This window comes from Lagopus muta, chromosome 6, assembly GCF_023343835.1.
Source record: "Lagopus muta isolate bLagMut1 chromosome 6, bLagMut1 primary, whole genome shotgun sequence".
In the NCBI taxonomy this organism is placed as follows: domain Eukaryota; kingdom Metazoa; phylum Chordata; class Aves; order Galliformes; family Phasianidae; genus Lagopus; species Lagopus muta.
This window is the reverse complement of record NC_064438.1, coordinates 28,206,869-29,313,243: the sequence shown is the minus strand read 5'-3', so window position 1 is coordinate 29,313,243 and position 1,106,375 is coordinate 28,206,869. Positions and strand designations below refer to the sequence as shown.

General features: G+C 39.9%; 16 protein-coding genes, 3 long non-coding RNA genes and 1 other non-coding gene across 80 annotated transcripts; 13 read left to right on the top strand and 7 right to left on the bottom strand.

The window, feature by feature from the left end:
- The first annotated feature begins 16,609 nt into the window (after positions 1-16,609).
- LOC125695613 (U6atac minor spliceosomal RNA) lies at positions 16,610-16,731 on the top strand. The gene has a single exon (XR_007378024.1). It is a non-coding gene; the product is annotated as a U6atac minor spliceosomal RNA (small nuclear RNA).
- Positions 16,732-49,347: 32,616 nt separating this feature from the next.
- BMF (Bcl2 modifying factor) lies at positions 49,348-72,658 on the bottom strand. 4 transcript variants are annotated; one of them, XM_048947474.1, is made up of 5 exons: positions 72,550-72,658; positions 71,109-71,273; positions 69,840-70,160; positions 68,708-68,871; positions 49,348-55,562 (listed from the first exon to the last, which is right to left on the bottom strand). In XM_048947474.1, the coding sequence occupies exons 3-5, from the start codon at positions 70,153-70,155 to the stop codon at positions 55,461-55,463; spliced, it is 582 nt and encodes a 193-aa protein (XP_048803431.1). In that variant the 5' UTR covers positions 70,156-70,160; positions 71,109-71,273; positions 72,550-72,658; the 3' UTR covers positions 49,348-55,460. The 4 variants fall into 4 exon arrangements, with proteins under 4 accessions (XP_048803431.1, XP_048803432.1, XP_048803434.1 ...); XM_048947476.1 differs by lacking the exon at positions 49,348-55,562 and adding an exon at positions 67,328-67,931; XM_048947475.1 differs by lacking the exon at positions 71,109-71,273.
- Positions 72,659-105,676: 33,018 nt separating this feature from the next.
- Positions 105,677-108,118, top strand: LOC125694392 (uncharacterized). Of its 2 annotated transcripts, none has more exons than XR_007377534.1 (4): positions 105,677-105,789; positions 106,481-106,749; positions 107,811-107,890; positions 108,001-108,118. It is a non-coding gene; the product is annotated as an uncharacterized LOC125694392 (long non-coding RNA). The 2 variants fall into 2 exon arrangements; XR_007377535.1 differs by lacking the exon at positions 105,677-105,789 and adding an exon at positions 105,802-105,898.
- A 42,696-nt stretch (positions 108,119-150,814) lies between these two features.
- GPHN (gephyrin) lies at positions 150,815-410,220 on the top strand. 18 transcript variants are annotated; one of them, XM_048947441.1, is made up of 28 exons: positions 150,815-150,958; positions 227,776-227,854; positions 254,843-254,900; positions 281,002-281,094; positions 289,560-289,598; positions 303,176-303,270; positions 307,049-307,115; positions 314,067-314,339; positions 315,397-315,504; positions 321,057-321,191; positions 334,170-334,226; positions 336,160-336,231; positions 341,454-341,495; positions 356,323-356,385; positions 358,714-358,756; positions 363,700-363,837; positions 369,140-369,232; positions 372,039-372,094; positions 377,392-377,511; positions 382,138-382,196; positions 382,417-382,570; positions 383,669-383,790; positions 402,548-402,635; positions 404,963-405,036; positions 405,467-405,531; positions 406,749-406,852; positions 408,097-408,193; positions 409,348-410,220. In XM_048947441.1, exons 1-28 carry the CDS (start codon positions 150,895-150,897, stop codon positions 409,479-409,481), a joined length of 2,592 nt encoding a protein of 863 aa, XP_048803398.1. In that variant the 5' UTR covers positions 150,815-150,894; the 3' UTR covers positions 409,482-410,220. The 18 variants fall into 18 exon arrangements, with proteins under 18 accessions (XP_048803398.1, XP_048803401.1, XP_048803404.1 ...); XM_048947444.1 differs by lacking the exon at positions 289,560-289,598; XM_048947447.1 differs by lacking the exon at positions 315,397-315,504.
- Positions 410,221-417,880: 7,660 nt separating this feature from the next.
- GARIN2 (golgi associated RAB2 interactor family member 2) lies at positions 417,881-428,229 on the top strand. 4 transcript variants are annotated; one of them, XM_048947471.1, is made up of 8 exons: positions 417,881-418,083; positions 419,570-419,614; positions 420,350-420,489; positions 421,961-422,157; positions 422,698-422,962; positions 423,618-423,856; positions 424,344-424,390; positions 426,189-428,229. In XM_048947471.1, exons 3-8 carry the CDS (start codon positions 420,406-420,408, stop codon positions 426,245-426,247), a joined length of 891 nt encoding a protein of 296 aa, XP_048803428.1. In that variant the 5' UTR covers positions 417,881-418,083; positions 419,570-419,614; positions 420,350-420,405; the 3' UTR covers positions 426,248-428,229. The 4 variants fall into 4 exon arrangements, with proteins under 4 accessions (XP_048803428.1, XP_048803427.1, XP_048803424.1 ...); XM_048947468.1 differs by lacking the exon at positions 417,881-418,083 and adding an exon at positions 418,766-418,875 and having other exon boundaries at positions 419,446-419,614; XM_048947470.1 differs by lacking the exon at positions 419,570-419,614.
- A 7,364-nt stretch (positions 428,230-435,593) lies between these two features.
- On the top strand, positions 435,594-487,054 carry PALS1 (protein associated with LIN7 1, MAGUK p55 family member). The gene is made up of 14 exons (XM_048947458.1): positions 435,594-435,775; positions 461,137-461,650; positions 466,298-466,506; positions 471,891-471,968; positions 472,508-472,654; positions 473,274-473,435; positions 476,187-476,264; positions 477,156-477,339; positions 478,941-479,012; positions 479,466-479,537; positions 479,782-479,949; positions 480,625-480,827; positions 481,556-481,666; positions 484,361-487,054. The coding sequence occupies exons 2-14, from the start codon at positions 461,284-461,286 to the stop codon at positions 484,535-484,537; spliced, it is 2,028 nt and encodes a 675-aa protein (XP_048803415.1). The 5' UTR covers positions 435,594-435,775; positions 461,137-461,283; the 3' UTR covers positions 484,538-487,054.
- Positions 487,055-488,354: 1,300 nt separating this feature from the next.
- Positions 488,355-495,857, bottom strand: ATP6V1D (ATPase H+ transporting V1 subunit D). The gene is made up of 9 exons (XM_048947472.1): positions 495,724-495,857; positions 494,055-494,172; positions 493,544-493,623; positions 492,207-492,274; positions 491,437-491,481; positions 490,855-490,958; positions 490,359-490,425; positions 489,723-489,801; positions 488,355-489,137 (listed from the first exon to the last, which is right to left on the bottom strand). The coding sequence occupies exons 1-9, from the start codon at positions 495,762-495,764 to the stop codon at positions 488,996-488,998; spliced, it is 744 nt and encodes a 247-aa protein (XP_048803429.1). The 5' UTR covers positions 495,765-495,857; the 3' UTR covers positions 488,355-488,995.
- Positions 495,858-495,892: 35 nt separating this feature from the next.
- On the top strand, positions 495,893-505,552 carry EIF2S1 (eukaryotic translation initiation factor 2 subunit alpha). The gene is made up of 8 exons (XM_048947466.1): positions 495,893-496,022; positions 497,872-498,113; positions 499,034-499,113; positions 499,922-500,073; positions 501,613-501,719; positions 503,586-503,683; positions 504,541-504,684; positions 505,020-505,552. Exons 2-8 carry the CDS (start codon positions 497,873-497,875, stop codon positions 505,143-505,145), a joined length of 948 nt encoding a protein of 315 aa, XP_048803423.1. The 5' UTR covers positions 495,893-496,022; position 497,872; the 3' UTR covers positions 505,146-505,552.
- A 4,804-nt stretch (positions 505,553-510,356) lies between these two features.
- On the top strand, positions 510,357-520,405 carry PLEK2 (pleckstrin 2). Its single transcript, XM_048947464.1, has 9 exons — positions 510,357-510,536; positions 512,626-512,790; positions 513,746-513,927; positions 514,689-514,780; positions 515,100-515,287; positions 515,639-515,740; positions 516,662-516,745; positions 518,998-519,076; positions 519,679-520,405. The coding sequence occupies exons 1-9, from the start codon at positions 510,486-510,488 to the stop codon at positions 519,804-519,806; spliced, it is 1,071 nt and encodes a 356-aa protein (XP_048803421.1). The 5' UTR covers positions 510,357-510,485; the 3' UTR covers positions 519,807-520,405.
- Positions 520,403-524,598, bottom strand: LOC125694390 (galectin-related protein A-like). Its single transcript, XM_048947479.1, has 4 exons — positions 524,505-524,598; positions 522,928-523,016; positions 521,970-522,144; positions 520,403-521,614 (listed from the first exon to the last, which is right to left on the bottom strand). Exons 1-4 carry the CDS (start codon positions 524,529-524,531, stop codon positions 521,471-521,473), a joined length of 435 nt encoding a protein of 144 aa, XP_048803436.1. The 5' UTR covers positions 524,532-524,598; the 3' UTR covers positions 520,403-521,470.
- Positions 524,599-526,119: 1,521 nt separating this feature from the next.
- On the top strand, positions 526,120-572,495 carry ZFYVE26 (zinc finger FYVE-type containing 26). 3 transcript variants are annotated; one of them, XM_048947433.1, is made up of 42 exons: positions 526,120-526,245; positions 526,435-526,636; positions 527,512-527,590; positions 528,460-528,549; positions 529,148-529,697; positions 530,662-530,792; positions 531,584-531,748; positions 532,917-533,005; positions 533,295-533,455; positions 536,214-536,393; positions 536,958-537,611; positions 538,740-538,829; positions 539,541-539,609; positions 540,044-540,195; positions 541,579-541,777; positions 542,131-542,394; positions 542,530-542,661; positions 542,944-543,108; positions 544,398-544,625; positions 546,031-546,136; positions 546,762-547,501; positions 548,099-548,295; positions 549,241-549,345; positions 549,939-550,061; positions 550,782-550,958; positions 552,098-552,344; positions 553,257-553,355; positions 554,737-554,891; positions 555,506-555,675; positions 556,888-556,916; positions 558,213-558,334; positions 558,426-558,646; positions 559,261-559,408; positions 560,472-560,681; positions 561,521-561,739; positions 563,582-563,779; positions 563,940-564,142; positions 565,121-565,262; positions 565,814-565,873; positions 567,321-567,503; positions 568,487-568,531; positions 569,576-572,495. In XM_048947433.1, the coding sequence occupies exons 1-42, from the start codon at positions 526,131-526,133 to the stop codon at positions 569,783-569,785; spliced, it is 7,824 nt and encodes a 2,607-aa protein (XP_048803390.1). In that variant the 5' UTR covers positions 526,120-526,130; the 3' UTR covers positions 569,786-572,495. The 3 variants fall into 3 exon arrangements, with proteins under 3 accessions (XP_048803390.1, XP_048803391.1, XP_048803389.1); XM_048947434.1 differs by having other exon boundaries at positions 536,211-536,393; positions 561,524-561,739; XM_048947432.1 differs by having other exon boundaries at positions 536,211-536,393.
- Positions 572,496-572,606: 111 nt separating this feature from the next.
- On the bottom strand, positions 572,607-579,914 carry LOC125694384 (retinol dehydrogenase 12-like). Its single transcript, XM_048947465.1, has 7 exons — positions 579,755-579,914; positions 579,222-579,340; positions 578,188-578,343; positions 577,459-577,563; positions 577,046-577,255; positions 576,052-576,241; positions 572,607-574,157 (listed from the first exon to the last, which is right to left on the bottom strand). The coding sequence occupies exons 1-7, from the start codon at positions 579,850-579,852 to the stop codon at positions 574,055-574,057; spliced, it is 981 nt and encodes a 326-aa protein (XP_048803422.1). The 5' UTR covers positions 579,853-579,914; the 3' UTR covers positions 572,607-574,054.
- Positions 579,915-580,038: 124 nt separating this feature from the next.
- Positions 580,039-587,490, top strand: VTI1B (vesicle transport through interaction with t-SNAREs 1B). Its single transcript, XM_048947473.1, has 6 exons — positions 580,039-580,318; positions 582,724-582,782; positions 583,656-583,847; positions 584,960-585,133; positions 586,067-586,128; positions 587,180-587,490. The coding sequence occupies exons 1-6, from the start codon at positions 580,204-580,206 to the stop codon at positions 587,274-587,276; spliced, it is 699 nt and encodes a 232-aa protein (XP_048803430.1). The 5' UTR covers positions 580,039-580,203; the 3' UTR covers positions 587,277-587,490.
- Positions 587,491-587,546: 56 nt separating this feature from the next.
- On the bottom strand, positions 587,547-606,040 carry ARG2 (arginase 2). Its single transcript, XM_048947463.1, has 8 exons — positions 605,882-606,040; positions 605,712-605,784; positions 593,356-593,533; positions 592,327-592,486; positions 590,536-590,630; positions 590,299-590,403; positions 589,131-589,267; positions 587,547-587,880 (listed from the first exon to the last, which is right to left on the bottom strand). The coding sequence occupies exons 1-8, from the start codon at positions 605,996-605,998 to the stop codon at positions 587,675-587,677; spliced, it is 1,071 nt and encodes a 356-aa protein (XP_048803420.1). The 5' UTR covers positions 605,999-606,040; the 3' UTR covers positions 587,547-587,674.
- A 148-nt stretch (positions 606,041-606,188) lies between these two features.
- Positions 606,189-614,197, top strand: PIGH (phosphatidylinositol glycan anchor biosynthesis class H). The gene is made up of 4 exons (XM_048948112.1): positions 606,189-607,073; positions 608,476-608,685; positions 609,865-609,948; positions 612,034-614,197. Exons 1-4 carry the CDS (start codon positions 606,555-606,557, stop codon positions 612,133-612,135), a joined length of 915 nt encoding a protein of 304 aa, XP_048804069.1. The 5' UTR covers positions 606,189-606,554; the 3' UTR covers positions 612,136-614,197.
- Positions 614,198-615,661: 1,464 nt separating this feature from the next.
- PLEKHH1 (pleckstrin homology, MyTH4 and FERM domain containing H1) lies at positions 615,662-672,154 on the bottom strand. Of its 8 annotated transcripts, none has more exons than XM_048948106.1 (31): positions 668,916-669,114; positions 663,151-663,187; positions 662,921-663,044; positions 661,739-661,914; positions 656,166-656,228; positions 653,227-653,376; positions 650,035-650,118; positions 648,045-648,126; positions 643,711-644,717; positions 641,269-641,347; positions 640,491-640,579; positions 639,959-640,109; positions 638,644-638,783; positions 637,591-637,701; positions 635,876-635,962; positions 634,498-634,659; positions 633,734-633,814; positions 632,589-632,768; positions 632,354-632,462; positions 631,244-631,356; positions 630,290-630,466; positions 629,961-630,058; positions 627,703-627,880; positions 627,164-627,319; positions 625,187-625,287; positions 623,268-623,409; positions 621,937-622,079; positions 621,104-621,233; positions 619,517-619,603; positions 618,855-619,001; positions 615,662-618,524 (listed from the first exon to the last, which is right to left on the bottom strand). In XM_048948106.1, the coding sequence occupies exons 4-31, from the start codon at positions 661,862-661,864 to the stop codon at positions 618,348-618,350; spliced, it is 4,350 nt and encodes a 1,449-aa protein (XP_048804063.1). In that variant the 5' UTR covers positions 661,865-661,914; positions 662,921-663,044; positions 663,151-663,187; positions 668,916-669,114; the 3' UTR covers positions 615,662-618,347. The 8 variants fall into 8 exon arrangements, with proteins under 8 accessions (XP_048804063.1, XP_048804064.1, XP_048804062.1 ...); XM_048948107.1 differs by lacking the exon at positions 668,916-669,114 and adding an exon at positions 667,659-668,680; XM_048948105.1 differs by lacking the exon at positions 663,151-663,187.
- LOC125694596 (uncharacterized) lies at positions 648,596-659,957 on the top strand. Its single transcript, XR_007377618.1, has 3 exons — positions 648,596-648,807; positions 652,397-652,497; positions 658,864-659,957. It is a non-coding gene; the product is annotated as an uncharacterized LOC125694596 (long non-coding RNA).
- Positions 672,155-676,231: 4,077 nt separating the features above from the next.
- Positions 676,232-724,637, top strand: TMEM229B (transmembrane protein 229B). Of its 13 annotated transcripts, none has more exons than XM_048948498.1 (3): positions 676,232-676,247; positions 702,150-702,309; positions 720,725-724,637. In XM_048948498.1, the coding sequence occupies exon 3, from the start codon at positions 720,752-720,754 to the stop codon at positions 721,253-721,255; it is 504 nt and encodes a 167-aa protein (XP_048804455.1). In that variant the 5' UTR covers positions 676,232-676,247; positions 702,150-702,309; positions 720,725-720,751; the 3' UTR covers positions 721,256-724,637. The 13 variants fall into 13 exon arrangements, with proteins under 13 accessions (XP_048804455.1, XP_048804454.1, XP_048804444.1 ...); XM_048948497.1 differs by lacking the exon at positions 676,232-676,247 and adding an exon at positions 692,404-692,465; XM_048948493.1 differs by lacking the exon at positions 676,232-676,247 and adding an exon at positions 692,663-692,770.
- A 12,796-nt stretch (positions 724,638-737,433) lies between these two features.
- Positions 737,434-1,086,775, top strand: RAD51B (RAD51 paralog B). Of its 14 annotated transcripts, XR_007377652.1 has the most exons (12): positions 737,436-737,547; positions 739,248-739,342; positions 740,167-740,280; positions 741,867-741,983; positions 745,726-745,862; positions 747,932-748,051; positions 749,092-749,275; positions 890,264-890,360; positions 938,605-938,725; positions 957,709-957,787; positions 1,016,496-1,016,721; positions 1,083,463-1,083,570. XR_007377652.1 is itself a non-coding variant. In XM_048948192.1 (11 exons), the coding sequence occupies exons 2-11, from the start codon at positions 739,259-739,261 to the stop codon at positions 965,147-965,149; spliced, it is 1,077 nt and encodes a 358-aa protein (XP_048804149.1). In that variant the 5' UTR covers positions 737,436-737,547; positions 739,248-739,258; the 3' UTR covers positions 965,150-966,192. The 14 variants fall into 14 exon arrangements, 13 of the variants coding, with proteins under 13 accessions (XP_048804153.1, XP_048804149.1, XP_048804147.1 ...); XM_048948192.1 differs by lacking the exons at positions 1,016,496-1,016,721; positions 1,083,463-1,083,570 and adding an exon at positions 965,126-966,192; XM_048948190.1 differs by lacking the exons at positions 1,016,496-1,016,721; positions 1,083,463-1,083,570 and adding an exon at positions 958,539-958,989 and having other exon boundaries at positions 938,605-938,729.
- Positions 1,048,872-1,082,289, bottom strand: LOC125694652 (uncharacterized). 3 transcript variants are annotated; one of them, XR_007377657.1, is made up of 3 exons: positions 1,077,101-1,082,289; positions 1,064,409-1,064,522; positions 1,048,872-1,061,689 (listed from the first exon to the last, which is right to left on the bottom strand). It is a non-coding gene; the product is annotated as an uncharacterized LOC125694652 (long non-coding RNA). The 3 variants fall into 3 exon arrangements; XR_007377655.1 differs by having other exon boundaries at positions 1,080,518-1,082,289; XR_007377656.1 differs by lacking the exon at positions 1,077,101-1,082,289 and adding an exon at positions 1,064,632-1,064,851.
- Positions 1,086,776-1,106,375: the final 19,600 nt, after the last annotated feature.

Sequence of the window (1,106,375 nt, the reverse complement as noted above, 5' to 3'; positions counted from 1 at the left end):
GATTTTCAGGAGAGACCTGAATGAGAATGATGCAGTTATGTTGCAGATTTTTATAGGCAGCTTGTGAAAGCAAAACAGAAATGGAAATACTAAAACAATTGCAACATACTCCTCCTTGGAAACTACCATGGCCACAGAAACCGGAAGGCAAAAGAAACTTCACTCAGCTTGCCAAAAGAGAAGAAGGGTGGTCTTGTAGCTGAAGCACAGGGATTATAGCCCTCATCTGAATGCTGACCCCTCCATGCACCAGTGAGTTCTTGTGCGGTCTCCTCACTTTCCTGTACCACAGCTCCTCTCTCCTTGAAGACGAGGGCAGATGCATGTTTCCTCTCTCTTCATCTTATGCAGCAAAAACATTTAATGTTGTGGGATGAGCACAGTTTTCCCCCATTTTGCATGAAAATCTCAACCTGATGTTGGGAGCTGCCATAATTGTTTCCATTTTAACCTAGCTATCCAGGCAGCAGTAGCAGTGCAGCTACCGTATCAGGGGCTGTACAGTTCTTTGCAGGAATTTGTAGTGCCAAAGGCTGTGATAGCAGTGTACGCTGGGAGAAGGGAGAAAGGGAAAACCTCTATGAAGAAGCACTTTTGTGCAGCCAGACAGAAACTACTAATTCAGGAAGGAGAGTAAGTATTTCAGAGCAGAGGAGCAAGAAAAAGAAACCGCAAATGGAAAGAGCACACATTCCAGACAATGGGAATACAGAGAAGGCGGGAACAACTGTTCAGAATTCATTGAAGACTAATGTGTGTTTCCAGCATGCAACTTACTGCATGCATTTAAAACATGAGAAAGGTTTAGGAATGCATGTTTTTGGAAGGCCCTTGTCTCATGATAGTTAATGTACCAAGATATGGGGGAAAAAAAGGAAACAACCTGAGAAATTTGCACCCAGCATTCTGATTGTTCAGTTCCTCTTAGTGTTGCTTGGTGCCTGTAAAATACAGATTATGGGCAGAGGAACTCTACCATCTCCTGTTCTCCACACAAGCACTCATGGATGTTCATATGCCATAGCTATCATTGCTATGCAAGTGTGGCAGACTCCTGTCTGTTCACAATGTACTGAGATTGCTTTTGTACAAATTGAAAGGCCTTCCCTCTTAATAGGGGATTTTACTGCTATGATATAGAACTCGAGAGACTTGTATAAAGTTTACATTTTTCAAATGTATTGTTTTATCAGCAATTTTTATCTGAAAACCTTTGAGACTGATAATAAAAACAGCAATTCCACTGAATTGCTGAATTTGTTTCCAAAAGAAGTGCAGCAGAGGTTTTGGGGGTCTTTTTTTTTTTTTTTTGTGAGCTTATCTTTCCAATCACGAAGCTATTTTTCAAGCCAGAATGTCACAATTTAATTAGGGGAGAAGCCTTCATCACAACTTGCAAACAAGGTGAAAATGGAATATTTTTAATGATTCTTTTCCAAAAAAAGAGATGGACCGGGGGAATGCTGACACTGCTTTAATTTTGCCAAAGGCTGCCAACATTCGGAAGGAATAAGCTATTCAGCTGGTGAAAAAGTGCTGAACAAACACTGAAGGAGCTAAAGGGATACTCCCAATCACGATACACTTGCTTTTCACTTTATCTGCTGCCCCAGCTTAATACCTTCTCCCTCGCCCTCTGCCCCCAGAAAAAAAATAAATAAATAAAAAAGAGAAAATGGGTTGGATTAAAACAGTAGCAAGAGGAATGGCTGGATCTCCAGAGTTGGCAGGGGCATTAGTATTTTGTAACCCAATCTGTCATGTGACTAGAGCCAGGCAATAAAAATAAGCTTCTACCAGCCCTCCTGTTTGCTCAACTTTATTATATGGTGTCAGTAGAGATTGACTTTTTTTCTTTCTTTTTGGCAAAAAATTAGCAAATGAAGCCACCTGAATCATTAAATCGTGAAGGAAATCTGGCAGGGAACTGGAGGAGGTTGCTGCTGTGCTTCCAAGTTTTCCTGGAAGCAAGCTTGTACTGAAAAGAAGCGGAGGTGAGACCTTCTCCTCTGCTAAGTGTGCTGGGAGAAGCAGGAAGAGGAAAAACAGGATTATCAAAAGTAAATTGCATTCTTGATCAACTTTATTAGAAGTTGGCAAAGACCTATTTGAACAGCCTAGAAAAGGTTACTTCTCGTTAGGGGCTGTCACACAGTCAAATTCAGCTGCAACACACCACAGTGAGGAGAAATGTAATAACATACCATAAATTACCGTTTGCTCACCACACTGCTCCAGATGAGTTAATAGCAGATAATGACCCACAATTCACAAGTGGATCATTTTGGTAATTCACTTTGATGTGTAAGTTTAAGCACGCCACGTCCAAGTATAACCATGCACAGGAAAAAGAATCAGCATTACAGCAAAACCCCAGCAAAACACACACACTCTCCTTGCAAGTCTGTCATTAGCACTGTAAAAACAGAGGTGCACACCTCAGTGCTCTCCTAGCTTCACCAGATCTGAGATTAATGGATAAAGGAAAAGCTCTCTACAGCCAAAATTCAACAGCAGCTGCTTGGGCAGAAATAAAATTAACCCTGAGATAGCTATCAAAATGTCCTCCAGAAAGAAAATATATAGAGAAATATTAATATATAATATATATATTATATATTTTATATTATAAATATAAATTAAATATTTTATATATAAATATATATAGAACTAGAAATATTTCTCAAAACTCTAATGCATCACATTGTTACGGCAGAGAAAACTGATAGTTTTCAGGGAGCAGGGTTGGGGAGGTGTGAGTGGACCTGTGCTGGAGGCCGTGCCTGTGAGGCATGCAGCCAGGCCACAGCTCTCCCCTGCAGGCTGCAAAGAACCGCTGTGCTGTGCCGTGCCTCACACTGAGGGGTTACACAGCCTCAGGTGGAGGCTGCACGGCTGAGAGCGCTGTGCCACGTGGCACAGCCATGCCAAAGTACTGACCCAACAGTGGCATCCCTTTGGAGTCTAGGCAGATGGGACACCTGTGTAAAGCAAGCCAAAATGACCAGGACATGGTCCCACACTTGCCACACATTTTCCACGGCCAACATTATAATAACTTGGCAGCTATACCTTGTTTATTTAATACTCTAAAAGCAAGAATATTATCAATACTTAGAGATGTGATGTTCAGTGTGCACCTCATTTACATTTTTTTTAATATTACTGGAATACTATAGCAGGTACTGAAATGGCAGACCCAAGCCTGCGTTTGAACCAGGAGGAAGATTTGCATGAAGTTCAAGCACATCTCATACACACACTCTGACTTTCACACAAGAAACTCAAAGACTTTCTGAAAATAAGCCATCAAATTCATCTCTCTTGCAGTCTCACTGACGTCAGTACAGTCATAGTGAAATACAGGACGTCAGAATTTGGTAGCTGTTAGCATAACTTCTCTCTTCAGAGCTGTAAACAATAAACCACAATTTTACTAGGGTTAAAACTTTGCTAGTATCTTTAAATGAGTTTCATGATATGACTTTGAATTTCTGCGGATCTTTGTAAGTCATCTGTGAACTCCAGCAAGTTGTCTGTAGAGCAGGAGAAGGCCTGTACAATATGGTGCACCTTCTGGGTGCACTAGAAATGATATTTACCAAACCTCACAGCTCATCTCCCCAGAAGAGAGAAGATATATAATCATCACTTCATTTTGTATGGCAGATTTTTAAGCAGACATCGAATGTCTGGTTAAGAGCTGTGCAAAGCATCAGGGAGGTAATTAAGCTGGAGCTCAAGAGTAATGAGGTGACAGAGATTGTGTTGAGCATCATTTCTTTCACGTTGATGTGTCCTACTTTAAGAAGCACAGAAATGCAGTTGTGAAGAATTTCCACCAGATAATCCCAGTGAGGTTATGGGATATTTTTTTCTATGTACACATTTAAGAGACAGGTTGAAGAATATCACACTATATTGAAAGGCAAGGCAAGGAGGAAAAAAAGAAAAATCAGTCAATGGGAATATGGGAATTCTAGGTCAACAGAATGTCACTAAGGAGGACGACATTGTCCTTGATATCAGAAAGCACAAGGGAATGAATCATTATAAAAGGAGACACAAGGTCCTTGCTGTCCTCCACCTTCACTCTTCTCAAAAGGACAGGCCTCTGAGCAGCATATTTCTCTTGACACTCTGGGTGTTGCTTTCTTGGGAAGAAGAGGATCACCTATGAACTCACCAGCATCATTTCCTATCTCTGCTGAGACTGCCTAAAGAAATGAGACCTGGCTGGACTTCTGAGGTTTAGGGATCACAACATGAACTGCCGTGCCTATAAAACAGTGTTTTCTTCACAGCCCGTGTGAGAATGCGTGATGTGAGAGCTGCACAGCACAACAAAGAGACAATCAAGTTAGCTACCAGATGAGTGAGGTGACAGAGATTGGCTGAGACACTATTGCTCTCATTTCCACAAGCCCTCATGTTGGGTAAACAGAGATAGTTTTGACTGTCATAACCAGATACTTCCAGTATGACTCCCTTCTTTTAAGACCTGCCAAGTTTACCTGTTTATTCAAGTTTTACTTGTATTTTTCATCTTCCCTAATGCTCCTCCAAATATCCAGATACTTTCTAGGAACAGTGTGGTGGGGAGGCCACTCCAGCAGCTAGTAGCTAGGCTGCACTCCCTAGGTCAGAGGCTGGAGGCAGCAGTTTCCTGTTTTGCTGGTATTCAATGCCATTTAACAATAGGGGGAAAGAAAAAAACTGCAGGACCTAAGCATAGCAAAGCTGTTTTCTTCATGAGCTGTCTGCCTGTTCCCCGCTCTGCCCCAGGCTCACCCCCGCCTGGTGGCCCTGCCTGGACAGAGGAAAGGAGGCAGCAGAGAAAAGAGGCAGAGGCACTGGATTATAAGGGAATGAGCACTGGAAGGCATTTCTGCCATACAAGCAGCCTGGACAGCTTTCCAGCTGGTCTGAAATAGCAGACTGAATATTGCTAGTTTTTGTCCTTCCTCCTGCCTCCCATGAGAGAGAAAATGAGATCCACGTGCAGCATTTCTGGAACATCACAGTCAGCAAGAGTCACTCATGCCTTTTTACAACACTTAAAGTGTACTGTCCTTCCTAGTCGATGGTTTTAACTCTGTCTTGAGATAACGATTTTCAGTAGCGGTCCATTCATTTGAGTAGGAACTGCTCTAACAGAGATCCTTCACTCTGCCTTTTTCAATGCCACCTTTCTCTAATAGTCTGCTCAGTGCCAAATCCCTAATCCATTTTTATCAGTTCACAATGTTCCTTTGCTCTCCTGCTCTCCTCCTCCTATCTCCATTCTCAGACAGTATCCCTTGCTACCATGCTGTAGCTTGGCTCTCGTGATCCCTATCAAAACCCAAACCTTACCTCACTTACTGGCCTTACTTTTCACAAGGATCTCCTGAGATTAAGGGTTGCAGAGTGTAGCTCTGTAAAGTAGATTAAAGTAGGCATTGTAACTATAACTGGAGTTACTCAAAAACAGGAAACACAGGTATGAAAACAGTAATTTGAGTTTGTTGCTATCCCTTTCCCTGTATTTCAGCATCCCCCTGTTTTCCTGAATACATGTTGTCTTCAGACACACACTGAGCGCAGACAGGAGCCCCAGGGAGATTAAAAGTAGCAGGCTCTTTGTTAGCACTCAGGCTATAGAAATACCAAGTGAGTCATCCCTGCTTGCAGTAGCAGGTAGCTCAGCCATCACCAATCACAGATTCTTAAATACAACCCTGCCAAGGAAATTCTCAGAAAGAATGCAGGTACTATAAATGCAATCCCTTTGTTATTGCCCACAGTCTTAAAAGCCTGTGACAAGTCGTACAGATTTCAAAGCTCAGGAATGGCATTATTTGATGATATGGCATTCAGGTAGTGCAGTATGTTTACAGAACTGTGTACCAGAAACCTCCACATCAGTGGATTCTTTTTCTTTTCCTTTTTCTCTTTCTCTTTCTCTTTCTCTTTTCCATTTTTTTTTTTTTTTCCCCTAGGAAAAGAAAAAAAAAAAAACTATTACATTACAATACCAGCAAAGAGCAGGAACATTTCCAGAATTTGAACTGCCAAGAACATTGATTTTTTGCATAGACCTCAGTCAGTGAGACGTACTAATGTAGGAAGTCTACCATGCTTAAACCTTACAATGACCAAATAGTACTTTATCATCACCTGAACATAGCAGAAGAGATAAAATTCCACTGGAGGAGGAAGCTCTCAGTCCTTATGGGGAATGTCACAAAGATAAAGTCTCTTCCAAAATCCTCTCTTCATCTATGCTAAAGTTTTACCTAGCATTGTTTACTAGTCAAATTATGCTTTCCTCTAACCTTTATCTTTTTCTTCTTCATTTTTCTAGGCAAGATGGAAGAGTATGGTTAGAACAATTCTCTCAGAAGGCAACCATCACCTGTCATTTGTGTTTGTGTGTCCTTATCTACGGTGTGCTTCCTGGGAGCATCCCATAGTGCTTTTGAGGGAGGATCAAGAGTAATGGGCAAAGCAAGGGCATGACAGCAGCTACACATGGAGCTATCCTTGCTGTCCTGAATGCTGCGTTGTGCTCAGTGCTGTTAGGACAAGTTAGTTACCAGGCTAAAGGAAGATAATCAAGATAGAGAACAGCATCATTATTCGTCAAGATATCAATTGCTATTTCAGGTGCCTGTTGCTCTTGCCCAGCCAGTTTGGTTGTTACTGGTGTATTAGTCACCTGACCACATTTAACATCAATCTTTCTCTCCTCATTATGCACTCAACTACAAGCTATAGTATAGATTGCTCCTTCCTGTAATTACAATATATAACTCATTGCTATCTATTGTGTCTAGAGCTCAGATTTCAGAAACAAATTAATTAATTGCACTTTCTACACTTCTAGGCCTAGATAAGACTTTTTTGCTACTTTTCAATAAAAGGCTCAGCTTTTTCCCTAGCACAGACTGTTTGCCGTAATAAGGATCCTGTCATCCTCTTCATTTAGAGGCAAGTAACAGGCATTTTATCTTCACAGGGCGCCTGATTATCAGTATTATACAGTTATCTTTTGGCAGAGAAGTCCTGGCAGCGAATAACCGCTCCAATCTGAAAGTGATTAGCAGTTCTGCACCAGGCATGCAGCAGTGGCGAGGCAGCCTCCCAGTGCACACTGCAGCTGGGGCGGCAGGACATGCGCCTCTCCAGAAGTCAAGTGCTTCTCCATTTGCCGTGGCGACAGGTGTAGTATTTCATGCCTGTCAGGGGCGTGTGAGTTGAAGGACTGGGTATGAATCCAATGACCATTGGTTTGCTGGATGGTAAAAGTCAGGCTGGCCTTTGGACTGTCCAAACACAAGAGTCTAGAGAAAACTAGTATCTTTGTATATCTGTAAATAAGGACTTCCTCGCTCTGCAGATGACCAGACTCCAAACACGGCTTCTCCAAAATCTTGCTTCTTGAGGATGGACAGTGTGATCCTCCTAGAGATGCGGCTGCAGCACAGGACAGGTGTTGGCTGTCACATGCTCAGGCTACAGGAGGTAGCTTCAGACAGGCACCAGAGAAAAGGTGCTGTTACCACCCAGCTGAGCAAGGTGTTCCCCCCATCAATGATCTGATCACGTTCATCCTTTTATTTTCCTGTTATCCCACATACTAATTTTTTTTTGAGGATTTATTTAAATTTCTTTTTGGCTTCCATTTTTTTCCCTTCCTTTCCCCTCTCCCTTTCTCTCCTCCTCATTATTCACTTCTCTGTTCCTAATTGCTGTTCTTCACTATCCCTTTTGTCACGTGTGCTTGGCTGTCACCCAGGAGGATTTCGCCACGTTAAGCAGCAATTTCTCTGACACCAGGGCCCGAGTTGCAGTGTGACTGCCAGCTTTGGGAGAGTCCTTCTGCTATTCAAGACAGAATTGTTCTTGCACTGGAGGAATCTGAGAAGAAACAGCCATTGCCGGTGGGAGAGCTGTGGTGCTATTTCTGTTAGCGTGCAGTCAGTCAGGGATATTGTGGGAGTGAGGCACACCTCTATAAAACAATGGTTGCTTTCCCAAAACACTCACAGTTTAAGTGATGACAGTGTTCTTTCATAAACCAAGCACGCTTAAAATCTCTAGTGAAATCTGACAGAGAGTGAGCTGGGGAAGTCCCACTGCATGCAGAATGAAAGTCCCATCTCTGGGTGAGAAAGAAGACGTGTCTCACTTTCCCTCCTTTACTCCACTGTTTTGCTGCTGATTGGAAGCTGCTGGAAGAAACCAAGATTTCAGGGAAGGTACAGACTGCAGCTTGTTCTCAGCTGATCCTATTGCAGGGAGCAAGTTCCTGGCTATTCACAAGCAGTAAAAATAAACAGTCTGGGGAAGGCAGGGAGGAGGGAGAGAGACTGGAGGGTACTGAGAAAAGAGTAGGAGCTACAGCAGCTGGTGTTTTCTTTGCTGGTTCTTTTCAGAGGATTTAGGCAGGTTGGAGATGTAAGTGATTAATGTTGAATGATAGCACCTTGCCCCCCTCCTCTTTTTGGAAGGAACACAAGTCTTTATGCGTATCACTGTTCCCTCAGCTTTAACCTTTCCAAGATTTACACACTCCATCCACTCTGGTGCAGTGCTGTGGAGCTGACAGCACATCTGGGTGTATTAACTGTACACTCTGTGGTTTTTACAAATGTCTAGGGTTTGTTCTAAATGTTTTGAAAGGCTGCTCTCAAAGCCCTGAGAATTCCCCCTTGGAGCTGACCAGACTAAGACAATGTACTGCTACACAAACTGCAGATGGGTGGTTTTTCTAGCTGCTTCTTCTGTGCCAGCCCTTCTGCAGTAAATGGCATAACTAGAAACTGCTGAACTCCAGTAAAACTTCCCTCCATAATGGCTCCTGGATTGCCCCAGGACAAAGCACATTTGGGATAGAGGGACAAGAACCAGAAATCTTTTTCTGTCCTTCTTCATATGTATATCAGCTGTTTGGCCAGGTACATCCAGTTATCCTGCCCCTGGCTCTGCTCAAGGGCAGTGGCATCACAGTATGCTCTTGTGCTGTCTGAATCAGAAGCCTGCTTTGATCTTGCCTTTCTGGCACTGAAGAAAAGCACACAGCAGTCATTGACAGGCAAGGCAGATCTGTAGCTTCTATCATTGATAAAAAAGAGTTTCAACATAAAGTTTTTGTTGTACCTTAAATAACAAGGTTCCCACCAGGAACAAAAGTTAAGGAGACTCTTTGAATCCTTTATCTTAAGCAGGGCTGGTGGAGGTTTAAAAAATGAAGAGTGTGCTAATGAAATTTAATGAAGACACAAAGCTGAGAAGTGTCATCAACAGAGAAGATGAGCATAATATCAGGAAAAAATCTAATGACTTCAGAAATTTGCACTGCAGAAGGTCATACACCTAGATAACAGGAAGTCCTGCTGCAAAGACAGGAACACATGTGGAAGACAGTGGTGAAGAATGATCAAGATGTACTTATCCATTGCAGGTAACCAAGCCAGCCACGGAAAAGGTAAATGCAATAACAGGATGTTTTAGATAAGATACTCTGAGCAATCAGAAAAGCATTACTGCCATTATGTAAAGCAGTACCAAAATCTAATTCAGAACAGCATGTACTATTGTCACCCATATTTACAATAATTCAGACTAAAGGAAATGATCAGGGAAATGAAGAGTGTTAGAATATCATAGAAAAACTCTGATTTATTTAGCAACAAATCAAAGAAAACAGGTGAGCAGTGGCGGGAGTCTTTAAATATGTCTGTGGAAAAAACACCAAGAGCAGAAAAACAAATTAAATGCTTAAATTGAAGCATGAACTTAAAACAAGAACAAAGTGGTATGACTCAGGAGAATCAGCTTGTATTAAAACTTTCGACTAGATTTATTAATGGTTAAGCAGAAAACAAGCTCAGAATGGCACTTCACAGTTAATTAGCACTGCCTTCTGATGTGGAAAACCCAGTAGGTCCCTTTCTATCCCAAGTTCTTAACGTGGACTTTCTAGATGCTTATGAACTAAGAACAGCACGTGTGTTTACTCTGCACAATTTAGCTGTGATGATGAGGACATTGTTTATCACCCTTTTAGGTCCTGGGAGGAGAGCTGAAGTTTTTCATCAACTTAGTTGATATCCAGACCAGGCTGAGGGGGACTGAAGGAGAACTCATGCTTTACCATGTGGCTGTTGGTTGGTAGCTGCTTTGGAAAATGAACTGCTGTATCATGGCATCACCACTGCCAAATGATAGTTTTGCTTGCAATCTTTCTAGAAAAGCCAAAGATTGACTAGATGTGGAGAACAAACAAGACAGTAGCTCGGTGCATTTAGCAGTGGGTGTTGGGTGGAAATTACACCACGATCAGCTGATTTTACCTGTCCTGATTTCAGAAAAAGCACCCTGGTCTCCAAGACTTCCAGCAAAGCACTCCTTAATTGAAGTTCCCCATTGAAAATATGACCATTAGAACCATTCTGGATGGCAATGCCTTGTTATTTTTAGGTAGTGTCTAGCACATGTGAGGTACATGCATGTATGTGCATTTCACATTTTACTTCTGACATGGCACCGATTTATGAGGGCAGGAATTACATGTTTGCCATGCAGATGCCCCTCTGTTGTGCCTCCCTGGCGCATACTGAGACATGCTCATCTCTCACTGTGTGCTGGGGCGGGAGCAGAGGAGCCCTGCTGAAGGCTGAGTTAGTCACAGACGTACTGGAGGTTTCTTCACTTTGAGATCCAAGACTGCCTTTTGCCAAGACAAGTGCTGGCACATCCCACGGCAGAAAAGGAGGGGTGCACGGAGGAGGTGAAGGGGGAGAGGAGAGAAGACCAGAAGACACAACTGATTATCCTTTTTTCTACTGCACTGGTCCTGTGAGAAGAGGAATTTATAATGCATGTACACACTCCAGGATTTTCAAAGACTGTCTTCAGCTATATATCATATTTTCAGGGGTCAAATGTTTATGCATTTTGTCTACAATAGTAAAAACATGCATTTTTAATACAGAGTGACTGATCACACAAGTGAGCCAAAGAGAAATACATTAAAACAAAGGCCAGTCACTTTTCTTCTGCAGCAAGATTAGCTGGATGGCATAAGCTTCACACCTCACCTTGATGCAATGCCTTGACTGCATTGCATCTTTACTTCCAGACAAAACCAAACCACCTTGAACAACAGCTCATGAGACTTGTTTATTAGGTTTATATAGTTTTTGAGAATTCTTACATCTTTTGATACGTAGACGCTTTCCCTTTTTCAATCTGCCCACATCACTTGCATAACCCACAAAGCACCTCAGCTGCAAGCAGCACAGCATGCAACTACACAACATGTGTGTGAATCACGTCGCAGCCATACCAGCAAGCTCTGTCTTGAGACAGGGAAAGTCTTGAACATGACTGAATTTATCGACTATAAAAAGAAATGCAGTTTTTTCAAATGATTTTTGGAGGAATAACGTAGTCAGATCTGTAATGCTGAGAAAAAGGGAACAAATTAACAGGTGACAGCTGCACACAGAGCTCTTTTCTTACTCTTAGAAAATCCCAAACACTGTTCAGATGCTCACCACAGGCCACCAAACACAGCGCATTATCCAAACAACTTCTTTCTCAGGGGTGACCCTGCCATTCCTACTTGGGGTGAGGGAAGGATCTCTGCTTCAAAACACAAAAATTGCTTATGACTCATCTTTATTTTTCCAAATTTTAGGGAATTTGGTGGAATTTCTTCTGTGAAAGCCGGAAGTTTCATTACAGCCTTTGAGGAAAATAAGTAAACGTTTCACAGAAAGAAAAATAAATGTTTCTGTCTGCTCCTGCTCAGAGGCACCCAAAGACAATTTCATTAGTGCTGGGTGCTCTCAGAGTTGGAGGGGAGGTGCTGCCATGAGACAAATTGCCCCGCAGCCCTTCAGACAGCTCAGCAGCCCTGCATGGACCACACAACACCTCACCAGCATTGTGGTACCCACACAGGTCAACCTCTTCTTCACTCCAGGGTGGCTGGCACAAGGCGGCCTGTGCTAGGCTCTCCATTTCAATGCTCAGTCAGCCCAAGTTCTTCTCACCCAAAACTGCAATGTGTGGGGACTTCTTGAAGCTGCCCATAAAGTAAACCCACAAGGTCCATCCCAGCTTGGCCTCAAGCATCTTTCTGGGTCACTTACTGCATGCTACACAAACACATGAATTTGCCCAATGACCAGTTCAGCAAAGAACATGCTGAGGTGTGGGCTGTTAAATAAGGGTGATTCGTAAGAGATGAAAACATGCTTGGCACAGCACAAGGCACTGAGGAGGACAAAGCCCAACCTCAGTGTGAAACTGTACCCGACTCCCACGTGTGTTTGTACAAGGCAAGTGGCTCAGGAGGACAGTGTCACACTTTCATGTGTGTTTACACAGGGCCTAGCACAACAGAGTCCTAATCCAAGCCGGAGCTCCTAAGTATCACAGCAATGCAAATGAAATAACACTATTAATACGCTTTCCCCCTGTGCTTACCGGGTCAGGTTCAAGCAGAGCTGCCCTTGTTCGGAAGGGCCAGGGCTTTGCACCACACTGAGGTGGTTCTGGGCTCCCTCAGCACGGCCTGGCCGCCATCCTGCCTCCCGCTGTGAGATGAAACGCCTTAGCGTGGGCCCTAGAGGAAAGCTAATTTCATTTATCTTGTGTTTGCCCCAGCTGAAAGCGCGCGTGTGTGCAATTACCAGGGTTCAGCTAACGCTGGTATTTCAGTAAGCCACAGCAACTTGGCTGTGTCAGTGTATGGGTCCTTTTTTTAGAAAACAGATAAAATGGAGTTGGTAGAGAAAAGCCTTTTGCTGACGTTTGCTGAAAGTGCTTTCCCCAGTACTTTATAAAGTGGCCAGTAAAACTTTCTGTCACAAGATGTAATGAAAATTTTAGGACTTTTAGCAACCTGTTCCTGACTAGATCTGAAAAAGGACAAATTTCAGTCATTTCCATCTATTCTTTAATCTAACATTATTAAATGGCTCACGTCCCATAGGCAGCATACCACATAGCAGGTAATCCTACAGACATAAAACTTGTAACCAAGTTCACCTCCTGCCATGAAAATATGCTGTAGTGAACAAAAGCTGAGGATCCATACGTGAATGTGGGCCTTACCCTTTCTAGATACAAGAGGCCAGAAAGAATTATTGAAATAATTAAATATGCACACCTACTTCATAAATCAAAAAAGACATTCCACTAGAAATCTGACCACTTGCTGAACTCAGCTGACAGGAGAACCATCTTTGCAAATAATAACATTGACAGCAAAACATAATTAGGTATGTTATCTGTCTGTAACATAGAAAACAATCCATCTAAAGCAAACGTGCAGCATTCAGATAATTGCATCCAACAGATGTCTTCAGTTAACTGCTCATATAAGGGGGATATCATTTGAGAAGAGGTGGCTCCAGACGCCATACGAAATTAGCATTGTACCTTTAAAGTCTGTAAAATTTTAAATATAGAAGTTTGAGAAGGGAAGCAGGATGGTCATTTTAAAAACAACTTTTCTTATTCTTCTTCTTTTTTAAGGTGAATGTTGAGAAAAATAAGCAGTATTAGAATAAAAGCATGCCCTTCAGTAAGATGTTTGGTGATAAATTCTGTACGTAAATGAGGCTCACACTCTCTTTCCTATTGTAATAGTATCCCCAGTGGCATTTGCTTCCCGGACTGTTCCCAGTGCCCTTCCTCAGCACCAGGAGAGGAGAAATGCAGTGTTTTTAATGACTGACACAGAAGCAATCTTGTTTTTGTGGCTGCATCACCTCTCCAGGACACAGTTCAGTAGGAGTTTGTCATGTGGCTGAGCAGAAACGATGAATGCAGGTTTTATGAAGTTCATTCCCCAAATACAAAGGAACAGAGGGCTGGGGAAAAAAAAAAAAAAAAAAAAAAGCCTCACCACATTGTATGGCTACAGGCTGCAACAGTATACAGTTCACAGCCCGAGCTCTACATTGATCACTGTCAAGCTCCTGGGCTACAATACACCTGAGATCGCTCCCCAGCCCCAAGCAGCAAGCCTTTACCTGCACTCCTGCCTTAACCATAGCACCTCTCCCTCTCTAAGCACCTCCTGCTATCTCACCCCTCTTCTTCTCCCTCAAAGAGGTGGGGGCATTCAGTGCTTTAATGATTCCTGGTCCGGGGCTGCCAGTTAGTACCACCACCACCCACTCCCCCCAGATACACACACTTGTTTCCTCCCTGCTGCGCTGCACGCTGCCCGCCTTACCTCGGGCATTGCTTCATTTCCTGTTTGCTCCCACCAGTCACTCTGTGCCATTATGCAGGCTAATATCAAACGGGTGGAAGAGGTAAACACAAAAAAAAAACAACCCAATATGTCCTTCCTCTCCTCAATGGGCACGATGATATTGTCAGGAAATCAGTAACAGCTGCAGGTGCTAGAAATGAACTGTATGTATAAGAAAGTCTGGAGCCTGTGTTTTCAAAACATACATACAGACAATATTTACTGAAAACAGATTATTTTTAACAGGTGAGCACTACCACAAAGTCTCCTTCAGAAAGCACCCTGTGCACGTGCTGGCTCCCCAGGGAGGGAAGCAGCCAGGACAGCCCCCAACATGGAGGACAGAGCCAGACCTTACACTGCCAAGTATGGCACTACCACTTTCCAGGCTGCCTTATTCGCATCTCATTTCTCCTCACGGGATTTTGGGGCTTGGCTGCAGGAAGGGTGGTAGGACTGAGGAAAAGCAAATGCCATCCTGCTGTAGCAGATCCATACTTAAGTCAGTGTGTACCTTGGTCTGCTATGCCAGTCTGACCTGACCACATGAGGACCGAATGTTGGGCTAGGTTAGATGCTCAGGGAAGTAGTTTTGCTATTAACTAGATCATTTAGGTTGCAGACATCCATGCAAACATCACTGCAGGCATTCTTTTCGCTAGGAGAAAGGCAAGCAAAGCACAGCAATGGTAGGAGCTGTTGGCTTTACTTACTCTCAAGCCTGGGAAACAGTATCCCTGAGCCCATTTCATCAGCTTTCTTTTGGAAATCAGTACTATTGTTAACTGTCAGTAACTCACTCCATTTACCTGCTCACAGCTTCTCAAGAGGACACAGCAAAGCCTAAGCCGGCTAAGGTTACTGAATGATAACAGCAATTCTTAAGTCAAAGGGTATAAAGAGGCTCTCCCCAGACAGTGACAAGCTTTGGATTTCTTGCAGGGGCTGCTGATTGTGTCTGTGTCTGTTTGTGCCTGCTGGTTGCGAACTCTCCCCCTTCTCCTCCCCAGGTCTGGCTCCCCCCCCAGCCGGGTTGCGGTGAAGCTGGGAGGCTATGGGCACTCGGTGCTGATTAAATTCTGCTGACTGAGGAAGATGTCAAATTCTACCCAAAGCAGAGAGCCGCCAAGGAAAAGCTGCTTTTCTTTGCTTTTGACAGCTGGAGCCATGAATTTAAGTAGAGGTCTCACCTTCAGGCAAATCAACAGCTGGGCTGAGAGCAGGCTTTCTTAAAGAGAGAGCGCACCGCATTTTCTGGAGTTCAGTGCTACCAAGAGGTGAACGAGTGCACGAGAACATTTTGTAAAAAAAACAGGTGCAGCTGGGGTTTTGTTGTTGTATTTTTTTCCTTTTACTAGAGAAGGACCAAGTAACAAACAAGAAAGAGGAAATGAAAACACAGTCTTATTTCCCACCCTCAGTGTTTCTCTTCTTCCATTTCCCCTGTGAGTGCTTACAAAGGGGAGGCACAGCCTGTGTCTGTGCAGGAAGTTCCTGAGCCCTTTCCCTAAGAAGCCTCTGCACTGAGTCACATCTACTTTCATGTGTGTGTACCAGCCATGCTGGAGGAAGTGGTGGCTCTGCTGAGTGCAGAGGAGGAACTCATGCATGTGGGGCCAGGCTCCATGACACCTTATTTTCAGTCCCACGGGGAAGAAGCCAGAACCCTGAGGAGGTTCAGACCTCTTAGGAGGCAGGGCCAAGCACAGGTCTGAACTAAACATAGAGGGAAATATGCAGTACACAGCTACACAGCCACCATCACATAATTCATGAGTGCGTTATGTATTAGCAGGTGCAGTTAGCCAGAAGTGTGATGTGCACCTGCTATTGCCCTTTACTACACCTCCACCTCATCAGTAACTCCACAGATACTTAGAGAGTGCTTTGGCCACTAGACAAGAGATTTCAGGATACTTAAGTAATCTCAGCCCCTCTTGTTGAGGTGACAGCTTCAGGAAAGCATTAGAAATGAGTTGGACCAGAGGAAAAGTAGGTGACTCTGTTTAGTCTGCACTCACATGGTTAGGGACCTGCTGGGTTCCATATGCTGATTTCAGGGCTGCTCTTCATGCAGTAGCTGTTTATACCAATAACAGCCCTCAGGCAGGGTGAGGAAGCCGAATCTTCAGCTAAGCAAGTGCCCTCACCAGTAGGGATCATAGCCATGGCAACTCTTCCAACACAGCACATCCTGTTGTCTTCCCATTGCCTGCTGGAAGACTTACACAGGGAGATGTGTCCTACCACAGCCTCTTCTCTAATCATTAGAAGACATCCCAGAGAGCTGGAAAATGTGAATTTCAAGCTCTTCAGAAGGGAATTAAGTCTGTCTCCCCAGTAATTTGGGGATATGAAACAAGAGCAGGACAGCACTTCTCTTGATAAGGATGGAAGAAATCTTAATGGATTTAATCACATTAAATGGGGGAAGAAGAAAAAAGCAGCAGGGATCATCAATATCATGTGGAATCCAAGAAGGAAAAGGAGGGAAGGGCAGAGAGGACATAATTTTAGTTTCCAGATCTCTATTTACTTTTGATGTGGAATAGAAGTCACACTTGCCTGACCTGCAAGCACTGAAGTGCTGGTAAGCACATGTAGTAATAGAATTTTAAGAGTGCTTAAATAGGATTTTTTGATGTTAAGAGTTGAAGTACCTATTGAACACAGGTATTTGCAGAGTTAAGCAGCAGCTAAGTTCTCAGAATTGCAATTTAGGATGCAGGCACCAGAGCTCTGTCAGCTCCTAACCTAAATATAGACAGATAGGCATTATTTGGATTTAGTCCTAATTTTTTTTTCATCTTTGCTTTAGTTCCATCAGTGGTAAGAGAAGCAGAAACTCCTGAAGGTAAGTTGGTAAGTTATTGCAACTGAGTTTTCTTGTAACTATCTATTCTGCTGTCACGACATAAGGGGTAGACAAAGTTCAGCTTTTGCCATCATTCCAACTAGCTACTATCTAAACCTTTGCTGTAACTTTTGCCAAATCTAAGTTTTTAAACGTGCAAGTTAAAGGACATTTAGAAAAGGAACTGAAGTTGTATTTCCTGCAGAATTGAAAAACAGGCTAGTTTATTCTCTGCCTGAAAGCAAGAAGCATAAAAATCAGGTGCCATATTTCTTTCTTATTAGATTTTCTGCCCAGTTTTACAGCCTCCTACTGATAAAGAGGGGTTCTCTTAGAACAGAAACTCGGAAAGGTAAATATTTTTCTGAATTTCATTTTTAAAATGCTTAAGGAGCACCACCTCAAATAGGAAAGATGCTGGGTACAGCTGAAACCAGTCAAAGACGTGAAACAAAACAGCCCCGTTTGTTGCGAGCAGTGCAGCAGGGACTGAAAGCCTTGTGATTTCAGAAGAGAAACTTAACCATCAGCACATTGTGACATTTCTGGTGTGATGCATTATGATGTGTGGGTGGATTGCCATGCCACATGTTGTTATTTCAATGCATTATCATCATCAGGGCTCGCTGAAGCGTTGCTGTGTTTCAGCAGAACATCATTATCTTCTGCAGCAGCTTCAGCTCAGCAAATCCTACCAGGTTCACAGATAATCAACACAAAAAAAATCCAACTTTGCCTAAATTTGCATCTTAATGTTTCAGAAAACTAGATAACTGGAAGTAATTTCAAAGCAAATGATTTCAAAATATAGTTTACATACACATGCATACGGGAAGCTTGATTCTCACTTCAGTCATTTCAGGGAAGGGAAACATGCCTCGTTAGTTTTGCAAACAATCATGCAGTTTCAATTTCAGATAATAATTGTAATTAAAGAATATACTAGAGAGAATTGTAATGCACAATTTGATTCCAAAAAGACAGAACTTTTAAATAATGAATTATGAATTCTTCTTCTAACTCCTGCCTACCTTTTGGGCACAAGGAATGATCCCACTGCACATTTTTGTCAAGAACGGATGAAAATAACAGGATTAGCTTATGAAAAAATACATCTGATCTTGAAAATACTCTGGTAAATATCAGCTATTCCTACCAAACACAAAGCTTTGAACTAGCACTGGTGGAAATCATAACACAGAAGCTTACCCTGCCACACTGAAACTGCAGGGCATACAATGCACAAGTTAGCTGAATTAAAAAGAGAACCCAGAATATTTAATCTGCAGTAATAAAAGCTAGGATCTGTTAAGCACGGCTGTGTGTGTATCACTTGGATAGCAGCTTCCCACACAGTCCATGTCCTGGAACTGTGCTCAGATTATTTCGCAATGTGAAGGACCTCTGTGTTCCTATTACCAGGAAATAGTTAATATTCTTTCCCACTGGGGCCCACACGCACCTGCACAACTGTGGTGTGTGGTTTCTTCTTGCAGCTGCATCTGTGACTCTGCTGCTGCCTGCGTAGAGGTTTTAAAGTTTAAGTGGAGAGTTCACGAGACTGCCCTTCGGTGGTAGCGCAGCCTGAAGGGCTGCTGCAGAAGCAGTGTCACTGCTGAAGTAGCTTCAGCAAAGTTTTGTTCCCAATTGCATATACTGCATTCCACCTTTCTTCGGAAACATTAAAGCACATTGGACAACACTAAATAATAATTTATCCTCACAGTATCATTCCAGAGTCTCTGCCTGCTATTATCTGGGTTTGGGGGGATTTTTTGTTTGTTTTTGTTTTGTTTTTTTTTTTTTCTTCCAGTGGAAGAATGAAGCTGTGAGGCCTTTAATAACTTTTTCCCTAAGGTCACTAAGAGCAGCCCCGTGGTGGAGCCAGATATGTAATGCAAAACTTTCCCAGCCCTGTATGTTGGCTGCTCAATCACTGCTGCTCCTGTAGTTTGCCATCTGAACCCTTTATGCAAGAAGACAACTATTTTTGTCCCAATTGTTAAGAAACCATGGTTCACAATATCTGCTCCTTCTCAGGAATGAGAAGATTACCAGGGTCAGCAGTCAGAATAGAGAGTTATCAGCTAGCCTGGGGCTGTGGGAGCTGTGATTAGGATCGTCTGCTATTAACCTCAGGTGCATGCTCTGGATGCAGTGAGAGAAGCTCAACTCAGCTCTGCATTCAGGATCTGTCTGGTGTAAGGATGATGTATGGGAGGCAAGAGATTGAGTTCGCTGATTCTACAAGGCTATATGATTTAGGGGAGCTGTAGGGTTGTTTTACTATAATCCAGTCGTGTGATCCCCTGAAGGCTCATATACCACCAAAGGATGATCAGCGCCAAAGAAAGGCTTGTCCTATTCACTCCTTGTTTGCACCTTTCCTTCCCCCAGCATAATATCCCCAGTATGGTCACGGAGTGACAACCAGTTCATGAGCCAAATCATCAGCCTTGGGGCTTACAGATTTTTCTCCTCCGCGCAACGTTTTTAAGCCAAGGATTTCAGAGTAAACCATACTTTTCAGAAAGTGTGCACTGTTATGTTTTGTTTACAACTTTCTGGAAAAAGCCAGTAGGGGGAAAATGAGAGTGCACATGCACACCTTATCATGTGAGGTAAGGAGATACACATAGCTACAACAAAAATTACTGCATGCAGTTGGTGGTGTACTGTCTCACAGGGAGCTCTGGTGTTTACACATTAAGCTGCTCACTTCACACAAAAAGATGATGGGGCAAGAGACCTGTCAGCAGAAAGAGATGCTGGCTGTGTTTTCCTTATGTTCCTTTCAGTGTAAGAATTCCCTAACAGTAGCTGTATTTTGGTTAAAAAAACAAAAAAAACCACTAGCAACAAAGAACCCAAACAAACAAAATAACAACCTCAGCATAAATCACCAAGGTTTTTCTTTCTTTTGAAGACTTAATTTCACCCCTCCACCTCACCTCCCCCCCCCAGCTCTTCTTGGCTTTATTTAACCTAAAATAAAAGTCCCTTGAGTTCTTTTGTGAATGAGAAAAAATCCTATCCCCCTGCTGCACAGCAAGTGGCCCTGTTTATTTGTTATGGATGAACAAAAGTTTTGAGGAAAGATTCATGGGAAATGTCTTATTACTGCCACAGACCTATGCCTTGATAAGAAACCCATCAAGATGGTACACCTACAAATGCATAGATAACAGGTGTCCTCTGCTCCCAAACAACCTGCTCCCAAAGAAAACAAGGCATTTTCTCACAATACTGAGATGCGGTGGAGATTTTGAAAGTCCTGCTCAGAGTCTTAATACTCACAGTCAACCCCCCTGCTCAGCAACATTCCCCCACCCCGCCTACACCGTCTGAATGGCCAGACCACACTGCAGCAAGCTTAATTTAGACAAAAGAAAAACAGGGAACAAGGCTTCATAGTCACCTGTCCTTTATCACAGCCAGTACTCAAACATCACAGCTTCCTTTACAGAAATGAAAAGCCCACCTCCAAATTTTTGTTCTGGTATCTGGCACCTTTGAGGAGAGTAGGTTTATCATTCAGCCAACAGATATTCCAGGCAAGTCACTCTCCTGTTGAAAGTATTCTACTTTTTATAACTTACGCATAGAAACTCAATGTTCCCACAACTCTCCTGCAAACAAATACACCCAGCAGGACACAAAAGAATTAGATGGGTTTTTTATGTTGTTGTTGTTGTTGTTTTCTTCTCTCTCTCTCTACCTTCATCCCATCCCTGCTCTATTTTAGGCTGAAGACAACAACTTCAGCAGGAAAAACCTTTTTACCTCTAATGTGGCCCATCTGGATCCAGCATCTGTTAGTAGCTAGTCTGAATGGTGATTGAAATAAATAAATAAATAAATAAATAGATATTGCCCAGCTATTGTCTCAAATCATGGGTGGAGATATCCAGCTTGGACACGTACCTCTGTGAGATGTCTCACAGCTGTGAGCAATGGGAGAAAAGCGGTGCCTTCCTCTGCACTTCTGCAACACTTGAAGCTAATGCTGCCAGTTGGCTAACGCTGCTGCTCCCTGCCCAGTTCCGGGGTTCCCTTCCCCAGAGAGAAGAAGCGGCTGTCCGTGCATAATGCCTGCAGGCTCGCTGCCCACGGGTTGAGACGCCAGGCCCAGCTGAGCTCTGCGGGGCAGCTCTGCCTTCCTCTTATGTGTTGGTAGCCTGGTCATCCCATACGTGCTCCCCTGTACCTCACAGGTGCTGCTTTTCATCTGTGCCCGATGCATTTCAAATCTGATATTAAATGCAATGAAGCCATTTGCCTCTGGCTGTACTGAAGAAATTCATCCTACTACCAGTAACGCCAAATAAGGAAATAAAAGACATTGCTTAGTTTGCACAACCTTTTATTTTCCTCCCTAGAACTATTTTTAGTTAAACAATTTTGTGCCAAAAGAGCTCTGTCTGTGTCCAGAGCTGCCCTGGTCATCGGCACTGTTACCAGGGACTTGAGCTTTATGGCCCTCATAACTGCAGAGGGCGAAAGGTCGAGCCGTGGAGCCTTTGTGTCAGCTCTACATTTCTCTTTAAACACATGTGAGAGACAAAGCTCCCCTGAGACCCCATGGAAACTGCCTCGGGGGCGGGGAGAGGGTGAGAGAGCACTGGCCTGGCAGATAAAAGCAACATCAAAAGGAGCAGGGAGCAGCTGTCCATCTGGAGATGCAAACTTTTTTCTTCTGTTTCGGAGAAAGAGACTGTCTCAAAGGATAGTCTCAAAAAATTTTGCATGGACGGGAAAAAAAAAAAAAAAAAAAAAAAAAAAACAACTCGCAAGGGAGGGCAGAAAAGCCCCCACAGCAAACAGAAGGAGGTGCTGCTTGGCAAAAATCCCAGGCTGAACCATTTAAATCACTTTTAGTGCCTCCAAATGCAACTCGCTGCCTCTGTTTATAGAGTCAGAGTGAGAGACCTGAAGAGAATACATTTCCCAAAGCAACATCTGAGCTCGGGAATGAATCAAAACCAACTTCATATGCTGCAAACCCCCTTCCTTCTGACAAACCTTTTGTTCTGATGCTGGGTTTGTCTTAAGCCTACATCTCCACAAGAAAAAACTCACAGCCTGATCACCAGATAGCTGATGGTGTTTATGATAGGGCATGTTTCACTGCAGACTCTCCAGTATACCTGATAATCAATAATAAACACTTCACATAAAGATAACTGTTGACCAGCAGATCAATATAAGCATAGTTCTTCCATTTTCAAACTGACGAATTCCACTACCTTACAGTGGAATTTTACAGACACAAAAAAACTCTTGTCCCTGCCTGTAACAATAAAAATAGTCACTCAAACTCAAAAAAAACCCTGCAGTCCTACTCAAATTCAGCATCAAATTCTAGTCTGCATCATAAAGAGGAGCAACAGGACATCCTGCTCCTGCCCTCCTCTGAGATCTCTCATCACACCTACTTGCGCTTGAAGGTATTTAAAAATATGCTGCCAGTATATTTCACCTTTCAGTATAGGTTGAAAGTATTTTTTCAAAAAGGTGTATAGAAATTAAGAGAGACTAATTCTAATTTTTTATAAATCCAGTTTTGTTCAAATTATGAATCTGAAAGTTTTTAATTATCTTAATACCAGAGGTTAGGCCAGGCTGCAGCTACAGACTGCAGCTTTAAAATCTTCTTCATTACACAGAGATATTGCAAATGGCCTGTAACACATTTATCCATCCTATAGGATTCCTGACATGAAAATACATGTTAGGAGGTGCCAGATCACTGCACATTAAGGAACTAGCACTGTGTCCGTGGGGAGGCCCAGAGAGGTGAGGCCCTCCCTCATTATGGGCACGAAGCCCTTTGCAGGGGCTCTGCTCCTTCCTTCTACCACCCGGGGCTCAATGTGTGGGCACCCCCATGTGCCATCCCCACTTGCAGAGGTGAAGTATGTGGCTGGGGCTGGTTTTGGCTTTGGTCTTCCTCATGTTCTGTAGTTCAGTTTGGGTCAATGCCCATTAAACTCAAGAGATGAGAAGGGATGGATACCACAATGCTGCATACCTTCCAAATGCCGAAAGGTAACCACAGCACTACATCTTTGGCCAGATATACTTCCTTTATCTCCAAAACATAGGTACAGGCTGTTGATAGGAGCAAGTATTTGACTGATCAGGCTGGCAGCCTGCTCTGCAATGGCAGACCCTCACACCATGGTTGTCTGACTGCCTGACAGAGTGCTGCTCTGCAGCATCTGCTCCGATCCCTACATCTTGTACACCAAGCACGAGGCCAGTGCCTGCATTCCCAGCTACTCTGATTGCCATCTCATGCCTCCCTGCTGCGAGGATAATAAATTCCTCACACACGCGTGCAGTGCACAGTGAGGCTGCGCATCCGGGGCGGCAGATCGGCAGGTCCCCAATGAGGCGAGCTGTGCTGGCTGGCAGGTGGCCAAGCCGCCATGGCCTCCTGCCACAACCCCTACCTCTCACAGTGCCGGCCTGCCAGACAAATCCCCGCCTTCTGTGACAGGCCACTGTGTTGTCTCACATGCTAGAAAAGAGTTGAGAGGTCTGCCTCATCACTGAGAGGCCCCTGTAGGGTCCCCTTTGCTGTCCCTACTCTGCATCAGGATTTAGACAGCCCGGTGTGTGAGTTTCCTCGTGGTTTTGGGCCAGGTCTGAGGCCAGAGTGTCACAGAGGTTAAGAATGCTCTCCCTCATTTTGGTAGGGATGCTCTGTTGTTCTCTCCCTGCTCCCCACATGTAGCAAAGCACACCACCCAGAACAAGCCAGCATCCATACCTGCTGGGATTCTGCTGCCTCGTCAAACGTGGACATCTAAAATCAGTGAAACAGTCATCATTGGCTGGCCCCAAGGCCTTTTATCTGAAAGCTGTGTTGTGTGATAGTCCCCAGGTGTCAAACTGCTACTTCCAGCCCAACTTTGTTGATATGTCCCTTGTCCCACAGTGGGAACAGGCATAGAGCCACTGCTTCCAAGCATTCAGACTCCCAGTCCCACAAGCTCTCAAGTTGGCTCTGGTGGCTTTGGTGAGGAACAAAGAGATATTTTTTCCCCAGCACTGAGTTATCCTCCATAAACCACAGATTCAGATTGTGGTGAAGACTGGAACTACCCATACATCTAACAGTTTCAGCCATGTGCTCTTTTTCCACACATAAATATATCCAGTTGGATTTTTGGGGATTTTTTTCTTTTTGACTTTATAGATTTTTCATGTTTTTCCAAGGCCCATCACAATAAAAGCTCCCTTCTGCACATCTGAATCTCAGACAGGTGCCCAGGAATCACTCTGGGGTGCATGGGAAAGGCAGTATCCCAACTTGTACTATCATTCACGTGCACTGTGTTAAAAAAGCCACATTAAAAAAGCCCAATGCACAGGACTTCTGTGTATGTACTGCCTTTTTTATCTATATATTGGTGTATCTAAAATGCAAACAACAACTGTGCAGGGCACATGCAGTGTATCTGGTACTTCCTGGAAACACCAGACTTACCCTGCGCATGTTATACTATGCACTTACAGTACAACTGTTGGAAAAATCTTGGACAGAAATTGTGGAGACTTAGAGTAGAATTTGCTGCAAATGTCTTATAGCTTCCTTGGTATATTGGTAGTGTCATCCCATGTGTGGTAACAGGTCACAGCTAGAAGCTAGTACTGGAGTGATCCCTGTTGCTTTGTGATCATCTTCCATCTGTGTCTAGGCTAGAAGCTTTTAACACTGCTCACTGCTGTTTTGGCCACTTCTGCTTGCATGGTTCATGCAATACTGTGGCTATTCATCATGACCCCATGTACAAGAGTTGCACCCCACATCTCCTGTGGCTTTGATGGAATTATTCACAGGTAGTCAAACAATTTTTTTTATCAGAATCTGACCATTATTTTAACTGCATGTATCCCTTGACCAATAAATATCAAGTATGCTTCATCTTCTACAAAGCTTTAAAACGCCGTGTGCACTGCTATAATGAACGCAGCCCAAGAACTGTTCTGATCAGCCGAACCTCAGGCTGAATCTGCGGATACAAGGTTTTTTCCTGATGGCTGGTCCGCCGCTGAGCCACATGCCTCTGCTGGATATCCATCTGAGTCTGAATTTTACCCTTTTTAGCAAGCTTTATTTAAATATGTTTAAAAAAAAAAAAAAAAAAAAAAAACACTTGCAAAAACAACTGAAAAAAAATCCTTGCAAACCTAAGGGTAACTTTAAAACATCAGAATACTAACTTATTTTAAAAAGTCCCACCAGACCATGCACAGACTCTGAAGAAAAGTCCCAGAGGAGCATAATGGACTGAAAAGAAAGCCTCACAGTTTGTTTCTTTCTTGCTCTTTCCTCACTAGCCACCACAAATTTCTGCAGAATTTGAAAGACCTTGAGGAAGATTTTTTGGTGTTGCTTCTACGTAATGAAAGTGCTAATGTTAATTCAGCAACCTCATCAAGCATATAAGGCCTTCTACATGGCCTCTAGAAACCCTTTTCCTGATTTTTTGTTTTGTTTTGTTCGAGCTCTGCCTGTAATGAAGGGGTTACTGTCTCGTACAATATAACAGTGGGGCTGACTTGGCTGGAACAGACATTAACTTCCACAGTAAATCTGGCAGGAGCTGGTAATTACAGAAAAAGCAGCCAGGGGTCATGGCCAGCCAATGCTCTGGAGTAACAGAGCAGAAAATCAAAACAGAGGGGGAAGGGAAATCATATTCATCATAGTCTTAGGGCTGAGGTCGGTCTCCTCCAAACTATCAGGAGCCTGTCGTCAATTGTTATGTTTAGAAGGAGCCTCTGGAAGATGAGGTAATAATAATGTTAAACATTAACTTGTTAGTGCTCCTGCTGCACTGGAAATTCACCTCCACCCCAGCACAGCTGGGAAGGGGAACACTCGGCCAGAGAACACAGTTCTCTGACTGTACTCCTACAGTTGTCCCTTTTCTGTCAGATTTCTAACGCTAACACAGGACTCAAAGGTTCCTGCTTCACCTGTCCTGCACTCTCTCCCCTAGTCCTGCACTGTTTCAAAATCCCCCACTTGCAGCATTTCGGCGTCCGCTTCTGCCCCTGCAGCCACTGCAGAGCGCAGCAATGGTGAGGGCCTCTGCCTGCCTCTCAGTACACATGCAGCTCCCCAGCACTCTGGCAGATGCTTGCACACTGAAGGAGCAAGCATCAAGTGCATGCATGACCTATTGGTAAAGCCTGGGAGAAGAGAAGGCTGTGGTTGTGTTACATGGTCCCATAGCAATTCAGAGCTTTGGATTCTAGTATTTCTTCTTATAGTCCGGACAAAATGAGCACCTGCAATACGGCTGTGCCTGAGAGCAGCTTAATCCTACCTGAGAGCCCATCCATGAAGGAATGAGGAACTATGGGAGGGGCTATAAAATACAGGGCAACTTACATATGAAATATTTTTCTTTGCCCCTGGAATGGGGCACTTCAGCATTCATTTGGTTCTCAGCTTGGGCTCTCACACACAGACCCTCACTCTGCCCAGCTGAGAAACTCTGTCCCTTGACACAGTTGCCTGGATTAAACTGACAACATCTTACTGCAGAAACATAGGGAGGAAAATGGATTTTTATTCCTGTCTTTGACCTAGCTTGGAACATAACTGCTTAGAGCTATCTGTCCTCACCTAGTCCTTCTGTAAAATGGGCAGATAAAACTATTTTGAAGATATGCTGAGGCTTACATAGTCCACAGTAACAGAGCACTGCTGACATCTTCAGAAGAAGAGAGCTGCTAGAATGGGAAACTGAACCACCAGGAGCAATATAAAAGAAGCCTAGGTCTAATACATAGAGAAAGGCAATTAACTGATTCAGGATCAGCTGGCCTCTGGAAGGTGTCATCAGCGTGGGCAACCTGCCTGGCATCTCCTCACACAAGTTACTCTGCAAGTAGTGCTGGCTTTGCAGCCATCCCATAGGCAGTAGGCAGGGTAGTGAATCATGTACCTGTTAGCTGGCTGAACAAAACAAGATGTAAATTACAGCTTTTACAGTTGCACACGTTTTACACATGCTTGCTGTACCTCAGATTTGTGTTTATAAAAACTTACAAAAATTGAAAAAAAAAAAAAAAATCTCAGACATGTTTTATCCACAGAGTTACAGCAGATGTGATCTAGTTACCAGGACATAAGTTATGGTGAGGAGATGGGGGAGAGGTTGCCTTTGTGCTGATGGTCACAGTGGGTGATAACCACACTGTGGCCTTGCCCACTTTTCACTTGCGCATCCAGGCTGCTCAGTGAGCTCTGGTTCAGCCCACAGAAAGGCACCCCAGGGACAGGGCTAGGCCAGGCCATGGCACTCATGCAGCAGTTCTCTGAGCTGCAGCCTGTCCTGTTCACCTATAGCATGAGTCTCTGCAGGCACTGCCAGCTCGGGCTGGTTCTGGGCCTTGGTGGACTTGGCGGAGGCCAGTCAGCAGCAGAGAGCTGGTGAGCACATGCTGGAGGTACTCACCCGGGCAGGGCCCATCCCATGTGGCATTAGTAGGCGTTCTCTGCTGGGATTCAGCATCTGCAGGATAAAAGTCACCTCCCTTCAGAGGGCCAAACCAAATGGCACTTGAACTTTATCAGAACATAAAACATAAGGACACGCAAAAATAATAGTCTGGGAATCTTCAGATGATGTGGGAACAATCCTTACTTTAAATATAAATACAATTTTCTCTAACCTCAGTGTCATGATTCAGCATTTCTAAAGTAAATAATTTATAATAACAAAAGCAAGAAACTAACGGGTTTGTGTGGGATCAAGGTAAAAACAAGTTTTGCAACGTGAGAGAGATGAAAGGTAGATTATCATGGAAACAGGACATCTTGATCCCACCGCCAGGGAAAAGCTGAATCCTCCACCACAAAACCTCGTCTGAGTCATTGTTTAATGACCTGAGCATTGCACAGAAACTCAGCTCTGAGCTCTTTTTTTCAGATAATAAAAACAATGCTGATATTTTTATATTGGGTTAATGGTCTTGAAGAAGAACCACAAAATTGTACTTCACTGTACAAACTCCTCCTAAAGAGTAGAAGTAAATCTGGAGAGTAAAAAAAGGATTCTGGATGTGCTGTTTTTGTAACCCCCCAAACCTTTCCTTTCCTTCCCACACTAGCACCTAAACCCACTTGTGTACTTGTTGGGAATTACAAGGTCTCTTCTCAGGGTTTGGGGTTTTACTGTACAATTCAAAGAAAAGCAGAAGCTGTTCTGCTCTCTCCTTGTGTTTGCCAGCTCCACTGACACTGAAGAAGAGAATGCCAACATAGCTTAAATCTCAGCAGACCTTTACAGAGCTGGCTCGGTGCTCCCATCCACATTTTACAGCTGGAGAAACACGTTCAAAGCAGGACCTTGACAATACCAGTGTGCTTTTACAAAACTAATTCAGCTGCCCTGGATTTAGAAAGATGAGCCCTGGCATAGGCACATCTCCATTTCTGGCAACAGAATCCCAAAGACAGCTTAAAGACTCCCTGCCTATAGCCATTTCCCAGCAGCACTAACACTGCTGCTCCAGTATTACTAAGATGGGATTTTTACAAAAGTTTTGTATGGGTGGGGAGAGCTTAAAGCAATTTGCCCAGTATCAGAACCAGGAAAGGTAGCTAAATCTCTGGCTCTCTGCACTTAAGGATGTGTGTAGACAATTGGGCTGGGAGCTTGTCATCACCTCTTATGAGGAAAGTGAAAAGGGGAGGCCTCTTGGAGAGCATTAGTGCTTTTATTGCAGAGAGATATTACAAAAGATTGCACAGTGGAACATGTTCCAGAATCAGGAGGGAACTCGACCCTAAATCTTTTGATTCTTTTTGCAGCTGGAAACATGTCACAGCAGGATCCACTGCAGGTCCTAATGGTGGAAAACAATGGAGATAAATGGTACAAGAAGATTTTTCTCATATAAAAAAGTACTTTTTGTCACTAACATGAAATTGTTTTTAAACCAAGTCTCTCCCTGATGCTAGGAAAATGACCACAACAAGTTGAGAGATTAGAAGTGGTATGTGAAATAAAAGGGAATTCAGTAGTCAGTTAAAGAGATGTTGATAAAAAATTACACTTCACTACCACTTTACTGTTTTAAAACCCATTTTCTTATGTTTTCCCTGAGCTTTTCTCTGACACAGATTTCCTTACTTGGACAGCAATATTTTGGATACCTGCAACTCTAAAATTCAGTGAGGAGCAGTCTGAGAGCTCGACTCCCTCACCTTGAACCTCCTTGGATGTGGTCAGGGCGTAGCCAACCACTGATGTGTGAAAGCCAGCATTTGCTTGCTCACTCATTTGCTTTCAACCTCCACCCCCCATAGCCATTGAAATGTTGCTTTTGGCAAGAACTGGGGCACAGGGGAGGGACAATTACCACGAGCACTCATTGTTTGCAGAATGTTTTTCTTAATGCCTAAGGAAAAAAAAAAAGGGTCAGGTTGAAAGGTCATCGGACCTCTTTGTTTTCTTTGGAATGAGAGATTCAAACCCTTCAGAAAATGTTTTATTAGCTCTTCTGAATTTCACTTTCTGCAGAGGTTTTCTCTCCAGGCAATGGTAAGAGGCACCAGCAAGGAGTGCCCATGCTCATCAAACTGAAGGTGATTTAAGGAGAAGAACAAAATCTGCTTCTTTACTAGTGGAAAGCAATTATTTGATTCAAATCTTGCTATGAAAGAAAAACCCTACTTATTTGCTGTGGAGGAAGTATTCTGAGAGTGAGCAAAAGACTGCAAAGTCAATTTTACCTTACCTCTGTTCAGCATGAACTGGAATACTCTTCTGTTTGACCCAATGATCAGATCACCTACTCACACCAGGAGCGTTTATAGTCTCATTTGTAGCTAACAAATGTTTACATGGCAAGTCTACACGAGGCTGCACTTGGCATTTCAGCCCCCAAGGAACAGCGCTGGGTGACGAGGGCACAGCAGTACCCAGAGGTAGCCGGGTGGTGGAAGTGGTATGACAGCAGGCTGGTACTGAGCAGAGCAGAGCTCAGGCTATGCTTCTGTGACTCCATTTCTCTGTATGGAAAGACACAGAAAATGAGATTCCTCTCCATTGTAAAGGGCTTTCAAACCTACTGACAAAAGGCAGTATTCAGAGTTGGGAACTATTCTTGTTTTTCTCTGGGGGCATTCAGTTCAGGGCAGGTTGGGGATTCAGCAGTAAATGAGGATGAGAAATGCTTGTATTGCCATTTAATGTGACATACATGTAAAATGAAATATTTTATACCCTTCATATGGGTAACTTTACAGACCACTATATAACTGGTAAGGTGTATTTTTTTAACAATCCAGGTAGTTCCAGTCAGGATAGTGGCACTAAGAAAACCTGCTTTCTTCCTGCTTTTCACTTCCAATGCTGCAGTCATTGCAATGTAAAAGTCCCAGGCTCCAAACAAAGATGTTCCTGCAGTTAGGGCCATCACAATGGTCCAGGGGCCCTCTGGGACTGAGTTCAGGCCGTCTATGAGTGAGAAGAGAGGTTTAGCGTTTAGCGTATAGCCCCCTTCTTCAGAAGACACTGAAAAAAGCAGTTATACATTCATACTTCTCAAAATGCTTCACAGTGGGAGTAGTTATCATGTCCTCTTCCACCTACACTCTAGTATTCAAGTACTAGGCCAGTCTGATGCTGCTAACGTGTTTACAGCTTATTGTGAGGATACTGGTTGCAAGCATGGGGATGCCTGTGTATGGCAGTAAGCAGACCTGTGTCAGAGATCCAAAAAGCAGGTCTGACTGAACCAGTACATCTACACAGCTTGGTGCCACGCTACATGAAGAAATTAGCTCAACTCTTAGAATCAGGACAGCTGTGTCAGCTGGGCATCCACGCTGGAGTTAGCCCAGCTGATAAACCTCACTGAAAATGTTGAAATGCTCTTCCAGTGCGGTTACCACACTTCCAAGCTGCAGGGTGGTGGCTCTTCTGCGCTGAGGGAGAGCTCAGGTGTTGCTGCACCATAGTCCATAGAAGCAATGTAGCTACAATTTTTCTTTGTATGTGAGAACTGGGGGATGACTTTACCAGCTGTCCACAGTCCCCTCCTGTTTACATCTCTTTCACTAATGCATCTGGGTGACAGCCTTTGCCTAGTTTAGGAAGAGAGTAGCTTAGTGATGGCTCTCTACAGGCATCAGCTCCCTCCCAGTGCAAGCCATGAGGAGGGCTTTCCTTTCTCTGCAGATGTCCTGCCTTTGGACACAACCCTCAGCTCAGAATTAAGTCCAAATAAAGCTTTTCTTTACAGAAGCAAATCTGTCTTCCTTGCCCAAAATATCACACTGCCAGCTGCCTGCCCAGGCTGTCCCCTTGGCAGTACTGCCAAGCCCTGTTTGACCCAAGGATATCAGAGTCTCTGGCTGGTTGGTAGGACAGGGATGGAGCACAGTCATCCACCCAGACAAACGTTCTGGTTGACTGCTTGGTTTGAGATGACAGTGCTGATTCCACACAGCAAATCTGTGGGTTGCAAACCGGAGCGGCGTGAGTTTGGGGGACAGGCATCCATGTGAATACGAGTTGCAAAAACACAGCCCTGACCCTCTCTGCAGGCAGGGTGACCAACGCCCTGGCAGCACGGCGAGCACATTTACTCTGTTACCTAATCTCCAGCTGTGGGCCCTGCGCCGTGCCAAGTCTCCTTTGGCTCTGTCTAGTAATAATCGTTTCTGGAGGGCCGCCAGGGCCCGCTGCCAGTTCCAGTCACACTCTGCTAATGCGAGAGGCAGAGTTTATTAATTCATCGCCAAGACCCATTGTCTGGGACGCTGCCTGGCTGTTTATTTACTCCAATATGGTCTGTATTTACTCAGACAGAGCAAGCGAGGGGACTTTGTTTAACTTTGTAAGACCTTCTGCTGGAGGAGACATGTGACCTTATGCAGAACTTCAGATAAATGCTCGGAGCTCGGGAAGGACTTTTTTTTTTTAAAGTGTGGCCTCAAATAACACCGGTAGCCAGTATTGACAAACTGTAGCAAAGTAATAAAGGAAAGGAAAACATAGTAGAGTTCTCATCTGCAATACTTCTGCAAGTGTTCTGAAGATAAAAGCAAAAAAACAAGCGCGTGCCCTAGAACAGAGGGCACCAGACACAGACCTGCACCCGGAGTGAGGGACAAGTCGAGACATGTCGGCCTCGGGCCAGTCCCCGCCTCCCCGGGCCGCAGCGCCTGCTGGCGGGCCGTGCGTGGCCCAGAGGGCCGCCCCAGAGGGCACGCGGGCCGGCCGCCCGCAGGCTGTGCGTGTGGTGGGTGAGGGCGCGTGAGGGGACGGGCGGAGCAGCCCGCAGGCAGCGTTCTGTGAGGAGATGTCTGTGGGCGTAACCCCCGGTGTGAGTTTCTGCTGGAGTAAAGGTGCCTTCTGCTAATGCAGTTGCAGCTGAAGAGTAAATACTGTGTTTTCTTCCAGCAGTAAAACCTGCTTAAGGACTTCCTGCCTTCTTGCCCTTGCTCTCACCTTTACACTGCACCTTGGTTTGCTGTGACATAGTGCAGTGGATGCAAGCTTTGCAGGATCTCATTGTAAGGAAGAAAATAAAACGAATAAGCTTTTGCTTCGAAGCATGTGGTATTTGCTGTCCTGACTAAAGCTCCTTTATGAACACGTTCATAAGCTCTATCCAAAGAAAGGCTCTCTACTATTTAAATTCTACTATTTATTCTGCTGTTTTCTGTAATGTGGTAGAAATTGTGCATGCATGTACATGTGCATGTGCACACATGTATATACAAACATACCACGCAGTGTGTATTTGTAGGAAATGCCTTTGAGACTGGGGGCAGGGAAAATATGGCAGTCTGCACAGTGCATGCTCTTGTCTGGCTTGTTTTAAGTCAGATCCTCCGTGCTATTGTAACACAGTTTTGTATTTAATTTCCTGTGTTTGTAACTCAAGCCAACTTCCAGTGTTGCTTGTGTGAGTGTTTGTTTGGGTTTCTCTGAGGGCCTTTCTTTGTTGGAAAGTGTGAGGATTTTAACATAGTTGTTAACACCGCACTAAAACGCCTGATCTTGTTTTCATTGGGGCAACTGCTACAACACCCTTCTGTTGGCAGTGGCTGGCGCTGATTTCTGCTTCCAGCCTCGGTGTGCTCCTGTCAGGGACACCGCAGGGCCCTGGGGAGGCTTTGGGCCCACGCCGCACCAGTGCCTGACCCACACATCTTCAGGGCAGCAGCAAGCTGGGACAGAGCAAGTGTGTCTTCCTTCTGCAGCGCTGGAGGTTTTCTGGCCACATCCTGACACCATCTGCTTACTGGGAAGCTTCATGAGGGAGTGTGAAGAGAAAGATGCGACACCCACACGTGGGCTAGTTCCAAAATGGGAGAAGGACTCACATTGCCTCCTGCTGGTGTGGCTTTTCCAGGCTGTGAGAGGGGCAAGGCCCAGTGAAGGCTTGCTGACCTTGGGTCTGTGGCCTACTCTGTGGCCTACTCTGGCACATCATCAGTCCTTCATCTGCAGCTTCCCCAAATACCCTGACAAGAGCAGGTCAGTTCATTGGAGGTGAGCACCTGGGCTAGGCAGAGCTCAGCCTTCTCTGTCACACCACACTGTCACCTCATGAGCTCATCCAGAGGGCTCATACCTGCACCTGCTGGTGCCGTCAGCAAAGGTCCTCACGCGTGTTTTCAGGACCAGCCCACTGCAGTCCAGATGAGTGAATTTCCCATGTTTTCAGGGCCCCTGGCTGATATTCCCCAGTGGTTTATTTGGAGTAGCATGCGAATCCTAGTGGATGTGTAATCTCATGTTGACCATTGGGCCTCATTTGTGTATTTTATTAGTTAATTTTTAAACATTGACCTACAGCTCTGGATCCATTTTAAAATAATCCAAATTATAAATAAACAGACTGCCTAGCATGGTCTTGGAACAATAAATCAGGAGAAAAACAATTAAACACAACAGAAAAAAAATAGGCCTTGAGAGAAAACAGACACTGAAAGAAGAAAAGGCACACCAACATATTCTAGAGGGAGAGGCAGAAATAGTACAAGACTGAAAGAAAAAGCAAGCAAGTTGATGAAACTTCATATGATTAAGAAGAAAAAAAAAAAGAAAAGAAAAGAAAAAGAAGGATTGCATTCAGGCCATAAATAACACAGCATTAGCACGTACATCTCTGATAGGCTTAATTACAACCAATTCATCTTAATGAAAAATCAGTGCTGTGGGCAGCCCTTAATATTCACCTTCACTGCTCATGCCTGCTAACTGAGCATGTGTTGTTTGCTGCAGATAGTGGAAGGAAATGCAAGGGTGGCTTTCCACATGGCCATCTGATTTTTATGACCACTGAGTTTGGTGACACAGGTGGAGGCATTTTGTTTTCCCCTTAGAAAACATGCTTAGCAGTACAGTGAGCAATAGCAATTTGTTGCCATCGTGGCCCACTCACTCATAGACCTGAAAAGTCATTCTTTATGTACTGTTTGTTTACTTTGGTATCATGTCCCTGGCAAAAACCAATGCTTCTTTTTCCAGAAGATGAAAGAAATCCGCAATAATCTGTGACAAGGAAAGCTGTTTCTCAATTGCCAATAGCATGAGTTTGTTTTATGCTCCTCATATCACTCTTCTTCCTTAATCTAATGTTATAAGTCGGTTCTCTTGCACAGAAACATTGAGCTTCATTTATTCACCCATGGACTCAGTGGCAGTGAATTCCACAGACTTCATACTAATTACATGATGCATCTGACAAAGGCAGCGCTTGGATGCCAGCACACTACTGGGCCAGCAATGGAGTGGTAAAACTGGACTGCCACCAACAGCACTGAAGGGAGCAAAGCTGCCACCGTCCCTCCTGAGATATGTGCACTCACTGCTGATGTGCAGATGCAGCACCAAACTCCAGACCTTTTGCTAGACCAGTTGGGTCAGCAAGCACACTCTTCATTTTCTCTCTGCTTTCCCCAGCAGTACTGGCATTTTCAAAGCATCACGCTCTTTGTAAAAGAGCATGGACGACTCACTTCTCTTGAATAAGACCAGGTATTTGCTGCCACTGTAGTTCTGCAGTAAACCTTGCACTGCCTAGACCAGAAAGAGGCCTGTGGTTGTTTTGGTCCTCAATCCACTGAACACTGTATCCCTCAATTTAAATGGGCTACAGCATCATTTCTTCCCTGTTTTCCATCACTTCTCCTCTCACTGGAGGAAAGGCTGATGCACCTAACTCTTCAGATACCTACAGTAGCTTCAGCACATCCTGTCCCAACGCTCCACGTTTGCACAAGGAGGTGGTTTGTATCTTCCTAGAGCACACTCTGGGTACAGCACCTAGCACGTTGTCTTTGGTGAAGCCCTTGAAACAAATTATCCTTCCACTTCCTAGCACAACACATGGAGTTTGGCAAAAGCAATGAGTATCACCCACATTTGCCCCATCTCCTGCATGCTCCAGAAAATCCTTGAGGTAGTCTCAGGTGATAGTTAGGAGGATGTATGTTCAGGGCCAGTTTCCAGCTGTGCGCAAGTTGTCCTTTGAATCAGAGGCTTTCACTAATGCTGGTCAGTAATGCATGTCAGAACAGTAATGCGTGTTCTTCTCTTCCTGACTAAATTTCCTAAGCTTCCTCCATGGGCCTGTGTGTTTACCCAGACCACACTCATTCCTGTGCCTTCCAGCAGTGGAACCTCAGTGCCTTCACTCTGCAGTCAGGAGTTTCCACTCCACTTTCTACAAAGGAGGAACTTCTTCCCCTCAGCTTTGGCCAAGCAAATCTTATCCCAGACCGTCCACATGTACAAAAAGCTTTGTCAGGAGAGCGCTATGCTATTGTGTCAGACCACACCTGACAGGGATGTGAAGCAGTCAAGGACAGCAAACAAAGTTATTTCAACATATCCTGGGCACTTCATGAGACAACACTTGCAACCCCGTCCTGTTAGCAGGGGGATTCCCAGCGAAACAAAGACAGCTTCAGGTTGCAGAATCTTAATTCAGGGCGGATGTGGTGCTTCATGCTGGGGAAAATGCACCTCGGTGATGGATACTAACTAGTCTGATTGCTCTGGATGCCAGAAACTGGATGGAAGCACCCAAACTTCTAAACTTGTAAGTATTCCAGCTGAACACCTTAAATCGATGTGTTGAATTGTGTTAAATACCACTTGAAAAATACGTTGCCAATTCCTCCTGCGTTGCTGTGAGCTGCATGGTATAGCTGGCTTTCCTAGAAGTTTAACAAACAGGACTAATAGGTGCAAACACTCAAGTATTTGTTTATGTGAAATCTGCAATTATGAGGCTACCAGAGCACTTGGCAAGCTGAGGGCCAAAACAAAGGATTAATCAGCGTGTACAGGGCATTTGTGATTGCTTCTTTCTGAGAAGTGGTGTCCTGCCTGTCTCAGCACAGCGCAGCATCTTGAAGCATAATATCCCAAAGCACAAATAACAACTATTTCCATCAAGAAAAAATCTCCAGTGTTAGTATTTGTGACAGGTGGTGGCACATGCTGCCCCTGAGTCCCACCATACAATGCACTTAGTACATGAAATAACTACAAAGGGAAGCTTGAAAGCAGAAGAAAATGTTCTTAGACACCCGAGTTATGCCTACACTGTGAGCTAGCGAGAGCTAGCTTTAATTACCTCACTCAGGTACTGATAATGCAGCACAGATTAGCTACTCAAATATTTACAGTTTTCTCAGGCCAGCTTTCCATCCTATGCTGAGTCCTTCATTGCTACTGGTTAGACTACCAGTTCTAGCAGACTCTGCGTAAGCAAGCTACACTACACCACCTTCCTGAGGCAGAAATGTGTACACAGCCTTTCACCCCTATATTGATGATTAGAATCTAATACACCATGACAACAATTACAAAACTATCTGAAAGTCCCAATCTACATGCCACGACGCTCTTCCCATTATCAGTTTTCTCTCAGGTATACTCCAAAAGAACATGGGGTGAAATTTCTTGAGACAAACACTAGCCTTGTGGATAATGTGGTGCATCAGCCTTTGGCACGATGCTCCTGATGCCTTCCATGAGTGCAGTGCTTATGGCCAGCATGTTGTTTGCAGATGTATGTGCAGTCTAAGGGGTTGTGGATCCAACACCATCTGGGTGAATAAATAGCCAGAGTGCCTCTTACATTGGGCTGGGGTCAGACGAGTGTCTCCCTAAGTCACACAAGAGCGGCACAGGAGGACACTGCTTGGGAGGCCATTTCAAAATTGGTATGTGCACCTGGGCTGTGTGCCCAGATGGATGCTGGACGTGCTCCCTATCTCAACACCCAACCTGGACAAGGGTATTGTGAGTAACAAAGACAGACAACACAGCCCTGCAGTGCGACAGCTGAAGAGGAAAAAACTGCTGCTTGAGCATTCAAAGACCAAACCAGAATAATAAATACTACCATAAAGGGCTGAACTGGGGACTCCAAGTACCTGTAACATGATAATGCTTGGAAATGAATCGCCTCTGGAAGCACTGAGTAAACAGGTCAGAAGGTTCAGTGACTTCACGCAGTGGAGAGAATAAAAATTTCACATTAAAGAATGAGGAGGAGCCAGATAGCTCTCCTTGCTGACAAATGAAGGCCAAAATGGCAGCACAAGTTTCAGGCTATTAGGGATTCAACACTGGCCTTTCACAGCGGCCTCTGAGCACCTGCTATTGCTTTGTTATCTCCTAGAGGAAAGGATCAGGGCTTATTTTCTGTTTCCAGCTACCTTTGCTGACTGCTGCCTCAGTCTTCTTGCACAGGCAGCGAGAAGCAGTTATTTGCTGGGTCAGCTTTAGATCCCTGGCTTCTCTATGAATCTCTCACTGGGCTACTTCTATTCTCAAAGAGCCTTCTAAATAACATATACAGTTTCAAGCCAAAAGGGAATTATGCTGTCCAGGCAGCTGTGGTTTATTTGTGTCAAGGTGGGGGCACTAATGTGTATTTGGCCATTCGGAATCACAATTCTTTCAACGTCTTCTAAATCTCAGCTTCATCATTCCTACAGAAACAGTGTCTGGTAACTATTCCAGCAGCTTAACTATTAAACTGCTGGAATCGGTTTCTTCTTTCTCTGCCTTTGTGTATACATTTTTTCTCCTAACAGGTTAAAAAAAAGTTTGCACATAACTTCCCCACCTAGAATAAGTGTGGTAAAACTTACCATTTTCATGTGGTGAGGGGTTTTGATGTTAAAAAGTTGGGTGCAAAATCACTTCTTTGAAAACTGATGTTTCTAGGCTGCTATCATTTCTCCAACTAATGTTTCCTTCTGCTCTCTAAATTTTCTTTCCTTAAAGCCTTCATTCTATGGCCCTGCCAAGCTGTCTATATTTTCTTAAATTCTCATTTCCTTTGGCACATGTTTCTTTCTTACAGTTACTGTAACTTAAAAAAAAAAAAAAAGGAAGAAAAAAAAGCCATTTTGCACTGAGCCCAATTTCCAGTCTGTAATCTTCTTTTTTAATATTGCTTTACCACCCTCTGTATTCTCGTGTTTCTGCTTGCTGCAGATTTACCTGCTAGGCTTGGAAAACTATTAATTCACTTCATTTTCAGAGTTGTTCAAAAAGAACTAAAGAAGAAACATTCTGGTCTGACTCCCTTTATTAACTTCTGCTTTGTTCGTTACTGAGGGTATTCCCTCACTATCTATTCCCTCTTATGCCTCGCTCTGTTTTTCACAGCACCAGCATTTCTGTTACTGTCTCCACTTCCTCGCTGCCTCTCCCCAACATGGGCAGGGTACACGTGTATGTGTGTCATCAATGGTTAAGTCCAGTTCCTGAAATTGATGTTGAGCTTTCTGGAAGAACTGATTGCCTCTGAACACAGTGATGAATTAGATATTCAATGTACCATGCTAGGTACAAGAATGTTTTGTGGCTTAAGATCTTTCTGGGCTACGTGAGTACTTTGTGCTTATCCTGAAAAGAAAATAGCAGAAAAATAGCATTAGAAAAAAGCTGTGAAAGTAGTACTCTTTTCTGATGGGACATTAACACCATAAATCAGGTCAATGACCAAAGATTTAATTTGTAGATGTATAAGGAGCATCATTTTCCCCCTTTTAGTTCTAGGAAGCTACAAAACTTTTTGAAGAATTCTGTATCTTCACAATACAGTGAATAAATGAGTGCATTCTGGTCATTATTTACGGAGATAAGTGAGTCATCAAGATGTTATTGCCCAGACTTTCAAAACAACAAGTTCATGTTTTGCGCATTGAGTTCTCCATGTGCTTACCATAATTGCAGACTTATCACAGCAAGGAAACACGTAAGTGGGAGGCATAGTTCAGGGCACTCCCATTTCTCTGAAATTGCTGAGCCTGTGTCGGTGGTGGGGCTGGGAAGGACCTGGCTGTCCTGCTCCCTCATACCTCACAAAGGACCTACACTGCTGTCATTAATGTAATTCTATGGTCAGGACTTACAGAAGATTTTTGCTTTTATCTGTCTCTTTCCACTTACAGAAAAGTACAGTGACATTATTTTCCCATGAAGAGTAAGAGGAGGAGGGACATTAAAAAAAAACTTGTGGTTTGGCTGCACCAAACCAAAATTACCTGTGACAGATCTGAGAGCAGAGAAGGATGCCCTTGCAGTTGGGACAGAGAGATAATCAACAGGAGGAGAAATGGGCAATCCTCATCTTTATGCTTTGTCTAGAATTGTCTCTCTCCCTCTCCTCCTTTAACATTAAAAGTGCCTGATATCCATAACTTCCTTCCTTCAGACAAGGTAGTTAATCATCTCTGATGCCCAAGAAGTCCCACCATGAAAGTTAACAAAGCACTGAAGCAACTCAGGGAAACACGGATGTAGGCCACAGAAAGTTTGAAGTGGAACTGTATGAGCAAGCAACAAAGATGAATTCTAGTGTAGGAGTAGGAGGGGGAGGAGAGGCAGAGGAGAAAAAATCCTAATTGCAGAATTGAAAGACTGTCTTCCTCAGGCTGTCCAGAGAATGAGCTTGGACAAGATAAGAAGAAGGAAATGGCAAAGATGTAAACTTATAGAGTTTGGTACAATCATGAATAGGTGGCAAGAAACCAAAGAGTGCCACCATCAAAATGAGACCTTGCTGCCCCTTTGAAAGCTTGCAAGGAACATTCTTTTTCTCCTCAAAGCTTTTTAATTTGCATTACAGCAACTGAAACTTCAGAGCTGCTTGCCTTCAGCTGTTGTATTTTCAATTACAGTGGGAGGAGTAGTACTCATAAAGCATGCTGCAGTTTTGTTTACTTTTGTCAGCTTCTGTTTGGAAAGTCTATCCCAAGCAGTCATCTAGTGTATTTTCAATAAGGTTTTCTGATCAAGAAGTACTAGAAAACTTGACCAAAAGACAGAGGTAAATCAAACTGTTGCACGTAAAAAGTGAAGGACAGTAGTTTTTGTCTCTATTTTAATATTTTTCACTCTGATGATGAAGGAACTGATTCTGTTTTCAATTTTGTATATACTTACTATGTTGCTGACTCAAACTGTTGCAGATAGGACTGTCTAAGATCCAAGGAGGGAATTACTTAGCAATAGCATCTCCTTTTGGAGACACATCAGGAAATCTCTTTAGGGGTTGGATTAGGAAAAGATGGTCAAGCATAAAGAGAAGGCAGACACATCCAACAAAGACCCCCATGGTGAATCCTCCTTGGCTATGAGCCTAAATGCTGTGCTCTGATGAAGACCTATTACTTTATGAGCATAGTACATTTAAAGCTTTCTGAGTCAGGCCTCCTTCCTGTAACTTAATGATTTTTTTTCTGTGTGTATGCTACATACTGCAAAGAAAGATAAAAATCACAGCATGTTAGAAATTTGTGAGGGCACATACAAGCATGTTGCAGGAGACCACCGGCAGCTTAGGTGCACTCTCCTGGGCAGAACTGTTTTGGTGACTCTTACTGCAGGGACTATGCAGAGCCACTTCTGAGAAGACCAGATTTCTGGGGTATTCACAGATCTTGATGGGGAGTGAAAGCTTTTGATAATGCTATAGGAACTTGGCCTCTGTGCGTTTTTCTTTCTCTCTCTGGATAAAGTCTTGGCAGCAGCTCAGAGTCTATTTTAAACAAAGCCAGTGATTTCTGGAGAGATGGAAAACACATGAAGGGCACAATGGAAAACAAGCAGAAAACCTGACTGCGGGACAGGGGGAAACAAGAGTGATAAAGAGCACTGCTTCCTTCTCCAGCACGGAGACAGGACAAAGTCCCCAGCGCTGTACACCGCCAATCTGCAGTTTCTCACTAAGCTGCCTTCTCAAGTCCTGCTCAAAACTCAAACCTCTCCCTGCTGATCTCCTCTGCCCATGCTGCTGACCTGTGCTGCATGGCACTTCTCCTGTGTGCCCAGGTGCTGAGGGCTGCAGAGGGTTGCAGCTGTGACAGAAGAAGAGAGCAGGAGCCACAAACAGCAACACAAAGGTCAGGTCCATCACAAAAAAATGGTATGCAAAAGGCAAAAATAAGTTATCTGTAGAAAATGCAATCATGGTCAAAGCCATACATCTGACTATGGTCAGGAAGATGCTGTTTATAACTGTCAGCACATACAGAGATGAACCTCTAATTTATGTATGCTGCAACTTACAATTTCTGATCGAGAAAACCTCCTTTCCCATTGAAAGGCTTGATAACAAAGCCTTAGTCAGTTGGATCATGTGGGATACCCACACAAATCATTTTACTGAGCTCAGTTTAAAACATAACTTATGTGTATAGCGCAACCAGAGGGACATGCCTTGGCTTGACGGCCTGTTCTGGGCCACTTCCCTCCTGTCCCTGAGGTTAAGTGCTCCCACAGTGCCCAAGGTAGCCTGAATTCAGCCCGAGACTGGGCTGTCTAGAAATCCCCCATGCTGGGACAAGCAGGGCGTGAGCAGGACCTCTCCTTCTCCCATTCCCCACAGGACAGGCAAGGGGCAGTGGGCAGCACAGCCTCCAGGCTGGACCCATGGCTGAGTTCTTACCCACACAGGGAGCACCAGCACGATGCATGAGAGACTCCAGCAAGCAAACAGCATGGTCAAGCAACCTGTATAACCTCACATCTGCCTGTAGGTCCTATCTGTGCAATCCATATAATCAACTGCCTCTGTTGCTTCCCTTACATGCAAAACATTGCTATTACGTGCCAGGTAATCTCTGCTTGCACTGTAACATCTCTGGGACAGGGAGGCTATCTTTGCTTTGTTTTGGAAGGCACCCAACTTGCTTTCAAGCATTCAACAAGCAGTCAAGAAATGATTCAGATGGAGAAGCAGAAACTTAACTTGCCTGGGCTTGACAGTGCTTTTTATCAGCTCAAATCCATTTGGGCTGGCAATGATTGAAAGTAGCAACAGTCTGGATAGTGTTTGGTAGCCCGCAAAACTGTTGTTATTTTGTTATTTTGGTGCAATTCTTTCAAGAAGTGTCCACAATAAATAAATAAATAATTGTATCACATCTGCTACTGGTTAGTATCCTCTGACAGCACTGCAAAAGGCAGATCAAGGACTGAATAAGCACAAAAACTCTGGAGAAAGAAGAACTTCGGAGATGAAGGATAGGATATATTAAGTTTGGCAACATTATAACCTACCACAACTTTAAAAATTATGAGTCATCCTCAAAACAAACAAAAACACAAACAAAAATCTCCATTTAAAAACAGAACTAGAAAATTCTTTTAAAAATCTTTTTTTCTTTCTTCCCTCCTGCCTCCCCATTCTCAGTGCTTCCTGCCCATTCTTAGGGTCCCTGTCAGTTTACTAGTATTGCCAACACTCCAGTATTTCTTGCAAGTGAGACAGCTTTGTTGAAAGTCAAACATCAGAAACCTTCTTGCTATTCTTGGCTCTGGGAGCAGATTGTGGTCTAGTGGTTACTAGCATCATGGCCAGCTGAAACACACCCATGTTTGGGTCATCTGCAAGACACAAACCATGGACGTCTCGTAGCAAGAGCACAATTTTCCATCCTTAGGGCTAACATATCAATTGCTGTTACAGAAGTAGGAACAAGGTCAAATTGCTCCACAAAGCTCTCTTGCAGAAGTGTGACAACATGGATTGTAAGAGGCCCTAATTTGGGATTTCCTTTTGAAAGACTATGTAGCAAGTAGCTGAGATGTAGTTGTGTGAAATAGAGATGAGTCCTTTTCCAAGCCTTGCTCAAAGTATTCTCAAGTCTCCTAGCTGGAAAGTGGACTGTTACCCCCCTGAAGCCTTAATATATGGATCAGCATGCTGAAGGGTGTCTCAGGTTGTCTCAGGCAGCATTTGTGCTGTAAAAATGAAATGATGGCTGACAAGGCTCTCCCTAGGCTTACCTCTTTTTAATAATTTTCTTCCTCTGAATTGTGGAAGAGCTTTTGAATTATCATCATGAAAATTCCTGGAGCAAAGGAGAAAACCACATTCTTTACAGCAGCTGGCAACACTGAGGTAGCACAAGGATGTCTGTGCTTTTAATATCTGTGATGCATTTACCTGAAGATAAACAGAAGTCTCCATCCTTTCCACTGAGATTGCCACCCATCATTAAGTTAAAAAAATTATGGAAATTACTGGAAAGGTAGGGCACTTTTCCTTATGTGTTTTAAGGGCACTGATTCTTAAATGAGTAACTGATGACCCATTTTTAAACCCACTTAAGACATGTTTTACTCCATATAGAGCACACATTCCTCTATGTCCTCTGGTAAGCGTACAGAAAAGTGTTGAACCTTTCAGTACAGCCAATTAATCACTAGCTGGCAAGATGAAGAAGTGCTCTGGACAAGAACCAAGTAAAAAAAAAATAATGAAACGTTAGAAACCATATCTTATGGCAGACAAAGAAGTGCAACGCACAGAAATAATGTCCCATTATAGAGCACTGTCTATTCTGAGATTAACAAAATGCACTACCCTATTTTACACAGTGATGAAAATGTAGAAGCACAAAGACAAAAGGGAAGATAACACACCAGCTCTGATCTTTCCAATGCTTGACTTTCAGGTGCCCAGCCTGTCCATCAGCTCCACTGCCCTGATCTGGGCACCTGAGCTGAGTTGCCAGGCAATGTCAGAAGCAGTAGATCCCTGAAAGCAGGAGGGCCTCTGAGACACAAAGAGAACATGGACAGAGGTGCCCAGTAAAACACTTTTTCTAGAGTCTGGATACCTGAGAAAAGGTGCTTCCTCAGTCAGGGTTCAAAGGCTTGAAGCCTCAAATTCAACTGACAGTAAACAGTAACTGGAACATGGATTTTTACATTCATGCCATGGTTTCCTGTCCTTATGATGGTTGTGTTCACTTTTTCCCTTGGCACTAGCTACCATAATATCCAAGTGTTACAGCTTTGTCAAAAGAAGTTCAGAGCAACACAGCCTGACCAGTTGCTCTTCTGGGAGCAGAGAGCACTAGGCTCAGAGCTCATCTAGCAACAGACAGCAACTCTGGATGGAGTATTGGCTGACATTGGAGAAAAAAGGATCGTCTTCTGCATCTTTTGTGAACACTAGTTTGGAGATATGCTCTGAGAATGTCCACCCTGGAAGATACCTCACCTGAGAGAGGCAAAGAATGAGTTTGGTCCTGAGATGCTCAGTGCTTCCAGCAGAATTTTAGGCATTTGGGGAAATTTGACGTAAAAAGTCTTTCCAGGGTTATGCAGCAGCTGGATGAGATTGTGGATATGGAATTCAATACCAAAAGGGAGAGCTAGTTACCTATGCCCCTTGTTGGATATAATTCTGTATTTTATGTTGTCTGACGTAACAACTCTAATAAAGTGCAAAGCAGGTTGACTGACTCCAGACAATCACAACCCAGAGGCACTTTTAATCCACATCTAAGAAGTCAGGGAGACCCACTATAGATGTGACCATCCTCCAGCAGGGGATATTCACCCAGACCATCACTATTGATGTGTGGTGAAAAGACAGGTGCTCTGCTTTGGCTCTTCTTCTTTCAAAGAGCAAAGTGAGTTCCTGCAGTGGTGATGAAGATGGCTCAGTTCTGGAACCAGCAGCTAAAAGGAACAGTGAGGTTCCTCAAGGCACAATAACCAGGGGCGTCCCTTGGTGATGGCTGCCCTACCTGCTGGTCCTGCTGTGGAGCCAAAAAAGCTGACTGCAGGCACACTGAAGACAAGTCAAGGAATTCAGTGAGCTCAGAGGTGCACCAGGTATAGGAATGACTTTGGTAAAATCTTGCAAAGTAACTCAAGGACGTGTAAGTAGGGTATTGGAATATAATTAAGCAGAAGACATTAGAATGAATATTGGTGAAAAACCTTCTGTCAGTGAGATTTATTAGGAGGTACATTGATCTCCTGTGGGAAATAGTGGAAAGATGCTCACTTGGGATGTTTAAAATCAAATTAATGAAAGTGCTAGCATACACACCAGGGAAGAAGATGCAGTGACAGTCAGGGTGAACTCTGTGACCCACTTCTGCTGCGAGAGCTGCATGGGGAACTGAGCGAGTCACTGGTGGTGAGGAGCCATGGGACTTCCTGCAGCGCAGTTGCAGGCTGAACCCCTGGGAAGGCATTGAAATGCTTTCTACAAGGACAGCATCACAGCAGCTTCTGTTCCTGGCCTTTGCAAAATGGTGAAAGAAAAGTTGGAACAGAGCAGGTGATATGGCAGGAGGAGTCAGAACAGCCCACATTTCCCCAGTGTCTGTGTCTCTGGCAGTATCTGCTGAGACCCAGCCAGGAGTGCAGCAGCCCCTCATAGAGAACCATACCTTGTTCCTGATGCACTCTTTGTCTGTAGTGGTTGCAGAGAAGTAAGCCTGACTTCAGCTGGACGACTGGTTTCAACTGTTTATAAAGAAATTAACAAGTTGTCCCACGCTGCAAATTGTTATCAGTGTTCCTGCCCCTTTCTCTCGTGTTCCCAACTGGCATTCTGCTTGTCCTGCTCCCTGCAGGCTGGTGGTCTCCTCAGGAGGGGCCCTTCTCACCACCAGGCTTCTGCCTGGCATCCATGGCAAGGAGACTGACAGAATCACAGAATCACAGAATGGCCAGAGTTGGAAGGAACCTCAAGGATCATGAAACTCCAAGCACCTGCCACAGGCAGGGCCACCAACCTCCCTGTTTAATACTAGACCAGGCTGCCCAGGGCCGCATCCAATCTGGCCTTGAACACCTCTAGGGATGGGGCATCCACAACCTCTCTGGGCAGCCTGTTCCAGCACCGCAATGAAGACAATGAAATGCTCTGAAGATGGAAAGGTCTTATGAGTGGGATGACCTGCTTCTATACTCCTGGCATGGCTGCTGTGCTTGGAGTGGTGGTGTCCTTCTGAGCAGCCCTCAGCTGCATGGAGGGACAACTGACCTGGTCCCCTCTCCCCTGCCCTCACCCTGGTTGGGTTCACGGCCCCATAGCATGGTGGGCTGTTCCAGTGAATCATCTACAGTAATTGAAAAAGGTGGTGAGGTAACAGAATTGAAACAAGCTATTACTTTACAGATTTCATTAACTATTTCTGGCTCTTTATTTCTGCTGAGATTTTTGCAAAACTCATGTTATAAAAAGCTAAGACTCATTGTCCAGTTATCAAGAGCTAACTGTCTCCATGGAACATACTTTCATGACTGTTGCTGTCGTGATTCGAGCAGCAGACATAAACAGGGTCATCTCCAGCCATGGTGGGTGGATGTTTAGTTTATAGCGCTGAGGTTAAGAGTGAAAGCGTGTGACTAAGAGCAGAAAACAGAGGAGCCTTTGTATACATCAAGAGCCCTGAGGCAAAACACAGAGAAGGAGAATGCTGACACAGACTAATGGAGAAAGAAAAGAGTCCATTATAAATGTTACAGAGAACATAATTCTTTTAAGAGAAATCAAGATTTCAGGGACTTATGCGGGAGAATATGAATATTGACGTCAATGCACCATGCCTGTCAATTTGTTGTCTGACTCCATACAGCTGCTAGAGCGCTGTGCATCATGTCAGGTGGAAGATAACTCAGTGCCAGAAATTACCATCCGCTATTTGTTCAGTTTCTGGTGGAAGCAGGTTTCTTTCCATTCAGACTCAGGACTTTCACCAGCAATTACCAATATGCACAATGAAGGAATTGCATCTCACATATTTTAACACCGGTCCATCCTCACAGATGGCCAAAATTCACTTTTTGAGGACAATTTTTCTTTCCCAAACATTGTCTCTCCATAAATAGCAATGAGGGAGGAGGGCAAAGGGAAGAAGTAGACTGGATTGTTTCGAAATTACTCAGGTAAGAAAGTACCATCGGAAAGCTGGTTAGTAGAGCAGCTTCCAAGTTTGCATATACATTACAAAAAGTAAGGAGTGGCACATTTATTGCACCATAAAACAACAGTATGAGTACTTGAAAAATAGTCCCCAAACCAAGTGCTACAGTGGCTTCTAAACTTCAGCTGACAGAGTCATGAAAATGATGTGCTTTGTGCAGTAGCTTGCGCAACCAAAGGACTTTCTTGTCCTCAGAGTGCTTTATTATTTTTAACGAGGCAGGCTGAGCACTTCTTGATAAACATTTTTTCCTTGATGCAGTAATCCTACTTAAACTTTTTACCTTGTCCCTACAGCATACCATTAGGAAGTTCATAACAGAACTCCTTTTCTCTTAAAGTGCTAGTCATGCTAATGTGTAAAGCAATGGACACTGCGGTTTCCATGGCTGGAAATAAATTGAAAAGGCTGTGTTAGTTTGAGGGCTTAAGGTTTTGAGAAGAAAACTTTTCTGAAGTACATTTTCTGTGATATCTTCTTTCTTTCAGGCTAGAATAATTGTGTGTACTAACATTCATTGTGACAGGAATGTGCCAGCCTGTAGTTTTTGGTCCTGATGCCTATCCCAAAGAAGTTTCCACACAGTGATTCTGCTACACCATGGCTGGATGACGGGCAGCAGGTTTTGATTGATCTAAACTGAGCAGCTAAGACTGATCCAGATCCCTGAAGAGGGAAAGCAGTCCATACAACTGTGCACTTGCTTTTGTTTTGAGCAAGGTGCATTGCATCCCACTGCTTTGGCAAATCCCTCCGGGGTAGCGTTACAGTAGTTCATTTGTAAAAGCTATTATTTTCTTTGATACAAGACTTAATAAAGATTTTAAGAGTGAGACTTTAATTAACTTTAATTAAAGAATTTAATGAGAATCAGGAAAGTCAGAGCCAACACTCTCATCTAAGTCAATCTCATTTCTGTCCCCACGTATCAGTGTGTTACAACAGGCTCTTTCATAGTCACATGATACTGGCCAGGGGACACACTTTCAGCAGATCTAATATAATGAAAAGAAAAACTGTCTTTTTCCCCCTGTGGTCTTAGATGCACATGTGGCTTTTCATACCACACACATCATGTGTTCTCAGAATGAAAGACCCTTTTGTGGCAGGCACATACCAACAGAGGCAACTTAACATCGAGTAGGATTGTTAATACAGTTTCCTATAGCCTCCCAATGAACACTATACAAACAACATCACATTGGTGGAGGCATGTGGTTGAAAGAATACGATCAGCGACATTATAAATAATTTGCAAGATATGCCTCTCCATTTCTGCTCCACCAAGATTAACCGCCGTTACTTAATGGACATAAGTTTCTCTTTCCATGTAGGAATGTAGTAAAACTTAAGGAGAGGCCTGATGATTACTAAGACGTATCTTGCTGTCACTTGTAATGGTCGAGTCATGCTCATTTTTGTGTTTGAAGAGCGTCATTACAAGACCCCTGAAAGTTGCAGCAACCTTTGTCCACTGCCTTCATGCCAGAAGACCAGCAAGAATGGTACCTCTCTCAATTAGTGCCCTTGGCCTGACTCTGAATGTACTTGCCTAGGCAAAAAGGAAGCAGCCATCAGTCAAAGGGTACATTTTACAGATTTGGCATGCTATGTATATCTTAAGAGAAACATATTCTCAGGTTTCTGATTTGAAGCAGCAAGTTAATAGTGCAGCTCCAATTTAACTGCACAGCTCCACCAGCAGCAGCTCTCTGCCCATTCATGGGAATGTTTGTCCTTGAAAGAACATTTCATAACTTGAATTGTGCTTGAGGATTGAAGTCCAGCCTGGAAATGAAATCTTGCCTTTGCTGTAGGGCTTGGTTCTAGGTTATACATAAAAGGATCTACCAGGTGTTTTCAAAGTTGAACAACCAAAGCTGTACCACCAATTTAAGTAACTCCAGAACTGGCCAGCTGTAGAAACACCCTCCATCCCTTAAAAAATAAAACAAAGAACATAGATAAAGAATTTAACAATTTTATTAAAAATTGTACCAGTTATTAGAAAAAAACAATCCAAGTATTAAAGTATTAAAAAGCACCAAAGAAAGAAAGCACAAAGCAAATATACTGCACAGATTGGGAAAAAAAAAAAAACAAAAAAAGGAGCACTGCCCAGTCACCTTTGGTACAGGCAGGAGTCCTGGAGGCACACAACCAGGATAAACAAAATGCTACATTCTCACTGGGTCTCAGTCCATGGCAAAGAAGGTGTGTGCACTTCAGGACTAATCCAGACAGAAATCTCACAGGAGAGCATCAGAATTACTTCTGCAGCAGGACAGTATAATATTCTGGTGAACATTAGAAATCGTGGGGAAACCCTCCACTGTGGTCATGGGAAGTTTATCAAGTACATTGTAAATTCTAGCTCACTTCACTGTTTTGGTTTTCCAGATGAAGGACTCTGAAGTTTTAATTGTATCCCACAAAAATAGAAAAGTCATGCAAGAGGGGAATGGAGAAAACGTGAAGCCACATTTCACAGTATTCTCATCAGTGAATTTTACCAAGAAACGTGAGAGAGTGTACTCCATACCACCAAAAAGAACAGAAGCAAAGATGTGCGATTGGTTTCACAGAAAAAGGAATCCCAACAGTCTAGACACCCAAACTCAAATTTAGTGGCAGGATTTCCAAATGCATCCAGTGGAAACAGACATTCAAATCCCTTGAGTGTTTTGAAATTTCCTTATTTGAAGCCTACTTTCTGACTTCTATGTAAAAAGATACTGACAACGTTATCTTTACATCACACAAAGTCTCTCCCCTTTTGTCATCAATTTTTCCTTTCGTAATAGTCTGATAAAAACTGGAGCTGAGGAATCTGTGATGATGCTCTCCTGGAGCTATGTCCACAAATCAGGGAGACTCCTTTAGATTTAAGAATAACTTTATACATGCAACATTTTCATAATAGATTTTAAAAACAGTTTAAGAATCTACTCTTCCCACCCCTCCATTCCCCAAAGGCAGCTAGGAGTCTAAAGACAGAACTGAAAACATGGCTTTAAAAAACAGCCCACAGAACATTAGGTTCCGCTTCCCAGAAACCAACTTCCAGCATAGGATTCACAGGAAGAGACCCTCCTTTCTGTGGCTAAGGAGGAAGGTGAGGCACATGGAAGAAAGAAGGGGTAGGGGATGTCAGACTGCATTCAGTTTAAGAACACACACACGCACCCACACACACCCACACACACAATTACATTCCAGTGCATTTGATGTGTTTGGTCTTTTCTGCTTTTCCTGGTGGAGAAGAACTGAGCTGTGTAACACCTGTGTGAACACATGCAAACCAAAGAAACAGAGACCACTGAAGTCTTTAGGAACTGTAAAAGATTGTTCTGTGATCTTTTATCAATTCCTTGAGGTATTTCTTCTTGCTAAAACAATCAAAGGCAATAGGTAGGCATTTTTGCAAATGAGCACAAATGCCAGTTTGAAAAACAGACTCTTGAATGATATAAACCTTTGTTGTCAAATTATGCTAATACTCCATAGTGCTTGGTCCATGTGCAGAGCTCCCATTAACACGAATGAACAACCCATGGTCCTTTTACTTATATTCCTGCAGTAAATATAGCTGGTAAAATAAGGCAAGGCCTCCACATTTCCGCATTCTCATTTGGCTTCTAGCACGTAAGTTATGTGCTGCCTGTATTTTTCCCTTTAAAAATACCCAATAACACACCATCCAGCGTGTCACAGTCTCACCATTCCTACAACTTCGGCAAAGATTGGTCGGGACCAGTAGCAGAAGGATGAAACTAATTTTGCAGAGCTGAGGGGGTCACACTGCAACAACTGCCTCAAGTAATATTCCTTTTTCTTAAAAAAGGAAAATCTTCTCCCAGGTCTACTAATGGGCAGAATATGTAGTTTCCCAGATGAGTGTCAAGGCCCATACAGAATGAATTTCAACCTTGGCTATAGCTCCAGTGACTGCTACAGGACAAGTTGGGCTGTATTAACTTCACATGCACACATCTCATATACCTTTAATTCAGGTTTGAAGGGACAAAGCAAACAGCCAATAGAGAGAAAGAGAGAAGTTTTCACAGTCACCCTTTCTATATTAAGGACTGGGTTCCTCTACTCTAGTCTCTTGCTGATACACATCTCCAAAGCAAAGGCTGATAGGGAAGTTTCTTTCAGGATTCTTCTGCAGAGAGTTTAGCCAACAAACATCTAACCCACTAGGCTATTTAAACTGAGATATGTGATCAGTTATGCAGGAATTCAGTGCTACCAGAGATTATCAGCACCTTGGGAGAAGTCTGCAGCCTTGCACACAAATCCAAAGGCTGTCTATGCAAATTCATTTATCTTCTGCCTTTTTTGTATCCTATTAATGGCAGTTTGCAGCTATCCCTGGGCAGTCACTTTGCAATTACTGGCTCAGCTTTCAAGAACTGCAGGAAACAAAAGTGAAATTAACTATTCCCTACTAGCACCAGGTTTACTGGATCCAGGGATGGCCAAGGTTACAAGATGCCCAAAAGGGTGAGAAGTTGAGAAGGACACCAGGCTATCTCTCAAGGAGAGAGAGCTGAGGTCTGAACCCATTTTGGAGATCTGAGAAAAGCAAGTAGGATACTTTAATACTGCTGTTGTCAGCAGCTCAAGTTGCTGGATTTTTTTTTTTCTGTTTGTTTTTTAAAAACTGACTGTTAAAATTAGGTATTTGTAGGTATTTGCAGGTAGAAGGAAGATCCCATTGTTTTCTCCAATTGCTAGGTTGTAGATTTACGACACAGAAAAACAGTATCCATTCTTTCATGAAGACAACTTAGTATGAAAAAAAAATTGATCATATTCCCTCACCAACAGAACTTAATCCATGCTCCTTGGACGTGTTTCCCTGAACAATTGGCCTGTGTCTGTGGTCACATTGTAAGAGGTTTTCTGAGATCTCAATGCATGCTGAACGGTCCTTACAAACACAGGATGGGTGTCAAACAAAAGGATGATCACGAGTGATGCACATTTGTGTATTTGTTAGTAAACATGTGAAATCTTTTTTTCACCCTCCAGAGAAGACAGAATCATCTGACCAGGCCAGAAGGAAAAAATAAATAACAAGTACCCATTATTTCTTCAAGTAGGTGAGACTGTAAGCATGAAACAGCTCCTTTTCCTCAAGTGAAAAACCAGACTGCCCCATAATGTCTACAAGGAGCAAAATAAGAATTTTGGGTTGACAGAGCGTATTTCCTTGCTCCAAGATATGCAGATACGGAATATAATTCAAATATATTATCAGTGGTTGCAAATCTCTGGCAACATTAACCACCATGCGTATTGCAGGAAGTCAGCCTTTGTCTAGGAGTAGCTCTATGTCTCCAATGAAGTATTGTTGTTTGAGGAGATTTTAACTAAAGACCTTGGCATGACCAATTTTGATAAGTTTGTTGTTACAATGGGAAATACGGACTGGCAAAGTTGTGTCTTTCCCTGAGCCAAGTGATTCTATTCAGGCAGTCAGCCTGACTGCTGAACAATTTCAGGTATTTGTTTCTCCACATTAAGAACAGTTATGTCCTAGAATAACCGGTAGGGTTGCAATACCAGAAAGTGCCAATACCAGACCTACTTTCCAGCTTATGTATTCAGAGCAGGTACTGGTATTATTGGCCTGTTTCGCAGTCAAGACAAAGCAGAGGGGAAGCAGGAACCTCATGACGTTTTTTAGGCGTCAGATGCACTTGTTGAGTCCTTCATAGTTCGTGGGGTTGTTATGATGAAGCTTTGACCTACTGGTCTGTGACTGTGCCCAATAAAGGAGCCATGGCACCCAGTGGGAAAATGCAAGCATCAAGTCCTGGAGCATGCTGGCAGGCAACACAGCTGCATTGCTCCCTGAGCCTCAGCACACTCACTCCAGCCTCTTTAAGATTTCCTATTTTAAGAGTCTTGCCCTTAGCATCCAGTTTCTTAGGGGCCCCCAACTCAGTCTGTTCTCACACTACCCCTCAGGCTTTTGCCCCCACTAAAGTCCTTGTTCTCCAATAAACAGCATTTACTCCAAGCAGACTGCGCAAAGCAAGGTATGGAAAACCTCATCTCTGTAAAACATGGGTAGAGATTGGCTTCTCATACTGCTGCAACATAGTTGGCAACAGATAGCACTTGTATCCCTCTGGGTAACTCTGTAGTGCACATGCTTAAAGAAACAATTTAAAAACCAAAACAACGCCCTCCCCCCAAAAGCCTCCCCCCATCCTAAAACCCACCCCCTAAAATATTACTTGAGATTCATTTGCATGAATTATTAATCATCCTGGACAAACATATTACTCTAGCCCTAGCTAGAAAAAAATAACATAAAAGGAGAAAAAAAGCTTTTCTCACAAACTCTCATTATGTTGCACGAGAGCAATTGTGAATATATGAAAGTGAAAAAGGCTTTGAGACCTCTTTCGGGGAGCTGAAGCACATTTTGCCACAGTAAAGCAGGATGCAGATAAAGAAAATGCGGCTGGAAAAGAGGGAGAAAGTCCACATTTAAATGTGTTCAGCAAATTGTTACCATACACTATAGTGCATTGATGACATCATACAAAATACCAGAGAAAGCATGAATTATAAAAGGATATGCAGAGAGGAATGGAGGAGAAAGTGTATGTGCAAGTAAACTACTCTTCTCTTACAGTAATGCCTATTTTTCAGGGTCAACCGATAGCAGAAAAATTTCTCAACAGCTGAAGTTAACATTTGTAATGGGGTTAAAGAGCAAATCTCTGGAAAGATCTTCCTTAAGCTAGTTTTGTAATTTGAGATCTACAACAAGGTGCAGTGGAGATATGGAAGTGGTCTGAAAAATGAAGTCTGTATTGTTTTTTTCTGTTAATATTTTACCTTAGTTACCACTGGGTTTGTGAACTAATGATATTTAAGGCTGCACAGAGGAAGCCTTAGATCTGTAAGGCTGCATCGTTTTGGTAGGGTTATTTTCCTCTGCTGGTCCAATAGTGTCAATCACATGGACAAATTTCTGAGTGCATATGAAGTAGGAACCACTAGAAGGTCTCTCATGAAGTAATATTATTGCTGCTGGTCAGTGTTTGCATCCAAACACTACTTAGTGGAGTAGTGGACAAATTGCTTGTACAGTGTATGTGTCAAACCAGCTGCTAGTTAACATTCACGTCAAATCCTAAAGCAATTCTAATCAGACGCCTGGGACCTAAGCCTTCCCAACCAACCACATTATGGTGACAAGAGGGAGAAACAAACAAACAAAACCACTCATCATAAAACTAATAAAAGCATTTACAATAGCATTGTAGAAAAAATGACATGTGTCATATTCCATGATTTTAGTTTCATGCTGGCTTATGGGTACTGTGAGTACTCAATTGGAAGTGAAGAGGGACAGAAGTTAATAGTCACCAATAACTCCAGGAATGTTTTCAAGAACATTCTACTGAAACAGTTTGGTGTATTGGCAGCAATGACAAAGAATAACTTCATATGAGAGAGCTGCAACTGGTGCCCAATGGCAAGATTGAGGAGATTGTATTTCTTTGTGATTTTCTCTCACTTAAGATGCAAAGAAATAAATCCATTCAGAAAACAAGTAACCTGCTGAATATAAGCTACTGAAATGTTTTCGTTGTTAAAAAGAACTTTCATCATGGAGGAATCATCTCTGCTTGTGAAGATTCCCAAAGTACGTTTGATGTTCAAAGTCATCAGTCCTCAGACATCCTTTTTAACTAGCAGTCAAAATGACTCTCCTGCACTCTATCATTGAGTGACACGGGGCAGAGGAAACTGTTAGCCTAATACCTGCCTCTCCTGCACAGAGGTTATCGGTGCGGGGAACCAGCAGCAAGCTTTACCAAACACATCCACATTCTGGCTTCCCTTCGACAGTGTTGGACAAGAACTCCCCACCTCACAAGGCAGGGAGCAGCAAAGAAGAGTCCATAAAACCCCAAACTTGAAGACGAGTATAAGAATTTCAGAGTCCTCACATCCGGCCGGCGGTGTGCATGTCTCTCCCCCGAACCAGTGTTTGTTCAGTGCTCCCTGCAGACTGGATGTGGCCTGAAACAGGTGGGTGAAGCTCACCTCTGCCCAGTGCGGTTCCTGTTCGCCTCCACATTTAAGGCCAAGTTGTGTAGAAAGAGAAAAAGCTGCCACCACACTTGATTTCTGTTCTGCTGATGCTGTAGAGAACAGTTGAAACAAAGTTATTTATATTTCTAGAATTGCAACATACCACTTCTCTTTTCCAATAACAACTCGGTTACACTTTTCAAGAGCAGACACTTTAATCCCATCAGCATAACAAGGGGGTGCAGCAAGGGATGAGAGGAGAGAGGGAAATGATAAGTTCTCCAGAAATAATTGTAGCTCTAACATTACAAAAAGAAAAGAGCAGATCCTTTATGCATTGTGCACAAGAGGATTAAACTTTTTTTTTGCTTGTAGGATTTTGCAGAGTTTAGCCAAGTGCTGTTTTTAATCAGATTGGCTTCTGAGCCTTTCAAAAGCCCCAGCTGCATGAACAAACAACCTTTTTTTTTTTTTTTCTTTTTTTTTAAAAAAAAAGCCCCCCTTCACCCCAAAAGTAAAAAAAAGTAAAAATATAACTGGTGATCCATCTGTAAGTGATTTGACACCGTGAAGGTCAAAGGGTTAATCTTCAATTTAAACCACACTGCTGAGACAGCAAAACTCTGATTTCATCTAGTACAAGAAAACACATTCGTGCACACACACACTCCCCCACCCTCCCCCCACCACATTTTCCTTCCCAGCATCTCCAAGATAATACTGCCCTTTTTATAGCCACTTTTGACAGTAAGCCATAAATAATCAGCCTTGGAGCCCTTTCCTACTGACTGGAGCCAATTAAACCTTAAGCAAGAACATACTTGAAAACACACAAAAAACCAAAACCAAGAGGTTATTTCAGGTCCCATTGTCAGGGAAGAAACATGGGAGTTGAGTTTCAGGGGGACACAGCACTCTATAATGCAGCTCTGGGGCAGGGACACTGTCCCTTCTTTTGTTATGTGTAATCACCTTGCAAAAGTGGCTCACATTATACCCCCACCTTCCCGCACTTTAATGACATCTCACACAAACAGGTGGGTTTCTCTTTACATTGCTCAGCCTGGGATACTATTTCACCTCAATAACCAGCTCTCCATTAGAAGTCAGGCTTTGTTTTCTCATCCAGAATTCCATATTTGTTAAGCAGGACTGATCATTTCTGGAAAACAAAACAAAGCAGTCCCGATTCCCCCCTCCCCCAATCCCCAGCAGACAAGGAATCAGAAGACTGACTTCCAACAACTTTGCTTCAGTACACAGGAGTTCATAAAAGAGCACTGAAGCACATTATATGAACAAGATGTTTCAACTTAGATTAGCTCAACAGGGCAGAACAACGTGGTTGTAAGGCATTCTTTATGTAATCACAAATAGGGGAGAGCTGCAACTGGAGTTAGTGTATTAGAGATGAGCTCTCCAAAGCCATCCCAAATATTAAGTTATATTCATGTTTAGGCACAAATAGGTCTGTGCCATTTGTATCACAGCTACGTACTGAACCGGCTTCAGAAAACCTGTGCTCATCTTGCATCTTAGCAGTGGTTCGTTCTTCGCCTCAAGACTTACCCATTTGTCTCCTGGTTTTAGAAGAGTTCACACAGATCTAATCACACATTATAACACTATCATGCTTGGTGCATGCGCCACAGATGGCAACTCAAGAGTTTGGTATCATCTAATTCTAAGGAACCAGTCCAAATGGTTCAGTCCATACAGACTGCCAAAACATGGCTAAGTTTACATAAAAAAGGTCTTTATACACTATCCTCTAGAGCTGGGTTACAAACATCTAAATTGTCCTCAGAAAGCAAGATGCTCTCTGTTTTGCTGCTTGCTTCTCAGTTTGACCAGGCTTGTCCTTCCTTGTCAAACTCCAGAGACCTTTTTCACCCTCCTCCACACTTTCAAACCTGCTCAAGCATACATTTGGACCAAAATGTTCTGACGGCATCTAGATACCATGCATTTATCAAGTCATTATGGCTTATGCTGAATGCTCCTTTAGATCTTCATGGTAACATGTCAATGAAGCAGCATGCAAGCACAAGACCTTCGTCTGCAGTTACTGCAAACACTGAACTATACTTGGAGAGCAGAGTGGACAAACATACTATGGATGCTCCAAAAGGAATCTGGTTACTTTGGCAAATTATCTCATTTCATTGGCAGACAAAAGAGAAGATAAGTGTATTACAGGGAACTGGTAATAGAGATTCAAAGTCATGATTAAAGATGCTAAACTTGAAATACATCTCAGCTGATTTGGTATCTGCAATTTCTACTACACCACCCTGTCAGGAGGACAACTATGTGGAAAAATCCTGGTATTTAATGTCCCGGTTCATGTAGGAGACTGCTTTTCACAAACCACAGCAGATTTCTGAATATTCTGTCTCCTGCAGTTTTAAATGGCATCTCAGAAAAACAACTGTTATTTGCTATGATAGGTAAAGAAGGGAAAAACAGAGGAAGGACAGAGCTTCTCCTCCTGTTTTTTGTTAGATCTCTATTTTCAGAATACTTACAGATCTGCAGGACAGCAAATGGGATGTGGTATCACAAGCACTAATTCTAACATTAAAAAGTAATTCTGAAGTTAAAAAGCACTAATGCTAAAATGCTAAACTTTTCAAAACTTCACACTCTACTGTGTTAATTTCACTGCCTACTTGAGCTACTTTTTTGGTAAAGCATTTTCTTTTTTCTCCAGTTTAAAGTGTTTCTCATTATTTGCAGGAGACACTCATTGAGATTTTCATACAAAGAAGAACTCAGTAAGAACCATTTCGACCTGCTTCCCCCTGCTTACAAAAACTAAGATCTCAAACAACTTTATGAAGGATATTGGCATCATTCATTCTGTTTTGAAGTGAAAAAAACTGAGCATGAGACAACTCACTGCCTACAACCTTCCAGCAGGCCAAGGACAACTTTCTAGGTTTTATACTTTGACCACAGGCCTTCTGGGTCCATATTTAGCCAGCATTTCCTTCCATGGAGTCGTAGCTCACACACACTTTCACTGGCTTGCAGACTGAAGTGGTCTGCTTGCATTGTCCTCACTCGCTACTGGAAAGTTGCGACTGGAAAGGGAAACAGAGCAGGAAAATGATCAAGGCCAGAACTGATCTGTCAAAAAAAGCTACTTTTACTATTGATCAGGCCATCCTAACTCATCTGATCCACACCATCACATAGTCAAATTGCTGCTTGTGCCAGCACAACGGCAAGGTGGCCTCAGGAGAAGAGCAAGATGGACCGCTTCCATCAGGGGCAAGCCTAGCTAACAGGGCCTTCATAATTATGGTTTCATTTCAGGGCTGATCTGCTCTCTGTGGCACCAATTCAGTGTGGGATAAGAGCCACAGAATGGAAATGGTAGATATAATTTGCAACAGAGATAGATAAACCAATTTATGGAAAGAACTTCTGAGCCTAAAAAAAGTACTTTTCACAAGTTTCAGGAGCTTTTCCCTAGAAATGCCTTTGCCAAAACCAAAATACTCAAATATCTCAGAACTGGTGGTTTTCCCTTTGGTGGGGTTTTTGGGGAGACAAGTTTATAGATTTGTTTTTGGTGTTTGTGGTATAACTCAGCTGCCAGGAAGGGCAGAAAAACCAGGAGAATTACTCCATGAATTCTGCATCTAATTTTTTTCAGATGTGGTATGTTTCAAGTAAATAAGTAAATCCTTACAGTCTCCTCAGACTCAGGACCATTGCAGTGCAAGACAGTATTTTTCCTAAACCTAGCTACAGTGATTTAACCCTCATCAGATCATTTCAACACTCAGACTCACTGCTACAACACAGTATCAGAGATGAACACTTTGCTACTTGCATACAGCAGAAGCACAACAATTTTGAACTTTCTTCCCTCAGACCAAAAGAAGCTCTTTCTGCCCTCTACATTAACCAAGACTAGAGTTGTGAAAACAGTAAGTCAACACAAAGCTGGAAACACATAAAAACATTTCCTATTGCAGCTGCTTTTTAAAGGGATATCCTTAAGAGACTGTCTGTCTGAGATGTTAGCATGAATGCTTCCATGAGTCACAAGGAAAGAGCATTTTACAGGAAAAGTGTCCCGTGCAGCACCAACAGCACACTAGCAAAGCCTACACCATGAGCTGCGCTGACAAAAGCCAGAAAACTGGTAAACAAAAAAGTGACAACAATTTTCCTGGAAGCAAATTAAAGGGAGCACAACTGACCTGACATTTATTCCCTCCTCAGAGTTAATACTCCTAATGTTTTATGCCATCAGCATACAGACATCCATCTGTCGAACAGCACTCCAGATATCAAAAGTTTTTCACTCCTTCCAAGCCCTTGAACATGGTGCTCAAAGGAAAATCAGTACAGGTAATACAACTTAAAGAAAACTTTGTCCCTCTGCCAGCTCCTCGAGTCCTTGGGCATAAACGTTTAAAAGATTAACTCTATATCATCTGACAAAAGAGCCATTACTATCCTTGAAAAATAAAGAATATGTTCATCATATATGCACATACTATACGTGGATATAGCACACTCCTATCACATATAAAGAACTGTGCACCTGCCTGCCCTCCTCAGCTTATGGGCAACTTTTGACTTTACTTCACAGTTTAGAGATCGTTAAGGGTCAAATTTTGATCCTATCTTAATTGGAAGGATTAAAATACTAACATAAATAGCAATATTTTACCAAAAGAATACTGGCATATATGCACATAAAAACATCATTCTTTCTTTAATGACTAATACAAGTACCAGCAATAAGTTGTTGAGTTTTTATTTATTCACTGAAAACAAGAATACTTGCACACCGGGAACAGCTGCTGACTCATCTCTGAGGGCTGTTGTGGCTGCCAGGTGGCTGGAGGCACGTTGTGCTACCACAAAATGTGCTTCAGCTCACCGAGACTAGAAAGTCACAGTCCCCACAGCAAGAGAGGTTACAGAAGGTGTCCCCGCAGTTGGAGAGAGAAATGGAAATCAAGTTCAGGTCTTTCCAGCTGTGATTGCTAATGACCAAAGAATAATGCATGTACTTAAAAAAAAGACAGTAACAGAGAACAGAAAGAAGAGCATGGCAGCACAGAGGGAGAACAGGGAATGTCCTGACTCGCATAGCCCGTGGCTCTGCTGAACGGGGCAATATTTGAAGCTGAGGGAGGCATTATCCTGAGCAAGGCTCCCTCAGCCAGAGTTCCAGCAGACTTTGCAAAGCAAGACAAGCAATGTGCATGCTTCTGTAGAGAAAGGTTCTCCTCCTTGCACAAGAGCAGGAAAACGTGGCAGGGAAGGACATGGTGTGGGGCAGGAGGATCACCGAAGATGAGCGCTGGCCTGATCAGCAGGCCTCAGGCGCAGACCTGCTTTGGGTGCAGGTGAGCCCTTCCGGGACTGTCTTGTAGCTCACAAACAAGCAGGCAGCTGCTGGCCTGTGCCTTCCTCTTGGGCTGAGCCTGCAGGAAGTGGAAGCAGACAGGCGCCATGGCAACAGCCAGCTGACTGTGAGTTGGGAAGGGCAGCCACCGGCCAGCGCGTTCCCAGGCCCACAGCACCAGCCCAGGGCACGGAGAGTTATTTTCCACCACAGAGGCGGGAAGGAGAAGGTAAATAAGGGTCCTGTATTTCCACAGGCTGCACCTGGTGCTGCCTTGCCCTCAGAGCTGTGCCTGGGCAGGGCTCGCTCCCCACCATTCTGGGATCCAAGGTGTGGCACGGATATCCAGGCCACCCCTCCACTGGTGTGCAGTTTGAGCCCAGGAGCAGAGCACCTGGCAGCCAGGCAGTGGAGACAGATCTGTTTTCTTAGCATTTAAACTCGCTTTGAGACACTGAGCAGTGCACGGGAAACACCCCCTAGTGATTACAGAGCACCTCAGGCTTCCAGCAAAGCAAAGCTCTGGAAGTTTTGCAGGACAACAGTCCAGCGGGATGAGCGCAGTGGCAGCGCTGCCCCGCGCCAGGGGGAGCAGGGGGCAGGCAGGTGCAGAGCCGCAGCCTGCGGGCACAGCCGCCTCTCGTCAGCAGCTCGGATGACTCACAGGCTAAATTTAGAGAGCGATATAAACACGGCAGCCGCAGCACAAATACTGCCCGGCAGATCCATTCTCACGCACTGCGCCCTCGCCTCCTCTCTCGCTGGGGTCAGCACAGCCATCAGGGGGTCGCTGCTGCTCCGGGGCCTCTTGGAGATAGCTGCAGCTCTCCATCGCCAGCCTCGGGTAACAGGTTACATCATAAAGACTAATTTGGGGTAACAGAAGTTGCCTCACTGCTTTATTTTTAGATTGCTATTCTTTTGGCTGTGGTGTGGTCCTCAGAAAGATTACTCTGCCACTGGCAATGGTAGCTACCAAGAAAAAAAAAAGACAGCAAAACAAAACAGACTATAAAAGGCTAGTGGGACATTCCCCTTCAGTGGCTTGAAACAAAGGACAACTCTGCAGTTGGACCCTCACTTCCCCATCTTTCTACCATAAAATTTAATTGTGTAAAATACAAACATGCACACTCCTACCATAAATAATCACTGCAAGCATCTCATCATCCCCCTAAGAAACAACAGTATCTTAATAAGATCAACCAATCTACGCAATTCAACTGCAGGCCCAATCACCGGGCTCCCATCTGTGATCACTGCATGATCTCAGACAAGTTTTAACCTGTGTTTTCTACTCTCTCACACTAACAAATAAGTGCAATACTAAGTGCAACTGTTCCTAAATTGAAAAATGATTTCTCAGCTGTTGCACTGTTATGAGTAGAAAGAACATTATCACTGCCACAGGTCACACGGCACTGTGCGAGTTGAAGAAATGCAGCACATCCTGCAAAAAAACACAGCAATTTCACAGAACAAGAAGCACCGTACACTACTTAAACCACACAAAAATGCATCAGGCGATGCTAGAAATACTGTACAATAGCTCACTGTATATCACTTGTACTGTCCCCAAAAATACTTTGCATTTTTTAATGGAGGGCAATTGTGATATTTTGAGACTGTAGCTCTAGTGCCAGAAAGTACCCCAGGTGAAGGAGGGATTCCCAGCAGCCTGTTATGCAGTCCTCACTTCTTTCCTGTCACCAGGCTCCCTTATCCTCTGCTCAGTTCCTCTACTAGAAGCAGGCAAGAAGTTTTGCTTTTTTAACATTATCCACTTTTTCAAGCAGGAGAAAAACAAAAACAAACATAATATACTTAAATCTTTTGTCAGATGAAAGTGTAGAGAAAAAAAAGAATAGAGTATGCTGACACCGAAGTTTCGTTTCTTTTTAAAATTAATGTGTAACAGTTACATGCAACTGCTGCATTGAGTTCATACAGCTTAGTCTCCAAGAGCAGCCTTGTGTGGCTGCCTGAGGAAAAGCAGAAGGCAAGTACATGCAATAGCTCCCCCTAATACTCTTTCAGCATCTAACTATTTTGAGCTTACGACTTCCTGAGTCAGATCTGGTTTCTGTTTACCTAGTGACCCTTTCAGTAGCCATAAACTTGTTCCAGTTACCCCTGAACCCAGGTAAAGCACTCGGATGCACAGTCTTTTTTTTTGACAAGGAGTCCAAGAGTTATCTATTGCACAAAAAACCCTACCTAATTTACTTTGAGCTGTCTCTTTGACTTGATTTTACCTTGTTCTTGTACTGGGAGTATCAAGTTTATCTGCAACTTCATGTCACTTCTGATTTCAAATTAATATTGCTGCTTTGTCTTGTATATTTCTTAGGCTTATCAGTCCTAGCCCATTTTCTTTTCTCATAAAGAGATTTTAATATCTTTCTTTGCCTTTGAACCCTTTGCAGTTCTGCTGTTTCATTTTTAGAAGAAAGTAAATCACAACTATATGCAAAATTCAAAATATAGGAGAAACATGGATCTATACAGCAGCATAATTGTGTTCTTGCTCCTCATTTTCATTCTCAGTGCAACAAAGTATTTTATTTCAAGACAGAACTAAAAGGGTCAAGCAAGTTTCTGTTAACCTAAGGTCAAATAATCAGCTTCACAGGCAGCAGGATTTAGGAAGCATCAGAACAGGTTCTGGGCAACAGGTTGCCATGCCATTTGTATGTGTAAGGGAAGGTGCATTTCCACGCTCACCTCTTTTTTACCGTTTTGGCAAATGATATTGAAGAAACCTAATAAAATCAGGCCAAAAAAATACCTGCCTCCACTTCCCCATATCAAGATCCTGATTCCATCAATTGCATGAACTCCTCTCCCAGCATACTCCTTTCCTCAGACTTACTATTCCAGTTGTATAGCTTTGCCTCTCAATTTTATCCATTTCATATGCTGCCTCTCTCCCATCCTCTACACTGGGCTCACCCACTTACAGAATTCTTAGCCTGGTAATCTCCCATGCTGTGCTCCTGCACACTTGACCAGACACTCAAGCCCTGCACCAACGTGAATCCCACAGTCAGCAAAGCTGAACTGAAGATCACTGCTTTGTACAGCAGCAGCAGAGATCAGCCCACAGTAGCCAGAAGCAGAGATCTTGAGATGTACAAACCTATTCGGGAAATAAATGAAAGCACTTACCCCAAGTCTCAGAGAGACTGCAGGTACAAGTAAGGAGTTGTTGGTGCTACAGGCTCAGCTGCAGGCCAGTTTTGGAATTTCTACATTATTTAAAGTCTTTAAAGTCTTTTCTGACTTTTTTTTAAAAGTAAAGTCATGTAAAGGTAAACTTACAAAAAAAAAAAAACAAAAAAACAAACAGTTAAAAAAATTAAGTTAAAAATTCCCTGAATGTCCCCAGTAAACTATGAGAGAAAAATGGAGAAAGCCTGCTGAAGTTCTGGATAACAATTGCACAGGTAGTGCTGTGTACCCATTATGCTGAACTAAGAAGCTTCTGACAAGATACCCAGGCTCCCTTTTGCGTAAGCAAAGGTGTCTCAGGAGGCCTCAACAATTCTCATGAGACACAGAGGGGAAAAAATATGCAAAAATGTAACAAGTTTCACTTTCAAAGGAAAACAACATTTCCTCCCATACATTTTCAGTATCATTAAATTGAGACAACTGGTACAAGCCTGGTAGCATGTCCACAATTGAGGGATACAGGCATCCAGACTCCACATATTGCTTGGGCCCACTGCACAGCAACAGCAAGAGTTATCTGCTGAATCAAGCTGGGGACTGTCAGAAGCAAAATTTTCTATAGCTAAATTCATGGGAGGTTTTTTGAGCATGGTCAGCATATCTTAATCAACTGCAGGACTTCTAATGTGTTGGAAAGGGGCTTTGTTGTTGTTTGTAATGCACTTATTTACTCAAGAAAGCTCAGCTCTGATTCAGCATCTGGTTCTCATTGAGGGTCAGCTTTTTTTAAACCAAGCTTTCCAGATGGGTTGACTGAAGCACAACGAGGTCAAGAGACTTGTCTGAGGTCATACAGCAAGTCAGTGGCTCTGCTTGGACTGGAGCCTGGAATGGTTCAAGGCTACTACTCCTTGACTCTTAAAGACACAACTTCATTCCCCCATGAAGTGATCACTACAAAGAAGACACGGTCCCCTCAAAAAAAACAGTCCCCTCAAAGCTGCAACTTGATGTGATAGTTATTTGTTAAAACCTGTAGTGTTCAATGTCTGAATGGATACAGGTCAAACTAGAGGGATGTAATACTGATATACAGCGTCATCCACCTCAGTCTTACATAATATACATTCTCCTATAGGGCAGCTCTGTACTGCTGCTGCAGTCTGTAGTTTTCTACTCACATTCCACCCAGCAGCGCAGCAGATCATTAAATTTACTGTCAGGCAAAGCTGAAACCTCTCCTCAAAGCAAGAGAGGTCAATTGAACTCAAGACCTGTGGAAGAGCCTGAGCACTTGTTGCTATGGACAAGGAAGTCTGGCACAGGCAACACATCCCTGCTAACTGACCAATAGGGACTCTAAGCCCAGCTCTACTCCTCATAACCACCAAATGCACCCTTCAATCTATGCCACAGGCTGGACAACAGTCAGCAACTCAGACAGAAGGCACACAGATCCCACAGCAAATGCACGCTTGCTCCAAATGAAGAGGAATGCAACTGCTGTTTGATTCTCCCATAAAAAGCATGACTCAGCTCTGCACTGTTTTCAAAGGGGCAGAGCAAGAAACGTGGAATGGAGGAAACACTGCCAGAGGCTACACAGCCTCAGACAGGTAAGGGCTACCTCTAAAGAGCTTTAGAAAACATAGATGGTCTTGCATGTCATTCTAAAGAGCCCTTCTGAAACTGGATTAACCTCTAGCAGGGCTCTGATGCTCACAAACATTGAGCTTTGCTCAAGTCTTTCCTATAATAAATTCAGCACCTTAAAAAGATTAAAGCCACAGAGTGCTAGGGAATGTTGTGTTACTGCTCTAGCACTGTGCTAAGGATTAAAAAGTCAGGTTTTAAACCACTGTATTCTGTTTAATACATTATTAGCAAATAAAACCCTGAAAATGGTGTACATGCCAAAAGCAAGCATAGGTGCAGCCAACTTTCTTATTCTTACAAGATGCATACCCAAAAATCTTTTGCATAGCCAAGAACCACAAAACAAACACCACATAGCCAGCGAGCACAGGGAAGAGATAACAGTGATTCTCTAGGGCTCCCAGTGTGGGATGGGGTTAGATTGTGCATGCAGATGAGTCCAATGACAACTCAGTGACGTCAACCTCAGCAGCAATTGCCTGTTCAGTTTCCTCTCACAGCCAGAGAACAACCAGCAGTCCTTGTGTCAACACAGCCCTGCTGCTGCAGGAGCAAAATGAGAGCCATACCTGAACTGCTGGATTGTCTCACAGAACCGAAGAGCCAAGTGAGGGCAAATCTTGAGCTGGCCACGTGACTTACTCCAACACTGAAAGTCTTTCCTAACTCCTGCTGACTGAGAGCATACCTTTTCTTTTCACAAGTTCACAGATAAGATGTTTTGTAGTCTCCAAGAAGAGGCACAGCTTGTTGAAAACCAGACTTGCTCTCTCTCAGGACTTCACAAGACCACCTTGGTGTGACTAACCTTGTGGTTTTCTAAATCTGATTCTTCAGATCTGATCTGATCCAATCTGATCTGATTCTTTGGGATCTGATCACTTTGGAAAGTTGTTTTTGACCAGCTGTTCGAGACAGGTTGGAATGGGGCATCCAAATCTGTGTTCAGTTTTACAGCAAGCTAGATGACAGCCTGGTTTTCTGTGTCTCAGACTGCCCCACAGCACACTGTAAGCCACTCCATGCCTCTCCAGAGGCAGACTGCTTGCTTCTTCAGTGCCAGGCTGGAAAAAGTCACTGCACACAGGACACAGGGGCTGCATGCAAACCAAAACCAAAAGCCATAGGAAATCCTCCATGCAGGACTTGGAGGGGACTGGACATTTCAACAAAAAACTCCATGGGGAACAGCGCCTCAGACACTAGTATGTGGTTCAGTACTTAGTTTCCCTGACAAACAAGAAAGAATCCCCCAAGCAGATGCAAATGCCAAGGCCTATCCCAGGGTCGGGCTGTGGAGAACCACTGGCTGAACTATTCCATCCTCGGCTACGTTTCTGGATTTCTTCGGTTTTGTTTTCAAATGTAAATGGCTGAACAGCTCCCCCCCTTTACAACTCGCTGCTCTTCCAGTCCAAACAAAGGCAGCAGAGCTCCTCCTCCGCTGGCTGCAGGATTGGGTAGTGCAGGCGGATGCCTTTGTTTACTAACTCTCCCACATGCTTGGCCGGCACGCACTGGGCTGGCCGGGCAGCCCTCGCCGCAGCCCTGCGTACAGCGCAGGAGGCTGGCAGCTACCCGCAGCCCGAGAGCAGCAAAAGCCAGACCAGGGGCAGCTTCACAGGGCCGCTTTGGATGGGCATTCTTGGATGCGTTTCCAAGGCATAGATATGAGGTAGGTTCGCTCCCCGAGATGCAAGGGGTCAAGTTACAACCAGTTCCACCACTTCACTCCAGGGCTCCTCCGCTCTGGAGACATTAGCCTTCCCTTCACGGAGACAATCTGGCTGTAGATAGCTATTGTGATGAAAAGGTGGCGCTGGGGAAAACCCCGTTTCAACCAACACCACATGCTAAAAAGCTTGTGGTTGCTCATCGTTTTCTGTAATTTGCAAAATGACATTCATAGCCCAATCCACCTTTCTACAGGTTAATCTTCCTGTTACAGCTTTAACCTTCCTTTAAGAACAGTCCTGTTTCTCCTTTCTCTTTCTTATCACAGAGACAACTAAAACTTTGCCCTGCCACAAGTCACGTCCTCTGATCAGGGCAGAGCTCCTCACTTACCTTTGAGAAGAATTACAACGGACTCCAAGTTAACAACACCAACACATTTGGAATGAGATAAGCTTCTTGTCACTCTATGAAGTCAGCAAGTGTCAACTTCTTCATATGCACATTTGGATACACACTGCAACACCTTGCTGGACTTGCATACAAGTAGGGAAGTGCTGCCAAACTCTGGTCACCAAACTCTGCACAGCTGGAACTTCTATTTGTTTACCATTCAGTAGAGAAGGGAGGGAAAACGGAGAAAGAATCTAGATTTTTAAGGGACTTTGCTTTTATTTTCTTTCTTTAAAAAACAGCAAAGCTCTTCTTTTTTTTTTCCTTTTTTTTTTTTCTTTTTTTTTTTTTTTTCTTTTTAAAGCAAAGTAAAACAAGATTCTGTTTTTCAGACCTGATGGCATTTTACAGCTGTCTTTTGTTGTGAGGAAGTTGGTCACAAGTCTGAGATACTAGCTAGGACTGTCTCACAGAGGAGTTGCTGTCAAGTCTAGCATGATCATAATATACTCTAATATTTGAGACAGCTATCCCTAGACAACAAAAGTGCCAAAACAGACTCTAGGCTTGCTGTCATCTCCAAGATGAGGAGCTTACACAAGTCACAGCCAACCCACTGTATCACAGAAAACATGATGCTGGTGGTAAGGATAGCAGAGAAGAAAAGCCAAATGCTAGGGAAAGCATCCGTGACCCTTTTGCTGATGAACCAGGAGAGCTGGAATAGCAGACAACAGCAGCTACCTTCCCAGACAATAAGTGCAGTTCTATACATGCTCTTCCTTCTACCTATCAATCTTTCAAAGAGAGCCATCAATCTAGCATGAGCAAAATACATAAGTATACCATGCTGTTTTGTCACTGCTGGCAGCCTATGGCTGCCTTAGGCCACAGCTTGCTTAGCCAAAGCCTGGAGCCAGTCTTCTGGAGCACCACTCTCAGATAAGAAATACCCCACCTTCCCCTGAGGAAACACCCTACCCGCTGTATGTGGAGCCGGTGGAACTGGTCTGCAATGCACTGCAACTTCCGTGCAATCTGCACCTCAGTACGCGCCTCCCGCTGACCTTCCTGAGGCTCTTCTTGGAGATTTGGATCCAATGCAAAGCCAACTGGGGGGACATGTAAGCGGTAACCAGCATTCCCTACAAAACAGAGACCAGAAGAGTCATTCTTCTAGCACAAAGAATAGTTCTTTTATTCAGTATTACACTTCAGGCATACAGAAAGAGTTGCACATAATCCTATTTTTTTTTTAACTCATTTTAAAGTCCAGTTTCTGAAGCCAAACAATGTCTGCATATACCATAAGCATACAGTACAAATTTAATTTGCTCAGCTTTAAATTAGTCTTATAACAATTAAGCATAACTCTGTGTTATCAGTGTTATCAAATGACTGGTAGGATCTTCCACTTGGCTCTTTTTGCTTGTTTATGGTTCAGACAAGTGCAGAGGTATTCTTTTTTCTTTAATGACAATTTTACATTTCTTCCAACATCTTTGCCTTAAGTTGTCCCCCTTTAAGGGTTACTGTATGTTTTCCTTCAGATTTTTCTCAGTTGTTTTCTCTAGTGTTCAGTGGGACTGATTTGAATTAAAGCTGGACTGGATACACAGTACTGAGTGGTGCCCCATCAGTTATCAGTAAAGTGCTACTTATTCAACAAGTTTAATTCCAGTAAAGAGCTTGAAGTCTGTACCATTAAGTGGGAATTTTTGCATTTTCTTCTCTTCATTGCAAACCTTCAGGAGTCTTTCTTATGTGGACGAGTAGCACAAGAGGTTTAAAAAAAAAAAAGTAGGTAATTGGTAGGATATGACAGATGGTGAACATTTTAATGCCTGGCAGCAAAATAAACTGACAGAATAAAGTGCAAAAGAAAAAAAGTGGAAGTATCAAGTACAGCAGAAGCAATCAGCAAGTGCCTGGTTCTTGCAGTGACAAGCAAGGGTAAGAAAATACAAGTTGCCACTCTTTAGGGAATAGGAACAAAAGCAAAATAATTTAAGTCTTTTAATTTAAAGCTCTAATGAAAGAAATTGCCTGGCTGGGGAAGTGCTGAAGGGACAGTTTCCTTGCTGAAAAGCTGGTGACATTGGAGTGCTCTTACCATAGAAGAGTCTCCGGGGCTCTTCAGTGACTCCACAAGGCAACATAACATCCTGACTGGAAGAGGACGGGCTGAGTGTTTGAGTTGCCTTGTCCTGCTGCTCAGGATGCCTGACACCGGGACCACAGCAGTGTGTGAGGGGAAATAGTTGAAACCTCCCCAGAAGGCAGCTGTAGGACTGGTTCTGTGTGAAAATGCCAGTTGCAGTCATCTCACCAGGCTGACCTGCAAGTCCAAAGTCATCAGAGTGAAACACGTCATCGTCCAGCCCATCCAGGCTAGAATAGTCCTCTTCCAGGTAGCTGGGGCGATCCATTGCTCCTGCAATAAAGAGACATTCGAGGAAACAGCTAAGACACAAGAATCACATCCAGGAGACAATGCCTTCTGCTCCGACAGTAAAACACAGCTCTTGCTTCCACATCTGCTTCCCCCTCCCTCCCAGTGCAGTCCATCTGGGTGGGCACGAGAGGTGAGAGACTCAGTGGTAAAGATTGGGGCTTTGCAGAAAGTCTCTGTGTGGTTGGCCAGAGAGAGCCAAATTTCACATGTCTGAGATTCCACCCAGGGCTCCAATCCCACAGCTGGTCACAGGGCAGGAGCCAACCCCCAACTTCAGCACATAGAAGCTGAAGACACTTGGTTGTAAAAACAACCCCAATCCCTCAAACAGTCTTGTGCCAGTCAGCTTCTTTGGGGTTTGCTCTGCTTTGGCATGCTCTACTTGAACTGTATGTTTGGCCCCATTCACTTTTTCCCCCATCTGCTGAAGTAGAGCTCATAATCACAAGGATGCCAAGTTTTTAAGAAACCCCAGTGGCTGCAAAGCTCACAAGATCTGGCAAAGCTGTTCCTGTGAAGTTCTCCACAGCTTCTCCCAGTATAAATCAACCTTCCCTTCAGCTTCCCACTTCTTCCCTTGGCTTAACTCAAGACATGTCCCAAACTTGGCAACACAGCCACTTCACTACCCCTCTTACCCTCAAGCCTACACGCACTGTCAGTGTGTCATTTTGCCCTACTACTAAAGAAAAGAAAGAAAACAAACAAACAACAACAACAAAAAAACACATTTGCCAGTGTCAGGCTTTAAAGCAGGACTTCTGTAATCACCATAGCAAATGCTCCTGAGCTCTGCTGCAGCACAAAATGGGACAAAGATGGTGGAAGAAAGAACTCAAACCCTAAATCACTGTTTCAGAGCTCTTTGCAAACATACAGTAATTAGAAGCAGATTTTCCAGAAAGCCACAAGTCCCTTTACTGTTACCTGTGCATCTAACCCCATTGGAAGACAGTCTCCTAAGAGATCCATCTCCAGGATTTCCACCCAGTTCCAAACAAGGCAGTGAAATTCAACTCTTCACGTCTCTTCCTTTGCTCTGGTTTGCGAAGCATTTAACAGAATGGAAGACTAGCAAGAGGAATTTCAAGCCTGAAGGAGACATTAATAATAATTTTATAAGAATGCGTTCAGTGCTCCCCTTGGATCTCCCATCTCCCCCCAGGTGAGCTGCACTGACACACCAGCGTGTGAGAAGAGACAAAGGGCCTGACCAGGGCATGAGCTGTGTGCACAGGGCCTCAGCTGATGGGCATAAATTTGGGTTACTGCACCCCAGCAGCTCACATGGCCCTCCACCAGTGCCAAAGGAAGCTTGCAGAATGGACAGCAGCACCATGGATGGATGACAGCCACGCTGCCTTCGTGTAACATTCACAACAACCTCATCAACAGCTTAAGGGCAGAGCACCAAAGGGAGTCACAGGTCCTGAGACGGCGGCACAGATCTTCTGCCAGCTCTGCCATGGGAGCACATCTCCTGACAGAGGCGCAAAAATGACCGCGTATTTCATCTTCACAGCAAGGTTTGCCAAGTGTAATCCGTCATGGCCCCACTGGGACACACACGATCATCACAATAAAGTGCAACAAAGGCACAAAAGGAGGTTACAAAGAGCAAGGTTTACTGGTCCTCCCACAGCTGAGGAAGACTTCAGATCACTTCGGAAATGCTGCAGACAGAGCGCCAACGCAGCGTAGAGGACAACTTACCCTAGAGCTCACTTCAGTTCTTCCCAAGAGCCCAGAGCACAGCTCAGCGAGCAGCGGCCGCCGAAGCCGAGAGCCACCCGGGGCAGCGGCGGACTCACCGCCCGGCCGCGCTCCCCCAGCGGCGCGTCAATGGGATTCCTCCGTGCTACGGTCACATGCCGGCGCTGACACCGCGCGGCAGAGCCGGGGGAGGGCTCAGCACACGTGCGTGCCAGCGTCCAAAACAAAGCCGGCGGCTCTCGCTCGGGCAGCGACAGCGCCTTAACTCCTCCCTCCCCACGACACTGGAGCTCTCCCCCCCGAGCGACGATCCCGGCTCCGGCGGCCGGGGCTCCCCACGGCACCCCGCAGCCCGAGGGGCTCCGAGCCGCCCCAGTCTCCCTCGGTCCCGCGCCCCTCCCCAGTCCCACCCATGCCGGTATCCTACAAGGAAGCGAGCCCCGGGCGGCCGAGAATCGCGCGCGGTGCCCACGCAGGGGCAACGGGGCGCGATCGGCAGCCCCGGGCGCACACGCACGTAACCCGCCGCACCCGCTTTGCCTTGCACCGCCCGGGCTACCCAGAGGCGCACCCACACCCCGGCGGCACTGTCACGCCAGCTCCAGCGCGTTGCCGCCCGCGGGCCCGGCGGCGAGGAGGCTCCCCAGGCACTCACCGCCGAGCGGGCCGGGCCGGGCGTCCCGCGGGGACGGGGGCGCCCCAGCAGCCGAACCGTCACCGCGCCTCCCCGCCGCCAAACTGCCACCGCCGCCGCCGGGCGAACCGCGAACAGCTGACGGCGGCTCCGCCCATGCCGCGCGCGCCCCGCCCCCGCCCGGCGGCCAATGGGCAGCGGGGGGGCCGAGCGGCACCCGCCGCCGCGCGCGAGGGGGCGGCCCAGGAACGGCTGAGGAGAGGGGCGGGAGAGCGGGGAGAGCCGGGCTGATGCAGGGTTGGCCTCCGGGGGCGCGGCCGGGCCCCGCGCTGCTGGAAGTGCTGCCGTTCATCTTCTGCTCTTCGGCCTCTCTAAGCGTGGGGTTGGCGTGTTCTTAGGTGAACGGCGTCACTGGACGCGCGCCACCCGTCGTCGGGGGAGAAAGCGATAATTTCAGTGGCCCCGGAACATAGGGATAGCCTACACGGGAGCGGGAGCACCCGCCTCGGGGAGCAGCTGGGGCCCGAGCGGGAATGACGTTAGATCCGTGGCTGGGCGAGGAGCGCCTCGCGGGGCCTGGTTGTCCTGGAGCGGTGCTGCGGAGCCGCTCAGCTGTACGGGCTCCGCTAACACCGCAGCGCTTGGGCGGGGGCCCCAGGTCGTAGCAGTGCCGCACAGCCCGGCCGGGGGAGCGCTGCGGGGAAACCCGGCGCGTTCGTCTACCTTTCTTATCATCGGTTTCTCATCGATTCATTCAAAGCGTGGGAAGGAGGCACGAGGCTGCAGAGGCAGAGCAGGGGGCTCAGCCAGCCCAGCTGCACTTGCAGTGAGGCTGTGGCGTGCAGATCAGAGACGGGACAGGTTAAAAAGGAGAACACTCCACATGTAAAACTGCTTTTTCTCGTGCTCTGTCTGAGGTGGGAATGAGGAGGGAATAAAAGCTTACATCTGTTATCGTTCAGTGGGACTCGCTATGCAAGCGACTGTTGTGTTTAGAACCCTGTGAAGCTGCTCTCAGCCTGAGCCTAGTGCCACAAAAGTGATCCCAAGCCATCCAAGAGCAGAGCCATTGGCACGGATGGGCTGGGAAGCCGTTGGCTAGGTTTGAAATTGATGAGAGTTTGACTCCAGCAACAGCTAGTTATTTTCAAACAAAACTTTTATTTCTTGGCTCTATATGACTTAGAAAATTCTCCTTCACTTTTAAAGAATGAATGTTGAGGGTTTTAGGCTCAGGGAATACTCTAGCACGTTTGGTGGTTATTCCTGGTTATATGTGTGCAGTACACAGAGCTAAACACCTAAGCTAATAAGGATAAATTCTTAACAGTGCCTCCTCACTGAGGCACTTAACAGGAGCCCCCTCAATAAGAACATTCAGAAAAAGATGAAAGCAGAGACTCAGTGTGCCAAACAACAGCTTGCTGTTGTTTTGCTTACTCCGCCATTGTCTGTAGCCATAGTTTCCCCTGAGTGCAATAGCAAAATCTCCCTGAAATCAGAGGTGCATCATCAAGCTCCTCAATTCAAAACAGGGCCTTGTCAGGTTGCCTTTAAAACCTACATAAGGAGATCACTTGGAAGGGAGATTCTAAAACCCAGCTGGCAGCTGAGAAATGTTAATTGCTGTCAAGTCTGCCACACAGTTATTGAGGTAACTTAAATTCAGGGGACGGGTTTGATTGGAAACTGATTGGTAGCAAGGTGAGGTGAATTACCCTGTGTTCCTCATATGACACCCTCCTGAAAGGGTTCTGTGAGCCTCTCTGGTTGAACACTTCAGTCACTGTGATTTTGGGTGAGGTAGTTAAAATTGCCATTAATAGGTCAGCAAGCTAATAACATGCTCCCTCTCCAAGAAACCTGCTTATTTATAGTTCTTGTTCATTAGTTCATTTTTACTCTTACCTTTGCCAGAAGGACTGAGCTTCTTCATTATCAGAGTCACTGCACGTCTGACTTGTATATCACCATCAAGAGAGAAAGAAAAACGGCTAATTTCTTTCATTTTCATAAGTCTGAATCGTAAGTTAACAAAGCTTAGCTGCCCACTTTTGGCAGCCTAGGGAATTAGGAGTGGTAGAGGAAGGGGAATGCTATCAATAAAAGCGACAAAAAGCACTCTATATCTTCAAGATGTTCAAATTTTGTCACAGTGATGGTCAGGCACTGGCAAAATGCCAGGCACTGGAGGGCAACTTCTACTTGTAATTTGAATGTGCATTGCTATAAATAAAAAATGAATGCACTGCAATTCCAACAGCTTATGTCTTGCAGACTGAGTTATAACTGCCTGCTGGTTAGGCTCATTAACAGTAAAAACAGTACCTGATCGGCTTTGTTTTCATCTTGGTAAGCTGTAGTTGGGGCCACAATTTCAATCCCCAGAGGCTGCATTTTGGGAACTCCTACTGTGTTGAAAATGTATGGAGACTGAAATCTATGTATATAATCAGGCTGGATGGTAAGAGAGCTCAGGAAGGATATTTGTGCCTTTCAATGATTAAAAAAAAGATATGGCAGCATTTCTAAGAGAGGGGACTCAGAGGGATTCCTTGAGGAAATTAGACATTGTTAAGAAATGGCTCCGAGTAAATAGACCGAAACCAAGACAGAGACAGTGAGTCTGAAATGGAAAATTGTGAACTGAGGGCAAGTTATACCACCGAGTTGGCTGCATTCTGCAAAGAGAATTTCTACAATAGCATGGAGACGAGTGTCTTACCTTGGAACTGGAGCCGCAGGGACAGATACTCTGCCAGATTTTTGTGCTCATTAATGTACGTGGCAGTAAGTTCATTCAAGAAATTAATCTAAAATCACGTGGAGTAGTGCTCCGTTAACATCTGTGGAGGGAAATATCATGCCAGCCTATAACCTTTCGATTAGCCCACTGTTGTGCTCAGAAGACTACTGAACAGCATTGCTTCTTTTATTTAGTTACTCCATTACATATCCCCTATGTGTCTTCAGAACTGTTTCTCCTTATTTTAGTGACAAAATGCTATTGTCAGCATTGTTCTGTAATTGCAGAATGCATTGTAATTTTAGGCACGGGTCTTGCAAGCTGCTCTGCCTGGGTGGGCTCCTGAAATCCACACAGGGCCATCTTGACATTGGTGGGGGTAGTCTTTGCTAAAACCCCACCTTTGGAAACCAAAAGCCTGTATCATCTCAGTTTTCATTTCTATTTATCTAGCTCCTGTGGTTGCAATGGGGAAATTAAGAGTAGCCCAATGGATCATAAAGCTAAGCATGAACAGAAAAAATGCTTGGGGTTGATTATTTTGTTATCTTAAGGACATGGGGTCAATCTGATGATTTTTCAGGGGGCTTTGCGTGCTTAGAATTGGAAAACTTCATTCTGCCCTGACACATACCAACAGGCCTACTAGCTGTGTTCTACTACTGCAGAAACATTTTACTGTCATTGTATGACACAGAAAAGCCCAGCTTGAATTTCAGGTTATGACTGTCCTTGCACATTCCTCACACAAGCTAACCTTGTGGAGAAAGCTGGCCTTTCTGTGACCGAAAGGCTCACTGGGTTCCATGCACAGTGCTGATAGGCACAAGTGCTGTATGACTGAAAAGGTGTATTAGAGAGCAGAATCACTTTCTAACTAAATAATACAGACAAGATATTGCTGCTGGGTTTTCTTCTGCAGAGCCTTTTAAGAAGGCTCACTGGGGCCTTTTAATTTCTCTCAGAGCAAACCTGAAATGCTCTTTTCTACCCAGATATTGGCAGTATCTTGGGAAAACGCTTTACCTTTTCTCAGGCTTGTGCCCGATTCTTACTGCAAGGACCAAAGAAAGGAGTTTGCATTTTGCAGTCAGTGGTGCCTATTGTCAGCTCTGCCTTACAGGCAACAAAATCAAGGGAAACACCAACAACTGAGATGTTGCTGACATGCACCTCTGTCTGTTCATCACTGAACATTCTCTTGTATGCTGGAATCATACAGAGCTTTTCCTCCCTGTCTTTTCTTTCTTTCTTTCTTTCCTCTCTCTTCACAAAGACTTGCTGTAGAATTTCACTTTCTCTAAGGAATTGTCCAAATCTCCAGCAGCTTTGTACAGAACAGGATTTCTGCAGCATACTAATGACATATGGGAAAGTTCCCATGTAGATTTATCTTCCTTTCCATTAAAAGAAACAAACAAACAAACAAAGCATTTATTGATTTGACTTTGACTGTTAAATTTGAATTTGACTGTTAAATGTTAAATTTGCCCGGGTGGCCAAGAGGGCCAACGGCATCCTGGCCTGCATTAGAAATAGTGGCCAGCAGGAGCAGGGAGGTGATCATCCCCCTGTACTCAGCTCTGGTGAGGCCGCACCTCGAGTACTGTGTTCAGTTTTGGGCCCATCATGCAAGAAAGACATTGAGGCCCTGGAATGTGTCCAGAGAAGGGCAATGAAACTGGTGAGGGGTCTGGAGCACAAATCTTATGAGGAGTGGCTGAGGGAGCTGGGATTGTTCAGTCTGGAGAAGAGGAGGCTCAGGGGAGACCTCACTGCACTCTACAACTTCCTGAAGGGAGGCTGTGGTGAAGAGGGGTTTGGCCTCTTCTCCCAGGCAACGAACAGGACCCGGGGAAATGGCTGCAAGTTGTACCAGAAAAGGTTTAGGTTGGACATAAGGAAGAACTTTTTCTGTCAGAGAGTGGTCAGGCACTGGAATGGCTGCCCAGGGAGGTGGTGGAGTCGCCGTCCCTGGCAGCGTTCAAGAGACGCCTGGATGAGGAGCTGTGAGATATGGGTTAGTGCTTGTGGTAGCAGTGGTAATGAGAAGACGGTTGGACTAGATGATCTTACAGGTCATTTCCAACCTTGTGATTCCATGATTCTACTTGTCGCTCAAATTCTCATCTTTGGGTTTCTTCTACTGCCTGCCTTTTCCCTCTGGTTCTGCACTGCTATCCACTTTCTTCTGCCTTTTCCTGCTACATTTTAATGTGTTTGCTTCTCCTTCCTCTGGCATTCTGGTTTTCCTCTTGCATTCTGTACCAACTCCTGCAGCATAAGCTCTCTCAGATGCTTGACTTTGCTATTGGGACTGCATGAGGGGACTATTCTAGATATTAACATAAAGTAAGCATACAGTGTTTACAGAGTTACAGCTTCATTCTATGAACGCCTGTGCCATTCCTCACCAAGGGAAAAGGAAAACTGTCTTCAGAGGGATATGATCTGGCTGAAATACTGAGCACTCTCTTGAACACTGCTAATAACAGACATAACAGACACTGGGAATACTCAGGAATCATCAGATACACTTGCTGCCTGGCAGAATTAAATCTGTCTATTGCTTCATGAAAAATGATGGTACTGTTAACTGTCACAGCTGCCTCATGTGTAACCTCTGGGGCTGGCTCCACACTCTTCACTTTGCCTTCAGGACTCTCTGCCTGTATAAGGTTGTTTGATTCCTGTGGCTAGAACCCTGCTGTAATCTACTCAGGTGGAAAAATCTGATTTTGAAATAAGTTAAAAACATCAAAGTGGTACATGTAATCACATTTTTTAAAAATTTCCCAGTCTACTTTCCCATTGGTTTTTGAATGAGTGTCAGTAATAAGCTCTATCCTGGGACATTTGCACATATTTCAAATTCCCCGCTTTTTTATTATTCTCAGTGCTACTCACAGGATATAGATTAGAGAAGCCTTTGCAGAATCAGGTCCTAACAAAGTACACTGCGTGTGGTCCCAGAAGAATTAGAACACAGACTTGTCATTCCATCTTATGGAAGAGGAATATCACCTGAAGGTCGTGTGTTCTGTCAGAGCTGTCAGTGTACGCACACTGGGCTAAGTGGGCCTTTGGCTGCAACCAGCACACTGTACTCCATTTATTTTGGGAAATGCTCAGTGTTACTTCTTGAGGTTTGACCTCAAAAGCATTTGGATGGAAAAGGGTGGAAAAGTAGTTTGACTCTCCTGAATGTGAAGATAAAGCAGAGAAACTTGACCCCTAGCATGGAGGGTTTATGTTTTCTATTACATTATAGGACCATTGTGGGTGTTCAGCACAGTGGAGCATTTAAGTCCTGAATGCAATAAAGTTTAAACTGAAGCAAAAAAATAAAATTGGAAATAAAGCCAGAATTGCCTAATTCAGCCAGTAATTCAAGTGATATATCTAGTGTTAGAACCTGCCAACTGCTTGACGTTTTTATCTATTAAAAAAAAAAGAAGGAAAAAAAAAGATATATAAGTATGAAGAAAGTAGAACAGAAAATTATAAAGAACTTTCACTTTGCTTCTACAGTAGAGGTTTTCCTGTCAGTTTCATAAAGAGTTTACGGGATGTTGAATATTCAGTCAGCTCAGAGTACCTTTCAGCAGAGTCTTTGGAACTGGAGACACGGTTGTTTGTGACTTCAGATCCCTTGTTTTCATATGCAAATCTATATTCTTTGTTTCACCCCCCATAGAATATTCTTTCTGATGTTTTTTATTGTCTTCAGCTAACGATGTTAATAAACTCTCCACCTGCTAGAAGTTCTTTTGTGTGTAAAACACAGAAGTTAATGATAGCTATGAAGGCAGAAAAAAAATCCACTTTTCATTGGCAGAGGTAGATAAATCTCCTGCTTCTTTAATTCTTTATTTTCACAGTGTTCACTGTAAATGTTGCTTTTTTTTTTTAATGTATACCCAATAGGACTAAAAGAAAAAACTGACAACCTGATTCTTACCTAGCAAATCCAGTGGTAAATCACCTCCAAATTCCAGTAAGAGCAAATGGGTTAGACTTAACAGTTTTGGTAGGAAACAAGCAAACAAATTACCTTCTGAAAAATATCCAAACTTGGAAAATAAATCTAAAGGCTATTTGGTAGAACAGGATGTCTTACATTTTTTCCTGAAGGACTCTCTGCAACTGATGGTCCCTGAGTCCCTCACAGAACTTCTACTGCTCCTGAAAATCCATTTCCCAAATCAGCTTGGGCATCAGTTTTGGGAAGAGGTTTTCTTTGGACTTGAGGTCTAAATGTGCATCTTGGCAATCGAGGTAGAGAGCAGCTCAGAGGAAACTCAGCGTTTTCTGTGTGATATGTATAAAGCATCATAGCTCACCTGTTCTCCTTTGAGTAGCTGGGTACAGCTGTCCTGGTCCCAAGATCACAGAAAAACTTCATCTGAAAGGGCCCTTTGGTTTGGCTCCTTTTTTCTTCTCCCCTTTTTAACAGCTGGTGTTTCCAAGAACAGACTTGAAAGGCTGAGATAGATTTTCATTTTTAATAACTGAGCTTCAAGTTCCCCGGAGAAAAACATCCTCCACTGGAGACAAGAAGGTCCTGTGTCACCCAAATTCTTTATTTATTAAACAGATAGATGAGATCCTCTTACAAAACTACAGTAATGTCTCTCCTTAAATCTGGAGAGGTGCTCATTGTTTCTTACCATATTTGTTTCATTTCTCTGCCCCCTGCCTCCCCCTCCCTGGAAAATCTGGCAGGTTGCCCGCAGCTACTGGGACCAAGTTGCAGCAGGCAGGGACATCGGGGAGACCTGTGGGGAGGGGCCCAGGCCTGTGACCTGGTCTAATGACACACAGCACACCAGTGAGAGGCCACTTGGCTACTGCATGCTTCAGGTGCTACAAATGAGTGATTATTTAATGGAAATTCTTTTAAGTGTGCTGATAGTTGGCACTGGCCATTCAGCAAGAGGGAGCTTACCTTCCCTTGAGCTCGCTCCAGCTCGCTGCCAGGTGCTGAGGGCGGACAGAGGCAGAGCAGATTAACGCATGTGGAAAACTCATAATAGAACATGAAACTCTCTGGACTGATTCTCATTATTTCCGTCCAATTTTTTTAAATGATCTATTTTCATAAAAATAGAAATTCGGGGGTTGCTTGCTGGAAATAGAGCAGTCTGGAACGACAGAAAAAAAAAGCAAAATACTAGGGTTGTCTCCTCTTTAAAAGGAGACATAAACATAACAGTTTCAGAAAATTCCATGGGAAAAGCAAGTTTTCAATTGGATAAATAGCATGCTTCATTTTGAAGAGCTGCTTTATTGGGAAGTACCATACCCCAATGGCTGTATTTTCAAGTGTCTGTGTGTGTACTGGGTACTGAAATCACACTGGGGCACAGACACATATTTCAAAATTCTGCCCAGAATTTTTGGTGTGAGGGAAAGTTGGTGGGAAAGCAAAACTCTCTCTTTATTGATGTGAAGACTTTGCAGCAATAAAATGGGAAGGCTGAAAGCTGATCGGGCACCAATGAACCTCGGGGCAATGTAAACTTTTGCCAGGGTTTCAAGTAGGCAGCAAGCCAGTTTCAAGGGAATCACTGGAGAAGGCGGAGGAGAAGGGATAATGGTGCCAACAGAGCTTGTGGCTGGTCAGGAGGGTCAGGTCCCACCTCTAGATGGTTAGCAAGGCTGAGAGAGAGATGTGGGGTGATGGAAGCACAGCAATCTCTCTCCCTGTGCATGATGCAAGCCCGTTTGTTCCCCTGGAAAAGCGCTGTGCTGACTCACTGCTGTCTGCCCTGGGACTAACACTGAGGACCACTGCTGGCTAAGCTAGCTTTCATGTTCTTTTCCCCTTCTCTCTCCTTTCAGTTATCTGCTATTTCTTCTTGTAATTCTGCTGTTTCCCAACTCCCTCCCTCTTTGTGTCTTCCCCCCTTGTTGCTCTGCCAGTCCTCTTTACTTCCATCACCTGGCCTCATTTTTCTGCTGGCTTTCCCTTGTTCCCTCCTGCCACAGTAGGGGACTGGGCACACCAGCCTGGCTTGCACCGTGAGCAGTACTGGTTGCAATTGGTGCTTTCTGTTGTCTGAGCACTTTCACAAATAGCATAGTAACTGAGAGGCCTAGAGGTGTGATTGATCCTCTTTGTTGTCAAGCAGGCCCAGAGAGCTGCTTCATTTCTGTGCTGATTTTGCCAGCCAGCCTGAGATGCTCCTAAAATAACTGGGCAGGTTGGACAACTATGGCATTTCCATGTATGTTTTCCTGAAACATTTCTTTTTCAGTATCTAGCAGTAGCTGATGTGTCTGTCTAGGACACCTGGAATGCGAGTGTCTGAATCCCTTTGTCTGGCCTCAGTGCCACGAGGCTGTGAGGTGCACAGTGCCACTGGGTTATGGCAATGACACTTTCACGTGAGCTGGCCCTGGCCTGTAGTTCCAAACTGCTGAGTCATACTATTGTGTTTTGGGCTTTTTGTAAAGCACTGTACTATTTTGGAAGGAAAATCACAATGGAGGGATATGTGAGGGCCCCCTGGGAATGCTTGGTCCCTGCAGTACGGGGCTTTGCTTTGTGTTGGCGGGTCTTGAGGAAGCCCCCGCAGCCACGGCCCAGAAGAATGAGCAGCCTGCTTCAGTATTTCCTTTCAATTCACTGCGGCTGGGGAGCAACAACTTAGGAAAGAGCTGGATTACAATACTGAAGAAAGGTTACATCTCATGCCTTTTTGTGTATTGGCTCAAAGCTGTGCTGTGACAGCAAGTTTTGAGAGGATATTTGCCTACACACGCAGAGACTTTCTGTATATTAGATAATTCCCTCAAAGCTCCCAATCCCCAAACTTATGCTGTAACCTGTTGATTTCTGTGTGTACAGATTATGTGAGCTCCAGTCCTTATTCCTTTATAGTGTTACATTCATTGCAGATAGAATTTTGGAAGTTTTTCTGAAAAATTATCAGTAAATTCAGTGGTCAAGTGAAAGTACAATTACATATGTCATGAGCAGAAGGGAGAACATGGGAGCGAATAATGGCTCCTAACAAATCTTTAGGGGTTGTAGGTCATACTGCCTGTCTCGGGATTTGGTGTCTCTATTGCAAAAATCAAGACGTAATTTTACACATCACTGTTACAATGCATTGAGATCTGAAGAGAAAACATATTAAAGAAGTGAAAAATGTTATTACTGTGTTATAGCAGAGGTAAATTTTCTTAAATTGCAATTGAGCTTTAGCTTGTATGCTTCTTTATCTCAGTTTTATGCCCAGGTAGCACCACTGACTTAACTGAATTTAAGTTACGCTTACTCAAGAACTCTGACTGTGAAAGTCATGTTTTATCAGTAAAGCCCATGCCATAATAATGTCCGTGGTCTCAGTTTATTCAGTGCACAGAACACTACCTCTCCTCAACCTGTAAAGTCTTCAAGTAGGAATGTTACCTAAATTCCAGCAGAAGTAATTGAGCCTTCAGAACCAGGCATGTCTACCTACATGTTAAACAAAAAGAAAAGGAGGAAACTGAGAAAAACATGCCACTGGAAAAATTCAACTAAAAATCAGTTATGACCACTGTCAGGTTATATTCTATACAAAGGACCAAGGTTAATTATCCTTGCATTAATCTGTGATGAACTCCTCTGCCATTTTGCACTCTCAGGGTGCAGGCAGGGTGGTCACCAGCATACCTGCCAAGAGGGATTTGTGATGTCTGAAGAGCAAGCACCCTCCAGCAGGGACTGGGGGCTTGAAGGACCCTGAGGGACGCTGAAGAAACAGACATCCCAGCTAATGGCTTGGAGGTGGATTGGCATGTGCTTGGTAGAAGTCCTAACTATGAGGAATATGCTTACACGAAGGATAAGCAGGATTTGTAAAAACAAACATAGCTACAGACAGACACATTAAGCCAAATTCATTCCTAGTAAAACTTGCCTGGCTTTCACTGCAGGGGCGAATTTGGCTCAGTGTGTGCCCTTATCTAAGACTAGAGCTGTGACATCTAATATGTACAGATATTAACACTGTATATACTTGGAGTCTTTCATTTATAAATGGATTTGCAGATAAATTCTGTCTGGCATATCAAAATCGGGATCCTCTGAAACCATGTGCATGTGTACGTGCCACATGGCACAACCTATACTCTCTGTGCCTATATATAGAATGTAAATATAGGCGATCGAGGGGGGGCAGGGGAGGGCAGGGGAGGCCTTGGCCCTGATCCATTACACCTGGCCTTTCGAGCACACCATTAAAATTTCATGTTGTTTTCCTCCGGTGTCTCCTGCAGTCTTTGTTCCTCTCAGGCCACTGCTGACCAGCATGCCTCCTGGCCCAGCTGACAGAAAGCCACGGGCTCTAGTTTGTGTTTTGCTGCTCTTGCAACTTCTAATGAGCTGTCAATCAATGGCCTTGTTTCTTCGAAGCTTATCTTGTGACTGCTGAGAGGGGCCAGGAGTGGGGGTATGTGCAAGTGAGAGGCAGAGACAGCAACAGCGTATTTAAAGTGCTCTCTAGTTTTACAACCAGCATTTCTGTCCAGATTATTGTCACGTTCACCATTAAAAAAAAAAAAAAAAAAGTCACTCCGGATTACAGCACATAAACAAACTGTTGCTTTATTATGAAGGAAGAACACTAATCTGTGTGCCCTATAAAAGTCATCATATAAACAGAACAAATTACCTTGCATCAGACTGGCTTTGCAGGTCATCTTTTTAGGCAGAAAGAAAGGAAGTTCATTTCTAGAGATGAGTCAAAAGTGGAACTGTATTGCTAACCCACAACAGTGTTGGGGAGCTGGTTGAAAACACAAACTAGTTCTGCTTTGGGTCATTTTTGTTGTGCTTGTTGCTCAGCTTCAGCACAGACCAGTAGGGAAAAGTGGAAGGGGCTGAAAGGAGCTGTAGGGAGCATGTAGGCAGCCCTCTGCCATCACTCTAATGGGTGAGCAGCCTTCTCTGCCTCTGCTTGGGCATACCCTCTCCAGTTTCCATTTGCAGAGTAGAACCCTAACAACCTCTGGGTGCTCTTTTCCTCAAGGACACTGAGCAGACTGTTTGAAGGCATCACTGCAATGTCACACCTGAACTTAGGCTGCACCAAAGATATTTCATTTGATGGGGTCCTCCTACCAATTCATTCAATTTGATGAATTCTGAAACTGCATCTCTCCTGCTTGGCAATACCTGATTATGTTTTCACTGATGGTCCCTGAGGGAGTGGGGAGTGAAAGCTAAACTGAAGGTCCACAAATTCATGTTAACCAAGCAGCTTTGTTTCATACCTGGTTGAAGATGCACGTGAAATGATAACTTTGGTATAAAATAAGACAACAACACTCACATTTCAGTATAGCTGAAGAAGAAAGATGAGTGAGGCTTTTGTACACAGTGTTGTATCATAATTGAGTTGTAGGCTTCTTCTTAGAGAATGAGACATTTTACTTAGTGCCTTAGTTTCTTCAAACAGATTGAATATAAGTAATTTTTATTTCTGATTCCAGGTCAATCCTAATTCCACATTACTTCAGTGAGGTAGAACAAATCTCAGAAGCCTTGCTGCTCACACCCACCTCCCTAACACCACCTCTATCTTCACTACACCTCTGCACAGTGAGAAGATGCCTCCACCTTTCACAGTGGCCAGAAACTGGTGTCCAGGGAAGCTAAGAGATTTGCACAGGACCACATGGATAGCTGGTGGCAGGGGAGTACCATCCAAGCAGCTGGTACCACACATCCTTTTCTGCTTTGTTCAATTTTAAAATGTCAGCTAGCATTCTACTCTGATTCCAGATTGTTTTGTGTGCTAGGTTTAAATACCAGGCAGTCTTATAAACAGCTGAGCAACATTGTCAACTCGTACAATGAATCCTACACTTTTACTATTTTTAAAAAACATGGATCCTTGAAAGAACTTTTCCCTTTTTGTGGTTTGATTCATGATTGCTGGATATTTGGTGCTGCTAATACTGATATTCCCTCATACCTCTGTGGTGAAAATATCCAGTTAGCAGGATAAACAGGTGCTGTAGTTAAACTGGAACACCTGGAAATAGCCTAGCAGTGGTACAGCTGCTGCCTTTTTATCTTGTAAAGCTCTGTAGGATTTGAACATGGCTAAAGGCTGAGTGATGTACCATGCTGTTGACCCCACCTGCTCTAGCACAGAACAAGCTGCATGCCTCCTGGATACTGACCATTGGTACCATAGGCATGGGGGATGAGGCCCTTCCAGGTGATCATGGCACTGCAGCCCTCTGCTCACAACCTGCCTTGCAGCTCACAGGGATGTGGCAGTGGCAGATCCTGACTCCTTATAATTGGTTGTGTACAGGCACCATAGGGGTCATTCAGCTGTTGGGCCGTGTGTGCACTCCTGACAGCTGTTCTCCATTTCCAGCAGAGCAGAGGAATTTTCTGTGGGCAAAGCTTGGCCCTTGGGCTGCCAGTTTCACCCTTTATAGGTGAAATCTGAGACTTTCTGGGACTACAATGAAAAATCCCTTTCTAAATGTCATCTTTAATTATTCTATCACATAATTCTTAGTAGTCCAGAAAGACTGTCTGACTGCTTGCATGGTTGGAAACTCGGGGTGCTGTCTGCCAACTGAGCTGCACAGAGCTGACTGCTGCTCTTTGGGCTGCAGGAAGGGATCTGCTCTGAGGTGTGCAAAGCAATGTGCTTTTGGTGGCTCACAAACACCCCTAAGAACAGGATTTGAGCAGTGTGTTTCATATCCAGTGGGTGAAGGAGAGTGAATCTTTCAGCACAAAAACCAACTTCACAGATATGGAGGTTTGTTTTTTTATTATTGAAAAGCCTACACTGCATTGTTGCCTTGCAGCCCGTGTGTGGACTCCAACATCCCCAAAGCTTAAGGGACAGACACCTGGAGATTTTCTCTTCTTTACTGGACAAAGTAGTTCAAATGATGCAATTTGTTCCTAATAAGCTTAACCAGAACTGTCACTGGGCTCGCCACTGATACTGACAGATTTTATGTTCAAAAGAGTAAGATTGAGAAGCCCATTTAGAGTAAATACATGTCAGCTCTGAGACCTTTCTCTGTGGTTGGAGGAGAGCATGCCTTATTTAAAGGAAAAGTGAGAGAGTGTGGCTGTCTGCATGGCAGGTAGCACGCTGTGGCCCCTGTGAATTATTGAAGTGGAATCTGGAATACACACCGCCATGCCGGGACTTCTGCAGACCATGTCTCGTCGGAAGAACTGACTCTCGCCAGAGAGGTAATGGAGAAGGTGCTGGCCCAAATCTCCATAGTCACGGCCTAGACGCTAGGTCAGGAGGGGCACTCCTCATCGCATGAAGTATGTGGGATCTGAAAACTGGGCACTGCTCCAAGGCCTAAACACCAGCTGACAGAGATCGTTCAGTGATGCCAAGAGCATCCAGAAGCTTCCCCCTGGAGGAAAGGATTTATGAAACCATTCTATGACAGATGAGAGACTCTAGAAATCTCCTCTTACCCACTTCAGCATGGACAGTCCCAGAGCAGAGCTGGCTGACGTGGGCATTACAAATACTTGTTGGCACTGCAGCTCTAAGTAGTACAGACAGCAATACAGCCCCACCAGCCTCATGGTGGAGAGACAAATGGCTACAGTGGATGACAGCTTCTTCAAGTAATTAATGGCATTGCAGCTGGACTGGCTCAGTGTGGGCAACACTTATATGATAACTTCTGACAAAGTCTGTCTGGAAGCTGGAAAGGCTTTTCTAACTACTGAAAAAAACTAAATGGCAAATATTACCACTGAGTTAGGGGCTTAAATCCCAGCAGAGTGGCACTCTTATGAGCTAATTAATGCTAATGTCTTCTGACTACTTGTGTTCCATAGAATCCCTTCACTGAGATAACATATGTGTCAAATCCTTTCCAGGGAAGCAGGTTCAACCTGTTAGCAAGAACATACTTTATAAACTTCCTAGCTCTCTAATTAAACATTATGCGAAACAGCATAATCATTCCTGTGAATTTTAAAAAGGAGTGGGATTTTTGCATATTAATTTTCAAAGTTTCACATGTGAAAGCTTGCTTATTGCTTCCTAGTCTTCTTGAACTTAAACCCAGCAGCCATGCTGGGCATTTAGAAATGACCTGAAATCATATACCTACAGAGCCCCAGATTGCTGCCTCTTGGGGACAGAGAAGAGTTTAATGGGATGGGGGAACATGTCTGTATGGCTGCAAGTGTAGGGGGAGAAAATGGTTTATTTAGTTGCTTCTCAATGTCATATCTTTCTTAAGTGTTTCTAGGATGCCCATCTCATTAGTATCTGAGCTCCATCTCAACTGTCTGGAAGGTAGTAACAGAAAACTGCTATTTGATCTCACTCCTTCTTATCTAATCTCATCTATCAAGAGTATGCTCAGCAGCTTGGTATCTGAGCACCTCAGAGAAATTACATGAAGTCAACAACCTTCTTTGGCATCTCCATTTTGTATTGGAAAAAAAACAAGTGCTTTAGAGGAAGGAAATCCAGATCAGTACTGCGTGATTCAGCTGTGTGCACCCGCAGGGAGCATGCAGAGGATGAATGGGACAGCACAGCTCCTGTGGTTGGAAGAAGCTCCTTTTTTGTGGAAGTCTTCCAACATCCACATCATAAACGCTCATTAATTATACAGATACAGAACTCGGCAAGTTTGATGTTCAGTGCAAATGTCTTAAGATGTCTAACAGATGGTGAAAAGTGAACTGCAGGTAAAATGTTGGTCCCAGGCTGCTCAGATAGCAGCAAAGCCAGAGCTGCAGTCCTTGGGCCTGGATCCAGGACAATAAATTATTTGTGCCAGACTTGATGTAGCCTGGCAAAGCAGCTTTATAGCTCAGGGGGCTGGTGGCCCAAGCTGCCCGGTGGCCCCAGTTCATCTCAAGGCATCTCAAGGAAGGAGCAGCTCTACTGGCACAGTTCAAAGAGAAGCCCGGGGATAAGAACAAGAACATCCACCAGAAGGAACATTTGTGAAATTTTGCCATAGTTCAGTGCTTGAATTTAAGCCCATTGATGAGACTGCTCGTCTCAGCTTCTGTTGCTGTAACTTCTGCTACATCTACATACATGACTTGTTAACAAGAAGTCATTTGCTTCATAAATGCTCGTAATTTCTATCCTTCAAATTCATTTTAGGATCTGCTGTGGTAGATGTTGGCCTTCTGAGAAATAATATAAACCTTGATTTCTATTTGCTTACAGTTACCTCTGTTTAGTACTCACAGCATTTAAAAAAAGATTTTAGAGTGGCCAAAGGCTATTCTGTGCACCTTTGGGTCCACAGTTCAAATGCCACATCAAGTTTAATTGCTTTCCTGATAGCGGCCGATCAGCCCCACTCTCTGCAGCAGGGACCTCACTTCCCAGTGTGCTTTCAAGTGCCAGCTGAGACGGCCTGGAGCCTGTGCCATGTTATCTCAAGTCAGGCTGAGCTAGCGGTGCCTGGAATTAATAAGGGATCATGTGCTTGAGCTCTATAAATAAATGAAAGGGACAGAGTCACCCTAGGAGCCTCGTCACCTTTTAGGCACTCATGCATACTGTAAGTGTACTGGGCCAGCACAACAGCGCAGGAACAAAATGAGCAATTAATTAAACAAATGTACAGTAACAGAGGTAACAGAGTCACTATCTGTGGAGTGGGAAAGCTTCCCAGAGCCGTGTCACCTGACCAGAGTCTGGGTTAGGAGAGCAGGGTGGAAAGGAAACGAGTAAAGATGAACGAGTGGGATTTAAGCAGATGAAAGGCCATGGCTGAAGCCCGGGAATGCCTCAGTGTGTCCTCGGGGTGCAGACACATTAAGTCATCAAGAGCTGCTCCTCAGAGATGTCTGTGCACACTATTCTACATGAACATGAAGTGACCTGAGGTTGCCTGGCCCTCGAGGCAAGGACAGTCATGGCCTGCTCTCGCTGGGCAGTGCAGAGTAGCGGCCTACCGTGTTGGCACCACTCGGCTGGCACTGCCACCCTTCGGTCCATAGCCAAGCACACTGTGTTGTGAACCCGTGTTGTGATGTGTGCGCATCCTCATCCTTGCTTACGCCAATAAACTGTCCGGGGCTTAAGGCAGTCACAGTTAATTTTCTGCTAAAAGAGTATGGTCACATTGATGATCTTTGTTCTGTACCGGAGATGCAGTATCTCCTGACAAACAAGGCCTGCAGCAAAGCACAGTGCCCCTGAGCAGAAGTCAGGCTGGGTGCTGGCGATGTCCTAGTGAAGTAGCAGGAGGTCCCACTGTATGACTGAGAGAGATCTTTCCATCTTTAAAGCAAAGGCATCTGGGTGTCGTTCGCTGAGAGTCAGTCCTACTAGCTCCAGACAAGCACTGCAAGTCTTAGAGTCCAACATGAGGTGAGAGAAACACCCACTCTGTCTCTCAGCCCAAGATGAACAACAGCATTGATCTGGGAAAAAATGTTCCAGCACTGGTGTCAGCAGAGATTAAACCATCCGACACTTGGTTTGGCAGAAGAAAAGATCAGTCTCTGACACTGGCTATGGGCAATACGATAGAGCAGTCCAGAAGTGATGAATGCACACTGGGTAAGTGTTCCTTAAAAGTTAATGATAATTATGTTGAAACACTGATTGTGGAAAACAGTGATTTTAAGCAACTGCTTTACACACAGGCACTGCCCAGCAACTCCAGTGTAAAGGTATTGCCCAAAATGATATATGGAATTCACTGATTTCCTAGCGTAGATATGAGTGCAACACACACAGATGTTTCTGTGCGTTTCTGTACGTAACTTTGAGGTTACTCAAAGAGATATGCAAAACTTCAGAAATGTGTGATGAAACAATAGTTTCTAACATTATCTGGTAGGAGTGAGAATTCAATACCTGTTCTAATAGTCAGCTTTCTAATACTCTCAGACTGCTCACCTAACAGTAGGTGGATTAACGGTCAGTCTGAATGGAAATGCCAAGCTCCTCACAGGGAGCAGAAATGAGAGCCAGAATAAGGCCAAAAGTTTTGTTCTACTCTCCTGACACTGTAATTCCACAGTGATACTCTTGACATTTTTGGAATAGATCAGGATTCACAGTGCTGTGACTCACTGGAATGGCAGTCCCTAGGCATGACATTAATAAAGGCGCTTTTTCTTTGATCCAGTAACAAAGCTAATCTCTGTACAGGAGCTGTAGAAACTGATTGGTCTGTATCTCCCATGATGCGATGTCCCTTGCAATGCAACTGATGCACATTTCCCTCTCCAGTACAGGAGATAAGACAAGATTAAAACAGAAACACACAGAAACTACAATGATGGAGCTTCAAAATAAAATACTGTGTTTCAGATTTCCAAGAAAATAGAGTTGCCTGGAAGAAACTCTCTCTACGTTGTCTGCCTCACACATTTTCTCAATGATGAACAAAAAAAACCAAGGCACTTTTCATTATGGTAGTATTAAGAATTTTTAAAAGTTTCTGTGGCATTCATACCTTCAGTAAGAGCTAATGGTTCGTCAGATATTGCATATTTTGGATGACACATCTGAGTGTGGAGGCTGTCACTGGGGTTCTGCCTGGGGTTGCTGGGGTGTGCTGTACTGTTTACTCTACCAGTGCCTCCTGCACTGGTAGAAGAAACTAAGGAACATGCAGAACAGAGGAAGCTTGCTGATGCTGGGATCTTCTCCACAGTTAATGACGTACTGAATAATCCTGGTGAATTCACAGCATACTGAATTGCTGCTGCCCTTTATCTATGGCTTATAAAGGGAACATGTGGCTCTGATTTACCTTTCCCCACACAAATTACTGCATGGGGGAGTAGCAAGGGAAATAGAAGGCTAGACATAAAAATTACCAAGCAGTCTTTGCTATGTCTAAAGAAGCCCTCTAAGGGAAAAATTATAAGAAAGGCAAAAAAATTGAGCAAGAAGGTTGCAGTGTTATGTTCTGTATATGCAAAAGCAAGAAAACTTTAGGGCAGGCCCTTGGCTGCTGTAAGCAACAATAGCTTCATTGCATAAATGGAACTGGGTTGATTTATACCATAGGTGAACTGTTATGGTGTTCAGAACCATTATAATTTCTAATGAGTGGTTTTCACTATTATTAATTCAGCTGGTATTACCAATATTGCTTTTGCACTGGCCAGAATAAGCTATTTTCGTCATTAAGAACAAGATTCCCTATTACTATCTGAAGTTGTCTTTTGAGCCTCTGAAAGGTGCTTTTGAGGACTACCCTTGTACAATGCCTCCAGGCAGATCTGAATGTCTGCTCGAAATCCCTGTCTAGACTGGGAAAATGAGCAGCCCTTACAATGTGCTAATGGGTACACATAGGTTGGTACATTTTAAAACACAGGAGAAAAGGAAGATGGTTGCTCCGGGTGTAGTTCCTTGTACAGCTGAGCCATGTTAATGCCTTACCGCTGACAAGGGGGAGAAATCCTATCCCTCTCCCTTTACCCCTGCTCCACAGTGCTCAGCTGCCTTGCTCACTGCTTTAAAGCCGATGCTTTCTGGCCACTTTCTATGAAGCCAGTAGAAAACTGATGATAAAAAAGAAGTGGATACAGCTGAGGTGGTGGAGTGAGCTGGCTCTGCTGGTGACAGTGTGGACATGTGCTTGGGCAAAGTACATGGCAGGGAGGTGCAGTAGGGCAGGGAAGGAAGGAGCTGAAAGTCCCCATCCCTCAGCCATGGCTGTCAGGTGAGTTGCCTTGTTCTGCCCCTGGCATCCGCACTGAGTCTGGCATGCAGGAGCAGGGATGAGTAGGTAGCTATAGAGTCTTCTGGGCTTCACATGAACCACTGAGGCATGTGTGCAGACATCAGTTGCCTGCTTTAGAAATTGTAATCTGGAAATTAAGCTGTAGCATCCATCTTAATTCCCCATTCTGCTGAACAGTTTTCAGATACTTAGGCAGAAGACAGTCTTTGCTCCTGAACGTGGCTTTTCACATTTGGCTTCAGCCACTGCTGTGGACTGTTCATGTGGCTCCGTGTGTGGGGTATGCTTGCTCTTGACCCCACACAGCCCATTTCTTCCATGTAGGCCTCTGTAATTGGCTCAGCCATGTCCCTGCTTCTTCAACCGCCTCCTGTCCTGCTCCCTTCCGCCCTTCCAGCCATATTTCTTCCCTTTTGACCTACCCCAACTCAGCACCTCCTGCATCGGGCACCTTGAGAGATTAATGCCTTTCTCCTCTATCTGCTGGGCTCAATGTTCACCCTCTGTACCAAAGCTTGTTCAGTTTGGGCCATGTTCACTATTCCAATCCCTGTCCCCTGACTCCAAGAGCTCAGGTTAACTCAGCCCCTGGCTCGCAGGCTGTTGACACAGCTGTCTGCCTTAGTATCTTTCTTTCAGATGGATAAAAACCGATCAAGGTTTGGCTCTTGGTGAATTTTTGTAAGGCATGTGGCCTATTTTTCGTTACAGGATCTTGCTTACTGGGATGCACAGTGCCTCTCTTCGCCTTGGCCTGGCTATCTGCATTCAAGCCTTTTTTGCAATAGTCATAAAAGGAGGGGTATAAACACCTCGCCTGGGGCACAAGCTGTTAGTTCAATATAAAGAGATTTAAGTAGGAGCAATGGGAGAAGGAAACAGGCTGAATATCAGGAAAAGCTCCTGCCAGTGAGACGTGTTTGGCTGTGAAATCTTCTCCCAGGGGAAAGAGGTCAAAGCCTCATTGTTTGGAAGCAGAGCTGGTCAGCCCTGCAAAGCAGCAGTGGGAGCGGTGGGGTGCAGGGAAGGGCAGCAGCTGTGTGTGGTGGGGCAGATAGTGTGGGGGAAGCACTGGATGCAGCGGGGACAAGCCAGGGGCAGGGGGCAGCAGGAGACACAAGGGGACAACAAAGAGAGTAATGGGGCGCGGGAAGGAGGGGGGACAAAGGTTGGAGAGAACAGGGAAAGCTGGGAGAAAAAGGCAGGAGCTGCAGGCACACAGGATGGAAGAGGCTACTGAAAAAGGCAGAGTAATACTGAGAGAAAGTGGGCAGGGATGAGCACTAACAACAAGGTCTCCTGGCTTTGTTGTGAACCTGGTGGCCTTGGTTGAGCACAGCTAGGAGATGACAGGGACAGAGACAAAGAGATCACATTTTCTCATGTCATTTTTGAGCATATCCTTGTCCTAGGATATTTTTAGCAGTTTTCTTCTCCTGCATCTAGATGAAACTAAGACATTTGAATGCATTTCCTGGCAAACCAGGGACAGACAGAATAGGAAAGCTATGAGAACACAGTTTTACAGCATTAGCTTAGAACATGAAGGATAGGCACAGGATCTCACCTTCGTTTATTGGCTGCTGACTATTTTTGTTCTGAAATTCCACATGTTCAGTGACATTTCATTTCTCCACTAGAGTGAACTCTGCACCATGCAAATCCTATTATGATATAAATTGTCTGAGGCTCTTTAGCCATCCCCACCACATACTCCATTAAAACTCATCGATAGTGACATGGTATTTGATGATCTCTTTGAAGCTCTTCAGTATCACAAAAAAAAAGAAACTCCCAGCTCAGTTTCTTTCACCATTCTGTTATTAGTTTCCTTCTCTCTAAACTAGGCTACTCTGTTAATTTTGCTGAGGTCTGCTGCATAGTTTCTAAATAGATCTACAACTCAAAACAACTCATAAGCTCCAGTTCGGTTGGTCTGCCAAAAACTCACGTGCTTAACTTTTGCCTGAGAGATCAGGAGAAGGGTGAAGAGATGCAGGACCTGCCCAGGACCCAGAGACACAGTGCAGGGCTTGAGCTGCCATCGAGTCCTGATGGAATGTATCCACGGTCCAAATCCAGGCCACACTCCTACAGCCCTACTCTAAACACTTATTTTTAATTCTTACAAATCTTTTCAAATGTCAATGCACAATGAATATTGTACACTGAATGCAAGACTTGCCAACTTAATTTGAAGAAATTGCTGATAATGACAACATTAATTGCCTTCTCATTCTGCTTTTTATCTTCTTTGTTAATCCTTTCTCAGAAGAAAAATCCTACTTGGATTACCAATGACAGTTTCTTTGTTCTCCTTATTTTTTTGTTTTTCTTAATTGCCCTGAGAGGACTGTTTAAAAAGAATATTCATGGCAGAAGTACAAGCTGGCAGAAATGTCACATAAAGGAAAAGCCTTCTGTAATCTTATCTCTGGCGCAGTCACCCGGACCTTCAGAGCAATGCAGCTAAGCTGCCAGTTTCAAGGCTCAAATGGTTTTGTGATGGTTCAGCACAAATGGAACCAATCTGACATAAATCCATTGCAGTTACTGCTGCTTTTTTTTTTACCCCACGTTTACAGCAACGGGGATCAGGATCTGATGTTTGTTGGCCTCTTTCACGGGTGGAACTTGAAACAAGAGATAAATCAGTTTTGTTAAAGGTAAAGTTTGGGGTCATTTTGAGAAATGAGTGAGTGGAGGCCTGGAGGTGGGATGTTGCCTCTGCTTTAACTCACATTGGGTGAAACGTATCAAGCAGTTGCTGCCTGAGTGTGAAAGGTATCCCTCTCTCAGTCCCAGCGGGTGAATCTCCCAGCAACTCGCAGCTGACAGTAAGAGGCTATCTCAGCAAAAGCACCAAGCACTGGCAGCACCGGCTGTGCTGCTCTCTCCCACCGCCCATGGTGGGGCCGGGCCGGGCAGCCCGGCTTCGGGCGGCCGCTGGATTCAGGCAGCCTGTGCTCGTACGGCCGCGGGGCAGCAGCGCCGCTCGGTGGCACATGCCCGGGTTAGCAGCTGTTGGAGAAATACCGACATCGTTCGGGACGCGCCGATGGAGAGCATTTGCGTTCAGGAAAAACTGAAAGGAAATGTTAAAGCAGGGTTGTGTCTGTGCATGCTCTCGCTTTCACCCCGTCCATCCTTCCACCAGTACTCCATGCCTTTGGTTTCATCCTTCCACCAGTATTCCATCCCTTTGGTTTTCTGCACAAGACTGAAAAGTTGGTAATAGAATACTGCTTTATTGATATGTCTAGTGTAAAAAACCCTTTGTCTTTGATAAGACGGAAATTATAAATTTGTCTTTCTCCTTTCTTTGGTGTTCATTAATTAGGAAGTTAGTAGGTTACAGAATCACAGAATCAGAGAATTGTAGGGGTTGGAAGGGACCTCCAGAGATCATCGAGTCCAACCCCCTGCCAAAGCAGGTTCCCTACAGCAGGTCGCACAGGTAGGCATCCAGGCAGGTCTTGAACATCTCCAGAGAAGGAGACTCCACCACCTCCCTGGGCAGCCTGTTCCAGTGCTCCGTCACCTCACTGTAAAGAAGTTCTTGCGCATGTTTGTGCGGAACTTCCTATGCTGCAGTTTCCAGCCGTTTCCCCTTGTCCTGTCTCCACTCACCACTGAAAAGAGTCCGGCCTCGCCATTCTGCCCCCCACACCTTAGATATTTATAGACCTGGATCAGGTCCCCTCTCAGTCTCCTTTTCTCAAGGCTGAACAGACCCAGTTCACTCAGCCTTTCCTCATAGGGGAGATGCTCCAGGCCCTTCACCATCTTCGTGGCCCTCCGCTGGACTCTTTCCAAGAGATCCCTGTCTTTTTTGTACTGGGGAGCCCAGAACTGGACGCAGTACTCCAGATGAGGTCTTACCAGGGCAGAGTAGAGGGGGAGGATCACCTCCTTTGACCTGCTGGCCACGCTCTTTTTAATGCACCCCAGTAAGCCATTGGCCTTTTTGGCCACAAGGGCACACTGCTGGCTCATGGCCAACCTGTCGTCCACCAGGACACCCAGGTCCCTCTCCACAGAGCTCCCCTCCAGCAGCTCATCCCCCAACCTGTACTGGTGCCTGGAATTATTCCTCCCCAGATGCAAGACTCTACACTTGCTTTTGTTAAACCTCATCTGTTTTTTTTTTTGCCCAGCTCTCCAGCCTGTCCAGGTTCATTAGCACTTTCTCACAAGGCTGCAGTGGACAGCAGAAAACTGAAAAAATAGTCACAGTGTGTTGTTATCATACTACAGTGTTTTCTTAAAGAGGACTCAAGTAGGAGCTGTGAGGTATTTTGTTTATAAACATCACTTCTGGTCTAGACCCATAGGAACCTGGGTCTGTAACTGGAGTTGCATTTCTAGAGAAGAGGGTAATGCAGGAGCAGTGATACAATGAAAACACAAACCCTCCCTCAATCTCAGCAGGCAAACCTGACTTCCAGGAACATTTGGCACAACCTCCCTCTGCTTCTTGAAGGTCAAAACTCTCATTTAGATTATCAGAACCCTTGTTCCCATCACTGACTGCTGTTAATATTAAAGATGATACCATACTATCTCTTGGCCATAATAAAGGTAAAGAAGCTCATCTCTTCTGATTCAGGATTTTGCATTCAGGAATGCCACAGATTGCAACTGAATTTCTCCTTATTTGTATTACAAGGCCCCATGGGTACAAGGAGGTTTGTCAGTTCACCTAGCAACAGGAATTACATTAGCATCACTCTAAGCTCAAAGTTAAAGAAACTAAATTCAGTGCTCCCATCAGAAGTGGCCTTAGTTCTTCTCTTTACATCCCAGTTATCTCTGTTTTCTTTTTCCTCCTGAGTCAAAACACCCAGATGGGTTTTGTTTAATGTTCACCTGCTTTGCTGTATTAGTTCTTTCACCCTAACACTACTGATCATAGCCAGGTCTTCTGTGAAGAGGTGTCAGGGCTGCAGGTTTATGTGAGATCCCATAAGCTCCAGAGATGGGAAACTTCTGTCTGTTGCTGAGACTACAGTGGCAGCATGTTCCTATGTATGTTCCTAAAATAAATGCCAGATGTAGGAAAAACGTTGTTTTAAGTATCCTTGTGTGTGCCACTCCTAAGCCACACAGCCTGCTAGACTCACGTGTATTTACTGGAAAAAGAAACAACAGAGAGTTAGGACCACAGCAAGCCAAGTCAGGCACTGCTCATGTACAGTGTGAGAAATGCAACTATACTGACCTTCCAACAGAGTCCTCTCCATGCACTTCATTTTCTGTAACAATATTCTGTTAAACAACTGGTAACTGTTGTTGACAAAGGACACTTGTGTATAAGTCTTGAATAAATATAGTTGTGGAATATGCCTGTAGGTGTATTTGCATGTATGCATACTGACACATTTAACAGGACATGAGATTTTTAAGCTGTGTGGCGTACATTTTTGTCTTTTTAAAAGTATGATAAAAAACTAGCTTGGTTTACACAGACAGTAATGATTCAGAATGCTGTAAGAGAGGGAACAAAAGCAAAGGGAACATTTACTAAGGTAAATCACCATTTCCATAGATGATTTCTATCAGCTATGTGAATATTTAGTTTGTCTAATCTGTGATATGAGACAATCACAAAAGTTTTGTCTCAGCCACAGTCCGATATTGGCATAATAAACATACAAATACAGGATATATAACAAAGCCACCATGTAAGATGAAGTTCAACTTAAATCTACATTCATATCATACTGCTTGCTTTAGAGGATCTCAATTTCTACCTCAGCATTGTTCTTTTAAAAGCCAATAGGAATTATTTCCAACCTTTGATTCAATATTGAGGAAACCTATCCTTAAAAGAGCTCTGAGCCTCAGTCCCAGAGCTGGGAATCTAGCTAAAATCAGGAGTAACACTACTGACTGCTGTTGAACTAAAAAACAGCCCTGCTTCTCGCAGTGAAGATGGCCACTATAATGGGAACATAGTCTTTGTATGTGATGCTGTTCAAGAGAAAAAGAATGACTGCTTGATTAAACTCTAGAGAAATGGATGTTCTAAATACACAGCGAGACGGTCGCCCCCAATTAATTTTGAGGGATGAGAACGCTAAGTTTAATTTCCCATTAGGCTGGCTGGACAGCTCTCTGCTGTTTGTTCATTTCTTTAGTGAATTCTTCTTTAATTGTATCATAGCCTGAGTGTTCAATACAAGGTGAAGTGTTACTAATCAACAACCAAATCCTGACAAAATTGCACTTGCAGCAACAAAGGGCTTGTGGCTGCAAGGTAAGGAGGTGCTTGGGGTGCCCCACAGACATGATCCCTGTGCTTTGGTCCAGTGGCAATTCCATGCTGAGAGAAGACCAAACAGCACATCCTTGTTCTAGGTGTCTAGGGCTACTCTGAAAAGAAAAATGGAATTGTAGACGAGAAGGACGCTGGTTTTCACCTCCAGTGGTGACAACAGGGAAACCACAGCTGCATGCACTTGAACCACAATCCAACCTCTTCTTATTTCTTCTTACATTGCCTAACACTGAGATCAGACCACAGATTCTGGGAAGAAATTCCATAAACATGATCAATCATTCCCTTTCTCTTGAAACAGCACCAAACTCCTCATGGATAAGGCATCCAGTCTGTTGGAGCACATGATAAAGCACGGCAGTATCTAAGACAGGCCTGGTTTCAATGAAGGTCATACACAGAAAGCTTGAATAAACATCAGATGTTAATCTCTAGTAACAAACTTATAAAATGAAAAAAGACCAGATGTACTGTGATGCAAGAGTGCATAAAAATTTTAGTCACTCCTTTGTCAACAGAGTAACTGTTTCCCAGAAATCTATAGATATAATTTATGACAGAATTTTATGTAATGTTATCTATAACTTCTTGTTTAAATTGTATGTGTAATTGTGTTTTTGTTTGTTTGGCTGGCTTGTTTTGTAAAAGCTTTAGGCACATTGTAAAATGTTTATGTCAGCTACTTCTATCAAACTCACTCTGACTTGATAAACATCCTCACAAGACCTCCTCATCAAACAGCGGAGCGGCAGAAGATGTGGCTGAACACACACCAGCTGTGTTTATATTAGGCTCTGATCCACAAGTTGATAAAGAACCAAAATATTCATTAAATTCAATGAGCACTTCCCGTCTTTAGAAGTGCATAATCAAAGCTGTATGAAGTACAGCCCAGATTTTTCTGAGCAGTTTTATATAAAAAAAAAATATTACTGGAAGATAGGTATATCTAAGTCCATGTATGCAAATAGTTTTGGATGATTTGAAACGCTAAACAGTTGTATTTTACCTGAGAAAAGATCAATAGTATTAGAACTGTAGTACAAACACTCAGAAAGTATGGTTAGCCAACCACTGAGATCAGGCTGTTCTACAGTTCTGCTGATAAACTAATCGAAAATGTGGTATTTGATTCAACAGACGGTTGGAATTATGATGATTTTTCTATTTTTGCATCTAACTTCTCCTGAAATTATTGCTGTTCTCTCTTGTCCTGTAAAGGCAAACAAAAAAAAAAATCAAAGTGCAAGGTTTTGCATTTGGGCCGGAAGAACCCCAGGCACCTGTACAGGCTGGGAGGAGTGGTCCTTGAGAGCAGCTCGGCAGAGAAGGACCTGGGGGTCCTGATGGACGAGAGACTGAATATGAGCCAGCAGTGCGCTCTGGCAGCTCGAAAGGCAAATGGGATCCTGGGCTCCATCAGGAGAGGGGTGGCCAGCAGGGACAGGGAGGTGATTGTCCCTCTCTACTCGGCTCTTGTGAGGCCCCACCTGGAGTACTGTGTCCAAGTGTGGAGCCCTCAGTACAAGAAAGACATAGAAGTTTTGGAAAGGGTCCAGAGGAGAGCGACTAAGATGATCAGGGGGCTGGAGCACCTCCCCTATGAGGACAGGCTGAGGGAGTTGGGCTTGTTCAGCCTGGAGAAGAGAAGGCTGCGGGGTGACCTCATTGCAGCCTATCAATACCTGAAGGGAACCTACACCCAGGAGGGGAGTAAACTCTTCAAAAGGGCTGACAACAGCAGGACTAGGGGAAATGGTTTTAAGTTGAAGGAGGGAAGATTTAGGTTGGATGTTAGGGGGAAGTTCTTTACTATGAGAGTGGTTAGGCCCTGGAACGGGCTGCCCAGGGAGGTTGTGGATGCCCCGTCCTTGGACGTGTTTAAGGCCAGGTTGGACGGGGTCCTGGGCAACCTGATCTGAATGTGTATGTTTGGTGGCCCTGCTAGGCAGGGGGGTTGGAACTACATGATCCTTGGGGTCCCTTCCAACCCGGGTGATTCTGTGATTCTGTGATTCTGTGATTCTGTGAAAAAAAACAACAAGCCTCCACAGCTGGTGTAAGGAGCTATGGAATTGCTTTGGGGACATTTCTGGGAGCACTGAAATGGAACAACAGCTGTATTGAACAATTCTCTCCTGCCCTTCATGCTGCTGGCATAGAAGGTGATTGGAGGTCAGCAAATGGAGACAGGATTCCCTGAACTCCAGTGTCACCAGCTACTGCCAGAGCAGACTGGTACCAATGGCAGTGTGTGCACATATGGTGAGCATATGGACAGAGCTGAGCTCGGAGGAACAAACCTGCCTGATGGAAACACATTTATGAGAAAACAGAAAAGGCCTCAGTGAGGCTTTTATTGAAGTAACCCCAATGCATCCAGACAGCGAGGCCATTGCCCTTTGCTGTGGCTAGGAAATTTCCAATCTGCAGTAATTTTGAACGATTAGATATAAACTCATATGGAGACTGGATGTGGGGTAACACAATGAACTGAAACACGTACCTGGAAGTTTAAACCCAGCTAGGAAAAAGCACACTAACAAAAAAAAAATGGCATTGTGCAGTGGTGGCTTTTACACTGAGTGAATCTTCCTTCCGTTAAGCATTCTGTACGCTTCACATGCATGCAGTGTTATTCTTGATATCTGTAAATATAGAAATTGAAAATGTTATGACATATTTATGGGATTAAAATATATTCTAACCTGTAACAGGAGATGTAATGCTGCATTTTGCATCAGCAAGCATGCTAGCAGTAAGAGCAGTCAGGGGCTTCGGTGCTGATAGAAATTGCAGTGACTCAAGGATGCAGTGCCTAGATCAAATTGAACATAAATGTAGGAGGCTGGTTCATTTTATACAGAGAAATTTAGATTCAGACTCTAAAATCAATGCACTTTACACTCAACTCCCCCAAAACCAGAATTGCATATGCCTGATAAAATCAGAGTACTGTAACTAGAAAACAAGTGTACCTTTCTATTTTCAGTATGAATCCCATTTTTAAATTATTATTATTATTAGACAGGAAGTAAAATGATTTGAAAACATTTGCACAATCAAAACCAAAAATCAACTTTTTTTTTCTTCTAATGAAATAAATTAACTACTAACACTCCTTAACTCACATTTCTCCTCTCGTAACATGGTGTTGGAAAGCAAACTCCTTTAGGTCTCTGTTGCATCCTTTAAAATCAGACTTACAACACTGAAACACTGAAACTTTAGTCAAGAGCACACAAATAACAGCGGTTAACTAGTTAAGAGCATCGCCATTAACGAGAAATGATTGCACTGATGGCAGTGTGACCGCCAGAGGGCATTTTCCCAGTTGGGCAATGCCTGGTAATAACGTTCCACGCTGCTAAGCTCCTTCATAGAAGAATTATTTTTATGTTTACTGTCTTTTCCTGTCAGTGAGAATATCTCATCCTTGTTTGCCAATTACATTTTGAAATTCTGTACCCAGGTTCTTATATCTCCAATAATTGCTATCTCAAAGCAGATGAACTGAAGGGTGGAAAGTAGAAATGATCACCAGGCTGTCAAGTCTGTTTCAACGTAGCAAAGGGAGCAGGGGATGAGAGGCAAACAGATAAGGGGGATAGAAGATACTTGTGGAATAAATAGGAGTAAGAAAATTAACTGAATAACAACAACAAAGGCTTGGAAAGGAAGGAAGAAAAGAATATCTAAAATTCTGTTCTGAAAAAAATGTCAAATATCATAAAAATGGGAATTCATGAGCTTCTGAAATGTTATTAAAATTCTGAAAAGCACTACTTAGAGGATGAAACACATGAAAAAAGGTGAATGCATGAGGGTGGCTTTGCCTTTCCTTACCTACTGTGCATGTTTTTGGACTGTCTGGGACCATAACAGTGAAATTGAAGAGATGCAGCTGGGTGTCAGCTTCAGGACACCATAAAACCTCTCACCAGCCCCTCCCAATTTCCTCAGATGGTGGCTTAGAAGCTGTGCTAGCCGTGCAGATGTGCTGATCTGGCCAATGAAACTGTGGAACATTTTATCTACCCTGATGAGTTTATTCCCTCTTCTCCTTACATTCCTCTCTTTTTGGCAAAAGCATGTTACTTAAATTGCTGGATGATCTATTATTATTTTAACTGTGCATATACTATCCTGATGAGATCCCTTGTGAGAGAGTTAGAGAAGATGGCTTTTGTTGCTTTAGAAATAAAGTAACTGCTACTATTGCTGACATCAATAGGAGGTACAATTTTGCAAGCAAGGAACAGTATATAGCATTACATGCAGAAGCAAAATCGGGCCAGCTAGTCAGCATGCTTATAATCTCATTTAATATGAAATTTACACTCGGTCAAAGAATTCTTCTCTGTCTCCTTATGTACAGGATGGCAGGCCTTATAATTCTTAGGCTGGTTACTGAAGCTTAGTTGATTGGTTCTTGTTAAGGATTTCATCTTTATTTCCCTCTCAGAGCAGGGCCAGAATCTAGAGGGTAATGGTTCTTTTAACTCATATTAGGGTTGTCACAGTTTGCAGTTGCAAATTGCTGTGTGCTCCCATCTCACTCAGAATCAGAGAGAAGCAAAAATAGATTCCCCTTTCCTACAATAATATGACCTTTCATCAGTATTTTTTACATAAACATCATGTTTCTCAGCATCATTCAGGAGGAAAACAAGAGGCAAGGGTTCTGAGAAATGCTCACCACGTCAGGTAACTGTGCACTATCACACTGGTGTAACAGCACATAAGCAAAAATACTAAATCAGACTTGCACATGCAGCTTGAATTTGAAATCTTCCTAAGATTTGAGATCCTGGCTTTCAGAATGTAAGGTTATTTTGATGTGCTCTTTTTAATCAATATTGAAGAGTCATACATGTAGGTAGATGGATATCTGTAGTTATACTCTAATTAAGGAAAGGAGATTCCCAGTTTCAGTCCCTATTTGATTCAGTTTACAGCTCTGGGAAGAGAACACTGCCATTTCTCAGTGAATTTCTATTAAAGAGATTCTTTTTCCAGTAGCTGGGACTAAAAATGTGGGCTATTTAAGCATTCCAAGTGTGTAGTATCCAGCCTGTGAGCTTTCAATCACTTGATATTCTCTAACTCAGATCATTAATTCTAGGCACAAGCCTGCATGTCTAAAAAGAGGATATCTGCCCTTGACTCAGGTTTTTTTGAGCTACCACTATAAAAAGAGAAACTTATTTGTCTGTGCAAGCCTGTTCTGCATCCTTCCTTCTGTTGTATTTCTTTTATTTGGAGAAATGCTCACCTGCCTACTAAATCTGAAATGCAGCATTTCAAGCTTCCATCCCAGTGCACAGCTCACTCAGCTAACTTTAGAGACAGAGCCAAGGAAGCACTGTTCGGGATTGATCCCTCCTGCTGAGACAGCAGCAGGGCAGTTCTGCCAGGCAACATTGTGAAGGGGCAATCAGTGAACAGCCTCTGCTTCCTTGCAGCCCAGGTTCCCACACTTCAAATGAAGGCAAGTCATCAAAAACCAATTCACTTCCTAGCAATCACTGCCTGAAATCAAGCTGGTGACTTAGCAGCATCTGACATTCCTTGCTACATCCAAGAAACTGAAGTTTATCTTGCTTGCCAATTCCTCTCAACTGTCTTGGTAAGTCTTAGTTGGTACAGCAGTTTCTTGCAATCTTTTTATCTCCTTTGCAAGCAAAATGCTGGAGGAGACAGTTCCAGATGTTGCCACTTTCTCTGAAGATGAAGATGTAGATGTAGCCATGAGCATTTATACACTCAATTTTTCAAGATCCTTTCATGACTGTCTCAAATTTGTCCATTTAATATTAGCCCCCAGCTATCTTACCAGACATAATGCCTTGCAAGCACAGAGTAGGTTCAACTTCGGCTTCAATAATCTTTCTCAGTAAAATAAACAAATGAGTAGGAGTGTAAATTTCCTACAAACTTTCAGAGTACTTTCCATATTGTTTTTAACTGCACAAGACACACAATTGCAATTGGTCAAGGTGCAAATGCCATAGCACTACACTACATCATTCCTCCTTGGACACTTGGTAATACAGCAACTGCAGTTTCAAGGACTAAAGGTTCACCAACTGCTGGTATCTGTAAATCCCATCACCCTGTAAATTGCTGATTTTCTTACTCAGCACTCAGGTCTTACAGAAGGACTACTGAGTACATTGTCTGAATAATACAGGATGTGCTCAGTGGTGTAAATGGTTCCAGTGAAGATAAAAAATGAGTAATTTCTAATACCTTTCCTGCTTACAGCCGGTAGAGCATTCATGCAGATAAAATGGTAGATATTCTTGTATACAGGTATATCAGATATTTTCTGTAGCATTCTTACTTCAAGCTGCCAACCATTATTTTTTCTGCAGAAGCTTCCAAACAGTTTATTAGAATTTCTGTACATGCATAGATCTATCTCTCTCCTGCTACAGTGATCTCTCTCTAAATTTAAATATGAAATTGATCCTTCTAAGGATTATCAGCATTGTATCTATCCATGTTATATGGAATAATAGTATTATTGGTCTACATTATAACTATGCATACATATATATATATATATATATATATATACACATATTTTTTTTTCTTTAACAATCAGATGTATCTAGGTAAATATACATGCTACAGCAAACTCCCTTAGGAGTACCAGGGCACACAGGGTACATTTCAAGGCAAGTTTCAAAGAGTAGCAGCATTTCAGCAATGAAGAGCATTTTGTCTATTTTTCTGGTAAAGACTTTATTAACCCACTACATCACACAGAACTACAATTCCTTTTCCAAATGTCAATTATCATTTAATTCCTAGTAACTTAAGACTAAAGAGGTAAAACAGGTTACAGATAAGTCTCTGAACTCTTTTCAAGCTCCTTCAAATATTTTGTCATCGAACAGTTCTGTACAGGGTGCTGCACAGGCTCCAATATATGCCCTTTTGAGTTGGATGACTTCTGAAAGATCTGAAGAATCTGATAGCACAGAGGCAACTAGCAGCCTGTCTGTCACATCTCAGGACTAAGGTGCTTATCTTCAGATGCCCACTTTTTTTCTCCCACTGCACTCAGTATTTTCTGCAGCTGTGACAGATTGCAATCTAGAACAAGGAGACAGGTATATGAAGACCACAGCCATCAGAAGAAAAGGAAATACAGATATATTCAGCTTTCAAATATTGCATGCATTTCTTATTCTTATTTTTCCCCACTTGTGAAGTTCAGCTCACCCTTAACATCCAAAAGGGTTTTTATGTAGGGACCCCTCAAAAATATTAATTGCATCTAAGCTGTGATCAGTGTGCACACACAGCATCAACTCCCTTCAGACCCAGATACACTCTTTTCTCCCTTACCCAAAGGCTGACACTTGGCTTTATCAGAGCTATCAGTAGGTCAGCAAGCTTTGATTGCCCTTATCAGCCTCACATGGGCCCTCACTCATGCACCTCCACCTGTTGGCCTTGAAGCTGCATTTAAGCAGCTGGGGAGAAAGCTCTTGCTAGAAGGCTCTATTTGCAGGCAGTGTTTGAGCTGGTGAGTGCCTGTCTTTATGTTGCCTTTAGAGCCTGCCTAGATAATATGGCTGTTTCTGCTGCTGGCTGGGCTGTGGCTGGCCCTGGTTACTATGGCTCTCCTTGTTTGGGTACTATGGGGTAGTACTTTTTGTGGTAAGGGGGGTAGTTGCCTTGTTTACTTAGTTCTGGTTTGCACTGCTACTAACAAAGGACTAGCGTGGTGAGCCCTGTACCAAAATAAGTTAATGGGACTGCTGTGTGGAAGAAATGCTGGCTTTTATGTCATTGCAGGTCTTCTTTCCTTTGTTGACAGACTGTTTTGTGCTGGTATCTATATAGGTTATAAGTAAACAATGCTGTATGAAGTCTGGAAGCGAATGCTGAACTTTCAATGCTAGGGCAAAGAATCAGAGAATTGTTTGGGTTGGAAAGGATTCCTAAAGGTCGTTTAGCCCAGTTCCCCTGTAATGTGATCAGGGACAGCCACAGTGAGAGCTTGCTGCTTTAGAGTCCTGTCAGCCTGACCTTGAGTGTCTGAGGAGTGGGGCACCTACCACCTCTTTAGGCAGCATGTTTCAGTGCCTCACTATCATTACTAAAAAAAAAAACACCCTTTTTTCTAAGTCACCCCCCCTCATAGTTTGAAATTGTTTCACCTTGTCCTGTTACAGCTGCGAAAGAGTCCTTTCTTTCTTCTGTTTTTTCTTTAGATACTAGAAAGCCACTATTGGGTCTCTGCAGAGCCTTCTCTTCCCTAGGCTGAACAGCCCCGACTCTGTCAGCCTGTCCTTGCAGGAGAAGTGCTCCATCCCTTGGATTGCTTTTGTGGTCCTCCTCTGGATGTGCTCCAGATGTTCCATGTCTCTCCTGTGCTGAGGACTCCACATCTGGACACAGTACTCCAGATGAGAGAGGAAGCTGCCTTTGAGTGGATGTAGTGGCTCACTTAGTGCTGATTTCTAGTTGCTGGTTAGAATACGTAAGGCTGCTTTCTGTACAGACATTGAGCATGTGTACTGACAACCAAATACTTATTTTGTGTTTTATTTGTGTGTTTTGCTTCAGTGGCTAGTTTTAGTCACACCATTGCGATGAAGGCAGTTGTAGTGTAATGTAGTGAATAATGTATTAACTTATTCAATGTACTTTGTTCTGTTTTGGAAACATGTCTCCTGTGTGCTTATTGTATATGTATGCATTGCATAAATGATGTCCCAAGTGCTGTGGCTCTTAAAGATGTTTAGATGAATAGAGGTGGCCTGTGGCTCTGCATTTAAGGAAAAAAAAAAAACAACCCAACAAAACAAACAACAACAAGAAAAACAACCCAGCAGTGCTACTAAGCCACAAAAGCTGATGCATCGGTTTAGACAGACTTGCAATTTTATAGAATTGCATTGATAGGAATCATACTATAATTTCCATAATGTGGCTTCCTGAATCTTTTTGGTTCTTCTGAACAACATATAGCTTCTAACAGAACTTAGCATTTCTTCCATGAAGACACCAGATGGAGTCTAACTTCTTTGTAACAGCTTTTGTTTTTCAAGTTTAGAGACCTCTTATCCTAACCACTATCTTTCATGCTGTCATTTTCTTCTTATGTTTGTGGTAGCAACAGTGCAACCGTGATGTTGGGTAAATCAGTACTGAAGTATACCATGGTTAATTCCAGCCTCTTTTGGGCTGTGTGGTACAGCACTGAACATGTTTGCAGTTGGGTGCTCCTCACTTTAGTAGCAAGTCCTGTGTTTTTTGAGTTTGTAATGGACTGTCTTCTGTTTAACTGCATTGAATCTTGAGTATAAAAAGATGTAATTTACTGGCAATTGCAGAAACTGAAGTTCTGTCCTTTGTAACACTTCATAACAATGACTTTTATATTCTATGAACTGCATAGCTAAAAGGGGAGTAGCTTCCTCATGGTAGTACAAGGTAATTCAAGTACTTACAAGTATAAGTGTTGTATTACTGGCATCAAACCCAGTATGGGTTTGATTTTTGTGGCTGCAATCTCTCTAGCTGTTATTCTTGTTACAGGGACATTTTGCTAGGCAGGAAATGTTTGTGTCAACACTGTAAATCTCCAGCTGCTGCCTGGTAGCTCAGCACTTATGCAAGTAAGTATCATCTAGTGTGTATGAAATAAGGTGACTGGTTCATTCAGTCCTATAGGAATCTTACTGTCTCTCCCCTATGTTCTTAATCAATGTGGTACTGCTTCTCATAGGATACTTCTGCTGAATCCTCCAAGCTGACCTCGGAGTCCTGTATTTCCTAGTGTCGGCTTCCAGATTTCATCCTACAGTCCTTCTCCCTGGTAGAAGTAGAATTTGTAATTCCTATTATAAGGCAAGTTTCTTTATTCAAAGCTTGCTGATAAGATATGACTTCAAAATTAAATACATGTAGGCATTTTGTTTTCAAATCTATTTGTGATGCTGGCTTTTAACAAATATATATTCATGGCAACATTTGATGTCAGGGTGGAAAAGTACTACCCATGGTAATTATTGTGAGAACTCAGAGCTGCAGTTCAATGTGAGGATCAAAAAAGTAATTTAGGCATCAGAAGGTGAAAAGGAGTTCAACTGCAGGACAAAGTCCACCTGTGCATGGAGCAAGTCATAAGACTCAGTGCCTTTCTCTGATGAGAAATTATAAAATAGCACTTGCATGCTAAGCTGGTCCATTGGCAGGTGGGCAGCAACATGCAGCCTGTGCTATGAGTGCAAGGGTCTTGTACAAGCTACTAGTATCCAGGCCCAGATAGGGGTAGTAAGGGGGAAAGGGAAGTGAATGGTGGCAAGTCTTAAAGGACATCAATTTCTCTTTCAGGCTGGCATCCCCGTGCTGCTTAGAAGATAATGACCTTAGCAGAAAGGCAGCGAAATAGACTGGCAAGAAGTTATTAGAGGTGCTATTCGAGAATTCCTGTAGATGAACTGTGCTTGGGGTCCTTAAAATAATAGCTGAGATTATGTAACTGTATTTAGTTTCTTACTAATCTGTAGCAACATTGCTGCCTAGTGATAGCATTTCTATAGAATGGAAGTGCAACTGTAATTTCCTTGAACAGCTTTCCTTTAGTTGTGTCTAATGATACTTAATTTTTTCCAACTGAAATTTTCTGTTATTGCTTACAGCAGCTCACCTCAGAGGGGAGTGTTACTGTAAACAGTGCTCCAGGCAGCAACTAATATTTAAAGCAATCCAGCTCAAACTAGGGCTCTGACCTCCTATGTAAAACACCAGCAGCTGTCAGCACCCTGTTTACTCCAGCACTTCTGCTGCTGCTTCTGACTGAACTACTGCTTTGGTTTGTACTTAAAATAATCAGAACAGGCATTAGGGAATAACTGTTACAGCATAAGCCCAGAGCTATTACAAGCCTAGATTCTCACCAAGAGTCATTTTAGAATGTACAAGTGTAGTAAATTTCCACTTGTATGCAAGCTTGTAGTATGGGTAGGTAGCTCAAGCAAAAGCTTCCTGATGTAGACAGGCTCTGCAGCATTCTTGTTGCTTGGAATCAACTCACCTGGGAAAATTTCCTTAAATAATGATGAATACTGACAGCCTACTACTGAGAAGAACAGAAGCTGAAGTAACAAGGAACTTCTACATATTTATTGACTGTACATTTGTGTGTCCTTATTGCAGTCTGCATATGATTGTCTGGTTTTGAAGCAGGCTGTTGATATGAGGCTCAGATTGTGGAAGAGTAAGTGAAATAATGTGATACTGAACCAGTAGATCTGACGAGGGTGTCAGAAGTGACAGGCAGTGTTTGTAAATGAGGTGTCCCAGAAGTTGGTTATTACAGGGGAAGAAAAGTCTCTGTTCTGAACCCCGTGTTTGGGGGTAGAATTGAGGAACTGCCTTATTGGCAGTTGCTGTGTCTATATTAACCTTATCTGTTAAAACCTGTGAAGAATAATACACAAAACAGCTTTTTCTCAGTTTTTATTCTGTTTTAAATGGGCTTTTTAGGATAATACAAATAATTGTGGTATCTACCAATTTATTCATGTTCTTTCTTGGGCACTTGGGACAGCTTGCTGTCTGATGGGTGTGGTAAAATACATCAGTTATGTGTGAGATGCTGATAAGTACTGGACAATGGAGACCTGTGCCTGAATGCTGTCTTCCAGATGTTTCTTCAGTGGAAGGACTTGAAGCTTTTGGGTAAAATATGTGGACAAAATAAAACAAACATTAGGGTGTCTAGTACACCTGGGCAATGCCAAGGGATGCTGGAATTTTTCCTTTCTTGTAGGTGTAAAAAGGTTGGGGGAAAAAAAGTATCTTAGTTTGGATCAAGTTGAATGATGTGGTGGTGAGGGAACGAATACCTGCTGGAAAACTGTGCAGCCATAGGTAGGGCCTGCAGATATATGGAAGAGTACTGGGTGCTAATTTGTCTGAGGGTCTTAATCAGTTGTAAGGCAAGTAAGAAAAATTAGGCAAGCTTGTCTGAAAATGAAGGGAGTGCATGGGACGTGTGTCTGTAGGTGATCAGAGCCTAGGAGAGTCAGTGAGGGAACAAACACAGAAACAAGGAAAGAGGGTGTTTTTGTTGGTGTTCACCATGGCATGGCCTCCTCTACAGTGGGACTGTAGCACTTACAATTTCTCCTTGACAAAACTGACTATCCTCTGCTCCACTCCGTGGTTCTTCAGCCGTGCACTTGTGCCTGTGTTGCCACATCCTCTTTCTCCTGCTTAGAGAAACAGCTTGTGTCGGACATACTGCAGCCACTCCATGACCACCAGTTTTTTCAGTAACTCTTGGACTAATCTAGTATTAATATCACTTTAGCATGCTGAATGCTTTTCCTTAGAAATAATTCTCACACTTTTTCTTGAATTGTTCACTTACTTACATGCATTCATCTCCTCTTGAGAGAAGATGGCATACCATCTATGTTCTTCAGGTTTTCTATGAAGCATTTAGAAATTCTAGCAGCAGTGATGCAAGGGATGTACTTAGATCTGGAAGAGTTGTTGTTCCACTGTGGCTCAGACAAACCTCACTCCCTGAGACTTGACAAGTAATTCCAAAACACAACTAGGATCTCAATCAGATTTCCAACTGGAAAGCGCTTGACTTCAGAATTCAAGCCATTTGTTTCAATAAACATGGGCTCATTTGCAACTGAAGCCTTAAGATTTCAAGTGCAGATCAGGCTGAGTCCAACAGTGGGACTTTGCTCTATACTTGGTGAGAAGCCATTTGCTCCTTCAGAAGGTTTTACTGTCCCCCAGACACAGTTTTCTTTAATGTTACTTGCAATTCTTGTAGCAAAACAGATGGTCTGTATTGCTTTTCTGTGTTTCTTGGCTTGGAAATGTTCACTGTAAACAACTTAAGGGATTCTTCCTTATTGCTAAAGCAGGTTGTACTTCAGCAGTAAGTTCAGTTTCTGGACTCAAATATAAATCTATGTATATTCTCTGCACCAAGCAAAACAAATTTGTAATAGGCACTTAAACCCCATGATTAGCCTTCAAAATCTCTTGCAAAACATGCTGCCTGAGTTAGTCATCCAGCGAAGCAACAGTAATTTGAGAGTGGAGAAGCTTATTTAAATACTCTGAAAATATCAGGTAAAAAAGCCGTGCCCTAAGGCATAGACCTGTTCTGCTTTATTTCTTGACTTCATCTGTGTGCTTTGCCTTTAGGGCATTTTGGCTACCTTGCTGTGAGTGCCAGTCAGAATAATATACATGCATAATCACAAATAACCACATCTACGTATACACTAGTCTGTGAAATTTGACTGCAGAGTTCTTTGAGAAGCATCTCTTGAATCTTGCTGTGCTTAATCACTCTTGCCCACACTGGCAGGTGTTTTCACAAGCATACTTTCAGATCTTTCAGTGCTACTAAGCATACTTGCTGAATTCTGGGTGTTTTTTTTTTTTTTTTGTCCTCAAAATTAAGAGAAACCACTCACTCAGACTGTGGATGCTATTTCAGTTTGCTCTTATGACTGTTTGCATCAGGATTTTTTAAATTACTCTTGCTACTGAACTCACTTCCACGGTGTAATAACCAGTGTGGAGCTGCCTGATCTAAGTAAGCTCCCTGCTTGTCCTTTCTATCCTTGCTGCTGAAACAGGTTTTACTTTTACTGGGACCCTTTTCCAGTTTTGGCAGCTGTCTCCCTTCTTGCTCACAGCAGTACTGCTTAGCAGGGAGTCCTGGATTTTGTGGTTCTTCAGTTCTAAATTTAGACTGGTGGTGCAGATAGTACATAGATTTGTCTGGAGGCTTCCTGTTTGAGTGCACTACTAGTCCCATGTAAGTTTTCAAGACATGTTCTGTTGTCTGATTTTTATTTATTTATTTTTTTTTTCCCCCCACTCATAAGTAGTAACAGTGCCATTCTCTAACTTTGAGAATGGAAATAACCTGGAAACTCTCTACACTTAATTCCCATAACATTTAGGCACCTGGACATCAGTTCTCTTTACTAATATTCACCTAGCTTGTCAGCTGGCTTACACAGTTGGAAAAAGGAAAGGGAAGTGGCGGTGCTGCAGAGCCAGAGTAACAGCCTACCACTATGGGAGGTGAACTGGGGATTTGCTGCAGGGAAACAGATCTGTAGCTGGAATGAGCACATGTGCTTTGGTGATGGCTGCAGTTATTTTCAGTGATGTTGTTTCTCACATTATTTCTCCTTCACTGTTTAGCCATCAGGGGGTAGCAGCCTGTCAGTCAGTGTTCTCCTGGGTTGTTATGAAAACAGCAAATGCCATCGTTGGTTTTTCACTGGGGGGTGAATGAAGTGTTCAGTAAACAGAATGTTTCCACCTAAGGCAAATTATGTTGAGAGGTAACCCCCACTCCTTTGCTGCCTGTCATCAGTTCAATATATTAAACAGCAAATTTGGTAACAACTTTCATAGCACCTCTTATCTTGAAGAATCTCAAAGCTTTATGGGTGTTTTTTTTCCCCTGTACTGTTTAAAGGCAAGCTTTAAGAGCATCCGGCAGCATGAATAGTATAAGGCAAGAAATGGAATGCAAATGTAAGCTGATAGATATTTGTTTGTTTAAACACAGCAGTGGAAGAAGTATACAGTCTCTGAATAGCCCAACAAATTTATCCTGTCGTATGCTTCAAAATTGCCCTAAAATTTGGTCAAAAGTTCAGCTTTCACAGTCCATATTTTACTTAGACTATGAATAACTATTTTATGTTGGGTTTGTATTATCTTTTTGATTTCCATTAGGAAACAGTGTAAACCCCAGAAACTGTGCTGAAGTAATTATTATTAATGTCATGCTTGCTGTGTAAAGACTAAAATAAAAGGCTCCAGTCTCAGCCCTAAGTATGTTGTGATCTAAGTAAACACATAAAGGAACACTAGAGAAAGCAGTGACTCTCTATTACTGATAGCAAATGTAAAGAAGAACATCGAAGCTTACAGCCAGAATCCTGAGATACAAAGTAACTGTAATAAGGTCCTAATCCTTGTCTCAAGCAGAGACTACATTAAAAGAAACTGTAAGGTTTCTTGGATAGGTTTATCTGTATAACACTTCATTTGCTTGCGTGTCCAGATAATTTATATCTGAGTAAAACTGCAGAGATGGTGAGATAAATTTGCAGATGGATTCTTATTTACCTTATTTCATAGTGAGTTAAAAGGCTAAAGAGACAAAAGTGCAAGGAAGAGCCCTAAAATGTCAGATTAGGCCAATATAGGAAATGTAAAGGAAATATTACTTTATAGTCAACTAGATAAGCAATATCTTGTCAAGGATTTAAACCCTAATTTGAGTTGAAACCCAATTTTATTCTGTTTCCTGTTGTTCTACTGGCTCTCCTTCATTTGTAGCTGAATGGGAGTTAATAGTAACAGACAACAGTGAAAGCTGCCTGCAGCAGTTCAAGAGAGTGAAATGGTGGTTCCAAGGATGTGTTTTGAGCAGGCTAGTGGAGCTTGGAAGCCTGTGTGTATGTATAACTGTCACTCACCCTTGGGTCACTTTTAACTGTTTTTCACATCGTGCCCTACAGGTAAAAACTCTCAGTTGTCCTCTAGATCTAGTGCAGTAATCAGATTTTTCTTCTTACTGGCATATTCCTATCTACAGATGTTTATGTACCTACCCTAACAAGGACATCTGGGTGTCTTTGACAGGCTCTCATAGCTGAGGACTGTGCTACTCAGGTGAAATCTGTACAAGTCATTGAGAGGTAGCAAGGCTGGGAGTCCAGTTGGGATGTTCAGCAGACTTTTCAAGTTTGCACTGAGAAGCTGTCAGGATGAAGCTGAGGAGAATGTGGTAGCATTTTAGATACAGTGTTCTTGAGTAACTGCTTTCTCTAGGGTAGTTCTTCACCTCAAATTCTTTGAGCAGCTTTACCCAGATATGAGACTGGGTACCTAGTGCAGACCTTGCCAAAAAGGATGTCCTTGTGTGCCCGGCTGTGTGTGCTCCTCCTTTTGCTTCTGCTAACGTGGGGGGAAAGAGTATTGCTCTACTCAGGCCTCCTCCACAGCACTAATCCATTATTAGTTGGATGCCTAGGCTGGGAACTGTTAACATTAATGTTAATCTTATTTATTTTTTAAATAAAAATTCAGATCCTCTAGGATCTGTGTAGCGCAGAAAATTCTAGGTAGAGTTACAGCATTTCAGATCATACAAAAATGCTGTGAATAGAGGTATTTGATCTTTCTTGCATGTTCTGTTTCATACTGTCTTTAGACTAGCTGTCCAGCACTAAAAGGCTTGTAAGTAATCATTAACTTTCTGCTATAACTGAACTAGCTGTTGAAGTATTACTCTGCTGCGCTCTTCCAAGCTAACAAAGTCAAGCCCTTCTGTGAGCCTGAAGAACTTATATTTTTGAAAATAATACTTGTGGCAGTGGAGATGCAGTAAAATAAGGGAACTAGGAGGGATTGCCCAAGGCTCAGAAACATCTTTCTTCTATTTGGCAGATACTAAACTGCTTCTCTTCCAACAGAAAAAGGCATTAGTAACCAGCTGATTACTAGCATAACATGCCACTTCAGGGGACCCTGGCAATCGGCCGCATCTTCACTATGAGAATCTGGCTTGGCTTCTACTGTGTCCACTGCTGTGACACTGAAACTTAAAGTACTACTGCCATCTACAGGGGCTCCATTTGTTGTTTTCATGTTGTTTCTGATGAGCTCAGCAATAAAATATTTCCCCAGAATCTTTCCCACTGTTATATCAGATCCAATGATTGCTTTTTTTTTTTTTTCGGTATGTACCTCCTTTTCTCAGGCCTTGATGAACAAAAGACCGAAACTTCAAGCATGTTGCAGAGGGAATTGTCTGTGCTTAGAACAACACATGACAATTCAATTACTTTCCCTTTCTTAAAAGTTTAATCTTCCTTGTTTCTGTTACAATAAAATAGAATTCTCCTAGCCCGAGGTGAAATCTTTGCAAATCTGATTGAACATCAAACTTAATTTCACAGTGGGGTATGACTGTCTGCCTAACATGGAGCTGTACTTCTGGGCAGCCTGATAGTAGTCTTCTATGTGCTCTTGTACTTGTAAATTTTAAAGAAAGGGTCTGATAAAGAATCTAGGTTCAAGGGAAGGGGGGAAAGGGAGACTACACTAAAATGATAATTAGTGGATATTTCTAGGCTAAATGAGCTAATCTAGGTCCAGCTTGACAGAACGTTTGGTGCTGGAGATGCATAGAACTAGGTGCAATATGTACTACTTACATCAAAAGCAATGGGAAAATGTTGGCATGAGTTGCTGGTTGTATTAAGGCAGCTGGTGACAGATCAGTGTTCTTTACAGAGAGTGTGGTGAGGTGCTGGAACAGGCTGCCCAGAGAGGTTGTGATGGATGTGTGGATGCCCCATCCCTAGAGGGGACAGATTGGATGGGCCCTGGGCAGCCTGGTCTAGTATTAAATATGGAGGTTGATGGCCCTGCGTGTGGCAGGGGGTTGGGCATTCATGATACTTGAGGTCCCTTCCAACCCTGGCCCTTCTGTCATTCTGTGAATGGGGAAGAAAGGACAGTACTGAGTATCTGCTGCTGTAATTGCATGTAAATTAGTAATGGTGTTGAGTGTAAACCTGTAGGGTACAGCTGAAAGGCTGATGGACCTGATATGGACTTCGCATCATAACTCAGACCATAAGATGTAGTACAGGGTCAAATGTTAGGTGAGGAGCCATGACCTCCATCGAACTCTAAGATTACAGAGCTCAGCACAACTTGTTTTTATAGGCATTCATAATAGAAGTGAAAAAAGAAGTCATATTTGGAGAAGTAGGGGTTTCAGGAATAACCCCATTATGTCTAAGGTCCAAAGACTGAAATAAATGAGAGTTTACACTCAGTGGCAATTAAGATTTGTAGCTGCTCTTATGCTAGGGAAAATACTGGTTGCTGATTTATTTATTTATTTATTTTTTTCTTCCAATTGTGAAAATCAAGCACAGAAGATAAATGAACTGCTGACTCTATCTAGTCTTCTCTCTGGCATCTAACCAGATTGAGCTCTTCAAGTGAGGGGGGGAAAAAAAGTTTCAGGCCATTTTCTATCTATTTCCTTTATTTTTGACAGGATTCTGTGTATTTTACATTCAGTACAAACTCACTTTTGTATAAGAGGTGAAGTAATTAGGATAGACAGGTAGGATATTTCTTCACATGAACTGAAGGCAAGATTAGAAAGCAATATGAGTTCATTATAAAACAGTGTGTGAGCCCGAAGGAAGGGCAGACTGCTTTTGCTCCGTGAGTTCTATTTTTCAGTAACCCTGTTTATTTGTACTTGCTTACCTGCCTATTGCAATTGCACTCAGAAACCTGAAAAGATTGGACAGGTGTGATATTTGTCTCAACCCTGCATTTCTATTGTGCTCTGAGCCCTTGCTGAGTGCTGCATGAAGACAGATGGGGTTAATTCCCAAGTGGGAATAAAAACCATAACTGAAGTACAGCTGAGATATGGCTTCCATTTGTCAGCTGAAATACTGTTGTAACTACATAAACTCAGTAATAGGTCAGGACAAATGACAAAGAACTGTTCTCAATCAAATGGAACTTGAGGGGAATGGAGAAACAGGTCACAGACTGCTGTAACTGTTATGTGAAATGTAGGGAAGTTAACAGTGATTCTTAGTCCAGAAGTCATATTAGGAAACAATGCATCTTAAGGACAAAAGTCAAAACTAATTCCAGAAGGCAGTGCCTTATTGACCAGCACTGGATGCTAATTTTTGTTATTACCTGAGATGATAAATGGTTCTTACCTGAACAACACACAAGTTATACTCTGTGGTTTCTTTCATACCCAAGTACTTATCTATACTGGTATTGTTTCAGAAGGGGAGAGATTTTTTTTTTTTTTTTTGCAGGAGAAATATGCTTTTTTTTTTTTTTTTTTTTTTTTTTTTTAAGCTGAGAAGAGGAAAAACAACCTTCTGAGATCTCAGAGCAGAGTAGTGGATGTTGGGAACTAGTTTCTCCTGCATACCCTCAGGATGCCTTCCCTTACACTGTCCCATGACATCAACGTGTAAATTTCTGCCTTGAAAATGAAAGGCAAAGATGTAAGAGGAGGGAGGAATTGGAAGACAAAATAGGTCCCAAGAAAAAGATGGAGAGCAACAGTAGCAATTATGTGTACCCCTTGTTTTGAGCAGCTGCCTTCTTGCTAAGTGGTAGCATCATGCCCAAAAATCTTGTTACTTTTTACAGAGCAGCTCTGCAGTCCAGTGTTGTTTCTACAGACACTGAATGCTTTCTGAGCCATGGTAGGTGGAAAATGCAGAACTGCTCAGTGCATCTATTGGGTTACATAGCCTTTGGGAGCTCATGAAATGGGAGAGGGCCTGCATTCCCTTTTGGGGCAATTGGCAGCACAGTCATTACCTGCTTTCTGTGTGCAAGCTCACAGATCCCCCCACATGTACAAGTTGGAACCATCTATAAGCGTGTGTGCATCCATAACTTGCATTTTGTGATGATCTCTGATAGGGCTTGAAGTCTGGCTTGCTGCTAGTCCAGCCATAGCAAGCTTGTATTCAGATCAGGCTCCCTTTATCAGCTTGCTGGGCACAGTACTGCTACTGAGCTGCCCCTGGCCTGATGAGTGTTGCTGATCAGAGACAGCGAGCACACATCCCTGCACCTTGTCACAGTGTCCCTTCAGCCTTGGCACGGCTGCATGTGGCTGTCCACTCCTAAATGAACATGCAGCTGAGTGGAGCTGTGAGGAGCTGAAAGGCCTCTCTGCTTCAGCTGTTACTTTGGCAGAATTCTGTCAGCAGTTTGCCACCTCTGACAGTGTCTGGAACACATGCTGCTCTCCAGGCTCTATTGAGGTCCATCTTAAAATGTAAATATTGTCAATATAGGCTGTGACTCTAGGCTTTTCCTCTGGCCTGTGGAAAACTCAATTAAATCATAAGCTTGTTTCTGCACTTGATAAAGCATTTACATGCAAAAGAAGTTTAATGAAATTTATGCTTAGCCTTCTCTGTGCAGCCGTTCTGCTTTGGGGAGGATACAGTTACAGAGCAGAAGAAAAATCTTTTTAACACAGTGTACCTTTCTTGTTGGAGAAACAAAGCAAATGGTGATGTACTTAGGAAACTGAGGACAGACTTAGCTCCATGTTTAAGGCAGTTAAACTTTTCATCTCTGCCATAGAGTTACAGTGGTTAGTACAGGATGCCATAAGGAGTGTGACGTGAAGGTCTCTGAACAGATTTAATTGGGATTAGTTCTTCTGAATGGCTAGCTGAGGTCTGTCTGATCTGTAGCTTCTGCTGCAGAGCTGCACATCAGCAGGGTATTGCCTGAATGCTTGCCCTGGGTCTGGGCTGGTTATTCTGGGGGCAGCTGTGATACTCCCAAAGCCACAGTGTGGCTCATGGGTGGCTCAGGCAGCCTGGCCCATAGGTAATGGGATGGGAACTTCAGGTCCAGGGATGCTGACCACTTTGTGTGTCTATACCTATTCCTATAGGCATTTCTGTATCCATGTCCACGTTTTCAGATTAATTCCTCTCTCTCTCAGCTGATGTTCCCCTCTACATTTACTGTTTTCTGCTTCCTCATATAAATTAGCAATGGAGAACCTACTCATTCAGCTGTCATCCATGCTTCACACCATCTTCCACTTCAGGCATTTCCCTATGATCCAGGGAACTTGAACAAGGCTATGATTGCATTCTTAAAATGAGACACCATCCCTTGTAGAAGACAGCAGACAACATCAGAACAGAAGGCTTTTGTTTAAATAATGCCATTAAAGCTTTGTATGAGAATTAACAAAAGCAGTGTAACTCAGGTCAGGGAATTAAAATGTTTAGGGACATCAGTAATAATTTTCAAACTTTCAGCCTGCTTACTAATCCTTTTCTAAAAATGTCCTTTTTACTATCCCTGTAGCTAGTAACAGCTGTCTAAGAAAAAGTCTCTTCAGTCTTCTGAACTCTATTGAAGAGCATTTTGTGCAGAAATAGTTCACGTTGGGTAAATTTCTCAATGTTTCTGTTGAAACAATATCTCATTCGTTCATAAGAATAATAGAACAATATTATTTACCATGTAACTATCAGATGCAAATGATGTCTGCAGCTGAAAAGCAGTTCTAGCTGTGAATTAATTCACCATTTCCCAGTCAACTACAATATGCTTGCATTCCAGTGCACCCAAGTGTTTATGCAAGCCCTGGGCCTAGCTGGGAAGATTCCCAGTCTGTGGGTGCTAATATAGTTGTTAATGGCACAGCTGTAAGAGATTATTCTTTTACGTCATTGTCTCAGAGCTTGCTGGGGACACAGATGGACAAGCCCAAGCAAGACCTGGGCAGGGGTTGAGAAATCCTTTGTCTGGAGTACACTGATGGACAAGTTCTGGGCAAGGGTTGTGAAATCCTTTGTCTGAGGGACACAGATGGACAAGGCCAGGGGCAATGAGGGAGAGGTAAACTGCAGCTTAATGGCTGTGGAGCAATCTTCTCTGTGGACTTATCTCAAGGAAGATGGCCATCTCAGGGGGTACTTACACGACTCTTGCTCAAGCAAGAGAAGCGAGAGAGAGAAGTGAGAGAACAACCCATGTGCAAGCCAATTCTATCTTCCTGCAGCCATATGCACAGGAAAAGCAATGCAAACAGGGAAAGCAACATGACCAGCTTTGTATTAACTTATTTTACCTCTATTTAAGCAGATGAGCTTTGGTTTTCCCACTGACTGCCCTGTGCCTGAGCTTGCTCCATGCCCATCCCTGTGAGAATGCTCAGCAAATCCCTGCCCATCCAGGAGCAAGGAGAGGCTTGGCATCTCTGCCTTGTGTAGGTGGGTACTGTCACCCTGGTCAGGGGGGTAGAGGTTGAGTTGTGCAGCCAGTCCTGTGTGCTGGGAAGGGTCTGGAATCCTGGCAAAGCAATGGCTGGGGCCAGGCTGCTACCACTGGGCAGGATCACCAGCTCTAGCTGCTTGCCTGGTAACAGCAGAGCAGAGAGGAGAGACTTGGAGCTGGGTAAATGGCTCTGCTGACTGTGTATGAACTGAGGCTGAGCACTTTCAGCTTTTCAGCTCTATGTAGTTAAGTGGTTGATTGCAGCTGCCTTCACTCCACCTGTTAACTTCCACAGTGACTTATGAAGACAATTCTGTGCTCATGTCCTGACTTCTGTTAAAATCAAAGCTGCTAGAGCTGCACTAGGACAGCAGATGTTGGCAAAGGGAAGGGCTTTACTTCCTTGCAGGCTGTTCTCTGGGGTGGTGAATAGAGGCTGTCAAGTATCATTTCTACCTCTTGGCTGCTGAGATGGAGCAAGCATCCAGTAAACACAAGATCAGCTGAGGAATTATTTCAGACTTGTTACACTCAGCAGAAGAAAGGTCCTTAGTCTTAGTGCATACCAATCAAGTCAGAAGATCAGTGCTTTTTATGTTTTGACTTCTGATAAGTTTTCATTCTATGCAGAGAAGTTAATGGGGCCTTGTGGGCCCCTGCTCCTTTCACAAGGGCAGGCCTTCTCAGATTTGCTGTGAGCATCCTCCCTCTGTCCTGGCCCTATGTGCTCCTTTGCTCCTCAACTGGATCTCTCATACTTCCATACCAGGAGCTCCCAAATTTCAGAAGCCTGACCCTTCCAACCTTGTGAGCCTGACATCACACAAGTGGCGTTGAAGGAGCAGCAGCACTTCAGACAGTCTTGGTAGTGACACAATGTTGTTAACTTGCTGCAAATTTGTGGAGGATGTACCAGGTAAAATGTGAAAAAACTATAACAAAGTATACATTTCCTCTGACTCAAGGGGACAGCAGAGAAGTACTACTGTGTTAGAAGGCCGTTTGTGTTCCTCTGGCTGTGGAGGAGCTGCAGTAATGCCAAGGCTTTGCTGGCACTTGCCTGTGCCCCCTGGGCTGCATTAGTCCAACCTCAGCTGTGCAAAGGTGCGTGAGGGGCATCCTTGCTGTGTGTGCAGTGCTGAGGGTGTGGCACACCTGGCTACAAGCAGAAAGTTAACAGCCAGAGCCAGCCTTTGATCCTTGCTTCGTTGCTGTTTGCTGCCAATCTGTTCTCCCCTTTAGTGAACTTGCGCAGTTCCTGTGAACCATGTGCAGATCAGGCCAAGCTTCAGTAGCTGCCCAGCCTTCTGCCTAAATAGTGTAACAGGCAGTAGAACATTCTAAAATAGCTTATCTGTATTTTGTTAAAAGGAACAGGAGTTCATGCTGTAAGCTGCAGGGGCATATGCCTTCTTAGTTAAACTCTACAAAATACCACTAACAGGTTTTTCTCTGCCTGTGCCTCTCTGTCTGTGGGGCTGGCAGTATGTAAACAAGAATGAAACAAAAATAAAAGCTTTCTGCTTCTGTGTATGTAGAAGCCGAAAGTGGGTGGCATGTATATCTTATCTCCATTTTTAGATCTATTTTCCTTTTTCAGCTGTTTTTTCCTTTGCTTTTCATTGTTCACGTTTTCTGTTACTTGTAGCTCTTAAATTGTTTAATTTCATGTTCAGCTCAATTACTCTTCGTAATTTAATAAACCTTACATCTGTTCAGTTAATGGAAATATGATTGAGAAACAGTGCCAAGCTTAGTCCAGGATGGACAGAACCAAATCAGAGTAGCAGTTGGGTTAGGAGGTTAGTGCCTCATCACTTCTTGCTGATTTTGTTTATGTAAAATGCCACTTGTCAAGTGCTGCAGTGTCTCTGCAGCAGCTGATGCTTAGTGGTTCCAACAGTGTAAGATGACAAGGAGCATTCCTTCAGCTGCCAGTTCCTTCACTGCCAGCCATGTTTTGTCCTCACACTGAGGCTGCGGAGAACACCTGGTGTTTCTTTTTGGCTTCTCCAGGAGTGTGAGGGCTCTTCTCTCAAACTGTGTCCCTAAATTGCCCTGTGAAGGCAAGCATTGGAGTGGGGACAAAGTGACCCAGGCAGCCCCTCACATTCTGCTCTCACTCCTGCGGTTTTGGTATATGGAGAGCTAAAAAATAGGAAAATGCTGATATTTGTAATACGGAATCACATCAAAACTATTCTGTTCTAGAACAAAAGGGAAACACAAATGAGTATCAAACACTAAAAGCTACTACATATGTGCACTTCTCCTGAAAAGCCAGAACTGTGGCACTAGGTTTGAAGCAGCACTGGGAATGCTCCTGAAGTGATGTTACATGAAGTGCCTGTAAAGAAAGGAATATAAATCCTATAAAAATGAGTTATAGGTGTATGGAAGGCTACAGATTGATGTTTAGTGTCAGGGAAATGTCACTTCCCCATGGATACTCTAAAATTCCTGCAGCAAATTTGGGCAGAGCCCTCAGATTCAAGTGTGAGAGTGGGGAGAGTCTGAGGAGGAGAGGCTGTATGCAGGACTGCATGTCACAGCCTGACTCACAACAAAAAGCAAATGCTCAGAAGTGTCGGTGAAAGTTTCTAACGTGATCTTCTGTAGTTACTGCATAAAATGCTGTAAGTTTCCCCTCACGCAGAAAGCTTCATTTACAACAACACAACTCTGGTGTCTCTTGCAGTCTCTCTTATGCGTGGTGCTGCTGGTGTGCAAGGCAGGCTTGAGGTCCACGTTGAGTCCTGTGGTGTGCATGTCCTGGCTCAGGAGCTGATGTGTGATCCTACAAACAATGAAAGGCTGTGGTTCTCCGTGTGCCCCTTTTCTTCCTTGCTTTCTCCCAAGGGCTGGCTGAGGAGGCTGTGGCTGGGAGCATCCCTGAGTGGTATGCAGGGGAAAAAATGCCTTGTTGGGTGATGTTGCTGCAGTTATGAAATACATACTAGGATAACCGAAAGGAGCGAAATCACACATTTGTGTGAGCAAAAATAAATAAATAAAAGCTTGGCAAGATGCCCTGGTCTTCTGTAGATGTGTGAGGTGCAGGCTGATTCATACATGGATTTTTTATTAAAAGCGGCATAGTTTTCTTATGGCAAGAAATGGTAGTGAACGTCAGCTGAGAATGCCAGTAGATGAAGAAGAAATTCTATAGAGGAATTCAAAATATTTAGCAATTCCACAACAGTGCAGATAATATTTACTCTGATGATTTGCTGACAACATTTCAGGTGTGAAATAGTAAATAACTCCAGATTGTGTTTTGCAGGGAGGAAACATTCTCAGTTTCAAAGCACTTTTCTATATCTTGAGATACTTTCAGACCTCACATCCCAGGCTCTGTCTCTCTCCTGGCTGTGCTTTCATGGCAGACTTGTATTTAAAACACAAAAATGAGATTCCTCCTGTTTTTCAGTGCTCTGTACTCCCAAATGCCTTACTCTGCTCAGTCTCTTTGTTTCTCCAACATCTGGAGAGTAGCTCCAAGACACTGTTAATTGCTGAGCAGTGATATCTTTGGTGGAAAACCTTCCCAAATTCCTCCTCCATTGCCTATTTGTGGTCCTCAGGAATGGGCCTGTTTTGTTAACAGGTTAACCAATGATCTGTAGGTTCAGTTCAAGTTTATTCAAGAAATAGAACACACAAAAAAAATTATCACTATTATAGACATCACTATTTTAGATAACACAGTCTCCGTCTTTGATCAGTATTTAGTGAAACCACATTATGATGCTTTGTGCTCCTGTAATTCTTTCCCTTAATTATCTCAAAGCACCTGAACAACTGTATAATCCTTACAGCACCTGGTAATGAAAGAAATGGAGTCTTCACAATTGGGCAAACAAACAGCTAAAGCCAAAATTATCAAGCAGGAATGCTTAAAATACGGCAATTTGAAGTGCTGTTTATTTTAGTAAGTGTTAAGTGTGTCTGTCACTGACTTTAAAGAAACGAGAAGTGCTCTCTGAGTTTGTGAAATAAAACTATTTTATTTAGCCATGTGGGAACATAATTGTGCTGGAATTTAAGCAACGTGTTCTTAAGTTTAATGTAGTTTATTGTATTCTGTAATTATGAAGTGTGTGAAATAAATCTTTCTCAGGGCCTTACATTAGAGGATCTGAAATAAATGCGTTCCAGTACAACAAAGCCATTTGGAATGTAGTGTGGCGACTACCTCACGGCGCATAGGAACTTTACACAACACAGTACAAGGTGAGGAAGGCTTTATTGAGCTGCAACTGCAAGGAGAATCTAGGTCAGAAGGATGCAATTACTTGAGCTGACTGAGCAATGGAAGAAGTCCACTAGTGCTCACTTGAGCTCAAAAGAAATCTAGGTTTACTTTCACTTAAAGAAGTGAATTTAAGCAAAAGCTTAAGTACTAGCAAAAAAATATATGTTGAATTGGATTGTTCACATAATGCTTTAAATGTGAAATATATTTGCAAGATTTGAAAGATGCTTGGTGCAGAAACTACATCCTTCGAGTGACTAGCCAGCACTGAATTAATGTATGTTATGTAATAAATATTCCCAACAAACTGTTCACAAGGTATTTGTATAGTGAAAATGTTTTCTAAATAGATTCACAAACATATAAATTACTGTGTGAATTTTCTGACCACTTTGTGAATCGAAGAAAAAGAAGTGTGCTGACTCAAGTATCTATCAGAAATGAATTTCTATTTTGTGATCCTGTTCTTACAGAAGGTATCCTGGGATTAAAGGACCAGCATCAGTGTAAATGATTTAAACTGAAACATCAGGTGACCTGAAATATTGTGAAACAAACATTTCATTTTCTATAGTTGACTGGCATCCATTAATATGCAAGGTTGCCACTGTTCTCAATGCTACTCAAGTGAGGAAGAAACAGGCTAGTTCCCTGTTTTGAAAAGTGATTGAGCACTATTACCACAATAAAAATAGGTTTAAAAAATAGCCGAGATCATTTACTGTGTGAAATCTCCTTGTTGCCCCGTCTGCAGCAGGCTGGGAGCAACAGAACCAGGCACAGACTTCACATGTAACTGAACTATGGAATTCTTTTGGTCTTGCAAAGTGTCTTATTTGGTAAACATATTAGAATATTCAGTACATGGAACGAGTATGCAGCAATACAGAAGAATTTAAATTTTGCTTATTCTACATAATTTATAACATGTTTCAGAAATACATTCTCAAGCAAAAGAAAACTAACAAAGGCAGTGATAAATTTTCCAATGATATTTAGCTTGACTTCTATTTTGCACAGATCTAAATCTCACAGATATCTGCTGATGGGGAAAATGTTAGTAATGCTATCTTCCTGTATCTCTTTTTTTTTTTTTTTAATTTTATCAAATGTAGTCAGTGCCATATCTATCAAAATATCTTGCCACTTGCTTTACTGGTAAAAACAGGTTAAATTTAATGGCTACTTACGTATTTTTAATAAAACATATGGATGGCTTTACTGCTGGTAGATACTAGCATAGTGACACTGGTTACCAACAATTTCTTCTATAAATATAAATGAAGATTTTAGGCATTCTGACAGCTGTTCTAGCTCAGAGAATATTGTATAGTTCCCTAACAGACCTTAGACCAAACTCTCCAAATACAAATAGCTAAAGTTAGGATTTCTACTCCCATTTTTAGGCAGCTCTGTAAAATTGTGTAACTTCGTAAGATTTTTGTCTCCCTATCAGGCAATATTAACAACTAGTTTGACAATTTTGAGAATAAGACGTCATCCTAGATCACAAAGGATGGCTTAAAAAATCCTAAATCTGTCAGTAAACTTGAATCCTAAATTGAAATGTTCTCTGTTTGTCAAGACTTCTCACAAAGCTTTACTTGTTAATTTAAGCAGGCAGCCCCCCTCTCCTTTTGTACCTGTTTTGTATTATGATTCAGAATCTGCAATTAGAAAAGCACTGAATTTGGTCAAGTCTGTCTGTTACCTTCATCTGAATGATTTTATTCTATAGCCCTAAGATTTTATCTATTTCAACTGAATTTGTATCTCTTCTGAAAAATATTTAAGTCTATTAGGAAAGGTAGTTTCCTCATTTATATACACTCATTTATATATTACATAGCTGGATCTATAAAAGCCAGTGATGGATTCATACATGGTGATGAAGAATAAGTTTTATGAAGTCTAGAAGGTGAGGTGTACTATAACAGCAAAGACTTGAAATAATTTAGCACAGTATTCTACACTACCAAATTATTTCTGAAGTCCTCAAGAGCAATTCAATCCGATTTCCTAAAACGCATAAGATTCATGAGGCCTTTTGGCTAAAACCAGTGTATAGGCTTCTACAAGCTTGTTGCATATGAAAACCATAAGTAAGTATGTTACAAACAGAAGCTCCAACATCAACAAAAATAAATGAAAACTGCCTTGTGTGCGTTTCTTCTCACAGATTCCATCCAACATAGACCATGCATAAGACAGTGTGTCTAGATGCAGTCACCGGAGCCCCAAAACACAATGATATAAAAAAATCCTAGTTGCAATGGAATGTGGGTCATACAAAATAGCTACATGTTAAGCAGAGAAGAAACTCAGCTCTAGAAGACAGGTATATAATAGAAATAGACAGGTTCTATGCAAGTGAATATGAAGGCAAGAACTAGAAAGAAAGGGAAAAGCTTTTGCTACCAACTGGCTTGTTGTAGAAAGGCTGAAAGAAGAAAGGCTCTTTAAAGTACAAAAGTTCAACGAGCAGAAGGCTGTAAAAGCATGGCAACAAATCCTCCGCTAACAGCAATAACACGAATGGGAGATTAGCTTGAATATTGCTGTTCCCAAAGGAGTCATTCAAGGGTGAAGTTTGTATTAGGAACTTCTGAATCCATCACAAAAGATTTTAGGGAAGGACATAACTGAGAGAGGCCAATGTCACAGCTTGTAGAAATGAGTGGTGAGAAATACATTTTGCCAGAAGAACAGTTTTGGAAAAGGGGCCACGGAGTCAGCTTCACCTGCACCATGCTTGAAAATAATTTTTAATGTAAATTACCAGTTTAACTTTGTGGAGAATGAATTTTGCAGGAGTGAATTGTTGGATTTACAGTGACTCTCCAGGCCTATGAGGTTTTGGTGCAACTTGAAGATGTCAGCTGACATCCATAGGCATCTGCTGGAGCAAGGCAGCATTCTGATGCTGCATCCCCGTGAGGGAAGCTAATTGTGTGGGAACAGCAGAGAAAGAAGCAGAAAAGGTGGCATAAGGAGATCCGTAAAAAGCCATCTTTTTAGTTAATGACTGTAAAGCTGAGAAAGGAAAAGGGGTTCAAAGGTATATGGGAATTGCTAGGACACAGCCTGAAACAATGATTGAGCACCAGGTGAGAAGGCATGGATAACCCAGGGAGCTCGGTACAAGCAATGTACCTGAGGCTCTCAATTAAGTGTTAGCAGCTGAGGGAGCAACATCTCTCTTCAGAGATCACACTCTTTTCAAGACATTACTTGTCTTCCAAAAGGGTGAGTCACCTTCTTCTGTGTCTCTTTCTAAACTAAACATTAACTAATTCCTTTATTGCATACAGAAGAGTGCTTCTGTCCTAGAAGAAGGCATTATTATTACCTTCCATCACTCCACAGAAAGAAAAAAAGAAATACGAGAAAGCATTCACAAAGCATGAACAACTGCCTGCAGCATAATAATTTTCTGCTTTTTCCTGTTAGGTGTGCCTGTGTTTTGTCAGTACTTACATGGGGATTCCCTTGAGACCACATAGATCATTAACCTGGTGTTGGATACAGAAGAGCAATAACTGACCTTTTAGCTTTAGGTCTTTTAGTTCTATTTTTTTCTTTTTTCAAAAACTGTGTTCGGTCTGTCTCTTGTCACATTGGGAATAAACAAAGCAGATATGTGCATGGGGTAAGGGCTACAAGCTTTGTTAGTAGTCATCTCTGCTTCAGTACAAGTGACCTTAAGGCAAATGACCTACTGGATTCTTCATGTCCACCATATCAGCTGATGGTGACCCACTTGGAGACTGCTCCCACAGCTTTGCTCCAAACCTTTCACCTCTTCCCACTTCTACTGTCTTTCTAGTTCTTGAGCCTCAGCATTTTCCCTGACATGGATGGGCGCAATGTTTTCATGTTCTGGCCCAGCTTCTCACGGAGAGGGAACAGACATTTGGAGGTCTCTCTGCTGTCTGCCTCTGAAAGGAAAGAAAACCATGTATTAATGGCATTTCTTGAATTGTGGAACTACTGAATGATGTTCTTCAAGTCTGTCAGGTTAGTGGAGAAAGGAGAGACTGAAAGTGGGGAAATCAGTGAGGAGGAAGTAAAGAAAGTAATATCCATGCCGAATATAGACTGCAAGAGAGAGCAGTGCTTTTAAGGAAATGGGAGAGTGAGAGTGAGCAACAAAGAAAAAATATGCAAACAAAAGCCTAAAAATACCCCCACTTCTAGAAACCTTAAGTGTTAGAAGAAAAGTATATCATGGCAGATCTGACAGATCACACTGCCATTCATTACAAAATGACAGAGAAAAACAAAATGCAGCACATTTAAAAATGTTGTTTAAAGAAATGCACAAGCAGTGTGTGATGCCATGCTAGGAAAGCAAGTTGAAATATTAAAAAGAAATAGCTCTCCATGTCCCAAAAATGTCATGCAGGGATACTGGTTTTTCAGCTACACTCCTTCATCATTTTACTTGTAAATTATTGTCATTAAATAGATATTTATTTTTCTGAAAATGCATAAACCTGTGGTCCTAAGTAGTGCTGTACAATTCATCCAAATGTTTCTTTTTCCTTCAGATAGCATTATATGACAGCTAAGAGATAGCAGCTTTGGACACAGATACAAAGCCCAGTTAACAAGGATATCAGGAATAATGGAAAAACAGGAAATGGAAATAACAAAGATACTCAAGTCTGATTCAACAATGTTAGCTGTGTACCATCTTCTTCCGAACATATGAGCAGATTTAAAGCCCCAGTTGCTTTGACCCCATGCAGCCTGTGCTGCTTTCTCATGGAACTCTTTCTCAGCTCCTCCTGGGTGAGAGATTGTGCCTGTGAGCAGGTCAAAGCAAGGTGGCCTGCCCATTCTGCAGGGAGACGCACAAGGAAAGCAAACACTCTGGTTCTTGATCAGTTTATGAAATACAAAGAAGTACAAACCAGATGATTTCCCTGTTCTTATTTGGTATTCAGTGCACATTCCTACCTCCTTCTTCAGCAGTCCTTGGCATTTTAGCTACCCAGATGCTGCAGCATTTAATCAATGATTCAATACACAGCCCATGAGATGTGCTACGACACTTCAACAAGCAACTTCTATCTCTCTGTGGGGATAGAGAATCTGAGTTGCTGTCAGTCTCTTCTTGTCAGATATAATTAACCATACAACCATTTACATACATAAATATTTATATACAAAGAGGAAACTTCCTAGTGCTTCGTCAGATCCCTGTTTATCACAGTGGATTCCGATGGCAGCAAAACACAGTCTAGTTTGTAAGAAACTCAGAGAGAATTTTGAATCTCATAAATGCAGATATTGTAGCCCAGATTTTGAGAGGCTAAGAACCTCCAGCTTCTGGGGACACCTGAAAATGGAAGATGCACAGTGTCTCTTTTATTTTAAAGCATCTGTCCATGATCATAACGCAGACACGGAGAAACAAACAATAGATTGTACAAAACTTTTACAATATTTTGCTTTTTTTTTTTTTTTGAGGCTTAAAAAAAAAAAAAGAAAATTGCAGGTAAGGAGAGTGGCAAAGCAGATGATTTATAATGGGTCTTTGGTCTTCATTTTCCTGCTAATCATTTAGATGGCATGTGAATTGAGTTAAAAAAAAAGAAAAAGAAAAAAAAAAAGTGAAGAATTAGCACTGCCTTTAGTTTAGTTGAGAAAAGACATTTTCTCAGGAAGTGCAAAAGAAACTTGTATAAGAACTGGAGGATGCCAGAAGTTCTCGGAGAGAGGTCAAGCGGGTAGAGTGGAATGTGGCTGTTAAACTGAAGCTCTTGTTCAATTTTATTGTTTGTTATACATTGCAAAGTTTGGCTGCCAAAGCTGGGCTTCTAACTGCTAAATTAGTTTGTGCAGTCTAAAGCACACCTGCTTTTTCCAGCTGTCTCATTTGCTGTAGTGAAATAGATTCTCTCTTGCAAAAGTTAGGCTGTCATGACCACCATAGCACTCCAACTAAAAAAAACACCTTTTGTTTTCCTTCCTCCAGAGAGCGTGACACTGACAATGAGCTGGGATTGCTTGTCCCACCCTGTCTCCTTCAAGGCTCTGTGTCCCAGTCAAGTGCTGTGCTCAGCGAGCTTCCAGAGAGCCATAGCTGTTATGTTTAGGAGACACACTCCAGAGGGATCCTCACAGGGGATACAGGTGACTCAGGTAAGGAAATAATTACTTTAAGGGAAACTGAGGTCCCTTCTATAGGCAGTAGGCAGAAAGAAAGCAATTAAGCAAAGCAACCACTACATCATCTGCATTGTTAACACACTATGTGTGAGCTCTGACAAAAAAGCTGGCAGTAGGCCACAAATTTGACAGAATTTATGTTTGGCAAAGTCTTCTATAATATCAAATAGTCAGAATGAGGTTTCTAACGGGGGATTAGATATATAAAGTAGAGATTGGAGAGGAGCAGAAAGAAAAGTTTGATTGGGAGAAAGTTAGAGATAGGAGCACAAGAAATGAGTTAAGGAAATGAAAGACAAAGATAACATTTATCTAATTTGTTTTAAAAGACAAAAATATTTCTGTGAGTTCAAAGGAAATATCACTTGCTGGCACAAAGAAGGGAAATTATTTTCCTGACTTTATCTTGCATGTACTGCATCTTACAGTTCCTGCCACCTCTTTCTGGCCTTCTTTAGGAACAAAAGTCATTGGTTGCAGTAGTAATAGAGATAAATCAAAGCCTTCAAAGGTGGGAGACTCAGAGCCACTGCGAGTTTCTTTTAGAAACTCTTTCAAATGACCATCGTGACCATCTCCCACATTAACTTGGACACAAGGTGTTTTCTTCAGGAAGGGATGACAAACATGAGACCTCAGCCACCGCATCCTTAGATTGTTGTAGAAGAAACCTCCACCTGCACTTCCTTGTATGTAGGCAGTTATGCATGGAGCACGCAATCCCTGCCAGTTGCTGAAGCTTAACTGTAGTCAGGTTTCTGCAGAAAAAAATAGTGTGAACAACTCATTAAAATATTGCTCTGCTGTTTGCAAGCAAAATAGATTGGCAATTTTAGAAAAAAAAATAAACAAAAACAACCAACAGCCAAAACTACACAGCTCTACATAAAACAGTTAATGATAATTGTTATTTTTACTGTACGCCCTCTTAAAATTCGCTTTCTGAAGTTTTCAAGTAATTTTGCACAGTGACATATAATTGGTTCCAGTTCAGTAAATTGATTGCATTGGATTCCATTGTTAATTGCAATTGCTGTTGCAGAAACAAAACATAGTTCATCTCTTTATGAAGTACAACAGCCCCCTCTCACATGAAATAAACAAAGCAGTTTTTTTAATTTGGAAAGTCAAAGTTATCTTTAGGAGATAAAAAGTATTAAAGAAGAATTCAAAGACATCCAAATATAAATCAGGGGATTTAAGATAGATGGACTTAATTGCCTAAGCTGAAAATTTCAATATGCAACTGCTCAGTGCTGTAGTGGCCCAGGCATAGCAGCTGCCTCCTTTTTAATTCAATCATTCCTTCAGTGTTCACAGTTCTACTTTTTGGTCTGCCAAGAGCTGCTCCAGCTCCAATAACTATTCATCTGTTTCTTATCTAAGCATGATGCTGTCCAGAAACCAGGCAAAGCGTCACTTCTGTTCCCAAGAAGTCTAATGCATACCCACCATATGCTTCACATGCATTCAGAGGATTGGCCCATTGTATCTTCATTCAAGGTAGTAATGAATTTCCACACATTATATATTTAGTTTAATGACTAGAATTGTCACTCAGGTAGGAAGTTTATTTCCTCCTCAGCCTGCGGGTGCTCAAACCACCAGTCCCACCTTGCAGGATGATCCCTGACAATCCTTGCTATCCTTCCATTTCTTCTGCTAGGAGGAAGATACGGCACAGTGAGGTGGGAATGAACACGAAAACCAGTGGTGCAGTAGAGAAACACACTTCTTGTCCCTATTCAATTCCTATTGAATTTCAGAAGCAAATGGTGATTTCTGCTATGTCCCTACTTTCTGACCGCAGTACTGCTAAACTCAGCAGCACTGGAGGCTTTGTACAGCAAACTGTGCTCTGTGCCAGAAACTTGTTACAGATTCCTTTTTGAAAGTAGAAAAAAAGCACTAGATTGATAGTCTAATCTGTTTCTGTCAGTAAACTACAGGCACAATGGCCTGCATCACTTAAAGAGGCTTTTCTTAGCTGACAAGCATGGTTTAATCACCGCTAAAAAGCATCCATATGGTTTTGTCTAAAATGTTTAGCAAGGATTTTTCTTAGCAAAGAAAAATCCATCAAAATCCATGAAAAAATCCATGAGTGATAAATTCTTGTGTATGCCTTCTTACTTCATTGTGTCAAATGAGTGCTTGTATCTGTAATACTCTATGTGTTAAAGAGAAACAGAGCACAAGAAGTAGAAGGGATAACTTATAAAACGATGTCCTGTGTGTTAGTACTTCAGCTGTAGAAGTAGGTCCCCTATACCATGATTCCATGTTTCCATCCATTGTAGCCTCATTAACAATTTGAAATCTTTCAAATCAACCATGAATCTGTGTTAAATAACTTGGAGGGACAAGGCATCCACCATCCTTGTGAGAGATTCAATCCTTTCATTGGCCTGCATTACCCAAATCCATTCAATTCAGGCTCTGATTTGGGAGCATTTTCTCTTTTTGTGGCTGTTGAGCATATTTAATAAGCATGTTAATATAAACATGGGATATTTCTATTGTCTATGGGCAAGAAAATTGAATGGGAGAGTTTTCAGATCTTTGAACCAATTTCAAAATTCTTTATTTCTATGGCTTTGAATAAGTCATTTCCCTTCTTAGTTTCCTTAACTGTAAAACGAAATGAATGTAACTAGCCTAGTTTTGGAATTAACAGACATTTCAAAAGCTCAGTGAAAAAGTCTGTCTCATTTTCACTCAATTCTTTTATCAGCAGTATCTGCTGCTTAGAGATAGCGGACATCTTTGTACCTGAAATTCACACAACCCTATGAGACTTTGCATAAAAAAGAATTAACTATGATGTGGAACTTCTTCTGTTGATTTGAGAGGATGGATTTGGCATCTCAACTAGCACGTGGTAGATCCCCTTTGTTTGAGATTTATCAGAATAGTGACTCGGGTAGGTTTCGTGACTATCACTAAAGTCATGAACTGCCGTGTACAGATATGTAATGCAGAGCAGGAAAGAAAAGGCAGTAATGAAAGATCTGCCAACTAACAATCTTGTGAAAATGCTAAGTGCAGCATTAAGAAACAAAGAGTTTCTTTTGCTTTCAGCATTACTTTAAAGTATGCTGGTAGCCTCTTTGAGCACCAGTTTTACTGCATCTCTTAGATTTCTCCTCCTCAAAACCAACATCTTAATCCTGACCATTAATGTACACTTGACCCAAGACGAGTCTATCTGCAACATACGCATCCAGGTCAGCTGCTGCTGTTGGGATCAGTTGGGTTATTCATGAAAGTGTTCCTTATCCTATGCAGCATACGCATATCAGACACATTTTCCCTCTGAGACTAAGCATATTTATATCTATTTTCAAAGTTCTATTGAATTGTTTATTAGGCTGAAAATATTGCTGCCTAAAAGCCTCTAGAACTTATGTATAATATATTAAAAAATGCACTTAGTGAATAATTTTGTGAGAAATGGCTAAGGTTTGAGACAAAGAACAACTAATTGCTACTGTTTGCTTTTCATGTACACATGTAACTTGCGGGTATTTATAGAAGTACATCTGCCTCCAGACTATCACCATCCTGCTTGTAAATATTTTACTTTCAGGGTGACTGGCACAGACTGCCCTGAAAATCTGCAGTGTCTTTATCCTTCAAAACCTGACCAGATACATCCCTGATCAACCTGTCCCAGCTGGCTTTGCTCAGAGCCGGGAATTTGGACCAGAAGATCTTCAAAGATCCCATCCATCCTTAATCTTTGGATGGTTCTAAGAGTGAGGAGAGCAGAGTACAAGTTTCTTTTTCATTGAGGTGAGCCTTACTGGTACAGCAAGGCAGATGGTGACTGCTCTGTTCAAAGGTGTACGGAACCTCATTTCAGAGTTTGAATTAAGGGAGAGGCCAGGCACTTGCAAAGGTACTCCCTTTATAGGGTCTGTGCAGTCAGAAGGGAGATAGAGTTTGAAAGTCATAATGAAAGTAAATTAGAGGGTCCACAAGAGGGCACTTAGGAGACAAAGGTTTTTTTTTTAAAAAAAGGGTCACAGGACGGAATGCCTGGGAGGATACAGTAATGGTGCAGTTTCACATTACAGCAATAATTCACTCACAGGACCAGGTTCAGAATAACCTCGCTGTTACATGCTTCAATTAGCAGTGAAGGTTCTCATTATGCTGGCAATAAAGGGGAGAAGCCTATTCTTCTTCCCCTGTCTTGAAGAGTTCTTTTCCAATGACTGGAGCCATGAATTAGATAATCTAATTGAAACTGCAGCATATTGAACTGCCACAAGAAAACTATTGTTACTCTGTTAGTGCAGTTCAGTGACTTGGACACATCCTGAGGATATTCAGTTGCTAGAGCCAGTGCAAGTGAGGGGAAGGGGAAACACAGCTGTGAGAGGTGAAAGAGGCAAGATCATCCACTTTGGCCACACGCTCAATTGGAACCAAGTGAAATTTATTAGACATGAAAAAGAAAATGGTATCTGAAATACTCTTGACTACGAGTGAGTGCCTGGTATGATCTGGCAGTGTGGCTGCAGTGCTGCTGCACACCCTACAGCAGTGTGCTCTGCTCCACACTGCAGCAGTACCCTACTCACACTGGAGCTTCTTTGAAAACCTCAGGCAGGAAAAGTTTCAAAACTACATTCAAACTGTTGTGAATTTCAACCTCGCCTTACAAAAATCCATCCCACAACTAAAAACACTGATGTATGAGTTTAATACAAATCAATGACAAAAAACTATCAATATCTCCAAAATGTGTCTCAAAATCATGGCACCATGCAGCATTTACTCACCAGAACCTGCACTGACAGGCGAAGCAACAGCTTATAAAACTGTACTTGAATTCTAGTATGAATTGCACTTTTTAACAGTATGCAGAACATAGTTTAAAGGATCTCTTACGTGAGCCTCTCTAGAGGCATCTTACTGTGAAACTGATGATACAGTGAAGAAACACCAGGATTTTCTTCTTAGGTTAGTCTTGGCAGACTAACCTTATTACCCTTATTTCTAGCATAATAATAGTAACAGAAAAAAAATAATAAGCAAAAGAGCAACCATCGCAATTCAGTGACCTCCTACTAAACTAAGCTGAAAATTCTTCAGATGTCTCACCTACTAAACAGATATTTTTATATACTTAGCAGCTTCCAAAGTTACACTGCAGCCTGACCGTATGAGACAGGAAAGCAGTTCCAGACATTTGAAGGTATTCTCCTGAAATGCATACATTGAAAATGGGTGGTAAACAATATCTTCCAAAACTAAGTACAAGAAACAATCACACTCAGGACACATTTAAGAAAAGTGTGGTGGAACCACACACAAATATGTACTACCTGGCTGCATGTAACCACTGTACTCGAAGCTGTAAGACAACCGTATTTACTGAGTAGTAAAAAGAATAAAATTCCAATGTATCTACAGAAAGATCTCCAGTTAGCACCCCGAGAACTGTCTAGTTGACCAACCTACAAAGAAATTAAAAAATATTGATAAAGAATTGTGGAGAAGTCTGTGCTACACGTAGTTAGGTAATATCTGTTTAACTAAATCGGACAGTGTTCTGTAAAAAGCTTAAACAGTGACAGACAACAGAAGATCAGAACGTTTCCTCCTCTAAAATATTACAAGATTTTCAGCAACTCAGTTTCAAAATATGTCAACTGATACTGTGGGCTGCAAAGCCAAAAACACATTTATATGTAAGTTGCTCTGAAAGTAATGCTTCATATTTATTTCCATATAAACTACAACAGAGCACAATAACACTGTTTGATAGAGCAAATTCTCAGCTACAGAACACTACAGCCACCATTAGCTATGCATTTTCATCAGTGATAAACAAGCCTGCACGTTGTGCTTGTAAAAATTTGCACCAGTAGAGTTGATCCACTGTCACCTCTGCTAAAATGCACCACGCACCACTTAATTGTGCTCAGATGCAGTTTGGTCTCCATAAATGTTCAGCAAGTGTCCATGGGTGTCAATGGATGTCATTTATTCTGCATGACAAAATTCAGTGACACCCCTTCACTTCATACACACTTCCATGCTAGACACCATGTTGTCAGACTGCCCCTCTGTTGCCACCTGTCACACAGCAACAAAATGTTATGGAATAGTGGTGGGAAGGTTCAACCTCTACTGCCATACCACCGACATCCACTTCTAATGTTGTGGATGAACTCCATAAAATAGCAGGCATTACTTTCAGAGGAGCCCCCATACATATCAAAGGTAGTGTATCTTAAAATCATTTATGTCTTAAGGTGATCAGCCTGCTTAGAAATTTGTAACAGTTAGTGGAAGTATTGATCATGACTCCTTATTCCTTGAGATCATTATTTGTAGGATAAGAAGAATTTAAATAAATTTTAAAAATCCCTAATATTGGAATACACACACGTGCACACATCTTCAGAAAAGTTTACATATTCACAGAGACACTGCTTCAAATGAAAATGAGACCTGAGCCTTCAACATAATATTCTGTATTTCGTGCAACTGCTGTCATATCAAAAATAGTAAGACTATTTTTGCTGGGAGAAAAACATCTGCATTACTACTCAAGTTAATGTCACCTTAAAGTTAATGATACCTGAAATCTGAGTGCAGTCTAAGAACAGCACTGAAAGTAAAAGGATACCATGCTCCCAGAACAAGTCTATTTGCCAGCTATGGCAAACTTAGAAAGGTCAGCTGGCTGGAAAAATGCTTTCTAAGTAGTTGTCAAACTTGACAGGCTTGTCTGTGGTACGCAATTCTAGGCCTAAAGATCTTGTCTCAGAAGCTGTAAACATAAAAAACAGAGTTATGTCAATGGGAATCGAAGGAAATTCGTTGTGATGACAATTTGAAATCTGCAATGGTTTGGAAGTAAGGCTGAAAATGCCAAATAGAGTCCCTGCAGAGCTCCTTTAGGAAAGAACAAGGATCATATCCAAGGTGGAAATAAAGTGAGGCAGCTGTTTTCTTTAGCACTCTTACCCACCAGATTGTCAAGTGTCAGGATGTTAATGCTGTTATCAGGAGCTATCTCGAAGAGGCAGATTATAGAGCAACAGGTTTTGAAAAAGAAGGACCAAAGCTGCAATGCATGGCTGAGCTTTCTGCTGTTAAAGAATAAAAAAAATGTTTGCTTTCATAAAATACAAGTATTCTAATACATTACTGTTAGCCAAAGCATAAATTGATAACCATAACCCTACTGCTTTGATTTCAGAGAGATGATGTAGTAAACTAATCAGAAGGGTGCTCTTAGTACCAATGTATTGTCTACATGTGAGCTACACATTAAAAAAATTGTGTTTGAATAAGAAAAAATCAAGTTAACTATAGTTAACATTAATTAACAGAAGATACAAGAGAAATAGTATTACCAATATCAGTTTGTTGTTTACTTGTGTGAAATTGATTAGCATGTTTTATTGAGGCAAAGCAGTGTACCCAGTGTCCTAGAAAAAGCAAATGAATAACAGAAATACATTTGTACAAGTTATGAGTTTGATGAAAGCATATTTGTGCTGCAATATTGCATATTTTAAACATGGAACTAAAGTCTGCTTAATAATATCTTAATGTCATCTATTCTAAATAGAAAATGACACACCCTAAGAAAATGATAGAGTACAGCTGGTTACAAGTATTGTAAGGGAAGGCATGACAAATAATTCTACATAGGCAAGGTGTTTGTTTCAGATCATTTGACTTTGGGAATGCATAACTGTATTCAGGGATACCACACGTGTAGTTGTGATCTTCAATACTTGTTAGAAAAGAGTCTATGCTACGCTACATTTAAATCAAAATTGTTAAACAGATCCACTTTCTATCCTCTGGTAAGAAGGGGCTCTCATCAATGCGTTTAACTACTTTAATGCAAATAAGCTAAATTGCAATTAACACTTACCTGTTAGTGCACACTCACACATTCTAGGAGGGTGCACTCCTTTATATTGGTAGATATAGAAAGGACTATTTCTGAGTGCAGAGAAAGACAAACTGATTTTCTATGTGCTTCCATGGGCTTTGACCCAAAGATCCCTTGACTCAAGGCAGCTGACAGCTCAATATTTTCCTTTGGAATGTAAGCATCTCAGAAGATGCCCATCTTGCCTGGGATGTGAGTGTGAAAGCCCCATTGAAAGCAAGGGTTCTCTTTTCCTGTAGTGAACCTGGGTTTATATATTGAGTCACAAGAAGAAAAGATTGAAAAGGTTTACAATCAAGTGTAACAATAAGTAGAGTTCAATCTTTGTTGTTATGAAAGGCCAGCAGAGATTGATTGGGAACAGCCAGCTCTTTCACAAAGAGTATGCACTGTGATTGTGTTTCAGCAAACAAAGAATTGCATGACATTCCCTTTCTAGGGTGTGAGAGTTTTGATCAGCTGCCTGGAAGGAACCCAGAATACCGAATTAAATAGCTTAAAAACAAAGTCAATAATTAAAAAGTCTAACAATAAGACTGTTGGTGGAAAAAAACCAAGAGTGTGGCATTCCTTGAAGCACAAGCTGAGGTGGAACACTTAAAAGTCTATTTCAGGGACATGTAAAACAGTGACAGAAGTTAAAGTATTTAGCTGCATCACTGGATTTGGAGTCCTTGAGTTAGTTATTAAGAAGAGTTTCAACTTAATTCATACACTGTAGTTATCTGGACAATGCTATTCTTCAGAAAAGCTACTTTAAAAAATATTCAAGTCGTGTTTTTTTGGAAGCCCCTGGGAAAGCATTCACCCAACTTCACCTCGAGTAAGAACTCATTCTACAGTATAATGGCACTTGTACAAATTTGGATGCACTCTCATTACTTCAAAAGCCAAACTGCACAATTACTCCAGTTCTCCATAGCTGACTTTCTCAGTAAAAAAATTACTGAGACAGTTTTTTCACAAAATTTTATCAACTTAGACTTTTTAAGTCCTAAGTCCTCAATACACTTCCTCTGCAAATTGCTTCCCTTTTAGCAAGGCAGCGATTTACCTAGTTAGCTAGTAGATATAAAAAATAAATATGGAAGACTCTTAAATAACTTAATTATCACATCTGGTCTTTCAGAAATCACCTCCTTTTCACTGATGGCATATGCTACCAGAGAACAGTCTGTTCTGGAGTAAATTCTGTAGAAGTCTGGGTAAGTGCAATCCATTAGATAACATATTTTGCACACTACCCAGATTACTGTCCGCATCACTAATTTGCTTCTGGGTTATTTTTGTTCTGTCTTTTAAGTATCTTTTTTTTCTGATGTGCTGGGTGTCACTGGGCTGGAACACTGAATCTCTGGAAAACTGGGTTTCCAAGTTCATTTCTGAAAGCCATCAGACACCATGGTTGCACATACATGCAATGTCCTCAGGCCAATGCACGATTCACACAGCTGAGCCCTCTTCCACACTTTCCAGCTGCTAGGCCTGTATCTCTTGTACATGCAGCACAACAGTCTTTTTTAGGCTGTGAACATGTGAGGTGTTGCTGGATGACTTGTTTTACAGCCTGGGCGTGTTCCATGTGGACTCACAGGAACAGGCTTACAGGAACAGCACTTGCAGAATCAATCCCAGCTGCAGCTTTTAGGCTGAACCCTTGCTTTATCATGTGGTCTAAGATGACCTTTTCCCATCATATGACTTAGGAAACTCATTTGTCACCAGGGGAAAGGAGACAGTGGAAGAAATACATACCTATTTGAGAGAGCTATTGGAGATGATGATAAGAGATGCATGTAGCAATAGTCTTTCCTTCCTGGAAGTATATTCTTGATGAGTATATTCAGAAGGAAATTTAATTTGGAAAGTCATCCTGAATACAAACTACCTTAATAATAAAGGCACAATTTACAGTAATTGAAAAGACAGTGTTTGTCATCAGCTTTAGCAGCTATGGCTCTCTCTTAAAGTGTTAGCAGTGCCTATACACAGTGGCAAAGTGCTTTGTGGATGAATGGTTGCTCAGGTATTTTTTGAGCAAGCAATTAAAAAACACAGTGTAGGAGAGAGGATTCTTTGAAAGCAAATTTCTAATCTATATCAAAAGCTCTGTAATTAAAGTGAAACACCAAGTAGTTTTGATGGTTTAGTGTACAAGACTACTGTATACTATTACTGTCTTGTTTTGTTTATCTAGCCAGAATGGATTTATCCTTGGAGGCTGGTAAATAGAACCAAATGCTGCATTTCACACCTAGACAAAGCTCCCTGTTAAGGTCATGAGTGACATCGACTAAATTCAGAAAGCAAGATCAGGACTTCTTGCTCTGTGCTTACTTTAGTATCTTGTGAGGAGTTTGCTGCAGCTGTTTTCAGATCTACGCCTTGCTCTTTAGCAATGTTAAGGGTTTCAACATTTTTACACATCTTTTTTACATGTTTTTCACACGATTAGTGTTTAAAGTTCTGAGGATCTTGTTCTATACAGACTCAGCTGCTGTACTAATTACCATAGCTCTTGAGCGTGCTAGAGATATCAGTACAATTAGTATCTGTCATGTACACTTAATCTTGGGGGAAAGTGAAAGGAAGAAAGGTTATACTGAAAACAACTGGCATTTCTACAAAATAAAATAATGCCTCTGCTTTCATAAGCAGCATGCTAGAGTGAGCTAACCTAGCCAGTGGCTGGGCTGGGCTTGAAGAGTCCTGGGCACTTGTATTTTTGACTCAATTTCCTAATCGTTAAGAGATGGGAAACAGAGGTTAACTAATTTCTAAGTGTTTCAAAATATACAGGTAAATAGTGATACATCAGTAAACAAAGCCAACATCTTGTCTCTTCTGTTTCTAGATGAAATAACTCTAGAGTAACTTACTTGCTGGAAAGTTTGATTTCAAGTGATTCCTACCTTTCAAGTTCGATAAGTACTTAAAGTAACAGAAAAGCAGATGAGAATTGAGAAACATTACAGTTAAATAAGGGAGCAGGATTGGAAGAAATGGTAAGATATCCATTTTTCTAATACAACTGTCTCAAAGGAACAAGAATTTGATCATACAAGCCTCTGGTGTAGTCAGAAACACCATCTTTTTTACAAACAGTTCTTCTTTGGGATGGCAGTCTCTGGAGTGTAGCAAGCCAACAAAACAGACAAAAGAGTCAGATCTTGTTACACCTGTCCAAATTTCCACTGACCCCTGCATCCCATTCATGCTGATTACTGTGCTGTCTCTGGCACTCCTTAGACCCATCTGTGAGTTATTTTCCTGCCAGATTGTATTAAAATCCTTCAGAGATTCCTGCTGTAGCAGTGAAATACATTAACTGATGTAGGAGTCTGACGGGCATTGCACCAGAAAGGAACAAGGATCAGGTGTGGAAAGAAATACAGAAAGGAGGAGAGTGGAGCAGGAAAGATGAGGAGCAAAACTTCCCCCTTTTGGCTGCAGTAATGCATCTCAGCAGGAGCAGCACTTGCAATTTGATAGTCTTTCTCTCAAGTACATCAGCACCAGAATCTGAAACACTCATATTTTCAAACAACATTTTCATTTCTCTTTTCAGCATATGTTTTTTTCTCTTTGGAAGTTGCCAGTATGACTTAATAAAAATCGATCAACTAAGATCTACATGAAAATCAAAGAGAGATATTTCATTTTGGATTGAACCAAATGCTTTGTTCAATACAAAATATCTTCTAGTATTTCTTATTTTACTCAGAAACTTTTGCATTTGCCCATTAAAATTTTAAATCCATCTCTTTTTGGATAGAAAGCAAAACAAACAAAAAATTCTTTTTTTTTTTCTTTTTCCTTTTCTATTTTTCTTTTTTTTTTTTTTTTTTCCACATGGGATTGATTCTGCGAGAATGCCTGGCTTCATTTAAGTAATTGTCTTTATTAATGCCAATAAGATTTAATGTGAGTAGATTTATTTACATGGTTTAGATTGTAAAGTTCAGTACTGACAAACAGAGTAAAAAAGGAAAAGAAGGATTCATTTAGGGGGTTGGAGGAGGGGAAATCATAGAGTCATAGAATCATAAAGGTTGGAAAAGACCACCAAGGTCACCTACTCCAACTAATAGAGGAGAAAGGGAGAAAAAAACCACAAATTTAAGTCATGAGTACGACTGTCTAACTTAGAAGCAAGGTCATGGACACAGAAGCAGTTCACTTTCAGTCTCTGTTCTAGTTTTAGGTTAAATATTGATTAGAATCAGCATTAGAACTTGGGTCTTACATTTCTTTAGCAATGTTTGCTTAAGAAAAATTATTAACTCAAAGTAAACTGTAAACAAGAATGACTAAAAAGCCTTAACCCATCCTGACTGGCTGACAGCCTGCTGCCTAACATTCTGAGAGGTGTAGATTTAAAGTTAGATTTCAGGCCAATATTTGACAGGAGATCTGCAGCAGTTTCAAATTTCCAGGTCCCAGCTGAATGCTCTGTCCAGTTTCATGTTTCTGTTGAGATGAGACCCAAGAGTATGCCCATGTGCTGCTTCATGAGGAATCCCAGGAGACTGCAGTAGGTCCTTAATCAAGAAACCATGATCCCACAGCATCCATCAGCAAGTCGGCTGTAATGCAACCTGAATAGCTCTGTTAGCCTTCTCTATAAACAAAAGTAATAGCGGCTTACCTTGCAGATGAATATGTTGATTGTGGTATGCTTGGATATTATGGCAATTAGACTAGTATTTTAAATAGGCAGTGCAGAAGGACAAATGGAAGTAAAGCCAGTGCGGGACTGACAAATGTCAGGAAATCAGAAGATGTAAAGAAAGGTTTGAACTTAAAAATGTTTTTTTCTTTTTTTTTTTTTCAACTGCTACTTGAAGTTTGATTAACTGTGGAAGAGGTAGATATTTTATATCAGTCTGACTACATCAAAAGTTAAAGAAATGTCTGAGTTGAAAATCGGATAACAAAGTATTCTGGAGCAAGACAAAAGCTACTACACAAAATATGCAGCCTTGTCCAAAAATAAATAACTAAATTACAACCCCCTAACAATACTGAGGTGATATGTATTAAAATCTTTCTGTATTTAATACAACTACACTAATGGTGCATAAATGTGGCATGTCATTTGGGCCATTTGGTAGTCTTCTGTGCACATGCAGAAAATGCGCACATTGGCAAGCCTCATTTACTGAACAAAGATATGTAAGAAGAATTAGTAAATAAGGTAATAATTTTATTTTTGAGATATGGAAAACTAACCAAGCTTACAGAAAAGGAACAGATGCTAAACCTTCTTACGCTATCATTGACTAAGCATGAGCCATAGTACACATTCTTATAGTCTATGGATCACACAAAATATTAGTTGAGAATGTACTGCTACTCACCTTTTACCTGAGTTTAATTTGTTGGCATAGCTGCATATGTCTGAAGGCTAAGGAATACTTTGAAACCAATTATCACGTAATTCAGAGTTCAAATACACTATTCTTCAAGAAGTGTTGAATAATTTGATTACAGGTTTGCTGGCAGGAGGTTGTATCTGCCCTTTCCTACACAGTGTCCTCTTCTTCCTTAGAGGACTTGTTTTAGTATATTTAATACTTCCATAACATCTGAGCAATCAACAGGATAAGAGCAAGCGGTCATTTGTTCAATTTTGGCCTTGGTGTGTAATGATCATTTGTGGCTACTTCATTCTGAAATATTATAATTTAAATGTGGATTCAAATTCTTGCATTCCCTTTCTTCTTCTTTCCTTATTTCTTACAGTTTAGAGTTGTCTTGCTTATTAATGGAGACCAAAATTTCACATGTTTTTATTTCATCTCTCACACTGAAATGAGGAAATATAGATAAAGGAAAATAATGTGTGGAAACGAACTGATTCAGCTCATCAGAATTCTGAATTTAGTTTACATGAGGTTGAAAACATTCTCCAGCTTTACATACCGAGGTCCTTAATGAGGCAGTTTTGTCAAAGTGAAATTTCAAAAATAGAATGTTCCAGTATGGTGTCTTTAAAATCTGTCTACTCTTTGTGTATGCTAAACTCATCAACAGCTTTTCTAAAATAGCTACTGTTTTGTAGCAAATGAAGCACAGACAATTGAATGTGTCAACGCCACTCATGTGGAGTCATACTAAGATTCATTTATTTTTGTTAGGTACTCAGACTAGTAGTTAATCCACTGAAGGGCATTTGTAGTCATGCTGCATGTAGTGCGTACCTCTCTCAAAGACCTCAGTTTTCCTCTTAGATAGGTTGTTTGCTGGATGGTTGTCAGTAAGGACTGCAGTGACCCAGAAGAATTGGTACTCAGAAGTGTCAAGCTTCTCATTATCCCTGCAAAAGTAATGAAAAACCACCTTTGGCTGGTACAATTTCCAAATTTTTGGAAGTGGAAGCCCTTGTTTAATGTACCGTTCTTCAAGAAAGTCCTACTTTGGCAGAGGAAAAGAACTATGTGAAATATCACGTATGTTTTCAGGGTGATACAGAGAACCAGCTCAGTGAATGATGGACAAAAACAAAAGCTACAGGATCCTTTTTACAGGATCTTCAGGACCTTCACTGCTTCCAAATGACAGGTTCAAACCCTTGGTGTTGAGCTGAGGGTGTATTTTAGTTTGGGACCTCCCTGCTGGGCACTTCTTAAATTCTGGCTGTTGAAGTCTGTATAGAAACAAATGTTTCTGCCTAATGTAACACAAACACCTATGCCCTGGACAGAGATCTATGCAACATTAATATCCACAGACTCGTGGAGAAACAAATGTTTTTCAACTGAGTGGCAAAATGACAACATCTGAAATCTTAAACAATACAGTCTGAATCAGCTTTGTGTACTGAATAACTAGAAGATATGGTTTTATTACACCATTACTCCTAGGCAAGATGCTGGGGAAGGAGTTGCTTTTATAGTTTGACCAGAGTATGAGAGGAAAAAAAAAATGACTGCAAGGGAACTGGGTTGGAGAGTGCTGTGTTAAAGACTTAATACCTACTTTAGTGCTACAGGTTCTATCATGTTTTAAAGGACTTGTATGACCATTGGCCGCAACAATGAGAACTTTCACAACTTGCTTATAGAGTAACATTCTGTACTGGAGCAACAGATTACAGATTCTTCTGAATTGCCAGTGATAAATACACTGCCTACAGAGAAAGTGTAAATACCAATCATGTGAATAATACAGCTGTCCAAAAACATGTTAAACTATGGAATAAGTCTATAGAGATTTCTAAGTTTGCTGGGGGAGGCACTTGGTGTAACTTGGTTTAAGGATCTGAATCTTACACAACAGGCATCCCTGCGGAGAGAAGGAGAGGCTCAGCCCATTGACTAGTCCCAGAAATCAGCTTTGTCCTCATTTGTCTGCAAAGGTATCTTCCTCAAAATTCCTTCTCTCTTTTATCTTACTTTCAGGTGAAGTTTGAGTGTTTCTAATCATACCTATCTTTATTATGATTGGTGCAACAGAAAATTGAAAAGTTGCTAACTCAGGATGATTACTATGCAGTTTATCAGTTCCATAATAACAAGTTCCCATGCCCATGATCTTATCATAGAGTCTGGCTGGGAGTTTTACACCTTGGTCCACCCTCTGTGCTATATCTCAGAGTCAGCATAACAAGTTCCCCCAGTGCTGTCAACAATCGAAGAATTGCACGTCTTAGGTTGCATAGGGAACTACATGGAACAGACTTCTAGAATATTCACTGCATCCCACCCTGGAGGTTTCTTCAATACTTTTCTTCTTCTAAGAGAGGGGTATCCCAATAAGTTATTTACAATAATTACTCCAGATAATCCACCCTGTGACTACACTCACTCAAGCTTCTCAATATTTAGAAGGAACTGGGGAAGTCACACGCAGTCTTATGAGAATTAGAGCTCAGGGGACTCTATTTTTGGGATAAGATGATTGGCTCATAGTCAGAGTAGTTAGCAGGACAGTGTTGGGCATAATGATGAGGCCAGAGGAGGAGGTTGGGGAGTGCATCATCACATGGATTTATACGGTTGTCACTACTACAGAGCCATCAAAATCATACCATATACGCTCAATAAGCTTCACACTGCTCGATGATGTTGTTTCTGAGAATATACATGAGGTTGTCTCCTTAACATATGGTGCCATTTCAAAAGTTACACTACGGCAGGTATCTGAGTAGGAGGAAACAGTGAAGAAAAGAGGCTGTATGCAAGGATATCTGTTCAGGCCACGCTTCTTTAGGAGTTTTCCACATGCCTGTGAGTGCATATATTGAAATTGGGAATGAGATATGTTGTGATGTAGTTTGTTACCAAGTGGAGAAGTTAAGAGCTTCTCTCATTCTGTAATCTTTCAGGTAGATGTGGGGAGTCTTTTCTTAAAAGACAAATCTGACTTTGCAAATTGGGTACAATGCAAGGAATAATGAGGTTTTACTCTAAGCAAACCACACACTTTCCCTCTCATTAATGGTTAGGACAGTATCTGAAGCTGGGTTCCGGCTCCTGACTGGAGGTGTAAACCCATAAATTCCTCACGAGGCTTCTGGCAAGGATGGTGTGGCAAGGATGGCACATGGACAAGGCGGCATGGTCCATGAGGACACTTACATAATTTGCTGGTCTTATAACTAAAATGTGGTGTGTTCCGTTGTTTCTCCCAGATGCTTTCCTAAAGGAAGGGTTGTTTGGAGAGATTGTCTCTTGTGCCTTCTTTTTTTTACTGTGATGAATATTGTTCTGTAGCAGCAGCTATGAAGAATACATGCTTATTCTACCCTTTAAAATAATTTATAGATCAATACAGACTGTTAAAAACAGATTGGAAAGCAATCATGTATAACAGACTGACTTTAAACCAATGGCCACAATGAAAAAGCTTTGTTATTTAAGTCTTATTTTCCTGACACTTTATGGAATGGCATCAGTAAGTTGGAGGTGGAAGTCTGTTTCCTATTACTGAACCACTGAGCCAGCTAGTCTCTTGACCTTACTTGGATTTGCACCAGTGGCATAGAAATAAATTGTTCTGAATTCCAATAATGATTCATTAAGCCAATACTTCATGACTTCAGCTGGATCTATACCAATGCCATACAATCAAATAGCTGTGTCCCACTGCTGATACAACTAGTAAAATCTAAATAAAAATAATAAGAGTTAAGAAAATAAATTTATGGAGCCACCATGAAAACAACATCAACCCCAAACCAAACACAACAAAACCTGAAACCATAGAACCACTTGGTCTGACAATAAAATTGTAGAAATACTAACAGCTACTCTAACTATTGACTGTCCTGTTCTGATAACTATCAGTGAGTTGGTAAAACATCCTTTCTCACACTGTGATCAAAAGAACAAAATGGCATCGTCCTTTAATCACACTGGTCTGTTTTTTCTTCATCAAGATTCTAAACATAAAGTTTGTCTTGTACATCCAAATTGTTTCACCCAAATGAGTCACTGAAATATGCTACAGCTAGTATTTATGGTTGATAAGAAAGCCTACTGTGTCAGCTAGTAGACATGGAACAAACTTGGCTGAAATAGATAGCTTGATTAAAGGGCAATCCTTTATTAATGGACAGATATTGATAATTAACAACTGACAGACACAGCAATGTAAAACATTTCCTGAGAGGTTAGCAAACTGAGCTATAATTTATGCTGGCATGACCAGGGCAAAATACGACTCCCAGCTGCATATTGACTTTGATGACAAAAAGTTGCTTTTCTCTAGACAGTCAACATGAACTCTGGTACGGACTGCCAGAAACATTTCCCAGAATGTCTGCCTGTAGCAAAAAGACTTTCTCACACAGACTTGTTTGCCATTCTGATGAAAACCTGATGGCAGAAAACCACCCTTTTACAATCTTCTCTTGAGCTACTATGGATCACAGAATCACAGAATCACAGAATCACAGAATCACCCGGGTTGGAAGGAACCCCAAGGATCATGTAGTTCCAACCCCCCTGCCTAGCAGGGCCACCAAACATACACATTCAGATCAGGTTGCCCAGGACCCCGTCCAACCTGGCCTTAAACACGTCCAAGGACGGGGCATCCACAACCTCCCTGGGCAGCCCGTTCCAGGGCCTAACCACTCTCCTAGTAAAGAACTTCCCCCTAACATCCAACCTAAATCTTCCCTCCTTCAACTTAAAACCATTTCCCCTAGTCCTGCTATTGTCAGCCCTTTTGAAGAGTTTACTCCCCTCCTGGGTGTAGGTTCCCTTCAGGTATTGATAGGCTGCAATGAGGTCACCCCGCAGCCTTCTCTTCTCCAGGCTGAACAAGCCCAACTCCCTCAGCCTGTCCTCATAGGGGAGGTGCTCCAGCCCCTTGATCATCTTAGTCGCCCTCCTCTGGACCCTTTCCAAAATCTCAATGTCTTTCTTGTACTGAGGGCTCCACACTTGGACACAGTACTCCAGGTGGGGCCTCACAAGAGCCGAGTAGAGAGGGACAATCACCTCCCTGTCCCTGCTGGCCACCCCTCTCCTGATGGAGCCCAGGATCCCATTTGCCTTTCGAGCTGATGGATCTGCCTTTATATTAAGTCTAATTTACTTTCATATCCCAACATTAAAATCCCCTTGTATTGATTTCTGCCTCTTCTTGGCTTAGTCTTTTAAAATGTTGTAAGCTTACACTATTTCATCACACTAACACAATCCTCTACTATGTTTCCATACAAAGAAATCCCACACAAATCCCACAGGAAGTGCTAACACTAATGTTGCCAGTGAAATCTTAATTCTGCCCCTCCTTACTCCACAAGAGCAGCATATCAATCAGTTACAAAGGGAAACTGAGCTGTCTGAGTAAGCACTACTGCCTTTAGCGTTGGGTGTGAAATCCTCTGCGGGAAGCTATGAAGTGTCACGCTTCCTGCTTGTACTTCAGATAATTTCAGATATATTAGAGAAAAAAATCTTTTTGCTTTGTCTACAGTGGAATATGCAACACATAGCGACCAAACCCACGAGGGAACAGAAGTACAAGCACCAGCGATGCAGTATCTTCAGAAACCATGCTGTTTTGGGTTCAGGCTTACACCCACCCACATATGTTGTATTATACCATTGCATAACCAGAGATCTCAGGAGCCTGAATTCTCAGTCTCTGTGGCTGCACACTGCAATTGCTGTGCCAATATGAAAATAGTGGTATCATATGCCGATGCACCATCCCGTGAAAGTGCTACTAGCATGGCTTTCCCTGAGACACAGGGTATTTCTTCAGGCCTTCATTTCTCCACTAGAATTCCACCCAAGAAAATGATATGCTAAAGAGGAATTTTCTGAAAACATTTGTTAATGGCTGTGTAAATTACAAATGCTGTCAGTAATTGCTCATTAGTACAGAACCAAAAGGAGGATAACTAGACAGTCTTCTAACAGTCTGCTACTAGAAAGGTAGTACTGAAATCACACCAACAACATACGAAAATATAAAACTCAGCTGGAGTCAGAGGGTTTGAACTTTGATTGTGGGTAATTGGCTGTGTAGCATTCTTGTTAACTGTGGAAGACATCTGACTACGTATCTGTGCAAAGCGAAGGTGTGCTTGCAGAAACCAAGCACGCTGAAAGCACGGCATGACTTTATCCACAGGGGGTGTGATGGAAGTTCTTGGAGCAGAGGGGAAGAACTGAGGGGAGAGATGAGAGGGGCCATGGGAGAGCGCTGAGCCACCTCGCAGTGACCAGGGGCAAAGTTGCGTCGGAACTTTCTGCTCTGCTGTATTTCGCCTAGAGCAAGGGCAAACCCTGTTATCTTTTCTCAGTATCGGAGAGCTCAAAAATCAAGCTGTTAAACCTGTGTAATGAGAAGACAAAAGTGACTTCGGGTTCTGCGGCTCAAGAGCGACTCGGCTGCGAGTTCAAATGCGGAGAAAACAGTGCACCTAGTATCGGAGACTGTGCCGAGTGACACGGCGTTATAGCAAACCGGGGGCCGGCCCGGGACGTGCAGAGGGCGGAAGAGCCGCTCTCGGCGCGCACAAGTTTGCAGCCCACCACGGGGCTACCCGCGCACGGCTGGCACCAGCCCCGGCGTTCCGAGCGCCGAGTGGCGCCGCCTGCCGAGGGGACCCGGCACTGCCGGCCGGGACCGAGGGGTCAGCCGCGTGCCCAGCACCCCCATGACCGGCCCGGCGTCTTCCCTCCAGCCGCGGCGGCCAACGGCGCGGCGCCGGGCCGGGCGCTTTCTGCACTCGATTAGCGCCGCCCGTGGCACGCTATTCTTGCGCTCTTCAGCCGCCGCCTCTCGTGCTCGTAACGGCTCCGCGCGGCCGGCGCTCGCCCCGCCCCTTCTCGCCTTGGCCCCGCCCCACTCGCCCCCGCCCCTCCCCCTTTGCGCTCGCGCCGCTCTCGAGCTCGCGCCCCTCCTCCCCCCCTCCCGCTGCTGTCAGTGCGGTGGCTGCGCCGGGCAACATGGCGTCGGAGGGGATGATTCTAACGAACCACGATCACCAGATCCGCGTCGGGGTGCTCACAGGTAACGGCCGCCGACGGGGCCCGCGTCGCGGGTCGGGGGGCTTCCGCGGGTCGGTCCGCGCCGTCGGGGTCCCGGGGGCTCCCCCCCCCCCGGCCGCCTCCTGCGGCGCCGCCACCGCGCAGGGAGCTGAGGCCTCGGGCCGGGCCCGGAGCGGGGAGCGGGGAGCAGGGAGCGGGGGCGGCTCCGGGTGTGCGAGAGCGGGCGGCGTTGGCGCCGCAGCTGTGGGTCGGCCCGGGGCACCCCGCTTGGAGGGGAGGCGGCGCGGGGGTGGGCGCCCGTCGCGGGGCCCGGGGCTCTCCCCCTCCGGCGGCTGCGGCGGGGCCGGGAGGGCGAAGACGTTGGGGAGGGCGGCCTGCGGACGGCGAAAAGAACGGGCGGGCGGGAGCCGGGCCTGGCGGCGGCGGGGCGGAAGCGGCCCGGCAGCCTGCCCCGGGGGGCCTGGAAGCGCGGCTCGCCCCACGCCTCCGGATGGCCCTTCCTGGCGGCCTGGGGCGGACGCGGGAGGGGGAGGAGGGCCGGTGGGGCGCCGCCGCCGGCTCGTGGCTGGTCCCCTCGCGACCTAGGCGCTGCGAAGAGCGGTTTCGAGGCGGTGCGCGTGTCGCAGGCTGCGGGGCTCCTCGGCCTCCACGGGGTTGCGGTTATCCTGGCCCGCCGCGGAGAGCGGCGGGCGGTGGCGGAGCGGCGGGGCCGGGAGCAGCCCCTGGCCGTGCGAGTATGCGAGCGGCGGTCGTGGGGAAGGGAGAGAAGAGATGCGAGCGAGCCTTTCGCGCGTCGGGCTTGGAGCTTGGATGGAGAGCCTGGGCCGACAGCGGCGGTGCGAGCACGCGTAGCAGTCTGTAGCTGCTGGGAGGAAGGGGCCGCGGTCCCTGGAGAAGGAGCGGGGAGTTGCTCTGGAAGTTGTGCGTCCGTCGCGTGCCGAAACGGGCCCGCCTGGAGCCCGGCCGCGAGATGGCGAGCAGCGGGCGCTGTCCGCAGCACGGTGCTGAAGGCGGCCCGTGGCGGGATGCGGGGGGAGTCCGCGGCTCCTGTGCTGAAAGCGAGGGCAGGCGTGCTGTTACCCGATATTATCGAAGTTAAAGCGAGCATGAGGTGTCTGCCAGCAAAACGCTCTTTGCGTACGTGTACAGCTTCATGCTACTTGCCTTGGGTTATTATTCTGTGTTGATTGGTGACTTTTAACAATTTTTACCTGTAAACGTTCCCAGAATACCCTACCATTTGTACTACAAATCCAGTTTGAATGCTGTGAAACTCTTGTACCTGTGTGCCATAATGTAAAATTCTGTTGAGAAGAGTGCATGATCTGATTTTGTTTTGTCTTGTTTTCAAAGGGAAATCAGGAGACAACAGAACATTTTTAGCCCTTTTCCCCCTAATGCCATTGCTTTGAATTGCATGTTGAAAAATTTTGCAAATTATTTTCCTGTTATAATGGGGACACTTTGATTTATAGCACTTTTTTATAGACTCTTTTTGCTAACCAGTGTATGTTTATAGACATGAAACCAAACTTTATATAATTGTGTTAATGAATGTCATATATTTGTTCAGACTTGTTTTCCTCTCTGGAATTTCCTTTCACAAAGAAAACATTTGTACTTTGGGGGCATGGACCACCTAGTTTTTGCTGTTTCCCGTTGTGGAAAGACAGCAAACTGTGGAGTCCATTTTTGACTTTTTTCTCATAAAAATGAACTGATAATTGCTTCTTGTCTGAGGAATAAAAGAGTAAGTGTAAGAATAGGTAGACTCAGTACAAACACTATTTTTTTAATTTAATTGCTTAGAAAAGTACAGTGATTAGAATTAGATAGTTAACATGATTTAGCTTTTCTGGTTAGGATCACAGCCATATGTTTGGTTAGTTAATATATGTGATGTGGACTTATCATCATAATCATTGATGTTCCTATCAGACATGGAATGCTTACTTTAGCAAGTACCATTATCGCACCTCACAGTTGTATTTGGATGAAATTTGAACTGCTTTGAATTGATTTGGAGTCTATGTTTGTTTTTTAAACAAGGATATAAAACAAATATTTGGTTGCTAACCTTTCTTGAGGTCAAGATTGAAGCATGTGACTCTAGAGTATATTGATAATACAAAGCGGATGTTTGTTTTGTAGATTAGATTTTGTTGTGTTCAGCATTTTCTGTCTTTGCTCTTTTTTTGAATTGCTTTTTGCTTGTTTTGGAAAAAAAAAGAAAATCTCAGACCCATCTTCTTTTTTGGGATAATTTTACCATCCTTGGTATGTTGACAAGGTGATGATGTACAGCTTTCTACCTTCATGAGACTTTTTTTCTAAGTAGTTAACGTGTAAGGGGTTTTAGTGAAGTGCAGCACTTATGATTTCTTCTTCAGGTACTTATTCTTCCACTAAGTAAAGACTAAAATGATTTGACTGACAGTAGTGTGCCCTTGTGTCTAAGAAGGCCGATGGTATCCAGGGGCACATTAAGAAGAGCGTGGCCTGCAGGTCGAGAGTGGTGATTCTTTCCCTCTACTGTGCCCTTGTGAGGCTACATCTGAAGTGCTGTGTACAGTTCTAGGCTCCCAGTTGAAGAAACACAGGTAATTTCTAAAGAGTGTTCAGCAGTGGGCCGCAAAGATGATGGGAGGCCTGGAGCATCTCCCTTGTCTTCATGGGGGAGGATGAGGCTGAGAGCTCTGGGATTTTTCAGTATGGAAAAGAGTGAGAGGGGATCGTATCGCTGCTTATAAATACCTAAAGGGAGGGAGTCGAGTGGATGGGGCCAGGCTTTTTTTGGTGGTGCCCAGTAACAGAACAAAGGGCAGTGGGCACAAACTGTAGCACAGAAGTTCCATCTGTATGTGGGAAAGAACATTTTTACTGTGACAGTGCACTGGAACAGGCTGTCCAGAGAGCTGTAGAGTCTCCTTCTCTGGAGATACTCAGAACCTGCCTGGATGCTTTCCTGTCCAGACTGCTGTAGAGAACCTTCTTTAGCAGGGGGTTGCACTACCTGCCCTCCAGAAGTTCCTTCCAAACCCTACAATTCTGTGTCAGCTGTGGCCATGGGGCTATACAACAAAGCAGGCAAATGCTGCTGAATGCAGAAATTTAGGCCTTGGTTTACCTGTTTATACTGTAATGTGAAAGGTTACTTTAGCGTCTTCAAGTGTATGAGAACATGTAGTTTATTGAAATAGCACAGCAGATACACATGATGTCTGAATTTATTACTTTGGAGCAAATGTGCTTCTGAAAATGTCAGAGCTTTGCTTACCTGGGAACCCCTTCCAAACAAAGAAATTGAATGTATCTGAAGTTCAGTAGTGTACAGAAAAAAACCAAACCCAAACAAATAAAACAACAGCCAGAATAAAAACTCAACAAAATCCAAACAAAAAAACATTAAAAAATTGTAAAAATTATCTTAGAGAAAAATGGGTAGCAATATCTTTTAGATTGTCAGTGTCTGTTGAACACTGTTTTAGAACTATACACTGTTGATTTTTCAACTAAAAAGTAATTTGCCAGTCTTCAGCATTATAAGGTAAATTGTCATGACTTAAATTCTCCACATCATTAGCATGCAAGTTGTGAGATCACTTCTTAGTGGTGATGCTGTTCACATTTTGGATGTGCCTTAGAGCTTATGGCAAACTTTCTCCCAGAGGTTTAGGTGGGAGGGTAAGGAGTGGTTTGTTAGGACTTACTGTCAGATGTCTTTGTCTAAATGCAAGGGTCTGTTTTTGTTTTTGTTTTTTGTCTGTAATCTGCCTTCCTTTCAAAGCTACATCTTGGTGGGCACTCATCTTCAAAACACAGATTCAAATTGGTACATTTATGAGGAACCCCAGCACTCTTCCCAAAACTTAGCTCTCCAAATGAGCTATAGAAATACAGAAAAGCTGTACTTCCTCCATTAATAGAGTGTTTCAAGACTGACCGACATCAGTTTCACTCTTTCCTGAGCGCAAGGTTTAACTTGATCTGTAGTAACTACTTTATCCATGGTAACTCTTCTGTTTGTAGCTGAAAGTCTTCATAAAAGCATTTCTTTCTGATTTTTTTTTTTTTTTGGCTGTGAGGAAACCGTCTATGTTTGTTGATTGTGATCAATACAAATGTCTAGTTTCCTTTTCGTAATTTCTCAGTGTTGAATATGACTTTTACTTTTTAAAGAGGAAGTAAGTTCTGGATTTTTTTTTCTTTTAAAATAGTTCTAAAATATGTAAGTATAAATATATAAGCATGAAAAAAACCAGTGAATGGAATCTCAGTGATAAGAGGCTTTTACTCACTGTTTAATTTGCTTACTGTGATAGTTTCCTTTTGAACTGAAGGAATTGGAGACTCTGAAGTTAAAGATATGTGAGGCATGAGATTATTTCTCTCTTACATGCTGATGTTTTAATTGATTCCTTCATATGTGATGACCATTAGTTTGGATGTTTGTGCGTTCTTGCAGAGCAGGAGTGAGAAGTCACGTCATCAGTGTTTCTTGATTTGAGTTTATTTCCAGATACATAGTTGAAAGGCTGTCATCTTATCCCATGTTCCATGTCTGTAGATTGTATATGACTGTACGGAGTTTATTCATGACATCTACTTGCATTGCATTTGTTCTCTTTTCCAGTAAAGATGGGATGGCTTTCCCATTCTCATTAATAGAGTGATAATGGAACATATGATTGTCAGTGTATGCTTTAGAATGTGTGGTGTACAGAATCCTGATACATAGATACTAATTTTCTCCCCTTAGTTTTGATTTAGTTGCATCTTTTTGTTTGCTTTTTTGAAGTAAGAGTAGGGTTTGTTTAAAGGTTCTTTTATAGCAGAGTAGAATTTCACCAGTAACCTTCCTAACATTGCCTCAGATGACCTCAGAAAGAGAACAGTGCTTAAATCTGAAAATGTCTGTCTTGAAATTTATAATACTGTAAAGGCAAAGATGTTTGTTGTGAAGTGTAATTGTGAAGTGAAAGTTAAAATTTTCACTTTGCTTTCATTCAAAGTATGAAAGTTTATTTTAAATAAATGGGAGAATTGTTTTTTCTTGTTCAGATACTTGAAATGGCTTTCTTGACAGGGTTGTAATTTTTTGTTTTTCATTTGGGCAGGGATGGTATTTCTTATCTTCCATCTGAGATGGATACTGTGCATCTGGAGGACATGCTAACAAAAATTAGAACAAATTGTAGCTCAGAATTTAGAAGGTCTTGAAGAGTGGGTTAAATAAAACAAAAAAAAATTGCATTGTGTTCCTATGTGTAGATTTAGTATGCAACTCCTTACTGTTATATTCAAATGCTCTTATGCTGGTCTTGCTTATGACAGAATTCTTACTGAAAAGCGAGCAGAATGCCTGAGAAAGCTGGTTTTTTTTTTGTTGTTGTTTTTTTTTTTTTTTTTTTTTTTTTTTAACAACCAGAGGGTAATGATTACATGGGAGATGATAAGGAAGGACTTCTGTATGTGGTATGTTTTTATGTAATGTTTTTGTTTGTTTAAATCACAAAAACAATTGGGAATAGTACGTTAGAGTTTACAGAGAGCAAGTAATTGCATAAAAAGTGCTTGGGAAAATTGTTTGTTAGGCAGTTACCTTAGAAAACCTCAATCTACAAGTAAGAAATATATATATGATGTGTTTTCTTTATTTGTTTTGTTTATATACTAATTTAATTAAACTTACTTTATGCCTGACTTGCAAGTCAGTTGGAAAAAAAAAATTAGCATAAACCCTAATGAATAATGTTCTGTGTACAATTTATAAAATCTTGCAAATCAGGACTCTGTCCTACTATTGCAAAGTGGATGATTGATAGTAATGGCCTTTTGAAAGGAATGCAATGCATTTTCTGTTTCTGGTACTATAAGATAAATAGCAAAACTTCCAGTGGCTGGCTCCAGTGATTTAGTGAATAGGCTGTGTGTTACAAAATCTATTTTTGAGCAGTAAAGTGTTTTTGATGTATGCCAAGATCTGAAACAACTGACCCAGTGCTAATTTAGTTCCATATGCGAGTCTGTTACTTAGAACAGTAATTGTTAACAATTTCGTATTTAATATGACGCTTCATTATATACTTCACATAGAAATTATATTAGTAGATGGAGATAATAATGCAGCAAATACTGCACAAGACTGCTACCACAGAGGTATGTTCTCAAACATACTTTAATTTTCTTATTAAATTATATTATTTGTTATGTAGTTGTGCAAAGAAACAGTGTGTACAGGCACTGAGTGATAATGTATTTTGGGCTTTTGAGTGCCTACTGTGTGGTTATGAAATACTTAGTTTTCTTTTTTCGCACTGTATATTGAAGGGAATTTAAGTTTTATGTGTAATAATTTTACTTGGTACTTTTTTCTTGTATTGATTTTGTTGGATTTCTTCTGACTTACATGTGGCTTTTGGAACTTAAAATTGGGAAGCAGAAATCAAAGCGTATGGTGTGGCTTCTGGTGATGGTAGTGGTTTTTTTGTGTGTCATTATTAATTTTTAGTTTTAGTTTAATTTGAATTTGAAACATAGGGGATAGAAATTTGTGTTGAAACCCTGAAGTCGTGCAACTCATCCCACTTTTCAGGTGTTCTGGATTCTAAAAAATGCCCATTTACGAAACTAAGACTTTGAGTTCTGCAACCTTAACTAACAGAATCTTTAGTAAAATCATTGTAGTTACTACCTGTGGCTATGGTTGACCAAGGAAGTGTAATGGCTAAATTGCAATTAGCTCTTTGCATATGCTGTTGATAGGGAGAGGGATTTTCTTGGTGACTGTTATTGTACCTTAGTGGTTGCTGAGGAATGTATCTGTGTGGTGCTGTTTTTGAGGACTTGGAAATGCACTGTATTCTACCTGAATGATGCAAGGTATTTACTAGGAGGTGAGCTGCTGCTTAGAATCATTTGGTGAGAAGCTGTACGGATGAAGAGCAATATGTGTTCTTTAGGGTTTAAAATGAATTGCTGTCAAGTATTCTGCAGGTCTGACTCAGAAGGGAAAGGTTCCTAGGATCATTGCAAATGATGCTGTAGGCAGAGATTGCAGTTAAAAAAAAAACAACAACATTCCCTTTTTCCCTCAGCAATATGCTGTTCATGCCTTGGGATAGGGTGTTTAGAAAAAGGTTGACAGCAAGATCTGAAATGAAATGTCGCAAGTTAGTAAAGCCTTCATCCAGCAGTTCTTGGGAAGACCTTGAGACACCTGAGTGTGGCAATAGTTATGAATTTGGAAGACCGATACACTTCTTTTTGGCTACCTCTTATTCCTTCCTGATGCAGTTTTCCTGGGGTTTTGATGATGGGGCAGGCTGTAGAAGAGAAGATGCTGGTGTCAGGAGGGTATGTATCCTTTTATTCATGAGTCTCTTGTGAAAGTGTGGGTGGCGTTATATGCTGCTGGAAGAAGAAAAATTCCAGGAGTTCAAATTAGATAGGCTCCCACTAGCATGGTTCTTTCATACGCTGTAGCGTAGTGACATAGCAGGCTAGGTGGGTGAGAAGCCAAAGGTAACTACACGCTTCCTGTCAGAATGTGTATGTCAGAGAATAGTCAAGAGAAAGTGGCAGGATTACGTATCTGGCAACAAAAATGCCTGTTGCTTCCAGGAAAAGCAGAAGGAATGAACATTATATATATGTATGTATATATACATACATATATACATACATATATATATACATATACATACATATATATATACATACACATATATTTATAAGTTTCATTTTCCTTTTTTTCTTTCTTTCAATTGTCAAAATACGTCAGGGAACACTTTAAATAAACCTAAAGCAAATCAAAGATCCTCAATATCCGCTTCCTTGGAAAAATGAGCTTTAAATTAAATATACTGAGGAGGAATGTTTTGAAACATCTTTAGAAGGGAGTCACGGACAAAGTGGTTCTGCATATAATACTTGAGAGAACTACAGAGATGCTGGAAAATTGTGTTTGCAGGTGCTGGTCTGCAACTCCCTCTGGGTAAAACTTCTGTATTGCTATTACTATTGCAAATGGTACGTAAATTTGGGTTAGAATATTTCTGTAACCTCTAGATTCTTTTTCATACCATCATCATGATATCCTTAAAGGATTCAGTCTTTCAGATGATGTTCCTTTGCTTTGGTAGATGGATGTAATAGATGAATGAGGTGTAAGTCACTAGTTACCTAGCTCTTGCTGAATTTACGTGAAAATAATTCCAGTTAACTGTAAAATATACTTGATGGTAGGCTTTTGATGATCCATTTGATTGAGCAGACTGAGAAGAGGGATTTTCTTTCCTTCCATTGTGAGGGATTTCAAACCATTTTGGTTGTGCAGACATTTGTTCTGGCATTTGTTTAGCAGAATAAAGAAAAGGAGAATAAACGGAAAGATTTAGAAGGCTGTTGAGATTTATGAGAGAGACCTTAAAACTTTTTGAAGTACATGTGACTACCTGACAGCGTAGTTGCTTGGAGGAAGATAAGGCTCGGAAATTCAAGAAGTTGGGAACAGTCATGTTAGTAAGATGTATAATATTCAATTATTTAATGTCAGAACAGCATTAGATTCTGTGATATGTCTGTTTTTAGGAACACACTCTGTTCCACAGTAGGGAGGTAAGCTATAAAGCCTTGTGATTTGTACATGCCACTAAAATTCCAGTGTGGTAAGAGTTCAAATGATTACTGACATCTCCAGTGTGTAGGATGTTGTAATCAGAGTAAGACACAGGCTTTTTCTTCTTTTTTTAAACATTAAAAATCAAAATGGAAACTAAATTTCACGTTATAAGCAACTGCCTAAAAAAGCAACTACTGAAGAATCTCTTTGTTCGTTAAGCTTCAAGGATGCTTACCTGCCTCTTCATATTTCTTTATTCCAAAGGAGATGGCTCTAGTTTATGCACAGTGGTTTCAGTACTTGACTTTTCTCTTTGGCTTAGTAGTTGATGAAAGGGAATTAGTGAAAATGCTTGTTGTCATTTCACCATTGTTTTGTCAGAAAAGGGTTCCAGTAGACTTTTTTTGAGCACTTTGATGAACAGCACATCTTTCTGGAAAAGGCATCTGAGGCAAATTTCTGTGTAGCGTTAAACTGGGACACATGGATTGTCGTTAATATTAGAAAAATCCCTTAATTCCTTGAAAGCCTGTCTTATATTTCGTTATTGTTGTGTGTAAGATGCTGTGATGACCCATCAAATCATAAGGAAGATTTTGGATTTGAAATAATAATAATTTCCAGCATTTCTTACCAGAAATGCTCCTCAATAATTTTAGCAAGTCATAATAGACAGATTATCCCTAGTTCCTTTGTTCTGCACCGGAAAAACACCTGCTAAAAACATTCTACCTATATTTTAGGCCATAGAAAGTTATTTCAACTGCACATTAGAACAATATGTAAACAAAAAAAAACCCAAAACACTTTAACCGGTATAAAAGTAAGTATATCACAATTAGAAGAAACTCTTGAATACATCTTATGTTGAAGATAATGTGAAAACATCAGCCTAGAGCCATTTGGCGCAGTAGCAAAATGTAAAATGCAATTCATTTGAAGCATAAATTTAAACTGAAATTAAACTGAAATTCCTAAATGTCAATGTTACAACTAGAAGCCATTTCAGCTAAACAAACAAACAAACAAACAAAAAAACACCAAAAAGAAAAAAAAACACAGCACAGAAGATACAGAAATGCTTTATGTTTGGATAACTAGATGCTCTTTCCATTCTGCAATCATAAATACAGAGTTTTCTTAGTTCATTGGTTTGATGCTCTTTGTATGTAAGACACTTTGCTGTAACTCATTAAGGTAACTTTTGTGGTCTGTTTCAGTCGATTTTAGCAAAGTCTATGTTTGAAACTAGAGCAGTCTAAGAAAAGCAGATTTATAGAACAGCACACTTAGTACTGGGACTCCATGTCTGCGTGATGGTTTGTGGTGGTTAGCGTCACACCAGCTCAGATAAGCAACAGTTGCAGTGCACCAGGTGCACTCTTGGAGTACATCTTGTTTTGCTTTGTCCAAAAGGAGTTCTGAGATCTGTGCTTTCATTCTTCTCTGCAGTGTGAACCAACACGTGGCAATTGAGGATGGTCAGTATTAAGTAAAAGTGTTTCAGAAGTCCAAAATGAACAACATGATTGCAGTTTTTTTTATAAAAGCTATAAAATGAAGTAATGACAGAAGAAGCTTGTTTACACTAATACTTAGTTTGAACAGGCCCTGCCTGTGCCTAGCCGATTTATCTGTCAGAAAAATATGTGCAACACTTGGTCAGGAATTTTATCTTCCTGCATTCCCTACATCTCAAGCTGTGCTATTCAGGGAGACTTTTCTCCTGCTGGAGCTGGCAGGCGTCGGTAGCTGCTCACCTCCTTTGACCCTGACGGAGCTTTGCCTGGGTTTGCCTCTACTGCCAAGTGTTTCATTGTGTTCTTTCTGTAGTACTCCCCCACCTATGTATTTACTTTATTTACTTCTATAGAGATACGTGCTGTAATCTGACTGTTGCCTGTTGTGGAAAAGTGTGCTGCGGCTTTTTGCTGCCCTGCTTTGCAGTTATGTGACCCTGTCACTGTTGCACACTGGTTCTGTCCTGCTGTTTCGCACTTTGTGCAGAGCCAGGCAAACTGGCTAAGCCTGTGGAAAGCTGTTTTATTTTTTATTTTTTATTTTTTATTTTGCAGAGGAGGGATTAGACACTCAGTTTTCTCCTTTTGTGCAAGTGATGCTTTGTCAAGCCAGGTACCCTCAGTAATATTTGTCAGCTTACCCTGGCTGACAAAGAGGCTGCCTTCACTTAATAACTTGCAGGGAAGGATTTGTCCATTACAGTAAATTTTTTTCAGCAGAGGATAACTGAAGATATTTTCCTTCTTTGTACATAAACTTTCGTTTTGTCTGTGTAGTAACAAGGTGAATATGAAAATGAAGAGCTAAGCATTTAGTAACCTTGGGATGTTTGGGTAACTAGGAAATCTGAACATTAGGCTTCTTCAGTGCTAAACCTGGGAAAAGGCAAATATTATAGTATGTATCTAAAGAGGAGTTGAAAGACTGGGTTTTTATTAACATGCTAAATTTTAATAGTAAAAACTTAAAACATATGGGTTTTTTTGCAAATTATTATATTGGCTACAGTATGGCTGACAAAGAGAACTCATTTGAAACTATGTTCACATTATTTATGTATGCATACCCATATTAAAAATAATATACATAGTATGAAATATGTCAAATTATCAATTTCAAGCAGTTTTCATTTGCCTTCTGCTCAACAGACTTCTTTGACACTATTCAATCTGTCAGCTTATTTACGCTCAAAATAGTTTTTCTAAGGATATCTTTATCAGATAAATCAGCTAGTATGCTAATTTTGAGGATGTTAATATGATGTGTACAGGATGGCTGTAGATGTGCCACTTTGTTTTTCTTGGAAGCCTGTATGTACATCAACTATTGGAAACATCTGTATGCAGGATCATTTTCTAACTTCACATTTGTCCTGCATACCTTCTTGCTGACCTGAACAGAGTCATTGCCTTTCTCTTAAATGAACTCATGATGGAGGTAACTGGAACGACCAGTCAGTGCTAGTTGGATAAGTCAGGCTTGGGGATTCTTGATGTTACCTTCAGAAGGGGAGGGTTTGGGGGTGAAGTGACATAATTATCATCAGGAGACTCTGCATTTACTTCGGCCTTATTTCTTTTAAAGTGAGATGCCTCCTGGTCTGTACATGTCCAATATTGTGTATATGCCCATGGTTTCCATGGCTACTGATTATGTATAGACTGTTTTTGGCATCCAAATGTAGCGCTTGGAGATAAAGCTAGCTAGCTAAACTGTATTTTACAAGTTGCAACATAAGGAGCGTCTTCAGCATTAAAATGTGTTCATAGTGGAGATCAAGAGGAACTGTGATTTAAAATAGCATAAAATGCCGAAATTCTGTTGTCAACGAAAAAGCAGTTCTGACATTGAAAACAACTCCTTCTAGAAGAGCAATTTAAAGGTGAATTATAAAATAGAATTTTATGGAAAATGGGAGAAAAAGCAAGTATGAAGGAGGCTGTTTTGGCAAGGCTATATAAATGCTAGGTGTTATCTTATGAAGTATAGCTTCTAGAAAAGAATGTAGAGACTAGAGGTTTGTAGATAGGGTGTAAAGGCTGTTATCAGTGTGCAGATTAGTTAAACAGGAAAAAGATTTGTATGCTTAATGATTGTGACTCCAGAAGTGTCTTGAAGTATCCCCATTCACTACAAAAGTTTAACACAACACATGAAGGAAGGCAAGAAAATTGTCTTCATTAAAAAAAATAGAGAAATAAACTGATTATACCAAAGCGTGTCATCCCAATTTTAAAGAGACTCTTTAAAAATCCTTCACCAAGCCCCATGCAAAGTTGACAAGTATGGAATCTTTTAGGAATTCTTCATAAGAAATTTGTCTCATACTCTGTTTTTGTTGCCATGAAATTAATTCCACCTGGAGGAGTAATTCTGTATGTGATCAATTTCTTATACCAGCAAATTTGTTCTTATATACAGTGCACAAAGCTGTCAAGTGATCCACACACAAATGATTTTCCAAGCTAGTTTTTAGTCAGTTTCTCTTAACTTACTGTGGATAAATGCTTGTGCACAAGTTCCTGGCAGTAGGAATAAGGTGGGATTATTTCTTTGACCAAGGCACTAGCACCCCATGTGCTTAGGGAATGAACTGTTGCTGCACCTTCAAAACTTATTTTAATGCTGTGACGTGCTTTTGTGCTTTTGTCAAGCTGAAGTTGGAAAGATCGGGACTTTCACTTTTAAGAAGACTGAATGGATAAAGTCACATCTCAAAGCCTTTTGCACTCATTGTCTATTGATTGCAATTTCAGAATAATTGGCCTGAGCGTATGTACAGTGGCCCAAAAATTAAGTTGCCTTCCATTTATATAGTCATGCTCACAGAAGCATTTACTGTTTGTTTTTGACAGGCTTCTTTTCCTTGTATATTAAATGATTAGCATCCTGTTTTTCAAGTGATTGTGCTACTTCTGGTGATACTTAATTGATTTGTGGATCAATTCCTACTATATTGATGTGTTCATTCAGGAGAACAAGTCATAGAATTGTAGAATGGCTCGAGTTGAAAGGGACCTTTAGACCATCCAATTCCAACTTCCCTGCTGTGGACAGGGTTGCCACTCACCAGATCAGGCTGTCCAGGGTCTCATCCAACCTGTGCTTGGACATTCGCAGGGATGGGGTGTCCACAGTTTCTATGGGCAGCCTGTGCCAGTGCCTCACCACTCTCTGAGTAAAGAATTTCTTCCTAATACCTAATCTAAACCTTCTCTGTTAGTTTTAAACCTTTCTCCCTTATCCTATCACTATCAGACTATGTAAAATGTCAGTATTCCTCCTGTTTATAAGCTCCCTTAAAGTAGTGAAAGACTACAGTAAAGTCTCCCCAGAGCTGTCTTTTTTCCAAGTTCAACAAGCCCAGCTTCCTCAACCTTTCTTTATAGGAAGGGCGCTCCAGCTCTCTGGTCGTCTTCATGGCTATCCTCTGGACCCATTACAATAACACTGTGTCTTTCTTGTGCAGGGGTCCCCAGGGCTGGACACAGTACTCCAGAATTTCTTTGATAACTTGAATTACAGAATTATTTGTGTGGGTTTGATTGATTGATTGATTGATTTAGTGAGGTTTCCTTATTTGTTTATGGCTTATAAAAGTATCTGCAGGATTTTCAGCAGGACCTCTCCCTCCCCGCAAGTCCTCAGCTTTAAGCAAAATACTTGAGCACACTATCTTCTTAATACTGACAAGAGAAAAAAACATTCAGTAATAAATCTAGTTCTTCCTTTAAAAACAATAGAAGATGAAGAAGTAAGACCAGTAGATTCTTTTGCTCTCCTCTTCTTCCATGTCTCACTTTTCATCTGCATTCAGTTTGAATGGTGCTGGTTAAACACTGGAAATGTCTTTTTCAGCTCTTATCTGCTATTTTTATTTTGAACATACTTTTAAATACTTTTATTTTTGTTCTTGTGTAAGTTCTGTTCTTTGTGAATTGTCAAAGGTGTACTTCCCTTCAGATTGACAGTAGTATCTTTTGTTGCCTACCATGTGAAAATGAGTGATGAAATCTTTTTAAGTGTTTTAAAAACAAAAACAAAAACATTGTTTTCATTATTTTAACCATTACCTGTATGGAACTTGACACAGAGTTTGGTTTTTCAAATACACCATATACCTTACCTAGATTTTTGTGCTAGCTCAAAATGTCAACCTCTTGGATGCAACCAGATCAAATTTTTTTGCAGACTTCCCACTAAATGTCAAATGCTTATTTCTTTGGAGATTTTTGCTGGGAACTGCTTTTACTCGATATCTCTTGGAGTCTTAAAATTTCATTACTGGGTCAGTAACACTAATTGTGCTCCCTGCACAACCAGCCCAGCCCCTGGCAGATTACAAGTATCTCTTGCATTCCTGAATGATTTAGCTTGGATGAAATACTTCTTTCTGCCACCTTTCCTTTCTTAGTATAGTTGTGAGAATAATGTGTTTTCCAAATATAGGCATTACCCTTTTGACCGTGGTGTTAATGTTGGATTTTTAGAGACTTTATTTTCATTTTACCTATGTTTCTTTCATTTCGCAGTCAGATGATTTACAAGTTGTCTGTTGTCCAGGAGGATGTATCTGATGCGTGTAATGCTTTAATGCATTTCAAAGAATGTAACAGTTACAATGTAAATGAAACAAATCAGTGAAAGGTGATGGTTGTGGGTTGACATCTTCGGGCAGCTATCACTCACTCATTCTCTCCAGGTGGGGTGGGGCATGGAATCAGGACGAAAGTGAGAGAACTTACGGGTTCCTATAAAAGGAGGCTTAATAAATGAAGCAAAACTGTGCATGTGAGCGAAGTTACAGAAATCTTTCACTACTTTCCTTTGGTAGGCTATCTTCAGCTTCTTCCTGGAAAGCTTCCTGGTCATGCATAGTGAGACAAACACCATAACCACAAGCGTCCTTCCCTTCTTTCTCTTTACCATGAGCTTTAGTTGCTGAGCACCACATCGTACAGTATGGGATATCACTTAGGTCAGCTGTCCTGTCAGTGCCCCCCACAACCAACATCTTGCCTACTCCCAATATTGCTAGAGTGACACTGGGGGAAAAGCAAAAAAAATGATGTTGTGCAAGCACTCAGCAATAGCTAAAACACAGGTGCATTACCAGGGCTGTTTTAGTCACAGATCCAAAACACGGTGTCCTGCCAGCTGTATGAGCAAAGTTAACGCCATCCCAACCACACCCAGTATAGGAGCAGTGTTGACATAATTTAAAAGCTTTGACTTTTTTTTTATTATGGCTTCTTTATTTTGGATTTAAGCAGTGGTCTTAATAAGCCTCTTTAAGCGGCAGTATCCAGGAAGCTTTAGTTAACTGTTGGAGCATATACTGATAAGTAGCATATATGGGTTCTGTCTTTGCTCTGAGTGTAGTTGTAACAGCGGCATAACATTGACATACATTTCTTCTGATTCTGATTTTTTTCAGATAAGTACATACTTGTGCTAGCAAATGCTTCACACTATTCAACCAAATGTATCTGAAAAGGATCTAGGGTTCTCAGACTATTCTTTTTCAGAAGTCCTTTCTGAAAAAAAGACAGTTTTCTGCTTTTTCCTTTCCTACAGCGTTAAAAGTATATTGAGAAAAGGGGAATCCTTGCAGTAAATAAATACTGTTTCGTAAAGGATTATTTTTGCAGCAAGAAAAATAGTGATTTGTATTTTGGTTTTCTTCTGTCATCCCACTCTCGCAACAACATCTGTGATGTTTTGTGTAGTGGTTAAGGTGATCTTGCTCGCAGCTGATAGGCCCTGAGCTCTGTCCCATTAATTGCTGCTTCAGTCTGGTGTTGGGGCAGCAAGTTACGTTTTGCAGAGATCTCAATTGTATTTCTTAAAATAGAAATTGGAAAGATTCATCCATGTTTCCTTTTTGTACACATGTTTTGTGTTTAATTGATTGGCTCTGTCTAAATTAAACTAATTTCCAGTAAACTAAATAATGTAGAGAAGCTATTTGCAAAACAAAATAAGTCTCTGTGGGTGCAGCCTTTACTGGGCTACCCTACTTCAGTAGACACAGTCAATTCAAGTTGTACAGCGTCTCACACAGGAAAGTCCTTGCTCCTCAAAATATGTCAAATCTATTTTCTTTGATGTCCCAAAGTGCCCCTGGATGGGAGAGAAGCGTTTCTGGTTGTTTTATTAGAACCCATGGGCCTGCACTTCCTCTGTTTTGTTGTGTGTTTTGAGTGCATGTGAACACATCCATGTGTGCAGGCAGAAGTGTATATTTTTCACTCTGATTTAGGATTTGGAAGAGAGGCTCTGCCCATAAATAATTTGAACCCTCATGTAAGAACAGGGGTTGATCTAAATACTTGTCTTTTGGTAAGGCAGATGTATGATGTTGGATGCAGCTTCCTAATCCATGTTGAGACTGAAGAAAACAAAATTATCTGTACAGTGAGCTATGGCATAAGGTATAAAGTCTGAAGGTACAGAGCTCCTTATATCTGTGCTTGTAGTACATTGTCTTCATATCGGATTTTGCACAGCTCTACAAAAGTGTTTTGATAGTATTTCACTTGAGTTGTCTGAAATTTTTTTGTGCTCTTTTGTGTGTCTTTTCAGCTACCTGGGAATATGTATACCTATGTAGCCTTGCCTAACCTGTCATTTTAATGACATCTTCTGTTAGTCTCTTTCATGACTGCAGCAAAGCCTTAGCATCAGTCTGCAGTTGTCAGCAAGAAACTCTTTAAAACTCTTTTTTTGTCCTCTTAGATTTCTTAGATAACAGAACTGACATTTCCAACCTTTTAATAGCTCTCTTACTACTGTGCTGACTTCTTGTTAGATGCTTTCTACTACTTCTTAGTGTACATATTCTGTTCCCTTCCAGGCCTCTGCTGTGTGCAAATGGCACTGCTGATACACAGCCCAGTCACAGAATCACTGAATGTCTGTGATTGGCAGACACCTCCAGAGGCCAGCTGGACCAGTCTGTGCTCAAGCATGGACACCCAGAGCTGAGTGACTAGGCCCGTGTCCAGGCAGCTTTTAAGTGCCTCCAAGGAAGGAGATTCCACAGCTTCTCTGGGCAACCTGTGCCAGTGCTCGTTTACTCTCACAATAAGAAAGTGATAACTGATATTCAGAGGGATCCTTCCGTGTTTCTGTTTGTGTGCTGACACTGGTCATTGCTTGCAAAGAGACTAGCTCCATTTTCTTTGCATCATCGCTTCGGATATTTGTGCTCATTGGTAACATCTCCCTGAGCCTACCTTTCTCCAGGCTGAATAGTCCCAGTTCACCCCTCTTGTTGCTGGCCTCCAAGTTGGCTTCGGGCCATTGATCACTGGTTACTTTTGTGCCCAGCTATTCACCCAGTTTTTGATCCACCTCTCTGCATGCTCTTCCATCCTTCATCTGCTACTCTGTGATGATTTTATGGGATATGTGTCCAAAGCTTTGCTGAAGTATATGTAAACAGTATCTATTGCTCTCATCTCATGTACCAAGCCAGCTATTCTTTTTTTGTTTCCTGCTCTATTTGTTACTTACCTATTAGTCAGATGGCAGAATAGTCTAGTTCATCTTTGTGTGGAGCCTTCAGACAAAAAGCATCTGTAAGAAATTTTATAGCTTGTTTCACTAATTTATCTGCTTGATCCCTCTCATTAGAAGTAGACGCCTTTTATGCAATGAAGCAATGTCCTACTCTGTGATTTTACCATGGACTCCGGTATGCAAAATGTAGGTTGAGAAAAAACTACATCTGCTGCTGATTTACACTGTTCATTAATTGTTTTCCAACAATTTGTCAATAATGTTAATTTTACTTCTTACACCTCTTAGTTTTTATAGATGTTTAGAAGTCTTTTGGGATTTATCTTCTTTTCTTTTGCTTCAATGGCATCAGAAATGGAAATTCAGCTTCCATAATTTCATGGAGTTTTCTTCATAGGAAGAAACTAAAGTGAGCATTTTAACTGTGTTAGTTCAATTTAAAGTTAATGTAATACATTGGTAATGTTTCTCTGGGCTGTTACACAGCTATCTAATGTCTATTACAGTGCATTGACGATGCATCTTAAAATACAAGCTAGGTTTTTTAATGATGTTAAGTGAATGTGATTGAAGAAAAAACTTCTACTGTGTTCCCATTTCAGTCTTTCATTTAAACATGCTTAAAGCTCACAGTACTGCATGGATTATCACTGTTGTGTGATTTATTCTATACCAAATGTAATTTCAGGTATTGAATTATGACTGGTAGAATTGCTTGATGTGTAAATCTATGTGAAGCTCTTTCTCCCAGTGCAGATCACCTTTGATTTATATGTTTTGCACATTTCTTTTCTCTCTTCTCCACTTTGTAAGTTCCTAGGTAAAAAATAAGTCTTGAAACTTATATGCAAGACAGGTTTTATGCTAAAATATGCTTTTTCAAGTCTGCGAGGACAAAATTCCAAAATCTTGTGTATTGATTTATGTTGGATTCTTGTTTTACCTGGATCACTCATAATTAGAACTATTGTAATGTAATGTAGATCACAAGATTTCACAATCAAGTTGAGCTCTGTTAGATGTTATGTAAGTATTCAATCTATGGTAGGCTCTGCGTCCAAGGCCTACAGTTATTTAAACAAACAAACAAAACAAAAAGCACTGACAAGATGTAGTGGTTGATGTAGTGGTTGAGAGTACTCTTACAATACCTACAAAAATTTTATTTTACTTGAGATTTCCTGTCTGTTAGAAGTTGAATGCTACTGTAAGATTTTTCCATGCTTGGGTATTGTTTCTTACTAAGCCTTCTTACTTTCAGTTCCTGGGTTTGCGTGTCTTAGAATTGTCACATGTGCACAGCGTTGCTCTTGGTCTCATTCCCTTTTGGGGAAGGAGTTTCCCTCTGAACATCAGGTAATGTTTTGTTAGGATAGGTCCTGGATATCCTACTACAGGTATCCCTGCATGTAGTGGAAATGCTGAGTCATGGCCTGAAATAGTGACTGAGCACCTGGTGGGAAGGCAGGGCCAACCCAGGGCAGCTCAGGTGTATGTAATGACCAGAAGGTGTGGAGCCAGGATCCATCCCTTCTCAGATGTTATTTTAGGAGTTGGCAGTTGGAGATTCCTGCCTACCTGAGGCCTTCCACAGGTAAGCAGTTCTGTTCCTTCATTTCTGTATCTGTGGCTGCTGCATTTGGTCTCATTCTCATTTGTTGTAGCCAAAGACTTTGCCAACCTGCTATTATTATCCCTTATACCATTGCTTGAGCAGGGTACTGAACTAGATCATTTCCAAAGGTTCCTGCCACACAAACTATTCTGTAATTCTTGTTAGATTTTTGTTTTCCTCTTAAAGTTTTTCTTCTGGCTGCAGTATTCCAGGGATTAAGAGTTTGAGGTGAGAAGCTGAAGATACGAATTACTGTCAGTAGGCTTCTTTTAATGTGGCATTCAAAAGTATATAGCGATTTCCAAATGAATAATCAAACAACTCACAGTTAATGAACCATAGCAGGTTAAGCAGTAGGTTAACCAATGAATTTCATGTGTGTTCTAAGGTTGGAGTGAAGATTTTTGGATGTATTTTGGATGTAGGGAAAAATAGTATGTGATCCTAAAGTGTAAGTTGTAGAAAGAAAAGGTCTTCTGAAATTGAGGAGCTAACTTTATAATGTGGTGATGTTGGAAGCAGGGGGAGTTGAGTCTTCATTTTAGACGTGTTGAGACGAGTTTACTTTTTGGGATGCTGTCGAGAGCAGAAAATATTTCATTGATCGAGTTCTGCAAATAATCACCTGGGGATATCATAGTTGTTCCAGTAAATGCAACAGCAGAAGTGGAAGATGCCCCAACATTTTGTTTCCCAGCTGTGTAGTTACCTAACTGACATAAGAGGCTTGTCTGTGTTCAGCCTTTTAGTTTAAGTGTGTTTGAATCCCCACAAACTATCAGGGGGTGAAACCCACGTTCCTTGCCTCTATGGTACTTGTTCAATCTTTAGTATGAATCTATAGGAGCAGCTCTAGATTCTTAGTCCCAAGCCCTGGGTGGATGCTGGTGCTGCAGGTTATGACATTGTGACACACTGCTCTACAGTGCTGTCACACATTTCCCAGCAACTTTTCAGTGAATGTATACTGCACGCACCTGGGTGTGCCACTTGCTGTTGTCTTGTGGAGCCTTAGTCTTCTAAGTGATTCAAATGCAGCTGGGTGCTTTGTGAAGGACTAAAGGGTTTGAATTTCAAGTGTATGTGAAAATGCATTATTTAGATGCTACCATACCTTCAGAAGCCATACAAAGAGAAACTATCACAAATGTTTATGAAGTATTTCAATGCTGTTAGAGCAGGAGCTCTTGTTTTTGCTAATGTTTAAAGGAAAATATTTTAACATTCAGAAAACTGTGGGTTTTGCCCAGCCTTGAAGCTTTGGTAGTACACCTGAAAGGTGAAGTTTTCCATTCAGTTTAAGTTAAATGCTAACAAATGCTTCACCCCCCCCACAGAGAAGAAAAACAATTGCCTGTCTTGCTTAGAATTGTTTTTATTCCCTGATTTCTCTGATGTAGTTGTGTTGTGTTCCTTATCTTTCCATAATGCAGATGACTCCTGTAGGCTTTAAGTTAATAAAAAGCAGGGAAAAAAACATGGGGGTGAACTCTCCCTCAAGCTTTTATTTAAATACCATATGATTAACAAAAAAATAGTTTTCTTCATCTCTATTTTTAGTTTTATTTGATAAAGAAATCCTCTGTGCAGTTCACTGTGTTTTTAATTACGCTTGAATACTTTATCATTTTTTATCTTAATTATAGTTGCAGCTTTGTGTAAAATTGAAGCTGAAGTTGCTCAAAGTGATTGCTGTCAAGTTTTTTTTTTTTTTTTTTTTTTTAAATATACACTGTGTCTTTGACTTCCTGGATTGTCATCGTTTTTTAAAAATCTGGATAGGAAATCAACCTGAAAAACATGAAGGTGGGGTGCTGAAACAACCTTGACCAGGTCTTAGCTAGCAGGTGGCTTTAGGATAAGACAGTACTACATTAGAATTTCCTGATGAGTTTACAGCATCGTGATGGCACGTGCTCACACTTAGAATCTATTTTGAGAAATGACAGAAGCACTTTCTTGTAATTAATTTTGTGCTCAAAAATATTGGACTGGAGAAAATATATGAAAAACAAATATTAAGGACTTTCTCAAAGAAATATGGCCTGTTTGTTAGGCAGAACTTTAAAAAACTGTTTTAGGTTCATTGCTGCAGTGCTGTTACAAATCGCAGTATGCATTTTGTAATTTTAGAGTAGCAGAGCATCTCATCTCTTTGCTAAAGGTTGTTCTTTTGACACAGTTTTCAGTTTGTCAAGAAAACAGTTTATTTCTGGCTCAGTGACTGTAAAGGGCAAGTCTTAAGATGGAAGTTCATCAGTATGTTGCAGATACTGTCATAGTTGACAACTGTATTTTCCCAGAGTGTAAGGCTTGTGGAAGTGTTTGAAGATAATCTGTGCAATTAATGCTTGTTGACTTGACCTTAATTAGGAGAGTACAGCTTTTATAAATCTGTTAGTTCAGATTAGCTGATAGTATTTTAAACCAAGACATAAAATACAGCTGCATGAAGTGCAAAACATTTGAGTGTGGAAAGCCTTTTGTTATAGCTTTGTATTGCACTTAGAAAGCAGGATAACTGTGTGCACTGTGACATGGGAGTAATATAGGAGGAAGAGCCAGACGAATACTGAGCTAAATATTTTAAATTGGCCATTATTATTTTTTTTTTTTTCTCATGGACTGGATTATTTTAACTACTTTCTGTGCTGTTTTCTTGCAGGTTTCCCCTTCTCTAGCTGCAGCTAATGCAGTGTGCCAGTAACATACCTCTTATCCTGGAAGGGCCTGTGGGAATTATCAGAATTTGGGAAATGGAGCACGGGGAGGAATTTACTTCACCTAGTTTATTTATTTTTACAAAGTGGAGTTAAGGAATTTTAGGTCTCTATTACAAAGTGAGGACGCTATTAAATGAAGGAGTGCAGTTAGAATAGAATGGTTAAATAGTTTTTATCTTCTTTTTTCCTTTGATGGGATTGAAAGGCTGTTACCTCAAAGTATCAGTCTGCCAGCAGACCGGCATATGAAAGTATATGGTGCTGGGAAATAAAGAAGCTTCCTAAAGAAATCCGATATATATGAAAATTTAAGAAATCTATATTAATATTAAAATCAATATTACTTTTTCTAAGATTCAGTTCAAGGGGATCTGCTGTATTTAAAACTGAGGTCTTTGTTTACCTGGAAGCTGATATTCCAGTTTTGCAAAGCATTCAGTTCTGTACATGAAGATCGAACAAATAATACGTTTATCCCTCTGAAGATGGTGGAATTGTGCATTTTACAGAGAAAAGAGATTTGTTTGCAAGGTCCTTCCTGACAGCAGGCTTGGCAAGTAATAATTCTGGTAGAGATAGATGACTGACTGAAATCAGAGCATTCAGAGTTACTTCAAAGGTGTGGTTTGTCATGGGTATCCAAACGGAATGGTTTGGTTGTTCTCTGTAAGCAGTTAGCCTACAGTGTTATTCTGAGGTGTTTTGTGTTTTTTGGTGCTTGTGTATATGTGTGTTTACATGTGTCTGCCTTCTGTAGAAAGGTGCAATGTATGCAGAATATACTGAGGAAGGGGAAGGCATAAAGAGAGATTTCATTCATGACTGATAGAATTTCACATGAACTGAATGCAATTGAAAATTTATTTAGTAAATATTTTGAAGAAATATTCTAAGAACTTGCTTTCCTTTATAAGTTTAGTACTGTTGTCTGTTCTGTTAGGCAGTTAATCTGTTAAGGCTTTCTGGGGGGGGATGTAAATGAAGTTTCATGAAGGTGGGTGCTAACTGCCAAGAATCTGCCAGACTGAGCTGTACTGCATTGTAGTGTGATCTGTTTGGCCCCAAAAGCACAGTAACCCTAATGAAACAGAGCCTTGTCCAAGGGAATTCCTGTATTGCAAGAACACATCAAATTAGCTTACTATCAAGTAGAAAACATTTTCAGTACCATTGTGGCTTGGGGAACTTTTGTCTGTCTGATGTCTATGCTTGGTACTATTTATTTTACTTTTTAAGATAAACCAGTAACTACTTTATTATGAAAGTCCATCTTTTCCTGCTATGACCTCCTACTTTGTTGCTAGGTATGCTTCCATTTTCTTTTCCCACTCCTTAGTGTAATGGAGTGCAGTGGCTGCACTGATGCTTGATGACACAAGTTGAAAGTCTGACCTGGTGTCACAGCAGATCTGCAAGAAGCTGCTATCAGGGTAGCTGGGCAGACATCACAGCTGAGGTGGATGAGTCTGCAGCAGCAGTTTCAGCTCCAAACCCTACTCCTCTTTGCATAATAAACTAGTGAGCTGGAAGTGAAAGTACTGATTGTGTGGGGATGAAGCAAAAAAGTAAGGTTTCTTTAAAAAAGTTTTGAGTTGCTCTTTCAAAGGATGGGATGGTGGCCAATTGGCCTTTCCATCTACCTTCTACAGGTTCACAGTGGCTTGTTCTGACTTTGAATCTGTGTGAATACATTCCTGAAGCTCAGTCCTGGTCTGAGCATTCTATTAGACAGTGGTGTGAAATGTGACCTACCTGAAATGGTGGATCTGCTGACCTTTACTTGTGGAATTGATTGAAATGAGATTAATGCAACTCAGTCAAGCTATGCTCTACTTCATCCACCTTTTCCAAGTCTCTTATTTTCTTTTGTGTTTCTGAATTTGTTTCCTAGTGGTTACGTTGCTGTTATATTTATGTAAATGCCAAGCATAGAAGATTCTCTCTTCTGTTTTGAAGTTAACCCTTGGTTCAGGAGGTGTAAAGCCTGAAAATCCTGAATGTTTATTTCCTGTTACTTCAATGCTTTTCTATTTCATTTAATTAAAATGTATGCAGAGCCTTTGTGCACATACAAGGTGTCCCAGTCCAAAGCGCGCGTGTGTAGCTGTGGGTAGCTTTCCTCAGTGGCAGAGGAGAACAAAAATCAGCTTTTGTCCTTGGCAGCTCCTGGTCTTCATGCTTTATTGGTGATTTTTTTGGAGAGATTTTCCATGCTCTTTTTTGTCCTACTTGACTTAATGCCTAAGTTTCCTGACTATCAGATTGTCTTTAAACTTACTTAAAAAAAAAAAAAAAAAAAAAAGTCCTTAGTATATGTTTGAGCCACTAAGGAGAAAAGGCTCACAATATAAAGAGGTGTTGGCATTGTATTTCCAATTCTGTGACTTTCCTGCTTTATATTCTTCTTCTAAACAAAAAATATCACAAGCTTTTTGTAAACATATCTGAAGTAGAATTAACATTCCTTTGCATAGGCTTTTAACTTGAAAGCTATTCAGAAATTATTTGTCATGTGTATGATATCAAAGATCTTCAAGCATGTTTCTTCTGTTTGTGTGGTGCTGCTTTGAAAGTTTTTATTCTCATAAAATTGCACAGCTATTTATGGTTAGTATTACGTTAAGATTTGGATGTTGGATTTATAATCCTATATGACAATTTTAAAATGTTTCAAAGGTGATGTTTCAGTTTAATGAGAGGCTGCGAGCATGTGGTAAGAAAGAAAATTGATTTGTTTTTGCTAGTAAAAAGTGTTTAAAAGTGAAATACTTCAATGTAGGTATTTACCAGCATTCTTCCTTCCATTTAGTGGATTCTCTGACTAAGAGTCTTACTGCAGTTGTTGTCTTCCATTAGTTATTTTTCAGCTTTTTGAATCTTTCAGTCGATTTTGATAGAGGTATTTTAGTATGGAAAATTCTAGGCATCTGTAAAGCACCTGAGATTTAACTTGAGAATAAATGTCCTTATTAAACATCTCATTTGGTACTGAATGTACCTATGTATGATGTGTACCTACGGCTGACAGTGAGCAGTCTTTTCTCCAAAACTAAGTGTTGGGTTTGTCTATGGTGCAGTCACAAACCACTCTTGGATTGAATACTGTTATTATTTTAAGGAAACCTGTTGAGCAAACCTGGATTTATACTCTCTGTTCAAGCTCTTGTCTCTCCTTGCAGTTAGTTATTCATGAGTTTTTCTTGATGTTACCTTTATATGGAACTGACACTTTTCCTCCCCAATGTGTTATAGTGTAAAGACAAAATAGTGACTCAGGGTTTGTCAGACTTGCTTAATTTACTCTTCTCGTTACTATGCAAACCATTTTTCCCAATTATGGGAAAAGAAATCAAAGTGAGAATATATGAAACTTAAGCAAGTAGCTTAAAGGGAAGTTAGGAAGAGCAACGAAAGGTTTGTGATGCTGTGGATCTGTGTAAAGTTCTCGTATTACAAGCAGAACTAGAACATGTCATGCAAATCGGAGCGTTTCAGTTAGCTGGCTACTAGCTGCTTTGTGCAGTGCAGCTTATTGGTCTCAGCTTTATCTAAATCTGAAGTCTCTTGCAGTGCATTGCACTGTTCTTTGAACCGGCAAACCTTTATTTCCATTCTGTGCAAGCCATGCTGTGAAGGTGTGAAGCGGTCCTGTGTTTTGCCCAAAATGGAGTTGGCAGGTAGCTGTTGTAAGGGACATTTCTAACCTGAGGACACTGAGAACACTCTTGCTTTCCCACTTTGTAATGTAGTACCAGAAGGCCAGAAGTAAAATTTGCATGTTGAAACTTCGGGAGAATGGAAGTTAGTAGTAATTAAAAGACAAAATAGAGAAGGCAAAAGTAGATCAGAGGTGCGGTTGAGTCAAAAGTAAAACTAGTAAGGCAGACTCATAATAGACCATTGAGAATCAGTTTGCTAACAGCATAATGCCTAATAATAACTGTAGTTCACACGTGTAAGGAGCTGAAAGCCTCCCAGAATATTTGTGGGACCTATAGGTGACCAGAAAATAAAAGGAGTGGTTGAGGAAAATCAAGTCATCAGATGGACTTTAAATGCATTCCTTACACTAATGCTCTGTACAGAGGTTGAGGAAGCAACTACAAATCGGGAGGTCTGCATTCTGCATTGAGCACAGCTCAGAAGTGTGGCAGAGGCTGTCATATTTTCAGCATAACTTCTATTGGGAAAGAATTGAAACAACTTTCCCTTGGGCTAATTCTGTTCAGTCTGCTGGAGGTTTTTTAATTTCTCCAATGCCCTCAGTATGAGTGTTATGACGTAAACTTGTACTTTCAAAATATTTTAGAAGACTCACAAAGAAATCAAACTGTCCCACAATAGAAAGGAAAGCCCTTCTACTTAATATATGGTTAATAATTAGAAAAGTGTTGGAATAAATTATCAGACTTCTCTGTAGAGATGTTTGCCAGCAAAATTGTGCAGGGGTCTGCACTACAAGCTGTGTAGCTACGTCATAGCTAATGTAAGTAAGAGAATACAAAACAGGTTCTGTACTACTCACCCTTTCTCATACTGAGAGTTGTAGGAGGCATAAATGAAATTTTGTTATTAGTTTTAATTATACATACAATTACAAAGTTTCCAAAGTTATCCTGTACTGAGATAAAATTTGTGCTTTTAGTCTCTGTACTGTTGTTAAGTAGTGGTGATTAAACAATTTTTTAAATAAGTAAATGGACGAAGACTTGCTTTCCATTTTAAGAACCAAGGTGGGGTATCATACCTTTTCTATTTTTATATAATTTTATAGAGGTTAATGCCAACATTTAGGCTATGAAAAGCAATCATATAGCAGATCTTAAAATAAATAAATAAAATCTATTATGTTTCTGGTAGTTCTGGTTTTATGCTTGGCTCCTGATTGGGGTTTAGGAAAGAATTTTCTCACACTCTAGGTTAAAAGCAGTTGACTATTTTTGTTTGGTTTTTTTTTTTAGTAGTGGATATAATTATGGTTCTAGGATGATTTGAATTGCTAGCCATGCTTCCATGCGGTAATAAGCTTATCCATCTATGTGTTGTGTGTTTTTTAGATAACAAATCCTAATCTAATTTGGGACCACCAACTGTTATTGTGATGCAGGGAATATTTAGAATCAAGAAGCTCTGTTGCTGTCCAGTTTGCTTCAAAGGTGCTTAAATGCTGCTGTAATTGCACTAGAAAAAAATGTTGTTTAAATGTTTCTACACTTACAAGTAGTAGAGCTTTGTAAAGATTTAATTCTTGTACTTATTTAACACTGTGTTGTGAATTTTCCCATTAGCTTAAATTAAGTAGATCGGTGCTTTAAGTGGAAGCAAATGTGTAAGCCTTCACAGGATTGTATTTTAAGTGGTGAGGCAATATGTGAGTACAGTTGGCAGAGCAAGAAGTATCAGCACATGTCGGTCTGCATTATTGTCAGTAGTCAGAGCATGTGAGTGGCCAGTCTGCTGTTGCAGGTCCTCCTTTCATCTCAAACTGTAAATCCTACCGTGAGTTTCAAATTATGACATACAGCATTTTCTAACTTCAGCAGAAATACACATATGTAACGTTATCTGATCTCATTTTAATGTTTTGTTGATGTTTTAGAAGATACAGTAAATTATAAAGAAATCTGAGAAACGTATTTCAGCAGTAAGCTGTTTAAAAATGAGGACCTTGTGTGCTCTTTAGTCTTATTTTCCTCGTACATTAATTTCTCCCAGTTACACCGCGGGCTTACACTGTTCTGGTTTTTAGGTACTGGTAACATTTATATGCAGTAACCTTTACAAATTAAGAGTGCATGGTGTTTTTTTTATTTTTAATAAATAGTCAGATGTATGAATATCTGGCTTAAAAATCGTGAGTAACAAAGAGAAAGTGTGTGTGATTGCAGAATAACTAGCGAAACTGAACTGGGAAATTGCATTCCACAGATGAAAGGTTGGATTTGAATACACAATTCCCCTCAGTAAAGCAGGAAAAACAGTACAGAAAGCATGAGGATGAAGTGAGATGATGAAGGGAAAAAGTATCACTGCATCTCTGACACTTTCTTGTGCCAGTAGTAAAGGAAGAATCTATGCAAAAATTACCTTAGGCATGAAATTAGACATTTGACTTAGATGTGGTGAAAAACCTGTGTTGTAGGTTTATGTTTGCATAGTATGCATTGATCAATCAACCTCTGACCAATTGTAAGTTTCATTCAATCTGAAATACTTGTAAATAAATTAGAATTAAATAAAATTGCAACAGATCTGTTGGAAGGGATCTATGAAGATTGAGTCCAACTGCCTGACCGCTTCAGGGCCAACCAACACTTAAAGAACTTTATTGAGGGCATTATCTTAACTCCAATCACACTGAAAGACATGAGGCATCAACTGCTTTGCTAGGAAGCCTATTTCAGTGTCTGAGCACCATCAAGGCTGTACATTTCAGAACTCTCGGGCAAACCTTGGCACATTTACTCCATCTGCAGCATCATTCTTTCTGGAGATTTTGTAGGAAAATACAAGTCTTAACCAGAACAGGGCTGCACAGCATGTTGGCCATCTGTAAACACTGGCTTTTTGCCTTCTGCTACAGACTTTACCCTATATTTGGCAAGGAAGTAGGAGAATTCAGTTCTATTTTCATCAAGTAGTAGAAATTCCTGCCAGTTTAGCAATAGATGGATAGAAGGCTTGGCACTACTTTTGATGCCCATTCTTCTGCTTCCATTCTTGGCCTGGAGTTTTTGGCAGTATAGGCTTCCCATGCTGTGTGTAACCATCTTTTTACTACAGTTTGGTCTGTAGATGTGGGGGAAAAATTCGTGGGGTAGGTATCACTTATTCAATGGGCAACAGGTTTGAGTCTGCTCAAAATACGTGCTTTATTAAAACAAAACAAAACAACAAACAAACAATGAAAAACAACAACAAAAAGAAACCCTGCATAAATCGATAAATGCAACAAAAAAAAAGCAACAAACCCCAAGCATTTTTTACTCAAACATAATTCTCCAAAATATCGTGAATTCATGTTTATTTTTCAGCTGAGAGATAACAAAGTTAGACCAGTTCTTAGCCTATAATAAATTTTGCCATTGTAAATTTGCTGGAGTATGGGAAGTTTTGTGAAAGGAAGCTGGTGTGTTTCAAGGAGATTTGAAGCTTCAGTTCAGTGCAAGAAACCAACTGAACAAAGAGAGTTTATTTTTCTTTATAGTTTGTTGTAAAGGTTGGTGTTTTATCTAGCAATTTATTTTCTTACTGATTTGGGGCACTGCCATGGAGATTGTGGAGAGCGAAGTCTAGAGGATATATTGTTAGAGAATCTCCTTTCCTTTTTGGACCTGGAAAAAGACTATTTGGACACTGTAATTTGCTTGTAATGCTTTTTCTGATACTTTTTTAGGATCTGTGTTCTACAGATGATGAAGGGCTTCAATTTAAATAACAACTGTGTTCTACTCATTCTGATTAATATTTTGTGGTTAAGCTAAGAAATGATATCTAAAGACTATTTGGAGAGATGGGCATGTGTGAATTATGGAACTTCTTACAATGCTAAACACACCTGTGGCATGTTTTAAATTTTCAAAGTGGCTGAAGTTTAGAAAAACTTCATAAACCTGCAGACATTTTGCAATGCCTACATATAAAATATTGTTGAAATAGCTTAGGTGTGACGAGACACAAAGATTTAATAATGTCTGTAAGCAAGAATGGGTAGCTGTTGTACATCTGTTGCTTTATTCCTTTATTTTTCTTAGAGTTATTGAAGGTAGAACTGAGAGGTTTTCAGCAGCTTTCCAGAGCCAGATGTGTATTCAGTAAGCCATGAACACAGCACTTCTGGACTTCTGTTCAGCCCTGAGTTGTTACCATGCTGACCAGTCTGCACAGTGCTCAGCTGTGCCTTGCCTGTAAGCAAACTGGTGATGCTTCTGGAAACCATTACTATAAGTTATGGGAAGGAGTTTCTAAAGGTTGATGATGAAGTTATTTTCTGCTGTAATGTGGCTTTACGTGTTTGGAAGTAATTTTAAGTTTACCAGTTAAAGAAAGGTCTCAGTGGCATTTACTCATTCTGTATCACAAAATACTTAACCATCACAGATTGGGTATCTGGCAAAGTGCTGTATGATGACTCTTAGCTGGAGAAGAATACCAAAAACGCTTCCTGGCTTTTTAAAAATCTCTGCAATCACCCCGACTCAAGCCTTGTTAACCTATTTTCCAAGGATGACTGAGTTTCTTAGTAATGGATGCATCTTTAAAGTAATTTATACACCAGTGTACAGTTACAGAGGGGAAATTTTTGCCTCCCTAGAAAAATGACCAATTGTTGTCTCTGTAGAGTTTGTAGAACAGTGAACTCTGTCCTATTTAGATTCACTGAAATTGCTTGAATGGCACATCTGCAGGTCTCATGTCCAGCCTCTTATCACTGTGTAGGGCTTGAAAACATGTTTCAGACAGCTTTAAAAAATTGGTGTTTCTAGTCACACTGGCAACGCTGTGCTTCTGCTAATTAGAAAAAATCTGAATTTCCTGCTTGCTTGAGCTGAATAGTATCAGTAATCATTAGATTTTAAAACTTCATATTTGAGGAAAATTGAATAAGGAAAAAATTTGAGCTGTAATTGTCTGGAAAAAAAGGAGTGAACTCATCTAGCTCCTGGTACTGGTATAAGGAAGCCTGTATGATTCTGAATGGCAGAAAAATAAGTGGTAATTTCATCATGCTGGAGGCTAACCAAAAACTTAACACTTGACGATGGTTATAAGCAATGTATTAATACTCATTTTAAAGAAAGAATATTTAGATTTTTGTCTGTTGGATCCTATTCCAGAGAAGCTTTACTAATGACTCTCTGTTGACAGTAGAGACTTGTGGTCCCAGGAGCATCAACTATCCCACAGATGTGACTGTTATCTTTGCACTTAAAACAAAACCACCAAAACACACAAGTGGGATACTTCCTACTGAATTATATTTCTGCTACATAGCAGGCAACTAGATATATTTTATGAATCAGACCTTGTGTTCCTGTTACTAGTATTACCTGTCATTGCCTGAAGCACCCACAGAACAAACATACTTTTGATCTAAAAACACCAGAAAATTGCAGTGGACCATACTGAAGCTCTTTTATTTGTGTTATGCCATCTGCCAGCAGTGAGCAAGAAAGTCTCAGAGGCATTGATTTTTTTTTTTTTTTTTTTTTTTTTTTTCCTCCCCCAGATAGATAAAAGGAGCTCTACCCAGCAAGATGTGTCCCTTAAACTCATGGTATTTACATGGCCAGAACATATATTATATTAAAAAAAATAAAAAAAATTACAAATGCTAAAGGTGCAGTGCCATTCAAAAATAACAGTTCTAACTGTGAAATACTTTGATGTCCTTTCCAACAGATGGGTTATTTAAATACGACTTTTTGGTCACCAGCAGTGGCAGTAGCTCTTCTTTCTTTATTAACTTGGAGTTTATGTTGAATTTTACCTTTCCCAGTATACTTTAGTGCTTAAATCCCACTGGTGAAAACCTGTGTATTTTTATACGTGAGTAGAATAAAATATCTAGTTGTCAAACTGAAGAATTCTTTCAAGTATATATTAAAGAGAGCCATAAATGTCAGCCTTAACAGGCAGCATTTGAGGGTGGTCTAGTTTTGCTATGAGACCAGATGACCTTCAGAGGTCCTTTCCAAACTTAACGTTCTGTGATTCTGTGTGTTAGTTGGATAGTAATGAGGTTCCTAAATCAGCTGTAAAATGAACTTGTACTGACTAGCTAGTTAATAATACTGGTGGAAAGCGTTCTTTGTGTAAACATTCAGTGATCAGAGAACTTGAATTTGAACTGGTAGGTCTGATAAGGATTACTGATGGGATGTAATCTGATGACCTGCAGTTACAGATGCACTTCATATAAATATTTTTAAATAAGATTTTTTTTTTTTCAGTCAGATAACTTTATTTTATTTGTTTTTCATATGTTTCTACCATCTTTTTTCCCCCCTTGTTCTTCTGTCCCTTGTACTGTTCTGGTGTACTTAAATTAGACTTGCCAAACCTGTCTACTGCTGCAGACTCTTCTTAGGTTTACTTTGCCATTTCTAAAGAATGTTGTTGTTTTTGGTTTTTCTTTTCTTTTTTTTTTCCTTTTTTTTTATTTCAGATTTTTTATTTTTAATTCACTAAAATGGTTGACATGGACAAAAACAGCCTTCTGATTCACGTAGTGTTACTTTTGATTATTTTTTAAAAGCAGGAACAGAGACAGGAGAAGCTGTTGGATGCCAGACTCTCATGGGAGCTGTTGAGAGTCCAGAGCAGCCTTTGCTGTATTCTCAGTCTTGTTCAGACTGTCTTTTTCCTGAAGTAACTACAGCTTTTACAGATACAGCTTTCTCTTACATAATATTCAAAGCAACTGGTAGTAGATCTTATTCATGGTGGAGACCTTGACAAGTAAAGCTTTCTATTCCAGTATCATTTTCTAATGCCTGGTGTTAGTTACTCTTTGCAAACATGGGCGAAGCTCTAATTATGGATAGTAAATTAGGCTTTACAACCTCCAAGCTGTTCCAGGGACATGACTAATATTTTAATGGAAATGCTACTAGAAATCACACAACAGGGATGTGAACCAAACTCAGTGAATGTTAGTACAGGGATTTGTATTTCTGCTCTGATTTTTTCCAAGAGTACATGGCATGTCTTATACAGAATATCTCCTGGGTCACTGAGTCACTTTTTAATAATAAACCCTGCTTTCCACATCCCACAGTGGGCTAACATCAGCTTTAGAACTCTCTTTTTTCTTTTTTTTTTTTTTTTTAATTATTTCACTTTTTCTAATTGCAAGGGTTAAAGACTATTGGTTGTATCCGGTGTGATTTATTGCAGGCAGAAAGAATGCACTTTAATGAAATTTGATTAAGAGTTGTCTCTGAAAATTAACCTGGAGTGTCTGGAAAGGCTGAAGGTGAAAGTGTGGCATAAAAAATTGCTTCTTTTTGGAGCAATTGTTGTTCTCTATCCTGACTATTGGATGTATGTTCACATATCAAGGCCACCCCCAGCTTGTGTCAGCACATCAGTTTGTGTGGAAGCAGAGTAAGTTGGATTTGTTTACTGTTTCTGACTTCTTTTATTTTGAGATCTCAGTGACTGTGTTGGCTTACTGGTTGCTTATAATGTTACTGCAGAATTGGTGCAGACTAAGGGGCAGTGGGAAGAGGCAGGAGTTGGAAGTGAAGCTGACATTTCTGCTGAAGTTACAGAGTGCACTTAGGGCTTTGTTCCTTGGTGAGGAAAGCCATCACTGCAAACTAACTGAACAAAAGACTGTGCCCATAAAACTTAACACTCTGTAGTGCTTACTTCATCTGATCAATATATCCACTGATTTGCAGGTGACAGTGAATCCTGGAAACACTGTTAGAGTATCAAGGTGTGCCAAATTCTGTTTGTTCTTACTAAAGCAGCATGTGTAGTGTACTTCTGTTCTTCATAGTGTGCTAAATGGCAGAACTCCTGTCCATCAAAGGTATAGCTACTCTGAACTATAAATGAGAGAGAAAAAAAAAAAAAAAGCTATTTGTTTTTGTATTGTCTGTAGTTGGTGAAAATGCTTGTCTCTAAGCTCCCTGTTGCAAATGTCTTTCAAGGACATGCGTTCCATATGAACAGTTTGGATCTGAGGGCTTTCTGTCAGAAGCAAACGAAACCAACTTTGAAGCAGAACAGAAACTGTGGTAAAGAAACAGCAATTTGTTTTTGACACAACTGCTCCTAGAAAATGGTCTTCCACAGGTTTTGCACAGAATACTTGAAATACTGTGTTTGTATTTGATGTTTGAGAACATATGTCAAAGATGATAGCTTCCCTTGTTTATTTCTCTTCACAGAACTTATTCATATTAGTAAGACGATTCCTTTTTATTCTACCCTAATTCCACTTTTGAGACATGCTCTCTTTTATTCCAAGAAGCATGCGTGTCCCCTTCTTTCTTCAGCTAGTATGGCCTCATGTGAGTGTGAGATTATATTCTTTATGACTTTTTAAAAATTGCTTGCCTTGCTAAGATGGTCCTCTGACACTGAATTATTACATTATATTATTTATTTCCAGAATACAGGAAGTTTTCTTCATTGCTTTGTTTTCTTAAGCATTTCATTAGAAATGCATTCTGTAGTGCTTTCTTTATAAGCTGGAGGGACATGGAGCCTTTCTTTCTGAGTAGTAATGAAAACACCAAACCTCTATTTAGGCATCATTTTTTCTCCATTTTGAAGCCAAAACAGGGGTTTAGCTATTGATAATTCTTTGAAGCAGATGATCTTGAGAGGAATTTATTTCCTTCCCTTCAAGAAGTGCAGAATTGAGATTGAGGGAAGGTTACAGGTCATCTTTATTTCACATCTAGCTTATTTACTGTCATGGTTTTTTTGTTTGTTTGTTTTTTCTTTTTTTTTTTTTTTTTTTTTTTTTTTCCCTCAAAATGAGTGTTTTGAAAATATATACAGAAATACAGACAACCTGAAGTAGGAAGACATGTGTACCTGTTGTGACCCAAGGAGTTACTAAGAGTAGCTCTTTGGAGACGTTCCTTTAGACCCCCATGTGTTGTTTTTTTTTTTCTTTAGGATATCTTTCTCCACAGATCTCTCGGTTTGAAAAAACAAACAAAAAACACGTTAAGTCATACATCCTAGCAGGCAGAAGAGCTCTTATGTTATCAGTGTTCTTGCGTGCTTTCTTAAAAATAAGATGCATTTGCATAAGCATCTCAAAACAGATGACTTTGTGTGGGATAGAAAAGTTATAAATAGCTTTCTGCATGCTATTGCTTTTCTTCAGATTGTATTCTTATTTTGTCATCAGATAGTCTTCAAGAACTTTGTTTATAACAATTCAGATCAAACTTTTGAATCGTGTATTCATGTTAAATTGTAGTAATAAATATGGGTAATACTTCATGTTAGAAAAGGTAAAAATATACACAGAACAAAAATTGTACAGATCGCAGAAAAGTATTCTGGGAGTGAACTTCCCTTCTATGTGCTTCATAACAATGCTATATATAAAAGGCTTAGTGAAACAAAATCTTAAAATATTTATTAGAGAATTCGGTGTATCAACATCAGAACTGTCAAGTATTAGAGGGTAAAGGAGCTAAATTTGTTAGTGATACAAAACTACTGCCAGTTAGAAATAATTTGGTACTAACTAGGGCATAGATTGTCACGTTTTACCAATTCTCATATGCTTCTACTTCACTGTCGTGATCTGTGAGAAATCAAGAGTGTCTGAGAACAGGAAAATAAGTTTCTTACTCAATTCTTTGCAAATTTGTTATTTTTTTATTTATTTCTGTAGGTCATAGCCATTAAACATGAAATGCCCAATACCAAGTATCTTCCAAAATAACTTTGGTTCGTTTCGAAAGCTATATATTGGATGTTGCAAACTGTTGAATTGCTTTTCCTTTTGGTTTATTGGTGCCTTGATGTGAGAGTTTCTGTGCTTATATTGCACACAAACGTTTCCTTTCTGTGCTTTTGAGTTTTGTCTTACTGAGCATCTCCTTTGTCTTGTACTGCAGTAGTTTGGAGCTACATGAGATTGTGGTTGTACTGTAACTGTTTGTATCTAAGCTTAATTTGTTTTCAGTAATTATGATATATACCTCAGTATTTTGAATGCATTTTTTACATTAACTATCTTTGCATCATTTTAAAGTATATCTGAAGGAGAGATGTTTATGCTGGTGTAGCAAGAATGCAGTTGGACCTACCATTGGGAATTTGTTTGAATTTTATTTAAGTTGGGGGATAATTTTTTTTTGTTTTGCCTAACTGTATATAAATCTCATCATCTATACAGAGTGCATACTTTTGAACCAGTTTTGAATGGAGAAGACAGTAAATCATGCAGAAAAGGCTTAAATCTTTTCTTATACTGTAGCAGGGGAAAAACTGTCCTTATTCCCAGTAGCCTTTTCTTCAAATCTGAAGCATGTTTATTACTTAAACAACTTGCTTACATTGCTCAAAGTAAAAGAGGTAAGAGGACCTCTTAGCTGGGGTAAAATGACCTTTCCAAAAGAGGTAACAGCTTGTATTTGAAGGAACTCTAAGTACTTTTGCATCCAAAAAGCAGATTGTGTCAATTGGTGTTCACTTTGTATGACACCACCTCTTTCGTAGTGTTACGCATTTACTTTTTGGACCCGAACTGTCGTACAACTTCGATGTCATGTTAAGTAATTGTTTTATTTTAACTTTATCCTAATTATAAAGGGAAGAAAGACAGGAACTCAATATACTTATGGAGTTACAATATCTTTCACATTTATGTAAACCCTTCATACATAGAGTGACTACTTAAAATGAAGAATCAGGTACTGTAATAGGAGAATTCCACAACAGATTTTTGGTTTTAGTTCCTGCTTTTTCATATTTAGGGAATTTGATGAATGTATATAATTGTTGGAACAATTGGTAAGCGAAAGGCTTAGAGAATGGTCAGATAACAGCATCAGTATCCAACAGAAGGGTAAGATGGCTGTATGGAAGGCATAAAATATCAGGCAATCACTGTGCAGCTTGCAAGAAATGTATTGTTTTAAGGGATTTGGGGATCTGTGCGATTTACAATGGGTTCTGATTTCCCCATCTTTAGCATTACAACTTCAGAAGAGAGTTGAGTATCAAAATGGCTGTACAACATAGTTTTCATTGTGTTAGGGTAAAGTTTTAATATATGATGATGTATAAACAGATGCTTTTTGTACACAGCAGAATGATCTTATTTTCTGTGCAGGTGCACTTTTTTTCTTTTATGACAGATGTGTGTGTCAGTTTATCCTGCAGACTCTACCTATAGCAGCACTCTTTTTTTAATTACACTGAGGTATTACAAAAAAAAAAAAGGCCCTGCAGAAGGCCTATTTCCTATTCATGAAAGTGTTTCTACTATGTATTTGTAAATTCAATCAGTAGTAAATTTCATTGGATGCCTACACCTGCACATGACAATGTTGGTGTTTCTAACAACTATTCAACTATACTTTAAGACAGTTTCAGAAATATTTTATTGATACTACTGATTTGCAGGCTGTGTGTATGTTTAGAGTCTTCTTTAGAGTCCTCTTGTCTGATTTGCTCTGATAGAATATACCTGTGAATTTCTACCATCACAACTGTTTCTATGGAAATTAATTATGACAATACTCAACGAATAAAATGTGAAATTCATGATGACTTTACAGGTAGAACACTTGCTCTCAATCTTATTGATTGGCATGATTAATGGGAAACTGAAATCATGAATCTTAACAGCATTGTAGTAAAGTGTTTGAATGATTGAGTTCCCTGATTCTTTCAGTAGATTTGCCTGCTTTATCCTTGTTTGTGTAACTAAAATTCAACCTGCAGCACCCTGTGTAGGTCTTCTGGAACTTCAGATGTCTTGGCAATGTCATTGACTGTTGGAAGAGGAGTTGTGGGAAACTTGGTAGGAAAACCAGCAGAGGAATTTGAAGACTTCTTTAGATTAGTGAGGATATGCTCATTCCAGGTTTAACACTTATAAAAACAAAGGCAGTCCACCTCTTCATGTTTGTTCCAAGTGCGCAGACTATAGAAAATTCCAGGCCTTAGCTGGATGTCTAGCATATGGCAATTTCTAAAACCTGAGCTAGTCCCTATTGTTCAGAACACTAGAATTTTTCTAAGTATCATGCTTGTCATTTCACTTACAAGATCACTTCAGCCACATAGGGAATTAATTTTACAATCTGGACTGTATAGCTGGGCTATTTCACCAATCTGTAGTTAAATATTTCCCTAACTATTTTTAGGGGGGAATCATTTTTAAGTGGTTGCATTTATATCCATTTTCATGTTGAGTATGAGTTTAGCAGAGGTGGAATATAAAGCAGATAAGGAGAATTCATGTTTCACATTTACAGGAATGGCATTCTCAGGAGACAAGTTTTCAGTTTCCACTGATGATTATCAGCAACAGAGACATGTGATCCATTAATGCCTTTATGTCATTGGCAAATGTCTTGGCATTTATACAGGTTAGAAGGAGAAACTGTTTTCTCAGGCTGTCCACTAAATGGAGTGCATTGCACTCACCAGATTGATTTCACCTTGCTTGCTTAGAAGTTGAGCATACTTTCATAGATCTGGTCTTTCGTGGATCTGGTGGTTCAGTGTCTTCTTTTAGCCATGGAATGTTTCAACTGTTAATGTTTTATGTGACTTGAGGAAATTATTGAATAAACTCACAGAAGAAAAATCTGTGAGTACTATTAAATGATGCTTCTTGCTCAGGAATTTCTTAAAACCAGAAGATCGTGAAGCTAGGAAAGTATCTTTGGTGGCTTTAGGAAGAGATGGGTAATACATCATCAGGCATTGGCATGAGGACTGGCACAGTGATACCGTGGTGCTTGCTCCACCCTGACAGAGAGGGAAAGTTCCCTCCAGCGGACTGCAGAAGCAGGTTTGACAATGTGAGGTATGGTCCAGGCAACAGGTCTGCTTTGCCCTAATTAGGGCTGCAGTGATTAAGTGGAAAGTCACTCAGTATGTATCACATGATCACTGCTGTCTAGGAAGATCTGCACCTTGATGCTCCTTTCCCACTTTTCTGATCCTAAGTTTCAGTTTCTTGTACTTCAGTTTCTCTGCAGCAGTTGTCTTGCAAGAAGAGAACCCAATCTTAACTTTTCCTCACTTTTTGCCAAATCAGTACCCAAATTTGCATTTCTGATCCTGTTGACTAGGGAGGTTCAGTCTGATGTGACATTACTGGCAGCTAGCTCCTGCTGGTCTGGCAAGGTCCCGCTCCTCAAAAGGTGCCTGATTCGTAGCTGTGAATTTTTGTCTGTTCCTCAGATAACTGCATTCTGGCTGTGAAATCCAGTGGTTCCTTATGGCGCTATTGGTAATTTCTGACACTACTCCCTCACACTAGTGCCCATCCATTGGCAGTGTCTCATGTCCTATGCAGCTTGCTGTGCTCAGGCCTCAGCCTTGCTGGCAGCCATGTTGTTTGCTTGCAGCCCTGCTGGGAGGAGATCCATGCCCCTGGGGGAGGTCTGCATGCCCTCTCTGCCCACACCATCAGAGCTGTGCGGCTGGTGCAAGTCTCTGAGGAGCTGTGTGATCAACAGCCACAGAAGAGCCTTTGCTCTCACTGCTGTAACTGTTCTTAGTAAAGAAACTGTGCTGTGAGGGAAGCATCAACAGTGGCAAAGAAAGTAGTTTTAAGATCAGTGGAATTGCAAGTGTTCGTGATTGGACAGGATGAAGTAATAGAAATAATTTTAATGTTGCCACTGAGATTTCATAATTTAACACTTCGTTCAGAACACTGAGTGCCCCTTTCAGATATATGTTTCCCTAAGGAATGAGATTGGGCGGGCAGGTTTCTCTCTTGTATGCTGCAACAGGAAGGGGAAATAGGAGCAGATTCCAGTAAGAATGTAATCCTGATAACAAATATCGCTTATGTGGAATTTAATAAAAATTGTCTTGGAAAATGTGTAATGTAATTTATTTCAGGAAGATTGGAGAGTTGCTATTAAAATATTAGGTAAGAGATGATGATAACAGAGATATGAACCCACTTAAACTTTTATTTATAATATTTACAAACAAAATTTTTAATGTGGCCGTTACCAATTGTCTCTTGTGACTATAACCACAAGTGATGTGTGAGCCTAGTAATTAAAAATTATGTCAGGATTTAGAAATCAGTCTTAGTAATTTGCAAACTTTTTCAACTAAACAGATGTGTTCTTGTTTGAAATCCATGTTGTGTATAATACAGTTTTCATCTGTAGAATGTGACTGTGTGAGATATATAGATCTGAGACATAATTTTTCAACAGAGCTGCTGATCAGTGACATCAACAGATAAGGATTTTATCACAAGAGAATGCTAGCAGGGAATAGTAGTTTGCAAACAATGCAATTCTACTACTGCTTTATTAACTAGTGACTTTATGGTGGGGTACAAGTTAATATACCACTTCACAGCAAATGAACCCTGGCACAGTGTTTTTATGTTTGCTGTAATGTGCTCAAAGTAGTTTTACTGAGTTTGGGGATATATACTATGGAAACAGAAAGGAACTCCTTATATAGTCTTTTCTCATGTGCTTGTGTATTTTGCATTAGTCAAAATACTGTTGGAAGACAATTCAGTGTTTTATTAAGAGATGTAATGGTATCTGTTAACTAGTGTGCCCTTTTATTTATGATGAAATTTGAGAGGGATAAAAGGGATTTGTTTGCATACGCATTTTTAAGAGCACTTGCAGAAAGCTTCTGTTATAGAGCTAATAAATTATTTTTCAGATAGAGAGGATAAATAAATTCGAGTGCAGTGAACTATGACTTCTGAACAAGTTTATAGACACTAGTGGTAGGTTACTGGCAGTTTGAGAAAAGAATAATAACAAAATAAATCCCTCAGTTCTGCATATTACGTGTTAGAAAGCATTAAGGAATAATTGTACATTCATTTGTTTTGATTTCCTTTATGCCTAAGTGAAATTTCCTGATCAAAGGAGAAAAACACTGTACTTTTTGTATGTATTACCCAAATTGTTTTCAAATCTTTAAGCATTCCATCTGTATTATGGCGGAACTGTTCATTCTGTGCTGAGGTGAAATAAAAGAATAAACATCTAACTAAAAATCTAGCACCTTTAGGGGCTGTTTGCATTCTTGCTTGCTGCAAGGAGATCCGAGAATGCTAATGGTGTTTTATTGATTGCAGTGAACGGTTGAATGTTAATAACTGACTGCTGGCGTGGCTCAGAAAAATAGCACGAATCACCACTTGGCTGCTAAGATGGGAGATTTTTTCTGACAGTGTAACTGTGTAATACTTGTTTTGATCCAGGAAGTGAATTAAAGTTGACAAACTGAGAGACGGGAAGATCCCATCTCCTACAAAGACACAGGCTATGCTTTTGTCTTCAAGTCTTTTGCTCTTAAGACTGCATCCAGCAGATTGATACTTTCTGTATGTCAAAGTTTCCTTATTATATATGTTCTTAAAAAGAAAAGCTTTAGGGATGCAAAGCTCCTGCTGTGACTTCATTGTTCCTATTTAAAGGAAAAAATTCACTTGTTTCCCCAAGTATTGACTGACTTACGGATATGCCACAAGAGTTCAGAGGCCTTTAATGTGATTTTTCAGGAAAAAACAGGAATATAAAATCTGAGATTTTTCACTTATTTTTAAAGAGGGCTTAACTGAAGCCATATTCAAACCCCAGTCACCTTCTAATTTTTTTGCATGTGTTTGTGGAAAATATAATGGAGGTTCTTGAAAGTTCTGGTAGTGGTGCAGCAAATACCTGCCTTTTTCAATCTAGTTGACTATTAATCTAGTCATACTTTGTATTCTGTTCAGGACCTGGAACAAAGCGCAGGTATGCATTTGTTGTGTAACTCAGATGCTAAAATTCACAGCTGTGTCATTAGCAGATATCAATCTCACATCTGTAGAATCACTTCTTCACGTTTTTGTTTTATGCCTTATTTAGAGAGAAATCTTAGCTATTGTAATGAACACTTCTGTTCAGCATTTGTACTGAGAATTTCATTAATTAGTCATCTTGCTATTTTTGAAGAAGGAATCTTTAAAATTTCACTTCAGGGAAAGGAATCTCTTGTAGCAGCAGATGCTCTGCCTTGTTAGTAATGTGTTTTTCAAATGTGTTTTATGGCTCTTGACTGAAAAAGCAGGATTTTAGAGGATGACATGAAGGAAAGAATAGTGCTGTCTGTCATTGATTCTTATTTCAGATTTTAGTTCAGATTGCAGCCTGCTAACTCCTTACATCCTATTACCTTCCTACTTTTCAGCATACTGTTTACTAATTTGGCTACGAGCATTTGAGGTTATGTGACTCTTTCCATTTAGTAATAGAAATTACAAGCAGCGTAACATTTATTACACTCACTGCTCTTTATTGCATGCGTGTCAAGAAATGGCACGACTGATTTGTGCCCAGAACCGCCATCATCCATCAGTCAGGTGGATAAAGCACTTGAAACAGCTTGGGTGTGGGTGAGCAATCTCTGTCTACAGTGGAAGTAAGTTTCAGTCCTTATTTTATGAAAGAAGGTGCATAGAAGAGTAATCACTTCCATGTCATAAGGGCAAGTGGTGTGTAATGGGTATGTTAGGTACAGAAGTGCTTTCAGACTTTTGGGATGGCAAGAAGGTAGGTGCCCCTCATTCTCTATGGCTGGTGGGAGTTGGTTTGACAAGGAGCAGACTTGGATATAGAAAAAGAACTTAAATTTTCCAACCTGAACTATCTCATGGATTTTCTGCCTGGGGGCAGATGTTCTCTGATGATGTGTCACTCAAAAGCGAGGTGAAGAATTAAATCTTCACTTAACAGCTGCCTGTCCATAAAGATGTTTCTGTCATTAAAATTTAATACCAGCAAAGATGTGATTATCTGTGGATGTTAAGCAAACTCTGCAACATATATCATTGCAGAAGTATCCTTTTAATTTGCTCACCTGTCACTGAGTGGGTTATTTTGTATTTCTTTCTCTACGTCGTTTTTTTCTTAGCTTAGGGAATGTGTACCGAGTACACTCTGATTTGATCTAGAGAATCCCTTTGTGGTATTGCAGCCGTAGAAGAAGCACTAAGACCGAGACAGATTGCACAAGGAGGATTCCCCCAATACGAATGCATTTTATACTACCTAACCCATTTTAGTCATTTATTTTATAAAATTCCTTTGTTGGCAGAAGCACAGTTTTGCTGCTGTAATTACATATGTGCTCGGTCCATTTTGTAGTACAGCATATCTACGAAGAACTATGGTATTACCTATTCACAACAGGAAAATTGTGTGCTATCAAACTGTGCTTAGTACGAGGTGTGTCATAATATAACTGTTCCACTTAAGAGGAAAAACTATCTTAATGTTTAGTTTTTCTGTTAGGGAAACTCAGTTGTTCACAGTCTCCCATCCTTTCATGCTTTTTTCCTTCCCCTGGAGAATATTTAAGAACGTAGGCTTTGTTATTCAGTATCTTTATAAAATGCTTAAAGCACACACACAAAAAAACAGCTAAGAAATGTGCTACTCTGTTTATGTTAAAGAGGAAAAAGAGACACTTTTCATTCCTTTAGCATCTTTAATATTAAAAAAAAATTTATCTGTTAACTAGCCTGCAAAATTTTGGTAGCCGTTATTTAGGTTGCTTAGGTATTGCAAATTCTGAAAGAAATTCTGCAAAAGAGCTTGCTCAAAAACTTAGACCTCCTTTCTGGTGAACTTCAATTATTTTCTTGCTGTTGACCTCTCTGTAGCTGTTATCATTTTGATAGTACTTCGCTTTCTGAAATATGGTTTTTCATTTGCTTCTGTGATTATCTTCTGCTTTTCTGAGAATTCTTCCAGGTGATTTGTTGATTTATTTTATCTCTTAGTTTGTATTTCTTTTTTCTGTTTGTTTCCTCTCCAAAAGGTTTTTTCTTACACAGTGGTGGGAAGAATATTCAAATAATGTTAGTAACTATTACCTGTATGCTGACAGCTCATTACTGGTGAACTGACACCTTCATAGAACTTATAGCCAAGTTGCATTCATACCACTTTGTGACTGTTCAGTTGTCATTTTAAACAGGTCTGACGTGTTAACTAAATATTCTCTAATCTTTCTCTTACATGTTACTGGTTCTGTGCTTGACTGTTGACCAGTTTTAGTGAAATTATCAAAACATACAGGTTACTGAAGCAGAAAGCAAAACTAGAGCTCACATTCTGCATTTCTAAAATGAAAACAGATGTTTCCTAGCTAATTGTTAGACTTCTCATGATATCTAGCCAAAAAAGATAACTAGACTTCCAAAAATACCATGCTGAAGAAAATGTTTCTGAAGCATATCGCTGTATAAGCTAAATTAACTCATTTGCATATTATTTCAAAGTAGATGTGGGATTCCTACCCCCCTTCAGTTGTAATTTATTCTGGAACTGACTTCCATGTTGTCTGTGCCACCCTACCAATTTTCTTACTATTCAACTGTCAGGTTTTTTTTCAATCACTTCTATATGTTTTATGAGGGCTGCTCTGAAAGTAATGCCTCCTATTTTATAACGTCGGCCCACAACATCAGAGATGGATGTTGGTTGTATGGCAGTAGAGATCCTTCCTGCCAATGTTCCTTTGCATTCTGTAACTGTGTGACAGCTGGCAGCAGAGGGGCAGCCTGACAACAGTGTCTGATATGGAAGTGTGCAAAAGTAAAGATGTGTCACTAAATTTCTCCATGTGGAAAAAACGGTGCTCATGGATGCTTGCTGAATTTTATGGAGACTGAATAGTGGATGTGAACACAGAGAGATGGTGGGCAGTGCATTTCAACAGGGTGTCAGTGGGTCATCTCTACTTGTGTGGATTTTTATGAGCGCAGCATGCAGGCTCTTATTCATTGCTGGTGAAAATGCATAGCTAATGGTGGTGACTATATTGAGAAATAGCTGAGAATTTGCTTGATCAAGTAATGTTAGTTGTGCTCTTTGTATCTGTTGCAGTTTCCATGGAAATAAATAGGAGGCATTACTTTCAGGGTGACCTGTGTATCTGCTGCCAATTATGGGAGAGTGGGAGGAAAATCTAGTTGCTGCCTTTAACTTTTACAATTTGTCTAAAAAAAACTGCTTTACTATCTGAAGCTCAAAATACTGCGTTGGTTTAAAAAGAAGGACAACTTTGATTTTTGAGTGATGTCAAATGCTTCTTCCAGTTTTCTCCCAGATTTTACAATTCAAAGAGGTTATTTTTAGCTTCATTTTCCCATTCCTATACATCAGGCTTGCTTACTATATAGAGATGTGTATAGGAACGACTAAGAAAAATGTTTGTTTTTGACATGCTCTTAAGCAAAGAAGTACATTTCTTTCGGGGAGTGAGAAGATTTCTTGTCAGGGGTTTGTTGCTTTAAATTTGCTTTTGTGTTGTTGCTTGAAAATGATGTGATCATAAAAACGTGGCATGAATGCAGTCTGGTGGTGCAGCTTTATTCATATAGTTGTTTCTTTGCAATGCTATTAACAGAAGTCAAGTCTCTGTTTAGATGAGTCAAAGGAGGTGTTCAGGCGTGGTGTTCCATCTGCACCATACGGTGCTTTGTCTTGGATGTGTCAGCAGAAGCCCTAAATGTGGTGTCTAGCCCTCTTTGTATCTGGTATCGCCATGAGTTTTAGCTTTTTAAAATCATGGGCCTGGAGGATGAACTATCTTTTAGCTCTTTCTGAAAAACAGCTTCCCACCTGACTTCCTAGGTATTCATCTTTCCTGTGTTTAGAAAGTATATTTGTGTCAGTGATGTGAGAATTTCTTCCCTTGATTCTCACGGAAGATTCAAGTTTAATTTTAAATTTCCAGTATTTAAGTAACCATTTATTTAAGTAACCATTCTTTCAATTCATCATAAACGTTTTGGCTACTGATGATGTTGTTCTGCCTCCTTTGGACTGCAATCACTTTATCATAGGATGCGGGACCTAGGTTGGCAGCATTGTGAAAGCACAGGATACACTATTAGTGGGAGCCCTGAATACCCTCTGTGGCCTGGGCCTATGTGGTTGTCCTCTGGGCAGAGGAGGGTTGGGGCTGCTTTTAAGCACAGGCTCTGGCTCTTGTTCCTTACCTGTGCATACTCTGCTGATGGTGACCCTGCTTTGGTTGCTTGACTTCCTGGCTTGACCTCAGATCTGCTTTATTACTGTTGTGCTTCTGTACTTTTCGGAGGGTGCCTGGGTCATGGCTGATCCATTAGGAGACCCGACCTGCCCTGGCAAGGGTACTATAGCACTGTGCTCTGTGTTGGGAGGTCACAGCCTTGCCCAACTTGTGAGATCTGTACACTATAAGAGGTAACTGCCATCAAATGTAGTTAGCATGCTCAAACAGAAAGAAGTGATTATTCACACAGGCTGTGGTTAAACTGTGGAGCTTCTTGCTGTATGGTGCTATGGTTGCTAAAGGTTCATGAAGTTAATGAAGATGTTCAGTTGGGGAAAAAGAGATAAATACTGCTTCAAGTATTTGGTGTCTGAAAAGTTCAGGTCTAACAGTGAAATATAGAAACATAGAATGTAGAAAATAGAATGTAGAAACAGGCTGGGCTTAATGCTTATTAGGTGTTGTCTGTTTGCCAGTATAAGAGATCCTGAGCGGAACAGACATTTGTCTGGTCCAGAACAATCACTGTTGTGTTCTTAACGTGAGGTTATTTAAATGTTTTGGGGACAGCAGTGGCAGTGATGGTTATGGTATGCTCTTGAGCTGACGTTAAAGAAGTGTTACAAAATGTTTTTGCTATTCTTATCCTGCTATTCTCAGTACAGGTTGATTTAGCAACAGTGATTTTTATTTTTTTTTCCTCCTGCGACTAGAATGTAATGATCCTTTGTTCTGTTCAGTTATAACACTGCAGCAGCAAACGAAGAGATGACATGCAGGATTAGCTAGAGAGCTACTTCAAATTCTTCCTGATCATTCATGGGAATTTTTTTTCATTTCAGTATTTTTTATTGGGTTTTCTATCCACATAGTGTTTTAAAATTTTAGCTTTTTATAATTCGATTTGAAAGTAAGCCATTAGTTAGCCATTCAGTGCCTGGAATAATATGTGCAAGAACAAGTCACAAATGGTGCATTACTTCTTTGAAGACAACTGAGCTCCACAAGAAGGAAACTTTAGCATGTTTTTGCTTTGTTCATATAAATGTGCCTGGCTTATATGGTCAAATGTTCAAGCAAGATCAGGCCATAATAAAGAATATGACTCAGTAAAGGAGAGAGAAAAGCTTCATATATGTCAGTGAACACACTGGTCTACAGTTCCATTTAGTGAAGCCAAACAAAGATCTTCTTGAAATATTCTCCTGTATCAGTTGAGGATTTCATGTGAAATCCAGGTTTTCTCTTCTCTTACTTGGTCCTTTAAGGCTTGTCCTACCCAGGAAAAACAGTTGCATAGAGTTGATGAGCCATTTACTTCAGGTTTCAAAGAAACTTGCTACCTGATTTTGCTTGGCTGATTCAAGAGAGGGTCCATACTCCTTGGCCTAGTATTTTAAGGTAAGTAGAACCAGATTTGGTGTAAAGCTATGGTTAGGTCACTAAAAAGCTGATGTATGTTTTACCTAATTTTTTTGTAAAGCTGATTAACTTATTACAATTTAGGTACTAACAAGATAGTGTTTTCTATTTTAAATCTTCATTCCAAAGGTCAATTTTGTTTGACTTTTTCCAAAAGTCAAACAAAAAAATATTTCCCTCTCAGAAACCTTTCCCTGAATTCAAGAAATTCAAGAGAAGGGGAAAAGTTCTTCCTTTGTTCTTTCCCATCCAGAGTATTGTGTTGTGGGTGAGGATCTACTTGATAGCAGCAAGCTAATTTGAGAAATAAAATGTATTTTGTGCTTTTGCAAATAATTTTGCTATTTCTGAAGCAAATGCTTGCTGCTTATTCAAAACCCACGTTCTTACTTGTTTTTCCCATTTCTTAATTTGGCTGAGTTTCAAATTGATTTAATACATTAGGAGCATTTAAGACGTACTCTACAAAGGGAGGCTATGACAAATTGAATGTGTGCTTTTTTTTTTTTCTTTATTGCATCGCTCTCCCAAACATTCCACAAACTATTAAAAACATATAAACACAAATTGTCACTAATAAATACCTGCTGGTGATTCTGTAATCGCTATTGTTAATAATAATAATAATATTTACTGTAATGATTTGCTAGAGATTTCATTGCTGGGTTTGAGTTCTGTATTGGAAAGAGGAGATGCTGGAGTAACGTGATGCTGTTGATGCAACAGAGCCTTTACACTGAAATAAATAGGCAGGTCTCTTGTCGTAGTGTTCAGTAAAGGTCTTAGAAACTAGTATTTACATACATGTTTTAATTGAACTGTGCTTCTTGCTGCTGAGTTTTGAGTTCATAAAATAAAGTTCAAAACTTATTTAAATATGTAAAAACTTTTTTTTTTAATGGTGAAGAGAAGTACTTGGAATGGAGACTGAACTGGAAGTTCAGTTTTCAGCATCTTAATTAGCATAGGAAATACTGCAATTAGGTAGTCTGTCTTTTGTAAACCACGAGCCAACAAATAGAAAACCACTAGCACAAAATGTCTGCAATGAGAAAGATAGCTGACTCTACTTGTACTTCCTCATTCAGGAGCATCAGGGAGGAGGAGCACAGTGGTAAGGAGACATTTGCTGTTTTATAAACTCTGAGAATCTGCAGAAGTAATTTAGGCTCATCTTACAGTGTGCTGGCTGCTTTATCTCTAGATGAAAACAAAAACAAAACTACTTGCCATCTTGAACGTGATAGCTTTTCAATATATGCTGTGTTTTGGAATGACAGTTTGCAGGTGGGAAATCTCTGAAATTACTGTGAAATTACTGTTTTGAGTAATAGTTTAGGTTTTCTGTAGCAATACAACAATAATTAATACAACAACAGTAATTAATAGTTTCATAGCATTTTGGTAATGTAGCGCACCTGCCCCACTGGAAGATCAGTTACTCTTTAAGCACCTTTGGGAAGGCTAGCTGGTAAAAGCAAGTTTTGTATCTCAAATTATTCAGAACTGTTAATTACAATTTCAAATTCTAAGTGTGAGCAAGTTTTTATGTGGGTCTGTGTGTCATTTATTTGTTTAGTGAAGAGTTTACGAATACCCAAATGACTATTCCTCATTTTCTTTCAAAGATGGATGTAATACCTACCATGGTATCCATCAAATTCTGTCAATGTGAACCTATTCTCCTTTTACCAATAAAAGTTATTTATTTTAATTTTAATTGGTGCAAATTAGAAGCCACAGTAAATTGCACATGTTAATCCTATCTGTAGATTTATATAAAGCGTGGTGATTAGTTTACATAATACGAGGTTTTATACAAACACAAAGCATACCAGACTTTAGGAAAGTTAACATGGAAAAACCTTTGCATGTATATATACATATACATACATATAAATACAAATATTGCTGCAGTAGGCAAGAAAATCATTTTCTTCAAGCAGTTTTTTTTGCTTATATTTATGTCTAGTTGGCATCAAGATTTTTGTTAAGAAGTTCTGATAGCTGTCAGAACAGGAAGTGATTGCAGTTAGAATTCCAAAAAGTAATTATTTGCAAAACAGTTGAGTCACTCAGTAATGCAGGAGAAGAGTTCTGAAACTGCTTTTTAAAAAAGCTGGTGATCAGTAATCTCAAGGGAAGAAAGAAAATGAGGGTTTGAATCCAAATGAAAACAGTATAAGAAAAAGGTATGTGTATGTGTAATTGTTACCATACACACATCCTCTTCTAAGCTAACCCAAGGATGTAAACCTTGCATCAGAATGGCTTCTTGGTTCCATGGATGGGAAATGTCTTTATCTGACTTGTTGCACAGACAGTGAAACTTGCCTTGGATGAAGAACCGTTTCAAGATCAGTTCTTATGTCAGAGATGGGAACATTTCTAATAATTTTCAAGAATCCGTCTTTGTAACCATTGGGTTTGGTGGTATTTATATTTTGAATATTGTGAATAAATTGTTTAATTTGTGTTGATAATGTTTTCTGACCAGGTAGAATCCTTTGTTTGTGGAATATTCTGATGTGACAGTCCTCAAAACAGAAATGCAGTTCTTGCCCTTGTAATTCTATTTTTCGAAACATGCACAAGAGAAAAGCAGAACTGCACAGAGGTGTATGTTGCAGTGATGCAGCTGGTGGATAGGAGTCTCTGTGGAACAAAATACTGTAGAGGCTGCTGCTGGGAAAACTCTTAGGTATTTAGGAATATAACAGGGGACTGTGTTTTTGCACACCCCCCCCTTCCCCACTCCCCCCCTCCAAATGTGTAGCAATAGCTTTTAATTGTTCTTCCTTTGATAAGAATATCTCTTTTAAGGATAAGTACTTAAATTTTTTGTTCAAAGAATTTATAGGGAAAGTAATAATATTATGATGGATAGTAGATGTTATGCAAACACTTTAGTTCTGCTATCTTCTGTAAACTATGAATGGGAATTCATGTTAGTCTTGTTCTTCTTCTGCAAAATCACATTAGTTTATTTATAAAGCAGAATCCAATTCTAGCAGATAGTCCTGACAAAAATACATTTTCAAACTAAATTAGAATGAGTGTTGCTGTAAAACATCCCATAAGGAGTATCACAAGTAGAATTACTGTAGGTGACAAAAATGTTTTTACTTAGAAAAAGTTAGTCAAAAGCAGTAAGGCTTCTTTGGATCCCTTTCTGTTTATAAACTCAAAAGAGAATGCACAATATATTTCCTTAAACAGAAAAAAAAAAAATTCTGTAAAACTTAATGTACATGCATTTCCAGCAGTTATTACTGAATCTAGGGATCCTGTTCAGCCTTCAACTTTGCATTTAAAAACTACGTTAAATTAATGTTATAGGTATTATAAACCTTAGCACATCAGAGTTGGTTACAGCCTGAAATTTACACTGTTTGTCTCCTTAAGCCTGAACATAGTCTGTAATGATCAGCATTTGCCTTTCCTATGAAGCTTCATTCATCAGTGCTGTAAATATTATAGCTATGCGTTTCTTCATAATTTCATCACTTACTGTGATAAATAAGCCGTCTTTACAGTACCATGTATCATATTATCTCTGTATCCCACTGATATATCAGAATATTATATAAAAGAAATTTTGTCCTCACATAAATAGTTAGCATATTATGATGTACCATGGAAGTTTGTATATTTGATATCTGAAAAAATGTTCCAGTAAATTTCTTCTGTCAACTGAAAATGGCAAAGGAGAATGAGGATGACAAGTCTGTGTTGACTTTGAGATAACTGTACGCTGTCAATGTGATATAGTTAAGGAATGGAGATTGGCAGAATTAGGTTGTGGTCAGCCTTTTTTATTTTTTATTTTATTTTATTATTTTTTTCAAGCCTTGAGAAGTAGTCCTTGCATCTGCTTCAGGTGTGGGGTTCCTATCTCAGAAAAGAGTAGTTGGAGTGGGTCTAGAAAATGGACACGAAGATGATCATGAAGGCCGTGAAGGTGAAGGCTGGAGCACCTCTCCTATGAAGAAAAGCTGAGGGATCTGGCCTTGTTCAGCTTGGAGAAGAGAAGGCTTTTTGGGGACCTGATAGTGACCTTCCAATACTTAAAGGAAGCTTGTAAGCAGGAGAGAAATCAACTTTTTAAATGGTCTGATAGTGACAGGGCAAGTAGGAATGCTTGAAAACAGGAAAAGGGGCAATTTAGATGCTGGGGAAATTTTTTACTGAGAGTGGTAAGGTGTTGGCGCAGGCTGCACCATACCTGAAGAGCTTCGAGGCAAGGCTGGATGTGGCTCTGGGCAGCCTGATGTAGTGGGTGGGAGCCCTGTCCTCAGTAGTGGGATTAGAACAAGATGATCTTTGAGATCTTCCAATCAAAGCCATTCTGTGATTCTGTTCTGGGAAGAAGACTGGGGACCAGACTGCAGAGTAATCAACTGATTCCTTCTGAATGATGAGTTCAGTCACTGCATTGGATTGGACTGTGTTTTAAACCAGTGAAATTAGATGATACAAATCAATATTGAGTCAGGAAAGATAATAAATCTACTCATTTGCACTCTTTCTGTGCAGAATTACTTCTTTTAGAAGAAGGAAAGATGAGAGAGGTGCTTTGTCTATCACCAAAACACAAAGGTCTGTGCAGCACTTGTAGCTGTCTGTCACTGGTGATTTTCCTGCCTCCAGTTCCTCACAGGGAGCCTGGGTATGATCTCTGGCATGTGGTGCATGGCTGTGTACTTTTTCATTGAGATGTAAGATAAGGTTTTAAAGCAAAGCCCACTGTTTTCTCCTTCCTCCAAGAATAACTTGGGCTTTCTTGGTAGCAACAGTGAAAAGACTGATATGTTTTGAAGGGAAAAAAGAAAAAAATTCTCACGAGGAGGAAACTGAGTGTTTTTACCGCCATTTAAGTTGGAAAACAGCTCCATCCTTCAAATTGACTGATAGAAGAATTTTAACACTGGTGGCCATCAGCTAGGTTGCCAGGATTTTTCTTTACACCATTTTATCTGCTTCCAGACAACTATTTAAACAATTAGAAATCTTTATTAATGTAAAAGCAGCGGCTTCTACAGTTCTTTTATATTTCTCTTACTAAAAAAAAAAGAGGATATTGTGACTATTAATACAGAATGAAAATCGGTATGCACCTTTTTTTTGGATGTTTGTTTGGACAAGAACACCCCTCTGGAAGGTGTTCAGATACGTGAATTATGGAAGTGAAAGAGTCAACTTAAAATCTGTAATTTGTCCCAACAGGAAAACATCAATTTATTCTAAATTGAATTTGAAATACAACTCCTTTGGCAAAGATCAGCAGATACTAATGATTAACAGCCTGCATGGTCTGCGTGTGCAGACTCTTAGGGTTTACAGCAGTGTTTGTTTTTTTACAAATCTTATTTACAAAGCTGTTTGACTAGTTTCATAAACTTTTATCAAACCATATCTGTTCCCTGGAGAGACCAGTCTGGTAACAGCAGCCCAGAAAGTCCATGTTTGTAAACAGGTTCTTAAACTTGCTAACGGACATGTTCTTGATTTAGCCAGAGGGAATGCAGAGAGAAGAACTCTACAACCTGGGACAACTCACTGTGAGTGTTGTGAAAAGCCAGTAATTCAAATATTCTGCTAGGGAAGATGAGAGGTAAATAAGGTTTCTCAAAGATTTGAAATTCAAAGGAAGGCAACCAATGTTTTACCTTGACAAGTGAGTGTGCAACATGGTACTTGCTAATTGCTCTGCTGGGAACTTCAGTTATGAGAATGGACTTTGATGCATTTCTGGCCATCACATAGCTTAGGAGGTTAGCATAATGGGAGACAGATGGACTTGCGCTCTACTTTCATGGATGGCTTTTGAATCATGAATCCGTGAGTAATACTTACGGTCAAGAAAAGCTAAAGATCATTTCTCAGGCTGGAGACCACTCATTTGCTGTTGCAGTATGACAAAAACAAGACATTAGTAAGAGTCCTTCTCTACTCTTTCAAGGTTAGTTGTCTTATGGGACAGTTCATGTTGTAATTACTTATTATCTGTGTTGCAGCAGCACCTAGTGGTTCAAATTAATGTCAGGAACAAGCTTACATGGCCCATGAGGGCTGCTGGAAGGGCTTGCATTGAAAATAGAATGGAAAGAGTAGGATAGGAAGCCAAGGCAAAGAGCAGTGAAATGGCTTATTATTCACAACAGCAGGGCAGAGGTGGAATCAACAAAAGGAAGAGAGCTAAGTATCTATTCGGTGTTTAACATCCCTTTTATATAGACAGATGTTCTTTCTGTCTAGCCCTTAGTAACTCAGTGCCTTTGGAAAAATTTTGTTGAATATAAATATGTGTGTTTAGTTCTATTCTTGGTTAGTCTACAAGCCTAACACTTTGGCTATGGACAAATACTGCAGCTCAGCACCTGCTGTCATGTTTTACTTTCTGAAATTCAGAGCATGGTGTTAGGATTGCTCACTGCATCCCAATGCATAATGCATAGAGCTTCAGAAATGTATATTGTACATTTGTTAGTATTCATCTAACTTCCTGGAAAAGGACAGGTAAAGAAGGATTAGATAAAATTTCCAAGTATATGAAAGTCAAAGTCATCAGGGGTAGTCAGCATGGATTCACCAAGGGGAAGTCATCACTAACCAACCTTGATAAACTTCTGTGATGAAATGAATGGCCTGGCAAATGAGAGGAGAGCAGCGGATATTGTTGAAAATCTTACTTACGCTCACTGTCTCTGATAAAATCTTCATGGAAAAGCAAAGCACGGACTGTATGAGCTGATGATGAGGTGGATTGAAAACAGTCATTGATCACTGAGTGGCATAAAGTCAAGGTGTAAAACTGGGAATTAGTGGGTGTACCCCCTGGGTTCAGCCCTCCTTAATATTTTTGTTAATGGCCTGAATAATGCAGCAGAGCACACGATCAGAAATTTGCTGATGACAGCAGGAAATGGCTTATATGCCAGAGATCTGGGCTGCCAGGACATGGATGGCCTGGAGAAATGGGCTGACAGGAGATGGTCCTTCCCCCGTGTATCTCCTATGATAAAAGGCTGAAGGAGCTGAGCCTATTCAGCTTGGAGAAAGTTTGGGAGGTTAGCAATGTCTATACATGCGTGAAAGAAGGCTGCAAAGAGGATAGAACCTCTGTCTCTGGTGTACAGTGCTGAGACAAGTGGCAGAGAGTGCAAACTGGAATAAAGGAGGGTCCCTCTGAATACCAGGACTGCTTCTGTGCTCTGTAGGTGATGGACTGCTGGCACAGGCTGCCTGGAGGATGTAGAGTCTCTTCCTTGGAGAGCTCCAAAAGCTGCCTTGTTGTGGGCCTGGGTTTCCTCTTCTGGGAACCCTGCTTGAACAGGGGTTGGACCAGATGGACCCAGAGGACCCTCCCAACGTCAACCATTCTGTGATTTTATGAAATAATATGAATTTCTCTAGTTGATTTTTATTTTTATGAGCTGTTTTTCTCATTCACGTGGAAAGTTCTTGACAACATTTTCAGTTCTGTGGAATCCTGAACAGCTTTAAGCGACTTTTGGATCAGAGCCTTGCATCTTACTGATGTCTCCTTTTTTTTTTTTTTTTTCTTCTTTCTTTTAAAACAAAATTATGACAACAGAAATCTAAACAGTTTAATTGTAATTCATTGGTCCTGGTGTTCAGGTGCTTAGAAGATAGAAAGTCTTCTAAGAAGACGACTTGGGAGAAGTGGAATTGCAGATGATTAACTAGCGCATTATTACATAAAGTATAGGAGAATATTTGAATTAGTGTTGGGAGGAAAGAGGAAGGAAGGGAAGAGGAAGAATATTAAAAAATTATCTTTTTATTAGATCTTTTGGTGAGATGGTTACTTAGACTTACAGATTTCTACTAAGCCATATTGTGAGAAGTAAGGAAGGAAGAGTAATCGAGGACAGAAATAGGGGTTCTATACTTGCGTTGTAAATGTGATATGCATGCAGCTCTTCTACCATTTATCTGAGGGTTGTTTTGCTTTATGAGAACGTTATATGTAAAACATCACTCTCTATGAAAAATTGCTTGTGTAGCACAACCTATTAAATTTGCCCAAAACAGTGGAGAAAACTAGGATAAAAATTTCACAGCAAGGATTATATTTTAAGTCCAGCACATTCTTCTAAGGATATCCTCAATGAAGAAAGCAGCTGTTGAAATAACTATTTTTTTGTGGATGAGATAGAAGAAATTAATCCTTCAAGAATGTTCATAGTGTCCAAGTGATTTGATTAATAAAGCACTACTAGCATAATAAAGGAAATTACTTTGCAGCTAAGAAATAGCAGAATTTAAATGACACCATGAAAGAATAATATACAGATCTCACTTTCTGCTTATGTTTCTCTTGTCAGGCTTTCTACTCACTTGTTTGTCAGCTTTTTTTATACTCCTTTCACTTTCTGCTCTGCAATGTCAGTGCATGGTGTAACCAATAAGAATTCATCCGTTGCTTCTTCCTATCTAGCCATCACCTTTTTGGCTTGTCATATCCATGTCAATTTTTGCCTTGCTGCCTATTGTGAATTAGTTGATTTGTTTTTGATGTTTTTTTCTTACTTTTAATTTTCTTTTCTGTAACTACTGACTACTGGCCTGTGTCCAGAATTTAAGCTCCTTGCAGCATGGATCATCCCTTCTTGAATGTCTGGAAAGTACTAGCAGATTGTGGCTACTAACATAAAATTCCAGTCTTAAAATTGAAGCCTGCTGGAGTTGGACAGCAGTCTTGGAAATACAGTTTGAATTTTGGGTGATCCTGCGGAGCCAGAAGTTGAACCTGGTGATCCTTGTGGGTCTCTACTTGTATGAGAGATTCTGAAATAATCTCTGGCAAGCAAGGATTAAGAGGAGGACTGGGAAGAATTGCTGTCTGGAGAAGTGAACTTCATTGGTCAAAACTGTTAAACTGTAGGAACATCTTATACTTCAATGTCAGGAAGAACCTATAATTTTACTTTCCTACTGTAGCTCCAGTAACTTTGTGATCACTTCCTAGTGATCATCACTGGGATGATTACTAAAAATGGAATACATTTGAAATAATTTGCAGAATCACTGCAAAATATAGAGATATCTCTTTGTGATAAGAGAGACAGAAATGAATGTAGTAATAGATTACTTGCTTTTGGCCTTTTTTTCCAAGTTCAAAATAAAACAGTTTTCAACCAAGGTTGGAAAAATGTGCTAATTGCACCAAAATCAAGTTTGTTTACTACAAACACTTGCACCAACTGCTGAGAAAACTCAATAAATTGAATGTACAGTAATGTATATGAGCTTGTGATTAAAGTATTTGAAATGGCAAATATCTGTGGCAAATTTCTCCACCTGCCTTTGAAACAAAGACTGTTTTGAGCTTCTGTTGCTTTTGCACTTTTTTTTCCCCATAACACATTTGTACTGCTTGAGGTGCGTGATATATCTGAAGTTATGCAGCCTTCCAGAACAAAAACTGGAAAGGCTGTATATGTTGGAGTTATTTTTCCTCCAGTAGTCTATTTCTATGTTCAGTCCTCATTCTTATATAATCTTTTAACATCTATTAAAACTTTTAAAAGTTTGTGTAGGGAAGTGTCATTTTTATACAATTTCATCCTTTTTTTTTTTTTTTTAAGTCTGAATTTCATCATGTGAATTCATCAGATGCCTAGTAATGGACTAAGTAAAGAAGGTCAAGCAGATTCCTTACTGCTGCTAAACACTGCATATAAACTCATCTGTTTGAATAGTAATTTTTATCTGATTTCTAGACAAATTCTATGAATCAGGCTATATTTCTTGATTTTTTTTCTCATTTAACAGGATTAATCTGTGTCAGTCTTTAAGATCTGCTAGAAAGAACATTCATTTTTAGTAAGAAACTACAAATACTGAAATAGAAAACAATTTGATACTGTAAATATTATTTCCAAACTGGTGTGTTAGAAACATGTGCTTACTTTGTTTTATTTGCAATAAAGCTAAAAAATTCAGAACTTTCAGTGAGCAGTAGCCATGTCTTCAGTTTCATTCATAGATTCCTTGGTGTTGACCTTTGCTCTTTGAATAACCATATCAGGTAGTCTGATGTGTCTGTTGGCTTGTGATAGGACCATTAGTAAGTTCTAGGGAGTTAGTATCACCATTTAGAAGACTTTAGTTTAAATTAAAGAGGGCTTTTGTGTTGCGCTTCTCAAGGGCTGTATTGAAGTAGACTTTACTGAAAACATATGAGCATAGGGGCCAGAGGCTAGGAATGGAAAGGTTTCAGTTATGAAATATGGAAGATTACAGTGCAGTTGAAAGAACTGTAAGTGTATTGTCTTGGCATTGTGTTTGTTTCAGAGATGAAATGGGAAACCAATATATGTCTGATAATTACTTTCTCATTGGTTAAATCTTGAAGCTTATCTGAGAAGATTAGAAAAAGTAAGACAGATGTTGAATCATTTTAAATTAAATGAGCGTAATGCATTTAATAAATCTTTGATTGATCTTGTTGTTTCTCTGGTTGGGTTACTACACTAAATGCTAGGCATGAGTACTGTGCTCTTTGTTAATAAGCTATTGAAATAGGGGGATTTCTTTTTTTAACTGCATATGCCTGCAGTTTCAGTGTAGTCAGGACACATTTTTTTCCTAACAATTTATGCAGTATTTTATTTAACATTACCACTTCACCTTAAATAGAGTTAATTTCCATTTCTGAATCAAATGTGTTATTGCAGTCATGCATTAAGAAAGGTGACGTGCTGCTATCATTATTTCAGAATTTGCCCGAATGCACCCGAGTTTTTCTGTCACTAATTTTTAATTGATGATAATACCCACTGTCTTCATGAGAACACACTGAGTGAACACACAGTGGTATTATTGTGGCTAAAAAATATACTGCTTTAAGCCGGTGACGAATTGAAAACACCAACCCCTTCTTTCCTGCCAAGTTTTAGAAATATGTTATAAAACTAGAAGGAAAATACACTGAGGTACTACTTGTTTCTTTTCTAGAGCATTAGTGAATATGTACCGGTGTGAATCATTAGTCCAAACTTAAGTATCATCTTAACTGTCACAAAACTATGTTTTGTGAGTCTTCTTAACAGAGGGAAACAGAGCAGTTACTGTTGAATGTGGTGGGGTAGTTAATGTAAGTGAAGACCAGAACTGTTATCATTCATACGTGATGGGAGTTATAAAAACAGCTATCTTGTAATTTTAAGGTGAGCTGGTTTAGAGGGGAGAGTTTTCTCTGTAGAAACAGCCTCTAGTGTTGATTTACCCCCCTTCTTCCTTTTTTCTCCCCTTCTCTTCCTTCTCTTCTTACTGGAATGTATTTGTAGAAATTAGCTTGCTGCTGCTGCTTTTTTTTTTTTTTTTACTAATACATAAACGTATGTATATATATGTACACCTTTTCATCAATTCAAACCAGTTATTAGGCAAAAAAATATTTTCCAGAGACTAACTTAAGAGCCAAGTCACTGAAGTCCCTATCTATTCCAGAGAGTTCAGTTATAGTTCACTTGAATATACACTGTAGATATGTCTGTAATTTTTAGTTTATCAAGATAAAAATTAATCTTCAAAGTGTGCATTTATAGGCAGCAATCTGTTTGCTGGTATCAGTCATGAGAGATTTTGGCAAACCAGTTAGTTTTAAAAACAAAAATGCAAATCCTTTTGTAGAACTGCCATTTTCAGTTGTGCGAAGAGGTTCTCCCTCAAATCTAGCAGTCAGGATGAGGTGAGATGTAGAATCAGGAGTGGAAGGGAAGGAGCTAAATGAAAGTTTTAAGTTAAACTGATGCTGTTTGTTTAGATGTTTGTTACTACTTCAATTCTTTGCTGTAATATAGTACCTTCCTAAGATTTCATTCTTTGCAGAAGGCACTGAGTGGTATCTAGTGACAGTTTTACAAGAGCAAATCTTGGTGCAGCGAGCCAACATTTGTTAGTTTTGAAATGTTAGTTTTGCAGTAGATTAGACTTTTCCTTGTAAGAGAATGAAAAAGCCTCCATTGGCCTGTCAGTGCTAGCTTTTGCTTGGTGTTGCTCAGATGTACTGTGAACTGATGCCATGACTTAAGGCTTGTCTGCCAGGTATAAATATTATTTTAGTAAGCTTACATAAAACCTCTCTGCGACTTTGACAACTTGATCCAAAGCAAGAAGTACCAGGTCACTGGCTGTGTGATGCAGTTCACCCAGTTTGCTTTATTTCAAAGTCTGATTCTTGGAACCATCTGCAGGCATCTCACATAAAGAGAGTTGGACTACATTCATCCAAATCAAGCAGTCACTGAAATCCATGTTTCCCAAGTTGTATTTTACACAGTACTTTTGAGAATTTAATTTTGGGCCAATATTTAAATCCTTGCAAAACTATTCTATTAAATTATTTCTGAAGATATGTATTCATTCCAGACCAGTACTATGGCATGTTTGTTTTCTTCATTATGTGCAACACCCCACTGAAGCAGGTTTCCTTCGAGTAGAGAACAGGAAAGCAACCAGGCAGGTTTTGAATATCTCTGGAGAAGGAGACTCTGCAGTCTGTTTGGGCAGCCTATTTCATTGCTCTGTCACCCTCAAAGTGAAGTCTTCTGTTATGTTCATGTGGAACTTCTTAGGTTCCAGTTTTTGTGTACTGCCCCTTGTTCTGTTACTGGCCCCTGCTGAAAATAGCCTGTCCTCACCCACTTGACTCCTACTGTCTGCGTGTTTACAAGCGTTGATAAGATCCCTCTGTCTTCTCTTTTCATGGCTGAACAGTCTCTTTCCTTGTATGGAAGACATTCCAGACTCCTCTTCAAAGGAGTCTTCATCTTTCTAGCCCATCACTGGACTTTCTAGAAGTTCCCCATTTTTCTTGAACTGGGGAGCCCAGAACTGGACGCAGCACTTCAGTGGTGGTCTTGTTAGGGTAGAGTAGAGGCAGGGGATCACATCTCTCCATCTGCTGAACTCACTAAGTGCTGTAGGTTAGAAGCCTTAAAGTTACTTGTTGGTGAGTTGTGTTACCTACTGTTAATGCTTTCTAGTGTACTCCATTGGTGATAAGGGTGTCCAATCCTGGCAACCAGTAAAAAAGATTTTTGTGGAATTCACTACCTTTTAGCTTAATAATAGGTTTGCATTAGTAGTTGGACTCTTAGACATAATTCCTTAAGAAAGTTTGCTTGAAAACAATAATGCAGTACAGGCTCTGAGTGACGTATTTTTCTCCATCTATTTTGTGTAAAAGTCACCAAATAAAAAATCAAATGTAGGATCTGAGTAACCTGAAAGTGTTAGATGGGCTGAGCTTAGCATATCTGAGCACGCTGATGCAGGGTTGATGTGTGATCAATAGCTGATCCTTTGACACAGTGGAACATGTGTGCATAGAGTGCTCTGGTGCTTGTCTAACACTGTGAAGAAGAATCTCAAGTAAGGGTGCAACAACAATGAATATCTTAGATCTCTTTTTCAACTGGAAACTTTTTTTTTCCTCTTTCTATAATGACAAGCATGCAGAGTATGGCAGTCTTAAGGAAAAAAAAAAACCCCACACATAATACATGAGGAGAAAAAGGAAGATGTAGATTAAAAGATAATGAGTCTACTGCAAGTCGTATATTTTTTTTTGGACGTGACTAGGTGTTGGAGCAGTTGAGATATTACCAAAAAAATAAAAAATAAAAAAAAAAAAGAGAAGCTTTTTGTTTCAGCTTAGAACTTACATTCACTCATCTTTCTCCTTCTATCTAAATGATTTTTTTTTTTAACGATCTCAGTCTTCTCAGGGCATCTGGCTTCACAGCATGCTGCAATCACCTTGCCTTTGGCCCTAGAGGCTGAGGAGTCCTCCAAAAATAAACGGGAAAAGCCAGAAGCTGTCTCCTCGGCTTAGCATTTATTTTTTAATTTTATTTATTTTTTTTTTTTAGCTTTGCTGAATGACTGGATTTGGTTGGTTCTGCTCTTAATGGTGTCTCTCCAGTGAGAGCTTCCCCTGGCAGCTGCTGTCTGCTGAAATGCATTCGCCGTGATGCTAAGCACAGCCTCATCCCTGCCGCCAGCTCCCCTTCTCTTCTTGCTTATAAGGGCTTTTTAATTAGTAGTCCTACATAGTGTTGGCTTCTCAGCTAACTGTAGCAACAAGAACTGAGAGCACAGTAATTCTGAGAACTGTTCTAAAGAAATGAATGTATTTATTTTTCTCGCAGTTCTGTTCTTAAAATAAAATCGAAGGAAACAGGCTGGTAGTTGAGAAAGCTGTAAAAACTCTTCAAATGCATAGGCAGATCATCAGTAGACATGTTTTTCTTTCTTTCCAAGTGCATATGTGTTAGTTGCAAGGTTTGAGATAAGCACTGCTTGTTTCTATGCAACAGAGAAATGCACTGTTGCAGAAGAAAATTACTTGCTTGTTATTTTAGTACTATGAGAAGGTATCTGATCAGCATTCTGTACTTCTGAATATTTACATAGTTATATGTCAGCTCTTATCTATGGGTGCACCCAAACTGTCCTGCCTGTGTGCAGGGTAGCGAGCCATGTCTGTGCTGAAGGAGAAGCTGTGTGCCCAGTGCCTGAGCTGCCCCTGCGGTGCTGTCGGCTCGGCTCAGGCTGCGCCCCATTGGTCTGCTCCCCATACGAGCAGAGAGCCTTTGTGCAGGTGGTCACAAACGTCTGTTAGTTTCTTCTGGTTTGTTTTTAAGTTATTAACAGGGAGCTAATTTAATTCTCTGTGTATTCATTTAGAACTGCAGAGTATCAGTGCGAAAAGATACTCTTTCATTTTTTTTAATGTCATTAGATACTCATTTTTTAAACGACTGAACTTCATCAAAGTCATAAGGGAAAATCCTCCTTCCTCTCAGCTGGAGTATGTAACGCTCTGGGGATTCGCAGCAGTTTCAGAAGACATCTTTCAAAGCTTTCAGAAAGTAAATAACGTTCAGAACTCCTGCCTCACACAGTGTTTTGATTGCAATTTGTCTCTTTTCCAGATCATAGGACAGTTCTATTATTTACTGATCATAAGCCACCGATTAGGATGGATGGTTTTAGACCTGTGTGCCAAAAGCAATTCTTCATGTAGACACCTAAAAATATTTGTTTGAATGTTTCTTACGTTTCTTCTATTCTGTTCTGAAGTTATGCTGAGATTTTGACAACAGGTCTTTTCTTTTGTTTCTTTCTGCTCTTAAAAACAAACAAACAAACATTTTTTTTTAGGATGTCTAAAGATTTCTGTAACCTCTCCTCTCCAAACCTACAACAGAAACATAGAAGGTAATGTGGAAATTAGTAACATCATAGAGTGGCTTAGGTTGGATGGGACCTTAAAGGCCGTCTAGTTCCAACTCCTTGTTGGAGCCAGGATTGCCACAGTGCCTGGCTGGATAGCTGGGCTCAGAGCATGGCGAGCAGTGGCATACAGTCGAGTTGGAGGCCAGGCACTAGCAGTGTATGCCAGGGTCAGTGCTGGGTATGGTGCTGGTCATCGTCCGCATTGATGAATTGGGCGATGGGGCGCAGTGTGTCTTCAGCGCATCTCCCAGTAACACAAAACTGGGAAGAAAAGGTGATAATCAGAGCATTGTGCTGCCATCCAGGGGACTGGGCAGGCTGGGGAAACAGGCTGAGGGAAGCTGGGATGTTTGATGTTTGTACCCTCTGGCAAGGAACAGCCCCAGGCGCCAGGACATGCTGGGGCACTCCATAGTAGAGCAGCCTAGCAGGAAGGGAGCTGAGGTGCTGGGGGGCACTCGTGTGCCTGTGAGCCAGCAGCCTGCCCTTGCTGCATGGAAGGCTAGGAGTGTCCTGGGATACATTAGGAGAATAGGTCAGGGGAAGTGATTATTTCCCTCAGTTCAGCATGAATGGGGCCACACCTGGTATGATTTTTTTCTTCATTTGTTTTGAAAAACAGATACAAGAGCCAATCTAAGATATGTGTGCATTTGGTTGTTGTAAATCTTTTGTGTTTTGTATGATCTGATGTCTAAGTGAAGAAAGGGAAAGTGAGATAGTCCTGCTGTTGCTTCTTGGGATCCCTGAAGGATGGCCAGCCCAAAAGAGAATTAAACAAAGCCAAAGGAACTTAGCAAGAATATGAATTTCAAGTATATTTTTTGTTAGATTTTAAGTGATAAAATGTGTTTTATGGATTACATTAAACAATGAAGTATTTACAAAAATGTGTGTTAATGGAGAGTGATGTTATTTATTTCAGCATCAGAAGTATATCATTTGTGCTTATAATTGTCACTTTTGTGAATTACTGTTCCTTTAGAACAGCAACAGCAAAACCCAACAGGAAAAAAAAGAGGAAGATCTGTAGAGAAATGTTACCAGTATTCTTGTAGTGAAAATGGTCTATTAAAAGGACCTGTTCTTTGAACTTAAAGCCGGCCACTTGTCACTGATGACAAGACCTACTTTGTACATACTGCTTTTGGATAAGAACTTTCTTAATCCTAACACAAATCTTTAAAATATTTCTTGCTTCAATTTTACTGGTATAAGCAAAGAAATTATTAAGTTTACAGTAACAACCAACAGAGAACAATAAAGTTCCTAGTATGTTGAGTTAATGTGAAAGCATATGTGGTAAAATAAGACAGCAGACCTCTCTCATTATATTGTTCTGGCACCCCTGCCCTGACTCCCTATATTGTTCATGATTTCTGGGTTTGCTCTTTGGTGGCCATCTGTTCACTTCCCAAAATAGAACTGCTTGTCTCACAGTTTAGCATTTTTCTCATTATCCATAATACGTTTTAACTAACATTTGAATTAAACCAATTTTGATACCGTTCTGTTTTTTAAAATATATTACTGAATCTTCATGCACTAAATAATTTAACAGTAACTTTGAAATTCTTATTTATGCTGATGCATTTTGTGATATTAGACAGCGAATTCTTGTTTTTCTGTGTTTGCTGATGGCTTAATTTTGTAAATATTTTTCTAAATATTGTTTCATTTGGAACTAGTCAAATACTAAATCATAACTACACTAGGAAACTGAAAGGTGTTTTCACTCAGTCACACAGGAGGTAATTTCAATTACATCCCATTTACAGTGATTCAGGACTATGTATGTGTGTGTTTCTTGGCTGACTGCTGCTGAAGGGCAAAAGAGTTGGGCACAAGGAGATGGATAGAAAAGCAGGCATCCTTGCTGAAAAAATTAAGAATTCTTGTGCTTATTACTTATGTGTAGCAGTCAGAGCTTTTCTGTTAAAGTAATGCCAAAAACTTTGTGCGCTGTTCTAATTTATAGATGCTGATGCTTTTAAATTTTAGATGCCTACATGGTTCTTATTACTGGTAAAATTCATTGGAGGAGCAAATGGCTCTTCTCAATGAACTTCTGAAGTTGCAAGCGTGGGCTTCTGTTACTTAATAGTGATTATATAGGGAGCTTTAACAAAGGGGTTAAGATTTTGATTAATATACTTGGCATTTTCTGCTTAAGTTTAAAGGTTATTGCTTCTATAGACTGTCTGGAAGTATTAAAAGAATTGGGTTTCTCTGGACATGTGACACAATGCCATTTAAATGCTGTAGTTTTTCTTTTATTTGCAAGTTGCAATGAGTTGCAGTGCCAATTTTGTCTTACCTTGGTTAGATAGGTTTTAATAGACCTTCTTTGCTATAATATGTAGAACTGATTTGGCGGAGATATAGGAAGACTAAAAGATTTCAAAATGTTCAAGACAAAATGAGGAAGGAGGAATAATTTAGTTACTCAAAGCTGTATTACAGAGATTCTGTACAGCACCCCATGAATCCATTCTAAATCACAGAATCATTAAGGTTAAAAAAGACCACTAAGATCATCTAGTCCAGCCACTGCCACCACTATGCTGCTAAACCATGTTCCTAAGTGTTACTTATACCATTTTCTTGAACACCTCTAGGGGCAGTGACTCAACCACCTTCCTGGGCAGCCTGTTCCCACACATTACCAGTCTTTCTGATAAGAAATGTTTCCTAATACCTAACCTGAAACTCCCCTAGTGCTACCTGAGGCCATTACCTCTTGTAATTTGCTAGTTGAACTGGGAGAAGAAGCCAACCCCCACCTCACCATAACCTCCTTTCAGGTCTTTGTAAAGGGCAGTAAGATCTCTCCAGAACCTCCTCTTCTCCAGCTTGAAAAATCCCAGTTCCCTCAGCTGTTCCCCATATGACCTGTTCTCCATTTCTGTCACAACTTCATTGCCCTTCTCTGGACGTGCTTCGGAGCCTCAGTGTCTTTCTTGTAGTGAGAGGCACAAAGCTGAATGCAGCACTTGCAAGGTGTGGCCTGACCAGCGCTGGATGCACAGAGATGATGTCTGTGCTCCTTCTCACTGCACTATTTCTCATACAATCAGGATGCTGTTGGCCTTCTTGGCCACCTGGGCACCCTGCTGGCTCATGTTTAGTCGGCTGTTCAAAAATACCCCCAGATTCTTTTCCTCCTCACGGCTTGCCAGACACCCAGCCCCAAGCCTGTAGAATTACACAGAATCACAGAATCACAAGGTTGGAAACAACCTGCAAGATCATCCAGTCCAACCACCCTCCCATTCCTATCAGTGCCACAAGCTACTAAACCATCTCTTAGAATGGTTCAGAATTGGATGAGAAGGTTGGTGTTAAATGAGCAGTTGCTGGTATATACATATGTTTACTGAAAAGTGTGTTGGCCAGAGTAACTGGTAGCAGTGGATCTTGCCCACAGAACCATAGGAGGGCTGTGGTTGGAAGTGACATTGAGAGCTGTCTTGTCCAGCTCCCCTGGCTACTGGGCTGGCTTCTTCAGATGGCAACTTTTCTCCAAGGAGTAGTGGGCAGTGCTGAGGTGTGTCAGGGAGCCCCTGAGGCAGTCAGATGTGGGCCTTGGGTCTCTGTTAGTACTGGCATACAAGTAGGCTGTGGAACAATTCTAGTACTATACTTGTAAATCTCTTTTATGAAAAAAACGTAGGCATTTTGCTGTTTTCCTTTGTTTATATAAAAGAGCAAAAATCACCCCAAATTGCATTTTATGCACTTATCTTATGCTTTTTGGTCTTTATTTTTCTTCTTTATATTTGCATTTCTAAGGAGACAGTGAATAGTCAGTATTGTAGTCTCCTTTATTCTTAGGGTGGATCTTTCCTAGGCTATACAAAGGATATTAGTGATTGATGCTTTCTCCGCAAACTTGATATCTGCAGGCTTTTTTTACATATAAAATCTTTCTTGTGTTTTCTTCACTGTTGACTAGTAGGAAGATTTTAGGTGGAATTCTTCTTTTTTCTGAATTTTATTTCAGGGGAACAAAACCTGCAAGTCTGTCAAAGAATTAATTGTCTTGAATGACATCAATGGCACAGAAAAATGTGTGTCATCCTTGCACTGCAGAGCGTCTTTGAGTACAGTGTGTGAGTTGAGATACACTTAGTTCATTAAGTTGTTCAGGGAGGATATAGCTGGGTTTCAGCGTGTTTAAAATCAGTAGCAGCGTGCTCAATTCTGCTATCTTTTCCCAGAAATGCCTTTGTTTTCCAGTGTTTAATTGCTGTTCTTGGTTGCAGTATCCTTCCACAACCCATAAAAGTTTTAATCAGATGTGTTCATTGCATTTGAGGCCATTTGGCTCTGTTGCAGTAGTACGGATACTGAAGAATTTTTTTTTTTAGTTCTACTGTTTGCTGTATTTATGTCTTTAGTATCTCTCCTGAGATAGGAGAACATAGTAGTAATGCATTTCTTACAGGTTTGATGATGATTATTTTTTGACAGTGGCTTTAGCTATCAGTTCAACTCATGAAATCTTATGTATCTTAACACTATGTAAACAGTGCTAAGACAAACTTATTCTTGCAGATCTACATATTGACTAATTTGGAGGGAATTCTTATTTTTCCTTGGAATATTGGTAGCCATCCTAAAACACAGTGAGGAAATCACAAGTTATCCTCTCAGTTTAGACTGTTGCAGATAGGTTCAGCAGAAGGCACAAAACACATCAAAATGCGGATCATAAGGAGATACAATGCAAATCTTAGTCATTGGCATCATAGTTTTCATTAAAAAAATCCTCTCTGTGGCATGGTAACAGCTGACCGTGTTGTGTGGTGATTCTCTGTAAGGTGGCACTTAGAACTCTTCTGATGAGCAGAAGTGCCATCTTTCAGCTTGGTGAAGTGTTCGCTTATTAAATAGGAATGCCATAAACTGCCATTTCTTCAAAACAAAGAGAAAACCTTTGAACTACTTTAACAATTTTGCAAGCTACTGGGCTGAAATAAGAGTTTATACTCTGCTCAACAGGAGGGGTTTAGATACTTCATACAGACCTTTTCCAGCCTGACTCTGCCTGTTCAGAAGAGGAGATCCTTTGGCAGCCACGATGCACCTATGTTGGTGGCTGCTTCCTCTGATCCCACAAGAGGCACACACAGAAGAGAACAGGGAGACCAAAGGGAGGGATGGCCTCTGTACTTGACAGAGGAATACAGGGAACGAGAAGCCTGAAATTAAGTTGTCTACTAGCTTCATTTCTCTCCATAGATGCCTTCTAGATATTTAAAATGCAAGGGAGAAAATGCAGTAGACAAAATGGGGGAACAAAATGCACTTGCATAATGAAGAAGAAATATTCAAGGAAAGAGTCACCCATTTTATTATCAAAATCCTCAGTTATTTTCCAGTAAAAAAGAAATAATAGGAACAACAAAAAGAACTGGAAATATCCCGGTGCTTGAATGCCTTCATAAGTGGAGGTAATCCTGGAACTCAGTAATAGTTCTCAATAATGCTGTGGTTTCTATACAGTACTTTGTGCTTGGTTGCCTTTTTAAATAGGTTTACTGGCTTTCAAATGTTTTAGAAAATATTATGGCACCCCATTTGTGGCAAAGTATATTTAGGATGTTTAGAAAATCTTTTAGAATGCTATTTATAGAATCTTAATTTATGTAGTAGCTTACCATCCACCTGTTTGTAACATCTGACAACATTTCTGTACTTGCATTCAGTAGGCCTTCCTGCTCAGTTTGTTTTTATGTAGCTCTATAAAATGTGATGGTTGCCTGAAAACAGCAATTCTGAAAGGCAGGCAATGCTTCTGCTGGATGTTCTAAAAGCAAGGCAGGTCTTACAAATTATTTTAATAGGAAATTCATATGAGTTCTCAGCTTGTTGATTATCTTGCACAATGTAGCTAGAGGCTATAAATGTTAATGCTATCCAGTGTTAATGGCTTTCCTTTCTCTGTTTTAGAAGCCAAATTTTTACATTAAATCTTACATTAAATATGAAACAGAAGCCTGCATATAGAATCACAGAATAATTGAGGTTGAAAGGTCAGCTAGTCCATTCCTCTGCATAAAGCAAGTCTGCTAAGATGAGGTTACTGGGGGAGTCCTCCTGAGTCTTGACCTCCACTAAGGATCATTTTTAGATAGATATAGACATTAGATACAATTTTATAAATGTATACATGTGTTTATTTCTATAAAGTCAGAATTAAGAGAGGAAAAATGTTAGAATACAAAGGTCTTTCTTTGGAAAAGGTATTATTTTGTTGGAAAGCTTAAATTGGGATTTGTTTCTAAATTGGAGGTGTAATCCTTGTTTTATCATTTCTGCAGTAAGCAGTACAAAAAAAAATCTCTTTTCCCCAGTGATGAGAATTATTAATTTTTATTTATTAATACTTTCTGAAACACTAAATGCCATTTTTTTTCTGAGATAAAATCTGTTCTATTTCTCATTCTTGCTCATGTCCTCCTGCTTAAGGTTTTATATGAGTGGTTTTCTCCAAGGAGAGTAATTAGCAAGAATTTAGCACAGTTGATTTACAATATCTGCTACGATTTTGCAATTTACTTCTGCAGATACACACAAGTGACTAGTGAAAAATGGGAATTCATGAAAACTGCATCCCAAACATGCTTTTCATGTGTATCTGTAAATTATAAGACTGCCTTTTTTTTTTTTTTTTTTTTAAATGAATTTCTGGTGGGTCACAAGAGCATATTACTCTACTTGCCACTGCTGTAAGTCTATCACGTAAGCCCAGAAGACAACCTGCGCAGTCTTCATGATGGAAGAGCTGCACATACACTGCCTGTGAGCACGTCAGAGTCTGCAGTCCCAAGTACAGCACCACGCCAGTAGGCAAGAGCACCAAGCCACCTGGTGGATCAGGGGCCTGCATTTGCAGGGAATGCCGTCTCTGTGGGCTTAGATGATGAGCGCCTCCGCAAACCTGGGCTGCTCTGTCTGCTTTTCGGAGCTGTTGCCTCGTGTAGGTTTGCAGGGCTGCTTCTCATTGCTCCTTGCTACAAATATGGAGATTGCTGGGTTACTTTTGAGCTACTGGAAATTGAAACGGAGGTTAGGGGAGCAAGTGTTTACAAGGGGTGTTATGTTCCTACAGATGCCGAAATGTGCTGCAGACATGACAGCAAGTTGACTTGATTGCCAGTATAAGCCAGCATATTAGAGCTGACAGGCTGTATTGGTTTTAAAGACTTCTCCATTTTGTTGCTTGCTGCAGGCTGGGAGTGAAATATTGTTAAAGATTTGGAATCATCTAGGAGAGGAAACTAAAAAGCTAAGTGTAAGCAGTCAAATATCAGACAAGATTATCTCCAGAGAAAAGTATTTTCTGTTGAAGGGTTAAAAAAAATATATATTGTGGGACAGCGGTAAGATGACAACATTTGTACATTGCAAACATGCAGTTGGGAATGGAAAAAGGCTGTGAGTCACTGTAAGGAGACTAAGGTAAATGAGCAGCATGGTTATGACAAAAAATCATGTTTAGGTAGCTAAAATAAATGGGAGGAATAATCTTAGCTGTTTGCTGCTTTAGTGATTCTAATTTCATTGTAATTAATAAGGAATGCAATTTTGAGCATGACTAATATCCAGTAGCTTGGAATACAGAACAAATAGCTAAGTTTGAAAACATGGAAGAATGTTCACACAAAGGAACTTGGAGGTAGTGCTCCCTGGGCTTCAGCCCTCTGGGGTGAGAGCTGTACAGAGCAGGAGGGCATTCCCATTTGCTGTTTCACAAAAAAAACAAACAAACAAACCCTGAAGGCCTCCAATTAAGGAAAGAAATTGTAAAGTAATACATTATTTTTAGTGCAGTGCACGATTTGTCTCTTAAAAGCATTGTATTAAAATGCATAAAGTTAGTTGAGGTGTATGTATCTGACTGGTATTTCATGATCTAGGCTTAGATGGTGGCATTTGAGAATACTGAGTGAGGGCTGCTGAGGATGTGCTTCTATGCTCGTCCTGGTTGGCCCTGGTATGGTATTGCTGCCTTCAGATCTGTGCTTGGGGGGGGGGTAGGAGGGGTCCTCAGTGTGTTTCTAAATCCTCCTTTGCCCTTTCTCACTGACCTTCTATCTTTTTCCTCCCCTTCTCAGATTTTTTTTTTTTTTTTTTTTTTTTTTTTTTTTGCAGTTTACGGCCAAAGGGCAACAAAGTCTTCCTATTGGAAGCGCTTGTTGAGAACAGCTTATTTCCATTGAAAAGTAATGGGTCCAAAAAGAAGTTCCATCAAGAATTTGATATTCATTGTTTCAAGGAATTTAATTTTTTATTGAGTGTGAACAATTACACATGTATTGATAATGTGACATCTCCAAAGATTTGAATGTCCCTAATGGCTTCAGGCTTTCCTTCTGAAATTCACCTCTTCATTTTATGGAAGAGTATGTTTAAGTTCAGGCTTATTAGACATGAAATGAACATTAGATTAAAACCCAATACAGAATTGAAAGTCTTAAGGCCACACAAATATTGTGAAATGTAAGCAGTAAAAGGTCTGAAAGAGCCATAATCCATTAGATTAATGGAAAAATAGCTTATTTAATTGCAGCTAGAAAATGTGAGAAACCTTGGTGGGGAGGGAAGGGATTTAGACGTTTATAGCCTTCAGAGAAACTCTAACATAAATTTTACTGCATTAGCAACTGTGGTGTAGCTGGTCTCCTGTGTTCAAGAATTCCCTTGCTATTTAATCTGTTATTGAATCTGTTATTGCCAGTTTGAGCAACTTCTTTGCTGCAGAAAAATTAATTCATGAACGTTCAGCCTCCCTTACTTTTTTTTTTTCCTGTACATCACCATCCTTTATCTCTTCTTCTCATGTTTATTTTGCTGATGTATTTATATGAATGCCTCAACTACAACCATATGAAGTGTTCATTTTGCTAAACTAATCAAGAAGGCATTTTTCATCTTCTTTAAGATGTCTCCATCATTTTAGTAGCCCTTCTTTGCATTTGGCTTACAGGTGATGTTGTTTCTTCCTTGTGTTTTCTGGAAAAAAAAAAAAAAATTGCATTCTTTTTTTTTAATGTTTCAAATTATTTCCGGTTTCTTATCGCCCCATTTTTCACTAGGTCACCTGAACATTTCTCATCTGCTGTTCTTCCAGAAGATGAGCTTTTTTTTTTTTTTTTTTTTTTTTTTTTTTTAATATAGTGGTAGTACTTCGTCAATCTTGTCAGTCTTTGGCACTTTATAGTATTTCATCCGAAGGGAAGGGAAAGAAGACTTGTTCTGCTCTGCAATCCAGTAATATGTAGCTTGAAAAGCCTGCTATGGGATGTCCTTAAGGGTGCCTTCTTGAAAAAATATTTTTGCTAAACATAATTATACAAAATGTTTTATGTATGCCAGTGTATGACAATAACTGTGAAAAACACATGCCAGGAACATTTATCAGGTGTGAATGCCAGATGTGTGCAGGGAGTCCAACTGATCATTACAGTACTTTGGTGTTTAAAATCTGTGAAATGACAGATAGCTGATAGTTGATCTGCTCTGCCAACCTCTATCTGGTCAGAGGATATGAATAAATATCTTGTAGTGATGTTTGCTGATGTGGCAGAGAACATTTGCATTGAGTAGATTTTGGTGAATTCAATTAACCAAGCTAAAATGACTTTATTCTTGCTCTTGTCGACTGAGAATTTATATTTGGGAGTGAATTATAATATATGAGTTGAAATTGTATCTAATCTTGATAATACATCTAGTTCTGAATGCCCAGGGAAAATTAACATCACTAAGCTGGGGCTTTTGTATTTCAAACAGGCTAATTTCAGCAGTGTAATATCTTTCATTTGCAAAGTTCATCTCATGGCTTGTGAAAGTGGCATTTATCTTCCTTTGTTTTCCTATCACATGCTAGAAATTGGTTGTACCCAGGGAGTGGTGGTGGCTTAATGTCTGAGTGGAGATCAGTGATGAGAGTCATTTATGACTTCAGCAGTGGGATTGAGTGCACCCTTAGCAATTCTGTGGATGACACCAAACTGTGTGGTGTAGTCAACATGCCTGAGAAAAGAATGCTGTCCATAGAGACCTAGACAGACTTGAGCAGTGGGCCAAGAAGAACTTCAGCCTAGAGAAGTTGTGGGGGGACTTCATAGTGGCCTTGCAGTACCTGAAGGGAGCCTGTAGGAAAGCTGGGGAGGGACTTTCTATAACGGTGTGTAGTGACAGGACAAGGGTTTAAAATGGAAGAAGGTAGATTTAGACTAGATAGTAGGAAAAAATTCTTCACTGTGAGGGTGCTGAGACACTGGAACAGGTTGTCTAGAGAGATTGTGGATGCCTTCTGCTCTGGAGGCATTCAAAGCCAGGCTGGATGGGGCTTTGAGCAGCCTCATCTAATGGGTGATACCCCTGCCTATAGCAGGGGGGTTGAAACTAGATCATGTTAAAGGTCCCTTCCAATCTAAACCATTCTATGATGCAGTAAAGGATGGTAAGGCACTGGCGTAGGTTTCCCAGAGAGGTGGTGGATGTTCCATCCTTAGAGACACTCAGGGTCTGGCTGAACCAGGCTCTGAGCACCCTGATCTAGTTATAGGTGTCTCTGTTTATTGCATGGGAGTTGGGCTAGCTGATCTTCAAGGGTCTCTTCCAACTCAAATGATTCTATAATTCATGTTGTTTCTTACAATAAGGGTTCCCACTAGCCAATGGTGAGTTCTCAGGAAAACAGTGTGCGTTATTTTTTGCCGCTCCCAAACAACATATTTTTGTAGCAGTTACAAGCATTTGCAATCTGCAGGCAGAAAGCAGTTTCTTTCATTCTATAAAAATGTCACAAAGATTTGTGTGCAGAGTTGCAAGTAGTATGCTCTTATAATTAATTTTCTATCTTCTGCAATAGATCTGGTGAAGGTGCTACAAAATTTCTCTAATACGCCATTTGTTTTTATGTATGTTTTCAGTTTGACATGCAGTCACTTGAAAAAAATGACAGTAGCAGAGAAAAAATGGTTCAGGCAGGATATTCATCTCTGGTGAACTGTTCATTGGGCAGCTGAGATGCCTTAAATGTATTTTAATGGTAGGATCGTCCATCTTTACGTTTGTAAGTTATGCTAATAGGGAAGGAATTCTGTATTTGCAGGGGAATAGGATTTTAAGGAAAGATATCTTGACATCTGAGGAAAAAAAACAGTTGCCTTTTCACATTCTAAAACCAAACCAAAAGAAACAGTCTTTCGTTTTGTTTTGAAGTCAACCATATGTACAGCTTTAATAGTGAAAAGTGATTTCTTCAAATGGTGCTTATAAAGGCAAATTTAAATCTTGTCCATACAAAAAAAAAAAAAAAAAAAAAGTAGTTTGGACAGAACCACTTAAATCAGAAATGAAAACTGCAAAAAATAATCACTTTTGTAAACTTTGGGCACTTAAAAAGTAAAAATTTAAATTTTGAAACAAGGCAATAAAATCTTGGGCTGTATGTTCATTCAAATGTTGCATTCAAAATTCTCTCCGATTGCTCTTTAAACACAAGGAACTAGATGTGCCCTCTGTGTATGGTACAATTTGTAGCAGTGATGTGGCTTCCTCCTGCCTTTTTTTTTTCCCCTCGGACCTTTAAGCACTCTTGATCATATCTGATCATTCTGACCTTTGTGCTCTACCATCAAACACAGTTTTGCCTGCTGTCTTCTTTAAGCTTGCATTTCCATCAGAGTATAGCATTTTGAAAACAGACGTAGTGTTAATTTATAGTTTCCTAAGCACTGAGAAAAGCATTAACCATTTTGGTTGATTGTTTCAATCCCATGTTTACTGTGAATACTTGTGATTACCTCCGTGCTAGAGCTTGCAAGAGTGTGTGACTGTGCTTGTATGCAGATTGGTGAAGTGCTCGAAAGCATTCCTGTGAGAGCTGTGAGTCCAGCACCGTTCTGCTGAGTTATTTCATGCACGGCAAACTTTCCTATTGCTGTCAGTGCCAAAGATTTAACTAGAGATTATAGCCAAATGTTGTTTTTCAGAAATTTTATTTTGGTGAGTGTTAACCAAAATGCCCAAACTTCTTGATTCTTGGAAGTGGGTTTGATACCTCTGAAATTAGCTGAGGCATCAATGTTTTTTGGTTCTGCCTGGTAGGCTGAGAAAGAGCTTGCTTGCAAATTAGCAGCTTCTTGGTGTTCTGACTCTATTACAACAGAAAAAGAAAAAGAGGAGATGCAGTTGAGACCTGTATATGAAGTGTGCATATGTTTGATTCATGTTGAGTTAGTCTTTTCAACTAACTTTGCCAACAGAAGGGAAGTTTAAAGGTTTTCATCTTCATTCATAAAAATGGTATTATATGTAATACAATAATTAAGCATAGATCAGTAAGAAAAGGACAGCCATTGTCAAGTCTAGACTTTCATTTTAAATGTTTATTTCAAACACATCTTTTTTTATGAAGTGCTTGAATTATATAACAACGGGTACTTTTACTGAGGAAATAATTTTATGTTTTTGCTTTTTTCACTTTTAAGGAAACTTTTAGATCAATTGTCATGTGTCTTCAGTTGATTTTTTTCAATGAGGGGATATGGAGGGAACAGTAGGAAAAAAGGCATCACATTTAGATTAAATCTTTAATGCTTTAGAAATGCTTGAATTGTCAGTAGTGAAAAAAACATTATTGACCACCATTGTTAATTGTGCTGTATAAAGACACATCAGTACATCAGTCATGTAGGATTTAACCAGTAGTCAGAATATTGTGCTTCCTTTCATTGCTGAACTTGACAAGAGACAAATACAAGCTAGACTTCTTAGCTTATAGGACTGTTTTTGTCACGTAAAATTTACAGTATAGGCTGTTTGGGATTCTGCTGATCTCTGACTTGCTCCTTTAACTCAGCAGTTTGAGATTTTTTTTAATACAGTAGTGGACGAGGAAATTAAAGGTTTCTGAAGGCCCAAGGTGTTCAAGGGGAGCTTCATTCCCCTACGTCACTCTTGCTGGCTTACTGCAGTTAAATTTCATTTTAGTGTAGAGATTGCCTCTGAGGAATGAGCCAGGGGTCCCGGACGTGCTGCTGGATCAGCAGCTACTGTTTGACCGAAGATGTGTGGCAGCTGCCTCAAAGACAAGAGCCTTTTCGTGGCTTTGGTATGGAGTGTCCTGAGGGGCTATCAGGAAGTACAGGTTGTTAACAGTGTTGAAGTGCAGAGAGGGTAAACCTTGAAGTTACTGCCATATACTGTTAGCTGGGAGAGAGTTGTAGTTGGCACTTGCTCCCAGATACCCCAGCCCCTTCTGGAGGCTTTTTCTCCAGCTTCTGTCTTTACCGTCATCCTGCCAGACTGTGGGCTGCTGAGGTGTGTAGGCAGTGGGGGTAGGGCTATCACAGTGTGTATTTTACTCTGCAAATAAAGAACATATTTTAGGAACGATGTGCATTTTTTACAGTGTTGATGGTGCACATGAATACTTATAGATGTAAATCAGAGAGAGAGTCTCTCGCATTTAGAGAGCAGTAGGAACACATGCTTTTGCAGATGGTTTTAAATGCATTCCCTTTCATCAACTATAAGCGAGGCTGTGTTCTAAATCAGAAAGTGAGCAGTATTGCATTTCTTATGAGCTTTACTCAGTCTGGCAGGTTATCTTGATAACTAGGGGAAACTGTTCTTTACGTTGATTTTTGTCTCATCCCAACCTCTGTTTTTCAGAAAGTCTTGGTTTAGTCATAAAAACCTATAATTTCTTTGAACTGATGCTGATTTATTACAGCGCTTGTGCTACAACTTTTTCTACCTCACAGATTTGACTGTCCCATTGAGAGAAGTGGGTACATGTTTGAAAAGAATACCTGTGCTGAGATAATTAGCAAACATAAAGGAGTTTCAGAGCATAATCACCACATTAATGTAGTGAAGAAAACCAAAATACATCAATATCTTTTGATTTTTTTTGCAATTTCTTTAATTTTTTTTCCAGTAAATATAGCTATTGAACTTCATATGTTGATTAAAAACATAGCAACTCACTCCTGATTAGCCTGGTAATACAGAGCTGTGCATGATTAAGGATTCTCTATCAATATCTGCACATACAGTGTCATGTTTGAGTTATACTTTACCCAGCGACGTAGAAGTGTTAAGGGCACCAGCTTGTAACCATTTATTTCTTTATATATTGTGATAGATTGTTTATCACTTTCCCTTGAGATGATTTACCTTAAAATTTGTTGATATGTCACTGAAAATCAGACCTTATATATGAATGTCAAATTACACTTAACACCAAAAAACTTTATTAACTAATCAATACAGCCATATTTCATTTTTAAATTTCCACCTCTTTTGTTTCTCTGTTTTGTTTTGTTTTGTTTTAATTTTATTTCTATTTTTTTTAGTGAGTGACAGTTGCTTCAGGAACCTTGCCGAGGATCGTAGTGGGATAAACCTTAAAGATCTGGTCCAGGACCCTTCTTTGTGAGTATCTGGCTCTTATTGCTAAGCAAAGAAAAACTTCATGTTATTGTGAGTAGTTTTGTAATTATATCAGTAGTATTATGATGAAGTTCACTTACTGCTTAAATGATAATGTGCTTGCCAAGTTGTTAGAGTTCAATACAGGCACATATTATTAAAACCATGTTTTCTACCTTCTCCTGATCATAGACTAACATCAAGCGAGTATTTACAGTAAAGGGCACAAAGAGCATTCATCAGAGGAAAGAGATTGTGCATGCTGGTATTTCTGTGGAGAAAGAGTATATACAAGGTCATTCGTCTTTTTTGAAGACTGAACCACATAAATTAGTAGATTACTAAGTAATTATGTTATTACCACTTATCTTTACGTACAGCTGATATTTATTTATTTTTCCGCTACTTATTTTGAGTACATAAGCATATGATCTTTTTTTTCCTCATGTAAGACTGGAAGACTAGCGGTCATCATCCTAGTATGATATCTTCCTCTAAAATAAACCTAAATCTCATGAGCTCTGAGCAAGACTTGACATTTTGTCGAACTTTTTTTTTTTTTTCTCCAGTTAACTTTAGTACTGGCTGAAAATTTGATTGCTAATGTGCACAAGTATACTAACTGCTGTGGAAGAAAGGGAAGAAGTGGAAAAATTTACATCTCCTTAACATGAGGGATAGCGCACTCTACAGTTGGTCCTAACATGATGGGCATTTATGCTAGCAGCACACATTCTTGTTTCAGTCACAGGGGATTTTTAGTAATTAAGGTAGATGCAGAATTTGTTTTGCCGTCTTGATAAATGACATATATGCGTACATACATGCATTCTTGGAAAATTTCTACATACTTTTTATACGTTTAATTTTTGATTATTAATGGAAGTACAGTGGAAAAATAGAATTAAATATTGCTTTCAGTCAGTCTCAAGCAACAAGTACATTTTTAGTAATTACTATCTAAGTGTCAAAATCAAGACTAATTCAAAAGACCTCATTTTCAACCAAATTTTGTCTTTGAGGTGTTTTATTTTCCCTTTGATAATTATACATGTTGTTTTGCACCACGTGCGGGCTTCTATGCTACTCTGTTTTGGTTTTGCACCTGTGCACCCTTCAGAAAGGATGGATTGTGTTTTGTGTTGAATGATGATTTTCCTTCCTTGCCATTTACAAACATGATGACAATCTTTGAGCTTTCTTCCCTGACCATAACATACAAGAAGAATGTTTTAATAGATTATTGTAATATACGAAATAAATTCAGTGTATTTCTGTTGCGTGTACCATAGAAGCTTAAGTGACTGCAAAGTGCCTTTTTTATCACTCACTTTGAAAGATGGAACGAAGTGAGAAAGCATCTGCTAGTTCTCAAGGACTGTTAATGCAAGAAATGCTTCTTTCTGGAATTGCAGTCATAGAATGGCTTAGATTAGAAGGGACCTTAAAACACATCCAGTTCCAATCCCCTGCCGTGAACTGGGTTGCCACCCAGTAGATGAAGCGGCCCGAGGCCCCATTCAAGAGGGCCTTGAACATCACCAAGGATGGGGTATCCAGGGCTTCTTTGGCCAACCCTCATCAGAAGTATGTATACTTGGTTTTGTCTTTTGAAGTGGACACTCTTACCGTTTACTGCTGAGTATTTGTTAAGAGATCTTGCAAAACGTGTAATTGCATGAATGAATCTTCAAAGGTAAATAAATTTTCCGAGTAAGGCTGTATGTTCAGTCCAGTCTTCTATAGCTGACTCTTAAAGTGCCATGGTTTCTGAATCCTTTGTAATGCAGGAGGAATGCAAAAGGACAATATAGGGCTGAAGAATTACAGTGTCAGTTGGAAAAATGGTTTAACCTTTTCTGAAATAAAATGAAGTTTAATTAAAAGATTTAGAGAACTTGGCTAAAATTTTCACCTATAGTGATAGCTAAAATAATAATGTTCTTTCTTGTGATAGTTTAATTTCTACAGTTTAGCATTTCTTTGGTGTTTGTTCACTTTGTAGATCAACTGTCTCTTTTCTTTGTAATCAGGTTTTCATAAAGAAATTCTGGTGCTCTCTCTGTGAGTGAGTCTGTCACTCTAAAGGTTTGCATTGCATTTCTAATGTATGACATTAATAAAGTAGGCTAACAAAGAGAGCAAAAGGTTTGGGGCTCATTAGCATGCAAAAACATAATTAGTGTATACTTTTAACAGGAAATCACATTAATAGCAGGCAAGCATTTGAGGTAGAAATATAGTATAATACATTCACAGAGCATAGTATAGCAAAAAAAGTTTGTTTTTATATTAGGGTGGCTTAATACATCATGTAAAATGCATTTTGAATGGTGTCAATTTCTTGTGAGAGTTAGCTGTTTGACTGTGTTCTGGACTGCATTGGCATCTTCCTTGTTGTTTGTCACTTCTAGCTCCATCACAGACAGAATGTCTCTTGTGTTATTGCAGAAAGCTATCAAATGGATGATTTTTCTGCAGGGCTGAAAGTGTGGCTTTACACTGAAATGAGACTCTGCACTGATAGCATTGTGGGGTTTTGGGATTAATATCTGAATTTTATCTAGTGTCTTAACTATCGGGATAAGTTTAGGGCTTTTGTTGTTAGTTTTTTTTTTTTTTTCCCAGTTGAGGTATCAGCTCGAGCTGTATGGACTTTGTAAACTTCATCTGCATTCAGTTCTCTCATCATCGGTAATATTCGCTTCACAAGCGAGGACATTGAGCATTTCTTTCCATTTGTATGTATCCTACTCTGTCAATGAAAATAAACAGAAATACTGTCATAAAAGCCACGAGAAGAAATTTTTTACTCTCCATGCAATGGTATTAAACAGTCAAAACATCATAGGAGTTTATCAGGTCTGTGGTAGATATTCCTGTTTGACCATTGAATCCCACTTTCTATCAATAGAATCTAGAAGTCATGACAAAAGTCATCTTTATCACTGCCTTGTTGCCTTTCATATAAGGAGAAGATAGATACTACTTTTGGAAACTAGCTAAGAGACTTTTAGAAGTTGTTTCATAATTTTAATGACTGACAGTCATCTGAAGATGATGAGGTAGTTCTTGAAGAATGCTGATTATTTATCTAATGAAAGACACAAGCTCTTCTGTAGGATTGAAGACTTGGTGAATACAATTTTAAGTCTGCAAATGAAGAATCTAACCATATCAATCTTCACTTGAAGGAAGCTAACAGTTGTTGATGATATTTACCTACAATTTTTTGAACAAGTCCCTGTCCCCTTCTTTCCTACAAACCTTTTAAAAGGGGCTTGCTGTTTAGGCATACTGATTATCTGAGAGAAATCCCTTTCTCTGATCTTCTCTATTATGTTTCAAGAAAATAATTTTCTCAATGTACAAGACCCATTGGCAGATTGTAGCAAAAACTGCTATTATTGTGTGCATTTTTCTATGTCTCTTTTGGCTTAATGAGTCATAAGCCTATAGCACCATCCTCATCCATCTTGAGCAAAGCCTTTGCAGCAGTCTTTAGCAAAGCAGAATGTCATAGAAGTACTCATTTTTTTAACCATTTAATAATTTTCAACTAATTATTTTTTATACTGTGCCCCAAAAGTCGCCTTTAACCTCTGCAAAGATCTGTGTCAACTTTACCTACAAATAGATTTATTCAGAACCAATTTTGTCTTCTCTCAATATATGGCTTCCAAATTTTGCAAAGGAGTTTCCTTTCTTTTGCTGCAGCAGTGCTGTGAGGTGGCCTGTAACTTGTGGGACTTATGAGCCAACCAAGGAAACAAGGAAGCTGCTGTGGAAGCTGAGGTATGGGTGGTTAGCCTTGGTGCCCGCTGGTGCACAAGATGGCTGCTGCTTGAGGCCGGCTAGCATAGGGCCATTCTCCAGATGTGTTCAGGAAATTCTGTGCTCATGGGATCTGTAGTCTTCTGTGTGAGGGGCTGTTTCCTTCTGCTCATTTGTTCTGAAACTAAGTTTTAAATGGATGAATGTTGTTTATTGGAACAAACAGATCGACAATGGTTATGTAACTTTAGTAGACTTCTTAGCTAAGAAACAAATTGTGGTGGAGGTATACAGGATGAATAGTGTAAAGATAAAAAGATTCTAAAAAAAAAAAAAACGAGAATTATTTACCATGTTTCAGAGTTCAGAAGTTTTGACAGAAAAAAATTGAGACAGTAGATTTTGAAAAATAAAAGTACATACTCGGGTTTAGCTGAACTGAATATTTCATAACTCGTGTAACATGTGGAAACCTGAAGTATAAATGATTTTTTTTTTTAATTAAAAAAAAATTGGATGAGATTGTTGTACCTACGCTATTAATCACATGCATGCAGCTTCTAGCTCAGCAAAACTCTGGAAATGAAGGCAGCAAGAGGCAAGAAGCATGCACCAGAGGACAAGTAATGCTTGGTGCTATTATGGTTATTCCCTAGGCATTTGTTTCTCAATTCCTGAAACAGTGTATTGAGCTGTGTGGGCTTTTAGACAGGGCTGGTGTGGCAGTTATATTCTTATTGCAGACGTAATCATTTCATAAGAAATGGAGCACATGTGAACTTGGAACATTTTTGCATGGACTCAATGACAAATTGCCCTTGAGAGCAGAGCAGGCTTCCCCGACATGGCTGAAGTTAAATTTGGAGCTCCCAGTAACAGAGGCGCTCTCAGCACAGTAGTTGTAATAATTTATTATACAGGAGAAATTTTTTCTCCTTTAGTCTCACTACTGAAAATGACTAAATGCTCTTCTGAAATGCTTTTTTTCCCTGGACATGAGTCTTTTCGTAGAACAGGATACATTTTGTCAAAGCTATAAATACTTGAAGGGAGTGCTTAATTAGACAAGGCTTCTATTGAATTTGTGTACATATTTGCATATAGATTAAGTTAGCAGGGGAAACGAATAAGCTCTTTCTCGTAGGCTGTAATAGAACTCCAGGTTTCAGATGTAAAGGAAGTCTTAGCTGCAGATCTTAGGAATGACTCTGTCATTGAGGTACAAAATTTGCTGCTTGGAAATGTTTTTGTTTTTATACATAGGTTGCTCCAAAAGTAATGCTTCCTATTTATTTCCATGGAAACTACAACTGATACAAAGAACACAATAACACTATTTGATAGAGCAAATTCTCAGCTTCAAAACACTTTTTCAAGATAGTCATCCCATTAGCTGTGTATTTTTTGCCAGTGATGAACAAGAGCTGGCATGCCGTGCACATACAGAATTTGCACCAAGCTGTCACTGTTGCTGCTGCTGAAACACACCACTATCTGCTTCACTCTGCTCACATCATCTGGTCTTCATAAACATTCAGCAAGTGTCCATGAATATCAATAGGCGCCATTTTTTTCTGCATGGAGAAATTCAGTGCCACACCTTTGCTCCATACACGCTTCCATGTCAAATACCATTTTGTCAGGCTGCCCATCTGCTGCCATTTGTGATGCAGCAACAACATGTAATGGAATATTTGTAGGAAGGTTCAGCCTCTGCTGCCATACCACTGACATCCACCTCTGACGTGGGCCAACATCATAAAACAGGAGGCATTACTTCTGAGGCAGCCCTGGTCCAATACTATTTGAAGTATTAAATTATAGATCACTTTCTTAATTAGAAAGAAATGTCCTAACATCATTTATTCAGAGAGACCCTTTAAAATTGTTTTAAGACTGTACAACAGAAATCTGTGCAGATGGTGATTTAAGAAGGAAGAAGTACATTTATTCCACATACTTACTGTTGTTTGTATTCTTTTCTCACTTTTGTTTACTATAACTTGAATTTTATTGTGGAACTTTCACTTATGCTTTTCCTCTTTATCTGTGCTAACATATAAACAACACAGAGGAGTGACCAGGACACAAAGTATATTCCCTATGGATGATGGTTCTTTTCAAGCCAGGCTGTTCTATGATTCGATTCTATGATGACAGCCTAGAAGTTCAAACAAACACATCAAGGATTCAAAAACTACCTCAACTCATATGCTGCAGACAATTATGTCAAAGAACCACAGTGATACTACAAACATCAAATGCTTCCTTTATGTCTTGATAATTCTATTTAAAGCCTTTTGCTTTTTCTTTAGCTACAGCATCTCTTTTTACCTATAGTTTCATCCTCTTCATTGTATCTTATTAAAAAGTGGATTCTAACAGATGATTCTATTTTCTGTTAGTTGATGAGTTTTGGACTTGAAAGTGTATCTCATTTATAATGTGATACTTTTGCTTAGTTTTCTGTAAATTTCCATGAAGTTTATTCTCAGTTTCATTTTCAAATAATTATTTTAGAGAATTCAGGTTGCTCCAGAGTCTTGTTGATGGTCTGTCACTGAATTAGCTTTTTAAAAAGTACACAGTGAGAGATCTCTTTCTCCGATATTTATTTAATATGTTTCTCTCACTGTCACAAACATGTACCATTAATATGTTCTGTAGCTTGGTACCATATGTGGAAGCATTCTACAGCAAGTGTTCAACAATAAAGTAGATGGTGGAGAGATAAATTCAGGAGTGCAAAACTGGAATGTCTTACTTTCTCCATTTTAACAAACAATTTGTTCTTGCAATATTTATTTATTTAATTTTCGTGGGCCTTTTTTTACTATGGTATTTCATTTTTCCAAGTGAAACGTAGGAGATTCAAATGTGCTTCAAAAGTGAAGATTCTTTTAGTGCTCACATGACAAAAAAAAAAAAAAAAAGCTTTTTTTAAACACAGCATGGAAAGACACTCAGTATATGGATTACTATTAACACAGGAAAGACATTCACTGTAATTTTTTTTTCATATACAGCAAAAGGCAATACAGAGTAGTGTAACAAAGATTTTTACCACTGTTGTTCTGAGATGTTTGCATTGTTAACAATTGTGAAGCCAAGTGGTAGCACGAGCAGCTGTTGTGCCTGTACCATACCAGTATTTTCTCTGCCAGTATCGTGTACAAGTCTTTCAGGAAACTGTTTTGTGCATACTCTACTGAATATGCTAAGTTCTGAAAATTAGAAGATATAAATACATTTTAATTCCACCTATAATAAAAGTTTCGTAGAAATCAGGACTTCATCTAAGTCTGCATGATTTTTCAGGGGAAAATTAGAGACTTCTGAAATGTTTTCAGGTTTTTGTTCCAGAGGACAAATCATTAAGAAAATGTGTGTCTGTATTCTCAATAATCTCAAAACTCTCTTTTATGTTCATTAAAACTTAAAACAGAGCATTCTTTGGATATAGTTGGCATTAAAGTGTATTATCTCAGTATCTTTGAACATTGAATTCTTTCTGAAAATAAAAATTTTCCAGAAAAAATGCAAAGAAATTCAGTTTGTACATTTTGGTGTACCTCTTCTTGGCTGAGAAGTGAATGCTGCATGTTAAACCTTATTTAGGCTTATGGCTTTCAGCGGCCCTTCTCAGTGTGGGTGGATGAAGAAATACTCTTGATGGACTGATTCCTCTCTTACCAGTAGGCTCTGTATTGTTTTTCAAAAGTTTACAACATCAAAAAAACATCCTGAAGGAATGAATTTGTGTCTGAAAGGTAGGTAGGATAATAAAAATTCAAATTTGTGTTCAAATAGTTGGGATTATCCCTGTGTGCTTCATTATTTGCTTGTAGGTAAGCATTTGTAATATATGAACTGTTAAAGATTTGGAGGTTTCGAATCACGTTATATTTTAAGTATTTTGCATTTCTAGAGAACGTTCAGTTCTGCACTGTGAAAGGACTTTGTGGAGTGTGTTTTTATGAAATCAAAACTAAGATAAATTCTCCCCCTTTTTGTTAGTTTCAGTGAGATGTGCCTGCTTCTGCCCGCGTGGGTAAGCAGAACATTTTGAAGGCGTACATGAAATAGAAATACCCCCAGTTTTTTCTAAATATGAAAAAAAATAAAAATAAAAAATAGAAAACTAGAAAAAAATAATAAGCACAAGTTGTTACTTAGAGATCCCAGTAACAGATAGCTAAGTGATTCCTGTGTTTATAAGGGTTTTTTTCCCCTTTGTTTTCTCCTGGGTCCCATTTGCAGTTCTTCTTGTACTGCCCAGTCCTATGCACACTTCAGGTTCCAGCCAGTGCTGTAGATCTTGCACTCTTAACCCTTTTCATGTACATACCCAATCTATTTTTGTGCTAAGCAAAAGGGTTTTATTATTCTTTGTACAGCGTGCAATACTGACCATGGTCAAGAGCCAGAGCTCTTCTTTCTGATCACAAGTTTTATTATCTTTGATATTTTCATGGTGAAAATGAAGTAATAAACCTTATGCACACAGTGCTGCATGTATAGACATGCACAACCTATTTTTAAAATATTGGTAGAGGTCATTATAGCTGCAACACAGAGCTTACTGTAGACTCAGTAAGATTTTGTTGTAAGTTTTTACTTGGGTCTCACTGTGGCTGCGCGGTTATCAGTATCCAAGCTTTTTATTAATTCACCAGATTGGATATTTCTGTATAACTTAATGTACTGACATATTGCGAAGGGATAGAACTAATCTGTGGTAATGCTAGCAATACGTAGAAATGCCTTTCTATTTCTGTAATGCAGTAATATCATCCCTAATAATTTGTTTCAGTGGCATCTCAACTGAAGATTGGAAATGCTTTAATTTCCCAACAACAAACCAATTTTATCAGTTCTTAATACTCTAACTTCAAATGATTTACAACTGTTTCTGTCCAAGATCTCATTTTCTGCAGCAGTGTAAAGACGTTAATGAGAGCTGTCCTTCCTTATTAATTGAAAGTTCCTTAGTTTATCAGAGGCGTATTTATTCTTCACATTGTCTTAATATTCCTCTTCACTTCAAGGCTGTGGCATTGTATACAGAGCCTTCTCAAGGCTATGAATTTTTTTGTTACTTTGACATGCTAAGTCATAGTTTCTTTGTACTGTTTTTCTGCACTAAGCAGCTGCCTGTTTTTCTCCCCAAGTTTTTACTTTCTCAGATTATTGGCTACCTTAATAGACAAGCAATTCTGTCACCCTATGCTCTGTAATCATAGAATCATTTAGGTCAGAAAAGATCTTCAAGATCATGAACATATCTCTAATACAGTGGGTTTCAGAATCCCTATGTTAGAATTGTGGAGAAGGAAGAAGAAATCACTGAAACTTCAGTAATCAGTGGTCAAAAATTATTTTAAAATACCAGTTTTGAAACTGGTAATATATCTGGACAAGTGCTGTAAGTATAAAAGCAAAGAGGTTAGGCATCATTTGCTTCTATAATTACAGTGTACAAAGGAATATGTGCTTCCTGAGACACAGATGAATTGAGTAATGGCAAAGAACAGCCCCTGAAAAATATATGATAAGAAGGCTGATTGATGTATGTTTTCCAGAAGTGATGTTCTTCAGCAGCAAACAGGGACTTCTCTGATGGCACTTGTCCCTTCTGTGTCAGCAAAAACTGCTCTTAGAAAAGGTGGTTGCAGAAAATCTTTTGGCGTCCTGTTATTCTGGAGGAGGAGTGAATGATCAAATACTGTGTTCATATATATATGATATCTATCTGTGCTATTCAGATTTTACATCTGCTTCTGTTGCTATGTTTTAAAAGACGCTGAAGAAAATAGTAACTGAAGTACTAGGTATAGTATTACCTGGTCTGATTGCATTTTTCAGCTCAGCAGTAGGTCTACCTCTTTTTTTAATTTTTATTATTAAACAATCTTTTGTAAAACTCTTATAACAACCTAGTGGAAGAGAAGAAGCTATCTCCTGAAGTATGAGGCTTACAGGAGAAAAATCTAGCAATCACTGCAGAAAACTATCATACTGTATGTTCCACATCTTTGAGATAAGAAAGATAAAGGCTGAAGGGTTTTGTGCTGGACAGGGGGAGAGAGATTGTTCATGGATGAACTGCTAAAAGTGAGTCATGCTGACCCGAGTCTAATAATCGAGGGCATTTCTTAAAGCTTAATTTCATAGACAGAGGTTGTGTTTGAAGCAGTAGACAATATCATTCTGTGATCACTATCGCTGATTAGTTTGCTAAAGGAAAGATACATCATGAAATAAGACCAGATTTTGTTTTATAATGTAAATATTAATATCAAGCACTAATAGTGATTTTTGTGTGTGTGTATTCAGTACTGCTTGTGATTAATGGAAATACTGAGTGAATAACTTCAGTGTTAAGGGATCAAGTGGGGCTACAAGTATCTGTCAAACACGAGGAAACCCTAATGCCACGATGAATGAAAAAGCAGATTATAATCATAGAATGGTTTGGGTAGGAAGAGACTATAAAGATCATCTAGTTCCAACCCTCCCTGTTACAGTCAGGGAGACAGACCACTCACTAGACCAGGTTGCTCAAAGCCCTGTCTTGCCTGGCGTTGAACACCTCCAGAGTGAGGGCATCCACAACCTCACTGGGCAACCTGTCCCAGTGTCTCAGCACCCTCACAGTAAATAATTTCGTACTAATATCTAGTCTAACTCTACCTTCTTGCAGTTTAAAGCCATTTCCCCTTGTCCTATCACTACATGCCCTTATAGAAAGTCCCTCCCCAGCTTTCCTGTAGGCTCCTTTTAGGTGCTAGAAGGCTGCTATGAGTTCCCCTCCCAGAGCCTTCTCTTATCCAGGCTGAAGAGCCCCAGCTCTCTCAGTGTGTCCCTGTAGGAGTGGTGCTCCAGTCCTCTGATGTTCTTTGTAAGCTTTCACTGGTGCATTACCAGGTAGCCCTTAACCCGGTTTTGTAAGAAAGATCTCAAACTGGTATAAATGAGTCAAACTTTCTTAGTCTTTATTAATTTAAATGATTCTCATGGAGAAGTTAACACACTGTTTTCTAACTACGCTGTTATAGTATGCAGCATTTTATTTACATGTTATATTTAAATTGCATAATTCATATAAATTGCATCGTGCCATACTATTTCCTTTTTACCAAATAGAGATGAGCAAGTATAAAGGTGCTCTGTCTGCACTCTGAGCTGGCTGGTTGTAACATAGCTGTCTTCATGCTGAGTACCTGCCAACATGCTTTCTCTCTCAGCATGGTTTATTGGTTGTGGCGGACTGCCATTCTCATTGTGGTACAGAGTTGGCTGTCATCTGATGCAGGATGCTGGCATAGCTTTCTGAAAATAATAGATAAGCAGATCCAAGATTTTTTTCTTCTTCCATCTCCTACATTTAATTGTTCAGTTGTTAACAGAAACCCTGAGAATCCTACCAAAAGAAGTGATAAGTGTGGTAATAAAAAAAAAAAAACCAACACACAAGCTTGTCTTAGAATACATAATTTAGATTACTGTCACTTGTAGTTGTTCAAAATTAGGATTACTTAAATTCATTCTGATGAAGAAGACCATTAATACTTCATGCTTACCTTAAAGTAATGTGCAAAGTTGTATCACATGCTGCGTTGCTGTATAAAGCAGATGTCTCCAATACTGTGAAGTGTTTCTATATTCAAGCTACTCAGCTGGTTATAGTAGGAGGACAGATTAAAAAAAAAAAAAAAGTGAGTTTTATAAATCTTCTCTTCTGTGTTTGTGTTCATGTATGTATTAGTACAGTTCTGAGGATGAAACTGAGCTGGAGCAGGAGCAGAAGAGGCAATGAAACCACAATGTTGTATGAAGTATCTAGTTTTAGGAGATGAAGATGGTGAGTTGCAGTTAACTTTTCCTGGGATGGAAATTTTGTAGGTAGTTCTTGACTGCAGGAGATACTTTGGGGAAAATACTGAAGTTTATATTTAGAAATGGCTTCAGGTCAACTGTGTAGACAAGACTACGGAAATAAAAATCATCTCATGATTTGCTTGTCTCTCTCCCTTCATCTTTTCTGCAGCAAAGAGCATGAGTCTGTTGCATAATGTTTGTCTGTTAATGGACTGTTAGCAGTTCCCTGTAGGCCAGGTGTGGGCCGCAAATAACTGAAGATCTTCTTGATGACCTTCAGCTTTGACATATACGGTATCTTTGTCCTGCTTTGGTTTTTGTGACTATTCAGTCTGTGGCCTTTCTATAAAGAATGTCAGCAAAAATCACCAGTTAGTGCTTATCTTAAATTGCATATATGTGCATGGGCAAAATTTTTAAAACCACAAATTGTTTAAAGGAAAAGTACCTGCCAAACAACTGTGTAATGCTGCCTTAGTTTTCACAGTATCGTTAGTAGATGAAAGATCATAATGTTATGATTAAGGTGTGGAGACACTGCAGCTATGAAATGCATCTTGATGCTTATCTACATGATTGCTGTACATCAGTGGGCACTGAAAGACAAGTGATAGGGCTGGAGGAAACATGAGCTAAAGCAATGACTACTGTTTGTCCTGCTAGCTTTTAGATGAAAATACAGATGACAGTGCAGTTTATTTTAAAATAACCTAATCGAATCAACCTTGGCATTCTACAGGGGCTGAAAAAGAAATCTAAGATAAGGAACCTGGAGTTCTCTGTTTGTAAGTGGTATTTAGTCTACATATTCTCTAGATCTGTCTTTTAGGTTCAAGTGGAAGAGATGATCTGATAAGCTTAGTTTTGTTTGATTTGATGGAGATATGGTGAACCTTTTTCTCAGAATAGGCATTTTTCATTCTTTGATTTCTTGACCAGATAGTACTCACACATATATATACATATACTCACGTATACTCTTTAATCATAAATATGAATCTTTAATGAAAACAGTCTTTAACATAAAGAAAAAAATTGCCTCCTTTTATCTTGGAGCCAGATTTCTTTCTCTACAGAGAATGCTGCTGCTAGTAAGATTGTATTCTTACTGTAGTTTTCTTCCTTTTGATTGAAATTCAGATTCTTTAGTTCATGCTCCCTACCACTATGATGTCTTCTATTTTTCAGCTTCTTGCTTTGGAAATCTTTTTTTTTTGTTTTTTTTTCTAAAATACTCATTTTTTCTCCCAAAATTCTTTATTCTTTATTCTGTCCTCTCCTGCATCCCACTTCATTTTCCCTGCCGTGGCTCTTCAATACTTCTCTCTTGTCTTTCACTATCTCTGTTTTGGAGAACTATCAACGTTTCTTTCAGATTGTAGTCACGGTATCATTTTTATATATCTCAAGTTTTAAATTTTCTTTGAAATCTGACCATTATGAAGAGCAAAATCAATATTCTAATAGTATTAGAGTAAGGATAGAGGAATCCTTATAGTGTTGCAGTGTCTTTGTCGATGTGATTTCTGTCTTGTTTTGATTAAAAAAGAAATTGATCTTTTCATCATGTTTATCTTAATTCTTTAATTGTTGTGCTGTGCTATTTTTATGTAAAATAAAACTAAATCTGTTAGACTTCAAATTTAATCTTGATACATTTCTGATATACTATTATTACCATCATTTTGCTTTTTTTTTTTTTTTTTTTTTAATATCTTGTCCGTGTAAGTCTTGACATTCTCTTGAACTTCTATTTCTGCCTGCTCCTGTGATGTATTTAAAGTTGAATCATTTAAGAACATTTTAATTTCCTAAAAGGGGTCATGTGGAGTACAGCATCAATAAAAGATCCTGTTTAAGTCAGGAGCCTATCAAGTAAATGTTCCATTTTCTGTCCTGAATACATGCCTGTTTTCTCTGGAGCCCTGACAGAGTGAGAGTTCTGTTGTTCCGTTAATATATGTAATCTCAATCTTGGCATTTTGAATGTTGTAGTCTGTGTACTTCGTATATTTATTTGAAATATATGTAAGAAGTAAGAAAATGTAGTTGTAAGAAATTTGCTTAACTGTAGCAATCATTTATCCTTCTAAAGGATTAGTGTTCCTTGACAAATTGTTAATAGAGGCCTATCCTAAAAGTTGAGGATCAAAAGAATAGTGTATATTTTTTTATTTAATTCTTTTTCACAGCCATTTTCAACATTTGGTTTTTGTTCCAGTTGCTATCTGGGAGTTCTAGATGCTGAGTCATACATGCTCTTATTTCATATGTTTTTTATTGTTATAGCACCTCAGTGCACTGATTGTAAATTAGAATATGGCTGTAATAATCTCTGTGTAATTATAGAGCACAAGAACAGGGGCTGAAACAAAAAATTTGCAATGTCAGACAAAAGGAAACAGAGATTAAGTAAGAGGGAGATCACAAAAAACAACCCACACAAAAAAAAACAGTCAACCAGCAGTAGTAGAATGTTAGCATAGAAAGCAATGATCTTAGATTGCCAAAACTCAGTTATTGTCAGATATTTTCAGTAGACATTATAGCAGAAAATAATGGTAAATGGAGTAACTTGAAGTAAATTAACTGGTTTTAAGTATGTTTAGGGACCTACATTCCTCCTACATCTGTCAGAGAATAAGGGAAGTGGAAATCTCAATGGAGTGCTAGTCTTAGTGTTGTGACTGGTTGTGCTTGCTGGCAGCAGCAATTAGTGACATCTCTCAGGGGTCAGTCCTGGCATTCAATATTCTTTAATGTATTCCTTAATGACCAGAATTGATGGAACAGATTTGATCCTTGCCAGCTTTGTGAGAGGCACCAAATTGGTGGAGTGGTCAGCATGCTAGAGAGCAAGGCTGCAATTCAGAGTCAGGAGAAAATGTGCTCATATGAACCTCCTGGAGATCAACAACACGTGCAGAGTCTTGCCTCTGGGATTGAGTAACACTATGCAAAAATAGAGTACAGGCTGTACTGAGTAGGAAGCAGCCCTACCAAAAATGAGCTGGGGTTGCTCAAGAAGAAGCTGAACATGAGTTAGTGGTGTTATATCTAGCGGTAGAGCAGTCAACTCATCCTGGATGTGCTAGAGAGGGTGTAGCTACCAGATCCAGATGGCTGGATTTGCTCAGCTTGGAGAAAGAAGGCTCTACAGAGTTTTTATCTCTCTGTCTGCAACTGCGTGACTGAGGATTCAAACAATATAGATTTGGATTTTTCTCAGGGATACTCAATGGGAGAGTCAACAGAAATGAGTTAGAATGTGATACTCTGACTAAATATAAGGAATTTTGCATTTTTTTGAACCATAAAGCTGGTCAAACATTGCAGCTGTTAACCCATAGAGGTTGTGAAACCTCCAGCTTTGATGTTCAAGGGACAAGACTCTGATACCTCAGTCTCACCAGAGCTGCTTTGAGGCAATCTCCGGAGGTTCCTTCCAACCTACATTACTCTGTGATTTGAAAGTGGACAATGATTGTTGGTGTCAATGTTATGCTCATGAGTGAGAGAAGAGTGTGGTCCTGTGTTTATATAACTATGTTTCATAGGTTGGAATTACTTTTTAAGTTAATACTGCTTCTTCAGAACTTGAAGCTAAACAGAAATCTCTAAAGCAATATTGTCTTCTGAATGCATTTTGGCTTCAAAAAGTAATTTTTTCCTGATTATTTTTGCTCGAGCTGCACATTTTTCCCTCCTTGAAGCTTCATGTGGACAAGAACTGAATATTCCTTAAACAGATAGAAATTACAGTAGTAGCTCAATGGTAAGAGTTTTTGGAGGGCCATGTGTTTTCAGATTCTTTCTGAAGGCTTTAAGGGCAACTTTGAATTTAAAAAAATGTTTGCTATTATTGCTTCTTTTTTAAGTACAGTAACTACATACAGTAAAGGCTTTCTTGTTAATAATACTTATTTCCTGGAACTAATAATAGTCTTAGTTAAGGATAGGTATAAAGTATGGTTGGATTTATGGGTAGTGGTGTCTTTAAACTGTTACATGCAAAGAACATTGTCTTATACTACCTATTGTTCATGATTTATTTTCTCTTACCTGTTGCTATGTTGTTTCAAGGAAAGAATACTGTTCAGGTCACAAATTACACTTTGCACACATCTACTTAGAGTGTTAAATAATAACTGTAGGAGCGGCATTAGATTTTTCATTTACTACTTAACTGTGAGCATGATGTAGTAAAAGGAATTTACACATTTATTCATAAATTAATACATTTATTATTTGGATTTGCTAATCTGTTGGTGCCTGGTCATCTTTAAATATCAGTATTCCAATATTGGTCTAAATTATCAAACTTGTGTAAATAATTATGAAATGCCATCTGACCTGACCTCTAATGACAGTGATGTTTCCTTTCTTTTAGTTCATTGCGAATAGTTTAGATGAATTATGCTTTGGTCTGAGACTTTCTACAGGTTTCTATAAAACAGAAATGTTTCACTTATAAAGATGATAGAAAGCATAAGGGGTATCTAAAAATCCAGAGGAGAGGAAAGAAGAGGAATATGCAGGAACTCCTCAGGGGCCTGTGATTAAAGAATCGTTTTGCCTTTTACTCCAATTGCTAATTGTCCCTTGAGCTACTTTTCAGTGATGCTCTGTTCTGCTGTTCAGTTTCTATTCTTCTTGCTAGCCGTGTTGCCTTTGTGTTTTTTTTGTTTGTTTGTTTGGTTGGTTGTGTTGTTGTTTTTTAATTTTCAGAAATCATTGGAAAAACTGGTGCGGGAAGAAAATTACCACATCTCACAGTGGTCTGCATGGGTTCTATTCATAAAGCCCAGGTATCTCTATATACGAAACAATGTTAAGATATGAATGTTTGTGAAGGCCAAACATACATACTGTCCTCTGTGTCTTTTTGCAAGTAGAATTTTCCTAACCATCTTTAATTTCCTTCCAGCATTGTGGTTCCTGAGTATTGTGCTAAATATTAACTATGTTAGTGTTGGTGGTCTTGGTTGTTTGCCTAGTAATAGGTACTTACTCTTGTAATATGGTTATTCAAGGAAGCAAAATCTTAATGTTTTTCAATGTGAATCTGTGATCCAGTTAATAACCATATTTCAGTTGCCTCCAAGCTATCTGTGGTATTTGTACGTGGGATTGCAGGATAAGTTTCTTTTAAGACTATTCTCCAGATTTATGAAAGGAATCATTAACTGGAGAAGTGAGATCGATATGAGCATGCTGAATGTTTGGACGTCACTGCTGCTTTTAAAGATCCTATTATATGACAGAGAATTCTAGACAACATTTCTGCTTTGGAAGATGTATCCTTCTGTCACTTTTGCTATCTTTATCCAGGCAAACTGACCAGAGCAAAATGATATGGAATATAAATGGTGACACTTGAAGGAATTTATTTAGTTTACAGAAATATAAATGCCACAGTTCTGTGTCCACTCCTCTTCCTCTTCCACTTCCACTGAGGAAGAAATCAAACCTCTTCCTCCTCTGTGTTCTTCAGCTTGGGGATGGCCAGAAGCATGCTGACATTATCAGGATTGTTACAGGCATTGTCACCCGAAGGAATATCCACAGTGTCTACTGTGCCTATGAGTACAGTATCATTGTGCAGTCCTATCTTAAAATAAAGAAATAAATCTCAATTTCTGTGGAGTAGGTTACTCTTCTGTTTAAATATCATACTTGCAGAAGCACAGTAATAAAGAAGAGAGGCAGCAGCAAAATGGAACTGGGAGAATCACTTTATCTAGCTGTCATTTTTACTTTTAGAAGTACATCACACAAAATAGAAAGCAGAAGAATGTAGCTGATAATGACTTACAGGGTGAGTTAAAGCTATGAGTAAAGAGAAGTTAACTATCACTTTCCCCAAATGGATTTTGGTTTTGCAGGCTATTTGAAAATAGTTTTGGGTTTGTTTGCTTTTTTTAGTACCTGAATCAAACTAAATTTGTAAATCCACACACTGCTGACACTGTCTGACATCCACATTTCCTTTCTTGCCATGTGTCTGAATACTGTAATTAGTTGTGACATGAGTTGAGGCAATACATCAGTAGCTTTTATATTCATCTGGAAGCATTTTATTGGCATTTAAATGATAAGCTGCAGAAAAATAAGGGAATGATAAACTCAGAAAACAAAAATAAGAATGCTGAAGACCCATGTATTGAAAAAAATATTTTTCAATAAAATTGAGTTTGAGCTGCTGTACAATATGGATGATGATTTCAAAAATGACTTGGTTATCCGGAATGGCGATAATTATACAAGGCACGCAGTTGAGGTCTCACTTTCACTGTTGTCAATAATTCTATTTGTCTACAGGAAGTTCCACGAGGCATTAGGAGGGATGGATCGAAAAATTTCTTTTCCCCTCCCACATTCCCCAGCTCAAAGCATACACTAAAATTGTGTTACTGGGTCACTGCTTTAAACACAGTTTAGTTCTGCTGTTTAGACCATGTGAGGTAATATGAGCAAGTATACCAGCATGTTTAGAGAAAAAAAAAAAGAAAAATAACAGCAAATACTGCCTCCAAAACTGTCTAGAGAAATTCAGACATTAAAAAAAAATCTGCTATTAATTGTATATTGGATTATATTCATGCTTTATATCCTCTGGAATGTGGTGGAGAAAAATGTGACATTACAGTTTTGGGAAGGTAGAATATTTTGAAGAATGTATTTTGTCTTCAAGAATAAGAGCAGTTTTTGTTATCAGCGCATCATAAAGTTTTTGAGGCCTTCTGTTTGTCCCTTTTTTAGTTACAGATTTTGTAGGAAAAAGGGGTTTGGAAATTTTCATTTTCATTGAATTTATTACAATCCAAGATAAAAAAAAAAAGGAGAAAGCACACGACAAGTGATGTGATTTTACTTTCTTTCTGGGCCTTTCTTAATTGATTTAATTAAAATTGCCATCTCTTAGACTTCTATATCATTTGTGTGATTTCAGAATTGTCAGATTTTATTTGTAGAACAAATTATTTAAAATTTCTGAAGTCTTCTGTCACTTAATGTGTTACTTCTTGTTACTTCCATGATTTACTTAATTGTGAAGAACTAATTTGATGTAGAATCTGGAATGATCAAACCACTTCAATGTATTCTCAACTTTTTTTTTCTTCTTCTTGAGTTTGGGTCTTCCTGCTCTCACCTTTAGTCATTATTGGCAATTTGTGGAATAAAGAGATTTTCAGGATGATTTTCTGCCTTATCACAGAATGGACTGTGATTGCTCATGTCAGTCTATCATGTGCAATTCATTCGAGCTTATTCTCTAACATCAGGAGTCTCTGCATTTCCAGTATTCCACCTTCTGAGATATGTTCTCAGCTGAACTTCATGTCTTTTTAGAACAAACATTTAATATTTATTAACCTTGGCATAACCATGTGTGTGGACTTAGTGCTGGTAGTTTTTTAGCTTGATTTTTCTAAGGGAAAACAAAGGGAAGGGAAGATAAATGTTGAAGTTAGTGCAAGGAAGATATTGGGGTGTGAGAATTGCATTTACGTGAAGGTATTTTGGCATTGGCTGAAGGGGGTCATATTATTTTAATCCATTTTTTAATGGATTGTAAGTATGCTGTGGAGGTGGCCAATGTTAATTTTTTAAAACAAAACAAAAAAAAAACAACCCACCAACAACAAAAAAAACCCAAGCTTTACAATTTCTGCAAGTTATGGGTCATCTAATCTTCCTAGGGGGAATCTTAGTATTTGTTTAAGATAGTCTTTCCTTTCCAGTTGGGCAGAAGCAAATAGAACTCTACTAAAATGAGTATCTGTAAAAATAGCTTCATCCTTCTGCTTAGTTTTCTGCAAGCTGTTATGGTAATTTACTAGTGGAATCTTTCATTTCCTTATCATATTGCCTAAATCCTTTAATTTGCAGTGGCTTCCATGAGAAGCAAAAGATCACACTCAGGTACCCAAAAAAACTGCTTTCAGTGGAGGTACATGAGGATTTCATGACAGGCAATTGCTAGCAATCTATATGCAAATGCTGTGCATCTCTCCTAGGTATGTACTTACTAGTAAAATACCTGCTTTGCTGTACCACATTATTTCCTATAGGACTAAGTAAGATCAAATGTAATTATTTTCTTCGCCCATACTATAAATACTTCATACAGTGTTTTCAGAGTTCTGCATCTACCAAATAAATCCCAGCATGAGTATTAAATACATATTTCTTTATCTAAGTGGTGAGAATGTGGTTGTTTTTGTGATACTGACTTTTGTCTGCTTTTGCATATTTTTCTCTGAGGAAATTTTAGACTTCTCTCATGTTGTTTAATGAGCTGGCTGGTCAAGCATCTGATGCCCCGGTGGGAACTTTCAAAGTCACTGAGCACATTTTTACTTAAATCTAGCTGACATTTCTGTCTGTTTGATTTAATGTATGATTTCCATACTCGGATTACCAATCAGATGTAGCATAGTACAGTCATTCCTCTGTGCTATAAACAAGCATTCATCCAGCAGAAAAGTGGCCTTTTTGCTGTTGGTCTATGTGAAAAGAGCATTTTCAGATTCTACTTGCATTTGGGGAGACTTCAGAGTCAGATTTACTTGAAAATAAAATGTATCTATAGTGAAAATTCAGAATGTGGAATTAGTCTGTGGTATTTCCTTTTTAGCCCGTTCCAGATGCAGTGCCTTTCTCATTTGTAATCTGGTGTTAACTACACTACTACACAGCATAATACAGTATCTACAAGAGATTAATTGCTCAGTATTTTTTCTAGAGTGTACATTTTCAGATGTTGCCTTACGCATATTTTCTGTGTAGTGTTCTGAATGCTGCATTGTCTGACAAAGTTAAATGCCTTTGAAGCCTTAAAATAATTTTTAATTTAGAGATATCTTTATTATTTGTATTTAATTTCATTCTCTTCAAAGATCTCAGAATGTTTGCCATATATGTAACTCATTTCTTGCTGTGAGGTATGCCAGTATAAGTGGTGAGAGTTTTGAACAATGGTTAATAAATTTGTTCAGTGAAAATCAAAAGTTAAATAATTTTTGTGTCTCATGGAAGGTTCAGCATTTCTCTTACTCTTCTCTTTATCCTGCCAGTAAAAAAAAAAAAAAACAAAAAAAAAACAAAACAAAAAAAAAAACAACAAACCAACAAACCAACCCACAAGCAAATGCTGAAATGGCTGTACATCAGATCGGCTCACCCATTTTGTTTCTTTTGGGCTTGCAAGCCCGATTTAGTCTTGGAATCCTAAATTTCTTGGAGATTCCTCTTCTCTGTGCCTTTGTGTGACTTTTGTTAGTAAATAATCTGATAAGTGAGTTGAAGAGGGAGCAGTCTACAGATCAGTGTTTAGGCTGGCCACAATAACTCCCAAAACAGTGGTAGGTGTGCCCCACATCCCAAACTGAACCAGTTACTGAGACAGTGCATGTGTGCAGTCATGTGATTTCTGTCAGTTTTTTAGTTCAGTATGTTGAAGTTAGCTAATAGGAATTAAAAAAAAAAAAAAAGTTAAAATTAGGTTTACACTGATCTAATTATTGGATCCAGTTTTCAAAAAGATTAAATGTGCTGTATCTTCAACGTGTATTTCCCTATATGCAGCTTGAAATAAGCAAAAATGTTTTCACAAAGCGCTTTGCAGGCTCTTTTCTGCAGTTCATGGCTGGCACACAGCCCGTGATGTGAGCTCTAGCCTGGCTTTCTCTAGCTGCCAATGTTCTCTTGTGTAGGAAGTTAGCCCAAAATAGTATGTCTTCTTACTGCCTCCTCTCAGGGCACTTTAACAATTTCTGAAAGGTCAGTAGAAACCTGTATCAATTAATGTAGCACTGTGTGTGCTCTAATGTGTACTCATACTGGCAGCGGGAAGCAGAGCTCCTTTGACTTCGAATCCTGCTGCCTTTCCCTGGGACACTCCATGCGGCTCCGTGCTCGATCTGTAGGTGCACAATGATTTGCTGACATCTCATGGGTCGCCACTGTCTCTGGCCCAAATTGGGTGGCTTCAAGTGCTGTCCTGGTCAGTTTGCTCTAGTAGTAGTAGTAGTGTGTATGTATGTGTGCTCAGTCAGTAGCCTGGGATCACTTGACTATTCCTTCAGAATTAGCAATAGGCAGTCAAGCTCACAGTCATTTGGTCTGCTAACAAGCATATTCTCCTGCTGCTGTTCTGCTTGGTTTATAAATCAATCCAAAGATCCTAATGGTAGATAGTAACTATGCTTATGAGATGGATCCAGGAAAAAAAATCAGCAGAAGTTTCTGAGTTTTGCTTTCCTTTTTAGAGGAAAAAGAGTTTCACTGAGAGGTTTAGTGCCAGCTTGGTATCATTTAGGCAGAGCAATATATCTGAAGGAAGATTAATGGTAATTAAAGTGGCATTGGAGAACTTTGGCAAATGACAGCAGCCAAGCTGGCTGTACTGATATTTTTAGAAAACTGACTTCATTGCATTCAGCATGACTCATTTATTAAGTTAGAATCAATAACTCAGCTTCTTATGGCAGTCACTGGACGTGGAACAGTACATTAAGAGCGTGTTCTTACCTTTGATCAACGCTGGGATTATAAAAGTTGAACAGAATTGGTTCCATGCAGGTTCACAAATGTCTTTGCACAAGCATGTTGTAGTTGTGCAGTGGCAATGTAGCGCACCCACCTTGAACGTACGTGGGCAAAGGAGCACAGGGACAAACCAGTCCAAAGTTTGACTTGGAACTATAACGGAAAATAAGTTTGTGGCAACTATAACATTATATCCAGAATAAATTATGCTTACTAAAAGAGTTAATTTTTCATTAAACTTCGTTATCTTGAATTTTTTTCTGATCTACCAATGGGATATTTGGGCTGTGGTTCATCGTTTCTAGCCTTCATTTGAGCACACTTCCTCCTGGTTTTTAACTTTTCATAACTTGGATAAAATTCAGATCTTCCCTCTTCAGTGATATTATGATTTGATTTGTGAAATAGTAAAGCTTTTGTCTGTTTCAATGCAACTGTATTGACCTTACTTCAGTATATTTCCTGTATTTTCCTAATTTCTGAGGTTGCTCTCGGAACTCTTCTTTGAACATTTTTTTTAATCCTTGTTGTGAGCTTTCTCCTACAGTCTATGCATTACATTTCATCCTGAGATGCACTTTTAGAATAAAAAGTTTCCCAAAAAAAGACAAAAGCTTTGCATGCTTTCACAAACAGTTATATGAGATTTTTCATTTCCTAATTATTTTTATGGAATTTCTGTCTAATCTTTTTGGATTTCTTCTCAGAGATCTCTGCTAGTTTTGCCCACTATAAGGTGTGGTTCTTTGCTTTTCTTGTCTCTTGTCTTTTGTTCTAATGACTATATCTGGGAATAATTTCACTTCTTTTCTGCAAACAGATGAGAGGAATTGGAGTATCTGTGTTACTTGCACAAGGTGGGATACAAACCTGATGAGATAGACATGAATATAAATTGTGGCAATTTTCAGAGAATACCTGTTGTATACACACACAAATAAACTGGAGCTAACAAGTGTTTGAAATAATTTCATTATTAAATAAAGTTTGGAAGAGGCAGACTTAGAGCATTGTCTCTTCAGATGGCTACTTTTTCAACTTCATGATGTAGCTGGCTGTATATTTCGCTTTGCTCTTGGTTTGTTGTATATTCAATCTGAGAGAAAATGCTATTTGTGCTCTAGGATGCTGGCTGTTACATTGTTCAGCTCAAGAAAAAAGTGATAATAAAAGCAGACTGTGTGAAAGATGAAGAGTGAATCTGCATGAAAAATTGATCCCTGTTAAACTGAATTCTGGGCCTTCTAATATATGCTATGCTGTGTTACATCCTGGTGTACTAAATGTACTGTAGTGAATGTGTTCTTTTTGCTAGCAGATCCTTTGCTTTTCTGATTGTGGTGTAATTACTTCTTGAATACAATCAAAAGAAATTAATGTAAAATGTTTTAATAGTCTGTGAACAAAATCAGTATGCAAGAGAAATTGCTTTCAAGAAAAAGCAAAAAATGATTGCCTAGTGCTCATATTTTGCCAGACACCGTTGTGTATCACTCATTCTGTAGGTACCTTGCATAGCTGAAACCTGGCTGACCTCTGTTCTTTAGAGTGCTAGCGCTCAAGTTGAGGATATGCAAAATAACGTGAACTTCAAGACAGGGTACAATGAATAGTGACATGTAAATGTAATTTAGATAAATCTTTGAAATCTGGTATTTTCCTTAGGTTGGACGTGCTGATTAATGCGTTGAATTTTAAATTTGTTTTGATTTTGCTGATGTTTTTTATGATTCATCTAAATGTTTTTGTTTCAGTAACTTTTTTATGTATATGTCTGTCTCTATGGGCTTATGCTTCTTGGAGATATTTGAGACCCATCAGGAGGCCTACGTGTGTGACCTTCTATAGGGTACCTATTTTAGCAGGGGGGTTGGACTCTATGATCTCGAGGTCACTTCCAGCCTTTACAGTTCTCTGATCTGATTGTGGGACATTTATAATAATGATATGGTAACACAAAACAAAGCAATTTAAAATTTGTTTTTAGACTATTTAACACGAGGCTAGAATAAGCTGGGTTTTATGACATTTGAGTGAAGAGTGTGCAATGTGTTTCACAACTACTTCTGATTCCAACAAACTAGTTCGATGATTGAATTGTATGGTGTAATATTTTGTCTCTGAAATTGAACTAGTCGTTAAAAATTTATCTGTTAATGTTAAAGTACTTACAGGCTGCCAAATACACAGCTTAAATCATTTTCTTCCTCATAGATACCTAGTTACATAGTAAAATCAATTCTGTGCCTCATACGTACAGTAATTACAACCAGTAGAAGAATTCAGGCTGTGTTAACTGGATCCTGCTGATTTGTGGGCTACCTTTAAAATTTTGTGAAACTCACTGTCAAATTTTGTACACAAAGTCAAACATCTTCATTATGTTCCTCTGTATTACCAAATTTCCATGGCAATACTGGATCTCTCTTCCAGTAAATAGAAATGAAGGAAAATCTTATGTTCTGAAATGAAGAAAGGATTACGGACTCTGAAGCATTTATAGAATTGTATATTTATGTTCTTTTTTCAGTTTCAAATTTGTTATTATTTGTTTATGTAGCCTGGATTTCCAAGCTAAAGTTGTCATTGTAAGATTGAAAATTTATTTTAGATGTGGAGAGTTGGAGCTAAAGGTGCAAGGCTATTTAACAGCATATCTTTTAATGTATTTTTCATTTTCAAAACTATGAAATTGTGAAATATCCAATTTGCTAATGTACAACAACTACTTTAAAATGTGCCATCATTTTGATTGTTACTTGGTGAGTTTTAGAGTATGGTAGATTCTTGACACAAACTTTGCAGAAATGTTTGCAGAAAATGATGCTCATTAATGCTTTAAGCAAGCTAGATGAGTTTACTGAGTCAATTATTACTTTCATTTAGTTTTTTTCTAATGTTGTGCCAAGGGTGACTAGTAAAGGATTTCCTACTAGTGGAGTTCTGGTAGCAGATGCTCTGTCTTTTCCTTCTGCTAGGGGATGTAAAGATGTAGAAGTTAACATTTGGGTACTTCTGACATGAATAGATCAGAAACAGTTAAAAAACCACATTCTTAAAGGCCGTCTGCCAGTAGCAGTCGTGTTCATGACGTGTTCATGACATGTTCATGACAAGTGCAACTCATGTTCATGACGTCTGAGCCATCCTTTGTCATGGTGCTAAAGGAAGCCTTTATAATGGTATTAAAAGCAATTTATTTATTTATTTATTTATTTATTTATTTATTTATTTATTACAGCTATCCCTGGCATTGACCTTAGAACAAAGATCAGATGCAGTTACAAGTAAAACCTCCCATTTTCACTTGCAGTAGCAAAAAAAATTCTCTTGGTTCTCTTCAATGTTCAGCTGCATTGGGGATGAGCAGCAGAGGAAGTTGCAGAGGATATAGGAAAGGCTATACTTTCTGACTGTCCATGATAAATTTGAATGCTGTAGCATCTGGAGATCCTGTCTTGGTAATCATTGCTGATGCTATTTGGTACTGACTTTTCCTATGCAGACTTCCTCTTCTGTCTGAAGCCTTCAAATTGTTCGTTTCTGAGAGTGACTGTAGAAATATCGATATGCTGGATTTACAGGGAAAATCTTAATGTATTTGCTCTGTTACACTTTGTTTCCCATTTCCCTTTTAAGGTTGAGTAAGCAATGTGTATAACAATTTCAAGATGGGATATAAAGAAACACATCTGTGTAGAAATGCTGACAATTGTAAGGAAAAATCTCATAACACGAGGATACGCATACAAATACACATTTGATAACTGGCTACTGCTTTACAATAAATATTTTCTTATCTGATTTCCATTTCTGTAGGACCCAGGGAATGTCTAATGTTGTTGTGCAGAGCCAGCAGGAAGGTCATTAATGCTGTTATATTTTTAGGTCTGAATTGTCACTATCAATGATGCTGCTTCATAAAATAGAAGAAGCCATGTTTGCATGTCTCTGGGGAAAATACAGTAGTAACCACCAAATATTAACCACCATGTATGCTACATGGTCTTTATTCTTCCTCCGTGTGTGGATGATTATTTACCATAAGCTTTTGCAGGATGCAGACAGAAAAACAGCCTTTTATCATGGCTTTTCAGCAAATCGAATGTGTGGAACGAAAAAAAAACAACCAGCTTTTCGGTATCAGTGCTAATGATTTCACTTTGTGATTAGTGAGTGTGAACATGAAGCTGTGGAAACTGTGAGGTCTTTGAGGTTTGTACAGTTAGAAAATTTCAGTTTCTGGAATTGCGTTTGTATACACATAAGGTACACTAACAACTCAGTAAAATACTGACACAAAGCATCTCAGGCCTAAAATATTTAACGTCTTCCATACAGCTTAGAACAGAAATAAAATGACTAATGTCATTTAATGTATTTTATAACATCCTGGCAATGGTAGTTCCACTTGGTTGACCTATTTCTTACTATGGAGCTTAGTGAAGGATGCTGTGTATCTGAATGCTTATTTTAATGACATAAGGGAGAAAGGTGTTGAGGTTGCTTTGGCCCTTATTTTTATTTTATTATTTTATTTTTATTTTATTTTTATTTTATTTTTATTTTATTTTTATTTTATTTTTATTTTATTTTTATTTTAATTTTATTTTAATTTTATTTTAATTTTATTTTATTTAATGTTATTTTGGATTTGGGTGGGTTTTACCTTTGAATTGACAAATGGGATTTTTTTGTGTTTTGAAGTGGGTCACAACGCTGCTAACGTGCTGTCCTTGGATTGCTTTTGATTCTGAGAATATTTTCTTCTCTCAATTCCAGGTTGGGTGGGACTATATCTGCATACAAGATAGTGCCAGATGAAATAGAAGAAATCAAGGTACAGTATTACTGCCTTTTTTTTGCTTGGAGAATTACAGAAATGTTGTGTTAGAAAGCTACATTATTTCTTGCTTTGAAATGCCCAAAGAGTACATAGCCTGTCTATACTATCCTGTTTGGCAAAATCTGAAGACCGAAAACAAGAATGATCATAAATATTGCTTATCTGAATTCATTGCTTATCTGAAAAAAACCCATAACTTAAAAAATTTAAATAAAATTGAAAACTTGTTCTTTCCAGGCATTTATAATCCTTGTTTTAATTGGTAAAATATGTATTCAGTAATTATTGATCTTGGTATTTCTTTATACATCCAAAACATTAAAAACTGTGCATTAAAATCTTAAAATTGTTTAATAGGAAATAATGGTTAATACTTATTTCCTTCAGCTGTATGAATTGATGAATATCTTTACACTGCTGAAACATTTTATCATCCGCTCAATTTTAATCTAATATCACAGAATAATAAAAATAAAAACACAGATGTGATGTCTGTAGTAAAGTTCTTAGATCCATATGTAGGCATGTGAAATAGAACTTTCCTCATCTTTAGAATCGTATCTCACCCTCATTTTAAGTGGGCTTTGGCAGGATTGATGCAAAAAAATTCTGTAATTTAGTGCATCTGTGTTTAGATATCTTGAAGACAGGTGCAGGACTATTGTGAACGTTAGCATAATAACAAATAAATAAGTATTTAGAGTTCTGTTACTTCTGAAATCAAAACCATGACCAATTCTTTCAGTATTTTTTCTGCCTTAAAGAGGATAAAATTAAATCTTCGGTACTCAGAATCATCAAAAGCTCTTTGATTTGGAGGGATGACAGCAATGAATTTATATTCTATGCAATGTTCATTATTACAGATTTCATTTTAACTGAGTCCACTTCAGCAATTTATGTCAGTTCTTAAATGGACAGCTGTGTGGGAATTTAGCCTAAATCTGTTTAACATGGTTTCTGTAATTGGTGCTTTATTCCTTTTAGTTGGCATTCAGTTATTCTGACCTATTGCTTGTTCATTATTATTTCATTGTGCTTTTTGTATATTTGTTTTCAGCTTTGCAAAGAGATTCAGTAGTGTAAAATACAGTAAATGGAAGTGGTTGCAGAATTGTTTGGTCTGGACACAACTTCATGATATGTAAAGTTGTGAGGATTTATTCTTATTCAGTTAACATCAAACCCAATATAAGCAACTACAGTGCATCTGCTTCAAAATCAAAGCCATCACTTCATGATCAAAGTAAATATGTTTTTCTTACCTCCAAGATACATGGACTCCCTTATTTTAAATTACTAAGAGGAACATGACTTACGAGTTTAGATCCAATGTTTAGAATTGGGCAATAGAAGAGAAGAAAGAAGGTTTACAAAACTAACTGACATTGACTGATATTTTCCTAGCTTTCAGAGAACTGTACCAAGGGTGTAAAAACAAAAATGAGAAAAATGAGAAAAAACCACAGACTTTGTCCTTTTATATATATATTAATAAAAGGACAATAGATTTGGATTACTTGATGTTGAAGGTAGTACATTGAGGGCTTTATTGTGCAAACTGAGTTCAGTTAATGAAGAAAAATGGAGTGCTAGGAAATAAGAAATATATTTTTTAGGAACTTACTGAATTAGGTATGCTTGTTAGTCAGAGATTTGGGTTTTTTTCCAATTGCCCGCTAAGGAAGGAGGTCTGTTCTGATTTTCAACTCTATCTATTTAAGCTGGTGCTTAAATCCTGAAACTGTAGGGAAAAGCAAAAAGGTTACAAACCTTCATCATTGATTTCTGTTAAACCAGCCTGTAAGTGTGAAGGGAAGATTGTATTGTTCTAAATCAGACCTGATAGGAAAAAAACCACTTGCATTTCTTGTTTGTGGCAGCTGTCTTGTCTTGTTCAGGTAATGCTTTTTTAGTTGTGACAGAAGTCAGCCGCCTCATCATACCTTATGTGATTGAACTTCTGAAACTGTGATACACTATGTGTTTCATGTGAAAAAGGCATGGCTGGAAGATGCTGTGACACAGCAGCAGTGAGTATAATAAATAAATCTATATTGAAATGGAAGACTGTTTATGTGCGTATTTTGAGTAGCAGCTACCAAATAGGGAGACTGACCATCCATGTGTTGAAGACAGAAGAGTCTTAACTTCAGAAATGTTCTCTAAGCAGATTAGAGTGGAAAAAGGTGAAGTAATACAAGACAAAGCAAGTGAGGTTGTTGGAATGTTACATTTAGAGATGATGTAATCTTCTTCCAAGCCCAACAATTCACAGATATTTTGTCTCAGAACTATCCCTCCCCTCTTTAAACATGAAATATTAAGAGAGTTAATTTGGTAGAATATGCAAGAAGAATAGCTCTGTTTTTATTATATGATTTATCTTGACAGGTTGCTGAATTAAATTAAAGGAGTTTGAATAATCATGTTTTCTGATCTCAAAAAATAAATTGCTTGCTTAAATGGCAAAGGAGGATACTTTATTAGGTAGAGAACAATAATTATCATGACAAATAAATAAGTAATTTTGACAGCATTTCCATATATTCTAGAAAAGGTGGTAGATTAACCTCTTTTATAGCTCAAAATAGCTTATGAGGAAAATGAGTACAGATTTACTGATTTCACTGATGCATGTAATTACTTCTTAGGTGGGGTAGTGTTGTAAAAATAGATTCTCTCTCAGTTTGGGAAAAGGAAAAACTCTGTAAGCGTTAGTATACCTGTCAGTTGAAATATGTCGAGAGAAGTTTAAAAAGAAAAAAAGTTTCTAAATGTATTAGCAATTTCAAAAATAACCTGCATAATGTGCCTCTGAGTGTGCTTGTACGTATATATGTATATATATGAGAGTTTACGTGTTCACATCACAATGTTCAGTAAATTTTAGTATGTTTACATTTTCCATCGTAGAGTGTTCAGAATGTAGTTATCCTTGCATTTGAGTCCATTTAAATGATTTTACTATGTGTATATTTGTACTGTGAGTTCATATATTGTTTATGAATATAAAATATCGTCTATGTATGTGTGTGCATATTTCTGCGAATGAGTATTTGGTTAACATTGGGTAAAATCAAGCTGTGTTTCCTTGTTACCAAAGATATGTAATGACTTGGATAGCTATAGACATACAAATTAGGAGTATTTACGACAGAAGAAATAGTGTGTGCCCTATCCACCCTCATGCACATTTATTAGGGTTGGGAAGAATTGAGCGGAACTAATTGCCACTGCATCTACATCAGTTTGGAACTGAATATGATGCAACTTGGGTTGCCTGTTCTTATGTCACAGATGCATGAGTTCACAAAGTGAGATCATTCAAACACTAATTGAATGAAGGTAACCATCACAGGTTCCTCCCCCTCAGAGCTCTTCTGGAAGATAAAAATGTCTTCTATAACATGATCTTCAGGAACAGTGCTTTGGTCAGAGAAACTATCAGAGCAGGAAAACTGGAGTGGAAGCATACCTGTCATTTTTTTCATTCCTGTCATTTCTCTACATTAGTTAAAGCAGTAACACTTTCAGTACTTGCTGGTTTTAGAATACTGCAGGAACTGATGAAGTCATGAAGCATAAAAATCACAGCGTATTTCTGAGAAACCATAATTGTTTGGAATTTCTTTAGACATCTGTTTTCAGCAAAATTACTTGTCCTGTAAGCAATGTTCTTTACAAACTTGAAAAAATATATTGGCAGTTTTGAGCCTTGTTCGTTCGTTGTAGTTGTATGTTGTGCCTAGAGGAGAGCTCTTCTATGCCAAATAATGTATGCAGGGACTGGAAGGCATCAGGCAACACTCGTCTTGGAGAGCATCTTTTGATTGGAGGCTTAAAAAAACAAAGAAACAAAAAACACTTTGTAGCAAACTTAACATTTCTTTATTTCTAGTTAGTGACAAACACAATACTGTTTTGCTTGCAATGATGTTTTAAGATAAAAGAGCAATTTATGACTATTATTGAGAAGAGTGTTTTTGTTTTGTATCTGTACATAGTGTTTTCATATGCAAATGGTAATGTCTTTTGGGTTACAGTTCCATGATGTGCTTTTTTTAGTTGCAGTATTCTGTCATAAATATATGTTGTTGTGAAGGGTGGTTCTTCTAGAGCAAGACTTTATGAATGACATTTCTTAAAAATATTTGATTTGCTTGAATTTGCAAGTCAACAGCAGAGACAAATATAAATGCTTCCCCATATATTTTTCATGTAGGATTGCATGCCTCTTACTGTCTTCTCAACACCATAAATGAATGTGACAGAAAGTGTCAAAAAGTAAAACACATTGGCAATGAATTTTATTCTTGTAATACTTGAGCTCTGAAACAGATATTTTAGTGTAGAGAATGAGATTAGACTGTTATTTCTTCTGGTGGTAAATTTTGAGTAATCTTTTTTTAGAACTGTTTTTTATTATTGGTTGTAAATGTAAATGTAAAGTACTTATGGGCAAAGATCGGATTTGTTTTAAGTCCATTTGTCCACTCTTTCACACAGAGATATGCTTTATACTCATCAGAGAACATCTGTAATTTTTCTCCAGTTGATCTTCAAATGAAAGCATATATGCACGATGTCTTAAAGGCTACATTCAAAGGCTTTTTCCCAGAGTAATGATCATTCTCTTTTCTTAGAAGCGTGTTTCCTTTTTGGTCTAATATGAGAAAAGTTCAATTCTTAAAGGTCAGTTACTTTAGGTGACCAATGAATTCTTGATGTTTTAATTTTCCACGTGATCATATTAATGAACTTATGAAGAAAGCTGATTCAGTGTTAGTGCCAACTGCCTTTCAGAGCAAGGATGGACTTCAATTAAAAAAAAAAAAAGTTATTTGAAATGATTGCAAATAGAATCTGTCTATCCAGAGGCATTCTCTGAGATCTGCTTTGTAGACCCCATGGCATCACATGCCTACATAATATTGTATGCTATTATCTTTCTAATATGCTGATAGGAGTAGCTGATGAAACTTATGCAAACTGTGTGCAGACAAAAGACATTGGCCATGATGCCTCAAAGCATAGTCATGTTTGTTGATGTGTGGAAAAATAAGTAGCAATTTGTCAGCAAGTGTGTTTTTGCTGTCCTGTGTTACTGGATACTGGCTTAGAATCTGGACTTTAAATGCCAGGCTTGGCTGGGGTACTGGAACTGTAGTCCAGGCACGCTCTTGCTCCAATGCAATATGAGTGTTTCCCCAGAGTACCACTTCTATTGCGGCAGGGTCAGACTTCTTTCCTTGTTGTTATTTTCAGTCATTGTGGATATCAGCTTTGACTCTTGGATTTTTTTCTTCTCCTCAGGTAGGATTGAGACTTTCTGATCAAAGAAGAACATGGAGTTGCTGCCACTATCACTATTATTGACATATTCCATTTTTCCCCTTTACCTTACTGTACTGTCTGAGAGAGATGTATGATGTAAACCCAGCAAATGAGGGCAGTTAAGCATCCATTCCTTTCGGCATCTAGTGCTGAGGAAGATTATCAACTCTTTATGTTACTTGGAAGGCAGCAGATATTTAGGGATGGCCCAAATTTCTTTACAACTCTTAGTGATTGAGCTCTGATCACTGTTGTGACTGGAGTGTGTATCAAGCACTCTTCTGCTTTTCTGCCAAGGTCTTCAGAGCCTAGTGCTCTAGACTAAGTGGACTAAGTATACTCAGTAACTTCCTACATGAAGATACGGATTACCACTTGTTTTTCTGCTGTCCTCATTTTGCATTTCACAGACACTCCTTGGAGACCTCATGGCTCCAGACATGAAATTGAAATGACACATCATCTTTTTAGCAATATTATTGTTTACTTTCCAAAGCAAGCAAAACAGTTCTTTAGTTCTGTAATGAGAGAAGTGTCTCTAGGATGAAAGAGAAAGAATAGCTGAAACTTAATCGACCAAACATATCAGGATACTGATGACATTTTGAGCCTTTCTGGTTAGTCAAAACTTATGCATTCTCACTACTGTTGCCCTTATGAGAAGAGATTAATGTTCCTCAGATGGTTCACTGCTAAGGTTCTGTTTGCCTATTAAAACTTTCTTAGAAATAAACATTAGAAATGAGAAACAAACAGCAAGAGTTAATACTCTTGTTCACAAATCACTTCTTGTTTTTCAGCAAGCTTAAATTAAAAAAGAAATCTTTGTTTTTCTCTGTGACCGTAGTAACCAATTTTCTCTGAATTTTCTCCTGGCTTTCTTTTGTTTTTGTTTTTTGCTATATACATATCTCTGTATATATCACTCTGTATCATCACCTGAAACCTACTTAAGTTTTGAGGTATTTTTTGTGTGGGATTGTTTTTTTTTTTTTTTTTTTTTTTTTTTGAGACATTTTCTTGTTCTTCTCATAAGATCCAGTGTAGTGGGTAGTGCTTTCTGTAGCTTCTGTTCTCACTCCTCTCAAGTAGGATTTCACTTAGACTGAATGAGACGAGAAAACATAGATTAGCTTCATTAAACACGAGATTGCTTTTGGCAAGTAAAACAATCTTAAATAAAAGCCCTTGTCATTTTCCATGTGGCCTAGTTTCCATGTTACATTAAGTTTTGTTTCATTATATTTGCCCCATAAGAATGTATTCTGGTTACTCTGTTTTAGAGATCTATCAAAGAGATGTAATGCTATCTTATCACAGCTGGTTGTATTTTGGGGTTGGTTGGGGTTTGAACAAGTCTAAGGGAGATCTAAGGCATGATTTTTTTTTTTTTTCTTCAGTAAATAGTTTTCTCTTAAATTCTTTATTTTGGGATTGCCAAAAGAGATGAGTGTTGGTACTGTGTATGTACATGTGTGTATTCATATATATATATATATATACACATATATACATTTATATATATATACATATATATATATATATATATGAAAAAAGGGAGAACAGTTGTTTATTAAAAGGAGCTTTCATGTTCTACAGCTGTTTAAAGATGGTCTCATAATGGTTTCACAGTGAATTATAGAAGTTATTAGATATAGAGAAATTGAGTGTAATTAAGTACGTTGAAATATTCAATAACTGAATTATAAAACATCTAAAGCAATTAAGCAGAATTCAACGTTGTGATGTGTATAGAAGGTGTGAAAAATCCTGAATTTGCATATAGAATAGCAGGTGTTGGTTGGATTACTGCAATCAAGGAATGAGGTCTGAGAATTGTGTTAGTGTGCTTAGTATTAGCTCAGTGTTCAGGAGCAATTGGAAAAAAAAATGTGAGTTACAAGGAAAGGAACAGATATCAGGACGTCAGACCTTATCTGTTATCTGTGAGCCTCTTGTGTCCCACCATATGCAATGGTGTGTGGAGCTCTGAGCCCTCAGTCGCAACAATGGCACAGTAGGGCTAAAATGATTTAGCGTCAAGTTGTAAGAATGATCTAATTTATAGCACCACTTGCATATGAAGAATGGATAAAGACAATGAAACTGATATGTTAACAAATGAACAAGAAGTGGTTCCTTTCTAGACTTATTGCAAGTTTTAAATAACCTCTCGTTCTTGATTTATGCAAATTGTAAGACTGAAAGCAGATATTCAAACTTTGACTCTATATATTCTATTGGTTGATAATTTACTTATTTTAAGGCAGTAAGGAATGAAATTCTTAATAATAGGTTTTACCTAAGATTGCTGAAGTTGAAACCTTACTTCATCATAACACGGCAGTCATTTCTTCTTCAGAAACTGGTTTGATTGATTGTATTTTTTTCTGAAGGAAAAAAAAAAGATATATATAGCTGATAGACTACAGAAAATTCAGCTAAAATAGTGGAGTTTATTTTGCTTTCATAGAATGCTTTGTGTCTAGGTTCTTTTTTATCTTATGTTTTAATGACTTGATAGGAAAAATATGTTAGGAAGACCTAATTAAATGTCTCTGATGATTACAATTTTTGTGATACCTTAATCCTACTTACCATTATTTACCCTATCATCACATTTCTAATCCACTGACTAAAACAGCAGAGGAAAAACCTAAACTTCTTGAAATTTTCATAAAAGAAGTGGGTAAAATTGATTATAATATAAACCAGATGTGGTAAACCGTGTCGCTAGAGGCATTTTGTTTGCTCAGATGCTTTTATTGTCAGATGCCATAGATGGATGTAGATGAGATTTCATACAGATGAAGCTATATTTGAGAATGTACATAAAATGGAAAGATTTAAATGAATTCTCTGTGTTATTGAGTATGCTAGAGAAGTGTCTCATCTCACCTCTGCTAGTACAACAGAGTTCGAAAGTTGACTTTACTGATCTGCTAGGCTTACACACATTAATTTCTTTTAGCTAAACAAAATCAGTGCAAGAAATGTGGAGTTGTAGTTTAAAATGCTTTCCTTAGCCCAGCCATCAAATTCGCACTGCCAAGAACTGTGCATTTATCTTGGGCTGTGTCAAGTTATCATTTCCTGCAAATAGATGCAACTCTATATAGTAAAGCATCTGCTGCTGGGAAGTCAACATTTATATTGGATTCAATATGTTTCATTTGAAACAACTTCTAGTATGATTCTGTGAACTGTGTGTCTTTTAGCAGCTGGAGTGGATTACGTATGCTTTTGAAGTTCATCTTCCAAATAAGTTCAACCTGAAAGGATTCCAGTTAGTATATTTAAAGCCTCCTTTGTGATATGAACCAAAGTCTGGGAAGCAGGCAGCTGTCAAAGGTATACAGCTGTTTTGGACTAGCAGGCTGTAGTAGACATGTCCTCAGCCTCCAGGACATATATTCTCATACTACAATATATTAAAGTTACAGATAATCAGAGATTCGTAATATAGTGCCATCATTCCCAATGCACTGTACTGCCTAAGCTTCATGTTTAAGAGTGCCCAGCCATGCTGGCAGCCTGTCTCAAACAAAATGATAGTGTAGACCTATGATGTCCAAACTTATTTCTTGTGCACTCATAGTAGTAAAACATTCGTGAACATGCACCCCCAGTACGTGTATATTTATTTATCTTTAAATTTATACACATCTGCTCTTAAAGTTCTAATATTTTCTTCCCGCATGCTAGTGGATCATCTTGTGTGTCTCATAGAGTGCATGCAGCCCAGATTGGAAATCGCTAACCTCAGTTGTTGAAATAATTTACCGGTTCAGGGGGCATCACAACAGTGAGCAGTGAAAATGGCCATGATTCTTTTTAGCTGGTTTCTAGATTGTTCAGTACTAATTACTCTACAGATGATAGGATTCTTAAGAGTCATTTTGGATTCTCCCCCACTTTTGTTTTACATACATCAAGAGTTTCAAGTCAAGTTAGTTATTGTTTTATCATGCCATTGTATTGTATTATTATGCCATTCTGGTCATAAATTTCTGAATATCACCCAGCATTCAATATTTCATGTGAGGTGTTTACAGAATTTCAGAAAAAAAATAAAATAAATGCAGAGGCGTTACTTGGACATGAGTACCTATTTTGCTGAATGTTCTCTTGATGATAATGGGTTGAAAGGATACAGATAAAATTTGCAGGCTGAAAGGAATATAATCAACTCCTATAACGAAAGCATATAGGAGGTTAAAAAGCAAACAAATAAAAAACCACAACTTTCTCAAAAACATCCCACATTTATTTTGTGAGATATAAAACCTTATTGTGTTAATAAATGTTGATAACCACCATATTTTATCTGATTGGCCAGTTTATGTTAGTTTGTGGCATGATTTCTCTTCATGGCTTATACTTAGGGGAGTTAAGAATGATGTCACAGGGTGAGAAGCCCAACACAAGTGTAGGGAGCAGTTATTGCTTGCAATGAATGGGCCTATTTTGAGTGCAGGCATCAGGTGCCTAAGGAAGTGAGATCAGACTGTTCAATTATCTAAGAGAATTATGGTTGTAACAAAGGCAGTTATTTTTGCCACCAGTTGTGGAGACATCACTTCTTATGTATTTGATTAGATGACAGTAAAATCATATATTTTGCAGTAAGATTAAGCAGATCGCTAAGAGAATGCTCTGATATTAGAATGCATTTGATGTAGCTTGCTGTGGCTAAAGTCTGAATATTTGCTTTTTTGGAATATCTTTGAAAGTGTTTCCTAGCATGTGTCTCCCTAGGCAAGAAACATGATATGCTTCAAGTTAAACACTCACAGAAGGTTGAAACTGAACATTTCTTTTTTTCAGTATTTTTGTTCTTGAGCTTTTCATACATTCTTTTTCTGGATACCCCTGTGATAATATAGCTAGCATTTTGATTTTATTTTCTGTGACAGCATTTCTGTACCTCTGAATTATCAGTAGATTTTCTGAAATGATGTGACTTCACTGTCTGTAAAGTAATGTATAAAGAAGAGAATGCCACTGAGTCATCAGAGCTCAGTAAAGGTGCAGTGGTTGCAGAGTTTTACTTTTTAAAATATTTTCACATAAAAAATATGCAAGGATTTCTAGGACTGTTCTGTCAGAAATGTTTGCATTCAATTTCAGATGCCTCATCATTGTGACAAACTTAGGTGGAGTGTTAAGATTACAAAGACAACATTTGCTTGTAACATTTCTGCACAGACTGCCGTTTCTGTTTCCTGTTGTTATTTATCATCTGCTTTGTTACTGTTATGTTCTGTCAAAATAGCCTTGTATTTCAAGATTAGGAATATTCTAACAGTTTCAATGTCTTGCTTTGTTAGTATGATGATATAAACCACTGTACTAAATGCAAATGGTCTGCTTGGCTGTGGAAACTGTACTGCTTAGTACTGTCATTTGAAAGGCTGCTTCTGCATTTTTACCAGTGAAGTGGTCATGGTAGTTGAATCTCATTTGAAAAAAGTGAGGATTACCTGACATTTGCCTTGAAAATGAAGCTGTATGTCTGAGGATATTTTATAAGAAAATAGTTTAGCATCAAGATGTAAAATTCTTGTCCTTTTTTGACAAAAATAGAAAACAATTCCTTATGTATTTGGGGCAATTTATTACCTTAATAAAAATTTATAGGGAATAATGCTATATGGAAAGAGGCAAAGTGTAAAAATAAAAAGCAAGTGTCATTTGGGACACTGAAGCTAACGCTTTAGTTTTATCGAGTACCTTTAGGCTGTAAAAGACAACAGACATTTGTCCTCGGGCTGATTTGAAGGAAAGATGCTTAAGCTTAAAATGAGAACTGAAGAGAATTGCTTTACATACAAAAGCTCAGTATGTCTCTAAATACTGTGCAGATCTATGAATGCTTCTTTAGGTGACAAAACCGAGAGGATGACAGTGTTTCAAAAAAGAAAAAATATACACTGCATGTGTAGTTAAAGTTTTATATTCATTATGTCCTGTATGTTGGTTTCTGAAATCTAGAAATAGAAATCAGCAAAGATGGGATGTGACAAAGCCTTCTTTGCATACATAACTGGAAAGTACTCAGGACAAGCACAGATTCTCACTGTGCAACCAGTAATTGATGTGCAGGCATGAAGCATTAATCATAATGGCACACTTCCCTACTTTTGCCATTTTACCCTAAATAAAACTTCAGAGATATACCTCATATTTTTAAGTACCCATGCACTTTTATGGTATATTCTCATATTTAACATTTTTTTTTAAAGTAGCTTATATTTTAGTATGCTGTCAGTGTATATGCTCAGAATATTTTGTAACTTAGTATTTTTTTAATGTTAGTGAACTCACAAAAAGTCCTCCATTAGGAGAAGTAGCAAAGGCATAATCTTAACAACACCAAAACTTGACCTAATTATGTTGCAGTTCTTCTCAAAGGATGGCAATCTCATATACAAACTGAAAAATAAGGTGGAAAAACAAGGCTTTTCCTCTTAGGTAGAATAAACAGTTAATGTCAGACTAGTGTTTGTTGAAAACATTTTTAAAGTCACTTTGTTTGCTAGATCTCTACCAATGAAAACAAAACTGGGCATGTTAGGCCATGCATACTGCCTTCAGAGGATGGTTAAATAGCAGCAAAAGAAAGCTGAAGGAAATATTTCTATTTGTCCTTACAATGATTTTGAGTATGTTTGAAACATGGAATAAATGAATGATCAACTGTTTTCAACTTTTATCCCTTTTTATGATCTTAGTATACTAAGAACATGTTCTGTCATCAATAGGTACAACCTAATTCATCAGAGTTAACAAACCACATTCTTGTTTTTCTCTGCATGCATAATATGTTTTAAGTCATTTCAGCTTCTAGGTTTCAAAATCGGGAATAAGATGCAGTGCCTCAAGCATTATTTGTCAGGGAGTTTCATGGAATCAAGGATTCAATGATTCTATGAAATATCCTGTTCATTTTATAGACAGCATAAAACAAATAGAAAGTAAAACCAGCAAAATTAATTTAAAATTGAAACTGCAGTATAAGCAGTCTTTCTGTTGTCCCTTCTAGGAAAGATTAACTTAAAATGGTTCTCACATTGGTGCTGATTCTCTTTAACAAAAGTTTCCATGAGAATCTGGTTTACCTCTCTCTGTTGTCTTTGATAACTAACAGTGAAAAGAAAGTAACATCCAGATTCTGCAAAAGAATTAAACATTTTCTTATCAAAGCTAAGACAGACATTGAAATCAATCCAAAGAAAAGAGTTTACTGATGGAAAATCTTCTAGAAGTAGATCAGTGAGAAATTCAGTATTCCCCCACAAAAGTATCATTCTAATAAAGGATAATAAAGGGCTGAAATCTGCTTAATGTTAGCCTGCACTTATTTCTTGTGCAAAACAGTATCATTTTGCCAGTACTGTAAATGTGGATGGCCGCATGCTAACTTGTTATAACCTTCAATCCAATATATTTAGAAGAAATGGCAATCTGTTTGTCAGTGAACTTCACTTATATCATGACTATTACATTTTTCTTCTCTATAGATGTTCAAAGCCACAGTATATCAAACTCAAACTTCCCAATATCCAAAGAATGGAATAGAGAAGCAGGTGTTCTTATTAGTAACATTATTTGTGTAGAGATTGATGCACTGCTAATTCCAGCGAAATATATTTGCTACAGCCAATGCTGTTATGATAACATAGAGCTATTTTGAAATGGGGGTGACAGACCAAAAATGTATAGAATGTTTTTGTAGTTAGAAGTGACAGCTGTAACAGCACTTAGAGAATTAATAGACTACTAATGATCTCTGACTTTTATGAGACAATAGCTACAGTGGCTTGGAAATCGGCTCCATATTTTAGATTTGATCAGTAGTGGTGATTACAGCTGCAAAATTAGAAGTCCTAGATGGGCAATGTATCGAATACTGCACCTAGATTCACAGGTGCAAGTGTAAAAGCTCTTGAAATTACATTTCTTTGGAATTCTGAGTTTTATGCTACACTTGGTCCTAAGTCACACATTTGTAACTCTTAAGAAAAGAACCTCAATCTTTTTTCAACATGTTCTAATACAAGAGATAATACTAGGCCTGTAAAGATAACTCTTAAAGGATATAAAGGACTTAATAATTGCAGGAAAGAAGCACGGACTTCTCCTGCTATAGAATCAGAAGTGCCAACACTGAAATAACAAGGGGATTCAAAGTGTTTTTTTGTTCTGCACTGTGCAGGGGAAGACAGAGAGAGAGGGAGAGAGAGAAATGATACAGGCTTCTTTGTGGATCTCTCTAAAAAGGCCCACAACAAATGGCTAATAAAATATTTGCTTTCCCAAGTCAGAATAGATAGGAAATTTTGCATCGCTTCAGATGCTGGGAACCCTATGCTATGTCTGTGAAGCGCTGGATGAATCTCCAGATGGATTTCTTCATGGCAAAGTGCTCTGATTTCATCTGTGGGTAGAAGTTTCTCCTTTTAGATCCTTTGAGCTACTGTATTTTTTTCTTCCGGGCAGGTAACTATGAATAAGGATGTCCTCTTTAACACTTGCCACATTAGTAGCAAGGCCAGGGTGATGGTGTGACCTTCTGCACCCAGCGAGAGCTGCCTGTGGGCTCCTCTGGTACTTGTGAGCTGTTGAGCTTCCCTTCAGCCAGAGGATCAGAGGATTCCCTTCAGCAGCGTCACCCAGGCCCAAATGCAGTGCTGGACACAGCAGAGCTCTCCGTCTGCCTGTGCGGATAACTGTTAGGTAAATTACTAACTCCTTGATCTACTTAGGCTCTGGGTCACGATTGCTGCAGTATTAGAGAGATTATAAAAGGAAGATTGTTTGGTCCTTAATTTCCAGAGGGCATTGCCCAGTTCTTGCTCACAGATACAATTTCTGGCACGCTTTTCTTCCTATGCTAATTCCACCTACTCTGTTACTGAAAATACAATCTGGATGACTTTTCTGACTGTGTAGGCTCTTCCTCAGACTCAGCAGTAAAGTGGCAATTGTCTCTGCAGGGGAAACTAGTAGTCCAGAGATAGCATGTACTGCATGCATCATAATCCTCAAAGTAGAATGTGTGGGAGATGATACAACTCTTTCAAAGGGGCAATATGATATTTTTACTTACTACTGAGATGATGCCTTTATTCTAAACTGCGCTGAACGGATAACTGTAATGTGACTGTAACATGTCCAGAAAGGGAAATTTTGAATTAAAAAAATCACAAGAATTACTTACATAAACATTTTCATGCTAGAGACCATATGTTAAAATAGTATGTGTTAGTGCAGGTGGTTCACGGTGGAAAAACAACTCAAGTTTCTTTTGCCCTCCACCCCCCCCCCCCCCTTTTTTTTAAATATATAAATAACTCAATATTTTAAAGGTTACTGTTTGTGTCTTCGTGAATCTTTAAAATAACGAACAAGCACTTCCTAGTCCAGAGGGCTTTCCATGGTTTCACAGCTCTAGAAATGACTCATGCTTTAGCAGGGAGAGCTCTGTTCCTGTGAAGCAGCAGACATTTCATATGCATAAGCTCCACTTACTGTCTGATTCAAGTACAGAGGTAACAATGGGAATGCACTTCTTCAGCTGGAACCTGCTGTACCTACAACTGCACTCCCTAAACATTTCTGTAATTACTGAGTCTTCCTGCTTATCCATCTGGAAAGCTACTGAAAAAAAAAAAAGAGGAACATTAATGTATTCTCTCTCCATTCTTTTCTGAGGGAAACAGGAGGAGGGAGGCATGACATGCCATTTATGAAAGTATAATGAGTAATTGCAGCATCTGGATGTTAATTGTCATGCTTAAAAGAATGACATCATCTAGATAGTTAAGAAGGTTTAATAAAAACATCAGATAAAGTAAGAGGAATAAATTTAAAATAACTTCGTAAATGTTTTCTTAAATACTTCTCTGAAAACCATTACTTATAGTGGGAAATGTCTGCTAAGATTAGCACAATAGAAGTCATTTGAGGTTTAGAACTTAAATGTAAGAAAAACATTTCGTAAGAAGGATACTTGAGTGTTCGGTTTTTCATGTGCTAAAGAGTTAGACTTCATAAATCATTAATTCCTCTTGAAGCAGACCCTGTAAGGGTTTCACTTGTCATTTACTATTCCCTCAGTGCTGCAGCTTTTGGTTCTGGCACAGTTCTTGCTTTTGCAACTGGAGCATATGGTACAAAATATATTCAGTGCCAGACCGTTTAATTAATTAAGCAGTAATTCATTTCGAGATTAACTGTTAAGAATACCTGTAAATATGAAATTCTTAGTGCAGGTGTTTCTTATTCTGAAATTGGTAGTGTTTGTTTCAAAATTCAATCATGAAATCAGTATTTTTGGTTAGAACCAACATGTTTGAGTTTTGGTAAAGCATTCCTGAATATAACAACACTTTCTCTGCAGGAGTCAAAAGACTCAGTATGATCACTGCAAGTATTTGTGAAGTTTGTTGTTCCTGTAACAGAAAGTATTCTATATTTATTTCATTCTGATAGTACTGATTATTTCTTTTATGATTCTTAAATTTCAGCAAGTGAAGTTTGGCATTTGTCCACAAAAATGAGAAATGGCATGTGATTCAGCTTAGGATCACAAAGTCACAAAGATGTGGGTTTTTTAAAATGTATTTCATATTTTAATATATTATATGTATTCATGTATTCATGTATCCTCATCTAACAAAATGTCAGCGTATCTTTCTGTATAACACTACATTATTTCCAGTAATTTAGGGTCTTAGAAACAATGGAAATGACAGTACAAATAACTGTACAAAGATTGTAGGTTGCTTGACATTCTGCATATTATTTTGCCTGAGAGATTTCCCATACCCATGAAGACATGTTTGAACAACCTTAGTTTCCTGGCAGATTTTAGCTTTATTTATACCAGCTGCAGAAACAGTTGGAAGATGATTTTGAAATCTCTGTTGGATTTTGAATGCTTTTATTACCACCTGACTCCAAGTAATTCTGTTGTTAATTCTGTTATGTATGAAGGAGAAATGAACATCTTTTAAAAATGTTCCATAAGACAAATGACCAGAAAGTTTCAGCTCTTAGAGGAAAAAAATGTAATTCTAATGTGAATTGCACTGCATTGATTTTCTCCTGTGTGTAATAATCAGCTGAAATCTTTAATTGCAGTGGGATCAGCTAATGCTGAGACACTTTCGCAAGCTGCAATGGAAGTACAAGATAGCTCATCACATTCCATAGTAATAATTTTCACCTAGTATCATGGGTAATAGCTATAATCCTTTGAGTTTAAAAGAGAGATTTTGCATACCCTAAATCCTGAAAAAGTCTTCCCTTTGAGAGAATGGGCTTTTTGTTCAGAAATAAATGCCAAAAGGTTCTCTTACTACTTTGTAGATTTTGGATGCTAATACTCTGGAGTTCAGGAATAAACAGTATCCTAATCAGCGAGGTAGCCTATTGATAGTTCATTCTGTTAATCTTCTATGATTTGCTGTAAGTAAAAATCATGGGCTCACAGAAAAAGAATTTTTCTGCAATGATCACTGTCAGTTATTTTTCATTGCCTTCAGCAGCAGTCATCAAGTTGTTTGCATTAAGAACCATTGATGAATCTCAACTGATCTTTATCCTTTCCATGTTCCTTTTAAGAATCATTTTCACGGTATCCAAGATTACTTCTAATCAACAGATAATGGAGAAGTGCAGACAGCCTGATGAGTTCCAGAATACTTTAGTCCTCTTTCCTCTTACATACTCTCCTTGTTGATGTATAACTACTGCAGTAATGTATCATTGCAAAGTCTTCTTACTTTCTGTATATCTGGAGAAACAAAGTGCACTGCTTAGTTTGGAAAGAATGGGGGTTTTTTTCTAGATGTTTTGGTGTTCTCTGGAAGCTACATCTGGCATTGGTCTTTACACCTGGGAAATAATTCACTATCTCAAAGTGGTTCTTTGTAACTTTTTCCTTATTTATCTGTGGCAGTAATTGCTCTAGGGAAAAATATCTTCGTATATTTACCTGTAGTGACCTGATCTATACAAGGATCCTTTCTCAATCAAATTGCACACAACAGTCAGGTTTCTGTACAAATGCCTTATTATTTTACATTACTCTGGAAAGATGAACACAGATAATTCCCATCTGATTTAAATTGAGGAAATAGATTTTGTTGTTTCTCTAATAAGCTTCATCATGGCAAAATAACACTTCTCTGAATTAATCTGAGCAGCTTCAGGATGGTGATAAATGGTAGTAAGATTGTATCTCAACTAAATTTCTTGATATGTATGAAGTAGTAAAAATTACATGAAAGTGATTTACTTTCAACTTTGTCAGCAGATCTGGTATAGCTAATGATGACACCCCCACAACGGCTGGTAAAAAAGAGTGGGACTAATTTAAGTGCAAAAGCTTTATAAATGCGTAAGGACATGCAAATTGTCATCAAGGCTATGAATTTCATAAAGTCCAAGGGATTTAATCATTGCAAATTCTAAGAAAACCTTAAAAGCATGGATGTTGATTATGGGGACATCATTTACTTTTCTGAAGTAAAGACGTTAAGTTGAGGTAAAATGCTAAAAATATTATTTGATTTCTGAAATGAAGTCAATTCATTTACAGAATCAAAAGGAAAATTTGTGCCAGAACATGAAGATTAAAAATGACTCACAGGCTTAGCAGTTTTGGTGGATTTGACCACTCATTTAAACAAGCTAAACATGCAGCTTCGAGGTGAAAATCAAGTAGTCTATGCCGTGTTTCAAACCATAAAGACATTTGAAATAAAACTCAAATTATGGCATACTCACAGGTTATGACAAATAATTTTATGTATTTTAATACACTGGCTAAACATGGTCCTGTGAGCAGCCAAAAAAATATGCAGCCCTGCTCTCCTCTTTGATAAAGGAATTTGAGAGGAAGTTTCAAGATTGCAAAGAAAAATCATCAGTTTTTTGGTATAATTGCAACTCAAATTTAAGTCAACATAAATACTTTGCCTGCAAATTTTTAAATGTAATGTATATATTTGCAATCAGATCTTAAACTCAGGAATTTGATACTGTCTCTTTACAAGGCTTTATAAGCCTGATCTTACTGGAGAAAAATGTCCCTCACTTCACAATCACGTCTTTTCATGTCATCACTTTTTGGCATTACATATATTTTTGAGCAAGTATTTTCAAGGAAAAGTGAAATTTCATCAAAAATATCTGACAAACACCTTGAGAACTCACTATGGATTGCAACCACTTCCATCAAACCAGACTGATGCATTTGTTTCACAAAAGCAAGGTCAAATATTCCACTAGTTGTATTTTTGTTGCTCTCTTTTTTAAATGCTTTAATAAAAATATGTTTTTAAAAGTTTTGTTACTTATATACATTAACTATATATTTTTTATGTGCAACCCAAGACAATTCCTCTTTTCTCCATGTGGTCCAGGCAAGCCAGAAGGTTAAGCACACATGGTCTAGACTTGCATACTCAAGAAGAAAACTGTATTGTCTGTACGATATGTCTGTTGCTGCTTTGATCTCAGATCTTTTGGATTATTCATTTTATGTAGTTCTTTTGACTTCTTTTTGTAATTTGCTGAGGCTACGTGGCTGCTCTCAGTGTTTGAACGCGTTCACATTCTCACACCTTGCAACCTTGAGTTTCCTAAAACAAGTGATGTGGACGTATTGGACTATTTAATAATACAGTAATCTTGGAAAACCACTGCATTATATGGTTCCTTCTCCCCAGTTAAGCTCTTAAATTCTTATTCATTCTGCTTCTGTCTGTGAAAGTGCATCCTGTGACTCAGCCATCTGCAGGAGAAGATAGATCCTTGTGGCTGCCATTTTACTAACTCCTTACCTATGTAAGGTATTTTCTTCAGTCATCCAAAATTTCTTCTTGAAGTAGCAAAGTTCCAAGAGCAGCCAGGCGATGAGTCCTCCAATACTCATTCCTGGGTCTTATGCTTCTTGAATTCTACATTTCACATTCTTGATTTCATTAGGACCCAATTGTTCCTTGTCACACAGGTCTGAGTCTTTTACTTTGATTGATTGCTTGTTGTGCTGTGGGAACGTCCAAAAGTTCAACTGGCTTCACACAGCTGTTGTTCAGATAGTTATCTGGCTGCGTGTGGACTCGTGACTTGGACTTCCCTCCGTGGCCAAAGCAAATTCCTTCAGAACCCTGAGAAAAGTCAGTATTGCATGGTATTAGTATGTTTGCCATGAGGCCACCTGGAGTTCCATCTTTGCTTCCCTCTAGCAGTGTGTTAGTACGATAGAATCCAGGGCTGTCTCAGCCTTCAGTGATGTGATGCTGCAGTTGTTTGTGGGGGGCAGTAAGTGTCAAAGGTAACTGCTGAGCATGCGTCATTGCTGGAATGTACATGCAGACTCAAAGAAGAAAGGTTACTAGTCAGTAACTGATGTTCTTTGAGAGGTATGGTCTGCATGTACATTAGTCTCCTACCTGCCTTTCCCCTCTTTCTGGATCTCTTTCAGGTTTGATTGTGCATTTAAGAGGAACTGAAGTGGTGGCGGATGCACTCTGCCCTATAATTCATGCACCAAGCAGGACGAGGGGAGGCGCTAGAACGCACCTCCCAGGACACTTCAAGGCAGGCCACAAGCTCGCCCACTCTTAGAGTATATATATGGACTAAATATCTCAAAGTACAGCAGCTATTGGTAGGTAAATTTTCTTTACTGTATTTTCACAGGTGAACTGGTAGATTTTTTTAAAAAACAATTTCATTCATTAACTCTGTGGATTATATGCGTGAATAGCAGAGACATGGGAGTGTTTACCAGAAACTGTTAGATACATGGAGGTAGTTTCTTGTCTCTACAATGGTTTCATCTTTTGTCTTTGTCCTCAAATCCAAACTTTTTAAAAGATCTTGAATATTATTGATTTACCATTTACATTGAGAGCTGCAGAAAAAAAATAAATGCAAAGTTTGGAATTTTATTTAAAAAGTAAAAGAAAACAATATCGTGAATAATTGTTGCGATATGTATAAAGTAAAAATGGAAGATTGTACCGACTGTTAGAAAATGGAGCTAGGAACTGAATTGGGTTCCATAAGAATCAGTTATATTTTTACAATTGTACTGTAGATAAAACTTCATAGTTACAGAAAAAAAATGTTCCCATTTAAACCCTTTTTCATAACTGGGTCCCTCATGTTAATCACAGAAGCCTTCTAGAGGTTTTTCAATCCAGACCATTTGCTGCTCATTAAACAGAAGTAGATGCAAAGAATAACTTGTCTTAAACTAGGGATGCAGATTGTCTCTGCTTATAAATATGCACATGGAAGATCTGAGTGCTTTTTTCCAGTACATTTGTCTGTGAAATGCTGTTATCTGTGTGGAGGGCTGTTGATTCTAACGTGTTTATACTTGAGTTCTCTGAGACATATTGCCTTTGTCTACGAAGACCCACATGCTTTACTGATTCCTTAGATTTGAAGCATTTAGTACTGTTTTGGCAGCTTAAAGATGTTTGCAGTTGTCTTTCTGTAGCTTTGCTGTTTCTATATTTTTAGCAAGATTAAGAAATAGGTTATCAAGTCTTGGTTACAACCAGCAAAGGTTGGTGAGTCTTCTAGTTTGTGGTGTGTGAAAACACCATGAACTTGTACTTGTTCTCTAGACATGGCTGCATGTAGAGAAAATATTGTAACAAACTCTAGTTATAGGACATTATTTACTTGTCTTTAACATCAACTTGCCTTTTCACATTCTGGGAAGAAAATCAGAAGAACACAGTCTTAAACAATCTTAAATAAATATAAATGTATGCAGAGGGAAAGAAAGTATGGAAAAAGCCATCTTGTTCTGCATGATTAATGAGAGATTTATCAAAAGCCAACCATTTGTATCTTTTAGTAAGTCTTAGTGCTGTTAAGAGAGAAAAGTTTTGATTTTTTTTCTCTCTCCTGTTCATGTGAGCAGTTTTGAATTTATTTCACTCTTATATGCTTTTACCCTTTTCTTTTTATTCCAATTGCTATATTAACTTGTATTGTTATAGGAATAACCAGAGAAGGAAGAGTAATATTTGCAAGGAGGCATTTTTTAAATTTAGTTTTTAAGTGGTCTTAACAAAGATACTTGAGTATTTATAAATTCAGTAATATTTATTACTTAATAAACATTTTAGAGGGAGGTCTTTACACCTAACAAAAATGAAATGCATTTAACTTTACTGTTTTTGCTAGTAAATTTTTATTATGTAAAGATGAGCATGAATGTATGTATGCCCACATGAATGTATATATCTGCCAAATTCAGAGTAGACATGAAAGTTGCTTCAAATGCTAGATGTGCTTGCAAAAGATCTAGCTCTTCTGACACCTCTAAGTCCCACTCTTTCATCACGACACCTGAGAAAAACTGTTACACGGGAGTTGTCAGATCCTTTCCAGTGAGCAGTCATCATTTTCAGAGAGCAATATCCACTTCAGGGGAATTCCAGCGGTACTAACTGTAGATGGAAGCAGATTTTCTTACAGAAGGAAGCCGGTAGTTCTTGAACCATAGAGTATTTGTTAACTGATGTTTGCAATTGATCTACACCCTCTTCTAGATTTTAATTCAATCTGATACAGCATACCAACCAATCACAGGTTTTGTTTGTAGAATGACTGATATTTCACTGTAATTAGTCTGAATTAAGAATTTCACTTTTCTGAGAGCAAATCAGATAACAGAATTGCAGTTTTTCACTGTGTCATGCTGGAGTCAATCTTGCATGGATCTACAATGCCTTTCTCCACTGAAATAGTTTGAAATTTCTTTTCCTGTTCTCAGTCCTCAAAAAGTGTTGTCACTCCCAGTGGTTCAGTGGGCAAAAACTTCAGTGTTTGCGCATCTCTTTGGTTTACTTTCACATTTGCATTGGTGAGCTCTGCTCAACATTGCACTACAGTCCCTTCTTTTTTTCATCCTCATTTTAGGAATAATTATAATGAGCAGTAGCTTTTAAAAATAGTTACATTACAGGCTTCATATGTATGTTGTACCTTGAAGTTTTTGATAACTGCAATTTATTTCATAATGAAAAATGCCTACCATTATGTTTCCATTTTAAAAAAGTAAACCTTTTATAAGGTACATTTTTAATGACATTTTTTCCTTTATCTTTTCATTTCAGTAGAATAGTTGTACTTTTACTACTTTCTGTCTGGTGTTAGCTTATTTAGAAAGCAATACTAAACAAAACATTGACTGTGATGCTGGAAACTGCAAATATATTTTCAAAAGACTACAATGGTCAGCAAAATATCAAAAGATGAAAAGGTCTGTTTACAGACATTGAAATACATAGTTTGGTGTTACCCAAGTCTTTTGACTACAAAAATTATGCTGTAAAAACAGTCCTACTATTTATATTAATTTATGCCTTTATTGATGGGGTAAGAAAAGAAAGGGTGGGGAGGTTCCAGAAAATGGGTCGTGTATTTTCATGGTATTTCAGTATTTCATTTTCTGACATTCTTAAATCATTTTAAGATTGATTATTTGTGAAGTTATTGCTCCACACATAGGAGTATCTTCATACCTCTACTTTTCAGTGAAGCTTTCAAGAAATAAGTGAAAAGTCATGAGCATAAAAAATTGAATCTTCACAAGAAAAAGGGTAAAAAAAATGAAATTAATTCCAAGAGTAACTTAACATTTTTAAGGCTCTTTTAACCTTTTCTTTATTCTTCTGCTTTGAATTTGTGTGTTTTGTTTCTGATCCACGAAGAATTGCATGTGCTCTCTTATGATATCAGTCTTGAGTTGGAGTCTGGGGTAGTCTAAACCACAGGACCAATCAGAATTTCTTACAAGACTCTAGTCTGTCAGTTTCTGAGTTGCTGAAACTCAGCAGTCAAAATTGCATCCAGTTTTCTTACCAAATTTGCCACGGTGCAGAGTTTCTCTGTATTGATATATTTTTTCCATGTTTTTATTAATGCTAATTTCTTCATTAGGATGATGCAATATCATAGTAACAGAAAATTAAGGTAATATTCACTGTGTCATTTTGTACAACTTTTATTTTTTGATGTGGATTGCTAAGGAGAGTAAGCACAGCTTTAAGAGCATACTGTAAATAACTTACGTGGTTAGGAACGTTTATTTAAAAGATATGTATTTTTTGCATGGATTTTCAAATATACTTTCCTAGTGTATTATCCTAATAAACAGGATTTATTTGTGAAGAAAGAAGATACATAATTTTACAAAGCAAGTGGGTTTCAGAAGGTTGGAGAAATACAGAATTTTCATGTAGGGCCTTTGTAATCCCTAATTGTTTATTCTGTTCATTTATTTGCAGATATTACAGAGTGGCACTTAATGGATTTTGAAAAAAAAATCCACTTTCTAGCCATCCTGTTGAGAATTCTGTAAACAGAGTTCTTAAGTATTGTGAAGGGGTCCATCAGATATAATGAAAAAGAAACAGTTACTATAAATATAGCAAACACTTAATGAAAAACGTGAGTAACTGTTGAAAATACATTATATGGTCTTTCAGTCTCTTACCTAATTCTGATCAAGGCTGGTTAATTTTGTGAAAGATATGCTTGAGTCCCAGAATATTTTAAAATGCTTTAAACACAGAAGGCACGGGGCAAGATTCTGTGACTCGCCTGCTATACAGCAGTTCAGTCTGATGACTGTTCTGCATTTTGGACATTGAGATGCTTCACTAAAGAATATATGTCTGAAAGTCATGTAGCTATTACTTGACTGAAGTCAGTCATAACGTTAGCTAACATGTGGTACAATAGGATTGTATCCCATGGCCTTGGATTTTGGATCTAGAGTATCTTAATGCACGAATTGCTATATAACAATTTTGTTTGTAAAGCATCAATCAAGTGAAGTATCATATCAGCGATCTGAAGGAATTCTCATTTGAAAACATAGTAAATTGGTGTCCGTGAAAAGCAAGTGGTATATATGGCTGGACTGCTAGCAGCAGGGAAGTGAACAAAAGTAGCCTTTTTTCCTTGATTGATCAGAGCAGTGCTTCCTTTTTTTTTTTTTATATTCAAAATATAAATGAGAACATTTTGTAGAATAAAATTTTGTGGGGTAGAGAGAAATAAACTGAATATCAGTCTCAGGTATTTTTCCATGTCTTTAAAAGGTCTTAGAGGTACATATTCTAAAATGCAGTGAAATACTAACAATGCATCACAGACAAAAGTCTTACTGAAAGCTTATGCTTTTTTTACTCAAAGTAGAACTTGGTAAATAATTCTATCTAAGATAATGAAACACATTATATGCTCAGTTCATGTGAAAAGTCAAGGTGCATAATGATTTCTGTAGCTTTCTATTTGCTATCACAATGTTGTGGTTTTTCTTCCTGTTAACTGGAGTACTATTGAGCTGTATAAGAACAGATGAAAGAATTATTTTCACTTGAAACCTTGCTGGATTTTGTCAGGTTTTATTTTATCTAAAAATAAATGTTTCATAAAACCCTCACTATGTCTCTTTTTATTTTATTCTCACAATTTATTCCTGATTATGGTAATTTTTATATATATATAATTTTTATATATATATATATATATATATATATGTATATGAAGTCAAGCTCTCACTTTGCTAAACAACATTTCTATGCTGAAATTCTCTCAAGTGTACCCTGATGTTTGCTGATGTTGAGAGTCAAGATAAATATGTCTTTAGATGATAAAAGCTCAGAGAAGATATAATCTGTTTAAAAAAAAAAACCACAAAACCAACAACAGCTTTTCTGGTGCATATCTGTATTGTTGAAAACTAACAATTTCAATTGCTGCAGTTGCCTTCATTTAACTTGAAGAGAATAAGGATAGCTGTATAAGCAATCAGTCTGATTTCTGCCAGTGGTTACTCTGCTATGTAGTATGTGGGTACACATCAGTTAATTTGGAGCTCCAAGGAGAGGCTCAGCTGCTTTGCTTGCCTGCTGTAGCATACAAAGGATAAGTGATATAATCACATTGAGGCTAAATACATTTTCTGCTTATGTTACATTTTTTTTGGTCACAGTTTGAAAAGTAGGTTAAAATGTCATTTAAAAAATGAATGCAAATCAAACTTAACATTTTTCTAGTATTGTGAGTTCTATGGTAGTGTAAGATATTTCATGTACATGACAGATCTCTGAAGCTTTCTTTTTCCAGCTTTGGGATCAGCATGTGCAGTCCTATTGAGATGTTATAAGAAATAAAGAAAAGTTAGTTGTGAGAAGCAGTATATGGGTTGCTGTATCAGGTGTATTATTGCTTCGTCTTATAGTCAGACTTACAAATAAGCAGTTCTTTCTTTGTTCAGGCTGTTGAAAAGTAAAGCAAAACAAAAACTAAAGTTATTGTTGTGAAAATCAAGCATATAACCTGAATTAAATGCACGTACTCTACTTATGTGTGTTGAAGAATTGTGTTTATATCTCAGAATCCAGACAAACACTGATATAAATGAACAACCATGAGTTCTTGTTTTCCATTTTAGAACAAGAGATGGAGAACAGAATTCTACTTTCCACTTCCAAAAATATTATGACTGATTGTATTACTCTGCCATAAGATGGTTATTATAGCAGTTGAGTATTTGTTGAAAATGCCACGATTGATTTTACAATTCCCTTGATTTATTTTGTGTCTCTCTGTTTATTTTCAAGACAATTCTTTAGATGCTGTCTGAGTAAATGTATCCCAGGTATTACTTGCTGAATCTGGCAGCTTTCATCTTCTCTTTCAGGAGACGCTGATAGATTGGTGTGATGAAAAGGAACTTAATTTGATTTTAACAACTGGAGGGACAGGATTTGCACCACGAGATGTCACCCCAGAGGTGAGTTACTCCTGGAATAAGAAAAACATGCCCTTTGATGTAGAAATGTATGACTTGTGGGGTGGGAATGTTAATTCTTTCTGAAGTTTCCTCTGTAACTTAACTTGGCAGTATCTTCAGTCAGATCAGGTGATACACAATTTGGAAGGAGAATATGCTATAGGGAATACAGCACAAGAGAATTAATATGACCTTGGTTTCTGACCCCAAAGAGTTTTCAGACTAAAATGTGACATAGTAAAATGGATTTCCAGTTCCAGTAGAAACATAATAGAATTGTGATAGCACTGGTGTAATTTTCCTTAGCACTGCAGGACAGCACTGCTAAGCAAAAACATCTATATCACATTTCTTGTGTTCCATGCAAGAAAAGTGAAATGAAAGATTTCCTTTAATTCTCTCTTAAAGGCTTCTGTGTTGACAACTTTGTAGGTTAGAAAGTAGGAGATAGATTACAGGGGAGAAAAACTGTGTAAAACTGCTATTGCTTCACTTGAAACCACATCATCAAAAAAGCTAAACGGGCAGAAATGGAGGTAACCTGCATCAGTAAATGTTGCACAGGAAATTCAGTTATTTTTCATGTCTGTGGAGCTCAGGTAAGGAAAAAAAAACAAAGCACCTACACGAAGAAAACTTAACCAAATAACCTTATGGCCATGAAATGATAATTGTTATTGAATTACTTGGTATTTGTGGCTCTAATTTAGGTGAATTTGAACTTATAAAATCACATACCTCTTTTGATATGCTTATGTTCACTGAAGGGCAGAAATACAACTCAATGCCTGAAGTGTTTATTTCTATAATTTATTATATTTAGTTTTCACTTAAGTTCTCATGTGAGTTTACGATTGCATACAATTTAAGAGTAGTTTTTAGTCCATCATAACAGGCTTACAATCCTCTTTATCTACAAAAGCGTTCTGTTAAACTTGAGTGCAGTTTAACTTATTTTCACTAGGAATATTTAAATGCTTTTTATTTGCTGTATAATATTAGTGTAACTAAAAGAAAAATGTAAACAAAATGCTTGTGTATTTCTGATGATTTTAGATTGTATGCTAGAAACCTTAACTAAAAACTAAGGATCTCTGTAAAAGAAAATGGAGACAGCACAAGATAACTGATAGCATACTAGCTAGTGAAAGTGAATTTACAGGTGATTGACATTGCTAAAGCAACACAAAAATGAAAACTGCATTGATTCCACCGGTCTCTTAATTGCAAAGTAGCATAATGGTTTACAAGACTGTATACCAGCACTGTGTAAAAAGGTGTAATTTTTGTTCCAATTTTTCTGATTTACTAACTTATGCAGAGTCGAGTAGTAGTGCCAGAGGAAGCATTTCAAACTACTTACAATGAATTATAGATTCTCAAGCAATGTTGGGGCCAAGGAATTAACAAATGAGAACTTGACATTAAAATAGCTGGCATTCTCCTTACGTTGATTCATTGCTGTTACTCAAACTAATTATGTAATACAGGTGGTGATGATTTGTTTGACTAGATTAGATGCTACAGAGACCCATTTTAAAAATTATCTTAGCTCTTTTAATCTCATGCTATATAATAACAGCACATTGATATAAGTGCTTAAAGGGAAGAAAATCAGTTTTCAAACGCGTTGTAAGTAAAATATCTGTTTTGAGTCAAGGAGGTAGATAACTTGGAATGGAAAAATTCAATGTCAACATCAAATGTGCAATAAAAAACTTCCAGAAAAACTAATTGTGGGAACGAGTTAATAAAACTCATGTATTGTGTAATGAGTGGATTTTATTATCTTTCATGTATGGTGTTTGTACAACATACTCACATGTCATTACTGAACTGTTACTTAAATGATTTAATCATGACACAGTGCTAGTGAGATATCATCCTTAAGGCATGATTTTAAACATACTAATAATTGAATCTGATTGGGGAAGGCATTTGAACGTTTTTCCTGAGATTAGTGATAGCAGTCCATCAGGTTGTATTTCAATTGAAATGATTATATCCTGCTTCTCAATTTTTCCATAATTTCAGCTAGAAAACACAGCTTTCTACTTTCTATTCTGATCATTGATACATAATTGCTATTGTACCGTACAAGACAAAGTTGATTTCTGAGAGTATATGCAGCCCAAATAATTACTTAAAGTTAAATTATTTTTATTGATTAATTTTTTTTTCTTTAAAATTTTTTTTCTTGCAACAAAATAGATGACTTGAAGAGTATTCATGCTATCTGATTTTGATTATCTATCTCTGGTTCCTGAATTTATTACAAAGGTCTAGCGAGTCAATGAAGAGACTCTTTCAAGTTAGATGTTAGGATTTCTGTTTGCAGTAGTGGATGTAGAGCTAAGCAGATGGAGTATCCTTTGCCTCCCTGTCTGTGTGACTATAAGCGGTGAACTGAATGTGGATAGATTAAAATCAAAACAGTCGGTGGATACCTGAATTTGAAGGAAACCCTTGTTGATGTCATTAATGAATGCTGTAATCCCTCAACTATCGTGACAGTTCTTGGTCAAAAGCAGAGGCTTAATTTTGTCGTTATAACTTCTTTTTCTTTTTTTTTATCGTTTTAATCTTCCATATTGTTTATGAGTATACGATTTCAGTCCATAGTGGAAATGTTCATATAAGCTTTTTGTTGATATATGAAAATTGCTGGGCAGACATCAAGGTATTACGCATTCTCCAAGTTATGTGGGGAATTTTTTTATTTCCAGATGCAGACATTTTCCACTTGGAAATACAATACTTAAAAAATTTTTACATGATGTTAATGAAAATATACAGTATTTTTTAACAAATATTTAAACGTGATAAATTTTTGATCATTAGGTTTCTTTCTGATACATGTTTTCTGTATTGCTGTCAATCAGTACAAAAGGAAAAATGCATTCAGACATTCTGTTTAGTTTCCTGTCATCTCTACTTTTACATTTATTCTTTTGCAGTATTCATTTGCCTATCTCTTAACAGTCTTCTGGCTGTTTTCTTCTCCTACATCTCTCCTGTATCTCACAAGTCTTGTTAGCCTCCATATAAAACTAATTTTATTTACTTAGGTAACAGCAATAGGTGGTCAACCTAGGCTAGACTGATGCTAGAAATCTTCGAGCTGTTGTTGCATATATTCACAAATAGTTCAAATCCACTGCAGACAATTGTCAGCTCTGAAATTTTAAGACAATACTTTTAGAGAAGTACAGAAGAGCTCTTTCGTACCATGGAAAACCCCTGCAGATATTTTCTTATAGTTTTACTTCTTTTCCTCTGCTCTGGAAAAAGTGACGAATATACCTTTTAGTTCTTGCTGATTATGTTCTACAATATTTATAGACTTCTAAAAAATATATTTAAAGACATGCCTGTCTTCATTTGATCTGAAAATATATGCGCACCTTTTCACTATTCTTTCATCAAAGAAGTCCGTGGAAAAAAACAACAAAACAAACACTATTCTCTGGAACTCATGTTTGTCAGCATTTTTCAGAAAGAAACCTGCTCAGAATGGATAAAATATTCCAAACCTAGCTATACAAGCACTGCCTCTGTTCTGCAGCTCCCTAAGGGGTCTTTCACTATTACTGCTTCCTATGTTTCTCCTTTGAATTTAATGCGAATTTTTCTTCAATAATTTCACTCTCCAAATTCCAAAATTCCAAATTCCATTTCATTTCCACAGACTATTTTAATTTCACTGTCCTGAGGAGCATTTACTATTCTATTCTGTACTGTTTGTAATTGTTATATGCTTTGTCTATTGGTTTGTTTTCCCTTCATTTTTGTTAATGAAGCAGGGTGCTTGTTATACAGTGGGGTTTGTGATGTTATAGATGTATTCTCACAGCAACTCATGTGTTCCCTTCAGATTAACTCAAATCTATAGAGATATTTCACATAACAATTTTTGTTTCATATACGATTATTTCAACTCTGAAGAATTATTATGTAGTTATTTTCATCCTCCCTGGCTTAAATAGTGCCTTTCCAAACCAGCAAGATTTCTAGCAGCATTTCTTATGAGAAAGGGAGAGCTTCCATGCTTTTTTAACAGTATTCAGCTCTTCTTCTTGTGGTTACTGAGCCACAAAAAACTCTTCTTACAGTGTCTGTCATTTCATGCTGGTTCATGAGGAGAAATGAAGTCTTCACCTCGTATGGGACATCAGTCATTTGATGGTAGAAATACTGTGAAATATACAACCTCTAATTACTCAGGCTGTTGTTTCAGTTTTTTGCTATCAATATTCAATCTCCCCACCAGTTTTAAAAACTTTTTCATCATGTATTTTTGTAGTCTGTCTTAGAACTGCAGTTTTCCGTATATCTTCGTGGAGATTTCACTCCCTGTTATGTGTAATTTCTTTGTGGAGGTATTATATGATGAGGTATGCTGTGCTTGTATGCTTACTGCTCCTGTAACTTGCCATCAGACCTTTCAAGAACTATTGTACCCCATATTTCCTTGGAAATCATATTTTCAGCCTAGCTTGCTCTTTAAGGGTCTGAATTACGAAACCTTGCTAGGTGTATCTAGGCAACAAAGAAACTTCAATGGAGTATGCTGCTCTGTGATAAAATCCTGAGTTCTGTTACATTAGACTTTTATCAGCAACTCTGTACGGCATCATTCTCTTTTTCTTAGACTTCCAGACAGTTCCTAGCTTAGATGTTTAAGTCTTTATCCATTCTGATTTAGTTTTTTAATAAAATTAAGGTTTTAGAACCCTGTGTTGGATGTTACAGAAATCCAGATATATTTGTGTGCTCTATTCATTTAACCAGTAATTCTATAGCCAGGTTTTACATCACAGATTTGAAAGACAGTATTACAGCAGAGCAATTGCAGAGCAGTTTTTACTAAGTAACAGTTTCCAGTGTCCGTGAGAAACAGCAGAACACTGTGAGCTTACAGAAACATCTCAATGTTAGAAAATTCCTAGCTGATTTAGCTGTCTCGTTAAATCCTGAAAAGCAGAGTTTTTCTTCTCTTGTTGGAGCTGCTTAGGAAATCTTAGGTACTGAAAGGCTCTGATAGTCTGCTGAAGGGATGTAACAACAACTGTCGATGGCAAGCCTAAGTCAGGAAAGTCCAGTAAGAAAGCAGTCGTAATGGAATTTTTTCTGTGTGTGGATTGGCTTGGTGTGGATTTTTTTTTTAAACAATAAGAGACTAAACATACAAACAAGTTCCATCCCCCCAAAAAATGAAAAAAAAAGCTATATTTTCTCTGCTTCATCTCTGTCAAATGAAAATGGATTGTTTGTCGAATTATAAAAAACAAGTTATGTGGGATCCCTAATGAAAGTAATGGATTAATGAATTATGTACAAAAAAGCCATACTAGATTCTAAACTAATGTTCTGTACATGTTAAATGAAGAGACTATTTCAGTCAAGTGGGTCCTGAAATTAGTGGATAAGCAATTGTCCGTCCTGTTTCCAAAAGAACATATTAATTACTTCTCTTTTTTTGAAAATTCAAAAATTGATGACATTGGCTGAGGATGTTGGGGTATTTCAAAATCTTTAATTGATTTTTTAATCTTTTAAAAGCTATCTGACCATCATATTCTAAAGATAATAATAGAATTCCTGTCAAACACTTCAGGATATTTTTGACCATTTGAAAATCAAATTTCATTTGCTTCGTTTTATCTCTCCTTAGTGCTCTGAGCTACCAAGTAGATGTTCCACTTTCTATTTTTCAGAATATTTACAAGCAAGTACTGTCAAAAAAAAAAAAAAAAAAAAAAAAAAAAAAAAAGAAAGCAGGTCAAACACCAGTAGGGAATTTACACATTTTATACAGTGAGAAAAAAGCCACAGTAACATGTCAGGAAATATCACTTTTGTATCATAAATTTTCCAGTTAAAATTTTGTTTCAAAGTAATTTAAGAATGAAAGTGACTGGACAAATTGTTCATATCCCACTAATCCCAAATACTTTAAAAATACACCATTTTTTTAAAAAGACGTAGTTTACTGCTTATCAAAGGAAAGGGTTCTCCTCCTATTGGCGTTACTGATACATTGTCTGTGCTTTTATTGTAGTGACCAGAGCTCATACTGATGTGTCTTTATTAGGTTAAATTAGCTGGCTTGGCTCAGTTAGGCACAGAGAATTGATCTTGCAGTCCTTTTTTTCTGTAACTGGAGAAGAAATCTTTGTTTACTTTGGTTCCTCTGCATAATGAAATTTCCAATTTGGGACTTTGGGAATTTCTGCCTTTTAGGCATTACCATTGGAAGATCTCTTCACAACAGGTAGTAGGGAACTAAACAAAATTAAACATCAGGTTAAACTAAAACAGTATTGAAAATACTGTTAGGCCAGTAATTATGCAATTCTCAGCCTTAATTTATCATTTTCTAGATATATGGACATTCAATATGGAGAAAATTAACAAAAACTCTTTCTGGAAGCAGCTTTAAGAAATGATAACTAGAAGGCAACTGCTAATTTGAATTTAAGATATATGAAAAATTGAGTTAGTTCTTTTGGCATAAGCTCCCCAGAATACCAAAATAACTGATTTAGAATAGTTTATTGTTGGAACTAATGCTTATTGAACAGTGGAAAATTTCTCATTTGCTCCTTGCCTGTTGTGCAGGAGTGCTTTCAGCCACTAATCAAAACTGAACTGGATGATAACTCTGTACATGCTTCTGCACATTCCTACCGCATGGAACAATGCAGCTTCTTCAGCAAAGTGTTAATTAAAAGTATTTGGAGAGATAAACATGACTATATAGTCACTCAGAAGTCTTATCAAATATCGGTTAGAAAATAGTATGTTTTTAACCTCAGTTCAGACTATTTGCTGTTACTTCAGCTTCCTCGCACTTCATGCTTATGCATATGTTCTTTTTCCCAATTGTTTTGTAGGGTGAATACCAAAATCAGTAGTGAGGGGCATAATCTGCTGTGTTCTAATTATTATTGATTTTTAAACTTCTGGATGTAGAAAGTACAGTTTTTCCTTCCACAGTGGTTCTCTAAGATCAGTTTGTGGTAGTTCATTTTCATTGAGCCTTGAAAGGTCTACTTTTGGAGATAAGATGACAGCAATGTTGCTCTTAATGCAGTTCAGCTAACTCTAGCGGCTGCTAGCCAGAAAATCAGGAGTTGGTAAAACTGCCAGATGTGCTTATGTGCTCTAAAATACCTCACTGTATTTTTAGTATCACTACCTGCTCTTCCTCAGTCATTTATACTATTTTGCTCCTGGCTAGTTTATGCCTTTACTAGTCATATAATTTAAATCTCTTCACCTCCTCTGCTTAAATTTTCTGCTACTCCATTCCATGCCCAGATAGTAGTGTTTGATACAGGGAAGTTTTGATATGGAAGAAAGTTCTATTCTGTGATTTCTACATCTAAGGTTATATTAATCTCTACTATTCCTGTGCCTTACTTGGCTGGGAGGCAAATGAATGGCTGGTACCCAGAGGATCAGTATGAATAATGAAGCCTGTTATTACTGTAATGTATTTCTCAAAAACTTTGTTGCTTGTGAATATGTAGCTATACTGTTTCGGTGACCTTTCCAATTAATAATTCAGCAGCGCACGTTAGTACTAATGATTTCTTTATTGTGTCTGAGCTTTTTCACAGTTTGCACAAGAGGGTGGAGTTTGCTTCCTGTTGTGTGTTCTTCCCTGATCAGAATGAGTGTAGGTTTTCAGTATTAGTATTAGAAGTTAATAGAGTAGGCAGTTAAGTACACACATAAAATAGGCTTCTAAGAGAACAGAAATTGCTAGCAAAGTTTGATTCCCGTTTGCTTTCCTCTTGGTGACTAGGAAGACAGTCCATGACTGAAATGACAGATGAGTTAAATTACCAAATTTCATTACTGCTGTTTTCTCAGTTCTTACATTCTAGAGTTCATTATGTGTTTCTGAAAAAGAATTTGATTACAAAAGCAGCCATGTTTAGTAAGAGAGCTCCGTGCATCATATGTTGGATTTTTGCAACTCTTGCCATAGACTATCCCACAAAACTTAAAAGACTAAAGCTATTCTGTAGAGTATGAATTTATCTAGGCCAAATTCAAACACGAGCCTACGCTAGTAATGAGTAACAGTTGATAACTTGTTCAGTTTATCTCACAAATGGCCAACACTGGCTAATGGGTACTCCTCGTCATCTTCACAAGCTATTTTCCGGTGGATATGGGAATGAGCTCACAAGACCATTCCCTTTCCCCTCTTACACACGTTGTGCTAGAGGTAAGTGTGGTTTGGGGAAATAGGGTGGGATGTCATGAGATGAAAGTGAATGTGGGCTTCTTAAATTTTTCACAAACCTCAGTAAAGGCATGTATCTGGGGATGGACAAAGAATCAGGTGAATTTTTATTTTTTGCCCAAAGAGGTTACCCAGTCCTAAATTTACATGGTTTCCTTGAACTGGGAGTTAGAAATCCCTTTTCTCTTCTGTTTTTCTGCTGCAGAAATTCCCAACATTCCCATTATGTGGGCTCCAGAGAGGGGTAAGCAACATCTTCAATCCCACCCAATCATTTCCAAACTAATTCTTTGCTAGTATTTTTTTGCTTTTTAAATCATCATCAGAAATAGCTCTTAGATGCATTTTTCCCATTTGTTTGATTTTCTTGTGGATTCTCATATTTTTGTTTTATAGGAAGGTCCCACGGCCTCCCCAAGTGCTAGGGTCAGACTCATCTGCTGTTTCCATTTGTGTGCTATTCTCCCGTGGATTTTCATGGTTCACTCTGTTGATCTAATCGCATTATCAGAGGGTGAGCATTTAGATTCTTGGGACTTTTTCACTCGTGGTACCTTAAGTTATTGCAAAAGTACTGTCACCCTGCTGCCTTGTCAGTTAGTTAACAGGCTTATGTTTTACCCTTGCTGACAGCTGCATCCAATTATTCATGGGCATTGGTCTTCTGCTACCTTGCCTGTCTGGGGACTGCCTGGCACTCACTAGTCCTCTTCTCTGTACTGCTGGCTGTGTGACATTGTCCTCCCAAAATCTTGGCCCTTTGCCTGACTGTCTGGCATTACTTCTTGACTAGCTAATTGCTAGACACTGAATACCCCCTGCCCTGCCCATCTGCTGTATGGCGTGTACTGCCTCCTTATTGTCCCTTCTATCTGATTACTTGTGGGCAATGGTTTTCCACTGCCCTGTCTCCCACTTGGAGTGCCTGACATCACCTTCCTGCTGAGTGCATCTGCTGACTGCGGAGTTGTTCTTCTGCTGCTTGGCACACCTGCTGTTTGATACTGCTTTATCAACTTGCTGAATGTCTGGCATTTTCCTCCTGCCTTTCACATGCTTCTTGATTATAGTGTCCCCTTGCTGCTCTTTGAGTCTGCTTACTTACTGATACTTGCTCTTTTGCATTCCTGTCCACTTGCTTTTATGCCTGGCATTTTTGTCACATTGTCCTGCCCACCTGCCTAGATTTTATTCCTAAATATGCATCAGTCTGAAAAATTAAGAAGAAAAGTAAGGAATGGGGAGAAAATATTATCTGACTCCTTCATGATCCGATTCAGTTCAACATACCAACCCAAAAACTGATGTCAGTACCTGCATCCAGCTTTTTCTTACTTTGCTTACTCAAATCCCTCTCCCTCCTTACAAAAAAACAAAACAAAAACCAAACCAAAACAAAATCCCCCCCCCAAAAAAAACCAAAAAAGAAACAGACAGAAAAAAAAAAGAAAGGTCCTAAATCTTACTTAATCTTTACTCCATCACCTCATTTGATAGGTATATTACTGTTTGGAAATGCTGTGTTAAGTATCAAATTCAGCACTAAAACAAATCCCTAATGTTATATATGGTAATTTTTGCAGAACCCATGGAAGGTAGGTAATAACAAAAAAAAAAAAAGGGGGAAAAAAAGGCAAGCAGTGCGTTACTGAGGCTCATAGAGATTAATGGCTGAATGTTGAGCTATGCCCAACAAACACTGAATCAAAGGAGTTAAGCAAGAAATTTTACAAGTCTCTTATATGAATCTCAAGTTTGCAGCTAACCTAAAAAAGGACATTGGATCAGTATGTGATTACCAGACTGCAGTGTGTTGTAGTTGTTGTTTCCTACCCTGCTGAACTTTTGGTACTGGAAGAATATTTGGTTATTAGTTTACAGAAACCTTTTTGTCACTTTTTCACAGATTGAGAACAAAGACTTGACTACAAATGTAAGATCCATGGTGAGGGTTCACAAATCATGGACAGAGCTTACTGTATGAAGTACAATTTTCTGCTTTTATTTTAATGCCACTCACTCATCCTCTGTTTTCCTAGTTCTGCAACCGTTTCTAACATACTGTGAATGATTGTAATTTAAATCACGCTTTTGAATCCAGTACTAACTAGGAACTGGAGTAAATACTCTCTCATAATGAATCGTGTCGTAATTTCATGATAAAGACTTCCTTCTCTTAAAATAATTGTCATATCCTATTAACTTAAGCTTTTAAACTCTCAGTACATTATTTTATGTTTTATAGTACATGTTGTCTCCTTGCTATCTTCAGAGATATCCTAAATACATTGACTGATGTTAAACCTGACCAGCAAGCCAGCAGCCTTGACTGAGTACCTCTTCACTTGTGCCAGACTATATGTCGGCTCTGAGAGGTATCCTATGAGAGCACAGCTTGCTTCTGACACCAGCCTGCCATGGAGAATGGCTCCCAGTGTGGCAGACAGCCACAGTGAGAGCCAGCAGGGACTTTCTCCTCGATGTCACACTGAACTCTCAAAATCTGCTGTACTGCTTTATTCAGCTCCAAGGAACTTCAGGACAATAACAACCTTTTGGTGTCCTAGGCTTCTCACTCTTAGCGACTCTTCCCTGTTTCTCCAAGCATATTTTTTCACAACTTTGCAAATTCTTAAAAACAGCAGGTTTACAGTCTCTCACTTCCCACCAACTTCGCACTGTTGAGGTTTGTGGATAAAAGATCTCAGTGGCAGTTCACTCTCTGAAGGTTTTAACTCTTGGTGCTACTTTGTTTTGCTTCTTTCCTAGAATGTTGTTTGAGAACTGGCATCAAGTGAGGATGAGAAGAGAGGAGGAGCATTTACTCTTGCACTGTAGGGCTGCTGGACAGCTCTTGACCTCATTTCTTACCCCAAGAACTGCAGGTCATATCATCACAGGTGTATCATTTCAATTAAAACAGTTTCTCTAAATTAATGTTAACTCAGAAAAATGGCTAGTTTCCAAATAATATGGATGTATAAATTTTAAACAAAATGCAGAAAAATTCCGAAACTGAAGATAGATAAATACTGTGCTTTTCCTTGAACATATGCTTTTTTCCTGGTTGAAATTGTACCTCCTGGAAAAATTGGTGCAGTGCTGACTCAGGCAGCTTCATGGTAAAAATGTCGAAGGAAATGAGCTTTTCATCTGTAGTGATCAAGCTATTGCAAAAGCATTTTAGTCATTTTGAAAAAATATATGTTTAGTTGAAAGAATACACTTTAGTTTCTATCTTATAAATCTGGCCCAGGAGTTTTAGGGGCAACAGCTTCATTTTCAAGAGTGAAAAAAGTGAACAGCTATCTGCCACTTTTCTATGAGTTGACTAAGTATTTCTCTCAGATGAGTCAATATTTATGTATATAGAATTAATACATGAACAGAAAACCCTAAAACTTCAGTCTCTCTCTCTCTCCAACACTTCTACATTGCATGCAGATTTAACACTGGAGATTCCAAGAATGAGAAGGACATAGAAAGCAGATTTCTTTGTCTCCTGGTAATTTTGTTTCCTGCAGCATCTTAAAGAGAAGCTGCTATTAACTCATCAACACTCTTTTCAGAGAGAGAGTAGTTTTCTTTTGATATTTGAAAAGTTAGTAAGATGCACTTAACTATCCTAGCTTGTGTGTTTTTCTCAAATAATAGCTTGTCACATTCTTAAAACAGCTTAATATATTCCCCAATAATGTTTTATATCCTTGTTTCTTTTCCTCGATTTAAAAAAAAACAAAACACACACACAAAAACACAAAAAAAACAAAACGATTTTTTAAATTTAACTTGGTTCAGTCAGACACATAGCGTTGGGAAATTAAGGTTGGGTACTTATGGTTTCTGTGTTATTCTGCATTACTGTCTTTCATCATCTACATATACTCTATAGAATCCTGATGTCTGATTTTTTTCTTTAATTAATATCTCTAGAGCTATTTGTGGTTGCTGTTCTCAGAATGTGAGCACATTGCTCTGGTAGTAATAGGAGGTAAAATAGTCATGGTCCATCTTTGAGAGCTATTGCAAGACAGTTGAATTATACCTTCAGATCTTACAGCTTAAAATGGTGAAGTCAAATGATAGGTAATGAACTGAATGTATTCTTTAAATACTATCTGTCAGTTACAGGACAGTTAGACCATGATAAGGTTATCCTAAGAGTGTCATATTTCATCTTCTCTACAAAACTTTTTCATCTAATTATGTCCATGAGAATCTTGGAGAACAAAAGATATTATTCATGCCAGGAATTAAATAATACTGTTCAGGAAGGTGTTGGAATCACTTCTGCTTTCAAAGTCTGTTCAGTTTTTCAGTTCCAGTGAGCACATCACTCATGTATATCTACATCAGCAATTATTCATGCACCGGACACGTGAATTGCATTACTGGATCTCACTGAATAATAGTTTTTATGAGTTTTTATGTTATGGCATTAATTCCTGAAAGCTGTTATCACCATACTTTACTACTTATTTGGACAGTGAAGATACTATTTAAGGCAATCTTAAGAGAAAGTGCTTTTAGTAATTCTTGAGTTGTCAAAGTAAATGCTTGAAAAGTTATCGCTCAATACACCATTCTTTGTACTGTAAAAATGCATTTTAGGAGAGGTTGTTTTTTGTTGTTTTTTTTTTTTTTTTTTTTTAAATCTTCAACATTGATGATTTTAGATTCAAAATTTTTTGGAAGAGATGTGGCAAAAGCTCACCAGAGTTCTGTAGGCAGTGTTTGTACTTCATGGATGGTAGCAAATACAGACAATGTTCCCGCTGTTCTCAAATAGCTACAAAATTACTTATTTAGAGATGTAAAATTGTAAATATTATGTAATTATGTAATATATTGTAAAATTCTTGCATATAGAGTTAAATATAGAGTAGCTTGAAGTGCTTTGAGGGAAATTAAGAGGATAATATAAACATAAATTTTTAGTGGTGTATTTGGAATGGCAGTGGTGTGTCACTACCTTTACCAGCTTGTCTTCATCTTTTCTACTTCTGTTGAACACCTGGGGATTGATTCTTACATGAACTGGAGTTGAGGTGGGAAGCACAACAGTTTGCACATTAAAAATAGGACTGAAGAAGGAAATACCACTTGGCCTTGCTTTGGAACCAGGTGCAAGGACTTGTTTCCAATGATCATTTTCACAAGTTAATCCTATAACTTCTCCCATTTGTGAATACTTTATCTTTTGACGCTGGCTTAGGACATATTATTATACAACTTTAACATGCTGGATCAAGTGGGCTGTATAAATGCCTCCCTCGTAGAGCATAAAAGCATTTATTAAGTATTTTCTTTGCTTGGTTAACTGTTTCTAACAATGAATATTTTGTTGGTTTTATCACAATGTATAGGGATGAGCAGTATTGCAAATGTAAGATTAGTTTGGATGGTATAAACACTATCTGAAAATTGTGTTTAGCAGTCAAGATTAAAAAAAGATTGTTATTAACGTTTAAGGTATACTGTAAGTTATATTTAGAAGTTGCATATTGTTTGGTTGCCGAGTTGCAACAATTTCATTAACACTTTTATTGTATAAATGAGTTGGGTAAATCACTGATTTATGAAGTTTATGTAAATCAAATACAGCCAGATTTGAGAGAAAACTTACAGACCTGGTGAGGTGCAGATACAAATTACAAATCCCACAGTGTTGGTTTTTCTACTGTATTGATTTAAGTTTACTATATATAAAAATGTGAAGCATCTTCCCCAGTACATTTTGCAAGCTGTAAGCAAAAAATGAAGCTGAACACTGTGAAGTAAATCTGTTGAGTGGTTTGATTTCAGCTGAAGAAGACAAGGTCTCTAAGGAAAGTTACTGTAAATATTATTGGGTTTGATCTTTATTATCATCTATACTCCTACGTAAAAAATAGCAATATCATTGGAGTCCGACAATTAAACATATTAATTGCTTAGTCATGCTGAAGTTATTGAGGCATTGTCAGAGGTACTTCTGTCAAGCAGTGGCATTTCTTTTTTGTACACACAGTGTAATTGTTTTGATAGAATCATTTGCTGACATTGTTTTATAAACAGGATGAATAGGAAATTAGCTCCAGGCTTCAGGATCTCATGCCATAGGCACTAGGTAACAATAAATGGTATCTTGAGTCCCAGTGAAGAGAGTGAGGGAATTTGAAGGCAAGTTGCAAGCACAAGGAATCATGGATACAGGGAAAAATGGAGAGTTTGTATTTAATCTAATCTATCAGCAGTAATTGCTGTGACACTTCTGTTCCTGACATGGGTAAATTTTGTAAGGTCATTCTGTGAAGTCTGAGATCTTGCTGGCAGCAGAGTCCTTGTGAATATGCTGAGAAAGCAAGCAAACTTCAAATCAGTATTCCTGTGCTGCAGACCTATTGTCAGTGGAAACGTTATTGATGTGTGCAGATACATTGGTTTGTAGATTCATTTTTAGTTGACTGCATTAATCAGGGTTTCATCCATCTTTGACTGTACATTGATTTGAGGTGGGAGAAGAGAAGGAAAAAAGAACAAGTAATCATGCTGATAGAATTCCACTGAAGTTGATAGAATAAGCCACCATAAAGCTGTTGACAGGTTTTATAGACCCATCCAAGCAGCACTTATGGATGGCTTGTTGCTGAGGAAACAGTGGCTATCAGGCTGATACTTATTAAGTGAATATGGGCAGGTTCATTTCTGTGAGTGTGCATTTGGTCAAAAGCTCTAGAATGACAGCAGCCACCTGGAATCCACCAAGGAACAGATCCTTGTTGCTTGTGGGGTATAGGCATTGTTGTTGTCTTCAATGGTCTGTGACAACTAGTTTGACATCAGGAAGAAAGCAATAATCATAATCATGTATGTGTCACAGCTCAGCCATTATTTGGTGTATGTCTGACTGCAGCACCCCAGTGTTGTGTTAGGGCCATCAGTGGGCTACTCATTGTTATCCAGGACCTGTGATTAATGTGATTACAGGTGATATCACCCCCAGCATACTCCTGGATCTGACCCATCACAATGTCTGCTTCCTTCATGTTAGGAATGAATGCAACAAATGTGCATCTTCTATGTACTTCTGAATTCCAACTTCTCTTTGATCATGCTAGCATATTCTTTCTTTCTTGCAGCATGAACACTAGTGTGTTCAGTATTAATAATGATAAACTCTGCCAGTTTGTGTGAGGACAGTAGAGGGCTATTTTTGTCTGTACAATATGACTGTAAAAGAACAAAGGATAGTCCTCTAGCAAATCCTTTTAGAATTCTGTATTGGTCCTTGGCACAGAAATAGCAGGGCTTTTCTGAGATTATTTAAACTATCAACCCTGGGTTTGCCACCTTCTGTGCTTTAATATTATTCCCAGAGTTGCTCTGTCTAATTGTTAGTGTAGTGTAGATGGTTTGAATTTTAGTATGAGTTTTTTGTTGCGGATACTCTTGTAGCACGTTAGAAATGCAACAATGAAAGCTTCCATGCATCTTGCACTGAAAAAAAGTTATTTTAAGACCTTCAAAAGGTACCTCTATATAGTACTGATATGATGGCTTACATCACTAGGAAGTTGCTGACTTTGTTGGCAGTTTGTGTGACTTTTATAACTGCCTCAGCTTTGGTTGCAGTGCAGCAGTAGCGTATATGGTAAAAATTTATCCATTTTTCAAATTAACTAAATAGTCAGCCGAAGAAAGTTGATTTTGGAGGGCATTAGAGAACATGGTTCTTGTTAAGCCTTCCATCCACAGAAAAGACAAAATGTCATCACAGAGGATATTGGGGGCATAGTATAACAAAAAGTCAAGGAAAGACAGTGTTATGGCAGGAATGAGTGCTTGAAAAGTGATGTTTATCCAGTAACTTTCCAGCACATTAAGAGTAACAAACTGCTGCAAGTTTTACTTGGTATTGTACTAAGAGAAGAAATATGTAACTGAATTTTAGATAAGAAGCTGTGATCAGTCTAGCTCCGTGTAAGCTCTATTTTCTCGCCCACAAGATGAGAGTAGGGAAGTAGACGATAAGCTCCAATTGCTGACTTGTGAAAAGGAATTACAGCCACCTGAACTCCCTCCAGCAGAGGTATACCAAATGATTTTTAAGATGGTATCTCATCTGCAAGCTGAGCAAGACGGTTTTTGTTACTAAAATATACACATCTTATACATCTCATTAACAGCCATGACTGAAAATTCTATTGCACATTTGGCTGATCTATCTCCATATAGTTTCTTCATCCATTCTTCTGAGGTTTGACTTTGTGGTCTGCAAGTTTTGGTGGAGAGGGCAGATGGATAGGTATTTCTTTGATTTGACATTTTTAAGACTTTTGTATTAAGTGTAAAACCCACAATGCAATAATATGTTACCTATGCTAATTCTATAGCCTGTTAAATATAAATTTGTTCATTAATTTGCATAAACAACTTTATGATATGCTATGCAGAATCATAGATTTGAAGTTTTCCAGCAGAAATAATACTTCCTGACAGAGGCAATCTCGGTCACCTTAATTTAATCAAATTTATTATGACTTCTCAGTCTCATATTTGCATTTTAGTTGAAAAGATAGAACTGTTTTACTCTCCTGAAACTGCTGAAGGGTATATAAAATTATGTGTCAGATCACTACTTAGAGGTAAGAGGTCAAACTTCACCATATTTAATACCTGAAAGAGAAAGATAAGGAGTTTCTGAGCATTTCAAGAAGAGTCCTAGGTGTTATAATTAAATCAGTCTGCAGTGGGTATATCCTTTACAAGCTGCCTGGAAGGGCTTTCACCTAATGTAATTTATATGAAGGAAAAGAAAGGCAATGAAGCAGCAGAGAGCTCTCAAACCAATTGGCAGCAAGCCATCTGCTAAGCAACCACAACTACGTCAAAGGTATCTAAAAATATATCAGTTGGTTTGGGAACATAATGCTCTAACTCCAATAAAAAGACACTTTGAATACTATCAAAAACATGTTTCAGAGTATTTGGATTTATTCATATAGCAGCGAGATAGAAATGTTCTCATTGACGTTGTTACTGAATGCTGAAAAGTGGTAGTTCAAAATAATTATTTAATTGTTAATGCCACTTCTGTCAGGAGCAGAAACTTCATTTCTTCAAGTCCCATTCTCTCTTTCCCTGGTTCCCCCCCCAGTCTGACGGCTGTACAGAATTCTGTTTTTCATTTTCCTCCTTACGAGTTTTCCCCTCATGCCCCTGGTACCTTGTGCAGCCTTATTTCCATCCTACTCACTTCATTCCCTAGCCCTCACTGTGCTCTCTAGAGGAGAAGGTGCCAGTGCCATGGCTCCGTGCAGCAGGCAAGGGCTGACTGGTGGTGAGGCTACCAACAACTCTGTTGCAGTATTTTCTTTTACATATTTCTGAGTTTCATGTCAAACAGGGAAAAGTCATGAATTGTTACATGTTTGAAAACCATCAGATATTGTCTTGAAACAATATCTATTGGTAAGTCTGTCACACCCTGAAAACATCTGATTACGTTTACATTAGAATGCTTCAGTTTTGTCCATTACTGTAACATATATGTTATTTTTTTCTGTTAATACGCTCAGGACATTTCTTGCCCAGTCATCCTCTAATCCTATCAAGTGACTGAAGAAAACTGAGTTGTGCTATAAGGTCTTGGCTTCAATAAGCTAGGTGCTTACCTGATGATTTTCTTTATAAGTATCATTAAAGGCATTTGAAATTGCCCATGAAGCAAAGTTTTTACGATCTTAACTCAACCTTGCTATAGTATTGGTAAAACATAGAAGAGCTGGGTCACTGTTAAACAGGCTGCCTCTGTGCACTGGTGCAAGGCTGTAACTCCCCAGTGGGATGCAGGCAGTGTGGACTTCCACACATCTCTCTTCCACGCTTCCTTCTGTCTTGAAAGATGTTTTAGAAAACTTGTCCAACAGCACTTCAGTATACTTTTAGGTGAAACTAATAGATGACTTACAGATAGATACAAACAATCTGTAAATCACTGCAGCATCCTTAATTTCATTCATAGTTTCATGTAAGCCAGTTTCATGTAAAGCCATAGTTTCATGTAAGCCAGAATGGGCTTCCTGGTGTGATGGTGAGTCCATCTTCTGTATGCCACACATTTAAATAAAGCTATTTAAATAAAGCTTGTTTAAGGACATCCCTAGAGCAGATGTCACTGTAAAAGATGTTTACTTAGCAGCAGCCATTTTGGTTACATCTGTCCAGTTAGACTGTAGGAAGCATTCCCCTGTCTGTAGCAGTCTGCCTGCAGAAATGAATGCAACCATACATATTTTGAAACAAGTATTTTTAGAAACTTGTGTTGAGGGCTGTACTGCTACTTGGACTTTCTGCCCTTTCAGATTTTGCTACTGCAAAATGTTTATACATTTTTAATAATCACATTGGCTGCTAGCAGTGACATTTTGTGAAGGTCATTTTTCTTGTGAAGTTAGAGAATGGACTTGAATTTCATTGAAGGAGTCCCGGAGCTGCAGGGTCATTGTTTGTGGAACTCTTTTGCATCTTGTACTACCTTTGAAGCCTATTTAGAATTTTAACTAATGATATCTTCAAAGTGTCACTGTGCTCAAGGGCAGAAAAGAAATCTCAAAATGCACTTTATATTTAAAACTAGTTTTGAATATCTTTGAAGCATGGCATTAGCTGAAAATAAAAGGCATAGTATACACTTACTGTGTATGAACACACAGAGACTTCCATGTTTCACCAAGTTTTTCATTGTCAGCAAAATGTCCCTGCTGCACTGCAGAGCATCGTTCTTCAGAATTTTTAATGTGTAATTGCTAATTTAATACCTCAGCGGGTACCTTTTGGCATTCTTCCTCAATGCAGATATTTTAATTTTGCCCATACCATTGAGTAGATTTTGCTGGAAATCATAGACTGTCCTATTAGCTACTGAATTGAAACTGTTTGATTTTGTATAAACCAAGGTTCCTGTTTCCCACAGCAGCACATACCAAGTTTGTTTTTTGGTAAAATACCTGATGATTTACTTGGTAGTTGTGTCTGATGCCTTCTGATACTGACACATTTCTCTAAAACGCATTCAATGTTAGTGGTAATATTTGAGAAGGGCCAGTGGAATACTTGCACTGGTTTTTTGTTTTCATTTTTCTGATACATGTGTTTCTTCCTGTCAAGTGTTCTTGCTGTGTGACTACTGGCATGGGTGTCCGACCTTTTGGCTTTCCTGGGCCACACTGGGTGAAGAGGAATTGTTTTGGGTTGCACAGATATCGGTTGCTCTGAAAGTAATGCCTCCTATCTATTTTCATGGAAACTACAGCAGATACTAAGAGCACAACAACACTGTTTAATAAAGCTCATTCTCAGCTACATAATGCTATTTTTCAATGGGGTCATTACTCTTAGCTATGCATTTGTGAACAAGGGCCTGCATGTTCTGCTTCTCAAAATCTGCAACAAGAGAAGTGACCCACTGTTAGGGTCATCACTGCTGAAATGCACCACCCAGCACTGCACTGTGCTCACATCCACTGTTTGGTCTCCATAAACATTCAGCAAGCATCAATGAATGCCAGTGAGTGCAATTTTTTTCCCTGTGGAGGAATTAAGGGCCACATCTTTGCTTCGTAGCTCTTTCATGTCAGATGCCATGTTGTCAGATTGCCCATCTGCTGCCATCTGTAACACAGCAACAGAATGTAATGGAATATTGGTGGGAAGTTTCAATCTCTACATACCACCAACATCTACCTCTGACATTGTAGGCTGACATCTTAAAATAGAAGGCATTATTTTCATGGTTTCCTTCATAAATATAATATAGTTCCTCTGTATAAGTAACAATTTTTTTATACTCTTTAGTATTTTTTTTATTCAAATCAAAGAAGAAAAACATAAATCTAGTAGGATATTTGACTGTAATTTTGTAAAACAAATGCATCAAATTTGCAATAAATGCAACAAATGTTCTATGGAAGTGGCTGCAATTCTTACTGAGTTCTCAAGATCTCATCAGAGATTTTTATGAAATTTTCTCCTCCTGTCCTTCATCCTTGAAAACAGTTGTTCACTAATGTACGTACAGTCAAAAGTGATGACATGAATACGGTGTGACTGTGAAGGGAGGGATTTTTTTCTCTGATAATATAGGGCTCATAATAAACACAGTCACATTTTTCTTCGAGTTGCATATATGATCTCAACTCAATATGTTCCATTTGAAAATTTGCAGGTAACTTATTTATGGCAATTGAAAACAGAATTACAAATATGCAAAAAAAAACACAACTTTTTTTTTTTTTCAGCGCTCTTAAAGCCTATTCTTAAATTTCTTTATCAAAATAGAAAACACAGCTGCATATTTTTTTTTGCCGTTCACAGGACTGTGGTTAACCAGTGTATCAAAATACATAGATTTATTTCCCATAACTTGAATTAGCACTTCACTGTGCCCTCCTTGTGCCCTGATTTTAGCTCAGACAGAATTAATTGCACACTGATGGCTTGACTGTTGTGACCAATGGGTATGCACCCAGTACTGGGCAGTGCAGGGCAGGGTGACCAAAACTGAACCATGGCTTGGACATGCCTGGATTACTGGATCCTTCTCATAGGAATGCTATTGAAAAAACTTTTAAGCTGTGTTTTCCTTCTTTATGGCATTGTTTTGTAAACTGGGAGCTTATAAAAGTATTAAGAACTGAGTTGTAATGTAATCTTTCCCACAGAATCATTTGTCTGGATTTCTTCCATTATATTCTTTAATATATCAAACTGCTGAGAATATTTAGCTTATTCAGTGTATCCTCAAATTTAAGACATTGCTTTTCGGTCTTGGTAGCTGTGCCATTAAAGCACAGTACTTTGACTGGATGTTTTACAGTGGATTTCATAGTTTTATGAGCATTGCAAATGTTTTAGTTGTGACAAGCAATGTAGAATCTTGAATCATAACGGGAATCAAGGTGTTCCAATGAAAAGCAACCACGGTGAGAGAAATGGAAGGAGGGTAGGATTGTAACCTTCCTTTGAGGTGTTTTGCCCAAAAACAAGTTGGAGGCTCGGAAACCAGAGCAAGTTGGGCATTTAAGAAAGTTTGTGTTAGAAAGGAAAGACAGAAGTTTGTGACTATTCGTGGAAAATCATTTCACAGCCGATACCCTGTATAACAAAAGGACTTAACACAGAAGTATTTTCAGACTCTGCTTCCAGGCTTCTCAGTGCCCACAGCATAGAAACTGCTTGTGAATAAAAGCCACCAGCTTGTTTGGAATCGCTGTTTTGCTGACATGATCAAATGGGAAGGCGTCAGCCTCTGGCCATTATCATTTTACCATTTTACTGTTTTCTTGCTTTCCTGCTACATGGGTTTCCCTTTGCAATTTTTTTGTTTTGTTTTCTGCACAAACCTATTTGCCCTTCTTAAACCTTGGGAAATCTCACTTGGAAAATGTGACAGATTGGGGAGAAAGAACAAATCATTATATACAGTCTACTCTTTGCTTATTCACAAATATTCTTTCCTTTCTGCGAGAGGGAGTTGTTGTTTATATGGTCTTCATTAGTATTTCCTCCATATATAGGGTCTTGACTTTTAAAATTTTCTGTAGGTGTCCTCACAATAAATACAGCTAACAGTGCTTCTTCCCACCCCCTTGTCTTTCCCTATTTTACACAACCAAGAGAAAATCCTTCAACATATTCCAGTGCTGAGAGTTTATCAAGGACATCTTTTGGCTCTGAAGCAAACAAAAAAAGATTTTCCTACCCAAATTTAAGTTTATTTAACATTTTTCTAGTCCTTGTTATTTTTCACTCACTTTGCTGTTTAATCTTTGGTTGCAGGCCACTAAAGAAGTAATAGAGCGAGAAGCCCCAGGGATGGCCCTTGCAATGCTGATGGGATCACTTAATGTAACTCCTCTGGGCATGCTCTCTAGGTAAGACTATTTCCTTCAGAATATGAAGCAAACTATTTCCTTAGAAATATACAAGATAGTGGGATGGGATGACTATATAAAAATAATTGAAGATTGCTGATGTTATCAGAACTAGAAGTCTTAACTTTAGAGAAGTGGTCAAATTCCAACAATGGTAATTGCATTCTTTTATTTAATTCCCTCTGTAGTCTCTCTTAAACACAGCATCTTTATGTGTTTTCTGTGCTAAGCTATTTGTAATATTGATGCGTGCTGTCTTTTCACCCTAGAGCTGTGACATTTCAGTGGGAGTGAAGAATTCTTCTGTATGTTGCTCATCAAGTACTAAAATGCAAAAAAGAAAACAAACAAACAAAAGAACTTGATAAATATAAATGTATTATTTTTTCCTTTTATTCTAGTATCAGCAGAAGTTCTCTGGATATGCTTTCAGATTCAATACATTAAATTCTAGATTTTAGTGTTTCATGTTGAATAGTTAGCAACAGATATTCCCCATGTTCCTGCTTATCAGTGACACCTCTTGTTACCCCGTATTTCATTCAGGAGTTGAATTATGGATCATTTCCTATGATAGATTTATTAATATCAACATATATTTTGTGATTTAGTTTGTGCTTGTATGTCATTTCAAGGTAAGGGGCTGTTAGAGTTTTTTTTCTTCTCATTGCATAATAAGATCTTAACAATAATTACATCAGTAATATATAAAGGAGACACTTTCAAATCTCTCTAAACCTCCCTATTCAGATGATTTGATTTTTAAAGGACATTTAGATGAGAATTTTACAAATTCAGCAAAGTATTTGAAAACTTTACATATCATTTTGTGTATCTCAAATGATAGCATTACCAAGGTAATATTTTCAGATTCCATCAAAACTAGCAAGCATTTTCATTTTGTCATCTGACATAATTTTTATGTCATATTTTACATATTTTGAAATTAAAGTATAGCAAAGCTATATCAAAGAGAGGAACAGTTAATTTAGCTGTTCTGTTTCTGATGACGAAAAAGGTACGCAATTAGATGACACTGAATAACCAAGCTTGATTTAGGATGTGATGTGATCAGGATGGCTGAAAGGATGTTTTAATGGTAGTGGAACCAAAATGCTGGACTGCAGTCTGTCTTCTGTACATACAGCAAGAACATGTTCCTTAACCTCAAGCTCAAAATAGTCATTGAAGACAATGGTGGAACATAACTCCTCTGTGAATCTATAATGAAAATGTTATGTCAAGATACCTCATGCAATCATGTTAAAACTAAAAAATTTCCAATGAAAACCTTTACTTCAGGTCTAAATGTAATTGGCCTACAAAGGGTCAGTATCTTCATAGCGCTATTCAGATCATAACATTAAGTTAAGCATATGTGCTGTGAAGGAGTTTTTTAGTGAATTCTTCTATCCCAAGCTTGAATGTCGTTGACTTAATTTTAAAATGGAGCTCTTGCAGCTACTTATGCATGTAATTTACCAAAAAAAGAAAAAATGCACAACTTCATTTTGCAAAATTAAGGTGACACCTTCGTAAATCACATGCTGTTCTGAAAATGTTGGATCACTTGAACACTTGTTGGAATTTTATCACTTGAACTTTTAGAAGTGAAGTTATTGGCTCTCTTCCTGACCACGGGACCAGCATTAGAAAGTGGTGGATTATTTTGTAAACTACGTTCACAGATACTTATGACAGATGAAAAGCCTCTGAGATGCACATAATGGGGATCCAACTCTGAGGTCCAGCAGGGAGTGTGTTGGATCACAGACCTTTCAGTGTTCCCTGTTTCTCTGTAACCTTCCATCTGTTCTTGTCCCAGAAGTATCTTATTCCTTACCCAAGCCATTCCAGTCCTTATTGAGGCTTTATAAAGTACTCCCTGCCTTTTTTGCACATTTATTCTGCTTTTACAATCATAATTTATTCCCAGAAAGGTGTTCCTCTCTTCCACTTCTGCATTGGATCTATATTGTCTTCCAACATCTGTTTTTTCTGTCTCTTTTATTCTGTTTTACCTTCAACTCCCTTGATTGTATTCCTTTTTTCTCCTCAACTTCTCTGTATTTTTTTTTAATTTCTATGCGATGCATCAAAAGGCTGTGGATAATGTAAAATGTATGGCATCTACCTGTTCCCCATTTTGAGGCAGATCATTAACTTCTCTCTCAAATTACCTTGAATGCATGTACATGTGTGCTTTTGTTGTGAACATGCACTATTTTTTGCAAACCATTCAGTTCTTAAATATTTAAGCCTACTTTTAGAATCATAGAATGTAACATTTTACATGCTCTCATGAGAAATTTTTGGCAACCCCATTTCTGTCTTGAGCCATTACATATCTTTGTAATTCTTCGTTGGAAATTTCCTGGAGTTTTCCTTAATTTTAATGTCTTAAACTACAGCTTGATTACCAAAACAATAGTAAATGAGCATTTTTCTTTAACTCAAGCTCTTCACTTCATATGTTGTTGAATGTTAGTCAGCTACCTGGAGTTTTTAGGGCATGTAATGTTCAAGAAGTGAGCGGAGGAAGAGGGGGACTTGGAGTCAGGCAGAAAATAAGACTTCTCTTTTGGTCGGTTTGACTAGAATATCAGAGGTTAATCTTGTGGCACAATAACTGTCTCTGTAGTATTTAACTGTGAGTGTTAGGACAGCTGTCACTAGAATACTTGTTACTTTGCTTGAAAATGCCATGCTACCACTAAATGAAAGTAACTACTGGGAATTATTTATCTAAGAGAAAATCCAAGGAAGTCAGCTGCTCAAGAATTTGGTAATATCCTGTCAATGTACATATTTTTTCCTGTCTTCACTTTGGTTCATGTTCTTTGAAAAAGAGACTGTTACACAGTTTCTCTCCATGCAGCTTCCATATTGTGGTTTGGTTTTTGCTCTTAACTTTTTTCTTAGCTTTATATCTTAGCTCTGTTTTTTTTATCACTGTTTTGATAAACAAAGAAAAAAATCAGGAGCCACATTACTTTTCCTCCAGACAAAATCTAGAAGTGTTGATTTTTCTTGTGTTTTTTTGTTGTTGTTGTTGTTTGTTTGTTTGAAAAAAAAGAAGCTAAAAGGAAGAACAGTTAAACTCTGACAGAAAGCTTAAGAGGACCCCCTTCAACACATGGGTGTATAAGTTCAGCACTGCATTAAAACCAAAGAAAATCCCTGAAGACATAAAATAAAATGTTACATCTTCAGTAGTTGTTTTCTTCTTTTTGAAGGAGTAAGAGACTCCGAGGAAGAATTAGATTTGAACTACTTAAGTGTAATTTTCACTTGAGAATTACTTCCTACTATGCTTTTCTTACGCTGAATCTTAATAAATAAATAAATAAATAAATGAAAGAATATGTTTGAATTAATGCAACCAGCATGACTTGTTTTTTTAACCCATCAAGAGAAATAATGTTTGATAACCATCAATTACATTACAAGGGAACTATTTGCTTGAGCAAATAGGAACTATATCTAAGAATGTATTTGACAGAAGTAAACAACAGAATTAAGAGTGCTACATAAAGCTAGAAAAAGATAGAAGTAGTGTTTACACTATCAATTAAATGTTAGAATTTTCCATCCCTTGTCAAACACTTTTTCACCATCTTCTAAGCTGTTTTGTGATAAAACCAGCAGCAAATATAGGTGGTAGAGATTGATTTGACAAATTCTACTAAATTATAGGATTTATCTTTAATGTTTTCTTCCTTCTACAGTGAAGAAATTTGCCTACAAAAATTTCACTGTGGATTTTCTTTCTTTTCAGACCTGTATGTGGAATCAGAGGGAAAACCCTCATAATTAATCTGCCAGGTAGCAAGAAAGGGTCACAGGTAAGAAGTATTCTTGCTGATCTGCTACTGAAGGCCGATGATAAGTCCTGAATGTAGAAAGTATCTACTACAAGTTTTACAAAAGTTAATTGAAATGCATATTTCAATTGCAGCATCCCTGTCAGTCCTGTGATTAGATCAGAACAATACAGTTCTGAAGTAACTGAAAGTACTGTGCAACAGATAGCGAGAGAGTGCTATCTGGAGCAGGCAGCATTAATGAAGATTCTAATGGTCTCTTACATTTCCTTCTTGTTTTCTAGTCAGCCTGTGACTGATCCCTGTGTTTTCTACTGCTTACAGGAAAGCACTCTTTTTCACACAGAAGTAAGAGGAAGGCCTAGTGTACTGTAGAACTTGCTGGAGTTAAAAATATTTCCAGCTTTGGTCAGCAAGAGGGGAAAATGGAGCATAATTTTTAAGAATATGAAAAATTTTAATATTTTGGATATGGATATCAGTCTTGACACCCTTTACAGTTTGTTTTCTTTCTACATTTAACTCAATCTGGACAAGGAAGCTAGGATATATGTTTTTATCCATACTTATTTTCTGACTTTATATTAATTGATGTATATATGCTACATTCTGAGATTTCTTTCTCTGCTATCCAATCATTACTATTTATTAGTGCCACTATTATACATTACCATTGAAAAACTGTGACTATGAGAAATCAGACGTTAGGAAAACCAGCAGGTGACAATTCAAAGCAGTCAGTATGGACTTCATGTTATATTTCTTCATTTCTGAAGGACGGACTACTCAAGTGTGCCTGATATACACATGTGCTTTAACTTGAAAGGGGGAAAGATTTACGTTCTCAATGTATGCAAAGGAATAACCACCCCTTTTTTTCCCCATATTCTTGGTGTATTGGATTTTAAGATAAAGTTCATACCTTAAAAAACTGTAAGGTAAAGCTAAACATCTGATAAAATAGATAGCTTTGCCATATAAACACTAATTTCTTCAGTATATGGCTGCTTTTGCTTTCTGGTTACTAATCTCAAATTAAGTGGAGTTAACAGTTGATGTCAGGTATGCCGTCCTCATGTGGCGTTCTCTTGCAGTGGCTCTGCAACTCACTGTTGTCTCGTGTAGTTGCATGAAGAGTACCACCTCCTTCTCATCTAAGTGATGGCTCCTTTTGCAAAGGTGCTTGATTTTCAGATCCTTGATTGCCAACACTGCAGCAAGCCTCTGTGTACTTTCCTGGCCACTTTTCTAGGATTACTGTGATGCAACTTTTCTGTATTACGAAATAAGACTATTTGCTGCCACTAGTAACCATAAAGCATTCCCCTATACCAGGGGGAATCAAGGTACTACTAAGTATATTTTAGCATGAAGGAAAAAAGAATGGCAAAAATAGAAAAAAAGGTGGAAAAAAAAAAAAAAGGTGGAAAACAATTTTGCTTTTGAGGGGGAAAAGGCCTTAAATCACTAAGTTAAAATAAAAAATGATAGTTCTAGTTACTGCCATCTCAACTGTTCAATAAAACTTATTCATATGTCTTGATTTTCCTGCTGCCTATTTAAACACTGCCATGTAGTAGTCCAAAAAGAACTATGATGTTTCATATTGAGCAAGATCTTCTGTCTGTGCAAAAATCTGCTCTTTATTCTTTTGACAGTTCAGAGGATCTTCATCAAGGTGCTGGCAGTCATTGTGTTATCCATTTGGAGGGAGAGTAAGGGTGAATGAGTTAATAGTGCATGTTGAGATATTGAATTAGGTACTTTGTGATATAAGAAGTCAGGGAAGGTAGGGGGGTGATAGACCTGCTGTCAAGGTACGGCAATGGTGCACAGCAAGAGTTCAGAGGCTATGGTGGAGTATAGACCATAGCTGACATAGTAGGGCCTGGATAACTCAATGCAAAAAAATGCCACAATTCCTTCCACATCCGTAGCCATTCTCCAGCTTTTCAAAAGCCTGTCATCATTATAACGAAAAAGTTGCAGTGTTCACTTGAATTGCAGCAGTCTGTATTACTGATCTTTCTTCTCTGAGAGAATTCTGATAATGTAAAACCTGATTCACTGCCTAATTATCACCCATTCCCACAACAGTGAAGTCTGGCGTAATACTCTTAGAATAAATGTCAGCATGCATGTTTATGATGCTTGTTGCCAAACTACTTCCTCAAGTTTAGAAGCCTAGCTTCAGACTTGCTTTTACTGAAGGATATAATTCTCAGCCTTGAGATCGCTTTTATTAACTTAGTGATCAAACAATCTTTGATGTACTTGTTCAACTTCTTCCAGATCGTTCCGCTCACATTAGGGCAGTGTATTCACTTAGGTTTTCTGACAAGCTTGAGGTAACCGAACCCCCAGGGAATAAAAACTTCGTGTCACTGTTCCGGAATACAGATTGATATGAAATGGGCTTTTGATTTGTATCTTGTCTTGCAAATCACAAAGTGCAGTACCAATTATTTATTCTATTCAACAAGTGAAATGTGACACCTCTTGTCATCTATAGGGGAACTTGTTGTATACAGGGGGACAGTAGTTTTGTAAACTGAGTGTGAGTTGATGTGTATATGATGTACTTACAAGATATTTTGGAAACTGTTTTTTTCCACTGAGATTAGTCAGGAAATACTTTCTTCAGGAATAAATATTCCGGACCTTTATAGTTTTGAATAACAATTCTACTGTTATTTAGGGAGGAATAATTGCATGCACTGGTGCAGGCTGGGGGATGAGCTGCTGGAGAGGAGCTCTGCGGAGAGGGACCTGGGTGTCCTGGTCGGCCATGAGCCAGCAGTGTGCCCTTGTGGCCAAGAGGGCCAGTGGCATCCTGGGGTGCATTAAAAAGAGCGTGGCCAGCAGGTCAAGGGAGGTGATCCTCCCCCACTACTCTGCGCTGGTGAGGCCTCATCTGGAGTACTGCATCCAGTTCTGGGCTCCCCAGTACAAAAAAGACAGGGATCTCTTGGAAAGAGTCCAGCGGAGGGCCACGAAGATGGTGAAGGGCCTGGAGCATCTCTCCTATGAAGAAAGGCTGAGTGAACTGGGTCTGTTCAGCCTTGAGAAAAGAAGGGACCTGATCCAGGTCTATAAATATCTAAGGGTGAAGGGCAGAGTGACAAGGCCAGACTGTTTTCAGTGGTGAGTGGAGACAGGACAAGGGGAAACGGCTGGAAACTGCAGCATAGGAAGTTCCGCACAAACGTGCGCAAGAACTTCTTTACAGTGAGGTGACGGAGCACTGGAACAGGCTGCCCAGGGAGGTGGTGGAGTCTCCTTCTCTGGAGATGTTCAAGACCTGCCTGGACACCTACCTGTGTGACCTGGTGTAGGGAACCTGCTTTGGCAGGGGGGTTGGACTCGATGATCTCTGGAGGCCTTTCCAACCCCCATGATTCTGTGATTCTGTGATTAGAAGTTAACTAAAAGTCTCCATGTTTTCCTGCCTGGAGGCACTCAGACTGTGAAGTTAGGTAAGGAGCATGAGGAAAAGAAATGAAATATGTTAATAAGTATTTTAGCAATACTTTGAAATGTAAGTGATTAATAAAAAGGTAATTCTGCCAGAAATTTAAAAAACAAAAAAAAAACCAAAAAAAAACCACTTGATTTTCAGGTATAAGATTGCTATAAGCTTTATTTAATCCTGTTATGTTGATCATCTGTTCTGTCACTATTTATTTATTTAAACATAAAACATCTTCAAAACATGAGATTTCAGCATAGACTTTTAAGATTCATAGTGCAGAAAATGCTTCCTTAACAGTTGAGTTCTCAGGAACCAAATAGGGCAGATTGTTACCAGGCATTGCTCTCATTTTTCTCCTTTATGACTTGCAAATATTCTTTCCATTTTATTAATACAATCAGGTAGGAAGCTTATATAAAAGCTATGAAATTGCACCAGTACGCTTATTTCATTATAAAATACTAAATTTTAATACAGCGTGACAGCAGTGTAAATGTCCATGTCAAAAATGGACACAATGCAAAATTGAAGGAAATGAAGGCAAGAGCAGTTTGAACTGAGTGTGTAAAACTCCCTCTTGCTGTATTTTCTCCTTTTTTATGAGTGCAGATTTCACTTCGGAAAGGAGAGCTGTGTATTCTTAGGTCAAAACCAATACTGCAATAGAAGTAGATGAAAGAAGGCAACGATAGTAAACTCAGTTGAAGCTAATAACTGTTTACTTAAGGTTGATCAGAGCACTAGAATAAAAACTTGCCTTACCAAGGAGTCCAAGCCTCACTGTGAAAGGAGACTTTTTAACTCAGACTGTTTGGTACTGGAGTTGATGTTGTTGGAACAGGACCTTAGAGTCAAATTTTAAATTGCAGATTTAAGTTCTAATCTTGCAAATAAGTAAAATAAATCATTTTTGACTAGTGCACTATCTCATAGAGAAGGTATCCAAGATGTCTCCACTGGTGTCACAACAATGTAACCATTCCTACCTACACTTCTGGTAGCTAACTGAAATAAATACTTTGGTAGGCTCTTTATTTTCTGTAACACTAGTATAGCACAATGGAGAGGAAAAAACCTTGTAACCCAAAGCAGAAACCATGTTGGTGTTCGAAGTTCTCCATTTGTAGCTATAGCCGTGGCATTGTCACTGCAGTCATCGGAGATGCTATCTTGGCATTTCTGTTTCACTTCAGAGCAGTTCTCTGTGCTCAGTTGCCTGCTAGAATCTCAAGCATTCTTTGCTGCTGTGGTAGTGAGCAAAAAGAAAAATGCAGGTGATGCCAAACATATTTTCCTTAGAGAACTTATGAGGAATGTATCACTGAACACAGATTTGTAGACTACTTCAATTTTTGTGTTGTTCTAGTCTGTTTCATTTCATTTCAGCCTTTAAAAAGCTATATAATACTGTCAGAGGAGGCAGAGTAATGAAATTACCAGATACACACTGAAATCTTTGGGTCTATGGCAATTTACATAACTGTACTAACAATTGCCTAAACCAATGAGTGTTCGAAATAGCATAGTTGGGAACTAACTTGTCAGCAGTCAACAAGGATTTATTTCAGTATTAGGAATGGGCAGTATGCTTGCTAATGAGTTAATAATTAATGTACGCTTTCATTATTTGTAGTCAGATCTCCTTGTTTACCAGTTGCTTGAGAACGGCTTCTTCACTGAAGAAAGAATGGTTGTATACCTCGATGTTTTAAACCACTTTTATAGTAATACTCTGGAGTTTCAATAACTCTGACCCTCATAGTTACATTAGAAATTGTATTTCTTTATTATATTTACAAATAGATTTTTAATATATATTCATTGAATGCAGCAATTCGTGCTCATCTGCTCAGTCGCGTTCTTCAGAGTAACAAATCAAATATTTATAGAATTTACGAATCTGAGAAGTAGTCTGACTTTTCATTACTCTTAAAGGTATGATTGAAAGATGGATTCTTATTTAGAGGCTTTGAGGAAATAGAGTTTGTGAGTCATGTTTTTTGACTTACATAAAGGCTCATATAAATTCTGCTATTCTCTGATGGATGGTTTCTTTACATAGTCATTTTTATGTATTGAAAATACTTGTTACTGTATCTGTGTACAAAATATTTATCATTATTTAGTTTCTGGGCACTTTAAATTCCAGTATTACATGTTGAGAAGTTTCCTTATGGTCGAAATGAAACAAAAGATGAAAAGAATGAAAGGCATAGTATGAGCTTCCTCTGTCAACTTGTACATTCTCTAAATGTACTGCCTTGGAAATTCATTGTTGTGACCTTGCCATCATTTTCCAGTAATTGAATATATGTATGCAGTGTGCGGATCTGACATGAAGAAAACCCTTTGTTCTGAGGTGCCTTAGAGAGAGACAGTAGTCATAAATTGAAGAAGGGGAACTTCCAAATGGATAAGAAAATAAAGAAAAAAATCACTATGAGGATAATCAGTCATTAGAACAGGTTGTCCAGAAAGGTTGGGGAGTCTCTGTTCTTGGATTTTTTCAAGAATAAGCTGAACAAAGCCCAAAGTAACCTGTCTGAATTTTAGTATTTTCAGTATTTTAATGACTTCCTGAGGTTCCTCGCAACACTGGTTCTTTCATTTGGTAAAATAGCTAAAGGTAGCTAGAGATATGTGTACACCTGTTGGCAGAACAGGAATGGTTACATGGCATCTGTGTTTTTCCTCTTCTCCGACTGCACAAAATAAACTTTTTGATTGTTTTAAGTCACAGAGCAAGGAGAGGTTTGAAAAATATATCACAGAAGGTAAATTTTTTGAGTTACTTAAAATTATAATCAGTACTGCCTGTGATTCTTCTAGCCCAAATTATAAATCCATGAATAAAAAGAACCCATAGCGTTATGTAAAAGTACAGTTATGTCAACCATTATGAAACATTCTCAAACTGTGAAAGTGTGCAGTAGAAATTATTGGAAGCTAATAACCTTGCAGAGATTGAGTTAGTGTTTTTATTCTGCATTTCTGTAGTATACTACCAACCGCCATGAAGGTGTTTCTGCATTATGTATTCATGGAAATTTTAACTTTTGTTTTCCTAAGTTTTAATCTAGTATTAGGTTAATTGCATTAACTCTTGACTATTGTACAGCTTACTATATCTGCATGAAAAGGAGAAAAAAAAAATATTCCTGAGTCCTCAGAAACTCTGGTGGTTTTTTTGGCTGATTGGTTGTTGTGGTTTTGGTTATTTCTTTTTTTATTTTTATTTTTATTTTTATTTTTATTTATTTTTATTTTTATTTTTATTTTTATTTTTATTTTTATTTTTATTTTTATTTTTATTTTTATTTTTATTTTTATTTTTTTTCCTAAGAGCAATGGTAATGGACATCAAGTAATTTTGATCATTTTATTTATGATCAAGTAAAAAGATACATCAAAATCCCTAATATCCCCTAAAAGCAAATCTGAAAAATCCTTCTTTGCTTCTGCAGGTAACTATTCATAGTCATTTCTCTTCTTGTGCATAGGAATGCTTTCAGTTTATACTGCCAGCCCTACCTCATGCCATTGATCTTTTGCGGGACGCCATTGTAAAAGTAAAGGAGGTACACGATGAGCTAGAAGATCTACCTTCACCACCACCTCCTCTTTCTCCTCCTCCAACCACCAGCCCTCACAAGCAGACAGAGGACAAAGGAGTACAGTGTGAGGAAGAGGAGGAAGAGAAGAAGGATAGTGGAGTTGCATCAACAGAGGACAGTTCCTCTTCACATATAACTGCAGCAGCCATTGCAGCTAAGGTGAGTCTGGATTGTTTCCAAGAGACTCTTTAGCTTTGCTCGGGTACCTTCCACCAATATTCATTAGCACATTAAGACTAAATGTCTGTGTTGGTGTGCTCAAACAGATATATTTTGGATGCATTTCACAGAAATTTAGCTGTGTAAGAACATATGAATGTTTCAGAAGATGATCACAGATTTCATTGGAAGATGCATTGTTTATTATTTTGACTATAAGTTGCATTTTAATGATACCATTCTGATGTGACAGAATATGTTTAGTGTTAGGTTTAAAAGAAAAAAACAATCAGAAATACTTACTCCTGAATGTGCGGTGTCCAGCGAGTGACATATTCGGGAGGCACAGGTTGCTCCTAAATCATATTTTCCTTTTTGTAAAGACAGTATTGGTTTTTAAAAACATAAAAAGTATGACAGTTATGTAGCAGGTTAAGTCATAAGCTATCCAAATTAAATGTCATCATGTTGTCTCTAGAGCCTCAGTGTAACTACTAATTATAGATCAATGTTACTTCAGCGTTACTCACACCAAAATTTTGAATTGGAGACTACAAAAGGAAAAAGGATAACACTCATTTATTCCAAATTGATTTGCTCTATTTTTACTCGCTGTACTTTAAATTCCGACTATGGGAACTGAAAATGTAAGTAACTCAAAATGCTAATAAAGGACTTCTAAACCAAAGTGGCAACATTCTAACTCCAGAAGTGTGAATTCAGGTCTGATTCCTAAGACAGCTACAGCTGGAGGTCATCATTTTATAGAAAATCCTGTTTGTATATGTCTTTAAAGGGCTAAATTAAGGTAGTTATCAAATGCAACTCAGCTTTTATTCATGCAATTTTTAAATTCATTATTTTCTTTTAATATAGACAAAGAAAAATATGCAATTTTAAAGACAGAAATTGTCTGACATCTAAACTGGCTGTGTTCATGTGAGCTTGACATTTCAGCATCACAGTTGTTTTCACCTCATTGCCTTTCAGTCATTTGCTTGTTTGGTCTCATATTTTCCTGTCACTGTATTCATAGCTGTTATGTGTTGTGCATTAGAAACATCCATCCTACACCAGTTCAGCAGTTATTATGGCAAAAGGTGAACAGCCCATTCCTGGTCTCATCAGTTATTGCCATCATGCAGCAGGCAGTGCAGAAGAACCGGTAAGATGCACTTCCCAGAGGCTTTTGCACTAACAGTAGTTAAAAATACACTGCCTGCCACCTATTCTAACAGTGTTACTTTTTTTATTCTAACAAATACATATCAGTGCTATCTGTCTTTTAAAGAATATGCTACAGGGAACATTCTGCTTAAGATGCAAACCTAACAGGATAAATATTATGTGCTTTTCTGTCAGCTGGAATCATTTGGCTGCTGAGATAAAAATTGTTGTAAAGCCTGTGTTTCTGACTAGTCATCAACTTAATCATCTAATAGACTAAATTATTAAATATAATTAAAAGAATCTCCTAAAATCACTGCCTTAGAGCTTTTTCACTATCATTTAACTTGCTTTGCTTCTTTCTCTCAAAAGCTTGTTTGTCAACATAGTACAAGATTGTCAATGTTTTCATTGCTTAGTTTCTATTTTATTATTGTGTTTTGTTTAGAAGTAGAATTTTTCAAAAGCAGTAAAAAACTGAAGTCAGGTACAGTAGATTCAAAAATTATAAATTTCTGGATTTTTGTGAATAGTAGGCAACTACTTCAATGAGTGGTAGGAATCACTACCAAAGGTTGAGTCTAAACTTGAATCAAGATAGAATAATGGCTCCTAGTATCATTAGGGATTAAATATAATTTACCATATTTATAATTACAAGTTAGATGAGTCTGAGGAAAGCAGTTGCCCTAGCAGTTATGCCATTCTACCATCCACCCTATCTGCCTGCAAAATAAGTGTAAATTCTTAACATTAAATCATTAGTTCTGTTTATCAGAGTCTACACTTTCTCAACCCTTAAGCAAATAGTAATTTAAATCACCAATCAAACTAATTTAAATCAATCAAGCACTGCAATGCCTCTGTATATAAAACATGATAGCCATGTCTCTTGAAAAGTCATTTAGGAAATGTGAAGGCATTTAAACCAATGTAAAACTACTTTTGGAAAAGATGGTATCAGATGAAAATTTAAAATTAATGAGAGACATAGTGAATATCTTTCTCTGTCCACCATTTCTCATTCATTTCTTTTTCCATCAGTATGTTACAAGTTTTACCACTCTAGCTATAAGCAGCAACCATTTTTACCCAACTTCAGTTTTATCATACCCCATTTAAAGAGTATCCCCATTCAGAGTTTTGAGACATCTATCCTTTATTAAATTTGTTTGAAAATGAATTGAAAATATTTAGATAAAGATGACATAAACACTCAGAGCGTGACTCCATGAAAAAACTAATATTTCATTATTATTATTTCTGCCTTTCATTTTTGCAGAAAACACAAAAATCTCTTTGGCTGATCAATCTCTTTAACAGCATTAATAAAATGCTGCCTTTACTAGATATGCAGATTACCCAAATCTATTTAAAAAAAACAAAACAAAACAAAAACAAAAAACTTGCTAAATGTCATTAAAATTAAACATTCCCCATCTTATATAACATGTATGCATAAAAATATCGGTTACATTTTGATGTCCCATTAATGAGCAATGTATGTGCTTTATATTGTTCTATGTATTTATGTTGATGCAATTTACACTTTTGTATTAGTAACTGCAGTCAGCAGGTAATGGTGGTTAAAGAGAATCTTTTTTAGCTAGACAACAAATTCTGCTGTCACAGTAGAGAAACAGATCTCCTGGGAGCAACATTTTTAACTGCAACCTAACCTAAATCACTCATTAAGATTTTGTAATTTTGAAAGCTAGCAAGCTGGAACTTAACAGTTCTAGATGGGTTTATATATAGCTTTATGACAAATTTTATTTTCAGCAAAGATAGTGATTAGGAAATAATCGCCATTGAAAAGTAATTCCTGTAATCATCTTCAATCTGTCTTTAGCTTCCTTTCCTGATTAATGTCCTACCTGATATTTCAACTAAATTTTGATTTTTCCACAAGCAAAAAATTATAGAATCATAGAATCATAGACTCACCAAAGTTGCTAAAGACCTAAAAGATCATCCAGTCCAACCGTTCCAACCGTTAGTACTGCATGTGCATTTCAATGGAGACTGGAAAAGTCTCACATAACTTTTATTTTCTTTTTATTCTTAAAAAGGTGGTGCCAGATAAAATTTTGGCAGCTGAAATTGATGGATAAAAAAGTAGATCACTTGGTTGAAGGAAATGAGACAATGAGAGATATCCAATTATTCTAGAGCAACCAGAGTTAACTCCAGGGAGAAATGGATCATGATGTCATTTGTAGTATGTTATATTGTGTCCGCATTGTGTTATCCTGAAGCATGTGAAGGATATAATAGGCCCATTGGCCCACACCCAACTCTGTCAAGATGCATGCATCCCTTTGGCAGAGAAGAGAAAAAAAAAAAAAATTTAAATGGTACTTTTTTTAAGATTTAAAACTATTCCTTCTTTTATAAATTTTCTGTTCTATGCCTTTGTCACAGAATCACAGAATGGCTGGGGTTGGAAGGGACCTCAAGGATCATGAATATCCAACCCCGTGCCACAGGCAGCGCCACCAACCTCCACGTTTAATGCTAAACCAGGCTGCCCAGGGCCCCATCCAATCTGGCCTTGAACACCTCTAGGAACAGGGCATCCACAGCCTCTCTGGGCAGCCTGTTCCAGTACCTCACCACTCCCTCTGTAAAGAACTCCCCTGACATCCAACCTAAATTTCCCCTCCCTCAACGTAAAACCATTTCCCCTTGTCCTGCAGTTATCAACCCTTTTGAAGAGTTGATTCCCCTCCTGTTTGTAGGCTCCCTTTAGGTATTGAAAGGCTGCAGTGAGGTCACCCCACAGCCTTCTTTTCTTCAGGCTGAACAAGCCCAGCTCCCTCAGCCTGTCTTCACAGGAGAGATGCTCAAGTCCCCTGATCATCTTCATGGATCTGCTCTGGACCCTCTCCAACAAACATTGTCAAAATTTAGGGTTTTGATAAAACATTGAGATTAAAAGGAAGTATTAAAAGTTGTATATAGTGTTGGAGTTATGCCAGTATAAAACTAAGAGTTGCCAACCTTTTTTGCATATTTAACTTATTTCAAATAGAATTGCAGATGAAAGAGAACGGAAAGGAGATTGTGCTTCTGAATACAGTTTGTCTGATAAGAATAGTATAGTGCCTTTTTTCTCCTGCTTATACTACATATCTAAGATCTTAGTTGCAATTTAGACTACTGCAAGTTGAGGTCAGTTTGATACTGTTTCTGAGCAGAAGCAATCCCAAGCGTAACCTTCCATAGTGAAAAGAAACTGTTTTGTAATTTTGAAGTGAAAATTGCAGCACAAATTGCTAAGTACTGAAAGAACTTCTGAAGAAATTTTTAAAATACCGACAGAAATTGACTGGCAAAAAATACTGTCAGTCTAGAAACACAGCAGCAGGCAGCTGGTAGTATACTGAGAAGAAAATCTGTTGCCATAAAACTTAAGTTGCGAACTCAAGAAAGTCTAACATACGGAGAAGAGTTTATGTTCAGAACAATCCACAAGATACAAGCCAATGTCTCTAAGTTAAGGTTGCTAAACTAGATGCAGTTGTTATTCATAGTTGTGAATAAAGGAAGCTAAGGAAACAAAAGTGACATAAAAAAGGAATATTTAGTGAGTTGAGCCTTAAGATTGGCCATTTCAACAGGCCATTCAACAGGAATATAACATGAACATCTCCTACTTAACTACAGCCTGAAAAAGTATGAGGGTATGAGTAAATTTGTAGACAAATCATGTTTCATTAAATTTTAAATTATTGTAATATCAGTCCTATGTCTGAGAGAAGACAATTTGTTTGCCAGTAAGTGTTACCAAGGTCTGAGCAAGTTCCTGAGGCATATGTCAAAGATACTGTAACTTCCCAATTGGAACAGCTTTGGTATGTCACTTAGTATGCAAAATCAGCAGACCATTAAGAACATCCCATGCTTTTCCTAGGAGTACATGTCTATTTCATTTTACTCCTCTTTCAGTATCATGCTTTGTCTCCACGAATCAGTAATGTGAGATGACTCTGGGACAAGGAATCCTGGGAGGAAATGTTTTCTAGAGCATTCTGTTTGCCTTAAAGCCATACTAGGCAAGAATGTTCAGAAATGCCTAGATGCAAGCTAGTTAAAGCATATCCATTTAAAAAAAGATTGCAGAGAATTCTAACTGGATTTGGTTAAAGTAAGTGGTTTGGCTTGTCACATTTCTCATTTTCTTCTACTGTTCACTACTGCCATTTCGCCCAGTTGCATTTTAGGTGGTTCTTTTGGAACTTGAATGTCAGTCTAAAGTAATAAATTCTTAATGAGTACACGAGATCATAAAATATGTGTCTATATACATACTCCTTAAAAAATCTGAATTTGGAGTTATTCTTTTACATTTTCTTTTATGTTGTGATGGAAAATTAAATTGCTGGAATAATCTGATGTTAGAAGTGCTACCTCTGAAAAAGAAATATGTTAAAATCTTGAAAATAAAATCAGAGTACAACTGAGAGTGTTTAATAGCAGAGTATATGCTGCATTTTGTGTGTAGGACAGTTCTCCTATTTGAGATAGTTATCATCTGTATGTGTTATCATTTTATACAAAATAAATAAATAGAATCATGATGTCAGGCTGGCAATTTAATCTATTATAAAGTTGGTGTGATGTCTTCATGGGTAGACTGAAATACTGCAGTAATAAAAAGCAAGAGACTTTCTAAGAATCAATGTATGTTAAAGGTCGACTCTTAAATGCAGTCCTCTAGCTCTAGTCTTTGTGACGGATGTTAAAACAGAACAGAAAAAACAGAATATTAAAACAATACATACATAGATTTATTCATATTACTAATGAATAATGAAAGTATTCTCATTGTTCGAAGTTGTTGTAACTCCATTTATTTAAGTGGGTTAATAATACCAGCTAGAGGATCTGTTACTTAAAATCTTCCTCTTAGAAATATCAAGTTCTTAAGTATATTATGTGAAAACAAAGATTGAACTCTCTTCACAGTGCATTTTAAACACAAGCATGGACTCTATACAGAGTTTTCTATTGCTTTTGCCTATAGTCTCTTCACAGAGGCCTGCAGGTTATTCAAATACAGATTTTACATCAAGAATTTGTGTACCTGAAATAAATAATTTAGTATATGGAATGAAATGTATGAAGTGTCACTGTATGGCATTTTTTCTGAGAAATTTATTTACTGCATGATATTTCTTCAGATGGTATCAGTCATTGCTAATGATTGGTTTTCTGTTTGGAACAGATAAAAATGAGATCCATCTGCGTCATGGTAGAAGTCACTGCTGGTCATTGTTGGGCTTGAAAGGATTGGGTGCTGAGAAAAAACAATCTTGTTACTTACTGTTACATCTTAGTAGTGTATTGTATGCAAAGGCTTTCAGAGCAAATAATTTCTTCTGTGCTTCTACAGTTACGATATGATTTTGCTTATTTGTAGTAGGTTTGTTACTGAAGTTACAAGAATTTAAATGTTACTGCTGCTAGCAATGCATATGAGGAAATTTTATACTTTTTTCAATAAAGTATATTATTGACTCTTAATTCCATCTCTCTTCTTTCAAGATTCCAGATTCCATCATTTCTCGTGGTGTTCAGGTGCTCCCACGTGATACAGCCTCACTCAGCACTACCCCTTCAGAATCTCCTCGTGCCCAGGCCACCTCTCGTCTCTCCACTGCATCCTGCCCAACACCAAAAGTAAGTACCTTGCAAGTTCCATGCTCAGACATATGATCTATCAGATTAATGTACTGCTTCTGCTAAGAGAGACTGGTTTGCATGCAAGGGGTATATCATTCTCAGTAATAGATAAATCCAAGACAGTACTTTATTCCTTGTGCACTTCTGCACAATTTAATATGTGGGTCTACCAACGTGTTATGATTACTGAAGTTTCATGTTAGCTCCTGCGATATCAGTCATGATTATGAAATCATTAATGCCTTGAATGTGTTTCATATCCCCAAGAACATAGGTAATCCTGCCACTGAGTAGCAACTTTAAATAAGTAGTATTATGCTGACAAAAGGTGTGTACAAATTTCTAGCCTGAGCTGGGGCAGTTCTTTGCCCTGCTCTATTATTGATCAGTTTAAGAAAGTTGCAAACCAACTAATTTCGCTCAACCTTAGATATTTGCTGCCTGACACTTGGAAACAAAAAAGAGACTAAATTTAATAGTAAGAAAGTTTTAATGCCAACCTTGTGGGATTATTGTTCACTTCTTACTGATTATACTATGCCATTTAATTGTTAAAGTGAACTCTTTCTAAAAACCTTGAATTGCATACATGAAGGACAAAGTGAATTGACCAGTGGCAAGGCCAGTAATGTCTACCTACAGTAGGATTATTTTCAGCAGAAGAAAGCTGTGCCAGAATTTGCTTCATGTCTTCGTGTCACGGTGATCTTTTTGTGGTACCAGATGCAGACATACTAATAAACTCATAGCAGATGGTGAACAATAACATTCTTCCTTGTCTAATTTGTGATCCTTGAAGACTATTCTGCTTGCTAAAATGATTTGCCAGCATCTGCTAAATCTTCTTCCTGCTATCTCATTCTTTTCTGCTAGCGAACAAGATTTTTGGGCAATCACCCATAGAAATATTTTGGTTTAGTCTGTCAGAGAGTTTTATGCAATACTCACCTTCTCTGTAACAGAGTCAAAATTATGTTGATAGACAGCATACTAAGCTTCACTTCATTCTGCTTTTCTTAAGAAGATATTCAGTGAATTATATCTGCATGCAGTTCCTTTTTTTTTTTTATGACTAAAAAAGCTGTCACTTGTCTGATGGCTAAAAATAGAAACTCAGAGCTTATTACATTAAAACTCTTGAGCAGAAGAGGAATACAAAACAGGAGCTGCACTGAGTTTCACACCTCTTGACAAAACAGAGAAATCCAAAGAAAGCCTAAGAAGACCAATAACAAGCATAAAATAGTGTCAACGTTGTTAATAGCTCTGGATTAAACCCCTGTGTTTTAAGGAAGGTATGGCTGTGGAAAAGTGTGTACCTTATCAGTGGTGAAGCAGAATGTATTCTTCTCGACCTGGCATGTCCAACCTATGGCCTGCATGTGGCCCAGGTCAGTTAATAATTAGTCCCACCATCCTGCTCTTCCCCACGGAGTGGCCTGGCCCAGCCCCAAGTATGCACCCATCACTGAGCAATAACCAAAACATCAGCTCAAGACAATTCCTCTTCACTATGTGTGGCCCAGGCAAATCAAAAGGTTGAAAATCTTCATGCTGTAGGCAGTCTTCAAAGATTCAGAGGCTTCAGAAGGAAACTACATCAATTTTGAAACAAGAGTAAAAAATCTAAAACTTTTCTTTGGGAAATTAGTTGAGATGAGCTCTTGTAATTGCATAACCCTTCAGTGTTTTGTGTTAAGCCCCATTTTTCATGTACTACTTGCAAGATCCAGTTTTGTTCAAAATAGGAGAGACCATACCACAGGAATTGCCATGAGACATCTACCTAGTCTAGCTTTTCTTTAATGTCTTCCAGAAGGGGTAGTGCAAGCTGCTTTAAGGAAAAATTAAGGAAAACTTAACTGTTAACAGAAAGAAAATAAATGTGAAGAACAATCTCAACTATTCCAATTACCTGAAGTTTGTATTTTGCACAGAAGCATAAACTCGTTTGTCAGTTAGAAAGCTCTTTGTTTTTTATGTATTTTGAAAAGTGAAAACTCCAACTATTCTTGGCATCTTTTATTCAGTCTTTTTATTTACCCCCAACTTCTCAAACATCATCTGAATTTGTCTAGAAATACACTTCATTCACATTCTTCAAGATTGTCAATATGTCCAAACATCTTCACTTGCTGTGTTTTTCCTTCTGGATCCCAGCTTTCTAATAATGCACTGTAATGTAATTTATACCAAATCTCTTGGTCCATAGATTCACACAGTAGTGTGTATGAAAAGGAATTGTAACGTAACATCTAGTTGATGTTCCGGCTTTTTTATTTCTTTGATCTGCAAGTGTGTACCTTTTCCATATTCTGACTTTCTGGTTGAGGATTTCACTTCAGGGCTCCTAAACATGTGTATGTGAACTGAAACAAAGAAGAGGAAGTTTAATCAGAAAACAATTTGATTTCCTTTGATTATGGTTACTTTTTTGAGTGGTGCTCTAGCCAGAGAATAAGTGGCACTAGATTTCTTTGTGGAAAACATTCCAATTTATTTTGTTGCACCATTTTTTTGTAATTTTTTTTTTTGGTCCTAAATGTATGTAAACCCTTACATCTCTCTTACTGAATTTGCTGAGCAGCAGAAAGTTTTGTGTCCCTCTCACAAAAAAAAAAAACAAAACAAAAAACGAAGAACAAGCAGCTTATACAATGACGGGAGCACCTATATTGAATAAATGTGAGTAGCAGGTTACTAATTCATGAGTGTGTTGGAGACAAGGTATGAAAGAGTGCATTACTAATGCTCCTGATTGATCTGTTACGAAAAGTCTTTACCTTTTCATAATTATGTTTTGGAAAAAATAATGTTGTTTATGTGTACACGCAGAGCATGTAGGCAGGCACAAAATAGAAGATTTAATTTTAGATGTCTTTATTTTTTATACTTCATCTTCCATGTTTTCTGAAAGTCTATGTGTAAGAAAGTAGTAAACAATGAATAGTCATTTTGAACCTGTATATTTCAATCAGTCTTCAGAAGTTACATTTCCTGAAAAAAGAAGGAATCAGAGAGGATTGTAGGTGTCCCGTTCCTGGAGGTAAGGTGTTCAGGGCCAGTCTGGATGGGTCTAATGGGAGGTGTCTTTGCCTGTGGTAGAGGGATTGGAGGATGATGATCTCGATAGTCTCTTCCAACCCAAACCATGCTGTATTTTTCACTATAAATTCTTCGGAGGTTTTCAAGACAAATGTCCACTGGGACAACTCTGTCATTATGTACATCCCCAAAACTAAGCAGACTTTCTTGTGTGAGCGTTAATAAATCTCCATGGAATGCCTTCCTTTTTCTATAAATTGTATTCAATTTTTAAGCAAAATCCACTGTGGCTCGAAGAGCATTTAAAACTTATTTATAATAGAAAGATTCAGATAGACAGGCAATCTTAAGTTTTACTCTAGGGAAAACTGCGCTGACAGTCCTCACCTTTCCAGTTATTCAGCCCTAAGTATGGTAGTGATTGTGACATTTTTATGTTTAACAATGTAGTTTTAGTCTTCTGAAAGTTTTAATGTTTTCTCAACAAGGCCAAGTGAATTTGTGAAATATTTATATGACAAAAGTATAAGATGAAACAATATGGCTTGCAAGTTTTTTATATAATTTCCAATAGTTGCTTAGATCGTAAGATCTTTCTATATTTTTTTTACATTTCAAGTTCAAGTCTTTGCTTCTCCCATACATAAATGGTGTTATCACTATGTATTTTATTTTACCAATACTGTGTGTCAGAGTAAAATGAAGCAGATATGGAAGACCAAGGGCAAGATTTAAATTACCACCGGGAGTACATTTCAGTGACAAGAGGTGTTCAAAGTGCTTCACTTTCCAAGATCATCAGTCTAACTGATACTCAGTTCTTCCACTTCAATGTACAGAGTTCCTTTCAGTGTACCTTTGATCATGAAGAAGCCTAAGAAACTCATTATGGTACTTTTAAAAGTGATGTTTTTTCTATCTCACTACCTTACACCTTACACTCATTATATTCTGCTTAAGAAAAATTGTCTTTTTCTTTTCTTTACTTGGTGGATATCTGTCTTTCCCCTATCTATCGTTTTTTATTTGAACTGAAACAGATAAAGCCTTTAGTATTGTTAAGAGACATGCTTACAAATCTGTAGTCATGATAGAGTTCTAGTTCCTACATGAGTTTGTAGGAATCTGCTAAAATGAGGAAGCAAGTCTTATTTTCAAAGTTGTTTTAGATATTAGCAAAACAGTTCTCTTGTCTATCCATCGCTCCATAAACATATTCTTCTTAGCACAGTGGATTTAATTTTGCTAGTTTATCACTTTCTGTATCTCCTAATAAGAGTTGTTGTCATCATTCTTGTTTACCTTCACCTAAAGCCCTGATATTCTTAATTTGAAAAATAGCATATCTTTAAATTTGTCTGTGTAAATGTTTCAGTTGTAAAGAATTTCTGAAATAAAAGCATTCTGGGGGAAAAAAAAAAAAAAACATAAAAGAGAAGAAGACAGAGAAGTCTTATTTCTGTGACAAAAGAAATATATTTGGTTTTCATCTTGATCATGTTTCATGTTCGTGTCAACTTAAAAATGGTGCTTTGAGCACCTTTTGTCATGAGTCCTAACTTTTATGCTGAACCTAGTAGTCATTGGTTCCAGTTTTCAGTCAAGTGAGCTAAAAATTAAAACTAAATGTAATGATTTATGTTTTTGGTCTAGTGTCAGAACTTTTTAATATACAAGTGCCATGTGAAGTAGGGTTGGGTTTTCTGTCAATTACTGCTTTTTCAATAGAAGAAAGATCAGGTTGCTTACCAGAAACTATTAATTAATGAGATGCTGTTCAGGATGTGATTCGCAAGCTGTGGTTTTATCCATAAGTTGGATATTTTGTGTAAATTAGATTCAATAAATTTTATTTTTTTTTTAATCTTGATGTATGCTATTTCTTCTTAAAATGATCACCAAAGTGAAAACAATATTGAAAGTATGTGAATATATTTCAACATTCCTATGCTGATTTCCCAAGTAAAGTTTTCTTTTGTTGGAAGTTGGAAGTTTGCATATACTATTATATTTATTATATTTTCTGCCTTGCAACTTGCTTTTGGGTTGTTTAAATTGTTAGAATGATCGAGGTAGACGAAATCACACTCCAAGTACTGCAAGAGTTCTTGCTTTTTCTTGTAAAAAAGGTGGCTGTTTGTAGACACAGAGGCTTAGTTATATATTTTATCCTGCTAGGTATTTTCAGGTTTTTTTGTTTGTTTGTTTGTTTTTTGTTTTTTGTTCTTAAGTAAGGTACGGTACTGGGAGAATGTATTCCAGAGTAGAAAGTAGCCGGGTTTGTTTAAGATGAGGAATCCTGCTTGCTAACATATAAGCTACTGTATCCTCCCAGGTTCTCCTCAGTAATGTACAGCAGTATTTTTCAAATCCATTACTGATTAGAATTTAACATTATTTTACATATAGCCGTTGCCATTTTTTCCTCATCTTGTTTCAGTTTGAATTTTGTTTAGTAACTCTGATCATTGTTAAATAGAAATGCAGAATTCCACAGATTTGGAAGTGAGACATTGTAACAAAGAAAGAAGCATCTTGCTGTGCTCGAGTTAAAAAAAAACAAAAAAACAAAAAAAAAAAACCACACAAAAAGAAAACCATTATAAATAATGAAAGTAAAGTCTGCTAAAATCCTTCCTAAAATGAGAGGATTCCCTTTGGAGAATAGCTGAAAAATTGAAAAATATAGGGGATTTTGCATGTTTGTTCGTTTGTCTGTTAATTCCAAAATAGAACTATCAACAACTGCCAGAGAGGCAGAATAAAGACTTGTGCCATCAAATTTAAGCTCAAAGTTGAATTTCAATAGAAATACTTATTTGACTTAGGTTTTGTGGTGATTTTAGATCAGTTCCCTTCTTTGTCTAGCATGGCTAATGGAGGGTGTTAGCATAGTTGTGAATTAGTTATCTGTACTAATCTAGTGCATCCAGAACAGTTCTTGAATTCATGGAAATCAGCTTTACATACAGAGTTCTCCTGAGCTACAAGGTACCACTTTTTTAGTCTAGTGAAACCTTGAAACGCATCAGAAATACACTCTTCTGTCTTTCCCTGAAAATATACACTACCAATTTGAAAGAAGCACTTGAGAAACATGGAATAGAATTTAATTTCTTCAATTCAGCAATATATTTACTTGTTTGAAAGAAAATAAAGTGGTTATTTATCTATTTTTGATCAATTTCACATTTCCATTTCATATTCTCTGACAAGAATTTCTGTAGGCATTTCTTGATGCTGAGATTTATGAAAAACTGCATGTTTCAGTGAAGAGCTTTCTATCTGAACCTACGAGTGGTGACTGTAGAAAAGCATTTACAGGAAAGCCCTGTGACAGATTAGGGATCTTGAAGGTCAGAAATTCAAACACATATTTCTCTCCAGCTACTACACTGGAAACTGGCCTTCCTACTGAATGCCTTAGAGAAAATTTGTGAAGGTCACTCGATAACAGCCAGTGACAAGATTGACAAGATTTCAGGCCAGCTGTTGGACATCTCTTTTAAATTTGCATCATTCATTATAGTTATTTTGTTGCCTGCTTTTTATTTCTTCTAAAAAGGCTTTTTCAAAATGCGAGGAGCACTTTGAGCTAGGAGTTCTGTGCATTAGCATTGCATGTCTCATTTGCTTTGTGAAGTTCATGTGGAACAAAATTCACCTGGAGTCTTCTTGGACAATAGTTTCATTCAGAAGTACCATCAGAGTGAGCAAAAACAGACATGCATCACTAGCCACTCATCATCACATTGTTCTAAGCATCTGCAAAGTGAACTGAATCCAGGATCTTTCCAGCTTTTCTTCAGCTCCTCAGGGTATCATTGGACTTCTTGAACTTTATCTTTCCTATCACTTTAATGATGACACTCTTTCCCGATATCCTTACAAACCCATCCACTTCTGATTTACAATTGAACTCTTCAGCTGGCATAGATAGGAGGCAATATACGTGACAAGAAGCTTTACATAGATTTTCCAAGTCTCTGCCTAGCAAAAAAAAATAAAGTACAAGACATAACAGATATTTGAAAACAAAACTGAAATGCACTTGTCCTCAAAGAAATTTACTCTTCCCTTTAAAGCCCTACTGTTCCATCTGCTTTCAGAAAGATAGACTCTTTCCTTTATGACATTGAGCACTAATGCATCATCTTTTCCTTAATTCTGTTGCTGCAAGTTGTCAAAGAGAGCAACTTTCTTAGCTGATTCACTTAATAACATAGCTGTCCCTCCAGTGAGTTGCTTGTGAGTGTCTGTGTTGACGTGACAACTTCCACCATTGCCACCCATGTGTATTTGATTGAAGCTAGCTTACTGTCTAAAATGTTTAAAGGACACTGTCCCTTATTAAAATATGGATATACACATATATATACACTGCAGCTCCTATATGCACTGCTGCTCCTAGAATTTCAGTTCAACTTAGGGCAGCAAGGCAAAAGAACTATGCATTCAGAACTCCATTGTTAGTTTGAGAGAGATACATATACTTGCAATTCAGAACAGTGTTACTGCCTTGGATTAACCGTGTTTTTATTTTTTTCTTAAGCACAAACTTGTTCACAGCATAGTGGAAATAATGATCTAATTTTCATATGACCAGAAGTCCAGTGTAAATGAGATTTAGGATATTAAGTTACTGGGAATAGTGGCATAATGTGGAATGTTTGTATTTATTGTAATCTTTTGTGGCCCTGGCTACACATTTTACCTATCAACTTTATGTAGATTTCTCACCACTGAGTTCCACAGAAGTCAGTAGATATTTTGAAAGAAATAAGCTGCCACATGTGGACGTAAAATAACCAGTGTATCACCAAAACTCCTGTTTAAGCATGTGGTTACATTCTCTTTGCTGTTACCTGAATTAACAAAGCATTGATCTGCTGGTGAAATTCATGTACTAACCTGCAGAGCTGCAAGATAATTGCATTACTTTGTACCACTGTTTGGTCCACATCGACTGCATTTGTTCTCTAATCTGCATATGGAATAGTCTGAGTGATAGTGGATAGTGTGAACAAAATGTGTGATGGTATGATAATGTGATGTTGGCATCAGCTGGCATTTGTGTACATTACACTTCTGTAGGTTTATCATATGCAAGAAAGAAGTGCAGCAGCCCTAATAAAACATTTATGTTAGTGTAATGTGTACAGGAGAATAGTTTTATTGTGTGAGAATGTTCATCTGTGTAATGGAAGTATTTCTTCCCTTTGTTTGAAAGCACTCCACATTTATTCAGGAAGCCTCAACTAATTGGCACTTGTCTTGCCTAAAATTCCAGGAGTAAAACTGCCTTCAACTACAAACCTTTTTTTTATGCATAAGTGTAAAAGTTAAATGTAATGCATTTTTTAACTTAAAAGAACCTGAGTTGCCACAATATTAAAAAAACATTAAGCTCTTTGTTAGAAGTCAAAACTGCTCGCTTTATTTAGAGCACTGAGAAGAAAATTGTAACTGGAGTGTACGTTTCTGTAACAGTATTTTCTGCTGTTGATCAGGCAAGCAAAGTTTGTAGAAAATGCTGCACATATCAGTATTTTTAGTCATTTTATCTCGCTAGTTCTGGAGTGCCATGAACTCTGACAAACACTGCTAAGGGTCAGAAAAGCATCTTAGACCTTCATAATAATCTCCCTTGTGTTCACTTCCCTATGGGGATCTGGCCAATACGCCCGAGTTTTTTGTTCCTAGACAGCTGATGCGAAATAATTGTCAGTTGAGACAATTCTGAGATGCATTTCTGATAGTGTGAATGGTATGAGAAATTTCAAGAAAAAAATTCTAAAACAATATTGTGATAATATACACAGCTTTTCTGATTTTTCTTCATCAGTGGACTACTTTCTTTTCTAGTTGAATGTGCTGTTATCAACAGGAGGAAAATCCAGACATTTGATAAAAATTGCCAATTGCTTCTAGGTATCCATGTTTTTAATGTATTTTGTTCTTCCAGATCCTACTTCACGTGAGGGCTTTCTCAATTATTGTGATTCAAAGTTAGTTTCTGATTTGTACATTTTAATGTTTTTTTTTCAATATATTTATTTTAAAGATCTTTTTAATGTTGTTTTTATGCATACACCTACTTTTTCTCTGAATCGTCTTCTCTTTAAGCTACGTTAGATTGGAGAAAGTTTTATCCCACTGCTGTTTTTCCATATTCTGCCTTGACAGCTCTTGGGGAAAAGAGATAGATTTGGAGTACATCATGGTCAAGTGGGAGATTAGTTTTTACATAGTTCTAATGTGTCCAACAAATAACCTGAACTTTGTTTGGATGCCTTATAAAATAATCACTTGCTTTTGGTTAACATGATTCCAACAGTGCATGCCTGGACCATTACAGGATATAGAACTTAACATCTTTTTAAATTGATGCTGTAAAGAATTTCCATTGTTGGTGCTGAATGTATTCAGAATTAAGTAATTTGATCATAAAAATGTTTTGTCAAACTGTGTATTAGCCAGGATTTTAGGGAAAAAAAAAAAAAAGCCTGACAAATTCAGCTTCTGAAAGTTGCAAAATTCCTTGTCAGAAGCAGTAAGCAGGGAAATTTAGGAATAGCAAGAGCAGGATTTTATCATCAGGAATTGAAGGAGTCTGCAAGTGAAATGGATAGTGCTAAGTATTCTGCTGTTGTGGAACTCCTCCTTTAAATACATCCAAACAAAACATGAGTCTCAGACTTGTTTTTTCTTTATAACCTGTGAGCATATCTGCTGAATTATATATATTCCATTAAGTTCTTTTTACAGAAGTAAAACTAAGGATAAACAGGTTTATTTCATATTGATGTTATTAGAGGATAGAGGAATAATAGTGAAATGTCTATGAGAGCTGTGCTTGGAAAACATGACATGCCTGGTTTTTGGTAACCATAATTTTTATTCATCTTCTAATAAATCTATTGCCTGTCTTTTCTTGCTCTTTGGGTCTGGTTTCCCTACTTCTGAATTTTCTTCCACTGGCTTCCCATCATTATTCTCTTGTGCTTCAAAGATCAGGAAGGACACCTGTGGCTTATCCTTAACTCTTGACTCCTATCTTACTCCCTTGTGAGTAAGAAAGGGATGTAAACATGATGTATGTCTTAACTGTCAGTGCATTACACCCTGTCAGTTTCCTACATTTCTTACTTCATTAGAACTCTCTCACATTGTTCCAAAACCTGCACTTCTTTCAGATAATGTTTTGATAGTAATCACTTAGTGTTGCTCCTGCCTTATCTCTTTATCTGCTCATTTAGCTGTATTGTGATATAAAAATGATACATAGTAAACATAAAGCCAGAAGCTGAACGTTGTGTTTTCAGTTTTGCTGTTCAGGTTCTTCTTATTAGATCTACATTTTGCTTAGAAGGAAGGATTTTTTTTCATTTAACAGGTAATGAATAGAAAAATCAATGAACTCAGTTTTAGATCACACAAGTTACTGGTGGGGATAGGCATAGAAATACTTTTGATTAAGAACATGTAGGTGCACGATCTTTCATTCTGGTTTTTGTAGCTACAAATGGTCGTCTGTGATAGGATTCTTGTGTAGTTGTGTCTGAAAAGTAAGGAGTGTATAATCCATGATCATTTCCTAAAATACTATTTTGTTGACCAACTTCTAGAACTTTAGACAGGAGTTGACCAGCAATAAGGATACACCTGAATTCCTTTCTGTGGCATTTGCCATGAAAAAAAAGAGTATTCTTTGTTGATTTTTGTTTTGCTTTTTTCTTTTCCCCCAGTAATACCCTGCTGAATACCCAGAATGTAAGTAGTATAGTGATGCAAGTTTCAAAGTACTCTGGTTCACCCCTTGAGAAACACCAAGTTGTGTGGTTATGTCCAGGTTCCCCTAGAAAATGTTACCATGCATGTTGTTTGTGCCATGAATGTAAACAAGAGCTGAACTTCAGCTATTTCCTCTTGGTTTGTTATTTTCAAGCATTTATTATTTCATCACTTGTGATCTATAGATCTTGTATATTTTTCTCTATGTATTTTGAAGAGAGAAAGATATAATTTCAGTTATATGCATTATCTCCAGACTAATTTATGAGTCCTAAATCTTCAGAACAACTTGAGTAGCCACACTACCCACACTGGTAAGTAAAAGAATAAAACTGGTTTTCTTCTGTGAAGGGCTTGCGTATAGCTGTCTCTTAAAACTTTTCCCCTCAATTCTGTGATATATAGCATTTTTTTATAATGTCCTGACTCCATGCAATTAAGATTTTGTAAGATTATCAGTATTTATTTTTAATAATTTTCTTTTTTCTAGTTCTCATTTTTTTCAAAGCAAAACTGGAAACATTATATTTGAAAATGGTTGTATTTGATCCTGTTATGCTTTCTGAGATCGATAGTATTTGTACCAGGATACTGGGCCAAGTGTTTTTGCACTAACCCATGTCTCTTTGTTTTCCAATAAGGATTTCTTTTTCCTCTTGAGGGTGTTTTAATCATTGCTGGTTGGTGTGTTTTTTTTTCCTCTTGGTTAAATCTGTGTTCTAAAGGAGACTTTTTTTTTTTTTTTTTTAATGAATACAGTTTTTTCTTGGTCAGTGTACTGGAATTGCTTGGAGATTTACTCAGAGTTCCATCAAAACTGTAGAGCTGATGTTTTTCTTCATAGTTCAAAATTATTACTATTCTAATGCAGTAAGACTAGCAAAGGAAAGCAACAGGTTTCATAAATGTTTCCAGTGTACTTTACTATTACATATCCTATTAGAACTGAATATTTAGATAATTAATGTATTGTTTAGGTGCGTTATTTTCTTCCCAGTCTAGTGTAAGTTAAAAAAAAAAAAAAAAAAAAAATCTTGACTATGTTTTGACTGTGACATTTTTAAGTTCTCAAAGTGGCAATCTAGCTTTTACTGGAATGTCCTGGCCATCATAAGGCAGAGTTAAATTTCCATGGCCCATTCAGTCTTCGGCTTCCTTGGTGGGACTTCACAAAGGAAAGGAGGTGTTGTTTGAAAGGTTTCACTTCTGTTGTGTGAGACTTAGTTTTGCATACACTGCGAAATAACCATCCGGTAACGGAAGCTCCATTCAGGCTTGACTCAGCAAGCAGAAGGATATGCATAAGGTCATTTTTATTGTCTTCATCCTTTCTACTTCAATTGACATGACACCAGTTTAATTTATCATTAGAAAAGGTTTATTTACTGGATTCAGCAATTCTGAAAAGAACTCGGGATGTAAATAAATGTTTTATTTTGTGTGCTTCTAGCAATACAAGGTGTTTTGAGCATCTACCTCATTTGTTTCTTCTATCCTCTGCGTCATCTAGGAAAAAAATTATATAATAAAGGAAGAGTAATCAGGTAGGACATATGTGGGAGAAGTCATATATGTTGTATATTTAAAAGAAAAATCTGATATTGGTCTGGCATTAAAATTTTCTGGTTGGGCAGCATAATTTTTAACTGGGAAACTTGATAGCAGTGGCTAACATCTCTCGGACAGGGACAACTGGAATCTGTATTGCATTCTGTCAGGTATCAGTAATGATACTTGTCAGGCCTGATACTCCCAGTTACAGCACTCTATGATCATATTATTTGTAGAATTTATAGTGGTTTTATTCTTCAGGTAGAATTTTAGGACTTCATTATTCTCTGTATACAGATCAGATAAGTAACATGTATTCGTTCAGAAATAATAATGAATTTAGCATGCAGAATATATGCCAGGTTGGTAATATAATGAGAAAAAAGTGCAACGAGGGAAGGTTAAAATGACATGATAAATCACCATTTATTTCAGAAATTAGAGTCTGTGTCTTTGTCCTCTAGAGATGTCTCAGAGAGTCAAATTGATGTCTTGCATGTACTGCTAACTGATTGTGTGGAAATTTTTTTAAGTTCACTTTTTCTTTATTCTTCTGTCTTTTTTACCCATCTTCCTCCATTGTAGCAAATTAGACGGCCGGATGAAAGCAAAGGAGTTGCTAGTAGAGTTGGATCCCTCAAAGTAAATATGTTTCTAACATTTATTTTGCAAATTTTCTTCTATAGCCTACATTTTTCCTTTTCAAGGGGGAGGTGAGGGGAGGGAGGGAAGGGGCTTTTCCATTTCTCACCATCTCATCATTTTTATTTCAATACTCTTATTGCTGTTGGGTCACATTTTGTTTGTTTCTGTGCTACATATAGAACAACCTTGAAGGCCAGATAGTAAGCTTTGAATGTCTTGAAATACAAAACATCGACTTTCTTGAAGTGCCTATAATTTGATGATCATGATTAAACCACTTCTCTGATGTGCACTGTTTGTCACTTAACTGCCTGTTACATAGAGAAGTGACTTACTCATCTTCAGACTACTGCTTCCCATCTAAAACATAATATAACTTTTATAGTGCTTGCACTTCTTGCATTTAAATTCTGCAAAAGACCATTATAAGAAAGTTGAATATTTCATCCATATCTAGCCTTTAAATCAGAAAGAAACAGAGCAGATAAAGAGGAAGTGAGAGAGATTCATGTGAGACTAATAAGAATGGAGCCACTGTTTTTCTAAATAATTAGTCCCCTTTTCTGCCCTTTTGTTTGCATAAACAGACTCAAAAATTTAGAGCACTTATCAAGCAGATATCTAAATTATTACCTACCCATGTATAGTGTTACATTTTAATAAATGATTTAAAACACAGAACATAATTTGTACCAGGATGCTGATCGCATGCAGTCCAGGCCATTCTGTTAAGATTCCATCTCAACAGTTGCCTTTTTCAGCCACCCAATTTTCCACCTTTTTTCCACTTTATCTCCTTTTAGCACTTTCTAAAGCGCTAACTGATTCATTTTTCTTCTGCACTCTCTTTGCCTCTCCTGCCTTGTTTTTTGATCTTTTGTTTTGTTCTTGTATGCGTGTGTACTGCCTTTGTTCCAGGACAAGCCATCCTCTCTGTTCTCTAACACTGCTCTACTGCTGCTCTTTGTGAAAATGTTATTTCACTGAGCATAAAGAAGGGGAGGGGAAGGATTAATTATGCACCTCTTTCCAGTAATGACACCATTTAAATTGATCTCAGTATTGCAAGGAAGCCAGTTGCACTTTGTTATACAAGTGATACCTAGCTGCATCTGTAGCATTCCTCACTGTCTGTGAGGCTTTATCTTTTCATCCTGTGTTTTGGGAAGAAGTTTTTGTTACTGTGTGAGAAGAGCCCTCTGTGAATGAGGCCATGGACGTTCAGTGCCACTGAATGCACACAGGGGAAAAGACAAGACAGTGACAGTTTCTGTGCTGAGATTTGTGTATGTTCTTACTGCGACCTGTTCATCTTACTGGGTCATCGCATACACTTTTACATGCATAATGTGTATACATATGCAAAAAATGTAACTCATAAGGGATGAGATTCACCTCCTGTTTTATGAATGTTTATTGATACCTGCTTCAGGATTCTTATTTCTGTACCTGACTGCTCAGGATTTAATTTTACTGCTCAAAATATGTATTCTGACACAAAATCTTACATAAATATCCATATAGTTGGATATCCTAACTGGGAATCCAAAATGTGAATGTATGCTCCTTTGAGATGAAAATACATTCTAGAACACTGCCTTAACAATAAACAAGCAAATAATCAGTGTAGCAGAGATCTAGATGCTTTAGAACAATCAGTCCCTTGATTTTTTTCAGTGTTTTTCTTTGTGCTGAAAAAAGATCCATTCTAATGAAGCAAAACTATCTTATTTCCAGTTTTGAAGTTTATCGAGCTTGCGTGTCTCTGTTGTTGAAATCGCTTTGAAGTCTTGAAATATTTTGCCAGAGGCAGTGAGAAATGTGTTATCCTATGATTTTAAAACAAGGAAGAAAAGAAAAAGAAAAGGAAAAAAACATGATCAGAGAACAGGTTGCGTTTTTCAATTCATTTTCTGATGTTTACATGTAGCTCCATCGAAAGCTGGAGGAGCTCAGAGATCACCTAGAAGGCAATGTCAAAGGATGCTCTCTCCGAGCAAATGTACGATTTCACTCGGTGATCTGTTTTTTTAAAACTTCCGCTGGCTGGTAACACTAAATCTGATTGGTTTGTCCTCTCATGCCCATCTTTTGCCTTTCTCTCTTTCTCCCTTTGTGTTTTCTTTCTTTTCTAGCTGGGATTTCATTTTTAATGTGTTTGAGAGACCTTAATTGACAGAATATACTACTGCATTTTGATGAGTGCTAATCAGTCTGCTTGCCTTTAACACCAGCTAAAAAAATCCCTTTCCAAAACTGAAATTAATGTTTCCTGACTACTAGGCTTAGTAATAAATAAAATAGATGCCCTTAGTTATAGGAGAATGGTGTCTTCTGCCTGTGATTGATAGTCTTAGATGCACTTAGGTAAATCAGAAGTATATATGCTCACATTTGCCTCTGATTTTTTTGGAGTCCCTACATCATCCTGCAAAATATGTTAATATTTGGTCGAATGCAGGCTACACAAATTTGGTTGTTTTATTACTTTATTTAGACTCCCCTAATACAAAAACTAATGTTTCATACATCTTATTTGTTGCATTTCTTCTTTAATAAATGAAGTAACGTGAAAAAGAATCAGGATCTCTCCTAACAGTAATGACACCCCTGTAAGGTTAACCATTTTTCATAGAATCTTTAAAAATCTGAGCCAAATCCAACATGACAGTGTAGGCAATAAGTACCCCGTTGACAGATGTTTCACCTCACAAATGAAGATCAGCCTTTCAGCAATTAATTTTACGGAAGACAAAGTTTAAACCGCATAATTTGATATATAAGGAAAATCAGAAAAAAAGGGACAGTTATGAGCATAACAGATGTAAAAGATGTCAAAAGCCACTTATCCCTTTGAACATCCATCCAGTGACAATTGTTAGAAGTTTCTTCAGATTCATGTCCTGTTTGTGTCTTCCATACGCTATGACTGTTGTCGTTATTGTCAGCATTACCATTCTAATGCATAATCCACTATGGTTATACAGCGACAGATGATTTCGATAATGATAATAATTTGGTAATTTCTATCCCTTCTGGATGACTTTGCATACCAGCTATGTATCTGACATAGAGTTGATCTCCGCCTGTTGTCAAATTGAAATCCCTGGGCTTGTAATCTTTTGCAGTTCAAATACAGGGAAACCAAGCTGCTAACATATTGCAGCATTCTGCAAAGTAAATTTTGTGAAAGCACTGTATGTTGTCTCTGACAGTTCTTTAGGAATCACATTTTTGAGAGAATAAAGAGTGATATTTCAGATCTGGTTACATGCTAAATTTCTTAGTGTTAATCAAACAGAGCAATTGTCATTCTTAAAATTATGATTTAGTACTAGTGAATAAATGTAAAGCCAAGAAAAAAAAAAGCCATGAAATGATGTACTATAAAAATGTTGTTATAATCACACTTTATCCCATAGAATGTCACATTGAAAAAGGTTTCGAATGAGAAACTGTGACCATGTTAACTATAGTTATTATGAGAACTAATTGACATTAAATTGTCTTCTTCCTTTGTGCCGTTTTATCTGTTATTACGTAGCAATACCCTACATAGTGTTATTAAGGAAGTGAGATCATGAGCTAAGATATATTCCATACATTCTGCTTATGCCCTTTAAGTTTCTTAAAATTTAAACTGGATACATTGCAAGTGTAATAACATATAATTAAAATCTATTGCTTTTTCACTGCCATTGTGATTCATGTTGTTCAATGGGTATTTTAAATAAGTTGGCATTTTAAAAGGCAATATGCAAATGACTGGTCAATAATAAGGAAGTCCTTAGTAAACAGCGAACAGTTGGAAGGAAAATGAGAGACCTGTTAATACTTCATGATAATGATTATTTTTCATGTCTTTCATACTGGTTTTGGAAAGGGGTTTAGATGGAAGTCCTAGGGAAGTTACCCTGCAAGGTAGCAAATGTATTAAATTGTGTGGGAGAGGGAACATACAGTATCTGATGGCCAGCACACAGATGAAAATTGAATGCTATTGCACATTACTATATGCTGTTAAGGTGGAACCTTTGTTTCAGAATGAATTGCAAAGAATTTTCCCACTTTAAAGGCATAGGTCATTGGAAATATTTAGAAATATCCCAGATTCCACCAGAAGTACAAAAAGACAGCCAGGTACTTAAAATAATGTCGAACTGAATACTTGCATGAAAATTTGAGTTAATTAAGCAGTTTTGAGGGTTTGAGGGCTTATAATTTTGTAAAACTACCAATATCAGCACTAGTACATAAATATTTGCATAAAGGTTACCAGAATTGCCTTTCCATTTCCTTTTGAGTTCCCCATTCACCTAACCTTTGGCTATTCCAGTTGAACCTTTGAACCTCCCAGAGACCCGTGTTTGAAGCTGAACTTAGGCATTGTTTAGAAAAGTTAGTGTTCTGTCACATGGCAACAAAATGTAACGGAATATTGGTGGGAAAGATAAACTTCTACTGCCATACCACTAACATCCACCTCTCATGATGTAGGCCAACATCATAAAATAGGAAGCACTATTTTCAGGACAGCCCTCATATTTTAAATCCAGGTTTTAATTCTGGAGAAATACATTATGGAAATCCAATCAGGAAAAAAATAAATCTAAATCTAAATGCAGATTCTTGACCATCATCTTTCCAAATCAAAGATTCTGTTCTTGACCATGAAAAATGCTCTCAGAATTCACAGCAGGAGCCAAATTTTGTCCATAGATGATCTTTAATGAAACCTGGGTCATCATTTCTCAGAATTGTGTCTCACAAAATATACAATTTACTGCATGTTTTGTTCTTACTTTACTTACTTTTGTTCTTACTTTAAGTACCTGCCTTCTTTGATCATGATGAAGAATTGCATTTATGGGGCTTTTGTTCCAGGTCATAATATTCAATTATTAAAGATCTGAGTCAAGGCCTTCAGACAAATCACAGATTGCTCTTGCAGCCTTTGAACCGGATTCTCAGTTGGTGTACATGAGCATAGCTCTTTTAAAAGTAATTATCACAGCAGGGGAATTTCTGTGACTGGCATTAATTCTGTCCCCCTTAGCTTAGATATTTGCAGCTCAAATTACAATTCGTCTCTATTAAACTGGAACCAAGAAAGAAAGGAATGATTTGAAGTGATTAAATATTAAGAGAAATAAGACCTAAGTTAAATGTTAATATTTAAATAGATATTAATTAAAACATGGTTAATTAGATCACAGACTAATAGCAGCGTCCTCATAGTAAATGTCCAAAAGAAAATAAGAAATGTAGGAAAGTACTTTGCATGCTCCTTGTAAATTAGTGTGAGGAATAGGTAAAATTAGCCAAATTCTTCCAAATTAAAAAAAATTATAATTCTATAGCTCATATCATTGCTGGTTTCTTTTATTTAGTTGCTGATACTTAAAAAATGGTGCTGTGTTCTTTCTTGCTGTTACTGCATTCTTTGAATCCTCACCTTCAAAACTGAGACTAAGGGATTTTATTTTGCCATGCTATTGTAAGACAAAACAAGGGATCAATGGGTGGACATTACTGATGAGAATCTTGCTTAGGGAATCTTCCAAAAATCTTAGGTGAACAGCAGAGCCCCTGTTCTTAGCAAAAGTGTACCTTACATTTCCTAGAAAGCTCTCAGTGTCTAGAAACAGATTTTGTATTTGTTTGAAAGGGGTTCTCTTTTTCTTCTGGGTTTTTGTCTGTTTGTTTGTTTTTTCTGAAGTAATTTTCTAGTTGTCACTTAATCCCAAAAACCATCTCACGATACCATATTCTGATTTAAAAAAATTTAAAAAAAGAACAAGTGAAGAAAGCTCTGAGCATGTACAGACGTTTAAGATGTCAAAGTCACTCATTTCATTAATGATACTAATAATGTCTAGTCAGAGCAAATGAAATATGTACAGAATACTGGAAAGGACCAAAAATATTTGCAGTGAGAGAACTAAAAAACTGTCACTGAAGGAGGAACAACTGTAGATAAAGCATGTAATGAGGACTGCTGTGAATGTGAAATTTTCCTGAAAGTGGTATTTTACATTTCAGTGAAGAATTATGGAATACACGTTTGAGATTGAAAAATGTTCATGGCTGACTTCTTATGAATGTTATTTTTCTCTTCTCAGTCAATAATAATACTCAATAGCATTACTCAAGTCGGTGGTAATACTCAAGTCAGCAATTTCTGTGAAAGTTCTTGCTGGGTTGTTTACTGTAAATGTACCTGAAGTGCTGTGCAAATAGCAGTTTTGTTGAAGTCTAAGAAAGGTTTTCAGGAACTTCTGATAATTCATTTTTTTTACCTTTGAAAAAAATCAAGAGGAGATTTTTAATGCATTTGTAGGATCGTGTCTTTTTCAATTTCATTTATTAGCTGGTTTTAGTGCTCACAGCTAATTGTGATCAGACCGTTAATCTAACAAAAGTTAAGGAAAAAGAAAAATCTTACCTTAGTAAAATAAATCCATAAACAATTGGATGTGTTTTAAAATTTATTTCTGATCTAGAAGTGACTTATTGGTATTGAAAAATGAATATTTTGTATAAGCAAAGCATTCCCGAAGCAATCAGTAAAACTGATTGTAGTCTTTCCACTTTCCTTGTGTCTGTGTGGAAAGCTTTTGACAGGAAGTGCTGTCCCTCAAGAGTCGCAAGTGTTAATATTGCTGAAGAGACATAATCTGCAGATTTCTGCTGACCTATATCTGACAGTTAATCATTTAACTTTGCAATTTATTCTGTTTTTTTGTGGGACTGAGGTTGAAGAAAAACCCCTATTGCCAAAGATCTCATTCTGAGCAACTAAAAATGTAGAGGAATACAGGGAAGAAAAAGGTCTCTCATATTTTCACATTTCTCCTTTGCAGAGTTGGAATAAAACCAATGGTGTCAAATGGAAGAGGCTGATGAAGCTTCATTTTAGAATACCTTGCTGTCCAAAGGATAGCTTTCTCTTCACGTTATGAATTAGATAGAGGAGAGAGACAATTCATATTCTTCCTTAGTCTTAACTTCGTAAATGCAGAATCTTTTTTTTTTTCCTTTTAAGAAGCTTCCACCTTAAAAGGCATAAATTTGGAGTTTCTGAAATAGCTGGTCACAGAAATTTAATGAACCCTCTGCTACTATCTCAGTGCTGGAACCACCTATACAGAAAACCTTCTAAGACCCTGACTGTGCCACCATTTCTTTTTTAACAATGTTTTCTTTTCCCCACTGCACAACCAGGCTCGGCTCCCTTCGTGCTCATCCACCTATAGTGTTTCTGAGGTATACTTTGCACGTGTTCTCTCACACAGTCGACCTGCTCTGCCATCACACTTCTTTGGTTTTATTTAGTTTTTCTTTTTTTGCATTGCACTGTGCACAAGTGGGGAAAAATCAGCTTGCGGGGGCAGAAATTGCATGATCAACCTGCAGCCATGTTCAGCGTGGTTTTAAAATCACTGTACCAGTCTGGGACCACCATGATATATAGTCAAGCTAGGCAACTAATACACAGCATACAAACAGAAATTATATAATTAAAGCATCCTTATTTATCTCTTACATTAAAATGATAATGCTTTCATAATAGACTTACAGATGTCCAGACCGCAAGGAGCAATGAAAGTGGAGGGGCTCTGTAGAAATGACCATTATAATATAGTTAGTTATTTGTCTAAATGTAGGTTGCCTAGAAGTATCTGAAGTGTATTGTTTCCAAAAACTCTGTCTTTGTCCACTGCCTTCTCAAAATGCACGTCTTCTAAAAGCTTCCATATCAACTTCACTATAGCCTTCTGTAATAAAAGGCATAGACCAACTTAGCAAGATTTTAAAAGAAGCATCTAATTGTAGTTAGGATGAAAAAATATAGAGATTATCTAAGACTGGCTTTTCACTCCTTTTCAGGGGAAAGATACTAATCATAGGATGAAGTCAGAATTTATAAAATATTGTCAAATTAGTGCCGTGACCAACTCTGTAAGGATTAGGCTTCAACTTATAAGTGAAGAGTGGATGAGTATCAAAAAAGGTTGACTTGAGGTTTTCAGTAATATTAAAGTAATCCTGAACACATGGAGTTCATTTATTTTGTATTTTAAAAGCGTCCATTAAAGTTGACAAAATCACTTAAAAAGAGTACGGTTCACCCTAACTCATACTGTTGGACAAGTTCAGGACCTGATATTAATGTTCTGTTGATGGGTATCTTACAAAAAGGAGCTCACCTACTCCTGAGCAGGAGTGCATCCTAATCAAGATGAGCTGTGTGTAAGCAGTACCTTGCTGATACACGTCTGATTTATTCTATTCTCTACGGATCTGACTTCTCAAGCAGTAACTCCTAGTAATAACCTTTATCCTTATTATTAAAAAGTTGCTTTCTAGTTTCAGTGAATGGCCAGACAAAATATTAGAAGTTTTTAAGAAGAAAGATGCTTAATGTTTTTTCTTTAGTAGACAAATTATTGCAGTCTGGCTTCAACAGCAGACATATTGTTTTAAGAAGATCAAATATCGGTTCTTAAAAGCACCTAATACATATTCAGCAATTTGAGCCTCATTAACATTTTCAATGAAAGCCTTGCTTTTTGATCATGATTAACATCAAAACAGCAATGTGGAATATATTAATGCTATTCACATGTAGCAAGGCAGGGAGCAAGAAATGAAATTTAGTGCTTACAGATACAAGACAACTGTCAACTCCACCTGACCAGTCATTCTTCTGAATGAATCAGTATGAATTAAAAAAAAAAAGCTTGATGTTGCTTTGTTTCTGAAGATTCCCATTCTGATAGCTCTCTACTGCAAAATTGATCAGCATACACTGAGATAATGCAGGAAGTGAGCCACTTCCAGAGAAACTGTGTTCTTGCTTTGCCTGCAGCTTCAAAGCCGTTTGTCCTTTTCTGCTCTGAAGGCAGGCCTCTGAAATCTGAGCCAACGCATTTTCTTCAGTGCTGGTCAGTATGTGTTAGCTGTCCTGCTTGATCAGATCCCACAAACTATTTTGCCTTCTCCAAAGCTATTAGACTGCATTACTGATTAGTCATTTTGGAATAGTTCAATTCTGCCTCAACTGAAAAAGGGAATTGTAATATAAGGTGTACAAAAGCTTAGTGAACGCTGTTCACAAAGCAAGTCTTCTGTGATTTGTAATATGGAGTCTGCTAGCTGAAGTATCAAGGTGGTACTGTGAGAATGACAAGCAATTCATTCTTTATATTCTATTTAAAGGGAAGATATGAATATCTAAAAAACAGATAGTCTGGCAGTGCAGCAGATCTTGCGATGCAGTTAAATTTCCAGCTGATCAGTACATGCTTATGAAACACATGAGTAAGACATCAACTGCCTTCTTTTAAGTTGAAGGTGCAAGAAAACATGAATATATTCTTATCTGGTGGCAAAATAACACCGTATGCATTTTGGAACAGTCTGTTAGAGCTGATCACAGATCCATAAAAACAAATTGATTGAAGCTGAAGATCTCTTACAGTTGTAGCTACTTGAAGATATAAGAAAGCAAGACAATCTGTTTTTCTGAAAGAGACATCATAGATTCATCTTAAGAAATTTGCTTGTAGTTCTAGTTTTTGAGAAAAGCTCTGGAATTGGATGCACTGGTAATTCTAGAACTGAGGTAGCCAAAAAGGAAAGTAAGTTTTACTATGAGGGAATTTGTTATGCTGTTATTTACAAGATCTTTAATTGAAGAAATAGAAGATCTTCCATCAAAAGACAAAGTTGGTATCTGTGAAGAATTTGAGGTAGAATTTGCACCCTGATTTTCTTCACTGAAATATCCTTGCAAAGGCCATTTTTCATCTCAGAACCCAATAATTAGAAAAGCATCTTTTTATACTGGTTCTTTTTTACACTGGAAAACTGTGGATGTGATCAACTGATGTTAATTTGAAAGGAATGGGCAGAAAGGTTTTTTAAAAATTTATGCCTACCTTTAGTAACATAAAGTTTTCCACGCTTTGCCGAACTCTAGACATTATGGAAGAGTAGTCCTAACCACCTCCTTACTCTCAGTAAGAACCTTAACAATTCCACTTAAATAGAATGCGTTGTTGTCTCTGATTTTAGTTAATTAAAGCAAAGTGAATTTCTTTAAAAAGAGATTCTGATTTTGCAAGAGAAGTAGAGCTTGAATGCTCTCAAATTGTGTAATGGTATAATTTAAATTCATATTCCCTTTGAAGTTCACAAGATGCAATAGTTTTTCCCTCCTTTCCCGAAAATCAGTTAGCTTCATGCTGGTAATTTTTTTGTTACCAGTTGTACTTAAATGATCCTTCTAAAAGTGGAAGTATTAATTAGGAACGGTGCCAAATTAGCAGTTGTACAGTGTAATATGCGTATTATGTATCTCTAACTTACTCCTTATCCAGTTGTTACAAAACACAATGTATTTTATTTAAATACCAGTTCACTTAAGAAGTGAATTAGATCAGATCAGTGTTACCTACATTTTTAGATGTACTTGGAGTTCAGCTTCTTTCTTAAAAATACTGTTCATAAAAATGTAAAACTGACTGACCAATCCCAGAAGGTCTATAGCCTGCTGATTTATAAAATTACACATAGGTACTATTATGCGGTAGCCCCATTTTTTATATTTGTTTGTATCTCAGACTTTTTATTACCAGCATCAATCTCTCTCTTTCTTTCTCTCCCGCTCCTTTGGCTTCTGCATGTGCTGTGTGTTTGGCTAAAAGCTTGATGAAGGAAACCTATTGATCTGTTGGTTGAAAGTAGAGTGGCAGTGAAATGCTATTGAAGAGCTATCCCCTTTTTTCTCTTAAAAAGAGAGAAAAAAAAAAGAAAAATAAGAAGAAAAAAAAGAATGATTTGCGAAGGGGACACCATCTGTTTTATTTAGGCTTATTGAATGGCTTGTGTTACAAAAGATCAGCAAATTTTTATGTTATTTGTCTCTCCAACAAGTTATTCTCTCTCCATACAAGTTATAAAATTATTTCCAGAAAAATAGTTTTGGAACGTGTATTGACTGTATAATGATTAATGGGATTCAATTGTATTCAAATCATTGTTAATTAAACAACAGAGATTTCTGTATCTTACTTGGTAATACAAGAACAAAGGCACCAATACACGGAATTAAGTACTCAAAGTATTCAGAGAAGAGGAGATTCTGTTTCCTGCAATACATAGTTTATCTGTTGAGTTCACAACTTCAGAAGTCCATGCAAAGACTGCAGGAAGATTCTTAAGTTTCTAGATCAGAGTATTCTATACAGCATAGACTGCACAACTCTGTAAATAACTGAGTTTTGTTCTCTCCAGCTAAAGACAGATGAGAGTCTATTCCTCCTTTCTAATTAGGCTCCATTGTAAAGAAGGCAGTGCTACAAGACTGGGAGCCGCACTTCTGACTTTCAGGCATTAACCACCATCACAGAATCTAGAATTCAGTTTTAGGTAGAGGATTCTAAATATCTATTTTAATATTTGCACAAAATATTTATATGCTGCACTGCATTATAGGTTTGATGGAGATACCATTTTTATCTTAAGAGCAGTGGAGGCTACTTTTGGCAGTCAGATTCAAGCGCAACCATAAGGTGTGTGTGATAAGGCCAGCACTTCAAGTTTGCTGCCCAGATGCAAATTCTGCATCCAGCACATCTAGAAGGCTTTTCTGGCTCCCTTGCACCGAGGTTGTATGCCAGCTTCTTTGTGCTGGTTTAAGAATGTTATGACTCCTTATACTTTTAGTCCTTCTTTTGGATTGGTTTTCTTATTCATTTTTCAATAGTAATTCTCCCTGAATTGATAACTAATTACTAATTAATAATATTTTTGAGTTAATTTATTCTGGAAACTACAGATTTCCAGCAGCAATTTGGCAGATAAAAAGTTCAGAAGAATACATTTATCTACAATAGTTAACTGTGCAATTGTCAAATAACTGAAAAGGTCTCCATTCAATTCTTAGGCACCGTAGAATGCTTAAATAACAGTTTGTTGCTTTTTTAATATGATTATGAATATACCCTAATTGAAAGGAAAATTCTAAATGAATATCCACCCAAAATGTCTGACACTCACATTTCAGGTCAATAAAATTCTGTTTCTCACGCTGTTTTTGAAAATTGTTAGAATAACAGGAAGAAAAATATGAAATAGTTCTAAGAAATAAAAATGCAATTGCAATGTCATAGATGGTCTTTAGGCTTCCGGTTATAATAAGTAAATTATATGGTTTTGTTATTGGTTACTTTATTAGGTTGGTTTTGTATTCAGTGTTTATGCCCTTGTCTTATACTTTATTTTAAGCGTATACTAAACAGACTTGATAAGAGCAACTCAAAGTTCATATTTTCTGTATCAATTAACTTCCACTTCTGTGAAGTAAATGTGTCAGACAAATAGTAAATTTACGAACAAAGATAGCAATGCATAGTAATTTCTGGAACAGGAATTTATTTGTTTGCTTTTTCTTTTTTGATCTTTATATCCACTGGAGATAATACTGCTATTATTATTATTATTATTATTAAGTGAATTTTTATCAGAAAATTGGTGATTTTTTCACTTCATGTAGCAACTACAGTCACGGGGTAACATAATTTAAGTGTTTCAGGATGTGGAAGGTCATGACCCCAAAGAGTGGAGCTGTGCCTTTATTTTCTTTACCATAAGATTACTCTCATGACATAAACACAGATTGTTCTTTAGCAATTAAGACTATATCCTGGGTAGGGGAGACAAAGTGAAGTAAATATAACCAGTCCCTCTCCATTCTCTGCTTTCAAACAGAAACCTAGAAGAGAGAGAACTGGATTCTAAAATAAAAATACTAATGCATTGAAGAAAAGCTGCTTCATTACATTGGGTTGCCTATTCCATTGCTTCATGAACTCCATAGAGTTCTTAGTAGCACTCTTTGACAAGATCTTCAGCTTGGAAAAGAGAAAAATTGTCATATAGATAAAATATGCCTTTATGTCTCTGTAATATCTGCAGCTCAGAAATGAACATAGCAGAGCCAGTAAGGATGCGCTAATCCTTTGGGGTTTTGTGCAATTATACTGCTACAATCCAGTCCTCTTTTTCTGTATTATATTTTTGCTAATGGAATGTGAGTTGCTAATGGAATGGTGAGTTTTTAAATAAGATAAGAATTTGTAAGTATTTCCTCTTTCAGATGTGAACAAGAGTTCAAAGCTTTCTATTTGGTATTTGATATTTTTTAAATTATGGTGTTTTTTTCTGTTCCTTTTTGCTTTGCTGATAGTAGTACTTTCCTCTGGCCTTAAGAAAAAACAAATGGAGTAGAATTCTGAGTTTTAGAGAAACTTGGCTTCCTCAGGAAACATTAAAATGCAAAACTTTTAGAAAAGCCAGTGATCTAATATTCTTGTCCATTGAAAACAGCTGTACTGCTTTTGTCTTCATTCTTTTAAAGCACAAGTATCTTATATAGCATTCTTTTTGCCAAACCAGAACAGAGAATCATTCTTGCTATGAGAACTAGATGTCATATAGAGGAGTACATTTGTGACAGCTGAGGTGTGAAGGTATAGGAAAACTTCACATTGCATCAAGAAGGAAAGTCCATTACAGCAATTACCAAGGTATAAATGAGTAATTTCAATTAATGCCATCTTAGATATTTACAAAAGAATTCATTTAATTAATCAATTTAATTAAAAAGCCTGCTCCCTTATTTGTAGCTGCGCTTTAAAAGCAATATGTTTGTTCATCCACTGTACTGCATCTTAGATTAGAACCACCAGTAATTTCTACATTCAAAATAGTGGCAAGGTTTTACTTAAATCTTACAGCTTCACTGTGCAAGTACTTACCTTGTGATTTCTGTGAAAAAAATACCCTTCTTATAGAAGATTTGCACTTGCTCCGTTCTAAATTCACTCCAAGCAATAGGTTCCTTTACAAAGAGAACTGTCTAACATTCAGAACAGTAGTTAAAAACTGGTCTTTTGAAAGATATATTTCCTATTAAAGATATTGCTTTAAAACTTACCTATTCAGCCTATCAAATTTTTAATTTTTTTGATTTATTTTTGTTCTGGTAAAATGCTTGTTCACTCTGCATTTGTCAAAGGGAGAATGCATAAAATTCAAGTGTCAGTTAGGAAGTATAGGCACTAAGAAACTGAATAAAATATTCTATACATCTCTGTATTATGAAAATCAAGTTATTCATAAATAATTTCCATCCTTTTCCTCTTGAACTTTGAATTCTTTGCTTGTTTTTTTCAGTAAAAGGCAAATGTTTCTGTTTCATTGTTAAATTTCCATTTGTGAATTTTTCTCCTTCCCACCTTATGGCAGAAATGTGAAATCAAGTGAGGTCAAGTCAGAGAGCTATGAATACCGTATTTTTAAAAACAATTCAGACACAGGCAGCTCGCCAGAACAGAATAGAATGCTTACCACTTATTTGTATTTTACCACTTAAATGCTTGTTTCAGAAGCTAGTCATTCATTTGTTCTGTTAGACTAGTAGTGGCTCTCATTGCAGCTGCTCTCTTGGTTCAGCTCCCAACAGCTCCAGCTCTTTGAAGTCAGCTTCAGTAAGAGAATTTCTGGAAAATTAGCCTACATAATGAAATCAAAGTGGATTGTAGCTTCTATTACATTGCTGTTTTGACTTCAGGAGAATCCGCTGATGTAAATGCTGTAAGTGTGATCCAATGTATATGTGTCTCTAGAGGACAGCATCTGTTTTTAACACATGGAAATGGATTTGGATATGTACAGCACTGTCAGTAATGTATAGCTTAAATGTTGGTGGATTCCCATAAGTGCTCCCTACGTTATTCCCATATTTTTCTTTTTTAGAAAATACAGTTTTTTAACTTGGAAACCAGTTTTTGCCAAGCCTAATTAACATATCGCTTTTAATGTAAGAGCTGGAGGGAAGAAGTGTCGTCATTCACAGTGTTGCCGTACCCCTATTTCTTCTACCAGTTTTCAAGATTCTGTGCTGCTGGAAGCCCAGCCCAATAAATGTTCTGTTCTCAGCCCTAAGTGCCAGGCACACAGTGGCAGGGGAGAGGCAGATGATTGTGTGGTGCTGGACCTTTCAATCTGGACTGCTAAATTTGAGACAGCACCAAAAGAATCTTATCCTTTTGAGCTTTTGTGGCTCAAGCAAAATCCGAAATGCAGATCTGGTTCCCAGTGATTTCATATTTCTGATTGCATTCAAAAAAAATTTCTAACTTGTGTTTGACAGTTCTCTGTGCAGCATTTCCTCTTTTCCCATCCCCTTTTCCATGGCTATGAAGTCTCTGAAATCAAGTTATTCATCCATGAAGATTCTGATTTCATTTTAAGGATTCTTCTCAGAGGAGTATAGTGAGTGTTTCTGCTTGATCAGACATGCCAGAAACATAGCTCTTCACTGAGGTTGCTGCACTGGTAATTTGCTGCTCAGAAGATAAATTCACAGACTGAAGTTTAGTTTTGCTTACATCTCCTTAGTTTGAATCTTAATTTAAAAGAACGGTATTTTTTTTATATTTGAAGATGTGGAAGTCTGAGGTTTTGTCTGATAACTGCATACATCATACGTAAGATTTTCATCATCTTTTTTGTATTGGTTCTTCCTCTTATACCCAAAACACTTCAAATTTGATGCTCCCAACACAAATAAAAATTGTAAACTTAAGCAACATCATAAACATGAATTAATTTGTGCTAAAAGCCATCATGTTATTTTACATAACTGTGGGAAATATGCTTTCTTTGTAAGGCAAATTTTATTTCTTTATCACATATGATGCTAAATGGCTGCTCATTGAAATTTAAAAGTGATTTCCTAAAAAGCATTTCCCATTTGTAGATGCTGGATATGAATATAATTGCATACAAACATTTTGTGTCGCAGATTTTAAAAACCATGTCATTAAATTCAACATCATGTTGGTAATGTTTTAATGTTCTTTGAAAGCCAAAAAGCATCTTTACAGTCTTAAACTATGTCTGTGCCAAGAACATTTTTATTAGTATAGAGTCATGTGGGGAAATAAATACTTTGCTCCAGCTCATAGAATTAAAAGTGTTGTTCAACCATTCACTGTAGAATGGTAAGAAAAATGTCCAAAAAAAATTGCTTTTGAACACCTATGGAGAAGCTGAAATATAATTCTAGAGATGCTGTAAGAACAAAAGAAAATGGTTGATGCCCTTCTTGTGGACTCCAGACCCCAAAATTCATTGACTGATGGCTTTTAAAGCATATCAGTGTTTTAATTTTATTGTTGCTGTTCATGTGTTCATTTTTTTTTCTAACAGAAATGGAAAGGATGTTACTTCAGTAGTCAGCTTCAGGAAGCTGGACTGTAGGCATCAAACACAGGTCTTATGAGTTTTTAGAAATTGCACGTTTGATTCAAAATCCTTTGAAATTCAGAGAAATTATGCTTTTTTTAATCCCAAAGACCTTAGATCAAAAGGGTCAAGGTCCACAGGCCTTGGACCAGATGGAAACAGATGGACAGCAGAAAATCAAAGTGCCAAACAGACCAACACATTTTTAGATATTGACAATATCTTGATATTAAAACTGAATTGTGCATCCCAAATGTAGCAGATGGGATGAGTGAGGAGTGCAATTCTCCTCCTTTCAGTTCAGGTGATACAGTTGGCTGTTGGAAGAGAAAGCATGGTGCTGTATCGGAAAGCCCTGAGTGGGTACCAAGGAAGATTTTATTGCATTCTCTGTCTCCGTATTCATGCAAACTTTGAGTTTTATGCTGGCAAACCTTCTTAAATCATTTTTAGAGTTACTCATTTTCTCTGTGTCCTTCATGAAACACGTACCGAAGGATTTTTACATATATTGAGCACTCCCAGTGCAGTTGAAATGAATAGCAGCTCAGGGGCTTTGTATTCTGAAATAAATCCAGCTGTAGGCATGTCAAGTTAAATTTAGTCTAGATGTCTCTGTGTCTCAGTTTTGTGTTTGTAGAGTAAAATTATCCCTCAGCCTCACAGAGATTTTATAAAAATAAATTTCTTCATGTGTATAGGGAAGTTTATTATTTTAGAACAAAGCGCACCAGAGAAAGTCTTCAGTAATTCTCCATTCAGGACAGTTTGGATAGTGTTTAATAAGTAACACATGAAACCACTTTTTGAACAGGGAGATTACAATGGAATAGCCTTATCATATCTTATGCAGAAGTGCTATAGAAAGTAATTATAATGGAATCATAATACCTACAAGTCCAAAGAAAAATAAGGGCTGCACTCATAATATTGAGGTAATATTTCATAACTGCTAAGTGTTTAACTTACCGATGCTATTTGGTCATATTTGAACAAAAAAATTGTTTTAGAACTCACAAAATCACTTTGATGTTTACACCATTCAAGAAAAATAGTTACTGTGTTTGGAGTAATTTGAAAATTGGGTTGTTTTTATGGTGCATTGGAATTGGCTGTTGCAGGATCAGGGAAGAGAAGTGCGAAGACAGTTGAAATTTCATTTAAAAGAAAAAGCTTCTAATAGAAACGAAACTTATTTTAAAATGTCAATCTTGTTATTGTATGTCAAGGGTTAGGGAATAATTTATAGTGTGCTTGAGGACAAGAGTTTTATATATCACTTCTGTATTTTTAGCTCATGTGATTGACAGTAGCTTAAAAAGACAGTTGAACTGGAATGAGCAAGAAGTTGAAAGAGTCTTAACACCAGTTAGGCAGAATGTAACTCAGACATCTAACACTCACTTTTGTGGCTGTTTTATAAGTCAAATTGGCAGGATATGAGACTGTACCAAAATAAGACTGAAAGGTAGCAGGACAGTTTCACAGTATACAAGATTCTCAAAGCTCCCAGTAAGGTATTTCAAAGAAAGGAATTCAAGGAAAGTATTCTTGTTTTACCAGCGAATGTTCTTTAACAAATGCAGGTTATCTATGTACAGTGTTACACATGAAAGATAATGCTATAAATTATTATTCCCATTTGGCCTACTATTAATTCATATTCAACATAAAGCCAGTAAGAGTTTAAAAATATAAACACCTGCATATGTATGTATTCACACAAATACACAACAATTAAGTTAAACTTTAAAAATTTCTCCTTGTCTCATACTAATGCTTTTAAACAAGAATTGTTTTTAGTAGCAAGTACATGTGTAAGCCAAGCAGTTAGTATCATTTTTAGCTGACAGAGAAAATAGAGCTGTCAGGTTGCCAAGTCATTCCTTTTCTAGTACTGCCCTGAAAAGATGGGGAATAAAAGATGGAGAAAAATTGGGAGCAGATACAGAGGGTCTCTGTCACATTGGTTAAGTTTTCATAATTCTTTTCAATAAAAACACGTATTCTCTTAATGATGTTCAATATGCTACACAAATAATTCCCATTTCTGTAGCAAGGGTGAAGGGCAGCAGGAATCTCCTCCTCTTATATCTCTTTGGAAATAAAATTTGTTCACTCTGCCTTTATTTACACAATCTACTTCTCAAACTGCATAATACTTCCAGGACATTTGGGTATTTCTCAGGATTTTCCTTCAAACAAATAAAGATCAGTCAGTGATACAAGTAGTAAGATTTTTGTTTTAACAAAGTACTGTCCTCCTGGACATTTTTGTGCCTTACACATCCCGCTTGGATTCTGTTAGCACAGTTTAGGAATGTACATTAGAACTTAGGCACCAAGTATTTGACATTAATTTTTATGTCTTGATTTAAAATGGGCCTTAGCTTATATAAGATGCATGTTCTCTTCAGATTTGCGTGTACTGCTTGTTGTTGCTTCTCTGAACAGAAACAGCATGATTTGAATGAGCCCTAAGCGGTCCTTAAAATGGCAAAAAACTTGCTTTCTGTCTCCAGTGTTGTTCATATAATGTATCCGTTTGGTGTCTTGTGCTCTTAAAAACATAAAATCCAGCTCTTATTTTTTTCTTCATATAAATGAACTAGATGATCTTAAAGGTCCCTTCCAACCCAAACCATTCTATGATTCTGTGATTCTAAATGTAAATTATAAAAACTACTATGAAGAAATAACATATTCTTTTTTCTTTGCCTCTTTTTATTTTCAGCTATTAATCAAGTCTATGCTGTCAGTTTGCAGTAGCAAGTTTGCTTTCCCGTTTGCTTTCTTGACCAGCAGTTTACTATTTTGTTTCCTTTTTTGCTGTAGGTATCAGAGTTCTTTCTTTTCTATCATTTGGGGAGATTTCTCACTTGTAGTTTTAATTGATGTGTAAGATTTTGTTTGAACCCTCTTTTAGTACGAAACCTTTTCATTTTGCTTCTTCAGAACAAGGCCAGTTCCAAGTGAGGGAAAATGTATAATCATTATTGTATTTGCATCCCAGAGGTCTGTCTTTTGCATTTTGATCTTATTTTGTTTCAAATATTGGATAATGTCTCTTTTATTACTGCTCCAGTGAAAGGAACCAATGCAACCCTCTTGTTTTTGTGGTGCGTTCATCAATCCACTTCCACTGTCCTGTTTGAAAAGTGGTTAGCGTGAACACTAATCTGACCATAAAATGTCACATGCTTATAGTCTACTGCAGAACAAGGATCAAAATCAAATAAATCTTTATGTAAAAAGGTGGGAGACTAGGAAAAAAAACTCAGAGAAAAGAATTTGGAGGTAGGAAGGCATATTCCAGGTTTGAAGGTGACTTTCTTTATTGTCTAGGCCACTAAGCATAACACTTAATAAGCAGCAAAAATCTGCTTCTGAAGTGATTGTGCCTTCAAAAGTTTTTTGCTTATATCTTCCAAGTGACTGAATGAGTAACTCCACTTGTGGACTACAACACTGTTCATGTCTAAATTTTAGAGAGGAGATCACCACCAACAGTGCTTCTCCTTTTTAAAAATATCTTAATGATTAATATTTGCTGTTATCAGGGGGATAGAGGATTTAGCCACTGCAGCGTGTACGGCAAGAAGATATTTCTTGCCACTTAAATGTTTAGTAATATAAACTTTAAGTAACATTGATGTGGAACAGTAGTGTTCTGTACTGAAGGTTATTCAGTGCCAGTCACCTGTTCTACCTCTTAGGTAAATCGCACTTAGAAAAAGCAGCCACGTCCCACAGAGTAAAGTGTCTTCATATTACTACTGAGGTTTCACATAGAGATTACATGAGTTATGCACCAGCTCACTTATGGTGTGTGCAGCACCTCTCAAACAAGTCTGGCATTTATGAGACTGTTAGAGGAACAGAGCTTCTAAAGCGTTAACTGCCGCTGTGCTTTTTATATTCTGCTTCCTTCATTACAGCTTGGCAAAATCATTATCTTTCCTGTACCTTGGTCCTCTGTGTCTGTGTATGTTTGGGTTTCTGCTGGTGGTTCCACATTCTGCATGCTTTCTTAAAAGCAGAGCAGTATGCTCTCCCATAAATGATGAAGGTCATGGGTTAGCCTCCTACAATCTCTGTATACTGAGAAATGGGCTCTTTTTTTTGGTGATAAATCATGTTTTGGTGTCATTGTTCTGAACTGTTCTTCGTGTTGTACAACTGAGTTGAAATGTACTCACGTAAGAGTTAGCTTTTCATATTGGGCTGGAAACTCTTCATCTTTGTGTAGCAATCTGTTTTATTATAACCAACGGCTTCTAATTGTACCTCCCATAATGAAGAGCTGACTTTAAAACTCTGTGCTAATCTTGTTATGACTTATAAAAGGTAAGTAATTTATCTCACCGTTCCTTATAATCATGGTAAAGTGTTAAAGGATTTTTTTGTTTTTTGGTTTTTTATTATTTTTCACTCGAGATTTTCACTTGTAGCATAAACTTTTCTTTGTGTCTTTTTCTGTTTTTCTTGTAACTTTTTTTTTTTACTTTTGTTTGCAGTAAAACATACCACATAGACTTATATAAATCCAATTTAGTGCAGTCATTAATTTCCTTTTTCAGACCAATTGTGATTGATAGAAATTGTCAGCAGGTTTCTTTATTTTACCATTCCCTTAATTTAGTTTTGAGTACTTTTCTTCATGTTCTGTTTAATGCCTCAGCCTGTGGGAGAAGGCTTACTCTACATTCTGGCATGATAAAATTACATCTTGAAGAACATAAAATCCAATTTTCAACTTGCTTTAAAAAAAAAAAAGTTAAAAAGTAATGTGAGTTGACTGTTTTAGGTTTTGTTACATTCTGCCTGAACTACGCAGGGGAATGGAGCTGAATGACAGCCTGTTGTATCTTCTGCCACCTTAAATTGTGAGCCGAAGGGTGGTAGAATGGATAAACAATAAAGCTACAGTTTCCCTGTGTAAGGAGAGACAGCCACAGCATATTATTTCTGTAACTGCCTGCCAATGAGAGTAATTACAGTAGATAACAGTATTACTGATCACTTGCCCTACTCAGTCATGGTACTGTGTGCAGTGTGTTATGGATTCTTCCCTTTGCAATAGCTGTGAAAATAATAGTTTTCTTTTGTAAATGTCACAGATGAAGTATTAAAACAAATAATGAGTATTATAAAAGGCACTTAAAGCATATAACCCCACTGATACAAAGATCCATTACAGCTAAAACTCTGTGTGTTAAAAAACTTGTGCATTTTATTCAAAACCATATTTTACTGCAGTTTTATTTTAAAATAGCGTTTAGGATATCGATGTGAAGTTCATATTAAACAAGCAAATATTACTTAACAATTTTGATGTCAGTTATGTTAAAACATGGTTTGTATTCTGCAGCTGTGAGCATAGGTTGGGAAACAACCAAGTGTAGCTGGTCAAGCCTTTTATTTTATTGTCATGGATTCCTCTTCCACAGCTGCTTTTAAAATTTGTGGGAAGCAAATAATTTCTCATACTGCATGAGTTGCCCATCAGGTGAGTGATAAAATGCAAACTTTAGGTCGGTTGTAAGAAATCAAAAAGTTGATTTAAATTTGTCACTGAAGTCCTCTGTGTGCACAGAATTTAAAAAAATGACCTGTAGGCAGCTGTGTGAAGCCAGCTGTCTGTTGTTACCGTTGTCATTTGGACACTGTAAGAGCAAAACTTTGTCAGCACGTATTTTATATTAGAAGATTTGATCTGCAAATCTCAGCTGCTCTGTTCATTATAAATCTCTTGTTTTTGTCCATACACTAGCTCCACTATAGGTTGGAAGGGCTTAAAGATGAACTCAGGAGGAATAGAGGCTACAACTCGAGAGTAACTATTACTGCTCAAAGGAGCTGTTTTCCATTCGCAAACATTGCTTTGCGCTATGGGTTTGGGCTCCTTCTGTTCCTCCACTTTGTTGAAGACTCTCTCTTGACTTCCATTTTACTTCTTTAGCACTGTCTTTGTCTGCTAACATTTTTCCTCCTTCTCTAGTAGCTTTAATCTGTGTCCTTTGGATCACATATTTTACTTAGTTTATTTTAGTAGATCGTTTCAAAGTTTGTGTTTTGTATTTTTGTTTTTATGCCTTTTTTTCTTTAGGACTACGTTATCTCACTGAGTTTCGTTCCGCAGTTTGCTGAATTGCTTGGTTATTTTGCAGCAGGCACATTCCTCGTTTTCTCTTTTCATATGGTTTGCAGTGAGAAATAAGAGAGCCTCTTCCATTCTATACAGTAGTCTTACACATATAGGCCTATGTCTTCTTTGGCATACACTGTCTTTTGGCTTGCCACGTCCCATCCTGCTTCTCTATTTCTCTCTCTCACTCTGTGCCTCTCTCTGTTGTGCTTTCTGTCCGATCATAATACCATCCTTTTGGTCCAGAATTGTCCTTTGGTAAATTACAGATAAATATTTACTTCTTCCAATGAGAGATCATTTCATACCTTTGAAATTTGATGAAACAACTCTGGGCCAAATTTGGGCATCATTGATTTTTTGTTTGCAGTTTTCTTGTGTAGTATTTTTGGTGGGAAGGAGGGAGGTTTTGGTTTTGATTTGTTGTGGTTTTTTTTAGACAACAGTTTTTTTCAGGAAAGGACACCATAATCCACTCTAAGTTGCAACATTACTTTCCATAAGTTATTCCATTATAATAAATAGATTGTGTTGCGCTGTAGAATCTGATTTTTTTTATGTGAATACACATTTGGGGCAAGCTGCTGTGGAACAGAAGAAAGAGGTTTAGAAATGGGGCACAGCTCTTTTCAGCCTTAAATGGCTGTTTCTTTATGAAGACAGTCTTTTAGGGGCTGAGTGTGTATCATTCCTCATTAACTGTCAGACCATACATATTCACATTCAAAACAAGTTTTCTTTACCTACAAATTCTAACTGTAGTCTAAAAATAATCTGGATCCATTCCTTCATTTTTCAGCAAATATAAAAGTTTGGCAAGGAAAATTGCACCCTCAAGTGTCACCTGTGCTATTCCGCTTCTTTTACTATTTGTACTTAGTTTTGCTTATTATTCCTCCCAGAAATTTAGCAATGCAGCTGTCACTAAAGTAAAAACGAGAAGGATTCAGTTCATACTCTTAGTGGTTTGTTTGTGAAGTTTGTGTTAGCCTGTGTGCAGCCAGGGGTTTGTCCATAAGAAGATCTCCTTGTTCAGGTCTCAACAGCCCAGTCAGCTGGCCTGTGATAAGGCAGGTTGCTGCTCAAATTAGTCTGTCTAAAAACTTGCACGCAGTATTCATATATAGAGTGGGATCTTTCCAAACTTGAAAATTAACAAGAGCTGACATTTCAGTAAAGTTCAAACTGTGTTGTGTTTACAGGACTGATACTCTTCAAAAACATATTTTTAAAAATCTGTATGGTAACCAGATGGAGCTCTAAATATCCTGTGTTAATAGAATATAAGTCCAATGTGAATCCGCCGATTTCACTGCAGTCAGTCATTCCTATCTGGAATAGCACAGTGGCAGTAAGCATTCAGGGAGGGGATTTATTGAGAAACCAGTTGTCATTCTCACATTATGATGTTTTAAAGTAGAATTGCACTGTGAAATTCATACTAAATGTAACATTTCTTTTAACTGAACAGAAACAGCAAAGTAAATTTATCTGGCTCCGGCAGGAGCTGTCTTTACAACTGTGAGCTGTCTGTGCAATTTGAAGAAGGATTATTGAATATTTTCAGAATCAGTTTAATTCTATAAATTACCTGTACATTATCAATAATGGAATTTTAACACTAGGCAATAATAGTTTTTGTCTAATCATAAAACAGAGGACATAGATTCAGAATTACTGTAATGGCAATTGTACATAAAAATGTGGATTCTTCTTTTAAAACTGGAGCTTAACAAATAATTTTATTCGCTGTGTTCTTTGAGTTTGCTCTATTAATCTGTCCTTACACCATCTTGGGTTTTTCTTGGAGGGAAAGTTTAAATTGCCTACATTAGATTCTGATCATCAGCTAGTGCACTTGTGCTTAAATATATTTATTTCTTGTAGAGCAGGGACAAATGCTGCTGAGAATATGTAGAGCCTCTGTCTTAGATCCCAGGAGCTTGCCCATTTTGTCTCTGTATTTTGCATTCTTGTTGACTTCTGTAGCTCATAGGCTCTGTGCTCTCTCTGCAGGTCCAGTCTAGGTGCAGCAGCAAGGAGAACATCCTCCGAGCAAGTAAGTACTGAAACTTCGTATCTGTGTTGTGCAACTAACACTACCCACAAGACAGCAAATTATAGTCAGGTGAGGAGGATAAGGCTGGAATGAAATTTAATATCTTAAGGCAATGAATTTCAGTCCAAAAGGAAAATAAAAGTGTATATAGCTTATAGTGTTCACATATTAATTGATAGTGGCCTTTTAATTTTTCTTCTCACATTGCTTTTCTCATGACACTGAGGTCCCCGTTGTTTGTGATGATGTATTGTTGTAAATGATGCTGTGTGTGGAAGTGTGTGCAAGGACATAAAGAAGCAACACTCAAAGATGATAAAAACCTCAAGCCGAAAATACACTATTTTTATTTTCATACCTGAATGTGAAATTCAGTACAGAAATTCAGTTGGAGTACATAAAACCCAATCAAATAACAAAAAGGTTAAGAATTCAGATTTGTGCTAAATGACCTGATGTCTAATTTGTTAAATGCCTTTAATTTCTGTTTTATGGGATTCTTTCCTAGTTTAAAATTTATTCAACCATAAATATATATAAAACAACGTACATAGGAAATTGGTTGTTGGAGAGACAGCTGTCAGGAATTTTCTGCATTATGCAACCAGTTGACTTAGCTGCTTCAATGCTAGAGGATCATTTTGTCTTATAAAATGCTGCTTACTGTAGGTACTCATCTGATATTTATGAAAGATACTTGGGAAGGTCGAGTTATTTAATGTCATCTACGTGATGCCTTGAAACTAAAATATAGTACTCGTTTCTAGAACAAAAACTGTGTAAAGGATTAGTAGTTACACATGCATCTTTGTTTTCTTGTTTATTAAGGTTATTCATTTAAATGCTAAACTGAAGGGATGTTTATTTCTGAGTATGTGCTTTTGTTGTTTCCCTTGTATAAATACTGGGTGATACTGTTGAAACAATGTTTCCTTGTCAGAAAATAGGATATTTAAGCTGTGAAGCTTTCTAACTGGATTTTACCACAACCTTTGTCTAAACAAATGACATGGATTAGACACAGAGCTCCAAATTTGATGTTGTACGCTTAACAACGTTCAAGACATTCAAAACCTCTGGATTCATTCAAGATGGCTTTAAAGGACAATTGTTATTTTCTTGAGTAGTTAGCAGTGAGTTTGAGATAGCAGTAGAACACAAACATGTAAAAACATATTTACTGGAAAGACTGTATTGTTTCTAAAGAGAATTGTGCTTCCGTGGAGACAAAATTCTTTCTAAAAATAAACTTGAGGATTTTTTATACATCATTTGTAAAAAAGTACTCTATCAAAAGTACTGTAGTAGCAACTAGTGTAAAATAATGCATATTTTACTGTTTGTGAAACAAAAGTTTTTTAATCCTGTATGGCAGTACAGAGGAACAACAGGGAAGGAGTTTGTTTTCTCTTTTGCTTTGTGTGTTATTAGAGTAGCTACTGACAGTTCCTACTGTTAACCAGTTAAAAAACTTAACCAGTGCGCTTCTTGGAGGTACATAGGTCTCTGCAAAAGTGATGCCTCCGATTTATTTCCATGGAAACTACAAGAGATACAAAAGAGCATACTGCAGCACGTTTTCACTATGGAGCACTATTTTTTCAGTGTAGTCACCAGCATTAGCTCTGCATTTTCACCACATTCGTAATGGAGTGTTGTTGGGAAAGTTCAACCTCTAGTGCCATATCGTGAGCATCAGCCTCTGACAATGTGGGCCAACATAATAAAATTGGAGGCATTGCTTTTGTAGCAGCACATTGTTGCTAAGCAGATTTTTTTTCAGTGACATGTACGCGGGGTAAGGTCTGGGAGCTTGGGCACTTTTTTTTCTGTGCTTCAGAAATGCTTTATTTTCAATTTCCTCATTTTTATGAGGTTTCTAACAAAATACAGGCATAAGAATGCAAAAATTGTTGTTGAATCTTGGAATGCACCTTCCCACTAGTTACACTTGCCTCTTACAATATAATTTCAATAATTTCTCACTAGTTTGCTTGATAAGAAACTTAGGTTTATGAGTGTGAAAAATCTTAGTATAATTAAATTATATTTGATCAACTGTTTCTCACTTCCTTGATGTGACTACTACTATGTTAAGGGAAGGAATTAAATGAGTTAGAAATTGTTTGTGCTAGACAAATTCACAGCACCTGCTTTTATCATCACGTTATCTTCTAAATACTTACAAAGACATTGTTTGAATAATTTCTTTCAGAATCTTTCCTGGGACTGGAATTAAGTCAGCAGTTTTATTTGTCTCCATTTCTTCCTCTGAAAGATCATTACCTTGTTAATGGCAAAAAATGAATTAACAAAGTCTCTCACATAGCAGATTTGAACAAGCATGTGTCAGTGCTGAAAGTTTTGTGTAGACAAACATTTCTGATTCAGCAAAATATAAGATTGCATGGTTGTTTTATAGAAGACTACACTTAGAACAATCATCTGGGTTTTTTTCCAGAATGTGAAGGCATGGGCAGGAGAAAATGGGATAAGTAGAAAGCTATTGCGGAGCAAAATCATGTCATTAGTAACTATGCTTTCTGTAATTTCTTAATACTATCTTAAAATCATTGATTTTGCTTTAGAAATAATTACAAATTAGCTACTGCCTAGTAGGATAGTAATGGATGGAAATGAGTTAAAAGCAAGCGAGTAGAGACGGAAGAAACTGGGAAGATATTAAGGATGATCAAAATCGGAACAGAAATACATGAGATAAAAATTGTCAATTAAGGAATACAACTGGACTGAAAAATGGCAGACAGACAACTTTCAGATCTTATGAGCATGCTGAGGAACATCGCTGTAAAGCCAAGTGAAATCAATCATTAACCATAATCAGTGTATAAAATGTATATTAGAATTGCAGACGGGCCTTACTACTGTGAGAAACTCCACTGAGGATGTCTTCTGCGTACAGCCAGGCACGATACCTCATGATGCTTTAATGTCCTTTTGTTGTTCTTGTTGTCTGGATAAGGAAGGTGGCCACGTGCTGATGATACTTTAGATTCATTTTTACGTAGAATTCTTGCCACATCTTGTACTTCTCTGAAGCAGTTCTTGTTAAAGTCCCTATTATACTCTTTATAGTCAAAGCTCCATAATTCAGTTTTGTTGTCTTTAAGCTGCCAGTTTCCTGGTCTTTTCTTAATATTCCAATGGCTCTTTCAATAAGACTTGAGTAGAATCACCTTTTTTTTCTGGAAATCTCCAGATTTATTCTGCTGTTCTACAGAGCTGTGTCCTTGATCCCCTTTCCTTATACCTTCAGACCTTACTGTGACCCATCAAACACAAATTCAGCCACTCTGTATGTGGAAATCTCCCTACTCTGTAAAGTTGTCTTGTTTTGCATGTCTCTAACATTGATTCCTAGCCATCACCCCGTAAGTTTTACCAGTCACTGTGGGCCAAACATGGTCCCCCATAGCATTCCACACTGATATTACCTGAGCTTCATCTCTTCATATTGCTCTATTTTCCTGCAGACTGTGCATATTTCTTGCAGAGTCGTTCTATACAGATCTTGAGATAGGACTTTCCCTCTCAATCTGAAATTATTCTCGAGGTTCTTCATTTGTATTTCTAGATCATCCCATTTGGCTCCCACAAATACCCTCTTGTTACAGGCAGATCCATTCAAGATATTTCTAACAGTATCATTTTCTTAATCTTTCGGCTTGTATCTTTTACTCCTTTGTGCATTAGTGCAGTAGTTCCTTCACTTTTGTTGCTCATCTTCGTTTCAAAAGCCTTAAAGCTTGTTGTCCCTTCCTGAGAGAGTTTATTCTCTCTCAGCATTAAGAAAGCACAAACCCTGCCGGCTTCATTTTCAAACAGTTTTTTCACATTTTCTTCCTTGTATTTGGGGAAAGCAAACTTCTATTGATCAATCCTTCTATCTTCATGCACATCAGAATTTAAACATCACTTATCTTGCAGTCACTTTGATGACTACAAAATCTTGCCCATGGATAGGATGCCCACTGACTTGAAACACTGTCTGTTGTTATGACTCCCATCATAACTTACACTGCAAACTCACAGGAACAAGGTCCACTGTTATGTTTTGTTTGTGCACAGTGTATTAATATGTGTTTGTGGAGCATGATTATACATGTACTACTAGTAGTAATGATCAGTAAAATCCTTATTGATTTGTGAGTTGCCAGTGTTTTAAAGACAGTATTAAAAATCCTTATTTACAGATGCTGGAACAGCATCAACAACCGCTTTAAATTTCCAGCCTTTATATGCAGTGCTAATGTCTCTTTTCTTTGTTAATTTTCACATTAATGTCTGATACTGTTGCTTATTTTATCTGGGTTTAGTCATAGTTGGGGAAGAAATGTGATTTGTGTTTAAGTTGTGATATACAGAATCTTTTGTAGACCATTAGAGTCAAAGGTATGGTATATTAAATTTCTTTCCAAGGACATTATTGTACATTTTGAATGGGAAGTGGAGAAAAAGAACATATAATGGAACTCAGCAGGTCTGATTCTGACTGTCAGATTGCAGCTGCCCATCAGAAGGTTGTGGAAACAATCTAGGAAGAATGGAATGAGTGAATGGTTTTTCCTGAGAAGTGGAACAGATTTGGCTTCAGATTATCATCCACCGTGTTAGATACTGCATCCTTTTTGAAATACTTCTGTTTCTGATCAACTGATCCTTTTATGCTTATCAAGACTTCTGGTGTATATTTCATGACAAGAAAAGATATACACTTTTGTGAATGGTTTCACTGCTAACTGCTTTTTGTATTTAATCTGCCTTTTGATGCAGTACCTTCCTAGCATCTGTCATAAGTGTGATAAGTAACTCAATTAATTTACCCCAAAGTGCTTGATGTATTCCAGCAAAGTGATTTAAATGAACATCACTGTTTACATCTGCGCATAGAGGCATACATAACCATAGTGCTCTCTTTTCAGGTCACAGTGCTGTTGACATTACCAAGGTAGCAAGAAGACACCGCATGTCTCCGTTCCCATTAACATCTATGGACAAAGCCTTCATCACAGTTCTGGAGATGACCCCAGTGCTTGGAACAGAAATCATTAATTACAGAGGTACTTTACACATAGTTGGATTTTTATGTGAGAAATATGATGGTTATTTCCCATTTTTACAATCTTCTTAGGTGTTTGTCCTTCTACTAGTTTTTATGAGAGGTCTGAGACTGATCTTCTCCAGCAGAAACTACTTTAGGAAATGACAATAATTGGAGTAGAATTCTCCTTTCAAAGTCAAGAGAATGTGAACTAATCTCAATCCGGCTTCCTGAAGGAATCTGTAATTGAACTGTAATCAAATCTGTGAATAAGTTTTCTGATAATCGGTGGTACATGCAACAAAGCTAAAACCAAGAAGCCACAGTTTGCCTCAGCAGTGAATGTAACACTGGATTTCTGTAGATGCCAACTGGCTTCAAATTGAACTGCAATGATTCACTGAGTTCTTTCACTCTAAGAGTCTTACTTACCCCCTTTCTAGTCTGACATTGATTAAATGCTGAAATACAAATAAGACTGAAGTTTGTAGGGACTGGGAAACCATAAGGGATTCTTCCTGTTTTTCCAAAGGTGAGGTGATGAGCAAAAAGATAGTGGCACCACAAGCCTGAAGAGTGAAAATGTATAGGTTCTCAGTAGACTCCAGGTAGCAGAGTAGTACAAATGGTTCCTAATTTGAATATTCCCTCTTCTGTCTAGAAAGTTCAAAGATTACATGTCCTTCACCAAATCCTTATTCTGTTATAAGCCTTTGAGATGTTTTCACATTGATAGACTGATTTAGTGTACATACTTGGTAACAGGGAGCATATCTCTGAGAAGATACTGCATATACTGCATTCAGAATAGCACCAAAACTGGACCAACAAAGAATATGCATATTACACACTGCTCTTTCATAATGGTATGCAGTTTAGTATGCCTTTTCTTGGGTAGTTGTCCGTTTTCTGGGCCTGATCTTGAGGAAGCTTTTAGATGACAAGTGTTGACGTGCATTTTGTGTGGAAGATGTCTGTGAATATAGGTAAGATACAAAGTTTTAATGCCATACATACCTCCAGTTTCAGTCCTGCTATCACTTGGATACTCATTTCTTTCTTTTTTTATTTTCTTGTTAAAGACTACTTGCATTGAGAATGATGAAAGGAATGGTGTGCTGCAGTGTAAAACTGTTCCTCATAGCAGTTCTTTTTTGTTGTAATGTGCAGTATAAAGTCTACTACCTTTATTAATTTTTAAGAATGTGCACCCATTACTTGCAGTCCAGGAATTTTCTTAATTGATGCGTATTGAACATTGTAATAAAAGTATAGAGGAAATATAAAGAGCTTAGTAAACTAGGACTGTTTATTAAAAGAGTTAGTCATTTACAGGCCCAACTTCCTTTTTTTTTCATTAAATTTAAAGGCAGCATTTTGTGAACAGCATAATGAGTGACAGTGCTAGGTACACTTATTTAAGAAGTATACATATGAAAAGGCATTTGTTATAGATAAATCAACATGGGACTTAGTCTGCTAGAATAGTTGTAGCATACTTTGATAACATGTAGGCAACAACATGTAACAGAATATTGATGGGAAGGTTCAAGCACTGCTGACATACTGTTAGCATCCACCTCTGATGTCATGGACCAACATAATAAAATAGGAGGCATCACTTTTGGAGCAGCCCCCATGTGGACAGGAGCTTTATTGCCAGTGGAATTAAAAATGTAGCTAAAAAAAAAAATCTATTAAGGAGCCAGAAAATGAACATAATTCTCACATGATACATATAAGTTAACCATTTATTTATGTGTATACACTGTTCTTATAGGCCAGTATTTATGCAGTTACAAAAGCAGTGAGTAGCAGTCTCATATATCTAATCTGCAAACCTTTTCAGTGGAATTATGGTAAAATTCAACAAAATCACAGCGTATATCATGGCCTGCTGCCACATCCTTTGGACAAGTTTTCACAATTCAATTTATTTCAATATTAAAAAATCAAAATATGGGCTAAGTATCAGGTTTTTCTTACTGCTGATAATGCTACCATACAAATAGCAGAGTGATTCTGTCTAGACTGCACGGTCTTCAAAATGTCCTTACAGAGAATGAAGGTAATTGGTCTCGCTTATGTGTTCATCCTCTGTATAGAATTTGATATATTCTTGTTTGTCAAAGGCAATTTGATTGTTTCTGTTCTTATTCTATGACATGGGAATATGCTGTCAAGGTAAGAGAAGGCATTCTAGTATACCTTATAATATCTTATTTGATATTATGCTTTATCTCTTCGTGTTGCCTTATTAAAGACACCAAATCCATGCCGATTCTAAGTCTGGAGCTGCTGCAGAGATATATGTACTTGGTTTAATATTCATATAATTATACAAACAGAGAATAATATTAACAAAGACATATTCCTTAGTATCTTGGCAGCGTAGCACAAAACCACTTCTTCTAAGTTATTTTTCAATAAGTATTTTAGTGGTGTAAGAATTTCCAATACATAGTATGAAATTACAATATTGAGCCTTTAGGAAACCTCCTAGAGGATACGTCTTTGTGATACTACAAGTTTAATTATTATAATCTACAGATATAAATCTCCTGATGGGATCTCAGATCAATTCTCTCATAAGATTAGGGGAGGATGAATAGTTACCTTGTGAAAAATAGTCTTTCACATTAGTAAATGTTTTGTTCAGTGCCTGGATAAATGATTTAAACTCTTTTATATTAAAAAACAACTGGACAGCCCTAAAACATTTCACACAAGCAGCATAAACCAAAGGTGTTCAAGCTTTATTCCACCCACTGTTACCCATGTCTGATACAAAGCTCCCAGTTAGCCTTGTATTCCAGCTAGATGCAGTTACCTAAACCTTATTTTGTGGATATACATGGCAAAGTCTTCAGACAGCATGATAACAAGTATCGTTTTCTAGCTAAGAAGAGGAAGTTCAATTGATACCAAAAGTAGAAAGTAGAGATAACCAAGTCTTAACAGGCCATTAGACTTAAGCCTCGGAGCTGAGGAGTTTTGCTAATTGAGTTCAACAGCCCTCTAACTTCTGCAGAGCTTGAACATGTTTTTCTGTTGCCCATTCGTTCTGAACTTGACAATTATTTTTATAGCACTGCATTTTCACCTCACAGTGTGAAGATATAGTAGTATTTATGAAATGGAAGATTTAAAGCTACAGTACAAAACCTGTCATCTCGCTACTTTATCCCAGTACCAATACCCTTGAAAATCAAAATTCTTCACAGAACTAACCAGTTTCACCAATTGAGATTTAGAAAAGAAATACTCAGATTTGAAAAGTGCATTTCATGTCATTCTCCATTTTGCATTAGAATCAGAAAACTGTGGGCATCTCATGAAGCTGCTTGATGACCTGAAAGCATTTCAAAATACGTTTTGTGAATTGCAATTAATTAAAATAAAGTTGAACGAGGTATTTCTTAAATGATTGTTCACATAAAGGGGAGTAAAGAAGTGTTTCAGATTGTCCTTTAATTGCTGACTAGCTTCATTTTGAAAGCTCTGGCATTTAAAGGCTCTGGCAAGTAGTTCTTACATTTTTCTCTGCTTAATGACATTCATTCCCACTACTGCCTTGCCATTTATTCACTTCAGATACAGCATGGCAGAATGCCAGGAACATACTGTTCAAATTTGCTCTGATTGGTGTGATTTTGCATGCAGACAAGAAGTAAAATGAAGATACGGCGTGCCTACTAAAATTAGAAGCATCACTTTTGTACGAGATTCTGTGTGTCTATGAGCAGAGGTTGTTTTTACTAGGCATTTGAAAGCTGGCTTTTCTGTGCTATAATTTAAATGTCTGCGTGTTCTTTTCAGTGCAAATGTTCAAGCACTTTCAGTGAGCTTTCTAATAACTCCCATACTGTGTATTACAGTGATAAGCAGAAGTGCTAATAGCCATCACAGAAATGTTTTTCTAGTTGCTGTAATACATTTTACCAGAACTTTCATAGTAAGCCATATTTCAAAAATACAACATAAATATTTACTTGAGGCTGAATAGTTGGTATGTGAGTGCAATGATGTTAGAGTTACTGTAATTATAAACAATTGCTTACTAAATCACATTGTGGTCCTAAGTAAAATAATACTTTGCTACAGCTGAACATTTCCAAAACACATAGGTGCATTTCTTGACAAAATATGTGTGTTTACTTAGAGACCCATTCAGGTCTCCTACCTTCCTAGCAAATCCAGAGGGATGTAGATTTTCCTGTCAGGCTGCAGAAGGAGGAACATACTTTATTCAAATCTTTTCTTTCTTGGCATATCTGATATCCTACAACATGTTTATTCACACAAATTCACCTGGAAGGAGTACTCTTCTGAGTATTTCTGAGTGAAAGCTCCCTCTCATTCCTTCATGCTGTCAGGTGCATTTTGCCTTCCTGTGCCACAACATGCTCCTGAGCAGTGGCCTCTGTTATAGAGCAGCTGCTTAGCTGCTTTTACTTAAACATACTGGAATCCATCTGATTTCAGTAGTTCTGACCCTTCCTACTCCATGTAGTCAGAAATGAAATAAATCTTCTTTATCACTGTGTGAAGGGATAAGATAGATATTTTCCACTCCATTCCACATTGTACAAAATGGGCTTTTCCTCGCACTGTGAAAGCAAACAGGTAAAGTACGTGAGGGGGAAGTGGTTCGTGCCGGTCTCTACAGTGAGGCAGAGCCAAATTACAGCTCATCAGTCATGGTTGCTAAGTGAAGGGAAAGAGTGTTTGAAACAGCTATTAAAATATTCAGAACTACTACAGCGTAAATTTACATAAATAATCCTGACACTTAAGTTCACTCATCCTCCAATAATCAGAAATGTCATCAGCAATTAGGCAAAGCTAACCTATTGCAAAACTTCTTTTTCAATTTACTGAAACATGTCCATCGTTATTGTTTATGTGCTATCCTCTGTGCTTATTCTATTACCTTTCATGTTTTGCAAGAAAACAAAAACAAAAATTAAATTAAAATACAGAACCACATGCAATTTTAAGAGATTTCAGGATAAACAATATATTTTTTTTCAGTCTGATCACATATCAGAGCTGTTACCTCTGTGTTTGGTTACCTGGCTTTCAGATCAACTGTCAGTGTTTTTACCATAATGGATCACTTACTGCTGCTCCTATAAAAAGATTCCAGTTTGTTTGTTTCATTTATGTAGAGGTTTTGACAGAAATCAAGAACCTGAGAGACCTGATCTGTTCATGAGATCTCTCATGTACACATTCCATCCATCAGAGCACTCTGCTGTCACTCTGTTTTCTTTTTCACTAGTTCTAATGAATGGTCTTTTCTCTTTTCTCCTTTATAGATGGAATGGGCCGAGTCCTTGCTCAAGATGTATATGCAAAAGATAATCTACCGCCGTTTCCAGCATCTGTAAAAGATGGCTACGCTGTCAGAGGTAAAATCTTATTTCCTTAACATGCAGTATAGAGCCAGTAAAACTACTTTTCAGCATGTCTTTGGTTCACTTTCATGTTTTGTCAGTCAAGCAGCACTTGTATTTTGGATCCAGCTATGGATGTTTTTCTTAAGATTTGCTCCAGTTCATTGCTGGAATCATTGCTAATGCAACTATGTGAAGGAAGTTCAATTTAGGTCTTTTAAGTGGATACATGAACAAATGTACATCTATGTGTGCTCATGGACATGTACCTTTGTTGCTAATGAGTTCCTTGGAAACACGAGGAATTCCATGAGAGTAACAGAACATCTGTTTCTGAATAACTTGTGATTCTTCTGTTCCTCTGTTGTTGACTTCATCAGAATTTTCTTAGCTGTTACTTCATTGAACTATTACAGATCCAGCTCCCTATTTGTGAATTATTTAATGATTGCCTTAGAAAATTTTGAAAAATACGTATCAGAGTGTTATCTTAGGGAGGCACCTCAAAAGAAAAAGTGATTTGTATTTCAGAAAAATTTTGGTTACTGTATCTAAATGAGCTGCAGCGTTTTACGGAGCAGGCAGGAAGCTGTTTCCCCAAAGAACTGAGTCTGTCTTCTGGTTTGCCAGTAGGTGCTTTTGACAAGCTGTTTCTCTGTGCATTTTTTTTTTTTCCTTTTTAAAGGATGACTAAAGATATTTACTTAAGCGCCTGTAGAGAGAAATTAAAATACATATGATATATGAATGTGATTGAACATTATCCTGGTAGTGATATCCTTGTGGTAGGTGTTGAGTCATTGTAACACCATGCTGAAATTCAGATACAGTACCCAACTTCCTTTTAAAGGCTTTAAGAGGTCTTTTTTGTTATTAGCAGCTGAAACAATGGAAAGCAGGTGTCCACAAAAAAGACTGTCTGCCAGCCCAGGCAGTGGACGTAGTCCAATAAGCTTTCCCATGGACATTGTAAGAAAATTAACTTTCAGCTCTGCAAGATAGATTTGACTGGAGCTGTCTGTTATCCATGTGTGTGAGAGACAACAGGCAGACAAAAATGGCCAGTAATTGTGGCAAGATAGCAGATGTAGCCAGAGACATACGGGTAATATAGTGCTGAAAAAGATGAGAGGAGAAGCTCTGAGTAGCATGCTGCTGACAAGGGCCTTGGGAACAAGAGAATTCTGTCTTGCAAATTGATTGCTACAAGGTAAAGGAAAGCAAAAGTTTTGTCTCAGTAAACATGCAGAATGATCAGAATGGTCGTGAACTCCTTTCTTAACAACTTCTGTGACAGATAAGGCCCTAATTTTGGTTGTGGATTCAAATAGAATAACAACATTATTGTTCTTGTAGATCTGTTATCTCAGGGTATGAGAAACAAAGCTTGTAGACAGAGATTATAAAGGATTAGCCTCAAAACCTTCTCTAGTTCTTCAAGCTGTATCAGTTTTATATCATCTGTAAACCTTGTCTCCTTATCACTATTAATTAGGGAATAAATTTTAAAATAATGTAGCCATTAAGGATTTTTTCTCTTCTTTTGGAAGATCATCCCAGCGCATTTTTTAGGTTTGACTACTGTATTCAGTAGTATTACATGCATTATTCAAGTAGTGGTAGAGTCTCTCTGATTGCCTGGAAAAAAAAAAAAAAAAAGGCCAAATGTAGACAGATTTGAGAGAGCCAGAACAATTTCCTCATTACAAAAAAATTTGCTGTTTTACAGGAAAGTTTCATTTAGTCAGTCAGTTTTAATGCCATGCTGTCTTTATGATTCTGTATATTTAGCAAAGAAACAGCTAATAAACTTGAAAAATCAAGTAACAGTTAATTTGTGAAAATCTCTGAACCATTTCACAGAGAAAGCAGTATTGCTGCTATCAACTGCTTAGAAATCACAGATTGGAGATTCCTGTGTTTTTTGTGTTCTGCATTCTTTGATTATGCTCATTCATATTTTAAAGATTTTTACTATAACTATGAGAACTAGAAGCTTCCTTCATTTATAATGGAAACATGACTGTTTATAGTCTTTTGGTTCTAGTGCTGGAGCCTTCAAAGAAAACATCAGTAATGCAACTTCACTGTAAGACCTTTGAGGCAGGCAGAAGCTTGAACTTTGCTAGGAATCATGCCGTTAGTGTCCCTGTAAAATTACAAATCTGACTAATCTAGAAGTCCTGAAGACTTGCAGTTTGTTAAATCAGTGATCTCTACCTTTTAACTTTCAGAATGTCTTCAACAAAGGGTGTAAGGTAATTAGTTCAATACTACTTCCTGAAATCACAGAACTAAAAAGAAGGTAGAGAATGCATATTTCTGAAGCAGCCCTGCTGCCCTTCAGAAAATCCAGCCAATGTAGTCTGTAACCACTGCACTTGTCCACATTCTCCAAAAGCAGAAATAGAATCTATAAATGTCAATAAAGCAGACAACAGACTGTGTGAAAACATTTTGAAAACACATTGATTCCCATGTGTTGGTCTCAGAGAAAATTTTGCTCACAGTGGGACATTTTTATACATGTAAGTTCATGAACTCCCTTAAGTCTTTGTTATTAATGTAATTTCTCCTCATCTCTTAATCCTGCTTCCATATCACCAGAAATTTTCTGTTAAAAATCCTATGGCACCTGTAATTTTCAAAATAATAAACGATGACTTAAAATTTAGAATGTTTGCAAAACTTCCATAAGCTCTGTTGTAATTAAACTGAAGAACTCAATCTTAGACCATTCTTTAGCTCTCCTGCTCTTAATTTCTATTACTGTCATTTGTTTTGGTTCAACCTTTACCTTTTGTGTTGTCCATCTTAACAGCTGCAGATGGTCCAGGGGATCGATTCATCATTGGGGAATCCCAGGCTGGAGAGCAGGTAAGTACAATTTCTTCTCTCAATTTTCTTTTTAAGTGTATTTTTCTCTTGTAAAGGTCTTGCTTTGTATTTTCACAAGCCTCTCTAGGGCTTCCAACATCAGTATTCTTGGAGGTGGCAGGAAGTAGGATGCAGCTGTAAAGCCTCCTGCTGTGTGCCTTGGGACATGATTTCAAACAGTGAGGTAGTACAGTTACATAAGGAACTAACAAGGATATCCTAAAATACTTCAGAGCATTGTGCTGACATGTCCTATAGGAGCACATACAGTAATGTTCTGCCCTAGTACAAGGTTAGTGGACACAAGGTTTCTTGTGGTATTACAGTTCATAAACAGAGAGAAGCAAGATTGAACCCTTTCTTGCTGACAGATTTTAAAAGAGACATCAGCCCAGAAATTGTTTCCACAAACTGCTTGTATATTTTGCTCTGATTCCTGAAAACAGAAGTGTGGTTAGAATTTTGTTAGAAGCCTTTTAAGAAAGGTAACAATCTGAACAATCTTGTGGAAGCATCAGAAGCTTGATTTGCTTCACAGGGGAACCCAGCAACATAGTTAGCACTGTTGTTCCTTTTCTGTTTGTTTAAAGAGTCCTTGTGCTCATTAGCAGATACATGGATTGAGTTTAAGGGAAAGTTGGGGTAGCATCAATTCATGACCTGCCGTGTCATATAAGTATTCATAAGTAGAGACTGTGATTCATGGCCAGACTCAAGAGCACATTTGATAAAACTTCCATACTAATACTAGCATGACTTATAGAAAAAAGAATCAGTTATGTTCTACCACTTTCATTATTCTGTCAATTTAATTATACCTGATACCCTCTGTTCAAGAGAACATGGGTTATCTAAAATTTTTCTCCAGCTGCTTCAAGTCCCAGCATACAATTCTGATCAAAATCTAATGTATGTGAAATGATGGATAAATGGAGTAAGCAGCAGGCAAACAAAGGATAAGCTTTGATGAGGATTTTACACTATTACCTGTAAAACTGCTAAACCCAAAAGTCTCAGATAAAACAGTTGTGTTTCAAACAGTTGTTTCAGATTTCAGAAGCATTACCTGTTGCAGGATTGTAACTTTTTTTTTGTAATGAATTGCCTATATATGCATAACAAATGCAACATTTCATTTCGCTAATCATGGTAGATACAGGTGCATGATAAATAGGTGCTGCATCTCCCATCCATTGTCATGAATTATACTGTAGTGGCATAGGCATTATCCCAATAATGGTACTCATATGAACTTAGATTAATGAATCTGTTACACAAAATGTGTAAAATTACTTAAAATAGTAGAAATATGTAGATTAGTGGTTCCAGTATTGTTATATCTGCCTTGAATATTCAGTCTGTCTATATTTTCAAACATTAGTCTAAAATACAGAAGATTGTCAACTGCATCTACGACCTTTTATGGATCATTATAAACTATCAAAACCAGCAGAGCAATCTGCTGTATTATCATTTGTGTCATTATTTACCTGTCATCAGTATTCTTATTTTGTTAGTTAAAAAGCATTATGGCACAGCAGTGCTTGCAAACAGTGCTGGTGAAACTGTGTGGACTCAGAACTGCCCACAGGTCTGAGGGGTTTCGATGTCCTAATCAGTTCAGCAGGTTTGTAGTAAGGATGGAAGGGCAAATGGAAGACTGTTTCCCTCCTACAAAACTCAGTAGCTCACAGATGTGTATCTACAGGGACAGTCTGTCCTACCAGATTAATTGGAATGGGGGGCATGCAGAGAGAGAACAGTTCTGGAAATCCCAGCGGCAAGTAAGAAAAATGAGGCTGTTGACCTCTGAATAATTGGTCAGAGGTTTTCTCTTGGGCCAACACATCTTCATGTTCATCTCCTTCCCAAGAAACGATTTATAGCCATGGAAGTCTCCTCAGTCTTATTTCACCCTTCAGTCACTCTCAGCAGCAGCATACTGCTTTTCATGTTACAGACCAATTAACTGAATGATTCACAGCAGGGAGTTCAAAATAGGTTTAGATTTGGCTTCTCCTGTAGGGAGAAAAAGGTTATGTAAATGCTACCTAAAGAGGAAGAAAATGGGACTGAGAACTACAGAGCGACCATATAGACAAGCTGGACATTTCTGTATCAATCTGTGAATTGTATATTATTTTCTCAATTCCATTTCCAGATAGTCATGCTTATATTAACAGACTTTTTTTATTTAGCACTGAAGAAAACTTTCAGACACAGCCCTGCTTTGGAGAGCTTAGGACACACTTGAGAGCGCTAGTCAAGAGCCATCAGCACAGACTCAGTGAAAAACTAGACCACAGGGAGCAATGATTTTCTTCCTATGGAGTTGAATAGCTGAGGATTAGAATTTCCTGGAAGACCAATGATGTTTTTAAGAGGAGCTGTGACTAACCATAATGGATGGATGGAAACAGACATTTTTCACCATTCCATTAACTTGACCCTTTTTACAGAAAGGAGCATGGGTCATTGTAAATCTTGCAGGAGAGGTGCAATATTGTGCAAGAGAAAATGCCTGAGATGAGGCTATGCTTGACAGATTACTTCTGGTTTTAGTCAGTGATTAACATAAAAATGCATTATCAGTGATGAAGGTGAGGGGTAGAATCCTGTACTGCCCTATTGCAGGTAGGTGTGAGATCTCGGTGACCTTTAAAAGAGCTTCTGTGAAATTGGTGCATTAATATGCTTTCTGAGAAGCAATAATCTCTTCACAGTGCCTAGCACAGAAGGAGAAGACAGCCCTGTCTTTTCCCCTGTCATCTTTATTAAGTTCATCTGACCAAATTCCCAAAGGACAAAAAGGAAATGAAATATAAGAGCAATGCAGCTGATTATAAAAACAAATGTTACTGCATTGTAAATTTGTTTAAACACTTTCATCACTGCACCTCAAAAAAATTAACTTCATATGGTAATAAATTCCAAAAACATGGATATTTACTGTGCATTTTGTCACTATAAACACTATTTTCTGACATGTATGGCAGACATTTCTTTCCTATGTATGCATTTTTTTTGTCATTTTTGAGGCTGAAAAACTGTATTTTAAATGGGTGAATTTTTTATGCAAAACATTTCTCCATTAAAATTTGCTGCTAAAAGACTGATTATTAAGTTCAAAACAATATTACTTATTTGTAATATACCTACAGGAATATGCAAAAGAGCTCCCACACTCCCAAGGCGTAAGCTTTGCTTTTTGCAACACTGGTTTTCATAAAAATCAAACCACCACACTGGACAGGATTATTTTCACTTTTAATCATATTCAGTGTAAATAGCTGCATCTCAGCTATTCATCAGCAGCTCCTTGAATAATCCATGGTGAGAATTCTGTTTGAAAAAAAATAAAAAAAATATTTCTTTCATCTTATTAATGTTAGATGCTTACTTTAAAATAACATCAGTCTTACTCAGAAAGCATATAAACCATGGCATGTTGCAAGCGTGAACTCTTTTTCCAGTTAATCTTTGCATTTTATGTTCTTCTCAAAGGATGTTAGATTTCCTTTACACTTAGAAAAGGGCCAGTATTCAATCAAATCCAAACTCAGTGATTTCTTGGGGTACAGTGAGCATTACTGTGGTAAATTAGGTACAATCCATTTACAACCTTTCCTAGTGCCTTTGTGCCAAAGAACAAAATACAGCAGCCTCTGAAATACACACACTCCAAAGGAATATTCAGATTTCAGACATTACAGCTGCACTGAAATGGAGTAGAATAATGGACAAGGCAAACACAGCTATGTACATTTGAAACATTGGCCACATGTCTAGAATTTACAGATGTCTAACAGCTTCCTGTCAAAAGTCGTGGAGTGTATCACTGCTGTGCATGAGCAAATAATAGTGCTTAGGCATTACTACTTTGAAGTTCTATGGGTAGCTATCAAATATGTGCTAATCATACTCAGTCTGAGAAGTCCTGAACACAGTCCAGTGTTGCATACGGAATATAGAGTCAATCTGTACAGGAATTATAAATGTTGACATGCACAGAATATGTTGGATTGATCACAGCTGTGTGTGTCATGTACACTAATCACAGTAAAACCCAAATAAGTTGGCCTTACTAAGACATTGTGTGGAACAAACACATTCCAGCAGTAAAATCTCAATTTTTATACAGCTTCCTTTAGCTGCACTTTATCACAAAGATTTTTGTTTTCGTTATGTATTTCTCATATGGTTGTGGCCGAATTACAGTTTGACTCTGGACTTTGTACATTTGTGTTAAAATAGGCTTCCTGGTGTGAAACATTATCAAAATCACATCACTTGTTTTATTCTGGTATTTTTCTGTTCTTTGTATTCTTCTAGTGAAACTTTTTGATGTACTGCATCTTTACATAATTGTAGAGCATTATATATTTTAGTCTTTGCTAAAGAGACCTTTGCAAAAGTAAATATTCTTTGTGAACTGACATTGAACTGTCTCTCATTATGAGGAAATCTGCTTAAAAATTAAGCAGCAGGTTATATGAGAAACTCAGAGATTTAGGAAGGGACCTACAGTGACCATCTAGTCCAGCTGCTTGATCTTTTCATGTCTAACCAAAAGCTACAGCATGCTATTAAGGGCATCATCCAAATGCCTCTTGAATACTGACAGATTTGGAACATCAACCACCTCTCTAGGAATTCTGTTCCAGTGTCTGACCGCTCTTACAGTAAAGTTTTTCCTGCTATCCAGCCTGAACATCCCTTGGTGCAGCTGTGTGTTCTTCACTCGTATTCTATCACTGAGTAGTGGGGAGAAGGAAATGCTGCCTCCCTCTCCATTTCCTCCCACCCAGGACAATCTCCATAGCTTTTCTGGGGACTGAAGTTAGACTAACAGTTTCTTGGATCTTGTCCCATGTCCTTGTAGGTCAGTATGGCAATGGCTTCCAGTCACAGAACATGTAAAAAAAGTAAAAAGGAAATTCAACCTAAGGATGCAAAAATGTTTATTTCCAGACATGTAGTAGATTTTTGCTCATGTAAGTTTCTAAAGGTCTCCGTTTATGTGTGAATTTATGAGCCAATCAGAATATCACCATATTGCTCCACCTGAAAGCCATGCTTGTGATAGAAATCTAAGGAAAAATGAAGCTACCTTACACGTGACCTAAAAGCCAGGTTCCTAATGATTTTCAAAGGTGTTCGAGTTTGTTCCTGTCACTAGCAGTATAACAAGATACATGCCATATGGAAGAATTTTATTCTTTCAGATTACCTTCATAATGTTCATATCATTTAAGATTTTTCTATTCAAAACCCAATTGTTTTATTTTGTTTTTCAGCCAACTCAAACTGTAATGCCAGGTCAGGTAATGCGAGTTACAACCGGTGCTCCAATCCCTTGTGGTGCTGATGCAGTGGTGCAAGTGGAAGATACAGAACTCATCAGGGAATCAGATGATGTGAGTCACAAGTTAAAACTCATTTTGCTTTTGCTTGCAGCAGCATGTTGCTCATGGTGCAATCCTGTAAATATGAAAGAAAGTACTGTAGAAGACCTTTTCTGTTTATCTTAGAAGTTCAAGGAGTTTCATGTCGGTTCCTAGTAGCAATTCTGTTTTTTGAACCATAGTAACACTACCACAGGCTAGCTTATCCTGACCTTGATTTTTCTTTGTGGTTGTTATCTGCTGGTACCAAAGTTTTTGGGAGCACGATTGAGTGAAGAGCGAATGCCTCTCAGAAATCCATAGAATCATAGAATCACCAAGGTTGGAAAAGACCTCCAAGATCATCTAGTCCAACCATCCACCTACCAGCAATATTGCCCATTAAACCATGTCCCTCAGTACAACATCTGAATGTTTCTTGAACACTTCCAGGGTCCACCCACTTCAGTGCCTAACCACTCTTTAAAGAAGTAGTATTTCTCTTTCCTAAGGTTCAACCTGAATCTCTCCTGATGCAACTTGCGACCATTCCCTCTAGTCCTATCACTAGTTACATGGGAGAAGAGGCTGACCCACATCTCACCACAACCTCCCTTCAGGTAGTTGTAGGGAGCAATAAGGTCTCCCCTGAGCCTCTTCTTCTCCAGACTAAATAATCTCCCTCAGCGGGTCCTCGTAAGGCCTGTGCTTCAGACCCCTCATCAGCTTTGTTGCCCTTCTTTGACCATGCTCCAGGGCCTCAGTGTCTCTCGTGTAGTGAGGTGCCCATGACTACAATCCAGTTTGAGCGTGAACTGTATTCACATTTTGAAATACACAGTAGTGGCAATTAGACATTATATTTGCTTCTTTTGTACTGAGCTCATGTTCAGCAGCAGATCAATCTCCCTTACGCACAGGTCACTCCAAAAGTAATGTCTCCTACTTATTTCCATGAAAACTACAACAGATACAAAGAGCTCAATAACACTATTTGATAGAGAACATTCTTAGCTACAGAACACTCTTTTTCAGTGTAGTCACTACCACTAGCTGTGCATTTTCACCAGCAAGAAACAAAAGCCTGCATGCCGTGCTCATACAAATCTGCACCAGTGGAACTGACCCACTGTCACAGTCTCCACTACTGAAACACATCACCCACTGCCTCACGGTGCTCATATCCACTGTTTAGTCTCCATAAGTTTTCAGCAAGTGTCAGTGAATGTCAATGGGTGCCATTTTTTCCAAATGGAGGAATTCAGTGCAACACCTTTGCCTCATCCACACTTCCATGTCAAACACTGTTTGATCAAACTGCCCCTCTGCTGCCATCTGTTGCACCAATAAAGTGTAACAGGATATTGGTAGGAAAGTTCAACCTCTACTGCCATACCACTAACGTCCACCTCTGACATCATGGTACTATAGCACTAATTGTGTACACACAGTTGTCTCAAAGCACAATCGTTTTTTTTAATGGAGCACGGGGGATGTCTATAGGTAACTGTATCCCAGTTTGTCTTGGACTACCTACGTATTTTTCTCTCTTTCCATGTGTTTGGAGAACTCTTTCTGAAACATTACCTTCACTTAGCCAGCTGTGATTTCAGGACACTACTGTCATGTTTGCCATCATCTGTCAGTTTTACCAGCAAGTAGATGTCTCTTCTTTACACAGATTCCGAGTTCAGTTTTGGAATGAAATGTATGCATGGTTTTCTGCTCATATCAGCCTTTGCTCTGCTGCTGTTCTGACAAGCTGTTGCACTTCAGCATAGCTACATGCTAGCATTGCAGATGGAGCTGGCATGTAAGCACATGAATTCTAGCATTTGCAGCTGAGGAAGACAGCGAAAACTGAAACATATTCTCATTACTTTTTTTCGTGCCTTCTTACTGTAAATACATCGATTTTTATATCTGATGAAGTCTGCAAGCTGTCTTGTCTGGCCTTCTTCCTAACACAGAATTTCTTGCGTCAGTCCTGCTGTGAGGTTTCAGATGTGTATGTGTAAACTGTATTTTCTTGTAAAATATGTCATTGACTTTACCACTTGTTAACCATTCAATTTCCTCTACTGAACAAGTTTTGCTTGTGGCCATTGCCCACATTGTCATTACAAGATTATCACATTGCATAGCAGTATACATGATAACATGTTATTTCCTACTTTCTTCTTGGATGACTGTGGATGACTGTCATCCTAGATTCCACAGTTCATGAGTGTGTTTTCTGCATGTGGGAATAGATTATATGGCTGTGTGCATACATAAACTCTGTATTTCACAGCAAATGGTCAGCCAGCTTCACTGTCGTTTTCCTGCTTTTGAGTGTGAGGTAGAATCCTTCAATTTTTGCTTTTCCTTGAATATGCTACTCTGCTAATCCTGTAGTTAGTACCAATTAGTTAACATGTTATTTTCATCTCCCTTTTTTATGCCTGGCTGGCTATATATTTGAAGAAGGCTTTTCTTTTTCACTGTTAAGAGCTTCTTCAAGGCTGGGATTTAACTGAAATGAAATCTCTCACATCTGAGAAATGTTGTTCTGAAAAGACAGAGTACTTTTAAAAGTGGCTCTTTGACCTCTAGTTGTGATAGCAGTACTTAAACACCATAGCAGGGATTCCCCAAATGGCTGTCAAAATCACAGGCCTGAAAGGAATGACATCTATTCAGCAGGAAGAAAAATTGTCATCAGCTTGCCAGATGCACCATCATTGAGAAATCAGTCCTTGAAAGATCATTTCTAAGCCCTTTTTCTTTGAGTTTTTATCTCACTTTCTTGAAAAAAAGGAGGTTAAAGTGATCAATGAAATAAGAGATCCTGCTCTGAGACTGAACATCAGTATGCTGACTGTTAACAGCTATCAGAGTGAACCATTCAGACACAGTTCAAAATATGTTAATTTACAGCACGAGCCTTACTGCCTGATACACACCAAATGGGAGATATTCTCAGTATAAAGTCATATCTTTGTGTAGTCCCTATTTCTAGCCACCATGAATTATCTTGTATTTATAAAGCATTCTGGGACATTCATCAGTTCCACAGATAACAATCTCTGCACATCACCCAATTGTCTACAGTCATACTTGCCATGATTCTTTTCAAACTTGGGGTTGCTAAATTTCTCAAAAGCATTTTTTTTCCTTGTTTCCCGTAATCCAGGGACCCTAAGGAGGACTTTTTCTATTACTTAAATGTATCAGATGCACTTGTCTTGATTCCCTAGAAACTGCCTAACTATTTTTAAAATGTTATCAAAGCTATGGAAAATTCACATTTGACCTACCATCCCCAGAGTGTCATGAAAAGTGAAATAGTTACTAGACTAACTTTTCTTGCAGATTTTCATCACAAGCCTAAATGATCTTTTACAGATTCAGACAGAAATAAGGAAGATATAAGAGAGTGTCTTAGGCTCTAGCACAGCAATTTTGGACACTAGCTGCCAAAAATAGTCTTTTCTCTTAAACAGGAGGGACAGGTATTAAAAAAACAGAATTTGTGTTGACAGTGTATTTAGATATACTATGGTAAAATAAGAAATAAGAAGTTTTCAGAGTTTGTCGGTGTTGTTCTTCATTTCGTGGTTTTCAGGGGTTTAAATATAGCTACTTTCACAAAATACAAACAGAAGCATAGTTTGCCACAGCATGTTATCCTTAACATGAGCTTTTTCTTTAAAGCTCTGAGGCATTTGATTTGAACTCAGAAAATGCAGTCTGTATTACCTTAAAGAAAAGAAAGCAAATCCAAGTGTCCAATACAACACTGTCTTCCCTGCATAGTATTCCAAATGGCAATGACTCACCTTTTTTTTCCATCATAAGACTAGTATCTGATTTATAAATTTGAGGAACTTGAACTATGAAATACTGCATCATAATGTAAAAATACAACCTGTGCCTGCTTAAGTACTTGTAGATTCAGTGCCCCTGACAAGCTGGCCCAATATCAAATTTGAGTATATTTATCATAAAACCATTTGCAGGTTTATAAATTAAATATTAATGGTATAGGTCATGTACCATTTATTGACACTGAATGAAACATTAAACTGTTGAAATTCTGGAGAAGTAAACAGAAAAATTCAAGTAGGCATCAGACTTTTCAGGACACTCTCCTGTTCACTGTAAATAAAGATGATGAATAGGCCTCTTTCTGGTAATAACAAGGTTCTCAAATAGAAGTTTCCACTACAAAGATGAAGATCTTGAAACAGTTAGAGCTTGTATCGTCTGCCTACTTTTTTGTGGATGTAGTGGCATTTTGTCAGTCAAGTGCTCTTTTAGAAATGCCATCTTTGATATAAGGTTGGCTGAGAGGAAAGAAACCACTTGGTAGACCACATCAACAAATATAGGACATCAAAACATAAAGGTATATAAACACAGGGGTCATAAAAATGGCAGGTAAAACTATGCATTCAGTGTTGGTCCTTCCTTACTGAGCTCATCAAAGATGAACTTCTTATAAACTTCTTTAGCTTTAACATCTATTGTTGCACAAATCAGGAAAACAGTAATACTTAAATCACAAGATTTCAGTGTGATGAGTACTGTGAGCTGCCTGGAAATCTGAGATATCAAAACTGCTTAATCTTGTTTGAATAACTCTGCTGACCTTACGTGGTCTCCTTGTTTTTACAGGGCACTGAAGAGTTAGAAGTTCGAATCCTGGTGCAAGCCCGACCGGGCCAAGATATCAGGTCTGTAAACAGCCTGTTTCATGAACAGTAAAAATATCTGTAAGGAAAGAAGGGCTGATGGTGATTTTTACAGTCATTGTTTAGCCTTAAGTACTGCTGATATTTTGACAATTTGACTAATGATCATCCTTGAACGCTTCTCATCTGACGCCAGACCAATCAAGCAAAGCTGCTTTCATTCTCATTCTTTTTTTCATTTTATCTGTGCTACTATTTTCAGACCTATAGGACATGACATTAAAAGAGGTGAATGTGTGCTGGCTAAAGGAACTCACATGGGTCCATCTGAGATTGGTCTCTTAGCCACTGTTGGAGTAACTGAAGTAGAAGTTAACAAGTTTCCAGTGGTTGCAGTCATGTCAACAGGGAATGAGGTAAGGAAAATAACTTCAGAATCAAGGTCTGAATAATTCTTACCTTCAGAAGAAGAGGAATGCTGTTTTGGATAATGATTTCCAGTCTATTTTGAAATAGACTGGGTTTTTGAGCTATCGTAACTCATGCTGAGATAGCTCATGCCAACATGAAGTATGAAGCCTGTTGTGCTTCCTTCTCCACAGGATCATAGGTTCTTGCTCTCTCACAAATCTCCCACACTGTATTTGCCAAAATTTTGGTAATGCATCCAGCCTTGTGCCGGCTGCTTTCTTCTTGCCAACCAGAGAGGAGAACCTGTGGGGTACTCAGGGCTATAATTTACTGCCAGTCATGACTGGAAGAGTAATTTCTTTTGAGCAGCACTCCTTTGTAGCTGTTATGTAATTAGAAGGTAACGTGTCTCTGAAAACTGAATGATACTGCAAATGCCCTTCTTCAGGATTGTATCTTAGTATTTTCATTATTTGTAGCCCATGTTGAAGTTCAGACAAACTCCACCAGCCAAAGCATCAAAACACAACCATTCTCCACTTTTGTTTGTTCTCTACCTTACTATCTAACATTATTGCTGATATATTCTTATTATCTACCTCCCTATGTTCTACAAAAGAATTCCTAATGTATGTAAAATGCATGTTTACATATGTATGTTTTGTAGTAGAACTTCCAAAATACTCATATAAGAACAAAGCTGTTGTTTCTATTTTCCAAGGTAATTTGAATTACATCATCATTATAAAGCTTCAAATTTTCTTTTAATACTTTTAAATCTGGATAACAACATCACTGAGGTTCCTATAAAACCATTTAAGTACAAGAAATAACTTGGACACTTAAAGTTTTGGTTTGATATATACTGTTTGAGATTAGAAGATTAGTAACTATAAAGAGAAAGCAGGTTTTGCAGACGTGGACCAATAGAAACTAAGCAAAATGGAGAATTACACTTAAATTTAAATTCACTAAATCACTTTTTGCACATATTTTACAACGTCCTCTGACAATGTCCTGTCCAATCTGAAGAAGAAAATTCTCATTCATTTAAAGAAACAATGATCTGAGGAGATTGACTAATAGTATTCCTGGTTTTATAGCTACTGAATCCTGAAGATGATCTCTTGCCAGGAAAGATTCGAGACAGTAACCGCTCAACTCTCCTAGCTACTATCCAGGAACATGGCTATCCAACAATCAACTTGGGAATTGTGGGAGATAAGTAAGTACAATATGTTAGTACGGATGTCACTTTGTATTCGTGTGATTCACTTTACAACATTTGTGGAGAAAAAATATACCAGAGAAACTGTCACTCATTTTAAGTATCACTGAGTTGTGTCAGTGCATGTCTTTGAGGAGACATTTTACTCTTTTCATTAAGAAATATTAAGAATAATAATTTGATAAACTTTTTATTGGATGTCATTTATCTTATTTTACCTTCCGTTCGTTGAAATATTTATTACAGCTGCAAATTGATTTTATTGCTGCAGTGTCATCACAAGCACTGTATTTAGTACGTGTGAAAATGCACCTCTGTGGAGATATTTCTATAAGAACTATATTTTTTTCTGAACCAGTGAAGGGAGACTGAAGATTTCTCTCAAAGTTTATTTTCCAGGAGAAAATTAAGGAATAATCTTTTGTCAAATGTTGAGACTTGCTAGAAATAGGTTATTCCTTGTGGATGATTAGAAGTAAGGCTAGATCAGAAAAAAAAAAATATTGAATCTCAGCATCTATATCTCACCTTGACTGATGACAGAATTCCCAAGCAGGGAGACAAAGATTCTGCTGGGGAACAGCTTTTTTCAAAACCAGTCTTCCCTAATGCACATCTCTAGCTTAACAAAAAGTATATGAATGGGCCAACCAGTGTGTGATTTTATGATATCTGAAACAACCTGAATGATGCCTGCAGGAAATGCAGTTTTATTTGAAATCTTTGTACACAAAATGTGATACAACAACTGCAGCAAACCCTTCTGTATACTACCTCTGCATCCAGACAGCACTATTGTTTCTCTGGCCTGACAGAACTCAGTAAGACCTTTGACACGGTCCCTCACGACATCCTTCTCTCCAAATTGGAAAGATATGAATTTGATGGGTGGACCATTCAGTGAATGATGAACAGGTTGCAAGATCATACCCAGAGAGTGGTGGTTCATGGCTCAATCTCCAGATGGAGATCAGTGATGAGTGCTGTCCCTCTGGGGTCAGTACTGGAATCAGTGCTCTTAAATATCTTCATTAATGACATCAACAGTGAGATCAAGTAGACCCTCAGCAAGTTTGCAGATGACGCTAAGCTGTGTGGTGTGGTCAAACATGCCTGAGAGATGGGATGCCATCTAAAGAGACCTGGATAATCTTGAACAGTGAGTCCAGGAAAACTTCACGAGGTTCAACAAATCCAAGTGCAAGGTTTTGCACCTAGGTCATGGCGACCCCCATTATCAGTACAAGCTGGGAAATGAAAGAATTGAACATAACCCTGCTGAAAAGGACTTGGAAGTAGTGGTGGATGGCAAGCTGGACACGAGCCAGCAGTGTGCCCTCACAACCCAGAAAGCCAGCCGTGTCCTGGGCTGCATCAAAAGAAGCATGGCCAGCAGGTCAAGGAAGGTGATCCTGCCCCTCTACTCTGTGCATGTGAGACCTCATCTGAAGTACTGTGTCCAGATGTGGAGTACGGGAGAGACATGGACCTGTTAGAGCACGTCCAGAAGGGAACCACAAAAATGATCTAAGGGATGGAGCACCTCTTTATGAGGACAGGCTGAGAGAGCTGGGGCTGTTCAGCCATGAGAAGAGAAGGCTCTGAGGAGACCTGATAGAGGCCTTTGAGTATCTATCTAAATCAAATTTGCTGGGAAGTCAATACCATCAGGTGTAAAGTGTAACGTAGGGTCATCATGCAAAACTGTAGTCTTTTACTTAATTGCTTTCAAGAAGAATCCATAGAGATTCATGGGCACAGAATGTGTGTAAAAAATAATTAATTTTGAAATCTCTCAGTAATAGGTACAAACAGTTTTAGTGATGTAAGAGCCAAGTATGTTTGTTTGGTTTTTTTTTTTTTTACTTTTCTAGCATAAATACATGTTATAGCCCCTTTTTTACTTGCTGGATGAAAGCTGAAAAACAGCAAACATATGCATGCGTCAAAGGTAGACAAGTGTTGCAGTTTTGCTTTAAGTTATGAGAGAGATTGATGCTTCTGAATTATCCCTAATAAAATCTCTGTGTCTTGAAATAATATTATCTAGACCCTGTGGAGAAGGACCTAGGGGTCCTGGTGGACAAGAAGCTGGACATGAGCCAGCAGTGTGTGATTGCAGTCTGGAAGAGTAACTGTATTCTGGGCTGCATTAAAAAAAGGGGTGGCCAGCAGGGAGAGGGAGGAGATTGTCCCCCCCTACTCAGCTCTTGTGAGGCCCCATCTGCAGTACTGCATCCAGGCCTGGGGCCCCCAGTACAGGAAGAAGATGGAGTCTTGGAGCAGGGCCACTAAGATTATTAGGGGTCTGGAGCACCTTTCCTATGAGGACAGGTTGAGGGAACTGGGATTGTTAAGCTTGGAGAAGAGAAGGCTCCAGGGAGACCTCATTGTACCTCACTGTATACACTCCCTTCAAGTAGCAATAGGGGACTGACTTTTTACGAGGATGGATAGTGATAGGACAAGGAGAATAGTCTTAAACTGAGACAGGGGAGATTTAGGTTAGATATTAGGAGGAAGTTTTTCACACAGCGGGTGGTGACACACTGGAACAGGTTGCCCAAGGAGGTTGTGGATGCCCCAACCCTGGAGGCATTCAAGGCCAGGCTGGATGTGGCTGTGGGCAGCCTGGTCTGGTGGTTGGCAACCCTGCCCATGGCAGAGAGTTGAAACTGGATGCTCTTTGAGGTCCTTTTCAATCCAGGCCATTCTATGATTCTATGAAAGGTAATGAAAGATTCTTTTTAAGCTTTCAGTTTCATGCTTGGGGGGGTCATTTCTGCAGAGGTAGTTACTTTTAGTTTAGAGAATAAAAGTAGTGAGCCTCCAATTCTAGAGTGATTTTGTAATTTGTAGAAAGTTTTGAAAGCAGAATTTGTTATTGTTGACTTAGTGAAGAATCCTCACCACCTGATATAAGGACCTTATAAGTTTTTCACCTCCCTTTCTCACACCAGCATACCCTGTTCATAAATTTACATAAAGCACATCTGCAATCAAATGTAAAATCTGATTACACAAATAAATTTGATAACCAGTATAATGTTATTTCATTAGATAGTAAAGTTACAGAGACAGTGTTCTCTGTGTGGATATTTCAGTATATATCTTTCTGACTAACACGAGTGCCTTGATGGAGTACCACAGTGCTTGAAAAATGCAAGAGACTTACCAAAGAGGTCTTATGAAGGATACAATTACGATTTTTTGGTTAGCATGTCTGTGGAAAAGATGGACAAGCCTTTAGTGTCTGCTAAATGGTTTACAGAAGTTAAACCATAGATTGTATATGTTTGCATGTGCTCATGCATATGTGCAGTTTATTTTGTACATATTAACATATGTAAACAGAGAGTGAAAAAAGAGGAAGACTCTATGCCTGCTATACGTACAGAACAGATGTGGTAAAAAAACTAGGAAATTATGAACTTCCCCAGAAGGAAAAATTAAAACTTGTAATACTTTCTTCAAAGTCCTCACTGTTATGTATTTCCCTGTTGTTTCATTGTTGGGGCTTATATTTTTAGCACTTTTTTCTACTTCTTTTTCTTTATACATTTTACACTGAGTAAATTTTTACGTCTTACAGGGAGCAGCTCCATACACCATAAGCATTGAAGCCAATAGGAAGCATAGTTGAGTATCATTATTGCCATAACAGGTCAATTTTCTAACAAGGTTGGAAATTCTGTCAGTCATATATAAGAAGCTAGTACTTAAGCACGAGAATTGTTTTGCAAAGATAAAATTAGAGGTAAGTATTCCTGTGTGTCATTTCAGCATATGAATCACTCAAAGATATTTATTTAAGAAAACAGCACATCCAGCTGAGGTGTGAACACAGTGACAGCTGCTTCAAAGCTCAAGACTGTGATACATGTGAACACATTCTAGCAGGAAATGTGAAAGGATGGAGGAGCATGGTACCTCTGCAGGTGGCTGCAGAATAGTTATGTCCAACTTTAAAATGTCTTTGCATCTTAATTGTACGTTGTTATGTTTCAAACAGGCCACTCAAGTCACATTTCCGTATTTTGTATTTTCAACTGAAACCAGCATGTGTTAACTGCTAACCATTTTAACAGTTTCTGAGATTGTCATTGTTTCCATTCTCATAAATTTTATATTGGATGCAGTATTTAAAATTAAAAACACAAGTCCAAAACACACAGATAAAATCTGCAGTTAAAATCATAAATGCAACCAGTAGGAGAAAAGAACAAACCTGGAAAATAGGTTTATAAGTAACATAGCAAAAGCTATGTTATATAGGTGAAGCTGTCTAAATGCCATTTTCTCTGTCTGTGGTCTTAACACATGAAAACCAAACTGTCTGAAGAACACACATCTCTGAGGTTGAAATGGAAGATATTCCCACAAAACTACGCAAAGTCAAAGAAGGGAGAACCCTTCTGATGTTGTTTTAGCTGCTGTACCTGTGTCTTTGTCTGAATAACTTGCTAAAAATTACAGATCAGCTGACCAGTTAAAACTGACACTCCAGTGTACTTTTGTCTGTTGTCTCATGTAGAAAGACCAGGTTAAAAAAGGCTTCTAATTTCTTTTCCTTTGCTTATAGTTTCTGAAATTATTTGGTTCTGTGGAAACTATTGATAAAACAAGTGTTCATCTCAGTTCTGAGCTGTAGAGCTCGATTAACCCAATGATCAGGAAATTTTTGTGTCTGCCTTTCATTTCTGGTCTTCTTTGTGACCACTGTTTATTTAAAACTGTGATGTTTAGCCATATAAAAACCTTCTATAGAGTGTGTCTAAAGTTTAGAAAGCCATCTTCCATTTGGACAGATTTCTATCAATGAGAGATTCATTTTATTCAATTGGCTGAAGAATTTTGATGACATTTGTAATGAATTCAGTTTCCTCACATGTTTTTACCTTTGAGTTCATTTTTCCCTTCTCTGCATTCTTTTCTCTGTTTTTGAATTTGCTTATCATCTTTTCTCAGAGACATATTAATAAAATTAGCTGCTTCCAGCCACATTTTCATTTATGGGCTTGTGATTGCACAATGGAGATAGGAAGAATATCTTCTTCATTCAGAAGAGAAATGTAGGAAATTCACTTTATCTGCTCAGTTGCTTTAGAAACTGATCAGAACAATTATAAAATCAACAGTGTTTTTTCTTTTATGTTGTGTGATGAATTTGCATATGGGAGCTCATCTGCATTAGAAGTTATTTTTTTCTCATTTATATACCTCTCTTTTGTGATACATTGGTTGACACAGAGCTCCTAAGTGGCAGGTAAACACCTTAAAAATCACCTTTCTTGTTCTGGTATTACTATACGATATTCCAAAATACAATCTTTGAAAGAGTGTCTTCATGTTCAGGAGGATAACTAAGACCCGACTCGTTCAACAATATAGTCTACTTGAGTCTGTTTGAATTTTGTATCTGTCATCCATAAAGAGGTTTAAGTCTTTTCTAGTTGTGTGGGTTGCATGTAACTACCAGCATTATAATTCAGATGGAACATCTGGAGTCAGGGGGAGAAGAGAGGGAAACTGCTCTAAAATTTTGCATGCAAGATTGACTTGACATATATCATTATATGAGTTAGAATATGAGTTATAGGCAGAATTAATTCAGACACAGTATCCTAGCTTCTTCTCTGCACCAGTTTAATGTCCTTCTTGGGTACAGTCAAGTACACTTTGAATTGAAATACAAATGTGTTATAATTCTTAATTTGATTTAACAAAGGACTGCAAGGAAAGGTCTGTTGTAGAAAAGGAAATGATTCAAGTATTGTAATTTTTTTTTTTTGCTGAATTGGCTTGAGTTCTAGATCTGTTCAAATGATGGCGTTATGAAGTGTGGTCATAGCCTGATGAATCTAGGGATGCTGACTAGTCGTTTGAAGGTAGTTCAGAAAGCAAGGTCCACTCTTTCATCTGTCAAAAGAATATTCTGTTTTTCAAGCATAAACATTTAATATCTGTCACAATCAGTAATAATCAGTAGGGCAAACTTCAGATACTTTGTCATATGTAACAAGTATTCTCATCTAATTCACGGATTGGAATCTGGAAGCACAAAGAAGCATCTGAGCCAAGCCATAAGTGAAAAAAAGAACTTCATGAAGTGGGCATTGTGAGCCCGGGGAATCATCTTTACTAGTAGGAAACTTCATTGTGTGACGCAAAGTAAAATTTATTCTGTAGAAGTGACTAGTGCTAGGCTAATGCAGAACTGTGTGTCATTCTTGTAATTGTCCACAATGGAGACCAGGGCTTCTTTCTGAATTAGCTTTTCTAGAGTGATAAGACAATATTAGAGCATGACACTGGACAACAAATAGATAAAGAGGACAAAACGCAGTGAAAGTCCTCCCATATTTGCAATTGAAAGAACTTGGAACTGTATTTATTGGAGAAAAATAAAACCAATTGTAATTCACTGCGTCACTCGGGCACATCTATAGAGTCAGGTGAGCTTCTTGTAGAAGATCTTTGTGACTGCTTGAGTATTATTTAGATTTCACAGCTTGCCAGAAAAATTTCTTTATGTTTGAAACTGCTTTCCATATGATGATTAAAGCAAAAGCTGGGATTGCCTATGAAAGTCTTTTGTATCACTTCCTGAGATACAGTGACCATATACCAAGAATGAAAGACTTTGTTCTCTGACAATGAATAGATGAAGAAATGCTGGACTGAAGCCATTTCAGAAAATGGCTATCTTAAGAAATCTGACAGAAAGAGACTGACAACTAAACTTACAACCTGAATGCTTCTAATATTTTTCCATAACTGCCAAACAACTTTAGTAAGCATCTGATCCGAGAGACCCTTTCTGTAATGACCTATGAGGAGAAACCAGGCATGGACTTAGAAAGGTGAAAAAGAGGATTTCAGACTCCACATTAATAATGTCAGTCTGTATCCTTAACAGTATAACACAGTACAGTCATATTGGCCCAGTCTTGTGTTCACATCCGTCCATCAGACAGGATCTTTGTGTGCACAGATGTTATTTTTGAAATGATAAACTGCAGCTTCTATGTGCAAGATCAGCTGAGCCTGAGACAGGATCTGGGGGAAGTTTTTAAGGCTCCGATCTGCTGAAAATAAAGGGCTCAGGGATTGCACAATGACTGTTCATCACTGAATCCATTTCAACCTTGAACATTTTATTTTCATTTTTTAATACTGACATACATAAATCGTCATGTCAATTTTATTATTTTACATTTTACATGCAATTGTCTAATATTTTGAGACAATTAGAGAAATATCAAAGTCCTTTACTGCCTAGAGAATATAAAAGTACTTGTCTTTATCAAAAGAGTATAGAACATGTATTTCAGGTACCTAAAAATGATTTCTTCCCAGTGAAATTGACTTGGAAGAGTTATATATAAAAGGAAATGATGACTTCATAATAATAGAAATTCATAGCAAAACATTGTTTTAAATGTAGTCCCAACTATATTTTTTAAAAGTCCCGTAACTTTTTCAATTTGGGATATTTTTTTCTAATCTTGCCTCGTGGAGTAGAGTAGCTGGATATGGAGCTTCTCATTAACGAAGTGGCATCCCTATTGACCATGAAAATATAAAAATAGGATAAATACAGCCCTTTTTCCTTTGTAGTCAAGAAAGTGACATTTAATATGCCCTGAGACCATTTTCCAGAATAGGAAGCCAGAAAGCTCTCTGCATTGTAATTTAATATACCACAAAGTGCTATAGATTTCTATTTGCACCAAATTTTCTTTACCCTATTTTCCATTTTAAGCAGGTACAAGTAAAACATTTTAACAGGGCCCTTCTTCCGTTATCTGTGATCCTCCTTCCTAAATGTCAGGCTCTTTAATGCTTCATTTTGTTTTGCTTCAAAGTCAAGAGTAGAGAAGTTTCTCCATAGCTTCTGCAAGGAAAGATGAACTACAGCGTTGGCATACCCAGTAGACTCTAGCCTTTCCATAACTTCACTCTTCATCCATGTGAGGAGCCTGTCCCAACTATCACAGAACTGTGTTCCCTTATAACCCTTTCACTGCGTTGGCTGGCCTCACAGGGATGGAGTATTTCCCATGATTATTTTGAGTATTCAGAGCTACCAAGGGGGACGTGGCTGGGCAGAGAGCATTACTTTCACCCCAGGAGCCTCTCTCCTTCCCAGGCTCTTTATTATACCCCTTCTGCTTCCTTTACCCTCAGGAAGCCAGATGTTTTTAAAGAAGAAGGGACACAGAGCTTCCAGAACACTGCGGAGACAGGCCTACCAGATTGGTGAGCACCGTTTTTAAAACACTTGGGACGTGGAGGCACATGCATGTTCACAGGCAGACTTGACAAGGTGTCTTGTCAGTGCAGAGCTTTGAGCACAGATTTTACCAATGGTTGCCCATAGAGGAGCAACTGATATTTCATTCCGTCCGTTAAATATTTACGCACCAGTGCATCCGTGGCTCCACAGTGCTGATGGAATTACATTTCTGTTAATAGCAAGAATGTTTATATTACTCATCAGTAGTAGGAGACACCTTTATCCTTCAAAACAGAGCAAATTAGGAATAAAACCGCTTACAGCTATAGTGAAGAACAAGTACTACTCTAGAGAAGTCACTGTTATGACTCTTCATTACTTATTTTTCTGCATGCTTATTTTTCCATTACCATGCTGATCATCTCCAGAGCAGGCTAACTGGAATGTCTGAGAAATTTCTGAACAGTCCGCTATGAAGTTATATACTAGGTCTTACTAAGGGGCTGACTTAATAATACTTGTTAATTTACAGAATTTTATCTCCTATCAAAGGTAAGCCAAGGGGAGAGTAAACCATCTGTAATTTTCTCCATGAACAAAAATTTAAAAATAGTTTCTATTGTGTGATTCATGTAGGAATTAAAAATGGGCAGAAAAATAATGAAAAGCCTATTGAAGGCTAATAACTGAAAATTTCAGTTCATGTTAATCATGTGAGGATTCTCACTGAGGTTAATTATCCTGGTTTTTTTATCAGAAAATGTTGCAGGATTAAATTGTATCTATGTTAACATTTGCTTTGCATACTGTAAAAATAAGTTTCTGTTTATTACTGAATCAATCTGTCATAGCCTTAGCCTTCAAAAGACTTGTTCTTGTTTAGCAATTGGTTGGTTATGCTGAAAACATATTGTCATAGATCTAGATCTTCCTCGTTAAATTGACTATAGAGAACAGCTCACTAGCATCTTGTGCTGTACTCTGCATGTCCCAAAAAGCTTAACTGCAATTAGCTGACAAGCACCTGTAGCTTTAAAACATTTTAATTTAATGTGTAGAACATGTCTGCCCTTATCAGAAGTGGCTTGGAAGCTGGAATTTAACAGTACCTGGTAAACTAGAAATTCCTTATACAATTCTGGTCACGTATCATTACTGACAGACTATCTGGAGGGCAAAAATACTAAATGAGTCTTTGCGTTCTTCTAAGCTGTGCTAGGCCAAAAAAAAAAAAAAAAAGAGGCTATTAAAAAAAAAAAGCCCTGCTACTTGTAGCAAGAGCCAATGAAAAAAAAGTTCCTGTTTCTGAAGCAGGAGAAAACACTGTGGTCATTCTCTGGCATGAAAAACATCTTTGTGCTTGAAAGAATATAGCTAAGTACTACAGATAGAAATGAAGTTGTAGTTTCTTCTGTTAACAGCTGTCAAAAAAAAAACTAGTTCAATTGGAACAAGATAAGTCTTTCTTCTGTTCCTTCTTTCCACTTAGATCTAATAAGCTATATTTTACTCATCTTTTAGAATTTGTATGTTTTAGTGTACAAAAATAACTGTTGTACTTCATATGATATTTCTTTAAAAGCAAGTATTTAAGATGTAGGTGATTACAAGGAAAACTTTTAGAAGGCCCTTTGGTGTTGTCCCTGACCTGTGGGTTCGGGGTCAGTTTTCTCCTAAAGAGACATTTTTCCACATGACTAAGTTTTGATTCTGTAAAAGGCAGTGCTTTTCACAGAAAACCTTTGTTTTGAGGCACTGCCTTTAGGGACTGCTTTTCTACCTGTAGAAATAGAGTCGTGCCTACTGTAGTTCAAGGGCAATTACTGTAATTTACAGTGAGGATTAATTTAGCTCTTACGCTCTTACTTAAAATTGAAGCTAAATCAAAATGGTAATAAGGTAAGGAATTCCATTATAACTATGCCACGACACCATGTATCAGATATGTCTGGAAAAGCAAATTCACATACTTCGTGACTGCTCTGAGAAAGAAATAACTGCTAAACTGTATTCAGAGTCACCAGTGAATATCTACAATCATACCTACTGATCAGCAATGCTTTTGGCATTGATTACTGTATTGTGTAGTGTAATCTCCAGACACGTTATTTCAGCCTGACTAAATTGCTGAATATTTTCCACTCCAAAAGTAAAAACTTGTCAGTGAATCCATATAGACTAAGAAAGAAGATAAAATAGAAGTTACTATCTTTAGTATTGAAATCCCATTCAACTTCCCAGAAAATGTAGTGAATTTCTGGTAAGTATTGGAATTGAATCTCTAAGGTTCATTATCCTCAGCTAATAAAATAGCCAGGAATAACTTACTAATTAATGGAAACCAGCAGTTCGCAGATTCTTTCTTAACACATTCCTCTGGACTTAGAGTGAATACTGGTACTACTATGAACACCTAAGCATCATGTTTTTGTCTTCTGACACTGGAGAAATAAGTGTCCAGAACCAGTTGCCCTAAAAAAAAAAAAAGGATCCTTTTGCATTTCAATTTACACCAGGACAGCATTCTACCAGCAGCAGCACCAAAGTGCTCACTGGCTAGTACAGTGGCATGGCACCTAAAGACCAGCAGCTACTGTCAAAAATGTGTTCCTTTCAGTCTTAATGAAAAATATCACTGTAGTTCACGAGTGTTTGCAGTTGAATATACACAAGCAGTGGAAATATGTGATGCAGATCCAGCTGTCAATGATGTAATGCTTTCATGTAGGAATGTGCTTCACAGTGCATAAGCACCTGGCTTCTACAGTATGGGGCCTTTTCCTGTTACATCCCCACTTCTGTTTCTAACATCCCTGCTCTTTTGTCATTCTGTCTTGCGTATGACTGGGACCCTTCTGAAACAGTCCATGAAAGCAGTGGAGTAAAGTACATGTAATCCAGATACATTAAGGCATTTGACAGATCTTATGGTAACTTCAATAAAATAGTTGAGCACTTCTAATGGAAGTCTTTTTGAGTTCATAAATGTAAAGATGAAAAACATAATTCTGAGAAATTGTATTCTTATTTACAGCAGCATCAATTAGAGGAACAGTTAAAAGTAAATAAAGGTTCTTCTGTGGTGCTGTCAGATAAGAAAACTTTCATAGTCACATTAAACAAGCCAAGCACTATGGTAATAATTCCAGCTTTCCTAACAAGTTGGCTTATATTCTTAGGAAGAACATTTTTCATCTGCCCAAAGTGTTCCAGAGAAATACCACAGAAGGGAGAATGAAGAAATGTTATGAGAATATGATGGAATACATAGAAAATTTTGAAACAAATACAGTTCAAGAAGAGTTCCCATATGTTCTAACATACATCATCAAACTTAGATCAGCTTCTACTTTGGACAGCCGTACCAGTCAAAACACAGAATTCCTGTTACATTCAAAATATACTCTACAGAAGTTGGTTTTAGCTGGCTACACCTAATATGCCATCTATTCACTGTCTGCATCCTGCAGATTACTGGTATATAAAATATTCTCAGCCATGAGGTGAGAAGTGGGTAACAGATTTTGTCTTTATGCCCAGCTGCATCCATCTGTTCATTTTGAAATCTGTCGCCTCAAGTGAATGAGCACAAGAAGAAAAACGAGTTAATCATAAAGGATCAAATCTGTATCTCGTGTTTCCTCAAACAGAAGTGACATTGAGCTTGATGAGATCTCCGAGTATAATAAGTACTCTTGGCTTTTTTTCATTTGTTAAATTCTTTCTTTTGGAGGTGTTTCTTTGTGTTTTTTTTTCCCTGATATAAAGGTAGAAACTTTGTTGGGATCTTTGCACACAAAAAGAATTTCTAAAAGTTCTTATATCATTGTTAAATAATTTTGAGATATCACTCTTCTGAGAGATCTGTTTAACAGAAGAGAGATGCAAAACTTAACACAAGCCGCTATTTCACACGGACATGATCAGAGTATGCTAAACTCTGGTACCTGCAGATGGCACATGGACTTTTGAAGTTTGTGGTCAGCTGCTGTAGAGGAGCAGTTAATCTACTTTCATCTTCAGCATGATTGGTGTAGAGCCACTGCTAGCACTTCTGCTTTTCACTTTGTGTGCATAAATCTCTAGGTCCTCTGCATCTCTGAGGAGTCATGTTTAAAGAGGTGATTATTTCATCACATTACTGAAATGTATACGATGCTTTCAAATGAAGTAACACAGTAGGAAAGAAAAAAAAAAAAAAAAGCTCTGCCTTAGTAATCACAATAAAACACTTCTGCATGCATCATGGTTCATTATGGTGCATGCATCTTTTTGCATGTCCACTCAACATATTTATAAAGCACCGTGTTTTAATGTTGCATGCATCAGTTTAGCAAGTAGACTTTTCCAAAAGGTCTGGATTTATAAAAGCCTGGACTGGTGTACAGAAGAGTATGACTATCAAAAGTGTTTCTATTAATCATCCGACCACAATAGCTGTATATAGCAAAGTACAAGGACTGAAAATGACTGTCAGATAATGAGGCTGTTTTGAATGAATGAGATTACTGTGGTGAGAACTTGGTGGAAATGGTCCTGGAAATCAGCAATGAACTACAGATTCTCCACTGTCACAGTGGCTTGCTAAGTGAGTCCTAACTAAATGCCCTGATTCAGTTTTGCAGGGTTCATACATTTGCAGCAGAGTGGTAGGTGACGCAGCTCACAATTTCTTGTTAATTTGTTTTCTAAATTAAATGATAAAACTGAACAGTTTAATTGCACTTAGCTTAAACTACTGGTGTTAAGGGTTGTATCAAAGAAGAGGTTGACAGATTTATAATTAATAACATAAAGTGCAACAACGGGATCAACAGGAATGCATTAACAGCATAGATTTTATTTGAAAGAGAAAATTATACTGTAATTTGGGATACTTCAGAATGGCACTTAAAACAGAATTCTTTGGTCCTGACTGTACTGTAGTTATTTTCTGATAGAAAGGAAGAAAATCTTGTATGTGGTTTATGTCTTCTTTAATGAGGCTTGTATCATTGTCTAGTTCAAGCTCTTAAGCTCTCGTGTATCTTTTCAGTTCAGTGACTTGGTTACAGCTCAGTAACCAAATGCTGCATAACAATTTTCCACAAACTAGCTTTGATAATCAGAATTTGTCATGAACATAGGAGGTGCTCCTATTCTGGTACACCACTAGGCTTCAAAAGCTCACTTCAAATTAATGAAACCAAGTGGCATGTCAACTCTAATGTCATGTATATGTTTACCAGATTCTACACATGCTGCTGCCACTGTAACAGTTATCCTCCAACTAATTTCCAGATTGTACTATTCATCTGTTATATAAAAGCAAGTAAAGAGGGCAGGAAAATAGGAGTGGTAAAATAGAAGGTCTGTTTATCAACTGACACAATTAGTGGAGAGTATTAAATATATTTAATAGTACATTAAGATATATTTAATAGTACATGAGCTTTTTATGTAAATCTTTATGTCTGCAGCTTCAAAAATGTGTGTATGAAGGCTGCTCTGAAAGTAATGCCTCCTATTTTATGGTGTTGGCCCACTATGTCAGAGGCAGATGTTGGTGGTATGGCAGTAGAGGTTGAAATCTCCCACCAATATTCCATTACATTTTGTTGCTGTGAAACAGATGGTAGCAGAGGGGCAGTCTGACCAAATAGTGACTGACATGGAAGTGTGGATGAGGCAAAGGTGTTGCAATGAATTCCTCCATCTGGAAAAAAATGGCACCCATTGACATTATTGAAGCATGCTGAACATTCATGGAGACCAAACAGTAGATCTAAGCACAGTTAGACAAGCTGCATTCTGGATGGCAATGCAGATTTTTATGAGAGCAGCATGCAGGTTCTTGTTTATTGCTGGCAAACATGCATAGGTAATGGTGGTCACTGTTGAAAAGTAGTATTTTGTAGCTGAGAATTTGCTGTATCGAGTAGTGTTATTGTGCTCTTTGTATCACTGTAGTTAGGAGGCGTTAATTTCAGAACAACCTACAAACAGTACTCATATACTTGTGCAGACACAATCTGCTCTAGGTGGAGATTTCTTCCTTTTTTAAGAGACAGTTTGGGTTTGTACTTACTTACCTATATGAATAGATTCATAAACTGCAGGTCACCTTATAGAACAATTTTCTTCGTTGCATTTACAGAAGATGCTGGGATGTAATCTGAAGCACACAGAGTATAGTTTCTTTAATCAATTCCATCATGTTAGAGAAGCGCATGCGCTTCTCTTGCACAATGTCACTCCGACTTTGAAAATCACCAAATGAAACAGAAGAATTTTGCCATCTGGAAATGAGACTTCCCATCAAACCTCCTTTACACTGATTAAGGCATTCACTGTTATATTTGAGCACCTGTTTCAGTCCTGTCCACGGGGGGAAAAAATAATAATACAAGAATAGCACTTTCAGAAGACATTTTTAAGGATTTATTGTAGTAAATTAGACCATTAGTCTAGCTAATCCAGTATCCTGGCCCTAGTAATGGCCAGGGTTTCAGAAGAAAGCTTCTGCATAGTGAGTGTTGCTTCTCAGCTTTGTGGTGATTTGTCACAAGCCCATTAGAACAATCTTGTCATGTTATACTCAGATACCAAAATTATTTTTTCTGTTCTTCCAGAAGTTAATAGTCTTCCGTTTATTCCATTTCCATGTCAATATGGAGAGCTGCTCATTTTTTAAGCAACAAATGAACTGAGAAGTCATATCTTTTTATCTGATTATCAGATATTTGTTAGTGTCCAATTTGAATGATAATTCTCTCCATTAACTCCACTAATACAAGGAAAATGTTTGCTACTGTGTTGACTGAAGACTACTCCACTCAAGAGCGTGCCTTGTATTATTAACTGCAGAGGTAGTAAAAATACCAGCCTCAAGTAGGATATAAAGGATATAAAGAAGCAAGAAAATTGTGCCAAATACAGAAAAAGAGAGATGCTTCTTGCAGAGACAAGAGAGGAAATTCTCTGTATGTATTTTTGGGGGAAAAAACAACAACAAAAACTAGCATAATCATTCATTTCTTATCTTTCATTTGGAAGAATTCATTTGAATTTGCAACAAACTAAAGAGAATAGACAGTGCTATAGGTTGGAAGTAGCAGTAGATTTTAGACATGTTTTTCACATTTCACATGTGGTGAAGAAAGAGATCTACTATACAGGGCATTCTACTGGAAATGCAAAAAAAAAAAAAAAAAAAAAAAAAATTAAGTCCAGTAATCTTCACTTTTATATGGCATGTAACTAAAAAAAACCCCATGATTAACTCCTCCAGTGGTATGCTACTTTCATAAACAAAGCCTTCATCTGATTTGAGATTGGGCTTATACTGTTTTAGTTTCCTCCTTTGGTAAGTAATTTTATATTTTATAAATTTATAATTCAGTACGTATTCAGTATATATGGAGCCCTTCCATTCTATTTAACAGCAGTTAAATACAGACTTGTTTGCTTTATACTGTTCCTTTCGCTGTTCTCAAACCACACCAGAAGCAAGTACGCTTCATACTTCAGAATTAGGATCTCCTCAAACAAGTGGTCTTTGCTTCCTATGAATAACCTTTAAATAATTAAGCAAGATCAAATGAAACAGCCTGAAGCAAACTCCAGGTAAGATTCTCACCTGCATCACAATGTAGTGAGGAAACTAAACTTAAAACAGTCTTAACCTAAGACTAATGCCATGAGTATCTGGCTGTCATTGTGTTTAAGGAAGGCCTATATCCACCTGTATAAAGAATGTGTGTTCCTTGGAGCATACCAGCCTGCCCCATCATTGTCAAGGATTAAGGAAGACTTGGATTATCGATAGACCTTTCCTATTACAAACTCTGTAGTAATCTTAAGCAACATCTTACCATATACAGAGTACTTCCTAGACCATCAGTATGAAACAATTAGTTCTGAAGAGGACACCAACAGTAGCCAACAAGAGACTTGTTTTTTTCTTATTGCCCTTGATAACTAGTGAAGATTTGTGCTGGTTTTGGATGAAATGATCCTGAAATTTCAGTAAGGGCAACTGAGAAAATGTTTCTGCTTCATAAAGAACAAAGAAGAAGATGGCTTTGTTTGAGTTTGTATGCTTCATGTTTCCCCCAAAGAAAATGGAGTTCAGCCATTACTTTAAAGGCTAGTTAGAGCATCCAAGATATGCAGAAACCTAAAACAGCTTGCCATTTAACACATTATACAAATCCTGGAGTCATGCCACGATCTGTATAGTCACTCCTTCCTTTAAAAAATGGCAGTATTTCATTATAGCTGACTGATTACAGACAACACTATAGCACTAGTAATTTGCCTTTCCTTCTACTGTAGCTTGTTGCCTACCTCTTAGAAAGAGATATACCTAAGGAGTGGATGCATACATACATAGCTTGCTCCAAAAGTAATGTCTCCTATTTATTTTCATGGAAACTTCAACAGGTACAAAGAGAACAATAGTGCTATTTGATAGAGCAGATTCTAAGCTACAAAACACTCTTGTTCAACACAGTCTCTACCATTAGCTGTGCATTTTCAGCAGTGATGAACAAAAGCCTGCATGCTCCACACCTCAAAATCTGCACCAGCAGAGGTGACCCACTGTCACTGCCACCACTGCAGAAGCACTCTGCCCACCACCTCACTGTGCTCACATCTACTGTTTGGGCTCCACAGATGTTCAGCATGCATCAGTGAATGTCAGTGGGTGCCATTTTTTTCCAAATAGAGGAATTCACTGCCAGACCTTTGATTCATACACACTTCCACGTTAGACACCATTTAGTCAGATTGTCCCTCTGCTGCCATCTGTCTCACAGCAATAAAATGCAAGAGTATTGGTGGGAAGTTTCAACCCTACTGCTACATTACTGACACCTGACATTGTAGGCTGATGTCATAAAATAGGAGCAATTATTTTCAGAGCTTCCCTATTACATAGAAAAGCTGTGCAGCATAATCACATGTGATGCCAATCAGAAGGCTGCATAACTTATCGGAAATGGTGGAGAACAGGTTCTGAAGTCTTTCTGCCTGTAAGATGATAAAGGTGGAAAAAGCTTATGAGTTCTCTGGTGAATAGGTGAGTGTGCAGGTTTGCATGCACTTGAGTTATTTACTCAGTGAGCGAGTTATTCTTGTATCACATAAAATGTTGTGCATGCAGCACCAAGATATGCAAAGTACTGCATAAATAAAATTTTAGCGAGCCATGGGCAAAGACAAGATGCACAGAGGAAAGGTTTGCTCTGTCTGAAACCTCTTGGAACACACAATTTATTAGTCTCTCTGAAAGGTCAACCAGATCTTACACAGTATTTTTGATTTTCCTGTTTCCAATTCAGTCTCCGAAAGAACTGTGGTGATTCTATTTTGTATTGACATATAGCAGAAGTTAACCAAGTATAGCATACATGCCATTTGCAGCCTCAAAAGTCTTGATAACACATAAATGTAATTTGTAATGTGATAACTGGGACCACGTATTCCAGATTAACTCCTTTGTACAGTCATTAGTATTACAGCCAGTTAAGTGAACAGCATTCACTTAAGGAATAGTCTCTCATAAAAACTGTTTTCAGGATCTGTGCTATTTGATGCTTTTGAAGGAACATGACATGCAGTCCTAGCAATAGGTTAGCTTCTGGTCAGTTTACAAATGTTAAATGTAAAGTACACATTTAATGTCTTGTTGGTTTCCCTCAGCCTTCTTGTATAGTTTATGCTACAGAGTTTCTCCCCACATGCCTTTAAGCTCCCTGTTAGCACAGCACTCTTATCAGATAGGTAATGGTAACTTGAAAACTGCAGTTTCAGTTTAGATTTTAAAAAAAGAGTTTTAAGACACTGAAAGTGTTGCACTTAGTTTCTATCCTTCATCTTCGCAATTATACTCTTACTATGAAGAAACATGACAGCTCTCTGCTTACTGTTTCTCATGAAGAACACATACTTGAACAAGGTGGATGATGGTTTGTCAAGATGAAGTAGATGCACAATTGCCTTTACTGCAGAGCCCTTAAGTGGAGGAGATAAACAAAGGATTTACTCCCAATTTGCACTGATGGAGGTTTGAAGTAGAGCCTTACCCCCATTTTTACATCAAATAAATTAGGTAGTACTGCAGCCTGCTTGGTGGCCAGTAATTTTCATAGTCAGGTCCCTCTGCATACATCTGTCAGTTGACCTAAATCATAATTTGTATTGCTACCAGCTGTGTAAATGGCATGCTTTTATAGATTTGTATTGGCGTTCTTCAATCCCAACCTATGCTATCCCTCCATTCATTATACAAAGCTCTTAGGTAGAAAGAGGGCAACCTTTGTGGTGTCTGCTTAATACACCTGTGCTTCATGAGTTGAATAGAGCAGTGTGGAGTCTTCAGAAGGATAAGATCTCAGTATTATCTTAGTTGTGTTTCCTTTTTAAAGTGGGTGTGTGTATATACACCTATATCTGTGCACAGAGATGCTTACACACTGTAACTCATAGTAGCTGTGTGCCACTAATCTGCTTACCTCTTCTTTTCTGTAGCCCAGATGATTTACTGAATGCACTGAATGAAGGTATCAGCCGTGCTGATGTGATCATTACATCAGGAGGAGTGTCTATGGGAGAAAAGGTATGCTAAATTTAAGTATGACTTACTATAATATTTATAAGAATTTCAAACCAGAGTCTGTCATCAGAGCTTCTGCTTTTGTATTAAAGTTTTCTAAAAAGGGGCCATTTTCTTTTTTTTTTTTTCATTTTTTCTTTCTTTCTTTCTCTTTTTCTTCCTTTCTTCCTTCCTTTCTTCCTTTCCTACTTTCTTTTCTTCTTTCTTTTCTTCTTTCTTCTTTTCTTCTTTTCTTCTTTTCTTCTTTCTTCTTTTCTTCTTTCTTCTTTTCTTTCTTTTCTTTCTTTTTTCTTTCTTTTCTTTCTTTTCTTTCTTTTCTTTCTTTTCTTTCTTTTCTTTCTTTTCTTTCTTTTCTTTCCTTCTTTTTTTTGTGGGGAGGGGAGAGAACATCTATGTGTGAATAATTAAGAAAATAGCCTTGAATACTATCTTCATTTAATTTGTTCTTATTACCGTACTATAGTATGCATAGAACAAAAGGGAAGATTCTTGTTCTTGATGTAAGTGATTTGCATTTTTTTAAGTAAGGAATTATTTATATAGTTATGATGACAAAGGTGATAGGTTTATAGCACATGAAGACAAGAGACTTCTTTCTACTCTTAGAGCAGGTAAAATGTAGGTAGACTAAAGCTACTTTGCAAGTACTTTGAAAAGCAGCTAAGTATATAAATAGTTCTTTCTTACTCAGTAAATCTGTTTCCTATTTGTGCCAGAGCTGTATCTGTTACAAAAATAGTTTTGTCACATTTTACTCCTGATAGTCCTACAGAGGCAATACATATGAGACACAGTGAGCTGATATATTTGCCTTTTGAATCATTAACAGAATTGTTGATTGAGTTCCTGTTGGTAATCCCTGTGCCAAAACCATCAAAGAAAATAGGGATACACAGATGCTGGTGGGGCGTAGATGAACCTGCAGGACATTTATTAATCATGACTTATGCGAAGGAAAACTCAGATTACTTTTTGATCCCAGACTGAATCTGTGAGTTTGGCAGGTAAAAGAAACATCTCTCCTTTTATAAATTACAGATACTAAAGTCAGCCATTAGGAGATGACAAACATGAGTGCTGTTTTTGTCACTTTTCTGAGTAGAAATCATATTGTTGGATACATCATGGAAATGATTAACAAATTAAACCAGTGCCAATTACTTTCAATTCCATTGTTCCTCTCAGTATTCCTAGAAAAATGTCAAAGGCCAAGTGCTGGTCTTTAAATTGGAAGTGTGGTGACCTAGTACAGACATGGGAACTCCAGAAAGAAACTACACTGGTGAATGGTCTCACAGGCATTTACGCATTCTGGCTAACTGCTCCCTCGCCTGAATTTTAGGCAACTGCATAAAGTCAATGGGCCCTACATTCCTCTGACAGTTCTTCCTCTGATACTGAGCATTCAAGACTTTTAATGAAATAACTGTGAGCATCCAAAAACTAAATAGCAAATAAAAATGTGGTTAATGCAATCACTAACTGAGAATTACGCCTGGCTGAAAAAAAAAGTTGCTGCTTTCCAAGTATTTGAACCAAAAAAAAAAAAAAAAAAAAAGAGAGAAAATGGGAATTTCAGATTTTCTGCTTCCAAAGTCTGTCTTAACAGGTGATTGTTATGTCCTGTCTCTTAAGTCTCACTAAACACAACAGATAGTGCACTGAATCTTTCAGCATAGCAATTTTCAATGAAGACTAAATATGTAATTCCAGTTTTCTTAACTGGATCAATAGTATTTATGTAAAACTGTTTTTGAACTATTGTAAAAGCTATCACAGTTCTTCCTTTCTAAGAAACTTAGGATAGTTAAACCTATTATGCCACATCCCCAAGAAATTACAGTAATTACAGTATCCTGGAAAATTATGATTTCTACAGTGCAGTCTTGAATTCAGAAGTACGAGGAGATCTCTTACTCTGCCACTGGACAGCTTCTGTGGTAAAAAGTTAAATAACCTGATCATTTTAAGGCTTAACTTTGAATCATAAAGGCTTTTTTTTTTTTTTTTCCATCTTTGATAGACAGAATGTTTTAGTAGCCTCTTGGTCGGGTCCTTAAAGATTCTATTGCTGCAGCTGACTTTTAAGTAGATATATTACTATGTCCTTGTAGAGTCAGGTTTGGCACCAGAAATGAGTCTGTTCTTCACGTCTTATTTTTGAAAATACTTTATTTCAAATATTGGAAATTCCCAATTGGACTGTAGCACTTTCAGGATATAGCAAGTCTTTCATCTTCACTAGAGATCAGTTAATTGCTTTGAACACTTAGATGATGTAAGCCACTTTGATGTTACTTAATTGATTTTCTTTTTTATAATTTAAACAGGACTATCTTAAACAGGTGCTGGATATTGATCTTCATGCACAGATTCACTTTGGCAGAGTTTTTATGAAACCAGGGTAAGAAATCTTTTTAATGAGGTAGCTTGGATGGAGATCATATTCAGGAGCAGTACTGCCTGTGTATCTGAATTTGTTCATCTGTGGACTGTTTGCTCTGAAATATTGTCCCATTGTTAATCCTGCTATAAACACTAGAGTAAGGGGAATGGAAGTCACTAATGTTACCAAAAAAAAGAAAAAATGAGAGCCTTATATAAAAAACAAATACAGCTCTGTAACAGCTTAATTTTGGTATAACTTATTGGTTGATTTGGCTTCTGACAGTAAGATAGAATTTGATTTTTTTTGCGTATTAATTCATCTACTCTTGGATATTTTCTCAACAGAAGCAAAATGACCATTTGTTTTATTTTCTAAATATTTTAAATAATAATGTAATACGTTCAGTCAAATTCCAATGCAGATCATAAATTTTCCTTTTCCATAGCCTGCCAACAACTTTTGCAACTCTGGATATTGATGGTGTAAGAAAAATAATCTTTGCACTCCCAGGTAAGATGCTTTGTGGATTACTTTTGTTGCTGTGCACAGATGACAAGATCTGAAACAGAATAGTGATGTTTCACAACACCCTTGTCTGGTGTTCTTACTCTTGTCCTCGGAATGTGCTGGTTGGGTTACAAGCCTTATGATTTTTTCCATCCAACAATTTCCTTGGTTTTTGTTAACATGCTGTGCAGGGGTGATTTTTCCCACAGCTCCCTCCACATTACAGATGGAGATTCTTTGAATGTCAGCACATCCACTCTAAAGTATTGAAAGTGGAGATGAGATTTAGAGAGTGCCTAGGAATACGTCACAGAATGGAAGTTGTTAGTCATGTTCACACTTTGGAACATGAGAGGGCAGCAGTGCTTCACCTCCTGCATGCTGGAGGAAATCAGTGAGTTCAGAATAAATATTTATTTGGGAATCCACCTACAAATCTCTGTCCTCCTTAATTTTATTCTTTTGCTTTGGCTTTGCATAGGTTTCTGACAACGAGGAATCCTTTTCTTGATTAGCTAGTGATGTTCAGATGTCTCTACTGTTTTTTTATCTCATGTTTCTCTCTCCTGCTTCAATGTGTGTTCACCAGGTCAGAGATAATGGAACATCTCTCTCTTTCATATTATTTACATTAGAACTGCCTTTTAGAGAAGACTAGATGTGTAAGACAAGAGGTGTTTGACAGAAGTTTAGTCATACACCTCTCTTCTTAGTCAACGTATAAAGCAGTAGAATTCTCCTCCACAATCATGTTAAAGCTTCTTGCAACTCTGTTAGGGAATAGAAAGTCACTTAATAATACCTATTTTTCCATTTGTCTTGGAAACCTTGAATTGGAAATCATGAGTTCATATCCATATGAGCTTGGACTTATACCTCTGCACAATAAGCGCTGGCCCCACCTCAGATAAATCTAGATGTAATAAGAAAGGTGGCAGGAGAACAGAAGCAAATGGTGGGGCATGAGGAACACAAAGCAGCTGTGATCAGAGCTGAATTTCAGGACACCACTATTAGCCAGAGAGTATAGCTCTGAGGAGTTTTACTTGCCACATGCCACCCCAGACATAAGTGGACAGTTGTATGCAGCATAGAAAGTTCTTCAGAATCTCTAGGGTATGATTATTATAAAAATAGGATATTGCTTTCACAGAGTAAATCAAGAGGGTTTCACCACCATTCTTTCTTTCTTTCTTTCACTACCATTCTTTGTCCTACAGGCAATCCTGTGTCAGCTGTTGTCACCTGCAATCTCTTTGTTGTTCCTGCACTGAGGAAAATGCAGGGTATCCTGGATCCTCGGCCCACCATTATCAAAGCCAGGGTAAGAAGCTTGTCCTGTGTTTGAAAGTTCTCTCAAGTTGTTGAAACACTACTGTTTGAGCTCAAAAGTTTGAGGGATCTGAACACTACGTCAATTCTGACAAGTTGAAGGAATTTCACAGACAACAGAGGCATAGACTTGAATCTGTTGATGTTAATATGCAGTCCCATGATTTCTAAAAGTGAGTGGCCAAGTAGTGGAGTAAGATTTACAGATAACAGATGCAGCCATTTGCTAGTCAGGCAGGGAGGACACTTCACTGTAAAAAACATACATTTGTTTTAATGTGTGGTTAAAAAAAAATAAAAAATAGAGGGTAACGTGGAAATACTTAAGGAATAAGATAGTTCAGTATCAAAAACTACAAACATGAAAGTCTCTCTGCTCTTGAGCAGATTGTTTATGTAAGTAATCCACATACCCCACCTGAGCAATGTGAATTCTTTAAACTATTAATGCAACTCTCATAAGAAATGGTGGATGTAGTAGCTCTTTAATAACCGGTCTTAAATCTGTATTAAATAATGTATTATTCTCCTATTTTTGTTTTAAAGAAGATACCAAAAAACAGATTACCTTTTACGCTTTTTCTACTGTTCCTGGCATTCCAGAAACTTTTCTCTTACTGCTCATCCCTTGTGTCTCTCTTACATGCTTCCTCAGTAGTCCATCTTTTTCTTTATCTCATGGCTAAAGTGTTGTAAGACAGACAGCAATTTGTAGCATTCCAGTTTTGAGAAATGTTATGCTCCAACATGACCCTCATGTTTGCATACATTTTCCAGTGTGCTTTCATTAAATTTCATTTTTAGCAATCTCCTGTACGTCTTTTCATTTCAAATATTGGTCATTTCCTTTTTGTCAGGACTAGCAGTGCTTTGAATGTGAATAAATTTTTTATCTGTACAAAATGTGAGCCAGAGACTAGAAATGATATAGCTTTTCTTCCTGAGAGATAGTAGTATCTTTGAACTCCCAGTAAAAGGACAGTTTTGGAATATTCCACTTAATGCATGCCTACTCTGGCATACTCTTTGATATTGTAATATCATAGTTGTATCTCTCTTAAATAGTGCAGTCTCTACCTACTACGGCCTTTGATCTTGCTCTAGACACCATGTGGCCTAGAAATGCAAGTTTTTTAAAAGACTGTTATTAAGGAAGAAAGATTGAAGAGATGATTCTATTATCTTAGTGATATCTGAATGCATGACATTTTCATTCTTTCTTTGCTTCTTCTACAGTTATCATGTGATGTAAAATTGGACCCCCGCCCAGAATACCATCGGTGCATACTGACTTGGCATCACCAAGAACCACTACCTTGGGCACAGAGTACAGGTCAGTGCCCAGTTACACAAACTGACAGATGCACTCGCAGGCCCTGTCAGTCTGCCATACATGCTTTAGAAGAAACAAACAACAAATGAACCAACAAGCCCACATGCACATGTATTTTCATACAAGTTTTGTCATGCAGACTGATTTTCTGACTTGTGAACATCCTTGTATACAGTCGTGCTACCCAGTCATGATATTGAAATTCATGCTGTGTCTTACCAACTTAATTCTTAAAACCTTATCGGAATAATCCACCTCTGTACACACACACATATATTGTGTGCTTTTTGTAAATACTCATCTGTGCTTATTTGCACTCAGAGGCACCTTTACTTCCTTTGTACTAAATAAACACAAGTTGAACCATAGCAACAATTCAGATAATGAATTGTGATTCTGACTGAACTGGAGAAGAAGAAACAGCTGTATATGTTCTCTTAGTGGAGACTAAGACATTTATTAATCATGTTTTCAATCTAGGGATATTTTTGGATATTCAGCTGCAGTTGAGATAAATTCTATATTTGAATATTTTATCTGTTTTGTTGCACATCACTTCTTTCCTTGCTCAAGCAGACTGGAATGATTTATCTGTCAATCCAAAAGTTTGAAAGCCAAGAAAATAAGATGCATGATTTTCTACTGCATTTTCATTTTTTGGCAGTACAGCCAATACTACACTGTTTATCTCCAGGGTCTCCTATATAGCTTGTATCCCAGAGAAACCTATTCTTTTGAGTTGGTATATTTAAAAAAAAAAAATCAGATTGTGGTGGTTTTAGCCTCCATACAATCTGAACTAGATATACAAATTGAAAAACGAAGTAATTTTGATAGGATTAGAATCTCCAACATTAAAGTAATTTACAACAACAAAAATGAAGTACAGGTAAAGATCTAACAGAAAAAAATATGGAAGGCTGGATAGGAAAGTAATCAGCAAAGGAAAGAGAGTTTTCAAAACCAGAACAATGCAAAGCTGATTAATCTCTTCATAATTGTTTCTACCCACCTTTGAACAGATATATTGAAGCTCCATGAATATGTTAGCATATCTTTGTAAGAGCAGCTCTTGCTTCCTGTCTTGTGTGTTGTGGCATTTGAAATTAACTAACTGAAAAATTAACTGAACTTTTTCTCTCACCCTTCTGTAGGGAATCAGATGAGCAGCCGTCTGATGAGTATGCGCAGTGCCAATGGACTGTTGATGCTACCTCCAAAGACAGAGCAGTATGTGGAGCTTCACAAGGGGGAGGTGGTGGATGTCATGGTCATTGGAAGGCTATGATGTCACCAGCAAGAGCGAAGCTTTGATGCATGTCCACATATCATTGACTGTATCCTGTAATATGCAACGGCACAGCTAGTTTTTCTGATTTGGATAAAAGTTGATCAGTATAGTCAACATCTTGAATTATATTTCAAATGGAATTTAAATAAATACCTTTTAAAAAAAAAAAAAACTTTAAAAAGAAATCTTAACAAAGAAATTTATTCTGATTATATCAAAGCAACTTTTTCCTTTCCTTGCAATTGCTTTGTGTGTTCAATGCTAGTTCTAATAGCGGTAGCTTTTAGTAGACAGCAGTAGGTGCCTGCAGAACTTGTGTTTTTTCTCATCTTTAAGATACAACTACTTATGCGCTTAAAACAAGGCTGTCTGCTTATTTATACTAGCGTAGACGACACTTGGATTTCCCTTATCAGTATGCTTCATAACCGCTTCACAGAGAGCTTCTGCTTGTTCTTTATCTTGTATCTCGTGTTGATGTGCACAGTGCCAAAAGCAGAGTGGCTGCACTGGGAATCCAATGAAGCCCCGAGGTTTCCTCACCTCGCTGTGCATTCAGGGATCTCTCTTGTCCCAGCAGCCACCCAGCTCAGTACTCTTGGGCAGTAACTGGATACCTTTTATTTCAGCAATCAAAAAATTGCTTCCTTAAGTGCTGACAGCCTTTTTAACCAATACATTTAAAAATGTACAGAACTAAAAACAAAAAAAAAAAAAAAAAAAAAAAAAAATCAAAGACTGATCTTGTACAGATATTAGTGTTACCAGCATTCGTGTGGAAATTAAATGAGCAAAGAAATAAAACTGATGTTAAACAACTCTGTACCATAACATTTTCTGTAATGATACTGAAACTTAAATGAATAAAAAAAATCCTCAATCATTATTTAAAATTTCAATTGTTTAGTGTTGTTGTTTGAACATCAAAAAGAAAATAGTGTTTTAAGAGGGTATTTCAGGTGAGGGAAGTAGACAAGAGGAAGGGAAATAGTAAATGGTATCTAGAGCCTCTCCTAATGTGCAGTATCACAAGCAAAGTGAAAATACAGGGCGAGCTTTCTCAAACTTATCTCCCAGTATTTTGGGGATTTTACAATTATGCAAGTATTTGGGGGAATTTACAATTGTACCAGTAAAAGCTGGAGAATGCTTTTTTTTTTTTTTCTGTTTAAATTGTGTAGCAGTTGCAAACAGCCCTTGTCCTACATTGTGTGAAATTTGATAGAGTTTTGATTTTTTTTTCATAGTGTTCTTTCTCCTTTTGATACTAGGAATACTCAGCCCTTTCCAGATTATGTATTCTGGTAATTTCATGTTTCATCTTTGATTAAAATCATATTGGTGTCATATAGTATCTTGCTCCTTGGAATGCGTGGGTCAAACATGATTCCATCAGCTCCATTCCTGAAGTCAAAATATTTGTCCACAGTACTACTGGAGAACTTGGGAACATCAGCACAGAACTCTGTGTTCAAATTTTGACTGCTACAGTAAACCAGATTGGTAGTTCTTCAATAATTACAGAAGAAATCCCTGAAACTGCTTTTAAGACCAAACTCTTAGCCTTGCAACAGCCTAAATACTCCCTCCATAGGACTTACAAAGGTAGAAGGCAGGTGGGCATACCAGTATGATGTTCAAAGGTACTCCAGAGACTAATCTTTCAGAAAAAACATGAACATAACTTGCTGATCACATTTCTTTATTCCAGACCCTAATATTCACACCTGTAATCTCACTGTTTCACAGCAGGATGGCATTAAGTTAAATTCATGAATGCCTGTGTTTATTGTACCAATACTGTAAAACACAGAAGTAGCAGGAGAGAAGAGTTAACACATCTCTGATAAATTATGTAGAACATGGCTTATTTTAATGAAAAGAGTTATTACATATCTAGGAGTTACAGACAAATACAAGGCAGCATTTACAGTGAAAATGGGAAATTTCTAAAGGAGACTAGTAACAGCAATGTGAAAGAAAATTGTTTATGCAACTGGAAATACTAGACAAATATAAAAAGAGATTTGAAGAAACCTAGCCATGAATATCTTGGGTATTACCGATATAAAAACCATTGCTCAGCGCAGATGTGGCAGAAAACTGGCTCTGTGCTATGCTGTGCATCGCTCCATTTAAACCATATCTTGGAATAATAACACTTAACCACCATGGTAATGGTGGTAAGCATGTAGAGGTTAAAACAATCAAGATTTTTATTTCAAATCACAGATAGCATAAACTGTTTTAGCCATCCTAATGTATTTTGTAATGCTCTCTGACCAGTATTCAAACTTCTGTGTAAGAAAATGAGCTTTACAATTTATTTCTTTTTTTTTTTCCCACAAACTGTGTTTGTGGTTTTCATCTTTTCACATTATTTTCTTCATCACCCATACATGGGAATTATCATGTGTGGAAACATAGGCAGTGGGTCTTGTGAGTCCCTGCCATCCAGCTGGGGAAATCCTACAATGACCTACAAACAACTTTTGCATCTTGGCCAGCTACCAGAACTTTGATTATACTGTTAGAGAGGAAGCATCATACAAAAATTGGCCTTTCTAAATACTAATGTCAAGACCTTAATTATGGAAATTACAACATTAATTCTTTCTTGATATTAAAATATGCTAGACATGAAATGTCTTTAATCTCTAGGTAAGTATTAGAGAGCTGTGTGACTCCAGAGATTACTAATTAGCACAAAATCTTTAGCTTTTTGTGATTCTGGAGCTGAAGGACTGCACTGAAATTATACTGCAACATAAACAGAACTTAAGGACAATATACAACTGGAGTCACCTTGCAGTTCTATCTTTGTCCTCCTCATCCTGCTGCTCTAAGTGTTAAAGCTCATCTCTTTTGACAGGTCTCAATCCAGATGTGGTGCTACTTGCCTCATGGACACTAAAGATGGCCCCTAAGCTGCAGGCAGCCTACACATACCCTGTGCTGAGCACATAAGTTGACAGAAGCTGGTACAGTAGCAGTGTTAAGGGCTGGCCCACATCCTGTTTGGGCAAACTCCCCAGGCTTGCTTCTGACAGCACTTGCAGGGCAGGGACTACATTTGGGAGCTAAGATTGACATCTTATTTTGGATACCAGACACAAGGCGAAGATGGCCTAGCACTTCTATGGCCTTCCATTATCTTCCAGTACTTTGCTTCTCAAAACCAGCATTGTCGGCTGAATGGTTTGTGAGACTTTGTGTTGGTTAAGAAAAATACACTAAAAGATAAGAAACATGCCATAGGTGTGTTTGCTTACACCACAAGAGCACTGAGGTGTTTCCACATAACTGTATTTGCACTTTCCAAAAAGAAGACAAGTACAGAAAGAAGAATGGTCAGATAGCAAAGAGGAGTAAGTATTGGTTCCCATTAGGAACTATGTGGGAGAGTATTAAATGAGAAGTCAGAAACCAATTCAGGCTATAAAGCCAACCAGTAGATTGGTCTGGCATGTAACAATCCTTACAGTCTTCTTAACTAACAAAAGTAAGAACAGAAGAAGTAGGTAGATCTTAAATGCTTGTGCACAAAATTTTCCCCAAAAAACTATTTTTTGTTTGCATGAAATTTGAAACTGCATGAAAATTATCATTTATGCTGACACTTTCCAAAAATTTGGTAGTGTCTTTGCTAAACTAGCCAACTAGCTGAAGTCAATAGTCTTTACTCCCTTTAAAAAAAAATAAAGGAAATTTTAGCACTCCAGGTTAGAAGAGAAAGGACATTTGTGCATACAGTCAGGGAAAGCACTGATCAAAGTCACAACTAGAGAAGAAAAAAAGGGGAGGGGGAGGGTTTATTGTGGGGAGATGTGCACCAACTGATGGTAGTCAAAGCAGCAATCTGTTGAGTAGAGACAAGGTACAGTTTCCCACAGCAGTAGTTGGTCATTAGGTTGCAATTAAGTGCTTTAACCTCATATTGTAGAACATGATCTCCAGTAACTGTATTGAACGGTTTGGCAAACGCCGTCACCATGCTAAAGCTATCCAGACAAGAACCACAGTATTTACACCTCTTCAACATGATGCTTCCAGTAGCTTAACTTCTATATTTACTCAGAGTGAAAAAGCCACATCATTGTTTCTTCTGTTTTCTTTTGTGGATTTGATTTTTTTTTTTTCTGCTGTGAGTTCTTCAGAACTAATCTGTTTTCTATAAAGTATATCCCAGCCTCCACCCAAGAAGGTGAGTCCCCATGGTAGATTTAAAACATGTATGAAAATAGAGACACTTCCTGGCTAATTCAAAAGCCTGTGGGGTTTACAAACATTACAGCACCATGATATGCTGCCAGCTGCATGTGTTCTGAAAAGGGCTTAGTGACTCATATTCAGCATTAGAGTAAGACTTGCCCTGTGCATTCGTGCCATACTGCACACAAGCTGACAAAACCCTTAGAATACAAAGCCTTCTGAGGGCAGAGCACACATGCTCAGTGGCTCTAGCTGACTAACTGGTCTGGCTGGGGTTACTTGCTCAGCACAGCACTGTATGAAGACATCCAGCATGCTTTGCTTTTATTCAAAAACATGCATTTGCATGGATCCAACTTCAATTTGAAAATGCAGACAACAAACTTAATTTTTGCAGAATTAACTACAAGCAAAACTGAGGATTGGTTGTATACCAGTAACTCTATGATTAATCTCTGGTATGAACATACCAGAGAAAGCAAATGCACTAGCATGATCCTGATAACCAGTGATTTGAAACTAGAATTAAAGTAACTTCAAGGAAAGTATGAGGAAAGTTTTCTGGAAGACAATTGGATAGCCATGTGAAAACTATCTTATAAACAGCAGCAGGGTATGATTTCAAAACCCTGATTTACTCTTTGTAGTGAACAATGATGGATTGTAAGAATCATATCCTGAAGCACTTGTGTCTATAAGAAGCAGTCATATTGTCCAATAGCTAGCTGAATGTGAAAATGTCTTAAAAGAGAGGACTGGGCATAAGAGAAACTGGAGTGAGATGAAATAATCTGACCATGATTAAATTGTGTTACCAATCAGCAGAACACCAAAAAACTGTCCCACTCAACTAAGAAGAAAGCATGCAAAGTAGCCTCCATCTGTGCCTGACTTTCTCTTCGTGGATTTTACAGTATCCTAAGGTGCACTGGTGGGATGCCATTACCAGACAGAAATCTAGAAGATCAGCAGGACAAATGAGATCAAGCACATCAAGGACATAAAGCTTTTCAAAAACAGCGTAGTGTTACCAGTTTGACAAGCATTTCCTAACTAGGATGTTTGTCCGCTGTGGCCAAGTGATCAATCGCTTCATCATTCTGAAACAAGCTATTTGGCTTCATCACAGGGACCCCACTTTGCAGCAATGTGCAGACTGGGCAGTAAGCCAGAAGAAGCCAGCCAAGATATTTGCAGACACAGCTTCCAACACTGGCAACGGCTGGCTCCAGCAGGAAAAGGCAGCTTTTGCGGGACAAACTCAAGAAGCTGCCAAGAGGATGGCAACATACAGCCAGAAACTCCTGTACTGCATCATCTGTGAGCCTTTAGGAAAAATAATAATAAAACAAATATTTCCCTGAAAAAAAAATTATCTAAGAGGTCATATTTCGGGAAGAGAGTATAAATTCACTGCAGATATATAATGATACATCCCCCAGTATCCAGTGTGTGTTACAAGAATTGCCACAGCTTAACAGTATTGTCTCTGTTTTGTTCCGAATCTGCCACCTCCTACCTTCCTTTGATGTCTCTTAGCTTTCATGTTGGAGTGGGCAATAAGAAGCCACCCTCACTTTGCCACCTATATTTCTGTAGATAACTCTTGACTGGATTAAGAGTCCAAATCTACGGAGTCTGCCCTTTGTGTGTGGTCAGCGCTCCATCTTAAAGGACTACAATTGGATGTTTCTTGTTGCATCCCTTTGGACCTTCTTCAGCTTCACTATAGTCTCTGAGACAAGAAGACCAGAACTACATGCAGAATTAAAAGGCATAACTGTCTTTTATAACAGGCTAACAACTTACATCCTTCTCTATTTCCTAATATTTAATTACTGTTTTTCAGTGTTTCTGACCAACATGTTTTCATAGATCTTAAAATAAAGGTAACCCTAAAGTCTCATTCTTAATTAGATGTGGTCAGCCTAGAAAAAAGTAATTGTAGATGATAGCTAAGGAAAACATCTTCTTCATATGCATCATTTTACTTTTGTCTGTGTTGATAACCTCAACTATTTCAACACACTTCCAATCAGTCTTGAGCAATGCATCTGCAGTTCTTTGTAGCTGTCTTTGTCTTCAACACTGCAAACACGTTAATATTGTCAGCAGTCTCTATCAGTTCACCTTTTCTAATATATTTTAATATATTTTTAAATATCTTTATTAGCTGAAATCTTCTACACTACTTCTCTCAGGAAGTTCTGCACCACAAGAGTACAAGTAGGACAGGAGGTATTTCAATCCATATTTGTTACTTCCTGACCTTTTCTCTTTCATGGGAGATAAGGAGCTCAGGAAAACTTTCAGCAAGCAGCATCTTGACAAAAGGACACCTATAAACATACATGTTACCTGGAGCATGTACAGGCAATACAAACACAAGCAGCTACCGTGCTGCCATTATCAAAGCCTTTGCCAAAATCCTGAGGACATTCTGAGGTGCCAGACAACAGAGATAACATCAATTATCACAGATCCAGTATCAATTATCCACTATCCAGTATGAAAAGCGCTGCTTTGGTGATTTGGTAGCTGTGCTATAATATTGTTGCTTTTCCTTATTATGCCTGCTCTTTTACTGTGGTTTATTACCACCTGGACTGCCCACTGGTATGACCGCCTCTATGCTCCAGTTAAGGATGCTGTCACATTACTCTGGAGAACTGCCAACTGACCTGATAAATTCCACCTGAGGCAAGACTACCCTCGTCCATATATGAAGAAGCTGCAAAATAAAAAATGGGGCTTAATATTTTTGCTATATCTGTCCTGTCTTTGTACGAAGTTCTTGCAACATGTAGCTCCACAGTAAGTACTGCTGGGAAATCTCCTGGGATGTGGCTCTGCAGAGCCCACTGGTCAGTGAGCATGCTGTGCTCAGAGGGATTCACACACAGGAACTTGCAGAAGAGCAAACAGGAGCAGTTGGTTGTGGTGTACTGTGCCTTTCTGAAAGCGCAGCCCTTTAGGCCAATACTAGGTAGCTGATCATCACAAAAGGCGTTGAATAGAGAGAATAAAAATGACCTGAGTGGGACTCACCCGCCAGCCTTTCAGAAGAGGAAAGAGGCTCAAACAGATGCAATGCTGTTTGAAGTCAGTTAAATACAAGGTTAGTTGGCAGTGTACATCCATGAGTGGCTTTCCATAATTTATATCCTATTGGCCAAACCCAATCAATTTTCCCAATGTGCTATAAAAAGCCACTGAACAAAGCAGAAGACAGGATTTAGTATGCTTTTGGCAAGCTGTGTTGGTAGGGAGTCATGCTGCAGCTTTCTCCATCAGCTGGAGTTTTTCTTAGAGGTGGTGGATAGTATTAGATGAAAGCAAAATAATGAAAATAGAAGTCCTTTATTAGGATGTATGATGGAAATCACAAATCCAAAAGAGAACAGAAACGGCACATAAAACAATCCAAATAACACACTGCCTCAGCTACTCCCAGGCCCATCGCAGGAACCTTTGGCTTTAAACAACTCATTTTCTCAAGTCTAGAGGAGCACAGGGACATGAGGGCAGGCGGGAACCCAAATTAAGGGATGTCACAGGAGGGCTTGTCCAGGTGTGAAACCCATCAACATGAGGTAATGGAAGGGCTCCTATGATCACTCTTCAGACTACCTGGAAGCTAGAACACCTTACAGGAAGAAGTGGAGAGCATTTTAGGATTGCACAAGATTTTTTATGTGTTTTGGGGAGGAACCAGAGGTGGTGAAAGGAATTGGTGTAGCAATTTTTGAGGAGGAACAGATGAAGGAATAAATAAACCCGCCAAGTACAAACAGATACACTTGTCTGGCCATGCCCTGTGCCTTGTCCACACTCTGCCGTGTCTTACTCAATGTCATTTCTTTTCCTGGGTGAATAAGGAGTGAAACCATGCCAGGAGGGAGCTACTGAGGGAGCAGGGGAGTCCCAGGTGGCTCCTGGAGAGATCATGGGGTCTGTGGGGCAAGTGAGAGGTGTGGGTGTATGGGCATGAGTGAGGAGTATGAACCAACAGAGGAGGGGCTACAGCCTCAGGGTCTCATATGTCCATGTGCCAATCAACTTGAGAGACTGGGATCCAAGAGCCAGCTACAGGGCAGGCTGGGTATCTATGCTGGAGCTTACTGTTGGGAGCCAGCAGCACAGAGCTGCAGAAGCTTCTCACCCCATACCTCACACTCCCAAAAACTATACAGAATTTGTCCTGAAAAATAGCAACACCATTTGCAATAGCCAATCGCCCAGTGGCTAAGGAATTACTCTACTGCTTCCTAACACAGTCTTAGCTCTGACTCTCATAGTACTTTTACTCTGCATTCCAGAAAAGAGCTAGCTAAGTGTACACATGTACTTGGGAGGCTGGACGGGACTTGCAGCTTCTCTGGTTCAGGTAAGCACTATGACCATTTGTCTGCTGAGTCAGTCTCCTCCAGCTCTGTTGCTCACTTGTTCTGATGTTTAGAATTACATTTCCATTGGCTAAAGAGAAAAAAGTAATTCAGTTCTGGAAAAACTATTTCTTCTTGTTGCTGTTGATATACCAATACTATTTATCTGTGTCTATGTCTACTACATAACTAAAATCCACCTGGGAAAGAAAAGCATAATTGACTTTAACACTGGATTGGAGTTGTGCAGTGGACAGAACAAAAACCATTTTTGCTGGACGCTGCTGTGTTAGTGCATAGTACAATCAGACAAACTGTCTTGGGGGCTTTTACTTAAGGAAACAGCAAATGTGTACCTACACAGACTGCAATACACAATCTTCAAACTGTCAGACAACGTAATTCCTGTTTTGCAATATCAATATTCCTTCAGCCAGCATGGTAATTACTCATGACCAAAACCCTGTCAAAGCACCAGACTCAGTTGAAACAGGTGTTACCACATTAGGGTGGGAAAAAAAAAGTTCACATCAAGAGCTGATTGTAACGAAAGGTTAGAGAAGCTGAAACCTACAAACAAGAGTAAAACATCTGAATATCCATACCACTTTAAACTGGCTCATTAACATCCTGGGCCCGTGCCAGGTTCCAGAGTGCACCAACAGACTTTAACTGCTCTAACCAGCCTCACCTGCTACCTCCACTTCATCCTGCCCCTCTTCTCTCACACACCACCACCTCTCATCTGGGAGCTGCAGGGAAGCTTTGGTCTGTGTCCCTGCTCCTCCTCTGAGGTGGGTTATGGGTGTGTTTGTCTCTATTCCTGACTCTAGAACAGACGTTCCTTGAGCACGTTATTACAGTCCTATCTCTAGTTTTATTTCCTCTTGTTTTTGCTGCTGACTTGAATCCCAGGATGGAGACCTAAGATGGGCTTGGGATTTCATTCCTCACCTTGTCTGATCTCATTTTGCCTGGTCTTGCTTGGGTCTGTTACTGGGTCCTTTTACCACCAATCCTGTTCAGTTTATTCTTTTTGGATCCTGTAGGTTTGAAAGATTGCCCTAGCTGTTGAGAATGATATTTCTGCTAAGGTTAGACATGGTTCTGAGCTCATCATCTGTCACAGGTTTTGTCTTGTTCTCCCCTGGTAGCCAGCTCTCAGAGGACTGTATCAGTGCAAAAATCTGTGATGATATCACAGAATCACAGAATGTCAGGGATTGGAAGGGACCTTGAAAGATCATCTAGTCGAATCCCCTTGCTGGAGTAGGAGTACCTAGATAGTGTGTTTGTGTTACAAGGAAATACAGGCATAGTTATCACTATGCCCTTACTTAACCAATAAACATAATTGCTTCCAGGACCGTTGAGAACACAAACCTAGTGATGCATTGTGATGCCACCAATGATGGGTTTTTAGTCCTGGGAGAATTCCACTGGGCTCCGCAGAAGGGATTAGTGTGCTCTTGTCCTCTCTTTCTGTAGGTATATTCCTCCAGCTAGGCAATGGATTTCTGTGAGTGAAACAAGGTATGGAAGGGAAGTAGAAGCCTACTACATCTGTTTTTGTGGGTTTTTTGGTTTTTGTTTTTTGTGGTTTTTTTTCCCAAAAATACAGAGTAGGGATTTTCTGTTCTTATTGACATTCTGTTACATACTGTGCAGTCTTCAACAAATCATTTGACTTTGGTATCTACTTGGGATAATAGATTGTTAACTCTCCAATAAAGATTTAGAAAATGTAATTAATGAATAACCTTGACTTTCCCCTACCCCCAACACCTTGTGAAGCTATTATGTCTACAGAGTTCATTCAGTTAACTGCTGGAGAATTTTAACTTCACTCATCTCTATTTTATCTCTATATTATAATCTAATATATCTCTATATTATTGACTCCCAATAAATACATAAGTGATCCATGAGACATGAAGACAGAAGTCACCGTTCCAAATCACCACTGAGAACAGCTCAAAGACTTCTGTCATTTGCAAAATATGTTGCTATATTCACGTGGGGGGAAAAAAAAGTGAGAAAAAAGGGTTAAAAAAAAAAAAGTATAGAACTGTGGAAAAAAGTCCTATTAAGTTTCCCTTTGCACTTAAAATTGTATGGTCATAAAAACGTGTGTGTGTAGGGGAAATGTTCTGAGTTTTGTAGTATAATAAAATGCTGTACTTATTTATTTTTACAATCCCAATTTATAAACTTTCCTATTTTCCTTTTTCCTTTTAACATGTATATTTATTTTTGTTTTGTGGACAGGTGAAATAAGTAGTGAGTTTGACACTAGAAAGATTATATCAAGTAAGAAATCCATCATGGGTGACCTCAAGAGACTTCTTAACCAAGGAGAATATGCTTTTTTTGGCTCTGCTCCCATGCTTGAAAGCAGGTTTGTTCAGGTAAAAATAATTTAAATGATTTTTTGTTTTGTATGCTCAATGTAATATTGATGAAATAAATTACTTTTTTTTTCCCTTCCTCTTCTGAACAGTTATCTTCATTCATTTATTCCCACCGCACCTATTCTCATTTGAAACAAAAATAAAGACAAGGATATAATGTTTCTCTTCTCATACAGTCTCATGGTCTAGAATCTCAGCAACAACTATGCTGAAAATTAGAGGACGTCCAAGAATTATGTTTTTGTTCTTCTTTGTCAGTCCCTGCTTTTTCCAGTAGGAACTACTAGGACAGCGTTATTTTCTAGTTTTCTAGAAAATTTTCTAGTTTTGTGCTAGCTCATTAATGTTGTTTAGCCATCAAATTTAGTTCAACCTACCCTAAAGAGCTGTCAACCTTCCTCAGTAATCTTCCTATTACTACCTCTGTCCTTTCAGTATTCTTTACTGGACACAGAACCCTTCATGACCTTGGCAACAGTCTGCAAGTCTACAATATTACATTCACAGTGTATCTAAAACACGTGAGTTCTACTTGTAAAATGTACATCAACAGATCTTTTTAATAGGGTTTCATCACCTCACTGTGATAACTGCAACATCCTTTGTTCTTGCCTTGATTAACTCAATCTTGCATTGTTGGTACACGTGCAGAATGCTAATTAGCTGCAAGTCTCTATTTTCATGGTATTTGATTGATCCCTGCTTTATTTATCAGACCCAGTTTATTCTCAAAGAGGCTGTTGCCCTAAACAAACAGCCTGTGAAAACAGCTTCATCACTGACTTATTCCCACTAGATTTAAAAAATAATAGCCTTTGATCTATTTTTTCATATTCCATGTCTTACACTTGGAAAGATCTTCTACTAGATATCCACTAATTTAATACACTGTTATCTCTCAAATTCCTTCTTAGAATACAGTTTTTTCTCTGACATCTACCAAAAGCCAATTCTGACAGTGGTAGATACCAAGTGATTTGAGCATGCATATAAATTTTTTTCTTAGAATTTTCTCATTTCTTTTTCCTGTCATTTTGTGTCTTACACGTAAGTTATCTGTAATCTTTTTCCATCCTGTACTTTTACAGCATCTATCAAGATCCTGGCTCAAAATGAGGTCTCATTAATATCACAGTAATTCTGACGGACATTGAGTCATCAGAACAGAGTGTCTCTTCATCATGTGTACAATAAAATTAACTTGAGATAGTAGCCCAGAAGTCTTTTCTTACCTCAGCAGTCAGATGCCTAATGATGGAGACTACAAAATAACCAGTGATCCTTCTTTATCCTGATTCAAATTTCTTCCTCTGTTTTCACTCATATATATATACCCATTTCATTATTCCATGTTCCCTTCTCTCCTCACCATTTCATTACATAAGCCCTAGGAATCCTAGGCTGAATCACTGTGAAATATCTTTGAAATATATTCTCTGAGAGTGTTGATTTTTTTGTTGTTGTTCAGATTAACCAAAGAGGGGAATTGATTAATCTTCACAATCGACCGACCTGCGTGACCATCGGCATCTGTGCTGCCCGTTCACCAATGCCCAGTGGAATGCTGCTAGCACACAAGGTGCCTGTGTCCCCACAGGAAATAATGGCAAATCTCCAGAAATTCTCAGAGAATCCATCTCAAGTGGAACAGCTAGCACTTAGCAGGTGAGTGAGCATCGAAAAGGGTTAAATAAGTCCTTGAAGAGCTTCCCCCTTCCATATGGTGTTTTCCTCCTTTTAATAATCAGATTATGAACAGATATCACGTTTGCACTTTTCTTCCAGCATTAACACAGTGAAGTCAGGAGTATCACTGAAATTTAAAGACACAAATTTAGGCCTCACTCTGGTCATCGTTTTAGGCCAGTGCTACCCATATACATATACATAGATGGAAAACGACTGGAAAATACCTAATAAGTTTAAAAAAAACCAAAACCATATCAGAAGCTGAAAACTGGTGAAAAGATTGGAGGTGCAGGTTTGTCAAGGAAAAAGGCAGTGGAATAAAGGCATTGTAAAGAAGCTGACATTCTTTGTCTCCATTCTGTGCACTGCTGCTCAGCATTTCTTCCAAAGTCAGTGTCACTCAAAGAGGAGTGTCCAAATCTACTCAGCAGCTTTCTTTTCCCTATTCCGGTTTCTCACTTGTAGTCTAATTCTATCTTCAAGTCTGATGACATAATATCTTTTTGTTTTTTTCAGGTTCTTGCCCTTGAAGTTTGTAGAACTCTCTGTTCACAGCACAGATAAGAAACAGCTCATGTTAAAATTAGTAAATGGCCGTTCCTATTATCTAGAGCTCTGTGCTCCACCAGACCAACAACAGCAACTATTCCACCACTGGTTGAAGCTAATCTCTCTCCTGAGACGTCCAAAAGATACTAGCAATACCAATGTCAACATAATATGTAAGGATTCTGGCACGAGTCATGAGAAAGCTCCCAGCCCCAACAAGTCACCAGACAATGTAAGTCTTTGGCAAACTGATATCAAATCTTCAAGCTGAACGATTAGAGAGTATAGTTTCTATCAGTGTTCTATATAGTATCTATCAGTGTAATCAGTACTGTCTCTCTGAAGCCAAACCTTTCATATGTTCTGAAGGATCTATCCTGTTTATCAAAATAGCTGGCTTGTTGTAAACCCCCTGCAAAAGATCAGGGTAAAAGGAGTGAAAACACTGAGTGCACCCTAGCCCTGATAAAACTGTAATGATCTACAAATGCTATACTATAAAATGTTCAGTGTTTAGTTTTTCCTTGCAGTTATGGGTATGCTCTTAAATGAATTTCTGGGACTCAATTCCACAAATAGTTGGAAAAAAAGCAGAAAAGGAAAGACACGGCACAGATGAGACAAATGCTGATATGCTGATAACAAATAAGCAAAGAGGGCAAGTACATTTGATCTATTTAAAGGACAGAAAAAGAAAATTCTTGAAAGCAAATGCTACAGTGGACATCCAGAGTGGTAGAAGGCAGCTATTTGCTGAATAGTCCATATATAGCGGACTGGCATACAGGAAATTATCATCAAGTTTCAGTTGTGTTGATCAGTGATGTGTGGAGCATTTTTAATGTCTGTTGCAACCGTATCTGTTTAACTTTCATTTTTCTGTCTAGAGCAACAACTCACAAAACGTGCCTAACCCCAAAACAGAGGAAGAAACTGTTACTGAACAAACCTCCTCCAATCAAGTTCTTTACTCAGATAGTGTGGGTTCCACCGAAAAAAGTGAAAAGGAAAGGGCAACTTTCAACAGCTCCCAGGAAGCAACCAGGCTAGAAACCACCGTGCAATCAAAGAGTAAAGATCCTCTGGATACAATAAACAGCAAAAGCAAAGAGAGAAGGAAGAGCAGGTAAATATGGTTGAGAAATGATTCTGGTATACTTGGTTTTCAATGCTGAACTTTGAAAATTAGAATGTGTTGAAGATTTTTTTTTTTTTTTTGAAAATATATAATTGCAACACCTTTTCAGACTGCAATTCTCCTGATGTTTTAAATGTGCTAGGAAGCTGAACAATATTGGGTGGGGTTTCCAATTAGCCATACTCTGGCTTCTCAGCTGTTCAGGTTCTTTTGAAAGACACTTTCCATGTGCCTTCGCTTCAAAGCAAGGCTTACCACATCATTTAGCAATAGATATTCCTGCTGTGGACAGAAAGAGTTTAAAATAGCATCTATTTAATACTAGTACATAACAAGATTGTTAAGGTAAATTTTGTTGTTGTCATTTTTGTTTGTTAGTTTGCTTTTGTGGGTTTGTTGGCAATAGCATTATCCCCTTGGTTGTCTACAACAGCGTTGTGTTTTTTTCCTGAACTTTTTATTTATTTGTTTTTAGGACAGACAAAATGAAGCCAAAAAAAGAGAAAACACCGCAACCTTCAGGTATGATGGGTTTTCTGATATTTGGCCATTTCCCCAGTGTTATTCCTACTTCAATAATAGATGAGGGAAGCTTAAACTTCATGAGCTGGGAGCTGTTTAGAACAAATTTTTTCTACATTTGTATTGCCAGTAGATTAGTATTTGTATAAAAGTGAAATAATATTTTTAGAAAGTACTCTTTGCTACACCCCTGTTCTGAACACACCTCACCTTGCAGGGTTCAGTGCCAGGTTTCTTTTAGAAAAGCCTTGACGCTTGACTTGTTTGGCTGATGTCAGCTGTGCAACATCACTGAAAAATCAGGTGAAATACACTCCAATGAGAAGGATAAGAAAGCTCTATGCGATAGAGAGATAATATTGGCCCCTATTTCCTCTTCCAATGTGTCATAAGGCTTCCCAAAAATCCCTGGTAGAGCATAAATTTGCTTCCAGGCAGTGTGTCTGCAGTACCCTCAACCATGAATGTGTGTTCCTGGCAAGATGTGGACCTATTCTGGAGTAACCTTTTCAACACCATACTGAGATTAGCATTAGTGTCCTTCTTGGCATTCTGCATTTCTGCATAAATCTCTACAGAACATTCAGCTACAGCACACAGGCATCTCACAGACAGTCTTTTCTTACTGTTCACCACTTGCCATATTCACAATCCCCAGTTTCTTATCAGCGATTATGCACTGCTACCTATGCCTGCCAAGAAATAACAAAGACTGATGCTCTTAGTTTGCTGATGCCCCCCACACCTTGTCTCTAAGCTCACTGGTCATTTTGAATACCGAGTGAATCAGTCTCTTGAACAACAGCTTTCACAGGCTTACTACACAGCTTTTCCATTTTACTAAGTTAGGAAAGATTAAATGATATCTTTTGTCCAATCAACCTCACTTTTTGTGAACATGATGCTACTGCATGCTTCTCTTTTTAGCTGTGGGCTGCTTGCAATTCCTTCACCTGGCTAAGAACATTTCCCATTGTTCTCTCTTTTCGTAACAGTCTTTTTAAGTCACTCCTCCCCCGTGTCTAATTGTTCCTTTCCTCAGTCACTCATGTCTTTTCATCTTTCCTCTGATTTCTATTCTTTTCTCTAGTTTTGGATTATCCTTTCTCTCACCTTCCACATTTCTCGAATCCTGTCCTATGTCTTTTCCTCATTTTAAACTCTACCTTCCTCCAAATATGTAATTCTTCCACTGTGCACTTGTCTCTTCTCTTTTTCTTCATCTGCTGACCATACTTCTCCTGGTATGCATTCTATTGCTTCTGGATTTGCCCCATTAAGGCAAAGGCAGCATCTGCTCCCCTAAGCTTACCAACTTGCAGACTCCGTTCACTTCTCAGCTTGCTGATCAGCTTTCAGTAGTGAACAGAAATGATCTTCACACATCCCCAGCCAGCTGAGAGCTATGCCTATATCATCTCAACTGACACTAGCTATGCACAGACTTTTTATGCCTCCCAGGTGTTCAGCAAAGACTAGAGATTATTTCTGCTTAGAGATGAGTAGGCGAGAAGTAGTTTTTAGGAGCAACTGAAGGGGAATAGCATGGGAAAGACAGAAAAGGCCAGTTTGGAACACAGGGCAGAAATGCTAGTAAACTCCCCCACTATTTGTAAACTGAATAGAGAAATAATCAGAAAAGTCTGAAAATCAGTTGCCACTGGTTCCTTCTTTTGTGGTTCTTGGTGTATGTTCATCTTCTCCATCCTTTTCTTACTTTTGACTCCTGCTTCTTTTCCTGCACTGTTCTGAGCTTGTCCTCATTGTGGTTTTGGTTTGCTTTTTTTTTTTTTTTCAGGAAATCGAAAGAGTGGCAGTAAGTCAAGCATAGGCTGCTTCAAATTATACTTCAGATGATTTGTCAGTGAGAAGGAATAATAGAAAATAAAGCAAAGCATCCTGTCATCAGATGCTTTTAAAACAGGGGCCAGACACATACAGAATAAAAAAAAAACCCGATGCTGCAGTCTTCAGTTCTACAATTTACTGCTGAAACAAAAACCCTATATTTCTCTGTATTTAATTCACAACTAGCAGTAACAAATATATTTTGTTCCTTGACATTTTTTCAGTGACTGAGGCCATTTTTCAGGGAGAAGACTTTGTAACATGCAGCAGAAGGCAAAGAAATTGACACTTGAATTAACAGTAATGCTTGAGTATGGCTTACACATTTATGCAGCATTGGGAAAGCAATTTTCAAAACATTGCAAGAAGACAAGTGATAGTGAGCAATACCATGCTAGGAATGCAAAATCCCACTAATACAGAATGTTACGAACTTCTAGATGAATGTGGGTAGATCACTGTTAGTTCAAGAACCTTTTGTACAGCAGTGCAAGCTGATGTACCTGTCTTCCATTTCTCTGCCCACCATACAAAAAAGCATCTGAAGCTCTACTACATTTACCAATTGAGGCAACAACAGATAGTTACCCAAAAACCAACTAAATTCTCTGATACCCACTCTGTATACACATTCCCCACTACTACTTTTGTACCTGGTGCTGGGTTTCTGTGTAGTTTTAAGCATATGAAGTATTTTAATGAAATTGTGAAGCACTGTAATCATAGCCAAGCATGATTACAGGAGAGGGAAGACTCAGTAGGCTTTTCTGCAAGTGAGCACAGAGGATATACATAATTCATAGATTTGGAGAAGATAAATGCCAATCTAATGTTCCTTGAGAAAACAAATTAATTGAATACTCTTTGATGCAGCCTGCCTGTAAATAGATTCCAATCTATGATGCCATTATAAGCAAGTGGTAGTAAATTCAAATTCTAGATATCACCAAAACATGAACAAGACTGAAATACCATTCGGTGTACTTGGAGACTCGAGAGCTATTTCCCACGGCGGAAGAACTTTCCATGTTTTATTTATCAAAAGGACATAGCTGCATTTATTGACAGGAAGAAATTTTTCGGTGGTCCCTGAGAAAATGTTTGTACAGCATATTTTCTGTTTGAGGGACAGTGAGTTACATGATACGTGGTTTATGATGTGCTGTTGTCAACTACATGAACAAACAAAACACTGCAAGAACAACAATCGGTAACAGTAATTTCACTAATGCCTGTAGAGAGACTGGCTGCAGATGCTTACTGTCATTGACTTTACACAAGTGAGGAAGAGAAAATGAAAACTATGGATCACTGGAAAACTAATGATAATGCATTTTGAATACTTTTAAATAAAGCATACTGCATTCAAAAAGTCTATGAAACAATTTTTTTAACTAGCACAGAAGTAATATCTATGACACTTCAGATCAAGATATGCTGCATTGTATTTCTCTTCACTGACTGAAGACACAGATACAGTCCTTTATCTGCAAAAACCAAGATCAGTCTCAGAACAACTTACTGTACTACCAGAAACATTCACTCTTGTACCCTAAACTGTGGTAACTCTGATAGACCTTGAAGGGGCACAGAGGACTGCTGCAACATGCGAATGGTACTGTTCAGCCTCAGTTCACTGGAACACAATCTAAAGTGCTCTCAATCAGTGCTGAGCAAAACTGATTGCTGTAACAAATGTGTAACTTCAGAGTATCAGTTTTTCCAGATGGTTGGGAAGATGGTTGAATTGTTGCATAGCACATGCAATAAAAATATACTATTGATCACCGAACCTGAAGCAAGGAAAAATAAATCATTATGGATGCTTGCTGTGTTACATACCAAAACAGTCTTACACTGAGCTGATTCATAAGACTGGTATGCAGTATTGGCTCAAGATGCCAATGCGGGCTATCAGCTCCTCTGAAAGAAAAATAACTGCTGGGTGAATGACAGTCATTGAAGATCCTGCAAGCAGTAGAGCTATGAAGCGTAATATGTTTGACTACACTTCTTAGGAAATAGAGCAAAATAAAGTGGTATTAATGTAATATATTCCAAAACAGTTTTCAGTTTGAATGACTTTTATTTCCTCTGCAACTTTCTGTCAAGATGCAGATTCTTGAGAATGGTATAGAGTTCACACTGCAGCCCACAGATTTATCCAAGAATAGTGAAGGCAGTCCACATAGCTATGTGGAAATGATTTATTTCTGTCAGTTTGAAAACAATGTCTTCCTTCCTTAGAGATGACTATGTAGCTGCTATTGCTATCTCCAGAAAGATAATTAAGGCTTTGTTTATGGCAACAGATGATAAGTATATTTTGGTGCTGTCCAAATTTTCACAAATCAAGCATCTGAAAAATGCCCCTGCTGCCAAAGAAGAAGGAATGAAAATCTATTGTCATCTTGTATCTGTGTAGAAAACATTATGTTGAGATCAACATGGATATCTACAGAGGAACTGGATGCAATACCTTTATTTCCTCTGTGACACAACACTCTAGATTTACGCATATGTTACTGAGGTATGTATGAAGGATTTTTTTTCTGACAGTATTCACCCAGCAACAACCCAGATGTCCATATTAATCTCAGAAGTTAAGGATTCTTGTCTGAGACTGGGTTTCTTAATGTTAGTACATCGTGCAGTTGAGTGGACAGAAAAATTAAGAAACCAAAACTTCATGAGTTATTACACTTTTTGGCTTCAAAGCAGCAGTTCTCAGCAAGTGCTAGTTAATTGACAGGCAATGAAGTACATGGGAGGACTACAGGGAAATGCTATAAAAATAGCTAGAAAAATGCTAGAAAAATGTTATAAAATGATGTGTGCTCACAGACCCAAATAGCTTTAAACTGGACTAATTCTTCACATCGAGATCAATATCATTATTTATTGTCAGTATGGATGGGTTTCAAGGTATATATGTTATTATCTATCAATTTTAGGGTCATACATAGAGCACATTATTTCCTACTAGAATATTTCTCACAAATAAAAAAAGTCTCTTCTAATTTTAGTTTCAGAAAAATTCCAGTGTAACTTAGCAGTTATGCAGATGTTTAGGGTTCAATTAAAAAGGATACTAAAGATTGCTTTAGAAGCTGAGAAACAACAGACATGCTGACTGGTAGTTAGCTGCTGCACGTGTTGTTCACAATCTTTTGGAAGCAAGCTCAATAACTGGGGTAATAATCAAATGAAAGTTTTAAAAACAGTAGTTCTGGAAGTGATTCTCCCTCATAAAAATTCAGGCAGCCACGTGGATACACTACAGAATACCCACTATTTTTTTTGTTTGTTGTACTTAATTAAAGTATAACAGATAAGCACAAGCAGAACTCCTACAGCAAACAAGATTGATAATATAATATTAACAATGTAGTGTGGAAGATTATTTTGGTGAAGATTTAGAAAAAGGGAGCAAGAAGTAGAATTATGGGGCTGGTTATGTATGCCTTACAGCTGTCCTGCTGTATATCTAATTTACTCTCAGGAAAAATATTTGCTGCATTTTTTTGGTCATACAGTATGCAAACAATATACTACAGTGACTTACTTTTGACTAATAAATACATAAAGCTTAAGCTTATAATGTAGCATTATCACGTAGGTGGGTACCATCATTAACATAATTACTACCATTAAGCTACCTTTCAGGAAAGGTGACCTCACCTAGGCACCACAAATATCTTCATTCATTAGGATTTACTGCTTAAGTACTTTTCTTGGGCAGTTAGGTTTAACTCTGGAAGGCAGCTCAGCACCACACAGCCACTTGCTCACTCTATCCTCACTGGGAAGGGGCGAGAATCAGAAAATACGAGAACCTGTGGGTTGAGGTAAAGACAGTTTGCTATGTGAAGCAGAAGTTGTATGTGTTAGCAAAGCAAAACACAGAGTTAATTTGCCACTTCCCATTTGCAAGCAGATATTCACTGATTTCTAGGGAAGCAGGGCTCATCCCATGTGATAGTTTCTTAGAAAGAGAAATTTTACCACTCCACATGTAACGCCTTTCTTTCTTTCCTCCCAGCTTTTAATACTGAGCATACACCATATAGTAAGGAATATCCCTTTGGTCATTGAGGTCAGCAGTCCTGGCCACGACCCCATCAAGCTCCTTGTGCACTCTCAGCCTCTCCTGGCAAGGCTGCATGAGAAGCTGAAAAGCTCTTGGCCCTGTGTAAGCACAGCTCAGTATCAGCTAAGTCACTGATTCATTTTCATCAAGTATCTGAAACACATCACCAGACAAGCCTCTACAAACAAAAATAACTGTCAGACCAAATCAGGACAAGTGCTTTCAACCATTTAAACTTTTGTTGATTCCTCCCATATTTTGCAATCAATCTGAGTTATTTCCTACTTTTTTATTTCTTTGCAAAGGTTTTATAAGAAGCTCCACAGGGTAAAAAAGTAGATGTGAAAAAATAGCTTTTGCTCTTAATAACAGATTAAAAAAAGTAATCAAACTGCCAGACAAACTCAGCAAAAGGTATGTGCACGTTCACACCAAGGCAGGTTCACACTAAATTCTGAGTAAAATCCTGTCTTGACTTTGGACTTTAAAATGCATCCAGCCTCAAAAAGGGAAAACGGGGAAGAACAAAGTGGATTTTAATTCAAATTAGTAACTGGTACTAATGGCAAAGCAGGAGACAGTTTTCCAGAGATGCATCAGTCTACTTTGGATCCTTATAGATTAATTCTAGATCAATTTGACAATGGACAGCTGTGCAGAGGAAGGCACACTGATGGCTGAAATAATATCAAAAAGTTAGACAAGTATAAAAGTAAACTGCAAAGAAGAGCAGAAACTACACTTGGACAATCTAGAAGCAGCAAACAGATATAAAGAAACAGATAGATGAGGTAAACATTTATTTGAATATAACTCAATAGGGAAAGGTAAAATGATGCCTAGAAAATATTATTTTTATCATCTATTATCTTTCTGGATTAAACACTGTGCCCCAAGCCATTCCATCAACAACTCCACTTCCAGCTTTACCCATCTTCTGGGTATGGTTCCTGTATCAGTGTTTAAGACCCCTCAATAAGACACGAGTAACACTTGCCAGACTTAACACTTCTCTTCTGGATATTAACATATTTTTACTGGTGAGCTGCTGTTAGGTTTGTGACCTCATTTGTAAATATTGAGACTTCATGTGCAATTTTGGATCTGGAGAATTAAGAAGTAGCAGAGGACAAGAGAAGCCAGAAAGGAAAATATTTCAGCCACCAGATGAACATGAATGCAAAATGCAGTCACTGGAAAGAAAGGAAGGAATAGTTCTAGATGTTATCAAGGATCAGAGCATGACCATATTTTAATCCTTCATATTTGCTGTCCAAATTCAAAGAAAGCTGAAAGAACATTGGTTTGCTGTATTAATTTTGAAATTCGGGGTTTCTGTTGATGTGTCATTGAGGCCAAGACATTTTTTTTCTTGCCAGATAAATAACCGAGCTCCTGGACTTCTGAATTTTGCACTCTTCTTTGAAACACTAGACAGTGGACACTGCTAGCCCTATAGGTACACTAGTACTGGTATTACATTCTTTCAGATGACTGGTTCATCTGGACTAGCTGATCTCCAGAGGTCCTTTCCAAGTCCTATGATTCTGGAATTATGGTATTTATATGTCCTATTTAAAACAACCGACAGATTTGTAGTCAGGAGATATCATATAGTTATAAATCAAAATAGAAAGGATATTGTTATTTCTCCTACAACACAGGGATAAGTAGGAAGCAGCTCACTTTCATTCACATTCTGTTAAAAGTGACATTTAAATGTGATTATCCAAGACACAGACACTCAGTACCTAAAAGCCAAAGGAAGAATTCCTGTGAAGTTCCCAGAGACAGAAGGAAATCAGCCTATTTAAATAGATACCACACATAAAATCAGAGAGAAAAAAATAAGACAATTTCTCAAAACTTTGCAAGAATATAGAAGATCAAGAAGGAAAGGGTGTTAAGATAACAACAAAAGCAGGAGAAAGGTTAACAAAAATGGGTTAAGAAAAGGTTAAGAAAGAAGATGGGATACAGACTGATATCAGGAAGGCAAGAATTCTTTAGAGATTGCAGAAAAAAGAATTATTTTGGCAGATAAAAAAGGGATGACACCGAATTGGAAGGAATCCAAGATGAAGTTGGAAGAGAAAGTACATCTGTTGTACAATAGTTGTTCAGTGAGTTTAGTGATAAAGAGTTTTGAGATAAAGGGGAGGAGAGTAATGGGGAAGACAGATGGGGATTAGTTCTCCTACAGCCCTCACTGGCAAAGGCACTGTGGACTCTGTGGGCTTTTGAAAGAGCAATCCTTTTTGCATGGGTAAAACTTCTGTTCAGCTACACAGTGACATAAAGGGGAATTTTTACCTAATCCTTCTGTGATTTTTTATTCTCCTTCCAGAGGGCAATGGTTTCAAAGAAAACACTTTGTCCTGTTTGGATGATGTCTGGACTTGCCAAAAACGTTTATTTTTCCATTGATTAGAATCAGCCAGATTTAGACTGATCAGCAGTTATGTCATCACCTTGCTGGCCAACAGTGACACTAAAATGTAAAACTCAGATAACTGAAAGTAAACATATTCTTTGTAAAAATATATGCATTTGTTTCTGGAATGAAGACATCAGCCTTAGAAAAAGAATGTTCTTCAGTAGTAAGGCTGCCTTAATACCTCGTTTCTGTAGCTCCAAACATGCTTTTGTGATCCCACAACCACTGATAATACTGTTAAAATTAAACCTCTAAAATCAAGGTGTTCTAAGATCCAAACTCAAAAAAAGGTTTTAGATGCATATTTATTTTCTATTAATTTCTGCTTAAATATTGAAAACTTTGAAGAATAGATGGAATGGGTTATTTATAATACTTTGGTAAGTCATTTTTCAAATTCCTTTGAGAACTGTGTTACTATATCCTCATGTGAACAGCTAGGCAATTAAGATGAAACAGATGACTAAGAGCTCTGATTTTCCCAGTCAGTTGTCTTCTAATTGTCCTTCCTCATCCTCTTATTCACCTTCTTTCTCTGTATCTGTTTTCTAATTTGCGTATTTTGTTAAATTCAAGATGTTGATTTTCTCTCAGCAGTTTTTGTATTCTCAGCATGCCAACAAACAGCATCCACAAGGCAAAACAAACCAGCAGATCCGTCCATTTAAATTGCTAACATAATGATTTAAAAGAGAAAAGTTGTCTGATGCTTTACAAATAATGCTGCTGATCCGGTGCTCTGTTGTGAAATGTTTTCAGGTATGACAACTTCTTGGCCTGATGGAATATTTTAATCTGTTGGATAGAATTAGCCAAGTCCTCCTCATTCAAGCATCTTATGAATGGATTTGCCAGATGGGCAAAGGCTAATATTAGGGATTGTGAAAGCCAGAGGGAGGAGATTGGTTACCAAAGAAACAAATAGATCCTTAAGCAGATATATCCAAGAGATCCCAAGCTCAGTCTTAACCTGGTCTGGCAATCCATTCTGGCAAAAGATGAAAACTTCAGCTACACATTCAAGAGAACAAAGTGGGAAGAAGAGAAACTCTAGAACTGTTGTGAATCCTTCTTTGCACTATGAAAAACTGCACAATACATTGAAGAAAATTCAGTTAAAATGGTATAAAAACTGGCTTTAGGGCAACATGCAAACTAGAGACAATAAGACTTTCTGTGAGGGAAGGAGAAGTGCTATCAGTTGAGGGAAGCTGTAATCGGAATTCGTTATTTTTTTTTTTAAATCTCTTTATCCTAGCCTTGCATGTAGAAAAGACATTAAACTAGAGATGGGTTTGGATGACGATGTGAACAGTCAACTGCTAAATCTACATACTTTTTGCAGCCATTATATCTTATAGACAAGTATTGTATTTTGAAGAAGTTCTCAGACCTTTTGCCAAAAAAGGTTTTTTAAAAAGGTTCATGTGAACTTCCACTATTTTCAAATGAAGGTGAAAAGAATGATACTTGGTTCTGTTCAGACAGGAATAACTACAATCACATTTTCCCTTCATTTTCCTTTTCCAAGTAATTAACTGCAATCCACTGATACTTAAACGTCACATAGGGCTGCAGTTCTTCCACTTCCCACTTACCGGTCAAAGTGGAAAGATCCAGTTAAGTGCAGTTGCAAGACAGCAAGGCATTACTATCCTGAGAAGGGCAAACCAAAAGATATTCTGAAAATTGCCAACAAAAAGACATCCCAGGAAGTTTGAGCCACATTGTGCAAAGGCAGAATACTTTCATTGTTTCATTCATAGGTAACTGGTTGGCTTTTACGTTAACATGAAGTCAAGCAGAGTTTATACAGTAAGAAAAGTGCGGCATCTGGTTTTGTGACATAAAAAATTCGTGTGTTTAGAGGGGATCCAAAGAGAACACAGAACAGAGTAGAACTGTAAGAAGTTGAAGGTCTTTACCTGCATTTCATTATGGAGAATGACTCCATTCAGAGTTAAATGATGAAGTTGTAAACGGTTAAACTGAAGAGAAAAGAGATGAACAATGGAAAGGTATCTGTTTAGACCTTTTTAGTGGCTTATGAAAGCCTTTCTATATTCTGGTTTTTTAAGTATAGCATTTCTTTTTAATGCCATAGATAAAGATGTAGGCGGGCTAGCCTGAAAATCCAGGGGAGGGAATACAGTTTCGCTCACACTAAACTGCAGTGCTTAAGTCTGTGGCTCTGTGAAACACCGTGGCTGATGCAGACAGCCTAGTAAAGCTGCTCGTAATGCCCGCTTACCTCTGCCGTTCCACACACCGCGTTCCGGGCCGCCTCCGCGCCTCAGCCCCGGCTCACCCACCCACAGGCGGGTTCTCAGTGAGCAAATGTGTTCCTTCCAAGCCTGACTGGGGCCAGTCCAGCTTGTCTGTCAGCAGCGGTGCAGGGAGAACAGGGGGGATGAGGAGGAGAGCAGCGGTGAAAAGGGCCGGTGGCACGGGGTGCCTGGGCACGGGCAGGCAGGCAAACCGATTCCGATCAAGGTGCGGAGAGCTCCCACAGAGGTGTCCGAGCGGGGGAAGAGAGGGAGCTGTGGCAGAATGACGGGGCATGAGTGTGGATGGGAACGGGAGCACCGGCCCTCGACCAGAGTTGGGGCGGCAGCTCCTCTCCCCGCGCAATCTCGACGGCAGCCATTGGTGGCGCCCGCTGGAAGCGACCGTTGGCAGCGGCCCCGCCCCGCCCGGCCGGCAGGGGGCGCGCGCGCTCAACCGACCCCATCCCGCCCCCGGCCTGTCTGGCGGCCAGCGCCGGCACGGCGGGAGCGGCTCCGCGCCTGCGCGCATCGGCCGGGCGGGGCGGGGATTGGCGGCCGGAGCTGGGAGCGGGAGGGGCGGACCCGGGCCGGGGCCGGCGGCGGCTGCGCAGCTCCACGGGGGCTGCGGCCGGGCGTCTCCGCGGACTCGGTAGGGAGACTCCGCGGGAGGCTGTGACTTCCAGCGGACAACTCGGACGGAGCGTGTTGGTGGCGGCGATAGCTGCAGCAAGGAAGGAAAAAAGGTGAGCGCAGCGCAACGCCCGGCGTGCGAGCAACAGGTCCCGTCCGCGGAGCCGCCGGACCCGGGAGCCTCCCCGCGGCGCAGGCCCGCCGTCCGGCCGGGCCGGAGCCGAGCGGGTGGCGAGGCTGAGTCGAGCTCGGGGGCTCCGCGGCGATCCCCGCTCTCCGCCGGCTCGGGCTGCGCCGTGGCCCAGGAACCCAGCCCGCGGGGGCCACTCGGCTACAGGTGTCTGTGCCGCGGGCGCTCGCAGCCGCTGCACGCAGCGCGGGGGCGCCCGGGCCGGGCCGGGCTGGCTTCTGGGAGCCCACTGGCCCGGATCTGCCGGCTGGCGGGCCGAGGCCGGGAGGAAAGTGCCCTGCCTGTGTGTGAGAGGACGCGTGTGCTCGCGTTCCGAGGTCGGAAACTCTTGCACGCCTGATATGCTGGAGGCGCGGCGCTGCGGAGCGATGCCCCTGTGGAACGTCTGTGTGCCCTGTGCTGTGTTGGAAAGGTTTGCGGGGTCAGATTGAATTAGGTGCTGTAGGTACGACTTCCAGCGTGTTTTATGTCCTTTAGTGGCTCAGGAAGCCCGTAAGGATTGCGTTCTTGTGGCGGCTGTGCTCTCCTGACTGAGGAGCCGCGTTGTGTGCGGGCAGCAACAAAGAGCGTGGAGACCAGGAACTCCTCCAGTCGGACGGCACCGACCGAAACCTGAGTTTCTGGGTATGGCCTTCTGGTAAACCACTGGCTTTAACAGTGCATATACATATCCGTTTAAAATAACTTTCTTACTTATCTCTTCCATGAGACAGATCTCGGGGAAAAAAACATAATGAGGGATGTATTTGAGGGAAGCATCTATTAGTGTTTTTGAGTGATAATTCTTAAAGCCACTTCAGTGGAATTACTTGAGCATAAACTAGCTACGTGGTTGACTGGCTATGACAAAATACTTGCATTGGTGTTGACATTTGAGTGTCTGTAGGCAAACTTCTAAAGAAGTTCTGGTGTTGTTGTAAATGCCCTCTGGCTCAGTGTGCAGCTTCTTGTGCTTTCTAAAGACCTTTCTTCTGGAGGGTCGAGATGCTTTTCCTGAATTTCTTAAAAATGGGGTAGTTTTTGATTGCTGTTCGAGCCTGGCTGTGTTTTATACACATTAACTGTCTTCCGACATGCTGTGGTCCTAAAAGCCCTCTGTATTTCACGTGTTAAAAGGTTAATTAATGGTTAGTATTGTAGGTGGATTAATGAGGCATCAAATATTTATATTGCAGCACTTTGAACCAGCGTAGTAGATTGTTAAATTTAATTAACATGTCTGTTATTACAGTAATACAGAGTTAAGTGCTAGTACGTGATCACCTAACTCTTCTCAAAGTAATGCTTCCAGACTTCACATCCAGTGCTTCTGATGTTGCTTTGAGTTCTGTAGAATGGCTATGGACAGTAGTGCTTGGTTCAAAGATGATGATGGCTTTACCTGGATCTCACTGAAACTAGTTTCGAAAGAACTGAGCTTACTTAAAAATGTAAATGGAAATATTTCTTCACTGAACCGATTTACTGCCTTCGGAATTTGGAGTAGTTGCTCAGGCCGTTGAGGAGTGTCAGATGTCTTTCATTACCACAACAATACCTGATATAGAAACACTAAACAAGGCTGCAGAGGTTACCATTCATACCGAGGGTTGTGGACACAGAACACTTCATGTAGTCTGAAGCTTGTAAGGATCTGTTTTGTATATGCGTAACCATATTTTTTAACACCCAGTTTGGTGCTTTTTAATTAAAATCTCTTGCTGTAGTTCGAAGCTGCAGTTTTTTAAAAATCCCGCAGAATTTTCAGATGTAAATTGTGTTGGGATGTCAAAGACTGGCTCTTAGCACCAAGTATTAACAGTTCTGACTACCTGTTTCAGCTGTTCATTTTTTTTTCTTCCAGTTTACACTTGTGATTAACAAGCGTTCTTTTACAGTGTTGGGCTTTCAGAATGCTGTAGGCTAAGATTTCCAGCGATTTGCTACTTCTTAGGTGGCAGGATCCATGTTTGTATTCATATGCTGTGGTTAAAATCCTTAAGTATTCTAGCAACGGGCTTCTATTTTCTTTCTTTATTTTAATTTTCTCAGTGCGATAGGTAGCGTTGTGGAAGGACTCGACATTATGGTTTTTGGAACAGTGGTATAATTACAACTTTGGTCATTCATTAGAAAGCCTCAATGTATACTTGTAAATATTAATTAAGTACCGTTGTGTTGTTTTCCTTCTATTAATGAACAAACAGTTGCTGGTACACCTGTGAGTGCAGAAACTGTTTTCAGGGGAGTGTTTTTTAACATTGGGTACAATGGCTGGTACCATGTTTTATTATAATGTGGCTCAGTTTTTTAGCAATTGTGACAGAAGTGTTTTGTCTGTGCATTCTCCTTCCTGCACTTTCAATTGAGTTATATTATAAAATGTTTTAGGTGTAGTTATTTTAAAATTTTATTATAAAATTCCAAAGAGGAAAAACTATAAAAAACTGTAAATGTCTGTATAGTAGTTCATATTCCAGGCTATTTGAAAGTGAGCTTTGTGGCTTTCTGGTTGATTTTTTTTGTTGTTGTTGTTTTGTTTTTAAATGGAAATGATAAGCTGTGTGTACCTATAGGTAAAGAAATGCTTATACAGCAAAGGTGTTTAATTGCAATTAATACAAAGCTGTGTAGGAAGAAAAAAAGGCCCAACTAGATGTTTGCATCAGCTACGTTAGAAAGTAAGTAGTTACTGTTGGTAATGCAGAATTGTACAAGGAATGGTTCTGTCCTTTAAAGTGGGAAACGCAGTAAGTTTGAGTACCTTGAGGTTTGGGTTCAAATCCTTCAGCTATCTGGGAGAACTTACAACCTACATCTGTCAGTTCCAAAAGGAATGCCTTACGTGCCAGCCTGGTGGGTCTTGTGTTGTGAGACACTTCCCAGTGCCAGCCAGTTTTGTTCTTGAGAGGGTAATGCTTGGGAAGGGACTGTCTGGCAGGAGGTATGCCAGGCACAAAATGATGATGTGAACCCATGTTCCTGCTTGTAGTCACAGTTCTGAATGATGAGGAGGAGTATTTTATTGAACATGATCCTAAATTCTGGGAATTATTTGTTTTCAAGCTTTTTCTTTAGTTGTATTCTTGGCTAAATTTGCCAGTTCTTACTGATGATGAGCCTGACATTTGAACAGCATCTATAATTTGCTCTTGTTGTAGAGAGGAGCTTGGTTGGTTGTCTGTGAGCTAAGCCTAGTAGGTGGCATGACATTTGGGTTCTGTTGTGGACCTTATTCTTTCTTGTTAGATGCCAAATAATTAGATGCAGAAATAAATAGTTTCATCGTATGTGCAATTATCTGTTACGTAAAGATCGCCTGGATGCCTTGTTTCCTGAATTTATTTGCCTAATTGCATCATCTGTCTGTTCTGGTAGGCCATAAGTGTCTTACAAAAAGTGCTGAGTGAGAAATAGTTACTGTGGTTTTATGCTAACAATTTTAGTTGTTGATTTTGGTTTAATTTTTGTATTTAATTTTTTTTTAATTTATTCTCTAGAATTAGAGAACAGTCTTGACAATTGGAGCACGTGATAGTGCAGCTCATGGCTGATAACTGTAAACTTCAGTATTCTTTTGCTATGCTTTATCAGCACTAAAAATGAACTCCCATCTCCCTGACAATTCTGAAAGAACAAAAGGTGATAGATGGACATTCTGGAGAAGGAGGTTCTTTAGAGAAATAAGATAGAAAACAAACTGTAAATTTTATCCTTGTCTTGATTTATCTTCTGGGGAAGTCTGGGAACAGACAACTCAAAGACCCTCATAGGTGCTGTTGTGGGGAAAAAGTAATTCAGTACTGGATGTGATTTCTGATAAGGTTATTTTAGAAGTGGTGGGAGAGGTAAATGATCTTTTACAAGAGGCATAGACAGTACTCAAATATTGTATAGTCAGTGCGTCAGCATCTAAAGCATGTAACTGTATTTGGATCAGCTGTTGCATGAATAGTCAATATGAATTTTTGTTGTCACGGTGTGAAGTTCTTCAGTGATATCTTCATGCTCTGAAGTGTTGAATTCAGCGTACCTGAATCCTTCAATAACCAGGAAGTGCCAGTGCAACCTCAGTAACTGCTCTTTGGCCTGGCAGTGCCTGCTGGGAGCTGAACGTATGCATTCCTGCCTTAGGGCTGGAAAAGAAGTATTCAGCTTGTAGTGTTGAGATGATTAGGTATGGAGTTCTGTTTACAAATAGATGTGATCAAAGGGGGACAACATATACTACTGCCTAAGAGTGTTACTTAGTTGAGTAGTATGCTGCTACAAATGTTTCTGGTGATACATATACAGATTTCTTAGCTATATAATGGCATATGAGTGGCTGGCACTTAATGAGGTATAGGAAAAAATAATCAAACTTAAAGTTCATCTTGTTCAAGGCTGAAAAGCAGGTAAAATGTAACTGGTTTGATGCCTTGGTAAAAATGCTGTTAAGAGAAAGGACTTCACTTGATGTTTCCCTAGGGCCGATTCTTGGTCTCTGAGTGACAAAAGAGATCAGTCAGTTGAATATTAAAATGTAAAAACCAAGTGTTTTGAACTGAGATGATCTTCACAATCAAGGTCAATGAAGGTATATGCCTTGGTAACTAATTCTCTATTTATCGCTTATTTAGGAGCTGGTCTTTGGTGCAGCAAAGGAGAAACCTAGAGAGAGAGAAGCATCTTTTTCTTCATGGCTGTTAGAGTACTGAGTTGCTAAATTCTACAGCACAGTGGATATCACGAAAACTTTGTTTTTACAGTATGATGTCACTGCATGTAAAACTCATGCTTGACCTTAATATCAGATGATTCAGTTTTCCTTTACTGTCCTGATGGAAAATTAATGGTCATCCACGTTTATCGCCTTTAATCAAATTGCTCTTGCTTTGTCTGCTACTGCTAAGGAAAGTTGAGATAAGTTAATCATGGTTTAATGCGCTGTATCTTGACTAAGAAAACTTAAGCTGCTTTTGTAGAGGAAAAAGAAAAAGGGTTAGATGACTGCATTGTGTTTAATAGATGTTAACTGCAAATCTAATATTGGCAAAAAGTTGTTTTCAGAGAGCAGTCTCTCCCAGTGTCTGAAAGGACATGATGTCAGCAGACAAACAGTCCTGTGTTAGTGGGAGAATATAGTATTAATGGAAATCACGTGCTCTGCAGAATCTGTAGGATCAAGAAGTGATGGAATTGCTCAGTGTCAACATGCAATAACATTTACATTTTGTTTAAATAGTATTAGAAGCTTTCAACTGTAGGGAAGAGAGTGAAAATTGAACTGGATACGTATTTAAAGGTGGTGATTGATGTTGTGGGATAATTAAACATAATGCAAGCTTGTACCATTTCGTTTTTTTTTTCCAGTAATCAAAATGTGTTCTAAATCAGTAACCTAATTACTTACAGGGAGGAATTAGCACAGTCCCTTAGAGTAAGTGACGTAAAAGCTGATCAGGTTGGTATTGCCTTGTTTGTTGGGCTGCCTAAATGACTTAGGAGCCCAGTAGTATTTATCTGGGTTTTGACCAGCGGAATAGCTTTTGTCTTTATTTTTTTTTAAGAGCTGTAAACGGTGCTAGAAGTCTGTTTGAACCTAAGTTCTTAGTAGATTAGTGGATCTCTTTTACTGAATTATCACCTTGATTCTTGCCCATTCTTAGACTGTTAAGTGTGTGCTGTTTTCTTAATTCAAGACTTGATGGTCATCAATTGATTCTCCACGGAGCATGTTCCTTCAAGCTGTTATGAGCCCTAGCAGAAGTGGCTGGTTACCTGACTTCAGTGGGAAGAGGAGGAAGGAGTCACTCCAAGACTTCTGCAGTCTAATAGGCACTTTCTGACCTTATGTTTCTTCTTCATTGACTCATCAAGCAAGATAAAAAGATTAAGGACTGAAAGTATCTTAAGAAAAGCTAGGAATCCAAAAAAAGTAAATGGCACACATCCTGCTTCCCAAAAGAAAAAATCACGAGGGTGTTTTTAAGATAACAGAATGGGCAGAAAGCTTTTCAAGGACTGGTTATTTCAATGTATTTTTTAGGTTGCTTCTTTCTTTAAGTTTTGCCAGATTTCAAGTAAGGAGAGGTCAGAATGATGTGCGATGGGAGCTATTTCTTCTTGGCTGAGAAAGAGAACGCTGCACCTGCTTATATGATGTTCTGAAGAGACAGCTAAATGTTACTTTGGCTTACAGCTTATGGAGTCATTTTTAATTTATATTGTCTGTACTTTGATATCAATACGTTGTTTAGACTAGTAAGCCTCTTGCTATTAGGGAGTAGTTATATGATCAATTTTGAGTAGTCCTGGTATATTGATTTTCCTTAGATCTTTCTGTTTATTGTGGGCTTGTTTTTGCTGTTACTGTTTTTTGCAGCTTTTCTATTGGCTTTTTTTGTTGTTGTTGTTATCTTAAATTCTCCACTCTTGCAGCCCTTCAAAGACAAGTCATTCTCAGTGCTGGATCTCTAAATAGACAGTACAGACAATATGAACAAGGAAACAAAGGTTTTCTATGTTGGACCACAGCTTTCCTACACCCTGATAAGTCTTACGACCTTTTGCTTTCTCTTTCCCATCAAGTTTGGTGCTTTGTCTCAAGGTTGGCTTGGCCTGTAAAACAGTAGCTATACTTAACATTTCATTCTGTGGTGCTGTCTGTGTTATTTATATCTTCTGATGCTTATATTATATAAAGTCTCATTACAACTTTTATTTACCTCTTCTATTTCTGTGGTAAATTTCTCTGTAAGAACGCAGTTACACAGGAATATTGCTTTTTTTATGAGGCATGATGACATACTAGTCTAGTACAATGAGAAGCGGAACTCTCTGGCACTGAGCTAATTTTTAGCAAGTGCATGGTGAGATGACTAGATGTCTATGAAGCATAATAAAATTGAGGCCTCCAGTGTCTTCAGAACTGGTGAGAAAGTTATTTTTGACCATGGTATCTGTTTGCTATATGTTGTGTAGAGTGCCAGCCAGAAAACTAGCAAAATGCTGAATGTATCTGGAAGGGCATCAAGATGCCAGAAGACATCCCAGTGCAGCTATGCAAAAGCCCTGCTACCTTCACTCTGGTTCAGGTCTTTGCATTTTAGGAGTACATAGCAGAATAAAAAGAAAGATGGAAAAGGGCATTGAAAACACTGGAGGGATGGAGCCTTCTCAGAAGAAATCAGAAAGATGAAATCTGTTTGAAGAGAAGAAGGCTGGAAGGGAATGTGTTGGAGATTTTAAAAAAAATTAAAAATAAAAAAAAATGCAAAGGGTAATGGATGATTAAGTACAGCATGACATTGATTAAAACTACAGGTTTGAAACAGCTAAAAAGAAAAAACCTGGTACTTTACGTAGTGGGTAGTGAATGGCTTTTATTGCCATAGGAACATATGTAAGCACCCAGTGTCACGTTCATACTGATTCCTTGACCATGTTTGATGGTTCATATTTGAAAATGTAGTATTGATGTCTTTAATAAAAAGAAATGATGGATGCACAGGTTATCACTTAACAGTATGTCTGGTTGCCTCAATCAGACGGCTAGATGGACCATTTGTCAGACCCACTAAGGTATGTCTGAGATTATCCTGAACAACAGGAAATCTAGCTTTTTGGCTTACTGAAATTTGTTCTGTACAAATATGGCAGATAATCCCAACCAGATACTGTATTGCATTGGGCTGTAAGCATGTAATGTGCGTAACAAGCTGGAGCTGAATGTATTTATTTCGTTTAATGGAAGTGAAGAGCTGGGAGATCAGAGCAAAGAAGAATCAGAATCTAAATATCTCAGTCTGTCTGTCTGGTAAGACACTCGAAGTTCGCCTGTGAACTCCTGTCTTCCAAAGCGTTGTATTTTGATTTGTGGAAGGTGGGTGGGAGGAACAGCCTGCAGAGTTGAACAGAAAGGCCTAATAAGTATGTGCAGGCTCTTTTTGAAACTTGGAGTCTGCTTCCTGGCTGATCAGTGGTGGTTGTAATTTATAAACCTCATCTGAAATGTTGTATGTATTTAACCATAATGAAAAGTACATGGGTAACAACCGCACAATACAGATTTCAATTGTATTTAATAGGTTTTGTGAAATCTGAAATACCACCTCTCTGGGAGTAAAGTATTGAAGATTTGTGTATGATTTTATTTAAGTGAAGAACTTGAGTTGCAAACCTGCATTAATGTATAAGCCACTTTTAGACCTCTGGTGAGAACTTCATGTCGGTGAGAACTTCATAAGGTTTCTCCCTCTGTCAACATTTTTGAAGTCTTTTTTGTACAAATATTTAATGACTGCAGCTGCATACCTACGTGGCTGAGTAGTGAGTGCAGACCAGTTTTGTGTTCTGTCTTAAGTGCGCATTCCTGTCAAGTCTTAGAAGGATATTTAACACTGTTCTTTTGGTGTTACGTATGTTCGAGCTGTTTATGACTTCTGTAGTTGGGACTTGATGTGACAATTAAAATTCCATGCAAGACTTCAGTTCTTGGATTTTAAAGCTAATTTGAAGTTCAGTATTCAGCCTTTAAGGTGCATAATATGACTAATAGATCCTGTTCGCCTTAGCGTGTAAACTGTTAAGCAATTAGTAATTATTTTTCCTCACTTTTTTGGTATTTATTTTCTTGACTGGATTTGTGATGCATCTGATTCTAGCTACTTAGTGAGATACTTGCTTAGCTTGCAGTTAAATCACCGCAGTTCTTAACAGGCTTGGTGATTTCTCTTAGCTTTTCACATTCAGCTCCTCTGCTTCAGTTTGTCATTTGCAGGCATAGCCAAAATGCTAGTTCCCAAGTCATTTAAGTTAATAGTGTGAGGTCTAAGGGAGAGAACCCAAATAAAAGATGCCCAAATAAAAGACACGGTACAGAAGTGGCTGAGGTGTCAGCACACATTGCCTTCTGCTAACTCTGCTTTTGAAAGGATCAGTGATTTCTGATGGGAGCAGAGTCTACAGCTGAGAATAGTAACTTAATCTGCTACAATGAGATTTGTTAGAACTTGTCTATCAACATTGTTAAGCTTGCTGTCCCTCAAGTTCAGCCTATTATGCAGCATTATTTTCTTCTTTTTTGGGGGAGGAAAAAAAAAAAAAAAGAGGAAAAGTAGTAATTTTTTTAATGATTTCCTTGCAGCAAATTCTATCTCTAACTTCAAATCTGTACTTCGAGAAACTTAGAAACAATCCAGTTTATTACTGCTGACCATTACACTATTCTAGGTTTTGAAGTTTAATATATTATTATATTAGCTTATTTTTACAGTTATATTTCAGAGAAGTTGTATTTGGAGGTTAAAATTTGCACTGGCTTAGTTTTCTATGTATGTAGTGTAGCAGAAGGGCATTGCGTTCATTCAGTATGTACAGCCACTGAAACAAACAGCCAAACTGAAAGCAAAATGGACATCAGTTCAAAAAACGAAAGAAGATCCATCAGCTTATTACTTGCAGTAAGACTCTGAAATATTATGTGTTACTTGAATAGAGGCTTAAAATTTAGGGGAACAAGAAGTCTACAGATATAGTTCATTGGCTTAGCTTGTTAAAATCCATTAAACTAGTGCACGTCCAGTATTTGTGTTCAAAATTCCAGAACTGTTCTTCAAAGAGCAGTAAGAACATGCTTAGAATTATTTCAATTAGAATGCGAAAGTATTCATAAATCTCACTCATTTATCTCACTGATTTACCTCACGTATTAAGTTCTGATTTCAATTTGTTGGGTATTGGGTTTTTTTTTCCTGCAACTCAGTGTATTTTTAGACTGTGTGTGTTGACTAAATGTCTGGAAATAATGCTTCCTACTTTTACACAGGTAAAATTTTATAAAGGTAGAATCAAAACAAAAAAGGTTGCAAGTGCTGATTCTCCAGAGAAATCTCGAGAGTAAAAATTTTCATTGTCTAAGGTGAAATATCAGCCAGATTCAGATTGTAAATATATCCCAAGTTGTTAATATTGATGGACTGGGTAAATGCATGTGAATCTTTTGGTTCTAGATCAAAACTTCTGAAAGTAATGAATGAAATCTGACTGTCTGCATTTCAAGCTGTGTGATACCTGAACCTTAGTATAGCTCTATTGCCTGACTGCAGGAATAGGTACTGCTACTGCCTTGGTAGCAATGGAGCTTAATTCCAGTCTGCTTGCATTGCTGAGAGGATTGGTGGTTTGTGGAAACCAGAGGAATACAGTTCCTCACTAAACACAGTCTTTAAGTTGAATGGAATAAAACCGTTTTATTAAACAGTGTCTCTGTTTAGCAGGGTATGTCAGAAGGACCAGTGGTTGCTTTGGTTCCAAAAGCTGTAAATGTCTTCACCTTTAAAAGCAAAGTCCAGAGATGTGAGTTGGAAAATAGAAGGCGTTATTGTAGGTGTTGGGGTTTCTCAGCAATTTGGCTTTTTTTCACTGGGAATCACTGATGGCTGCTGTCTTATTATTTTCAAATGAGCTTAAGGTATAACCTGAACTAAATTGCGTTGTAGCAGTATAATTTGAAGTGGTAAAGTAGAAGTAATGGAGAACAAATATCCATGTCCCAACATTTGTTAACTCTTATTTACGTGATGGTATGATTTAGAAGCTCTGTCAAGACTCGTAGAAAATCAAAATTACCTGCTTCCGTTTGGCTCACGAATAGTTGATTTGGTACTGAAGATGAAACCGGTGGCCAGACTTACCAGCTGATTGCTGAATAGTGGGCATGCAAACTGTTGCAGCTTTTGTTCAGGAAGTCAGTATTTTTCAGATGTTATTTGAAAAAGTGTCTGCACTTTTATGTGCTTGGGTTCCAAATAAGATGGTAAAGTCACTGCATCATTCTTGGATTGTTCAAGAGAATGTATGTAGATTGTGGTGTTGGTTTTTCTCTAACAAAAAATCTCAGTAATTAAATGCTTCTTTAGCGTGTTCTCACTCTGTAAAGCCATAAAACATAATCTTGGAACCTTGCATTATTTCCTTCTATCATTGCAGAGAGTGCATGTTACAAGTGCTCAGAGGGAGTGGAAGAGAAAAAAGTGATCTTCAGTGCTGCTGATGGAGAACCTCTGTGAGTCATTAGAACAGTTATTAGAGGAGCTTTTTTCAAGTAAGGCACTAATAGAGTACTGCATCAGAGTGCAATGCTATCACTCTTGGTTATAAGCTAAAGTAGGAAGAATTGCAATTCCAAAATTTATTTTACTGACTTAGAAGGTGGCATCTCAATTCTCAGTTAAAATTCTGTATTAATCGAATTTTCAGTATACCCAACTGAAAGACTGTATTAAACAGCTTCACTGTTAGTATGATAGCATGCAGTATCATATACTGACAGTTGCATGTAGTAGTGAGCAGAGATTTTAAGGCCAGTGTCCAGATGAGCTCACAACCTGGGCAAGCTGCTGCAGAGCCCTCTCAGAGTTGGACACAGCATTCCATTGTATGAGAGCCTTGTTACTTTTCTTTATTTGTGATTAGCATGGTTAGCAAGGAACAGGCAGAAGCTCTATTCAATGTGGTTTATTATTGTCCAGGCACTGATAGTTGTGATGGACCCAGGCAGTTCAGTGTCATCTATTAGTTTTTTTTTTTTCTTGCTCTGTCCCATCCTCCAGTGTTGTATCTGCAGTCACTGCGGTTACACAAAGCATCCCAATCCCTTCTGACTCGCTGGGAATGTTGACTGAAACCTTTCTGTTGCAAATTTATAATGTATTCTATCGCAGCCATCATGTTGAATGGTAGGTGGAAAATTGTATTAGAAAACTTAATTTCAGTCATGTCAGACCTCTTGATTATATTTACTCACCCAGTCCTATGGGGATTCTTTTTTATTTATTGATTGAGAAGTATTTGGATGTATTCTTTGTTCTTTCACAAATATTTGGATCCTTTTGTGTATTGTCCTCAGTAAAATCTTGAGGTCACATCTTTGGTAAGCAAACCATTTTCTGCTCTAACTCTTGTTGAATAGCCTGTTGTTTGTTAAATTAAAAGTGTGTGATTTAACTTCTGTAGGCTGTTTCTTATCTGTGCATACCTTTTGTGTACTTCCTTACTTTGTTTCACATGCAAACAAAATCACAGGCTGGGCCTCTGGAGGTCATCTGGTCCAACCCCTTTCCTCAGGCACCTTGGTGCGTCCTGGCTAACTCACAGTACTGATTTCAGACACTTTTGGCTCTTTCAAAGAGAATGAGCAAAAACTGTTCCACATGAACTTATGCCTTGCTTGGTTTGTGTGAGAAAGATCTGAAACTTTCCAACTTCTATGAATTAAGTTGGCTGATTTATTTTAATAGAGAGTAGCATAGTCTTTTTAATAGAGAGATATTTTCCCCATAATGTGACCTAATACACTTGACAAAATACAACTGATAAGTAACTTGAAATAATCTAAAACAAATCAGGTAGACTGCTAAAATAGTAGTGTAATATGCTTTGGATGGCATTAGAGGACTGCATTTTAAGTGATATTCATAGTTTTCATGTTTGGCAGGATGCGAAAGCTCCCGGGTGTAAGTGGAACCTTACATTTCTATTCCTAGTCCTAATTCCACAGTTTTCAAACTGAGAAAGCAGGTAGCATTCACTGTCATCTGGATTTTTAATCTGACATGCAGGGAATACATTTGTCTCTTAATTCCTGTTTGTTACCTTTGGGTATTTCTGTCTTCCTGAACCTTCTGTTGCTGATCACATAGCACTGTTCTGGAGTGCTTTTGGGTTGTTTCGTTTTGTCTTGGTTTTTCCAAGTGAATGCTCATGGTATTTTCTGGTACGCTTTGACTAGTATTCAGATGTAAACAGGCTCTTATGTACCCAGTAGGAGTTGGTAACAATTTGAGTTACAGATTTATAAAAGCTAAAAATAGCAATTGTATTGGTGATGAAAAGAGATCACAGCTTTATGAACAGATGTTTTTGACATTACAGTTTTTTGCAACTGAGAATGGGAGGCTTCTGTCTGGTTTGTTCACTGTCATTTTATCCCACCAAGTTGTTTTGTGGAGAGAGTTGCTAATGCCAAGAAAAGTGTAGGGTGAGTGAGGAAAGAGGTTTGGAAAAATGGAAACATCATTTCCATCTTGCAGAATGATACCCTAAGGTCAAGAGGTGAAAGCTGGTAGGAAGAAGTAGTGGCTTTAACAAGATCGTTTTGATGCATGGGTATGTGAGCATATTCAGGGATGGATGGTGTGTTTTATTGCTTCTGAAATTTGTTCAGCTGTGCTGCACAAGTGTATGGCAAAAACTTGCTGCTGTTATATCTTGAAAAGGTACGTTCAGGAAAACTGCTCTCTTTGCTTTGCTGGTATAACAGTTTCCCCCAGTTACTAGGCAAGAAATGGAAATGTTCATAGTATGGATAAATTTTCTCAATTGAAATCCATTCTGTAAACCTGATTGTTAGGATGACTGCAGCGATGACTTTGAATAGACCACTGTGCTGCTGTTGAGGCTCACATGGTATTAGGAGTTTCATCTGCAAACTTGGCTTCTTTTTCCTCTTGCTTACAAGGCTGATGCATCAGACCAGTTTGCTGCTAATTTCTACTTAGTTTAGTGTTTGTCACATTTCCTATACCAGAATCAAAGAAGGTGTTCTCCAGTAGTACTGAGGAAGTAGTTTCTCTTCAGTGGATGAGGGCTTTCACTGTTTGCTGTTACTGTTTGCCTGACCTCTTTGATCTGAAAAACTGTGTGACAAGACAGTGGCAGCTTTCTGAAGGGCATGTAGGAACGTTGGTGCTGAGCCAAGCATTCAGGTTGTGATCCTGCCCATCTCAGTTTTATCATTTTAGCCTTGCTCATTGACAGTGGATTTCACTTTTAACGTAAATAGGGAGTTTCAAACCGTTCAGCTTTGCTATTCTTTTCATTATTGCTTGGATGAAAAATTACTGAAGTTTCTCCGGTTATGAGTTTCACTCCACACACTTAGCTCTGGACTCTTCCATTTTTCTTCCCCTGCTTTTTCATATCCTTCTCTGGCTTTTCTCATGAAAAACCAAGGTCCATCCTCATTAGCATTCATTCTCGCTTTTGACAGTGGTCTGTAGAAGCAACAATCAATGTCTTGATGCCTGATTTCACAGTAGTACAGGAGCCCCAGACTGGTGATAGATTAATGATTTTTAGTTTTTTTCTATTTCTTTCTATTGAAAGGCGCCCATCTGCTGTCTCCGCATGAGAGGACAACGTTCAGGATCATTGTTTTGTGAGAGGAATTGCCAAATAGTTCTTCCATTCTGCATTTTTACTGTAAGTGTGAATTTAGGAAAGAAGTACCTAATCCCCAAAGTGTTGTGGTTCTTTTTATTCAAAGGATTAGCCTTGTAAAACCTGTTAAAGACTAATTGACTGAAGGCTGTATTCTTTAACCCAAAGCAGAACTGCCAAATTCTTAGATAAGCTAAATTGTGGGCACCTTAGCACTGAGTTTAATAGCTCTTTCTCTTTGGTCCTGTGGCAACAATGTGTTCTTATGAAGCTTGAAATTCCAAAGGAATCGGTATTGTAGTTCCTATGGAATGCAGCTGACCTGCAGTTAGTGGAGTGAGTGCTACCTGAAGTGGCTGTAGATGACAGCTTTAAGTTTGCCAGCAAGATTATTTTGGAACGATGAATTTTCTGATTTAAAAGTACCTGATGACTGAGTTCTTAAATATTGGAGCAATAAAATGTTTTTAAGAGATTTATCAGTCATGTTGGTGTAATGCTTATAAGCAGGTTTGCATCACTGGTATGTAAAGATTGTGCGAAGTTTAAGTATTTATATACCAGGTTGGGTGTGTGATTGATTCTTCTAAGCATTGCTTGCTAATTTCTTTGTTAGGTATTCAGCGCCCTTTTGTGTAGTACCTGTACAGTTTTCTTCACTGAGTGGTAAAATGCAAAGATGCCCAGATGTTCTCTTCCATTCTATGAAATGTCAGTTATCAGCAACTCAGACATCTGTGCCAAGAAGAAAAACTTTTTGTTATGGAAAAGCTTTTTTATCTCGCATCCACTAAATTGGACTTGAACTTGCTTTTTATGCGTGCTCATTTCAAGTAGAGGTAATGTACAAATATGTTACTTTTCTACTCTTCTGGTGAGAAACTTGTTATAAAAGATACGCATGAAAGGTAAAGTGGAGCAAATATCTGAATTTTGGTCTTGTTCAATCTCTGAAGAGCAATTGGCCCTTCCTCAATTGTGATTTCCATTTTCTTATTCTGTTATGATTCTCTTTGCTGGCTGATCATTCTTGCAGTTGATCATAGCAGGTAATGCAAGTTGATGGAACTAGTTTTAATTGTCAGATGCTTCAGAAAGTTCTAATGATTCTAATGGTTCTAATCTCTATGCTTTTCTTTTCTTTTTGAAAGAATAATAGTATACTGGTTAATGCAGGCAGGAATAAAGTGTAGATTAATGTACTTTCAGTGTTTATCCATTTCACTGGTACATGTGGGCATCCTAGAAAAAGGCAGCGTTGCTGCACCCCTGCATATGAAATAAGTTGGTCTCTTCGTGTAGAATGGAGTTGGGCATTCCTGTGTGTTTATCGCTGTTCTCTATTTTTTTTTTTTTTTAATTAAAAGGACTTCTTCTAAGTAGAAGCTTTCAGAAATTGAATTTCATTTTATTGGTTTAACAGAGGAGTTGTACTGTGAAAAAGGGTCTGCAGCCATGGTGGTTATTATGCTCATGTGTTCAATTTGCAGGAGTATGTTCCCATTGAGGTTTTATCTTAATTTTTGTAACTGACTGCTAAAATTAGGCCCAAGAGCCCACTTGATTTTAACAGAAGACTTTTTATAAGGTATAAAGGCCTCAACTGTTATGTTTTTTTAGCTTTTGCAAAGCTTTTTCTTGCATTTTTATTAGAAAGTCCAGTGGTATAGATTATTTACAGAGCATCCAATTTTCACATCTTGTAGTGAAATCCTGCTCATACTTTCTGTAATTTATTTTTCTTCAAGCTTCTCTTACAACCTGTCAGGGCGCAGGGATGTTCCTGCTTTTCAGTACATACTCCTTTAACAGTGCTCTCAAGACACAGCTGTTCAATTTGCTGTCCTTTGTTTGGGAGTAAGTATGCTTAAAGATGAACACATTTCACACTCGCAGTGTTCAGAATTTGTTTCAGATTATCTCTTCTAAGAGAGACCAGCAGGTTATTAACAGTCCTTCTTACTTCAGGAAAATACCTACACCAATGATTGTAGGTGTGGGAGGTTATTGACTTAGATATTTTTTCTAGAGTGAAAAGCTCCTCATGGGTATATATTTATTTATATCAGTAGCTGTTGCTTGTATTTGGGAAGGGGCAGAGTAGATGAATTCACAGAATATGGCTGTGAGATGAGCTCTGTCAAGAGTTGGGTCCCTGGTGTCAGTCTCTTGCTCCTGCCACTTGTGTCAGTCTGGTCACAGTTCAGGTTACAGTAAACTGTTTCAGCATGACACTTTGACCAAAAAGTAACCAGAAAAATGAAAACATTTTGTGATGTTCTTCAAGCTTAGTCAATTAAGGCAACTTGCAGAGACATCTGAAAGCTAGAGAGCTCAGGTATTATAGGTTGTATAACCCAAAAGAGGAGAGGGTAAGGGAGCAGCAATTGAGAGAGGGTTTTGAGACTGTGCTCTTTGGCAGCAGTGAACTAGTTTAGCTTAATGGTCCAAGAAACCATACTGACAGGCTCTTTCATGGTTCTTGTCATAAACTATGCGATCTCTGTTTGAAAGGATCCAAAATTAGGGCACACTTGAAAGCCTAGTCAGCATTGTGCTGTGCTAGCAGTTGAGAGTTAAAGCTGTGCACAAACATATTTGTTATTTCTCTGAAGAAATTAAAATATACTGCAAATGTCAAATAACATGACCAGCAAAGTGTGGTGAAACTACAAAGCTTTGCAGCATCCAAATATTTTTTTCCTTTATGCGTAATTCTGATTTCTGTCCTTGGTGCTCATATTTTTAGGAATGAGAAACATTCCAGCAGATTTCATGGACAGTCACAGAGCATAACCCTTCTATGCAAAGTGCAGTTGTGACAGTGCGTTTCTTTGGGGATACGCTTGCCATGGCTACCCAAGGCATTTGTTCTGTTTTAGCATGGGTTTTTGTTTGTTTGTTTTCGGTAATAATGAAGGTTTCTGTCTTTTGTCTAGCAATACATTTCAGCATAATAATAATATTGAAATGGTATCATAGACAAAACAGACATCTGCTGTGCGGCTGGTATGCCTTGCTTACAGTGTCCTCCAGAAGAAGCAAGTGCAGATGATGGTAATTAGAGAAAACCTTGGGGGATGTGAAGGGGAATAGCATGGGGAATAGCAATTGTGAAATGAAAATACTTCAGAAGAAAAACTTCTGAAATTTATGCAGCAAATTGTTTGGGGTTTGCTCAGCGGAGCTGTCACCATAACCTCACACGAGTTTAGGAATGGAGAACTTGTGACATCAGAGACCTGAATATCTAAAATAGTTTGTAGAAGTATCCTATAAATAACTAGACAAGAGCTCAAATATAATCTGGTTTGTTCTGAGGGTGTGGTAAGCAGTTAACTGTGAGGTCTATAAAGTGCAAAGATTCTCAACCGTAGTTTCGGTTTATGCTTTGTATTTCAGAACTTTTAGAAGCTTTCAGAATTTTTATAAGTCTGAACTTATTTTTGTGGACAGAAAAAAATGTCAGAAGTTGTTTATTCCCACCCCCTGGTAACTAAGAGTGATGTATTGGTGGAGTTAAGCAGGTTAAGGCATTAAGGATAGTAATTCAAAAGGGGGGAAAAAAAAGATCACTTTCACCCATTCAACTAATGTTGCAAATACTTACTATTTACTATTAATACTGTTTTACCTAGTGAAGCATTAACGAGTGTTGACTATTTAAACTACTATGCTAAAAAGAAAAACTTGGGAATTAACTTGAGATCAGGATGCAGGAGTCCAAACCAAAAAAAATACAATTTAAAGGGATGAGCTTGAGAGGAAATCTTATTAGATATTTAAGACAGCAGCGGTATTTTTAATTCTACAGAGAATATAAGCTCAGTTCAAAACAAGGACTGGCATGTTTACCTTTAAAACAAAGAAATCTGCAGTCTTGTCTGTCTGTGAATAGGTGATAAAGAAATGGCTGTCGTCTTATCGTGTTTCTGTCTGTCCTGTGAGATCTTTTAACAACCCTTGGAATTCTAGGAATTCCGTTACTCTTCATTTGTTATGCTTTAAGGTTTCTAAACATTTGGCATTAACTCTCCATTAAAGTAAGTCTTTTTTTCTTTCGCTACTTAAGAACTTGTCCTTGCAGCCTGTAGATACTTGTGAACTCCACTGTCATTTTTATATCAAATGTTAATTCTAGAGCAGGGGTAGATGGTGCAAAAGACTTGATTAGAACTGGATATTCAGATGTGTATGCAGTCAAGCATTAATCTAAGTTGCAGTGGGATGCTGGGGTAGTAAATCTACGTAGTGTATGGGGGTCCTCTGGACGTTAGACCACTCAAAGAGCTATAACCTTGGTTGTATCTGTGGGCTACTTTTTGAAACTGAACCTGTTTTCTTTTCTCACATTTTTAATTGATGTAGAGGCTGCCCTCTGCTGTACTCTTCAGCTAACGGAGAGTTTAGGCCTTGTAAGCACTAGGAGTTGCTGATAGTTGAGCACTTTTTGATCATCCATGTAAGAGCTTTGTTATTGATACAGGATAGCAAAATATAAACAAAGGTCAAGTAGTGTGTTACTGAATTTTAAAATATCCTTTAAATGGCCTTGGCAGATATCTGTTTTCTATCTAGTTGTGAATTTTGGCAATAGGCTGCTTGAAGCCTTCTCTGACTTATTCTTCCTGCCCTAAATGTATCTGTAGTCACACCAACTGAAACTTTATTTCCCTTCTCATCTCTCATTAATTTGGTCTAAAAAGGAGAAATTAAACAATGCTTGCTTGCAAATACTGGTTTATATTTAAAACAAAGGGAATGGTGGCAAGTAAAATGTTTGTTAGTATTATCAGTAAGTGGGTTTTTATTTTGGTCAGTTGTGGAAGCACTTCAGTTTTTTGTAATGGGGACCAAAGGTGGAAAGTTCAGTTTGTTAGGACTAGAACTTCTCATGCAGTGGTTCCACTTGCCCTGCTATTGCTTTTAATAGGCTACAGGGGTTCACTATTGAGATACTACTGAAGGAAGATTGCTGCTAACAGGACATGCAATGTGTCTTTCACAGAGATATTGGCAAGAATTTTGTTTTGCCCCCTTTTATGTAAGTTTTTATTTCTTTTCTAAAAATCAGCCTGTTCAATTTCTTAAAATTTAAACCATGCTTATTCTCAAGGGTTTTGATTGCTTTAGACTTAACAGATTTAAAATACATTATTGAAATTAGTCTGTGGTGATGCGTCCTACATCTGTCTTAACTGGTGCCCTCAGACACCTGAGTCACTGAGGCTGTGAGCTTTTCCTCAAAGTGCTGCTCTTCAGAGACCTAACTGGCAGCATTACTGCTCCTTACTGAGGTACACCCTCAACATGACTCACAAATGGTGCTTTTTCACCTCCGGGTTTGAGCAGTCACCTTGCTCACTGACAAGGCTGGAGGAGCAGCTGCCCCATCTCAAAACTGCAGGGTGAGAAGCTGAGTGCAGTGAGGAGCCCTGTGTGGCTCATGTATGATGTAAGTCCTGCAGCTCTTTGCAGGAGCGTGGAGGGAGCAGACAAAGCTCTTTCCATGGGAACGAGCGGTCCCACTCCAGAGAATGGCAGTGGAATGCTGAGCTGGTGTAAATGAGGAGCTGCAGCTGCTGCCTGAGAAGCCCTGGCTCAGGAGGAAGCAGAGGGGGAGCATATGTTACTTCCCTGGGCCAGGTGAGTGCCCAGTTGCTCTTCGGGGCTTTTGGCAGTGAAGAGGACTTCTCTGATAATGACAAATCCCATGTATGGAATCAGTGTGACACAATAACGTGCTTACAGTTCCCATGTTTGTATCTCAGGCAACTTGTACGTACAGTTTGTGAAGCTGGAATCTCTTCTCAGTGCCTGAAATTTCAATTTCACCATTTTTATTGCATTTTAATGTTGTAAGTTGACAGTCTTATTCCTCCTCCTGCACAAATGTAACATAGCAGTAACTATGAAAATTGCTTTCCTTTGAGAGTTTAGAGCTTTTAGCTGTTGATCCACATACCTTGCACATTGAAGTGAGCATGGAATGCTAAAACCTTTTGGCATGTCTGATAGCCCTTTGAAATACACGTGTTGAACTGAGTTACCGTGCTTGACAGGTTTTCTAATGAACCCTGTTCTGAAATGATTAGAAGGAAAAGCCAGCTGGACATGAAGGAAACATTTTCTTTCAATACCAAGACTATACTACAGCATCTGATTACAGAAAATGATGTAAAATGTTGTAGACTAAACAAAAAAAGCATACTAGAAATTAGTATTGATTGCATTGCAAAGTTACTGCAGGGTATTTTTTTCTTTTACAGAATTTTTGAACTTAAGAAAAATGGTGTGAAGCTGTCATAGATTTTGCAACTTGTTTTTGAAAAACATTAGGCTGCTCAAGTGTGTACCAGGTATTCCAGATGCTGCTGATCTCCATGTGAAATCTGTGAAGTATTTTCTACCATACACTCCAATTTCTCATCAATTAGTAATGAAATTTGTGCTTTGCAAACTGATTTGTGTTTTGCCGTGCTTTATGCAATTTGATTTCAAGCTTCTTAAGCCTGGAGTACTGTTGAGGAAACAAATGATGCTTGGGAGATGATGCAGTGAAAGCTGGGAATGTTTTTTCTACAATGAATTCCACTCATGAAATTACTGAAATTCTACTTTACTGTGATAGCTTGCAATTTTGATGACTGAAGTGTTGCTTTTTTAGAAGCCTGAGTAAAAACTCCCATTGCTAATTGAGCCGCTGATGGCTCGTGATGGAGATGGCTGGCATAATTCTCTGCTTGTATTTTCTCAGTAATTCAGATTATCAGGAAGCATTTTGTATGTGATTTTAATCAATCTGTTTTAAATGACTTCAGCAGCCTACAATGCTTCTTCCAGTTGTTTCTAATGAACATGTTACTGTGCCATATCTGCTATAGTTATTGTATGTGGCTCTCATCTGATAAATTTTTTTGCATTGTGCACAATGTTAATATGCATTTCTTACATTTATAATTACAGTTCCAAGTAGGGCTTTTGTGCTCCTTACTGAGTAGGGCTTTTGTGTTCCTTACTGTGCCAGAAGTAACTGAGTCTGGCTGGCAGTGACTGCTGAACTCCCATGCAGTCATTCAGGATTTGCAGTTTTAATGAATTTTGGAAAGGGAACTGTCAAGCCTAATCATATTTTTCTAGAACTGAATTTTTAAACATCACCAAAACATAATACAATCTTAGCCTCTAGAAAGTGTCATTTTTGCTTTGTGGAAGTTGCTTAAGCAAAGCAGATTTAATTTTACTATATGGAATTTGGTTGCTAAAGCAATTAGGTTTGCTGTGCACACCAGCCAGAGTTCCCTGGGTGAAAGCTCAAGCCACCTGATAGCATTTCCCTTCTGTTTCTGTCCATGCCGGTCTTTGTTTTATTTTAGCATCTGCCTTGCACACCAAGGTGATTACTTTCCTATATGTTTGTTCTTTAATGGAGCTTTTTGGGTCTCTGCTTTGCTGAGTAGTACGTTCAGCATTGGTGATGGTTAGAGGAATGATAGCAGCCTGACTCTGCTAAGGACTCAGCATGAAGGGTGCTTGCTTATTTTGTATAATACAGTATTCCAAAGAATAGATGTAGCTAGCAAGACAATAGCTAATTTTTGTCCTTAATTTCTCTGTTCTGACCTTGTATAGGAAATTGTTTGCTTTTCATGATTACCTTGCAGTGAAGTTCTTCTGTAATACTGAATGGTGTTGGGAGCAGGTAAAACGCACCCTCTCAGTAGCTGTACTTCAGTTGGCAGTTTGTACAAACCTTCTCTGTAGTGCAAAAACTCAATAGTAAATGTGGTCTGTGAAGAGAAAACATTCTCCACAGCCATATTGGTCAGACTTACTGCATAACTTTGGCAGAAGACAGTCATAAATGAATTGTATTTGGAAACATCTGTTTATCACTTGACAACACGGAGGTTCCCTGCTAGATAGGAGCAGTTTAAAGAGGACAGAGCTATGATTTAACTGTCAAACTTTTAGCAACCAATCTCTATTCCACAGATACTTGTGTACGTCTGAGGGCTGCACAGGCTGCTAATGCAAAGTCCTAAAGCAGGATTCTGTTAAGTGCAAATATTCTTCTGTGTATTTTATACATGACTCTGGAAAACCAGTATTGTTGAATGTCTGTAAATTCTCCCCCTTGTATAAGAACTAGTGGAATAAAATATATGCTTTTTCTGATTTCCCAGACGATCCACAACTTGTAGAGAAAAGACTTGGTGTACCAGCCTTCCTTTACTGATGTTGTTGTAGGGTTTTTAAAATTATGAAAGAAACCCTTAGAAAGAAAAGGCAAGTAAACTGTTCCTGTACTCATTTGTCGTAAGGCTTCTGATGTCATGCTTATTGGTTAGAATAATTCTACCTGTTCCTATTATCTGCTTCTGCTTAATTAGTATTTTTAACCTCAGCTAGCTCAGCCCTCAAACCAAGATATGCTATAATGCTTTACCAGTGTCATGTTTTACATTTGAATTCTGTAGAGAGGAGCTTCAGAACTGATCTGAAAGTTGTTTGGTTTTTTTCCCTTTTGTGGCGATGAAAACAAATAAAATGCTCATTTCATTTGTTGCATTTGGCAGTAGCATTTTTCTATGAATTGTTGCAGATAAGGCTTTGTGGTATCTGAGGTAGGCTTCAAAAGGCAGAGACAAAGCGGGCTCAGAATTGGAGGGGTTAACCTGTTATCACAGTCCTTTGAATAAGGGAAGCTATTCTGACATTCCAGACTGGCAGCATCCCTTTGCTTTTACAGATTACTAATTAGATATGTTTGGAGGACTTGGTTTGGTATTTTGGCCAAGTTGAACTTAAGGTTGCCTGATAAATGAGATCTCAAGTGAGATTTCTTTTCAGTTACCTGGGTGTGATTACTTTCCTTGTACTCTTAATTCCTCATTACAGAGACATGAAATTTTCTGGGATATAAAAATTATTTTCTACTTGAAGTGCTCCTGAAACTCTTACTTTTTGATATCTTCTTCCCAAATATGGCTATTAGTGAGACCGGGGGGGGGGTGGGGAACCCTGACACCCTAACGTTTGTTTCTTTATTAACTGGCTTAGCTCAGATCTTAGAGACTGAAAGTGAGCCGTTGTTATTACAGGCCACTCTTATGTCTCACTCCTTCAAGAATTTGTATGCCCTTGACATCTTGCATGGAAAGTGAACATGGAAACAATATTACTGTTGTCTACATATTACGTATATTTACCTCAGATTATATTTTTGTTTCTCTGGTCTTCAGAGCTTATTGCTAAATGAAAGGGGTTTAAAAACTTCTCATTCTGTGTAGATGTGTAAGTTTTTGTTATTTCTCCATTTAACCTCAAAACATACTTTCTCTTAGGTAGCTAATGATTTTAGATTTGATGGAATATTGTTCATTTGGCTGCCTGGGTGTCATTGTGTGAACTTCTTGTCTGCCTTTCCCTGATGTTCAGAAATCCCGTTTTGGCCCAGGGCTTTATATTAACTGCTCCTGAACACTAACTTTGTGACTCCATTTTCCAAAGGTTGTTCCTTTTAAATTGGGCACTAAGAGAAGGTTTTACAGGCCCCAGCTTACCGTGCAGCACTTGCAGCGTTAGCCACTGTGCTGTACATCTTTCAATGGGCTTTTCTTTGTTGCTTGATTTTCTTCTTTATTCTGAACGAGAAAATGTTGAACATTAAAAACACTTTTGCATGTCAGTGCAGGATACCTAAACGTCATTAGAAGACCCAAAAAGATTTTTCACGGTTGAAAAATACTTCTCTCTATGTGCTCTTCAGATTTTTTTTAGAAAATCTTAGTAATAGTTGTAGTAGCTGGGTGAGAAACAAGTGAAGAAAACTGCTTTGCTGTTGCTGTATGTAGCTGCATACCATTAATGAAAATGAAAAGCTGCACATACTTAGAATTGCAAGCTGGCAGTGGTTTGTGTAGGAGTGTCTGTTGCTGCTCCTCCAAAGCTGTGCTAATGATATTTAATTTTCAACTTAATTACAACAGAAGGAGCCTTCCCTTCCTCCTCCAAATGCAAACATTTGGTATAGGAGAGGATTTCTTTTCATCTTGGTCCTTCCAGTGGTTTTATGTAATGCACCTTCTGGGATGTTTGTGCTATATCCTTTCACTTGATAAATAATAACACACACAAAAAAAAAGCTTGAAAAATCAAATGTAATTGTAACTTTTTGCAAATTTTATTACCTTTTAATTGGGCTTACTGAGAATATTTCTGTGGTTATGTGATACAGAGAGCAGGAAGAAAAAGTGTAAGGCACAGGTATGTGTGATATTTAAGAGCTGTATGGTTGCATTTTTTCAAACACTGAAGTTTTTAGTTTGAATCAGCAGAAATGAGAAACTGTACAAGAGTGGTAAGGCTGGACTTGGAGTGTAGTGGAATGCCACTATGTGCCTTTGAAAATCAGTTATTGTACACTACCAAATAAATATGTGTGCATGCACAGATGAGGATTTCTGCTCTTGTATTTGATATGAATTTCCTGCTATAGAAAGCATTAAGAGTAGCTGCTAACATAACTCATGCTAAGACTTTATCACTACTTGGAATTGTGTAAGTGCAGTTCCAGTCTGCTTTAGATGGTATCTTTTGGAAGAACTCTGTGCCAGACCTGTCTTCTCTGAAACCTGAGAGGCAGGGTTTACAAGGAAATGCTTCAATTTGTGAGCAATAAATGGAAGTATTTTTACATGTTTATAAATCCTCTTGTGAGCATTTTGTTTACAACAAATTATTCGTATTTAGTGCTTGTACTACCATAGTTCATTGGAATTTTTAAGAGTGAAGGATGCATTAGTGAGAATTTTCAGAAGACTGCTAATTTGCAGTTGTGCAGAATAATCCAGTTCTTTGATGTGGAATTGTACAAAATTTTAGCATGAGTTTGAACTACTAATTCTCTAATGCCAGCATATGAAAATTTCTAAAACAGATGAATCAGATCTGTGAGGTTCTGTAGTTCTTAGTAAGAGAAGAAGTATGATGTGGAGAGGAAGTTCGTGTTCTCATGCTTGGAGCGCTGAAGAAGTGTCTTAGGTATTTGTTATTAATGCAGATATTTACTAACTTTTTTTGAATGTCTTTCTTTAGATTTTCATCGTGGATGCTTCTTCAGCTGCCCTGTGATGGAAGGGATGTATTTCTGAAGTTATAATGGATTTTACACAGCAGCATAACGAAAACTGGCCTAATAGCAGCATTTCTATTTGAAGAGAATAGGCCTAATTGCACATAACCATGACAACTTCTCATATGAACGGACACATCACAGAAGATTCTGATAGTGAAGCAAAAAATGTGGATCTTGCATCTCCTGAGGAACCTCAGAAGCACCGAGAAATGGCTGTTGATTGCCCTGGAGATTTGGGCTCCAGGATGATGCCCATGAGGCGGAGTGCTCAGCTGGAGCGAATCCGGCAGCAGCAGGAGGACATAAGGCGCAGAAGGGAGGAAGAGGGAAAGAAACAGGAATTGGACCTTACTGCTTCCATGAGGCTTAAGAAATTAGCACAGATTCCTCCAAAAACTGGAATAGACAATCCAATATTTGACACAGAAGAAGGGATTATTTTGGAGAGTCCTCATTATACTGTGAAGACACTAGGTAGGTGTTGGTGGAAATTATGAACAGGTTAATGGAAGAAAAAAAAAAAAGATTTGAATATTTATGTTCTTCTTTGTCACTGAAAATGTGATTTAGATAATTCTTCCTACCGTAAGTCTCAAGACTTCTGATCCTTTGGGTTTATGATTTTCTTCATTTAGCCAAGCTTAAGTATGTCCCCCAGCAAGATCTTCCCAAAACTAATCCTTCTGGGGGACACTTAAACAAATTGCAGAGTACTGTTGGGTTCATTGGATGTCTCCATCTCTGTAGGGTGGGGAAAACCATGTATCTGCTGCCAGATTTTATTAAGTTTGATGAAGCACGTATCAGAGTAAGCGATGTCATATAAAATAAAATGCTACACAAGATGCTAAGGCTTTTAATATTTTGTGGTGAATCATGTCTGTTTTTTCTTATTCTGGTTGTCTTGTGTTTTCAGTTGTCACCTAATATCATTTGCATTTTTCCTTAAACTGTTGGCCTTGACAATGAAGGGCTGCTTACTTTGACTGCTAATCTAAAGATTTTTATATAATTATTCTAAAGCTAGTAATTTTTGTAGAAATGCATTATGAAAGCCTTCACTTCATAGCTTTTGTTGCTTTAACTGCACTTCTATAGGAAATACTTCTAACCTTTCTTCTGCAAATACAAGCATCTAGTCATCTAAAGTGAGGTGTTGTCTCTGGAGTGAAAATAAGGCATTGCAAACATCCCAACTTCTGGGAGTTTTAACTTCTAAATCCTTACCTGTTTTAAGATCCTTACTGCTTTAAATGATATCTTTATTTTTAAATAGATGTCTAAAGACACACAGCAGAAATATTCACTAGTTTGTTGAGTGTGCGTAGTCTGTTCTTTGACCTAGAAAGGCTGGGACCTTTTGAAGATGCAGTAATGTAATTAGACTAATTTATGATATATCTATATATGTGAAAAGATGACAGGAAATGGCTTTAAGCTGGAAGAGGGTGATTTAGACTAGATATTAGGAAGTGATTCTTTACTGTGAGAATGGTGAGATGCTGGAACAGGTTGTCCGGTGAGGTTGTAGATGCCTCCTCCCTGGAAGTACTGAAGGCCAGGCTGATGGGGCTTTGAGCAACCTGGTACAGAGGAGGTGTCCTTGCCTATAGCAGGGGGTTGGAACTAGATGATCTTAAAGGCTCCTTCCAACCCAAACCACTCTGTGACTGTATGATTCTATGCACCAGGGTGTTCAATTAGGGCTTTTCAGTCGAGTAGAAACTTGACGTAATATTGACAGTCATGTTTGACAGAGAAATAAAGGCAATATAGTAATAATTTGGATCAAACAGACTGAGATTTAGGAGGTGAGGATTTATTATTGTTTCGCACTCCTGAAAGTGGGCATTGGATTGCAGTCAGCCGTCGCCTTGAATCGCTGAACGCTTTAAGGAAGAAAATGTAGCTGCAGTGCTATAATCTTGTAACCTATGTAGTCCATAAAAAAAATCTGTTTCAGCTATGAGTGCAGTAAAACTGAGTCAGAATTTTAAATTTTACAAGGCACTTCTCCAGGTAACTTGACCTCTTCTAATTTTTTTCCTCTACTCTCAAGCACACCCTTTTTTTTCCAGTTTCTGGATTAACTGTTATAAGATCTGACACTTCTGCTGAATTTGCAATGAAGCTGCTTATTCCTGACTCTCACCAAGGGCTGGTGAAGTTATCTTATGAATGCACATACATATAAAATACAGAATATCATGAAAAAAGCTGGAGTCCATTTTATTTAGTACTTCTACTTTTTAATGTTTTGGAGAGGCTGGAATTTTTGAAGTTAGTATGTTCAACTTCTTGATCTCTAAGAAACTTGCTGGCCCATGACCTAGTCAAAAAAACAAAACAAAACTTGTAGCATGTGAAATGCTTTGTATTTAGTTTGAATTTCTGAAGCTTGCTCCTTCTGACTACTGAATTTTCACCTTGATGTATTTTCAAGCTTTATTAGCAAGAGTCTTAACCAGCGCTAGTGAATTACAAAGTTGTTAAACTACTATTATCATTGCATTTTAAAAAATGGATTTTGGCTTTGCTTTATTTGTTAAGCCATAGAATTGCTGTTAAAACATAGGGCTGATGCATATTGTCTACATTTTTAGTTTTGAAAACAGCATTCCATACATGCTAATATCTCATTTGGTATTTCGTTGCCGAGCCTTCAATCTTTTCATCGTAACAATTAAAAAATCAAGCGGATTGGATTTTGTTTATAAAGATAAAACAGCACACTTAATTAAACCAGTTTTAAAGGGCATGTTTATTATCAAAACAGGACATGATTTAGACAGCTGACAGAGTGGAAATACCTTTCTGAGCACCTAGAACATGTTAATTACTGAAGTGTTTAACAAGCTCGCTCATAGCTATGTATTTCTCTTAAATGCAGAAAATATTTTTTACACTGCAGCTTATTCTCCTAATTAAATAAGTAGCTGACATTTTATGTAAGAAACCTTTTGTGGCTGCAGCAAAAACTTTCGTTTCCTTTTTTTTGTGGGGAAAAACAGCCTTTCTTTTTTTTTTTTTTTTTTTACTCAGGCAAAATTTATTTACAGAATACAAAACATTTTTTTTTCTCTAACTTAATTTATACTTACAAATAGTTTTGCATAAACCGGTAGCTTTCTTAGCAGTGTTATTCAAGTAGCATATGAGGCATTAGAGAGCTAGCAGTAGTATATGTAGTACTTTGAAGAGATCTAAAAGAACCTAAAAATTAAGATATCAGTGATAATACACACAAAAACTAACTATGTGCTCTTAAATGTTCTGCTTGTTAACTTTTTGTTTAAAATGATCCAACATGTTAAGCAGTGACCATGGGTCCTCCCCTGCAGTTGCGTATTTTTTGCTGGCAGTCCTTTTGATTACTACGTGTATCATGCAGTGCTGTGTCACATTCCAGCCATTTCTTGGTCTAATGGGAAAAGACTGCAACGCTTCTCGAAAAACGAGAGTTGAAATTAATAAAACAGTTGATGGCTAATTGATCTGCGCTATAAAATGGATTTTTTCTTCCACAGAACCTTGACTTTTTCTGTGAGTAAATGTGCAAGATGTTAGTTGTTTACTGAACTGTTTTCTTCTGTACAACCCTTTGAATAGGGAATGTCTAGAGATAAGAGTCTTGCTACCTGGCATTTATGAACAACAACAGAATAAGCCTTCAGAAATATAATTGGTGACTTAGAAGTCATAAACAGGGACCTGGGATGGCTTTTATGCCTTTGGAGCTTTTGCTGTTCCTGGGAGAAGTGTGATATGATGTTGGTTATCCACATCCAGCACAGATGAAGGTTGGGTGTACAGAGAGATTAGTTGGTGAGGAGAGTACTGTGGTAGATTTGTAAGGAAGGGCAAGATAGAAGGAACTAGGAAAGTACTGAAGAGGTAGTGTGTGGGGGCATCTAAGAGTACGTCTTTTTACTATAGCTGCAGAATAAATGTCTTATCAGTCTGTATGTTTCTGTCTTATAAGGAATATACACTAGAAAGTATTTGTGCATGTACTTGAAGTCTCAGGTATATAACTGGGTAGAGAATTCAGAAATAATTGAATAAAACCATCGATGCTTAAGGAGTATTATAAAGAAGTGGAGTTCTCTAATGCCTTGTTTCTTTGAACCTAGTAACAGTAACAACAGAGTTTTCAGTTGATGTTTAACTGAACAGGCACTAATAGAAACCTGAGCATCTGACTGTTTTCCACATATTTTTATTTTTTTAGTACTTGAAAGCAGTAATCTTAAGTGCCAGGAGAAGAGGTTACTGAGACTATTTGCACACTCCCCTAGGCAATAATCTGCCAGATTACCTCATCCTATTTAGCAAATATTCTTGCCTGCTAGGTGTTGACTTTCATCCCAAACAGCATTTCCCTGTGCGATGGGCAGTAGATCTTGTACGCATTTCCCCAGTAAGATGCTGGCCTTAATTGCTGTTCTGAGCTGTACTATGTTTCCCTTGTGGAATATCCTGCTCTGCCTCTATCTGAGCTTTCACTGCAGCTTCCTACTGCTCTTTGTTTCCTTGGTGGTTATAGGAAGGTGGGTAAGATGTTTTTTACATGAGTATGGAATGCTTTTAGGATGTGTTCTTTTTAATTGTCCGGGAATTATTTCTTTCCTTTTTATAATAAAAGTGTAATTTACTTATCAATCACTCATTCTGTAAGCAAGCAATACGTTATATATGCACATGGAGTATTTAAATAAAGTGTATTTAAATTATTATGCAGGGAATCAAGACTAGTTTTAGCAAAGCGGTTGATTTTGTATTGCAAAATAGTTCTTCTTTAACATTTAGTTATACACGAGCTGTAGTTATCGGATCTTTTACGTACCAGTGGTTTCCTTCAGAGATGTACTGCTCCTATTATTTGAAATTCAATTTTGAACCATTCATCAGCTTGTTTCTTTTTCTTATACTGGCTTGTGGTCCTTGTTTTGATCCTAATATGTTCTGCTGATAACCATGAGAGAATAATAGCTAAGTAATACATTTGCATACATTACTGCTGATTTAAACTGAATAGCAAGATTTTTCTGTAAAACTCTGAACACAAACATTACAACATTATCAGTCTTTAACTTGTGTCTTGGTTTTATTTCCTACCAGAAGTGGAAGAACTATTAACTTCCCTAAAACATATCCAGCATGTTTTGGTAGACCCTCAGAGCCAAGAGGATATCTCTCTCATCTTACAGCTTGTTCAAAACACTGATTTTCAGAATGCATTTAAGATACACAATGCTGTTACAGTGTACATGAACAAAGCCAGTCCTCCATATCCTCTCATCTCCAATGCACAAGAACTAGCACAAGAGGTATGTACAGTATGCATCTCATTGATATGTATACGAAGCATGTAATCATAGCTGTTGTTGAAATGTGTACTTGACAAACTTGTTTGAGTTACTGCATGTTAAATAGAAAATGAATTCCAGTAGTCACTGGTTGCTGTATCCAGTTTTTCCACATTTCCAGGAAAGCGGTAACTGAAGGAATATTTGGGGGATAAGAATGCCCTTTTTGATGTGAGTAGTCGTGTAATAGAATTAAAACATGTAAAAGAATTAAACAGAAAAGGGAGCAGTTAAGGAAAATTTTTCACATTCACTATTCTTTAGTCCAGGGATTAGGAGTTGCATTGCAGTTATCTGTTATTGTGAGTTTCCTCCAAGTTGAGCCCTGGTTCTTAAATTTGGAAGCATCTCTGAAAATACAACTGTACTGGAAACAAGCATTTTGCTTTAAAGTGAGCAGCAGGTGCTTTAACGTTTTTTTTATTACTACTATGATCTTCAGATCACATTTTTTTTCTGATATGACAGCTCTCTTATAAGGCCAAGCACATCTTTTAGAAATGATTAAATTGTGCTTTTAGAAACCTACTTTAGTAAGATCTAAAACTTTCGTATTTTCAGTGAGATCTTAAATGTTTGAAATATTATACATATTATTAATATTAATATTATTACAATTTTAGCTAAGTTAACTGTTTTCTTTGAGTCTTACTCACTCGAATGTTGATGCACAGTGCCAGTTTATAGTAGCCTTGCAGTAGAAGTAATGCATGGGAAATGCATCAGATACAAAGTTGCAGATAACAGGAGGATCATCGGAAGTGCAGCAGGTTGCATTCTGCAAAGCCAGCACCCCAGGCAGGAGAAGTGCACCTGCTCAGACCCGGCTCAGGTGCACTGGCGCATTGCTCACAGATGCATCACTTCCATTTCAGTATAGCAACAGGATTATTTTCGAAGCATCTGGTTTTGTTGGTTTTGCAAGTCAAAGAAAACAATGTTGCAGTCTTAGTTCTTTTGCAGAATAAATTACTGATTCTTGAGAGATGTCACTAAAGCATTCCCCAAAGGCAGAGTTTGCTGATTAATCTGCTGCTCAGGATTTTTGTGTTAATGCTCATCAGTAAGATTGCACCAAAACAAAGTGGGAGTATCTTTCCTGTGAGCTTGCCTATAGTTTATCAGGCTGCCTCTAGGCTGCTTCAGGATGCTTGCTAGGCTTTGTCCAAGTCTAGAGGAACCTTTCAAGTTAACTTCTGTTTGTAAGCCACTTCTTCATACATACATCATGCCTATAGACCTAGTTTGCATTTTCACTCAGATGCAAGTCAGAGTTTTTAAATATGTATAGAACACTTGAGATTAATATCATAAATGTGATTGGTTTTGCCCTACCCCCCTCACCCCCCTTCATGGGTATGATATTTTTTTATTTCGTGCTTAGCAGAAGTCTCCAGGAGGAATGTATGCCTTCCTAAATTACCCTGAAAGACAATCTTCTGTTGGCAACTGTAGTGAAATAGCAGAGCTTTCTCAATGTAGGGAAAACTACAAATCAGTTCTCAAATGTTCATGTTCCTCCCTCCTGTCTTCCCTAACTCCCACATTCTTAGCACATTCCTGTTATTTGCAGGTAGTTTCATAAATCCTAAGATCAGAAGACAGTGCAAAGCCAGTTCTGTGTCTTAGCATAATGCGTGAAGGCATTTAAGAATTAAATATTTTGTTTATCTGATAGAATTTTGTCATCACCTGGAAGAATATTACATGAAAGATGATCTATTCCTGCTCTCATTTTGATGCTTCATCCCCTGTCTGTGTCTTGTTGCAGCCTTGAAATTCCTGAAGGGAAACATATTGCATACATCTGTGTTCATTTTCAGATGTAATCTAGATTCAACTTCTGATTTATTTAAGCAAATTATATTTTGCAATATGTTAAATGACATCCTGAAATGATTAAGCTGGAAATTCAGGTCAGATATTTCTGTGACCAACAGAAGTGTTGTAAGGAAGAGCTTGAGGCTTCCATTCACGTTGTTCTTGTTTGAACAGATCTTATGCTCATTTTTCAGACCTGTTATTCCTTAATGAATTTTTGCTTCAGGAAAAGTTGTTTTCCACATGCAAGCCGCCCCCAACAGGGGCAGCATGCCCAATTATTTTATAGGCTTTTTTTTTTTTTTGTACCTTTTTCTTTTCCCACCTTTAAATATAGGCTTAGGAAGCTCCCTCAGAACGCAGTTCTTTTATCTTTCTGGAGCATTACCTACTTCAAGGTGTTTTTAAAGAGACACTTGGAAAAGTCTGAACAACTGATAACATCTTGATGATACAAAACATTACAAGAAAGAAAAACAGTATATACACACATGTCATTTAAAATTAATGTTAAGTAATATTAATGTGCATATTCCAGTGCACAGGTCATCAGTGACAGTGTACAAATCTGAAACTTTTGTAGTGTGTGACCCAATTTAAAGCTACAAACTCTGAACTCTCTGCTGTTGGAGGCTTTGTGATGTACAAGAGAGCCTATTCTAGAACTCATACATCTGTGGCTCTGACAAAAACAGATGAAAATTATCCTCTGTTTAAAAAAAAAAAAAAAAAAAAAAAAAAAAAGATTTAGTATAAACAGCTTTTCTGAGGTGTAGTCTGGGGAGATTTTCGTTTGCCACACTGAACTTAATTTGAGTCTCCGTTTTCATTTACTCTTAAAAAGTTTACCTATTTGTAAAAAAATTATGTATTTTAACAGTGTTGTGAAAAATTTTTGCCTTTGATTATTTTTTTTTTTAAACTTAACAATATTTAATTGGAACGAGACACTTATTTTCTAGTCCTCTTGAGGGGATTCTTTATATTAGTATATTTGCACTTTTCTTGTTTACTTTGGTAAGCAGATCCCAACAACTCAGGTTTTTCCTTTGCTCTCACTGTTAAGAAACCTTTATTGAATTAAAAAGGTGGAATGGAGCACTTAGGCTTAAGGAATTTATTTTAAAGAGCTAATCTCCATAAAATGTAGTCGTCTATCTCTTAAACAAAAATAGCAGTAAACATCAAATGTAATTAAATTGATTTTAAATCCTTTTAAATTTGACCAAGGTAGAGGTGAGGATTATGGGAACATGGTCTGAATCTTGACCTTGTAAGAATATTTGATGCAGCATATAAGACAGCTGGTAGTTTTTGGCTTGTAACACCGCAAATCAGATGCCTTGAATATATTCTTGCTATTAAATATACTCAACAGACTCAATTTATATAAATTGTTTCTAAATACCTGATATCATTCACTTTAGGAAGTGTAAACAATGAAATTAGATCAGTTCTTCTGAGAAGACAGAAGACGTTTGTAACTTCCAGTATAAATCCTTTAGAATGTATATATACATTGCTCCCAACAGTCCTGCTCATTCCATGCCGCATGGTTTTGCAGATTTGATTATATTCTGAATGGCCAATATGATTCCAGTGTGTGCCCTCTGCTATGTGTCTCGCAGTATGCCTCCAAGTTGTGGCTTTTATAATGAAACCATATTAATAATTTTTTTTTAGTTGTTTGAGCTCAAGTTTACATAACTAACAGTAAAAACTGGCTTGAAGGGTTAAGAAAATAGTAGTATTGCCACAGGTTTAGCATGGAATGCTTATACTGTCTGTGGCGTGTCACTTCTGGAAAATCAGCCTAGATTCAGATTTCTTCACCTGATAAGACATGGAATTCTTTACCTTAAATAACGAAGCAATCTGATGTGCAGCTGTACCAGTGTGATAAGTGTTGCACATAGCAGACTGAACCTTTCCTAATGCTTCAACCATTATATTAAGCAAATAAATAATATATTTATCTTTTCCTTAGGAAGGAGGTGGAGGAGCTGTTAGAGTTTTTGAATAATGTAATCATTCAAAGAGGAAATTCAGCTGCAATAAAGGATGTTGTTGCATAGAGAATGACTGACTGGTTGGGCCAAGTTCTAAGGCATGGAAAAATAAAGCAGGAGGGGAGATGCTGTTCTTGGCATCTAAACATATATATGCCTTATTGTGCACTTTTGTTTCAAACTGTTTAATCTGTGTGTCACGTAGCAACTAGCAAAATGTTACTATAAATAATATATGGTTCAGGATTGCTTTTATATTGCTTTTTTTATTGTATAAATTCACAAAGACGTGCGGATTTGATTCTGAGATATAACAATACCTACAGATGTATGTAGTACATTTTTTTTTTCTCTGTGTAATACTCAGCATCTTGCCATGTGTTCTAAGTGTCTTGCTTGCAGGACTTCTAACTGGGGATAATAGCTTCCTGGCAGCTGCAGAGATATGACTTAGGTCAAATTGATGGGAAGCTGAATTCCTTCTGTTCTCTGTGGTTTTATCTAAATTAATTCTTCAATTTAGTTCTTGATTTTATGTCATATTTTACATCCTGAAGACTAAAAAACTCATGGGGGAAAGAATGTTTCCATCTCACAGGAAGCTGCTGTTACATATAATCTACTCTTGATTCCTCCAGCTTCATTAGTGCTTTTGGACTCATGACTTTGGTGCAGATTAGGCCTGAAGATAATTGCTGTGGAAAGTATCTTCTTCAGCCTTGCTTTTAGATAAGGGGGAATTCCCTGCTCCTGGCTTTCCTTTAAAACATACAGGGATTTTCTGTATTTGAGATGATGGCAAGGCCTGTTTAACTGAACAGGAATGCAAACCTTTTTTGGCAACAAAAGCTACTTGAGCAAGAACAGTTGTCTTACTGTGGATTATTCTTTTCCTTGGCAAAAAAAAAAAAAAAAAAAAAAAGTATAAAAAAAATAGCTGAAGAAAACTGGTTTGCTGAGATGTTGGTATTTTGAAGTTTCGACTCTTAGAGCTTCTGAGACAGATATTCCAGCAAGTGCTGCACAACCTGTTTCGGAATCTTTGGTTTTGCTGCTGGTAGAAATACTAATAAACCATCTGCTTTTAGGGAAAAGGAAGTCTGGTCACATTAGTGAGAAACTAGCCCAGTTTGATAGATGTAGCCATATTTGCAAAGTAGGCTTCATTGTAGCTAATTGTGCTGTCAGGTTCCTTTCTCAACTTCTTTGTGTAGGTCTCTTGCAGTAGCTGAGCTCGTTGGTTTCTGTTGAGAAATGCATGTGATATACTGGATACCAGTTTGCATTCGATAGAAAATCACTGAAGCACAGCATGCTGGAGTAGTCCTGTGATCTCACTGCACATTTTTCTAACGTGTACTAGGCCAGGCTCAGTGCATCGGTATAACAGTTATTGGGCATATTGTACTTTCATAAAATGAATAATTGCAATTAGGGTTTTGTGCTTCAGTTGAGGAATGAAGATTGATGAATCACTGGGTAGAGTGAGAGCTTTACTACTTTATTTCTTTTCAGGTTCAGAGTGTTTTAAAACCCAGTCACCACAAGGATGGGCAGGAACTTAATGCCTTGCTGAATGCCCCTCACATGCAGGTAAAACAAATTGTTGTCTTCTACAGGTATTACAAGCTAATTTTCACATGAGCAAGGTAGCATTAGATCAGTAATGTCAGTGGCAACACATGAACTACTTTACTTTTCTGTGTTTTTTTTTTTCTGTGATAGATACAGTCATTGCATTCTTATCATAGGGTACATAAAGGGAATTTTGTCCATGACTTACTGATGAAGTAAATTTTGTAGTTTTGACTGCAGCTAGTTTTTTTGCTTCTGTGTCTTCATTCACATATATAGTAAACCAATGTCTACTTTTTTCAAGGAGAAATTATAAGTATAGTCACAACTTTGCATTCAAAGTAGTTTTGTATTATTTTATAAAACTGAAAGCGAACTTTTTTGCAGGTAGAAACTGCATAGTTGTGATAAATCTTTTCTATTGCTTGAGTCATTTTGTAATATTCTGTAATTGTGTATAGAGCTTTCAAATTGCAGAATTTCATTGATTGTTACTGTTTTGTATGCATATGAAATTAGGATTTTACTGTAACTGAGCTGATTTCATTTAACACTAGGCACTTCTACTAGCTCATGATAAGGTTGCAGAACAAGAAATGCAACCCGAGCCTGTTGCAGATGAAAAAATTTATGAAAATGTTGGCACGTATGGAGGGGAGACGGTTAAAATAGTTCGCATTGAGAAAGCTCGAGACATTCCATTGGTAAGTGTTGGTACTCGCTCAGTTACACTTGAAGCAGGTGAGCAGTATTTGCAGATGACTACGAGAGTCTTAGAATTTGAATGTGAAAGTTATGTTTAACTCAAGAATCATTTTCTTCCCCACCTGCCCAAATGAGAAATGGTAATGTATGATTACTTAATATGCATTTTGATATAACAGTAGACGTGTTACCACTTAGAGCCTGTATAGCTTTCATCATGTGGATTTGGACAGGGTATTATTATAGAAGTCACTATCCAAGCTTAGCTGCAGGGAAGCTTAGATCCTTGTCCAATTACAGAAGTCTGTGTTGTGTTAGTGCTCTTTTTCATTTTCTATTTGCATCTTTCCAAGAAGTGTTTAGGAAAGTTTTTATAAAAAAAAAAAAGAAAGAAAAAAAATCTTATACTGTAGAGTAATTCAATTCTTCAATCTCTAATACCACTTAAAGAAACAAATGGTTTTTTTTGTAAACTAGAGCATTGCTTGTATACATCCAAGCTGTTACATGCATTTTCTTTCAACAGAGAAACGTCTCATCACTGGCTTGAAATATTTGCAATAGATGGCTTTGAGTTTGTGATATGTAATAAATTCAGAATTTGTTGCTACTACACAGGGTGCTACTGTTCGTAATGAAATGGATTCTGTCATCATTAGTCGAATAGTCAAAGGAGGTGCTGCAGAGAAGAGTGGGCTGTTACATGAAGGGGATGAAGTTCTGGAGATCAATGGCATTGAGATTCGTGGGAAAGATGTTAATGAAGTTTTTGATTTACTGGTGAGTTGGGGATTTCATTTTCCATGCAAAAAATACTCCTCTAAGTGTGAAGTCTGTTAGCTCTGCTTGTCATTTGTAGTCATATTTAGAATTATTTTAGAGCCGTTTTTTACTCTCATATTTAATACTCACACATGGAGGGTCATTTCAAGCGTGCTTTCTCATGCAAGGTGCAATTTTAGTAAGTATAATGGCAGCTAAATGGAAAAATGAGCCTTACAAATATGAACAGGTCAAGCTGTCATCTTGAGACTTGTTCTTATGACTTCTAAGGAAAAGCTTTGCTTAGCTGTGAGAAGCCATGATTTTTTTTGTCATCTGTCTCAGGCTTAGTCCTCAGTTAATATCAATAAATGTGTGTCTGCATCGTTCTGTCCCTTCCCATGAGTAGGTACATAAAGTGTTGTGGTGGGGACAGTGAGGACAGATGTCCACAGTGGTAGTCCATGCCACGTAATACCATGCTCAGGAAGAAAAAATAGACAATGAGCCATTTCTTCTGATGCTGATTTTTTTTTTTTTTTTAGGTCTGTTTGGTTTTAAACACTCATATATTAAATTCTTGACCCATGAGTCTTTCTTGCTTTTGATCTTACGATTCTCTGCCATGTGCCTTTTGGGGAGAGTAGCGAGTAAGCAGTTGGCAGTAGTTTCTGGCTGGACTCAACCCACTGCTAATTATTTCACATGGGACATTTACCTGACCAGACTTCTTACTCTTTTCCTCCTAACAAAAAACCTTTTTGTCTAGCAGCTTACCAACAAAAGGTACTTTTCTGTTTGTTACGCTTGTAACATTCATAGCAAAGCTGTGCATCAATTCAAAAGGTACTAGATAAAACCAGCAAAAAATCCATCAGGAACTAGAACATTTCTGCCTTTACTAAGTTCTGGCAAGCTAGGGTGCCAGTAGCTGGGGATTGTACATACTTCATTTTGCCCAATATTCCTCTGTTTCTATGCTCTTCCTTGGCACCTGCTATTGAATAGTGTCTGCGATGGGTCACTTGGAACCTTACTGTGAGTCTTTAGTCTCCATCAGAGGAGATCATTCTGTAAAAGTGAAAATGGATGAAAGTGCATTTTTTTCCACGTTTACTACAGACCTTTGGAAATACTAGCACGTATTTATTAAGAGGATCTTTGGGAAGAAGTTACAAAGAAACATATATAGTAAATATTTGAATTACTTAGTGAATGTGAGCTCTATATACAAATGAAAATCAGGGCAAAGACTTGAGTTCTTCTGTAAGTTTCATTTATTATAGGAAGTACGAACATTATCAATAAATGAAGTCTTCTAGTGTAAGACTGTAGTTTTTAATGGACACTGTCCATCTTTTCTGATGGTTCTGCTGGATTGGTGCATGGAGGGAGGCTGAGTGGAGAGAATTAGAGGCAGAAATGGTTTTCTTGAGCCATTTATTTGAAAAGCCTTCAGTCTCCATGTGTTTTGGATCAGAGGTGTGTGAGATCCTTTATGCGATTAGCTCCGTTGCCATCCATGTTTTCAGAAGAAGCCATCCATATTTAGCTACATCCTTCTGCCTTTGGAAAAATATGTTTTGTATGTGCTTAACAGATAATTAAACAGTAGCAGTTTAACTCTCTGTGGAGATCTTGTTCTCCATTTGAACAGGTCCTACAACTTAGAGTTACAGAACAAAAGATGCAGTATGGATACATATGTATTATTTGGATACATATGTATTATTTATGTGTTACATATGTTTGTAGGAGCAATTGATAAAAACCTCAGGATGTCCTAGTTTAAAAAACTAGTTTTTAAGCTTCATAATTATTTGTATGCTGACTTTTTTTTGTTTTGTAATGTTAAATTTTAGAAGTTATAAAAAGTTAAAAAAAAAAAAAAAAAAGCTTCAGTCCCCAAAGAATACTTAAGAACAGAAGAGAGAGAAGTTTCTTGCATTCTAATTCTTGCCTCACCCGTTGTGCCTAAAATGATAATGAAGTGGCATGTGACTTCAGACAAGGCTACTCATGCTATCTCTGTGAAATTCTGTGCATTCCTCAAGAAACTATGCATACTGAAAATGGTGGATTTTCCTTTCTTACAGCCTAATCATATTATCCTCGGTTATGTTTACTTCATTTAAGCCTGAAGTGTCAATTTTTGGTGATACTCATATGCGCTTTAGTTTATGCAGCATCAATTGTTATGGTTTATGGAAAGTTGTATAGAAAGTGAGATGCATGGGCCTCTTCAGGATTTGGCACATGTATTAAAATAGATGTTTGTTACATGGAGAAATAAAGTGTGTGCAAGAGTATGCAAGTAACTATGACTGCTCTAAAACCAAGACATGTATTAAGTTCCCTTTTCTTTGTAGATGCTGTTTCAATGTTAGGTACCTATGTAGAATTCGTATGTTCTGGTTGAATCTTTAAAAAGTGTTCTGTATGCTTTGGTAGCGTTAAACAGCATAAAAACATACTAGAGATGTTTAGATTTAAAAGCACTGTTGCATTTATGTAATTTCAGGGTTAAAGTTTCCTAGGTATTTTCTCCTATTAGCCTAGCTCTGCTTGGTATTTTCGACTGAGCAATAGAACATGCTCTATTTGGTCCTCTATTTGTCTCAAGTCTCTGCAAGTGTTCTATTTAAAATAGAAATGGGTTATACATAATCTGGAGCTCTACATTTTTGTAATCTGAATATGAGCATTTGGTTTTCTAATCCATTGCTGAATCACTGCAACTGTATGTTAACAGACCTTTTTTTATCTCAGGCTGACATGCATGGCACTCTGACCTTTGTATTGATTCCCAGTCAGCAGAGCAAGCCACCTCCTGCAAAGGAGACAGTTGTAAGTAGCTTTACATACCCTTGGTGATGCATACCCTATTTTTCCAGTAGAGCTTAGAACATTTGTTTTATAGGTTAAAATTGTTTTGTAGGTTATTTACACAGCAAAACAAAAACCAAATTGCAATTATTTAAATAGTTTGTTACCAGATTTGCACCTGAGTGAACTGTTAAAAACAATTGACAGTGATAAGCTGAAACACGGTGTATTTCTAACTCTGTTTCTAAAATAATAAGAATTTAATAAAAGTAGCACCACTTATGCTTCTGAAATTCTATTTGGAATTTCTCCGTTTCTCTATTTTATATATATGAATTGATTTGATGGAAGTTAAGTGTTCTACTGTAATTTGTAAATATGCTTTGTGAAGAAAAATCTGTATACTGGATGCTTTTGGTGTCTTTGTAGTTAACATAACCTTTCCTTAGTTTACTTCAAGAATTTGAAGAAAGATTGCACAGATTTCTATCAAAGCAAAAAAAAAAACCCTAAAACTTAAATGTTTGGTGGCGAAGTAAAGTATTTTTGAAGTGAAATTTTATCTGAAAGCCATAAAATGGGTCTCATTCTGTGTTTGCTATTTAAATATAAGTAAATGAGAATATCTGTGATTCTTTTTGAGTGCTAAGGGCTTAGATTTGTAGCTCAGGATTTTTTGTTGTTGTTGTTCCTAAAGTGGTTAAAAAAATTTGTAGGCTCTAGAATTAATGAAACTTGAAATTCAGGCTTTTATCCATTCCAGTGTCTCCTGTATGTCCTAGATACAGTCTGCATTCTATAGGAGTTATCTTGGAGCTTTTATATATCAAACCTCATCTTTAGTTATGGGAAGATGGAGGTGCAACTCTTCTGAAGTCACGGATTTTTCCTTTTTTTTACATTCTTCCACAGATACATGTGAAAGCACATTTTGACTATGATCCTTCTGATGACCCTTATGTCCCCTGCCGAGAGTTAGGCCTGTCTTTTCAAAAAGGAGATATACTCCATGTCATCAGCCAAGAAGACCCAAACTGGTGGCAGGCTTACAGAGATGGAGATGAAGATAACCAACCACTGGCAGGCCTTATTCCTGGTAAATAAAGATCTAGAAAAACCTTGAAAAGTTGTTGTTCCTATAGTTGTAGGAGGCAATATTTCGATTTTTTTTTTTTTTTTAAGAGCTCATATCCACAGCCTTAAAATACCTATGACTTTGAAGATTTTGCAGCAGAGCCCACTGTTGGTTTCATTATACGTTTATTTGAAAGGTTGACCTTTTAGAAGCATCTCCATGTATAAATGTAAAAAGTTAAACATCAAGTAAAACGACCACTTCCACTGCAGTTCACGTTTCCTAAATTACTCTGTATTTCTTTATTCTTTTACCCTGGCAACTCTGTGGATTCAGAGTTCCCTCTGCTGGCTACAGCAGCAAAATTGGACTTCAACCTGCTTGTTGCATCGGAGATGAGAGCAGCTTTTAGGTTTCACACTATTTCAAGTAGTATCTTTGAAAAATATATTTTCAGGTAGTAACTTTTCTATGTATTTTCACTCAGCCAAGAGCTTCAGTTATTGTAATAATCAAGCTTCCTTTCTAACTGCTGAAAGCCTTTGAGTAACTGAAGTCAGTATATAATTTTTCTCTTGAAGTATGTAATGTATTCCAGTTCACCACAGTTCTTAGCAGATGAACAGATGTAAATTCCATAGAACAGTATGCTATTATTTTATAATATTTGAATAAGATTAGGGAAACACTGATTTTAAATGTAGCATAGTATTTTTTTCAAGCTGAAATTTTAGAAATGTAGCATAAATATAACATACATAATATTAAAAAATAAGAAAAATATATGATCACAATGACAAAAATGTAGTCTTCCCCATGTTTTCAGTTTTCAGACAAAACTATCCAGAAAAGTACGAGGCTGTGCCATTCTCACTTGATGATTATGTTTTGGAAGCAATAAACTGGTTTCTCATCAACTTCAACCTCCGCGAATCTTACCTTTTAGAATTTTTAGAATTTTTTAGAATTTTTCACTCCTTCCATCATTCAGACAAATTTTAGGACATGATGGGAAAGAAATCAGCTGAGTCCTTAGTTCCCATTTCCTGCTAAATACAGCATTGTTGCCAGTGTTAAGACAGCTGAAGAAAATGATAGTCAAACAATATGAAAATCCTAAGGAAGTATAGCTTGCATTTTATGGTAGTGATTGTTTAGTGGCTTGCTTGGCAGCAAATATGGAAGTAGTATTTATTTAAAAAGCACCATATGAGTATTACGAAATAATTTAAAAAAAAAATCCTGAAAAATTAATTGTGAGTGTCACCCAAATTAGACAGTACTAAAAAGACAACAGATACTTTTGTGTACGTGAGTTACATCAGTTCCAAATACTGTCAGTTTTGAAGGGTATTGTTAATGTACATATCCAGATTAATTGTGCTGAGTTTCTGAGTTTCATTCTATTAAGATAATAGAATTTTACATCTTTATAACAAGCAGTTTTCCCCAACAAATTTCTGTTTTATGACATATTCTACTAGAAGCTTCAGAGATTTAAAATCTTAACCAAATGAGTAAGTCATTAGAAGAAGGTATGGAAATGTATGCGTACTTATGACTATACATAATAACAGTTTTCAAAAGTTAACTGCTTTCATTTTTCCTTAAAATGCTTTCAGGAAAAAGTTTTCAGCAACAAAGAGAAGCAATGAAGCAAACTATAGAAGAAGACAAGGAGCCGGAGAAATCAGGTTAGATCTGTGCTTTTTGAGGAAAAAGGTGTCTAACTAATAGTGTTAATTACTATTATCTAGAACCTTGTCAGTATAGAGAGAAAATTCTCCGTTTTTATAATACCAGTGTGGTGCTTGCTTGAAGTTCTTGATGTAAATGCAGGCCTGAATTTAGTTTCAATCAGTTTAGTTTCAGTTTTAGAATTTAATATCAATCAGTATTTTCTCATAATTATTATGCACAGTGTAGATTAATGTAAGGGAATTTTGAGTGCCTCCTTTTTCTTAAAGAATTTTACTTGTAGCAAGACCCAGTTGAAGCTCCTGCTATGCAGAATTTGCTTCATACACTCTACTGGTGTAATGAAATAAACAACCTAATGTTTTCAGATCTTCAAATCCATATAGTCAGTAAGATAGGAAGCGTTTTACCTCATGGGTATGTAATTGTGATGACTTTATTTTGATTAGGAAAACTCTGGTGTGCGAAGAAGAACAAAAAGAAACGGAAGAAGGTTTTATACAATGCAAATAAAAATGATGGTAAGTAACATCTTTTACATAGTGTGCATTTATGAGTAACTATGGAAGATTTAATAAATGCTCCTGTTTTATTTCCCCAGAAAGCAAAAATAAATAAATAAATAAAATAAATATGTCTTGGCTTACTAGACCGAGTCAATCTTTGAGGTTGTAGAGGGGAGCTTCCTGAAACCTTGCTCTGCAGGACAAATGACACGTTCAACAAGCAATAATGCATTGACCTTTTTATTGTTTTTCTTTCAAGATTATGATAATGAAGAAATATTAACTTATGAGGAAATGTCACTGTATCATCAACCAGCAAACAGAAAACGACCTATTGTTCTCATTGGCCCACAGAACTGTGGCCAAAATGAATTGCGGCAGAGACTTATGAATAACGAAGTGGATCGCTTTGCCTCTGCTGTTCCCCGTAAGTTTGATAAGCAGATATGATTGCTTATTCTAAACATTGCCTACACCCAAATCCTCTTGTGATTAAAATTGCAATTAGAAATTAAGGGGTTTTGAGGAGGTTACAGTCAGCTCTTTGGTGAGGAACAAATTATGTCTTGTGTGGCAGGCACTAGCCTTTGTAAGTAAATGCAAATCCAGTGTCCCAACATAGTGCTATAGAGGTATTACATGACACGCATATTTTTCAATCTGGATAAAGTCGGAATGAGTTACAGAGGGTTAAAGAAGAAACTGGCACATCTAACAAATAATTTTTGGACTAGTTATCCTGCATAAACTTAAACTTTAGATGGATTTAATACTTTTCCAAACTATTTACATTTCATTGAATTTTACATAAAATGTCTTTTGTACCCGAAATTAGTATTATAAATAACTAACAGCTTTTTTTCACCTCCAGAATGCAGCTGCATGGGTGAAATTTATTCTTAACTGACTGTTTTTTCTTAGATAAATGTAAGAAGACATCTGAATGTAGATTCGGTCTTTGACTGATCCATCTCTGCAGTATTGTTTATTACACCGAATAAAATACATGTATTTCTTAGCTATTTTAATCAAATGCTGATATTTTCTTTTCACTTGAGTAGGTATGTTTCATTCAGTTTATTTTTTGTGGTTTTGTTTGTAGATACAACTCGGAGCAGGCGGGAAACTGAAGTAGCTGGCAGGGATTACCATTTTGTTTCCCGACAAGCATTTGAGAATGACATAGCTGCAGGGAAGTTTATTGAATATGGAGAATTTGAAAAGAATCTTTATGGTACTAGTATAGACTCCGTGCGGCAAGTGATCAATTCTGGCAAGATATGCCTTTTAAATCTTCACACTCAGGTATGGCAGAAGCTGTTGTCTGCTACGCTTTAATTTTAGCAGCTACTGTGAAAGTCTTGAGAGAGAGATTTTAAGTTGATGTAAAATTAGTCTGTCTGTTTCCATGTTTATTCCAACTTATTTTCAGTGGTGTTCAGTGGACCATTTAGTGTTCTGTGTATTTTCAAACACGGAACAAAAAGGTTGCATTCATAACTTTTGTTTCTGTGCTAAGGTTAAAAGGGATATTAGTTTCCAGATATTTCTCACTAGCTCTAATTTTCTGAATTTAAAAATCAAGATTTTGCTCTAATTTTATGAGCTCTAAGGTGTTAGAAGATGGAGAAGCTTTTGGACAATTCAGATTGCGGTCAGGTCATTTTTATGTATGTCTTGATATATGCGTAGCCTGGCAATAAATACTCTGAGCATATAGTGTGTTTCGCATCCTGTATTACAATCTTCAAAATAGGAAATGTTCAACTGGAATTTTTTTTTTTTCAAAGACCTCTCAATTAAAAGTTTCTAATTCCCTAGTGCTTTGAGGAAATTTGCTTCAATTTAGATTACTTGTTTGATTTTGAAATTCTTGAACAAATGTAAATGTTTGGAGTCCGTAACTGTGAGAAATATTGGAATATAAATCTTGTAGGAAATGGTGACTGAATTCTGAGTGGCAGTAGTAATACCGTTATTGTTAATTGGATGGAAATTTCTTAGGTGTTCAATATTTAATACTTTTTCTACAGTCACTGAAGACACTACGTAATTCTGACTTGAAGCCATATATTATATTTGTCGCGCCACCTTCGCAAGAGAGATTACGTGCTTTGTTGGCCAAAGAAGGGAAAAATCCAAAGGTAAGATATCTAACACTTCTTCTGAAGCCAATCTGCTTTTTTACGTATGGTTCTGGAATGCTTTTGGTGAACAAATGCATGTGCTCTTTTTTTTTTTTTTTTTTTTTTTTGGAATTGGATGCTGGCATGGTACTGACAATGTAGAGGAGGTGGTTAGTCAGAGATCTCTGCTCCAGGCTAGTAAGCAGACTACACTAGCTGAACGTGAGAGATGTGTGACAGGAGAATCCATTTGCCTGGGGCACACATCCCTGCATTTGGGTACAAAGATGATGTTTAATTTCAAAACTGCAGAAAATATGACTTTGTGTTCAAGGTAACCTGGGAATGATTTTAGGGAGGAATTTTTTTTCTTTTTAGAATTTATCTGGTCTTGAAAAAGCACTTACTTAAAAAAATGTATTTTAAACCTCTTTTGGATAAAATTATTTCTGTGCTTGATCCTGTACGATTATTTCTCAAGACCTCAGCTTACCCAGTTCAGATCAATTATTTAAATGCAAAGCTAGCATTGACAGAATTGACACCTGCAAATTAAGCCAGGATGTTTGAAAGCTCAGAAGAGGTCCTTATTAATTTATGGGACACACATGGCATCAGCCACAACAACCCTAGGCAACTCTGCAGGTTTTGGGCAGAGTGGCTGGAATGAAGACTGTACGGAAGAAATGAACTTGGAGGGGTGTTGGTCAATGTTTGGCTGAATGTGAGCCTGCAGTGTGCCCAGTGGCCAAGAAGGTCAAGATTATCCCAGCTTGTATCAGTAGTAGTGTTGCCAGCAGGAACAGGGAAGTGATCATCCCTCTGTTCTCAGTACTGATGAGGCTGCGCCTCAAGTACTGTGTTCAGTTTTGGGCCCCTCACTACAAGAAAGACAGCAAGGTCCTGGAGTGTGACCAGAAAAGGGCAGTGGCGCTTTTGAGGGGTCTGCAACACAAGTCTTATGGGAAGTGGCTGAGGGGACTGGAATTGTTTAATCTGGAGAAGAGGAGGCTCAGGAGAGACCTTACTCTCTACAATTACCTGAAAGGAGGTTGTAGTGAGGTGGGGTTCAGCCTCTCATTACGTCTCTAGCCATATGGAAAAAGTTGCACCAGAGGAGATTCAGGTTAAACATTAGGAGAAATTCCTTCTCCAAAAGAGCGTCCAGACACTGGAATGGGTTGCTCGGGGAGGTGGTGGAGTCACCATCCCTGGGGGGAGGCATTGTAAAAACATTTAGGTGTTGTATGGAGGGACATGGTTTAATGGGGAAATATTGGTGATAGGTGGATGGTTGGACTGGATGGTCTTGTAGGTCTTTTCCAACCTTGGCGATTCTGTGATGCTATACGATTGCATTGCTACAGTAATGCAGTTCTGTAACTGGACTCTACTCTGCAGTGGTGAATAGGAAGCGCTTTTCTACCATGGAGTGCTAGTTTAGCATAATGTAGTTTGCACTGAGGAAGAAACAATTGTTCTACTGTAACTGCATCTATTCATAAGAGTTCCTAAAACAGCTGTTATCAAGAATCACTTCTCACTGAGCTCTGTGTTTTGCTCTCCATCTTTGATTTAAGGGTGTGATGTATTGTCAAATCCAAAAGAGCATTAACGTCCAAGCCTTAAATGGGAAGGTGGTGGTTATTGTTGCTTTGCCTGGGTCAAAATTAATCATATTCTCTAAGTAGATGTTTCCTCCTTCATGGTTATCCAATGAGTAACATTGTACATAAATATTACTTACTGTAATGTAATTACTGTAATGTAATTATGTACTTACTGTACATAAATATTAAATTTGCCCTTTTTTTGTTGCAGTATTCAAAGAATCCTTCAAGGACAAAAAAAAAATAATACTGTTATTGGTACTAAATCACGCTCCTTTTTTTCAAATTAATTGTGTTGGAGTTGTCTTTCAGATGGATGAAGGCTACTGTGTTAAACACCTTCCCATTATGTAGTAAAGACTATTTCTTGCATGTGTAACTTGGATTTTCCTAAGAATATGTAAAGCATACAGGAAAGAGAAATCTGTTTCAAAAGCAATTTCAGGACTATCTTTTTAAACATTTTCTGAAAATATACCTGGATATTCCTTTATGAAATACAAAAGATATGTTGCAGAAGAGGAAATGAAACGTTTTTTAGAAATCAAACTTAGAGAAATTCTTAAGTAAAACCATCTGTTTCTGCTTCTCCTTAGAATCTCTTTTCTACTTGTACAATTTTTCTGCTGTACCGTTTACTTAATTCTATGGTGATCCCATTGATTTCGGTGCGTACCTTTTATGGTGGCTCTCGTCATCTTTTATTGGTGAAAATATTCCAGTGACAGCTGCTGCCTTTGGCTGTTCAGTGTCTGCAGAGATCCATCTTCAAAGGTGTGCAGTTCGGCTCCATTCAGCTTTCGCTTTCTGCTGTCTTCTGTTTTTTTCTAGAAAGATAGTAGGCTTAGCAACCAAACTGATTTTTGAAAAACATGTTTGAGGAGCCTCAGTAGGATGTATGTCATAAAAGGAGCAGTGCTGTGTCTTCCTCATGTACTTTAGTCAAGGACTGTCTTTTACGGGATTGCCACTTGTGGCCAATGAGAAATAGTTGCCTTTGGTGTTAAAAAATCCATGCATAAGGCCTGAGTTGTTACTTTCCCTTTTCTTTTTATGGGAGGGGCTTACACACATACAATAACTCCCTGTTCTTTATTTGCAGCCAGAAGAGTTGAGAGAAATCATAGAGAAGACAAGGGAGATGGAACAGAACAATGGTCACTACTTTGATACAGCAATTGTGAATTCTGATCTTGATAAGGCTTATCAAGAGTTACTTCGGTTAATAAACAAACTTGACACAGAACCCCAGTGGGTACCCTCTACCTGGCTACGATGAAAGAGAATAATTCCAGGGGACAAATGGGCTTCAGTTGAGTAATCATTCTAAGATCACGTGTAGGTCTGCCCAGTTAGTGAGTAATAAGTGTCTGAGCTCTGGACCTCATTGGCTGCATCCTTTATAAGTGAAATTAGGTATTATTGGAAAAAAAAAAAAAAAAAAAAAAATTTAAAAAAAACAGCTTGAGAGCTGATTTAACTGTTCTAGAGGTTGTCCAAATTTTCTTTTTCTATGGTCTAGAAATGGAGACCTTGTCCGTACTAAATTCTAAAGCTTTAGATTTTTCTAGCAACAACTTTTATACGTAAATTCTCTTTTTTCTACCTAGTCACCCTTAGGAAAGCAAAGATTTTAAGTGTGTGTATTTGTATATACAGTCCACATTGTCACATAGTTATAAATATGAATGTTATTTAACTCTTAACTTAATGACTTCATGGGACATGGCGGTAGTTCAGGAGTGTAATTCTACAGATCGTTGGGCAGAGAAATAATCTACGTGTGAAAGATGTGATTAATGAGAAATCTGTCCTTTTCAAAAAATTGAAGAACAAAGATGCTACTCTGGTCTGGAGCTACCTGGTGAGGCTTGATTTTATATTCTAATTCTAAAAAACATTCCACTTTCTAATAGCACTGTAATTGGAAAATGTGTATAATGTAAATATTTCAATCCTTGTGTCGTCTTAGGCAGGCTTTTTAATTCTGGGTTGACTGCACATTAATTTTAGGTTCAATTAAAGATGAATTATATTGATCTTTTAGATGTGATATTTTTATGGAATTTTCCTTGAAACATCGGCTGATTGGAGCCGCTGTTTTCTGCAGATCTGTAGAGATATTTAGGAAGGCAGAGATTATATTTTTATGAAAAACACGTAGTTATAAAACATTGCTTGGAAGTCAGCTGAAGTTCTCATGTTTTATAACAGAATACTGGCTAAAATAGGCTGATGTGCTGAACATTGGAAGATAAGTGGGTTTTGTAATCTCTGTGAATGGCTCGTTTTGTGGCTGTTGCTCTAACAGATAACTAACTGGAATTAAAACAGCTGAAGGTAGCTATTGTGTTATAAACAAGTATTGTAATTCACTAGCCAATATAGTGTCCTGCATTTGCTCACTACTGCAGTAAAAAATGGGTGAAACACTGGTAACTGAGAAGTCGCAACAAGGTGGAACTTACTAAAACAAATAACTTGAAATGAGTGAATAGAAGGCAAAGTCTGTATCCTAGTGTGTGTTCTGCAAAACAGATCAGATCACCTCTACATCTTCAAATCTGAGCTATGACATTAGTTAACTACAACACCTGTGTCTGCAGTGGGGGGAATTCTATTGCTAAAGCTAACTGAAGATTACTATCTGGGCTGTTTGAGTTTAGGGTAGCACAGCCCTTGAATGTGAATATCTCTTAATGTTAGCCGTGGTGTTCATTACTTCCTACAGGTAAAACACGAGTTATGTCGGTTTGTTGTTCACTCCTGTCTAATGCAGAAGGATTTAACAAGTAGTTGATTTTTTTTTCCATGCTGTCTTGCATATATTCAAGTTCTAATGGAACAAACTCATACCTGTAGCTGAACAGAGACCTCCAAGTATATGGGGAATATAAAGAAATTATAAAATAACATTTCTAGTTAGTGAACTAACATTTTGGATTGAAAAATTAGAGTGTGCTCCTGTCCTGCCTGCTACAAAGCAAAATTATTTGCTGGTTTAATATTTAGGGCTGAGAAACAATTAAAGGGGTAAGTAGTGACCCTTCAGGAAAAAAAGAAAGCTGGGGGGGAGGGGGTGGGTGAAAGGATTGAAAATTCCATGTTAGGGAAAAAAAATATGTAGTGTTCTAGATATTGATGTAAGAGTAAGGTACTCAAATTGATAGGTTTTTTGCCTCACGCTGCAGGCATGTTTTCAGTTTAATCCATAGTTTGAAAACTACAATGTTCAGGTGTATTGAATGTTTCATAGGTGATAAAGTACTCGTACCAACTCTACCCTTTTTAAGAAGATTGTAGATATATTAGGCTCTTTGGTATTGACTGTGTCACTGTGGGACAAGAAGATGAAAAGCTGTAAAATTTGTTACTTAAGAGTAACTTAGCTACAGAGATACTGTCCAAATTCCTGCAGCCACAATCAGCTTGAGATGGTTGCTGAAGCCCCCTTATGTATTCAGTGTGATAGCCTGTGTCAGTCTCAGTAATTGCTGTTAATGTCTTTGATGTTTTTCTCCCCAGTTTCTCTGAAATGTTGTACAGAGGCTGCTTGTAAAGCAGTAAGTTCTTGAATGTAGACTTAAAGAATGTTGAGGTTCAGCTCTACTCTCTTAATTCCCAAGGCACACAATACTGATATCCATATAACGAGGTGCTATGATATTTATAACCAGTGTTAGCTGTCCTGCTAAAGGGCTTTAGCACCACTAAGAAATGTGCTTGGCTGTCCCATCCTGCCATCAGTTTGGATCTGGAACTACCTGGTATAAGAAATTACTCTGCCTTTTTTACTATTTTTAACGCAGATTGTGTTTATTCCCTTGAGAGTAAAAGAGAATATGCAAACTTCATTGGTGAAACACTTTATCATGGGCCTTGTAGTGAGCTGTATCAGACCAAAATGAAGGTAATCTGCATTTTTATCAGTCCAGATTTAATTAAAAGTAAACATTAGTTGAATTGTGTAAAATTTTTTGAATGTAATTACATGTTACTTCTTAAAATGTAGGGTGGGGGTTTAATGCCTTAATTAAGGTAACTTTATTCAGACCTGTGGTTAGCCCCACATTGTACTTTTATATGTGTATCTGCACTCTGTATTTTGAGACATCATGAACTGCACACTAATGTAAAAATGTAAAATATTTCTAGATTTAAAATAAATCACTGTACAATTTTATTATTGTAGTGAATCTTGGGAATTGTCTCACTGCTGTTTTCCTGAATGTGTGAAAGATGGCCTAGAAGATTATCTCTTTACTTCCTTCACTAGGATAAGTGGTGTTGGAATGGAACAAAATACGTTCTTAGGTCTACAGATTCTCTCTGCAGTCTTACTCTATTTACTTATAGCTGCTGCCTAATTTATTTTAATCACTACTTCATTTCTGGTAAATTCAAAGGCTTCATCAATCATCACAATTCATCACAAGCTTTAGGTATCCATAAGCTGCCTTGATGGGATACATTTTCACAGGGACATGCCCGTCGCCTTGTTTGTAAGCCACGGAATTTCATGTATCAGAATGCAGTGAGTTCCAGAATAAAATTTTGTTTGCTGATTTTTGGATCAGCGTCCACTTTACGCCAACTTGAAGCCCTCTTCAGCTGAATTCTATTCCAGGTAAGGTAATAAACTGCTATATGATAAATTGCCATCTGTAGAAGTAGGAGAAATGACACTGTTACAAAGTGTAAAAAGGTGCAAAAAATGGCTGTTCAAACAGCATGTATAGCCTTTTCAATGCTACCAGTAGGGGGCTTGGAGGAAAGGTGGGTTATTTGGCAATAGAAGTGGTTACCCAGGATATTGAGAAGGCTGAGGTATTAGTGACTGACAGTGCACTGGCACAGGCTACCTGGAGAAGCTGTGGGTGCCCCATCCCTGCAGGCATTCAAGGGAAAGTTGGATGGGGCTCTGAGCAACCTAATCTGTGGTGGGTGGCAGCTTTGCCCACAGCAGGGGAGATGGAACTTGGATGGTCTTTAATGTCCCTTCTGACCCAAGCTGTTCTGTGTTTCCATTAAATCAATGTGACAGTTTCCAAGCTTTTCAGACAATGGTCTTTTAGAATCAGGAGCCAGGCATAACATATTCAGCAGTTAGAACTTTTACTCGTTTCTAGTACAGACAGTATACAAGTTGGCAGAATCTCTAATTAGAACCATAAATGTTTTAGGCCAGTGGTAACGATCGTGCAACAGAAATAAATCACACAAGACTATGGATTTCATCAACAGGTTAGAAAACTAGAGCTGCCTACACTTGCATTTTACTTCACTTGTGCCAGTACCTGCTTTAAGCAACTTTGACATTAATTCACATTCTAGAAGTAGTGAACAGTGCGAGCATCTCCTTAAATAACATTTCCCACTGCTTGTAGTAGTGAAGGAAGCAATTAAAAAGGAATCTGGCTAGGCAAATCCAGAGCCGTCTTCTACAAAGAACAGTTGTGGACAGCCATTCCTATTACGTGAAGAAGCAGGCTGAACACGTAACAGAAGGCCTTCCTGATATTAAAGCACCTTATTAATCTCTCCTTTTCTTCCAAATGCTGTATTTGAGTTCCCAGATTTCTAATCTCCCAGGAGAAATCCACAGTCTGGTCAACTCGGGCTTAGACACCAAACTGAGAAGCCACATAAATATGATTGAGGCAATGTCCCAAATTATACAGTAAATGGGCATTCTGTATTTTGGGTCCCCTGCTCCAAATACAACAACTGCATCAGGTTACTCAAAGAGAAGGTCTTCATCTTTCTCTTCTGCTAAGAGATTGGCTGGTTCACGTTCCCCACCAGCAGCCCTCCTCAGCTCCCGTTCTTTCTCGGATTTTTCTTTCAGTACCTTTTTCTTTTCCTGGATCTTCTTTAACCTGTGAAAAGAAATGTGGCAGATCTGTGAAAGCAACATGATGTTTCCATAAAACAGACCAACAACAAAGATGCCATACATGTTGGCTATGATAAAGCTGCTTGGAAAAGTTAACCAGGAAATTGTCACTAGATGCTGCCCTTAAACAACATTGGTCATCTCTGCAGATTTACTTATTTACCCAAATTCTAAATGACATTCTTGACCATAAGCAAGTGTTGTATTATACTACTCTGCTCTTCTTGAATGAAGGCAGATTACATTTGTTTCATTTCAATTTTGACATCTTTTTCCTAGAACACTAGCTTCTGTGGCAGAGGTGTCCTCAAAGCAGAAGAATTCAGAGTACTGTATTCCATCATTCCCACGGGAGAAAAGATGAAGACAGCTGTGTACAACCCAGTGGTAGAGCTACATATGAAACTGTGACAAGTAATTGCAGCTCTTCAGTTGCCCAGCTCTGGAAACTCAGTGCACAGTAAGAATAGTGTTCTTTGCCTCATTTCTTGAATAATTTTCTGCTGTCCACCCTGAGGTACAGTCTATTTGTGAAAAAGAACACACTGGTCCTGTTTTACATAGTTACCTGTAGAATTCCTCTCGCTCTCTTTCATCCAGTTCTGTGATGATATAGGAAAGAGTGCGCTCGATCCTGGGAATAATCACTAAACAAATATAAATCAGGAAGTTGATGGACCGCTGCTACATTACCTGGGAAGTTACCATAATGCAGTGCACAGAGGATTATTTAAAGTTATTCTAGTAATTCTTCAAGGCTCTCTGGGTGCCCACTCTGCCACCCCATCCAAATGTAATAAACACGTTGCCACGTTTCTACTGAAAACCACCACCAAAATGTTCTAAGTTATGCTAGGAAATACTACAGAAGTAGTTATTAAAACATCTTAAGACAGAGACAATCCCCTCTTTTGTTTCTCGTGTACATACTTAAAGTAGTAAATCACAGGTCAGTGGCAGACACACCAGAATACATTTCTGTAATCTTTGCTCTGCAGGTTCTCAGTACAACTTCCTAGAACTTATCCTATACTCCAGCCCCTTTGCAGTATGTTTTATAGTAATTGTACTCAGGAGTTCTTAAACTGGTTTCAAATCATACTAACAAGCAATCAGTCAAAAGAAGAGTAGCTTCCAGGACTCAGCTCCCCATCCTGCACAGAGAGACAAAAGCACTGTGCATCCCAAAAGGAAGAATACTCACCATGTTCAATTGCATTCACACGTCTATTTGTTATTTTAATGGCTTCGTCCAAAGTAACAAAGGATGTCTGATGGAATGGGAACAAATAACAAGATGAACTCAGCATTTCCATCTATTCTACACACAAAACCAAACATTGCTTGGAAGCCAAAGCTGCTCATTTTATAGACTACATTTTTGATAGAAGCAGAATTGTTTCTAGAAATGTTGGTGCTTTTACTGTTTATTACCAGATTACATCTGAACCCTGAACTCTAGCAGCTTCAGCTACAAACTACACTCCAACCACTTCCTCAGAATTTCTTCTTAGTGCTCTGGAATGTGAAGAGGTGGTATTGTGTTTAGTGGCTGAAAAAGGGTTGAAATTTGGTTAAAAGCACTGGGACTAAAAGCCTATAATACAGCTGAAAGTAATGAGCTTACAGTCCATTGAGACTATACTTTCAGTTCAGAACTGAGAAATCAGAGACCCCCCACATTTCTTTCTCCCATCAACCTGTAAGGAGGCCAGTTCCACAAGCAGCTCCACAGCTTTGGCATAGTTCCTCTTCAGCTTAGCTAGCTGTTCTCCACCTCTGGCCAAGCCAGTCAGCTCATAGCCTGAGAAAAAAATAACATCAGGTTTGTTGCTAATGCTACCGTGGTTTATTCTTACTAGATAAAAAGCAGTATCTGCACTTTACAAACTAGAGTGATGCAGACAGCTCAGAAAGTGGCAAGATAAAGCCTTTGCCTTCTAAGAAATCTATTTTCATGATGGTTTGTGCTGCTACAAATCACTGTTGTCTATATCCACTCTAAGAGCTGCCAGTTCAAAAACATAGTAAATAAGGTTTCTCCTCATCTGAAAAACTCACTGATTTAGTAAACTAAAATCCACTATAGCCCATATTTAATCCCTTAATGTTAGAGAAACAGTACAAAGCAAAAATAGCTTTGCAAACAGCAAAACGTGGAGAAAAGAAATATTGTTGTGCCCATGATGTAAACTGACTTATCAGCAAGGCATGACAAGTATTCTTCTATTAGCACAGAATGGCTATGAGTACACAAAAGGCAGAATATGTTTTCTACTTACTGTCTCCTCCTTCCTGATAATGCTCAAAAACCGGCAAGGTTACCCCTGACAAGAAAGAACGCAGATTTGTGCAAAGGGACATAAAGGCTAATATATTTTTTTTCTTTTTAAGTACAGCACATTTGTAGTCAACGTGCTTTTAACAAATTCTGCAAGATCAGAAGCTTTGTTTCCAAAATCTTCCTATATAGTTTGAAAAAATTAAATTATGCTGATTTTGCTATTTTAATATGGAATTTCAGCATTATGCTGAGATAACGGATCAGACGTGTGAAAAATTCAGATTATTCCATTTCATTTAATACTCAATTTTATATTACTATTTTTGTACTTGGAGAATCACAGAATTGTAGGGGTAGGAAGATATCTATTTTCCTTAATATTCTTTAATCATTCAATCTTGATTATTTTTTCTTGTTTTATTCAAAAACAATTACAGATACATAATGTTCTGAAATGTATTTAATCTTGATACTTTATTTCCTGATTTATTTTCAGTAATGGTAGTTTATGACAATTATGCTCTGTTTGAAGATCTAAAAATTAGGACTGCAGTTTACGTACATTCATTTCATCTTATGAGAGGCTAAACATAAAAATTTATCTCCTGTATCTAAAAAATCTTAGCAAATTATAAGCGTTCCTACTGTTAAATGAATAAGAGAAACAAAGAAGAACAGATGGTGTTTGGAGACGTTCTTACATATTCCAGAAAGTGCTCCCACAGCTCCCCTGAAAGTTGAAATGTCTATTGTCTACAAAAGAGTCACCTGCTACATTGTCTTTCTTAGCTCTGATCTTGACTTGAGCTTTGTTCACATTCTGGATCACGGTGGTACTGTAAAGAAGAAAAGATGTATCTTAACCAGGAACACCGAAGTGGTCCATTACTTCATCATTATATCCAAAGAGAAGGAGTTATCAGGTAACATTGTTATCTGCAGCTAATGGCTTTCCTACAATGCTTGGCAACAAAAGCAGCAGTCTTCACAAAATGTAACTCTGGAAATGTTCTAGACCAAGTACACAAAGCATTTCTAAAAACTAGCAAGTTATCTGGTGAATGACACTAAAATATCTTAAAAACATTTAATCTTAATCAACTTGAGATCTTCTTCCCACTGAAAGCAATTTCAAGGCTTAAATGCAGATCAAGACCACACCGCTGTTCATTTTTACAAGTTCATATTTATTTGTTCCTTCAGAACAGTATTAAGTTTGTTTACCCATTAACTCTTACTATGTTAACGACCTTGAGCTGGTACAACAGTTCATCCTGAAGGATTCTGAAGCGTCTCATATTCATCCAAGAACAGGTTACCGTACCAGCTCTTCCACTGGAGTACAATTTACTTACTGGGTGGAATCTGACTATTGTTTATAGCTAAACACCATATTAAGACAGAAAACTGCACCATATCCAAATGAAAGGGCAAAAATGCCTTTTGCCCTCCAGCAGCACACAGGTTACTATTGTGTCTGATCACTGAGCTCTTCCCCATAAATTGGTGGTACCATCAGCTGAATCATTAACAGTTCCCCAACTTTATTCCACAAGACCGACGTATGCTTAGATGAATTACACAAACAGCCTAGTTGGAATTGTAATTTATTAAAATACAATTAAAAGGTTAGTTTCTCCTGTCACAAATAGCCCTCACTAGCCCTAGTGAGATGAGTGGTCATGAAACAAGAGGCTAAAACAATTAGTAGAAGCCCTGAATGTCTTACTGGGAGAAAACATCACATTTTAGATCCCAACCTCAAGTCCACAACAAAACCAAGATAATACGTAATCCAATACTCTGCTAAACATTCTTGTTTACCTGTGTTCTAGATTCTAAACTGAAAAATCCACCTCCTTCTCAAATCAAGAATTTGCACATAAATTCTCTTAATTTTTCAGCTCGCTTTTCTTACATGTTTCCATCACACAAACGATCACTCTCTTGCAGTTGTCTCTCGCCTTAATGGAATTCACTTGTCATGTCCCACTATGTCTGCTGTCTTTTTTTTTCCTTGTTAAAAGTTCATTTAAGAAATTTCTTATTTCCAAAAGAGAAATCAACAATCAAAAAAGCATGCCCATAAGATCAGCAATCCTTACCTGAAATCTCCTGCTGTAAACTTTGCCTCGGCAAGTGAAAAGGCAGCTTCTCTCATCACCTCACCCATCAGCAACTTAGTCTGTTTTTTTTTTTAAAGAGACATCAAATACAAGATACATTTTTTTTTTCAAAGAAGACAAGAAAACAATAGGAAATATAAGAAAGAAGGAAAGAGAAAGTACTCTATCTGCAGTTTACTCTCAACTTGCTAATTAGAATTTTCAGATGACTGGTAAAAAATGAAATACAATTAAAACCCATCCGATATGGTAGAAAGTAACAAGATCTACTAAGTTCTACTGAAATCTTCTAAATTTATATACTGCTGCAGACATGAAAGCAGAGTTGTGCTCCCCTATCCTCAGTAGTATCCCTTACAAATAACGGGTTATCCACAACGTTGTCCTACATTCTGGTTTATCCAATGAACTTAGAAGAATGAGAATGCACAACTGACAACCAGCTTTCAAATCAAGTGAGCCTAAGAGAGAAAAATTCTAATTTGCCTACCTCAATAATTTTCTTAAGGATCTGCCTGAATCGGAGTGTCAAAGCGTCAGACTTCTTCTTCAAGAGGTTGCGACCTGTTTGAGCTCCCTTCAAACGAGCCTTCATGATGGTCTGAGCCCTGTTACAGAAAAAGAAATAAAAATGCCCTGCTTCAGCCAAAGGCATTTAAGGGGAAAAAAAACTTATGTCCATGTCAGAAAATGTTGTATGACTAATTATGAAGCAATAGAGAAACATCAGCATGGTACAACAGGAAACAATTTCGATTTATTTATTTCCAGTAGCAAACTTCCAAGTTTCTGGTGCAAAACTATGAACTGAAGAAGCATCTAAATCTCTCTTCCCTTTCAGCTGTGGAGGATATTTAATTTGAAGAATCTTTTTGACTTAACTAAAATCTCAGTCACTATACTTACACTAACTTAAGCTACTGCTTTGTTTATAGAGCTATAATGCACAAAGGACAACATTCAGGTCTGTAAAACTTTTTCCTCTCCAAAAAAATAAGCACAGTTACGATTCTGTCTACACAGTGAACACAGTCACTTCTCCACTCCACTGGCTTGATATGAGAATAACTCCATTGAAGTTTACAAGAAGCACACGCACTTTCTGAATGTCCACGAGAAAAACAAAGTCTAAGAACAAAAAAAAGCAACTCGATGTTTCCAACAAACATACCCCTGTTACCACCTTGAACTACCTTCACACTCTGCTCACCACCTGCCAGGGACCGGCTCCCTTTCTGGTTCAAGCAAGACCTCACAGGCTGAGAGAGCATTAAGGAAGTCATGTTTACCATTTAGGAGGCTGAGCAGCTTCTGTAAGCAATCGTAGCCAGCACAGCAGAGATCATGCCAGCGGCACAAAACAAATAAACCTTGTACAATTCTGTCAGTTAACAAAAACTTCTTTGTGGAGGCAGGCCACCTGTAGTTTTAACATCCTAACTTACACTCCTATCAACTATCAGCCAGTTATTGCCTTCCCACCACATTGACGTGGCAGCACGCAAAACAGATACCTTTTAAAAGAGACTGAGGTGCCTCATCCTCAGACACATAAATTGAATGAAAGGAGCCAGAGAGCAGCTGACTTGGTAGGTGCTATCATTTACTTCTGACTTGAGGTTAAAAAGAGAACCATGCAGCACATTAACCTTTCCATATAAACTGTTACCTCACATCTAACAGTTCGTCAGTTTTAAGCACTTGCGTTCACTGCAATGCCAGCTGCTGTGCTGAGCCCCGTCAGGAGACACCTGACCGCATGACACACCGTCTGCTGCTCTCTGGGAAGCTACGGGAAATCTGACTGCACGCTGCACTTCCCTTTTTGTTCTTTTTTTTCTACAGGCTTTACGGCCAGCCTGTCGTACAACGGTGTCGGCGTCCTCTGTGGAACAGCAAAGGGCAGCGGCTGTTTGAGTCGTGCGTTCTCCCCGACACGCACTCTTATTTCGTACATGGAGCCCCGTGCAGCCGCAGGTCTGTCTGTGCGCGCTGACGGCTGGCTTCGAGCCGCCCGAGGACCCCGCAGCCTCTGGCCGCTTAGAGACGCGTTTACGCAAGAAGCGACCCCAGAGCTCTCCCTCCCAACCCGGCGCCTCGGTCCCGGGGGCGGCCGCTCGCTCCTCAGCCTGCCCGCGCCGCGGCCGGCCGACACTCACATCCGCGACGGGAAGATCTCGATACGGTCCTTGCCCGACATAGTGGCGGCGACGGTCGAACGGGCCCGGTCCCGCTGTCACCTCCGCGGTCGCCGGTCATGTGACGCGGCGCTACGCCCGCCCCGCCCCGCGGCGGAGGGAGGGGTTTCCCAGGGGGCGCCGCGGTGCGAGGCGGGACGGCGCACGCGCAGTGGGGTTGGCGGCTGGGCGCACGCCGAAGCGGCAGCGGGGGCAGCGCAGGAGGCAGGGTCGCGAGCGCGGAGCTCAGAGCGCGGAGCGGGACCCTCGGCCGTCGCCAGGTAACGGCCGCTCTGCCGGCGCCGCGCGGCCTCTGCTCGCGCCCTACGACCGGACCGCGCCGGCTCGGGAGTGGTGCGGTGTGGCCGAGGCCGGGCCCTGCCACTTGGGCGCGGACGGGGCGAGAGGAACCGGCGGCGCCCCGCGTGGCCCGGCCTGGTGGCTGTGGGCTCCCCAGGCGTCTCCCGTCGCCGCGTTGCTGGACGTGACCCCTTCCGCCTCCCCGCGGCTTTCGCCGGCGGCCGCGTCGGCCACGCTGCGGCCGAGGGAGGAGGCCGGCTAGAAGTCGGTCTTGTTTCGCCGGCTCCTGCTCCAGCCTGTGCGGCCGGGCGGGGTTACAGCTTAGCTTCAGCGTTTCTAGCGGCGTGGGAACATCGTAGAGTCATAGAATCATAGAATCATCGAGTGGTTTGGGACCTTTACGATTGCGATCACCTAGTTCCAATCCCCTGCTATAGGCAGAGACGCCTCCCTCTTGACCAGGATGCTCACGGCCCGTCCAGCCTGGCCTTGAACGCCTCCAGGGAGGGGAGAGCGTTTTCAGCGTACGGGGCCAAGCGCTGGTGCTGGTGTCTGAGGAGAGAAACAAACGCACAGCGATCTGTCTTTGGTCTGTTTTTGCTTACTGCGTTTGATGGGCTAGAGAAGTGAACTGTAAAACATGGGGTTTAAGCTTAGCGGTGTTTTTTTTCAGGTCTCAGATTAGGTGGAGTTACATGAAAGCTCCAGCATTTCTGTAGCTTCTCTGCTAGATTGCCTCCCCTTTCTGAACATTAAAAAAAACAAAACAAAACAAAACAAAAAAATAATAATCAAGTCTTCTGTATTATGTGGCTGTGTTTTATGTAGCGCTTGGCATTATCATCCTACAGTTCCAGAGCAGTGCTGCAACATGCTGATGTAACAAACCTGGAGGAAGTGTGTGTTTGAGTCAGCCTTGTGAGCTCCTGCTCCTAAAGCATTCTTAAATTTCTGGATTAAACTTTCAGGCGTAGACAAAAGAAGTGAGGCTAACTCTGGTTAGCAGAGATGGGCATTGCTGCCCTCATCAGGGAAGTGAAGCAGGTTAAGCAACTTATGTTTTTTTTCCTCCTGGTTATCTATATGTTAGGTTTTCTTTTGTGTTTCTTTTTTTTCTTTTTAATCATTTTTAAAGCCTGTTCTGTTTAGTGCTTCATTCACATCAGGCTACTTCTACCTTCTGTTCTAATTCTTTCCTTTATTTCTTCAGAAAGCTGACAGATGGCCTCAGGAGTAGTTCCTGCAAGATTGTTCCAGCCATCTTGCTGAGTTTAGAAAACCATCTTCTAGTGTCTCCTTCCGCTCATAGTGGAGAAACTTTGCTCTACCTCTTACTTTCATAGCCTTTCACATGCTGTCTAACAGTATTTATAGAAATACCTGTTAGCACTGTGGGTTTCTTCTCTCCCATGTCCTCCTGTTGCTGAAGCCTATTTTCCAACTTTAATTTTATCTTATGAACTGGATGAATGTAAGAGTGCAGTGCCTTCTTTTCACCACTTGAAGTCGCTTCTGTATCGGACCGCAACATGGATAATAAAATCTGGGTAGCAAACTTCTACTTTCTTGAAGTATATGTCTTATATATATATCTTGAATAGAAAAAGAAAGTTAGAAAAAGGTTTTGCTCATTTTAAAATATCAATTAATCTATAGCTTATCTGTTAAAACCAAGCTATATGCTACATAAGCCTTATCCTAGTTTGCTCTTTCTAGTGTTAGTGTTCCTCTCTATCCTCATTGGTCTCTGCTGCTTTTTAACACTTCTATAGGAGAAGGCAGTGATGTACTCTGAAATGTCATCCTTGTTTCTTTCTGTTCACATTCCAGAATGCCAGCACTAAGCTGTAGGTTCTACCAGCATAAGTTTCCAGAGGTGGAAGATGTAGTGATGGTCAATGTTCGATCCATTGCTGAAATGGGTGCTTACGTCAGCCTGCTAGAATACAACAACATCGAAGGCATGATCCTTCTCAGTGAGCTGTCCAGAAGACGTATTCGTTCCATAAACAAACTCATCCGCATCGGAAGGAACGAATGTGTCGTGGTCATAAGAGTTGACAAAGAGAAAGGTACCTGGGGATACTCTGGGCTATATCAGGATTGAATTCAAAAAGAGAAGTGCGGACAAACTGGGCTGCTTAAATATGAGTAGTTTTGCCAGTTCTTTGTGTGAGGCACTTAAGCTAAGTAGACCATCATCCTTGCTATCTGATGTTTATGACCATTTTTCCCTTTGGTAATTGGGTTAATGAAGGTCAGTCACATCACCAAAGATTTGCTTAAATGGGTACTCGCCAGCTCAGTGTTTGGTCAACAAACTGTAGTGGAGTTTCTTTTTGATATCCGTGCAGATTTTAAGTCCTGACTGAAGAGAGAAAGGTCATCTAACGTAGTAGTAGAATGTAATGCTTGCAGCCTGTCCTGTGCCGCAGTGTCTTGAATCTTGCCTATAAAATAGATCATATGTATGTAATTATTACATGCATTCTATAGAAAGTCACAAATTGACATTGTATGGACTCTTTCTGTGCTCTGAATATTTGAATCTTTGACTTTAAAGGGTTTTTTTAATATATATTTTCTATTTAGGGCATGGTTTTTGAACTTGGTTCTTTGCATGCTAGCGTGGTTTTTACCAAACCTGTGTTCAGTGACAGAGAAAGGGGATCACACATTGATGAAATACGAGGCAAATTTTTTTGAGTTGGGAGAGAAATTATTCTTAAGGCACAAGCCTACAAGAATACAGTAGAATAGTTTCTCTCTTGTAAGCACTTACAGTTGGAAGAATAAGTTGGTACCTTAATTTGGATTATGACTTGGTCAAAATCATTAAGCTTCAGTTTTGTTACTTTCTTTAGCAACTGACAGGGATAGTGCAGGCAGTGGGCAAGTCTTGAGCCAGAGCATTTGTTGCACCTTTCACATGAAGCAATTACACTTGGTTTGTGCAGTGTCTGACAATTCCAAAATGGTTTTTCCCTGGTAGGTTATATTGACCTGTCAAAAAGAAGAGTTTCTCCAGAGGAGGCAATCAAATGCGAAGACAAATTCACAAAATCAAAGACTGTAAGTTGCTTTTCTGTGTTCTGGCACTGTATGCTGCTGTCTTCTTTCCTGAATGATGAAAGTACTTAGATGTAACATAGCATAAGAAATAAAGTCCTGTTCTCATTTATTAGGCATACTCTGACTGTCATTTCCCGTGTAAAATATAACCACTCTGCCTCAGTGCTGTGGAAAACTGATTATTAGGTAATTAATAGATCAAGTGAGGTGACAGTTGAAAATCTGTATTAAAAGGATGGTACTTAAATGCTAGAAATCCAGAAGCATATCCTACTTTAATGCGTCAGGCAAATTTTATTAGAAAAGGATGCAGATAGTTAAAGGCATTGCATCTCACTCTTACTGCTCTGTGGTCATAGGTTTCTGAAAGGAATGCTTACTGTTATTTATTAATTTGATTCTGATTTTTTTAATGTACAAGTATACTGAGTCTTTAACAACCTGATAATACTTCATTTGTCAGTTTCTGTGGGATAATTATTTTGACTTTGTAATTGCACAGCAGAAGTTTAGATTAATAAAGTGGTTTTGATGTTTTGTGGGCATGTAGAACTCTGTAATTAATTGTTAAATATAGGGAAAAAGTATTTTCCAACATCATGCAGTATTTAGAGTCCAAACACTTGAATCACTGATATTTTTTACAGTGTTTTTATCAACTATTTGGGGTCTGGGTTGTCGTCTGCAGAACTCAGGTTTATGCTGCACAAACTGAGTAGGAGTCGGTCGTTATGTGAGAGTGGATAAGTGAGGGGGAGGGTGATTTCGTTTTGGGTTTTTTTTTTTTAACATCCCTTTCGTGTTCAAGGTGTACAGCATTCTTCGCCACGTTGCTGAGGTGTTGGAGTACACGAAGGATGAACAGCTTGAGAGTCTGTTCCAGAGGACTGCCTGGGTATTTGATGACAAGTACAAAAGACCGGGATACGGTGCTTATGATGCATTCAAGCATGCAGTCTCGTAAGAATGTTTTTTCTGTCTGTGGAGATTTATTTCATAATGACAAGGAATTATTTTCTGGAATAGATACATCTTTATTTTTTTTAAGGGTCAGTCAGTTGAGAAGAATGTACTGCTTGAGTACACTTACTGATTTTTGATCTCAGTCTTCCAGTTGCTTAGTGCAGTTATCTCTCTCACTACTTTGTTCAAGTTTCCAATGCTCTTGAGAAAGAAGACTCGAGTTGTTTTCTTTTTTATCTCTTTGAAAATCCAATTTTGCCTAAGTTACTCTTCTAAAAGCAGTAACAGAATTTGATTTGGATGAATACTGAGGCACTCACTGAAGAATGTTTTTAAGAGAAACAGATTATTACAAATACTGAGGAGATTTATATGGCAGATGATCCTGTGATGTTTCTAGTAGAAGCAACAGCACTAATACTGGTTTCTCTGTCAGAATTTATCTGTTCTTAGACTGCATCAGGTGTTCTTGTCATATATAGTTCTATCTGAAGAGATTTCAGCTCGCTGCTCGTTTGTTTGTCACCGGCTGAACTTTTCCTTTATAAATGCAACATGCTGGTTTGTTAGTTCCTTGCACATCCAAACTGAAAGAGTGAAAATAGGGTGAGTTTAGAGATGGAATTACAAACAGGAGAGTTGGAAACAGTGATTCTAAGGGAGTATGCACCAAGATTGCTTGTTGTTGATATTTTTTATTTGTGATACTTTAATTTACTTTCAGAATGAAGTCATTTGGTTTCCCTCTAAAGATTCTGCAATAAAATTGGCAACAAAATAAATTTTTCAATAAGCACTTCTAGTGCTTATATCAGCGTAACACTAGATGGCAGTGATAAGATGGTAGACAATCATATTGAGTCAAAGAAGCAGGGCATTTGGCAGTATTTTTCATTAACTTAAAACCTTTTTTCTTGTTTTAGATAAGAGAAAACAGCTATAGGCCTTAGAGGAGCTGCTTTTTTATTTTCTAATTTCAGAGATATTTGGGATAAAACTAATATGGCAGTAAAGAGAAATGACAGCTTGTGAAAAAAATTTATCCTTTCTTTAGCTGTAAATGTAGCCAGCAGATAGATCTGTCTGTGATCCAGTTACTGTTAAAAATTATTAAATATGTTACTTTGTAGAAAGATGGGAATCTTTCTTTTGTATGAAAACTCAAAAACCTCAGGTTCGTTGTGAGTTTATCTTCACATTGGAGGAAACATAAATGGCAAGCAGTTAGATGTGTTTCTCATTCCATATATAGTGTACAAGGCAGAAGACGTTACTGTTTTTTTGGTTGTTTCATTTCTTAGACAGAGGAAAAAAGCAGGTTGAGTAAACTGTCTGCTTTAAGTGCTTCCATTATAAAATACACTGTAAACAATTTATTTTCCTCCAGTATTTTGGCGTAAATAAGAAGTTTGTGTGTTCTGTTTGCTAATAGATCCATGTGATTCTGTGTAAGAATATTGAAATAACGTCAGAGGTTCATGTTGTGTCATATCTCACTTCAGTACAACTCCTGTGCTGTTTCTTGTCTTGGCTCAGAGATCCTGCCATCCTGGACAGCCTAGATCTCACAGAGGAAGAGAGGCGTGTATTGATTGACAATATTAACAGACGTCTGACTCCTCAAGCAGTGAAAATCCGAGCTGGTGAGTTCTTTCCAGATCGTTAGTGAATAGATTTTTGACACTTGCAGTAGGCTGTATCTTGTAAACTATAAACTCATTTCAGACTAGTGGCTCGTGGTGCTGAATTTTGAGAGAAGCTGATCTTTTTGAATTAAGCTGTGTTCATTGAGAAGTGATAGCAGAATGTCTGTATGGATCCTGACTCAAAGTCCAAGCTGGTTTGGCTTTCCCACTGCTCCCACTCTCCACGTGCAAATTCCTTGGAACACAAAGTAGTTCTAGTACATGCTGTCATGTTGCACTGGCACACCAAATACTTCAATATCTTTTTATGGATTCAGTAATAACTGTATTTTTTCTCATTATTGAAAGTGTTAAATTCTTTTGTTCCCTGTTAGGGTGGTTGATCTCTGTCAGCATGGCTAGGTCAAATGTCCTGTCCAATTATCCATAAACAGAGACTATTAGGTCTGACTTTGTTCCAGTTGTATTTCTTGCTGGTTGAGTGCAAACCACTCAGCTGGACATGTTAGTTTAAGCCAAGCCTGTGTGTAATATATTCATAAAGTTTGAGCATCTTTGTCTCAGAAGCTCAGTGTTGGTGCAGAACAAGTATGCAGCTCCAGTCTACTTAAGAAGATGCTGTAAAACTGTAGATCTGGTTATACAGCTAAGCAAGCAGCTTAAAAGCATATTTGCCATTAAAGATGTAGTCAGTGAGCAGTGTTGTGTTTTTAACTGCATTCAGAAATTGTCTTTGCAAGTGTACACTGAAGAGCAGTAACACTGATTGCTGTGGAGGGAAAAAAAGATATTCCATATCCATGTGACAGTCAAGCTAAAGAGGGGAGCACAGAAAACAAAATCATGAAAATTCGACCTATTATTTTAGATCACCAAGAGTGAACAGAAACTTCAACTATGTGAGTAGGATTTGATTGCCATGAAGAATGGAATTGCTAACATAAACAACACTTGATTTAGCTTTGAAAATAAAGTGCATTTGAAGGGCATGTTCACATACTTTCTTCATCTTGCCTATTTTGTTCTGATGGTCTGAGTTTATTTGTAATTCAAGCATACAAATTTTCATTGGCTTACAGTCTCATCCTGAGGCTGGCTGGGGTGTTTTCCTGGGAATATGTTTGGGATAGCTGAAAATTAGGGTGTTACTTTCAGTCACCTGGGAGGGAGATTAGCTCCTCTGTAGAAGTAACCTCTTGCACCATTGCTACATAGATTTAAAAAAGAAAAACAAAAATCTTTTAAAACTAATTAGGAAATTATAGATGTGACCACACAAGCCTAGGCCTTCATTTCATTTCCAAATGTTTAGAAAAAGCTACAGTAGCTATTATTTTTAACTGTATCTTAATATGGCTTATCTTCAAAATAGTAAGACACCTCTGTGTTTGTAAGGTGATGTGTTATTGTAGCTGTTGACAGACTTCTGTGAATTTGTGGCTGTGCACTTTCTCGAGTTTTTATTTTCCTGGTAGATCTTTTGTTTTCTTCAGTATCTGTTCCTTGATCTCTCCATGTTAAATGTATCATTGTTCTTGAAGAACAATTAAATGCATCACTACTATCCTGTTGAATTTATTGGGCAGGGAGTGAGTGAATATAGGTGCATAATTTCGTATCTAGGATTTTCAAAGCACAACGTAAAATGTTCTAATCTAAAGAATTTAAGACATCTACATCAACTTACAAGCCAAGAAGTTGAAATATTTCCTCTACTTTGGAAGATACTGAAGGTATCATTGTGAATAAACATTGGTTGCTAAGAAACTTCATTAAAGTTCAGGTTAAAAAAAAAAAGTTTTACGTTTCTACAGCTTCTGATAGCTTTAAAGTTTTTTTTTAATTGCTATTAATCTGTCCTAGATATCGAGGTTGCATGTTATGGTTATGAAGGCATAGATGCAGTGAAAGAAGCTCTGAGAGCAGGATTGAACTGTTCCACAGAGAACATGCCCATTAAAGTAAGTGTCTGTCTTAACCATGAAATCCAAAGCAAAGTTTTCAGTACTGTGCAGTTGTCACAGTCACGTAGCTGAGGGAAGCCGTGTCCTTGCTTCCTAGTTCTCCTGTCTAGCACATGCACAAGGCTTCCTTTCTGCTGTGTGATCCCAGTTGTTCCTGTGACTGTGCTGTGGCTTTTCAAGTTCATTCCAAGTTCAAGAAGCTGTTTTTATTCTCTTCTATTAATTGATGTCTACTATTTGCATACTACATACTTACTGTTCCTTTATATAGCCTTATAGCAGGTAGGGAGCAAAAAACTTTCTTTTCAGAAACAAGACTTTGTAAGAAAAGGAATATTTTGTCCACATGTGTTTGGTAGAAGGGCTGCTCATACTTAGGTATAAACTTTCCACTCCAAACACTGTAGGTTATTCAGTGTGTTACTACTGAGTGTTTGGAAAAACCTCACAAGTGCTTGAAAATATTTTCTTACAATGATTTTTTTATAACAAAAGAAACAATGTACTCATCCAGTTGTCTTCATAAAAAAAAAGAAAACAAAAAACAAAGAACACCTGAACACCTACTGGTTGTCACAATCTTCTAATTGAAAAATCAGTGGTAGGCTGCTTTAATGGTGTGGGAGTTGGTATTCTCAACATTATTTGTCTGAATGAGCATAATATGTGGGAATAATTGGTTTTTGTACTAGGAATTAGACAGTCTGTGTGGTTTTTTGTGTGTGCTATTTTTTTCCAAGTTACACATGCTTTCAGAAACAGCTTTTCTAATGGGAAAACGTTTATTTTCTTCTACTGAGCATGTTTTACTGTTGTTTATTTGGTTTTCTTTTCTTCCCTATGATGTGCAACAGATCAATCTGATAGCTCCTCCTCGGTATGTGATGACTACTACAACACTGGAGAGAACTGAAGGACTCTCTGTTCTGAATCAAGCCATGGCTGTCATTAAAGAGAAAATTGAGGAGAAGAGAGGAGTCTTCAATGTGCAGATGGAGGTGAGAACACTTTGCATTCTAGAATGTAACTGATTTACTGCATAATATTTTGCAAGTAGAGTAAGATCTGTAGCACTGGGAGGAGTTTGAGCAAAAGGCATTAGGGAACTTGGAAGAAAAAATGAAGCATAAAGTTCAGTATTCCTGAAATAATCGAATGACCAGAAATTGTATGCTGCTTCTGTTTTATTAAACAATCTCTGGATACACATTTTATTTCTTGATCTAGGATCAGAACCACCAACCATAAATTTCTTTTCCTTCTCAATCTGCAGACAATGCTTTTTAATTGTTTTTCCTGTGTGTTTTTTTTTTGTTGCTGTTGTTTTTTTCAGCCTAAAGTTGTTACTGACACAGATGAGACTGAGCTTGCAAGGCAGTTGGAAAGACTGGAGAGGGAGAATGCTGAAGTAGATGGAGATGATGATGCTGAGGAAATGGAAGCAAAAACCGAAGATTAAATACTCTGGGATATTTAGAAGAGAAATCACATGAAAAATTGGAGACCCCACTGCAAACACTCTGGACTAAATGTTTCCAGTATTGAAAGCTTCAAATGCAAATACTTGAAGTATGTTACTGGTTTTAAAAGACCAATAAAGCATCTCCTACGTAACATTTGATGCAGCAACTTACAGATTGAATCCTTCAAAAGAAAGGTGCCAAGTCATATTCCAGACACAAATCTCACGACCAGAGGGAGGCTGCAGCTCCATGTTTAACACTTACATACGTAACAATTCCAGATTGGTGATTGCAGCTCAATTAATGATGTCTTCTATAAGCACGAAAACCACACAGGTTTAACAGTTCTATACAGGATGTGTTTGAGAAATATCCAATAAAGTTCTGGGCTATGTAACCTGAAGCTTCTTTTTTTTTCTTTATCTTTTGTTAAATTGCCTGGAGAGCTATCATCAGTTGGTGATTCCACTGTAAGGATGAAAAGGGCTTCCTTGTTTAAAATCAAAGGCAAGAAGTAGTGGAATCTTGTTTTTTTTACAGGTTTGTTGATGTAGATTTCTTTCTCGGAGTATTTTTCTTCTGCGTTTAGGTATTCAGATCTTACAGCTTCAATAAGTATAGTTGATAACAGAAATATAGTTACTTTGTTCCTGTATGTGAATATAGCAGGAGCTTTAATGAGTTTATTCATACTTTAAAATAGATAGTGCTGTATTCTGAGCTAACTGTTGCATGACCTTCCAAGTCCGTGTGTGCTAAATCTAGTTTACACTAGGCTGAACTGTTTATCTCCTCAAAAGAGGAGAAACAAGATGGGCTTTCCATGCAGTGGGGAAAAAACCTTCAGTTTGCCCTTGACTGTGGGAATTGAGGGGACAGTTCTTTTTAAAAATGAAACTTGTTCAAGTTGCTGATTTTTTTCATGTATTTATTTTTTTTTCATAGTTGTATCCTATATTGCACATCGTTTTTCCTCCTTTTGTGCTGTTTCAGGAGTAAATGCACGAGAAAATGCATTTTAGATGTTAGGACAGCCTTGTCATAGTTTGAAGTTGTATTCTATGTATCTGATAACTTTCTGGTTTTCTTCCTCAGTTCACTAGAACAGTGAATTGACCTCTGTTACTCACAGCGCGTGAGTACTCTGACAAAAGAACAGAGTATTTAAGAAGTGAAATATCTTCCTGTGATCTGTATACTGAGGTAATGCTGTGAAAAATCACATTAAAAATGAGCCAGCCTTACTTGTAATAGTGTTAGCAAGGGATTACATTTAGTGTTGCCTTTAGGAGCTATTTTGCTGTGTTAATAGGTGAGCATCGTTTCTGCCAGTAACTGACTGGATGTGTTGCAGTAGCTGGAAGGAGGAGCTCTGACGTGGCTGATGTAGGGCTGTTAGCAAGGTGCCTGAGGCAGCACTGAGAGCACAGCTTCATTCTACTGCGTTGGTTTGCATGTTGGTGCCTTGGGTAGTTGAGTTGAGGATCCTTAGCACTTGTTCCCTTCTGTCTTGGCCAGTCTGTTTGGCGTGTCTGTGTCTTTGCCTACCAAGCACTTTGGTAAGTGTTGTGGGCTTTGTGTGTGAAAATCTTTGTATAACGTGAAGTCACGTGTTCCTGTTGTTCATTAGCAGCTATGCTGCCTGCTAGACTGTCAGTGTAGGACCAAAGTCTTTGCTACAGTGCTCATGTAGTCAACTGAAGGGAAAGGTATGATGTAACTGTAGCATCAGATGTGAGGATCTCAGCTTGATTTTCATATATCAAAAAAGTTTTGTAAGTTTGGCAACTTGAAAATAATTTTGCTTACAGAATCCTTTAAGGAGTCATTAATACAAAGAAACACAAATGTTAGATGGGATCAAGCACACCATCTAGTAATGCAGTCCTTTATCCTGTTTCTCATTAGAGGAAGTAGGAGGCTGCTAATGGAGGAGTGTCCAGCTTTCTTGGGATGGTTGTATTTTGGTTGGCTCTCAATAGAGTGAAAATTCCTTGCTTTATTCTTGGATTCTGGCCTTCATTATTTTTCAGATGCAGTGGAACTGGCATATTGTTCTTTGTAGCCAGATCTGTGTTTAATTTCTCATAGATTTTTGTGGTCCAGAGAACAGACAGCTAACAGCTGTTTTAAAACACGGCCACATTTATACAGTTAATTTACAAATGCTCTTGCATCAGAATACTCATGAAAATCTGCCATCTTCCACTTCCATCTAGAAATGTTTCTTTTTTTTTCCCCACTTTATTTCATCCTTAATCCACTCAAGCAACTAAAGATGTAGTGGCATCCTACACCAGGGAGCAAAGTCTCAGTATGTAATCCCCCAATGTGATGCTGTTCACATTGTAATATGCAATGGGAACTATAGAGCATGCAATGGGAGAAGTCCTCCCGTTGGGTTCTCCTCATCCTTTGCTTGTTGGGAGACTAAACAGGAGGCACCAGTAATAAAATAAAGCAATCTGTGTTTACCTTCAATCATGAGCCTGTGATCCTGAAGCTGCAGACAGCCGTTCATGGTCGTCCTAATGCAAACTCTATAGGATACGATGTATTTTGTGGTCACTTGGAATGGAAAAAATTATCTGCCACTCAAAATACTATGCTGACACATGGAAAACACTGTTTGGATGGATCTGAGGAAACAAATAGTCCTTATTGAAAATCATTTCAAGTTCTGCCACAGGCTTAGTTTTTTATAGCTTTCTAGATTTATATGGTTCAAAGCTCGTCCTTTTCTCCTGAGAGACTTAAATGCTTGAACTTGCCTTCCCGGCACGTGCCTCAGTATGACAGGCACATGCTATAGTGTGATCTACTGACCCATTTCACAGAGTGTGACCCTTTTCCTACAAAGCTGAGAGATCTGTTATTACTCAGCCTCAGGGAGCAATCTATCTCAGGGACAGTTGGTTAGCCTTGCATAACCTCTACAGAATGGGGAGGGTTGCGTACGTGCGTATTACAAATATCCCAAGTATCAAAGAAGTACTTCCAAGTGTTAGAGTAAGCAGAGATTCCCATTTATCAAAACTGCACGATATGGATCCTGTTGCTTGGTGACCAGCCGGGGCAGGGGGGGGATTTTACTTCACCATTCTTTGTCAATTTGACAATAGAATTCATTGTTAGTGGTAATTTTGCTGAGATACATCTGTAGGGCTGCGGGTGGTCTGCATGCTGGAAAAAAGAAGTGCTCGCTCAGAACTTGAACCAAGGCTGATTATTGTGTAATTCTGAGATCACTGTCTGAGCCAGAGCAATCTGCAAGCTCCTGCCTGTCCTCACCAGTATGGAATTACTTTCCCCACCTGGTTACGGGCTGCCTGCAGTAACAAGCTGAACAATGTGAAGGCAAACCTCAAGTACAGTGTGCTGGAACATGGTATTCCTGGGGCCTGTTACATAAAGCATGCTGGTCTGGGAAACAAATGCGATATCAGTATGTTGTTTCTACCTTGATTCAATGCTGCTTGTCCTTGACTCAGCGATGGTAGCATCTTCAAGTGCCCGCTTGGATGAATAGTGCATATACTTTCTGTTACTGCCTGAAGCTTAACAGCTGTGGGACAGTGCACATGTGTAGAGGGTTAACTTTAATTCTGATATACAGAGAATTTAGTGACGTGATGTTATTCACTGCTTTTCTGCTGACTACATCAGTTTTATTCCCAAGATTCTGCTGAATGCAACGCTTTTGTGTATGCACCTATGCATGTGAATACGGGTTGTTCTTAAAGAAAAAAAATAGTTCAGTTCCTTTGTGCTTAAAGGCCAAAAAAACAAACAAGCATTTTTCTTTCTGAAAATTTACACTGATATATTTGAAAACACCACATACCTGCAAGTGAAACTGATCCTCTGCGTGTCCTGTTAAGTTCACTGCATTTGCTTCAGGCAGTCTGAAGAGCAAACTGGGATCTGGCCTACACAGTGGCAAACAGAGTATGGAAGGATCTGCTCACTTCAGGGTGGGTTCCTGCTTTTGAGATCTCAGTCAGCGTTCTTTTTGCTTATATGGAATTTTCGGTTTTTAACTTTGATTAGCAGTCAGTTTCCCACTGTAATTCTCATGATTTATGCAGGGCCATTGTTTGGGTGGTCTCCAGTACGTTATCATGATTAACACCTTCGTTGGTATCTCCTTTTTCCTTCCTTGGCAGAAATGTAATAAAAAAATAAGATAATGACTTGCTTGGTCCATTTCCTGCATGCATGAAAGTGTGACCAGCAGTCTGAGCAGAGTGCAAACACAACAGATCTGCTTGAGAGAATGTGGCTGACTGAAGAACTCTATTTTTATTCTCTTTTTTTTTTGTTTAATGCATAGCAACGGGTGCTCTGTTATGCTTTGTTGTGCAGTGCGTCATGCTTCTTATCACAGTCTGTACCTTTATCTGCATTCATCACCTCCATTTGGCTACGAGTCAGGAAATGCTCACGGTACAGCAGACTGTACGCTGCAGCTGTCTGAGATACTGTTATACTGTTACTCATTTTGACTGACTTCATCAGGACTGATCAAACATGTTTGTCGTGTCCGGGGTTTTAAAAAATGAAATAATGCTCAGGCACAAAAAGGCACTGTTTCACAGGTTTTCCAGAGTTTCAAGAGGTCACAGCACAATGTTTGCCAATCAAACTGTTGTTCTGAAAACCCAAGCAATTGCTTCCACAGCAGTTCAGGTTGTTAAGTTGAAGTACACCCGTATTCCTAACTACGCCTACATGTCCAGCGACCATTGAAAGCAGGGCGGGCTTTAGGAGACTCTGGGGCTTCTTCAGTAAAATAAATTTGTCATAGCAGTTTATTTAGGTTTGTAAAGTTCTCCTTGTGCTCGCTGTACCTGGTACACTTGGGGTGCTCTGATCTATAGCAGCCTTGAAGATACACTTATTAGATGAGGCACTTAATTCCATGGAATAGCTTTGTCTGAAATGTTGAGGAGCAGTTCTGTGGTGCTGCTTCTCCCCCCATGCGGTCCCCGTGTCTCACCTCATTTGCCGTTGTGAAGCTGCTGCCTGTGTTGGCTTACTCACCGCAGGGTGGTTTTTTATTGCTCTGAATTCAGTGAAATTCCTTTGAGATCCTTTTCAGACCTCCCTTTGTTTCTCTCCCCAGAGGGCAGGTAATGCACCAGAGCCAGCTCAATGTTTAACTAACATCTCATAGGTGGGAAGAAAGTGAGAAAGAAGGGATGGGAGCATACGTCACAGTGGAGGAGGAGGATCACGGAGAAAAATGAGCTCTCCTCAGCTCCAGGCGTGCAGAGGAACGGGCTGCCAGGGCCTGGGTGCTTCAAGGCAGGACGAAGATCTGCTCTTTGTGGACCATGATGGAGGAGACCACTGGAGTCCTGAAGGAGGGCTTCCTTGTCAAGCGGGTAGGTGCTGTGACCTTCTTTGCGCTGTTCCCTCCATAGGGAAAAGCAGCATCTGAAGGGCCTGTTGGTGTGGGTTTGAGGGCTCCCCTAGGCTCCTATAGGGGAGCTGCAGGACCCGCAGGCCCTGACTGCCCTCCTGCAAGTTCCTTGTGCTAGGTTAGACCAGAGGGGAGGGAGCTATCAGCATGGCTCAGTTATCAGAAAATTGGGCACACCTCTGCAAAGAGCACACAGAAATATTGCCTGGCAAAGGCTACGTGGCAGCAGGGAAGTGGCCGTGGGAAGGCTGGACAGAGGCGTTGGACAGTCTCCTCACACAGCTTGTGCCTTCTTTAGCGGGCGCTGAGCAGTGTTTGCTGTTCTGTATGGGAGGATGGGGAACAGAATGTCCTTTTTTAAGAGGATGAGAGCAATACAAATATAGGAATGCATCCTGAGCAGCTACTTTCTTCTACAACTCCAAGTTCCAGTGTAAGAGATGAGAAAACAACTGGACAGTGTGACAGGTCAGAACCGAGTCAGCCATGGCAGGGACACCAGGGGGCACTGAGCAGCCTTCAGAACAAAGGCTCAGTGACTAATACGGTCTTTGCACAATCCAAGTGCAATTCAAAGGTTTGTTCAAAGCTTTGCCACGCCTTAGGAAATGCTTTTCTGCACTACGTGTCAGCACTTCTGGTGCTAACACGATGGTAATCCTTGCCAGGATCTGTGCTGCTGGGACTGCTGCGGGCCACGTGCGGTCTGAGCTGCTCCTCAATACCCCTTCCATGGAGCAGGAGGAGCAATCCCAGCTCCTGCTCTTGTGTCTAAGCTATGGTCATGCTCTGTGGCTCTTACATGGCTATTGGATTTGGGATGGGAAAGAAAGGCACTGTATCTGTGAGAGGAACAGGGCATTGTCAGTATGCTGAGCTGAAACTACCAGAAGTCTGTGAAATTGGATAGGAAAGAGACCAGAGAGAGGATGAATAAGGGAAACTGAGGAGGGAACAAGAATGGGAAGAGATTTGGAGAAAAATAAGAAAAAAAGGGATGTGATCAGGTAAAGGAAGAAGATTTCTTAAGGAGAATGGAGTTGATACAAGGAGAAAGGCTCAATGAGTTAAAAATGACTGAATTAAATATTGTAATGTTCTGTACTTCCGAAGTAAAATATGTGAGAGTCAGATAAGGTTAAAGAAAAAGAGAAATACCACCTCCTGAAAAAGAGGAAATCTCCAGAAAGGAAAGAGTGATAAAAAAGGAAAGACAGCCAAGGGTATTTGCAACAGGTGAGAAAGACTATGAAGAAGGTGAAGGGAAGAAGAAAACCAAGCTAGATAGTCTGTGTTTAATATAGACTCAAAAGCATTAGATCTAATGTGCTTTGGATTTTAGAGACTTGTTATGCTTCCTTTATTGGAAATTGCTGAGCTTCTCTTTCACTCATAGCAAGTTAAAGGGGTCTGATTCCTGTCACGACTGGACCTTCTATATTCCTTCCTCCTGGCAGTGCCTACTTCTCCCAGCCTCAGAGCTTCCTATGCCCGGCACTTTGCCTGCAGTCCAGGATGCTCCCTCACTCACAGAAAGGCAGCCAGCTCCTGGCTGGGGCCTGACCCGCAGAGAGAACTGAGCCTGCCGGTACCCCACCTCACTCATCATGCTCTCCTATGTACTTGCACAAAAGGCAGCTGGGGGCTACTTACAGTGAGGAAAAAGGAGGTATTTTATTCTGTACAACCTAGAATGCATCAGACAGCAGCCTTCACTCAGTCTTTTGCCAGTAAAGAGAAAAACTCCTTTGCAGGAAATGGTAGCACAGGGAGTGTTTCAGCCGAGGAGGCTGAGGTAGGCAGCCTCCCAGTAGCAACATGAAGGGATGCAAGGACCAGGCAAGTCACATTTCTACACTCACTCTGTGATTTTGTGTAGATGGAGCTGTGTTATTTTGTTACTAAATATATGTATTTTAGGGAGAACAGGACTCACAACAACTTCTCATGGTTCTTTTCAGTTTGTTGTTGATTTATGGTATTTCACAAAAAACAAGGAAAAAAACATTTTTCTGATGCTTGTGTTAATATGTGGATTTCTTCACCTCTAGGGACATATTGTTCATAACTGGAAAGTAAGATGGTTCGTTCTGCTACAGGATAAGCTGCTGTATTATAAACTTGAAGGAGGCAAGAAGGAGTCTTCTCCAAAGGGCAGGATCCTTTTGGATGGCTGCACTATTACTTGTCCATGTCTGGAATACGAGAACAGACCGGTATGGCTGGAAACATGTATCCCTCCTCCATGACACTCTCTTTCCAATTTCTCCCTTACCTTTCCCCTCCTCTTGATTTCTTTCACTGTTGCAACCATATCACTGAGGTATGTATTTCCAGGAGTAGGTGCAGCCAAAAGCAAACAGCCATTTGCAATGTAACCAGGACTAGAAATTAACTCTTTCCTTGTGTCTTTGTCATCCCTTCTGCTCAAATCTGGGGAACATTCAACAAAACAAAGTCTCTCCCATGCACACTGGAACAAATGCATCAACCTAAGAGTGTGCAAACAGTGGACATAAGCAGCTCAACAAAACCTGAGGAGGACTGGGAAAAAATGGCAGCTCATCACCTCAGTAATTGCCCTAAACCCAGCTGTCTCCATGGAGTGCTCCTGGCCATTTCAGATTCCCTTTTCCACTCACTGGGACTTCAGTGCTGTGGAAAGTTTCCAGCAGAAAGGCTGTGGAAGGGAAAGTGCCTCCCGTGTTTCTCTGCTCACCAGTGGGTGACACAGACCTCTCCAGAGCGGGGCCAGAAGGAAATGACTCTGTAAATTGTTTGCTATTTCAGCCTTTCTCATGGCAGAATGATCCTAGAGAGAGCCTGTAGTTGCTCAGAAAGCAGAGATCTGGATGTGAAGGCTCTGGGGTCAACAGAATGCTGCTATGTACTCTGGAATCTGGGTGATGTGTTCTCTTCCAAACTTGTGCTCCATGCATGAAAACTATGCTTGTAACTGAAAACTCAGGGCTTTAGGGGGAAAAAAAAGTTCTCTCTCCCCAAAACAGAGCTGTGCCCAGCATCTTTCAGGTCAGTAGTTTCTTGCTACTACCCAGCTGGGATGCCATAACACACCAATTTCTTTTACTTGGACCGGTGGTGAAAGAAGCAAAATGCAAGTGAAGAACAAAAGCTAAACATTGTTACTGCTTTGCACTTCTCTCTTTGCAGTTACTTATCAAACTAAAGACAAAAACCAACACAGACTATTTCCTTGAATGTTGCTCTAGAGAAGAGCGAGACTCTTGGGCTTTGGACATCACTGGAGCTATTCATGCTGGTCACCCAGTACAGGTGCAAGAGCTTCACAGAATGAAGAACTCTTTCAAATTGCTAGAGAACATCAGCCTCCAGTAAGTGTTCATGGTTTCTTCTTCCATTGTTGCTGTACTCTGCAAAGCACCTGAGCCGCTGGATGGGGTGGTGAAGGGAAGCTTCTCTCAGCACAGATCTGCTCCTTCGTCACCAGGAGTGTCTACATTGGCTGCTCCCTCTGGGTTTGCACACACTATAGCTGAGGCATGGGAGTGCACTTTTTCCTGACCCTGATTTTTGGATGCATGGAGGTTCTGCACAGGCATATCACTGCTGGCTTGAGGGCTACTCAGCTGCAGAGATATTCACGCTGGGGTGATCTGTTATCTTGGAAGTTGTAATGTCGCAGAAAGACCAAGAGATGACTTTGTACATGCCATGGTGGTAAGCTTACTGAGCTGACAGCCACCAGAATCCAGGCTAGGATTTTTAGGGTACACCATATTAAACAAGAGTTTCTATTAGGGTATAGAAAACTGGCATTAATTTAATTCAATTTGTGTTGAGAAAGTATATGAAATCTGGCTCTGGCTCAGTTTGAAGTGTTTTAAAATGAAGGACAGTTCATTCGCAGTTGCTGACAACAGGACACATTATAAGGCATCCTGCTTAGTGTTCTGCATTGGGAGAATAAAGTTTTGCTACACCACACTTAGCACTAAGGGTCAGAGAGGTATGTAGGTTGTTTCACAGCTTTGTGCTGGTAATCTTCAGGGCAGCCTAAGCACAGACAGAAGCATGTGACAATTTCTGCCCATCTTTCTACTTATGCAACTTTGTTCTATGTACTGTTTTACAGCCACATAGTGGATAAAATGCGTGACAGCAGTACTGGAATTAAGCTGACCCTCAATGTGGAACAAGGCAATAGATACAAAGAGACCTTCACAGGTATGCCTGCTGCCTCACCTCTGACATGTTGCAGGGACAAGGGAGACACGGCACTGCTTTTGTGGTGGGATCAGTTATGGCCCAGTTGAAGGTACTGATGCAGCTGAATTGTCCAACGTCTCTTTTCTCTTGCTCATTGGATATATGGAAGCACAGCACACAGAGGACCCCTCACTTTTGTCACCCCTACCCTTCCCTGAAAGCCTTTGTGACGATCCCGAAGTGTTTCAGCAAAGGAAGGCTTGTAAGGCAGAAGACCATTTATCTGCCCTTGGAAGAGCGTGTTCCCTTGGTCTGAGAGCTGCCTTTCTCCCCGCAGGTTCTGCTCTGGTGGACTGGCTCATCTCCAACAGCTTTGCTGTGTCTCGGTTTGAGGCCGTCACCCTGGCCTCCATGCTGATGGAGGAGAACTTCACCAAGCCCGTGGGGGCACGCAGCACCGGGGCCACGCGCTACAGTGACCTCTCTGAGCAGTTCCTCGATGACTCCACCGCACTGTACATGTTTGTAAGTGATGGGCTACCAAGTGGCAGCTCCTCTGCCCTTTGTCATGTGCTTGATCTGGGGCAGCGGTAAAGGGGACGTGCACAACATGCACCCGTAGGCAAAATATGCAGGTGTGAAAACAAACAGAAGCAGAAACTTCAGGCTTTCAGACATTTAGTACTGGAACTTTTGCTGGAAACAACTGCAGGGATACAGAGAGATCTGCAAATCAAGTAATTTGGTATTAAAAAAGGTGTAGAGCAGAATTTGCTTGGGAAATGGTAGCTAAAAGTAGATAAAATGCAGAATCTTGTACTTAAGAGTGTATTTAGATGAAAAACAAACATGAAACCATCTATTCTGTGCTTGCAGGCTGAGACCGGTAAGAAAATGCTCAATTCCAAGGAAGAGCTACAATTTAACATCTCCGAATTAAGTGGCACAATTGTGAAGCAAGGATACTTAGTGAAACAGGTAAATATAGTCTTTGAACTATCACTTGGAAGCAAGAAAAAGGACAGCTGGTACAGCTCAGTGGAGAATGAATGTTACAGGAGCACAGCCGTGGAGTTGTGTCCCGCAGAGTGGATCTTGCCTACCATCATGAAGTGGAGAGTATCTGGTTATAAATATATAAGTAATGGAACTTGCTGCTCTGGCAGGATTAATTGGATATTCCGTACGTGCTGAGTATATACTGAAAGGCATAAAGCAACAATCAAGAGTCCCACACAAATTCCACCAGAGCTGTTACAGTCACACCAAGTGGATTCACTGTTCCTCTGGTTTAACCCATCCTGTGGGGATTTTCCAAGCAGCCACAGTATTCTGGGGACCATGACTGAATTCCAGAGCTGAGCAATTCAATTTTAGCATGAAGTGGACATTAACTTACGAGCAGTCACTCAGACACACAGATGCTCTAGTGGGGGTGAGTCCTATTTTTTTTCCAGGCACAATTACCTGTCCGTGGTAATTGCTTATGTGATCCCACACTTAGAGGTGAGCAAGATGAGGACCAATCCCTCTGGTTCACGGCAGAACACAGCCAGCCACAGAGGGATCCCCACCTGCACTGCACAGTCACATCAAATTTGAAGTTAACAGCAGAGCTGTTATGTAATCTCTTGGTCCTTTCACTCTTCTTTCTCAATTCTCAGCACAAGAAAGGAATAAGAAAACATTAAAGAGGAATATGAATAAGGAATAAGGAATAAGAAGGAGGTTAAGCAGAAAAACCTGGGAGTTATTAAAATGTCAAAAAAGCTTTTTTCTCTGTTGGCTGCAAAACACCTGTTTTTCAGCACCCTATTAAGACTGCCCAAACAGCCTGCAGAAAAATGGCCATTGCAGGTTGTATGTCCTGTCAGTAACATTAATTCTTCCATTTTGTAGGGACACAAGAGGAAAAACTGGAAGGTGAGGAAATTTGTTCTGAGAGCTGATCCTGCTTTCCTGCACTACTATGACCCCACCAAGGTATGTGAGCGGGGAGATGATACCCTCAGAAATCCTCTTGCAGACCTAAATATCATAATGAAAATACAACACAATTATGTTGTAAATATTTCTCTCTCCCAGATCTCCTCCTGGATTCTTCTGTTGATTTCCTGAGGAATAAGGCCTCACTGGCCTTACCTTTGGAGTTGCCCCTGTATGATTCTCTGTCCCTGCGTCCCCTGCCTACCTTTTCTCCATTGAGATTCCTTTTCCTTAGATGTAGGGCAGCAACCTTGGGGTTACTCTTTTGGTGTACACACAGTCTGTGACAATGCTCCTGCAGGGATTCTTCCTGGGCTGTAGTCTTTTTGGACTGGCATTCCATCACTTGAGAGCAACACTGGGATTTCCTCTGTTCTTTTTACATCCTTGAATAGGGTTCCCTTGATCTCACAGATCACAGAATCACAGAATCACCCGGGTTGGAAGGGACCCCAAGGACCATGTAGTTCCAACCCCCCTGCCTAGCAGGGCCACCAAACATACACATTCAGATCAGGTTGCCCAGGACCCCGTCCAACCTGGCCTTAAACACGTCCAAGGACGGGGCATCCACAACCTCCCTGGGCAGCCCGTTCCAGGGCCTAACCACTCTCCTAGTAAAGAACTTCCCCCTAACATCCAACCTAAATCTTCCCTCCTTCAACTTGGATCCATTTCCCCTAGTCCTGCTGTTGTCAGCCCTTTTGAAGAGTTTACGCCCCTCCTGGGTGTAGGTTCCCTTCAGGTATTGATAGGCTGCAATGAGGTCACCCCGCAGCCTTCTCTTCTCCAGGCTGAACAAGCCCAACTCCCTCAGCCTGTCCTCATAGGGGAGGTGCTCCAGCCCCTTGATCATCTTAGTCGCCCTCCTCTGGACCCTTTCCAAAATCTCAATGTCTTTCTTGTACTGAGGGCTCCACACCTGGACACAGTACTCCAGATGGGGCCTCACAAGAGCCGAGTAGAGAGGGACAATCACCTCCCTGTCCCTGCTGGCCACCCCTCTCCTGATGGAGCCCAGGATCCCATTTGCCTTTCGAGCTGCCAGAGCGCACTGCTGGCTCATATTCAGTCTCTCGTCCATCAGGACCCCCAGGTCCTTCTCTGCCGAGCTGCTCTCAAGGACCACTCCTCCCAGCCTGTACGGGTGCCTGGGGTTCTTCCGGCCCAAATGCAAAACCTTGCACTTTGCCGTGTTGAACCTCATCAGGTTCACCCGAGCCCAGCCCTCCAGCCTGTCGAGGTCCCTCTGAATGGCATCCCTTCCTTCCACCGTATCAACCGCACCACTCAGCTTGGTGTCGTCAGCAAACTTGCTGAGGGTGCACTCAATTCCCTCATCAATGTCATTAATAAAGATGTTAAAGAGCACCGGATCTCAAGGTATTTACAAGAATTTCTGCCACTCAGATTTAAATTTGCTCAAGGTATAGGAAAGTTTATTACTTTATCTTCAGGGATGTTACATCCATGTTACATGGAAGAGAGAGAGTGAGCTAGAAGGGCATGTGGATCCATCAGTCCCAGTCACGCAGGGTACCACAAAACCCATCAGAATACTAAGATGAACATGTACAGGAATGTTCTATGTGATTTATAAAGGAAACAAATGGAGTAACAGTTTTAGATTTTATGGATCTGGTTCACCTTTCCCCCCCCCCCCCCTCCCCCTCCCTGTTCTTTTGATGTGTGTGTGGGGGGGGTTGTTTTTTGTTTCTTTTGGTTGCTTTTTTTTCTTGTCATTCATTTGTTTGTTTACACTGCAACTTGCCCTTCCAATGCTATACAATCAGACTGCAGAGTCTGAAGTTCAGGCATAAGATCCTTTCATCTTACAAAGGAAAACAGATTTTTTTCCATACAAGCTCAGTGAAAAGCTGCAAGCTAAAAACTTGCAGATATTTTTTGTTTGTTTTAATATGGGTTGTTACTGATAAAACTGCCTAAGTTTGAAATGTGATTGTTAACCCGCCTTTAGTGCTTTTAAATTAGTCTCCACCATTCTCAGCTGTAGCAGAGAAATGTCTGAGGCTGAAACAAAATAGCAATGCACCGAATTACATGTTCTGATTTTTGTGACTCGAACGTTTTATATCCAGAAAGACCGGTGTTGCATCCCTACCTCCATAAAATAATTGGTGTACTCTGGGAAATGATTCTAATTACGGTACTTTGCAGCTCAGTCTCACCTCCTTTGTGTTGTGCTTGTTTTTGTTTGTGTTTGTGTTTGTTTGATTAATTATTATCAGGAAGAGAACAGACCAGTAGGTGGATTTTCTCTTCGTGGCTGTCTTGTCTCTGCTCTGGAGGACAATGGAGTCCCAGCAGGTAAAGAGTGAGCCCCTAGACTTTGCTACATATGTGCTTATGTGATAGCATTACAGTCGCTGGGAGTGGTCTGTTGTTTGGCTGGCTGTACAAACACAGGCTAGCCTTTCTGCTCCCCTTGCAAGGGAGAGAAACTGTGCCATCAGGAGTCCCCACGCTGCTGGGCTGGGCAGAGGGGATGTTGTTTGCTTTGGTTTGGTTTGGTTTTAATTGTTTCTGCATATCTTGAGTGTTCCTTTTTTAATGAACTTTTCTTATTGAGGTGATGCATGAGAGAGCTCAAGGAACGCATTATTATTCCAGAGTTAACAGCTAAAGAGGAAATGCCTTTTTGGATGTTACTGAACTCAAAATCTTGAGAAAATCCCTGATGCTGTCTTTTTTTTTTTTTTTTTTTTTAATGTCCTCTCATTTGGATCTGCTCGAATCCAGATTTAGAAGAGACAGAATGGCCTTAGCTGTCTTATCTGTAATGAAATGGAGAGATCTGACACCTTAATTCGCTAAATTAAAATTCTTCCATATCAGGAATTTTCACCTGCTGCAAAGCTGTTCTCTGTGCACTTTCCTAACCTGTCACTTTTTTTTTTTTTTCTCTGTAGGTGTGAAGGGCAATGTGCAAGGCAACCTCTTCAAAATAATCACCAAGAAAGACATTCATTATTATATCCAGGCCAGCTCCAAGGCAGAGCGAACAGAATGGATTGAGGCAATCAAACCACTGACATGAATAAGATGGACTCCATGCCAAAGAATGTCACATTTGTGACATTCTGGGAGTGATGGTTGTTTGGTTTTTTTTCCTTAGACATTATATTTTTGTTATGTGTGTTGTCATAGCACCTGGCAATTCCTGACAGATCAGAATCCCAGGTGGCTAGGATCACACAGATCTGGAAGAATTTATGGTCTAACCAAGAGACAAAGAACAACAAGTGGTTACAAATAAATCACACTTTACAAGGACTTTACATCTTTCAAGATGGAAGAAAAAGATTCTCTTGTCTGAGTATTCAGTCTACATGTGACAGATTCAGACTGTGCTTTATTCTAAAGCAAAAAATGTCTTGCTCCTTTCTCCTTTATAAAGGGGCTTATAAACTTAACTAGTTCAGACAGACTGAATCAAGGTGAATGAACTGAGTCACAGTCATGAAAGACCCTGGTGTCTGAGTCTGTCTTTCTTGATACACCGTGATAAAAAACCTTGCTCAAGCTTAGCTCTGGAATCATTAAACATACATCACAAAAAAAAAGTTCAGTGCATTTGATTCTCTTGTGCTCTTTAGATACCATGTTTCTCAGAGATCAGTAGGAATAAGTGAAAACAATGGTTTCATAGACCTTAAACTTATAGTACTATGGAAAGTGAGAAACAGTCTGTAGTGGCAGAGTAGAACTGAATATATGAGATGATTGAAACATCCAACCAAACTGCTGATATGCTATTTTTATAAGATTTCTGCTATCTGAGTAGCTGTATCTGACAGATTCCGCAGAGTCACTAAATCATTCTAAAGACAGAACGCTATAGATCGTCCCTAAAGTCACAAAGTCTCTATCCACAAAACCACCTCTTTCTTATTTGTATATTTATTATAGTAGCCATATATTTGGGATTCTTTTCTAAACCTACAGCAATGAAATAGCAGCACAGCATACGCATGCATTCAAATATTTACAAAAGCTGGTAAAGAAGTTTGCTAGCAAAGACAGTTTTAATCATATGCAAAAATGGATGACACAGTTTCAGCTACAGATACAATTACAAAGGGCTGGTCCAGAGAAGGCTGGGAAATCCACAGCTGTTGAAACCTTTCAGTTCCTGAGAACTCTACCTGCAACAGATAGGGATGGTGCTAAGGCATCTACTACTGTGTACTGTGAAACACATACGGGTTTGTGCTGACTGATCGGAGATTCCTGGACAAGCAGTTCCCTCCTGATAACATGAGCCTTGCTGGGAGCCTCCAGACTCTCTTATTGACTTCCAAAGATATTTCCCACTTCTCCTTTCTTAATCCCACTGCTTGCACGCCACTCAATTCTAGTCACTAACAAGACCAACAGCCGCCACAAAGGACTGGGCTCCACTAGCTGGCTTGCCTAAGGGGTTAGGGAACCAAGAGAATATGAGACACTGCCTAGCATCAATAGTCTTCTAATCTGGGAGAACAAGAAAGTATTTCAGTATAGGTCTTCTGATTTAGCTGGACCAGCCATATCTCTGCAATTTTTGAACATGGATGAGAAAAAAAAAGTGTATTTCATCAGCAAATGAAAAAAGACAGTTCCCGTTCTCCAACATCAAAGAGGAGAAAAAGATAAAACATTTCTCAGACAGAAGAAAGTGCATTTGTTTCCGTCCCCTGGTAATATTATGAACTCTTTTTTTTAAGCCACTTTGGTAAGCTTGACATCGCCTGTGATCTGCAAAGCTTTCACCAGGTTCAGGGGCTGAATGCGGTGAGTGAAGTCACAGAGCTGCCGTCCATCTAGCAAGACCTTTATTTGCTGATGTTCACATAAGAGCTCCATCTGCAATGGAAAAGGACAGGGGAGGGTGCTAGAGGTTGGCAGCTGAGCTTATTTCACCAGTGTGAACTTAGAACCCCTGTGTAATAGGTATGGTGAAGCACAAAGTCTACCAGCTCCTCTGAAATGCCTCTAATAAATAATCTACTCTATGCTGAAATAATACAGTAAAACTCTTTATAAAGAGCTCTTTCAGTAGAACTAGAGGAATAAATGAATCTCTCCTGCAAGGGCTTGAACTGTTGCTCTGTGCTATATGAGAATATATCAGTGTTGTTAACCCAGCAATTTCAGTAGTTAGTCATACAGCTCTCAGCCTTTCTCCCCTCCACCCTATTTATAGCACTCCCAAAATTACCTTAAATGTGTCCCCTGCTATAAATGGGAAGTAGGGTATATTCTTCTCTTCTATCCCCCACTTCCCATCAATTCGTGCATTTCGTGTGATGGACTTCTCGCTAAAGTTAACTGTGAATATCATCCCAACATCTTTGTTTGCATCCACTGGATCACAGAGCAGAGTCACTGAAAAGCTGGAAAACAATCAAATGGCAGTGTAAAAATGGGAGTGTGGAGCACAGCAGACATTAACTGTTTAATTCTTGAAAGATGGGACTGCTAAAGAGACTGCTCACAGGCTTAGAAGCTGCAGAAAAGGTTGAGAGTAGGCCATGCTTTCTTTCTCCTCCAGTTTCTAGAAGGACAATAATAAGTTCTGATTTTGTCTTCTGTCTCTTGTGAGTGAAATAAAACAAGTATTGGTGAGTGACTGAATTCCAACATTTCCCCAGTAGAAGTGCTGGAATTGATTGCCAAATATGAAAAAAAAAAAAAAAAAAAAAAAAAGTAAGGATAGCATAATTGCTGTCATCTAGATTAAACAAAGCAATGCACATTCATTCCCTGTGCCAAAACTGCTATTTTTCAAGTGGTTTTGATTTCAGACACCAGCAGACAGACTAGATACAGGTCCTGTGTTGAACCTGTTCCTAGGAGAGAAATGTCATTTGTTCACCCCCTCTAGTTCATGTTAGATAAAGGCAAGGAGTAGAAAATGGTGGTAGAGCAGTCAGAAAGTTCTAACAGTGAATTGTTGCTCCACTTTCTCATCTCAACCTAGGGGCAGGAAAATTAAATAGAGATATAAACTGTGAATCTGTATTACTTCCTTCCTTCCAAAGGAGGAAGTAATACAAAAAAAAAAATCCTTCCTTCCAAATCCTTCCAAAATCCTTCCAAAAAAAAAAAATCTTTTGAATTTAATACAGATAAGAGTATATGACACGGATGACTTCTCCATCAGCCTCTTTACCTACCTCTTGGGGTTGGAAGGTACCATTCCTATGACAGTGAGTCTCATGGCAGGTCTCAGTCCGCCTTTAATTTCACCAACATACTGCTCCACCTACAGGGAAGAGGGGAAACGAGCTGCAGTTGGTCACCTCTGATAGTTTTATTGTATTTTTATACGTAAAAGGGGATTTGGGTGGAACTGCATTTTCCCCATTCACTCCAGTTGCAAACTCCTCTGGCAAACCAGAGCTACATGTACTTGTTTCAAGTAATTCTCTGGCTGCTTCAAGGATCATTGGAGAAACTAATAGAAGCACTGGTTGGCAAGGAAAACTAAGATAGACCTTGCAAAATAAAGCAATGGGGGCATTTGGAGTATTATCCTGTAGCATGTAATCACTCTGTGTACATCGCAGTCAGAGAGAAGCTGCTGTGAAACACAAGTGTTATTAGCAGTTTGCGTAACACTGATAATTTTCCAAGCCAATGCACAGCAGACACTCTTACAGATAACAATTCATTTCGTTATTCCGGTGTTCCAAAGAAAAAGTTAATTTTCTTCTAGAAGACTTGCACAGTATATGTATGATTTAGTAGTTTGGCTATCAGAACCTCTACATTTGCATGGAAACACATGGGCTTCCATTCAAGTGTACATTGCCACGGGTATTTCATATATGTTTTCAAATTCAGATGATTGGAAAATATGTCCAGTGTTAGAATCTTGAATTATTGAATGCTAGCTTACTTAGTGGGAACACAAATTCAAGATAGAAAGCATTTCACCTATACTGCATTTCCTAATTTCAGTATACTAGCTATACCTTTTGCTAAGATGACCTTAAGCAGTTCTTTTCCCCTTCTTGATATTTACATCCAGCCAACATTTACCACACTTCAGATGCATTAATAAACCCCTAGCTCCTAACAGTGCCAGTGCTGGAAAAAATGAATGAAAAAAATGACACCATCACCACTACTGATGATTGTTAACAATGTACATTTACCCTTGCAGAGCTGGGCAGGTGACTCAGTAGGTGTGTTATGAATCCTCATAACAAAAGCAAAGTATCAGCCTCCTCATATTTTTAGGTCGGGAGCAGCTCCTCAAGTAAGGAGACTGGCTTTAAAGAGATACTTAAAATCAAATTGGAGAAAGTAGCTAGTAGAGGCTAAATGAACTTTATCATCACACAGGTCCTGTGTCACATCACAGCTCCTTTCTTGCCTGTGCAAGATGTTACCCCCAAATTGAAAGTACAGGTTGAAAAATAGTTGGCACATTGGTGCCCCATAGGAAGAAGAGTCAATAAAGGCATATGGGATCAAACTAGAATAGATCAAACCATAACCATAAGGTCTTAACATTTCCAGCTCTTCCAGCATGACTGAAATCAGCTCAGGAGCACAGCTGTCCACACGCAGTCATTCAGCCAAAGCTGAGTTGTTAGTACAGGTGAGAAATACTCAAGATGCCATATAGCCAGCAGCAGTACAAGCTCCTGCAGCACCTTGCAGAGTGTGCAGGTGTGTGTGCAGGGACATGGCCCCCTTCCCCTATTTTCTGTTCAGGAGCCCTGGGACCCCTTTGCTCACTTACTTTGGGACACCTCTCCTTCTCTGTCATCACTGCTGTGTCGCACACACTGCTCTGCTGTAGGAGTTCCTGGAGGAGCTTTTCTCTTGTGATGACAAAAACAAACAAAAAGCCCAGAATAAAGGCAGGATGTCAGGAGAGGGGGCGAGTTATCTCTGCTGAGCAGTATTTGGGCACCACCCAGCCAAGCAGCTGAGTCACAGCCCACACGCCTGGGTGCACCACAGCCAAGGGAGTGAGCAGCAGCATGAAGCACCCTGCCACCCGCCTGGAGGACCAGGCATATCCTTTGTGTCTGTGTGTACGTATTGAAGAAGTAGATATTGGTGCGTGTGTGTATTGCAAGACACTGCATTTGTTTATACAAATATACGAGGGCTGCTCTGAAATAAATCCCTCCTGTTTGTGATGTTGGCCCACCATGTCAGAAGCAGATGGTGGTAGGGCAGTAGAGGCTGAAACTTCCCACCAGTATTCTGTTACATTTTATCACCATGTGACAGATGGCAGCAGAGGGGCAGCCTGTCAAAATGGTGTTTGACATGGAAGAGCATATGAACCAAAGGTGTGGCACTGAATGCAGAAAAAAAATGGCACCCATTGGCATTCATTAGCATTTGCTGAACATTTATGGAGACCAAAGTGTGGATGTGAGCACAGTGAGGTGGTGAGTGGTGCATTTCAGCAGTGGTGACAGCAATGTGATGGACAAACTGTGTTGCAGATGGACATGCAGATTTTTACATGTGCAGCATGCTGGCTCTTGTTCATCGCTGGTGAAAACGCACAGTGAATGGTGGTGAGTGTGTTGAAATACAGTGTTTTGTAGCTGAGAATTTGCTTGACCAAATGGTGTTATTGTGCTTTATACCCGCTGGAGTTTCCATGGAAATAAATAGGAGGCGTTACTTTTGGAGTGGCCTATATAGTACACACAAGCATTGTGTCTTCTTGTAAAATACCCTTTTTTCTTCCACTCCAGCCCTTTCAAAGGAGAACACGTGCTCTGCGTCCTTACAGAGGGCAGCAGAGAGCCGTACACACGGCGGTACACACGCACACACCTACGAACGTACCCCTCAATGCACGCCTTTTTCACACCCTGTAACGACGTATCATATATTTACTCCCTTGAGTAAGGACAGAAACGGCATCAAAACGTAGAGTTGTGTTTACCCATAAATATTCCCCTCTGTGTACACGTACATACACACCCAGCCACAGCTGTGCCTGTCAGCCCCCTCCATCGTTAGCTATAACTTTTGCTTGGCCCCGAGGCAGCGCGGTTGGAACACGAGATACTTAAAGGCCCCTTCCAACCGAACAGCTCTAACCCCCAACCTTCCCACGCGCGCCCGCCCACAGGCACGCACACCGTACGTTAACCGCACCCACCGCGCGGCACCGCCCACCCGCCGGGAAGCTCGGCAGAACGGCGCGCTGAAGGGGCGGAGCTTCCCGCGGAAGCCAATCGGAGCGGCTGTCAGAGAGGGGCGCGGGGCGTGCCGGTGGATGGGGATAGGAGCGGTTACGGGGAGGGCGGGGCTAGCGCTGCCCGGAGCCCTTAGGCACCGCCCGGCTCCCCAAAGAAAGATGGTGGCTTGTTTACCTTCTGCCCCGACCCGGCCAATGGGCGCGCGCCTCCCTGTGCCCGCCCGGCGGCGCGATCAGCTGAGGCCCCTCCCAAGATGGCGGTGGCGGTGCTTCGGTAGAGCCGGTGCCGCCGCAGCGCCCGCCCCGTCAGGTAACGCTAACGGGGGGATCGCCCGGCCGCTCCGCGCTGAGGAGGCGGGGGGCGGCGGGAGCGTCCCGCGGGGCTCTGTAGCGTTTAACGCCCCGTCGGCGCGGCGGGAGGCCCCAAGGGCTGGCGTCGGCTCCGTGTGAAGCGGAGACCTGGGGCCTCCCGGCATCGTTCCGCGTGTCCCCTGGCCAGGTGCCGGGAGGATGCATCCCTTCGGCGAGGAAGAAGCGGCGTCTCTGGAGCGGCTCTTCGGGTTCTTCTGTGAGTGCGTGCGAAGCGGGCGCTGGGAGCTGGCGCAGGCCTGCGTGCCACAGCTGGGCCGGTGGCGGGGCGACGGCCCCGGGAAGGTGGAGGCCATCCTGGAGGCGCTGGTGGCCTGTCCGCGGGCGGCCGGGTAAGGAGTGCCGCTCTGCGTCCGATGGCTGCTGACTGCGGGAGGCCGGCGGGACGTGGGGCGCAGTGCGGGCTTCTGCGCTGAGGCGTGTCGGATGTGTCCAGGCGTTTGGTTCATAGGAACGGTGCCTTTCCAGCGCTGCAGGGCGTGCTGCTATCCGGGGAGGGTTAAAGCTTTGTGTGGTCATACTTCACGTTAAGGTTTGTGCAACGGTAAATGTTCTGGGAAAGGCTGCTATGCTATCTTTTTTTCTTTCTGTTTTCTTTTCTTTTCTTAGTTCTTAGTTCCTTTGACGGTGCTGACTTCGAATACCAACTTTGAAATGTCTGTATAAGTGGAGCTTATGAAAAGCTGATACAAGTTAGAAGGTTTTTTGTTTGTTTGATCAGTATAGTAAGTTAACTTTAATTTGGACAGAGAGCTACGCTTGTGCTGTTGTGATGTAAGAGTTTGCTTCATTTTGGGGGATAGAACTAGATGGGGATAGAACTAGACGGGACAGGAAATAGCAGCTTGACAAGCAGTCAGATTTCAGAGAAATCTGCTGAAGCACTGAAAGTGGGTTCTATAGCCTGAACTTTAGACCAGAAACACATTTCATTGTTTTGAAGAACTATGGCAACAGTATTGGTTTCTCACAGACCCAAAAGCCGTTATTTGCACAGCAGAAATAATTGAGCAAGCGTGTAAATAATGTTAATGTTCTGTGTTCTCTGTATTCTTTTCCTGCTAGACTCCAAAAATTTAGTCATTATAAGGCATAAAGAAATGAAAATAAATAAATAAAAGTAAGCTCTAACTAACTGATTTGCACAATCTAAGGAAAGGGAATGTTGTTGTATAATCCGATATATCCATGTTTATTGCTTTTACAGATGTGAACAGAATTGCAGCCCATGGAGAGCTGCCTGGCTTTGGCTTCTTGTGCTGGAAAAATGGCTTGCAAGGAATCAGGTACAGAAGTTAGTTCTAGCTGTCTTCCAAATGTGGAATATTTTCCTTGTTACTTGTTTGTAACAGCAGGTTTTCCTGCTGTTCATGAAATCAGGCTTTTAGGGTAGCTGATCTGTTGGTTTTTCTTTTACCAAACTTCTCAAGAAACAACTGTTAATCTTTGAAAGTGACTTTCTCTTCTGCACGTTGGAGATTAAAAACTAATGTTTTTTTTGTTGTTTCCTTGGGTAATAGAATTTTTTTTTTTATCACCGTGTATTTCTGTAACCAGAAAGGCTTGAGTTTATCAAGCTCTGCATTTGTGTAGCACCTTTCTTACCTGAATGAAGAAATAGTTCAGGAGTCAGATAATTCTTTATTAGCTTTTGATGCCATGGGAGTTTAACATGTGCTTCCTGTGTCACCCTTTTCAGAATGACAGATGTGTCCTGCTTCATGAGTGAAAGAGAAACTAGTCTTTTTCCTTATTTGTCTTTGTTTTATTTGTATGCTGGGTACTGTGGTCATGTATGTGTGTGTTTGGTGGTGTGTGGGATTTTTGTTTTTTTTTGTTTTTCCATTTTAAATTCACTTGTTCTTGACACTGCTAAAAGCTTTAAATTTCTTCACTATTTTAATGGAAGATGCCTTAAATTGATGATATTATAATTCCCGAGGAAGTGATATTTTGTCTCCTATTCCAGTGGAATCTACTGGTGCAGCAGCACGTTCTAGATGTGAAATAGTCTTCAGTTGAGAGTTAAGTTTCTTCAGAGAGATATTTGTCTGCCTTAAAAAGTTAATGAAATAGCTAAGATTCAGTTACAATAGTACAAATAAATAAAGCTTATGTTGGTTAATATTTTCCCCATTCTCTTTTATTGTTTCAGAAAACTGTACCTGTTGTTCTTCAGAGAGAAACAGAATTTTTATTGTTCTTGGAAGAATTGCAGAAAGATGTCTCTGAAGAAGTCCTCAAGGTGAGCTGCTTAGCGTATCTGGCTTCTTCTTGTTAGTTATGTGGATTGTGCAACCTTAACAGTTTTGTGTATATTTTCATCTAACCTCCAAGATTGTAGTAGATTGCTCGCTTGTCTGTATTGTTGCACAGAAATGTGATATTCATCAACTTCATCATTGTAATTTCTTTCAGGGGTGTAATAATAGATAGTTATCTTTTGAGCCAGCCAAAAGAAAATAAAAAAATAAGGGCATTGCAGACTTGTCTTCTAGTGTTTTGCTAAGAGATAGAAGAGGGTAGCACATCTGCCATCCTGTAGGAGCTGCTGGTGTGAACTACGACATTGATGTAAACTTATTTGTGAGCATATGACCAGTGAATGTAGTGTAGTTGTGTGTTATAGGTTTAGTTATATTTTGGTATGTATTTAAGCATATCCACTCTTCTAGGGAGACTGCTGGATGATGTAGACTCCAATTAGTGAATTAGCTAGTTAATTTCATGTTTCCAAATTGATTTATCTTCTTGCTTTCAAGCTTATACTATTTGGATTAAAAAAAAAATAAATCATATCTATGGAGTCCAGAAGGTGTAATCTTCTATTCTTTCCCTGTCAGGAGCTGTTTGAAGCGTATGTGTGCACCCAGAACAGATGTGCTGCAGACACGAAAAGAAGAGATGGCTGCTCTCAGAGATTCAGTTTGGATGTTGTTTCTGCTCTCCGAAAACTTTTGTTACGAGCTCCACAGAGGGTACAGGTCCTGCTGGAGTTCTTCCAGGAGGATCAAGACACACACAGCCCTTCAAGCCAGCAGTACTGCTCTCTGCAAAACATCTTTGTTGAATTTCTTCGTGACTCCTTGAAATCTCTGCAGAGACTTCAGTGTGGTTCTGAGATTTCAGAGCTAGATCAACGAGAGCTAGTAGATATAATTTATTCTGTTCTCAGTATGGTGACTTTTGAGGTGGAACACCAGGCTGATGAACTGCAACACCTATTCAGGGAGCTCTTGGATGTATGCTGGGCTGAGGGAAGCCCACTGAGGGAGGAGAAGCTACTAAGCTGTATGCTGAGGAAGCGGAGCCGTGGCCTGTTAAACCTTTATAGCAGTGTTCTTGTAGATAAAACAAGAGAAAAATTTCTGGTATCAAGATCAGTTGGAAAAGGTTCGTTTTTCTTCTTTCATTGTTGTGGTTTCTTGTTTAACAATCCTGTTTAGGCATTAAACAGATAAGGAATCAGGCAGTGCTCTTGCTGAGGTACCTTAACTTACAAGCTGTGGAGTCCTGTAAAAGATGATGCTAAAATGACTTAAAGCAAGGATCTGACATAGGAATACTGGGTCTCTTCCTACATTTCTGCAATCTGTACAGCTCTTCTGTCTGAGCATTTCCTTTACCACCCCATACTGTGCTCCATTTTAATTTCTTGAGTGTTTCTCTGCTGAAGTTCTTTCTTGGGGGAGACGGGAAATTGCTTGTAGAAAACTGGCATTCCATGTGTATGTAAAATTCTTACTGGTTCAATTCCAGCTCGTGGTGAACAGTGTTGGAGGATGTTTTATTTCAGGCCAATTAGTTTTTTTTCAATAATAGAGATTGCTGAAGGGAAGTTCAGGCTGGTATGGTGTGACAGATTGGCATTGTCTGGTAATAACTACAGGTAGGGCTTCCTTGTAGGACAGAGAAATAGATATGTGATCCCCTTCCTTCTTAGTGGAAGCATTTGAATTTTCACTTTGCACAGATCTAAGACAAGGCTTTGCTAGGCCCTGCAAGCAGCACAGTGTCTCAGGACAGAAGTGGGAATTCATGCACGATATAGATAAGGAGAAAGAAATGCATTATGACCTGAGCTAATGCGAGCAACCTGTGTGCTGTACAGGCTTCTGCTATGTTCTCAACTGTCCAGTATCCTGTTTTCCTATCCGTCCTATTTCTTGTTTACCATACTACTTCTTTCCTTGGTTTTCTCGTGATCCAGTAACAGCATCTGAGCATCTTAACAGTTAACATATAACAACATTCAAGGAAATGTTGAAGGTTCATCAGTTTAAATTAGCAGCAACTATGCTTCATTAAAAGATACTGCTCTATCTGTACTGGAAGGTAATCCTGTGATATTTTTTAGGATCGTCTGAGCAGCTGGATGCAGAGCGAACCGTGATGAATTTGTTTTCAGATCACAGAGAGGCTTCTTCATGGAAGACGGTGTATTTCTACTGCTTGAGCAGTAGCAAGCACTTTCTGGAACAGATTCTGGTATGGCCAAAAACACATTTAGGGAGAACCCCAGTGGCAACTTAAGTCAGTCCTTGTATCTGGTGTTGCCCAGAAGAGTTTTTTCAAATGGTGTTTATTAGGATTCACAACTTATAAGAACACAGAGGTGACTGATGATAACTCCCTTACTTCTAGCTGTGTGATGAACTCAAAGCCTTCAATGAGATTTTTGGAAAAGCACTTCTGCATAAGATCAAATCTTAGATCTTCAGATTTTAAGAAGTCACATTTTGCATTTTTGTTTGTTATGCCTGTTGATTTACTCTGTGGCCTGGGTCTGGTTGGTTAGCTTTTTTGATGCTGGTAGCTGGGGCGGTGAAACTCAGGAGTTGGCAAGGTAAAACTTTGTGTTTTAAAGAGCGTTAAGTTCTGGCAAAAAATGCTCTGGTAAGATTTAAGTTATGTGAGCATATTAACATTGAAGCAATAGCATCCAGGTTGGTGATAACTGTTCGAATGTAGATTTAAGTTATTCGAGTTGGATGTAGTTGTATTTCTAGATGGCCTGCTCACTCAAGTTTCTTACATGGTGCTCTTGACAGAGACATAATCCACAGAAAGCAAGCATTTGAACTGATGTTTTTTTTCCTCCAGTTTTATGGAAAGTAACTTGATGGCTTGTGAAATACAACTTCAGGAAAGTTTCAGGTGCAGAGCTTCCCTATTTTAGTGAAGATAGTGTTGAAATGGCTTCTTACTTACATAGCCCATGAAGTATTATGAATCTTTGCATCTTGGAAAGATAAATGCTTCTTCCTTTTGTTTTCCAGGTGACGGCATTAGCTTTGCTGAAAAGAGAAGACTTCTCAGGCCTGAGCAGCTTACTGAGGAGAGAATTCAACCCTCTCAGCCGCCTCTTGGTGTTGCTAGGATGGACTCACTGTCAAAGCTTGGAATCAGCAAAAACATTGCTGTGGACTCTTCACAAAACTCAGGTAGTCAACAGAAAGCAAGGGACAGTGTCCCAGTCTGAATCCAATGAATTCAGTTTGTATTCTTAGGTTGTTAGTTGAATTTCTGTGTTTGTTCATTTTAAATTTTCCTGCAATTTGAAAGAAAAATTTACAACCTCAAATTGTGAGAATCTGAATTGCAGATTTTCTTTAAACAAAGCAAAATAAAGAGTTTCCAATCTTTCTCAAAAGGGAAGTTGAGTAAAAATTAAGATGCTACAGTTGTGTTAGGTAATGCAGTTGGATGCTTTTCTTGTTACTCCTTAGCTGTGATAGGTGTATGATTGTGCAGGTGACTATGGAAGTTTATCTTACAGAAGCTGTTCAGCCCTTTGCTGTTAACATAAGAGGAAGACAGATGGTGACAGTTGTTGTCTAGTTTTGAGAAGAGCCAGAGGACATTTCATCAGTGTCATGTAATCTAGTAAATAGTTTCTGGATGGAGACTGATTGTAGTCGGAAGTAAAGTGAGATCTAACCTGTAACAAGGGAGCTTGGAAATTTCCCATACCCCTTCTCAAAATAAGAGAAAATCAGTCACTGGATCTGTGACTGAAATAACCTCTTCGTTTGATAGTCTTCCTCTTTGATGAAGACTGACAGTTCTAAATCTGAGGATGTGGTGCTGTTCAGGTGATGTTTGCTTTGCAGACAAGTGGCTTGAATGACAGAGGTGATGGAACAGGTGCCCTGCAGTGCTGGATCTTAGTGGCAGGTCTAGTATGATACTGCCTCAAGGAGGTTACAATCTAACATGTATTCAGTAGCCTCTGAAAAATGAATGCCTTGAATCTGGTTTTAACAGGCAGGCATCTGCAGTAGAAGAGCATGTGGAAAAGGAGAGTGAGTGCTATGTAATTAATTCTAGAGGTCAAAGCATTAGTTTTGTTTTTAAAAGCTAACCTTGAAAAGCAGTGAATTCATGTTTGCATGGTCTGTAAGTGAATTGTGTGGAGGCTGATGGATTTTAATGTTCCTTCAGAGTAGCTCTTTTTTTGCTGCCTTTGTAATAAAACTGGCAATTTTCTGCACTTGAAAGCTACCCCTGGGTAGAAGTCTTATGAACCCCCATATGTGACACGAGCTTGTTCCTGCGGTTGAATTAGAGGATTTGTTGTAAAGGGATTCTTTTGTTTGTCTTTCCATTTAGGATTTGTGCAATGATTCGGTACTAAAAGATTTCTGTGATGGGCTCTGGGCTCAAGTGGAAGTTCTTGAATGGTGCATACAGCAAAACAGGTGAAGTAGAAGAACTTTTTCCAAACTGTCTTGCTAAAGCTGCCTGCCTGTTAGTCACTGTTATGTACAGGTAGAAATTGCGCTCTCTTTTGTGAATACTGGCTGCTCATCTCCTGGTATCTGCATAAGCCAAGCTCTTGAAAATACTCTGTGGGTGCTACTTACGTTATTTGTTTAACTTCCTAACTGCTGTAATTGGGTTGAATGCAAATTAGAGGGGGAAGTGTATCTTTAAACATGGTAGAAGGAAAGACCTAAATGTATGTCATCTCTTTGTTTTCTCTTGCAGTATTACTATCCCAAGAAAGGTTCTCTTGCAACACTTGCACAGTCTAGATTGCCATACTGCGATATACTCTCTTCACCATCTCACTAATCTTCTGACTCTAAATGAAGAGGATGTTATTGAGCTGCTTCAGAAAGTTCCTCCTAGAGACCGACAGTTGCAGGGTAAATGAGTAGAATAGAGACAACTCAGGAAAACCCCTGGTCCTGCTCAGTATTTCTGCCAGGAAGTCTGTTCTTATGACCTATTTCTGTAAATGAGGAAGATATTATTTATTGATTCTTTTGGAGAATAAAACTAGAGATCATGTGGAAATTAGCTTAGAGTCCTTTAGGAGACTAAACTGTCTCCTGGGAAGGAGCTGTGAGGTCTCTTTAATCTCACAAGGACACACCTTTGTACAAGTTTTTTGAAGGCAGTAGGATTTTGCACATGCTTGGAAATTTACATGCACTTTTTACTTGTTTCAGAAAAACTGTATAATGGTCTTCCTCTTTTGTTGCTTGAAGCGGAGTGAATTCTGAAACTATTTTTTTTATTCGCTGTTGCTTACATGTTGTATAACAAACGTGGCTTGAATTGTGTGTTTTTTTCAACCTTCATGATTGAGACCTCTATATAGACTCCATATCCAGAGTTCTTGCTTTTTGAAAATAATTGTTTTGGTCAGTGTTAATAATAGATTGTTAATCACTGGTAACATTTCAATTATTTTCTCTTTGACTTCTGTTATATATCCTTCAAAGTCAGGAAGAGGCAGTCATGTCAGTCCTGTCTTCTGGGAGCTGCGTGACTGTAGCAAATGAACTCTAGCTGTAGTTTTTCTTCTTTCAGATCCCCTTAATTTGCGGAACTAGTTAATGAAGGCAAAATTTCAGTATTCAAAATTTACAGTATAATTTAGATAATTGCATAAGCGCAGTTTTATAGAAACTCCTTTAAAATAATGTTTTGAATTTTTAAGGGAGGATTAGAGTAATAAAGTTTTAAGTTCTGATTTTATAATGTTAACAGGCATTTTTCTCTCCTCATCCTACTCTCTTCCCCTTCTTCCTTCTGTTGCTGACACATCTGTCAGCTGCAGTAGTGAAACTGAAATAGCAGTAGTGGTTGACAGTTGGAAGATACCCTTCAGATCAGTGCATTACTAGTTTGTGTGTCATCAGTCTCGGTAACAAAGAATTCCCGATGTGTGAAAGAATTCAACAGTAAGGTATTAATGTTTCTAGGGTGGGAAAGTCAAATGCTTATGGTTATAGGTTGTTTTTTCAGTACTGATGCAAGGAAAAGGGTTGGTGTAGATGCAGATACTAACATAGGTACTCTCCATCTGAGTCTTTCTATGAGCATATGTGGAAGGCAAAACTAAACTTCATTAGATTACCACTGTATATCTTACAGTGACTCTGGCTAGCATCTTGCTTGTCATTGCACTGTATTTATCAGACCTCTGTCTCCACATGCCTGAAGTTCTCTTAACACAGTGGTGTTGAGAGCTTTTCAGGTGCTATATAGCAGTGGAGATCTGGTGCACTGTAGTGGTACTCTGTGTGAATTCTGAGAAGGATTCATGCTTGAGTGTTTTCTCATTTGTCTGTTGCTGATGCTACTGTTTTCAGCAGTACTGCTGCTGTTCAGAATTGCATTGATAGAGAATAGTGGGTTTTCAACTGTATCAGCTCTCAGGGCTGTGTTTTGGCTGTTCTGCAGTTTTTGGGAGAGTTTGGGCTGGTGTTGTTTTTCTTTGAAACCGTGTCTGAACCTTGTGGAGGACAGTACCAGAACACTTTCTAGGTAGTGCTCTTCAGTCTCAGCATTTGGATGGACACCTTACCAGTGGATGGAACCAGTCTCTGTTTAAAATGCTTTGTGAGTGCTTTCTCTGCATGACCGTAGGCAGTGACAATCTACCCCTTGTATAAGAATGGAAAACAGTGGATTCCAACACTAATTTATTGCTGATTTTTTTGTTTTCCATTTTTCACTTTTGCATAGTAGTTTAATAACTCATTTAAAACTTATAACAGAATACATGACTGTACATTTCCTTCCTATTTGAAGGAGATGCTGACAGTACTTTTGAGTAACTGCAGCAGAATATCAGAGTTGTAAAGGGACCATGTCTCTGGCATGTGACAATGATACCTCCTTCCCTTTGAAAATAGCAAAAGGGGAAGGAGTGAGAGTAGTACTTTAAGCTGCTCTAAGTCTCACTCAAACTGTGGGACTGTACTTTTTGTTGCAGATCACATGCGGTAAATGTGACCAGTGGATAGAATCAAAAGGCAGCATTTATTAGTACAAATCTGTAGAAGTGGTGATATTCCAATCTCACAAGTCATAGCCAGTCTACACTGTCTTCTGTGTTATCTCTCTACTTACCTATTGTGTGATAGAGTATGAAACTATAAGATGTTGGAACAGTGTGTTGTAAATGCAAAAGTGCAGCTTAACCACTTTTCTCTAGTGAGACTTTTCCTGAGAAGACTTTGATCGTTCTTGCTGTAGCCATATCTTGTAACACAAACTTGCAGAATATATTATTTTAAAATGCTGTGAGGTAACAGTGAGGTAGAGTAAAGCTGGCAGGGAGGTGACACTGGAGGAAAAGTTCTTCATAGAGAGTGGTGAGGTGCTGGAACAGGCTGCCCAGAGAGTTTGTGGATGCCCCATCCCAGGAGGTGTTCAAGGCCAGATTGGACGGGGCCCTGGGCAGCCTGGTCTAGTATTAAATGGGGAGGTTGGTGACCCTGTCTGTGGCAGGGGGGTTGGATTCATGATCCTTGAGGTCCCTTCCAACCCTGGCCGTTCTATGAGAAAGACCAGAAAGTGTGGGAACTGCAAAAGACAACTCACTTTTTTTTTTTTTTTTTTTCCCAAAGCTTGCTACCCTCTCACCAACCTTGTTTTCTTCCACAGCAGCACCACTCCCTAATGCTCTCAGCCAGCAACGCAGTCTGGTGCTGTTCAGAGCATTTTGTGCCATGAAGTATGCTATCTATGCTCTCTGTGTGAATTCCCATAAGCATTCCAAGTGCAAAGATTGCATACGCAGCCTTCTTTGTGATATCCCTGAAGAAACAGCTTCTGGAGATCCAGCAGGTGAACTGGCTTGCTTTCTCAGTTTCAGTAGCTTATACTTTTGCATTTGTTGAGCTCTGAATTATCATGTAATTGTACACACAATGTGTATTCAGTGGGCTATGCGTGTCACGTATGATGGCACTTCTGAGAGATCCTGTTACCTTTAGTAATAACGGATATGGATAGAACAAGGATCTGTCTTGTTGTAAAGCATTTATTAGATCAAAATATAGCGCAGAAAGGAAATAATGGAATGTTTGTGGCAGGGATGCTTTCCTAAGAGCTCACAATTTCCAGGAAATCCCAGTTTCCTAAAATCTGGGATTTTTTTTATTATGACTAGAGTGCCTGTAATCTGAGTTTGCACATTGTTGCACAGGGTGATGATTGATGCTGCTGAGAGGAAAGAGGGAAGTCACTGTTTTGCATTTAAAAAGATAAACATATGTACTTGATGTGTGAAGAAATGATCACCCCTGAGCTACTGGGAGAGTTGTCTTGGGGATTTCCTTAGAGATATGGGAGGAAAGAACTCCTGGAAAACATTGTAAGTGATCTTTATTTTTGTTTTTGCATGTACAGATTGCTCTCCTGTCTTTTCTCAATATCTTGTGAAGTGTCACCAGTTCTTAAGGAGCATTCCTGTCCCGCTGCGCCTGGAGGTTCTGGAGAACATCTTCTCCTTGCTTTTTGTTTCCTACAGTGACCTCCACAGTGACAATCTTCTACCTGAGGACTATGCAGAGGATGATGATCTTGACAAAAAGAGTTCTGCTGTGAGTGTAGAAGGCAGTGCCAGTCGGCGGTCTTCTGCATCAGAAAGTCCACAGCACCTAATAAAGGCTGGAAAGAAGTTAGAGAAGTATCCGTTAGCTGCTCGGACAGATCACTTGGACGCTCAAAATCTTCCTGACTTGGAGCAGTGTGGCAAAAGCTGTGAATCCTCTAGGCTAAGCTACCCAGATTTGAAACACTTCACCAGCAGTGTCACTGGATTTTTAGTGGATGACGTGGCCATGGATGCCTTCCTCTCACTGCTCCTCAACCATCTGGAAGAAATACAGAGTTCTCTCCCATGGGACTCCAGTAATGTTCTTCGTGAAGAGCTGGAGCTTGTTGAGTGCTTGAACCTTTCTGCAAGCAGAGATGGCTTTGGAAGTCGTGTATTACAGTTCTCCAAATACCTTTCTGAAGCTCACTGGCGTTACAAGGTAGTGATGAGCAACAGAAATGCAGGTAGGCTTTGTGTTTGGCACTTTCTGGTATATGAACACTGTTCAGTTATAGCTCTTCAGGCAATGCCCTTGAGACTAAGTTCCCTGAGCATCTTGGTGAAGGAGAGTGCATTTTGGCAGGTATTAGGAGAGTGACCTAGTTAGAGATCACCTGGTTCCTGCACCATTCTCTTAAGAGAATTCTCTATTTTAATCAGAAAGTTCAGATTTTCATTTACCTCTCCTCCCCTTAACCCCCCCAATTCCGGTCAGATTTTTGCCTGAATCAGAGTGTTGCTTATTGCATATCTTAGACTGTGCAAAGTCTGGGCAGTATGGACCTCAAATGGTCCAAGCACACAAGTGTGGTTGTTGGAAGGAAAGGGCAGTTATATTTTGGAAATCTGTTTGAAGTGCTTGGGCACAAGTCTGGCACTGATTTCAGCTGCGTAAGATTGTGTTCTGTAATCACAGCTGTTTGATTGTAATTAGACCACCTCAATCCTGTTGATAGCAGTTGCTTCACAACAGTGCTACTGAAGCAGGGCTGCTGGTGTCTGCTGGTTTTTACTGCACTGTTAGGGAAGGGTATTCTGTTAGCGTTTCCAGCATGGAGTTTAAAATGCATAATATGCAGATTTTTTTTCCACAGAGATGAAAGCTGGTAAGGAAATCCTGGTGTGTGTTATGCTACCACTTTGCTTTCCTGGGAGCAGCTTTCCTTGGAATAACTGTGTTCAAATCTTAATAGCAAATCTAACTATTTCTTTTGCTATTTCTTTTTTTTTTTTTTTTTTTTTTTGCCTTGTTTCTAGCTGCTTGCATGCTTGGATAATACTTATTTTTCTGTATAGTTGCACTCATTTGGAGTGTATGGAAGGTACAGTTCGTTCCAAGCAACATCAAATGCATACATTTGAAAAAATGCATGCGTTATTGAATTGCATCAAAATTGCTTCAAGCTACTGATTTCAACTCTACAGCAGAAGAGCTCTTTAGCTGACACCAACTGTGTTTCCTTTATTTGGAGATCTGCTACCATAGCTCTACCGGTGTAGATGTGCTGATAGATTCCTCAAGATAGACAATCACTGTGATAGTGGGCTGTCTAGCTATTTGTTAATTATTTGTTTAAATGTCTCTTTTACAGAACATCAGCCTGCAGTTTCTCGGAGATGCAGCTCTTTAGTTAGGTGCACCAGTTTTAGGAAACGAGGTAGATCTCAAAGATACAGAACAGGTGAGTTGAAAAATGGCTTGGAGAGGGCGTCTCTGAAACATGCTGTGCTGAGTTCACAGCTGAATGCAATTAGATTTTATGGACTAAAACCAGAGAACTAGATTTGTTTTTTCAACTAGTTTTCCAGCTAGTTTGAAGTGTCTTAGTCCAGTTCCACTTGGGTTGAGGCTATTTCCCTAAAGCTCACCTGCAGAAATAAAAGATCATTTATTTTAAATTCAGCTAAGGAAGTAAATTCTTTAACATGTATTCTGATTAGGGGTGGGGGAAGAACCATACAACTTCTTTCCTCCTATAAGAATTCTTTCTTTCCTCCATTATATCCAATGACTGCTATATTTTCGTTCATATCAAATTAGTATTTAGTCTGTGAATTCATGGTACCTTTGTGACTTACGTTGACAGCCATAAGATAAAATTTTCTGTTTAGACCTTAAAAGGTAAGCCTGGTTTTGGTTTAAGACATAGCTGATAATTTATCACTGATGGGCTGCACCACCTTACTATCTCTTGCCTAGTGTTTACTTTTTGTTAGCAGGTATTTTGTTGTTTTTGTTTTTACATTAAATATGGATAGTCAGAGACATCTCATTTGTGAAATAATTTTGAAGATCTTTTGCAGTTGCTTGCCTGTTATCTGCAATAAATTTTAATTACCTATTCTAGAAAAAGTGTGTTTCACATTCTTGTTTTGATTTGCTTTTATTTTAGATGGGAAAGAGGAAACTTCCAGTCCATCATGGGAAAGTACAAGTAGTGAGCTAAGTGCCAGTACCTCAGGTATTAAGCCACAAAAGTGGTATTTCTTTGTCTTGCCAGTGTGCCACGATGAAATACTTGTCTGATTAATGTAAATTACTTCTCTGTACAGGACAGAGTTAGAACTGTTCAATGTCAGGATTTCCATTTTTGGATGACATTTTTTTTTTCTAATTAGAATAATATGCATCTCCTCTTCTAGAATAAGAAAATAGCATTTTTTTCTGGGTATGTTTGGCTTGCAGGAAACTATGTTCTGACCAAACAATGAAATCTTAGGAGAATCTTCAACAAGGAGCTTATGTTTCCCTCTTTACCTTAAAATTTCTATGTGATTCTGCTCCTGTGTTTCTGTTTTAAATATGTATAGTGCTGCTATCTGGTAGCTGGCTGCTAACTAGTGAAATGTTTTGTTTTTCTATAATGGTGTACTGATTCATTCTCTTGTCTTGCAGAGGGAAGTACCAGTAATGTGTCTGGGTCAGGTGATTTGGAAAGTAGAGCCAGACCACAGCAGCAAAATCCCTTAATTCCTATGATGCTTTCCCCACCAGAATCACTGTTGGTTTCTTGTGTTTTGAGAGGAAACTTCGTAGAAGCTCATCAGGTAAATGATGTGTGTACCTTGTGCAATTTAGAAAATAGCTTGGTGTTGGCATTTGTGCTTATGGTGGCTGATGAAGTTCCTGCTCCTCCTCCATTAGCAAACACAGAGCTGAAGCATCTGCATTCCGAGTGAAAGGGTCACTGCAGAAATAGGTGCAAGCAAGATGAGCAAAGGTAATCCAAATATAAGGATGCCTTTTTTTTTTTTTTTTTTTTTTTTTTTTTTTAAAAAACCTATTGTATGAAAACCACTCTTCTAAAACTGGTTTCTCAAAGCCAGTGACAGTGTTTAATCAGAGCTGGCCAAGCTTAGTATTTCAGCAAAATGAAAAAAGTCAAGAGGTCACGTGAAGCCAGATGAGGAAGCAACACTAGAACAGCTTGCTTCAGTCCAATGAATCTAAATCATGGCTATGCTTCTTTTAAGCTGGATTAAAAAAAATTAAAATATAAAATGGAGCCAAAATGATGACTGAATTTATTTGTTAGGAGGTATGTTTTGAGACTGAAACTTAGAGTACTGAAAATAGACTTGGAACTAACAACCTACTCATCCGTAGACATGGTTGTTTGTTTTCTTTTTTTTTTTTTTTTACTCCCTCAAAGTTAGTTTTCTTTATGTGACTTTTGGATTTATGCTCTGAAAAATATCTTGAGGTGCATTTTGAGCTATTAGATCATGTGCAAAAAGCAGGGACCTGGCTGATTTTTCAAATAGCAATATTGAGGCAGTTAATATTGTTTCAGTTACTGCACTAGCAGCAAGCTGCTACTCTGCTCATTAGTCCTGTTTGATGTCAAGCGTGCTGCTTCATCTTTCCTATACTTAGATGGGCCAAAAAGCATTTCATTTGTTTTGTTACTCTGAATGTCAATATTGCTGATGGTAAAGAATTAAAGGTTGGTTTGCATTCTGTTGATGGTTAACTAATAGGATCTTGCACATCCATGCTCATCTACTGTGTTTAAGTTTCTAGAAAGTATTCGTTGCTGAATAAGAATTTGTTTAAATAGCTTAGTTTGGAGGTCTGACTTGCTACGTAGCAAATATTGCCATGTAGTAAACTGAAATCCTTGCTACATAATAATCTGAAATCACAAAGATGCAATTATGAAAATTCAACTCTAGTCTTGCTGCAAATAGTAAATGAACCAGTAGATACAACACATGTATGAAGTCTGAAAGTGTCTTTAAGGCTGTTTTTCAGGCACTTAAAACTTGGAGGGGGAAAATAAATACTATTTTTGCCTGCAGAGTGCATGGTTTTCAGCTGAAGTACCAGTCTCATTTTATTCCCTCAACTCCTGTAGAAAACTCAGTTCTTTGACCCTTGAGAACTTCTTTTGATATGCTCTGTAATAGCATTTATTGTTAATTTGAAAGGTGGCTTTGATGTTCAACCTGGATACTTCACCTTGCTATGGTGAGTTGGTTTTCATGGAGCGCTACCAGGAGGCAGTACGAGAAATGGCCAGAGTGGAGCACAATATTGAGAATCAAGTGTCAGATGGTACTGGAGGCATCAGGAGGTCCGGCAGCGGCCGCTCAACGTTGCAGGCTATTGGGAATGCAGCAGCAGCTGGTAAGGACTGTGGGTTTTTTTATTTTATTTTTTTCTGTTTGTTTGTTTTGAGTACTTCAAAAAGATGAGGGAGAAATAGAAAGCAGAAGAAAACAATTCAAGTAGTGTCATAATTAGTGGAATAATTGTTCAGAAAGGTAAGTATCTCTTCTTTGACATAAAAGGAAATCCAGAGTACTGAAGCTTACTGTTAGTGCTCTGTTAGTTTTATCAATTCCACAGTAAAAATTTTGTAAAGCAGGCCATCTAATGAACTACTTTCATAAAAGACTGGAAGATAATTATCCTTGCCAGGATATCTGAGATAAAAATCGTGTGTAATTAGTGATTGTTTGTTTTGCTGACTTATGTAGGTATGGTGTTTTATTCCATCTCGGATGTTACTGATAAATTGCTTGCAACTTCTGGAAGTCTTGCCCCTACTCTCCAAGAAAATTTCTGGGTCAGCAACATCCAGCTGGAGCACACTGATCCTCTCTGGGAAGTCCTTGAGGACCTCAGTCCCTCAGCAATGGCAGCGTTTGATCTAGCTTGTACGCAATGCCGTCTTTGGAAGACATGCAAACAGCTTTTGGAGACAGCAGAAAGAAAACTGTACAGCAGCCTTGAAACTCGGGGTAGGCTTTTGACTTGTAGAAGAAGCCTTCATATGAGCTGGTGTTTGTGTTAGCAACAGTGTTATAATCATACAGACAATATGAAAATAGATTTTTTTTTTCGTTCCTAACTTTTATTTTGCCCTGTTTGTCCAGTGACTTCTCCAGGTCACCGACCTGATTTTGTTTTGCTGCGTTCTGAAAGTATAAAGGGTTTCCCAGCGTTTCTTCAGCAAATAAGTAAAATTCTCAACTATTCCTGCACATCGCAAGGGCAGTCCAAATCAGGTAGTTTACTTTGCTTATACAACTTTATGTTGGAATTCTGTTGAATATTTCAGATTCTTGCCTTCTGTTGCAATGAGAAGTTAAGAAATTTTTCAGTACCTTACTTAGTATTTAATGAAAAGGGAGGGGAAGAACAACAAACAACATTCAAGCTCGGTTTTGAATTTACTGAGTCACTCTGAATCTGGCAAACTAGCGGTATTCTAATGCAGTTTTGATTCTGTAGGAATTTTTCTGTGCAATGGTATTTCTGTATTTGTTGGTGTTTCTATTTCTTTGTAGAGCTCTCAGAGGAGAAAATAAGCAGTTATTTTCGATGCAGTATTGTAGAACTTCTGCAAGCTTGCTATCCTGCCTTGACTGAGGAAAGTATTACTAATGAGATTATTTTATCACAACATTTGGATCAAATTCTAAAAGCACTGACACATGTTGAACGTTCTGTAGGTGAGTTATTTTTGTGGTCATGAAGACTGACAGATGGATCTAGATGTTTATTGCGTCCTGAAAACTGTAAATCTAGTAGCAATGCTTTTTGACGCATGCATAAATGGGTAATTAGCTCTGAAAGTAATGCCTCCTATTTATTTCTCTGGAAACTACAACAGATTCAAAGAGCACAGTAACACTATTTCATGGAGCAAATTCTTGGCTACAGAATGATTTTTTTCAACCTAGTCACTACCATTAGCTCTGCTTTTTTGCCGACTATGAGTAAGAGCCCCTTGCCATGCTTCTAAAAATCTTCACCAGCAGAGGTACCACTGTTGCTGTTGCCACTGCTGAAATGCACAACTCACCACCTCAGTGTGCTCACAGTCTCTATTTGGTCTCCATAAATGTTCAGCAAGTAGTGATGTCAGTAGGTGCCATTTTTTTCCACTTGGAGCAATTCACTGACACACTTGCTTCATACACACTTCTGTGTCAGACTGTCTCTCTGGTGCCATCTGTTGAACAGCAACAAAATGAATATTGGTGGGAAGGTTCAACCTCTACTGCCACCAACATCCACTTCTGACATCATGGGCCAACATGATAAAATAGGAGGCATTACTATTGGAGCAGCCTCGTATATTATCTTTAAAATTATGAATACAAAATATGAGATTTTGTCTGTAATTCTTACCGTTCAAGCATTTCTTTTCAAAACTAAAATTGTGATCTTGCCAGAGAAGAATGGAAAATGTAAATTTGAGTTGCTATTTTATTTATACTATTTTCTTCAATCATAGCAAAGAAATCTTGTAAGTATATTTTAACCTGGCTGCTCATACTTAATTAGATGTATTCTTATTGCTGCTTTTTCTGTAGCTTTTAGAAAAAGAAGGCAAACATGTAAAATGACTGTAATATAACATACCTTCTGGTTTTCTTAGGCCTAACAAAAAAGGGTTCATCCTTTTCTGAAGGAGTCTTCTAGGATTGTGTTTTTTCTGCCTTTTCTCAGAGTTCACTTTATTTAATTGTACTAGGACCATTTATTTATTTGTTTTTTTCCATTTTTCTGAACTTTCAAACGGCATGCTTATGTTTAATGTTTATAAAATATTTCAATTATTTTGTGTTTGAGCAAACATTAGGAGAATTGTAAGGGCTGAATGTTTTGGAACACTAAACCACTTCTCTCTTTTTCTATTTTTTTAATGTACTTTCTCCAGTTCCACAACCACACTTCTTTGACATTTAGTGCTTACTTAGTCTTGGATCTGTGTTTTCTTTTTTCATTAAACCAGACTCTAAAGGGAGCCTGCTTGGCACCTTGGTGGAACAGGCCTCTCTGAAACCTGTGGAACTGGAGAAACACCTAGTTTGGAATCAAACGCAGCTCTTGCTGAGAACTCTTGATCAACAGTTCCAAACCTCACCAGAGAGCAACACGACGATAAACTTTGTGAAGATCTTCTTTGACTACATTACTACACTGGCTGCTGTTGTGTTACGAAGTCTGAATACAGAGCTAGGTAAGGTGTTTCTGCCTAAAGCCTAAGTATAGGTGAAATAGCTAGGCTGTGTTGCTTGTCTGACTCTAAGAGCTAACTATATAAAATGTCTCTTTCCTAAAAAAGCCTGCAACCTGTACTTAGGTCTTTTGGTTTCTACTTATTATTGTACTACTTTATTAGTATCTACGCCACCTACAGCTAAGGTAAAAGTAGCCGATGGCAGTGGATAAATCAGAACAGTGATGTTAACTGCTGGTGCAGGTTCTGCACTTTGTTTGAATGAAACAAATGACTCCTGCCCTTCCAAGGTTGCTGCCCTACAAAGCAAGAATGATTTTTGCATCCTGTGGGGGTAAGTGTGCTGTGTACTTCTTGGCTCTCTTAGAAGTAACCAGTGCCTTGCTGCCCTATGGGACAGGAAGTGAATGTGCAGACAGCTGCACAGAGGTAAGCAGGCAGAATTTTTTCTTGTGAAATCGGTTGATGATAGTAGTAAATGAAAAGAATTGCATCATCAGCATATAAAGCTGTCGGAAGAACAGAACTGTTCACTGAGAGGGGACAAATACTGCTTTGTTTTTAACATTGACTCTAATTGAGCTGCACTAATGTGAAATTTCACAGCATTGCTTTCTGAGAATACTTTCCTAAGAGGATAAATGTGGAGGGTAAAGATCCATTTCCAAACATGCTGATTCAGCTGAGGCAGCTGCCGTACCTGTAGCCTCTATATAGACATAATTCAGTCCTCATGGGCTAACTGCCAAAGTCAAAAAATGTGTACTATTTAAAAGCTGAGTGAGTTTCTGGGGAACTTTCTTTTACTAGAAGGTGAATGGAAATGGTGAACTTGTATGCCGAGTCTCTGTAAGCAGACTCTCCTAATTTAGTATGAAGGTATTTCAGCAATACCAGCTAGACTTTCGCTCCTTCTGTAGAAGCAGCTGTATTTCTGTAAATCCCCCTACCACCTTTGCTCACTTTGATTAGAACAAGACACAAATTTACTAATCTGTATCCACAGACTCCTCAGAAAGCAATACTATGTATTTTTGTGTCTCACTACAAAGGCGTAGTATGGTTTAAGTATGCAGTCAAGTGGAAAAACTGTTGGAATGTAGATTTTACTTAAAAGCAAAAGGTGCTCCAGCCTGCCAGTTCTGGTAACTGATCTGATAAAATGTGAGCCAGAGGTGCCAGGTTTGTGAGGGGTATTGTAGTTACAAATCCCTTGCAGTTCACTCTGGATTTACTTCACTAATGTGAACATGGACCTTTGTAAACTTAGGAAAAGAGATTTCAGATGCAGGCTGTTAAAATTTGTGTTCCTAATACGAGATCTGGTCATTCTGTTGAGCTGACAAGTATTGTAATAAATGTTCTATATTGCCCTGATTTTTTTTTTTTTTTTTTTTTTTTAAAGACTTAGCTGCTGAAGTGAAAGTGGGGAATCCTTTCATATTGTTACAGCAGAGTCCATCTCAGATACTTTCTCAGCTCCTGTTCGAAAGGCAGGTTCAACCTGACAGGTTGGTGCTTTTCAGATATACTTCTCTAGGTTGTTTTGGTACTTATGATTTTGGGCCTTAGCCAAGTTTGAAGTTCTCTCTGGCTTCTCAGCACAGCTTCCCTTTGTTACCTCCCATTTGTAAGTCAGTTAATGCTGCAAGGATGTACCTGGTAGTAGTTTCACTGCCATCATGAAAATTTTTGCTAGGGAGCACTAAAACTCCATATTTTGGACAACTGACATTTGTTTGGAAGAGGCAGTGTCTTTATATATAATTTTTTTAATCAAATGTATGACAATTCAGAACACTGGACTTGCATCTTAAATCTGTAGTGCAAAATGAAAGATACCAGTAAGACTACTTAGGAAGCATTAATAGCAAAATGTTTTAGTACTGTCACACTTAGGTGAAAGTCAGTGCTTGAGTATTAAGTTTGATTTCTTTCAAGGAATGGCTGCATAAGCGCTGAGTTATCAATGTTGTGTTGTATAAATTCTGTTGTACTGCGTAGATAAAAGATATGTACTCTTGCCATAGGAAAAGAATCTAGGACTGGGTGATTTGAAAGATTTATGAGAACCTGTAACTGTGAAGTACTGCTTGTGTATGTTGGGTAAGCTGGTTCTGTTTTCTGTCCTTGCAGGCTTTCTTCACTCTTGGCTAGAGAAGAGTTGAGCTTGAATGTGCAGCAAGTTATTGTTAACTGTTGCTGTGAAAGGCTGTCCTTGTGCAATTCAAGGCAAAAGAGCCAAGCAAAATGCCTTCTGATAAACATCAACAACCTAGCACACCAATGTACCAAATGCTGTCTGCCAGATGTTGAAATACCTTTCTCCAATCGCACAGTGACCTCTGAGGATGTCTACACTCAGGCCTCATCCTCTGTGGCTGACTTGAGCCAGAACACGCTCACTGCCTCCTGTCTGGATTTCCTTAAGTCTCAGTCGAAGCTAACAGCTACAGTGGCATGTCTAAGTGCATCTAATATACAGAAAATTCCCAAATCAAGTTTATCCTGGATGGAATTCTGGGACAAACGGGAATTGCCATTAGGTTTGGAACAGATTTCCAGGGAGTGTGAGGCATTGCTGAAGGAGTTCCCAATACTGGAAAGATTTCTGCTTGCTATGTTTGAGCCACTTCAGAATCAACAGGAAGAAGGTGGCAGTTTGGCTGGTGTCTTTTCTGGCAGGGCATACATACCTTTGGTTCTCCTAGGATTGCATTCCTCCACAGCTGTTAAGGTATTAATGGAAGTCTTTGAACAAGCACTTGCTGCAAAGGATTGGACAAGAGCTTTGAAGGTCTTGGATCTGTACAGTCAGGATGTGGAGGAGGTGGTTGATGTGAAGGATGCTGTGCTGAGCTGTGCAGCTGCTGAAGGTAAGGATGAAGTTCAGCATTCCTCTGCCTTCCTCCTCCTTTTTCATTCATGGAGAATGCATCCCGAAACAAGGGAAGGAAATGGAGGTAGTGGTTCTTGAGCAAATCCAAAGACAGAAGCAGATCCTTCCCTGTCTTTCGTGCTAAATTTGCTTTCTCTGATGTAGTTTGTTTTGCAAATTTGCAAATCTTGATAGTAAACTTGCCCCAAATCAATGTAGTACGAGAGAACTGGAAAGCATCTCATGTAACCTGTATGTGAAGACCTGAATATGTCAGGAAATTCTGATCATAGTACTACTCTTACTGCTATAAGAGCTGATCCGTTGTAATTGTCACACTTGGATGATTAATCTTGTGGAAGGAGAGGCCTTTTAAGAGTCTAAGGGTAGTAAATGTTCTATGTTGCCTTTGGGTACTTTATGAGAATCTGGCACTTGGCATCGGTCTTTTACTGGTTATCCCACTATTCACTGTTTTTCTTGGTGGTGCCATCCAGTGCAGATAAGGGTGTTTTTGTCCTGTTTCTTTTATCTCTGCCAAATTACACAAACTGACCTTTAAACTGAAGTTTGTTTGTTTGTTTGTTTTTTGCAGGTAAGGAAGGTTGGCAGTACTTATTCCCAGTAAAAAATGCAACACTGAGAAGTGTGCTGGCTCTGCGCTGTTTGGACAAATGGCCACTCGATGCCTGTTTGGAAATTCTAGCTTATTGTAGTTCTGATTTGGACATAACTGATGAACTGACAGCAAATCTGCAGAGCAGGAAGAAAGAACTTCAGGTTTATCAAAAGGTACAAAGCCATTCTTAAAGTAACCAGTTTCTTTAAGAAACGCAGCAGGGAAAAAATATGCTTCCCCTTTGGTGAAAAAAGTCTTAGCCCTTGGATCTATTTCAGTTGTGATGTGTTCTTGTTGGTTTTTTTTTGTTTTGTTTTGTTTTTTTTTTTTTTTTTAAGTCTTTCATTTGAAATAGCTCATGTGTTTTCAGTACTATAATAGCCAGCTAAAACTCTCTGCCATCTTTTGTAACTTCTCCACTCTGCTGTGATAATTCACGTCTGCGAATAGTATTTTGTATTGTTTTTGTGATGCCATTAATTCATTTTAACTTTTAAAAAGTTTTTGTTCCTCCATTCTGTGCCACTGTGAGGACCTTTAGAAGCTTTCCATGGAAAGTCATGGTTTTTATTTGCTTGAGAGATGTAGATATGTATGGTGTACAGAACTACTGGTCCAATAAACATGCTTATATTGCAGGCAGCTTTTCTAACTATGGGATAGTTTAGATAACCAAGTGAAGTCAGACTAGCTGGTCTGGAGTTCAGCACAGGTTGAAAAGGCAGATGGAGTGTAGAGCAGTCATAAATCCCTGCTGAGCTCTGTGTGGTGGTGATTCTGCTGGCAATTAGTTTGGCTTTCACACTCTTAGCACCAGCAATGTCTGTGGTATATGTGTACTTTTCCATCCATAGTTATTGCCCTGTAGTCTTTTGGAAACTTTCCCTTACAAACCTGCTTTGCAGGAACAATGATAGATAAACACAAAGAAAATTACAGTCTTTTTCCAGTTGGAAGTGCATTCACATAAAGGGCTAGAGATAAACGTGTTCACTTTTTGACTTTTTATTGGTACAAAGTAATTCCTGCTATGAGGCACTCAACTGTTTTCCTAAATTTGATGATTGTTGTAGATAAAACTTTAAAATGTGTGCTGCAATAATATCAAACTTTTTCAGATTTTGAATTTGCAAAATGAACCACTGTGGAGTGACTGGCAGGATCTGAAAAAAGCCTGCACTGACGATCCCCAGGCCATCATGAATATCATTCTGAAAGCAAAGGTTAGGCATTGTCACATGAATTTTGTTAAGCTGGAACCATTAGACTTTGGATAAAATGCCAGTTCAACACATTTGAAACAGCAATCAGCAAATAGTACCTCTAGAAGGATAAGAAGGATTCTTTTACTCAATTCTTTACTACAGAAACAAATCTGTGCTTAATGTCAAGCCTTATGCACAGTTAATAAATCCTTCAACTCTTATTCTGAGCCATCTTTTCTGTTAAAATTTTGAAGATTTTAACAGTAAGACTTGATTATTATGTAAGTGCTAATACAGTAGATCTGGTTAGCTTGAAAAGTGTCTTCCTAGGAAGTCAGTTTGCTTTCTGTGAGATGGGGAAAGTATTCTTAATGCAGATTGTGACTCTTGCAAATTGAGTCATCGTTTTCCCTTGTCATTTTAATTATTTGTGTTTGCATGAGAGAGGGGAATCTGAGCTAAAGAATTTCTTGAAGCTGATCGGATCTTTTTAGGAACTGCTGTATTGGGCAGAAGAGGAGAAGAGGGTTGGATTGTTGGTTTTTTGTTTTTTGTTTTTTTTTTTTTCCAATTTGCTTAGTTGCTTTTGTTTGTTTTGTTTTATTCTTTAGGATTATGAGTTATGTGAAGAATGGGGGCACTTGTATCCTGTCCCAAGAGAAGACTTGATCAATCTTCACCGTGAGCACCTTCTCCATTTACTGGAGATGGGAGACATGGAAAAAGCATCACAGGTAACAGCAGGACTCTCTCAACCTTACATTTCAAGGTCAAGTAAGTTGAGAATATGGTATCCAAACTGTTGACTTTATTTCTTCCTTTAGGGAAAGTTATTTTCTTAGGTATTCTTTCGAAGTCCTGGCTTTTACCTGGTTAGCTTTAAATGAAAATCTAGCTTTACAATCCCATTGTCGGACCTAGAGTTTCTATGTCTTCACAGCTATTTTAGTTCAATGGGAATATAGGGCCCCTTTTACTTGGAAAAATCATAGTGAAGTATTTTGTGCTGCTTAAACAGAAGAACCAGAAATTAAACTGCAACGCAAATTGTTCAGTTGAGCTTCAATGCCCAAATCAGCAAAGTGTGAATTCTTATGGTTTTAATAATTATGAAGCTGTTGATAATAACAGATTAAAAATAATATGCACTCACTTTATGTGTAGTCTGAAAGAGTTTTAGAAGCAAGGAAGAGTCTTTTCAGTACTATATCGTGTATCTTGTTTCTTAATTTTTTTGTTTTGATTTTAAAACGGTTTTGTTTGTTAAATGGAGCAAATAGGCAGTGAGTAGTCTGTAAGCGGATGATCTCAATCACCACTGTGTGCGTAAGATACTTGTGGAGGTTAATTTGCTTGCTGGACCATTGTATGGTCCAATCTGTTATTCACTGACTGGTATAAAAAATCTTCTCCGGGAACATAGTAAGGATTTATTGTATTTTGTATGTTTCTAGCTGTTACAAAGAATAGAAGATCCTGGTATTTGCCTTGCCATCAGTGAACAGTCCCTTGACCAGCATCCTAGCTTGGCAGCATCTCACTTTTTAGCTGATTACCTCACAACCCACTTCTACAGGAATCTGACAACAGCACGTCGTAATGAAATTCGGGCACTTTACATGGGATCAAAAGTAAGTAAAACTTCTGTGTTGTAGGATTAACAGCAATATAGCTGTTGAAGTATCTGCCTGTAGATTTTACCAGGGAATTCTCAACCTATGAGGCTCAAAATTCCAAGTCTTAGAATCCCAAGAAAGGTTAGAGATGACCTAAAACCTTTCTCTTATAGTTCTTGTATTCTAAGGTGGTTGCAGTTTTCAATTTAAACAGAGCATTCTTCTGTCTGAGCTGTGAAGAGGTAGGTACCATGCAGACTAAAAGAAGGAAAAAAACCAGCCAGGTATTTATCAGGACAGTTGCTAAGTTTGTCTTAGCAGAAAAGAAGCATCCTCAACTTAGTCTCTGATGTATCAGAAATGCCGTGCTTCCTTCCTATGTGTAAACTAATACATAGATTACATTAGAAATGTGATCACCTGTATGGTGATCTTTAATACTTTCACAGCATGTTTCTTCCAGATGTGCTTCCAAAGGCAGTGAGTATCACTCCATTACTCCAGTTTCTGTAGTACTGTTGCCTTGTAAATATTCTGTGCTCATCCTGAGAATGCAAATGTAAACCAGTAGATTATCATAATAAAATACAGCATATCTGAAGAAAATGCAGATATTTCTGCAATATACTCTTTTTTTTTCAGGACTACACATGGCAGCTTGCTCCAGTACTTTGCACAACAGTATCAACATTTGTTTCTTTATTTTTGAAAGCATGATTTAATTTGTAAAGAGTTTATGTGAACTTCCCATCTTCACAGGGAACTGCTCATATTTTCATCATCTCATTTTTTTCTCAAAGGATGGAAAGATAAGGATAATGCTTTAGGTTTTTTTTTTTTTTTTTAATAGTTATGTTTTAATAGGATAATGTACTTTACCCCACCACAACATGTCATTAAATGCTTTCCTGTTTTCAGCTTCCTCTGAAATGAGACAGTGTTTGATAGAATCTGAAAACAGAAGCAAAGTAAGCTGCTCACTAATTCTGTCACAGAGCTACAAATAGACCCAATAAGTCCTATCTCCATTTTTTTTGCCTCTGTGTGTTATTTTATTCCTCATGTAAGCTGCTTGGTTAGTTTCTTGTCTTAGGCTCACATTAAATCAAATTTGGAGGTTGAAAAACTTCAACTTTTTTTTATCTACTTCCCAGGTACTGCTGACTCTGCCTGAACTCTCTCGTGTTAACTACTTCCACCTCTCATCCAAGCCACTGCTTATGGTGGAACAGCTGCTCATGAATATGAAAGTGAACTGGGTATCTGTGGCTGTGCAGACACTGCACCAGCTCTTAGGTAGACAGGAAGTTGGTTTTGCTGTAGAAGATATTGACAGTTTGCTCTCAAAATATGCAGAGAAAGCCCTTGACTTTCCCTTCTCATTGAAAGAAAGGAGATCAGGTGACTATTCTTGAGAATGCTGTTTTCTTTTTGGGCAAGAAGGGCAAGTTTTCACCAGGAATTGCTTTTCCGTTTCTGCTGTAACACTTTTAGATACTTGCATTTAGTCTCCTCTTAGTCCAGAATATGTTCCGAAAGTCCTTGTATTTCTTGTAGGACCCAAGGGCTTTAAAACTTTCTCAGTTCCTTCTGTTGCTCCTTTCCTTCCTTCTTTTGTATGCTCTTGGCATAGCTCTCTTCTGATGTGTTAACCAGTTCTCATCCATGTTGTCTTCAGTTTTGCATTTTGCTGTGCGTTTGAGGGTTTTGTGACTGGAACACCAGAGGGTGCTGCAGATTGAATCTAGTGGTTTCACTACATTAAAAATGCATGATGAGCATACTTGTTTGTATTTGTTTACCTGTTTCTACATATATGGTACCATCTTGCTTTATGCTAGTTTCAAAATGTTGATGTCATTTCATGATTTAAGGATAAGGCTTCTGCTATTATAAATGCATCAGACTTCGCATGTCCCTTCATGCAAAATGGCGTTTAAAGTTGCTGGTGTGTTCCTTCTGCTGCCATGTGAAACACTTAATATTGTTGACACAATTTGTATCTTGTTTCAACTGATGGTTTTCACAAGTGATACTTCTTCTCTGCTGAATTATTTCTGAGCCTGTCAGTAATCCATTGCTTTAAGGATCCCTTTCTCTGTGTTTTATATAGTATTGCTGAGGGATAATTTTCTTGCAAGATAATAGTTTGTAATTATACAGCTAATCCAGTTTGTGCTAGCATTGTTATATGTTGCTCTGAGTGAATTCTTGTAATGTCTGTAAAAAAAAAAAAAAAAAAAAAAAAAAAAAAAAAAAAAGGCAGGTTTATCACCAATATTGTTCTGTTTTTTCAATTTTTTCCTGACCTAGATTCTGTGATACGTATCCAAGAAAGTCTCTGTCAAGTACTGGAGTGTGAAGCAATGTCTAAATCGGGATCATCAGAACTATCTCTTGCCAGCCTTACGGGTAAACTCTTAATGCCACTTTTTTGTGTGCTCTCTGGAGCACAGAGAAAGACAGAATTTTTCTTTGAGTCCATTACTGTGGTAGTGCTTCCTGTTCTTTGCGTAGTATCTTTTCTTTTCCATGTTAACTTTGGTTTTACAGTTGAAATCTCATTCTTGTCTATTTCCTTCTTTCTTTTGGTCCTTGAATTTAGTTTAGTAAATCCTGCTTGCGACCATAGGAAAAACAGTATATCTTATTGTCTGAGGAGGCTCTACTTCCAATACAATGAAAACAATGTAGTTTAAGCCAAAAGAACTGAAGAACATTTGTTCCTTTAAAAGCCAGCACAAGTTCTTTTATAGTTCCCATTCTGCATCTAATGCAACAGATGTGCACTCATAGGACGCGTGTTGTAAAAGATGCAAGGCCAGTGCTCTCAGGAAATGACTAGCAAGGGTTATCCTCAGACTGGTGATTCTCAGCAAGTAGTGGGCCTGAACTAGGGCTTATCAGTGATATCCTGACCTCCGGGTCAGAGTTTATTGTCCTGTATCCTGAACTGGAAATTCTATTGTTTGCTCTGCAAACATAAGACAATAGCAGTGTCTTGGATTTAGCTGTGCAGCCCTTCACTTTCTCTCCTAATAATATCACCACATTGTTGCAAAACCTGATTGCGTTGTTCCCTGATGTTCCTTGGCAATTCAGGTTCCATCTGCGTCAATTAGCTTCACTGGAATGGAGTTTTTCTCTTTTTTTCTGTTTATTATCCTGCTATGTGGAATGTGGCTTGTAGGGCTGCAAAGAGTCGTTGAAACTTTTAGTTAGCCTGAAGTGTAACTGGATTACATCATATAGTAGTAGACAGACTTTTAGTTTATAAATTGGATTAAATGAATTCTTCTTTGGTTCCAAGGATAATAAAGGCCAAAGATTAAAATTGTGGCAGCTTTGAATTGATTTACCAGCAGTAGATTGTAAAGCAGACCAGATCAAGGAGGCATATAGTATTGCTTGCTACGCCATACTTCTCTTCTGATAATAAAGAGAAGTTTAAATCTTCAGGAATGTCAACTTGAAGAGTGTATTTTATGGTGTACCCACTTACTTAGTGTACATACACCTGTGTGTTTTTTTCATTCCTTCTCCAAGTCTCTGTTTGTGATATAAGAATAGATGTTGATAAGTATGGTGAAGGCCTATTAGTAACTAAGCAATCTTGGTCATTAGTATCGAAGTCTTACAGTTTTAGCTCAAAAGCATTAATATTCCCTACACTATGTTAATCTGCCATGCCTTGTTGAAGGATAGCAGTAGTGTTGTTGGAAGTCTCAGTAAGCCTATAGTGTTTTCTGGTATTCAGAATACCATTAAATGTCTTGCCCTGGCTTCTTTTAAGGTGTCACTGTGTCTGCAAGTCCCAGAGAAAGAAGCCTGCAGCAGAATTTTTCGGAGGAATTTGTGCCACCTGAGAAGCCACCTCCGAAGCAACAGTGGATACCTGATGACACTGAAACAATATGTATGGTTTGCAAAACTGAGCGCTTTACTATGGTAAGGAGCAAAAATTAAGTTCTCAGAATGGTGACCACTGAATGTGAATTGTTGCTCATAGTGTGCTTCTAAAATTTGTTTTTGCACAGTGTACTTAAGCAACTACATTGGCGCTCGAGGGAGAAGATTAATTTGAATTTTGAAAATGCACTGGCAGTCTGTTATATTGGCTAGAAACAACATTTTATTCAAAATGTTGCTTTTGAATTTGGAAGTGGCTAAGGTTGTGTCAGAAAAACAGTTTACTGCTTCTGACTTTTTCAAGAGGTAATTTAAGTATCTTGGTGATCAAAGCTGGGACAACATCAGCTGTAAAAAGTCCAAGGCTGCAGCAAGTATATTTAAACCCCAGTTGTTCTGTGTATTTTTGCTGTTTATTTTTTTCCCCTCCCTTCTTCCCTTGCCGTAGCCTCCCTGGTAGGGAATTCTGTCAGTGAGAATAGATCACTTTATAGTTCTGGAAAGTCTTATGGCGTGCTGTTTCCTCTTGTCAAGTGAAGTAAGTTTACTCATGAGTGGAGGCAGACAGATGTAGGAGGATGCTGTGGAGGCATGTACGGCGGAGGACTTGAGGAAATCCTTTCGTTTGCCTACCCATGACCTTGTGTGCTCAGTTTAACAGACGTCATCACTGCAGGCGCTGTGGCAGGCTGGTATGCAGTTCTTGCTCTACCAAGAAAATGACAGTAGAAGCTTGTAGAGAAAATCCAGCTCGTGTGTGTGATCAGTGCTATAGTTACTACAACAGAGAACATCTGCCTGGCTTGGTACAAGACACAAGCGTGTAAGTCTTTCCATTCTAGCTCTTCTCAATGGAATGAGAAAAACTCAAATCCTGGTTCTATCTGGATATTATGATAACATCAGGTTTTGTGGCAGACAGCTGTTGTGTGTTGAAGGGACTACTGTACCTCAGTTTACTTCTCATACTGGAACATTAAAGAGCCAGTCAACGAAGTTCTTTATTTCTTTCTTTAAGCATCAGTTCATCATTAGACATAAAAGTTGAATGCTTTTTTGGAAAATGTATTCAACAAAAGCTGCTACGGTAAGTCACTAAGTTGCTTACAGTTTATTCAGCTCTGGATTATTACTGCATGGTGACTGGTTCTGCTGCACATATCATTGTTTTAATGCTACTCCGTAGTCTCTTGATTATGACTTCTTAAACCCAGGGAGATTCAGAATCAAGTTCACAGTTAGGTAAATTTTGAAACTGTGCCCTTAACAAAAGGGCTGCCAGCTGTGATGACAGATTTTTATGATATAGTTGCTTTCAGCTGACAAGTACATTGAGATTTGTAGGCCAACTGATGAAAAATGTGTTTTACTATTCATGACCTCATCAAGCCTGCTACTAGAAGTCTGGCAGTATCAGCAATCTTGCTAGAAAAAGCAGATCTGAGAAAATGAGCAGTCACCTGTAGGTAGATTAGCTAGAGTTGGAATGGTTGTTTATGCTACGAGATCAGGTCAGCAGTCAGCAGAGCCTAGCTGTGAGCTTGGTTTCATCTTAAGTACTTAAGTGTTTGGTTTTTTTTGAAATCATCTTATTTGTATTAAAAAAAAAAGAAACTAAAAAACAACAACAACAACAAAAACCCACACACACCTAAGTCTTAAGGACAGAGACCTGCATCCCAGAGAATTCATTTGAGCTCTGATGTATTCCGATACTGGGCAGTTTTTGTTCCCAATGTTGTCTTTGCTATGATAGGTGCAACAGAAGGTTATATTCCTACAGAAGAATATAAGAACTAATTACTTAGTGTAATAGTGTAGTTGAAACACGTTATTTAGAGGCAGAATCATATATTTCCAGACAGTAGAGGGTAGGGACAAGGAATAGGTTGGGAAGGGTAGGGAGAGAAATACTAGATTTTTACAGTACATTGTTCTGAAAAGGCTAGCCATGTTGATCCTTTTCAATTTTTTTTTAACATATGTTTTCTTGTGTGTGCTGGACTAGGCCTGATGTTCCTTCTTTCTATTGCAGCACAAAGGAAGACCAGGATGAAGTGGAAGGTAAGTAGTGGAATAGTATTAAAATTCAATTTTTTCTGAGCCTGATTGCTAGTGGAGTTAGAGGAGGCAAGCTGACACATCTAGCTGTAGCTAAAGGTTGATCAAAACTTCAGTTGCAAAAATTTCAATGGTGTTTTGTATGAGCAGGCTGAAATTAAGTATTCCAGACTTCTATTAATGGGAATTTGTGACTTAGGAAAAATGTCTGAACCAATATAGAACAAGCTGTTTGGGGATTAAATGAAAGAACTGGAGAAGGCCCGTTGCGTACTAGATACAGTCATGGGGAGATTGCATTAAGAGTAGGAATTGTTAGCCGAGTACTGAGCTGTGGCACCCTCCAAACAATTGCCAGGAGAAGGGTCAGTTGGTGATGAACCACGTCTCACTTTAGAGATGGTCAGTGTCTTGGAATATGAAGTCAGTGAGGTGTCCCTACTGAGGATCTGACCTATGCAGATCTTGTGTAGACAAGTTCATGCAAGGTGAGTTCTCAGAGAGAAGCTGCACTTTGGGTAGAATGCAAGTCACTTGAGATATCTGTCATTAGAGGCATGAGGGGATGTAGGACAGTACCACTTGGAGCACCCAGTAGATGTTGCTAATTTCTTTTTCACCTGGAATGGCTGATAGATGATGGTGTTTCTTGTGTTCTAAGATCAATTTTTTACTTTCCCAGGCTTTTTTGCTATTTTTCCAGCTACAGCAGTCATTATCTGCTGCAGATTCCTACTTTGTCAAGCTGTTTTCCACCATGCCAGGCTATTTTTTGTTTTTTTTTTAACTTTCCAGATAAGTTTGTTGTTGCTTTTTCTTTTGCTTTTATTGAGGATATCTTGGGATGTCTCTGGTTCTCAGCTATCCAGGTGCACTTAAAAGATACTAGCTGTGCTTCTCAAGGATGTTCTGGGTTCCCAGGCTTGCAGAGATTTCCTTCTGTATTTCAGTAGGTGTCATCTTCTGTCAGTAATTTTCCCGTTTTGGCAAGGTTGCTTTTACGGCTGCTCTCATCACATATTACTGGCAGTAGTTTTTGTTGAAAGGATGCTGATGACAGTGAAAGTGGGCCTAGGTACAGTTTGGTAGCTTTCTGAGGAATGGAAATGTTTCTGTAATGTGTGTGGTGGACTGATGATACTGACAGGAACTGGTAAAACTGAGGAATCACTGTTGACCCTGAAAAGGACCCTGGAAAGGCTGTGGGAGTACTCTGCATCATGAGTCTTCAGCCTTTTTTGTTGTTGCTGTTGTTGCTTATATAGTGATACTATCTACTTTTTTTCTTCCTGGCTGCAGAAACTCCTAATAATGAATATTCCACAGTGGTGCGAATACCTAAGGCAGCTGCCCTTGAATGGCTTCTTTCCCTGAACGAAGAGGAGAACGAAATTGTACGCAGTGAATTTTACTATGAACAGGTGAGGCCTGGAGAAGGAGAGTCCAGTATAAGCAGTTTGCTGGAGAACTGCCTTAACAATTGTGTTTGTCTTTCTTTCCTCCAACTGTCAGGCTCCCAGCTCTTCCTTGTGTATTGCCATTCTTAGCCTGCACAGCAACAGCATAGTGTGTGGCCACCAGCTGATTGAGCACTGCTGCAAATTGTCCCAAGGGCTCACTAATCCTGAGGTAGATGCTGGACTCCTTATGGACATCATGAAACAGTTACTCTTCAGTGCCAAAATGATGTTTGTAAAAGCTGGAAGGAGCCAGGACCTAGCTCTCTGTGACAGGTGATTTATCAGATGTTCACTAGGATGTATTGTCTTCAATGGGGAGTAGAGAGTGGGAGAGTTCCTTCAGTTGTGCCGTGGGCATTTCAAACAGGAAGAGAAGTTCATAATGTAAGAATAAGAGCTCAAGTGACAGAACTTCAAGTATTTTAAATATGTAATAATTACTAAGAAAATGCTCAGAGTAGGAGAAATAACTTGCAATGATTGGGGTAAAAATTTTACTTCTGTATTTTCTGCTTTCAGTTTGTATTTCAATTTACAATTCTAAAGCTGTGCTTGCTGAGAACTAGCGTATTAATCTTTCCTCAGTTTTTGTCCTGGAGGGCTTAAAGTGGCAGGTGCAGTGTATGAATTTCACACACACCACTTTGATTTTTATAATGTTCGTTGAGGTCTGCAATTACCCTCTTCCAGTGCACCACTGCATGTTAGGAAGTAAAAAAAAAAAAAAACCTGAATGAGAAAATATGATGGATAGAGAAACCTCATATACTGGTGATTTAGAACTACTGTTCAAAGAGCTGTCTTTGACACAAAGTTTTCCTTTAAAATTCTTTGTGTGTATGTCAATAGTGAAAGCATTTGCATTTGTTTAACTTGTTTTCCCCTAGTTACATCAGCAAAGTGGATGTGCTGAATATTTTGGTTGCTGCTGCCTACCGCCCAGTACCATCTTTAGATCAGATTCTTCTCCCAGCAGCAGTTACCAGATTAAGAAATCGGCTCTTGGAAGCAGAGTACTATCAGCTAGCTATAGAGGTAATGACAGTAGGAAGATATGAATGTTAATCATCTTTCTCTGGTGATTTTTTTTTTTTTTCTCTCAGATGGATGGGATATGTGTGAAACAGACAACATTTAAACTGTTACAGACTGGGAATAAGGTTTTTAAACAACAAAGAAAATCTTTTCTGAGGGCTGGAAAACAGTTTTTTTTGAGAAGGAACATGTCTTCTGCTGTGGAGCAGGCTCCAAAAGGGAAAGATAGGGGCTTTGTTTCCTGGTACAATTAAAATTGGAATGGGCTGACTACATGGAGGAGTCTTGCATCCAGTAGAAGGGCTGAGGCATCCTTTGTGGCAGGATTTTATCTGAAGTTTGTGTGTTTGATCTCATTTGTCTGTAATAACACAACAGATATTAGTAAGGCACCTTTTACAAGTATTTACTTAGAAATTGGCAATAATGGCAAATCTGTCTATTGGAGCTCATTGGGTGTGGTTTATCTTCCCCTGCTCCCAGTATTTTCTAAGACACTTTATGGCATTGCAATTTCTTAGGAAGAGAATTATAATTTTTAACGGATGATTTAAAAAACCAAACAGAAATAAATAACATATTTGAATAAAAAGGTTTCATGTTTAAAGGCAGACGATTGACTAAAAAACGTCAGGAATAAATTTGATCAGCAGACTTAGAAGTAAAAATTTCCTGGCAGTTCATGAGGCATTTGCTATTGTTTTGCTTTTAAACCACAAACTCACAGTTCTTTATGCAGTTTTTCTAGGTAAAGAAAAACAATTGCTTCTTATGACATTTTCCCATCAGAAACAGATCGTCTTCTAAGTTTTAAAACTGCTGAAGTTTTCCAGACATGTGATTACTTAACCTTGTATGATTAAAAACATTGATTTGGACATTACGGATGTTTCAGTAGATGACATTTCATGCAATAACCTAGAAATAATCAGCATGTGATGTTTATGTTTATTCTAATGGGAAGTACACTTTAGGAAGGACATCTATATCACAGTCACAGACTGCAATAAGCCAGCTTTCCTGTTTTCTGTATTGCAGTATTAACGAATTGTTTTGAATTTAGGTTTCTACAAAATCTGGGTTGGATCCAAGTGGAGCATGGCATGCCTGGGGCATGGCTTGTCTTAAAGCTGGAAATTTAAGTTCAGCAAGAGAGAAGTTTAACCGATGTTTAAAGCCACCAGTGGATCTAAACCAGCTGAACCACGGTTCGAGGCTAGTCCAGGATGTGATACAGTACCTGGAGTCCACGGTGAAGCCGGTACTCATTGCGGTGAGGATCTTCTGTCTGCTCTTAGAGCATATAGCAAAAATAGTTTGCTTTAATACACATTTTGCAGCAATGCATGATACAATATCGGGTACTGGTTTCTTCCCCTCTTTTGTCATGATTATCTGCTGTAAGCTAAATATCACTGAGAAATTCACGAGCTGCTACCTCACAGTGAATTGATGACTGAGCAGCAGATGATAGGATTTTTTTTTTTTGGTAACTGGGGACATACTTGGTACATGTGAAAGAAGCTGTAGTGGTTGAAATATTATTACTAGAGTCTGCGAAAAGTAAACTCCATCCCACTGATGTTTTGTTCTGCTGCAGTAATGGTATTTCTCTGCTAAAGCACTGATGTAGCAGGAGTTCAAAGCCGAAGGTACAGATGTGAACTCGCTTGTTTCTTCATTGACAGGGAGCACTATTATATGATTTGGGATGAGCTCTGGAAGTTCTAACTAGGTGCATTAAAAAGCCTTTTAGTATTAAGTAACTACAGAATCATAATGATGAAAGACCTTGAAAGTAGTATTTTCAAAAAATAAAAAAGCCTATTTGAACTAGGTTATTGAAGCAGCTGCTGTGGAGTGCTGTGTTGTGTTTAATAAACAAGCTTCCTGTGCATCCCTGGAAAGAGAGTTGTGCTAGCTGCCACAACTTTCAGCATGTCTGTTGGTAGCACGGCTCCAATCTAGTGTTTATAAAAAACATTACTGGAGATTAACCCCTCCAAAATGATGACTGTTTTAAGGACAACAACATAAAAACTTGGTCTGGTTGGCAGTTGAAAAGAAAATTTTCTTATTAGTTGTCACCTATCACTGATTCTATTCTAACAGCAGGACGATGATTACTTTGCCACATTGAGGGAACTTGAAGCAACATTGAGAACGAGAAGTCTATCCCTGGAGATGATGTCTGAAGGGAAGGTTCAGTGTAACAGCTACTATCAAGAGTGCTTGTTCTATTTACATAGTTATGGCACTAATCTGGCAATAATAAGCTTTTACATGAGGCATGACTGTATGAGAGAAGCACTGCTTCACTTGTTAAATAAGGTGAGTAATCCAGTGTTCCATCACTTAAAATGAAATTCAGAAAGTAGTTGAGAGGTCTTCAAGGCCAGTTGAAAATGACATTGAGCATCACAGCATTCTGGGTGCTTTTATGCACAGGCGTTTTTCAGTATCCTGAATGTTATCACTCAGACTATTTAGTGACTATCTATAATTCAGTGATATAAGAAAATAACACAGATTTTAGGCCTTGTGTTTAATCTCTCTTCCTCATTGTGTTGAAACAGTGACTTCTATAGAGTAGAAAAGTGCTCTGGTTTTCCTTTGTAGAGTCACTATTATCAACAGTGATTTTTTTTTTTTTTTTTTTTTTTTTTTTTTCCTGCAAAGCTGAAAATTTGTACCCATTGTTAATACAGTTTAGAATAAGGAAGACTTTGAATTCCAACATGCTGATAACTTGAGACACTTTATCACAGTGGCTCTGTCTGTTGGTACTGCTTGTTTCATCAGACGCCTTTGCACTTCTGGGTGTACTGGAAATATGAGTAAAGGACAGAAATCTAGAAAAGCCAAAAAATGGTTTCTGATTCTGACTGCAGAAAACTGTATATAATAGGAGGGCTTAAGAACAACTGGATAATACAGTTTGGTTGGTATTTAATGACATTTAAGTTAGGAAACTACTCCAATGAAGTTCTAGCTTCATTTAGGCTGCTTCTTAGGATGTGTGTTGATATGAGTTCATTACATTTCCCCACTTTGAAAACTCCTAAGTGCGTGGGTGGCTGGGGAAGGAGGAATGATTAGTTTGTATTTGTATGTTTCTGTGATTGTTTCATTTAATATTTTTTATTAATTCTTGTTGACGATGTACAACTGTAAATACTGAATTCCATTATCTTCAATTTGCTTATGAGCTTTGTAATAAGTTGTTGTATAGGCTTTGCTTTTTCATTATGTCATCAATCATTCTGAGCTTCTATTCCAATCTGCATGTTAAAATTGTTTTCCAAATGTGTCTTTTATATCACTTTAAAGAAAAGTTGCATGTTTTGCTGGTGACACAGTTTTGTGAGTTAAGGAGCAGACATTGAAACTGCTCTTGACTGACAGTGGGGGCTTTGGGCATGGATGCCAGTAGTGATCATGTGAACTAGAGAGCAAGAGTTATTACCTTAAGACCATAAGGTACTGAGTTTCTGGCAAAACATTTTGCATTTGAGTGTTTTTGAATCTTCTTATAAGAAAAAAAAAAAAAGTAATAAATCCAAATCATGCCTTTAAAAAGTTTGTGGGAGCCAAGAAATAACTCATGCTTTTTTCCATTGTAACGTTAACATACAGGTCTGGATGATGATCAGGGCCATGAAGCACAAGGCATATAGGAGGAGAGTGGTGGAGATAGTTTTCTTGTTTGTGGTGGTGGTGGTTGTTGTTTTAAGTTTGATGAAGAGCAAGCGAGAAAATATCTTGAGTGCTGATTTCAACCATTTCATGGGTGATGGTGGGAATGGAGTCAGGCTTGTCTCGCATGCATGGTACAAGAAGCAATGAACACAATTTGGAGCAAGGGAAGCTCCAGTTGGATACATGGAAAATGGGAATTTTTAATTTTTAATTTGCAATGAGGATATTTAGACATGGGAGCTGGGGCCCGAGAGGCTGCTGAATCGCCCCACTTGGTGATGCTCAGAATCTGACTGGACAGGTTGAGAAACCACTGTTTTGAGCAGGGGTTTTGAGCCACATGACCTCCAGAGATCCCTCCAGCCTGAGTTATCTGCTGATTCTGTGATCTGTCAATTGATACTTTTTTTGTATAAGGAAGATCTATGTGTGACAGCTGCTTTGCTTCAAGCCAGCTTTCTGATGTTTATGTAGGAATCCCCATCTGAAGTATTCATTGAAGGGATCTTCATTCCAAGCTACCAAAGTGGAAAGCTGCATATGTTGGAGAACTTGCTGGAAACCATTGATCCAGGGCTGGAGAGCTGGGGGATGTATTTGATTGCAGCCTGCAAATACTTGCAGAAAAAGAACTACTACCACATCCTGTATGAGTTACAACAATTTATGAAGGTAAGTTGAGTGTTTGCACATCTCTTTCAGAGAGATGCTGAATGTTTTCAATCTGTTGTTTATTTACTGTCTCTGCTTTGTTTGAGCACTTCAGTAGAGACAAGGATTAGAGAATGTGGTTTCCTCTGATCCATCTTAGCACACAGTATATGTCTTCTAGGATCATGTTCGTGCTGCCATGACCTGCATTAGATTTTTTACTCATGGAGCAAAATCCTACACCGAACTGGGAGGCAAACAGACATGGCTCATAAAGATCAAGGACCATCTCAAAGTCTACCTGCAGGAGGTCTCAAGAAGTTCAGGAAGAAAAAAAATGGTATACACTTTCCGGAAGAAAATGTCTGCTACAGATGTGTCAAGGTATCTATAAGCAGCGAGCTACATTTTGGTTAAGGGGAAATTCAGACTTTTTGTCTTAATGATTCTGTTTGGGTTGACTTCAGCTAATGCATCCCAGTTGAGCTTGACCCAAATTTGGCTAGCTAGTTGCAATTATAAGATTCCCATTACTTTTATATTACTAATAATCCTGTAGTTTAAAAGAGCGAAACATAATGCACAGGCAGGTATATTTTACTGGCTATATTTGTTTAAATTTTAATTCAACTAACAGGTGTCAGACTTGACTGAATTCTTAAGTTATGAGTGTCAGACTTGGCTGAATCCCTGTGTTCAAAAATCAGATTGTAAATTCAGCCATATATCTCTTGCAGTTGGTTTTCTTAGAATTTGCTTTCCTTTCATGTTTTTCAGGCTAGACGTTAAGCTTAAAGTTGGTGAGGGAGTGAGTGTGAAGACATCAAAAAGAGGTAGTGGTTACTGATTTGGGATCCACTTTCTGGATTCCAGATTAAATGGTCTGGTGGCAATGTGACAAGGGGGAAACAGTTCTAACCTAAGAGGAGAGATTCAGGTTAGATTTTAGATTGAAATTTTTTACGCAGAGGGCATTGAGATCCTGGAACAACAGGTTATCTGGACGAGCTGTCACAGCTTGATGGAGTGGATGGCAAGCCTACTCACAGCAGAGGTGTTGGAACAGGATGGGCTTTAAGGTCCAATCCAGTCTGTGATTCTCTGAATCACTCTTTAGAATAATACAAACAGAGCTTCCCTGCAGCTTTCATGTCTTGAGTGCACAAATCTATGAAGAATTTATTGCTGTAGATTTGGCTACAAAAGTGAAATAGCGCAACGGTAACTAAAAAAATTACTAATTACTGTTCAGAAACAAATATGGTATTTTGAAATGTTCATGGAAGTAGTGAGTTTAAAAATGTTAATTAACACTTTCTCTGTTACAAAATCAAGTGAGGTTTGTTTTTTCCCTTGTTCTAGACACATCAATACAGTTGATCTGCAGATGGAAGTAACTAAGTTTCTGCATCGATGTGAGACCTCAGGAAGCTCTCAAATGGCAGCTTCTTCCTTGCCAACACTGTTTGGAAATAACAACATGAAAATGGATGTTGCTTGCAAGGTATGTGCCACTATTTCAAACATAGCATTATTTTTTACCTTTGGTGCCAATGTGATACACATGTTTAAATATTTGATGGTTGGAGCAGCTTGATGAGCAGATTCCTTGTGCCTGTACGCAACCTACAGTTAATGAAGAATGGATGTTTTTTTTTTTTCTCCAAGTGGCAGGGAATACTTTAAACACTTAAGCACTGTTGCTCAAAATTCAAGCTCTCAGAAGAGGAGGATCCCAAATGCTGATAGAAATGTGCCTTTTGATTGTATATCGTACTTGTTTTGAGGCAAGGCAAATAATGCTGCTGCTGTTACCTTCCTTAACTTCAGCTCAGCTTCATCTGTTGCTTACCTAGCATTCCACAATGAATCAGTATACAGCAATAGACCTTACATTTCCTGCACTTCTTGTTGGGATGGTACAGTTCTCTGTTGAAGTAATTTCATGTCTTTTGTCCTCTAGACAATATCTATAAATGTGAGCATTATTATGTAACTGTAGATTGCAAATAAGGGATGTGCATCCTCAGAGTTGTCTGATGCCTTTCTTTTCAGGTCATGTTGGAAGGCAAAAATGTTGAGGAGGGATTTGGGATTGCATTCAGAGTCCTTCAGGTATGGTAGAACAGGTACTACTATTAAAAAATAACTTCCTGCAAACAGCAGCTGTTTAAGCAAAAGACTTTTTTTTTTTTTTTGCCAGTTGCCTTCTAATCCACAGAAAGGGAAAATCTCTTAGGAGAAAAGTCAGTAGTTCAAGTTTTAAATGTGCATGTATTTGGAAGAAGTTTGGTAAAGAAAGGAAGGTTCTGCTACAGTAGGACACCTCCAAGTTAATTGGCTCCTACAAATGAATTATGTAGAGCTTTCCCTTTGTTTTGCACCTTGTTCAGTGACTTGATGCTGGCAGACCACAATTACTGTGTGAGTAGAGAGCTCTGACATGTTAGGTCTTTGCAGTTTGGATAGCCACACAAACACACCAAATATCTTTCATTGTTCTCTGAACTGTAAGAGAGCAAAGCTGAATAACTGATCACTGTCTCTGGGGACCTCACCTACTTCGTGTCTGGGTAGAAGTTGAGATGCTTGCAAATATCATAGAACGTTAGCTCCCGAACTTTTCTGTTTTGCTCATTCTTTTGTTGGTAAAGCAGTCTGCTAATTGGGATAGTGGTGGGTTGGGTAGAAAAGGTCTTTTATCAGAAGAAATAAAACTGACTTGCTGCCCTGGAAAAGGTGACAGTGCCCTTGTTGAGCAGAAGAGGTGCTAAAGGATATTGCTTCATGTCGTGCAGTCTTGTTATTGTCTCCCATACGGGACAAAGGATATAGCATGGCTGCTTCTGGACAGAGGTGGCCCACTGAAGCAGTATCTGTGGCCTTGTTGCCTGTTACGTTTGTGACCAGTGCATGGTGGTAGGGCCTGCTTCTTTCACAACAAGAAAGGCAGAACAAGGTAGAGCACCTGTCTGGACTGAGAAAAACAAAACAACAAAAAAAAAACCACAGCAGCAGCTGTTGCTACTTTCCAGTAAGAGATGGAGCAGTAAGTCCAACTGCTTACCATCTCTTCTATTTTCTTTCCTTTTTTTTTTTTTCCTTTATTCTTTGTCTTCATAGCAGGATCAGTCTTCAGCTTATATTTCTTTCTTCATATGAGAGAGATGTAATCAGATGCCTTTAGTTTTCCTGGGTGGCTGCTGTCAAGGGATATAATGGGAGCCTGCTAAGTGAGGTAGAGGTGGGTTGGGTAAGAAAGATCTGTCAGAAGTAGTAAGTAAAATTGACTTTGCCACCCCAGGAAAGGAGGTGACAGTGTTCTTGTTCTTGAGCAAAGCTGAATTTTGGCCAGCTGATTATAAAGAAACTTTGAGTCAGTCCTGAGCAGAGGCCACCAAAGGTTTCTTTTTTTTTTTTTTTTTTTTTTTTTTTTTTAAGCATGCTATGATATTTTGTCCTCAACGGAGATTGTCTTATTTGTATAGGGTTGCTGAGACTATACTGGGAAAACCTGCTGACAGTATTTAACATGTTCCTCTGGTGTTCAACCTACCTCTAGGATTTCCAGCTGGAGGCTACAGAAGTGTACAGCAAAGTAGCCAAACAGCTGGTGAAGCAGCAAAAGTACAGTGAGATTCGGCAGCTACTCAAGTGTGTCAGCGAGTCTGGAGTTGCAGCCAAGAATGATGGGGATACCATTATCTTAAATTGTCTAAGTGAATTCAAGAACATACCTGCTGAGGTAATTCTGTCCTGCCTGATACTCCTTTTGAAGTACAATGGGTTGTATACAACATAGGTTACAGGGACTACTCTGTAGTGCCTGTGTTGCCCTTTTAGTGATTCTGATATTCTAGCGTGTATTGTTTGAAGGTGGGAGTGTGTTTTCCTTCCTTACGCTGACTTGTCTGAGAGAAAAAGATAGATTGCTTAGTGTGTTCCTATGCGGTGCTTCCCAAGGGTTTGTGATAGAGAGAGAACCTTTGTCTGACAGGACCCTGCCAAATGCTCTAAACTGGAGTGGGAGGGGTGGCCTTCAGTGAAGCTTCCCTGGCTAATACAGAGTATGTATGGAAACAGAAACATTCTGCCTTCATAGGAAGCTATTTTAGGATTCCTTTTACCTACCACAGCATGCTTTCTGTCCCAGTGAAGGAAGCATAAGTCACAGAATCTCAGGTTGAAAGAGACTTTGAGAGATCATAGAGTCCAACCATCCACTAAACAGTTACCCTATAATAGGTTGCACAGGTAGGTGTTCACGAGTCTTGAATATCTCCAAAAAAGGAGACTCCGCAACCTCTCTGAGCAACCTGTTCTTATGCTCTGTCTTACTGTAAAGTTCTTCTGCATGTTGGTATGGAACTTCCTGTGTTCGAGTTTTAGGCCATTATTCCTTGTCTTATTGCTGCACACTCCTAACTTGAATGATAGAACTTCTTAGGGGACAAGATGTTGACCTCATAGTGTTCTCTAGGGAGGCCCCAGAGACTTGAGAGGCAGAAGAAGCTGTGGTAAAGGGAATAATTTATTTTATAAATAAATTATTAATATATAAAAGGATTTTATATTTTCTACATGTATGGTGTTGGTTGGGATAAATGTAAACATCTAGCTGTCATCTCAGCAGCTATTTCTCTAGGCAGAGCTTTGGTTCCTTAAGGAATAAAAGTTTGCAAACCATTGTCGCTTAAATGTGAACACCTTTTCCCTTTTTGGCTACAGGACCTCGATAATCTGATTCAGGATATGGACAGTGATGAAAACAAGGTAAGTAAAATCACAGTAAGAAGAATTCCTTTAGCAAGAGCTGAACAGGCCAGTCTTGAACCCCAGGATATGTGCTCTCTTCCAGCATTTTCTCTCTCATCCTCATTCAAATAAAGGTTTTGAAGGCTACTTTCTAGACTGTAGAAATCAAAGAGCTGCTTAAGGCTGCGGTGTTTTCAAGTGTAGAACTGCGAGATGAAAGAACTGATCAATCTTTATCCTCATAGTTCTTTGGTAGTCCTTGGAATGAGAGCTAGGCGTTAGTAAGACTGGAGGAAAAGTTATTTCCATGTTAGCTCTGAGATGGCCATTTCAGCTTACCATTCTTTCAACATTTAAACTGCTTTCATCGTGATAAGGAGTTAAATGATAAAATGTATATCAGAATTGAAGGGGTTTTTTTTCTTAGAGGAAATGAGGCCTGCACTAATTGATTTCTTCGTTAGCTTAAATACCAGCCTGCCAAGCTTCTGGAAAGTTGCATATAAATAAGGAAACTCTGAGTGCATATTTGTAGATGAAGTGGCTGTGGATCAGAGTTACAAACTTCTGTAGATCCCAAGTGGCACAATTAAGGATAAAATGTTAAAATTTCTGACTCTACTCTGTCCTTTTCCAACTGACAAACTTGGTGTTTCACGTAGACTGAAAAATGGGCTTTTAATTCATTTTATGAATGATTTATTATTGAAATATTCATGTATTAGCTGCTCCAGAAGAACAACAGAAGAGCAGTAGAAGGCAATGACTATTTTATAATCTTTGCCATGGGGTTATAGAAACAATGCACAAAATAAAATTACTAATGTATATTTCTTGGTGATGCTTTAAAAGAGTTTCCATAAGAGACAAATTTAATGACATATATACATCTGTTTATCTTTTATATTGGGATCTACACCATGCAATACTCTGCCTCATGTTATGCTTATGTTGCCTTCTATGACAGGCTCTTGAGCAAGATAGTAATCCAGCAAATCCTTGCTTATTTTGTTAGCTTACCTTAACTTTCTAATGGAGTTCTGCCTGCCCTTTTCCCTCCAGATTCAAGCCTACCTGATGTGCAACAAGTTGCGTTCTGCGTATCTGGTCTCGGTGAGACAAGAGAAGAGCAGAGCAGTGCAGCTTGTCCAGCATGTGCGCCAGCTGGCCGAGAGTAGTGGAGAAGATGTTGTGCACGCCATCTGTACCCAGTGGCTCACAGTGCACCAGCCCAAAATGAGAAATCGGCTTGGCCAGGGCAGCAGGAAATAACATTCACCATCATGCAGAAGGGGAAGACTTCAAGACACCTTAAAGGCACGCAGTGCAGCAATCACTTGGTAAAAGGGAAGTCTTCTAACTTGTGTCAGTAGCAAATGGAAGCTGCCAGTGTGCCTCTGGTTAAAAGGAAGGGAACTAAATTACAAGTGCCAGTAATCTCACAAATAGTCACTACCTCAGGGTGTCTTTTGGCCCTCTTTAATTTGGGTAGGGGGAAGGGTGGCAATTTCAAACAGAACAAGCAAGATTTTTTTAGGTCTGTGAAAGAGAGCGCTTGCGTTTTTTAGAAAGGCACTGATCTTTTCCCCCTTTTTTTTTTTTATTTCTAATCCAGACAACCTGCATGGAGAGAACAGAAAAATCTCAACAGCTCAGTGTAGCCTAGAGTATAACACTTTCTGTGATTATAGGTTTCCTTTAGGATTTTTTTGAAGATTTCAGAGATCTTTTACAAAGACTGAAATTCAGAGATGGTTGTTTTTAAAATCTCTACACAAACTATTGCTAACTTCTTTCCCCCACTCCTACCCACTGCAATGTGTTCAACGTTCTTAGTTTGTTGGACAAAGTACAAACTGATTCTTCATGGCAGGTTTCTACTTCCCAGTTGCACTGTCTGAAATACATATTGCACGTGAGTCCTTACAAAATGGATAAAATTGTAAGTGGCATATCCTGCAAAGGGCCTACAAAGGGAAAAATCCTTTAAAATAGTTTTTAAAAAATCACCTACCTCTTTCTTTGCTATAATATCCAATAAAATGTTGTGATGCAGCTTTATCACTGAGCAGATGCCGGTGAACTTTAGGTATGGCAGAAAATATGGAAAGATAGAGCTGTGGCAAAATTCAGCAGTCTGTATTCCTGTCACACAGGAATTTTAGTTTTTTTCTTATGAGAATAACCTGTCCCTGTCAGGTACAGCAGAATGCATTAACAAGACATACTGTGTATATTATAATGTCAGGCTGGAGTGTGTTAGGACGTGTGAAAAGGCAGTATTTTATAGTGCAAGGAATGGAACAGTGGCTCCTGTGCTAAACTTGAGTGTGTGTGGTAAGGTGCTTACTGTGACAAGAAACAGAGCAGAGTTCTTAGGTTTAATCAGCAAACTTTGTGTCATTTCTGCATTGAAGGATGCTGAAACAAGCAGCTGCTGCTCTGCAATGATGACTTGGACATGTGAAATGAGCAGAGGACAGACAGCAGTAGGACCTTCTAAAAGAAACAAAACTTAGCCACAAGAGTATGTTTGCAGTTAATTTTTCCTTCAGCCCAAGATGGGAAAACTAGTTCACTTTTGTTGTTAACTGTTTAGTATTTGACTGAGTATTGATGAGTATTTTGAGGAAACAGAACAGTTTCTGCAAGTAGTTTTAGTACATAGAATAACTGAGACTGTCAAGTATGGGTTTTGTAATGTCCCCAGACTCGGTGCAGTGACAGAACAGACTTTGATAGCATTGGGAAGGACTTGCTCCATCCCCTCTGGGTGCTCCACTGCTACCACCCTCTCTCCCAGAGGCGCAGTACTCACTAGAGCAGGGCTAGAAATGTCTCTCAGCCAAGTCGTCAGAAATGACCGCATTTAGATGTTAGAATCTCCCAATCACAGATTTGCATGATCTCATTAGTGAGCAGTACCGATGAAAGCTGCTTCTGTTTTCCTGGCCAGACTGACCTAGCTTGCCATCAGCTTAGAGCTGTTAGGCTAATCCTAAAACGTGACACTATCCATCTATTTGATGACTTCTAGCTCTCTAATTATGGGGGGAGGTTCTACTGTTCATGGGTATCCAATTATGCTTTGCTGTAACACTGTTCTGCTCCAGTTCCTTACAGCTATATAGAGCACAGAGAGCGGAGTTCGTCATGCAGACCAGTCAGTTCTGTACCTGCCTTTCCTCTCGACTTCTTTGCACTGTACTTTATGCACTTTATAGTGTTTATTGTAATTTGATGTTCTTAACCTGGAATTGTAGGGAATGTTTCTCTTACCAGCAGAACTGGAATTCTGATCCTGACCAACTGCCTTTTGTCATGAATAGTGCAATTATCAATGGTTTGGATTTTTGAGCTTCAGAAATGGATTAAGTACTGCCAATTTAAAAACTCTATAGAAATGACCATGGGCTGTTTACAATGGGGGGGTGTGAAAAGGAGAATAAAGTGTTATGACTGAAAGTTTCAATATATCTTGTTTGCTTTTCATCTCAGCATAGCAGAGTCTTTTATTGTAGATCTGTATTTTTTTTTTATGTGGCTATGTTCACCAGATGAACATGGGGAAGAGTTGCTGTCATACCAAAATATGCCTTTGCTATAACATTCTCCATATTTAAGAGCAACTGTGCTATCATCACCTCTTCAGAGGTCACCTCGGTAGCTAGCTCGGCTTATATGTGTACTCTGGCAGACTAGTAATTCTCTTCAGGCAGCTTTGCAAGTTAATGCAACTCTCCCTTACAATACTCCCTTTAAGGCAGCCAAATGAGCTTAAGCACTCATTTTACAGATTAACCTATAAGCTATAAATGACTTAGCCAAGGTCAGAGAGTGAGGAGACGTCCCTCTATGGTAATATGTGGTTAGGTCTTATAGTGACTCTAGGATCTGATTCATCTGTTTGAGAAAGACACTGACCTAAAAGGGGAAAATATGGCCTAGAGATGCTTTCTGCTTTTTTTTTTATGGTTTGTTGTTCCTGAAAGCTCCTTTGATCAGAGCCTGCATGGTAGGTAAACAATCCACTGCTACAGTGTTGAGGGAGGAAAAAAGGTCAAAAAAAGCACAGGGAGAAACAGAAAGGGACTTCAGAATATCAGCTAAAATTATTATTTTTTTACATTAGTAAGGCAGTGCAGATACCAGCAAAAACAAGTGAATTGCATCATTTCTGAAATTTTCTTCAAAAAATTGCTGTAAAAAGGAAATGGCTCTATTTAGTATTGATCAGAGGTAGCATGGGACTGATGTACGTGGATAGCTGCCAGACATCATGAATCATAACATGAGCATTTGCTTCCCAACACTGGCAGTTGGTCAGAGGAGTGTTCAAACATGGGTCTAAATACTTCTGGATTTTTTTTTTCCAGAAAAAGATAATCCTGTGAGCTATGGCACTTGTTGACTTAAGCAGCTAAAAAAAAACCTAGTTTTCAGAAACAATCTTGGATGATGGGTCCTATTATATCAATTTTCACTAGAGCTCCAAGGCAGTAAGCTCATGAGGACGTGGATTGACTGAGCTGCCTTTTGACCATGCAGGCTGTATGGTACAGTGAGGTCAGGCTGGTAGCTATGGATAGCTGTGGCCCATAGCTGCTCGGATTTGTTTTCTTTTTCTGTCTTGTGACTAAACTGACCATAATATCAGGTTAGCACTGGCCCCTGCTTCAGCTATTTAGCTCAAGGTAGTTTGCTGTCAGAGTAAATTCAATGCTAAAGCCTCAGTGGAAATTAATTGTTGTTTTTCAGCGCAGTTAACTTTCTTTTTAATTAAATCTGCTTTTTTCCAGGTTTGTAAATCACTTAAGTACAGCTTAGATTTTTATTAGGACAAGTTTTATACCAGCTTTGCTTAGTCTTTCCACAGCAGAGATTGTTAACTGTTTTGAATAAAATAACTAGCCACTGCCCAATTTCACCATTCCTGCAGGTTTTAACCTTCCAGCTATCTGCATTGACAACTGTATTCCCAAAAGATGAACCAGTCTTACTTCACAGGCTAGAGGTGTTTAGAGAACATGGAAAATAATGCTTGATCCTAGTTAGGCCAGCACTTGTTTCTAAGCGTTTGTGAGCATTTATATTACATGTAATTGCCAGAAACATGACTACTTGTACTCTGCCCTGTCAAATATTAGGAACAAAAAATGACCTTGTAAATCTAGTTTTTAACGTTTTACTATTGCTGGTATGGAAAAAGAGACTAAAGCAAAAAGCAACTTTCAATACAGGTGATCTAAAGCTAAGATGATAACCTCCATTTCTATTCTAAAGCCACAGGACAACAGCCTCTAGCTGTTGTGAATTACCAATGATTGCTCACAGTATTGGTGCTCTAATTTTCCAGCTACAAAAAGGGATGCTTTGCTTTCTAATCTCAATCATTAAGTGTAGCATTCCAGAAAATCATACTGGACTGCATCCACAGAACCATCACAAGGGCAGCTGAAGTACCAGTGTTCTTGGCAGCAGTGCTCTTCCCAAGAGTAGCATCACTGTGCTCAGCCACATACACACAGATGGCTGCACTGCTCAGTCCCACTGGATGCCGAGGAGCTCACAGCTCACATTCCAGAGCTTCTTTGCTGTCTCATCATCCCGACCCCATGGAGATACATACGCTGGCCGGCAATCACTGTAAGAGGAATATTATTATTACTTTTAAAATCAAAAATCTCTAGCTGTACACTGAAATGGCTATGATAAAGTGAGGGAATTGCTTTTAATCCATGAAGCTTCAAGACCAAGTAAAGAAGGGTAGGGAGGGTGGGAGTTAGATTGGGAAGAATCTTTCCCAGTGGCACCAAAAACTAGCAACTGAGTATAGCTCTATCTGCCACCTTGATGTTTACAGAACTTTATTTATATTCTGCTGTATACTCATCACTGTGAGTTCTCATTAGTATTACTAAAAAAGATTATAAATGCTAACCAGGCTGTACAGGAGTACTTCTCTAGCAAATTATAACTAAGTTCCTCAAACAGACCTTTCGAAACTGGTTATCCCGTCCTATTCATCCCACTATATTGCCACTGCATGAAAGATAAAGCTGCCTCTGAATATAATACTGTAATAACTATATATGGTTTCACATTAATGCCATTTTCATTATCCTCTGAACTACAGCCCCTTCTCAGCTCCTGCAATCTGGCAGTACATTGTCTGGACTAGGGATTGTGTGTTCTCATCTGTAATGCTAGATGCTGCATGTTACATAGAAATTTAAGAGAACAAATGAAATTGCATCTAATGAAATGTAAGATTTCTATCCTTTCTAGTGTTCTTATATCCCAAAACACACAGTCTCTGATGCTCCTGAAGACTGGCAGGCTGCTTGTTTAATATACATACGTTGCCTGGAAAGTTGAAAGGCTTTCAGGCCAATCCAGTGTAAAACCAGGCCTGTGTGAGATTTACTGTGAAGGCTATTACTTTCCTATCAAGTTCAAAACTCTGCTTTTTTATGACTTTAAAATCTACCAAAGCTTTCTGTACTCTAGTGCAGTACCCCACTTCTATTCTCAGAAAAACAGTGAGTCTTGCACAGAAGATTAAGGCATCTATTTATATATTCAAGTCCGATTAAGATAAACAAATACCCAAGTGAAGATCAAAGTCATTACAGAGACTAATCTGCTTGCTTATCACAAGAAAGGAGAGCTCTGAAAAGAAACTAAGGCTTCAGTATTGCTGTTGCAAAAGCAACAGTATTTTTGGGGGGGAAAAAAAAAACAACTATGTTAATTTCCTAAATACAGTATTGTTATACTGCTCGACACTGCTCTACACCCAGCAAGAAACTGACATACACAGCTAAAGGAAACTGTTGAAATTGCAGTTTCCAAATTTAGGATGATGATGATGTAGAACTGTATGGAGCTGTAGCTTTTTTAAGAGAAAATACATGATTATGCAGTGTCCTGGAGTAGGTGAAAGGTAATTAAGAAACAATCAGGTTTGTAGAGAGAGCTACAACTAATAGTTTAATAGTTTAATAGTTTGCAGGCAAGAGTGATAAGCATCCCAGCAGGTGTCTCTTGTAGCTGATGGTCTGTCACACTGGAGAATCAAGTTATTTTTGTCATGTGCCAGTCCTGAAAATCTTACCTTCTAGCTCTGCAGCACCACCAGACCTCCCCTCTCTTTGGGTGCACAGGCCCTTTTTGCTCCAACAAGGTAAAACTAAACTGATCTCTCCCTGACTGCCTTAGGTGACCTCATTAACTAAACAGCTCTACTGCAATCTAAGGATTAGAGCGCTACAATCGTGACAGCCTTTCCTGCACTTGGAGTCCACTAATACTGCTGGCATGAAATAAAGTGTTGCATAGGTCAGAGATCCCTTCTAATGCAGTATCATCTTCAAGAAATCTAGAAAGGATAGTGCTCTAGTATTTCTCTCACCCTCATTCCAGTAAGATTGAGTTATACCAACCACTTATGTAGTCTCTTCTTAATAATGACAGTAATACTCATTTTTTCTGCCAGTGAGGCTTCACGGTATATCATTCCATCAGCTTGCACCCACCTGAAATATTGTCCTGTCACAGATTCTAGCTCCTCTGCTACTGCACAGTACACACTGGTCTGAGCTCCTTCCCATGGAGTCTTCAAGAAGAATGAAAATATCCTCCACAGCCATGACATTACAAATGAGTGCCGGACCAACTCAGAATGGACAGAGCCAGGATGGAGAGAGTTTGCTGTGACTTTAGTGCCTATGGTAAAAGAAAGTAGCCCAGGACAAAATTAATGTGTCAGATTGCCTTTAAACAGTGGACTAATCTTCCTCAATTCCACCTGCAACTATTCTGCAACTTACAGAAGAACTGCTGTGGATAAAGGGAGTGTTAATGAAATTTTTAGTGCTACTGCTTTCTGGAGCACTCCCTTGTCCCTTCCAAACAGTGCTGTCACTGTATGTCTTCTGCACAACAGTGTACCAGGGAGCCTGATGTTCAAACAGCAGCAATTTCTAGTGGGCTTTAGACAGCAAGAGATTTCTTTGACTTACTGTACTACAATTAGAGAAGATACTGCTTAAGTTTACAAAAAGGACTGAATAACAAGGCCGATACATATGTTGTGACTTAAGAGATACTGTCTAGCCCTGTGCTTCTATTTTACAGCCCTTCACCACTGAAGGCAGCTACAACTGCCTTAGTTTGTCCACAAGAGATTGCAGTTCGACACAAGTTCCTTTGTTGTTGTTTTTCCCTCTTCAAATTCTACTCACATAGCACAATTGTGTGCTTAGATGCAGCCAGTTTGTGACAAGTGCCAAATTAAAATCAAATCCATTCAACTGTGTCAGGCCACTGACCTCCCATGCCCTGTTGCTGTTAAGATAATTAGTGCTTTAAGTTTCCTAGTTCCATGGATGAGATACTTTTTCCCTTCCAACAGAGAGCTCTCAGTGACCCTTGTCTCAAACCATTTCATTTTTGCACCGGCTTTTTTTTTCCGTCCTCCTCACCCACACTGCTCAAGAGCCAAGGAAACCACTCTCTGCTGGGACTTGCCTTGCAGCCGCCTTGCCAGCTCTCGGGTGAAAAGGACATTGGCCAACTTGCTGTGACAGTAGGCGAGGCCACGATTGTAGCTCTTCTCGCCATTGAGGTCATGGAAGCGGATTCGGCCTCCGTGATGAGCCAGTGAGGACACGTTCACAATGCGGGATGGTGCAGACTGCTTCAGACGCTCCAGTAATAAGAAGGTTAAAAGAAAATGACCTGGGGGTGAGAAGAAATTCAGTTCTTCTCTGAAGGGTTTCCCCACTGGAATCACAAAGTACTTTCAATGTGCTTATTATGAGCTATAGCTTTCCTCCTTCCATTCTAACCACAAGAAGGAAAAATGAAAGCACCTGGAAGCAGGATTTCCCACTGGCTTTTTCCAGAGATATGAAATGAAAACCTGACTCCACTGGCCTTACCAAGATGATTCACTCCCAGGTGCATCTCAAAGCCATCGGCTGTCTTGGAGTAAGGGCATAACATTACCCCAGCATTATTAATGAGGATATGAAGTTCCTTCTCTTCTGCAAGAAAGAAAAAAGACATCAATCATTAAATACAGAGATGGAATACAGACAGACACAAGTCAGACAAAAAAGAAAACCCATGCCCAAGTGGCAGCCACACTGCTTCTGTAAAATAAGGATAACTCTCCTACCATCAACTCGCCCATGGCCTCCGGCAAGCTCCTGCTGTAAACCACAACAGCCAGCATGGCACAGAGATGCATGGGTCAGGAATCTGATGTTAGCTAAAAATCGCTGGCACTATAACAGAACTCCCTTCTTGCCTGAAGACACCAACAATAACGGAGGGTGGGGCTGCCTTCTCATTTTTCTGCCTTTGCTCAGAATAGATATTGTTGCACAGAACAATTCCAGATACTACAAATGAAATCCATACAACAAAGGGGAAGATGCTTTCATAGTCACATCAGCAGCATGCGGCATTGTACAACACCCTCAATTTCTGCTTTAAAACCCATGATATGCATGTGGTCACACAGGAAGTCAACAGCAGTGTAGGAATAGAGCAGGGCAATAGTCCTCCCAAGGTACGCTCTGTTGTACCCCTTCCTTAGCTCCAGAAAGCAGACAGCAGTTGCTGGCAAAATACACACACTGAAAACAAGGATCCAGAGGTCATACCTGCTAGAAAGCTGTTTGCAAACTCCCGGATGGACTTTGTATCAGCCAAGTCCAACTTTTTCACAATGACTTGCTGATTGTTTGTCTCAGCTCGGATTTCGCGTGCTGCAGCTTCTGCCTTTGCTATGTCTCTGCAGGCAACGATCACCCTTGCACCTGCAAGGAGGAAAAAGCAGAACACAAACGGATGTCACTGGGAGCACAATGCATGGCCAGAGCTGGGACAAGGGCGGACCACTCAACGCTTACAATGTATTGTTTCCTATGGAACTGACTTCAGTTCAGGGGAGAAGCTAACAAGCACAAAAACTCTTCTCATAGATTGTTAGCTCCAAGCCAGCCCAGAACCTCTTTTCAGACCAGGAAAATGCACATCTGAAGTGCCTCTGTCCAGCTTCTCCCAGTCAGGTGAGTGCACTGCTGCCCTGGTATGGCCAGTTTGTACATGTGGCACTAAGGCCTACAGCACACAGAGATGCCTGGACTCCAGCCAGAGCAATTTCTAACATGGGTAGTTTCACTGCCTTGATAGTTACCAAAAAACATTTAAACCAATTTTAAAACGTGAGCAACTGAAACACAACAGCAGCAGATCTGAGCCATTTCACAGCCCCAAACAAGGATAGCCCTGTGACTCCAGGCACTTGCCTGGTCCTCTCCAAGTGGCCATAGTGCTGAGTATTTCCACGTGCTGGGACACGGTGTCAGGGTTCAAGCAGTGAAGGCAGCTGAGAACTGGGGAGCTGCACTTCAGGAGTTACAGCCCTGTTTGAGGGAACTTCAGAAGGTGGCTCTTAGATGGAAGCACGGCCCCAGGCTCAGTAACTCCGGGGGCCATCAGGCTCCACACCACGGTATGGGGTGCCAGATCACATCAGTTCCAATTAGCACTGTCTCTTCTAAGTGCAGTTAAGCCAGGAGAACGGATTAGCAGCCGCTGCGGGACACCGACTGCGCAGAGAGAATCACGCGGCGATCCTGCCTTGGGCGCAGAGAGGAGAGCCGCACCCGCTCGCAGCGTGACGCTGACTTGCCTCTCCGTGCGAGCTCCCTGGCGGTCTCTTTCCCGATGCCGGTGTTGGCGCCCGTGATCACCGCCACCTTCCCGTCCAGCCTGGCCGCGGACCCGCACCGCCCTCCGGCCACGTACCGCCTGCAAGAGAGCGGCGGGACTCGAGGGCGGCTTCGACTTCGCCAACCGCTCGGGCACCGCGGCACGGCCGGCCCGGGCCCGCCGCAACGCCCCGCTCCGTCCGCGCCGGTGGGGCCACGGCTCCCATTGGCTGCCAGTGGGACTCCGAGCGCCGCGGCCAATGGGCTCCGCGCAGCGCCGTGGGGCGAACCCGGGCCACTGGCGCCCGACCGCCCCGTGCCGCGGCTGCCGCCGGCCCCTCCACGGGAACGGCGCGAGTAGTCGGCTGCCGCCACTCAGACACCGCCGCCGGAGCGGCATTAACAAAAAAGCCCTTTGTATTTCTCCTCCCCCCAGCAAAGAATCGAGCGAAACAGCCCAAACGCGAACCCCGACGGCACGGAGCCCCCGCGCGGCTCCCCCAGCGCCCCGCACCTGATATAGGGCGCCGCCGCCAGCATCAGGAGGGGCACGGACACGGCAGCGCCCAGCACCGCGCCCCAGCAGCTCGGCATCGCCGCCGCCAGCTCCATCCACGCCGCGTCTGCACCGATCGCGCCCGGAAGAGCCGAGCCCACCCCCCCGGGAATATGGGCGGTGGCCGCGCGTGGGGCGGGCCGCGCGTGGGGCGGGCCGTGGGCGGGCCGGAGCACCCAGAGGCGGGGCCGTCCCGAGACTGCGTGCGGCCCCGCGACTACAGCTCCCGGCGGGCAGCGCGCTGCGAGGCCCTCCCTCCGTTGCGGCTGCCTCGGTGCCGCCCGGAGCAGGCCGCCGTCAGGCGTGGGGACTCCGCGTTGCGCAGGCGCGGGACCCCGCGGTCGATGGCGGAAGCGCGGCCGGGAAGCGGCGCGTAGCCCCGAATCGGCGGGAGGCGGCCGCTCGCTATGGCGATCCGCGGCCCCGCGTCCTCGGAGCACCTGGAGCGGCTGCACGAGATCTTCCGCGGGCTGCACGGGGAGCTGCGGGTCGTGCCGGAGCGGCTGCGGGGCGGCGCGGCGGGTGAGGCGGGGCGGCTCCGTCTTGTCGCTTTTGTCGGCTTCGCGGAGGCTTCGTCCGCGGCGCGCGGGAGGACCGCGGTGCGGTGAGGCTCCGAGGCCCGGCCGGCGCCGCCCGAACCGCGGGGCTCGTCTGGGCCCGTTCCTAGCGCCCGGGCTTCGCTTACGCTCTCGGCTGCGGGCTTGGCGGAGAAGGGGAAGTGGCCGCGGCGGGCTGCCCCGCTGCGGGAAGCACCGCCTGGGTGTGAGTGAGGAGCGAGGGCGGCGGCGTTGCAGCAGCGCGGCCCTCGGGCCTCACAGTGCCCGGGCCGGCCTTCCTGTGCGCCTCGAGTGGGTCCATACCGCATTTGGGCGTAAAGTCATAAACCCGAGAAACAACGGTGTACTCAGAGTACGGCAGTCTGTGTGCTCGGTGACGCCAGGCTATGAGTAGTGCAACGTTTCACTTCTTTTCCCAGTTTCAGTCTAATACCGCTTGAAGTTCGGGGTTGCCATCCTTGTCATTTCCAGAAAGTACAGCAGGAGAAAGACTTAAAACTGTGAGCCACAGCTTTCAAGAAGAGTGTAGACGGGAGGAAGAAGAGGCTGCCCGAAGAAGCTGTGGAGTCTCCTTCTCTAGGGATATTTAAGACCCTCTTGAATGCTTTCCTTTGCGACCTGCAGGGAACCTGCTTTAGCAGGGGGTTGAACAGGGTGATCCCCAGAGGTTCTTTCTGAACCGTACAGTTCTGTGATTAAAAACTGCCTTTGTTTTGCTGGCAGTCACCAAGAAGGAAAAGCATAAAGGAAGGAATACCCTTTTGTGGAGAAGTTTGATCTGGGCATCATTTCTGTAAAATTAGTGGGAGGTGGTTTGCAGGGAAGGGTGAGATTTTGTGCTGCTTGAAATCCAAGCTCAGCCCATTGTTGGGAAAAGAATGGGGAGAGCCCACCCTCACACACATTGAAAAAATGCCCCAGAACACTCGAGTTTCAAAGAACAGAGATTTCTGGTAGAAAATTCTCATTTCCTTGCAGAAAAGAGAGTTATCAGTTTTGTGGAAAAAAAGTAAACCTTTGCCAATTCCCAAACAAGGAATTCTGAGCAGTGGCTTTAAACAGAATATTGACAGGCAGCAATTTCTTCCGTGCTTGAAGATCATAAGCAGACTACAAACATTTTTCAGACGTGCTTTGAAATGTTAATATGATGGATTTATTCCTCAAATTTGTCACTGAAAAAAAGAACACTGCTGTTTTTGGGAAGTATTGACAAGGGTGTTAAGTGAAGTCAGGAATTTGTCTCTGGTGAAGGCATTTGTAAGGCATTGTTTGCTGCCTGTGCACACATGGGTCTTCATTTTTCGCACCGTCATGAAGTCTGTGGGACAATAAATGGTGTCCTGTGTACTCTGAGATGACTGGTACCTTCCCAGACTGCAGGGAAGACAGAATGTGTCATTGTTGGACTATCAGGGGCAGAAGTGTGGAAATGTTCTCTCTCCGTGAACAAGAAAATAAATTCTCAGATCTGGAACCAAGCGTTTTCTTCCTTCCTAACTTGTAAGAAGGCATTTTAAACAGCATCAATCAGTTTCAACTGTAGATACGGTCCTCTGAGCAAATAGTTAGTTGTCTTTTTCAACTGGTTCTGTTTCGATTGATTGAAAGTGAAGGAAGTCTCACAGATGTTCATGGACACGTGGGTGATGTTTCTGTAGCTGAAGTGCAGTGCTGTACTGATCCGACTAGGGGCACCCAAAGAGGGTAAAATACTGCTTTAGGTCTCAATTGGTTCGAGACAGCAGCAGTTGTTCAAGAGGACAGTGTGTTCACCAAGGGAGTAAAGTGACCTGCACGAACAGAATAGCGACTTTAGAAAGTTGTCTGTTGTTGTTGTGTGCCCATGTCCTCTATTGTGTGTGCTCTATGTCCTCTGTTGTTGTGTCCCATGCCCACTAGCAGCCTGGTCGTTCAAGCAGTTGCATCAGCACAAACCTACATGGCAGAAAAGCAGGGGAGGAGCTGAGGGCAGTCAATTTAGGAACCCCCTAAGTCAGCATTTCCTGCAATGTGAAACTTATTCTGTCTTAAGTGCACTACAGGTCAAGCTCAGGAGCTTAATGGGGATTTGAACTGAAAGGGAAGGGCCATGGTGTGGGCATGGCGCATCCACAGGATGGGCTGTTTTTAAGTGTTTTGATCAAACAACCAATGTCATCCCTGAAAAGAGAAGTATTTGGACAACCTGATCTGGTGTATTGATGTTGGCTTTAATCTCAGAGCACTCTGTAAGGTGCTTGTCTTGTTTGAGTGGTTGTTTTTAAAGGACTGCAAGGATGCAAAAACCCGATTTGCTGGAAATCAAGCTTTCAAGTTCTGCTCTAATTTTGCCTGGACTTATCTCACATGTTGCTTTCTCTTCTGCAGAGGAGAAGAAAAAGCTAATTCGGGAGTTTGATGAGAAACAGCGCGAAGCAAATGAAACGGTAAGCTTAAGTCTGGAATTGTGGCCTTTCTGGACAGTTAAAATGTTGATTGCCTTAAAATGGACAGTATCCCAAGTTTTACTTTAATGTTCTTATGTTGGCAGACAAATGTATTTTTTAATTTCTTTGATTCATTGGTGTGATTAATATGTCTGTATTTGTTATATAGAGAGATGCAGACAAGGATGCTTTTTCTGTCCGGTGCTCTGGATATTGCCTTCCCTTTGTTGATCAAAGGAGAGTGGTAAAGCTGCAGTTAGAATTGCTGGAGATCGCAGACAGGACACACAGGGAATCTGCTTTATGTTTTTTTTAATTGCTGTTTGGTGTTTCATTGTTTTTTGCTGCCTTACCTTCACATTAGTGTTAACCACATCTTTCTGCAATAATCTGGTGAATGGCCAAATGTCAGGGACCTTAAATGTTTGCAGCCTCTGTTGTATGGGCTTGCTGGGCAGCAGGTGACATGGGACAGAGCAAAAAACCCAAGGACTTGTCTTTCTAGGCAAAACTGCGTCACTCTTTGTTTTCTTACTGATGTGCTCCTATGCTGACTTATAACTCGATGCGTGTTGTTTGCTTGTTTTGTTTTACCACAACAGTTGCAACAGAAATCTCCTCTGGCTCTTCCTGGGAGAACTGTTTCTGAATTCTTTTTGTTGAGGCACTGTACAGCTGAAACTCCAGGCGGGTTGAACTACGTTGCAGGAGTGGTGTAGTTGATAACAGATGAGGGACATGGGGTTAATCGTTCCCCCCTACACCCTGTATCACATAAGAACGTGTGAATTTCTTCATCTAGTGATGAGTACTGGATACAGCTGCTCATAAGAATAAATTTGATGCTGTGAAATAAATTTTCTTTCCTTTAAGCTCCGGGAAATGGAAGAAGAACTGAAGTATGCACCTCTACCGTTCCGCAATCAAATGATGAGCAAAATCCGGGCATACAGAAGGGACCTCTCCATGTTCCAGAGGGAGATAAGAAGCACAGATTTGGGATTAGGCCCCGGAAGTCAAGGGGATATGAAATATGGAATCTTTTCCACAGAAAATGAACAGAGTGTGAGCATCTGATAGAAACTGTATTTAAACCTTCTGTGATTGTTTACAGTAATGTTTCAGATATATTGCTTACAGTGTTTCTGGTTTTAATCCACTTGCTTTCTTGTATAACTGTCTGTGTATCTCTTTGTGTGTAACAAGAGTATCTTGGGAAGGGGAAGAAAGGCCTAGAACTCATAAGAGAGCTTTTCTGTTCTAAAACATAGATACAAGTGTAATCAAAATGGTAACATGTGGTTGATTGCCTACGCAATGCGTGTTTAAGAGACTTGTTAAGGGTACTCAAATACTTCATTTAATCACTACCCTGATGAGAAGAATGGTAAGCTGATCTTGATTTTAACTCCAAAATGGGATGAAAGTCACATACACTGTATAGGTTCTTCTGTAGTGTCTTCTGTAAAGCAATCTCAGTTTTTTTATACTTTCTGGAAACTATTTAGTCTTCCTGTATATTGCACAGTATGGCTGTGCTGCTGCAGAGCAAGAAATACAGTGGTTTACCACATCTGTTTAGGTATGTCCAAGAGCAGAGAGACTGAATTTGCTTACTGTATTCAGAGAGGTGTCTATATAGAAAATTTGTGGAAGTGGTTTTTTTGTTTCTCTGCCTTAGTTAAGAAAGGTTTGAGGGAATTTCCATAATACAGTAGCTAGGTACATTTTTGCATTTGATTCTTCTTGATTGCATCTGGGAGCAGGATGGTGGGTCAGACTTTTGAAGCTTAAGAAAATACGCTTATGTTGAGCTACCTCTTCACCCTGAGGTCAGCAAACATTTCTTGCTCTCTATCTGTGGCTACTGGCTTGCAAAGAGGAGCTTTGTTACTTAGCAGTCCATCTGCTAGTGCTTTTTGTCTGTGACTGAGTAATCTCCTAATAATCTCCCTGGCAACTAGCTGTAGTGTCAGAAATGAGACTGACATTAAATCTGAACAAAAGGGAAGCATCTGGATGAGCCCAGATACTATTTTCATACAGATGTTACTTGATAGAACAGTGAATTATTACAAAGATTGTAGTTAAATGTCTTAACTCTTTAGCTGCGTACCCTTCTTTCTGAATATGTCAGAAGCCTGGTGTTTAATGGTTAAACATATGTTATTTTTCAGACTAATCTGCAGTCACAGAGAGTGCTGCTTCTCCAGGGAACAGATAGTCTGAACCGAGCCAGTCAGAGCATTGAGCGCTCACACCGGATTGCTGCTGAAACAGATCGGATTGGCACTGATATCATTGAAGAACTTGGGGAGCAGCGAGAGCAACTGGAACGCACCAAGAGCAGAGTAAGTGGAGAACCTGTGGGCCATGTGCTCACACAGCCCAGGGTTAGCTTAGGGGGAAATGTATGCCAGTCATTGTACTCGGAGATCCCCAGATGTGGTGAGCCGGTTGACGCTTGAACATACCAAAGGCTGCCACATTGCTGTGTTGTGCTCTTAAAAGGAACATCTTCCTCTAGACTGACCCAAAGCATCTGCTACTGTGTCTGTGCAAGGCCAGGTGATTAAACCCATCTACTGCTGCTTAAAAATTTAGCATTGTTAAAAAAACTACTGATCTAAAAAATGCTAGGGAGTTGCCCGCCACGTAAAATTAACAGTAAAGGTTTAGATTTGGGAGACATAAGTTCCTTTAATTAAGTGAAATTTAATGGCAGCAGCTAACACTAACCTTGCAATATTTGTATGTTAGCTGAGGCAACAGTTTGGTTCATTTCTGAGTGTTACCAAGCTGAAATGGATCATCCATTAACAGTTCAGTGGTCAAATACATTGGGTCACACAGGCCTGTCAGGGCAACATGTTTATGTTCTTTGCTGGAAACTTAATTGCTTTTCAAACAGTTCTAGATACGCACTAGAGGAGAACATGATAACAGATGGCAATTGTATTGACAACTAGATTAATTAAACCAATTTAATAAAAGGGCCTCATACCAACTTTGTAATAATTGTAGGTAGGGTGTTTGTAAATTTCTTGGAATCTTTGTGAGTACTTAAAGGAATATATCCCTGTCAGCCTTATTTCTGCCTTATTAAGGAGACAGCTACTCCTTTTGTACTGTGCCCGCAGAGCAGTGTTGTCTCTGAATTTTGAGAATATATAGTTAACATTGATCACATTTGTTGGTGTTTAAATGTTACAATTAAGAATTGCATTTGCATGTTTAGAACTGTATGTTTTTTCAAGTGGCAAATAACTTTTGTTTCTTCTTAGTTGGTGAATACAAGTGAAAACTTAAGCAAGAGTCGTAAGATTCTGCGTTCCATGTCCAGGAGGTGAGTAGCACCTGACTTAGAATGGTGCAGTATTCAGAAGGTCATGTTGTTGCTTACCAGTTTATGGAAAAAAATACTATAGTGTTAACTGGAACTTTGGGGAGATTTTAGGGCATGTGCAAACAGATTGTGTGGTGTGATGATGCTAATTTGTTTTTTTTTCTTTCTGGTAATTACTTAACGGAATTGTAGGTGAGTGAACACTACTGAATTTGTGCTGCGAATTATTTTAAGATAATACTGGGGTTACAACAATCAGGCATGATAGATTGTAGTGATGGGAGGGATTTTGTCTAAATTACTGTCTGTTTCTAAAGGTAACTTTTGAATAGTGTTTATTCAGATTGGCAGACACTGTGCCATAAATCACTGCAGCATTAAGTGATTTAGATGTCTGATGACAGAGACAAATCTCTTTAGCCCACAGGAATGCCTTAGCATAGCTAGACTGTTATTTGAGAAACACTGAGCTTGACCCTACCCTGTGTTGATGACTAAAGCCTTGGTTGCTTAAGTGTATTTATGGTTTAATTGTATGGTTTAATTATTCTCATAAAGCAGTTCATGGAATATTTTTTCAGTAGGTACTTATGGTCTAACAAGCTTTTTCCTTTATACTTACCATCATTTCCGTTAGCAACAATTTTCAAAGAGAAAAGTACATTAAATTGAGATTTCTAATCTTAATTCAACTGTGCAGTTTCAAATAAAATTAGCACAGTATAGGGTTTAAAGCTGCAGCAGTTCAACTTAAATGTTCCTTTGTGCTTAATTGAATAAACAGGCACACACAGAGCAGGATGCTCTGCCTGACTGGGGAATGGGGACGGAGGAAAAGAACAGAACTACCGTTATTGAAATAAAAGATGGAATACAAAATTTCAGGAAAAATTAAATGGGCAAACACTAAGCTTGCCTTCTTGCTTGTTAAGTTCTATTTAAAATAATACTAGCTGAAACAGGGGAGCTACTTTTTGAAGGTAAGAATCAGCTTTTTTACTACAAAAACAACCTTGGATTATTTGTGTTTTTTATTATTTTTTAACTCTAGAATAGCCACTAATAAGTTGTTGCTGTCGATCATCATCATCCTGGAACTAGCCATCCTAGGAGGTGTGGTCTACTACAAGTTCTTTCGCAGTAGATGAACCTTTGTGACTTTGTTTTCAACTGCTGAGGAGTAGGATGGGATGTCTTCCCTGTGATTGTCTAAAACTGAACTATCTCATAAGACAGCATGCACCGCTGAAACTGTCCTGACACGGGAAAGACAGTGAAAGGAGGTAAAAAGAAAATACAGAGACAGACTAGCAAACTACTGGTGAGATTACAGAGAAGGTAATAAATATTTTATTGCCTCAATTTGTATATACTTAACTAAATGAATAAATCTTCATATGTAATACAGTAGCCACTGATCAAGTGGAAAAACTACTTTTATTTAAAAATTGACAAGTTAACAGTATTTGCCGAGTGTTGACAGTCTATTCGCTCGCGTGTCTCAGCAGAGCTCTTTCATGTCTAGCGTACCCAGCATTGCGGGTTCTTAAATCCTCACTTGCTGTTCACTGTCAGATTCATCTGGAGAACTGGGTGTTGGGAGTTCATCAAAAGCGGTGTGCGCCCCTTCTCTTGTCTGTCCAAAGCACGTTGCTATCACATCAACTGCAAGACTAGCAGTTGCATTCACTTCCTCTTGAGAAGCTCCAAGCAGCGGATTGACTTCAACCATGTCTACAGCTGAAAGCATTCCTGTAAAAATTACATGCAGCTTTGTTACTATGTGTAGTTGCTGTATGAACCAGTGATCGATCACCTGGTGGGATGGCAGGGCCAACCTAGGGGAGCTCAGCTGCATGCAGTGTGCCTGAGTGACCAGAAGGGGCGGAGCCTGGATCCACCCCTTCCATTTAAGTGTTGGCAGTGGAGGTGGGGGCATCTCATCTGGAGATCCCTTCCTCCTTCAGGACCTTACAGACCTTCCAAAGGTAAGCAGTTTTTCTTTCTCTTGTTTCTGTGCCTACTGCTGTCCCATCTAGGCAGATACTCACTCACTGTAGCCTAAGACATTGCTGCTTTGGTATGTTGTTATGCTTTGTATCACATTACACTAAGAAAAAAGGTTAAAGCTGTAATAGGGTTTATTTGCAGCCCATCGTTCTTTGCAATGAGTCTGATGTTTGAACTTCTGACCTATTCTGTCCATTGGACAAGTGAAATTGGCTCAACTGAGGGAAAAGGTCATTGTTTTTAGATGCAAGTGTTTTTCTTTGGTTCCTTTTGTTGTTGCTACCTCTCCTCATCCATGCTTTTAGCATTCAGGAAAAATTCAGGAGTTTGATCTTTCACTTACGGTTCTGAGGTGTGCTTTGTTACATAAGACCATTTTATATTCTCTAGCTAATTTTTGTCATCCTGTTCATGATTCTGTGGAGGTTTCTGCTTTTTTTTTATTTTTCTCATAACAGTTTTTATTGTAAATAACTCATCACTTACACTAAATGAAGTCTCTATGTCACAAGGAGAAAACTCTTAAGTTAGCTGCTGTGTATAATTGGTGAAAACTTGGTGTGTGTGTGTTTTTTTGTTTTTTTTGTTTTTTTGTTTTTTTTTTTTTTTTTTTAGTTTTGCATCCTAGAATAGGATCTCCAAATTATTTAAAATGGTTTGCATCCTTTTTCCCCACGTGTATCTGGTCTCGTGTGAGTAGGTATAGGGGACAGTATTTTGTAGGATGACAAAACCACTTTTTGCACTAGTTGTTATTGTTTCTATTTACTTTTGAGAATGTTGATGGTAGAGCTGTTTTCAACACCTCAAGTACTGCTCAGTGGGAGGAAACTGTTCATCCATTATGAAGGTTGAACTGACTTCTCAAGCACCTTGATTTTTGGCTATATTCATCTTATTTGGTTACACACGAAAAATACAACTGCTACAGGCTTTATGTAGTCTGTCCTTTTTGGCTTAGTGCAAAAAAGCTTGTTTTACCTGTGTCTTACCTGTGTTGTGTATTTCTTCTGCAATGTACATGCCTTCTCTGTAAGTTAATCCTCCCAGAACGGGAGTCCCAGTTGCCGGAGCCAGTGAGGGATCAAAAGCATCGATGTCAAAACTCAGGTGAATTGGTCTCTGTCTCCTATAGACAACAGGATAAGAAAAGCGATCTCAAAAACTTATTACTTTTTCTACATGTATTTTGTCACTGTCCCAGCCGATCAGCAAAGTAGCATCCTCTTGCAAGATCTCTGCACAAAGTCCTACACCATGTTGTATTGTATGGCAACTGCTGAGTCACGGCCTGAACCTGATTGATCACCTGAGGCGAGCCATGAGTCAGCCAGAGAAGCACAGGTGAAGGCAATTCTCCTGTGCTGCCGGAAGGGGTGGAGCCTGGCTGCACCTCTCCTAGACCTATTTAAGAGCTGACTGCCAGTGGGGAAGGATCTCTTCTGGAGATCACCTCTACTGGTGTTTTGTGGGTGAGCCCAGGATAAGGGTAAGCCTTCCATTTATTCTCTTTTGTTATCATAGTCTACTTTGCCTAACTCTCTTGTTTAGTTTGTGATTATAACATCCTAATATTCTTTGATTATACACATATGTATTTGGAAACATGTATATTTTTAATCTTTTGGTTTTTTGAAACATCTCTTAGCTCAAACTTTTTTCTAATATACCTTGGGAAAACAGAAGTTTGTCTTTCTAGTTTCACTTTCTAGTTTCATCTGTTTCAGTCTAAGGAAGAAGCTGTTAAATGCTTCTACCCCATTCACTGCAGCTGAATTCAGTTACATATATATATATGTGTATATATATATGTATATATATATATATGTATATAATTTTGAAAGGGATACTCAAGGCTCAGAGTTAATTCAACAACAGCAAAATACAGGATTCCTCAAGAAACAGGACACATAATATACAGCAGGCTTTATTAGTTGCTACCGCTGTAATTCCTCTCTATTTTTGCCAAACACTGTGAAATGGTTCTGTTCTAAAATGTTCAAGTCAAGGATTCAAGTCAACGCTACGGCTTAATATTTACAGGACACTTTAACGCTTTGCTTAGGCCACCTTACATAATCAGTGACCTTCACTTACATAACTCTTGGGAAAGTAAGTACTCGGCCAGTTGATAGAGTAGTTAAGCCCATAGTTTGTTACCTGCCCATCAGTTGTTCAAATGTCCTTTCCATAACTTTCTGGATCCCAAGGCGATCAACATCCCTCATGGAAAAATACTGGATGTCGTAGTTTTTCAAAATATAGCTGTTAGAATAAGATTTTAAAAATAATCGGAATTATTAGCAGCCTAAACGTAAACTGTACAATTCTTGTGAACAGCCAGGTGTGGAAGAAGCCCGTGATTTCAGTTTACAAAAATCCTTTAAATCAACTTACTATTCAGCAGGATCCACATCCCTCAACCCAATGTACACAATATCAGATGCTGAAAGACAGGGCTTTAGCCAGGAAAAGCCAGGAAGTTGCGGGACCTGCAGGCGAAGTTTTGGTGTTAGATTAGTTTAATGAATTATATAACAAACCTACATTTAATTCTTCCATCAAAACTTTACTTATAGCATCTTCTCTCTGCCTATAGAGAAGAGTTCACTACTTGAGAGTCTTGTTTCCTGATGTAATGAGTCCCTGCCAACGTCACATCATTTCACTTGAGCTGAATACATTGATTAAATTTTTTATTCAGTCTGAAAAGGAGGAGAAAAAAGCTCAAATCCATAAGCAATTGGTAATTAGTATTGGTGAATATATTAGGAGATTAGAAGAAGCAGGAAACCCAGTGTACTTAATGGCAGTGTGAGGTGACTTAGCCAGTACGTCCTACTAGAGTAGGATAAAACCCAAGGTATCTCTACATTTTTAGGAAAGTCATCAAGAAGTCAGACAAACTCTTGCAAAAACAGGGTTAAAAAGCAGGTTTCTAGGTGGGGCAGGGAAGGAGAGTCTGTGTTAGGCTTTATTGCGAAGTAAAACTCCAGAGAACAGGTCTAGAACAGCAAGGCTGCAAATGGAAAAATGATGAGATCCCACTAAAGGTCAGCTTTGATAGTGAAACAGGTATACTGTGCAATTTTGTTAAAAACTTAGTAACTTCTGTTAATTTCAAGAGTGCTTTAAATTATCACACACTACTCTTCTTCCTCTCCTAGCTCTGAATATGTCTAGAGCCAACATAGCAAGAAGGTTTTGCTTCCCTTATATACTTCTCAATTACTAATTATATCCCAGCAACAGCATTTGAAGTCATAACACACTTACAGCCACACACAGTGCTTTATGTAAGTATTGCTTTCTTATAAGACATACAACATTGTTCACCTTAGGGGAGCTTCAAAATTTTCTTTTGCTCTATTTCTCCTGCAAAAGCAGGCACAACTGCCAAATAAAAGTCATCCCCTTTAACTTAAAGAAGAAAAGACAAGAAATACAGTAGCCTTCTATATTATCTTTCTCATGTTGTGGAACTATTTCACAAAGCCCTATTCATTTTGCATTACTTAAGGAATTCTAGCAAGTTTGAAGTGACCATGCAAGAATTATTAGCAAGAGGAAAGTATTTAAAAGAACCAAATAGTTATTCACTTGCAGATGGAATTCATTCAAATGAACTTGCAGGAGAAAGGCGGAAGCACTTCACTAGCTGAGAGCAGTCTTTCTATGCCAGACAGGTACTAATGTTACAATCTCTTCAACAACCATAAAGACATTAAGTTACTCTTGATGTTATTTGGAAGAAGCATTTTATCAACACACAGATTTATCAGGGAATAAACAAAATACAAGGAATGACTAGCAGTGCAAAGTTCCAAAATAAAATCAAGAGTCAGCTTTTGTGCAGATCCAGTGTCTGTTCCCAATATGCAGTTGCCAGTCCTGCTCCTCTCTCCAGCCTGATCCTTAACAGAAACTTGTTACTTTTTCTAAGTTCTGACCCTAAAGGCTTCTGCTCCTGACAAGTGCACAGGACACCACTGTTGTGTCTCCAGTAGATCCTACAGGGTCCTTGTAGCATCGTAGAACAGTTTAGGTGGGAATGGAACTTAAAGACAATCTAGTTCCATCTCCCCTGCGTGGCAGGGACACGTGGCAGTTAAGAAAGCACTCAATGCCAGAAAAATTAAATTTGTAAAGGATTTCAATGTAGGCTGAATGTCTAAGCAAGATACTTACTTTATCTTGAAGTTCTCTCAAGAGAAATGAGAGAGGCTGTCCATGGAGGTTTCCAGACTGAGTTGTAAGAGGAGTGTTAATATCAGCATGTGCATCCACCCAGATCACACCGAGATGTGGGCACTGTCGTGCGTGGCCACTGACGGAACCAAGTGCCAAGCTGCAAGTACAGTAGCAAAGTCTTTACTCAACTGTGCAAAACATTGTCCTTGTAGTTGTTCTGAAGGGGAAATAGGAAGTCTCCAAATTCAGACAGCATCATTGTCATGTTTCAATATATTGAACATCCCTGTGATGAACAAAGGGTGTGTGTTGTACAAACTACTACTGGCACGCCACTTCCAAATAACTCTGCAGGACAGTACTTGTAATGAAAGATTAAAGAGAGCTCTTCTCTCTCCATTGCCAGCCTTTCCAAGCTAGATTTTGCATGTTGTAGCTCCAAATGCTCTTAGGAAATCTGGTACGCTCACTCAGTAATTTGCTTTGTGCCAATTTTGCCATCTTACCTTCACCTCAAATTCATTCTTATGTGCCTAACCTTGTTCAATCACTTCTTACACTGAAGGTTAGTGAAAAAGAATAGAAAGACAGTCTCATGTATTAAAACATCCAGTAAAAAGTAGCCAGTGTGTGGGCATTGCAGATCCTTTCTAAGAGATGACATCCTGAGAGCTAAGGGGTCAAAACAGACATGTCACTAAACATTCACCAATAAAGAAACTGCAATAATTCTTAAAGGGACCTGATCACACAACTTTCCCAAAGAAGAAAATCTCATTTGTATGTTTACAGATTAAGAACAATCTGGAATTAAGCAATACTACCTTTAGAAGACCAGGTTTTTATAAATGGCTTTTATGTCACATCCCAGAAGCCTCAGAAATCAAATCAAGATGCTGCTGTGGTACTGTCAGGGAACGACCCCCCTTCTCACTGCCCTTTATTTTTTATTTAAATTCTTATACTCTCCTCTAAGTATTAGCCTGTAAGCATGCAACACAAATAGCCTCTGGCTTGTGAGCATACCTGTGATCACCTCCTATAGTGACACAGCTGTGTCCAGCAGCTACCGCTCTGCTTACGGCATCAGCCAGTACCTGGCTGGCTAACCCCACTGACCGTGGGTAATAAATCAGGTTGTTGTACAATTCATCATTGGGAACTTGAGTGAAATTCAAATCTCCAAAGTCATACAGTTGGCATCCTGGAAACAAAACAACAAAAAGAGAAAGGGAAGTAATTAAACAGCCATCCAAAGGAAAACACAGTCCAAATTGAAAATATGGTCTCTTCAAAAAACTAGTTGGGCAAATATATAAGGAACAATGGGAATGGAACCAATTCACTAGACTGTTCGTATGCCCTGCCAACAATCATCTCAGAAATCAGAAAGCTCAGGATAATGTCACTTTGATTTATCAATGATATAAGAGGCCAAGCATAGAATGGGCTTTGTTTTGATTATTGACAATTTATAGCACGAAAAGGTATAGTTTCTATTGCTCTCTTTCTAATTAGCCAAGTTGCATACAGTCTTAAAATTAGTTGCTGAAAGATGCCTAGAACTGTATTTCATCAAGTTTGAGTCCTAATAGTTACTTACCATTCCCAGACCCACAGAAACCCAGGCATAAAGCATGGCAAGTTAACTATAATGGAGGTGGTGGAATTTGTTTGTTTGTTTGTTTTAGAAGAATACTTCCCGTGCAACTGGTATCTTGTAAGGGAACCTGACTATTTTCTCAAAACAAGATGTCATAGGAGATAGTTTAATTCTGGGACTTTGACCCCAGCCCTCTTTGAGATCCTGTCATTGCCAGTTACAACTTAAACAGCTGTTGAAACATGACAGTGTTATGAATCTAAGACTTATCCTAAAAGATCTTTCTGTTTATTTAACAAAAAGAAGTCCCTTCATAGACTAGGAAACAAGGGAATATTTTTGGGTGTCATCTCCGTTCTCTCACCCAGATGAAAAAAGTTTATTAACTGGCTGCTTCTAAATTCTCTTCCATCTCAGTGCTTCACCTTTGAAGTTCTGCTGTCTGATACCACGTGCTTTCATAACAGTCTCTCAGATCTTGCAGTCACAGTCTTTCAGTTTCAGATAGGCCAGCTGCTGCAGGCTCTGATGAGTACTGTAAAAAGTATTTACAACTATGCGAAGAGTAGCTTAAGGCTACCCTAAATACCACTCACGCCTCTCCAGTTTGTTCCTCAGAATCACTAGTTGGTAAACAGTTCAAAGCATCCAGGCTGGAGCTTGACATTTTGCCTTTTGCCATTCAGTGACTAACAGGGAACTTTGAAAAACTAAGGCAAGCAAATCAACATGTAGGAATGTCCCACTTGGGACTCTGTGATTCCTGCCTAACTCCCATGAAACCATTAGCTGTGAGAAAGGCTCTGAATTTGGTTGAAATAAGGTTGAAGTTATATTGAGGAAAATATGAGTTCATTATCATTTCAAAGGGTTTTTGGACTGATGAATGGAATGAAGGAAAGAGTTTGAGTCGCTTGTGAGAATTAGGCTGCTGGGAAATAGGCGAGCATACTTTGTATATCAAGGACATACACAAATGTAAATCTGCTAGGAGAAGATATGGCAGCTGAGCACAGCTACTTGCTAAAGCGTTCAGTAAATACAGCATCAGCTACTCTGCGAGAATGCTCATTAGGGTATGAGTCTCTACAGAGACTTAAAGTAGTAGCCGGACCTACTACTATTCCATAGATTTCAAAAGACAGCACAGGCATACAGCAGCATTTTTCTCCTCCCTTACACAATTCCTAAGTTCTCAGCAGAAGAACAACAGCTTTGGAATTTTGAGCTTTTTTTTTTTTTTTTTTCCCCAGGTTTCAGTGCATTATCTGATCTCTAGTGCAAACATTTCCCCCCACTGTTTCATTCCGTTTCCACACAGAATCAGGAAAGCATCACAACGTTCACTGTACCTTAAAGAATTTTTTTTTTTTTTTCATCTGTATCATTCTGCAAAACTACTTCTCAGGTACATGCACAATATTCCACTATTATGTATAGATTCAATGAAAGTATTTGAGTGTGGTTGAAGATGAGCTTTATAATAAAACTTCAAGGTACCACCATCAGCCACTTGGTACCAAGAGCTTTGGAAGACTACAAATTAAGTCTTCCACATTCCTTTGATCTGATGCCTCTGACATGCACAGGGAGTAGATCTGCAGTTGAGCAGCCATGTTTAGTGATTTGCACAGCAAGAGCACGTTGTACAATGTAATGGAGGAAAGGACTGCCACTTAAGACTTGTTCTCTCTGCCAGGATTTTTACCCACTGAAGGACCAAAAAGAACGGAAGGCAATTATACCATGGTGCCCCATCTTTAGATCAGTATAAAACAAAGAACTGACTGTGCCTTTTTTCATAGTAATTCAAGGATTCTTTTAAGATCCCTGAGGTTATCATCAAAGCAGGGCAAACAGCAGATTCTAGAAGTGATAGCTAAAGGACTATCAACTTATGCCTGAGATCTTCTTTTTTGTTTGTTGGGTTGTTTTTTTTCCTGTTTTCTTCTAAACCCCTGAAGTACATTCAAGTTCTTGAAAATGGAAAAAGATGTGAGCAGACAGGAAAACTGGATTCTTTGGACTCATTAGAAGGCACAGCATGCACACCATTTGCTGGTGCAGCAGGTCATATCTACTCAGGAACAGCAGGGGACATGCCTTGGCATTCACTGATTCATTCTGCTAGGTGAAGCTTTGTTTTCCAAAAATTAAAGAGAAAAACACACAAAAGGACAACACACCAGACACTTGGTGGCTGTGATCAGCAAGTTCATTGCACCTGTGACCTAATTGGAAGGCTATGTAGAATGAAAGCAGTTTCCCCCCTCCCCAGCTTAGAGCTGCATGTGTTTTTATTTCAGACAGTCACATTCTTATCTGTCAAAAATATTCAGTAGGATAGATGAGAATTCTTAACTGCTCAGATTTATTCATCAATGTTACCTCATGTCTATCAGCATTTAGATTATTAGATTTTTTTCTGACTCAAGAAAATGCAGTAAAAATCTCACAGTTCCTTTCTTTAGCTTACTTTTACAGTAAAAAGCATCAGGTTATGTTTGTTTAAAAAAAAAACAAAAAAAAAACAACAACAACTCCAATCAAGTAGAATTATTTTCAACATCAGATTCTTTCACATTTAGGCTTTCATTTTAAATCAAATAGTACCATTCCGTACTTAGAAACTAAAAGCCACAGATGGTTTGCTAGTAACTAAAGAATGTGAAGTTAAATATAATAAAGAAATTTTTTTGCTCTCCTTCAAATCTCTTCACAAAAAATTATGTTAAAATGAAGAAATAGGTTCTGTTCTAGAAATTAGTGACTTATCAATACCATATATACACACGCACACGCACCCCCCTAAATCAATACAACTCAGCTTTATCAACACTGACTCACTGCCTATTTTAAGCGATCACTGTTTCAAGTGAGAGGGGTAGGGAGTAGGATTCATCTGTTGCTGTTGTAGGAGCTTGAAAGGGGTATCAGGAAGATGAGGGTGTCAGTCTGAATACAAACACACAGTGTAAGTACATAAACAATACATGCATTTATGTACAACAGTTCTTCTGTTAGTATGCATGATTAATGTAGAGCTACTTTGGGTGCACAATTCAGCCAAAAAGGAGTAAAGTTAACTTGGAACATTTTGCACAGTTGATCTTTCCTAGGTGCAGGGGAATTGGCAGGTCACAGCCTGAGCTGATGGTGGAGCACCATGTGAGAAGCTGTGGTTATCTCAGGGGGCTCAGCTGCATGCAGTGCAACAGAACCACCGAAAGGGGTGGAATCTGAGTCCGCCCCATCTCAACCTCATTTGAGGGTTGGCAGCCAAGGGAAGCAGTATCTCTCTAGATAGAGACTGCACTCCTCTTGAGACGTTACCAGTCATTAGAAAGGGTGAGCTTGTATTCCTTTCTTTTTTCAATCTGCTCTTGTTCTGTAGGGTTTGTATCCTACTAGAAGGCACTGTGATAACCTTCTTTGGCCATATACTGGGTCTGCTTCTTTTGGCCAGAACAGGTTAGAAGGCCAAACAAGTATCCAACCAGCAGATGAGGGGATGTAGAAGCTTCTTTAGCTTGCAGAGCCCAAAACAGAAATCTACATATATCTAGTAAAGGAAATCAGCATTTTTCATCATGAGGAGCTTAACTTGTACTTAGGAAAAAAAATAGAAATACAAATTAAGAATGTATTTAAGAAAATAAAGTTTCCTGTATGCCTTTTCAGATGAACTGCTAACATCATAACGGGGCTCAACCCAATGCAAAAGCAGGTGGCATTTAATTGAAAAACTATCTGGGCACCAGCAGCAAGGAAAGCTTCCCCATCCTTCTCTGCTAGGATGCTGCACCCCACACAGAAGCAAGGATTTGACAGAAAGAGATTCAGCCTTCCGAGTCCATGCTATCTGCTGACATTGCTGAAAGGCACACTGCTGTAATACAGTTATAACAAGTCTCCTAGGCAGCAAATGGGATTTGAAACAAAAGCAGGTGAAAAATGAGATTGTTTTTATCTCTTGACAAATCCTAAATTAAAATGGGAAATTCCTCTTACGGGTTTTTAAATCTGCCTGGACTAATTTAAAAAGAATCTGGAAGTGCCACTGTTAGTGTATCTCACTTTGTGCTATGCATTATATAAAATTGCTCTTATGAAAGCATCACTCCTGCTTACATAACAGAGTTGTTTGCTCAGATTACAGCCTCCTTAGTACAGAAAGGCTTTTCAGGATGTGATGAGTATTATGAACAGTGTTTATAGATAACGTTTTACTTCCTGGGAACAAAGGGCTACAAGCTGTTACCACTATAAGCTCATTGACTAGTATCAACTTAATTTTGTAATGCTTTCTCAGAGACACAGGCAGTGTGTTACACAACAAATTAAGGACTCGTTCAGTATAAACAAGGCATTCTCAAACCTCTTTTAAGACAGTTTTAACCCCCCTTATTCATCTCAGGAGGGGAGCAAGGGCTTATTTTTGTTTTATAGGAATAGGATAGGCTAGCAAAGTTGCAGCTGCAAGGGTCTAAAGCTTCAGCAGCCTAGTTTAATCAAATCTTTTTGCTTTGAAGTTCATTACATAGAGTTTGAGTTTCTTTAAATAAACGTCAACTTCTAATAGGAGATTTCTTCCAGTAAGTATTTGATGGTTCCCTAGTGAAAACAAAGTTTCACTAAGAAGGAAGTTTACATCTCAGGTAGTTCCATCCTGCTTTTTGACATTCAGACAGGTCTGGCTTAAGGCAAAGTAAAAGGCTTCTGTTCAAACTGCAACAACTGCTTCCTCACATCTCTAGTCTGAAGGTGTCTCCTTTGCTTACTATTAGTCAAGAAATATTTTTTTTCAGCCACAAATCAAGAAGCTACCTCATTTCCCCTTTGTAACTTTAATCTTGCGAAACCCAGTGCACTTGACCTGAAAGAGGTCTCCAAAAACGTCAGCATCAGGTGTTGGGAAACATTTGCACTGTGGCTTGCATCAGAGACAAGACAAGGGGGCAGTTGTGATGGTCTGTCACTCCGCTGACCAGCCCAGCACAAGTTCCATTTTCCTTCCAATATACTTAACCCAGAAACAGTTCCTGACAGCAAGTAAGCACTTAGGGCTGTAGGAAGTCAATACCAAAACAGCTTTCAACGATGAAATACTTGAGAATGTTAGAGAAGTGGTTATTATATTAGTTAACCATCCAGGCAGTAACAAGGAAGGAAGAGCAGAAGTAGATAGAGCTCACTGATTCTCTTGTTTCTCCTTATCTGCTGCAATGAACTAGTATCAGACCAGCTTACTTATTCATCTTAAAATGACCAGGTATTGTGATGTTTTTTTTGTTTTGGTTTTTTTTTGGTGCCTTAAACCCAGCTTTTCACCAGCTGGGGTTACAACTTCTATCCAAAAGTAATCTTTCATACCATGTCCATTGAAGTCCTCACCTGCCATAGGTACCTTATTCTTGCAAGTCTACAACAACAGTTAGAATTTTCAAAAGAAATAATATGAGATTACACACAGCCAACATAAAGCAGACCAAAAACTAATTCACTGTCCAGATTTTTCAGTCATCTCCCTGTGCCTCTCCCTAATAACTTCTCTCCTTCAACACCATTCATAATGAAAAATTGAGTAGTATCTGACTTGAATTTATTCCAATCCAGATAACTTTGTGGCTGAAGCAAATCAGCTAAGCCATGTATTAAAATGATTTTTGTAATAAGACGTCAAGATTGAAACACATTGTTCATAAAACTAAATGAAATACAAGACAAAGAACACCATTCTTTGATCCTTTTATCTCATCTTCCTTTTCTGAAAGATCAGAAATAATTCAGTTTCCTGATCTGCACCAGTTTAGCTGAGTATTTTTAAAGGTTTATTTAAAGTAATTGTTTGTCGTATCAGTTTACAATTTAAGCAACCAGTGTGCTTTATTCCAAGTTAAGTTTCTTTTAAAGCTTATTTTGTAGCTAATTCATAGCCTGGAATCTGCACCTAAGGTGGCGGAGGGGAAGGGGGGGAAATAACCTGGAATCTGCACCAAAAAGGGGGAAAAAAAAAACCACATATACATAAAATCAAGAGTGACACACAGAGCTTTTCAGACTGAAGAAACAAGCAGATGGTATCTTCCATCAGCATAAGAAAGGAAAAAAATCGGCACTGACCTATCAGAAGGAATGCCTGAACTCCATGTACATCCACTGCTGTTATTTCTCCAGAAATTTCTAAGCCTCGTGATAATCACGCAGACATCAAAGTGTCCAACATTGAAAAGGATAACCCGTAACTGGCGTCACAACATATTCACCTACTTCTAGCTTAGCTTTCTGGGCTGAGAGCCAGCTGTGAAAAAGCAACCATGAAGCAGCTTCCCTGGAGATGTTCCCAATGCAGCTCTCCTGCAAAGCCTCCGCAGGGTTCCTTCTGCCTGCATGGTTATCAGTCAACTCCTGGCAGTCTGCTGTCACTGAGCAGAGCCACACCTGCCCTCAGTGCATTCTTACAGCTGCCCACATGTTAGAGGCGTGCTGCGGGTGCCAGTTAGGACCACGACATTTAACTTCTCCTTGACTTTGGCCATACAGGTATCAGCAGTCTGTGAAATTAACCATTTGTGGCTTAACAACATTTGAAAGCTATAATTTTAAAGAAGGGTCTCTTGAATCTCTGTGTAAATAAGAGGAGGCAATTTATTCCAGTTCTAGAAATAAGCTGTAGTGCTTCATAAGCATGTTATACTGGTGTTAAATAGGGGGTTTTGTGCATGCTTTTGTCTATGAGAAGCAAAGACAAAGGAAAGAAGGCTCCCATTTACCTGCTTTGTTGGGCATGGAGAGGAAGTGTGCCTGGGTTAAAAAAAAAAAGTGTTCCCAATTCTGCTTGTTAGGGCAGATGTCTTAGCTGTTACTGTTAACAACCTTATGCTGTATCCTAACCAGTTTTTAACCTGAGAAAGTGCATAGCAAATTAATAGACAGCTTTGACAGTATTGACAGTAGATGTGATTAGAAAGCACCCATGAACAATAGTATTTTTCATCTTGGCAACACAAGAATTTAACAAAGCATTCTACTTAAATTTTGAGCAGTAGTTTACTATTTTGTCTGCCTCCATTTTAGCCTCATCAACAGTGAAAATGTGAGTAACAAGACTAAAATAAAAGGGATGGATCTTGAGTTTACCTAGGGAGGAAGTTTAGACTTTGGAATTCTACAGATTAAGGAGACTTGACTGGCTCTACTAACCTAGAATGCCTTAAAGGATATAAAATACTGAGTTTTGAAGAGGAAAAATAGAGACAAAACAGTACAGATCTAAACTAGATTAGAACACTAAAATACTGAATTCCTGACAAATTCTGTTGTTTTTAAATACAAACATGTATTTTAATTTTAATTTTTTTTTTTTTAAAGGCCAAACTATCATATTGACTTAAATTTAAGGAAAGCAGAAAGGAACAGTGTAGCCAAGTCTTAAGGGACACAGGCGATTCTTTAATATTTTTGTCATAGTTACTAGATGTGCTGATGAAAATTCTTTTCCTAACAAGGCAGCTGTAGATGTTACCAGTCACCTCTGCTGAACTCCAGCACCAGTGCTTACTCTCTGTATACAATTAAAAAGCTATCTTCTTAAGAATCTTCACCTGAGATGATGATGGTGGATATGTCAAAGTAGCTGCTTCATTATTTATTTTTCATCAATCCAGAAACTAGTCTTCATCTGAAATTATAACTTCATCCATTGATGAGACAGAAAAACTGAATTACTATTTTAAGGAGCTGATGTCAGCAGGGATCCAGTGGTTTTAGGCAAAGCAGGAGCATCTGTCTCCAGTCACATGGGGATTAGCACCTCCTTTCCTCTTTTGAGGGGGTATCTCCTTAAATTTTCTGATTCACTGCACTGACCTCTTGCATACTATAACAGGAAATAAGCTGTTTAGTAAAACAGAAGAGCAGAAACATGATGGTCATTCTTTTGGACAAGTCTAGCTCTACCAGTGTTGTAGGCTTCGTGACTGCAGTCTATCAACTTGTCAAGCAAGCAACTCTGTTCCAGTGTTTTTAAATGCATTCTAGAGTAGTAGAAACCTAACTGTGACTAAACACAGCAATCCAGCCACATTTGGCTCATTAAATAAAACAAAAATTAGCAATAGTCAACATATCAAAGTTCTTCCAAAGTCTTCATTCTCATACCAGCATTATTTCCATGCTAGCAACACTAATGGTGCTCTAGCTCACAACAGCCTTTGAAGTGACTGAGAGCTACTTACTGCTTACAAAAAAACAAACAAACAAAAACAACAACAAAACACCACAATGTGAGAATGGTCCTTTTCTCTTTCAGGCAAGGGGACTAAGCAACACAGGATTTAAGGTTAATCAGATTCTCTGTATAAGGTACAGCAGAAAGGAGGTGTCAAACAAAAAACAAACCTCTGAAAAGAGTACTTTCCAGTGGAAGTCTAAGAACCTCCTATTTGTGCCCATTTCTATTAACTGCTAGAACAATACACAGCCCTCCAAGTTCTTGTGTTGTCTCCTCCACACCACAGAGTTAAGAATCCCTATTTTCATGTGATATTTTTTTTCTTCTCTGGAGAGATTGTAGAATCCTTTAAGGTGTTAATATTTTAGTTTCCCTTTGGAAAAGAAACAATGCCAAAAGACAAACATCACTAAAGTGATTAAGAAGCCTGCAGGCTTAGTCAGTTATGTTTTAATTATGCTTGCTACAGACTTGCACACCCACTGTTTTTGGCTTGAGAGCTGGACTCCTACCACCTTAGCTCTCTCTCTCTTCCCGAGTATACCTTAAGGTACTACCAGAAGGTAACAGTGTTCTCACTCTAAGGAGAGCATAAAAGACAAGTTAGTGGCTCAGATTTGTCTCTGACAGGCTAGTGATTCCATCTGCCTCTTAGCTCCCTCTTTGTATTTCAGCCTAAGCATAAACAAGCTGCTCAGCAGCAATGATCATTGTAGACAGCCCAAAAGATACCATACCACATGCCTACAGTCAGTGTCTTTCAAGGGAAAGATTCAAGAAGGCAGAAAATAGAGCAGCAGCTCAGGAGGCTGCAATGGAACTATAAGGGTATATCTGTTAAAATAGAGTGAGGGGAACAGAGAAATCCCTTCCAAACAGGAGAGTGCCAAAAGGAAGAACCTAAGATGTGGTGTTCTCACTTTCTCTGACATACCTCAAGCATTATCTACCAAAGTTATTCAGTTAGATATACACACATTCAGAAAGCCATGCAGTCCTTGATATTCAAAGTAATAAAGTATAATACCGGTGACTTAAACAGCGCATGGATCTTACTATCCAAGTGCTACAGTTCTCAAGTGAACTTAAGGGCATCTCCATTTTATGCAGATCAAATTGAACATGTGGATGGAAAATGAGAAAGAAACTTTACAATTTCAGGCAAACAGCAGATTTTAGCAGTCTCTTCTATTTGAAACAAATGAGTGAAGTTTTCTCTATAGAAATGACATTTCCTCTTCCCATTTATGTTTCTTTTGACTTCTGTGAATCCACCTCACTTTCTTGCTGGGAAGCATCACCCCACAGCTCCAAGTTTGTAATGACAAGGGCAAACTGCAGTCATGTCTATAGCCATCTCCAACAACCCTGCTGGAAGGGGAAGCAGTGGGAACAAAACAAAACAGCACCTGCAACTTATTCATGTGAAAGTTTCAGAAATAGACAGTATATATAGGAAAATAGAAGCCTCGTATCTTAGACATTATTTTTAAGGAGAAATCTTTTCTGCTGCAATTATCTACCTGCTCCTGGAAAACGAGAAGCAAGGACCCATGAGAACAACCAATTCTTTTAGCAGAACAGATAGATAGAAGACTCCAGTTAATAAGAGCAGCACTGGTTTTGTTTTTTTTTGTTTTGTTTTGTTTTTGCCTTCTTCAATCTCAAGAAGAAAATGCAGTGTGCTAGGAAGGTGAAAACAGAGGAAGAAGTTTTAATGCCAGTTCAGCATACCACAGGAGGCCAAGCAACGGCACTATCACATTACTCCAGGCAAAGCTATCCTGCCAGCTCCCACACAAAAACTGATCATTAGTTAAGTTTCCACAAATAGATGTGCACAATTTAAAAGGCTGCATTGTAGTTCTCTCCTCAGCCTATCACCCAGTCCTCCAGCAGATGGTCTCTGCACACTTAACAGTTCCTCAGTCCATGCCAGGGACCTGCCCTCACACAGAACATGTTACAACGTTTGTGCCATCTGAGCCAGGTCAGGGGAGAGGTGCAGAGATTCAAGAAGCAATAAGCATCAATGCCAAATGGAAAGGAGCACTACGCCAGTGGAAGAATGCTACAGAAAACTAAAACTGTAGGAAGAAAAAATGCCAGAGCCATTAAAAACTTTAAAAGGAAGAGCAAGAAAGCATCTCCATTTACATTACTAACAAATTAGCAAGCAGTCCATATGCAACTGAGTAGTGAGAGTACTCTTCATCTTCTGTTTATTTCCAAATTTAGTTTGCTTCATTTCTATCCTTACTGTTTGTTGTTGTTACTGAAGTCCTGAAAGGGATCCTCCTTTCTCCTCATCTCCAAGTTTCTAGTGAAGCGAGCACGTGTCATGCAGAGGAGATTTTGTTTCAAAATAAGGATTTCTATAAAATGCTAAGTATTATATCTGATCTACTTGAAAGGGAGCTTTCCAATGGGGAGTTCTGTTGTCATTTATGTCAAACCACTGCCTGCCTTCTCACAAAGATAACATATCCTTTCAAAGCTGCTAACTTGTTATTCTCAATAACTTTAAGGTCAGCAATATCTTGACCTGTGTTTATTTCAGCAGCTCTTCTATTTTTGTTGTGGCTATAGATCATGATTGCTAATAAGTCAAATATTGCCAAGGGTATGCAGGAGATGAGCAAGACTTCCAACTCAACTTGGCATAGGACAGGACAGAAAAAGAGCATCTATTCATTTGCCAGCAAGTTGGGACTTTCCAGCTTGTGAATCACAAAACGCACACAGTGAGCCCATAGGGCTGTACAGAACAATAGCCCTAGAACAACAGGTATAAAGTGGTTTCATAATTCAGATTAAATTTGCTAGAAGGCTATTAAGCGATTATCTTTCCTCTGCACGCATCTGAATTTCATTATCTACAGTGTATGCGATTAGTGCTAATGTGGTTCTTTCTGTTGTTGGTTCACCCCTGTGGTTCATCTCTGATAGTTTTCAGCACTACCGAAAGATTCTCCAAGACCGCTTTGAAGATTTCTGTCCCTTACATCACATTTTGAATGCTGTGTCACAGTTATTAACGAGTTCTCGGCTTTTAGAAACAATAGGTGCAAGAAACTGAAAGACAGACATGCTAAGCCTTCAGACAGATGCAGACCTGAACGTTTCTCCAGAAAATTCCGAGTTTCATTACTTGAAAGTATACGACCGTTGTGGGAACAAGCGGAGTTCCTAGCAACGAACATAGACAGGGACAAAAAAACCGAGAGGCGCGGTCAAGGGCATCCTTTGACTGCGTACACGGAACGCTTCCTACGCGGCCCGATGCTTCTCCGGCTTTTGGGAGCAGCACACGCTCGCAGCCGAACGCAGAGCGGATGCGGTCCCCAGGAGCCGGGAAGGCGGGCGGGCTGCGGCAGTGAGCCCTTTGTTCCGGGCATCCCGCGAGCTTAGCGCTGCGGCTCCGGCTGTTCGGTACGGGAGATCGGTGGCAGGCAGCCCCTCGCGCAGCCTCTCCCAGCCCCGGCGCAGCGGAACGCGGGGCGAACGGCCGCTCCAACCCCCCACCCCCGCGCGGCGGTGCCTCACCGAGCCCGGCCAGCCGCTCCACCAGCCCCGCGGCGCGGAGAGTAGCGGGGCCGCGGTCCACTCCGCGTCGTTTCTGCCAGACAAAGAAGAAGAGACGCGTTAGCGAGCACCGCCCGCCGCCGGGCTGCGGCCCGCCGGGCTGCGGCCCCCCAGCCCAGCTATACGCCCACCTGTCCCCTGGACAACGGGGCGCCCACCAGCGCCACCGAATGCGCTCGCCGGGGCGGCCGCAGCCCCGCATCCGCCCGCTTGAGGAAGAGCCGCACGAAGCCACCGCGCAAAGCCATGGCGCAGGAGATGCCGAGCCGGCAGATGATGCCCGCCGCCGCCGCGCCGCTCCTTTTAGCCGGCTCCAGCTCCGCGCGCGCCGCCCGGCCCCGCCCCCGCCCGCACACCCCCGGGCCGTCTGGCCAATGGCGGCGCGCGCGCGCGGAGGTGTGTCCCGCCCACAGAGCGGAGCGGGGCCCTTCGCGCGACGCGGGCGGGCGGCGGCTCCTCCTCACGCGCCCGCGGCGCTGGGGTTTTTCCACTCCCGCGGCGGGGGGCTCGCGCACCTGCCCCGGGCGCTGTGCTCCAGCCCGTGGTGCTGGGCGGGGATGCGGTGACCTAAGAGCGGGAGCCGGCACTTTGGTATTGCCGAAGCTCAAGTTTCTATGCGCGTATGCACGTGCTTTGAGGAGAGCCGAACGAGCGGCGGTGGCACGGGGCGGCTCCCCGCCTCTCATCGAGGGATCGCTCCGCTCCGTCGCCTCGCACGGCGCCAGCTCCTGCCCCGCGCCCACCTCCTCGGCCGTCACTTTTAGCACCTGCTCTCCTTGTAACAACGCGCAGGCCCCGTCTCTAATGTTAGCGTCCCATTTTCAGCCTACGCAGGCTTTTTTTCCCACCGGTTCTGCCCTCACCCCTTCGGCCCCCATTTTCGCCGCTCCTTTGTTTACAAGGCACCCACGCAGGGACTCTGCAGCCGCCACGAAGGCAGGCAGTTGCACACGGAAAGTTGGTACCGGAGGGGGACAAGCGGGGGGAAAACGCCTGCCCCGCTCCGTCACGGTGAGAGCCACACAGGAGAACAACGCAACCGGAGCCCTTAAAGCCAGTCGGCAGACAGGCTCCCGCAGCTCCGCGCACGCGCCGCCCGCCTCTTCCCCTCTTTTTCCTTCCCGGCGGAAGCGGGGCGCTGTGCGGATGGAGGATCGGCGCTATCGCTCGGCGTCGGGGGCGCCGCTGGCGCTGCGGTGCCGCCAGCATAGCGCTTCCTGCCGGGAGCTGGCCGTGCGCTGCCCCCGCCTGCAGCTCCGCTCGCTCAGCGCCGTCACCTCCGCCGTCTGGCTGGGGGCCTACGGGCTCTTCGTGCTCTGCCAGGTACCCTCGCCCCGCCCCGCTTGGCTCCTCGTGGGGACCCCGGCGGAGAAGGGCGGCGGGCGCCTCCAGGTGGGCCCTGCGCGTCGCTGCGCTCGGGTCCCGCAGGGCGCCTGCTGGGCCCTGCCGAGGCGACCGGGCTGCCCGCGGGCCCTGCCGGGCAAATGCGGGGCTGCCCGCGGATCCGAGCGAGCCGCGCCGTGCCCTGTCCTGCTGGTGCGGGGCGGGAGCTGCGGCCGCACTGCGGCTGTTGCGCTTCCGTTTTGGCCTCAGCGGTCTTTTCCGTGGAACGAAGGCAGGAAGGATAGCGGGAGTCAATTGGCAGTGGTTCGCTATGCGGTAGCTACTGCCCGCTGTCGTCCAACTCGGTTTTACATATGCTCCTGCGGCCCGCGTGTGGCTGCAGTCATTCCTTTCTGCCAGCAAACCGGGTGGATTTCAATGCCTGTAACTCATGGCTGCCTTTCCATGACAACAAACTGTGGGAAAAGCTCTGTTTCCATTCTCTTTGTATGTTGCCACGGCTTCTTTCTTATCACCTCACATGGTGATAGAGTCTATTGTGCGCTGCTTGCATGGCAGAGCTGTGCCGTACTGGTAAAGCCTTGCAGTTCTAGCCCTTAGGAAGTGTTAGGTTTAACTCGGGCTGATGAGTGTGTGGCCTGGTACTCTCTGAAACAGATCCCAAAAAGCAGCTATAGGTTGAAAGCCTTCAAGCTTCGTTACCAGGTCCTTCATTGATGCTGCTGATTTACTGAGAAAAGATGACTTGTGGAACATATATTTGTAAACTTATGTATTGTTTTATGTAGCAACAAGCCCAAGGTTGCAGCATGCAAAAAACAGTTTGTCCTCAGGTGAAGCACAGGAGGAAGCAGACATTCTCAAGCTTGATGTTTAAGGCAAGAAGAGAGGCAAAGTTTGAATGAATTTAGACTTCCCATGGTAAGAAGAAAACTTGAATCTCCTAAATAGGCCCAGGCCAGTGGTTTTTTGCTGAAAGATTTTTCTTTGAATCACCAAGCTTAGTTCAAGTAAACATTTAACAGCATTTCTCTATCCCTACAGATACCTGTATAATACACTGTCAATGATGTATACAGCTGCATTTGGATGGGATTTATCCAGTAACTTTACAAGGGAATACAGTGTTCTTGCTGATTTCATGTTCAGTTGTTCTTTCAGACCATCCTATGAAGGGTGATGTTTGGTGACTTAAATCCATCATGCACATATCAGCCAGCCTTTTGAATGAATGGACTCCACCTATGTAAAATCACCTTGTAAATGTAGCCATTATATTATGATTAACTGTTCAGTATTTACTTATATACTTACATACTTATACTCTACATTCAATTAATTTTAAGACTGGAGCCCTGTCTTTGCTTGGTTTGTGTTACAGAATAGTATGGTGCTTTCTGCCGCTATATTCCTCACGCTGATCGGCCTCATCATCTACCTGCACTTTGTGAAAATTGACCAGGAATCCCTACTGGTCATCGGCTCACTTGGCATTCAGGTGACTTCTTCTTACGCTTCAGGAAAGGAGAGCACAACCTTCATTGAGATGAGCCAAGTGAAGGATGTGGTTATCAATGAAGCCATCCATATGGTAATCATATCGTCTTTCTTGTACCCAGCTTTCTTGAGGGTGCGCTCATCACGCGTATTTTCACAGGAGTGGTTTGGCATAGCAATTGAATACAGCTGCATAAATACAAATATGTAGACTTGACTGTGCTCTGGAGTGACTGGGAGATGGCAGACGTACTGCACCAAGCTGCTTGCATCAAGGGGGGGGTTGAAAGCTGTAACTTCCACAGAAGGCTGTAACTTCCACAGAAGGCTGAAGCAGGTAGCTGTGATAGCTCTTTAAAGTGACACCCATAAATCCAACAGATTAATATATGTGAGTCTGAAGTCTTCTGCTAGACTTATCCAAAAGAGAGTTGTTTTGCCTAAAGAGCACTCTGGGAAGACATGGAGATTTGCATAGGTCTGTATAAAGTTTTCTAGCAAAAGGAAACAAAGGTTTCTCATTATATGCAAGGAGGCAGAAAAGCCTTTGCACTTGCTTGTCAGTTTTATGTAAGACTTGGTGAGCTGTGCCACCATCACTGTTGAGTTCAAACAGTTCCGGAGAACTGAGGTTGTACACAATGTCACTGACGTGTGTGAAATCATCACAGATGAAAACAAATTCTTAGTAAGTCTCCACAATCTTCAACATGGTCCAGCATTGTATAACTTCTTAGAAAGGCAAAACAGGTCATTAGTAAAATGGTCTGTATAAAAAAAAAATAAGAGAAAGGCATTGTCAGCAGGAATGTTTAAATCCTATGCTGCTTGTTGTTTTTTTCCTGTGTTTTTTGTTGTTATATGTTTAGTAATATCTTGAACTTCAGTAACTTGAGTAGATTTGGGTGAAGAATGGCTTTACAGAAGGGATGGGTTTTCTGAAAATCCGCCTGCAACCTTTTCAGTTCAAAATGAGAAGTTCATGGAGCAAAGCCATCCTGATATTTTTAAGGCTGAACGCAGGAAAAAAGAGAAAGGGACTGATTTCAAGCTGCTTTATTCATAACCTTGTAGCAAGAATTTTTACCCTCTTGAAACACTGATGTTTCTGCTGTTTTATCTTTAGAAAATCACAGAATCACAGAATTGTAGGGGTTGGATGTCACACATTTTGTTCAGCCCGGTGAGCTGAAGCAATTGCTCTTTCTGTGATGACTCCAGGCACTTTGATAGCATTTTCAAACTTCAATTATTTGTTCTGTTTGTCTTGTAGCAAAAAGTTATCTATTACCTGTGCATCCTCCTGTGCGACCCTCAGGATCCTCAGGGAGTGTCTGAGGTTGTGCCACTCTTTCAGGTGAGTGTGACTGAATAACGAGGCAGTGCAAAGCTGTGTTCTGTGTGTGTGTCAGATGCCTTGGCGTATCTTTGTTCCGCCACACGTGGGACAAAGGGTTACAGCTGCCTTTCTCCGACTGCACGTTCAAGTTGGATCTTACAGCAGTGTGCTGTGAGCAATACTCGGGTCTCACAGAATTAAGTACCAGGGAAGTTTTGTTTGTTGGTCCTCCATGCTGGAAATAGGGCGCTATGTAATTTTGAATCTGACCAGTAGATTGCATGAACTGGAAGTCTTTGGCTCACTGATGGTAATGAGGACTTGCACAGCTTTCTGTGTAATCTCTTGCTCAGTGTTACCTTTGTAATTGTATTGCCATAGTTGATTTATCTCTTGGCAATCTGTGCCAAAAAGATTTCATAAAAATCTCTTTGGCTTACAATGATAGCTTCCCCTACAGCCGCTGACAAAGATCACAGTACAAGCTGTGAGCAATTTGCTTAATGTGTAATAACTTGTTTGTTTTAGTCACACCCTGTCTATCTCATACCCTGCTTTACTCATACTCTGTCCTTTCTCTTCTCTCGCTAACCTGTTTTGGCTGTTCATAATCCTGTTTTGGGGATGGAATTTCTTTCTCTCTCTCTGTGTACTTCACTCAACAATACACTGATCCTTGAGTGTAAGGAAGGAGTACAGATGTACCTCATATTCTAGACTGCTGATGTCGTGTTTATCTTCCTCTCTGTTCACCGGCTGCTCATGAATATCAGTTTGTAGTCAAATGCAATTTATGACTGTATACAGTTAAGTCTTCAGCTAAATACTTAGAGGAATAAGTGCACTAATCCATAGATATTTACAACTGACTCAGTCCCAAAATTGTGAAGACATTTACTAACAGTAAAATAAATGAAGTATTTCATGTATGTCCAAGGAATTCACAATAAGTGTATTCCAGGCAGCTGCACTCAGGATTTGTGTTCCTTTCCAGCTTCCTGGCATTAGTGTGTTAGGTTTTTTTCCCTGTTTTTTTTTTTTCTTTTTTTTCCTCCTTAACTCAAGTCTGAACAGTGTTATTTCTTTGAAAATATCTTAATGTTGGCAGTGTTGATTCCACCAGCAAAGGATTAACAGAAAGAGCTGTGTCAGTTTGCAGTTTGTTACCTGCCAGTAATTCTCACTTTTAAAGTTACTTAGTTTTGAAGGAGCAGTAATTAGTAACTTTCTTGCATCTCCTTCAGTGGGTCTTTGCTCCTCTAAGGCATGTCAGCCCTCAGAAACACAACTTAACATGTCACTGCACCCAGGAGTACTTCTGTGCTGAGTTGACCTATTGTTCTCTTAAGCAATGGTTGCGAAGAAAGGCATTAAATGAACTTTACACAGTAATGCTGTGTTGAGATCTCAATAGTCATGGAGCCATAGGGATCCCAGAACTGGGAAACTTTCATCTTCCTGCTGATCCAGGTTAGGGATGATGAAGAATCATCATTCTCTGACTACCATTCCTCTATTAGTGTGAAATTAATTGATGTTTTCAGTTAACCTTCAGTTGTCCTCTTGTTGACAGTAATAGCTGTGGCTAAGGGCCAAGCATGTAAGCTTCTTGTTCTGAATGTCATTTTTTCAGAGTGGAGATCGTTGAGGGAATATTGTCTCACAGATAGGCTAATGGCTTGGAAGATGTGGATTTTCTTCTGTATTTTCACTGTACGTTGTGAGTTGAAAGGAGAGGATCTCTGATTTGCTGAGAGATTCAGGCTGACTGGAGAGTGGTGCTGTGTGTTTTAACCTGACAGCTCTGGGGACTGGTGCTTTTCATCCCTGAGCTGATGTGGCTGATTCTTTTGTCACAACTTACATTAAAAAGCTCCTGGAATTTGATGAATTCTAAATGAGCATGTAAAAAGGAAATCTATTCCCAGTTGAGTTAATGTGAGATAGTAACTAGAGATATCTTACTGTTGCATTCCTTATACGTGTATGCTTCTATCCATCAGCTTTGTGTCAGCTGTCTCCACATTCCTTTCTCTGTCCGACAAATCTCCTTTTTACAACTGGTTAACAGTGTGATTCTCTGTTGTTTGGCTTGACTTCTAGAGTTCCAAACCACGTCTGGACTGCTTGATAGAAGTGTACAAAAGTTGTCATGAAATCCTGAATCAGAGAAAAACAGCTTCACAACCAGATGGAGTAAAATAATAAATACTCAAGATGGATAACTTGCAGCAGGACTTGGAGAGACGTATGGAAAAGCAAGCAAATCTGACCTATGGCTCTTTAAAATTAAATGTTTAGAATGTGATGCAGTGGTAAGAATGACATTATAGATAACAGCCCCTACAGACTCACAGAGCTGTTATAGAAGATGTCAGCTGAAGTGCACAAGTGAACCTAGAAATTGACTGTTATGAAAAGCAGGTGAGCAACACTTATAAAAGAGTCAAACAGAAGAGGTTTTTCCATGCATCTATGGAAGAAGGTATTGGAAGGGGAGACAAAAATATGCAGCAGATGTTTATTCTTTCATGGATCCGAGATTTCTGACAAAAACAAATTGTAACCTTGGGAAGACAGAAAAAAAAACCCTTTTTTTACTCTTCTTTTTTTTTTTTTTTTTTTTTTTTAAGTTTCTTTGTAATCTTTTCTTGGAAGGAGTATCAAAACAAAGGTGGGCTGGCTCAGTAAGTTTTCCTGATCCAATGGGGAATTTCAGATAGAGAATGACAGAAAATGAGAATATACTGTTGCTTTGATTTATATTTATGGAATTAAGCATAGCAGAGGATACTTTAGTTTCTTCAGCAATCTGCTTGAAAAAAAGTCCCATGGTATGGGACCCTAGGGAGAAGAAGAGTCCAAGATTGACACTCAGGAATCATTTCCTCCAAGCACGTGAGTAGTCCATCCCAACAAGTAAAATGTCGAGCTAAAATGGCAGGAGGCCTGCATGAATGGGCAATTTATTCCTGGCAAAATTAAAATACCGAAAGGTAAAAGTGAGGACAGGTAGCCTGGGATCGATATAGAGACTGTCTCACCATGTGAGGTATGTGGTTGGGAAAGCCAAAGCCTATCTGCAATTGAATTTTTCTAGAAATGCTAAGGGCGACAGAAGGGCCTTCTGTGAGTACCTGAGTAACAAAAAGGCAAGGAAAATGTGAGGCCACCTCTGAATGGTGTAGAGGTGTGGTAACACCAAGACCTGAAAAAGAATGGGGTACTGAATGCCTTCATCGTTTCAGTCTTTACTAGAAAGACTAGACTTCAGGAATTCCAGGCTGCACATAGCAAGGGAAAGTTCTGGAGCAAGGAAGACCCTTGATGGAAGGTGATCAGGCTAGAAAATACTTAAGCAAACTGCATGTTTGTAAGTCCATGGAACCTGGTGGGATGCACCTACAAGTGCTGATGAATTTTGCTAATGACGCAATCTCAGAGGAATGGCTGATATGTCAGAGATGTGTGCTGCCAGCCAAAGGGACCCAGACAGGCTGGAGAGATGGGCATGCAGGAACCTCTTGTAGCTCAACAAATGGTCCTGGAGAGGAATTACTCCGTGCTGTTCCTTCCAGTACATGCTGGTTCTTTTTCAGAAAAGGACGTGGAGGTCACAGTGGACACCAAGTTGTAAAGGTGCCAGCTGTGTGTCCTTAGTACAAAAAGGCTAAGAGTGTCCTTGATTGCGTGGGAGATGCATTGCTAGCAGTTCAAGGGATGGGATCCCTCCCCCTTCCTCAGCACTGGTAGGACCACAGCTGAAGTGCTGCATCCATTTCTGGGCTCTCCAGTATGTGGGCATGTCAGGTGCTAGAATGGGCTGCCCAGGTAGGTGGTAGAATCACCGACTCTGGAGGTGCTCAAGGAACGTTTGGACGCTGTGCTGAGGGACGTGGTTTAGTGAGAACTATTGGTGATAGGTGGATTGTTGGACTGGATGATCTTGTGGGTCTTTTCCAACCTTGGTGATTCTGCGGACAGCGAGGGGCTGCTTACATTGGCGTGGAGCTGGAGCCTGAAGAAAGACTGGAAGAGCTAGGGCTTTAAGCCTAGAGAAAAGAGGGTTTGGGGGTAATCGTATATAAGTACCTAAAGGGAGGTTGTAAAGAAGATGGAGTCAAGCTTTCTGGGGGCTGGAGCAGAGCTCACTTCCAACCTCATTCAAAAGAGCCAAATCAATTACTATGAGAATATGAGAAAAATATGTTATAAATTAAAATTATAATAATGACTGTGTGAATAAAGTAAGTTAATGTGGAGAAGTTCTTCGTTGATTATTTAAAAGTTACTGTAACTTTTAACTGGTATTTTTCTGTTCTTTTTTTTTTTTTCCTCCATGATTTCTTATTAAATTAATTAAGGCAATTGAGATATTGGGAAAAGCAAAAGCTAAACTAGCAAGCTGGCAGAAGCCTTGGTCTCAATCTCCATACAACACTGTGCTGTTGTTTTGTACATTCCGTAGAATTAAGACATGGCAGCACATCAACATCATCAACATGTAATGTGGGGGTTTTTTTGTTTGTTTTTTTGCACTGTGCTGCAACATACAGGTTAACTCAATTGACAGGAGTACTCTGGCTGTTGAAGCGAAGGGCAGTGGCTTGGGGATGCACGGTGGCATTTGGGCAACCTTGTCTGGGTGTTCAGTTTCTTCTGTGGTTTCATTTCTCACAGATGCTTTAAATGATGGAGTTGGCTGGATTTTTAAGTCTGGTTCAGTTGCAATGCAAGTTGGTAGGTCTGCCTCTAAGGTTAAGGATGCTGTACCTGATGTTTGGTGGCAAGTCCAGGCAAAGCTGGGGTATTGGGGAAGAGGCAGAAATTGGCTGTTGACAGCAGAAGCAGGCTCCAGAGATGTGGCTGTGGTGGAGGTCCTTTGGCTGAACCTTGTGGCGCACTTAGAGCTGGGTACAGAGCTGCCTGTAGACCTGCTTGGGCAGGGTGTGTTTCTTCATGGGGATTAGAAATGATTGAGAACACTGAAGAGCATTTATAGCAGTGGGAAGATTTGCTGATCTGTGGGAAGAATGTGTCAGAGGAGAAGTTATCTCAGCAGAGTGGGCAGACTTGGACCTAACAGTTTGCTGGGAACTCTGGCTATGCTGTAAAAATGTCATAGAGTCTGGAGAATGTGAACTGAAGAAATGAAAGAGAAACTGTATCGCAGGAAGAAGTCTGGAAAATCTTTTTAGCTATCTTTGGGACGTCCCATGCATGTGGCATTGCACTTCAGTGATCTGCTCAAGCCAAGTTAAAAGACAGAATCAAAGAGTGGGAGACGGGGAGCTTTGCTCCAGGTATGTCTATGGAAACTAACAGTATTTGACCACATACATTTACTTGGAGTCTCCTTCTCTGGAGATGTTCAAGACCTGCCTGGATGCCTACCTGTGCTACCTGCTGTAGGGAACCTGCTTTGGCAGGGGGGTTGGACTCGATGATCTCTGGAGGTCCCTTCCAACCCCTACAATTCTGTGATTCTGTGATTCTGTGATTCAGGGTTATTCTGGCTTTTGAGATAAATAGTTTCTTTCACTCTGTGAAAACATACGAGTTCATTCAGGATAATTTCATTTTATTAAGATCAGAAATCTCACGTATCTCCAAGACAGCCTTTCACATACACACAGCAGTTAGGGAAACAAAGGCTGTTGTCTCATTCCATACTGTTGGAATTATCATCGCCAAAAGCATTGATTAAAATAAAAACTTCATCAAGGAATCATACAAAATAGGTATCTACATAGGGTTTTTTTTTTTTTTTAATTTGTTTGCTTTATTTTAAAATCAAGTAACCTATAAATAAGAGGTATATGTGCATCCATCAGAGTGGAGTGGTCTCTGAAATACTCAAGTATTAATATTTGGAAGAAGGAAAAGTCACATTTGCCATGTTTGTGAATTTAGAATGAATTTATGGCAGAAAACAATGAGCTTCATGACAGCTCTTGCTTATTAACATTTCTGCTTCCTGTTTCCCCAGTACAAGGATGTAGGTGTTAGCAGTGCAAGGTAAGCACAATCTCAGAACAGTGAACTGGAGACTTTCATGCCTTGAGCATCCTTATGACAGATGACGATGAGCGGAACTCATTTCGTTCTGAGGCAGCTTTGTTACTGGTGGGGCACAAGAAGCAGGCTGCCAAACAGACCTCCAGATCCTTACTAAGATCAGAGACAGAATGTGTACTTCTGATATATTTTCAATAGAGTGATCAGTAGTGTACAAGAAGATTACATAAAGAGACTAAAACAATACCTTAACATTATTGTTGACTCAGAAAACTACTTTTTCAATAAGTTCAAGGGGTGGATCTTAAATTCATGACAAGTGGGTACATTGCAGAGTGGACAAATCAGGTCTCTGTGTATATATAATCTCCTACTTCAAGTCTATTGTATAATTTCCACAGGCCTTTTTTTTTTTTTTTAGTGTTAAAAATATGCTGACAAGTGATTGATTAGAATGATTGTTGTCCCATGTAATTTTGATTTTTGGCTTTGTACACACAATAAGCTTGAAACAAAAACTTCTTGTAGTTTTTGCAGTACTTCTTGCAGTATCAGCTCCACCGTGTATTGGATATTTCAAGGTTGGTGACAGATACTAGGAAGTAAAAAAAAAAAAAACACTGGTATGGTTGGTTGATTCATTGCTGAATCACTTTAGTTTGTTATTGCTGAATTCTTTATGATGGTTGGATTCACACTGTTTTAATTTGAGAAAGCTGCCCATGGATGCATTATTATGAAGTTACTCAGGTACTTTTGAAAGGACTATTCTTCTTTACTTCTTAAAAGGTTTCTCAAAATAGCTTAACTCAAGCCAGATAGATATCGAGTTCTTAAGAATGTCTGGTTTTTTTGTTTTTTGTTTTGTTGAATTTTGCTTCCCAATCAGAACAAAGTCCCTTCGAAACCAGTCAGAAAAACACTCTTTAGGAAAATCTGAAGAACAGTGTTAGAGTATATGTTTGCTAACAACCTCCTCATTGAGACAGTAGCATGAAGAAAGGAGGAGATCTAAAGGAACAGCTTCTGTGAAGGACAGAGCTGGTTTGGGAAGGTCTGTTCCAGTTACTGAAAGACGTAAAAATTGAAAGGTTTGCTTGCCTTGTCTTCCTTTGTCTTTGTTTCACATCGTGAAACATGTAACAGTGATTAATGAAAAGAGTCTGTATGTGGTGGTGGGGCATGTGACACTTTCAGCCCTGCAGCAGGGATCTGGTGTTCATCAGTTGTATAGAGCAGCATCAAGTGTCAAAAGCCATCCATTCTACAGGAGCCAGGGCACTGTCTGACTCTGGTCCAATCCCAGCTGTTCTGAGTCCTCAACATGGAAGGACATCAGGTTTATTCTTCATAAAATTAAAGTTGAAAAGATTCTCACGTACCGCTGAATTCTTATTCTATACTCCCTATTCCAGGTCTTAAAAATCACCCCCGACATGGCATCAGAAGTCTTGTCAGTTCTGTTCCCATTCCCTTTCAACAGCTGTATCTCTTTTTCTTTCATGTCTGGGGCAGAGACTTGGAAAGTTTCTGTCTTTGAATTTTGGAATCAGTTTTAGGGAGGAATCAGTGCAGCTTCAGGAAAAAATAAATTATCTTTTTTGTGTTAATTAGTGGCAAAAATACAAAAAACTATCTTAGTCTCTTCAAAAGGGCTATCTTGATAGCAAGACTAGCAGCAGTGAATTTAAACACAGGTCAAAACTTTAATGCAATGGCTATTCATAACCAGAGCACAGAGCTGAAGCTATGTCTAAACTACCTGATCAAACTACATCATATTAATCTTTACACTCTGGAATAGCCTGCCAGTGTCTATCTAGTTTATGAGGAAGTGATATGCTGCTCCTTATGCAGGCAGTATTCACCAAGATGCATCCTTATACTTGGCTTGTGGCACAGTATCCAGAACCACCTGTCTTTAATTTTATTGAGACTGTGTGCTCAGTCCACTTCTGTCAAATTCAAGCTTACGCACCACTCAAACCTGCCTTGCAGAAGCTGCAGTCTGTTTCAGGTAAAGAGTGAGCGAGTCAGTGACTGATGTAAACAGAAGATTATTGGAAATAATGGGAATAATCCAAAGGGACTGATGAGGACAAGAGATCACAAGGAGTTCAAGAACTGGGCTGAGGTCCCAGCCGTAGGGTGCAGTGCAGTGATTTAAATGCAGGTGCAAAGCTGAAAATGGGAAGGATTAAAGAAAACGTTGCTTGTAAACAAAGCTGTAAGCTTGGGAGATGGAAGAATACTTGCAGCAAAAAGAACCAGAGCCCGCATGAAAACAAGGTGTGTAACTGGCAGAATTGTAGCAGTCTGCAATTTGGTACAGAGCAGTGGGGAAAGCAACAGCACACTGCAACCCCACAAATAAAAAATTCCCAAATCGGAATGAGCCCTCAGAGCAGGGTGGGCCCCTTAGTGCTTCGGGGCATGGAAGGGAAAAAACAGCGACTTTCAGTCTCCCAGAGCCTGCTGGCAGGTGGTGTGCTTCGAGAGGGCTGTGCGGAGGGTAGGAGCGGAGTTGTCAACCGGGAGTTAATGTAGGTGGCAATAAGAAGTGTTGCTTCAACAATCTGGGGGAGAAAAAGAAAATGATTAACTGTAAGTCAAGGAGAGGGAAAAGTGCCCTTTGAATTTATTTATTTTTTTTTTTTTAAGAACCTATTGACCACATAACATTTGCAAAAGATTTCTTTCTCACATAGAGTTGTTAAGTTCTGAATTGAAGGACTGTCTGTAAGAGGTAGAACAAGTCTCTCAATTAAATGAAACAATTTACACGGAACTTCTTGACTATACATAGCTAGTGCAGCAGCCAGAAGTACCAGACCCAGGGCTTGTTCAAAATGCCTGGCTTAGGTACTGCCAGCTGGAAAGATACTCACTGTTCATTTTGTAATTACCTTTGGAATTGCCATTGTGAAAAGGAGTTTTTCTGTGCTGTTTTTTCCAGAACTCCTTTCTTTTATTTGATTGACTACAATCATGAAGTCGTCTCGACAGCCTCCAAAGGTCAACACAGAAGAGTATGTGTAAGAGAATTTCAGGTGCTGCAGACAACAGAGAGATGAAGAGACAACTTCTGTAAAAGACAAAATGGCCACCTCAAACTAGTGTGTTTGCTATTTACTGCAAGCAGTAATAGGCAATTGGCTGTACAGATAACAGCTGGTAGAGAAATCTCAAAAGAGAATTGCATTCGTAGGATTTTTCTAGCTTGCTCCATGCCCTGATGCTTCAGAGCTAAGGTGCAAACTTTGTTAACTGGATGGTAGTAATAAAGCACATAGCACTTAGATCTTGCAAGGTGCCTGTACTTGTTTGTTGCCCATCATCAAGGCAGTTAGCTGTTACATGAAACTTTACCTTACACAGAAGCTGTAATTTTCCTTTGTTTATGTAGCTCTAAAACATAGCCCTCACTTCTTCATCTCTGACTTCTACAAATTAACTTCTGGATCCATTTGAAGTTAAACACAAACTTCTACTGACTTTAAGTAGATTCAAGGGAGGTCTTCCTGTGGGAGATGTTTGTTTTTTTTTTAAACAGTGTTCCTCACCATACCATAGTGTTATAATCCAGTACGCTGATACCATCTTCATTCACAGCTATCCAGACTGGACAGTCTTCTAATGAGGAAGGCAAAATAGGCTAGAGAAAAACAAAATTTGATTTGAGTCATTTCTTGAATACTGTAAATAGGCAGTTTCTGATACAAAACTTGAGTTTTAAGGATAAAGTGGAGGTGAAAGAATCCTCTAGACTTACTGATCTAACCTGATTTGACTTTTAAGAGATTTTTTTCAAAATCTGGAAAAATATTTTCAGATTGACATAGAATTTGGGAGACTAGCTGAACATGAGATGGAATTGAATCTCAAAATCTTTCTTATTGTTGCATCAGTGTAGTTAAAAGTGAGGATGATGCTGGGACAATGACAGAATGGTAGTTCCACTCTGTTCTGGTTCTTGCACTGCTGCCTTCCATCAAGCAGTAAAGCCCATTGGCTTCAATAGTAGTAACGCTCAGAGCCATCATATCAATGCAGTTTTCTTTCTTACTGATTTTGGCAAATGTGTCAATTATCTGTTCTGTCTAATAACATGTATCTTTTCTGGAAATTTACTGGTGTATGGCTGTTAACTACTGAAAAGTTACATAATATGGTAGTTATCAGAAATACCAACGTTATTTAACCCATTCTGCATTCTTATTCTACACTCTCAAGTAACCTTAAATACCAATAATATTTCTGCTCTAATGCTGAAAGTGGAAAACATGATCTTTATTTTAAAAAATAAATTTTTGCGTATTTACTTGGATTCTCTTTTCATCATTAGATGTAACTATCACAACTTTCTCTTCAAAGTAAGAGACATTAACCATGGGCAAGACACTCTCAGACTTTCAATGGAGCAGAGTTCTGTTGGGTTGGAGAGGATGGTTAATGCCAAAACAAGACTTCTCAGCATGACTGTGTTAGGACATTAGTTATGGCAAGGGTAATAGGTACAGAGCTCAACTCTTGGCTGGGCTGAGGAATGGTACAAGCTTCTGGAAGAACTATTCCCACCTATGATTTTTTGCTCTCCTGCCAATGCCCACGGGCTGGCAGATTAGCCAATATATGCTTAATTTTTTACATTTCTGCTACAGGACATTATCATTGCTTGCCTGTCCCATGTGGCAAGAAAAGCAGCCTGCTCTTGGATAGAGAGCAGGACTGAAATACTCACACTTTAGCTAGCATCAGCTGCATGGTGTGATTTATGGGGGACTCTTCCTTTTTTCCACATGGGGGTATGTAAAGAGTACTCGTTAAGCTATTATTGCAGCTTTATGACCAAGAAAATGCCTTTGGTAAAAGCTGTGGTAAGGATTCAGAGGTAGTATTTTGTATTGTGTTGAAAGGATAGTCAGAGAAGTTTCAATGTCTTATTTAGTGAACGCTAGCAACCCCTAGTGTCTAGAATATATGTCTGCCTTCTTTCTGAACAAATGTGGCACTAGAACTGTTCAGAACAGAGCACTGTTTGTTTTTTCCACTTCCTGTAGGAGCATTTTCAATCTTTCAAGGGTTAACAGAAAATAGATATGGCTCTGCTCATAGACTTCATTCTTAGGAGGAAAAAAAGGTGCACTCCTGTTACCTTAGCAGTAAATAGTTTGCTTCCAAAGAGAGGCCATTTGCGGGCCACTGTCAAATAAATTCGAACACATTCCGGTGGAGAGCATCCCTGCAGCACCATCCACTTTGTTGCCAGCCTGTCAGCCAGTTGCCTTTCAGAGTCCAAGAAAAAAGACAGCACTATTTAATAAAGTCTTTCAAGGGAACATGAGTAAAATTATACTAATAACTAAACCTACTTCTCATTCCAAAGGGCTGCTCTATACAAGCATTGTGGACAAGGCCGTTAGCACTGTTGCTTAGGGTGTGTTGTACAAACTGAGTTTATTTTAGCAGTTTCTCTACTTCGCCAGTTATTTTGCTACTAGTTATACTGTAATATCCAGGAATCCCAGTTGCATGCTGGTTGTTCATTGGTGTATGTACTCAACAACTCCAACAGCAAACATTTGGGCAGCTGTTGCAGTAAAATCCTGCCCAGCTTCACATTCAATTATACTCTCACCTTCATCTTAACCTGTCTATAGTGTGCTCTAGATGCTCTGACAACACACTTCTGCTCCCTCTTGATTTGCCTCTCCTAGGTAACTTAGTTCCACCTTTGCATCCCTAAGTATGTATTCACAAATAGAATTCATCCTAGGCTTAAACTTCTTAACTTGGGGAAAGTTAGTCTATGATTTGGCTGTTTTTATATGAGTTAACTACTGTTCTTTTTTTAAAGGAATCTTTTTTATGATTCTGGTGTTCTGTTTAAGCTTCTACATTGAAATAAGCTTGACAGGGCTCCTTTAAACTTCTTAAGTATGAAGAGGGCAAATGTAGCAAATTGTGTTAAGAGAACAAACAACTTACTTGAGCTGTTCATGAGCAATATTTTTCTTGTAGTGTTTGGGGTAGAATTTATCCAAGACCTGATGGAGAAGGTGTTGCATTTTGGAGTGTGATGTTCCCCCAGGACTTGAAGATGCTGTCCGATCCAAATCCCCATATTCTACCTGTATGGGAACAGTTAGGTCATGGCCTGAACCAGTGATAGAGCACCTGGTGAAGGGGCACAGCCAGCCCTGAGAGCACAGGTGGAAGCAATTCACCTGTGCAGCCAGAACCTCCCTCACCTCATATAAGGGCTGGCAGCCACCAGGGAACCATTTTTTCCTTTGGAGTATTCAGCAGGCCCTGATCTTTGGAAAGAGGTAAGTTCCTCTTTTATTACTAGCTCGTGACCTCTGCTTTTCTTGGGTGATCCAAAATCGGTTTAAGAGTAACTGTATCTGTTACTGCCTATCCATTCACCACTTAAAATAATGTTGGGGTTTGTAGCGTAACACAGTGATGAGGTTTTTTAGTGTAATAGAATGTTGCAGGGATTCCCATACTGATATCTGCTGTGTTTACTAGTCCTGCAAAACAGCACCATCAGGATGGGGAATTTTTGTCTGTAGCATTTACTACAATAAGCGTACAATAAAACAGCAATAGGGGACATGACTGCTCAAGGAATTCTTTGTTGCTCTGAAAAAAAAACCAAAGCAACATCTGGACCAGCACCTGTATGAGGATGCTTCTGCCTAACTGCTAAACTTTTGAGTTTTGTTTTCAACTGGCCAATTAAAACAGCAGCCTGTTGGTAAATAGGATGGATAGTGTTTCCAAGCTTCTTCACCTCAGTTTACGTTGCTTTAGCAAATGCAACAGTTTCAGCTTAAGGAGAAATGGTTATCCTGTTCATCATGCCCACAACTCGTGCTTTGTGTTTTATGTGGTAAAATGCTAAATGTAAGCCTGGAGTTTTAATGAAGAATCCTGAAAAATGCTGTTTCTGAGTGCAATGGTGAAAGCTTTTACTGTTAGGAAGACTTTTTCGTAGAGGTAATATTTCAATATCCCCAGTATGGCCATAATCAAAGCACTTTGGGGGACAGTCCAGCCTCACTGTGTTTTGTAGTATTTTTTTGCAGAATGAAAGGAGACTTTGTCCTGTAGTAAATTTCCCTACAGCAAAAGCTGATCTGTCAGTATAGGTTTGCTGGTGCAATGAGTCTGGTGCAGTACACCTCAGAATACATATTTAATAAGAAATATCACTTTTGGCGCAAAATATAGCTGCTTCCTCAAGATGTTCAGTGTACAGGTGTACTCCCTAGAGGACAAAAACAAGGATTTCTGTCCACATTTATGCTCACCTGAGCCATCAGAGCAACCATTTCCAGAGCTAATTCTTTATTAACTGGGAACCTTCCACTGGCTATTTCATTGCTGACTTGGAAGGCCAGCAGCAGCCGCTCCCGGTCTGTCTCACCCTTGGCTTGGCTCCGAAAATACAGCCTAAAATATAGAAGATTGTAAAGGTAAAAGCATGTGGTGAATTTTAGTCAAGGTGAGTAAAAATGAGCGTTTTGTTTGTTTTTGGTCTAAAGTGACTTTTGTGTATTAGAGGGTGATTAGAGAAAAGTTCAGAAGCTAAGGTGTTTCCCTTATGATGAATATTTAGGCTAGGAGGCTCAAATCATGTTGTCTACTTTGGCAGCTATTTGAATTCTGTGAGCCAACCAAGTCAAGATAGCAAAGCATTATTATACACAGGTAGACAAGCATCATTCCTATTAACCATTGAGGCAAAACTTAAGAGATGTCATTCTCTGCTTACCACAGATTACAGAGTTAGAGTTTTCTCTGCTGTAAGGCAAGAACTGTGTGACCTTCTACATGCCAGCCTTGAAGACTTGTTACATTTGCCAACTTTGTTTAGACTGCTTACATTGAAATTGTTATTGAAAATTCTTCAGTTTGCTTCAGCAGGAAATAAGAAACCCAATTATCAGACATTACTGCAAAAATGAAAGAAGCATTCTTGTGATACTACTAAGAAGCTTTGACTTATTCTTTTTACACTTAATTTCTTTGACCTGGTACAGCAATATGACTAATGGGGGTTGAAGATACAAGTATGGGGAATGCTTTCTAGAACGATTCCTCATATGAGCTGTAAATAGGCATGCATCATCTAACTCAAATACTAATACTAATTTACAGCAATGACTGTATATTCCACAATACCACACAAGATATTCATTCCAGTGGATCACTGTATCAATTTTTATGACAATTTAAGACAACACCATTAGGACCATAGTGGCCTTACATGTCTTATGGTCCTTCAGTTTTGGAACAGTCCAACCTTGGAAAGACCTTATCAAAATACCCTTTCTACCCAGTCTAGCCACATTCCAGTCTTAACAAAATAATACTGCAAAGAGTTACTCCTTAAAAAAAATACTTCTTGGTCAAAAGTAATAACTTCTGCTTCTATTACTGTTAAGCCAGCTAATACAGTTCCCAGAAATGTATTTCCATCATTATAGTCACCAAAATCTTTGTGTTCAATACAAAACTTTGACTTCTCTAATTTAGGTGAGGCTTAATTTCCCTGAAAATGGAATTAATGTGCAGAAGGTCATTACTTGTTCCTATCCACAGATTTCTATTCATTTTAATTCAGAATTCCTCTCTTTGTTATAAATGATGAACTTGTTCCAGTTTTGTTTTGATCTGTGTTTCATAGTTTTCTTCTCTATCTTTCATCATCTAGCTTTTAACATTTGTCTTTATGAAGTCTGGGCATTGCTACTACATGTCTTCCCTACAGTCCCTGCCATGTATAATGTTGTTCTTGTATGCTTTTCAACTTCATGATTCCTCACTTAATTGCAAGTTTCATTTATAGTGGTGATATTTCTCCCCCAGGTTTCTCATCCTCTCACCTAATGTTATTTAATTACATTTTAGGATCTAGGCAAACAAAATTTTGCCAAGTGTGTTTTTTTTGTATTATAGCTAGTTCTTTAACCCATTTTAAGGCTATCTCACCATTGCAAAGTGTTTTTAGATTTACTCCTAGATTGTGTACTCTTTTGTACATGCATACTGCACACATACAAAAGGAATTGCATCACATGTAGGAGTTGACATCGTATTTGCTAAAATAGCTTTGGTGTTAACAGTATTGTACTTCACTGGCTTTCTGCACAAATACAGGCATTCTAGAAATGTTTAATTAACAAGAGGCCGACCTCTTGTGAGGCCAACCAAGAAAACACAGTACCTGCTCTTATAGGTCAATTTCACGATTCTTGTGCCACCTTCATATTTACCAGGATGCAATTCTTTTAAGGCTTGTTCCCATTTAGAAATGACGTCACAGATCTTTTAAAGATATTAAGGAGAGAGAAAAGACAAACGTGAAGCGTATAGTCAAGGCTTGATGGGAAAGTAGGGGGGGAAAAAGTGCTATGGAACACAGATTATACAGAAATAGACGGGATCATTATAAAGACAGCCAAAAGTGATAAATTGATTCCTTTTTCTATTACATAGTATGTTGAAAAAATAAAATAGTTGCAACTAAAAACTGCGTCTCTGAATCTGCAGAGGGACACTTATAAGTGAATTCTGGCCTAGTATCAGGCTGTTATGTCTACGTTAGCAAGTTATGTAGCTCGGGGAATGGATGTACACAACAATGTGCTATTGTTAAGACTTTAAACCCACACTATGGTGTTTTCCTCTGCACTAACTTTAGTTTGGTCAAAAGACTTGGAAGTCCACTAGATTGGATCACATTTTTCATCTTGTTTCATGTGAAAAGAATCCAGTTCCTGCTAAGATAGCTTCACAATGTGAACCAAAGCATAGTTCATAGGAAAGATTGGTAGGATTGCTTCCAAAGTGCATTCCTGAGCTTACCAAAAGCTGTAATGTATTTTCTGAATGGCAGTCACGTGCATGGTTGGCTAAACCACAGCCCTGTGAATGTTCAAACTCTGGGAACATTTGGATCTAGATTCCAGCTTCATACCTCACATATATTCTTAATAACAACACGGTTAACTATTTTGGTTCAGTTCAGATTCCAGTCCTTTCACAAGTGGTCTAATAAAGGTCCCTAAGTTCTCTTTTGATAGCATTCCAGTAAAAGGAATGTGAACATAAGAAACCATGTGAAATACATAACCAGATACTCCTATCTTCTCTTAAGAAGGTATTGAAGTTGCCTTGGTCACTAAGTAATAACTTGTTAATAAGGACTAAGAGCAATGCCTTTGGTTGTCTCAGTCTCCTTCTCTTAGTCTAATGCTTTATCTCTCTGAACAGCGATTTGATTTCCAGCAAAGCTTCAGATTATCTGATCTGCATCAGACCAGAAAGCAAAGTTTATTATTTGGCACTGTGTGGAAGTTTCCTTTTTAAATTGTCAAATTTAAAGTTATTGGCCTCTACTCCCTATCTTGGAAGTAGATGCCTATATTGGCGTCTACTTGCCCAAGTGAAATTTTACACTGTGTGAGTGAATTTTCATATTCCTTACAGATGTCAGGGGTTCTTTGAAGTTGTCACTGCCACCAGATCCTCCATCAGTACTGCATAGCAAATTTCTCTCATAAGTTAATACAAAAATTTGATGTCTTTCATTCATAGCCACTAGTCTACACAATTCAGGTAGCTGTCCAGCTGCAGCGTGAGTAAAATCTGTATGAAAGATGTGTAAGTTAATACTTGAACTGTTTTCCCTTGGTCTAGGCACTCCTCTCTTAAAGTGAAGGTTTGCTCAGCAGAGCTTTCTTCTCCTAAGAATACTCCTCAAGCAAAGTTATCTGGAGGAAGCAAAGAGAGAGATACTTCATAATCCAATATTTAAGATTTGTATAAGCATGCCATGAAAATCACAGCCTAATCTAAATTTGTCTCCACTGGGAGTATTATACTTGATGTTAGTTATGATATCATGTCAGCTAACTCAATCTTGTTTTAATTCTGTAATTGAGACAAACTAAACTTTAGTATGAGCTAAAATCTGTCTTAAAGCCTTTTTTTAACCAATTTATCACCCACCAAAACAATGTGCTTTGTCTTAACTCAGTAGCTTTGATGATATATTAATATTTAATCTCTGAATACTAATCAAGGGAGGCAAGATCCACATGTATTTGATCTTCTTGCATTAAGAAAAATTTATTAGCCAATTAGCAGCTCTACAAAGATGTATGCTAGACAGATGTAGCAGAGGGGGGAAAAGAATTACCTTCATGTTGCCCTGCAGACAGTGTTCCAAATCCCTGCCAGAAGGATCATCTGTGAACAGAGAAAACCCCATGTGGGATGGTTTCCGCATTCCTGTCTCCTGGTTCAACCGGTGGATGAATTCATCAACTGTTGAGGAACCATCAAAACCTACAACCTGTGATGCAATAGGAGCTAATTTAGTATAACTTTCAAAAAGGATGATGCTGAGTATCACAACTAATGAAACCTAATTTTCTACAGATCAGTGTATCATGATTGATTGTGAGCTGCAGTGATTGCATTTATATTATCTGCCTTAACACTGCATTCTTTCTCAGACTGAGACACTTTCAATGTCTCATCCCAGATACCTTTTCTTTCTAAGTTTTAAAGGAAAGGGACTGGATTCCTTTCCTGGCTAAAATAGCAAGGAAGAGAAATAATACCTATCTCTAAATGCCTGACATGTATAAATACCATGGTGCTACCAAATCACATAAAGGAAGCAGGTTATGGCACAGTCCTCTAGTGCCCAGAAAAGCAACCATAGTGACTCACCTGGTAGGTTCCATTCATGAAGTGCACTGGGATGCTGAAGGGGAGTGAGTGATGGTAGGGATTCCTCAGCAGGATGGACACAATCTCCATTCTTGAGGGCTTGGCTTCCCGTTCACCAGTCTGCACAGTACGGTCCACTGATCTCTGGCAGTAGATGGCATACTTGCCTATTTCACTCCTAGGTAGGGAGAGAGACTTAAATAAATCACAAGCGTGCTTTAAATATGTCATTTCCTTCTCCTATGCTGTAGCAAAGCATTTCTCAAGATTCACCTTAAAGTTACATCTCTATGTAGATATCCTATCTGATCTCAACTGAGTAGCTCAGGTGAAAAGTTACAACACAAACCTGAGCTCTGCATCTCTGTGAAATTCAAGTATACAGTGAGCTCTCTGGAAAGCACATGAGCATTCCCTGCTCCTGGCTGGACTGGACACAGCATAGGAATGCCCTCTTTTGTACCTTGTTGACATAATAGTATTTGTTGAACCAAGACCAGGTAGTTCACCCTTAAACTCACTATCATGCCAGAAGAACTTAGTTACTATCACTGATAGGAACTATCAGTTCCTGATAGGAATTAATCATAAACTATAATGAATTAGCTCTAGTGAGGGAATTATATAAACTTTGTTCATTAATTTGCATGACTATATAAACTACAGGTTTTCATTTATGAAGACTATCTGTCAGTCAACAGGGATTGTTCGTTCATGGCAGGCTCAGATTTGTTGCTAGTTGAATACAGTTCAGGGACAGTTAGTAACGTGATCAGTTTATTGCATAGCAAAGAATTGCTCCACTGACTTGGACCAAAAGGATTTAAGTGTCTCTAAAGCCAGGAAAAAATGGTCAATTACACCTGTTGGAAAAAATGTTTAAAATGTATACAGGGAATAACTTCTGAAACTGAATGCAACCCAAGGATTTATATGGGTTCATAAACTCCCACCATTTTGTAGGTGAAGAGGGAGGAGAGCAGTTCCATTCAAGATGACTTCAGGAGCTCGCTCTGTACATGATTAAAACTGTAGTTAAACCCTTGCAAGCAACGTGAAAGTCAGGAGATCCAGGTTTTCTCTGCACTAAGATGCTACTCACTTCCCCAGTAATGTGTTTTTCATGAGGAAGAATCTTGCTTCTATGAGAAGCTGCTGTTTCTGACTCCCAGATGATCCTGAGCCATCTTCTTGCCTAGAACTGTGCGCAACTTTTCTTCCACTTGTAGAGCATTAGATACAAACTTAAATGTCACCTTTTATGGAAAGCAATACTTAGAATAAAGGTCTTGGCTAAATCTAAATCATAGGAATTATGCAGCGTAATTTGGGAGATGATAATGCGCGTAGCTGAAGAAGTGGTTTCTGGTACTAAGCAGAAGAGCTCTAATGTATTATCTTAGACAGTGAGAGTGTGAATTTTGATGAAATCCTGACATCTGTTTTTTACTTCTGAGAAGAAAGACCAACTGAGAGGCATCATCATCAACAACAACAAACAAACAGAAAAAACACTTGGTAGGAGTACGTAGATTCCCTTTCCAATGCCAGGAAATGCTAGACTTAGGTCAAAAGTTTGTGTGAGCACTTGTCTGAAATGAAACACTGTTTTACTGATTTCTGAACAAATACTGTTAAAACCAGACAAAGTGACATCTCTACTCATGACCATGCCAAGGACACAGTCAGACATGCTGAAGACCAGATCACCGTGAAAACACACGAAGACCACAGCACAAACACCAGAGAAAAGCTTAGTACTGCTACAGTATATATTATCCTGTGTAACATGCTATAAAGGTAACAAAAACCAATAGAAGAATGTATTTCAGGTTTGTTTTTTTTTTTTTATAGCTTTCTATGGTTCCCCAAGTTGTTATCTTTTTGTACCATCAGTGTTAGTTAACATGACATAAGAATATCATCACCTAAAATTCATTCTGAGTTTAGTCTGTAACTATGAATAAAAGGAATCAGTTGCATCGGCAAAAGCAAGGAACAAACAAAAAAAACGCTGGGTAGCTCCAATTATATTTGGAGAAAATTCTGCTGGTTTTGTGAACTGGTTTAATGTAATTGATAAAATGAGTGTGGATGGCTGAAGAGGAACAGCTTGGTATCTTTAGGAACCTTCCATCCCTTTCCTCAACTTGTTTTGCAGGTAGGATTACAAAGCAATTCCCATCTATTTCTGTAGCAGATGTGAAAGGCAATTGTCTTAGCAAAACAAAACAAGAAAATGCTGTTGAAGCCTTTACCTGGGGTCGGTGTGGCGCTGCAAGTGCTGCTTGACGTACCAAAGGAAGTGATGCTGGGGCAGGAACAGAGGAGCACATAAAGCCAGGAGCTGCCAGCACTGCAACACAAAGCTTGGTCATAATTGTTGCTCTGTACTTCCTGTCTATTGCCTTTCACAGAATACTGTAAGCAAAATGTTGGATGGTGAGTAGTGCTTTTGGGAGTGACCATTTTTAGACATGCAGTTCATGTATCAAAATTCTCTTTCCTCCAGCACACCTTTTGCATTTTATTAATATTATCAATAGCATTAATATTTACAGATTTGGATTAACAAAGAAGAGTTCACCTGAATGACTGAGTGGTTCTGGGGCTGTCTGCAATTCGTCTGTTTAACAAGCTGACAGAAGATTTCATTCTGCAGCTCAGTATGTGTCAAGCAGACCTGCAGTGCTGTCTGGGCGAGTGACACGTGGTAATCAATAGAGGATGCTTCCACAGGGACATTGATGAACAGCTGGCAGGACTGTAAAGTGGGGAAGTTAATCAGTGCTGTTAATACAGTGACTCTTTGGTACTTTCCAGCCCAGATTCCCCAAACATGTTATAGACAATTCTTCTAAATAAACCTGAAAGGAAACATATAATATTAGATATTTTTATCCCTACCTCTCTTACATCCCTTACAGATGTGGCAACTGGAAAATTCACGTAGCCTTCTCCAATCAGAGAAGCTCACAGTTCAGGAGAAGAATCAGGAAATTGTGCTTCCCACCTTTTGTGTCCACGCTTTACTTTGCTATGATTATTTACTCTTAGTGCTGATCTTACACTTTTGAAGTGCAAGCTAGAAGTGCAGGCTCTGAGCACCGTGATCTAGCTGTAGGCGTCCCTGTTCATTGCAGGGCTGTTGGACTAGACAATCTTTAAAAGTCCCAACTCAAACAATTCGATAATTCTGTGAATCAGATCTCCTTCATGGCTTTACCACTGATGTTACTGCCACAGCTGAGTTTGCCAGAACAATGTTTTCTTCAGTCCAGCTGACAGAGAGGAAAGAGGAAGGTATGGCTAAGTTTGAAGTACAAAGCCTGTGTGGAACATTGCTCCTAGCTTCAGATTCTCTACAAAGAAAAGTTAAACTTCTAAAAAATGAATGACACCTGATGTTTGACTGTAATTGAATGAGCCAGTAGGCCTGTCTAAAGCAACCAACTGTGATGGTAAATGTTAACTAACAACATGACCAATGCTGTGTCCCAGCAACTGAGCAAAATGGCTGAAAAATATAATGTCCCTTTACCTTGAAAAGTTTCAGAGCTTCAGTCTGCAGAGCCTCAGAAGGCAGAGTGGTGAGGGACATGTGCAGCCCATCTTTACTGTAGCACAGCATAGGGTGTTTCCACAGTGGAGAATCTGAAGTAGCAGATAGGCAAAAACATGCATTGTCAGAACCAGAAGATAGGTAACAGTCCTCATATTGAAAAGGAGCCTTGTTGAGGAAGCAAAAACAATACTGGGAAGCAGCACTGTGCTATGCTATATTTATCTTTGAGGCAACTTGGCTGATCATGGCAATGCCTCCTGTGAGAGAGAGTCCACCATCAGTGTTAGGCATCAGCAGAAAGAAGCACTTCCATCCATGACACAGAGCTCCTTGTCAGTTAGTTTCTGGTGAGAAAGTGCTCAGTTGTGTATTCAAACAGGAGATACAAACTGCCAGGACACTTATGTGCTATGAGAATCTTTATTAATGCAAGTTACAATTCTACAGTAAGCAAGATAGAGTATAAAAAACAAACATACCTGTTAATATGCATGCAACCTACTCTAGGGAACCTGCTTTAGCAATGGGGTTAGACTTGATCGTCCACAGAGTCCCTTCCAACCCCTGCAATTCTGTGATTTGAGAACGTGGTGCACAAGTGTACGTGAATGAGCAAGTACCAGAGACGAGGAGGAAAAGATGAGCATGGAGGTAGATGTTAGGATTTATACATGTGGACAAAAAAACAGATCTGAAGGCAAGTGTATGTGTGTGTGTGTGTATTTAGAGTAGAAAAGAGAGAATGTGTATGTACTGTCAAGATTCCCATGACAGGGATACCAGGACCAACAAATATAGAAGCAAAAAGAAACAACAAAGCCCCAGTTATTTGAATTTGAGTAAATATTACAGAAGTTTCATGTGCTTTGATAAAAGACATAACACTGTTACAGACTTGCTATGTCATTACAATGCCTATACTCTCCCAAGATGTTATTGTACTAGCAGGAGGGAAATGCACTGTATCATATGCTATTCTACTGAGAATCTCCTTTCTTCATCTCTGACTGAATTAAAATTGAGGATTTAAATTACTTTTCCATATGTTTTGCTACTGTACAAAAAGAGTTTGCTGTTTCTACTTACTAGGGTCTCCCTCTGCATCCAGCAGTTTTCCAATGAGTTGCTCGTATGATGTGCCCACTGTGGCATTCCTGCTACCAGCTGCTACTGTCAGATGGTAGAGCCAGGTATCCTAGGCATGAGGATGAAAACAATATGGAACAAATTAAATCTTGTTTTCTACACGTAGCTTTATTCCCCATACATTGTCTGATACCAAAAACTCTCTTGCTCTCCAAAAAAAAACCATCATTCATACCTTCTCCTGTTTTGTGCGAATGAGTAAGTATGTGGGACTCTGGTCTTGTGGGTGAATGACCAAAGTGCAGTGGGATGAGAGAAGTCCTCCACCGGTGGTTTCATAATCTTCATCAGAGTCACAGGAACGGTCTACTTCTTCCACTTTGGATTCACGCATAGGTAGATGCCCTAAGGGACACTAGAAAGATGAAGCAAGCTAGGTAACTCCAGCTAATGATCTGCTATGGACAAGGAACATTGGGAAAGAAGCTCTATCTCAAAATGTTAGCAGTTCTGTAATATGTGAGTAATTAATTATAATTCAGTCCTTAACAATAAAATTAAATCATCTCACACTTGTACAGAAGCTTCTCCATGAACTAAAGTATTTTCAAACTCTGATATTACTTCTACTATATTTCTTTTAGGGGCATTTACAGGTCAGAATGAGCATATGAAAATAAAAAGATGATTTTCCTTTAAGCTACTGCTTTCCTCTCATTAGCTCTTTTTGTACCATTAGTTTTGCAGTGTAGGATGTGCTTTCTGATGGTCAGCTGCCCAATATCTTGAGCCACTGGGTTCTAATTGTGGTCAGACTTTCTGGATACTACTGGAAAATAAGTACTTTTAAATTACATAAATTGGTAGATTCAGACAGACAGAGGATATCTATTGTGTTAACTCTAGAAGTTGATCCCAAGTATGAATCACAGTGTTCCTTGATAAGCTAAAACTTGGGTTTAGACATTGTTTAGAAAAATAATGGAGCACTGGGCCAAGTTTTCTAGAAACAGAAGAACATTATGCTGATTAAATGACTTTCCTCATTCCATCTTGTTGTCACTACTTCTTTTCATTACTATATGCAAAATATATCAGCTGCTGTACAAAATAGCTTGCACTAAAGTTTTCACTAGACCTAATGTAGCAATTGAGAAACAAGACCCATGGTGATCTCAGAAACAGCAGTCACTTGCCTTTCAAGACTTTTGTAATTTTACATGATGCGGGTTTTTCCTTTAGCTATTTCAGGAGATCATGTAGAAGAAACTATTAGAAGGGGAGAAGTACAAGCAAGGAAGAGTTAGAAATGTGAGAGCCAGAAGCAATAAAAGGAAAGAAAATTTCGTAATTGGGAATGGAGGGCTCAATAAGAGTTACCTTATCCTCATGATTTCGGTAGTAGTAAAAAGTTTTTCCAATCAGTGCACACCAGACCAGCTTAGAATGACCATGCTTGACCTATATGGAGGAGAAAGAAACGCACAATGTTTTTAACATCAGCGGTGCTGTGGCCACAGTTTTATAGAAGTTCCATTTTCAATTAAATGTTGCTTATACTACTTGTTGTATGTTAATATAAGCTCCTCCCAAAGCACACAGGGCACCATTTCCAAAAGCAAGTAGATAGATCCCAGTTAAGTGTCTGGGACATAGGTGTTTGTGGAAATGTCATAGAGGAGAATAATTTCCAGAAGCTGTACTTTGTACCAATGCGGTTGCAGTCTGTTACTGTGGAAGCAAATCTTCTGCTAAAACTATACAAGACGTGTCCTTAAAACTCTCCTACATCACCAAGTTCAGATCAGTTAAATGAGAAGCTTTACACTTTCTTGGTATTTGTTTATTAAACTATGAAATGTTGTGATTTATGTTGGAGGAAAGCCTACATAAACTATGTCTGTTACTACTTTATTATCTGACAAAGTCAGTATCTCTTCATAGCCTTGTTTGTCCCATTCCTTATCATTAATGTAAACCTTCATCTCTGACAATCCTAAGTTTACTGTCAGTTTTCTTTGTTTCACATTCTTCTAGGAAATATTAAAATACTAACTTCTTGCTGACATTTACTGTACAAACCAAGAAGCTGGTACTCTGTCAATACTGAACTAAGCTGAATAAAGTCAAAAGTAGTATTTTACCTTAGTGAGCCAACCTTTCACAGTGGGTTTAGTATCACTGTGAGGAACTCCAACAGGACTGGTCACTTGTACTCTAAGAATACTCTGTAGGACATGAATCCATTCCTCCAGGATGTTGGGAGAGTCTGCTGTCAGGAAGTAGGTTCTTTTCTCCGTCATGAGCTGGAAGGAGAAGGAATGAGGAAGTGTAAATCTGCACACCTTCATTCTTGTCATTATCTGATGAATTTCATTATCCCATTAGATTTTTTCCTGGTAGTTGAGGAGGGATATTTTTGCGTAAGAAAAAAAGTGCTAAAACTCCAAGCCTGAATGACAGATATGAAACTCAGATAGATAGCAAATTCCTGTGAGTGCTCTTGCTGTTACTCTTAGATACTGCAGCTTTACCTGTCTCTCATCCTGTTTTGTTTTCAGTGCTGATTATAGAATTGTTTAATTGGAAGGGACTCTTAAAGGTCGTCTAGTCCAACTCCTCTGCAATGAATAGAGACTCGTACAGCTGGATCAGGTTGTACTTCTCCCTCTCTGCCCTTACTACGTGGCATTTCTGAGATAGCAGCTACTTTCTTAGGTCAGTGAGTACCCGGACACAACGACCCCACTGATGTTGATAAGTATTCATTTTAAAAGTTGCTGCAGAAATATTTTTTGTTGCTTTAACTTTGTATTAAATAGTTTGGCAATCCAAGAAGAAAGACGCCATGAATTTAAGAGTATTAAGCCTTAGCAACTTCAATTTTGTAAACGCGGAAGGTAGTTTCCAGGCCAGGCAGTGTGGCTTTCAGTCCAAGTATGACAGAAATTTTAATGTCTCCATTATAGTGAACTCCTTTAAAAATAAGGGCTTAAAAACCCACTGAAGAACTGACTTGTAATGTTTGGAAACTGAATTCTAATAGGAATCCAAAGCTTTAGGTATTTCTTCAAATTCTCCATACATAACCTTAGCATAGTTTGGGTAGGAAAGAACCATTAAAGAACATCTGATCCAGCTTCTGCCATGGGTAGAGACATCTGTCACTACATTACACATGTAAAGTCAGTGAGAGGAGTCTTGCAGAGAAGATCCTATGCACTCTCTGGCTTTAGTTGTTGTAAGAATTGCTTTTCTCTGTAGTTTACAAGTTCTCAAGTTGCAAAAAGGGAAGTGCTATAGTCTAAAATCAAATAAGGGAGGATTTCTTTCAACATCAAAAAAGCTGCATTTGGGTTACAATTTCTCCATTATTATTAAAACTTGTCTTGTGCCAGGAAACAGGAGCCAAAGTTAGCTCTTATCAGTTGAGATATACAGTACCATTCTGCCTGAAATAAGTGCTCACTCACCCAGACATCAAGTGTATTGTTACCTGCAGGATGAAAAAGGAGTGCTTACCTGGAATGTTTGGGACCCTTCACCTCTGACAATTTGGCATGAGGAATTTAGCTCCATCTGCCCTTGTGGTTTGCGGATAACATCACTCTGGGGAAAGAAAAGCAAACAACATTTTAAGTAGGAAGAAATTATATGTATAATTTATATGTATAATCTCAAAGTAGTTAAATACAGCATTAAATAAATTCTTGTGCAGGTTGAAATCTGAAAAGGACAGAGGTTGAAGATTGCCAGGTAAAATAAGACAACAATGTGATCCCTTTACAGTAGTGAAATAAGTCTCCTTAGCAGTGACAGACAATACAGCAAGGGTAAAAGCAACAAGTAGCATCTTAGGAAGCTCATATTGGACATTAGGAAAAAAGAATCAACGGCAATAAAACTTTCTTACTAGGAAGGCAAGACAACTCAAAATAGGTGCCCAGATTTAATGACTTTCCACCTTTGGAACTTTTTAAGACTCAGCTAAAGAAAGCCATGGCTGATCTGGTCTATAGCTGGTGATAGTTCGCTCTCAGTGCGCATCTTCCAGAATTCCCTTGCAAACAACAATCTGGATTCTTTGCATGTATTAAATTATGTATGTATGTTATATACGTACAATTTACTTGTAAATCATGATAGATAAACATAGTAGCAGAAATAAAGATGCATTGTGCACTAAGCTGTATTTTTGTATAGTCAGGATATGATGGAGAAAAAAAGTTGGAAATATACTTTATCAGTGTTTCTGACTGTCTGGGAACTGTTTGAGCACAGCCTGAATCAGTGATGGAGCATCTGGTGAAGAGAGTGGTGAGCCCTGGGAGCACAGCTGAAAGCAATTCACCTCTGTGACCACAAGAAGTGAACCCAGGGTCCACCCCTCCATAACCTCATTTAAGGACTGGTAGTCAAGGGGAAAACATTTCTGAGAAAATTTCCTTCTGGGAGCTTTTCACTGTGTTCTTGCCTTTGGGACAGGGTAAGCTTTTTTTTTTTTTTTTTTTTTTTTTTTAATAGCTTCTTATTCCTATCTTATGTGTAGCTTTGTTCAAGAGGAGAAAAAAATAGGGAAGGTGCATATTCCTAAACTAAGGTAACTTCACTTAGGATGCTTCCAAGTTATTAAAATATTTGGAAGAGTTTGAATGCACGTGCTCTCTTGATATTGTTTCATTAATCATTGTAAGGGAAAACATTCCATATGAAAACCTTTTTTAAATTGTATCCTACTTTCCTAACACTTCCTTATCAGTTTGGAAGGCTCTGTGAAATTAAACAGCTTGGCTTTCCTTCAGTGATAGTTTGTTGTTGTGGTTTTTTTTTTGTTTGTTTGTTTGTTTTTTTTTTTTCTTCCCCTCTCTTCAAAGCCCCATATATTGTCTTGGTAAGTACTGTGCTCTCCTGGTATTTCCCTTTATTGTCATCTTAAACCTTACCAAACAGTATGCCTTATTTAGTCATCTATATGGAGTCAACTAGAGGCATCAAACACCTGCATCTGTGAACAGCCCTCCATCTCCCAGAAGCTACATCTCCAAGAAGATTTCCTGCCTGAGCAAACAATCCATAGTTGAACATGTGGGTGAAACACATAACTCTCTGACAGGGTGCTTGGTGGTAAGCTTAGCCACGGCTGCACATTGTGCCAGTGCTGTCTGGAAGCAATTTAGCAGCCAGCCTTCCTTCTATGCTTCCTCACACAGGTAAGTATCTCTAAGTAAGTGACTCACCGGAGATTTATAGTACATGATTTGTCTGTTTCTTAGTACAAACCATCGTCTCTTCCACATCTTCACCTGGCTGCCCATTTTCAGCAAGTAACCTGATTTCTCCATGGGTTCCTGGAGGTAAGAGAGCAAAGTAGGATTACCATGAACCTTTCAAAATGCAAAGAAAAGCATGAAATTGAGCTCAGACATTTACTGTATCTTCTTCACATTCCTCTTTACTCTGCCAGATGGAATTAGCAGCCATCCAACATCAGTGATCTTCACTTAGTTTGAAAAAAAGCCCTACACCATGTGTCCAACTGTTTGACTTGCCTGAGCCACATATAAAATATATAATTAATATATATACATAATAAACTACTTCTAATTTTTAATTAAAACATTAAAAGAAGACAACAAAAACATTAAACTAGTGGGGTATTTGATTTAGTTTTGTGAAACTAATGCACAGATCAGCTGTTTGTTTTGGGGTTTTTTTCCACATTGAAGATATTTGTTTAACTCTTTTAAATGGCCAGTCAAGTTCACTAGAACTGCTAAAGCTGTGAGCCATTTTAATCACAGAACAGTAGAGGCTGGGAGGGTGTTCAAGACATCATTGAATCCAACCCCCTGCTAACTCAGATTCCTCAAATAGGTTGCATAGATAGGTATCAAGATGGATCTTGAATATTTCCATAGAAGGAGGCTCCACAACTTCTCTAAGTAACCTGTTCCAGTGCTCCATCACTCATACCATTAATAAGTTCTTCTGTGTGTTTGCATGGAACTTCCTGTGTTTTAGGCCATTGCTATTTGTCTTATCACTACGCACTACTGAGAAGAGCCTGGCCACATCCAACTCCCAACTCCCTTTAGATATTTATAAATATCTAATCACCACAGCATGATGTTTAAGTGAAGAAGTCACTATCCTTTCTTCTTCCTTTGAATTTTCAAACTTGCTTAGTCATAAAGGTATAAGGCTGTCACTGAAGGAAAATATGGCTTCAAAAATACAATATAGATCATCAGGAAGGAATACAGTCCTCAGTGCTTATACTTTTCTCTTACAGTGCAAATTCCACCATCAGTGGAATATGATGATGTCCGTTGTAGCTTGTGCTCTGGCTCTGAGTAATCACCATCCAAGGAATAGGCATCAGGAGGGACAGCATAGTCACTTTCAGAGCTCACTGAGGACATAGAAACACCTGTTAAAAACAAAGGAAAGAATTATAGCTAGGTAGAAGCAGGCACAGGTGTAACATGTATTTGATACTGCATACTTTTGAAAAATCCTTGAGTTCAACATTGAAGTTTCTTTGCTCAATAACATGTTATATCAGAAGTTGGAAATTCAAAGCACACTAACCAAACTTCAGAGACTGTTCTTTTTGTAGGGAAAAAAAAGATTTCTGTGAATGTTTCACCATTGGTGGGCATTGCTTACTCATCACAACAGATGTTAAGACCACACGTAATGAGGTTATACTTTATTGACTGCAAATTGTAAAGAATTTTCTACTCTAGGATCCAGTTTAACCTCTTCAGAAAACTGCCTTAGCCAGGACACAAATTACTTGGTGCCTCTCAAAGGTAAGAAACTTTTCAATTAATTATCAGTAAATGGCAGATTTAAAAAACAAAGCAAAACAAACAAACAACAACAACAAAAAACTTTAACATGTCAATATAAACTTGCTTACAAGGAGAAGTCATAAAAGGGAGGGGTCTAGAGGACAAGACTTATGAGGAGCAGTTGAGGGAATTGAGATTGTTTAGCCTGGAGAATGCTCAGAGGAAACTTTGTCGCACTCTACAACTATTTAAAGGGAGGTTGTAGCAAGATAGTGGATGGCCTTTTCTAGCAGGTAACAGTGACAGGATGAGAAGGGATGGCCTCAGGTTGTGCCAGGGGAGGTTCAGGTTGGATACAAGGAAAAGTTTCTCAAAGACAGTGGTTAGGCACTGGAATGGGCTGCCCAGGGAGATGGTTGAGTCACTGTTCTGGTAGGTGTTCAATAAGCACTTAGGTATTGTACTAGGGGACATGGTTTAGTAGGGAAATGTTGATGGTACATGGATAGTTGGACTAGATGATCTTGGAGGTCTCTTCCAACTTTGCTGATTCTGTGAAAAGCTATCAATGCTCCACTGTATGATGAATTTGAGGAATAATCCTTACCATCATCTTAGTTTAGCAACTGTCTGGCTAGAAAGCTGCTAGCAGCAAAATCCATCTAAGAGGACAGGTTTCTGTTGAGTAGCTGTTCATGTCTTCATGCATGCTGTGAGAACTTGCATTTGCCTGTGTGCCACTGATGTTGTTCAGGACAATTTGTAGGGAGAACACATGTGCTGCTCAGTAGCAAAACTCCCACTTTACCTCTTTTTGTTGCACGAGGACTGCCTGGTACACTAGCTTTCCTGTTTTCGGATCCAGCAGCAGAATTCCTGAAGCTGGCATGGGAGCCACAATCATCATCGGAGCCTGAAGACTCATCTAAGAAAGGCACGTTGCTGATCTGTGTGGCTTTCTGGAAAACAGGCATATATGGTCAGCACGTAAGGGAGGAGTTTCTCCAAGGCAATCCCTGTTCACATTGCTTTGACTAATACTGTTCCTGGACTCCTCATTTTTCACCCTTTCACTTTCTAGGCTACAACCACTATCGCTGCTAGGTTTCTACAATCTCATGGCGCAAGTTGCAACTTCCTGTACCAAAACTTGCTGCAGCATTCTCTATTTCCTTATAAATTTATCATTTCCTGTTCCTTCTACATTCTTTTGATCTCCGCTCCTTAGCATTCTTTGATTTTCTTTTCTTCTCTGCACAGCTTCAATCCATTCTGTCTCAAACTAGTGGTAGCCCTGGCCCATGCTTTCCGTAAGAGGGAAAACTGAAATAACTCCTTACCCCCTTCAATGTAGTGTAGACTGGAACTGTGATGTTTTTGTAGATGAGACAGGTAAATGGCCCAGAAGCTGAATATGAGAAATTTGAAACTGGGAAAATTCAGAGAGAGAACAAAAAAAAAAAAAAGAGAGAGCAAAAAATACAATCTGGTAAAATGAAACAGATTTTAATGAAGAGGTACACGTGTTTGTACCTTGTGTAGCCACTTGGAACACAATGGAGGACTGCCATCATGGACTGTTTGGCCTCAGAAAGCCTAGAGGTTGCATTACTTGTTACATACTACTATCAGAGACAGCTGCAATGTTCCTTTCGTTTAGCCTGTAAGACATCTTACCCCCCCCCCCCCCCCCCCCCCCCCCCATGCTCCCCATGGTGTGATAGCAGTTGAGCAAACCATTTCTGAACAGGTTAAAGCCAAAACGGGCAACTTGTTCCCTGCTTCACTGGGAACTTTTTCATAGCTACCTTCCCTGGCTCACAAACAGGGAAAAGTAACTGTGAAATCACATGGCCAAAAGCATGTCACTGGCACGCAAGGCCAGAACAGTTTCAGTAAAACAGAGATAACAGAATCCTGTGGAGATGTTACTGAATACATGGGCTTAAAAAATTCAGCAACAGTCACTGCCCTTTCTTTCTCTGTTACGGTTATCTGATAAATCAAATTTACTTTGAAAACAGGCAAGTAAATGAAGAAGTATAAAAAGCTAGTTGTTCAGATTCCTACGCTGTCACTGTAATTGCTCTCTAAGAATGGATCTTGTCTAGAACTTACAGCAGCTGGGAGTGTCATTCACAGTGGCCACTTCAGACATCCTCATGCCAGACTTGGCCACGGCATAGATTCGGCTCTCCTGGAACAATACAATACCATGAACAGCAATGGTCAGTCAAAAACACCAGTCCTGCAAAAAAGAAGTGCTCATGGATCACATATCCCTTTTGGTCAGGAAGGAATGGCTCTCCAAGAAAAATTGTTCCATTCCACCAGATGTTGGATAAATGACTGTTAGTGGAAATGTGCATACATGTAATTCCCTGAATCACAACAGACTTGGTGGACAAGAGTGCTAGAGATGACAATTGCAAAATGGAGCACATACATAAAATTGTAAATAAGTAACTAAGTCTCAGCTTAGAATAGTTTTTTTTTTCCTCTTCTTTTATAAACAATACATTAAAATAATCAAGAACAGCTCTAAAACAGGATAATTTATTGAAGCACCACCTGCAGAGTATTTCCCTTCTCTGATAAGGGAATGAAGGAAACACTTAAAATGATCTTTATGAGCTTGTGACTTAGCTACATCAACATACAGAGTTTCATTTCTAAAGATCTCCAAGCGCTTCGCAAATTATTTTTAATGGAGGAAACTTAAACCTGTAACTAAAAGCAGTGTTCCAACTAAGACAGTGTAAATTTGATAGAATCAAAGCTGGAAATCTGGATCCTCCTGCTGCTCCTTATAACGTACAGTCACTATCAAGTGTCAGACAACACACGTGCATATACCTTACAGTACCTGATGACTGAGAAGTCAAGCATGCCAAAAACAAAAGTAACAGGCTCAGTATTATTTCTATATTTATGCAATGTTATTCAGTCTCTAGTGAAATGCGTGCATTTTTTTCCCTACATACTTCCTATTCAGGATACAAAATCACAGAGAGTGGCTGAGACTGGCAAGAACCTCTGGGTTCATCAGGCTCAACTCCTGTTCCAGCAGGAACATCCAGAAGGCAGTTCTCAAACCCAAGTCTAGGTGGCTTCTGAACATCTCCAAGGAGGAGACCCCACAACCTCTGGGCAGCCTGTGCCAGTGCTCCATCACCTGCACAGAAAAGAGCTGCTTCTCAGTATTCAGACAATCTTTGAATCTTCTGTGTTCCGGTTTGTGCCCACTGCCTCATGTCCTATCACAAAAGAGCACCAAAGAGCTTGGATCCACTTTCTTTGCACTCTCTTTTCAGGTATTTATGCACACTGGAAAGATCCTCCAAGCCTTGTCCCTCAGCCTTTTCTCATAGGAGGGACGTTCCTGTCCCTTAAGCATTTTATTAGTTCTTTACTGGACTTACTTACAGCACAGTACTCCAGGTAGGTATCATCTGCCTCAGCCTGCTGTCAGTGCTTTTCCTAATGCATCCTAGGATACTACTGACCTTCTTGGCCACAAGGGCACGCTGCTGGCTCACGGCAGTCTGGTGTCCTGGTCCATATCTGCAGAGCTGCTTTCCAGCAGGTCAGCCCCAGCCTTTTTACTCCTTCCTGGGAGCAGGATTCTGCACTTGCCTTTGTTGAATTTCAAGAGGTTCCTCTCAGCCTAGCTGTTTAGTCTGTCAAGATCCTTCTGAATGGCAGCACAGCACCCTGTGGCACCACCCACTCCACTCAGTTTCAGCAGTAAACTAGCTGAGGAGAAGCTTTATCACTTCAACCAAGTCACTTAATGATTAGTCTGCTATTTAATAATGATACTAAAATACACTTCTCTGACTCTGTTCTGAAGAGAAAATAGTGGATTATCTCATAAACCTTTCTTTGACTATGCTGTCAAGTTTTGTTCCCAACATGGTTCCATATGGACTGAATACAGGGAAGTTCTTTCAGAAAAATAGCTGCCATTATACTGGGATTTAAACTGATATCATAAAGGACACATCCAAAGATCAAAAATTAAGATTTCATAGTAAAAATATTATAAAACATGAGAAATAACACTGCGCCTTCAATTTGCACCTTCAATAAGCCACTTGTTTGCCAACACCTTTAAAAAAGCAAACTGAAAAGAATGGAATTATCTCCAAGGATATTATATTGTTTCTTTACCAAGTGTATCAGTTGGATTGACAGATTAGGAAGAGGACAGCCATTTGAACTAAATAGTAAGAACATAACAACAGAACTAAGGATTAAGTTTTGATGACTCATAAGGATGAAACACAATGCAACATTTCTTGACTTTCATTTTTTTTTCCTGTCTGTATCTTGAGAATTATTTTTCTTTGACTGTTTTTTTCTTATAAAGTAAAAAGAATAAGAAAACTATCAGTGGAAGTAACATGCCCCATGATTGAAACTGCCAGAATAAGTGGTTCAGAAATGAAATCTGTATCACCAGGAAACAGTTGTCTGATATCAAAAGCTGCTCTAGTTAGCCACTGGGCACCTCTCAAAAATGAACACCTCTTGGACTGTTGTCCCTGCATTTCTTACCCAGGAAGGAAATCTGTGCAGAGGTGGTGTGGGAGGTTTACCTCCTGGTTCAAGGACACCAGCCTTAGAACGCACAACTTCTCTCTGTTCTGTAGGTAAGTGGTTAATCTCATACATTCCAGCTTCTTCCCTCACCAAGTCACCTTCTGTCTCCATCTTCTCCAGCACTGCGTCATCGTCAATGTCTGTCTCCTCCACTGGCCTGTGACAGACTGGGGAATCTTTTATGGGCTGGAAGGTGCTAGCCTCGAAGCTCATTACACGACAGGAAGAACTAGTACCTGACTGTGGTTGACTGTAATGTCTTTTGGCTAGTTGGATACTGTCTCTTGGTGTAGTGGGAGTTCGTATTTTTGGAAAGGTCATACTTGTGCTAAGTCCATGTTCTCTCTCTGGACGGGTGGAACATGCTGTAACGGCAGATGCTGACACAACTAGGGGTGGCTCAGCAGTTTGAAGATGGCCCTCAAAGATGCTCATTATTTCTCCTGAGAAAGAAGAATCCAAACAGTGGGAGTGGAACCTGGCATTCAAATCAGCAGGGAAGCTGGCTCTGTCCAAAGTCACTTGTTTCAAGGTGCTCACAGTGCTATGGTTACTTGCTAAAGATGACGGGAAAGTCAAAGCCCCTAGGAGTTTTGTAGGCTCGACTGGAGGGTCCAGTGATGTGGGATCAGAGCACCCTAGCCTGTGTTTTGAGCTTATGGCTGAGAACGTGTCTTTCTCTGTGGAGAGATTCCAGCTTGATGGGTCAGTCAAGAGCTTCAGTGTGTTCTGGGAAAGCAGAGATTTATCCTCTTCTTCCTCAGTAAAGTTATCACTGGCCAGGACTATGTTTGTTGTTGAATGGACACGTTTGGTCAATCCTGTCTGACACACCTCTCTGAAAGCAGGTGCAAGGAGCCCAGATTTCTGGTCAATCTTCTCAGGATAAGAGACCTGTGGTGCTCTGGGCTTCAGAGAATTACAGCTCCAAAGAGATTCCAAAGGAGGAATGCTGGTCATATCTATGATGAAGGAGAATACATAGTTAGGGCATTCAAATTCTTTACTGTCAAAAATGTTTCTTGCTAATGTAATTTGTTCCAGTTGTATTTCAGCAGCAGCCATATCAAGACAGGCTAGAGGAGAGGCTCTGACCTAATCAGAACTATTCCACAGGGACAGTTATAAGAGAAGTGTTAAATATTTAGAATGGTACAGAAAAGATGAATAGGAAATGATTAAATGATTAATCACAGTTTCTTACAGAAATGGAACTGAGAGACACCTAATGAAATTAGAAGGCAGTGTGTTTGAAATTCACAAAAGAAAGGTTTTTTTGTTTGTTTGCTTGCTTTTTATTGTTGTTTATTTTTTCTCTCTGGTCAACCAGAAGACAAGATACTGACCTAGACAAGCTTTCAGTTTAACCCAATAGAGTAGTTGTTTATTTCTTACTTTTATCCATATTCATGTCTCTTCTGTTAGAATTGCTCAGGTTGGAAAAGACCTTCAAGATCATCAAGTCCAACCACAACCTAACCATACCACCCTAACTAATAACCCTCTGCATAATCATGTCCCTGAGCACCACATCCAAACAATTTTTAAACACATCCAGGGATGGTGACTCAACTACCTCCCTGGGGAGTCTACTCCAGTCTTAACAGCCCTTTCAGAAAATAAGTTTTTCCTGATATCGAACCTAAACTTACCCTGGCACAACTTGAATCCATTTCCCCTCATCCTATCACCTGTCACCAGTGAGAAGAGACCAACCCCGCTCTTAAGACAGACATAAGAAGGAAATGCACCTGTCTACACAATGTTCTGTCAAAAACCACCTAGGTGGCCCAGAATACTGGTTAATGTGGATCTTTTGTCTTCAATCCTTCCATTCATTTCTACTGAATGAGAACTTTATAGGATGGGAAAGTGTGGATACAACTTTGAGTAGCAGAGGATATTATTTATCCAAGAAACCTACGCTAAAGCCCTGCAAATTCTCTGTGGCTCTTGCTCACCATAGCAAGCTCCTGTGGTATTCCACCGGATACTATGAACTCAGACCTTTATTTTCTAGCACTAAGCTTAAGAAAGAACACCACAAACAACCATGTTGTAGGTTCAGTCTTTCTTCTGTACTGTTAGAACAGGGACAACAAACCTCAAGGAGCAGCCATGCCTGAAGAGGAGATCAGGGGAGGCTTCATGGCGGCTTAAAGCTTTCTCATGATGGGAGTGGAAGGGCAGGTGCTGATTTTTCCTCTCTGGTGACAGCAACAGGACCCAAGAGAACAGCATGGAGCTGTGTTAGGGGAGGCTCAGGTGGGGACAAGGTTCTTCACCAAAGTGTGTTCAGGCACTGGAACACGCTCCCCAGTGCAATGATCTAAAGCCTGCCAGAGTTCAAGCAGCATTTGGACAGCACTCTCAGACAGAGGGTTTGGGTGGTCCTACGAGGAATCATGAGAGGGACTCAGTGATCCTTGTGCGTCTCTTCAACTCAGGACGTATTCTGGTATTCTGTATTCCGCACTGCATCTGTGCCAACACTCCTGCAAAGCTGAAAGAAGATTGGGAAGAAAAACTCCCCAGATCTCCCTGGGCCAGGCTCATCCATGTTTTGGTGGTGGGTTTTTGTTGTTTTTTTTTTTGGGTTGGTTGGTTGATTGGTTTGGTTTGTGTTAATCTAGAAGTCTAGAGCTTTGCCATTTTAATCTTTGGTTGTGATAAAACCCTATTTCATTTTTTTCATGTCTAATCTTCTCAACTACTCTTTTCTACACCACTAGAAATTTCTGGAAGTCTAGCTAAGCTACATACATAATTTCCTGCAAGATGGGATGTGGCCACTTAATCACTTAGTGATTTTCACTAACCTTAGCATTTATATTCTGCCTTATTGAAAAGCAGCAAGCCACAACATGCTGTATAATTTGCGTAAAGCTGTGCAGAGTCACATTCACCACATATTACGAAAAGCGCTGCCTGAACAAACTCCACAGGAATTGTTAAAACTCCAGAGAGATTTAAGAGGAAGTAGAAAAACGCTGAAGACACAAAGTAACAAAGGGAAGCACAAACAGCAGAATAAATCACCATTAATTGTGGAGGGGCCAAAGCCCACTTTCAGAAATACAGCTGAGAAAAAAATAATCAGAGCTGTTCTGACCTTGGCAACTGATCCCAAGAAACTGGATGCTAACAAAGCTATTGCTAACACACAGGCCTGACATGCATTTTTGTTAGACTGAAAGAAGGCCATTCATTTTAAGTAAAATTGATAGTTTTGCAGCTTGCTAGATGTGACAGTAGATGAAGCAGAAAAGCTCTTAGTATTAGCATGGCAAGCAAAAAGATTTGTCCCTTTGCAGGGGCCTCTGAATTTAGCCTGGCACGGTGAGACCAGTGGGGAATAGAGTAGAACTATTTACTGCCCAGAGCACTGGGCTACAGGGAACACTTAATACCAGATTATTAACGCAGCTTACCAGCCATTCACTTTTTGTAAACAGCTAGAGCCAGAGGGGATGAGAAAAACCCAGCCAATAAAGCATTTAGCTAGAAACATGGTGGGATTTAGAAGGAATCTTGCCCTATTATTTGTGGAGTAACGGGAATGCCAGAAAAAGATTTCTGCAGGAAAGAAGTACCCCCTGCCTGCATGCCCCATGAAGTTCTGAAAATCGGCTCATCTTAGGTGATCAAACCAAGCACAGTGAAAAAGGGAAAGAAAAAAGGGAGAAAATTGGAAATATTTTCCTCTTTAAAATGTGTTGCAACAAAATATGCTGATTTCAAATTCTGGAGACCAAAGATCTCCATCTATCCTCCCTTCAGGAATCACAAAAGTACAAGCAATATAAACTGCTTATTTCACCCCAACCCAATAGCAAAAAAGAACCAAGCTTAGAAAGGCAGACAGGACAGCTGCTGCCTTGGCCCATTCAGTATTCAGTTACTCAATTCAAATGTCAGCAGAGGAGGCCGGCCTCTGAAGATGAGGATGCTTCACATGAGAAAGTGAAGTGAAATACCTCAGAGGTTTCTATTCTGCACCACTGACATTTTCCTACAGAGTGCTTTTAATTCAGGATCTCAGTGGTTTACTTCATTGGCAAAATGGGGAGTCTACATTCAGTCCTTCATGGAAAACCAATGAAGAATATTTTAAGACAGCTAAACAATGTTATTACCATTTTAAAAACAGACCCTTTGAAAAACAGAACAACTATACTTCTTGTTCAGTGATGTGTTTGTTTCTGACAAAGTGAAGAATGTAACTCAGGAAGGCTGACTTCTGCTCTTGAGATGGTTAATAAGCTACAACACCAGGTGAATGCAATTACCTTGCAACGTGTCCTGAAGGGCTTCAATTTGCTCAGTCAGCCTCTGATTACAGTTTTTCAGGTGGTAATTTTCTAGCTCAAGCTATGAAACAACAATAACAAAAACTGAAAATTAATGCATAATGTGTATGTGCTTGTGTTCCTCTACACAGAACAAGTCTTCAACTTCACTTACATTCAAGTATCTGAACAGGAAAATGGAAAAAATTAGGTGAATTCTACCAGTCACCTCCTCCTCAGCAGCACTACTTACACTTACCTGCACTTTCTCAAATCACCTGTCTATTCTATTTGTACCTCTCAGATAGATCTTTTAGTTTTGTTTTCTGCTGTTGTTTATCACTTATTGCCATTTCAGAAATAACTGTTATGAAAGAGACAATCAACAGCACTTTTCCTCTATGTGTAAACATAGATCCCCATCTGCTGTATGTGTATGTCTATTGTAACCATAGATCCCCACCTGCTCTAGAAGACCAAGGAAAAAAAATGTTATACATTTGCAGTTTTGCCTTATGTCTGTAAAGGAATTGTTAGATCATGGCCTTAACTGGTGATTGAGCACCTGGTGATGGAGTATGGCTGGCCCAGGAAGCGCAGGTGCAAACAATTTATGTGTGCTTCCCACATGACCAGAAGGGATGGACCCAGGGTCCACTCTCCCTTCTTTCCTGGGCTCCTTTAAGGGCTAGCCTGTAAAGGAAGAACATCTCCTAGATGAAGGCTGTTTCCTTAAAAAGGATGTTCCATAGTCACTACCTGGGTGAGTCATTTATTTATTTATTTATTTTTGTGTGTATGTCTATTGATATTTCTAATGATGCTTTGCCTGGTATTGTAGAGAATTTGTCAGAGGCAGTTTCATTGCTTCATAGGGCAATCAATGTCTTTGCTTGAAGCATATCAGTGTGCAATCTTCAGCACAATAGTGCACCCAACGAGGCTTTATTTTTGATTATTTTTGAATTAAGGCTGAAACTGTACTTGTGGTGCTTTCTAGAGTACTTCATTTGCAATGTAGATATTAAGTCCTTCAGTCACCTATCATTTACACGTGTATGGTGTGCACCTAGGATCATCACACAGCATGATCTTATTGCTAATAAAGACACAAGGTGAATGCATAGTCCTGGATTCTCAGCAGTTCACTTTAAGTCAACCCCTTTGTTTCCCTTAGGTTGTATCAGCCAGTAGTGTAGGTGCCCCTTAAGTTACCTCATATAGGAGAATTAAAAAAGCAGTGAAGTTCTCAAGCACACAACTGCAGAGGTAATCTAATGAGTGTATGGAATCATATCTCAGCATAACTAGTGTCTACAAAGACTACTACTTTCAGCTCCAACAAGTTTTTTTTTATTTTTTATTTTTTATTTCTGGTGTAAGTTCTGAAATGGCTTTCCATTAGAATGAAAAAGAAAGGCTGGATAGACTCAACTAAGGCATATTTAAACCTGAGCAATGACCCATTGTTACCTTTTCATTGCTCTAAAGAGTATTGAATTGCACCCAACTGAAGGTGTATGTCTACAGGATGGTTAAGCATGAGAGCATAGGTATGAAAGAATGTTAGGTAGGACAACAGGGATGTAGTGTGTCATGAATGGCAAACTACGGAAGAACAAATGATAATGTTTGTGTTACAGCTGCTTTGTCAGGAAGAAACACAGAAGCTGCAACCTCAGAGAAGAAGGGAGGTAGAGGAAAGCTGTGGAAAAGCCATTTGTGTTTAGTTGATGTAATAACATTCTACAGAGCCTGTGTTTGGGCACTAGTGACTTAGCAGTCATTCATAGTTTGTCTAAATCAGTAAAGTAACCCTGAGGGGTGACTTTATTCCTGTAGTTGAATGTGTGCACTGGGGAGAAAAAAAGCTGAAAGACTCTCTGGCAGACTGTCTTCAGACTATTGTTCCTATAGAAGAGCATACAGGCAATGCAGCCACTGCATTTACCCATAGGCCTTGAAACTTGGTAGCAGGCTGCAGACTCACCTCTTTCAGCTTAAATGTTACCCACTCTTTAATCTTGGCAGCTTTCTCTTGAATGATTTTGGCTTCCTCAGTCCTCAGCTGTTTCTGTGTAAAAAAGAATTCTATGCATTAGGGTGTTACAACTGACAGTTTTCTCAGTGGTTTACTGCATGAGTTGTTCACTGACAATCCTATTATAAATGTAAAACTTAAAAACTCTGTTTGGACATTACTGTCTAGCTAACCACTGAAAATCAAGTTCTTTAAGTCACCTTATGTAGTCCCTGGAGTCAAATTCACAGGATTATTTTAAGAGCCTGTTGTGGAATAGCAAGCCTAGCTTAGGTAATGATTGCCCCTCTCCCATGGTTTTAAGTAGTCTCCAAGTTTTCCTGTTTTAGGTGGTTTTGCAGTGTTGAGCATCTGTAGTGTCCTTCCTCTCACCACCCCACCCTGCAAAATACACCTGCTGGTGTGGGTAATGAAAAATTAAGCAGTGCCAGTACATGATTTATAAGACAGTGTAATTCTTGCAAGCAAAAGCAATTCATTTGCTGCAAGTACTTGTGTACAGTACAGATCAAAGACATGAGATGGAAACTAACACATGAACAAATTGTTAGTAAAGTGCAGTATCAGTAACTTTCTTTGAGAATGTAGATAAAATGAGTAAACAGATCTAAAAGCTTAAGAATCTGATCTTGAAACAGTGAGATCTGCCAGGATGTTTTTTGTTGGTAGAAGTAGTTGTATGTTTACATATTGATGCAAGCAGTTTTTATTCTACAAAGCAGTGCTATGGAAATACAGTTGTACAATGAACGTTTTTCTCCCGAGCAGCTGATTGAGCAGCATTGCTACGTTATTTCTGCAGGTGTGTTTTCTCAGCTGCATTTTTCTCCTTTTCTGAGAATTTCTTCGGCAAGGCACTAGATAGGCACTATTGTCACCTGAAGCCTTCTGTTTATCTCCTTTATGAGTTCATCGGGAGCACTGTCGTAGAAAGGCCTCCTATCTACATTGTGGTTTAAATGACTGTAAGGAGAAACTAGTACTAGAGGCATGGTAGGGAGTGGGAATATAATCTATGTGATATATTCAGCCTTTAAATTCTTTCCTTAAAGGGACAAAAAGTAATAGTTACTGGTAGCAGTTGGTGTTGTCAGCTTTTCTTTTATTTGCTGATGTGTACAAATATCACTAATTGTGAAAACAGAAGTGAATGTCTTTTTTCTTTTTTTTCTTTTTTTTTTTCTTTGGGGGGGGGGGTGTTTAAAAAAAAAAAAAACAAAAAAAAACAAAAAAAAACCACAAAACAAACAAACAAACAAAAACCCAACCCTGAAGAACATAAGTTCAGTTACTGGAACTACTGTATTTATGTGGAGTTCATTAAGTTGCCACATCTTAGCATCACTCTTAATCACTGCATGTTTTTAGTCACCATAGCTGCACATTTAAACGCTTTTATTCAAATGAGCTTCCTGACCTTAAAACAGACCCTGGCAACACTATGAGCAGCAATAAAATTTGTAGTAGAGCACAATGAAATAAAAGTAATCTAATCACATGCTTCAAGAGGAGGATTTATTTAGTTTTTTTTCTTTCTGAACATAGCTGTGTGTGTTTCTAATTATCAGGTGCCAGTCTTTGCTAGAGTCATAATATTATATGTGACTGTTGATCTGAAATGATCAAACAAATACAGTGGATTTACTATAGTCCTCTGAATAAACATAATATAGTTATGCTTTTGAATCCCTAATAATTCAGGAAGCAAGTGACAAGTGATTCAGAATATTGCTATACTACACAGTGAAGTACAAAACCAGTATTTCATTTAGGGTCCTAAACCAGACTAGCAACATTATGACAGCATTGTGACAGAGCTTACTAAGCCCAATCTCCAAGCATAACCAATTTGCTCAGGCACAGCACCCACAGATGCAGTTATTGTGCCTAAATATCCAGGAGCAGTTAGGGATTCATTATGTCCCATGCTATTGTGTGGTGCAGACATGACCTCAGTGTCCTTTTATTAATACTGTGAACTCTACAGCTTTCCCCAACCTGGTGAAAGCAAATAGAATGGCAACATTACAGCACCAAATGAACTTCCAGAACTCCCACTATCTCATTCCACTTTGAAATTAAACCAGTGACCCAGAGAGAGTGTTATTTGTCTGAAATTGTCCTCTTTTTGCTGGAATAAAAAGATTTCTGCTAACAGAAATGCTTTTCCAACTTCTGTTTATTTATTTTAATTTAATCACACCTTGTATTTATGGGTAAATCAAAATTTCTTTCATCTTTGATTGCAATGACTGCTTCTAGACTTTGATCACTCTTATATCTCCTTCTCAATGTCTTGTTTTTCTTCCAGAAGAAAAACTTCATCTACGTTGTTTCTGAGTAAGATGGACCAGGGAAGTGACCTGAAACCAGAGACCGGTGCCTGACCTCCACACACTATACTTGATCTCAGTAAGTACCAACAGCTTACCAATCTACTTTGATTTTGAATTTATCAATTAGTTAAATTGAAAGTGCAACTCAAACACCAAAATTTTCCAAGTAAAATTCTGATGAGGAGTTTCCATTAAAAAGAAAGTGATTTACTTAGTAATATAAGATTATCTCATTCCTCATATTATAAAGTAGACTACAGGGCCAAGGCCTCTACAAGAGCTGAAATTTCTGCTGTCAGTTTAGCTCCTGTCATCCACCAAATGAAAATGGAAAAGGCTAAGAGGTTGTCTTTTATACTGAAGGCATCTGGCAAGACAAGAAATGTGTCAAAGAATCCCTGAAGACTAGGAAAAGCCCCTTCCCAAGATGCAGCCCACACTGAGTCGGAGATGAGCCCTGCAATGAATCTGTAGAGCAATCTATATGCTAGGAAGCCAGACAAACACCTAGATTTGAGCATTACAATTTAGGGTGTCACCATTCAACAGTACTGTAAGCCCTTGAATGATATGTATTAATCTTTTGTAATGAAGAGACAAGTGCTACTGGGGCTGAATGAAGGGTTTGTCTGAAAAGAGAAAGGAAGGAGAAAAATCTCACTGAGGAAGACATCATTTGAGTTACCTTCAAATCCTCTGCAAGAGGCTAATGTGTAATGGAGACAAGCTGTACCTTTGAACCATATGTTACAAAGTCCCTCCAGCTCATGAAGTCTACAAATCTGCGTGCAGAAGAGGCCTTTACCTGTTTTGCTAACTGTGTCTCCAGTCTGCTAATCGCATCTTCCTTTCTTTGCACTGTACTCATCAGCTCTTGATATTTCCTGTACAGAGTGCTGTTTGATTCACTAGTCTTCATGTTGGCTAGTTTTATCTCCTCTCCCATAACTCTGACCTGTAAGGACAATCAGAGGGAGAACAAAAAAAAAAAAAAAAAGGCAAATGAAGGAGCTGCTTCTTTAGTGGTAAGACCCTTACTCACGGAATATTTATTATTTCATATTTTTGTAGTCAGAATAGGAAGAAAAAACCTTAACTACTGTTTACAATAAGGACATTGTCCATTTGTTTGCACTGCAGAAGGTGTAACAGCTGCAAACTGGAAAATGAACACAAACACACTGTGAATGGTTACATACTTACATGTTATCGGTCAGACAGACTGTGCAGGCACTACAGTCTGTACAGATATTTAAGCAAGGTACACCATGTTTTCCTCCTTTGCAATACTACAGCCAGCTTTTTAACCCCATTCAGCACTGAAGTATGCACCAGAACAACTTTTCTCTATGATCTCCAGCTTAAGATACTGTTTTGGTAACTTGGTAACAATTTGGTAAGCATATTTTTATAGATCTGCCTATTCTTGAGCTCCTGTGAGTGCCAACACTTGGTGATTCTCCTGCTGAGATAAACAATGTAGTGCTCCTTCACTACTGACAGGTTTCAATGCTTTACAATTTAGTTGCTGCTGGAGCCTTCTAAATTTTTAATTGATTTTGTAAACTTCACTTTCTTCAAAATCAATTTGCCTCAATATCCCAGTCTTTTTTTAATCTCTACTTCATCGTAATGCAGTGGATTATAAATCTTCCATTCCTAAAGTGGATTTCTGCTAGCTTAATTCAAATGTTAAATGCAGTATTTAACAACAAGAAGATATCTGACTCCAGTGCATTCCAGACAGACTGAATCTGCAAAATAACCAGTTCCAAGTACTGTTAATTTGCCCTGAGTTTGGAACCAGAAAGGCAGAAGATGGGCACTTCACAGGGCCTGTGCAAGTGAGTTATTCATGCTCTGTTGAACAGACTGCACCTCGTACTGGCAGCTGCATTTTGTTCTTCTGTCTCTCTATGTTAAGTAGAGAAGCACAATGCCTCTTACTCATTCTGAGTAAGAAAGGTAGGCACTCAATATCTGAGCCAAAAAACTGACCCTGCTGAGTCAGATGTTTTCATTAGAGTTTAGGGTGATTATAGTAAAAAAAAAAAAAGATGGCACCTTCTTTCTCTATGATGCCCAAATGTTGACTCTGTGCTAAAGGCACAGAGTGGGGACTGCAAATACAGATTTCTTTAATTGAGGTTGGCAGCTTCAGGGAGCCCATTGAATTAACAAATCCAATCCCTCAGAATCCTGGAGTGAAAGAAAACAAGGGATTTTACACTTGATGCAGAGCCCTCTCTTTTGTAAGCTGCTTCTCATTCATTAGAAATACATTTGTTAGCTGAAAGGAATGGCCCTACTCTATTCTGTTGTATCTTCCGGCTGTTAGGTAGGCAAGGAATGCCTCTAGCAACATTTCTCTATGTGGGGCCAAAGTGCTAGAAAGGCAGACTATATAGCTTTGAAGGTTGCTGGTCTTTGGGACCTACCCTATACAAAGCTGCAGAACCTTCATTTGCCTTAGGGTGCCCCTTCTACTCCTTCCCAGTCAAGTACTGTTTTGCTCATTCCCTGGCTTGGATTTGACTTTCCCTACATCTGCCTCTTGGTATCATTGCATCTTCCTATATCATAGACGCAATTCCTGATGCAGTAACAGTCAACGTTACCTTTGTTCATCTGTTTTTGTGTGAGCTTATTGATATTACTCTCATGAACAATTCTTGTTCTTGGTTGACAATTGACTGATCTTGCCTAGAGGCCAACAGCATGCAGCTAGTATCCTTCCTAAATTTAAATTGGTCAGAATAAAGAAATCTCACCATTAATACAGAACTGGTGGAGGTTTGCAAAACTACGTTTTACAGATGGAAGTTCCTAATTCTGAGGTGGTGTTTCCCAGTGCTTATAACAGTCTGTTCAGTCCTTCACTGCCAAAATGTTTGACAGCCATTCCCAACCATCTTAGATGGTTCTTAGTTCTATGCTTTAATCTCTGACGCTATGCTCAGTCCTGTAGTTTTTGACCACCTGAAGGGAGCTGGTTCAATTCAAAGCCTCCATTTATCTGTTGCTTGCAGTGATGCAGGAGCCCAAGCCATCTGGCCCTTCCTGGCTTGTGTTACAATTGTGTTTTACAGTGCAGACTGTATAATAATATGCTTCCTAAAGTTACATTATTCTTTGTCCACAAGCATGAAGCCATTCTGTCTACTTAGCCATTACTCAAGGAACACAGAAGTACTAGCTTAGAAAACACACCTAATTTTCCAATGGCTATAGTACAGTGCATCATATCTTGCTCTTACTGCTTTTCTCTGTCTCATTTAGTGCAATTACTGATGAGAAGAAAGACTAAAATAACTGATTGGTTTTGCAGAGATGCTATGGTTCTTCTGCAGGACTTTTCTACTTCTAGACATTTCTCTACCAGTACTGCTTATATATTTATTTTCTGAGGACCTGTCAGACAGCTTTATCTCTGCAGTTTAATCCTGAGGTACTACATCCCCTAGCTTTTCCTAAAATTAGTGTGCCTGTCATAAGTGAAGAGGTAAAGGCTGTAAAGTAGAGTGACATATATAAAGAACTGGTTTTCACTTAATGTGGACGCATTTGGGAAGCTGTTCATAGTTTAGACTCAAAGACCAGGAAATACGACCTGAATATCCATTTAGTGTGGTAAATCAGTGTTCCCTAGTATAGTACAAGGTGCTGTCTGTATGCTAAACTGGAGGGAGTTTAGAGTAAGTTCCTACTTGGCTTGCACCAGAGCAACATAAGAGAACATCTTACCTGTTTCTCTGCATCCTCAGCTCTTTGCTCTGCTTCTATCACTCTCTGTTCCAATTCTTGCATCTTCAGAGCCAGAAAAGAAGTAGGGAAGAGGGGGGAAAAAGAAATAATCATCATCTGGAGGTTCATTTGTTAGAATTCAAACCTTCCATTCCTTAGGTAGGTCACAGATTTTTGGCATCTCTTGGGTTAACTGGTCAACTCTGGACCGCGGAAAAAAGCCTTTGACCTTTCCCAGTCATCTGCCCCAGTCTGAATTTACTGGAACTGTTTCCTCATTAGTGAGCTTCATCATTCATTACATGGGTCAAGAAAATAGTTCCAAATTCTTGACCTCATCTCTACAATTTACGTGCCATAGGCTGTTCCTGCAAGAAGCCTGCCTACAGTTCATAGTTTTTTCCTGTTTTCATTTCATCTCAAATTTATGGTGGTGAAGAAAATAATCACACCTTGGAAGTCCCTCAGCAGGTTCTCTATTATGTCCCTTTATAATCAGTGAATATTTTGGTTTAGCTTCAGAAGTATCCTAGACTTGTATCTGATAGGATTATGAATGTTCTTAGTTTTCATTTTAAAGAACTTTGCAAACTAATGGTACTTAATCTGAGCATTGCTTCTACTGAAACATGATCTACAGGTAAACAAATAGCTTCATCACTTGTGAAATACAGATGCATTCAGTGTTCTTCTAACAACTTAACAATAATCTCCCCCACACCTCTGTTTTCATGTGTTTATTTTTAAATAGCAGTAGGATTTCATTTGATGTTTGCAAGGTCGTCTTCCATCCTCACCCCTATTTGATGGGTTTCAGGTTTTAGTCCAGTAATATCTATGTCACTAAGTTTCAGCCATTGAGCTACACTGAATTTTCAGCATTTACTAGTGTTTTACTCATGAAAGAATGAGAAAGAAATAGCTTCAGTAAATTAAAAGAATCATGCCTCAAGCAGGAAACTTGACTGCAAGGGAAACTGGACTTCTCTTTGATACATTTTATGACTCTGGATAAAAGTCAAGTTGGACACTATTGGAATAGTATCAACGCTTTTGGAAAGGGAACTTCATTCATCTTGAGTTGATTACCCTGAAGGCAGATGTCAGTATTCCTATGTTTTCATTTACCATCCTTTAGATGGCAACAAGACTCCTCTTCATATGTTAATCAAAAAGAGCAAATTGATACCTACTGAAAAACTTATCAGAATTATATGCACATAGACACATCAGTGATCATGTAACTAAAAAAAGCCATGACAAAGGAATGCACACCATGGAAGTTAGAAAGTGCCATGTGTAGATACCTATCAGGTACCTATGTGATAATTATTATTATTATTATTTTTTCAGTATAGCAGTCAAGAACAGCACAGTTCATGGAGCTTAATCTCCAGATGATTGAGGGCGCTTCCTTGGCAGAGAAGAGAGATGCTACGAAAGATTACCCACACAGCCGAAGTCATAGAAAAGACAGAGTATTTGAGAAACTTAAGAGACTGAGGTCTAGGCAGTTAACATTACAGCAGTTGTCTGGGCACAAGCCTTTGTCCATTAGGAATAGTGGTCTCCTCAGGCATTTTTCTGTCAGTCTTGGAATAGCAATCACCATAGACAGGTAATAGCAATTGTGCCCTCAAAAGACATGCAAACTGGAAACGTAATACACTTTAGAAAGCGAAGGCTGTTTCTAACAGTAGATTCTAAGTCAGTTTCTTTTAGTTTTCTCATGAAATGATGGGAGCTACATTCTCAGCACAGTTTGGATGAATCTGTAGACTTTTCCCCAAGGGCTATTCTCTTAGATGTACAGCTGGATTCTTCACAATGGGAGATCTCCATGAAAGACTCAAGTTATTTTAAAAAGGCAGCATTGTTCTGGCTGAAAGAAAAATACTTTATTGTTCCAGCCTCAAGACAGTTTGTTTTTCATTAGTAGTTGTCCTGGTTCTTGATCAGGATAAAATGAATTAAGTATGTTGGGACCATTCCTGATCACTAAAGGGTTATGAAACTTCTTGTGCAATCAGGATGATCTGGCTAAGTTCCAGGCAAATCAATTACATCCTGTCACCCTAATCCCCTCTGTAACCTTAAATGAACTTGCACTTTTCTTAACTTCCTCTACTATGTTGTTGGGTTGCCCTACTATGAACAGTTAAGTAACCACTGCATTTCTTGTAGACAAAAATGATTACTTCACCCATCCCTGGTGCCAACTATCTCAATGGAGAACATTAAATTTTAATACATCCATGCTTGTAACGCTCTTTCAAATCCCTCAATGAACTAATAGTAATATTCGGTATTTACATGGGTCCTTTCATTCAGAATGCTTTATAATTTGACAAATGCTACTAAATAACTTGACCCAGTTCACATAGAAAAAAATTAGTGGCAAAGCAAATCCAAGTAACTCTTCTCCCATACACTAGCTTGTATGAAGAGAGAAACAGGCCCAGTTGTACAGCCCTCATTGCATGAGACAAAAGAGGCTTTTTTAAGTGTTCATTTTTATCGAATTAGTACAGAAACTGGTAAAAGCTAGACAGATGGCCCTTAAAAGCTGCAAAAGATCCTTCTATTTGCCATTCAGATAGGCTTTCTCTCTCCTGACTGCTCAGAACATGCAAAATAAAACTAAGTAGAAAAAAGTTCATGCATGTTTCAGCCTCAATTTCCTCTTGTTCTCTTCAAGAGCTCACTTGTAACCAGGTCACTGTGCTGCCAAGACAACAGCTTGCAGTGTCACTCACCAGCAGAGCAGCCAGAATGGAAATAACTGGCTGATTCCAGAGACAACGGGCCCCTGCTGATGGCTGAACCAAGTAGGCATCCATGGCTATTGCATGCTAGGGGAGTGCAGGAGGACAGCAGAGTGCTGCCTGGGGCACTGTGCTGAGGCACCTTGGCACTGCTCACCTGCAGCCAGGCGTGAGCCAACCCAAGCAGTGCTGCTGGAAAGCTGAGCCCAGGTTACTGACGTGGCAGCTCACGCCATGTGAACTGCGGTGCTGGCAGTTAAACTGCTGGGTTTTAAATTCTTCTTGTTCTGAACAGTGATCTAGATTATTTTGTCTAAGCGGATTTTAAGAATCTGAAGGATTTAAAATGTTAGCATGCATTGTACTACGAGTGATTTTTTTTCTTTTTAATTTAGTTTTTTGAGTTAAAATAGCAAAATATGCCTTTAAATCCAAAAATTAGTTGAAGAATGATTTAAAGTTGGGAATCAGGTTTCCAAGCCTTCAATCAGTAGCTTTCCCTGACAAAGCCATGTTTGATTTAAAAAAAAAAATAAATAAATAATAAAAAAAAAAATCCCATTGCTAAAACCATATCAGGGGTTCTCAGGAGCACCACAGGTTGGCCTCACAGTTTCAAATGGTGTCCATTTCTCGAGATTCTCTATCTTCCCTCAAAACTTGTAAGAAATGCAGTACAATTTCAAAAATGTCTGTATTTCTTCATTCTCACAGATGGACCCAATTATAAACAGAATCACAGTTGCTATAGAATAAAAATATAGATAATATCTCTAGATACTATGCTATAGATAAAAAAAATCCCTGAAATTGGCATTATAAGGCATAATACATGCATCTTTTTTGGTTCTGCATCACTGCCTATCTGAGTAGAAGGAGGCACTGTGGACAGGAACCTTGACATACTATGGGGCCTGTAGGGAAGAGAAATAAACCTCTGAGGAAGTAATTGCAGAACAGTTGGGAACCTGAGACAGAGGAGACTTGCCATCAACTGTGCAGTGGGAACATCGCATGCTTGAGCGCCTGCTCTAGGTTCTTGAGTCCACCTGTGTCAGGAGAGGACACAAACTGACCCACATTCGCTGGTGCTCTGCCCTTCCTGTATGACATTCAGAGTAGGAATTGCAAGCCTGATAGCTCTTTGACCCTCCAAGTGAGCCTACAGGGTGCTGTACACGTAGTTACAGAGTAACCTGACCACTGAACCAAGCAGATCCTTAATTTTAACAGAATGTTGCTTTGACCAAATGGATGGGTGAATTGTCATAGAGCCCCTTCCTTGAGCAGCCCCACACAACTGATTACAATTTTGTTCTCTGCTGTGGCTCGCAGACATCCCTAAACAGACAGTCCGAGAGGTGCCTGCCAAATCTGCTCTCCAAAATATTGATAGACGGGTTTCTCTGTGTTCTGGGGAATAGTCAAGAGTTAACAAAGCACATGGCTACTTCTCCTGCATTATGGAGTCTGTGGAGTGCTGCACATCACAGTTGTTGTTACCAGACTTGCACCACATGCATACATGATTCTTACACTCTTTTGTCTAAATCAACTTATGACTACTTTTAACATTCTCAAAGGCAAACAATATCTAAGGTCCACCTCCAAATCTACCTTCAAAAGATGAACAGGGTACTAGAATTGCATTATTTCTTAAAACAACACGAGAGGTGGAGTCACTGTCTCACATAAAGTGTAAAGCATTAGTGGAAATGTAATTAGACTGAAAGCAACAATAAAAATCACTCCCCTCTGAAGTTGTTGTAATTTAAAAACACAACAAATAAAGACAAACCAGGCAGGCTTAAACACACAGAGGTTACGTTACCCAAAATGGAGCACATCTATCATCAGGTATAGCTTAAAAGCATTCAGAGTAAGCTGCATTCAGTCACAAAGATTTCAACTTTTATTATTATTAGCAAAGCACGACTGAAAGGAATTGTACTCACTTTGATAACAGCGATTGAATGGCTGAATAATCTTTAACTGGACTGAAATATTGTAAGTCACATTTTGAAACAAGGAACTCCACAGTGAATTACAAACTTGTATAATGTGCAAATTAGAGCTTAATGAAAAAGCTTGAATTCAAATTGAAATGTAAACTATTTTGAGATAAAGAAAATGTACACCATGGTGGAAACAAACAATCAGACAAAAACAAATAAAACAAACAAAATCCCCACCAAAAATACCTATATCAAAATCTCTAATCTTTGCTACTCCTCTCCCCTAAGATTGCAGGCAAATTCATATAAAGCACTTCAAAGAGTTTGGTAGGAGTTGCCTCAAAACGAGATACTCTGCAAATTTCTAACACTCTGATCTTGAAAAGCATCTTAGTTCTAATCTTCAGCATCTCCAGAATGTTTTGACTGGTTATGCAATATTATTCTAACATTATGGCAATACATGTACCACTGCCCAGTCTTACAGTATAATTTCTCATCTTATAAGCTTTTCTATTGCCAAACCTACTACTATAATTACAAGAATCCACCTTTGCTCTGTAGCTACCTCACACATTAGAGGTCCAGAATCTTGCTATGGTGTTTTCCAGTAGTCAGAATATCTGGTGATTTTCCAACAAACAAATCCAAATGCTTATTTTCACTAACACCATTTTATACCACTATGGCAACATCCCTGTACCTCAAGAGATATAAGAAAAGTGAAATGACTTAGTGTAAATCAGAAAGAGATCCCTACTGCAAATAGGACTTTGCCTGATGGGTCAGTATTTAGAGAACTTTTGCTTTCCTGCTATAATTCAGAATGAAGCCGAAGTCACCACTGTCTCACCTTCTCAGCTAACAGCTCTCGGATCTTGCTTGCCTGCAAGCGGAATTTGAAGAGCTGGGACTCCAATGCAAGGCATCGCTTTTGCCAGTCCATACAGCTGCCACTCTCCTCTGTGAGTTCAGCCATTGTGAAGTTATTTGTTCACCTGGGATACCTTCTCTGGTGCTCTAAAAATCCTAGAGAAAAGAATGGAAAAAAAACCAGCATTTTAAACTGGCAAACTTTTCATTCCTTAGGCCTAGTCTTCCTCAGTTTAGTCAATAGGACTGGGAACAAAGGTGATTTCTTCCACAAGCCGACTATGAAGTGGTGCTATCCCAAGTTATAGACATGCCCTCTGCCAGAAGTTTCTCTTTTTAGTGCTGTTATGGATAAATTGATCATACAACAGTACACCAACTTGCGCTGACCTTGTTAATGGTCAGGATGTGGGTAATTATGTGAACTCAGGAGAACTTGCCCTCATCACCCTCTCAGTGGGGAGAGAATGATGGTTTCTAGCTGATGAGCAGGGATGAACTCCAGTGAGCAGTGATACCTTCCACAGACACAGCTGCATTTGGAAGAGGGTGGAAATCTAGAAAATGAAAGAGCACAGCTGCATGCAGCTACAGATACTACAGATGAGCATAGTGAAGCATTTAATCATATGAAAGACAGTCATTAATGGGTAACAGATAAATATTCAAATAAACTTTTACCTTTAGACTAAATAATTTGCTAGTGCATCACACTGCAAATTTCACAGCCGTTTTGCCATCCTTACAGCCCTGCTCAGCCTTTTCCTATGAACTAGAAGTGTTTTTCCCCCCACCTTCTTCATACCAGTATGGTTGCAAACTCTCAAGTCAATAAAACTTTTAAAATATAACTCACTCATTACCAATTTGAGACACCAGTGTCTTACATCATGCAGACTGTTAAGAGAAAGCGACATATGAAGTAACACTGTCCACAAATTGCATCCAATTCTTAGTTAATCTCAAGAATTCCTCTTCCCGTCTGAAAAAGACAGTGAGCTGTCCTGTCAGCTCTAAGTCTCAGAATGACTTTTCAAGTCCTGCTCTCTGGAAAATGTAAGGCAATGCACATGCTGCTCAGTACTGACAGCAGAGCTGGACACAAGGCCTAAGGAGGAGCTAGAGATTCTCTTGTGCTTTGTAAGGTCTGTGCTCTCCTTACCAGCCAGCTGGCATCCAGGTTTTGTCATATCATAAAATAAACTTTTCTAGCCTTGAACAGCCCCAAGTCTGGGCAGGACTCCTCTCCACCATTTTGGGGTATTTGATGTTGCAATAGGACCTGCCTACAGATAGGGATAAACAAAAAATCAGAAGAAACAAAGTTACACAACATGAAACCCTGAAAGCTTGTACATTTTCTCATTCAAGACTCAGGTTAAAAATACAAACCTTTACAACACGACCGTGCCTCTAACGTTATCGAGCACTGCAGAGAGTAGAAGAGAAAGCCTTGAACATTGGAAGAACTAGACACAGTTACTCAAGACACATTCAACTCAGATTATTCTTCTACACGCATCATGTTCCTGTTTAACTCTCCAGGTACACATTTAATGCTGAATTCCAGAAATAAGAGATGGAAAGAACCTACTGGGTTGAGTGGGCAAATCTTTTAAAGTTAACCACGGTCAAAAACCAGGAATTTGTTTTTTCCTATGTTTACAGACCTTTCATGTTATTTTCCAATAAATACATTTCTAGAACTTTTTTTTTTTTTTTTTTTTTTTTTTTTGGCAACAGTATATCTGAAAACTATGAATATGCAAAAAGTGAACTCGCATTAGAAACCTGATGTATTCCATGCTTTCAGTCAGACTCTGAAATAATATCAGAAGACCTTATCCAACAAAAAGACCTAGGAAGCAAAAAGCACTGTAAGTCCTTATTCACACTTGCTGACTAAAATGAAGCTTGCGGAAGAATGGAAATGCAAACTGCTGGACAGTACTGCTTATGAAAAAGATACAAAGAAGCATACACAGAGAATCCATGCACTGAAAGCCTGTTTGCTGCTCTGTGTACAGGCTACCAAGAAAAGAAGTTGCAGCTTTTTAAACCAAAACCTACTTCAGGTGACCTGAGCATCTCTGTATACAAGCTTGCAGGAAAAAAGCTAACAAGGAGAAAGAATATGATGTGGATTTCCAAGATGCAGATAGGAAAGCATCAGTGCAGCTTTGGGACATAGAGCTCTTTTTCCTTGCGTCCCCCCATCCCCCACTGCAGCACCATTCAATCCCTCATTTCCTCCATGTCAACAGCAGCAAGAGGAATCACATATTCCTGCTCACACATGCTGCTGTGACAGATGGTCCATCTCTTCAGCACAGACAAGCAAGCAGCTTGTGGTCAGTTTGCCCAAAGTTCCTTGTCCAGAGGCAGCCTGTGTCCACCATCACTGCTGGAAATGACATCCATCTTGACAAGGAGTCAAGAGACTTGAATGCTCTACTATTGTCAATTCTATTGCTGACCTCTTTATTTCTGTGTTTCATCCTTCCCAGTCTGAGGAAGGGCAATGACAAAAAGTCCATTATCTTGAACATTTTGAACAATCTAAGCTAAGATTTAGAGCACGCCAAAAGCTCCACCTTTACTATATCTGTTCCTGTGCCACAGAAAGCAGGCTTTAGTGACTACAAGCATCATATGGGTGTCTTCAGACTGAAACATCATATGCAGAGCATTTCGTTTCCACATTTGTTTTACATTACTGTAACAGAACACAGGCAGTGAGAGACAGAAAACACAGCCTCTGAGCTCTGAACATCGTTTTTACTGCAGCTTAAGCATTTCACTTTGACCAATCTCTGCAGCCATCAGACATCATGTGAAGATGACAGACAGTGGAAGATTATCTAAACAAGCACTTCATTAAAACAAAGAGATAGACCTAGCTAGGAACAAGTGATGTCTGAAGACAAAACTGAAGATGTAGAAGACATCAAGAGTTGTAATTCCACAAAGTGGAGAAAGCTGTGGTTGTTTAATTTTGTTACTCGGTAACTGTTTAGAAGTTTTGTTTTGTTTTAAAATGGGCACAGATTATGTAAGATGTGCATAATGATAGTGCCTTTAATCAAAATGAGAAGTGGCTGAGCGTTAGCAGACATTATAATACCAAATGAATGTGTACAGCCCAGCAACAAGCTGTGCAACACTACAAGAACAAACATTTGCAAAGCCAAAATAGTTATTAGTTCATCAACTTCATTAAAACAATGAATCTCAAACTTAAAGGGACTTCTCACCTGCTCACAGGCAAACTCAGAGCTTCCCTGAGTTGGGGCCAAAGCAACAGGCCAAGACTTGGGAAAGAGCAGTGAAGTCACTCAGCCTTACTGCTTGTACATCTGACTTTGTAAGATGAGAATGCTTAAGATGTCCCTCTGGTTGTATCTGCTCTTCAGCACAGCTGGCTCATATTTTGCAGGTAGGAGAGCTTGAAGTTACCCCAAGTATATGTAATAGTGTAAGCACACATAACACAGCAGGCCACTTAACTCAGAACAGCAGGTACGTAGATGAATAAAGGAAGGCACATTTTATCCCCTTTAGCTACATACATTAGCTGTTAGTTATTTTGTAGGCAGGTAGTTTTCTTCAGTAGTAGGAAGTTTTCCAGGCAATGTGCTGGGAGGTGGAAAAGGGGACGAGGAACAAATAAACAAAAATTTTAGGAAGGAAAATCAGCATTCTTCAGCAAGTACCAGTACAGCTTATAGAAATACAGACTTGTCTTTTCCACAGTCCAGCCCAGCAAATTACTAGAATCTCTAGCCCCAGTTCCTTGCCAGGCATTTAACTAGGCTTTCACACACTTCACAAGAGTGTAGGATTTCAATCTCAATTACAGGTATCAGCCATTTTCAAGCCAAAAGAAATGCACTAGTTGTGGAAGGATCCTACAACACTAATTCTTTTTACTGGCACCTCTGCTCAGGATGTAATACTTCAGCTCTCAAATGAATTTTTTCATATAGGCACAGAGATATTTTAGTTTTTTTTCATACAGTTTAAGTCCACTGATAGTCAATGAACCTGATTTACTGCACAGTTTATGTCAGAGCAAAAGTAACTTCCTCAGCTAGACCAAAACTGCTGGCTGATCTAAAATACCCAGATCTAAGTCTGAGACTAGGAGAGGTGTCCTAGGTCTGTAAGACTCATTCCCTCTAAACTGTGGACAATGGCATCATGTAATCCCTTTTTTAAATAAACATAGCCCTTCCCTAGAACCACACAGGCATTTTTGCTCCCACTATTCCTGTTCTAAAACCTCACCCCTCTAATGAGCTGCCTTGTAATTACCAGCATAAATGCAATCATAACTAGCTTGTATCTGTTCATTCTTGCAAAATATTGTCCTTCAGCCTAACTCGTTTTTTCCCCTCCCCTCCCTCGTATTTGCCCCTTGGTACATTCATAGATAGCAAAAATGTCTCCTTAGAAAATTCATTTTACAAGGCCAGAGATAAGGAGCTCTTGCAGTCTTCTAAAAAACTTACCACCTCCTTCTGCACCTGTTCCAACTTCAGTGCATATAAGAGGTGGCTTTTGTCTTTCTCACTCCCCTTCCTGTACAGGTGACCACAACTGCAGCTGGAAGGCGGTGTGTCACCAAAGCTTTCTGTAAAGACAATAATTCTCCTAGAGTTACCACCCCTGACCACATTTGCCTTTTTATGACCATATTGCACTGGTGGTCAACACCCACAGACAAGGCAACATTGTCAGAGCAGAGGAATCGGAGCTAGCCTTCCTTCACAAGTGCCAGATGTAAGAGTGTGGGGGGTCTCATTACAGAGATCCTGGAATAGATTAATAAAGCACAGGTCTGCACCAGATTTCTGCAAGGTCAAGGATCTCCGTACTGCAGTCTATTTCAAATTTTAGCAGGCCCATTTTTATCCTGTGATCAATAGGTATATTCACACATTTTCCTCCTCTGCTGTTTCTAACCAATGACTTCCCAGGCTTTCTATACATTTTGTTACTACAGCTAATGCACAATTTTTTGTTGTTCCATTAGCATTCACTTCATTCTTCACTAAACCCCATTCAATTCTTCCAATAAAATGCCTTTCAACATCCCCTCTTCAGCACAGTGTCACATTCTCTTCCATCATTTCTTTGCACATCTTATCATTCTTCTATTAATCCCCATTTTCTCAGCATTTGCTAATCATTTTCCCAAGTGTCATCCTATCAAATGACTTCAGAAGACCAGAGATTGGGTTTAAATCTTCTTCTCTCTAGTAAAAGCTGCACCATTTCAGAGAAATACATCATATCACTCTGAAACCACGTCTACCACCTCACTCTTATCTTCATCTGCTAAATTACAACTGTCCTTCAAACTTCTGAATTCTCAGTTGCTGTTGAATACATTGCTCCTCCCCACCTTGTCTCCGGAACAGAAGCATTCAATTTGTGCTTTATGAATTACAGTATCAACTTTAATCTAGCAGACTGACATGAAATCCTTTCTATTGAGCATGAGAGTTCATATGATATTTATTTAGTTTGTGTTTTTTTTTTTTTTTTTTTTTTTTTTTTTTTTTTTTTTGAGAAGTCTTAACTATGTTGATCCACTAAGTTTTTGGATATGATTTTTGCTCAGATATTGGTAATTTTCAAATCAGATAGATAATTTATACAGTTTTATGAACAGTATTTATATGCTTATATAAAATTGATCCTACATTTTTTTCCTCTGGCATGTGAAGAAGTCAGGAAACATACTTTCAGGTGCAATATGCTTTCTATGGGGAGGTGGGAAACAGAAAGCAGCCACATTGTTCAGAAAAGCTGAGATCATCAAAACTTGATTCTTAAATGCAGGCATCTCTTGAAGAGCATCTTCATTTTCAGAGTGTTGAGTGTAAACAACTTACAATGAAAGTAACAGAAGACTCTCAGTTCTTAGAATCTTGCAGCAAATGAAGTCAACTGAACCTGAATGCAGATGTGAAACTTCTAGTTCGGACTTCCATGTATAAAAGTTTTGATGATCATCAGGGACAGTTTTATTCCAAATGCTTTAACCAAAACAAATGCAATTGGATTTACTTTGAGTGCCCAAGGTTTGATCCTGATGGAGCTAAAATGTCTAGTAGAAACTAATGTTTTCTTCTCTAGACTGGATTCAATCAATATCCCAGAAGTTCCGAATTCTACATTGGATCCAGCGGCACTTCAAACTTTATATATTTTCACCTGAAAAACCTCCTGAGAATCCAAGGTAACTGATTACAATGAACATTTTCAGATATACAATATTTACATGTGAAGTGTTTGCAGCTCGTTCAGTCCATGCAAACAATGAGAGAAGCAAAGCACCATTTCCATATTGCGGATGCAAGTGCTTGGGCAGCTAAGGAAATAGCTTCCTTGGGCTGCCACGGGGAACCCAGTGCAGAAGGAACACAGTTCTTAGCACTTGCTGGAAAAAAGCACCAGCATCTGCATGAACATCAGAGCCAAACCATGGTCTGCTACCACCTTGGTACAAAAAGGAATCATCAGAAACATGACAGAGGTAACACCGAACGGAGAAATTTCCTCCTATGTCGCTGCTCTAGACAGGCAGCAGGCAGCGGTATGGGCAGCGGGCAAAACCCAGCTCTTCTTCTTCTTTTCCATCTCACAGCCAACTTCACCCCCACGTTTTTAACCCCGAGGCCACTGGATCTGTTCAGCCACAGACTCTTTTTCCACTCGCTAGAGTGGCTTGGAATGCACGGAGAAAGCACGGTGACAAAATGCAGGTAGGGCTTGCTGTACACCGGGAAACGTTTGGCAAAGGGAAAAAAATAAAATTTCTCTCCGTGAGCGCAAGGTGGCTTGAACAGAAATGTCACAAGGCAGGAAGAGGGCTCACGGCTCTCGCATTCTGCTGCCGAGATCTCGCCCTGCACACCGGGGCTTACCATAAAGCCCGAGCAGACGGCAGGACGCAGGTATAGCTGATCTCGGGCTGCATCTCCCTCCAGAGCCGCTGTTCCTGACCGCAGCCCCGCTCCGCTCAACTGCAAGTGGGCAGCTCCGCCAGCTCCGCACGGACCGACCCGTTGGACCTCCACCGCCCTCTCCCCACCCGAGGGCTGCCCTTCGGCAGCGACGGAGCCCAGGCTGCTCCTTCCAGAGCTCACCTTGCCCGGCGCGGGGCTCGCTCGAGCGCAGGGCAGCGTCGGGGCCGCCGTCGGGTGCAGGCAGGTGTCCGGCGGGACTTCTGTCCCATTCGGCACTTCGCCGTTCTCCTTCGAGCGGGAGAGACCGGCTCAAATATCAGAGCCAGCCCTCCAGAGGAGCGCAGGAACTGACATCACCCGCCACGGGCTTTAACCCCTTCTCGGGTTTGGCGGTGGGGCAGGTGGGACGGGCAGCCTGCCTCGGGGGACGGGGCGGACCCGGGGAGAGGAGCCGCAGCCGCGCTCTGCTCCTGAGGGGACCGACCGCCCTTCCCGCTACCCTCGGGAGCTGCCTCTGAGATAGAACGTGCTGAGAGCGTGCCGGTACCGGCGGGGCATCCCGGGCCGGGCTCCCCGCGGCCATCCGCTCGGGGCTGCCCAGGCTGGACGGCCATCTTGATGTGCCGTAGGACAACGGCAAAAGTGGCTGGAACCCACCCAGGGCAGAACTCCTGGCGGCTGCGAGCGTCCTTTTCGGCACCTGGAATTCCCCTTGTAGTCATCTCTCTGCTTTCAAAGCCAGTGCTCCCAAACCGTCCGCAGCCCCGAGGCGCAGCAGTGTTCTGTGGGCGAGGCGAGCCCCGTCTCCCGCTGCTGCTCTAAGCTCCTCACGCAGCAGTGACCAAGAAGGGTGCTGGCACCGAGGCCTCCGCAGCGCCTAACTGTCCTCCTCTGCTGCGTGGCCGAGTCACCCACTGGAGCCCCTCCATGAGCTGCAGGCATCCCCAGGGCATGGGTTCATACTGGGAGAGATGAAAACCGAGTAAGTGTCCTAAAAGCTCTCCTGGCCAGTGGATGCTATCATTCCCATGTACTTGGGCCACTTCACATACGATGGCAAAAACACACTGGCCTGCAACTACAAACATTTCTATTGGGAGCTGGCAGTGCACAGAGTATTCTCTTCAAGGTTAGGGACATCACTTAGCAAGCTGCTTTGCCCATAGCATGCGCTTATGTGGATACATATTGACATATGTGAATACATATACCTGTTATGTCAAGCTGGCAAACTGCTGGGGAGTGCCAGTTGCTGCCCGTTGCTGCTCTCTGCTATACACTGCCCATTGCCTCCCCTCCCCAAACTGGCATAGCTGAACAAATTCTTGAATGCAGCTACCTGGCTTACAGGTATCACCTGGTCCAAGATCCGCTGCTTATTAAAGTGTTTAGGTTAGATATTAGGAAGAAGTTTTTCACACACAGGTTGGTGACACACTGGAACAGGTTGCCCAAGGAGGTTGTGGATGCCCCATCCCTGAAGGCATTCAAAGCCAAGCTGGATGTGGATCTGGGCAGCCTGGTCTGGTGGTTGGTTACCCTGCACCCTGCAGGGAGGTTGAGATTAGATGACTGTCATTGTCCTTTTCAACCCAGGGCATCCTGTGATTCTATGATTCTATATGATTTGTTGTAAACAACTGGTAGTATGTTTTCTCTGGTGTCTCAGCAGAAGACTGGTGAAATCACTTATGTGACTATGTAATCAAAGATTCAAAATATAACTAAAACCATTAGGTCTAGATTTGGACACTGAAGTGACTGAAGGCAGACTCTGAAATCTATGCCTCATTATTCAAATAGACAGTCAGATTTCCAAAGACTCTGTGGGCCTTGCAGTTCTCTCAAGATTGTCTTGCTTTGATTTCTCATCCATTTCCAGTTTCTCAGGGTTTTGGCTGAATGCAGCTGCCTGTTCCTTTCTAGCTATTAGACAAAGCATGCATTTCTGAGTTGGTTCAGGCAGAGAGCAGGATAGAACTACACAGAGATGGCCAGTGAGCCAAGAGATGACAAGGATAAGGCTGAAAAGAAACAGGCATCTGGCAAGGAGTTCTTCCATTTGGCCAGCAGGGACAAGCAGGACTAGAAGATGAGATGGCTGCTGTGACAGTAGATTTCTCCAGCAATTTGCAGCACCAAGGACTCCAATTGCCTGCAATGTGTATGTTTCATGCATGCCTGTATTGATTGGTACTCCCAGTGAATGAAGAGTTGTAATAAATAACCAGAATCAATGTCTCTTGAGGCTCCCTACAGGTGTTTCAGCAGGGCAAAAGGTAGCTTCATGCTTCACAAAGTTTTCTTCTGAACTGAGACTGGCCAAAGACTAAATGGGAAGAGGAGTTACTCCCTTCATCCTTTCTATACAGTTTCTGATTTCTTTTGGCCACAGCATGCAACCGCAATGTTCCTTACTCTGAATTTTATGAAGTATTCTTATTCTTCCTTTAAAATTACTGGTCAAATTCTCTCCCTTGCACCAGCAAAGCCAACATGACTGTATCACTAGCTAAAACATCTGGCCTTGTGTTTTTCCCAGGCATTGAAGCTTGACTGCCAGGACATTCCTCAGCCAGTGAACTTTATACAAAGTACCTCCCCAGGAACTGCCTGCACACACCTTACTTTAACCCTTGGAGGCCCAGACCCGCATCAGCGCTCACAGAACCACGTGCTTCCATTTCTTTAATGCAGATATTCTATAAAGCTGTACCTCTTTATATCTGCTGACCCTTCAATTAAATAATTTTACACAATAATTATTTTTAAAAAAATTAAGTGCTTTCTATGATACAAAGCAGATAGAAAAATTGTTTTAACTTCAGAGGGAGGACATCTTAAGAACAGCCAGTAGTATGGCACAGTTCCCAAGGGACTTCCCTTGGCAGTTATCTTTAATATGTCTGCTCCAGCATTTTATGTCAGTTCTTCATAATTTGCAGACAAATCATTCAGCAAAAACCCCAAAATTTACTATAAACAGCAAGTATCTTATTGACAAAACAAACTCTCCAGCAGTTCCAAGAGAACTAGCTTGGCACTGTTAGGCTATTGTTATCACAACACAAGCACAGACTGCTTTGTTAAGAGCACCTTATCTGAGATACCTAAATAGAAGGGCAAGAAGATACAAGAGAACAAGGTGTCAGTAGATGAGAGCAGAAAAACCCTAGTAAGCAAAGTTGTTGCAATCCTGCAGATGGGAGAGAGAATAACGTTCCAGACATGGCACTGCTGAAAACTTACCAAAAGGGCAGGAACTCCAATCAGACCTAGTCTGTGTGTGATAGCCCCACTGAGGGCTCAGTCCTATGTGGGAAAAGACTTGTTCAGTAACAAGACACTGCCGTGAAACATCTATTCAAGGTACTTGTCTCTCTCCAACAAGAACTTAGGCTTCAGACTGTAGCTTTCTAAATTCCAACCAAGTTGTGATTTAGGGGCTTAAAGAAGTTTAAAATGGCCTTTGTGCTCTTCTCATGCTCTGTTTCTTGTGGGCTTGCAGTGTGCTGACAGATGCAACACAGACTTGCAAACTCCCGCCTTGCTTATCTTCTAATGAGCAAACACAAGTTCATGCAGCAGAAAATGAGACAGTCAGCTGTGGATCACTGCACTGCATAAACCAGTTGCTTGTGGGAGGACCCAGTGGGAATGCCAGGAAGACATTGCCCTCCAGTAGGTACTATATCAGCTGGGTTTGATTGTATTATGGTCATTTCATCACACATGACACACGGGACATAAAGGTCCTTGTGTGTTCTAGTCACACTAGAGCTCCTGCTTGAGCAAGAGTGTATGTTCTGTATGCACAGTCTTGACTGGCAGAGAGCAAAACAAATGAGAATTCCCATTATCCTCAGGGAGTCAGTCCAGGGGTAACTGCATTATTACTACCAGCATTAATAGGTTATGCCTTGTTTCATCTCTGTATTTCTCCTATTTCAGCCTCCAAGAATCAGATTTCATTAGATCTTTTTCTGTTAGATTAAGAAGACATCAACTATCACGTATAGACTGTGACAGAGCAATCAAACAACAATCCCAAATAAGCAAAAATCCAAACAACAAACCCTTAACTTTCTCTTCTATAAAACACAAACTTAAAATCTTCATAAAAACTGTTTTCTTTTGCCTATATCCTCATAGTTTTACCTAGATCATAGATTAAACAGCTCATTAGGTTCTCACAAACAACAGTGCTCTTTGAATCTTTTTCAGAGTCCACATGCTATAGAATTAAATACTGTGCTAGTGATACCATAGATTATGTATCTCACAAGAAAACTGTATCAAGCCCAGATGCTGCAACTAATCAGAGCTTGCTCAACAGCACTTAACAAAACTCTACGCTGCAGCCCCGAGGATGGGAGTCCTGAATGCTCCTGCCAATGAGAAGGAGGCATGGAAAGAAGGGGGAATGGAGATGGAATGAGATGCTAGGGAGAATCAGAAAAGTTGGACCTGCTACTCCTGCAGCCCCAGTGATGTGAAGATGGTCACAGTTCTGCCGCTGCAAAAGGGAGTATGTATTCCTTGCCCTCTACTTCCAGAAGCAGCAGCAGGTCTGACAACCTAGGAGTGTAGCATAGGCAAAGTAGGCAGCAGTTAATGACTATTTAATGACTATTTTGCTTCTCCAGGTTTCCTGTGAAATGCCAGACTGGCTCTGGAAGCACAGTGCAAAAAGCTACACTAGAGAAAAACTCAAACCTTGTTGGGAAAAAAAGTACAAGTTGGGAAAAAGAGTACAAGTTTGCACTTGGGACAAGTATTAGAAATAAAATACTGCTACCCTCTGACAAGCAGCAGCAGAGATGGCTTTGTGGTCAAACTAGTGTTCTCAGCCCAATTCTTAAATATCAGATCTCTGTAGGACATATTCACTAGGGCTGAGTACTGAAGAGGCCATAGTGTGTGCTGCAGGTCACTGGACAGCAGAGCTCCACTGTATTGCAAAGAACTCCACTAGTACTATGGTTGATCACAGCTCATCATCCATTTCAACATGGCAAACAGCTTCTCAACACATTCAGACAGGATCATGAGGAGTGAATTGATGTCTGAACCCCATTGGTGCTGTGAGAAGAATTGCAATTGGATGGGAGAGTTAGCTAGGCCAGGTAGAATCCTTGTCCTTGCCACATCTGTGTGGCAGCACTGGATGGAAATTCCATTTCAGTATTGTTAAATCAATACTTTCTGTTAGGAGGAATGTAGGTCCCAGCTCACTTTCCTTTTGGGTGCAGATCTGAGAACTCTGGCACAGGCATTGGGGCAGCTCTGTGGCCAAAGCAGGAGATGCTGCACAGAGCATGACAGAGGATCCCCGCCTGCCCAAAACTGGTTTACTTGCTGAGAGTGGGGCAAAGAAGACTAGTAAGAGATGGAGCTAGTCTGTGGGAAGGGTTTGGCTGTTTTCCCAGTTTTGCATTGAAGTCAGGCCTACAGCTACCAGATGTCAGGATGGGGTGTGGAGAGGAATGTGGTTTCCCACCGTAGGACTCCTACTTGAAAGAGCCTCTGCTGCTGAACCAGTGGGCAGGCTGTTCTACAGCAAGTGCAGGAGGGAGGCTACATTTCTGGAAAGGCTTTTGGCTCCTTTCCTGGTCTCACACTGGAGCCAGGCACACAGTTCTTCCCAGATGTTTGTGATCTCTGCTCTGCGATTTTTCAGACTTGTCAAGGAGTTGTGTAAAGGGAGGAAATATTTCACTCCTATGCAGAGGGCAGATATGCTAAGAGCCCCCGTGGAGGTCCCTCCGCCTGCTTCTCTTAGGAGGGGTCACCCACAGGTGAACAGCCTTGGAAAATGCTTCACCTCTCAGCAGGCAAGATCTCAAGACAAAGTGCTTTGACAGCAGCAGTTGCTGAGCCTCCCTGGCATGGCTCTGTTCCTGACAGTTTCCATGGTGATTCACAAAAACGGCAGAAAAGCACTGATCTCTTTTGGAAGGCAAATAATAGGATGTGATAGTGCTTGTGGCTGCAGAGGTGGGGACAACTCTGCCTTTATGCGGTTAACTGAGCGCCTCAGGGTCAATCCTGGGGCTTACCCCACCAAATTGGCAGGAAAATCATTGCTGTACTATTCCCAAAGGGCGAGCAGCAGCTCAAAGCAATAACTCCCGCTTACAAGCTGCCATAGGCAGGTTCAAAAGATATTTCAGACTGGGTTTTATTTACAGCGTTAGCAAATAATGTCAGCAGGCACCTTGAGCAAGCAGTATTTGATGGTACTTTGACTGGAGAGGTTTAATAGGAAGTGCTGGTGGAGAGCCCATGATGTGCCAGCACGTGCCACAGCATGCAAGCACAGATGCAGGTGTTGCATGCAGAGAAAACACACGCATTGCCCTCTCTTCTGTCATGTCTGTAAGTACATGTACAGAATCTCAAACCTTTCATCTTAGTCATAGAGGGAAATTAACCATGTGCAAAATACAGATACATAATTCTTACAGCACAGTATCATTTTACCGGGGCTTCACCCACTGCCCTGAAGATCTTGCCATGTCCTCTCTGCATTTCGAATGCAGCAAGTGTTACACAACTCACTCTTCCCCATGCAGTCTGTAGGTGCGTGCTTGCTTGATAACCCACCATTCTCTTGCACACAGCAACTGCCAAACAGCACAGCCTCCAGGAAGAAATGACATGGAGGAGATGGTGGAGGAGTGGCTTTTCTGATCTGCACCATTTTTGTGATACAGTTGAATATTTCCAAAAAATTCTAGGACAGAGTAGTAGTTGTGAAATTGTTAAAGGGCAAGATGACTTTCAAACGCAGTTAACAAGTATCTTAAAAAGTAAATCTAGTTTTGTGTGCCACAACCTTTGGAGAAAATGTTCTTGGCTCAGTTCCACAAGTGCTGGGAACCTCTGAAAACAGGCCTCAGGGTGCCTGCAACAAGGTGACCACAAAAAAAGGGTCAGTTTTGAAAATTTCCTACCAATAAGCATCCACTGGCATGCTCAGGGACTGGACTGGACCATTCCACTTGCCTGAGGTCAAACTCCTCATATGACGAGTCTGTCATCTTGGAGGTAGATTTCAACAGCGTTCAGATCTCACTGCCTGGCTGCAGCCATACCAATGACTCCTGCTCACCTCATGCTGTGCTTCCTTGTCCAGAGCCATGCCAGCCTGCAGAGGAGCCTCTGGAAAGCAGGTCGCTGTGCAGCCTCTCCCTGTCAGTGTGCTTCCCTCACCTCAGCCCCAGCATGACAGTATGCTTGCGCCCTCAGAAACCCAGATCAGCACACAGAACAACAGCTAATTAAAACGATCAACACAAAGTAAAGCTGGGATCTTCTGCAAAGGACATCACGGGGTAGTTTTTAATTATTTGTTTAATTAGTGTTAATTGCACACAGCAGGAGAACAGAGCTCAGTCTGCAGTGCCCAGTCAGCTGGCAAGCACAAGGTCTGGCCGCTCTGGTAACTCCAGCCAAAGGCAGCACAGGAGGGAGGTGCACGCTCTGCTGCCATGACGGAGACGGCAGTCGGTGAGTGAAATTCAGGGGATTTTTTTCTGGAGCAGAGAGAGACCACGCTATCTGTTTAATTGCATAATGTCCGCTTTGCTATGATAATAAGCGTATCATATACACTAATCTGGAAAAACCACACAGCTCCCTTCGGACGCTCGTTGCTGCCTGAGGACCATCGCCCCCCGGCGCGCGCAGCCCGCGCGGCCCCGGCGGCGGCGGTAGGGAACGGTCGGGCTGCTGGCGCCGCGCTGTCCTCAGGCTGCGTGCTCTGGCGCCACCTGCTGTCCAGTGGCGGCGCTGCGGGAGGGTGGCGCCCGGCGGGAAACCGGGGTGGGATTGAGGGCATTGTTAGATCTGTTTGAACAGATATTGCGGCGCGGAGCTGTGCGGTAGCCTCATTCGGCATTGAAAGGTTTCTGCGTGCGACGTTTAACTGGATCCCAGTGCTTTTATAAGCCACGGAACCTGTGTTGAGCTGTGCTTCCTTTGTTTTGCATTTCTCCACGAGCCTGAACTTCGCAACGGTCAGTTTAGACCCCCTGCTAATTACAGATAAGAGAGCCAGAATTGAAAGCCTGATGTTTCCATACAAGATTCTTGTCTCCTCTCGGCCATGGACTGTTTTCTCATGTGGACAAATAGCATTAGAGTTTTTAGCATTTGTTGTTTTCCCAAAGGTTATTTGAGAAGACACCACAGAAATTGAATGCCTTATACAAAAACTTCTAAAATTTAAGATCCTTAGCAAAACTGTGCTGGAGCAAAATTATAGTGTGATTTTTCTAGTGATAAAAGTTGTGCCACCATTCCCACAAGAAAGAGTTTCTTTTAGATCTGAGAGAGATTTTCTTGTGATTTCTAGATTTAACTTCCTTCTACAGATATACAGCAGTGCAGAGTACTCTGTCCAGATCTCCATAGTCTTTGCATGAAACCAGTTCCCACATTTTACAATCCCAGCTTTGATTTACTAGATCTATATGGAAGGTAAACCTACTGTCATAGTAAATATTCTGAATGGTAGGCGTGCAGGCAAAAAATGAGAGAAGAGTCAGCATTCATTTTCCTGCATAGGACCAGGCAAAATCCCCCATGGATCTGTGACTGGGCCGTATCTCTCAACCTCTGCAGAGGAAGCAGCAGGTTTTGGATAGCAGCAGCCATACGCGTCTTGCAAGCTCATATTCATTCCTCCCAGAGACCAAAATCTCTGTCCTGATTTTCCAGTAGCTGTTTATTCTGTTATCATAAAACTGGTCATAGATGGTGCTTTTGATGCTGGCAGTTTGGAAAAATAATATCTTGGCTTATATTCTGAGCACATCTGATTTAGACTCACTGAGTGGAGTTGTGACTGTCCATCATGTTGTCATTGATAGGGAAACATTTTCCTGACTGCAGCTAAATTTTGGGCCAGTATGAACATTTTCAATTAAATAGCAAACTTGAACCTGAAGTAGTTACACTTTGCCCTTGCTGTTTGGCTCTCTTGCATACCAAAGGCTTAGCTCTTAGCAACATGAAATCCCATCCTAATTAGCTTCTGTTTAACAATACCACTTTGTACCATGCTCAGAATGCCAAACTGCTTCCATTCTGGGGCTTTAGGAGAGGAGAATATTTCGTTTCAAGCCTGATGCAGTTTAAGACTCTTCCTACAATTTTTTGAAGTTTGAAGTAGTCCTTACGTTAAACCTCAACCACTCTGTGTGAGTAAAAATCAAATTCGAGAAATAAAATACTTTTAACCAAACATAATTCAGTATAAGAACACAAATGAGAAATTCTGGAATATTCAGCCAGAGAATAAAACACATGTATGATTCACTCTCTGAGGAGACAGTGAATATTTATGAAATGGAACAATTCTCAAATGTACAAGTAAGCCATCCTTTGCATTTGAACCAAACCTTCCACCACTTCCCAAACACTTCAGTACCAAAGGTACCTCTGTTTAAGACAACTCTTCAAAAAGAAATAAGGTCTTGGCACATATAATCCTATATCTCAAACAGTCACAGTTTCATGTCCCCATGCAAGATGGCAAAATTTCCACCAGCAGTTGTGGAACTGCTTATTTGGTCTGTTGGCAAGACGTGTTCATGAAAATATAAGCAAACACACAAATGTTGAAGAGAAAAAAGAGAGATCTTATACTGAACCATTAAAACAATTGGCATGGCAGTGTGACCGTTTAATGGCTTGAGCTTCATCTTTTTCTGCCTGCCTTTTCTTCTCTTATGGCCTGGCCACATGGAGAATCACTTCTAGAAAATCTGAAGAGCTACGTATCTCCCTAGAATAAAAAAGAAACAAGATGGCATATGAGGATCTGCCCACCATAAATGCCAATATTTAATGATGATCATGCACATGTACTGTTTTGTATTCGATGTTATGCTAGTATCTGTATATGTATCCTCATATTACAGGAAGGCGTCTGCTTTCCATGGAAGTCTCTTATTTGCAGCTGTCTGAAGATACAGAGAGTGATGAGGCAGGGCTAGTTTTCTTTTCATCCTTTCAAGAAAACTCTTTGCAATATATTTCACTCGATATCCTTGAAACTTTGACCTAAATTCCATCCCCAAAATCTATTCCCCTAGACAACATTATTCATAATTATGAAGATCCCGTGATGGCCTCAAATAGGTCTATTTGCTTTGAATTTTTGTATTTGCTGATTATACAGATTTCTGTCATTTTCTGTGTATTGTGAAGCTGTACAAGCAACATATTGCATTCCTTAAAATAAGGCTTTTTATCTTACAAAGTAAATAAAAATACTCCTTGAAATGATTTTGATGCCTATTTTAAAGGAAAAACTCCACTATCATATGACACATTCCTGTCACTCTAGGTAAGTATAGAGAAACATGGAAAAGCAAAAAAACAAAAAACAAACAAACAAACAAAAAACCCAAACAACAAAAAAAACCAGCTCAAAAATCTTTGCGTAGATATATTTAAGGTTGCAGGTTTGAATGGATATTCAAGTCATTGAAAATTGGCATGATCTTAGTCTCAAAATATAATATCCAGCAAATCTTTATTTTTTAGATCTTTCTGCCCATAAAGATTTGGAGGCAGTGACTGCATTTTGTTGGGATAGTTTCAGCATGTTTTGTCTTTTACACTCAATGGCATGAAAACTGCAGACAGGAATCATGCACCAGTGGAACCTTTGACCTCTTGCTCTGTGTGGATGACAGACAGCTGTGTAGAGCCACTATATTTTACTCAAATGACAGAGCTAAGAGACTGTGTGTGTAGTCAGGTCTGGGCTCTGAGGAAAGGCCAGCTGGTGGAAGTTGCAGATAAGGCTGCTAGAAATTATCCAGTGTCACAGAGAAGCCTGTATTAGCCTCAGTGAGTGACAGTTTCCATTTATTACTCTGCCTAATAATTTGTACTTTTTTGTCATTACTGCTTTTGGATACCCAGAAATCAGCATGGGCAAACGTCTGTTCTGAGGCTGTGAGAAGAGCTTTTTGCAGATTATTCTCTTTCCCTCTGTCATCCAGCAGGTGGGAGGAGATAGACGCAAATAGTGAAATGTAGGGTTGCTGAACGGATTGCTTCCGAAAGATACCTTGTTTCCCTGTGCACAAGTCCTCTGGGCAGATTCAGTTGCCCTAATTTTCATACAACTGTGCACCAGCCTCAGGAAACATAACAGCACTAATTTTTGCTCTTTTGGAAAGAAAGTATTTAGGTATCGCAGTGTTAATTTTAATTAATAACAACAAAAAGACCCTACTCTTGCCCTAGCAACATCCCAGCAATACCTACACTAAGGAACTGCCAGTTGATGTTACAGGACTGGTGTAAGCAGATGGGATATCAACTCATCTATCTGCATCCTTTCATTAGCAGTTTTCTACATTGTTTTTAGATGTTTCTACATTTATTTCTGCAAGTATAACATTCTGGGATGTCTTCTTGGGGGGGAAGTGAGGGACAGCATAATCTAATTATGGAAGCAGGGCTTGTGAATTCCTAATTTCATTGTGTTTTATTTATGCCACAGGGATGTTTGCAGATAATTAATAGCTAAATGTTCACACAGAATTATGAGCATATAAATGTTTTATACTCAGCGCAATATAGCTAGTAGTGGCAATTCAAATCTGGGATCATGCTGGACAAATAGTTCATTTGGAGAAGATATATACAAGGATAGCTCTGGAAGTAATGCTGTGTATTTTGTTACGTTGTCCCAAGACATCAGAGGCAGATGTTGATGGTATAGCAGAAGAGGTTTGTAGCAGAAATGCTAAGTTACAGCATGAAACTGACTGAGCATCTGGTGAGAAGGCCAACCCAGGGGAGCTCACCTGCATGCAATGTGTCTGAGTGACCAGAAGGGGTAGAGCCAGGATCCTCCCCTTCCCAGACCTCATTTAAGGGTTGGCAATGGAGGCTAAGGTGCCTTACTGGAGTTTCTTGTCTATCTGATGTCATTTGCAGGTAAGAAGCTCCTTTGCTTTATTTTTGTGCCCATGGCTATTGTATTTGAGTAAACTCTCACTCCCTGCAGCCTGGGACTTTGCTACCCTGTTGTCATTGCTATGCTTTCCATTGCATTCCAAGATCAAACCTTACCACTAATATTCCTTTATGTTTTGTTGCTGTGTGACAAATGGCAACAAAAGGGCAGTCAGACAAACTTGCATCTGATATGGAAGTGTGTATAAAGCTAAGGTGTTTCATTGAGTTTCTCCTTATGGGAAAAATTTTACTCACTGATGCTAAGTGAGTGCTTATGTAATCCAAGCAGTGGGTTTGAGCAGTGGGATAATGGGTGGTGCTCTCCAGTAGTTGTGACATTGGAGTGAAAAACAGATTACCTTCTGGATGGGCACATGCAGCTGTCACACCAAAAAATAAAGAATGTTGTGGTCAGCTTACCCATGTGAGTTAGTGGATTACTACCAGCAAACTGCGTATGGAGCTGAATATCATCTTCAGCACGTTGGAAATGATGCTGATAATGTTGAAACATTGCAGTTTGTGTCAGCTTGGTCCCGTGTAGGCTTACAGAGGGATGGAAAGAGCACCCTATGCAAGTTTGTTGGGACCTACTGATCTGAGTCTGGAGGTGACAGGCTCCTGGATCATGTTGTTACTGGTGATTGTAAGTGGTGTCACTACTACAAGCTGGAGCCAAAACAACAGCTTATGGGATGATGACATCTGAAACCCCCTTCTAGGAAAAAGTTCAAGACACAGCCCTTTAGTGAGTAAAGTGATGAGCACTGCCTTTTGAAATAGTAAAGGGGTGATTCTACTGGATTTCCTGGAAATCAGACAAACCATCAACTCTGACTGCTGTGTTGTGACACTGGCTAAGCTGAAGGCTCAAACTTCCAGAGTCAGGCTAGAGGGGAAGACAACTTTTCTCTTGCAACCCAATAATGCCAGGCCCCATACAAATTTGAGCGCCATGGAGAACATTGCCAGTCTTGTTTGCATTGTCCTACTGTACTCGTCTATAGTTTAGATTTGGCGCCTTCTGACTTCCAACTGCTCAGGCTAACGAAAGATGAACTGTGTGGACAATGTTTTCCAAGTGACAATGCTATCATAGCAGCTAACAGTTTACAGCTAACATAATAGCTAGCATAGCAGCTATCATAGCAGTGAAACAGTGGGTGCAGATTTTGGGTGCGACATGCAGGCCCTTGTTCATCATCTGTGAAAATGCAAGCTAATTGTGATGACTATACTGAAAAATAGTCTTCTACAGCTGAGAACTTTCTCTATCAAATATTGTTAATATGTTCTTTGTATCTATCATAGTTTCCATGAAATGAATAGGAGGCATAACTTCTGGAATGACCTATGTAATTCATACTCTCGTCAGAATAGATGATTTGTGGTTGTGCTTGTACCTAAGAGACTGATGAATAGAGCATCCTTATCTGCTTGTATCTCTATAGGCATCCCTTAAGGAAAAAAAAGCCTGCTGAAAATACAGCAGACTCCAGAAGTATCTTATATGCTGATATCATCTTTGGCTGTGCTGAACTATAGTTGAATATTTCTCTCTAATAGCATGCCCACTGCTAAAACAAAACTTCAAATGTTTTTGATTTGAGAAGCAATTATGATTTATTTATTTGTTTGTTTTGCTGAAGCACTGTTCAGTACTGGTACTCTTCTTCTCAAATTTGCCTCCTATTGTAATTTTCCTTTGGAAGGATATAAAGGAGGCAAATTAGTTTGTTTACAAAGTCAATTATGCAAAAAGTTCTGATGGCCTTGGGTGGTATAGGAGTGAAAGAGGTCAAATTATGGAACAAGTGCTATTTACTTATGCCTAATTGGGCTTCTTTCTAATCTTCATTTAACCTGTTTAGGATATCTCATGCATTTAGGCAGGGTGTTATGGGACAGAAGTTATCCAGTTTGACCATCAGTGTGGGATTAGATTTCCTGTAGTCGAGAAACTTGTCTGAACTTCTCATCTGGCACTACCTATCATCAGTGGAGAAAGGGGAGCTTGTTCCATCCACTTAGGATTGGAGTGAATCCAGCCAGAAGCATCCACCTCTCATGACTGAGTATACAGGGAGTTACAGGAGTTGGAGGGCAGCAAATTATAATATTCTTGTAGGCAAGTGACTTTCACAGCTGGGGAGACAAAAAAAATACATAGATATCTTTGCTCAAGTTTTACTTCACTTAATCTATTTTTGTGCTTGCTTTTCTGAGGTTGACTTCTCGTTATCAACATTAGTTACACAAGCTGTAACTGAAACTTCTGTAGGGTTACTGATTGGGATTATTGGTATCTGAAGGATAATTTCTAGTCTCTATTAGAATTGCAGTTTTTCAAAAGTAAAGTTTTAAGTATCACTGCACTGGATGTTGTTGAGCCAGCATTATTAGGCAGTGTAGAAACATCTGTTAGTTGTATATTACAACATGATAAAGTCTCATAATACTTATTTTGAAAATGTCTTGAACTAAATGATCTTTGGGGTAGACATATACTTAATCCTATTACGTTCTTCACAAGAAGTCTCCTTAAAAACTTTCAAAAATACATTCTTTAGACAGCATGACCATTCCTATGCAGTCTATGCTGGGGTGACGCCTATTGATGGGAAGCTTTGTTATATTAGATAAAGATGATTTTTTGATGAAGTAGTTATTTATTCATTGTATATTAGAGGCAGACAGACTTCCTCGTGTGATTCTTCCTAGTCATCAAATGATTTGGGACCATTTGGCTCCTACTCCACCTGACCTGTTAACATTTGTTGGGATCATGTGTCTGTTGTGGGACTACTGCTGAGATGATGACAACACCTGGAAGGAAAAGAAGGAAAGGAAGAAGCCACCTTCTCAAAATGCAAAATGATCTCATGGGTTATCACTTTGATGCATTATTTACCCTACAAATGTATACAGGTAAGGTTAGGTGGCTGCTCATCCAGGCCTCTGGGTATTCTTTCCAGTTCTTTGTGATGAGCTTCAGAAAAACTTCTCTGCACTTGAGGTGACCTGCTTGAGCTCTTAATGCAAATACACTGTAGCAGCTCAAAACCAGAAGTATTTATTGCTAAGAAGAAAATTAATTTAATCAACATTCTGAAAGCTGCTGAAATGATTTTATATATATAATCTCCTGATTTAGTTTCTCTCCAAGGAGAGCATGAGTAGAAGAGGAAGAGACAGAATAAGGAGGATATGCCTTATGTTAAGGACAGTGATTACTTATTTTAGAGTTTTAATAACCAATAATCACATGCTCCTGAATGTACTAAATAATATCAAAGCACAAAATACCACTGGGGGAAAGGCATCTCTCAGAGGCCATCAAATCAAATTAAAGGGCAGGATGAGGCACTCTATAAGCACATCAAAACTGATGAAGAGAAGCTTGGGCAGAAAAGTCTGAAAGATAACTCTTTTTTAAACAGCTTTCAGTTACTAGATGAAAAGAAAGAAGTGCCTGAATTTCATAAGCATAATAAGCATTGTTTAAAATTCCATCCTGGGTTAATGTGTGAACAGAAGACATACTTAGAAAATAAAAAGCCTACATAGTAAATGGATAAAATGGAAATTCTAATTTATATTGATTAATATATAAATTATACAGTGTAAAAATAGACAGAAAAAGACAACACAAAAACTACTGTCTGTCAGGACTTGAGTTAAGAGTATATTCAGAATAAAAAGCCCTAATGAGGGCACATACAGTTGCTTGACGGGGATGATAAGATGATAATGTAGCAGAAAATGCAAAAATATTCAATAAGTATTTCTCTTCTCCACTTGGAAGTAATAAAAATGATGATGCACTTACATCATATGGGCTGATGGAAAAACTTTCCACTCCATTAGTGACTGGGAGGAATGTAAAGTATGTACTGGGGGTAAATATTTTAAAATCAGCAGGCCTAGAGAGCTTACAGAAGAATACCAATAGAGCTTATTTAACTGATTTCTAGCCTGCTGGTATTGATATTTAATACATTCTGTCATAGGGAGGTAATATTAGAACAGTAGAGGAGTGTTTATTCTGTGCCAGTATTAAAAATGACAAAGTCAATAATCACAGAAGATGTGTGCCAGCAAGGTTAGCAGCAGTTTTGGGGGGGGGGGAGGAGTATTAACTGATAATCATCTCTGAAAGAATGAGAAAACTTAAGGATATGTATTTCCAACAACAGAATAATCTTGGTTAGAAAAAATGTCAAGAATTAGCATTAAAATTATTGCCCCGGTAAGGACAATGACTAGGATGTTCCTAAAGTGCTTTCCAGCTCCATTTTTCTGTGGTCCCATGGTGAAATAACTTGGTTACCAACAGAGTCCTCACTTGATAGGAGTCAATGTATGTAGGCAGCACTGGATCTTTGTACCCTATGAATTCCACTCATTGAGAGAAACATGTGACAACAGGATTGTTGTTACTAAAAAGTTCTAGCTGCAGTTTTATTCAACACTTTATTCATTACAGTAAATAATAATTAAAGCTCACTGGTGACAAAATATGCGGATATATAAAGCCTCATGAAATGGTAATGATGAAGGGAAAGCATTGCTATAAAGCAGGCTCAATCACTTGACAGATCAGACATACTGGAGTAAAGAGCCTTTTGCTACAGCCAAATGCAAAGTTATGCATGTGGGAACCAGATAGGAGGCTAGGAGATGTGTAATCAGAAACTCTACCCTAGAAAACAGCGGTCTGAAAGGGATCAGGGTCATAAGGAGCAGTTTCACTCCAGCAAGATACTGTGGCGAAAAGGGTGAAATCAATCCCTGCATGCATAAACAGGGAAATGATGAGTAAAAGTGCCAGGATGCTTTATTTTGCCTCTGTGGTACTTTATTTTGCCTCTGAGGCTAATCACATGCAGGATATTTATTTTCAAAGGCTGCTGAGAAACTGGGGAAGGTGTGGAAGAAGCTTTGCTATTATTCAAGATCTAAAGAAATTGATTTACTGTATTTAAAAAAAAAAAAAAAAAAAAAAACTTGCAGTGCCCAACTTATCTTCCTAACTGAAAAGGAGATGCCTTGATTTATGGTTTGATTAATGAATTGGTATAGTTGGAGGAGTAAAACACGAGAAGGAAAGGCCTCTGAGCAGGGTAAATCTTAGTGAGGTCTTAGTGCAGGGGTTATAAAGCCAGACAAATTCAAGTGAAGAATGAGATAGAAAATGATTAACCACCAGGACAAGCTCATGTGGTGAATCCTTCATCTCCTTATGTCTTCATCTCGAGATTAGATGTCTTCCTTACTAGCCGACAGCCAGATACAAATTGTCAAGCATGATTTATAGTGTTTAAACTGGAATATCTCTGTGAAAATGAATGGTCTATGATATCTAAGAGGTCACTGTAGGTGATACTGATAACTGGGATCCATAATGCTGCAGGAGAGCATGTATTTGTTAGGATGATTATGTCAATAAGCTGTACCTAAACATGTGACTTTTCTCATGTGCTGTCGTTTAATGATAGCAAGATGAGTCAAGGTAGTTGAGGTAACTAGTGGAAGAAAACTAGTGAAAGAAACTGGAGGACTGTATAGAGAAAAATCAGTCAGGGACTTTTGTTCTAATATTCCTGTAGGCGGCCACTTTGCCAGGTGGACTGCTATTATACATGTGAAATAGAAGTTGCTGAGCGATTGCCTTTTCCCTTCCTTGCTCTGTCTAGAAACTTCTTTCTTTAGCTGTGATGTGCACCAATGGCAAGTAAGTAACTCAGCCTCCTGCACACATCATATTAACAAAAGCAGATGAAGTATTTCTAAAAGACATGAATGGAAGTTGGGATGCAGAGGAAAAAAAAAAAAAACAACAACAGTGGGTCATTGGACATGCTTTTCAACATTATTTAGGTGCTTGAACACAGAAACCTTATTTTCCAAAATGTTACTTGATATTTGGATCACCAAAATGAATAATCATGAATTGCTGCTAAATTGCTTTTGAGATTCCCTATAGTAGTGACCTGAGTATCTAGGTGCCTAAATATGATTCAAGTCCCTAAAAACTTCCCTTCTCCCAAGCTCTTGGGAGGCATTCATGGCTTGAGGGCAAAGCATGGATGCTGCTGATATTGTGCAGCCATTCCAAATAACAATTTAGGAAAGAAACTGAAGAATCTCATCACTAATGGAACTTTAAAGGAAATTCAGGCAATGCAGAATGGAAAAGGGAAGAGCTGATAATGTATTTATAGTAGACAGCTTATCTGACAGATTTAGCTCCTCTTGCTGCTTCAGCCCTACTTGTGATCAGCTTTCATTCATCCCAGATGTTTTCATTATTCAAAAGCCCTTGGCCTGTAGAATGTTCTCAAGCAGCTCCTTGTAAGTATTTGATACATGAAAGTAAAGAGTCAAACTGATTCTTTGCTCTGAATAATTCCTATGTATTCCTTTGACTGATTCACTTTGCACATCATTTCAGATCTCAGAGGAACACTTTTTCTATTTCTTTCGTACAGTTATTTGCTCCCAACATTCTTTATTGATCTCTTTTTATATTGTAATTCAAGTCTTTTCCATCATTTCCCCCATCCACTCCCCTCCTCTTCCTGGTTTATTATTATTACTTGACTAAATTTTTCAAATTGTACTGTAATTACTTAGAGCAGGCACTTGTCATTTTACTGTTGTGCAGAGCACTTTGCAAACAATGTCGTGTTGTATAAATAAGAATTACAGCTACAGAAATGCTTAGTCTCTCAACCATTTTGCAGTATAATGCATACCAGAGGCACTCTATGAAATAGAATTATTTATTATAATTATCCCATCTCTGGTACTGACATTCAAAAGTATTTTAGGTGAATCACGCTCCTTCTCTTCTCTCTTTGTTTTTTAGCTGGCTCAGACTTGCAAGATGTGTTGGAAGTGATAGCACTGGGTTGCTTCTAGACACTCTAGAAATCTTTGAATATAACATCTCCTTTCTTTTCCTGCTTTCTACTGGCGTACTTCTCAGCCTTTGAGAGAAGGAAATAAGTTCTGGTTTACAGCTGGGGAAGCAAACACAGAGAAGTGAATCTGGGGCCCTTGGGGATGCTTGAAGCATGTCTGTGAGCAGAGACCAAGTCTCCAATGCTCCCATCACCTGACACTTTTTAATGGACAATGTTTTCCCACAAAATAAGTTATTGGGCTGAGAAGGGCTGTGCATGTGCAGTGTTGTATGGTGGCTTTCTCTTCTCCAAAGTGATGTTTGAAATTTGTTAAACCTGGGAAAATAATGGAAAACAGAGATCCCTCTAAACCCCTCTGGATCTGCAGTTTTCACATATGTGGTATTTATTTCTGCCTGGCAATGAAGCCAAAATAGAAACTGTAAGGGCTTATTTATTTTTCCAAAAAAGGTAAACAGAATCTTACTTTACGAGGCATCAGTCATGATGCACCTTGCCTGCTGCTGGCTCTGCAGCTCTTGCTGGTCTGTTCTGGCTGATATCTACTCAGTCCACCTGAAAGGATGATGGCAGCAGTGCAGGATGCCAGCACCAAACAATTTATCTGTCAGTCCAAAGTGGTCCCTAAACAACACCTGAGAGGAAACTCAAAAGCTTTGGTTTCTGTGGAAATGTTCTGCTGCAACATTCCTTCTCATGCACATATTCAAGTGGAACACTTGCATTTCCTAAGTAGGCTGCCTGGACAGGAGGAATGCTTTGCTGTGTGTCACTTTGGTAGGATCTCTTCCCTACCCATCCTGCATAGTGAGAGTTCAGCTCTGAAACTAAACCATAAGGTACTGTAGGTATCTACAGTGGAAAGTATGCCTTTTAAAAAAGCATGTAGCCCAAAGCATGTGAACTTTCCTGTTACAATTAATACCCAGAGCAAAGAGCATGCTCCTGGAAGGGAATTATTTTAACAGTTTCAGAGAGGAAGGAAGCATTTTCAAAAACATCTGTCTTTTTTGAAGTTTGCTGCCTAGCCTCCAGCATTTTGAGGCAACCCCAAGGGCTGTAACTTATTGGCGGAGTGCAGCATATGGTCCCACTGCAGAAGCTGGCATGCAAGTGGTTAAATTAATAGGTGTTTAAATGCCTTGAATTTGGGGCAGAGATATGATAAGAACTTGTGTGGACCTAAGTCCTACTTCAGTCCCTTTGTAGGCCATGGATCTTGTCAGGAGTGGTATGATGTTAGTGCCTGAAGTCAGGAGAAGAAAGCAAATGTGCTTTCATAGGGCCTACAGTGGGGAAAAAAGTCCAGCTACATGGGGGGGAAAAAAAAAAAACAAAACACATTGCATGAGGAAATCTCCACTTTAAAGGGTTCATATTTGAAAAACTACATTTTCTTCCATGAACTCCCTGGAAGTGTGAAGGTAGTGAAAATCCTTGGCTTATGGCTTTCTCTACCTTCAATGAAAAGATAGAGGGAGCAATTTCCATGTTAACGCATTAAAATCTGTTCAAGCAACACAAAAAGTAGGTTAGTCTGCTCTGAAACCGCATGTGACTTGTGGTAGTCTTAAAAACACTTCCTCTTTCTGTCTGGAGAACATGTGGCAACACAGTGATAGGGGACCCCTCAGAAAAAAGGGGGGGGGGGGGGGGGAGGAGAAATTAACTTCTTCAATTTCTTTGTAAGCTTCAGGATTGTTTCTCAGTTTTCTGATAGAGAAGCCTGTTTTGAATGTACATCTGTGAGGGATTTATTACATAGAATACAAAGGAGATGCTCTCTGTTTATTTACCCAGAGAGATGAAATTCTCAATTCCCAGTTGCAGGACATCCTCAGGTATGCAGGGAAGGGGGGGGGGGGGGGGGGAAGGCGGGAAGAGTAATTTCATGAGCCAGGTAGTTAAACTTCTCACTGAAAAAGTTTTTTCTCTGGGAAGTCCCATCCTCCATTAGTTCCAAAGTAATAAAAGTGGAAGTCATGGAATTAAAGTGGAAGAAAAATAGGAGTTCCTGATTTCCCAGGTGCTTTTTTTTTTTTTTTTTTTTTTTTTTTTTTTTTTTCTTCTCCCTCTCTCCACACTGAGGCTGGATTTACAGAAGGGATGAGTGTTCACAAATGAAATGTAAATATAAGAAGCCGTATGAAGAAAAATCTCTGGAGGAAAAGAGAAGGCTCAAATTTATGATTCCTTTTGACTGTGACATGTCTGGGCTTCAAACCCCAGTCTGCAGAGTGAGATCTGATTTCACTAGGGATGACTGGGCTCGCAGTGGTATTTGTGATGCACTCAGACACTGCTGTAATGACCGCATTAAGAGTCCCTGAAGAAATAAGTCATCCTTCTTTTTCAGTCTGACAACTTTGCCATAAATAAAACACAATTTAGAGTGGGAGAATAGGCTCTGCTAGTCTGGGGTGGATGACTGAGGAACAAGCCTGAGTATGTCCATGCTGTACTCTGAGTGTGCTCAAAGACTAGACTGTGGTACCAAGCAGATGTGATGATGCCAATTTTTGGGATGTTTATGTATGTTCAGGTGTGGTACTGCACCAAATGAATAAATCCTTCCAGAACTGGTGTAGTGCAGAGACCTCTGGCTCTGGATACACATATAGAGGATCCAGGCCTGGTGCTGTGTATGATCTCTTCTTCCAGATAAAGGCAAGACAGTTGTGGCGCAGTTATAAGACAGTTAATAGGATCAGCCGCATCTCTGCTGCCTGTTTATAGATGGCTGCAGAGGTGCTGGGGCATCTGTAGGTCACTGCAAATTTCCATCTCAGAGCCAGCACCCTGCACACATTTGAGTGTTCTGCAGAGATCAGTGCTTGTTCCTGGCTGGCCCTCAAGGAGCACACGAGTGGGCAATTCTGGGGATCCTTATGCCTCTAGGCTCATCTTACTGCATATTTCAGCATTTGATAATTTTGGTTCCATTAGTTTTTCCATTACTAGCTCAGGCTAAAAGAAGGGAAGCTGGATGGAGAAACAATAGCTTTTCTGGACCAGCAAACACAGGCAGGGGCCTGACCAGCCCGAGGGACACAGCACCACCCCAGGTGCTCTCGGGCTGTCTCTCTCCTACCTGTCACTCAGAACAGAGCAGCCCTAGTCTCCATCCCCCTGCCTTGCTGCCACCTCCTTCCTTACTCTTGGAGCCCTCTCCTTTCTCCTCACCTCCTCCTTCCTCCCTGCTTACTGTGACTAGGGAGGAGAATGCAGATTTATATGTTCCCTATGTGTGCTTCTCATTTATTCTGGTCTGTCTCTGGCTGTTGATTTCTCCTTCTTGTAGGTATCCCTTAGCTCTCCTCTTCCTTTCTCTTTGACCTTTCCTCTGCTCCTCGTAAGGCATTCTCTGCTCTCATGCTGTGAAATATTCGTGCTGCCTCATGCTGTGAAATGATCTCTCTCACGCTCTCTCTCTGGCACAATGCTCAGCACTTTCTGGAGGATGCTGTTTCACAGAAAATACAAGAGCATAGCATCTGACTGCTGTCTTCTGCATCTGTTTGATCAGATACAGTATTTTAAAGGTGCTTCTACAACATCAGAGATACCTTATCTATCTTAGCATTTTCCTTCCTGGCTCTGTTGAAATATACATCAAACAGTTTATTTTTTTTAAGCCAGCCTGAGGTCACTGGCATGCGCTACCATCCCAGCTGGCACACCTTGACTGGGATAGGGCTGGTCGTGTTATTCTCCATTTCCCCTTTAAAACACTCCATCTTTCTGACACTCCAGCTCTCGCAGAGAGATTGTGTGGTCAGGTGACACTCTGACAGGCGCTTTGCTGCAGTGTGGCATCCTCGGAGCAGCCACAGCTCTGTGCACAGTGTGTGGGCCCTTGGAGCATCGGGGCCATGATGGGGCCGTGCATCCATGCAGCACCTGTGGTACCAGTCTGTGGGCAGGCTTTTTGGGAACCCATTCCTGTGAGTGCTTCAGGCCTGAGCTGGTCTGGTGCTGCCTCATCACAGTGATTGGTTTTTATTGATCTCTAAACCGCTGAATCATTAAACAGAGGTCATGAAAGCATCTTTATTCTGCTGAAAACATGAGCTCATCCTTCCTGGTATTGCAGGGGACAGGGGAGAGCGAGAGACGTGGGGGCTGGGAGAAACAAGATGCAGCAGTGACCGGGGCAGAGTGGGGAACTCAGAGATGAGGTGGCTGAAACGCAGGGCCAGGAGCCGGGCCACTTCCCATCCCAATGATGTTACTGGAGGTAGTCTCCTACACCATGACACACTGGGTTCTCTCCGTAAAGTAACAGACACAGAAATCTCTTTCCCTTCTGGAAGAAGGTAACACATTAACCTGCTGCTGCCCACTGCAGCCCTCCCAAGTGGTGGCACGTGGCTGTGTTGCCTACCCTGCCCCAGGACACTGAGATGTCCACTCCTCAGCTCTGGCTTGAAGTTGCAGTCTCCTGGTTTCTAACCCTAGTGAAAGGCACTTCACTCTCCCATGTTCTCGTGCTGCAAAAGAGTTAATGCGGAAGGAGAGAGGAATTTAATCTGCTCTACTATTTATGCCTTAAATTTATTTTCTTACTCTCCTTCTTTAGGCCATTTTTTTTCAATCTGGAGAGATCCTTCTGGGTAGAAAAACACTTCCTGAGGGGATTATGTTTCACTCTTTACCAGCTAAGCTACAGACAAATATTTCCCCTGATAGTGGTGTTAGACGTCCCTCTGCTCCCGGCTCCAGCAGCAGGCGGTTCAGTCTGAGCCCCACGGCCACCCGGGCTCTGCGGACGCGGATTCCTTCGGAAGGGTAAATACGAAGGACCGCACCGCAGGTACCGCGCACCCGCAGAGCAACCGCTCGGGAGGGCTCCCGGAGGGCTCGGAAGACGGGTTCTGCGGCACGCACCCACCGCGCCGTGCGGGGAACTCCGGGCCCAGACCCCGCAGCCCCTCCGCGGTGCGGGAGGGGCGGAAGGCGATGCGAGGCAGTTGGGAAAGAGTTAAGGGAAGGTGGCGGGGAAGGCCGGCTGTCGGAAGCGAGCATGTGCAGATTGCAACCGCATCCACACTACGGGCGAGTGTCACGGGCGCGTTTCGCCTCTCGCCGTCGCCGGTCGCAGGGCACCCATGGACCCCGGTGAGGCGAGGGCCCGCGGCGGGGGGGGACGCGACGGCCGCCCGGCACCTGCCCGGGAGGCGCGCCGGCGCCTGGCGGCCTCCCCGCAGCCGGAGATGCGCCGCCCGGGGCGGAGGGCGGGCGCCCGGCTCTACCGCTTTCGGTTTGGCGGCAGGGGCCGCCTGCACCGCCGGGCCGCGGCCGCGCCTCCCGCTCGGCGGGCGGTCGTAGGGTAACCGGGCGGGCGCCGGTCTCGGACAGACAAAGGCGGCGGCGGCGGCGGGATCCGCAGTCGCCCCCTCCCGGGAGCAGCCGTGGGGAGCCGCGACCCCGAGCGTAGCCGCCGCTGTCGAGGGGTGCGGCGGTACGGGGGCGCGGAGGGAGCTGCGGGGATGGGGAGGCTGGGGCTGCTTTTCTTCTGAGATGTGACGTGTTTTGAACAAAGCGAGATGTTGTGAAATGTCCCGGTTGTATTGGTTTCACTAACTCTTTGTGCTGGGAAAGGACAAATCCGTGTTCAGCCCCCCAGAACAGGGCGGGGGGTGGGGGGCCGACAGCCCCCTCAGTGATTCCTCCGCAGCCCTGGGAACTGCTCGTGCTGCGGTGCCGGGAGGTCAGGAACCCGGATATCAGCACCGCTGAAACGAGGATATCCTTCTGCCGCTGCTTTTACATTTAAATCGGTCTTGGGATGTTTGTTCTTGTTCCATTTTTGGTATGGAAAACATCCAGAACAGCTGAATTTTTGCGAAATGGAAAATGTGCTTCCTCCCGCCCATCCCCTGCAGCAGGGTTCTGACTACTGTCCCCTGGTTGTGCGGCGCGAGGACGCAGGGAGGATCGCCCTCCCCCTGTCCCCTCTCCGTCTGCCGCTGTGCAACGCGGGGCTTCCCGGGGAGCTCCGCATCGCCGGCCCGGGGGGAGCGCCGACGTGCAAAGTCCCCCAAATCATGCAGCATAGGCGGCGCATCTCTGTCAGATGAAATGTTTGGTATTGTTCTCTGGCATCGTGTGCTTGGCAGGTTTGTTCCAATTCCCTCCCAATTCCTAGGAAGAATATTACCTGCAGGGGATGGGGATATTTGCAGGTGAGGTGTTGGCAGTTCCACGATGGAGCCTTATGTTGGGATTTGCAAAGGGACCGGATTGCCCAGAGTGTTGTTCGTGGCTTGTGAGTACACTGATGCATCAATACATGAGCTGCATCAGCTGAAAACGGGGTTCGCTGCTGCTTGGGGATAAATAGAAAGCCCTGAAAAGATGAAACATCCACAGGAAATAGCAAAAGAGGAGGGACTGAGATGCAGGTGTGAGCCTCTGTGGCCACTTTTGCAGGTGCTGGGGAATGCACGGCAGGAGATCTGCCCACAGGGCACCGCCATGCTCACGGTGTACCCTGAGGGCTCCCAAACTGTGGTGCCCCTCTGTACATGTGGTTTTCTGTGCCTCTGAGGCATGATCCTGCTGCAGGGCAGGAGGCTGAAGCAGCTTCCTCTGGGGAGGTCTGATTTTGGGACTCTGGGTGCTGGGTTCCAGGGCAGGCTGCAGGACAGAACCAGGGGCCACAGTGTGAGTCGTGGGCAGTGGTGGATGGGGGCTGAGGGCAGCACAGAGCCCTGCATAGGTATGGAAGGTGTCTGGCCATGGGGCTCTGCAGTTCTACTGGCAGTGTCATAGTGCGAGGTTAAGATGAACTTAACCTTGAAGCGAGGGGGGAAGGGTTCTTTGGGTGAGGTGGTGGATCTGGCAGTGTTTGGAGCCTTCAGACTGAGGTATCTTTTTAGGATCTGTACTTCAGTTCAGCAGCTTGAAGAAGTTCTAAGGAGTGCAGATGCAGGATCCCCTTGGCCTTTTAATTTGTTAGTCTGCTTATTCCTTCACATCAAGAGGGTGAGTTGTGCTGCAGTGTCCTGAGATATGCACATCACTCATTCATTTGGGTACAGTGATGGCTGCACCCAGTTCTCACACTACAGGGCTGTGGGTGATCCCTTGTGCTGTGCAGGAAGGGTGCTCTCTCTCAGTGCGCAATTCACCCACCAACTGCAGTTCTTGTTTTCCTCTGCAGCACCAGCAATGAGCCAGGTGAGGCTGATTGCAGTGGGAGGTCTGGGGAGATGGGAGTTGATGGCCCTACCAAGAGCCATCTGAACCCCAAGAGGAGTTTCTGATCATGGAAGATGAAGGAGAAGCAATTGGGAGAGCATCCAGAGAAGAGAAGCCCAATGCAGTGGTATGAAGGAGTCCTGATGGCTGGCCTGGGAATTGCAGAACAAATGGGAAATTTTATTGTTGGCATTTGTGCATTAGGATTCTTTGTTTCTGGGTTGCATTTAAGGATGTTGTATTTAAGGAAATGAAATCAAGTTGTTTGTTTGTTTGTTTTGTGGATTTTTTTTTTCCTTAGTCTCTGGCTGCTATTATTACAAGGTAAAACAAGAGAGCTACTAACATGACTAATTAAAGGGCAGTAGTGTGTCGTTCCCCTGGGCTAATTATTCTGTAGAAAATGGGTCAATTACTTGGATAAATTGTTTGCCAGCAGGAGGCAGGAAAAGGCCCGCTGCTCCCTGTAGAATGCTGCCTATCTCCAGGTGAAGGCTTTGGCGAGTTGCTGGAGGCCAAGGTGTTCAGATGCTTAGTGCAGACCAGGCAGGGAGTGGAAATGTCTCACACTGTACAGCAGAAATAATGGTCCTTGCGTTTTTGTGACAACACATGAAACAGGAGCATCCAGATGGTATCTGAGCTCTTGGTGAAAAGACTGTGCAGGCAGCCAGAACAAGGCTAGTGAAGGCTTAGGCTTTCTGGACAGATGACCAACATCTCTGCTCATTTCTGATTAGTCAGAGGTCAGAGTTCCTGGTGGGAAATGATGCTTCCAATAAGATGTGGTGCAAGATAGAGCCTGGACATTTCATGGGCTGTTTAAAACAAAGCTGAAGGGCATATACCTGCAGGTATATACCGCTCTTTAACATGTCCCCGTAGGCTAAGTAAAAGTTCAGCTGCTTTAGAAATTTATTTGTAGCCACATCTGAATGAGATTGTCGTTCGTGTATGAGTTCAGAGGCGTCTAATTGGTCTGTATAAAAGAGAGTAGCATTTTGTTACCTTTGTTTTGTTCTAGATTTGTATTGTTGCCAGCACAGAAGTTTGCCACAACCTTATCTCAATCCCCTCCGCCCTCGCAGGCTTCTGTCAAAGCTGGATTAGATTACAGAGAGAATCTTCTCTACCACAAATGTGTGCCGTCTTGCTTTCATTGCATAAGATCCAAGCATTAGGAGTCATTGGATAAGTGCTGATAGCACGAACAGCAAAACAGGGAGGGCTCCTTCCCAGCTGCCCCACGCTCAGGTGCGCTGGTGCTGAGCCTGCACTGGGGCTGCTGCCAGGCACCGTGTTGTGCTTCTCGACTCATGTGGGAGATAACGAGGTATTTCTGATGGGGGAAGCTCTCTTCTTGTACAGACAGCTGTGACACAGCGTGCTCTCAAGTGCCTCTTTTCCTTGGTTTGTTTTTGCCCAGAATATATGAGTGGGAGATGGTCAGACTCACCCAGCTCCACCAGCTTAATTTGGCTAAGAACTTCTGGCTGAACTGCATCCATACACAGCTCTAGGTGGGGTGGGTTCTTGCTGCGATTGGTGGTGTTGGCAGAGCTGGGTGTGCACAGCCTGCAGGATGCTCTTCAGCCGAGGGGTCCTCCTTGGATCTTGGATTGGCTGAGGCTCACGGTAAGGATGTTTCCAGTATGTCCCAGGAGATAAATGATTTCTTTTTGTGAGAAATGATTTCTTTTTGTGATGCCTGGTGTTTTCAAAATGTGCATGTGGTTCCCACTAGCGGCATGATAGGTGCCATGTGATTGGGTTTATTTTGATCCAGCAGGTCTTTCCAAGGCAGGTCTCTCTATTAAGCCTTTAATTGGTTGTGGACTTGCACAAGAGCTGCAGGATGTAGGGCAGAGTTTATAAAATTGCTCTAATGTCTACTAGCAAGAGAGGAGCTGCGGTGAAAGTAAGATAATTACTTGGTAGCAGTATAGAGCTTGGCTGTCCTTGCTTGGGGTTTCTCATTGCGGGTTAATACTTTGCCATGGGGATGAGATACTGGGTTTCCAAAACTTTACCTTTGGTTACTTCAGCTGACAGGAACTATGTGCTGTAAGTGGAGCTCCAGGCAGCTGAGCTGCTTTCTGTGCAGTTGAAGACAGAGGTGCATGTATAAGGTAGACACTTTATGTTTTAATGGAATATATCTCATGGATATGCAAAAGATCTATCTCTATGGTGCAAGTTCTTTTTAGAGCTGATTATAACCTTTTGGAAACAGTGCCTAGTTTTGATATTTGTATTATTAGCTATTACTGCTCACTGCAAAGGCAGCTGAAGATTCAATTCTTTCATGGATTAGCTACAGTGTAATTAGGTTTTCAAAGAGCAGATCGATAGGTACAACATGTTCTTTTCTAAAAATGCCATGTATGCACATGTTCTGATTTACCTCTGCTTTTTCGAAGTAGCAGCTCCAGGAGCTGCAGCAGTGCTTAGTACTGCAGCCTCAGGTTGGGGTATGTACTGTGGAGTGGGGGGGAATTTTGGATTTTGTTTTCTTTTTTCTTTCCTAGGTGGTGAAAGTAGATTCTCGTGTTAGAATTGTAATTTGCACGGTGTGAGACTGGACAGTCCTTGTTTCCCTAACAATGTTATGACAGTGACTAGAATTTGCTGCTCTTCGGACCAGGGCTTAACAATGTCTGGAGTACTAAATAAGCTGTAAGTGCTAACAACAATGCTTCCTCAGCATCTTTCATCTGAAAATCTTACTGCTCTTAATGAATTTTGGTGCCTCTCTGTGAGGAAGGAATTACTACTGTCATTTCGCAGACAAGTGGATAAAATAAAATGCTTTCATAGAGACATTCTGAAAGCCATTTATATTCAGGAATATTAATGCTTCAACTCGCTTTTGAGCTGCTATATCGTCTTTTCTCTTTTGCCAGATACAGCTATAGGTATTAATTTTGGTAGAAGTTTGGTAGATTTATTTTTTTTTTAATTGGGTTAGGAAACATGAAAGTGAGACATTATTATGCAACATCTCTAAGTGTGCATGTGATACTTGAAAAATGGTAATCAGATAAATTGCTAAGCAACTGTACCCTGCCTTCAGTTACCAAAAAGCCAGTGACTTTGCTTTCATGATGTAACATGCTCTATACTTCTCCATGAAGCACGTGTAGGTGGAGTTCTGTGAGAGTTGCTCCTTTTAACTCCCCTCCTGCTTGACTGCCATATTGTGAGGTCAGGTTTGACCGTGGTTTTACAGAAATGTATTCACAGAACCTGAAAGCAACAGAACAAATGTTAGATGAGCTGTTCAAAATAATGAAGTGTAAGTAAGTGTGTATATAAGGAAACAGCCATTCTCTCCCACGGGCCTTCACCAGCTTGTAAAAAGCAGGCCATAGCTCATCCCTGGGAACACGAGAGGTAAGAAAATGAGTGAGAGACTGATGTTAAAAGGCACACATGAGGGAAATGTGGTGAGCTGTGGGGAACCTTGAACACCACTGCGACCCATTTGACCCGAGTGTTGAGAGATGCAGTAATGCACAAGAACCTGTATGTAGAGCCAGCTGGTTCGTTCTCATTGTCTTAGCAAGAAGGGAATGGCAGGAACATCAGCAGTGAAGTGTGCATGTAGAAACAGTAAGTAGGAGTCCGATAACATAAGGCAGATTTAGGGGATTTTGTTTGAAACCTGGCTACCTGATAGATTACAGGATCTGTCTTAGAAATTCTGCAGGGTAACTGCAACAACAACAAAATAGACTCTTGTTGGTTATTCTAAAATTCTGCTTCTTGTTGGTGACCATCCACAGCAGCATTTGCAGCTCCTGTGGCTTGTGGAGCACCTGCCCAAGGTTCTCCAGTTCTTGCTGGTGCCAGCGCTTTTAGGAGCACTCTGAGACTGAAGGCCTTCCAGAAGCCACAGTGTGCTGATGTGGAGGTGTTTGGGAAAGGATGCTCCTAATCTTGAAGGTGCTTTGTTTTTTTGCAGGTGGCTGAAAGCTACTTTTTATGGAGTTTTGCAATCTTGTTGCTGTGCTCCTCTTCCAGCCCAGATGTCATCTCATGGGATGGTGCAGCCCTGCCTCCTGCCTTTGGGAGGGAGTGCCATGTTTTGTGCTCTAAGTACCTTGAGTCTAGGGATCCCAGAGCCTGGCTGCTCCATGCGCAGTTGGAAACCCCAACCAAAGGACAGAGGAAAGGGCGTGCTGGGTTCATTTGGGTGACATCTGCATCACCCTCCGTGGAGGTCTTGCAGGGGTTAGAGGGTGGGAGTGCATTGCTGAGAAGTTCTTTGCTTTCTGCTTTAGATAAACTGAGCCTGGGTGCTGCTCAAGGGCTTTGCTGTTGGTGGAACATCTCAGTTTAATTACCAGGTAGTGGCATGGACCTGAGTTTCCTTCTCAAGTGCACTTTGCAAATCATGAAAAAGCATAAGCAAACAGGTGAAGGAACACGCAAGTAGCCACTTGGCAGCCAAGAATTTCATTTCCATCCAGTTCTCACTGGATGAGTGCTGCTCCTTCGCTTACTGACGTGCAGCACTTGCCTGCTAGTGTTGGCATCTGAGAGGAGCCCAAGTCTTGCATAACAGTGGGCTTCAGATTCTTTCTTCCTTTTTTTATTGAATGGCCGCACCACTGCTGAATATTTGTTGTAGTTGTTGATTTTTGCTAATACAAACATTACACCTTTTTAATCATTAGCATTTCTGTACAAAAAGTTCACTTATCATTTATGTGACCTTTTCTGACCAGCCAAAGTGCTGTGAACTCCAAGGTCAAGCCTTTATCTTCAGTGCTGCATTTCTGCTCTTATGTTACCACACAGTCTTTGCTAACAAAGAGTTTCTTTTTCTTTCAAGTGTAGATACACGTGCGACTGACTGAAGCGATGGTTTCTCAAACATTTTGAGCTCATAGAAATGAAGGAGGCTTTTTTGTTTGCTTTTCTTACTGAAAAAAAGGATCTCTTTCCTGCTGGGTGGAGGCCTGAAAGCCAGATCTGAGAGGTGATATGGCTGAGTACAGGGAGGTTTTTGGTAGCAGCGTTCAGATGAATGGCAAATCCCTTGATTGGAGTTTCTGTGACACTGTGGGCGGCCGTAGGGCTGGTGCTAGCAAAAGGGCTGAGCTGCACAGCAAGGTGCAGGACAGGACAGAGCTGTCCCAGTGTTGTCCCCCTGCCAGGAGAATTTCTCAGCTCCGCTCTGTCCTTCACTCCCATGTCAAACCTTTGAGTAAGGAACGGAGCGCTCACACCGAGATATGTGGAACTCACCTGGCAATAAATATACCCTTTTGAAAATGTTGTACTTTGTTTTTTTTCCAGGGTGTGCCCAGCCTTGTGGCAAACAGTGGGTGTATGTGTTTATTAACTGGCTTCAGAGATGGGAAGCAAAACAAGTGACCCAGAGCACAGCTTCTGGTTTAAAAGCAGTGGTGTGTTTTTTGGTTTTCAGGTTTGTGCCTTGAAGGAGTCAAGAGTGTTACAGCTGCTTATTTTGTATCATTTTGTTCTCCTCTCTTTTATAGAACAAATTATAGTCAAATAGATCTGAGTATGTAAAAAGAGTTCTCAGTGTTATTTAAAATGCATTTCTAGGAAATACTTTTTGAAGTTTTGTGTGCACGCATCTGATAAATAGCTCAGTAGAAACCTATACTCTACTGTTACAAAATGCATACAGTGAAAATAGCATATGTGTGAATAACTTACAGGAACATCAAGTTTAGAGCAATTTAATTGAGAGCTAATAAACAACAGCCGCTCTTTCCAGTGTGACGTATAAGTACCTGGCTGTTAAAATAGCAGCTATTCCTCATGGTAAGAGAGGCTCCAAAGCAGACGTTAACATCAATGCACGTGCAGGAAGTGCTTGGTGTGTCTCATGATACTCAGGTTACATTGATTTAATTAGTAGTTTTATGCTATTCATCACTCTGCTGATCTTGGTGGGAAGGTTTTGTTAGGGGAGCATTAGTTATTTAATCTGCATTTTTTTATTGGAATATGTTTGTAGTTCAGTCTGATCTAAAGGCAAATGGTGTATTTCTTCTATTGTTTGTATTGTATTTCTTTGTTTTTAAGAGAAAATGTTTCTCTTGAATTACTATTGGATTTAGGTGCGCAAAATTTTACGTTCATTGGGATCTGATAAATGTTTATAATATCTAAAGGAGGTGGGGTGCAGATGGATGAGGCCAGGCTGTTCTTGGTGCAGCAACAGGACAAGAAGAATAGCCTAAACTTTTATGTGGGAATCTCCATAATAATATGTGGAATAACTTTTTTATGGTAAGGGTGATGGAGTGCTGGAACAGGCTGCCCAGAGAGGTTGTGGAGTCTCCTTTTGTGGAGGTATTCAAGACCCATTTGGATGCCTACCTGTGTGATCTATTGTAGGGTACTTGTTTTAGCAGAGAGGTGGGACTCGATGATCTCTTGAGGTTCCTTCCAACCCTTGCAATTCTGTGATAACGTGAAGATCCTGTTTGTTATGCAATCTGGCACATAGTTGTTCTTGCTCTAACTTCGTCACATGCCATTAATCTAGAAAATTGCTGTGTGTAGACAAGTCCTCAGAGTGTGAGATCTGTGAGACTGAAGTGGTTATGTGCTGGATATTTTTGTGTTGGAACTGGCACCTCAATGTGTGACTTCTGCGCAAAGCAGCACAGTGGCACCCTGAGCGACAGTGCCTGAGAAGCGGAGGGCAGCTCAGGCATGCAGCTCTGCTCACGGCCTGGGTCTGATGCAGGGGCAGGTGGCAGCCTCCTCACCAGGGCAGGGGGGAAACAGGCTGGGGGCTGAAAAGGGCCTGCCTGTGTGAAGGTGTGGAGTAGAAAAGGGAGGGGAAGGAATGTGTGGTTAGAGGGGAGATAGGGAGGCAGTTTTAGGAGGAGGATTGGGATGAAACTTAAAAAAATAAATTGACATATTTAAAATGGTTGATGGGCAGGAAAAAAAGACTGAGCGGACACTTTCTGGTAGATCCTCTATGGTTAACTGAGCCCTTGTCTGAGATGGCAGTGGTGAGGAACCTTTGGTCGTTGGCTCTAGCGCTATGCTCCTCGTGTTTGTCATGGCAGGGATCCAGAAGGACAGTATGGAGCAGAAGGACCCAGCCCAGCTTGGGGAGTGGCTGCCAGCCCGGGACTGGGACTGGGGCAGGGGCAGCACTTATCTGCACTTGGTAGAGGTTGGCCATCCACACAGCCAGGTGCCAGGGCTGAGATACATATGTTGTATTTTGGGTGTTGGAAGGTTCTCTCGCATTGTGCCGCATTAACATTAACCTGTGCTGCTTTGCTTTATGAAGGCTGCCTGGTCGCCACGCTAGCTGCTGGTTGCACGCTCCTGTCTCGAAGACAGCAGCTGTCTGAAGCGGCTCGGACCTGCGGGGACAGCCTGGCCTCACCACGGATGCTGTGAACTGGGAGCTGGCCAAAGTGGGAGAGCTGCTGGATCCCTCCCAACAGGTAGGGTTGGGGGGTAGAAGGCAGGAGTGGGCTGCAGCACAGCAGATATGTAGAGGGGGTGAGTGTGGACAGGAGGTTGCTTTTTGGAAGCATGAGTAAGGTTGCAGTTTGCATGCATTGTCATTGGTTTCTGTCTGCTTCATGTCACACTGTTCTGATCGCTCGTAATTTATATTGCCGAGCTTATTTCAGCATTATTGTCACTTTAAGACCTCACCCACAGATAGTCTGAAGAAATCACAGCAATCAGGACAGTGGAGCACTGCCTGAGCTAAAGAAGAGCAATAGGTAAGGAGCAGGGGCTGCTCTCTGCACAGGTGTGAGTCAGATGATGCAGAGTCTATTCCTGCCTCTGAGGAACTGTGCAATCTCTGCACTCAACAGTGCTACTCTGCTGATCACAGGCTCCTGTTGCCTGTACCTATTGCAGCCTGCTACAGTTGCGCAGAGTAAAACGCTACCAAAGTGAGAGGTTTTACATTTGAGTGAAAAGTTGCATTGATCCTAGTAGACAGACTAGGCATTGTGGGATATCAGCAACAATCCCTGGACCCTGCAGTGTTCTCAGAGCACTCTGCAGCACAGTGCCCTAGCAAGAGGCAAAGTCAGGTGCTCTGGTGCAGCTTTCAGCAGTTTAGAGTACAGTTTTGTTTTCTAGATTGTGGCTAAGGCCCTCATGGTAGGTCATGCACAGTACTTCTCTGACATGGAAATCACTTTGAGTTCTCCATGTGTAGCACCTACATGTTCAGATTCACATAGCACCTCCACCATAGTCTGCTCTCTGTCTCAGGAGTCTTGTGGCCCTCTCCTTGTGGTGGTGTCCAAGGGATCCCTTGTGGTACTGTCCCAGTCACACAGGTTGCCTTGCTTGATCCCTGCCCCTCTTCTGGGAATGGGCAGCAGTTCTGGACAGCTACTGAATAAAAGCAGTGGGCTGAACAATGACAATGCAAACGATGTGGGTAAGCAGGGTCAACAACTGCTTCAGGCTCTGCGTATGATCTTGTTGCTGGTTGTGCAGTTATACACATGCCCTCAATTGGTCAGAATGTCATCTCTTGAGCAGCAAGGTTCATGCAAGTTCTGCAGGTTATGATAAAGCAAGAGTCAGCAGCTTCTCAGGAAGTTTGCTGCTGCTGGACCGTGCCTTGGAGTGCACCCAGACATTCTGTCAGTGATGCAGCCATGGGTTCTTCTGGAGAAAGCTGTGTCTGGCATGTGCCCTGAGGTATAGTACTGTTGCTGTGAGCGGAGCAAATGCCGCTAATCGCCTGCCCTCAAGAGCCATCAAAGGAGGCGCAGACATCTCCTGTTACTGTTAAAACAAAAACTGAGCACTGTGTGGGCACAAGAAAACATAGATCCATTGGCAGCAGAACAAGACTATGAATAATTAATTCCTCCAGTGCCTCCTGTATGTGCCATCCACTTGGGCTGCTTGGAATGCCATCTGCTGGAGATGCAGACAGATCTGCTCCCAGAGCCACAGGGACACGACCCTGCAGACTGCATCACTCTTCCACTCAGTCTGCCCTTCTCCAAGAACCTGTCATATGCACTGTTGTGACATCCTTGAGGACACAGAAGTAACCTTTGCTCATTCTGTGGGCTGTTGGTAGGAACTCCCATAGCACAATGGAACTGGAATGTGTCTGATCACTGATAGAATCCTGGAATGTCTGTGGGAGGGAAATGAGGATCAAGAAGGAAGCACTGACTGCTCCCTTTTGTGAAAGCTGGTAGCGGGTAGCACCTTTAGTGTGGCTGCACCTTGTTTTTGTAAGAGAATTTATGCTATGTTAGGTTGTTTCTATGTCCTACTGAGAAGCCAGACTCTCGTCTGCCGAAAGTCCTCTGAGCATAGCTGGACTTTTCTTTCTTTACAGAGTACCTTAGCATAGAAGAGGGTGCTTATGTGCTGTAAAATGTATACCTTTTCTCAACTCATTTACTAGTGGGCATTTGCTCCATGATTGGAAAACTTGGCAGCTGAAGCTGAGAGGTGCCAAGGAGTTGAGGAACTACATAGGCTAAATTCTGAACTGCTGTGAGCTCTTGGGATAGATGAGCTGGGAGGTCAGAGGGAACTTGCTGAAGACGTTTTCAAAGGCTCACCACAAAATTCACAGACACGGGGGAGAATTTACCCTCTCTGACATGTTAGTATGAAGATTCTATCAGCCATTTCACATACCTGGGCTGCAGAATGCACACCTTATTTCAGACTTCTAAGTATTGTCCCCCATTTTAATTCTGCGTCTTCCAGATTTGCTCTTGGCTTCAGGCTTTTGATGAGAGATTTAGACTTTTAGTGTGGGAAAAGTTACCATTAACCAGCAATTTCTGCAGAAGTAATGGGCTTCTTTGGCAACAGTTCAGCCATTGTGTTTGCAGCTGCCTAGCAATGTCATCTACCTTGATTTTAGGGCAATTCAAATGTTCTTCCACAAAAATGAGCTTTGAGGAAAGAAACTGGATGTTTCGATCTAGGAAAGACACTATAGCTCACATCCAGAACAGTTTTCAGCTTTCAATTTAACCTTCTCACTGAATTTGCCCTAAAAGTCACTCACCTCTGGGGCTGTCCTAGTCCAGAAGCTGAGGGAAGTCGTAGGTGGGAAACAAAAGTGAAATCCCAGCCTGGGTTTTGAGAGTGCTTTTTGGAAGAAGTGGAGTAAGTGTGCTGGTGAAAGTCTGCCCAGCTAGGTGGAGAGGTGGGGCCTTTCACAGAGTGGCTCTGAAGGAAGAAGGTATTTTTCCTGAGGCAGGTAAAAAGTGTTTGTCTTCCTGTGGTCTGGATAGAAGTGTGGAGATTGGAAAAATAGGGGTTTTTTTTCTTTGTTTTCTTTTTTTTTTTGTTTTAATCAGATAAGGAAGCAGACAAACAGAGCAGGAGGTGGATGTGTGGTTTCCATAGTGATGTAACTGTGGAAGCTTTTGCATGCTGAGCTTTGCCTCACTGTAATCACACTTAAAGGCTACGAGTATTCAACTCTTCTACAAGGGGAATGTAAATGTGCGAACACAGAAATGAGAAAAATGCAACTGCATGGCCAAGAATATGTGGATGTTGGGAACCTTATTTTTGTCATGGCTTGTTTCTCCTTTATCTGTTGTTCTGTGCTGAGTCAACACACGTGATAATACTGTTATAATACCACATTTCTTGCTGTACCAGTCCGTGATATGCTGACTTGTGTCCTTAGTTTTCTTCTCATCTGTACATGCAAACATTCCACAGCACTGATAGCTGTCACTCTGTTCACCCACAACAATTTCAAACAGGTACTGATTGAGAAACATGTTCCAAACTCTTTCAACATACCAGCTGATCAGAGCACCACCCTCTCTCTACAGCTGGGGGGAAGGTACTTGATGCTGCTCCTAACCATCACCTCAGCTGTTCCTGTAGGCTGTGGAAATGAACTGCACGTGACATTAAACTGTAGTTTATTTGGGAATTTTTGAAGTGTTTTACTATTAAAAACAAACAAACAAACAAAAAACCTTTGGGGGATTTTTTTTTTTTTGCATTTGGAGAGAGATGGTTATGAGCTTAAGTGGCTGAATTTGAAAGCATTCAAAAAAAAGATGGGGTGCCAAATTTTTCAGCATCTCAGTTGATGGAATATCAGCAGGTCATAGAGGCAGATAAAGAACATATCTGTGTGCAAATGCTACACGTTTACACATCTGACAACTAGACACACCAATCCTGCATACCCAACCTGCATAGTCTTCATGAGTCACAGGCATCTGTGCCTCCTCGGCTTCCTCTTTTAATGGCATTGCTGGATGCTTCCCATGCTCTTCCTCTGAAAAAAAGTCCCTTACCTTGGGCGTTTGTTTTGCTTGTCTAATGGATGTAATGGGTCATCTGTTCTCTTTATAGACAGGAATGTTAATTATTTTCAGAAAGCTAATTAGGTTGCTAATGAGAAGCTCTACTACAGTAATATTTCCTTTAATTATTCACTCTTAAGTGCTGTACAGAAGAGAAGAAGCTTATTGAACATGCTGTTAAATATGAATATGTGAATCCACTCAGAGATGCACCTCCGGGCACCCCGGAATAAAAAAATGCCTTGGTGAACTCCAGCATCCATGTGACACAGATGACTGAGTAGACAAGGGTGATGCTGGAGCCTTCCAGTCCTGCAGCCTTTCTGACTCTATCTGGATCTAGTACTGCTGCAAGTGGCTGATTGCAGTTGCTCTCTGTGTTCCACTGGTGCTGGATGGTTTTTGGCAGTATCTGTAACCAATTGTGCAACCTGCTAAACCTATCTGTAACTAAATGCAGTTCTTGTGGCAGCCAGAGGCATAGGAAGGTGGGGTGATTAATCCACAGCTGTATCTCAGAGTGCTGTGAACCTCAGCAAAACGGAGGTTTCATGAGTCCTTTGTTACTGTGCAGTACTATTTAGCCCCTCACATCTCTCTTGTGGCCACTGCATCTTTGGTTTTGCACCAGTTTGCACATTGTTTTGTGAGGCAGCACAGCTTTAAGATACCCAATCCATGTGTTCACTTTGGCTCTGACTTAGGAATATCATTTTACTTCTTCATTTGAGACCTGGGTGCTACTTGCCTAATTTTTTTTTTTCTTTCCCCACCCTTCATTGTAGAAATCTCAATGGCTTTTAGAATTAATCTGGAAGAGCTATGGTATTGCAGATTTAGGTGTACCTCCAGAATGAGAGACGTTGGGTAGATCTCCAGTATCTCCTGATCCGTAAGTGCTGAGCCTTCATGCCGCATCACATCTTTGCAGCATTCTCTGATGTGTAGTCCAATTCCTGAGGCTTCATCGCAGCCTTCTAACACCTCTGCCACTTGATTTCTTCTATGCTCTCCGTCAGACTCCTGGAGTCCTTTGTGTGCCATAGCTCTGTCAGGAGGGGAGCAGTACTCTGTTGAAAGGGGACACGTCCAGGCAGCAGCAGGAGCTCCCTGTGCCTGTGTGCTGATCATCGCAGAGCCTGTCACAGAATGAAGGGAGGTTCTGCCGGTGTTGTGACTGCAGCGTAGAACTTTGTACGTTATAATGTGCTGTCAGTGTCTAAATTCAGATGAGTGGGAGTGACCTAAGGCCTAAATAGCTCAGAAAACTGTTACTAACATAAGGTTTTAGAAGTCACCCTTTAATTCTAGAGTGTTTTCAGGTACAGATGTACTCTGTTCTGTGTTACACATGCACTTGTTTAAAAGTTGCTTTTACGTATGCAATGTGTAAGTTAACTTTGTATATTGTTACGGCTATGGGAACTCTGAGAAACAAGGAAAATAGAGTGAAGCAATCTGGTTAGGTGAAGGATAGGTTCTAAGTTAGAACAGGTTTAAGCACAAGGAGCACACTTGAAAAGTGCCTCAGTAGCCATTCTAAACACCTTGGTTTCGCTAGATGCTGCCATACAAAGTCGTGGCACTAGCATGAGTTGTCATAAGTGCAGTGTGACAGGTCTTTTGTTGTATGGATTGAGACTGCTCATATAATGGAAGCGCATTCAGTCTGACTTAGCCACGGTAGGTGATAAGAACTTAAATTCTTATTCATCCTACCAATAGCGTATGCTCAAATACCTGCTGATTGACATAGAAGCCCTCACACACTGCTTGGTATGAGTGCCTCCTGAGAGGAATGGACAGGGTGACCAGTGTGTGTGCCTCCAGGGCTGCCAACAGCAGATGTGTGATTGAAATGACAGCTCTTAAGCATTTTACATAAGCAGAGACAACATATGCTGCTGCTCTGGTTCCATTTGCTGTGGATCATCTGATGCTCTGTTTGTTGAACACATGTTAAAGATGATTCTAAAGGAATTTAGGTATGCTTTTTGTTTGTTTTGGAGAGGTTTTTTTTCTTTCTTATGTTTTTGGTGACTGATGTGAGTAGGATTATATTGAAGAATTCTGTATTACTCTTATCAGAAGATCATTCCTCACACGCAGAGGAGAGCTGTCCCTTTGCCCAGAGGCATGAGGTACCTATTGTTGCCCCAAGGAAAATAAGGTAAAGAAAAATATCTTTGTGTTTGATAAGACCTGAAATTATCCCACTTAATCTTGGGTAAACTGGGGTAAATAAGTGATGATTCTACAAGCTTCAAGTGCCTGTAGGGAGGTATTGGGAAGGTGCAGGAATAGTGCCCTGGTGATACCAATGTGCAGGCTCCACTTTTGTTTCCAGTATGTCCACTTGTGGCTGCCATCACAGCTTGGGTTGACTGCTAGCAAGAGGCTGCAGAGACAAAGCTTGTAGCCAAGGTACCTGGGAGTGCCTGAAGTTTTTGAGTCCATCCTGGTCTGTATGTGGTGAGAAAGAAAGTCTATATGAAATTCAAAAGCTAGTAAAACTGCCATTCAAATAATTTGTCAGAATCGTGTTCTGCTGTAGTAATGGTGTAAAGCAGGTGACTGCAGCCTGAATCTCAAGGAACAGGCGCCCCTATTAAAGGTTCTTTTCAGTTAATATTAACAAGAGCTCTGTGCCTGCACAAAGGAGATGTCAATTCCTCACTGCTAAACTAACGGCTGTGTCTCCTAAATAACATGTGGGTTGTTTTTTTTTTTTTTGAGTATGTCTTTATCTTTTATCTTCAGGAAATTGCAAAATAAAAGCTGAAAACATAAGTCAGGTGTTAGGGGCACTCCAAACAAAGAGCTGAACAGAAAGTCCCAAACAGAAAATAGCCTGGCTCTGGAAAAGCCCTGTTCTGCTCTGGAGCCAGTGATGGGTTGCCACTTGGGCAGGATGCTTCTGTCACCTCTGGCCAAGGCCATTCTGTCTGAACACAAAGGGACAATTACACAGTAGCTGGATGAAGCATTAGGTTACAGCAGGATAAAAGGAAGTCAGGTGAATTGCTGTTCAGTGACAAGGTAGGGACCACACCATGGGCTCCGGAGGGGCAGTTTGCCTCCATTTTGCCCTCCTGCTGCACTGTGACGTGGCCATGGTGTTTTTCTTTTCTGGGTGTTCCCCCCAGGCCCCAGGAGGAAACAGAGTCCTTCTTACCAGGTGCAGAGCACAGTAAGCTTCCTCTGGCAATGTCACAGAAATTAAGGGACAGCTCGGTCATTGTGAGAAACTGGTTATGGGAGGTATTAAGAAAGAATTGAACTCTGTGGGTGGAAGCAGTGATCTGACCACTTCCTCTTACACATACGAGTGGAACGTAAATGTCTCTGTGGAGTGCAGCCTGGTAGGGAGCATCTTTTCTCATCTTGCAGCTGACAGTGTCCTTGTACATCACAGGATTTGGTCACTAGGCTTTGTGAAACTTTCAGAATTCTACTCTTGGGAACTGGGTGAGGTATTTTCTACTCAGAACTCCTTTTCCTTCAAAGATTAAGTGCCATAGGATTTCCTAAGGAGTGGTAATATGTTTGACAGCAGCTGATGCTGGTGAGGTGCTAGAGCAGGGGTGAACAGTAAGATTCGGGTACTTGGCTGTGTTTGGGCTTGGAGCTATTTGTTGTGTCAGGTTTCTGTCTCTGATCTGATCAAAGTAATAACATCAAAAAGTTGCTGAAAATATGTCTGGGTCTGCGGTGGGTCTGATCTTCTCTGGAACAAGCATCAAGCATCTTGCCTGTGGAACCCAGCAGTGAAGACAAGCCACGTGCATTGCAGAGCTGAAACCAGGCAGACACCGACTGCCAATTGCTCCTCCATAGTCTTGTCCCTGTGTGTTCTGGAGGGCCCTGTATGCCCATCAAAGTGTTTTTGTGAGTGTAGTTTGGTGTTAGTGAAAGGTAGTGACTGGACTGTTCAGAAATTCTGAGACTGAGAATGTGAGCTTTATCTGTTATACATCAGTATGAGAGGCAAGTAAATGAATACAGAGTCAACTGGTGTCTGGTCTCTCTTTAGACATGGCCAAGGTTCCTGGCTAATTAGTGCCTGTGGTTGGATTATGAAGAATCTTTGTCAATCATTTGAAATATAAGAAAACATAAGAGCTTTGTGTCTTGGAACATCTTATTTTTGAAGCCCAAATAGCAAAATAAATAGGATTCTAGTTTTTAAATCTCGGTCTTCCTGCAGCAACAGGGAATTAAGAAAGATGATGTGGTTTAACATGTTGTTTTAGGTACATACTGTTTGTGTGTTTGTACAGGCCTTTGTTACTTGAGTTTACTGATACCTGGTTGTATCCTGTGATGGAAATACTAGGGGAAGGGGGGATGAAGTATTCTGATATGAGCTGGGATGCAAGGAATTCATCTGTCTTAACAAACTTCTATTCTAGGAAGGTGTTTTTTCTCTCCTTTCTTTCATTTCATCCTCAATGTTGGCATCTGGGACAGGCAAATGCAAGGCAGGAACTGGCATTTGGCAATTTCAGTTGTGATGTGTGCTGCTAGCCCCGGGCTGAGGCTGCAGGAGATTATGACAACAAAAGCCCCCTCCTGCTGCTGATCTTTCTGCTGGGCATTAGACAAATGATAGCCATGCCCCACTGCAGCGCCAGGTTAGCGGAGATGGGATTTAAACAATTGACTTCTCTGTTTCATATGACCAAAACAAGTCAGTGCACACAGTCTGGCTATACTTAGTCATTTTCTGTTCTTCCTGCATACAGCAGCTTCTTCAGACAGAAGGGAATGCTGAACTTGAGAAGCACAAACAATCTCCTGCCTGCAGAGCAGAGCAGAACTTAGTTTTCTGAAACAGTGTCTAATACCAAGGGAAACTGTTCTAGAGGCTGTTAACTTAAGGTTGATAGTCAGAAGTAGGGTAGAACATGTATGCAGATTTTATCTCATCACTGTAGCAGCTGTGAAGAGCTATGGATCTTCATTATTATCTGTGTAGGTGAGGTTAGTGGTTATGAAACAAGTGATTCATTTTCCCAAAATCTGGCCCCTGCAAGGATTCTGCTTTAATACACTTGAAAATTTACTTCTGTGTGTGCACTCTTCCTCATTTCCTTCAATTCTACAAATTATCCCGAGTCTTTCCAACTATCTTCTTTTGAGCCAGATTTTGTTCTCAAGGCAAAGTTCTCATGAAGTTTTTTCCCACATTATTTCACCAAATCACTGAATGGCTTATGTTGGAGGAGACCTTAAAGATCATCTGTTTCCAACCTCTCCCATCTGGGCAGGGTTGCCAACCACTAGATTGGGCACTAGATCAGGTTGCACAGGGCCCCATCCAACCTGGTCTTGAACATTTCCAGGGATGAGGCATCCACAACTTCTCACCAGTTTTCCCTCCCTTTCTATGCTTTAACTCTTGGGTCTTAAAGGAGACAACACAAATATGGTAGCAGTTCAAGCAAGAAAATTGTTCTGCTTTTTATTGTGGCAGCTGTGTGTATGAACTCAAATCCAAATCTCCCTTTGTCTTTGTGTGTTGACCTTTTGTGTCTGTGCCATCTTTCTCCAGCTGAGAGAGGAAGATATTTTCTGTGTGAATGGGCAACCAATAGGAGTGAAGAGGTGAGTATTATTTTGACCTCCTTGCTGAGTTTAGGATTAGAGTTAGTAGTTCTTAAGGATTTTCTGTAGTAAGGTGGAGGCTTACTAAGGTGGAGTCTTAATTCCTTTCTCAGATGTTTATCAAGTAAGCGGTATTTACATGACACAAGTAGTTTTCAAGTAGTTCCAAAGAAAATGTTTGTTAGGTACTATTCACTAGACATGGTTTTGAATTCTTCTGAAGACTAAATGTGTACATCAGATCCAGGATAAGGGACGAATACGAGTAGGCTTTCAGCACATATCGCAGCCACAAATGGCCAGATCTTCAAAGCAGAGGTATTGCATTATTTTATGATTTGGGCCACTCTATCTCTATCATTCAATCTATGAATGATTAATTCCTGGACTTGTCATACGGCAGTGTTCAAAGCATCCCTGTGCACATACTTATCAACACGTCTTGTGTCTTATTTCAAGAAGCCTAAAGGCTGATACTGATGTTGACTAATAAATATAGGCCATTTTTCAAAATGCTATACTGCATCAGAGTGAAGAATCCATTCACAGGTTTTATCAGGAATACCGTTCAATAAAGCACAGTCATCTGGGCATGCTGCAGTCAAAAAAGGGAATCTGAAAGAAAGATGTAGATCTAGCATTAAATGTACCTGCTTTCATATGGGATCCTCCCTAAAGGATGGAACTGGGCATTCCCTGTGGAGCTGTAATATGTGGTTGGCAAACTGCAGGCAGGAATCCTGAATCTAGCATTTTTATATATCTGTACATCTGTAGGTAGATTTAAAAATTGTGTAAGCATAGTGGGTTGATTTGCTTTAATTAAAACAAATCAAGATATCTGTGGTTCAGTCCCAATTAGAGCGTGAGAGAACAGTTCAGGTCTGTGATTTGGGAGTGAGGCAGCATGAAGCTCAAAAAAAACTGGAAAGGAACCAAGGTGAAGTCAGCTGCAGACAGAAGAGAGGCAGGGCATCCTTCTGACCCAGCTCCCTGGCTCACAAGCTGGAGTTTGTGAAACTGCAGCTGGGAGCACACTTTTCTGCCTGGAAGAACGGTACTGGGAAACATTTCTGGGACTGTGCTTTCATGAGGTGAGTGACTTGAAAAGGAGATAGATGTAGGGTGAGGCAGTAAAAGCTTGAGGGCCAATGCTGAGTTAAGAAACTGATGACTAAAGAGGTAACAGGTTTCTCTGAATAGCAGGAAGAAGCAGATGTCCAGTTCCACATGAAGCACAAATGTTTAGTTACTCTTTTATGTGAAAAAGGCTGTGAGTGCTTGGCCAACCACTTCTTGGAAGGTTGATGATTTCAGTTAGGTTTTCCAGTGGGAAAGTGCCACCTTCTTGAGGCACAAATCAGATGGGTGACTTTGATCTGAGAAGAAATATGAACCTGTGAATTTGAGGTTTGTGACAGATCTGTTTCTTCATTGTTACAAAAGAAAAAAGTGGCAAGAGTGCATAAAAAGTGAAGATGGTATGAATGTAGTTGTAACCCAGACAGAACAGAATCATAGAATCGTTAAGGTTGGAAAAGGCCACTGAGATCATCTAGTCCAACCATCATCCCACCCCCACCATACCCATTAACCACGTTCCTCAGTGCCATGTCTACTTGGTTCTTGAACATCTCCAGGGATGGTGTCTCCACCACCTCCCTGGGCAGCCTGTGCCAGTGCCCAACCACTTTTTCTCAGAAGAAATTTTTCCTGATATCCAACCTGAAGATAATAAGCTTCCTGATACTTCGAGGAAATAACAGTGCTGAAAATGTAAGCGTTCTTTTTGCAAAGATGTAAATGGCAACTACCCAATGCAGCAGGGGGATATGTCTGCTGTGTAGGAATTTGGCCTAGAACCTAAGACTTTGGTGGGTTTTTTTTGTTTTTGTTTTTTTTTTTAATTTCTTATTAAGGACAGAAAAATTTGAGTAGTCTGTGAAGACAAATATCCTCAGTGATAGCACTTACAGGATGCTTGCAGCTTTTTCTGAATTGAGCTAAACCTGAACAGTAGAGGCTAAAATTCACTAATTTATTTGCTCGTACAATGTATTCCAACTGCTGATTTTTGTGCTCTGCAAGCCAGTTATGGCATGATTCACCCCTAAGGTAAAATGGAAGCTGTTTCAGAGGAGCTGCCTTCCCCAGCTGTAGGCAGGGGTGCCTACCTGAGGATTTTGTTTGACACGGTGGTCAGTAGGACTCTGAGACTTAGCCTCTTCTGCCCATCCTTCCCAGATCATTTGCTGCCTCTCAGGATCTGCATGAACTTGAGATGAAGATGAGACAGCCACCGTCTTGGGGGCTCCACTAAGATTTCTTCCTTAAAAGAGAACAATTTAGCAATGTGAAATCTGTGAAGCTTCCTCCTGCAAGGCTGTTAGCAGGAAATCTCAGGCTTTGCAGCATGGCAAAAGCAGAGAGCACTTTGAGGTTCTCATTACTTCACATTTCAGTGGTTGTTTGATATTAGGAAAAGTGTGTAAGTAAATAAGAAAAATACGTATTTGCAGAATATTAAAGGAGGAACAGTTAAGAAGGAAAAAAAATGTAGAATTGCCATCAACAGACTTCAAGAAGTTTTCTTCTCTCTTTCCCCTTTTGATGGCAGTCTAAGGTCCCATTTCTGCAGGTGCTTGAAAGTGTTCTCTCTTTTATTTCATCCATCTCCATGCAGCACTTTCTGCCTGTGAGGCTTGAATCTATCTCAGCATAAGCCCAGATGCTGCATGTCTTCATGGTTTGCTGCAGATTCTGTTCCTCTGAGGTGAGGAGTGGCCACAGCTGCTTGCTGTGGGTGCTTGCACTGCCCAGTTACCCACTACCATCACTTGAATAGTAGGGATTTATAAAGGTTTGTGTGCTGGAGAAGAGAAATGCAAGCAGAAGGAAAAAGTTTTTTGCAGCTGTGTATGTAGCAAGAATTTTTTGAGGCTGCTCTCTTCTTCTGCAGTAAAAGAGGTACCAGACTTCTGAAATGCTGCATTTAGTTTCTTCTGCAGCAAACCAGGAGACGCTGCCTCGGATCTGCCGATAGTTCTAATGTTTGGGGGTTTTTTTGGTCTTTTTACACACGCAGTTTTTCTTCACGGTTTTAGGTGACTTGGATTATCTCACGGTATTAGCAGGCAAGGATTTTACATACTTTTACTTCAGTGCCTTGATCACAAGATTCTTTTCTGCCAAGCTTCATTTTCGATGCGAAGTGAGTTTGAATTTCTTGATGTTCTAATTGCCAAACCTGGCTTTCTTCCACTGCATACTGATTCTGGCTTGTAAGAGAAAATTGTTCTGAAGAGCTGGGCTAAGTGCTTGTTTGTTAGGACTGGTATTGATCTCAGAGTTGTCTAAATCAATTTATTATTGTGAGGTTGTTTATTAGGAGTAGACCAGTGTGTATGCTTTTCATTTTGCTTTGGAAAGAAGACGAGAGGGCATTTACTAAGAAGAAAAAGAAAACTGCAAAAGAAGAGCTGCCTTAGATTTCCTTAAGAAATCATGTAAGTTAGGCAATATGCCTTGATCTTAATGTTTTTTCTCCCTTGTGTTTGCTGGCTCTTTAGTGGCAGAGGAAATGATATTGGCTGTGGCTTGTAAATTCTCAGCATGTTTTCAGGATAAATTCTCTCTCCACTCATCACTCTGTTTTGATTGCTTTTCCTTGTAAGCCGTGATGTGCATTATGTTCTCTGAATGTCAGATTTGCTTCAGTCAGCTAATGCAACATGTTAAGCCCAAGCTTTCAAAAACAGCCGTGAATTTTGATTGCTACTGTGCGTGAGCACACCGTTAGAGGTGCATGTCCGTGGCCGCAAGCAGTGAGCTGACAGCTGCCCACCAAGAGCTACCAATGCTCAGTCCTGAAGTTACGGACTGTAAACTTGCAGCAGCTTTGGAAAAATCATTTCTGGAACTCAGTTCTGCCCTCACCGCAGAGAATAAGGTAAATTTAGGCTACTGTTAAGACTGAAAAACCTCTGCAGGCTGATAGATGCTCTGTCTACTCCTACAGCTGTGCCCTGGCTTCCAAGTGTTCTCTGTGCTGGGGCTTTGGTGGACACTTTCCTCTAGTGCCAGTGCATGTCCTGAGGACTCAGGGCAGCTTTTTCACATGGGAGTGAGGCAGGTGAGGTGGTGTTCTAGCAACTAGCTAGACAGGGACTTGATTTTTGCCTGAAAAGATTTGGACAGACTCAATGATAATAATTCTACATGTTGAGTGTGATCTCAGCCACTTTTCACAAATTTGCCTTGTGAGCATGCTACTTGCTTGACTCTAAAGGAGCTTTTTGTCTGGAACATAAGAAGCATTCCACTTGGTCACTGGAAGTGAAGAGCTGCTGCCTTAGCTTGCTCTCAGGTTAGGGTGGTTGCTGTGGGCAAAGGTCCATTCCGGTAACATGAGGCAATGCATGGTGCAGGGCATGGCAAGTCTCATCTTCCTGAGCTTTTTTTTCAAGAGATCACATTTGTCAGAAAAATCTTTAAACTAGTAATGCCTTCTTGTTTTCTATTTGTTCCTTGAAAAGCTCCCTCCAAAGAAACCCCCATCTTTCTCCTTATTATGAAATGGTGCCTTCTGGGCATCCCACATAGGCATTACTGGTAACAGCTACACTTCCCCACCCCTTCAGCTTAGTCTGGTAATTGGATTCATTTAATCTTCTTTTGTCGTCATTCCTTTTTACTGAATCCCAGTTCTCTTTGGAACAGATTTGAAAGATAGGCAGGGTCAGAGGCTGCCAGCAAGTATAAGAATGTACAGGGTGAAGGACCCAGAAGATGATGTATCTTGTAAGGAGAAGGAGCTAGAAACAAAAAATGAGGGGAAAAAGCAGAAAATTGTCTTTCTTCCTTGCAATATAGTAGACCTCAGAAGATTGGAGACAACATACATCCCAATGGAGTGGAGTCCAGAGAGAGAAGGAACAAAAACAGATCAATATATTCAGAAGTAACCAAAATCCCAGAGCTCCAGATCCATCCTGAAAGTGCTAAGAGTAAGGAAGGGCCATCAAATCTGTCAAGACACATATGTCTGTGGCTCTCTTCTAGCACTCATTATGAGGCTTGATCAATCGATTTGCTGGAACTGTTCCACACTTTAGAAGAGCTAAAATTCAATTTTCTGAGATGCAGTTAATTGAGGCTCTCAGTTACCTGGAGGATGGCTATCTCCTCAGACTTATGACTTCAATGCATAAGTACTGCTGAGACTTTGCTGCATAAATCTTTAAACACTAATGAACTAATGTCTTGGGGCCAAATCCAGCACTAGTGTTCCGTAAATCTTTACTTCTAATGATCTGTGTGAGATTTATACAAAAACACTGAAGATAGATACAGTTGCAGCATGTTAATGGTGTCCCTGGTTGCACAAGCATTCTGATTTGGAGCTTACTCAGAGGGAAAGAAGAAAGAGTAGGAGATACGCATTTAAAAAGGTATTGCCTCTAAAACATATGTTGCTTTTCATCAACATGTCCTCGTTGACCTACTCTTTGTTAAAGCAAAAAGGCTTTATTTGATTCTCCCAGCCTTAATGAGTAGCAAAGTATCTTCAAAGATGTCCCAATGAAAATCATCGGTAAACTCATTAAGAACAGTTACTTTTATGTAAATACTACTTGGGTAAGAAGGAGCATGTCATAAGCGGAAGGGTTTATAATAAGGAAGTGGCAGGTGCCACTGTTTCAGAGTTCTCTACTCACAGTTGTCTCATTTGGAAAAAGGGGGAAAAAAAGGACAACTGGAAGGGAGGATGAAAGTCTTCCTCTTGCACAAAGGATCTTGCACTGATATTTACATCCTTTCTGCTTATGTGGCCTCATGCAGCAGGTTTGACTGCATCTTGCTCACCCTAAGCAATGATGGATATCCCATTTGGAGTTGATATACTGAAGTGTGGAAATATGATCTTATTGCTGTTACAGTATTGTTTTCTTACAGCCCTAAACCAGAATTCTGCCCTAATTTTTCTGAACCAGGTCTCTGTAAAGAATCACAGCCCTGCACAGTCTTCCCCTGTTCGACCTGTCCTTCCTTGTTGTAGGCAGAGGAGCTCTTGTCCTCTGTGTTACCTGCACAGGCAGCACGTTCCTCTAAGGCCTGGTTGTGGTTTCCATAGATCTCCCATTTTTCTTGTAATTCTATCATCAAGTTGGAAAAGAAGGTCCTGCTTGAGAAAAACACAGTGCTTCTGAAATGTTTTTGCTCAGTCTTAATTATGACATTTTGAGTGAACCATTTCTCTAGCTGCTTGAAATATACTTTTCTGGTGGAAGGTACTTCCATCATCTCGAGCTGCTGTCCGTGTGCAGTCTCCATAACTTGCTCTGCTGAGACAATTGCACAGATGGCAACTGTGTTTCTTGTTTTCTGGAAGCTGCTGCTCATTCCACCAGAGCTACCTCGCTGATGAATGCCATTTGTTTTTCTCAGGGGACTGAACAACTATCGTATACTCAGAGTTTTTTAATCTGTATTACTGTCACTCCATTAAAAGTCTTGTATCACCAAGATCAATTATCTGTTTCAAGCTTTTCATAAATGTGCATCAGTTACAGTCTTGGCCCTCTGTCTGGATGCTTGTGCCACTAACAGCCTGCAATTATTTTGAACATGGTCCTTGGGCATTAACTGCTATCCAATAAGACAGCACCATTTTCCCTCATTTCCCTTTTAAGACTGTTTTTCTCTGTACTATCTGCCAAGCATGAGCCACTTTGGTATGGCTGAGAGACAAGATACTTGGGAATGGCTGCATTGTCAATTACTTTTGTAATTGCTCAAGCAACTTGTCATCATGACGCTGTACAATACGCAACTTGTGCAAGGATGTAGCTTCTTGTATACACTCTTGGCATTGCCCGTTCTGTTATATTTTTTAACGTAGACTTTGGTGTCACCTTGAATTGAATGTTGTACAGGAGAAGCTGCATTGAGTGAAGGACTTATTGCCTAGTGCAGTGGAACCAGATTACATCTGGGCTTCCCCAGTTCAGCAACTGCCCTGTCTACAGGTGCTTTTCATCAACAGGCCGTCTGTGAGGATTGTCCTTCAAGGACATCAAGAGCAGGAAGTTCCCATCAAGCTTGTGCTGACTTGGCACCTGACAGTTGAAGGGAAGTGCTGAGACAGTGTCAGCACTTTGATGCTTTACTTCTTGCAGTTACAATGAAAGGCTCGGGATTCATAATACATCAGTGGTGGTTATAAATGGGGTCATTTGTACTGTAGAAGTTGTCTCAGACCTGCTTTCAGTTCAGCTATTAGCCAAAAATTTCAGTATCAGGAATTGATACTTAGCAGAGTCTTTCACCCACAAGTTCAAAATGTGCTGTTGACCCAAATGTGTAGCATTTGATGATAGTTCAGTACCATATGTGAAACAGATTGTGCTGTTAGGAAAAGAGTCTTTGTTCATTCACATCATGTGAGCTGACAAGTCTATGGTTGTTTATAGGTGATTACGTAAGACAGGAGTGAATTCATGGATACAGTTCTGTCCTTTCTACTTTCAATATTCCCCATTGGTTTTCATTGCGAAGAAACATACCACAGTTCATCTCTCCTCCCATAGGTACTTTTTCAGTGAATATTCTCTTTTGTGCTCTCCATTTTCATTATTCCACTTCCATTTTCCTGATGATTTCCTGATAGTTTTAGTCACACTGCATGTTAATATTTTGTCCAGAGAGGCAGTGATTACAAAGCAGGGCAGGAACAATCCACTTGGAATTGCACACAGGACATAGTGTAGTCCTTACTTAGCACACTGTACCATGGGGTTGACAAGTGCAGAGCAAGTGAATTAAATAATGCCTGATGAAGTCAAGAAACTCAGCCTGGAATAAAAAGTTTTTTAAAATCCAGAAGATGTCAAATTCACCCTAGAGCATTGGTCTCCCTTCAATAAAACTGTATCTAATCAGCTTCTGCCAGTGAATATAGTGTGGTAAAGCAATGCTTAGGACCTTGTGAATCTCTACAAAGAAGCATGAAAATCAACTGTGTTTAAACTGCTCAGCGATAAGCAAATTATGCCCTCTCACAAATCACTTCACCAAGTTTCCTCCTGTAGAGACAAATAGAGTTTGTTCTCATTTCCTATTTATCATGACTAACCACCTCTCTCTACGCTCAGCTGTTCTTTTTATTCTCATTCTTTGTGCTTTGCTGTCCTGAAGCAAAATCTGTATGGATTTCAATGGCTCTCTTGTCTTTTTTTGACTTGGTACTGGGCAGTTCGATAGCATAAGAGATGATTCTCTAAATCCTAGGTATGATGCCAAAATCCTCTAACTGAAAGAATTAAGAAGAGATAACAGTTTAGCTGAATGGATGCAAGGTGTATATGGGGAAGTGTAAAACCTCTGAGACTTTCTCTTCTGGTTTCCTTTCTGTAGCTCCCATCAAATCTCAGTCTTTCTCTACAGTAAACTTTCTGGGTATGGAGACTGTAGGAGACAGATGAAAAAGGCTCAGATTTTCAATGCTGTGCTCAGCTAGTCTTCATTTTAGAGACAGAAATAAAAGCAGAGCACAGATGAAAATAGAGCAGAGCACAGAAATAAAAACAGAGCAAAAAGATGATGTGTGCTCCTTCTGAGAAGCCTGTATTTTTCTGCTGATGATTGCATCCAGTAAATTCTTTAGTAGCCTCACTCCTGGCAAAGTCCTTGAAACTTTCAGTTCCCTCTCTACCATGAGTGCAATAACAGCTACATCCCAGTCTTCAGTCAGAGTAGTCCAGATGCATTCTGAGACTCAGAGCCTGATAAGGTGCCACCTTTCCCCAGGGCTTAAATTTGCTGTAGTAAAAATGATACAATTTTAAATGCACTTTTCTTATTAGAATTTTCCCTTTGTGGATGTTACTGATCTGTGCATGTTGCAACCTAGGCGGTAAAGACTTGAATTCCTCATTGACTCCTCTCTCTGTCTTTGTTTCAGAGTGCCTACCAGGGCGCGTGCAGAAGGATGGCTGCGGCAGAACCTCTGACCGCTTTCTCCCGATGGTACCTCTATGCCATTCATGGCTATTTCTGTGAGGTCATGTTCACAGCTGCCTGGGAGTTTGTGGTCAACTTCAACTGGAAGTTCCCAGGTGTTACCAGTGTGTGGGCACTCTTCATCTATGGCACCTCCATCCTCATTGTGGAGAAGATGTATCTGTATCTCAAAGACAAGTGTCACATTTTAGTTCGCTGCTTTATTTACACCCTCTGGACGTATCTCTGGGAGTTCACCACTGGCCTCATCCTACGCCAGTTCAATGCCTGCCCGTGGGACTATTCCCAATTTGATTTTGACTTCATGGGCCTGATCACCCTGGAGTATGCCATCCCATGGTTTTGTGCTTCTTTCATCATGGAACAGCTGGTGATCAGGAACACCCTGCGCTTGAGATTTGATGAGACTGCCGAGCCAGGGGCTCCTACTGTTCCCATTGCCTTGGCCAATGGCCATGTGAAGACGGATTGAACCATGACTCGGAGCCACCCTTAGCAATCTGAGAGAGCCCAGACCTCTACCACAGGCTGTTAGCTCTGGCTTTGAGGTACTGCTCCTTGCTGTATGATAAGATTCATAAACCCCATTTTTCTAATGGGGGTGTGCATGGGATATACCAGAAAAAAAAAATGGAACCAATAGATTTTGTAAGGATTTTACTCTTTGGGTTCCAAGGACCAATATCAGTTACTTGTTAGTTAGGTCATTTCTGATTTTAACTTATTACAGATGAAAGCAGTCCTTTTGCTTACACTTTCATGTGGAGAAAGAAGGAGGGAAAAAATACTAAGGTGGAAAAGTATTCAAAAAGGAAAAATGGAATCATTGGAGGATGGTCATGGACACGCCAGCAAAGTCAGTGATCGGCTTACTCCATTAGGCAATATTCAGGTGCTTGCTTGCAACCAATACCTCCTGTGGGACCTGAGATGCTGCAGGAACAAGGAAAATCCGTCTGCTATGGAGAAGAACCTAAGGCTGGCAGTCTGCTGGGGAGGTAGATGGTGTTCCCCTCATGAGGTCCCACTGGCCTACCCCGAGGTTCTTTTTTTGCACCACAATATAATATGGTGCTGGACATCTTGCTGAATTTATACAAATCTTGTACTTTTTGAAATCTCGGTCCTGATGATAGATTTTTTTTTCTTTTTTTTTCCTTTTTTTTTCTTCTTCTTCTTCTTTTTTTTTTTTTTTTTTTAAGAAAAAGCCTTTTTTGCTGAGTGAATTTTACCATAATCTGTGCAATCTGAATCTTGGCAAAAGGCACAATGAATATGTAAGTCTTCCCATCTCCTCTGTCCCCCCAAAGCAGAACTTGTCTGAAGGGCTGCTGCAGATTCCAGCTCTTATCCCAACCATGCAAACTTTGTAGAGACTATACATGCCACAAGAGTTTTCTGCCTTCCTTCCCAGGGATTCCTCTGTTTCTGGTGATGTTGATGACTTAATCTGGCTGCAACTCATTGTGTTTGACCAAAGGTCAAAATTTTTGTGTGGCTGAAGTGATACCCAGCATTCAGTCCTCTAGCACTGATGGTCACCCTCCTCCATCAGCACTGGCAGCCCAGTGGTCTCCTCAGTGTTCCAAGAGGATTTGCTCTTCTTTCCCAAATTCTATTCTAAATAACTACAGCAAACCTTTCCCATGAGAATAACTGCAGGCAGCAAGAGATATACCATGCTGTCTGATATAGGGAGACACATTACTTCCAAAAACAAACGCACTTCTCCCTGAGGAGCTCTTCTTCACAGTTTGAGCAAGGTTTTGGGTTCTAGTGTGAGAGAAGCAATAGAGAGCTGTAGGAGCAGGGAGTGCTGTGGCTCCATTTTGGAGCTGCTTGCATGGGGGCAGTTTGAAATTTAACCTCTTGGGAACACTTGTAGAGTCTGGGAAAAGCTGTAGAACAGGAAAGGTGCCTGATACTGGCAACCACAGGTTAAATAATGTGCTTTGGTAAGCCATGGCTGTCAGAGTTAGCCACAAAAGTGGAATTTCCTGTTGTTAGAAATATTGTGCTCGTGACAGCTTTACCAGGCAGGTTTGCTGTAATTGTCTCATAGGACAGATTAATTTTGAGTGTTCCTATACTGTAATCAGCAGAGCTGCAGCAGGGATGAATTTGGCTTGAAACACACGTGTTTGTCTGGTTGTGGGTTTCCACTCTTGCACTGGAAGTAGCCAGGTTATTTTTGTGCTGCTCCTCTGTCTGAGGTAGAGCTCAGCTGTGAACGTTGTCCCTGGGGAATCTTCTCCCAAGGGGAGAAGCACTTCTAGCCCTGTGAAGGGAATCATTGTCTGGTTCTGCCCCTAGAAAGCCAGTGTTAATCCTTTCTGTGTTGCACAGTGTGCAATTATTTTATTTCTCTCCTTCCCCCTTCTCACATGACATCCATTGCTGGCAATGGACACAAATCAATGGTGTCAAGGAGTTAATCACATCTGCCCTAGGATACACAGTGTCTCTTAAAGCACTCTGAATGTTTAGATGGGTATTTAGGGTTTCCTTTTTATAGACCATTAAATTAAAAGAGAGCAAATACTGAGTAGATGTATATACTTTTTCCTTGCTGTGATGCCAGTATTATAAAACCAGAGAAGCAGTATGTTTGTCAGTCCTGATGGTCTCGCGTGTACAGACCCAGGCAAAACAGTCACCTCGTGTAGTGCAGGGGGGCAAAAAGAGATGAGCTCTGCTGAATTAGAACAAGAACTGCAAGGTATAGATAAGAGCTGGGATCTCATCCCATATCTGGAGGTGTTCAGGGCCAGGCTGGATGGGCCCTGGGCAGCCCTATATGGTGGGTGGCAGCCCGGCCCATGGCAGGGGGTAGGAACTAGATTTTCTATGAGGTCCCTTCCAACCTAAGCCATTCTATGATTCTGTGATGTCCCCGCTTTGGCCCTAATTCTGTCAGGGTCATGCAGTACCTAGAGCCGGGCTATTCTGGCTATTCTCTCACAGCACAGCATGGCTGTGGTGTGATGCTGCCTCTTATCTCCCCACACCATCTGAAACCCTCAGTTTCATAGAAGCATTCCTAGGATCTCTGCTTTCTCCTTAGCAGCTACAAAACTCTCAGAAGTGTTAGAAGGAGCTAGCAGCATCATTTGGTGACTCCATACCAGCTGCAGGTGGGACTAAGGGAGGAAGAGTTCACAGAGCTAACTTGGTACACAGCCATGTGTTGTGACTGCAGAAGTTTCCACCAAATGGTACAGTTCTTGCACAGTGATGTAATATTTAGGTGCTCAGGCTATGGAGGCGTCTCCCAGCAGCTACAACATCTTATTCTATTATCCCTATTGCCTATGCCATTGTAACCACTACTCTGGTTTGCTTTCTAGCGATGTCTGATGAGTACCACCTAGATATTACATCCTTAGAGACTTGTAACTTACACCCAGAAGTGCACTTTTCTTGCAGTTTGCACACCAGAAACAGGAAGGGACCCAACAAATTATTAAATAATTTCAAATAATTCCCTGGACAACAAACGTTATTGCAGGGTTTGCTTTAATACCATGTACCTAACAAAGCAGGGTTAGCTAGACTTCTTGCTAAGCAATGTGGCTTTGTCTCTTCTGCAAAATCTCTCTTTTTAATACGTGTGATGCTTCTTACAACATCTTACAGGAGAAGTGCCCAGAGCACGTTACTGAGGTCTTGGTGGCAGCTCAGCATGAGCTCAGGAGCTGGACTGAAGTGATAGAGACACTTACATTGTGAAGGAAAGAAAAAAAACAAAAAACAACGCACAAGGCCTAACCATTTGTTTGTATGTGTATCTTCCTTGGTAGATTAAAGTTGCCTGTTTTGAGTTCACCAGCAATAAAAAAAAAACTTGTGATTTATCCACCTCGTCCTAACTCTGCAGCAGGAAGGAGACAGGGGCCCTGTGCTGCTTTTTGAGGAGGGTGGGGAATGGGAGTGGTGGATTTTGGGCTCTACTTTTGACTCCCTTGTATTGCTTATCCCTCACTCTGTCCACCCTAAGGGGTGCACACGTACATGATAAAATACAGTTCTGCATCCTCAGCACACGGAGCAGTTCAAGCACTGTTGTGATGATGTCTGTGTACATTGCAGTGATCTTGCCAGAGGGAAACAGTTGGTTCAAAGCAGGACTAGACCACATTTTGATCTTGGCGTTATAATTGAGAGAAATGTGTACATATGTACCAGGTATAATTATGCCTTTGGTCTGAGTGCATTTTCTAATTAAAGCAGAATAATCCAATCAAACTTTTGCTTGACTAGTCCTGTGACTATAAAAGGTAAAAAATGGCTGAAGGACTCAAGCTTCTGGAGAATCAGGAAGCTGGTGGCAGAAGTTCTCCTGCGGCCAGTAGTGTTGCTCTGCTACTGACTTTTTGTAAGCAGCACCGAAAGAAAGGGGATTTCTTCATTCACAGGAACGCCTGACCTCTGACTACTATGAATAAAACATGAACCACCACCAAGACGTGAACTGAAACCAAACAGATTTCTGTTTTATTTTTTTGCTGGGCCATGAATATGTGCACTATACCCTGAATTCAGGGGGACCTGCTCTCTTTGCTTCAGGCTTTTTGCTTGCAAACTGCAGCTGAACCACCAGACAAGGAAACTGCTCTCTTCCCCTTCCTTCCTGTGTGTTTGCAGCTACCGCCTCCCCCTGTAGAAGGAAATTCTTCCCTGGTGCATCCCTGCTCAGTCAGAAGTCATTCCCACTGTGACACCTCACCCAGCTGCTTTGGCACCCATGCACAAGTAGGCTCATGGAGCTAGGGAGGCATGAGGAGTGCTGTCAAATGGCCACCTCTCATGCCTGCCTTCCCTCACGCCCCTGATGTGTCTGCTTGCAGCCCCAGACGTCCGACGCAGGTGCTGGAAGAAGAATTGCTGTCTGGAAGTAAGTCCAAGGGAGGCCTGGGTTTGTTGGTGTCCAGCCCACCACTTCTTTAAAGACAAAGCTGCCCTTGCCCAATGAGTTCTTTACTATAGGTTGCCCAAACCTCCTCTGAGGAGGAAAGGAACTTCAAAATCTCATCTTTTTTTTTTTTTTTTTTTCCTTTTTTCTCAAGGAGATTCTCTCCTACAGCTCCATGGAAAAATAGTGATATGTGAGCTGTTGCTCGTTCAACTCACAGAGGTACTGAAATGCCCCCAGCTCTGCGCTCTATCTTGGTAAGGTAGCCATGCTGAGACATGGGACACTTCAGTGCTCAGGGTGCTGCCTGTGGCACTCTCAGCACCTGGATTAACCTATGGGCCTACTCAGGAATGCATTTTGCTGTATAAGTTGTACTCTTAATTCCATGGGTTCCGAAGGAAATGTTTTTCATGTGAAAGCAGGAGGTTAAAAGAGAAAGACTGAGATACAATACATCTTCGTTACCATTTTTGATCTCACTTGAAAGCATTTTGTTTAAAGTTCCAGATACTTACTTGAGCCTCTAGATACCAAATGTGGGAAGGTGTTTGTCAAGGCCATGGAAGATACCACTAGTACCACTTAATGCAGGTGTGCTGTGCATGGTGTGCTGCACTGCCCCAGCGCAGCCTGGGAGAGCTTCCAGTGCAAGAGGACTACAACCAGAACTGCTGATGTAAGTGCTGGGTAATGGCAGTCCTGCAAGGCCTGCTGGTGACATCTACATTCCCAAATCTTCAGGATCTGGACGGGCTGGAAGCAGATATTTCCTGTTCTCCGTGTCTGGGACTTCTTGCAGGTGGAAAGCAGTGTGGCAGGGTTTGTTCTGGCAGAAGCAGAGCATTTCCTTGACTCCTTCCTCTAGAGCCCAGGCTGCTCACTGCTGTTGCAGCTATTGGATTTCAGATGTGAACGGCCTTTGTCAGCTCCTCAGAAAAGAGCAGTTTTTGAATGGTAGTTACAAATGCTTGATGTTAGTTTGTAGAATGGTTTGTCAATTAAGGAGCTAACGACACGTATGTATCTGCAAGTTCTTATTTATATGACTGAGTGGCATGCTGTCCTGCTTTGATGCTATAAAGAAGGAGAAAGAAATATACTCTCTTTGTTTTTTAATAATTAAAAAAAAGAGTAAACATGCAGTTGAAACAGTATTTGTTATATAAGTGAACACTATAAGCGTGGTGATTGTAGATATCTGGCCTTTCAAACTCAGGACATTTTCCAGTACAGAATGTGTGATTAGCTCCCATTGCAACATATCTGTACTGCTACTTTGGCATGGCTCTTCTCATTGTATTTTGGGGGATGAGGGGAGGGAAGGAAGGGAAGGGAGCTCCCTGTATTGGACAGAAACTCATCTAAGAAGCTGGGCAATCCCTGGTTATGGCATGACACAGGGACCCTGGGCACAGGGTTGCCGTAGAGAAACCTCTCTTTACCAAGGGTTTGGACTAGATGATCTCCAGAGGTCCCTTCAACACCTCTGATTCTGTAATTCTGTGGTTCTGTTATGACGCATTTAGTTGGAATTTGGGAACCAGTTTAGTGCACCGCATTAGGGGAGTCTTTTTTTGTAAGACGTGTTTATTCTGCTAGCCTGGAGCACAGAGATTTTCCTTCCTTTCAGAAGGCTGTTATGTTTTTTACTGCTTGGTAAATGGGGTTTTTGATAAACGCAGCAGTCTGCCTTCAAAGTTACCATTCCTGTATTTGAATCAGCACCTTCTACTCTTATCCACAGCAACTTCTATCTCTACTTTTCCCATTTCAAAGCCAAATTTGGCTTGCTTTAAACCCTATGTCTCCTCCATTGGTGTGCACAATTTTGGTTCCAGACTGCGCTGTGTGTTACAGCCCTGGGAGCAGCAGGATGCCCACAGGCCAGAGGCTTGTAACTGAAAAAATTCCTTCCGCTTTTCACTGGAGAGAAGTTGCCAGCAGCCACCTGCACGCAGTCTGCCCAAATGCACATGAAGGGGCTGTCAGAGCTGATACATAGCATGGGTCTATTATGTTCAGAATAGAACCGCTCTCCCTCCCTTTACTACATTATCCCATCTTCACCAGCAGAGTACTTTGGGGTATGTATTGCTAGGGGCAATAAACTATGTTAGAGACTAAGAGGAGATGACCATCTGCTCTATCAGCTCTAGTTGTTGCAGTTACTGCAGAGCTTATCTACATTGCTCCTTCTGCTGACATCTTATGCCACAGCTCTTCCTTGTGCCATTTCTCCATCAGCAGTTTTGGCAACCTGTCACTTTCTATGCCTTACATCCATTTTGCAAACACAGGTACACTAAGCTTCCTTTCAGGAGCTTTCCTTTGGCAATTTAACACAAATGTGCTGATTATTGATGAGCTGTAGCATCCACTGAAGGCCACAAGAGTTGTCAGAGCTTTGGAAGCTCAGAGCAGAAAGCACTTTACACGCCTGCCTTCAGGCACTGGGAGAGCTGCAAGCTTGCAATTAATTTTCAGTGCCTTTGCTATCACATCCACACAATGGCATAAAATAGGCTTTCAGGCCTAAATTCAGCTAAAAGGTTGCCTTGTCAGTCTCTGAATTTCAATGTGTGCAGAATAATATGCAATTTCAAATGATCCTTCTCACAAATGCCTATACACATAGTGAGTGCATGTGTGTTTAGATGCACAAACACAGCCAAGGGCCTCTGTACTGCACCACTGACTGCATCAGAGTTTGTACTGGTGAGGAAGAACTGTAACTGCTTAGTGCAAGCAGCACTCTGGCCCATTTCCTCTGCTCCTCCCTGAACATCTAAGAACCAGAGAAGAGTCAGGATGAAGATCTGTGTGCTCATGGAGCAGGCTAGGAGAAGTGCTGTGTCTGCATGTTTTACATGGGGCTTTAAAATCAGATTAATATCTAAGACAGACATGCCACACCCCTTTAAAAAGAGGTAGTTACTACTATGTGGACATCCTCATAGAAGGACATTTTTTACTTAATTCAAACTCATGACAAATCCCCCATTAAGGTAGAACAGGTCATTTCCCCATGTGCTTTGTGTCAGTGGGTTGAGGACACTGAGGGCCTGGGACATGCCCCAGTGGGCTGCATGGCTCCCTCAGGTCACTTCAGGCAAATCTAGGAGGGTTTGCAACTCCTCTGCATGTGGCTTCTCAGCTACACGTTCTTGCTGTATGAACACCACCTCCTCAGGCCCGTTGGTGCTCTCCATTCCTCTGTATTAGATCTGAGCATTCTGTGATCCTCTGAGAAGCTCTTCCATGCTTTCTATTTCATCATCTTGTCCTCACCCCTGCAGTCCTCTTGCTGTATTGGTGCTGCTGTTACTGTGCCTGTTTCTTGTTCCCTATCCCCTATGCAGTTCAGCTGACCTGTCAGAATATACCCTTCTCCCCATTCCTGTCTGTCATGCCAGCCCTACAAACCCCAGCAAATTAGATCATCTACGTATCTATTTCACATATTTATGAGTGAGATGCTAATCCCCACATAGTGGAAGGGTCATATGTACAAAAGGGGAAGCAAGGACAGCAATATTACAGGGAGAAGTGGGGGAAGGGAGGCAATGGTGAGGGAAGGGCAGATGTCAAGAATAGGAGTATTGGAAAAAAATGCATAAAAATGAAATGTATAAAGAAGAAAGCAGCAGACACCACTCATCACTGTGTCTTTTTGATACAGACACCCCTGGTTCTCTTTCACTGTGTCATTAGAGCTGCTCTGCCACACAGACCCACACTGCAGGGTGTCCTTGCAGAGCCCTTGCCTAACACCTGCCAATTCCTTGGCTCCCAGTGCAGCCACAAGCCACTGCCGGGCTCCCTGCAGGCATAGGATCCACAGCTCCATCTCCCATCTGTTCTTCCTGGAGTACAGAGCAGGTGAAATGGCTGTTGGAAACCATAGGCACCTCTTGGGCTGCAGGAGGGGTAAAACAGCAATTCTTAAAGAAATAGAAAGCTCCTCTATGGTGGAGATCCTTGCAGGAGGGACTGGATTTTACTGCCCTTTAAGTGATTCTGCAGCCAGTGATCTGGGGATTTGACAGTTGGGTCTCAGTCATATTTAATATGATGCAGACAACAGATGCTTCAGGAAGATTATATTTCTTCATGTACATCAGGTCTCTGGGGAGATTACATGTTCAGGATCGAGGGCTTTAGGGGCAGCCCCAGAGGAGGATTTTTCTGTTTCCAGCAAAAATATCTGTAAGTACAGGGTGTTCTGCCAAGCCTTCTACATGGAGTCAGCAGGAAATGCTGCTCCTGAGGGAGATTTCACCTGCAGCTCTGGCAGAGATAGCATTTATTATAAACAGAGCAACTGATCAGGTATCCTACAGAGTGACAACACCTTGCAGCCTGAGCATCAGGGCTGATCCTGATCCGAGGAGCAGCATGATCAGGCTGCAGAGAGGTTATTTATGAGGGTAGAAACTGTTTCGCTCTAAAGGCAGGCTGTAGCAGGCACTTTGTAAGATGCTGTGGCTTTGAACTGCAGATATCTTGGCCGAGGCAATCAGCTGTTCAGCACAGATTTTGCAGGGGAAATAACGATGCCCGAAGAGGCAACTAAAGTCTTCCCAGTGTCTTTGCAGTAGACACTGACAAGCCAGAGATGATCTATATCTCTAAGAAGCTTCACAAAGAGCTTGCCTCCCCCTCCTCCCAGTCCTGCACCACAGTTAATTGATCTGCTCCAGATATTGAGGGATTAAGGACTGAGCCAGCCCTACCAGAGGGGGAATTTCAGATTCCACATGTCCTAGAAACACAGGGAACAAGTCCCTCCAAAAGCCACTCCTGGGAACACCCACAGCTATCAGTAACATCCAAGCACAGTGACAGGCGCCCTTCATCCCGCAGCAGCTGCCATGTGCTATGGCCCACTGCCTTGCAGGGGAGTAAATTTAGCCTTGAAAAAGGATGGCTCAGGCTGTCTGTTTAGATATGTTTTGCTGGCTCCTAGCCCACTCCTTGCATGGTAGCAGCAGGACAGTGATACCTATCTTTGAGAGTCGGGGTACCAGGACATCCGTGTGACATCTTTAGGAACAAGGGATCTGCAGTCATTCACTGAGCTCTCCCAGTCAGCAAACCCAACATAAACATCACTTCTGGCCATGGTATTTGGATCCAGATCTGGCCCTTTTCAGTCTTGGGAGTGAACGTGTTCCTGAGGGGTACACGTGGAACAGTTATTCAAAAGCAATATCATAATACCTCTCATTTTACTCCTGTCATTACTCCTCCTACCCTGGTGTATTTGAGCACAGTCTTGCTCCTGCTGAACTTCCTCGGTGTCTACAGTTCTGCTCTTTTTTTTCCCCCTCCCTATTCTGAGCAGGCAGAAGGAGGAACAATGGTGCTGATAAGCAGGTGGAGGTTGTAAAGGAGGAAAGATTGAAGGAATTCTTGTTCACCCTAAACAATTTTCTTTCATTTCTTCTAAAATAATGAATTTAATGTTATATGTTGCCTTAGATTTTTGACAGATTGCAGGAAAAGAGCCTATATGCTACACTAGGCATTTTTGGCAGATATGCAGGAAAGCTATCAAGATCAGCAGCTAACCCACAAAGCTTAATCTCCAGCCAAAAGCTTAATCCAACAGAAACCAAACATCTGCCCTTCTTGAGCATGCTGGGATGGAGACAGCAGCCTTGGCTTCTGGGGCTGCCCCAGAATTGTTCCTCTCCTGTCTGCCTGGCTGCAGAGCAGAGCACGTGTACTCACTTTGTGGATTAGGTAAGAGACGGTGATGTGGAGTGGCAGATGCCAGGCTCTCAGAAAAGCAGCCACAAAATCCCAGAATGAACCATGCATAAATAGATCGAGTACAATAACAGTACCTCTCCCTTGCCCTGTAAAACCTTATGCTATTTCTGTCTTTCCTCTCCAAGAGTCTCTTTTCATATACAACAAATCAAGTCCATTATCCCAGAAAAAAAGAAAAAAAGAGTGTTCATGCTGCTTTTCTTTGCAGTATCTCATTTCTGACCTCTGCTGCTTTTTTTTACTATTCTTGTCCTTATCATACAGAATGGGAAGCCCAAAGATTTTTCTTCACATCTGACGTTCATTCATCCTCACCACTTCTTTATCTCCCCATGAGATTAAAAGCAGGGAGAAAGAAACAGCAATAGTATTGTGGCCCATATTTTTATACCCAAAAGCCTGATTCTGTTCTTAGTCTCATTTTATCCTTGTGTAACTATTCATTTCACCGATGTAGTTCTGGATCCTTCCAATGTAAGATGGAAGTAGGGTGATATATTTAAAGCGTATTCATTTTAAATACAAAATCAAGAATTAAGACAAACAAGCCTCATGCTCATCTGCCCTTTCTGTAGTCCTGATGACTGATGTATATTCCTGAGCTTATAATTCAAGCCAGATATATGAAAAGTGACCACAGATTTAGAGTGACTCAAGTTTTACCAGTTTGGGACATCTCTATCCTGATTTTCAGAAGGCTCCAGTTAAAATCATGGCAACTGTGTACTCCTGGGGCTGAAAGTATTTCAAGTTGGAAGCACAAAAATCAAGACAGCTTCAATCAGAGGCTTTTAAAAATCCTTTGGCCTTGGTGTCTGAGTTGGTGGTAGATGCAAGCAGGTCCCAGTGCAAGCTGAATGAAAGCCAGATGAGTTAAACCTTTGGTTTAACTGTAAGGCCACTGGTCACACAGCCCAGGATTCACCTGTCCCCACTGGTGCCATGACAGCACAGCTGTAATGAAAGTCAGACATGCATGCAGAATGGCTCCAGCTTCCGTCATCTCAGGAGCACTTTCCCTGTGGTGCACCTTATTTAGCTGGGGTGGGAGTACTGTCATTTCAAGTTTTGATTCCTCTTGGACATGAAAACTCCAAAGACTTAGGAAAAATATGCCTTCAAATGCTGAAATAGATTGGGCTGACTGTGATGCTACTAGCAGATTTATAAGTCTACATTCGAAGAACCATCTAAAACAAAAGTTTAATTATCTAAGAATTAATAGGACCTTAGTTCAGCAAAACAGTTACTCTTGCATTCATCCTCTGCTGTACAAATGTCCTATTTTACTTCAATTAAGTATATGCTTAATTTGCTACATCTTTCATTTAAATCACTGTCACATGCTGCAGTGATTTAAAAAATAGCTGTGACACTGTAAAATCAATTTGCTATGGGTAGTCAATGTAGGGGGATGATAATATGATCACAGTGATGGCATCATGCCCAAACAGTGAACAGCAGACATGCTTGCCTAGATGCTCTATAGTAGTTGAGTTTGGGGTAGTGCTGTCCTGGGGTGATACTCAAATTATTGCTGTGTGCTCACCCCAGTAAAATGGCTAAGAATTGCCATTATCCAAGGTAAAAAAGTCAGCATAGAATTAATTTAATTTCTACTTTCCTCTGTAAATTCTTCTGTAATTATCCTTTAAGAAGTCTCTCATATCTGTTCCTCAGCACTGGTGAGACTCAGGATATCAGGTCCCTAGGTCCCGGGTTTGATCAAGTCTGCCGAGTTCCTCAAAGGAAATAGGTGAGAGTGAGTGGCAAGGCATGAAGATGTCTCACTCCTTCAGGGCTAAGCAGAAAACTGTAAAGCACAAAGATGCTGAGAGGAGAAACTTACGTCGGATTCCTCTGCCCAGGTTTGGCAGTTTCTTCTCTTCCATGCCACTCAGTCACCTTTGGAAGAAGTTCAGCAACATCTGAAGAGGATGGGAAAGCTAGGACCATGCATACGTTTGGAGCAGTCTCCCATCTAGTCTCAGCAAAGGGATCTCACTGGTGGCTTTTAAAATGAGTACAATTAAAAGCATGCAAGAACCAAAACCAGACTGAAATGATTCATGGAATGAAGCACGGAATGCATCCTTTCCCTTGCTGGTTTTTGTGCTTGTTGTTTGAAATAAGATCTATATTAGGCTCAGTTCAGCTATCAGAGTTATCAGAGTTATTAATCTGTAACAGTGCAAAAGTGAAGGCTTCTCTTCCAAAAGCCAAAGCACTTTCACTACAATTGCTGATTTGGTATACGCTCCTTGGGCAGTGATCTGAACAAATACGTTCACACTGCTTTTTTTTTTTTTTTTTTTTTTTGACATTGTAAATGAATATTTTTTTCTTTTTTTCCTTTTTTTTTTCTTTCTTTTTTTTTTTTCATGGGCACCATTGTATTTGGCAGCTACACAAAGATGAGTGTCTGGAAGTTGATTTTCTCTGCTGCTGTTATCAGCAAAAGCTCCTCCCTCTGCAGTGCCCACCTGCTGCTGTTTGATATAGCCACTGCAGATCTCTGTGGAAGGAATGAGGGTCAACCTGAAAGGAACATATGTCCTCATGGAGCCACGAAAGCTCTGCAGGTACTAATTGCAGTGGTGTCTGATTCTCTGTGTACATGGGGTACATGGTGCCATTTCTCTGCTCATCCCCATGAAATGGTTGGATCATCTCAGTCTAATTGCTGCTACTCAGTGGAGACTGGATGCTGTGAAGGATCACAGGGTGACTTGCTGGATGCACACATCTACAGAGAAGTGAACCGATCAAAGGAGAACTACTAAACACTACTGAATATCCTTCTGTATCTGGTCACTGTGAAACAAGTCTGCTTCATAGGACATAAACCCTATGTTCAAGTTTCTGAGTAATAGGAAATGTTGCACTTTTCTGTGGTTTAGCAGGAAAAAGCTACAGTGGACACCAAAGGATTACCTTGGTTTTCTTTGTGCAATGCTCCTAAAGCTCTACTGCTGCAATATTTGTCATTTCTTAGCAACTCAGGGAAGGATGCAGGAAATGTTGTGGTATGAACAGCAAGGTTGGTAACTGCAGACATTGCAATTGCAGCAAGCCTAGTTCTTCAGTACATGGAACTTCAAGACAAGACAGTAAAAGGGGTGATGATAAGGCAGAGATAAAAGGGAGGATTGTCTTATGCAGGATAAATTGGGTTTAGCTATAAAGATAGCAACAACTTCACCTGGATTATTATTCTGCTGCTTTGTTAGTTCATAGATTTCTCATCCAATTTAAAAGGGAAATGTGAAAAGCCCAAAGACTTGAATGAATCCTGCTGTCCCTTAAACCAGAAAATGCTAAATGAAGTAGGAAGCTGATCTTGGAGAGCAATCTGCTTAGATGAGTACAATCTAAAAGTGGAATAATCCCTGAGGTCTCTCATTTTGCTTGCTATAATTTGGGCAGAAAGCAATCACGTGTGAATTTTTCAGAGCTATCATGCGCAGGTGGTTCTGTCCTTCTGCCTGCAGTGGCAGTGAAGGTGGCTGTTCTGCTGTTCAGCAAAAGGGTGGGAGGTACAGAAGCTCTTTCAAAAACTCTACATTGCTGCTGAATATTTCTGAAACTGTTTTAGGATGATGGATAATTCTGAATACTTCTTCACAGCAGCATCTATGAAGAGGTAGAAATTGGAGAAATGTCTTCTGATTGTCCTGAGAAATAAGCTTCTTTTTCCTGTGTGTAAATGCGTATGGTTGGACAAGTCCTCACTAATACCTGAGGAGGATTCATTATAACTGGTTTTAATCCTTCCTGAGGCAGGAGGAAAAAGGTTAATTGCCTGGTGAGAGGCATTTAACTGGACTACAGACTGCTCAGAGCAATGGGGGAGGGAGGAATGGTCAGAATGGTCAGAATGAGAAGATGGGCTGATATTTCACAGCTCTATTGTTCTTAGTCTGCTTATTATAGCCACTGATAACAGCAAGGTTGTGCTGAGCAGTTTGTAGAAACAATAGAAGGATGTTTTCCTTTCCCTCTGCTCCATCTCTGCAGCATATGCAGCTGGGAAAGTCTCAAGTGAGGTGAGGTGGCTTTGATAAAACTTTGCCAAAGTGTGTGTGGAAAACGAAGTGTTTTTAATCAGGGTGTGCCTCCTTGTGATACCACTTCAGTTCTCTCTTTTGAGATGAGGAGAACACCAAAGAGTTGGAAGTAAATCTCCATCTCCTTCAGGGAGACAGTAATGGACAGAATATTTCATTGGCGGTTCCTCTCTATGTCATTATTGAGAAACCTCTTGGGACATTAATATCGGGAAAGAGTGAGATGGTCTCATAACTGCTTTCCAGTCTCAAGAGCACATTAGTTGCTTTTAAGAATGTGCTAGGCATTAAGTAGATATCACCACGAAATAAGAATACATTAGATTAATTATGCACTATCCAGCAAACGTAAGGTAGGGAATTGCTCTGAATGTCTGAATTATTGCTGTGAGTCAGAGCTCTCACTGTATTCTCATGCACTGTACTTTGTAGGGAGCTGTTTTCCTTTCACACAGGTAATAGAGCACTGCCACTGCAGTTTTAAAGGAGCAACTGATAGTTGGAAAACTGTAATTAATCTGAAGAATATAGTCAATATCAGCAGGCTGATGCAGTTTTAGAAGTTAAGTGAATAATGTGAAACTTTCCAGCAGGCAAAACTATTGTCTGAAGTTACTTATAAAAGTCTGTCTTAGGTTACATAAAGACTTCTTTTTTTTTTCTTTTTTTTTTTTTTTTTTTTTGGTTGATTCTTTTTGAGGAAGGAAATATTTTGCCATTATCTTTTGGATTCTGGAGCATAGCAGAACCGCTTAACTCCTGAGAATTTATTTGGATAAGGATTGATAAGCATTTCTTTTCATTCTGTGTCCTTCAAATCAGGTTCTTGCCCCCTTTATTTAATTGTAATTTTATTGTTATTGCTGTGTTTGTTGATAGACCACTCTGGTTCTATGAATTTAATAGTTGCTGCTGTTACGCTTTCCCTTTCTGTAACATTCTTAGTCCACTGCTGCCAATTTAGTGGACCATCTTAAATCAATGTGGTGAGGCTCAGTCTTACAAAGTAATCATCTTCTCTTAGCTTTTTTAATCCCTTCTTATTATGAGTTCCAGGGGCTGCTAAAGGCTTAGACTGGAGCTGTGCCACAACCAGCACATAATTCTGTTGGGCCAGCAGTGCTCACTGTGTTTACAGTCTAAATAGGTAAAACCAAAAATGAAAAAGAAAACAGATACCCTATCATTACAGAACTTGACCAAGGTCACAGAGCAGAGGCAGAGCTGTTAGTCGAGTGCCCCAATTCCCCAGTGACCAGCGGTGCCCCTGCCAAACACATGAGTGTGATGGTCACTGCTCTGCTGCTGCTTGGGAGCTTTGATACATGTAGGTGCATACTTGTCTGAGTATCCTCAGGATGTGTAAGACTGAATTTCTCAAGTCCGATGGAGAAGACAACGCATGATTATTTCCCAGTAGATCTGGGGGTGTAGCAGAGCAGTCAAGAGTGGAACAGCTGTGACTCCATTGAGAAACATGTCACAAAGAACTCACAAGAGAGACAACAGGGTGCCTGGGTTTTGCTTACAGATCCTCCAGAGAAGCTATATGGCGAGATGTGTTCTGGTTTAATACAGATATCTGTTTTTGTGGAAGATAGGAAGGAATCTGTAGCCCTTGTGGTAAATGGAAAGACCTGCTCCAACTGAGGGAGAACATCACCAAGGCAGTGTTACTTTTTCTTCCATCTCTGATATAGAGTTTGAGGGTCCCGATGGCATTAGTAACAAGCAGTAAATAAAGACCGTAGCAGAGTTATGCTGCAGTCACGGCCCCTCTTTCCACAGAAACGAACATGCAGCCACAGCCAGCCTTTCTTCTAGCACGCTTTTTTTATGCTGAATTGCGACTTCCTGTTTGGAAGCCAATTTTTACAGAGAGTGTCCAGCAGGAGGAGCTCTTTTTCCATTTCGCTTCTCCGCGCTCAGCCCGCTGCTCCCCGTACCCCGCGTTGCTTTGTGGGCTCTGGACTTCCCTGGGCGGCGAATCCAGGGGATCCGTCCAGGGTACGAACGAAACACCGATTCTAGGGAATTTCTGCTACTACCGCTACCGGGCGCACAGCCCACGGGCCGCTGCCCCAGCACTATCAGTCCCGACATGCCCCGCGCGCCGCCGGCCGTCAGGGCTGCGCGCCATCGCCGGGAGCGCAGCCAATGGCGCGCGCGGGCCTCGCCGGGCGGCTCCGCCTCAGCGCGGCGGCCGCGGGGGGACTTTGAAAAGTTGCGAGCCGGGGCCCGGCGCTGTCGGACGCCCCGGGGTTGTGGTGTGGTTGCGTGCCGGTGCAGTTCGCTCCCGGCAGGGCCGAGCCTCCGGTTGCCGCTGGAGCTCGGGTGTCGGAGGGCGTAAAGCCGCGTTCGGGCTCCAGATGAGGCGGTAGTTTCAGGCTCTCCTGCGGCACCCGTGTCGTTCGGTGTAAGTCCGTACCGCTCCGTATGAGCTGTGGGTGTTTCTCCCGGCCCGGGCGCCATCTGCGTGGCCGCCTGTTGCCCTCAAGCGGGGGCTGCGATGCACGGCTGGGTGCGGCTGTCCCGGTAAGGGCTGTTAGCGGGGCTCCCCCGGCACCCGGCCTTCCGCCTCTGCTCCGAAGGAGGCTGTGGAGGGCGGGCGCCTTGTCTCCATCTCGCGAACGAACGAAGGTCTGCGCGTCTGCAAAGATGTAGGCGGTGCAGGCTGCTTAGAAAGCTTTTGGTTTCGCGTGAACTTCTGTGTGAACGAGTAGTAGGAATATCGCCTAATAAATATGTGTAGGATGTACTTGAAAGCCTACTGGCGGAGTTGAGTGCAACCACGTGTGGCTCTGCTAGCAGGATGGTACAACTCTCCCCACAGAAAATGCACACGGCTGGGGGTCAGGGAGGCTTCACAGAGCAAACACAATCGCATAAGTTAGTCCTAAGGCTTATCCAAACTAAGCTACTCTTTAAAAAGAAGTCTCAAAACAATAAATAAACCTGAAGTGGCTTGTCTACACCACAATACCCCATTCCAGTGATGTGGGTTGTTTTGCTGGTTTTTTTTTCTTCGCTGTTTTTAATTCAGTGATATTTACATTGTAGTTCCAGTGTTCACAAACTTAGCTTTGACCTCTAGTTTCTTTTATGCCATTGCTTAAGTAGAAGAGCCCCCTTTTAAGCAGTGTTTTCTATAAACTTACCTAGAAGGTTATGAAATGGCTCTAAACAGTTTGTCTGTCTTGAATCTTGCATGCTAAAGTGTGTTTCCAAACCTCTGGTTATTCTTTTGCCTCCATCCTGCATCCTTCCCATCCTTTGACATCTCTGTTGCATGCCTGGTCACCACAAGTGTGTTGTATTTTAGCAATTCTAGGTCTAAGTAAATCCTGTCATTATTGTTCAATTTTAGCATCTTGGGAGAATCTTCTTTCCTTCCGGTGCCATTTAGCACAAGGAGTTCCTTTTCAACTCATTGCTGAGTGGTTTTGGGCTTGCTTCTTTCTCAGAAACCCATGTCATACAAGCAAGCACTGTGGTTTCTTTGTTCTTATTGCTGTGATCTCCTAATGATCAAATATTAGGAGATGTAATTAAACAGAACTGTTTTCTGTGTGGTAAGATTATTTCCTGTGACTTAGGCTTTCTATACATGTATATCTTCTTTCCTACTCTTTAGTAAGGAAAGGGTGTAATTGTTTGCACAGGTGTGTTCCAAGCAGCCTTCAAAAACTGTTTTATTTGCCTTGTAGACCAAGTGAGTATGGCTGCTAAGAAGCTGAGAAGAGCAAAGTTGTCTCAGGAACTGTGTGAAAGACTAAGCCGCTATCAGATCACTACCTGCCAGGTGAAAGGGTTACTCTATGGCTTTGGATTACTTTTATTTTATTAAATTTCTATGTTTCATTTACATGAAGCTATACCATCTAATAAAATTTCTGGCTCAGTCTGCTTACCTTGTAAAAATGTTGCTTTAAGATGACGGATAGCTAAGGCATTTAAATGTTGGATATACTTAGTATCTTTCCTTCTGGAAAAAAAAAAAAAAAAAAAAGATTATTTTAAGAGAGGTGTGTAGCTACTTCCCGTATGAAGTCAGCCTGCATGATCCCTCTGCAAAAACACATGTACGTTACATAATCTAGCATCTATGAATGTGTTATGAAGCTATTCTATCAGTTATGGGTTGATTCATCAATAAACTCAGAAGTTATTGTGTATGTTTCTTTAAAGAGAGGAGAGACTCTGTGCATTTCAACAGCATGTATGGTAGATGCAAGATCTATTCCTAGAATTGCAACCTAAAAAATGCAATGCAATTTGAATGTTTTTTGGGTAGACACCTATGTGGGGGGAAAAAAGATGATAACTCATTAGAACTTCATCACGGTACTTACATTTTTAGTTTATGCTGTGTCTTTTAAAATATAAATACAATTTCTTCTGTGATAACCTTATGATCTTTGAGGTCCCTTCCAACCCAAACTGTTCTATGACTGTCTTATTGGCATAAGAGAAGGGTAAAAGAGGTATGAGAAAACACTACATAACGTGGCACAGTTGGTAAATCTGGCCTTTGGAATGTATCCTCGTAATGTATAAATTGTATTAGTTTAGTCCTTAGTCTTGATCTCCCGGTTAAGCTCTCTGAACTGTGTTATCTTCTTTCAGGACTTCTTATGTCTTTCACTCTTGGAGCTAATGAAAGTGACAGGACAGAGCTACAGAAATGTGCAGAAGCTTCTTCGGAAGGTCAGCCTTGCTTGTGCTCCCAAAATGCAGACAGTAAGTATGCTTGTGTTGGTTATATTTTGAACTTTTTGTTTGAGAAAAAGCTAAACAGTTTTGCTTGTGTATTTATCAGAGAGTGGGGTAATCTAGCTTTGTGGTGTCTCAGTTTGATTGTATAATGAGATAATAGTTTTATGTCTAAATTTAGATCCATGAGTGACTTCAGTTTGAGACGGCAGCTTCTATTAGACATTTTAGCTTAAGGAGATTGTTTAGTCTTACAGAATTGGTCCTGAGTCCCATAGGGTAGTTTACCATTCTCTCTTAAATTCCAGTGTATAAAAATTGCTTCATTTAAAGGAAGCGTTTACTAATAGAAGCATGGAATAAGAATCACTGAATGAAGTCTTAGAGTCTGTGTTATTCAGGAAAATGAGACTGGAAGATTGTTTCCATGGTTAATGTAGGAAAGAAAAGAAATACATACATACATATATATATATACACACACACACACACAGAGACACATATATATATATATATATTTGCAAATCCTCCTTCATCAGTGTCTATATTCACTCTTGAGTGCTTCAGAACATAAACTCTTAATGAGGTAAAATGTATTATTTGTTTTGGCATGTTCTGTGTCTTGAAAGCTATCTTACTGTATTTGTCTTTAATAGAATAACAGCATATATGGAAGATTTTGGAGTATTATCTAATGTGCTCACTCATAAAATAAGGAAAAAAATGTAGTATGAGAAAGGAGAGTACTGTATAAAATTCAAGCTGTTCTACTCTGCTGGTAGAACTAGCTGAGAATTCTTTGGATGAACGTTGTAGAAAAATTGCTCACCCATTACTCAACAAGTGCGGACTAAAACATCTATGATTCAGTAGCATGGTGGTTTGTTGATGATTCCTGTGGAGATGCACCATAGTGCACTGTATTTCTAGCCAGCTGATGACATCATTGGGTTAAAACTGATGCTAGTATTTCTCTTGGGAGTAGAGAAGCCTCTTGGAGTTTTAGGGACTGAAAGCAAGCCTCACAGAATAGGAGTACTTTTGAAACATTGTTACAAAGCTTAATGTTTAATGTTGTGGTGAATGAGACACAAGAAACAAACTTACTCTGTGAATTGTAAATAGGATATAAGTCTAAAGAAGGCTAATGGGATGGGGTAGGGAGGAGGACACTGTAACTGAAAATTGGAATGGTTAGCTTACTTGCAAGTACTGAATCAATCTAGGCTGATGAAAGCAAATGTGAGAATTTCACAGCCTGAACCACTGATTGAGCACCTGGGGATAGGACCCCCTCAGCCCTGGGAGCACAGGTGAAGGCAATTCAGCTGTGTGACCAGAAGGGGTGGAGCCTGGTTGCACCTCTCTTAGACTCCACTTAAGGGCTGAGTGCCACTGGGGTAAGGATCTCTTTCTGGAGATACCTCCTCTGTGGAGTCTTTCCTGTGAACCTACATCTTTGGATACAGGTGAGCATTCCTTCTCTGTTTGTTCCTTTTCCCATTTTCATCATGATAACCTTTCCAGCTGTAACACCATCAAAAAAAGCATCTTATAACCTGTGTTTTTTTATTGTTGCGTTTTTTTTTTTTTTTTTTTTTCCCTTGTTGTAGGCTTATGAAATGAAAATGAGGAGGTCTGTCAATCCCTCTGTAGCCTTTTTACCCACCTCGCTGCATAGTCTGGATAAAGTCTTGCATGGTGGAATACCTTGTGGATCCCTCACAGAGGTAACTTTTTAATGTATTTTAATGCAGTTGCACACCACACCTAAAAATTACAAGTCACTGGTTGGCCTGTCTTGTATCAGACCATTTAAACACACAATGAACAAACAATTTGCATGAGAAGCACTTTTCGGGGTATTTCTTCTGCAGCCTGTCAAGTAAGTAAGAAAATGGAAACAAATAGGTGATTTGGTGACTCTATTTTCCTATGAAAAAGATGCTAAATTTTCCTAGGAAGACTGGGAGAATTGTTGTTTGGATTTTATGGTGAGAAGGGTACAGTGTGGTTTAGTGGTCAGAACATGAGGTGCTGAGTCAGAAACCCATCTGTTTAGTACCTTCTTGCTGATTTACTGAGTCTTCAGGTGTTGGGAAGGAGAAACGAGCATTCAAAACAAAAATGTGAAGGATACAGGAGTGGAAATTATAGATTTTTATGTATAAATGTAACTGATCTTTACAATAAATATGTAATGAGTAATTTTTTGAAAAGATGTTGCAATTAAGGCTTGTATCATATGTGTCTATTATGTAACACTACAAGTAGCATATTTACAGCTATTACTGTCGCTGCCTTTGAATGCAGCGCTACTTTTTTTTTTTGCTTGGCATTGTCTGTGTTTTATCTTCTAGTACTTGAAAGCTGTATGGCCTTGCTTGTACAGTTTCTATAATCCAGAAATGCAGAATTTACTTAAATGCTTGTAGGGGACATTGAGTTTTATAAAACTGGACCTGGTCTCTGGCTTAGGAAGCTTCTCAGCCACAGATGAAGGTAGAGAAATGTATTTTCTGGAGGAAGCATACGTGTTGCCCTGTTCTTACTGTGTTTTCTAGCTATTTGTTGTAGGCCTTTGTTAGAGACAGAATCTGGAGCTGGGTGGACATTGTTACTCTGCAGCGTGGTCATACTTGCCTTCTCAGAGTGGAGTTCTGAATAGACATGTCTCCTATGCTCTAAATTCAAATAGATTGAAATACCTTTCCTTGAACACTTTAATAGCTTCTCTAAAGTGGTTTTCTTTGTCAAATTTCAACTTGGAAATTGCTGTGGCAGAGGAGTAGAAGTGAAAAGATATAAAAAATACATTCTTTTTTCCATAATCAGAGTAGGTTGCTTTTGATCACGGAGTGAAATTGCCTACAAAATCTAATGGTGACTTCAGAAATGCTAGAATTTAAGCAATGCTGAGTTTAAACTATGACAGTTGGTGCCAGAAGTTAGAAGGTTGTTTTTTTTTTTTTTTTTTAAAAAAAAAAGTATTTAGTTTTTCTCTTGAGTACTAGCTTTGTAAATTGATTAAGGTACATGTTAGGGGTTTCTCTGCAAGTGAGAGGCAGGGAGCAATTCACTGCACAGACTCTGGTTTCTGTCATTTAAAATCTGATTCTGGAGTAAAAGCATTTTTGTGAAAGTCATGAGATCAGAATTAGTTTCAAAGCTGGCAGCACTGCAAGTATTTTTCAACGTGATTGTTAGATGAAATTGCATTAGGAAGCTATCAAATGTCAGTTGGTGCTGCTGTGATGCTTTGCAGTAGCTTGTGAACATTTCACAGGTTGTGTTTTGCTTGGACTCATGATTTTGGAGCTTCTGATTTGCACTTTTATAACTTCCTGGAGCGTAGCTGCCCAGCAGATTATCCTCTGGTATTTTTGTTGTTAGGCAGATGTTCCATGTCTGAGAGAAGTTCTCTCCAAAAGTGTGTTGTGTGCAGCACTTAATTCCTGACTGATGTGGCTTAATCTTGCCTTCCTTTTACTTTACCCAGCAGTGAGGGTGGCTGGGAACTTTAAAACTTGGAACTTGAATGGTTGAGCCACAGAGTCGAGTTCTGGTGGTTTCTTCTAAGCCAAACCTACTCACTTTTTGAGTGCCAGAGGGATTTGATTTGCATTTCACTGTCTCGGATCACTTTTTCCCAAACCTCTTGTAGATTTTGAGTTGGAAATTAAATCATAACTGAAATTTTGTGGTTAAGCGTCAGAACTTGTTGCCAACTCCTCTGAGAGAAAATTAAAGTAATGACTTTGTGAATACTGAGGGTTTGGTTCCTGGATAGCTGAAGGAGAATTAGCTCCTTGTGACTTTATCCAAGCCCTTCATGAGTGCCAGGGAAAATAATATATAACCTATTGAAAAACAAAGTGTATTTTATTAGACAGAGGTAAATAAGCTGTTGTATTCTTCACATTTCTGCCTGGGTGTATTTTTGGTTTTCAAAATAAATTTAGAGTGTAGCAAACTGAGCAAGTTTTTTGCAGTCATTCACTTTAAATTAAACCAGAGGCAGCTTAGGTGTGTTTGTGGTGTTCTGTTTTTTTTTTTTTTTTTTTTTTTTTTAAGAATGAAGATTGTATTGATCAAAATGCTTGCTGAATTGATGGTAACCATAATAAAATGTGATATCTGTATGTAATTGTTTATCGTGGATTATTTTAAATCCCACACTAATGCACTTAAAAAGAATGATGATAAAAGATGAATTGTTTGGGGGAAATTCTCTATTGCTCCGCTGGATTGCTTTCTCATACTACCTATTACTGCCGTGCTCCCTGTCTTCCTTTGATCTGATGCACATATTCTCAGATGTGCTTACAGCGTCTCTGCTGTGTTAATGAGCAGTGAAATAAATGTTGATTCTGAGGCACCTCCCAGGCAGGCCTCAAACTACAACCTGTCTGAGGTTTCCTCACAGCTGTCCAGATATTTTAATTCAGCACCTGGATTGATGCCCTTCTCTCATTCATTCCAAATCTTGTTAACTGGAAGCAGCTGGTGAGACTCCTTGGCTATTACAGTCTGAGAAATGTGTATGGTTTCTTCAAATCTTATACACATTTTGGGGTCACGTGAAAATGTGGCAAATACTGTGGAGATGGTATCTTGTAATTTAAATCCGGTGGATGGATGACGGATAATTGCTTAAGTACAGCTCATTCCTGGTCTTTAATTCACTGAATGCAGTATGTGTTTCTAAACAAATGCTAATGCTTCTCTTGTGCTGAAGTTTGAAGTGGATTGACTGATATAACTTGGTTTTCAAGCCTTGTTTCAACTGAAAGCGATGCAAGAGATTTTAATTAAGAACAAAAACTTAGTTCCTATTCAACTATGCAGGTGCAGTCACTGGGGCACCTAAAATCTTTCTGATGTGTGGTTCGTAGTGCACCTTCAGACTACCTGGGATACAAGCTATTGTCTTTGTGATTTCCAGGTTAATCTTGATTTTAACAGAGGTAATCATAATAGCAAGTTGTACTTTGCATCTGTGGATTCAATGGCTTTTGACTGACTTAGAGCTGTAAAGGTAATTTGATGTCAAGTGAATGTCAGCTGTGTATCTTTTAATTGTGCTTTATTATAGAGGACAGCACACAAGAGGAGGTAGAAGGTAACAGGGGATGGCTCTGGGGAAGATCTTGGAAGAAGAGGGGGAGAAGACTTCAAATATGGGAGAACAAAGTAGGGAAAGAAGGATGGGAAAGAAAGTACAAGCAGAATGCTGCATGTGAAGAGTTATTCTTCAGTGATGATGATTTTGACTGCAAGGCACAGATCCGAGGCTAACTGCAAGTTGCTCTTTGTGGGCTGCATTTTATCTTTCTTGTGACTGTTGTCTTTGATACCTAGATGAACAGAAGAAGAGGCATTCTTGCTGATAGGCCTTTTTAAAAATTAAAATTAGAGTGAAATGGATGTGACATCCCTTGGTTATGATGTTACCAATCTTTTTTCTTCTAGTTAACAGGCCCACCGGGTTGTGGCAAAACTCAGTTTTGTATTACAATGAGTGTTCTGGCTACGCTGCCTGTAAGCATGGGAGGACTAGATGGGGCTGTTATATACATTGACACAGAGTCTGCATTCAGTGCTGAAAGGTAAGATGCAAAACTGTAAAATACACACTTTGAACTTCTCTAGCACTTTTTATCTTGGAACCTTCATTTATTTTCTGAGCATTTATAAAATAAGTACTGTGGCTATTAAGCATTCATCTGATATATGCAGTTACTCTGTAACTTATGAAATTCTTTGAATAGGATGGTTTGCTTACCTTCCTGATGTGCAAGGTGTTCCAGGTTCCAGCTGTGCAACAAGCTGGATAGCACTGTTTCTAATTTAAAAATAGTCTTAGCAGTCCAAACTGAAACAATTTGCAGTTTAGTTTGTGAAATTAGCAAGATTTTGAAGGTGTAAAGGCCCAGCATTTTGAGCAGCAGTAATTTATATGTTGTCTGTAATTTATGTATTTTTCTATTGCAAAAAAGCTGTAACATTGTAGGTGGTGTCTGTTGTTCAGCTTTGTCAGAACATGGGCACTGGAGCAGTAGATGGAATGGCCATAGTGATTCTAGAAATCAAAATTGTTTTCATCAGTTTTGGAGTAGTTCAAGTCACCTCTTCCTACCTAGCTATTAACTGGAAATGCACCATACATCTGCAGAAAGTCTGGAAATGCTTACTCTTCTAGCTATGCCTGTTGTCTGTGGGTAAAAACACAGGATTCAAACTCTGTGAACTAAAGCTGAGAGCAGCGATGGATTTTTCTATCCTGTGAATCTCTGCTCTCGTAGCAGAGAATGTGTTCTGTGCAGTTTTTAGTTTCATCGTGACAAATAGGATTTATCTTCTAAAGATCTTTGCACCTACATGGTACTGTGTAGATAATACTGGGATCACAGCAAAATTTGTGTGTCACTCAAAGGCAATTAGTGTAATATTGTTTTCTTATATGTATGCCTGTTAGAAACTGTAATGAAGTTTCATTTCTTATGGACCACTGAATGACTTTCAAATTGAATGATTGTTACCCAAAAGGTTTGCATAATTAACTGTGCAAGCATAAGGAAAAGATTCCGTCCTTGGAAGTTCAGGACAGGTTTATATATATATGTGTGTGTGTGTGTGTGTGTGTGTGTGTATGTGTATGTATATGTATGTATATATGTATATGTATGTATATATGTATGTATATATGTATGTATATATGTATGTATATATGTATGTATATATGTATGTATATATGTATGTATATGTGTATGTATGTGTGTATGTATGTGTGTATGTATGTGTGTATGTGTGTGTGTATGTGTGTGTGTATGTGTGTGTGTATGTGTGTGTGTATGTGTGTGTGTATGTGTGTGTGTGTGTGTGTGTGTGTGTGTGTGTATATATGTAATGTATTGAATGAGTTTCCAGTTACGCTGAAAGTGCTTGTTCAGAATAGGTATATTAACATTCAAGCCTAATTGTTTTAAAACTCAAAAAATTATTTAAGAGGTTGGTGGTGTTTTTTTTCCTGATGTGGCTTTTATTGAAAGAGGCTTAAATAAAAAGATGTCTGTAGACATAACTTCCTGGTTATCCGCTAGGTGTCATTCTTCTCAAGCGTGTGGGCTGCAGAGTAAGGCAGCTTAAATTACAACTAAGTGTTTTTTGTTTCTGTTCTCAAATCTTCATGTAGTTGGAAGGGGAACTGTGCAGTGGTCTGGATTGTAGCTATCAGTGTCTAAAATCTTGGATTCATCTGTAAGGACCTAGATAAAATTGCCTTGTGTTCACAGGTGTGGAACTTCTACTAACTAATAGAAAATTAGCAGACATGATAAAATGTGTGCTTTTTGTGTCTTCGATTTTATGTATACAAGTTGATTGAAAACGTGGACCTCTAATCTCAACTTCTTGTGTAGACTCTGTGCATGGACTTATTATGTCTTTCCTAAAGGTACCCTTGACTCTAGCATCACTGGGAGTAGAATCTAAATGTTCTTATTTCCAGTATTTCAGTCTGCTGCTCAAGTAAACTTCCCCTTTGAAAAAGATTTCCCGTACTACATGGTATCTACTTATCTGTCAGAGCTTTCATTTGTTTACTTTGTGAAAGCTTGATGTCTCATTACCTGCACATGATTTTTTTTTTGTGTTATGCCTTTTGTATCTTTGATAGGTTGATAGAGATAGCAGGAAACAGATTCCCTACTTATTTTGACTCCGATGAAAAGCTATTTTGCATGACGCGTAGCATTCATCTGTATCGAGAGCTGACCTGTGACAGTGTACTGAAGAGGTATCCTTTTCTAGATCTTCAAGGGAATGGTGGGAATGGATTTTGGCTGGGTTGTCTATGATAATATATCAAAGTTCTATGAAGAGTAATTCATTACTTGGAAGCTTTTATGTTGATAACAGTGTGGTCCCCAAAAAGGAAAATTGCTACTAAAAGACTGGCATTGCTTTTCTCATTTCATAGTGCTCCACTAATCCGCTTGATGTTTTACAGTTTCTGAGAGAATTTCTATAGAATTTGAACATCATAAGCTTTTAAAGAGGAATGTTTGCCTGACAGATCTTGTCTTGGTTTGTGGAGATACCGTAGTGTTAAGAGTTATGTTTGCTGTGAAACAAAAAGGAGGTATTGGTCTTTCAGAGTGCTGCTTAGTTTCAGAAAGACCTGGACCACTCCAGCAGTTGAAGGAAGGAATTGCTTAGAAGTCATCATCCTGAAGGCAATGTTGTATTGTCGTCTTGTTAATTTATGTTGGTTTTTGAGCACATACTGTAATGAAAATGAAAGTTGAGCATCAGAATCTTCTTGTATATTTTGTTAGAGGGAGTATTGTAAGAATAGTTTCTTCTAGTAGGACTTTATCACAGAGGAACTGTTAGCATATTACCAACATATTAAGTTCGACTTACCATCTTTGGCATATAGAAGCAGATCTGACTTTCTGCATATGTAGGCAGCAGTTATTTTGTTATTGGCAGTGGGATGCTGCTACTGTATGCGAAAGGCACTGTCTCAATTCTCAACTTGCTGTTTGTGCCATTCAGAGTTTAGGGAGCAGAGTGTTGCTGAGCAGAGTGTCTTCTGAATCTCTCTTGGATGGGCTTGCCCTGGGTTATGTGGCTGTTGGAGCCTGAGATTCCTTTCTAGACCTCTTCGATGTTTGCAGATGTTAGTGGGAGCAAGTTATGAGGGAGAAAGAACAGTTGACTTAAGATTATTAAAGAAAACCTTGCTTTTAAATAATTCCAGGATTATTAAACAGTTATATTGTATAAATAATGTTATTGATGGCTTAATTTTTTTATTTTTATTTTTTTTAGAATTAAGTCTTTAGAAGAAGAAATTATTTCAAAGAAGATTAAACTCATAATAATTGATTCTGTAGCTTCAGTTGTCAGAAAGGAATTTGACACAAAACTCCAAGGCAATCTGGCAGAGAGAAGTAACTTTTTGGCTAGAGGAGCATCACTGTTGAAGTATTTGGCAGAGGAGTTCTCAATACCAGTAAGTTCTTCCTTTTTAAGTTTCTGCTTTATGGTTTCAAATAATAAAATGCAGGAAGAATGGAAATGACAAGATGGTGAAAGATAGGTAAAGCTCCTACTACAAACCTTCAGGCAGGTATCTGCTGAAAAACAGTACTGGAACAGGAAATAACTTGGTGTTGCTTGTATTGCCTTTTTCTCAATATTGACTTTAGTCTTCAAAATAGGCTTTACTGATTGTCTTTCCAGCTGTTGTTTTTCAGTGCTTTGTTGCTCAGTTTTCTTTTTAAATATCATGTTTTATTCTATTGGTATTAAATATCATTTACCCTGATGGTTCCCATCCTTTGCTTCTTCTGCTGAAGCTTATAGAATCTTAAAAGTCCTGGTACCCTGAAGTTTTGCAACTGATAATGCATGCCAGCTGATATGGGAAGGAAAGTAACAACTCAACAAATCTGTGTGAATTTGCCCATAAACTGCTATGGAAGGATTTACTGTATCACAGACACACAGTGAGAGGACTGATTAAATCATTAAAGAGCACATTAGAAGATGCAAGCTCCGTAAATGTAGGTGTCTCTTTGGGGCTGAGGTTTTTCTCTGTGATGTGATCTGTGGGTAATCAGAAGCAGCAGATGAAATATGATTGAGATTCAGCTGTAGGAAATATCTCCTAGCATAAGTAAACTTCTTGTCAGAGAGAAAGTGTTGAGATCCTGATTTAAACTGGTGAGGACTCTTCCTTTTGCTGCTTTTGAGAAATATACATGTCAGAGTTGTGGAACTGACTTGGCTGAAGATGAATGGATTTCCTTCTGCCATGTAATTGATAAAGGTCTTTTTGTGGAGAGAATTAAACCCTGCTTAAGTTCCTTTAAGTTCTGATACAAAAGATAGTGTCCTAGTTAGAACAACTAATGAATATACTGCTTACAAAGCCAGGGAAGATGTGCTACATTAAGAGTGTGCACTTCTGTATTTTGGGAAATAAGATGTGATCCTATGAAAAAGGAGATGGGTTTTATGGGTAGATATTGTTTTTATCTAATTTTTTGTTTTGGAAACCCCTGTCCTCCTCACCTGCCTACCTCAATTAAAGTGGTAAAGCTGAGCTGGATTGCAGCCTCTTGATGCTTCAGGCTGCTGCTCTGCTTACATTCAAACAGTGTTAATATTTACGAAGGTCTTAGAATTGGACAACATTAAGTAGTGTAAGACTGATTTTTATTTCATCCTACATAGAGAGGAAATGAAGGTTAAACATTTAAAGGTTTCAGTTACATTAAATCTTGTCTGTTTGCTTCAGGACACTTGTAATGACTGGTGTGCTGATTCTCTTTGTTTCCCATTGTGAATGCTCTAGTAAGGAGTCTGGAAATCTTGACCAAGAGTATGTGCTTCTGACCACAACTATCCTGTATTGCTCTATGAGATGTTTTACCTTTTGAGTAAAATCTTTAAAGTTCTGTGTACTGTTCTAGGAAAGCCTTGGCTCAAGATGGAGGTTACCACAAATGCAGGTCCCTAGGCAGTGCTGAGTATGTGAAAGATGTGAAATGCAACAACAGTGTTATGTATCTGCAAGTGTTTGTACATATGTAGAAGTAAGTCTATCTCGTGCTAACCTCTGCTATTTCAGATCAGGGAGTATCTGAGGTTTTTACTGTAAACAGCTGTGGTGGAAATGTTCTCAGATGTTCTTCCATATCAGGAGGATTATAGATGTAAACTTGAGACTAAAAACATTAGGAAGGGTTGCAAAGTGATTTGGATCATTAATAAATTGGACATGTGAAATATGTGACACTTTATGGTGGGCTAGTACACCTAAATATTGAGTTGAATGGCAAATAGTTGTCTGAATTGAAGGCTCTGAAAAAGATGTGGAGGTAATAAATGATAGGACTTGAGGTCAATTCTTTAGATTGGTAAAAAATTGAGTAGGTGAGCCAGGGAATCTGAAATGATGACAAATCAGGGTCCATAGACTAGCCTTGAAAAAACTGGGGATTAGGGGAGAGGAATTTCAGTAACAAAGATGTAAGAATCTTACTTTGTTTAGCGTGGCTAAGTGTTAAGGGTTTGTTTTCTGTAGTTAATATGTACTTGAGAAAATGTATTTGATAGAAAAAGCCTTGTCAGCTGACAAAGGCATTCTACAGTTCTGTGGTTGGAAGCTGAATCAAGCAAGTTCAGAGTTCAAGAAAGGGATGTGTTCTTCATAAAATAATTAATCACTGTAATATGTTACTAAACTGAAATAGGTTCTTGTCACCAAGTATTTTTAAGTGGATTTCTCCCTTCCCCATTTCCTAAAAAAGAAATTGATTTAGAAAGGTTTTGATTTGTACTACCATGTTATGCTGGAATTCAAATGAGTTTTATGTAGTTCTTAATGTTGTAAATGCTCTAGCTAATAATGATTATGTACCCATGTTGGGCACGTGCTGTGTTTCATTAGCAAAAGTCAAGGGCATTCATAGGTTTTACTGAATTCAAAGGGACCTGTTTCATACCCAGGTAGCTTTATGTGTTATGAAGTATTCTGGGGGGGAGGGGGGGGGGGGGGACAGAATAAAAACCAAAACATATCTTACTGCCTCAAAACTGATGGTCGTCATTCAGTAATTTGTCTGCACTTCTGTTTTTGGTTTTTGAAATAGGAGTTTGGTTGTGAGCGTGCTGAGGAAGGTTATTGTTACTAGTTGTTCCAAAAGCAGACTGTATTGTTGAGCAACATATAGGCTGCCACTGGGAAGTAATACTTCCCAAGTCCACTTGAAAATTTTAAATAATCTGTAGCAAATGAAATTCTAATTCACTTCAGAAAGTGAGGAAAAAATATTAAACATGTTAATTGAAAGGCTTTAGCACTGAACTAAACAAAATGAGAGTATTGTTGAGTGTGAATTTTTGCTTAGTGAGAATTCTTTTTTTTAATGCATAGACAGCATAAATTAGTTCTTGAGAAATGAAATATGATGCCCTGTTTCCTGTTTTCATTCCTACTTCTTCTGAACACTGTAGTAAAATTTGGTTCCATTCTAGGTGCTTTAACTGGTGCCAGGATGAGAGGCAGCATGCAAGCAAGGTTTTGAGGGCTGCTGGGCTATTGACAGCCTGCCAGGAAGCTGTGCTGATGACTGAACAGTCACTGAGTCTATTCCCTATGGGGGTTTATGTAGTGGTGTCCCTTTCCATCCTTCCCTGCACATAGCAATGACTGAGAACTGTTCTGCCTGGGTTGGTTGAAACAAGTCAGTCAGCCCAAAAGTGATTGCTGGAAACAAAGGAAGATAGTTTGACTGTAAATCAAATAAAAAGCCCCTCTATTTTGAAATCTAGTGAAGATGTAAACGTATGTGAAAGACTTTTGTTTTAGAGTGTTGTGTATTTGAAGCATTTAGATCTGAATGTTTTCTGTGACAAAAATTCTGGATTGATGCTGTCTGCCAGATGGCGTATTTAAGCAGCAATCATCAGTCCTATATCTCTAGTTGTTTCCCAAAATCCTTAGCCTTCCTAAAAGGAATGGGAAGCAAAATGTGTTCTGGGTATTACTTCTTTTCTTTTTCTTCCATATTCATAGGAAAATATTTATTCAGTAAAAAATAGGTCAGTGTTCATGCTGTTTGGAGAAAAAAAAAATGGTTCTTCCATCTCAGTGAAGAGCTAAAACTGAATAACAGTATGACTAGAATTGCTCCTGAGTTTTAGCTGCTCAGCTCATAAAAGTTGTTATAGAATCTGGTCATCCTGTTGTTAGTAGATGACAAAATGTGTGAAGCTGACTAGACATCTCTGTGGAGAAGCACTCTAAAAGCAACACTTGCAAAACTGAACTGCCTTAAGTATTCTTTTAAATGTCAAATTGAGACCAGAGATTAAACTTGTTTTGCAAATCCCTAAGGCTGATCAAAAATTACTGCACTGTCTGTACTTTATTCTTTTGTCTGGGTTTTGTCCTTAGATCCACGAAGAGAAACTGTTATTGTGATAAACATAGTGGCTATCATTACTGGTAGCAAATGTATAATGGTATTTATCTTTATGTTGTTTTTAAGAATATGAAATGGCTTAAGAGGAAGAGCTTTCTCTTCTCATTTGGAATTTTACAGTGCAAATGGAAGGCAAACTTCGATTAATCTGTGATGGTTTTTAATTGCTGTGTGAAGTTAACAGTAATGAAGAAGGCCTTTATTTCCACAGTAGTACTTGGTTCCTTTAGATGCAGTGTGCTCCATCTGAAAACAGTGAAATTATCACTTTATCAGTATTAATAGTGGCAGCAATTAAAGCTGACAGTTTCTTTTGATATTCTCAATTCTCGCACTTCTCATTTCAGTACTTCCTGCTCAATCATGTATTTTGTCAACTTTAGACACAAGGTTTTCATTTGGTACGGAAAGCTGAATGTTCTGTATGCTTGGTTTTAGCCTGTGAGTTTTTCTTCTCAAAATCAATGCACTGAAATGCACAAACTACTTGACTTCTGCAATACCTTTTCTGCTGTCTGCTGTTAAGTGTGTTTAAGTGCATCAACTGAGCTTCCTGCAGTAAGGTTTCTCAAGATTTGAAGTGCTTCTGTTGTCAAAGAGAAGTGAAGTTGGAGCTGCTAATTTTCATTCTTTATAAGCAAGTATTTCCATTGGGCGCCATCCTTGGTTCTTCTTTGCTTTGGCTGCTTGTATCTCTGCTCCTTTATCTCTGTTGTGATAATTGAAACTACTGGTTCATGGAGAGCTAAAGGGATTCCAGAAGGGAAGGTCTGTGGAGAGAACTTGTTTACCAGTTCAAGAAAAATTGTATTAATGAAATTAATGAACGTTGAGGAAAAATTTATAGAATTAGTTTTCGTGTTGTTGTACGTAACAGTGCTGTATGCAGATGTTTCCAAAGCTGTGGGGATGCATTAGATTTCTAGATTCATTTGTCTGCATCTGGACCATAAGCTGCTGAATTGCAAACTTCGTATTTCTACTTAGCTGTAAAGTGTTCTTTGCATTACGCTGTCAGGACTATGGGAATGTTAATTGGGTTATCTTTGCGAGTTTAAACCTAAAATAAGCAGAACTTTAAAAGCATAAAGAGGTGGCTCTGTTCTGAAGTTTTCAAGAAAGAAATATTTTAAAATAAGTTGCGCCACATCAAAACACGGGTTTCTTAAATGAGGAGCTAATCTTATCAGGAGAAAGCCTTCTACAACTGAGTTACTGAAATTTTGCTAGCCATATGTAGGCCAGATGTGGTTCAACCGGTTTTCACTGGTTAGAATTCAGTGAGAAGTATGGATTCTTGTCTTTGAGCTGCTAATGCACATGAGAGTGTCTTGACCCTCAGCTTCCAAGCGTAACTTGTGTTGGTGCCCATATGCGAATACCCCTCCCAGAATGATGCTTAACTGCTGCTTGCAGTGCTGGTAGTTGCTCTGCTGTTTGCTTACTGCAAAATATTGAGGTTTACCCAGTAATGTAATCCTGCTTTCTGTGTGAGGCTGTTTTGTTGTTTTGCTTTTATGCTTTTATTTCCAGATGAGTAGCTTTGGTAGCTTCATGAAGTCTGTATTTGTTTTTAAGGAGCAGCATGAAAGTTAGAACAGTTTAATTCCTTAGACTGAGAAAGCACTTGTGAATTTGCATTTTTAAATATCCATTAACTTCTGGAAGAAACCTATGTGTTCTTCTGTGACTTTGATAGGGTGAAAATGAAACAATCATGTTTCATGCTGACCATGTTTTGAAAGTTATCTGTAGAATAAATGCTTAGAATTGGGTAGATAATGCAAATAGCATGTTCTGCTGTGTTCTGTATGAATTAAGCATTCAACAGCCTCATATGAGTGGCAGGAGAGAATTGTGTTCATGCTAGCTATGCCTTTTGTAACTTCTTTAATATTGATTTAAAACATTCTCTTTGCTATAGAGGAAAATACATAATCTAATTAGTCATGTTACTTCAGTCTGAGTAACAAGTGGTTGTGAAACAAAGCATTTTATATTAAGGTTTCCTTCTCTGTTGTACCTAGCTGTATTTTCATGCCCACAGCTAAGTCTGAGCTTTGTTCTTTTACCAAGTATTGTAGTGTTTCCCCCCTGCTTTATTTTTCCCTTGCAAAAGCCTGCTTAAAATAGAACCATCAGTTTCACATATATATTAACCGTGTTCTTTGTAAAATGTGGTTTGGAATGAATTTTAATTTGTTGTGCTTAATTAGGAAAACAAAATGGCTAAAAGTGAATTACAGACTAGAAGTCTTTCTTTAGCTATAACTTAAGAACAGTTCTTGTTGTTGGCATACTGTTCAAATAGTGCACCCCACGGTACTGAGCAAAAAGTAGTTTGGATTAGAAAGGAGTTAATCTGGCTGCAGTGCTGTTACAGTGGCCAAGTTAGATGGTTTTGTTTTCTAGTGTGCCTGTTCAAAAGAAAAAAGTATATATTCTTAGAAGGCACAGTTTTGGTTTAAAATGGTTGTTGGAAATGTAATTATAACTATCTTCAGTACTGCTGCCATCTGTGTACTCTTTTATACATGTCTGGAGAATATACATTTCTGCAGTTTTGGGCCTGTCAGTCCTTTTGGGCTGTCTACACTCTCAAATGTTCAGTATTGCTGAGAAAAGGAGCAAGTAGTAGTAGAGCAGTGTTTCCTGTTCTTGCGAGGTGGTGAAGCACAGAGAAGGTAGTTTTAAATTATGCTAGGATTAAGATATCTTTTTCTTCTAAAGTAATCCCTCCATTATTTTTTTTTCCACTTCATGTTACACGTGACTTTGTTAAAGGTGTAGTTTTCCTCTAAATTTTGCATCTGGTCTGTAATAGCTTAATCTAGGTTATACTACTCTGGTTTTCAAGTAATAGACATATAAGAGATGCTCTGCTACTGAACTAAAATCTACGGTATTTGTTTCTGACCTGCTATGTTTTTGACAACTTGGAGACTGACAACAACAGTAACTGTGCTGGAGTCCTTCATGCCTTTAACTGGGAGGTCAGTATTTGCCAATATGAATGGTTTTCACTGTTTTTTGTTTTTTTTTTTTTTAAAAAAAAAGCCAGAATCTTTAGGCCAAATGCTTGCTTGACACTGCAGAGAAGTACTTCACTTTTGAGTAGTCCATTTAAGTTTTCTAGGAATGTTTCCCTTTAGTTTCACATAAACTAAGTTTTTTGAGGAATATTTGTGTTTGCATAATATGTAAAAGAAGGAATGCTAGTCTCTCAATAGGATAACAGTGCAAGTTCACTAGGTTAGAAGTTGTTGGATAAACCTTACTTATGTAAGCCCAGTGTAGATTAATTAGTGGTTTGGTTTCTAGATATCCTGAGTTTGTTTACTTTGTGGTTACTTGGCCCCAGGGCTCCTGTGAGTAAATAGGACCTGCTCTCCAATCATTGCTCTTAAATCAAATTGTGCCAGCCTCCTGAGGTGAGAAGGGATGTGGGATGAGATGAAACAGAGCAATGCACGTGATGTTAAAATTACCAATGTGCTCACTGACCAAAAGTTAAAGTGGTATTTGTTTGAAAACAGTAGCAGATGTCTGGGCTCAAGAAGGAAAAAGTTATCTTGGAAATTGTTTGTATGGAACTGGGTGTGCTGCTGGTTTTTCATTAAGAATGTTCTGAAAGCTTCGTGATGCAGTCATGCTGCTGTTAACTAGAGAACATGTCTTCTTAAGCTTCTGCAGAGCTTCCTCACTTTCACTGAAGACTTGGATGGTAATAATGGACAATCAGACCAAACTATTGCAGATAGACATTATATGGTCCTGGGCTGACTTGGAAATAGGAGCATCTAGGCTAATAGGATAGGCTTTTCAGCCTGCACTTTCTCCTCTGTTTTTGAGGCTCCTGTGATCTATAAATGGATTTTGCTCTGATTTTCCTCCTCTGTTTTGTGATTGAATTGGAATCTGTCTCCTGAGTGAGTTACATGATTTTTCTACAAGAAGACTCCATCTTTTCTATTGAGAATATCTGTGTTTTGCATCATTGCTCATTGTTGAATAATGAATTCCTTTTTTAACTAAAAAAATGGGGCAAATCCATTGAAGTATCTGCCAGATTGGTGTATACTTGAATTGTCAAAAGTTCACTGTAATCAAACTGAGGGAGACTCATTCCAAATATGGCTTCCACTGAGAATCTACATGATTTTTGTAACTTCTTCAAAACTGGCTTATTAGCTCTCTAAAATGCATAGCAGCATCTCATTTGAGAATGTAGTAGCTTTGTTGTAATATTCTAAGAATACTGTAGTTGGAAGCTTTTGTTAGACAAGCCTGGGAAGTCCAACTTCAGAGTTTTAATTAAAAAGGGATAAATGACATGAATGAGCAGAATGAAATGTTGTGGGTTTGGTTTTTTTTGTTGGTAGGACTTAAATCTGAATTGCAGTAAGACAAGAGCTCTTTTTCCCTCCCCCAATACTGTGCTAACTTCTTTGATGCTGTGATTTCGATGAACTGCCTTCTCCCTCTCAGAATGCAAATGACTTTTGTCTTTGGATTCCAATATTTTCTTTACTTCTGTACTTACCCTATCTCGTACCTTTGACCTGAGGCAGAGTGTACTTTGCTCTTCAATGATATCCCTGGGGTCTTGACTAAATTCTTGGCAGACTTCAGTGTCATGTTTTTCTATGGTGGGCTGGTTGATAATACATGAACTAATTGCTACTTTTTCATGAAATGAAAACTTATACTACTTATAGAGTAATGCTTACTGCTTAAAGTGTTTTTTTGTAGCTTCATTTTGGTCCACCTTGGGATAATGACGGCTTGCTTATGGATGCAAAAACATACTGGTGCTACAAGTATATTATTTCTCAAGATCCTTAGTTAAAACAAAGCAAGTTCAGATGCTGACAGTCTTGGAAATGCCAAACTAAACAGAGTAATGGAATTCCTTTTTTAACTACAAAAGGAAGGAGGCTTAAGTCTCCACAAATGAAGTATTGAGAACTATTCTAGCAAGCTCTAGTTGGATAATGAGAAGTTTGATGCAGGGTTATGTGTCTGTTTCTCTTTCACTCTTAGTTTTATGCATTGTCAAATGTGTGCTTTTTTCCCCTCAGCACTTATAAGAGACCACAGTGCAAGATAAGCTAGGTATGACACACTGATGTGGCTTTAATGCAATTTTTGCCTTCTGCTGTTGTGTAATTTCCTGAATTGATGTCTTACTCTACAAAGCCTCAAGTCTGCTGGAGAGGTTATGGAATATGTTTAAGAACTGTTCCCCCTTGTCTTTAGCAAATTCTCTCTGGGAATGGTAGAGAAGCCTGCTGTTTGTTTCTCTTACTTTTAGTGATGTTCTTTCTTACATCATTTTCAAACTGAAGACAGTAAAGGCTCTCGTTTGAAAAAGGAATTTACTGGTGTAACATCAGTTTATCAAAAAATGTTTCTGGGGAAAATTTGTGAGGGGAAAAAAAAAACCAAAACAATTTTCTGAATGTGCATTGTGATAGAATTTCTTGGAGGTTACACAGCAGTTGCCAAAGGCTAATTTGTGTCTGGATTGCTTACTTTTCTCTATTTATATGAAAGAACTCTGCTGTGGCCTTATTTATCGTGATAGAAATGGTTGTGCCTGGGCAGACTTGGCAGTGAGTACAAAGTTTCTGAGGAGGCCTTGGTACAGAATGTGTGTGCAGAACTAGTATGCTGTGAATTAGAACAGATATGCCTTGTTTTGTTTCTGTTATACCTGTAAAAATGAGGCTATTGCGAGCAGGCAGATGCTGCTGAAGCAGTGCCAAGTCTGCTTCTAATTGTCCTGCTTTCAAGGAGCAGGTTGGCAATAGTAAAGGATGTTGTTACTGGCTGGAGATGCTGTTGTAGGATTGACAGCAGAACTTATTTCTGGGCTTCCTTTTTCAGTTGGCTGAAGGAATGTGTGGTAGGTAGGAGCTGGCAACAGGTTGAAGCTGCTGCCTGGAAAATTCACTGACCAGCAGCCCTTTTTGAAGCTTCCTCTGGGAAAGGCCAGCAGATAAAAAGCTGCAAGCAAAATATCTGTGGAAGTCACAAAATTGCATGTGGCACACGGGTAGCAAGTTAACTGAGCTGGTGTTACGGAAAGTGTAATCTGAAATAAAGAGCCGTCAGCCACTGTCAGGTTAAACAGTGGAAACAAAATGTGCATTTTTTTCTTGACTACCTACGTTGTAACTCAGTGCAGTGTTGAGTTTGCAACTGTCTCGCACCTGCTGATGAGCAAAACAAGGGTAGAATGCAGCTGGAAAGTAACCAGGAGGAAAACATTAGTGGACAATTGTTGCGCAGCTGGACGGGCACTGATATAGGCAGAAAGAAGGGGCAGGTGTGTGTGGGCTCTGGCAACTGCGTGGATTTTGACTGTGAAGGTGCACCTTCAGTTAAAAAAAAAAGACTAAAAGTACTGACCAGGTGATTATGAGAACAAGAAAAACATTAGGTGCTTAACAGCATCTTTTTTAGCATTAGACAGTTTTGGAAAAGATTTTGCTGCATATTATGATGTTTTGTATTTTAGAAGTGAGCACCTAATCCTTATATTGCTGATGTTTTTGGTTTTTTTTTTTTTTCATCATTAGGTCAGCTTGCTGGTTTTAGTCTGTGTTCTGGTTTTAAAATACGCTGTAATATGGTGTATTTGGAGTTGTAATGTATCCATGTGTAATGAATTTTAGCTGAGGTCAGAAACCGTGCTGAGTAGTAGGTTTTGAAACCACTGTATTTCTCCTTATACTGAAATTCAGCATGAAGTGTATAGCAATCCATAAAATAGCTGGTAAGATTCATGACATGCTTGCATTCTTTCATTATTGATAGTTTCATATCCATTTGTCAGCATGCTATTGCTAAACCATTACCCAAGATTTTGCAGCTGTTGTTACACAAGTGTGTAAACGTAGTTATTTCCAGCTCCTGTTTTTTGTCTATCGGTAGGAGGAGTCTTTATGGAGAATTTACTAAATTGTGTAAGACTAAATTCACTTCTAGGCAAAATTCTGTGGTCTTGATTTGAACTTGGTCTGCAGTATTTTCCTTTTGCTTCTCTTGTTTTAATGGCATTCGTTGCAACAGTTGTTTCGAGTACTGGTGTTTTGTTTAATCTTGTTAAAATTCTGCACATAGTTGTAGTTCTGTGTGTTTGTAGTTGTGTTTTTAAGAACATCCTTGTGAAAATTAGTTGCAGATTTCATCTGAAAGTAAGACCATTAGAGATGAATTGTGTTCTGAGATGAATGTGTCTGCAGATAGTGTGTTTTGGTGTGTTTTTTTTTTTTTCTTTTTGCTTCTCCAATCAAAATGTGGGTAAATCCTGTTTGCACTGTTTGAAAATACCTGTGTGGAGTAGGAACCATGTAGAATGCTGCACTACTCGGTGTGTGAGACTGAGCAGCTGCTGAATTACAGCAATTGCAATTATTTCTCTATTGGTATTGTTTCATACTAGTTACTTGGAAATGCAGATTTCTAGAAGTGTCTGTGTGATGTCCAATATCCCTGTGTGTGTGTGCGCACTTTTAAAACTTTCACTTCTGTCACATTCCCAAGGCCACAGTTCACAGCTCATGATTCATATCTGTTTTCTCTCCCATTTTTGGTGCCAGATTAAAAAATATGTATATATATGTTAAGATAAATGTGAAATTTCTAAATGATTAAGTAAAACTTATGTATGTGTACAAGGTTGTGTGACCAAGAATAGCATTATTTATGCTGATAGAATGTAATGAGATCTTTGCTGTCTTATAAAACGCTGCGCCAGGAGGTAAATTGCATTTTGAATATTTGACTGTCCCATCTGAATTCAGTCCAATTCACTTGCCTCTGACTGGACTACTAACATGTCAAACTTCTCACCAGGTTAATACAGTGGCTGTTAAAATAACAGGCTATGCTTCCATTAATTTCCAAAAGTTAATTTGCTCTTTCTGAAGTACAATCTCTGTAAATGGCAATAGCATGTTTGGAATTAACAGTGCAGCCTGAATGTTAGGTGCTGCTTAAAAATGAGAAGCTGGCTGCAGTAAACTTGTAGAACTTCCTGGAGTTTAGGGCAGAAAACATAAGATCTGAAGCCATCTGCATGTTAAACAGACGTTCTTATGGATTCTCTTGATTGTAACATCCATCTTTAAGTAAGATTGGGTTTTTAGAGCTGTAATGTTCCCCAGATGTTGAGAATATGCAAGGAAGTGCTGGGTAAGTAAGAACAATCAGTCGTGTTACCCCAGTTCTTCAAAGGTTGTGTTTCTGAGCTTTAGAAGTACACGTGAACTCAATGACTGTTACGTTCTTCTGTCAGAAACAATATATGAGATAACAAAATTATGTTTTCACCAATGCCAAGGTTTACAATAATGCATGGACCAGCACAGTCTAGCACCTCAGAATTTTACTTGCCACAGCTTTTTCACTCAGCTTCAATAGGTCTGCTGCTTGTTCTAGAGTTGTTATAACTGGAGGAGGCAAAGAGAAAGTGAAGAAAGATTTTTGTAATATTCTGGAAGATAGCAAATGTTTGTAGGCATTTGCATCCTTTGCATTTGAGTAATCTAGTATGGTATGCTGTGCCAATATGCTGATCATTTAGCATCGATGATGTTAAATCATCAATGATGTTCTTTTTCCTTTGGAATCCATTCTTGTGGAGAAGGCTTGTGGAAGTTCTAATGGAAGGATGAGGTCAACAGTGTTTGGTTGTTTGTTTGTTTTGAAAGCATTGGGAAGTAAGAATCTGTGGAGTGGACTTTTGACGGTACTAAAATGAAATCAGAAAGCTACCTCACTTTCCCTTCCTGCATCAAATTTTTAAGCAACTGGAGGTGAAAACTGACACTTAAAAGCCTCTTGTTCTTTGCAGTGATCACTATGGTTGTAATGTGTGCTTGGTGTTCCATCTGTTGTATGAAGCAGCTGAGAACATCTGTATTACACATAAGGGTTTTCTTTCTTTTTCCTTTTGCTTCAGTTTGTACTCCAGGAGCAATTAAAGAAATCTCCAAATTGAGTCCTGTTATGAGGGTGGCTGTTATTTTATTCCTTCATTGATTTTTTTTTTTTTTTTTTTTTTTTTTTTCCTTCTTGCCTCCAGTAAGGTGATAAGAATCTGCTTTTTAAATCTAATGTTTGTTGTATCAGTTACAGCATTAGATCTACTTGTAACATCAGGACTCAGTTGGCCTTGGAAATGGCAAAGAAAGTAGCAGAATAACTTGAACTCCTTTGTTTTACTTGTTGTCTTTTCTTTTTAATTCTTTAATACTACTTTTTGTCTCATGTGTTGAAGGCTGAGGAGCTGTTAGCCATGTACTTTGCAACAGCAGTCTGAATATGCAGTAAATGTACAGCACTTATTGAATTTCTCAGACTGTTTTCTGAAGCAAACAGGATTGTGTTGTCTGAGTTGGTTGGAATGACAATATGGGTGGCTGACATTCAGACTGCATTGATCAGATTTAAACTCACTGATATTTTTTTTTGTATTTGTGAGAAAGGTGAAATTTCATTTTAAACTCTTTGACACTCTTTTCTCCCCTCAAGTATCTATCTGGTCTTTTGAGATGTTTGAGGCTAATCTTATTCTATCATATTCATTTCATTTTTGGTGCTGATGCACAAGCCTTCTGTTGGAATGGTGCAGGGGACTCTGCTGTGGAAGGAACAAATAACCAAGAAGGTTCAGAAGAAAGAGGAGGTATTGATTGAGCCTGTATGCGGAGTACTGCTGCTGAACATCAGGCAGGAGTTTGTTCATCTCTCTAACTGGAATATACTAATTGGACAACAAATGTGTTTTTCAGTGATGTGGATAAAAACTAAACTTAAATGTACTAATTCTTCTCAGATTTGTTTTCTGTGTGAACATGATGGAATGTAAGTATGGCAGGTGATTTACGAACAAATAATTTCATCCATGATCTTTAATTAGACTGAAGAGAGCTGACTATACAAGAGCTGACTTTGAGTAATAGGAACATGAGGACTGAATTAATGCCCTGTGCTGTAAGTTTTTCAGATTTTCTCCATTTGTAGGTCTTTGGAAAACAAACAAACAAAACCAACAAACTATGGTAACATTTTCAAGAACTGTAAGCAGATTTAATGTTCTTGAGTTATTTTCTTTTTTGCTCATTCCATACAATCTGTATACACACTTTGGCAATGATGGTGGAATGCGAAGATGAAGAAAGAGCCTGACGAACTTTTAGAAGAGTAATTGCAAACACTTTTTTGCTTTCTGTTCTTTCTGAATTTTGACTATACAGATCTTCTGAAGCGTATGCTGTTATTGTGTTTTCTATTGGTATATTCATTTTTATTGCATTAACCTTAGAATGCGGCTGCAGCATTTTAACTGGGTGCACAGACACTGAACATTTGGTTTACTTTCCTAGCTGTGTTATCTGTTATCCCACCTGGCCCAATTGATTATGCAAAGGAGAAAAGTTTTAATGGAGAGATCCACGAATGAAAGATTGTTTGTGGCAAAAACCATTTGCTCTCTAAATGAAGTACAGTTTTCTTATTCTAACTTCCAGTGTACTGTCCCATAAGTGCTGTGTGTATTTCGGACAAAAATAATGGGCTGTGTTTGCAGTGTGCCTAAGAGAGCTCACTTTTGATGCTAGTTGGCTATTGCTTATGAAAAATTATCAGATAACAAATAGAAGTAATGTGCAATAAACTTCTTATTTATAGCACAAGTTAAATTCCTTACTTCAGAAAACTAGTCAACTTTAGTTGACTTAATTTTAGAAGAACTTCAGTACTTGCTTTGAGTCTAAATATAATAGAGCTTTCATTATCCGCTTTTGTTGGACAGACTGCCTTGTTAAAATATGCTCTGAGTTTTTAATTAGTAATTTTTTTCATCATACCAACCTTTGGAATTTCTGTTGACAAAGATGGGAAATGGCTGTACTGCATTTTTTTTCTTTCAGCCTTTCTCCCTGAAAGGGAGCAGCCACAAGGTGGTGCCTTTTCATCACTGGAAAGGGAAAAATATTTCATTTTTCAAACGAATTTATGTTGGCTTTGGGCCTGTTACTTGGCAGAAAGGGGAAGCTCAGGTACTGAAGTGACAGTTTTGATCTGCTTTGATCCTTTTCTCCCTGAGTGCATGGGCACTATTGTGTGGTGTTTTTGCCAGCCTTTAGGATTAAAAACTGTTAGATTGTGATGCTTGAATGTTCAAAACTGGAAGTGAAAGGTAGTGGCTTGTAAATTGGAATCAAACAAAATCATGAAAAGATTGGCCTGAGAATACTAAAGCTGTGTAGGTCAGGGTGGATGTAGGCTGCTGCCGTGTGAAATAAGGCTCAGAACTGCAACGACTTTTACATGTCATGTTTAGGCCACCTGGGTGGGACTGTGCAAGAGCCTGGAAGTGGAAGAAGTGCTTTATGTAAGTCCTACACAGTTCAGGGGAGTGTGGGTAAAGGGTAACTGGCACAGCACCGACAATTCATGTGGTTGTGTCATAGCTGGTCTTTGCAAATCGAATTCAGTTAAAGAGGGAGACAGTTGGAAAATGACCTGAAATATTATTCTTTATTGTTGAATAAGACCTCACAACAGAAGTATATGAAGTCTTCCACATGACCTGTATGTAATTCCCAGCTGTGAGCCCACTGGCAGTGAGTGTGAAATCCAAAACACAGCTGATAGGGGAAAAGGTTGTTGTCAGCCTGGGCTGAGCACTTGAATATTCATAGTGCGGTGCTTTTACAACCACACGCTGAAATACATTACAGTAATTAGCTTTGAGATCTGAGCAGAATGTCCTCCTAGCTTAGTGCCTTTCCACACACAGTGATGATCAGTGCTGAAGGAGAACCAGGTGTGCACCACATTATGCTCATTTTCCTCCAAACTAGCAAGTCCTCGACCTCCCCCCTCTCCCCTTCATACCTCTTTGCCAAATTTCCTGCTGTAAATTGGTATTACAAATTCTTATATGTACCCTATGACCCCTTCAGAATATTTGTGGTATTTTTAAACCCTGCATTGTGTGCATGACACAGTGTTTAGTTTGGAAATGAAGTTTAGTTTAATCGTACATGCTGATTTTGGTGTTTATTTTGGAACCAGTAAGTGGGAGGCGCTGTTTTGTGTTTTTATTAGTCTGGATGAATTCTCCCTGTTACTTGATAACCGTGTATAAGCTTGAACTAAAAATTGATGTTCAAAGATGGCATTTGAATACATACTCTTATCTGCTTTGGGTTAGGATTCTGATGGAAAACTTCTTGGATATCTGTGATTCACTGTGGTGATAGCGATAGTGTCCATTCTGTTTTAGAGGATCACAAATGGTTTCTCTCTGCGCCAGCTGAGCTGTTCTGGAAAGAGCAACATCTGCATTGGAGGAGAGACCTTTGCTGTTTGCCTTGTGCATCTGCTGCAGACAAATGGGGCTGTGTTTGCTGAGGGAGGTTATAGATTTGTGACCCTGGCCTCGTTTCATTTGTATCCCACGTGGCTGCATTTGCAGCAGAGTTAAACAGCTATTAGAAACTGATTTTCTGCCTTTCTCCCCCCACACTGTCCCTATGACTTCCCAGCAAAACTGCTCCCATGGTCTGTAGTTAATAATGCACGTGGTGGTGATTCTGGCCCAAAATCTTATCTGTTGATGAGTGTTGAGGGGTTTGGAGGGGAAAAAAAGAAAAGAAAAAGTAATGAGTTTCCATGAGTCCTCTTTAATAACACGTAATAGAAAAAGAAATTTAACAAAGAATGAAGGAATACCAGCAAATTTTACAGTATTGAGAGGACGCTTCTCTCTTCAGTGTTTTTGACTGCTAAAGCACAGCGATTTTGATGCACAGCTCAGTATGCCGTGAAACAGCAGATGCTGTATGAGAAAGTTGGAGCTGTGTTATGCAACTGACTTCCAAGCTGTATTTTTCCTGTAATTGTTGTCTTGTGATCTTCTGTTAGAAACTTCCCTTCAGGAGGAGTGTTGGAACTCTTTCCTGACTTAACAATGCAATTAAAAGGCAAGATATACTAATTGAGGGTTTTTTTGAGATAGCATGTGTTTTTAATTCCAAACTCCAATGTATCGGAGTAACAGTGTTATTTCCACTACAGTTTTCTGGTGGCTACTGGAAAAGGCTGTTGGTTCTTTTGTTAGCTGTAAGTTTTTCCATGTCTGCTTTCCTTGTTAAAGTAAGCTGGGTTTTATAGAAGCATGACTGACATGAGAAAGAGGCTCGCTTTTGCTTTTACTTAAATTTAACTCTGAAGATCTCCTTTTCATTGTTATGTTAACTTGGATTGCATGCATCAGAGGTGACTGTGTAGTCTTCTTAGCATAGGATGTGTGCTAATGTTCAAGGAGGACAGTATTTGAAGGCATACTATCAAATTTGTCATAAAATTGATGACTTATTTCTGTATAGTTTTTCTAGTAATAACTTTCATTTGTTGTCTGTAGAAACACTGCACTTGAGTGCAGACACAGTAGATGGCACTTGAGTCATTAGTTTTGTGATGCTGGAAATAAAGCCAAGCTTGGTTATGAACTTAGCTGTTTGTAGAAACAGGCGTATTTTACTGGAAGATGAAAGCAGAAATTTTGAAGCTGTCAGTTACGTAAACATAGAAAACAGTAAAAGAAGCATAGAAAACAGTAAAAGAAGCATCCTTTTTCTTCAATGAAAGCATCTGTTCTCTCAAACTTTTTTAAATAAATGGACAGGACATGATCAGCATGAATCATAAATAAGAAATGACAGATTCCCCTTGAACACATTGCAAATGTTCCTTTTTGGCTTGATAATTCATTATTTACAACATTCTCTAAAAAAATTAATTTCTTTCTAGTCTTGCTTATGTCATCTGGTCATTTGTGATGTGACCATGAGAGCAGGGGAAGGGTAAAACCTGCCGACGAAGTGGAGATTTTCTAACAATATCAACTTATTCAGAGTAGCTTAAGTCCTGCATTCCTTCCTCTGGCAGCGTCTTACAACCAAGGCTAAGAGTGTGTCAGTAGTTCTGCTAATCAAAATGTAAACAAATGCTTGACAGTATTCTGAAGTAGCTGCTTTGTGGTGTTCATACCGTCTGCTGGGATGGTACTACTTGGTCATTTACTTATTCTCAGTGTTTTCCGTGCTGGCCAGCAGCAGGCAGAGGATTGATGGTCCTGTAAGCTAAAGCAGCAGTGCAGACTTGGTAATATCCTGTCAGTATGATTCAGCAATCATGTTTATTGCTGAGTTAAGGAGGTGTAGTTAGACTTGGGTCATGATTCATTCTTTGGCCTTTGTGCTGATGCTCTCCTTTTAATAAGAGCGCAGTTGGACTTCAACCTTGGAACTAGCTTCGCTTATGTTCTCTTCTCTAAGTCATTTTACCACTGTCAATTGCAGATTCGTAGAAATGCTCGAAAGCCAAAACAGGATGTTTACTTGCTAGAGGACAGAGGATTTTAATTTCATTTTGTTCAACTACTTTTTGTAACACAGAGGTATTTATATGTACTTTTGTGATGTTTATGGTATTGCAACTACCTTTGGCGAAGTGTTGCAAATCAAACAGGTGTTACTTGAAATTTTTTGGTCAGTGTAACTTTGTAGGGAGTGCAGGAAGCTTACCCTTGGAACTCACTGTCTCAAGTCAAAACAAGCCATCTCTCAGTACAGTTTTCTGACTGTTTCTGATTACATAGATATGTACTGGACAGAAAACTTAAACTGAAAGAATTGTTAACTTCATTTGAATGTTTAAGTGATTGTGAAGAAGTGGGGGTTTGCCTCTTTGAGGTAACTAGCAGTAGGACAAAAGGGAATGGCCTCACGTTGCACCAGAGGAGGTTTAGTTTGGATATCAGGAGAATTTTCTGCTCAGAAAGAGTAGTAATTCTTGGAGCAGGTTGTGTGGGGAAGCAATGGGGTCACTGTCTCTGGAGGTGTTTAAGGAAAGGGTAGATGTAGGATTTAGGGACATGGTTTAGTGGGCAGTATTGGTGGCAGGAAGACAGTTGGACTAAATGATCTTAAAGATCTTTTCCACCCATGCTGATTCTATGATTATAATTCCCTGCTCACATGGTCTTTGTGCTATGATTAGGATATCTCTAGGTACTGTAGCTGCAGCTGTCCCTAATTCAGAATGTTCTCTTCAGGTTAGAGAGTATTGAAGTCCTTCTGGCAGCTAGCTGGTTCTGTTAATGCATTTTTTTTCTTCCGAAAGTCCAGCTTTTTTTCCTCTTTGATTGAGACTCCCCAGCAGGAGGTACCTTTTTGCTTTGCCAGCTGGAGAAAGCCCACATCCATTTACATAAACTATACTGGAACTCGGAGGCATTTCATTTTAGTTCCAGGCAGCCAACCCTTTGCTGCTGCCTTTGGAACAGCTCAGCTGTGGAAGAAGTGAGCTAATCTGGAAATTTGAAAGTGAAGTACTTAGTGAAGCCCTGGGGTTTGCAGTTGAAGTAATTAAGGAGAGGAATTGCACATGCTGTACTCGATTTTTATTTTAATTAGTGTTCCTTTGATCTCTCAATTTAAATTTGAAGTTTTAAATCATCAACCTGCCCCAATATATTGCTCAACTCTTCTCCTTTTTAGCCTGTAGAGGAGATGTAGAGTCTTGTTTATACTTTGTGTTGTATTTTGTTGCAGGAAGGTTTTGGCTGTCACTCCTGCTTTTTTTTTTTTCTTGTTTTACTGGGATTCTTCCCCCCCTCTCCCAACCAGACTCTTCTCCATTTTCTCTCCCTGCCTTCCAACCCACTTTCTTTGTCCTCAAGCATTTCCACCAACTTTCTATTCAGTTCATGATCCAGCGGAGAATTGTTGTAGCTTTTAGAAATCTGCTTCAGGTGTCCTTGTATTATCTCCTTCACTATGAATCAATCCTACTCTTTGTTCTTTCAAGTGACTTCTCATTTGTTGGAAGAGTTAACTTCTTTGTGGCTGTTGCCATTTGGAATTAGGCTTGCTGCACTTCTTCACCTCGCTGAATACACTCTCTATTTTTCTTTTATTCCAAAAGGCCCTTTAAAGTCAACCTTGTTATCTGAACATCTATTTCTGACACTTGAAGCTTATGTTTATTTCACATTGCTTTTGTGATACAGTTTGTATTTACTTGTGCATTTGCAAAATATGTGTTGAACTATGTCTAAATCTACAGTGATTATGCTATTGATGAGCCATTTCTGTTTTTGTAGCAGATTTTGGTGGTACACTCTATGTCACTGAGCAGGTTTCTCGGATGGAAAGAAAGAAGCTACCAGCTTGTAAGGAGAATGCAATTTAAATTGGTAGCACCAGGACAACCATCATTTCTTGGAGAAAGGTTGAGGAAAAAATTGATATCAATGTGAAACAAATAAGCCTTTATTTTTTAAAATATTATTGAGAACTCTTTCCTGCCAAAAAGCTGCTGAGCAAATGTGGTACATGGCATAGTAACCTGGTCTATCTACTTTGGAAAAGTAAAATGTTATATTGACATTACTGGTATTTCAGCTTTGTTTCTAGGAGTATGTTTTTTTCTATAGTTAATCTAAGCTATGTTACTATGAAATTTCAGTTACCTCTGAGTGCATACATGCTCTTTTCCATGTTATAAATAAGCAGAAGATATTTGGAACTTCTGTTACAGCAAAACAAACAAACAAAAGAAATATTTGGGGATAGATGCTGTAGTTGTGATTTGTTTTTGGCAACCATTTTTCTTCAAGACAGTTCTACTGACTTTTCTGGGGCTTTGATCACTGATACAGTTACCCTCTTTTCCCTTCTAAACTGCCACATGTATATTTTCCTGCTAGCTTTTAAATGTTCCCTTGTTTGAGGATCCTCTTTTGCCACAGGCAGTGAGAATCCACAGTGCAGCCATGCCATGGCTGGGGGAGGTGCTGGCTGGAGAATGGAAGGGCTTTCCTGTAAGGTAGTGGACTCTGACTACTGCTTACTTTTAAGAGCAGCATTGCAAGGTTGATGTGGGTCTTCTGGCTTTCTTAAATAACATCTGCTTTTCTAATTACGTCTGTCCCACTTTGAATTGACAAATCAGGATGAGAATGTGTAGAATTTTTTTCTGAATGTAGCAGACTCTGTCATACCTGGCATTTCTCTTGGCTTCGATAATGTAGAGTCTGATACAGTTTTAGTTGCATGTGATTTCATTGTAGCAGTATGCTTGGTTGAAATACGCCAAGTATATTTTTCCCCTTTAAATGGTGAAACTGCATGTTCTTATGGCCCTAAGGCAAGCAAGTAAAAACATGATGGTGTGCTTCAGAAGCAACTGTGGAAAGCCATGTTGCTGGCTTGTCATAGGATATTTCAGGCTGTTGCTTCCCAGGGGTTGTCATAGTCTCTACCTGGTAATGCCAGCGAAGCTTTGCTGCTGCCGTCAAAGACTTTCAGTCCTGCAGGTTGTAGGAGAACTAGGAGAGAAGTAATTGAATCTTAGTAGGCTGAGGTTTTCCCCTTACCTGTAGCTGGTAATTTGAAATACAGATTGTAGTGTGTGTAGCTGGTTGTGATGGTGTCTGAGTTGACTGGGTAAGGATTACAAGAGGAGGAAGACAAGTGGGAAGTCTTCCAGTTTTTCATTGTGCAACACAGAGCAGAAACTTACTGTATCTTATCTTTTGAATAAAAGCTGGTTAGATGACTATAGTTGCTGTCATGAAGCGTAAAAAAAAAAATACATTTTCTTAAGCCAGAGGTCTTTGGAGGCAGTGCTGAACAAGGAGATAAAATGTGTCCGTACTCTATTTACTCTATTTTAACTTGGAAACAAGAAGTTCGGGCAGTAATCTGATGAACTGTTTCAGCTCTGATAGAGAAAAACAATATTCTTTTCTGCTTTTCCTTTTGCTTTAGGTTGTTGGTTCCGTCACAGAAGGAACTTAAAAACCTCACACATGCACTCATGCTTTGCACTCCAGAAGCATTCTGTACTGTTTTCTCTTTTGATCTTGCAGTTTGCCACAGGTTTCTCCTCAAGTACTTGAAGTACATTTGCTTTCTTTGAGTAGGGCTTTGATTGTTTGTTACAAGTTTTCTAGAAAAAAAGCAATGAGATGAGAGGCTTGGAAGTGGAACAAGAGAGGCTAAGAAGAGGAGCTTTTCCAAGGTTTTTATTTCTGCAAGAAATAAAGATTAACAATTCTAATCAGTCATAATGTAATACAAGAACTATACAGTTAGTTACAATTAATTTTCACAAAAATACAAATAATTATTTTGAGTACTTTTTAAAAGTCTCTTGCATGCACATTTCTACATGCTAAGCATTAACAAAAATAACATGTGAATAAAATGAATTATTCCAAAATGTGGAAAATGTAGGAAAAAAAGAAGTTTCTGCCAATTTAAACTCAGTGAATTTGATGAAGTACCACATTGTGAATTAAACACATTATCTTCTTTGCTTGATTTTACTACAAAATGCAAGATAATGCTTTTCTGATATTGACCTTTTAAATGAAAGTTAAATGGAAGTATTGCAACACTGAGTGAGTCAGTTTAATTCCAGGTTTTGAAAAAGCAAAGGTGAGGGCACTTACAGCTGTTTGTTGCTTTGCCTTAACATCAGATCAAAATAAGCTCAACTCTGAAGAGATCATGGAGGTTTAGGATCCAAATTACAAGGAAGTCTCAGACTATTTGGGTATGATGGTCAAACCAGCTGCTGTCATGCATAAAATATCAATATCTCTTGTATCTCTCATTTAAGTCTATTGCAGAATAAATAAGAAGGAAATAATGTAAAATTGTCATTTAAGGAGTAAGCTGTTTTCCCTGTAACCTGTCTATCTTTGTTTAATCTTGGAATGCTATTAGCTTGAGTATTCCATAGTACAGGATTTAATGGGAAGGAGCATCTTAAAGTAGAGCTTTCAATAACTTGATACGGAATTGTGTGTTTATATCAGCAAAACAGATGTTCTTTGTAAAGGGCATCAGATCTTTTGACCTATAATTAGGTTGACAAAGTTTTCTTGTCCTTTTCCAAAATAACATCACCTGGTAACGTGACCCTGGAGCTTAGGTTGTAGTGATTGTGCTTTACATTGAGATTTTTGTTCTATCATAATTTTATTTTACTTTGGGTTTTTCTGTTGCTTTTTTAAGATACTTTCCCTTTTCAGACTTGCTAAGAATGATAGCAGTGTGCTACTCTGTATGACATCAAGCATTTTGCTTTGAAACTAATTACTTTCTTAGTTTAGCTTCCATAGCTTTTCTTAGATCTATGCAAATGAGGTGCCAAGACTATTTAATTTGTGGAGGACACAGCAACTAATTTAAGGAAGCTATAGGGAGGAGGTCATTCACAACTGATAGAACAAACCTATCTGTTCACAGAGCTTTAAACCCACTTCAACTGAATAATTTGAAGGTTGTGAGTATGAAAATGAGAGCTACTTGAGTAGGTATAGTGGGAGAGTTGGTGTGTGGAAGCGGGACTTGCTCATTGGCTCCGTTTTCATGGTAGCAAAGCTTCGTGGTGTTTCATGTGCATTTCTTGTGCTTTTTCCCAAACCTGGTTTGCCCCATGCTCCATACTGATAGCACAGTTTTCCACCCTTCGCTTTTGCTGATTTCATTCCCTTTGGAATTAATTCTGTGCTATTTAACAAAATGTATTAGCTTAGATTCTGTGATATACTTTTCCTTCTTAAAGTGGATGTATATCATTAGTGAGGATGAGTTGGTGGGGAATTGGATGTTTAAGTGAGTCTTTAGAAGGGTGATATCTGGGGAAAAGGAGTACTGTTTTTTCCCTTCAATTAAATTCATAGTGTCTTTGAATGGATTTGCTTTGTGCTACAACAGTAGAAACACTATTTGCAACAGACAGATTGCACTTATTTTTGTAATAGTGTCAAACCTAGCATATGTACCTCAGTGAATCTCATTTAAGGAGGAATCTTTCTACTAATGAAACATGCTTCACGAGGTGACAAATGTTATTAACTTACTGAAAACAACTGGCAAGAATAAGCAGACTTTCTCCACCAGTTTGATCTTATGTATGGATATATATGGAACGGCTATGCTGTTGCAGTAGTGCAGTCATCTCTGAGTTGAGACAGCAGTCAAATGATGTGGACAAAAATGTGACTGATTTTGGTCATGTCTATCGGTTTCATTAGAAATGCCATGAGGTTTTTCAAGTCTCATGTGAAAGATGACAAATTGAATTGAACTCTGCTTACTTTCATCTGCATTCTGCACATATTGAAGCTGTGGTTCCAGGGTGTTTAAGCATTTGAAACCTAAGGCAGAGAGTTGTTTGTGATTTACTGTAACATTTAATGGAGTGGCAGTGCTTTGCTGTAAATCTAGTTAGACATCAGCTAGTAAATGGAGAAATGGAATGCAAGAAAATGAAAATACTGTTTCATTTTAAAACACTTCTGCTTTTGTTTTCAAATGCAAAAGCTGAAGGGAGATTTAAGAACAATAATAAAATGACCCTATATTCCCCCTTCCCCATTTTCACTGAAGAGCAGATCTTTTTAACTAGTTGTCAGGTGCTCTGATCCTTTAATATTCAGCCCAGAAAGATTGGCTGACTGTTGGGAAGGTTTGGGAAGGGAACATAAAAAGGGGGAAAGTAGAGTGAGTGTGGTACAACTTTACTTGTCAGAGATGAAACTATAGGTACTAATGCAGAACTGGGTAAGAATTAAAACTTCAAGGGATGTACGAAAGTTGTGCTGCTTTGAGTAGAAGCTGTTTTCCCTGTAGGCATTTGAATCTGAGTGAGGCTTGTTTTTGTGTAGCTGAAGATTTGATTTCAACATGTCCAGTGGGCTAAACCCTGGAAGTGTTTCATAACAAAGATAACCAGAATATAAGGTGTATGGATTCCATATTCATTTGAAGGTGAACCTCAAAGTAAACATCACTGGCTTCCTGAATGTTTAAGTGGTACTCTGCTATGTTTGACTACTGGGTGTTGCAAGGCTGAGAATCTCACGTAGCAGAACGGAATTCATAAAGAATAACAGCAAGTGAAACAGTCCAGTGAGATCTTCTTAGTATACTTTTCTTGTCCTACTTGTGAATTACAAGAAGATTGTAAGTGATCATTGTGTAAGAAAATCTTTGAAATTTAAAATACGTGTTTGGACGCTTTACACAAGTATTTAATTTCTTAAAAATACTGTTCTGTTTGAGACAGAACTTGGTGATAGCCCACATACTTATTTTAATATGAAATACTTTGAAGATTGTAGGAATGGAAAAATGCCTGTCCAACACAAATGTGTGGCCTTGATTCTATATAAAAGTAGGCTATTAAGAAGAAAAATGGGACCATCGCACGGAGTTTTGAAAGGGGAACAGGCTGAAGTATCATGACCTGCTCTGTCGTTACAAGGTGGTACACCTTTTCTTCAGCTGAGCACAATTTGCACATTTCAGCAGCAAAGCAAAAGAGCAAGAATATTAAGGCTTTGCTGTAGATGGTGCCTGATCCTTCATTTTATTATTTTCCTTGTTAGAAAAGCTTATTTATTGTAAAAGGCTTACGTTCAACTGACAGTGATATATTTTATGACAACTATTTTAGGAAAACTATTTTTAAATCCATCCATTTAATGTGGATAGTTTGGTTATAAGATACACATCAGTTGTCAGATTATAAGGATAACACAGGTCCTGTTCACCCCTCAGTGCCTGAGATTCAGGTCTCAATAATATTGCAGATAAGCTCCAAATGTTACTGATTTCTGATCCATGAGAGGAAAGTCTTACAGTTATGCCTGTGAATTGTTTTTCAATATCTTTCTCTTAACTTTTTTTTAAGAAATCAATTTATCAGCTACAACAGCAGTATCATAGAGAACCCCTCAGCTATGATAGAGTTTAGTTGACCCAGTTTGTGCTGAATTTTGCCAGTTTGGATACTATTGCTGTTCTTAATCTCCATTGAAATGTGGTTATGATGGCTGCCTGTTACTTTACATCCTTCTGTGGCTGTGTGTACTGCACATAATTTTTTTAAAGAGATAGGGATGGTTCTTTCATATCAGGAACTCAGTGGACTTCAGTACTGAAATCTCAGCTAAGAGAAAATTGGCTGGTGGAAATCTGGTATGAATTTGTTTTAGATCCTTTGGTGGAAATTTTAAACTAAAGAAGTAAGATCTCAGGGCCGGAAGAATGGTGTGAGCAGTTTACAGCATGTTTAGTTTACATGGACTTGCTCTCAGTACACAGCTCTTAAAGCTACCTTTGTGTGCCCTTACGCACTACTGCTACAGTGCAGAATTTACTAGCCTTGCAGAACTTGCTGGGCTTGTTTGGAACTTGAAGTGAAAAAATGATTATGGAACTTGTACAGCACAGTTGGACGCTTTCTGTAGGTGCTGCATAGGGTGTGATGTTCTCTTTACCAACTGTAAATACTTTACCTGTATTAATGGCGTTACCTTGCTTTCCAGATCTATCTGATTTTTATTGGGAAGCCCCACTGACTTGATATGTCGTGTGTTAGTGACGCAGGTACATCCATGTTTGTAGGAACACATCTTAGTTTCCTTCAGCTGAAGGTAAACATTTTAATGCATCTGTACTTGATACCTATGGACTGTAAATTGCCACATCTCTTGGATTAAATTAGCGGAATAAAAATAAATGATACGTAGTAAACACATTGTTTTACATGTGTGTATAACCATATATTACTGGACTACTTCCTGCCATGCTGAGCATATGTATTCATTTCTGGACTTGTACTCAAGATACCAGTAGTATCAATTCTCAAAATAGAGTTACCAAAGTTGGAAACTAATGTAATTTGAGAAAGTACTTAATTTTCAAATGTTACTAGCATCTCAACAGCTTTGCAGTACCTTTCTACAAGATCTTTCTGTGTAAAGATTATGGTAAAAGAGCAAAATACATGCCTGCTAAAAGGAATAGAGAACAGAATCCAGCTGCTTGAATTTAGCAGTGGTAAAGAGGCTTCTAAGTATCTTGCACTGAGTTTGTACCTTCTAATGGAAATTCCAAAGGGTAACTACTATGTACAGATGTCTGAGGTGATTGTTGCATGTTCGCCTTTCAGTTTGATTTAAATATTGTGACTCTGTCTTCTGTTATTCAGCACTATGAGGTTAGGAGCTACAGTCATCAGCTACTTCAAGATTCATAATTGTTTGCTGCGGTAATGAAGTACGAGGTCACCCTGACTGATTTGTTTTCACTCACCATCATTAAATCTTGTTTTCAAGTTTTATACATATATAAAATCTTTTTTCCCTTTGTCTCAAGGCTTTTGGTGTCATGTTTGCATCTAGGTTTGCTTTTCTTGGTTTTGTTTTCATAAAAAGAAATCTATAATCAGGTAACAAACATTCAGATGGTTTGGGGGAGACCTGAGAGGCAGATGTTCTTTCAATTTGAACTGGCAGAAATATTTGAGTCATCTTTTAAGTTCTTTTTTAATCTTTACTGTTCCCTCCAAAAAAGCAACTATTTCTTCAGCAAGGATGTGTTAATATATGGAAAAGGACATAAGAAAACCTAGTTTTCAGATTTTGTGGCCCACTCAGACCAGCAAGTTGTTTTATCTGGTTCAGAATAGATAAAGCAGATTAATACAGTAGCATAGGAACTAGCATTTGTTAGATATAAGTTGAGTTACTGTTCTGGTACTGGTATGCTAAGTACAAGGTCTACAGATGAAAGTAAGACTTTGGAAAGCATAATTAAGGCAGGGCTTGGACTCTGTTTTTTATTAAGACATTAACAGCAACCAGCTTAATGTTCTATATTTCAAAATATGTCTAAATATAAGCATGTTAGATTTCTACTGGCGGTGCTCATGAAAGTGTTGGTGTGTGCTATGGAATGTGATAGTGATGCTTGCTTTTCTTTGCATTTTTTTAATTATAAAGTCTATGTCATGGCATGTATGATGAGCAAACAATTTCAATTAAACAACACAAGCAATCTTTCTGTACAGTAATCTTTTGTGACTGGCATGGGTCTTCTGAAAAGGATGGGGGCAGTGTGTGTAGTTTTTGTTGACCATATGCATCTCAGGTTTTGCAAAAACTGCACTATCACATATTAAACATGAAATTAAAATATATTCTGTTGCTTTTTCCAGTGGATGCTATTTATCTGAGTTACATGCGCTTTGCTCAGCCCTTGTTAGGCAATAGAGTGAAGATAAAGATCATGATTGTAGGTACCTGGTCTGAGATGTGGAACAGCATAGGCAGACACATGAAGTAAAATGATTGTATGATGCTTTTACTGATCCTAACAAAAAACTCCTCCATTAACAACCAATCCTCTATAGCAACCTTACTTGTGACCCTTTTAGGCTGTCTTACTGCTACCTCAGAACTCCTTTTGGAGCTGCTGTATTTGCACTTTCTGGAAGGTGAGCATGGAAAGCCTTTGGATGTAGAAATTACTTTTGGAGTATGGTACTTTTTTTTTTTTTTTTTTTTTGACACAATGTTAACCTGTTCTGTTTTCCTGAAATAATGCTCACCTTCCTATTTATTCCAATGTGTCCTGATGCTAGTATAATATGCTATTTAATGGTTTACTTTGTCTAAAAGCACATTAGAATTTGGAATTTACAGGTTTTTGTTCTAGATGTCTTACAAACACTGATACTTTGGAAGATATTGAAGCAGTTCTGAAAGAACTTCTCTTCATAATGACCGTTAACATCTAACTAACAACGAGGGAAAGATAATAACTAACTCTAACAGGTTAATTAGTGTTTTTGTAGGCTTTCCCTTACCTGACTATTGTTTGGAGCAAGATGTGATTATTTTGATGTGAGTCCAAAGTTGAATGCTTTACCAGCTTTCTTTATTTAAATCTAAATCAAAATCAACATTTAAGTACTGTAAATACATTTATTGGTTTTTCTTGATGCAAATGGCTTCATTTTCTTATTTTGCAAAAACGCAGAGCTTAAAGTAAAATTTGCTATTTCCAGTGTTGGGTTTTTTTGTTTTTTTGTTTTTTTTTTCTGGTATCTAGGAAGTGTTTTTGATGCACTTATCTCTCAGAATTTAGTGAGAAGCATTCATTAACTGAGAGTTGGTTTTGCAATCTGAGCTTGGGCTGCAGACAGAACAATCCTCATCTCTGTTAAGGGCACAGTTCTGTCGTATGCCTCTGAAAATTTATATAGGGGTATGTTATTTCAGTCCAGAACAGCTTACTGCTGCTTCTGCTTCATGTTAGCAGCCTGCCTGAAAGATATTCTTTGTCCTAAAATGGTGTTTCAAGTTCATTGGCATTCAAGTATTACCTCACGAGTGTGAAGCTGTTTCAGGAAATGATGAGTCTCTTGGATCCCCTACAGAGTTGGGTAACTTAACATCCAAGGAAGATGTCTGCAAGTCCTTAATCCATGAAATGTGTAAAGAATCATGTTTAATGCACCTCCCAATTTCCCAAAAGTGAGAAGGTGAGCTCATTCTTTCAAATGTTTAGTGCCAACAAAATCATGGAATAAAGTACTGTTCACGTAAAAGCGGGAAACAGCTCTGGGAAATGCCTCTCTTTGAGGAGGTCTGTACAACTTTGTGGCACCCCTATGTTCTCTATAGTATTAAGGATTGATACTGCACTTCGGCCACAACAACCCCAGGCGACGCTACAGGCTTGGGGCGGTGTGGCTGGAGGACTGCGTAGAGGAAATGGACCTGGGGGTATTGATTGATGCTCGGCTGAACATGAGCCGACAGTGTGCCCAGGTGGCCAAGAAAGCCAATGGCATCCTGGCTTGCATCGGAAACAGTGTTGCAAGCAGGAGCAGAGAGGTGATTGTTCCCCTATATTCAGCCCTCGTCAGGCCGCACCTTGAGTACTGTGTCCAGTTTTGGGCCCCTCACTGCAAGAAAGATATTGAGGCCCTGGAACGTGTTCAAAGGAGGGCAACGAAGCTGGTGAGGGGTCTGGAACACAGGCCATATGAGGAGAGGCTGAAGGAGCTGGGAATGTTCAGCCTGGAGAAGAGGAGGCTCAGGGGAGACCTTATTGCTCTCTATAACTTCCTGAAGGGAGGTTGTAGTGAGCTGGGGGTCGGCCTCTTCTCTCGTGTCATTAGTGATAGGACCAGGGGGAATGGTTTCAAGCTATGCCAGGGGAGATTCAGGCTGGACATGAGGAAGTATTACTTTTCAGAAAGGGTGGTCAGGCACTGGAATGGACTGCCCAGGGAGGTGGTGGAATCACCGAGCCTGGGGGTGTTCAAGGAAAGACTGGGTGTTGCGTTGAGGGACATGGTTTAGTAGGAGCTATTGGGAATAGGTGAACGGTTGGACTGGGTGATCTTTTAGGTCTTTTCCAACCTTAGTGATTCTATGATTCTATGATTCTATGATTCTATGATTCTATGATTCTATGATTCTATGATTCTATGATTCTATGATTCTATGATTCTATGATTCTATGATTCTATGATTCTATGATTCTATGATTCTATGATTCTATGATTCTATGATTCTATGATTCTATGATTCTATGATTTAATCTAACTAAAATATATTTATACTAGTATAAAATGAAATATCTGTCTGTCTGCGGTCTTAATGGGTTAGCTTCTTGAGCCAGTGTCCTTACTACCATCTGCAGTCCCCAGCAAGTATGCCTGGCTGCCATGACCTTACAAAAAGAGGTAGGAGTAATGCGAGCTTTCAGATACCTGCTCTCCCTTACACATTTTCTACTTGAGGGTATCAGTAGATGGTAAGATCTAGAGGTTTTGAATATGGAAAAGTGTTCTTGAACATCTTGCCTTAACCAAAACTTCATTCACCCAGATTCTCATGTATCCTTCTATTTTAAATGGCAGAACAACTCATATCACTATCTTACTGTAGATGCAATAAATAGAGAGAAGGCTCTGGCGATCTTTCTTGAAGGTCTGCTAAATCCTGAATGTTCTAATAACATGAGTGAACTAAGGTAGTGTAGCTGTGTTTTACTGCTGTGTTGCATTTATCTGTTCCTTTTAAGGTGATTTTTGTTCTCCCCTCCTTCCCGGCCCGCACACACAGTTCAAACACTGGCAATATCCTGAACATCTGTAACACGGCTGGCTGGAACTCCTTGCATCCTCCCAAGGTGACATTATGCAATTTCTGGGGCAGCCAGAGACTGTTTTCACTTTATTTTTTTTGAGATCTCTTAAGTCTAATTCCATATGAAGTGGCAGCTATCTTAGTATTTGTCAGAGGGGAGCATGTGATACAGACAGTAACTTGGAGAAGGAAATGGCACATTTCTCAATTGCTGGGATTCTTTGAGTTGCGGTTCATGTATCCAGTCTTAAATGCAATTTTTTGTTACTGCTTTGCAGTGTATGGAGAGTGGTAGCTGAGCAAAAACCTCTCTCCTCTGTTGTCATGAAGATAGACAAATCATATGCATGTCATTCAAATACTGAGGTTCCATACCAAGTCTAGGTAACCTCTCTACCCTTTTGCAAATGGCTTTGCTATGAATTTCTTATTGTTCAAAATGGTTCCCAGAAGCCCTTTTATATTAGCAGTGGATTTTACCCAGAGTATCTAATGTGATAAATGTCATTGAGTGGGCAGAGTCAGCATTTAGTGTGCGTTGAAATGTCTGTAATTGACTCAGAACCACCTGAGAGCTGAGCTCTGATCTTGCTCTCTGAAATGATGCGGTGCAAATTGCTGTGGTGCTTTCTCTCTTTTTGTGTACTTATTTTGTCTGCTGTTTACAGTTACCTGCTTAAATGCTTCTATATAGGCTTTTTGTGTGTGGTAATAGGTGTAGGTCAATTTTGGAAGAGGAATCATTGACACCTTCTAATTATTACTATGATTGGAAGGAAAAAATAAAGCCCTCCTAAAGCTATTAATTGAGGATGAAGTTTTCAAACTCTGAATTTCCTGGGCAATTGTCAGTTGGTTACACAGCCTTAACATAAATGTAGTTTGTTTGATGCTTAAGTTGTCTTTAATGATAGGAGAAAGGAGATTTGACAGATCTTTGAATACTGCTGTGTGCTCAGGAAATGCTTTGGCTTCCTAAATGTGGTATTTGGCCACATATGTAACAGAAATAGCGGCTCTTACTTGCTGGATATTCAGGAGGGACTTAAAAGGAAAATACTCAGTCTCCAGGAAACTGGTTGCTCTATTCATGTACACCTTTGGCCCACTGTAAAGGATTTGAACGCTAGTTGAGGGGGCTGTCTCAGAAGGCTGTGTTGTATTGTGCTTCTCTTTCTGGAAACTTGTGAGATCCTATCTGGTATCTATATCCTCATGTTCCATAACAAAACCACAGGTGATGGGGAGGGGAGGATTACTTGGATCAGTAGTTTCTAAAACCAAAGGAACCTACAGCGACTCTTGGTGATAGAAGTAAAGGAGATTAGCAGTAGAATTCCAGTGGTGACCTGGAAATTCAGTTGGAAAGTCAGTTTCTAGTGCAGAGCACTACTCTTAATATGTACTAGAAAAAGCACAATGTGTTCTTACTCTTTATATGGGTGGAAAAAGAATGATGGTGGTCTAGGTGTACTTGTGAGGACAAAAGCGAAGATTTGAGTTCATTTACTGAGTTTAAGTACTTCAGGCTAGACAGAAGCAGTCTCTTGAATTAATCTGCTGTTAGGCTTTGAACTCTGTAAGAATCACAATGTAAATGTAATTCTGATAGACAAAAAGTAAGGTGGTGCAGTAAGCTTTATTTATTTTAAAGCTGTCCGCTTAGTTAATAACACTTGCAAAATGTGGTGGCTTGCAACTGTATTCTAAATAACTAAGTATTTAGCTTGAAAAAAACATAGAATAAAAAATACACATGTAGGAAATTGATTTTTTTTTTTTGCAGCCATTCATAATTCCATTGAAATCTCTGCAGGTGTTCAAGGATTACATGTTTGAACAAAAGACAATCTCCATATCTCTGATCTGTCTTTAAGCTGGTGATCTTATTTTTCTGGAAGAATTATTCTTTGCTCTGTTAAGTCTTGCTTCTTTGTGTGTTGGCAAGTTGTCAATGTCCTTTTCAAGAGCTGATGCACTTAAGTGTTGTTTATCAAATTATTTGTCTACTTACTAATGTAATGAAATACTAAACTCATCTTTCCATTAAGTTGAAAAGCAATTTTTAAGCTTCAGATAAGTTGCACTGCTTGACCTTATCTGGAAGTAGATTAAGTTTTCCTAAAAGGGAGCGGATTTTAGTTTGAGTTGAAATTTACAAATAAAGAAGGAACTTATAAAGCCAAAAATATGGATTCTTGCAGATTGATACATATGAGGAAAAAGGCGATAGAGACATGTCTTGTGATGGTTTCCTTCTTAGTTATGAATGGTGTACCAAGTTTCCCTTGTCCGAGTGCCAGAAGAAAAACAGACCAAGTTTCTTTTCCAGTATTTCACAGCCGCTTTCAGTCAGTACTTAACCCAAAAATTCTCTGTAGTGTTTTCAAACTCTCTGCAACTTCCTTTTCCATTTATTTCCATCTGCTGCTTTATTTATTTATTTTCCACCATGGAGAACACTGAAACATCTATTCCAAACAGTTATCAGCAAATGGCTTTTTTCTGGACTCTCACAAATCTTTAGTTTTCAGCAATGTTTGTAAGTCATTGTAGACTTCCTCTGCATAAAACTTCTGTCATTACAGTAACTTTAGTGCAGAGTATAATCTCAAACTTGAATAATGTTTGATTGCAATTAAACTACTATTTTGTAATCTTTTTTATATTGTGAAGGCAGATGTGTCCACTTAAGATGAAAGACTTTTTTTCCCCCCAAAGTACTGCTGTAGAGTCTGAATATACAGGATTTAATTACATCTTACCTTTTTGGTAACAGTCTGACTTCAGAAAGTAGAGCAAAGGATTCTTCCATTATGTGCAAACTGGAATAGTAACTGTGCCACTTTCCCAAGAACCAACTGTCTATAGTTGTGGTGTTGAAAAGAATAGTTTTTTAACAAGGTGACTTGCAGGAAGAAATAATGGATCTTCATTATCTTACTAAAAATATCAGGTGTGAAACAGCATTTTTCTCACTTTTGAACAGTTGCAAGAATAGCTTTCAGATTTCTCCTACAGGAGGAAATTACAGTTGAAATAACCCTCTTAGAGTTCCTTTTGACATCTGGATTGTTCACAATTTACATTGTGCTTTGACAGTTCAAAATCTTGCTTAAAATGTAAGAAGATCAAGTTTTGTGTAGAACTACTACTCTTTGCAATGCAAACCAAAACTTGTCTTTGTGTGTGGACTTCACTATGAACTTCAGATGCTAGAGGACCTGGTTCAAAATCTGGTTCTCAAATTTCCATTTGAAGCAACTTTGGGTTAAGCTTGGAAGCAGTGTAGTAAAGGCAGTATCGTAGAATGATTTGGGTTGGAAGGGATCTCTAAAAATCATCCAGTTTCAACTCTATGTTCAGGCTGGCATGTAAGTAAATATACAGTGTCTTCAAGCTGAGAAATAACTTATTTCTTTGTATTCAATTGACCTTGAGAGACTAAGGGTCTTTTATTTTCTGTAACACTGGTGAACCAATGAAATGTACTTATTCTTTGTCTTCTCCTGGTGGGTTGGCCCTGGTCAGCAGCACGTAATAGCTACTCACTTGCTCTTCTTTCCCCTTCAGTGGGATAGGGCAGAGAACTAGAAGACTAAAACAGAAGTCTTCAGTGGTCCAGACGAAGGCAGTTTAATGGGTGGGGAACAAGAAAATGTAAGTAATGCAGAAGCAGTTGCTCACTACATCTCATCAGCAGGCTAAAAAGCCCAGCCAGCTTCTGATCAATAGCTATCTCCACTGCCATCCAAGCATTACTGCTAAGCCTGTCTGATGTTATCTATTGTTGAATACATCTTTTTGATCAATTCAAAACAGTTGTCTCAGCTGTGCCCCCTCCTGGCCTACTGACTGTGAGGGTAGATTGTCAAGCAGAGAAGGCTTTGCTGTCTGAGTGCTGCTCAGCAAATAGCAAAAACACCAGTGTGTTATGAACACTATTCTGGTCACAAGTCTAAGCAGCTCATATGGAGTTATGCTTGTGAAGTTTGCTCTGGCCCAGCCAGATATGGTATGTGTACTGATGAAGCTCAGAATCATCTTAATAGGATATTAGGGAAGTAATCTTCCTTCTCTGGTCATAGGATATGCAAATAATGAGAGCTACTGTCAGCAGGGCTAAGATGTGGTGCTGTGGAGCAATTTCATGTTTTAATAGTATTGCTGTACTGTCTAGCTTTTAATTTTATCTGTGTGGGATTTTAGAGAAAGAACATCAGGACAGGACTCTACTGCCTCTATATAGGGTGCAGTGGAGGGGGACTGGCCAGCAGTTCTGTTTAAAAACAGGCCCTTTAAAAAAAGGACCAATGTAATTTGCCATTTGAGTGTTGAGTCATTTCAATATTTTGGGTAATTTTCAGACCGGTTTGTTTTAGGTTAGCGTGCCCATTACAGAGGAATTTCTCATCTGCCATTAAGAACAGTACTTGTTGCTAGGATGAAGCAAAGATAACTTCTTTTGGGTATTTTTACATTTTTACTGAGGTACATCAGTGGGACACCTGTCTGCATTATCTGTTCTGCTTCTGCCTGCTGTTCATTGCTTTAGGAGTGTCAGTCATGAATTTATATGCACTTCAGTAAGGCTGCTATTTTTTAAGTTTAAATATTTAAGGTCAGTTGTTGAATTAAGAGACTGAGTTTGTGCTCCACTTGAAGTTTGTATGTTCTCTGCTCAGGAAGTCGTGGCACTGATATTTATGTATCTACTGCTTTTCTTTTTTTGTAACATGACTTCTAAACAGAACAGCTCCTCTTTATTTTTGCTGAACTGTCCATGCGCTTTGTAAGATATTTTATAAGATAAAGCAATGCTCTAATAATTGTTTCGCTAAAATATTTTATCTTGATCTCAAAATGTTTTGCAAATGCTGATGAATAAAATCTCCATTTCTGTGAAGCAGATGATGGTATTCCCATTTAATGTATGGAATGGAACTCAGATGTATTAAATTACAATCCTGTGCCACAAGTAGCAAATCATCTCCTCCCCTCTATTTTTACACAAATCGTCTCTGCTTTCCAACTCTTCACTTTATGAGATTTTTAAATGCACAGAACAGTGATTTACTGTTGATTATTTTTCTAGCATTTTATTCTAAATGAAACAGCCCTGTACATTACGAGTTGCCAAATGACAGAAAACAGGAGCTCCCCCAAGTTCAAGCTGTTTTAAAGACTGAAGACTTACAAAAAAGAAAATAATTAAGTGAATGGTGTTAGAGAGGTCTGGGTTTTGGTGTTAAGCTGTCACCGACTCAGCTGTTAACATCTTTGTATTGACAAGTTTGTGGTGCTTCTCTTATTAAAACTGGTAAACTCCCAACTGATGTGGAAGTCTGTCCTCTCTGATTTTGTAAACTATCTTTCAGTCGCTGTGCCTAACGATGTAGTCATTTTGTCTGATGGCTATAGCATCGTTCTAGAATTGCTGACGCAATTTTGAATAAACTTACCACATCTCTGTTGTCCTTTAAAGCTTCTAAGGAGGAGACAAATATCTGTTCTTGGGAATGTTCTTAATGTGTGAAAGACATTAAAAAAAAAAAAAAAAGACATTGTTTTGAAGTAATTGTGTCTTGTGGAAAGGTCTTTTACTGGTCACACTGCTGAGCATCTACTTGACTTGAGTTTGAAGAAATAATGGGAGGTGCAGGCATTTGGGGAGATTCATCCTTAATCTACAGAGCAGTAGATGTACTTGGATATAGTCTAATGAGTTAGTCCCTACCTAGTGCTTCACTAATAAAGTTTAGTTACTGCACTTCAGCGTTATTGTAGAGCAGGGGTTTGGAAGGCTGTAGCACTGGGGTACCGGAAAAACTTATGGATGCCTCAGTGAGCAATTGCATTACATTCTGTTAGTGTAATCTCCAGATGCCTGAGCTAGCTAAAACTGACCTTGACATCAAAAGGCAACTAAGGGTGATGAGTTGCTTTTAATTTATTTTTTTTTTCAGGTTAATAGACTTGTTTGTCTTTCACCTAAATGGATATTTTTAATTGTTTCTTGTTAAACGATCATCAGCAAAGCCGAAGTGGAGGACAACTTATACAAAGCTCTTGGAAAAATGTAAAGCTGGTGTATAGAGACCTTTTCTCCTCCTCAGCACGTTGTACTTTTTCCAAAATAAAGCATTAGGAAGAATGAGGAAAACTCTACCCCTACAACAAGCCTTTTAAAAATTATTATTGTTTTGTAATTCAATCACTGCAAGTACTGGTCAGTGGGTTTGTGCCCTCTGACAAGCATGAGTGGGGGGGGAAAAGATGCCAAAAGTTAAGGGAGGGAATGAAAAGCAGAACTTTTCTGTAAAGGCAATGCTTGAGAGAGAGCAATCATTAGGGAATTTACTCTGGAAACCAGTCTGATTTCTTCAGATTTCTGCTAATACCTTATAAAAAAATAAAAATAAAAAGTTACCTGATGATGAGAATATTCTGCAAACACTGGCTATGTTTAGGGGAAGACCTCAATGCGTTGTAAGTAGATTTTGTAGTTGCTACTGTGTTTCCTGGCACATGGATCTTTGTTTCTTACTTTGCCTTACCTTATGCTTGTTAGGAAACAAAAAGTTAGTGTGGTCAAGGGGATCAAGTTCAAAGGGATTTACTTTTAATATGCTCTTTTGTTTTGTTTTCCCCCCACTGGAAACAGGATTAAAAAGCAGGCAAAAAAAATTCAAAACATTCAGATTCTGTGCCTGCTTGCAGAAAACTAATGGTTATGTGTAATGGGCCTTATACTTTTTAATTGTTGATGTGAAGTAGGATCTGGAGTGGTTGAAGTTTGAGGAAATATTTTTGAAGTAAGAATTGTTTTAGAGTTTGTTAGTAGGCAAGCCAACCTTCAGCCTGGCCATGTTTATCTGTACTGAGGGAAATTACTATTGTTATGTTAAATCCAAACAGTAGTGTAGAAAATGAGGTGTTGATAGTGGTGATATTATAGCTAGGCTAGACTGATTCTAGATCCAGGGTTTGGAGGCACGTAAAAACATCTTAATTCATAGGCGACCTCATGAGGCTGTTCCAGATCTCCCTTTTTTAGATTGTACCAGATGTTTGTTATTTTGCTGAAATGGTTACTTTGTTCCTCTGGCAGTATGGATTTCTCTGTTAATATCTTGGGAGATTGAATAGATTCTAAAAACCTTTAGCGTGATCTTGTATTTTGCAGCAGGATACAGTGCCATAGTTACTTCCTTCTGATTAGCGTAGTCCAAATGTAAACCAGCCTGTCACTTAGATAGGAAGAACTCATCAGGAATTTTCTTGCTGTATGGGCTCTTTCTTGTCATATATGCAAAAACAGGAGCTGACCTGACACTGAAGGAGATACTGTGTGACTCGCGATAAGGCAATGTGATAGTTTCAAAGAAAGACTATGCTTTCAGCTGACAGTAATAGAATCGCTATTCTTCTTTTCAAGTAATCTTAATTTTGTAAGGATTTGCACAAATAAAGGTGTAAAAGAACATTGTTTTAAAGTGTGCTTTTTAAACTTTGTAGTCCTTAGAGAATGCCTTGGGGTCATGCAGCTCTTAAAGGTCATCGTGATCTGGTGTCCTGTTAAGGTGTTGAGGCTGTTCACTCTGCCATTTTATACATTTTTCCCAGATTTGTAAAGAATTGCTCCTGAAGAAATATGTATGTCTTGGTTGGTTAGAATTTATTGAAGGAATGCTTCTTGGATAGGAGTTCCTCAAGGGACTGACACTGGAATGGGCTGCCCAGGGAGGTGGTGGAGTCACCAATCCTGGAGGTGTTCAAGGAATGTTTGGACGTTGTGCTGAGGAAAATGGTTTAGTGAGAACTATTGGTGATAGGTGGATGGTTGGACTGGGTGATCCTGTGGGTCTTTTCCAACCTTGGTGTTTGTATGATTCTATGACAAGTCACTTCAGGAAAACAGGGAATGACTTTGCATTGAGAAAGCATGAAGTCTAGCTGTAAATGCTTACCAGGAATTGCAATATCTCTGTCTGAGGTTTGTGATGGGGAGCTGTGTGCATACACTTTGGGGAGAAGCTGGGGGAAGGAACTGAAGAGAGTATCAGAAAAGGTGAGAATGAACTACAAGAATATGCTGCAAGACTCTCAGTACTTCATATCCCTTTAATCCACTTTCAAGACTGTAAATAAGCTCCTTAAGAGTTTTTTAAAAGTTAATTTTGTTGACCAGCCAATAGTACTTGAATGCTAATAACTGATTGCTGAGAATGCACATTCAATGGCCATTGGCTGGGAGTTGGTATAAGGAGCTTCACCATGTTGGTCGTAGCAGATGACCTGAGAATGCAGATGTGTTATTCCACGTCTTGCTGCAACCCTAGCTTTCACCTTTTCTATCTACTGATTTCCTATCTATTGAATTTCAGCATTAGGGTTAGGAAGCTGGCAGCTTTGTGGTTTTTACTTTGGTGGGCACTGATTAAGAGTACAGATTTTCTTTTTCTTCTAAATACTACTGAAATACATATTGTTAGTTTAAAAAAGCAAAATATTTAATACAAATTCTTCCATAATGACAAAACTTCTTGTTGCTAATAATGTTCTGTGTTTACAACCTTTCGTATTCCTCAGAGACGGATGGTGTCACAGATGAGGTCAGTTTTCAGCAATATTGTCAGTGCTGGCAGAGCTTAGTGATGCCGCTGTTAACTGGAAACCTTTTACATTCCCTGTTAAAAATGTCAAAGGTCTTACCAATTAGGGAATGCCCCCTAGTATGTCTTTTTGCAGAGCTTGTTCATTGTTCTAGTTGATGTGAAATAACAATAAATACAATGTAGAAAACTAACAAAAACTCGCAGTAGACTCCCACGTTCCCTCCCTGCATCTAATTAACCTAGACAACTGAAAGAAACAGGACAAATGAAGCAAGCCTCCAACAAAAGTATCTTCTGAAAAGTTAGGTAATTCTTCCAGGCAAGTTTCTTCCTCTCCCTGTTCTGAAAGAGAGAAGGGGAGAGGTTGCAGGAAATGAGAAATGTGAATAACAGCAAATGAAGTTTCCAAAATAATTCAAAGCAAGCTTGTTGAAATAATATCCTTTCAAAAAAATGTTTTGTAGCTTGTAGAGTATTCCAATATGGTCACAACAATTACCTCAAGTTGTGCTGAAAGTATCTTTAGTGCGCTCCACCCAGCATCAGCTCAATTAGTTGGCTCTAAGTGAGGCGAAGTATCTTACTATTGAGATTAAGAAGCCTGAACTACAGCTGTTGTCTTTGCTGTGGTTGGGAGCAATGCAGTGCGACCTCTGCCCTTGTGCTTATATTCTTAAGTTAGAGGAAAGCAGCTTTTCTGTAACTTCCACTTGATTGCACCTTTTTTGGTGATTAGCTTGAATAGTTATGCTTTTCGTTATATCAAGTCCAATTAAGGCAGAAGGATTCTGCACCAGCTTCTATCTTGATTAAACAGACTTTATATGGGATAGAACACGGAAGCACAACCTGATAACAGCTGTAGGTTCTGTTGATTAAACTAGGTGCAGACAAATTTACAAGGGAAACCATTCTATGAAAAAAAAAGCTCTGGCATAAAAAGGTGTCCTGACTATTTTCTCTCTCATTTCCTTGGTGTTGGTTGTTTTTTTTTTTTGGCCAAGAAAAACATACGATTTCTAGCAAACTGTTGACACTGAAGGTTCTAAATTCTGAATATTTTATCAATCATTTGGGTTTTCTTGAATCTTGATAAACAAACATATGTATCCATGCAGACACCTGGAATTACTCTTAGCTCTTGAGGACTGCATTCTTTTCGAGTGAGTGTTCAGATCCCTGTGTGGCCGTAGCAGATTATCTTTGCATCATCTACTGAGAAGCACCACAAGGTAATGCAAGTTGCAGGATACTGTGGCCTGACTTTTGATCGTTTAGTGAAATTTCTAGGGTAACGATATATGCAAATAATTTGGACAGAAATGCCATATGTGTCTTGACCTTGTTAAGCAAGACTTTAAACATTCTGAAAGCTTAAGATATTTTATATTAGTGTCTTAAATCACACTGTAAACAAGCATTCCTTTAGAAACATGTTTGATTAAAAAATAGATTATTCTACAGATAAACTAAAGTATGGAGTGAAAAAAATGCCTACTTCAGAGGTCACTGAATCAGTGGCAGACCCAGCATTATTTACGGATGTCAGATGCTTTGAACATAAAGTCAACAGTGAGACCAAATGCAATTTGAAGTGATAGTGTCAAATATGTCGTGTATAAAATGAGATCGATATTTTTTTTTACTTGTGTGTAAGGACCCACAATCATCTGTCATGTTTGAGTTTTGGGCAAAGATAAATACATAAAACCACTTTGAATTGCTGTTGCTGTTTGAGCTTCATAATCTGCTTTATTGGTCTGATGTGTGCTTGCAGTACTCAAAAGTGACTAACTTCCACCTGCATTTGCTTTGATCTGATATGCCAACCTGAAGGAAAAAATTGTGTTGAAGATCAGTGGTAGGGAAGGAAGGCAAATTATTAAGAGTTGCAGTTTCTATTTCTCAAGTTATGATTTTATATATGCACACAGGAGCTGAAAAAAAAAATCCATACTCTCAAGAACCTAATGGAGTATTTGGTACTGATTCAAGTAATTATGTCCACTCAAATTTAAACAAATCATGCCAATGCAAGATTACCTCACTGTTTGTAAAAGCTGATTTTCTGAAGTGAATAATACGTAATCAGAACAGCTGAATTCTTCCTTGGAGAATCAGATATGCCTTTGGTTGGGTAACTGTGCAGAAGCATGCTTAAGTATTGCTAAATATTCCAAGCAAATTTTTCATAGCTGATCACTGATAGTGCATCTCATTTTCTGGATGCTAGATTTGTGGGATTAGAAGTAAAGTGCTCACACCTACGATTACATTCAGTAGAAGCCATTTTTTAACAAGTCTAATGTTTGAACATGGCATATTAAATTGGATAGTCGTGTCTTGAGTGGCTCAAAGCAGGCACCCAAAACTCTAACTTAATCTGTCCGTGGCTCCGTTCCCTATCTGTAAACTGAGTTAATCCCCTTCTCAGTACAGAGGTATTCTGAATGCAAAGCAGCTATGAAGCACTTAATGTTGCTTTCAGAAGGAAAAGAATGATTTGGTGTTCATGACAGAACTTTAGTGTGTAGCATGAGCTTAGATTACAAGCTTTGGAACGAAGAGGAAAAATTGAGTAATTTCTCCTTGAGAGCTATCCTGCACACACGTAATTGTCTTTTTATAGCCTTGCTTTAAACTTGATCTTTGAAAATTAAAACAAGATGACTTTGGTCTTGCAGAACGTTACTGAACTTTAAAATCTTACAGTGGGAAGTTCTAGCTAGCAGGTACTAACTGTACTAACTCTCAGGTATAGGAGCCTAATGTATGTATGTATATTTTCTCTTAGACTTCATTTTCTTAAGTGGAAGCCTTGTTCAGTAAACAGTGTTATAATTCTGGCATCTTGTTTGAGAACCCAAAGAAGAAAAAAAAAGAGTTGTCCTCTTTTCTGAAAATTTTCTTCACGTAATGAATTTCCTGTGAAAGAAGATCATTATAACTCTTTCTTCATTTCACTGTCTCCCACTGCATTAAGTGTAAACTAGTGGTGTTTTGTAGTAGCTGATAGTGTTAGGATTATATGGGTATGCCGTTTGAACTTTTGTTAAATCATCTGTGATGGACATAGCATTGTCATATTGGGAACAGGAGAGCTTGATTTAGATGGATGCTCCTACAGGCAGTGCTCAGGAGATGTGGCTTAAATGACTAAATGAATCTCTATCTTCTGCAACACAGAGGGCAACTATTTAGGACTGAAAAGAGAAACCAACATGTTACTTCAATCTGTTTTGAATAGTCTTACATTTTTCAGTTGTTCTCCTGCTGTGGTGCTTGTGAAGCCTGGGATTGACATCATTGTAATTTTCTCCTCCTTGAATCGTTAAAATACTTCAGAAATGCTCCTTAGTTTTTATTACAGCATTCTACTTAAGAATGCAGAAGTTTTTAACATTGCTAATAATTATACGATACAAAAGAAATACCCTTTTTGACAGCACCTCATGTCACTGGTCCGTGAGTCGCATAACATAGCTTAAAGCTGAGGCTTGTAGCGTATGTGAAGCAATTTTGTTATTTATGAGAAATGAAGCACGTGTTTTCTAAAACAAAATAATTTTGTAACGCGAGTTAATTTGTAAAGGCCTTTAAACTATTTTCTCCAGGTGATAGTGACATTGAAATAAAGTAGACTTTTCAAACTTTTTTCTCATTAAAGTTCTTTGAAATAGTTCAATGAAAACCATGTGAATTACTCTGCTATTGACCTAAATTTACTACCGAATTTGTCTAAATCTGTTCTTATGCATCTTTCACTGCAGATACTGCTGCTTGTATTAGCCAAGGTGAATTCAGTGGCAGTTAAACGCCTGTGCTTAATTTAGATTTGACAGTATTTTGGGGGAGAATAACTCATGTTTTTAGCTTGGAATTGTTCTTTGAGTTGTTTTGCAGTATAATAGGGGAAACTTTGCAGCCCATTCTGAGCCTTATATAGAACTTCACCATCCTGCCAAGTCTGTAAAGAAAAATATTTTGAAGGAGGCGTGTACCTCACTGGCTGCACTTGCTCTGCTGGTCAGCCAAGTAAATCATGCATAGTGTGTTGTCCACACATAGTAAACCTCAGGACAATGACTCAAATCCTTTCTTCTTTCTGAAATAGTTGTTGTGGAAAGTAAGTGTCCAGAATATGAGGTGTGATAGGGTATAATGTAATGGCATTTTATCTTGAGATGCCAGTGTCATGAAAGCTGTGTGAATGCTTTTTGGTGTAGAGAAAGTAGATTGTGGTGTTGATATTCCAGTAGCAATAGATGGGATAGAACTCAAATGGGACCGTACTCTGTGTGCTGGGACCACATCATACTGGATGAGCAGAGATTTCCTGTGTTTGGCGATGTCATCAGTCATGGGAGCTTGCTCTGATGTTTCATGTCAGGTTGTTACAAATAATATGAGAGCTGTTCAAAAGCAGCTTTTTAGAGCCATCTGGAATTCAGCTACTTTCAGCTGCTGCAGGTCAGAGACTAACTGATCTCGTGTTGGCAGGTTACATGTAATGTAGCGGTGGAAGCCTAATAGGAAAGAATCACTTTTGTTTGATCTTCCTGTACTTATTTCATAGGCATTCATATAACACTCAATAACCAAGAGCACGGTTAAGTGCTAAGGGAAAGGAAGTAGTCCAGCTGCAATTGCAGTCATCAACATACACTAGGAATTCATCATCAGCTGTATAAACAGCCATCACAATAATCCAATCAATGTAGTTCCATGGGAAGTGGCATTGCGTACCAACTATACCACTTCTTTCCCTCCGAGCATGTAGGGAAGTATTACCCTAATGAACATATTTGTGCATCTTTGTGCCACAGAAATGATAACCATGTAGAAGTCCACCAGCAATTGCAGTTGCTAAGATGTGCTGCTTCTGTCTGTCAGTCTGAAGTATTAGCTTAAAAAGTTCATGTCAGTCCTGTGGATCAAACTCAGCTTGTTTTGCAGAGTATTCAGCAAATCAGCTACTTCTCGTTTTCTCATTTTTCCCACTCAGCTTCAACGTATCAGGAGGTCACTTGTATCTGAAAAAATGCAGTGGACTGTTTTGTACTCAGTTATGTTTCCCTGTGTGTGACAAGGATTGTAGCATGTGTGAATCTAAGGCTCTTACTCTTGCAGCAGAAGCTCTGTTGTGCTGTCTGTATAGCTCAGCGCTTCCTAATCTGGGAATTTTTGCTCTCATCCTTGTCTTCCCATGCTCTGTATTTTCCTCTGTTTTGGCCTCTCTTGTTCATTTAGAAATATGTTTGTTTTGTATTTGCATGCAGACCATTCATGAATACTTAAATTGGTGGTTTCTGGGAAACAATGCATTCATGAAAAGGGTTTCTGCTTTGTAAGTGAGGTAGATGTATCTACATTCATAATGTAATCCTCTGCTTTTTGTAGTATAAATGTAAAATAGTTTTCTAGAGTGTCTATGTGTTTGGGTGTGTTTTCTATGTTTTCTATATTTATATAGGTGCCACATAGAATAGCTCAGGTTGGGTAAGACCTTAATGTGGCACCTTGGTCTTGGTTTGCCCTGTAATTTTTTTTCCTCTGGCTTTTAAACTTTACCACTTTATTCCCTGCATGTTTATTTTTATTTAACTATGCTGTTTTGCAATGTTTGTTCTCTTCTCTGGGACTTTTGCTTGTTTGCATTTCCTTATGTCCTGCTGGTTGGCATGTGAGTGCCTTTCAAAATGTGGTATGCGTTGCTGAATAAATGTTCATATATCTTTTAGTTAGTATTTAGGTTAGTAATCGTATTCATTGGAGTCCAGTGTCATACCTGTCATAGACTGCTTCTACAAATTTAACAGTAATTTATGGTTCATTTAAAGCTATCGTTATCTGTTCTGTTCAGCTTAATAGCAGTGATATTCAATATGTAACAACTTATTCTTCTATGTAATTTTTTAAAAAAAATCTTAACTATTGAAAAAAATTTGTACACTGTGGCAGAGCAAATCTACATGTATGGGTAAATTTTGCATATCTTGATGAGATGGCTGAAGTAGAGTTTGACAGTTTACCACTGTCACCTGGCTAAAGGCATTAGAGATTTTAGTTTATAATTTCTAATGTAACGTATTAAAGCTAACATATACAACCACAGTTGTCATGACTGACAGATATATAGTGCTGGGGTGGTATGCAGGGTCAATTAAGAAGTTTTCCACAAATGAGAAAAGAAGCCACCATTGTTCAAACTCAGTTGAAATATTTTTCAGATGTTGACTGCAGAAGTGACTGGATTATAATCTTTGAATGTAATCATGCCTTATGGAAACAATTTTTCCATTTATAAACATTGTGAATGCATTATATCCTTTCAGAAGCATCTAATCTGTGTCAGTAATATATTTTCTCTCTCAAGAAGGGCAGCTGAAAGCTTGGCTGACACAATCAACAGTTTTGACACTTGTGAAAAACCAATTAGTTTGCAGAGCTTGCATTAATGTGTTGCTGCTTCTTCTCCCCAAAATAATTAGTAATCAGTAGTACTTAAGCACCGGAGTTCTCTCCCACACATTTTATATGACTACGTTTTATTCTTCTTACTGAAGCTATCTACTTTCTTTTACTGGTTAGGAAAAGAAAATCAGATGTGGCAAGGTAAAAGATACTATACAATATGTGTTGTAAGCTGTCTGTTGACCACGTCTTGTTAATAGTCATATGTACTGACAGCTACTGAATTACACAAAAGAGAAAAAAATGCTAATAGCTAAGTTCAATAATGCTGGTTTCTTTAAGCTAATACAGTATTTTTCACCAGTTTATGTAGGTGAGTGATACTCTTTAGAGGTTAGTGTTCCATGAAACCGAAAGACATCTCAATCTTGTTTGTTTTTTAAAGAATGAGTCATTCAGATTTTAACTTTTTTTAATCTTCTATGCTTGTATACATATACCTATAGATTTTTCTCTTGCTTTGACGTCTGCTTTCATGAGAGAGCTGCTTTACTCTGAGTTGAATAAACAGTTTAATAAGTGTGACTTTGTTCTACTCTTGGGGAAACTCAGACTTATCAGCATGGGTCTATTGAGAAAGGTGAGCAAAGGTCTTCTGGGAGTGCCAAGTCAGCAGTCTGTACATGCTTGGGCCAAGAAATTTAATAAGGAGGCTGCAAGTTTAACAAGTCAGGACATTTTAACTATTTCCGTATTTATCAAAACTGTCAAGGAATCTGCTCACAAGGCCTTTTAGGGATTAACTACTCTGCTCTATTAGTTTGATTGTTTTGTGTTTTTGCTCTTAACGGTGACAAAAGCCAAGTTTTCAATGTGTAGCAGCACTTTCATATCCATGAATGTGATGAAAGATTGTCTAATCTTAGAGATCTGTTCTGAATGGCAGGCAGCAGACTCTAAATGTCTAATAGCAACCTGCAGCTGATGGGGAATTGTGCTTTCAGAGGTGACTTGTATTTTGGCACATTTCCCGTGACCAAAAGACTAGAATAAATTTTTAGTGGTGTCTGTAAGTATAGATCAATCAATCAGTAATACTTTAAAGCATACATGAAATCTAAGCAGTGAATTTAATCCTCTTAGGCTCACAAGTGTTATCGAGGTGTTTTGAATACTTTAGTTTAGTAGTGTGCACAAGATTGCAGATATCAAAATGGAAAGGTTCTCTTTCTACCAGTGCTGAGAGCTAACTAGAAAAGAAGAACAAGGAAGCCCAGTCACGTGGGAGAGATGTGTATGTGAGCACACGTAGGTAGTGTGTTTGCAAAATGAGTTTGATTCCATGATTAGCTTGCTCACCTCTAACTCTAGGGGTTAGTCAGCAGATTGATTTGTCTCTACGTACTTTTGCATTAATTCTGAACGGGATGATGGTAAATGAAGTAAAAATTGTATATCAACTGTCTAAAAGTGAAAAATACATAAGTATTGGAGCATGTGGAAAAATTTTTACTGGTGCTTTACCTTTTGTTTTCCAAAAGCTATATTCTCCATGCTTGAACTTTACAGTGTGAATGATGTTCCTATATGTAGAGGTGTAGGATCACATGCAACCATGTGCACACACTTGTCAGTATGCTTGCAGAGTTTTGTTAGTTTTCTTTGGCCCATTTAAGACAAATCTGACAGATGATGTGAAAATTAATAAATAATTTTAAAAATATTTAAAATGTTATGAAAGTAGGTGGCCAACTTGAGAAGATGAAAAAAAGTTGTAAATGCCCATAACTGAGAGAAAAGAGCCAAGAAGTTCTCAAGGGTCTTAGCCTGTAACAAACAAACAAGGAAAATGGGAAGGATGTGCTTAGATACTTCTTTTTCAAATATGAGAATGAGACTCATGAGTGTGGTATATCCTGTTTTGGCTTTTAAACTTTTGTAAGTATGAGGATGACTTCAGTTTGAAGAAGTGTTATGTTCTGTTTAAAAGCTGTGAAGTAACTGGAACCCATCCAACTTGTGTGGGAAGAAACCATAAAACAGTCATTTTTATGTTAATGATGTGAGTAAATTATTGCATATTATTTTCATCCACAGTGGTTAAAATATTAGCTTCAGTTAGTATTTTGCCTTTTTTTGTGTGTGTGATTTAGAGGTTTGCTGGAGATCTAATGTGAGCAGTCATTGGCATTGGGTACGATGCCTTTCTTTTTTCCTTCTGATCTTTTCTTGTTATTTTAGCATTTTGAGGCATGTTTGTGTTTTTTCTTCAAACTGTTGCATTTATGACCATGTATTCTGGCTGGTAATTCAAGGGCTTGTTCTGTGTTGCACTTAGTACCCCGCTGCCTTTTCCTGGAAGGGAAAGGGAGTCTATATTAATGCCGTGCTTGCAATTCTGAGACCTATGTGTGGGCGACAGCTGTAGCCCAAGTCACCTCCTTATCAGCATGTATGAGGAAGGTAGAGGTGACCCTCCTGGCTGCACACATTTATGATTGCTCTTTCAGCTGGCCTGCTTCTGCTGTGAGGTGGGGCAAGTGTAACTAGAGGGCAGAGGAGATGTTTTGAGCTCTGTTGAGTCGTTGTTTATAAAGCAGCATAACAGTGTGCGTGAGTTTAAATAGTGAGTTTGGAAATACTGTTTGGGTGAGTCCTTGGTAAAGTTGTCTTTTGTTTGTGTTTTCCTATAACAATTTTAGATGAAGAACAAATGTGGCCAGTGTTGGTCGTAACTCTGACTATTAACAAAATCATCAACTATGATGGTTCAGTGATTTTATATTTATAAACGTCCAGAAGGTGCTCACATAGCTTTCCTAGTTAGTATAGGAAGGGGAATGTAAGCATGCTACAGATTTGCAGTAGTTAGCACGTGTGTTGGTTGTACTGATTTTCAAGAAAGGAACTGATGATGTACAGCGGTGTCTGCCTGCACTGGTTAAGAAAAGTATTTTAGCATCTTCTGATCGCAGCCTGTAGCTATATATGGTTCTTGCTGAGACAGATCTCTAATACATACTGGGCGCAAGGATGAAGTAAACATTTGCTATTAAAATCTGTGAGAGAAATGAAAACAGTACTACTTCTACTGTTACATAGCACTCTTCATCCAAACAATTTCAAAGCACTTCAATGCAATTTAACCAAGCTTTAAGATAGCTCTCTGTTATAGACCGATTTTTATTCCTTGTTCACAGAGGGGAAGAATGTAAGTCCAGTGCAAGAAGTTGCAAAGGGAGCTTTTAATAACAGTCAGGAATGAAACCCCAGGAATCTTAACTCTGTTTCCTATTTTGGGCTTGATTCTTGCAAACACTTCTGTAGGTGTTTTAATTCCTGTACTGCTCACAGGGTTGAAGTTAAATACTAGAACAAGTACTTGAAGGAATGGGGAGCTAACAATTAGGATTCTTGTCTTTTTCAATCTGGGAAGGGTAAAATGCCAGACATTTCAAGCTGTTCTTGGATTTTACACTCAAAAAGTATGCATTTAACAATAATCCAGTGAAAATTTATACTACTGAGGTGATTATTTTCTTTTAAAAGGGGAAAAACAACAACAGTCCAGCTTCTTATTTAATATAAATTAAAATGCAGAAATTTTAAGTACCCCCATGTGAAGTCAGGATGCATTCAGATAGAGAAGTGTTCTTAGGTCCTGCAGCTAAGCTAAGCGATGCTGAGTGTTCTAAAGGCTCGCATTTCTCGTGTCTCCTGTGCCCAACAATTTGCACACCACTTATGCACAAGGCTTTAAATATCTAGGAGTTGGCATTGTGCAATGTCGGATGTATTTTCAGCCCTTCTTTTTGCTTGTTCATTATGTTGTCAGTTTGGAAGTGTGGGGCTGTTGAACTTGCACCACCACTGTGGTTTAACTCTCCCATCAGAAACCAGGACAACCATTTCTGTAAACTTAGAGATATGCCTCTGATACTTGGAGATTGTGGTAAGGTGGGGACAGAATCTGAATCACGTGGTGTGATAGCAGAAGTAGGGAATGTAGATGGCTGAGTAAGGTTCAGGCAGGGCAGGGTCACAGAGCTGCATCTAACTTTTCACTTCAGTGCCCCTGTCTCTGCTTCCTGTCCCTTTTGTGCAGAAAATTCTTTTGCAGGATCCCATGTTTGTTTGTAATTCTTTTTGGATGTAACTGGTTCCTGCCTTCTCCTCTGAGAAGTTCAGAGAATCAGATGCTGTCTCACTAATACCTGTACTTGGAAGAAATAACGTTATCACTGATGAGAAATAGAATGCATGGAGTTGTGTTGCAGTGGGCAGGTATGCACAGTGTTTTTTTTACAAAAGGTAATTTTTTGTTTTGTTTCCTTTTTTTAAAAAAAAAAAAACAGTAATGAAAACAACTACTCATTTCACCAAACCTGCTCTCAGCCAAGGTTAGTTATTAGTGTTTACTATTATTATTACTATTAGTGTTAAATTAATAGTAGGAGCAAAACATTTGAATAGCAGCTGTACTCTCACCATTGGTGACTTGGTGAGAAAGCATGGATCCAACTGAAATAGGGGAATAAACATCCACAAACAGAAGCAGGAGGGGGAGAAATGATATGTGTGATGCACTTGAATTGGAGCCAACAAAAAGCCCTCTGATTTCCTTTTTCTTCCCTAGGGTAAAATGAGTGGAAACAAGCAGCTGAAGTAAAGGCAATTATAGAGAAGGCATGAAGGTGGCTAGCTTAATCGGCTGAGTCTGTAGTTACCTGTGCAATCAAGTCAGTCTCACATTTCTCTGCCTCACCCCCCTCTGTCAGCTCCTGTGCAACTCCAGGCACTGGGTTTGCAGTAGCAGCCATGTTCCTGACCAGGAGCATCAGGGCCCCAAGGTGTAGCAGATCCTCTCCTAGGATGCTGACAGCAAATCTGTTTGCCAGCAGCGACCAAGGAAAACAGTGAATGGAAGCAAGTTAGATTTTATGTCTGAATAAGTGAATGAAGTGTTGAGATGGGATCTTGTTCACAGGCAGTTACAAAACATATGATTGTCTTGTGCTGTATTAAAATTTACACTATTATTTGTCTTGGAGGAAAAAAAAAGCCATGCCAAGTAGGCTGGCTGTACTTAGTTTTGTAATATTTAAATTATTTTTTTTTTGCTCCAGAAGTAGGTAGGATTGCATAATGTGCCTAAGCCTGGGAGCCCATTAGGCATGTACAGTGTGTGTGTACTGGGTGAGATGGTTTGAGCCACAAAATTCTTACAGTCAAAGTGAACGATGCAGTTTGGGTTTGTTTTGAAATCTTAGTTCATGCAGATGAAAAGAAAAAAGTACTCAGAACACAATTCAGAAATTCTTAAAGCTTGGTGTCATGTGTTTCAATGGCTTTCATTTCTCAAGAAAAAGATCAATTAATTGAACCTATTGCTCCATAACTGTTACCTGTGTAATTTCTTCACAAAATCCTCTCGTACAAATAATTGCAGACACACAACACTGGACAAGACTGAAGTGAGCAGTTTAGTTCAGTTCAAGAAGTCTCTCTTCTTCATTCTTTGCTTGGACTGGAATCCAATCTCTGGGATAATTCATAACAATGTGGGCTGTGCAATCCCCACAGAGCCTCTGACCATTGTTTTCTCATTCTTCATTTTACTTCAGCTCATCCAGACCAATTCAAAATCAAGCTTGCTGACTGTTTTGAGGCTCCTGTTAATGTTTTGCAAATATTCAGAAAGAAAATACAGTGCTTCTACGTGAATTGTATACTTGAGAGAGATTTGACTTTCTCAGCATTTCAACTATTCTGAAACTTTTTTCTTAGTTTAAAGCAGAAAGGCCATTTTCAGTGGTGTGTTTTCCTTTGTGTGTGAATTGCTTTTTTGTTTTCAGAAGCCACTTTCAGTTATACATTAACTGTAATTTCCATATCCCTTCTCTGAACATTCCCAACTTCTGGTGTGGTGAACACACCAACTGTTTGGTGCCTTCTGTGTACTGCAGGCATAGCATTGATCACAACAGCTGCTGAGATGTCCTTGGCTAAAAACCTTTCTATTTGGTTTAAGTGAGGGGAAAGGGATATCTTGTGCTTGATTTTTGGGGCATAATCAACAAATTCTGTCCTAAATATGATTATTGTTGCACTGGCTTTTGAAAATACACAAAATGAATCAGATGTGAATGTTGGTTCAGACTTTCTTGGCTTTGTTGTGTGGGGAAGGTAACCAAACAAAATGGTGTATTCAGAGGGGTTTCTTCTGACTTCCTGGTTAGTTCTGGTCGAGTACTATACTGTTATATTTAATACAGTTTGGTATGCGTTGACAAAAATCTGCCTATTCATTCTCAAATTCTGCCACAAAAAAGGAAGATTTGAAAATATTTTTTTAAGAAAGTTATTTAGACTTTGTGTCCTATGGTGATGTTTTTTGTATTCATTCACTGGAGAATATGTCATGAAAACCAGCTTCTTAACTAATGTTTTCCTGTAGTAGACCCTTTTGAAGGCACATTTCTGATACTGGAAGCACTCAAAAGACTGATCCTCTAACTTTCATTTTAACTAACATTCATTCGTTAGTTCATAAGAGTAGTTCATGAGAAGCAAAAAGAAGTTAGAAGATTAACCTGCTAACAGAACTCTGCTTTCAGAAATTTAAAATGGAGTCATGGCCAAAACTTCTAATACGACTTTTGCTGGTATTTATTTAAAATATAGCTCAAAAAGTATTCTACAAAGGTTTGTGATATATTTAGATGAAAATACATGCTATTGCCTTTTCTTAATCTATACTTAAATCAATGATTAAAATTCTGCTTCTAATTTGTGCCAGAGTTCATCTCTCTATTCTGTCCTTCATATTCTGTCTTTATATTGGAAATGTTTGTTTATAGGGAACAGCGACAGGAAGGCAATAGGACCAAAATGTATGGATTGCTCAACCTGAATGTTAACTCATGGTTTCTGTTCCTCTCAGATGTAGAAGAATGAGGATCTGTGTATCATTTGTGGGTGAAAACCATGTTTGAACCATGTTCCTGTAATATAGTACTGAAGTAAAGAGTTGGACAGGATGGAGTGGTGTTGCTGTCATCAGGCTGTAAGCAGAGTTTGTCCATGTCAGGAATATACACGTACACTTCTGTCCGTGAAGCAGATTCTTATTATAAATTCCTGTCAATAATAAGCTGCCTTCTTAGTGGAACAAATACACACACACACAAAAAAATCACTAGTTTTCCTATCTTCACATCTTGGAATCTTTTAAAAATGAGGTAGTTAACAACCACTTTCTGCTAATTCAATCTGAAATGACTTTCAGGCATTTAAAGCAGTCTTCATCTTTAGAAGTTCAAATCTTATTTGTTGCTTGATTTCACTTCATCTAGGCAGAAGGAATTTTGTTTTTTAGTATTTGTCTGTTCAAAATGCTTTCTTGCAGACTACAGATTAATGCTAAATTTTATATAGGCCAGGCAGTTTTAGTTTTCCTGTTACATGTTAAAAAAGAACTCTGCCAAATACTGTAACCTCAGAAGCAAACATAAAATACAAATATTTGCCTGGAAGATATAGACACATGGGGGGGAAAAATAATTGCTGAAGCTTCCAGTGTTCTAGAATGCTGTAGTTAAGATTAGATTTATTTCTTCAGGCCAGTTTCTTTTTTCTGACAAACCCAAAGCTGCACTGGAAATGCACTGCAATAGAGACAGAAGACACTTTAATAATAAATATCTAAATTTCCATTTGAGTGGAAACTCAGCTGGGAAAGAGGCTTCACTGCAGGTTGAGTGATTGCAAAAAGGGCTTTCGAAAATTAACTTTATCTATAGATGTTTCACATGCCACCTCATTAACATTGCAATCTGATGAGTCTTTCTTTGTGACTTCCAGAGCTGGAATTTCTAGGGATAAGGCTGCAGCTATCAAAAATACAATTAGATCTAATTGTTGTGAAATAAGTATTTTATTGGCACAGAGGACAGAGTTGAGAAATATACACTCTTTCATCTGTGCATTTTAAATCGCTTTCCAGCTGAGCTAATTAGGCCCTATAGATAATCAGATGCAATTTATCAATAAATAATGGGAAGTGACTTGTCTAGTATCACGTAGCAAATCAAAAACAGTCCAAAATAAAACCTAGGAGACCTGGCTTGAAATTTCCTGCTATCAGCATGCAGTCAGGCTGCAGTTCCTGATGTTGCACCTAAATAAGATATATTTGCACGAGACTGTGAAAGTTGAGGGCAGGAATTCTCATGCCTGTGCTGCAGCTTGTTCTTCAATGTACAGTGTATCTCAGGATTGCTGTGCAAAAAGAGGGGAGCTCCTTTGTCAGACGAAGTCATGCTTATTTAAAAAGGCAGGCTTTGCCAAACCTATGGAGAACGCCACTATATTTCTGCAACAAGGTGGAACCTTTGATGTTATTGCTTTGAATCCTGCTTTGGGAACAGTTTCTAGGTTAAATAAACAGTGTATTGAGGTTCCTCTAGCGCAGTAGGTAGCTTTACTTGAGGCACTACTTATTCTGAATTTTTTTTTCCAAGCAGAAGATAACACTGAAGTTTTGGTTTTCCTCTGCTTGTGGTTTTTTTTTTTTTCTTTGTTTTGGTTGTGGCCTTTTTTTTCTTCTTTTTTTTTCTTCCTGCTGGTGGTCTGTAGCATAACTTCTGTATTTTTCCTGATATAGTGGACTGGTATGTCAGTAGATTACCCTCTTCTTTTTTTTTTTTCTCTGAACGTTCTCTTGGAATCCAGAGTCTGAATTATTATTTCTGGTATACTGATGATATTGGCAGACTTTTTATACTGTTTGTAGTGAAGACAGTGAAGATCAACCTTCCCCTGTGCAACTGCTTGCCTATAGTTTGGGATTTATTGAGGCTCCAGTGCCTCATATGTAACAGATTAGCATACCTGGAGCTCTTGTTCAGAGCTTCTAAGTGTGAAAAGCAAGCTAGTGATTGTGCAAAACTCAGTGGTGTACTGTAGTATGTAATGACATTCAAAAGCAGAATACATCACTGTGGGTATCTCTTCTACTTTTTGAAATAAACTTTATAAAGGTTTAAAACAAATGTTAGGCTTTGGCTTATTTTTTGTTGTTTGTTTGTTTTCTTGTTTGTTTTTGTGTGTGTGTTTTTTTTTCCCTAGCTGGCTGGTCTTTTGCTTTGGTGCTTGTGCACCCTCTGGAGTACCCACATAGGATGAGAAGGGGTAATGTGTTGTGTTGAGCCTCTTGAAGACAGGAAGAGTTTGGACTTCAGAAAGGCTTCTAGCTTGTGAAATTGTATCCTGCTTATTTGAAGTTTTGGTGGGAGTCAGTGGGGGGAGCGGTTTCAGGAAATTGATTACGTTTCTTAATCAGGAATCAGTCTGGATTCTTATGGAAGGACAGAATTTGTGTTTTCACATTATGTGGATCACAAATTATTTTTAGATGGTGTTTTTCCGTATAACTAAACTTTGAATTTCATAATGTTTATGTTTTTGAGGATAGTATTTTGGCATAGCCTGATCTTCTAGATCAATAAAGAAACATACAAGTTGTCTCTCTAACTAAGGATACAACTTATATTTTTTTCCTTTCCCTAAAGTCAAATACCCTGAAATTAAATAACATGAGTCTTTCAAACTGTAACTCAGCATTGATAACTTTATTTTTAATTAAGAGGAGTTGTGTTTTGCATAGAGGGGTAAGTGTTACTTGGCAAGAATTACTTCTTACCACATAGCTTTTAAGGTACACCAGTAGAAGAGCAAACAAATTTCTCATGGGAAAAGTGTTGTTGATGAGTGTAAGCAGCAAATCAGGGTATTAATTTAAATAACGTTCATAAACAGACTGAGGGAAGAAGCAATGTGAACTGTAAGGAACAGTGATAAATTAGTTTACCCCAAAGACAATTCAAAGGCAATTAAGTTACAGACACCGTAAGAAAAAGAGCACTCTAAGTAGCTACTGGTAACCAGGCAGCTCTGCTGTCTGTGCATTCTCTGTATGGGAATGTTTATGTAGAGGAGTTAAAATAGTTGTGTTAGAGCATTGATTGTTGAATCTGGGACTTCTTATACTAGCAGTCTACATTTCCATTGCCCTTCCAGAAAATTACATTGTGTTCTGAAATACATTTGTTAGCTTTGTTGGTGCTACTTTGCACAAAGAAAGCTACTGCTTAATGTGAGTAAGGCTTGCTGGCTTTGAATATGTTGCGATGTTTTTAAATTTATAGAACTAGTACAGTTGCAAGAAAAATTAAGGCATTTGAAGAATTTCTAGCTCAGTTCTGATTTAGGATGGAACCCTTCTAGGTGCCAAAATAACCAGTAACTCAATGACTCATTATGAAGACTGAATTCTGTCCTCTCACATTCATGGCAGATGGGGAAAACAGAGATCAGATCTGAGGAGTCAGCCAAGCCAAATTAGCATTTTGTTGCTGCTGAGAGCAGCCCTGCTGCTTTTTCTTTCTCCCTAATTTTGATGCGATCTGTGCCCATGGGCAGCTGATGGAAGTACTGACTTGCTGAAGGTTTTCAGAATGCCAGGCTGTCACTGCTCTTATATCTAGACTTCGAATTGGGACTACATAAGGAAACCAGTGCCTAGACAGTAATTCTGTCCTACTGGCCTTGAGCTATTCATATAGCTGGAGATAATAGACATTCTGCTAGTACACTGGATGACATGGGGGTTTTGAAAGAAATCTTATTTGTGAACAGGAGACACATACTGCATCTCAAAGCCCTTGTTTCTTGTTTGCAGGTATTCTACCATCCCTAAAATTACTGTGGTTGCTTTGGGCAGAGATATGCAAACATCATGTAATATTGCAATGTTTATGCTGAGGCATTGGTCCTGCAGTCAGCTTTTCTGGGCTGGGTTAAACAGCCAAGTTCTGCTATGTGTGCTGTAAGTGTACCAATGATATGTTCAGTGCCCATCTCCTTAGCCCAGAACTCTTTCATGAACTGACGCCATAGCAGCATTCCCCTGTCTTTATGGTTCCAGGACTACGTCTGCATTATACTGTGTTGAAGCCTTGAGGATGTGACACTGTCTTCTTGCTGCCATGTTACTGATTTCCTTGTATGTCTAAGTAGAGTACTGCTCCAGTTGCGTGCTTCTCAGTAAGCATTTACAAAGTGAGAAGGCAGGATGGATGATCTTTTGGGGCCAGTATTTAAACTTAATAGGCTTACGTATGTGATTATAAACATAAGCATATTAAATTAGCCGTTATGTATGACTTCTGTTAGAAGCTTCTTTCAAATAAAACCTGAAACAAATCACAGGTTTGCTGATGTACCACGAATCAGGACAAGGAATTAGCTATGTAGTATTAATTGCACATTACATCAGTACAACATTCCTCCTTCCTGAGGCAGGCATCTCACTGATACTGAATTAGGGATTATTCTTTCTTTCTTTTCAGGAGCTGTCAATCGTAGCTTGCTAAAGCTTTTCTGCAGGAGTGCTCATACCTCCTGCCTACACAAGTTCCACAAACAGTTAAGCATCTGCCCTATGAAGTTATTCTCAGTTTTCTGAATCTTTGGTTAGAGACTCATTTATAAATTTCAAGGTAAATTCAGGTATTACCACAGATCTGCCAGCCCCCTAGGGGGGATTCCACATACAATAGGTATGTTTATAGTAAGCAGAGGTAGTCTTGTGGTGACAGTCTAGGAGGAGATATCATAAGCTTTGTTTCTGCTTTGTTGCTGGACTTAATTCTTAGTTTAGAGAAGTCACAGCTCATCTCCCCTGCGAATTAGGGGTTATACCATTAGTTTGTTAGAAAGGAAGGAATGTTGTAAAAAGTGCCAAGTGCCATTTCAACTCTGTGTTGATGAAACTCCAGATATCCAGGGTGAGGGAAAATGAGTATCTGTTTTATTGCCTCCGACACCTTTGGATCCAAAAGTACTGCAACTGGGAAAAGACTTCTCACTTAAAGTATCCATTTTTTTCTTCCTCCTCACTTGTTTTGAAAGTGTTCTCAAGTTGCTGCATCTGCCTCTATCAGTTATACTGATGAACTGTTTGTATGCTGCTGCTCTCTTGACTAACATGTTTTTCTGTTTCAGACATGCCGTACTTTTTTCAGTGCTTGGTCTTAATGCACTGCTCTTCATGTGCTACAGCAGAAGCTGTGAGACACTTTATTAATGGCAACTGGCTCTTTGCTATTTCAAATTAAAACACAGAAATAAGAGGAATGCATATATTAGTGATACTTTTCTCTTTGTGTTTCTGTCCCATGGGGACTTTTGACTACAGAGCTAAATGTTTGTGTAATTTTTTGGTATTGGTATGGAGATTTTGAAGCCACTGAGTTTTGGGTTTTTTGTTTTGTTGAATTGCTCCTTGGTTTGGCTTGTACGAACTTTCCCACTCAACTTCTGTTTTGTCCAGTGCTTTATTGCTTCCTTGCTTTGCTTTTCGTAAGGAAGTGAAGAAAATGAATGAAACAGTTTTTAAAACATAGAAGGTATTGCCCATGTATTTGATGCATGTTGGAACATTCAACACTGTGCTGTTGGCATTGGAAAGTTTCATGACTCACTGGTACTTGAATTTGGAAAAGGCTGCTCCTGTTAGTCCAAGGGAAAAGTAGAGGAAGGTGGCAAATTCCTCTTCAGCCTTCTCACGTGTTCAGTTTAGTGCTCAGTACTTATAAATGGCCTGATTCTATGGCTAGCACCTTCCTGTGAGTGCTACTAAACCTCCCTCATTGCACTGAAAACTTGAATTTAATCTTGTACTTTGTAAGAGAGAGATAAAGCAACTAACAAGGCTTTAATGGCCTCTTGACGGAACAAATCTGTTCAGACAGCTTGACATGGTGTTTGTAAATTGCTGCAAGTTTGCTTTCAATGCACTGTATTTTCCACTTTCTTTGAACTATTTTGATAACTCTTTCTGGAGTAATAAACAGATTAACAGGTTGTATAAATATCAAAAATAGCATATTGATCCTTTTTTTTTTTTTTTTTTTTAATTCAGATTGTTGCTTGGGTGCCTGATAGGAGTTCAGAATAACAAACATCCATCGGTGTTGTTCTGGTTCAAATGCAGAAGTGCATAGCAGTACATGGAGGTGGATGCTTTATTAGGAGGAGCATATCTAGAGAATTGTATCTGAGCCAGTGTGATTTCATTTATTTACAACAAGCCACATGGGAATTCTTTCCTTAGAACCTGAGCTTTTGGCTGATGTTCCTCAACCTCTAAGCGTGTAATTGGGCTTAGGGAGATATTCTATTATTTGACACTTGTGCAGCTTGTAGGTGTATAAAGAGCTGTGAACTCAGAGTATAAGTAGCACGTCATACTAACCCTGCTGTTTCTGAGCTATGCTTATTGCTATTGATCTCAGTGTGAAGATCAATCAGCTCTGAACACTCTGAAGTCTTGGCTATGACTGCCTAAGAAATGTGAGTTAAATACAAGTGTTAAATACAATGTGAGTGAAACACAAACATTAATCTGGTTTCTAGCAGCTTTGTTTATACTTTTTCCCCCTACCTCCTCTGTTGCTGTATTTGTAAAAATTACTGTAACTTACTTGAAGGAAGTGGATGATTAACAAATGTAAGGGCTTGTAACCCCTAATTTGTTTTGCTTAGGCAGTGAAAGATCTCATTGCAAAAAGGAGAGGGAGTTCTTAAGAATCCATTTTAGCCTTTAAAGGGAAAGGAAATAGCAACATGCAGAAACACTGTGATGGCCAATTTCAACAACAGATACAAAGGTTTTAGAGTTTGGTGTAGCAAACAGTGAGCTGTAATCTGTGGAGAATCAGGTTTGTATACATGAACTAACTGAACTATTAAGGAATAAGAAGTTTCTGTCCAATAAATGTTCATAATGTTTTAATTGAGAAGAGGTATATAAATATTTGTGGTTCTGAGGAGCTTTGTGTACATCAGAGGGGTGAAATCAAATAATGGGGTCTTTTATTTGCTTCTTAGTAATTTTGAAGAACCACTAACACATAAGTGTTCATTGTAGTCAAACAAAAGACAACATCCCACTTTTCCACTGAAGTCAGGATCAGTCACAATAGGAGTGCAGTGGTAAAATGCTGCGGAGCTTAAATAGCAATAAAAAAATATACACCAACAAAAATAAATGCTAACAGAACAGGGTTTTTCTGTTTGTTTTTTTTGGGGGGGGGGGGGGGGGCGGGGTGTGTGTGCAATGTTTGTCACCATGCTTTTTCCCTCAGTAATGATTAAGCTGAGATTTTTCCTTTATGTTAAAGGAGTCATACCTTCAGATTTCCTTTTTATAGAGACATGCTAGCAGTGGCTTTTTTGTTTTTTTTGGGTTTTTTTTTTTTGTGATTATTTTCTTCCTCCAGGTTTTCTAATTATGAACATTCCACTTTTTTAAATAAACTTTTTCATTTATCATTTAAATATATTAGTTATTTATTCCTTGCTCACATTTTTGGAACTTTTATTGTTGTTTGAATTTTCTAATTTCCAAAGATTGGGAACTTGGCTTGAATCTCAGGAAATTTGAAATACTTTCTTGTATTTTTGAGAACTGTTGCTGACTCCTTTTGATGAGCTTTGAGAAAGGAGGGGAGGGTCTGACCAGAGCCTGTGAGAGGTTGGAGAAGAGTTGGGGCTGAAGCTTTTTTGCAGTGTGTGTGTAGAGACTCAGCTGTGTTTTTGGTTTGTGCATGATCCTGTCCTGGCTGAAAGAGGGACTTGTAGAACCACAGTTCATCCTCATTACTTACAAAAGTAGTTATCCTCAAGGATATCCCTAATATAAGCAGTAGCCTTTAGGTATTCTTTTCAGGAGAAAAGCTACCTTTGAAGGCAAATAATATCCTTCCTACACTGTTGCAGTTGGCCACAGCAGGCAGCTCCATTGCTTTCTCCACAGAAGGACAAAGGAGAAAATTTGAAGGGCAAAAGCAAGAGAGAAATACTTGTGGGTTGAGATAAAGATGGTTTAATAACTGGATGGAGGAAAAAAACAAAGCCATTATACCAAGTGATACAAACGCATTACTCATCACCAGGTGAGTGGTGGGCAGATTCCCACCCAGGATCTGAACAGTAGCTATTTTGAAAAAACTCTCCCGCCCCTTCATATTATGGCTGAGCACAGCATTATATGATACAAACTATCTTTTTGTCAATTCAGGTCAGCTGTCCCAGCTGTGTCTTCTTCCAACCTCTTGCCTATGCCCTATGACCATAGATAGAAAAAGGCTGTAGAGGCCTGTCTTCTCACTTTACCGCCATAGTAAGTAACAGACAGGGAAGTGATGCTGGACTGTTGTTCAGCAATAGCTAAACCACTGATGTGTTAACAGCCCTGTTCTGGTCACCAGTCTACTGCACAACACCATCATGGTTGCTGTGGAGAGATTTACTCTGTCAGCCAAACCCAGTACAACTGTGCACTGTTATTATCAATGAGTTTGCTTTGTGCTTCATTTTAGAATTTGTCTTACAGCCAGTGCATATGAACATGTTTCTGGTCGATACTGAAGGTTCAAGCACTGCTTACATATTGTAGTGTATCCAGTCCAGTAGCTGAAATCAGACTAAATTCTTGAATTAAATGGATGAGTTTCTAGCATAATGAAGTGGAAAAGACCTGGAAACTGAGATTCTCCATTTCTGCTTAGCTTGTAGCGCTTAATCATTATTCAAACCTGACTTAAATATTCATCCTCTTGGATTCAATATCCTCAACCATAAAATGATAGTAATGATAACGCTGAATTCCTAAGTGCATGGTAGTAGAAAGGTAGCAGTGCTAAAGGTAGTATTTCTGAGGATCCTTTATCTCTCGGGAATAGCAATCATTTTTTAAAGTCACTATGTTATTACCATCCTTGGATTTTCTTCTTCTGAATAAAACGTTCTTGGGAAATCGCCATAAATTCTCAAGTTTGCCTTTATCTTGAGACATTTGAAAGCAATGCCAAACAACACTGGAGCTATTGTTAGAAGGGAACCTGATCTTGTTATTGTTCCACTTAGATGGAGTTGTGTGAGGAAATGCCAGCTCCCCTATTGAGGGAACTCAATCAACTGGAAGAGTTTTTGGTTTCTTGCAATAGTAGCTGCCAAACAAATAAGAACAACTGATTTAATTCACGTATGACAGCCTACTTAACAAGCATCTCTTGGAGTCACATGTCTCCTCTAAAGAGATTTCTGGACTGTAAATCACAAGCAGGAAACAAGTAGGTTTTAAGCTGGTATGTACATAGATGAAACTCTATATCTTTTAAGATGTGATGAAATTAACATAAAGTGAGTCAACACAGTGTTTCATTTAGAATATTAGCAGGAAAAAATGTTAGTTGGGATCAGTTGCATTTCATGGAATTCAAAGTGAATTTATTCTACTCTAGAATCTTATTTCTCAGTGTTGCAGTAGGTAGTATGTGGCTTAATTCACGCCCAAATCAGGGGAATAAACATCTTCAACTGACTTCAATGACAAATTAATTGTCCTGAAATTGCATTGTGTTTTTTTTCTTTTAATTTAGATTTTGCTAATTTGGACCTACCTGTTTTTTTGTTTTTTTTTTAGAAAGCTCCCGTAATATTAGGAGAGCTGTGTGGAATCCTGGAGCTGCAGGCAAAAAAACATTGTTATAAGAAAATTTGGCAGGCTGTAGTTTTCTAAGATTCTTTTCTATGCAGAAACTATTATGGAAAATACTGCTAGCACTAGGGCTTTGATTTCTTTTCGGTTTGCTCTCTGCTTATCTTCAACTTCTAAAAGATGCACATGGAGTGTTGAGCAGAAGTTTGAATGCCTCCAGCTTTCTGCTTTCTGCTACTAGAAGCAGCACCAGTGGCCAAATTAGCACGAGGTTCCTCTGCTTCAACTGCTCCTGTCTACTGTCTGTTCCCAGTGCCTTCTACTGATTTCAGGTCTATAATTTTCAGTGGTGGAAGATACGTAGGGAATACTGTATTAAGCTGCAATAAGTATTTATCTAGTATAATGAAGACTATGAATTAATGTTACTTACATTCCTACTTGCGGTATTTAAAGGAAGATTCAGCTGCTTCTACAGAAGAGGTTTTTTCTTTTTTTTGTTTTAAGACCTGCGTTAACTTTGAATTTTGGCTTTTGAATCAGTGAATATATTATCTTTATTCTCCAAGTTGTCGTCATGAAACTGCCTGCTAGCTTTTTACTAAAAGCTTGTTTATTTTACTCTCATATATTTCAGAAGTAGATAAACTCTGTCAATGGTGACCTGCTGCTCCCCAGATTTTCTTAGAACTGTTGATTTCACTTGTATCATTCAGCTGCTTCAATTGAATTTGATGTTTAAGCTAAGATCTTAAAGCAAAAACAACAACAACAAAAAGGTGGTGTTAATGAAAAACTCCCACAAATTGCAGCATTCTGCAGGTTCTGAAGATTTTCTGCAGTTGGGTAAAGTTGAACAATTCCTTCTGTAGGTTGCAGTAACATAGTTTTAAGATGCATTTTTATTTACTTCTGTGGCAAGAGTGAGGTTTCTGTTCTTCCATGGCGTTAACAGAGAGCCTATGAATGTTTCAAGTCAGCAGTGTTAAAAGTTCCCTCTTTAGCTTCAATATGCATAGTATCTTCTCTTTGAAGTCCTGTATCCTAAAGTACAAGCTAGAACTGTTTGTAAACAAAGAGTTTAGGGGTGTGTTGTTACAAGCAGTGCCATACAAGTAGAGCTACTGTTTGGTTTAGACTGTTGGGAAACACACTTAGATAATGTTCAGCACAGCTAGAAGTTTCAGTGCTACTTTTCATGCATGCTAACTAGTCATAATATAGCAAGTACAAGGAAGCAACCAAACTTAGTAATCTTAATTATTATTAACTTTGTAACAGCATTCACTTTGGTGTGGCAGATTCCCTGAAGGTAAGAAGGAGATGCAGTTAATAGGGCCCTCCCAGTCCTTGAGGGGCTGTGCAAGGGCAAGAGTGTTTGCATTGCAACTGCCACAGTTTATTTATAATTTTGTCTTATTTTCCTGAGCCTGGAATTGGTTTTCAGTTTTTTGGGCTTGGATTCAGTGCATACGCCTTGTTTCACAGGATTCTATGGATATGTATTCTGAGTATAAGAAAGAAGAATGAACGCAATCTTGGCAGAATTTCAGTAATGTCTGTGACAATCTCCAAATGTCAGCATTCCAGTATGAACAGCTAGTTAAACAAATGTGTGTCCCTTTCTCCTGTTGTAGCCATGAGCTGTGCTTAGTGGTGTGGCTGCATTTCTCTGCAGATAGTGGCTCACATGGGTGGGGCTCCCACTGGCAGCTCATGGAGGAGAATAATGGTCATGCATTTCCAGAAATGTCAATTGCACTATGTGCTATTTGTTGTTGTCCACGCTACAGACCAGATTCCTCACTGACCTGTCAAAGCAGAATGGGCTGAGCAAGGCTTCCTGATTTCCTGGCCATCATCAGTTTGCTGGACAACTGGTTCATTGCAACCAGGACAAGTGATCCATTAACACAGACAAGTCCCAGAAGCACAAGGCAGTGATGTCAGATGAATAAGTCCATGCATTTTTTTAATTTGGTATTTTTAAGGTCATGAAGTGCAGAAGTTCCAGCATTTCTTGCCAAGCCCTATTTAAAGGGCAGCCTCAATTTCTGTGTGAATGGAAGTTCTGGTGGGTCAGCAGTACTTAGGAGTAGATAGTGTGAGCTTTATGCTGTACTGTGGTCCTTTGATGCCCTGATTGGAGGGCGGGAGCTTCACCCAAGGGAAGTTTAGTCTATGGTTTCTTCATAATTGAGATGATTATATAGATGTGGTATGCAAAAAAATGTTTTAAAATGAAATCTAACTATGAAAAAACCTCAGATATTTGAGTAGTAGAGAAAATATGGAGATGCAGTGAGTATGATAGTTACAGAATACTGAAGAACGCAACTGGATGTGGTGATGTGGATTTTATAGTATTCTTATATATGAATTTCTGGGTGGTTTTTCTTGCATATGAGAAAGGCAGCATTGGGGAGAAACTTCAGACGCTGAGCAAAGAAGAAAAATTTTTTACTGAGCTTGGAAGAGCTAGGAATGGTACAGTTGAAAAAGGGAGTCTGAAGGGAGAAGACTTTGTGAATGGCTGGCAGTGGAAATGAGCCTGGTTTGTCTGTGATCTCTTTCCCTCTCTTTTCCTCTCCTTTTCCTAGTTAGCAGTGGTTTCCCTTCCATCTCGCTGACTGCTCAGCAGTTAGAGCGATGCCTGAGAACAGGCAGACAGGCTCGTATCCCTTTCTTGCCTGGTGGTTATCTGCTGAGCCAAGCCTCCCTCAGCCCTGGGAAGAGGAAGGGGCTTTGGTGGCAGGAGACGGCTCTCACCCTACCCTTCCCCTCCCCCCACCCTCCCCAGCCTGCAATGGAGTTGCCTGGAAAGAGGGGAGTGCAGGGTGGGCTCACTTCTCTGCGTGGTTGCTGGCCCCCAGAAGCCCCTCATCTGATGGAAGCTATTCTAAAGCTGTCCTTTTATGGGAAGGGTTTGCAAAGGACTTGACACATTTTCAAGTACTTATTTTTCTGACAAAGCAGGAACTGCTTTATCTCTAGGCAGTATCACTGTTGACATCACAGGCAGGCTTCGGTGCGGGTATAAGCAGGTGCAACTTATTGGCTTGGGAAAAGTTGCACACATTTTTGCCAGAGGTGAACATCTCCTGTTTCCACCCACATAACAGTTGGGTAAATAATGATGCACAGAGTTCTCATAAGGGGATTATAGCAAAGCCACAATGGGGTTTATTTAGTTTTGATATGATCAAGTGACTTCACTTCATATGCTGATACTGCGATTTACTGCTGTAGCAAGGATTCAGGTCTGAACCAGGTACGACTCGTTTCGCTTGTGCATACCAAGCATTTAGCTGAGTTTGAGATGTGTTTTCTGCCAGCTCATTTGAGTTATTTAGTGCAAGCATGTTTAGGATTAACTATCCAAGGTTCCCTTGTGTCTAAAATGGACTAAATTAAGAGCTTGTGATGCAGCAGTTTTTACTGGCATCAAATGTATACAGGGGTAGAAATAAAATAATAAACTTTTCTCCAGTCATGTCTTAAGTCACATTGGTGTGTTTATTTGGGATTCGACATGCCCCTGCTTGTCTTTCCCAGGCTCTGTACACACTTCATTAGGGTTTCTTTATTTATATTGCAAGGTCAAATGTGACCTCGGTGCGCAGGCCTTCTACTTAAACAGAAATCCCCTTGATTGTCAGTGAGATTTTTTTGTTTTCCCCAAGTCACTTTCTGATGTTTAGCCTGATTGAAAACAGGCAGAAACTGGCATGGAACAATATTATGTCATCCTTTGCTTATATTTCCTACCCACTCATTCTTTATTTTAATGTTATATGAGGTCTTCAGCAGAGTGTGACATATTGTTATAATTACATCATTTGGAAATGTGTTTATCCCCAAGAGTCGTAATTTGATTTAGGAACTGTTTTCCCTTCTTTCAGTCTGTTATTCATAGCATGGCATGAGCAGCAGGCTTCTGCAGCAGAACTTGACACACCACTTTAAATATTTGCAGACCAAAACACAAGAGCCTATTGATGCATGTGGGGAGGAGAGAAGGAAGGGGGACATGATTTAAGAGTCGATAAAATTCTTGCAGGTTGAATAAACTCTAATAATATTGTGGTAGTTTCTGTCTAGGGTATTAATTCATTCATATCTCTGCCATATAAACAAATGCATTTTTATGAGTGTTTTTATATGTTTCTGTAGGGTGCTTGTAATGGAACTGAATGTCTGGCCCTTGGCCTTGTGCAATGGGAAGCAATAGCTCTTTAACATGTTTGTTAAGAAAACTGCTGTGACTTTTAGCCATGGCTTTTGATGCCTACGGAAAAGAAATATATTTTATTAGAACAGAGGAGCACGGAAATTTCAGAGTAGTGTTCAAAAACATTTCAAGATCTGCCTCCTGAATGGGACAGCTGTGTAAATGTGGGAAAATGCCATTTTAACGATGATAAGAACTGGAGTCCCCTGGCGCCTGCCAGGGTGGAAGAGCTGCCACCAGGGGGGTATCGAGACCCTCCAGAGAGGTGAAGTTACAGCTCAGCCCATGTCTTTGGGGTTGCTGTTACATGAAATGTTTATATCATGAGAATATATCCAAAGGTCCAGAAAAAAAAAAAATGAAGTGTGCCTTCAGTAGGAAACTCTAGCTGTTCCTGCAGCGTTATTATGCTGTCTCTGGTAATCGTTAAGGTTCATTGAACTGCTTGCTTTTAATCTTTTGCTTAATAAATAGTTATGGGGGCCTTTTTATATTTATATACACAACATGAGAGAGAGAGAGAGAACATTGAAACAAATAAATGATTCAAGGCCCACTTCGCCAATCTCTTTTGTGAATAGTTTGTGATTACTCATGTAAAAGGAACTCTATAGTTCTTTTCTTTACTGTACTTATAACTGTTTTGTTTTGTATCAAGTTATTAGAGCATAACACTATATTTTAGTAATGCTCTCCTTCAAGAAAGAAACATTTACCACATTCGGATCAAAGCCTATGGTTTATATGCAGAAGGAAGAGGTGTAGTTCATCTTTGCACTTGATTCTGAACTGTGTCTGCATGTATTTGTCTCAGTGCTGGGCCTGAGAAGGTAGCAGGCATCAACTCCTGATGTACTGTTTTTCCAAGATACCCAGCCCAACACCAAGCAATTTAGGTGTTCTGCACAGTGCTGTTATACAGATCCCTCTTGGGGAATTTAGGCTGCTCTCAGCCTGTGAGACTCTCAGTGAGAACCTATCTCAGCTTTACAAAAATGCGTTGCTAACATCTAAGAGTTTATTCAAAAGGCAGTGTTATGACTGCTGCCTTTTTCCCACTATCCTCAGGGAATCTAGAGAATGCAGATATATACAGGCCACTGAGAGAGAAATGAAGATCACTTATTTTCTGTATGCTCATCTTCCAGATCTGCTTTTTCATCTCCTAAGTGCTAATTTTAATCATGGACTTGGGCTGCTGAAGGAATGCAACTGACGTGGTGTCTTGCACCATCCTTTTCATCTCCACTGTTGCTGGATGTCCAGAATTGAGGTGCGAGGGAGGCTTTATTCTGCAGGCCTTATTCTCTTGCAGTCGAGATCTGAACTGCTGTTATGCCATGAGCATAAAAGCATGTACCTTGGAGAAATTTAAGTGGATGAACTTAATTTCTGACTTGTATCAGTCTATTAGACTATGAAAGAATAACATAAACATTTTTTATAATCCACTTACCAGGAACTGAGTTTTATATCTGAACTGTTGGAATCATCATCAGCTCAGGCATGCGTCAAACTTCCTTGCAATGCTATGTCAAGCTTCTCTTCCAAGGTTTAGGTTTTGCAGCTTGGGTTTGTTTTATATCTAAGCACGGGAAACAAACTCAGGCACTTCTCATTTGTTTTTCAGTCTACTCTTGCTCACGCTACTTTTCCACTGGTTTCCAGGATCATCTTTGCAAGATTTCCAAGTCATAAACCCACTAAAGAAATAAGTTTTATATCTGCATGGAGAAACCTCCATGTTATCGTGCTATTCGTAACATCACGTAGTTCTTTTATCCAAGCTTTGCAGTTAGGTGCATGTGTGTGAATGTGCCTTGCTTTTTGCACTTCTTGGAAAATGGACAAGAGGTGTTACAGTAATTTTTATTTTATTGTACTGATTGCTTCTAGGTATTTTTTGCACTTCCGTCTGCCTTGCAGTGTTGCATTTCTTCATTGACCGTTATCTGTTCATTGCTGTCATTTCAAAGTAGTGGTGCAAAGTACCTATCTTTCTTTAACTAGGATTTTGCCTTTTTATTTATCACTTGGGAGGCTGCTGTGACTGGTTTCAGACTAAAGCATGACATGCTTGTAATAAAGCTTGGCTGTATCTCTAAAGCCAGCAAGGATCACTTATTTGGTCATTCACACGCAGAACTTGAAATGATTTTGAGAGTTACATAACAATGAAGTGCAGCACAGCTGCTGGAAAAGGACTGGCTGGAGATTGGTGTTAATAACTCAGAAGTTATGCTGGGTGGGAGCAACTGGAGTCCTTAATCAAGAAGTCTGTTTTGACATTGCAGGATAACATTGGTGGATAAGAATTTTTTAAAGAGAAAGTATAAACAAAAGTATCGTGGACTGTTTTCTTTAAAATTCAAATAATAAAGTAAAAAAATAACATCAGAGTCATTGAAGCTAACGGAATCCTACTGTACTCGAGTACTTTTTTATGTGAAAGTCTTTTTTTAATACCATCATCTCCCCCATCTCCAGCGTTGTCTTCCCCCCTTCCTGCCTCCCCCCAGCTTTGTGATAACACCTGCTGTAAAAGGATGAATATTCAGGATTAATGAAGTGACCTCTTACATATTTTGATGTTTTAAAGGGATATCTCAACATACTTGTTTGATTAATGATTGACTTTCAAATGAAAATTATAGTAGCTTGGATCCTAGGGCTTAAACTGTCTATCAAAAGTTAATTTTTAAAGGTTAAGGGACCAGCAAAATAGTTTCTTTGAGGCTCATTTTTGTCTTAGGTAAAATGGGACCCTGTCCTCCTCTCCAAAAAGTTAAGTATTAAATAGCTGTTAGCTGAATGTACTCTGTAATGTGATAGTGTATTTGCTATGAGGTCATCAAACTTGTCTTGCTCCTTTGCATATCAGTCTGAAGTTTATTCTGCGTGGATCTGAAGTCTGCCAAAAATGTTTCATCTTGAAATATTTTTTCTAAATGATTTTTATTCTATGAAGTGGTGGTTTATGTTAAGATAAGTGGAATTTGTCATTGTCACCTCATTTCTGCTGTGCTTACTTGTGATAGAGTATTTAAAAATTACTTGATACAGATATTTCATGAATGTCATGGTCAGAGTGGGTCAGCAAAGAGTGGTTGTGTTTTTTCTTGTCCAGTTTCTGGTATTAGATTCACATTTATACGTTGCTGGATAAGATATGCTTACAGGAAAAAATTCTGAAGAACAGGAAGAAATGCTCACCTCACAAAATGAGTTACAAATCTCACTTCCTTTTGAGGTAGATGTTGATATACTTTTGCTACAGTTGGTTACTATGTATTGACCAAATTAATCTGCTGTGAAATATTTCTAAAACAAATATTACTGCTAAAACAAGTAGGGTTATATGAAACTAAATTTGATCTCTTCTGTGTGGTTGATTAAATAATTAATGCATTTCTTTGGGCAGAAAGAGTAGGTGGAATTAATGAAACTGTTCTTTTTTTTCACTTAGTTATCTTACAGTTAACCTTTGTGTTTGTCCAGCTCAACATATTTTCCATACTTTTCATTAAGACAGTGTTTTCATTACATAGCAAAGTGAGGGAGAGTAACTGCTTTCTGTTTATTAGTTACTTGTGAAACCTGCAGTTCATAAGCATAAAATGGCTAGCCACTAGATGGTGACTTTTATTACCTCTCAAAATTAAGTCCAAGGTCCCTTCAGCCTCAGATTATCAATTTTTGTGTACAGATGTAGAAGCGTTTGTTGGGTGTTTTTTCAGCCCCATGTTTTGGAAGCACTCAGGAAGAGCAACACATTGATGTTGTTACTGAGATACTCATGAAAGAATGCACTGAACAAACAAATGCTTAAAAGGAATATGTCCAAAACCCAAGCTTTTCAGCCTTGTGTTTATTGTCATCCTCAGGCTCTTGGCTAATTTCTAATTGTGTGTAATGTCTCAAACTCAGGGCTCTAATTCAGAAGTAATTATCATATGATCAAGCTGTAGTTGTTATTTTAGTGCAGACTTGGGAAATAAAAGCCTACAGCTGTGTTCCAGCTGCATTTCAGCTGCGCTCCATTAAAAAAAAATAGACAGGAGAAGCAGCTGTGGCAGCTTTGCAATGTTTTCCATCATTGCAGAGCTCAGTGCAGTTGCCTTATTGGATTGTCCTGTGAAATACTTGTGATGCATCTCTAGAGCTTAAGTAAAACAAGAAAAGAAAGTTCAATAAATGGATGGAAAGTCTGTAAGACGTAGGCAGAACACACAAATGCACGTACATGCATTTGGCTGTGCTGGATGCACGAGATCGGCTATCAGTTCCTGCTAAACTTTTGAGTAGGGTGGATCAGAGGGGTCACTTCCCTTAAATAAACCAAGTTCAAGACACATTCAGTGACTTCCTCTACATGACTTAATAAAAGCTGTCATATAATAGATATTTAGAAAAACAGATTTAAAGCTTTTACTAGTCTGTTTTTTCTAGAAGAATAGTGTTGGGTTGCTAGTGTCTGAAGTGAGATATACAATTCCTTAGTCAAAAATGAAGTTCTTGATATGTTTAATGTCCTTGGATGCATGTGTATTCACTCTTGATGTTGAGTTCTGAGGAACAGATCATGTTAAAAGTAAAAGCAAAGCTGAAAGTTGGAACTGTAACTGATCACTGTAAAAATGAAGAATGCTCAGGTTCTGCAGATCAGAGATGAGATGCTGACAAGCAACCCAGGCCACTTGACTTGCTTCAAGTTAGAAGTATTTGACCATCATGGGGATAAACCTTTTCAAAACCTGTTGAAACAGGAGCTAAAATTGCTGTGCGGGATTGTATGTTAAGGCAGTGTCCTGTAGGTTGTGGTTGCTTTGATACAAAGTTTTCTAATGCTCTCTGTTATGATTTGCTGTGTTTTTCGTTAGGTCACTTAAAGATTCTCAATGTGTATTTGTATTTCAACTGAATGAAAAAAAAAACCAAAAAGATTGTCATATCCTCTATCCACTAATGAAACCTGAATCCAGATACACTGTGTAATTGAAAGCTCTTTTTCTTTGAGAACTGGATAAAGCATCTGTGGTTTGAGTATTTCAGAAGTATCAGATGTTTGATTTCAGAATTATGAACTGAAGTACTTGTGAGTTGATATTACAGAACTGCTGTTTCTCAATTTTCTCTCCAGTGAAAATAATCTGTCTTCTAGTGAAAATAAAGATGGCATTTCTTTGTGCTGCTATCATGTAGGAGAAGAGATCTGTCTGGAAGAAGTAGGAACACTGCGGTTCAGCTCTGGAATGTGAATCATTGTGCATCTGATTTTTCTTTTCATACCTTGTAATTTGTCATCAAAACTGCGAAGGCTTGACTCAGTGAATGGCATAGCTAGTCATTTAATCTTGTAGTGCCAACTAGAACTGGTGTACTGTTGCGCTGTGTGAACACTGAGCTTCTATAAAGAAACGTTACCCATTGAAATCCAAGCACAATAACATGAGCATGTGCTTTCAGGTTATGGAACAAGTGAACTACGTTGGTAAGGAAGTATTTGGTTGATACTCTTGAGCAACTTTGAACTTTGAGTGAGGTTGATGAATAACATCCACAAGCAGTGTGTGCAATATCCTGACAAGGTTCATGGCAGCTGAACTGGCCATCTCTGCACCTTCCTTTGCTGGGTGTTGCAAGATGCATCTTCTCTGGTGCTCATGGGTGGAAAAAAAAACATGGTACAGCCAAAGTTGTCCCTTCGTTTCTTTGCTAGGTGCCCCAACTCCTGCTTATTAACACAGAATAGTGCGACACCAAGCAGTATCTTGTGTCAAGCAAGGGAAGTATTGGACACTAACTTGTGATTGACCTATCTGTCTTTTTCATACTGTTTCCAGTCTAAAAGCCTAATTATTATACACACTGTGCTGAATTCTAGTTTATTTCCACAAGAACAGACATTTAGATCTGTGCTAGAAAAATATTTTTCTGCTGGATTTTCTTTATTTATAGTATCAGCTGTTTTATTGCAAGAGAATAGAATGTGTTGTTTTTTTTTTAATTACTTTCTCTATGAGAGCAATGCCATGCCTTTTCTCCTCAATAAGCTGAATTTTGAATGTTACCCAGAAAAGAGAGTTAGTGAGGGAGAAGGGAGCTTCCTGGTCCAGCTATTACACAAATCAACCGGGGGTGATGCGTTACTAGACCTGTCACTCACCGATGCAGGAGGAGATCATTAAAGAGGCTAAGATTGGAAGCAGACTAGGCTGTAGTGACTATGCCTTGGTTGAGTTCATGATCTCAAGTAATATGAGCCTAGCAAAGAGCAGAGTCCTGATCTTCATCTCTTTAAGGAATTACTGAATGTGCTCTCCTGGGAAACTGTTCTTAAGGACAAAGGAGTGGAGAAGATCTAGTGGCTCTTTAAAGACATCTTTTTGAGTGTGTAAGAGCTCTCCATCTTCCAGTGTAAGAAATCAAGCAAAAGAGGCACAGGAAACTGGCATGGCTCAACAGGGACCTGCTGGTTAAACTGAGGGATAAAAAGAAAATGTACAGGCAGTGGAAGCGGGTGTGTGGCCTGGGAAGAATACAGAGATATCTTCTGGTTGTGCAGAGAGGGTCAGGAAAGCCAAGATGCAGATGGAACTGAACCTAATGAGGGTTGTGCAAAACAACAAGAAAGGATTCCACAGGTACACTGGTCAGAAGAGATGGGCCAAGGAGACTGTAACCACTCTGATAAACAAGAGTGTAAAGGCTGAGGTACTCAGCGAGTTCTTAACCTTGGTCTTTACTGGCTGTCAGGCTTCTCATGCCACTCACATCCCTGAGCCTTCTGACAGGGGCCTGGGGAACAAAATCTCTTCAGTGTAGGAGTGAAAAAGTCAGAGACTGCTTCATGAGGCTGAATGTGTACAAGTCTATGGAGCCAGACAGCATGCATCCTAGGGTCATGAAGTGGCTGATGTTCCATTCCATCATATTTGAAATGTCATGGCTATCAGACAGGCAGTCTTCTGGTGACTGGAAATATGAAACATCATTCCCATTTTCAAGAAAGGATGAAAGACAGACTCGCAGAACTACAGGCTGGTGAACCTCACCTCTGTGCCTGGGAAGATCTGGAAGCAAAGTTGGTACATATGTGAGATGAGGAAAATAATTGAGGCAAACAGCTCAGCTTCACCAAGTGCCAGATCATGCCTGGCCAACCTTGTGGTCTTCTATGATGGACAAAGGAAGGGCAACTGATGTTGTCTGACAGGACTTGTGCAAGGCCTTTGACGTGATCCCACACCACATCCTTATTTCTGAATTGGAGATATACGGATTTGAAGGCTGGAATATTTAGTGAATAAAGATTGGGGGGATGGTTGCAGCCCCTAAAGGGTTGTGGTCAATGGGTCTATGTCCAGGTGGAGGCTGGCCATGAATGATATCCACCAGGGATTTGTCTTGGGACTGCTGTTCTTCAGTATCTTTGTCAGTGACATAGGCAGTGGGATCAAGTGCGCCCTCAGCAAGTTTGCTGATGGTGCAGCAGACACAATAGAAGAGAAGGATGACACTCAGAGGGACTTGGATGGGCTTGAAAAGTGGGCCCATCTGAACCTAATGAGATTCAACTAGGCTAAGTTCAGGGTACTATGCTTGGGTTGTACAATCTAGGAGAAGAGCTCATTGAGAGCAGCCTCTTGCTGAGGAACGCTTGGGAGTTCTGGTGCATGAGAACCTTCACGTGAAGCAGGAATGAGCTCTTGCAGCCTAGCAGGCCAACAGTATCCTGGGCTCCATCAACAAAGGGCAAGAGAGGTGATTGTTCCCTCTACTCTGCCCTCATGAGGCCTCAACTGGATAAAGGGGACAGCTGAAGATTCTGTAAAGTAGTTCGGTGCTGTTTTTTTTGATAGCATAGTCTAGATATGTCTTTCAAATGTGATTCAGGTCAAGAACGTCAAACCTCTTTACGTCAGTGGGATGTTGCAAATTGATGCATAGGCGAGTTTTTAAGAGCTGAATTCTTCAGTTACTTGTGTTTCTGAGTAGCACAATGTTTGTGTTACCTCAAGAAATTTGTTCTAAAAAGCCTGGGAATTTAGGCCAAGTTTATCAGTCTTATGGCAGTCTGTTGTAGAAAACATATGTTTAGTGACAAACTAATGCTGGAATTATAGTATGGCCTTTAAAATCTGGTCTGAAGTTCATACTTGTTGGATGCAATGCCTTTCATCATTTGTGGTGGTTTCTCCTTTTTGAGGCTCATGCATATTTCATGACAGGTTAGCTGAAAAGCAGGAGTGGCCTGTTTGACTTGATAGAACACATCTTGTTGTTTGGGGACTTCAATGAATACGTTGTGGAACATTTTCCAGCTGCTACTCACAAAAGGAAAATTATCAGGGCCTATTAAGAAGGCAGTTATTTTCTAAACCTGCAGTGAACTCTGATGTGAAACCTAGTAAATAATTAAACAGCCTGTGTAATCCATGTAGTCTTGTCAATACACTTCATCCTAATTTCTCATCTTGCATTGTCATCTTTATGTTTTGCATTTCATTTCTTATTAGAATGGGAACTTGTGGATGGCTCCCTGTTGACAGAAATGTTTAAAAATAGGTAACAGAAGAAAGTGATCTTTCCTTCACCTCTAGATAATTACATTTTTCATTTCAGATCACATGAGCTCCAATGAAGTTTTTCCCTTTTGTCTGAGCACACATCCAGGCCTACAAAACTATTCTTTGATACCAGTGCACATAGCAGGTGGAGTGTAAGGTCCTGCCTGCAAAAGTCAAATGAACATTTGGGAAGGAATCCAATTCCTAAAAGATTGTTCCTTATTATCACATGGCAATATCTGATTTTGCACTGAATGCATTTGAAATGAATGAGCATCACAAAAGAAGATATAATTCAAATTGTCCGGATAAGCAAGGTGAAAAAAAAAAAACAGTAAAGCTCCACGTGCTACTTAATAATCTTGTATTGCTGAAGTAGCTGCTTTTACTCAGAAAAGCCCTTGTCATGTTGGATGTAGCAGATGTTGGTGCTGCTGTTGGAGGGTTAAAACAATGTCTAAGCTGTCTTTTTTCACAGCCTTTTACTTGGTTCAGCACTGATTCACTTTAAAAGATACTTATATGCGTGTGACTGGACATTGATAGCTAACAGATTTTTTGTTGTTGTTGGTAACATTGGATCATTTTTTTTAAGTCAATGCAACTTAAAAGCCAAAATTTTTCAAGAGATTGCTGTTGGCTGGAATGATTTTGAGACAATTCCACTAGGACTGAGACTACTATCAAGGAATACTTCAGACTTCTGTGCAGTACCAGTGTCAGGCACTATTCTGCACAAAAAAGGTGTGAGCTTGACGCTTAATAGCGGGAGGTGACTTGATTTAAAAGCAGAGATGGGCTTGGCAGATATCTAAAGCTGAAATATGGAGGAGTGAGCCAGAATATAAATTAGCACTAGGGTATATTTTCAGGGCACATATTCAAGGAAAGGGATTTTGGAGTCCAGTTTGGCAGAGCTAGGAAGAAAAAAGAGTCAAAAGAGAGAAAAAGATGCAGATACTTCTCTATCCACTGCAGTCTATTTCATGTGTTCTATCCTTCAGTTGCTGTTTAAAAAAAAATCAAAAAAGCCACTGGATAATTTTTTTTCCTTCCAGTGTCATTGGGCTAGATGACATAGTATCCTAGCTGTGATTTTTTTCTTTGTGTGAAAGAATCTCAAAAATTAAAAGCAAAGATTTTTTTTCTTTAAACAAACGAACAAGAAGCTGTTTTAAACTGTGTGTGGTATGTGAAATAAGTTCTGGGGAATGAAGTTTGTAGTTAAGATGTTTTCCATTTAACTGCTTTTCTTTAATACCCTTTTTAAAGAGTGACAGGCTTCATTATCGCAGGGGTGGAAATTAGAATTGTGAATGCTTTGTGAGGCAGATGACATAAAATGATTTGTTTTGTAAATCTGCTGTTAAGTTTTATTACATCTTGAAAGTTTATGACAGCAGTGGATGGATAACTAAGAAAGAACAGCCGAGCTCTGTGAGTGTTGTTTTGCTTAGTCTGCAGTAATTCCGCACTTGTGGGAGGAACCCGGTACTCTCTGTCCCTTCTCCCAGTCGGGAGAAAGGTGCCTTTATCACGTAGCAATAGGGCTTGCTCACATAGCAAATATTGCACAATGTCAACTCAACTTTTTGTCTTACTGAAAAGTGCTGAGGAAAAAAACTGGAGTAGTTGCTCTAGAAATCTCTGGTAAACTTTAACACTCTCAGAGCACTGTACAACACTGAATAGTGAAGGAACAACAGCCAGTGAGGCACTGCAATTCTGGGCCATCTCAAGGAGGCGTTGCTTGACCCCTGCCCCGGACCTTGCAGAAATCTAGTCTGCTTCTAGGCATGTGTTTTGGTATGCAGTTTGTAATAGTTTAGTCCTTGAATAGCTCTTTACTTGTCTGCCTTTCTGAAAAGATGACTTAACAGGAGAACTGAAGTCCGTATACTCTTAGAATGTGTAATCTTGAAGGTTTGGGTGTAAGCTGCTGTATTACCCAGTGCTCATCCTACAAAGTTTCATGGCTTTCCTCAGGTATTGCTTCCCTTCTCTTTGTTTCCTTGAGATCCTGACGGGAGAGGCAGACCACTGTAGCATTTTGAGGTGGAATAGCACAAGAAATTGCCCCCAGTGTTGCTTGTTATGCAATTTGTTTGCCAAGTTAATGATAATAAGTAGCCTTTAAACTATTCATCAGAAAGTTGTCTGGATTGGCTTAAGACAGCTAGCACGTGTGAGTTTGCACTGAGGCAGACAAGGAGTTCTTAGACCAGCTGATCTGTTAAATTCACTGTAGAGGTATAATGACCACTGGCAGAGGTCAAACTGCTTTCCTTTTTCAAAGGAAATTTGAAAGGATTTGTCTTTGTCCTAAATTAACACTGACCTGTACTATTTCTGTCTCGTGAGTGGGGTGTAAAATAGTGCAGTGAAAACTAATTCTGCTGTCATTCATTTCTCGGCACCCATCATGTGAAGAAGACTCTTCTTCTGAGTTGTTGGGTAACTCATTACATAAGGAGTTTACTCTGAGTATTGAAAGCCACGTTACGTTTTTAATTGCAGACTGTATTTTTATGGATTAGTAGAATTTAAAAGGCACAGTTTATTTGTCTGTAGATATTTGGAAGAGGATTACTGCTTACGTAGCTGAAATTGAACTGTGATCTGCCCTGGGGAGAAATTGGGTACAAACCAAATATTTCTTGGGATTTTGTAAGAGATTGGGATGACCTCAGCCTGCTGCACAGGACGGAGTTGTTGTGCCAGGTGATGTTACTGACTGCTCTTCACAGAGCTGCTAGTTCAACTCTGTGTTTGTTTGAAGTATTTGTGCAGCATCTTCCATCCCATCTAACAGACTGATTTGACAACTAGTGAGGAATTAAAATTAACTTTTTTTTTTATCACCACTTGCTTTGTTCTTTGATTGTGTCTGGTGCTCTTCTTGAATTAATGATGAGTGTACATGTTATTGTGTAGTTTGGCAGCAAGCTTTTTCTCCTGTAACATTTTGATCACAAAATTAAAATAAAATTGCATTTAAAGAATTCAGATAATTTTCCACCATTGCGTGCCTAGCAGTGGCTCTGCAACACTAACAATGTATTACTTCTTTTCCCCCTTAGTACCTTTTTGTCTTCTTTCTTGCCAGCTATCCTTTCTGATGCTGAAAAGCTCAGTTCTGGAAGCTGGCTGGTGATGATTAGCTTGCAAAATTTATTTCCCTTGAAGGAAAGAATGCAATGCAAAGCACAGTGGTCATTTGCAAACTGGTAAGAATCTGTTAGAATGTATGATACAAGGAAATAACCATTTAAAGAATTTTGAGCACCCTTAACTTTGTTACCTCACAAATACGCTTCCTTCGATATATTCAGGACACTTGGGTTGGATGTTACTGTTATATGCAGTGTGGATAATCTCCATGAGAGCAGTTGCAGTCCTCTTCTGAGAATTTCCTCAGTCTCCCCTCTTTAGTACTTGTTAAAAATGTTCTACTGTCACATTTTTATTGCTCTATTTTGAGCAGTGTGTTTGAAAGAGTCTCTTTTTGACTTTTTCTTTAGGACGTTATCTTTAGTTCTGCCTTCTTGCATTAAGTATTCATGTCTTTTAAGGCTCTATCCTTTCCACTGCCTATTTTTGTGATCCTGTGATATTTTCCTCTTAAAAGAGAAGCTGCTCTTTTAAGACTGAAAGCTTTTAGGCCTGTCATGTTCTATTTCAACTGGAATCTGAAACCGTTCCTGAATCTTGTGCTTAGATGTGGTATAGTCTCTAAATCCTCGTATCTTCTCCTTTCCACGGTTTCATGTGTAGAAGGTGAATGCCTGACAGCAATTGGGAGGTTCTTTTTGAGAAAGAGTCTGTTTGTGATTCTCAGCTGAAAAATGAACATCTGAAATGCATGACACGTGAGGATTGATCTGGCTCCTTCCCAACATTACAACTGTGCTGAATGAAACTGGGAAACTAAAAAGGTACATAAGGGTTACCTTAGTTATTTCTGATCAGAAGTTCAATGTTTCAGAGCTACTCCATCAAATATGTGTGGAGAATCCTGATATTGATATATTGGTCTTAGTCGTTGTTAGCCCTTCCTTCACATATAGCGTGTTTCCCTCTGATAGGGATTTACTTTCTACCATGAACTTGTTGTTCTGCAAGACATTGTGAAATAGAACAGTTCAGATCGATATTTACAGTTCTGTTACTTCTGAAACATGTTGCCCAGTTTCATTGCAACAGTTCAGCTTCTTGTGTTTCAGAAAGTGATTCACAAGCATTGTTATCTGTCAAGGAACCTTCAAGAATGGTTTGTTTTGTTTCTTTCTAGAGTTTTAAATTCTTTCAGAGTTAAGACTTGTATAACTTGCCATGCTATTGGTTGTGCCTAGACTTCTGTACTCTTTTTCAGAAACCTTCCAGTGGGAGTATTATGTTATAATTCTGAATTTTAATAGCGGTATCATAACAATGTTTCCCCATCAAGTTGTTTATACCATGGAATGCATATACGTGACAGCTTTTGGTGCAGTTTTTTGGCCTTTGTAGTTGAGCGTGTGATCTTAGCTCTCAGTAATTTTATACATAGGATTCAGTTACTATTCTGTACGTCCATCTCCTATGTCCATGCATGCCCGTTTTAAAAGCTGTACTTGCAGATAGATGTTTTGTGTGCAAATGTTAGTAATTCAACAAGGACTGTTCTGAAACCTTTTTCTCCCCTTCCTTTGTTTAATTCTAATTTTTTTCTTATTATTTCTATCAATTGCTGCTTTGTTTAATATTATTTTAAACCTCTGCAATGCTTGTATTGTTTGAATCCTGAGGTTTATGAATTCTGACAGAGTTTAAAGATTGGATTTTCATGTGGTCTCTGTAATGCAATGCAGACACATGTAGTGTAAAAACAAACAGAGGCTGAACCTTGCTTTATCATAAATAGAGGATGGAATAAGAAGTTGTCACACACAGCTGTTTTTTTTTTTGTTTTGTTTTTCATTTTCTATCCAGACTGCTTTGTGTTTTAACCATAAACTGTGGTGTTCTGTGAAATTCAGTGTTCAGCCCCAGAGCCAGAGGGAGGTGGTGTGTGTTTTCAGATCATTGGACATGAAAGGCATGGTGGAAAACTGCTATTGCTGCTTTCAACCCATGTAATTAACTTCTCTTTAGGGAAGCAGAGCAAGATAAGAAAATAGTTTGACCTCAACAGAACTTAGGCACAGGAACGTATGTCTCATTGAACAGCACGACCCCAACACAAATATTTCAAGGTGGGGTGAGCAGCCCAATAGCAACTGAACCGTGCTATTCACTCCTCTGCTTGAGAGAGGCAGTGTATTTATTAAAGGAAATGACTCTGCCGAACTAGTGCTGGTGCTGTTCCAAGTCCATTGGTGATTACCTTTTCCATGGGGATTGAAATGAATGCGTTATATTTTAAAATAAGCTTATTAACTGCTGCTGCTATTCAGAATTTCTGTCTGTTAGTTGTTTGTTCAGCTGGACATAACAGCTTCTCTCTTAACTGCACAGAGAGGCACTAGCTCAGGTTTAAGTTGGCTTAGGTTCTCCTCCCCTTTTTCCCCTTCATATTAGTGAGCTTATTTTCTTTCTAATCTTCAGCTCTGTAGTGCATAAAGATGTCTGTAAATACTAACCCTAAATATAAAGTGAATCAACACTTATTCTGTATGACTGGAAAGAAATAATGCGCTGATTACTGAGATCCAGGAAGTTCTCCTATATTTCTGACTATTTAACCCAGACCTCAAAAAGCTGCTGGGCTGGAGCCAGCTACTGTGTATTTGGAGAGGATAGGGAGCAGCAGGGAGTAGAAGATCAAAAAGGGGAAGTTGTCTACAGGGTCAAAGTCACCCATGTTGGATCTGGAGTCTGATTCAAATCTAAATTTCCTCAAACTATTTGGGGAATGACCTAAGACTGCATTTCAAATGAGCAAGCTTGGACTTCTAAAGGAGAGATCATTGTTCTAAGGTTCAATTCTGAAATCAGAAATACATCAAAGAGGGTACAGTTAGAAACTAACTTTTACATTTTGGTTCATGAGAATCTCTTATTTCATCATTCTTTACTGCATCAAGATAGTAATAATCAATAGTAATGTCCACACTGTGTTCCAGGCTGCTTGAGCTTTGCTAGCATGTGAGTGCAGATGATTTTGTCAAAGAACTGTGTTTATAAGTACATGGCATGTTTCATTTCACGTCTCATGGAGGAAAAAGTTGCTATCTGTAGTAAGTAATAAATTGCTGTCAGTTGTTTAATTGGTCTTCATGTAGAAGAGGTTTGCTTTTTTTTTTCCCTAACTATTTAATCTCAGCTGTTTGTAAAGGAGAAGACAACCCTAGTAAAAAGTTTTGATTAGGTTACAAATAAAGAAAGCTTTTGCATTGTCCTATGTTGTCAATACTTTGTGTCCTTGTTGAAAGTTAGACACAAATGTTTCTTTCCATTTGCATAGTCTAGATAACACGGATCTCCTTCCGGGCACGTGTGTTAAAGGTGCTGCAGTGGTATTTTTTAAAGTAAATATTTGGGTTTGATGAACTCTTCCGAGGCACCAACCTCAGTGATGAATAGCTTGTAGGTAGGGCTCTATATATTCAACCCTGTTTCTTCTAGCTTCTCTCTGTCCCCTGGTTTCAGACAAAGGGATAGGATTCTTTGGTGATGGTATGTGATGAATAAATCACAGAAATGGTAAGAAGGATGGAGAAGGTCTGAAGTGTACACAAACCAGTTCAAGTTCCTGTTTAAAATAAATTTGCAACTCTGGAGATACCTAGTGTAAACTAAGTCAAGTAGATATAATGTGAACCATTGCTTTCTGAACATACTGTAAAGGCAGCTAATAAAAACTCTAGTTACAGGAATTTTACAGTATTTGCACCTTATTGTATTGTGCTGGGGATAGTATATAGGATCTGTTTCTTAAAGAATGGGAATCTCGTTGCTACACCTTTCTCAGCAGATGATCGTGGTTAATTAGATACTGTTAAAAACTGTTATTTGGCAATGCTAGATACTTGTTCTTCTGTGTTCTGGTGAACTGACTTATGAAGAGACTGGATAGTTGTTAAAGTTGAATTGCATGTAAGTATGCAGTATAAGTATGCATATAAGTATGTAGGAAGAATGCTAATAACATAGCAGCACTTTCAGTGTATTTATATGTTTTGTTATTGGAGTACCATTAAATACAATAAAACAATATTGTTTATTCGTGGGGTGTCATTGACAATTGAGGAGAGTACCACTGTCTTCTGAAAGGCCATTTTATAAAGTATAATAGTTGTGAAATACAGTAAATACTCTATGAAAAACTAGCGAATTTTTGCCTGCAGATCACTGATTTCTTCACTACTCCTCAAAGTCCGCTGGGTCTTCAATGTTCTTCAAATGTTTCCAGATTCTGGGAAGAGCCATCAGTTTCTCCTCTGATTCGATTTTCTATTTTCTTTTCAACTGTCTTCATTTTAATGGCAGTTGTCTTTACCTTAACTTTATGGTCCCTTACAACTTGTAAGATAACTGTATTTTTATAACAATTTTTCTCTACTCCCCAGCAGCAACTCTCAGAGCCTGTATTCTTATTACTGATGGCCAAGCATTGACCTTTTTCTTGTCTTCCAGCATTTGTAAATTTGCACAACTACCACATCCTGGTCACATAGGTAGAGATTTAATAAACTGACCTAATTGATAACTATTACTAAAAATATAGTTTGTTTATTCTTCTGCCCATTTTTACAGTTAAGGAAACAAAAGACAGAGAAACATAATGGATGACTGGCTTGCAAGTGAGAAAATTCTCTTTTATTAGAAAACAATGATTTATTTTAATAAGTATGTAAGAGCTTTTGGCACAATTTTTTAACCCAAGTACTGCTTTTTTAATTGGCAATAATTTAAATTAAGTTCCTCATTTTGATTTGTGTTTTGTCTATGACGGTAACTCATGAGCTGTCTTCCTGCCCTTACCACAAGCTTTTTCATCCCACAAGACTTTTCATCTTTCTTACTCCCCTGTCCAGTTGAGAAGAGGGGGTGAAAGTGTGAGTGCAGAAGCACCTGAAGACCAACCAAGGTTAACTTGCCACACTGGGGTATTGCACTGGTGTTTAACGTGGGCCAAAATTTTATAGGTAATTACTCAATTGTCTAAACAAGATGCATGCACCAGGTTGGACTACATTATAGGTGAATGTGAAGCATTGTTACAAAGCTGACACTATCATCATCTGTTTCTGGAAATACGAGATTTAAAGGAAATAACCTCTTTGTTAATGTAAGGTATGATTTTTCTTATAGGACAAGTAATTGGTACCTGAGCATCTTGAGGAGGGAATGCTCAAACTGGCTGTGAACAGCCAAAAATAAAAGCTGGAGCAGAGGATGATGATTGGACTGGGATGTAACAGGGCAGAGGGAAGGGGCAGACTAAGTGCAAAGGAAAAGCAGGTCTGGAAAAAGGCCTGAAAGATACTCAGCTTTTATGGTAGCTAATGTTTGTAATCTTTAGGCACTACTTAATAATTAATTGAGATTAGTAGCATACATAGAACATGAGTTCAAAGCTGTTGTTCTACTTTTCTGCTACTAAATATTTCCATGGGTAACACTTGCAAGCTTTATTGCTGTGTGTATAGGGGATGATATATATTACAGTGCTCTGGTTTTCCCTCAGTCTTTAGGATGTAGCTCCATACTTTGTTTCCCACAAACAGTATGGCACCTGCTCTGAAGATTTTTCCCACTCTTGTAGGGTTTATTCAAGGCTATAGAATACGTTTCTCTAACAGTTGACTTTACATGGTGTCTTAATGGGAGTGGAATATTTTAATCAGCATTTTAGGAAGAAAAAAAGAAAGAAAACAAAAACAGATGAGAGAGAGACATAAGGCAGGTAAGACATACTAATTTTGAAAAATGAGTTCATTCTGTTTTGAAATACCTCAGCCTGTGGATTAATGAAGATAAGGAAATTTGTGGACAGGAAAGAGAAGAAATAAGGAAGCACATTGCATTGGGTACAGGGATGATGGAATCAGAGTTTCACACATAATCCAGACGTTCCCGAACTTTTATATTTGACTCTAAAGGAGTGTGAACATTGCTATGATAGTACTGAATATTTTCAAATAGGAAATCAAGCATTATGATATTTGTTTTAAAGCTTCAGTGATGATACTTCTTGGAGGTATTATATACCATCAGCATATCGGAACTGAATTTAACTGTAATGTAGTACTTTTGAAACTGGATATATTAGTATCAAACATTGAAGTATCTCATCTGTATCCTTAAAAGGCTTAAAGGATTGTTTTCATTGTGTTCTCACAACTCCAGCTTCCATCAAGAGAGCTGAGGAACAAAAATAATAACTTCTAACTTGCAGGGAACCAAGTCAGAAATTCCAGGTAAATTCTTCTTAAAATTAATTTTACTCAGCTGCTCTGCAGGTGTAGAGAATTTTGGCCAGAGCTGCAGTTCTTGCAGACTACAGTCGTTACTGAAGCTCCTGAGCACACATTTCTGTTGGAATGCAACTGATGTCATGGAAAAACAGGACCTTCCTGGTAACACTTAACAACCAGAAGTATAGTAAACAGTAAATGTTACCTCCTCCAAGATACTGGACTTTAAAGAGGCTTAATGGGATGGTTTCCATGTGCCAAGAAACATAAACTTTTACTGATTTAACTACAGTTTTCCTAAAAGCACTAGCCTGCTGCTGAGGTTTAGCTATGATTCTGATATGCCTAATAAAACTAGAAATAGTTCTATTTAAATCTTCAAATAGCCTGAATTTACTGTTCTTTCCACCACCAAACAGTTTTATGGTCTTTCACATTAGAAATCAGTAATGGTATGTTAGTTACAAGGGAAATAGCACTGTAATTTTCATGATTTGCAAAACACTGTTTCTTTCCAAGGTATATTTTTCTTCTAATTAAATGAATGAGCTGACTTTTTTTCATACGCAGCTGTATAGAAGTGGAGAACAGTTCAACTCCATTTTTTGTTTTTAAAAAAATTTGTTCCCAGCTTAAAACTGTTTTGCACCTGTAGCGTTACTTATGACTTATGGGACAATTTAGGACTTTGCCATCGGAGAAGCATTCATTTATTTACAATGTCTGTGCGGTTTACCTTTTTATCTGTAGATAGAAAACCACACCACTTTGACCACTTTGACAACTTCTCTTTTTAAACAGACATAATGGAGTAGAGAAAGTTGAATAGCCCAGAACATACCAGCACATTCTTTTGCAGAGCACCAATATAGCTCTTAGTATACTTTTTAATGACCAAATTGACTATGAGATACCCTATGCTCATCTGGTACCTTTTGGCTTAAATCTTGAGATTGTTGTCAGTTCCTTGGTGGTTCTAGAGAAGATATACAGTAAGTATTGTCACTCAAAGATACTTTTGGAGGACAGAGCTAACGCTCTTTTTGTTGACTTCAAGCCATGCTTTCCTTGTACTTAGATGACAACCTGAAACAACTTCCTATAGTGTAAGAGTGCTATAGATTTTGCACTGCATACTTCAAAAACTTCATTTGCACTGGAGTTGGTATTCCTTAAGACAACTGCAAATAGGACTTTAAATATAGGAGCAGAAGACTTATAAATAAAAATGCAGGGAAACACTTGGAAATATCCAGACATTGTGCATAAGGTTTGATCGTGCGTTAGAATAGTAAGAGAAATGAGGGTTTTCTTCTCTAGTTTTCAGAGTTTCTTTATTTCCATTTGAGTGTCCAGCTCTTTTTTGAAAAAGGATGTTGCAATGCGTTCACTGGTATCTTAATGATCGGCTTTGTGAGTCAGCTTATGTTTGTCAACATTTATCTGGCAAGATCAGATCTGCTGTCTGTGATAAGGTCAAAATACTGCTGATTCGGTGATCTGGTATCTTGAGTCTCCCCAGCACCTTGGAAGAAAATGTTCTATGTTCCACTGCAAAGCTGTGTGCTTCCTCTTTTTATTAGAATTAAGTTACCTGATTCTAGTTGTGACAAAATAACTGTCTATTTCTAGCTGTTGTGACTTACCCGAACATTAGGAATCCATTCTGTAACTTTTTTTTGTCACTGTTATATGCTGTAATAACTTGTATGTTATAATAATGTAGTTCTTCCTGCTTACCCCGTTGGAGTTTAAAGCACAGTAATTTTTGAAGTTAATAGAAAACTGACATTTTGAGGCAGAAGAAGGAGAATGAGGAAACCATTTTTGGTAAATTTATTTATTTTAAAATAGCAGCAGTTCAAGTTGTTTGAAAGTTAGAAATATTAGAACTAGACCTAATATTTATTGAGCAATCTATGAGCAGATCAGTGAAATGACACAAATAGAAAAAAAAAAAAAGCCATTTCTTCCTTAGAGTCTAGTAGAGTTCAAACTGCATGGACATCCCTCACTTGTGTAGGCCTGTGTCACATTCAGTTCTGGACAGACACAAAAGTTGGATATTTTATGATCCAGACAAGAGAGAGAAAAATATGTTTTAGATCTTCTGATCATCTGAACAGCATTCTTCTTTTAAATCATTGGGAAAAGGAGAACAGGGAAATCCAGGAAGAATCTTAAGAGTCAGCTGGGCTTTCCAAAGGTGCCTCGTATGCTAGCAGTCAGTACGGTGCGTCTCTATTTAACCTCTGATAGACAGGGTCTGCAATATCTCTTTTTGCTTAGTGTTTTTTTCTGAAGTTCAGATGCTTTTTGGGCAGTTTGAGGAGCTTGCTGGTTATTATATCCTTACATTTTTGTTTGCTTAAATACCTGCAAAGGGTTGTGCTCATAGAGTTAAAATTGATTATCAGTGGCTGTAAAAACTTAAGAGTATTCCGAAACTTCTTGATTTAGAGTAGGAATCATACCAAATACTATTCTCTTTTTTTATTTTTTTTTTCTGGAAAGTTTGAAAGTACATTCGGGTGAACAGGAGGCTTTTTTTAGTGGTATTACTGAAAACTGAAAATTGCTGCTGATCTCTTGGCCAGAGCCTGTAAAAGCTTCTGTACAAATAAACTTTCTTTCTTGGAATATCCAGCTGTCCCCTTCTTCTGATATTGCAAATTTCCCATGCTTTTTTCTTAATGGATACTACAATTAATAACTTTCCAGTTCACATAAGAATATGCCAGATTGTTTTCTAGGTAACCACCATGTCTGTATTTCAGTACTCCCTTGTGCTTGACTAAGGGAGGAAAACTTGGATTTGGTGAGGGGAACGTTGCACTCCAGAGTGGGGGGCACAGTTTCTCCAAAGATGACTTTTCTGACTGCTAGGGATTTCTTTGTGCAGTTTATCTCATGCGTACTTCTAATGCAAATTACATATTAAAGGTTAGTGAGAGAGTTGCATAGCCAAAAACCCTAGGAGGATCTTTACCTCCAATTTCCATCAACTTCTCATCATCTTTTTAAAAAAAATTGCTAACAAAATGTCTATTTTTCCTGTTAAGAGCAGAGATTCCACTGACCTAGCCCCACTTGGGGGATGAATAGAAGGGATTCTGATGAAGTTGAGCTGGTTTGAAAACACATTTTTAAAGACTAGGATTTGTTTCCTGTGTAGAAGTATAGCAGAAAGTTTTTGAGAACATTTCACACGTCTCTCTCATTTCGTCCTCCTTCTACCACATTTGTAAAATTTACTTTTTGTCCTTCTGTTAGGAGCTGAGAGACTACAGCTGGCAGAGAATGAAACTTTTTTTAGACATAAAATATCAGAGGCAAAGTAAACTTAAGTGAGTCAGAGATTTGAGCACTTTACTCTGTCCTTTATTTTTGTCTTGCTCAATAAAGTGTACTCCTTAAAAACCCACAGCAATTTAAAGTCTGTGAACCTGCTCTATCTTTAGTAATGAAAATAATGATCAGTTACATTAAAAATTTCAGTCAATTGCTTCCTCTAGATCTAGAGTTTTCTCAGAATTGGAAGCATCTCTGATCATTGCTGTGCTGAGAACAGTATCTTGCACTTCATATAAAATGAACTGCTACCCTCGTATAACAGCTTAGAAGAGACTAAGCCTGTTGTTCACACACTAATGAAAATTTACCTTTCTTAAGCAATTTGCAGAGGTTCTGACCAAAAAATTCACCAAATAGAAGATTTAAAAGATTTACTAAATCAATCCTTGGGAAGATGGTACAGCACCATCTGCCGTTACCTGTTGCTTTCTCCAGCATTAAATAAGCCAAATAGTGGCCCCTCTACAGCTTTTCCTCAGTCAAATTCACAGTTTATTAGCTTTATAGTTGTGGAGTTTTTCTCAGTGCATGCTACACTTCTATTGTCCTTCACTGTAAATGACCTCTTGGTTTGAACAGCAGCACACTACAAGCCTTAAGCATTCTGAAGCTGAGGCAGCAACCTCAAAATCTAATAATGGCTTTAAAAATAATTTTAAAATCTGCGATATCCTGACGTTCTTTATCTCGCTACCTTTTTGTGAGTTTTTCATTTATGTAATTGAGGTCAAAAATGCTTATAACAGTAACAAATGTATTACTAAGTAATACACAGAATTTAAATATCAAGAGAAATACCAAGCATCTGAGACTGGCAGAATCCCCAGGTGTTATCCTCTGCCACAAACAATGTGTTCTGCGCAGAAGCCAGCAGTTATGAAGCAGAACAGCCGTATCCCAAGAAACAGGCTGCTGGCATCTGCTGGCTGTGCTGCCCGTGTTCTGCCCCAGCATCCCTGAAAGAATGAGGTTCTGTCTGTTGTTAGGGGGCTGCTGTAAAGTGAGCATTAAATACAGAGAATCCCCTTGCCTGTTCTGAGTTTTACTGACTCGTGCAGGTGCCCTCTACTTACTCTTGTAAAGTCTTTGATGTTTATCATTAGGATGTTCCTCTTAAATTTATGTGAGGTCAGGCAGAGGTCAGAATGTCCTGTCCAAATACCTGGTTTGCACACCTCTAGAAGTTCAATAAAATTCTTGCAGGGTCACGTGGTGGTTTGCCCTTGCAACTTTATGTGACAGGCTAGGGAGCATTGAAATGCATACTTTTTTTGGCATTTGAATTATCTTGTGCGCACCATGACTTTGAGTAGGTGCATTGTTGTTCCCATTTATTCCTGGGGCTATTTATACGTTTTGTTTACTTGTAGTTAGGATTTTAAGCACCGTTATGAATGTGACTACAGGCAGAGCCATTGCTTCAGTGCCTCTCATGAAATTAAGTGGTGTATGAAAGTGTTTCAGTCTTTCAACATCACATGGTCTCCAAAATAATGTACTCTAACTTTGGAATCAATGAATGAATATTCTCATATCTGGCTTAAATATCTAGAGAGATTTTATTAGAAGAGCACTGGTTAAGTAGTTTAGTTCAGGGAACAGAAGCAGGAATTGCTAAGTCTGCATTGTGATGATGGGAGGGAATTTGTGCCTCAAATCTCCAGGGCAGGCAGAAGGCCAGTGCTTGAGATTTGTAGCAATGTCTTCTGAATGTTTATAACCAAAACTGTAAGATCGAGGGAATTAAATGGAGGCAGCTGCTGGAAAAAAAATGCCTAATTTATACTGCCAACCTGTAGTGGAGTGGTTTAAATAAGAATGTTTGGTTGTGTTCACTGGGGAAAAAATGGCTTAATTCTCTATTTTACTTATATGGATCCAAAAAAGAAACGAAGACAACTTTGTCAACTCTTATCACCTGGCAGATTGCAAAATGTTGAACATAGGACAGCCAACTACTTGTCTGTGCATGCAACACTGTATAAGAAGCTGTAGGTCACTGCAAACTTTCTGTCCTTTCTGTGAAGTTTTGGGCATTGGTCATTGCTAGAAGCAAGATTGCAGATAAGGTAGTCAATGGCCTTGGTTATCCAGTTGCTATGGTCATAAGGGTCATGAAGAAATATTAGTCAGGAAAACCAGAATTTGTCTCTGCTCTACATGTCAAAGTTTGATATATGTCTGTTATTGTTTGACTTCAAAATCATCTGCACTGTCTTTAGTATGCACTGGAACTTAGATGATGCATAAGCCATTAGAAATTAAAACCTGCTGCCTTGCTTCTTTTTAAAACTGAAAACAAACACATTTCAAATTTAGATTTCCTTTTGTAGATTGTTTACTGCAAGCTGAATGGAACATTTTTACATACTAGCAGAGGAATTCACATTAGACAACTTATTTTAAAATCTTCTCACATACTTGTTTAGTTTAGAAGGGAGGTCCTTGTGATCATCTAGTCCAACCTCACACATCATCTAATCATTGAGCTATAAATAAACTGATATTATCAGTCAGTGTTGTATGCATTTTTTTTCTCCCTGTGTTTGCAGCAGATTTTTGAGGAGATAACAAAGAAAACAGTTAACAAAAAAGCAGTAATCCTAATGATTATACGAGTTCTCAGGAATCCGTTTGATATGAATCATGACTTCTTGATAGTGTTCTATTTCATTTACTTTCCTATATACCTAGATTGTTTTAACAAAGAAAAGAAGGATAGTGTTATCACTGGCGAGCACTTTGTATGGCGTTTTGTACTGTGAATGTGGTGCTCACAAAGCAGGCTTTTCCATCTGAATTGTGATGGTGTGTCTGAGCTTGTGGATGTAAAACCCCCTGATATTTCAGTCCTGGGCTCTTTGTTGTGCCTTTGAGCCTCCCATCTCTTTCTGCATTTGTTAAAAACTTAAACACAATGACACTGTGTTATTTTCCATCAACATATCTACCTGAATGCTGACGCAAAGGAGGACCAGGTAATACAAACGACAGGGGAAGCAAGGTGTTGCTCCTTTTGATCACAGCGGGCTTATCAATTTAGGCAAACTCAGTAAGAATGCAGCCAAATGAAAATATCCTTCTATGGAAATAAAAGTAAAAGTATGTGAATGTGACTTAAGTGCTGGAGTTCTTCCTCCCATTCTCAGATTACAAAGAAATTGTCACTTGTGAATGAACTTTTCGGTTTGAGCTATGGAATCCTTTTTCTGGTGCCTTCTGGTATACAGACGTTTATACAGCATGTAGTACTTTCACCCCTGCATTTAAGTTAACTGGAAATATCTGCTGCAGATTTACTACTTGCTTTATTGCAGTCTCTCCTTTAGATCATCAGGTATAATTCCAGCTGGGAAATAATAAATTGGAGAACATTTAGTTTGCACATGATGTCTGATTGTTCACCAGTTGGGCTGATGAGTACAGTAGTAATTTAGTTAATAGGCAATATAGGCAATATAATTTCAATAAAGCATGTAAAGAAGTCTATGTTGCAGTGAGGCAGACTTTAAGATGGTGTTATGGCTGATGTTCAAAGATTAACCACAAACTTTGTGTGCAGGCAACTTATCACTTCCTGTGATTGTTTTAATGTGTATTAAATAATACCAAAAGCGGTGGTTTTTACCACAAGAACACTGTGAACTCTCAGACTTTATTGCAGGCTGTGCATAAGAAACAAATTTAGTGTTTTCTCTTAATTGTGGTTCCTGGTGCTTGCTGCCAAAGCCACCAGTTTCCAGACCGTGGTTTGGGAATCAGCTCTACAGGTAGTGGTTGGAAAAATGATGTTAGAGAGATGGTGAGCCAGAGTGTGTGATGTGGAAATAGGAAAACAAGTACACTCTTCAGGGTGTTTGACCTAGAGAGTCCATGTGGATAAAGATCAGAGGCACCAGGAGATGGCCAAGGGATGTGATGGGGTGGCTGACCTGTGGCTGTGGCAGCCCTGTGACGTGAGAGCTGTAGGCCTGTGCAGCACTGTGACACCTGGCCTGCCTGCACGTGGGTGGCCCTGTTCTGTCATGCCCAAAGAGTGGTCTCAATCAGGTGCCCATCGGGTTTATTGTCCTCTGGAATAAAGTGGAACACCTTGGCAGGAACCCAGTGGAAGTGTCAAAACTGGTGATCTTCTTGGCTGCCACCACCTACTGCTCCTGGGGAGCTCTGTCCTTCAGGCTGTGGTTCATTATCTAGCACCAGAAGCTGCTTCCTCTCTACTGGCCTGCCCACTTCTCCGTTACCTGATGGGAAAGAAGCGGAAAGTGGCACGTATGTTCGTACCCACCCTTGTTCAGATTGGTCCTTGAGCTGAAACAAAGGATTTGAGAGGCTTAAGACCTTGTGGATGCCTCCTGGATTCCTTCCTGCTGGGCCATTTCCTTGCAGCCCTGTCTGGTTCTTTAAGCTCGCCTGGCAGCATGTGCAGGCAGTCAAACCTGTATTGTGAAAGAGAAATAACACACTTTACATTGGTAATAATTAACTTCCATAGCCTTGTTTGCTACCTCTTTGTCATGTTTTTATTGTAGCTTGTTTGCTCAACTCTGAGGAAATTCCTTTTGGCATTTTATCAGTTTTTATGAACCTGAGTAAATGAAGAATTAAACTGTGGGGCTCAGGTGCAGAGGAAGGTTTTCTTTCTTTGGCAATTCACCTGTATAAACACATATCAGGGATGGGTGGAGTTCAATGACAGCAACAGTGGAGTGGAAACATAAGTTTCCCATAGTGTTTCTTGCTAATAGCCCGCTTGAGAAAGGCCTGATCATATATTCCAGACTGATAACCTCCTTGTCCTCAGCTGGGCGAGAAGGACTGGGTGAATTGCTGTGCTGTTTGTGTGATCAGTGCTGAGCTCTGTGGAAAGGTACCTGTAATCTGCCCTTGCTTATGTGGACACGTCAGGGCAAATCTGCTGGAACAGAAAGGCTGGGTATTGAACTGCTGGGCTCATTGGCAGGAAATGCTGAAAACCGTCAGCTTGAATGTGTGAACACTCTGTTATCTTCAACTTCCATGGGGACTTTTTAATGCAGTCTGAGTTTGAATGTCTCTTCTGTATACATGCAGTGCTTTGCAAAACATTGGTGCACTCCTAGCAAAGTGTTGCTTGGCAGCTGAGAGAAAGGAGTAGTTCGCAGTGTTTGAGGCATACTTACTTCAGTGTGTGAGCATGTGGGTTTGGCAAGGAGGGGAATTTGATCTTTTGTGATTTTTTTTCTATTTATTTTTAAGAGGAATGTAATATGTCTGGGAATTTGGTGTAAACAATATTTTTTTATTTTGCTACAGACTATATAAAAAACTGGACTTGTTTCTGTGTTGAAGCACTCTAAATGGACTTTTATATGCAATCGCATTCTTCTTATCTACCGCTACATGTACAGTGGTGAATTGTTTCTCTATGACTCCCCATAAAAATGTTTCAAAAGAATTCAAGAGACTTGCTTAGGCTGTGACTCCAAGGACAACATGAGCTGATGTAGCAGTCCATTCACCCAGCCTTTTGCTCCTGTGGCACACCTTGCCCTAGTTTCTACATTCATTGCACCCAGCAGAACCAACCCTGGACAGCTTTTTAATCTGCCCTTGCACTGGCTTGGATGCTGTTAGCTCTTCTTCATGTGCAAGAGCACAGAAAAAAATACAGGCAGCAGAACAATGCAGTAAACTCTGTAGGGTTATCAGGCTGAAATGCCTTAATGTAGGGTTCAGTGAAATGAGAGGTCAACAGGAGTAAGTGGAAAACACTTGAGGTAGAGATCATGGTATGAAAATGTCCAGAATTTGAAGTACCCTGGAAGCTAAAAATGATTCTTTGTGTGCCCGTTGCTGCTGCTAGCACAGATGCTATTTTGAGATTTCATTTCCTGTGTGAACTTTGTGGATTTGCTGGAACCATTCTGCTTTCACAGGCAACTATGATAATCATCCCCTTTTCACAAGCTAGCAAAATTCTGTCTCAAAGCTTGTTAGGAGGTTTCTTCACATTTCTCTGGGGAGGAGAGGAGGTTTTAGAGCCCTAATTCTTAGATGATTACACATTTCTTCTGTGTTTTCTAATTTATGCGCTTTTGTTCTGCCTAGTTTGTACCTTTAGGAATGTATTGAACATCTTCTCTTGTGTATGACATACTTTGTGCCAGTGTAATTTGTTTTCCTCTTCTGAGATTACTCCCTGGAAGTGTTAGTGTTTCAGTGTGGTTAAGTGAGGTGGGCTGTTCTTTTTGCATTCAATTCAAATTCTAATTCAGATTAAATTAATTCCTTGTGAGCTAGACTCTCCATTCCACTTTCCAGCAATCCTCTTCTGTTTTAAAGTGCGTATTATTCCAGGTGGTATCTTATTGATGTCTTGCATAATACTACAATACTTTCTCAAACGAATAGGAATTGCAGAAACAAAATAACCTGAGATACATCCAGAGTGAAACTGAAGGATCACATACTTGGTATAGATTTCAGATGGTAATAGGTGGTAAGACCAGAATATATGCCAGCCTAATACATACAATAGCATACTTACAGTAATGATCAATTGACTAAACAGATGATATCTAACTTTCTAAGAATCATTTAATATTTTATGTGTCGTTTTCTTATTTACATTATTTTTCTTCCTTCATTTCTCATCCTGTACCTGTAAACAGGAATAGAGCTGTTAATAAAAATTTAAGCCAACTGATGAGGAACTTGTTGAAAAGGCTTTTTTGTTTTGTAATAACTTGTGCCAGCTGATCTCATAAAAACAGAATTACTGCTCTCTACAAAATTTGCTTGCTTTAATTGTTGATAAAATGTTGGCATTTTCTTTTATTTGTGCACTTGATTTATCAGAGGTTTAGAGATGAATACAGCTATTGGTTTGGGATTTAAAAAGAAATAAAAAAGGCAAACTCCCTTATAATGAAAGCTGAACTTTAAGGTCTACTGACTTCAATGCATCTATTTAAGCTGCTGCCTGAACTGTAGTAGTGAGGTGTAGTACAGGTAAGTAGTTTCTTTTTTTGTATTTTTTTTAATGGGGCCAGTTAGAAAGGTGAATATTTGTTCCTTTCTTGTGTTTGGGTTCAGCATTGGTTTAAGTGTTTATTATTTCACTGTGTGGCACAGTTTGGGGAAGAAATCCAGGCTAAAAATAACCTTCTGGAAAAACATGCCAAGAGACATTAATAACTAGGTGAAGGTAAGCAAGGATGGTGCTTTTTAAAGTCTGCCTTGCTGCCAAAACAGAATTCTCGTGTAACTCCCTCCCATCCACAAGCAGTGCAGATATGGCTGTGACAATCTTTGTGGCATCCCTGTGCCCTGCTCACCAGTGACCTCTGAAATGTCACTTCTGGCCTGTACTTCTCCCCTCCTCTGGTCAGCAGGGCTGGCACAGGACTTCCTGAGGCCACCAGTGGGCTGGGTCAGAAACAGAAGGCAACTAGAAGGAACTGATCAAAAAGGTGGAAAGGTGGGGTTAGTTTGATAAAGGTGGAAATACGATTGATGCAAGCTGCTCAGGTTGTCACTGCCACATGGGGAAGGAAACAGCTGTGGAAGCCCTGCCTGAACTGGCTGCTGTGCTTGATAGATGAGAAGGACCTAAATAGCTGGAAGAAGCATTAACTCTCAAATTTTAAAAGCATACATGTAAAAAATGGTATATCTGACTGCAAATCTGCCATTTCCTGTGTACATTGTATAAAATAAGGTTTTCCTGGCAGTTAGAATGTAGTAAACCCAGTCCAGCATAAGTTGCATGCTTAAGAATGTTTATACATGATGAAGAGAAAGCACGAAGTATCTCCTAACCTGCAATGTGCAGCTCAGGCTGTAATCTTTTACGCCATCTTTCAGTATGGACACTTTCATTACTTCAAAATTCATATGCTAGATATAGGAAAAATGAGTAGTGAATTTCACAGGTCAGAAGTGAAACGACAGCCAATAACACAAAGGGAGAACTTCAAGCACTTCAGTTGTTACACTGGGGAAAGATTCTTCGTTAGAACTCTTTTTTCGTATCTGAAACATTTCTGTGAGATGTTATAATTGTTCTTCAGTATTTCCTAAAGTATTGCAATTATTCTGTGTCCATGTGCTATGCTCAGTATAAGTAATGTTTTCCACACTCGTGGGTGTTCTTTGCCTTATGCTGACATCTCAGTGCATCTTGCCTATTGCTTCTTGGAGTTTCATGGCTAGGACACTCCTAATTTTTGCCCAAAACTTCCCTGTAGTGTTTGGAACTGTAAATACACTGTGCTTCAGCTTTGTTATGCAACTATTTCTATGGATTTACGTTTGTTTAAAATGATAAAAATAGACTTAACATACTGCTCTGAAAATTATTACTGATTTTCCTGTATGTAGGCCATTACATCGTAAGGAAACCAAAGTATGCTATAAGAGCATTTTATTTTTTTCCCCCTCTTCTCTCGAGGTGGTGATACACCAAAGGCAGCTGTTGAACAGTGCTCATGACACGAGTAGAAGGAGAAATGAAATATTGAGAAAAGCTTCATCCATATCCACCAATACAGTGTAGTAAAAATTAATAGTATTAGTAGTAGAATAAGGAAAGCTGTGCATCGGGGCTGTGTGATCTGCACCCAACCTGTCAGTATGACTGTTTTCTAGTGCCTTCCTTGTAATAATTACTAATATCTTGAGTGAGCTGCTGTATGTCACCATATAACTGTGCTTAATACTTACATATTTTACTGTGCAGTGCTCAGTTTATGCACAGAATGCACATTTCTTCTCAGTGAAGAAATATTGCTTTGGTATTAATAGACCTCTGGAGAAGATTATGAATTGTACCTCTCTTCCATCACTTTCTACTCCCACAGTGGCCTCATCTGTGCCCAGGTGAGCACATGGGGTGCTGCATGTGGGAGCTTCCTTTGTGGCCGTCTATGTACTCTTGGTGAATGAATATAGGAGCTGAAATTGCTTTTATTCAGAACAATTTCTTCAGAGGCCAGTGGATAAGTAGATAGCTTATGATCTCCTTTAATTGAAGTAGTATATAAAATGCCTTAAGCCACCAGATGCTCAGTTTTTTTCAGAGGATTGCCTTTATTACTATTGCAGGTCCACTGTGATGTGTGTTTTGAGTAATTGTCTGTGGAAGACGAAGGTCAGCTGAGGTTAGAAATAATGTATTCTCTTCTATACTAAATAAATGCCTGCTTTCTGCTTGCGAGAAGCACAGCTCAAAACCAAAACTCACACAACCCACAGAGAGTTAAAATATTTTCGTCCTAAGTCATCACGTCTGCCTGAGGAGCGACCTCAACCTTCTCCTGCTCTGAATCACTGCTGAGATAGCCACGTGCTCTAAATAGACCGCAGTGGATTGCAGTGCCAGAAACTGTTTGTCTTTTCACGTGTCTCGGATGGCTAAACGAATACAGCCTTGACATTGTTAGAAAGGGTGCAGCTACGCCCAGTTACTGTAGGTGTAGTAGCAGATTAACCACTCTAACTGCTTTCATGTGCGTAATCTTTCTAATCTTGATCTGGTGGCCATGTTGCTCTTCTCTTATGGCACGTAGGCAGTGCTTGGCTGTGGTTTTAATCCTGAAGTTTTCACAGCCGTAGGTGCAGACAAAAAACTCCATTTCAAGGAGTTGCAAAAAACGTTACATTGACAAGGGTAAGCTACATTTATTTGAGCCTCTCTGCCCCCAAATTATATATTTGAACTGAAGAAAGCTATTGAAGTGATCCTTCAACAAATGTCTGAAAGTGATGCTTTTCATACTTACCCATTACTGTGAACTCAAATTCATGTAAGCAAACCAGCAAGCAGTTTCTGGCAATAGCCAAAACTAGTACTTCAGAGGGACAACAGATGCTGGAAACAAAGAAATTCTTTCTTGATTATTGTATTCTTGCACTTACAATTAAAACCATAACTTGCACAATTACAAAGCTTACTGTGAGAAAGCTATCAAAGCCTTTCCTTACTATCACCCACTTAGGCATGAATGAGAACTTGCTGTTTTAAAAAACAGATGGGAGAGCTGTCTCTCATCTCATACAGTTCTATCTAGGCTCTTTTGAATGCACAAAGTGAATATACTTTGGTTTTTATCAGTTTAGTTTTCTCTTCTGACAACAAAGAAAAAAATTTTAGAAATTTGTTGGTACCTTCTTAGTAGCTTCCAGCTTTTTGTTTTCTCCTACAAGTTTGTGAGATGGTGTCTGAAGTTTTGATTGTGTCTCTGAAAGAGAAGAACAGTTAACCTAAATGGCATTGTTTTCTTTAGAAGATTTCCTGAGCTTGCAGTTTTTTGTAATGGCGTTGTCCTCTCCTGTCCTCACTTTGTATATTCGCCCTCTTTGTGACCAATTCAAAACATATCCAGGACTGCAAAGGTACAGCCTAGACTGCGGTGAAAAGCTCTAGTGAAGAACATGTTGTAATTAAAACAGGAATACATTAATTGAGTAGCTAAGTGCTGTGTTAACTATGGCAATAAAACTGTAGTTATACTATTCTTGTAGTTTGGAAGAATAAACAAGAAGCTTTCAATTTCGAAAATGTGCAGGATCGAATAAAGCAGCAGTTGCCATTGGAGTTGCATTCATAAACTTCTCAGTCATGGGGAACGGTATCTTATATTCTTCTGCTTCGTGTACATTCTAATGCTACTTTGACACTTGTCATATCTGAAGATGAAATTATGCTAATATCAGTAAGGCATTAAATGCTTTTATTAACAATTGTTTTATGCAATTTATTCTCTTTTGTATGTCATGTACTGAAATATGTTTTCCAGTGGACATTTGGAGACAATTAATACATTGTTTATATTAGATGATGTCTGGGAGGTACTCCTGATGCATGTTCAAGTATAAGACATTCCTTTGCCTAAAACTGAAGAAGAAATTTCCACAGGAGCTGTAGCCATTTGTTGCCCTTGTGTCCCTGAATAGAAGGGACAGTAAGGAGCTGTGAAAGAGAAATAAAAGACATCAGGATAGAGGGTATCTTTGCATAAGCATACTTTTTTGATTTAGAAAGGCCTGCAAGAAAACTGTGCCAGGCAACCAAGCAGCTGTGCTAAATGCTGGTGCAGAAGCAGCTAATGTCCTCTGACACAGTCCAATGGCTTCAAGGTATTTGCAGTGTAGAGTGGGTGTTTCTGGACAGAGTCTGCACAAAGTATGGTTGTGTGAGGTATAAGATGTTTTCACTGCCTCTTGTGTAACCAAATCAAACATGTTGGAGATGGTAAAGATAGATCTGTGTATAAATAGAAGAACTGGCTTTTTCTTGCACTTTTTGGAAAATAATCACTGTAATTAACATTTTAACAACATTGTGGTGGGCATAGACTGCTGAGAGCAGGGGACTGGAACAGGCTGAGGTGAAATTTCGTCTATTTTGCTTTCAAATGGCACATCTCTTTAATGCAGTCCATGTTTTCAGCCTTGCTTGACTTAACGTGGTAGAGTTTTGTCATAGGGGGAGGTAATATTTGCTAGTAACTGTTCTGCAATTTGTAACTAAGATAGCTAGGCAGGTCCCTTTGCCTTACACAGGGAACAGAAAATGCTGTTATTTGAGGGGTTACTATTTGGCTTGACTCCAGTGCTCTTAGTCACTCAGACTAAGACTGTGGCAAAGATACCCTGATTGCGTATGTGTTGTGTGAATAAAAATATGAACAAGACTGAAAGCAGGTGTTTGTTTTACAGAGGGGAATGTTAGAACAATATTTATCAGTTATTTGTTGAGTGGCTTTTTTTGTTCTTTATTTTGTTGTTGTTTTTTTTTTTTTTTTGCTTGTTGTTGTTTTATTCAGGTTGTTTGTTGTTTTCTACTTCAGCATCTATCTAAAGCAGTAATTCAAAGTCCAGTTTTATTTGGAGGGCCAGTTTCAGCCTGGCTACAGACCCTCACTACTAAATGATCGTTCACATAAGATGTATTAGTTCTTCCTTACCTCTTAATTTTTAGCTTATTTTGGATTCTGCCAATGGTACCTAATTCAGGTGTTAAAACCAACTGTGGGTACTCATGATCAGTCCCATTGGTGTATAATGGAAATACTCAGCTTTCATCAGAATTGTGAGATTGGTCCACTGGTGTCTTTGTCAACGAGGATCAGTGGTTGAGTATGTTTAGCCAGTAAATGGATTTGTTGTGCTTGCTTGTCCTATACTGACTGCCCTGTATGAGAGTAGAAGACCTGAGAGACGCTTCTGTTAGTTCTGTGACTATAAATTGCTTGACATGCTCATTCATGTTGTTTTGTGAAAGCAAGTGGAGGGTGAACCTCTTCAGCTGGAAGGATGCTGATAGAAGATAGGACGAATAGGTGAGTTAAAGTTTAACTAATACGTATGGGCACAACATGGATAGGAACTTAATTAGAAACAATAATCTTTATCAACTGACAAGATCAATTGCACTTTTTTTGTTTTGTTTTCAAACCCTGTGAGGGATGTATTACATGTGTTGGCTTAGTTACAGATATAAGTTTTATAGATTTCAGGAGGGCTTGTATGACTTCAAGAAAACAATAAAACAAGGCTGTAGTTTTTTTCACTGCTAAATTAATGATTTATTCATGAAAAAAAGTGATTTATTACTGGCCTGATATCAGAGACGTGACTGTGTAGAATGTGTAGGTGCGTATTATTTTAATAAAGCTCACCTGGGTATGTTAGACTGGAATCAACAAGGAAAAATGGCATTGGAGCCTTGTCATGTCATTTACTTATTTGGTTTTCTGGTAGAAATTGTAAGATGCAGCCATGTTCAAGAAGGGAAGAATTAGCTATCTTTCCTGGGAAGTAACTTCTAAATTTTGAGAAGCACGCCTACTTTATATATATATACATATATATATAATGTATATATATACATTATATATAAATATACATATATATGTATGTATACATAATAAATATACATATGATATATATGTATATATATATATATACATACATATATATATGTGAAGAGAAAATGTATTATAACTTTATACATTTAATGTCTGAGTATAGAATTACTCTTAAAGGGTTGTTTGGAAAGCTAGTTAGCAGTGCAGCATGTAATTTTTAAAATCCTGATCCTGTGTGCTGAGATTTCCATGACACCATTCTTCAGGTACAGTACATTTGTTATTGGTGGCTAAATTGTTTCCCTTTGCAAAAATTTGCAGTCTTTGAATCTCCCAATGGCTGCTATCCAGAAAGAGTTGTTGGTTCTGCCCAGTGTCTGCAGATGTGTGATGATATTTATATCCACTGAGGTGTTCTGACTTCAGCTAGATCTGGTAAAACACTTGTAGCAATGACTGAGACCTTTGAAATCAAGTTCTGTCTTTGAAGGCAGGCTCTGACTTCCACTGCATCCCTAGTTACAGGATGGGAAAGAAGGTCATTCTAGCTGGGTTGGAATCAGCAAAGATTTGAAGAAAGAAGTAAAATTCAAGGCAAAATGGTGTTTAAACATCAACAAAAAGAATATTGATAACTTAAAGGCAAAACTAAGACTTAAAAGGCACAGTCCTTTTTAAGTGGTAAAGTCTTTATAACAAACTTTATTCTACCTAGCAGCAGAGTCATGCCAAAAGTTTTCATTGATGAGACTTCTAAAATCAAAGGCTACCTTTCTAGTATTCTTCTAAGCTGGTGACAACAAAGAGACAGATCATAGAATCAGCAAGATTGGAAAAAACTTCCAAGATCATCCAGTCAAAGCATCCACCTACCACCAATATTTCCCCAGTAAAACACGTCCCTTAGTGCAACATCTAAATGTTTCTTGAACACAAGATTTTTCACTTCTTGGGGCATTTCCAGACCTTCCTCTTTTCCCTCTTCAAGAAGCTTCCACATAGAAGAAAATGGGAATTGTGTCAAAAACTCCTTGTTTTGGGAAGCATTTCCAAATATGAAAAGAATACCATGTTAATGTTTTTGAAGAGCAATTTTTACTTAAATCAACAACGATTCACTTGATCTTCCGCTGACATTTCTTAGAGCTGTTCGCTGCTTCCTTCAGATATGATTTAATAAAATAACAATCTTGAGTTTTTCTGTATGGTGTTACATTTATTTTCAAAAAAAAAAAGAAACAGTGAAGTTTTGGCTCTATACTTGAGAAATCATGAAGAAAAGAATTGTCGTTTCTCCTTAAAACTTTCTGACCTTTGAGTTGGACAATCTGCAGTCTGATTGGTAGATTAAGGTATCTTGCAGATTTAGCCCCATTCTTAGTTTTCCTGTGTATTTTCTGTATAGTCTTCAGTAATGCAAGTGGTCAGTCTGACTGAAGATTTTCCAATATCTGAAAAAAGACTCATAGCTGCCTTAGAATGGAAATCAAGAAATAGGCACTGAAGTCAATGAAAACTGACTTGGAGATTGGTAGAAAGATGTTGGTGCATGGAAGTAATTTTCCTTGAATATGCATTCTCTTTTAACTTACGCTTTTCAAATAGCTTTTATGGCATTAGATGTAGAAATAATTTGTACTGGATGAAACATATGTTGCATAAAACTTTTTGGCTTAGTTCTGTACATGTGATTGTCACTGGCTGAAAATCCAAGTACCACTGAAAGGATGTGGTAAATTTTCCTTACAGCTGGCAAACGTTTCTGTATCTGGAACTTTTAAAAGCAGACTAGATTGATATACTGGAAAATATACTGCAAAAACAGTGCTTTATTTGTAGGAAAATAGGGTAGTCAGTCTTGTAGGCCTCTCTGTGTATGGCCAATGAAGTTGTAAATGATTGTTATTTTAATCCACCTTCATTTTCCTGGTGTTGTTAGATGTTGCCAACAGAATGACTGAAGTCCTAAGTCTCATGCCAATGAAAATGGCAATTGGCATTTCCTAGTTTAGTTCCTCTTGTTCAGTGCAGAGTGAAACTGCAAGGGTGTAGTGAAGAAAAAAAATTTTTTTTTTTTGTTTTTCATCCAGATGAAAACTTGCAAGCATTTGCCCAGTGGGGTAGGGTAGAGAAGTTATCTTGATTGTGTAACTTCAGTCTTTGGCTCTGCAGCCTTGAGAACACTTGAGCAATAGCTGACTGCCATTTGCTGCGGGCTAGATAATATTGTTGTTTCTAGGCTGTGGACTGCAGACTGACTCTCTCATGAGCCAATGGCATGGGGCTTTCCCACACTTACAACATCCCTGGTTTTCCAACGGTGTGACATGACTTGTGTACAGAAGTTAAACTTCAACTGAAATGCCTTCTGCTCAGGTCAATCATCAGTTGGGCAAAGATGTGCTCCTTACCTAAGTCAGCAGTGTGTGTCAGCACAAGTTCACAGTGTACAACAAAATCATTTTGAAATACTACACCGTAGGGTTAAGGCTATTATGTTTTTTCAGCCTCAGTTTCTTAACCAGCTCATCCCCAACATGAGTTTCTGGAGCATCTCCCTACAGCTGAAATGACATATTGCTCAGGGACTAGAGAGCATGATACAGTCTGCAGGAGTGATTTCACTGAGTTTGGGTCAGAGCTTTGCAGAGAATTGGACGTGCAGGTGCAGGCGGACAATGTTGTGTCCAACAGGAGATGGATTCCTGGGCACACAGGCTGCTTGAAGCTGCTGAGAGACCTATTGCAGAGGTCCATGTGCATGCATGGAGTACCTGTAGCGAGGGTTTGGAAGTCTGTGTTTTTGTTCAGCTCTGATGCTAGAGGGTACTTGGTCTTCTTTTTGTTTGTGGTCTCTGACCCTTGGAAATGGCAGATGCAAGTCTGGGTGGTCTGGAGTTAACACTGATTTAATCCATCTAAATCCCCCAGGAAGTTTGTCCTGTGGTTAGAACTACCTACTTGTGCTCAATAGCATGGAATTAAGGAAAGGAATTTGGAAAGGAGGAAATGGAATTTGGAAAGGAAAGGAATTTAAGGTCTGAACTGCTGGACACTGAAGTCAGCGGGAGTCATACACTGATTTTTGTTGTTCTGCCTTAGGAGAACTTTTTCAATACAGTAGCTAACATTTCAATTGTCAGCCTAACTTCATAATTTCGAAGGATTTATGCAGTAATAAATGGTCAAGAAAAACTTTCTGGTTTTATCAAGAGCGCATAACTGAGGGGTATTGGTTGATGCTTGGCTGAGCATGAGCCAACAGTGTGCCCAGGTGGCCAAGAAGGCCTGCGGCATCCTGCCTTGTGTCAGAAATAGTGTTGCTAGAGGAACAAGGAAGTGATCGTCCTCTGTACTCAGCACTGGTGAGGCTGCACCTTGAGTGCTGATTTCCATTTTGGGCCCCTCGCTGCAGGGAACACATCAAGGCCCTAGAGTGTGTCTGCAGAAGACAAAACTATCGAGGGTGTGGAGCATAAGTCTTATGGGGAGCAGCTGATGGAACTGAGATTGTTTAGTCTGGAGAAGAGGAGGCTCAGGCTGGACCTTATCACGCTTTTCAATGACTTGAAAGGAGGTTATAGTGAGGTGGGATTAGACTTTTCTCCCAGGTAATAGTGAGAGACGACAGGTAATGGCCTCAAGTTGCCCCAGGGGAAATTCAGGCTGCACATAAGGAAAAATTTCTTCTCCGAAAGAGTGGTTGGGCACTAGAATGAACTGCGCTGCCCAGTGGAGTCATCATCCTTGGAGGTGTTCAAGAAATGTTTAAATGCTGTGCATGGGACGTGGTTTAGTGGGGAGATATTCATGGTAGGTGGATGGTTGGACTTGGATGATCTTGGAGGTCTTTTACAACCTTAGTGATTCTATGATTCTGTGATACTGTTCATGTTAGCAACATTGTCTTTGTTTTTACCTGTGAGGAAGCTGACAATTAACATGAGTAGTAGACAACTATTTTCATGAGATAACTCAGCAGGATTTGTTGTCTGTGCCAGGACTAGAAATAAAGGTGAGGGTTTTGGAACACCCTTATTGTTATTTGAAGTAGAATAAATTAAGTAGAATGAATTTATGGTACGTGTGCCTGTGGAGATATGGTTACAAAGGGTTGGAAGAGAAAGGAAGAAGTAATGGGCTGATGTTTTCATTGGAGGATAGTTTGGATCTTCTGTACTCTCCAGCAATGGTTGCAGTCTTCTCCCCAAATTTTGTGCATGTAAATATGGCCTTTTGGGTAGTGCTTACATTATGTTAGGTTTTGTACACGCTTTTGTCAAGGGATCAGAAAGTTCACTGGTCGTTTTTTATCTGCAGCTTTGAAAAATATTCTGGTTTCCCAGAAGGCAATAATGTCGGCTCTTTGATGTTTATTGTAGCTGTTTTTTCCTTTTTAATAATCATAGCAGGAGGAAATGTGTTGGACTAGCTGCATGACAGAAGCAGAGGAATTCATTAAAGAAAGTAAAAGGAATTCTACTCAAATTTCAGGCTTCATGGTTGGAGTTACACACTAGTCATCAGTCTGGTTGTTTTTCATGTTTCTTCTGTGGCGCTTTCCTTGTCCATGAAACTGATATTTACCATTCGTGTGGGTGAGCCTGAGAAAATGAGCAGTGTTGTTGAGACTTTGAGTGGTGTAAACATTAACCAGCACCTTTCTTTTGTAGTCTCTGATGTGTTTGTCAAGGCTTAGGGAAAGAAACTGAATGAATCAGAAGATTATGCAACCTTCCCCTGTAGTTTGCCGTTTCAATTACATCCCAGCTTGGTAGTGGCTGGAATACTTTACCAACCGATGGCAGTTTTATATTCTAGGTGATGAAAATCAGTAAACATTTGCCTTCATGTAAGGTGTTAGAGAAAAACTCTGAGTCTTGGAACAAGATGAATCTGTGGGCCCTTTTATCTGTTTTGAAGTTAGAGCAAGGCGTCAAATCTGTACCGTGGCAACACATGCAGTTTCTTATTTGTAGCTAATTTACTTGCCAGTCTCAGATCCAGAGAGCACATCTTTTTATATCCAGCTTTACACACATTGTAAAGCACACACATACATGTTAGCCCCTGGTTTCTGTTTATCCTCAAGAAATAATGCTCCCTTGGAAGTATTTCCATCCAGCTTTGAAGGAATCCTGAGAAAGTAAGGATTCCAAACCTGCATCCGTAACTTGTTGGTGGAGCTGGATCTGAGTTTTCCCCACATTTTCTTCCCTCTCTACAAGGGGTAGTAATGTTTTATTACTGTAAAGGCAAAGATGGTTGATTACTTGGTAGGCATTTATGTAGTTCCTTACTATCACAACATGTATGTGACTAAGACTGATAAATAACAAGCTTACCTTGAAAAGGTAGCTGTGTAAACATGAGGAAGTGCATTAGCTGAGCATCTCGTGCATTTGAGCCATGAATTCAGCAGGGTGACTGATAGGACTGCAGACCTTATTGCTGCACGGTGTAGTGCCCCTTAGTCTGAGCCACTGATGCAAAGAGAGTAAAATATGTGTTCAAGTCTGTGTCAGTACATAGTTTTAAGTTTTCTGTTTCAACTATCAAAAGGAAATTGTACTTTGTATGTAGATTCTCTTCTGCTTTTGTTGAATTAAGCAAGTACCAAAGCCACAGTACAATAAGATGTGGTAGCTGAACCGTAGAGCTGACTTGTCCCATGTCAACTTTTCTGACTTTGGCATATCCATCCTGGCCTTCATATCTGTACAAACTTTAATCACTCAGGGAATATGTTTAAATCTGATGATGAGTAGTTCCTGTATCTTATTACAGAGGAAGCACGTATGTGCAAGTCTTTTAAGTTAAAGAACTGGACAAACGATGTTTTACCCAAGAGTAGCTTGGAAATTTGCAAATAGGAGGCTGGAAACAGGGGAGTAGTTCTGTTGTTTATGGCTAAAGAATGTGTTTCTGTTAATTCCATCAGCAGCGGTCAGAAGAGCTTTAAAATCAGATTTTTTGTTTCCAGTATTGAAAATGAAAAAGCCTAAGGAGACGCCGTCCATAAATCAGGTGATGCAAATGGGATTAGGCAAGTTCATGAATACATGGCTCTCTGGGTTGCACTCATGGGGCAATGACCGTGGGTGAGTCTCTGGACTGGTGGCCAAAGGCTGCAGGCAGCAGCCTGAACCTGGGTCTGTGAACCACTGTCTGACTGCATACTGTTCTGGTGTTAAATTTGATCACGGTGGTGGTGGTGCGTGTGGTTATTATAGAAGCAATTATTTGAAAACTGTAATTGAGTTATATGTTGTATTGTGAGATGTTAACTGAGGTGTTGATAAATACGTGATGTTCTCTAAAGTGTTCCTGAGGACATCAGTGATTCTGCAGATTTGGTGGTTTTGATAGCTGTTGGTTTTAACAGTTCCTGTAGGACTATACTTTATCTTTCACATCAGTCACTTTTTAGCAGGCAAATAGGCCTTTCTTAAGGTTGGTGTTGAACCACAGCAACATTCTAAGCATAGCATAGGGTGTTAGAGTTGATGGAACTGGATGGTAAGGAAGTTTTCCTATTCAAAATGGAAACATGCATGAACAGCTCTAAATAGTTTTTTTGTTAATATCCTCACAGAAATTGGGATTAAAAAGCAACAAAGGAAAACATTTCAACTGCTAGTAAATATTTCTTGCCCCCTACTCGCTTCCAAAATTCCAAGCTTTTTATTATAGCTTGATGTAATTCACTGTTAGAGGGATATGTCAACATGTCCAGCATAGTGTGGTGTGGACTGAATGCTTCTGTGGTCCGTAACATGCTTTGCAGTTCCTCTGGTTTTTTGGGGACAACAAAATCAGATCCTGGCAGTGTTAACCCTTTGTCTTTCCATAGCAGGGATGAGTATTCAAGGGCTCTGAGTATCTGCTGGTCTTCCTCCTCTGTTTATTTTTCTTCACCTTGGTATTCCATTACTGCAAGGTTAATGAAAAAAGTCATCTGGTAAACCTCACTCAGGCAAACAATGCATTTCAGGCACCTTTCTCTGAGGGAAGTATACACAAGGAAATGAATCCCGCCACAAGTGCAATTCATTGTAGAAGAATAAATAATTTGTCACTGATACAGTGTTTTTTATAAATTTGCTTTCTGATCTCCTTTCTGACACTTTGAATTACTATTTAAAGAGGCCATGCACGGTTGCTTCTTTAAATTTCTCCCTAAACTCTTTTAGTCATTAAAACTGACTTTTTTTTTTGTCTTTCTTCTGGAACTTTTTTGCATCCCTAACTTTCTCAGAACAGAATAGAACATGGTGTGCTGTCTGCTTTAAAAACAACTAACTTCTTTGTGCTAGGTCTCATCTGCCTGCCTTGCCTGCTCCAATTGTGAATTTACCAAACAGCCTAGGATAGGAAGAATGGGGCTAGGACACAGCTTGAAAGAGATTTCTGGTCTCCACAGAATCTTCAGCGTATAGGAGATCCCCATCATAGTGGGACAGTAGATGTTGGAGTATGGTTTTGGAGAATTCTAGTTTTAAAGGTTTTTGTGATAAAGAATGAAGCCAGGACCCAGACTAGTTGATATAATTAAAGCATTTCTTTTAGGTTTTCATATAATTTGTTACTGTTTTTTGCCTACCTCTGTCGTTCTTGCTGTAAAATTTGGCTTCTGCCCTTCTGTGCTGAACCCTCGGATAACGTGTACTGCTAAAAGAGGCTTTCTACCAACCCCAGGTGTGGCTATACTTTAAAGACAGTGGAGAACTTAGGTTTACACACAAGGTTCATCCTGTAACATCCAGGCCTTAAAAATACTTAGATGTCTATTTATGTTGCACACAGTTTTTGAGGTTAAAGCGGACAGTGTTACTGGAAAAATCAGTACCATCCTCTCCACCAATTGGTCATGTATTTTCTCCCTGTTTTTAAAGGAACAGCACTATTGGTCTAAAACAGGTTAAAGTCTTCCTTTTGGCATCAGTGTCACCCTAGGCTTGTGTAAAATGTGAGTGGAAACCCAGCCTACAGAAAGGCTGTGGAAGTAGCTCTGTATAGTTTTGTATTTTGAGATGAAGGGTCTGAAGAAATTAAGATACTCGTGTAACAGCTCTTGGCGTGCTGTGTGTTATAATCCAAACCTGTTTCCTTAGATGAGCAGCTTCAGATCTTAAACCAATTTTAAAAGTATTTTCTCTGCAGCTGCTGACAGCGATTACCTTGGAGTTCAGTGGGATTTGGAACAACCTTGGAGGATATGATTTGTTTCTTAAAATTCAGGAATACTCATACTTAATTTATGTAGATATACGTTAAGGGACTCACAGAACAGGGTAGACAGCAGAGAACCATTCCACTGAACTCCATTTCCCCTTCTTTCACTGAGTACTGGTGGATGTGTATACATACATATTTTGTTGTGGTTTTTGTTTGGCTGGTTTGGTTTTGGTTTGGTCTTGTTTGTTTGTTTGTTTTTTGCTATTGTTCAAAACCCAATCAAGCTTTGTGCTGCAGTGCTACATTTTTCACTGGTTAAAAAATTGTGCACCAACTTTAGTGCAGGACTTCAGGAACACCATTATTATGTTATATGCCATAACAAATTACATTTTGTAGCACCCCATTATTATTTGGCTTATTTAGTTAAAAGTATTTTGACTTCTGGTTGATTAAGTAGTCATAAAAGCTTCTTATCTTGTCCAAAAAGATTAGAAGAATCTATTTTGATGTGTAGGGAAAATCCTCAGACAAATGTGAATATTGGTTGTTTCCTTTCCCTTCTCTATTTATTTATTTTTTTTTAAATTCAAATAAATATCTCTCGAGATAAATATATTTTCCCTGACCCTCTAATTTCATCTCTCCATTAGGATTCCTAGCTTCAAAAGAAAAGGTGCTACTTTTGGAATATGGGACCATAACAGATTGATTTCTTGTTTATTACATTTATGATATATCTATAGTACTGCTTCAGGCAGAATTGCAGCATGTGTAGGCACACCTGGACCAGCAAACTGACTGGGTACCCCTTTTTCCCAGCAGCCTGAGGAGAATGCCCTGGAGCCTCTGCATCCTCTCCACCTTGCCCTGGCTGATGCTGGGGTGGTGCAGCTACCAGGGTGGCTGCTTCTGATGCAGTCATCCATTTGCAACAAAAACGGACCTTTACAGTATGCTTAATGCAGTATACCATACCCACTGTATTTTTTTGAACAACTTTTTTGTTGTTGTTCAGAAAGCTTGCTCCTTAAACAAAAAGCCCAAAGAAAGAGAGTACTTTAGGATTTTCTTGCTACTGATCAGGCCGAGGCAGGTTTCAACCAGCTTTGCCAGGGATTCCAGTTGTCTACGCTTCCTTGACTACTACCGGTTAAGAAGATGGATTGTTAAAATGTCAACATACTTTAAGCACCTAGAATATGGCATGTCCCCTGAAAGGCTTCATCCCTGATACACATCATCAGATGAAAGAGGTTTCCTGTTTATTCAAGGCTGTATACAGCTGTGCCTAAACAGAAGGAATTGTAGCTGAGCAAACGACAGTAATCCTATCATAATGCATCCTTACCTTTGCTAATGTTGCATAAAGGATACTGTCAATTAGGTGCTTGTACATGATGTCTCGATGCAGGTTTATCTGTTTTGCCAAGTTACTAATCTTTCTAACAACCCAGGAAATTCTTAATTTCATATTTACTGCAGTGATTTTAAGTCTATGCTTATATAATGAAAAATGATCACAAAAATCGTGATCTCCGAGACACATCGGCTGTCTGAACTTCTGTATCAAACATGCACAGTCACCTATGCAGAAAACGCACTTTATTTGACTGGTGTTACAAATCCAGTGTTGGTGATTCCTTGATTCTACAACTCTGTGCCTTTGGGGATCCTGAGAAGCCAGATGTATCCCTGAAAACTGGGAAGGGGAGGGGTACCGTGAAAAAAAACCAAACTATGGCCTAAAAATATTTATTCCACAGTCATTGCAAATGACATCTAAAATGGTAAAGAGATTAGAGAAAAAATAATGTTTTTCTTTCTTTATTAGCCATATTCTGTTTTCTTTAATAATCTTATACGTTAAGCCATTATTTTTGTCTGGATAGTTAGGCAGCATTCCCACAAAAGTTTTGGTTGGTGAAAGGAAAGCTGCTGAGAACTTGAAAGATTATTTGTTTAAATCCGTTATTAAAATCATAAGCTACCAAGCAAATCCTTAAAATATGTGTGTGAGCATGTATAATTTTAGTATTCATTCCCTGATGCTTGAAACAATACAGTCCAGCTTGCCTTTCTGTAACTGCTTTGATGCTGTTTGACCAAACTGAATTAATATATTGAGTTAAAAATATTTACTGATGGTATTTCACACTATAGCTCAATGAATGTTCTTCTTTGAAATATAAGGAATCATAGAATGGCTTGGATTGGAACAAACCTTTTTAAAGATGATTCAAATTCCAACCCCATGCTGTGAGCAGGGCTGCCACCCAGCAGCTCAGGCTGTCCAGGACCCCATCCAACCTGCTCTTGAGTGCCTTCAGGGATGGGGCATCCACAGCTTCTCCATGGAAAAAGTTCCTAATATCCAATCTAAATTGTTACTCTTTTAGTTTGAAACCACTGCCTTTTGTCCTATCACTATCTGCCCACATATAAATTTTGTCTCCCTCTTATAAGCTCTCTGTAAATATTGGAAGGCCACAGTGAGGTTTCCTGTGAGCCTTCTATTCTCCAAGCTGGACAAGCCCATCTCCCTCAACCTTTTTTCATAGAAGAGGTGCTCCAGCCTTCTGAGTATATTTTGTGCATCCAGTCCTGAGCCCTTTTCACATTTAAGATCAGAATGAAAACATTCAAGGTTGTTAAGGAAAAGCAAGTCTGCCTTTACCATATGGTTTCCTTTAAAGGTATTTTTGCTTGAAAAGTCTGTGTTGTATTAAATTTGAAACTGAACTTAAATGCAGTAGTGTTTGGCTCTCTTTCAGAAGGATAACCTTTGTAACATAATTCTCTAATGTAGAAAACCTGCTGTTAAGCATTGTTGTTCATCTATAAATAAAGTTATATAAAAGAGATTTTGCTTTTCACAGCTTTTGTTGGAACAAATTAAAACCTAGCAAGAGAGCCATGGGTTGGGTCATGCCCGTCCTTCTGTTCAGCCTGATGCACTAAGAGAAGAAATATTTTAAATTTGTACGGATTACAACTTTATATAATATCAGAGTAAGGCTTTAGGATCAGAACTACCTATAGATCAGAGCCATAAATTTCATGTGCCTTTCAACTTTGATATTTGTAGTCAGGGAAATTATCAGAGTGGAGAAAGTACGTCACTGTCCTAAGGGCTAAAATTTCTGCTTTCACTGCCTGCCAAACAGAATGACAGAGCAGAGGCATTGCAAACTTTGCCTCTTAAATAGGCTAGCTATTATCTCGTCCTGAAATTGTGTCCAGTTCTGCAGGAGGGAAAGGTTTAGACATTCAATTTAGTTTGGTCCTTGGCCTGTTGAAAGCTGCTAACAAGGGCAGTGCTTGGTGCCAATTGCAATGTTTTGCTTTATTTTTCCGTGATCCTGAAAAATGTCTAGTACAAACTGAACTGTGACCACCCACTCATTTCACATGAGCCACAGACCACTTGCCAGTTGGCACAGAGTAAGAAACATGAGATTTACTACAGCAGATCAGTCTGTCGTCCTGTCTGCTGCTTTCTGCTGTTGAGCTCAGAGTAAGGCTGAACTTAGTTCCTCTCCTGGCTTAGTAAGCATCTGGTAATGGAGGGGAATGGGGAAATATCCCCTGGTGTCTGGAGCAACTGTTTATGTTTAGAGGCAAGGCATTTCATTGGACTTATCTGAGTTTGCATGAATATGAAGTTAGCTTTGGTTACAGTCGATCAGCTCTTTTCCTAGATCAACACTGCATTGTAATTTTGTCCCAAGCTGAATTATAGAAAATATAAACCTGTAAGGGCCTACCCCTACCCCCCCCAAAACTCAAGAGGACTTAAGTTGTGAGAAATATTTCTGTTGTATAAAATCTCTATTGCAAAAGGTGTTTTTGAGTAATGCTCCTTGACAACTTGCCACACAAATGTTGCTTTATTAATGATTATGTTCCATTGTGAACTGACTCAAATGAAAATTCATCAAAATTCAACTGTTCACCCTGCTTTTGTCCAAGCTGAATGAAATGCCTACAGTAAGGATTGAAATTAACTGAGTTAAAATGGAAACTGTAATATGCTGAATGATATCTTTTTTAGTAGACTACAGTTCTGGTCCAGGAAAATTCAGATTTTTAATTCATTGAGCATCAATACATGCTCAAAGCCTATACTTTTTAGGTTTTTTTAAGTCATGCTCTCTGGAGAGGCCAGTATTTTTGTTTTGCATCTGGAGAAGTGGAGTTAACACAAAACAAGTGCATTATAAACTTTATACTTTTCAGACATTCTAATTTTTGCAGTTCAGATGTCTGGAGATGTTTATATGTTTCTAATCTTGAAAAAAAAAAAAAAAAAATTCTAAAAATTGTTCCAAAGACCCTTATTTTATGCTTTGTCTTAGCTACTGTAGATGAAGGATTGTGTGCTAGAAGAACAAAACAGAAGTGCATATCCTTTCCTCCCATTTTGAGAAAGGATGCTTTTAGGAGCAGGTGGGTGGGCCATGTGTTGCATGCAGTTTGTGCTGAGATCACTCTGATCTTGGTGTACTCAGAGTCCTGTGTCGTTATTTCTTAGCTATAGTGCAGCTTCATCATTTGTAATGCTCTGGGGATGTCCATGTCTCAGTGATCAGGGAATATTATTGGCTTAAAGCAAAGCTTTGAAACGTTCTGGAGAGAGGGAAGTGTAGCAGGTAGCTTCTTTTGTGGTGGTTTCTTGTTAGTTGATCTTGCCTTATAAATAGGCCATTTGATAATTATGGCTACTGGATGAATCTCACCTTTGCGTCTGAGGAGGAGGAACTTGAGTGGTGTCTCCTGGAGCTGTTTCAAGCAGACAAAAATTGGAACATCTTTACCCGATAGGAGAATTGGTTTTGATCAGTAAAGAGTACCTTTGCAGTTGATAAATGTGGAATTGGTGTTAAATCCAGCCAAGCTTGTGAACAATTCTCTACACTGGTTTGAGAGACAGAACTCAACAGTAAAAGGCCAAGTCAGCTTTTTTGGCTAGCTACTTTTTCCTGTGTGTTTTATTTATTAAGATGATCTATCTTGATCTAAAGCAGGTTTTCACTTGTGTCTGGAACAGACCACATGATGCTAAACAGAAGGTGTAAGACATGCAGGGCACCTTGCAAATTCTCCTGTGGGTCTTCTGGATGTTCATAGAAAGTAGATCTGGCAAGGACCACAGCGAGTCACAAGAACCCTACTCTCCCAATGCAGAATGCATTTGTGTGTGTACTTGCACACAAACACTAGTGAGGAGAAGACATGGGCTTGTGCTTTGCTGAACTTAGTCACCTTGAAAGAAGAAATTTGTTTGCTGCGATTGTGTGTGAGCAGCTTGTGAGGGAAGTGGGAGCCAATAAAGTAGTACAGAATTCATAGTTCTAGAGCCTTTGTACTAATCAAAATCACTTCATAATTTGAGGTGATGAAAACTGCTAGAGTTCTTACGTTATAAATTCATGCCTCCTTAAAGCCTCTAAGGAGGCTTTTTTATGAAGGTTAGCTCTTAAAGAGGTGGATAAAGGCCCACTTTAGCTAGAATCACTACCACTTGTTTCCTAGTGATTTTTTTCACTGGTAAGCCTTTTGAGAAACTTAAGAGCATTGAGTGGCTTTCTTTAGGAATGACCACACTGACCAGTGTTACGGATGATAAGCTGTATACTCTAAACCACATACTGATGCTTCCAGTGTTCTTTTGAGCCTAATTTTCTCCACCTTTTGAGAATTGTAACGGGGGAGATTGCAAAGTCTGTAGGACGCTATATTTTGAATTCATTTCAAATGACAATCCTGACAATTTCAAATGTAATTGTAAAGAGATTTGCTGAACAAAACTACAGCACAGCTGTAACTCTTTCTGTGTGTGTGTGTGTGTGTGTGTGAAGGACAAAAAGAATCACAGAATGGCCTGGGTTGAAAGGGACCTCAAGGATCATGAATCCAACCCCCCTGCCACAGGCAGGGCCACCAACCTTTCCATTTAATACAGACCAGGTTGCCCACGGCCCCATCCAACCTGGCTTGAACACCTCCAGGGACGGGGAATCTGCAGCCTCTCTGGGCAGCCTATTCTAGCACCTCACCACTCTCTCTGTAAAGAATTTCCCCCTGACATCCAACCTAAATCTTTCCTCCCTCAACTCAAAACCATTTCCCTTTGTCCTGCAGTTATCGACCCTTGCAAAGAGTTGACTCCCCTCCTGTTTGTAGGCTTCCTTAGGTACTGCAAGGCTGCAATGAGATCACCCCACAGCCTTCTATTCTCCAGGCTGAACAAGCCCAGCTCCCTCAGCCTGTCTTCATAGGGGAGGTACTCCAGCTCCCTGATCATCTTTGTGGCTCTCCTCTGGACCCTCTCCAACAGCTCCCTGTCTTTCTTGTACTGGGGCTCCAGACCTGGACACTGCTCCAAATGGGGCCTCACGAGAGCAGAGTAGAGAGGGACAATCACCTCCCTGTCAAAGAGGCAAAGAAAGAGAGGGCAAGGGAAATAGTTTGCTTTTCGAAGTTTGAATCAAAAGTCTAATCTTATCAGTGACTATTTACTTTGGTGAGCCAAAAAGCAGCAAACTAGAATCCTTTAGATCATTGGTTATTACCAGGTGATGAGGAACCAGAATGTACTGTTGTCCTTTCATATTCAAGTGAAATGAGTTTGAGGTCTTAGACCTTACTAGCTTGATGAAAGTTGCAAGCACCATCATTTATTCAGCACTTGAAGATACTGTGCATTGTTCATGGGCAGTGAACTCTGCCAGAGGTGATTTGGCAGCTCTGTCATAAAGGAACATGGAAAGAATATTTTGCTATGTCCTCGCAGTAACTAATCTCTGCAGTGAAGCTCTCACTGTCTGTGGCTATAGTAATAGCAGCACTTGGAAGAAATATATTTTCTTAAAAACTGAACAGAATACCAAGGACAAGGTATCTATGTGTGTATATGTAAGTGCTAACATTCAAATGCATATTACAAATTAGGTAAGTGTGCAGCATATGGAATGAAGAAGGATTGACTTTGCCTTTTTCTCTTCCCTGGAAATGAAGCAACACATGATAGCACTTTTGGTAGTTAGGATACAGAAACTAACTGTAATTTCAGTTCCAGGCTTCTTTTAAAGCAGTAATGCTACTAACACTTATATTACTGCTATATGATTTGTGTGGATGGGCTGCTATCATTCTTGTTTTCTGTTATTGTCTGAGTCTGTGCTTTATTTCCTTTGAACCTCCAGGTGGCATAGGTGAAAGGCAGAAGCACCTTCCTTTGCTTGTGTTTCTTCTAAACTAGGCAATGGAAGCTGGTGCAAGGTACCTCTTTTAAGTCTTTCTTGTCTTTCTTATTTGCTGCTCGTGCACACTATTTTCCACCATGCCAGGTCAGTATCAGCCATGTTATGCACTGTGGGTTTGCTGTGCTTCTGCTTTGAACTCGTGAAAGAGGGCACTGTGTGTTGGCTTGGTCTTGGCATTGCACTGACATGATTTCCATTCTGCTGGGAGCACAGGCACAGTGGTATTGTTTGCCTGCAAAAGGTTGTATAGCTGTATTCTGTAGAATCTCTGAAACTGAATGAAGTATCGAAGACAAATAGGCATTGTCTGTCTGCTGTTAACATCACGCTGCTGAAAGAGAAAGAGCAAAGTATCCCATTGCTGTTGGCCTGTGGAAAGTCCCAGCTTTCCAAATACTGCAACCTGGTCTTTCTGAGGTTTTACTTACAGCAGTTTTCTCACAGCTTTTAAACCTCTCCATGTAGATTAATCATTTTCATGTCCTGACTCATTCAACCTTAAGGAAATAGCTTCAGGATCTGGTGTCATTGCACTATAGATCAGGCAAGCTGGATAACAAATAGGCTTGTTGTTGATATGTGGAGGAATGGAAGCACTGCCAGAAGTGTCTCAGCATGTTATGCTGAGATGCTGGCAGACGTTGCCAGGGGCTGCTGTAGATCAGCCATGTATTCAAAACAGAATGGTAATTGAAAAGCCTTTTCATACGTATTATGACATGTTTGTTTTCACATTTTTCAGGTGCTGCAAGATGTATTCATTAATAGGTTGCTCCATTTACTCTTTCTTTAATGACTCCACTTAAAGATGCATAATGTGCAAGTACATAGCTACATCACCTCAGGCTGTGATTTTTGTCACAATTCATGAGTTAAGTAGGGTTGAGTCTGGTCAGTAAATGGATGGGTAACTTCCCCCCTAACCCAAGGGTTGTGTGTGTGGGTTGCAAACTCCAGGAGCTGTTTCTGGCAGTTTGGTTGGAGGCATGCTTCCCTCTGAGTCAGGTCTGAGCCAGTGTCCCAGGGTAAAAGATTACTGCTGGAAAGGACACGTGGTCAATGGGATGCAAAACTGTGATTTCAACATCTTACGCTCAGTAAAGCACTCTTCTTTCTCCTCATCTCCATCTCTCTCTCTCTTTTCTTGATTTTTGTTTGTTTGTGTTTCAAAACTAGGTGCTCCAGGTAAATTCCAAAAGAGCATCTCTGTCTTCCTCTGTGGAATAATCTTCCAGATTGACTTAGGTGAAGATTTTTCACCTTCCTATTCATAACTATTGCACTGTACTTTAGTTTCTTTTTAAAAACTTAGTAACAGTGATAGATGCACTTCAGTGGGGGAATAAATTATTTCTTCTTGTGTATATAGTCTATAGTAGTCGAAACTGCATAATGTAACTTTTCTATGTGTGATAAATTATATAATAGATTTGATGCTGTTGTTGGATATTTTTTAATACACTGTACATGAGCATTTATGATATTCTTTCTCCATTACGATGTTACAGCTTATTGGTTTATATATAAATATATTTTATAGATATATGTATATACATAAGAGTAAGAATTCTTAAGAGTTTCTTAAGGACTTACTCCAGCATTGCCAAATGGGTTTCCTTTTGTCTTGCTTCTGGTGGTCTTTTGTTAACACTAAGTTAAAATGAGTACCAAGTCAAAAATGCCTTTACTCTTATCTTACAGGAGTCTGTCACGTGTAACTTCTGCCACTGTCAAACCCAAGATGATTAACATTTTAAATCAGCGGGGGCAGTCCCACAGCTCTGAGCTGTCACCTGCTTGACCTCTCTTGTTACACCTTGTCCAGGTGTGTTCCCTTTCAAAACTCAGGTCTCAAGTTTGATCAAACACAGGTCAGAGAACAAATTGATCAAATGATAGGGTATGGCCTTGGAAGTGCACTTTGCTTTATCATAGATGATCTGTCTTCAGAGCAGAAGAGTCTCATTATTCCCCCTGTTGAATTATAAAGCAGACGGAATAACATTCCTTGTGGAAATTCGTATGGGAACGTATCTTGTGAGGGAAAAACTCCAAACTCAGCATATTAGAATGTAATAAGGCAGGCTGGAAGAAGTGATAGTTGGCTTTCATTTATTGCACAGACAAGGAAGTTAGGTTACAGTAAAAACTGAAACATCTGCGTAAGGTCTTAATGTAATAACTGCATTTACATATGCAGAAAAAGATAACAAAATTCAGAAACAGAAAAAATATTGTTTATACAGGATGGTGTTCCATTTTGGTACAGAAAGCACAACTCTTTGAAACCAGATCTACTAAAAACATCTCTATTTAAAATTGATTTTTATGCATATGTGCACTTTTTCCAGGTTTATTTAGTATTGATTACAAAGGGAAGAGGCCAGGATCTCTACTGGGACCTAGCTTTGCTACAGATTTTTCTTTGACTTTCTAATGATTATTCTGCTTCAAAATGTAGAGCTATTGATACTTACCATGTAGAAATTATTTGATGCAGGTGGAGATAAAGTTGATAGGCAAATATAAATACATTATAATTAGTTAAAATCTAAAAATAGAATTTCATATTGAAATTAAACCCGGTAATACTGCAGGTCTGCTCAGTGAGCTCTGTAATGAGACCCAGTGACAAGAAATAAAGGCCGAAAGAGAAAAAGATGTAGAGGAGCTCATCTAACTCTGCCAGCGAGTCCTGCTCCAGCTCTTTGCTGTGTGGGAGCGGCACAGCCACTGCTTTCTGCACCTGCATTGGCCCCTTTGGATGCAGCAGGACCTGAGCCCCTGGTTGAGATCGGGACTGTGTGCTGCAGCAGAAAAAAGAAACTGCTTGAAAACCTTAGTTGTAAGAGCATTAAGTTGCTGTATGAATGCTGCTTGCAAAAAGCAAGGGGTGTTGGTTATAGGTGAGCAGCTGCCATGCTTAGTATGGTAAATGTCACTAAAACCTTGGTCTAAATGAAAACAAGAGAAATATGTCAGTTTATTATAAGCAGTGGTTAGACACACTGTCTTGTACTGTGATCCCCCCAGTCGTGTGACTAAGTGATTTCAGTGCAGTGCTGTTGGGATGGAAACTGTCAGGGATCTCCTGGCCTGGTAATGAGAGGAGACGTGGGACCAGGCAGGAGTAGAGCAGCCTGGTTTGCTGGTTTGCTCTGCACAATCAGTGTTTCCTCCTGTGACGCTGGGAGAGCTTTCTTGTCACTGCCATGTTGTTAGGAGGACTTGGTCAAACTTCATAAATCCTCAACTGCATTACTGCTAGCTGAAGGTGTAAGAGAATTTACCTTTCCAATACCACTGGTAATGTTTTACCTACATCCAGCTCACGCAGGGAATGACTGATGAATTTCAGTATTACTCTGAAGAAAGAAAAAACAAATAAGATTGTTGTTTTGATACCTCCCTGCAACAGTTATTAGGGTCAGAATTTTAAGCTTAGGAGACTTTTAGACAATTTTCCCTATGTGAATTGTGAATTTTAGAAGATTCATGAAAATATTTCATTTTATGAAGTTTTCTAGTTCATTTTTAACCAACCATGCTTTTCCCTTGTCTCCAACCTCCTTGCATCTTGGCAACGAGCACTGTTTGGTTCCCACACTTAAGAAATCAACAAGGTCATAATAATATATTATTAGTTCATGGATAATAATTAGATTTTTTTCCTTGTGAGGAAATTACCTTTTTTTTTTTCTTTCTTTCTTTTTTTAATTTGGGTTTTTTAATAGTAAATACATTACATTAAAACGTCTAGTGTATCCAGAAAGCAACAGTAGGTGGCAGAATAATTTCACTGGAAGTCAGTTTCTTGATATGCTGAACTTTTTTTTCAGTCAACTTCAAGAGAAAAAGGGATGTATCTATATGAGATACAAGCAATTGCTACTCTAGATGGTTGTCTTAAAAGAATTGGTCAGACAGTTCCAAAACACGTGCTGCAAGCATTAGTCAGATTTTAATGATTGTTTGCTCTCTGGTTCTGCAGAGTACTTAAATGCTTGTGAAGAATATTTCAGAAGAGCTTGTATGTGGTGCCTTGCTGCTGCCGAACACACATGTATATTAGTCACCAGCGTAGCAAATGGCATTTTTAGTGGTGTAAATAATACATGCATATAATCCTTTCCTTTTAGAGAAAAGCACTTACATAAACATATTGCTATGGAATGTATTGCTCTGCAGAACAGCTCTGCTGTCACCCTTGATGAAAAAAATAAGTTCCCAGGGAAACTGGTAGTAAATCATGACTGAGATTCTTCAACAAAGAGTAAAGCATCTATGGAGGATGTCACTGGCAGGAAGAGGGTGAGAGAGAGGTTGCAGTTGCGCCTTGCATTGGATGTATCATGGACTCTGTCATTCTCCTCTATGTCTCTCTGGGAGTAGCTGTAGCATTCAGAATCAGGAGCACTTCCAAACAATTCAGTTTAAAGGAAACAGAACAAATAGACCACCTATGGGGAAACTACTTCCTCCACCTTTCTAGCAAACCATGTTATCTTGAGGTATGCCTTGGCCTACAGCCATTTTTTCAGTCACAACTGTCTGATCTAAAATTTTGAGAACTACCAGGACCGGAAACAAAGATGTAGGTCAATGGTATTTTACTTCATTGTAGCTATGGAAGAGTCATAGAATGGTTTGTATTAGAAGGGACCTTTGAAGATCACTGACTCCAACTATTCTATATTTAATCAGAACTTCTGTTGTCCCTCAAACATCTGCAATCATCCCATCCTTCTTCCAAGTAGACTGGGGAACTGACCTGAGTTCTGATCACACATGGCTGGTTTTGAGCCACATTGGTCCCTTTGGCCAGTTCACCTCGTAACCACACAGATGTTTTGATGCATGGCACAGTTTGGGGATGAGAATGAGAGACAAAAGAGAGCAGGGTAGCTTCCTCTTACTGTGGTGTTGCCTCATAACACCTAAACCATCTGTGAAACTACAGTATCATGTAGCAATTGTTCTGTGTTGAAAAGACACTAGAAATAGTGTCTTTAAAGATTACAGAGTTGTTGGGTTTTTTCCCATAATGGATACCTTTGAAAATATCCCCAAAGGAATGTGTGAACAGTGGAGGTGCCCATGGTGTGCTTTCTTACTTTTGAAACATGTCTAAAATGAATTTGCTGAAAATTACTTCTTATTCAGATTGCATTTTGACAGCTGGAGTGTCTGGAAATGGCCTGTGTACACAAATGACAAAACCACAAAGGTAAATACTGCTATCCCAAAATTATATATGTGATCTTTATAATACAGTGTGCGTATTTAAGTTTAGCATGGTCACACATAATGAAGTGTTATACAAACTGAAGGATAAGGAAAACAGTGCCCAGATTCCTGGGGTCTGATATCTGGGTCTGAAGAAGGGGCAGAGTGCTTCATTTTCTCTGTGGCATTTCAGGAGGGTTGTGTTGGGATGTTGTGGTGACTCACCAGCATTCAGTGTTACACTGTGGTGTGCATTTGGTGCATCAGATGGTGATCTTGGGAAGATCTAGAGAAGAACGAGAGGAGAGGAATTGTAGCTGAGTCTATTGTGACAACACATATGAGGGAATTTGATTTTGTACCGTAAAAAACAGTAATGCTACAGAGGGTAAACCTGCAAATGGGCAAAAAAATATGGTGTCTGTATAACGTGGGAAAAGGAACAAAGGCATGTTTATGTGCGAGTGTGGTGATACAACTTCATTACAGTAGATTTTTAGTCCGAGTTCCTCCATTCCGAAAGTGAGCTTTGCCAGGACTCACAAGTGTGTTCTGTCCAATTCTATTGATGGATTTGTCTTTAACTTGCCACTTCAGTATCTTTTTGATCCAATTCCTGGCAGTACCTCATCTCTATTATTTGAAAATAGCTGTGGGATCAGGATAAGTATTTGTGTAAGTTTTGTTTTGTTTCACTGAGGACATATTTAACATTTATTTGATATTATTTCTGTATGTGCTCCTTGTCCCATTTCTCTTTTTCTTCCCAGCAGATTCTTTGTTTGCTTGCCTTAGCTTTGCTTCAGGAATTTATTTGTTTTTATGTCTTTGTTTATTTGCTTTTCCAGTTTTTCCACAGTTCTCTAGATTTTGCTCTTACATGTCAATTGCTATAATTTATTTTCCTCTCTATCAGCTGTATTAGTTTGAATGTTCATATTTTAAAGTCTGCTTGTCTCTTGAAAATCACATTTAAACATCTCACTTGATTTATTATTAAGGCTGTCTGTTCTCTGAGATTAATGTTTGTATTATACGAGGGCTGCTCTGAAAGTAATGCCTTCTACTGTATTATATTGGCCCATGATGTCAGAGGTGGACATTGGTGGTATGGTGGCAGAGGCTGAACCTTCCCACCACTATTGTGTTACATTTTGTTGCTGTGTGACAGATGGCAGCAGAGGGCCAGTCTGACAAAATGGCGCGGAAGTGCGTATGAAGCAGAGGTGTGCCACTGAAATCCTCCATGCAGGAAAAAATGGCACCCATTGACATTCGTGGATGCTTGCTGAACATTTGTAGAGGCCAATTATGGAGTGGATGTGAGCACAATGAAGCAGTGAGTGATGCATTTCAGCAGGGGTGACAGTGTATGTGAGTGACCACCACTTGTGCAGGTTCTTACAAGTGCAGTATGCAGGCTCTTGTTCATCGCTGGCAAAAACACAGCCAATGGTGGTGACTGTGTTGAAAAATAGTGTTTGAGAATTTGCTCTACCAAACAGTGTCATTGTGTTCTTTGTGTCTGTTGTAGTTTCCATGGAAATAAATAGGAGGCATTACTTATGGGGCAATCTACCTACACAGGCCTTTTTGTTACAATTACAGGCTTTTAAATTTACTTTTGAGCTGCTTTTGACTTCACTTCTTTTCCGAATTAAGCATCACTAAACTGGCTTCTGAAGTTTTCAAAGGGTGATCACAAGTATCAGATGGTTATGCGTTTGTAATTTTCTTTGGATATGTCAGATATCTCTGAAACATTCCATTCTGACTTTTGATGAAGTAACTAAGAATAATAATTCTAATGGGTTTAATTACCTTGGTTATTCTTATTATCTGTCTGAATTTTTTATGCTTTGTGTGCATTTCTTGTACATACGGTATGGAAAAGAAATACAGCATTATCTATAGAAATACAGAAAAATAGTTGTTGTCTTCTAATGATTGGGTTTGTATTTATGAAGATTTAGCAGTATGCCACATTCTCAGCTATTATTTTGGTATAAAATTACTGTGGTCTACCTGAAACCTAGTCACTGTTTGCCTAAATCCTTTTCTGTTGCTGCATCCTTTAGCTATTTTTTTTCTTTAGCTATTTTTTTCTACGTTTTTTCCTTTGAGCTCTTAATACTAGGACATATTTATTTTTGAAAATGTGCATATTTAAAATATTTGTTTTCTTGAAGCTTGAACTTAAAACACATTCTTTCTATGATCTCAATCTGTTCATCCTTCAGTTAAACTATAGTGGTTTTTTTCTCCCCTTGAAGTACTTCTTTTTATGATTCTGTGCAGTTTGGTAGCTGCAATGCACACTTACAAGAACATTCGATCTCTGCCTCATATGTCCTCCCAAACAATAATCTCTTTTGCATTGCAATAATAAGTAGAATGCTATAAATGCTGCCATTTTTTCATTAACATCTGATTGAATTATTTGACCTCAACACAGGAAAGCACTTAAGTGTATTTTAATTAACATTTTAAGTTTATACTTAAAGTTGAATGCATGCTTAAGTGCTGCCCTGAGTGGGAATGCTTTTTCAAATTGTTCTTTGGCTTTGTCTCTCTTTCTTCTAATAGTTTATTTTCCAGAAATATACAGGAGTGCTGTACTGTTAACTCTTTCTAGGACTTACATTTTTCAGCCACCTCCAATGAATGGAGTTGTGACTTCTTCCTGTTCCCTGGGTCTCTTTAGGTAAACAAACGCATTACACCCCAGAAGTACTTCCTTTCCTGCATAGCCAGAGCAAAATGCCAAAATCTATGCTGTTAGACAGCCACGTGAATTTAGGCCGCTTTGACTATGAACAGTTTGCTCTGAAAGACCTTTTTTGGAATTTTGAATTTTTATTTTTATCTCTCAGATGAGATGCTTTCCTTCATCGTGATCTCCACTTTCTAACAGTTTGTTGTCTAATTTCCTGTTTTCTTCATAGAAAAGAAAGAAATCCTGGGCTTCATGCTTTACACATTTTGGGAAATCCTTGTTTAAATCTCTACTGCTTTGCATCTTCTGAATTTGAGTTCCATGTTCAAAGACAATTAGAAGGCTTAGTAGAAAGCCTTAACAGAGTTAAGAGGTTTAGCTTCATGTGACACTGGGAAAAAAAAAAAAGCTTCAGGTGATTTTGGAAAGCATAGTTATGCCTCCAGTTCCTCCTTAATCTTTAACACTTTGGTCTTTAATCTGCTATAATTTGGGGGGTGATGTTCTTCTCTCTTCCCCCTTTAATACTGGGACACAGCTAAGTCAGATAAGTTTCTTTTATCTCGGGAAGAATTCTGAGGAAGGCAAGGAGTTTTAACATTCAGGAGAGAACATATTCATAGGTATTTCAGCTCCCAGCAAATTCCCCAGCAGTATCAGACAATGTCTCTCTTCTGTTGTTGTTCTTTTTAACCACTTCTTAGTTCTTCAGATTTGCTGCCTTTTTATTGCTGTGTATATATTGCTGAGCTGCCAAATACTGGTACTCTTTTATGTTGACAAGGTCTTCCAAACTCCTGCTTTAGTTTTCTGGTCTGCAAGATGAATAGAATCATTTCTGTCTACTACTACTGTTGAGATTCAGTATTTAAGTGTGTGCAGTGTTTTAAGAACATCTGGAAAAATATTGTTAAAGAGCTAGCATGAGATGAATTGCAATGCACTTCTCCATCCGGGACTGACATACTGCAAGAGAAATTTTTTTAGTTCTGTCTTGGCCTGCAACAGAGCAGGTGAGGAAGCAGTGATCTGAGTTAGCAAGCCTAGACAGCAAGATTCAGATCTGGGACAAGAGGCGCTAAGTCCACACATACAGCATTTGTATGCACATGTGTAAAATCATGGTCACAGGCTTCAAAACTGAGGTATGTCGTGGCTTGACTTCCTTATAAATTCCTACTGCAAACAAGCCCTTTATCATTAGTTATTTTTTTTCCTGTTTTGTGTTGCAGGGTCTCAAAAATTTATTATAAATCTCACCCTTTTTGTGGCTTGAGGTTAGTTCTGCAACTTCTGCACTTATTTCAGAGTTACTCTCTCCTAAGAGGAAACTTTAATCTCCAAGATTGGAGAGAATCTGAATGCTTATGACACAAAACAGAAAGCAAGTAACAGTACAGTCCTACCTTTATGACACTTTCTTGATGCTCTCAGAGTACTGTGAATTCTAAGGAAAAAGAGTGGATGTTGTTTGACTTTGCTAGTTTGTCTCAAATGGATCTTTCTGATGTTCTGGTCTACAGAACCTAATGTTGCACATCTGCACAATGCAATTTGTAGCTATCTGCATGTAGATTATCTTTTAGTCACCTTAATCCAATGATGTGGTCAGAAAATTAGAAATACATTGCACAGATGTTTGTCATAGAGTAATGAGTGTGGAATTTAGGCTCCTGTAACCTCCTGAGCTGTTTGTTGTTGAGTATAAGGGCTTGAACTGCAAAGCTCGTACCCAGCTTCTTCTTAAATGCAGAATTTTATACATTTGTGGGTTGTGAGTTGGTCTGTGTTCTGCAGGTTGGCTCCTGCTGTCTGTAGTCAGAATGGAAATGATTACAAAACAAATGGTGGATCTTCCTGCTGGTGGGCTCGCAGGCATATTAAACGCTTTGTATGGCTGATAGTTGGCTTCATGCATGTGTGAACAGCTCTGCTGTTCACTGTCTTGCTCCTTGGAGCATAATGAAACTTCAGACTCTTTCTTTGCCTCCAGATCAGCCCAGTTTTCAGTCTGACCCATCATTTTTATAAGTGCTGATTCCCATGCTTCAACTTGTGGTTGCTGTTGGTATCCACTGTGTTTTATATTCTTCTCAGAAGTTCTGTGACAGTAATTCCTAAGTCGCAACTTCTCCATAGCTATCCATGGCTCTTTCCCTTTCCACTTAAAATTCTAGCACAGGATCAGCTCTTGGTGAAGTTGTCTCAGGCTGCAGTTTCCTCAGCAGCCATTCCCATGTTGCGTATTTCTCAGAAAGCTGTCAAGATATAGCTTGGGCTAAAATCTATGTAATCTCTAGTGTTTGTTTCATCCTGATAAAAGCCAGTCTTGAGGTCTGAGACAGTTTCTTTCTTCAGCACTCGCTTCTCTTTTTGTGCACATGTGAGTCTCTTGCAAAGAGCCACTGAATATTTTTCCATGCTACTTACACCATAAATCTCTGGCTCCTTACTGATCTTCATATTTTAAGAGTAGTTTGAAGTCTATCTGTTGGTCTTGCAACATGCTGAAGAATAGCTGTTATTTGCCTTTTAATAGTACAAGAAATATCTGAACTACCTAGTTCAGAAAATAAATTAGCACAAGCCTGATCTGAAGCTATGCCACATTACTCTTGTTATCTTCACTGTTCTGGATCTGTAATATAGTTCTTTTAAATACCATCAGTAAACTCAAGAGAGAGCAGAAGTTGTTCAGTAAGTCAGAGTCTCAGCTGGTTTAGATAATAAGCTGGTATTTGTTTGTTTCTTCTGTTTCTAATGCAGTACTAATGCTTTACAGTATATTGTACAACATACCAAAAGTTGAGCCAAGAGTAATTCTTCAGATTTACCCTCCCCTAATGTGCAGCACCAACCAGTAATACTTACAGTCTTGACTCACTCAAAGGAGAAGGATTTAAAAATAAAAATAAAATAAAATTAAAAAAAAAAGAAAAAAAGAAGAAAGGAAGAAAGCCTATGGATCTCTTTTGGGGAGAGATTTTGGGAGTTTGCAAGACTTAGAACCCCATGCACAGAACTTTTAGCAGTCAACTGTATCTACTACATTCTATCTAGATATTGCCCAGCTGAAACACTGGAAATGTCTTAAAACACTCAGTGTTTTTATCACCTGGCATATAGTAAGTTCAAAGCATCAGCAAAGCACTTTTATAGGGTAGGCATTATGTCTACTTTGGAAAATAGAGTACAAAGAATTCATTGTATCACTAAGCTGTCACAGCTACTTAGTGACAGAGCTAGCATTAGGAAATGTGTGCCTGGACTTCTCTCTCTTACTACCTTTTGAGAGAGAGCAAAGGTGTATGCAGAGTTAATGGTAAAAGAAAGAAGAAGTCTGAATTTTTTTTATTTTTTTTTTCTCTGCAAATGTATTTAGGGACAAAAGGATGAAGGTGTGTTTCATATTGGTGTCAAGTCTTTAGGGCCAATAAAATCAGATCAGCATTAAATCTTAGTCAGGAATGAAAAAGAACATCAATAGAATTTAAGATAGAAACTTGTTGGGCAGCTTCTACATTGAAGTGGATATCTAATACTCTGGAGGAGAAGATTAAGAAGTGGCTGTAGTATAAGAAGTGCATAGCATGAAACTCCTTTCATATATTCATATTTAAGGCGTGGTACAGCAGTCATGGGTTATTACTTTTTTGTAGATACTTTTGACAAACAATTTATTGTAAAACAGACCATGGTTATCCTTAATAAACTCAAGGTAAAGCCAACGGCAGAATAAATTTGTTGAACTAACAATATTACTACTGAAAACACTTTTCTAGTTGCTGCATGTTTTGATGGTTCCCAGACTCAGACAGCACAGCTAGAGGCATGTGCCATAACTATCATATGACAGCAGAAGCTGTGTGTCTCCACACCATGTAAGCCATTTTGTAAATCAGTGTAGCCCAAAATATGGAAGAGTTTTTACCAAGTTTTGAATATACTCGAGCAATTATCTTTCACCTGTCACACACACTGCTCTCCTGCTGCACCTTGAAGTCCAAGCATCTTGTTGTGAATTATTTTTATCTTTGTCTTAAGAACTCTACAAATTTATCCTATCCTTCCCTGAGAAGGTCTCTTCTGGGCTACTCTCTCATCAGTGAGTGGCATCACAATCTCAACTCATGGCATCCAGCAGCTTCTATGCTCTTGTCTCAATCTCCAGATCTGAAGATACGCTTCTGTCTTATCTGAACAGCCTGTTGTTGTTTTTCTCCTGGTTTTCCACAGTGTTTGCTGTGGAAGGAAAGCAGTGTCCTGAAAATATCCTGCCCCAAAACACTTCTTTATCCTAGGCTTCCTTTCTCATGTGTTTGCCCATATCTATCTTATCCTTTTGGAAGAACAGCTAGTTCAGCAGAGGGACTGCAGAAAGCCTGTTGCTAAACATCAGCTATCCAAACTAGGGCATAATTTGTTTCTCTTCAGTTTTTCTCAAAATTGAATGAAAGAAGTTAGTTCCTAACATTACTATATTTGCAGTTTAATATTGAACTCCACACTGGAGGCTCAGCTGCAGTTTCTTGAGAAATACTTCAGACTAAGCTGTTGTAAAGAATCCAAGGAAAATGCATGATCTTGTGAATTTTAATAGCAAGCATGTGAGATATAAAGAGTTGCTAGTTGCAGTGAGCAATTAATGTAGAGCTTCATCAGAATTGCAACTGATTGTCCAGAGTGCATCAATTGCTGTCATTTGTGTAGTTTGTAAAATGCACAGCATGAATCTCAAAAGATGTGATCCAACTGTGTTCACTTGGGTTAATTTGAATGATATGAAAAAATAATTCAGTACTCTTAAGTGTAATTCTCCAATTGTAGGTGCTTTGTAATTGGGAAATATCAGAAATCTTGTCCTAACATTGTTTACTGTTACTGAAGAGGACACAGTCTATTTTTCATCACTTGACAGCAACGCCCAGCTGTAGTTCCAGTAGCATTTATGATGGTGTTTCCAAATAGTTGAATAAATCTCTTCTTTTTTTGTTCTTGACATTTTCAAAAATTTACTTAAAACTAAGATACCAGTAAAAGAAAAAAATAATGCTGTTAGACCCAACCTCATTTCTGGTAGAGTCAGTGTGGATGTCCTCAGTTATCACAAACTTCCAAATGAAATTCTCTTTTTTTTCTCTCTTAGAGAACACCTCGGGCTTGGATTGACTTGGTTTTGTGTGAATTTCACTGCTATCAGTCCAATTGTGATTTATCTTAATGTTGGAGTAAGGTTTGCCAAAATAACCTGCAGGACTGATCTTCCCTGCAAAACAAATAACATGCTTCGATAGTGCTGTCTTCTGCATATATTTAAGCAGTGACCTGGAGGAGTGGGTTGTTATCCCAAGTAGTGAGAAATTACCTTGAGTCTAGCTTCTAAGGTGTGTGATTTTATTTGGATAATCTCAAATGTTATTTTTTCCGCTATTAACAAAAGCCAAAGGGGGATGCGTCATGCTGTGATCTCAGCACAAAAATGGCTTCTTGCATTTTTCTGAGTTCATTTTCTGTTCTGAGTCCTAATTTTCAAAGAGGTTTCATCTAATGATTCACATTTCCGTTTTAAGTAAGTTATGTAAATAGAAATTTGTCATTCTTAAATTAGAAAAAGCTCTTATTTTATCAAGGAAATACTAGCTGTATTTTCTAGAGAAATTACTAGGAAAAATAAGATGCAAAGAACAAGATTTTCCAGAATTTTAGTGACACTACTTTGAGCCATAAGATATTTTCCCCTCTTTCTCTTTCCCCCCAAATATTGATGAGAAGAGACATGGCTGATTTACATCCTGTCTCCTCTTCTTTCCTCTGGATAATATCAGACCAGACATGTTTGGAAAACTATAATGCGCACTCATGTATTTTGTTCTACTTTATTAGGGACTGTTTACCTATAAGTTTTAGACTCTTTCTATATTATTTATTTGTCTTTCCCAATACGCTTTTGTGGAATAAGCACTTAGGATAACGAAGCCACTGAGTAGCAAGGCTTCACAGATCGCTGTAAGAGATTTCAAAAAGTGCCAGTAAAACTTCTTAGTACAGTGTACCATTCTACATTTTTAATAAGTTGCATTTCTTTTTAGGACAAATTCCTTAAAAATGCCTTAGTTTATAAAAATGTGTTAAGCGTTGTAAGTGGTAGGAATTTAAAGTTTAAAGCCATTACATTTCAATTTGCAGGCTTAGGAGATAGAAGAAATGCACCCAAGCAATTTTCCCTTGTATCAAAGTATTGCAAAATATGTCGGATATCAGCAGCTGGATGGTAAAACTTTCAGTTCAGTTGGACTAAAAGATGTTGACTATTAAAACAGCCTCAGCCCAGTATTCAGACTGCTGTGTGCTTAGCTGGCTTATTTTTCAAGTCTGTTGCATTTTCAAACTGTCTGAAGCTATTGATTAGTTTGAAATATTACTGATATTTTGGGTAGAAATAGATTACTGGCGAAACTGCAGATTAGGCTGAAAAAGAAATGAAATAAAATGAAATTCAGTAGACAAAGATCTCCATAATGAATTGTTAATATGTACCTACAGCATGTAGAACATACAGTTCACAGCTGTTCATTCGCACTTACTCTTTCATATATTTCTGAGCCTGAACTTGCAGAGAAGCAAAACTTGTGGTGGCTTAGGAGGGGATGTTGGTTTCAGCATATGGGTGTTTTATCTTCTGGATGATTTCTGCTCCCTTTTGAAGCCACTGCATCTATAAAGGATGATAACTGAATTTTGTTTAACATTTCGAAGTAACCAGGGATCTATGTGGGCCTTACTTGCACTAAGTGACTGGCAAGTTTTTTCCTTCCTTTCTTAATAACCACCTCATTTTGTAAAAGATTATTGGTGTATTGGTTAGTCAAACTTCTATGCATTAGTGGTTACTACCCTAATATTCTACAGACCTGTTAAATTATCCTAGACAATCGCAGATGGAGTCATGTATCCAAATTCTCTCTTCCTCTTCTCTTCAAAATTGACTGACTGCTACATACAGTGAAGTAAAACTGCATAATTACTTAAGGATAGCCATGACAGGTCAGTATAAGTAGCCAGCCTGTGTCCAAAATGCATTCAGTGAAAGTCAGCAACTACCACAAGAAAAAGAAAATTCTTTAATGAACATTGTAGAAAAAGTGTTCCATGTAATCCTATACAAGAATTACTTCATTTCTGCAACAATAATAGAATACATTGAGCACTAAGGACATATGCCATGCAATGTTCCCTGGTGCTGGTAGTCATTTGCCTGTAAAGGCTGATTAAATAGAGGGCAATTTTTGGACCAGGGAGAGCCAATACTCCTGTAGTCCCCTGTTATCTGCTTAAAAGGTAAATGGAAAGGCTCCAGTGCTGCAGGGCAGGCAAATAAATGTGGTTTGTTGGGGAATTAACAGTAAAGTGCTGAGGGGAATTCTAGCACCTCCTAAAGCTGCTTTGTGCTGCTTCCTTGCAGTACCAAAGAGAGCAGCTTGAACAACCACTGTCCTCGCCTCTAAAATGTTGGCACTGTGTCGCAGTGTGAGATACGATGGGGTTAGGGAGAGTATTTTAAAATGGTTCAGAAAAGCTGTGTAATTACAGCAGCCCATTGAGTTGTTCCAGTTTGCTTCCAAGACATGAGTTTGCTGTGACCCACTGTCTTGAAGGCCTGAAGGAATTAACTGGGAGGAATCTACAGAATTAATAAAACTAATGACATTGAGTTGTGCCTTACATTCCTCTCCACACACCCCTCCAAACTTGAACGTCTGTAATACTGCCTTTCTGATGGGCTTGTCAAAACATCAAATGAAAATGCTGGTACTGTGAATTATCTGATTGAAATAGGCCACGAGCCCTAAATAGGCCTTTGTAAAAAGCATTGCATTAGTTTAGTTCATATTCCCATCTAGTTGTTAGGAAATAAACTAGATACAGAAAGATACAGAAAATAGGTAAAAGCTAAATATAGAAAGAATTATAAATACATAGCTTGCTAGATAAATATTAGTTCTCTCTGAGGAATCTCTGATGCTGGAATTGAGGAATCTCAAATGAACAACTCTCTGAGATGTTCATTTGAGTGTGGGGCTTTAGTATCCACCTTATGGATCCAGGGTTTAGGAGTGGTGGTAATGATTGGTGATACCTTCAGTAAGTTCACTCTCTTTCTGAACACTTGTCTCTACATCAGCAAACAGGGATAACAACATGTTCGTTCCCACAAAGGTATTGAGATTTAATGTCGCTGAGCTTAGGAAGGACTGTGTAAATTTGAAGCTCTGAACCAAGAAGGGGAGGTGTGTGGCCTAAGATCTGCACTTGTCCATCAAAACCAAGCACCATTAGCAGCTGTTGAGGAAGCTAGCAAGTATGAATTAACTAAACTGTGTTTTTTACTGAGGAAAAAGGAAGTATGTAGATTCTGACTTTCTTGCAGTTCTGTTAAGGAGCAGGAGTTGTGTCTTCTCTTCTCTCAGCCTGGAGCATGGCGGTCTGGCAGAGCAGAAGTGAGGCACTATGTGACTTCGGCAGCATTCCAGACAGTGCTGTTTCCTCACATCTATCAGTAACAAACAAAACAACAAAAAGCCCTTTTGTTGAGAACATTGTGTGATCTAAGAGTGAGTTCAGATTATTATTATTTATTTTTTTTTGTAAGACATTCCCTTTTAAGCTGTGCTGTTTGCTGCTTGGAGAGTGAAGCAGGTCTTGGCTGTAAGATCTGTCTGTAGGTGTTTTCCTGCAATGTACTCCAGCTCAGCTAGAATCAGGCCAGAGGCTTTTATGGAGGTACATAGCTGACTTGGTAAAGGAATAAGTTGAATTCATAGAGCTGTCATTATGCAGAGGCTGCAGGGGAGGGCGGAGGAACATCAAGGCCTGTTGAAATTATCTAGAGCTCTGGGCCGTTGGCAGGGCTTGAAGGAGGGTGGCATTTCTTCTAGGGGGATGGCTTACACATGCAGACAGGTCTCTACAGGCTGAGGCAGCACACAGCACGGGATGTGAAGGCCTTCGGGGCACACAAACCCTTTTCATGGAGCAGGGCAGCACAAGGGTGCAGCAGTGCAGATTTTGAAGGTTACATTTGTGTTGGCTGCCTTCCTTGTTCCCAGAGGAGGAAAGGCTAAAGACCTCAGGCTATCTCTGGGTGGTAGCTGTTTCAACTTAAAGGCATGTAGCTGCTTGAGAACAGCATGCTTTTGTTTTGTTTCTTTTTTTCTCCTGGTGGAAATTTTATCAATTTATTATGATAATTTTTAAGCAATTGGTGAGATGTGAATACACACTTCTCCAGAAGGAGACTTGCATAACTTTGTACTTTTCCTATGCAAAGCAGAATAAATTGAATGTAAATACAGTGGCTGGTTTCTGAAAGATTCCTCAGTTTCTTCCAACTCCTATATATACTCAATGAAATCCAGTGCCTATAAAATTACTTCTGCTGCTGTGAATTGCCTTACTGAGGGAGGAAAAAGAAATTTGGGTAGAGATACCTGGCAAAGCAGGAACTGGAAGTCCTGTCCAAGGAGCTCTAATATGGTACAGCTAGCAGCACTGTGTCTTGTGCAACAGGTCTCTAATCTTTCTTCTAAAAGGGGCTTGTGAGTCTTTTAGAGAATCACTACTTTCATGTTTTCATGCTGTTGGCTGCATAACCAACTTTTTTTTCCCTGGATGTGATGCACATGAAAATAGGAACAGATGAAATAACACTGAAGCAAGGCCAATGCTTTTTGCTAGATTGCTTATTGGATTAGGAACTATTTCTCATTAGTTTATCAGTGGTTTGTTTGTGTGCGTATGTCTGTTACTCAGGGAGTTGTGCCAAATTCTGTTGACGTTGGTTGAGAATACAAATTCTAACAGCTCTCAGCGTAGAGGCCTTGTCTTTGCTGTTAGTGGAGGGTAGGTACTGTGCCTTCCTATCTGAAAACATCCATCTAACACGAGTATCACCATTCTAGCCTATGTCTTATCATATATAAATGTGTGACTTTTGTTTCAATTGATTTGTATTGGCAACAATTACTAAATGTGAGCACTTGTCTGTTGTTTATGTTGTGCTTTCTTTGTTAGACCACAACCATTTCAGTACAATAGGTAAATACCTTTGTTATTTAGGTCATGACCAAGTGTCAGAAGCAGCATTTGATTTTGAGCATGTTAATTTTGTATGTTACAAGGGTTTTTTTTTGCTTGTAATGACTTGTCTCTGTAGCATGCTTGGTGTTGTCTTCGTTCATCCGTACGGAAACTCAGTGTGATGAGGCTGAAGACAAGATCAACTTGGGAGCATGGGACTTCTACTTGAAAGAGTAGTGATTAGATGTGGTGATTTGCTTGAATTTCAGAAGATAAGAAGTTGGAATTTTTCCCTTGTATATACTTTGTATGAGTCAAAATATGTAGTAATAGTAATATTTGTAGTAATAGTTGTGATGTAAATATGCTTGGTTTGGTTCTGCAGCTCAGGACTGTCACTTGCAGTAGTGTGGATGCTTTTCATCAGAGAAGCTAGTTTTCCTTTGGGATGAGCTCCTGCTGAGCAGCACTGCACTTGATGTTTTCTCTTGAAAACTTTCATTTTGTGTAGGAATTCTCAGTGTTGCAGTTTAGACTTTGCCTCTTTCTACCTGATTTCACTAAAAAGCTCAGTTTTATAAGAGGTTTCACCCTTGTGAATATTATTAACAAGTCCTGCTGAGTTCATTAGGATCTCTGAGCAACTCTTGTAGCAAATAGTAGTGATGCTGAAAAACATGTCCCTGGTGAAACAGGAGCGAAAGAAAAAACAAATTCAGTAAGTAGCTAGTTGAATATTACAAGTACCCTGCTAATTTGACAAACTGGTAATTTAGAGTTCTTCTGGGTGGACTTGTGCTGGTCTCAGGGAGCTGCAGCAGGTTCCTAAGGAGAAAGCTGTGGTTCTCACAGCTGTTATGAAGTGTGCTGCCTTCACTCCAGTTTGCTCACCGTTCTCTTTTTCTGTTTCCAGGCTTGTTGCCTGCCCCATCTGGCTTTGTGGTATTGCTTGATGTGCTTTCCCTCCACTGGTGCCTACACACTGCACCATTGTTTTGACCTGTTGCTGAATGCCTCACTAAAAGCTCTGTGCTTCAGGGAAAGGGAGAGGTTCCTTCCTAAAGACTGGTGTGAAGAATCGCTGGGGAGCAGTAAAACTTCCTTTCTTTCTCCTCCAGCACGCTGAGTCAGCACCCCAGCCCTACTGGCTGTCATTCTTCACGTTCTCTACAGACGCTGAGTACAGTGAAAACCACAAAATACATAGACTAATAAGAGTAGAGTAGTTTAAGTTTATTGCAAGTCTTCGTGTGCTTACTCCTACAACTCAATAGGAAGACTTTAATAAGTGTTTTCCTAAATAGTGTTGCTTGAAAAACGGGGGATTCTGCTCTATTCTTTTAACAAATAGCCATTTCATGAGAAGTTGTTTTTTCTTCCTCCTCTCTTGGTACATGCCAGAAGACCTTATACCTTTGCTGGTTTCTGATTGATAGTTCTGCACTACGCTGCCTTTAATTTTGCAGTAAACTAACAAGGAGGCCGCAACCACAAAGTTTACAGAAAATGACTTATTTACTCAATGGGATTTACAAGGATGACAAAGTCAGATTTAGTAGTTGCAGTGTGGTCCTAGGAAGGGCAGGAGGAGGAGTACTTGAAAAACTGTACTGTATAAATAATCAAACAGAAAATAGTTTGCTTATTCTTCCATGTAAAGCAATCATATTTCAATTCCTAGGCCAACTCTATCCCAGGACCTGCAGAAGTTTTCAGCATGTGCAGGAATTACACTATTCCCAACAAATATTGGTGCTGGGAGCTCACATACCTTAAATAAGTGTTTTTATTTTTCTATTTCTAGAAGATTGACATTGAAATTGGCATTGTGCTGAAATCACACCGCAGGAGGGAGATGTTATTTTCACCATGGATTAATCTTAGAATTAGCAATGACCTGTCTTAGAACAGGAACACTGCTTTCCTAGAGAATTTCTCATTTCCTTTCCTATAAAGATGAGGGAGATAATCAGAGAAGCAGGCATTTTTTTAAGCTATCTAAAATTAGGAACTTCAAAATGCATTCTCTCTTTCTCTTTGTGTTTCTCTTCATTCGTTTCACCAGCTGCAAGTGAATAGACTGAAGGGTCAAAAGGTTTATTGACTTTCATTGGAAACTAACTGAAGCAAATTTCCAGTGTTACTAAACGAACTAGCTGAATTTTTTTTTCATGTACAGTCATGGGCTGAAGAAGTCCCATGTTCTTCATTTGTTGCCAGGGTAACAGTAGGAACCAGTAACAAAACCTCCTTACTGTTGCACACAGGAGGACACAGTGGAGTGCAGAGAGATATAATGATTTTGGTGACTGTTAGTGCCATAAGAAATGAAAGTACCTCTGGTAATAAAAATATTTTGTTCCATTGATTGAAGCTGAAAACAGAAGCTGCTGTTAAAATACCATGCATTTTAGTGCGATAACATTAAGGCATTATGTAGCAGCTTTCTTACTGTTGAGTGTTCTGCTGGAAGAAAACAAACACATGATGGGCATTGAGCCTCTCAAGTGGAAGCTATACTTGGCTGGTAATGATGTCCACTATCTGTGGAAAGGAACCGCAACAGAGGCAACTCCTTCTTACCTACTTAGACTATGGATTTGGCAAGTCTCCTGTCCTAAACTGGGTATATCTGATCTGTACTTCAGTGGCAGATCTCCAAGGAGAAGTTGAGGAAGTGCTACTGTTCATTCAGTGCAAGGCACTCTTTCTAGTAAATCTGCTTGGACTTGTGACCCCAGACTGTTTCCAGGCACTGTTTTGAATGGAGAGGTAGTTTCTTTCAAATGTAGCCTCTAGCAGACCGAAGGAAAATATTCTAATCTTCATTCATCTAACACGAGTTATTTGTAAAATATGGAGACATTATGATCAGAACTGAGTACTCAGTTTTCTTCTTTGAAATATAAGTATCATGGAATGGCTTGGGTTGGGAGAGACCTTAAAGAGCTTCCAGTTACAACCCTGTGCTGTGGGCAGGGCTGCCTTTCATCAGCTGAGGCTGCACGGAGCCCCATCCAACCTGGCCTTGAGTGCTTCCAGGGATGGTATGTTTACAGCTTCTCTGGGCAGCTGTGACAGTGCTTCACCTGCCCAATGAGCAAATAATTTCGTCCTTATGTTTAATATAAATCAGTCTTCCTTTAATTTAAAACTAAACCCACAAAGAAGTCACACAGCTTTTGCACTCCATATCTCTTTTGCCTACTTGTATATTTTCTCCCCATCACACCCAGTCTTTTTTTAAATTCTCTGAATAGATTTCTTTCCATCTCAAATGATATTCATATAAGCATTTAAAAATAATGGAATTAAAGTACATCTTTTAGATTAATGAAAGAGAGTTTGGGGGAAAGTTAACATATTCTTTAGATGCGATGTACTAGAGTCCTGTAGTATGAGCACTCAGGACTTTAAACAATGTCTGTAGGATTGGAGAGTGCTGAAAACATACAGCTTTGCATGCTAAAGCATCATTGATGAAATTTTTAATCTATGAAAAATTAAATAAACCTTTGCAATTTCCAGTAATGATTCTGTCATTGGAGATATGAGCCTTTATTAGAAGATGTATGTATCAAGGGAAGTTCTCTAAATTAGAGCGTCCTACCTTTTTTTTTAATTTAGAGATGGAGATGAATAGGGGTCTGCTTTCCTCCTTTTAGCTTGTAGTTTGTGCTTTGTCAGTGAGAGCTTGGAGCACTGTGCATACCTGCAGAGTGAGATTCAAACTGCGTTATATTGTATGCACAGAAATAAATATTGGTTGATGATACAGGAATGCACAGCTGCACCTGATGGAAGAATTTTGCAGTAAATGAGGCTGCGGAAGTGTGACAAAATTTAATACCACATTAAGTGCTTAGCTAACAGCCCCTTGATTTGTACTTACAGGAAAGCTGAATGGCTCTGCTGGCTCTGCCAACTTGCAGAAATGAATAATAATTTTTAGTTAATTCCAAAATAAGCATTCTATACATGCATATGGCTTCATCTCCGAGGGTGTTCATTTTCAAGATAATATTTAAACATAAGTTTAAGTAGTGTTTAGCTATCAATGAAGTAATGGAACTAAGATTACTCTTAATTCCCATCCTCAAAACAAGCGAGACAGGAGCATTTACTTGGCTGGGACTGTGCCTTTTTAAAGTCACTTTTTAAACAGGTGTCTAGAATATTGTTAGTGTTGAATGATTATTGAAGGACACATCAGAAGTTGAAAAATAAATTCAGAAGTGTAACCAGAGTTAAACATAAAGGGTGAAAAAATGTACAGTCCTACAGCTAACAGAGCTGTGGAGATCCCAGCTGAAGAGGAAACCAAAACTTCTGAAAGATTAAAAAAAAAAAAGAAAGCAGCTGAATTTGTCTCTTTCATTTTTTATTTTAAGTGTCTAGAATTAGTTTTCTTTGAGGAAGAGCAACAAAAAGTCCGTTTAAGTTGTTTCAGTCTTTTTGTGTCTTGTTTTAAGAATGAGCTTTAAATATGGTAGCTTTTCTTTAGTATGTGATACATAAATAAAATACATGATGGTACAGTGTAAGATTATCTTGGCACAGGTTTGGGATGACTACATCGCTTACAGAGCTTTTGACACTTGTGAATAATGCAGAAGTGTGCCAGTGAAAGTTCTTTATCCTACCAATATATATGTGCATGGAGGTTTTTGTTAGTGTGCTCTGTTTCAGCACATTTTTTAGTATTTATTGTGAAAATCTTTCACTTCTATGTGATATTGCACGGTATGCCTGGCTGCCAGAATAGCCCCTATGGCTTCAGATTTTGTGACACGGTGAAAACGAGCAGCTGTGATCTATTCAAAAGGATAAGGCTTGCATCCCATTCTTTATCTTTCCCTGCTCTTAGCTGCCCACTTATTTGCCTTGAACCAGTTTCTTGTGTGTTTGGCACTATTGCAAGATATACCTTAAGAATCTTAGCCTAGGTGCCAGACCAAATAAGCCTGTTACCCACCATATGTGCATTCACTGCAGTGGTCATAAATGCCCTGTCCCAATGGTGCAACCTATGGTTAGCCTGGGAAGGGTGGTGGTAACCAGCTGAAGTTCCAACAGAGCTTGCAGTCTGTGGCAGAAGAGCACAATTTATATTACTGTGGGACTCTGGTCCTGAACTCCTTTGAGTAGATCAAGACTTGACGTAGAAGCTTTTCAATTTAGTCTTGACTGATGCAATCTGTAAAGCTCTTGGGCAGCACCATGCCTGCAACCAAACAGAGATGGGTGGGCTGAAATGAGTGGGGAAGAAGAGCGGCAGCCTTGGAAAAGGCTGTGCTGACTCCATCACATTTTTTGTAGCTCACGTTGTGCTGGCTGGCAAGGATGCAATGCCACCACTGTAGCTATGAGTGTGATCTGACAAGAGCTTATGTGGGATCATTAGAAAGGGAAAATAGTGTCATGTCATACTACTTAGTGTTAGAAAGCGGGAGGAAGACATGATCAAAGGGAGGGAGCCACAATGGAGGAAAGAGGAGAGAAATTTGTCTTCCTTTTAGCAGTATCAAGCTATTAAATTATTCCAGTAGCATCATGAAACCACATCCAGTAGCATGCAGGATTGTTGTGGTTTAGCCTGGCAGGTGGCTCAGCAGCATACACTTGTTCACTCACCTTCCCCTTCCCAGTGGAATGGGAGACATAATTGAAAAATAAAATAGAATCTTTGCGTTGAGATATACCTATTTACTAAGATAGATAAAATGAGAAGGATAATAGTTATGACTATATAGAGATGACTATTTATAACAAGTGATCCACTGCCTGCTGACTGATGCCCAACTAGCTCCTGGGCAGCAGAAGGGAAAAAGATGAACTCCTACCCCTTTCAAAACTTTCCTTCCACGTGATGTCATATGGTATGGAATATCTCTCTGGCCAGTTTGAGTCAAATCTCCTTATTCTGCCTCCTCCCAGGAACTTTTGCCCCCTTTTGTAGGTAGGGCAGTAGAATATTAAAATACATTTGGCTCTGTATGGCAACATTGGTGTGTTACCAACACTGTTTTTCTCCTAAAATCAAAATATAGCATCATCCCAGGCACAATGAAGAAAAGGAACTCTGTCCCATCTGAAACTAAGACAAGGATTCCAGTTTCCCTTTCTCCTGTCAAATACAGCTGAAAACAGACTGTTTCACAGAGAGTTTGTCAAGAGAGTTTTTTGGAGTTTTGGAGACAGTTTTTGATGCAAGTATGAGGATCATTTTGATTCTTTACAACAAAAAACCCTACATAGTATATTTTCTGTAACTTCTATCAATCATCTAAGTAAAGACCAGTTGTAAATGCAGAAATGGCAGCCGCATAGATGTCCAAAACTGGTGAGAGTCAGAGTAGGGAATTGTCTGAACGCTGTGTCTGTGCCTGAAGTATTCCAGTCCTTCCTGGGCTGCTCTCTGCCTTTCTAGATCTGTGAAGATTAATTTCCCTTCTATCTCTGCTTGTCTGTTTGCAGGTTATCTTGACGAATCAGATTACCACATCGTTGAGCAATGGCCTTGCAATCCCAGCAGACCTAGTGTCTCCAGCTCATGATTTGTCCCTGTCTGAAGGTAAGAGATTGCTCCTATTAGAACTGAAACTCTATAGTGACACAAACCCATATTGTAACTTGCAGTCTTCAGTATGATGTATAGAGGTCTATGAGAGTCAGGTTATCAAACCTAACATAAAATAAAGGGAACAAGTTATTTTTCAATTGCTTTGAAAATTAAAAAAAAAAACAAAACAAACAAAAAAACCCACAAAACAAAACAACTATTAACTGACCCTTTCCTAGGGGCCTGGAACAAATTTTCAAGCTGTGTTCATTTGTAATAATGTGTTACTTGACATTCTACTTTCATTTGCATATATTTAAGATTTTATTTTTCTCCTAATTAATGTACAGGCTAGGCCACAAATTTAATTTTTTTAATGATTATTGGTAATTCCAAAGAGAAACAACTGGATACAAAGGAAGGACAGCAAATGCCCATTCCTGTTGCTTCTATTATGCTTGTCCAGTTTTTCAAACCCAGTGCCTCAAACTGCAAGTCTCAATATTGTGTGAGTGTAATAAGAGCTTTTTGTGTGATACCATGTACTGCTTTATGTCTTCATGTAATGTAATGCCGTAATTTCGACTCTTCCCCCTGGAGTAGCCAGAGTGCCCTTAATTAGGGACTGATACAGAGGAGCCTGTTACTTGGAGTTATGTTCAACTGTAGGCCTAAATGTATGATGAGAAGCTATGCTCACCTTTCCTGCAAAGGTGTGATAATTGAATGTTGAAATTTTACTTTGTATAATATGGTTATTTATTTCCTCTCTTTCTTCATTGAGCTTCCCGTGGCTTTGGTCAGCTTATCTTTGTTCTGGCTGATCACAGCAGCCCTGTCAAGCTTGTCTGACTTAATGTCAGAAAGCTCGGTGGCAGGGGTAAAAGCTGCCATTATTTCTGCAGCTCAGTAGATGAGAGGAAGATGTTGAAGATATATTAAATGGAACATTAAAGAGCAGCAAATAACACCACTGTAATGCTTTGACACTGACTGTTCTCTTCATAATGTTGTCAATAGAAGCCTGGGCAAAACACGGCTCATTAAATAATTTTGAAATTGCGCTTGCGAGTTTTGTTGGCTCCATCCGTTGATAAAGCATCTCTCAATTTCATTGCATGAATTTCACCCCCTATCTCTGTCAAAGAGTTGAGATTTGGTAACTAGATTTGAAAGGGAAAGGCATCATTTTTTCAACTGTATGATTTCTTTCTTGGCACAAATATGTTACACATTGCCTGATTGTCTCCCAGGGCTGGTCTGACATCCATAATATTTCTATTTTGCAAGCAAAGAGTAGTTAGGTGAGTAGTCCATGCACACAAAGCAAATATGTTGCAGTCAGAAATAGACGCCAGATTCATGACTGTGTTCTTACCTCATTCTTCCTTTTCACTCATCACTAACTTAAGCTGAGTTTGAACCAGTGACCTAGATGTGAAAGGACCCGTAACACGTTATTAGTTCTGTAAGCAAATCAGACCTCTTGGTTTGTATATGTCTAATATGTTGTTTTAATCCTATCTGAAGTCAGTCCTTCGCTGTGAATGGTTTGCTAAAAGGGTGATCTTTCTGAGAGGCAGAAATGAAAATTTCAAACTGAATGTATCGTTAGAAAGAAATGAAATGTTTACAGTGGCTTTTGTTTTTGCTTCTGATCATGCTTTAGAAGGGAGTTTCATGGGTTACGTGTTAGATTAGGCAAGGAACCAAGGAAGCTGTTCATTTGATGTGTGACAGAAGGTTAATCTGATGAGCAAGCTGAAAGGACATTGTCAAGCTGTTTCATGCTCAAAATTTGTCTTCTTTAAAATCAGAATCTAACATATGAAAACTTGTCCTAAAAACTTTAGATGTTTATGAGAATAATAAAGGCTTTATAAAAGCAGAGTGAATTGTAAAATCTCCCACACTTAAGTAGCAATGTAAGAGCTGTTGAATTGTGCTTGTTGGTATTTCTTGTAGGAAATGGTTATATTCAGCTAAATGCCCTGATCTGTGCATACTTCTACTTTAAGACAGAAAAAAAATGCTTAGTTTGCTACAAATTAATGTTGAATAAAATAGGAAAGTTTCTGTAGCTATGAACTGAGTCCTTGCATTCATTTGGCCTTTATGTGTTTGCCAGGTTATCCTCTGGTTTGGTATGTTTCTCTGACACTTCAAAGGATTCAGACACAGAAGTCTGTGACTTCTGAAAGAGAAGCTCATATTTATTAGACATAGTGTTCTTACGTTGCCTTATTTATTGCAAACTCTGTCATCATAGGGAATAGACTTGATTGAGCATGATGAGAATGCTGCTGTTTGCTTTTTATGCTTGCTTTGTGGATTAACGTTTTAACTGTTCTAGTAAATGACAAGTTTAAGATGCCTGAAGATTGCATTTAATTGTGGAGATGTCAGACCACTCCACGACCATCACTAGACTTCAGAATGTGCCGTCAATAATTATTTAAATAATCATCTCTCTAATAATAAGAGAGATTTATTAGGCTAGGGGATTAAGCCATTATTTGTGACTGTGACTGTATTATTTTTATTTTTGCAAAGTTCACATGATTGGATTTTACCTAATATAGAGGATCTTTAGAAATGAATTCACAGGCTGTCTGTTTGAGTGCTAGCTGGAAGGTGATGTTTCTGTGTTTCACAAGTATTAGTCTTGCAAAGCCCAGGTTTAGCAAAATTAAGCATATTGTTCTGTTGTACAAAGAGATAGGACAGTATGACCTACTTGATGTCCTTTCTAGTCCACCAGTGCCTATCCTAGTAATATATCTGTCAGCTGCAAGCTCACACCTCCTCTTGCACACATCAAAGATGAGCCTCACCTTTCTTGGAAGAAGATGAGGAGTGTGTTGGCATGAATGAGAGCAGAATCCTCCTCCAACCATGTACAAAGTGTAAGGCAAAAAAAATCTGTCTCAGGCTTCTTGAGTCTCAGCTGGCACCTTAAAATATTTATTTGAAAAAGTCAGAATTATTTTGTGTTTAAAGTTGTCTGTAAACTCATGCTAACTCTGGGGAGGCCACCGTTCAGTCTTCTGCCATTTCTGTTCATCAAGCAGTTTGTCATATGCTTGCACATTTTCAATGCACAGTGTGAGCAATGAGTTTAGTTTAGTCTAGTCTGACCTTTTCATCTTTGTTGCTGTGATCTTGAATTCTTTTAAGATGCTGAGCAGAAGTACCATAATATCTCTCACCCACAAAATTTTCCTGCTTGTGATCATGGGACTTCAGTCTACAGGCAGAATATTTTAAATTAGAATGTTTGGCTTCTTTGTGTTGCTTTCCCCTGGCCATTCATCTATCAGATTGTTGAAACATCTTACCCTTCAAGCCTTGGTTTAAAAGGTGTCCGATATATTTTTTTGCCACTTTTTTGTTACTTGTGTTGTTTGTAGGGGTTTTTTGTTTTGTTTTGTTGGGTTTTTTGTTTTTTTGTTTGTTGTTTTCTTTTTAGTTTTTCAAATTACTCTCATAGGGAAAATAGTAAGTTGACCTGCTGTTCACCTCAGAGTAAGATCAGTAAGATCTGTCGTTTACTACTTCTCTTCCTTCAAATCCCCTTTTTCAGTCCTGGTGCTGAATGGGGAGAAAACAGTGAAGGAATTGTCAAGAGAAGTGAGGGGGCCCTGGAGATGAGAGGCTGTTGTTTGGTTTTATTATTTTTTTTAATTTATTTATTTATGTGTATACTACATTGAAAGTTGGACCTAGAGGTGACTTAATAAAAATCAAAAAGAATATTCTGAGAATCCAAACGTTGCTGTTTTGCAGGAACTGTGAGCTTATGAATAGAGCAGCTGTTAAACAAGCTTCTAAAACACTTCTTCCTTGTAGCTTTACAGATAATGCAGAGTAAGTTATGTAGTACTCCAGATTTATATGAATTCAAATAAAAGTATGGCGCTTTGACGAGCTTTAAGCCTCTAATATTTTAACTGCATACTCTCTGTTATAGGCTGATTTACACAATTTTTTTATGATAGAGGAGGTGGTTTCATTTGTATCAGTGAAAAACTACTGTTATTTAAAAAATGAAACTATCTTAAGTGATAAAATTCATAAATTAATATCTTATCTTTTTAATAAGAATTCACCCTGTCTTTCTGAGACCCAAATATTTGGGAATAGTTAGTGAAAGCATTACTTTTGTCATTTGTGTTATCATTATGGAATAATTTGGATGTGTGGAGAATTCTGTACTCAAGTTCATGTAACTTCAGTACAAGTTGTAGTACAGTGGGAAAAAGATCTTTTAACTGTGACCTCTTAGTAGATCCTGTAAAGGTTAGTGGATTTTAAATTTGCAAAAAATCTACGAGTACAAATAACACTAGAGATACTTCCCAAGTAACCTGGCATTGAATTCCAACAATTAATCCACATCCATGCGTACCAGAGGTATGTTACCCAAGGCTGATGTGGCTGTGTGAACTCGGAGGACTAAAACACATACCTGAAAAGGTAATAGAGTTCTCTGTTTTTTTTTCGTTTATCTTGATAGTGAAGTATTCAAATACAGCTTTTGCCCTCTACTGTCATGATGGGGCAGGGAAATATAGTGAGATTTGTATCTGTTTTTACTTCACAATATAAATTGCTACCTTCTATGTGATGGAGTTGTTGCCAGGCCCAAGACCATTTTCCCTCCATGCTGGGAGAGCAGATCTGGATGAATCCATCAGCTACAGAGATGTGCATTCAGGTCTGAACCCAGGGTGTCTATGACTTTGTGTAGGAGTCAATCAACTTGCTCAACTCATTGATTCCAGTTCATGTGAAGTGTAACAGAACAGGTGGAATTGTTTCTAGTTCTTTATTGTGCTGCTGGACTTCATATCTCAGCTGTCTTCTAAAAAACTACCCCAGCACAGACCCTGTGATCCAAGTCAATGACACTGTGGGAAACTTTCTCTTCCTTCAGTCTGTTCTCTGCCTGTGAGTTATTCAGTTATTTTGATAGTATATTGAACGAGGAAACAAACAATCTAGGTTAGATGCATTTTCCCCTTGTGGATCATGCAAAATCTGCTCAAGATCAAAGAAGATTCAGGAAGTCTTCAAAAAGAAGTTTAAAAGGCTCGTATGCACTGAAAGGTGAGAAAAGAACTCATCCTTAACCTGGTGGGAGCCAGGGTAGTATGTAGCATTTTCACTTCAGGATTGATAAGCAGTAACTGCCAAAAAAAGCAGGCACCTTTCTAATTCAAATTGATGTATGTAAGAGAGGAGGAAAAAAAAAAAGAAAAAAAAGCCTGCTTAAGATAATGGGATTTCTTTCTTGTGCTCGGACTGTGTTCATGTTTCTGGTAACTGCTCCCAGTAATAATGGAGTAGGCACGTCAGTGCTTTGAGGAAGTGCACCATCATTACAGGGCCTGGAACAAATGATATTAACCATTAGGGGAAATGATATTGTGATTGTTTCTACATGATGCAGAACTGCGGTGGTATATGGAGCAGTTAGATTTCATGATAACATGTCAACCTGTACTGATCTTGATTGCTGTGTTTCAACAAGTGGGGGAAGTAGTGACATTTAACATCCAGCCAAATTTTAACGACTTTTTAATTGAAAGATAAATCTCTCAGTAAAACAATGGTACAGAGTCTATACATGTTTATGGAAGTTTCAAGCTGAATGACAGATGTAATCACTTGATCTAGACTATGAAAGGCTTGAAAACTGTCAGCAGGAGCATTCAAAGGCTTCTATACATCAGCTGAAGAGAATCTTTGTCCCTCCTTTTCTAATTGCTGAGATGGTGGAATACCAAGTTTTACTGCTTTGTTGTGGTTTCTTTCTGAAGGTGTGATATGACTTCCAGTCTTTTAAGTGCAGTTTGTAATCCAAAATCCCTTCAGGTATATTTGTTGGGAATCATTCATCTATACATGATAACAGAAGTGCTTACAGTCATAGTTGAGTAGTTAGAAGATAGCATGTCAGCTGAGACAAAGCAAGACCAAGTATGTCTTGCACCATACAGCACAGTGAGATGGATTTGCATGAGAATTCTATTTCCCAATACTAGTTCCTGTTTTCCTTCAACTGCAATAAACTGAGAGCATGCGCAAGTCAGTCAGAGAGTTTCATGGTATATAGCTAGAAAGCATTATTTCAAGATTGCTACTTGTCATACCTTAAACATTTTAAAACGAGATTAACTCATGTTTCAGTGTGGGTGAATATAGACACTATGTTCTAATATAGGTTGGAATTTAGAATCTTATTTGTAACGTAACAGTAGCATTAGGAGACCTGGTTATATAATGGTAATAATCCCATCTCCTTCTCCATTACCCTTGCCCTTTCTCTCCATTATATGCAAAATAGAAAAGAACCTGCATTTTTCTGTGGTCCTTCAAACTGGTGGCTTAAATCAGAAATACAAGATATGGTTTGGCTCTAGACTCATTCTGCAGCCTTACGTTGTACCCCAGTTTTGATGGAATGACTTCAGGTTGACTTACCTTTCAAAATGCGTTGTGAAAATGGATTCAAAGGTAGGAATTAAGTAAACACTTTTTGTCCCCATGCACTATGACCAATTACGTTTGCTTTATGCTGTTCCTAGGTTCTTAAGTTCTCCTTTAATCTGTATGAACGGAGGCTGAGGGAAAAAAAAAGAAGAATCTTCATTAATTGGTAGCATCCAGTCCCATGTCTTGTGGAGTTCCATAGTGGATCTCTCTCCTGGTGGGACTGGCAGGGATCCAATTAATTTCCATACCTGAGGAAAACATTACAGTGAAGCACCTGAATTTGGCTTGCAGCATTACATGAAGCATATTGCTCACCTTCAGAACTTGAGCCATTATGTGTGACCTTTGGTGCAGATATTATGCAGACCATAAGAGGCAGGAAGAGAGGACAGAGAATGATTTCAAAAGTCAGATGTCTATGTTCTGGTTATAGTTCCAGCTGGATTTCCTCTGGATTTACTGCAGAATGTTTGAAAATGTGGCTCCTTGTTAACCTTGAGCAGCCTGTATGATTGATGATTCCCCTTAGTCATAAAAGGAAGACATTGGTGTTTCTGCTTAATTTGTGTGTATTTCTTGCTTTATTACTGTAATATGATTTATTGTCTTAGATGATGGAAGTTTTATAACCTATTAGCCTTTTTTGGAGATTGAAGCTGGGTGCTCTGCTATGTGAATGAACTTCTTTGTAGTGGTGTTCTGCTGCTAAAAGGTTACATTCAAACCCAAATATAACAAGATAATAAAAACACAACGTATGGTTGGTGCACAATCTCTTTTTAATGAAAATAGGCAGCTTGAGCTTGAGCAGATTTTGCATGATCCACAAGGGGAAAATGCATCTAACCTAGATTGTTTGTTTCCTCGTTCAATATACCATCAAAATAAAAAACATACAAGCATTCAGAGAAGAGCAACTGAAGTAGTCATACTGCTGTAGAGAAAGATAGGTGAAGAAGTGGTAGAAAGAAGAAATGCCTGGAGCTTAACTAGAGGAGGGCTTTGTGTATCCCAGTTTCTACTCCTAAGTTTCCCAGCATTGCTCCAATCTCATAGGCAAGCAACAGCCTATGGAAGATCTGTGCCTGAGCTGGTAGCTAACAAGGCAGATATCTCTGAAAAAGAGTAGAAAAGTTGGGGGCTTACACATTAATGATTTCACTGTTAACAATGGAAAATTTGTTTGGAAATAAAAACCTAAATCAGGCGCCACTACTGGGTAAGCAGCCACGACTCTTTGAAAGTAATTTGAACCATTTTGGTACCTGGTAGGGGAGCTGTTGTTTCAGGCTGGCACATGGACCTGTAACAGAGTCTCACAGGCACAGCTGAGTATCAAGAAGAAGCTTCTGAGTGTGAAATCTGTTAGACCAGCTGTTCCCAAATGGTTTCTGTTTGTGCCTCTGTTTCTGGTGATGAACTCACTCCAGCCGAGCTTGCGACCCTAAATACTAACATAAACAATCGAATCTCTGTCGGGCTTGCAACCCCACTCTGCGCTGCCCTGACCCTGCCAGAGGTTATGACCTCGGGTTTGGGAACCGCTGGGATAGACTGCCAGATAGTCCTGCAGGGGAACTGGTGATATGCCCCTTCCAGGCCAGGATCATCACAACAAATGCCTTTGGATCGCACAGTAATTTGTAGGCCCCTACCACCAGTTGGGGATTGTAGCCTATTAGAGCTGACATGTCACTTTAGTACATCAGGAACATCTCGGAGATCAAAAGGTCATAGTCCTCCCACGCTGCTAGAGCCTTTCTTCATGGACTCTCCCCTTCACTCGCTCCCTGTCAGTTGGCTGGCATCGAGCCCCAGCTCCCGCACGGCGTGCTGACTGGGCCGCCAATGCTGAATGCCTACCAGCTGCAGCTCCTGCCCTGCCACCTCTCCTTCGCCTTGCTCTGCTCACAAGTCACCCCTTCCAAAATACTTGTTCCCAAACTCTCCTTGCTCATGTTTCTCTTTGTTGAAATAATTAGAAGCTATATTCAATATAATTAAAAGCTATATAGGGCAATGCTAGCAGAGGTGTGCAAAGCCTTTTCCTGCGTTTTGTAGAAGTATGGTTGTTACTTACCTGTAGATGAAAGCACAATCTTCCAGATGCAGAATGCTGATGGCAAAATAAACAATAGAAGGCCTCATGGGGATGTTGTTGTGGTTTGTGAAATGAAGAGCTTTGATAAGACATGCAAGCAGCCTCTGTGGTATGAAACGCAAACTTAAAGATGGCCTAGTTGGAGATTTTTGTGCTTTGTTTTACTGCAGTCTTACAAGGGGCTTATAAGCAACAACAAAAATAGATTTCAAATGGGTTTTTCAAAAGTACTGTTTACCAGAGTGTAAAATAGTGACATTTTAATAGCTAATTGATTTTGATAGTCAAAGGCCAGTGACTTCATCCTATGCAGTCGTGGAAGTTAGGCTGTGGCATCGCTGTGTGATCTGGCAAGGTTGGGGCCTGCAAAAGGTAATTTATCTTGACATTTTTCTTTTTTGTGTTTTGACCCTAAAAAATGACTGTGAGTGCAGGAAGGAGAGAGGAGAAGATAGTGCAGAAAAATGACTTAAAATTTGAATTTAAAAACTGTATTGCATAAAGTTTTACTCAATTTAGTCTGTACAAGTCTTGAGTTTGAGCTCTATATAGAGTGCTTTGTTTAGAGATGTGGCTGGACTGGTTTTCTGTCAGGCAGGTGCACGGAGAGCATTCAAGTGAAAATGAGAACAGAAAAATCAAGTCATGGAGCTCATAATCTACTGTGCCACTCAAGGAAAGAGTCAGGAAATCTTATGGAAATAGTTACTGTACACAGCACTTCCATATAAAAAAAAGTTGTTTGAAACTTTTATCTGTAACTTGATCATTCCTTAAAAACTAATTACATGTCAGAAAATGGAGCATAAAGTCTCCTCCATCTGTCTAGGTTTGGATATGGTGCGCAAAGGAGCATATCCAATTCATAGTACCTCTTAGGTAATCAGATTAATATCTCTTGAACTGAATTTACCCTTTTGATAGTGAGTCTTTCATATGCAGTGTTTCACATATCACATTCTGTTGAAGCTCTGTGGCCTTTCAGTAATTTCCTTGAAATCTATATCTGGTATGTCTGCACTCTTTGGAGCTGTTTTTGGGACATGCATCAATTAGATGTGTTTCTGGCACTCTCTTAATGGCATACTTTCCCTAGAGTCAAACACTGCTCCAAAAACTGAGATCATTTGTTTAATTTAAAAGCAAAATGGTATGGAACTACAGTTTAAAGCTTCATCAGCTATCCCCCTGTAGTTTTCAAGAAAAAAAATAAAAAAGCAACTAATAAATGTGGTGTATTCACACACAAAAAAATCTTGGTTCTTCTTAAAATATCTGATTTCATCCTTCTTTTTTTTTTTTTTTTTTTTTTTTCCTCTTTCTTACAAGTTAATTTTAATTTCATTTTTTCTATGGTAGATTTTCAACTTCTTATCAAATTTCATTCTTTGTTGGTTTTGCTCAGCAAACCAGTGGATTCGATTTTGTCATCCGCTACTAAGGAAGAACCGTAAATTATCTAGGTTGGGTCTTAATTAAAATTACTCATAATCAATCTGAATCCACAATTACATTTTATGTGGTTGAAGTTTTTGGCTCTAAGATTCTCTGCAAATCCATATTGCACAGGAGTTGGCTGCTATTTAAAAAAAAAAAAAAAAAAACACATTGACAGTTTTATGCATGTAAATTCCCATATTCTAACAGATCTGTCCAATGAGATTCATTCTGTGCCTAAAATACCTCTTATCCTGCATCTGCATTAGTATTTGGATTGACATCATTGACATGGTTTTCAAGCAAAGCGATTGAGAACTCAATCTAATCCAGCCCATGTAATTAGCGTGATTTTGACATTATTATGGTTTCAGCCCAAGATTTGATTATTGTTTTTTTGCATCAGTATTTAAGGTGGGGGAAATTCACCTGCAATTTGCTGTAGTGTCTTTACATGTATTTCAAGCAAATAAGTAGATTACTGTGTCCATAAAGCAGTGGACTTTCATCAGGCTTCATCATGATAAAAGATTTCTTGTTTTAGTTATGCTGAAAATTTTTGCAACAACAGTAGTTTCTATGAAGAAAAGTTTAATCGAGTCACGTGTGTTTGTTTTTTTTTTTGTGGAGTTGTGTTTAGCCTGATAAAATATGTCTTGAAGATGAGAGGAAACTAGACTGAGGTTCTTGGTCAGAACTAGACGTGTTACACGAATTAACATCTGGGTTATTCTCTGTCTCCCTCTTTCTCTCTCTTCCCCCCTGCTTCCTCCCACTCAAAAAATGTTGTTTTGTGAGGTCTTCATTTTGCTATATTTTTGAAGAATATAGTGAAAATAAAATTGTTTACCTGACAGCCCTACTTCTTACCTTTATGTGAAATTATGTGGTGTTTGTCCTGCATTTTGCACAGATATATGTGGTGGGGGTATACTATATTCTCATCTCTCTTATTAACAATTACCTGCTGGTGGTAGCCTTGCGCGTAGCTGTGAGCAAGCTCTGTACTCAATAGTGCCATTGAAAATGTTTGAGAGCTTACTACTCAGTTTTGGCAGTTTAATTACTAATGATGTGTTACTGCTTCTAAATTAATAGCTGTTTCTGGTTATGATAAAGTTGCTTTAAACCTGCAAGCTTTTTTAAACTGAATTTGTTGCTTCCTCTTTGCAGTGTGGTTTCCTCCTTTGGCACCTTTAGAATGTTGTGGTCCTGGGTGTTGCTGAGGTGGCATGTCATATTTACACTCTATTGGAAAAGACTGCGTCATGGGCACTTGAAACTGGAGTTTTCTTAGTTCAGATACTCAGAGTTGACTTCCTGTAACCACATGATTACTTATTTTGAATGCTAAAATGTTTTTCTGTATTGTTGTATTTAACTTCATGTCCTATCATACCTATACCTCTTTAGGCCAGGGTCTTGCATCTTCCCTTTCTAAGATTTTATTGCCCTTAACATCTTGTTCCTATTTACATAATAAAGCAAATGATGATGATTTTGTTCGTCCATTTTATCATCTTTTGTCTTACTTGACCACGTAGCAGCAACAAACAGGATATTCATATGATGATCTTCCTTTGCTCCATCTCTGATAATGTTAGAGAAGCCCTGTGCAAGCAAGTTCTGCAATCAGAACAGTTCTAACAGAATACATAGTCCAGGAAACAAAACTTGGAGTGTTTATCTGAATGTTATAATCCATTAGCCACTAAGTGTGCTCCTGCCAAGTCTTTCTGCCATCTCCCAAATCTCTGCAATTGAAATGAATAAGGCAGCCACACGTTAGATGTGTATAGCTGGAGGACTCTTTGTCACTTTCTTTTCTGAGGGAACTACAGAGCCAGTCAGCATATAGAAAGTGTCATTTATTGCTTATCTTCAAAGTTTTTAGCAGATCTTCTACTTTTTATTCATCATTTTCTGTATATCTTCTTCACTGTTCTGCTGCATTTGTTACATCTGTTTATTAACCCATACGCAAAGTTATACATTTTGATCACTCTAATATGTATTTTATGTATTAACTGAGGCCTTATGTGAAAGACTAGAATTTAATTCTTTTAATCTCCAATTCCTTAATCATAAATTATCATAGTCTACTGCTGTTAAATGTGTTGGTGGTTTGAAGGTTATCTTCTCTACCAACGTGGGTGAACAAATACTTCTTAAATTTTTAGAAGAAAAATTGTTCTGCTTAAAGGTGAAAGATCAAGAATACTGTCTCTGGAGCCCTCTGTCTGATGTGCGATTGTTGAACTTGAAGAAAATGTGCTTTTCCCCAAATTCTGAACTCAGCAGATAGGATAGTTCTGTCCTTCTTGAAATAAGCAATGTATTTTTAAATGGAAAAACTGCTTTTATTGGTATGCCTTAACTAGTGATTAATAGCATACATAGAGAGCTAGGACATCCTGAATTTTGGCCTAATGAGAACTCTGCCCTGCCAAATCTCTTGCAGTACATATCCTCTCATAACTCATAGTCTACTTTTCTCCTCTCTTATTAATCCCAGGATAACATTAAACTACCAGTAAGTCGTAGCCCTCAAATGTTGACATTCCTTGAAAAAGTAACTGGATATAACGCCAGTGACGATCTTACTGTAACTAACCAGATGTAACCAAGGCGTGTTTTAAAAGTGTTTTAAATCCCACCTCCTGGTCAACATTAACATTTTCCTGACACCTAATATAGCCTAGATGAAAAGAATCTTGTTTCTTTCAGGGTATTGACACAAAAAAAACTATGCCTTGTACTTCCATCTGTAGTTAGGAAAATATTTGCTGAAAGCAGACAGTGCTTCATAGATTTTAGTGGTACTGTAAGACATCAAGCTGAAAGCTATGTAAACCATAGTTGTCTTTTTCTTCTAATTGGACCACTAAATGCAAGAGCTAGTAGCAGAAGCTGTTTTACTGATTTCTCATTGTGTTTCAGCTTTGATCTGGAGACTTCACTACCAACCTCAATCAGAAGGGAAACTCAGGTTCCCATTCCACCTTTTGTTGGATTTCTGAAGCTGTTGGGAAAGCTGTTGGTGATATAGATTGCAGTTCTGCCATATTTTGCAGTAAGCTGGCAAATCCATTTTGCATCAGACTGCATGCAATGTGTGTTGGTTATGACATTTGGCTATTACTTATCTGTAGTGGATCCAAACTAGTGACCTAAAGATGAAATGTACTTTCTTCTAGAGTCAGTTGGTCTCTTGACTTGGGCCAAACTAGTGAACTAGCAGTGAAAGCACTGTCTCTTTGCATAGTCTATGTGCTTTAGTACAGCAAAGTACTGGGTTCAAAACTCCATGTTAAATCCCGCTGATAAGCCTCATTTTATTCAGTTTTAATGAACCTGGGCAGAAAATACTTCAAGAAAGATACAGCCAAAAACTGGGAGATAGGTCTGATTTTCTGACCATCTCTTACTAACATTTCCCAATTGTTGTCCTGGGTTTAAGGCCTTCTCTATGATACATGCATGTATGTAAGTGGATATGTTTATACTAGGCTGTTTTGTTTGTTCTAATTGTAGTAATTTCCTTGTTAGTTAAGAAGGAATGTGTATGTAAACAATGGCTTTTGCTCCTTATCCAGATTTCTCCTGGCAGTCCTACTGATAGGGTAATCCAGTATCTGTGAAGTTTGTCTGTGGCAATGCCAGGGAGTCTGATTGAAGCCCCTCTCTGAATAAATCTTGCAGGGCATAAGTCACTGATAAGGGGGAATCATGATGTTTGCACTTCTATGCTTGCAAAATGTAGTTTTTAAAGTGTATTTGGCCTTTGGCCTTTACAAATAAATATCTTACGTACTGGAGGTGGACATGTTTCCCATGCAATTCTCAATACGGAGGGTGGGATTGAAGGATTTCTCCTTTTTTGCTCAATGACATGCTTGTGCACAGCTTTTATAGGACATCCTCATGGCTTAATTGGTTATTTCATTTATCTCCTTGTCTGGTTTGCAGCTCTTTTTTAAGGATTAGACATCTGTGTAGTTCTACTACACCCAAATAATGGTGATGTAAATGAGAGGAAAGAATGCAAGTTTGTGCATACAACATAAGAAACTCACTTAAACACTGCTTTGGAGATTATTCTGAGGTGGAAAAGTAGTTGGAATTTCCTCAGCAGAAGCAGTCTTTGCTCATCAGCTTTGGCAAAGAGGCTCTTAATGTGATCCTAATACATTTTATCAGAATTGCCAGGGAGAAAAAAAAGGAATGCTGTTTACTAGTCTTGGGTACAGTAATAAACTTCAGTTGGAGTTTGTCTGATCCCAGGTCTTTGAGGAGGATATGAAAATACAGGAGGAGAGTTCACAAGAGGATCACAAAAAACAATCCGTCTCATAGCAAGGCTTTCCAGTGCAAGGCTTCAGGAGTTTGGTGACAGTGTGAGACTGTAGAGGTCTTTATGCTTGGGATTGCTATTTGGCAATTCAGTCTTCTCAGCTGTGTGTCTATTAATGTGAGGTGAGCTGAAGAAGAAATGGTGAGCTTCCACCTTAGAAGACATTGCTGGCGGTATGGTTGACTGAACTTTTGGGCGGCTCCTATGGGAAGCTATTACACTAGCTATTGCTTCACGTATTTAAGACCACATTAAACATCTGTATAAAAACAGTCCTTAACCCAGCTTTTTGCAGAGCAGACCAGTGTAAATGTTCACAGGAAACTCTTTTGGCTGTACATACTGCCTTGATTTTACAGTCAGGAAAAATGAGATTGGAAAATGAAAGGCTGACTAAATGTGGTCCATTTGATACATCTCCTAGGTGAAGGCACAGAAGTTTTCTTGAACTGTAATCATTTGGTTTTGGCAGAGCCTTGTCAGAACCTGGCAAAGAAATGTATCTGTGGAAGAAATTAAGATCTGAAGTCATATTGAGGCATGAAACAAAGTGCATACTTAAAACTCTGCACTTCTCTAACAATATTTATATGAGATTTTCTAGAACTTTTCAAGGAAAACTCTTATTTTGCTTTTGCAGGCTACATGTTTTAGGAACATGTGCATCCTCTCAGATAGCATGTGTATATACTGCTTGTTTCTGCATGCAGTGACAGTAAGCTCAGTGAGGTGCACAAACCAGCCTTGTGTATCTATGCTTTCTTTTGAAATGTGTCCTGACTAAGCTTTTGGGATTTTGAGAAGAGGAATGCATGGATGCAAATTATAGTTTCCAGTCATATGAATCAGAATTCTCATACTGATATTTTTTGAACTGTGTAATGGAAGGCTTAACTTCCTTTTTAGTGACTCTACAGGCAGAAGTTTTTATAGCCTCTCACTGTATACAGCTTTTTCTGGACACATGCTGCTCAATCCTTTGTGTTTTTAGTGGAGAGCAAAACCATAGGAAAGCTCCTTTGAGCTGTGGCCAGTAATATTTACCAAGAGAGAAAAAAAATTATTCACTCGGACACTGGATCACCAGATAGCTCAGGAAGATCTGCATACTTTCCTGTGTGCTGAATACGGAGGACTCAGATGAAGAATGTCAGTGAGATTTGGAAAGTTGGATATGAAAGATGTGGATTAAGGTGTGACTGCTGCCCTGTTCTCATGGGACTATTTGAATTATTAAGCTGAAAGCTATCACTGTCATTGTTCAAGTTGTTTACTTTTAATCTATAGACAACAAAAATAGACCCAAAATCATACCTGCCTCCTGCCAAGTGGGATTTCTGAATTGTGCTGAGACCATCAACAACTTCCACAGCAAGCAGTAAATGCCATTGCTCTGGTTTGGTGGTCTTAGATCTCCAGTGCAAAAAGTACTGAGCCAGTAAAGAACAAGGTCCTGATGAGACGAGCCATGTATACAAACTGTGATCCTATTCCTTTCTGGTTATATAACTCTCAACGTGCTGTGTTTTTTTGAGGAATGTCTCTTCTTCTGTTATGGCTTATGAACACAAGAAATTTTTAATAGTTCCCTTACTTTAAGGAGGAGAATTGAGATGATGGAAGCAGAATTGCACTAACTCCAAAATCTTTAAATGCTGATGAAAAGCTCCGAGTTGAAGAACATAGCCCAAATGCACATGTATCTTTCAAAGCAGATAAACTTTGTTTTACTCCTATAAGAAAACATGTAGTGATACAGATCATAAATTCATTCCTTGAACTCTCCATTTAGGAATCAGCTTGGTATATCTGAAATTAGAATGTTGACTTCTGGTTGGAAACATTTGACAGACTTTGGAGGTGTGTAATAGAAATCAGTATCTTCTCCCATATTATGTCATGACACATAAAGATATTGAAGTTTTTATATATGGAACCAGTATTAAAGCAATGGAATTGATCCTTAAATCTTGCTTGCCAGCTGAAGAAGTAGTCAGCTACTTGTCAGTCAGGAGCTCATATAAAGACTTTCGGAAAGACTACTTACAGAAGCAAAAATTTTTCAACTGAAGCACTGAAATCATTAAGTCAGAGGATGGCAAGCATAAACCACAGGATAAATCCTCTGGATTTATCTTTCCTTTGGTGACCAAATTTCATGTGTGTCGGATTAACGAGATAGAGCCTAAGGGAATGCACAAAAGCAAAGAAGAAATTTTGGAAGCTGCTTCACTCAGTTCACCTTTCCGAACGTCCATAACAGTTCCTTATGATCTCTACAGAAGTGTTCATACAGTGACTTGTATTAGAATACCTGAATGAGGTGGGGGTTTTTTTGTTTGTTTGTTCGTTTTTAATTTTCTGAATCAAACTCAATACCAGTTATAATTTGTTCACCTTTGAAATGTTCTGTTCTGTGTATGGGGTTGTCTATAGGATGGGAAGAGGAAAAACTCATTCATTGAACATTACGGTATTGTGTGTTTTCTGTTCAATAAGTACCTTATAATAAAAGACAGAAAATTTATTCAGTGGGAGAAAGTAAAGGATCATGGATGAGAAGAGATGAAGGGATCCTCTTCTGTTAACAGGAATAGGCTTATTCCTATTATATGTTATTATTACAGCCCTTATTTCCCACCATGCCTGAGCTCTGCTATGTTTGGAAGCAGGATTCAGATTAAAAGTGACCTTTTTTGTGTGATTTTATGCCTTCAGAAGGAAGAAGTTATCAGACTTGCAAATGGCCTGTTCTTGCTACAGTTGGCAAGAAGACAGGAGAGTCAGCAAACCATGGCTATTGCTCGTGTCTAATTCTGAATTAGCATCTCATTTTTTGATTTGGTTTCCTGTTATGTCAAAACTCTCTTGTGCAACTTCAGTTCCTCTAGAAATAACTGTCTCTCCTGAATATCTCATGGTGAAGTGGTGGTTTTAACTTCCTTTTGACCAAGTTCCAACTTAAGTGATAATGGATCTTTCTTTTCTCTCTGGCTGCTGCTCTTCCTGCTCATTTTCATAATCTTTTATTACTGAAGTTGCAGAAATTAGGTTTATTTCCCAGTGCATGCGATGGTGTCTTCAAATGGTTTATGTCAGGGAAGATGCTTTGAAATGTCCACTTACTTGATAGGACCTCAGGAAGCCTGAAGAAGGAGGTGTGACAGAGTGTGCCTGCACCAAACACATGGAATTCCAGTTCCTTTCGCCTTTGATGCCTTGCTTTTAGCCTTGTCGAGTGATGTTCATATCCATGGGACCAAGGTCATACCAGATTGTCTTAACTCTGCCACCCAGGGATGAACAGATACTTATCATGGCAGTGCTACAGACTAAAATCAATGCAAGTGCTGTCTAGTCCTGTTATTTTAATCCTTTTTGCATTGAAATGTTACCTTATAAAACATGACCATTTTCTTCCTGGATTTGGTATTTTCATCTTTTTTTCTGACCACTTGTTATTTATTTTTTGTATCTTTAAGTGTTCGTTACAGAAAATAATTCAATACTTTTTTTTTCTTTTGCTTTTTTTTTTTTTTAATTTAAAAACTATGCTTGAAATCATAGGCCTGTAATGATGGAGGACTTTTTTCTTCTTTGCTAGTACAGTCAACGTGGCCAGTTCACACAGCACCATATCAATAGATAAATTATCTTCTCTTATGGTGCTATTTCAGCACTGAATATTAAAAATGTTTGAAAACAGCTTCTCTTCTGAAAAGACAAACCTACAAAAGTAGATCCCTAACCTTTAGGGATCTAAGTTTCACTTTTGAAAGAAGTCAGTATAGTATTGTGAAAAAAATGCTGGAAGTTTTAGGAACTTAGGTATGGTGTTGAGTTTTTCTGAGAGGTGATTAAGTCAAACCTCCAAATAATAATGGCCGTGATATAATGTCTTCATAGGTGCATTTGTCAGAGTGGCAGAATGTCAGAAGGGAAATTAGAGTTCATAAATACAGGTTTTGCTAGCACTGGTATTGCATTTCTCTGTAAAAATTCTCTCTGATTCTGCTTGGCACCTCGCTGAATACAAAGTCTGGCCTGATATTGCGTTAATCTTCAGAAATAAAGAAGTAAATATTCCTTCATACTGGAGTTACGATACGCTATATTTTTTCTTTTTTCCTTGCTGTTTAAGAATTTCAAATTAGCTAATAAATTTCAAATTTTAGAGTATAACTTCTGAAAACATGAAAGGTAATTTTAATTTTATCTGGCAGTCAGATGCTGGTAATGACTCTGGTGCTGCTTGCAATTAGCCCGTGATGGTTGTAGTTTCTGCATCCTAACCAGGGTCACTTTGTGAAGCAGAGCCCATCTCAAAAAGTTAGAAAGTTATTTCTGAAATACATGGTCTTCTGAGCATGAAGGGCAGAAAAGTCAGCGGAAAAGAATATATATATTGTGAACTGGAAAGAAATCAGTGCCTTTGAAATTGTATCCCTTGCTTTGCCCTAACTCTGGCTGCAGCTTTTAGCTTCCACCACATGTTTACATTGGAATCTCTCTTTGTGCATATAGAGTTTGTTCTCTTATGAAATTATGTCTCAGGGGAAGGATAATTTAAAGCCATTTCCATTTGTTATGTCTGGACCGAACTAGGCTATTAGAGGCAGTTAATGCTGGATAAACTCAAAACCTACAACTACCTTCATGTATGGATTACAGAATCTGTCCGACAAATTGCACACTGATATTACTAGCATAAGGAATTATGGACACTTTCAACTTGTAGATGGTGCTGGGGTGATTTTATATTGTAGCCCATCTCAGGGATGTGCTGCTAATGACAGGTGGGCATCTGACTTCACTTTAGGAAGACTGAGTTTATAAAGGTTAATTTTGATGATAGCCGATGTTATTCTAGGTTTCTTGGTTAGGAGCTCTTGCTGGACAGCCTTTGAGAAAACTTGGAGTGAATTTTCTGTAATTCTAGACCTAGCATAATCTTATTCTGTCTTTAAAAAAAAAAAAAGGCTAATGATAAGGTCATGCACAGCTGTAAGCAGGAGACAAGTTGTAAGCTGTAAGCTGTGCTTTGAGTGTAACCACAGACAGCACGAAGCACACTGCTAAACTGAAGGTTTTCTTTCCTCTTTGGAAGAAGAATGGTCTTGTAACACTGTAACGTTCACTTATTTTAGCAATTCTTACCATTCCTTTGTTGCTTCAGACAATAGCTTGACGAATGGCATGGCTAGGAGCCAAAAAATCACCACATTCTCTTCATTCACTCTGCTCCTATTGTAGTGGTAAGCCTGATTGACTGCACTGATAACTGGGATCCAAGACCCAGGGGCCAGTGGTGTCCAGTTTGAGAGACCCTCATTCCTGCCTATGAGTGTGTATTCCTAGCCAGCTGTAGCATTATTCTTATCAAAACTGGTAAGTTCAGATACCAGTTATCTGCTGTTTATAATTAGAAGATCTGTTCAGAAGACTTATATTTGCTGCAGATGAATGCTTTTGTAAGTGGAAGCATGTCTCTGTCGCTTATCTAAAATAGTGGGCTACAAACATCACTAAAGCTTGTTTTCTGGAGAAAATCTGCTGCATTTTGTTTTCTTTGACTGTGAGATGGAAAAACAAATCACTCCTTTGGTATGTCCCAGATTACTCCAGTCATGCAGATACATAAAGGTGAAGAAGAACAGAACAAAGCTATAATTCACAGAGTATAAAATCTGTCTTACTTAAAATTTTCCCATCGCGCTCATGTGGCAATTTTCTTAAGGCAGTAAGGGCTTAAGGCATCACTGGGCTTCCAGCTTCTCTAAAATGCCTTGGACGTTTTAGCTCACTATGAATAACTTGAACTAAAAGGAATGAAATAGCCTGATCAGTGATTATTACTTATGGAAGCTATAGAAGCTTGCATTGTTTTTAAAGTGTTCTGATTCTCGCTTACTGACATAGAAGTTGTAAATTGTTTGACTCATTCACATAGATTACCATCAATGGCTGTAAGTAAAGCATGTTGATTTTGTAATTCCAGAAATATCCTGTATATGAAACACAGTAAGGGGAGTATTAGTTTCGTGTTCCTAAGTTTTCCATCAGAGTGGTGTGGAAAATTGTACCTACCAATTTCCAGTCAGTCAGGGCAATGGTCCTGATGATACTGGATAGCTGACTTTTGTCTGCTAGTACAGCTGTTGATATGTTATGGAGTTTTAAAATCAAATTTATGTTATTAAATTTCTTTACCTTTATAATCCTAGTATTTCTAAGCTTACCTTGCTGTTTGAATGCCTTCCTTTTTTGAAGGTGAAGGCAGTTTTGATGGGAAAGTTTAGTATTGCTTCCTCCAGGGCACAGTCAGGAGGAACTGTCATGTATTTCTCAATAGTGCATCAGTTACAACTGCAGTGTTCAACAGAGGTGGGGTTCTTGCTCGGGAATGATATCTTAAACCTTTTTTAGCAGGATTGTATTAAATATAGTAATCAGTATCAGTTGTAATAAATGCCTATAAGTGACATTTTAAAAACTTAGGGAAGGTGGGGATTTAAAATTCAGTAGAAATTGTCCCTCAGGAAAGAATTTAGTCCAATTGCCTTAATCATTACTGGTCGTTTGTGATTTTTGACAAAATTTCATATTCAGCTCTTCAAAGTGTGTCTTTTTAGGAATCAAAATGGCAAATACATAAACAGTGATCTGTTCTTCGATTCTTTTTATTAGAGTCATTGTTTGCATGTTCTGTTTTTTAATCACTCCTGTACAAATAGCGTGGTGTGTCTGTATAAACTCACAGCTTCACGTTTGGCATTCCTCTGTGTAATAAACTGTGTTTGCTGAGAAAGGTTATCCTAGTTTATGAAAGCCAGGGGCTGCTTTTTGTGTAAGGATGCTGTGTGGAATTTTGAACTTGTGCTCAAGGTAAAAGATCCAAGAAGTTAATTAGGAGGAAATTAATCTTCCCTCATACTCACTGGATAAAGATCACAGACTGTAGGTTTTTAGGAGACAGGATAAAAAAATTCTTCACTGTCAGCGGCCATGAGGCTGAAATGTTTTTATTCTCTGGAGAGGCAGAACTCATCTGCAACTTCCCCTCATTTAAACTCATGACACTTCAGTTTCCTGTTTAGCTTGCATCTAACTAGATTTTCTTTTAGATTGCAGATAGTTGTTTGTGTATACTTTGCTGAGGATTATTATTTTTTCCTTTAGCTGGTGTCTTGGGAATTGCCTAAACAGTGTTGCTTTATTGAAAAGGATTATGTGCTACCTTGGGTAGGAACCCCAGAGGAACAGATATCACATAAAATCAAAACACAGTGTTTCAAGATTGCCAGTCACTGGGTCTTTCAGCAGTGATCTAGGTGAAGCAATCTTGAGGGAAAACAAGTATTTAGAGGTTCTTAATTTCTGTAGTACCACTCACACTGGCAGAACATGGAGAATCTGTGTTCCTTTTTGTGGGGCAGTCATAGTGAATCTATGGGTCTCACACCCAATTGATCATGGTGATGCAGGGCAGTTGTTTTTTTCTTTCAGCCTGGATTAATGTCTTCCATCAGGCTGTAGACCATCTCGAGTGGGTTTTTACATTCACTTTGTGGCCTTCATCAGCTTTTTTCTTCAGAAGATCATCTGTAAGGCTAAATGTAATTTTTCTAATGTCATAAGTCTTCAAATTTGCCCTTGGAATTCCTGGTTGAAATAGGAAGACAGTGTTAACAAAACTGGCTTATGTTGCCTGGCTGTAAAAAGAGAGGCTTTGTTCCTTTCTATTCATGCTAAAGTCCCCCCATGCCGGCCACTTCTAGAGGATTCTTCTAAGATATTAGCTCTCCTGGGTTCTGTGCTTCTTTTCTAGCAGAGAAAAAATGCCCCAGCAGAATGCAGTTTTCATAGCTCATGATGCCATTTTTCTATGGAGGCTTTGCAGACTGGAATATTGAAGATTGAAAAGTATGAGGTAAATGGTTCTTTTCAAAAAGTTGCAAAAGCATGGCTTAGAGTTATGTATTTCAAAATACAGCAGGTAAGTCCATTGTAATTACTAGGCTATCAGAAGGAGGAGGAAATAGGCAGTTGCTTCTCACTGAGATATGCTGCTTTGACTTTTAAAATCTGCAGCTGAAGTGTTCATGTGCTCCTCCTTTGCTAGTGGATCCGCTATCGGCGCAAGATCACAGAAACCTTGGCCTGTATTCTTTTCAGTTTGATTCTTCATTGACACCTTAGTATTTAATTTATTTCTAGAGAAATGAGTAACTTATTCTTGTGGCAAGCAAACATTTGCAACACCTTGTAATTGTCAGCAACATTTCCAAGCAGGCTTGCACTGGGAAGAGGCCTCTACAAAACTAAACTGAAAGAAGGACAATACTCTAACAATCTACTCGATTTCTAAGCCAGTGCTGTCACACAAGTGTTCATATTGGAAGGTTCTCCTCTGTTAGGCAGAAATCCTCTGCTGGATTGCCTAACTTGGTTTCATAGTGGACTAGAACTAACAATCTATTACACATCTGTGTATGCGCTGTGGAAGAAAGAAAGAGGACATAGGCGACAAAGTCTGAAAGAATGGAGTTTGGAGAGAGAAGAAAGAAAACTCATCTGGGCCCTTTTTGAGGGTTTGAATTTTGCTACTGAGACCCAGGATGGAGAGAGCTACAGACTGTAAACCTGATTTTTCAAAAAACACGCCTCTTTAATCCTCTGCATCCGCTGAGGGCCTCTTAGTATTGTCATAAAAGGTCTCTTTTGCAGAGTGATTTGATTCCCATAGCCACGGGCAAAGGCACCCAAGCAGCCCTTGTTTGATTAAAAAGCTGAATTGTTTGCTGATGTCTGTAAACACAAACAGCTGCTTTCTGAAACCATATAAAAATGAGAGCCAGATTGGTACTTCTGCTTGCAGTACAGAGCTTTAAACAACTCGCTAGCTGAGAATATATTCTTTTGGAAAATTGTTGTGATGCATGTTAATAAATGCAGGCTGAAAAGCATGTGTACTTAGCTCGTCTTCCCTCTGCCCTGATTACTTATGATACGGACTGACTCTCCAGTGTAAGAACAGAACAAAAGTGACTAAGCTTGCTTCAGGTAGTAGCCTTTATAGAGACTTCAAAATACAACTGTGATGAAGAATGTGTAAGATTTACAAGATCGGTCAACACTGACTGTTTTCTGTTTGGCAGTGACTTCATTTGACTTGGAAAAGAGAGAAGGCGTGATCAATGCAGGCCTTATTACACTGAAGTAATTCTTCTTGAAATGATTTTGTTGAATTTATGATCGTACTTTTCTACCCGCAGAATACATAAGCAAGTATACTCTGAGTATACTCAGAGTGGGTATAAGTGTGCTCAGGGGTGTAGCCTCCTGGTTTCCATGTTTATATTTAACATACTTTATTGTTCTTTGCAGCTAGGTATTCCTAAGATTATGGACTGCCTCTCACATGCCACTGCATAGCTACTGTCCTTAGCAAATATTGTTTCAAAGGTTGTGCAATCATTTTAATTAACTTTACCTATGTGTAGTTACATATTGAAAGGACTGTCAACAAGATGAGTAGAAAACATCAGACAATTCCCTACCTAAGATTACTAGAACCAAAAGGCTGTGCACAATCTTGTTTACTACTTTCTGTTGAAGTGGTTTTTCATTTTACTCTGAGAGTTTTTGTTTGCCAAGAACAAGGAACATGAAAGGCAGTATGTAAAGCGAGCTTTTTTTCAGAAGTGTAACTTTGCATTTCTTAGACACTAGCTCAGACCTCTTCACTGCGATTGGATTTCCAGCCTTTCAAGATACAGCCCATGTATATAGTGACACATTTTACTATGTGGAGATATTGCTTCCATACGCACACAAGTCTTTTCAGAAGTATTCTGAAATTACAGGACTAGCCATCAGAGACCTGGCTTCTGTACGTGGTTTTACCATAAACTTCCTGAAGGACTTAGGCAAAGTTGGAAAGTTTTTTACACAATTACATTGGACAGTATATAATCCTGTTCTGGGGAATAATGTTGTCAGTACAAATCTGTATTGTATGGTGGAGGCATCTTCTCCATCAATGCACTGTGAGAGTTAAGATTAATGAAGGCTCTTTCAGCTTTTTATCTTTCTTGCCACTTGACTTTCTGTGTCCTGCAGAGCTTGCTTTTTTTTTTTTTCTTTCCTTTTAATCCACTATTTTTTTTTTTTTTTTTTTTTTTTTTTTGAGTCTGTTTAGCTCTTGACTGGCTTTAAGGGAAGCATTTCTCTCCTCATCTAGTCTACTTTGCAGTGTAACCTATAGGTTGGTAACCCCTCTAAAGATGTCTTTCTGCTGATTCCCCTTGAATGTGCACTGGGGATAATGCAGCCTTTCTAGAGAAGACCACAAGACTTGATTCATTGATGTTGTAGCAACTGTCAAAGTCTTGTGACAGAAGCGGAAAATTTTGTTGACATTGGAAAGAGGTGGCTAGAGCTGCAGTCTGGGCTCCAGCTGTAGGAGTATTTCTATTAACTAAAAAGGGATTCAGAACCTTATTCTGAGATGTTTTTATGAACTTAAAATAATTGAGAACAGTTTTTGTTTAGCTCTGGGTATTTCCTGAATGCATATGCAAGTCAGACAGTGTAGCACTAGGCTTAAAGCCTGGCTCCAGCTTGAGTCTTATTAAACTAAACAAAGAAAATGTATCATGGAAATGTATATAACATTTTGAACATTTTCAAGCTGTAATTAGTAGTGCTGTTATAACAGTTACGCACTTTGTAATTTAAAATATAATCTATTATAGGATTGTCAAAGGGAAAAAAACAGCTTTGCAATCCACAATTACTGTATGCGCTACTAAACTGTCTCAGCATCCCCTAAGTATTTTAAATGCAGAAATAATGACAGCAATCATACCATCTTCTTTTTCAGCCTGTAAAGAAGATAATTATTTCAAATGTTAATTACTGCATGAACTTTCTAGCGTATAGGTAGAGGTCTTGAAGAAATTCAGGGCAAGCTGAATTGCTGTTGTCTTTTGGTCCAGGAGAATTCCTTTCCTGGTGCAGCCAGGAGCATCCTCTGTCTCTGACAGCCTGACTTGTGCCACTCTTGTGGGTAGCTGAGGGACTGCAGAGATGTGATTACTCACAGAGTGTTGGCTGATCTACAGATACAATAAGCAAGCAAAAAAGATGAAAAGTCCAGAAAGAGTAAATGAGGATGTTTGGTATTCAGGGTACTTCAGCATTTGAGTATTGTTTAGGTCCTCTGCTCCTCTGAGCATATCTTATAATTGGCATGGGATAAACATCAGCTCTAGCCACTTCTTTCCTCTGTGTGCCACGCATCTTTCTTTCTCTCACTTCTACAGTGCTTCCTTTAGTTCTTGCTGGTTTCTCTGTTGACTGATCTCTCCCTACCCTTCTTACAAGTGAAGCAGGATTCTTTATCCCCTGTCAATAGTACGAAAAGGTAGAATCAAAAGAAGGATGTCTGGAGGACACTTCCAGCCATTAAGCTCAAGTAAGCAGGGTGGTAAAACCCTTTGTGCTGTTGGAAGAGGCAGTCCTATACTCCCAGCTGGGACTCTGGTTTTGTTGCTGCGTGGACGGCAGCAAAGATTTGGAGGCCTGAGAAGCCCCGTGCTGTGTCCAGGGATGGCACAGTGGGAATATCATTGGAAGAAGGGGCAGCGCAGACGCTGGTCCTCCCACAACAAGGCTTCCCTTCCCCCTTCCTTTTCTTTCCCAGTTGCACACAGTGCTGTGCCTCGGAGGTCATTTGTTTCCCACAGCTTCACAGAACACTGTAGCAGAAAGGGGGACAATGGTCTCTTACAAGGGGCGATATGAGGCTGCCTTTCATCTCTAATAAGCCCCTTCACTTGCATTGGGAAGCCTGTGGTGCATGTGTGTGCATGCACAGTTCCAGTGTGAAATAATCTACAGCTTCGATTGATGTAAAGCATCCAGGTTTTTTTGTTTTGTTTTCTAAACAGGCAACTCTTGGCTTGTTCCAGCCTGAAGTGGGTTTTCTTTTCAATACAAGCACATCAGAGACATCTCTTCTCCTTTTCACATAACTGTTAAAACTGAGATCCTGTCTGGTCAATGCCAGTCAGCAGAAAGACTTAACTAGGAAAGCAAGGAGAGGAGGAAATGACTGTCTTTATCTCCTCTCTGCCAAACATCAACTCCTCTTGTCGCTCTACCTAAAAGTGTTTGCTAACAGAGCGTGGCGGGAGGATGGCAAGTTGTTGAATGGGTTGTCCTGTGGATGGCAAACTTTTGGGGAATTAATAGTGAGAGAGACTAAAAATAGTGATATCTATCCAGTCCAAAAACAAGACAATTAAAATTCTGTAGCTGCTCTCTTGAGTCTGCAAATAAAATTGCTGGTTCTTTTGACAGTGATGGAAAACAGAGTATAAAAGACAAGAAGCTGGGATTCCACCTTGAATCCTCATCTGTCTTTCCATGCTTGTTGACTGAAACACTTAATCCCTTTTATTATCATGTGAACACAAAGGTGCAGACAGCTCTAGCACCCTTCCAACACCCTCTCACTTCATCATAGGTGTATCTACTCACCCCTTCATCCCTTCAAATTCTCCTTACTGGGTCAGTGCTCAGTTCATTTCCAGTGTTACTATACTATCCTTTCAGTTTTAAAATGTACAATGTACACTGTTTAGACTGTGCTACAAAGTCTTTCCTGTTGTTTTCTTGCATGCATTCAACATGCTCATTGCTTTCTACTGTCCTCTCAACTTCTTGTGATGCTTTGCTAGCTGTTTGCCATTCCCTCCTACCAGGCAGTTCAGCTCAGCATTGACTCTCCACCCTGTTCCCCTTCCTTCTGCTGACCCCATTTCACTTTTGCCTCTCCCCTTCAACTGTAACATTTTCCAAATGTTCTCTTTCTCTGCCTCCCTTGCTGTTGGTGCATTGTAGCAGAAATGCTAAGTCATGGCTTGAACCAGTGATTGAACAGTTGGTAGGAAGGTAGGGCCAACCCAAGGGAGCTCAGCTGCATGCAATGCACCTGAGTGACCAGAAGGGGTGGAGCCAGGATCCTCCTCTTCCCCAACCTCATTTAAGGGTTGGCAGCAGAGGGGAGGGTATCTTGCTGGAGATCCCTCCTACCTGAGGCTATCTGAAGGTAAGCAGCTTCTTTGCTTTATTTCTATGCTCACAGCTGTTTCATTTGAACAAATCTTCTTTTGCTGCAGCTTAGGACCTTGCTGCTCTGCTGTCATCACTGTGCTATCTATCACATTACGTGCATCCACTCAAAAAGATAATGTACGTGGATATTCATGCAAGATTTGTGTTTCTAGGTACTATCTAGCAACTAGATATACCACAGAGAGTGGTGAGATGTTCACGAAGTAAAGATAAATGATAATCTGAATATTTTACTAGATGGGTTACAAAGAGGAGAAAGTGAACCCATTGTTCAGAGAGCTGTTGATACGTACTTGGGAGAGCAATTTAATCCCAGAACAGCAAATTAATTTATTTGTACATTGGGCCAGCATCTTCAGGCAGACAAAATCCTTCTGTTAGGGTGTTTTCCATCAAATCCATCCAACTGTCCTCTTTACTCAGGACGTGTTTATTCTAAGCAGCATGCATAATTCGTCCCCCCTGGGAGGTAAAGCAAGGTTTGGTGCTGATCTCAGACAATTTTTCTTCCCCCCATCTCCGCCTCAATCTGACTGTATGAAGCAGTTTTGTATAGGAAATTACATCACTGATAAAATCTCTCAAGGGGAACTTCCGCCAAGTTATAGCATAGAAAATAATAGAGAATTTTTGCTGTTGAGTAGTGGTGAGGTTAATTTATTTACGTCTATTTTGTACAAGGCAGCAGGCGCAGTAGGTGATGGAAAGGGTGACTTTAGTATGGAACCTCACTAAATCTATAACACAATGCACAGTACTTGGGAGACCTGTAGAAGTATCACAGTATCTGAAAATTCAGTCATACTTCAGATCCCTTGAGAGTATAGTTCCTTTGCTTCGGGGAACTAGCTACGTAGTAAGACTCTAAATAATCATTTTTTGAAGGAAACCTAGCTTGTTACCTTTCAGAGAGTGTGGGATGTAGATTTGTGGTAGGAAAATAAATATATGCCACATATTTCCTTACTGTACCAGAGCTGCTGGGACTTGAAAGTCCCACGCTTGTATACTTCATGTGACATTAGTCAATTAAATGAGGCATACAAGAAGAATGAATAGCCAAGTCATTAACATTCCTTATAGTGTGTTTGTTGTCCAGCACTGTCCAGTATGAAAGGGAAATGGTTTATAGCTGAGTTGATAAATATTTATTTCAGTTATATTTATTTCAGTGGTTTGCTGAAATGGAGAACACATGCATTCTGAGCAGCATATTATTCTAAGCCAATGCTGAAGTTGTGCGTGTCCTTCACAATGAACCACTGCTGCTAGCCATACCAGGTTTACTATGAAAAGCAAAACTGAGACCCCAGAATCTTTAAAATCATTTAGGAACTTATGCTATGAAAACCGAAGCAGCATATTAATGGAATTAACATGGCAAAGCTCCCATATAGGTAATAACCTAAGCTGTGCAACATGCTTGCCAGAAAACCCAAAAGGTACACTTAGAATTTATTTGTGTTTTAGAATTCATTGCAAACTCAGTTAATCTAAGGACTCCATACAGTGTACTTAAAACTGTTTCTGGTTTTCAGATTTTACTTGGTTGTGATTCTATTTGGATTAAACTCTGTTTTTCAAGTGAAATTTGGTGTAGGTTTTCCAGACCGTGTTTGCATCTGCTGCTTCAAAATGTAAATCCAGAAACAGCAGCAAGGTAGTGCAAGTGCCTGCCTTGTAGTTATCCACTTAAAACTAAAACCAACCAACCAAAACTACCCAAGATCTTGATTGTTGTAACAGGATGGTTAATAAATACACTATATTGTTATGACTTGTCATAATCAAGATTTTGCTGATTTCTAGGATGTGTATTCAGTGTGACAGGCAGAGTTCACTGGGCTGTTCTGCAGGTGTTTGCATTGTTTCTTCCCCGCTATGTAGATTGCTCCAAAAGTAATGCCTCCTATTTATTTCCATGGAAGCTTCAACAGCTATGAAGAGCACAACAACTCTGTTTGATAGAGCAAACTCTTAGCTACAAAACACTTCTTTTTTTTTCAATGTAGTCACCATCATTAGCTACGCCCTTTTGCCAGTGTTGACCAAGAGCCTGCATGCCTTGTTTATAAAAATATGCACCAGTGGAGGTGACCCACTGTTGCCAGGTGGGAAGGTTCAACCTCTACTGTCATACTAGCAACATCCACTTCTGACGTCTGGGCCAATATGATAAAAATGGGGACATTACTTTCAGAGCAGTCTTTGTGAATACAATGCGATTCTTCTGATTCTTCTTAACCCAAGCTTTCAAGGTAGCTGTAGAGCTGCTAGGCAGGTATTTACATTCCAGCTTAAAGGAATGGCATTAAGGGAAGTGAACTGTATGCAGTAGGGTGTGTAAACAATCTTTATGTATCAGTGTCAGTGTGTTCAGACTTGTGTTCATCATTCTTGCTTTACAAGTAAACCTCAAGTCAGAATACATAAAACCTGAAATATTTATATCTGATTAGAGTTGAGATTAAAGATAAAACAGTAAAAGTCATATATCTGAAAAAATCCATGAAATTTAAAGCAGTAAAAAATCAACACAGTTACAAAGAATCAGTTACTATCGGCTATTAGCTGATAGATTTTAGAAAGTGATTTGCTCTACAAGCAATCTACCTGGCATGTATCAATATAGACTGTCAGAAGACTTACTGGCATCTACGTGTTTTCAGAAAATGTTAATCTATTAGCAGAGTGATTTTTAGTTTATTTATTTATTTTTACCAACTTTGGTTTGGAAATATTTCGGCATAGCCACTATATTGGAGCAAAGAATGTATGTTATACAGTTCAGTGAGTATGGTCATAGCTCTGGATGCAGGTTGTCAGTATGTTTCTGTTCATCAGAAATGGCTGGAAACTACAGGTAGAAAACAGTTCTGGTGACTAGGCCCAGATCTGCTACCAACTACATCCCTCCCAGTCCCACTGCCTGCTTTAGCAGCTGGCCATAAATACCTACTTGCAGGTGGCAATCAGTAAAGTGAGCAAGTTGAAGTACAAGTGGGTGTTTTCATATTCTGCCTTGTAGTGCATGAAGCTGTCACTTCAATAACAAACTGTTTGAGAAAGCTAGAAGTGTAAATTTCTTACACTCTCAACAAATTCTGCTCTTACATTTTCATAGTAAATTGATGTTACTGACTCTGACTTCTGAATTGCATGGTGAAATATTTTTGTTTTCTGATCTTTCTTTTTATGATACTAGCGAGGTGGAAGCTTAAACCTGTGTTTTTATAGGTCCAAAGTAAATTATGGAAATTCTGTTGCTCATTCACAGAACCTGTTATTTAATTCCGTAAGATTCATTTTCATTTAATAATTTTCACAAATCATCTTGAGAATTACTTATCCTTCCAAAAAAAAAAAAAAAAGTATGCTAGGTAAAGAACAGTCCATTCTAATCATCTAGTTCAGGTCATCATGAGTCTCTTCTAGCAATTTCTTTGGCTAGAAATGCTAAAGCACATCCTTTAAAACCTACGTATAAGGCTTTGAAAAATTCTTGGCCTCCAATAGGTACTAGATATCTGGACATCCTTTATTTTTGGCTGAAAGTCTTAACTGTCTAAATAGATACTGCCATGCAAAGCGCTTATTGCTTGCAGCCCTTCTGACAGGAATGGAAGATACAGAGTGTCATGGTAATCAATAATATCCAGGGAACGCCTTCCTAACAACTACTTTGTGAAGAGTTTTCATCATGTTCATAGCGTGATTGTGAAATGAAGCATGTCCTTGAATTTAGAACTAGTAGTAGATTTTATATTGTATGTGTGTAGAGTGTATTTAAATATGTGAATAAAGTGCATTCATATCATCAAGCCACCATATTAAAACTATGACTAACCTGAGATCCAGCATGTATAACTTGCTCACAGACATTGCCTTTAGGAAGAAGGCTTTTCTTCTCTGCTGCTATTTCAGGAATTCTACACAGTGTCACTGCACACTAGACTTTGTCCTTTCCAGGTCTTCTGTGGCTTAGTGGCAGGTGAGCCTTCTTTCTTCGTACAGCATCCTCAAAGGCCAGTCCTAAGAATGCTTCCTTGTTTTAGGTTGAAAGACAATGACTGTATCTTTCCACCTCCTCAGACCTTGTTTTTAAAGAGAAGTTCTTTTTTCTGCGTTACTTGGGCCTTCAGTTTTTTGCTGATGCTTTAGTTCACAGATGAGATGGGATGTAAGCTTTTGAGATATGCCTGTGTGCTACTGCAGACTAGCTCTGAATTTCACAGTTGTCGATCTTTAAATTATGGAAACTTTCTGCCACTGTATACAGTTTTTCTGAGAGCTCATGTAAGAACAAAATTTGAAGTTGTTTTCACAAGAAAGAAAACGAAGTTGCTCAGGGCTTTTGCTAAGACACTCCTTAGTCCGCATTCAATGCTGTACTGTGTATGTCAAGTTGATAGTATCTTTAATCGTACTCTTATTTGGAAACAGAGTTACTGAAGTACTTGTTCTGCTTTTTAATCAGCATTCTTTTCAAAGTCAAGGGCTCACAACCTTATTACGAGTTCTACTTGAGAAGCATGCTTAGAATTCCCCAGAGATTAGACTCTGCCATATTGCTCAGATTATTTGTTTTATATACTCCTAACCCAAGCGTGAAGAAGTTTGAATGGTCTGAAAGTGTAATGTAATCCAATTTTAGAGTTAATAAATTGGACAGACAGCTCAAGAAGAGGTGAAAAAAGCGGCCCTTAGCTGTTTCTACTATGTGGTATAGATGGACTCTGTCTTTTGTCACATCGAGCAGAGTGAATTTGCCCATCATGTTCTTTTCCAGAAGCAGAAATCAGTTGGCTTCACTGACACCAAGACAAGCATGAAGCCAAAGTGAATTTTATTGGAGAGGGATGGATTAAATATGTACATGAAGCAGAGATACCCTGAATTACATTGTTGGTTAATGACTAGCATTACTTTCTGGCAATTAAGTTATGCTGGAAAAATTCCATGTGCACTGGATAGCTCTCCTTCTGTATTTGAATCTTCAGAATTTTCTGTGCAATGTTAGTATTGGAAGGACAGATTTGGCATGACCTAGGAAGCAGTCCTTGCTTGCAAGTTGCTGCTGGCATAATCATCAACCCATAGCCATTCTCCTGGTGAAAGAAAGTAACAAATACATTAGTAAAATGACGTGTTACTTTTTCATGTGTCGTACAGTCTTGTTTATTATGAAGTGGATGCTGTAGCATAGCATTTTCTCCAAATCTCTTTCATGTTTTTCACTTTTCAACCCAAGCAGCAGTTTTTGCGGATTTTATGTGAATATGATTTTATGTGATTATGTAAATGTTAATTTTGCCATCTCAAACTTGAGAGGAATTAAGTCCTTAAAATACAGCTTAAACTGTACTGAGGGCCCCCTTTTACTGGGAGAAGACATTATCCTCTGTTAATTTCAAAAGTGATGTGGAGGTTTAAAGTCATTTGGTGTTTTATACATTATTTTTCATGCAGGAAAAAAGAAATCCAGACTCAGTTGATTGACAGTGTTGTAGGTATCATCTTGTGAATAATAATGTGTGCAAGTTGGAAAAAAAAAGAGTAGAAATAATCCTTAATGTTTGTAGATGCCATTTGTCTTTCTAGGGGTAGTATCAGAAAAAACAACTTACTAAAGTTACTTCCTGAGATGTAGCCTGCTTCCAGTTTTGAGAAACCACATAGAAATGAAAACTGTAAGGGTGTTGGCAGCTCATACTAGAGCTGGAGATTGAAAGATTGATGACTTTGCTATTTTTACAGTTGTTTATTTTGCTTCTATAATACAATAATACATATTTAAAATCCTATAGCTTTCTAGCTTGGAGGATAAGACAAGTGTGGAATGCTCAGTCTGAAGTTGTCTGGTCTCAGCTAAAACATACAAAAAAAGCCTTACATGATTTTCAGGAATTCATTGCAGATAATGAGAATTCATGTAATTATTACACCTAGATGGATTCAAAATACACAGCAAAATCAGGTGACTGCTTAGAGTCACATAACAATTGATCCCGTGTTCATATCATGCGTTTTAAATTGAAATAGTAAAGCAAGATTGATAAATCTAGTACCTTAAATTGCTATTGCTGCATCAATATTACTAAACCTTAATGGACTCAGAAAATTGAAATTTAAAATGTGTAGGTATTTGGAATTCCATCTCCCCTCACTGTTCAGATTCCATTTTAACACTCTTAATGTTGCCATAGGGTCATCAATGACTTAAAAATATTTTCTTTTATCTATTATGAAATAACATCACTGTGACAGCATCATGCGGAGAAACAAGATCAAACACAGTTTTTGAGGAAAGACTGTCACATCCTCACTAACTGCTGCTTCTCTGCACTGTTGGGCTTTTCAGCTGTCTGCCATGGAAGTAAAAGCATAAGAACTGAACATGGAAGAGCTAATGAAGCCCTAGGTAATGCCATGGTAATAACCAAGATAATACCTTATGAAACTTGATGAAAGAATGCAGCTGTTCTCTCGGGTATCAGAAGCAATTTATCAGTGTTGGTATGGTGTTCTATCAGACAAAATCCTCATGCTCTAAAGGCAGCTTGAGCTTACTTCTGAAGCTCTGCACTGTACATTACCGGACAGTAATGTGTAATTTAATACAAGTACTTTCTGCCCAAGTGTTTGTTAAATGGTCTGTCTGATGCACTGCCTAACAAGGTCCCCAAAAATAAGCTTTTGTTTGGACTGCAGAGCACTTTGAAGGGGCTAGCTGTATGCCTCTGAAGTGGCTGGCTGTGTAAAGTCATCTAGTGACACATCTATATGCTATGGGCATTCTGGAATATAGTACAGGCTTTCTGTTTCTGGAAAGATAATGATATTTTCTGTAATTCTGATGAAAATGCATTAAATCTTATTTTCTTCAGAAGAATCCAGTTTAAAGGTTTAGAAAGCCTATTCATAAGTACAAAATATCGTTAGCGGGAATTTTGTTGAAACCTACTGTAAGGACTCCTTTGGCCATGCTGCTTGTTCTCATGAAATTATCACCTTGGCTATAGAAATTCATTGCAGGGTGAAAATGAAAAATGCACTTTTTGTACATAATTGCAGCTTTTATTCTAACTTTTCAGTGATTTTTTCAGCCTTTGGGCAGCCCTTTGTTTCATTGAGTTATAAATCTGTGCTCCCAAATTATATTTTAGAAATGTTGGGTTTGCAAGTCAAGTGAAACTCGCACAATTCTCCCTTCTTGGACATGGCCTGGTGTGTTCCCTGATGTCCGTTCCGCAATTTCCTCTCTTCTCTTTCCACTTCTCACTGTAGTGCCAGCCTGCTAGAGGCCTCTTGGAATTTGTAGTAAGAGGAACAAGTTTGACACTATTAAAAAGAAAGCTGAAAATCCCTTCTTCCTGGGTCTGTTCTACTTTTTATTTGCCCACTGTGTTCTCGGCAAAGGCATCACCTCCATGTGCGCTCTTACCCAGCACTGTTGCTGCTGTGCACTGATAAGATATTTTGCCTTACAGTCAGCATTGCTCTAGGCCTGGAAAAAGGTAGTGACTTCCAGTATGATTTGAGGTAAGTTTGCTTAAATGCTTAACTTCCAGTCCTGCAGTCCTGGCACCACTGGAAGTGCCAAGGCTGCATGTCCTGGTAGTGTTTGAATGCAGTCACACAGTGATGTCAGTTCTCCTGAGGTTGTGGGTCTGTCATGCTGACAACCCAAGAAATATTTATGTCTGGCTCTGAAAAGGTTTCTTTTGCATTTAAAAAAAAAGACAACAAAAGTAAATAAAAATAAAAAAAAAAATCCATTTATTTGTATTACATAACTGTGGAGATCTCAGTTATACTGCTAATCTCTCATATGATTTAGTCACACTGGCAAAGAGCTTGAAGGAATGCCATTATATTATTGGGCATGACATTGGTCATGCAGTAGGGGACAGTCTCCTGTCAGTCTGTAACAAGGCAGTACCCAGTGGAGCTGCAGTACGGGTAGAGCCAGACATGCCAGCTTCTGCACTGAGATACAAACCAGATTCACAACTGCTTGTAGTTACTGCTATCTCGTAACATTTTTGCTCTCAGTGAAAGTGTTAACCCTCACTAGTTGTCCCAGCTACAGCCTGGCAGTTGTTTTCAGCTTCCAAAATGGTAGCTTAGTAGTTAAACACTCAGTGCTTTTCATTTCTTGGTCTCAGTTATTGACCAGTGGCCCTGCTCATCAGTGAGCAGAATTACTTGCAGCCATTTACTTGTGATCTGTACATCTGATCAGGTTCATTCTTATAAGGGGAAAAAAAATAATTCAGTGTTTCCCTAGATTTTGCTCTGTAGGCCGTACCCAAGTGTGTATATAAATCTTACCCAGATTGTGTCTTAGTGAGTATTGGAGATGATTTGGGTTTTGCTGTGTGTGTGTTGTTGTTGTTGTTAAACAGAATGGTTTGTATGGTTGTAAAAGTGTAAATCACCTTAATTCATTAATTTTTTTAATTTTAATTCAGCATACACTTTGCTTAAAAACAAACAAACAAGAAAAGCACATACTCAAGCTTATCATGTGTGCTATTACAACAATCATGAGTTAATTCTGAAGTTATCTTTTCTGTCGGGCATTCTTTAATGATATACCAAGTGACGTTTGAGCTCTTTCTTGAAATGTATCAACTTGTCAGAAGGAACTCATGTGGCATAAAAGGTCAGTTACTATGTTATATATAGCTTTTTGTTTTCATCCCCTCTGTTCTGGTGGGGAACTCAAAATGCGTTAGACAACAGATGTGAAACACTTAAAATATTTGGAATGTGTGGGAATATACTGAGGGACCACCTGTCCTGCAGTGTGACAGAATCGGTTTGTGAGCCCTGTTCATTACACTGACAGTGACAGAGAACAGGAGGAGACATACGACAAAAGTAAAGCAGAGTGAAAACTACTGCACAATTGTTCGAGGCTGGCTGTACTCGAGAAAGTATGGGAAGAAAGGCAAATTAACAAGTTCAACTTCATTAATACTCAATAATCAATATTTGAGATTCCCTTAGTAAGGATAACCTGAAGCAGGTTTATTTTTTTCAGTTCAGGAAGCTAACAATTAGGAAGAAAATAAACAGACTTTATCTGATTTAACCTAAATAAGGTGTTTTATTTTTTTTTACTACTTCTAACAGTCAGATCCTATCTATTTAGTTATAGGTTAACAGTTACAGCTGATAATAGCTATATTGGATATCTTTTATGAAAACAAACAAAACCATTTATATAGTGTAGAAAGCCAGAACTTTGATAGTAATTTGGATTCCTTTGGAGCCTGAGGATTTTAAGGTTGATTTGTTGCTGCTGTCTGTTGTTCTACATATTTAGTATTTATTGACTAAAGTTAACAAGTGCTGCTTCACAGATGAAGGAACAAAGGCCCAGATAGGATCAGCATGCAGCATTTGCATTTCTTCATTCTGAGTTTTGGCATGTGAACACCCACAATTCTTTATTATCTCTTTCCTTCAATGATTTTTTAAAGAGAGAATATTAAAATTGGGATGATAGCTACTTCCCTGCCCCAGGGAAGAGTTGGGGAGATAGTTAACGTTGACACCCAGAGCTCCCTCTTTTCCTCCCTCCAGTTCCTGCATGAGATTGCCACTGCTTCTGTCCCAGTTACAGAGCAAGGGGAAGGTACTGTGCAGGGGTTCTGCCCATGGACAAGGATAGGCTGGGAAAAACCACGTAGCATGCTCTGCTCTAAAAAAAATAATGTATATATATTTAATGTACAGAAATTAGAAACTTACACAGATTCATTCCTGCTACTCAAAGCTGATAGTGAATCCTGATTGCGCTGAATGGCAAAGGTCTTGCTGTAAATGTTGGGAATGGATGTGAAGCTGACCTTCAAAACTGTAATCTGTAATCAGTCACACAGAATCAGTGAATGAAACAGCCGTAGCTGAGTTCTCTTGATGAGGACTGATGAAAGTCAGGACATACACGAGCTGTTTCCCACAGTGCATACAATTCTCCCTACCCTCCTGTATAATGGCTCACTGCTGTACACTATGCAAACAAATTACGTGTACTGTGGGAGCCACAGCTTTAAATTTATCAACCTTTTTGCATGCAAAAATCTAGAATTAATTATGCTTTCTTACTTTTAAAGTTCCTCTTAGCTAGCTGGAGGGAGGTCTTTGTGATTAAAGGAAGCAGGTTTCACTGAGTTAGACAAGTTGTGATCTGTCCTCTCTTTCACCTCCCCTCAGGGCAAAGACCAACAGCTTGAGGGTGACCCCTTCAAGAAGTTTCACTGAAAAGGAAGATGAGAAAGGCTGGACAAGCTCTTTCTAATGCTCTGCACTGGAGCCAGGAAGAGGCAGCTGTTTCTAGCCTTTCTGCTTTCCTCCCCCACTCCCCCCCTTTCTTTTTTTCCCCTCCCTTTTCCTGATAGCTGAGATCTGGGCTTGCTGCCATATCTGTTTGTCTGTCTGTCTCATGTTGTTTTTCTCGGAGAGCTTCAGAGGCCAGTTGCCCATAGTCAGTTGCTGGGAACAGAGGTTGTTCCTTGTATCGTCTTAACTCCCCATGCCAGTGTGTTCATGCTTGAATAGGAAACAGCAAGATCTGTCAAAATAGCCCTTTTCTTTGGAGCTTTGAGGCTGCATTCTCCACGGCCATCTGTTCCCTTTCACCCTTTTGGACAATGTTGCTATTTGAAACCAAGCACTCTTTGCTCTCTCCCTTTCCCCTTGCCCTCCCCTCCACCCCCGAATCTGGGAAAAAGGGGTAAAAAAAAAAAAGTTGTTTCTGGCCTCGCCTGGCCTCTAGAGGGTTCAACCATTTTGTAGTCCAAGGATTAAAAAGTGATTTTTTTTTTTATTTTATTTATTTATTTTTTTTTTTCTTCCACTGACTTTAAAAAAATGTAATACATCTCAGGAGAGAAAAGTCACTGCAGTGAGAGATTGTTTTGGATTTATGCATTCGTGGAGCACTTCAGTGTAACGTTGGTGCCTGGTACAGCTTACAGCAAAAACCTGGCACGTCTTGGAATACTTTGTGTTATAGCAGTAATGGAAGGAACCTCCTATAGTTAAGGCCATATAACTGTTTCCCTTCTTACCCTCTGCATTCAGTCAGAAAAAACTTATCAGCATGAAATTTTCCAGTCTTGGTTCTTGTCCAAAATTTAATTTATTTGGTTATTTGGAGATAAAGCAAGTCATTGCTTTTTGAGAATGAGAAGAAAAAAGAATCTACCTCCTCAGGGCCTGGATTGGAACTGCAATGTGAGGAGAGGGCTGGGTGGGCTATGGGTCTTCTGCAAGGCCTGGGTAACTGAGGACCAGTGGCCCCATTGTCCTTCTTTTTAACATTCTCCATGTTACGTAGGGAAGTATATAGATGTACAATGTACTATACATATAATCATATATATATATATGATTTTTCAGCCTTGTAAAGGAGTGCATTCTGAACACTGTGTGAGGTTTGCCAGGCCAGCAAATGAAGCAGAGCAGATGGGCATCAGCTTGTGGCATAGGCCCCACTATGCTGGGAGATAGGTGCAGCCAGTGAGAGGGATACTGACAAATACAGACTTGTGATTAAAAGCAAGTTAAGACATTCCACAGCCAGCCCTGATGCTATTTGTTGTGAAAAGTAAGAATCCTTATTCTGCATTTGATAGGCAGAGTTACAGTTGCATATACCATTTTTTTTATATTTAATGTTTCTTAACTTTTGTGTTCCTTATCAAATAACGAAAATATTCTTTTAATTTGTTGTTTTGTGGTGTTTCATTTTTTGTTTTTCTTTTCTTTTTTTTTGATGGATAATGCTGAGAGTTTGGCCAAATCTGAACTCCAGATGTGAACAGCTGTAGTTTGCAAACTGTCATCTCTAAGGCCCCAAATGTTTGGCTGACCTCTGCTTCCTTGTTACAGGCTGAAAGAGAATTGTTTCATGTTGGAATTTCATTTTTTTTTTTATAGCTTTGGCTCATAATCCAAGCTGTACAGCTCTAAGACTGTTTTTATTTACACCTGGAGAGAACTGTTTTAATTGTTAACTGTGTGACTGATGTTAAGAACAGTGAAGGCTTAAATTTTCAGATAAATGGCTGTGGTCATAATGCAAATTAAAGCAGTTTACTCAGTTTGCATACAAGAAAGGTTGTTAAACATAACCCTTGTGGTTAACAGCCCCACCCTGAACTCTTAAATTATTGTATGTTCCAACCTTTTACATCAAGAAATCGCCGTTCACTGAGATTTGAAAATAAACTTGAAGGAGGGCTAGTGCTGAAATAATCCTGTATCTACGAGTATAAAGGACGGATAACTTCATTCAGAGGTTCAAGTGCAAGCCTGTGATCAAAAGCTGTTGTTTGCTAAGGCTTTTTAGTCTGCGCTGAGTATTTTGGGAAAGGTGCAGTGGCTGCAGTGCCGCTGTGAGCACTCGTGTTAATTGAGCTAATTCATGTGGTGGGTTGGCTGCAGCAGCACAGCATCCTCTGTGGCTTCGTAGCAGAATATGTTTGCCGAGGCAGAGTTTAGTGCACATTTAAAACTAGCTTACATACCCCTACTGTCCTTTTCCGTCTGGCATGCAGACATGCCATCAGGCTACTCTCTGGGAAGTAGACAGCCGTGTCAGAATCACCCTCAGAATGGTAGCACTAATTGGTTCATTTATTGGTTGCTTTGATGGAGAACTCAATGTGTGTTCAAAACTTGACTCTGTCCTTTCTCCCCCCCTCACCCTTTGCGCCCTGCCTCTCAAATGTAATTTAAGGTTCATTTGCAGACTGGCTCCTGCCTTGCCTGAAACGCTGCTGCTTTTGTCTGCACTGTGTCAGTTTTGTGTGTACCAGAACTAAGCTGCCAAGACACTGTTTCTTTACCAGAATATATTTTATGGAAAAAATGTCGACTGTGGGAATACAGTCTGTGCCTCAGACCTCAGGATCCTACAATGACCATAATGCTGTGCACTGCATTTTGAAACTCACTGCTATTTCGAAATTCCATCTCTCTCTCCTGCCCCCAGCTGTATTATTTTTTGTTCTGCCTTTCTGGGACTTAGCTGTTTAAGACTTCCAGACTTCAGACTGTTATGTTGGGGGTTTATTTTGTCCTTGTCAGGGAGGAGTGTAGCAGCTGGCTCATTTGGTTCTAGCCTGGAAAGTTCGGAAGTGGCAAATCCAGATGATGGGTAAACACTAGCAGAGACTGATGAAGTTTAACAGCTGAGATTAAGCATCCTGGGAAAATCAGATACTATAATGCCACGGCTGTGTAGGTCAGAGGGCTGAGGCTTGCAGCATGCAAGGCTTCAGTTGCTTTGACAGTGTGATTTTAAATCTTCGTTCTTTATTTAAGCCTTAAGGGGCCAACACACGTGTAACTCTAGTGTTCTGCCCCCTCTCTCCTACGTGCCTTCTGATTAATATCATGATCTGTTTAATTCCCCGAGGGAACTTAACAACAACAAAAAAGCAGCAATAACTTGTAGTGTGATTAGTGAGGTGATAATTAAAAGCATTTTCTGGTTCACAGGGCCCCTGGCATTGCCAGACGCCATGACTGGGCAAGCTTTGTTTTTCAGCCTATGCATCCTTTATATGTGCAGGCAGGCAAAATTCCAGCTTTTTTTTTCCCCATTTTTGTCAATGGCTTGGGACTCTGTTTTTCTAGTCTTGGAGAGGCAGGAAGAAGTGACTTGGAGACGACGTGGTAGAAGGAAGAAGCTCCTTTAAGGTTTAGTGGTGAACAATGTGTGAAAGAACTCTGGATACCAAAAACAGTGTAAGTTCAGGACAGTGTTAGTTTTTCTAAAATTTCTCCAGCTCTGTCATTAGAAAGGAGGGTGAGCTGAGGAAGAAAGTATTTATTCTTTGTTACAGAAGAAAGATCAACTTAAAACCACTGTCTTCTACTTGGTCTTCACAATCCATCCCACCAAATGACTTATTCAGTTACTTGCACTCCAAGTGCAGAGCAGGGGAGTCCAGAAACCAATCAGTTTGTGGTACATTGTCAGGCCACAGAAGAAGAAGAGAGGGGGGGAAAAAAAAAAACAAACCACCAATGTACACTGCTATCAAGAAAATATCTGTTCCCAAGCACGCTAATTCCCTGTTTCAGGTTCTGTTTCAGGTGCTATAAACCAGCTGCCTTCTCTCCTTCACAGGTCTCCTGAGACCTGAGCATTTTTTTCATGGCTGGTAGATTGTCTGGCAAGAAATCAGACCAGCTGGATTTTCTCATTTCTTAATGTTAGTTCCTTTTTTAGGTCAGCAGACAGGAGTCTCAGTACTAGCATGTGTATTTCCCTCTCTGTCCGTCTGTCTCAGCTCAAAACAGAATCAACATGAACTCACTGAGGTCAGGAAATGTGAGCTGTTAGTGCAGCACACACTGGTTATAGTGGGCACACTGGTCAGCAGCAGTGGGAAGAGATAAAAACAAGCCAGCATCCGGCCAATTCTCTGGAGGACCCTTCCTACATCTTTGGCCTGGATTGAGGTCCGAGCTGATTTTTCAGGATAGGGTAATGATTAATATTGCTTGTTTGAAAAAGCTTCTAATGTTTCATGGAGAATACTGAAAGACCCAACTTACTGGACTGTCACATGCTTTGGTTTATTTTCCCTCCTTCTCCAGGGAGGATTGCTTGTAAGTGGGGAATAGTCAGCAGCAGCTAAAAGACTCTTAAATTGCAATTCTTATGAAAAGGAGATATTTAGGTCAGGAGCTGTCTTTTTCTTCTGCTTATATGGTCCTTGTGTATTGCAGATGAGAGCTTTAGGAGCTGTCAAAATAACAATAATAAAATAGCTGTAAAAAAGCAGGAAGGACCTTATTTTTTTTCATGGGACATCAGATAAGAGAATAAACAGTTTAAAGGAGAGAATTTTTTACATGGCTAATTTTGTGGCCAAGCTCGATTCCTGCAACAGCTGGCTTTCGTGCTATATGGGCTAAGTAATAAAAGGCTAGATGAAGGTGATGCTGTATTCCAGCAAGTAAGTTTTGATTTTTCTCCTAAGATGAACTGTTTGGATTCTTGCATAATACATTAAGTGAAACAGGACTGTACAGCTGAAACAGAGACAACGTTTTCTTCAGTGTCCGTACAAATGAGTAACTCGTGTTTGGTGATAACCTAGTTATGTGTAGATGTGCTTTGTCTCAAGTGGGTGATTGTAAATGGTAGTCTAAATATCTGCCTCGTATTGTTCTAAAGGACCCAGTTTTTATCATCCTCAGTCATATCCTCTTAGTTCAGTGTGTGCTGAGGGCAGAAAGCGTATGACGGGAAGGGTTTGCGGTATACCGTGGCCCACCAATACAGAGTGAGATGGTCACCAGTGTGGGGGAAGAGAGTCAGAACTGCCTTCTGCCTAAAGAGATCATTGCAGAGAAGGGCTGAGAGAAGGGCTGCAAATGGTGGAAGTCAGTGAGTGGGAGTTTGAAGAAAGCTGTGGTTAGTTACTTCACAGATGAGTTTGTCTTGTGGGTTGTATTTTTACTATGTGATGGGTTTTTCCACCATTGGGTATTTTTATACTTGTACTTTCTGAAGAGGTGAAGATGGAAAAAATAGATAGGTGGTTGTTTTTGTTTTGTTTTTCATTTCTTTTTTTCCCCTTCTGGTGTCATTGTTAGAGATCTGCACCAAAAATGCAGGCTAAATGCAATGCAGGTGAAAAGCAGTGATCTTTGAGCTCCACCAGTGAACCAGAACATCCATACAGGAAAACTACACAGCCTGTGTGAGAGGGAAAGTACTTATTGCAAGATGTGCTGTTTTTATTATGTGCCGTTTTTGTCCATCTCAGTAGTTTACTTCTTTATAAATATTTTCTCTGTACTTTTGGAGGGTTTTTCCTCCTTTTTGATAAATCGGGCTTTCATCGAGATGATTTTATGTTGAAATTTGGGGATTGGTAGCTTCTGTGTTTTGTTACTTCCATGTCCTAATGTGTATCAGTCCCTTTTTGCATTAATTGAAAAAAGACTTTTAAATTATGAAATGATAGAGATTGCAACCTACTATCCCCATTCAGACTATCTGTGGCATTAATCTCAGTGTTAAGGAAGGTCTTCAGGAATGTTCATTTAAATTGCACTGATGGGAGAACTGGACAAAATGATTTTAACTTCTGTATGTAACAGGACTAAGTGCTGTAGCCCAATTCCTCTGACAGCTTCTGTCAAGGCATCAGAGCCCAGAAGATATGCACCTCAACCTCTGTGTGGAGATGACACTGCAGCTGAATAATCTGCAGTTAAAGAATCACCCTTTCTTCTTTGGTCTGTTTCTTCCCTGGTTGTGCAGAGTCATTCACTTTGCATTTGACCCAAACCACAAGAAGCTTTATTTTCACTTGACAGCTGTTGAGTGAGAGTGAAGGAGACAGTTTTTGCCTTGTTCGTGCTTTCCAGAGCAGACAGTCACTACTCTAGTGCCTCTGGTGGTGCCCTGAAGAGCCCAGTTTCACGGGAAACAGCAGAACAGGTACTGAGTGCAGTCCTGCCTGCCACTGTGCTCTTTGATCCCTTCAATGCTAGTACTTTTTGTGTGAGGAAAAATGGAGTGTTTACTGGAATCAAAGTCACTGCTGCACTTCATTTGAGCTGGATCTGAATACATGGAGAAGGGTTTATTTGGAGGTCTTCTCCTACCCTCCTACCATGCACCCTCACCTCCCTATCACAGAATCATAGAATGGCCAGGGTTGGAAGGGACCTCAAAGATCATGAATCTCCAACCCCCCTGCCACATGCAGGGCCACCAACCTCCACGTTTAATGCTAAACCAGGCTGCCCAGGGCCCCATCCAACCTGGCCTTGAACACCTCTGGGGATGGGGCATCCACAACCTCTCTGGGCAGCCTGTTCCAGTACCTCACCACTCTCTGGGTAAAGAATTTTCCCCTGATGTCCAACCTAAATCTCCCCTCCCTCAACTTAAAACCATTTCCCCTCATCCTACACATATCAACCCTTTCAAAGAGTTGATTCCCCTCCCCTCTGTAGGTTCCCTTTAGGTATTGAAAGGCTGCAATGAGGTCACCCTGCAGGCTTCTTTTCTCCAGGCTGAACAAGCCCAGCTCCCTCAGCCTGTCCTCATAGGGGAGGTACTCCAGTCCCCTGGTCATCGTTTTTGTGCTTCTGCACACCCATTCCCTTTTCACATTTACTGTCTTCTTTTTGTCCAGCTGTGAACTGAGATTTGCCATCTCTCTCTCATTAGATTGTCAGCCCTCGCCCTTTTCCTCCTCTCCCTGAGCTCCCTGTATCTGCCATATCCTGAGCAGAAACTTAGTGACAGTACTGACTGGGGCATGAGCAGTGTGCTGACCAGGCTGGCAAGATGGAGGTGCTGCCCGTCAGCTGGGACCTGCTATTTTGTGCCTCTCTGAGTGCTTCAGGATGGACAGTGGGAGGACTTCTGAGCAGAGACCTATGTCTTTTAGAACCAGGGAGCCTCTAAGAGCCAGGTTCTTCTTGGGCCAAGGTTGGTCTATCCCATCTCTAAATATGAAAATGTCAGAAGGAAAATCAAGGCAGTACATACAAAAAATATGCTCTCTCTAAACAGTTTTATTTATCTATTTTCCTAGTGTTTTTCATTAGTGACTAAGTAGTGTTTGAATAACAGAAAAGATGAACTTGGGATTTTAAGACTATGCTTGAATGTAAATATATTTTCTTAGCATATACTCTTTCCTTCTTCTGAAATCATTGCTATCTTTTTGTGTTTAGAGCAAGGGGAAGGAAAGAAGTGCGTACTGTCACTGTCCTTGAACTTTTCTGCAAGGCTGGTGCAGCTTCCCCTCCATTAAGCTCGCTTGTTGGTGTGCTCCTCCTTTTGCCCAATGCATCATTGCAGGAGCATCCCTTATAAAACGGAAATCTTTCCTGTGAGGCATTTCTTTCCACCCTGTAAACAGTCTTCACTGTAAATTTGCTCCAGTCTTACTAACCACTTTGCACCAGTCATAAATTTGAATAACTTCATAGGAGAGGATTTGCCTGAAAGTGGGTCACAAGAAGTCCTCTTCAGACGGGATGATACAGTTATGGTGCAGCAGAATTTCTCCTGTATAATAAAATAAATACAGCAATTAGCTTGTTTGTTCTGCTACAAGCCTTATACTTCTAATATTTCACTTTGGTACAGGTTTTAGGCCTGCAAGAAATGCAGAATTAGGAATCGTTATGGCATGATACCACCTGTATATCACCAGGTTCCAAACAGTTAACAGCAGCTGCTTAAAGCCAGCAAATAGCTACTTAATGTCTGATGTCCCTTCAGCATGGGTGACCACTGCCCTGTGTAGTGAGCAGGGCCTTCCAGCTGTGTGCAGGAGTATGCTCGTGTCAGCTGTGAGGAGTCACCTCTGTACAACCAGAGCTCACTCTGAGCTGCTGTAGCTGAATTTTGTGACTCCTACCTGTTGCTAGCTGGTGGGAAAGGACAGCATCAACTACCAGTGAAATTTGAATCTTATTCCATGTAACAAGGAGAGGATTGCAAAGCCTTAAAGCTGTTTCTTTTATTCTCCTGTAGCCTGTTTATACAGTGGTGATATTTTACTTTTGAAGTGTATGCAGCTTGCAGAGCTTAATGAACTTAAGTGACTTGGTTTAAATAATAAATAACCTGCTTTGGCAGGGGGGTTGGACTTGATGATCTCTGGAGGTCCCTTCCAACCCCTACAATTCTGTGATTCTGTGATAGGATGGAATACAGACCTCCCAGCACCTTGCTTTTAACACTTGGATGTATTCTCTCCTCCAACAGGCAAATTAAATCAGGAATGCAGATAAAGAGAAATTATCATTGTCAGTACATCCACTTTCCCGATACAGACTGGTTAGACTGATTAACAGAATAGCCTTCTTGATACTGAAACTTCCAGTTAGGAGCTCCTACCATGAGTTATTCATGCAAAAGTTTGATGCTTATCAAGATAGGGGTACTTTTTGTTCTGAGGAAAGGAAAGCAGTCATCCTTGCTTGATGAAAGAACTGTAGACTGTTTTCAAACTGGAATACATCTTGTTCAGGAGTGGTCACTGTGCATGCTGCAGTGAGTTACCATGAGGGGGGAAGCAACTCAGGAGTATTGAGTCCAGCTCCTATCAAACTATGGGCTTGAACCAAGTGCTTCACCACATTCTTTCTTTAGTGCACCCTAAGTGTTTAAAGACCTAATCCAAATTCCAGCAACGTCACTGCAAACCTAAATTATTCAGGGAGGAGGGCAGAGGGGAGATTTGATGTCTATAGATGAGTCCTTGAGTGCACTGCAATGATTCTAGGCCCCTGTCTCCAGCCTGCTACTCTCCTCCCTAATGCATTCTCCTGTAATTATTTGCAAGCTACTAGTAGTGATATAAATAATGGTCTTTACTGCAGTTTGCAGGAGATACTTTTGTCAGCCCAGTACACAATCGCTTCCAAAACCTAGTACTTATAATTCAAGTTTCAACATTTACTCTGCACTCCTGACAGGGTTTTGACAGAAACATAAGGCTTTTCTGCAATTTGTAATGCAGTCATTGCCATATTCTTTTCATAGTCTGCTTTAACCGTGTGAAACATAAGCTACCTTGTAAGCAAGGTGAAGAATTTCTTTTAACTCTTTGACTGGCTCTGTGAAGGTGTAAAAGTTAGCGTGGTCCTGTCATATAATCTGCTCTCTTCCACTGTTTTTTTCCCTCAAAGTCTTGTCTGATGTAATATTAATTGAGTCACTTGACAAGGATTTTATCATTATCCTGGGGAAGCAGTTTTGGCTTTTGCTTGATATTGCAATTTCTGTTGTCTTCATTTTGTGGCAGGTGACAGGAAGTTCCCTGACTTTAAGTCCAGCTTTCTCTCATTCAACTTCAGGTCAACATTCATCACTTTTAAGCTTTATGCACTGACTGTCACAAGCTGTTTTCAACTTTCAGATTACCATGACTTTATGCAAGTTGCTGTCATATACAAATACATTTTATATATCTGCAAGTAAATCCAAGCAACTTGTATTTTGTTTCCAAATTTCTTTGATTTGCCTGTTCTGCGCTCCATTCTTAAAGTGTCATTTGAAGTATAAGCAGCACAACCATCTATCTGTTCATCTTACGCAGAATTTGCTGTAAGCAAAGATGGAGGTCTTGGACACCTTTCTGCTTGTTTACTGATATATGTACATGAATGGGTTCTTCGGTTTCAGTGCTGGAGAAATCAAGTGAAAAGGCAGTTCAGCAAGCTGGGTCATGCTGCATTATTGGAAGCACTTTACATTATCATTGCTGATCACAGCAGACAGCATTTTCCTTTAGGGTTATAAAAAGTTCAGATGATCTCCAAAACATCACAATGGTATTTACAGTTAGAAGGCTCCCTTTTTAAATTTTAGAAAACATGAGGGATGCCTGCTTGTGTGAAACAGTATTTTAATTTTTGGATCAGAGTATCATGGCACCACATCCTGCTCCTTTAACTTCCCTTTTTGTTATTGAGTTATACACTGTCATGCTTGCTTTACCGTGCCCATATAAAGCTGGTTTGCTAGGAGTTCTTGTGTTTGAAAAGGACAAGACAAGTGTGTCCCAGTGCACCTCCAGATATTTAGGAGTTTCATGCAATACTGTCTGTTAAAAACAAAACTGTGACAGCTTGAGATGATTGATTAGAGTTTCTATGCTGAAATCTTTTCTGTGGTACTGTCCTGATGCAGTTTCTTTTGTAATCAGTTTCAGGAACTTCTGGAAGTGGGACGAGGGAATCTGCCTGTGTGACAGCAGCCCTTGGTAACACGTGGAGTCACAGTGTCAACACCAGGCTCATCCTGCAGTATCACGACTTGCTGACAAGGCAGGTGAGAACTTAAATAAAGTCATCCAAGCAGTTGTTTGCCAGGTGGGTAACTGTATGACAGCCAGCATTGTTAAGTACCATGTGGTGAGAATGGGCCAAGTGCCTACCTGGGATGCAGGGAGGTCACTGTTCTTTGCTTTTCAGGGATGGCCAGTCCTCCAGTGCCTCCCTGTGTTAGAATGGGCTTATCTGAATCATAGGATCTGGTGTGTGCTGGCACAGACATGCAAATTCCTTGAGTTTTTAGGGTATTGCATATTGTGGAGATGAAGGTAATTCTTGAAGTGTTCTCCTGCACAGGGATTTTGGGACAGAAGTGGGAAGCTAGTCCTTTTAGTAGCATGACTGTTTTGCTGTCGCATCTTTCCCACTCTTCTGTGCCAAATTTCTTCTATGGCTGTTAGGATAGGGAGTGCTCTATCTTCTGCAGCTGCTGTTTGCAAGTGGAGGCTTGCTGCCTGTACCAGCAAACTCATTTTGTGCATTAACTATGGTAGCAACTTTCTAGTAGTATGTCTGCAAAAAGGAGATAGTTAACACTTTTACTGAGGGACTTTGTGCTTTTGAATGAACTATAGTACCTTTTTTATTTTTATTTTTTCTTTTTTGCCTGTCCACCTTCACCTTTTAATTTAAAAAATAAAAAAATAAAAAAATAAAAAAAAAAAAAGGAAAGGAAAGGAAAAAACCCTGAAAAGCTAAGGGATAAGATGTGGGATTTGATTGAGGGAATTACACTTCCTGTTTTTAAAACATAACAACACATGATTTCATCTGTCCCTTGGGATATCCATGGTTAATCTCTTTCGGTTTCATCTATTCTATTTTTCATTGGCGTAACTTTTTTTGAAAGCTGTGACCCTTGGTCTTAATGTTATTGATGTTTTGTCCACTATGAGTGCTGTCATAAGAGGTGTTATGTGACTTTTTTTTTTTTCTTTTTTGACACATTTTTTTCTTTTAAATTCTTTTTTCTTGGTCACTTTACTTCCTGAGGGAGGACTTTCTGGCTCTACTTTCTTTTCCTCTGGAGGAGGTGAGGTCACAGTGACAGTCTAGGAGAGATCTTCCCATATGTCTGACTTGCATGGTACTAGAGCCAGGGTGCTTGTGCTTGCTGGGAAATCTTGCCCTCAAGAGCAAAATAAGCACTTGAGATTTGCTGGGCTGTGAGTCCAGAGGGTAGTATTCTTCAAGATGTGAAGATACAATCATTAAGGAGGATTCAAGCCATCAGTTTACAAGAAAATGTAGAGTACAGCCCACTGAATTGCTTGATGTTTGTTCTCAGCCTCACAGCATCGAGTTCTGGGAAAGCTCAAGGCCAGTGCAGTAGTCCATAGACCTGAAACTCTACAGAATGCCAAGGCAGCAGGTGGCATAACGAGTATGCAACAAATCTGGGGAAATCGAGCATAGAATTCTTACACAGGAGTTGTTTTTTCTTTTTTCTTTAAGCTGAGTAAAAGATTCTTTCTTTTTGTCTGTTTTGCAGCCGTTTTTTTAGCTAACTACCCACCCCATCCTTCACATGTCTATTGAACATTAATAAGACAACAGCCAATTCAGCAAAGTATTGAAATTTCTGGAATATCCCACCTGCCTTAAAATCTGTTAGGTTTGCTTTATTGCTTGGATAGGACCAGCTTTTCCCACTTTCCAAAGCCTGTGCTCTGGTTTCATTCTCCTCTAGCAGAGATACATTGCCAGAGGTGGGAGGACAAGCACAGGTTTCCAGCCGTCTCTTGGAATGATTGTGCCATCAGAATCTATGTGCATGGGCTGCAGTCAGTCTGCTGACTACTGAGGTAGGGCTGAAGCTGCACGAGGCACAGAGCAGTATGGAGTCATAGGAGCTTGGGAGAAAGTGGGAGAAGTTAATCATTTCACACAAATGCGTTCACAAAAGGAATTTGCTACTATCTGTCCAGTATATGGATAGTGATAGTCGGTTCTCCCTGAGGAGTCTTGTAAGTCATTAACCTTGACATGTGTTTTCCTGAATTCCATACGTAAACATGCAGGGCCTTTGAAGTTGGGCCAAAACTAACGAGACTGTGCCACAAACTATGAGATTCCTCAGTTGCCGCTATGCTTATAATGATCATGCTTTCCTGAATTGGAGTCAAAAGGCTTCCAAACTTACTGTTTTCATGTGTGCTCAGCTGTCTTTGGGGGACAGCATGGTAGGGTTTAATAATTTGACGTGCTATATTTAACATTTTATTCTTGTCTATTAGAGGCAGGATGCTGGATTAAGTGAAACACTGACCAGATCTGGTATGGCAACTAAAATGTGCCTGGTTTATTTTATAGTTTCCAAGGGATTTGTGAGACTCATATTGTAACACTAATGGCTATAATGTGTTTTGAAATACTCAGATGGAAAGTGCTGTGGAAGCACAAGGTGTTATTATATAACAAATCAATGTTATCACTTAGTATTTTAAAGAACTTTCAGGATTGAGATACGAGATAGGGACTAGGGCTTTCAAGCCATGCCAGGTAGTTGTTGTACAGCTGTTTTCCTGCTTCAGGTAAAGTGTTTCAAATGGATAAGTATATGATGACTCAGTCTTAAAACAAAACAGAAAGCCATCTCTTATTCTGATTAATGCCAGACATAACTTTGTTGTGTCCTTGGTTACAGACCAGCTGTTTTGTCTTGGTCTGTTCAGTATCATATGAATAAGCCCTGAATAAGCATTCCAAAATTGTGATGGCAAAGTAACCATGGTACTTGCTGGCGTGGAGAAGGGCTGGGAGAATTAGAAGGGGGGCGGAGACGAACTTTTATGTGTATGGGACTTAAGGCTTCAGAATAAAACTAGATTTATGTCTCCCTGTAAGACCTTGATGGTAGTTGTTAGGCTCTATAGCTGTTGGATAGTTGTCCGATTTTTAAGATAACATCAGTTGAGGTTTTCAACTATAAAAAGGGAAAGCAAATAAACCACAAAAAATAAAACAATTACAAACAAAGCAAGTAGGCTGAGGAAGAAAACGTATGCTAAGCACTGTCTGGGTTTAAGGCCTTCTAATTTTTGCCTTAACCTAGGCAAGAGAGAGCACAGTAATGAAATCTGGAAAAGAGAATTGAATGTTTGCATGTCAAGGCTCAGCGGAAGTTTGTAGCCTCACATTGTGAAGACTTCTGATTGCTTTGAGACTGCAGTGTTTACTGGAAAGAAAAAGAGAAGTGATGGAATGTGCTGAAATCACTGTGAAATGAAAAGAATAAGGTCCAATGTAAATAAAATATAGTGGTAGTGTGTTTTCTTCTGTTGATTTTGTAACAATTATAGATGCATGCTAAACCAAATGAAGATGCAGAAGAAGCAGTGTAAACATATTTTTTTCAGTAGTCTTAAAATACCTTTGAAGTCAGATGGGGAAGCTGGAGGTGATCCGTTCAATGCAGACAGAAAACTTTTCACCTACTTCAGCAGGGCTGATTCAGTCTTTGACGTGGTTGGAACAAGAAAAATCCCATGGAGAACTAGGCATTGAAATCAGTGTTTTGCCAAAGAAGGTGACTGAGGATGTACACAGGTTGCCTGTGTGAGATGAGAAACGTGGTTCTTTATATTCTTTACATGTCTTTTGCCAAGCTAGGATTTGGGGAGACTCAGAAAAAGAAATTTCTGTACCTTAAGAACAGAAGAGAGCTCTGAATGTGCAGTTCTCACAGAAGTACTAGAACAAATGCAATGCTGTTTAGTAGCCTCAACTGCACTGAGAAAACCTGACTGCATATGCTACACGAATCATGTACATAGTCATGTAAATTATATACATAATTCAGTTCTTTTTTCAAGTGTGTAGATGTGAATAAAATCAGCAGATGATGGCAGGTAATGAGCTTCAGTAAGCAGTAGTAGAAAAGAGATGTGGCTATTGGGTTGTTTCAGAATTGAAATGTTATGAAGTGTTCATCTGTTGTAAGCCATTTGTTCTATAATATGCTTATTGTATGGCAAATCAGCTCTGTGAGAGCACAGAGAGACTTCTTAAGACAAGGAAGAGTGATGACAGGGAGTCATGTGAAGGGTAGGAAATTTTGCAGAAAAATAGTTTTATTCAGGTGAGAATTTTTTTTTCATCAAGAACGTTGCTTTTAAATAGCTGTGGGAAGACTCCAAGATCACTGATCCGAACACTGTAAACCCTTCCATTAAAAAAAAAAAAAAAAAAGGCAGTTTTTTCTAGGGCTGTTTACTTTAGAGATTTCTGCCTCATCCTTGTCATCTTTTGACTCTTTAGAATCAAGATGCAATGCAGGTTTTTGTAGGTTCAAATTTCAATGTGTGCATACAAACCACATCCCTTAAGCTGATAAATAAGTAGCTTATTATATTTTTCTGATGACAATATCCCTAGACTAGTGACTCTCACAACAGAAGTCTTTTGCTTATCCATAGGTCGTATACAAGCATAAGCAGCAATATGACATTGAGTTGCATGTGAACAGGATGAAACTGGTCAGTGCACAAGTGTAGCATAAACAGATGATTATCGAAACAATATGATAAGTGATTTAATCCAGCAAAAGTACCAAATGAAAAGATGCCATGAAAATAAATAAGATTCATTAACAAGTAGCTAGAGCTCAAACTTCATTAGGTCGCTTTCCCAACTTGTGTGTTCATGTTGCTGTTGTTTTCATTACGCTTTCTGCATAATGGACTTGTGGGAGGTGGTTGTACAATATAAGCATCACTGCAGTCCTGTCCAGGGCTGGATTTATGGCCCCTTCCTGTTGACAGCACACTTTTATAGAGGAAAAACTTTTCCATCAGTCTTGAGCAATCAGTCATTTACTCGGGTGCTTATATAACACTATTCTGTTTGTTATCTAAGAATCTAAATAGAATTGAGGTAGAACTGAAAAGAACAGAAGGAAACTTCAAAATAATTTATATTTTTCTGATTTTTTTTTTATAGCTTTGCAGTTTTCCTTGATGAAGATTGTTCTAATGCTAGATTAACAAAAATGTAGCAGCAGCTGTTAACTTCAAACACACAGCTCTGTAGTTCAGAGCATCCCAAACAAAGAAGCAGGAATATCCCTGAGGTTGCAAGGGCAAACTTATTAAGTCCTACCAAGTCTTCCTCATGAGCTTGGTGGTACAGGTGGTCACTCAGTACCTGGAATTGAACTTGTACGCATGATCCTTTGTTATTTTTGACTGAGTGGCCACTTAGCTCTTCTTTGGATGTGGTCAGCCTGCACTGGTCATGGAGTTAACTGTGTCAAAGTCAGAGGAAACAGGAATTAATTTGTACCCTTGTACCAAAGCTCTGGAGACATCTCTGGAACACTGTGTTTGGCTTTGACATTTGTGTTGAAGTAGCTGTGTTCAAACAAGTGCTATGACAGAATAATAAGAATGGGAATGGAGCTGCTGCTCTGAGAGAGAACTTGTGTGTGTGTTAATGCATGTGATGCATGGTGTTTGATAAAATGTGTTTGCCCGCAGTAGAAAATTAGGTTTAGTAATAGAGGAAATCTCTCATACTTTGTATTCCTGTCAGAATAATGGTCCTATGACAGTACTATGAAAAACTCACGGTGAAGTTCCATGCCTTTTCTCTTTGTATATGTGTCAATTTATAAATCCAAGGTGATTTTTCTATGTTGAGGATTTTTTTGCATCATTAATTGTATTTTCTTCTTTCTTCTCTCTTTCCACTTTCTTCCGGGGTATGGTCTGTGCAAAGCAATATATTTCTTGACATTGCAACAACTTTGAGTTGTTGCTAGTAAAAATGAACCTCAGATAAAGCTTGTCTGGTTTTTAAACTTTGATATACTGACGTTGGTAGGCGAAATGCTTTGCATATGTTTTGAAAAGGTAGGGATCAGACATGATCCCTGTGATCCAGTGCAGTACAATTTTAACGATGCTTTAGTTATGTTAAAGGAAAATCATCTAAGAAGTTCGTGTATGTAGGATATTACACTTTTCATTAAGCGAATATTTCAATTTTTAACTTCCTTATCTCACCCAAAGATGTTCTTGCTAGATGAAATCTGAGTCTTGTAGAAAGATTGAAATTAGACATAATTTTATACTTACCACCTTTTCTCAACACATACAGTATGATAGTACTCCAAAAGTGCATTCATTTCCTCTCTGTTTATTGGCTCACACATCTGTTAGTATTTTCTCTTGTCCTTAAATGATGCACACTGAAATCTAACATGTTTTCTACTGAAGCTCTATTTAAGATAATACTACTGTTTTTCACATGTGAATTTAGCAGTGGTATTTTTTGATTATTTTTTTTCCCCAAAGACTTTGCTGAAGTGCACACACTCAAAAAAGCTGGAAACAGTTCTTGTTTGTTTCATATCAAAAGCATTTTGCAGCCACTAGTGTGGGTCAGAAATACTTATGCTTTAGTCTTGGACTTGGTTGAATTCCATCTCTTTTTGGCCCGTGCTTAGGAATTTAGGATTACGCCTTTACATCAAGGAGGTATAAAGGACGTTGTTTTTATTGATGTCTGAAAACAATGAATACAGGATGGGAAGAGCACACTTCTGGGAATCACCTTTTACAATATATTTATTCGCTTTCAATTTGTAAACAAGAATCTTGAGGTGTTGTCATCATTTATTAAGCTAAAACAAAATGGAAGGAGGAATGAATATTAACTGAATAAAGACTTGAGAAGCATCAGAAACAGGGATAAGGGTTGAATTTGTTGCAGATATTTTTTTTATCTGTGGAATTATGTTAAAACTATCATGAAGAAGCTTCACAGAGATCTGAAGAATAATAAAAGCAGTAAATCATTATGGCAACGCATATGCTAATTACATATTTAAGAATGTATGTTCCTTATGTTGTGGTTAAGACTAATATCAAGTTGATCTGTTCTGTGTTATGGTGGGGGCTGGATGCTGGTTGGATCCCTACAGAGACTTAACTTTTTACGTAGTCTAATAGTTATAGGACAAGGGGAATGGTTTCAAACTAAAAGAGGGGAGATGTAAATTAGATGCTAAGTGGAATTTTTTTTTTTTACTCAGATGGGAGTTCAAGCCTGGGTTGAATGGAATCCGGGCAACCTGATCTGGTCAGGAGCAGCCCTGCCCATGGCACAGAGTTAGAACTGGATGGGCTTTAAGGACTCTTACAACTCCAGTCATTTTATAAAATGTGGCTCTGCAGAGAAGAGTGTGCAGCTACTGTGCTTCCATACTTGTCTCTCAGCTGCTCCCTTCTCTTAAGGGCAAGTCTGGCAGGCATAGTGGAAGCAGCTACACATCCTTTGGTGCTATTATGCTGCTCTCTTGTGAGTCCTTCCAGATTTGGGATGCATGATGCAGAGGATACAAGATACTATTCCAATATGTGTCATAAATAACAATTGCATCTTTCAGTCCTCTTCTTATTTTTAGAACCAAAGTCAAGCTAAACAACACGGAAGGCTCTGAAAAGCTTCAAAAACTGTTTCTGTTCTTAGCACCAGTGAGTATACCGTAAGTCCGATGAGTGACCACAAGCTGAGTGACACAGGAGAATTCCCCCAGGAGGCTGTGTTTATGCTTTATCCCTCCCCAGCACCATCCCCAGGTTCTTTTTCTTAGTGCAATTTCTGTGTGGTGACTTGGACATGCTGGCTGCTTTCCCACTGAGTAAAAGCTGCAGGCTTCTTCTCCTGAATTACCCTTCATGTTGGATACTTACCAGGGCTTTGGGCCTCAGCAGTTTTATAGCATAGGAAATCTTCAGGGCCAAGTTTTGTGAAGTATCCTGACCTTTTAGAGGACTCTCCACTGGGAAAATTTGGAGAGACTCAGAAAAGACAACAAAATTCAGTGTACAAAATGGGGAATAAGGTACGTGGCAGGGAGACAGAAAGTGATTCTGGGAAGAGGAATTTCACTGGTTCTGGTGTTACATGAGCAGAAGGGGGCTGACTGGCCCTGCATACCAAGCATTTCACAGTGGGGAGCTTGCACCAGATGTCCCAGAAGCCAGAAGTCTCTATGGCTTAAGTGGAAGCATACTGGAGGCAGCCTGGTTTGTACAGTTCCCAGACCAGGCTGTTGCAGTTCAGACACGGTTCGGATAAACATCTGGGAATGTATTTTCTTCTTCAGTTAAAACTTGAAATGGCCCAATGTTTGCCTGGGCAGTGCAGTTCCCTGCCTCAGAAGTTATTGTGAATCCTTAAGTCATCAAGCAGGAAAAAGGCGACCTGGCTGCAAAAACGCGGGACCGTATTCACAGTCTGGGAGAGGATAAAAAGCCAAAGAAGCATTTTGTTCATTTGGCCTATTGCAGTCAGGACAGTCATTGCTGTGGAGCAGAGCGGAGCAGCTCACCTTAGAAAGCTGTGTTTTTCTTGCCTGTGATTATCTTTGATACTCATTTGAGGTTTCCGTGGTTTCCTTCCATAGAAATTCTGTTTACTCACTGCAAGGATATTTGGAGCTCTTCACTAGCCTTGAGCTAAAGCAGAGTCCGAATGGCAACCCTTACAATATACCGAGCTCTTTCACTTGAAATTCAGTATTTGGCTAGTATTTGCACACTGCAAGGACTGGAACAATTTCCAGACTGATCGTGTGGTGTTAGCGACTACATGAATAGGATAGATTTAGGACCTAGAAAATGTGGTAAATTAATCTCCTATCAGGAGTATCTGGTGAATGCTTCCTGCTTATGGGCAGTAAGCACTAGAATTTGAAGGAGAAATCATTTGGAGATAGAGGAGAATATTACAGTCAGCAAGTGCCTTTGCTCTGGTTTTATTGGGGCTGAGGTGGGGAGAGGGTTGGAATTGTCTCTACTGAACTTGAGGAAACAGATAAGAGTTGTTAATTGATCCTTCTGCTGTCGCCTCTGTGTGGGAAAAGTAGGCTGTCTCCAGAGCTGTGCCTACCTGGCAGAAAGCTAGTATGAAGTTGCTGCAGATATATGTTCCCATGCTTGGTTTTGGACTCAACCAAAGGAATGGGGTTTGCTCAATGAATCAGTGGGAGAATTAGGAAGAATACCTGATGCCCAGATGCTGGCATTGTGCACTACGAAAAATCTTTTAAAATATATATTGCTCTTTAGAAGAATGAACTGAAGCCAGCCAGGTATTGCAGAACTTGGTGTCCTTGTTCCTGGATTTGTTCTTAAAAGATTCTTGGTTTTCATTTCTATCTCCTCCTTTTGTTTGTTTTCCCTCCATTTCTTTCATTTACAAGTATTGAATGTCTCCTCTGGGAGTAAGCCTAGCCACATGTGCGTGCAATGGTGGTTTATTTTTATTGGAGTCATTGCCTGTGACTGTTATTCATTACTGTAGGAAGAACTGCACTAACAAACTGCTCTGAACCTTTATTCTTTTTTTGGGGGAGGGGGGAGGAAAGGGGAGCAGAGAGGGTGTAAAAATTCCTGGTTTGTACATAGCTACTGAGAGTATCTCCTGCCATTGTTAAGATGCTGGGAGCTTAGAGAATCACAGAATCACATGTCCAGAGTTGCAAAGCAGAATTTCCACTTCTTTCAGCTTCCTTGCAGTTGTCTCCTTTCCGACAACTTTTTAACCTTCTGTACATCTCTCTGCTACTGAAAAACTGAATTGGCTCATGCTCATGGAAGATTTTGGGGTTGTGCAAGCCTAGTGCAGTCACTGACAACACTGAAGTTATGGCTTCTTATGGTAAAGGCTACAGCTGGACCAATGCCTATTAGGACTGCCTGGCGTAGAATGGCTGATCCAGAAAAGGCAAGTCAAAAGTGCTGGAAAATGCACCTGTACTTCCAGTCTTCTCTTGACACTGGTAAAGTAACATGCAGTCCTATCTCCATCACTTTATTTCTAGTTATTGCACATTTCTGTGCCACCATGGGCAATGCCACATTCTACTGTGGTGTTCATCTCTCTTGAAAGTACTTCTTTAAGATTAACCTGTGGCATAAATAATAAAATGATTGACAGTTAAATTAGAAGCTAAAACTTACCAGAAATATAAGTCAGAGCTCAGAGATGGAACAAGCCCAATTGTTTTCTTATAAGAAGTACAATAATTTAAAATCAGTGATTATTAATTAACTACTCTTGAGATCAGAATGGAGCACAGTGAGGAAAGAGCTGATTTGTCTATGCTTACCCAAAAGAACACAGAACCTTTTCCTGAAAGTTAACATTAAGACAAAGCAAGCTGACAAGAAGCGATTTATCTGAAGTTTGGCTAACATTGCATAGATTTCTAGAGGTTTGTTTAAAGTTTCAGGATCTCAATTTCCCACTAGCATTTACATTTGACTCTTAAAATCAAAAGTAATCTAATAGATTGTGGTGAGATTTGATCTCTGTTTTATCTTTGTTAAAATAAGTGTCATGCTGCTTTTTCAGTTTTGAGATTTCTTTGAATTCTTCATCCCATCTGAATCCATCTCACATTTTCCATCAGGCTTATGAGGTCCTTCCTTTCACAAACTTTCTTACTCAAATCATTGACCACTGTAGCTATGTCCTCTGCAAAACTGTCCGAAATGTTCATATTTCTGCCCTTCTTTTTCTTAAGATGAGAGCCAAGTACTGCTTGACTTTGCAGTCTTAGCAATGCATTTCAATACATGGAATTTCTGTGCATTGCACTGAAGGAAAATGCAGATGTACTGGTGTGTTTTGGGACTAAGACAACAGCAGGATGGTCAACTATCCTTTGTTCATTTTCCAGTTGTTTCCAGATGTGCTAAAGGACGTTTTCAGGATATACACGCGAACTCTACTTACCTACTTTCCTGTAGTAATTGCTTTGGATGTATGGAATGCCTCTCATAAAGCGTCTCTTGCTGCTGTTGCTGCTTTTCTATAAAATAGTAGAAAGGAAACTCATTCCTAAATGGTTTCCTCTGGACAGGATTTTCTCGTGGGGGAGGGAGAGATGCAATCCATTTAAGTTGCTCCATAAAGACTTTTATTGAGCTGTGGCCCATTAAATTGGACTTGATGAAAACCTTTCCAAACAACTGGACTTCAGGGAGCCACAACTCTGAAGTGCTGTGCATAGCACAAATTAAATGATGCTTTCATGAGAAATCATTTTAATCCAAATTGTGACTTGTTTTCTTTTATGTGTACAAAAGTTATAGGGACTTCTTGGCTATTTCTTGCACTGAGGCATGTTCATAGTCCCATCTCTCATCATTTGTTCTCATGCTCAGGACATCTTAACCTTTCCCCATTTTCAAGTCACCAAGTCTGTTTTTACCAGGCAGAATATATGTGTAGAATCTAGATGATTTGGAGGACTGCAGGATAACTGTATGTATTTCCCTCGACCTGTCTGTTTTCCTTCTTTATTCACAGCCTGTGGCCTTTTCTACAGACAAGGAAAGCACCCCAGAAGAAGCCTTCTGGTGGGGCACAATGTGCAGGTGTGGGTGGTACTGCTGTCGTGTCTCAGCTTTACCTTCTTGCAAACAGGGAAGGTCTGTGCATAGAGAGTTTACCTTGCAAGCCTTACTAGGATTTGGTGAAGTGGTGAAGTTTGGCAGCAAACAGACTTCTACCTTGTAAAATGCCCTCAAGGACATTTCTGCAGAAAGGAGCAAGGAACAGCTGCTATGTGAATCCTGGATGCTGCTGTAGAGCTAGTGCCTGGAGGGAGCCCCTGAATCTCTCCTCAGGCAACGTTCAGAAGGGCTGGCGGCAGTGAAACCAGTGAAACTGGAAATGAGAACAGGCCTGGGTACTGGGTTACAATTCTTGCTCAAAAGCAGATGACCTACAGAATAAGGACCACTGGTTTCATTTCTAGAATAGATCAAATTCCTGCACAGAGGGCCCAGGAAGAACCAGCAGCGAGGGGAAGAAAAACAGTCCTGAGGTCTGCTGGGATATCTGATGCAAAATCAACTTTGTTGTTATCCTAACAGGCTTTTTCCTGGGCTCTGTTGCAGCTGAAAAAACAACCCTTGTAATCTATAATAAGAAGGGAAATTCTGGCATGAAGATTGTCCACCCAGACGTTTTGGCACAATTAGAGGAAAGATTTGTTTAGCTTAGCACTGCTTTTATTGGTATGTAAGTCTAACCGAACCTGCAGAGGTAGTCTTTTCTTGTTGAATGATAGTGGTGTAGGCTTCCCTCTCAGCGTTTCTCAGTGTTTCTCAGCTAAGCTTTCTGTTCTTCTGCAATTTGTGTTCCCTTGAAATGCTCTGTTAGCAGCGATTGTTTAATGCAATAGGACAAAAAATATGAATTAGCAAAAAAAATTGTAACAAACAAGTGCTGTTTCACTAAGGAAAAGTATAGTATACAGTCGGAAAAGGTACAGGCTTTTTTCACATATCTGTGTTATTTGCTAATTTGTCTTTTATCTGAGTTCCAAAGTATTGGCTGTTAGTGTAATTTGTTATTCACTGCCATTATTAGCACAGAAGTATCTTCAAGCTCTCTAGGAGTACAGAAAATAAGGTAAATTCAGCAGAAAAGAATATCTAAGGAAGGAAATAACAAAGTTTAAAAATCTGATATACTTTAAAAGAAGCTTTACAAGCTTTCACTCATGTTCCTCAGTCATCACTGAGAACCCGTTCCTTAGAACAGTCTCATGGGGAAGGTGTATGTCTTCCCAGTGTAAAAAGAAGTGATGTTGATGTTAATACAACTGATTTTATTAATGTTTCATTAAAATATCAAAAGTCCATTACTTTTGTTAAAATCCTTTCTTTTCCATGATAAAATCTTGGGGCTTTTTTCTTACCATATGAGAGCTCATAGCCCAGTTAAAATCATCTTATTTCATCACTTAGTTCATCTTCCTGGCATTTTCATAACTAATTTGATGTATGATCCCATCCCCTTCATCTTTTCTTTCTTTCTTTCTTTTTTTATTCTTTTTTTTGTAAGGCACTGGCTTGATTTCTACTTATTGGACTACTTCTGAAAGTCCATCCAATAAATTTTTCCAATTCATTGCATTCTCTGCTATTGACAAGGGATGTTGTCCTAGTAATTAGTATTTTCTGCTGGACTTCTGCAATCAATTTCTGTGATTCATCTCTTTCATAAAGATTCTATAGTAAATAATTATTATATAATTATAATTATGTATATAAAATAAATATTTACTTATAGTATTTTATATAATATATTATATATAATTATTAATTAAAAAGCTTTCCCTAATTAAAAAAACAAACTGTAATGTACATTTTTCTGCAGTCATCATCAGTTCTCTCTAAGCCTTTTGTTTCTCAACTGCTCTGCCTGTCTCCCATTTATCTTCCTTTATCTAATCTAATGACATCTCTCCAGTTTCTATTCACTTTTCATCAGGGCAATATATTTTCTCTTCCATAATACCTTTGTGTTCTTAACATGCCTCGTGACAAATCATTTTTCAGTTATTTAATGTTTATTCTACATTGTTCTCAAATAATAAATAATTCTTACAAACCACCTGATGGGGGGGAGAGGCAATGCTAGAAGGGAAAGGAAAATAGGAAAGGAAGAAGGGGAAAGGAAAATAAGAGGTTTGACCATTTTCTAAAGTTAAGAGTTTGAAAAACAAAATAGCTTGGATTTCCTAAACCTCTCATCCATCTTTATCTTTCTCACTTCAGTAGGATTGCTGCACAAGAATAGCAGCATCTGCTACTTATAGTCCATTCCAGAAGTTCATGGATAGCCCAAATCTGATTCAGTACCGTTTCACCACTTGCCAATGTCTATTTTCTATTCATATTTCACCATTTAAAAATCAACTCATTTCAGCGTGGTAACTTCTTAAGACTACTGTTTACTGCCACTGTTTACTCAGCTCAAATTGCATTCTGCTTTTGGTGAAACTTTGACTGAAAAAAAAAAAAAGGGGGCAATTTTCTGGTAATAAAAAATAAAGATTATACCAATAAACAATAAATGAAAATCGCCAAGAAAGTATCAGTAGGAAAAAAATTCTGATGAGGCCAGGGTTTTCTTTGATTCTTAGGTTACATAGTGCTTATCAGAAGAGATGTTTCTTAGACTTGTCTGCGTTGGAGACAAAGCAATAAATTCCTTCACATGCATCAAGAGCATTTATAGGATTGTATATTCCTTTATCTTCCAGAAGTGAAAAGGAATATATTTCTTATGTTTCTTAGTCTAAGTTTGGGAAAGTATGTCTGTGGAAACAGTTTTTGGTCTCAGCACACTCTACAGCTAGCCCGCCATAGAGGATTGATTTTCAGACTCAGGTTCAGGTAATTTCTATACTCCTTTCTATACTCCCTCCAAATTTTGCCCAGAGCTGATTTAGAATTGGAGCAAGACGTATGGTTAAATGTATGTCAGTTTTAAAAATGCTTCTGAGATATCCTGGAAGCCTCCCTGTGTTCTCCCCATCCTCAGCTGGTTGCTTGGATTCTTAGGGAGAGCAGTAGATGCTCAGCAGAAGATAGGGAGAGAAGACTTTAAATAAGAAATTCTATATTTGAAAACCAGCAGGGTTTCTCCTTTAACTAACTGCTAAGATCCCTAGTTGCATGCGGACCTTCAATTGTTAGCCTGTAGGCTTCCAGCTCTGTCAGTTCTCTTAGCATAGAAAATGAATTGGTGGTGCTTTTGTGTTTCTCAGTCTGCACGTAGCACTAGATTTGATAGGTTATGGAGCGCATCACAGGCACTGCTTCTTATCCCTTTCATAAATATTTTAGTCTGAATCCTGAAAACAATGATTATTTTTTTTCTAGCTCTTTGAATCGAAGGCTGTTCCAGAATCTTACTTTACTGATGGTTATAAACTTTCAAATTTCCAGCCAAAATGTATTTGTGGCTACGCGTTTGTTCCTGTGCCAGTGTTGTCTTCCAGTCTGAGAAGCTCTCCTCTTTCTTTCCTGCTCCATTCCCTCATGTCCCCATCCTACTTGCTGCACAGACAGCAGACAGCCGCCTTTTTGGCAGGATTCACTGAGCTCATGTTTTCTGGTGGCCTTTCCATGGCTGCCTTCTCCTCGGCAGCACATGGCTCATCTCTTGCAGTTTGAGTTCCTCAGTGACCTGTGCTGTGCCTCGTATTCTAGAGTAAAGCTTGCCAGTGCCTTGTAAATTGTACCAGTGCACTGTACAGTTGGGATTGCTGTTGGCCTAGCTATGTTATGGGGTGGGTTTAGTAACCTTGCAAGGTACTACTATAGCTAAGAAGTGTTTTCTTTTCAATAACTGTTTTCCCTTTTGTCTTACAGCTTCTGTGCTTATTTTTATTTTCTTTGTCATTAATTATGATTCAAAGCTTTGCGAGATCAAAATAGATGAGATCCAATATATAATTTTTCCAAAAAAAAAAAAAAAAACCCCTCAATGTATGTCAGAGAAAGATGTGCAGTGTGTTTAGCATGACATCCATGTTACATTCTATCCTGTTTCCTAAGTCTTTAATTATACTTCCCTTCAACATTTCTTCTAACACCCTGCATGGTACTGATTCAGATCACAGGCCTCAATTCACAAGTTTACCTTTATTTTCCCTCTTCCATTTGAGGTCTATGTTTGCAGCTTCTCAGTTACATTGCATCATGTTCAGTTTCACAGATGTATGACAAATACTGGCTATCAGGCCTCAATCCACATACAGGTTCTTACCATTTTGTTTTTTCCAGTTGGGTTTATCTGTTTCCTCTTGAATGTGCTGAGCTCCTGAGATTTTCTTTCCAGTCAGTTGTTTCTGCTTCCATAGGTTTGTCTTCCCCATCGCTTCTTGCCTTTCCTCTTTTTCAGCATTCTTCTGCTTGTTGAAAACCGCGTATTTCTTCACCAATTTCCAGAACATGATTAATCACTATCCCAATCTCATTTGATTATAACTCAGATTTTAATTTCCTTTTTGATACTGTTAACATTGTTTCCAGTGTCATCAGTAGCGTGATTTTTGGCAACTCACATCATGGCATCCAAAACACCACTCTCTTTTTGGATCTATATTTCATTCTGTGTTTTCTGAGATCCTTGAAGATGCTTAAGAGCCTACTCTGTGTTGGCCTTTCCATCCTGAGGATGGTTTACAGTGACTTTTGTAGTATTTTGTTTCTCTTTGATCAGAAAGCAAATGTAAATATGTAGGTTTTTTCAGTTTATGTTAATGCAGACTTAGTTGTTACCAAAAAAAAAAAGTGTATCTAGTTGTGAGGTGTACAATTGTACTTTAAAGGTTATTTTTCCAAGTAAACAATCATTCAAAATAATACATTGCTATTGAATATCGTGAGCTAGTTCTGTTTCACTAAAAGGAAAGCTAATGCTGAGCCTCAGAGGTAATTGGAGCAGCATCTCAGAGGGGGCCCTGCGATGTGCTGCTGAAAGGACATGATTTATTATGTTTTTTCATTGCTATACTTAGTTATATGCATACTGTAACTACCTAAAAATGCAGTAACAGAATGTACGTAGGGTTATTTGAATGTCTATCCGTTTGCACGTACAACTGTGCCTTGCGCACGTTCATGTGTAGGTTAGTACTTAAGTGCAGAATGCTGCTCAGAATGCCAAATATCTGACCTTAGACATCAGGTTTGTAACTGTTTCGCTTTGGGCCTATCTGATTAAACATCCAGCTGTTGTGGGAGACTGTAGCTGAGCGTTTGCACAGTTTTTCCACCCCATCCTCTCCCTTGCATTCTCAGAGGCCAGCAGTTTTGGCCCCGCAGGCAGGCTAAGCACCAGGAGGCACTCTGCTGTCTCTCTGGTAGATTGTCTGTGCTTCCCTGTGAGGGAGGAGGGCTGTCTCTCTGGGAATCGTGACGGAAAGGAATTCTGATTCTGTCAGGGTGCATCGCAGATGTGTGATGGGACATGCTTCTCCTTCCTCCAGAAGTTTGTTGCAGTAAGAGTAATAATTAACATGCAAGAGGGGAAAGTGCTAGCACCACAGTTTTCCTGCTTGGAGTAGTTCAAAAGATTGTGTCACATCCTGGGGTAGTTTTGCCAGCTTCATAAGGAAAACATTGATATTCAGACTAGTCTGATGTTCTCTGGCTGTATTTATGGTCTTCTTGTGCCTTCCTTTATTTTTTTTACTGTCTGAAGAAGAAAGGAAGACTGTATTTGGTTTAAATTCTGAAAATCATAAAACTGTTACCTTGCTGTGGACACACGTGGGTTGTGATGGTTATGTTTAAGGACCAGGTGTGAGGACTTTATTTCTTCATCCTGTGTCACAGTTGGATGAGGCAGACATGATCATGCTGAGATTTCTTGTGACTCTGCAGACTACAAACGCAAATGAAACCTGCCTTCCAAATGGATGTCCTTAACATTTAAAACTGTGCACATCTTTGTTTTGCAGCATAATTTGCTGCTGAATCTCTTGTTACATTAAGTATGCTTTAAGGCCCAAACTTCTGATGCTTGTTACTGTTAATATTGCACTTAGCAATAAATATTCTACATCTATGTAAAGTGGTTCGATACTGTGTGATGTTTTAGGGAAACGTGAATAGTTTTGGGGAGTATGAACTTCCTCATTTTTCTGTAATTTCTCTTAAGTTTTATAAAACACTGTTTCCTGCTGATCGTTATATGCCTCCAACCAAAATTTGTATGCAGCAGTCTTAAGCCATTCTTGAGTGGTTGAAGGAATTAACGCATTACCTTTGGAAATAATGTTGTATTTATTCCATTTGAAATCAGTAGGAGCTATTGGTGTTCCACACCTCTACAGACAAGATCGTTGTTGTCTGTAGTTCTGTGAAATTTGGATTTGAATGCATCTGCCAGAGATTGCATGTCTCGGGCTGATGTGGTGCAGTGTATGATCTGGGGAGGCTTTGGAAGTGTAAACACTGAGATGTGTGCTGCTTCTAAAATACTGTACAGAGAAAGCTGTGCTGAGGTTGAGTCAGGTAAATCAGTACACTGAAGAAAAGGTAATAGACCCGATGGATCTCCTGATCTGTTGAGACACAGGCTCTGTGCACAGAACTCTGGAAAGGATTGAGGCGTGCCATGTGGGAGCAACTGGGCTTCATGGTGCCCTTGGGTGGACAGGCTCTTATGAGCTGCATGCTGGGAGAGCAGGTCTTCAGTTCCCGGGTGACGTGGGGATCACTAGACTGGTGTTTGTGTTGACTGTGCTCTAGCCAGACGTTATTAACTCTGTCATATAGATGACAGAGCGGGGGTTATTTTCTGGCAAGCTCAGATGGAGCAGTCCTTAACTATCAGCAAAAATCAAACAAACAATAAAACTAGGCATGTTTGGGTGATTTGACTGCACTGTGGATTCCACATCTGAGCCTTGCTAACATGTCCTTTTCTGTCTGTCCAGAGCTTTGCTGCAGTTCATCCTCAGTAGTGGGTGGTTCCTTGCAGTGGAGTGAGGAAGTTTGGCAAATTTCTAACCTGGCCAGCATACCTGAATACCAAGCTAAATCTAATTGCACTATAGAGCCTCAAGGAATTTCAGGTTATATTTTGAGACAGCAAGGACAAGATTCTTGAATAAAATTCTACTTAGCCACTGTCCCTTTTTCAGAAGAGCTTGTCCAGATCACTGCAATGCTATGTTACCTTCCCTGATATGATGACCTGCAGGTGGATTACACTGCTTCTGCGGCAGCAGAAACATGGTAGAATTCTTGGAGGAGCCAAGGATGCACAGCTGTAGGAGTGTTAATGGCAATTAAATTTACATTGTATACTGGCAGTTAGTGCTTTGCTCAAAATTGTCTCTTGCCTGAACCAGCAGGAGTGATTAGGCTTAATAGAATGACAGTAAGACAAGCAAAATGTTCTGTTTGTAAGATGGTAGTTTTTTTATTACCTGTGAATCCTTTTGAAATTGCAGCATAATCTCAACGTTCCTAGGAGAACATCTCAAAGTACTTAGAAGTGACAGCTTAAATCATAGTACTTTTGTTATTTCTGTGGTCTGCTCTTCTCTTCTGGAAGTTAAATCTAGTGAGATTGTCCTACAGATTTGAGCCCTGATCAGTATGTGATAGAGACGTGTACTTACAGATTGTTTGTTTGTTTTGCAGATCCTGGTTGCAAAATCCCCTGTTGCTCCATTTTCCACATTTTTCTACACCATTGAGAAATCAGGCTTGGTTCTTCAAGGTAAGATGAGAACACTGACTATTTTGCTTTCACTATTAGTATTTTAAGTAGGCTGGAGGGAAATAAAAGTGACTATTGTTGAAATGGTGTGTTTTAACAGTCTGGTTGAGAAGGGCAGTCTTCTGCTTCTTTCACTGTCTTATCTTGGATTGTATCGAATTAGTTGTTGCATATTTAATGTGGATGCCGTATGGTCCTAAATGGACGTTGGTGTCCATCCTTTTGGCTTGCCTGGATCACAATGAGAGAAGAGGAATTGTTGTGGGCTGAATATAAAATATATAATATAGTTAATGTGTATAAGTTACAGAACTTTAAAAAATATATATTTTTAATTAAAATGTAAAAAGGTTGAGTAGCAGAAACATGTAACTAGTTGGATATTTGGCCTTGTTTTTGATAAACTAATGCATCAGTATCAGGTTCAATGGTAGTGGTTGCAATTCCTAGTGAATTCTCAAGGTGCTTATCAGAAATTTTTAATGAAATTTTAATCTTTCTGTACTTGATCCTTGAAAATATTTGTTTACAAATGTACATACTGCCAAAAAGCGATGACCTGATAATGCGTGACTGTGATGCCACAGATATTTTTCTATGGTAAGAGAGGTCATATAAAGGTCTAGTAAAGAGACCTGATAAAAATTTTTTAGTTGAATATCTGATTGCAACTCTATATTCCATTTGAAAATTTGTAGCTAATGTATTTATGTTAACTGCAAATATATTTAAAAAATGACCATTTTTTCAGGAATCTTGAAACCTTTATCAAAACAGAAAGCACAGCTGCATTTTTCGCTCTTCACGGGACTGTGTTTTGCCCATGTATCAAAATGCTTTAAAATTATTTGCTGTAACTTGAGTTAGTGCTGCACTTCCTGAGTCCTGGTTTCAGACGAAGTGGTGCCAATTGTACAGCAGTGTTTGGTGGTTGTGAGCAATGGGTGTGTGCCTAGGGCTGGGCTGAGACATTTGGCAGGGCAAAGCTGCTGCCACAGTGGTGTGAGGCAGGGAACAGCTGTGGAATGGGTTGTGCTGGGCCGGGTTGGACATGGCTGCTCCAGGGTGTGAGTATTGTACTAAAAAGCTGGATACTGATACCATGATGACAGAGAGCTAGAGTTCTTTGTGGCTGTCTCCAAAAATATGTATTTTAAAACTATGGTGAATAAGAGAAATGCGGTCCTTCACTACTTTTCTCCCAATAAATATTTCTTAATGTACCTACTTTTTGACAGATGTTCATAGACAAGCTTTGTTGAGTTTCTCGCTGTTGATGTGCAGTCTGGCTCCTGATTGCTGCATCAGTTAAGCAGATCAGATAAAACTAATCAGTACCTGTCAATTTTTGTTTGGAGGATACACTCTCATATGCAGTCATGGCGTTAAGAAAAAAAAATTGTTTTGCTGTTTCTCAGGTTCCAGTGATTGAGAATCACTGATCCTTTAAAGCACTAGAAACCTGTAGTTTGTGTGAGCAGTCTTCTTATAAAATAGTCCATTTTCCTCTTAGAAATTGGCTATACCAGACCAGTAGCATGATTACATTTATTGATGACTAGATAAGCTTAGATATCTGGTGACAAATAATTTAAGAAAAAAAATAAAAGGAGCAAAACTTGATGCATCTACACAGTGATAATGTGAGGGTGCTCTGGTTGTTTTCTAGGTCTTTAGATATTACATACAGTATATTCTTAGATGGCATTCTTGCAATTTGGTGTGCTTTATTTTGACCGGTAATTATAAACAGGCTGCAATATCTAGATACAATCTTTATCAGTTTAAACTGTAATGGCTTGCAGAACTTGCTCTGGACGTACTTTGATTCAGAATAGGGTATAAGACATGCTACTTTTGGACTCAAATATCTTCTGGGTTGCAAACATGTTTCTGGTCATTATGAAATAATACTATTTCCTGCTTGTTCTTCAGGCAATAGTGGGAAACTTCGGGAAAGAAACATTTCTGATTTCAGAAATGGCAATCACTTATTCAGAGAGGATCTTTGTTTCACTTTGCTTCTGTGAGCCAAGTGTACAGCTTTCTGAGGACTGAATGCTACTTTTAGAGAACAAACCTGCCTAATAACGTGTGATGATGATGGAGCAAGGCTTTTTTGATAGAAGGATCCTTGAAAGCACTGTATTAGGAGTACAATTGCTCTTCTCCCTGTTTCTGGAGCACATATCAAATAACCTTCTTTGTTTTTCTGAAATCACTGTAGATTTCTCTAAGTGATCAATTGTATCCCCATTAGGCATTCTTTGTGTAAGCTTATTCTTAGTCACTGTCTACAACACTGTTTCAATTTCAGGTTTTTTTTTTTTTTCTGAGATGGATATTAAGCAAGATCATAATGGCTGTAAGCTGGAAAAGGGTAGATTTAGACTAGGTCCAAGGAAGAAATTCTTCACTGAGGATGGTGAGACACTGGAACAGGTTGCCCAGTGAAGTTGTGGGTGCTTCCTCCTTGGAGGTGTTCAAGGCCAGGCTGGATGGGGCTGAAAGCAACTTGGTCTGGAGCGAGGTGCCCTTGCCCATGGCAGGGTGGGGGTGGGTGGGGGTGGATGGATATAATGATCTCCAACGTCCCTTCCAACCCAAACCATTTTATGATTCTATGGAGCTCTTGCTGCTTTCCAAAGAGAAGCTGGATTCAAGTAAGATGTCCCCAAAGCAACTGGGCATGGGTTTTTTTGGCAAGGTAGTTGTTCCAGTGCTGCAGCCTGTAGGATGCTGTACACCATGAACAAGCAGAATCTGTCCCACAGCCTGATTGCAGAGGCAGCCTTCCCTTTCAATTTTTGTTGAATTCAGTTGGTGTCAGGAGGTGAGCATATTCAGGGTGTCTGAGAACAAGTGGATGGGTGTGGGAACCGGTGAGAAGCAGCAGCTGTCTGAAATGCTCAGAATTCTTTCTTCTTACTCAGGGGGTCCCATCCCAGGACCATTAACCAATAGGCCATAAACAAAATTGATATCGGAAAATGTGGCTTGAAGCTCCTTGATTAGTGAGGGTGAATAGGGAATGAAAGACAAAGTGAAAGTGCGATTTAACAGTTGCACAAGCAATTTCCATTACCACCTCTGAGGGATTAGAATGTGTGGAATAGGCTAAAAACGAGGAGGAGCTCCCTCCCTTTTGTTCTTTGGGCCGGAGGATAATAAAACGGCAGGAGAGGCAGTGCGGCTAGTTAGGGATTTCACAGACTGCTATTTGATGCAGTTTAAGGAGCCCTTCTGCTATTGTTGCAGTTGAAATGGGAAGCGGAACTGTTCTCCATTCGCAAAAATCTCCAGCCTCCTCAGGAAGAGGGCTGAGAGCAAAAGGCTATTAAGATGGTAATGCTGCCCCATTTGGAGAAGTGTATCAAAATCCTCTTTGTCAGTGTAAATCGCTGCTCTGTTTCCCTTGTGTCTTTGCATCTCATGGCCCAGTGCGAGCACAGAAGCATTCAGAGGAGACCTAGCGAAGGAAGACCTGCTCCCCTTGTATTGTCAGAGGAAATCTCCAGGCTGCCCAAAAGTGCCACAGATAACTTTTCTGTTTTTACAAGCTTGATGTGTTTAGGGGTGAAAGTAGTCTAACTGTTCACTCCTCCTTTTATTTCTGCTTTCAGTGCAGATAAATGAAATTTGATTATTGGAAAACAAGAGTGGCTAGTGGGAGATTTAGCAAGGAAAATCAGCTTTCACTCTCTTCCTTTCATGGCTTCAGTATGGTCTGTGCTGTGGAGGAGGTGGAGTGCAAACCCAAAAATACCCTCAGTTGTCTTTACACTGTAATGCGATGTCATGTGCTGCCACGCTGCACAGTATGACTCTGTAATGGACCTGAATTATGATTGGAAAATCCAGTCTCAGTTTTATAAAGCTGCTTTTCTTAGAGAGGCAGAAGCCTGAAATTTAAACACTGCAAAATAGTGGAAATTTTACTGTCTGCATGTGTATTCTGTTTAAGCTGTTGCATTCCTAAATCAGTTAAAGTGAATGACGTGATTCTGTTCAGAAAAGAATTGACAAAGAAAAGGCTTCAGATCTACTTGTTTAGGGCTGCAAGTCACAGGATAATTTTTATCACTGACAGCGACATAAATTTTATTTTGGATTGGAAATGATGAGCTGGTACTTCTGTTACTGGTGTGTCAGGCAGAGCAGATTTGGGGCTGATGTTGCCCAGCTGTAGCTTCAGAGAAGCTGAATATAGCGCCTACTGGGCTGGGTCAGCTGGACTACAAGATGTGACTTGCAAACATGCATGCGTGTCCAGAGAGGAGAAATTCTGAATAGCCGATTTTAAGCTGTGTTCTGTGGATGATCTTCTGATTTTGGGAAATAAATACAAGCTAGCAACAGACCCTATCTATTAGCAACTGGCAACTCAGCTGTCTGAAATGTCTCATTCCATCTCACCCCTGTAAATACTCTCTGTTACCAAGAAGATGGTGTGGCAAAAGGTGACGGGAAGCGTGGTGGCTGCTTGCCAACTGGAGAGCTTGTTGGGACTTTTCACTGCATGATTTTACCAAGTGATTAACATTGCTCTTCACAGAATGAACTCAGAAGCATTGGAAACATAAGGCAAATAATATTAGTGAGCTGTAACTTGCTTTAGAGTAATGATTTATTTTCAGTTTATAGGGTTTTTAAAGAAGGATGCAATCAGGTCATCCAAACTGACCTACGTAATTCACACATTTCCTTCAGCAATCTGATAAGTTATGTTACAGTGAAGCATTTCTTCTAGAATTGTATTCACTTTTATTTGGAGATTCAAGAAATGTTCCTGCTTCCATTTCCAAATGTTCTTCCATTTGAAAGAAAGTTGTAAACTATCTGCAAATTTAACCTCAAAACTTCAGTGTCTCATGCTGAGTGGCCCACCTCACTACCTCAAGAAAGGAAGAAGACTTTGTACTGCCAAAGTGAAGAGTTTCATTTCTGTCTCAGCAGGACTGGATTATTAGTTGGTTGATTAATTCACTGTTTCTCCTTCCTGCCCTCTCTTCCACTGCACTCATATTTGTGTGCACAACCACACTGACGTTGCCTGTGATGCCTTATCAAGGAAAATGACTTCTCTTAAGTTGAAACGTGGCACTCTGAGGAGAGTTTCTTAGGTTTTCAGTTTTACAGAACTAAAGAGCAAGAATTCTAGAAACAGCTAAATCTCGGCAAACCCTGTTACATTACATTGCTTCATTTGTCACTAATATAATGGAAGAAGCTCATTTTGGTCTCAAAATAGCACGGTCTGGGTTTTTAGTGCTGCATGGCAAACAGTCTCCAAAGTGCTACAACTAATGTACGTGGCTGAAGCAAGTGAAAAGTGCCCCATTTTATTTTGTAAAGAAATGTTTTGGTAATGAGTAGTGAGGTAGAAAAAGAATTCTGAAAGAAAGGGCAGCATTATTTGTATTGTATTGTGCGAGTCTGAACAGTGAGAGACAATGATTTACTGCATCAAAAGCTTTCATTCAATTGAAGAACTGTAACTATAAAGTGACCTTTGTCTGGAGCAACATGGATATAATCTGTAAAATGAAGCAGGGTTTTACTTGATGTGTGAATGGATAGAAGACAGATTAATGGGAATGAAGTTGTGCTTTGCTGTTGAGATGGTAACAGATTTGCAGTGCCACTGGTAATTTCCGGCCCTATTGGAGGGATAAAGATGAACTGATCATTGTTAGGATCTCTGTGGGGTGGAACAGTTTTTGCTGAATTCCCCACAGGGCACTGAAAGGCTCATGCTACTTGTAACAGTTTTATAATAATGGGAGCAACAAAGCATGGTTGGTTTGTAGGCTAGGTCTGTCCTGACAGTAAGGAATGTGGAAAGAATAGGACCCCCGTCATTCCTATGCCAGTAATCACCCACATTGATGCAACTGACATTAAAAAAAGTCCAGTTCTCTGCATTCTGGAGAGCAGATCACTGAACCTGACCCAAGAATGCTGGGCACTTGCATGAGCATGTCTTCGCTAGGTGGCTTTGCAGGAGTTGCTCTGCTGCTCTGCAGCTGCAATGGCAAAGCCTCACTGGAGTAGCCCAGCTCCACGTCTGTTACACGAAGGAATCCAAAGGAACAAAGCATGGAGATAAAAACAATGAAAAATGGTAATGAAGAGAGAGGGAGGGATTTTTTTTTTTAATTGCGGAGGAAGACTAAAGGTATCTTGGGTTTAGATCTGACAAACAAAATAAACTCTGTCATTTTAGTAAGTTTAAGTGTTCTTCTCTGTGAAGGTGGTCTTTCTATCTGCACAGTAGATAGGCAAAAGGTAGTTAAGTTTCTGGCCACACTTTTTGCCATGACTGTAACTTACAGAAGGATGTTACACTGAATAAATCCAGTTTATCATAAAGTATTGAAGTACCTCCTTATTTCTGAATATGTATATAAAGGTGCTGGAAATAACAGTACAGCTCTCTTGCAGCAAAAGCCAAACGTACACCTAATTGACAAACAAAGTAACAGCATTTTATTTTTCTTGTTTTGCTAAATGTAATGTGAAAAAAACAATGTGTCGAATCTGTTCTCATTTGTGTCAATGACAACTAATTTATTTTAATCCAATGTTGTTTAGAAAAAAAAAAAGTATGAGTCTCATTTGCAAAGATGCAGCCTCTGTTCAAGACTGGCCCTTACTGCAGGCTTCCTGGGACAAAACGCTCTCACTTCAGAGAAATCATTTCCTTACTGGTCTCACAGTAATGAATTCCTGATCAAAGTGGGTAGCTCCCCTGTGTTTTCAGCACAGTGCTAAAGCAAATGGCCTCTTCTCCAAAAGGCCTTTAACATAAGGAGTGAATGTGCATGTTGATTAGAGGTAGTATCTGTGATTTGTGACATTATATTGTTCTGGGAACTAAGTTTTCTCGTAGAAGTCCAAGACTCTACTATTGATCGCCTGCTTTTGACATAGATGATGTTACATCTTTCAAGCTACGGATTTGTATAATAAGGACAAATGTACTTACAGTGTACTTAATGTTCTTAAGCAAACACATTCATGAGTAGGAGGCCAAGAAAATGTCTGTCTGAAAACATGTTTTTCAGCCAGAATAAAGTCATATGTTTTTGTGTGCAGCTTAGGGAGGTAAGAGGCAGCTAAGTGTTACTGTGACTGATCCGTTTCTCACACAGGCACAACTGGATTTCTTTTACTGTTGTCAAAGTTTGTCTGTTCTGGCATTTTTGCATTGCCACTAACATGCTTGTTGAAGCCACCTCTACCTTCATTCAATCTTGTAAAATGATAGTTAACGAGAGAGGGCTACGTCTAAATGATTTATCCTTTGTAGTGCCTACAACACTTCTTTTGCTGCAGGACCTGATGCATTCTGAGCGTTAGAATCTGAACGTGCAGTTTGATTGCCAAAGGGAACTGCTGGAAGCTGTCATTCCTTGCACTGAGGAGGGGAGAGCGATGCAGAGATCCAGCGGTTAGCTCCGGTCTAAACCTGTACATCCTCACAGTGCAGCGCTGTGTGGACAGGCACATTTGAATAGCGCTTCACAGAAATAGGAAAGCTTTGCCTGAGGGTAGGCTTATTAGCACAGGGATAGCCTTGCAAACAAGGTTCCTGCTGCTTTGGCCCCAGCACTGTTTGTCTTTGAAACTTTCTCTGTGTTTCTAGGATTAGTACAGCAGGAACCACCTCAGTTATCTCAACATCTGATGTGTAGACTTGCCCTGCCTTCAAAACTGGATTAACCACAAAACTTAAATTATTTTATCACGTAGGCTTCAGTCTCTCTTGATGAGATGAAATATACGGCACTTTAATGCAGACAGACATATATGATACACCCTCCCAACAAACAGGTTTTTACTTCAAAAGGTTTCTCTCATTACAGTCTTCCCTAAAATTAATAACACTGAGTGGTTGTGTAAAGTGTTTTCTGTTATATTTATTTGAACTTTTAAATATTTATCAACCATGTGTTTGTACCGCTTTTCTCTACCTTTCAGTATTCATAAATAATAAAGATAAAAGGTAATGTACTAGCTGAGATTTTGTAACCATCCAAGTGTTGCTGTTAGGGAAAGGCAAATTTCCATATCGTAATCAAGCGTGGGCCATGGAACATTCTGGATACCTAGTAAAAAGCTAAAAAATATTACACTACATACATACTCTGTTAAAATAGGCTGAACATTGCTAACGAAGACTTGCAATAGACAGTACAGTGACAAGCTATAAAATATTTACCTACAGAATTTATTGAGTGATTAATTCAGTTTACAATAGGTATGAGTGTAATATTAGTTATATGGTGCTAGTGGTTGTTTCAGCATTTCTCCTCACTGTTTGTGTTGTAGTGAAACTAAAATCTGGCCCTTTGTCATTCAGTTCTATGAAGATCCTTGAAAAATTTGAGTGATTAAACTTCAGGACTTTATTGAGTTAACCAAGGGCTACAAAAGATAAGAGAGAATGATTTGTTAGAGCGTGGTATCAGCCCTGGCCCTCCTTTGTTTGCCACCTGAATAACCCTCCAGGGTCTGCCTGAAGTGTAGCCAAGGCAAGTCAGAGCACACATGGCTGCGTGAGTGAAGAGGCAATGTGGCAAGGTTATATTAGAATTAACAGTTTATCAAGAGATGTGTCTGGGACTGGTAAGGAATGTCTCAAATCAACATGAAGCAATCAACACACTGAAAAGATTTTGCTCTACTCAACACTGGATCTGACTTTATTTTGACTTCCTAGTTTTCCATTACAGAAGCAACGTCTTATATTAGTCCAAAGTGCTGTGAAGGTGATGTGCTTCTCCCAGAAGCAGCGGAGAAAATGTGGGAAGTGACATTTCTAAAATATGTGCCATAACTGTAAGAGCTCTCTCGGGCTGTCTGTGATAGAGTGACTTCTCAGAGTGCTGTAAGCCATTCTGAAAAGCGCAGCTGCAGGATATGCACAGCTGAGTGAGTAAGCTTAGAATAGGCTTCTGTCCTAGAGGTCTGGTGTCCTGAGTCCAAACACTGCACTCTTGGAGATGTTCTTAGTTTTTTTGCTTAGTGGCGTACAGAAAACATCGCGTTCTTCCCTTAGGGTGCATGCATTTGATGAAGGACTTCAGTCCTGAGGCACGTCAGGTTGAAACTGCATACAACAACTAAGTTAATTTTCAATTAAAAATACCCCTCCTTGGACTTCTTCATTCTGTATTTTTGCTAAGAGTGAATTACCTGGAGCAAACTATGGGTCAGCTAGCCACATATATTGTAGTTGCTTGTTTGTAGACTGTATCCTGTCTGCCCTGATCATTTGGTGGGGTTCACCCAAGAGCGGCCACATCCTGTTTGTTTCGTTTTCTTTTGTCTGCCCTGTACCAGCACAGGGAGAATATTCCTATATATCTTTTCTTTTCTGCTCTGCAATTGGATCACAGTACTCATGATTGTGTTCAATAGCTGGAAATGCTGAGGATATCCGATTGCTGAGATCTCTTATTTTAAACTCCATATGCCAGGAAAAGTATGTGGGATCCCACCAGCTTAGCACTGGAGGGTGCAGGATGCATCAACAGGAAAACCAAACAAAACATGAAGTGAAATTCATTTGGAAAGGGAAGGGACTCATATACCACCCATCAGCAATGTTTAAACTATTCGTATCCACACAATAGGCCTTCTATTTTCCTCGAGTTCATCTTACTATGCAAATTGATCTCAAATTGATTTTTAGAGGTGCAGCTGTCAGTAAAGTCAGTGGGAGCTGTAGGTGCTTTGTTACCTTTGAAAATCAAGCCAGCATATTCTAATGTGACAGCAAAAGCCAAAACCACCAAATTGGAGTGGTTGAACTGTAACTCTTAGCACTGTAAGGCGATCCCCAGCCACCTTTGTACGTGATACAGAGGCAAGACCTTGTGCTGTGTACACCAGAGCCCAAAGGTGAATTGCTCTTTCTCTGCCCGTGGGCCCTCTACTTCTGCACTGTGCGGTCTAAGTTTTAACAGAGCTAACTTGTTCGTCCGTAATGCTTTCATTTCCCTGTGAAATAAGCGTGCTCTGCAATTTTCTCCACAACAGGCAGTAGACAGTACTGGGGAATGGTCGGTTCCTATGCTGACCTGTAGCCTCCTGCCCATCATCAGCACAGAGAGCTCTAGCAGCCACCTGAGGCAATGCTGGATTTTTACTTTGAAGATTTTTTGTGCTGTGGGAGAGATTCCTAAGCAGCGGCCACAAAACAGAGCAAGGCCAGATCTCTGCTCTGTGAAACAAACTGAACTCTGCTGTCAAGCCTGAGTGTGTGGGGAGAAGGGCAGCACTCCAGCTGGGCCCAGCTGCCAGAGCTCAGCAAGGACACTGCTCATTACTGCAGCACTCAAGGGCACAGGAAACTCAGTATACAAATGCGGTCTGCAAAGTGGTAAATGAGCTGACCCACCTGAGGGCTGCAGCTGACACCCTAGCATTAATTGAGGCCAGCTTGCCTCTTGCTCTTTCAGCCTCTGTCTTCTACAAACTGATTTCTGTAGGCTGAGACCTTGCTGAGGGTGAAGCTGTCTGCCTCCTTAAAGCTGGCACATTTTGCAGAGCAAAAACTGGGTCTGAATGAAGGCATATGTCCAAGAAATAGTTTATGTCATTGCCAGTGTCTTCATGGTTATTATGTGTCAGTTGATACCTGTATGTGCTTTGGCTTGGGGCAGGGATTTGGAGCGGTTTCACAGACTGAGCGAAGGTGAGAGGGAACCCATTTTTTTGTGTGTGTATTCCTGCGTGATCCATGTAAATAGCCTAATAACTGTATGCTTCAGTTTACCTGTCTGTAAATAAGTTGTAATACCTTCTGTCCAGGTTTCTACAACTGTTATTAGAGAAACAGCTACTCATCTGCAAATGTACACTTGCAGATGTACGCAAACGTACGCTTCAGGTACAGCTTGGGAAGCGGCTAGCAGGAACTGAATACGTGTATTAGTCTAGCTGCTGAGAGCTAGGTGGCAGTTGTAGATATTGCTGTGTTCAGAGGAGTTAACCAAGGTTAACTTTTGTAAGCAGTGCCATGTACTGTGGCAGGAGAAGGCCAGGGGGCTGGAAGCTGGCAGCTGATTGCCTGGAATTCTCTTCCCTCCTCCTAAATTAGGCAAAAGAAGAGTGATGGTGAACCAAGACTTTCTTTTCCTTTTGTCTTGACTAGAGTAGATTAGTGACAAATCAGTCTGAGTAGTTCAGGAGCTGGAGCTGAAATCTTGGCTTTGCCTGGAGAAGACTGCAAAGTTGTTATTAAATTTGTTCATCAATCCTTCCTTTAGTATGAAGAGTAATTGATAATTTAGTCATTTGTCCAGAATGATTACTTGTCCAAGAAGAATAAAATTTGCAGGAGTGCGCAAATGATAAACCTGTGGTAAATAGGGTTTGACAGCTGTCTGTTACAGATCAAAGTATATGGATTTTGCTGAATGTCCTGAAGACTTTTTTGTTCGTAAAGTAATGGATGTGGTAGGAAAAGGTCTACTGCTAATGGTCATTTCAGGAATTGTGATCAGTATATTCCAAGTCTAAACTGTGGTCTTCTTGAGCCCTTGCTTGAATAGTTGCTAAGGATTAAGTTGTTTTGCTTTTCTTTATTACTTTGTTTGTATTATTTTTTTCTTAGTGCTCAGAATCAACAGCTTGACTGGTTCAGAGAAAGCTATTTTAAACGTTTTTTTTTGTTACTGCTTGCACCCTAGATTGGCATTTTTCGCAGTTCACTGGTTCTGTAACGTATTTTTATAGTACCACATATTGTTAGTAAAATAAGAAGGCTTTAAAATACAGGAAGTGGAGGTAATGTTGATCTTGAAATACCAGCAATTGAAAGGACTATTCAGAGTTTCCTTCAAAACAAAACCAAGTGGTAAGATAATGCTAACCAGGGCGGTGTGCCCAGCAGAGCATCATATTAAATGTCCACTGTTATTGTTCAGCTCAGTGTTTGTTCTTCATGTGAACAAAAGGAAGGAAGAACTCTGTTATCAGGCTAGAGAGGAAGGAGTCTTTGTTGCCCTTGGCTACCCTAACTTTAAATGTGAGGAAGCACAGGGCACTGCAGCATAACCTTTCTGCAGTATTGGACAGGAAGAATTAATAGTTTGGGAGGTGAAGGGCAGACACTCTCTTTACTTAAAGAATGTTTCCTTTCCATGATAGCCCCAAATCAGGTATGGCAGTCCTAGTATTTTATTTACATCATGTTGAGTCAGAGGTTTCAAACCTGGTTCCTCTGCTTTGCTGTTTCTCCTGCTGTTATGTTCTTCCTCTGTGGTGCTCAGCATCAGAACAGTAAGGGATGCAATTCCCTTACTGAGTGTGGCAGGCATTGGATGTCCTCAATGTGAAGTTCAGACTTGTTGCTGAAGCATCAGGAATGTATCTGCTGGAGATGAAGCGAGACAGGCTTACTGTACTTTGCTGCTGCTGCTGCTCCACCCACAGAGTTGACTGCTGAAGTGACAGAATCCCTGCCTTCACTCTCCCCCTCCTTCAAGTCATGAGGCTGACGCGCTCTCAGATTAATGAGGAAGTTTACCGTGCTCACAGCCATTGTTTCAGAACTTCAGATGATTCAGACAATGATTGAGTCATCAGCTATGCCTGTGTGTACTCTTACTTCAGTTTGTCTGGTCTGTGTTCCACCTCTTTAAGTATCAAGGGACATTGGAGAAGTAGATTTTCATTCCACTAGAGGCAATGTTCTGTTGTTAAGGTGTTTGAAAAATTTTGTATTTTGATTGTAATATAAAGGCTTTCTTCCTTGCAAACGATGCTATTAAATTTCTGCAACTAGAATTAAGGAAGCTCAGAAATATTTGTCTTTGCATTTAAGATGCACCCATGGATTGACCTGTTCATTCAGAGGCTGCCCTGATGCAAATGCTGTACAGAATTCCATGTTTATAGGTTTATGACAGTCTGTTTCCATAAATCCACAACCTAACTGCACATTCATAACTGTTCTACTGGTTAGCTCAGCTAAGGGCTTGACTTCTTCCAGCCTGTAAGACATGAGTTTTGGAAGACTGTTTGCAAACTTTTATAATAGAAAACTTCACAGAACCTAAGTCCTGTGAAGGCTCTACCAACATTACTGTAGTCAGATGAAGATTAGGCAGAGCAAGAATGCTAGTTAGAGAAAATCATTGTGTTCTGTTTAATGTAAGCATTTTAGGACATGTTAAATAGAGTGGAAGCATATGATAAGAGAATGCAAAGTGTAAGGAATATTCTAAGGGGTCAAAGTCACATACAAAACTAATGAAGGCGTGAGAGTTAGGGCCAACCTCAAATCAGATGTATTTCTTGTATGGCAAATCTGGATCTGGAGGTGATCAGCTCGTGTAAAACCACACTGGATGCAAGAAGAAATAAAATACTCAATATTATTTTATTGGTACTGTGGCTCTGTAAAACCATGAAGTTCAGCAGAGAAAATGGAAAGAAAACTTTACATGTCCTGGAAAATAAAATTAAGAAATAAAACGAACTGAGACCACCCACCAAAGTAACTTTGTAGAAACAGATTGATTTTTACTTAGCATAGTAGATGTGAAAGCACAGTAAAATGCTGTGCTTCCCCCTAGATGTAGCAGTGCGGGGAAAGACACTGCTCAAACTTGTATTTTACATTACTAGTGTCTTAATATGTGTCAGTTCTTTGAAGAAAAAATCCAAGATTACATTTAGCACATCCCTGTCAAGCCACAGCAAGTATACTCAAATTGAGCACATGTGTTTAGAGATTTCTTTTTATTTTCTAGTAGCTAATCTTAGAAATTGTTGTCTAAAAGAAAAAATAGTTATTTTCTTTTTATGTATCGTGAGTGATTTCAGTGGCATCAACTGTCTTCCATGTCAGCTAGATCTGTTGTCTGCAGTTATGCCAATCATGGAGTTTTTACCATTTGCAGTTACAGTTCTTGTATTTGATTGTTAAAGCTAAAGAGTGGCAGAGGAAATAAAATCTACTTTTTTGGGAAGGAGGGGGCATTTGCTGAACAGAACTAGCAAGGCTGAATGAGGACTGAGTTCATCAGTGTGACTGAAGCATGGCACATGAACTTTGGAGTACTCTGAGGGAGCAATTCAGGTGCTGCTTTCATGTCTCTGCAGTTTGAGCTGTCTGGTACTGCTGAGGGGGCTTCTTTCCCCTTCCAGGGCTATGCGGCTTGGCAAAACTTCCTCTGGGATGAAACTGTGGGATATTTCTCTGTAATGCCTCGCCTATTAAGTTCCTTGGAAGGGACGACCTATTGCAAAACCATCTTACCTTAGAAATCAAAAGGCATCTCTTAGTTGTAATCCCCTTTTCCTACGATAGAGGTTTATTAACAGGAGAAAGTGGTACTAAGTTTTCAAGTGAACTAATCTGGCAAGAAAAAGACAAGAGTACTTGTTACTGCAAAACAGTGCTTCTTGAAGGAAAATGATGTTGTTTCCACAAGGTAGCAAGAGAGAGATATTGGTTCCTACAGCAGGAATGCAGTGGCATCAGATTCACCAGCGTGATTGTTTACTGGTAGGAACACACTGGATGAATATTTTAAGTATTCCAGAAAGAAAAGGGAGACTGAAGACTTCACCATGTTTTATTAACATTCCCTTTCCAACACAAATCATAGTGAAGAAGACAACAGATAAATCCTGATTTCACTTCATTAATAGTTGTTGAGATATGCATTTATTACGAGAAATGGGAAACAGATTACACCAGCAAACACATCTGGCCTCAGATTGGCCTCTAAGCCATCCAAAAAGAAGGAAAAAATATGGCGTTGTTTACAGCCAGGCTCTTACAATCCCACACAGCTGTGGGGTGAGAGGCAGACGAATAAACTCTCAAGACAAGCTGACAACAGCTCCACTGCTGGGGTGCCCCTTTTACAGACGAGACAACAACAGATGAAGAAATCTTGAGTGACCCAGAGCAGTACTCATTAGTGAATGAAGCGCAGGCAGGAAATGGGACAAGATTCCTTTTGTCATAGTTTTTCACCCAGCTGTCCACCCACCCCACTGCCACCCACGTGCAATCAAGTATAGCCCTGCTTGTAGTCAAACCGTGGAAAAGTTAAGCAAATAAAATCTCTGGTAGTTTCATGCAGACCCCTTCCAGTTATGTTTGCCCGTTAGCAAAGAATGAAAAATTGTTGAGTTTAATTCAGCCACGTCGATCGCTGCAATTGAGATTTATTATGAGAGATTGTATTCAGGTAAGGATGATTAGGGTTGTGCAATTCCTCTTAGTCATATTTATCTGTCTGTCCATTCCTCTGTGTATCTACTGTGTATTATTCATTACCAGCTCTTTTGCTATGTCTATAGTATTTCCTTCATGTGGCAAAAAGAAAGATTCTTATTTTATGTAGGTAAATACTCTCTTGGTTTGTCTAAAACAGATGCGTTTGATTCCCGAAAGGACAGCATTAGCACACATGCAGAAAAACATTTCTGGTGTTCTGAAATAGATTCTCTGAGGATTCAAATGCTCTTTGGAGATTTTAAACTTACGAAGACATAGTGATCTGACTTCTTGGAATCTTTTTGATTGTGAGTACAGCTCACTAAATTTTTTTTTCCTCACATATCAAGTGTAGATTTTTACTTGTATTTCTCAGCTGAAGTTCAATCACAAAAGTCTATTAAAGACAACTCTGTAAAGCACTCTCCTCTTTCTGAGTGGTTTCCATCCTCTTCTCCAGCAGGACTGCAACCAGTGTGAAATTGCAGTCTACTCCCCTGTTGGTCACAGTCCCTTCACACTTGACTTTGCTCCTCAGTGGTTGTTTTAAATACAGTACTTTGGGTACTAAAGACAAATTAGATAGGAAGAAGTCACAATTGCTGATCAACGTAAGTTTAACTGGGAAAGGATGCTGCAACTATCAGAACTGTCTTTGCAAAATCTGATTTGCTACTTTTGGAGTCTCATTGCTATCTCTTCTATGTTGTCAAGATTGTAATAGCAGCTATCAGATAGCGCTGGATCTCCTCTTAGCAGTGTATCTGGGCTTACTATCACTGTAACTTCTTTCCTCAGATAGCTCTCATTTCTCATCTTTATTTGAATCACAGGCTTGTTCAGTAGGTCAGCTAATGGAGAGCAGATTTTTTTTACTCATTTTGTTTCCTTTTTTCTCCTTTTCCCTCTATTTATATAACACACAATTTGTAATCTTTTTAAAACCAAAGAAGAGAGAAGTCTTGAGTTCATCTAGATTAGAATCAGCTGCAGACCATTAATGGACTCAGCCCAAGACTGAGACTTTAGGAAACAAAAACACTGGACTAAATTAGACTGAACTGGCCTCTGTGTCCTGGTAAGGGGATTCATATAGCAAAAGGAAAGGGGGAAAGGGGGGTAAAGGGAGAGGATCTCCATGTGGCTTTAATTCATTTTGATTCTCTTCCTGAAACTAATTTACCCAACACAAAGGCTCTGTAGTGGTCAGCCAGCTTTTAAGAAGTTTGGCTTTCACTGATAAACAACTCAATTCCTGTTCTGAAGGTTTGAGATAGCTCAGACCTGTGTGTAATCAACAGAGGTTTAATGTGGATATTTTGGTACAGGGTATTTCGGTTACATATTAGAGCTCTTTCATCATCTGTCAGATTGTATCCTGAAGACTCAGATAATTGATCTAACTTCTCCATTCATTCCTCCCCAGAAACAGACAGTGAATTGTCCCATTGAAGAACCAGATCAGCCAGGGATGGGTCTGTCTCGCCACAAGCACTTCCACTGCATTGTCAGAAGGCAGTGCTTAGCTTGTTCTGGGCATAGGAGACTATGCTATCATACTGGAAGCACTGGTGCTGAAGGGAAAATACTAGAATGTTCTATTCATCCCTTTTGCTATTAAATCTTTTTCATTGCATTCTTAGCCCCATTGGTGTGCATGTAGTCCTCTAGCAACATGCAAGAAATTGTATCTTTGCCCTAAAAAAGCCAGACAGTGGGTGGGGAAGAGAAGCAAACAGTAAATAATTAGCTGGAAATGACTTAAGTGATTGTTAGGCACAGGCAGTCTTTAGTTACAATCTTCATGTATATAGTGACAATGACCAGTAATCTAAGCAAAGCTAAAAGGAAAATGGGAAAGTTAATGGAGGGATGGAGGAAGGAGTGGAACCAGGCCTTGAAAGGGAGGGCTGGCTGAGACAGTATCTGTGTGCGTGTGGTTTTGCAGTGCCTCAGTCCCATGTGCAAATGTTTGTTACACTAAATGCATGTATGTAGGGTATTTACTGCTGACTGGCTAATGAGTCGTGATCATCCAGTACAGTTGCTTGCTGCTCTTTAAAATGTTCCCCACGAATGAGTAATATCAAAGGAAATATAGTTGTAAGGTTGAGATGTGAAGATACCTGGTTTCAGCTGCCAATTCTTGCCCAGTTTTGTGTAATAGTGGAGAAATGAGAAATAGTGGAGAAATGTGGAGAAAATCCACATTTTGTTTTCCATCATCTTTTCTATGTTCAGCAGTGCGTGTAGTAGCATACAGTTACCCAGAAAGCCTTATATTTCTTTCCAAGGAGAATTTTGCATTGTTTTGGCAGTCCTACTTTCATAGTCAGTTTGAACAAAGCTTTAAGTAGACACATAATCTCTTGCACTTTCTTTGACTTCAATCATTGCTTACATCTAAAAGAGCTCACCTGGGGACTAGGTTGATTGGGACCTAGGTTTCCTCATGGGCTTCTCCTGTAATCCTTCCTCTTTCTGACCATGTACCTCACCCTCAGGAGCCTGTCCACTTCCTCTGCACTGCAGTTCTCTGAAAACAGGGCAGGGATGCTGCAGAACTTTGGGATATTAGACTAGTTTTATGGAAATCAAGTTTGGTTTGATGTGTCAGTGCTGTGAGAAAGACTATTTGAATATGAAAGTGAACTATTAATCTTAGTAGTTCCTGCCTATGTTTCTTATTGCCAAAAGTTGAGACATGGTATGGCTGAAATTGAAAGACTCAAAGGCTTTTGGAAACTGTTAAGTATTCCCGTTTCTTCTAGGCCTTCCCCAAATGCTGTTACAAACAAACTGATCCAGTTCATTTTATTCTTTTGCTTTTATTCTATCAGTAAGTTTATTATTTGTTTAACACTCGGACAGATTGCTTCTACCTCTCTCTCCAATGCACGTTAGATACTGATGACTCCAACAGAGGTGGTATTTATTCAGAAATAACTAGAAGTAATTAGTTGTCTAGGATTTGGCCAATAAAAAAGATGTAGTTAAAAGATCAGCTGAAATCGTAGCCATCTTCTTAACAGGGTTCAGATTTTTGTTTAAAGGGTTAAAGTAGCCTATCAGTATTTTGAGGGAATAAATGCATTTTGAGTGGCTGCAGATGGCTTTCTTGAAAAAGAAACCTATTACTGGTACTCTTTAAAAAAAAAAAAAAGACTGTTTTATACTATTAGTATTCGACATGCTTTGTGAGACAGCTAGCAAAATACCAAAGTATTAACTATGGTAGTTTAATGCAGTAAACATGATGTACTTAACATAGGCTTAACAGTAAGCCTCACCTTAGAATCTTCGTATGTTGAAAGAGGGATACCACACTCATCCTCAGTCCTTGATTGGTTAAGGTTCATCTGTTCTGCTCCTCTCAGAGCAGAGCTGTGCTATTCCTTGCACTGCTGTCCACATTTGGGGTATTTATCTGTTCCTGTGATTCACTTTGTCTTGTGAAGTCCTGGCTCTGCCTGTGGAGTTTTTGTGGGGCTTTTTGTTTGCTTTTTTTTGTTGTTGTTGTTGTTTTGGTTTTTATTTCAGTCTCTTGTTTTTAGCAGTTGCTAAACAAATAAGTACACCACTGTTGCCTTATTTAGCTTGGAAGAACTCAGTAGCGTGAGATCTGCAGGTTTCAATAGGTTTTAACCCTGCTCTGTATCAAAAAGCCAGGTCTCTTTCTTCCATTGATCAAAATCTGAAGAAACCAGGAATCCTCAAACAAAAACCTCTGGGGAAAAGTATGAGATTCAGAGAATCATTTCAAGTCACCAAGATATGACATGGAAGTTATTTGTGAGAAACCTGTTTTAGTGTGTTTGTAAAGACAGACAACTTAGTCTATTGCTTGCTCTGCATTTGTGATATAAAAATTGTCTTCACAGCCAAGCTAACATATCATTCCATTACAAAAATTTTATCTTGATCTATTCTGAGCCTGTCCATTTTGATCCTTCCCTGTCACACAAAGTAGGGGTAGCCGAAAGGTCTTGATTCTGGAGATTCCCACAGACATGATACACCAAATGGAATGTTTTCTCTGATTGCCTGTACTACATTGAGCTCAGCTACCCTTGCACTGTTAAGAGCCTGTAACTCTTTTGCTCGTTTTTCACACACAGAGAGGAAAAACCTCCCAATTTTCCAGTTTTCACCTAAAAAAAAGATGAGAGACATCCTGCTTTCATGGTCCTTTAAGCAAGCAACACAAAATCTCTGTAGTCAAATGCACACACGCAGTTCAGTGCTCTTGTTCACACTTGGGTAACATGAATGCCGAGTAAGCTCCACTCCTCTAGCTGTGTGGCTGGTAACAGAGTGGGAAGCAGGGCCTGTTGGGAGGCTTTGTTTTAAGAATCTGCTGTGCAATTTAGGTTCCTTTCGACTGCAGTGTTCTTTGTCAGCATATGGCTGTTCTCTTAGGGATTCTCTGAGTGAGATGTATGGCTGTTATTGTTTCTCATTTGTCTTGCTATGCTTCAGACTAAGGTATGGTTTCAGGTCAAGCTGAATCTCACATGGTAACCAACAGTATTTCACCTTAGCCCATAGATATCCGACCTTTTAACTTGCCTGGGCCACAATTTGTGTAGATAACTGTCTTGGGTCACATATGCATAGGTTGCTCCAGACAAAATGCTTTCTATTTATTTCCATGGAAACTGCAACAGATACAATGAGCATAGTAACTCTGGTAGAGCAAATTCTCAGCTATGAAACAACATTTTTCAACACAGTTACCACCATTAGCTATGCATTTTCACCAGCAAAGAATAAGAGTCTGCATGCCATGCTTATCAAAATCTGTACCAGCAGAGGTGACTCACTTTCACTGGTCAGTTTGGTTGGATAGCAGTGGCTGCAACTCTTATTGAGTTCTCATGGTGCTTGTCAGAGATTTTTAATGGAATTTTACTCCTCCTTTGCCTTCATTCTTGGAAGTAGTTGTTCACAATTGTATGTACTGCCAAAAGCAATGAGATTAACAAGGCGTAACAGCAAAGGGAGAGAATTTTGTCTTCAAAAGTCTAGTAACAAGACATGGTCAGATTTTTGAGTTCAATATCTGATTGCAACTCGATATATTCAACTTGAAAAATGTATTTGTGTCAAATGAAAATGGAGTTGCAAATATAACAAAAATGATTTTTTTTTTTTCAGTCTTGAGACCTATTCTCAAATTTCTTTTATGAAATCAGAAAACATGGCTGCATGTTTTTTTACTATTCACAGAACTGTGTTTAGCCACTGTATCACAATGCATAAAATTATTTGCCATACCTGGAGCTGGCACTGCACTGCGCTCTCCCCTTGCCTTGGTTTCAGCTCAGTCAGCATTAATAGCACACTGACGAGTTGGTTGCTGGGAGCAATGGGTGCATGCCTGATGCTGGTCTGGGCCTCTCGAGGGCAGAGCTCCTGCCTTTATAGTGCTGGGCAGGGCAAGCTGAGCTGTGTGACCCATGGGCCATGTGTTGGACTTGCTTGCCTTAGCTGCTGTCAAACCTTTTTGATTTTATTTCCAATTTCTTCTACTACTGTAACATAACTTAATTGAATAAGTAAATACAAATAAATTAGGCCGTGTTTCAATAGCCTGCCACTATCTTACCATAAAATGTATGTTATTCAGGAAGCATGTACGTGGGGAACTGTGTACAAAACTTTGCAAAATGGTTTATGAACAGAAGGCAGAATAGTATAGAAGAACATACTGTAATACTTATTTTTAAACTGAAGTACCATTAGAAGTATATCTATAGTAATTACTGTACTTTGTCTATTTGTCTTAATCCTTTCTGAAATGAGATGGCTTTGCTACATAGAGGACTCCAAGCAGAGAATTTGTCCTTAACCTAGGAGTTCTACTGCTACTCTCTTCTAGCTGTCATCTGTTATCGCGGCCTGCTGGGTGAACACTGCATTTTGAGTTATTTGTTTGCTTCCAGCAAAACAGTGGATAAAGAATGAAGTTATTGGCTTCAGTCACCAGGAATTTCCAGTGAAACTCTAAAATGGCTCACTCTGGTGCATTTACCAGGAGCTGGACACATCATTCATAGCTGACAACGTTTTCATGCTGGGCAGCACTTATTTTGTGAGTCTTTTGTACCCACAGGCTTACAAACAATATAGGCTTCCTGGCACATTTCAAATTCACTTATGCTTTGCATCTTGTTGCTTGCAGTATTTTCCACAAGAGTTTCCCAATATTATCAGGTTATTTGTTTTTCATCCTAATTGCAATGAGTTCTAAAAAATCTCATGCTGTTCAGAGAGTAACGGGCCAGACAGTAAAGGCAGAACTGAAGGACGGTTGGTTGCACCACAGCTCAGAGAGTCAAGTCATGCTGGTTTTCTGAGCCTGCTTAGCGTTTTGCTTTGATGTGTGGATTCTGCACAGTGAAAGGTGAGCACAAAAGTAGAATTCTGGTACTAGCCCAAAACTTCAGATGTTTATCATCTGTTATCTGAATTACATATACCTGCAAAACTAGACTTGAGAAGTCCACTAGGGGAGTTTTCTTTTGAGATATTTGCTTTGATTTGGGTTGGATCTATGCAGAAAATGTCTTGTGGCATATTATTTTAATTGTTGCAGTTTTTTCTGCATCACAAAATAAAGTTCCTGAAGTTCTGAGCCAGCAGAAGAAGGTGAAATAAGGTGGAAGATGATCATGTAGACAATTCCACACATGTTCAGAGGTTTAGTCTTTAGATTTTTGCCAAGTCTGAATAAAAGTTTGGGCTGGCCCTGATGTCATCCACAGTGATTCATCTGCTTCACGCTGTCTCCCAAGTGGATGAATCATGCTGTATATCTCCAAGACACTGTCAATATACGCAGGCAGAGAGAGGTACACTAGAAAACTCACTGTTGTGAAGTCAAACTCTCCCCATGAAGATGACAACCATCAGATAAACAGGCATGTTCTTTCCTGGTTTTCTACATAGTGTGTTTTTTATTCCCTCTACCTAGAGAAACGTGAGGCCTACAGAACAAGCTAACATGTCAGAAGAGTAAGTTTCTTTCCTGAAACTGAGCACCATAGGAATGATTATTTTCTCCTTCCTCCTAAGTTCCCTGGCTCTTTTTTTTTATTTTTATTTTGACAGTATCCATTGGAGAAGATTTTCCTGTTTTAGATAAAACCTTGTTTCATTCTCATCCTCACCCCCCTCATTTTTATTTTTATTTTTGTCCTAGACCAGGAAAGTGCATCATTTGAGGGAAAAAAATCAAGCTTCTATTTCTACATCTGCTTTTCTCCCCCAAGCTTTTATCTGTTGGCTTGACTGATTTGCAGCTCTTCCTTCCCCCCTTGCTGTTAACTAATGGACTTTGGTACTAAGCCAGCCTTTCAGAGCATACCACCATGCCAACGCGAGTGTGTGCAGCTATTCTGTCTGCTTCAGAAGGCTACAGATGCGGCCAGAGCTAGAACAATTCCTGTATTGATCCTGTGCTTGTCAGTTAATCTGTCATAAGGCATGGGAATCGTAGCCCCTTCCACATCTGCTTGCATAACTGCAGGGGGAAAACCAATTCTCTGAAGCTCTCACCAGGAAACAAGAAAGCAAAGAGAAATGGGAGCTTGCTGGGAGCGCAGGCTGCAGGCTCCTGGGCTGCGGGCTGTGAGATTGCCTACCTGCTCCACCCTTTCCTTTCCTCTCTTTTCATCCTCCTGCAGGTCAGCAGGATCAGGTTTATGTTAGCGAACCATGAAGCTTATCAAATAAATGCTGCAGCAGCAGGTGTTTGGCTGTCTCCACAGGCCAAGTCTAACAAGGTTGATATTGTGTCTGTGGCCAAAGTAATGCAGTAATTACTTTTCTGGGCTTGGAACCCCCAAGAGGTTTCTGGGAATCAGTTAGAAAAACAAACCTTACTAAGAGCAGGGGATTTTTAGAAAGAACAGTAGTGCTGCCTGTGCCAGAGCAGAGGACGGGCATTTCAAGCACGGTGCCTGCTTTCCCCTCAGCTTGCCTCACAGGGCCAGGACTGGAGCAGCGTGTGTTGGGCTGATTGGCCCCAGGGGCAGCTCCTTCGGTCCCACAGCAGCATGTGGAATGGCTGCTGCTTTCTGCAAAGACCTGAACACGGTGCTGTGAGAAGGAGAAAACCCAGGATAGGGGGGCCTTCGAGTGCTTGCAATTCTAGCAGCATAATTCAATTTGACCAGGAGTTGTATAGCATAACTTGCCACTTTTGAGCATTTCTCTTGTAAGTTATGAATGCAGAAACTGAAGTTTGACAGCAGTGCAGCCTCATTTCACCAAAGGACTAATGTGATTGCTGCCACACACTCCTTTGTCTCTGGTCATGTTTCCTTGGCCTAGGAGAAAGTTAAGGCTTCTACAGTGGTAGTGCCTTTAAGCAGCAACCTTCATTGCTCCTCTTGGGAAGGTATTTATTTTTCAGGTCAGAGCTTTTTGCATGAAGCTGCTTATTGTTTATGATAATGCCTTCTGTTGTAAAGTGATTTAAGCCAGGTTTAGTAATTGAAAAATTTTCCTGAAATTTCTTCTACTGCTTCATGATTGTCCAACAGACCACAATTTAAAAGCAAGAAGAAGAAGAAAGCAAAACTGATTAGATATTCATCAACACATTAGATTTGAGCATACTATGTCTAAAAAATGCTTTCTATTAAAAAGAGCCTATCAAGTTCTTACAACTTGTAAGAAATTCATTAAATGTCCTTCTCTGCTCTCCATTGAAGCTAGAAAGCAATGGCTAAGCTAGATGGCATAGTTGATAGCAGTGAAGGAACTTTCTCAATTTAGGAAAGTTAATATTTCACTAGTGTCTGGTAACACGTTCTTACTGTTTATTTTAAGCTCTGTTTTTGTATGTTAGCTTATATTGCAGAGATGCAGAGCTTAGGTGATGGTCTAATTGTATTATGGTATTCACAGTGTTCTTCAGTGTTTCTTGCTTAAGTTTTTGGGTTTGGGGATATTGTTGTGCTGAACACATTGTGCTGAATGCTAGTCTCCAGTGTTTAGTTTTGTGCCAGGAATACTGTGCGCTTGCAGGAGTCCTACAGGTAAGTTGGACACTCAATTCATCAGGGTACTCGGTGTCTTCACAAGCACTGCCTGAGTGTTAGCAAGCAAAAAAGTGCTGTGCTTGGACTGTGCACATTGCACAGACAGCAAATTGCCTATGTTATAAACACATGACACTTGCCAAAAATCATCTAGTACAGCTCATCCTGGTTCATCAGGCAAAGTATTTACTTACCTCCTAATATGGCCAAGATGGTCCTTATGGAGCTCACCACTTTGGTTGCGCAGTATAGACAGTTTTGTTTAACAATGGTACTTTAATTTGATGTGCTATTTTTATCGCTGAACCACTTGTGCAACACAACTTGCAAAACAGCTTAACTAGGATAGATTTTCTTCGTCGTGTATTTTGCAAATGTTCAAGAACGAAAGTTGTAATTTGGAGGAAGTGATGCTGCATTTGGTACAATTATGTTTCTGTACTGATGTTAGAAATTCTGGGAAAGAGATGAAGGCCCATATATTTATTTTTTTCTGTAAAAAATATATACCAACAATGGCCAGCTATAATAAGTCATGTATGTTATTAATGCTGGAGTGGAATAGCAAGAATCCATTCAGGACTGAGGTGTATGACAATGTCAAAAAGAGGCTGAAGCGTGTTAGGAGTGGTGTTGTAGTGGCAGAGCTGTGTATCAGAGCCTCACACATGACTTATCAATGTTCACCTGAGTGTAACCAGACATAAACCAGAACATATTTGCTATTAATATTACAGCTGTGATTTTTTTCTTTTGTAATTAGAAGAATGTGCCAGCTTGTGTGTGTGTTCTGGCAGGGGAAGGATGCAAGTGCCTACAGTTTTCATATGAAAGCAAAAGCGTACCTTTTCTAGGCCCCAGGCTTTAAAAAAGTACCTCATAAAGCTCAAGAAATAATGTCAGAGAAGGAAACAAGTGGCAGCAAGTTAGGCCAAGATATTTTATGTACTGTGATGTTTTTGTGTAGTCATCTGGAAAGAAACAGAAAAGACCTTTTGAAGATCATTGATTGGAAACAATCTTTATTACTGATCAAGTTCATCTTTGTCAAAAAGTTGACTACTTAAATATTAGACGTCTTTTACTCCCATGGCACAAAACTGATTCAAAGACTTGACCTGATATATCAGTTGCTAAATGGCGGATTAGATTAGATAAGGGAGTTGGAATGTATTTGATGTTAATATTACATCCCTGCATACCATCTGAAATCTCTCTTCATCTATCGTCTGATGAAATATATTACCCCAGTATTGGATGTCATCTGCGTGTTCTGTAGAGTCTTCTAAAGGCTAAGGATTGGATATTTCTTTTGCTTTTACTACTATTTTTTTTTCCAGTAGAAAAATAAAATGCTGTTGGCTATAAATAAAGAAAAACACATAGAAATTTTCAGGAATTTGTAACAAACAACAGAGTTCTCAACTAATAGTCAGCATACATTTAAATCTGGGCTGTAACAGAAAAAAAAAAAAAAAAAAGAAACTAGTATGAAAAGAAATTATTTCATTCTGTTCTTTAACAGAGCAGATTATTCCTGACCTTTTACATAGATGTTGCCGGTATGAATGGAGTTGCGTGGACCCCCTGCAAAGTCTCTTCTCTTAAATCATTGAATCACCAAAGTTAGAAGAGACCTCCAAAATCATCCAGTCCTACCATCTACCTACCACCAGTATTTCCCCACTAAGCCATGTCCCTTAGTACAACGTCTAAATGTTTCTTGAACACTTCCAGGAATGGTAATTCAACCACATCCCTAGGCAGCCTGTTTTCAGTGCCTGACCACTCTTTCAGAGAATAAATTTTTCCTAATATCCAACCTGAACTCCCCTGGTGCAACTTGAGGCCATTCCTCCTAGTCCTACAATAAAAAAGATAAAGTACCATGTATTGTCATTTTTCATCAGATTCAAAATTCTTATGCCCTTAACACAGCCCATGATTTCTGATTCTGCTGGGACTCAGATCTCATAGTAACATACATGACAACCGTCAGACGGAGTGTGAGAGTCTGTGTGTTTTAGATGTCATTTAGCTTTCCCTGGTATTTTCTACGCCTGTGATGAATATCAGTAGTAGTTGATCACTTACTAACATGGTATTTGCATGTATTTTTTATTTGAAGCCAATCCTAACTTGACTGCAAAGTATGTACAGAGATTGCTTACGCAGAGATTCTCTTCTCCTGGGTAGAGTTGTGTATAAAGCTTTTAAACATCATTTGAACATCCCTCCCAAATGCTTTTCTGTATTCTCAATGTGAACTTTTTTTTTAGTGACCTGCTTTCAATTAAAAATGATAAAATGGGTCCATGACATGTTTATCATGAGCTGATTTCAAGTGCTCATATATTCCGAAAAGCAAGTCTGAGGCAATAGTTGGAACGCACTTACTAAAACACGCAGATACAAACTCTTAGAATAAGAATTCTCTGGGGAATCTGTCTTGAACAACTGCTTGTGCAGGATTGTTTCTTGTCACCTCTACAACTGCTTACCAATGTGATTTAAAGTCTCTGGAGAGAGTGAGACAATTTTTAGGAAACATATTCTGCAGAAAACAAATAGTGCTGAGGTCTTTATTTAGGTTAATCTGATTAGCCTTTTGAATACGTACAAAACTATATAACTGTGAATGTTGTGAGACTGGAGATGACTCTGTATTTTAGAAATTTGAATAAAATTTCTGAAAGTTCTAGCTGGCATGGTGAAAGTTTTCCTGTTCGTTTTTTGGATCTCAGCTATCTCATAAGTTGTTCATGCTGTTAATGCTAAAACCATAGGAGTTTTGAGAACCGTTTCGGAAATACGCAAAGTCTGTAGAGTCAAAAGGAAGTTCAGTGTATCTGGAATTTATAGAATCCAGTTTTCCTTGTTAAACTATCAAGTTTGTCTCTTTTTCTCCTCTTCTGAAGTTGTCTTGCTCCAAAATCTCTCTTTACTCTGTTTTTCCTTATGCATGTCTTTTCTGTGCTAGTTTTTAAGGAAGTGGTAAGAATATTAAAATACATTAAACAATCTATTGTGCAAATATAATTTTTGTATATCGTATATTTGGTATTAGCAAGACACATATCAGTAAAAAAAATTCCTTATGCTTTTTGGAATGGTGGTCTTAGGCAACAGTTAAGATTCTTGTTTCCCAACTGTTTAATAATGTGGAAGTTTAGTCAAGGGTATTAAGGTATGCCCTTGTTTAGGGGACGGTACTTTGGGAAACAAATGGTAGGAATGGCAGAGATTGGAGGTCCTTTAATGTGTTTTCATTAAACAGGCTAGAAAGAAAGCAAATATAAAAGAAAGCTAAAGGAAAGAAAAGAACCATAGGGGAGAAAAAAATTAAAGCGACAGTAGAAAGGTCATCAGGGACAGAGAATCAATCGTCTGAGAAACTGAAGGGTGGGGAATGGAAAACTGGAATTAGGAGGGGGCCTTAAAAAATCAGGCCTAACACTTTATCCATGCTGCCAAAAAGTTTATTTTGTTCAATTTTGGCTAAGCAAGACAAACATTTTTTCTGGCAGGTATAAGCGGTGGCCCAAATTTGTTTGTTACAAGTGGGTTGAAAAAAAAAAATCTTTCAAAAATGCTCTTCCTTAGTCTTAGTGAATTGTGCTAACTCATATTTTTACTCTGAGTCAAACAAATTCGGCCCCACGGAGACAGGCCAAACGCTGAAGCAGATCAGACACGGTTGGATTTCGCAGCTGTTTTTAAATTCTGTGGCTTTAGCTGTGTGGATGCAGCCTAACTGCAACATCCCGTCAGAACTCCCCAGGAAGGCGCACCCCGAGGTAGCATTCTCAGCTCTGCCAAACATCAGGAACCGCCTAAAAAGGGAGATTTGGCACTTCATAGTCTTCATGTCTGTAGCATAAAATCATGACAAACATGCCTGCAGCAGGCTGTGCAACACACACACACACACAACAACAACAACAAAAAAGCCAAAAAGGACACAGACAATGAATATGAGTGTACTTTTTCTATGTGTCGTGTGCTTGGCTCCATTTTGTACAGCTGTGGTGGGGAATAGGTCCCAAAGCAGAGTCAAGATCTGCCTGGAAAGGTGGTGTAGTGGAGGGAGGGAAGAGGCCAAATGTTCATTTTGTCTTTGGCTTTGTGACATTTTGGAACTTGCTTAGAGTTGGCCTAAACAGGGTGCCTGCTGTGTGTTCCCATGGAGCTCTTTTGCTGAGCGAGGACTACAGGGTGCAGAAAGTTAGGCATCAAGGCAGCTTTCAGGTGCTACTAATTCTATCTCTTATGACCGCCAGCTGTTGTCCAGCTGAAGGCCAACTCCTGCATTCATTCTCATGCTTGTCTAAGCCCACAAGAGGTCAGAAATCTGCTCAATTCATAGGTACAGGCTTTTTGCTGCTTTTGCTTCGTGAACAGACTTTCTGAGGAGTAAGATGAGAGTTAGTGCAAGGGAAGCATCAAGGCAGGATGAAAAAGAGGTGTGGAGGACAGCACAGGCCCATTAATTTTGCCAGCTGTTCACAGTTATGGTGATTGGTGCCAGTGTTACCCCTCATTTCTGAAACCAGGAAGTAAAGCTTCCTCTTTCAGGAAAGTATGCCTTCGGCTCAGGTGGTGCAGTGGTGCAAAAGATTGGCAGCACAAGCCCAATAACATCTGTGTGTTTTCACTTTTTCCTATCAAACAGAGAATTTCCATCTTTTTTTGGAATCTCTTACAAACATCTGAGTATAGTAAACTAAGAATGTGGCTTGGTGCAGATCTGAACTTCATGCTCAGTATCTACAAATTCTCTTGCAGTTGTCATAGTTAGGAGTCTTCTGTGGATCTAAGGTCATCTTGTAACATCTACAGGAACTCTCTTCTCTACCCAGCATTGATTTTCACTGAATTTCTGTGATCTCACAGATATCTGAAAACATCTAACAGACTTAGACGAAAATAATCAGTGGTTGAAAAGTTTGTGGACTGAGATATAGAACATAATTACAGAGCGTTGTCTATGTAGAAAACCATACTAAAAAATAAGAGGAGGAAGATGACACAACTCAAACAATTGTTTGACTGCAAACATGATTTTAACATTTCTTCCTTCAAATAAAGTCTAAATGTCCAGCTGTTCAGCTGAATGTTTCAACTTGAACCTGATTATTTTGGTTGAACTGACAAAAGACTGTGCTTATAAATGTGGATCTAACCTTTTTATTTTTTTTTTTTTCTTTTCTTTTTTAATGTTGGTTTTACTGTATACAGAAGAGCTAGTAAGGACTTGTTAAAATGATTCTGGCATCTGGAAAGGTGGCCTGTATACCTGGTCTGTAGCTGACAGTAGTACCTCATGGGATGTAAGGCGTTATTTTTTGAAAGCTAGAATCATAGAATCACTCAGGTTGGAAAAGATCTAGAAGATCATCGAGTCCAACCATGACCTGACCATACTACCCTAACTCTAACCCTTTGCTAAATCATGTCCCTGAGCACCACATCCAGACGGTTTTTAAACATCCAGGGATGGTGACTCAACCACCTCCCTGGCAGTCGATTCCAGTGCTTAACAGCCCTTTTTGTAGAGAAGTTTTTCCTGATATCCAACCTAAACTTACCCTGGTGCAACTTGAGGCCATTTCCCTTCGTCCTGTCACCAGTGAGAAGAGACTAACCCGCTCTCACAGTCATCTCAGATATTGGAAGAGAGCAATAAGGTCTCCACTCAGCCTCCTTTTCCCCAGACTAAACAGCCCCAGTTCCTTCAGTTGCTCCTCGTAACGCATATTTTTTTTCCAAGCCCTTCACAAGCTTTGTTGCCCTTCTTTGGAGCTGCTCCAGCATCTCAATGTCTTCTCTGTACTGAGGTGCCCAAAACTGAACACAGTAGTCGAGGTGCGGCCTCACCAATGCTGAGTACAGGGGCAGGATTACTTCCCTAGATCTGCTCACCATACCATTCCTGATACAAGCCAGGCCTTCTTGACCACCTGGGCACACTGCTGGCTCATAAAAGCATCTTTGTCACATTTTCTCAGGCATGATTTCATTGATGCATAACTGGAGGAACAACAGTGAATTGAGGTGCTGAGCCTCATTTTTCTGACAGTCTGAGTACCTGGTTATTGGTTGTTTGTCAATAGCATCTCTGACCCCTTTTCAAATATTTTCAGAGCCCTGAAACATAAGGCACTATGTACATGCAAAGAATAAAAATATAGCCCAGTTCAAATGTGATTTATGGTTCCTCCAGCAACTCAGTATGTCAAACAACACCAAAACTCATGGCCAACAAAATCATAAACTGTGAGAACAAACTCAGCTTAAAGAGACCATATGAATCACCATGTGAATGTTGTTCTGTTGGACACTGGAAACATTTCTGACTTCTGATTGGCATGTTGATAAACTCCTACAACCAACATCACGTGACAAAAGGGCAAACCCAACATCCAGTGTTTCCTAAGTGATCGTAAATGGGATCACACTTCTTTATGAGCACTCAGAAAGTGAAAATAGATTTTGAATTGCACTACTGGCAAATAAAAAGGGCAAAAGGGGAAAACCAAGAACAATATCTTCAGTTGCAGTAAGTGCCCAAAACCATAGAATGAATACCAATGCTTTATGAAAGAGTGCTGCAAACAATTTGAGCCGTCCGTTTTTCTTACTGACTTTTTTAGCCATAAGCCATTCTCCATAGATGAGCAGTGATCTCCAGTCTTTGCCAGACAAAGAGAAAAAGGGAAAAAAACTTTGTGCTTAAGTTGTTGTGGTTCTTTTAGGACTTGCAGGAGTTTTGTAAATCAGTGCACACAATCATTCATTCTGTTTTCAGCAGCGTCCTTGATCACACTCCCTGCCAATAACAGGGCCTTTAAGTCCAAGAGAGGAGAGAAACATCTTTTTCTTTTTTTTTTTCTTTTTTTCCCTAACCAGCTAGCAGAGGATGTGCTGAGCCAAACTAGAAATAGCAAGGTCAGGTCAGGGCAAGGCCCTGCATTTCATTAGCCAGACCTGGCTAGGAGTGATTAAATGCGTACAAGAGGCTTTGACTAGATGGGGCAGGGAAGATGACATTGTGGAATACAGAAAAATTCTTTAGTGCAGACAACTGACTGAATACAGGATGGCACTTAATTAGAGAGATAAAAGGAATTTATTTTAATTATTTTAATTTTGTAGAAGAGAGGATTTTTTTTTTTTTTTTCTTCTGAGTCTTTTGTAAGAGGGGGAGAAGATCTGGACAAAAAGCACAAACCTGGATTAACAGAACCCAGACATCCCCAAGATACATGTTAACCTAGCCCCCGGTTCTCATGGATACAACCCAATGAAAAGAACAAAATCATTCTGGTAATGTAACCAAAGCCCTGTTAAATTTTGGAGGTGCTCTGGCTTGGAACTGATGACCTTCTGAGCACATTGCACTGCCTGTTTCATTAGACCAGTTAGAATTTGAAAAAAATGGAGCTTTGAAGCAGAATAAAGTACTGTGTCAAGTGGTGCATTGGCTGCCCAGCTTGAATTTGCTGTTGGGATTGCCTGACTTAACTCACTTTTTATAGCTGTATTGTAATTCTTGTATGACGATTGCATTGTTGCATAGGCACCTAAGCACTGAATGCAGGCTGTCTGTTGTCCTTTTCCATAGAAACTAGCAGCCCAACTGGAAGAAATGAGACTATATTTACGTTTGTCCAGAGCACCTACAATTATGTCTTTGCAAAAGAGCTTTTTTCTTAAACTGTCTGTAGGAATTTGGATCTCAATTTTATACCTTTTCTGGAGGATCATTCCTCCAGCAGCATGTCACTGCTGGAAGGTAGATTCAGCATCAGCTAGGAATTTTTGTACGTTCTTTTTTGCATGAATCTAATTTAGACACTGTAGAAGACTAAATATGGTTACGTTAGTGGAATCTTTCTGGACAAAAACATCTACAGACTGGTAAAAAGATATTTGTAACACAGTTCTTGTTGCCTAAATACTGCATTTTTCATCCTGGTCTGATACATCTTGACTACATAGTAATTGTTTGTCATATCTTTGTTGCTCTACAGTAAATAAAGCTTATAAAAAATCTTTTCTGAAACATTTGACAGTGAAGCTGACATTATTGGTCACTGGTGGAGTATTATTGTTTTATTTATATGTTTCCTCGCTCAGATGTTAGATTGACAGCCCTGGGAACAGAAATACTCAGATAATTGCCCAAACATGCAGCATAGTGCAAACTTTGCCAACCTTTCACAGCGATAGTATCTTGATCCTTGAGCGTGAGAGCATATCTAAGCCTTCAGAGGGCATTCAGAGCTGAACCCGATAGGGCCTAAGAAGTACTTTTTGTTAGATCTCATCATGATTCATGAAGGTAAACAATGACCGTGAGGTTCTTTTGTATAAAGCAATTGAACGGCCGGCCTGCCAGCAATAGCTGGGAGTCAGAACTAACAAGAGCTATGTTTCAAGCTATGGTAACTTTGTCCTAAACGGTTGCAGATCACATTTTCAGTCCCATGAGTCAACACTTGCCCCCAGTCATTAGATCTAGCCCAGTTGTTCCACTACCCGTAATGATCAGTTGTGGGCCTGAAAGTTTAGGTTGCACATTCTTGGAGATTTCTAAATGAGCACTAGTGTAAATTTGGACTCAGAGGCTTGGTTAGAAGCAGTATTTGTCAATAGATGTTTGCTGAATCAACACTGCTGTCCCTATGCACCCTTCACAGCACGTTTGAAATGCTGTCCGATTGTGAAATTCCTCGTTCTTTCTCTGATTCTTTCCATATTTGCTCTGCTCCTCCTATATAGCCTTTCCCTCTCCCATTTCTCTCATCCATTCCCTTCCTCATGTCCCTTCATCTTCCCTCCATTCACACTTTTCCCCTTTTTATCTCCTTTTTTTTTTTTTTTTTTTTTTTTTTTTTGTTAATTCCAGTTCTTCTGGCCCTGTTCTCATTTCTCTCCACTTTCCTGCATCACATTTTTTCTCATTTATTCCTCTTCCCGCTGCTTCCTATTGCCCTCTCCTCATCAGCAGGAGTAAACAGTGTTGTTATGATTTGACAGCTGCTATTAGCAGCATTGTACCAAAATATCCTGCATCATTCTGGTTTTTTGTCCTCATAATTTCTTGTTGCCAGTTGCCTTAGCGGTGACATAACTAATATACCAGATTTTATTATTCTCCTTTCTTTCATTTGAGAAGGAGGAGTGGAATGAGGATATACATATTTGTCCTTTTCTCCTCCCCTGAAGCTCAGACAGTTCTACCATGGCCTTTTTCTATGTGTAAAAAGCGGTAGAGGCCCTGCCTTGAAAAACTTTTTTTTTTTTCCTCCCTTGAGGTTTTCTTCCAGGTCCTTTTTTAAGTGAATGGAGAGGAGTGATTTTCTTGTATCGCCAGCATTCTTTTCTCTCCCTCCTCCCCTCGGTGCAGTCACATCCCTAATTAATTGAATTCCCTACTAGACCTTTTGTGAGTCATTTCAATTACCCATTAGTGAAGCAGCCTGGGATTTCTGCTGTGTTTTCACTCATCTTCCTGGAATTTCTCTCCTCCTCCCTCCCCCCTTCCCCTTTTAGTCACTCTGGTCTGTGAAAAGCATTAGATGGACTTCAGTGCCGGGTGCCTATATTGTTTGCAGGCCCAGCTGCATACTTCCACACTCTGCCTCGTGCGTCACAGCTATTCATCTTGTTTTGTACTTGGCTCCGCTGCAGATGCTGTAAATATGGTAATTTTAGATTCCCTGATTGGAAAGGGTTGCAGGGCGGGTCTAAGTGGTAGGAGTGCTGCTTGATTTACACTAGTTCATTCTAGTTTCATAGAGTTTGGAGTTTTGAGCATACAGTTGAACTAAAATGTATTTTTAAGTGCAATTTCTTTTTTAGAGTTAGGAAATGGAGAAGCGTGAGGATAGCTTTGTGTACTTGCATGCTGAAGTGCTTCCTGAGAAACTTCAGGAGACTGAAAGAAAAAAAAAAAAGAGCAGGAGACAGTGCCACCTCAGATAACATCAGTTCCTTTCCATGGATAGGTGAAAAATATGTATATATATGCCTGAAAACTGCAAAATGAAAAAGATCCAAAGAAGAACTGTGCAAGGCAAAGCTGGAACTTGACAAAAGTGTCTTCAGTTCTGAATTTCTGTAGATGGCAAACTCTGAAGAAAAAGAAAATTATGCAGCTTATTTCTAGAAGATTTTGGAAATGCTGGGTATGACTCTACCAGATAATATGCAGTATGTTCCTAAGGAATGGGATCACTTGGGGCAGTGATAAGGCCTGCTTGCTAAAATTATGATGGATGCGGTGACTGTCTGAAATTTGATGTCTGGAGAATCACATTTCTGTTCTGAAAATGAATTTGTACAGCACATGAATCTTTCAGACTCGGGGTAATTCTCAAGTGATGCGAGCATGCAAACAGCATCACCAGGAATCAGCGTATCAAAAGTGTGCCCCACGTGTCCCAAGTTACAAAAGTAATTTACAGTGCTCAAGCTATTACAGTGCTTTCATATTGTTATGATAGTTGGTCCTGTGAGGTTACCGTATTTCACAAGGGAAGTGCCTTTGATAATCAGACTGCTGTGAGAAGGCTCCCCCTCCCAGCTTCCCAGGGGGCTTCCTTGTCAGACCAATGGGAAGTGAATTTATGAGGATTCTCTGGTCATCAGTCTTCATAGGCTTTTTTTTTTCCCCCTATATCCTTATCCAGTCAAAGGAGAGTGGAAGGGAATGGTGTGAAAATACAGCTCAGTATGGACGCGTAAAGATGTTAGTAAGAGACCTGCTGGATGGCATTTTAGCTTTTATGTCTTGAAATCTTGTGACCCCTGGTAAGCAGCGGTAGATGTCAGGGGTTCGTTAGATGACTCTGGAGATCTGCGACTTCATGGGATTATATTATTCAAGTTTAAAACAAGAACCTGCCAAAAAAGAGGAAAGCAGATAAGGAGGAGCTGTGTACAAGAGTCCCCTTGTTTCTGCCTGACACATGCAGCAGCAGGGCCTGTGCCATTTTATCCGAAGTATCAGACCTTGACATCACCTGTGTCAGATGTCTCTCATGTTGAAAGAGGCTGTGGATGCTCTGTCCCTGAAGAATTTCAAGCCAGGTTGGATAGGGTTCTCAGAATTCTGGTCTAGTACCGGATCTGGAAGTTTGTGGCCATGCCTGTAGCAGGGGGATTGGAACTTGATGATCCTTGAGGTCCTTCCAACCCAAGCCATTCTATGATTCTGTGTTCCTCTATTTCCTAGCCCACAAACCATCGCTAGTATCACGTTAAATGCTGTTATGATTTGGCAGGTGTACACCTTTTTATTTCTTATGGATCCTCTTAGGTTGAGCCTCTCCTGTGAGGTTAGGGCTGCAAGGGCTGCACCTGGCTCCTGGCCTTCCCAGCAGCAGGGCTTGGGGAGCCTTGGTTCTGCTGTCACATCACCTGATGAGGTGTCTGGTATGTACTGGAGGGTGCCAGCATGCACTCACTGAACTACCAGAGCTCAGGGTGGCTTTCTGCATCCTTCCATAGCACTGCTTTTCTTTTCCTGATGGTGTCCAGAGGAACAGCAAAGTTTCAATGGCATGCACTGAGAAAAGCAGCTGTTTGTCACAGAGCAGGACAGCGTGATGTGCCCCAAAAGGCAGCAGGGAGCCTCTGAAGTCTGGATGACTCAAGGATAGCTGCTCTGGCCCAGCCAACCTGTCCTGGTAACTTTATCACCAGAGCTAACTGCACTGCAAAAATAACAACAGACTTCTTTTCTTTTTTTAATCTTGGACATTCTGTCTCTTACAGCACTGAGAGCACACTACATATGCTATAGGTGAAAAACATCTTAGCCTTTCCACACCAAAATGCATCTGAATTCCATTTACCACATGTGCAGCCTAAATTCTCCTCCTGTAATATTATTAGAATTCTTTATGTAGTTTTTGCTGTTGCATAGCTCTGCTTGGCTCTTACGAAGGACTGCTGTGTTTTACTCCTGAGCTGCTTGCATCCTAGTAGTGGGTAAGAACCTGAAATTCAAAAAAAAAAATCTAGTTCTTCTGTTGGTTAGTAAAGAAGCTACAGAGATTTAAGTTTATTGTATTCCTAACCTCTCTTGAAGTTTTCACAGTGTTTCTATGTGTATAAACAAATCCACAGCTTCTATAGCATACATTCTATTGTGGAACTATTTTTGACTTGCAGGATTCTGGGCTGTAAAACTCCCTAGAGCTTGCTAGATTCCCAATTATAGGTTATGCTGTTACTATAATTCTTCTGAGAGAGCAGCAAGAAAAATGTTGATTGTTTTATATTTTCTAAAGTAACTGAACAGCGATGAAGTTTTCTATTTTTAGTTCTGTTTTGATACACAAAAACTAGGTTTACAATACCATACCGGCTAAATCCCTCTTCACTGCAAAAAGCAGATGATAAATATGATTTTAATTCCCCTTGTCTCAGGACTACGCAAGGGACTGGTTCAGTCTGCGCACACATAACACGTGCTAGTGCTTGACCTAGCATATGCCCATTTATAGCATTTCTCTAACAGCACCTACTCCCTCCTCAGCAAAGGATCACTGCTCGGGCTCCAGATGAGGTGTGCTGTTTGGAAAGGGACTTAAACGTGTGTGACATGAGAAACACAGTGTGCCAAAATAGTTTTCAAGGAGCTTTAATAGTTACAGCAAATTTACTGCTAGCTAACACTTACGTTATGAAAGCATACTCATAACAGATAAAGAAATATCATCTGCCCTATCTTTTCCACTGCATGCTGGCTGATTACTTAATGGGATTGAGGAAGAAGCGGTCCTTTGGGTGAGATTTGCCAGAAAAAGGAGAATGGCACTGTTGTGTCATCACAAAAAGAATTTTCCACAGTGTGGTTTGTAGTTACCCATATTTCTTTGGTGGTTGGTTACTCCTCAGAGCTGGGTAGCTTGAAGGCAGGATGTCCCTATGGTGAGTCAATAAGCAGGGAGGGAAAAGAAGGGTAGGGCTGGTGAAAGAAGTGAAGGAGATCAGGGAGAAAAGAATGAATAAAAAGAGGCCATTCAGGGAAAGAAATGATGATGTAATTATGGGAAAGAGAAGATCTTGGTATCTGCATTGTTTTTGGAAGAATAAGGGATCAGATTAGGATAATTGGAAAGATCTGCGAGGAATACCTAGTTAACAAAAACCAAGCGTTTAAGTACTACTCTTTGGGTGATCTGTTGGATATATTATCTATTTAAGTAGGCACATGCATGTCAAGTACGTGTTCCCTGATATTTTGTAAATCGATAGTTAATACTCCATGCAGAGAGTTCTCAACTTGTCCTGAACCTTCCAAACACCTTTCAAGAACTACTCAATTATATTTTTTGTTCCCAAATTCATTTGCTTCAATACCACCCCCAGCTCCACTGGTAGCCATCCCCAGCACTGAGTTGCTGAACACACACAAATTTCAGGAGGTTGGGCTTTAACTGCATACCACTTGGAAATAGTTTGGGATGCGCCTGCACAGAGTGAGCCCATTGCCAATTTAAGTCCTTCCCCTACCTATTGTTCCATTGCCATGTAACAGTGATGCTGAACTGTGTGTCTTACCTAGTCATAAACTGGGTTAGTATTTGAGCGTGAGACGGTACTTGAGTCAGTTTGATCCAAAATTTCCTAGGTCTCGGTTCTATATCTAACTCTTCTACAGGTCAGATGTCTAATCTAGTCTGTTCCATCTGTTGGGTTGCAAATGGCAGGCCACGTTATATATAGGAAATAGAGTTACTGTGCAGTGCATGTAACAGGGCATGAAGTTTATGGGGAGAAGATGGGAAAGACCTCATTTGAGTTGATTCCCTTCCTCACCAATAAACGGTAAACAAATTATCTCCTTACAAAATAAAGTATTCATCCCACCTTTTGTTTCATTTCATTTTGATCTAAGCAGCTTGATGAGAATATGGCCTAATCATCCATTTCTTTCTGGGTCTTGTGTTTGATTTTGCAAGCTCTTGGTACTTGAAATGAGTCAGATTGCATTCCCCTCTCTTTCTATTATGCTGTGTGCTTGGAGGGGTTTGTGTGGGCCATCATGCTCAGCTCCCATGAGATCACACATCTGGTAAGGGATGGAGTGTGTGACCCCACTCACAGCCTCTTCCTTACCTCCAGCCTCCCCCCTCCCATCATCTGAGAAGGTTAAACTAAAAGCAACATCTATGATGGCAAAGGTCCAAGTTTGAAATGTGGCCATTGTATGTGTTCAGTTCAAAAACAACATATCAAGGCGAGTGCAGTCCTTACAAGTAGCACCCCTGGGCCTTCTTTTATTCCAAAGCAGAGATATTTACCCAAGGAAAAGAGGGAAGTGACGGGGTAACAGAGTACACATGTTGTGAAAATATGCAGGCAGAGACTGAAGAAAAAATAACATTCTGCCACAAGTAGCTGCCTTGTTCCTCAACTTTTTTTTTTCCTTCAGATTAGAACCAGCCATTTCTTGTGCTCTTTCAAGCACCTTCTGTGGTTTCCTGACAGCTGGCTGGAGTGGATTGAAATCTGGCCGAAAAAATGGGCAATGGGTCATGTTATTTTCAAGAGAGGAGAAGTAAAAGTTCCTATAATGGTCTTTGTTTTTTTGTTTTTTTTTTTTTTTTTTTGGTCATTGTTGCTTGGTTTTTGGTTTTTGTTTATTATTATTATTTTAAGAAAATCAATTGTGGACACTTTAGTGTATAACTTCAGTTTGAAGTGATTAATAAAGAATATCAAAGAATATCCAGAAAATCATCTCTTTTCTTCCTGCTGGCTGATTTATAATGGCAAGCAGTGTTTAGTGTGGAGTCAGTCTGTGCTTTTAATCAAGACTGTGAGAGGAAGGTGCTCAGCTGTATAAAAGAGAATGCTGGGGGTTTGTGGAATTATTTTGGGTTTGTTTTCTTTTTTGTTGCTTTTGTTGGGTTTGTTGTTGCTGTGTTTTGTTTTTTTGTTTTTGTTTTTTGTAATGATGATATAACATTTTTCTTGCAAAAACCACTCCATTAACAGAAAGAGAAGCCTGAGTAACAACATGCAGGCTGGTGTTCTTGTTCTTGGCTCTCCTGAGCCTGGATTGACAATACCAATACATTCCCTGCTTTATGTTCATCAAATGGTTTCTGTTAGGAGTTATAAATCTTTCTTTTCTTTTGTTCGCTGGTGAACAGGTTCTTTTTTTCAAATTGTTTTCAAAGTGAATACTTAGTTCACAGACTTGCTAACTAACTTGACCTGTATTGCAGAGCACCGGGCTTCCCCTTGGGAGCTGGGCTGACTAGCCAAATGACACAGCCCAAAACAGTAGTGCTGTCAGCTAGATTAAGGAAAGAAGGGAAAGAAAGTAGAAGCAGGGTGAGAGGTAGAAGAGAGAAATCTCAGCAAGAGACAGCGAGTACAGAAATCCAGCTGTCATGCCCTGCTGTATGGAGAGAGCCAAGAACTCCAGCACAAACCCAACTGGCTGCAGAATGGAAGGAAAACAGGAGTGTTGCTTGCCTCCTGACTTTTGAATGGACTGAGAAACAAACAACCCTGGGCACTTGCAGAGCATGCATGTGACAGGTACAGCAGCAGTGGGTGTACAGAGGCTGCAAGAGTGGAGAACCAGGACCACATCCTGACATCAGTGTATGCTCTGTGTCAGCAGCACCGCGTCTGCTTCTCCAGCATTGTCCTGGGAGCAGCTTTCTGTGCTTTGCTTTAAAGTGTTATAGATCCTTCTATGGTTGGACTAGTTGGGAGAGTACTCTTTGTATGGTACAGTCTATCTGTAACACTTCAGGAGGCTCATTTAATGGTACTGTTAATAAGAGTGGTTCTTTATTTGGAAACATTCTCTAAGAATTGCAATGGAAGCCTGCTACATACAGTTCACTGAATAGAGGGTTTCTTAATGGGTAAATCAGATAAAAATAGTCATCCATCCTTAAACACAAGTAACTCTTTTAGAATGAGAACAAGCAGTACAGTCTAATGGATAGAAGATGTTGATGGACACCAGGAATGCCTTAGTTCTAAAGTTCACTCAACTCTGCGCTTGTTGAGTGACAGTGGATAACAAGCATGGGTCAGCCCTTTCAACCAGTAGTTAATAATTCTGAAATCCTGTGTGAAAATCTGGGGGACAAATAGTTAGCACTTGCAAAGTGTTTGGAAAATGTCATTTTCCATATTTATGTTAATTATTTTTGACGGTGCACCATGCTGCATGATGTAAAAAGTATCTGTTAAATTAACTAAAGAGATAAATGGGTCTCTTCAAATTCCCTCATGTCCATGCTACACATGGTAAAAGCACACTAATAAAAGATGAAACTGATTCAGGCAGATTTCCTCATCATGTCACTGAGTTGCCCTGATTTATATGAGGCTATGTCCTTCATTATTGAGTTAGCTTACTGTGTCCTGTGTATTTATAAACAAAATTTATAAATGCAAAATTTATAAAGCGAGAAGGTCTGCTCTCATTGCCTTTCTGTACTTCCAGTAGGAATTTCTGCACCAGAGGTACAAACATCATTGTGAAAAGATCTATTTTATAGTCTTCAGTTGCAGAATGAGCCCTTTCAGTAGTATTAACTCTCCCACATCCACACCAGAAAGTTGACTTTACTCCTGGAAGTAGCACCAAATGCCAAAGCAGATTACTTCCACTCTATAACCAGCTTTCACCTGTTTTTGGGTTCAGAGGCATTAACGAAAGAATTCATCTTGGTATGGTTTAATGGTTAGAGGAAGGTAGTATGGTTCAAGGCTTTACTAGGCAGTAGCTCAGGTCCACTACAGGGTTGTTGTGTGAACTGCTCAAATTATTTGTAAAATACATTTCCAGTCAGAAAAATGGGTGCAAGAATGTTACTATTCTGCTGGCTTTGTTTCTTGTAAGCTCTTTGCAGGGACTTCATGCATTTTTTTTTTATTCATTTACTATTTTTACTGTAATGTGTTTAAAACTCTCATTTTTCTAGTTTTTCTGTGATTGGCTATCATGGCAATAGCCCTGTTTTTCATGTGACATACTGTACTCACTATTGTTTGAAATGGCCATTAGAACACTTGACAATAACGTTTTCTTTCCCAACTGGTTTGTATTTTTTCCAGCTCTGATTTTTTTTTCTTTCCTGTTTATCTCAAATAGCTGGAGGAAAGGACACATTGCGTCAAGGCTGATAGGACAAGAATCAGACCTACTGTATGTGCTGCTTGTATTCAGGCCTACAAATGCTTCCTTTCTCCTCCCCCTGTGCCCAAAGCCAGCTCTGCTCCATTCTTTGGAGCCAGCAGGATATTGAGCATTGCAAGACCTCTACCCTTTGAAGTACTGGGAGACCAAGGTTCCCGCGCAGTTCTTCACAAAGCTTGTCCCTGAGCCTGAGGAAAATAGGCAACATGGTGGTGAGGATGGAAACCTTCATATTCCCCACATTTGAGATAGTGTGTAAAGAAACACAAGGTTTGCTGTTATTTGGCACTTGGGATCAGTTACATCTAAAACTTGGTCTAGGCTTAGTGTAGAGCCAAATTCTTATGTGATTTACTCTTGCTGTGTGCATGTTTTCTCCTGCATGAATATGTATGTAATGGCAGAATTTGCCCTCCTGGAGTTGCAAAGGATTTGTTAACCCACAGAAATCCCCCCAGTTTAATTTAAATCAGTTTAACAGATTTAGTGAAACTCATGCCACACCCATGCTTAAGCTAAATTTCATGAAGTGCTTACACAAGCATTTACAATAGTTTAAGTATATTGGATACAAACTGTCCATTTACTTAAATCAGTGCAATTACCAGATGTAAACAAGACCAGTCCCAGCAGCTGGAGGACAGTCACAGCTCGGGCTAGGCTATAGCCTCAGTGACATACAGGCCAGGTTGCCTTCAACCAGCTTACACACACCTTACCAATTCCTACGGAATGGAAAGCTTATTTAATTTCTGAGCAGAGGAGCATCAGCTTGTATCCAACACTGTGCCAGTGTTCAATCTGTCACATGCCAGGAAATCTGTGTATGGTAAATCATTTCCATTTTCCAGTTAGCGCAGAATATTCAGCAGAGAAGTTTTCAGGCTGAATCCAAAGTGACTCCATTTGCCATTTCTCTCACAGTAGTTTGCTCTCTGTAATTGTAATTCTGGAATACCTTTATATGGCTGTATTTTAGTTTTACTACTCATTTGTTTTTCGCTCTGGTTGCCATAGCTGCCCAAAAGCTGCAGAATTTCTTTCCACTGCCTTCAGTGGAAATGAGTGGAGCAGGGCCCATTTGCCTCTGTTGAAACCAGGGAAGATCTCTTAAAAATATCTGAAAAAATGTTCTAGCGTTAAGGAGTGATAACATAGGAGCTCATGGGCTAAATTCAGTAGATTTCCAAAGTGAATCCAATTGTTTCTTCCTGTGTTTTGCTAGAGTTCAGCCCCATAGAGTTTAACCCAAACATTTTGCTCCTTGTTCAGCTCCCAGCTGTGTGCTCCCCTCTCCTCTTGTACTGGCACTGGCACTTTCCTGACCTGAATAATTGCAGGAACTGGCTTAAGACAGCTGAAAAACAATCCTGTGAGATTTTTTTAGAGCATTCAGCTAGGACTGGTGGAAAGAGGTGTGGAACTGCATCTTTAGATAGTTGTTCATCAGTTCCTCTAGGCTTCCCAGCACAGTTTCTGTATTTGGTGGGTTTGCTTCATAGCTGCTTTACAAATATAACTCTTCAAAGTAGACAGGACCCACCACAAAGAAAGAGCAGTATATATCCTTAAAACATTTTAAAAGAGTGTCCTAAGTTAATAGCTGTATAGGTTGTTTAACATCAGGAAGTGTTTGATTTCATGCGGATGATATAAGCCTGCGACTTACATTAGGCATTGTTTTCTGTAAGATTGGGCCTACTTTAACAAATAACAACAGGAAACTAACAGCGTGAAGGTATTTAGCTTTTGGAAGGGTTGATAGACCTTTGTTTGCTGTAGCCTGTTTCTCTCCCCAGCCAGCAGGAAGCTGTTGGCCACCTTGGTGGCTTCACCACAAGGAATTCTAGCTTTATGTGGATGCAGAAGACTGCAAAGCAGACCTAGAACTGTGCTCCTACAACTCATCTTTTGTCTTTCTGAAAAGAATCAGGGGTCCCCTTGTGATTAACTAGAGGTCAGGACAGGAACTCTGGCTTTGATGTCAGCAGAGTAGTCACTAACTGAGTGGTCAGAAGCCAGAGATCTTGTCTGTAGCTTTTCTCAATCTGATTCGGTCACCACAGACTGGCAGATAAGAGCAACTTATGCTGCTGCTCATCCGTGAAGTGTGTTTTGCAGTTAGAGAACTTCTGATCCCAGTATTCTTAGGCTTTTTACTTTTTATCATCTCTAGACTAATCTTCAGGTAGAACAGAATGAGAAAGTTTACATCAGGCAATCCTACTTTGATTTTGCAATGTTTTTGCCATTTGTTGAGTAATTGCTGGCAAAAGAAGGGTGCTGAGGCATTAACTGAAAACTGTGTTTGTAAGCATGAAAGTGTATATCACTACAATTGCAGAAAAGTGATTTATTTACCACAAAGGCATCACACAAAAGCCCAGGCAGTGACCTCCAGAGGATATGCATGAGTTAAGACTAGCGCACATAGAGACATGGAATTGCCCCTGTCATCCAGGCAACTGGGAGCATCTGGATAGACTGTAGTGTCCCTAAGTTAAGGAATTTAAGGTTGGTTTGGACATGTTTGCTTGTTTTGTCATTTGAAGTTGGTGTCCCTGCGTAGCTGATAGAAAGGCGGGCATAGCTACTCAGGTCGCTGCAGTTGTCTCATGCATTCCACTACAGAATCTTATTTTCAACTAATTCTAATTTATCATAGCATTTGGGCCAAGAAGTGTTTATATAAGGGACTTACTTATGGATGGTTCTGATGGCAGGTTTCTTTGGAAAGTTTGATAGTTTCAAGTACTGTCGGGAAAGATGTTGTTCATTTACCAATGATTAAAAACAACTCTCAATTATTTAAAAAAAAAAAAAAGCTGTATTGCCTTCATTTTTGGAATACAGATTGCATTTTACTGATGGATGAAAGGAATGTTAAGAAGAAAAAAAGGAGAAGGATTTTTTTTAAACTGTAAATTTATCCAAAGAGTGATATTCTAAGCATGCTCCAGATCAAGATAAATCTATCGTCTTTTGAAATTCTCTTTTCTAGCCTTTAGGAACTGTTGTGTCACAGAAGGGTGGTATTTGGGAAATGGAAGTTAAGTTGTATCCTTCAATCCATAGTACTCCTCCTGGAGAAGCAAGAATGGAAAGCAGCAAGGAGTGCAACCACAACAGAGATTGGCCAGGAAAGAGTTGAGCAGAAGAATGTAGGAGAGACAGCTGTGAGGATGTTAAAGATTGGGGTGGGATAAGGAAGAGAACCACATAGGGAGATACAGCTTAAAGGGACTCGTCTCCAGACTTCAAGTTTACACTGAGGTTTTTAAATCACACCTTTCACTGTTACATAACAATTGGCTGACAAGATACTTGCTTCCTCTCTTGCCCTTAACAGTATAGCTGATATTTGGGCAAGCAGTTAAATGTCAGCATTTTTTCTGTGGTGGAATGCTGGGGGGAATACGATTTGCCATTTGAAATTAGGAAGATAAACAGAAAGCTGGTATTTTGGCTTTAGGTTTTTGTCCATCTAACACAACTGGAAGATAATAAAGCCAGTACTTTTGAAAATGCCTTGTACAGCAACAAGGCCAGCTCCTGATGACTTTTCACTGATAGGTCCATTCAGTGAAAACATTATGGGCATCTCCTTTAGGAATTCTTAATAGACAGAAAAGCAACAAGCAATTCAGTAGTTCAGTCCAGAGTGAGGACTTTTGGTAAGCTATAAGGCAATAATTTTACCAATACAATAGTTTTAATTTAAAAATTCTCTTTGGTAAAATGGTACTTGCTTCTTCAGTACAGCTTTGTCCAAGATGAGGGCATTTTTTTATTTCATCAATAACTACATTTATTTCTTTCCATAAGTTTCTTTAAACTTGCATATGTAACTGGGGTTTGACCTATTTCTAGTAATCACAGAACTCTTACTTGCTTCAAATTCCGGCTATTCTGAAATGCTCTGTTTTGATATTGGCACCGTATCAACCCTTCTCATCTTCCCACTAAAACTGGAAACTCTCTTGATTTGCGAGGGGTAAGGAGTGGCCCAAAATGATAAAAGCGTCTTAGGAGACTATAAAATTTATCATAAGACAGAGATCTATTAGCCTGTAAAATTTTCTTTGGCTTGATTGCATCTCAAAGTTTACCAGAACATACACAAATAGTTTCTAGTTCTAAGAACTGTGCAGACCTCAGTTTTGCATATGGCCATCTCTCCAAACCACAAGTCACTGAAGAATGTCAGCATGATGTCTGGCTGGCTGGAGGAGGCAGCTCTCCTACAGCAGACTTGTGGTTTTATCCCCACAGTATGAATACTCAAACGTTAGAGAGATTATTTTCTTTCACATGTATTACAATTTATTTCTTTTCCACAGTCTGAAGTAGCAGCACCTGTGTAACCTTATTTAACTGCCTTCACACTTCTTCTTTCCCTCAGCTAGTATTCCGCCAGTGCGATAAACTTTCCTCTCTTTGAACTGCAGAACACAAGGAAAGCCTGCATCTCTCAACCTTGTCCAACAATGTGAATGTCTGCTGTGCGTTGTTCTTGGGACCTGCCATTTTACTTATACTGCAAAAACGTGACCACTACCAAGCAGAATAAATTTAACAGCTAAGCTGTTACTATTTGTTTTTTATAAAGATCGATACATATGAGGGTCCCAGACACAGAGCTTTGCAGATAATTCACTGCTGCTCTTTGGTTAAGAATTTTTTCTCTGGTAGAGGCTGAGAGGAACCAATATCCACACATCTGAATGCAGTCATGTTTCCTTACCTTTGTGTTGACAGAAATAAAAAATAGCATGCCTTATAATCTTTAAGTCCTTTCCTACCCTCTGAAGTCCTGAAGGATGTTCATTCCGTTTCTTGCTTCTCCACTCATTCTGCCAGCAAGGGTCAGCTAGACTGGTGCATTAGAAACTAAACTGAGACTTGTCATGTATTTAATTTCTGTTCTCAGGGACGCTGCAGAAAAATTGCAATTATCACAGTCTGCACCCTAACCAGGGCACCTCGCCTCTGTCCCAGTTTATTTTCCATTTCCAAGTATATATCCTCCTCTGTCTCTATAGTGATGATAGTTGTCAGCAAATGATGGACCATTTGGGTAAGTGGCATTCAGTTCCTCACTTGCTGCTCTCTGCCATCTGGTGCAATTATTTTGCTATCTGTTTCTTCTTATCCAGCCTCACAGAGCTCACTGTCTCTCAAATGGCTCAGAATTAATTTCAAAGAAATGCAAGACTGTAAAAAGATAGATGCAAGTCCCTAGCAAGTGAAGGTAGTTCATAAATGAATTCATTCTTCGAGTCTAAAATACCTGCCTTCCAGTGACCAGAAAGCCTTACTTTTACAGCGAGCAGCCCTTTTGTTAGAGCTCTTAGCAACAGAGGGAAGGGAATTTGTTAAAATACTAATTTTATTTCCATACTGTCACTTTAAGCATGAGCCAACTCCATGTTTTCCTGAAAACCAATGAGGCTTGAGATTTTTTTTTAATTAAAAACCAGCGAAGGTGGGGTTTGTATTTCCTTTCCCATAGAACACATTTGAAGCACCTCTGTCTCCAGCTGGCTGTGGGAGCAGAGCCAGCCCATAACGGTTCCAAGCCCAGTGTGTGCACAGGGAGCAGGGCTTTCACCTGATTGATGGCTCTGCAAGTGTGCAGCACAGTGCTGAAGCTGGTAGCACCAAGGTTGTTCAGAAGTGAGGGGAGAGAAGGTGGCTGTGTTTCTTGGAACCTGGCAATTCTTCTCTATCAAATGCAGCAAATGGTGCATGAAGGGGCTCATTTCGTCTGCTTGTGGGTGCTCTGCTCCTTGAAACCGTTTGAAGTGGTTGCCAGAGGATGCTGCTGAGATTGGTTGAACTTCCTCAGTGTTTTTTTCCCTGGCCCTACAGCCATGCTTTTGGCTGGGCTCTCTGAAGCTCTGTTACTGAGACTATATAGGAGGCATTGGTAAGAGTAGGGATGAACATAAATCGCTTACCCTGGTATCACTTAAGAACTTAAAGTAATGTGACATCTTCCACAGTATCAGTACATTTTCCAACTTTGCATAACATTAATTACCTCCTGGGCTTCATCTCACTCCAGTTTTAATCTGGATTTCTTAGGAAATTCATAGTATCTTTACCTGATCTGTGACACAGTGGCCCTGTTGTCATTTCCGTAGTATGATAGTGACATTATTGCCTCAAGTGACTTAAAAATTGCTTTTAGAGCCTTGCAGCTATCTCTATAGCACCTCATTAATGGCAATGCTTCCAGCATTATGCTGGAGAGGGGAAATGGAAATGTCCTTGGTCAAGGAGCCAGTATCCCTGTCACACGTGGGGCAGTGGGAGGTGCATCCTGGTCATGTTCACAGGCTGGAGGAGCACGGAATAAGGCGGGAGTGACCCCACTGTCCCACTTTCAAGGACTTTTCTTTTTCATTAGCAGAGTGGAGAAGCCATACTTGAAATTATGAAAAAGGGAGAAGAAATGTGGAGACTAGAAAAAGGGGAAGAGTCTGGGGAAAGAGCACATGGCAGGGTAGCACAGACCTTGCTTACTGGAGTGCTTATCTGTAAAAATGGCGCTGAAGAGCAGAAAATGTGCTTTTCTGCAGGTTGGCAGATTGGGGCTTCTTAGCAGCTCAGAAGCTGAATGTGTGGTCTGTTCCATGACAGCTGAGTGGTGCTGGGTGGACCTGTAAAGTGCAGACACGCTTGAAGATGGGCAGGTGGCAAGAGAAATTATCTGAGCTTTATTGAAAACCAGAAATTCTGGGAGACAGACGCCTGATTTCAGTTCTGGGCAGATGCTCAGGTCGAATCCTATTTTGTCCAAACCACTTCCCCTACCCTTGGGCGTGATATTTTCAGAGTGAAAGGACAGGCAGAGCCCAGGGAGATTCCAGAGCAGGGCTCCCCGCACAGCTGCTCAGGCCGCACTTGCCGGCTGCAGGGCAAGATCGCACTCCTCCCGTGGAGAGCCAGGGCCTGGGCTTGTGCGCACACACAGAAACATGCAGACGCGTGCATGTGCACACCAGAAAAAACCAGTTCTCTCCTGCCTGCTGGGGAGGCTTTGGTTACAGGCTCTGAAGCCAGAGATTGCGCTTAAGCCATTCTGACTCAGAGCGCTATATCCCTGCCTTCCTCCTTCCTTTCTCAGCAGAGAGCCAGAACAACACTCCTCCTCCTCCCACCTTTGCCAACACGCCTGACACAAAAAGCAGAAAGCAGCCCAGGCTGGCCGCTGCAGCTGGTGCGTGTCAGCCAGGACACACACATCAGGGCAGCCTGGGAACCATCGTGCGACAGCGAGGGGAGCGGGAGGAGCGGGGCCGCAGCCCTTTTTTTATCGTTATTATTATTATTGTCTGCTCTTTTAGAAAGGAAAAGGAAGAAAGATTACAGCAGCTTTTCTATTAAATGAAAAGATTAGCGTGCCGTGGATGCTTTGCTGGGGCGTGATGAGATTTGCAGCAGATGAGCCTGTTGCTAGGCAATGCTAATGAAAAGCAGGCTTTCAAAACTGTGTGCGGTGAGGGCCCAAAAGTTATCTAGCCTCCCGCCCACAGCCCCCCGCCCCGTGCTGCTTCCCAAATATTTCTCAAATCCTCACTGGGAACAGAAAGACACAGGCTGGGCCGGTCAGCTCACTGTGCTGGGGCTGCCCGTGAGACACGCACACGCGTGCCCAGAACTTTGCTGATTTTTCTTTTCCTCTTTACAAAGGAGGAGGTAATTGAAGACAAAACAATAGCTTAAAAAAAAAAAAAAAAAAAAAAAGAAGAAGAAGAAGAAAAAGGGGTGGAGGTGGAAACAAGAAGCAAAGTGAGCAGTGGCTCCCAGACTGGCTTGGGCTCGGGTTGTGGAGATAAGGCAGAGCGTAAGGGCTGTGTGCGTGCTGGGTAGGTGCGTGGTTGTTCTCTCCCACTCTGCTCTCCCAAGCTGGGCTCTGTTGTGCCCTGCTCTGTCCTCCCGCAAGCTGCTTTCCCTTTCAAGGTCTTCCCACACAATGGGCCAATTTTCCCATGCTCCCGGGGAGCTGGGCTACGTGCATGAAAGCTGCAGCCTCTAAGGACCCTTTAAATACAAAAGTTGAACGCTGCTGAAGTTACAGACAGGGCTTCTGCTATTTTTACAAATGACCCGCCTCTCACTCCCCTTCTCAGAGCATCAGCATTCTTAGATATCTTAGCAGCTGTCCCGCTCAGTTGTTTTTTTCAAGTGAGCTTAGTGTTGTGCCAGTCCTGCAGGCTGTTGCCTTCTGCTTTTACCCCGTGTTCTTCTCACTGTTGCCGTGCCTCCAACTTAGAGCAGAGTAGCTTCATAGCAGCAGCAAAAGGTAGATTTCCATGGGCTGTTCTTGGCTAAAGCTGCTGAGGAGCTTTGTGTTACAGTAGGATTTAACAAGGTCTCGTTCAAAACAACCTAAGTTGTACAGCTCTGTGATGATAAAGCCCACTGACATTCCTGAACTACCTTGGGCCACAGGATGCAGTTTGGCCCCTGAAACAGTGGCCCCACCACACAGCCCACTGGACTTTCATCCTTCCCTTGCCCCATGGTATCATGTTCAATGGGAAGGGCCATGTTCTCCCTTCAGTGCCAGCGTGTATTTTTCATGAGTGCTTTTGGGGAGGCAAGAGGTTAACATGAATTGGAAACAGAACTTAAATTTATTGTGGAGAGTGAATACAAGAGTCTCATATGGTGGTCCCATAAAGGTAGTCCAGCTCAGAACGTTAATGATCTTGGTTGAGGTCTGCAGAAGCCACTGGCACTTGGCTTAATGAAAACAAGAGCATGTGGGCGTTTTGTGGGATTTTTTGTTTTGTTTTGATTTAAAACATACTGTAGCAGCTCTGTTTTTCCTGGATTCTTTCACACTGATGCCAGTATAAATTGCTAATCAATAAGAAATTCCTTGCATAAACAGATTTTGGGGGGCTATATTACACCAACCTCTTTACGCTGTGTTTCCCGTGATATAGACCTATATGTTTGGGTATGTTTTTTTCCCCTTTTTTCTACTCTCAGCACTGTTTTAGTCATATTACACGAGATGTTAAACCCAGGTCCTGATCGTGTGTGGTCATTAAAAATCTCTAGGCATTCTCTCCAGAAGTTAATCTTTCAATTATCAGTTAGGAGAATTAAATTTTGCTTCCATAAATTCTCCCACTGTTTCAATTAAATAGGGATGGCCAATTTCTTAATGCTTGGGAATACAGCCAGCTGCTGTGTGTAGACTGTGGGATGTCTATTCAGGTAATGTTCCACTATTTGAAGTGTGAATCCTGCAGGACACGTTACAGGACATGCTAGGGAGTGCAGCAGGGGCAGAGCAGTAGGGGGCCCTTCCTCCTGTCCTTTGCCAGGCCTGGCAAAATGCCTGGAGGGCTCCACATTTTTGAAGCCCAGCTCCAGGCATGCCAGGGCTGCACTGATGTGCCTGCAAGGTATTGTTGACCACCGTATAGGGAAACATATTTTTCCCTTTTTTCCAAAGTTGTTGCGTAGTACTGTTCAGGGAGGCCAACCACTACCCCTAGAACCATCTCAATAGTGGAAGTGAATATTCCTTTGTGTATTATTTTGATATCTTTCAGAATAAAAGGCATGTTAAATAAGGGCATTTCTGGAAACTAGCCTTATGTGATGTTACATGTTCTTAATTCAAAACCCAGCATGTGCCTTTTCCCCGTAGTTTTGCTCCCACCATAGTGGTGTCCAGGAGCCATGCATAGCTGGGTCAGTCTTTTGTCAAAGTGCTGCAAAAATGCTTTGATTTTTGATGTTAACAGAATTGGGTGATGAATGTACAACATGGCCAAACAGTTTTCATTCATATGAGACTGAATTTTTCACTTTTTTTCACTTTTGCACAAGAACCTACTGAATTTTGATCAGTCAGGCCTTTACCAGTGCGATGGTTCATAGGAAGCCCATTTAATAGTCTCTCTGTGACTGCTGTGTGTGCTGCATCTTGTATTTCACACATACAGGAATTCTTAAAGGAAGTGCTCTCCCCTCCAGGAAAAGGAACAAGATCATGTGGTTTATCTGTATTTACTTGCAGGAGATAAACTAGGGATAAATCTGGTGAAATGTATTATCCTGTAGGCCTCAAGGTGTTTAATGTGTTTAAAAAGTAGCTGACACATTCCTAGTGTGTACCTGGAAGCATTCCTGATGGTGTGCCCCTTGGACTTTCTGGGGAGTAAGATAGGGTGTATAATGGATTTGAGGAATAAATGCTCATAGATCTATACAAGCAGGACCACTTTTGTAGACTTAGAGATAGCAAAACATTTAATTCCTCCCTACAATAAATGCTGTGTAACTGAAATTAGATTTGCTGGATTTCTAGTTCCACAACTGCCCCTACTATCTCTACCAATTGTTTAAAGAAGGTCCTCTGCAGATTCACACACACTCAATTGATCACAAATGAATGTAAGAGCAGTTATTAATCTTACTGCCTGGTTGCACTCTAAACCCTCCTCTAATCCTGCCTCTGTTCTCATAGACAATGACTGCAGTGAGACGAAGGCAGGATCAATGCCAGCATGGAGCTGCCCTTTTTAGTAGTTATCATGGCAGGGTTTTATACATCCGCAATAGTGAGTGGTTCTCAGCATATTGGGGGGAGAAGGGAGTGAAAATGAATTAAAAGGGTCAGTCGTCATGCTTCTGAAGGGATGGCAGGGTCCCATCCCCACTCTTGGTCTCTGGTGAATTTTTTGATTTCTTGTATTTAATGACTGACCTAATGAGACATTGCAGCCCTACTGCCCCTCAGAGATCCATGAAGAGCTGAACACAAACTAAGAAAGGGCGCATTGTGTCTTTGATCCACTGGGCAGTATTTCACAGGCTGGCAGACTTAATAAAATCTCAGAGGAAACTCAGCTCATATTTTAAGAGGCTTAACATTGAGTTAAAAGTTCCTGCATTGTTGGAGACTGTTCTCTTCCTGCGTGCAGCCAGAGGACCTGTAGGGAACTGGGGCTTCATGAGCCCAGATTGGAGGTAGGCAGCTGTTTGAGACTGGTTGGAAATCTGCAGGAGGAATAGTGGGAAGCAAGAAGCTTCGTAATCCTTTTTGTGTTTCTTATTCTTTGAAGTTCTCCGCTGCCTCACATTCAGTGTGAAAACTTTGCTCCATACCTGAAAGGAAAGCCAAGCTGCTGATAGGGCCTTTTGGTCAGTCGTTTTGAACCGTGTGACATGATAAAGCTAGGTCTAGTACTGCTGCTTCTAGCAATGTTATTTGTACCACTGCTGACAGTAAGTAGAGATAACTGACTCCACAACCAGAAACAGGGCTGCTATCAGAGAGTCCTCCCTGACATAGTGTTTCTAGAGATAGCCAGAAAGCAAGTGGCAAGGTGGAGAAGATCTTAAAAAGGTTGATAAATGGATCCTCAAAGCTTCACGTAGTGCCCTAGTTTCTTATCCAAAGCTGCCTATCTTATGGAAAAAGAAAAAGATGGTGAAGCAGAGAGCAAGGCAGGCTGGAAGACAGCCACTCAAGCAGCATGCTTTCTTTGATGTTCAACCCTGAAGACTAGGGGCATTTGAGCCAGGAAGCAAATCACAAAGTGCCAATTTGGAGTGCAGACAGAGGTCAGAATCTGAAAACTGATGAATAGTGGAAACTGCAATGTTTGTTTTTGAGTATCTGATCACTTTAACCACTGCTCTGCTCCCTCCCACTCTGCTTGCTTCTGTTATTGCTACAGAGCTGGTGGTTATGGACTTCATGGATAATATCAGAGCAAGAGTGCCAATCTAAATCATATGTCAAAACTTCAGTCTAGCTTTACATAGAAAAACTAGTGCTAGGAAAATGCCAGTTCAAGGGAGGGGCAGGATTTTACTTAAATGTTCAGAAGTGCAGATAAATAGTTCTGAAATCCCAAGCACTTGAGTATTACCTTTTTTGAGAAGTGAAATATAGTTCTTATGGTATTTCAGTCATCACTGCCTCTAAAACAGGATCCTTTATAAACTCAGAAATTCATTGCTACATAGCTGCCCACTCACATGGATAACACAGGCTGCTGGAGTTTTGGATGTGAAACAAAAATGGAATCTTCTACCCAGGGACTAGTAGTTAAAATTTGCTTTGTCGTTGACTGAAGTTTCGCTTTTGTGATGGATGAAGTTTCATACTTTAAAAAGCATTCATATGACCCGGTAAGCGATTTGCCAAAATTGACATCTGAAATGATTGGTGATCAGGAAGGGAAGGCTCCAAACTTGCCTTTTAGAACTTGTGCCAATTTATGCTTCTCTTGTAACATAGCAGCTGTGGCCCCCATTTCATTGAGCCTTGTTCTCAGAACCATGTCTTCCTGCAGACAGATGCAGATTCTGCAGAGGCATACAGACTACAACTTCCACAAATATTCTTAACATAACTCTTTTCTTGAGAGAAAACAGTAGAGGGAAAAAAAAAAAAAATCAGGTAGAAGAAATAGCTGTTTGCAACTGTTATGCCTAGGGGTGGTGCTGAATATCAAGAGAAAATAAAATTTAATAAACTATCGCAAAGGAAGAGGCAGTCATGTAAAAGGCAAAGATGATTTGTGAGATTTTGCAATGCCTTCCCAAGGGGAGTAAGGCATTCTGCTTTGAGACATTTAAAATTAGACTGGACAGGGCAATGGAATTTCCAAGCACTGGGCCCTTTGGAGCAGAGGGGATAAGCCACTAGGTCTCCCCTTGCGTGCTCCTTTACTCTTTTGTAACTCTTCATGAATACCTCCATTCCAAACAACCATTTGTCTTCCCTGGACACCCATCCTGGCCCTCTGTTCCCCCTTTCCCCTTTAAGAAAGGAGCAGGGGTTGATGCATGGTGTCAGTTCTCTTCCAAGCTCTGCACAGATCCCAGGGGCAGGAGAGCATGGGGCTGATGAGGGTAGGGGTGATCAACTACAGGCTTTCCTGTTGCTGAGCTTGCTGCAGGCCTGGCCGTTTTTAAGACTTCAACAGATGTTTCTGCTTAGAAACTATTGGCATCTTTATGGACTGTTTTTTCCATTCTTCCCTCCCAGCCTGTGTCCCTGCAGCAATGAATTATGTAAGACTACATTCTAGCCTTTTCTTTATTAATATTTCTGTAGACACATCTCTAAGAAGTGTATCTGCAGTTCTCTTTCCTAGTTTTAGGTGCGTCTGCTTTCACTTTGACCGAAACATGCACCTACCTCAAAACATTCCTGTGCCTTTTTATTCTCTTTCAGAAACAGATGCCAAAAACACAAACACTGAAATCCTTGCTCCTGGCTTCAGATTCAAGGCATCTCTCACTGTTCATACTGGGATCTTAATTGATATGCCTTGTGCTTAAAGGTTAACCCCTTGGTATGGGGGCTGCCTTTATTTGTCTTTTACCCCACACTGATTGCACTGCTGGTGCTTAACAAACAGTAATTAATAATAAGTAATGGAAGGAGATTTAGAAACTGCTGTGAGAGCTCAGAACGGCTCCAACAAGAATCATCCCCACCTGGCTTAGTGGTCTAGCTGACAGTTATTAGAAATGAACCAGTTTTAGACAGTTTTGAGTGGAATAAATGCATTGGACTGGTTTATTTGCACTGTTGATAAGCACTTGTAATCCCACAAAATACGCAGTTTAGTGCATGCAGGGCACCTGATGCAGTCTGGGTAGACTTAACCCTTTTACCTTGGACAGGAAAACTTCAAAGCTTGAAACTGGAGAGATTAAGTTTCTTTAAAAGGTGATGTGAATAATATGTGCAAGACCACATGCAGATTACTTTAAATCAGGAGAATGAAACCTTCTGCACTGAAAAATTTGACATGGCACCACCAGGCTACTCCTTGATTTCAGACATACTGTAGTAGCAGAAATAAGCAGTTGCCTTCTTTGGAAACTCAGTACCAGAAGGAAACAGAGTAGCCTTAGCCAGTGTGCCACAGCCAAATGTGCAAATTTCATGCAGGCCTATATCTAATTATTACAGCAAAAGGTTCCTGTAAATCTCTTGTTGCACTTAGTGACTGAATTCCCACTGAAAGGAAAGCACATCTTTGCCGGAATGGTAAACTCGCATTGTTGACCACCTCAAGTCCTTTTTGTAACTGTGCTGCTCGGACAAGACTCATCACTGCCAGTGGTTCTCTAGCATTTCACCCTTTCATGAATTTAATGCCAATACAAAATTGCTGAGTGGATGGTTTCCTTTAATTTATAACGTGTGTGTTCTCCAGTAACAGCCAACCAAATTCACCTTGTCCTACCCAGGTTTTCCACACTGGTTTTGCAGGACCGTTATGATAGCTGGAAAAAGGCTTGGTCCCTTTTTGACACCTTGTTTGAGATTGCTCAGTGAGAGAGGTAGTACTGATGAATGTGATATGACTTTGAACCAGTGAGCAGATGATCTGGAGTCCCTCTCCAAAGAGAGCAGAACGTGGTGCAGCTCAGCTGGCCTAGGTGACACGAAATCCCTCATCTCTCAGATTTTAATCAAACTCCTATGGATTTCCCTCCTGGAAGTAGAGCAGTGAATCTCATCTGGTGAGAGGTAAAACGTGTATGTTGTAGAAGAACGAGAATTAAACTTTGTCATAGCCTTTTTCTATCTCTCAGTGAAAAAAAAGCTACAAAGATTGCCAGATCAGCCAGTCTAGCATCTTTCATCAATAGTTGTATTCATAAGAGACTCGCATACAGTAAACACAGTGGTAGATGGGAATTTTTAAACTTCAGTCTGTTTACTGGGAGACAAGGCATTGCTGAGGGGAGCAGGTATTTCCCCTCTTTCGGACAGGGAGGGCCATTACAGCAGGCAGCATTTTTTTGACTGATGTAGAAGGGAGACAACCTCCATGCCCTCATGTCTTCAGAAAGCTTGACATTGCACAAACATCCTTGATGTACGTCTTCATTGCTTCCTGGTTTTGCTGTTATTGTTATTTTTAATAACTAATACTCTTCTGGTGGAGAGTCACATAGTGAAATAGCCAAGATCTGATCTCAAGAATTCCTGTGCTTGTTCCTTTAGACCATGCTGTTTTTCTTAGGAGAATTTAATTCACTTCAGGGTCCAGGAGAGTTGTGAGCCAAGCTATGAGCTGTTATCCACTAAAAAAAAAAATCTGCAATAATAGCAAATGGAGCATGTAAACTGCCTTGCCAAAGAGCTCGATGCTCTCTTCTCACAGGTCTCTGAGCTGAGATCTCCCCAGATCTCTCCCTGTTAAATACGAAATCCTCTAGCTCCTCAGGGCCCACTACTGACCCCTTGGCTAATGGCTTTCTGCCAGTCCTGCTTTGCACGGTTATTCTGTTGGCTGACGTTGCATTTTTACAGTACAGTTTTGTTTCTCACAGTCTTAGAAGTGGCCGTTTGCATTGTCAATAAATACATCTCTTTGCCCAGTACACAGTATTCTCCTAGTGGTTTGGTGCTCAGACTGTAGGGAGCTGTAAACAACACTGTTTATACTTTCTGCTGATAGCAGAACATTAGCATATAAATAGCGGAGAGATTTAAACAGGCTCAAACAACCCTAGCCTGGCCTATTGGGAAGGGCGGACAAGCTGCTTTTCACTCTCCTTGCCAAGGATGTCAACTTTTCTGTGGGACTATTGCAAGAATGAAGGGCTTAAAGAGATGGGAAGCTTTTATCTGACAAAAGAAAGGTCGATGAGCTTTAGAAATGCAGAAATGGTCTGAATAATAGTCTGCCTGTTGAGATTTCCTTGTAAGAACTGTTGGTGTTAGTGTGGGTATGAGGAGTGAGGAAAACTACTCACTTAAAAATCGCTGCAATGTGGGACAGGAGCTTCCTTTAAAGGGGGGTGACTTGCAGTAAAATATTAAAAATATTATATGTGCAGCTGGAATGAACTTACCTGAAGAAACATGTCATGCAACCTTCAGCATTCTTTTAGATACAGTGTATTTCAGTAATGTGGTACAGCCAAATACTAAAGCAATTAATCTATCTTTTGAATTACGAAAATTCCTCTCACCTTTGGTGTCACTGAAAGACAGGCACAAACGCTGCAGTTATTGTCAAATGACTTTGGTTCTTTTTTCAGTTGAAGTTTTATTTTATTTTTTGTAATAGAATATGTGAAGGGGAGTTAACAGAAGAGTAGATAGAAGCAAGGGAGAAGTTCTCAGTTTAAGAGTCCTTTGGAAACTAGAGACCAAGAAAGGGTGAAAGCAAGCCATAAATGTTGTTTCCAGATGAGAAACAGATTTTAAAGAAAGCTGTCACACAAAGAGCAGAAGTGAAACAACGAACCAGAACTTACCTGTACCGGAGATCTGTCTTGGGCTTGGAGATGTGCCTCAGTGGCACCTTCCTGGAGACCTTTGGCTCTCTAGACCCATTCTGGGACTAGAGATTTTTGGACAGTGGAGCCTCTTGTTCTCATCCCTCTGATGGGAGGGAGAATGTTTGAGATGGCTTTCCTTATCAGAAGCAATGAAATGCTCCAAAACAAGAAGTTCCTATGATCATTTTGTACTATCACCTTTCTGAAGCCTGTGGAAAAAGCTGTTTCAAAGCTAAGACCCCAAAACTGGAAGAAGTACTGGGATTTGTGATATTAATCCAGAAAAGTTGCTGTAAGCATGCTGTGTAGTCACTATAAGTGTGACAGTGAGAGAGGAACGTGAAAAAGAGAGAGATGTAAACCAAGCAGGCTTTTATTCTCTTACTAGAGCTATTAATTTGGTACATCGGTGTTTACTCCTTCCAATGCCTTCCTGGCTGATGGGTCAAAATGAAGATTCAGACCTGGAATAACTAGCAGTAGTGGTAAAGCAAATCAAAAGGCACTTCACAAAACAAACCACAGTGCAAATGCAAGCTTGCTAATATAGGCAGGAGATAAATCTCTCTGCTTTGAGGTGCAGGTTACCAGCAGATAAGCAATTGCCTTTGTGGTAGGAATCTCTGATTGCATACTGCTGGAGGAGCTCAGGGAGAAGAGGAGAAACTTCTGAGCTGTGAGACCATCAATGTTCCAGAAAGGGTGAGGCATTAGAGGTTGAAGGCTGCAAAACATTCCTATATTTCAGAGAAGACCTCAATCATAGAGCCACCATGTTCTCCCACAGGATTAGCTGCCCTTAAATTAACCTCATTAACAGTAGTTCTGAAGGCATTTCCCTGACGTTTCCCTGTCATCGTTTCCCCTGTATCATGCTGTAGGACATCCTCCTCCTGCTTCTTTTTATCTGTCTTGTAGGTTAGTGTATGGGAACTGCTGAATTATGCCCTGAACCTCTGATTGATCACCTGAGGTGAACAATGAGTCAGCCATGGGAGCACAGGTGAAGGCAATTCACCTGTGCTGCCGGAAGGGGTGGAGCCTGGCTGCACCTCTCCAACACCAATTAAGAGCTGACAACCAGTGGGGAAGGATTTCTTTTGGATCTACTCTGCTTAGTTTCCTAAGTGAGCCCAGGATACAGGTAAGCGTTCTGTCTTTTCTGTTTTGGTGTAATAACTGCACAGCTAAGCTCTCTGGTACATCTCATAACTATAGCCTCTGTACACTCGTTGACTGTATGATTAGGTATGAGAATTCTTTGTTATCTCTCAGACTTTTTTTTCTGCAATGTAAACTGACCAGTTTAAGCTCTATACTGTAGTGCTCTGGGTTCAGCGCCTCGCTTTTGTTGGGCAAAACTTATTGTTCAGATAATTGCTTTAAAGCCATCAGCAATACAATTGTCTTTTGTCTTTTGTCTTTGGGTTGGGTTCCCATTAACCTGGGCTTTTCTCAACCTTTAGTGAGTACAGATGTGGCAAAACGTTCCCCATTTGGTAGGAGTTCTGGACATCTGTTGGGAAGGAGATAGCTAGAGCATGAGTGTCTTGGTAGGCTGAGGGAATAAGGTACCGATGTTTACAGCATAATGTTTAAGGTAGGATGGTCAACCAAAGACTGAGCAACAGAGAGAAGCTAGCAACTGCATATATAGCTTGCCAAGTTGGCTTATTTGGAGGATATGTGTGCCCAAAGGACAGAGAATTCTGTTTCTGCTCTATTCACTTGGGTTATGCCATACACAAGAAGATTAACCTGGAAAAAATAAGGGTTGAAAAGACCCTGTTGTATATACTCCTCTCACCAGAGGGCAATGAAGTCAAGTTTCTTAGTGCAGGACTGTACAGTATCACCTAAGCTATGTTCCTTGTGTGCTGAAACCCAAAGAATGCCACCTGATGCAGCAGCAGTGTTTGAATAGAAAGGTGGCACTGGGTCATGGTGACTTATGCATAACAGGTGGCATACAGGTAAGCAGATTGCCCCAGTTGTCCATAAAAAAATCATGAGATGCTGGTGGGAGGACTTGGCAACAGTCACTGCAAGAGAAACTGGTGTTCACAGCTACTTTGAGGCAGAGAAACTTATCTGCATCTCAGTAAATCTGCTTCCAAATTGGCTTTAATAGTCTGCATTAATTAGCCAAATGCATTGCAGGAACAGGGTTGGGAGACCAGACTTAAATTCAAAGCAATTGAAGTCAACTTGCAGCACAACTCAAATGTGGAAATGCTGTAATGGATGGGAAGGGAAACTGGAAGAGGTCTGAGTCTGAGCTGGTGCCAGTCCTTGGAGGATTTAAAAGGGGGCTGTTCTGAACTGATTCAGTCAAAAGCGAATAGGAGAATCTAATGGATGGAAATAACTGCATTTATAATGTCTTCATTCTTTCCATTACCTTTCCTCATTCTCTCTGGAGCACTGCTATTGCATCTCACAGAGCTGAACAGCCCAGCCAAGACCTGGCACTTGGTATTCCAGTTAGACCCGGTATTTTTTGCAGAGTGCCAAACAGCCACAGTGTAGATGCCTTAGCCCTCCCCCCCAACCCCAATACACACAGACGCATCTATGCAAAGCCTTACAAAGCCTTCTAAATGCCTTGCAAATAGGACAAAGATAGGAGGAAATGAGATCTCTTCTCAGATTTCAAGAGTCCATTTAAAAATTTCACCATGTGGGCGAACTGGGGTTCTCACCAGAAGGCTTTGAGAAATGAAACTTTTGCATTTGGGTACTGGCTCGACTTTGATCTACGAGGACACTTGCAGCTACAGTTTAACGCTTGACTCAGACTGTTGAAGAAAGGCGTGTTTGGAGGGTGTTTTGAGGGATGACTTTCTGCAAAGCTCAGTGGCCAGGCTGCAGCCAAATACCATCTCGTTGAGACATTTCTGGCCAGAGAGGGCTGAGAGCAGGGCAAACTAAGCAGCGGCCCAAGTCATTGCCTGGGGTGACAGCTTTCCGGCTCCAAGGCTATCGGTCCTCCACTGTCCGTGTCTGTAAGTGTACGTGCTAGGAGAGAGCTGGCCTGGGAAGATGGCGATGGGGCCAGGCTGAGTTTAGGTGCCCCGCTGGGCCTTCCCTTGCTTGGGATTGATAAATACCCCGCACCTTCCCCCGCCCTGCTGCCCATTTTCCAGAGCAGAGAGCAGGCACAAGGGGACTCTTTCATCTTGGCACATCCCCTTGCTGATTAATGTGATGCAATGTTCCCACAACAACACTATGTCGGCCATGTAATTAGGCGGGAGATAATGAATGCTTCGGAGACTATTGAGGCAGCGGTGCCCGCCTCCCTGCCGAACAACCTCCTTTCTCAGCAGTGAAGCCAAGTGGAAGGAGCGACAACAGAAATGCCATTGGTGGCGGGCCTAATTGTGCAGGAACTGGGGGCTCTCACAGCAGAAAAGAGAGTAAGGGCTGGTGTGGGAGAGATGGGCAAGTGGGTCCACTCCGGTATCTCAGGGCCAAACTTTTTGTTGTGTCTTTTCATGTGTTTGACCTTGTGGCAGGAGAAGCCTTAAACGTGCACATCTCTGGCTTTGTGTGTGCTTTTTTTTTTTCGTTTGTTTCAAATCATTAGGGAGAGCCGTCATTTAATAAGCATAAGAGCCTGTCTTCTCAGTAACCCAGAGGCAAAGATGCTGGTGCTACTTAGTGGCCTTTGAAATGTGGGAAACACACTGGGGACACAATAGGCTTATTCTCTTTTAGGGGGCTTTACAGTTAAGCTGCCATTGTCTAGCTAACATTAGCAAGAAGGATACTCCCCTTCTTCCCCAGACCCCTATGTAGACTCTGGGAAAACAACCAATTGGTTTAAAATTCACTACCCAAATGTCTCCAGATGCCCGAGAATAAAGCCAGCAAGTAGCTGAAAGTCTGTCTGATCAGCTGGAAGCCAGTGAATCTACTGTCAAAGGTCTTAGCAGAAATCTATTCTTCTGCTCAAACTGCTTTCTGCATTTTTTTTTTTATTGCTTGCTTGCTGATGCAAAATCTTTTTAAACCTCCTATTGGAGTATACAATGTAATACATGTAGGCAATGCAACCTGGTGTAGGCAACTGGTAAAATTTGTCCTGAACCTTCTTCAGTAGTTATGAACATAAAAGGTAATTGAAGTTGTGTATGAGGTGCAAGTAGGCAGGAAACATCAATTTCTGATGGCAGTGAAGCAGGAAAGGAAGATGACTGTTTCTTAGCAAGAGGTCATTGCACATTGGAGCTATCAGAAAGAGCAACTAACAATTCATTGAAATCAAATAATTCATATGCACATTCGTACTTAAGCTTGCTTCATTCCAACAAGTTCTGAAGCCATAATGTGCCCTTTTGTAAATGCATACATTCCCAGGGTGACCCACTGAACACTCCTGAATTAAATGATGTACTTCTTTTTGCATTCCCTCTTGAAAGGCAGAAGGATGTAAGTTATATTATTCTACTGCTGAGGCCCATTTTCTAATCAGTTTATTATATGAAGTGCACTACTTCTCATTGACGCACTTTTTGACTCTGCATCAGATAGTGTACCAATAGTTCTTAAGCCTTTCTTGTCCATGCTGTGTCAAAAAAAAAAAAACCCTCCAGATTTCTCTGAGAATCTTTCAGTGCTGCAAAGTAATAGAAGAGTTGTGACGGGGAAAAAAAAAAAAGAGTTCTGGCAGGGAGAGCAGCTTTTATAAAGGGCAATCCGTTCCACTGACATGTTCACAGAGCTGTCTGGTGGTATGCTTAGTCATGTGCCTCTGTGTCATGCAAACACTGCATTCATTTGTGCTGTACCATTGCATCCTAAAGCAAATGCACGTACTCTCACTATAACCCTTAGATCATGTGTCCTCTATTTCCCCTCCCTCTGTCACATGCACAAACACAGCCTACAGGGTCTATGTGTGAGACAGAGTAGGGGAGTGCTTCTAAAATTGATTATTAGCATTTTATTGTGTCAGGAACTCAAAGATTGAAAAAAAGAAAAATGTAATCTGGAACTAAGGAGTCCAGTTGTTGGTACCTAAAACTGAGAAAGACCTTGTCCTGAAAGGAGATTAAGATGTTTTACTTCTGTCTGTGCTGCTTGCTGGCCAAGTGTGCTCTAACAGGAACTTAAGTTAGTACTTCTCCCAGTAGCACAATGTCCTCCAGAGGAACATAAAGTCAATGTCATCAAACAGTATCTATATTAATGAGTGTCAGTCCTTTAAATTGACCTGGCTGATGTAAAGACATTTCATTATTATACTGACCATGTGGGGAGGCATCCTGTATCAGGGAATGCATTTAAGAAATATCAAGAGGAATGAGCACAGACAACTCATGCAGGATCTATGAGACCAGCTTCCTCTCATAAAGTGGAATATCTCCTTGTGATCTCTCTTTTCCCTCTGCCTAATCCAGTAACAAAACAAATTGCATCAAACTGCAGCAAGAACTACACATCTGGGAGAGGAGTTTCCCCTCCAAAAGCCATTCAGTCACCAAGAGTTCAGTGATGTGACCTTTCTCAGGGCAGCTTTCATATAGATTGGCACTCCTAGAATTATGTGATGTTGACAACATCTGGAGTTCAGTTGTCTCCAGCAAAAGCACAGATGTTTTGCTTCTGCTGGTCCCAAACTTCTCCCCATGTTACTGTTCTAATTTCTGCTTAACATTGCATCCAACCAAGAAATGAACATAAATTTGCTTGGAAACTGTTCTAAAGAATTTGCCATCTGAACTTGAAAATGTTTTGCTGCTTTACTTGGTTTTTGACAAGCTCTGAAATTTGTCCAGACCTCTAGTTGGAATGGAATTTCTTTTGCATCTCTTCTATTGGCCCAGGTGATGCAAGGACCATCCCAGTGAAACCATGATAGTGCACTAGCAAAGAACGGGATAAGGGAAGATGTTGTCTGGTAGTTCCTTTCTGCTCCCAGATTAATGCAGCCATCTACGCTCCCAAATGATACTAAACCTTGACTCTGTTTTGGCCTATTTTGAGTGTTACAGAATAAACCAAACTCCTAGTATAGGCAAGAGTTCATACTCGCTCTTCATTTGCTGTGCAAACCATTTACCCTTAGCTATTCAGGCAGGGCAAAGTTTGTGGACCAACATATTCTGGATTGTTTCAAGGTTGAGGGATCCCAAGAGTGGCGCATGAAATCGAACCAGGAGACGCAGCCAAACTTCTTCTGCTCTTCAGCAAACCTCTGCAGCCAGGACACAGCTTTCAGCACAGCCTGGAGCAGGTGTGAGAGCATTTGTGCCAGGCATGCAGTCCAAGTGCTGTGCTGTAGGACAAGTTCGCTGGGAGCAGGGAGAGATGGGGAAGCAACAGGAGGCTTGGTGTGGTGCTGGGCCCAGTGCTGACTGCTTTGCAGCGCTGGCACTGGTGCATTCCTGGCCCTGAGCTCTCTGCCTTCCCATGCCCAGCATGATATTGGCCACGTGAGAAACTCCTGCTGACTTACACCTATGGCCTGGCATGGTCTTGGCTTTGCTTGAGTTCTCTGCTCTGGCTGTGGTCACATTCTAATACAACATCCTCTCTGCCAAGTGTCTCCCTATCTTTTGCTGTCCTAGCATTACGTGTATGCCCATTGCCCAGCTGAAAAAGGTGCTGTTGGCCCACCTGCTGCTAACTCCCTCCCACTGTGGCTCACTAGAAAAATGTGTTTGCTGGGCCAGGAAGGGGGTTGTGGGAAAGCAAAACAATGGTGTCAGATAAGCACCCGTGTACAAGAGGGTAGCCAAAGCAAGCCTGCAGCCTGCCTTGCTCTGCCAGCCCCAGCAGGCAGCTGCTCAGGCAGCACCGAGCACCGAGATAGTGGAATGCGAAGGAGTTAAACAGGCTTCCAGGGAAGGCGGGCTGGGGAGAGAAGGGGGAGAGGAGGAGCAGTTGCAAGTCCTCTTGTGCACAAACTTTCCAGAGCCTCACTAAGCCCCAAGGAACCACAGGCCTATGTGTAAGATGCCTATTTATTTAGATCTGTTGTAGTTTAGATGTTTAGGATCTAAATAGTTTGTGATTTACCCTGAAAGGTATGTATGGTGACAGGATATAACTTGTCACAGCAAACTGAACCGTGGGGAGTGACTGTAATTCAATCCTTAAACTCAGCTTAAAATCCACCTGATAGCAAGGGAGTCCTACAGTCATATTCGGAGACAAGCAGTTGTTTGCTGTGAGTCATTAAGAGACTTCAGACGTGAGAAAGTACCAAAATGGCTCTGACATGCACCTATATGCATGTCACACACAGATCTTACTGGTTGCTAGTAGTGGGCCTCTTTTCAGTTTAATTTCTTCTCATTACCCATAGATAAACCCCCTGTGCATTTATTTTCTTAATGAAATGTTGGCTCTATTGCAATATCAACTCTGTAGAGGTTGCCAGAACATATAACAAGAAAAGCCATAAACTACATTCATTATTGTTGTGGTATAATGCCAGGTCCAGAACTGCTTCCAGAAAGCAGGAGAAAGAGAACAGAACTTAACATGTCCCTGACCTGTCCAGAGGGACAAACAGAGAGCTTTTATTTTATTTGTTTCTACAGTGACTCAGTCTGTAGTAACTGGGTTAAAGTCCACTTAGAAACGAAAAGAACAAAAGGCCTCCTGTTAGTGCTGGACGTTTTCCTTCTTCAGATATCACCAAAAGGATTTAGAGGAGAAAAAAAAAAAAAAAGCCCTCCAGCAGAATGCAGGAAACCACAAGTTTATGGGAATGTAGCAGCACTTTGGAAAGGAAAACACTGCCTCAAACTTTCATCTGCAGGGCTAGCTTTTTTTTTTTTTTTTTTTTTTTTTTTTTTTTTTTTTTTTTTCTTTTTATTTTCCTTACCTTCTTTTCATCTCCTTACAGCTAGAAGCATTAGCCAGGTCAACACAGAGCCCGGAGAAAACACTGGCTGGGAGAGGAGTTAGGTTGCAGGAGGTCATTGCCAGATCCCAGACAGAGAGGAAAAATGGGTTGTGCAGATCACAGCAGTCTGCAATGGGGATCCAGCACAGAGTGCGGTGCTGCAGCTGTCCTGCACCTTCCAGTCACATGGCAGGCTGAGGGCGTTTCTGGAGTCAGGCTCTGGATGCTGCAGACCCTACTACAGGGGAGAAGAAAGGCATTTTCTTCATTTTGGTTTAGTACCTCTGACCCGGGTTTGTTTGTTTATTTTGTTTTTAAAGCTTAGCGACATCTTAGTAACAATCAAATCACATAAATGTTCGGCAAGATATAAAAAGTATCTGAAATACTTTCTCTCTTCCACATCGTGCCTGTCTCTTAAAGCGAACATTTTTATGCAAGCATTCGCAACATTTCATTAATTTTTGATTCAACATTTTCCTAAGGAAACTGTCCTGGCAGTAACAGAAAATACATGCTGGAATTGTGTTTTGTATGTGAGAATGAGCGCTTTATTTTGTTTTCCAACATTTTCCTTTCCTTTTTCAAAACTAAACAAACAAACAAAATCAAAGCAACCCCAAAACCTTCAGAAATTTGCGGCTGTCTAAAATGAAATGGAAGAGTGAAATTCACTTCTTACTTCTAGCTTCAGCTATTATTGTGATCCCAGATTGTAGAAAAGGAATGTGTTACCTTTTGTTAGGCGTTCTGTGCTCATCTACATCAGTAAACAGCTTGACAAATGGTCTAATGAGCAATGTGCTGGGTGTAAGGAAGGAAAGGGAATGCATAGCCAGAGCCAGGCCACATAATTCGACAGCTTAATTTAGACTGCTGTGGAGCCATAATCTCAAGTGGTAAGCTTCAGAGCAACTTGACCAAGAACTACACAGCACATAAGTAGTTACCTTACTTAGTTGGGTGACTAAGTTAGAGAAGTTGAAGTCTTTTGTGTGTTGGCCAGCGTCTATCTTGTACTACTTGGCTTAAGAGTGAAAACAGTACTCTAGTATTAACTACCACATGGTTCAATGCTATTTTGTCCTCAATATGATCACATTTAAAGCACGTTTTAAAACTCTGTACAAGAGCTAGAAAATAAAGCCTGACTAGCCAAGATGTTTGAAAGCCCATTTGAGATTTCTTATACTGAGAAATTCCAGTATCTTACACCATTTATGAACTGATACAGTTTTGAGCACTTTGCAGAAATAAGAAGGGTGGTCATTCCCACGTGAATAGTTTTTAGCTCACATCCTAGGAGTTAGTAGCTCTGAGACATAAGTTTAAACATAGCCATTATATTTAGCAGTAAACATCAGTAAGCAGATGTTTTAACACAAAACCATCTTCCAGTGTAAGTGCACTTGTGTAAATGAACTTGGAGCATGCTCAGTAGCTTTTGCAGTTTATTACATGATGTGCTTTAATCGCATCCTTACACATCAACCATCCAGCTGGAAATAGAAACATGCTGCTGATTCATAAGGGAGAAGGCTTGCATGGCTCTGGCTAATAATGAAAAAGCAGAGCATGTCAGTCTCTATGGTGTCACTGTAAAATCATTGCATTGTCACACATAGAAAAACACATTCATTGCTTTTTAAGATCCAAACCATCCCCGATAACCGGTGTTGCCAAGCAGTGCTCCCAAGGAATAAGGAACAGCAAACATTCCTTGTGATTTGTTTGAGTTCAGAGCTTCTAACTCCACCTTTCTAAGCCTCGAGAGAGAAGCATTTTTCCTCAGCTCCATCTGGTTTGGCACTCTGGAAAACTTCAGCTTGGCCCACGCCCTCCTCAGCCCCTGAACTTTCTAATTTTTCAGCTGCCAGAATCACTAACTGCCCGGTTTTATGTAACTCCAAATATCTGCAGTAGAGCTGGAGTATACACACATGGAGGAAGTTCTGTGGCTTTTAAGCTATGCCCAGAAGTTTGCCTTAACTTTCTTTGGTGGGAGGGGGAGGAGGAGGAATGCAGTGAGGGTATACACAGGACTTTTCAAAATAGATCAGAAATTCTGTCTGCAGGGAGGATAGGTGTAGTTTTGGTTTTGAAATCTCCTCCTTTTTGGAAGGGACTCAAAACACATTCCTTGGTTTGAGTGTTTTTGCTGTTATGTTTGATAAGTGTAAATACTCCAATAAGAATTTTGAGAGATTTTCAGTTCCTCATGTCTGTTGCCTGTCGCTCTAGGGGACCAAATCTAACTCATAACAGCTATTACCAGTGTTTGTACAGCCAAAAGGGCCAGTGGTTTTCCCCAACTCTAACTAACAGCTTCCCAGATCAATCTGCTGTGCCTGAGCTTCTGCAGCCAAGCAAAGCAAATGGACATGCAGCTTTTATGGCACTTGAAGCTTTATACTCCAGTACCACAGAAAAAAATGTCAACCACTCAGAGGAGTCAGGCAGGGCATGGAGGCTGGCATTTCCAGGGCCCATAATCCCTTCCTTTTCCCTTATTCTCTTCCAAATTGTTTGCAAACTCCAGTGCAATTTTTGTGTTTATTGTTTCAAAATAAATATGTTGTGGTGATTTGTGTGTTTGCGTAAAAGATAGTGACCTGGAAGAATGGGAGAATGAGGTTTAGCACTGTAATAACAAAACAGCAAACCGCCTATCAAACCAGAGACAACCCTGCAATAAAGTAGTGTATCCAGACCTGTAATCACAAGTGACCTAGCAATAACAAATCAGTGCATGCCTATGTGTGTGGGAGAGAGATGAGCAGAAGTGAGAGAAATACATTCCTAGAAGAGTTAGGAGAAAGAGAACAGAAGAAATGAGGTGTGGAGAAGATAAACAGGAGTGGCACACGCTTTATGCATGTCATTTTTGCATGTACAGCATAAGCAGATGAAGTTAAAACTTTCTTCCTGTTTCCTACAACATACAAAACCTACATGTTTCTGCCAAACGCTGAAACAGGAGCAGGAAGTCAGCATCAGTTCCTCTTGAAACAAAATTGAACCTGCATGCAAACAGGTTTAACACATCATCCAAGTTGGAGTTGCTATCTGTGGGCAAGGTGTGCCAGTGGTCTGTAGCCAGAGGAGCCAGCACTAGGAGCTACCATAGTCATACAGGGATGAAACTAATGAAAAGTAAAATGGAAGCTTACAGAAATAGGCTATCAGTAAGGTTAGTTTTAAAGGGGTGTGGTTAAAGATAAATATCAAACTGTGCATAGTAGAGCTATGTTAATGAATTGCAGACTTTACAATGACAGAATGAGAGTCCTTACACAAGTCAGATTGTAGATGTGGAGGTATGATGCTCTTGCCATATAACTGAAAGGTTCCAGTCTTCTCCTAGACTGAAAAACTGTCATCTTGGATGTGTATAAAATTGAGCTTTTGGCTTGGGCAGCTGTGTCTCTCCCAGGGAAGCGCCTGAAACATCAAGAGAAGAGTAGATGTGCTTACAAGTGCAGGGATTCATGACCATGTGTATACTCTGCCAGTGGGAGAGACAAACGTGTCAGTGCAAACAGAATTACTGCTTCAGGCTCCTTAGTGGGATTTGTTTCTGAAACCCCTTTGGGACCCTGTTGTTGCACAGCCTGTGTGCTGCAGGCTGAATTCGTTCCTGAGTGCGCTTAGTATTTAAAGACATTAATAATTTAGAACCGTCTGCCACAGCTTCATTTGGTGTGATTGGAGCTCTTGGCCTCTTCAGGCTCTGATTCCCAAAAAAGAAAGGGACCATGGTGTGGCACATAGCGGTAGAACATGTGTACCCATGGGTGAACCTTCCAAAGAGGCTGAGTGTCATTGATGCATGGTGAGGATGGGAGGTATCTTACGTAACTGCTACTTTTTTTTTTTACCAGATGTCTTCACCATGCTGATTTCACCTCGTCAGAGAGGTTAGAGGTGCGAACAATGTTGTTACTGGAACAGTCCAGCCCCCTTCCTGAGCTGCTGGGTCTCCAGCATAGAAGCCCCTTTCTCAGCACTGTTAGGTGTGTCCATAGCCAGTCCCAGGCTCAGACGGCAAGAGTGCAGCCTCAGAAGGCTCAGGTAGAGGCAGCGACAACACTGGATTCACAGCTGAGGTCAGGGACAAGAGAGCTGCCCAATTTTTGGAGAGGCCACAGATGTTGTCAAATTCAGGCTCTGTGGAAAGCACCAGAACAGTATAAATGGATGTGTCTGGCTTTTTCTTCCAGGACTGACTTGAGGGGCCGAATAGCTGAGAGCTAAGCATATACTGAACCTTGTATGTTCTAGTCAAGGCACTGATCAAAGGTGGACAGTGGCACTGGTTGTGTGGAAGCAGGGGGTATTACCCTGTGTCGTCACATTAAAGGCTTTTTTCTTCTGAAATCAAATGTGGGCAGTGTATTGGCATAGGATTCCTTCCTTCTCCAGGCCAGCTGGCTCAAGTCTCTAGAGCTTGGCAAATGTTTCTTGGGCTGGGTGCATATAGGCAGTGTCCTCCCTCTCTTGAAATTCCACCTTTCTCTTGAACTGCTGTTGACATAATGGAGTTATTTGTGCAGAGGACAAGGAGAGCTATAAAGAAAGATGAGGTTAAGAAGTGCAGCTTTGAACATACATGCAGAGCTGCTCTGAAGTGGAGGCAGGAATGACAGAAATGACAAGGGTGGCAGGCTTGGCTCATGGTGCTGACATGGGGCAGAGGGCTGGAGCCCTGTTCTTTCCCTGAAATTGCACAGGAGAGAATGGCCCAGGGTCACTCTTACCCTCCATAGTGGAATGGCTGTAAGAGGACTAGGAGGTGGATGTTGGTGGGGCGCATTACTTTTGAGGTCAAAGTTGACCCACGTCCCATTAGCTGGGGAGAGGCGTCTGCTGGAATTTCTCTCAACACAGAGAAGGCATACATCAGGCTCTCACAACCTTTACCCAACTGCTTCTGCCTTCACCAACTGCCAATTGGCTGGAGCCAAAATTGACCTTGCCTTATGGTGCCAGCCCCAGCTCAGAGGATGTGCATATATTTTTCTAAGCTACACAAATTGACATAGCAAATAGTCCCAGCATGGGAGGAAAAGGTAAAACACTGTGACCTCATTTCAACAAAATGTAGTAATTAAAAAGCATGGTGACTAAAACATGCCAGCAAATATCTTCAGATCCTAAGTATCTCGTGCCCAAAATAAGCAGTGCATGTGCACATTTGGAGGAAAAGGTAGTGCTGGGTGTTTTCCTCTTTCAGCCTATGCAGCTTCCGAATCCTGTGCAGTTTGCTGCTTTGGATTGCTTTGTCCAGGATAAAAGGTTAATTCAGGAAAAACGTTAAGTTCTGTCTCTTTGGATGATAAAAATGATGAAGAAAAGTTACAGTGATCTTGACTGTATTGGGAATGAGTTCATGTCCCAACTTCTCATCCTGGAAATTAGCACTTTCATAATGAGGACTTACAGTATCTCGAGAGATGAGATTTCAAAACTGCAGATAGCACATTCTTGTAAGATTCAGCAGCAGCCTTCTGGAAGGTGTTCTGTAAAAAATTCCTGTTTTATTCTCCCTTTCTTATTTTTATTTTCCTTCTGTTTCTTTTGCTAAAGATGAAACAACAGACTCAGATCTCTAGCTTTTGGAGAGAGTCAAAAGTATTCACGTGGCATAACAATGGGTTAAATCAAAACACACGCATAAAACCAAACATCTCTGTTTTCTAAGAAAGTTTGCTTACAGATCCAAACATCATATCTAAATTAAATTCTTGTTTCACCACTACTAGCCAGAAACCATGGTGAGATAAGTACGATCAGATGGGGGGAAAAAAGAGGTTCAAATTTATGGCAGAAAAGTTCTCAGTGTAATAGCGTGTCTTTGGCTGCCCTGTCAAGGAAGGAAAAAGAAGAATCTTTCTGTCTACTCCCATTTTACAACTGGCTAGGTGCACTCACTTTTTTAGCTTTCTTCTGAATGAGTTTTGCTGGGAACAAAATATTGGCAGGATCTGGTAACACAAACCTATGTTCCCTTCCGCCTGGCCTCTCTTACTGGGAAGATCAAACTAACTTTAGATGAAATGCTGCATCCCTTCTCTGTCTCATGGTCAGTTACAATCAATGGCTGAGTTATACAGGAACTGCCAGGAAAGCCTCAAGCTCTTACCATGAGACTCACCCAATTGCAGAAAACAGACTGTGCAGCAGGGTGTGTGAGGAGGCCAAACAGGCGGCCAGGTGGAAGGAGTGGATGACAGGGGAAGTGGAGGCTGAATTAACTGTGTATTTGACCTCTGCAAACTCTGCTGGGAAAATTCAGTTCCATTGTTATTTGTGCTGAACTGAAAAAGAACAAGAAAATCAGTGGCAGCGAAGGAAGACTAGATCGCATCAAATTGGAGATGAAAGAATACGTCAGTGTCTCTCATTTGAGGCCCTGGTCTGAGTACAGACTCTAGGATCCCTCTCCCGCTCTTTCCCACAGAGCTTTCTCAAGCTCACAGCACGGCTGAAAGCAGAGGAAGGAGTGCACCCACTGTCTGTATGGCCACTGTGGGAACAACAGGACTAGGGTTAGGGACCCACACAGTGGGTCTGGCTGTCTCCCGCGACTATTGCTGAGGGGTGCAACGCCATTAACATGGCAGATCCACACTGACTTGTGATAAGGTGTGAAAGAGGAATTCAGCTGAATAAGTCCGTGGCAATTCAGAGAACACTGCTGAGGACTTCTGAGGGCCTTGCAGAATTTTGCATTGTGACTTTGCATCATTTCATATCTGTACTGGAAAAGGTGCACACAAGCCTTCTGCAAGCAAAACCTTGACAGTGTTTTCACTTTCCTTGTACTGCTTTGGCTGGAATCTCCTTGCTCGCTATCTGAGTGCAACTTCTCATTGCACAAGAAACCACGAATGTGCTGAGACATCGCTGTTGCATACTGAATGCAGCATGGCCACATCCATGGGTATGGAGCATGGGGTTCTTTCCTCCCCCTGCTCACCAGTCCCAGCACAGACGCTGTCAGCTGTCCGTTACTCCAGGTTGATGTGAGCTTGTTCCCTGGGTCTCCCAAAGTGCAGCTTAAGTTTCCAGCAGGAGAGCTTCAGGGACCAAGAAGGAGACCTTTTGCCCGCTCCAGTGACTCCAAGTTGTGCATGCCTGGTGCTGACCTTCCCTGCCCTTTGGCCTCTGCCCTTTCCTCCTGACCTTGCAGGATTATTCCTGCTGTGCCTGCTCCAGGACAAGGCCCCTTGGCTGCAGCTTTCATGTCGAGGGTGACTGCGAGAGGAAAGCAGAAAATCCCCCTCTGACGAGTGGCTTTTGTTGAGGGCAGTAATCAATACCCTGCACCGAGTGCAGTGCTGAGGAGAAGTGCGTTAAGCCTCCACCTGCTGACCTCCCCCAGGTCGCCATCCTTTTTCCACAGCACACTTCTCCATCCTCAGGATATCAAATGATGCCCATCCTGCTCTGTTTTCTGGTTTTGGCCTCAGGAGCAAGATGGGAGGCAGAGTTCACCCTGGAAAAACTGGCGATGGATGAGGGGAAGCCACTCCCCTCACTCCTGCACCATAGGCAGGGGCCATTTTGTGGTTGTTTATTTGCTTTTCTCTGAACCCTGAATTACCAGGCAGTGCTGATGGCAGGTCACCAGACTCAGTAGACAAGATCTGTTTTTGCAAATTCTCCCTCTCTTCTTAGCAGAGCTTGAGGCCCCTGCATCGTATTCAGGCTATTCCAGTGGGGGAGTGAGAAACTAGGCCTGCATGTTGCATCAGTGCTCTTTTCTTGGTCATGCTGGTTGGTTATAATGAGAAAATACTCCAGCTTCCTAGCAAAAATCCTTTCTTCCTTTTGTTATTACTGGATCAGACAAGCTAAGCTAGCGCTGCAGCACTGGATGGTTGGCAGTGGTGTCAGGGTGGGAGGTAGGACTCCCAGATCCCCATCCCAGCTTTGTTTCTCAATAAAAAAAATAAACCTGAAAATCACCTAACTTGCTGCATCTTCTCTTCTAGTGGGCCATGTAACAGGATCAGCAATACAATCCCAAATGTTTGAGACCTCAATTAGCAAACGTTAGTGAAAAGATCCTTCAGTGAAAGTGATTGAAATGCAAAGTGGTAGGGCTTTCTCAGACTTGATTTCTGAGCAAAGCTGATTTCAGTTGCAGCAGCACGTGTCTTAAAAATTCTCAGTCCTCATCTGCTGCAGAAACTTAACACATGTTCTGGACAGTAAATTGGATTCAAAATTGACAAAGGCTTCAAATTCCAGGTGCCTTGCCTCATCACTGAGGCATAAGTTGTGAGGTGTTGATGCTGGTAGCCAGCAGTGCAAAATGCTGTGGAGAATGTATCAAATCTTCTTGCTGGGCTGTGCAGTACAATTAATTAAGTCATTTTATGATTTTTGCAGTCACAAAATGTAGCATATGCTCAACAGAGGCTAGAAGTTTGGGGACTCAAGACTTGTGTATATAGTATCTTGTCAGTCCCTGTCCTGGTAAGCGGGGATAACCTTGAGGTTCCTTTTCTGCATATTTCCCATTTCGTCTTTTATTTTCACTTGTGCTTCAAATCACAATTTTCTCATACTTTCTAGTCTTCTTTAAATATTTTTAAAACATTCTTTAGCCTCAGAGTAGTCCCTGTGAGTAAACGTAATATAAAATTATATATTTTACATATGGGGAAACTGAAATACAGAGTATTAAATAATGTAGTAACTTAATGAATTCCAAACCATTTACAAACTTTAAGATATATTTCCCTGTCAGCCTATATCTTATATTTTAATATTAGAAAGCCATCTTTGAGCATTCTTTAAATGAAAATTGATAATTGTGTGATAATGGGCAAGGTATGGGTAGTGAACACATTCATTTTGGAGGAAATCTGTGGGAATTCCAGATACTCATCATATCTCCATGTAGCCAGAAGGTCATATTTTATATTGCGTTATTTCCATTGGTTTTTGAAACAGTTTTGAGACATTTCCAGATGTCTTGATTGGAAAATGTGCGGCTAAAGGTTGAAGCCCTGATAACTGCTATAAAGGTATGCGAATCTGATGGGAAAAAATACATACCCCTCTTTCTTTTGGTGTTCACATAGCCCCTATCCACATAATATCTGAGCATCTCGTACGTATTTAAAAATAGAAATAACAATAACAAACCCTTCCTTCCCAGCCTGTAAGCGAAATAACTATATCTGTTCAAAGGACTTTTTCCTTGTGGGTTCTAAATATTTAGCCGTGGTTTTACACAGTTTATCTACTGTTCCATTACTCCATGAAGAGGGGGGAAAATGATGCCATTTCCATTATTTTGTAGAACACAGAAAGCCGCAGTGTTATGTATATTCCCTCTGCTGATTCCCATGTAGAGTTTAACCAATGCCATTCCCAGCACTGTTCATTCATTACTTTTTCTGCTGCACAGCCAGGGATGTTTGGGGCAGGATTAGGTGTTGTGTAGGCCACATATGATGTCAAAAGAAAACTTCTGTGTTTGCTAATTTCAGCCATTCACAATACTTACAACTTGATAAAGTAACATTTTTTTTAAGCTTTTTTTTCTGCTTTGTATTTATTTTTGGCCTTCATCACCTTAACATAAAGCATGCTGTTTTAATAATCAACTTCATTTCTCATTCAAATTTCTACTTTCTCTTTTGACATAGTAGTGTGTCCAGATCCATGTCTTCCAAATTTAATGATTGTTCAAAATGCACTGTACAGGAGTGCAAAGGATTTTCCTGAAGGCACCGAGATTTATGGCCACTGTTAGACCCTTTCCTAAGGCAGTTCTGAACATTCATCCCTTTCATGTGTCAAATTTCTTACGTTCATCTCCCTGAAAAGATCTGAAAGTCTTGAACTGACCAGGTAGTCTGCACAGTCAGTTGTGCTGGAGGAATTGGATTTGTTGTTCAGCCAACAAGGTGCTGCATGAGACATAAATTCCAACCTCTTTAAGTCCTCTCAAATGTAGCGACTACAGAAAGCAAAGTTTGTGGCCATAAAGGTACAGTTCACACTGTGTTGCAGGCCTCAGTTGTTCACTCACATGTGCATGGCCTTAGACATCCAAACGAGGCCACCTTCCCTAAGAGTCACCATCTAGATCAGCTTTTTTTTTTTTTTTGCTGTTGCAGCTGTTTGTGTATCCTACATCAGGGAGGCCTGTAGAGAGACCTTGACGTTCTGTGTCACTGTGGCAGCAGCCTGTTCTTTCGATACAGCATGATAATTGCTAGTATGTCTAAAATTTCACCTCTTCTGCCAGCATTGTCTGTATCTTTTTTTTTTTTTTCTGTTTGGCTAAGTAACAGGGTTTATCTTCACCTTTTATTTGAGCTTAGGGATTCAGTTGGATCGGAAGTAGTGCTGTTGTTTTGTGAAGACAGTATACAGATAGGTGTCACAAACAGTCTCCTGACACCCAGGGGTGCTGTGTCTCGCACATTTGTACTTACCTAACAGTATGGGGAAGATTGTGGGCTTCTGTGGTTGCAGAAATGTCTCCACTTATCATGGGAGGAGAAGGAATGTGAGACAAGTCTACTTTTTTTTTCACATTCGCATACAGACAAGCATTAAGCTGAGACAGCCGCATCTTGTGATCATTAGAGCTGAAGGCTGCTGAGAAGTCCTATAATCTGAGTACTTCCTGCCCCTTTCCTCATGGTTTAAGACAAATTTCCATAACAGAAAATATTTCTTTCCAAACTCTCACATTATTTCCAAGTTACACAATCTAGCAGTAGAAAAAGTAATTAAGAATAATACTCGTTTCCAGATACAGAACACTGATACTTGTCTGAATGTATCATCTGTACTGCATTTCATGGAACATCTGACTTTCCCATAGCAACCTCCGTGCTTCATCCTGTTCCTGTATACCCCTAGAACAGCAGCATTCCCTTCCACTTTCCAAAGGAGAATCTCACAACTAGTTTTAAAGAGCTATCAGAATTTAGGTGAAAACTTCAAAAATTGCCTTCCTTTTGTAAGTTGGTTCTGCCAAAATATTAATTTTTCTGTAATTAATTATTGAAAATAGTATTAATTTGGGAACAGGAGATCTTCTGGATAATCTGCTTGCAGTATCTAATCATCAATTTTATGTTTTGGGAGAGATTCTCTTATTCTTTACAAACTCAAGCATGTCCAAATAATTTCAGCAAGAGTCTACCTGTTGGTGTGACACAAAAACACCTAATTTCTCCCCTCACTATTCTCCAAAGTCCTTTATGTACTCCAGTCCATTTTGAGACCAATTCTGAAGTCACACTCACTGGGGTAGGAATCTATGAGAGCCTTATGGAGGCTTAGATCAGTGCTTTTATTCTAGCTCACTTCTCACTCACTGTGTATCAGCCCACGTGTACACTTACCCACCATTGCAACAAATTTCACCCTCCTCCATCTTCTTTTCTCTCTGTCCACCTTATTCCAGATACCAGCCTCAAGTACTTCCTCTCCACCTGCAGCTCAAACTACACTTTAGGAATATAGGAGTAGGAACTCATGCTTAGAGTGTGAGAGCAGGAGCCCAGAAGTGCTGTATCCTAATTGTACCTCTGACATGAAGATGTTGGGCAAGATGTTTTAGCTTCCATCTCCTTGTTGTTGCCCTGGATGGCTAAGCAGGAAAATAATTCCTAGTTAATACTTTGCAGAGGTTCTGTGGGCTTAACTATTTGTCTGTGAGTTAGCAATATTAAAAATACAGGCAACTTTGTAGCTGTTGAGGATTTTAACCACAGTCATCTCTTTCAGTGTCTGTCATTTTTTTAATTAACAGAAGTTAGTCTTTTAACTGTATAACTTAATAGCTTTACAGCTTGGAGTCTCTGAAAGACACCATAGCAGATCTTCTCAAAATGTAATTGTGTGTTATTATAATTACGGCTAAGAAATTTACTTTGTGCGTTAGCAGAACAGGAAAGTAAGACTGCTTTGCCCTTGCTACTTGGCACAAAAGCATCCAAAACTGTGTAAATTTATGCCTTGGTCCTGCACCAGATCTGTACACGTTATATGAATGAGAGGTCCCTTTGCCCGCTTAAAGCATTGCCTGATTATAGACAACACTTTTTAGCGATTGATCTTGCAAGATATACACCAAGAAGGGCATGTCTTATTACTGCCATTGTGCTGGACAAACTGCATGATACAGTGCATTGCAGAAAGTGGCATTAGCTAACAGGGAGTTCCTGTCTGCCTTCTCCACAGTCTAACAAATGGGCAGTAAGAGCGGTCTCTGCGTCCTTTCATTTTACAATATGGAGAGTGAATGATAGTTCTTGAAATAAACCTTTTTATAGTTACTGCTTAAATCAAGGGCAATACATAAAATTACAGCATCAATAAGGACTGAAAAAGTTTTGTAATTCTTTCATGTTTAATTGCTTCTGTTGTTTCAGCAACATAGATACTTTTAGCATGTACATCCGAACCCATTTGGCCACAACACATATTCAGCCCTCCGTGACTGAAGTTGCATGCATGTACAACATGGCAGAAATGCATGTCTCTTTTAGATTTACTAATTTGTAGGACTGAAAGGGTTAAGAAAAACTTCTGCACATACCTGGTATATAAAACTGTCATATAATCAAATGAGAGGAATGCACTCCACTGTGTACATTAGCAAACACTCCATGCAAGCTGGCTGGCTGAGGCTCAGGGTTTTCAGTGCTGCCTTGCACTACAAAGCCCTTCTTTGTTCTCTCAGCTCTGTTTTAAATATCTGATGACTATTCCACACCATGTCGGTGCCAAATCCCCTGCTTCACTGCAGGCTCTTTACAACAGCACATTGTGGGCAGATCGGATGGGGATGGGCTGGCAGAGTGTGGGTATCTCCCCTTTCTTTGCTTCTCAGGCAAGTCCTCTCTCCAACTCATATCCCCCTGTAATTTCTGTAGCCCCTTATGCAGCCACCTGGATAGTTTTCAAAGCCAGAAGGAGTAACTAAGGAGTGCAGAAATTCAACTTGGATCCTGACATGGCAGCTGCATTCTGTGAGTGTGCATCAGGATGGGTGTAGTCAAGGTTCAGCCAAGGAAGGCAAATGAATCAAAGAGTGTTCTTGCAACAAATATTTTTGTTGAAACTTGTTGTGCCTATACTGTTGTTGGCTGGATTTTGCCTAAGCTTGCTAGCCAAGTGGGACTGGGCTTTGAAAAATACTAGATGAAAGATTTCCTATGAACATGCATACATAAAGGCAGGAAATAATGCTGATGACTCAGGAGATGGTGATGTTCCTTCTTGATTTGGAACCTAACTACTTCCCCGGAAGGTTTTTAACACTGCAGCACATATCTCATCCTCTGTTAGATGAGATGTTGAACTAGGCTCTCGTTAAGGATCCAGTGGACATTTTCATATGACTTCTGTCTATATTTTATTTAGAAAGGTGATGTAGCTTTTTGTACAAGGCAGTTCTGTGGTGTTGCCTTAATTGCTGCATTACTGCTGGTTCTGCACCAAATACGGATTTTTCATTTCAGGGAGGAAAAGAAGAAAAAATAAAAAAATAAAAAAATAAAAGCTGCTTTTGTACAAGGAGACCTACAATGGGAATGTAACATCTTTTTGGTCCTAAACCTACTAACTGTGTTCATGAAGAGTACTTCTATTTTTCTGGATTAATACAGGGTTAATGTTATTTCCTCCAGTACTCAGGATTTCTGTGCATATGCACTGGAGTAGGAAGTAAAGAGTGAGCTTACTGGGTTAAGAGAAGATCTTATACAATATTATTTTAGTAGTGCTGCCCACTTTTGGCGATTAAAGTGAAAAGAAGCTGAACTGCTCGATTTCCCGTTCTGTTTCTTGTTTCCCTTCCTGAAGCTCCTTGGCATCCAATTCTGGTCTGCTGGAAACCCTGCCCTGCAGTGGGTGGCTGCAGTGCCTTCTAAAATAAACAAACCTGTTTTCATTCAAATGTCTTCATTTCACATGCAAATATTTCCTGGTAGACTCAGTAAGAAACCTTTTTCTAAAGTAAAACCTATTTATTAAGGGCCACTTGAAGGTGCACTGTAATGCTTTTGCTTAATCATTTAAAATCCTTGAAAGCTTAAATCACTGAAAGTATGGTATACAGCACTGTAGAGGCTATGCACGGCCATATTCTCCATTAGAGCTCTTTGGCCTAAATAGTCCCATTCAGCCCACCCTGCGTTCCTGTGTATCAGAATCCTGCAGGGGACTTGCTGTGGCTGCATGGGACGTGCAAGTGCAATCACAGAGTCATAGGATGGACAAGAGAAAAGACAAGTCACTCTTGTTTTTGCTGTGTTTGTTTCAATAATGCAGGACTGAGTACTTCACAAAGAGAAATGAATTTTCTCTGTGTGGTAAAGAATGAATACGTGATGGGGAGGTGTTACTGTCATCTCACTCAGATGTGATATAGCAAGAGTCAAAAGAACTCTCCTAGTGGCATATATAAGTCTATACCAGAGTCAGAAATTAATTCCACATGTCGCATGATCCACTTCAATGCTTTATTCATTAACCATTGGTTCTCATTTTGTGCAGTACCGCCCATCACATACGCAATCACAGGCAAGTTCACAAATGTGATCCTTTCCCATTAGGCAGAGAGTAATCAGCCAGTGAGAGCCTCACTTTTTAATACTGTGGCGGAGGCTATAAACATGGTATGTGTCCCTTTTTTTAAAAAAAAAAAACCAAAAAAAACACCATGATATATTTTTAATTTTCCCCGAAAGTTTGGTGAAAATCAGATTAATGATTACTGTTTTTCCAGAGATTAATCAATTAGCTTTTTTATGATACTTTAAGATATTCCTGCTTCCTCTCTGCCCCAGCTTCTTCACTGTCTCTCCATAGAGGTACCTCTTTGGAAGAGAGTGTCCATCCAAATTGGTCTTGGTCAGATCTCCACAGATGAATGAGCAAGACCTCCAAAACAGACTGTCACTAGAGAAGTCTTCTACTGTCTGTACCAGATTCATCCTGGATTCTCCAGAACTTTTCCTCCCTTCTTTCTCATCTTTATCCATCATTGGCTGCTCAATCTCCCACTTCAAAGCCTTTGCATATTCCCAGTGCCCACCCAGCTGCTTGCATAGTGGTACTCCAGCAGAGGGACACGGGTTTCTGTCAGGGAGGTAAGAACTCGCTCATTTGCTGCTGTGTTGTTTATTTAGGTCTATTATCAGCTTATTTATATGGTGGTTTTGACCATCTTAGCACAGGGAGATAGTATTTCTCTCTTCTAGGTTTATCATTCACCAGAAGAGTATTGATTTACTATATAAAGGTATCTTAGGTGACTCTCAGCAATTACAAAAAAGTTAGGTTTTTCAGAGACAAGGCTAAAGCCAGTACCCTACCTTGCAGGCAGATGCTTTGTCCTTCAACACAGGCTGCCAGGAAAAAGGATCAAGTTAGATCTGGAAGAACTTGGGAAATGCTCCAGCTTTAAAATGCTCTAAAAAGCAAGTTGCTCCCAGGGGGAGAGCTGCAGCTGACATAAACCAAGAGATACTACAAAGATCTGAACCAAAAAGAAGCAGTTAGAGAAAGTAAAGACAAAGCTGTGTATTTAAAAGCTAACTATATTTTGTTAGGAGTGACAGAAGTAGGCTGTTTTCCTGGCAGTCATTGTTTGGTGGACTGAAAGAATGAGCCAGGTATTATGCCATTACTTCAGATGGGACTTCAGGGAGAAATTAGGTTTTTATATATTTTATATATAAAAATATATATTTCATAAATCTTTACATTATACATTTTTAATCATATGTTTTTAAAATACTACTCGGCCTTAACTCAAAAGTAGCGAGTTCAAGAATGAACGCAGAGCCAGAACAACTGGTATTCCTGATTCAAGGTGATTGAAACTGAACAAAGAATGACCACTTCAAGTGGAGCTCTCTTCTAACTGCTAGTGAGCACCACGTGCTCCTGTGTCCCACATCAAGCGTGCTGGTCCTGTCAGGCTAATTGAATGTCTTTCTTTCTCTGATTTGGTTGTGTCTGAAAACAACTTCTTGTTGCCAATCACAAGAAGATGCAGTCTTGATGAAATACAGCTGTATCTGTCCAGCTGCCATACTCATCTACTGTCATCTGCTTCATACCAAAGCAGAACCTTCCACTTTGCTTTCAGTTTCCATGACTTTCCCTACTACAGTGACAGACGCCCTTCTAACTACATCTCAGCTTTCCAACTTTCTTGCACCAAACTTCTTTGTCTTTCCTGTGAGCTTCTTGTTTGGGCTCAAACCTTCAGTCCCAGGAGTCCCATATAAGTCAGCCATTGCATAGATCTCTGCTGTTGCCAGGCTCTCTGCTTTTCTCCAAACACAACTGAGCATGGAACTTTTATCAACTGGTGGAAGTTGAACCGTGAATTGGAAGAAGAGCTAATGAATGAAAATTCCCCAGCACATACACGCAGTGTAGGAAAAGCCCCAGCTAGCCATTGGCTGAAGAAAAATTTACTGGATAGAACAAAGTGAGAACATCCTTCCATCTTTCCAGTGTAAAATAAATGCTTATTAATAAGTAGATGGTGCTGGGGTGATACGTTGTGAAGTGTGAAGTTTTGTTTTCTTCTGAGAGCACCACCATACTGCTCCAAGGAAGAAAAGGATTTCAAGTGGCCTTTCTCCACTTTGTTGTCAAGTCAGCCTCTGAGTCTCCCGGGATAACAAGAGTGCCTGATACACTGAGCAGATGCACCTTGAAGGATGTGAGGACAGCTACTATATTGGGATCAATAGCATACTTTTTCTCTCTGCAGCATGTAAACATTAGATAATGATAAATGCTGGATCTTCTTAATCTGCCTCTTCCTTTCTGTTTGTCTTTAAAGAACATCTGAATCCCATATCCATACGTTGAAATAATATTTTATAGTGAGTTGAATGAGTTTTGCTGCATTAAGAAAAGCTATTGAGGTCAACAGCGACAGTGTTTCAGAGTGAGCAGCTGCAGAAAACCTTACAGTGGCTGGATGCTTATTACTTGTTGGGAAATCTATCTTTGCATGTTTTCTGGAGAAGTACTGTGTATGTTTGCTTAGGAAATCCAAGTGAAATTTAGGTGCAAGAGTGTTGGTGGAAGTTTTATGTTGATTCAATTTACATTTAACTGAAATTAGGTTGCCTACTGCAGTCAAAAGAAATAGTTTTATTTGTACCAGTAATGTGTAAGCTGCAGTGTGCTACAGGCCGTTCTGATAGGACCTCAATTCATTAACAGGGTATTTTTAATGCATTTGTAGTGTTTTGAGGGACTATTATGGAATGACGCTTCCTCCAGCAATCTCTCTTTAGAAGTTTTGCACTTTGAGATACACATATTCACAAAGCGAGTGAAAGACTGTGTTCAGTTGCTAATGACTTTAAACAGGAAAGCTTTTTATTTAAACAAAATTGGAAAGTAGCATCACTGGACAATGTTTTATTCCTGGGACATATTCTGAGTATGTACTCATGCAGTGCTGAGGCAAACAGCAGCCATCTGTAGGTGCAGCAGAGCTGAATGAAGGTCAAGGAATAGACTCTGCAGGTGTCTTCCCTGAGGGAGCTTTTCATACCTGTTATTCCGTGCAACCTAACCTATTATATAAGTGAGAGATTTGCTCTTCTGAAGAATGTTAATGATCCTCAGGGACCATGCTGTGTTGGCAGGAATGATTTAGAAGGATTCAGAGTGAATGTGAGAAGCAAAAGGCAACCTTCATCTACTGCCATATGTTGGATGGTGCTGTTTGACTATGAAGGTGTCTGATCCTTCTCCAAAACATCAGAGATATAACTGCTTTCCAGCATTAATAGATAAATCAGCGAGGAATATATATTTTCTTTCCCCTTTGTGCCTATTTTAAAGTAGTTTTGATCCTGATGAAAAGCCCTGGAGTGACAGACCTGGTGATTTCATTCTTGTATTCCAAAACCACGATGAGTAAAAACCATGGGAATGCAAACTGCACTGGCCTGGGAAAAGGACATGTCTTTTCATATAGCTGGTATCCCCTAAGATACAGTCTGGAGCAAATCTGGTTTATGAGCTGCCCTTCTGACAGTGGCAAAAAGAGGAGGGAAGGTAAAGACAGTGCTATAGTACTTGGCAGAGGAACAGCACACCAGCCTTTGAAGAATTGATTGCAGTTACAAAAAGAACTGGGTAAGGTGGCCATTTTGTATCTTGTTTCATCTCCTCTGGGTAGTGCTAAATAACCAAAACACACAGTAAGTAAGGGCTGATATCAGTAAGAATGCTATGGACATGCGAGAAACCCTGGTATTGAAAGAATAATTGCACTGTGTTGTAGGGACCTGAACATTATAGGGAACTGAAATGCACGGAGTTTCAGCCAGAACTACTTCAGCCTCTGCCTTTGAGTCAGTTCTTACATTACCGATTAGAGGTTAAGAAAACTTTTTTGTTCTACCATAGGATCTCTCGGATCTGTCTGTCAGAACATTCTAATATATGCTCTACCTGTTCCTGCTCCTAACAAAGGACTGTACTGCTGGCAGCTCAGTACATCCCATGCACAGCTTTATTTTCCACCTCTGTTTTTTTGCTCTTGCTGGAGTGATATCATACAGAAAACAGCTATCTTGAGTAGAGAGGTAATGCTGGTCTTCCGACTGAGAAACCAACCCCAGACTTACAATACAGCATATAAAGGGCTGTTGTAGATGGCTCCAGAGTGGACACGACATTAATCCACTGGAGGAGCTGTGCTGACATCCTGGACCCTGCGAGGGCAGCTGAGGTGGTTTAAGAGCAACAGTGAAGTTTCAAGAGGAAAGCCAGGCTTTTATTATTCACACTACAGTTAGCAATTGTTTTCCTTCTTGTTTTTCTCAAGATATTTAGACATGTCTGCTGGGCAGGAAAGTGAAAGGCTGGAAGTGCCAGCTCTGGGCAGCCACAGCACTCCCAGGCACTCTGCAAATTTCCTCACACTAAGCAGGAGAATCATCTTCTTCTGCCTTGTAGAGTTCTGTGCGGTTTGTTTCCTTTTCATTTTTGCTGAAATTTGCTTTTCTTGCAGCTCTGTTCCTGCTGTTTCAAACCAAAGCTATAGCTCCTGTCTGAGCATTTGGTCCTGAATCTCACAACCTCCACCTCCAGCCTAACCTGCACTCGTTTGTCTAATTTTGATGTGTGTCATCCCACACAACTCTGTCCAATCATCTCAAGTTTAGTCAAGAGCGGCTAGGCCAGGATGTGTTCTGAAATGAAATTGCATGAAGGGTGTAATTATACAATGTTCTGTAATGATTTTATGATAGCAACTGAAGACTAGTGTGATCCTTTAATTTCAGCTGTTTCTTGGACAGACATGAATACCTAAACAGAGTCTTGCTCATTAAATTAGTCTTCACAGTTTCAAAAGGATACTATTCATGAAAGCAGAATATCTGTTAGCTGAATCGAATGCAGCAATGATTCTCTGGTCTCTTAAGTCATGTGAGAGTACAGAATGACCTTAGAGCTGACAGCTACCCAGTAGAGAATTCCTGCTTAGGGATGAGGACAGCCAACTGCCCGTCCCTCCCTTGTAGTAAGATGTGTATAAGAGAATAATTTGAAAATAATTTGTACATCCTTTATCTGCCAAATTAACTCTTTGTGTGGAGTAGTTCTGTTATGATCAAGACCTTGGCAGCTCAGTCCTAAATATCTGTAGAATCTTCTCTCCCTGTGCCCTAACTTCTCATCCAAGCCACTGTGAGAGACGGTGAAGAAACAAGTCCATTTTTACAATATTAAAAACATTTGGATCATTGCTATTATCACAGAACTCGTGACAGTTCCACCAATATCCAGACGCTGATGTTATGCTATCATAAAAGTGTTGGGACCAGCTTCTTCGCTGATATAATCCACAGGGGGGAAATTGAGCCATAGCATGGATTGTGTTTTAGAGAATCAGATCACTGCATAGATTCATGTGCCAAAAACTTCTTTTATAGCACTTAGGGTGACACCTTTCTTCCACAGTCTAGTTTGCTCAGATTGTTTGCATGTGTGCACTCAGTTTTCCATGCTAAGTAAAAGTAATCTAATTATAAAAATAAACCCTTGTGATGATGGAGGTGGAGAATATCTGATGTTCAAACAGGGGCACAGATAAAGACTTGACTTACTACCCTCTGCCATCTTGTGTATTTTTTTCCATTTCTGAAAGGCAAAAGCACATTGGCTAACCCCACATATAGGATCCCACAGCAGGGAGTTGTGGGGTTTGAATGAAAACAGAACGTCCCACACTGGTCAGAGTCCCCTGCAGAAGGCATCAATGTGTTGACTTTGATAGGAAGGAAAAAAAAGAAGAAAAAAAAAAAAGATTTTAAAATAAGAGTGTTAAAAAAATCTTGACTCCCTAAGCTACTCATGTTTCATCAGCTCTGTCATGAGTGCTAGTTGCAAAGGTAGATTTCTGGTTTGAAAGACTAGTGATATGTCAGTGCTAAAATGCTGGAGCTTCATGGACAGCATATCAAACTCCCAGGACTGCTGTTGCTGGCTCCCTGCAAAATCAGTGAGAGATTTTAGGTATATGATATATAACTAGTACTATAGATGTATTTACAAGGAATTGTATTTATTATTCCACTTTTGAAGTCTCCAGAACAAGGAAACAACCAAATGCTCTTTATCTAGGATACTTGTTTCAAAATGGATGAGCATTCACTTTACCATTCTTTTCTATTATTTTCATATCATTGCTGGTTCACAAAGATACAGCGCAGGGATGAAGGAATGCTTTTAGTCTCCTGCACCCGGTATCTCTATCATGAATTAAGGCGTTATGCTGATGGAGCAGATTGCAGGTGTGCCTAACAAAATAATAGAGAATCTAGAAGTGGGTATCTTACCTGTTAGTACTGCTCTTGTAAGAAAGAGCTGATGGAGTTTGATGAATTGAGCCAGAAATGTTTTATGTCCACTTTCCTCTAACTACAGGCTGTAGTGAACACCTGGAGAAGCTGTTCCTGTTTTGTCCAGTTCAGTCTTCCATGCCCAAAGCTGTGGGTTTTTTTTCACTTTCTTCTGCAGAGTTGATGTTTTTTGAGCTCTTGCTGTGCATACTGTCTGTGGGAAGTGTCTGCTCACACCTGGGGGAAAGATACAAAGCCTTTAATTGCTCCTGGAACAGTACAGAGAATTGTTTAGACTAGATTTACTTTTCTGATTTGTGCTTAGAGACAGAGCTGACCTTTACCATGACTACAAAGAGCACCCAGCTGAGATGGTTAACATCTCTTAGGAAACAGTTCAGGAACGAGCCTAACTCACTGCCCAGTGCTGTAGTGATTACAGTAAATCCTCATCTTCTGCTGACTTCAGCAGGGTATTTGTAGACAGCAGTTCTGATTCTAACAGGATCTCAGAGCCTAAAGAATGTGAAGCATGAAGGCTTCAGTATCAAAGTCTGCTCGGACCTTTTAACTGTTTTCTTTAGCAGCTTTCATTTCTTTCATTTCAATACTTCAAACTAGCATGTTTTTCCTTTAAAGCATCCATGACGTACATGAATGCTCTGCCTGAGTGAAGCATGTGGAAGAAGTTCTGCATCGTCTTTAAGGAAAGGTGTGGAGTGTTTTTATCTTGTGTCTCAGGCACTGTGAGCTTGCCTAGTGGAACAAGACAAACCCACTGGAGAGCTCTGCACAGCCTCTTACTTTACCAGTTAGATGTCCTTATTTCCCCAGTCCTTGTATCAAGTTTAGGGTTGCTATAAAAATTTACATGATTGTTTTATAATGTTGCCCTTGCACACTGCATCATGCACTGCTCCTGTCGTTGCCAGTTAAATCTCTAGCTGTTATCTCAATCTCTGCCTTGTTTTGTTTGGTATCCTTGTCTCCTGGTCTGTATGTTGCCCCATTTCTCTTTTGCTCCTACCGTACAGAGGTGTCTATTTTTCTATTCCCCATCTTTTCTGAGGTATGGCCGTATAAAGAGATACACTGCTTCTATCACTCCTTGTTCTGCATTGAAAAATTAGAACATTTAAACTTATGCATGTCTGTTGTATTACTGGTGAAGAGTGTGTGAGCGCACTGCAAAAAGGTACGTCAATTACTGCTTTGCAGCTTCTGTGCATTGGTTTGGTTGTGCTCCAGTACCTATGTATGTGTATCACAAATGCTGTTGGGTTAGTTGATGGAGTACAACCTAGAAGCTGTGTAGTTAATTTAGCTGGAAATAAGAGCTCTCTTTTTTTCTCTTAGAACAGCCCTGCAGGGCAGGGATGAAGGATGCTGGCATAGAAGTGATATAGCTGTCTAACATACCCAGAGCCAGGAAGAGTGTATCTTAAAACAGCCTTTATCCATCTGTACACGAGGCACGTGAGAACATACTAATTTAAGACAGCCACAACATGCAGTTTGTCATTAGGTGAATATGCAGATCCCCTCAAATGCTAGCTAATATTGAAGCCAGATACATGGCTGCTGGTTTTTATGTTTTTCCCAAGCTTTCCATTTCAGAAAGACACTCTTCTTTTTTCATTCTGTTATTTGTATATGCAAGCAAAATAAAGATGGAAGGCTAAAGCAACCAGACCTTGACAAGCAATCCCTGCTTCTCCTCAAACTGGCTCTTCAGTCTGTGCTTCAAAGGCAACAGGCTGCTCTTCTCCTGGTAGTGCAGGGAGCAATTGGACTCCTCTGGACTCCAAGGTCCCACTGTCTTGCTCCATGTTCCAGGGACCTCATTGCTGTGCAGTGGCACACGATGCTCACTTTCACAAACTCCTGACGGCATACTGCTGCCTAGAAGCTCTAAGCTAGAATAATTAAGCACCAGAAGATGCTTTGGCAGTTATGACTGTCTTTCTACCATTTTGTCAGTAATGCCGTTTGTTTTCATCTTAGTTGTCCTTCTAAACTGTGTGAGATAAGACCTCAGCTTTAATGAAAATTTGTTATTTGAGATGTCCTTTTAAGAGCTAATGATGGAGAATCTGAGGTACTGAGACCTCAGGTTTGAGAAAACACTTGCAAACAAGAATGATACTGAAGAGAATGAAATGAAATGTTCAAATCAAGCTGTTTAAGCTGCGGAACGGGAACGTAGTTGTTCTACATCTTGTTTTTACAACAAGATATGATGAGGAATTCAGAAATTTTAGATAACTAACTTTTAGATTACAAGATGAGGAATTTAGAAAGTGTATTACTATCTTCATTTTGAATGTGCTGCATCTGTGGAAGGTTGTCTTCATGGTTTTTCTGTTTACAAGGCCTAGCAGAACGCATGGTAACTGAGGCATACTTGATGAAGACTTTATAATGCTTGTAGTTGCAATTACCTTATGGAAAAAGTTTCCCATACACCACTAAGGAACATATTGAGGCCATTTCAGCCACGTAAAGGAAATTAATGTACAGCAGAGGTCAATGCCCTAACTGTTGTGTGCCAGAAATCCTTTGTACATTTTTTGAGGTGGTATTTATACTGAAGTATGCATTATCTGTAGCATGTTTATAAATATGCCTGCTAATTCTACACAGTGTTTCTGCCTGTAGAAGCTCTTATAATAACATATACCCCAGGGTTTAACTTATTCTTTTCCCAGCTTGATTTTTCTTTTTTCTTTATAATTCATTTAATTGGCTAACACTGGCAACTTAAGTTTCGTTGTTTTTTTTCTCTCTCTTTTTTGTTCTTTTCTTTATTTCCCCCTCACAAATTATTGCAAGTCATTGTGCACTAAATATAGTTCTACTTTCTGTTTTCCAGATGTGGAGAGCTTGGCATACATCCTTAGAGCATTCCAGCCTAATTCTTTCTCTCTCTTTTTCTCTCTGTCACACACACACGACTATTCAAAGAAAATTTATTGAGTTCTGTGCTACAAGAAAATCTTGATAGTCCTCTTTGCAGAAAGGAGATTAAGTTTTAGTAGAACATGTTACATTTTTTGTGGGCTTTATGTTCTATTGCTGTACTCCATGTTCGTTGTTGTGATGGTCCAATACATTGTTCTTGTTGACTGATCTAGGTCATGAAAATTTTCATCTACACACACCTCAGTGTGTATTTTAATGATTTAGACCTCAAATTCTGCAGTCTGATCTAGCTGGGCAAATTTCTCTTTTGATGCAACTGGAGTACAATAGAATACCAGGGCCAACTTCAGAGGTATTTCAGCTCAAAATATGGAAATTCCACAGCAAAAGTCAATAGAGCAGAAAAGTATATACACGTCTGAGCCACAGCTGCAAATTCAGTTTGGATGTGATTAGAACTTATTACAGTTATCCAAAGCAACATTAATTTTCAGGAAAATTAACTTTCTGCTCTATTTCTTTTGAGAACTAGTGCTGGTATCCCCGTAAGGCAAGTGACTGGTAATGATCAAGTAGTTCATACATTAGGATATGTAATTTTCCTAGCTTTTAAAGCTATTTAGTATAGCAAAGCACATAGAAAACAGGTATTTCATTTTGATTTTATCAGCAATCAATAGTGCCTCGCACCAGTACAGTATATTTTTATTTGAAAGTGCCCCAGTTTAAGACAGGCATTTATGCTGAAATTTGTTAGGATCAATTTATTTGGATCTTCAACAGCCGCTGAAATGCAGCTGTGATGCAACATGGCAGCTGTTTGCAGCAGGAAGCAGGGAAAATGTTGTGCCTAATCAAAGCTGCAGTGGGAATTGATTGGCAGAATGTATTTACTGTGAAGATGGGTCTGTCCCGTCTAACACACTGAGTAATCCTGACTGGGGCTTTGACATACTACTTTAGTACAAATGCAAACAGCTCTTCATTTTGAGACTTGGTTAAAGCACAAGGATTAAACTTCTCTGCAGTCTTGTCTAAACTTCCTCAAATCTGCGCTGATCACAGCCCCTTCTCCCTCAGGACAGCACTCTGTCCCCTCAGCATGTCTGCTGGGAGAAGAGCAAGCCCTGCCCCACCATTCACCCCTTCCTTCTGCTCCTGCGGAAGGGAGCAGCCTCACTCGCTGTGAGCCTGGCTGGGAAAAGCAGAGGGCTCTGGCAGCATGCCATTGCTTGATTTCTATAATGCTTAAGGTCATAAACATATAAAGCCTACAAAACATCAGCAAAGCTGAGAGGCCAGATAAATCTGGTTCCTGGGCCTGATACGTGCACTGCTCAGCTGATGATGAGAAGCTTCCCAGGAGGCTTCCAACCCTTGGGATTCCAGAGGAATTGTAGTACCAGATGCTGCTACCGGGGCCATCCCACAGCAGCTTGTGCAGAAATACCGACAGCAGGCCACGGCTTGATGATCACCTGCTTTTCTCCCAACACAAGGAGCATGTCATTCCCAACAGAAAGTACCGCAGCTCAGCGCAGGACTGGCAGGCAGGATCCCACAGGGCGTGCTGCAGAAGGCCGCTGGCACCCTGCTCTGCTGGAGGGCTGGAGGCTGGCTGCCGGGCGGGGGCTGCAGGAGAAGGCCACTCTCGCAGCCTAACAAGGGACCGCATTGTTTCAGGGCCTATCGGCTGGTTTCTGATTCACCCGCGGCCAACGCACCATGATCAGATCACAGCTGGCCCGAGGATATGCTTTCCAGTGCATTTAGCACTTGGAACAGTCCCAGGTTTCAGGAACACATGGGAGGAGGAAGGGACAGCTGTGAGACAGAGAAAGGAGCTGATTTCTGCCTTCCCTCAGGATGAGCTTTTATTTCATAATTTGATTGAGTTAGCAGCACTTGAGATTGTAAATTAATTTGAAGCCTATCTAGATTTGAAAGGAGGGGTAGATTGGTGCAAAGGGGGATCAAACAGGCAGCGCACTCTGTCCTGCTCAGCTATGGCACTGCTTGTGGCAGCTCTCAGATGGCTCCCGCGTACTCACCTGCATCGTCTTTCAGCTCAGGGCAGGACAGCTCTGCTTTCCTCTGCCCAGTGGGTTACGTAGCAGCTGAGATGGTGAGAGCAGGGAATGACCCGAGCGTGACTGGGAGTAGTGCTGGGCTTCAATGCCAAGCTGACCTTTTCATTTATCACTGCAGTACAGCACAACGCTTTTGAGTGATTCCTGATGTTTTTGTTCAGATTTCCCGCTGAACAGTAAACAAACCATTCCTCACCTTCTAAACTAAGCTCCCCTGTGTTTTGCATGCAGCTTTGCTGCTTCACCTAGGGGCAGCTGCAGCTCAGGGAGAAATGAAGTGGTGCCTGTCCTGCAAGTCCTCTAAGTAAATCTGGAACCTCCTTGTGATCTACCAAGTCCTTCACTTCTCAACTGAAGGCTTTGTCACTCTGTCTTGCTTCCAGAGCTGATCCAAGAATGGCGGCTGTGATTGCAGGTGCTGCCATAAGCTTCTTTGCTCCACTACGGAATTTCAGTAGTAATCTATGGCTGGTCAGGGAAATCTGCAGTTCTCTACCTGTGGCCTATACCATCTAGGTCTACAGAGTACCGTAGTGCTTCAAAAAGTCAGTCTGTTAATCAGCAAAAATCGTAAGCCCACTTTTTCTGTTTCCCCTTTCAGGGCCCCAATTCTATACAGTCATGGAAGTTAAACCTTGAAAAGACCTGCAGGGTAGTTCAGTACATCTCCTAGTAGTGCGGGATTGTACTCTGTTAAAGATTTCTATTTGTATGTCAGTTTGGTCTTAAATAATCTCTGCAGTGTGATTTACACATTTTCTTGAAATATGCTCAGCCTTACACATCCCCAGTTTCTTGAAGATTTTCCTGAAAGTTATCTGAATGGTTTCTTTAAAAATTAATGCAGTTTCTCTCTGTTAAAAACCTTTGCTCTCCTGCCAGCATGGTTCATTCTACCAAAAAAAACAGTTCAGTTTCCCTTTAAAAGGACTACTGGGGCAGCCAGCCTTCTATTTGGCTGGGCTGCTTCCAGATCTCATTTCTCAACCCCACCCTTCCCCTTTTCTGAGGAGGAGGGGCAGCCTTCATATTTTCCCTTTAAGCTGAGCTACAGAAAATAACTTTGCCAAAATGTTTTACCTTGGTCGTACACCTTTACTGATGTTTTCTGCAGAATAAACAAAGCAGCAAAGAATGTTGAGGGATGGAGGAAGCGAGGGGGTTGGGGTGGAGGAGAGATTGCACTGGAGAGTTACGGCTGCAGCCACTCAGCTGTAGCCTGCCTTTCAGAAGTGCTCAAGATCTGCTCCCACTGCTCAAGGAGCAGAGCCAGTTGTAAAATCATGTGCAGCTTGATATAACATGAGCATTCAGCCCTGCAGTCTAAGCATATGCAATGCACACGTCGCCATAGCATATGTGCAAATTAAGAATAGTGACAAATCAGTCTGATAATACCAAGATCTCAGCTGTTCTTCAGCCATTTTCCTGTTCCAAGAGAGACAGTGCCAGCCATTGCCACAAGGAAATAGGAGGATTTCTGGGAATAAATATGTTGTACTTCGTGCTCTCCAAATTGGAAGCTCTGACTTTGCACCCCACGTAATATCTGCAGTGCCCCAAACTAGGGCTTCGCCATGGGCTATGCCAGCTCTGCGTGTCCAGGTACTGCTGTTGTCTTAGGGAATCAAAGACAGCCTTGTTCACTTGTACAAGCCTTGAGTACCACAAACTTGTGACATAAGAGCATTTTCTGGAGCAAGTGAAAGATCCTGAATTTTGTTGAGATTGTCAATTCTGCTATCTTTTGGAGCAAGCAAAATATCCACAGAACTGTGAAGTAGGTTCCACCTCCTGGTTTTGAAGGCAGACAGGAGCTGTTGGGATAAAGACCTCATGTGAAAAGGAGAAGCTCTTTGTGAAAGAAATATCTGTAAATGTTGCTGCCTATTGAATGAATTCAGTATGGTTTTAATGACATTTTTGACAGCAGGAAATGGTGGCAATTATGCAGTTGTTCACCTCTGTGTTGTCTAAGAACAGTGCTTTGGGCTAGTGGAAACATTTTTACTGTAAACAAAATCAGTTATTGTTTAGGAGCCTTGAAAGCAGATTCATAATAGCCAGCATAAACCACTTAGTGCAGATGAAAGGGGTCAGGAATCTGGGCAATTCTTAAACAATTTGAGGCTTGAGAGGGAACCTCAGAATCTCTGCTGTGGTCACATACGAATCACAAAGAACATACTGGTCATGTTTGTGTATATCCCAGAGGATCAGTTTGTGAGCTCTCCTGCATATGCTGGTGGGTTGAGAGGCACCAGAACAAAAGGGACCATGGTTGGAAAGATTTGCATATTAAGGAAAAGAATGTGGAATGTATGTATTATGTGTAGTAAGAGTGTGGAACTAATGGCTTATGACAGGGATACAACTATGGAATTAATGTGTTTTGGCAGCCAGGCATTAATATGGAATGGACAATTTTGGAGGAAGCAGAACTGGAGCACATAAGTAGTTGAAGCTCGTCCTTTGCATAGGAGCTGTATTGAAGAAAGGTTTCTTGCAGATGTATGTATGCAGTTTATCCATATATCATTGCTAGGAAGTAGATAAAAATATTTATTTGTATTTGTAGAGTGTGAGAAGCTTTTACTCTCTGTTGAGTTAACATGAGGAATCCTTTTGAGTGCACATCCTGCCTTTTTGTGTGGTTACAATTTAACTGCCATCATAGTTTTGTTGTTTAGGATTCCATTAAAATGTTTAGGCTTTTCTATGAAGAAAATGGAGATGGATGTATTTTTGGCTATCAAATTGGGATTATGATTGAAGAAATGGCAGAGATGAGGATGTTGCAACACTGTGCAAGCTGGCTCTGAATGGTGGTGAAAATGAGTGTGCCAGGAACAAACCATCAAAATCATAGAATCATTGTATAATTGTAGAATGGTTTAGGTTGGAAGGGATTCTAAAGATCCTCCAGTTCCAACCCCCCTGCTGTGGGGGGGTTGCCACCTACTGGCTCGTGTCCAGCTTTCTGTCCACCAGGACCCCCAAGTCTGTCTCTGAAGGACTGCTCTCAGTAAGTTTTTCTCTCAGTTTGTACACATATCTAGGATTGCCCTGACCCCAGGGCAATACCTGCACTTGGCCTTGTTGAACTTTATTATTTTCTTGTGGACCCACTTTTCAAGCTTGTCCAGGTCCCCGTGAAGGGCGTTCCTTCCTTGTGTCGTATCAGCTGCAACACTCAGCTTGTTGTCATCAGTGAACTTGCTGAGGGCACACTGGATCCCACTGTCTAGGCCACTGATAGAGATGTTGAAGACTGACAGTCCCAAAACTGATGATTGAGTGGAGTGCATGCGTGGTGTTGTGGAAGGAATTGTCACTTATGTGCATATTTCTGCTCTGTTAGCCTAGATAGAATTGTCCCCACTGAACTATTAGCTAGAACTCAGTCTCTGCTGTTCCATTTGATGTGGGAAGCACTAGATATAATTGACTTTGGGTCTGGCCTCTTCTCCCAGGCAAATAGTAGGACCCGAGGAAATGGCAAGAAGTTATACCAGAGGAGGTTTAGGTTGGATATTAGGAGAAACTTCTTCTCTCAGAGGGTGGTCAGGCACTGGAATGGCCTGCCCAGGCAGGTGGTGGAGTCGCCATCCCTGGCAGTATTCAAGAGGCGTCTGGATGAGGAGCTACGAGAGATGGTTTAGTAGCTTGTGGCACTAATAGGAATGGGAGGGTGGTTGGACTGGATGATCTTGCAGGTCGTTTCCAACCTTGTGATTCTGTGATTCTGTGTGATTCTGTGATTCTGTGACTTGAGACTACAAAAAAGAAAAGGTGTATGGCAGCCTTCGACTCAGCCATAAGCTTGCTCTCTCTCAGCAACACCTCAGCATACCAGTAATGCACGATAGCATTGTTGCTTTCACAGCTGCTATAAAAGTGGCACAAGAACACTGCAGGAGCCTAACATTTTCTTTGCTGAAGCCTTGGTTGCATAAGGGAATTGAGCAGCATCGTTGTTCCAGATACTGCTGCTTCATAAACGGTATTTTGTTATATTGCTGCCATCCGGTCTTTGATCAAGAGGAGGCATTACACAAAGGACTCTGTAGGATGAAAGCCTACAGATGGTAATATCTACCAAGCCTGGAGTGGTTGAAGTGGTATATGTAGAGTGCGTAGATGTTAGATATGGAGTATGTAGATGTTACCATCCATAGGCTTCTGTTCTGCAGAATCTGTCTGAAACACTGCTTGTCAGCTTAGCTGTGCAATCCCTATGAGACTCAAGGTATCAGAGAAATGCTGGTTAAAAGGGACCTCTGGAGATTTCTAGCCCATCATTCTGCTCAAAGCAGAACTGTTGCCTGGACTTGAACAGGTCAGCAGTGACTTTGTGTAGCCAAGCCGTGGAAATGTCCAATGATGAAGAATGCACAACCTCTCTTGGTTATGCATTTTGATACTGTACTACTCTCCTAGCAAAATGTAAGATGTAAGATTCTACGCATTCATTCTGACGTATCTTAAAGACCTAGAGGTGGAATGAGATGTACTCAGTCCTCTGAAAATTTTCCCTTGCAACTCTAGTTTCTTACTAGAAGGAAACACTGCCTTGAGAACAGTGTTTCTGTCTTCTTGTCACCTGTCCCACTCTGCCGCTAGAGACTATAAGATGTCATCCTAAAATCTATGATGAATGAATCGAATGTCTCTCTCTCTACTGCTCTCTACTACCTACACAAACTGTCCTTCCCACTTTCCTTTTTCTACCAGAGAGTCGTCCCTTTCTGTTTTCTTAGAAATAAGATCACTTTCACATCTGAAGAAAAAAAAAAAAAGGCTTAAGAAATATCTTCAAGATGATCCCCGGTTGAATCATCAGCACCACTTCCTGCTTCACCCTCCACCTCCTTTGAGTTCTCTCAGTCACATACCTGACCTGATCCTAATTAGTCTGTGAGAGTTAGAAAGTTTGCCGCCCGTGGTGTGGCTGTGGGCCAGGCAGGCAGAGTTCTCAGTGCCTGGTACTGTAATTGTTGTGAAATCTTTCTTGATGGACAGAAGGTTATTCCTTGTTTAAGATTTTTTTTTTTCCAACAAATGTTCTGGAAATGTGCAGGAGCACATTTTGGAGCTCAGAAAGTTGACTCTTTAGAGGCCACAGTGGCAAAAAGAAACCCATGTCTTTAATGTTGCTCTCAGATAAGGAAGATCAATAGCACTTTTCTTTCCAGTAATGTTTAAAACAATCTTCACACATTTTGTCCTGCTTTTACAAAACTCCTTATTGTTTTCTAAGTTCTGTTTATGCCTCTTGTCTGTGGACACACTGGAGTCTTTGTTAAGTCCCCAGGAGAAGTATATGTACTTCTAGGATATTAAGACTTGTTTCTCTTGCTTCTCTTTACCAAAACAACAGCTAGTTCTGCAAGACCAGCTCTTAAAAACAGCCATACCTAGGAGATATAGGATGGGCCACTGGTCTTTCTACCGTGCTATTACACTGCTTTGTGTAGAGGGGAAACAAAGCACAGCCTGATGGTTTAGGCCACTTCATTTGTATCTTGTTCAACTGTGCTTTTTTCCTATCCTCTACTAACGGTTCTGTAAATCTTCCAAGGAATGTACTTCTGAACAATAAATGTGTCCATTTGTTTGCTTGGATATTGAAGTGCTGTAATCTTTTCTCCCTCCTGAATTGTCAGTTTCAATATCCATCAACATTTTTGTTGGGGGAAATGAAGTACACTGAAAGCAAATGCCTAACAGGCGCTGAAGAATAACTAACATTAAAACCATTATATCAGTGACTTTAATTCCATTGTCTGTGGATCCATCAGGGTGCACTGACTGCTGAGGAATCTGCAAAAGATAACTGGAAACAGCAAAAACATTTTCAGGAAACTTAAATTCACAACATAATCATCAATTCTGCTTTGGAAAATGTCTCCTGTTTGTTCTAGGTAATTTCTCCAAATGAGCAGAGAGCTGAATAGCAAGGAAGAAATGATCAGGTATAGATCATTATCATGTATCCAGCCTCAAGGTGCTAAGGGTGCATGGGAATAGTTCCCATCTGATAACAATTTAGGCACCGTTATAAATGAGTTGTTTCTGTCAAGGTCCTTGAGAATGGATGGCTGCATCACAAAAAGCAGCTTTACATTTTGGATTAAATGGATTGATGATAGTAATCCCAATAGAAAAAGCATAAGAGGAGAACTGTAATGGGAGCTCAGCAAGCCTCTCAGTTCTGGAATTGATCCATTGGTTGGGAGAGTGGTAGGGGCAGACTGAATGGGTCTTGAGCTTTCTGCATTAAAAATGTATTCAACTTCCTATCAACGGAAATTTTACGTAAAAATGAAGGCTGCAAAAGTTACTTAGTTTTAAAGGTCTCCAGTTCTAGAAGTGTGTTCCTACCTTTTCTGTCACCTTTGGAAATTGTTGTTTATCCAGCATAAAAAAATCTGTGGACAAATTCTGCCTTCAAGATCTGTAAACCTGATCAGTGTTTTTAAACCCCTGGAAGCAATGCTTTGTTTATCTCCAGAAGTCCAAGAATAAGCTGATTTTGCTATTTTTAATCTATCCGGAAATATGCAAAGAGGAGAGCTTAATTGCAAACAGACCAAACCTTATATAGGAAATGGGTATGTCCCTTGGGGGCACCTAAAAAGTAATGTCTGAAATTAAATTCAAACACTCTTCTCCCTTGCTCCCTGAAGCACGTACTCTTGGAATGAAAGAGAATGCTGTATTCTAGCATAATATCCCAGCAGTTTCTTTCCATTATAAAACTTAGGCTATCTTAATATTCAATTGACAGATGTTTCTCAGCATGTATGAGCTCGAGGTGACTAGTTGGATTGTTGTTTGTAAGGAAATCACAAACACAGAGAGCAGAGGAAAAAGTAGAAAAATAAAAGCTTAATTGCTAAGATCTTAATTTGGTTACCAGAGAAAAAAGAAGCAGGAACACTGCGATTCCAAAATTGCACCCACACTTTTCTCAAGAGTGTGCTACCACACCGAGCCAGCAAACAACACTAAAACTTGGCATCATGAAAGTTCTTCCCGTCACCTGCCCAGTGATTCTGAAATTAAATTACACCCTGTCATAGTTAGCATCCAAAGATGGACCAGACATGTTTAGCTTAACTAAAAATCTCCCCCCACAAAAAAAAAATAAAAGGAATTACGTTGTTTTTATACAGGCACAGAAGCAGGCTCTGACTGTCCGTGCCATTTTAGTGTTAGCTCTTCTACAGTTCACAGCAGGACCATTGAGCACATCATGTTATTCTGTCTGGATGTGCCCTACACCATGTCATGGGGTTTGGCTAGAGCACTGGATCAAAGCTGTGTTCCTACAGGTTTGGAAACAACCAAATCTGGGATGTGCTCATCCCAGGCATTCGCACTGTTGCACATCTGTCAGTAGAGCATGTTTTGCTATACTCTCACAAGCTGAAGTGGCACGGCTGCGCCACCTGAAGAACACAGCATGCTGATCTGCTTGCTGAGTATTGCCTTCAGTGCAGAAGGGTCTGCCATGCCCTACACCATCAGTAGCACTTCCCTGCTCTCTGCACACAGTGTCTCTTGAATCTGCTTCCTAGCCTCCCTGTTCCATGGCCTAATAGCCGTAGTGGTCTGGGTAACGTCCTGATTGCTGAGCAGCCTGCTGGCAAGAGTGCACACAGGGGACCCAAAATCTGTAGATTTATTGCTTCTAAACCAAAAAGTATATTAAAAAAAAAAGAAGAGATAAAAATAGATGAGGAGCTTGGGGACCGGAAAGGCAGCCAGTGGAGATTAGATGCACTGCTGGTTGACTCATCCAGCTTATTTTATTGTAGCACAGCTCCAATAACGGCTGTATTATTTCAGCTTATGTGCAGTGAGCAGACATTTGTTTTGCATAGAAGCTTTTTCACATAAATGTGCTCCATTTTTCATTTCTCCTTGCATCTCCCAGCTTTTCAGCTGGCAATTGCAAATGAGAGAGGTGATGGCTCCAAAAAAATGTTAGCCAACTTCTCAGCTGGTATAAATCAGCAACACCCCCTGGTCTTTAATAAAGCTATGCAGCTTTATACCAGTTGAATCTGCCCCAACTTTTCCTTTAAAACACGTCCCACCTTATAAAGAGCTGTGTTTTCGTCAGTGGTGGATTCTGAAATTAATGAAAAGTACTGGCCCAGCTGCCTCATAGAGCAAATACAGTGTGCATCTTGGCAGGATCAGCTTTACAGTGTGTGGCTGCTTTCAGTCGGAGGGACTTCTTTGCCAGAGAACAATAACAGCCATCATATGCTGCCTGTGGGACTTGAGCCGTGACCGAATATCCTGCAGAAGGTCTGCACACAGGCCAGACACTGCATGCTACCCACTGCCTCCCAGCGTCTTTAGCCCCTGCTTCACTTCAGTTCATTAAAACTGTTGTGTGCTTGCATGTAAGTGGCTACGAGGAATAGCTAGGGAGAAAAGACGTGGAATGTGTGTCAGTCTTCATTAGCTGTTCTCACCTTGCTTCACAGCTTGAAAAGTGCTGCCATGCCAAGTTGGGCTGCATTCAGAGGCAGAGATTGGAAATAACTACAGGGAAAGAGAAGAACAAGCATTTACCATTACCTGAAAACAGGTGAAACTACACCTACCTCACAGGCTGTGCATTTGTTACAAGACGTTGGTGTTTTGCAGCTTTTAGGGTGTATACAGACTGAAGGAATACTTTGGATTCTGTGTAGCTTTTTTAGGGAAGGTTGTTAAAGGGAGATTTTCTGGGACAGAACCTGGTGATCAGAAGGGTCATTTCTGACCCATGTTCCTGTGCATCTCATTATCAGTTCTTGAGCAAGCCAGACTGCGGTGCAGGCAAATGTTGTGTGGCTGCTTAGCTGTGGTAACGAGAAAAAGAGCCTTTATCTCTCACATGTTCGCGTGAGCATTTTTTTAGCTGAAGGAAAGTCTGTGGAAGAATCTTCCAAAATGCGACTTTGTTTTGTCAGAATCTTCTCCCTTATTGTGGAAGCTTTATGGTAACAGGCTTTTCCACGGCAATGTTGTGACCAGGTGCAGAGCTTGCATCCCATCTCTACCAGAGACACACACAGATACTTAAAGAAAAAAAAACTGAAAATCTAGTGTTGCCATTCAGACAGCTATATAACCAAAAAGAAGGTCCAAATTGATATACAGTCAATTTATACAAGTGCATATGAATTAAATTTACAACTACCTTTGTAACCATTTCCTATCTTTGAAAAAATGGCTTCATTGTTTTTTCATAAACTTGTCAATCTCATGAATATCCAGTGACAGTCTTTTACAGGAATAAGTGGTGAGGTAACAGCAGCGTTGTGTAGGACGAGATAAATTTGGGTATGAAATAAATGACGACCTCCATAGGAGGTAGAGTTAGGAAACTAGTGTGTGGGAAAATTGGAGTGAGTGAGAAGGCAGCAGGGAAAAGGAAGCCACAGTACAAATTAAAGATTGGAAGTAACAGGGCTGGATGCCAAGAGCCTCAGAAAAGAAAAAAATATATATATCCTTGATTAGCTAAACTATTTGTTTTACTATATAAAAACTGACCTCCTCAAAGAGCCCTGAGCCCTGGCCTCCTGGGTGTCTGAGTACATGCAGGCGAGTCGCTGCCATGCTGATGGCAATGCAAATACTTCAGCAAGAATCTTCTGCCCCATGGATTTCCAGTAAGACCAGGTGCAAACACTTCAGCTGGCAGGATCTCTGCCCACGTCAAGCCTTACATTTTATTCAACCTGGCAATACACACTTTCCTTTTTTTTCCTAAATTGCTGCAATAATCCATTGCAGTTCCATTAGCTATGTGTGACTGTGTGTGTTGAAGGGAGCTGCCGTCTCTCAGAGCAGCCCAGGCATGACTTCCAAAGGGACCAGCTGACAGCACAGCAAGCATAATGAGCCCACTCCCCCAGCTGAGCTCCACACAACCACAGGAGGGACAGGAGTCCCTCAGTCTCCTGCACTGAGGCCTCCATAGGCCCCAGTTCCATTCCTGCAGCCAGCAGGATCCTCCGCTGCCCTGCAGGTATGGAGCTTTTCTGGTGCCCTCATCCTGGGTCCCCAGGGATTATTTCAGCTCTTCTGTCCTGAAGGCTTTGCCCTACCCAGGAGATGCTTTTAAGCACTATGTTCTCATGGAAAGCCATGGACCAAGCCTGGACCATGGATCAATTACCAATTACAGCGGGTAATACAAATGACCACTTACGTTAAGATGGTGTCATCTTAACGTAAGTGGTCATTTGTATTACCCACTATTATTGATAATGTTTTTCTCCCACTCATCCATTCCCAATGGCATCACCAAGTTGAGTCCAGCCTGTAGAAAGGGAAATTCGAGAGCTCCAGAGAATGTGCTTGAGCACCTAACCTGGGTGTGCTTCTAGCACTTGCTGATGCTTTTTGAACGGGAATTGTTCTGCCAAGGATACAACACAAAAGAAGAGCTATTGCAGACAGAGCTGCTTAGAGAGCACAGACGGGGAACTGAAACCTTTTGCCAGCAATTCCCCCTGTTACTTGTTCTCTAAAAACCCATCTTCCATCACTCTGTAACTGCAAAAAGTCATAAGAGAGGCCAGCTTGTGAAACAGCCTGGTACAATTTAATTAAATAACGTAAAGACTGCAAGTGAAGAACTCTTAAACAGAGAATGGAAACATTACAGGACTTCTTCATGATGGAACAAGATTGAAACAAGCAACATTTAACCTTTGTAAAAACTTCTAGAAGTGAACCTCTCTAAACACCTCTATTACAATCCAAGTTTTATAGGTGGAGAAACAAAGAGATGATTGTATTTACGAGACCTCTAGCAGGTGTGTCTGTGCACATAGTCTACATAGAGCTCTGGTCCTGGAGCTAGAATCTATATTCAAATTCGGGACTATACCTGGAATCATGGTCAAAAACTGGAGTCATGTGGGTATCTAATTGCACATTTTTGGCCATAAACCAAACCTTTTAATCTGTACTAGTTCATTCAGATTGCACAAGGCTACAGGGTGAGCAGAACATACTTGTATTGAACTGTTCTAGCTTTCCTTGTTTGAGTATATTAAGGAAGATGAAGAAGGTCAAGTGAAGGCAGTTTGCAGGGACCTTGAATGCAAGGCTTCCAAGCACTTGAGATTTACTGTGCTTAAAGGTGTATTCCAGCATCCTTTCTCAGGAACAAAACAGATTTGAAGCCCAACCAAAATCAAGTCCCTCAAACAAGCTTAGCTCAGGAATGTGAGAGCACAATATCAGCAGCAGAGGGACATCACTAAAAAAGGAAGAAATAATATCAGCTGCTCTCTGTACATACTAGATTGTTCTTCCAAGAATCTCAAGTCTTCTGAAATGCCACTAAACTCTCAGTATACCCTTTGGATGGCTGGGTATTACAGATGAGGAAACAAAAGATGGGAGGCTGTGCAGCCATTGCATGACACAGTGGCATTTGATTTGGGGTGAAGCTGCCTTAGGCAGTCAACACATACTTAATATAGACGTCTATATATGTGATGTCTATTTTCAGCTGTACTGTACAAGACCAAAAGTGGTCCTATTTACCTATGAGATTACACAGTCACTTCAGACATTTTTTGCAGGCTTCAACAAAAAGGAATAAAACAAGTTACCAAATTGTTCCAGAAGACTTGCAACTGTTGGTGTGTAGGTTTGTTGTTTCTGCAGAGGCAGGAGAGCATCACAGTAGAAAGTGAAGGCAGGAGGGGCCCTGAAAGAGATGCTCATGCACCACAAAACAGTGCATAGAATATCCTAACTAATGGCTAAAGTACACTGACTGTTTAAGCCACATTAATGCCACATGAATATTGGCAGCCATTTGTTGGCCAGGAAGAGAGAAATGGAACATTAACAGTTCCTGAACATGGGCAGGATGCACACATAGGAACAATTTTCATTGCAAGTTTTTAATTTTGCTGGATTTTTTTGGAAGTATCTGCCTGCTGTTCCACCATGATCAGAATGAAGACGAAGGAATGCAGTATGATTGTATATAATCAAAGAATATTAGGATGTTATAATCACAAACTAAACAAGAGATTTAGGCAAAGTAGACTATGATAACAAAAGAGAAAAAATAGAAGGCTTACCCTTATCCTGGGCTCACCCACAAAACACCAGTAGAGGCAACCTCCAGAAAAGATCCTTCCCCACTGGCAGTCAGCTCTTAAATAGGTCTAGGAGAGGTGCAGCCAGGCTCCACCCCTTCCTGCAGCACAGGTGAATTGCCTTCAGCTGTGCTCCTCTGGCTGACTCATGGCTCGCCTCAGGTGATCAATCAGAGGTTCAGGCCGTGACTCAGCAGTTCCCACACAGATTGGCACAGCAAAACTAGGAAACAATACAAAATGGGAGTTTGTCACATAAGTAGAGTGCATTAAACTATCTGTATAGTATTTTCATCCCGAAGTGCTTGAGAAGTTTGCATATAAATGAATTACTTCCCTGTGGCTTAAGTGCAACTACATCTGGGCTGAAATGCAATTGTCCTCATTGTGCATCCAGTGCTTAAGCTGCTTGTGAAAGATTTGCTATGTTATGCATTTGTTTTCATCCAGCTGTTCAGAATAAAATGAGGGCTTTGCAACACCTGATTCAGATTCACAAATTGGAAAAGGCAGTTGCTAATGCCAGAGGTCCTCCACTGAAATTTCCAAATCAGAATTCAGAGATGTGTTAATACATGGCTGTAAACAATTACAAGCAATAGCACGTAAGCCCTGCTTGATGAATCTTGAGGAACTGGTGGCATCGCTTGCATCTCTGGAAAATCGCTACTACAGTTGTTAGGGGTGGCAGGTCATTTTGTTAGGAGTTCGCTGTGTCCTGGTCTCTCTCTACTCTTCCTCTTCTTCCAAACACCTGTGACTTAAAGAGAACCCCTGAAGTTGAGAGGGAATTGAGAGGCTAAAGGAATTAAAAAAATTTCATGTTATTTTTCCATCATATAAAATATCAGTAGTTGACGCACTTCCTTCACAAGTTCTACCTTTATATAAGAGATTTGAAACAGCCTAATTCCACACATTTTCTCAGTAGTTCCCAACTTCTTTTGATACTATTTCCTAACTGCTCATTTGATGAGGAATAATGAAGCTAGAGCAGTAGAACTACATCTGTATATATTGTGGATGTCTTACATTTATTTATTCCTGCATTATCAGAGCTTGTTTCCCTTGGCAAGTACAGTATGTATAGTAACAAGAAGCTTGACGTACCCTGCCATCTTTTTTGCACTAGTTCCTTACTGTAAAGTTACCTTTACTCAAGTAGAAAATAACAATCAAGAGAGGTGATATCATTTTTTGTACATTCATACTTTTTCCAAAGTCAGTAACAAAGCTGAGACTATTCTGTGATTGTCTCTTATATTTTCTGCTGGATTTCATCCCCACCATTTTTAAGCAAATCATCACCTACAAAATCTAGCTCTGGACTTTGCATCATTGTATTTTCATCAAATGCTCCAGGGATTAAGTTTGAACCTGCCAAATCCCTCCCAATCTGCAAATCATAAATTTGTAAGTGAAAAAAAATTCTTTGTGTTTGTGAGGAGAGGGGGTTTGCCAGACCACTTTGGCAATCACAGCAAGTGGCTTATGGTCAGTTCTCTTAAAAATTAAACAATAATCCAGGAAACCTTTTTACACTCATGGGCAAATGCCAAATCCTTTCTCTCTGACACTTGGATTTTGTTAGTATTCACTGCACAGAAATTACTGTCCTCCAGTTCTGACTATATTGCAAGAGGATTAGCTCAATTCTCTTCTGGGGACAACTCTGTCTCATGTGTGCCGTTAAGATACCATGGGGCTGCATCCTCTTCAATGACCTCTTTCATTTTCTGCAATTGTTATCATTTGTAGTCAAAGTCAGCTGGATGTCTTATAGCAGTGCCCTGGGGTTGGCAGGTCACACGATCAAGTTGCACACATCTCCTAGGGCTCTCATTTCAGCAAGTCTTTGTGCCCGCTGCTTCTGCACGCATCTCAGCTCCTCTGTAACCCTGCTGCATACCTGGCTCTGACAGTGTCTCTCCCCAGTGTTTTATAGCTGCTGTGAGAAATTAGCATTTTTGTCTGTCTAGCCAGCTTCGTTTCTTCTCAGGCAGCTCTGAAGCCCTTTACCATGTTATTCTGTGTTGTTTTTTTTTCTGCTGATCTTAACATCATCTGATCTGTGTAAATGCTGAAAACTTGGTCCATCATCAAACATCTGCTGTATTTTTGGAGAAATGTCTCAAGTTTGGTGAAGCAATCTAAATCACCAGAAACTGTGATTCTCAATTTGCACAAAATGCGTGTTCTGTTTTTTAAGGGCTTCTGCCAGACCCTGCTGACACATGAAGCATAAGAAAATATTTGGCATCAGCCACTTCCCCAGAGATTTTTCCTCTTGTAGGTAGTGGAAAATGATCCCTCTGTACACATGTATTCAATTCTTTTAGGTCTATTCGTAAGCAAAGGTTTCGTCTCCTTTTTTAGAATACCCATTCTGATGGTTTCACTATGCAGCTTGCGGTGATGAATAAATTCACCTCCTATTTTTGCCTCTGCTTTAGGGCACGGGGAAACCATGCCAGTGTTGTAGATTGTGGATGTGGAGGAGTCTTCAAACTCCTTTTCAGGGACTTGATTCCCCCTTTTTCCAAAGCAAAAGGCATCTTGCTAAGGCAGAAGACGGCCTCCCTTTTCTCGTATGTTATTGAGGTTGCTTGCCTGCCTGCCTGACTTTCTAGCCCTGCTGCAGGACTGAACTCACCGCATTGCTCTAGAGTTTTACCAGTTTCTGTTGTGGCATGGCTGCTGGCAATGCACAGGCTCACACACCAATAAGTGTCTTAGGGCCAACACATGCCACTCTGTTACAGAGCACTGGAGGCTCTTTGTACCTCAGACACCTCCATAAATCCTCTCTCTCATAAACTCTTCATGGTGTTTAGTGCTGCTGTCCTTCAGGGCGTGCATCTACTGGTGGCACCTTCTAAGGAATGATGGGGTCCTGCCTGTTTATGTTCTCTACCTGGCATATGCCCAACACCTCTACTTACTGAGAAGGGACTTGGGTTTTTGTTGCATGGTAGGGAGAAAGTGAAGCTTGGATACACAGATCCTTTTCCCATCAAGTTCAGGAGAGATCCAGGCCCAGGCCCACCTTTGGTTACCTAGGAAGGAAACAAAGCAGAGTTGTAAAGAGAGCCAGACGCGAACAACGTTTAGGGCTATGTGGCCCCTTCTAACAGGACTATGCACTGTCAAATCTCAACAGCTCACCCTCAGTCACATCATCATGGATTATGAGTGCACAACTGTTGCTAAAAGAGAGCGAGTGAGAAAAAATAATAAAAAGAGACAAAATGCAAGAGGCTTAGGAGGCCCCTGGTTTCCTTAATGGAATTAGCCCTTCCTTTATGAATTCCAGGGCTAAACTCTGTAAATGTGATTCACATACTCCCTCCCCTCACCAAAGCAGAAAGATCTGCTAGACACATGTTCTAAGTGGAGCAGGGGAAGATATGATGTGACTCAAGAGCCTGGAAGGCTAAAAGGAGTAGATGGGGAGAGCGCTGCAGCCCTTGATCTTTGCAAGATTTACTGCCTTTGCCTCTTGCAGAGATCTTTTTTTTTTCCCTGGAAAATTGCTAGCTTCTAGCAATTTGAAAAAAAAAAATTGGCTGGGGCAGTAAACAAGATCTTTGAAGGGGGAAGGAAGCCAAGAGAAAGTCAGGCCCATTAGTCACGCAGCTGCATTTCCTGTCACAAAGGACCCCAGTTGAGTAATCACTCAAAATATGCTTGTTATTTTTTCCTATTTTACTTCAACTTTCAGCTTGCCAATATCTACTGTAAGAACAAATTAAAACAAGAAAAAGAAGTCTTTTATTCTCAGGGGAGAAAACAATGTAGAAACAGACACTGATTTACATTATTTTTCCTTTCTTTAATTTTCATGGTCTAAAAACACTTCAATCATTTGAGAGGAATGTAAGTAGCTCTGAGTCTGAGGCAGTCCTGGTGTTTTCAGGGTATATCATTTCAGCAGGAGTGTGGGTGTTAGAGTTCCTTGGCTCCATGTCCAGCTGCTACCAATAATTTGCTGCACAACCTTGATTGAGTCATGAATTAATTTATCTGTAATTTATTTTGACTGTATGAAAGGTGAAGATGATAACAGCTTCTGCATAATTACTTTGTTAAGCTTCACTAATAATGCTTATAAGTAATAGTGGGTGTTCTGAAATTTTTGTTCAAGTTTTGTCCAAATATTTGTCTAAAGAAAAACTGGAGTGAGGACTAAAACACATAGACTTTTAATTTAAAGCAGAACATTCTTATGAGCAGATTTTAAAAGAACTTAAGTGAAAAAACGTTGGAAATAGGAACTGGACTATGAAATAGGAGAAGGAAAATCTTGCTGACGCAGTATCTTGAGATGCTTAGAGGTAGAAAAATAGAGCAAATGTGTCACAGTACAACTGCTTTTACAGTGTTGGAAGAGAGGGTGTAATTGACCAACAGTACCACTTGCCCACATCCAGATCTTAGATTTAAAGACAGTGGCTCTGATCAGTCTGGGACCATCATCAAAAGTACATCACCAAGAGTACATGAAGAAAGTAAAGCCAGAAAAGTGCCCCTTTTCCAGACTGTTCAAGAAAAAAACCCACCTCTTTTACCAGCAAGTAGAACTCCAAAACACCAAAGACCACATTTTATTTACTCAAAACTAATGAGTATGGTGACCAGGCCACCTATGAAGAATGACTGTAAGCAAGCTTCAGGGCACATAACAGGTTGTCACTTATATTCCTGATTGGAGTACCTGCCTATATGGCTACAATGAAAATGACTGCAAAGAGGAAACTCCTGTTTGGACTGTTGTGTAAGTAGAGAGTAGGTGACTGTAGTTTATGGTACAGAATAGCGCAACTTAAAATACCACACAAAAAATGACACTTACATTTGCATGTAAGTGACTGGTAATGTCATATAATTCTCTAATTTGCACACATTTGATACTACAGATGTGTGGTGTTTTTAAAACCACAGCTTATGAGCAGATGTGATTTACACAGCAATGGAAATCACAGCCTCCTAGAGCTCATAAAAGGGTGCAAACACAAACAAATGTGAGACTTACGCTATTTGATTTAAGAGAGACTTTGAAAAGCTGTTTCTATGTATTTTGTAAAGCAAGTCAAAATGATAATTTCTGCTTATTTACACTGAGTGGAAAGGTAAGAGTCTTGTGAAGCGCGATCCAAATATGAAAAATTCAGCTCCAAATTATGTTTGTAAAGTTCATCCTGTGTCTCTCCAAATGGCAGGCAAGGCAGATGGTGCTCCTCGAGAGGGCACAAGTGGACACTCCCTGGTTTGTGGTCTGAGCTAGCACCAGGCTGTAGGGGTTCCCTGCTGTTCTCACACCAGATGACTTTCACCACTACATACCCCAGCCTCCCAGATGCCCATAGTATCTGACATTCTGTGCAACAGCCATAGTTTTATGTTCCTAAAACTTGCTCTGCTGTGATGTGAGCTTATAAAGGCCATTTCCAGTGATTGTTGGTATCCTCGTAGCTTAGAAATTATATACTGGTATGTATGAATGAGTGGAAATAATTAGTTTACAAAAGCAACATAAACTTGGAACATCCTCTTTTATGAGTACCACTGTATGTGTACTTAGTGTTACAGGGGCATATAAATCACACATCCGCTACATCAGACTGTAATATAAATAACCATCTATGGGATTAATTATTCCTGACAAGTATTTGGGCAGCAACTAATATTTATCTATTTACCTACCTGTTTACTTCAGAAATTTGTATGGCTCTGTAGACATAGTACTCGAGTATCTGCAGACCTCTGAACTTTTGATGTATCTGTTCTGTCCACACGAGCCTGATGTAGATTAATACAATTAGCTCTGTGTAAGTGTGCCACTAAAGTCCTAAGAAGAATGAGTAACCCAGAATAACCTCTGAAGTGTATGACCTCTTGATTCACCTCCTGGCTGCAAATAATTTCTCTCAGGCTTACATGGGAAACTGAGTCATAAAGAGAAAGGTCAGATGCCCATAAGCACATAGATGGCAACAGACAGGGAAGCAGACCTCATGATGTACAGATCCCCAATCTGTGGTGTATGTATTAAATTGCCCTCCCTTGTCTTCAGTGAATTGAAATTGCTCGCATTGTTGGCACTGCAGTGCAGGCTTCTGTGATGTGGATGGAGAAGACCTAGAAAATAGTCACTTAAAAAGAAGCTAAGTTAACTGGAGCACAGGGCAGTTGCTTAGTGCATTAACAATGGAACTTGTCAGCCTTTCCACTAAATTGCTGAATGAATCTGGGCAATTCCTTCACATCCACAAGCTGCCATTTTTGTAATTTAATATAGGGATAATAACACACTTGGAGGTCCAGGCAACAAATTTGCTATATAGTGCTGCTCCAGTTCTCATTTAAGACAGTGAAATGAGAACAATGGAAAGGAACAGAGAGAATAGCAGGTTTCCCATTGAATTGAATTAAGTTTCTATGATACAACTCAAAAATCTCACTCTGGAAATAAGTGTGGCTGGTGAGAACAGTTGAATTTCCAGTCCCATGTTGATGCAGAGCTGTTGTGCTAGCAAGGGTGCAGCTTTGCAGCTGCGATTTAGGGGTTCTGCACCCCTCACCTGTCAGCATTGAACAAGACTCTTGAAGAGAGGCTTGCGGTCCGTGGTCTGCAAAATACACAAACCTCAGGGCTGAACAGAGCTCATCGTGGAACAGGGGAGAGAACATGGAAAACCTTAGAAGTGGAGACTGCTTCTGCATGTTAACATCTATTTATTAACATAAAAAAAATGCTGAAACAGAATCCTCTGGGTCTGCCTCTGAGCTAGTTTTCCTTTCCTCCAAATACAGTAGAACTGAGCTGCATGTAGATATGCTTTCAGAGAAAAACTGACTACGAAAGAGTTAACCTGACTAGTGGCAACACTTCAGTAAAAGTGAGAGAGGTGGAACTCAAGTCCAAGTCTTAATAAAACACAGGTGTTTTATTGTTAGGTTAAAAACTCCTAGTCTAAGACTCCAGCAAGCATTTAAAAACAAGGAAAAAATGTGCTGTTGAATAAGGAACTTGGAAAGGCTACAACTGGCCACGTTAGGCATTTATGGAGAATGCATCATTCACTGGCTCAAGCCTACCATAAAGTTCACAGTGGGAAAACAAAACACATATTACATGAAGGACACCTCTTACAAAATGCATCTGGCCTCCAATGTGTTACACCTGGGATTAACTTCTGATACTCTCCATCATCCTGGCTTTGCTCTTACTACACCCTGCAGAGTGCTCAACACTATCACCTTCCAGCTCCAGCTCTTCTTGTTTCCTGGTCTGTTTGTGGAACTTATGAGGTGGTAGGCAGCATGAACATCACATTCAGCGCACTGATAGCTCAGCTCTTGCAACTGCTTTTCTGTCAGGGATGGGACCTTTTCCTTTGAACGAGAGAATGGTTGCTACTGCAGAACTAGTGAAAAGATGCAAGGAAATCACTCATCTCTTTATTCTCCTTTTCCCCATTCCCTCCACATCCCAAGGAAGCAGAAAGTCTTAGGGAGCATCTTTCAGTAAACTTCACTGAGTTTGTGTCACAGTGTAAAGTGATTGCTGTGAACTTTGAGCTTCAGCTTCAAGTTCCTCATGAATTTTGAGAACAGAAGTAGTTACAACTTATTAAAGAGAAGTGGAACATGAAGAACTGGGGAAGTCCGAATGCACTTACAGTGGTCCGAGGCCTAGGATTGCTGCATTGCCAGTACTGGGGCCTTTAATTAGTGTTATGGAGATGGACTGGGTATTTTTGGTATCTGCATAGTGAAAATAATTAACTGCGCTCAAAGAAACTAATTCACCCAAGAGAAAGTCAGGTATCAGTTTCCCTGGTCTTGGTCTTAGTGACAGAAATCAACTGTCTTTACTAGAAGAGAAGGAAAGAAATAGTCCACGGAGGACCTAATAGGACAAGAAGCAGAAGAGTGGCTTTCAGGAATTAATGCAGGAGTTTAACAACTGCAATTTAATAGGACAGAGAGAGGCAGACGTGCAGATGGTCAGAATTTGACGTCTTCATTCCCAGCCATCATCAAAAACTGATGTATTTTGAAGAAGCTTTTTGTGAAGATGCAATGGAAACATGGACTGCAGATTAACAGAGGCCTGGGAGTAGAAATCTTCATTTAGAGTATCCCAAAAGTCCTAATAGGAATCTTTATGTCAGCCTTAATTTGCCTAGGATGAGCCCCTTGAGGACAATCAAGAGAAGTTTCTGTCAGCATCTGCTAGCTACTCCTAATTTTAGATCTTCCCTGGCCTTCTCCTTTCCCCCTTCACCCTCTAAGACTGCTTTTCATCCCACTCCTTTGCAGCTGCTGGTTCCTGTTACTAACTTGCGTCAGCACTTCTCGATCTCAAACAACTCTGCTGTCATTTGTGCTTTGCTCTGTGAGGGAAACAACCCATGCTTTCTGTTCCCTCCTGAAAAGTCACCACACCTCAAGCTCCATCAGAGCTAGGTCAGACCCTGTTCAACACAACCTCTGGCCAGCCCGGCACATCAGACTGCAAAAACTGACAAAGCCACTGGTCTCAGTGCTGGGAAATAGCCAAGATCAAAGCTAGAAGCTCGGTTTCTTTTCTCTCTCATCAAACTGGCCTTTATTTTTTCTTTGCAGTCTTAAAATTACTGTTATCTTTTCTGATGTGTGTTATCACTGTGAGTCACTGAGAAGTAGAGGACAGATTTCCAATAATACGTGTATAGCCAGACTGAAGTGTTGTCAAATTGGCTTGTCTCAGCTCTGAAATAATAATGATGTCAGTTATTGAAATATTCGAGAGAAATACTTCTATTTGACTTAAAGTGAGCGATGAACTTAGCATCCCATTTCTTATTGTTCTCATTGCATGTTAAGAATTCCTTTTCCGAATTTCATTTCCTTTATGCATAGTTATTTTAAACGTCTGGAAACAAAAATCCTTTACAGCTTTCTTCTTTACTTATCAAATGATGCAGTTAACTGCTTGTAAAAGAAACAAGGATCCCCATCTGAGAGAATAATAAATAGGTAATTCATTGCAGGAGAGGGAAAGGAGGGTGACAAGGCTGAGATTTTGCCAATAGCACAGAAAGCAAAAAAGATTAAATTCAGAATACTGAAGAAAGTCAAATCCTTTCCTTTTTTTGGTTCCCTATCTGTACCATCTTTGTGGGTATGTTTTAAGGAACAACTAGGATATGATTAATCTTTTTCTCCTTTTTTTTTTTTTTTTTTTTTTTTTTTAAATAAGTGAAGAATGCTTACCCTAACTACTCCTTATTTTTTGTTATTGTAGCCTAACCTAAAAGATTTCAGCACCATCCCTTTCATAGGTGATCTGTAGCTCTTCTATGGGGAGTGAAAAATACCTGAAGTGCTCGTATGTAGAGCAGCAGGATCCTATGGCCTTCATTAAACAACAGGCTAGAAATGGGTTTTAGGAGCAGCGGTGCAGATGCTTCCATCCATGGCAGGGCTCACAAGGGATAGGTACAAGTGAGTACAAAACTGTTTGTTTTTTCTTTCCCTTGCATTACTGTGGGATACTTGCAAACATTTAATTAAAGCTATTGTATACATGCTTAACTTGGAGATGGTGGTTCCTTGAAACCGTTACACAGGAGCACCAAAGAAAATACAAGGGAGTCACTGAAGGAAAATACAAGTGAATTAGAAAAGCATAGCAACCGAAGAATACATTTCCCATAATACAACAGTCAAAGGTCATGAGGTCCCAGATGCTCAGTTGCTCATGCATATCTTCTATTCTCTCCACTTGCATGCCTACTCCAGAGAGGGCAAAGATTTAATGAGGATGGGGCTAGCTTTAGCAGTTCTCACCCTTCCTTACACCCTACATCTGAAAGACCATTGAAAACCTCTTTGAAGTTGGAATAGACTCAAATTGAACTGTCCCAGTGCACACATACAATTTGTTTTTTCTCATCAGGTAGAAAAATACAAGGTAACTGTTCTCTTCCGGCAGTCCTGGATACAAACAAAGCTGTTGAATCAGACTTATTGAATTTAGGGTGGGAAGGAGTTTCTCCAATCCATCTGTCTCTTCAATCTGCAGTAGCTGCCTTTCTCAGAGTCAAACAGTTTCTACTAGCCAGGTCATTTTTTTCTCAGTCCTTAAGAAGTTCAGTCAAAATAGTGTACTACTTACAGGAAGGTTGGCAGGGTCAAAAAGTGACTGCAAAACCAATCTCTGGTTAAAACGCATACATTATCTGCTCAGATGTAGACACCATTAGAGCTCAGAAATCTCTGATTTGCTATCAGGACCTTGAAGGTGATTTCAGAGTCAGATTTGTTAAACTTGGCGGCAGTATGAACATTGTCATTTGTCATTAGCAGAGCTAACTGAGTTGCTCCAAGTCCCACTTAATCTATCCAGCTCACTACCCTACAGCTTCTGACCTACTTAGTCACTTCCTGCCTCTGATTTTCACCCAGAAACCTCTTTTCTGTGTTGGTCTGTGTCTGCCATTTAATCTTAATCAAACTTCCTTAGGCTTCCATTACTGTCAAGTACAACTCCTCTCACTGCAATGTGCACACTTCTGAGTGCAGGAAAGTTGATTTGCAGCCAACAGTCTACCTCTTCTCTTACGCTCTAAGTTCAACTTAGCTTTGTTTTTCTTCCTGTATGAGTCATTCCTTCCCCTCTTTGAGACACCATGCCACACTTTCTGATCCACCTCCATTCTCAGGGGCTGAGAAGCTGCAGTATACACCATTCTTGTTGAGATCTGGATAGCTATTACCATGAGTGCACAACTACTGCATGCAGATTCAGAAGAAACTGAAAACTAAGAAATTGAGCTGGTCACAGGCTGCTACAGAAAGTCAAGTATTTTAATGTGCTTTTGCTTCAAGCCAGAAATTATAACCTGCTCTTTCCCTTTAAGCCTTTCTAATGAGCTACTAAAGCAAAACACAACCACTTTGTCTGTGTCTCCCAAACCTTGCATGTCCCCTGGTGCTTCTGGACACCTATTATAGAGATGCTGTATTACAGAAATTAATGCTGAATTATAGAGATGCTGTACACTGGGCACCAGCTTACGGATTTCCCAGTTGTCAGGGGTTTGCCCATGATACTGTAATGTACCTTTGAACCAGAGTTCTTCAGGCAGTTTCCCTTTATGACCAGAATCCAATTTAAAGATGTTAACAGAGTGCCATGGTGACTTTTGCTTGCACAAGGGCACTAGCTGGCCTGGTCTGTTGTTTCCACAGCTTCTTTTACCAGCACAATGAAGCTCAAAGGGACTGGGCCCTGTGCTCTTTGGATGTCAGACACAGAATATTTGATGGCAACAGCGACTACGTGTAAGCCATATGAGAGACGTGCTTAGTCTCTCCTTGCCTTGTGCTCTCTCACAGCACTGTTTTCAATATAAGCACTTCTGCTTTTTCCCATACTCATACTCACACCGTACTCATACTCACACTCTTGATTCTTTGTCGTTGATGTTAACAAGCAGAGGGTATATGATCATTCACTGAGGGTAGCTTCCTAATAAGAAGAAAAATACCATACAGATTGAAAGGAGGAATTAGCTACAGGCCGTTCTCATTAAGCCTTTCTTTCAACTTATCTCTGCTTAAATTGTATTTTTGAACTGCAGTCACTGTACGGCATTGTAAGTTGAAAACAACCACTTGAGTCCTTTCCAGTGAGGCTTTGAGTGGCCCTGATACTGTGCTTGGAGGAGAGATAAGCAGCGCATTGAAGTTGTGGTATCGCTGTCGCTGAGGGCAGGGAGTGAATGGAAACACAGCCTCCCTCTGGCACTGCCTCGCTCTGTCTAGGGGGAAGGATCAGGCCAAGCAGACCTAGTTCACATGCAGCAGGAGGCAGCGGCCTCCCAGCTGATGACAGATTAGACTCAGGGCCTGGGTAGTGGGAACACTGTGATTGGGCTTCAGCAGCATCTGTCTCCAGCACTAAAGGAATTACTGCTGCAGGCTGTGATTTTCTCAGCAAACTGTAATTATACCAGGAGCCTCATTCCTGCCATTTTTCTTGACAACTTAAGTGAGAGAAGAAAGAAGAAAAAAAAAAAAAAAAAAAAAAAAAGAGGGTGAGGGAGCAGAGAAGCAGAAATTGTGAAGGGAGCCAGAAGGAGGAAAGAGACATCTGTTTGTTTTTATTCAGCTCACCTCAGTGGCTTTCTCTAGGCTTCTTAGATCCACATGAATCACATCCCCTTTTCCTCAGAGTCCAGTGCCAAAGTGTAACTCCCAGCACTGCCCTGCACACCACTGAGTTGACAGGATGCATCCTCCCTGTGCACTTTGGCCATGGCAGCTGAGCTGAGCATGCCCCAGCACCCCAGGCCTGGCAGTGCCCTTGACCTGTAGTAAGGACCAGACTCCAAACCCCTGAGAAGGAACAGCTGAGGCAGAAACGAGACCATGGGGGAGTGGGCAGGGGGAGCTGGAGCCTGGATTCCAAAGCTATGCTAGGATCTGAGCACTGGCAAGAATTGTATGTGATGGCTCTGTGTTTTAAAAGATAGAGGAAGATCTGTGTATGTTTGAATTCTCAACAACATCTGGTACATTTTGCCAAAAAGCAAAAATGTTTGTAAGACTTCTCTACCAGAAGAACCTTTTTGTTTCTGCAATTGTAACTCCATAAAAGCTTGTTTATCATTACTCTTTTCTTTGGTCAGGATTTTTTTTTTTTTTTTTTTTAATGATTTAAATCCAGGTGAGTAGGACAGAAATATTTAAGAGCAATGTATGCCACCACAGCTTCACCATCCAATACTTAAAAGGTAGACAAGGTCAAAACAATTCAAACTAATATACATGCTCTTTTCTTAACTTACCGTGGGGCTTTAATGCAATCCAGTATACTGTGAAGGCAGGAGAGCCTTGTCTGTGTCAAACAAACTACATCAAGTATCTCCTCCCCTGGAAGAAGGCAGAGCCAGCCCCTGCAGTGCTCCTGTCCATCCAGCAGCATGCTGGGGGGAAAGCACAGCAGCAGGCTGCAGACCCCTGGGCAGGGAGCCCTGCAAGCAGCAAATTGGCAGCAGATCCCCATCTGCAGGCCCAAAACCTTCAGATATCGGTGGGAAAGACATGCGTCTGGAATTGTCTGAAACTGGCAGAAAAAGCTTGGGACAGAGTAGAGAAAGGAAGGGTTAGAAGAAAAGTGGAAAGAACACTTCTTACACATTTCGCTTTCTCTTCCATCTGTGTGATGTTGCTGTGAGCTATTAAACAGCTGCAGTGCTCTGCCCCCAAAAGGAGCTGTGTTTCAGTAGTGAGAGAATGAATCCTACATCTCAGTGCTTCAGGAGCCCCATAGAACGAGCAGGGTGATAGAAATATGTTTCTTTGATTCACTATAATGCTAAACACACTGGAGCGGGGCACTTGGGGCAGCATGCAGAGGCCTGCTGGAGCTCTTCACACCTGAAGGCCCAGTACGCAGTACCTGTTCCTGACCCATCCCTTGTGCAGTTGGCAAGTCCCTCTTCTCTTTTGTCTTCCAGGCAGACAAGCAAGTGTTGCTTTCCAGCTCTCCAGCGCTGGTTCTGAAATTTAAGGAGGGCAGATTGCTCAAGCAAAAGTTGTTTGCTGACTGCAGGACTTCATAGCCTGGGAAGATAAGGGTCGTGTAGGAGGACTGGAAGCAGGAGGAACAGGCATAATGCAACTGCCAAGGACTGAGCAAGAGAACTTTTTTTTTCTGCATCCATTCAGACGCTCAGCTATTTCCTGCTCCGTTCCTGCAGTCAGCATGCTCCACCTGCTTTTACTTAACCATTTCCTGTTTACTACTTCCAAAAGCTTTCTGGTGCAATCAGTACTCTGCTGCTAGACTGTCTTCATCATCCTTTTTTGACAGGCTTCACTACATTTTCTTCTTTCTGTCTTCTCTGTACACAGACCTTTCATTCTGTAGAATTGGGGCGGGGGTGCATGTATGCATGCATGCCTGCATGTGTTTCCGATGGCCAGATTCAGTCTAGTTTTGTCAGGAAAGTATTTGTTCGCTCACACACTTGTTCTTTCTCACTCCGTATACATTGTCTTCTTATCCTCCTGCACATTGCTTTCTGCAGACTCACCACAGAAACAAACAGTATCACTGTAAGCAGGTTTACCTTACTGTAGGACAGAGGACACAAGATAGAAGACAGACTCTTCCTGTTACTTTCAAGAGTTCAACAGTTCTCCCACAAACAAGAGATTTATTTCCTGGATAGCTTGCCCAAGGTTCACATTTTCTAGTTCTGAAAACAGTAAGACAGTTCCCTTCAGTTTGTCAGACAGGTAATGCAAGGTGTGAGGAGGCAGAAGGATCACACAAAGAAAAATAAATCCCTTTCTAGATGTAGATGGCTCCCACAAGACCCCATCGTACACTCAGACATGTCTTAAAGAAACCACTACAAAATTATGCATGCTTCAAGCCCGCTCTTTTGCCATACTGTAGATAACACTGCAGCCAACACTAAAATCAAGTTTATTTGTTACTGCTTTTGCTATTTGTTTACTTTTTATATTTCTCTTCTGGGGTTGTGAAAATATATTCTTCAGTTTCCTCTTGGGTTCTCATGCTCTTGCACAGCACTGCAATGTTTGGGTTGCGGTGAGCACTGCAGGGGAATGTTCCCTTCTTAAAATAAATCATGGAAACATTTCTGTTGGAATCAGGGCTTGTAAAAGTTTATAGGTTGTTGGGTTTTTTTTGTTTTTTTGTTTTTTTTTTTTTTTTGTTTTGGTTTTTTTTTCTTCTTGTTTTTTTTTTTTTTTTTAAAGAAGAATGTTAGGACAGCTTTGACCTGACAACAAACCCTTTTAAAGGGGTCAGGCTTGTGATGTGTGTCAGCGTACATGTATGTTTATGGCAGTATATATACATATATATATATATATATATGTGTGTGTGTGTGCGTGTGTGCACACACACAAGTATATATGCCAGTTATACTGGTATAAGTGAGTGCTGAAAGCATCCTCAAAGAACGCTTGATATGTTGTCCCAGCCAGAATCAAACAGATACGCAAGTTCCTCTGCTAGCCCTGTTGCAAATTAATGTAAGCCAGTGGTGCTCAGGCTAATAGCTTTCCAGAAGAAGGCAGAGGTCCATGAACATACATTGGTATTGTCTCCATGCTGTTCCACACTTTTGAAGTGAAGTTGATGGGCTCATGCTCATATTTCTGAATTTCTTAAGAACAACACTAGAACCATCCTGCTCCAACTACATGATAGGGTGGCAACTGTGCCCATAACAGGGAGTTAGAACTGGATTATCTTTAATGCTCCTACCCAAGCCAATATATGATTGATGCTCTGGTTCTATGATGCTATGTAATGATAGCACACTTGTGTTTGCTAGGAGGTATGACCTGGACATCACTGATATGCAGAGATCTACCTGCTGTAGGCATAGCACAACCCCACTTAAATCAAAGTTCGCTGAAGCATCATTCAAGTAGTCTGTGAGCAGCTTTATGAATTTTGTTTTTAAGCAGATGTAATGCTATAATACAATGGAAAGTACAGCAATAATAGCAGAGTGACACAAACCTAAGCTGCAGCAAATGAGAAGACAAATACAGCAGCCGTAGACACAAAAACAAAGGAAAAAAGACTGCTTACCTTTGAAAGGTCTCCAGGAGGCAGGGATCACCAGCAAGATACCCTTGCCTCTACTGCCAACCCTTAAATGAAGTCCTGGCTCCACCCCTTCTGATCACTCAGGTGCATTGCATGCACCTGAGCTCCATTGGATTGGCTCTGTCTTCCCACCAGGTGCTCACTCACCATTTCAAGCCATGATTTAGCATTTCCACTACATCATGAAAGGAAGCAGTTGTTTTCTGCACAGAAGTGTCTTTCAGATTGGCCCAAATATGTAAAATGTCTGCTTTGGTTCCCATCCAGCCCAATTCATTCAACGGTTTGTGTCAGAGTACTTGTCATCAGTAGCAATTGCCCAGAGTGAGTCACACCCATGCAATGATGTGTTTTCATCTTCATTTTATAGGGCACAACCCTGGCAAATTCATGGCCGTATTGTACCACACAGCTCTTATAACAGCAGCTCCTTTTCTTCTATCCAGCTGTCAGTCCAAGAGGCAGCTACTTCCAAAAGAGACTCTGTGATTCGATGCCCATCTTTGTTTTCCAGATGTTTCTTTCAACACTCTGTTTTCCAGTTACTCTGCACATTGTGTGCATTCAAAATATTTTTGCCTCTCTCCCACCCCTAAAATGGTGGAAAGTTGGAATATATGAAAATGTAAGCAGAATGAGACTGAGACTGCATAGGACTCTTTCCAGGAAATGGGTAGAAGGTTCATCAGATGAGTCACTGAAACCTTAGATGACTAAATTCTTGTAGAATAAACTGTCAGGAATATGATACTGGACAGGACATTTAGAGGGAAGGAGAAACTTCTCAAATAGCTCTTGTTTGTTTTCTGTTAGTGATTCATTCCTAAGGAAATTGCCACATTCTGGCTGGGACAGCAGCAGCACAGAGACAGTGCCAGCCTTCACGTGCAGTGTGCTGCGGCACCCGAGGCCTTGCAGAGCCCAGTGTTTGGAAGCATCACTTGTCCTGCCCCTGGGCAGGTCTTTCAGCTCCCTGTCCCTCCCCACACCACAGGAAGGCGGACTCAAGGACTGACATGTTTGGGTCACCCTGAAGGTCTAAGTTTTGAAGGCAGAGAGCCTGTGAGGAAAGTCTGTACAGAGCCAAAGTGAACAAAATAAGGCAGGGTCACCAGTGTGCTTCTGCCATCTGAATCAATTTGCCTCTTTCTTTATATACCAGCAGGTATGAGACCAAGAGGAAATGAAGGCATTAAACCTCCAATTTCTAAGTTCCTTTTAAAAATTTCCCTTCCTCTACCTGCTCCAACCAGTAAACCAAGTTGTATCAATAAAACTGGACCAAAGCTCTGAATGTGTGTTTCAGAGAAGGTCTAGAGATTTTAAGTGCCAGTAACAACAGAAGCAGTTGAGCTCCCTCCACAGCTACCTCCAGAGGAGCTGAACCAGCATTAGCAGCAGCGGGAAATGTTTGCAGTAGTATTCGAGTGTGGAGAAACCCCAGCATTCCAGCAAGCTGCTGCCAGTTCCCATTTTGGTGAGTTTGACCTAGAGCATTTAGCATTGCAACATCAGTTCTGCGTCTCATAATGCCGCTTACGTAATGAGCTCTCATTTGGTTCCTATTAAAATCACAGTCTTTCTTCTGCAAACCACCGCTTGTAAAAATCAAGCCACCCAGCTTTTCATTAGATTTTAATATGGGAAATAAATAGTCCTGAATAGTAGGATGCACACCATAATCATTAGACAGAGAATAGGTGTCAATTTTTCCCCTCTTGGATATACAAACTTCAGATCTCAAAGTAGGAATGAGGAAGATCTGTTAAGGGTTACTGAATCCATCTCCTGCAAAACCACTGTGTAGTTACACCCCTATGGTTATTGCTCAAACAATATACTGATAAAAAAGAGAGCCTACAGCTCCTCGTAGTCACAGCAGCAAGAATTCTCCTAAAGGCTGCAGAAATGGTGTGTCGCTCTTTACGGATTGTCCCAGAGCCATTACCTGTCTGAGGCAGCGCAGAGCAGTTCCTTGTATTATATATACCAGGACTTTGAAGAATTCCGTTTCAAATATCTCAAACAATGGGGGTTTCACCGCTTCCTGTGGGAGCCAGTTTTGCAGCCTAACTCACTCCACCATCTGGAGTGTTTTCCTGACTGTCTGCCTGCTTGTAATTTTCTTTAGTTTAGTTCAGTTTAGTTTCTTTCTCCGTAAAGGTGACTCGCTAAACTTTTCTGTTGTGTGAAATTCATGTTCCATGGTGCTTTTTTTCTTTTTTATGATAATCAAGAAAAACCTGAAAGCTTGATGGTTTCTTGTCTTTGCTCTTCCTTCCTCAGAAATAAGAGTAAGTTATAAATAAATTATGGCTTTTCTCTTCACTCATCTCAGAGGCTTACCAGGACTGCCAGTATGACTGCTCTCTTTTTATAGATGGGAGAACTAAGCACAGAGCAGGAAACATCATTCAGCGAGCCGGTGGCAAGACCTGGGTTTTTAGCCAGGTCTCTACAATCATAGTGCCCTACTTTTTTTGATATATATATATATATTTTTTTTTCGGTCCAATCCAATTCCTCTGGTGTTGTTGGAGTACCTAAAACAAGCTTTCTGAGAACTTTATTCAGAACTGGAACTGAAAACTCATCCTGCTGAATATTTAACAGTTACTATCTTTCTGATGTGTTTGTTAAGCATCCTAATTAAGTACTGATACATAAAACCAACAAAGCACTTTAACAGACTGATTCAGTCCCTAGGGCCTCCGAGCTGAGTTTCCTTCAGCTAGCCTATGTTTTCCTGTTTGCAGATTGTCCAAACTGAACGCAGTGTATAACAAGCATGCTGTTATCAGTGCGCTGCAGAGAGATTTCCTTCCTCCTCAGTGCCACCATGCTTACTTCACCTGTTGTATTTCCCTTAGCAGCGGTTTTTGGTAAGCCCATTTCTCAGAATCTGGATAGGTACTGAATTATAAATCTTCTCACATGGGACAGTAACACCGCAATCAGTTCAGCACAGAGTACTGTGTAGAGACTGATACCCAGGCTGGCACAGCACTGCTCATCTGGGCCTCAGCTGCCCTCAGCAGCATAGCGCCCCATGGGCTGCTTGCAGCCACGGCATTACACCTCCCTGAGGACATGCCCTAGGGTCTCTGCCTCCCCAGCTTGTCCGTGCCACAAGTGTCTCAGCTAGATGTGCCTGAGCACACGAGACTTGTCTTTTCCCAGCCCCCTCTTGGGGATGACGGTGACAAGCTACTTCAGTGTGGCTGGCAACCTGGTTTCAGAACTGTGCCAAGCTGATCCCACACTGAACTGGTGACACGGATCCTGTGCCCAGTGCAGCACGTTGTATGGCTCAAGAAATGGAAGTTAGAGAAGCAGCAGGCAGAGTCATATACTGTCACCCACTTTTGAAGCATGCCAGTAAGTGAGTGAAGCCCTTACCAGAGGAGTCGTTCCCCCACTTCTCCTCCGGGCCACCTTTATTCCGGATATCATTGAGCCAGAGCTGGAGGATTTACCGAAAGCTGCGAGGCTGCTGAAGGTCACGGAGCGCATTGTCTTTGCTTTCAGATTGAGTTTGAGAAATTACCGGTGGTGTCATGCCTGTGCCTCCTGGCCATGTGAATAGAGGAAGCTAACGAGCAACAACAGATTACATAAAGCAGGGAAATCCCCCTCCAACTTCTCCCCTACTATCTCAAACTGAAGTTGATTTGCATACGTACACTACAAATAACTTTGCAATGGCTTCTAGCACCATGGAAGAGTTACATGTGCTTGCCTACATGCGCTTGCCTATAATCATTTAGGCCAGTTCCACCAGTTGAATCACTCACAGAAAATAAAAAAGGCTGAATGAGAGCCTTTGTAGAAATCTAAGCAGTTTTATGTAGCGTCAGCCTACTTCAGGTAAGGACACAACTGGGTAATGCTATTCCACGTGAAATAAACAGGAACTGTTCAAAACCTATTAAGAAATGGTGGCTATTCTAGAAAATGTGTGCTAAAAAACTATATTAATGTTTATAATTTGTGATTATGGATGGACAGACAGGTGGGTGGATGGTGTCTTTCTTTAGCTAAACTTGCAACTAAGCTTCCAACGCAAACCCTGCTTGGTGGAAAATGAACTTTACTGAAACCCGGAAAAAAACTGCAGCATTCTATCAGTGAAAATGATGGCCAGCTACTTTACAAACCCTGAGATTCATTAGGCCTAGCACTCCTGAGCAATGCTGTTCAAGAAGCAGTGGCATTAAACATACCTTCAAAATTCCTGTGATTTCTTTTAAATGTTGTGGTGCAACAGAAACAAATGAGCAATAAGAGGACAGGATGGTGAAAAAAAATGCATATTTACTGGGTTATCTCTGGCCCAGAAATCTACTTGGTTAATCTGACATTTACAAAAATCTTTTACATTATCTTTAATGCTCTAAGAATGGCAATATTTGTAAGCCTAGCACATCGTGTCTGCAGAATGCCTGGATTCTTTTTGAAGAAAGATGGTTTTCTGTTGTTTTGCTGAGGGACTTTGCCAAGTAAAAAAAAAAATGTTATTTTTCCCATTAACTGGTTTCTTGTTTTTTGAGTTTTAGAGCCGAGGGTTTTTTTATTGGTGGTTTGTTGTTTTTGTTTTTGTTTTTTTTTTTAATTTATTTTTGATAGATAAGAACATAAAGTTTCCAAACTTTGGAAAGACTATTCTTCTACTCACTTTCTTAGCTTTCTGCTGAAATAGTTCTTCAGATGCATTTGCTGCTAATCCTCTTCCAAAGCTCGACAGAGTGCAGACAACTGCACTGGTCATTCTTCTCTACCATTGAATTCACAGAACAGATCTTCTGTACATTTTCTGAGTTTTCAAACAAGCTCTACATTAAAATAAATAAAGCTGGCTAGGGAAATAATTTTTAGTAATGCTATAGATGTCTTACAGTAGATAGCAAAGTTGTTTTAAACAGTCACATTTGCATTGACGAATTCATCAAAGATGTATAGGCCAAAGTGCATTATGACTATCATCACTGTCAGTATAGTTATAGCAGTTTGCTGAAGGAGCAACTCTTTTCTAGGGAAGCCAGTTTTCACATAGTTAACAAGGAGGGATAGAGAAGAGAAGGAAAACTGAGATACAGCTTACCTGTACAACCCGTGTAAGTCTTCTGATTCTTCTATGATATCCCCTCTGTTAATATGAATCATGTCATGACCTGTTGCAGAGGAATACCTTGCCTTTCACCCTCCTCCTTTCAGCTTTATTGACTTTATTCAAAGCTTTAATGGAGCACAATAGGGACCAGCCCAGATGGGAGTTGGCTGTTCTGTAGCCCTTGGGAGCTGCCCTCTCCCCGGGCTACAACAGAACTTGTCACAATGGATCAGCTGTAGAAATCAGAAGAGATGTACATATTTGAGTAGGAGCATGATACCTTGCAGTGCACTTGATAGCAGCAAACAGGAGGACGTGGCACGTTTGTGACTGCTTATTCATTTTTACCTTCGATATTTTGGTTTTAATAGCTTTGTGTGTCTCTGGTTTGTGTTCTCTCCTGTCAATTTGTAGGTCGATCAGGGAGGCATCAAAAGATGCTTTTTTTTCTTTTCTTTTCTTTTCTTTTCTTTTTTTTTTTTTTTTTTGTCTCCTCTCACTAACAACAGTCTATTTTCAACACTTTAATCACAGTAATATAATATTCTTTGTTTAAACATTAAACTACATCCCACTACAGCATTTACAGCCATTGACATGGGACTAAGACTAAGAGTGGAACAGCTCATACTGGTTAGGAAGAAGGCTTTGCTCTCAGCCAAAGTATTACAAAGGCAGATAGGGTGCAGCCATAATATTTGCTCTGAATCCAGTACAGTTTGCTAATAGTTGGAAAATACACTGGTATAAGCTGTGCTCTGTTTAACTCTAAGAAACATGTTTGAACTGTAAAAAGCAAACTGTGGTAGAGATGTCAGTCCTTTTGCAAATTCAGTTCTCTATTCACAGGCAGCAGCTACCAAAAAAGTTTTACTGGGAAGCTAGAGTGACACAAAGGTCCTCAACAGCAATACACTGGCCCTGGGAGAGCTCTACCAAAGAGTCACAATGGGAGCTGGACCATGCGAAGGTTTGGCTCCAAAGCACAAGAGTAGCATCAGAAACTTTGCTGCACAGATTCAGTCTGGATATTGGTAACTAAAAGGACAGCCAGGCAGGCAGCAGAAAGAGGACCTCTACGTATAAGTACATCCATCTTCAACCAGTCCGTGAGATTTACCTTGATTTGTTTTGTGAATTAAACTGGTTTCCAAGTGGCTGGAGGAAATGGTGACTTTGTCATTTCATTCTTACATGTTGTCATTGAGGTGTCTGTCTTTGTTGTGTGTTTCAGATGGAAAGAATCTTTCAAATTTACCCTGGGATGGAATCAATCCTGCCATGCAAACCATACAAGTGAGAAACACTGCCTTGAGAAAAGCTTTACTCAACATCACTGATGAGACTCCTGGAGATACACCCAGTCTATAGAAAGGTCAAATGTAATCTTTGCTGAGAAATGAACAAACAGCCCTGGTTTTTAAAAATCCAGTGAAGCAGATATTAGACATTCTTCTTTTGCCTCTTTGGAGACTAAAATAAAAAACAAGTGCTGTTCTCTCTACATGTGGGCCACATTAAACCTTGGAATTATGAAATTTTTGAATATTGCTCAGGTTTAATTAAATTACATAGTAATAAAACTCTATGAACAACACACATGTCAGTGAAGAAGCACAGGCCTCACAAGCTTTCCTAATTCACCCTGACACCTCAGCAGTTGGGAGGAGGAGGCAGTCAAAAACATATAGCACTGGGTTTCAGCTGCATTATTTACTCACACCATACTGAGACTGAGAGAATGTATGACTCGCTAAGGGCTGCTGAAGGCAGTAGCTCAGCTGTGACTTACATCAAGTTGTTCCTGATATGCAATCCTCAGATCCCTAAGGGAAAGCTGTGTATGTGCTGAGTTAGTGCTGATGGCTGATGCACAGTCACCATCAGCCCAAGACAAGGCTCAGTGCCCTGCAGTCATGGGGAAGGCCTCACTGAGCATCCTCATGGAAAGCAGAGCACCCTGCACAGAAGAGTGGGAGGTTCAGGTAACCCAGCAAGGGGATCAGCGCTGGGGTGAACAGGTTGCCATCTGCTGTTTGCTGGGCAGGTTTGGAGTGACCAAGGGTGTTCCCAGCAAACACAAGGCCCCTGTTAAATACCACTGTGTACCCTTACGGCTGCACTGTGGGAGGCTGAAGAGTTGTCGGGGTGAGGAAGCCAATGTCCCTTTGCTTGCAGGCACCAAGCAGGCTGGTGGGGAGAGGGCTGCTCTGTAACTCTGCTCACATGCCTGCTTGGGCAGCTTTGTGCTCTCCTTGAACGAGAAAGTTTCCAGGTTTTCATCATAAGCAAGCTACTCCATTTCAACGTTACTTTTAAAAGCTAATAGGTTTCACTCTGGAGAGGAGCAGTTCTCCAGCTTTACCAATTTTATGCTTTAAAGAATTTTCTTTTAATTTCATTTTAATTTTGTTTTAATCAAAGTTTAGATTTCCTTCTTGCCAGTGTTGCACTGCTGTCCAGTCAGTCAAACACTGCTGAACTTGCTTGTCGCCATTTTATCTGGATATCTTGTAAATATTTGGTAGAGCACTCAGACACAGAAGTGGTTTTTGCTCTTACAGTCACATGCCTGGTTCCAGGACCTTTCAGAAGTACAAAAGACCGAAGGCAGGGAAAATTCCACTGAGATGCATTCAAGTCTCCAAGGAGCAACTGGACTCTGTTTAGACTAAAATTTCTTGCTGCTGATTCTCTCCTTTTTTCTTTATTTAAACATGGAAGGATAGAGGGGGGAAGTTGCAGGGTAAGGGTGTTTTTTTTTGTTATTATTATAAACACTGAAATACAAGTGCTGTATCACTTGTTTCTCTCATATTACAGGAACATTTGCAGTTAGAGAGGGAGATAAGCTTTTTAATGCTCTCTGCAAAACCTGGGAAATTTCCACCCGAGTTCTAAAAAGTGTTACAGATATTAATGAATTAAAGCTTAATCCCCTTCTTCTCAGTCCTGTGAAGTAAGGACTAAATACAATTTAAAGACACGGATAATGAATCTAAAAAAGTTGTAAGTGCCTTGCCTGAAATCACTCAGACAGGGTGGCAGGAGGACTCAGGTCTTTGGGTCCCAGCCTTCTATCTTACACCACAGCCAGCATAGTTCCCTGCCTTTTCAAGGCTTGCTGTACTTGCCCTTCTGGGATATAGCGAGTACATGCTGGCATCGTACCTGGACATATCCTTGCTTTTTTCCCCCTGGGACACAGAGACCTCCCACAGAGTCACTCCTGTGAGATTAAGATGTTGAAAAGATCAGAGTGGGATGTAAGCAGGGAAAAGGGAAAACAAGGCGCTGCTCTGCTCTGAGCTCATCCCGCCTCTGCTGTGGCAGAGGAGTTAGTGAGCAGCCTCCAGCTTGTGCTCCCATAATGGGTTTAGGCAGGGCTGTGGTAAAATTTTTACAGTTTACAGTCAGAGGGAGATCTTGACTGACAAGAACATTGGACAGATGAGCCAGTGAGCCACTCTCCTGTATAAATACCTATGAGTTCATTATTCTCCTCATTGTGAGTCACAGTTCTTATGATCAGAATTCCACAGCTATTGCTGCAGCCATTCTCCAGCCCCTCTTCTGAAGAGAGGGATAATCCCAGCCAGTTCCTCTCCGGTGGCATGAGTCAGGTTTTTACCAGGGCGATTAATGGACAGCTGAGAAGAGCAATTCCAACACGGATGAGCCAAAAGCAACGTCCACATGACTCATCAAGTGAAAGAGAAGGAAAAAGGGAGCAAAACCAGTTGAGAGCTGGGCGGTCCCTGCTGCCTTCCCCATGGCCCAACCCTGCAGCCCCTCACAGTGCCTTTGCCCTGTTCGTGCCCTGGCCAGCCCAGCACTGCAGCAGCTCTCCTGCCAAGGACCCAGAGTACTCACAGATGCCTTGCACAACACTCACTTCATTCCTGCTGAAAGGCAGCCAGGCCCAGACTGAGACATGGCAAGCGCTTTACTGTGCCTGGCAACACTGCCCAGATGCCGAGAACAAATGGGGAAGAAGGGCTGTGTAAAAATGCAGGGGAATTTTCACATAGGCAGGATGTAATTAGCAGAGCTGGAATTTGGCCAGGATGCTGGGGTTAAAGCACTGGCTTGCAGGTAGCACAGTGGGAGCTTTCATAACTCTCACACTCAGGATCTCCCATTTCCATCTTACCTAGAGGATGTCAGAGGACTGCTCCCCATTTAATGTTCCAGACAGCTTTCTGAGCTCTGACACAAAGGGAAAAGTATCAGAGAGTGCTGCAGCTGCTGCAGTGTGCCATGGTGACAGCTGGCAGGACCGCACCCTGATGGGCTGCAGCACCATCTCAGCAAAGCCTGGCACTCTGCATCCTGCCTGTGGGCTCTTGTGAGCATGCACCTGCCTTGCTCAGCTTTAGGCCCCGAGCTCCCAGCCAATAGATAGAAAAAGGGATGAAAATAGGGCAGCCCCTCATATATTAATTGTGAGAGAGGGAATACTGCTTCAACCCTATTCCCTGCCACAGATCAGAATTGACATGCAGCACTCCTCCCCAGTGAGTACCACTGAGCTTTCTGAATGTGCCTTGCCGGTAATAAACTGCACTTTTTAAGAGTTCATGCCTCCTCTGTCCTTCCAGCTGAGAAGTCACATTCAAAGCAGCAAAACATTTTGTTTCCTTTTGTGACCTCACTTTCCATATATGCAATCTTCGTGTTTACTACGAGGATGCTGAATGTCCACGAAAGGTCAAGGAAGTCACGCAAGAGCCTCACGTGTGGAAAGTCCACACAGCATTTTTACCACATTGTGGTCCACAATGTGAAAAACCTTCCAGAAAACCAAAACCCGTGGGAGTGGCAGCCGCGCAGACAGGCAGCAGCCCCAAGTGCTGCCTTCCTTTTCACTGTGAGCCAACAGGGGAGCTGCCCCTGCTCTGGGAAGCACCGCCTGTCTGTCACCTCCCTGCACTGACCTTGGGCTTGCCGTGGGTTTACACACAGTCCCCTCTCTGTTAGGTGTTAGGCAACCACTGCTCGAGCTGGGGGGGAGCACCTCAGTGAGCAGGACAACGGAGGTGCGGGCTCAATGGAACAGCCCTGCAAGCTGGAGAGGGGAAAGTACAGGCAGCTGCAGGCAACAGGAAACCTAGTGCTCATAAATAATACGTCTTACAGCCAGAAAGAGGAAATAAACAGCACCAGTACAGATGGAGAGGACAGAAGAGAGGAACACAGCGTAGCTGTGGCGCAAGAGTCGCTGCATTACAGTGAGCTCATTTTCACAGACCATCATCCCACTTTGTTGTATGTCCCGAATGCAAAGATCAGTGGGGGAGTGGGAACTGGTCAAAGAGAGGGTCTCTATCAGAAGTTGTCAACAGCTGCTATAATTAAGGAAGCAGCCAGAGCGCACACAACCTGAGCGGCCGCCAAACTGAAATGAAAGCATTTTTTGTTTGCAGCCATAGCCCTGAAGGATAATAAAGATAGCTGCAGCATGCCAAGCTGGGAGCTGCAGAGACATCGTCTCTGAGCGGCGAATGCCCCACTCCAGCTATCCAAACTCCCATGCTCTGGGAACGGATAGCTCCCTACATGCACTGCCAGTGTACGTGTCCACAGCCACCATCTTGGGCAGCTTCTTGCCAGGCTGGAGAGCCCCAGGCACAGCAGAGGTGACGGGTACAGCCTGTGTGAGCTCTGCCTGCTGGCTGACAAGTGCTCATAACTCTAGGATCCCCTCCTCAGAGCTTTTCCCTCGGATCACCACGGATCACCATGGCCTGTGGTTTGGCCACCAGCAGCAACAGATGCCGTGCTTGGGACATAGTGGCTGCTTGCATTACTGTGGCTCCTCACCTGGGCCACCGCAGCATCCCAGGCAGCTGATATGCAAAGCCAGGGGGTGGTGGGCCCTCCTCAGCCATGAAACACTGCTCTCAGGCTTTCACCAAGCACAGTACAAACTCGTGCGCAGGTTCAGCAAAGGGAGAATAGTCATTCACAAATTGCATGCATATTTCTTCATTCATTCATTGAGTCGGGCTTCCCTTTCATCCCCCAGCCCCGCACACATTGCTGGCATACTCCCACAATCCCATCTAATAACCTGAAGATCTCCACAAGCCGCTGCTTGCCGATGGAGAGCACGGCCCGCTCAGTCACGAGATGTTCCTTGTAAAGGTTTAATGCTCCTTCCTGACATCAGCCCTTTCCCGTGAATCCCCTGCAGTATTTCCCTAATCAGGTCTCAGGGAGGCTTTGCACAGTGCAGGGTGCTAAGAGGGTGGCTGTTGAGCTGCAACATTTCCAGAGTCCCTGAGCTCTCCCAAGTCCTTTCCCTAGAGTTTCCAGTGTCAATGTCTAGATGGCACTGCAGGTGCTTGTTGCCTATACTCACAACCTGGAAGGACAACAACAGATCTTTCTCATCCCCCCTGCCTGGGATGCATAGAGGAGATGTATGCTTTTGCAAAAACTCAAATGGAAGTGATTTTTTAATTAAATATGGACAAAAAGCAAAAATATTCAAAAGCTGTTTTGGATATACAAGCAACAACAGCCAGTTCCTTACTATTGCCATAAAGTGAAGGAGTGCAGGTATCTCTCTGAGTGTTCTTCTCCACCTGATGCCTCCAGGTAGCGTTTCACTCGTGTGCCAGCAGCGATCTGCAGGCTGCAGCTCAGGTTTGCAAAGGCAGACATCATGGCTGGCTCACAGGCCCAGTGTTCATCCGGGGCTCACGTGGCCACCCCACTGGACAATCAACAGAGTGTTTGTCTTCAGGTTCAGTTCTTCTTTTGGAGGGAGTGGGCAAGCTAGTCATGAACTGCGCCCTGTGCGTGTGTTTGGTGGTGTGAAATGAAAAGATATCAAAGTTTTACATTATAGTCTGCTTAGGTTGTTCTGCTCTAAGTTCCATCGTTACCAACATAGCTTCCAAAAACAAACCATAAATAAATAAAATCTGCAGTATTTTTTAAAATTCTCTGCTTTTCTCATGCATTCAAAAGCATAAACCTGTTCTGTAGGACTGGCTGACTGCCCGATCATTGCTTTTTATTTTATGGCATTGTTTAATTTTTAACTGTACATCTCCCAGATCATAACATTCTGGTCTCAGTATTTACATTCAAATTTTACTACTGAAAGGTGTCTAATTAATTCTTCAGTACATGTGGCTGTTAACATAGTTTCCTTAAGTTGGACATTTCCAACTGGAAACAAGTGGCAGACTTGAGAAGTTCTGCTGCTCACAGACAAGAGTGTACCTGGAAAGCGCCAGAATGACTTTCCTCACTGAAAACTATTATCAGAGTGCATGCATAAATGCTGGGGTTTAACCAGCCAGTGCTGTCTACTTGTTTGAAGGAGAAGTGCATGTAACCCCTCAGGAGAGGCTCAAACTTCCAGTGAGAACAGAGATCAGTCTGAGCAGCCAAATGGTGACATTTTCATAGGAAGCATGTGTGGGTCACCTGTGCCAGAAGAAGGGCAGGACACCACGGGGAGGCTTTTCCATTTCTGGGAAATGGCGAAGTGGGGGAGCCTAGCGACCACCAAGTGGTCTTTCTTTCCACAAAACGATGTCTTCAAGATACTCTTTGATATCCATCCAGTCAAATAGTTTGACAACTTGAATAAACAAGCAGAAAACGTTATGGATTTTTTACCTAAGCATCCATCTCTGAAGGAGAACAGAAACCCAGCACGCCTCTGTCTCTTTGGATACCCACACTTGAACATGGCCACATCACCGCGGCCTGTGTGGGGTGCGTTCCACCGTGCGTCACGCTCCGGTTGGCAGCAGCAGCCCTGCCCTCCTGGGGGGTGGCACAAAAACCTCTTTATTCCTGAGAGAATAGAGAGGGGATTGCGGGAGGCCTCTGGGAGCCTCACAGCAGTGAAGTGGCTTTTGTCTGCCCATCGCGGTACGGTGTCCGCACAGCGGCTGTGCTGCCAGCAACATGCCAGGAGGGGCCGGTGTGTGGGGCAGCATCAGGTGGATGACAGGCTGGGATATCTAGATAGGAGTCGGTGGGAAACACCCGAGGAAGAGCCTGCGTTACCTCTGAAGCCTAAACAACACAGGAAAAGTGATGGCGGACGGCAGAGTCTCAGAACAGCTCTGAAGTCTGGGCCACCACACTCTCATCCCCCCAGCGCCAGCACTGCCGTGCAGGGAGACACTCCAGTGCTGGCTGGAAATTAACCTCCTGCTTAGTGTTTCTCTGAAACGTACAAAAAGGGGCTACTTCACTAGAATGTCTCCAAGTTTCATCAAAAAAGAAATGCACATATAAATGTATTAGAAACTGAAAAGTGCAAAAGTAGATAGAACTTTGAAACAAAATGCAACAGACTCTCTAAATACAGCTAGTTAAAACTCTTCTTAATGCATTTATGCATCACTGCCTCCTTTGCCAGCACCTCATCCTGCACAAAGCAATAAGCCTAAACAATGCAGATATGCTAAGCAAAGCTGCTCTGAACACGGCTCCCAGCGTAATGACTCACGGCCTTATCCAGTTCCCATGAACAGCATCAGGAAAGCTTCCTCTAACACTAAGAGACAAAAGATTGGATGGCAGAACAACTACATAACTTTTGACCAAAATGTGAAGTTTTCATAAAGCACTGATAAAAGATTCATGCAGAACAGCGTGGAGACTCTGACCAAAGCCGTCACGATGCTAGGAATGTTTCAAGTGAGCCCAATTGGTTTTGGAGCCACACTCATTCCCACTCCTGATGTGTGCTCTAAGAGGGAAATATAGACCAAACTTCGTTGTTCTTTTTTTTTTTTTTTCCTTTTTTTTTTCTTAGAAGAAAGCATTTATGATGTCTTTATTATGGATGTGCAAAAGACTCCCCTTCTGCTGCTGGGAAACCCATTTCCAGCTCCATAAGCACTAAAGTGCATCCTAAGTTTTAGAAAGCATTTGTTAGGCAAAGCAGGTCATTTTTTAAGATTTTGTTGTTGTTGTTATAATTGCAGCCTTTCTGTTGATGCCAGCTGCCTTAGTTGTAGGTATCTCCTGGGAGGTGGTGTCTGTCAGCCAGCCCCACGTGGGTGTCCCTGTGGCTATCTCCCATAGCCACCCTCCCTGTAAATCACAGCATATTAAAAAAAAAAGGGGGATAACGTTGACATGTGAACTAATCCCCACATCAAAGGGAACAACTCTCCCTCCTCTAAACAGCCGCCCCACTCTTTTCCTGGGAAAAGTCTAATGCCTAGAAGGTGATTTACACAAAACTTCATCCCAGTTGTTAGGAATCTTGCAGTGCTGCTTATTAGCCAGCTGCAGAAGAAACCTGGGAATCAGGGAACCACAACAGCTAGCCTGAAGGTTCCAGCATTTAGCAATTCAGGAGAGAAAGAAAATTGGCTTCTTATAGCAAACTCGTGCATATGTTGGTTCTATGGCAGGATAGGCGTGTAAATGTGACGAGTAATGCTGACCTGCATGGGCACAGTCATATCTACATGTGTCTGCATATACTTGTATATGCACAGGAATGCCTGTTCTGACATACAGACACAAGAACATTCACACCTATCTTTTTACCTCTTTGGAACAAAGAGGGCTGATGGGAAATGCATACAAAAAAATATATGGGCATATATAGCTGTGCATCAGGAGTAGGCCTGGAAACGCCTATCTGCAGCATATGAAAAGCTTCCCAATAAGGTGCTGTCTTCGGGATGCAACAGAAGAGAGGGTTGTGTCCCTCTGTGTGTTATCTGCCTGCCCAGATAACCATCTTTTTCCAAATTAGCTCTGAGTTTGCACCTGTGCTAGGCACACTCCTCAGCAATGCCAGCAAAGCAGTGCCAACATCCCGCGCACAAAAAGTGTACTGGTAGCTCTGTACTTAGAGCCAATAAACAAACCTACCCACCCTATTTGAAATGAGCTGTGTTAACGAAAGTGCATGAGTACCTAAGTAAGCACATGTAAATGAGGTACTGCAGGCCATCCCTTGCCCTGGGCCAGAGGGCCATGAGCACCCACATAGGCAGTGCCACCTGCAGGAGCTGGTATCACTCACAGTGCAAGCACTGGTGTGATCTGTGAGTGAATTAGAGCAGGAAATTGAGATGAGTTAAAAATAAAAAGCTTCCTTTTCTTCTCTTGGTCAGCTGTCGCTCAGCTTCACCCCCCCATGCACTGCTGTGCAGCTGCACAAGTGGGGGCTCTGGAGAGAAGCAATGGCACAGCACCAGGGCAGTGCCCGGGTGGCTCAGTGTGTTGTGATCCCACTTACATGCTCCCATACAGCCTTGTGTGCGTCTGTGCCTGTCCCTGCTCCGTGTCAAATGGAGAAGATGTGAGAGAAACCCCAGCACGGTTGCAACCTTCACCTCCAGCACATGGAAAAACAAACACAGACATTCTCCTGTTTGTTGATTTAGTGCAGGGTACTCCTTCCATTACAAAACCATTTCCCTGCAGGCAACAGCCTCAAACCTATTTGCTTATTATTCCGCAAAAGAAGATGAGGGTTTGGGGAGTGGTGCAGTCTTCAAGCATCTGATCTGCTGATAGAGGACTTCAAAGGAAGGAGCCCTCCCAGGTTCCTCTCAGCCAGCATGGCACGTTTCCTGGCTATGCATGGCTCTTCGTGGTTCCTAGCTCAAGGATGCATGCCACATGTTTATGTTTCTCCTCCACTTCTTTTTAAAATATAAATCTAGTATGGGAGAGCTTTGTGGAGCTTTGTGCTTAGAAATGTAGCAAGTGCATCACCCCAGGTATTCCCATAGACACAGCTCTAATCACAGAAAGCTGCCCCAAAGCCACAGTTTCCAGCACACCCACCCTTCCTGTGCATCAGCACTTGTCACAGCTCAGTCCCCAGGCAGCAGGCACAAGGAGCTCCCATCCTGCTGCTCAGGCTGGTGGTCCAATGGCTACCCCACATAGGGCAGGGCAAACACCAAGTCCATTAGTGACCTGGAACAGCAAAGCAGGACTCCGTGTGAGAGAAGCAAATGTAGAGGAAGCATTTGCAGAGTCCCTTCTGATTACTGGTATTGATGAGGTGCTCCCAGTGGCAGTTCCTGCTGCTGACTGAAACGGGACTGGGTGAGCACTGCAGGAGGAGCAGCACAGCTTATCTGGAGCTGGCACCAGTTTTGGCACTCAGCTAAATTAGCTATTTCTACTTGAAGCAACAGCACTTTGTTTTTGCCAGCCTCTCCCCCCCCTTTCCCCCCCCCCCCCCCCCCCAGTTAAACTGCACTCAGCACCTTCTTTTCTCAGATAAAACCACCTCTCCTGCTGTTGGCTCCAAGATGGACAAAACCACACTCTTCCGGCTGGTCTTTTGGATGGCAACTTCAGTCTTTGCAGGAACCCAAACTAATTGCATTGAAAAGGAATAAATTTACGGGGGAGACATACAACAGACAATGTCAAAGGAAAAGCAGATCAAAAAGAATTGCTGGTGTGGGATATGCGGGCTGTCCTTTGGCTGCTTTGGGACACATCCTTTCAGCACAAGAAAAGCTCAAAGGAATCTGGCTAATCTGTTGTCAAACACAGCACTGTGATGGGAGACGGGTCTTTCAACAGCCCAGCAGAGCTGAGCATGCCTGCAATAGCCGTGAGCCCCAACCCTGTTCCCAGCTTTTTGCACCCATGGCCACAACCAGCCCAGTTCAACAACAGCACCTCACTCCACCCAGCATTTGCTGCCTTGGCCATCTGAAGGCAGGCTCCATTTCACAATCACAGCCCTTGGAAGGGCCTTGGTCGACTTGAATCCCACAGTGAGACCCCAGCCACAGGCTTGAATGTGTGTGAGCAGGACCAGCCCAGGCTGCGTACAGTACAATGTCCCATAGGTCTGCAGCTCCAAATAACAAACAGGAATGGTGAGCAGTCCACATACATGCTGGCTGAGATACCACAGCACCAGGGCAGAGAGGATAACAGTAAAAATTACTAGATAAAGAATATGGGATTCCATTGCTTTCCTTCTCCCCTGCATTTCAGCACAGCACTCCAGCAGCATGTGCTACATACGTAATGGTTAATTCCCTTCCCAGTGACTCATTCTTGAGGTCTTCCGAGTAGGATTCAGCACTCAGTGTCAGCATTCAATGCCACCAGTTTGGACACCCCTGCACGGTAAGGGTGAGCAGAGTGCTGAGCTTGGGCAGCAGCACAGGAACGTTAGGGTTTGTTTAGCATTCACTGCATATCTTCCTAAAAAGTCAATGTGCAACCCCCCCCGGCTCAGCAGACCGCCTGAGCACTGCAGAGCACTTTGTTCAGCTTTTGTTTTAGAGCATGAAGGGTACTGTCTTGTGAAAGGTTACCTTCTTATTTAACTTCAGTAGCAGACTGTGTCACTGTAATTTGATTTTAAACTATCCGCTATTGAGGCTTTCACAAGGGAATCCAACACACATGCATTTGCTCCGTGACAAATTTGACTGTCTGGAGAAACAAAGGTTGATAATTAAGCTAACAGCGGATTATCAGGATGGGGTCTAAGCACGGCCTAAAGCCTCAACAAGTCAATGCCTTAATTTCTGGATACTTATCAAAAGAAAACCTCTACCTGCTGCAGCTCGCCCATTCTGGCCGATCTGGCTCTGCGAGTCCCATTGCTCGCTGCCGGGCTGTACCACAGGGACTCGGCACCTCCTTGCACAACGGAGGAATGCTGAACAAGCAGACACCACTCCAGGGTAATCAGCCATGCCAAATCAAATGCATAATTCAGCAAGATTAGGGCTAAATCTGGGAGATACATGAGACCTCAGCGCCTTTTGTAGTCTGAAATACCGTTAATTAATATTTATCAGATGTAAAACGCGACACCAACTACTTCATACAATATGCCTTGAAGCAGTGTGTTATTATTCCTTTTAAAGCGCATGTTACAGCCAGGGAGACCAAGGAGGATGAGCACAAGTGTTATCAGCAACAAACATCAGTCAACTGGGAGCCAGATTTTGAAGTCCACCCATGGCTGCACCATGCCACGCTGTACTGTGCCATGTGTAGGCAGTGAAGGCACCTTCACTCCTTGCTGCCCAGAGCTGAACACCAGCAGCACTCGCTCTGCCACCACATTGAGCGAACCCAACATGTGTGACAGCACAGCACCTCCAGACCACCACAGCACGGGCTTCCTGGTGGTTTGGCTCCCAAGGCTGAAGTCTCTGGATAACTTCCATCCCAAATGTATGTCACATTTCCTCCCAGTGAAAGCAAAATATTTACACTAATCCTGGGTCACCCAGAGGCCACCCCACTATCGCAGGCTGGAAGCGGCTGCGATACTGTAAACTGAGGGGCACAAGGGTGGAGGGGATTAACGCCGGCCTCCAAAATAAACCGTGCGACCGGCTGGTGGCTGCTGCTGGAGGACGGTCAGCACCAAGGCAGACAGTGCCTGACCAGGGGGACAAGGAGGGGCTGGGCTGGGAGCCAGCTAAAGATGAAGGCACAGGGTGGCACAGCAACCATCAGGGTTTTCTCAAAGTTGAGATGAGCAGTTTCTGGACCTACCCACCGGGAGAGAACTTCCTGAGAAGCCGGTGTCCCATCTACCTCACTCACCCCTTTCCAAAAACAAAATCCCAAGGCTCCAGTCACCTGGATAAGCCCAAGCAGCTTGCTGAAATCCTTCAGAAGGGCAGAGGGATTCACTAAGATCCACAGAACCCAGAGCATCCCTGCAGGTCACCCTTACTGGCTGTTCTCTTCAGTGCCTGGATGGTGGCTGCATGTCCCCCACACAGCCCCAGCACAGCACAGCCAAAGCCATGCTTTGGTCGGCATCTGAGGTGCTGGCCACACCAACACCACTTCTTCACCTGCCTTCAAGAAGCTGTTTGGAAATCAGAGAATCACAGAGAGCTTGAGATTGGCAAGGACCTTCAGGTCCATCTGGTCCAACCTCTGTTCACACAGGGAGACCCAGAGCAGAGTGCTAAGGATCGTGTCTGAAAGCATACAACTTCTGTTCTGCAAAGGTGTTCTGGGCACAGTTAAACCCAAATGGAAAATACTGGGCTAGACTTGCCCCACAAAAATGCATTGAATTCAACAATATAAACACACAAGCTTGAAGTACAGGCCTCACAGCCTCTGTAATCCCTGAGAATAAGGGCTGCAATTCCCCAGTGTAGAGTAGAGGAGATCTTTCTGAGACAGCTCTTCCCATCTCCTCATAGCCCAAATCTCTCTTATACAGAACCAAAAATTTCTTTTTTAACCCATATTACAAAAAACAAAAAACAACAAAAAAAAAACCACTCTGCTGCATACTGTAATACATGCAAATGAGTCTCTTGATAAAACACCTGGAGCTGCTGGCTAGCCACCCACCCATCAGATACCACTGACCTCTCCCTGGCTCCTGCTGTACTGCTTTCTCACAATGGTGACCCCCAGCTGGGTTTCACAGGTAAATATGGCACACAGACAGACACTGGGAGTTCTGTGCCAGGCAGCAAATGAATGGTACTTCTTTTGTATGCCCCAAACTTGGTGTGGGGGTAGGACACCAAACCTACCAGCACCTGAGCTGCTTCAGAAAGCCTTCACCCAGGTGCATAGAAGTGAGCCCCAGACATGAGACATACTGGGGATGAAGATCCTTCCCATTCACTGCTGCCTGATAAATAAGTCCATGAAGAGTAGCAGTTTGATCAGAATGAGCCCACAATGTCTTATACTTGTTGCCAGCAAGACTCACATGAAAACATGTGGAACAACCAAAATATTAACAGCCATCCCAGTTATTCTCATCTGTCTAAGCAAGACATAACTGCACCTTTTGCATCAAACCATTTTCCTCTGGCACTTTTCACCATGACAGGGTTGGTATCTGAGATGTCAGTATGGGGATGAAGCTGAACAGGGTGACATGTGTGCTCTCTACTGCTTCAGTTACATGGCTTTCTTCAGCTCTGCACAGAAGTTGTCTTATGCTGATCTAAGCTATTAGGTATGCAAGACATTACTATATCAGAAGGGGGTTTCTGTGTGGGATGAAACAGTGTGATTCAGCTTGGCCTTGCGAAACAAAACATCCAAGCAACAGAATATGCTTTTCTTTTTGGACACTCTGTCCTGTGCCTTTATTCTGCCCATGCAGCCACAACCCCTGTGCTCTGAGATCTTGCAGTCAGCTCAGCTAGCAGGAGGACTTGTCAAGAAAAGGGGAATTCGCAGAAGCACTGAGATGACCTGGTACTCCCCTATTATTTCCCTGGTGAGAGATATCAGAAGCACAGCAAAGGGAAGGAGGGAGCAAAAGCTCCACTCAGGCACCCAATTGTCACCTCTTGTAACAGATCTTTGAGACAGGCATGGGAAAGTCATATCAGGAATGCTATTCCAGCTTTGGAGACCTGCCCGCTTTGCAGCCCGCCCAATATCTGGCACACAATGCATGGCTGAGCATTGCTCACATACCTACTGCGTTGCACTCGTCGTTCAAAGGGATTCATTACTGCAGCTGAGGTAAGAAGTTGGCCCTACTGTTGGGTGATTATTTTAGAACAGCCTTCAGGAACATACCGCCCCTCATTATCTGGGGTTGCAAAGGAGGATGGGAACAGTACACAAAAAGAGCTGATTTCAAGAAGTATTCTAACTCGAAATTCTATCTCAGGCTATTGTCATTATGTTACTGGTTAAAAAGAATTTTAAAAGCCTTCCTGGACATTTTATTAAAAATAAATAGAGATTTGTCTCTGCCCCAGACAAATCAAATTTAAGTTAAAATAGAATAATTTTAGATGTTTTAAGTTACGGAAGTTCACAGTGAAGGTCCCAGCCTGCCCATCCTAACAATGCCCCAGAGAAAAATCAGAGCCATCCGTAACAAACAGTTCCACCTTATCAGGGACCACAGAAAGTTGGATGCCTTAATCACCCTCACAGAGGGACTGGGCCAAGTCTGGCCGTCACTGTGAGCATACAGAAGTTTGTTTTTAGCACATTGCTGACAAGACAAATGGCACACAGGAGACAAATGTTCTTCAGCCTTCTTCTTCAAGGCTGGCTCAGAAAGTCAGAAGCCTGTGCACAGCAGTGGTATGTGTCATATCTAAGTATCATTAGACGCAGCACTAGGATGAGGCTGTGCATACTCTCCTAGTCTTCAGGCACTCTTCTCACATGTTCCACTAACAAAAAAGTTACACTATTGCAGGTATGTTATTATGAAGCCACTTTGTAGGCAGTGTGCGTATGTTTCATTTTCAGTACTTTAGTCATCCTCAGAAAAGGAGTGAGGGGCAGGCTCCAACTTGCTTGCTGAATAACATGAAACCTTTAAGACTCAGGTTACAGTACATACTTTGGCTCTAAACTCCAGCTAGGAAGTAAACAGCCCACAGACTCTTCCCTAGAACTAAAGTGGCAAACTCCAGTAACATCTGAAGTCAGTGACAAAGGGCATGAGTGCCAAAAGAATCTACTAGTTACAACAAAAATAATACTTCTTAAATTATTAATTGTAAGATCTCCTATCTCAGAAGCAAGGTCACCAGCAAGCATCACCCCACCTCCATCTGGAAGCACCTTGGGGGCTGAGATGTCCTCCATTCCACACACCCCAGCACGTGGGTCCCCACCTGACAGCAGCTTGCAAGCTGCTCCCTCGCAAATGCTGGCTCTGTGCAACAGGCTGGCTTAGTATGAGCTGACCTTTGCACAAAGTCATATGCCACCCCTGTAGTCCAAGGAAACGCTTTATGGAACACCAGACTGACCAGACCTTGGTCTGATCTGGTACAGCTCTTGTCATCAGCCCAGTATAAGAAAGTTCTTGCAGTGCTCCAGCAAAGGCATTGAACTCTTGCAAAAGACCATGAAAAATTTAACTCCCAAGGAAACGCAACAATGTATGATACACGATAAATCTCAAATACAAGGCTGAAGGTGTCAAGGGTTTTGCTACTGAGTTTTAAAAGGGAGTACAGTTAGGCCTTATACAGCCTGTCCTTGGCCACGCTTCAAGCTGTCTAATGGGGCAACTTCCCGTAAATAGAGAAATTGAATTATGCCAACATGAAAAGACCATCCTCTTCAGAGCCTCTAAACTTTCTTCCAAACGGCAGTACTTCCTTTTTCCAGAGCTATATACAATATGATGGTTCAGGTCCTTCCTAGAAATGAAAAGGTCCATTCTCCCTTAACATCCTCATTTCTGTGAAAATATGTATGATGAGAAACCACATGCACACGCACATGCTTTGGCATGAGCCCTAATGTGGGCACAGTTGATGTGTCTAAATGAACGGGTACACAAAGGTCTCTGTGTAGGTAAGAGCATTTGGCACACGCGGTGCTAGGAAGTGCACGCATGATTCCAGTTAGAACTGGCAAAATTGGCTGTCAGATGCTTTAACACAAAGATCCACTCTGGTATGTCCAAACCTGCAGATTTTGTGATACTGGGATGGCGTAAGCTGGCGTTTGAAGATAAGACAGTTAGGAAACAACTTCTAAATCAATTTTTGAAATGAATTTCTGCAAGTACAATTAAGGTGCCTGCAAGCAGACAAGGCCATCAGATCTAAGGCTCGTTTATCTCATTTTTGCTATTAGTACCTATTTTACAAAGTGGCAGACAAATCATCAGCTTGCAGTGATCAGATATTAGACCTGTGTCCCTGTTCTGCCAATGGGAAGAAGTCTTCAGTTCGATTTCAGCAAGACAAATTAAACCCTTTTGCACATCACACCAAACAATGCATTGGACACGCGGTTTGACGTGGCTTTTACAAAGTCAGCTGTGGCAGAGCTCTGTTTGCTCAATGCTGGTGGCTTGCAGAAGTCCCCTAGAGGATCCTGTGGATCTTTGCCCTCACATTGAGAAATAAATTAAGATCAAGTTAGGTGAGACACATATGAAAAGGAAAGTAAGGCCAGAAAGAGAAAAGGGTGAGAGATTCTTAAACTGACTTCAACTTTAATATTCTGTGGTTGTTTAAGGAAAAGACAACATGAGCGTTATCACTGATATGAGTGAAACAGTCTATTTCACAGTCATTTTGAGAAAAAAAAAAAAATGTAATTGTGAAGCCATTAGCTGAATTTATTATTTAAAATGAATTCATTTAAAATCAGTCAAATCCCATAACATTTTGTTTCATGTGTGGTCCTTTCTCCTGTTCCATTTCCATTCAGGGACAATATATTTTTGATAGGCAAGTAGTCACAATTTCCACATTTTCATTCTCTATTGGTCTCTAAGATTTCTGTTTCTAGGTAGAATCAAATTACTAGCAGGATAACTTCTAACCCAAGGGGAGGAAAAAATAAAAAAATAAAAATTAAAATTAAAAAAAAAAAAAAAAAAAAAAATCAACAAGCTTCCTTCTCTTCTTTCCCTCCTGTCTTCAAGATATTCTAGAAATCCCAGGTGCATCAGTGGCTAGCCCCATATGCTGCCTTCAGAAAGGCTTTGCTTTCTGGTCAGCAGTTCTCTCTGTAGAAAGGTTTTGCCCACACTCCTCTGGGTACAACTGAATGATTTATGTTCTTCACAGTCATTTTGATCAGTCTGCTTCTGCAGATTGCACGAACTGGAAGGCTGCAAAACTAGAAGTTGAGCTCCTTCCCACACCTTTATTTGGCCAGTTTTGCCACCCTAGAGGATGCTGCTGATCTTCAGTGTGAGAACAGGAGCCCTTAGCAAGGCTAAGCAGGATGTTCTACAAACTTGACCTGGATGGGGAAATACACTTCCCTCAAAGATATTTCCTTTTAGAAAACTACAGGCCCAGTTTCTACTCAGGTTTCCTGAAAGCAGGACGGCTTCTGCTCACCCATAAGCTGTTGGTTATATACAAAGTCTTTCCTGAAGCTTTTTCTGAAGCTCAGGTGACATTCACCAGTTAACTGCCCTCCTTAGTGAGGGAAAAAAACAACCACAAATCCATGCCAGTTTCAGCACCTTTGCCCTTATGATTGACACCTTCCCTCCACTGCTGGGTTAAGACCGCTGCAAGTGGGAATTCCTTCTCCTGAATTAATTAACTCTGTATTGTTACTGCCTTTGATCTACTGCCATAGGAACAGAAGCGAGCACTGGAAAACCTCCACTTGTGTGCATTTCTTACGCAAATAGCTCTGGACAGAATATTAAAGGGACTATTGAGAAGATGGTGGGCAGAAGTTTTCCCCTCCCCAGAGTTACCTCGAGGCTTGTGCTGTGGAGGAAACTGCATGGGAACAGTCACAGACCTCTAGTGGCTCTGTTTATATAGCTTGTCTAGTTTCCTAATTGCTCACCAGTACAGTATTTTGGAAAGCTGTATAGAGATTTCCCATAAGGATTACAACACAGTGTCATTTCGTCTTCTCTGCATTTCCCATCCCGTTGTCTGTTTGTTTTATTTTCCTCACCATAACATCTGTCCCACGTCGCTGAGAGATTTCACAATTGCAAACCTGCTATAAATTATGACACAGAGTTAAAGGACTTCAGTGTTTGCTCTCTGCTGGTTTTTTTCCAAGGGACATTGGGTTAGTCACCTCTTTAAAACGAGCCTCCTTTTTTTTTTTTTTTTTTTTTCTATTTATATACTGATGTTTGTAAAAGCAGTCTTTGGAAACTAAAAAAGAAAAAAAGTGTATTTCTGTCTTTCTCGTACCCTTTTCCACTTATCACCCTTTGAGTTCCTAGAGAAGCGCAAACTCCTCTAAGTGCTTGCAGAAAATAATCTCTAGCAAGCTCTGTCCCTGAAGCCCTGTGGGGACTCCAGACAAATAACAATCGCTCACATTTCTATTCCCCGGCGTCTGATGGAGCCTGTGGCAGCTTTAGCACTGCTAGTGCCAGCCTGCGTCACTAGTGCCAGCGCTGCAGGCTCAGCAGGCCTCTGGTTCCCACCAAAACGGAGGCAAGCACTCTTGTATTCTGTAGATCAGGGAGGCCAGCTCTGCTTGGCTGCAATTAACAGGCAGGCACAACAGGAAGGATGTTTTATACTGATCAGTGCTTTCAAGGTTAGTGTCGTGCATCATCACTATGGTTAGCTTCAGGGACATTTAAAAGCAAGAGAAACCTTGCAGTATGGTATTCTCATAATCTAAGGAGGTGTCATTCTTTGATGGTGTTACCTGCCACCAAAACCATTTTCCTGCAAATCCACAAGCAGCACATCTTGCTCCTGCAAAACTTGGCTCTCACTCATGAATGAAAGCGTCACAAACCACAAATGTGGAGCACTCATAATCCTGGCATTCTTCAGCAGACAGGATAGAATCTATGTGAGATTTATGTGGCTGGAAGGGATCTCAAATGATCATTCAGTCCAGACTCATATCCCAAGACAAGATCATTATTCTTATGCCACTTTTGACAAATGCTTGCTAACCTCATCCTAAGCACAGGATGGTGAGTCTACAGCCTCCTCAGATACTCCTAGGTGCCATTATCCTTAGTGCTTTCTTTCTTCTAACATCTTTGCTATAATTTAAGCTCACTATATGTCCTATCCATCAGGGATGTGGAAGACAACTTATTCTCCTTTTCCCAACCACCTTACACATAATCAACAGAAGGAGCCCCATCTCCTTCAGTTTTAAGTAGACTAAATAACATCACTTTGATTACCCCTCCCTCCTAGGTCTTGTTTTCAAGAACTCTGATTATTCCCATTGCCGTCCTCCAGACTCTGCCTTGAACATAGCACCCATAACTGACCTATGCCCTCACAGAGAACTGAACAGAAGGCTTACTTGTAGGGTCTGTGCCTATTTACACATCCTCAGCAGGCATTAGTCCTTTTTGCATTAGCAATTAACTCACATTTGGATTGTGATCTGAAACATTTCTCAGATATTTTTACATAGAGTTGCAAATTAGGAAAACATTTAACTACCCTGTATAAGCAAAATTAATTATTCCCAGCAATGCTTGTCTACAGAAACTTACAACCTCCTTTACTGAAATGAATCCTACTTTGGAGACCATTTGTCTAACTAGTTTTTAATTGTAGTTTTATATTTCAGTATACCTATAGGTCCCTTCCAACTTTGCGGTAGACAAGAATATGATATTCCCTATTCCACTGTGCAAGCTGTTCATAAGCACCTTAAATCATGCTGACCCAATGCAGTCTCTCAAACAGCTATTCTTGATCCACCTTCCCCTTTCTAAAGGATCACTAAGAACTATTCTCTGTGTGTGGTTTTCCAACTAATGTTGCATCACCCCAGGCCAGCCCCATCTAGCACAGGTTCCCTTTATTTGCTTATGTGTATCACATTACACTGTGACGAAAGCCTCCCCATAGTCAAAATAGAGGACAACTATTGCTTCTCCCTTATCAACAGGTTTTTTTTTTTTTACTCTGACATGAAAGGAAGTTTGAACCATTTTACACAGTTATTTGTTTTTGACAACTATATGTTGGCCGTTATTCATCTCTTTGTTTTATTCTACATGCTCAGAAAAGTTTGATTGTTTGTTCCAGTATTTTTCCGGGAATTGAAGTTAAACTGAACAATCTGCAAACCCTGGCTCCTCCTTTTTTTCCTTTTAAGGGCAAGAACTGTGACTTTGCTTTTCCAGGCTTCTAAGTGTGTTCTTGGAGTCTGTATCATCCTAGATGCTAGGCTAGGTTATGGCTAGGACTTAAATAGTTGCCTGGTGCAATTACCCTAGGCTGAAATTCTTCTGGTCCAACTGACTTGGACACTAACACACAGAGAGATTTTTTAACTCATTCTCTGCTCTTGTTTTTGTGAGCTTGCCCCCCTTCTGTCATTGACATCAATCACAATAGTGATCTGAAGTGAGAAGAAAAAAAAAAAAAAAAAAAACAACAACCAAGAAAATGTATGAAACACCCTGTGAGTCTAGCCAAGATCTGTCCATAGACTGTCTTCTCCACTGCAGAGCAGCTCCTGGGTTGTCCTCTTGCTGCTATAGTGATTAAAAAAACCTACTTGTTACTTTAAAATCTCTTGTTAATTGGATCTCATTTTGCTGCTTAACCTTTGTGATTTCATCCTCAGATATCTAGCCCTGTTTATGCACGCTTTTTTCCTTGAGGCTAAGATCAAAGACCTGATGATTTACCTACTTATTTCCTACCAATTGCCCAGTTTTGGGATAGCCTATGCTCACTGCTGTCCTATCTGAGATGCTTTCCACATCATTAAAATTTTGCACTTGTCTAAAGCCCCAGATGACATGCTTTTAACTACTAAGCAACCTCAACAGAATCACAGTTGGTTTATCTTGGTCTAGGACAGAGCAAAAGCACAACCTCTATAGCCACCAAATGCTAAGCCCAACCCGGGCACGCTCCATTTCTGCTGGTCTGTTTCTGTTTAACCTCCTGTCTTATCAGAGGCAATGGGTACAAGTGACAAGATCTCCCAGTACAGATCTGAAATTTAAATTCTCCTAAATGCTAGAAATGCTTACAGCCAGAAGTATCCATCAAGTTTGTCGTAACTGCTCGTTAGAAAAACATCTGTTCCTGTTTGGTACATTTTTTTTCTGGCTTCCCTCTCAGCTGGCTTTCCAGTCTTGACGGCTGAACCAACTAGGCTGACAGAGTGAGGAACATTTTTTTGTTCTCATACATACGAAAAACTCACTCCACTAGTAACATAATCATGCCAAACTCCTGCCTGCACAGAAACCTCAGCTTATCTGCTATCATCACATACTCTTCACATCATTAAAGATAGGCAAAAGCTCACTGCTTAAGCTGTAGCTGTAAAGCAACACTGTAAATACAGCAGTGTTATAACACTATAATGGTGCTCTTTCAAAAGAGCAGCCTGAGCAGCCAAAAGGGGAAGGAATTCAGACAGCCCTTCTGTTGCCCAAGCGGAAGTGAATTTCAGATACTGCTCCAGTTTCCTTTAGTTATAATTCCCCATAAATGAACAGCTAACACATCAGTTGATAGTAAGGACATTGCAAGCAGACTTCCAGAAGTGGAGGCTCAGAGGAAAAAGCAGAAAAGCTGGCCACTTGCCTAGCTATGAGTCTCCTTCCTTTCCATTCTGCTTCTTTTGTTTTTAGGGTTCCTGCATGTTTTGCAGTGTCAGCCAGTTGTCACAGCTGAGAGGACAGCAACACATGTGTTTCAGCTGAGCCCACGACCCCAGACACCTCTCTCAGGCTGGGACATGTTCACTGCTGTTTAAACCAAAGCAACAATCTAGGATCATAAAGCAAGTGACAAAACATCCTGCTGATAAACTACAGAATGTGGAAACCTACACATTATTTACAGATTGTTAGAAGTTAACATTAGAAAGAGCAAACCATAATGGCTGCGCTGTCCTCCTCCAGTTGTCATCCAGCCTTATCATGACAATTTTCCACAGTAAAAAAAAAAATCTCCTTTCAGCCCAGGAAAATCAGGCTGACAGCAAAGTATCCCTCTGTCCAGCTACTCTTACACCACGCCTTCTGGTCGTAATTCATCGTACTTTTAGCCTTTTGATTTTGTTTTGTCTTGTCACACTTCCCCCATGTCAACTTACACGAGTTACATTTAGAGACTGATACATAGAGGCAAATTGTGTACCAACATCTAAAAAGCAGGCGAGCATGACAGAGACATTTCTCATCTTTATAAGACTACTTGCCAAAAAACTAGAAAAACAAAAAAAAAAACTGCCCTTGGAAAGAAAGGTGAGTGGTGGTGTTGCAAGATGCAGCAACATGTCAATGCTGGTAAAGGCAGGTGGGCATTAACCTCCTGAAACAACAGACAAGTTCTCACTGTCCTACACACAATGCTGCTATTAACATCAAGTGCAAAATGCATATAAAACAGCATTAAGATAGATAGTGATGCTGGATAATGGATGATATCCCTCCTGCCAGAAGGCAACAGAATCTCCATCTCTCTTCTACAAATGTACGTCCAATAGAGCAAACAAAGGCACTGAGCTTACATTTCCTCACTCCGCACAAGACAGTCAGTGAGTGGAGATGGGTGGAGCGAATGAAAGAGCATGCAACCCACTGCACGCCCATACATGTGAACATATGAGGACCAGCATTAATGAAAGGATCCTAGCAAACCAAACTTCTCTCTACCAGTACATCCCACTATCTAAAGCTATGTTTATAAAAGGGATTCATTCACTCATTGAGATTATATTACAAAACAGGCTGTTTGCAAGCACGGCTCATTCAGGCAAGGTAGGGGACAACTG

Coding starts and splice junctions, on each gene's coding strand:
- ATP6V1D (XM_048947472.1), bottom strand. CDS start 495,764: ATGTCGGGCAAGGACCGTATCGAGATCTTCCCGTCGCGGAT. Junction 494,173..495,723: donor GAGATCTTCCCGTCGCGGAT/GTGAGTGTCGGC, acceptor TTTCTGTAACAG/GGCTCAGACCATCATGAAGG. Junction 489,802..490,358: donor TGTGAATGCAATTGAACATG/GTGAGTATTCTT, acceptor ATATTTGTTTAG/TGATTATTCCCAGGATCGAG.
- TMEM229B (XM_048948498.1), top strand. CDS start 720,752: ATGGCTGCGGCAGAACCTCTGACCGCTTTCTCCCGATGGTACCTCTAT.
- PALS1 (XM_048947458.1), top strand. CDS start 461,284: ATGACAACTTCTCATATGAACGGACACATCACAGAAGATTCTGATAGT. Junction 473,436..476,186: donor ATGAAGTTTTTGATTTACTG/GTGAGTTGGGGA, acceptor TTTTTATCTCAG/GCTGACATGCATGGCACTCT. Junction 476,265..477,155: donor CTCCTGCAAAGGAGACAGTT/GTAAGTAGCTTT, acceptor ATTCTTCCACAG/ATACATGTGAAAGCACATTT.
- LOC125694384 (XM_048947465.1), bottom strand. CDS start 579,852: ATGGAGCTGGCGGCGGCGATGCCGAGCTGCTGGGGCGCGGTGCTGGGC. Junction 576,242..577,045: donor GCTGGCAAGGCGGCTGCAAG/GCAAGTCCCAGC, acceptor CTTTTACCATAG/GCACTAAAGTCACAGCAAAC. Junction 574,158..576,051: donor GTGACAGGACAATATTTCAG/GTGGGTGCAAGC, acceptor TTCCTCTTACAG/TGATTGCCGGCCAGCGTATG.
- EIF2S1 (XM_048947466.1), top strand. CDS start 497,873: ATGCCAGCACTAAGCTGTAGGTTCTACCAGCATAAGTTTCCAGAGGTG. Junction 500,074..501,612: donor GCATTCAAGCATGCAGTCTC/GTAAGAATGTTT, acceptor GTCTTGGCTCAG/AGATCCTGCCATCCTGGACA. Junction 503,684..504,540: donor CAGAGAACATGCCCATTAAA/GTAAGTGTCTGT, acceptor GATGTGCAACAG/ATCAATCTGATAGCTCCTCC.
- GARIN2 (XM_048947470.1), top strand. CDS start 420,406: ATGGGTGACCTCAAGAGACTTCTTAACCAAGGAGAATATGCTTTTTTT. Junction 422,158..422,697: donor GAACAGCTAGCACTTAGCAG/GTGAGTGAGCAT, acceptor TGTTTTTTTCAG/GTTCTTGCCCTTGAAGTTTG. Junction 422,963..423,617: donor CCAACAAGTCACCAGACAAT/GTAAGTCTTTGG, acceptor TTTTCTGTCTAG/AGCAACAACTCACAAAACGT.
- RAD51B (XM_048948189.1), top strand. CDS start 739,259: ATGGCTGCTAAGAAGCTGAGAAGAGCAAAGTTGTCTCAGGAACTGTGT. Junction 745,863..747,931: donor TCTGCATTCAGTGCTGAAAG/GTAAGATGCAAA, acceptor TATCTTTGATAG/GTTGATAGAGATAGCAGGAA. Junction 749,276..890,263: donor CAGAGGAGTTCTCAATACCA/GTAAGTTCTTCC, acceptor GTCTGTTTGCAG/GTTATCTTGACGAATCAGAT.
- ZFYVE26 (XM_048947432.1), top strand. CDS start 526,131: ATGGGCGCGCGCCTCCCTGTGCCCGCCCGGCGGCGCGATCAGCTGAGG. Junction 526,637..527,511: donor GCCTGTCCGCGGGCGGCCGG/GTAAGGAGTGCC, acceptor TTGCTTTTACAG/ATGTGAACAGAATTGCAGCC. Junction 541,778..542,130: donor TGGGAATGCAGCAGCAGCTG/GTAAGGACTGTG, acceptor TGACTTATGTAG/GTATGGTGTTTTATTCCATC.
- LOC125694390 (XM_048947479.1), bottom strand. CDS start 524,531: ATGACAGAGAAGGAGAGGTGTCCCAAA. Junction 522,145..522,927: donor GTACCTTCCAACCCCAAGAG/GTAGGTAAAGAG, acceptor ATTGTTTTCCAG/CTTTTCAGTGACTCTGCTCT. Junction 521,615..521,969: donor TAGCAGGGGACACATTTAAG/GTAATTTTGGGA, acceptor TTTCCATTGCAG/ATGGAGCTCTTATGTGAACA.
- GPHN (XM_048947438.1), top strand. CDS start 244,127: ATGCTCTGTTCTGCTGTTCAGTTTCTATTCTTCTTGCTAGCCGTGTTG. Junction 315,505..321,056: donor CAGGCAGTGCAGAAGAACCG/GTAAGATGCACT, acceptor TCTTCTTTCAAG/ATTCCAGATTCCATCATTTC. Junction 358,757..363,699: donor GGAGAACATCCTCCGAGCAA/GTAAGTACTGAA, acceptor CTCTCTTTTCAG/GTCACAGTGCTGTTGACATT.
- BMF (XM_048947474.1), bottom strand. CDS start 70,155: ATGGATCGCCCCAGCTACCTGGAAGAGGACTATTCTAGCCTGGATGGG. Junction 68,872..69,839: donor GCCCCGGAGACTCTTCTATG/GTAAGAGCACTC, acceptor TCTGTTTTGTAG/GGAATGCTGGTTACCGCTTA. Junction 55,563..68,707: donor ACCGGCTCCACATACAGCGG/GTAGGGTGTTTC, acceptor TGTTCTCTACAG/CATCAGCAGAACAGAAATCA.
- PLEK2 (XM_048947464.1), top strand. CDS start 510,486: ATGATGGAGGAGACCACTGGAGTCCTGAAGGAGGGCTTCCTTGTCAAG. Junction 510,537..512,625: donor AGGGCTTCCTTGTCAAGCGG/GTAGGTGCTGTG, acceptor CTTCACCTCTAG/GGACATATTGTTCATAACTG. Junction 515,288..515,638: donor CCACCGCACTGTACATGTTT/GTAAGTGATGGG, acceptor CTGTGCTTGCAG/GCTGAGACCGGTAAGAAAAT.
- ARG2 (XM_048947463.1), bottom strand. CDS start 605,998: ATGGCTTTGCGCGGTGGCTTCGTGCGGCTCTTCCTCAAGCGGGCGGAT. Junction 592,487..593,355: donor ACTATAGGAGGTGATCACAG/GTATGCTCACAA, acceptor CTGTACTTGCAG/CTTGGCACTTGGTTCCGTCA. Junction 587,881..589,130: donor AGAAGAAATACACAACACAG/GTAAGACACAGG, acceptor TAATTTTTACAG/GAATGCTTTCAGCTGTAGAC.
- VTI1B (XM_048947473.1), top strand. CDS start 580,204: ATGGCGATCCGCGGCCCCGCGTCCTCGGAGCACCTGGAGCGGCTGCAC. Junction 580,319..582,723: donor GCTGCGGGGCGGCGCGGCGG/GTGAGGCGGGGC, acceptor TCTCTTCTGCAG/AGGAGAAGAAAAAGCTAATT. Junction 582,783..583,655: donor AGCGCGAAGCAAATGAAACG/GTAAGCTTAAGT, acceptor CTTTCCTTTAAG/CTCCGGGAAATGGAAGAAGA.
- PIGH (XM_048948112.1), top strand. CDS start 606,555: ATGTTAGCGTCCCATTTTCAGCCTACGCAGGCTTTTTTTCCCACCGGT. Junction 607,074..608,475: donor GGCTCTTCGTGCTCTGCCAG/GTACCCTCGCCC, acceptor TTTGTGTTACAG/AATAGTATGGTGCTTTCTGC. Junction 609,949..612,033: donor AGGTTGTGCCACTCTTTCAG/GTGAGTGTGACT, acceptor CTTGACTTCTAG/AGTTCCAAACCACGTCTGGA.
- PLEKHH1 (XM_048948109.1), bottom strand. CDS start 661,864: ATGGCTGAACTCACAGAGGAGAGTGGCAGCTGTATGGACTGGCAAAAG. Junction 637,702..638,643: donor CTGATGGTGGAATTTGCACT/GTAAGAGAAAAG, acceptor TCTTACCTCCAG/GAACCCATGGAGAAATCAGG. Junction 635,963..637,590: donor TCATGTACTATAAATCTCCG/GTGAGTCACTTA, acceptor TTCTTTCCCCAG/AGTGATGTTATCCGCAAACC.